We start from the raw sequence: 1,153,433 nt of genomic DNA, 5'->3' as shown, positions 1-1,153,433 counted from the left end.
ATGCCCACTATACGCCCTCGCTCAAAGTCCGTCAACTGCACATACGGTTCACGTCCACGCTGTCGTGGCATGCTACCAGTGTTAAAGACTGCGATGGAGCTCCGTATGCCACAGCAAACTGGCTGACACTGACGGTGGCGGTGCACAAATGCTGCGCAGCTAGCGCCATTCGACGGCCAACACCGCGGTTCCTGGTGTGTCCGCTGTGCCGTGCGTGTGATCATTGCTTGTACAGCCCTCTCGCAGTGTCCGGAGCAAGTATGGTGGGTCTGACACACCGGTGTCAATGTGTTCTTTTTTCCATTTCCACGAGTGTATGACGCGAGCTGACATTCAATGGTGCCTCTTCTGCTAGCGCCATCTCGCGACGCGGCCTGTAGTGTAAGAACAGAGCCGGGGTTGCGGTAGTACGTAGCTTGCGCTTATGTGTGATGGAGACACAACATTTATAATGTGTGATGGAGAACGTTTATAATGTCATCTTTCTTGGACGCCTATGTGCTACGTATGACAATTTTGTAAGGCCTGCGTGTTATAGGCAACTATTAATATCGTCATTGTTTGCCTTGATGTTGTAACCCGTATGTGTCCTGAGGTATATACCTAAATTTATGTGTATACATGAAATATGAGTGGAATCCAAGTCCACTTTTATAATGTTTTCTGTCCTCCTTAGATCCGATGATGGCAGCTTTAGTTTCGCCGAAACCGGTAATCATGGAAGAAAAAGAATTCCTGCGATCTTAGCTACCAGTTTATTACTTCACAAACATCTAGATCGCTCCCACATGAACACAATGTGCTCCCTACAACATAAAGGTACGAACATTACACAGATCTGACGGAACCCCTCCAGTGCGCAACCAAGCAACAACTACGTACAGCAAAAAGGCAAATTACCAACATTCCTCAATTAATACCAAAGTCTCCTCCGGCGGTACTACCACGACCACCGTAGGCTGCGAGCTCTCATATCACGCTGCTTCTCTCCACCGCACGCTACGTTCGACCATTCCCGCCTCCTCTCAACAACCGTTCGCTCGCTACTATTCGCCATGATAATATCTCAGACTCTACCAGGAAGACTGTGTCAAGTGATGCTACTCCACTATACCGACCGCTCGCATCCTGCTAGACTGACAAAAATTACTGTACAGGAGTTGGGTTCGAAAATCATTCTGTACCTACCTTATTCAACTGATCCTCGGATTTTCGTGTTTACCACTATGGAACAACCTTCAAGGAAATTCCTTTCTGGATGAAAATGCGCTCCGAACATTTCTCAATAATCTAATAGTTTTCGGGTATGCAGTAGGGTCCCGTCGACATTTTGCTACGATATTTCGGGCCAGAGACGTCTGACCTTCTTGAGGTGAGTACACAACTACTGAAGAGCCCAAGTGCAGTCACGGTATTTATACCGAATCTCGGGCATGCGAAAAATTCTTCGTTCCAAAACCACGTGATTCCTACAGCCGCGAAATCGAAAAGCTTCTCCAGCATTGTCAGACTGCTGTAAACGTTGAAGGAGAACATATTACTGACGACTAAAGTCTCTGTTAAATATATTTGCTGTGTTTATTAAACTATACAAAAACACTACGAACTTCGTACCGACATAACAGATCCCGTGCTTTTAAGAACAGTTTAGCGTCGAAACGTGCCTCGAACGATATTTAAAGTGACACTGAACGATTTAATAGGAAGAAAGACTAATCACTATTACTTCATTCTATATGTGACTCGGAGTTGTAAACAGACGTCGCATTCTTTATTGACTTTGATTGGCAATATTTTGACGTGTGGAATGTGTTTTCTCATTACAACAATAAAAATGACGTGGCATCCCTCACTTAAAAACAACAGGCTTGAATTTCATTATTGAACATAAAGTAGTAAAGCAGTGAGCCTCATTGATATTGTAGATTTTATTGTTTATTTGTCATCTAAAAATCTGCGATCAATTGAGAACACACATGTAAAATTTCAGGATAAAATTCAGACATCATTTGCAAATATATTTTTGTTTCGCTTTACTGGTTTCGAAAAATTAATTTGTCAACTTCAGAAGCCTACAGAATTAGGGATATTATAAATCTTAATATTTTGCCAATACATTTACTTGGAGTATGTTACAGAAATTTCTTAAATATTAGTTTAGCAGATGTCAATATTTTCTTTATAGAAGCGTAATGCCATGTTATGTCCAGAAATGTACATTTTATATGCGATTATTGTAAACAGAGGTTGTCAATATATAGTAACTGAATCATATCTTTGGACATGCTAAGTTTTTTTCTAGCAACCAAGAACATATAAAAGAATTTAGAATGTGTCACTAAGAAATATGAAGAATTTATACGAAACACATTTAAAAATGCGTGACTCAAAGCTTTAATCTATAAAAGAATTACGCTAATTTCTCGTTTTATAAGGGATGCTATGCAATTTTTCGAAACTTGTAACCGAAGTAAAAATATATTTGTGCAACTGATGACTGAAATTTGTCCTGAAGTAGGTACGAAAGCTGTTGAAAACTACAACCATGAACAAAATAAAATATCAATTTATATGAAAATATGTGATTATTCGCGACGGTTGACACAGAAATTCGGCCGCCGTAGCGAAAGACTCTTATGCTCTAAAACACAGTGCTTGTAATCTGTCCTTCACTTTTTACGTCCAGAATTTGGTAAGCGCAGCTTTTGTGGTGAGTGAGCTAGGCGGCAGAAGTCTTCACACGCGCGGTTTCCCATTTCTGGGTGAGGTAATCAGGTGCATTGTGGTCGGAGATTGGCGTTTCGCGTCTGCCTCGCGCTCTTTGAAGCTCGAAACGACTTGCCGGCAGGCAAACTGATTAAGCCGTCCGCCCATCCTTTATCGCGACACGAGCGACGGCGAGAAGGAACAGCGCTTAATGATGGAAGTATTGATCGCGGAAGCGTGTGATCCCCACGCGATAACAAGTGTTTGTCCGACAAACCGACGGTTGGTTTCGCGGAATGAAGGTAATGTACAGCTGAGTAAAATGTCAAACAGTTTGTATCGAAGAATATAACCTTTCAAAACATGACTTCTGTAATACTCGTCCTGAAATGACATCTTCTGAAAGGATACTCAACTCATTCTACATGCACTGCAGTTATTAAGACAATGTAATTTCAGTTGTTCACTCAGTAAGTCATTCAGCGCTTGCCTGAGCTTTTTGATCTTTCAACATTTCGGTTTACGCTGACCCCGAAATGGTTCAAATATCACGGACACCCTCCCCTCATCTAAATGCCAGAGAACATTCGTGCGGAAAGTAATCTGTAAAAATATTACTTCTTTAACAGTCGTGTAATGAGAGCTTGGACAGATTACGCAGTCCATTCCACATAAACTGCAGTCACAGAAAATGCAAGAGATATAGAAAAACCCCACAAACACAGCGTATTACAGTACCTGGGGACGTGTTCACATGGGAGTCTGAGCCGCGATAGCACGGCGAGAATCCATGGTTCAGGAGATAAGATTTCAAAAACATAAAGCTGCGTGAAATGAAACTGCAGGGCGAAATTCGCTAGACACACAGGGGAAATATTTGTGCAAATACGCGTGAAATATGAGAAATATGTGTGAAATAAATTTTACATGTGTGTGCGTCAACAAAATCGTGGGTAAAAAAAGCTCATCGTAAGCCCCTGGCACGATGTCAGTCAAATCTGGTACTCTTATTAGTTTTATATTTTTTAATTTTTTTTTTTTTGGGTCATCAGTCTTCTGACTGATTTGGTGCGGCCCACCACGAATTCCTCTCCTGTCCCAACCCAGTAATCTCAGGGTAACACTTCCAACCTACGTCCTCAATTATTTGCTGGTTGTATTCCAATCTCTGTCTTCGTCTACAGTTTTTGTCCCCTACAGCTCCCTGTAGAAGCATGGAAGTCATTTCTTCATGTCTTAAGAGAGGTCGTATAATCATGCTTCTTCTCATCAGTGATTTCCACATATTGCTTTACTCTCCGATTCTGCACGGACCCTCCTCGCTCCTTACCTTATCAGTTCACCTAATTTTCAACATTCGTCTGTATTATCTATTGTCTATTAGACTTCTATTATCCAGGAATGCCCTTTTCGCATTAGTAGCCTGCTTTTAATGTCCTCCTTACTCCGTCCGTTATTGGTTATTTTACTGCGTAGGTGGCAAAATTCCATAACTTCATCTACTTCGTCGCCATAGATCCTGATGTTCTCACTGCTCTAATTTCTGCTACTTCTCATTACTTCTGTTTTTCTTCGATTTGCTCTCAATCCACATTCTGTAATCAATAGATCGTTCATTCCATTCAGCAGATCATGTAATTCTTCTTCACTTTCACTCAGGATAGCAATGTCATCAGCGAATCGTACCATTGATATATTTTCACCTTGGATTTTAGCTCCACTCCTAAACCTTTCTTTTATTTCCTTCATAGCTTCTTCGATGTGCAGATTGAACAATAGGGCGAAATACTATATCCCTATCTTACACCCTTTTTTACCCGAGCACTTCGTTCTTTGTCTTCCATCCTTACTATTCACTCTTGACGCTTGTACTTGTTTTATATTACCCGTATCTTCCTGTGTCTTACCCCCATTTTTCTCAGAATTTCGAACATCTTCCACAATTTTACATTGTAGAACGCTTTTTGCAGACCGACATAACCTATGAACGTGTCTTCATTTTTCTTTGGTCTTGCCTTTTCGAAAGCCAAACTGATCGTCATCTAGCAGATCTTAAATTTTCTTTTCGGTTCTTCTGTATATTATTCTTCTCAGAAACTTGGATGCATGAGTTGTTAAGCTGATTGTGCGATAATTTTCGCCTTTTCTCAGCTCTCGAAGTCCTCGGAAATGTGTGGAAGATATTTTTCCGAAAGTCAGATGGTCTTTCGCCAGACTCATACATTCTACACAACAACGTGAATAGTCGTTTTGTTGCACTTCCCACCAATGATTTTAGAAATTCTAATGGAATGTTATTTACAGCTTCTGCCGTATTTGATCTTAAGTTCTGCAAAGCTGTCTTAAATTCTCATTCTAAAACTAGATCCCCTATCTCTTCTAAATCGACTCCTGTTTCTTCTTCTATCAGACGAATCTTCCGCCTTATAGAGGCTTTTTCAATGTATTGTTTGCACCTATCCGCTCTCTCCTCTTACTTTTAATGTCACCGAAGGTTTTTCGTGTCTTTCCTATATGCAGAGTCTGTCCTTTCGACAATCATTTCTTTTTAGAGTTCTTCACATTTTACATGCAGCCATTTCGTCTTAGCTTCCCTGCAGTTCCTATTTATTTGATTCCTCAAGGACTTGTATTTCTGTATTCTTGAGTTTCCCGGTACACTTTTGTAATTCCTCGTTTTATCGATCAACCTTAGTATTTCGTCTGTTACTCATGGTTTCTTCACAGTTACCTTATTTGTACCTATATTTTTCTTTCCAACATCTGCGATGGCCCTTTGGTATTTTCCTTATTGCTGTATTTATAGCCTTAGAGAACTTCAAGTGTATTTTGTCATTCCTTAGTACTTCCGTATCCCACTTCTTTGCATATTGATTCTTCTTGACTAATGTCTTGAACTTCAGCCTCCTCTCTATCACCACTATATTGTGAGCTGAGTCTATATCTGCTTGTGGGTACACCTTACAATACAGTATCTCATTTCGGAATCTCTCTCTGACCATGATGCAATCTAACTGAAATCTTCCGGTATCACCCTGACATTTCCAAGTACACCTCCTCCTCTTGTGGTTCTTGAACAGAGTATTCGCTGTTACTGGCTGAAATTTACTACGGAACTCTGTTAGTCTTTCCCCTCTTTCATTCTTTGTCCCAAGCCCACATTCTCGTGTAATCTTTTCTTCTACTCATTCCCCTAAAACTGCATTCCATTCCCCTATTAGATTTTCATCTCCCTTTACGTAATGTGTTAACCTTTCAATATCTTCATATACTTTCTCTGTCTCTTTATTTTCAGCTTGCGGCTTCGCCATGTATACCTGAACTATCGTTGTCGGTGTTCGTTTGCTGTCGATTCTGATAATAACAACCCTGTCACTGAACACAGTATCTCTCTCTTTGCCCTACCTTCCTGTGCATAACGAAGCCTACTACCATTATACCATTTTATGCTGCTGATGATATTACCCTATACTCATCCGACCATAAATCCTTACCTTTTTCCATTTCACTTAATTAACCCTTACTATATCTAGAGTGAGCATTTATATTTCCCGTTTCAGATTTTCTAGTTTCCCTACAACGTTCAAGCTTCTGACATTCCATGCCCCAACTCGTAGAACGTTATCCATTCGTTTGATTATTCAATCTTCTTCTCATGGTTACCTCATCCTGGGCAGTCCCAGTGATCTGAATGGGAGACCATTCTGGAATCTTTTGCCAATGGAGAGAGCACCATGACAGTTTTTCAATTACAGGCCACATGTCCTGTGGATACACATTATGTGCCTTACTGCAATGGTTTCCATTGCTTTCTACACCCTCAAGCCGTTTATCATTGCTGATTCTTCCTCCTTTAGGGGCAGTTTCCCAACCCCAGGACAAGAGAGCACCCAGAACCTCTGTCTGCTCCTCTGCCCTCTTGACAAGGCCATTGGCAGAATGAGGGTAACTTCTTATGCTCTAAGTCTTCGGCCAATGCTGATTATTAATCAAGATTGAAAGAATGGCATTATTAGAACCTTGGACAGAAGACATTTTGATCACTAATCAAAGATTCTACACCTCGACCTTGGATGCTACCCCTAGGCCACGGGTGCACCTATTAGTTACAATCTGGAAAGAAATACTGTAGAGCTAAGTTCCACCAGCCTCTTGTTGGAGTGAGTGTGATAACACACAGGGAGGAGGGAGGTCGAGCAGATGGCCTTCTAGCCGATTTTTAAATTGAGGTTGTTTTTGCCTTAAGGCGTAAAATTGTTTGGGGCTTCAGCCTAATTAAAAACTGTTTTAAGATAAGGACTTTTGCCTTTTAAAAATATAATTTTGTTTTGTGTCTTAAGAGATGGGACTGTTTGGGCCTTCAACCTAATTGAAAGAACTGATTTAAGATAAGGCCTTCCGGATTTTAAATTTCTGATTTTGGTTTGATTTCTAAGTTATTGGCTTTCAGCCGATTTTAAATTAAATTGCTCTTCCCCTTTAAGGCACGAGATTGTATGGTGCATTCAGCCAGTGATTAAGTTCAAAAATTAATGCTTTTTTTTTTAATTTCTTGGCTCTTGTAACGTTTGGTCAAACAAATAAAGTTGTATGTTTGAGTGTAACTGACAGCCGCTTATTTTGGCCCCTTCCCACAATTTAAACCATCTGCCCTGCCCTGTGGGTTTAGCAGGGCATCTCAGAGAGAGAAGAGGAAATAGATAGAGAAAGAGACTTGTAGAAGATGGAGAGTGGAGAGGAGGACATAGAAAGGAAGGGGTAGGAGATCAACAAGAAGAGGGGGGGGGGGAGGAGATGAATACAGAGAAGGGAGATAAGATTACCAAGAGATGGGAGTAGGAAAGAGTGGTGAGTACGATACAGGGGGGGGGGGGGGGGTTAATGAAATTACATTAAAGAATAATCAGTTACCTTTTTTAAATTTGTTTTTAGTTAATTTGCCTTTCTTTCCTTCTGTACGTACGAACTTTGTTGTAGAACCTCTTATTTACGTGTGGTAACAAAAATTCATTTACACAGATTTAAGTACATTTAAAATTACGTGAATTCATATTAACTGATTAAGAATATTTAGTTGAGAATTAAATCCTTTACATAATTCGGCCTTGGCACACATTTTCTAAATGCAGTGGTTTTTTTAAAATATTTACTGAATTCTTTCCCGGCGTTAGCTATGGAACACAAGACTGTCTCTATTAGCAGAAAATGGTTAAATATTGCCAAGCCGACGTTTAATTATCATTGATAAAACACACTTCTCTATACATTTAAGTTATTTGAAAGAACCAAAATTGTTAAATTTCGACGTTAACTATCCGCCTATGAATGCACAAATGTGAAACTAGTAATAAATTCCGTCAGTCTCAGGATCGCTGTAAAAGAAAAACATTTTCTTAATTCACTGCTAATTTTTATCTGCTCCCGATTTACGGGTTTGGTTAATTTTTCTTAGCGGAACAATTTTTTAAATGTGCCGCCGCTGCAAATCGTTCGGTCGCGGGACAGCCCAGCAACACCGCTAAAAATGCTGAAAATTCTTTAAAGAAACATATAGATGACATGGACAAGCTAATTTACATTAGTAATACACACTTTTGTTAAATTATAATGTATTTAGACCACAACAATAATTCAACCTACATTAGTTTGTAATTTCTCCTCTAATGGCGGCTAACTCTAGATACAGACAAAAGAAGTCTACCCATTCATAAAATGCTACGTCACAGGTTCCTCTCACTTTCAGCTATCCAGGAAGACGACAAAGACGCACACCATGCGGTGTTATTTATATTATTGCTGGCCATTAACATCTCTTTCTAATCTTACAACATTATTTTCCTCTGTGGCTGAATTTTACATTTTTGTTATCGCAGATATTGACACATTTCGCAATTACATTATGAGTATAGAAATATTACAATCATAAATACATCGAGAATATTACTACAGAAAATATTACAATAATAACGAATGTCCTTTACACAAAATTAAATAATATTTTTTGCTAAATAATTACAGTATATACAAATTGCTTCATAGCGGCGTATATAGTACAATCAAATTTTAGTTTATTAATATTGTGAGTGTTGCCAGGGAACGTTAGAGGGGAAGAAGACAGAGCAAGAAAGAGCAGATTGACAGAGAAGCGGGTCAGAAGGCGACAGAGACAGAGAGTAGGGCAGGGGGATAGGGACAGAGAGATGGGCAGGATGGAATTGACAGACAGTGGCGGATGGAGGAGATGGACAGATGGTGGCGGCAGTGGACAGAGGGAGGGATGGAGCTGATAGACACTGGGGGAGGGTGGATGGAGAGAGGGGGCAAAAGGATGATGAAGAGAGGGAACAGGAGAAAATGAACAGAGCGAGTAGGAAGAAGGAGGTGGACTTAGAGAGGATTGGAATAAACAAATACCCGGGCTGCACGCGGGTTTAATATTTTGGAACGAGCAGGCGGCAGGAGCAAGCCGTTGGAGCTACACTTCAGCTTCTGTTTTTAGCAGAAGTGTCACATCAAATGTTAATCAGCCTCTGTCCCTGTACCTTTTCGACAAGAGAACCATTTGGACAAGAAAAACACTTCGTTCTTTCTCTCTTTTTTAAGTAAGGGGCAAATCCCTTAACAATTCGGTCGCAGAATATGACAACTATTAGCTATATACCAAATATTTTCTCCTTTGTGTGCTATCATTTATAGGAAAGCTTTCTCACACGTAAGGAGCAAATTACATACATTAGTATAGCCAATATTACTTGAACCTCTGTGTGTGTAGTACACCTCTTTCCTCTTAGGAGGCAAATGCTTGTAAAACTTAAAATGCAAAAGTTTGTGTATAACGAGTTGGTGACAGTGAGTTCAGCGCAAAGTTCCCCTTCAAAGCAATGAAATGAAATGTCACAAGCCGGCGTGCTGTCCACTTTTTTTGTTGATCTCATTTTTGTTCGTTACTGTTCGTTGCATTTTTTCTGGGTGGACTTCCCGTGACACCTATTCATGTTCATCGTTGATCCGTTCACTCAGTTTTTTTTTTTTTAATTACAGACGGCGTCTAACCCTCTGACCTAACACGCTGATCTACCGTGCCGGCACCCAGCTACGGTGGCGGACTTCAAAACAATGACTGTGCACCAATTCAGCTCACTTCGTCGTTATAGATAACTTAGCTCCTTGTGTTATATAGTCCAGCAGAAACATGTTGTGTTTTGAAATTTTTGTCTTGAATTTTCTACAGCTGATACTGAAATGTATTATTAATCATTCTGCAATACGAACAAAAGTTTATCTGCTAACGTTTTTCATTTAAGAAACTCCCCTAGATGTCAGTAGATATTCATGGGGTGAGCCCATAACCACCCTTTTCTTATGTGCTACATAATTGGACGAGTCACTATAATATGAAAACAGATCCACCAGGAAAATGAAATTAAGGGTGATTCTAATTGAATAGCTTTGAAAAACGTCGGGCTGCACCTGTGTTATCTTCACCTTTCAGCTGCTGGAGAGTGAGGATCCCTTGCCACCGAGGACAAGCCCAGAGCGAAGGGGGGAGGGGAGGGGGAGATGCACAAAACACGATAACAGAAAGAAACAGTGACACATGCATATCATCCTTTACACTATCTTGAACTACATGAGGATCTGTCCTGGAGTGTTCGCCGTACACCGAATCCACACTTTTCCTTCTTTCTTCGTTTTCTGCTTTTTCTCTAAACTTAAAGTAGAGACTGATCCAGCCAAACGTCCATTGAAACGTAGTTGCATTTAGCCTTGGTTTCATTACGTTAACTTCCTAAAATCAATACTATGTGTTAGAGCTATGTACAGTTCTTTGAAAGTGGAGACTTTCACATCGTGGTACTACATTTTTCCAGAACTACAAATTCTAAAATATAAATGAACATCTTGCATGTTATTCAAACACAGACACAGAAATATCTGCAAATTTTTCAGCATTCGTCGTATTACATCAACTAGAGAGGAATTAAGTAGAATGTTGTAAGATTTTATTACAATCCATCCACAGCAAAGTCTCATCTTCGATTTATTTCTTCTTTTCTACTACTTCCAAACATGAAATGTACATACTACTGATTGTAGGATGTAGACAACAAACAAGTGTTTGCCTTTTATAATGTAATGTGTGACCGCTCGCATAATCGTAACAGATTACTGTCCAGTGAATTCGGACGCCGCAGAGGGAAAAAATTCGTAAATATTTGGATGTTTCTAGAAATGGATCATTAAAAACCACGAAAGACCGAAACTATGGCTGCACTGATGGCAGGTAATTGTTTCCTTTTTTTCTATCCTGCAGTATTTGGTAGTAAGCTAAACCGAACTAACCCCGCACGAACTCCATAGGCTGGCGATAGCAGCACTGATGCCACTCAGCAACTCGCATTTACTTCTGAACAAAGATAGATATCAATATCACTACTGTTTCAGAACGTTTTTGTACTTTTCGCTACAGTTCATTCAGAATAATGTATGGTCTAAAACGTATGTAATAGTAAGCTAGCCGCTATCAAACTTTTCCGCTACAAGATTTGTAAATGAGATGAATGTATGTCGCAAATAGCGTCATTTCACAATAACAGTTATGAAATATGAAAGGAAAATGGTTTATTAAGAAGCTATGATGTTACACTAACACGAGTACAAAAATCAGATTTTTCAACCGTATATTTTTTTTAAATTGGTGGAGAAAATTTACAGAACTAAGAAGAAAACAGCCGCATCGTAAAGTAGCGTTTTCTTTTTTCACGAGGAAATTAAAACTTTTAAGGAAAAAAAGTTCATAGAACGAGTTTGCTTAGTCTCATACAACATTAACTTTTTTCGTCGTTCCGACCAGTGTGAACGGTCAGTGCGTCAGTTGGAGCTGGATAGGCGCGGGTCGAACTGGTACATGTCGTCCTTACACGGCCCGGCACGCAGCGTAAAAGCTGCCCAATACAGTGTAGGAAACCCGTTGGCATTCAAAACAACTTTCAGTGTTCTAAGAATATATAAGTGCAAGTTAAATGCAGGTTCCGTATGGTTTTGAAGGGAATCTTGTACCCTTCTTCCCCCAAAATAGTGTAAAATTCAGATAACAATTGGGGTGGTGGATAGCGATTATCCACCCTCCAAAGCAGACCACAGATCAGATGACTGGTGGCCAGGGGAGATGCGACGGCTCATCCTGATACTCGTTGTACCAGTCCTTGACGATTAGAGATTTGTGAACAGGGGCCCTGTTGACTTAGAACGCAGCAACCCAATTGGGGAAGAAACATCATGCCGTGGGATGGATCTGACCAGCAAAAATGATCAAATAAGCCTTAGTAGTAATTTGACCTTGAAGAGCACCAAAGAGGCCCACTATATGGCTGCCCAAATCGTCAGTGGATCACCGACATGTTTTACTCTTGGGACGTAAACTCGCCCAGAACTTGGAAACGGTGTGAAACAAGGCCCATCCGACCAAATGACCTTCCATTGCTCCATAGTCCAGCTTTTATGGCTTCGCTACTATACGTTTGACGTAGCTCGTCCAGAAATTCCTTGTTTATGGAGCTCCCTTCATGTTGTTTTGGTGCCGACGCGAGTCGATGGTGCGACATTCAGTTTCTGCAGTGACTTTTGCTTCTGTGGTCCTTTTCTTTTTTGTCACAATCCTCTTCATTGACCGTCCGCCATTATCAGTCGCACACAGTTTCGTCTGCGCTGTTACGTGGATTATATTTTTTTCCGCTTTCTCTTTACGGGGTATAAATCTTCAATATGGTGCCTCTTGAAACACCAAGCCGTTCAGCTACCTTGGCTACAGAAGCACCTACCATACGACCACCAACAAATTTCCCACGGTCAAATTCACTTAGCTCCGACGAAATGCACTGTCCTTACTACGACTGAGAATTGCAACGTATTGAACACATTGGACAGATGGCGTCAGTAGTCAAGAATAACAGCGCAACCTGCAGGCTTGGCTAACATCTAAATTAGTTGAAAACTACGGCGTGCACACACTTTATTAAACATGTAAAAGTCAATACAGATATCCAGATTTAGGTTATGACGCGTTCGATTTGCCTACCATCATTTGTAATGATGTGCCATCAAGGAATAGCGGGCCGACTATTCCGTGACTGGACTTTGCACACCACACAGTCACCCGTTGAGGGTGAAGAGACTTCTCGACCGCGAAATGCCGATTCTCAGTCCCCCAACCGCTCCAGTTTTGTTTATTGATGAACCCATCCAAATTAAAATAACTTCAGCGCTAAGCCAAACCATACAGCGCATACCAAATCCAATCACGCCCCGCGACCAACCGTGCAGCTTGAACGTCCTAAAGGAAACCGTTCGGAAGTTATGACGATTTTGTTTCATGTAGTTCCGCATTTTTGTCCATTGCGTGTGCTACGAAATAATTCTAATACGATTAGATACTCATCGTAGTCGAGACAAGTAGAGGTGTTGTGCGTGAGTGAAGTTTAATTTTAGCGCTACTGGCATCTTCTTGTGATGTTGCTGCAACAGTCTTCACGAAATATTTAAACTTTTCCTCTTGTTAACAAGTGCTTCTCATGCGGGATAAAATTCCAATGATTCGAAACAAAATATTATTTCATTTATTTGGGTTTGCCTAAAGATATCACAACAACTGCACATATTTATCAGCATGAAACATTAAACTCATTTAGGGGATAGGTTTTGTGTATTGTATAGGGTTTGACCAACTGATGTGTTTCATATGTGACATAATTTGTGATTCCTTGTTTCCTTCTTTTTCCTGCTCAAGAATTCACACCTGTAAACAGTATTTACTGTTTATTACATAAACGTACGGAAGAATCTCTGCTGTTGGTCTCTATTCTTAGCTGTCCTTGACGCCATTGAAAGATGGCGAGTCCTTTGGTCTGACCTTTCACTACTATTAATCAGTCCATGAAGACAAGTCGAATTAGTATACTTGTTCTTCTGATGAAATTGTGACCAAAGCACTGTTTATTAAGACGTGTTGACAGTGGCTGTGTACTAAATTAATTAGTAACTTATTGCATGGCGGAATTAGAGAATTAGAGATGCCTGACTGTGTTTATGTAATGGTGGACAGTTACGGCTGCAGCTAGGCGAAGGCACGACAGCTGACTGCAGATGGTTCTTAGGGGCTACAGTGCACTGTCCCAAAGGCCCTAGACTGGTTTTTATAACAAGTAGTGATGGCCCAGTGCCTTGATAATTGTTCCTGGCCAGGGAGAGAGCACTCTTCTGAGTATCCAGGTATCCACTTAATGATTCCTGTGGAAGTTCATGCCGAGATCCTTATCTGCTAGGATCATGAAAAACATTTTTCCACATTGGCTGAAACGGGCTGCCGCGACACGACACACGTCACAATTTCCCACGGTCTCGCGTTCGTTTAAAGTCGTGCAGGCACCCTCAGGAAGCTGCTTCCCGCGTGGGCGGGGAAACAGTTTCTTGTTTGTGACACCGACTATGATGTGAAAGGATGTGCTAGTAGGTGGCTGTTCCTTGATACGTGTAGCAATGGGACTGGAGAAGTAGACTTTGCCTATCTTCTGGAGGCAGGCTGTATGGAGATCGGAGAATTTCACGACTGACATATCGAAGCGCTGACATTGCTATTTGTCGTTAACTTTTTTGAGAGTGTAATGAAAGAACGTGAAATAAGAATGTATAAACGATCGTTGCAATACTACGTCGAGCCGGCCGCGGTGGCCGAGTGGTTGTAGGCGCTTCAGTCCGGAACCGCGCGACTGCTCGGTCGCAGGTTCGAATCCTGCCTCGGGCATGGATTTGTGTGATGTGCTTAGGTTAGTTAAGTTTAAGTAGTTCTAGGTTCTAGGGGACTGATGACCTCCGATGTTAAGTCTCATAGTGCTCAGAGCCATTTGATTTCAATACTTCGTCGAACTAATCAACAACATTTTTCTGTTACTCGTAAACAGCTTCTGCATTTATAATTATTAACAGATAATTCTTGCCTTGGATCATGATGAAGAACGTTCTATTGAGTAGAAAATAACGGCAATACTTATATTTTTTTTAATTTGTGCATCAAATGTAATTTCTTAGGTTACATAACATTGCAGAATTTTAGAAATCAGTTAATTTTTATTACCTGTAAAATGGTATTTAGATTCCGTAAGGATACACAATGGACTAACACTGAATGATGTGCAGTACTAATTACGTGCAAAACAAGCAACGAAACAAACAAAAAACAAAAGAAATGTGGTCGGTTCGCGTTTTCTCTTTTTTACATTTATTTATGTGTCTTGCGCTACGAATTCCACCAACACTCCTGGTAATCTGACCATTTAATACGTCATTTATGTAGTGTACCAAAACTAACGAACCGTACTTTTGGTAGAGCGCAAATCTATGTATGATCGATTCTTTTCGATGAGTTTTATGGCAGGAATATATATATATATATATATATATATATATATATATATATATATATATATATAATTAGGTGTAGACACCCACCCACACACACACGATCGACAACATACGCCAACGCCCGACGCTGGGTGAGAGGCGTCATGAGAGCCGAGTGAGCGCCTGCTAGTGCTGCAACCCAGCGTAGCAGACGGAGCAGGGCCGGAGCATGCATATTCACGACGGCCGTGGCGAGTGGAGGCTGCCCTAGGGGCCCCTGTTCTCACAGCGGGCGGCCTCCTAAACACCTGCTGTATACAGCGCTGCCCCCAAAGTACCTTCTGTATTGCTGTCCATGGCTATTAAACCATCACTCCTGTGATTCATTTACTCAAACGCACTTAGTGTTCCATTAAGCCCCGTTGTGAAGGTGATTCTCAAGCGATATGGAACAGGCCAAACTATAAATTGACAGCCAAAAGCAACCACTAGTGTCCACTTCTATAAAGTACAACAAATTATGACTAATGATAATCTACTTACATTGACAACTATGTTATTTTTTTACTATATTTGTTGTGTTATCGCAGGAGAAACAGTTAGTTTAAAAAAAGCCATTGCCCCCTCTCCTACATTACTAAGTGCCTGTTTTCCTCTAATACTTCAAGAAAAGTACTTATCTAACTGTATACAAATCGATATCAGTTGCCTATATACATGGGGATTCAGCCAATTACCACTGTGTTTTATGCAACCGGTAATGTGCAAGATTTTCAACTTCTGTCACTCACTACACACAAACTATTAGCCCTACAGAATATATGAACAAGAACTTTCTGTTGGAAATTTAATATAGTTAAATTTTGTACTGGGATGCATTTTACCTAAAGGACATATTTTTCGAATCACTCAAGAAAAATGTACAAAAGTTACCTTCAAACGCGTTTTTCTTTAATAACACGAGAGCCATAGCGTCAAGAAAAAACGTATTCCATTATTACATTAAAGTTCCTACTAAAGCTTTCCATTCACTTTTTTTCTGTTCGACTAATAGTGTGCGTGCAGCGAGAGAAAGAATCTACACGTGGTGTTTGAAGGCGTTATGGGCAACATAAAACCCAGCCGTTGGGGCAGCTAGATCTATATACGTAGGCTTCGGCGGTGATTGTCACAGTCAATAAAATACTTCCGAATTTGTGAGCGCATTGTCAATATGTAAAACTACCGACGTTTCAGTCATTGTTGCAAGTGATCTTATTCAGGGTGTTTTTCTTTACTGCTGAATGAGAAAACTTTGTTCCTTATATACCTGCAAACGTGGCTGTTATCTAATTCTCACAGGCTGTTAAGGATGATGGGGAGGGTTGTTAGAAGTTCTTTGTTGGTGTTTTTATTATTTATTTTCATTGGTGGACACCCGACGTCACCCCGTCTTCCTTACTACACTATTCCACATTCGCACCTGATTTCGTAAACACCAGAAACATGTAGTTTGTCAACTGCATCTTTCATTGTGCGGAGGACATCTTTTATTCCCTAGAACTCTACAGCCTTTCGTGGCCGTTGTCACTAAATTTGAAATCTTATGGGTTGTTTGGCCGCGTCATATTTCCTTCTAAAATAATCGACGTTTCGACCCCTCTGCTGGGATCTTTTTCAGGATGTTAAGGTCTCCACAAGCAATAGTGGACGCCGTAACATCCTGAAGGAGATCCCAGCAAAGGGGTCAAAACGTCGATTATTTTAGAAGGAACTATGACGCTGCCAAACAACCCATAATATTTTAAATTTAGTATCTTTTATTCTGTTGATGCTTCGGAAAATCGGCTTGATACTTGCTCGGCGGAGAGCTTTGCCCACCCTATCAATGACACCTTGAACATATGGTAGTACAGCCAAGTTTTGTCCTTCCTTCTGCTCTCCTCTATTGCCTTCATTTTTTGTCGTCATAGTTTTGTCTGTTAGCTTCACCAAATAACCATTGGCACCAAAAATGGACTTGAGGTTTTGTAGTTCACCCTTCAGATGTTCCTTATCGCTGATACTGTGAGTCCTCTTGGTGGAAGTTAGCAGGGCAGATCTGCGTGGGGTGATGGTGAGAGGAGGCATGTAGGTACCTGTCAATACTGGTTGGCTTCCCATATACTCTACGGCCCAGTTCACCATCAGGCTTTCTGTAAACTTCCACGTCGAGGAAAGGCGGCACCCCATTCTTTTCTATCCCCATAGTGAATTGGATTCTGCTATGCTGCTGGTTGAGGTGTTGGTGGGAACTTCGTAGCTTTCCCTCTCCATGTGACCAGGTACCGAAGCTATCATCAACACATCGGAGCCAACATTCTGGGCGTAATGGTGCGGACTGGAGCGCTTTTTCTTCAGATGGTTCCATGAAAATTGAAAACGTCTGCTGTAATAGGGAAGAGAGGGAACCTATCGCTACACAATCTGTCTGTTCATAGACTTCCCCATTCCACTTGAAATAGGTGGTCGTTAAACAGTGGCGCAATAACTCGCAGATATCGGGTGCCATGCTTACCTGTAAGATGTTCATGGTGTCTTGTACTGGTACATTCGTGAATAAAATGGTTCAAATGGCTCTGAGCAGTATGGGACTTAACAGTTGAGGTCATCAGTCCCCTAGAACTTAGAACTAATTAAACCTAACTAACATAAGGACATCACACACATCCATGCCCAAGGCAGGATTCGAACCTGCGACCGTAGCGATCGCGCGGTTCCAGACTGAAGCGCCTAGAACCGCTCGGCCACACCGGCCGGCTGTGAATAAAAGACTGAACGTTGAAGCTAACCATCAGGTCTGTGGCCGAGATACACTTTTCTTTTAGAAGTTCTGCAAAATGGGTGGATTTCTTAACGTACGAATTTGTGTGGCACACTGATATTTTGTTCCGGAAGCTTTGAGTGAGTCAGGAGCCGTGCACCAGTGACGGAAACGTTAGTAGTTTTACATACTGACAATGCGGTCACAAACCCAGAAGAATTTTATTGAAAATCTAGATCTGTTTCATGTAAACATTTTTTGTGGGGGACATCTGTGAGTAAAAATAAACTAAATTAAAACCAAGAAACTGTTTTATCTTAATTTGAGGTGTGTAAAGCATTATGTATACATCGCGACGTATTCAGACAATGTAGTGCTTTCCCATGTTGGTTTACATGTGCTTGACAATGACAAGTAGTCGAAATTAGGTAATCACACGATTAAAAAAAAGTCACGTTACAGCCTAACACGAACCACGATTACGTTTATTAGGTCTCTGGAGATTCTAACGGTACTGGCCTAGAGGCGTCAGTGGATGAGGACATGAAAGGGCGTGTGGTCAGCACTTCCCTCTTCCGGCCGGAGCCGCAGCCGCTACTTCTCAACCAAGTAGCTTGTCGCTTGCCTCACAAGGGCTGAGTGCACCCCGCTTGCCAACAGCACTCGACAGACCGGACCGTCACGCATCCAAGTTTTAGCCAATGACTACTGCGGCAAGGCCGTTGGCCCATGAGTAAAACAATTCTGATAAATTGCAGGAGAAATAGCTTCTAAGCTATTCCCTTATTTTACTTTCCAGTGTCTTGGGGTTTTCAACATAAGGACTGATGGCTGTCGGTAGCCTGTTATTGATTTTTGCACCGGATTATAAAACTGTAATTAGCACAGTGAAAGCGGGATGTACGGACTGTATGATAATTATCTTAAATTCTGCTATTGTGGCGGTAAATTGTAGATTTCATCCTAAGTTCACTATTGTTATTAACTGTAAATACCATTAGATACTATATATATCTCCACTTTGTCAGTGGGCTGCGAAATTTTGCTGCAAGCTACATTCTTAAAGATTATGGTAACATGGATAGGAGGGAGAAGGTTTTATAAGAAGAGGTTAGTTCCTTATCCTCACTGCAATCTTTACTTATCGTCCGGTTACGATGAGAGGTCAAGGGTGGCGCTATCAAGTCAACACAAGTACTTTGGTGGAGATATTGGAATTTTGCTTTTCTTTTCTTATAGAACTTGATTGACTGGCTCTTCTTCTCCCTACATTAACGTCTGTAGATGTTGAAGATGTATGGGTAAGGCGAGAGAGTCCTATGCATTGCCACCAAACATCACAGTATCCAAAGCAGAACTGAATAGATAAGTTGCTGGAGAACGTCACTAAACAGAGTATTGGGTACGAGCCGAGAAACTATGAAATGTGTTAGCTGAACGACTTTTATAAACAAGTTGCTGGTGAGGAGATGAAGAAACAGTCGAGGGGAATATTTTTATTAGCATTTGACGCAGTAACCATTCAGAAAGCCCAAAACAAAATTACGTACGTAGCAAGTCGGATGATCGCAGGACAGTTGTATTAGTTCATACAGCGCACGTAGTGGGTGACAAATACGTTTTTAGGTTGTTTTTCCCTCCCGCTGGGCCAGCCGGGGTGGCCGAGCAGTTCTAGGCGCTACAGTCTGGAACCGCGCGACCGCTACGGTCGCAGGTTCGAATCCTGCCTCGAGCATGGATGTGTGTGATGTCCTTAGGTTAGTTAGGTTTAAGTAGGTCTAAGTTCTAGGGGACTGATGACCTTAGAAGTTAAGTCCCATAGTGCTCAGAGCCATTTGAACCATTTGAACCTCCCGCCGGAGGTTCGAGTCCTCCCACGGGCATGGTGTGTGTGTGTGTGTGTGTGTGTTGCTGTTGGCATAAGTTAGTGTCAGTATCGTGTAAGTCTAGGGACCCCTGACCTCCGCAGTTTGGTCCCTTAGAAATTCATATACATTTGAACATTTTGCTGTTGTGGTCCTCAGTCCGAATACACGTACTCTGCGTAAACCTCTTCATAACTATTACAACCTTCATCCATTCGAACCTACTTATTTTATTCAGAGCTTGTTTTCCCCCTGCGATACTTTCCCTCTCGCTTCCTCCATTCTATACCTTGAGGTCTCAGGATATGTATAGTGCAACGCCCTTTTCTCCCCAATTTTATTTACGAGTACTTCGTTAGTTATTATCTAATCGTCCGCAGCTCGTGGTCGTGTGGTAGCGTTCTCGCTTCCCGCGCCCGGGTTCCCGGGTTCGATTCCCGGCGGGGTCAGGGATTTTCTCTGCCTCGTGATGACTGGGTGTTGTGTGATGTCCTTAGGTTAGTTAGGTTTAAGTAGTTCTGAGTTCTAGGGGACTGATGACCATAGCTGTTAAGTCCCATAGTGTTCAGAGCCATTTGAACCATTATCTAATCTTTAGTACTCCGTTGCTACTCTAGATTCTAAAAGCTTCTATTCCCTTCCTGTTTGAACCGCTTGTGGTGCAGGTGCCTAGGTTTTAATCGCTTTAAGTCAATTATTATTTTGTAAATATTTGCACCTCTGAAGCAGCGGTGTCCACAGTTCCCACCTATTTTCTCTTCCTGCTTCACTTCAACATCACATCTTTCCAGACTGCGAATCTTGCGTAAATTATGATATAAACTTTGTGAAGTTCATAAGGGGGATCAGAATGTATAGCAAGGATTCGAATTTATTATTATTATTGTTATTATTATTATTATCTACGTATGGACCCTGTCGGATCACGCGTTACATTTATGATTCGCCTTTTTATAGCCCATGTAGCTTTCATTCTTTCGCTATGTGCTTTCTTCCTTTCTTATGACCACTTGGTCCCTGATCTCTAAGGGACTTCATTCTCTGGCTTTGCTACCCATGTATTTATCTTCTGTCGGTAAAGTTTCCTTTTTAGTATGTCTGATGTTCCTATCTGTGACTTTTCCAAGTCATATTTCACTTCTTCTATCCATGGAATGTTTTTCAGTTTTGGAGTGTATGTCAAAATCTTGTGAGTTAGCCTTGAAGATGGGAGTCTATGAATGTGACGTTTCCTGATATCTGCGGCATGGATGGACAGTTCATCTGTTGCTTTGCGCGATTCGAGTCTATACCACTCTTCTGTTTTATCTGGTCCCAGAATTTTCCTCATGAACTTTCTTGCCTCCTTCAAGATGTTTCCCCAGATCGCTTTATCTATTAAGTACCAAGGTTTCGCTCGCGTACAGCGCTTCAGGTTTAGTCACTGTATTATAATGTTTCATCTTTGTATGAATAGACATAAATTTCTTGTTGTAGCTTTCATGCGTTCTCCGATTTGTTCTTTTGAGCTTTTGTAACCGAACTTTCTGAGCTTCTTATTCCAACCCTGTTGGTTTTATGATCTCACCGAGATATCTGAAGTGTGGAAATCGTTTGATCTGCCCTTATTTTGTGTTTAGTTCATGAATGTCGAATTTAGTGGAAATGAACTTTGTCTTCTCGAATGAAATATCTAGTCCCGTTTTCTCGGCGCATTCCTTGAGGAAGAAAATGTTCAAATGGCTCTGAGCACTATGGGACTCAACTGCTGAGGTCATTAGTCCCCTAGAACTTAGAACTAGTTAAACCTAACTAACCTAAGGACATCACAAACATCCATGCCCGAGGCAGGATTCGAACCTGCGACCGTAGCGGTCTTGCGGTTCCAGACTGCAGCGCCTTTAACCGCACGGCCACTTCGACCGCCATTCCTTGAGGACTTCAATCTGTTTGATCGCTGTATTTTCGCAGATAGCTAGTATCTCCAGGTCGTCTGCGGAAGCTAAACTACTGACGTTGATGTCATAATTCTTTCGTCCGAGTTGAATGGGTTTCCAGTGGTCGTGGGTTTTCAATTCTATCCCCATTCTCGAATGGCTTTATCCAGAACAAGGTTAAAGAGCAGTGGTGACAATCCATCACCTTGTCGCACACCAGTCTTTATCTCAAAGGGCTCTGACAATTCGCCCATAAATTTCACTTTTGACTTCGTGCCCGTTAGTGTTTTCTTGATGAGTCTTAATGTCTTTCGATCACGTCCCTGTTCTTTTAAGATGTTGAAGAGGAACTGTCGATCGACCGAATCATATGACTTCTTGAAGTCAATGAACATACAGATGATCGGAGAGCTTCTTTCTATATTTCAATACCATCTTCAAATTGAAAATTTTTTCAGCCCAAGAGTGCCCCGGTCGGAAACCGGCATGATAGTCACCAATTTTGTTTTCAAGCTGTTCTTGTGTTCTTTGAAGAAGGCAAGCGGATAGAATTTTGTAGGTAACTTCGAGGAAAGAAATCCCTCTGTAGTTATTGACATCTGTTCTGCCACCTTTCTTATGTAAGGGGTGGATGAGTGCACATTTCCCTTCTTCAGGTACCTTTTCTGTTTCCCAGATGTCTATGATGATTTGTGTGAGCTCCTCAAGTGTATTTGGGCCTATGTTCTTCAATAGCTCTGCAACTATACCATCTCCTCCAGATTCCTTGTTATTCTTGAGTCTGAAGATGTGTCTATGGATTTCTTCTTTGGTAGGTGGTGGAGATTCTGGGTATACTTGTGCAGGAGTCTCTTTGAGACATCTTGATGTGGGCTCCTGGCAATTGAGTAGCTCTGAGAAATATCTAACCAATTTTCTCCAATTATCTCGGTGGATCAGCGCGAGTTTGCTGTCTGGTTTTCGGAAACATAAGTTCTGAGGGGTGTAGCCTCGAATCCTCCCGGCGAACATCCTATAAAAGTCTAGAGTCTTGTAATATCGAAAGTCTTTTCCCATCGAGTCCTAGCGGTCCTTCATGTGCCTCCTCTTTGTTAGTCTGATAATTTTTGAGAGTTCCTTTCTGGTCTGAAGATAATGTTGTTGAGTCCCCTGTGACTTCTTACAGTTATATTTCTGGAAAGCACTCTTTCGTTCTTCCAGTGCTTCTTCATATGCAGAGTCCTACCACGAGTGTTTCGTGTTCTTCTTCAGTGGTACTGCCTCTTTGGCCCTCTTAATTATCCTGTTTCGGAATTGATGCCAGGTGCCTGCCTTTTCCTTTCCTTCTTTTTTATGTTGGTTTCTTTGATAGTTTTGGTGTCGAATTTTTGAAGATGAGTTTTCTTGTGGTGGATTCTTTTCGGAGTAAATTTCACTTTGATCCGCACTAGATAGTGGTCACAGTCAATGTTGTCTCCTCTTCGGACTTGCACGTCATGCATTTCCTTCTGCGAAGGGTGTGTGATGGTCACGTGGTGGATCTGATATTCTCCGAGAGCCTGTATAGGAGATATCCAAGTCCTCTGTTTTCGACTACGTTTCCTCAGGCAAGTGGACATTATTTTCAGATTCTGTTAGTACAGTTCAATAAGTCTCATGCCATTCTTGTTGGTCAATTTATAGGCCAGGAATTTGCCTACGGTCTTTTGGTATTTCTTTTCTCTGCCTATGTGGGCACTGAAGTCACCTAGTAACATCTTTGTGTCTTCATTGTGGACTAATGCCATAGTCTTCTCGAGTTTAGACCAGAACTGCTCTACATTCTGCAGGTCTCTCGTATTTTCAATGTTCGTGGGTGCATGTACATTAATTAGTGTGTATTTATTATTTGCACATTTTGTGCGCACTGTCATTAGTCTGTGACTTACGGAGTCTTAAAATTTGAGAAGTGTGTTGATATCTTATACTGCAGGCATCGTTTAACAAGGATTTTTCAAAATTTCATCTTAAAGGGGTAAAATAGGGAGCGAAAATTTTTTGAAAATATGTCGGTGTTAAGGCAATTTTGAAATTAGTTCTACAGAAATTGGTATTTGGTTTCTCGAGCGGTGTTTAAGCAGTTTTGGAATTTCAACCATTAAGGCGGAAAACACTGAGTGAAGTTTAAAAAAAATGTGTATTTCAATATTTCTTGGAAACTTAACTTTTACTGTGGGAGGGGGGGGGGGAGAGAACTGGGGATAAAAGTATTTGTGGAAATACTTCTTTACGGAAGAATTTTCGCAGCTAAATCTATGAGAAGCTGTATTTGATTACGATGTTAGAAATAAAATGTCATGTTTCAGTGTCTTTGGAAATTCAACCCCTAATGGAGTGAAATAGAGAATGAAAATTATTAAGAAAATATTTCTTTACATTAAAACATTCTTACAGGTGAATCAACGAAAATTGGTATTTCACTTCTGGGTTATAAATAACTAAATATGGGTTAGGGGATCAATGTTTCTATGGAAATATCACCACAAGAACTTAGAAAGGATAGATTGCATGCAACCGGTGGTGGAGTGTTCGTCGCTGTTAGTAGTAGTTTATCATGTAGTGAAGTAGAAGTGGATAGTTCCTGTGAATTATTATGGGTGGAGGTTACACTAAACAACCGAACTAGGTTAATAATTGGCTCCTTTTACCGACCTCCCGACTCAGCAGCATTAGTGGCAGAACAACTGAGAGAAAATTTGGAATACATTTCACATAAATTTTCTCAGCATGTTATAGTCTTAGGTGGAGATTTCAATTTACCAGATATACACTGGGACACTCAGATGTTTAGGACGGGTGGTAGGGACAGAGCATCGAGTGACATTATACTGAGTGCACTATCCGAAAATTACCTCGAGCAATTAAACAGAGAACCGACTCGTGGAGATAACATCTTGGACCTACTGATAACAAACAGACCCGAACTTCTCGACTCTGTATGTACAGAACAGGGAATCAGTGATCATAAGGCCGTTGCAGCATCCCTGAATATGGAAGTTAATAGGAATATAAAAAAAGGGAGGAAGGTTTATCTGTTTAGCAAGAGTAATAGAAGGCAGATTTCAGACTACCTAACAATCAAAACGAAAATTTCTGTTCCGACACTGACAATGTTGAGTGTTTATGGAAAAGGTTCAAGGCAATCGTAAAATGCGTTTTAGACAGGTACGTGCCGAGTAAAACTGTGAGGGACGGGGAAAACTCACCGTGGTACAACAACAAAGTTAGGAAACTACTGCGAAAGCAAAGAGAGCTCCACTCCAAGTTTAAACGCAGCCAAAACCTCTCAGACAAACAGAAGCTAAACGATGTCAAAGTTAGCGTAAGGAGGGCTATACGTGAAGCGTTCATTGAATTCGAAAGTGAAATTCTATGTACCGACTTGTCAGAAAATCCTAGGAAGTTCTGGTCTTACGTTAAATCAGTAAGTGGCTCAAAACAGCATATCCAAACACTACGGGATGATGATGGCATTGAAACAGAGGATGACACGCGTAAAGCTGAAATACTAAACACCTTTTTCCAAAGCTGTTTCACAGAGGAAGACCGCACTGCAGTTCCTTCTCTAAATCCTCGCACAAACGAAAAAATGGCTGACATCGAAATAAGTGTCCAAGGAATAGAAAAGCAACTGGAATCACTCAATAGGGGAAAGTCCACTGGACCTGACGGGATACCAGTTCGATTCTACACAGAGTACGCGAAAGAACTTGCCCCCCTTCTAACAGCCGTGTACCGCAAGTCTATAGAGAAACGGAGGGTTCCAAATGATTGGAAAAGAGCACAGATAGTCCCAGTCTTCAAGAAGGGTCGTCGAGCAGATGCGCAAAACTATATACCTATATCTCTGACGTCGATCTGTTGTAGAATTTTAGAACATGTTTTTTGCTCGCGTATCATGTCGTTTTTGGAAACCCAAAATCTACTATGTAGGAATCAACATGGATTCCGGAAACAGCGATCGTGTGAGACCCAACTCGCCTTATTTGTTCATGAGACGCAGAAAATATTAGATACAGGCTCCCAGGTAGATGCTATTTTTCTTGACTTCCGGAAGGCGTTCGATACAGTTCCGCACTGTCGCCTGATAAACAAAGTAAGAGCCTACGGAATATCAGACCAGCTGTGTGGCTGGATTGAAGAGTTTTTAGCAAACAGAACACAGCATGTTGTTATCAATGGAGAGACGTCTACAGACGTTAAAGTAACCTCTGGCGTGCCACAGGGGAGTGTTATGGGACCATTGCTTTTCACAATACATATAAATGACTTAGTAGATAGTGTCGGAAGTTCCATGCGGCTTTTCGCGGATGATGCTGTAGTATACAGAGAAGTGGCAGCATTAGAAAATTGTAGCGAAATGCAGGAAGATCTGCAGCGGATAGGCACTTGGTGCAGGGAGTGGCAACTGACCCTTAACATAGACAAATGTAATGTATTGCGAATACATAGAAAGAAGGATCCTTTATTGTATGATTATATGATAGCGGAACAAACACTGGTAGCAGTTACTTCTGTAAAATATCTGGGAGTATGGGTGCGGAACGATTTGAAGTGGAATGATCATATAAAATTAATTGTTGGTAAGGCGGGTACCAGGTTGAGATTCATTGGGAGAGTGCTTAGAAAATGTAGTCCATCAACAAAGGAGGTGGCTTACAAAACACTCGTTCGACCTATACTTGAGTATTGCTCATCAGTGTGGGATCCGTACCAGATCGGTCTGACGGAGGAGATAGAGAAGATCCAAAGAAGAGCGGCGCATTTCGTCACAGGGTTATTTGGTAACCGTGATAGCGTTACGGAGATGTTTAATAAACTCAAGTGGCAGACTCTGCAAGAGAGGCGCTCTGCATCGCGGTGTAGCTTGCTCGCCAGGTTTCTGGATGAGGTATCGAATATATTGCTTCCCCCTACTTATACCTCCCGAGGAGATCACGAATGTAAAATTAGAGAGATTAGAGCGCGCACGGAGGCTTTCAGACAGTCGTTCTTCCCGCGAACCATACGCGACTGGAACAGGAAAGGGAGGTAATGACAGTGGCACGTAAAGTGCCCTCCGCCACACACCGTTGGGTGGCTTGCGGAGTATCAATGTAGATGTAGATGTAAATGAACAAAAAACTCATATTCCAGCTACCAGAATCGTTTTTGGTCAGTAAATCGTAAAAGACCATGCACCTATGGCTTTAATTAGCATGATACGTTTCGAAAGGGCTGAAATTTGTAAACGACATAAAAATTCGGTTACAGAAAAACAAAACAAAATAGCCAGTGCAAACCGCACAGTCTACGCGAACGAAGCAGCGGATGCTAATGAAGTTTTTAGTAATCGTTTGTGTCACATCTGTAATAAGGTGCTGCGTGAACGACGTGCATGTTACACACTAAGACATAAACGCAAATAATAGGAGCTATTCTTGCTACACTGTATCATACATGTTTGTAGCTGTGTGGAAGAATTCTGAAGCTAGATGTGACGGGGTTGCGAGACACGGACGCCGCATTGCGGATTCCGCAGTCTCTAAATACTGCGCGCAGCACGCCACCTCGCAAGAGCGCAGCGTGAGGTCTTGAGTCGGAGGCAGCGTACTTCAAATACAGCCCCACAGGAGCATAAAAGACGGTCTACCAACAGTTATTTCGGTACGGTCAACGCGCTGCTCGGCCGCAACGGATTGCATTCGATCAGGTCTAGACGCCAGAATGCCCATCGTGCTTGACATATCGTTGAGCTGCCTTAACGTGTGAATCGGTTGTACGTAACCTGTGCTTGCTGGCCAAATCTGCCCAGCCTGGTATATATAACTTGCGACAATGCCTTGTCGTTCAACAGCCAAATTCAGTTAACAATGAACTTGCAAACTGCGATTATGGTTTCGCCTAAGCTGTTGAATATTTCAGAGCAAATGAAAACTTGTGCCGGACCGGGACTCGAAATTGGATTTCCCGCTTCTCGCAAGCAGTCGCCTTAACCACTAACTGAAGTGATTAATTCGGCCAAACGTGCCAAGCAAGAAATCTGGGTCTAGAATGGCGGTCCGGCACAAAGTTTCATCCGTTTCGAAATATCTTACAGCAGGACCATAATCACATTTTTAAATTAATTCTTAATCTTAATCAGATATGCAGTATCGAAAACTGTCTGTAGCTATCGTTACAACGCTGTAGCAAATATCTATGGAGCGGCCGAGTGTAGGATCGCGGTCTAGGATTTGGGTAGTTTCTTTTTGAATTAGCAACATGGGGTAAAAAGTTTTTGGTTTAGCCCGGACTACCCATTCGAACACTGTCTTACTGTAGCTCTGTTACAATGTATAAAGCAAGGTTTTGAACCACGAATCAGAGCTGGCGCCCAGTGAAATTGTGCGAATCAATTAATTCCAAGATTTCAAAAGATTTTAAGTGGGCTGAAATTAATGCTCATCCAGTGGCACCATTTGTTTGTGCACTGTTCGAATTTTAGGTGCAAAAACAGTCACATTCGTTCGGATTTTACATGCAAAGAAATTCACGCTCAAATTACTCTGGACTGAAGCAAAGTTGATGGTTCAATTTAGGTTAACCTGTCTATAGGACCTTGGTGTGACATAAGTTTTAACCTTATGAAAAAGATTCTTGCTTCATTTGGATTTTACGTGCAAAAAATACGCTTTTCTGGGAGTTTTTCGAAGCGCGCCACTTCTATGTTTAAACTTGTGCGAAACAGTTTTAATTTTGTAAAAAGGGACACAAATCCCTGTAATTAATGGTTGTCTTCTTGTTTTGTGGAAGTTTTATCCTTTGCAACGATATAAGCAAAATAGTTCGAAAGACAATAAGGAACCTATAACGGTTCAGTCGTCGCCAGAGTCAACAAAAGTCCACTACGGTTGCCAAGCTAAAGTAGAGTAAAAGTTGGGAATCAGAATGAAAAATTTTCCTATCGTAGCACAAAAAAGGGGAATGTATCTTAGGCAGAATTATGGATGTAAAAGAAGGGAATAAGCTTTTGACATATCTGGTAGCTCCAAAGACATTTAATCAAAACATCTTGACACATTCACGCTTTCTTACGAGTTGACCCCAATTCCCAGTGTAAGTTATTGGTACACCTGGTTCTTGCAATTTATAGGCTAATGTTCCTGATTGTATTGTATTACATGACATCGATAATAATACTAAAAAGAAAAAAAGCATGAATATGTCATGATTTAAATGTCTCTGAAGCTGCCTCAAAAGTCGAAAAGCTAGTTTCCATCTTTAGCATCCGTAATAATACCCAAGATATATTCGCCTTTTTTGTGCTACGCTTTGAGTATTTACCGTTCTTGTTGAATATGTATTCTACTCTCACAACTAGAAATTATTCGTGAAATTGTCACGTGAAAGGTGATAAATTTGACCAATTGTAAGTCTTTGCCACAAATCGCGTAGAGTAATAAATCCATTTCACCGAGCTCTGAAAGACTATATCGTTAATTCTACTGTCTGTACTCCGACTATCTGAGAGGTGTATTGCTAAGGTGGTCGCAGATTCGAATCCTGCCTCGAGCATGGATGTCTGTGATGACCTTAGGTTAATTAGGTTTACGTAGTTCTCAGTTCTAGGGCACCGTTGACCTCAGATGTCAAGTCCCCTAGTGCTCAGAGCCATTTGAACAATTTTTTGTATTACTAACGTCTAAACCGGTCACCCAGTCCAGGTTGCCTATCTAACGATTTCCAAGGGCAACAAATCTCAATTTCAATATTGAAGCGGCGCCTCGAGCTCGTTTTAGTTGTTGGGGTGCCGATAAAAGTCAATAAATTTTATGACGGAATTGTTCCGTGTTGTTGTTACACGAGTTCATTTTCGTCGTTTATGCCAATGGAAAGGAATATTTCAACAGATATATTTACCCTAATGTATCGCTGTACAAGGAATAACCGGCATTTGCACGTAACATCTGATGTGTCAGCCTTAATGTCTTCAATCCGCTCTTCAACGTAAACCTAAAACACACAGCTTAAAATCCCATTCCGTACAACATCTGACAAATTTATAGATGAAAGTACTAGAACCCTCTAACAAACTGTTAAGATTTTGTAGAAGAGCACATCTAAGATGCTACGGTCGCAGGTTCGAATCCTGCCTCGGGCATGGATGTGTGTGATGTCCTTAGGTTAGTTAGGTTTAAGTAGCTCTAAGTTCTAGGTGACTGATGACCTCAGAAGTTAAGTCGCATAGTGCTCAGAGCCATTAAGCCACATCTAAGAAATAGACACGGTTAGCTTACTCCTGTTTTTTATTGGGAAATTTTAGTGCCAACTCGTGAGTTGAACAAATCATTAATCACTCTCCTACTCTGTTTAACATCTATCTTTTCTTCGAAACTAATTCGTTATGTTTCTGAATCGACATTTTTCACGCTGAATCAATCTGAGTAGCAATGTTAATTGGCCAGTGTGGTGTGCGTACTGTAAGACCTTCAGTACACACACCATCAGATTATTTGATTTGTCGGTCTATCGAAGTAGGGGAGTGTCAGCAATATGTCTCGCGATCTTATCGTGGCGCGTTTATCTTCTGCCGTTAGGTCAGACGATAGAAATGCCACTTGCACGCTTAGAGTAAGAGATTGACGGTGATCAACTTTAAACAGAACTTGACATCTTGGGTTGTCGGGTGTTCTGCCGGATATCAGCGTCGCAGTGAATGGGCGCGGACCACAGAGGAAGCACCTGCAGCCGTTGGTGGAGGGGGAAGGCCATAGGCATAAATACTGGACCAGGTCCACTCGAGGAGCAGTCTCAGGTCGCACCTGATGAAGGTTACGAGCTACGTGACCGAAATATCGTGCAAGTACGACGCTGATATCCAGCAGATCACCCGACAACCCAAGATGTCATTAGATTGCCGGGAAAGCCTGAAGAGTTACATTAAACAAAACTTGATTAATTTTCGCACACATTTGTTATAATAATAACAAGTATAAAAATTACTTAACTTGGTTCTGGATGCTATTTACAATTGACAATCCGAAGTTCCTTTGGTAGTGGTACGTTAATCATATTCTCACATATATCTCTGATACTTGACAAAAGTGTCTATACATTTATCTTCATGGCTAAGTACAGGAATATGGTTCAAATGGCTCTGAGCACTATGGGACTCAACATCTTAGGTCATAAGTCCTCTAGAACTTAGAACTACTTAAACCTAACTAACCTAAGGACATCATACACACCCATGCCCGAGGCAGGATTCGAACCTGCGACCGTAGCAGTCGCGCGATTCCGGACTGCGCGCCTAGAACCGCGAGACCACCGCGGCCGGCACAGGAATATGGTAATCTTATTAGGCGCACACTGAAACTTGACTATAGACTGGTACAGACAAATGTAGAACACGTACAGACTAGTACAGACTAATGCAGACTGGTACAGACCGGTGCAGACAAATTCATACTGACTAATCGGAGGTCTGTACACTCATTATAATACCTCGCGCGTTCATGTATCACTGTGCGAGTGCGATCCGTGAGGAGAAAAGGTTCTACGTTAGCAGCAATCTCAGCGGCTGCGTTACATATTAATACGCGGATCGGCGGAAGCTGAATTTGGTCCATCTCTATGGCAGCGCCATCTGGTAGTGCGGAGACGGACGAGCGCTGCGCCTGCACTGTTGTCCTTAGCGGGGCGCGCTCTAGTGGGAAAGTTGTGTACGCGCTGACTACGGGGAACTATGTACACAACAGCCAGACATTTCGTATGAACGAGCATTTCCTAAATGTAGCACTCATTAGTCATGTGTGTTGACTGGGTCACTATCGATCCTTGCCTCCGACTGCTATCCGCAGTCCCTCACTATAAAGTAACAGATAATAAAACAATTTCCGATTTTCTCCACGTTCTATTAACCACGACGTTTGCAGAACCATGTATTGCAGGAAGTTCTGCTCTTCTTTCCATCTAGTTGAGACATTACGAAAACTTTTGGTTGATGTGCGACTAACCACTTCAATTCCAGTTCCTCTTGCATAATTAACAAACTGCAAGGCATTTATAGCAAAGCATCTACTTTTTTTCATTTCGAAACCACTGTAAGAATACTTTAGTTTCAAGAGCACAGCTTCAGAATACTAAACTCTATTGGGGAATGGTCCTGTCGTTAACTGTTTGCCAACATTTCCCATTGATAAATGAGAGTTGGGTGGGTGGTGGGGGGATGGGAAGGATGGGGGAAAGGCAGTAATCCAGGCGGCAACGACAGCAGGTAGGTGCGTTGAGTGAAACAGCTGAAAAGTGAGCTATCGTGAGGGAAGAGAAGAAGGAAGGATGAAAAATTGATCATGTCACTACGACTGGAGTTTTCGGAGCTGGGGATGTAGATGGAATATGGACCACGTGACACTAGCCCTCTGTTTTGGCTGACTGGGATAGGGAAAGGATAACATGTTCGTCATTCTGGAGATATGCTCTGAGCGGAAGGGTGATGGAGGAGTAGCAGCAACAAGTGGCCCAACTACTGGAAGCTCTGAGTAAAATTGTATGTTTCTCCAACGGAGCAGTGGAAACTGGACCTGAATTCTTCTGGTCTCTGTCGCTCGTACTACACTAAAATCATGTCCTACTCAAACTGTATGATGTCATACTGAAAAAAATTCACAGAATAAAATTATATCACAAAACTGCTGGCAGGCAGAGTTGCTTTGGCCCTTAAGAACGCGCCAACCCTGCAGTGCTCAGTATAAATAATGACTGAATTTAAAAATTAAAAATTCTGTCATAATCTTTGAATTAAGAGCTATTTCCTTACGTTAAATGTTTAAAAAATACGTTTAGTATTGTAGTTAGGAACTGTACATATGTCAAGAGGCAGTATAACTCAAGGTGCGCGAAGTACCCAATTAAACCATTCATTATTTGAGAACGTGAATACTTTTCGACTTTACACATAATATATAACATTTTCGAAACCTTTTCTCGGTGACACCCCTAAAAAAATAATGAAACGGGAAGAAAGTGTATCGATTACTACATTCTCACTATTTAAACTTCAGCACCTGACACGGCGTTTTTATTTATTACTTCCTTTCCAGTAACTCTATTTGCAACGTATTTCGCAGATAGTGCCCATACATACAATTAAATATAAATGCAAAATTCTATCGTTTTACGACACATGTATCTAGAGATACTACGTCATACACATAGAGATAAGAGAAAAGTTAATTTTTCTTAAAAATGAGCAAAAATTACCCACACTGTACTCATCGAGTTCTGGGACTCACTCTTTCGACAGTCTATGGATGAATAATCTGAATAAATAAAACCAACATGGTTAGGGTTTTGTGACTTCGTTCATAAAGGTTTTCCATGAATGAACCTTAGATATTTAACAAATTAAGTAATTTATAAAATACTCAGACTTTTGAAGCTGTTTTATACATAGAAGTTCTATTCTTTAAAGAATGAGGGGAGGAAGAAAGGGGGGGCAGGGGGCGGTTATTGGTTGGTGGCTATCGGATTATTCGGATTATTAACGGATAAGACTACCAGCTAACAGACATCGAAGTAACATCGAAACCTTTGGGATATCACAAAAAGAAACCTTTCATTCAAATAACGTATGACATACTTCATGTATGCAACAGCAGAAACCGTATATTCCCTAACTGACAAAATAGCTTCACCTCGAAACACTAACACTATGAACAGAATGGAACGATTGATAGAATGCTGTGTCCGTAGCTTACACTCTCACTGTAGTGCAGCATTGCATAAAACGTACTTCGCTTACCGTAATAGAGTGTACTGCTGTCTGCTTACCACCACTCCACTATTGCATTCGCGAATGGCGTGACGGAAGAATGATTTGTGGTAAACCTCCATATTAGTTCTCGGATATTCTCGTTTTGGTCGTTTCCGAGACATACAGTGACGGAAGAGAATTCCAGCACAAAGTAGGAATTGTACAACACAAACTAAAATTGGAAGATGTGTTTCTAAATCTGAATGATGATGTCTTCTGAACTTCCAGTCACATACGATTAGTGCAAGTACCACACCGTGAGGATGCAATTAAGGTTTACTTTAAATACACTCTGTAACGATCGTGAGCGTTAACTACCTTTGAGATTGGACTTGTCGATATCATATCAGTCAAGAATGCCTTTAGTGTGTTGACAATAGCATCTAACACCTCTCTGTGTTTGATCGCAGTGATGTAATAGAACTACTACAATCCTGATATTCCTTCTGCGATATTGCAGAAATACTTGCCAGTAATGTAGTCATCGTACGTGAGCGCTGGCAGCTTTGATCAGGAGAGTGTACGGTCGCAACAAGACTGGGCTCCGGACGGCCATGTGGCACTACCGAGAGCCAAGAACGTCGTGTTCAGGGTATGGTTCTGGCGCATTCTACTGCATCTGCAGCAGCAATCTGAGCAGCGGTTGCCACCACCTTTACCCAATGAACTGTTAGAAAACGGTTGCTTCAAGGACATCGCCGAGCCTGATACCCTGTAGCAAGCTTTCGACTAAACTCAAAACACCACCGTTTGCGACTTCTCATGCGAAAGCTCATTGCAAGGCAGAGTGGAGATCAGCTGTGTTTTCTGATCGAAGGTGGTTCTGCTTTAGTGCCAGTGATACCTGAGTGTCGGTTATAGGGAGGCCATTTGAGGGCCTGCTACCAACCTCTCTGTGTGCTAGACACACTGGACCTCCACGTGTAGTTAGGATATAGGGTATGCTTTCATATGACAGCTGGAGCACTCTTATGGTTATCCTGCACCACATGACTGAAAAATTTGTAAGTATATCAGGTGATTCGACCAGTTGTGCTGCCATTCACGCACAGCATTTCAGGGTGTGTTTTCCAACAGGATAACGCTCGTCCACACACCGCTGTTGTAATACACCACGCTCGATCAACACATCCGTCTGAAGTCGAACACATATGGGACATCATCGAGTGACAACTTCACCCTCATCCAGAAACAGCATTAACAGTCCCTTTATTGACTCAAAGAGTGCACCCACAGATTGACGTCTGGCACCGGTACAAAACAATGCGCGCACATTTGCATGCTTTGATTCAACATTCTGACGGTTACACCGGTTATTTATCTACCACAATTTGCAATTGGCAACGGCTTGTCTTGGTCTTACATTAACCTGTAGTGCAAAGCTAATCACTTAAATATGTTACCTAGACAAAAGTATTCTCGAAATTTCATTATTCTACATTAATTATCTTTTGATGTCGCGATTTTTTCCGTCAATGTATGTTGGAGCAAATATACGAGGGTCGGTCAAAAAGTAATGCCTCCCATTTTTTTTCTACTTAAAGAAATTAAGTTAAGTGAAAAATTTGAATTTGGCGCCATTCCTCAAACCTTCTTCTGCAATCCACTGCAGTAGTAACTTTCTGTGTCAACAGGTGGCAGCACAGCAGAAGTTTGTAAGATGGCCGACATCGATGTTCGTTTGAGACAGCGTTGTGTGATTGAATTCTTGAATGCAGAAGGTGAAACGCCCATACGCATTCATGAAAGACTGAAGAAGGTGTATGGTGTTGTGACAGTGGATGTCAGCACTGTTAGACGATGGGTTCGTCGTTGTAAGGAAGCTGAAGGGCAAACACCGTTGACTGACGGAAAGCGGAGCGGCAGGCCAGTGAGTGCAGTGACTCCACACAACATTCAGCAAGTTGATGACATCATTCGTGGTGACCGTCGGGTGACTGCAGATGAAGTGTGTCGCATTATTTCTCTTAGTAAAGGCAGTGTGATCACGTTTATTAAACAATTGGGGTACTCAAAAGTTTGTGCACGGTGGGTTCCAAGAATGTTAACCGATCAGAATAAAGAGGCAAGGAAAACAATAGCCTCCCAACACTTGCAGCGCTTCCGTTTGGAGGGAGATGAGTTTCTGAAAAAAACTGTGACCGGGGACGAAACATGGGTGCATTTTTTTGAACCCAAATCAAAGAGGCAGTCAATGGAGTGGCGTCACACAAGCTCGCCGAGGAAGAAAAAATTCAAAACTGTGCGATCGGCAGGGAAAGTTATGGCAACAGTTTTCTGGGATACAGAGGGTGTGATTCTGGTTGATTTTTTGGAGCAGGGATGCACAATAAATTCTGTTCAATACGTCACAACCCTCAACAAACTTAAAGCACGTCTTCAGCGAGTTCGCCCAACAAAATCAATGGCAGATGTTCTTCTTTTGCATGACAATGCAAGACCACACACCAGTCGTCACACCTCTGACGAGATTGTCAAAATTGGATGGGAAGTTTTGCCTCATCCCCCATACAGCCCTGACCTGGCACCATCAGACTTCCATCTGTTCGGGCCACTAAAAGAAGCTCATCGTGGGATTCATTTTGAAGATGAGGAGGCCGTCAAAACATCCGTGCGTCAATGGCTTAGGAAGCAGAGCTGTGATTTTTACCGTGCTGGGATACATGCCCTTGTTCAAAGATGGACCAAAACTGTAGAGATGGGCGGAGATTACATTGAAAAGTGACAAAATGATCCTCAATGTTGTGGTTTTCAACCTATGTAATTGCATTTAAATTTCCTGACAATTAAACGTAGAAAAAAAAATAGGAGGCATTACTTTTTGACTGACCCTCGTACGTTTCCCGGCTCTTCCAAAACCGTACTCTATCGCAATTTCCGTAGTAAGCCTTGCGTGATGCTCAACGACTCTCTTTGAGTGTCTGTCCCTTTAGTTGGTTGAGCATTTTAGAAACAGTCTCCCACTGATTAATTCCACTCTCGGTTGGATCTTGTCTATCTCTTCTGTTAACCTCATAAGGCTCCCAGCTTAATGAAAAATTAAAAAAAAGAACTGGTCGAACAAGTGTTTTGTAATCCACTTCTTTTGGGAATGAATTACACGACGTCAAAATTCTTCATACGAGCATTGCATTTCCAACTTTAGGGCGCTCCAGGTAGTTAGTCCTATGTATTCACCGTAGTTACCGTTGCCAGCGGTCTGCCATCAATCGCGTAATCGTACCATACTGGGTATCGTTGTTTATTTATGTGCAGTATATTATTTATTCACGTTCAAGGTTAAATGCTAGCCCCTGCACTAATTACCAGCCCTCTGAAGGTCTCTCTATTATTCGCTACCTTTGCATAAACAACCGCATCATCCGCAAGCAGCGTCATTGAGCTCCTGATGTTTTCCACAAGCTCATTTAAATTCACTGTAATCACTAACAGTCCTATCACAGTTCCTTGGAGTACTCCTAAATTTACCTTTACATCTGTCGATATTTTTCCGTTAAGAGTTCCACACTGGGTTGAATCTGTTAGAAAGTCCCGTATAGAGGCACATATCTGAAATGATTCTTCGTTAGATCTTAGGTTATTTTTAATTTTTTTTCACCAAGGACATTGCCAAACTGTACAAAATGCCTTCATCAAGTGAAGAAACAGGCATTAACCTGGTAGCCAACGTATGCGGAACTCGATCTCAAGGATGAATAGAGAGAGCGGAGTTCCAAAAGATCTCTGGTTTCGGAACCCAAACTGATTTTTACAGAGAATATTTTCGGACTCCGAAAACGTCATAAAATGTATGCATAAAACATATTCCATAATTAAGAAGTCAGATGTTTCATTTTAATACGCGTTCCATACGTTCAAACGAGTAGGACATGACTGAGAGGACATGACTGAGAGATACATTTTGACTTAAGTGGTTACTATAAACTTGTTTCAAAAATCGTTAGCTGCAGCAGGAGAAACGCTCTTTATACGGGACTTGTAACTGCACAGCTGACAAACCCTCTATGAACTCTCGCAACTCTGTGGCTTATACGTGGGTCGCTGAATCGCATTATCACAGCCAGTTAGCAGAGATACCAATCACTTCATTACGTCCCTGTTTTCAGAGGAAATATCCCATTGTTTCTACGTCTGACGTAGCCAAAGAAAGAAAAATAGTGGACTCGTTCCTCAGGAAGTTTCTTAAAGCAGCTACTGAAAGCCGTTTTCTTCACTTACCGCATTCCTTATCTCAACCGCGTGTATTTTTTAACCTGTTGCTCATTTATTTTTTAACCTGTTGCTTACCTAGCACAAAAGTGCATACAGTTTATTTTTAGAACTTTAGTTCTAGCTAAGCAAAAACGCACGTAATTTAATTTTTATATGGGGAGTGATCGGTTCCCTATGGAGGATGTATATGCGCTTTCTGGCGGAACTTTTGCGGTGTAGACGAAATAGCCTTGACACCTCGTGGTCATCGATTTGCTTCAGAAGAAAAGGTGCACGCGTGGGTACAATCATGGCTGCTTAGTCTTGAGCAAACATATGACTGTCTTTCAGTTTCTTATAATTGCTCTACACCAAAGCAGTCCAATGAATACTATTCGGAGTGGTATTCTCTTCTCCGTCCTTGAAAATAATAAGACGTGCTACCACCATGCTCTATTATGTTGCCAGCGTATTTTCGCAGACATTTTGCACGTAGAAACAACATAGTGACAGCTGACAAGCACCAAAAAATAACACATCTGGAAAATCTAATTTGAAGAGCTGTCATATGCCAAGAATTGTACATTAATCCAAATATGAGCTTTTTACAGGTGCTGGCATCTGTTGGTGATGACAAGCAACAGGACCAGTGGTTACATCCACAACGACCAGATCTCACGGATTACAAAAGCGTATGCGTCAAATCAGTGAGAGTGGTTCAATCAATACCGTCATTGTTCTGTGAAAAAAGATTAAGATTTAACGTACGTCGTCGATTATGTCATTAGAGACCAAGCCCAAGTTTCGACTGCGGAAGGACGAGGAAGGAAAAAGCTGCCCCGGTATTTTCACTTCAGAAAAAGAGTCCATCATCTTAACCTCTGAATTATCTGGCTCGGTTCTTTATCTCTTGAGCAGTGAAAGAGTGGATCATGGCATAATAAGCAACATTAAGTGAGGAGGATGTGTGGGTTTGGATACGAGGGATCTCTGTCAACAGTATTTCCCCGATGATGTAGCAGAGAAAGGAGAGTGGTGTAATAGTCTTAAGCATTCTATCTTAATTTGAGCTCAGAAAAATAATTTTAGTTTATGACAAAAGATTGCAGCTGTTTGTTTTAGGAAATGGCATTCACTCAGCATTATATCAATATTTCAGAACGCGATCCTTTGTACCAGAATGATAATAGACCATTCGTAAGAAGATGCTTTGCGCAGCAGTCCAAGAAAAAACGGAGTTTTGCTGGTCTGGGCAAATCAATAACCCAACCTTGACCTCAATGAAAACATTTGGATGAATTAAAGAACAGACTTTGTGCTAGATCAACTCTTTAAAAGTCGGCATTTGCAGCAGTCTGTGAGCGCAACAACTACGAAATCACACCTAAGACGATTTTTTACAAGTGTTCTTGTAGCTTTAACAGATGTTGAAACACTTGTAGAGAATGTTATTAATTTTGTGAGTGTATCTTGCCAATAAAACCATCAACGAGTGTAAGAGATTACGGAAATCGTACATTGGGGAGGTGATGCAGATCATTACATACTAAATACCACATAGGTTCAATCAAATTTGTGGGCAATCAGTACGTGGCGAAGGTGCTGTGACATTAAGGCACTGGTCATCATGCTAAACTGTTTCCAGAAATTCGCGAAAGAAAGAAACTGTACTTTATGAACGTAAGTAGGGGCCTGAGATTAATGTTATAACGAGACACGCACCATACCATTTCTATTCGCTTAAATTCATAGAAAAGCAATCACACTGTTGGAAATGTAGAGAGGTCACTACCCTAGAAAAAATTGTATTACATTGTCATCCTAAAAGTGGTGTAGGAACAACAAATCTGCAGATTTGAACCTTCGATTTGAGTGAAGAAAGCGTGTTTGGCGTACAACAACAAATAACATGAGCAATCAAATATCACAGTAGAACTGCTAATGTTGAGGGTATAAATGAATGTGAAATAGCTGCAGCGTTACTGCAGTTTCCCGTGCTGGTGCTTCCATACTGAAAGGGCTGTTGTTACGTACAGTTTTTAAAAACAAATATTTAACTGTTATTATATTTCGTATTATTGTTCTTAATTGGAATTGATAGACCATTTAGTTTTAGAACTATCATTCGTAGCTGTTACGCAATGAGTTACTCCATACTCGTTTTTTCATGCTGTATCATAAAACTGGACAACTGGTTGGGACGTGGCGACCAAGATTCTAGCCATCCACACAAAATCATTGGGTTTCACACACAAAATCGAAAGTTCAAGAAGTAGTACAGCGTGTGGTGTAGAACGGTGCAGAACGGTGCAGAACAGGGTGACGGGGTCGGTAGTAGAGCTTATGTTCAGAATTTAATTTTGAGATATGATGTGCGGAATAACAATGGTATTTTATCTTACTGTATTTTGTTATTAATCATTTTTGAGTCGTGTTTTACAATTTTTTGTTTTATGATTAGGAAATGAAATTTCAAAATACTTTTATAGACAGACGAAAAAGAAACCCACACAAAAAAATAATTACGTTAGAGTAATGAAATTTCTGGAAAATATTTGTCTAGGTAACATATTTAAGTGATTAACTTTGCCAGATCGCATGTTAATGTACGCGCGAGATAAGCCATTGCGAATATGAGATGGTGATACATTACCAACCGCTGTAACGGCGAGAATGTTGAATGAAAGCGTGCACACGTGCTTGCATTGTATTCTGTAGGTGCCGAATGTCAGTTTGTGGGATGGAGTTCCATACCTGTAGCACTTCGTCTGTCAATTCGGGGACAATTAATGAGGTTTGTGGATGACGCTGGAGTTGGCGTCCAATGATGTCCCATATGTGCTCGTCGGGAGACAGATCTTGTGACTAAGAAGGCCAAGTAAACGTGACGGCACTCTGTGGAGCATGTTCGGTTACAACAGCGATATGCGAAAGAGCGATATCCTTTGGAAAACATCCCCTGGAATGCTGTTCATGAATGGCAGCACAACAAATCGAATCACCAGATTTACGGACAAATTTGCGGTCAGGGTACACGGGATAACCATGAGAGTGCTCTTGCTGTCATATGAAATCGCACCTCAGACACTAACTCCAGTGTGTCTAGCAAGCTGACAGTTTGGATCAAGGTCCTCAACTGGCTTCCTCGTACCTAACACACGGCCGTCGTTGACGCCGAGGCAGAACCATTTTTCAAGAGAAAAGACAGCAGAACTCCACCCTGCCTTCCAATGAGATCTCGCTTGACACCACTGAAGTGAAACTTGGTGATGTCCGCTATGGGGCATCTGGCTTGGCACTATCCTTGAAGTAACCGATTTGTAACCGTTCGTTCCTTCGCTGTGTTGGCAACTACTGTTCAATTTGGTGCTGCAAATGCAATAAGATGTGCCACAGCCATACGTCGAACACGATGGTCTTACCTTTGGGTAGTACCAAGTGACCGTCCGGATCCCCGTAGGCTTGCGACCGCATTTTCTCGTCACCACTGTTGCAGTCACGAATAGTGGCAACATTCCTGCAATATCGCAGTGGGATCAACCCGCTCTCGTAGCCCGTTAATACGATCTCATCCAAACTCAATGAAGGGTTGATAACGGCGTCTTTGAACCCTTAAAGTCTACATCTACATCTACATTGATACTCCGCAAGCCACCCAACGGTGTGTGGCGGAGGGCACTTTACGTGCCACTGTCATTACCTCCCTTTCCTGTTCCAGTCGAGTATGGTTCGCGGGAAGAACGACTGTCTGAAAGCCTCCGTGCGCGCTCTAATCTCTCTAATTTTACATTCGTGATCTCCTCGGGAGGTATAAGTAGGGGGAAGCAACATATTCGATACCTCATCCAGAAACGCACCCTCTCGGAACTGGGCGAGCAAGCTACACCGCGATGCAGAGCGCCTCTCTTGCAGAGTCTGCCGCTTGAGTTTGTTAAACATCTCCGTAACGCTATCACGGTTACCAAATAACCCTGTGACGAAACGCGCCGCTCTTCTTTGGATCTTCTCTATCTCCTCCGTCAGACCGATCTGGTACGGATCCCACACTGATGAGCAATACTCAAGTATAGGTCGAACGAGTGTTTTGTAAGCCACCTCCTTTGTTGATGGACTACATTTTCTAAGCACTCTCCCAATGAATCTCAACCTGGTACCCGCCTTACCAACAATTAATTTTATATGATCATTCCACTTCAAATCGTTCCGCACGCATACTCCCAGATATTTTACAGAAGTAACTGCTACCAGTGTTTGTTCCGCTATCATATAATCATACATTAAAGGATCCTTCTTTCTATGTATTCGCAATACATTACATTTGTCTATGTTAAGGGTCAGTTGCCACTCCCTGCACCAAGTGCCTATCCGCTGCAGATCTTCCTGCATTTCGCTACAATTTTCTAATGCTGCAACTTCTCTGTATACTACAGCATCATCCGCGAAAAGCCGCATGGAACTTCCGACACTATCTACTAAGTCATTTATATATATTGTGAAAAGCAATGGTCCCATAACACTCCCCTGTGGCACGCCAGAGGTTACTTTAACGTCTGTAGACGTCTCTCCATTGATAACAACATGCTGTGTTCTGTTTGCTAAAAACTCTTCAATCCAGCCACACAGCTGGTCTGATATTCTGTAGGCATTCTTGATTAACATGTAGCCACCACATCCACTCTGGAAAGTAAACGCAACACATCCAATCTCAAAAATAACTGACTCACACGGCCGTTACTGTGTATTTTTGTAGCAAATATGATTTTCATCCTCATAGTGACGCTACTAGCGCCACTCTTATACGACTGGCGCGAAATTTGATCAGAAATCATCATTCAGATATACACTCATGCTCATAAATTAAGGATAATTGCAGAATGTGGTGCCACACAACGTGGCACTACACAAAATTGGCGCTAATAGCATAGGCACATAGGGACACACACGACACAGATCTGTAAGTCCACGGTATTAGTGATAAGTTGAGAATACCGTCCCGAAACACATGTGCTTCAAAACGCCACTGTTTCCTGTGCATGTACCCCTACGTCAATATGGGATACGATGACCATGCAAAAGTACACAGGCCACACAACGGGTTGGCATACTCTGGATCAGGCGGTCGAGCAGCTGCTGGGGTATAGCCTCCCATTCTTGCACCAGTGCCTGTCGGAGCTCCTGAAGTGTTTGAAGATGTGCAGCGATAGGTCGACCGAGAGTATGCCAAACGTGCTCGATGGTGTTTAGGTCTGGAGAACTCCATTCGCCAGATATATTCTGTTTCAAGGTACTCCTCCACAACGGCAGGTCGGTGGGGTCGTGCGTTATCATCCACCAGGAGGAAGGTGGGACCCACTGCACCCATGAAAAGGCGGACATACTGTTGCAAAATGACTTCCCGATTCACCTGATCTGTTACAGTTCCTCTGTCAAAGACATGCAGGGGAGCACGTGCGCCAATCGTAATCCCATCCAACACCATCAAAGCACGACCTCCATACAGGTCCATTACAACGACATTAAGGGGATGGTATCTGGTTCCTGGTTCACGCCAGATGAAAACCCGGCGAGAATCACTGTTGAGACTATAGCTGGTCTCGTCCGTGAACATAACCTGGGACCACTGTACAGTATTCTTGACACCAGGCTTTATTTATGAGCATGAGTGTAGAAACACGCCTATCAACTTTCGGTTATGTCGCACAAATCCTCCTTGGTGGTGCGGTTTTTCTCTGTGAGTGTTTTAGATTTCCTTGTTGTGTAAACAGAATTGTTTACTCTCATAACTTTTTGTGGGCTAGTAGGGAACCGACTGCGTAGTCTCACTAAATATTTACAAAAAAGAATGGTTCAAATGGCTCTGATCACTACGAGACTTAACATTTGAGGTCATCAGTCCCCTCGAACTTAGAACTACTTAAACCTAAATAACCTAAGGACATCACACACATCGATGCCCGAAGCAGGATTCGAACCTGTGACCGTAGCGGTCGCACTGTTCCAGACTGAAGCGCCTAGAACCGCTCGGTCACACCGAAATATTTACAAAAATGTAGCAGGGTAGCTTACTAAATGCTGGTAGTTAAATGGATTGGTATGTGGAACACTTACACAGAGATTGGACATGGGCTGGTGGGAAGTAAGGTAGAGTTCTGCGCCGCCAGAAGTGTCGGACGGAATTCGTAGCACCACGTGAGATGCGACGGCAGAGTTGAGTGACAGTAGCGTGAGTCTGACGGGAGACAACAGGAGAAGCGTGGGGGAGGGGTGTGGACGTGGAGGGCGGTAGGAAGGGTGGGGGGGGGGACAGGCTGTCAGCCAGACACCTGCAGCTCGCAGGCAGTGAGAGCGCAACTCGTGCGGACCGGTCGATAGCGGGGAATCCCCGCTGTGGTGGAGGTCGTGCTGTGCCTTGTGCGGGGAAATGGGAGAGGTGAAAGCCATAGGTGCACTCTGTCGTTGTAGAAACTGTGCGGCACGTAATACTGTCCGACTCTACTCTGTCCCCTCGACACTCACGAAGGTTAAAGTTCTAGTACGGCTACGAAGTCTTTTGCAACAGAGTCCTTGGGTAAAAAGTTCTCGGTTAACTAGGTGCGTCGATGACTGCCTCCATCATCGTCGTTAGGTGCTGCGCCTGTCGTGAAACTTACGAGGCTCGCAATTTTATGCCTTAGGACGGCATCTGATCGGGTGGATTGCATTGTGACGACATCAGGGAGATGGCAAGTGCTGAGTTTGGGGTGGTGAACTGCTGGAAGTCTTCCTTTGCTACCTTTCTTTATCATGTGTCAGACTTCCACGCACTGCTGAATGCTTAACCAGTCTCTACTGAAGTTTCTATCACATAATTACTACTGGTTCTCCAGCCTCATACTCCCAATAGTTCGAAGAATGTACTAGAATTTTGATTTGTACAAATAAAATATTGTGTTTATTTAACACTCTGTGCACAACCCCGCCAACTTTATGAAATTCGTGTACTGAAGGTGACACTGATTTTATCACAGCAATCGGTACAAGCCCGTATATTATATATTATACACTACTGGCCATTAAAGTTGCTACACCACGAAGACGACGTGCTACAGACGCCAAATTTAACCGACAGGAAGAAGATCCTGTGATATGCAAATGATTAGTTTTTCAGAGCATTCACACAAGGTTGGCGCCGCTGGCGACACCTACAACGTGCTGACGTGAGGAAAGTTTCCAATCGATTTCTCATACACAGACAGCAGTCGACCGGCGTTACCTGGAAAAACGTTGTTGTGATGACTCATGTAAGGAGGCGAAATGCATTCCATCACGTTTCCGACTTTGATAAAGGTCGGATAGTAGCCTATCGCGATTGCGGTTTATCGTATCGCGACATTGCTGCTCGCGTTGGTCGAGATCCAATCACTGTTAGCAGAATATGGAATCGATGGGTTCAGGAGGGTAATACGGAACGCTGTGCTGGACCCCAACGGCCTCGTACCACTAGCAGCGGAGATGACAGGCATCTTATCCGCATGGCTGTAACGGATCGTGCAGACACGTCTCGATCCCTGAGCCAACAGATGGGGACGTTTGCAACACAACAACCAGCAGCATGGACTATCAACTCGGAGGTCATGGCTGCGGTTACCCTTGACGTTGCATCACAGAGAGGAGCGCCTGTGATGGTGTACTCAACGACGAACCTGGGTGCACGAATGGCAAAACGTCATTTTTTCGGGTGAATCCAGGTTCTGTTTACAGCATCATGATGGTAACTTTGCGTCCGTACTGAATGTGGTAGGTTCACTGCCCATCGAGACGAATCAATTATAGGAACATGTCGTGTCTGTTCTTTCGAATGTGTCCGGAAGAACAGACATCTCGCATTCATACAAGAGGTCATTATGTTCGAGATATTTCATGGCCGCCAGTTACACCCAATCTCTTATCGAATGCGATTGCCTCTCTCATTAACGTAATTTCCTTCTCTATTTTATCTCGTATCAACACTAACAGCTTTTACGATGCAAAACTCATTGCAAAATAATTTATGAAGTATTTCGGGTCCGTGATTCTGATTCCAGTCAGTAAATTAACGTGTGACTATTTGCTCCTTTTTTCAAACAATCTTTGACCCATTTCCTCTTTTACGTTGTCTTCCATCGCTTGCAAACAATAGCTAGTACAACTGTAGCACATGCTTTTGGGTGCTCGGCATAACCTTGTAAAGTCGCGTTGTTAACTGGCTATTTTTGTCAGTGTTATTCACAGTGTGAGATCGCTTCAATAAACAGGAAGTCTGACAAACTAGTTTCGTCAATAAATATTGAATGAGTACACGCCCCCTTAAGCCTACTGTACGGATGTGGCATTACTCTGAGTTAAGCTGTCTGTGGCCACAGTCGCCTACCTTTGACAACAGTCCGGACACGGCGCGTATGCTCACGGAAATGTCCTTGTTTTCATCGTGAAATTAAGTGTTCGTCCTATAACCCTTGATGGGATCCTTTTAAGAAAGATGTGGCAGCAAAGAAGGAACGTGGCGACAATTAGTCATTCAATGTGCCATCCCCACCTACGTGCTTTCACCTCAGAGTCCTCACTGTCAATGAACAGAACCATGCGCAGATGGGAAAAAGAGTGACTAGAAGTGACAGACAATAACGTGCGTCTCGTACCGTGCAGATGGGAAGAAGTCCGTCTCACTCGGCATAGGACACAGCCCTATGAACCACGGCTTCTTGTTCCAGTTGGGAAGATCGTTTAACGTGTGGTGCTTATGGCATACTATGCCATATTTTGGTTGAGTGTATTTTATATTCATGAAAGAGCGCAGCAGTTAATTTAGCTACAGATTAGCATTCTATTTTAACTTAGAATGACACGATTACGTTACAAATTTTGAGTTTTGTGAAAGGCCGAACTAGTTCAAAAATATTTTGCGATAAGTTTTTAATGTGTTATCGGGATGGCTGGCTCATCCTTGTTTTATATTAGTCATCAGCGAGCCCAAGTAACTATTTTAGTTTCCCCTCCTGTATTACTTGCGTTTTAATTTACAGCTGACAATATATACAATATAGTGTGTCTGAGTGACCATGAGTGAGGCTAGAAAAGAGTGAGCGCTAAATCCTGTAAGATTTACCCTTACTTGCCTTATAACATTTTAAACTACATTCGTTTCTACTAATCTGCGCAAGGACGCTGATAACTTTTCCATTGAGCTCTCCTAACTAACTAAAAAAAAAAAAAAAAAAAAAAAAAAAAAAAAAAAAAAAAAAAAATTACCCATACACACACACACACGGATACCAGAATCTCCTTCTTGTATTTCTTCTTCTCTTTCTTCTTCTTCTTCTTCAGCCACTAGGTATCCACTCCCAGACACAGACGTCCTAGAAATATTTCCATGTCGATGTTTGCTTGGCAGTCCAGATCCAGTTTTCTTCTCGCTTATCGTTGGATGTCTCCTCTCCGTGTCGTAAGAGGACGCCCAATACTCCTCTTTAACTCCCACAGACATCACTGCATCAATATTTTGCTCGATTTGGAGTTCTTCCTGGCCACGTGTCCCGCCCAACGCCACTTCAGTCTCGTTATCTCTTCGATCTTGATCCTTTCTTTCTTTCTCTCTCTCTCTCTCTCTCTCTCTCTCTCTCTCTCACTCTCTCACCCTCTCTCTCTCTTTCACTGACTCACTCTATTACCCTTTGACGGACTCTGATTCGATCTTCGCTGCTTGTTGTATCATAGTTTCGAGCCTGAATTTTGTTACTGGCAGGATGCACGTGTCATAAACCTTCTTTTCTAAATCTGTAGGCATCAGGTGGTTTACGGGAAATGTAAGCAAGTTTGCAAAATGCCATCCATGTGAAGCCAATTCTCTGGGTGATTTCTGTTGCCCGATTGTGGTTCCCAAGTTGGATTTCATGTTTTACATAAATGTATTCATTTGCTACATCCAGAGAACAGTTTTCGATGGGGACCCTAATACTGACGAGGCTCATGTCTTTGGTCAATTTCGAGCCTGCAGGTTGGCAACCGCCTTTGAGATCTCCAGTCATTGCTGACAGTTTGTTTGAGTCGCTGCTAAAGAGGATGATATCTGCAATGAGAAGTAGTAGAGACGATTTTCACCTATAATGATACCTTTATTTCCCCTGAAGAGATACTTGAGCTTGTCTTCCAGAGTCAAGGACATAGGTGAAATTTTGCGTCGTTGTTGGCGCCTCTTTTCAAGGGAACTTTCCAGTGGTCCAGTCTTCCTTTATTTTCCACATATAGAGAGCTTTCTCATAGATATAACGGATTAAGCTGGTATGTTTGTAGTCAATGCGGGCTCTGTTCGTTACTAAAAATGCAAAACTGTGTGTTATGGTCTAGATTAGGGGTTAACAGCCAAAGAATGAAAATTTCAACGTCAAGAGGCTTCGTTCCACCGTGGTGCCGCATGTCAACGCTAAGTTGGATCCTTGTCGTTCTTCATTAGAAGCTAGCTATACTCACGACTCAGCAGTATACAAACAATCATAGTACGCCAGAAATCATCACATGGTCGTGGGGAAAATATGCTACAACCAGGTAAGACCAACTCTCAGGAGAATGGAAGATGGACTTACGGAGTATAAGAAAGTGATCTTTAAGACTGCCGTTCTTTGACAATATTGGGTCAAAATGCTGTAAAAAATAGACTTCATAATAAACTTGACACAGAAAGAACAGAAGATCCCACTAGTATCTACGAACACTTGAAAAGCGTGTTTTGGAAGCAGCAAGATGGAGCTCTTGAAGAAGCTGAAAAGAAGAAGAAATTTGTAGATGAATTTTCCAGTGAGCTGGAAAACATGATTCAGGAACAGAAAAAAGCGTATGTGAAATGGTTAAGCGAAAAGGCGGCAGAATCAAGACTTATATGTCAAGGTCAGACTACACGTTAAAACGAATGTCAAGGTTAATGAACATTGTAACACGCTGTGCAGGAACATAAATGGGAAAATAGGATACAATATGTTGTGCCGGCTACTGTGGAAGTCAGCACAGGCACAAACAAGGAACTAAAGAAGTTGCGACGGTCCGTGGCAGGAATCCAAAATCATTGGAACAAAACTCTTTCTAATTAACAAAAAACTATGTTTCTGTTAAGGGAAGAAACATAACTTAGCTTGATTCCTGTGCTTACTCGGCCTCCTACATATAAGTCCTTTTCTCTGTAATATTACTCGCAGAACGCAGGCTATGTATCGTTTTCCTATTAGTACTGATGCTCTCGAAGTCTGCGAGCGAACTGGGGCCGACCGGCAATGAGCGGCTGGTTAAATCAGCTTGACAGGGAGCGATGAACTTTGTCTTTCTGGAGGTGTGACGCTGCCTGCTCTTTCCACTGCCTGATTTCGACTGAAGCATGGAAAGCTATTCAAATGACAGAGTTACAACATCATACAAGAAATTCCTGCTCAAGAGTGGACATGAGGCTATTCAACGCATTTGCAGGAAAATAGGTTGGATTACAAACGAGAAGAAGAAAGGTTAGAGTCTTAGAAGTAAACAATAATGAGGGAGGATGTGAATGTAGCGATTCAGCTACTTTTTGCGAAATTGGGGTGGAAGGAGGTCCACCTGGAGAGTGGTGTATGTCATGTATCACATCGATTTATAAAAAATGTGACAAGAGAGTTTGCACAAATTATAGAGAAATAAGGGTTATCCTAGCATCATTTTGAGGAAGAAAATAGAAACGGATATGTCATCTTAAGCAGGGACGGTAATGTCCTGAAAACATCCACTGTTCAGACAGCTACTGGAAAATGCAGAAATAAAAATAAAATAGTATGTATGATCTTTGTGGACCTGCAGAAAAATCATATGACAATGGTCCTAGAATAAAAGTATTGGGAGAAAAGAGAAGATAATATGCGATAGAAAAATGGATTAACCTGCTTAGGAAGTTATACAAGAACAGAAAATTAACGATTAAAATTGTAAACGAAGTTAACCGAACTATTTCCTCTGAAATGCGTGATAAAAGTATCAATCCAGTCACGACCGGCTTCAATCATACGACCCTTTACACAGTGGAAAAATATCATTTGCAAAGACAGGACCCCAAGGCATTCATGCTTTTATACGAGATGAAGAATATTGAATGACTATGAAAAGCGTAAAAAACATACTCTGCGTTGCAGCACTGACTCACACAACAACAAACATACTACAGTCACTCTTCATGTCGTATAAAAGCGTGCATGCCACCTGATAATGTCTTTGTGAATAATATTTTTCCACTATGAAAAGTGTCGCCTGACTAACACCGGTTGTGAATAAATTGATGTAATTTATTTATTTTTTATTTACACATCAAGCTTCGTAGGACTAAATTGAGGAGCAAATCTCCAAGGTCATGAAACGTGTCAGTAAATTAAATTACAACATAAATTAAATTACAACATAAAAGTAATAACAGTTACAAATAAAATGTTTATGAACCCGAAAAAAGTCAATCTATAAGTTGAAGTAAATGCAATCAACAACAACAATCAGCTTAATTTTTCAAGGAACTCTTCGGCAGACTAAAAGGAGTGACCAATGAACAAACTCTTCAGTTTCGATTTGAAAGCGTGTGGTTTACTGCTAAGATTTTTGAATTCGAGTGGTAGCTTATTGAAAATGGATGCAGCAGCATACTGCACATTTTTCTCCACAAAAAGAAGTCCGATCCAAATGCAGGTTTGATTTTTGTTGAGTGTTAACTGAGTGAAAGCTGCTTATTCTTGGGAATCAGCTAACATTTTTAACAAGAAATGACAGGACTATAAATATATATTGAGAGGCCTTTGTCAAAATACCCAAACTCTTTAATAGGGGTCGACAAGAGGTTCGTGTACTTACACCACTTAGTGCCCAAACTTCCGGTTTCTGAGCCAAAAAAAATCATTTTAGAATGGGTTGAGTTACCCCAAAATATAATACAATAAGACATTAGCGAATGAAAATAAGCAAAAGTAGACTAATTTCGTGTCGACCGATCACTCACTCCAGATACCGTTCAAATAGTAAAAATGGCAGCATTAAGTCTTTGAACAAGATCCTGCACATGCGCTTTCCATGACAGTTTACTGTCTATCTGAACACCTAGAAATTTGAACTGTGCAGTTTCACTAATCATATGCCCATTCCGTGAAATTAAATCGTGGGGTGTTGTTGAAACTGTAAAAACTGAGTCTTCCTGTGATTTAGGGTTAGTTTATTTCCTACATGTCATGAACTTAGGTCGTGAACTGCACTATTTGAAATCGAGCCAATGTTGTACACAACATCCCATACTACTAAGCTAGTGTCATCAGCAAACAGAAATGTTTTAGAGTTACCTGTAATACAGTGGTCCCTGCAGAACGCCCCCCCCCCTTTCCCCTTCTTGACTGTACGCCACTCAGACCCCACATCACAGCCACTCTCAACATTGTGAATAATGACCCTTTGCTGTCTGTTGCTAAAGTAAGAGGTAAACCAGTTGTGAGCTACTTCCCGTATTCCGTAATAGTACGTCTTCTGGAGGAATATTTTGTGATCAACAAATCAAATTCCTCAATTGAATAAAAAAATATGCCTAGCGTTCGAATCCTTTTCTTTAACACATGCAGAGAAAAGAGAATATAGCATTTTCAGTTGATAAACGGCTTCTAAAGACGAATGGTACATTTGATAGCAAATCGTGTGATATAAAATGATCAATTATCCTTACATACACTACCTTTTCAATAACTTTAGCAAACACTGATGGCACAGAAACAGGTTTAAAATTGTCTGTAGTATCCCTTTCTCCCTTTTTATAAAGCGGCTTTACTACTGACTACTTTAATCGTTCAGGAAACTGACCATTCCTAAAGGAAAAATTGCAAACATGGCTAAATACAGGGCTAGCATTTGTAGCAAAGTACTTTAATATTCTGCTAGGCACTCCATCATATCCATGAGAGTCCTTAGTCTTCAGTGATTTAATTATTGACTCAATCTACCCCATTTCTGTATCACAGAGGAGTATTTCAGACATCGATCTCAGGAAGGCTTTGGCCACGAAAGTTATATGATTCCCTGTAGAAACTCAATTTTTATTTAATTCACCAGCAATGCTGAGAAAGTGATTGTTAAAAAATGGTTCAAATGGCTCTGAGCACTATGGGACTTATTATCTATGGTCATCCGTCCCCTAGAACTTAGAACTACTTAAACCTAACTAACCTAAGGACAGCACACAACACCCAGCCATCACGAGGCAGAGAAAATCCCTGACCCCGCCGGGAATCGAACCCGGGAACCCGGGCGTGGGAAGCGAGAACGCTACCGCACGACCACGAGATGCGGGATGATTGTTAAATACTGTACACATATCTGATTTACCAGTAAAAGAAATATTTTTGCTATGAACTGACTGACCTAATGCTGCTGACCAGACACTTCCATCACAACTGATCATATGATTTTAATTTCATCCTGTGAATTAGCTATTCTATTTGCACACCACATACTCTTTGCCTTCCTAATAACATTTCAAGCACCTTACAATACTGTTTGTAGTGTGCTACTGTACTTTGATTGTGACTAGTAACATTTTGATATAATTCCCGCTTTGTTCTACATGATATCCTTATTCCACTAGTCAGCCACACGGGCTGCCTATTACTGCTAGTACCCCGTTTAGAAAGTTGTAATGGAAATCAACTCTTCAAGAGCATGAGAAATGTGTCACGGAAAGCATTACATTTATCATCTAAGTTATTGGCACTATAAACATCCTGCCACTCTTATTCCTTGACAAGGTTTAAAAAATTCATTATTGCTGTTAGATTAACTTTCCTACATAGTTTGTAATTTTACGTGACATTTGTTTGAGTTAAAAAGCATTTTGGTATTAAAATTTTTGTATCATTTCTTTTACTAACAGAATGCCCATCTAGTAATGAAGACTGAATAAAAATATTGTCTATGGCTGTGCTACTGTTCCCCTGCACCATAGTTGGAAAAAACACAGTCTTCATCAGGTCATATGAATTTAGGAGGTTTACCAACATGCTTTTCGTTGCACCACCATGTACAAAATTTATATCGAAGTCACGACATATAACTAATTTCTGGTACTTCCTACAAAGTGAATCAAGAACACCCTCTAGCTTGAGCAAAAATGGTGTTAAGTCACAGTTAGGGGACCTATACACAACAAGAATTAGACGTTCAGTTTCACTAAATTCAACTGCCGCTGCACAACATTCGAATATCCATTCAGTGCAGTGTTGTGATATTTCTACAGACTTAAATGGAATACTGCTTTTTACGTACATAGCCACTCCCCCATCCCGCAAGGAACTCCTCGAAAAACAGCCACTAATATGTATCCTGACAAAGGAGCCTCTGAAATGTCAAATTATTTATGTAGTGCTCCGATATACCAATAATTTCAGAGTCAACATCTATAAGCAGTTCACTAACTTTATCTCTAATACCTCTTATATGCTAACTCCCTCTATTCCTCTGAAGGTGAGCTCTTAGTTAGAGGGACTTCCTTTATGCAGGTATACCTATCAGCTGACTTCAATCTAAAAAAGGTGCAGCTGTAACTCCAACTATTACAGGAATTTTCCCATTAGTGACCCCACCACCATCCACTACACTGTCACCTATAAGCATAGCCAGCGTCCCCTTCGCATACATATTGAGGAACAGACCATCCCCAGCGAAACCCGACCTTCTGATAGACCCACCTGGCACAACTGAAATGTGGGCATGCCCTCTGCCATCACCGCCCTCTGCAGCCCCATGTTTACGTGCCTAACAGCCGCATTAAGATGAGGCCGATCATGAAGCTGAAACATTTGCACGAAATGCACATTAGTGCAAACCAGGTCACCACTTGCATCATATTCCGCGTCCCTATCAAGACTGTTCCCTGCTCCACCCGCTATCACAACCTGATCCTCCTTCGTAAATTTCCTACGTAACTCCCCTATGCTGCCAGTCACCTGAGCCAACCCTGCACTGGAACTCACTCCCCAACACTTCCTGCAACTGCTGGCCCACACACCTACCGTGTGAACTCCTTAGCAGCAGAACCTCCCTCTTTCTGTTAGACTTTGCAACTGACCGAGGCCTCCTAACTGCTAAGGACTGCTGCATGTTCCCTACATCTACAGACACAAGAGGCTCCTCTCCACTCAACTCTAACAGTTGGTCAAATCTATTGCATGTACGCAAAGTATAACTGAACACCTACTCCATCTAGCTCCCTTTTTGCCAACTACCAGTTCCCGTTCCCCACCACTCTTCACCCTCCTCAACCTATCTAGTTCCTCCTTTGCGCATTGTAACTGCACCTGAAGGGCACAGATCTTACGCTCCTGCTCCTCTATCAACTTATTTCCCCTAAATATTCTGTATTCACAGGAGAGTATCTCGCTAGACTGCCCAATGGCTTCCCCACTGCATTCCCCCACCACCCCCCCCCCCAAAATCCCACACCGTAACCCAATTCTCACAAACCAACAACAGAGCCCACACTTCTCATTCGTGGTAAAATTTTACAGTTATTGAAAAAAACTATACGTCTACATTACCTCAGTTACAACAGTAGAATTATTTATAGAACTAACAATAGCGGTCTCGAAATTCTCTGTCAACTAAGAAAGGAACTACTTGTATTAGTACTACTACACCACAGCCAATACCAATACCAACATAACTTCACAAAATTACTAACTAAAACCAAAAATTCAAGCGGCCACTGGAACACTCAACAAAGTTAAAACACTGAATGAAAATTTTACTTAAATATTTCACTAGAAACAATAAGAAACTTCATCTGAAAACTAAAGCACGAAATTTACTAAACGACTTCAACGCACAGAAAACTCAAACAATACAGCGAGAGAACGTATCCAAAAGTTTGTTAAATCGTTATTTTGCCACAAACAGCACGACACACCACTGAAAACTATTAAATTTAGTAGCTGTTTAACGGTGCGCAAATAACTTTGTCAGTGCTTAGCTTTATAACCCCTACTGCAGCAACTGCACGCCGCAAAATGTAAACACACTACTGAGGCGTGAGGCTTGGACGAACAACGTAAGCACACTCACGAATAACAGACCTCTCAATAACACAGGAAGAAAGACTGAGATTAATCAAAATCCACTTATAACTTACTTTGACAGCAAATATTAACACAAATGAACATTAAAATAAGTAACTTAAGACAAAAAATTTATAAAATACTGACGAGCAATTTCAAAAGGAGTACAGCACACGTGGCCTCACCACAAAGCATTGTGTTCATCATGCATTTCAACAAATACATTCGGGATAGTGATTGAAGCAGAAGAAATGGATTAAAATTTGTGCTGCGGCCGAGACTCCAACACTGGTCTTCTTGCTTGTTAGACATAAATGCTACCCCTTACACCACTACAGCAATATGGTTAACATTGCTGCAAGAACTACTAGAGTTGAGTGCCCTCCCCAACACAAACTTCAGTTCTTCTGCTTATTTTCCCTTACATTGTCACTATTGCAGATAAAGAAGAGACTTAAATGCCTCAGATAAAAATATAATTATGAGATCTATATGATCATCTATGGCACAGTACTTTCCCATTACGTCCAACGCTGGGGTGTTTTTCCAATGCCGGAGATCCCTGGCAGTAGTAACAAAGTAAGGGGGGAAAAAAAAGCAGAAGGTATGAAATAAAGTTTGCGTTGGGGAGGGCGCTCAACTTGGGTAGTTACTGCAACAGTGTTAACCATAGTGCTGTGGTGATGTATTGATTAGCATTTCTGCCCCGCAGGACAGAGTACTCGGGTTCGAGTCTCAGCCGCGGCACACGTTTTAATCCATTTCTTCTTCTTCAGTCATCGCAGATGAAGAAGAGACTTCAATGACTCAGGGAGAAATATAATCATAACAAATATTGCCTGAATAAAATGTTCGAACTGTTTTCACTGGCAAGGGTATAAAACAAAGAGGTGGAATGTCACCTTTTGTGTTTAAAATTTGTTTGGGACTGGCAGTAAATGTCAGTTTCAGGGAATGCTCAAGCCTGGGAATAAAGATTAGTGAATACTCATTCTCTTTTATTTGCGCATGACCAGGTAATACTCTCTGAAGGTGAAGATATGGATTACAATCTGAGAAAGCTTAAAGAGGAGTATAGCAAAATGGGTTTGAGAACAAATCGGGACAGCACGGAACGTCTTCTAATCAAATTGCGTGCTTATAGAATTTCGTCTCAATTGTGCGACTGGATTTCCTGTCAGAGGGCTCAGAGTTCGTAGTAATTGACGGGTACAGTCATCGAATAAAACAGAAGTGATTTCTGACGTTGCCATCATAAGATCAAAAATAATTGCAAAACGATTTAGGTAAAATATCAGTGTGGTGCGAAAATTGAGAATTGATCCTAAATAATGAAAATTGTGAGATCATCCACGTGAGTGTTAAAGGAAACCCGTTAAACTTGTTAAAATATAAATAAATCAAATCTAAGGCCATAAATTCAACAAAATACCCAGAAATTACAGTTACGAACAACTTAAATCGTAAAGAACACATGGAAAATGTTGCAGGGCAGGGGAATCCAAGACTGCGTTTCATTGGCAGATGCAACAGGTCTACTAAAGAGACTGCCTACACTACGCTTGTCCGTCCCCTTTTGGAATACTGCCACGCAGTCTGGGATCCTTACCAGAAAGGATTAGCAGAGTACATCGAGACAGTTCAAAGGAGGACAGCCACTTTTTCAATTGTAGAGAAATAGGGGAGGGAGTGTCACAAACATGATACTGGATATGGTGTGGACATCACTAAAACAAAGCCGTTTCTCGTTGCGGTGGAACTGAAATGCCTGTGCTAATAGGACAGAGCGGATTAGGTTGTGGAAAGGGGCCAAAATGAGTTCCTGTCAGTTGCACTCATCATACAAACTTTATTTATCAACACACAATATTACAATAAGGATGCAAAACACTCAAAACTTTAATCGACCTTATTTGATTAACTTTAGATCGGCTGAAGGCCACATTCAAAATCAAAGACACAAGACTTGAGCAAAATTTAAATACAAGGTTCTTCCGGAGGTTTCAGCCAATAATTTTTCTAAATCTTCAGTCTAATCGGCTGAAGACCTTAGCAATTTAATTTTAATGGAACTAGGCTGGAGGTCGCATATTAAGGAATAAGAAGATTTTCAGTCAAAAGGCGGAAGGCCTTTTTTTAAAACATTTCATATAAAATAAAGAATGACAGTCTCTCATGCCTTAAGGGCAACACAAGGACATTTATTTAAGAAATATTAATATTCGGCTGAAGGCCACATATCAACAAAATATGTTTAACGGCTTAAGGCCTAGAAAGATTTTCTATCTAAAAGGGAGAAGGCCTTATCTTAAAACCAGTAAAATTCGGCTGAAGGCCCCATATAAAAATACAACAATCTCATGCCTTAAGGGTAATACAAGAATATTAATTTAAGAGATATTGATACTCGGCTGAAAGCCACACATCGACCACATAACTAAAAACCAAATAGGAAAATTACTACGTAACACACAAGGAACGGCGCTCAGAAGTTTCCAAGGGTCGGCCTGGGATTATAACACTAACACCCGTTTAGGTGAGACAGGCAGCCTCTCCAACTACTTCTTAATCTGGAGGCAAGCCAACCGACAGACAGCCAACCGATCAATCAACCAAATCAGTTCGCAACCAGCAAAACGACCACAAGATTTCAATACACGACACACAGAATATTGGCGCCCACTACGACTAACAACGCCTCAGCTGTCGAACTACACGCCGCGCTGGGCAGCAACAACACGGCGAGGAAAATACACTGCCTAAAATTACGTCAACGACCGGGGCAGGTATCCGGAACGTAAACGGCCACAAGGCAGAAGATACGCTAGTGAACTTCAATAAAAGGTAATAAATTATTTTGAATTTCACAGGAAGATGGCTGGAATCTTAGCCGACTTAAATACACACACGCTGTTGCTCGCGGGAATGTCCCAAAGGCGACAACCAGGGTCAAACGAAGAAATGTAAACAGTTGAGGCTCGATAGTTAAGTGAGAACTCAACTTTCATGTCCAAGATCGGTGGGCGACGAACTTCGTAGCAATCGCAAGCATCACCTCACACTCCATCCACGGGGCTTGCTTGCTGCTCCACGCCAACCGACCGACTGGACTGCTGGTTCGTCCGCGACTGCTGCTACGTCGCGATTGCACTGCTGGTACGTCTCCCACTCCATCCCTACCCGACACACGACGACCCGGAAATACTAGCCGTCGCTCCAGAGATGGTACGAGAGTGCGGTTATCGATACGCGCTGCTGCTGCTGCCACTCGCGGGAAAGTAAGGCAGGAAGCTAGTGACGCCAGTAAATGGAATAAGAAAACGAGGCGCTACAGTCTGGAACCGCGCGACCGCTACGGTCACAGGTTCGAATCCTGCCTCGGGCATGGATGTGTGTGATGTCCTTTGGTTAGTTAGGTTTAGGTAGTTCTAAGTTCTAGGGGACTGGTGACCAAAGAAGTTAAGACCCATAGTACTCATAGCCATTTGAACCAAAACGAGGCGGCACTAAACCAATATAAGATGACAAACCATTAATGGGATGAACACGAGCCGTGCACGGTTTAGGAACCTTCTCGCGATATTTCAATCACCAACTTTTTCCTCTGACCGCGAAAATGTTTTTGACACCGACCTATCTAGGGAGAAACGATCACCATAATAAAGGGCAATCAGAGCTCGCATGGAAAGGTATAAGTGTTCGTTTTTTCCGCGCGCCGTTCGAGAGTGGAATAACTGAGAATTATTGTAAAGATCGTTCGATGAATCTTCTGCAAAGCACTTAAGAGTGATTTGCAGAGTAGCCATGTAGATGTACAGTAGATTTGGATGTGTGTTTGTGGGACAGAATTTGGTGGTTACTGGAACAGAGGAAGCAGAAATAATATCCTGCAGAAAACTCAATAACTAGAACAAAGGAGGCCTATGGCGGTCGGAAACACCTAGCACGTAGGGAGAAAACGCCGAAGAAGGGAATACAGTGAAGGGCTTTGGCATAGTTTAAGCAATATGCATGGCTCGAAAAAGCAGAAAAATTAATACTGTATTAGTACGTCAGCAATTAGTCACTTGTTTCCTTTCAATTTGGATATGAACTAAAAAATGACACTCAATAAATTTACAAAATGTCACAGAAATAGTAACAACGAAATGCCTTGTATACCTACTAAAACGTTATCACTTCACAAATTCTATTGCTAACCGATTTTACGTTGATGTTTCAACTTCTAATACTTCAGGCGCCGCTTACATGTTACCATGGCAGCAGACTGTTTGTACAGCTCGAGTAAATAGCTTTATGACTGACAGACTGCAGTGGCAGCGGCCACAGTGGCCGGCGTGCAGTCAGCCAACTTAACATAGCTCTGTATGCACATACAAAAGAAGGTGCACGGCGAACACGCAGCGCCTGTCACTCAACTCGATTCCCTGAAACGTCATCGCAACGTTATTTAAACTACAGGTTTTTCACTTTGTGGCGAACTGACTGTCATTATGACATAAGAGCAACCGCACGGAAGGGTTTAGGTTGTCCGTTCTTTCCACGTGCTACTCCATAGTCGAACTGTAGAGAAATAATCCAAAATTTGTTTGTTTGTGCCCTCTCCCAAACACGTAAGTCTGAACTGTAATCATGTAGATGTACGAGTAGGTGTAGATGAAATACTTTGGACGTCATCTGCGTTCTTTATTGTATAAAGACACATTTTCACGAAGTGTTTGCCTAAACTCATTTACTTTCGTTTGAGTTTCAGGATGTTTAATTCAATTTTGAATGCAATAGTTCATTTCCTTGATTTCAGGTTGCAGTACACCCATGTTAGCGCACTGGCCGTGGACAACAGAAAAGAATACATGTACCCTTGAAAATAGCCACACACTATCCTAAGCACATAAAAGAATATCAGTAAATACATAAAGTACTGATAGCCAGAAGCAAAACCTTTTCTTACAAATAAAGTACATATATACTACAAATGATGGCCAAGTATCCTGTTGACCATTCTCTCAACGCACTTCTAACAAGGAAACCGAACCATTAAAGGCTTGCTGATTTCGCTTAACCTACACACGATTACAGTGCATACTTAGATGCAAGATACAGCTCTATCACGATACGCTCCTCATGTGTTTTTAATAAATCGCGTTTTTAACAAACCGTGATTCAAATTTTTACGACCCCACTCAGTACCGTACGAGTCAGCGATCGAGCAACGGCGTTAACGGGACTGGCTTCCATCAAACATTTGTATCGCTACAACGTATCATGTTTCATCGGAAAGTCTTTTTTTTTCGGCGAATGTTCTGCATTACATGGAGTCTCTTGCATCCAAGATTCCATCTCCTTGTATATTGCCTGTTCTGTTATTACACGATTCTCTGCTGCGTTGTCCGCGTCGCTCCATCGTCCCAGTGTAGCCGGGGTCTTTCTCTTTTTCTGTGTCATTGAGGCCTTCAGTGCCATATTTTAGAAGTCCATCTTACCTCTAGCATTCTTCTAAGACATCGATAGCACTTTAGACATTTGTTTTTAGTTCCGCTCACAGTGCCCCTTGTAGCTCCAACTTGTTCTGATAGCATTACTATTTTTTAATTTTTATTACATTTCCACTGCTTTTAATTTCTTCTCATAGACCCTCGTAACTTGCCACAGTTCAGCACCTTACAGAGCAGTGCTCTGAACTTTAGTTTTGTGTTGTCCCTAAATATTTATATGGTCGATTACTTGTCACTATCATCATCCGTGACCAGATCCCTTCCTAAACCTCCTAAGACCAAATATACAGTCTTCGTGAAGTTTATTTTCGTACTCTACTGCTCATATGATTCTTTTTAACACAAATCCTCTTCTTAATCGGTGAAAATGACAAAATCGTCGGTGAAATTTAGGGAGAGCAAGATGTCATTACCTCTTCTAAGTCCCATGTTTTTAACTTCGTTTTCCAATTATGCGGAGCTTCGTTCAGAAACATATTAGATAGGGTAGGCTATAAGCAGTATCCTTGTCTCAGTCCTTCGCTAACCTTAAGTAACTATGATTGCAAACCCAACCTTAACACAGCAAGTAGTACCAGAATACTGTCTTCTGACGACTTTTACGTAACACTTATGAACGTTCCGAGTATTCATTACTTCCCACAGCCTAGAACTGTCATAGACCTGATGCAAGTCTATAAAAATCATGGATAAAATCTTCTCGGTTTTCAAGCCAAGTCAATTCGAATGAAATTCCGAAGCTTTTGAAGGGTATCTCTGCCATCGTCGTCAGGAGTAAAACCAATGACTACTGGGGCTCGTTTTTTTCTTTATTGTTATTTCGTTCCCCCTCACCCCACATAGTTGGAGGCGTGGACTGGGAGTAGCAGAGTAATACTAACGTAGGTGCTAAAAGCAGAAAGAAAGAGACACTTGTACTATGACTTTAAAACTAATTGAGAGGGTGACATGAAAGGGATAAATATAAATAATAAAATGCTTATTTCATGGATAGTTTTAGGAACAGTAATAAAATGTGAACAAACAGTACAATTAAAAACACTTGAGAAACACTTGAATATGAAAACAATTGATAAAACACTTGATAAACCCTGAAAACGACAGAAGAGACACTGACCATTAAATCGGAGCAACATGCACTTTCACTGCAACTGTAAAAGGGTCTGCTCTGGGACAGTGGATTGTAGAGGAAAAGAAGGGAGGAGGGGGTATGGGGGGAGGTATGGGAGCGGTGGTGGTGAGGATGGCAAACTGGGAAGAGGTGCTGACAAAGGAAATTTGGAAATTTATGATGAGGTGTTATGGGACCAAACTGCTGAGGTCATCGGTCCCTAAGCTTAAGCACTACTTCAGCTATCTTACTCTAAGGACTACTCACACACCCATGCCCGAGGGGGAAACCGAACCTCCGACGGGAGGAGCCGCGCGGACCGTGACAAGGAGCTTCAGACCGCGCGCCTACCCCGCGCGGCTGCTGACAGAGACAGGGGTGGCTGTGGAGGATAAGTAGAGAGAGGCAACTGAAGGACGGTTATGAGTTGGTTGGACAAGTATATGTCTGTCGGGATGGAGTTCGTGGTCTGGGAGAGGGAGACGATTGAAATTTCTTTGGGAGAGGATATAGAGAGTGTGTAGGTGAAAGACTGTTGGGATGTATAGGCGGAGATGTGGCAGCACACTAGGATTGAAAAGACAGAGGATACAATAGGATTGTTGGAGTCGAGTTTACACATGGTATAGGTTAATCAGAGGCGTTCACTGTGAGTGAGGAAAGGTGGTAAAAGATCCTCGTGGGAGAAAATAAGTGAGTGCAGAAAGCGAGGTGTAGAGCATGGCGTTCGCGATCTGGAGCGAGTTACAGAACTTAGTAGGGATGGAGATCAGCGCAACATTTGCATAACAGAGGATGGGGTGGATCAGGGATGTGTACCAGTGAGAGGTGGAGGGGCATATAGGGGGGGGGGGGGGGTAACAGGAGCGCGCTGGCAGCAGACGAAGCCGCTCTTCAGCCAAAGGTTAAAACTTGTATTTGGAATGTGTAAAACGTATAAAGGGTGACAATGTGAGATGATTTTGTAATAAATAAATAGGCGGACAATAGTCAAGGTTTTGACATAAAAACAAGTGACAAAAAACAAGGATTTGGAAAAACACACTTAGGTGAAAATAGTGATGATTTTTTAAAACTTAGGGTTTTAGGGTTGGAGGAGAGGGAGCTGGTTAAAATTCCGGAGGGAGAGTATGGATAAGGCATGTGGAAGATGGAATATGGATAAAGTAGCGCAGCAGAGTTCCTGGATTTGTGATTAGTGGATGGGAAACTGGACCCTGGGACTGGGTTTTGCGATTTATGTGTTGGATTCGAAGGTGCTCTAGGAAGAGAAGAAGATGTGAGAAGCGGATGAGCTAGTACAGGATGCGAGTTGGAGAAGGTAGCCACATGTGGAAGGTGCATGACAATCCAGGATTTCAAGGTACTTACAGAATTCAGGCGAGGTTGAGACCCACGCATCTTAGCGTAGGTTAGGATGGGGCAGATGGCGGATTTATCGTTGAGGATAATAGTTGAAGGATGTAGTCTTCAAGTGTGTCGTCAGCATATTGCAGGAGGTATATTGAGGCTGGTGGCTTGGGAGTGTCTACAGAGTACAGGGTGTAAAGGAGGCTTGAGAGGACTGAGCCTTGAAGCATACCCGCAGCACGGTGAAATATGCAGGAGGAGGCATGGTTGACTGTGATGTAGGGTGATGTTGAAGGATGGATGTTATAAGGCAGACAAAGTTAACTGAGAGTTCACAGGTTTCTAGCTTGAAGAGCAGTCCAGAATGTCCTGCCCAGTCAAAGGCCTTTTGGATATTGAGGGTGACAAAAATGGTGGAGTTCCGTTTATTCACTTGATGGGAGATTTGGTGAGTAAGGTAATTAAGTTGGTTGTCAATGGAATGGTTAGGACGAAAGCCACATTGGGTGTTGGGAACAGGTAGGTGGGTTGCAAGGGGCTGATGGATTCGTTGGGTAAGAATAGTTTCAAATATTTTGCTCGAAACTGATGTGAGGCTGATAGGTCGATATGACGAGGTTTGGGGTTGTGGTTTATCTGGCTTCAGGAGGAGAACTTATGGCGTTTTCAGCTGATATGGGTTATAATTTGCATACAGAGTCGTATTGTAAAGGACGGAAAGAGTGTCATGTTCTCGGATATTCCTTGAGGTGGCCGTAGGTAATTGTATTGTGAACGGGCACAGTGTTTCGCTTTTTAGCAAGTGTTTGTGTAATTGTGAATGTATGCTGCTCTCATCTATTACTTTCCCCTCTTTGGGGAAGTGTGAGGGGGAGTTTGTAGCCTTTCGGCTTTCACTCCCCTGTGTACTTGTGTGTGTGATTATTTCTGTACTTTTTGGTGTCTGTGAAATGTGGTGATTGTTCTGCGTGTGTCTGGTACTTGCCTGAAGTTTGGCGAGATAGTTATAGTAATTTGGGTAGGAGCAGGATTTGGGAATGGATGTTGGGATTTTCTCTTCGACTTAGTCGCCAAAGATCGTCATGGGGCGATTGTGTTTATCGCAGGACATGTCATACCGACCTAGGGAGTGGATGAGGGCGCTTCCCGACCTGGAAGAACCTTCATAGAAGGCTCTTGCCAGGTCTTGAAAACGCTCTCTCAGGAGTGGGATTTCAGCAGCGGCATGCAAATCGTCAATGGGGAATCCAAGAGGTAAACGCAGTGCCCTCCTGAGGGCGCAGTTCTGCAGCCTCTGGAGTTTGTCCAGGTGCTGCTTCGCCGCGTATCCCCAGACAGGACACGCGTATTCCATGACTGGCCGGATCAGGGCCTGGTATACGTTCACTCCTACTGAGCAGGGAAGGGAGCTGGATGAGTTGAGGATTGGGTACAGGATGGACATTCTGGCGCAGACCTTCCTATGGACCTCGTTTATGAGAGTCCATGGTTGCGCCAAGATACTTGGCGGTTCTGCGCCAGGGGAGTTGGGTTCCGTTTAGGTGAAGGTGGAGGGGGGAGGGGGGGGGGTGTTGAGGAGGTTCGCGCCTTCCGAGTCTACGAGTAATCCGCATGGCCTGTGTCTTTTCGGAGTTGATAGTGATTCACCAGCGACGGGCCCAAGTTTCTGTGTCATCTAAGACCCTTTGAAGCCTACGGATGACCAGGTCCTTGTTCGCGTTTCTTGTGTAGAAGGCTGTATCGTCAGCGTACTGAGCGGTGTGCACTAGGGGGGCCGTTGGTGTGTCCGCAGTGTACAGACTGTACAAAACGGGCCCCAGGACCGATCCCTGTGGTACCCCAGCACGTATACGCTTCTTGGTGGAGGTGGCTGTTTCTCCTTTGACAGAGGAAGTTCTGTTCGAGAGATAGATTTTGATCTGCTTAACTATGCTCCCGGGGAACCCTTGTGTGTACAACTATATGCCATACTGAGTCAAAGGCTTTGGCTACGTCTAGTAGCACTACCCCGCAGTAGCCTCTGTGGTTGAAGCCCTCTGTGGCTGCTTCAACCACTCTCATGATCTGTTGTGGGGCAGAGTGGTTCTGCCGGAATCCGAATTGGAAATCCGGCAGAAGTTGCTCTCTGGTAATATGTTCCTGTATGGGTCTTAGCAGGAGGTGCTCATAGATCTTGCTGAGAGTTGGCAAGAGGCTAATCGGTCTGTAGTGCTGCGGGAATAGAGGGTCTTTCCCTGGTTTGTGTATCGCGACCACTTCCGCGTGTTTCCAGCAAGCTGGGAACTCGCGGGTACGAGTAATCTCGTTGAAGACGTTCGCGAGGTGTTCGATCGCTGTGGGTGGGAGGTTTTTTACCAACTGGTTGGTGACACTATCATGTCCTGGCGCCTTTTTGGAGGGGAGAGACCTAAATACTTTTGCCACGTCTTCAGGGGCAAAAACTGTGGGTTCGTCCTCTGGGTCCTCCTCAGCATTGAGGAAGACAGCCAGTTGACGACGGACCACTCTTTCATGCTCTTCATCCTGGGGTTCTGCCGCTTGGAACTGCTTCTCGAAAGTGTCGGCGAGGGCGTTGGCCGTTTCAGCATGGCTGTAGGCCAGACCCCGATCGCCGTGCAGTGGCGGCATCCTAGCGCGTCTTCTTGTGAATTGTTTGGTTGCTTGCCGAAGTCTGTGATCGTCTACTTTGAGGGCTGTGAGGCGGTTTTGCCATTGCTGGTTTCTGTGCTCATTGAGCGCTTCCTTCAACTCTCTCTGTAGACGATTGAGCAGCCTCCTTGTGGCCTGGTTTCTGGTTATCTTCCACTCTTTTGCCACTCTGTTCTTATGTCGAATTTGAGCTAGCAAGTGTTCCTGGAGCTGTATTTGCGGCGGCGGGCCATCCCTTTGTGGAGGAGTGGCCTCTTCTGCTGCCTGCAGGATGGTACCTGTTAGGTCTTGTAGCGCTTGCTCTACTGTTTCGGCAGTAGGTGGCGGAGCGCGAGCGATATCAGAGGCGACAGTTTCTCGGTATCGCTCCCAGCTTGTGCGTTTGTAAGACGTCTGGTACCGTGGGAGTGCTACCCATTCTCCCACGTCGACCTCTAGAATCACTGGGTTGTGGTCGGAGGACATTCTGTTGATTGTCCTCGCGGTCACAAACCCCGTAATCCTCCTGGTGAGAGCTATGTCTAACACGTCGGGCCTGCCTCCATTTTTTGGAAAATGTGTGGTCTCGACTGGACCCCATGTTTCGAAATGGTGGTTGCGCGCTAGTTGTTGCAATCTGGCGCCTGCTCTGGAGGTTACTCTAGAATTCCAATCGGGATGTTTGGCATTGAAGTCGCCCCCTATTATGAGTTTGCCTTCAATTTGCCCTAGAGTAGCTATGTCTCCCTCATCTATCTGGTCTTGTGGGGGTCGGTAGATTGCAACGATTGTTGGGGGTCCAGTGGCAGTGGCTGCTTCCACCGCCACTGCTTCGATTCTGGTAAGAATACCAGGTGGTGGGGCATCCCGCTTTTTATGTATATGGCCACTCCTCCGCCTTGAGTTGGCCTGTCTTTGCGGTAGCTAACGTAGTTGCGAACTGTCGCTTTTATTCCCGGTTTTAGGTGGGTTTCCCCCATCATGCATATGTCGATGGAGAACTCCTTCATGAGTTCTCTGAACTCGACCTCTTGATTAACAATGCCGTCTGCGTTAAAGACGCACATTGTCAGGCCTTGGATGTTTGGTCATCTATCCATGATGGAGTTTTGAAACTACTGAGGAAGTCGGAGAGGAGAGCGACTGCTGGACTGCTGCCTGAAGGGCAACGAGGATCTGTGTGTTCTGCTTCTGGGCTTCCCTGAATTCCTTCATCATTTCCATGACGAGGTTCATGGTCTGCACCATAACGCCTAACAACTGATCCGTGAGGAGGGACTGTGTGTGGGGTTCCCTAGAGCTTCCTCTGTCTTGGTGGACCTGGTCGTTGTTGTTGTGTGTTTCCTGGTGATGTTCTTGTGCTTGTGATTGGTGTTGTGGTGACAGGGCCACGCTTTCATGGTTTCTCGGATGAGAAACCACTTCTGCGTATGTTGCCCTGGCTGTGTCCGGTCTTGGTTTTACCCAGGCCTTGTCTGTGTGTGTTGCTGTATTTTGTTTTCTTGTGTGACTGGTTGGGTTTGTCGTGTTTTGTTTACGTGTGTGGGGGGCGGACTTCGCGCCCTTTGCCTGCTGTGAGTGTATTTTGTGGACCTCACAACCTTGGTAACCCGCTGTGTGGTTTTTGCCACTCAGCGCACACCTTATTTGTGGGTCCGTGTGTTTTAGTGTGCATGTCCTAGTGTCATGGGCCTCGGCGCACTTCTTGCATCTCACTGGCATGGTGCAGTGTGCAGCGATGTGGTTCAGACCCTGACACCTGAAGCACTGCACCGCCTTGTTTTTACGGCGCAGCAGCTCCGTGGTGACAGGCACAGCCAGGACCATCTTAATCTCCCTCTTGTTTTGCGGTATGTCAGGGAGTGTTACCTGGTACAGCGGCCATTTGCTGTATATGCTGCCCATTTGCTGGACCACCTTGACGACATTGAAGAATCAATAGAAATACGGGACCACGAGAATCTTGTGAAGAGGGACGAAGGCTATCAACTGAGTGCGGCCTGGAATCCAGCATTGGCCGCAATACGCCAGGAACGCAACAAGAACCGTCCAGCTCACGAGACGCGATCAGAATGCTCTGACGGAGACACGAACGGCGCACCCGTTTCCCCCTCCACCCCACCCGCCGGCTCCTCTGGACCCAGCCTCCCACGGCCAGGTGGTGGGGGGCACGCCGCAGGTATAAAGGGACCGGCATCCGCAAACTCTCGGCGCTTCGCCAGAAGATGATGAATATGTCACTCGCCGAAACATCGCAGTTTGAAGACACCGCCACCCGTCTTCGCCTGTTTGTGTAATGTTGTCAGCTGCTGTTCGCGTGCTTTGTAAGTACTGGAAGTTTGGTGCGAAAGGTGGGATAGTTGCGCTGGCATGTTCCTACACATAAGGGTACATGGTGTAGTCAAAGTTGGGATCATGTGGGATGGTAACTTTGTCTTTCACGTAGGATGCGAAGTGGTTGGCTTCAATGAGGTTGTCTGGAAGCGGTCTGTTGTTATGGAGGATGGAGCAGATGGGAGTGAGGTTGTTTCCGGCGAGTCTATGGAATACTTTCCAATTCTTTGTTTATCGGTGTTTCGTTTAGTTTATTGGACGTCGTATGCCAGTCCCGAAGTTCTTTGTAACCGTCCTTGCTTGTAAGTAACTGCGAACATGTCGCTGGAGCTGTCTATGGAGTGTCAGTGTGTCTCGGTCACGAGTACGAAGGAATTCTCTGTAGGTGCGACGGGATTCTTCGAACAGGGCACGTGGAGGAAGAGAAGGGTGGTGGAAGTAGAGAGTTCTGAGTGTGATTTGGCATCCTAGACGGTGTATTGCAGGAAGTCAGACTCAATTTGGATGTCGTCAGGAATCTGAAGGTTGGAATCATGGCTTTCAATTAAGGGATGAATTTGAGCGCGGTATGCATTCTACTCTGCACAGGAATAGTTCTGGATCTGTCGGTATGGATGATTAGGACTGATATGGGTTGGGATCTAGCACTTCTGCTCTGTTGCGCCTCAAAAGGTTTGGGGACACAATCGCGACTGGTACGGTTTTCCGCTTATATAGTCATGATTACGGCCTCCGGCACCAATCAGAGCGAGGTGAAACGACGTGTCCGTGAAAGGTGAGTTCGGCAGCTCACAGAATCTCTGGCTCGCTCCCGGACCGATGGTCGTCAGGAGCAGCGAGGGGCCGGAGTCACATTTGAAACTGCCGCTCCCGCCCCCCTACAAACGTCAAGCATTCGCCGTTGCTTCCTCTTGACATGTAAAGTCCGGCCGCACGTCATGCTAGGTGTGCACCTCTGGTCTCTGTTATATTTCTTCCTGTTCATTCTAATCTCAGCCGCCTCTTTTATGACGGAATCCCAGTATATTGACGCATGAGCCAAGACTTTCTTGTTTTCAAACTGCGTTTTGTGCCCGTTTTCCAGCCAATGCTCAACTATGGCTGACTTATCAAGCTCCTCTGTTTAATACGTCTCTTGTGCTTGGTACATTGCTCTGAAACTGTGCGAATTGTCTAAACTATGTGGATGCTGCTGTATTCGCAAGGATCACCATACAAACGGAAGAGCTATGTCGTCTTTAATGAAGCACAGCAGATCTCATATCGGGGCGAGCCGCAACGCTGGTCGCATCCACAGCACAGGTCTTAACTTGCTGCTCGTTGCTCCACAGTATGGCAGGAAAGCAGCCGACTTGGCTTCCTATGCCGATTCACAAGGTGTCTTTCTTCGGTGGTACCTGAAAGCGTTTGGAATGTCTCTCTTGCTTTAACTCTTCTCAGGTGCTGCATTTCACACTGTGGTTGGTCGTCGTCAGAGAGTGTTCAGTACCGCTTTCTTGTGTACATGGTGGTGGGAATTATCGGCGTTCAAGCATCGATCAATGTGCGTCGGTTTTCTGTTCACTGAATGACCTGCCGGTCGCTCAACTAAAACATCCAAGAACGGTAGTTTGCCATCCTTCGCCATCTCGATGTAAATTCAATGTTGGATTGTATACCGTTCGTGCGATCGACGAACTGTAACTGTATATTCACCGTTAGGGCGTAGCAGGAAGATGTTATCAACGTACCATAGGAAGCAAGACGGAAGCAACGCCGCCGAGCTCAGAGCCTTCTCCTCAACATTCTCCATGAATAAATTTGCAACTTTCAGAAGTAGATGTGAGAATATCGCTGCACCACTCGTATTTTAATAACATTCATAATAATACGTGAAACACGTTGTCGTTAGAACATGACGCAACAACCTGACGACTTCCGGTGGAAATTGTTGGGCCAAAACATCTAGCGTGTCTTCTGCTGGCACCCCCTTCAAAAGTGACACAAAGTGCTGACCAATAATTCAGTCGTTTTGGACGATTTTCATTTTCTTGAATGTTTCAACAAATGTCTGCAAGTTTACAACAATGTGTTCACAATGACCAACTTTTGACTCTAATAATCCTACAACATGCTTTGCCAGTTTGTAAGTGGGCGAGCTGACTGTACTTACAATGAGTCTAAGAGGGACATTTTTCTTATGTATATTCGGAAATCCATAGACACTGGGAGTTCTGGCGGCACGACGTATTAATTTGTTGACCATTTCGACCAGTCAACGACAGTTCTTTAATAACTTCCCAGTCTTTCCGGCGATGGCCTATGTCCGATCGTGACTAAGCTTCCGGTACATGTCATCTCCTAATAAATGTTGCTTCTTTAGGTGGTAGTCTTCAGTTTTCAGAACCATGGTGGCATTTTCTTTATCAGCTGGTAAGACAACCAAGTCCTCGTTCTCATGCAATAAGCGTAAGACATATCGTTCCTTCTGGCTAAAATTGCATTTCGGTGGCTTAGCTTTTGCCAATATATGGCTGGTGGCTAGTCTAACGTCCTCAGCTGCGTCATGCGAGAGATGCCGAGAGCACTGCTCTAGTACACTAGTCATATCGAAGACTGGCAGACAACGCGGAACTTGTGAAAAATTAAGGTCTTTACTCTATTTGAATTGACGCGGCTTGAAAACCGAGATTTTATATAGACACGCCGCGGCGAAAAACCCCGAGGACACCTATTAAAATCATATTTGTCTCCAATTGTTGTTCCATTCTCTTATCGTTCACCTGTCTAATGCTGCAGGAATTTGCAATACAAGACCTGCTTGCCCGGGAGCCACTCTCGTCTTCTATTTCCTCAATTTCTCTCTCAGTTCTAACCTTAAGGATCATACCGTATAGTCTCCATATAGAACTAGGAACCGTGAACTGTGATGCATCGATAATCTGCACTGTTATCCTTGCTTCCTTTTTAAATATCGTCGCGATGTTGGGATGTAAATAAAGGTTCCAGATTTTGGGCATGCAGCCGCATAAATTTCAGTTATTCTTCTGATATATCGGCTGTATACCATCCAGTTATATTCAGAGTAAGGCGAGGTGAGTTTTATGCTGTTGCACGCCGAAATTTTATGGAACAATCATTCCGCCATGAAAATATGAAGATGCACGGGAGCAAAGGTTCTATGTGCTTGCACGTCGACATTTTTTGGAACAATCATTGCGCCGCGAAAATATGAAGATGCACAGGAGCAAAGGTTCTATCTGACATCGAGCTACCTGTGACTAATTCTGCATCACCACCCTCCACCAGAGAACATCCAGAAGCCGTAAATTTCCGAAGAAAGATGATTCGTCGTATTACGAGTGTTTGGTGAATATTAGAAGAAAACAAGTAGCATGACTCGAATGCACCCTGCGCTCCTTGTTTGCCACGTTAGCCGGTTGCTCTAATGCCAGTGCTCGATGGCTGCTGCTCTTACATGAGTCTTGACAGGAACGTAAGACTCTGAACCTCGATTTCTCGAAAATGCTTGTAAAGTGCATCGTAGTGTGGCAGCATAGGTCACATTTAAGTATGTACTAGTATCGTGTGAAATCTTAGCAAACCAGGTGACCCGTGACAATCGTAATTGTCCTGAGATAATGGTTGTGGGATAACTTAAAGAAACCAGTTATCCTGTGGAATTTGTTTCGTAATCGTAGAAACACTATGCACAGACTGACGTCAGTAAGCATCTGTATAACATAGTGTACAGTCTGTAGCTGTTCCACATTTTGATTCCTATATTTATATTTTCTTATTCTGTTTTTGTTTCAGGTTCCAGATTCGTGTTTAGGTCGGTAATGGTGATACAGGGCACTTGCACTGGGAGCAGCCCTGAAAACTGATAAGGTAAGCCAGAGGACTGTAATACGAATAAAAACCTGAAGACAGTTGAATATGTACATGAATGCTAAATAGTCATGAAGGCGGAGTCCTGTATATTATGTGCAAGGAACTTCGCACGTTCTTGTTTCTGTGAATGTTGTGTCGACTTCCGTAGGAGTCAACTTCGACACAAACAAGGAAGGAGAGAAGATGTGAGGGCCAGTAGCAGGAATCCCAATTCATCAGTACAAATCACTTAAAGATTAATTGAACTCTTTATTTCCAAAAAGAAAATGAATTAGCTTCTGTTGACTCCTGTACCACCTACACACAAGTACTTTAGTCTCTAGTAATAATTGCAGAACGCATACTAAGTATCACCTTCCTATTATTCAGTACTGATGCTCCGAAAGTCTGCTACCGAACTGGGTTGACCAGCGATGGGCAGCTGGTTAAATCAGCGTTGACAGGGGGCACTGAACTCTTGTCTTCCTGGAGGTGAGGCGGTGCCCGCTCTTTCCATTAGCGCATGGGTCAGCGCCTTCTTGATGCCGTTTCTCGGAGCTGTGCTGATGATGACGATGTTTGGTTTCTGGGGCGCTCAGCTGCTTGGTCATCAGTGCCCGTACAAAGTCTCAGTTTTTACACAGTCCAATTTTCTTTTCACAGTCCAGTGTAGTCACTGTCACAAATGATGATGATGATGAGATAATGAGGGCAACACAAACACTCAGTCCCCGGGCAGAGAAAATTCCCAACCAGGCCAGGAATCGAACCAGGTACCCCGTCATCCAGAGGCAGCGACGCTAGCCACTTGATCACATTGAGCCGATCAGTGTGCAGTTGATACTTTAGGACTGCCCAGTGAAGACGTATTGAAACTTCTTTCAGAATATGGAAGCAGTCAGCTTGAACAGAACTACATTTTACACTTACTGTAGCACTAAATACTGTATGTAAGTTACATTACTAAAGGTAAAATTCAATTTATCACTTAATAGCAGCCGGCCGCTGTGGCTGAGCGGTTCTAGGCGCTTCAGTCTGGAACCGCGCGATCGCTACGGTTCGAATCCTGACTCGGGCATGGATGTGTGTGATGTCCTTAGGTTAGTTAGGTTTAAGTAGTTCTAAGTTCTAGGGGACTGATGACCTCAGATATTAAGTCCCATAGTGCTCAGAGCCATTTGAACTTAATAGCATGTAGCATCCTAAGCTAAAACGCCAATGAAACAGACAGGATATGTGGAACCTCAACGTGAACGTTGCGTGAACGCATAATGAAGAGAGGGAAGTATGTGGCTGTCTTTCTTTCCTATCTGGGCGAGTGGACCTAGCGGAACCTATGCGCACCGGGTACTATTTATCGGCCTAGGGACTGGACATATCACCTGTATAATTTCCACCTAATAATAGCAAATTAAGCCATGATTTAATTAAAATCTAACTACGTACTCGAAGGAGAATAAAGCCTAGAGCTGTTACCGCCGAGCCGGCCGCGGTGGTCTCGCGGTTCTAGGCGCGCAGTCCGGAACCGTGTGACTGCTACGGTCGCAGGTTCGAATCCTGCCTCGGGCATGGATGTGTGTGATGTCCTTAGGTTAGTTAGGTTTAAGTAGTTCTAACTTCTAGGGGACTGATGACCACAACTGTTAAGTCCCATAGTGCTCAGAGCCATTTGTTACCGCCGAAGTCGCCAAAACCACCGACAAGCAGTCTTTCACAAAATAAACAGCCCGTCACATTGAAGAAAAAGAAAATACTTTCAACTGTTTATTAAAAATCTTCCGGACCGGTTCTGCGTTCAGATAGGTACGAACAAGTCCCATCAATTCATCTAAACAGTTCTCTAAATTCAAAATACGAATCATAGTCAAAATTGGTTTAAAAACTCTTGACATTATTTTCTAGTATTTATACAGCAGTGTGCCGTTACTATTATCTAATAAGAATTGACACAAAAGTTCCAATTATGGCAATTAGAAAACATTTCGAGCTTGACGCGTATACGTTGAAAAGGCCACGTACAGTGGAGAACTCGTTTATTTTACAATACTTTAAATAGACTCAATTACGGTCGGCGAGGTCACATTCTCTTTGACGGATGTGTCGTTCTCTCCGCGCCGTCGACGGTCCGACATTATTGCCCTGTTCCACCGGTCTGGGTGCGCAGAGCGGTGCCAATTTATGCACGTCGCTCTTTCTGCAACATTTTTACTGCTATCTGACATGTAAATTCCTCCCATTATGGACCGTGGTTGTCTTTTCTGCTGCCTCCACATTGAACAGCGTCCGCTGGCAACTAGACCGATGGATCGGCTAGTAAAGAATATTAGTACGGTCACTATAAGAGAACCATTACAAGTAGAGTGCCCTTTTATACGTTAACGAACCACAGTATAAGAAGCATGCAATGGTCTGTAAGTGTTAGGAATTTCTGGAGTAATGCCTGTCCAATGCTTGGAGAGGAGTAATTATGAAAGTTATTGTTAGGGGTTGCAGTTATTTTATTGTACTGGATGACCAAAGAAAAAGTAAGATACGTTGATAGGATTTGTTGACCTGGAAAAAGCATTTGACAATGTAAAATGGTGCAATATGTTTGACATTCTGAGAAAGATATGGAGAGATGGGTAATATACGATATGTACAAGAGCCAAGGGAGAATCTGTACATCGAAGAAGCAATGCTGGAAATAAAAGAATTAAAATTCAAGGTGAAAGGATACCAATGATATTATTAGCTGATGACATTCCTATCCTGAGTAAAAGCGAAGAAGAATTACATGATCTGTTGAATGGAATGAACAATCTAATGACTACAGAATACGGACTGAGAATAAATCGAAGAAAGACGAAAGTAATGTGAAGTGGCAAAAATGAGCACAGCGAGAAATTTAACATCAGGGTTGATTGTCCCGAAGTAGATGGAGTCAAGGAATTCAGCTACCTAGGCAGTAAAATAACCAGTGACGGACGGAGCTAGGACGACATCAATAGCAGGCTAGCAATGGCAAAAAGGGCTTTCCTAGCTAAGAGAAGTCTACTAGTGTCAAACATAGGCCTTGATGTGAGGGAGAAATTTCTGAAAATGTACGTATGGAGTACAGCTTTGTATGGACTGTGGGAAAACCGGAGCAGAAGAGGATCGAAGCATTTGAAATGTGGAGCTACAGACTGATAAGGTAAGGAATGAGGAGGTTCTGCTCAGTATCAGAGAGGAAAGGAATTTGTGGAAAACACTGATCTGGAAAAGGGACAGGATGATAGGACATCTGTTACGACATGAGGGAATGACTTCCATGGTACTAGAGGGCGTTTTAGAGGGCAAAAACTGTAGAGGAAGACAGATACTGGAATACATCCAGCATATAGCGGGGACGTAGGTTGCAAGTGCTACTCTGAGATGAAGAGGTTGGCACAGGAGACGAATTCGTGGTGGGCCGCATCAAACCAATCAGCAGACTGATGATCCAAAAAACAAAACAGGAACAAAAACTGACAATTTTGTGTACGGTGTCTTCTGTGAATGTTCGACAATACACCATTCGGCAAGAAAATAGGACACGGTTACATGTTGATATATTCCGCAAACTCATGTTAATCATGACATGCTGACAAGTAGAAGCCTATTATGTCATATTAATATCTGTAATCGTATCTGTGTCATTTTGGATATATTTCACGCTTTCTTCACTTCAGCATCGACTATGGAACTCTTTAGCCTCGAGAAGTTTAGAGGCTTTGTAAAGACGCTGTGAGATAACTTCCTGGTATTCTTTGTGGTATTAGACACCTCTCTCTTAAGGATTAACACAACGTAATATTCTCAAGCATAAGCCTTTCGACAGAGCAGATTTCGATACAAACTTTCTTTGTGTCAGTGTCATATCTTAGACGCGCTCAGAAACCACGATACTAAATCATGTCATGTTGTTGTTGTTGTGGTCTTCAGTCCTGAGACTGGTTTGATGCAGCTCTCCATGCTACTCTATCCAGTGCAAGCTTCTTTATCTCCCAGTACTTACTGCAACCTACATCCTTCTGAATCTGCCTGGTGTATTCATCTCTTGGTCTCCATCTACGATTTTTACCCTCCACACTGCCCTCCAATACTAAATTTGTGATCCCTTGATGCCTCAGAACATGTCCTAACTACCGGCCCCTTCTTCTTGTCAAGTTGTGCCACAAACTCCTCTTCTCCCCAATTCTATTCAATACCTCCTCATTAGTTATGTGATCTACCGATCTAATCTTCAGCATTTTTCTGTAGCACCACATTTCGAAAGCTTCTATTCTCTTCTTGTCCAAACTAATTATCGTCCACGTTTCACTTCCATACATGGCTGCACTCCATACAAATACATTCAGAAACGACTTTCTGACACTTAAATCTATACTCGATGTTGCCATTGCCAGTCTACATTTTATATCCTCTCTACTTCGATCATCATCAGTTATTTTGCTCCCCAAATAGCAAAACTCCTTTACTACCTTGAGTGTCTCATTTCCTAATCTAATTCCCTCAGCATCACCCGACTTAATTCGACTACATTCCATTATCCTCGTTTTGCTTTTGTTGATTTTCATCTTATATCCTCCTTTCAAGACACTGCCCATTCCGTTCAACTGCTCTTCCAAGTCCTTTGCTGTCTCTGACAGAATTACAATGTCATCGGCGAACCTCAAACTTTTTATTTCTTCTCCATGGATTGTAATACCTAATCCGAATTTTTCTTTTGTTTCCTTTACTGCTTACTCAATATACAGATTGAATAACATCGGGGAGAGGCTACAACCCTGTCTCACTCCTTTCCCAACCACTGCTTCCCTTTCACGTCCCTCGACTCTTATAACTGCCTTCTGGTTTCTGTACAAATTGTAAATAGCCTTTCGCTCCCCGTATTTTACCCCTGCCACCTTTAGAATTTGAAAGAGAGTATTCCAGTCAACATTGTCAAAAGCTTTCTCTAAGTCTACAAATGCTAAAAACGTAGGTTTGCCTTTCCTTAATCTTTCTTCTAAGTTAAGTCGTAAGGTTAGTATTGCTTCACGTGTTCCATTGTTTCTACGGAATCCAAACTGATAGTTCCGAAGGTCGGCTTCTAGTAGTTTTTCCATTCGTCTGCAAAGAATTCGCGTTAGTATTCTGCAGCAGTGGCTTATTAAACTGATAGTTCGGTAATTTTCACATCTGTCAACAACTGCTTTCTTTGGGATTGGAAATATTATATTCTTCTTGAAGTCTGTGGGTATTTCGCCTGTCTCATACATCTTGCTCACCAGATGGTAGAGTTTTGTCAGGACTGGCTCTCCCAAGGCTGTCAGTAGTTCTAATGGAATATGTTCTATTCCCGGGGCCTTGTTTCGACTTAGGTCTTTCAGTGCCCTGTCAAACTCTTCACGCAGTATTGTATCTCCCATTTCGTCTTCATCTACATTCTCTTCCATTTCCAGAATATTGTCCTCAAGTACGTCGTCCTTGTATAGATCCTCTATATACTCCTTCCACCTTTCTGCTTTCCCTTCTTTGCTTAGAACTGGGTTTTCATATGAGCTCTTGATATTCATACAAGTGGTTCTCTTCTCTCCAAAGGTCTCCTTAATTTTCCTGTAGGCAGTATCTATCTTACGCCTAGTGAGATAAGCCTCTACATCCTTACATTTGTCCTCTAGCCATGCCTGTTTAGCCATTTTGCACTTCCTCTCGATCTCATTTTTGAGACGTTTGTATTTCTTTTTGCCTGCTTCATTTACTGCATTTTTATATTTTCTCATTTCATCAATTAAATTCAATATTTCTTCTGTTACCCAAGGATTTCTACTAGCCCTCGTCTTTTTACCTGCTTGATCCTCTGCTGCCTTCACTACTTCATCCCTCAGAGCTACCCATTCTTCTTCTACTGTATTTCTTTCCTCCATTCCTGTGAATTGTTCTCTTATGCTCTCCCTGAAACTCTCTACAACCTCGTTTAGTCAGTTTATCCAGGTCCCATCTCCTTGAATTCCCACGTTTTTGCAGTTTCTTCAGTTTTAATCTACAGTTCATAACCAATAGATTGTGGGCAGAGTCCACATCTGCCACTGGAAATGTCTTAAAATTTAATACCTGGTTCCTAAATCTCTGTCTTACCATTATATAATCTGATACCTTCTAGTATTTCCAGGATTCTTCTATGTGTACAACCTTCTTTTATGATTCTTTAACCAAGTGTTAGCTATGATTAAGTTATGCTCTGTGCTAAATTCTACCAAACGGCTTCCTCTTTCATTTCTTTCCCCCAATCCATATTTACCTACTACGTTTCCTTCTCTCCCTTTTCCTACTCTCGAATTCCAGTCACCCATGACTATTAAATTTTCGTCTCCCTTCACTAGATGAATAATTTCTTTTATCTCATCATACATTTCATCAATTTATTCATCATCTGCAGAGCTAGTTGGCATATAAACTTGTACTCCTGTAGTAGGTGTGGGTTTCGTGTCTATCTTGGCCACAATAATGTGTTCACTATGCTGTTTGTAGTAGCTTACCCTCACTCCTATTTTTTTTATTCATTATTAAACCTACTCCTGCATTATCCCTATTTCATTTCGTATTTGTAACCCTGTATTCACCTGACCAAAAGTCTTGTTCCTCCTGCCACCGAACTTCACTAATTCTCACTATATCCAACTTCAACCTATCTATTTCCCTTTTTAAGTTTTCTAGCCTACCTGCCCGATTAAGGGATCCGACATTCCACTCTCCGATCAGCAGAATGCCAGTTTTCTTTCTCCTGATACTCATGTCATAACATCACAATTGTCCAATTATGTGTCGATATTTTCGGAAAGGAAATTGTATGTACTTCGTGGTGTAACGGATACCTTTTGGATACGAAAAAATTGAAAAATTATATGCTTCGTCAGATTCCGATCGTCCGCTGTCCTGCAACCACCACTACTGCATCTCATACTGCATACCATGTCGTTATTGTGATTCACCGACCCTTTCAGGTCAATAAATGTTAACGTCTACGTCGATTGGACTTCACATGGAATTTGCAGGGAAAGCATAACGTTGCCAGACTTCTATTTTCAGTGAATAATTCCACTGCCTGTTTTTCGTTAATTTCTTATATATCTGCAGGTTAGCCTCAATTGAGGAAGATTTTAAAGTAAAGAAAGCGTGGAACAAATTTACATTCGTTGCTTCAATCTGCATATAAGCATCAAAGAACAGAAGATATTTTCTGCTATCTCATTCAGAAATCGTAAAATCGGTTGCTAACTCTCGTCGTTGCTCAGACAACTAGCGACTCCGCTTAAAGACTCACTCCATGAGATCGATGAATCACTGCCTTCTCTACTAGGAATTACCGTTGAAAATAATGAACTTCACCAATAACATTCTGTAGGACTAATCCCAAAACAATACGATTGCGCACTTTTTTTGTTAAGATATAGGTTATAGGTCCTTCCTGTCCTTAAAACATGAAAGTATCCTTTCGTCAATTCTCGTCATCGAAGCACGATACATACTTCTGACTCAGCACTTCTAAGAATTAAATAACATCATGTACATGTAGCAAGTTAATTAAAGTCCCATAATAAATAAAACTGAAAGTATCTTCCCTTTTGGTAAATAAGGTAATCCATAAAGCAATTTAAATTGGTTTATTCACGCCAGTTTCATACGGAGGTTAACAACGTAATAAAATGTTTCAAATGTTACTATAAAAGCGAACGTCCTTCGAAAGCTGCCCAAAGGAGACTGACTACATTTCTAAAAACGTACATGACATTCATTCTTTATTCATTTACTAGCTAACAAACCCTCTGTTACTATGAATTCATTTTGCCAATTTCCTTTTAGAAACGAAAGTAAAAAATGAACTGTGTTTGTAGTGAAGCACCGAAAACATTTCTTTTCCGTGTATTAGTGAAAACACCTTTGGATTTATGAAACACTCGTTCACAGAAATATGCATAATGTACAAATGTGTAAGTACAGTAATCAAATTAAGAAGCGTAATCCCGGACAGTTTCTGTACTCTAGGCGCAGCGTCTTCACGTGAAAACAACACGATTTTCTAAACGCCTCTATGACAACGCCTCTTCATAGGTCTATAGACGGCTTTCGTTTTCAGTTACAGTTGTTTGCGCTGCCAGTTGAAAGCTGTCAAAAACGCTGCCGGATTTTAGCGATTTCCTTAAGTGGACTTGCTTACAGGAGTGTCTTAAGTTATTAGTAAAGATCAAATATATTAAATCTTCATTCATGATGCGGCATTTTTCATATATCTCAATATTTCTGATATCATACCTCTTGAACTATGTGTCGTTGAGTGACATATTTGAGTAGGTACATCAAGCGGCATATAGGTACTGCCAGCGAAATATGTTGAGAATAGCAAAGAAGTAATAAATTTAAACGTCATGCATGATGCAGCACTTTCTTACACATCTCAGTGTTAATGACATCATATCATCTGATCTGTATGGCATATAAAGATATAATCTTGTTGTTACATTCAGTGGCATGTGTGGATACTGTCTGCAAAATGTGCTGCGAATAGAGTTAGTAGCGAAGAAGTAACAAATTAAATGTCATGCACATTTCTCCACTTTCTCACGCATTTCAGTGCTTACGATGTCATATCTCATTAACTATGTTGTAACGACCGTTACACGTAATCTGAACAGAGAAATAATTTTCGACATTAATATTGTCCAAAGTAGGTGGTTTTAGATCACATAAAATGCGCGTTACATGGTGAGGGAGAAGACTACGTTGACTTTGTTCTACACAGGTGTCTTACCACAAAATAACTTTCTCTTGCCCTGTAAATCAGTAGACTGAACAGGAAATACTTTCTTTAGAACTGACAGGCCTGGTTTAACAAAACTGTATGACCGCGAAATTTAAAAATATATATGCACGAGTTTCTGCTCGCACTAGAAAGTCGGATTTCGTCAATTCAAAATAAGCACGTTCTGTGTGAAATACGTAAGTAACTTATATGTTAATGAGATGACCACGATGTCGGCTTAACAGATGGCGGCCAAGCCGACTAATTCTGATAAGAAAATCTCACTAGTTTCCCAATGAAATGAGTTATAAAAATGTAATATTGTGATTAAAATAAATGACCGCAGTGAATAGATATTTTTTATCTTAACTAATTAATCAATAAGTAGAGTGACAGTGCAGAGTGTGCAGACACAACCAGAACAAAGAGCAAAAGAACAGATAACGAGAGAAGACAGAAAAATAAGTGACACAAAAATGACAAAAATTTATTTTTTACGTTAATCACAAAGATAAAAATCAAATCAGCGTTATTAAAAGTCAAAACATTATGCGAGTCTTTTACAATATTACTTCCCATTCAATAAAACATAACTGTCTTTTCATATTAACTTGTCCAGATTAACAACGAATAGAAAATTATCATTGAGCCCTTTCATTGTGCAGATGGTTGATTTCACACTGAAGCACCCTCGTGGGAAAGCTGCTGTGTCCAGCGGCGTCTGCCCCTGTGGAAACCGGATTAGTGCCTGCAGTGGTCCAAAATTACCACTTCGCGATACAGGACCACTTCCACGAAAACTGGTGGCTACCCAGAAGGCACCCATTCCCTGTAGGTGGATCACCACGGAAGAGCTACTGCTGACCGTTCTGAACTTCCGAGTTCTCTGCGCCCACTCCTTAGGGCGAGATATCGAATACTTGCCACTCCCAGCAAAAAATGTACCGAGCTCACGTAATGAACTATCGCGTAATCGTGACAGAGCTAAAACAGAAATGGCAAGCGATATCTGAAAGCTTTGCCACAAGTTTTCGGAAAAAATGTAAGTGAAATATTGATATTACTAGGTAGAAAGAAGTAATCATTTTTCCATTCGAATGCTATCGTAAGAGTTAAGATAACAAGAATCGAAATATCTGTAAACAAAGCTAAGAAATAAGAACACCACAAACGCTGTATTGTCAGTTTCATAAATATTGATTTGTTCAATGAAGCTTAGCAAAGTTTCTCAAACAAATCAGTTTAAAACTTTGCAAAATTTCTGCCTCACGAAATCAAACCACACTTCCTTCAACACGAAGTTTTCGGTTCAGATGCCACGTCAAATTCGGATATAGTCACAAGTTTCCGGTAACTGCTCCCACTATCGCCGTCAGTGGATAAGTAGGACTGTCAAGAAACTGGCGAGCCTTCAGCTTTTATAGCCAGAGGACGGCATCGTATTGGCTGGATTTCGGAACGGAGATGGTGATGAGGTGGCATCCTCAAGTACAGGAATTTCGAGAAAACATCGATCGCCGAGCACAGAACGTTAAAAGATTATGTTTGATTAAACGACAGTTCTTGCATAAATATCGTATTAATGGGCCTCTGCGATGAGGAAAAAGATTATAGTTCTGTAACAGCAATTAACAGTGCGTAGAAGCGTACACTTGATAAACAGAGAGAACAGAGGAAATTGTCTCACATTTTACCGCCAGATGTAAATGGGGGAAGTGCAAGCAGTGCTGACCACCAATCGCGAACGCCACCTATGGATGCACTATTAATGTTATTTTTTCTTAATATCTTACTCAGATTGTCATTAGATACGCTTATTAATTGTATTAGTAACAAGGAACGGAGAAACTGGCATTAGCAACAACATAGGCTGCAGAGTGGAAGTGCCCGAGGACGATTGTCCGATTCACGAACGATGGAGGTCCGCGCAGCTCCAGACACGGACCGGAATTGCATTGTTGGCTTTGCTAGCGAAGGTTGCAGTAAGCGTGTACATGTGCTCGGCACTTGAAGAAAACGTGTGTACTGCAAATTACGTCTCTCGCTTACATTTTCAGAATTTGTCGCTTACCACCACCATCAGCCGTGACAACTAGCATCAAATGGAATAAAAATACATTACGTAACTCGTTTAAAGCTTGCATTGTCTACGATATTCAGAGCACAGCGCTGAGGGCACTTCTGAACGCTCATTGGCCGTTGGGTCGGAAATTGCGTGATATACTCGTAGATGCGCAGAACAAGCCTAAACTCAACCGCTATCATTCGTCACTCCAACTATAGCAGTGGTACTATTTGTTAACAACACTGCTATTGATCACAATCAATAAACTACACACATCAAAAAGAGTTTTGCATCTCCCCACTTCCCAGAACTTCTGAAGGTCGACCTTGACTGTGGACACAATCGACTGTTCAGAGATGTTACTAAATCCACCCACCATGCATGAGCAGCGCCTATTAGACGGAGGGGGTCCGACAGCCGATCAGCTCCAGACATTCCACCAGGAAGGAGGTACACGGCTCATGTTGTCTGTAGTTCAACCATGCCTAGACCATGAATACCGCGGTTCGATCGCGTCCACATTGTTACTTTGCGCCAGGAAGGGCTCTCAACAAGGGAAGTGTCCAGGCGTCTCGGAGTGAACCAAAGCGATGTTATTCGGACATGGAGCAGGCACAGAGAGACAGGAACCGTCAATGAGATGCCTCGCTCAGCCCGCCCAAGGGCTACTACTACAGTAGATGACCGCTATCTACGGATTGTGGCTCGGAGCAACCCTCACAACAACGTCACCACGTTGAATAGTGATTTTTGTGCAGCCACAGGACGTCGTGTTACGACTCAAACTGTGCGCAATAGGCTGCATGAAGCGCAACTTAATTCCCAACGTCCATGGCGAGGTACATGTTTGAAACCACGACACCATGCAGCGCGTTACAGATAGGCCCAACAACATGCCAAATGGACCGCTCAGGATTGGCATCAGGTTCTCCTCACAAATGAATATCGCATATGCCTTCTACCAGAAAACCGTCGGAGTTATGTTTGGAGGTAACCCGGTCAGGCTGAACGCCTTAGACACACTGTCCAGCGAGTGCAGCAACGTGGAGCTTCCTTGCTGTTTTGGGGTGGCTTCATGAGGGGCCGACGTACTCCGCTGGTGGTCATGGAAGGCGCCGTAATGGGCAATACTGAAACCATATCGGCAGCGTATTGGCGGGGCATTCATCTTCATGGATGACAATTCGCGCCCCCATCGTGCACATCTTGTGAATGACTTCCTTCGTGATAACGACATCGCTCGACTAGAGTGGCCAGCATGTTCTTCAGACACGAAACCTATCAAACACACCTGGGACAGATTGGAAAGGGCTGTTTATGGACGTCGTGACCCACCAACCACTTTGAGGGATCTAAGTCGAATCGCCGTTGAGGAGTGCGACAGTCTGGACAAACAGTACTTTTATGAACTTGTGGATAGTATGCCACGACGAATATAGGCATACATAAATGCAAGAGAACGTGCTACTGGATATTAGAGGTGCCGGTGTGTGCAGCAGTGTGGACTACCACCTCTGAAGGTTTCGCTGTATGGTGGTACAACATGCAATGTGTGGTTCTGATTAGCAATAAAAAGGGCGGAAATGGTGTTTATGTAGACCGCTATTCCAATTTTCTGTACAGGTTCCGAAAGTCTCCGAACAGAGGCGATGCAAAACATTTTTACTTGTGTTTTTTAATTAAAATTCTGCTAAGCGTAAAACAATTAATTGTATCAGAACATAAATATGGCGTGTTTCCAAATGAATATACGTGCTATAAGGCTCTGAAGTATTTATTACAATCAACTTGCAGTTATAAATAAGACCTCAGATGCAAAAGGAACTCCAAGTGTTTTTCTCACAAGTGTTCAATGTTAACATCATTCGTCACACATCGAGCCTATAGGCGAGTTCGTCCCAAATTTTGACCAGTGTGTCTGGAGCAGTTGTTGTAACAATGCTGTTTCTAAAATCGGGTAGACCAGCTGGTAGCGAAAGGACATACTCATGATCCTTTATGAATCACCAAAGGTAAAAATTGCAAGGCTTCAGAGCTTATGTGGGCGTGGAAGTCATGCAGAACGAGTTCTGTCATCCGGCCTCTTGCGGGCAATCCAGACGGCGGATGCAACGTCATTTCACCAATCGTGTACCGAGTTATGCCGGAGAGGTGGCGCATCATCTTGCAGCCAAATAAAGTTCTGCGGTTCACTTTCTTCCAACTGAGGAAAGAGCCATGGTTCCAGCGCATCAAGGTAAGAAACACCAGCTACAGTTGGTTCACCGAAAATGTAAGGCCCATAAACGTTCTCACTGGAAACGGCACAGCTGTACCATTTCGTGGGGATTTTCTACCACCAGGTGCTCACATTATGTGTGTTCACATTTCCAAAATAATAATACAAAATGTTCAGTAAGACAAATAGCACTACCAAAGGGTTTCAAACAATAGGACTACGTAAATCACTCTGCACGTACGTCTAAGGAGTTCTAACTCTCTAACACGGGACACCTGCAGTTGGAAAATAAACAACAAAATCACACTTAAACTCTAATATAAGATGCATGAAATTATATTACAGATAAATGTTAAATTACACTGAAGCGCCAAGGTAACTGGTATAGGCATATGTATTCAAATACAGAGATATATGTAAACAGGCTGAACACGGCGCTGCGGTCGGCAACGGCTATATAAGACAAGTGTCTGACGCAGTTGTTAGAACTGTTACTGCTGCTACAAAGGCAGGTTATCAAGATTTAAGTGAGTTTGAACGTGGTGTTTAGTCGGCGCATGAGCGATGGGACACAGTATCTCCGAGATAGGATGAAGTAGGGATTTTCCCATACAACCATTTCACGAATGTACCGTAAATATCAAGAATACGGTGAAACATTAAATTTCCGACATCGCTGCTGCCGGAAAAAGATCCTGCAAGAACAGAACCAAGGACGACTGAAGAGTCAACGTTACAGATATCCAACCCTTCCGCAAATTGCTGCAGTTTTCAATGCTGGGCCATCAACAAGTGTCAGCGTGCAAACCATTCAACGAAACATCATCTATATAGACTTTCGGAGCCGAAGCCCCACTCGTGTAACATTGATGACTGCATGACCTGGGCCCGTCAACACCGACATTGGACTGTTGATGACTGGAAACATGTTGCCCGGTCGGACGCGTCTCATTTCAAATACACTCCTGGAAATTGAAATAAGAACACCGTGAATTCATTGTCCCAGGAAGGGGAAACTTTATTGACACATTCCTGGGGTCAGATACATCACATGATCACACTGGCAGAACCACAGGCACATAGACACAGGCAACAGAGCATGCACAATGTCGGCACTAGTACAGTGTATATCCACCTTTCGCAGCAATGCAGGCTGCTATTCTCCCATGGAGACGATCGTAGAGATGCTGGATGTAGTCCTGTGGAACGGCTTGCCATGCCATTTCCACCTGGCGCCTCAGTTGGACCAGCGTTCGTGCTGGACGTGCAGACCGCGTGAGACGACGCTTCATCCAGTCCCAAACATGCTCAATGGGGGACAGATCCGGAGATCTTGCTGGCCAGGGTAGTTGACTTACACCTTCTAGAGCACGTTGGGTGGCACGGGATACATGCGAACGTGCATTGTCCTGTTGGAACAGCAAGTTCCCTTGCCGGTCTAGGAATGGTAGAACGATGGGTTCGATGACGGTTTGGATGTACCGTGCACTATTCAGTGTCCCCTCGACGATCACCAGTGGTGTACGGCCAGTGTAGGAGATCGCTCCCCACACCATGATGCCGGGTGTTGGCCCTGTGTGCCTCGGTCGTATGCAGTCCTGATTGTGGCGCTCACCTGCACGGCGCCAAACACGCATACGACCATCATTGGCACCAAGGCAGAAGCGACTCTCAACGCTGAAGACGACACGTCTCCATTCGTCCCTCCATTCACGCCTGTCGCGACACCACTGGAGGCGGGCTGCACGATGTTGGGGCGTGAGCGGAAGACGGCCTAACGGTGTGCGGGACCGTAGCCCAGCTTCATGGAGACGGTTGCGAATGGTCCTCGCCGATACCCCAGGAGCAACAGTGTCCCTAATTTGCTGGGAAGTGGCGGTGCGGTCCCCTACGGCACTGCGTAGGATCCTACGGTCTTGGCGTGCATCCGTGCGTCGCTGCGGTCCGGTCCCAGGTCGACGGGCACGTGCACCTTCCGCCGACCACTGGCGACAACATCGATGTACTGTGGAGACCTCACGCCCCACGTGTTGAGCAATTCGGCGGTACGTCCACCCGGCCTCCCGCATACCCACTATACGCCCTCGCTCAAAGTCCGTCAACTGCACATACGGTTCACGTCCACGCTGTCGCGGCATGCTACCAGTGTTAAAGACTGCGATGGAGCTCCGTATGCCACGGCAAACTGGCTGACACTGACGGCGGCGGTGCACAAATGCTGCGCAGCTAGCGCCATTCGACGGCCAACACCGCGGTTCCTGGTGTGTCCGCTGTGCCGTGCGTGTGATCATTGCTTGTACAGCCCTCTCGCAGTGTCCGGAGCAAGTATGGTGGGTCTGACACACCGGTGTCAATGTGTTCTTTTTTCCATTTCCAGGAGTGTAGTATCGAGCGTATGTAAGTGTACTGGTACGGAGACTACCTCATGAATCCATGGACCCTACATGTCAGCAGAGACCTGCTCAAGCTCTGTAATGGTGTGGGGCATGTGCAGTTGGAGCGGTATGGGAGCCCTGATACGTCTAGAAACGATTATGACAGGTGACACGTACGTAAACATCCTGTCCATTGTGCATTCCGCCGGGCTTGAGCAATCTGAGCAGGGCAATGCGACATCCCATACGTCCAGAATTGCTACAGAATGGCTCCAGGAACACTCTTCCGAGTTTCATCACTTCCGCTGGCCACCAATCTTCCCAGACATGAACATTCTTGAGCATATCTGGAATGCCTTGCAAAATGCTGTTCAAAAGAGATCTCCACCCCCTCTTACTCTTACGGATTTATGGACAGCCCTGCAGGATCCATGGTGTCATTTCCCTCCAGCACTGCTTCAGACGTTAGTCGAGTCCATGCCACGTCTTGTCTCGGCACTTTTGCGTGCTCGCGGGGGCCGTACACGATATTGGGCAAATGTACCAATTTCTCTCTTCATTGTTCAATACAATAAACCAGAAGCACGACAATGTTGGTTTAAGCCAATCTTACTTGCATACACACATATCATTGGATACTATGAGAAACATTAGTCCTTAAAGAATGAAAAGTCCTTAACATAGCTAAACCTCAGTCCTTAGAGGTGTCAAGATAACAATTTCAGAACTTGAGAAACAGTACTAACACGAATCGCCCTTAATTCCTTCCCACAAAGAGCGACAATAAGACTGAACGGGGCAGGTAATGTCACTGTCCTAAAGACATTGCGTCTACGATCGCCTGTAGTAGGTAGTTAGCAATCAACTGCATAGTTTCAAAATACAGGAAGCACACAATTAAAGTAATCCTACGTGATAAGCCACAAAATTCGTGACGAGTATCAAGGACTCCTAACTGCACACTGAAATGCCTGAAAGCGTCGTTGAGTAGTCCTGTCTGTAGGGCACACAGCACTAAATCACAGCCACGCCTGTGCACTCCAGGCACAGTATTCCTAGCAGTAACAAAGCACAATACGGCCACATTTTTTAAGCCAACTGCCATCAATCTCGGTAGGCAAATATTTCCAGACTACACTGCACAACTGCTTCCCAGTAGATTCTCCCTGCCGCTGGGGCCGATCGCTCCGTCCCCTCCGTACACAGCGCCGCCACCACAAGTTGTCCGCAGCCAACCAATCACTTTTCTCCCCAAACAGGTGCTCCAAATAACCGCAGTTTCTTTTCTCCCGTAGTAGAGCCCCCCAAAAACCAAGGAACATCATCGTCTTCTCGCGAAGTACTGCCGGTCAACAAGACACCACCTGCCCGCACACGCCCCTTGCATATGGAGCTGCTCGCTTGTCATGTCTGCTGCCAGCAGCGGCATGCCTCCCTGGAGCTCGCTACAAGGTTCAGCGTCTCCACTGCTGGCCAACACAGGAAGCAACCACTACGGAACAAAACGCGCCAGGCGGCGCACCCTCCAGGCTTCCAGCGCTGTACACTGTGGCAGACAGTCCGCTGTTGCCCACGTTCCTGGCTTCAAGTCTGCGATTGTCTGCCGTCACGCACAAGATTCCTCGCTGCTATCGTCGTAGTCCACGCATCGATTCGCCGTGGCGCTGCTCTCGGCTGCTATGATCCGCTGCCCGTCCTCTACCACACAGGGAAGACGCCTGCTGCCAAGCTGGACGCCATTTTTAACTACTGACCGAATGAGGTGGCGCAGTGATTAGCAGACTCGTGTTCCGGAGGACGACGGTTCAAGCCCGCGTCCGGCCCTCCTGATTTAGGTTTCCCGTGATTTCCCTAAATCGATTCCGGCACATGCTGCGATGGTTCCTTTGAAAGGGCACGACAGATTTCGTTGCCCATCGTTGCCTAACCTGAGCTTATGATACCGCTCTAAGGACCTTCTTGTCGACGGGACGTTAAACACTGAACTCCTCCTCCTCCTCCTCCATTCTAACTGCTCCGCGTAAGCACAGAACCAATAGCATTTTTTTTTGCTGTCAGATTAGAATTATTGCCATTTCTTCAGTAACTGCAATTTAAAAAATACTATATGGGTAACACTGAGGTCTGACGTAACAGACGGCCTGAAAGCTAAACTAATACAAACACATTATAAAAAATTGACGTATGTTTGATCGTGTGTATGTTTCCCGTCTCCTCCTAACCCACTGGACCGAATTTCAACCAAATCTGGTTCACATATCCCTTACTGTCACACAACAATCTATCATAGTTCAAGAGACATGACGACATATACATGAGATACGTAAAAAACTACCACATCATTTATGACGATTAAATATATTACTTCATTACTATTGACTCTACTCGCAATAAACTTCGCAGTCAGTGTTCACATATGCCGCTAAATGCGCCTACAAAATCATGTCACGGTGCCACATATAGTTTAGAGGTATGACGCCATAAACACTGAGCCACATCGCGCATGAGGCTTTAACACGTTTACTCTGGGCTTCTAAGACACTGCTGCAGTCGAGTCACCTTAAGAATATCCAAGACACCTTTCAGCACTTTTGACAATTGTCAACTGGGAAGCACAAACGGCTGTGGGCCAAAACACTAGTCGTCTGCTATACTAGCTGTATAGCTACGAAGAGACACTGTCTTAGAGAGGTTTACAAAGTAGCGTTGTAGACACCCGAATCAGCCATGCCCAGCTTTCAGAAACTGTCCGTGACCTTTTTGCGACCATTCCATCATCTCAAAGGTGTTTTCATGAGTACATGGAAATGAGATTTTTTCGATATTGCAGTACAAAGTTCAGTGTTTTTTTTTTTTCATTTCTAATAGAAAACTGGCGAAATGAATATTGGGACAATGCCAGGTTTGTCGGCTAGTAAATACATAAAGTAAACGAGTATGAAAATTGTTCTAAAGTAACAATCAATACACATGAATTAGTTGAACGGGGTTGGTGCAATTCGCCTCTTTTGTGGATTAATTACACACATACGTGACCTGCTGGTAGCTACAGTCATGTAGTCTATGGAACTTAAATCAGTGTGGACAGAAACGTATAGATACTGGAAGGCTGCGAGAGGCTCCACTGACATCACCGAATTCGACGACACTGCATCGTATCGTCAATTTACCTACGTTACATTACTTTTTTCGTGTGAATGGTCAGCTGGTCATCTTTGCATTGGGTGATAATCATCTGACAATCCTGAACCATTATCCCAGTGTGTCTGCTAATGCAAATCGAATAAGTGCAATGCTTGTCGCTTTCACACAATAACACTTCAGAGTACGGCATACTGATGCAAGACGAACGAGAGCAATCCTCGATCCTTTGTAATTGAATTTCAGGAGAAACTATGTCGTACCGCCATAAGACCAGCGTGTGTAATGCCTGTTTATTTGACAAAATAATAGGTAAATTACCTTTCCACCAGGCAACTATGCACAAGGACAAGCCAGTACAGTCAAGTGAGTTAGTTTGGAGTAAAATCGGATGCATTTGATTTTTAATGGGTCTCCCAAGCAGTAAAAGTTGTAGACCACGTTAAAAGATCTCGAAATCTGACTCACGACTGATATTGACAGTTATTTATTTACTCTAACGACAGACATAAAACACTAAGAGGTTAATAGAAAGCAAGTTCTGTAGCTATAACTTAAAATTAAATTACAAAACGACGCTGATGCACTGGGAGGTACCAAAAACTGTGGAGTTGGAGGAACAAAAGCTGCTTACATTGGCAGCTCGCGTAATCAAAGTCAACTATAAGGAGCTACAAATATAACCAAAATAAATAAATCCAGCTGCCTGGCAAAGTAAGCAAGTAACAAGCTGCGCAGAATACGGATCGTGCTGCAACATTTGTGCTACCTACATTCCCTTAAACATCTACTATGTGTCAACCTGCACCAAACGGTGGCCGAAGATGGCGCACTCTGTACAGGCCACGAGCAGAGTGATCAACAGCCTGGGCTAGCATAGGCAGTACCAGAGTTCACGACCCTCAACTGTCTAAAAAAGCTACACATGGAGTGGATGCTGCTGTCAATGTGACGATTGAGAATTGTTATTAATTTCATGAAAAGCGGGGGAAAACACATGTAACGCCCCTCGTTCTTCGTATAAAACGCACATATTTGAACTCTATGTCGGCATTAAAGCGAAGCGTTGTTTTCATAATTAGTCAACCTTAATGTCCGAGAACTCTGTCCAGAGCGATTTAATATCGTTGGCTGAATCACAGTTTTAGAGCGAACGCACGTGATCCTCCCACATTGACGGGAAGGCGCCGTGGCCTCTGTCTTTTGAAGTCGTGCGGAAAAGGAAAAATATCTGTTATTCTCTGGAGGCTGTGGGGTGGCCTTGGTGTACATTGACGCCAGGGGTGCAGGCGTCAGCCCGGCTTTCAACTGCCAGAGACGGGGCCGCAGCCACAGTTCGGCGAATTGCCCATTCCGCCCAAAGCTGGCCCGGTCGACCTCATAAGAGGTCCGTGCCCAAAGACTGCAAAGTTGCACAGCAACATCAATATTCAAGAAAGGTAGTAGAAGTAATCTACTAAATTAAAGGCCGATATTTTTAACGTCGATATGCAGCAAGATTTTAGAACATGTATTGTGATCGAACATTATGAATTACCTCGAAGAGAGCGGTCTATTGACACACGATCAATACGGATTCAGAAAGCATCCTTATTGTGAAACACAATAAACTCTTTACACACATGAAGTGTTGAGTGCTATGGACAATGGAGTACAAATTGATTCCGTATTTTTAGATTTTCAAAAGGCTTTCGACACTGTACCACAAAAGAGGCTTGTAGTGAAACTGCTTGCTTATGGAATGGAATATCGCCTTTGTTATGTGACTGGATTCGTGATTTCGTGTCAGAGGGGTGATAGTTCGTACTAACTGACGGAAAGTCATCGGGTAAAACAGAAGCGATTTCTGGCGTTGCTCAAGGTAGTATTACAGGACTTCTGCTGTTCCTTATCTATATAAACGATTTAAGAGACAATCTAAGCAGCCGTCGTAGGTTGTTTGCAGATGATGTTGTCGTTTTGGAGGGCAGCGTGGAGGGTAAAAATCGTAGAGGGAGACCAAGAGATGAATACACCAAGCAGATTCAGAAGGACGTAGGTTGCAGTAGGTACTGGGAGATGAAGAAGCTTGCACAGGATAGAGTAGCATGGAGAGCTGCATCAAACCAGTCTCAGGACTGAAGACCACAAGAAGAAGCTGTCGTTTATCATCTAGGAAACTTATCAGAAGCGCAAAACAAATTGCAAAAATGATTTAGAAAAGATATTTCAATCGTGCGAAAATTGGCAAATTACTCTAAATAATGTAATCTGTGAGGTCATCCACATGAGTCCTAAAAGTAATTCGTTAAACTTCGGATACACGATAAATTAGTCTATTGCAATGACCGTAAATTCAACTAATTACCTAGGAATTACAATAACGAACAATTTAAATTAGAAAGAACACATATAAAATATGGGGAAGGCTAACCAAAGTCTGCGTTTTATTGGCAGAACACTTACAAGATGCAACCGATAGACTAAAGACACTGCCTACACTACGCTTGTCCCTCCCCTTTTGGAGTACTGCTGCGCGGTGTGGATCCTTACCAGATAGGAATGTTAAACGTAGAGCAGCACGTTTTCTATCATCGCGAAATAGGGGAGACAGTGCCACGGACGTGATACGGGATTTGGGATGGACACCATTGAAATAAAGGCGCTTTTCGTTGCGCTGGAATCTTCTCACGGAATTTCAATTACCAACTTTCTCCTCCGAATACGAGAATATTTTGTTGACGCCGACCAACACAGGGAGAAACGATCATCATAATAAAATAAGGAAAATCATAGTTCGGACGGAAACATATAGGTGTGCGTTTTTCCTGTTCGCTTTTCGAGTGTGGAATAATAGAAAATTATTGTGACGGTGGCATGATGAACCCTCTGCCAGGCCCTTAAGTATGATTTGCAGAATATTCATGTAGATGCAGATGTGGGTGAGACTGCAGTGAGCCGGCCGAAGTGGCCGTGCGGTTAAAGGCGCTGCAGTCTGGAACCGCAATACCGCTACGGTCGCAGGTTCGAATCCTGCCTCGGACATGGATGTTTGTGATGTCCTTAGGTCAGTTAGGTTCAACTAGTACTAAGTTCTAGGGGACTAATGACCTCAGCAGTTGAGTCCCATAGTGCTCAGAGCCATTTGAACCATTTTTTGAGATTGCAGTGACTGTCTGCTGACGTCAGAGGTGATACCAGCAGACCCCACCGTGGTGAGCGCAGGGCGGCGTTCTTGGACACACTGCACCCACTTTACTCACTAGTTAACTGAGAAATAGCCGGAGAAAAATGATATAATATCGCATAGCGATATGCGACAGCAACAGTCACATTACTAAAATAGCGTCACTGTCTCTCTCTATGGCGAAACATTTTTCCAATGATGTCACAACCAAATGAACAGTTGTGTCGTCTGGGAACGGCCTAATAGGATTATAGATAATATTTACACGTATTGTGACCAAAAGCGGTCCTAGTACGCTACCCTAAGGCACAGCAGACATTGTATTTCCCTCTGATAATGAGTCGTTTATGAAATGACACCTCTGAAGATAAATAGTAAGTGCACACACAGGAAATGTTTATCCGCGTGGAAACACACTGATTCGAGGATGGGGGATGAAATCCTGCCCCAAATCGAATCTGTCTCCCGGATTAACGACGATGGCCTATCAGCTAGCCAGCCTAGATGTAGCTTTTGCTGTTTTCCACATCAAACTAAGTGAATACAAGGCTGGTAAGTACGTCCCGCTTCAGTTACACGCTACATAACCATCTGGAAAACGTTCTCATACTTGACTTGACTATAATAATTACTTTGGACGCAGATAGAGGTGGGGTACAAAAGTATCCGTCCTTGGAGGGGGGGGGGGGGGCGGGGGGATGTTAGGAAGGTCACGTAGCCATCCAACTGCCACTAATATTGCCTCAACTCAAGCAACAATCCCGAGCCCACAGAAGAAACGGGAAAAGATGAAGGAGGAGAAGAAGAGGAAATAAGTGGCAGATATTTTCCCTAGTTGTTACCCGTCAGGGTAGCCGAGAGAGATAATGCGCTGCTTCCTGGACTCGGGTAGGCGCGCGCCGGCCCCGGATCGAATCCGCCCGGCGGATTAACTGCGAGGACCGGTATGCCGGCCAGCCTGGATGTGGTTTTTAGGCGGTTTTCGACATCCTGTTAGGTGAATACTGGGCTGATCCCCAAGTTCCGCCTCAGTTACACGACTCACAGACATTTGCAAACCTTCTTACTATTTCATGACTTACACTAGATGCAGACAGCTGGGGTGCACTACTTCCGTCCCGGGGGGTTCGGGATGGCGTCAGGAAGGGCATCCGACCACCCTCTGCAATTAACACTGCCAAATCCGTAATAACAAAGCCGACCCCGCGTTGGAGCGAGACAAAGGCCCCGAGAAAGAAAGAAAGAAATTTTCCCTAGTTGTTACACAGCACATCTCCTGCGCCCTGCATTTCTGAGAAGGAATGAAATATAGAACGCGCACACATGGGCTGCTTCCGGGAATAAACAGGTGGGTCAGAGTGAGAGAGATTTTAGCTGCATGATCCCTGGAGTGATACGGCTGCGTGGCGCCACCGAGGCTGTCTTTGAAGTGTGGAGTGCAGGATCGCGTTCTGTGGCGTACAGCCTGTGTGCGAGATTAGCCAATAAGCTTCGCTTACCCTGCCTGCCCTCCCAGGGTTCCAGCGTTAATACTGCTGCTGCAATTTTGTGCTGCAAGCAATGCCCATAAAGCAAAGGGTTGATTACTTCCTTTGCCGATTCAACAGAACTTTCTCGCTTTCGCTCTCTTCCTCTATCTCTCTCTCTCTCTCTCTCTCTCTCTCTCTCTCTCTCTCTCTCTCTCTCGTACACACACACACACACACACACACACACACACACACACACACACACACACACACAGAGTCTCACTAACTACACTCGAATTCGCGATTTCGTGGCAGTTGGCCCTTTTGCCGCTTGCCAGGACATGGAACACCTTATTCAGAAGGCATGGCTACTACAATCACCAGAAAGTGTCAATACTATTATTGTTAATGTTATTCGTTTGTCAGTCCACGGCTGCTATTAACAATATAAGAATGATGTTTGCTTTATTTCTGGTCCTTGGAGTTTCCATAAGTGGAATGTACGTTATGCGAGATGTGTTTCCCCTTGACTTATTGCTAAGCCTTCAGTGACCTGATACACATACACTTTCATATAAATTCAGTACTTTCATCCAGTATATTGTGCCACTATAAAATACAACCAGTTCAGGTCTTGTCACTTTCTTACTCAGGACTTGTGTTTTGTTACTTATAGTATCTTCCGGTGTCATTTCATATGTGTGCTTCCTGTTATCTTTGTGAAGCTTTTCTTCTGCCTACAACATTAAGGTTTCTCACACAACGGAGATCAAGTATTGACTGTTCTAATGATTCCGCATTTGCAGATCGTTTAAAATCGTAGCCATAGTCCCACAAATATACAGCAACACTTAAAACATTCAGAAAAAGTAAAAGGGAGGTAAAGAAACATCTAAAATTAATACCCCTGGGAAAAAACATCGTATGGATAAGTGGATTACCGATATCGATTCGTTTGCAGAGGATGAAATTCATGTTTATGATTATAATTAGAGGAAATAACATATGACCCTCAGGAAGTTACTAGTCATACTCAAAGAATCAGGAATTTTTCAAGGCAGTCGCAAATCCTTGTCCACAGTTTTACACAACCTTGGCTTTTACTATGGACATTTAAGTGGTCGTAAGCTGTTGATGGAGATGGAGGAAACTGCTTCTTGACGATGCCGATTTTCAAGAGATATCCGTAACATAAATACCGAAGAAGTGGTGCGTCTTGACGAAACGCGGCTCAGTTCAGGTCACGTTGTCAAGCAGGGCTGGACAGACGACATAGCTGAAGGAACAATGCCAATGCCTTGTGGTAAGGGAGACAGAATTATTCTTCTTCATGCAGGCACCTCGCAAGATTTTCTTCCAAACAGTCTCCTGCTCTTTAAATCAATGAAAACTAGAGATTCTCACAAACTGGTTCGAAGATTCACTACTAGCAAATCATTGAAAACCGTCCACAATTGTTCTAGATAAAGCTCCTTACCACTCAGTTGTTGTTGACAACGCACCTACCAAGGCAAACCGATAGCAGGAAATGACTGATTGTCCTTAGCGTCACAACGTCGATGGAAGTGAGGACATTAAAAAGGTGAAATTTATGGGAAAAAATCTCGCTCCATAAACCACAGGTTTCCCTATACGAAACCGACGAAGAGACAAAAAAGAAAAAACATACAGTCGTCAGGCTACCACGGTCACAAGAAAAGCTGTCAGGAACAACACCACCCTTTTATTTGTATCACTTTTGTTCTTTCTCAACAATAGATGTTAGCCTATTTAAGATACGTTTTCCGACCGTGATAAACCCGCTTGCTCTTATTTTTGTTATGTTAGAATGAAGTAGGAGGATCAGAAAAGATAAAACAGTTTCGTTACAAACTTATAGCTCTCTGTTTCTCGTGTCGAATCTGTACTGATGGTATTTTCTTGGGTAAAATATTCTGGAGGTAAAATAGCCGCCCATTCTGAACTCCGTGCGGGGATTTCTCATGAGTATGTCTCTTCAGCGGAAAAACAACCGGCGTTCTACGAGTCAGAGCGTCGAATGTGTGATCGCGTAAGATGGCAGGTAGGTTAGAAAATTTGAAAAGGGAAATGGATAGATTGAATATGTAATGGGAACTAGTGAAGTTCGGTGGAACAGGTGAGTACAGGGTTATAAATACCAAAGCACTAGAAGTAGGTCTGAAAATGAATAAGGAAATAGGAATGCGGGTAAGCTACTATAAACAACGTAGTGAAGACATTATCATAACCAAGACAGACACGAATCCATCACCCATCACAGTAATACAAATTTATATGCAACTATCTCCGAAGATAGTGAAGAGCCTGACACAATGTATGGTGAAATAAAAGAAATAATTCACAAAGCTGAGGGAGAGAAAAATTTATTTACAATGGGGGAGTGGAAATAGATAGCACAAAAAGGAACAGAAGGAAAAGGGAAGAAAGAGGAGGTCGACTGGCAGAATTTTGCACAGAATTCAATTTAACGATTGCTAACACTTGGTTTTGAGAATCATGACATTTCATCGTATTTGTCGAAGAGACAAGGAGACAGCAGAAACGGTAAGAAGGAGATTTCAGAACCACTTTTTAAACGGTAAGACTTACAAGGCTCAGGTGTTGCCTTCGACAACAATTAATTGATTATGAACTGCAGATTAAAACTGAAGAAATTTGCAAAAAGGTAGGATAGTAAGTATATGGAACCTGGATCAGTCGAAAGAGGGTTTCAGAGGGAGCTTGAGGCCATGGTTGACTAGAACAGGGGAAGAGAATAAAGCGGAGGACGAATGGGTGACTTTGAGAGATGAAATAGTAATGTCAGATAAAAAAGAAGACATAGTAGAAGCCGTCGCATATCACATTAGATATTGAATCTAATTGATGAAACGGGAAAATATAAAAACGCAACAAGTTAAGAAGGCAAAAAGAAATACAGATGTCTAAAAAATGAAATTTGGATACGCAGAATAGCTAGAGGACAAATGCAAGGCTGTGGAAGCATAAAAAACTTCTGTATAGATAGATTCCACCAAGAGGAAAACTTAAGAGGCCTTTGGACGAAGTAGAAGCAGCTGTATGAAATGAGCTCAACTGGAAAACCAGTACTAAGGAAAAAAGAGAAAGCTGAAAGGTGGAAGGAGTATGTAGAGGAGCTGTACAAGCGAAACGATTTTGAAGGAAGTCATAGAAAGTGAAGAGGAAATTGATAAATATAAGATGGAGGTAACATACTGCGAGAAGAAATTGTCGTAGCATCAAACATCTAAGTCGAAACAAGGCACCTGGAGTAGATCTTCCGTCACAAGTATAGACGTATTTAGCAGATCAAGCCAAGATAGAATATTCCACCTGTTGTGCAAGGTTTGTGAGACAGGCGAAATACCGTCAAATTTCAAGAATAATGTAGAAATTCGAATTCCAGTGAATACAGGTGCTGACAGGTGTGAATATTACCGAGCTACAAATTTAGTAAGTCATGGGTGCAAAATACTGACACCAATTAAATACAAAAGAATGGAAAAACTGGTAGAAGCAGATTTCGGGGAAAATCATTTTGGCTTCCAGAGCAATTTGGTAACACCCGAGGCAGTACTGACCCCACGATTTGACCTAGAAGACAGGGCAAGTAATCGCTAAACAACGTTTATAGCTTAGAAAAAGCCTCTGACAGTCTCCACTGGAATACACTCTTTGAAATTCCGAAGGTAGCATGGTGTCAATAGAAGGAGCGAAAGACTATTTACAACTTGTGCAGAAACCAGACGGCAGTTATAAGTATCGATGGGTATGAAAAGGAAGCAGTGGTTGAGAAGGGAGTAATACGGGATTGTAGCCTATACTCGAATCTGAATCTGTACATAGAGCAAACAGTAAAACAACCAAAGGAAACTCTGGAGAAGAGATTAAAGTTCACTTAGAAAAACAAAAGTTTGAGGTTTGCCAGTGACACTGTAATTCTGTCAGGTACAGTAAAACGCTTGGCGGAGCAGTTGAACGGAACATACAATATCGTGAAAGGAGGCCTGGGCCGGATGAAATAGAGTGAAGAGCTGCATTAGACTAACCTTCGGGCTGAAGACCTCAACACAACACAACGTCTTACAATGTCCACCCTGTTCTCACTACTTAGGAATGTGAAAAAATTTAAATAATAACAACCAGCAGAATAGCAACCAACGGTTAGTACCACTTCCAAACATAATATACTTGCTGAAACATATGTATTCAATCAAAAGGAAATCTCATTGCAGAAAACTAGGAAAGTATGAGACAGAGTTGCTGGACAACCGGCCGCTGTGTCTGAGCGGTTCTAGGCGCTTCAGTCTGGAACCGCGCGAACGCTACGGTCGCAGGTTCGAATCATGCCTGGATGTGTGTGATGTCCGTAGGTTAGTTAGGTTTAAGTAGTTCTACGTTCTAGGGGACTGATGACCTCAGATGTACGTCCCATAGTGCTCAGAGACATTTGAACCATTTAGTTGCTAGACAATATTTTCAGGAGACGAAATTTCAGTACTGCCTGCGGGCACATATAAAAGTTTGTGGTTTTCGAAACTACTAGAGAGATGTAGGTTGGGAAAGGGTAAAGAGGAGGGGAAGGCCACTCAGATCCGAACTTCACATCCATTTGGACAACGTGTATGTACAAGTATTTCAACCCACTGAAAATGCCTCCATTTATTAAGGCGAAATGTGTCTTCATCCAGATGAACGTAGCCAAACATAATCTAAAAATTGTTAATTTAATAAAGTTTTCATCATGTTTTCCACCATCTCCTTTTCAGAATAGTCGAGGTTCTTCGTACAGCACAACGATGGGCGCATCGGTGTGCGGATACTACGAAGACAACGAACGTTGCCAGATTGCACTCGTAGACGTCACACGGACCTAGCGTCAGACATGACTGTAAGATGTACGTTTGGATAAACAACACGATCAATTCTGGTTCGCACGGCTCGTAATTTAGACTACAGGGCTTATACTTCTGACGTATCTGTGGTATATCTCCGAAGTCTCCGTCACTTTCTCTTCAATACTTATATTTATCTATCAGATTCCATGGGACCAGGTGGATCAGATCTACTTCGTCATGGAACGAGTCAGCATGCTGATTAAAAAAATATACAACCAAAAGAGCTAACGTTAAAAGCTACTATGTATAAGAATAACATATAACGTAGAAAAGTTCTCAACAACTGCCGGGAAATCCGGTACAGAATAAAAGAATTGACGCGGGGGAGCCTTCCAAAATCTTAATCTTGGATTTGAATATTCTGGGTTTATCATTCAGCCTTTTCAGTTCTGCTGGAACTGAAAGAGAATCATAGCGAATCGTGGACGACCTTCTCCACCGTGTTTAAGGAAGTGTTGTCCAAGTGAATATCGTTTTTCAGTCAAGTATCCACTGAACAAATGCAGTTTCTTCTCACTGAGTCAATATTGTCAACAACGATCCCGGTATGGAATATATGTACAGGGACTGAAAAGTGAGAGGAAGAGAGAGAGAGAGGGAGAGGAATTCCGAGGAATCTGAACAATGTCCTACATGAAATTCACGACTAACGCAACAGACCAATCTGACGAGCCTTTTGCTGGGCTATGAATGTTCTCATATGAAATGACGGTGTGTAAGTATACAAGGTAAACTGCGTTCATCGAAGATTAGTTGGCCAAACTCGAGAGTAATTTTCTCACGGACCGTTCTTCAATGACTGTATCCCCGCCTGTGCGTTAGTGGAGGCACAACCTTCAAATCGTTGCCTACAGTTATGGAAACTAGGGGTCCGGCTTCAGAGGAGGTTTCTGTAGCGGGTCTCGTTCAGGAACTCTATGAACTTTCGACGAGCAGATGGCTGACGTGCTGCAGTGACACAACGGCGCGCTCAGGTTCGCTACCCCTAAATTTTTCTCATACGACTTGGAAAAATGTTTGGGGAAATAAAGGTTTTTTTCGTTACCAACAGCTTTTAATGTCGGTTTAAGGAAGAACGACAGGGTGGCGGTTGAAAACAATCGAAATTGCTATATTACGGAATTCGAATTTATTTACATTGAAGATTTAATCCCCAAAATATCATGAGCGAACTCCAAAATGTAACAATTCTATGCGCGTTTGAATCCGAGCGGGCACAGCACGCCTCGGTGTTAGAGAATCGGTTCCGAGATCACACTCCCCTAGTTGCGTGCGTGAGATGTTTAAAGGCTTTGAGTAAACCTGAATTTCTGGAGCGTTGTTTGGACGGCTTTACTCAAAATGTGAACGAAAGTCTCAATAGTCTCATTTGGCGATACGCTACAAAAATAACATCCACCCGAAGCGAAATTGTAAGTATTACTTTAAATTTGGCTCAATGTCTATTTAGTGTGTGCCATACTGCGTTAATGCACGTGGCAAATGCCCTTCAAATCAAAATCGGCGAGGAAATGCGCCGATTCTGTGAATCTAGAGAAGTCAGCGGCGCTGCGCCCAGCGACTACAAAGGATCTGACGACGAAACTGAGAACTTATCAGGGGAATGTAGCAGAAAGCGCCCACTAGCCGATGCGATAGTTATTATGGACCAGGCATCTAAGATATCCCGTAAGCTTTCAGCTTTGTCCCTTCTTTCTATATAATAAATATTTGTCAAACGATAAAAGCTTATTTCACAAAACAATGTTTTCTGGCATGGTTGTCGTCGCCCAGGCTACAATTACCATCCGATTATAAAGACTCTAAGCAAACTGAATTCTATTCAATTCATCGCAGCCGATTTTCTTGTGTTATGTTTATTATTTTTTTCGGGCATAAAAGTAGAGTCCAAAAGTGGCCATATGTTTTCAACTACCTATAATTTCGCAAAAAAAAAGTTTTTTAGCAAATTCCTGCGATGAACTAAAATTACATCTGTAAAGATCAGGGAGATACGTCAATATTGTGTTCCAGATAACCACAATCGGAGTTACAGCGAAAACCGTCGATCTGCCTCCTTTAGAGATGCCCCGGGAAAGCCCCAGTTACACAGTGAAGATATTAATATTTTTCAATAAAAAATACCAATAAAAACTTCAATGTACGTATTATTCATTGCAGCAAACCCCATTTGTCTACTACATTCGAGTACAGAGGAAACAAATCTTTAATCTGAGAAATATTTTTGTCCGTCACCTTGTCGTTCCCCCTTAATGATGAAGTGCCTATCATTTCGCTAAAGGTCATAGTTATTGTGATATTTCGAGCATAAATAACATACTGCGTCAAATTCGAATTCGTTCCAATGAAAAGTAGGCGTCGCTTTGTATCTGCGTTTGACGAATGGGAGGACATCAACATCTATTTCCGATCTCGAGAAAATGGATTGTATATAGCGCATTCAGTTCTGTTCACACACACACACACACGCACACACACACACACGCACACACACACACACACACACACACACACACACACACACACACACACACACACACAGCCACACATACACATACACACATGCGAGAATAAAATATTCACAATGTCCCTCACATACCGTAAACGGTTCAAGATATCGATACAAGATTTTGACAAATGATAGCTCACAAATAGAAGGGTAATTTGCTATATGGTAAACGTATTTTCTTGTCTTTTGTGATATACGAGCAACTAGATTTTTACAGTGGAATGATGTAATTTTTAAGAGCCGTCGACAGATGGTGAAATGAGAATAAATGTAACTTTGCAACACGATAAGCGAAGAAATTATACGTTTACTGTTGTACCGAGAATGTGCTTTTTCGTAAGTTTATGACCTGATTTGTCCTCAGTTCCTCGCCTAATAAATCACTGTTGCGTGATTGTGTTACAGCTGCAACTGCATTACGATGTTTGAGGGGTCACATTGTGTAAATTCCGCTTCGTTTTCCCAAAGAAGCTAATTTTTAGTACTCAACAAGAGAAATGTAGCGGATACTCGAAATTGGACACAGATAAATGAGTGGTTTCCAGGTGACAATAAGTTTTAGTTGATACAAGCATGGTGAAGAGGTTGGACGAATGGCCACATCGAAATACTTAGCCTGTACAATCGTACCGTGAAGTACCCTGTGTGTGAAAACTGAGAATGAACACTACACAATCGAGAACAAAAAATAGGGCGTAAAAAGAGAAACATTTCTAGGCAGTATTCTAACTGTGGACCGAAGTGTTATTAAAACTAACAACAGTGCCAAACGAGGAAATAGCTGAAACACGTCCAAGCAGTGGGCGTTTCCTGATGAGAGCGAAAATCGGACATTATACATCGTTTGTAACATCAACATCTTTTTAACGAACTATTTAAGAAGCAGAAAGCAAATCGGATCGTGAATATGTTTCTTTACAGACCACTAATGACGCTTTATTTCAATAAAACGAAATGCATTTGATGACAAAAAAACGAATTTTGTTGTAGTTCCAATGACGGATTTAAAATGCCTTCAGCAATATCAGAATTAATCTGAGAATGGTATAGGTCTCTTTAAAGAAGAGTAGAACGGGTGGTGGGGGATGAATTGTGTACACCAACAAAAAAAAATGGCTCAAATGGCTCTGAGCACTATGGGACTCAATTGCTGTGGTCATAAGTCCCCTAGAACTTAGAACTACTTAAACCTAACTAACCTAAGGACATCACACGCATCCATGCCCGAGGCAGGATTCGAACCTGCGACCGTAGCAGTTGCACGGTTCCAGACTGCGCGCCTAGAATCGCGAGACCACCGCGGCCGGCGTGTACACCAACACCATAGTGCGCGCCAGTAAAATATTGTTTGTACGATGTTCATTAGTGTAGTCTATTACCCACAACTGTGTTATGACCATTATTTTACAGGTATTACGAATTACTGTAATTCACAAAGGGTTGGGTTGGGTTGTTTGTGGGAAGAGACCAAACTGCGAGGTCATCGGTCTCGTCGGATGAGGGAAGGATGAGGAAGGAAGTCGGCCGTGACCTTTCAAAGGAACGTCCCGCCATTTGCCTGGAGCGATTTAGGGAAATCACGGAAAACCTAAACCAGGATGGCCGGACGCGGGACTGAACCGTCGTCCTCCCGAATGCGAACTTCACAAAGGCTCAAGAACACACCATTCCTGGCACGTTGAATTTTAATGGTTCTCAGAGGGATGCCCACGATTCTGAATTATATCTAGGTATCTTGAATGTTGCTTATCGGCAATCCATTCTCTTTTTTACCCAATTTATGAGATTTTTGGTTCGAGAAATACATGAGTACATAGCGCACAGACAGCTGCCGATTGTCACAGTTTTCTTCCTAAAGTCGTCCATATTTTCTCTCAAACATATAAACATAAACTACTTTCACAATAGCAAAATGTACTACAATTAATAAAATGCCTACAAAATGCCACACTGTACAACGTACTTGTGGTAAGATACAGTCGCTACTTTTGAAATCCGTCACCCATGGCCGCTGACAAGTCGAGCTTGCACTATGTTCGTGGATCCGTCGATTAATCAAGAAAATCCGCCGAGTTTCCCCGACACACGAACGGATCCGGCCTGCGGGCAGATTGGAGAGACTAGATCCCAAGGGCGGAGCCAGCAGGTTAGTGCCAAAGGACGCGCCTCAGATCGGCCGGCCTCCTGGTATTGGAGTTTTTATGGCCTCTCCACACTGTTGCCACTCCAGTTCAATAACATGCTATCAGCCCTCAACGACTGCAGCAGCACTAAGTACTGCGAGGTAAACACAGCTGGAAATAAGATGTGCATAAAATAAATACACTATTGGCCATTAAAATTGCTACACCAAGAAGAAATGCAGATGATAAACGGGTATTCATTGGACCAATAAATTATACTATAACTGACATGTGATTACATTTTCACGCAATTTGGGTGCATAGATCCTGAGAAATCAGAACCCAAAAGTCCGCCCCTGGTAGCTGAGTGGTCAGCGCGACAGAATGTCATACCTAACGGCCCGGGTTAGATTCCCGCCTGGGTCGGAGATTTCCTCCGCTCACGGACTGGGTGTTGTGTAGTCCTTATCATCATCATTTCATCCCCATCGACACGCAAGTCGCCGAAGTGGCGTCAACTCGAAAGACTTGCACTAGGCGAACTGTCTACCCAACGGGAGGCCATAGCCACACGGCGTAGTACCCAGAACAACCACCTTTGGCCGTAATAACGGCCTTGATACGGCTGGGCATTGAGTCAAAAGGAGCTTGGATGGCGTGTACAGGTACAGCTGCCCATGATGCTTCAACACGATACCACAGTTCATCAAGATTAGTGACTAGCGTATTGTGATGAGCCAGTTGCTCGGCCACCATTGACCAGACGTTTTCAATTGGTGAGAGATCTGGAGAATGTGCTGGCCAGGGTAGCAGTCGAACATTTTCTGTATCCAGAAAGGCCCGTACAGGACCTGCAACATGCGGTCGTGCATTATCCTGCTGAAATGTAGGGTTTGGCAGGGATCGAATGAAGGGTAGAGCCACGGGTCGTAAAACATCTGAAATGAAACGTCCATTGTTCAAAGTGCCGTCAGTGCGAGCAAGAGGTGAGCGAGACGTGTAACCAATGGCACCCCAAACCATCACGCCAGGTGATACGCCAGTACGGCAATGACGAATACACGCTCCCAATGTGCGTTCACCACGATGTCGCCAATCACGAATACGACCATCATGATGCTGTAAACAGAGCCTGGATTCATCCGAGAAAATGACGTTTTTCCATACGTGCACCCAGGTTCGTCCTTAAGTACACCATCGCATGCACTCCTGTGATGCAGCGTCGAGGGTAACCGCAGCCATGGTCTCCCAGCTGGTAGTCCATGCTGCCACAAACGTCGTCGAACTGTTCGTGCAGATGGTTGTTGTCTAGCAAACGTCCCCATCCGTTGACTCAGGGATCGAGACGTGGCTGCACGACCCGTTACAGCCATGTGGATAAGATGCCTGTCATCTCGACTGCTAGTGATGCCGTTGGGAACCAGCACGGCGTTCCGTATTACGCTCCAGAACCCACCAATTCCATATTCTGCAAACAGTCATTGGATCTCGACCACCGCGAGCAACAGTGTTGCTATACGATAAACCGCAATCGCGATAGGCTACAATCCGGCCTTTATCAAAGTCGGAAACGTGATGGTACGCATTTCTCCTCCTTACACGAGGCAATACAACTACTTTTCACCAGGCAACGCCGGTCAACTGCTGTTTGTGTATGAGAAATCGGTTGCAAACTTTCCTCGTGTTAGCACGTTGTAGGTGTCGCCACCGGCGCCAACCTTGTGTGAATGCTCCAAAAAGCTAAACATTTGTCGGTTAAATTTCGCGTCAGTAGCACGTCATCTTCGTGGTGTAGCAATTTTAATGGCCAGTAGTGTAGCATGATATAAAGAGGCAACGTGTGTCAGTGCATCTCTCTCGTTTACTTTCTCTAACTGTTAAGAAGAGAACTACACCACCTAAGGCACGAACTGACAAAGTGCGATACAAAGATTGCCTACAAAGGGTACCTCCATACGGCGGCGACCCTGCTGTGTGCTATACAATATGTAACTGAAAGGTGTCGCCAACCTTTTCGGTAACGTTCCTTACACGTAGACGAAGGAGGTATGTTACGTGAACATGTGTTCGGAAAAGGTTTATTTCCATAGTCGAGGTCATTTTCGACTCGCGTCAGAGATTTAATGTGACCGCGGGTTGATGCACATACCCTTGCTACCTGAGGGTAACCTAAATATTTCATTTAGGGGAATGTTTCATAATGTAACCAAGAGGATACACTGAAGCCGCGCGGGATTAGCCCAGAGGTGTAAGGCGCTGCAGTAATAGACTGTGCGGCTGGTCCAGGAAGAGTTTCGAGTCCTCCCTCGGGCATGGGTGTTTGTTTGTTTGTGTGTGTGTGTGAGTGTGTGTGTGTGTGTGTGTGTGTGTGTGTGTGTGTGTGTTTGTTCTTAGGATAATTTAGGTTAAGTAGTGTGTAAGCTTAGGGACTGATGACCTTAACAGTTAGGTCCCATATGATTTCACACACATTTGAACATTTTTGAAACACTGAACATTCCATGTAAGAAAACATTTCGTGTAATGCTGCTACGTTCTGTTTCCGTGTGTTTCCCATGATTAATTTGATTTTGAAGATAAATAGAAAATGAGCTGAAACATGGAAATATTGCGTTTCCTCACCCATGGCCATGTAACACATTTTCTTCTTCTACGTGTGAAAGTTTGGCAGTCCTTTTTTGTTACACCGTGAAAGTTTGGCAGTCCTTTTTTGTTACACCCTGTATTTGCTAAGGACACTACCTCAAGATTTTACCTAAAGCGTTCATTGGCGTGTCACGCTTCTTTTTCGTGTTGATATATTGGACAGACTCTACCAGCACAAAGGTAATTTTCAGCTGATAACCAACTTTCCACCATCCATTGATATTTCTTGGAGATGATGTGGCTTGCCTGAAACTCCGGTTCTAGACTTTTAGCATATTGTTCCCTGCAGTCTGGCTCTCACTCGCATAAACAAAAGTAATCATAGGTCGTAGATGTAGAATTATACAACAGGGGCTTTCTGAAGAGTATAAGCTCCATAACCTGATTTGCGACAGTGGTTAAGATGAGGAACTATCAGTAAGTCATCTGATGCGATGGTAGTGCACATGATCAATTAATGTAGTATGATCGTTTAAAGATTTTAGCTGACTGTTTTCTTTTCTTGTTTTATGTTTATTTACTGTAAATGGTTAAACTACATTACAAATAAGGAAGCAAACATTTAATCGCAGCTGCGTACAACTTTCTGTATCTTTTTGCAAATACGAGAGGCATCAACATCGAGAACACCTAATACGGCAAACGAGCGGTCATCCTGCAATTGGAATAACTGAAGGGGGCGAAGCAAAGCAGGAGCGACGCCGGCTAGCGTGGCACCGCTCTGACTCCGGCCGGGTCGATGAATAAATCAGCACTGGCCCAGTTTATACATGGCACTGCTCAGCGGGATGACATTGCTAACAGCAACAGGGCCGGCTCGCAATACGCTGAGCTAATGTTTGGACGCTGCGAGAGCCCCCCATATAGGGGAAACTCAGAGTACTGCAGAGCAAGCTGTGGCCGGACCTGGAGCCACTGCACAGTAGCACCTGCTGCTCACTGTATCTTTGGCTTTTCGAAAGTCTGCTGTCTACGTCAGACAAACGAGCGCACCTGATCGTTAGCTGTGTGAACGTACCATAGATGAAGAAATATGCTGCTCTTTCTTAGTACTGTAACGCCAAGTCAAAAAGAAAATAACGAAATTTCATGTATTACGAGGTTATAATTAAAGTACAGCTACGCGCAGAAGTCAAATGTGGATTGTAAGTATCGTATGGGAGCAAAATTTGGTAGACATGCTAATTCGTTAATCCGGAACCAATTTAACCTCCAAAAGAGAAAAGAAAAGCTTTTAATTTTGTCCTTCAGGTGCAAAAACGACGCCAAGGGTGCAAGAAAGACGTACGGAAATGTTTCCTTTGTGTAATGAATTAGGAATGGGAATTGGGCAAAAACAGGCCAAACTAGTGAGGGAGGCATCATAATGGTGATTTTATTATTAACCGCTGCTCACATAGTTTGTTGAATATGAGCACCGGAGACATAGACGAGATGATGTACAGCGCCAGATTTGCAACTGGTGGCCAAAATTGTAACTAATTTTTTTTCAACTGTACATCGATCCCGCATTAACGCATTAGCATATCTACCAAGTGTCACTACCATTACCACCATTACAACCTACACTAGTACGTCATTCTATGCTTCTGCAACTCTGTTCTAGAGTTCATCAATCGTAGTGGCTGGCGATTAGTGGCGCGTCAGTCCTGTGGGAACTCACGAACAGATTTCCATAACGATTTTCTACTCTGTAGCAGAGTGAGTGCTGATATGAAACTTGTTGGCAGGTTCGTGTACAAGTCTGGCACATTCTGATGCAGAGTAAAAATTCAATCTCGAAACAGTCGCCTGCAATATTGCTAATCCATTTTTCTGAATCATACCATTTACCAGAAGTGCTATTCTCGTAAGGTATGCAGGATAACTTCTGATAAGTCTGGAAGATCGAATATCTACTGGTGGAAGTAAAACTGTGTGGGTGGGTCGTCAATCGTGCTTCGACACCTCAGCATGTAGAGCACTTGACCAAGAGTGGCAAAGGACGCAGCATTGAGTCTCGGTCGGTGAAACAGTTTTAGTCTCCCAAGCCGTTTCGTGACCACATGCTCGCAATAACTGATAGAGCTGCTGAATGTGCTGCCTGGGCTAGAGTCGAAAACGCTGTGTATTGATGTCTGTCTGGACAGCATAGGAAACATAGGTCTTGCATTATCTTGTTGAATGATAACGTCACAGACACATCAAAGACAGAGTAAGGCCACTGGCTTAGTGTGATTTGTACGGCAGGCAATATTTCCCTTTGTATTATTTCTTATGGCTTGTTCCATTTCATTACCGTACTGAGCATGGCAGGAATACTTGCTTAAATGCGTCTGAGGGCTCTGTAATTAGTCCAATCTTATTGAAACGGCAGGAAGCGAGGTGTGGAAAGTCGAACATGCTCATGGTTTTACTGAACAACTGTCAATTAATCATTTATTAATGGAAACAAAACATGAATATTAAACTGTAGCTGTCTCGAAATATATCTGAGTACATTTTCTCGAGGACAACAAATCTTTAATCTTTGATACTACAACCGGTAGAAAACTATATTCCTGTAATCTCTCTTCCATATTACACTGAAGACCCAAAGAAACTGGTACAAGTGCCTGATATCCTGTTGGGTCCACGAAAGCAAGCAGAAGTGTCGCAACACGACGTGGCATGGACTCGACTAATGTCTGAAATAGTGTTGGAGGGAACTGACACCAAGAATCTTGCAGTACTGTTCATAAATCCGTAAGAATACGACAAGGTGGAGACCCCTTCTGAACAGTATGTTGCAAGGCATCCCAGATATGCTCAGTAATGTTTATGCCTGGGGAGTCTGGTGGCCAGCGAAAGTGTTTAAACCCAGAAAAGTGATCCTGGAGCGACTCTATAGAAATTCTGGACGTGTGAGGTGTCGCATTGTCCTGCTGGAATTGCCCATGTCCGTCGGAATGCGCAATGGACATGAATGGATGCAGGTGATCAGATAGGATGCTTACGTACGTGTCACCTGTCAGAGTCGTATCTTGACGTAACAGGCGTTCCATATCACTCCAACTGCACACGTCAAATACTATTATAGAGCCTCCATTAGCTTGAACAGTCCCCTGCTGACACGCAGGGCCAATGGATCAATGAGGTTGTCTGCATAGCCCTACACGTCCATCCTCTCGATGCAATTTGAAAAGAGACTCGTCCGACCAGGCAACATTTTTCCAGTCATTAACAGTCCATTGTCGGTGTTGACGGACCCAGGCGAGGCGTAAAGCACTATGTCGTGCAGTCATGAAAAGTCCACCAGTGAGCCTTCGGCTCCGAAAGCCCATATCGATTATGTTTCGTTAAATGTTTCGCACCCTGACACTTGTTGATGACCCAGGGGAAGTTCAAGGATTGTTCTGTGATACACATCTCCCAATCATTTGGATTTATTTGCATATCAAAAGTTAGACAGTAACGATTAAGGGGAAAATGATATTCCAATACTCTAACTGATAATTAATTCCTTGCACGTAATAATGGGTACCTGTGGCAACTTCTGAATAAACTGTTTAATAATGGCTAGCTGTGGAAATGCTAATTTGATGAAACCAATATGAAGGTCAGGGGGAAAACTAAGGATAAATTGAACAAGTATCGAGAAATTGTTGTGAAATTTAACAACTCAATGTAATACATAGGACTATTGAAAGTAACACGTAAGCTTACAGAAGGTGACATGCAGATTTATTGAAAGGAATATGTCACACTTTTTGTGGATTTTGGAAGCAAATTATTCACGGCTTCCCAAGCTAAATCTTCAGAGTGAAGCTCTGAGATTGTAAAATTGTAAATTGACTTGGAATTTCCTACATCTCACATGATAGTTGCTCGCTCTCATCAGTGTAACACCAGCGGCCCTCCTCCGTAACTAAGAGTTGCATGGCCCTAAAGCGCATCAGATTAGCCGCTAGTTAAAGCAGACAAGGATGGCAGAGCAGCAGCAGTGTCCGAAGATGACAGGTGAGACGAGAAGATCTTAAGCTTACTAACAAGCAAGAAGCACGAAGAAAAAGAAGAAGAAGAAGTGAAGTGATGTGAAGTGATTTGTGTGCGAGGCCATACAACAAGGAAACCTCAGTCCGTCGTGTTTTTCGGTATATTCTCAAATTGATTAGCTGGGCTCTGAAATTTCTGAGCTCCAACCAATCTAAATGCTCCTCAGAGAGCGCACGTTCCTTTTGTGAGTTAGATTTCACTTGGTTAATCAATGATTTCCTTTCTGCCGTTCTCATCTGAAAAGTCATTTCTTTCTCTTCTCAGCCAATGAGGCAACTTCCCTCCGGCACTGTCGAACTTCTCTGTCACTCTGGAAAAAGTTTAGATGAACGAATTTCTGTGGGTCTTGCGTCCTTAGTCAAAATTTTTTATAAGACTTAACACATTTGGCGGCATCTCACGGTTTTCAGAGACCTAGCTTGTGGTTCTCTTTTCACTCTCAAGATATCGATCTCCAGCGTCCGTTCCAAAAGTTGGCTTTCTACGTTTGGTTGACAATAGTGCCATTTGCTAAAAATGCCTCCTCATTCCACGTCACAAAAGCATTTGCGTCAGCAGTCACACAGATATTGTAACTTTTGTCCATCTGCCGGGCTGCGCCATGGGATACCACAAAGATAGCGAACTGGGCCCAGCCATGGTAATGTCTGCCTTTCTTTGCTGGCCTCCTAAGAAGGACTCGTCAGCGTCCTTGACTGTTCTGGTACTCTCGATTCTGTGCCTGTGTCGCCCAGTGTGCTTCCAAAATAATCCCTTATTTATAACCAGCATGAAAATCTGTTTTAGATTACTACAGAAGCTGACAGTCGCTGTTTATTTTATTTCAATTCATTTCTCCGGTTTTAATTAATTTTTGAGGTCGAGGGTGGGTCTCTACTATCAATTTTTGTGGATTTACATATGTTGTGTGACTGCCCCAAAATAACATAGCTTAATACTCTATCATTAAGGCACAATGATCTACCAAAGATGACAACAAAGGAAAGTGCTTATGACCAATGTTAAAAGAAAGAATGTTATGGAAAATACTTAAATTTGTAACAACATCAGCTTCTTCGCAACCAGTGGTACCTTTTCTCTGTGAATCGTGAGAGACATTTATAAGCAATCAGTGTATTCTTTAAAGTAAATGCTAACGCAAAAATTCTAGGCTACGCAGAGAACATTAGTTACACCTACATCGAAGTGCTTATATAACATTGATGCGCACTAATCTTCGCAGAATGAGATGGCAGCACACTGAGATCAGTAACATACAGGATGAACATTAATGAAACCGACAAACTTCACGAACGTATTCCGGACCGGAAATGGGGAAAAAAAGGTCGCATGGACATGTGTCCGGAAATATATCGTTGCCACGGCAGAGGGCGCTGACGAATGAAAGTTCCTCTGAACACGTGCCATTTGTTCTTGTATATTGTAGGCTGTGTGATAGACGCAGCGTACTGTAAGGCATTGATCACAGAAATCTCATAATGGTGATGGGCTAGTGTAAAAACCATCGACAAAATCTGTCCTGATAATCCTTGCACTAGAAGCAAAATTTGGAAATTTGTGGTAAGGTCTTATGGCAACAAATTGCTGAGGTCATCGGTCCCTAAGCTTACACACTACTTCATCTAACTTAAACGAATTCACGCTAAGGACGACACACACACCCATGCCCGAGGGAGGACTCGAACCTCCGACGAGGGGAACCGTGCGGACCGTGACAAGACGCCTTAGACCATGCGGCTACCCCGCGTGGCAAGTAGCAGTTGTCATGCACGACACACATAACTGTACTCTGGCTTACACCATGTTGGCCGACCACTTGCCTGGAGCTTGTACTGAGGTTCGTCTCAATATCCTGCAGAACTCGGTCGTCCAGATTTGGTGAACGAACAGTTCGCGGCTTTTCAGCACGTTCTTCTGTCTGAAAGGACCCATGATTGCACAAACGCCCAAATGGGCTTGAAATGTTGTGTGATGTGGTTAGTGCTTGTGAGGGTATTTGTTTTGGTATAGCCGTACTGCCTCTCGACTGTTTCTATCCGTCTGGCCATACACAAAAAACGTCTCGACTTGTTCCCGACATAAATACCGGACCATCCTGCCGCTGCTGCTGCTTACAGTACTCTGCGTCAATCAGACAGTCTGCAACACAGAAGGATCACATGGCACATGGTGAGAGGAACTGTTATTCGACGGCGCAATATGCAGTGGCAACGAAGCATTTCCGGACTCATGTTCATAGGATCTTTCTTTCTCCATTTCCAGTCAGGAATACGTCCCTGCAGTTTGTCGGTTTTACAGTTGTTCGCTCTGTATATCGAACCGTCCAATATAGAACCTCAGAGTTACTAGCACAATAAACATTTAAAGATATTGGAATGGCGGGAAGCTTCAAGATTTTACATTTCAATAAAACGCGACATTGCGCTGCAGCACTTAAAAACATGGTTACAGACACAGGGAAACAACGATTAACCAAACTCATCACTAATTTCAAAAAATAGGGGCGAACAAGAATGATGCATTGCAAAACAGACCCCTCACTTCCACCACGGACGAAATCATTCACATACAGAGTTTAACAAGGACATTGACTTATGCACGGGGGGAAAATAATATAATTTAAGGAACAATACAAACAAAGTAGAAGGCATCAGAAAAAAAACACCACCCCGTACGAACCACAAAGACCGAACAACCAACGTCGCCCACACTCCTGACTGACCTCTTGCAGCCGCAGCTGAGCTCCATGCTAATGTGATCACGGCACTTTCCCATCCACACCAAACGGGACATGACAGGAATAGCAAATACACGGTCGCCTTATTCCACATACAGTAGCAAATTAATGGGAAGCAACCAGCTGATACTAGTTGTTGCTGGCACCTTAGCGTCAATCTGGGTGTCGTATTCGGTACTCGGCACCGAGGAAATGGCAGTCGGACAGCCGGTTACTCCACAACATCCACTCGTGTCCCTCCCTCCGTGCACGGCATCGAGAAATGTCAGACAAACAAACAGCCTACACTCGATGCGCACAGCTCAGGAATGCCGTCGTGGCTCAGCGATCACGTCCACAGCTCCAATACCCAAGGCAACCCAGCGGACCCGTGTGTTCCCTTCCTGGTTCGTCGGCGGACTAGTTACTGAGCCTCAAATGGTTCAAATGGCTCTGAGCACTATGGGACTCAACTGCTGAGGTCATTAGTCCCCTAGAACTTAGAACTAGTTAAACCTAACTAACCTAAGGACATCACACACATCCATGCCCGAGGCAGGATTCGAACCTGCGACCGTAGCGGTCTTGCGGTTCCAGACTGCAGCGCCTTTAACCGCACGGCCACTTCGGCCGGCTACTGAGCCTCGCACTATCCGATGCTGCTCTACTTCCGCCTTGGACACAGATGACAAGCGCGGCAGTGCACTTGTGGCAGGTCTTTCTGGTATCGATAGCAAGGCTCAATTATCGTCATAGGGTAATAGAAAACGTGTAGTATCGATAGTGTCCAGAGTATTAAGAAAGCCACTTTTGTTACAGCCAGAAAACCCCGAAAAAGTTACGTTAAACATGCACACACTTACATAATTTTTTACGAAATAGCGAGACATCTCAGAAATCCTATTATCCACCTGGATTATTTGACCTTGAAGGCACAGTGACAGTAACATTAGTACCGGGCAATGGAGGGGATGGAAATATATTTCTAGATCACATTTTAATAGGTTTCTACAGGCAGTACTGGATTGTAAGGCGTACCCAGGAGCAGATATAGACTCAGATCACAATATAGTAGTGATGAAGAGTAGGCTGAAGTTCTAGACATTAGTCAGGAAGAATCAATACGCAGAGAAGTGGGATACGGAAGTACTAAGGAATGACGATATACGTTTGAAGTTCTCTAACGCTATAGATACAGCAATAAGAAATAGCACAGTAGGCAGTACATTTGAAGAGGAATGGACATCTCTAAAAAGGGCCATCACAGAAGTTGGGAAGGAAAACATAGGTACAAAGAAGGTAGCTGCGAAGGAACCATTGGTAACGGAAGAAATACTTCAGTTGATTGATGAAAGGAGGAAGTACAAACATGTTCCGGGAAAATCAGGAATACAGAAAAACAAGTCGCTGAGGAATGAAATAAATAGGAAGTGCAGGGAAGCTAAGACGAAATGACTGGAGGAAAAATGTGAAGACAAAAGATATGATTGTCGGAAGGACACACTCAGCATACAGGAAAGTCAAAACAACCTTTGGTGACATTAAAAAAAGCAACGGTGGTAACATTAAGAGTGCAACGGGAATTCCACTGTTAAATGCAGATGAGAGAGCAGATAGGTGGAAAGAATACATTGTAAGCCTCTATGAGGTTGAATATTTGTCTGATGTGATAGAAGAAGAAACAGGAGTCGATTTAGAAGAGAAAGGGGATCCAGTATTAGAATCGGAATTTAAAAGAGCTTTGGAGGACATACGGTCAAATAAGGCAGAAGGGATAGATAACATTCCATCAGAATTTCTAAAATCCCTGGGGGAAGTGGCAACAAAACGACTATTCACGTTGGTGTGTAGAATATATGAGTCTGGCGATATACCATCTGACTTTCGGAAAAGCATCATCCACACAATTCCGAAGACGGCAAGAGCTGACAAGTGCGAGAATTATCGCACAATCAGCTTAACAGCTCATGCATCGAAGCTGCTTACAAGAATAATATATAGAAGAATGGAAAAGAAAATTGAGAATGCGCTAGGTGACGATCAGTTTGGCTTTAGGAAAAGTAAAGGAACGAGAGAGGCAATTCTGACGTTACGGCTAATAATGGAAGCAAGGCTAAAGAAAAATCAAGACTTGGAAAAAGCGTTCGACAATATAAAATGGTGCAAGCTGTTCGAGATTCTGAAAAAAGTAGGGGTAAGCTATAGGAAGAGACGGGTCATATACAATATGTACAACAACCAAGAGGGAATAATAAGAGTGGACGATCAAGAACGAAGTGTTCGTATTAAGAAGGGTGTAAGACAAGGCTGTAGCCTTTCGCCCCTACTCTTCAATCTGTACATCGAGGAAGCAATGATGGAAATAAAAGAAAGGTTCATGAGTGGAATTAAAATACAAGGTGAAAGGATATCAATGATACGATTCGCTGATGACATTGCTATCCTGAGTGAAAGTGAAGAAGAATTAAATGATCTGCTGAACGGAATGAACAGTCTAATGAGTACACAGTATGGTTTGAGAGTAAATCGGAGAAAGACGAAGGTAATGAGAAGTAGTAGAAATGAGAACAGCGAGAAACTTAACATCCGGATTGATGGTCACGAAGTCAATGAAGTTAAGGAATTCTGCTACCTAGGCAGTAAAATAACCAATGACGGACGGAGCAAGGAGGGCATCAAAAGCAGACTCGCTACGGCAAAAAAGGCATTTCTGGCCAAGAGAAGTCTACTAATATCAAATACCGGCCTTAAACTGAGGAAGAAATTTCTGAGGATGTTCGTGTGGAGTACAGCATTGTATGGTAGTGAAACATGGAGTGTGGGAATACCGGAACAGAAGAGAATCGAAGCATTTGAGATGTGGTGCTATAGACGAATGTCGAAAATTAGGTGGACTGATAAGGTAAGGAATGAGGAGGTTCTACGCAGAATCGGAAAGGAAAGGAATATGTGGAAAACACTGATAAGGAGAAGGGACAGGATGATAGGACATCTGCTAAGACATGAGGGAATGACTTCCATGGTACTAGAGGGAGCTGTAGAGGGCAAAAACTGTAGAGGAAGACAGAGATTGGAATACGTCAAGCAAATAATTGAGGACGTAGGTTGCAAGTGCTACTCTGAGATGAAGAGGTTAGCACAGGAAAGTAATTCGTGGCGGGTCGCAGCAAACCAGACAGTAGACTGATGACCAAAAAACAACAACAAAAAACAGGCAGTTTCTGTCTATCTTCAGCCGTTTGCCAATGCAGTACTTTCAGCATAACCGTGACGCACTGGAACTCTTTTTTAAAAGGTGACCTGACGACACACCTCTGTCCAGTGTTACTGTTTGCCGCACTATTGTTGGAGCGCGCCTCTTTACTGCCAAGTCAATCGAAGCCACAATACTTGCTGGCGTGCTGACTATGCGTGATTACTGTCAGTGTGGATACTTGTCTTGATGAAAGCAAACCCATTTCCTGACTCAATGTACATCACATTGTTGTATGATCCTGTACGCCCAAGTGAATAATACAACGAGGTGACGAAAGACGCGATAGCGATATGCACATATACAGGTGGTGTTAGTACCGCTTACACCAGATATAAAAGGTCAGCGCATTGGCGGAGCTGTCATCTGTACTCAGGTGATAAACGTGAAAAGATTTCCGATGTGATTATGGCCGCAAGACTGGTATTAACAGACACTGAGCGTGGAATGATAGTTGGAGGAAGACGCGTGGAACACACCATTTTCGGAAATCGTTTGGGAATTTAATATTCCACAATCCACAGTATCAAGAGCACGCCGTGAATACCACATTTCAAGCATTACCTTTCACCACAGATAATATAATACCTGACGGCCTTCGTGAGCCATGCTGCGGCTCGTGTTGGCGCTGTTGAAGGTTTCCGTCCTCTGTTGGAGGCCAGACTGTATATTTAGTTGACGTGGTTAAAGTTGTTTGTCTTCTTCTTGTGTTGACTGGCGCCACTTGGTTTCACAAGCGTTGCCTGTCCGCTAGTGGCAGCAGCGGCGTTATCGATATGTAGTAACTGTGACCTTATCTTTGGGGTGACGTCGTCGTTTTTCCAGGTAGTGTAGAGTTTGGTTGGGGACTCCGGAGGAGTCAAGAGAGCAGTGCGATAACACGCCGGGACCGCTGGCGGCACGCATGCACTTCCGGATGAAAGGGCTGTGATCGCGATGGTACACGATCTAGTCGCGTCAACCGGATCTGACAAGCTTTAAGTTGAGTGGATTTTAGCCCTAGCAGTGAAACCTCCACCATTGTGAGATCTCGCGATTCTCCAGTGACTTGGGTTCGTGTTGGTGCTCGCAGTGTCGCCGAGACGTAGCGCAGCGAGTGGAGTGCTTGGGGAAGGCGTATTTAATTACCTTTCCTCGACTTCTTGTTACTAATCGCCGCAGTCTATGTGTTACTATTTGTTAAGTTCAATCAGCGGTAATTTTTTCTGCCTGGTGGCCGCTAACGTTGTTGTTGTTTTTGGGGAAGGAGACCAGACAGCGTGGTCATCGGTCTCATCGGATTAGGGAAGGATGGGGAAGGAATTCGGCCGTGCCCTTTCAGAGGAACCATCCCGGCATTTGCCTGGACTGATTTAGGGAAATCACGGAAAACCTAAATCAGGATGGCCGGTCGCGGGATTGATCCGTCGTCCTCCCGAATGGGCCGCTAACGCCCAGTGACTTGTCCTGCAGGTCGGTTGGTGTTTCTTCCATTCTGGTAGTAGTGGTTCCTTTCTCCTTTTGAACGGTCTAAGCACAGCATTCTGAGGAAGTAGTGCTGACCGCCGGTTCCGGTTTTGGCGTGGTGTTCCATCGTTGCACTGGTTATTGGACGTTAGGTAGCGTCAGCATATTATCATTAGTCAGTTGTTACACTGCCACTAGTCTGAGCTACCATCTCGTGAAGTGAATGCAACTCTTGGCTGCGTTTCTCATCGCTCGCAAAAGCTTTTTTGGCCTGACCTACTCAGAGGACGGTTCCTGGAGCGCCGTCTATGACAAGCCCTTGTGTTTTATTATTGTGTTATTATTTTCTTATCGTATTACCAAGTTACCATCACTTGTCTCACCTGTTTGGTGCTCAGTTGCCTGTCTTTTAAATTAACTTTCGCTATTGCCTTGCTGTTGACAGTGTGTTTGTTAAATTTTTTAATGATTGCCATTCGTGGCGTTAAAGACCTTCAGCCGTGACTGTCGCTACTTGACTTAAAATGCTAATTTGTCAATTGTATTGTAGTTTGTAAGTTGCAACAAGTTAAACAATTCTTAATTTATTGCCATTAAAGCCTTCAGTCGTGAAACAGTTCTTAAATTATTGCCATTAAGGCCTTCAGCCGTGAGTGTCGTTACTTGTGTTAAAATTTTAATTTGGCAATTGCATTTTTGCAGCGAGCTTCAAGATCTTGGTTTTTGTGTTTTATATTTTAATAACTGTAATTGTAAGTTGCAGCAAGTTTAATCAATTCTCAATTTATTGCCATTATTTTAATTTGTTGTTGATTTTAAATAAATTGTGTGTTATTAAAAGTAAAGCCAACCAACAGTAATTGATTACGTCCCCGTCCACAAGCGTAACCGAATCATCCCTTCCTTGACCACCAGGTCTCACTTCGCTTAACGACCGAGAGCAGAGGCAATTTCATGGAGTTCTCAAAGCTAAGACACAAGCAACGCTGCCTGAAATAGCCGCAGAAATCAATGTGGGATGTACGACGAATGTATGCGTTAGGACAGTGCGGTGAAATTTGGGGTTAATGGGTATGGTAGCAGATAACCGACGCACTTGCCTTTGCTAACAGCACGACATGGCCTGTAGCGACTCGCCTGGGCACGTGAGCTTATCGGGTTGATTCCACACGACTGGAAGACAGTGGCCTGGTCAGGTCAGACACGATTTCAGTTGGTGAGAGCTGATGGTGAGGTTCGATGTGACGCAAACCACATGAAGCCAAAGTTGTGAAGAAGACACTGTGCGAGCTGGTGGTGGCTCCATAATGGTGTGGGCAGTATTTACACGGAATGGACTGGGTCATCTGGATGTTCAGCTACTTGGTGACATTTACAGCCATTCACGAGCATGAAATTCCCAAACAACAATAGTTTTATGGATGACAATGCACCATGCCACCGGGTCCTTCTTCTTCAAAAAAAAAAAAATAAATAAATAAAAAAAAAAAAAAAAAAAAAAAGTTCAAATGGCTCTGAGCACTATGGGACGTAACATCTGAGGTCATCAGTCCCCTAGAACTTAGAACTACTCAAACATAACTAACCTAAGGACATCACACACATCCATGCCCAAGGCACGATTCGAATCTGCGACCGTAGTGGTCACACGGTTCCAGACGGAAGCGCCTAGAACCGCTCCGCCACATCGGCCGGCCACAATTCTTCGCGGCTGGTTTTAAGAACATTATGAACTGTTCGAACGAATGATTTGGCCACTCAGATCGCCCGACATGAATCCCATCGAACATTTATGCCACAGAATCGAGAAGTCGCTTCATGCACAGAATCCTGCATCGGGAACACTTTCGCAATTATGGACGGCTGTAGGTGCAGCACGGCTCAGTACTTTAACATGAGGCTTCCAACGACTTGTTGAGTCCATTCCACGAAGGGGTGCGGCACTCCGCCAGGCAAAAGGAGGTCCTACACGATATTAGGAGGTAGCTCAAAACTTTTGTTACTTCAGTGTACGTTTTTGCTCTCGGGCGCTAGTCGCATGGGTGGTGTTGGTATCCTGCATTGTATTAAGTACTGACCTCCTACACCCGTCGACATCACATTCTCACACTAGTCGTTGAATCCCGTCCCACGCGAGCAGCAACGTCGTGGAACTATGCACCATATTATTTCCACGCTGCCGAATTCCCAAATACGCTTACAACACACATAACACAATCTTCTGACGAACAACCAACATGCGGTTTTAGAAGAATAAACATGATGAGAAATGTTTTCTTATACACAGAATGGGGATGGAATTGATCCTACCTACTTCGTGCAGTTACACTGAAAAGTTTGTCATTTTCATATATTTAGTATCCCGAGATGTGGGACACGTACGCCACAAGAAGAGAGACGTGCCCAGGTAACCAAGAACAATAGAACTTCATTACTTATATAGAGAATACACCTAATATTAGATTCAGAACAGTCACTGAATGGCTTCTGAACGTGCGCAACCGCAAGATCGTCCTGATCTGATGAGAAACTGGACTACTCGACATCTATTCTTGAAAGCACAGCTGAGTGCGCATTCTATCACAGTAAGGAATCTGTCTCTGCTACATTACAGATACTGACTGGCGTGGGTTGCACACTGACGAATGGCAGTCAGTGAATATCGATGTACAACTTACGAACTGGAGCTGGAAGTCTCACTCACGCAAACTGGCAAGCTGCTGGGCGGCGTTAGTTAAAGCCATCTGGTGGACGTATACCGGGAAGTTGTGTCACTGTCATGTGGAGGCGTGCTAGCGATGGCAACAGCGGCGCTGTGGCACACCCAGATACTGCAGCGGCTGTCGCAGGCAGGTTGAGCTGCGGTTAGGTTGCGGGTGCCTTGACATTCCGGCAACCCGCTGCTCTCTGCTGTGAGGTTAGCGGCCAGATAACAAGGTGCCAACCACACATACTACAGTACACAAGCATGTGGTGTACACTTCACATTGGTTTGACGTTTGTTCATCCCACCAGATGGTTATGCAGTTTTAACGGCCAGCTGTGTAGTAAGAATTGCTAGGCTAGCTTTTAATTGCAAAAATTTTTACAACATAATTAGAATAACCGAGGATTTCCATATTCAAACTTTTCTAGCCGATACTGTTACAGGTCATGCAGGCGGGATGAGGTTCTCCTCACTCGCCTCCGCATCGGGCACAGTCCCTTCACACATGGTTTTTTACTCCGGCGGGAGGATCCCCCAATCTGCAGTGCTTGTGGCGTCCAGATTACTGTCCGCCACATTTTACTTGACTGTCTTTTATTCTCTGACCAGAGGGCGGTGGTTTCTTTGCCACCGGATTTGCCCTCTATTTTGAAAGACGACGCAACGTCTGTGGTTAAGGTTTTACGGTTTTGTGTCCTGTCCAATTTGTTGCCACGGATTTTAGGGAGAGGGTTTTAATGTCCTGCTGGATGACTGGCTCACCCAGATTTTAGGTAAGAGGTCCGCCAGTCACGAATACCTCCTTGTTTCCCTTCGGTTTCTGTCCTTCCTTCCTTGTGTTTCCTTTCCTTTTTTAGTGCACTCCTTCTCCTCTTGTTTTGCCTCTGTATGCGAGGATTTGGAACTGCGTCAGGTCTGTGTCTTTTAACTGTTCCCCTTGTTCGCTGTTCGTCTTAGTCCCTTCACTGCATGTGTTCTTGTTTTTATGCGTTTGGGCGCTGATGACCCCGCTGTTTAGCGCCCGTAAACCTCAAACACACACACACACACACACACACACACACACACACACACACACACACACAGAAAAGCAAGGCACACACCACAGAAAAGACGGTAGCCAAAGGCAAAAGTTACAAAACAACCATTAGACCTGTGACGGTCCATGGCAGTCATATATGGTTTGCAACGAAGACACACAAGCAAGCAAAAACTGCCTTCCGCCGACAAGTGTACTTTAAGGTCTAGCGCATTTATATTTTCTTCACGCTTACAGAAATTCAAGGTCGGTTGCCTGTGGTCAGATTACTAAATCAGTAAGAAGAAATTCTCTGATCAACTCGAAAAAATCAACTTTGAGGATTAGATTTCAACTAGTCGTCAGTAGCTGAGGGCATACCGTAACAGGTTTGTAAAGTTGAAGTTACTACTGTCATTGTTTCTTACTTCTTTTTTTAAATTTCACACTTAATAACAAAATGAAATGTTAATCAACTAAAATTGAGTCTTCAAGTTTTAGTAAAAATCAAATATTTTTTATTTTTATTGCCATATGTAAATCAGTCAATATTTAATAATTATGTGAAATGTCGTTTTGGTAAATGGGAAAATCATATATGTCAATAACACGTTCAGTCTCTGTAAATTAAAATACTGTAATATTTTTGATTTGTTGCTTCGTATTTTTGTATTAAATTTTAATTCTGTGTGACTACAAGTATTTTCATGTGTGTAGTAGTTGGAATTAAAAAGGTGTTAGTTTAGTCGTAAATATGATCAATTGTTTGTTAATTAGTACTAATTTTTTTGATAAACATGGAATTTAAATATTAGTCGAAATAAGCGAAATCCAAACTCGACAGATTACTGCACTATCATTTACCAGCGCATATATTAACAAGCAAAATGTTTTCTACTTAAAACTGCTCGGAAACACAATCGTCTTTATAATCGAGCTATTCGAGTTTTTTTTTTCATATATATGATGTACAAGTGTAGATAATGGTGACTGAGGACGGTCTACTAAACAACATTACATCAGTGTTTATCTCATCTGTAGACTAGTAGTCATAGCCACTACAAACTGTATACTCTTAGGTTGGTTAGTACCTCCAACTACATGTCGCAAGAGCAAACTATCATTGTTTATTTTCTATTGGGCAGCAGGTCAGATGTTGAAATGTGGATACGTGGACACAAAACGGGTAGTCTATACTGACAGTCATACTTCACTTAAAGGCTCTGTACAAACGTACAGAAAACATTAGGTTGTATAGTTTGTAACGTGGTTATGGGGAGACTGTTCAGTTAAAAAAAAAAAAAAAAACAACCATCACACTGATGTGTGTACACATTAAGGCATCGTAAATGAAATATCTGAATTTATACCACTTACATCTTGTATATGTATTACCAAGAGGAAAGGTCCTCTTCTGAAGTGCGGATTTTTTTATGGTAATGTACAGTCACACTTAAGAATAAAGTCCAAAATGAATACGTAAAGGGAGATTTGGAAATAGCACCCTATAAAATTACAGAATCCTGAATGAGATGGTACAGCCACGACTTCCGGATGTCATACGATTGCAACATGGAGAAGAACCTCCTCACCGCTACAGGCAAGAGAAGACGAGGCAGCCCTCTGCCGGCCTGGTTATGAGCTATCTGAAAGGATGTGAAGACGGGGCTGGCCGAACAAGACGTACCTTCAACGAAGAAAACTGCGCTAAGGCCGTGCAAACGGAACTGCGCGAGCAACAAATAGAAGAAAAAGAAGATGCATCCTAGCGTTAAACTGTCAGGCAAAAAAGTTGCTTCTTCTGTAGTGATCAACCCGATGAGTGGTTTCCAGCAGTTAAATCGACAGCAGATATGCACTGTTCATGTCTTTCCGACTTCTATAACATGCCGCACTACAAACATAGACCTTGAGAATCCTTTTCTCTTTATAAGGCTCGTGTTTTTCGAAGACCATCTTCTTCTTCAAGGCGATTTCTGCTTAGGCAGTTTCATTCTGACTTACACTTTGCTCCAGCCGTCCATATTGATCTTATTCCTAAATAAGAAAATAGTCATCTTGATTAACCATCTCTTTACCCACGCAAACCCAGACTTTGGCATTCTCTTCTTCATCACATGTCATCGCTTTTGTTTTGGCTGTTGTTGTTATCGTCGTTGTTGTGGTCTTCAGTCAGGTTTGATGCAGCTCTCCACGCTTGTCTATACTGTGAATATCTCTTCATCTCTGAATCACTCCTGCAACCTACATCCGTTTGTATATGCTCCCTGTTTTCATTTCTTGGTGTCCCTCTAAAATTTTTACACGCCACACTTCTCTTCAGTACTAAACTGATGAATCCCTGACGTCTCAGAATGTGTCCTATCATCCTGAACGACCCCTCTATAATATGCCAAGAATTATCAAATAATTGTCAGAACAAGAGAAGAACAATTTACGTTCAAAATGAGGAGTACTAGGGCTTTAACACAGAGGCCATAAGCTTAACAAATACACGCAAATGCTAGATTAAAAATGATGCTCAATCAATATTCAAGCATATGACAAAATTAAATTCTGATCCATCTTGGTTACAAGAAAACATGCGTAACTGGCCACCATACGAACATAATGCCCACAGCAACCGCTCCCAGGCACGCAATATACAATAAAGTTTCAGAACAGCTGGTTTTCTAAAACAGAAGAGATCACATATAACACCACAGTATAATAAATTTCTTTCATAGCCCTTAAATGAAACTCACTCCAATGCTCGAGCCAGCCTTATTAATTAAAACACAATTATCTTGCAAATAAGTAAAGGATAAAACCTTGAAAAGAGGCCTAGAAGTAATTAAACTACCTTTAAATTTTGGTCTAATTTTTGTTGGAAGTTTGGAATTTTGTGGTAAAGTCTTATGGGACCAAACTGCTGTGGCCATCGCTCCCTAGGCTTACACACTACTTAATCTAACTTAAACTAACTTACGCTAAGGACGACACACACATCAATGCCCCAGGGAGGACTCGAACCTACGACGGGAGGAGCCGCGAGGACCGTGATAAGACCCCCTACATCGCGCGGCTACCCCGCGCGGCTAATTTTTGTCGTTCTGCAGCACTATTCATTTCTTATCCTTTTCACAACACATTTTTATGCACACCACTATATTCCGTTCCGTGCATAAAAGTCCTCGATGGTGTGCATAAAAGTGTGTTGTGAAAATCATAGTTCTGCAGAACAACTAAAAAATAGACCAAAATTATCACTGTCTATCGCAGAAAAACAACGATGTGCTAGCAGACGGCATTTCCCGATGTAAGCCAGAATTCAACGGAAAATTACCACCACTGATGATGCTTTACCTGAATAAAGCGAAACGCGTCTGGTGAAAAACATCACGAAGTTTTGTAGTTGCAACCACAGAACAAAAATACCCTCAAGAATTATAAAGCAACTACGGACACTGTGGCCACACAAATGAAGAATTTGATAGTACTGTTGAGACCTATGTGTGAAGATCACACGATGTTTTACTCTGTCTTTTTGAATATATACTTCATTTTAAAATCATTATCATTCAATGGAATAGTTAGCGTCCCCACCCCACCGTTTATCATGACACATTACCACATGTGGTATGCAACAGTTGGAAATTTTATTTAGAAATAGGAATCTAACTTAGCCGCTGCCTGCTTGATGTTTGATGTTGTAACTTCGAGAAATCTGCAACAATGTTGTCAAGACGAGAGGTAAGTGGAAATTTTTGATAGAAAAAAAATATAATGAGTAGGTTACATATGTCATATATAATGTAGTGTGGAGGTTACATTTGTCAACACGCGAGGTAGATGGAAATTTTTGATAGGAACGTAATATAGTGAGGAGGTTATATATTTCTGGTCAGGCAAATGTAGGGTAGTGTCAACAGCAGCATAAAATCATATAACTGGAGTAGGATTAGGAAGATAGGACACAGAGTGAGTTCCTGTTAACAGTTCAGCGATATGGTTGTTCTCGTCAGATTCGACAGCGATAGTTCAGGTATTCATGTCGATGTCGCAAGCAGAGGATGAAGAGGTAGAGCAAGTAAACGAGGATACTGGACGGATAGTGCGGTAAGTATATACAGATGAAAATCTAATAGTCGCGAGGGACTGAAACCTGTTTGTAGAGGAAGAAATAGAAGAAAGTGTTGTGCCATAATATGGGCGTGACAGTAGGAATGAAAGAAAACAAAGACTAATTGAGTTAAGCAATAAATTTCAGATGGTAAGAGCGAATAGTACGTTTAAGAATCAAAAGAGGAGGAGGTATACTTGGAAAAGGCCGGGAGACACAGGAAGATGCCAGCTGGACTACGCCATGGTCAGGCAGAGATTCCGAAATCAGATGTTGGATTGTAGGGTGTACCCAGCAGCAGAGATAGACTCAGATCCCAAATTAATAATGATGCAGAGTAGACTGATGTTGAGGGAATCGTTTAAAAGAATCAGTGTGGAAGGGAGTGGGATACTGAAGTACTGAGGAATGATGAGACGCGTTTGAAGTTTGCTAAGGATTTGGGTACTGTGACAAGGAATAACAGAGAGGGCAGTTCAACTGATGAGGAGAGGAAATCGCTGAAAAGGGCTGTCACAGATGTTGGACAGACAGATATACGTATAAGGAAGGTATCTGCGAAGAAACCTTGGTTGGGTAACAGATGAGATACTTCAATTGATCAACGGAGAAGTAAAGAAACGTTTAGGAAAGAGAGTAACACAGAAACATAAATCCATTATAAATGAAATAAATATGAAACTGCAGGGGCAGCCAAGGCGAAGTAGGTGCAAGAAAGATGCAAAGAAATCAAAAAACGAATGATCGTCGGGAGGACTGACTCAGCATACAGAAAAGACGAAACAAACTTCGGCGAAATTAAATCCAAAGGTGGTAACATTAAGAGTACGATGAGAATTTAAGAGTTTAACGCAAAGGAAGGGGCATATAGTTAGAAAGACTGCACTGAATGTCTCTATGAGGGTGACTACTCGTCTGATGGCGTGATAAAAAAAGAAATTTAAGTCGATATGGATGATATAGGGAACGAGTATTAGAATTTGAAAGATCCTTGGAAGACATGAGATTAGATAAGACAGAAGAGATAGATAATGTTCCACCTGAATTTGAAACATCACTGAGAGAAGTGGCAACCGAACGACTATTCAAACTGGTGTGCCAAATCTGTGACACTTGCGACGTACCGTCAGACTTTCGAAAAACTACCATCCACATAACTCCGAAGATAGCATGGTAGATATACGTGGAAACTTTCGCACACTCGGCTAAACAGCCCACGCTTGTAACCTACTGACAAGAACAGTATGCAATAGAAACGAAAAGAAAATAGACGATCTGTTAGACTGCGAAATGTTGGGCTTTGAAGCAGCTCTTGCGTTGCGCTTTATAATGGAAACAAGGCTGAAGTATAATCACGACACTCTCATAGGAGTCTAAGACCGAGAAAAAGTATTAAACACTGTTACATGGTGCAAGATGTTTGAAATTCTGGGAACAGGATTAAATTGTAGCAAAAGAGGGTAATACACAACATGTAAAAGAACTGAGAGGGAACAATAATACTGGAAGACCAAGAACGAAGTGCTCGGATTAAAAAGAGTATAAGATACGAACGCAGGCGAAAGACTGCCCCTATTGTTCACTCTATACATCGGAAAAGCGATGACGGAAATACAAGGAAGATTCAAGAGTAGGATTCAAATGCAGGATGAAAGGATATCAATAATAACATTCGCTTATGACATTACTATCCTGAGCGAATGTAAAGCAGAATTACAGGATCTGCCAGATGGAATGAACAGTCTCATGAGTACGGAATATGGATTGAGAGTAGACCGGGAAAAGACAAAGGTAATGAGACGTAGCAAAAATTTGAATACTGAGAAACGTAATATCAAGCTCTTGATTATGAATTAGACTAAATTAAGGAATTCTGCTACCTAGGCAGCAAAATTACCCATAACGGACGAAACAAGGCAGACATAGAAAGCAGACTAGCGCAGACAAAGAGGGTATTCCTGGTTAAGACAAGTCTACTGGTATCAAGCAGGGGCCTCAATTTGAGAAAGAAATTTATGAGAATGTACGTATGGGGCACAGCCTTTCATAGTGGGAATCGTGGACAGTTGGAAAACCAGAATAAAAGAGTGTCATAGCCCTTGAGATGTGGTCCTATAAAATTTGGTGGACTGGTAAGATAAAGTATGTGGAGGTTCTCCACAGAACCTGTAAAGAGAGGAACATATGGAAAACACCGACAAGAAGAAGGGACAGGATGATAGGACATGTATTCAGAGAGAAGGGAAAAACATCCATGGTACTAGATGGAGCTGCAGAGCGTAAAAGCTATAGACGAAGACAGACTTGAATAAATGCAACAAATAATTGAGGACGTATGGTGCAAGTGGTACTATGAAATAAAGAGGTTAGCACAGGAGAGGAATCCGTGGCGAGCTGCATCAAACCAGTCAGAAGACAATAACCGAAAAGTTTATACATGAAACAAGTACACTGTAAGACTTTGCAGTTGAGTCTATTGTGGCCGGTTCGTAAATCATTAATTATATTATGTCCTAGATTCACAAATAATTCCCAACGAACAACATCACCTTTACAGTTAATTTTCCACTTCGTTTACTTCAAGAGTCTGGTAAGAAAGTGGGGGCTCGCTCCCATTGAAACCTGTTATGGAAAACTAGTCATCAGCTATGCCAGAGTTTGACTGTTGATATTCACTCGAGTAACGACCCACAATGTCCGTTTAACAAACCAAAACCGTTCCTTCTAAACAAAGATAAAGAAATAGCCGTCCAACGGATTCCAGTACTTTCAACCAGCGCACACTGAGCGTTGGCCAAAGAGCGACACAAGTACACTAAAGTGACTTTTGCAAATGTGTCTGCTTCGTGTCTTAATTATTGTTTTTTTTTCTGTCTCTGGTATATGATAGAAGTCTTCATTGTAACACCACCATAGTGGTACGCCATATCAGATTTTTGATGGAAGAACGTAGGGCCTACGTTTCCTCCATGTGATAAGAGCTGAGTGCTACTTTTCATGGTGCTCAAGATTCGTGGCGCTTATGATATTGATACCCAACGTAGATAGAATAGAACAGAAAACGTTTTATTGACTGACACTGACAACCACTTTCTCTCAAATGTGAAAAAACTTGTTTTAATAATGGCCACCAAGCTTATTTTGAACCACGAAATACGACTAATTGCTTTGTCTTATATTTGTGGTATGAGGGTTTTTCTATCTGTTTCCACTCAGAAAATCTTTGATCCGGCTATTACAATAAACGTTACATGACTCTTCCTGTCTGTGGTAACTTTGGTATTCCAATCTACGTACACGAATTTATGGAAAAAGCTCTCAAGATATTAGTAACAAAGAACAGTGAATTTTGTTACATAAAGGCAAACACTCTGTTTCCTCCAAAAGAATTGCTTTACTGAGGCTTTAATGCAACAGAACTATTCAGCTAAATACCGCCAGCTAGATATTACTCGTATTTTCTCGAAAAGACTGCCGCCAGAAGGTGAGAAAAGTCTTCTAAACATCGCTTACCCTATTCCTTAATTTTTCTACAGCGTGTCACTATTTTATGTTTCAGGAATCAACTCGTCTCTAATCCTTCTCTCTATAAAGTGATTCAACTGAGCTTGGGAACCCTGAAAACCAGAAGTTTCGTAGACGGCATTCCTTGTTTCTAGAAATCAACGAAGCGCTAGTTGTGCGTTATTTGTGGTGGCGAGCCAAACGATATTATTTTCCCTGATTGAGTTTGAGCACTCGTCAAGGCCCTGTCCCAACCTAAAACACAAACAGGTCTCTCCCATCAGCCACCGGCTTCCTCTAGTAGTAGAGTATCTTGAGAAAGGAAGTAACTTTTATATCCTCCACTAACCCAAGGTGGTGATTACAAGCTCTGTTGCCATGTCTGAAGCGAACAGCAGGAGATCAAATCTCCAAACCTATAATTTGACATTGCATTATTTTATTATTATAAAGTGTATGTACATGGTCTTTATAATCAAACTATCGCTGCTTGAGCCTGTGTAGATGGAAAACTATGCACCGTATGGCAACCCAGCTATATAGTTGGTGCAGGATTTGTGCAGTTAGCAGAGTCATGACTAGCAGTTAGGCGCAGGTACTGGTACGGCGACGTAGTATTAAAACACATGCATCGATGTGCGTTACTGTTGCACTCTGGACAAGATGAGCGGGGCTTTACTCATAAAGTTGTTTTAAAAGAACAAAGGCAATTGTGCTATTGCTCTTCGCGAATATTGACGCATTAAATAAATATGGAGAGATCCTCTTTCCACACCTGGGTTGAAGAACATGATACGGAAGTTCGAATTAACTGGCGATTTGGGAATTCCTCCTGGGAGATACCGACGGCCCATTACATCTCAAATTTTTGAAAAGGCTACTGTTGTTGTGGCTGAGAATACTGGACGTAATGTGCGATGTGCAAGCAGTGCACGAGCTGTGTGACGATAGCTGAACATTCCACGGTCACTATTCGAAAATGGTGCGAACAATTGTAAAAGGTTGTCTCTAGTTCGGTTCCAGATTATCATGGTTGTAGACGGTCATCACACTGAGCAATGTTTGTAACCTACAACATACACACGGTACCCAGTTAACAAATGTTACCCTCTCATGTGAAAATTAAGGCGTGTTCCTTTCACTGGTTTATTCGTTATTTCTCTTCCGCATGTCCTTAAAGAACGGCCTTGGCACGGTGGATACATCGGTTCCCGTGAGATCACCGAAGTTAAATGCTGTTGGGCGTGGCCGACACTTGGATGGGCGACCATCCAGCCGCCATGCGCTGTTGCCATTTTTCGGGGTTCACTCAGTCTCGTGATGCCAATTGAGGAGCTACTCGACCGAATAGTAGCGGCTTCGGTCAAGCATACCATCATAACGACAGGGAGAGCGGTGTGCTGACCCCACGCCCCTCCTATCCGCATCCTCCTCTGAGGACGACAATGCGGTTGGATGGTCCCTATAGGCCACTCGTGGCCTAAAGACGGAGTGCTTTTTTATGCCCTTAAAGAGGTCAATTTTCATTGTCCTACAATCACTCGTTTTCCAGAAGAGTCCTCAAATAGCGGAAGTTTACCCCACATTACGTATTGAACATGCTGTTGTCAATAACTTACACTTCTCTGAGGAACTGTCTTTATTCATTATCTTATCCTACTTTTACATGTAGTCATAAATACCTGAGCTAGATACATTTCTCAAATAGTATTTTAGTAACATACTGTCACATATTCACTGAGCCGAAATTAGTGAAAAAACACATTAATTGTTTGGAATATACTCCGGAGTAAGGAAAGGTTAATCTAATTTTGCTAGCAGTGACTCAAATATTTACTGTTATAATTTAAAATTTGACCTTGAATTCGAGCAGAATAATGACAATATTCCATCCATTTACTTTTATGTGTAACACTAACTAATGATTCTGCAGGAATAACTAGATGCGCTTTCTGCTTTCTACCCTTTGAACATATGTGACAAAAATCACCGAGTTTGCATTTCCTCCTCGGAATTTCAGCACATGTATTTTTGGTGCGAGTTGTCCCTGTGCAGAAAGAAACAATCGGCAAATGTAAACTTTGACGGGGATTTCAGAACTAAGTGTTCCCGACCGAGCCATGCTGTTAAGCAGTGGGAGCTATACAACGATCGGTAGTAGTACACACGGGTCTGTAAACACGTTGACCACTAGCCGTGTATACAACCATCACAGTGAGGTGTAATATCCATATTAATGCCTGCATTTTCCTGCATAACCAGTAATACCAGTGACAACGCTAACAATTTTTTTTTTTGTTTCAGAAAGCAGGACACTCAATAATCTTCTTAAATACCTGATAGACGTTGGACAGAATCCTATAATGTCGGGCATATCTAAAATTTTCCCGCCTGGTAACACCAGAATTACGTGAACGCGGTAGGACGGGTTCGCGCTGTGGACACTCCTGCAGCCGTCTGAGACGCGGGGCAAGCAATGCAGTGGAAATGGCAGACGGCGTCCTTGTAGCCCCGTGGGGCAGGAGGGCGGAACACGTGGCTGTGCTTTCCACGACGTCTCATTCTCGACGAGAAGGCCGCCCTTTTGCCGTGCCGGGCGACGCATAATGCACCTGGACCTTAACGCAATAAAACATCCGCTACCGAAATACCTTGGCGCTGCAGGCGGCCATACATTAAACATAAGCCTTACATATTCATTAGTGCCCCCCAGTCCTCCTCGCCCTTCCGGCACCGACCCGTCTCCTTATCTGGCAGAGTGCCATTCAGCGAGCACCAGGAAGATGCCAGAAGTGAACATTCATTAACACTCACCAAGCGCTGACCATGCCGCAGTCGTCGACGAAATCCGTGACGATGAGACAGGAGCAATAAATTCTTTGGCACGAAAATATTGTTAAAATAAAGTCCTCCAATTCTTACACGATGTAGTTGATGTGATAGAAAGCTGGTAGGGGAGAGGGCAGAGGTAAGGTGCTGGATCTACAAAATTGTATATATTTATAAATTTTTTATCAAAAAATAACCGGCAACTTTGTAATTAGTAAACTACACAACTTAATAGCGAGAGCACTTATGATTCGTAAATAGGGCAGTTAAGCCGAAGGTCCACCACATCAATAAATACAGTTCTTAAAATACTTGCGTGCAAGGTGATAACATTAAAAAGAAAGAAAAAATCTACACACGTTGGCGGACCCTAAATGTAATCTTCTTCCTTTTCTTATCAAAATAATTTAAATTACTGCGCAGTTGCAGCAAAAACTATTAATTTCCATACGGCGTTATTCCTTAACAGGCAATTACAGGTTATGAACTTGAGCATTAATCTGACAAATAACTACACTTAGCATCTGAACATACAGCTTAATCCTTAACAATGTTGTTCCCAAATTTTAACACTAAATGCGCTGCAGAATCCTGGGGGCACAAAAACAAAGTAGGTGTATTGCGTCTGGTTATGATTTTTGTTTTTGTTGTTGTTTCGGGACGTATACGAAATCAAAGATGTATAAAGGAACATATTTTTATTTAAACTTATGATACTACAAAAATAAACACAGTCTATTGGTTACATCTATTTTCCAAGAAAAAACTGACAAATAAAAACTCTTTTTAATCGAAGACACCTTTCGTAAGGTCTAAACTGTAAGAAAAGAGCATATATTTATTGCTATTGGAAAACTGTAAAATACTGACAATGATCCACACAAACAAGTAAGTTTTTAAGAGGCTTGTAGATTTACAATGCGTTGTACACATAATTTTCGTCTTCACTTTCGATTCATCCCCAAAAAGTTAACGTGCTGTTTCACGACCACTTGGAATAGCATTTTCGATGGTAATGTTGCTTTCTACATCTACATCTACATTTATACTCCGCAAGCCACCCAACGGTGTGTGGCGGAGGGCACTTTACGTGCCACTGTCATTACCTCCCTTTCCTGTTCCAGTCGCGTATGGTTCGCGGGAAGAACGACTGTCTGAAAGCCTCCGTGCGCGCTCAAATCTCTCTAATTTTACATTTGTGATGTCCTCGGGAGGTATAAGTAGGGGGAAGCAATATATTCGATTCCTCATCCAGAAACGCACCCTCTCGAAACCTGGCGAGCAAGCTACACAGCGATGCAGAGCGCCTCTAAATGGTTCAAATGGCTCTGAGCACTATGGGACTTAACATCTATGGTCATCAGTCCCCTAGAACTTAGAACTACTTAAACCTAACTAACCTAAGGACAGCACACAACACCCAGTCATCACGAGGCAGAGAAAATCCCTGACCCCGCCGGGAATCGAACCCGGGAACCCGGGCGTGGGAAGCGAACAGAGCGCCTCTCTTGCAGAGTCTGCCACTTGAGTATGCTAAACATCTCCGTAACGCTATCACGGTTACCAAATAACCCTGTGACGAAACGTACCGCTCTTCTTTGGGTCTTCTCTATCTCCTCCGTCAACCCGATCTGGTACGGATCCCACACTGATGAGCAATACTCAAGTATAGGTCGAACGAGTGTTTTGTAAGCCACCTCTTCGTTGATGGACTACATTTTCTAAGGACTCTCCCAATGAATCTCAACCTGGTACCCGCCTTACCAACAATTAATTTTATATGATCATTCCACTTCAAATCGTTCCGCACGCATACTCCCAGATATTTTACAGAAGTAACTGCTACCAGTGGTTGTTCCGCTATCATGTAATCATACAATAAAGGATCCTTCTTTCTATGTATTCGCAATACATTACATTTGTCTATGTTAAGGGTCAGTTGCCACTCCCTGCATCAAGTGCCTATCCGCTGCAGATCTTCCTGCATTTCGCTACAATTTTCTAATGCTGCAACTTCTCTGTATACTACAGCATCATCCGCGAAAAGCCGCACGGAACTTCCGACACTATCTACTAGGTCATATATATATATATATATATATATATATATATATATATATATATATATATAGTGAAAAGCAATGGTCCCATAACACTCCCCTGTTGCACGCCAGAGGTTACTTTAACGTCTGTAGACGTCTCTCCATTGATAACAACATGCTGTGTTCTGTCTGCTAAAAACTCTTCAATCCAGTCACACAGCTGGTCTGATATTCCGTAGGCTCTTACTTTGAATATCAGGCGGCAGTGCGGAACTGTATCGAACGCCTTCCGGAAGTCGAGGAAAATAGCATCTACCTGGGAGCTTTTATCTAATGTTTTCTGGGTCTCATGAACAAATAAAGCGAGTTGGGTCTTACACGGTCGCTATTTCCGGAATCCATGTTGATTCCTACATAGTAGATTCTGGGTTTCCAAAAACGACATGATACGCGAGCAAAAAACATGTTCTAAAATTCTACAACAGATCGACGTCAGAGATATAGGTCTATAGTTTTGCGCATCTGCTCGACGACCCTTCTTGAAGACTGGGACTACCTGTGCTCTTTTCCAATCATTTGGAACCTTCCGTTCCTCTAGAGACTTGCGGTACACGGCTGTTAGAAGGGGGGCAAGTTCTTTCGCATACTTGGGGATCGCCATCTTGATCTGGTCAATATCACCTTCCTCAATTCATCTTAGTACACATTCCTCAGTTTATATAATTATTACTTGTAAACTAAGCTAATAACTTGTAAAATAACTGCATCTCAGAGCCCCGGGCACTCTTCTTGTCTAAATAAAAGACTGCAGCCGCCTGAGCGCAGGAAGTGTCTTCTCACCATAGGAAGGTACTGAATAGCGGATGCGCTCTGATCAAAAAATTACAATTTCATACTTTCCTGGAGCCCCAGAAACTCCGCAACGCTGGTTAAAGGTTGATGCCCAACGTTAACCCCTTCAAATAGTTCTATTATGCATACAGATTTCATTAAGGAACAAGATGCCTTGCCCAGCTCACGCCAACGGAGGCTCATCTTAAGTGAAAAACATTTTACTACTCAAAAGACTTTAAGGCAGAGACGGAATAACAGAACCAACAGCCAGCGGCTACGTATACAAGTTGTATTATGGCGAAGTTGCTTTAGGATTTACATGAAATTTGTTTAAGAATACAAGATGTCCATTAGTTTTTATTTTAAGAGGACTTAAACATATGTCTAAACACACTTCCATGGGCAGTCAGGTTAACAGGCTTATAAACACAGTAAACCTTACGGTGTTATGGATGATCAAAAACACCGGGTCCAAGGCGTCAAGGTCGCGAGAACTTCATGGCTAATTACCTAGGACGTACAGGGTGCCACAAACGACAGAACCAAACTTATACTAAACGGCGCCTCGAGACAGTGTAGCTTGGATATACTTCAGCAGGATTTAGAAGGAATCAGGTGTAGTAAATAATAACAGAAACGAATGATAAATATAAAAGCCCCCTCGCCGGACCGGTCGTTGTGGCCGAGCGGCTCTAGGCGCTTCAGTCTGGAACCGCGCGACCGCTACGGTCGCAGGTTCGAATCCTGCCTCGGGCATGGATGGGTGTGATGTTCTTAGGTTAGTTAGGTTTAAGTAGTTCTAAGTTCTAAGGGACTGATGACCTCAGATGTTAAGTCCCATAGTGCTCAGAGCCATTTGAACCCGGTATCCTGTACAGTTGAAATATAGAACGCCAAAGTAAGGCAAACACATAATCTCTTGGGATTACAGGCAAGCAAACAACGTCACTAGCAGATAAATATACAGAAACAATAGGCTAAGCGTGGCGGACAGAGACAGCAAACAAACAAATCACAATATAATTACTACACTAGTGGCTATTTCGGCAAACAGCTAATAACTTGTAACGCAGATTTGGTAGAATCATCTGGCCAGCTGGGTTACAAACACAGATCCCTCTTCCACCGATGTACGAGGAATGTACATTACGAAAAATTATCTGATGAAAGCTACAAGACCGCAAGACCAACTAAATCAAAATGTGAGGCCCCTTTCCGGGTTCACTCTTCAGCTCAATAAAGTAGTAAATAACGGCTAATTTGTTCACTAATACACAGACATAAGCATAATTATACTCTAATAAAATACAAAAACTAATAAATAAAACAAGGCTGGAAAGAACTGAATAGTTAATACGGCAGACAAGAAGCTCACAGAAATTTTTACTAGTAAGTGAGAGCTTGCATACACACTCAGCCTAGCTACGCTACCCACAGCGTGTAAAGTAGGAATCAAAATAGAAATTACAATCCATGTTCGCCACAAATCGCGAATACTTGTCCAAAATCGTCTACATACAGTAGACAGCCCTCTCTCACAACAGAATATCAGAAGTATGTCAACAAAATGTAGAAGCTAGATCAGAAAGGAACCAGGGTGTAGTGAGCCACACCTCAATCAAGATCAAAATTATTGCCCATAACAGTAAAGATCTCACCATAAAGTACTCAACACAGGCATGCAACGGTTCCCCGAGGAGGCTCGCTTCCTCCAACTGTCGAGTAGGAGCCATCTGATGGCGCCAATAAAATGGAAATGCCGTGTGGATAGGGCCTCCCGTCGAGTGGACTGTTCGCCTGGTGCAAGTCTTTCGAGTTGACCCCACTTCAGCAACTTGGGTGTCGACGGGGATGAAATAATGATGGTAAGGACAACACAACTCTCAGTCCCTGAGCGGAGAAAATCTCCGACCTAGCCGGGAATCGCACCCAGGCCGTTAGGTATGACATTCCATCGCGCTGACCAGTCAGCTACCAGGGGCGGACAAATTATTTGGTACAGCTGTGGCTCTTCAACAAGGTCTGTTCATTCAGACATGCAAGTAAGTGTCACAAGCCTGTACAGGTATACGGCGATGCCAACATGGGTTTCGATTCCTTTAATCTCATTCTGCCGCCTTCTAGCTATATTCGGCCAAACGGAGCGCTCACACGTCCAGGATCACAGTCTATTACATACAGTCACGACACACCTACACCTTTTTCTATACACTGCAACAGCAACGCTCCGGGCGGACAGAAGGATGAGTGCTAATAGTCTCGTTTATATTTATTTCTAACACAGTTTTTTACAAATGGCTCTAAGCACAATGGGGCCTAACATCTGAGGTCATCAGTTCCCTAAACTTAGAAGTACTTAAACCTAACTAACCTAAGGACATCACACACATTCACGCCCGAGTCAGGATTCGAACCTGTGACCGTAGCAGCAGCACGGTTCCGGACTGAAGCGCCTAGAACCGCTCGGCCATAGGCGCCGGCTATAGTTTTTACAACAGGCGCAGTATATAGAGCCGTAAAAATCAGCAACAACTAGAACATGGCACCACTTTTGTCTTTCTTCAGTTTCCTAAAGACATTATGGAGATTTGAAACAGTACATTACAGGACAGCTTATTTAAGATTCCTTTGTAACTTACAGATATTTACTGAAGAATGTCGTTTTCGTTTAATAAGAAAAGATGGCCAGCAAACAACAGGAGACATAACCTCTTGCATACAGACGTCATATATCTCCTCAGTAACATGAAGTTTTGTTCAGTTCACTTTCAGTCAAACCGGTGAATGTGGTAAACTTTCATGGAATGCAATACCTCCATTATTTGACGTACTAAATAAGCCACTAAAACTTTACTGAAGGGAAAACAGCGCAGACGTGATAATGAAACGTCAAAAGCAATAAAACTACTTCTCAACACAAAAGAAAAGAATTCTGCTACTGTTGCTGCCTTGAGCAACAAACATCAAGAATCTTCAAAGGACTCGCATTTGAACAAAACTAATTACGTTTACGAAAATATTCGCGTATTAGAAAGTCGAGTGAAGTGTACGAATGTGCGAACCATTAGACACCATACAAAATTGTTACGTGTCGAGCAAAGTACCTATCATAACAAGAACGGACAAAAACAGAAACATGTTTTCATATTCTCTTCAGTTCAGCGGAATAAGCTATAATTACACACATATTCGAGTTGAAGCTCATGGCACTGAATCAGATAGATTCGGCTGATTTTACAATTATTTCATGATCATCCACTTCTCTTGATACTTTACTCATGCTTAGAAACCAACGATATAGTCATTACTTCGTTAATTTAGTAGAAAAATAATTAAGAACAAGCATTAATCTTAAGGTTGGCTTTCTCGTGGCTATGGGGGATACAGTTGCTCCAACTGTAACGATTTTCGCACCAGTGAGTGTCGCGTCTGTGTACGTTAGACTGCGTCCTAAGTAAAACCAGACCTCCAACTCTCCACACAGCTGCCGGCAAGTCCCTTCCCCTCTGCTTTCCACGCACGCCCCCGCATCGGTGCCCGCCGCTGCTCATGCCCCACTTGAGGACCGACGTCCTCCAGTTTCCCAGCAACGGGACAGACATAAAAAGGTAGATACTATCGAGAACTGACTGTCAAGGATGTCGCGTGCACACGGCACAATATTCCTGGACGAAATTGAAAATAAGTCCTATAAATGCATGCTCAGAGAGAAAGATCATAACAGAACACCTTCTGTAGATATTAACGGGTCCCTCAGTATCGTTGCTAGTCAGATAGTCCTCCTTGAGTCATCCTTCGCAAAGAACTAAGAACACGTGAAAACACATCTGACTACCCTCACATTTGCCCGCCCGGTTGTCCGTGTGGCCTAACGCACGGCTTTCCGGATTGGGGAGGAGCGCCTGGTGCCCGGCGGATTTGTGTCGAGGTCCGGTGAACCGGCCAGTCTGTGGATGGTTTTTAGGAGGTTTTCCATCTGCCTCGGCGAATGCAGGCTGGTTGCCCTTATTCCGCCTCAGCTACACTACGTCGGTGATTGTTGCGCAAACAAGTTCTCCACGTACGCGTACACCACCATTACTCTACCGCGCAAACATAGGGGTTACACTCGTCTGGTTTGAGACGTTCCCTGGGGAGTCCACCGGGGACCGAACCGCACAATAACCCTGGGTTCAGTGTGGGGTAGCGGAGGGGTGAAGTGGACTGCGGTAGTCGTCGTGGGGTTGTGGACCACTTCGGCTGCGGCGGGGGCGGAGCCTTTCCGTCGTTTCTAGATTCCCGGTTCACATACAATACAATACAATACAATACAGCACCCTCACATTTGGTCATAAGCAGGATTTCTGCTATGTTAACATGATGTCAGTTGGTGGGTATCCGAGTCCTGCCGACGTCGCCATGCAAATGACCAGGAAACAAAAATATACCTCTAGTGGAAAAATGGGCAATATAAGATTTTATGATATGCTCTGTTACATATGCATACTGCTGTCATTCTATTCCTTTTAACGTTTAAATCCTGCTTTTACTTCTTTTATGGTGCGTACTCTGTCCTAATATGAATATGAATCGTTTCAAAAAAAATTTGCGTTTGTTTTTAGGTTAGTTATTTTATGATGCACGCTCTGTTAAGCTTATGTGAGCTATATACATACATACTTCTAACCTTTAAGTTAGTGTAAACACACATTTTGTGTGCCGTATGATGATCAACGCGTTTGGACCAATTTTACGTTCATTTTAAGGTTCACTTTGAAAGAAGAAATGTTTTAAATTTCGTGTTTCTAATTTGTGTTCGTGTTCCCAACGCAATTTCTGAAAACCCGGTTGCGAATTTAAAAAAGGTTCTGTTTGCCTCAGACCGAAATAAAGTAAATCATGACCGCCTCCGATTGTAAAAGTTTTGGCATTACATTGTTTGACCAACTCTGGTCACCTTCATCAAATACCACGTAAGAGCCCTCGGGTCTTCTAGCTGCCTGACAAGTTACGAGGTTAGGGTGGTGGGACTAGAGGACCTTTGACCAACCTTCTCTGGGCAGAAGTATCAAGGGGTGCGAAGTTGACTTAGTGCAGGCTGTAGGGCATGGCGGAAACAGTGCGAAAAATGTTTTATGTCGAAACTTTATTGAGCAACTTCCAGATCATGCTGTAGCTTGCTTATTCTTGGTTCCAAGAGGATGAAATTAAAGAAATAATTGAGTCCCGTCTTTCACCGTCTTCCCTACAATTGGATTAGAGGGATCTCATCTGGTGGTCTGCTGGTCTCTGTACCGTTATGGCGACGGGTTCTTCTTCTTGTACTGCAAGAATTTCCATTCCCGGCCGAGATTAATCGCCTAGTGTGGAGAGCAAGAGGACACTATCGATTATCGGCGGAATCCCCCGTTGTTGGCAGCCCTTTGACTGTGTCCTTAACTATCGGACGGAGTGCAAGCTTTGGCTCGTGTATCTCGACGTCTCCTTACAGTCAGACTTCGCAAGGAAGGCTTGACTGCAATATTAACCGATTCCTCGTTAGCGGTAAACATTAAGACACTAGTGGTCTATCAACTGGAGGAGGCGAGTGAGGTACTTCAAACGTGAAAACCAGTTGGTACGATGACGTTTATTGCTGGGCTTCACGCAAACCACACCCAGTGATGAAGACTGTCCGCAGTGCGTAATTTATTTAACCATTTTAGCTGCTGATAGTATGAAGTATAACAAGTTAAAGAGACATCTTATAGCCAAACACCCTGAACTTTCTGGGGAAACCAAAAGAATTTTTTTGTCAGAAATCTGTATAAATGTTTTCTTGTGTGCGCAAAAGAACGACGAAGGTGACTTCTAAGACCTCTTAGTATCTTACAGATTTCGCATAGGATTGCTAAATGTAAGGAACCACAAACCGTTGTGGAAATTCTGGTTTTGTCATCACTGATTGTATGGTATCAACACTGTTTGAAGTCTCATTTGCTCACCAGTTGAAAAGTATTCCTATCTCTAATGACATAGTACGTAGAATAATTTTAGACATTCCTGATGATATGCTCGAGTAGTTAATCGATAAATTTCGTAACAGCTGTTTTGTATTTCTTGTAGCCGAAGCGACTGAAATTCATAAAGATGCTCATATGATTACTTACGATCGTTTCGTAAATGATTTAACATTCGAGAGGAAAACAGCTAGTTCTAAAGCTTTTTGACATAATGAATACGTTTTTAATCAAAACTGGACATTATGGAATAGGTGCATAGGAGTACGCACAGATGCAACTCGCTCAGCGTCTGCAATTCATAGTGGACTGTAGCTCCTGATGCGGTATGGGCGCATTGCGTAATACATAGGGAGGAAAACCGTTAATGAACTTAGCCCATCCCAGAAGTGTTGCAAACGGTTACAGAAACAGTTAGCATTATTGAGGCAAAATCTATCAATTCAGTCAAGGTATTGTAATGAGCTACGCGAGGAGATTGATGCTGAACACACTCAACTGCTCTTTTGTAGTAATGCTCGATGGCTTTCAGGGGATGAAGTACTAGATAGAAAGTCTAAACTGGAGAATGAGGTATACTTTTCCGCTCTGGCAGACTTTCATCAACAGCAGCAGTAATTGCTTACTTAACTGATTTTTTTTTTTTTTTTTTTTTTTTGGTCATCAGTCTACTGACTTGTTTGATGCGGCCCGCCACGAATTCCTTTCCTGTGCTAACCTCTTCATCTCAGAGTAGCACTTGCAACCTACGTCCTCAATTATTTGCTTGACGTATTCCAATCTCTGTCTTCCTCTACAGTTTTTGCCCTCTACAGCTCCCTCCAGTACCATGGAAGTCATTCCCTCATGTCTTAGCAGATGTACTATCATCCTGTCCCTTCTTTATCAGTGTTTTCCACATATTCCTTTCCTCTCCGATTCTGCGTTGAACCTCCTCATTCCTTACCTTATCAGTCCACCTAATTTTCAACATTCGTCTATAGCACCACATCTCAAATGCATCGATTCTCTTCTGTTTCGGTTTTCCCACAGTCCATGTTTCACTACCATACAATGCTGTACTCCAGACGTACATCCTCAGAAATTTCTTCCTCAAATTAAGGCCGGTATTTGATATTAGTAGACTTCTCTTGGCCAGAAATGCCATTTTTGCCATAGCGAGTCTGCTTTTGATGTTCTCCTTGCTCCGTCCGTCATTGGTTATTTTACTGCCTAGGTAGCAGAATTCCTTAACTTCATTGACTTCGTGACCATCAATCCTGATGTTAAGTTTCTCGCTGTTCTCATTTCTACTACTTCTCATTACCTTCGTCTTTCTCCGATTTACTCTCAAACCATACTGTGTACTCATTAGACTGTTCATTCCGTTCAGCAGATCATTTAATTCTTCTTCACTTTCACTCAGGATAGCAATTTCTTCAGCAAATCGTATCATTGATATCCTTTCACCTTGTATTTTAATTCCACTCCTGAACCTTTCTTTTATTTCCATCATTGCTTCCTCGATGTACAGATTGAAGAGTAGGGGCGAAAGGCTACAGTCTTGTCTTACACCCTTCTTAATACGAGCACTTCGTTCTTGATCGTCCACTCTTATTATTCCCTCTTGGTTGTTGTACATATTGTATATGACCCGTCTCTCCCTACAGCTTACAAGAATTTCGAACATCTCGCGCTATTTTGCATTGTCTAACGCTTTTTCCAGGTCGACAAATCCTATGAAAGTGTCTTGATTTTTCTTTAGCCTTGCTTCCATTATTAGCTGTAACGTCAGAATTGCCTCTCTCGTCCCTTTACTTTTCCTAAAGCCAAACTGATCGTCACCTAGCGCATTCTCAATTTTCTTTTCCATTCTTCTGTATATTATTCTTGTAGGCAGCTTCGATGCATGGGCTGTTAAGCTGATTGTGCGATAATTCTCGCACTTGCCAGCTCTTGCCGTCTTCGGAATAGTGTGGATGATGCTTTTCCAGACTCATATATTCTACACACCAACGTGAATAGTCGTTTTGTTGCCACTTCCCCCAATGATTTTAGAAATTCTGATGGAATGTTATCTATCCCTTCTGCCTTGTTTGACCTTAAGTCCTCCAAAGCTCTAATACTGGATCACCTATATCTTCAAAATCTACTCCTGTTTCTTCTTCCATCACATCAGACAAATCTTCACCCTCATAGAGGCTTTCAATGTATTCTTTCCACCTATCTGCTCTCTCCTCTGCATTTAACAGTGGAATTCCCGTTGCACTCTTAATGTTACCACCGTTGCTTTTAATGTCACCAAAGGTTGTTTTGACTTTCCTGTATGCTGAGTCTGTCCTTCCGACAATCATATCTTTTTCGATGTCTTCACATTTTTCCTGCAGCCATTTCGTCTTAGCTTCGCTGCACTTCCTATTTATTTCATTCCTCAGCGACTTGTATTTCTGTATTCCTGATTTCCCCGGAACATGTTTGTACTTCCTCCTTTCATCAATCAACTGAAGTATTTCTTCCGTTACCAATGGTTTCTTCGCAGCTACCTTCTTTGTACCTATTTTTTCCTTCTGAACCTCTGTGATGGCCCTTTTTAGAGATGTCCATCCCTCTTCAACTGTACTGCCTACTGCGCTATTCCTTATTGCTGTATCTATAGCGTTAGAGAACTTCAAACGTATCTCGTCATTCCTTAGTACTTCCGTATCCCACTTCTTTGCGTATTGATTCTTCCTGACTAATGTCTTGAACTTCAGCGTACTCTTCATCACTACTATATTGTGATCTGAGTCTATATCTGCTCCTGGGTACGCCTTACAATCTTGTATCTGATTTCGGAATCTCTGTCTGACCATGATGTAATCTAATTGAAATCTTCCCGTATCTCCCGGCCTTTTCCAAGTATACCTCCTCCTCTTGTGATTCTTCAACAGGGTATTCGCTATTACTAGCTGAAACTTGTTACAGAACTCAATTAGTCTTTCTCCTCTTTCATTCCTTGTCCCAAGCCCATATTCTCCTGCAACCTTTTCTTCTACTCCTTCCCCCTACAACTGCATTCCAGTCGCCCATGACTATTAGATTTTCGTCCCCTCTTTACATACTGCATTACCCTTTCAATATCCTCACACACTTTCTCTATCTGTTCATCTTCAGCTTGCGACGTCGGCATGTATACCTGAACTATCGTTGTCGGTGTTGGTCTGCTGTCGATTCTGATTAGAACAACCCGGTCACTGAACGGTTCACAGTAACACACCCTTTGCCCTACCTTCCTATCCATAACGAATCCTACACCTGTTATACCATTTTCTGCTGCTGTTGATATTACCCGATACTCATCCTTGTCTTCCTTCCACTTCACTTCACTGACCCCTACTATATCTAGATTGAGCCTTTGCATTTCCCATTTTAGATTTTCTAGTTTCCCTACCACGTTCAAGCTTCTGACATTCCACGCCCCGACTCGTTGATTATTCAATCTTTTTCTCATGGTAACCTCCCCCTTGGCAGTCCCCTCCCGGAGATCCGAATGGGGGACTATTCCGGAATCTTTTGCCAATGGAGAGATCATCATGACACTTCTTCAAATACATGCCACATGTCCTGTAGATACACGTTACGTGTCTTTAATGCAGTGGTTTCCATTGCCTTCTGCATCCTCATGTCGTTGATCAATGCTGATTCTTCCGCCTTTAGGGGCAATTTCCCACCCCTAGGACAAGAGAGTGCCCTGAACCTCTATCCGCTCCTCCGCCATCTTTGACAAGGTCGTTGGCAGAATGAGGCTGACTTCTTATGCCGGAAGTCTTCGGCCGCCAATGCTGATTATTTATAAAATATTTAGGCAGTGGCGGGGATCGAACCCGGGACCGAAGACGTTTTGATTATGAATCAAAGACGCTACCCCTAGACCACGGGTACATCCTAAGTGATGTTATTGAGAAACTAAATATTCTTAGCGTTTCGCTGTATTTCAGGCAGTGTGCAATCCTGATATAAAAAAGTGAAGGCGTTCATAACGAAATTAGAGCCGTGGCAAAACTGAATGGCAAGTGGCGCGCTAGATGTGTTCCCTACTCTAGTGTCACTGTTAGAGGCCACAGATAGTCTTATACTATGGAGATAGAAGCCTGCCTTCTTCATCATCTTGAAACAGCAACAGTTGACTTCGAAAAATATTTTAGCGACGATTTTGATAAATTTAATTGGTTTAAAAACTCATTGAAGCACGTTCGTGCACCATCTTAATATAAAAAAGCGAGGACAACTTATTGAGCTCTTGCGATACTTGACTGAACAATAAATTTTATGAAGCACTTTTTGAGAACATTTCTCCTGGAGAAGAGTGGTTTTTCTTAGTACTTTAAAGTGAGCATACACAGTCTCTACGCCAAGAAAGCTTTTTTTTTGTAGTTAACGGTTTCGGTGAATTACTGACCATCTTCAGATCTCATAACATGTTGGTAGGCAGTGGCAGTGAAGCGATGAGCAGTTAAACTGCTCATTGCAGTTGACGTTCGTCGAATTCGTAACTCCTGCTCCTTTTGCCGCAGTCGCCTACCAACACGGTATGAGGTCTGAAAGTAGTCAGTAACTGATCGGAACCGTTAACCCGAAAAAGTAATGCTTTCTTGCGGTCGAGACTGTTTATGTTCATTTTAAAATTTAAAGAAGTGTCTTTGTTGGTGTTTTGGGTACATATTTGCAACGAACTTCAACCCTGAGCCAAACCACAGTGAAGATCCTGATTCCTTTTGCAACGACTTGTGCGTGACTAGCTTTTCAGCTTTGGCAGCTGTGGAGTCGCACTGCCATCCAAAGCTAAATGTAAGCAAAACAATTTCGAGTGGCTTTCCCTGCTATAACACCAGGCCATTAGTCAGTTTCATCTCAAATGAAGCTCATCCGTCACACTAAAGTTTGTAATTAAAATTTTTTTTCAGTTCTTGTAATTCTTGATGCTGAATTGCAAATATTGTTCACTTCCTAGATTTTGTTTAAATGAAAGCTTGAAAAAGATAAATAATGTTCTCCTATTTTCGTCGTGTTAATAAGTCTAATTTTGGTTTCCGTTGCGTAAAATCCTTCTAAATTGAATTTGGCAACAGAGATACTAAGGCAAAGAAAATATAAAATAAAATTGATAAAGTGAGAGTAGGGCTCTTTAACCGGGGGTTCCGTGCATACTTAATTTTTTTATATCTTGGAAATCTAGAATCTTTACGATTTTTGCCTGTTATCAGTATCGATACTGGCAAGTTATTGATCCGGGAATACCAAAACCGTATCAATATCTGTACAGTATTTCCTCAGACTAGCGTGGACATACAAAAAGAAGCGCGCAGTGGACTTAAGTTTATATACACTGAAGGGCCAAAGAAACTGCTGCACCTGCCTATTATCGTGTAGGGTCACTGCGAGCACGCAGAAGTGTGTCTGAAGTATTGCTGGAGGAAACTGACACCAGGAATCCTGCAGGGCTGTCCATAAATCCGTAAGAGTACGAGGGGGTGGAGATCTTTTCTAAACAGCACGTTGCAAGGCATCCCAGATATGCTCAATAATGCTCATGTGTGGGAAGTTTGGTGGTCAGTGAAAATGTTTAAATTCAGAAGAGCCACTTTGTAGCAATTATGGACGTGGGGGTGTCGCATCTTTGTGTTGGAATTTCCCAAGTCCGTCGGAATGAAAAAAGGACATGAATGGATGCAGATGATCAGACAGGATGCTTAACGTACGCGTCTCCTTTCAGAGTCGTATCCAGACGTATCAGGGGTCCCATATCACTCCAACGGCAGATGCCCCATACCATTACAGAGCCTCCACTAGCTTGAACAGTCTCCTGCTGACACGTAGGGTCCATGGCTTGATGAGGTTTTCTCCATACCCGTTCACGTCCATCTGCTCGATAAAATTTGAAATGTTACTCGTCCGACCAGGCAACATGTTTCCAGTTATCACGAGTGGGCTTTCGGTTCCCAAAGCCCATATCGATGACGTTTCGTTGAATGGATCGCACGCTGACATCTGTTGATGGCCCACCTTGAAATATGCAGCAATTTTCGGAATGGTTGCACTTCTGTCACGCTGAACTATTCCCATCCTTGCAGGATATTTTTCCAGCCGCAGCGATGTCGATTTGATGTTTTAACGGATTCACCCCATATTCACTGTACGGTCCGTCGGGAAAGTCCCCACTTCGTCGCCACCTCGGAGATGCTGTGTCCTATCGCTCGTGCGCCGATTATAACACCACGTTCAAACTCACTCACATCTTCATAACCTGCCATTGCAGCAACAGTAACCGATCTAACAACTGCGTCACACGCTTGTTGTCTTATATAGACGTTGCCGATAGCATCGCCGTATTCTGCCTCTACCCATATCTCTGTGTTTGAATACCCATGCCTATACCACTTTCTTTGGCGCTTCAGTGTATATAGTGGGAGAAGATTTAATGATACATTATTTTTATTTACTTACTAAAATACAAGTACAATTTACATTTTATTTTAAGATGCAGTAATATTCGTGTATTATGCTTTTGATGGATGACGAACGCAATGTCCACTACTGGCCATTAAAATTGCTACACCAAGAAGAAATGCAGATGATAAACGGTTATTCATTGGACAAATATATTATACTAGAACTGACATGTGATTACATTTTCACGCAATTTGGGTGCATAGATCCTTGGTACACCTGGGCATTGAGTCAAACAGAGCTTGGATGGCGTGTACGGGTACAGCTGCCCATGCAGCTTCAACACGATACCACAGTTCATCAAGAGTAGTGACTGGCGTATTGTGACTAGCCAGTTGCTCGGCCACCATTGACCAGACGTTTTCAATTGGTGAGAGATCTGGAGAATGTGCTGGCCAGGGCAGCAGTCGAACATTTTCATTATCCAGAAAGGCCCGTACAGGACCTGCAACATGCAGTCGTGCATTATCCTGCTGACATGTAGGGTTTCGCAGGGATCGAATGAAGGGTAGGGCCACGGGTCGTAACTCATCTGAAATGTAACGTCCACAGTTCAAAGTGCCGTCAATGCGAACAAGAGGTGACCGAGCCATGTAACCAATGGCACCCCATAACATCACGTCGTGTGATACGCCAGTATGGCGATGACGAATACACGCTTCCAATGTGCGTTCACCGCGATGTCGCCAAACACGGATGCGACCATCATGATGATGTAAACAGAACCTGGATTCATCCGAAAAACTGACGTTTTGCCATTCGTACACCCAGGTTCGTCGCTGAGTACACCATCGCAGGCGCTCCTGTCTGTCTGCAAATGTCGTCGAACTGTTCGTGCAGATGGTTGTTGTCTTGCAAACGTCCCCATCTGTTGACTCAGGGATCGAGACGTGGCTGCACGATCCGTTACGGCCATGCGGATAAGATGCCTGTCATCTCGACTGCTAGTGATACGAGGCCGTTGGGATCCAGCACGGTGTTCCGTATTACCCTCCTGAACCCACCGATTCCATATTCTCCTAACAGTCATTGGATCTCGACCACGTGATCAGCAGTGTCGCGATACGATAAACCGCAATTGCGATAGGCTACAATCCGACCTTTATCAAAGTCGGAAACGTGATGGTATGCATTTCTCCTCCTTACACGAGGCATCACAACAAAGTTTCACCGGGCAACGCCGGTCAACTGCTGTTTGTGTATGAGAAATCGGTTGGAAACGTTCCTCATGTCAGCACGTTGTAGGTGTCGCCACCGGCGCCAATCTTGTGTGAATGCTCTGAAAAGCTAATCATTTGCATATCACAGCATCTTCTTCCTGTCGGTTAAATTTCACGTATATAGCACGTCATCTTCGTGGTGTAGCAATTGCAATGGCCGGTAGTGTGCATTCGAATGGCAGAAGATACACTCCTGGAAATTAAAATAAGAACACCGTGAATTCATTGTCCCAGGAAGGGGAAACTTTATTGACACATTCCTGGGGTCAGATACATCACATGATCACACTGACAGAACCACAGGCACATAGACACAGGTAACAGAGCATGCACAATGTAGGCACTAGTACAGTGTATATCCACCTTTCGCAGCAATGCAGGCTGCTATTCTCCCATGGAGACGATCGTAGAGATGCTGGATGTAGTCCTGTGGAACGGCTTGCCATGCCATTTCCACCTGGCGCCTCAGTTGGACCAGCGTTCGTGCTGGACGTGCAGACCGCGTGAGTCGACGCTTCATCCAGTCCCAAACATGCTCAATGGGGGACAGATCCGGAGATCTTGCTGGCCAGGGTAGTTGACTTACACCTTCTAGAGCACGTTGGGTGGCACGGGATACATGCGGACGTGCATTGTCCTGTTCGAACAGCAAGTTCCCTTGCCGGTCTAGGAATGGTAGAACGATGGGTTCGATGACGGTTTGGATGTACCGTGCACTATTCAGTGTCCCCTCGACGATCACCAGTGGTGTACGGCCAGTGTAGGAGATCGCTCCCCACAAAATGATGCCGGGTGTTGGCCCTGTGTGCCTCGGTCGTATGCAGTCCTGATTGTGGCGCTCACCTGCACGGCGCCAAACACGCATACGACCATCATTGGCACCAAGGCAGAAGCGACTCTCATCGCTGAAGACGACACGTCTCCATTCGTCCCTCCATTCACGCCTGTCGCGACACCACTGGAGGCGGGCTGCACGATGTTGGGGCGTGAGCGGAAGACGGCGTAACGGTGTGCGGGACCGTAGCCCAGCTTCATGGAGACGGTTGCGAATGGTCCTCGCCGATACCCCAGGAGCAACAGTGTCCCTAATTTGCTGGGAAGTGGCGGTGCGGTCCCCTATGGCACTGCGTAGGATCCTACGGTCTTGGCGTGCATCCGTGCGTCGCTGCGGTCCGGTCCCAGGTCGACGGGCACGTGCACCTTCCGCCGACCACTGGCGACAACATCGATGTACTGTGGAGACCTCACGCCCCACGTGTTGAGCAATTCGGCGGTACTTCCACCCGGCCTCCCGCATGCCCACTATACGCCTCGCTCAAAGTCCGTCAACTGCACATACGGTTCACGTCCACGCTGTCGCGGCATGCTACCAGTGTTAAAGACTGCGATGGAGCTCCGTATGCCACGGCAAACTGGCTGACACTGACGGCGGCGGTGCACAAATGCTGCGCAGCTAGCGCCATTCGACGGCCAACACCGTGGTTCCTGGTGTGTCCGCTGTGCCGTGCGTGTGATCATTGCTTGTACAGCCCTCTCGCAGTGTCCGGAGCAAGTATGGTGGGTCTGACACACCGGTGTCAATGTGTTCTTTTTTCCATTTCCAGGAGTATATTTTTATGTAGTATAACTACATCAGATTTTTACCATTACTTGTACTGTGAAACTTTTCTTCTTACGAAATTTCAGCATTCTATATCTATAGGAAGTATCTTATAGGTTTTGGTGAGTGAATTTAAATCAAAATACGTGACATACTGCGTTGAGTTAGAAGCTTCAACTTTTTACTCCGCCAAAGGACCATAGGCTTTAGTGTGTGACATGAGTTTGAACTTAATACACAAGACGGACAGATAGATATATGGAGGACTAAAATGAAAAAAAAAAGTATTTTCCTGTGTGATATAATTACAAATTAGCAGTGTTCTAATTACAACTTCAATAGTTTCAGATTTTTTTGTTTCTTTTACTGTGAAACCTTGATTCCTGCCACATTTCATGACTCTAATAAACGGAAGTCACCTTTTAGGTCTTGATGACCGAGTTTTGTTGTGCCAAAATATGTGCCATAAATTTTCTTGCATCATAATATGTACCAAAAATGGCCGTATATTTTGATTGAAGTGACGTAGAAGGTTAAAATTTTTATGTAGCCAGTGGACCATAGGTCTTAGTAGACTGAGACACGGAACCCTAAATATGATTTCTTCTTCTTAGCGTTTATCCCGCGGTAGCAGCGTCTGCTTGTTGACATATATGCCTCCATTTGGGTCTGTCAAGGGCATCTTCATAGGTGCCATTGATGAATTCCATATCCTTCTTGACACGGCCCATGCATCGTGTCTTTTGGTCGGTCACGAAGTCGTCTGCCATTTATGTCCAGGTGCTTAGCTGTTCTGCTTTACTGCGCATGAAGTGTCCGTTCCATCTTAGCCTGCTTTCCTGCAGTTTGTCTGAGATGGGTGCAATTCCAAGTCGCCGTCGAACCCTAACTATGACAATTTTTGTTAATAAAATAGGCTAGGGGTAACTACACTATTTCCCTTCGGAAGTAAGGCCCAGAGGAAAAATGTTTGCGAACTGTTGCTCTGAACGACTATGGAACGTCTTTGTGTTCCAATGTGGGCTGTTAACATTTTGTGTACAGAATTTTTTGAAGCTGACCAACAATGAGAAAAAACGTAACAGCTGTTTCGACTGCTTGAAGTTGCTGCGGCACGGCGCCAGGTGTGCACGCGGAGAGAGAACGGCAGCTGAAGTGGGTCCCACCACCCCCTCCCGACCGCTGGAAGCGATGCCGCGAACACAAAGGCGTTTAATTTGGCCAGCTGACGCTCCGATTAGCGGCCGGCGGTCCCACACAAGCCCGGCTGTCGCCAGGCAGTCTTCAGGAGACAACCGAGCGTGTGGTAGTGCGGAAACGGCCTCACGCTGATTGCTGTGCCCATTAAGAGGCGTTTTGTTGGGCGGTGCAACCAGAAACTGTCCCACAGATGAGTGCGGTAGTTGTAAGGTTGGTGGCTGCGTACCTGGTCAGCTGCTCAACGCTCCAGAACTTTCACAGATTAACTGCTCCTCTCCCAGCAGATCAATTTAAACTAGTTCAGTTTGCGAGTACTTCGTTTCCTAGGTCAGCATCCCCTCGCACGCATGGTACTTTTCTCGTGATGCATCTAACGAGAACATTCCGAGTGCCATAACCCGATTCCCTAGAAACTTAGTTCAATGTAAGAAGGGTCAAAATAAGCGATAGCACTTGTATCGTGTTATCCATACATACATGACTGATAAAACGACGGTCATAGTTCCCGAGGTACTTTATGTGCCTCCTATCGAGTAAACACTTCGAACCAAGCAGTGGCGCAATGGATAGCGTAGCCGTTTCACAGTTTTGTGTCTCGTGTCCGAAATCAATTCCTATTTTTATTTTTATTTTTCACTTATCTGTCGCTGTGCGTAGAAGACGACTACACGAATGTTTTCTACTTGCATGTCTGCTGGATGAATTAAAAAAAATGAAACTGGTTTCTTTGAAATTTCGGTAAAGTGATCCGTTATGCCTGGTTCGCCGTAAAAATATTGCCAACGCGATAAATCTTTAGCAGTGTTAATGATGTTTCCTTTCCGGGTGAGATTCATACGCAGAGACGCCACTATGGCAAATCTGCCTTCGTGGCAGTGCTCGTAGTGTTCGGAATTTCTATCTTTCGAATGTTTCTACGACTGATAACATCCTAGAGAATGCACCAAATCTCCCTGAATAATAAACGTAGGAATACAATACAAGAATTAACATAAGAGTGAAATGTAAGAATATGAGAATTTAAGAAGGTTGTAACACCTGAAGATACCATACACACGCATTATTTGTGTAATAAATGTATGACATTTATTGTGAAAAAACAATTGTACGGTGTACACTTAATATAACCCCCTGTGTCCCCTAATTTGAAAAGAAACATTCGTGTAGTAACCTTCTAAGGACATTGGTAGATAAACGAGAAAATAAAACAAATAAAAACAATAATTGGGCTTCGAACACGGGACGTAAAAGTGAGATGTCGCGCCGCTAGCCACTGTGACACTATTTTTATGTTACTCTTTTGGCCTCAACCATCATCTTCTAGCCTGCCCATGCCCTCGCTAAGATTGCCCACATCGGCCTGGCTCCTCCGCCATTCATTATTTTCTGTTCTGTAGTGTTTGATTTTCATTTTCGCACAGAAGTGCTTTTTGATTTTCTTTTCTAATAGTTTTTTTATTAAATTTTGATTAATTTTTGTTAACATAAAGAAAATAAATGCTTCTTCTTAGTGACATTCAAATCTTGCTCTTAATAATGAAAAAAAACATGTTAAAATAAACTGTGGGTGAAGGCTAAATATTGCTTCCACTGGAAGCTATAATTTTTGTAACATAAAACCTGTCTTCTTATGAAATAATGTGCTTCAAGAATAAAATTAATTTTTCTCTAAAATCTTCATGAAGAATTTGTCCTGTACTTCTTCCCAGGAAATTGATTTCTTTTCTTCAATGCCTCGTGAAAGGAACTAAGATATTATTTTGCTCGATCTATCCAATCGGGCAAGGGTAACATCTATGAAGTCCGTTTCAATCTTTTTCTGTTACAGGCATTATTTTTTTGTAGTATTTGGTGCGTGTGATATAATGGTGCTGAATCGTTAGGTACACTCAGTAATCTTCTTTGCTTGTATTTCCTGCCATCAAGAAATAAAGCAGCCTGTGCCCTTTTAGCCAGATAACAGCATTTCGTTTCGTATTAAGATGTGGCACGGCGTCAGCAGTCAGGAAATCTGCGGCGATGAAGATGCTAGGATGTGTTTTGTTGACTGTCGCGAACTTCAGCCTGACTATTTGCCAAACGTCTCTCATTCTTTCACACACAAATCTGTATTCTTCAGTATCAAGAAGACTGCATGACGGGCACTTGGGCGAGTTTGCGAGAGGTATAGCATCCGTTTTTGAATTAGTTGGTATTTTCCTGATGACTGCATTACACCTAGTTGCTTTCACCTTGGTGTGTAAGTTCCAGTCGTGGATGTTTTTCCAAATTGCAGGCCACTCGTTATTAATGTACTCCTTTTCCAATGATACTTCCTTCCTTGGTTTCCATTAAATATGTATAAATGTTCTTTACTTTCGTCACCTGTCGTTTTGAGAGCCTCGATGAGATGTAACTGTATTCAAGGAGGAACTGTTTTTGGATCACGAGACCTGTTGGCATACGTTGCACATGCTGTAGGCTGGCAGTTTCGTTCAGCAAGTATTAAGCTGTCTGGCAACTGTTTCCATTGCTTGTACATTTGACACACGTATAACGCCCGTAACTTGTAATTGACATCAGTGAGGTTCAATCCTCCTTTTCTTGTGGGGAGTGTTAGTATGTCTAACTTCACTTTGAAAATGTTACCTTGGCTCGCAAAGCTTCCTATCGCCGATGTAATTCTTTTGGCTTTCCCTAAGGGTATCGGCATACGTTTACCAGGGTGGTTTTCTGTATCTCGTCCAGTTCCCTCATCCTGTTTCCTTGTATAGATGCTCGTATGCTTGTACGTAGCTTTTTATAATTAACGACAATGGTGTTTCGGATGTTGCTACTAAATTCAATACCCAAACATTTCAATTTGGATACTTCCGTCATTTGTCTCTGATTTTGTAACCGTATTCATCTACGTACGGCCATGATGCCTGACTTTCTTTTATTTAGCTTGGCACCAGATGCACGTTCGTATGTGTGTATGTGTGTAGAATCTGAAGATCTTGTGTCACTTCATCTTCATTTGTCACCGAGATGCCCTCATCTGCGTAGGCGTTGCAGACTATTTTCTTGTCATTTATACGCAAACCTTGTAGGTTTGCTATTTTGGCCATTGGCATAGGGTAACTGTACTGTGTTATGGCACTATGATCTATGGAGTGTCGCGCGGCGAGACGTGACTCTAATCTGTATACTGAAAATAGTCCTGCTTTCAAGACTAGACACACCTCGTCCCAGCACTAATATAAATCGTTAAATTTTCGTACAAGATGTTTAGTCGTGTGAATGTAATAGGCAGTGTGCACAAACTGCGCGTCTGACTAAAACGGAACACACAGGTTGCTTGCCCCTATTACATCTTACACACTGTCAGCACTGTCAGTATTACACTCGTCAATTGTATTGCAATGCATTGAAGAGGTGAATGTTCAACACCCACAAATTCCATCGACTACGGCGTTATTATATACAGTTTAAATGATTAAAACCTCTTAATAAGAGCAAACAACTCTACAACAGGAAATAACAATGACTACCGCTGGTTATTTACGCTATTCACGCTGACGTTCTGTATAGTTTATTTCGCGAAACTCTTTTACTCACTACTATAAAACAAAATCAACCAAAAAAGCATAATAAATGCTTACCGTGACCAACGTTTCACTTCCTTACGATAAATCTCAATTTCCTACAGGCTTCTTCAATCAAATTTAATAAGTCGTTTCTTATTACGATAGTTCCGAACGTAGCAACCAAAGTTATAATTTCATTGCAAACCAGAGATACAGCGATAGCTATCTTTTGGATACTACTAACTCTCTTACGATCTGTAAGCGTTATTTCTCATTGCCCCTATTCCTTATTTGTTTCTCCTTAAATTCTTGAAATAACCGTTAAGTGACTAAAGAAATTAATACCTTTACCTTTTCTTAAGTGAGATCTAATTAAATTCTTTTTCTAATTACTGATTTTGCATCGTAATTAAATCTCAATAAGCTATTTTAAACGTGGAATAACTAACTTATCTTTCAAAGACTAACTTTTAACTTCTTTTCAACAATGTACCTCTTTATTATTTACCCCACTTGCGTATGTTTCAGTGGGGATTCTATCCTTTCCACTGTAAAATTACATTCCAAACTCAGATTCCGTCTTTCCGCTATTGGAAACAAATTATATCTAAAATTCAATTTTCGTGTGAACGAGTGACATTCAAAAAATCTAAGCCTCACACAAATCAGGATAGGACAGACAAAACAAAAACGCAAACAAAAATCTTACGTGCCACCAGCACTTCAATACAACTTCAATACAACAATCAAGGATCATCAATTTCAGGTGCTGGAAATCGCGTTCCCTCTAACAGTCCCTAAGTTAAATTTGCGACTCGTCACTCTATCAAGCAACTGAGTTGAATCTCGTCGAATAATATTAATTGGTTGCTCTAGGACACAAAGTCTATCTTTAAAGATTAGCGCCACAAAATTTATAAGCAACAATAACTGTGCCCTCTTTTATATAAGTCGAGCAGATCCTGGTTGCTAACTTTATAAAACACCATTCGAATCTAAAACTCAATGCTACACAAAGTCACAATTGTTACCCCACTGACCCTGTAGTGCGTACTCAAAATATTCACCAACATAAACCGCTCAACACTCAACTATCTCAGAGGAGCATACAAAATCACATAAACACCGCAATCGCTCAATTACTTTAGAGCGTGGGTGAGTACAACATCCACCAGCTTAAGCCACAACGGCTTCTAGAGTCTTGTGACCACCAGGAATACCACCAATCGCACTCAAAGTCCAGTGCAATGACTGACCAACACTTTCAAAAATCAGCTTCTCCAAATGTGGAACGCAGTTTCACCAAAATTAGAGGGTAACTTCACAACAGCACGCTAGACCGTTACTTCCTACACAACGTGATCTCTGATAAATTTTATTCAGCTGTTCCAGCGTCATTGAACCAATTCCTCCACACATACAATCGTAGCAGAAATCTCTCAGCGCTACGACCCAAAATAAACTCAAAAGTTACTTAAACGTACCCTACTCTCTCTCGTTGAACAATATAAATTGAAGTAGATATACTGCTAAACACGTCGAACAACTCGGCCACACTAAGTTCTGATCTACAACACTGACCAAATTCTAACTCAATAATTCAGTAGAACTTCTAGATGATATTCAGCAAAATTTATTAGTAGCGATTCCATCTATATCCACGATCTATTGCCTTTGACTTTCTCGGTGACTGTTAGACACGATAATTATTAGAGCTTTCATCTACCAGCTCTAGAGGAGGATTCTCTATGATAATCTGAAATGATCTGCTCAGGAGTGATTTCAAAAGGAAACTCAAAGGCACGAATAGTACTAATTCCAAATCCAGCAATCGTAACACAAACTTTGCTAATATTTGAAGGATGTGATCGCTTGGGGTTATATCAGTGCCTACCAATTTTATTTGTATATTACAGCACTGAGAATGGTCACTAAGTGACTGAAAATCGATTTTTCTGACAATAAAACAACAAAATACGGCCAAAGCTGATTTTCCTTCCAATTCTATCCACTATTTGGTCGTGGTCCACGCAACACGCCATGGAGTCGCCCAATCAATTTTGCTAATATTGTATTCGTGATGTTTGTACTTACATGTTCGGCCACTAGGTTTTTAAATTTTCTCGCACTATTCCGTGTTTTTAAGCTTTACATACGCTATGCTGCTCACAACTGAAAGGTGAATACCTATAATATTCTCAAACGAAATTATCAAAAAAAAAAATGGTTTAAATGGCGTTGAGTACTATGGGACTTAACTTCGGAGGTCATCTGTCCCCTAGAACTTAGAACTACTTAAACCTAACTAGCCTAAGGACATCACACACATCCATGCCCGAGGCAAGATTCGAACCTGCGACCGTAGCGGTAGCGCGGTTCCAGACTGTAGCGCCTAGAAACGCTCGGCCACCCCGGCCGTCCGAAATTTTCACAACTTCCTCTAGCCACGTATCAATTTCGGAAGAATTCGAACGTTCTGGTCAAACACCAGCTTCAATGACACTCTTTTGTTGGGCTGATTCATCTTTCCTTCTAATATGAATCCATCAAGAGACTGAAATAACGCAGCTAAGTACTGCAACAGGCACTTTGACTTGCCGAGCGTAGCGCAGCAGACCGCAGCGCACAGCACACGCCGGTGGTTCGCTCACCACGGTCACCAAAAACCAGCTGAGATTATCGCGCGCTAAAAGGAAACTAGATTACGTTGAAAATCTTGACCATCGTTTCCTCAGAATCGGTCGAGGATCTGCAAATAAGCCGAAACACGTATTCCCTTATTTTGACTCCTCTTCCACTGAACGAAGTTTCTGAGAAATCATATTATGGCACTTGTTCTGTTGTCCTTGTCAGCTGTTTCCAACATTCTGAAACAATCAACAGTATCACGCTACACTTCCTCTCACGAAAGCAGCCGCCGACGTTCGTACATTCCGATCTTTCAACATCTGGGTCACACACATCAGTAAGCAGTACCTTCTGTTAAGGGGGAACAACAGCGTGATGGTCGAAAAAACTTGAATTTTTTTAATTACGGAATCCAAGTGTATGTACATTAAAGAATTATTCCTCAAAATATTATGCTCTAACTCCGAAAAGTAACGATTCTGTGAGCGTTTGAAGCCGAGCGTGCGCGGCACACCTCGGTGTTAGAGAACTGGTTCCGCGCCCATGCTCCCAATTTATACCGATTTCAATAAACCTGATTTGCTGGAGCGTTGTCTGGGCGGTTCTACTCAAAATGTGAGCGAATGTTTCAATAGTTTCATTTGGAGATACGCTCCAAAAATAACATAGAGCCGGAGCGAAACCGTTAACATTGCTTCAAATTCGGTCGTATGTCTATTCAATGTAGGCCATTTTGCATTAATGCACGTGGAAAATGCCTTTCAAGTCAAAATCGGCGATGAAATGCGCCGATTCTGTGAAGACAGAGAAGCCAGCGACGATGCGCTGAGCGATGAAAAGGGCTTTGAGGACAAAAATGAGGGCTCATCGGGTCAAAGCGGAAAGCGACCATCCACTAGCGGGGGCGAGAGTTATTATGGACCAGGCAGCCATGATATCCCGTGTGTTTCAATCTTTGTCCCTTTTCTTCATATGATAAATACTTGTCAGACATTAAACGCGACTTTCTCAAACCATGATTTTCGGTATGGTTGTCGTCGCCCATGCTACAATCTTCATCTTATTTTAATGATTTTTGGTCACCCTTGAATTTAATTAAATTCTCTTTATTTAATAGTCGCCGATTTTGTTATATTGATGTTTAGTATCTTTTCGAGTAAAAAAGAGGGTTCCAAAAATGGCAACTTTTTCAAATATCTAAATTTCGCCTTCTTTTTTCTTTTCTTTTCAAATCCCTACGATGAACTAAAATTGCTTCTGTAAGGTCATACAATGAAGGCTTTCACGACCGGATGCTTCAGCTGCTGAGAATTCTGCCGGGTTGTGTGGCCGTGGTCCATGGAATTCTTCAGTCCCTGACGTTTCGTCCAAGGCTACGTTGGACGTCTTCGGAGGTGCTCTTGCCGAGAAGACTCAGCACAACCAGGAGCACCTCCGAAGATGTTCAACGTAGTCATGGACGAAACGTCAGGGATTGGAGAGTTCCATGGACCACGGCCATACAAACTGGAAGAATTCTGTAAGGGTCAGAATGATATGTTAATTTCATGTTTCAGATAATCACAACCAGGATTATAGCGACAACCGTCGATCTACCTCCTTTCAGGGCTGCCTCGGCAGAATCCTAATTACACAGTGATATATCAATATTTTTCAGTAAAAATGCCAATAAAAACTTCAATTTATACTTTATTCATTGAAGCAGACGCCATTTATCTACTACATTCCAGTACGGAGAGAAAATTCCTGAATTTGAGCAATATTTTCGTTCATCACCCCGTCGTTCCCACTTAGTGCCAAGTAAACCCGAAACCAAGTGACATTCAAGGGTCTGACACCGACACGGACTTTCAAGTCACCATCCAGACCAGAGAAGAGTTATGATTAATACGTTAGTAACGCGCGAAGGACAAATATATGAGCCGCACCACCTCTGGCGTGAGAGGCAACGTTTGGGATGCGTTCAGAAGAGCAACGGATACACCAACAGGTCTCTGTAAACAACAGTCGGGAAGTCCTACCAGTCGTTCAGTTCCTCGATGACAGAAATACGCTCCTTGGTCACGCAGCTAGAACCGTTGCGTTAACGCCCTCATCGTCCAAAGAACTAAGATGTCTGTGAATCACTTCATCGTCTACTGTACATCGTTGTCTGTGGTCTATGGTAATGGCCTCCCTTCCTCATCAGCATCGCCCACGTCTCGACGGCCATGGTCAAACTGAAGGCACCATTTCACTACGGTTGGAAATGACATTGCGCTTGGTCCGTGTACAGTCAGAAATTTACAGCGAATCTGTGGGAAATTTAAACGTTTATGCAAAAAAGAAACTTACTCTCCCGTGAACTTCAACTATGAAATATGTTTTCAGTTGTCCCGATACTTCACTTCCTTCGTGCAACGCATCTTTCGTCTGTAACGCACCGGAACTGTGTCCGCAGGAGATTCAGAGCATCTACTTCCTTTTGACATTGTGCCACTCTTGTTGCACAGTAGTCATAGGGTGGCACGACATGTGTAGCTTCATTCTGAAGTCCCATCGTATATGTGAAAATTGGTAAATTTCGTATCCTCGTATATCGTTGGTCTAATAACAATGACATAAATATAATTTCTGCAACCATTGTATTACACAGTTTGAACATCGAATTTCATCGGCAACAGTGCTCAGTAGTAGGTGGGATAACACGTTCATCTGTGGGAACTGTTTCATTGGCGATCGTTTGTTTTTGACGCTGTAACCAAACTGATCAGAAAACGACTACACTGGGAACGAGACAGATCGTGTCCAAAGAGAATGGTGAACGACCACTCCTTGGAAGTCGTTCTGTTCACTTCAGTGATCCGTTTTCCTTGGACACATTCACTCACTAACTACCCACAGCTAATTCTAATCTTACTTCCTTATCCATCCGGGGAAAGAGAATCTACAGCAGTAAATGTAATCCAATCTACGGTTAGGGCTGAGTTCAAGGCAGACTGAAAATGGTCGTGGTCCAACCGGGTCCGGCACCAAGACTTCTCGGTTCCCAGACATGTGCGTTACCACTAGACCACAAAGCTCGGTACATCCGCCCATATTCTCATTTTTAAAACTGTTTGCCAACAAATTTCGATAGCATTAAAGAAAAGGCACCCTCAGAGCATGATACAGTTCCATTGTAGAATATTTACGGCATAAAAATAAAGTAAAATAGTTTTCCATTGAATAGTGGTCTTCCACTTACATACATTTTTGTCTCTAGAGCTATACTTTTGTTGCCTAGAACTATCGCTCTGTAAATCCATAAAACGAACAAAACTGATGGATATTTAGCTCTCTGTGTAGTGAGCGACGAGGCAACAAAATTCAGCTAGTGTTCGCTGCAGCTCGACTATACATTCAGCATTCTTCGACCGGAAGCCCTCTTTGTGAACAAAGGGCCGATCGCGAACGCGTGGATGAGCACTAACGCCTGCTCCCCAAGTGCCGATTTTGCTGGGTGCGACACAGAAGCAATGCAGCGCAAGTTGACAGGAGTGGCGTATACATTTCTCTCTCTCTCTCTCTCTCTCTCTCTCTATTAACACCGGTTGCAAAATACTACCACAAAGGCCAAGCAAAACTCTCTGCCTAGGATTACGAAGAGTGAGACAATTTATAAATAACAACGTTTGTTCATATTTCACGTATGTGCACGAAGCGAGAGAGAAAAAGAGAGAGAGAGAGAGAGAGAGAGAGAGAGAGTGAGTGACAGCGAGGGAGAGATCGAGAAGCACCCTGTAACGACGAATTTCACAAACAGCGGTAACTGATTTCTCTCTGTGGTCAGCATAACGAAATAAGTTTGAACACGAAACGGAGAAGTAAGCACAAGAGATGAGTAACCACAGAGGCGCATGTAATGTTGATACGTGCGTGTGTGGAGCAGAAGCAAAACGCATAAAATTTGTTGCCGTTTGAAGTGATTATATATATATATATATATATATATATATATATATATATATACTCCTGGAAATGGAAAAAAGAACACATTGACACCCACCATACTTGCTCCGGACACTGCGAGAGGGCTGTACAAGCAATGATCACACGCACGGCACAGCGGACACACCAGGAACCGCGGTGTTGGCCGTCGAATGGCGCTAGCTGCGCAGCATTAGTGCACCGCCGCCGTCAGTGTCAGCCAGTTTGCCGTGGCATACGGAGCTCCATCGCAGTCTAACACTGATAGCATGCCGCGACAGCGTGGACGTGAACCGTATGTGCAGTTGACGGACTTTGAGTGAGGGCGTATAGTGGGCATGCGGGAGGCCGGGTGGACGTACCGCCAAATTGCTCAACACGTGGGGCGTGAGGTCTCCACAGTACATCGATGTTGTCGCCAGTGGTCGGCGGAAGGTGCACGTGCCCGTCGACCTGGGACCGGACCGCAGCGACGCACGGATGCACGCCAAATCCCTTGGATCCTACGCAGTGCCGTAGGGGACCGCACCGCCACTTCCCAGCTAATTAGGGACACTGTTGCTCCTGGGGTATCGGCGAGGACCATTCGCAACCGTCTCCATGAAGCTGGGCTACGGTCCCGCACACCGTTACGCCGTCTTCCGCTCACGCCCCAACATCGTGCAGCCCGCCTCCAGTGGTGTCGCGACAGGCGTGAATGGAGGGACGAATGGAGACGTGTCGTCTTCAGCGATGAGAGTCGCTTCTGCCTTGGTGCCAATGATGGTCGTATGCGTGTTTGGCGCCGTGCAGGTGAGCGCCACAATCAGGACTGCATACGACCGAGGCACACAGGGCCGACACCCGGCATCATGGTGTGGGGAGCGATCTCCTACACTGGCCGTACACCACTGGTGATCGAGTGATCGTCGAGGGGACACTGAATAGTGCACGGTACATCCAAACCGTCATCGAACCCATCGTTCTACGATTCCTAGACCGGTAAGGGAACTTGCTGTTCCAACATGACAATGCACGTCCGCATGTATCCCGTGCCACCCAATGTGCTCTAGAAGGTGTAAGTCAACTACCCTGGCCAGCAAGATCTCCGGATCTGTCCCCCATTGAGCATGTTTGGGACTGGATGAAGCGTCGTCTCACGCGGTCTGCACGTCCAGCATGAACGCTGGTCCAACTGAGGCGCCAGGTGGAAATGGCATGGCAAGCCGTTCCACAGGACTACATCCAGCATCTCTACGATCGTCTCCATGGGAGAATAGCAGCCTGCATTGCTGCGAAAGGTGGATATACACTGTACTAGTGCCGACATTGTGCATGCTCTGTTGCCTGTGTCTATGTGCCTGTGGTTCTGTCAGTGTGATCATGTGATGTATCTGACCCCAGAAATGTGTCAATAAAGTTTCCCCTTCCTGGGACAATGAATTCACGGTGTTCTTATTTCAATTTCGCAGCTCCAAGCGCTCTCTCTCACACACTCAAGGTCACGCGCAACTGGGTCACGTGACTCACTGTGCTGCCATCTATTGAGCTCCCAGAGAACCCAGGGAGCATCCCAGGGTGCCCCAGAGAGCTACAACACCAAGAAGAATCGCTTCTCGGCTTTTGGCAAGATCAATGTGTAGTATTGTGGCCCTTAAAAGGGCCTTTTTTTTGAGAACTGCTTCAATGGTTATACAGAGTACAGTCACCCACAATGCGACAATCTTCCAAAGAGGATGACCCACTAGCCTTCACCCACAAGTGAATATTGCAATCTGAATTTATCTTAACACGTCTACGACAAGTCAAAGATAAACTCCCATGTGGCATAAGGTAAGAACCCTCACCAGAGATAATAACCTCCGATACAGGTATAGTACGGTAAGCTAAGATCTCCCTAGTTTCGAAGGATTCTAAACCAGCTCTCCCTGCACTATTACATGCAACGAAAGCAACAGTAATCCACCCATTACTTAAACCTGAAGAAGTAGAACTCTTCATTAAAGAGAAATTAAACCTCGCGCCACAAAACAAAGTAGGTCCATTGATAAGAACAAATTGAGCAGTTTTACCTACTCCCCTTACTTCGTTCTTTTTCCCCTTAGAGGAAGATGTCGAAGCACCAAGAGTGCCGTCCACATTTACAAGTGTTTTGTAAACGAGCAATCGTCGGCGACGACGATAACAACAAGTATATATATATATATATACTTCCAATCCATAACTAGCATACAGCAAACCAGTGCTTAACAGTTTTGGTTAAAAACAGTCTTGGCTGCAATTTTAGTTTTTTATTATTCAACGACGCGTTTCGCCTTATTTAGGCATCTTCAGGTTATCTTTTCCAGATGGACGCGAGATGTAGACTACCTGAGGCCCCATCTTACTCTGTAACTCGCTCCTGTGAACGGGAACGCGTTATGCAGATCTTGGTTCTTCTCGCGTCCATCTAGAAAAGATAACCTGAATATACCTAAATAAGGCGAAACGCGTCGATGAAAAATAAAAAACTAAAACTGCAACCAAGACTGTTTTTAACACATACTATATATGAATAAAGGCGAAACTGTTGATGGTGTGCCACACTGACGTAGAGATCACGACTAACATAACAACAGGAAAGAATTGAGAGGTTGGCAAGTCGCCACTTCTCTCTGATGTTAACGGACAATGTACAGATCAACAGTCACAATGTGTGTGACATCGTTGACAATCGTTTGGGTAATAGGAAGCTCTAAAAATCAATTCATTTTCTCGAAAGATAGAGAATGTCCAGCAGCAGTTAGTTTCAATACGAATGAGCAAAAAACTTAAGTTATGAGTTAAGTAACGAGTTTAAACAACCAACTAGTTAAATATGATCAACAACCTCAACAAGGAGAAGCTTGCGAAAGAGCAGAAATTCCCCGAAGAATAGTGTTTAGTTGGTCAGTTGAATACTGGTGCAGCTTCTTTCAGCCATTGCTTCATTACAGATAACTACATCGTCTAGATTAAATCTGGAATTACGATTAATGTTGTTTTCTAGGTTATTAACATACAACATAAACAGCGAGGATCCCAGCACACCTCCACGTCACGTGATTGAGTTTCTACAACATCTCTTCAAGGTCACTTCCAGCGTCCTCCCTACGAAGAAATCCTCAGTTCTTTCACAAATCTCATTTGATGTCCCATACAATATTACTTGCGTTAATAAGTGGTGTTATGGCACGAAGTAAAATGTTTTTCGGAAGTCAAGACATATTTAACCACCCTGATTGCATTGATCCTTGGGTTTCAGAGTGTTATGTGAGACACGTGACAGTTTCAGTACCATATGATCGATGTTTTTATAATCCATGCTTGATGATATAGAGCCGGTCATACTCTTCCAAATACCTCACTACGTTTGTGCTCAGAATATGTGCTAAGAATTCTTCCACATTGATCTCTGTTATATTGGCCAATAGTTTTTCCTACGTGTGTGTGTGTGTGTGTGTGTGTGTGTGTGTGTGTGTGTGTGTGTGGTTCAAATGGTTCTAAGCACTATGGGGCTTAACATCTGAGGTCATCAGTCCCCTAATCTTAGAACTACTTAAAAATAACTAACCTAAGGATATCACACACATCCATGCCCAAGGCAGGATTCGAACCTGCGACTGCTTGTGTCAGATCCAAACTTCCCGAGCGGTGTTGAATGTGGGAGTGACAAATTCCAGTTGCCGCTTACCTCGAACCTTCGTACAATGTCCATCGTGGTCGACGATTCGCTGGTCATTTACTTTTCTCGCTACGAAGAACTGGACTAGATGGCATTTGGTACCTATATTTTAAGTAACGGTTGAGGATGCTAAGACACTTTGAGCGCGGCAACAGATCATAAAACTGGTAAAGTGGAAAAATTCTTCACACTCATTTTTTTTATTTTTTTTTTTTTTTGTCATCAGTCTACTGCCTGGTTTGATGCGGCCCGCCAGGAATTCCTTTCCTGTGCTAACCTCTTCATCTCAGAGTAGCACTTGCAACCTACGTCCTCAATTATTTGCTTGATGTATTCCAATCTCTGTCTTCCTCTACAGTTTTTGCCCTCTACAGCTCCCTCTAGTACCATGGAAGTCATTCCCTCATGTCTTAGCAGATGTCCTATCATCCTGTCCCTTCTCCTTATCAGTGTTTTCCACATATTCCTTTCCTCGCGGTTCTGCATAGAACCTCCTCATTCCTTACCTTATCAGTCCACCTAATTTTCAACATTCGTCTATAGCACCACATCTCAAATGCTTCGATCCTCTTCTGTTCCGGTTTTCCCACAGCCCATGTTTAACTACCATACAATGCTGTACTCCAGACGTACATCCTCAGAAATTTCTTCCAAAATTAAAGCCGGTATTTGATATTAGTAGACTTCTCTTGGCCAGAAATGCCTTTCTGCCATAGCGAGTCTGCTTTTGATATCCTCCTTGCTCCGTCTGTCATTGGTTATTTTACTGCCTAGGTAGCAGAATTCCTTAACTTCATTGACTTCGTGACCATCAATGCTGATGTTAAGTTTCTCGCTGTTCTCATTTCTACTACTTCTCATTACCTTCGTCTTTCTCCGATTTACTCTCAAACCATACTGTGTACTCATTAGACTGTTCATTCCGTTCAGCAGATCATTTAATTCTTCTTCACTTTCACTCAGGATAGCAATGTCATCAGCGAATCGTATCATTGATATCCTTTCACCTTGTATTTTAATTCCACTCCTGAACCTTTCTTTTATTTCCATCATTGCTTCCTCAATGTACAGATTGAAGAGTAGGGGCGAAAGGCTACAGCCTTGTCTTACACCCTTCTTAATACGAGCACTTCGTTCTTGATCGTCCACTCTTATTATTCCCTCTTGGTTGTTGTACATGTTGTATATGACCCGTCTCTCCCTATAGCTTACCCCTACTTTTTTCAGAATCTCGAACAGCTTGCACCATTTTTCATTGTCGAATGCTTTTTCCAGGTCGACAAATCCTATGAAAGTGTCTTTTCACACTCATAGTAACGACTTCACAGGAGTAATTTGCAAGTTCAGTGAAAATTACAGAGTATTGGTACACTATAAAATAATGTCTATAAGCAGACTGAAGCGACAAATGAAAATTTGTACGAAGACCAAAATTCGAACCTGAGTCTTCTGCTCACTAGAGAAATACGCTAACCATTACGCCACCCTGGCCCAGTGACACTGTTCAACTGCAGTGATTACCCTAGCACGCCTCCCTCCTCTACCCAAATTCCCATTCACGGTCCCTGGAGCCATATAGTTTCGGTTTATTAAAGCACCTATGCTTGGGGTTCAGGCAGGAACCCCCACTTCGTTCGGTGCTGAGGTGCTGTTCCAATACAGCTGCAGAGCTTCTGCATGCTATTCGAATTCAGGGGGAATACCAAGTGGTTTGATGCGTGAACTGGAATTTGAATTGAGGAGTCCGTACAATTGTGCAAAGCCGCTGTGGCAGGGTGGAGTGGTGGTTAGCTCGTCTGCTTTGTGAGTAAGAGACTCAGGTTCGAATCCTTATCTTGGTACAAATTTGCATTCGTCGTTTCAGTCTGCATAAATACATCATATATGTCTGAGAGTTGGAAAGGTCTCCGCAACACTATGTGATCAAAAGTATGTGGACACCTGGCTGAAAATGACTTAAAAGTTCGTGGCGCCCTCCATCGGTAATGCTGGAATTCAGCATGGTGTTGGGCCATCCTTAGCCCTGATGACAGCTTTCACTCTCGTAGGCATACGTTCAATCAGATGTTGGAAGGTTTCTTAGGAAATGACAGCCTATTCTTCAGGAAGTGCTGCACTGAGGAGAGGTCGGTGAGGCCTGGAACGATGTCGGCGTTTCAAAAAATCCCACAGGTGTTCTATAGGAATCAGGTGAGGACTCTGTGCAAGCCAGTCCATTACAGGGATGATATTGTCGTGTAACCTCTCCGCCACAGGCCGTGCACTACGAGCAGACGCTCGATCGTGTTGAAAGGTGCAATCGCCATCCCCGAATTGCTCTTCAATAGTGGGAAGCAAGAAGGTGCTTGCCGGCCGGTGTAGCCGAGCGGTTCTAGGCGCTTCAGTCTGGAACCGCGCGACCGCTACGATCGCAGGTTCGAATCCTGCCTCGGGCATGCATGTGTGTGATGTCTTTAGGTTAGTTCGGTTTAAGTAACTCTAAGTTATAGGTGACTCATCACCTCAGATATTAACTCCCATAGTGCTCAGAGCCATTTGAACCATTTAAAGAAGGTGCTTAAAGCATTAATGTAGGACTATGCTGTGATAGTGCCATACAAAACAACAAGGGGTGCAAGCTCCCTCCATGGAAAACACGACCACACCATAACACCACCACCTCCGAATATTACTGTCGGCACTACACACGCTGGCAGATGACGTTCACCGGTCATTAGCGGTACCCACACTCTGCCATCGGATCGCCACATTGTGTACCGTGATTCGTCACTCCACACAACGTTTTTTCACTGTTCAATCGTCCAATGCTTACGCTCCGTACACCAAGCGAGGCGTCGCTTGGCATTTACTGGTGTGATGTGCGCCATATGAGCAGCTTCTTAACCATGAGATCAAAGTATTTTCACCTTCTGCCTAACTGTCATAGTGCTTGCAGTGGATGCTGATGGATTTTAGAATTCCTGTGTGATGGCCTGGATAGATGTCTGTCTGTTACACGTTACGACCCTCTTCAACTGTCGGCGGTCTCTGTCACTCAACAGACGATGTCGGCCTGTGCGCTTTTGTGCTGTGCTTGTTCCTTGAAGTTTCTTCTTCACTATCACATCGGAAACAGTGGATCTTGGAACGTTTAGGGGAGTGGAAACTCGTGTACGGACGTATGACACACGTGACACCCAATCACCACCACTTTCGAAGTCCTTGAGTCCCGTGGAGCGCCTCATTCTGCTTTCTCACGATGTCTAATGAATACTGAAGTCGCTAATATGGAGTAAAACGCAGTACGCGGCAGAACAATGCACCTAATATGAGAAACGTATATTTTTGAGGATGTCCGGATACTTTTTATCACATAGTGTAGCTCTATTCAATAAAGGAATTCCCCTACGTCCAATAATCTGCATGTCACAACGGCGCTAAGACGTCTGCACCCCCTGACTGTCAAAGGGCATGTGTTTCGAAATTTCCTCGCACATTAAAACTGTGCTTCACGCCTGATACTTTGTACTTGGTACAAAAAACATATTAGGAAGTTGCTGAGAAAGCAGAGAATTTTGCACAGTTGCTTTAAACGTAGTCACTGCCCCGCTGAAAAACAGAAATTATGCGAAATGAAAGCAGCTGTCAGAAGGACAATGAGAGAGTCTTTTAAAGAATTTGAAAGCAATATTTTATCTGCAGAGTCTAAAAACAGCCCCAAAAAATTTTGGTCGTACGTAAAATCTATGAACGCTACAAATAATTCAATACCTTCTCGTGCTGACAGTACGGGTAATGTACCTGATGATGACCAACAGAAGGATGAAATTCTAAAGCTAGCTTTTAAAAACTCGTTTACGGTAGAGGACTGCAGCACCATTCCCCCTTTCAATTATCGAACAAACGAATGGATGGTTGACATAGTGTTTAATCAATCTGGGATTGTAAAACAGTTAAGATCCTTAGACGCCCGGAAGTCATCTGGTCCAAACGGTATCCCTTGTGTTGACTATGCTACAAATATAGCACCATTGTTATCCATTATCTATCAGAGATCATTGGAACATCGGTTAGTTCCACGGGTCTGGAAGAAGGCCAAGGTCATAACAATCTATAAAAAGGGTAGAAAATCGGATGCACGTAATTACCGGCCAATTTCACTGACATCGATTTGTTGTAGAATCATGGATCATATTTTGTGTTCAGACATAATGACCTTTCTAGACCCTGAGGAGCTCATCTGCAGAAATCAGCACGGTTTTGGGAAACAGCGGTCATGTGAGACATAGCTGGCCCTCTTTGTGCATGATATACAACAGGCTCTAGATACCGGCTGCAAGGTTGATACCATATTTCTCGACTTTCGAAAGGCGTTTGACTCAGTTCCTCACTATTGCTTGCTTCAGAAAGTGCGCGCTTACGGTCTATATGCGGTTGGATAGAAAGTTTTCTAATAGACAGGGAGCAGTATGTCGTCCTGAACGGGGTGACTTCGGCAGAAACAAGCGTAACTTCAGGTGTGCCCCAGGACAGCCTAATAGATCCTCTGCTTTTTACGATTTATGGTATTGACAGCGGCCTGAGACTGCTGATGATGCTGTAGTCTACAGGAAAGTAGTATCACACAAAAGTTGTGAACAAATGAGTGAGGATTTGCAGAAAATAAATGCGTGGTGTAATGACTGGCAGTTATCTCTCAAGATTAGTAAGTGTAACCTACTGCGTATATCAAGGCGAAAATCCCCATTAATGTACGAGTACAAAATAAATGCCCAGTCTTTGGAAGCAGTATCGTCCGTCAAGTATCTGGGTGTGACTATTCGAAATGATCCTACATGGAATGATCGGATTACACAAGTAATGGGTAAGGCGATCTCTAGATTGCGGTTTATTGGTAGAATCCTGAAGCGATGCAGTCCTTCAACAAAGGAAATAACTTACAATACGTTAGTTTGTCCAGTCTTAGAGTATTGTTCGTCTGTATGGGACCCTTACCAGTTGTGTCTGATTCAAGAGATTGAGAACGTCCAAAGAAGAGCGGCAAAATTCGTGACTGGTACATTTAGCCGTCGCGAGAGCGCTACAAATGTCATAGAAAGTTTGAAGTGGGACACACTTGCATACTGACGGCGCGCTAAACAGAAGGGGCTGCTAACTAAATTCCGAAATCCGAACTTCGCCGAGGTTATAGAGCATATATTATTACCACCAACTTTCAAATCGCGCAATGATCACCATTCAAAGATAAGGGAAATAAGAGCTCGTACTGTGGCGCTGAGACAGTCGTTTTTCCCTCGCGCGATCCGCGAGTGGAAAAGATAGGGGGGGGGGGGGGGGATATGATTTTGGCGCTAATTGTGCCCTCCGCCACACACCGCTTGGTGGCTAGCGGAGTATATATGTAGATGTAAATGTAGATGATCTCGAACCTGGAACCTTTGCCTTTTTCGCAGATAAATGTTCTGCAGACAGAGTTATGCTTGCACAACTGACGACTTGCCCTCAAAACCTTACTACCCCTAGTAACTCTCTACAGGAGATGCTATGAGGGCATGCCTGAATAGCTCAGCTGGTAGAGCATTCGTCCGCGAAAGGCAAAGGTTCAGGGGTCGGCTCTACTTTGACTAACAATTCTAATCTGCCAAATTATTTTCGAATCAACACACACTCCAGTGACTTGTATGTGTCTCCTACGTTCCGTCAGTTTAGCACTTACCTTTTTTCTTTCTTACCCAGCCAGTAAAAAGACTTGTTTCTGTGCAAGATGATGTGATGCATCCTCTTTTGAGTACAAGCCGCTGTTCACAAAGTTTAATTAATGTAGTTAGTTTATAGGGCTAACTAGCCATGAACGTTACAAGGTGTGTGTGTGTGTGTGTGTGTGTGTGTGTGTGTGTGTGTGTGTGTGTCTTTGCAGCAGTGCGCAGCTTGCAGTAGCGAGGTCGCCCAGCCTTCGCAAGACGAAGGAACTCTGCAGGACCGTCGCAGTCGATAACACCTTTTCTCATCTCCGCTCTGCTCCACTACGGCGGGCAGGCCATTCGCTCTCACGTTTGCTCCAAGTTGCGTGCGGACGCGCTTTACGGCACGGGCCGTTTAGCTGGCGCGGTTATTCCGGCCAGCTTATCACCCTAACTGCCCATTCCGTCGGCTCGCACTGCGTTCCGAGCCTCCCTGCTGACGAGAATCAGGAGCCGCCGTAAAAGCAACGTCCCGCTTTACTATTGCCTGGCAAGGCCGGTGTTTATAATAACCGCTCGCTCTCCCTCTCGTAGTATCCTGCAATTTCCGCACAACGAAATCACCGGATGTCGTCATAAAAGCCCGAAATGCACTCTGCTTGAAACGTGTTTATTCTTTCGTCTTCCGCCGTTCATCGTTTTCACCTCACTTCACCCTGCAGTTCGTATTTCTTTTCCATTCAGACTTCACGAGCTGGGCAGACACATTATTGTTATTTAAGTTCGAAGACAAACAACTTCCCACCTCCCACCCCGCCCTCTCGCTCGCTCTCTCTCTCTCTCTCTCTCTCTCTCTCTCTCTCTCTGGCTAAAGCAAAAGCAGAAAATGATATATTAAATCGTATCTTCATCGTAGGATATGGAAAAATGACGAACACAAAAACTCTTTTTATGATGTCTCTAGCTCGAAACTGTGCTTCCGACGAGGTACTTAACCGTGTCGTTTAATCGTTCTAGAAAATAAAAGAGATAACAGAGCAAATTGGGTCATCCTACCATTAAAGGGAAAAATATGAAATCTCAGCCGTAGCGGAAACCAAGCCCGCTTCTTTATATACTGCCACGTTCGAATTGGGATGCTACCAGCGCCCTGGGAACGGTCGACCTGACAAGTGCATGACATACAGAGGACACTCTAAATTATTCACAAGGTACGTTACCTCACTACCGCGAGGAGTGGCCGCGCGGTTAGAAGCGCCATGTCACTAATCGTGCGGCCACTCCCGCCGGAGGTTCGAGTCCTCCCTCGGGCATTGGTGTGTGTGTTGTCCTTAGCGTTAAATTAGTTTAAGTAGTGTGTAAAACTCGGGATCGATGACCTCAGCAGTTTGGTCTTTTAGAAATTCACATACATTTGAACATTTCTTTACCTCACTGTCGCGTCGCAGGCAAACCGCTACACATTTGCGAATAGTGACGCTGCAAATATAAAATGTTCCCGCGCATAGCCAGATGGGCAGGTGGTCACCTCCACGTACTGCCGTCACATTACCACTGGAATATCTGTACGTACCTATAAGTGGCAGTTCTTCCTTTCTGGCGTGTTTAACAGCAGTTTGGCACTCAGAAAAATAGTGATGTTCGCCTAAACAGAAACGGGGATAGTAAGAATATCATCGTGCAAAATATAGAAACTAGTGCTCGTATATTGAGCAAAATACATGTGACAGATTATATTACGAAATACAGTCTGTTAAGTAAGATCGTGGTAGGGTTAATCAGTATAAAAATTTATTTGACAACACGAACAAAAGAAAAATACGGTTAAAATTAACTAGATGTCCCGTTAACTGCAGCATCGATAATTGCTGCGCGTATCCGAGGCATGCTTCAAACCAGGTTTCCTGCGTACTCACGTGTAAGAGACCTCCAAATGGTGTCGAATTTGAGTTGACAGCTGTGTCAAGGTGAAGATATTTTTCCTTGCAACCTAATTTTTTTGTGTGAGGCCATACATTTTCCATGGGATTAGCGTCAGACGACAGTAAGGTCCAATCTAGTTCCTACACACTTTTCTCCTTTTTCCTATCGCTGCAAAGTCTGCCGCGGTGCTTCGCATCATTGTGCTCTTGCAGTACCAATATTCACTTTTGTCCATCAACGAACGTTGGCAGTCGGCATCAAACATCTTTGATAAACGCGATGCGAAAGCAGCACTCGTCTCTCTTCTTGTGGATCTCAGTCAAGAATTCCAAGTAAACTAATGCTTTATGGACATTGCATGAAGAACAAAGGTTCCCTCTGCTGGGCTGTGGAAGAACTAAGACGATATCTTTTACCATCTGTGTGTAATGTCCGCCCCCGGTAGCTGAGTAGTCAGCGCGACAGAATGTCAATCCTAAGGGCCCGGGTTCGATTCTCCGCTCAGGGACAGGGTGTTGTGTTGTCCTAATCATCATCATTTCATCCCCATCGGGGCACAAGTCGCCGATGTGGCATCAAACAGAAAAACTTGCACCCGGCGAACGGTCTACCCGACAGGAGGCCCTAGTCACACGACATTTATATTCACCACTGTGTAATGCCAACGACACTCTTACTTAATAGACTTTATGTAAACTACGGACTACATATTCTATGGTTATGATATTTTTACGCAGTAGGAAGGAATCCAATACCTAACTTCTTAACTTTTTAAAAACCGCTGTAAAATAATTTTATTGATGATGGCGTCAATTAAACTGTGAATTATTAAATTAATTTCTCATTACTGCTTAAATTTATAAGCGTATTTACAGTACCAGACAAAAAAGTGAAGCACCCACCACAAGACATGGTCGCTTGTCTATATAACATCGTACACATACACTCAGTCAGCAGGTTTGTAAATTGTTAGAGTTGCAATTCTCTGTGGCACGAAAAAAAACCATCAGAGTGAATTACTGTTTTTCGTCTTTACTACTGTTACGAGCCTGGTAGGGCAAGTAAGGGACGAAAAGAGCGTCAGATGTTGGGTAATCATTGTGAGGGACACAGAGATTTCACGTGTCCTGGCAGAAAATATGTTCTCTGTACGACATGTCTTTGTTTGAGGGGGGGGGGGGGGGGGGGGGGGTCTGTACCACATGGAACAGTTTGGGGCGGCGAGTCTTCATTCGGCCAGCTGCTCCAGTCGTACAATGTTCAGATTTGTGTGGCTTTCCGATGTGACAGCAGTCGCATGTTGGACTGTGTGGGAACGTGTGGGCTGGCACACTCGTCATCAACGTTTCGATTGACCATATCTGGGTACCACAAGGGGGTATTGTGCACCAAGCAAATTGTAAGCCATTCACATCTGTACCTGCCATAGAAGACAAGTAAGGCTTCCCTAGAATATCCTGTGTCACCTGTCACCGCTGGTCGGACTAAGGAATTAACGTCACATGTGCAGGCTACCGTTCACACCACACTAAGGACTGCTGAGTTCGGAGTGGTGACGTCAGTGGGAAGCAAGCGTTGCTGATAAATGGCTTTGCATTGTGCCAGATGACCATCACCGGCGTGTATGGCCACCATCTGGGTGGAGGTCCTATTCTTCCACAATGGCCACACAAGTGAAAAGTCCTTCCAATGGAAATACATTTTCCTGGAGACGTTTTGAGTCTCAAGTCAGATAAGGTTAGAATCTGAAGTACTGAATTAAAATTTGTGCCAATACGAGGACTTGAAACACGGTCTCCCGCTTACTAGGCAGAGGTGCTATCCACTACCCCACCCTGGCATTGAGAAGGGGGATATGAAGGTGAGATGGCTGTGAGATGGAGTTTGTGTTTGGGAGGGCTTTGGACTAGGGTAGCCCAAATACTTGTGTTAGCCACAGCGCCAGAGTGGTGTAGCAGCTAGATCTCCCTAGTAAGCAGGAGACCTTGGTTGGAGTCCTGGCATTGGCACAAATTTAAATTCATTATCTCAGCTTCTATCACCATGGAACTCTTCATATGTTTAACAGAGGCACAGTAGTGTTACTCTTGGTGTCACAGAGTGAAGAGCCATTGAGTATGACTACAGCAGATGGCTGGTAGTGATTGAGGGACTCTGAGGGCTAATCAGTATGTCACAGACATCCTGCCTCTTCATGTGCTATGGCTGATCCGGCAGTATCGTGCTGCCATTTTTCAACAGAACAATGGTAGTCCATACATAGAAAGATTCTCTATGAACAGACTGCAGGATGCTGACGTACTCCAGTGGCCAGCAAGATCCCCAGAATTATCCCTGATTGAACATGTGTGGGACCACCTTGACATAATCTTCCTCCACGTGGTATTATCCAGAATGTCAAGGTCCAGTTGCAACAGTTGCTGGAGAGGGTACAACGCCTTTATGACACCATTCTCAGCGTGCGTCCAGGCCGTCATACTGGTAGACGATACTAATAGACGAGTTGATATTGGACTTGAGGTTGTAATCCTCGAAGAAGCACCATGTAAAAGATACAGAATTTTTGGGAACATATTAGATCACGAGTAGTTGTTGGAAACTATAGTTAAAGGGATGGCAGACTGAAACAATCTAAACGGAATTTACAGATATAAACACTAGGGGCTGCTTGATCATAATGAAGTGGATAGGATGGCTGGCAGGCGACAGGAGTGGAGGGCTGCAGCAAAGCAACCTTAATGCTGGCAGGTGAAACAGTAAGTTTTCTCAATGACAGATTGTCATAATTGTAATCGAATAATAAGGCATCTTACCACCCATTTATGCATAGTATTTCACATTCCCTTGTGATGAGTCAGAAGCTACTTCCTGCGCTAAGCATCGATTCTGTGAAGGCTTTCCTAAGTTTTGCTACAATGATATACTCTTATGTACCTTATCTGATGAGAAATATCTGAAAATTTGTTAGCGTACATTAATTTGGGGCGTGTCCACTCTTCAGTTTCCTGACAGGAGACTCTTTCAGTGAGGTTCGAAATGTGTGAGTAGGAATGACAGCCCCTTTTTTCTTGAGAGCCAAACCAGGGAAGGTAGTGATGTCATCTGCTACGGTCTGGAGCGAGCCGACGTTCTGACAAATGTCAAAGGTCCTCCATTGGGCTTATGTCGGAACTCTGGGCAGGCCAGTCCATTTCTGGATTACATTTGTCTAGATAACATGTTTAAGTGCTTAACATTGAAAAGTCGCAGGTTAATGTGCGAGATAAGTCATTGCAAATGTGAAATTTTGGTACATTAATAAACAGTGTAATCGCCAGAGTATTGAATTCAAGCATGCAAACCTTGCATGCATTATGTAGTACAGATGCCGGATGTCCCCTATATATGTTCGACTGGAGACAAATATGGTGATCGTGCAGGCCAAGGCAGCATGCAGCATATGGTGTTACAACAGCGGTATGTGGGTGAGCTTTATCCCGTTGTAGAACAGCCCCTATATTGCTGTTGATCAATGGTAGCACAACACGTCGAATCGCCAGATTGACGTCAAATTTGCAATCGGGATGCGTGCGATAGCCACGAGAGTGCTCCTGCTGACATAAGAAATTGCACACCAGATCATAACTGCAAGTGTAGGTCCAGTGAGTCCAGCACGTAGACACGTTGATTGCAGGCCCCGAGGCAGAACCATCAGAAAGCACTACAGACGTCATTCCTTCCCTTCAATGAGCTCTCCCTTGACAGCAAGTGGTGCTGCTTTCGGGTTAACCGAATGCACGATACAGGATATCTGGCTCGGAGATACCCCTGAAGTAACCAATTTATGACACTTCGTTGTGTCACAGTTGTGCCAACTGCTGCTCAGACTGTTGCTGCAGATGAAGTACGACGGGACAGAGCTATACGCGAAACACGATGGTCGTCCCTCTCTGTAGTGCCACTTGGGCATCTGCAGCCCGGTGTTCTTGTGACCGAACATTCTCTTGACCAGTGGCAAGTCTTTCTGCAATACTACAGAAGGAACATCCATCTTCTCGTAGACCTATCATACATTTAGGTCTGATAATGGGGTCTTTGTTGCCTTAAAGGCACTCTTGACTAACATCAACGCATCACGTCCAATCTCAAAGGTAACTAACGCTCACGTTCGTTATAGCGTGTGTTTAAACCAAAGCTGGTTTTCATCCTCATAGTTACGTTACTAGTGCCACTGCTATGCGATTGGTGCGAAGTCTGAATAGACATCATCTATCAAATGTAGGAACAGGCCTACCAACTTTCGTTTATGTCGCACAACTCCTTCTTGGTGATGTGATTCTTTTTATCGTCCGTGTATTTATTGATTCTGCTTTACGACAGGGTGCATTGTAGTGCTAATACAGTCATCGTCTGCGAATTGTCCCTCTCCTGCGCGCAATACACAACACTGTAAAATGTATTATCCTTCCGCATTTAGCGAAGCGCAATATTGGGACCAGACCCTATCCACTAAGAACACCACGTCCTCAGTACTTCGCCAAACTCAAAATCTTCCATCCGGTTGCCAGGGGGTACAGAGTGATTCATCAAACCATTCATTTCTAGACATTCACTAACCACTAACATCGCTCTCTAAACTACCTCAAGCGGCACTTGGCGCTAACTACACAAATATTTGGGCTGCTAGACCGTTGCACCCCACTCTCTTAACTGCCCACCCAAAGTTATTTTTCTAACAGAATTTCTGGTGACATTTTGAAACTTATGATTTTTTACAGCCACCCTCCACAATGCTCAACGGTCTCTGACCGTTAGTATATGAGGTTACCTGGACTTTGCTTGGCTGTGAATGTTCCTTCACGTTTCCACTTCACAGCTGCATCACCAACAGCCGACTTGGGTAACGTCAGAAGGGATGAAATATCCCTGATGGATTTGATACTCAGGAGACATCCAATGACAAGTCCACTTTCGTAGTCACTGTGGTCTCATGAGCGGTCCATTCCCTCGTTACTGCTCCTGTACCGCCAACACAATACTCCCTGCGTACTTTTTATAGTATCAGGTCCACCTCTAGCGACATCTAGTGGCATGTGTCGCATTCCATAATGGTCTTTCTATGCTTCTGAACAGATGCAGTATGCAGAATGTGAAGAAATACGGACAACACGTACTATCCTGTAAGAGTGACGAAATGGTACCTTTCAAAAGGTGATCCTGTCTGGAATTGCAGAATTTGGGTGGTTTGCAGCTTTGGAATTTGTGACTGGTAGTATTAATATTTTCCGGTTTGTATTTAGTATCCTAATTGGGTATGGAGTAAATTAACTTGAAACTTAATGATAATGTCAGCTGTGATACGACACGTGTATACCCGTGCATCGATAAGTCGATAGCGAGTGCGATCTATTGAAGAGACTGGAAGAAGGAAATGGTTTATGTAAATTTTGCTTCGAGATTGCAATAACTATTATTTCATAGAAACTGAATAGCAGTTTTGAATAGAAACGACTACACCAGCAAAGACAGTTACTGGTACATTTTTCCCGATTGTTTATTGTTAATGAACGGATAGTTTGGAGAAGAATAACTGCAAAGTGACTAACTAAAAGTAAACGGACGAGTACACTAATGAGTGGTCCGGATTCTGCGTAGTGAATATTTGGACTGTTTAAGCACTTTGTAGGAGAACACAAACTGCTAAGTAAAGTTTAATTTGGGTTTTATAACACATAATAAACTTTAAACATCTTATGTTTGGCAGGCATTGTTGCAATATAATTCGCAAGTGGTGGCGTTCCCTTAACTGTTTGCGGAGATTTCTTTGAACGGGAACATGAATATACATTTACCTCCTGGCCTAATATGTGCAAGAACTCATCATATGTAACATTTCACGGCAGGCATCTTCGTTAATTAAAACTTCCGGGCTGAATTGCCGTGGTCCATACATAAAACTGCTTCTCTTTCCTGACGTTTGGTTACCTACTGCGTGCAACATCTTCTGAGGCGAGTCGACGACCGGCTGTTAGGCGCTGGAGGTCCCGCTTATATACACCGCTTAGAAGGCGCCACCACTCATTACGTGCTTTCGACTTTAAAACTATCTCTGGCTAGTGTCATCTCTCTCGATTATAGGTAATCGATGGTCACTTCGTTGATACAGAGTCGACCGCCTTATCTTCTCTTGTTTTAATCCTTCTTCTTTTTTATTAAAATTATTTTCGTGCTTGTAGATTCGGGTATAATAATGTGAGGTCCTAGCTATCACGTTTGTCTCACTAAATTTTATTTCGTGATCACCGTCTTTGAAAACGTGTTCCGCTACAGCTGATTTGTCAGTTTGTCCCAATCTACAGTTCCTTTTGTGTTCCAATATAAACCATGCCACAGCTACACGGAATTTTATACACACCTGGGGTAGCTAAGAGGTGTCGTGCGTCTTTCACCGATCTTAAACTTTCACCAATTTTCTTGGTAGGTCGAAAGATTGTCTCCATTGAAACTTGGCCAAAACTTTCCCAATACGGTCCGTGATGTTATGAATAGATGGAAGAAAAACTTTTCCAGCCAACGGTTGTTGTTGTCGTGTATTTTCGGACACTTTTCTTCTAGGGTGGAGTGCTCGATCTATTTCGTTGTCAGCGTACTCATTTCTCTTGAAAGCCGTTCGCAAATGGCCTAATTCATCTTGCAAATAAATTGGCTCACAGACTGTTGTTACCAGGCCTGGTAGGGTGTATATGACGTAGAACAGCATCATATGTTGAGTGATTGCTGTGAAGGACATGGAGATATCGTGTACTACGATGACACAGCATTATCACACCAGGCCTCTTTAATTGTGGTTTTCCAGTTTGCTTGCTTGTCGAATTGTGCAGTATCCCGATTTGTCCTGCATTTGGATGTGCCAGTGGCCTGATGTTGGATTGCATGGGAACATGAAGGGAGGCAAACACTTCACCAAGGTTCCAGTGGATCAGGTCCAACCGCCACAAGAGTGGATCAGTGTATTGTGCACTGAGCACATCATAAGTTCATCATATTTCCCTGCCAACTGAGAACAAGAAGTATACTTCCTATAACATTCTGTGTCATCCCGCACCATCTGAATACCAGACTAAGGATTTATTGTCCCGTCTGCAGGACACCGTTGACTCCACAACATAAACGGTTGTATTTAGAGTGGATGCCGTGAACGGCATTGACTGCTCATGAGTTGTATTAAATTGCTCTACACTGTCCTGGATGGCCACTGTCGGCGAGTAACCCCAGGAGAAAGGTCCCATTCTTCCATTGCTTTGGAGAGGCACTGCATAGTTACTCCTGGCATCATTGCATGGTGAGCTATTAGGTCAGCGTTGGTAGCCGTTGAAGGACCTCTCATGGTAGAATGGTGCATGGGCATTCTGCATTCTCATGTGTCATTAATCATGCAACAGTATCACGATGCAATTTTTCAACAAATCAACGCTCAAATGCACACGTTACATGTCTCTATGGATTGTCTGCATGTTTTAGATGCTCCTGCAGCCAGCAAGATCCTCATATCTGTCCTCTATACGTTCATATGTGGGATCAGCTGGGCCGTCAGCAGTAGGGTACCAGTTTGGAACAGATAATGATCTTATGTCAAATTCGCTGATAAGGATTTCTGGTGTCAGGTTACACACTTGTGCTATATATATTCAAGACCATCAGTTGACCGAGGTCATTCAGGGGAACCCTTTGTCCTGCCCACACACCTCAGGCAAGTTGCCTTGGTCACGCCATAGCTTGATACCTGTCACAAGATACAAAATTCGAGTGAAAGCTCCAGACTAAAGAGAGCCCGTTAAAATGGCAGAAAAACCTCTCCCCACACCCCTGGACCATAAGTTTCGAACTTCTCCTCGTCCCTTTCATTTTTATAACTAGTTCAGTTCTGTAGGCCTCTTCATTCAAGTTCTGTGCATCATGAGGGACAGGATCAGGTGTGTTATAAGCGAATTAACAAAAATTCTGTAGTGACATGGTTTGGAAATAACAACTATGATACAAAAAATTAATTAATAGAATAGTATTAAAAATTTAATGTTCTGCAAGATATTTTTGAAGTAATTTGTTATTGTTTATTAATATTTTTTTTCTTTTATTTACCGAGCCACTTCTTTCTGTGACATACTCACAGAGTTTATTTTTAATGTGATTACTTAACTGCTGTTGACAGTTACCATCCAAAAATGTTTAAAAAACGGTTTATTTAAAAGATAATTTGTTGTCCTAGCTGAAGCGTAACGTGCTTGATAGTCGTAAGCCATCAGAAAAATTACTTTGTAAATAAAACCAATGTTTACATGTAAGAAAAAGAATGGCTGTGTATTTACACCAAGTAAAAAAATGGCTTTGCAAAATACCACTGAAAAAATAGGTTTGTAAATGAAAGAAACACAACTGTAAGTAAACAACAAGAAATTGTTGTAGAAAGGTACTGCAAAAAAATAAAATGGTTATTCATAAACTGTTAGTTAATTTGTTATATCATAGTTATTACTTCCAGCCATGTCGCTATAGAATTATCGTTAATGTGTTTATAACAAACCCAGTCCTCACCTCATGGTGAACAGACTTTGAATGAAGAGGCCTACACAATAATTGAACTACTTATAAACGATGATAAGGGCAGTTCGAATCTTATTAATGCAGGAGATAGGGACGGGCTTCCCATCATTTTACTGTGCTGTCAGTGGTGCAGTGTCTTACCACCAATTTTATATAACGTGACCAGAATCGAGTTAAATCATGACTTACGCCTAAGGCGGAATTGTAGGACAGGAGTAGGGGGAGGAAGGGGGGGTGCTTCTGCTGTATGTTCTTTATTGTGCCGGTACAGTGGAAGGTTCTCAGATTTACCTCTGGGGGACATCAGGTTATTCAGGAAATATTCCTTGGATTGTGAATATGCCTCAGGTAAATCAATCTTGGAAATATTCTGCAATTTTCAAATCTACCCATGAACAGCTTCGGTCACGGGATAGGAAATGAAATCTTGACAGTTTGTGCATTTGCTGTGGCTTTAAAATCAACACACAGATATAAATTTCTTGATGGATTTTGTGAGAATGACCAAGGGTGATGCCCACTGACTTGCAGAAACAGGTTGTATCACCCGATTGTCTGCCTATCGATGCAGTTCCTGAGTATCTTGCTCGCATATTGCATGGGGACAGTCCTTGCACGAAAAAACCGCATCTGTGAATTGTCTTTAACTTGCACTTCAAAAGCTTTAGTCTTTCTTGATCCTGGTTGAAACAATTCACTGCACTTGTTACACAAGTCAGAAACCTTTGTGTGAGGTACTGAAAAACTTACTTGTAACACAATTTCTTTTACAGACAAGCCGAAATATTCAAAAAACGTTTAAACCAAAAATGTTGCACTGGTCCTAGATCTGAGTACATGAAATGAAACACGTTATGTAACGTCACGGAAAGTTGCTGCCAAACTGCACACACTATGTACTGGTATTTCGTGTCCATTATTTGCTGAAAAAACAGAAGTAGGCTTCTGTAGACGTGGAAACAAATTCACTTGCGTCTAATTGAAACTTAATTGTATTTTCAGCTGATCTTAATTGGACAAAAAGTTTGTTCTTCTTACCTTTGTACTACAGCGGAAGGTTTCCGTAAGGCGAAAATGCGAGGCTTCGTTTATGCTGGCTCTAATGGCATTACCAACACAACCAACATTCACTTCCTTAAATCTTCGCTGAATCCGTGCACCAGCCCAGTGCATCCCCTCGCTGTCTTGTAAATATCCTGTTTGGATATACCTACCACACTGGAAACATTTTGCTTCACGACAAGGAGAAGCTTTTCTATCATTATAGTCTTTATACCTTTACATCTACTGCTCATCTGAGCCCTGTTTTGGTGTATTAGATCTGTGCATAGGTTCGTAGTGGTTTTGTTTTGCATGTTGGTATTCAGGTTGCTAAGGGTATATTTACCAATCGTCATTTTTTATTTTTAGTTCACTGTTGCAATTTTGAGTTTACATATTCAAATTTTGTCATTTAGGGTAGTGAGTGGAGATGTGGATGCTAAAAAGTGAAGTGCTAAGTGGAGAAATCGGAAAATTTACGGCGTATTCTTCTGTTTGAGTTCGACACAGGGATTACAGCAACGGAGGCAGCCAGAAACATTTTCGCCGCGTGTGGGGATAACGCCGTTGGATCGAGCACGGCAAGGAAACGGTTTTCTCGTTTTAAGGGGCTCCGGAAAGGCTCAAAATAATGAGAAGTTCAATTTTTACTTTTTTGCGTTTTCTGAATCTGCAGACTATTACCTTTTAATATATATATAATTTATTCAATTCCGAAGACTACAACTATTTTTAATTTTTTTTTTGAAATGTGTTCTACATGGGCGTGACCCACTGTGGCGCTGTTAAACTGTTGTGAAATGGTGTTATTTTTAACGTCCGTGTTCATCAGGTACATTTTAGTGATGTGAGATAAAGTATGTGTTGTGGCTAACCTGTGATGGTTCAATATATATCGCTGGTGTGATTGTCGATTGTTTCATGTTTATTTACTTTGTCGTTATCTGGAAAATATTCGTAATTAATTCTGTTTCTTGAGTCTCTGTCTTGTTGAAGTATAATAATGAGTAAAAGTAAAGTTATTAGAAATCCTCTGAAGGGTTTTAAGAAAAAGAGAAATGTTGGAAAGCCAAAGGTATGTGTTATTACTGTAAACAATAAAGACGATAACCAAGTCAGTGAACCTAACCTCTCAAGTACACCTGCCCATAGCAGTCAAAGTGGGAAAGAAAATACTTCACAGAAGAAGCTTGGTTCAATGAGTGAAAACTATGAATGTTTTATGGGCGAATCGGATGTGAATGAAATATTTGATACGTCGGTTCTCAAAGGAATTTTTTCAAACTGTGTAAGATGTATTCATTGTAGTGAAGTTGGTCTGGAACTCTCCATAATAAAGCACGTAGGACTTGCTAGTGAAATACAACTGAAATGTGATAAGTGTTCATACATGACCACCTTTTGGAACAGTGTTGCAGTAACTGCAACTGAAGAAAATGGTAGCAAAATCTACGAACACAACAATGAGCGATGCTTCATTTAGACAAGGAACGCCTTCGGGCTGCAGACAGGGCTGTAAAGAGTCTAGAAATACAAGCAAGAGTAAACAGGAGGAGGAACAAGAGGAAGCTGGAGGAGGAGTTTGCAGAGGATGAAGATAATCCATCCTATGGACCTGGAATGCACTAAAAAGTTAATCCAATCTTTGTCGCTCGATTCCCAAAACTTTTATTTTCTCATACTAATTACATGTTTTCTAAGGATCTTCCAAACATATTTGTTTCAAACTTTCAGTAAATGTTACACAGTACCTTCTGCATAATTTAACACAGCCTTTTTCCAAAAAACTGTATATTTTTGAATATATAAATAAAAAATTGCAAAAAAATGTTGTGAATTTTCATTACAATTGAAAAAAAATCATCTTTAATAACTGAACTAAAATTTTGTAAAATCCCTGTGTTAAGTTGTAGCCCATTTTTCAATAAATAATCTGTAAAAAGTTCAACTTCCTACCTCAAATACTTTGTGAGGAAAGATGTAATTTATAAGCGTTATTTTAACATTGCAAGTATAGGGCGTTCCGGAGCCCCATAAGGAAGATCGTCTTGGCATTAGTGAATCTCCACATTCAGGAAGACCTATGGTGTTTGATGAAGATCGTTTAAATGGATTAATCCACAACCTTACATTTCATATGAACACGGAGCTCTGGCCTTTGTTTTGGCAAGTGATGACTCGTTGCTATTTGAAGAGCCCCACGTCAGTGTATACGAGAACTGGCACATGTCATGGATGATCATTCTCCCATCTTCCGACATTTGCATTGAAAAGGGAAGGTTCAAAACAAGGGCATATTGGTACCGCACGCTCTAAGCCAAATTCACAAAAATCAGCAGGGGTGGTCATATGTGCGTTTTTGTTTCCCATCTTCAGTTCGCTCGTGACAACATCGACCATTCCCGTGGAGTCATAAAGCATCGACTGAACACCGATCAGAGCAGCACTGCGAAATGGCATCAACCAGGCGCTGACTCACGCAGCAACGGAAAGAGATTGCAGCGCCACACCCCCGGAAGACAGAGTTCAGCACCCCTGTCAACGCTGACATAACCAGCCGCCCGTCGCTGCTCGGGCCCAGATCGGTCGCAGACATCGAGGGCTTCAGCGCAGAGTAATAGGAAGACTTCATTTAGCCCATTTCTGCTATTAGTAATAGCGACATCGGTAATTGCATGTAGGAAGCACAGGAAGCAAGTTAAGTTACGTTTCTTTCCTTTTCAGAAATAATGTGACCAATTAATTAGAAATCATAATGTATAGATTATTTTGGATTCGTGCCACAGACCATAGCTACTTCTCTCTTTTCTTGTTTGTGTCGGTCCTGACAGCCGACAGTAGTCTGCATGACAATTCCTATCTGGTATCCTTACCGATGACGAGAAATCAGCCGTTTTGGCCGAGCGGTTCTAGGCGCTTAAGTCCGCACCACGCTGCTGTTACGCTCGCAGGTTCGAATCCCGCTTCGAGCATGGATGTGTGTGATGTCCTTAGGTTAGTTAGGTTTAAGTAGTGCTAAGTCTATGGGAGTGACGACCTCAGATGTTAAGTCCCATAGTGCTTATAGCCATTAGACCATTTTTGACGAGAAATCAGTTCTGATATTTATTCTCAACAACTAAGACATCATGCAGACGCAGTCCACGAACAACGACCAGAAAGACTGCGTGATGTGATACAACTCCGCTGTAACTCGCTGCCGCATTCTGCTAGACTGACAAAAAGCATTATACAGGAGTTAGGTTGAGAAGTCGTTCTGCAACCACCTTATTTATCTGATATTGAACCCTCAGATTATCACGTTTGCCGCTCTCTCTCGACCAATCTTAAGGAACTTTCTTTCCGTATGAAAATGCTTTCCGAACATGGCTCGACGATTTCTTCGCCTCAAACGAACGTCATTTCTACAGTCGATAAATGTAAAAGTTACCCCAGCTTCGGCATAGTGTTGTAAATAGGGAAGGGCCATATATTATTGATGACTAAAGACTCTTTTGTGTTTATTAAACTTATGGCGAAATGACATGAGCTTATGCGCCAACCCAACAAACATTAAACAATATTCATACATTTGGCATTTGGCATTTGAATTGTAACTTAGTGGCATTTTCGTACTATTACTATTTTTATATATTTGACTTCTCAGTTTTAAAGTAATATTTACGTATATCAAGAACCATATACTTCTAACTTCCCACGCCAAATGGTGGGTGCTATGTTTTACAGTAAGCAACCGTGTATATTTGATGTCATGTATGTATGGGTTCTGACCCAGTGCTTATGCGGAAGCGTATAACTAATGTTATAATAATGCTAGCTTGTCCAAAGGGACAAACGAGATGTACATCATCATGTCGGTTAAATATGATAACAAAATTGTTTATCTGCACCTATAAACTATTTTGTTATGAGCATTGTGTTTCACGGCATTTTAATTATTATGTAATGGCAGTTTCGTAGTATTACTGTTTTTTATATATTTGACTCCTTAGTCTTAACGTAACATATTACGTAAATCACGAACGTTGTACTTCTAACTTCCCACGCCAGATGGTGCGTATCATGTTTTTTAAAAACCTGTGTTATACCTCATTTCATGTTATTCATATATTATTCTTTTTCATTGTCTTTTTCTCTTTTACTTGTCCTGCACACTGACAACTTATTATCGATCTGTTTTATGTTTTGTAAGTTGGATTTTTAAAAACAATACGCCAATGTATTTTAGATGTTTCCTTCCCCCTTCGTCTGCCATGTGTTTTACGTACATTTTAAATTTGAAGTACTTCATGATTCACAAATCCACAAAAGTTATTTTGTGTTAATATCTTGCAAAACCAGTAATATTAAGTCTTCACGTGCCACATGTCACATAGAGGGCGTTCCAAGCCCTGTCACACCGAGGTCTGCTGAACAGGTGCATGTAAACAGCGGCCTCAGTTTATGTGATCGCTCTAAGCTTGTTGATACCAGTGCCTACCAATTTTAAATGTATATTACAGGTATGTTCCTACCAACTGTTATGTTCATACGCAGGTGTAGTTGTGATTTTCTGTTTTATACTCTTTGATCGTTATGTGAAATTTTTAACTTCTAGCACTGAGGATGGTCACTAAGTGACCGAAAATCGATTTTGCGGATAATAAAACAACAAAATACCACCAGTGCTGATTCTCTTTCAAATTATATTCACTATTTGGTCGTGGTGCACAGAACACTCCATGGAGTCGCCAATCAATTGTAATAAAGTGTTATACAGGGCGTTTCCGTAAGAGAGTGCAAAAGTGTAACAGGACATAGAGAATGCTCCACTGAACAATTTCAGGTACGGGGCCTGGGGTCGCCGGCCGGCCGGAGTGGCCGTGCGGTTCTAGGCGCAGCAGTCTGGAGCCGAGCGACCGCTGCGGTCGCAGGTTCGAATCCTCCCTCGGGTACGGATGTGTGTGATGTCCTTAGGTTAGTTACGTTTAATTACTTCTAAGTTCTAGGCGACTGATGACCTCAGAAGTTAAGTCGCATAGTGCTCAGAGCCATTTCAACCATTTTGAACCTGGGGTCGGAGAACCCAACTTAAGGAGATATGGAAGTAAATTGTTCTACCGCTCTGTCTAGCATTCTGGTTTCTAGCTTATTTACAACTAACATGCGTACAAGTTTACATGTACTGTGCTGTTTATTTACATGTATATTCCTTATCTGCCGCAAGACAACAAGGAGGACGAGGCTGATTTTTAGGAAGTCTTGATGCTGGTTTTGTTTACATCACTTGTCTGTAAAGTGGCTATGTTGTATCGTATTTACATTGTACCACGACAGAACGTCCTATGAAACGACGACAGACTCATTCATTACTCAGTGCTATTCAGAGACGTACAGTACAATACGATGCACCAGTATCGGTACAGTTACGCACAACTCCCTGGCATGCACCTTGAGTATGGGGAAGTACGTTGCAATACTATCGCTGCTGAAAGGCTGTACAGGGAACATTTTCCTAACAGGCACAATCCTTCACGACGAGTATTTATTTCTCTCCGCCGACGAATGAGGGAGATTAGTTCAAAAGAGGAACGAGAGACCTGGAAACATGAGGACCACTCACACACCCGATTCTGAAGAGGAGTATCTGTAACATATTGGAGCGGACCCTACTGCAAGTACTCGTACTGCACATGAAATGGGTTGCACCCACTGGCCTGTGGCGAGTACTTCACCACCAACACTTACACCCTTATCACCTGCAACGAGTCCATGGGACGCTTGTGACTGACTTTCACTGTGTCAGTGAACAATCGACAGATGGACCAGATTTCCTCCAAGTCGTACTTTTTACTGACGAGGCCTCATTTAAGCGTGATGGTATTCGGAACAGCAGGAACAGCTATGTGTGGGATGAGGAAATCCCTCACTCTGCAGTGGAGTCAAACCATGAAGTAAGTTTTGCTGTACTAGGTGACAATTGTTGACGAAAATCTCCTAGGGCCTTAACTTCTGCCTGGCCGTCTGAATGACCACCTGTACGTAAGGTTCGTGCAAAGACTTCTGTCTGAGTTGTTGGACAACGTTCCGTTGGCTGTTTGCGAGAGGATGTGGATGCTATATGACGGGGCACCGCCTCACTTCAATGTGGATGCCCGAAACAATCTCAGTGCTGTATTTCCTGGTAGCTGGATTGGAAAAGGAGGTCCTTTTCCATGGCCTGCAAGGTCGCTTGATCTGAATCCTAAAGTTGCTTCTATATCGCACCCCAGTCGATACGGAGGTGAAATTAGTTGCCAGAATTGTAGCAGACGATGATGTGATTCGAACCACACAAGGTATATTTGTCAGGGTGCATTAGAATCTTCCTCGCTGAGGTCATGCTTGCATTGAGATTGATAGCCGTCAGTTTCAGCACAATTTGTGAGGTACAGTACAAATGGTACGTTCATTGTCAATGATGGTATTTTCAGTTAACTGTAGCTAATGTAAATAAAAAAGCACACGTTAATGTGATTTTATACCTATTATCTCCTTAAGATGGCTTCTACGAACCCAGGTCTCAAATTCTTCAGTAGAGCATTCTCTAAGTCGCGTAAATTTTTGCACGCTTTTGTGGTAGCACCCTGTATGTGTTATAGTACCAATTCGGTCCCCTCTAGAAGAAATCCAAGGACCCACCCCGTGTCACGGAGTGTTATTTCGTCTGACACAGTACCCTTGAATATAAATCCCAAAACTGTCTAAGATACATAGGTAATACCGGAAGTTCTCCTGCATACTTTGATCAGTTCTTCCAGAGGAAGGAGAGAGCATAAGACTGGGGGTTGACATTGAACACGTATATCACAAGTTTGTAACCTGACACCAGAAGACATCATCAGTGACCTTGGGATAAGGTCTTAATCTGCTCCAGTACCTGCACTGATAACATGCTCTCAACTCCCTCCCAGCATTAGTATCCAGAATATGGACTGGTTACAACAAATGTAGGTCAATTTTCCTCATGAGAGGGCACAATGTATAACAAATTTCAGACCCGATCAGTGCATGCATCCAAGACAGGGGAGATGCGACATCACACTGATGTTTGGCTCACACTGTCAAATTCTTTGGAAATTTGACTCTTCTTTGTAATCAGTGACATAATATCACATATCCTCTCAACCTGTGAAGCTTCATTTTTTTTTTTTTTTTTTTTTTTTTTTTTTTTTTTTTTTTTTTTTTTCAGGGAGTGTAGGCGTGTTCCCCCTGGTAGCTCGACCGTAATTGTTCCAAGCAGTAGTTGCAGTTAGAAAGTAATAATTGTTGGGTCGTTCTCGCCACCGGACGTGTCGCCATTTTATGCGTCATGAACAATAAAATTGCTTCCAAAAGGAGACAGTCATGTTAAGAATGTAGTATTGAGCTATCGGATTCATATACTTCCATAGTGGGAATTTAAGGTGATGGGAACTGGATAAACTGAAAGAACCAGAGGTTGTACAGAGTTTCAGGGAGAGCATAACGGAACAATTGACAGGAATGGGTGAAAGAAATATGGTAGAAGAAGAATGGGTAGCTTTGACGGATGAAATACTAAAGGCAGCATAGGATCAAATAGGTAAAAAGACGAAGGCTAGTAGAAACCCTTGGGTAACAGAAGAAATATTGAATTTAATTGATGAAAGGAGAAGATATAAAAATGCAGTAAATGAAGCAGGCAAAAAGGAATACAAACGTCTCAAAAATGAGATAGACAGGAATTGCAAAATCGCTAAGCACGGATGGCTAGGGCACAAATGTAAGGATGTAGAGGCTTATCTCAGGCTTATCTCACTATGGGTAAGATAGATACTGCCTACAGGAAAATTAAAGAGACCTTTGCAGAAAGGAGAACCACTTGCATGAATATCAAGAGCTTTGATGGAAACCCAGTTATAAGCAAAGAAGGGAAAGCAGAAAGGTGGAAGGAGTATATAGAGGGTCTATACAAGGGTGATGTACTTGAGGACAATATTATGGAACTGGAAGAGGACGTAGATGAAGATGAAATGGGAGATATGATACTGCGTGAAGAGTTTGACAGAGCACTGAAAGACTTGAGTCGAAACAAGGCCCCCGGTGTAGACAACATTCCATTAGAACTACTGACAGCCTTGCGAGAGCCAGTCCTGACAAAACTCTACCATCTAGTGAACAAGATGTATGAGACAGGCGAAATACCCTCAGACTTCAAGAAGAATATAATAATTCCAATCCCAAAGAAAGCAGTTGTTGACAGATGTGAAAATTACCGAACTATCAGTTTAATAAGTCACAGCTGCAAATTACTAATGCAAATTCTTTATAGACGAATGGAACACCTGATAGAAGGCAACCTCGGGGAAGATCAGTTTGGATTCCGTAGAAATATTGGAACACGTGAGGCAATACTGACCATAAGACTTATCTTAGAAGAAAGACTAAGGAAAGGCAAACCTACGTTTCTAGCATTTGTAGACTTAGAGAAAGCTTTTGACAATGTTGATTGGAATACTGTCTTTCAAATTCCGAAGGTGGCAGGGGTAAAATACAGGGAGCGAAAGGCTACTTACAATTTGTACAGAAAGCAGATGGCAGTCATACGAGTTGAGAGGTATGAAATGGAAGCAGTGGTTGGGAAGGGAGTGAGACAGGGTTTTGGCCTACCCGATGTTATTTAATCTGTATATTGAGCAAGCAATAAAGGAAACAAAAGAAAAGTTGGGAGTAGGTATTAAAATCCATGGAGAAGAAATAAAAACTTTGAGGTTCGCCGATGACATTGTAATTCTGTCAGAGACAGCAAAGGACTTGGAAGAGCAGTTAAAAGGAATGGACAGTGTCTTGAAAAAAAACGAGGATAATGGAACGTAGGCGAATTAAGTCGGGTGATGCTGAGGGAATTAGATTAGGAAATGAGACACTTAAAGTAGTAAGGGAGTTTTTCTATTTGGGGAGCAAAATAATTGATGATGGTCGAAGTAGAGAGGATATAAAATGTAGACTGGCAATGGCAAGGAAAGCGTTTCTGAAGAAGAAAAATTTGTTAACATCGAGTATAGATTTAAATGTCAGGAAGTCGTTTCTGAAAGTATTTGTATGGAGTGCAGCCATGTATGGAAGTGAAACGTGGACGATAAATAGTTTAGACAAGAAGAGAATAGAAGCTTTATAAATGTGGTGCTACAGAAGAATGCTGAAGATTAGATGGGTATATCACATAACTAATGAGGAGGTATTGAATAGAATTGGCGAGAAGAGGAGGTTGTGGCACAACTTGACTAGAAGAAGGGATCGGTTGGTTGACATGTTCTGAGACATCGAGGGATCACTAATTTGGTATTAGAGGGCAGCGTGGAGGGTAAAAATCGTAGAGGGAGACCAAGAGATAAATACACTAAGCAGATTCAGAAGGATGTACGCTGCAGCAGGTACTGGGAGATGAAGAATATTGCACAGGATAGGGTAGCATGGAGACCTGCATCAAACCAGTCTGTGGACTGAAGACCACAACAACAACAGTACACAAGGGAATTGTAGCGAAATTGCGTGCTTACGGAATATCGCCTCTAGTTATGTGACTGGATTCGTGATTTCCTGTCAGAGAGGTCACAGTTCGTAGTAAAACAGAAGTGATTTCTGGCGTTCCCCAAGGTAGTGTTATAGACCCTTTGCTGTTCCTTATCTATATAAAAGATTTGGAAGACAATCTGAGCAGCCATCTTAGGTTGTTTGCAGATGACGCTGTCGTTTATCTACTAGTAAAGTAATAAAAAGGTCAAAACAAAATAAAAACGATATCTGTACGGTAACAAAAATGGCAGTTGACCCTAAATAACGAAAAGTGTGAGGTCATCCACAAGAGTGCTAAAAGGAACCCGTTAAACTCCGGTTACACGATAAATCAGTCAAGTCTAAAGGCTGTAATTTCAACTAAATACCTATGAATTACAATTACGAGCATCTTAAATTGGAAGTAACACACAGAAAATGTTATGGGTAAGGCTAACCAAAGACTGCGTTTTATTGGCAGGACACTTAGAAGGAGACTGCCTACACTACGCTTGTCCGTCCTCTTTTAAAATACTACTGTGCGGTGTGAGATCCTTGATAGGAATTCCGGTTTATTACAAAAACTGTCGTCTTTTATTTTCAAGTTTACATAGGGTTACTGATATTGGCGAAAATTTCGGTAATTCATGACTCTTCACGGCTAGTCAGCAATATGATATGATCAGATTAGATTGGATTAATGCTTTTTCCATAGATCATGAATACGACACTTCGTAATGATGTGGAACGTGTTGTTTTAATGAAAGATTTCTTTACATACCGGTATTCAATTCCTTTAGAACAATTTTTTACCCTCTCTCTCATTCTTTATTATCTTTATTTCTCTCTCTCTCTCTCTCTCTCTCTCTCTCTCTCTGACACACACACACACACACACACACACACACACACACACACACCCACACACAAACACACACACACACACACACACACATTCCTTTTTTAATTTTTATTTGTTTGGTGTTCCCGATTATCGGTGAGGCAGAAAACGTCCGTGAATCAGTTTCTTAGTTTTGAAAGTTACGAAAGAAATATAAAAACAACTATGAGAGTTACTGATTTATGATGCTTAGTTTGCAGTCAGTTCTGCGTATTATTAGTAACTACGTTCCAGTGCCTAAACATGGTTGCAGAAATGCGAATCAGACGCATCACGTATTCCAGGCTGTAGCAGCCGCGTCTTTGAGAGGTCAGCTATGGTCACTTCCCATCCTACTGTAGGGTCACATCGGTTCGTCTTCTTCCTGCTAGTACTGTAACTGAGATTTGGCAACAAGGCAAGGTATATTTGGCAACTCTGTGATCGACGAGTTACTTCCTGGTGTGCACGCAATTAAGCTTCAAAGTTCACTTGATTTTTCCTGTCATTTCCATTGAATAATCTGAGCTATTATCGATTGAGGTGTAATAAAAGATTGTAAATTTACGGTTTTCAGCCCGGGAAGGTCTTTGCATGTGTAAATCGCAACTAAACTCGTTCTTTGAATAGCAGTTTAGCAGTTCAAGTCACTATTGGCCTCGTAAGAGGAATGCACAACACGTACCTCTTCGCTAGCTGTGTGGTGACGTGCTGACCTATGAAAAAGCGTCTGGTATGGTTCGCGGTTGCAGTCTCGCTGAATGTAACGTTTTTATCCTTTCTGTGAAAGAGATACAAGCAGTCAGATCCAACATCGATACAGAAATCGCAAGAAAATACTTTCAGCTCATAGTGCAATGGTGAAAAACTTACAATGCTGCACAACAGGTAACGCTTCGTTCCGCTGCTGACAAGCAAATTTTGGGTCTCTAGGAATACATAACTTTATTTATGAAATGCCACATTTGCATACCTGTTGAGTATGACACAGCATACCAATTAAACACAAACCCAATCGAAATCTGAGTAGTATTTTAATAATTCGTGCCGATAGATGCACGCTTGTGTACAGATACTCAGTTTTATCAAAACAGACTCTCGTCGTAAGGTTATCGTGGGTAGTTTTGTTTCATTTATTATAATACAGAGCACAATTTTCGTAAGGTTTCTTTTAGTGTTGTTAAAACAATACTAAACATGAGAGAGGAATTAATCATCAACGATATATGCGAATTCTCTGATGTTATCTATAACAGTCTGACACTGCACATGCAGATTATTGATTACATGCATGTAGAAAACTTGTTCTGAGTTAAAGCTGTCAAATAATGTTTGAAGAAGAATAAAATGCCACTACCAGACGACAGCTAATGTAGAAAATACTTTCTGACTACGTTAGCACGATGCGCTCTCCCCATACATAATACAAAAGCTTCGAGATGCATCTGCTGCCTGGCCGTCTATTAAACCTGAAAAGACCAAAATGTCGCAGAAGTTAGCCCTTTCTCCACATGCGGCAATTTTGGGTTGAGAAGTGAAGGGAATTTTGTTCAAAGTCCCATTAAATTGGTAACTTGAGCAGACAGCAGAATTGCGTTGTAAAAAATGTAAAAGCGAATGTAATAGAACTCGCGACGTCTTATCTACGGTGCGCAGCACTTGCCGTGACGCTACTAGCTGTCATCTAGCTACAGCGCCTCCATAAATCAAGAATAGTTCCTCCAGAACTTCCGCATTCCACAGTGCTGTGAGATAATGTATATGGCCGGATCTAGACTTCTTAGAGAGAGACAGTTGCATATTTTCTTTTGCACTGCAAGACGTTTTCAACAGACAGCGCAATAGAGTAGCTCAAATGGAAAGGAACACTTCCTATTTAAATTTCTGCATCCTACACTGTTGGCAGTTCTGTGTAGGTAGCAGTTACATGATTTTATTTCGGTGACTACAAAATAGAGTTGAATGTATGCACTGTCTGGCCAAGGCAGCTAGTTCATGGCGATTCGGTCAACCAAGTAAATGAATGTACAGAACATGCTGCAAACCACTACAGGGAGCCTGTGTGTCAGAATTCTCATCGAGTGTGCCGCAACAGTGTTATGATAGAAAAATGAGTCATACAGAAGAGGATTTGGTGGTCTGTTGGATTGATGATAGTTTCCTATGACGATGGTCTGGGTTCGATTTTGCCAATGATTTTTAACAGGGAGAGACAGATTCTATTCTCTTATGGCTACGCCAAGTGAATAAGGTAAAATGGCATTGTGGTCTGAAATTGATATTAAACATGATCTTCCTTCTCTACCAAGTAAACGTTAGGTTGAACCACAATAAAGTCAGGAGTTGCGAAATGTGGTAACTCCATCACCAGTATCCTTTCTTGTACTAGTTTTTTATTTCTAGTTACGAAAAAACGCTATGTAGGGTCACAGGACCCTTATTCCATCTTTTATTTGAGCTTCTGTATGTCGATAAAATTGGTTCTGAGCTTGGAATGCAAGTCAGACCGCCCGTAACGCGGAATTTGATCCATTCGTGACAATGCAGCTCGAGTACAATTTGTTGTTTGTTCAAAACTGCAGATTTCTCAACATCTCCACATATTGCGCGTTAATGGGTTCGAATGCTGGCCCGGCACTAAGGTTTTCATTATGTATTATCAAGCTCTAACATCAGTACACCTATCTGCTGGTGGATAATAATTTTGATTTTTAATGCATTTTCATTCGTTGTCAACACTAACGATATCTGACGTTTTTGACTCCCAGTGAGACACAGAACTATTTGAGAGATTACTGTAAGTTCAAGGATGTTATTCTGAGCTGCTGGAGAAGAAAAACTCTGTATCTGATGTCTCTTTGAGTGTAGTCAACAACGGTTGTGTGGGGTTCGATTCCCAGTCAGCACTGAACTCTTCCTCATATTATTTCTAGTTCAAACATGCTCACATGTCGCTGCTGACGTAACAAACCCATATCTAACGTTCGTTTTCTCTAGAATACAACAGCGATAGGTTCCGGGTTGGAGTCCTGGGAAGGAAAAAGTTAATGTTTCGACTCGTCATTTCAGTTAAAACATCTACCTACTGCCGATAAAATCCGATATGTCACAGTTGATTGTGCTTCGATAATAATCCGATTAGGTTATGTGTTCGAATACATGTCCAACACAAAGCCTTACATCACAGCATTTCATGTAAGTTACTTGTGAATAAGCAATATTTAACGTCTCTCGTAGTTCGTTAACAGGGACAATAGATCCTGGGTAGGAATTCGCGTACGTCAAAAATGTTTACGTTATGTGATTTAAAGTTGATATTTGCTAACTGATAGTGTCTAAAATCGAGGTATATCACTCTCTGTATCCCTAGTCAGGAATGACTGTTAGTTTCCGTCAGTCATTAAATCTTAGTCTGCATGATCTGGGTTTGAATCCAAATCCAGAACGAGACGGTTCGTCGTGTCAATTGAAGTTCATACATATTCTCAATTAGCCGCTCGTGAATAACTTAAATTTTTAATATCATTTTGTGTTAAATAACAAGTACGGTATGTTACTTTGAAGAGGAAACCATGAATACGACGAATTTACTACGTTCATTACCTGTCTGACGTAATAATGAGAGTGGTAACATTTCAGTTGTGTCATTTATTGCAATAAATGTGAGCTTACAAGCCTTAAGGACAGTCTTATCTGTGATAAGGTGTTCCCTGATATTTGTAGTATCGTGGTATTACTTTACATCTTGAGTTACTGCGATACAGAGCTGAGTTTTCTAGTGGTGACTTGTTGGAGCCATTTTCAATAGTCAAACGACTGCACCAAGGAGCGATTAGAGGACCTGCTAGACAGCTGCGTTATGTGGGTTGCATGCGAATCAGGCGAAATGGAATTCAGTCGTTCGGATACTTTTGAGCACGACTGTACATTCCTTATCTCCCGCAAGGAAACGAGGAGGACGAGGCTGATTTCCAGGAAGTCATGATGCAGGTTTTGTTAACTTTACTTGTCCATCAAGTGACTCTATAGTATCGTATTTACATTGTACCACGAGAGAACGTCCTATTAAACGATGACAGACACATTCATTACTCAGTGCTATTCAGAGACGCACAGTACAGTACGATGCACCAGTATCGGTTCATTTACGCACAACTCACTGGCTTGCACCTTGTGTGTGGGGAAGTACGTTGCAATACTCTCGCTGCTGAAAGGCTATACAGGGAACGTTTCCCTAACAGGTACAATCAGTCACGACGAGTATTTATTTCTCTCGATCGACGAATGTGGGAGACTTGTTCATTGAAAAGAAGGAACGAGGGACCTGACAACATGAGGACCACTCGCACATCCCATTTTGAAGAGAAGGTGCTGGAATGTGTTGCAGCGGACCCCATCGCAAATATTCGTTTTGCACGTGAAATGGGCGTTGCACGTTCTGGCATGTGGTGAGTGCTCCACGAACAACACTTCCACCCATATCACCCGCAACGAGTCCATGTAACGCTTGTGACTGACTTTGCTACAAGGGTAGCATTGTGTCAGTGTTTGCTCAAACTATGGACGGATCGACCAGATTTCCTCCAAGTCGTGCTTTTTACTAATTAGGCCTCATTTAATCGTGATGGTGTTCCTAACAGCTTTTGCTGTACTTAATGTTCGTGCAAAGACTTGTATCCGAGTTGTTGGACAACGTTCCGTTGGCTGTTTGCGAGAGGATGTGGATGCTATATGACGGGGCACCGCCTCACTTCAATGTAGATGTCCGAAGAAATCTCAGTGCTGTATTTCCTGGTCGCTGGATTGGAATGGGAGGTGCTTTTCCATGGCCTGCGAGCTCACTTGACCTGAATCCCCTTGATTATTTCCTATGGGGATACCTTAAGTCGCTTCTGTATCGGACCCCAGTCGATACGGAGATAAAATTACACTATTGGCCATTAAAATTGCTACACCACAAAGATGACGTGCAACAGACGTGAAATTTAACCGACAGTAAGAAGATGCTGTGATATGCAAATGATTAGCTTTTCAGAGCATTAACACATGGTTTGCGCCGGTGGCGGCACCTACAACGTGCTGACGTGAGGAAAGTTTCCAGCCGATTTCTCATACACAAACAGCAGTTGACCGGCGTTGCCTGGTGAAACGTTAATGTGATGCCTCGTGTAAGGAGGAGAAACGCGTATCATCACGTTTCCGACTTTGAAAAATGTTGGATTGTAGCCTATCGCAATTGCGGTTTGTCGTATCGCGATATTGCTGCTCGCGTTGGTCGAGATCCAATGACAGCAAAGTATGGAATCGGTGGGTTCAGGAGAGTAATACGGAACGCCGTGCTAGATCCCAACGGCCTCGTATCACTAGCAGTCGAGATAACAGGCATCTTATCCGCATGGCCGTAACGGATCGTGCAACAACGTCTCGATCCCTGAGTCAACAGATGGGGACGTTTGCAAGACAACAACCATCTGCACGAACAGTTCGACGACGTTTGCAGCAGCATGGACTATCAGCTCGGAGACCATGGCTGCGGTTACCCATGATGCTGCATCACAGACATGAGCGCCTGCGGTGGTGTACTCAACGACGGACCTGGGTACACGAATGGCAAAACGTCATTTTTTCGGATGATCCAGGTTTTGTTTACAGCATCATGATAGTTCCATCCTTGTTTGGCGACATTGCGGTAAAGGCACATTGGAAGCGCGTATTCGTCATCGCCATTCTGGGGTATCACCGGGCGTGATGGTATGGGGTGCCATTGGTTACCCGTCTCGGTCACCTCCTGTTCGCATTGACGGCACTTTGAACACCGGACGTTACATTTCAGACGTGTTACGACCCGTGGCTCTACCCTTCACTCGATCCCTGCGAAACCCTACATTTCAGCCTGATAATGCACGACCGCATGTTGCAGGTCTGTACGGGCCTTTCTGGATACAGAAAATGTTCAACTGCTACCCTGGCCAGCACATTCTCCAGATCTGTCACCAACTGAAAACGTCTGGTCAATGGTGGCCGAGCTAATGGCTGGTCGCAATACGCCAGTCACTACTCTTGATGAACTGTGGTATCGTGTTGAAGCTGCATGGGCAGCTGTAGCTGTACATGCCATCCAAGCTCTGTTTGACTCAATGCCCAGGCGTATGAATACCGTTATTACGGCCGGAGGTGGTTGTTCTGGGTCCTGATTTCTCAGGATCTATGCACCCAAATTGCGTGAAAATGTAATCACATGTCAGTTGTAGTATAATATATTTGTCCAATGAATACCCGTTTATCGTCTGCATTTCTTCTTGGTGTAGCAATTTTAATGCCCAGTAGTGTAACTGCTAGAATTGTAGCAGACTGTGATGTGATGGGAAACACACAAGGTATGTTCCATTAAGTTTCGGGTGTGCAGCCGCAAGAATTCTCCTTCTTCTTCTAATATTTCGGCTGTATAACGTTCAGCCATCTTCAGAGTGAGCCGCAAGACTGCCTCTCCAGTGCTCGCTTCGTCCCTTTATACTGTTGTACCGCGCGACTGCGCATGCGGCCACAGATGCAAATAAAGTCTATGAGGCACCGCACCACTTGGTTTCAATCTCCGAACAACTTCTGGTGGAGAGAGAGAATGATTCAGAAGCGAAACAGTTTTCTTCGCCACTCGATTAGTGGGATCCCTGCCGATCTTCCGGTACATGCTATCACTCAATAAATTGTACATTTTATCATGATATTGGTCCCGAGACAATAAAACAGTAGCATTACCTTTATCTACTACTATGCTACTGTTTTATTGTCTCGTCATGCACCTAAGACAGCTGCACTCGTGGGTTTCGTCAAAGATGATTTGCTGCTTTGAAAATCTGGAGTTTACAAAATTCCATGTGAATGTGGCATTTCTTACATCGGACAAATAACTCGTACTGTCCAAGAAAGATGTACAGAACACCAGAGGTGCACACGACTTTTACAACCTAACAAGTCGGCAGTGGCAGAGCACTTTATTGATAATGGTCACAGTATGTTGTATGACAACGTCGAAATTTTGGCAACTACCTCATCCTTTTGGGTCTCGATAGTAAAAGAGGCAATTGAAATTCGCTTGGCGACGAACTTAATTAATAGAGATAGTGGTATCAATCTTTATAAATCTTGGAATCCAACACTTGCTGTAATAAACTCGCAAAGACGTCGTCACAGTGGAGCTCACAATGATATATCGATATGCCAACAAAGATCAACTGCGGAGTCATAGATACAGCTCGCGCATTATGCACGCCTCTGCCGCCGACCAACGTCTCTGGCGCATTTGCATCTGTGGCCGCACGCGCAGTCGCGCGGTACACGAGTATAAAGGGACGAAGCGAGCACTGGAGCGGCAGTCTTGCGGCTCACTCTGAAGATGGCTGAACGTTATACAGCCGAAATATTAGAGGAAGAAGGAGATTTCTTGCGGCTGCACACCCGAAACTTAATGGAACAGTCTTTGCGCCCCCAAAACCTGAAGATTCACAAAAGGTATATTTGTCAGGGTGCGTTGGAATCTTCCTCGCTGATGTCATGCTTGCATTGAGATTGATAGCCGTCAGTTTCAGCACAATTTGTGAGGTACAGTACAAATGCTACGTTCATTGTGTCAGTGATGGTATTTACAGTTAATTGTAGCTAATGTAAATAAAAAAGCACACATTAATGTGATTTTATACCTATTACCTCCTTAAGTTGGCTTCTCCGAACCCAGGTTCCATATCTCAACTTGTTTAGTAGATCTGCCTCTACGTTCTGTAAATTTTTGCACGCTCTGATGAAAGCACCCTATATGCCTTATAGACGGCCTCCTCTAGAAGAAATCTGACCCGCCCCGTGCCGAGGAGTGTTATTTCATCTGACACAATACCCTTAAATATAAATCGCAAAACTGTCTAATGTTCATGGGTAATACCGGAAGTTCTTCTGCATACCTTGATCAGTTCATCAAGAGGTGACCTTGAACATGTATATCACAAGTGTGTAGCCTGACACTGGAAGAACTCATCAGTGACCTTGGGATAAGGCCTTCATCTGCTCCAGTACCTGCACTGATAACCTGCTCTCAACTCCCTCCCAAAATTAGTATCCAGAATATGGACTGGTTACAACAAATGTGGGTCAGTTTGCCTCATGAGAGAGTACAGCATCTAACACAATTCAGGCCGAATCAGTGCGTGCATCCAAGCCAGAGGAGGTGCAACATCATACTGATGTTGGGCCCACACTGCCTAATTCTTTAGAAATGTTTTTGTAATCAGTGACATAGTATCACATGTCCTCTCAACCTCTGAAGTGCCATGTTTGGTTCCTCCTCCCCTTCAGGACGCTTCATTTTTTTTTCAGGGAGTGTACATGTGCTCCCTCTGGTAGCGCAAACGTAATTTTTGCAAGCAGTAGTTACAGTTACAAAGTAGTAAATGTTAGGACGTTCTCAACACCGGACGTGTCGCCGTTTTGTGCGTTATGAACAATAAAACTGCTTCTAAAGGGCACAATCATGCTAAGAATGTCGTATTGAGATGTCGGATTCATATACTGCCTCTGAAATAAGTGTATGAACAGTAATGTGAGTATAAAGACTGTGGAATATACGTGCAATGTTATGTACGGCACATAACTGGATTTCACGCACGAACTTTATGCGTTCCTGCTAAGTTTCAGTGTAAGACGAATATTTTACGAGTGGCTGAAGATTCATTCATCCGCGCCTCAGTGGTCACGCGCACTCCTGGGAACCTGGAAGTGTGAGTTACATAACTACCTATATGGTGAACTGTGCGCGACTCCACGAGAAATATTTGGCGGAAAATTGTATTTCTCAACAGTTAAACCAACAGTACATGTACCTATCGACTGTCAACAACGCAGGCTACGTTTTAAGAATATTTTTATGATATCAACAGACCAACAACTGCACCAGATTCTTGTGCGGTTCGAAGTTTCCGTTGGCGTTAAGTCACAGTCAGGCAATAATTTTTAAAAGAGTAAACCTCCATTTAATGTGTATTATTATATTTATCTTTTGACTGTCCAGATTTCGACTTTTATGCCATTATCAACTACAATGCTAAAAGTTGTTAGACCATTATAAAGTCTTACCTGTCATGGCAGTGCAAAGCAGCTAAACAAGGCTAACACATATCTTTAAGATACAACTTGAAATCTGATTTCGCAGGACAGAGTGGATCCGGTTATAGTTGTGGGAAATGGGCAAAATCAGTTTCTGTCAGTTGCACAAAACATACAAACTTTATTTTCCTAAAACACTTTATCACACATGACCTTAAAAGCATTCAAAAACAATACAGCTGAGGGCCCAAACACAAGTTATTACAATTTCCTTAAGGAATACACACGGCTGAAGGCCTTAGTTACAAAATTTTATGTATAAACTCGGCTGAAGGCCTGAATAACAAGATTTTTCAGATAGAGAAAAAAATTTAAAAACTTTTAAACCAGAAATTTTTCAAATTTTAATTTAAGATGGCTGAACGCCTCATAAATTTCATATAAAGTTCGGCTGAAGGCCACATACTGAACATAGAACAACAAAGGCTTAAGGCCTGGATAATAATAAGGATTTCTAATGGGCAGAGTACCCCTTTAAAAAAAATAGTTTAAGCAAGAATCTTCAAAGTTGTAATTTAAGACAACTGAACGCCTTATCTTAACATTAAAAAAAACTAAATTAATATATGGCTGAAGGCCTCACACAGTACTTGAGACTAAAAGAAAATCACAATCTTAAACAACAGAACAGTGATGCTCAGAAGTGAGCCAAGGGTGGGCCTGAGAAGGTATCTCTAACATAAGTTTAGGTGAGAGTGGCAGCCAAGCGTAATACTAAACAATCGGATGGTAACCCGACGCAGGGACGTCTGAAGGACCGACCAACAACCTAATCAGATCCCTTCCGCCCAACCAACAGCACCACAACGGAAAAGTCAGCGAGGACGAAGATACCAGCAGCACTACATCTTGAAAATTGGCGTCTAAATACAGTCAAGGCACTATAACCACTCAAAAATATGAACGAAGAGATGTCACAGCAGTTGATTCATAAAAGGTTAACTGATCACTCAAATTCAGTGTCCAGATTCGGTGGGCGAGGAACTTTGTAGCTTTCGCAGCTAGCGCATGACAAATCCGACTGTGCCTGCACGCCAACAGCGGCTCCGGCCTGACCTCGCGCCATGGAGACTTCCTCGCTGCTGTGTCCCAACCGACCGACTGCCACACACATCACACACGGAAATATAGCGGTCACACCAAAAATGGTACAGCAGTACTAGTATCGATCATCGCTGCTGCTGCCACTTGTGGAGGCAAGTCAGCAACTCGTTATGGCAGTAACTCAGGGAGAAATAAGACGCCACTCGATTGTGACAAATGCCAAAGAACAAGGCATCAACGCAAGCCATCCGCGGCTCACAACTGTCAAAGGGATTACACACTGTGCCTTTTCCCCAGCTGTACAGACGTTAACTGACTGCACGAAAGCATGCTGTTGGTGGAACAAGAGCATTTAGTGTGGCATATCACAGCGAATCAGGTACGTGGACATTACAGGCAACATGCTGCAGCAGTCAACATAGTGTTAGTGGTCTTCCAACCATCTGCGTGTCCGTTGGGCCGCTTAAATCTTGTAATGCCAATACAATACACGTAGTCTAATTAGAAATGTTTCATCTCAGTTCGAAAGAGAAAGAACAGTGGACACTATAACTGAAATGAAGGAAAAAGGCTACTAATAGGCTTGGCTATTCCTTTCTTTTCCTTACGTTAGCATAAAGACACCATTTCTCGTCATCGTAACGATACAGGATAGGAATGATAGGTGTTGTTCACGAGCTAGTTGATGACGAATAAGGAAAGACGCACGTTTGTGGCGAGTCGCAAAAGCCGTCAAGCGCCGACGCCACACGGCAACACACCGCTGTCGGGTTGGTTGCATGTTCAACCCCTGCGACTATACGGCGTGCCGACGCCGTCATATGCAGCGCGGACCACAGTACAGAGGTCGTGTCAATCAGCAAGAGAGGCCGCACATTTTTTTTTTTTTTTTTTTTTTGTCATCAGTCTACTGACTGGTTTGATGCGGCCCGCCACGAATTCCTTTCCTGTGCTAACCTCTTCATCTCAGAGTAGCACTTGCAACCTACGTCCTCAATTATTTGCTTGACGTATTCCAATCTCTGTCTTCCTCTACAGTTTTTGTCCTCTACAGCTCCCTCTAGTACCATGGAAGTCATTCCCTCATGTCTTAGCAGATGTCCTATCATCCTGTCCCTTCTCCTTATCAGCGTTTTCCACATATTCCTTTCCTCTCCGATTCTGCGTAGAACCTCCTCATTCCTTACCTTATCAGTCCACCTAATTTTCAACATTCGTCCATAGCACCACATCTCAAATGCTTCGATTGTCTTCTGTTCCGGTTTTCCCACAGTCCATGTTTCACTACCATACAATGCTGTATTCCAGAAGTACATCCTCAGAAATTTCTTCCTCAAATTAAGGCCGGTATTTGATATTAGTAGACTTCTCTTGGCCAGAAATGCCTTTTTTGCCACAGCGAGTCTGCCTTTGATGTCCTCCTTGCTCCGTCCGTCATTGGTTATTTTACTGCCTAGGTAGCAGAATTCCTTACCTTCATTGACTTCGTGACCATCAATCCTGATGTTAAGTTTCTCGCTGTTCTCATTTCTACTACCTCTCATTACCTTCGTCTTTCTCCGATTTACTCTCAAACCATACTGTGTACTCATTAGACTGTTCATTCCGTTCAGCAGATCATTTAATTCTTCTTCACTTTCACTCAGGATAGCAATGTCATCAGCGAATCGTATCATTGATATCCTTTCACCTTGTATTTGAATTCCACTCCTGAACCTTTCTTTTATTTCCATCATTGCTTCCTCGATGTACAGATTGAAGAGTAGGGGCGAAAGGCTACAGCCTTGTCTTACACCCTTCTTAATACGAGCACTTCGTTCTTGACCGTCCACTCTTATTATTCCCTCTTGGTTGTTATACATATATGACCAGTCTCTCCCTATAGCTTACCCCTACTTTTTTTAGAATCTCGAACAGCTTGCACCATTTTACATTGTCGAACGCTGTTTGCTGGTCGGCAAATCCTATGAAAGTGTCTTGATTTTTCTTTAGCCTTGCTTCCATTATTAGCCGTAACGTCAGAATTGCCTCTCTCGTCCCTTTACTTTTCCTAAAGCCGAACTGATCGTCACCTAGCGCATTCTCAATTTTCTTTTCCATTCTTCTGTATATTATTCTTGTAAGCAGCTTCTATGCATGAGCTGTTAAGCTGATTGTGCGATAATTCTCGCACTTGTCACCTCTTGCCGTCTTCGGAATTGTGTGGATGATGCTTTTCCGAAAGTCAGATGGTATGTCGCCAGACTCATACATTCTACACACCAACGCGAATAGTCGTTTTGTTGCCACTTCCCCCAATGATTTTAGAAATTCTGATGGAATATTATCCATCCCTTCTGCCTTATTTGACCGTAAGTCCTCCAAAGCTCTTTTAAATTCCGATTCTAATACTGGATCCCCTATCTCTTCTAAATCGACTCCTGTTTCTTCTTCTATCACATCAGACAAATCTTCACCCTCATAGAGGCTTTCAATGTATTCTTTCCAACTATCTGCTCCCTCCTCTGCATTTAACAGTGGAATTCCCGTTGCACTCTTAATATTACCATCATTGCTTTTAATGTCTCCAAAGGTTGTTTTGACTTTCCTGTATGCTGAGTCTGTCTTCCGACAATCATGTCTTTTTCGATGTCTTCACATTTTTCCTGCAGCCATTTCGTCTTAGCTCCCTGCACTTCCTATTTATTTCATTCCTCAGCGACTTGTATTTCTGTATTCCTAATTTTCCCGGAACATGTTTGTACTTCCTCCTTTCATCAAACAAATGAAGTATTTCTTCTGTTACCCATGGTTTCTTCGCAGCTACCTTCTTTGTACCTATGTTTTCCTTCCCAACTTCTGTGATAGCCCTTTTTAGAGATGTCCATTCCTCTTCAACCTTACTGCCTCATACCGCGGACATTTTGCTGCATCCGCCAATGTCACGGGCAGCCAATCAGGAAGAAGTGTACCTCCACTGCGCGGGTATTTAGTACCCCGTCCGCGACGATTACCCGTCCAAGAGAGGAAGTCTGCTCCGAATACTGCGTCGCGAACCACACGACGCCGCCACCGCCGTCACCGCCGCCGCCAAGGGACCTCGGAACCGGCTCGTGGTATTGGTATTCTGTCAGACTCACTTGGCAACACTGTAGGAACTGTGAGCTATTACAGACTGTAACTTAAGTGTTAATCTGTTCCAATGTGCTCCGCTCAAGGAGAGGGAGAACTTGAAATATATCATTCTCAAATACTATATAATGATATCGTATTGTTAAAGGCTTGCTTTTGTTGTTCCAAGTACTTGCGTTTAGTTGTTAAGTCACCCAAGAAACTCGCGGGCGCTATTGACCACTTTCTTTGTGCTGCTCTGTCAGATCTTTTGTGGCCCATCTTCCGTACATTTTATAGTATCTCAGCGTATCTGTGAGAGTCTCGTATAAGAGATTCTGGAGAACAGTGGAAACATCGCTGAAATTTCATCCGCTGTCAGTTGGCGTCCTTCACGAACAGTTTCCTCGATCTTTTTCACCGACTCGTCAGTCGCAACGGAATGTCTTCCACTCCTGTTTTCGTCATGAACATTTTTTCTGCCTCCAGTAAATTACGTTCATCACTTAATCTTAATTCTTTCTGTTAATAACACCTTCGCTATAAACCGTTCTGATTCGCGAAAAAATTTCAATAGGGGTTATTTCATCCGCGAGTAGGAAGCCGCTCACAGAACGTGGCTCACACATGTCGGGATTTCTCACCGACATGTTTGACCCAACTGGGCACTATAACTTTTTTACGTACTGCCGTGTTCGTGCTCTCTTTGATTAGGGGATACCCCTCCACCACTCAATGCTGCAAACCCTCACAACACAAAAAACACAACCCGTGTTGGTCACAATGCACTTGCTTTCCTAACACACCTGTTATATAACGATGGGCATGTAATCAACTAGTACTATGTAATTAAATATACAGGATGTCCGTCAAGTCCTGCTATTATTTCAAAACTGTATATCTTGGACACTACTAGAGATAGAGAATTTTGTTCTGTTGTAAAACGTTTAGCAGCTCTTAGTTCCTTTTTTTTTCTTTTTTCATTATCATTTGTTGCAGATTTGACTTGGAGTGTATGAAAATGGCGCAGTGGAAGAAACACTTTGAGATGGATTAAACGTTTTACAACAAACCTCAATGCTATATTACTAATAGTCTCCAAGTTACGAGCTTGTCAAATGACAGTTGGACTTTATAAATACCCTATATTTAACGTATTTACATAAAACTTAAAATATTGAGCATAAGTAGTTTCGTCATAATAATCTATAAAATTACATTGGAATTAGCGAGTTTTATACTAAGGATGCTACGCGTCTGTGACGAGAACATATCTTACGTAAAAATAGCGAACGGTGAACACAGCTAACACCACCATTCTCCTGAATTATATAGTGTCGTGCCTGCCTAAAAGTGCCATACTGTAACGCTAAATGACTTCGCGCTCTACCTAGTATTTCCGGTAAGTAACGAAAAATGCTAACGAAAATATTTTTCAGCTGTCACTGTCATATTCTACAGATTGGTTTTAAGAAAAGTTTTTGTGCTTTCTAGCCCAATACTTCTTGTTCTCAATCACCACTTGTGTGTCCCTCAAAAGACCACCTACCATTCGGCTGAGCCTGCGCATCAGCAGCGCATGCGCGAGCCGTCCATAGGCAAGGTGTTTACTTTCTTGCCCTCAGTTACGACACAGCACCCGGCCGCGTCGCCTGTTCGCGATTGCGTACGTAGCGGAGAAGCGGTAAGTACGGTTTTCAGGTTCTGCTTTTCCGTCGGTAGCTATTTACATAACGGGTTTGGTCTAGGCAGAACACCTCATCATTTTGTCCCAACGACTTCTTGGTTTTTCATGCTGGCCGCAAATTAGATCTTACTAGTCTTTCATCTATTTTCACCTTACCAATGGATCACTATTGTAAATTTTTTTAGAACCCATCCACCATATTGGAATACTGTTTTATTCCGTAATATACCGCCTTTTAGCGGTGTTCTGACGAATAACGAATGTTAGGTACAATGTTCCGACGTTTTATGCTCTGATATTTTAGCTATGTGAGTAAAAATATTTTTATATTCTCGTGTAATAGTTTTTTAACTTTTTAGTCGTAAAACAATTTCAGAACATTTATCATAGCGCAGGGCCAACGGCCTTGCGGCAGTGGTGACACCGATTCCCGTCAGATCACCGAAGTTAAGTGCTGTGTGCCTTGGCTAGGACTTGGATGGGTCACCATCCGGGTCTGCTGAGTGCTGTTGGCAAGAGGGGTGCACTCAGCCCTTGTGAGGCCAATTGAGGAGGTAGTTGATTGAGAAATAGCGGTACCCGTAGCGAAAACTAACACCGGGCGGGAGAGCAGTTTGTTGACGACATACCTCTCCGTATCCGCATCTGAGGACACCTCAGGGCTGAGGATGACTCGGCGGCCGATCGGTACCGCTGGGCCTTCTAAGCCTTTTCGGACGGCGTTTGTTTTTTATCGTCATATCAGTGGCTGTCTCAGGGTTGTTCTCCCTTCTGGATTTATTGCTAAACAGATGTTCACCTGAAGATAAGGCTTTCAGTGATACTAAACCGGTATTGATCTAAAAATAAAGGACTAAATACAGCTGCATCGATTTATTAATGCCCAAGATGACGCGAGACAGGCCGAGCGTTAGCCCGCCCGCGCGTTATGATGGCGTGCCGTTTGGAATGCTGTGGCCGACCCTGCTCTATACAAACATGTTACTGTCGAAAAGCTCATAATTTGGTTTTACATACTAGAATTCGATGGGTTGAACCAATCTGATGACGTGTAAAAATATCGGCACCACGAAGCTGAGCTGGAAGGTGTCAACAGAGCAGCCGCCTGCGCCGTCACCGTAAACAAACAGGCCAGGTGGGAGTAACGGCCTGCCGGAGTGGCCGAGCGGTTCTAGGCGCTACAGTCTGGAACCGCGCTACCGCTACGGTCGCAGGTTCGAATCCTGCCTCTGGCATGGATGTGTGATGTCCTTAGGTTAGTTACGTTTAAATAGTTCTAAGTTCTAGGGACAGATGACCTTAGAAGTTAAGTCCCATTGTGCTCAGGGCCATTTGAGAGTAACGTAGAAGCGCAGAGCGATGGAGTTTGCCAGATACGGGTTTCTAATGTGCCCGAAACAAGCCTTCACTCCGTACAATACTGTCTGTCATGGATGTATCGTAAAACTGCTGGCGCGCTTTGTGAGGTGTTGCGTCTTTTGATAGGATCCGCATCCAGCTTATTGCTCTTCCACGAGAGAAAACGTTATTACTGAGCATGAACGAGATTGTGGATATATTCTGTCGAAACGATACTGCTCTAAGTCAATATTTTTCATTTGATGTAGTGTAGATTCGATCTGTGATCAGGAATGTGTGGTTGTATCCTGCGTAAATTTTGACTTTCCCCGACGATCGCGAAACTTAACACAGTGACTGTATTGTGCGATAGAATTTCTATTTTCTTCGGCCTGATTAACGGCTTTTGTAATCTGAGCCTCTTTGACGATACTATTTTGGAAACAGTATTTCTACTACTGTAAATGTTGGAATTCCTTAAACATACAGTCAATATCTGAAGGCGCTGCCATTTCCCTGAAAAGTCGACAAGCGTAATTGAAGTTGTTCAGGGGAAAATTATGCATGTACAGTGGACAATTATTCCGTATAAAACTCTGGCTTTAGACCTAATCAAGATTTTTTTTTCTTTTCTGTATTCTTGTTTTTACAAAGACAACAATCTTGAAGACAGTATTAAGGCTAGAAAAGGAAAATCGGTAAACCTGTGATGGTAAATGCGATACTGATAACAGAATTGACAGAGTACTGAAAGACATTAAACAAAATAAGGTACCTGACGCAGACGACATCACGTCAGAATTATTGAAATCCGTAGGACAACATTCCATGACAAAACCATTCTAACTGGTACGCAACATATATGAGACAAGAGAAATGCTCCCACACATCAGTTAGGATATAATAACTCCAATTTCAAAGACGTCAGGTGCTGATAGGTGTGTATACTATCGAACCATAAATTTAAGGTTGCAAAACACTGATACAAATAATTAACAGCAGAATGGAAAGATCTTGGGGAAGATCGGTTTGCCGGCCGGAGTGGCCGTGCGGTTCTAGGCGCTACAGTCTGGAGCCGAGCGACCGCTACGGTCGCAGGTTCGAATCCTGCCTCGGGCATGGATGTGTGTGATGTCCTTAGGTTAGTTAGGCTTAATTAGTTCTCAGTTCTAGGCAACTGATGACCTCATAAGTTAAGTCGCATAGTGCTCAGAGCCATTTGAACCAATTTTTGAAGATCGGTTTGAATTTCGGAGAAATATAGGAAGACGCGAGGCAATACTACTCCTACGACGTATACTACACTGAAGAGAAGAAAACCTACATTTATAGCATTCGTATATTTGGAAAAAGCTTGTGACAATGTTGACTGTAATAAACTCTTTGAAGTTATGAAGACAGCTGGGATAAAATACAGGGAGCGGAAGATTATCTACAACTTTTAGGGAAACCTGATTGCAGTTTTGAAAGTCAAAGGAAATGAAAAGAAGGCAGGGTGAGAGAGAGAGAAGGGAAGTGGAGCTGTATATTATCGATGTAATTCAATATGCAGCATGCAGTAAATGAAAAGAATAATTTTGAGAATGGAATTACATTTAGGAAAAACAGTCTAGATCTTACAAATCATATTTATTGGTGCTAATTTGACGTGTGGAGACGGAAATTAATGACATTTATAACGGAAAGGGAATTACTATTTGGGCAGTAAAGTGACAATGACGAAGTGGAGGGAAGTAAAATACCAGAATGACAATAACTTAGAAAAGTATTGTGAAAAAGAGAAATTCATTAACATCGAATATAAGTTCAAACATTAGGACGATTTTCGGTAGATGTTTGACTGGAATGTAGGCTTATACAAAGGCGAAACGTAGGCGATAAACAGTTCAGACAAAAAGATATTATAAGCTTTCGATGGCGTAGTGCCTCAGAAGAATACGTCAGGTAGATGGGTAGGTAGTATAAGTAGTGAAGAGTGCTGAATCGAAATGAGTAGAAGGAAATTCATGGCACAGCTTCACTAAAAGAAAAAGCCTGTTGACAGGCTCTCTCTCTCTCTCTCTCTCTCTCTCTCTCTCTCTCTCTCTCTCTCTCTCTCTCTCTCTCTCTGTGTGTGTGTGTGTGTGTGTGTGTGTGTGTGTGAATATTTGAAGCGGGTGGGGGCGGGAGACCAAAGCTTGACTACCATAATCTGTTTCAAGTGGATATGAATTGCAGCAGTTATGCAGAGATGAAAAGGCTTGCATAGGAGAGACTAGCGTCGAAAGCTGCATCAAAGCTGTCTTCAGATTGAAGATCACTAATGTTAGATCCATCATTATGGTTTCATCCCCCCTAGTCACGTATGGGAAAATAATGGTCTGTCAGAGGTACAAACATTCCGCAATGCGGCCTTTATCTTAAATATGTGTAACATCTATAGCATATAATTCAACCCCTAAAATTTAGATTCATTTTTAGAATTATTAATAGCCTGAGTTTCATCCTGATATTATAAAAATATACTGTTTGACCTGGAAGGACCTGGAAGAGCAGTTGAACTGAATGGACAGTGTCTTGAAAGAAGGATATAAGATGAACATCAACAAAAGCAAAACGAGGATAATGGAATGTAGTCCAATTAAATCGGGTGATGCTGTGGGAATTAGATAATGAAATGAGATGCTTAAAGTAGTAAATGTGTTGCTATTTGGGGAGCAAAACAACTGATGATGGTCGAAGTAGAGAGAATATAAAATGTAGACTAGCAATGGCAAGGAAAGCCTTTCTGAAGAAGAGAAATTTCTTAACATCGAGTATAGATTTAAGTGTTAGGCAGTCGTTTCTGAAAGGATTTGTATGGAGTGCAGCCATGTATGGAAGTGAAACGTGGACGATAAATAGTTTAGACAAGAAGAGAATAGAAGCTGTCTAAATGTGGTGCTACAGAAGAATGCTGAAGATTAGATGGGTAGATCACGTAACTAATGATGAGGTATTGAATAGAATTGGGGAGAAGAGGAGTTTGTGGCACAACTTGACAAAAAGAAGGGACCGGTTGGTAGGACATGTTCTGAGACACCAAGGGATCACAAATTTAGCACTGGAGGGCAATGTGGAGGGTAAAAATCGTAGAGGGAGACCAAGAGATGAACCCACTAAACAGATTCAGGAGTATGTAGGTTGCAGTAGGTAGTGGGAGATGAAGAAGCTTCCACAGGATAGAGTAACATGGAGAGCTGCATCAAACCAATCTCAGGACAGAAGACCCCAACAACAACAACAACAACATACTGTTTGGCAAATTTTCAATTTTTTTAATGACAGTGCAGTAACTGGAGGACGTCAAAAAGCACTTTGTGTCCACCTAAATTAGATGAAGGTGGATTGGGAAGGAGTAAGGTCTGGAGATGGGAGTTACTGGTTTTTTAGGTTAATAAGGTGTCGGTAAAAACAAATAGGTCAGGTGGGTGGTAATGCGCAATGAGGATAGGTGCTGGTGTGCATGGTATGAAACAAAGAACGAGGTAATATACTGAGAATATAGATAACGTCATGTAGAGGAAAGTGATGGGAAAGAACGAGGGAGGGAACCTCACGTGTGGTGTGGGGCTGGAAAGGGACAGGTTACAACTGAAAGGACGAATAAATATCGGGGAGATTCCATTGTCTGGGAGAGGGAGTGAGATGAAATTTCATTGGGAGAGGATGTGGAATGTACGCAGGTGTAGTGTTGGTACGTTACGTGGCTATAGACGTGGCAGCGTACCAGGATTGTAAATTATATGGGTAGCAATGAGGTTAGTGGTGTTGAGTTTGCGGGATGTGCGGGATAAATAGAGGCGTTCAGCGTGGACAAAAGATTGAGAATTTAATGAGATGGCAAAAGACCCATGGCGAAGGTAGATGGATGCTGAAGGCAATATAGAGAGCTTAGCGTTTAAGAATTTAGAGCGAGCTACAGATCATTAATGCAGCAGACATGCAAGCAACATTGGCATTGGAGAAGATGTATCAAATAACTTTCTGCCTAGAACCGGAGGGGTAAATAGGTGTACGCCTAACCACTGCGACGTCTCTCCGTCAGTTCATCAAAAGTGACAGAAAGCGAACACTGTTACCCGATATGACCAAAGAGCGTGGCATATTCTCAGAGTTTTGCGAACTTTTTTTCCCCTAAAGTTACTTCCCGTGAGAGGCCGATGCGTTATTAATGCGTCTTTTTCTGCTGAAAGTAGCTGGTTGTGGACGAATCTAGAAACGAGAATTCCCACTTTGAGGAGGGCGTTAGGGCACAGTTCAGTGTTCGCTCGAATAATTATTTAAAACAGTGGGCTAAAACGTTTTCATTCTTGAGTTGTTTAATCTGCGTAAAGATATAAAAACAATGGCACGTTTGAAATGTCTACAGTGGAGGCGAGCGCTTGTTCATATTTCATTAAGCGCGCACAAAAGAAATCAAGCGCGGGCGGGCTCCATTTAGGAGGAACGCACACAGAGGCCTAATGAAGGCGGCGCCGTCTTGTTGTGGCGGCTAACGAGCCTCACAGCCGCGCTGGAGAGCGCTGGAGTCTGTCTGCCTGCAGTGGGGACGGTACTTTGGCCCTCCACGATGACGAACGAAGGCACAGCAAGGAGGCGCGGAGTGGAGTGCGACAGCTGAGGCTTCCTGAACAACCGAAACATGCTCATTTGATTGTTTTATTATTTACATACCTTAATCCCTGTTGTGTCTAGACAAGACAGCCTAGACACAATGAGAGGAAGCCGAAAGGCACGCGCTACGCTCACGCAGATGGGCGTGAGGTCTGAAACAGGATACGTAATGAATGCTATAAAGAAAAGTACGTAGCTTCTGGAGTACTTAACTTTAATCCATCCTTTTGGTACATCTGGAGATTGTGGCGATACAAGTGAGACTCTTTAGATACATGCAATGTTACTAATGGCGCCTTGCTAGGTCGTAGCCATTGACTCAGCTGAAGGCTATTCTAACTATCTGCTCTGCAAATGAGCGAGGCTTCGTCAGTGTATTCGCTAGCAAAGTCGTCCGTACAATAGGGCGAGTGCTAGTCCGTATCTCGAGACCTGCCTTGTGGTGGCGCTCGGTCTGCGATCACACAGTGGCGACACGCGGGTCCGACATGTACTAATGGACCGCGGCCGATTTAAGCTACCACCTAGCAAGTGTGGTGTCTGGCGGTGACACCACAATCCCCGCATAGGGGCAGTTCATACGCCTGATTAACAACACTCCCAGATTCCGTAGAACGCCAGTTTTCTTTCTCCTGTTAACGACGTCCTCCTGAGCAGTCCCCGCCCGGAGATCCGAATGGCGGACTATTTTACCTCCGGAATATTTTACGCAAGAGGACACCATCATCATTTAACCATGCAGTAAAGCTGCACGCTCTCGGGAAAAATTACGGCTGTAGTTTCCCCTTGCTTTCAGCCGTTCGCAGTACCAGCATAGCAAGGCCGTTCTGGTTAGTTGGGTTGGGTTCTTTGGGGAAGGAGACCAGAGAGCGAGGTCATCGGTCTGATCGGATTAGGGAAGGACGGGGAAGGAAGTCGGCCGTGCCCTTTCAGAGGAACCATCCCGGCATTTGCCTGGAGCGATTTAGGGAAATCACGGAAAACCTAAATCAGGATGGCCGGACGCGGGATTGAACCGTCGTCCTCCCGAATGCGAGTTCAGCGTCTAACCACTGCGCCACCTCGCTCGGTTTCTGGTTAGTGTTACAAGGCCAGATCAGTCAATCATCCAGACTTTTGCCCCTGCAACAACTGAAAAGGCTACTGCCCCTCTTCAGGAACCACAAGTTTGTCTGGCCTCTCAACAGGTACCCCTCCGTTGTGGTTGCACGTACTGTACGGCTATCTGTATCGCTGAGGCACACAAGCCTCCCCACCAATGGCAAGGTCCATGGTTCATTGGGGGGGGGGGGCAGGGGGATATTTTAGCTATGTGAGCACAAATATTTTGATATTCTCGTGCAATAATTTTTTAACTTTTTTTAAATCGTAAAATAATATCAGGACATTCATCATAAAACAGGGTCAACGGCCTTGACGCAGTGGTAACATCGGCTCCCGTCAGATCACCGTAGTGAAGTGCTGTGTGCCTTGGTTAGCACTTGGATGTGTCACCGTCTGGGTCTGCCGAGTGCCGTTGGCAAGTGGGGTGCACTCAGCCCGTGTGAGCCCAATTGAGGAGCTAGTTGATTGAGAAATAGCGGCTCCGGTCGCGAAAACTGACAACGACCGGGAGAGCAGTTTTCCGTGCGGGATTAGCCGAGCGGTCTAAGTCGCTGCAGTCAGGGACTGTGCTGCTGGTCCCGGAGGAGGTTCAAGTCCTAACTCGGGCATGGTTGTGTGTGTGTTTGTCCTTAGGATAATTTAGGTTAAGTAGTATGTAAGCTTAGGGACTGATGATCTTAGCAGTTAAGTCTCATAAGATTTCACACACATTTAAACATTTTAGAGCAGTTTGTTAACAACATATCCCTCCGTATCCACATCTGGGGACTCCTCGGGGCTGAAAATGACACGGCGGCCGATAGGTACCTTGGGCCTTCTAAGCCATTTTGGACGCTGTTTGTTTTTTATCGTCATATCAGTGACTGTCTCAGGGTTGTTTTCCCTTCTGGATTTATTGTGAAATAGATGTTCACCTGAAGATGAGGCTTTTAGTGCCATTAAAACAGCACTGATCTAAAAATAAAGGACTAAATACAGCTGCATCGATTTATTAATACCCAAGATAACCCGAGACGGCCGATCCTTGGCCCGCCCGCACGTTATGACCGCGTGCCGTATGGTGTACTGTGACCCACCCTACTCTACACAAACATGTTACTGTCGAAAAGCTCATAATCTGGTTTTACATACTAGAATTGGGTGGGCTGAACCAAGCTAATGACGTGTAACAAAATCAGCACCTCGAAGCTTAGCTGGTGGGTGTTAACAAAGCAGCCACCTGCGCCAGCGCTGTAAACAAACAGGCCAGGCGGTAGTAACGTAGGAGCGCAGAGCGGTGGAGTTTGTCAGATACGGGATTCGAATGTACCCGAAACCACTCCTCACAATATTGTCTGTCATCAGCGTATCGTAAAACTGCTAGCGCTCTTTGTGAGGTGTTGCCTCGTTTGATAGGATCCGCATCCAGCTTATTGCTGTTTCTAGAGAAAAAACGTTATTACTGAGCATGAACGAGATTTTGGAGATATTCTGTCGAAGCAATACTGCTTTAACAGTCAATATTTCTCATTTGATGAAATGTAGATATGATCTGTTATCAGGAATATATGACTGTACCCTGTGTAAATTTTGATTTTCCCTGAGGATCGCGAAGCTTAACACCGTGACTGTACTGTACCATGTAGTGAATGAAGCGATAGAATTTCTTTTTTTTTTTTGCCTTAATAATGGCTTTTGTAATGTGAGCCTCTTTGACGGTACTATTTTTCACTGTGTCAACGCCACCTAGATTAGGAAGGCTTGCGCGCTAGACCACGCGCCTACCGAGAGCGGTCAAACAAGTCTTCTCCAGCAGAACAGTTTCTACTGGGAGGCACTTGAAGAGACCATTTTTTATGGCTAATATTTCATACTTCTAGTGAAATACATCACTACTTTAATAAAATCACTCTTATATCAATTATTTCATATACTAGTACACTAAAAATAATCTGTTTCGACACTGAAAACCCATGACTTTAATAATGAGGAAGTAATATTAGTGAGGTTATAGTGTAAAACAGACTTTTATATTTGTGAATGGTGAACATTACAATTAATAACCGTTTCTGATAGATATCTAGGCACAATTAGTTGTGTTACCCTAACGACCTTGGTGTCCAGATTCATATCAGGTTAGCTGTTCTTTCCCAAATCACATTATCCCAAACGCAAGGTTGTTACTCTGAAACGGCCAAATAATATAACACCAAACTGTAGCTCGTCCTTCACTTGGCGACAAGACTAAAACATCTCCTTTTCCCGCCGTCCTTTAAACTTAGATTCGAGTATCTTGCGTCAGTCTGCTGTACCACTAATCCAGCACCTGCTAAACACAACACGTTGTTAAATTTCTACGAGCAGCTCGGCTGATGTAGTAAAATGCCCTGAATCAATAACAAAATAATTTCTCTAAACACGTTACGTGGAGCACCTCAAAGTACACGGTGATACGCTCTTGGTTCTGTATCACGCTTCATTTTTACGGCAAGCAATCGACTAAAATAACACGTTGTAGGGAAAAATTCACATAACAAGAAATTATCGTTTAGCTATTGTAACTTCTGTGAGTTCAACGACAACGTATTGAAATATTTGTGGAAAATCAAAACTGCGAACTGGCAACGATTATCTAGAACTATGCACAGGGTGCAGGTACGGTGTATAATTTTCATCATCACAAAATTTACGATACATTAATGACGATAATAATAATAACAAAAGAATGATGGCAACTGTAACACAGTAAGCGCTGAGTAGATGCAGGTTTACGCTTAACGTAATGACCTGAATAGTACAGTATAATCATAAAGGAACATAAATGACTTACTTTTGTTGTTTTGAGGATAGTTAAATTTTCCCTTATGGTAGACCGATTCCATATTCAAAAATGCTGAAATGTGTGTGAAATCTTATGGGACTTAACTGCTAAGGTCAGCAGTCCCTAAGCTTACACACTACTTAACCTGAATTATCCTGAGGACAAACACACACACCCATGCCCGAGGGAGGACTCGAACCTCCGCCGGGACCGTTTCCATTTTTCTAATAACTGTTCTTCCTTCGAAAATGTAAAATATTACATTTCCAGTTCTGTCCGATAGTTTCCTTTACACGCAGTCGCACATCATCTGTCGGGTTGTCTGTTGCTAACACACATTTGTACTGTGCGTCATATACCTGACACAGTACTTATATGTGGGCACCTTTAATAAAACTATGGACTAGATGAAATATTGCACTAAATTAAATACTACAGTACCAACATAAATTACAAATTAAATAAAAGTCTTAACGCTAGATTGCCGACAATCAGAACAGGATGGAACCTGTTACTCTTAGGTAGTCGGAGAATCAGTCACCTTATGCAGGACAGAAATGCAATGATCAGAATCGATAGGAACACAATATTCTATCTGCAAAACACCGCCGTCCAACCAGTGCTTAAGGACCCTCCTCTGCCATGTTACAGCAAAAGCATGTTGGTACGCAAGAAAATTCAAGTCGGCCTCTGCTAGCAGCTGTATCCCCTCCAATGCTCTGCGGCTCCAGCCAGCCCGTAACCGTCACTTTCACACGCAACAATATTGACACTGACCGGCGTAGCTCACGCCAGAGCGCCGTCCACGGCACACAGCACAGCTTAGAGAAAGAGAGAGAGAGAGAGAGAGAGAGACAGGGAGTGGCGGCATGGGGAGGGGTTGGGGTCAGCCATTGTTTATAGCAGGCCAGACACGCGGTTACTGCCTGTCCTTTCTCGCTCCGGAGTGTTGCTTCCTTGTTGGCTCCCCACTATGACTGCTCACTCCAGGTTGGTACGCTTTTTCACTTAGCCGTTGGTCAGAGACGGGCTCCTTCTACGAGTAGATCCAAGCGCTAGCAGCGAGACTTCTTTGGCTCAACCAGAAGTAGAAATTGGAAATAAGTTACGAAATAAGATCATAAAACAATATCTATTACATGACAAATTTGTTCCCTGTGTTACACCGTTACATTGATTGGAGGAATAATAAATAACGGTGCTTTATGATTGTAGAGTCCGTTCCACTTACAATCTGTATTGTTCACAAGAGAAAAAGTTTTATTATCACTGATAATCACACAATTAAACGGTTCAAATGGCTCTGAGCACTATGGGACTTAACATCTGTGGTCATCAGTCCCCTAGAACTTAGAACTACTTAAACCTAACTAACCTAAGGACATCACACACATCCATGCCCGAGGCAGGATTCGAACCTGCGACCGGAGCGGTCGCGCGGTTCCAGACTGAAGCGCCTATAACCGCTCAGCCACTCCGGCCGGCAATCACACAATTACCCCCAAAACTTTTTTCTTCCTGTTTTGTGAATGTACGTGTTATCATTTAAAAGAGAATATTCTCATCATCTGTATGTTAAATACCGGAATCACCAAACGTACAGAACAGAGATATGAAGCTGCATCAGAATCGGGCAAATACGGCTCAATTGGAAATTTGTTGTAAGGACTATTGGATCAAACTGCTGAGGTCATCGCACTACTTAATCTAACTTATACCAACTTATGCTAAGGACAAGACACACATCCATGCCCGAGGGAGGAGTTGAACCTCCAACGGGGGTAACCGCGCGATCCGTGACGAGTCGTCTCAGACCGCACGTAGGGCTCAATACAGTAGCAGACTACTTCATGTGCGCTGTGAGAAAAGAATGTTGTTTTATTTTCTTTTTTACATTACTAGTTCTGTTTATTTAGCCCACGTTTAGAAGATTTATTACTCCATAATTCTCACACGACACACTCCCCTCCCTCCAACTTCCCCCCTGCCTTTTCTTTTCTTAAAAATAAAGGGAACGAAATAGATTCGGTGACTTCCTCTTACGAAAAGTTTTCGGGTTTGGTACCACAACGGTGACTTCTAAAAAAATGCATTCCTATGGCGTACATAATCACTTTTGTAACTATATCGAAATTTCTTGATAAGCAGGACGCAGCATGCAGTCCGCGATGGAGATTAATCTACGGACAGTGAGGTTTAATATATGATGTATCGCACGGGAGTGTAATAGAACCATTACTGTAGGTGCCTGTCAGTCCAAATCGTTTCGAGACTAAATTAATAAAAAATTGAGAAATGTGAAGATTATGATTTTAATGCTTCAGGTGCACTGCGTAGGCTTCCCTCACTTGAATATAAGGTACAGAATGCGTATACAACCATGTGAAGAAGCAAAGAAGCCCTTCGTAGGGATGTTCCTCCACTAGCGCGCCACATTGGCTTCGTATGTCGGTTGGTTGTGTCGTCACGGAGTTGAGCCTTCATGTGAATTTCTGCCCCTTGTCTCGATGACAACAAGTCTCGTCTCCCTTGCTGATTTTTTCCAGGAAACAAATGTCCACGTTTTGAATTTCAATCAAGTCGCTGCACGAGTTCACATGTCATCCTTCAGTTTTGGGAGTCAAGGTGTGCGGGACAATCTTTGCACACATCTTTTCTCTTCTTCAAAACGTTCTATCCAATGTCTTTAGAGATGCTGCTCAGTTACGATTGTAGCATACCAAAAACAAATAAAGCCTATGTTCGTCTGTAATCGGAATCTAACCTGCATAACACAGTGTGCGTGTTATATGAGTGTCAGTGTGGTGTCACCGCCAGACACCACACTTGCTAGGTGGTAGCCTTTAAATCGGCCGCGGTCCATTAGTATACGTCGGACCCGCGTGTCGCCACTGTCAGTGATAGCAGACCGAGCGCCACCACACGGCAGGTCTAGAGAGACATCCTGGCACTCGCCCCAGTTGTACAGCCGACTTAGCCAGAGATGGATCACTGACAACTACGCTCTCATTTGCCGAGACGATAGTTAGCATAGCCTTCAGCTACGTCATTTGCTACGACCTAGCAAGGCACCATAGCATTTGAGATTGAGATTCTATTAATGTATCATCAAGAGCGATGTTCTACAGTTGTGGATTAAAGTTAAGTATCATATCAACTACGTACTTTATTTGCTACTATTAATTCCCTTAACTGTTCCAGACCTCGCACCAGTCAGCGTGTAATTAAACGCGTGCATTTCGACCTCCTCTAGCAACACAGTGTTGGCTCTTCTGCCAACACTTCAGTCAGTTCCTCAACAGATCGTTACATGAAAAACTTAAAACCAACATTTGGATAAGCTATCTCCGTATTTGAATATCAAAAACTACAGGAACAAACGAACATGTGACAATGAATACCTAGATATCTGTCTGCGTTTTTGGATAAGAATTTACAAGTGATACAGAGTCTGACTTGTGCAACGGAATTTACTGGATTAGAGAGCATGGCATGTTGTGGTGTGTCAGTGTCTCTGTTTTGGCCCTGTTCTGCACTCACCTTTTTAGATGACTGCCTTTTTCCAAGTGGTTTACAGAAATTCGCAGTAGCATGCAGCAGCAGCGACTAAAGCTTATTGTTAATAAGAATGAATTTAATAAAAAGCAGTTTGCTTAGGTCCTGTTAACTACTAAATAACTTGTATTAAACTTTGTGTTCTGTCTTACGGCAGATCTGGTCGCCGGCCGGAGTGGCCGTGCGGTTCTGGGCGCTACAGTCTGGAACCGAGCGACCGCTACGGTCGCAGGTTCGAAGCCTGCCTCGGGCATGGATGTGTGTGATGTCCTTAGGTTAGTTAGGTTTAATTAGTTCTAAGTTCTAGGTGACTGATGACCTCAGAAGTTAAGTCGCATAGTGCTCAGAGCCATTTGAACCATTTGACCCAGGTCTGGTCATGGGGGAAGCCTCGTCAGAGAGGTTCACCGCATGAGCATCCACACATGATGAAATAATGATGAGGACAACACAACATCCAGTCCCTGAGCGGAGAAAATCTCCGACCCAGCCGGGAATCGCACCTGGGCCCCTGGAAGTGACAGACCGCCGCGCTGACCACTCAGCTATCGGGGCGGACAATAACTTGTATTAAATCTCTTTAAAAACTTCAGAAATCATCATACCAATAATAGTTCAACAAGTATCAATAATGGCTACGTGCCAGATTAACAAATTATTTCAATTTCAAAGTTATATTAACATTTAATAACCACAGAATATTTAATAATTAGATGTGGAAAATAACTATTATTATTTGGAGAATAAGAAGGTTTCTTTAACTGACAAGGAAAACATGGGATTATTGCAAACTCGGACTAACAATTACGAGCCTAACCCGGAAATCGCGTTTTACGCTATGCTTGCGGATTTTAACTTGAATTCCACCTTCAAATGCAGTTAAGCCGTATAAATCTCTCCTGGCTACATAACTGAAATCACGCCTTGAGTGTGGTAAGATCTGCCATCACCGATGTGGGGGCAGCGCGACACGTCTTCTGTCTCCCAGCCCGATCAACACTACCGAAATTATACTCTCGCAGACAGACCTCGTCTCACAACAATGCTTAGAATCGCGCTCCCATGTTTCGCCCTCAGATTGTTATTATCAATATCTGAATACTTTTTTATTTCCAATCTTACACCATGCAAAGAACAGCGTTAAGTTGGCCATATTGTTTTCGATACCCAATGTAACATTTAATCAATGTAATGGATAGTTCTGACGCACTCTTTACACGATTTGCTACACAACGCCGTTGACATAACGACGGTCGCACGTCGACTGCTTAATTTTGCCTGCTCACATCTGGGTGGTTGAGTGCACGTGTGTTGTTTATTGTTGTTAGTTAAAGCTGACACTGCGCCGACATCTCCTATACACCAGGAATAAAATCAGTCGCGAACTTTTTGGACGCAGAGTGTACATCAGTGACGTAGCGGATAACGCGGTTTGCAACTTCAGTGTTCCAGCAGTACCCACTATTACCTATGAGTCATTTTTTCCGCCCTGTATACCACGTGTCTCTCCTAAAAGTCGTCAGGCGCATTTTCTGTGGTGTTCCGGTAGCTATTTGCACTTTTGCTTTGTATCGTGTAGCTGGAGTCAGTCCAAATAACTGCAGTTCGTCACGTCTTTGGTTCAAATGGCTCTGAGCACTATGGGACTCAACTGCTGAGGTCATTAGTCCCCTAGAACTTAGAACTAGTTAAACCTAACTAACCTAAGGACATCACAAACATCCATGCCCGAGGCAGGATTCGAACCTGCGACCGTAGCGGTCTTGCGGTTCCAGACTGCAGCGCCTTTAACCGCACGGCCACTTCGGCCGGCGTCACGTCTTTCATGAGACCCAAGTGTCGACAGAGAGCTTTAGTTTGTTTCCTGTTAAGAACAAAATTATTGTTAAATTGGAATTTTGTGTGCCCATTTGATAGGGCGTTCGAAAATTAGTCTAGTCCGATATTCGTCTTATCGATATGTATTAACAGGAACAGTAAAAGGCGAAGAGTAAACAGCAATCCAGCAGCGAGAGAGTAGCGCTGCATTCTTGGCGGTGGCTATTCTTTGAACCAGCTCAATACATATCGATAAAGCAAATATGGCACTAATCTGTGACTGCTCTATCGAATGAGTACATACAATTCCGCCTTGAAAACCATCTTATTTCTAATGAGAAACAAAGCGACGCTTTCTCTCGACACTGGCGTCACATTAAAGGCCTGACGAGCAATATTTGTTGGGGCTGACTCCAGCTACACAATGAAGAAACGAAATCGGAAATACGTGCTGGAACACCAGAGAAAATGAGCCTCACGACTCTTAGGAGGGACACCCTGTATATCACCTGACTGGTGTTTCAGTGGGCGTCTTGTTATATGCTTATAAGGTGCGGGTGCGATGTCGTAGGTTAGTGCACTATGTTTCACTCAGTTTTTAAGAGTAATGGGATGCTTATGGATGGTCAGTTGTCGAACAGGGACACACACTTCTACAATTTTGCCTGGGATTGATTGGACTGATTTTGAGATCAAATACAGTGTGTCCTAAAAAGAATGACCCGATTTTAACTTGTAATAATATTGATACAAATGTCGCAAGGTAAATGAAACAGTGGTATATTTAATCGGAATGGTCTAGAGTGCACTGGAGCGTGCAGCCAGTCTCGCGCAGTCTGGCGTCCGCGCAACAGAAGGTGTATTGCGTTATTGAATTTAGTCGTACTCAGTCAGTGATCGCAGTTCAGCAGGCGTTTCATATTCGATTTCGTGCTAAACCACCACCACCACCACAGAATACTTTACGGTGGTATGAACAGTTTGAAGAAACAGGGTGCCTCTGTAAAGTCAAAACTCCTGGCCGGCCACGCGTTCCTGAACAAACAGTGGAACAAATCCGAAGAGCATTTGAGCTCAGCCCCCGCAAGTTTACGTGTCGTGCTAGCCGAGAACTTGCGTTACCGCGCATGACAATTTGGCGTGTGTTACGTCGTTGTTTAGCCCTCAAACCATACCGATTACAACTGCTACAAGCTCTTCGAGATACTGACAAAGTGAAGCGAGTGGACTTTAGCAATGCTATTCTAGAGGACATGGAAGATGACACTTTTATGTTAGCGATGAGACAACTTTCCCCATTAACGGTAAGGTTCACCGTCATAATGAGCGTATATGGGGACTCGAAAATCCCTATCAAACAACTGAACACAAAACGATTCATCAAAAGTGAATGTTTTTTGTGCTGTTTCGCAAAGCAAGTTTTATGGAATCGTACTTTTTTGAGGAAGCAACGTAACAGGACAACCATATCTTGCAATGCTACGGAACTGGTTCTTCCCACAACTTGACTCTGACAGTTTCATCTATCAGCAAGATGGAGCACCACTTCACTGGCACAACAATGTGCGCAGTTTCCTCAATGCCAACGTGCCTCGACGTTGGACAGGCCGTACAGGACCGCGAGGCTAGGCTTTACACTCTTGACTTCCTAGGTCCCTTGACTTAACACCATGTGATTTCTTCCTGTGGGAATATGTTAAACAATGCGTTTACGTTCCTCCCTTACCTTGTGATTTCTTCCTGTGGGGATATGTTAAACAATGCGTTTACGTTCCTCCCTTACCTTGTGACTAAAAACCAGAATATCAGCTTTTGTTGAAGACGCCTTACGCTCAGTTTGGGATGAATTGGACTATTGGTTACATGTTGTCCGTGCAGACAATGGAGGACATATTGAACATTTACGATGGATTTTTATTTTCTGTCTTTTCTGAGTAATTTAGTATGAAATTTCTTGGTGTTAAGCCCTTCTTCCTAATAAATAATTATATTCAAAATAGGGTCATTCTTTTTGGGACACCCTGTATATTTATTTCTGAGAATAAAATATCGGAGTCCCCTAAGACGTGGCGCTTGCGCGCGTAACAAAATGACGTCACGTGGGAGGCACGTAAGCGTCGTAGTTGGTAACAACACAGCAAGCCAGAGGGCTGAGTCTGGCCTCACTGTTGTGAAGAAGGGGTTTACCAGCCAGCAAGAAGGTGAATGGCTGCGACTGGTGGGCAACGAGCTGTGGTCGATACAGTCAACACTGGGTCCGTGGCGTGCCCCCCCCACTGCCACAGACGCAGGGGTAATGAGACTCCCAGTGGGGACCTGACTCTTAATACTGCAGCGAAATGGCGTGCCAGCATGTGAAGCTTGCGCTGCACGGCATTCTGTGCTTCTAACTAGCTGGGAGCATGACCGACATCATTTCATTCATCCTCGGGTATAACTGAGAAAGTATTTTTGCATGGGTCACTAAATTTTTAACGAGTTTGGGGAACTGTATCTCCTATTTTATTGAAAATAGTGACACAAATAATTTTCAGAAGAATGGAATAACTTGTATAATCTGACTTCATGGAAGGTCAATTTCGTTTTTAGAGAAATGGAGTAATACTTCAGGCAATATTGATACTAATACTTCTATTAGAACTTTAGGGAGACTAACGACTACAGATTTCTTGGAGTTAGATATAGCGATTGAGAGTGCCGATTGAAATACGCTCTTTGAGATTCTGAAGGTGTTATTGTTATTGTGTGTCTTCAGTCCGGAGAATAGGTTGATGCACCTCTTCAGCTACTCTATCATGTGCGAGCGTTTTCACCTCCAAATAACTGTTGCTTACGTCCTGCTGTATCTGCTTACTGTATTCATCTCCCGCTATAGTTGTTGTGCCTTACCTCCAATACTAAATTGGAGATTCCTTGATGTCTCGGAATGTGTCCTATCAACCGATCCCTTCTTGTAATCAGGTTATGGCATAGGTTTCCTTTATGCTCAATTCTATTCACTACTTCCTCATTAGTTACGTGATCTATCCATCTAATCTTCAGCATTCTTCTGTAGCTCCACATTTCGAAAGCTTCTATTCTCCTCTTGCCTAAAATGTTCATCGTCCATGTTTCATATCCATACATGGATACACGCCACACTAATACTTTTAGAAAATACTTTCTAACAGTAAAATCAATACTCCATAACAACAAATTTCTCTTCTTCAGAAACGCTTTACTTGACATTGTCAGTCTACATTTTCTATCCTGTCTCCTTTCGCCATCATCAGTTATTTTACTGCCCAAATAGCAAAACTCATCTACTACTTTCAGAGTCTCATTTCCTAATTTAGATCCATCAGAATCATCTGATTTAATTAGACCACATTCCATTACTACTTTTTTGCTTTCGTTGATGTTCATCTTATCTCCTCCTTTCAAGGCACTGTCCATTCCGTTGAAATGATCTTACAAGTCCTTTGCTGCTTCTGACAGAATTAAAATCTCAACGGCAACCCCAACGTTTTTATAATTCCTACTCCAAATTTTTCTTCGATTTCCTTTACTGCTCCCTTAACATCGGGGAGAGGCTACAACCCTGTCTCCCTCACTTTTAAACCACTCCTCCCTTTCATACCCCTCGACTCTTACAACTACCGTCCGGTTTCTGTACAAATTGTAAATAGCCTATCGCTCCCTCTATTTTACTCCTATTACCTTCAGAATTTAAAAGAGATAATTCCAGTCAACATTATTAAAAGCTCTCTCTAACTTCACAAATGCTGTAAATGTAGATTTGCCTTTCCCTAGCCCATACTTTAAGATAAGTCGTAGTGTTAGTATTGCCTCACGTGTTCCTGAATCCAAACTTACCTTCCCCAAGGTCGGCTTCTACATGTTTTTCTATTCTTCTGTAAAGAATTCCTATTATTATTATGCAGCCATGATTTGTTAAACTGGTACTTCGGTCAGCATCTGCATTCTTTAGATTGGTTATTATTATATTCTTCTTGAATTCTTACTGTATTTCCCCCATTTCAAACATCTTACTCATCAGATGGTAGCTTGGACAGAAAACAGACCACAGTTACAAGAGTTGTAAGGCATGAAAGGGAGGCCAAAGTCTGGGAGTAGGAAAGGGATGTAGTTAGTCATCCATGTTTTTAGTCTGTACATTGAGCCTTCAGTAATTGAATCAATGAGAAAATTAGTAGCAGAATTAATTTTGTGAGATTGTCCACACTTTGTATCTGCACAGCGAGTGGACTAATGTGTGCAAACTTAGCTTACCACTTAGAGCGCAAATTGACAAAACATCATAACTGTCTTCTCAATTCCAGGGTATTTAACAAACATTCTATATAAATATGGCCCTGTAGGGCAGTCATTATCATGTGCACATCATAATATATCATAATATCACTAGAAACGCTGCTTTCACTTAACTAGAATGCATGAATTAATAAAAGTGAAAGTTTGAGATCTATTCTAGAAAGACAAAACAGTTATTCCTTTTCTTATTCTACATATAATTTATCAACTGTGCTTTCAGGAATCAAATGATACACAACAATCATGTTCAAATACTGTCAACACACAATAACAAAATGTTTGACTCCGGGACATATTGAATTGAAGATTATTAAAATCGTTATCACTACATATGAAAAAAATTTTATCACACGAAAGAATGATTAAAATCTTCATTATCTCATTTAGAACTATGATGTTGTAGCTGGTCAGTGCACTGAGTTGGTGGAGAATAAATTTACTGTCTGAACCAATGAAAAAACTCTCATGTACTCAATGTGAGGGTAGGTAAGTATCCTAGCTTTTGATATTCAATGGTCAAAGCGTATGCAAGTTGGAGTCGGCAAAATCTCGACTCAACATTTACTGTAGCCTAATGCTCAATGGTACTTTACCAGGCGGCATCTGCAATGGCGTTGTGTCTGTGCTGAACCTGAAATGCTAATTCCCTACTCTGGCATTGAATGAATTCACTCAGTCTCAGCTTTCCTGCGTCCCGTAGAACGTTAATTTTTCCCTAGTAGGAATAGTGGCTATTCCACACTGGCTAAGGGTTGGAACGACGTGCGCAATTTCTCTGCCTGCAAAAATTCCTAATCTCTTGGATCGATAGACAAAATTCAAATAAATCGTATTAATGAGCTTCATTACAAAAGGAAAAGATTACAATACTTAACTTTGTTATTACACAGCTTTGTCACAAGTAAAGTTCGACATGCAAAATAAGCTCCGTTCTTCAGTATAACAATTCCCAAGTCCATGTTACATAGACCATACAAGCAAGCGATTAGAGTTGACAGTTCTATACAAGTCACTAGTCTGGAAGGTAGTACTCGGCTGCGACCAGGTGGGTGCGGCGCGTATGTCTTATTCACCTTGGGGCTGCTGCTCTGGTGTTGTTGTCCTGGAGATCGGTCGGACAGCGTGTGATTGGCTGACGTCTTCTCACAGCCATCTCTTCTTTCTCGATCCCGACTGGCATGCTGGCTCTTGACTTTATGCTGTAACACAAAGTTCACATGTAGCCTCCCCCTTCACTTCATTGTCAATGTTATTTGCCAGTTGTTGATTGTGTTGTTCGCAATAGCTACAAATGTCAGTTCTAAGTGTGCCAGGAGGTTGAAGTCAACAGTGAAACTTTTATGGCTTCCCCATTATCAACAGCCTCCACATTTTTCTAATTCATAGCTCCAACGGAAGATATTTTCTGTGTGGAGTTATAAAACGCAACAAAGTAACGTAATAACAGCACAAAATTGGTTTTTTATTCATATAGGACTACAGTTGAAGTTAATTTCCACATAATGTATCAGACATAGAGAAAATAGTGATGAGAAGTTTAATGTCTTATTTTAGCGAGACCCATTCAAATTGTAAGAAATTTACACATAAATAAATATGTAGGCCTATAATGCCATATTTACTGAGTTTGGTTATTCCGATTGTTCTAAATATTCATATTACAATACTTATCTTATCCCTGCCACAATGTCCCTCAGTGCACTTGAAGCTCTGAATGAGCTGCGGTATTAGCTCTCTAATTGAGTCAGTTCTTTGATTAAGCTGTTTTCCATCGCGCCTCTCTCCTCTTGAACCCCACTGAAAAAATGAAATGCTGCAAGACGTTTTACTCTCTCCAGGTCTATTCTGGAAATGCTGCTGAATGCAGACAAGACACTTTCACTTTTCCACCGGTACAATTTTGAATAAAATACTTCACAGAAATCTTTCCTCATGATTCATCTTGTGCTCTACCCCTCTCATATACCATGACGATTATAGCATCAGTAATGGAGTCATCTTAATCTATCTTCGATATCAGCCCATAAAACACTTGTAACGTAGCTGTTTTGCAACGTCAATCATCACTCCAATGGTTCATGTTTCCTTTTTCTAGCGTGTCGACGCAATAATTGTTCAACATTATCGAGAAATTCCGACATGTTTGAAGAAATAACATGAAAACACCTAACTTCATCGAAATGCAGCGGCCAGTACTGCTGGATGGTCACATATCAAAAGCTAGCTTTCCTATTGGCTTCTTGGAAATACGACTGTTTGGAAATAAAAACAACCAGGACATGCGTCACTCTGGATATGACTCCCATTTTTTTCATTTCGTTTTTAGAGAGTTTTTAGAAGTTTTGGAAACACAACTATTACTATAACATAAAACACCTTAAGATGAAAACTATGGCATGGCTAACTCGAAAAATAAAAAAAATGGAGATGTGTCACTTTGTTTAGTTGTGTGTACTACTGAAAATCAATTTTTTTGGGCCTGAAAACGTTGAATAGACAACTGAATTGGCAACATTCAGCTGGGACCAGTCGACTGCGTTTAGTAGTACAAGATGGCTGCGCAAGGCAAACAAAGCCAGTTCCCAAAACGTAGCACGAGCCAACGTACACTGCATGGAACACTTTATACAAATCTTAGAACAAGAATTTAAAGAGAAAATTAATTTCGTTAATGTGAAATAGTTTTACCTACGACTACTTTCATTTGGTTCTTCAACATTTTGCAGCTTCCAAAGGATACTCCTCGTTATTTTACGGCACATACTAGTTCCAATGGTTTACCACCAATCATAAGTTAAAACTGAGTGTGATTCGTTTCCTTGCTACTCAGAGCAGGTACGTGATGCTGTAAAACGAATCTGGTAACACAATGAAGAGATCCACTTAGTGCTCCTGTATTTGTCAGCATAGGTTTTGTAAGGCTTTTGTTCTGATGTCTTTAGTTCGAAGAACGGTTTGATGCATGTCTCCATGTGAATCTATTCTGACCAAGTATTTTCGTCTTTACATAGATATTCCAAGCCACATCCATTTGAACCTACTAACTGTAGACAATCGTTGAGCTTCCACAAAAATTTTTTATCTCCTACACTTCCATTCATCGCCAAACTGAAGCTTCTTTCAGAACGAAATTTTCACTCTGAATTGGAATGTGCACTGATATGAAACTATCAGATTAAAACAGCTTTCCCAGGCTGTGGCTAAGCTATGTGGTCGCAATATTCCTTCTTCCAGGGGTGCTAGTCCTGCAAGTTTCACATGAGAATATCTGTGGAGTTTGGAAGGTAGAAGACGAAATACTAGCGGAAGTAAAACTTTGAGGACTGCTCCTTAGTCATGCTGGGTATAACAGTCGGTAGAGCATTTGCTCAGGAAAGGCAAACGTCCCGAGTTTGAACCTGGATACAACACATAGTTTTAATCTGCCAAGAAATTTGACAATTCTTTGATGCCTTAACCAACGACGGAAGAAGAAAATGCGATTGATGTCCCCTCTCGCCTTTCTGTCACGGTGCCGAGATGAAGCTGCTACACCGAAGTTCTTGAAATGTAAGCGCCTGTTCAGCATCGCCCAAGCACATCGCATCTATGACAGGATGGAACGAGCTTTTCTTCGTGAGCGAATTCATACACCACGGAGAGACTTGGCAAGAAAGGATCAGGAACTTCTGGACATTTTCTATCAACTAAGTAGCAGAATGCATCGAGACGACTGGGACAAGATCGACAGCATCACTCACAGGAGCATGCAGAACGAACTCGAGTGCTGCACCGAGCGACAGAAGAAAAAGTTTGAAAGATGCCATAAGCAGACCTGCAAGGCGATTTCCGATATGTCACACACAGTGGTCAACCTCACTGAACGACAAATGATTGAAGAGGAAGTGTCTGTTCTACAGAAAGGAGGAAATTTCGCCATCATCCCGAGAAGTATACCTATGGAGGACATCATTGCCAACACCGAAGCGGCCATTCGGACCCTTCCTTGCGAAAGGTCAGAGGAAATACGCACTGAAACAGCCAGGATACTGCGCGGAGCAAAACCACCAGCTAGCAACCTGATGAAAGAAGGGCTACAAGCCATTAAGAATCTCAACGCCGACAAGAGTATATTAGTACTGCCTGCCGATAAGGGGAATGCGACCGTCGTAATGAAGACCGAAGATTGTGAGGAAAAGATCGGAGACCTAGTAGATCCGATGACGTACCGAAAACTAAGCGCAGATCCGACGCAGCGTATCACGCGGAATACGAATCGATTAATTAAGGCGTCTTCTGTGCCGGCGGACATCCAGAGCCCTATCACCTCGGCTGTGTGGATTATCCAAGATCCTTAAGAACAACGCTAAACTAAGACCGAATGTTAGCGATCCTGGCTCACCGCCGTATAAACTGGCAAAACAATTGGCCTCTCTGCTCCAACCACACGTGGGGAAGACCGACACATACATAAAGGACTCAGGACATTTCACTGCGAATCTGAAGAAACTGAAACTTGCACCAAACGACATCCTGGTCAGCTTCGATGTTGTTTCTTTGTTTACGAAAGTGCCACTCAGTGACGCTCTGGAGCACATCTGTTCCATTTTCCCACAAGACATCACAAAGCTCTTCCATGCATGTCTCACCACGAGCTATTTCACGTGGAATGGCAATTTCTACGAACAACTGGAAGGCGTCACCATGGGTAGTCCTCTTAGTCCAGTGGTGGCCAACTTCTTCATGGAACAATTCGAAGCACAGGCAATGGACTTGGTGACTTGCAAACCTAAGGTGTGTTACAGGTACGTCGATGATACTTTAGTTGTGTGGAGCCATGGTGAAGAACAGCCTCAATGCCAACATAAAATTTACCGTGGAAGTAGAAAAGGACAAAAAAACAGCCATTTCTAGATGTGTTGGTCACAAGGGATGGTGAAAACCTGGGACACAGCGTGTATCGAAAACCGCCACACACTGACCGATACCTGCACAAACTATCAAACCCCCACCCGAGCCAGAAAAGATGATTAATACGCTCGTAAAGCGATCAGGACGAATATGTGAGCCGCAGCACCTCAGACGCGAAATTCAAAACCTGGAAAGTGTTCTGAGGAACAATGGTTACTCCACAAGTTATATTAGGAGTGTAACAGAGCCAAACACTCGGCGAAGTAAGCAATCAGAAAAAGAAATGTCGGTTCGGCCTTTCTGCCATACATTCCCAGAGTGACGGACAGAATCGGCCGTATATTGTGCAAATACAGCGTAAAGACGATTTTCAAACCGACAAGGAAGATCAAAGAGTGTCTTAGATCGGCAAAGAAGAAAAGGGACCCACTTGCAATGTCGGAAAATTTTATGTCGAAATGACTGAACGATCAATCAACACCACGATCAAAGAACATAAGCGACATTGCAGGTTGGGGCAGGTGGAGAAATCGGCCGTGACAGAGCACGCACTGAGTGAGACCGACCACGTAATAAAATTCGCTGACACGGAAGTTCTGGCTGTAGAAATGCACTATCACACGCGCTTGTTCAGAGAAGCTGTAGAAATACAAAAACACGCGACCAGTTTCAACAAGAAAGACGAAAGCCTACTGCAGCGAAAGACCGACGGAGGTAGCAAGAGGAGAACCGCACCGGAAATGACCGAGGGGAAGCCCTCGGACGTTGGCACGCCAGGTGCATATAGTCTGCGGCCGCGAGCTCGGCTCCAGTTCACCACCGGCAGTGGAGGGCGAAGCATTGACAAAGCCAGCCGCTCGTGCTGGCGAAACGTCAGTAAAATCATCAGACGTACGTCGGCCGAAGAACCCGAGAAGGAAGCCAACAGACAGATTGTCAATTCTTTGATGCCTGAGGACGTGTTCTGATAGTCGGTACCACCTTTTCTACACCTATTCAGTATCTGCTCATCTGTTGTCTAACCTGCAGATCTAATTTTCAGCATTCTTCTTCATCAGCGCATACCAAAAGCTTTTATTGTCTTCATTGTTTATCATCCATGGTTTACTCTCGTACAAGGCAACACTCCATAGTAATATCTACATAAAATATTTCGCTACACTTTTTCATTTGATGTTAACGAGTTTCTGCTTTTCAAAAATACTTTTCTTGCTGTTGGCTGCTCAAACAACGATAATCATCAATGCCTCATTTCTAACCTAATTCCCTCAGCATCACCTGATTTAATTCAGTCGGGCTCCGTTAGCTTTGTTTTACATTCGTTGATGTTCTTCTTAGAACCTCTTCTCAAGACGCTATCCATTCCATACAACTGTACTTCCAAGTCCCCACCATCGCAAAACCTCATTTTTTCACCCTCAAAATTGTAACGCGTTCAGACGTTACGGACCTTACTTGGGCTTCATCCATAATGACAGTACGATACAGTATGAGATCCTCAGAAAATAATAATTATATCACATCAACAAAAGGCAATTGCAGTAATCTCATGTACTGAAAACTAACAAAACAATATCTACCAATATGGACAGGGGCACGAATAGATAAGTTAAGGTGAAACGAATTTTGGAGATGAACCAAGAATGAGGTTAAAGGCATCAGAAAACCCCACTTAAGAGAACGACTAGCTTCAGCGCAGAAAGGGATAAGGCCAGAACAATACATTATTCCTTTTAAAGTAAATACGGCTGGGACCGAAGGTAAGTGGCTGGATGCCTTTAACAGGGCTAGGCTGCGACCCGGCAAGAAAAATAAAATTCACCTCTAACGAAACGGCGATTGGCTGAAGCCATACTGGGTGACGCAGACGCGACATGGTGGGGAGACCTCCATTCTATAAAAGCACTTTGAGAACTAAAATTTCTAGATCTCTCTATCGTCTTGCAGCAGACCGCACAAGTGTGTGGAAAATAGTGAGGGCATTGAGAGCTTTGCTTTCTGCAAAATTGGATGATACACTTCACGTATTGCGGTGACAGATAGCAAAGAGGTAGCCACCAGCTTGCACAGTGTCTTGTTGAAAACTGGGTCCATGGCTTCGTGGGGTCTGTGCCAACTCGAATTCTACCATCAGCTTTTACCAACCTAAATTTGGACTCATTTGACCAGGCCACGGTTTCCCAGTCATCTATCATCCAACCTTTGTGGTCACCAGCCCAGGAGAGGCGTTCCAGGCATGTTATGCCTCTAGCAAAGACCCTATGTTGATCTTCTACTGACATAGTCCATTAACATCACATTTCGCCGCGGATGCGTTCGTCGTACCTCCAACATTGATTTCTGCGGCTATTTCACGCAGTGTTGCTTGTCTGTTAGCACTCTATGCACACGCCACTGCTCTCGGTCCTTAAGACACTGCACTGACATTCGTGATTTCCCTAAATCGCTTAAGGCAAATGCCAGGCATGGTTCCTTTGAAAGCGCATGGCCGCTTTACTTCTTCAAGCTTCCGTAAACCGATCTTTTGCTCTGTCTGTACCGACCTCGCTATCGATGGGACGTTGCTAATAAACCAACGGTCGTTAAGTGAAGGCTGTCGGCCACTGCATCGTCTGTGGTGGGAGGAAAAACGTAAAATTCGGTATTTGCGAGATACTCTTGATACCGTGGCTCTCGAAATATTGAATTTCCTAATGATTTCCGAAATGTAATGTCCCATGCGTCTAGCTCCTAATACAATCCTGCGTTCAGGCTGTTAATTGCAGTTGTGTGGCCTTAATCACTTCACGATCCATTGACAGTGAATCACCTGAGTACAAAAGACGGCTCCGCCAGTGCACTGCCCTTTTATACCTCCTGTACGCGATATTACCGTCACCCGTATATGTGCATATCGCTATCCCATGACTTTTGTCCCCTCAGGGTATTCAGAGGATGGTCTTCCTTTTGTATGACGTCTCATTTTGATTGTCAGGTCATGACCATCGTCGCATTCTGGGATGCCATTGGACAGTTCGAAAAACGAGGGGTGACTACACAAAAAAGTGTCACCTGTTGTGCAATGGCAGGTAGCAGCGAGAACTGCAGTGTGGCGCCGACGTCTCACTCCAGAGAAAAATAATCTCTGAGTACAGGTTTCATTCTACTGACACCAATTAAAATTTACATTATGCCTCACATTTCAGCAATCTATTGAAACACATTCGAGTGGCGCCTGCTGGTTTGTTTGGTGCAACGTGCATGCATTCCCTGCGTGAGTCGTTTGTTTTTCAAAGCGTCGTGAGGCTATCACGTTCGACATATTATCGTTGTGACTTCTATGTGAGGTGGCGTGTCTTGGTAGCTTCAAGGTCTTTTACCTGTGGGAAGTAATCAGAGCGTGGAGTACCAAAATCAGTTGAGCCTGCATGTTCCGGAACAGGAACCAGACACTCTTGGTGTGGCAGTTACATGTTGTGGTGACTCTGGCGCTATTTCTTGTATAGTGTGGAGGGATGTCGCTGTTCTGCGGTCTTGGCGTGCTGCCTGCTATAAATGGATAAAATCACCGCCTGCTGCTGACTTTACCTGTGCATTTTATTCGTGTCCAACTATGGTTTCTTGCATTTCATTTCTATTTTCCAGTCATGCCATAGCCAAATAACTTCTCGATTTGCAGCAGATATTACATAATCTTTTGTGATCCATTGGATTCCCCATGTACACCTCGATGACAGCATCCGTTTATAATTCACTCATCTGAAACATCAATGACTTGCAACCTTATCTCTCTCTTTCTGTCCCTCTCCACCCCCCCCTCCCTCTCTCTCTTAAAGGTACGCAAATATTTTACAGAATTCGTTTCAGGTCTCGTTAGTGATTATGTAAATTGTGACCTACTCCAGCACTTGTACAACTGTATTTGCCCGTTTGGGACTATCCATTCTCTATGACTCTTTTGAGCATTGCGTACTCACTTTATTAGAGAATTACCTCTGTATGTATATACCATCCCACAGCCCTGTCCACTCTCAGTAATACTAGGTTGCCTCATGGGAACTGTGTTGTTTGTTTCGAAAGAAAGGCCCCTACTAAATTTTGCAACATATGCGCCAGCTATTTTTATTAGTATTTTCCAAGATGAGGTAAGTCAACAAGACACAGATCTGGAGATGCAACTTACAGCTGTAGCTCGACTAAATACAATTCCAAGACAGCAGCTCATTACTCATTGTCCCTTAGGTTTTCTAGAAATGTACACAACAGATGGCAAGCATCATTTGCTCTGCACGAGCTTAACCTCTAAGGCGTAACATCTCAGTTGCATTTTTACGCCTTCGTCGTAGAACGTAGATTCTCGTTACGATATGTTGTTAGTACGTTCTCCTTGGTGCGTCTCTTTGGGTTAAAACGACGCAAAGTGCAGCGCAAATAACTGCGGATTGGAAGACTCGACCAGGTAATATGCAAGGGCAGCAGCATTCATAGTTACATTCACTGACTTTATTCTAAATCAGATTACAATTAAAAAACAAACTTTCCTGTTGATTACGAAGCAGTTTGAAACAGTAAAAAAAATTAGCTCAGAGACAGCGAAATTTTGAATGTATGCAACCTCAAAATAAGTAATAACAATGTACTCAAAGAGTCAGTCCTTTTAAACAGCCATAGGTTATCGCAACAGCAAACAGATAGTGAATTTATCCCATAACAATAAATGGAAAGCCTTATTTACGACATTAGATTTTTAAATAATAATGATGATGAAGTTCCAGTAAACAGCAAGACGAAATGGCTGCATAAATATGTGAAGAAATCGAAAAAGTAATGATTGTGGGAAGAACTGTCTCAGAATATACGAAAGTCAAAACAATCATCGTTGAAATTAAAAACAAGGGTGGTAACGTTAAGAGTGCAACCGGAATTCCATTGTTAAATGCAGAGGAGAGAGCGGATAGATGGAAACAGTATATTAAAGGCCTCTATGAGGAGGAAGATTTGTCCCATGTGATAGAACAGGAAACAGGAGTCGATTTAGAAGAGATAGTGGTCCAGTATTAGAATACGAATCTAAGAGGGCTTTGGAGGACTTAAGGTTTATGCGAAGCGGCAACAAAACGACTATTCACATTGATGTGTAGAATGTATGTCTGGCAGTATACCGTCTGACTTTCGGAAGACTGCAAGAGCTGACAAGTGCGAGAATTATCAGCTTAACAGCTCATGAATCCAAGTTGATGGTAAAAAAAATATACAGTAAAATGGAAAAGAAGATTGAGGATGTGTTAGATGGCGATCTGTTTGACTTTAGGAAAGGTAAAGGCACCAGACAGGAATTATGACCTTGTGGCTGATAATGGAAGCAAGACTAAAGAAAAATCAAGACACGTTAATAGGATTTATTGAAGGATTACATGGTCTGCTGAATGGAATGGACAGTCTAACGAGTACAGAGTATGAATCGAGAGTAAATCGAAGAAAGACGAAAGTAATGAGACTTAGCAGAAATGAGAACAGCGAGAAGCTTAACATCAGGATTGATGGTCACGAAGTAGATGAAGTTAAGGGATTCTGCTACCTAGGCAGCAAAACAACCAATGACGGACGGAGCAACGAGAACATCAAAAACAGACTAGCACTGGAGAAAAGGAGATTCCTGGCCAAGAGAAGTCTCATAATATAAACCATAGGACTTAATTTGAGGAAGAAATTTATGAGAATATACGTTTGGAGCACAGCATTGTATGATAGTTAAAAAATGGACTGTGGGAAAACCAGAACAAAAGAGACTCGGATCGTTTTAGAAGTGGTGCTACAGACTAATGTTGAAAATTAGGTGGACTGAGAAGGAATAAGGAGGTTCTGCTCACAATCGGAGAGAAAAGGAATATGTGCAAAACACTCATGGGACAGGATGATAGCCGGCCGGTGTGGCCGAGCGGTTCTAGGCGCTACAGTCTGGAACCGCGCGACCGCTACGGTCGCAGGTTCGAATCCGCCTCGGGCATGGATGTGTGTGATGTCCTTATGTTAGTTAGGTTTAAGAATTTCTAAGTCTATGGGACTGATGACTCAGAAGTTAAGTCCCATAGTGCTCAAAGCCATTTTGAACAGGATGATAGGGCACGTGTTAAGACATTAGGACTGACTCCCATGGTACTAGAGGGAGCTATAGAGGGCAGAAACTGTAGAGGAAGACAGAGATTGGAATATATCCAGCAAATAATTGAGGACGTAGGTTGCAAGTGCTGCTCTGAGATGAAGGGGAGGTTGGCACAGGAGAGAAATTCGCGGTGAGCTGCATTAAACCCACTAGAAGACTGATGACTCAAACAAAAAAAAAACTGAAAAATCCCAGCAGGCCTCAAATCAATCATTTTCCCCACACAATAATAATGACAAAAGCTTCCGCATATCTGACTAAATAGTAAACTTTTTTATCCACGAAAAATAATAATTTCAATGGTGCACTTAAACAGCAAGGTTCAAATAATTCATGATTACGCTCCAAACAAGAGTAATGACAAAAGATTACACAAATTCAGTTTTTAAATAGTTAATAGTTTCTTAAGTAGTAATTAAAGCAGCAAATCAGGTAATAGTGGTAAATCACAACAGATGAGTGTAAATGCAAACTGCGGTCCTGTCAAAAGGCACACTAAGGCACGCACCTCCAGACGAGACAGACGTCACAGCGCCGCTAAACAGGCTAATGGCCGGAAATTCCGGAAGGGGTCACATCTATAACGCACTAACAAGGAGACGGCACGACCGTGGGGTCGGGGACTTGTCTGCAATTTTGTGTGGTGAAAGAGAACCCCTAACACCTCACGTGGTTAAAATGGTAGGACGCACTACCCGGAAAATCCCAGGAAAAATCGATCCAAAGTTTCTTCGGTGTCTTATGAGTATAAAACGTTAGTACACTGCCGTCTGGCCTAGGTGTTTAGGGCTCGGATTCTTACGCCAGAGGTCTCGTGTTAGATTCCTCCTCTGGCCCTTTTTCTTTTCTTGTGTTTAATTTCCTTTGGTTATTTCACCAATTATTCAGAAAGTTTCCCAAACCTACATTAACTTTAACAAATTAGTTTCACTATGGAATAAAAATTATTTTCTTTTTGTCCAACAACACAATTCATGGCGGTGGGTTTTCCATTTTTCATTGTAAAGTATATAAGGAGAAACATTGCCTTTTTAATCAGAATAAGAAAGTCCATTGGAAAACACTAAATTTTTATACATATAATAATTATAAACAAGAACTGCAGTGGTAATTATCGTGAAAAAAACAAAGCAATAATTTTTGCGACATCTTGGGCAACATATAAAAGCGGATTTTTTACAATCACAGGGCGTTTGCAATAAATCTGTACAAAAACATGCCCCATTAACATTTACGAAAATGTTTGGAGTTTCTGACAATTTTGAGGCAAACCAGGCATATTGAATCATGTCTCGGAATATTGGTGACGATAATTGATGGTGAATATAAAATGAATTTATATACAATGTTCCCGGGAATTAATTTAACGATTCTCCTGTAACAATGCGCTCCAATTTTGCAAGCAACAAAAAAAAAGTTCCAGAGGAGGAATCGAAGCCGAGACCTTTGGCGTAAGGGTCCGAGCGCTAACCATGTAGACCAAACGGCGGCTTGGAAGTGGATTAACAATTCATACTCATACGGAACCTAAGAAACTTTGGATAGATTTTTCTCGTGATTTTCCGAGTAGTGCGTCCTAATATTTTAGCCGGGTGAGGTGTTAGAGGTCCTCTTTCAGCACACAAAATTGCGGACAAATCCGCGACCCCACAGTCGTGCCGTCTCCTTCTAAGATTGGCCATGAGCGACCGCTAATGGAACAGATACAATTGAGACTTACAGCATACTGCAGTAAATTCTTTCCCTTTCTTTCTTTCGTCCCTCCCCCCTCCCTTTTTTTTCTTTAGGCGCTGGAAGGAAGAAGGGTAGATCCAGTGCGTTTCGAGCAGAAGCATCAGTGAGCGCGAGCACGACAAGAAAAAAAAAAACAACTACGGCCATACTACTAAGGGTAGTGCTCATGCCACGGCACAAGAGCTTCAACTACGTCAAACAGTGTGGTTCATGAGAGCCGGTATCAACAGCCCCAAAATGAAACAAAATGTATACGCAGCCATCAGCGAACTAGGCATGTATCCAGCCCAGCGTAGGCAAAATTCGTAACTTCTGGCAAGAATGAGAAGAATGAGGCCACCACACTCCAGCCCAAATTTAGACGTCAAGATAACACTATAACACATATTAATCTCGCAAGACAGATACCTAGCGCGTCAGTCATAAATAACTGCTTTTAAATCGAAACAACACGATCCATTCTCCGATGTTAAAGAGCGCTAAAACCAACTTCATTAAACCACATTAACCAAATTTGAGAGCCTCACTCCTGTTGTCTAGCGTATCCATACAATACACTTCTGCAAACGCCCAAGCTATTACAGCGGAACAGATAACTAACAACCAGACCAACCAGGAGTAAAACAATAAAGCCACACGATAAGGGCAACTAGCCCACCACCATTACTTAACACGATGGGTTCACTTTACATTAGGGAACCATAACAGCCATCCGCAACTCCAGGGATAAGAAAATGCCAAACCAGCGGAACACGCCGCTCCCCAGGAAACATTCGGACAAGTCTCCCCAAACGTTCACGGCACAGCCCAAGAGACTTGGCCGCACAAAAGCCCAATTCCGTCTCCTGTTTTCCCCGTCGCCAACCCGTGCAGAATCAACACCCAGCGCAGTCAGGATGAAGGAAGCGTCCGCTGCTCACCGGCGACCGTTCCTCACTTCTCGCGACTCCTCCCAGCTGCTTGAGACGGCCAGCATGTGGCACTGTGTTCTCAGCCAAGGGCGCAACCGAAAGGTAACGGAAAATGCCCACATCGAGATATTGCAAGTGAGCCACATGGCTCAGTCGTCTGTGATTTCTTAGCAAGAAACCGATTTGCATTTCCACTCTCTGAATTTTCAGTTATCTTACTCTCTGCGGAGGCGCAGACAATATCACAAACTACTTCTGGTTCATGAGTGAAATAAGCTAGACGCTTTTTCTGAAAGTTCCGATAAATACATTTAGCAGCCCTCATTTGAAAGCATAGTTCAATGAAATATAATCGCGTCATGTGAAATTTTAACCACAATCATATTAAAAAGTACTGAGTGCATGTTGGAAATTAACATCTACAGAGCTCAAAAATTATTAAATAACAACATACGAAATTCTCTCTTTCATCATTTAACAGTAACTACTAATCGTTTAGAAATTTACGTCCGCAGAGCTACCTGCCGAACAGTGAATGAAGATCAAAGACACAATAATTGTCTCATATCTAGTACGAAATGTCCAAAAAGGGAAACTATTAATTCCTGATTTATGACAGTTGGACAATATAAAATGTTTTGCCGACATAGAGAAAAGCAATGTTCATTACACACTTAGTCATTGGATAGGCAGTATGTGAGCTATGTTAATCACTGTCCTTCAGAAATGCTTACCTTGCAATGGTTCTACCACGACAGTAAAAAATTTTGCGAATCAGGTTGCCTTACCAGGGACTCACATTTGAAAATTTGGTATATAAATCAGGGTAAAACTTGTTCAGAATTTTTTGAACATTCACATTCGTGGTGCGCTAGGCTTTTACTTTTTCCAAGTAACATGTGTCAAAATACGGACGTTAAATTAGGGAGTCATTGCAGAAATAAGCCGAGGTTGTATCCAGAAGGTCGCCTAGTTAAATATTCTTCATCCTAAACTGTCCCTCAATCTTGACTGGAATTGTTGGCAAAGGTTGTCGTAAGAAGGCTCGTCTAACTAGAGAATGAACATAGAGCCAGCGACGAATAGTCATTCATTCACACAGTGCGTCCCACTTCAGCCTCCATTTCTGTCTCTCTAGTTAACAAAATAGACTGTGACTGTTCCAGTGTACCGAACTATTTTGGAAGAATTAGAATTATATATTAATACCTTCAGCTGCTGACGGGCGTCAATATATATCATCGAATACAGGTGAAAATGTGTGCCCCGAACGGGGCTCGAACCCGGGTTCTCCCGGATCTCCCGCTTACATGGCAGATGCTCTATCCATCTGAGACAACGATGGCACAGAGGATAGTGCGACTGCAGGCCCTATATCGCGCACGCCTCCCACGAGACCCACATTCTTACCTTATATGTCCACACATTTCATTCGTAGTGTCCCTACCCAACACACTCATTGCTCGTGGAAGACATTCTTACCATGTCCCGTAAGAGTTCGGGTAATATGTATGCATCCGTGCAGAAGAAGGAGGTCATGGCCGGTATTACCACTTCACAGCCTTTTCCTGTGCCTGCTTGTCGGTTGAAAATTTAATTCCACTCAAGTGTTACTTCATGGATGTGAAAATTTTGATAATCTGAAGGCACCAAGTCAGGGGGATGTGGGGGATTGCTCAAAACATCGAGACCAAATGAATTGATAGTTGATGGTTGGAGGGACTACATACTTATAATTCTGGCAATAGGGGCCATGACCTTCTTCTTCTGTGCGGATGCACACATATTACCCGAACTCTTACGGGACGTGGTAAGAATGTGTTCCACGAGTAATGAGTATGTTGGGTAAATGGAAATGAGCGTTTGACGTCATTGGCGGGGAGCCCCCTTACGGGGCAGGTCCGGCCGCCGTGGTGAAAATGTTGGCCTCGCGGAAGGCATGCGCAGGATAGTCCCTGCAGTCGCACTTTCCTCTGTGCCGTCGGGGCCCAGGTGAATAGAACGTCTCCCATGGAAGCAGGAGATCGCAGGTTCGAGACCCGGTCGGGGGTCCGCAGCTCGTGGTCGTGTGTTAGCATTCCTGCTTCCCACGCCCGGGTTCCCGGGTTCGATTCCCGGCGGGGACAGGGATTTTCTCTGCCTTGTGATGACTAGGTGTTGTGTGATGTCCTTAGGTTAGTTAGCTTTAAGTAGTTCTAAGTTCTAGGGGACTGATGACCACAGATGTTAAGTCCCATAGTGCTCAGAGCCATTTGAACCATTTGAACCAACCCGGTCGGGTCACACATTTTCACCTGTGCCCATTGATATATATCAACGCCCGTCAGCAGCTGAAGATATTAATATATAATTCTAATTTCGTTCTAGACGGCTGCAGGTCATCAGTGGTTTCTATTCTTTCGGACATATCCATATAACTATGTATTGGAAGAGTCCTTGTCAGACGAGGCCACACCAGTAGCTGAACCTGTCAGCGGGGTTCAAAATCAAAAAACGGCAACACCACGTGTCTGTTATGTTGTGAAAGCTTAGTGGCATTAAGCGTATCACGTGATGGCCAGGCGGAACACCAGTAAGCCCTGCTGCCTCTGTTCATAGAGGCACAGCGACTTTTGTTCTGACAGTGCGCACACTCACACTGTCAGACTAAACTGCGGCTCTCGCGCTGATCGCCATTTTTTCCGGATGGCTTGTTCCCCCTCCCCACCCAACCCCTCCCCATTTGTCCGAAGCGTTGTGCTTCTGTGGCTCAGTTTTCAGAAGCGCACGGCCGGATCATCCTGGTCCCGCAAAATTCCTCTTTCTCTTTGTGAACCCCTTGTTCTTTTAGGTCTCCGTCATTTGTTCCTCTGTATCGTGTGTCGTGTTGTCGAATGACCGTTTAGTGGGTTTTATTCGCACAAAGATGAGAGTAGCAGGATTTTCTTTTCTAATGGTAACTAAAGTTGTGGAGGATCTCTTTCTTGAAATGGAAATGAGGCTTGAATTTATTTAAAAGTTAAACAACGTTTACAGATCCGAAACGCTAAACTTCAGTAAAAGTTCGTGTTATTATAGCTTGGGTGAACCACCGGTATAAGGTTCAAATGGCTCTGAGTACTATGGGACTTAACTTCTCAGGTCATCAATCCCTAGAACTGAGAACTACTTAAACCTAACTAACCTAAGGACGTCACACACATCCATGCCCGAGGCAGGATTCGAACCTGCGACCGTAGCGGTCCTGCGGTTCCAGACTGTAGCGCCTAGATCCACTCGGCCACCATGGCTGGCCCGGTATAAGGGATCTAAAATAAAAATCCCTTGCAAAATTTAAGTTACGTTAAAATAATCATATCTGGGGATACTAGATTCCGCATCTGACTGCAGTCAGTAATGTTAAAAACCGAAGAATACTAAATACAAAGAGCAAATATTTGTCTCAGCTCTAAGCAGCACTTAAAGTGTACACGGCACTAAACTGATCAAAATAAATGATTTCACTTTCTCGTCACTTCATTTCGCAAAGGAAATAATTAATCACCAAATTACTTATAATCTTAATATGTACTTCACACAAAATTACAGGGAATGCATCTCGTAGTAGTAACTTCCTAGCAGACATTGACAAAATGTTAATAACTACTGTGATAGACGTAGCCTGACGCAACTATGAACACATCACACTAGGTTAGAACGATCACAATGCAAAGGCTGATTTGACACAATTTTATTGTTTCTGCGAGGCAACTGTGGGTTGTGGATTCCGTGGCTCTCGGATCATTCTTCCGCACTTCCATGGCAGTAATATCGGTTTCTGGGTTACTGCATTCCCTGGAACTAGAAACTGGTTGGGAGCTCGGACGCTGTTATCATAGAACACTTTTTTTTTCAAAACTGTTAATAAAATGACTTTTCCCCTCTCGTCGCCCTTCACCAATCACTCAGAAATTGATTCAAATTTTCCTAGCTTTATATATGAAACCAGTATTTTAGCGGGAAATGAATAAACCAAGTGTTATTGGTCCATTACACAGTGTTGTTTTCTATAGTCATGTACAACCGTTATCTTTTTTTAAAATATGTGTCCCTCTTTTCTGGCTATTTTTATATTCTTGAAGTCGTTTCGTTGCAAATGCAATGCAGCTCAGTGAAACACGGAGGATTTTTCTCCCAATGTGCTGCGGTATGAATGGTGATGAAACTGATAACACTTGTCGAAGCAATGGAAATGCGTAAGTCAAATGAGAGGCGACCACTTACGTCGCACGTTCAGAAAGTAAGCGTATTAGATTTTAATATTGTTTTAAGAAAGCGTGTATTTAAAAAAGTAAAAGACATTGTTGATACACTTGTTCAATGTTTTCCACATGATCGTCACTCCGTTGAATGCATGTGGCGCAAGTGTACGAGTATTTATGCTCTCCTCGATGAAGTCTTCCGACAGCTCGCTCCCCCACTTCAGAGCCTTTTCCTGTTCCTGCTTGTGGGTTGAAAATTTAATTCCACTCGAGTGTTACTTCACGGATGTGAAAAGATGATAATCTGAAGGCGCAAAGTCAGGGGGAATATGAGGGGCGTTTCAAAACATCCGGACCAAATGAGTTGATAGTTGATGGTTGGAGAGACAACACCGCGGTTACTTGTAGTCTGCATAAACCAGTTGTAGATGTTGGCTACTTATGCATCGTGTATACGGATGGTGTTAATCCCGTCAGCATTAACTGAGGCCTGAAGATGATGCACTGAAGCACCGAAACTGGTGGCCATGCAAAAAATACATCATAAGGACGGATGTAGGTGTTTCATTTTCTTACGTAAGTGAACGGCCGAGGTCCCCCAGACCTCTAATCACAAGGATGGACGTACAGAAAATGAAAGAGTCCAAGACCGTCTTGATGGTGAAGACTATGTGAGGATGGGCGTTGTTCTGCAACAAGCACACTGCTCTCGTTTAGATTCCCCTCCTTTTGCTTTGAGTGCTCCTTGAGTTTTATGGCCTCACAATATCTTTGTGCATTGATTTCCTCCCCCTGAGGCAGAAATTCAACCAAACCCATGACATTTCCGTCCCAAAACAGTGAGGCCATTATTTTTCTCCCCGAAATTGTGGTTTCGAATTTTTTTGGCAGATGGGGAATAAGTCACCCAATTACAGGAGCTCAGAAAATCCTCGCCTTTCAATTCAAGTCCCTCAAGAAACTCGTGGGCGCTATTGAGCCATTTTTACTTTTGCTGCTCTGTCTCCTGATTTGGGAAACATCTTGCGCACAGTTTCCGGTATCCCAGCGTTTCTGCGAGTGTTTCGTATAAGAGTGTTTCGGAGAATTGTGGGATCGTCGGAAAAATTTTATCCAGTGTCAACCGGCAGTCTTCACAAATAGTTTGCTAGATTTTTTGCCCCAACTTGTCAGTCAAAATGGATGGTCTTCCAATCCCCTCTTCGTCATGAATATTTGTTCCGCCTCGACTAAACTCGCTACACCTCTTGAGAAAAAACACTCGTTTCGTTTATAAAACCTTCGCCGTAAACCGTTTCGATTCGCAAAAATTTCGGTTGCTGTTAGTCGTTCCGCGAATAGGAATCGGATCACAGTACAGGGCTCGCACTTTGCGGGGTTTCTTACCGACATCTTTCACGCAGCTGGGCACTACGACGCCAGTTTATATACTGACGTGTTCCTGTGATGCTCGATGTCGTCAGGGGATTCCCCTTTACCACTTAGCGTTGCCAACCCTCAAAAAACAGAAATCACGGGCCGTTATGTAGCAGTACACTTACTTTCCAAACATGCCAGATATGATTAAAAGAAAAAAAAATGTTTGTTAATCTAAAACGGAACTTATATCGTCCTATGTGAACTTTCCGATCTTTGAACAGAGTAAATGAAGACTGAATGCATATTGATGGAAACCATTTGGAGCAATTTCATTTCACTGAGAACACAGCACAGGTTGTCGCAGGTGCAGAGCAAATTCAGCAACGATGGAGAAAACATAACAGAACGAGTATGAAAGTAAGCTTGGGACTCAATTACAATAATAAGGCTTTTAATACTCAACAAACACACCTAAAGAAAATGGTGTAAATCGATGATAAAGTCATAGAACCAACGGGAGAGTTTTTATATCTAGGCAGTAGAAACTAGTGACTGAGAACGAAATAAATGACGTAGTGTGGATTTTGTAAACCAAATATTTCTCTCAAAACGAAGCTTTTGAGTTACCTAAAAGGATACATTTACAATCAGTGTTAATTCACTACTTTTACTAAATCGCAGTGAGGCGTACATTTTTAATGCTGTAAGCATTCAGTACCTGAGGCTATAAGAAAAGCGTACGGGATAGTCTTAAAAGACAGGGGAAGACAAAGAAATGAATCACAAGCCAGGCTGGAACAGAAGGTATACTTAGGACCAAAATGAAAATCAAATGGTGGGACCCAGATAAAAAAATCAATAAAGTTTATAACGGAATTGTTCCGAATTGTTTATTATATAAGGTTCATTTATGTGTCACCGCATAAAAAACAATAGAAAAATAGTAAGTATGGTACTTACATAGTTTATAATCTACGAAATACATTCTGATAATGAAACATGTACGGAACTGAACACGCCAATTTATATGTGTGTGTGTGAGAGAGAGAGAGAGAGAGAGAGAGAGAGAGAATGGTTCTCAGCACTATGGGACTTAACATCTATGGTCATCAGTCCCCTAGAACTTAGAACTACTTAAACCTAACTAATTTAAGGACATCACAACACCCAGTCATCACGAGGCAGCGAAAATCCCTGACCCCACCGGGAATCGAACCCGGGGAACCCGGGCGCGGGGAGCACTGGTTAAACATTTTACTGAAAAAGTTTAGGGTTTGGGAGCTTGTTGGGCACGATCCGAACTTCGCCAGCTCTCCTCCTGCCGATGTTTGTACATGTTCTAAATGTGTTTCTGTATTGCAATCGTGGCCTAAAAAGAAAAATGATGTAACTCTGTGAGGAAGCATTGAATTCCTCCTGAGAGTAATACTGGGGACACTCCAAGCTATTGCCTTGCGGTCAAGGGAAAAAAAACTCCGAGAAACCTTGGTTAGGAGTGGTTTCATATTTTCTCTTGCTAACACGTTAACTGAGCAGGTCTCTGTGCTGGCAGGTTACTTATACAATGACTTTGTTCGCCTATTCTTTTTACTGGCAAATATATCAATTATTCTCTTGTTGTTTGGAATTTCGCTAATATCCTCCTTACGAATGGAACAAACAACCAGTGAGTTCAGCATTTCGTGACCAATACTACTTATGGGGAGAGTTTTAAATGTTTTTAAAGTGCTGAAACTGCTCTGTGCTTCTGCTGTTGAAACGGGTGTAGTTAGTGTACTTTACAAATTTTTGTATACTTCAGTGGACGTAGGAAAGTTCCACAAGCAAAGTGAACAGACTACAGATCAGTGTAATGCTTTGAAATGCATCACTAAAGTTTTTGTGGCGGTGTTCGTAGCGACAAACACTTGGCTGTAGAAATGGCTTACGAAGTCACCGCCACACTTTTAATAGCGGGCCGACCGGTCCGCTGGAACAGTGAACAGAAAGATGAAAGCCCAAACACTCAGATTAAATAAAAGTCGGTACTTATCTTTATTCACGAAGATACAGAAACAAGGTCGTGAACTCCGTGTCTACGGAAATCTGTCTAGTTCAAGTCGGAGCGGCTAGGTCAGCGTCGGCTGACGACAAACAACAACTCTGCTGCGATGAACACACAACTGACTAGCAAGTACACAATTCGGTGGCGAGTATACAACTGAGCGGCGAATACAGAACTGTGTTAGCGCTCGCGACTCCAGCGCTTAAGAAGCCAGAAGCCAGCGGTGGCGCGCGCAGACTTGCGGCGATTTGCTGTCTCGCTGGCGCTGCTTATGTGGACGGCGTCCGGACTTTGATGCTGCCAACCTTTGGGCAGCGGGCTCGGGTGGCATTACTGGCTAGGACATAACAAAAATAAATCGCTGAGAGTTAATTTTTCAGTTTAAAGTGGAAAATAAACGAGTGGTGACTTAATGGAAACATAATGAGTAAAACGGAGGGGAAATGTTCTCTCAGTCAATCGAACTACTAAATACATGAAAGTTTTGGTATCTACTTTCCAGTTGGTTGGTCCCAATGTCACCCACGTCTTTGGCTTATGCTGTCAGATTAAGTTCAGTGCTACATTCGGATCGTTTTCGTGAAGAAACAAAACGTTCGTGTTCGGAAACTTGATACTTTATATTTCAGGAACAGCTGACTCAAAATGACGTAATGTTTTGGATGCAGTAACGGCATTTGCACTCTGCATCTGAACTGTGTTACACAAAATATCAGTATGTTCCGTAACCTTATAGAAAAAATTTAGAAGGAACAAAAAGGTCTGGATTTTGTGGAAAACTTCTTAAAGCAGAAGATTCTGTTATTGTAATATCACCACAAATATTCTCTTCCTCAAACATATCAAAACATTGCAATAAGTGTATTTTCTTTCGTGAGCGTTATTTACAACGTGAGACTGGAAGTTGCACATAGCTGAAGAAACGGATTGAGTTTTATTACTGCTGAGCGTCCGTGCTTAGCTTCGGCGATGAAGAGAAAAGTGTTATAAATCATGATATATTTTCAAAGAACAACCTAACATAGTTTATGTTTTTACTAGAAGCGTTTTGAGTAACGAAATTCATTTGGTGTGGGTAACAGTAAACTTACTTGGCATGTGGAAAAATACTCTGCATGCTAGTCTGTATGCAACCACCTCTGGGGTGCCATCGTATGCCTGAGTAATGAGCTTTTCTTGAACGCTGAAAAGTCTGACTTCTTTCCAGAACATCACTAACAAGGGAAAGGCCCAATCTTACAAGTCGAAAAATTCCCTAAAACCTTTTACACAGGAGGAATACACCGAAAGAAAGACCTTGTCAAAATTTTAGCTTCTAAGACGCGCTCCAAGTATTTTTTTGAAAAGTTTTGAAAAGCACCAAAATCTTAGCTCGCCAGGCGGCTGGAAAAATATACACTCCTACTGGAGACGTAGCGGGCTGTGCATGCCTAACATCCTCGGTTGGCGGCGCACCCGTAAGTCACTCGACGCAATCGTAATTTGTAAAGCGAAACAATTTTCGTTAATAAGTTCTATGAAACAGCTGACCGCAGTTACTGTTCACAAAAACTTGCAACTCATTTAATATCGATGACAATTATCACTTGCTTTTGTGGTACCGTAATTGTTAACAATGGAGATAAACCTGAATTTAAAATGTATTGTGTTTAACACTTAACGTTAATCACTGTGCAGACCCGGTTTTGCTTCAAAATCTGACTGTCAACTCCGTAAATGGGAGAAAAATTTACGCGAAGTAATAAATACACGTCAAAATGAAACTTTCATAACCGTGAAGGAAAACTATCCGAAAGATTTACAGTACAGTGTGGCCACAAAGTTTCACTACCCACCATTAATAACGAATATAAACCCATAAACGTGAATAAATAACATGAACAACAGTTGAAACTTCCTGGCAGATTAAAACTGTTGGCTGGACCGAGACTCGAACTCGGGACCTTTGCCTTTCGCGGGCAAGTGCAAGTTCATTCTATGAACAACAGTTGTTTAGAGGAGTTTCTTCAGGTACGAACAGTGTAGAGCTGCTCGTGAGAGGGAATGCACCATTACCAATGGAGATCTACGAGATTGGGCCCTCCAGTTAGCAACTGAGATTAACATATCTAATTTCAAGCCTTCTTAGACCTGATTAAGTAGATTCAACAAATCATGCAGTATAGGAACTTGTGGAATAACGAAGTTTACTTCAAGTAAAAGTAAGGGGGGGGGGGGGTCGATGATATTAATTCATAGCTGACGTTAAGACAATACTTGCTGTTATTCCCAAAGCTCCTGTGTCTAACGCCGATCAGTCAGATTTGGTGAAAGAACTGCGGTCAAACCGCAGTTTACCATTTGAAGCTGGAAAAAGACTATCGATGATTATATCTTCCCAGTTTATTAGCCAGGAAGGTGTCGTACTGCTACAACGTTTCGGCAGTTTTCCTATTTTCATCTTCAGGCAGTGTCGCGTTCGTGTCCTGTACAGTTCCTTATAGCCGCTGGACAGCAAGCTCCTGTGCCTAGTCTGCGCCGGTAGAACCAATCGCGAGCCTCCGGGAGGGGTATGGCGGCCCGTGTTGGGGGAGGGGGTGGAGGAGGGGGACGGGGGAGAGTCGCGTCCGGTGGTGGTGGGGGCTCCCTGCTTGCTGGCGGGTGCAGGCGTCATGTCCTGGTGGGGTCTGTTCATTCCGTCAGCTGCCTTAGCAAGTTCCGCATCGGAGTGTTCTTGTATTTTTGTTCTCGCTGTATCCCATGAAGTGTTATTTTGGAAACCGCTGTCTCGGTTGACAACGTTATCATGGACAGGTACCTCCACAGCTTCTTTAAAGGTCGAATCCCAGACTCCGTTCGTCTTGCACAGCAGCTTTGCTTGTTCGAAATCAAACGTATTATTTTCCTTGAGTCTGTGTTCAGCCTCAGGAGACTTCTCCGTTTGCCCTGAGGAACGCTTCTTACGTATTCCCAGCAGCGCTGCGATATACATCGCTGCATCTGACAGATCGTTTGCACACTCGCAGCTGATGCTGTAGACTCCACGTGTCCTTCACTTCTTGAGTTTGGCCAATGAGCGAGAGATGATTTTAATGTTGCTCTGTTCTAATATCCTGGTTATCATTGCCGTGGACGGCCCAGCATACGAAAGGAACGTTAAGCGCTAAATGTCTTCTTCAAGTACGTCTTTTCTGTTCCACTTGTTCAGTTCGAAAGCGCGTCTTATCTGCGTCTCAGAATAGCCGCTTCTTGTGAAATATTTTTCACAAGTGCTCGAGTTCGGCTAGTAGACTCTCCTTGTCTTGCATGTGTCTCGTGCTCTGCGCACCAAGCTGATGAGCACGGATTTGAGTCGTGCATCGCATCACAAATCCGTTCTGACCTGCTGCGAGAATAATCACCACATCACCCAAGGACAATTCGTATAGGTAAGGTTCTTTCTTTTCTTTCCCACAGGAACAGCAGGAAAAGCGTTTTATTGATTGGCGACTCTATAGAGTGCTGTGTGTACAACGTCCGTATAAGTGAAAATAGATTTTGTTGTCAATAAACCATCAATATTACTGTGGTGTCACCGCCAGACACCACACTTGCTAGGTGGTAGCTTTAAATCGGCCGCGGTCCATTAGTACATGTCGGACCCGCGTGTCGCCACTGTTAGTGATCGCAGACCGAGCGCCACCACACGGCAGGTCTCGAGAGACGGACTAGCACTCGCCCCAGTTGTACGGACGACTTTGCTAGCGACTACACTGACGAAGCCTCGCTCCTTTGCCGAGCAGAAAGTTAGAATAGCCTTCAGCTAAGTCCATGGCTACGACCTAGCAAGGCGCCATTAGCCTTACATAGCAATTGATACTTATCGTATAAAGCATGTCTCATCAAGAACGATGTATACAACAAGGATGGATTAAAGTTAAGTATTCCAAAAGCTACGTACTTTTCTTTATAGCATTCATTACGTATCCTGTTTCAGACCTCACGCCATCCTTCGTGTGTTTATAGCGTGCATTGCGGTTCCCTCAAATCACACTGTGTCGGCACTTCTGTCGACACATCAATTACAGCCAACGCTGTAGCATTTTATGCTTACACTACTCAACATGCCGAATAAAAAAAGGTCTCCAATGGAGCGGCAGCGACAGCGAAAGAATCCGAACTCCACCTTAAGATGAGAAGCAGATCGACGCCTTGACTCGGATGATAACCCGAGAAAACGTCGTCATATAAATTCGCTGAGAAAGTCTAAATACGCATTTAATGATTAATGCTATGACACATTCATATACAACACTGACAAGTATGAGTGGATTACTGTATCTGCAACACTGCATCTGCATTCTTGGACCTCAAGTCACATTAGGACCAAAAATAAATAGTACTGTTCAGTGAGAAAAATCTTACAATCAGCCTATCAAAACTGGAGAAAATGGGAAAGATAAATGTTCTATATTTTATTTGAAACGATTTCTAACCAGTTGCAGAAATTAATTAATTGCTTTTGTTGAACCCTTGGTCTCGATATAACAATACATCTCTCTTTCAGAAGCATGACGAAAAGACTGGTGATATGATTTGGAAATTTGGAAATTTGTGCTAAGTTCTATGGGACCGAACTACTGAGGTCATTGGTCCCTGGGCTTAGACATTACTTCACCTAACTTAAACTAACTTACACTATGGACAAAACACACACCCATGCCCAACTTCCGACAGGGAAAGCCACGCGAACAGTGACAAGGCACCAAAGACCGCACGCCTACCCCGAGAGGCGATATAATTCGGACTCTACACGGCACACCCAATTTTAATCTGAATAAAAAAGTTTTTCACTATGAAACGTATTTTCAAGAAAACTGTCGGACAATATAATTTCCGACAGCTGCTTGTCATTTGAGGTTTGTCAGGAAAACAGTTTTCTTAAATTTAATTCTTTGTGCATTATCAGTTTGCATTTGCGTATTTTATGAATACCTTTAAGTATGATAGTTATGCAGCACAGCAAGCAAAGCAACGGCCAGGACTATTTCTTACTCCACTGAAATTCTGTATATTTAAATTAGTACTGTGGCGTGCCTGAAAGCATTAATTTTTCTTTTTTCAGGTGTGCCTGATGTAAGAAAATGCTTGACATCGTCATTCAAGTGTCACCTCGTTTTATTGCGACGACTGTGGGGAATAAACAAGGAATGTCGAGAGAGGACAAATTACTCTCTCACATATTTTTCGTATGAGGAAAATTATTAAAAATAACTCTAGAAAGTTAACAGATTGAGCAGACGATGATGGAGCCTGGTAGGGCGCTAAAAGCACTAGGTATTTGAAATGCATGGGCTAGCAGGACAGACCTGGTTAGGTTGTGGAAAGGGGCCAAAATGAGTTCCTGTCAGTTGCACTCAACATACAAACTTTATTTATCAACACACAATATTACAACAAGGATGCCAAACACTCGAAATTTAATCGATTACAAGGCTTAAGCAAAATTGAAATATAGGGTCCTTCTTGAGGTTTCATCCATGAATATTTTCTAAATCTTCAATCTAATCGGCTGAAGGCATTAGCAATTTAATTTTAATGGAACTAGGGTGAAGGTTGCATATCAAGTAATAAGAGGAGTTTCAATCAAACGGCAGAAGACCTTATCTTAAAACATTTCATGCAAATTGGGTTGAAGGCCCCATTCAAAACCATAACAATCTTATGCCTTAAGAGCAAGAGAAGAAGATTATTTTAAGAGATATTAAAACTCGGCTGAAGGCCGCTAACCAACAAATAATTTAACGGCTTAAGCCCTAGAAGAAGAGTTTCAATTTTAAAGGTCAGAAGACCGTAATTTAAAACATTTCATGTAAAATAAAGAATAACAATCTCATACCTTAAGGGCAACACAAGGACATTAAATTCAGAGATATTAATACTCAGCTGAAGGCCACATATCAACAAAATATCTTTAACGGCTAGAAAGAGTTTCAATCCAAACGGCAGAAGGCCTTAACTTAAAACCTCTCCACTAAAATTCGGCTGAAGACCCTATATAAAGATATAACAATCTCATGCCTTAAGTGCAAGACAAGAACATTAATTAACTAAATTCCAAACAAGGAAATTACTACACAACAGACAAGGAACGGGGCTCAGAAGGGTCGGCCTGAGATTGTAACACTAACACCCATTTATGTGAGACAGACAGCCTGTCGAACGACTTCTTAATCTGTAGGCAACCCAACCGACAGACAGCTGACCGACCAATCAACCAAATCAGTACGCTCCATGCAACCAGCAAAACGACCACAAGACTTCAATACACGACACACAGAATATTGGCGCCCACAACGCCCAACAACACCTCAGCTGTCGAACTACACGCCGTGCTGGACAGCAACAACATGACGAGGAAAATACACTGCCTAAAATTACGTCAACGATAGTGGCAGGCAACCAGAACATCAACGGCCCCAAGGCAGAAGATACCGCTGGTAAAGTTCAATAACAGGGAATAAATTAAGTTAAATTTCACAGGAAGACGGCTGGAATCTTAGCCGTCTTAAATACACACACGTTGTTGCTCACGGCAATGTCCCAAAAGGGACAACCAGGATCAAACGAAGAAACGTAAACAGTTGAGGCTTGATAGTAAGTTAAGTGAGGATTCAACTTTCATGTCCAAGATCGGTGGGCGACGAACTTTGTCGCATTTGCAAGCAGCACCTCAACTCCAACCGTGCATGCACGCCACTTGCCATTCAAGCCTGACTCCAGGCGACAGAGGCTTGCTTGCTGCTCGACACCAACTGACCGACCGAACTGATGGTCCATCCATGACTGCTGCTCCGCCGCGACTACACTGCTGGTGCGTCCCCTCTCACTGACTACCCAATACACAGTGACCCAGAGATATTATCAGTCGCTTTAGAGATGGTACAACAGTGCGTTTATCGATACGCACTGCTGCTGCCACTCACAGGCAAGTAAGGCAGGAAGTTATTGACGCCAGTAAATGGAATAAGAAAACGAGGCCACTCTACCATATAGAATATAACAGAAAATTAATGGGATGAATATGAGCCATACATGGCTTAGTATTTTTATGGTTCTTAGCTCATAGAAATGGCATGTTGGGAGTTTGAAGCAATTCGCAGTTAGCCCATCATTCAGAAAATCTTGCTGGAGAGGCCCACAGCCGTACAGAGCAGACAGAGCAGCCCCTCGTCGAGACAGGTCTCCAGCAAGACAATGCCATGATACCTGCATTGGTGCTAGCTGAAGCCTGGGCTGGAAGTGACCGAATGAAGGAATGTACACAGTGGAGCTGTAAACCGCAAATTGTGTGCAGAGCAACGCAGAATAAAAATTCACAAGTTTTCTTGTTCGCAAATACTGCAAATAGGCCTGTGACCCACTTCCATTGGCTGCCCCAGTTGTATAAGAAACCCCAGTATCTGAGAAACATTTAGAGATAAAATCTTTATTACACTTCACAGCTGGGATTAACCAGCTACAAGGTTCAGGCGATTTAGATAACGGTTTTTAAGATTGTATCTGTTCGCTTGTTAGTTTGGGAAGCTACACAACTCCAGAGAAAATCTTCCTGCTCTGCAAAAACCTTAAAAAACCCAGTAATTGTCTGTTTCCTTTTTTTTCCAGAGACTCACGTTTGGTAACTTGTTCTGGCTTGATATGAGTTTGTGCTGTCATGTGGGAGGGGAGACTTAGCGCCTCTAGAGCCCTATGATTGGCTCAAGACGGCGTGAGGGCGGTGTCGTTCATGTACTTTGCAGGAAAACGGATTTTTTATGCTGGAGAGGCGCAAAGCACTCGAGTGCGGAACTTTGATGTGGTAAGGAGACTGCTGGTCGATGCTCTGGCATGTGTGGTTGGTGCTTGGGACCTGCCCTAACACTGACTTCTCTTGCGAGTAGGTAGACTGGAGAGCCTGTGTTGAAGTTCTTACTGTACCGACAGTGTAACTTCAAACGTCTCAGACTACTCTTTTGCCGAGGGCACACTTATTCGTTTTTGGTTTTCCAGTCTTGACGTTTGGTATCCTTATGTGCTGTCGTATGACTGAGCAAAATTAGTCCTTGGTGTGATTCAACCATGATTTCAGGGGTCTGGTAGAGAGTAAATTGCGATCCGTCTGCCTGATCACTAGACCGTGAGATTTTCGCATTTCTTTCGTGGCTGCGATCGACTCACTGGTGCCGCCTCACGCCTCACCTCCGCCACATACATCTCCCCATCTACATCACTGCACGAAGCAAACGTATAATGTACTGCTGCTCCGGCCTTGTCAGGGAGTACAAATCTCAATCACCACTTGCTCTCAGCTGCACCTATGTAGTGAAACCACAGTGGATTTAATCAGTCAAAGTCTGCTCAGTGTCAGATCAATTCAGATTGCGTTATTCACATTTTTAGGGCCAATGTACTTGACTAACTTCTGCTTCCCAAGATCCTTGTCCATTGTACTCTTAAATCAACTGTTGGTTGTTTACCATATTCAATCCATAACTTGTTTAGCATAATTTGTGTCTGCCTCCGTTTTGGGAAAGTAAGAGTTGTTAGTAAACTAAATTTTGCATACATCCTCAGTCATTTTATAACAACTTCAGTTAACCTTCACTGTGTGTTACTAAAGTACACATTATTCAGAAATTACCGTAAGAACTGTCCTACAGGAATTGTTACAAAATTAGGTATGTGTGTGTGTGTGTATTGTGTATTAAAACGGGGACCTACAAACGAGAAGCTTCGTCCCATCGTAGCCCTCCGTCGTTCACAACCCCACAACAGGCCACAGGAGTCCACCTACCCCATCGTCGCCCCTCATCGAATCCAGGGTTATTGTGCGGTTTAGCCCACAATGGACCCCCTGGGAACGTCTCATAGAAGACAAGTGTAACCCCAAATGTTTGCGTGGTAGAGTAACGGTGTACACGTATGTGGAGACAGTGTTTGTGCAGCAATCGCTGACATAGTGTAACTGAGGTGGAATAGGAAGAACCAACCTGCGTTCGCTGAGGGAGATGGAAAACCGACTTAAAAACCATTCACAGACTGGTCGGCACACCAGACCTCGACACTACTCCGCTGGGCGGATTCGTGCTGGGAACTGGCACTCCTTCCCACTCGGGGAGCAGCACGTCGGACCGCGTGGCTAGCCGGACAGGCTTAGGTATGTGTAACAAATATTTCCTTTCAGTAAGTCATCCGTAATATAACATCCTACATTGTCTGATCCATCTAGTCACCTAGGTGAGAATTACATATGCAACAATTTAGCTGTCGATAAGAACTGCCTATTATTGAAAACATTAATGATGCATGGCATTTTTTGTGTGGTTACGTGCTTCAAATTCGCTTATGTCGCTCTGGATATTAGCACTATTCCGCGCTTTGCTTTCTTGTCACGGCCGATAGCGCTCTAGGCGGGAATGGCTGTACATACCGCCGTCATATGCGGTTCTTCGTAGGACAAAAACGAGTAACTTCAACCATTTTTTTTAAATGTTTGCTGTGCGTCGTAGCAACCAAAATTGTGATAGGGCATTTCTTTCACTGTATTCTTCTGCAGAAAGGATTTCGAGGTGGGTTCTCACATGTTGGACTGGGCCATTCCCTTGTAAGTGCACGTGCTGCTCTATCATTAACATTTGTTAAGGGAAGGAATCTTCCAACAGGTTTCTTCCTGTTAACATACCGCAGAATAATGACAAACTGACTTTTTCACGTAATATCAGTTGTCTTATTTGCCAGCAAACAAAGGTAGCATGTCCTCAATCAGTTCTTCAATGCAAACTTGATACATATAGTGTAATAGTTCATTTTGTATAATTTGTGACATATATTCTCAGACGTAAATACTAGAGTTCCTTAAGTGATCATCTAAGCACTGTCAAGTTTCCTAGAAGATAGATACCTAAGAAAATGCCACGTGTAGCTGTCTTCTGTTTTTCTTTGTGGCCCTTCAGTCCTATCACATGAGTTCCATAAAACGTTAACCCCTGTACATATTAATGTCTATTCTTCGCAAATAATTCATTATGTTTTTGAGTTGACATTTTATCCGCTTAATCAATCAGAACTGCAATTTTAATGATGCCAAAAACTTTATGTTTACAAGAATTTTCTAAATGTAGCCCACTTTCCTCACTTACTGAGTTCGTTCACTTAAATGTTTTAGATCCAAAATCAAATAACACACAATAGAAACAAAAGAAATTTTGTTTTCATCACTCATTCCCAATACAATGTTTGCAGAAAGTGCTCTTCTTCTTCCCATCACATTGACGCATTAAGAAATCTTTTGGTTAATGTGCAGATATCTTCTTGATTTCAGGCTTCTCGTCCATCTTAACAAAATAAAGAGCGTTTTTAGCAAACCATCTACTTCATTCATTTTAAAACAACTGTAAAAATACTCGACTTTCAACCACACAGGTCCAAAATTCGGAATTCGGCCATTGATAATTGGCAATGGGAATGAGGGGGGGGGGGGTGCAGGAATGCAGCAAGACTCGTGGCAGTGGGTATTGCCCGGTGCATTAAGGGGCTACTGGCTGAAGCCAGCTGGCTCCAGACATTGAGCAGAGGTGCAGACAGGTGGGCAAGAAGAGGATCGTGGTAACATGACATACACAGTAGAGTTCGTTGGGATGCAGGGAGAGGTGAGTATGTGTCAGCTGGTCTGTCCAGCAGGCCCTTAGCTAAGCTCGGTCATGTCACTTTGACTGTAGTTTTTGGGGGCGGAGGTGTAGAGGAAGTACAGGCCACCTGTGTTGGATGAACGGCATGAGGAAAGGAAAACAGGTTCGTCATTGTGGATGAATGTGCGGAGGAGAGGGGTGAAAGAGGAGTAAAAGCAAGAAGTAACTCAGCTACTGACAGCTCAAAGTAACATCATACGCCTCTAAAACGGAGCGGTAGAAACTGTGACTGAAAACCTCTGGTCTCTGTCACTCAAACTGTTTTAAGCGATATTCAAAAAATACACAGAATAAAATTATTTCACAAAATTTCTGGTGGGGCCAGTACTGTCAGACCCTTAAGAATTGTCTGCCCCTGGGTACCGCGTATTACCACGTGAGTAGGTAGGATATGGGACAAGGAAGGTCTTGCGCCGGATTTCAAGAACACCGTGAGATGACGACCTAATAGGGATGGTGGATAAATGGCGTCATAAAACACGGAAGAGCGACCTGAAAGCATACTGCAGAAGAGTACAAGACGCCGAAAATGATACAAGAAGCATCAAACAGTGAATGCCAAATGTTGATTTATAAAGGAACAGAAACACTTCAGGTTCTTGTGTGATGGAGTGAAATGAAAAGTGGTGCACTCACCCTTGTAATGGAAGGGTGCATCAGACTGGAGGGGCCAGCAGTAACCCACCTCGAACAGGAAGTCGCACACCTGACTGCCAGCCACCGTAAATGCTGACCTACTCTGGGACATGTAGTTGGAAACTGAAATTTTTCCACGATGTGTCACCCACACATGTCAGGGCCTCAGCGACTGTGTCGTTGAGTACCTGACCAAGGAAGAGTATGTAATTGATAAACAATGTTTCCACTCATTGATTAATACTGAAGGTTAAATGACAAATCCAGTAATGGTAATCATATGTCGATTGGTGTAGTATTTAATGAGCCAGTAATCTTCCTCTTCTTTTTTCATCGTGGTCTAGACCATAGATGTGATCCATCTTTTTCTTGGTCTTCCTACAGATCTTTTACTTAAAGGTTTAAAATTTTAAGCTTGTTTTGTAGTCTTGAAACTGGCATTCTTTGTTGACGTTCTAGCCAGCTTTGTCGATTAGATTTGATCTTCTCATTTATAGCATATATCCCAATTCTGCTCTTATATGTTCGTTGCTTATTTTATCTTATATTGTATAGCCCTTAACTTATTTTAGGAATTTCTTTTCTGTTGCCTGGATTCTACATTCTTGAAAACATAGCAGACAAATTTACGCAATATTTTGATTTTCCATGGGCCCAGGTGGAAAACGATCTAACGGAGGGAGAAAAATTAAATATCGACTGAAGGATTGGGTTTAGAAACCCACAAAATAGTGTATATCAGCAAAGAACCTAGCCGTAGAGTTCAAATTATCGATGAAGATATACCAGATCGAAAGAAGAACATTTTCTGACACAAATCACCATACTGGTGCCACCATAGGCTGTCCAACACAAGTGCCAGGAAGTCTTCCCACCCGTTGCGCTACAAAGCTGCAGGAACAGTCAGAGCTGTTCCTCCTGGTAAGGATGGCTGTGGGAACTACTTTTTCTCGGAATAGGCGATCCGATGTGTTCCCTCCAATCCAAAAAAACCAGGCCAATTCAAACACAACTTTTAGATGGACGCATTCAGACGCAGTTTTTTGATAAAGCTACTCATATGCAGAACCTTGTCGACCCTGTATAATCATTAGTGCCGAAGTCCGTACCATCTTTAATTAAAATGAACTCCCTTCAATTACTTTGGCATTAGTCCTTCATATAGACTGAATTTTGGTGCATTAACTCGCCTGCTCTAATTACGTGAGCACGCATATTACGCTATGAGCTGTCTATAAAATGCACACAAGCTGTCTACAAAATCCACACACCGATGGAGTAAGAATTGCAGCCGTTACTGCCTTATTGTGTTCGTATCTCTCATGGCCAGCCAAGCTGTCTTATGTACATTATGTTCGTATCTAACGCCGGGACTCCTCAGGGCCAAGAAAAACTTTATTTATTGTTTTTTTCTCTTTTTACTTGTATGCCTTATGGGGGACGAGTAATCCTAAATTGTAGCACATCCTGTACAGTACAGCATCTTCCAAACAGTAAAATGAAGAAGAAATCGACAAAGAAAAATTTGCAAAGAATATGGAATAACTGATAATATTTACAATAAAAAGTGCACGTTAGTAGAACCAGAATGCCTCTAGGCATCGAATGCTAGTACTGAATTACAAATTAGACAACAAGAAGCATTGGTCAGAAGAGTCATGAAGTAATGAAGTAATGAGTAGTGAGAATCGCTCAAGCCTGGAAGTTAGGAAGAAATTAGGGAACATTTAGAAACATAAACAAACGCAAAGAAACAAAAAAAGTAGGACTGACCAATTTAACATTCCTCATCAGATTCTGTCAGTGCATGGAGTAGGCTACCACAAAGTTTTTCTTCTGCTCTTGAATCCAAAGACTCCTTTGATGCAGCTCTCCATGCAAGCCTATCCTATGCGAGCCTCTTCATTTCTACATAGATACTACAGTCGCTACCTACAAGAAACAGCTTGCCCTAATCTAGCCATAGCATCGCTACAAATTTTGGTCTTCTCATTTCCCACCTTTCACCAAATTATTATTTCTTGATGCCTCAGGATGCTTGCTATCAAACAGCTCATTCTTTTAGTCAAATTGTGGTATAAATTTTCTCCCTGATTCGATTAAGTACCTTTTCACTAGTTATCCAATATACCCAATTAATCTTCAGCATTCTTCCGTAGTACATTTTAGAAGCTTCTATTTTTGTCTTGACTGCGCTGTTTAACGTCAAAATTTCATAACAGTATAAGGCTGAGCTCCACATACATTCAGGAAGACTTCCTAATACTTAAACGGATATCTGAAATTAATATACGACCGTTTTTTCACAAAATCTATTGTTACTGCTATTCTGCATTTTCTGCAGTAGTGAATTCAATGGAACTGGCGGACTAGTGTCCAAATGGTTCCATTCCAGGTGCCAAAATATAGAAAATTAATTCAAAAATGCTAAGTAAATGTATTTAAATCTGCGCTCTATGCACCTTAACTCCTTACTTCTTCAATTTTTGACAACCGACCTAATACCCTCTCCAGGTAGACTGCTGTCCGTTGATCGACGTGGTTTTTTGTCCTGGCACATGGTGCCGATTTTCTGCTATGATTAGCTTGCAGAGGCGGTATCACTATAATATTTGGCAGCGAGGAAGATGGTGGATACACAGTCGGATTCTTAAAGATTCAAGCATTGGAACACAATAAAGTCCATCTGACATGGATTGGAAAATGAAGACATAAAAAATTATAGATTTTGGAATGAATCCAAAGATTTAAGTTGAAGTTTGAAAACTGAGTTAATAATAGACTACCATGCCTCGGAAGGTAATGTCTGAGGGGTTGGTCCAAAATAGTAAGCAAATCACTTACTGCGAGGCCTTATTGATCACTCCAACTGATTGCTTATATTCAGTCCCTACTTCTCACTCACCAATCATAGCACTCAGTTCTCGAGTCCTCTTCTTATAGCTCTGAACCCCCATTGACTCGATCTTCACGCCGCTGTTGCCCCTGCTCGACTCTGATGTTCATTTCTGCCCTGTTTGTCCTCCTGGACCTAAATTTCACGTTCCATCGTCATTGTCATGGCTAGGCCAATATGCAATCTCGTCCAATCGACAATTGACACTGATAACCAGACCTACCAAGTGTCTGCAGGATTCCAAAACTCCCGGTCTTGCCAGTCGAAACCTCCCTGAGTGGTGTTTGGTGTACAGCATGGGAATTCCAACTTTGATTTACCACTGGCTTTCACCAGAGTTGACCACGGTTTCCTAGTAGATTGGATGCCCTGTTTTTTTTGTGGAAGTCCACTAATAATTTGTTATGACGTTTATCTTCATCCGGAGTTGTCGAGATGGCTGTAACCAAGCCAAACACTTTTTGTCGGGAATGCAGGTAAGTCTTTGATCAACTGGCGTTCATTACTTGGAAGTGATCCCTCTCTCGTCACCCAGTCTTTAAATGGGACGCTTTTAGCCCCACGCAAACACTTCAGTCAACCATACATATCTGTCAGCTCTAGCTTAGTGGAAAGTCTCATTGCATCCGGTTGTGGCGTAAGTGGAGTCCTTTACCCAGAGTGCCCGATAGTGGAGTATAGTAGTATCCTCTTTGCTACTGCCATTTGTTACTCTGCTGCCCAAATAGTAAAACTTATCTTCTACTTTTAGTGTTCTGTTCCCTATTCTAATTCCCTCAGATTCACCCAAATTAATTTAACTACACTCCATTACCCTTGTTTAACTTTTGTTGTTGTTGATCTTAAAACGTCTTTTTAACACACTCTCGATTACACTTATTAATCTTACAAATTCTGTTCTATTTATCGCAGAACTACAGTGATATCGGTAATCTCAAAATTTTTATTTCTTCTCCCTAAACTTCTGTTTCCAAGCTTTCTTTACTTCCAATAGTGTACACGGATGCCTTGGAACTAACCTACATCACTGCCTTCCCACCTATTATCTCCCTTTAAAGTCTTTCCTTCGATTCTTATAACAACGTTATTTTATCCAAGCAGGATCCTGTGAACTCTGCGGCCGTTAATGATGACGCAACCGGCCACTATTACTTTTTAAATGTTTTATTTTAGTGCGATAACACGTTTTGGGCTTCCATGACCTTCTTCAGACGGCTAATATTTTAAATTATATAGATGCTTTGTCCAACAGCATGTCGTCTGCTCCAACACTGCACAAGAATATTTGAGTACATAGTGCCAGTTGTTTCAGTAATGAACACATGCTAAAGGGCTTGCATTTATTTATATACGATTCAATTTAGTTTTGTTCAGCTACATAAGTTCCAATACATGACGATTTAGTTGTTATTGTCCATGTAGTTTTCCACGTCGACGTATATGTAGTTTAAACTGCACACAGCACACATATTGTAAATAAATTTCTGTAGCACACTTCATAATATTCTTAACGTCAGTGCTAAGCATCACCCAAGTCCTATGTGCATGGTGTTTTTGTTTGCACTGTAGAGTTTGTTATTAAGCGAAGTGACAAAGGTTTCATTCATTTCCTAGTGAGTGGTCAGCACGACGGAATGCCAAACCTAATGGCCCGGGTTCAATTACCGGCTGGGTCGGAGATTTTCTCCGCCCAGGGACTGGGTGTTGTGTTGTCTTTATCGTCATCATCACTTCATCCCCATTGACACGCAAGTCGCCAAAATGGCGTCAACTCGAAAGACTTGCACCAGGCAAACGGTCTACGCGACGTAAGGCCCTAGCCACATGACGTTTCCATTTTCCATTAAAACCGAATAGAAAAATTTGTTTCTGTATTTTTTCTTAACCTTTCAACGGAAATTTTGACGAAGTAATTTAAAGCCAACTAACTGCATACTACAAATTAGATGTATATGTACACACATTTATAGGCTGGCCAGGGTGGCCGAGCGGTTCTAGGCGCTACAGTCTGCAACCGCGCGACTGCTACGGTCGCAGGTTCGAATCCTGCCTCGGGCATGGATGTGTGTGATGTCCTTAGGTTAGTTAGGTTTAAGTAGTTATAAGTTCTAGGGAACTGATGACCTCATAAGTTAAGTCCCGTAGTGCTCAAAGCCATTTGAACCATTTGAACACATTTATATATGCTGATATTTGATTATTGTTAGTTTGTAATGAATAATGTAGAAACTTATTTGAACTCGACTTTTGTTATCTCAGTCAGCATTACCAAACCTCTTTTTATGCCTGCAAATGGGGTAAATGTATGTTTATATTTCTTGCGACTTTATTCTAAACTAAGTCTTAGGTTGAGTATTGACTACAGGTTTATATATTCCTCTGGAATCCATAGTGATCTTCTCCTTGCTCGATTCTATCAGCCGTTCCATCTTTCTGTAGACAATACACCTTAATACTTTGCAAGCATGAGTCACTAAACAGGTGGTTTGGTAATACATCTGTCAGCAGCTGCCTTCTTCTATAGTGAGTTTATGGCATTCACAATGAAGTCTGAGGGTGATTCGTGTATCTTCCATATCTTACATAACAGATTAAACTTTGTTGTCATGATGGTTCTCTCGAGTACCTTAACAACTCTGGGAGAATGTCATCTACTCCAAATGCGTTGTTTCGACATAGATCTTCCAGTATTGTGTTAAATTATCACAGCATTGCATCACACATTGCAAGTTGATACTGTTCCTCCCTACTCTGTAAAACACTGCCTTCGAATTTATTTTCTTTATGTGGCCCAACTGTGTACTCCTCGCACCTCTCAGCCTTCTCTTCACTGCCTTACTACTTAAGCTGTTTCATTTCTTCTGAAACCATTTCTACCTTTCCACCTCGCATTTGCTGCCAGTCTGGTTTTATGATCTTCTATATTCCATTTTGTCTGTTCAATCACCTATTTTTTTTCTTTTTTTTTTGTTTCTCTATCATCACTAAAATCCACTCATACGGGAAATTGACGTCTTTCAGGTCTTTTCAAGTCCACACGCCGTCGAGAAACTTAAGTGACTGACACTATTTTATGGCTGGCGCACGCCAGACTCGACGCGAGCTGTTAGCCGCCGAATCGTAAATCCGCCGGCTGGTCAGGGAGCGGGACAAAGCCAGCCACCAGTCACACTCTTTGTGCGATCGCTCTGTGTCGAGGCCGCGCCGATCCAAACGCCGGGCGCGGAAAGCAAAGCCCACCGGCCTGGGCTCGGCGCTCCCTTCCCCTCCTCCCCCTTCTCACACCCTCCTCCCTCCCGCCCCCCACCAACACACCGACCGGTCGCCGCGGCGGCCGTCAGTTGAGCCCGAGCCGCCCCGGGCGTCGGTCATTGGCAGCGCACGGCGTCCACTGTCACCCGCTCCCTGCCACCTGTCCCTACACACCTGTCGAGCGGGCCGCTCTACCTCCAGGGGAACTAGGGCAGCTATGAAGCTCCGTCCGTCTTCTTAGCTACTGCCACCGTCACGCAAGTAAGTCCCTCTCCTGAATCCGATTTAAAACAATATACACTGCCATCACTCTGGCGTCACTGCTTTAGCGGTTTTTTTCCGAACGACTCAACGAAGACTTCACGGTCTTTTGCTTATGTCTACGCATTTACGCGTTTATACTTGCCGGATTAGAGCCTGTCACTTACAATGGACCAGACATCTACAAAGTAAACATAGATATTTACGAAAACGAATTTGATGTGATTACTCATTTTAGTTATACTGTGATCGACATTGAAATTTTTAACCTCATTATTAGATGCAACTGTTCACAGCGAAGATGTACTGTAAACCAAAGCAATACAAGACACAATTACATTGTATAATGTGTATGTAATAACTAATTTATTGAAAGTTGTTGATAGTAAGATTAACTGTCCATACATTAATATCAGGAATATACATAAGTTACAGTACCAACTAATAAGGTACATCCATACACTGATATTATTTTACTTGAGTATTTGCTAATGACATATACTTCGCACTTTGGTTATGCATCAACTTGACGAAAATTTCGAGATATGGTCCTCCCGTGTCGAGTGTTTTTGCATCAGAAAAAAAAGTCACCGCAGTATCACTAATGAGTGAAGTGTTATAAAACAAGGTAGCAGTCTTCTAAGAAAGGCACAAAGACTTAAAACTGGTTCCCAATCAACTATAACTCACAATGGGGAACATTATACAGCTAAAATGTTGGGAACTCTTACATAATAACCGGTCGTAACAAAATGCAACAGCGATATTTACCGCATGGTTTAAGTCACAGACACGGCATTCATACGAGTCTGCGTCTACTGGAGACATCCGTGACAGGGAAGCTCTGCTAACGTTGTGTACTATGTGACATTAAATCATTATAATGTGACATGAGAGTGGCAGTACGAAGAAGCAGGGACAAGACTCTAAAACTGAAATATTTTCTATATAAAAACGTTAGCCCGTTTCGCCAAGCGTCACACCGCAAGAACAAAATTTTATAAATTAGACAAAAACTTATTATATCCCAGAGGACTGATAGTTATCAACTCAGTATTTGTTATAGGTGGACTCTGTAACTAATGAAAACTCTGTTGGGGGTGGCGGAGGGCGACGGAGTGCTCCCTCTTGTCCCCTCCTGGCTCTTGCGGACGCCTGTGAGCATTAGTTTTATTGTTCTTCAAAGAGAACATTAACTGGGTGCATTTTATAGTTACTAGATCCAATCAGGAAATATGTTCTTTTATACATCATTCTCACCTCTGTTTAGAAGCAGATCATTAAAAGTACTGAACTCTTATGAACTTCGAATGCATCTCATAATGACAGCGTTCGTTATAGAGACTTGCAGTATTGTGTTCAAACTATCGAGATAATATCACAGCTTGCATAACATATGTAATGCAGTTGTGTATTGTGCTAGTTTAATTTATGTCTGTTGTGAAGACATTCAACTGACGATGTGCTCGATGCCTTGCAGTCGGTCGTGGCATAACCAGTACGTACAACAAAATAAAAAAACATTTAACTGAACCCTCAGGCAATTTATTTTCCTATTTAATCATACGTCTGTGTTGCCTTATAGCCCCATAAACGACGGAAAGTTTAAATGAACATAGTCTAACTATAGAATTGATGAAAATGTAAGTCAATGCAAAATCGATTTTAAACACAATATATATTGTAATTGCTGTTAAAGAAAAGGACAAGAGTAAGAGAGATACGGAGAGTGAAAATGATTTAGCCCTTAAGTAAGAAATTTAACAGTGTGAACTATGGTTTTTACCTGTCAATCTGAGATGTAAATGTGTAAGAGGCAAGAAGTAAGCCATGTGTTAACTTTTATGAAGCAGGGAAAGAGAAACGCATCTGATGCTGTTCCACTGGCGAGTGTTTCAACGCAGAACGATGTGGTCTTTAGTTATGTTTTCTGAGACAGGACTCTAAGGAACTCAAATATGACGATAGAATGTCTGTTGAGTGTTTCTGAAGTGGGAATGCCATGCTTGTGAACACACATTCAGAATTGTTGCAGCAGACGAATCGATGTAGTAAACGAAGTGCCTAAAAGTGTTGACGCCTCAGGACTAGACACAGAAAACTGGTTCTCTACATATGTTCACACCTATGTCACACAGGAGCTACGGGTGCTGATAAGACGCGGGAAGTTGTATGCTTCTTGACCTAGCTCACTGAATAAGAGTAGAAACAGGCCCCAGATCAAGCCCTCAACGATTTACGTCCTTATCTCTCTGAACGAAAACTTTGTTTTTGCAAAACATGAAAGGACACATAGTCATCGCTTCCGATCGCACACGTTGCTGCAGAGTTTCAATATTAAAAAAGTCCGCAGTGATATATATACTTCACTTCATTTGTGACTTCCTCAGTCGATATCTATTTATTTCCTCCAAGTATATAAGTGATAGAAAGTGTCTGTGTACAGTATGGGACACGAGGGTATTGCTACTGTTTATGTTTATGTCTAGTTATATCTTACACTCAAGATACATTTAGTTTTTCTGTAGCTGCTTAGCAGTTTCAAGCACAGATTTATATCAATACAACATTCCGTCAGCTATACATGTATACTCAGATAATATATCCATCGGAAATTAGGATTAAATAAACCACACATATGCACACGCGCATACACTGGGGCTAGAGACGTTAGTGTACGTCAACAGTGAGAGTTATTGTTGTAGCTGACAGCAACTTGGATTTCCGTATTGCACCTTTCCTCAATCTTGACGATCGGTGGGTGTGTGAATCACTTAGTTTTTGATAATAGCGAAAAATATTTCATCGTAATACGTTAGTGAATACCACAATTGTGTTTCACACAGGCGAACTCTGTTACTCATGTATTATGCAGGCACGGATGCAGTTTAAAAATCCAAGAGGACTGAAAAGGATAACAAAACTACGCAATCTCTAAACACTGTACTACGTAGGCTGCAAATTTCTGTAAAAACGAGTTAGAGTTTTTATTGTTTCCTTTGCATGGTGAATATTCGCAGAAAACAAGGTTGGTTTTATTCCGTCACAGAAAATCAAGGCAGCTACACAGTACAGATAAATTATATTTGTATATGCTAGTCGTGCTATTTATTCCTGTTTAGTACTCAAATCGTTTGTAAAAAGAGATTGAATGCTGCGTAACGCCGTTGCGGACACGTCAACTACATAAGAAAGGAATACAAAAGGAGAAAAGACGAGTGGAAAGTCATTCTAACGACGACACGGGGCACCAGTAGTGGAATCCACTGAAATAAGTGACATTTACATAGGGCAGGTTACTATCGCCCGGCGCCCGCGAACGGACATCTCGCAAACAGCGAAGCTGATTGGTTACTTGCGTGTTGCTGTCGTGGGCACATCTGGTCCCACATACCTGTGTAAACAAACCAAGGATCTGTGAAATCAATGCTACGCAGTACCGATACAGTAATGAGCTCCAGATGTATCACAACATCTAGCTGGTCATATCCTTTTGGCTTATCAGTATGTATTGTTTTAGGTGCATTACAATAAATTTATCAGTTGACGATTTTCTTTGAATAGCAAGTGAGGGAATGGAAGGACCTTGGAAGGGGGAACGAGTGTTGTACTCTCAAGCGTGAACCTGGTGTAAGCTGCTTCTTCACCCTCAATTTGTATGCGTATTTCGCTCTGAGGGGAAACAAATGTCTCACGTATACATTTATGATCTTCGTGGAGTAACATAACGGACAACTGTTGACTATCTACGTGATGAACTATCCGTATTATACAGAGAAAAAGCTATCGAGGTGATGTTATGTCCCGGTAAATCTTCTTTAGGCGCGCATATTCATTATAAAGCTAATAAGTAATGCCAACAACAGCTTCATTATCAAACTAAATGGAGGGCCACCATAACTGCGTGTTATCAGAGCAGGTTTTATGGTGTCTAGCGGTAGCGACGTGGGAGGTCCTAGATGATAACGCTGTGGCGAAACTGTTATCTTCCGTCATTACACATCCATGCATGTGCGCGTTGCTGTTGGACGGTTAAATTAAATGGCCTTCTTACGGTACACTTGCCTTTATTCATTTTAATAGTTCTCTTTTTATGCACTGTTGAATATATTACAAAATTCATAGGGTGTTCCATTTTTCATAGAGTCTTTGCTCATCATATAACAGAGAGTAGTATGTTTTTCCCACTTGTTTTTATACGACTCCTGATGACAGTAACATTTTATTTTTATTTTTAATCTCTTTTCACTAGTGGAGCATAAACTTATGTGCACAGGAAATAACGAAATTTTTGTATATGCATTATTTCAATAAATTTTATTACTTGCACTATCATTTAGACAGCTACCTATAATAGGTTACTTAGTTTACGTCGAAACGTTTTACTTAAGTAAATATAATTTACTATACATGCCAACCGTATGCACGTTAAAATTCAACCCTGCTAATGCTTTACATTTGACATAGCTTATTTGAAAGTTCTTATTCTCCTTTTTTGAAGGAAACGTTTGACTTATGTGAAAACTTAAATGCTTCAGAAGTGATTCCACTTAAAATTTTGGTATTTCAGAATGTTCCAGTGTATAAATGACATTCTTTCGAGAACTAAATACATATTTTTGTAGCCCCTACTTTTCTCTTCCCTAGCTTTGTGTTCACAGTTTGAACATCTTTAGAACAATGGGGATCAATACCTATTTTTCATTTAATGATACAGAGTTTTATGTGACATATCTCAATGCTCTTCCACTCGTAAGACGATGTTTCAGGAACTTATAATAATATTTTGTTTCGTTTATCTTTCACATTGTATGTGGATGTAAATGCACAGTGTCTGTTGAATTGTATCTATGAAGTACATTATTCTGTATACAAACAATGAGTACATTTGGGACCTCACGACTTTCGCATCCTCCTCCCTGGTCTAAGAGCAGAATATTTCCAGAACTATATCCTCGAAATGTACCCTATCAGTTTTCAATTTTATTTACAGTTGTGGTGAAGCAGCGTGCGTTAAGCAATGATCACACAATTACGTAAGAAATTGCAGTTACAATGGTGAATCTGTGTCGCTATGGAATTACGTGACACGTGCCGATGGAGACAGAGTCATCTACGTAATTTCTGCTACCACACAAGCTCCGGATTTTCAGATTATTATGTGGCCTAGGACACAAATGGCAAAAACATATGCATTGGACAGACTGAATCTACAAACTACAACCACAAAACTTTTATGTCAACTGACTCTGGCCACGTAAGCGTACATAGTTATAAGATACAATATATTTACACACGCAGCATGCAGCTGTATAAAGTCTTCAGTGTGCATTCGAATGTCAGTCTCGGTCAACTCTGGTTAGCTTCCGTTGTGCTTTTCGAAAGTCCATGCCACTCCGAAACTTCAGTCATCGCAGTCAGATTGCTTTTACTTACATGTGGGTCAGCTCTGATATAGAGCGTTACCAGTGTCATTATCTCGTATGAACTCCCAGGCTAAGGTAATTAAAGGAGGCAAGCTTTAAAGCTATTTCTGGTGTTTCTGTTCCTGTCGGCTAAAAACGTCTCTTTTAGCAATAAATGCAATTTACTCGTAGTTTCTTTTCATATTGTATTAAATTTAATATCTGAAGAAGCCACAAACAATAACCATCAGACAAAATACAGCCTTAAAGGAGCACATTGGTCGCTTTAGCCTGCAGTAGGCGGTGTAGAACTGGTAATGTGACTCTCTACGGCAGATGTAAGCCATGGTTGAGCGCCAGTCAGTTGTATCTAATCAGCGCGCTAATATGGATCGATATGGAGAGCTGACAGAATGGCAGAAAGGAGCTATTGTAATGGGTCGTGCCATGTCCGCAAAACTAATAAAGTTGTCCGATTTCCTGGTCTAACAATGCGATTGGTGCACTGTTCCTACAAGGAATGTTGTACCACTCCCACCCATGTAATGCGGCGTAAGAATAATGCTCGCAAAAAGAACCTAGCTAAGATGGATTGAAGACTAGTCCCACGCATTTTCAATGGCAATCGGTTTCCAACACGACCGCTAATTTGTGAAAGTAATTTGTGAAACTCTATTTCTCCAAGAAATTTACAGAACGAAGCATGAATTTAAATTAACAACTGTACACAGTGATAGGTGAATGGATACGAAAAACATACCTTTCATTGAAAGTGTCTAATAAATAATTCATACGAATTGATAGGCTAATTTCGTGGCTATTCATAGGATTAAAACCTCGATTAGCCAAAGCTGGATACTTCCGAGGGACCGGAGAATTATCTTATAGGTATCATTTCACTTTCAAGTGCTTAAGAGATTAAGTAAGATGATGGACAGTTCATTTCAGAAAACTATGCCTTTCAAGGGTACGCCAGAACATGCCGAAGCGGCTGTTGCACAGATGGATCTCCTTACAGATTATCTATGATCATGAAATAATAGTTTCACTGTGGGTGGATCGACGACGTTGTTTTCCTTCTGCTTCTTTGACGGTAGAGAACTAACACCTAAGATGACTTGCCGCTACTGGTACTTCATTTGCGCTTTTCCTGTACCCATCGAATAGCTTATATATTCATCAGATTTTGAGGAAATTGTGGCAAAACATTTTCAGGTGTGGTCGTCATGCTCAAAAGCAGAATTATTTATGAAAGGGTCTGTTTTCTCTCCTAATTAAACTTATAATAAAACAAACGCACCTTTATAATCTTGTAGGATCTTTATGAGAATCTTCATTCAAAATGTAAATAACAAATCATACCCTTTACCTAGCTGAAATAACAAATATATAGCATTATAAGCTTCTATTCAGTCTCGTAGACTATTTAAGCTATATGGAATTTTGTGATTGTGACCTCATCGATCATTTTGGGACCTCCTCAGTCTCATCGAATTTAATCAGTTTGATATTCTTTCAGTGACTATTACGTCATGCAAACAGTTAATAATGATGGCAAGACAACATTCATATTTATTGCTACTTATCACTTTCTATGATAATTTGCTGGCACTACGCTACAGATTTCATAACACATACCGGTAAGTTACACGTGAGTTTGAGTAAGTGGTTTGACAAAATTTTCATACGGAACTGACGTAGAGATCTGACTAACTGACATAATTATATCTTCACTTTTTACTGCCTGTCAAAGGCTGACTGTGGCTTTGTATGAGATGACTGTTTATAGACGCGCGTATTACAGAAATGGTAAAATACTGTATTACATTTTCGATATTAACATAAAAACGGAAAAAATAAAAGATTCAAAGATTAAATAGACAGTGAAATAAATTCGCTTAGCTAAAAGCTGCATGTTATTGAAATTTTAAATTTTTTTAACAAAAATCATGTGCAAATTGCTGGTTGAACACGAACTGGATATTCCAATAGTAATCATCATGATGTGACTTGCATTCCTACAGAAAGCAGTACGAATAAGTAAGACAATTCTTTTGAACGCAGCAAGACTGAACCAAGCTCTGCACTATATTTTAGGAGAAGCAGGTTGAACGAACCGGCTCTATCTCCGAAAATCACATCAGCCATTAGCTTACAACTGCATAAAAAACAATTAAAGTTTTACTAATGCCGTTCACAGCTTGATCATTAGTGCTGGTATATCCAGTTAGTGTTCAAACTGCATTTTGTAAATGCATGATTTGAAGATAACTCTTACTTACAACCGAAATTGGTTAGTCATCTTATTTTAGTTGTGTTATGTAAATGTAGGATAGGTGTTAAAAGATTATTGGACAAAATTTAAATTTTAATAAACTACATAAAGAGCGCTTTCTCCATTTCCTGGCAATATCAGACATTACTAAAAACTGTATAATTGGAAGCTGTAAAATAATGGGTATTATTCTATTAGGGAGAAGTTGCAGTTTATTTATTTTATTTATTGCAGTACGTATTCTATAAATCATAACATTTAATTCATTGTCACAACTTTTTCCATCAGGACAAAGATAGAATGTAAATTATAAATAATAAAAAGTAAGACAATCAGTGAGTTCCAATTACACTCACAAGCAGATGTTAAGATAAAATCATCATATCTTATCTAACCAATATTCTATAGAGTAAAAGTGACCATCTTCTTGACTTAAAGATCACCAGTTAATCTAACTAAAGCAGCAAGATATATTGAATCAGTAATACACAATAATACTTAGTAAATAATCTTAGCTCTCTCTGCTATAGAATTCTTCTAGAGAATAGAAACTTTTTTTCAAGCTAGAACTCCCTTAGCTTCCTTTCAAATAGTACATTATTATCTCGTAGACACTAAATATTATTTGGAAATACATTGAAAATTTTTGCGCTTGTGTATTTTGCACTGTTTTGGACCAGAGACAAATTTTTCAGGTCACGGGATATGTCACATTTCCTTCTTGTTTTATTACGATGTGTGGTTCATTCGTTTCATGTTGAGAAGGATTTTGAAGCATGAATGTCTTGATTGAAACTAGATACTGTGAATTAGTGGTCAGTATTCCTATTTGCTTAAAAAGCTTGTGACATGGGGTTCCTGGAGGCACTGCACACACAAAATTCGGACGACCTTTTTGTGACTTGTAAAGACTTTCTTCGACAGTGGAGAATTGCCCCAGAAGATTACTCTATAACACTTAGGTGAATGGAAGTAGCCCAAGTAATTAGATTTTGAGACATTGTGAGCTGGAACTCGCAAAGTTTCCTATGAATTCTGTAGATAGGGAAATTCTCTGACTGGAACAATTAATAAACGAACAGGTTTATTTTAGTAATAATCTCCCTCGTAGAGGCCCTCAGTGTACTCTTTTCACCCGAACGCTCTGTCTTGTGCATTAAGAGCGTAATTTCTTTTCCACATTCATTATGTCTCCCTCGCTTTTAACTATTTATCATTACGTTTTTAGATCAAAGGTTACGAAAAAGTCAGCACAAGTCATTTAACACAAAATTACGCGGTCTACGCACATTGATGGGACCACCGCCTATGTTGGACGTCAACATGGATAAACAATAACAGACAGCAGGTGGCACAGAAGGTATATAAAGCGTGTCGGGAGTGGGGTGGGGCTGGGTGGGAGGGGAGCGGAAAACAGTGCAGTCGTTGTCTTATTCCGGAACTGGGCTGCGATATATCTGACGTCTAACAGGGCATGATCATTGACTTTCGGGCCAAGGGAAGAAGCATTTCCGCAACGGCTAAGTTTGTACACTTTTCTCATGCCATTGTAATTAAATTACACCGTTCATGGCAAAATCTACACTTATATCTACACAGTTACACTGCAATTCACACTTAAGTGCCTGGCAAAGGGTTCATCAAACCATTTTCGTACTCCTTTTCTACCAATCCACCTCGAATGGCGCGTGGGAAAAAGGAACACCTAAATCTTTCCGTTCGAGTTCTGATTTCTCTTATTTTATTACGATGATCATTTCTCCCTATGTAGGTGGGTGTCAACAAAATATTTTCGTATGTGGAAGAGAAAGTTGGTGATTAAAATTTCGTAAATAGATCTCGCCGCAAAGAAGACCGCCATTGTTTCAGCGACTGCCACCCCAACTCGCGTACCATATCAGTGACACTCTAACCTGCGACAACACTTTTCGATGTCCTCCGTCAATCCTACCTGGTAAGGATCCCACACCGCTCAGCAATATTCCAACAGAGGATGGACAAGTGTAATGTAGGCTGTCTCTTTAGTGGGTTTGTCGCATCTTCTAAGTGTTCTGCCAACAAAGCGCAATCTTTGTTTCGCCTTCCCCACAATATTATCTATGTGGTCTTTCCAATTTAAGTTGCTCGTAATTGTAATTCCTAGGTATTCTGTCGAATTGACAGCCCTTAGATTCGTGCGATTTATCGTATACCCAATATTTATCGGATTTCTTTTAGTATCCATGTGGATGACCTGGCACTTTTCTTTGTTTAGTGGTAACTGCCACCTTTCGCACCATACAGAAATTCTCTCTAGATCACTTTGTAATTGGAATTGATCGTATTATGATTTTACTAGACGGTAAATTACAGCGTCATCTGCAAACAATCTAAGGGGGCTGCTCAGATTATCACCTAGATCATTTATGTAAATCAGGAACAGCAGAGGACCTATGACACTACCTTGAGGTACGCCACATATCACTTCTGTTCTACTCTATGATTGACCGTCTATCACTACGAACTGTGACCTCTCTGAGAGGAAATCACGAACCCAGTCGCACAACTGAGACGATACTCCATATGCACGCAATTTGATTAATAGTCGCTTGTGAGGAAGGGTATCAAAAGCCTTCTGGAAATATAGGAATATGGAATGGATCTGAGATCCCTTGTCGACAGCACTCATTACTTAATGGGAATAAAGAGCTAGCTGCGTTACACAAAAACGATATTTTCTGGTTATGTATCAATAACACTATCCAAAATCGGCGTCGAGACAAATCTGATGCATCACGGGACGTAGAGAACAGGGTGACCGACGGCTGCGGAGATGTGGAGACGCATGGATGAATAGACGTGCAACTGTTGAACAACCGACGCTCCAGATGAACCAAGGGGGCTATCAACAGTGTCTCCAAAACAACAGTTCACCGAACATTGCTGCATATGAGCCTGCGCATCAGGTGTCCGGTTGAACTCGTGCTGACCGATGTTCACCGTCGACGAAAGCTGGAAGTTGCACGCCATACCGCAACTAGACGTTCAGTGAGTGGTGACAGGTTGCCTTGTCGGATGAATCACGTTTTATGCTGTGGCGGACTGAAAGATAACACCCTGCAACAATCGTCGGAGGAGTCCAGGCCAGATGGAGAAGCTTTGTGGTCTGGTAAACATTTCGTGACATTCCCTGGGTGGTCTCCCCTGGGTGGTCTCATCATTCTGGAAGGTATAATGAATCAACCCGAGTATGCATCTATCATTGGGGAAAAAGTGAAGCAGTAATGGACTGTTTCGCTTCAGATTCTATATTTTTGGCTGAGTACGTGTTAAATCTCATCAGGTGCCGATATGTTGTCTCAGAGTATTGGATAATAAAACGCAAACCGTCAGATATCGTTCACACAAGAACGTTTACTGTCTACTTAAGAATGATAAAAATGAATTAGGCAGTTATATTGGATTCAGACTATATAATAAATAATATATAAAAAAAATAAATAAATAAATAAATTGCCCGCATCTCGTGGTCGTACGGTAGCGTTCTCGCTTCCCACGCCCGGGTTCCCGGGTTCGATTCCCGGCGGGGTCAGGGATTTTCTCTGCCTCGTGATGGCTGGGTGTTGTGTGCTGTCCTTAGGTTAGTTAGGTTTAATTAGTTCTAAGTTCTAGGCGACTGATGACCTCAGCAGTTGAGTCGCATAGTGCTCAGAGCCATTTGCACCATAAAAAATAAATTAGATTATAAACCGTAATGTGTCACCGATCACAAAACGACAAATGCGTTTTAGGAAATGTCATTTAACTATGCAGTATTTATGGTACAACAGGATTATAAAAAGAGAGAATACAATAGAGAACTCTTCATTTTGTGAGATTAGGAAAATGCCTTCTGTAAGGTACAATAAAATGAGGAGTACCATGGAAAATAGGGTCCATCCAAGGTGTTCTACAGAGGCAACTAAATATTGTATGAAAATACTAACATATTGCCAGATTCGTGAAAAAATTACAGAAAACATATTCGCTTGTGCAGGAGTAAGACAAAGGTGTTGCATCTGACCAATACTTAACATTTGCATTGTTGTTTTACAAGACTGAAGAAACAAATTTTATAAGGGACTCTTATCATAACAAGCTCACTCTACTCAGATCATTTCCATAAATAGGCGACACCGTATTATTAGCTGACAATGAAGCAAAATCTTGCAAAAAGTACATTTACATGATAATATTTAATGGGCCTGTGCCCATATATTTGCCGGCCGCGGTGGTCTAGCGGTTCAGGCGCTCAGTCCGGAACCGCGCGACTACTACGGTCGCAGGTTCGAATCCTGCCTCGGGCATGGATGTGTGTGATGTCCTTAGGTTAGTTAGGTTTAAGTAGTTCTAAGTTCTAGGGGACTGATGACCACAGATGTTAAGTCCCATAGTGCTCAGAGCCATTTTTGAACCCATATATTTAATGGGCCTACAGCCACATCCTCAGGTGTACATAATAATTTAGGTCATTAAAGACATCGATGTAGGAATGAAGGGAGATCCAACTTTCAGTGATAAAACGGCATTTCCCGCCAAATGCAGATAATCAGAGAAGGAGTGGAATAGCATTTGGCGCATAATGTCGTTTTACCAGTGAAACTTGGGTCTCCCTTCTTTCCTACATCAAAGTCATTAATGACTTAAAGAATAATATACTCCCGAGGATATGGTGAAAGTTCACGAATCCGTTCGTGTCCCATTTAAGATTGTTGTACAGGTATTAGCGATTTTCTATTTGCAAAATGTATTTCCACAGCTGCAGATGACCTGTGTTGTTTGTAATGAGGCCACAAATTTTGACAGTCTATTGAGCTCTATCAGAAAATAAAAGTGTGGAGCCAGAACTAGTTGTTCATCATTGTACAAAATCATATTGTAATTTTATAAATTTTCATTTGTTTATACACACTTTAAATAAAGTATGCGAAGAGTAAAAGATAAAAAGTCCTCAAAGGAAAGCATTTTTTGGACCTGAGCCGACCAGATCAAAAGTTGTAGTCAAAACAGAGTTAAAAAAGGCACCTGAAAATTTCTAATATTACTCAGGAGAAATAATTTGGCAGTTAATGTGGATATGATATGCGACTTGGTGCTTTTTGAATTTGTACCAATAACTTCGACCCACTGTAGGCTCATCATGAAATGGAAATGTTAGAGAATAAATGTACTCTGGACCACGCGCAACCGGGTGCTAGGTTTGTGATGGATGCAGTGTGTTTTGATGTCCTTAAGAAATTATTCTGCTAATGATCCTAGGTTCATAAATTGCCACTTTAAATCGCCGTTTCAGTTCGTCATCCATATGTCTGCTATGAATTTTTTTAGAAATATTTACCTGCTCCCAAGATTTTTATGGAAATGTAAATAAAGTCGAGAGACTGAGTGGAAGAATTAAAAAGAATCCAATGAGCAATTCACAGAAGGAGATAAAGATGAAATTTTTGTAACACAATTACTGTTTCTACGCTTTGACACGAAAGTGGACGTTGGGCCCTTGCTAAGAAACAAATAGAATCCAGGCTGAAGAAATGAGATTTCTCAAAAGAGTGAACGCTTGTGCAAGGACAGGTGGAATTACAAATTAAACATCAGAGAACAGCCTCAAATACAGAGTCATTGAATCAATTGACGATAAACATTCATGGTGCAATGTTCATCTTGAACAGCTTGATAATGAAAGATTATCCATGTTATTTTAACTCCTGTTACCTGAGTTGTTTTATTTATTAGTTCAATCATTTTACAACTTATTGGCTTAATGAGACCAGTTTATTTTCCCGACACTAATGCATAATCTATAAACAAAGCAGAATTCGTCGACAGCAGAACACTGAAGCAAAGACAATAAAGAGAACAAGAAAGTCCACGCACAATGGAGGCTCGAAATCCAATACGCGAAAGGACGTGACTGATATTAATTCATTGAACGGACTTAAGTAGACAGAATCACAGCTGTCGGCGTGACTCCGTTGGTGGGGGCGGCTTCACACACGTGACATGAGACAGACACCCCTGTTGGCGATCTTCGATCGCAATCTGTAGCGCCGCTGATCTGCGATTGATATGGCGGGGATATTTAAGTCTAAACAACAACTTATCCTTAAATCCAGGAAACTGACGAACCGTTCTGCAGATGTTATATATCTCACTTAAGCAGCTGCAAACAGAGCGAAGGATGCAGTCTTAGGTCCTATAGGCTCTTCACAGTCCGTTTGGGACACCATCACTGTTCGATATTACCACCCGATATTACCGCAGCGACAATGTAACAGACTTCTGTTTTCGCACTGCTTTTATATCATACGTCGGTATTCTATATTTGACCATCTTCATATCGTTGGTAGTTTGCACGTTTTTGGTGTTGGGTGCAGAGTTGTCTATGAGCGAGGTGACTTATTCAGCTTCGCTCTTCATTGTGATGTCATGTTGCTTACAGAGGTTTGTTTTATTTGTTGTTCTGCTGTGACTCTAGTAAATTCTAAATTTTTAGAACTTCAGTAATTTTCAGTAACTGAATGTGCTGTCCCAACTTCTTCGCGACCTCATAAGGCCTTTTCAAATATCCCGTTGGTCCCAAGACCCAAATTGTATGTGGGTAATAGTCTTATTTTGAACCCCATATTTCCTAAAGCTATCATCTGTTCTTTACTCTTTCGGCATATGCTTCTCGTACTTCCTACCCGTGATCATCCCTCAGTTTCTAAATGTAGTTTCAGACGTATCAAACAGTTGTTTGATGCCTGCAAATTGGCATTATCTTGGCTAAACACGTTCGCGTATTTCCTGTGCAGTTTTTTTCTAATACATCTCATTAGTTTAAGACTTTCGGAACCTTCCGAATGTTTCTGAAAAATGTTCAAATGTGTATGCATTCCTAACGGACCAAACTGCTGAGGTCAACGGTCCCTAGATTTACACACCACTTAAACTAACTTACGCTAAGAAAACACACACACACACAAACCCATTCCCTAGGGAGGACGCGTACCTCTGGCGGGACGGGCCACAAAGTCCGTGACATTGCGCCTCAAACCGCGCAGCCACTCCGCTCACCGATTTTTCTGCAAAATCGAGTGATGTGTAATTAATGTATACGTTGCTGTTGCCTTATGTAGTTATTATTATTGTTATTATTATTATTATTACTTCAGTATTTACGGCAAATTTTGAAACTTCATCTTCAGGTACGTTTACCTGATAGATTTACGTATGTACAGGGTGTCCATTTAAACACTATGCCGTCCGGCGACACCACAGTGGTGTCATGCGCGAAACTGCTGTCGACGGCCGCCGACACCACAGTGGCGTCGTCTGCATCGTATCGCTCAGTGGCCGGCCACACCACAGTGGTGTCTTGAACATAGTATCGCGCAGCGGCCGGAGACAGCACTTTAGTATCTTTTGCATTCTGTTGGTGTTTGTTTAGGTAACGATAAGTTCCTCACAACAAGTTTTTTTTTGTTTTTATAAGTACTTGTGCCCTTTCATCATGGCGGACGAAAGAGACAATAGTATTATTTACACTGAATGCGCCGGCCGGTGTGGCCGTGCGGTTCTAAGCGCTTCAGTTTCGAATCGCGTGACCGCTACGGTCGCAGGTTCGAATCCTGCCTCGGGCATGGATGTGTGTGATGTCCTTAGGTTAGTTAGGTTTAAGTAGTCCTATGTTCTAGGGGACTGATGACCACGGATGTTAAGTCCCATAGTGCTCAGAGCCATTTGTACAATGAATGCGTAGACATCTTGTCTGACGTTCCGGACGACTTGGCCGATTGGGAAGCAGACATTGGATATCGAAAAAATTAAAGTGAATCAGAATCGTAGGAAGATAGTGAAATACGTCCAAGAAGAAATCGGCGGACGCTACGGTTGCCAACTGATTCGGCTGAATCAGACGAAGAAGACAGTGCACAGTGGTCAGACATTGATTTACCGAGGACCAATAATAAATTTGAAGGATGCCCGGGTCCAAACATATTTCGCAAAGATACACAGATCGTCAGGGATACCGTAGAATCATATATTGGGAACGATCTAATTGACTATATTAGCAACGAAACCAACAAGTATTACAGTCAAAATTGCAAAAGAAGGAAACTGGATTTTAAAAATGCCAAATTTGTGGACGTTACGGGATCCGACCTCAGAAACTGCTTTTGGCTTGCTATACTTGTGGGAATTGTAAAAAAAAAAAGCATGGATCGATGATTTTGGTCAACGAATCCGTCGATTGACACACCGATATTTTGCAAAAACGATGTCCCGCAACCAATTCGGACAAATAATTATCATTTTTACACTTTTTCGACAGCAAAAATAAACCGGATAATGCCGACCGGCTTGTCAAACTCCGTAATTGATTATTTTTCCAAAAAGTTTGTGTTGTGTTGTATTGGGGGTGGAGATCAGACAGCGAGATCATCGGTCTCATCGATTAGGGAAGGATGCGGAAGGATGTCGGCCGTGCCTTTTCCAAGGAACCATCCCGGCATTTGGCTGGAGCGATTTAGGGAAATCACGGAAAACCTAAATCAGGATGGCCGGACGCGGGATTGAACCGTCGTCCTCCCGAATGCGAGTCCTGGGCGCTAGCCACTGTGCCACCTCGCTCGATTTTAAGTATCACCACACAAAGTAATCCGGCAGTGTCAAATACAGCGACATAGTGGGCCAGTTAACAGCGCCACCTCTGCCGATCCACCGACCAGTGCAAACACTGTCTAATACCTCCCGTGCTTCAATTGCGTAATGCTCGGGACAACCGTTATGCTGAAACCAAATACGTTGTCGAACGTCGAGGGCAACATCCTGCAGTAATACCGGTAGTTCGTATTCCAGAGACGTTCGATATTTGCGTCCATTCAAGATGCCGTCGATAAAATACAGGCCAATAATTTTGTTCCCCATGGTACTACAACATGAGTTAACCGATCACGGACGTTGATGGTCAACTTGACGTTACCAGTGAGGATTGCCCACATTACAGTAATGCGTGTTACGCCGGTTAACGCTACCATGGTTTGTGAATGTAGATTCATCAGAAAAAAGTACCTCGGCAAAGAACGTGAAGGTCGTTTGCATTTGCTGACATGCCCACTGACTAAACACTACCCTGCTATGGAAATCGGCGCCATGAAGTTCTGATGCAGAGACACGTGGTATGGATGATACGACGATGGAGTACTGTGACAATATTACCTACGGACATACACTATTCGCGGTGTACTTGCCGGCGCTTATCCATGGGTTGTGCTGCAATACCGCTAGTACAGCTGTTTCATTGTCCGCCCCCGGTAGCTGAGTGGTCACCGCGACAGAATGTCAATCGTAAGGGCCCGGGTTCGATTCCCGGCCGGGTCGGAGAATTTCTCCCCTCATGGACTGGGTGTTGTGTTGTCCTAATCATCATCATTTCATCCCCATCGACGCGCAAGTCGCCGAAGTGGCGCCAAATCGAAGGACTTGCACCTGGCGAACTGTCTACCCGACGGGAGGTCCTAGTCACACGACATTGCAAGCTGTTTCATTAGCTTCTCCCGTAACACGTTTGCTATGTTTCGTTATGGTTAGTGCCACTGTCTGTTGCCGGCCGTTGTGGCCGAGCGTTTCTAGGCGCTTCAGTCAGGAACCGCGCGACCGCTACGCTCGCAGGATCGAATTCTGCCTCGGGCATGGATGTCTGTGATGTCCTTAGGTTGGTTAGGTTTAAGTAGTTCTAAGTTCTAGGGGACTGATGACCTCAGATGTTAAGTCCCATAGTGGTTCAAATGGCTCTGAGCACTATGGGACTTAACATCTTAGGTCATCAGTCCCCTAGAACTTAGAACTACTTAAACCTAACTAACCTAAGGACATCACACACATCCATGCCCGAGGCAGGATTCGAACCTGCGACGGTAGCAGTCCCGCGCTTCCGGACTGCAGCGCCAGAACCGCACGGCCACCACGGCCGGCAAGTCCCATAGTGCTCAGAGTCATTTGAGCCATTTTTGAACCGCTGTATGTTCTACAGGGTGGAGGAAGTAAAAGTTCCTCGGAGAACGGAGTTCCAGGCTACTACGAAACGCAGCAGAGGAAAGGAAATACAGTACTAATCTGACTATAGCAGATGTTGAAAGTGACCATCAGTCATCTCTTGGCTGTTTTGGGTCCTGGTCAGCAAGTTGCTGAAGGAGAATCGATATGTTCAGTATCGCCTACCGCCGCACTTGAGGTAAAACACAAGGAACAATATACGTCTTTGAACTTCTGCTTTCGTCCGCTGGGATTGCTGCAGTCTCATCCGAAATGGTCTGCTGCAGTTCCTGAAGACCGTAAGGGTCGTCGAGATACACCTTAAGACTTGAGGGCTCCCCACATAAAGTAATCGCACAGTGACAGATCACGTGATCTATGTGGCCAGCTGGGGCCGCGAGCAGACTAACCTCTGCTAACAACTGTGTCAGGCGTGAAGATTGTGTAAATGTGATCCAAGGTTCGGCCAGCTGTATGGGCAGTTGCTCCGTCGTTTTGGAAGTAACAGTAGGTCTTTTCCCCGTAAGTCAATGCTTCCACAAACGGTTCGGGCTATTTTATTTGCCCAGCCCTTTACGTTTCCGAAATACGTCAGATACGGTCGCAATGTGTACTGCCTGTTACGATACGTCGTAGTTCGCTACAAGGCCACCGTGGCGCGACGAGTAGTCCTCTGTCAGATATATCGGAAGACTACAACGTTGCGAATGGGTTTTCCGGTTAGAAGTTATGAAATACTGATCCGTCCTACCCTCGCAGTATAGAGGTGGGGTCCCAGGTGACGTTGGATATACAAGGCCCATCGAGTAGCATGTCGTAAATTGCGATTGTGTACCCATTTATATTCCTCCGATTACAGCGCCGTCTGTGGTGAAACGACAAAACGTAAGTAGATTTTACCGTGCAAACACAATCTGCAATAAAAAACGGGGATTCCCATTGAAGATTACAAAGTTGCCCTCATGCCACCCAAAGTCGAGGTTGGTGGCGAGTAGAGTGTGATATTGGCGTATGCCCACTCCGAGACAAACAAATTGTAATTATAACTGTTTTTGATCTGATGTGTAATTTTCGGCATATTTCATAGTCTTCAGACAAAATGAACACCCTGTATACGATATCCATTACTACGCTAATGTCCCAGTAGAGAGAAAGCGTTTCAGCTTCGAAGTTAATCGTAGATACTATTGAAAAGGCAACATATGTTCGGAAGTAATATAACAAGGAAGTAAAAACGAGGGCTGTTCAATAAAGAATGATCACAAATTTTTTTTTGCATCATACCTTTACTCATCCTCATAATTTTGATGGTCCTTCACAAAGTAGTCTCCCACGAATGCGATTCCCTTGTGTCAGCGTTTCTGTCGATCTTCAAATACATGCTGAAAACCAATTTTTGAGAGGTCCTTCAAATTAGCCTCCGCAGCCTTCACCACTGCTTCTGATGATTGATAATGCTTCCCACGAAGGTGTTTCTTCACGTTAGGGAATTAAAAAAAGTCACATGTGGCTAAATCCGGACTATAGGGAGGGTGAGAGATGCACTTCACCTTAATTTTTGCAAGATATTCAGCAACAACATTAGCAATATGCGGTCGCGCATTATCTTGGTGCAGCATCCAGTGTGCTTCATGGGAATGTGGTCTTTTGCGACTGATGTGGACTTGCAATGATTTCAGGACATCCCTGTAGTATTATCCAGTTACTGACGTGTGTGCAGGTACAAAATACTGATAAACCATTCCATGAATATCAAACAATGAGATGACCATAACTTTCCCAGCAGAAGCAATCACTTTTGCTTTTATGGGGGTTGGTTATGAAGGAGATTTCCACACCGAGCTTTGCTGTTTGCTCTCAGGATCAAAATGATGTAGCCATGTTTCATCGGCAGTGATTATATTTCAAAGAAACTCCACATTTTCCTGTAACATCAACTTTAACTGCATGCAGACCCGCACGCAAATGTTCTTTTGTTGAAGGTTTAACAGTCATGAAACCCACTGCGCACAAATACGTGTCATGTGTAATTTTTCTATCACCAACGTGTCGGTGGCACCCAATGAAATGTTCATTGTTTCAGAAAGTGGTAAGAAGGTAATTCGTCGATCTTCACAATGACAGCAGCAGTGTTGATGTTTTCTTCCTTAAGAGCAGTAACTGGAGCACCGGATCCACGTTCCTTCGAAATTGATTGTCTCCCCTCTTTAAACATTTTAAACCACCTTCGAGCTGTGCTGTAGGGAAGGACAGACTCTCCATAGGCCTCCTGTAACATTGTATAGGCCTCAGCTGAAGATTTGTTGAGACGAAAGCAGAATTTCAAAGACGCATATTGTTCCCCGCGTGTTACCTCCAGTGCGGCCGTAGGCGACACTGAGCATGTCTGACCTTGCCTGCCTCTCACAGGCGGGAACCAGGAGTCTCAACAATGAAACTACTACGGCATTGAACATTAAACTAACAGAATATCATAAGATTTACTTTTAGGGCGAGAAATTACGACCACAAAAAATTATGATCATTCTTTATTGAACAGCTCTCGTAGTTTATACTTTTCATTAGAAGATACCGATTTTGGCTGTCTGTAATTTCTGCTGGTAAGTCATGCTTCACAAATTGTTGAGCGCATTAAATTCACCACTTTCCTTCACCATTTTAGGAACTATAAACATGAAATGCATAACTATGTTGTATGTACGTTTTCTTTTCTTTTCATACATTTTAGACAGCCGCAGTTTTACATTCCATGACGCATAAAGTTACCCACTGACTACGAGACACCTCATGAAACGTTATTTTTCTCTTCTTTTGTAGATTTCCTATCCCGTACGCAGCCCGCGACCAGATGCTGGGTAGGTGGTAGCGAACTCCGAGGCTTGACCTATCACTGGTTGTGTTTGGAATTATCATCTTTATATGTATACCGTATGAACCTGTTGGCAGCTGCGAAAACGTTGGCTTCATTTGAATTTCTTAGGGTATACGATAATATGGAAGTGGCGTGTAAGATCAGCACTACAGGACGAATGTTCAACCGCTTCTCAGTGTAGCGGCAGCAGAAAGTGAGTTAGGCGTTCACTCATGTGTGAGCGATTATTCTCGTAAGCACACACAACACATGGATTGAACATTGCTCGAGTCTTGTTCTGAATTATCCGTTGCAATTTCCGGGATCGGACTATGGCGGATGAATTTAGTAACCACAAAGCGTCGTTCCCACACACGTTCCTGTTGCTTTTGCTGTACAACGCACTCACTGGTGTGGAAGAGCTGGCCTCTCTTCATCAAAGTCATTTTCACGATTTGCGAGGAATTTTCTTTACCAGACGAGCAGTGGCAGTTAACGCATGACCTCATACTCACGAAATACCCAAATCTGTTGACAAATGTTCATCGTTACAGTATTCTGTGCGTTCGAAAAATCTGCCGCAACGTATGAATGAACATCGGCATATCTCGCAATGAAATTCGTAGACAGTGTTTCTATTAACTCAGAATGATAGAGTATAATATAAAAAGTGTCTTTTATCTGCAGGACACGTGTTGATTATTGTTAGCAGGGGCATAAATTTAGGGATGAATACACCGGGAACCACTAACGAATCTGTATTTAAATTCTGTTCCTTCCTGTAACTTAGTATAAACTAATGAAACAGTTACGCTATTGAATTTTTCACTTCAAAAACCGTTGAATGTGGGACCGTTTTCATAGACATTAAACAAGCCAGAACCAGTTATATTTTTTTAAATTAAAATACGAGTCATAAGTAGATGTACCGTTATTGCCACGAATTATCTACAGTTGTACAATTCTCCGCTCTGATCTGTTTCGAGTGTAAGATGTGACTACCTCGCAAGTAACTTTCCGCTTCTCATTTATTTTCTTACCAGTGTGGTGTCAACTACCACAGTGCGACTTTTTCTCTTCTTTACTTTGGTTTTTTTTGAGATCTCCTTAATGTGGATACATATAACCTCGAAATTTACAACTGGCATTCTATGGACGATTCGCACTGCTTGGTACCAACACCGCTTTGTAGCACAAGTCTTCAAATAACAAGACCACTTTCTGAGTGTAATTATTTACACGCTGTAGTGGTCACTTTTACAGGCCCCACTTTGGCCACCACATAATGTATCTATCCTGTGCTATGAGCCGTTTTAATTATTGCTGGGCACAAGACCGTTGAAGGTAAGCCACCAACGATCTCATCTGTAGAGACAGCGTTATTTTACATGTAAGAAAAGCAGATAAGACCTCTCGACAAATATTAAAACGTACAGCTGTAGTGTTAATGTGAATTTCCTATGAAACGAGAAAATTAAACCTGATACGCCCCGCTAAACCCGCAGGACCGGACAGGTAGTTGGAATTGTGGAAAGGGGCCAAAATGAGCGGCTATCAGTTACACTCGAACACACATAATTTTCTTTATTTGACCAAACATTACAGTACAAATTATTGAACTTAGTTATCGACTGAATAACCCACACTATCTTATGCTTTAAGGGCACAACCACTTTAATTTAAAAAACAAACGGCCAAAAGCGATTAACTCAAAACTGAGACTCCAAAGAGTATATTTAAAAAGCAGAAAGCCTCACATTAAATAAGTTCTACCATTTGGCTGAAGACCCAAACAGTCTAACACTTGAACAGCAAGGAAGTTTAATTTTAAAGCGGCTGAAGCCCTATGACTTAAAACACTACTAAAAACAATTCAACTTGAATTCAAGACCATCGGCTATGAGCCATACAAATACACACAACAGAAAAAAAGAAAAGGCAGTGCAGCTAACGGCGCTCAGAAATTTCGGGGGTCAGCCAGCACTTGAAATACTAACGACCACTTAGCCAACAACGAGCACCAGACGGCACAATGTGAACAGTCTTGACTTGCTGATAAATTAAATCGAAACTCAACTTTCTTGTCCAGGGTTGGTGAGCCACGGACAGCGTAGCGATGGGAACAGCCCCCACACACTCCGACACTGCGTAGAGACCACCAGCGGGTCCGGCCAAACTACGCCCCACGGAGATTTCCTCGCTGCTCCACTCCAACCGACCGACTCCTCACACAGCACAGCCGGAAACTATAAGAACCAAACCAAAGATAGTACAAGGTGCGGATATCGATACACACCGCTGCTGCCTCTCACGGAGAGAGCAAACAACAGTATAATCGCAATAACCGCTGGAAACCAAACACAGATTAGGCACCAAGGTTTAAACCAATGCGTACATGAGCCCAACACGGCTCAAAACCATTAGGCAGTACAACTTAGTCAGTTGGCCTGAGTGGCAGTGGTTGCTCACCATTCAGCACCTTGATGGAGTACGTTCCAACATTGCAGCACGTCCACCAGTGAATTATACAGTTTGTAAATTTGCGATTAGAGACATAACTTTCTTTTGTACAGATCTTTTTAACTGTTCGGTCAATCTAGACATACTAGCTTCCATGCAGAGAAGTAATGTGTAATTATATCTATGACGAAAATTGTTTCTTACTTCCTCTCAGTTTATTGGCTAGCGTTTCTTTCCTTCTCTCACAGTTTATCAGATTACTCCTGGACATCTAACAAGACACGCCAGTTTTCCTCGCTTCCTAGAAGCCATTTTTTGTCTTATACAGAACACATGGGCCCATCCAGCTTTACTTGGACCATGCAGGATCTGGTGTCCTCACGCTAACGGTGAAGATTTTTAAGAGGATGAGGAATACAGCAGGTTCCCTTTAATTCCAGAAAATCATGACAATGAATAGTTATTTTATGACTGTCCCGTTAAAGGTAAATGACCTGACAGTTGCTCAGGCTAAAAGTAGCTGTAAGAGGATGCGAAATGTAGAAAATGGTTGCAACTGCTCTGGGCTCCAGAAGTCCTGGAATTAGGAATGAATCAAGAAAGGAGTATTGAACTATGATTTTATTGTTAGCTTGTCGAAGTAATTATGGGGACGCAGTTATTGCCATTTAGATAAAGGCAGACGTCTCGTAACGTGGCAAGCGTGACTGTACCATATCTTCTTCACTTGATAGAGAAATGCTTCCGCTTATGAGGCACTCGACCATTCAGAATTGGCACACAATGAATTTGGAAAGGTTTTTGTCGCAAATTAATTTATTGTCATGTTTCGAAACATCCTAATTAGACATAGTTGTAGTACAAAAAAAGAAATACGATACAAAAAAAGATACATGAGGAAAATAAATACAGTGTGAACAGCAGTTTCCGTCAGTACTTACAATGAAGTACAAAATCAAGCCACATAAAAGTGGGCACATGAGATACTGATAACACTTCTCTCACAGCTGTGAAGCCGGGCCCCTAACTGAGCGTGCATCGAGAAATGTAGTTGTAAGGAGAACAGTGTTACCATCAACAGATGGCCTTAGCAACCACGCAGACAAAAGCAGGCTACCAAAGAACGTAACCACATACAAAGAATATCTCGATTATATTGTATATGAAGTTGAAAGCCACGGCGGAACCATGTGGCTTGAAATTAGTAAATGCGAATTACCTAACATACAGATAAATAAGTAAATGCAATAAAATAAACAGACTTCATGCAGGATACTAACTGTCAAAAATTACAAAACGAGAAGAACTATTAAATTTAACGTAAATTAAAAGAAAGTGCATGAAATAAATGCAGAAACGTTATGGCATGGTCTCACAAACGACTACAATAAATGCATGTAATACGACGCAGTTGCAGAATGACTTACAACATAGGCACTGGTTGCATAAAACGGTAATTTTTTTACCGATGGGTATACAGCAGTCAAAACAAATATAAATATATGCACATCGTAAAAGCGATGTGACGTATCAATATTAAAACGTAAATTAACGGACAATAAATTTATAATACAACTTATTAAAAGCTTACAGACAAAATATGAGAAAAAGATATGGCTGTAACTATGCTGAACCCAGTATACAGAACGGGAATTATTGTGTGTCAAGGTCAAGTGTGGTCACTTAAGACATCCTACCATAAAATGACATGCTTATTGTGTAATACATTAAGATCAGGAAAAACAAAGTAAACCTAACACAACAGAAACAAATTAGAAATTAGAAGAGTATTGAGGCAGAATCAATACATGCAGCATTAAATTACATAAATACAAAACAGATGGACGTCATTTTACTTTTTAGATCCCCTTTAAGTGGACCGAAATTCTCTTCGAATAACTCAATGTCTAGGCTCACAATTAAAACGTGCTAAATCACTGTATAGAGTACGCCAACTATAGGCACCACCTAGTGAGACGAAAAGAAAGCAAGCCGGCGCACGCATCCGCGAGTGTATGACTAATATGCAAAAGGGACATATGGTGCGAAATATAGAAAACTGATGCTGTCATAGAAGAGACTATACAAACAGGCCCTATTAGTCACCTGGAACCTTGGCTTAGGTATTTTAAGGTTCACTATTAGAACTCTTTTCTCATCGTTATTGGCAGGGAAAAGGAACATTCTCTGCTTAACCAAGATTTTACATAATCTTGAGACTTTTTCATGGGATTACGATAAATTCAGTAATATCTGCATCGTTATAAATATCACCGTTTTAGCTACATAATCCTCATCAGAAATAATACAGAACTCCCTTTATCCGCCTTAGTAATAACTGCCTGTTCTTCATGAAGCTTAATGTTAAACCACTTCAGTACCCTGTTGATCAAATGAATATCACGAATACAGGCCTTAATCACAGTACTCTTCCTCATATAGATAAGCACTTAACGAAAAGTACAATAGCGGAAGTTATCGACGAGTCAACACGCTGAGATTGCTACAGCAAAAAATAGGGGACTTACATGTTGTAACAAATTGCCCCCTGCCTGGCAGACTGTGAAGGATTACGCGCAGCTAAGAGAAAATTCGAGCTTTTACAATGATATGACAGGTAAAGAGTTTTCGACTCGATGTAGAGAACATACCTATGCTAGTAATTCTAGCGCGTTATGACATTATTGGAAACAGAAAAAACATGGTTTCCCTCCAGTCTCGGACCGTTTAAGTGTACTCTAAGTTTTTCCTCGTGGTTCGTTACTGGATTTTTTGAGGAATTTATAATTTGTACATACGGAAAATATTTATCTCCATCAGTTTTTAAATGAACAAGAGAGAATCAGTAGGATTTTTTTCCTCCTCCAGGGAACTTTGAAAGAATGTACGTGACAAATAGTGCCTATCCGTATCGTTCCTTCCATGTCAGTTGGGCTCAGTTTTCTATAGTACCCTCCATATGTCCCTTTTACGTATTAGTCCTATACTCACGGTGGGGACGCCGGCATGTTTTCTTTTTGTCTCCTTAGGTGACGCCTATAGTCGGCGTAATTCTTACAGTGACTTCCCGCAAGGTTGCACTTTGGGGCTAGGTACTGTCATAGTTATTTGAAGTTAATTTCGATCGAGTTACAGATGGTCAGTAAAATGCGGTCTTTTTTTTTTCTTTATTGTTATTTCAAAACCTGTACAACAGGCAGGCTGTCAGCAGCATTCTACGCTGCTCTTGAGCCATAGATTAGACAATGAGAAAAAAGAGAAAGAATACACAGAAGTTACATAATGGCAGGTAATAAAACAGTAGACACATAAATACAAACACGGAGCCGTTCACACTCGACGATAATCCACACTACAAACCGTTGACACGACGCACAAACACTGAAGATGTCGATGGCACAGGTGAACGATGGAGTGTGACGGTGAACACTGAACACAAAACACGACGGCACACACGAGACACTGATGGCGATGATCTCTGGCGCGCGAATGTCCACGTAGCGTGTGCGAGTCCTGGGACCTGCCAAGAGAGGAAGAAGGGTGCGGGGGGGGGGGGGGGGGTAAAATGCAGTCCAACTGTTTCGTATTTATACAAATTAAAGCTGCAGGTGTTGATTCTGTCTATATACTTTGGTAATTTCTCATTTGTCACTGCCAATTGCTTTGGCAGCGCGAAGGATCATTTTGGTATTTTGCGAGGGGCGTTCAATAAGTAATGCAACACATTTTTTTACTCGGCCAGTTTCGGTTAAAAAATGCAGAATTTGTTGTGGGACATCGTGGAATATTCCCACTTCAGTCCCTATAGTTTCATGAACTTCCGATAGGTGGCGGCGCTATACGTAACCTTCAAAATGGCGCCTGAATCGGCGGTGCTGTCTAAGCAGAGAGTTTACATATAGCTTCTTTTGACTGAAAACCAGAGCATCGCAGACATTCATAGGCGCTTGCAGAATGTCTACGGAAACTTGGCAGTGAACAAAAACATGTTGAGTCGTTGGGCGAGGAGTCTGTCATCATCCCAAAGAGGTCGCGAGCAAACCTGTCTGATCTGCCGCGTGCCAGCAGGCCGCACACTGCTGTGACTCCTGCAGTGCTGGAACGTGCGGACACTCTCATTCGAGGTGATCAACAGATCACAACCGGACCTCTCGCTGCTCAACGGGACGTCTCTGTTAGTTGTGCTGACACACTCGGCCACCAGTTGGAGTGCTCAAAGGTATGCGTCTGCTGGGTTCCTCGCTGCCTACCAGAAGAGCATAAAGAGCAACGAACGACCATCACCTTCTCCTCCTCCATAACAACGCTGGACCTTACACAAGCCTGTGCACCCAAGGAAAGATCACAAAACTTCATTGGACTTTTTTTCCTCTTCCAACCTACAGCCTGGATCTCGCACCTTCGAGCTCTCTGGCCCAATGAAGGATGCACTCTGTTGGAAGCAGTATGTGGATGATGAGGGGGTTATTGATGCAGCGAGACGTTGGCTCCGGCGTCGACCATTAGAGTGGCACCGTTCAGGCATGCAGGTCCTCCCTACGTGATATGTCACACATTCCGTGTCTTTCAGTATCACTGTATCTCTTGTGCCTCGCATTATTCTCCCTTCTTTCGGAGGCGCTGTGTGATACATGTTACACATTCCTTTGAGTTTTGCCGGCCGAAGTGGTCTTGCGGTTAAAGGCGCTGCAGTCTGGAACCGCAAGACCGCTACGGTCGCAGGTTCGAATCCTGCCTCGGGCATGGATGTTTGTGATGTCCTTAGGTTAGTTAGGTTTAACTAGTTCTAAGTTCTAGGGGACTAATGACCTCAGCAGTTTAGTCCCATAGTGCTCAGAGCCATTTGAACCAACCTTTGAGTTTTAGCATTATTATTTCTCTTACGTCTTACTTTACTCTCCCTTCTTCTCATCCTTGCCCCTTTCCTCCCCCTTCTCTTTGTTGACATACGTGTCGTCAATTTCCATTGACGTTACAATTGTTTTATTTTCTCATTGCAGAGTGTTGTACGCTATGGTAACTGGTAATTTCATGTCACGGCCTGGCACTGCACCCTCCTACGATCCTCTGTGGACCATCACTATGCCTCCGTATTAGGAATCAGCGTCAATTTATTTTAAGCTGTATATGTTGTCATGGACACTTAGTTCGTAAGATATTTCGGATTTTTCTTTTGCAGCGTTCGTATAAATTTCATTTTCTATTTCGACACTATCTCATGATTACTCAGTGATTAGTGCTGTGTTAGGTTTACTACATGTTTTTCCTTATTTTACGGATGCCACGATGTGAATGTCATTTTATTGCAATATATTTTTACCGACTATACTTGGCCTTGAAAGACAATACTTCCTTTTCTACATAGATTCAAATTTACATTTTTATTGTAGCTTGTCTTTAAGGTTTCTATAAGCTATATTATCAAGTTATCGTCTGTCGTTTCACGTGACATGCCTTTATTATGTGTATATATTTTCTTTCCTTTCTTCTAGTGTATATCTTTGGCGAAAAAAAAAGCATTTTACGTTACCAATGCCCACATTGTAATTGTCTCTGTAACTGTCGTATTCCCTAACTATATTGCAATCTTTTATGAAACTATGTCACAATGTTTCTGCATTTAATAAGTGAGGTCTTATTTCTGAATTAAAGCTTCAAACTTCTAAGTGAAGCAATAACTTCTGTGTTGTGCCGTATTATTAGCAGTACAGGCTCTCTGCCAGTTTCTCATCCTGACTGCTATATCGAGCGCTTGCCTGATTTGACTTGGCTTAGTGCTGCTTGGAGAACATTTTAGAAAATTTTTCATTTGATTATAATATCTTATGTTGTGTGAAAGCTCCATGACAGCTGTACGCTACGTGCACATTAGTGCACACCACCTGTATCCACTCAAGCTGGAGGCCTTCCCTGACTGCGATGACATCTTCCAGCAGAGTAACTATCCATATCACAAGGCCAGAATCGTGCTACAGTGGTTTGAGGAGCACGAGAGTGAACGTTGATGTCTCAACCTCTAAATGTGTCTCATCTGGACCTGGTGAAACATCTGTGACTGTTTATGGCGCCAGCTCCTGCCATTATGTGACCTGTGTAGACATCTCGTGCCACATACCTCCAGAAACCGACCAAGATTTGTCGAATCCCTGCCACACAGAACTGCTGCTGTTTCACGTTCCAAAAGAGGATCACAAAGTGATGATAATGTTTCGGCTCGTCAGTGTATGTACCCAAACCCAGACCATCACTGCGTCGTGTACCTGATTTGAGTACACTCAAATCAGTGGATTGTATCTTCAACTCTCATGCAAGGAAACAAAAGCTAGGCAACTATTCACGGGTTCCAGCATCGACTCGCCGGGAGTTCTAATACTAGTAACATACTGGATACGTAGTTGACATTCTATCAGGAATTTTGACGCGAAAACGTCTGCTCGCTCGTTGGTCGACCTTTCTTGTGTGACAAAGTAGCGTCAGACTTGAATGGCTAATAACAACTAGAATAATGATGGGGAGACAGTGGTTGAGCCCACAGAGAAGGTCACGTTTGCACAAATTTATCACTCACTATGCATTATACCGGTACATGCACGTAGCTCGAGATTGTTACAGATAAGGTTTGCTTAGGTAGGATATTGATCCGTGTGTGTAAAGTCTTAGCTCCGGGAATGCAACTCTTCATCTATACAACTCCTCCTCCTCCCCCCCCCCCTCCCCCCACCCTACCCCAGCCAACCACCACCGTCGCCCCTAGCTACATAAAGTTTTAAATTTTGGGGAAAACTTTCAACGACAAATCATTTTTTTACAGAGTTATGTTCCAAAATTAAGATTTTCAAAACAGTGTTTTTCAATCAAAACAATAAAACCACAAGATTTAATATAAACAACAGCTGCTACCGTCTATCCACGCTGCTGTGTCAATGTATTCTCTAGTTCCGTTCTACACATTCGGGACAAGTCGTTAGTCTTCGTGACTACAATGTCTTCTTTTCAGCCACTGCCTGTTGCAAGGTTAAACAGTTATATTGTAGCTGCTTGGTAAGGTGGACTTTTAGGGTGTACACGTGTATTTGTACGTTTTAGCAAAGCTCGCCATGAATTTCCTGGAAGCTTAAGTATTTTGCCTGGAATATTTCATTAGCTAACATATTATTCTAGTTACGCAGTAACTCTCCCAACGCCCTTGCCCATCGCATCACGTTTTTCCATAGCACGTGGTCTAGTGGCTAGCGTTGCTGCCTCTGGGTCACGGGGTCCATGGTTCGTTTCCCGGCCGGATTGGGAATTTTCTCTGTCCGGGGACTGGGTATTAGTGTTGTCCTTATCATTTCATCATCAACATCATCATTCGTGATTGTGGCAAGATTGGACTGTGTAAAAATTGGGACTTTGTACGGGCGCTGATGGCAGCACAGTTGAGCGCCCCACAAACCAAACATCATCATCGTCATTACACCACGATTGTCACGGTCGCTGGTGCCAGCGGTGCGGCAGATTATAGTTACGTGGCGATTTAATGCGCATCTACTATTTTAAATATCCGGTGCCGACCTGATCAAATGAGTTCACAAAAATTCATTCGGAAGTGCCCCGTGTGTCACAGCTGGGAGTCAGTGGAACCCTGCAAGGACGACAGAGAGACAATAAAAAAATTCGCCAGAATATAGGTGAAAATTGGTATTAGATTGAAAATTATTAAATAATGAAAAGTATTATCTCATATGAATCGCAAAGTCAGACGAAAGGTCGCGTCGAAATGAGTAAAAAAAACCAAAAATGTAGAGTGCCGAGCAAACGCGTGAGCTACGGCGTAGTCGAATTAAAACCAGCACAAAGGGATTACGTAGCTGCCGTATCGGGCATACAGCGGCCACAGACAGTCCACAGTTGTAGTGGCTCTATTCTATAACCATTGTACTGCTCACTGTAACCTTTGTATTAAAGAGATTTTTAATTAAATTACATATTAATATAAAACATTTGCTATGATTTTATCTCGACGTTTCCACGAAAAATCTACGGCGCCAACCAGAGCTGAGCACAAAGTATTTTTTTCTTCATCGTTGCCCTAGATTTTGCACCTTTGTACTTCGAATTTCATATCTATCGAAAGTTCTTTTATATGCACTCAACATCCATGCATGCATTGTAGTAGTTTGTATCAAAGTGCTCCGTGTTACGTAGTGAAACATGAGAGAATACCGTTAGCAAGGGGTACTGAACAGATTGTGTTCATTATTTCAAATACGTTTGTAGAAAAATAATCGTCGCTACTTATATAAGGACTCCAGAAGCACAATCCAAATTCACTAGAATTTCAGAGTCGCTCGTCGAAGAATAAAAAGAATAACAGTAAACTGACAAGTCCTATCAAGACGACTCATTACTATACTAAAAAAGATATGCCATCGAAGGTACATACGCATTTTTTTCTTAAATTACTCGTCTAAGAAGAAAATAAGGGACGTAAGTGATAAATTATGATAAAGAATGAGAATTAGTTTATGTGAATAAATAAAATATATACATTAGAAGTTAGAAAACGGGAAAATAAATAGCATAACAATAGAAGGTGATATTTCTTTCTGGAGGTTACGTAATCTCTTCAATTTTAAGAAATCGGATGAGAGTTTAGTAACACACTAGAACCACACACTTAAAAATTCTGATTGACGTGCGTCAGCTGCGGAACTGTAAACACAGTCAGCCTGAAAACATTAACCTCGTATTCTTTCTGTTGATGGAAGCGTGTTGATTGAAATTTGCCGTGTAATAGTTCATTCTTTTACACAAGCAACACCAAATGGCATTTGAAGTTTTATCGTGCCTCTATAGTTTGTTGTTTTCCTTAATCACGCATAAATGGCAGTTGATGGTTTATTGTTCGTAATCGAAATGAAAATTCATCGGTTGAGTGAGCATGTGATGTTATTGCACTGATTACAGAATCAATTCAAATTTATAAACAACTTGGCAGTGTGAGTCCGCTTACCAGTATGACGTCGCAGCCCCCTCTGGCCTGGATGCATGGTATTTCGTTGGGGAGGGTATTATGAAGCCGTTTTATTCCCTCCTGAGGCAAGATAGGCCACAACTATTGTAACAGTGTTTGATATCTTGCGTTATGGCAGAGCTGTCCAGCTGGTCCCATACAAGGTCTAACGGGGACGGGTCCAGGGATCTTGCTGGCCACAGAAGATACGTCTCATGTGTGCACTAGTATTGCTCTGTCGTGAAAAGACACTGCAGTACCGTCGCATGATAGGTAACACACAGAACGCAGAATGTCCGTGTCGTAGCATTGTGAGTTCGTCAGACACTATCAACCGTGACTTGAAGTCATAGCCAATGGCTGGCCACTCCAGGAATAACATCGCTGTGCGTCTCCATAACACTGGTACCTTGGTACCACTCCCCAAGTCGCCACCATAGTGCCAACGATGGATGTCGGGTGTACAGTAGTCCATACTTCCAGTTACGCGGCACCGCTTGCCTTCTGGTGTTAGCAACACCTGTCGCGTGGACAGGCATTCCCTTGTCCGGTTGCTGCTGGTCTCCAACCAATGGTGACGGATGATACAGAATGTCGCAGGGAGTCCATTTTTTGTTCTCGGATGGAAGGGCGTAGCTGTATGTGGTGCAAAGTATGGTGATGCCCCATTGTGGTGGTTTGATGTGGCCAACTGGATCCTTGACGCCAAGTGTACCTCCTCTCATGCAGTCCAACATCGGGACAGTCACATCCGAATGCGCCACATACCACAACAGTGCACGATTCGACAAGGCAGACTAATGTAGACCCACAATGAAGCACATTTCAAACTCTGTCAGATGCTGATAATGGTGTCACATACCGTGCGTGGTATCTCCATGTCTTTCAGAGTGGCTACTCAGCATCTGCATCTGACGCCGTTAATATGCCCCACCAGGCTTCATAACAACACTAAACATTAATGCATCGTGGTCACCTTTCTACTGCCACAGATAATTGCATCTGCAATCATTAACATACCAGCCGAATGTGTGTGTGTGTGTGTGTGTGTGTGTGTGTCAAGCTACATCGACACCCGACGGTATCTTGTGGGTGTTTCACCACGGCTGCCTTCTCTCACTGTGCTGTTGGAAGGGGAATACAATGACACAATAAGGAACTTACTCTGCATGCTCCGGTTGATTCCGTTTACTTGTGTAACTGAAAGCTACCACATTCCCACGTTTAGTTCTCAATGTAGAATTTACTTTAAGCCCTCTATCTCTACTGACATTGTGTCATGACCTGACTGGATAACTGCTACGTTTTCTATGGTTTGCGGTATCATATGTTATTATGTCTCATTCCGAGCTTCTCAGTTACCATGTAATGTTACTCGCTCAGACATGCACGGTGCAGAGGCAGGGTGACGATTCCAGCGAGCGACCAAATGGTGTAAATTGCCCTAAAGATGACCCCATCGCGGGTGGAAACCGGTTGGCGGCAAAATAAATAATGCGATTGTGACTGTCATTTTGAATAATTGATGGCAGTGTTAGTCTATCTGTGACATATTACGTCAGGTCTGTTAACGAAAACTGGAAACAAGTTAGTAGCGGGCCTCAAACACTAGGACATATACAACCCACCTTATCTCCACACTGGACGCCACCATCTTATGTAGTTAAAAAATTTTTGGATCCCCTCAGAAGTTGATATATGTGGCACTGGATTTGACATGTTGTCGTATTTATTTACGGTATTTATGTTTATTACGTATAAAAATGTATGCATCAATGTGCCGCTTGCAAAATAAAAGAGATATGTGTGCCAGGTGCTGGAATGTAATCGAAATACATTATTATACTGACTGAGAAATTCTAATCAACAGTCCACAGCGCCGGTTAAAATATTCACACTTTTTTTATTCAGAGGCTTTGATCGTAAAACTTAAAAAGGTTATATAGAAAGTACAACACGAGAAAATGATACAGCAGTCTTAGTTTGTTGTCTTCGTATTTTTGACACATCTGAAGTGGTTAGTCACTGCGTGATATTAGTTATGTGAAGATTTGGAAAATTTAGAGCGCAGATCGCGGATAAATGTGTTTGAACATATATTATTTTCATAAAGTAATATTTGAGATCACAGCTAGGTTTATTATACAGGGTGATTCAAAACGAATTCCACAACTTTAAAAATGTGTATTTAATGAAAGAAACTTAATATAACTTTCTGTTATACATCATTACAAAGAGTATTTAAAAAGGTTTTTTTTCACTCAAAAACAAGTTCAGAGATGTTCAATATGGCCCCCTCCAGACACACGAGCAATATCAACCCGATACTCCAACTCGTTCCACACTCTCTATAGCATATCAGGCGTAACAATTTGAATAGCTGCTGTTATTTCTCGTTTCAAATCATCAATGGTGGCTGGGAGAGGTGGCCGAAACACCATATCCTTAACATACCCCCATAAGAAAAAATCGCAGGGGGTAAGATCAGGGCTTCTTGGAGGCCAGTGATGAAGTGCTCTGTCACGGGCTGCCTGGCGGCCGATCCATCGCCTCGGGTAGTTGACGTTCAGGTAGTTACGGACAGATAAGTGCCAATGTGGTGGCGCTCCATCCTGCTGAAATATGAATTGTTGTGCTTCTTGTTCGAGCTGAGGGAACAGCCAATTCTCTAACATCTCCAGATACTGTAGTCCAGTTACAGTAGCACCTTCAAAGAAAAAGGGACCAAAAACTTTATTGGCTGAAATGGCACAGAAAACGTTCACCTTAGGCGAGTCACGTTCATACTGAGTTGTTTCCCGCGGATTCTCAGTGCCCCATATACAGAAATTGTGACGTTTGACTTTCTCGTTAGTGTGGAAAGTTGCTTCATCACTAAACACAATCTTTGAAACGAAAGATTCATCTGTTTCCATTTGAGCAAGGATAAAATCACAAAAATCGATTCTTTTAATCTTATCAGCTGCAGACAGTGCTTGAACCAATTTCAGACGATAAGGTTTCATAACTAACCTTTTTTGTAGGACTCTCCATACAGTTGACTGTGGAATTTGCAGCTCTCTGCTAGCTCTGCGAGTCGATTTTCCTGGGCTGCGAACAAATGCTTGCTGGATTTGTGCTACATTTTCATCACTCGTTCTCGGCCATCCAGAACTTTTCCCTTTGCACAAACACCCATTCTCTGTAAACTGTTTATACCAACGTTTAATACACCACCTATCAGGAGGTTTAACACCATACTTCGTTCGAAATGCACGCTGAACAACTGTCGTCGATTCACTTCCGCTGTACTGAATAACACAAAAAGCTTTCTGTTGAGCGGTCGCCATCTTAGCATCAACTGACGCTGACGCCTAGTCAACAGCGCCTCAAGCGAACAAATGTACAACTAAATGAAACTTTATAGTTGCCTTAATTCGCCGACAGATAGTGCTTAGCTCTGCATTTTGTCGTTGCAGAGTTTTCAATTCCTAAAGTGGTGGTATTCTTTTTGAATCACCCTGTATATTATATATAATTATAGGATTTGATGATCAGAGCCTAGGTATTAAGTTCCTACAGCAGTACGATGCTTTTCACAAAGAAATTCGAAGAGATCAGCTTTAGATTTGGAAGATTTCCGAGTGTTGGTGTGTATAAAACATTTGTAACGTAATAACATGTCAGTAGTTCTCGATACAGCAGGTTCATAATGGCAGAAAACGTTGAAGTGAGCGCATTTGAGTCGGTAACACAGTCATTCGAAAAAAAAAAACAAAAAAACAAATCTGATAATCATGTAAACTTACATGCAAATAGACTGAAAATGTAAACTATTTTGAAACTTCATATGAGAGTGCTACGGAACAATGCATATTATTGTTATTATTATGTGTTCACTTTCTTTAACTGCATGTGAATTTCTTATGTCAGGAAAAAACTTAAATCCTGTAGCGACTCTGTTGTCTAATTTCTCCAATGTGCATGTGTGGATGTAATTCCAGTTCAAACAATATATCAGTAAAGCATAAAGAAAATATGTAAGTTTGCAGGCTTTCGTGGCCCTTGTCACTGAAGTTAAAATCTTCTGGGTTATTAGGCCGCGTCATGTTTTTTTTTTTTTTTTTCTTTTTGACGTTTCGACCCCTCTACTGGGATCTTCCTCAGGATCTTTTGGTGTCCACTTCTGCTAGAACACTCTCAGACACGAGCGTCGCGTCCACTTACAAAGGGGGAGTTTTCTGGCGTTCGTGCTGGAGATTAGTATTGGTTAAAATTCATATGGCTACCATTGGTGGGCCATTTAGAAGAAACATGACGCGGCCTAATAACCCAGAAGGTTTTAACTTCATAAAGAAAATATTCTTCAAGAAGAACTTAAAAAGTCTTTATATTGTTTATAAAGAAAAAAGTTCTGTGTGTACAAAATACATTGCTATAGTCAACCTTTTATCTATAATTATAATAACAATTATTATTATTATTATTTAATCGTTACCTAATGTAAATAATTTGAATAATATATTAATAGTGGTTAAGCTATGTATCAACATTTGTAAAACTTATAATTTTTCTCTATTTCAGTTCAGTAAAAGATTTTGCAAAATAAAAAATCCGTAGCAAGCCACGTAGCATTGAAGTCCGATCATCATAAAGTTAAGGGTTTGAATCTCAATACTAGCAATAATTTTAAATTTTTATTTTCATATCTATTAACAAATACAAATGTTAATTAATAATTGTTGACTCATAATTTTGAAATGAAAATAGCAGCTTTTTATTTTTAATTACTGGTCATATGAAAATATAATTTGATGAATGCATATGAAACGCATTATGAAATAATTTTACATACACCAAGTACACTTTTAAATCTCCAGAAATTAAAAAGGATTCTGTTTTATGTTTGATGTTTTGCATTTTTGTATCAAATTATAATTTGTTGTAAATACTGGCGTTTTCATGCAATTAGTAATTAAAAATAGAAAATTTGTTATTATATTAAAACCTTATATTTAACCTTTATTAATTAATATTTCTATTTGTCATCAAACATGTCATTTAAATAGAAAAGTTTTCTACTACAGTGACCACCACAAGAATAGAGGGCTCAAGATGACACCTGCTGCATGTAGCTTGAGGTGTTGCACTGAGATACTCTGTCAAGCCACAGAACTGAGTTACTTGAAATGTGATTCTCCTGTTTCATTTCTGAATTAGTTAATGGTGGCTACAGGTTCAATGCTTTATAGTACAAGAGGGAAAAATATTGTAGGAGCAGGGATGACAACAGTAACTGACTGACTGACTGACTGACTGCCTGTGGCCGGCACATACTGTATGCATGAACCATCTACGGAAAATTCTCAATAATATTAATACTGCTCTTCAGATAAAATATGATCTGATACTTCTGATACCACCCGTCAGAATATTCCATATGCCCTCTACCAACTTAGAAGCAGGTAAAAATAATGAGAAACTCCATCCAAATTAATTTAATGCACGCTTCAATTGCTATGTAATAAAAACCGCTAGCTTGCAATCTGTAAATAGGTTTATTATTTTCAGCTTAGTTCTGATACTCTTAACAAGATCCCATCAAAGAAGATTAACCTTTTGGTCTTATAAGAATCCTAGAATTCCAGTTTTTGTTTAATTCTCAGAACGCCCCAGAACAATTCGTGCTTGCTTCTTCTTCGAGCGACAGGTGTCGGCGCACAAGAAGCTACCTGCCAAATACCCTGTGTGGTTCAAGCCGCAGAGGTAATTTGTTTTCTGGTACTCGAAAGTTACATAGAAACAGAAAACCATCTTTTGTAGTTTAAAAAATGATGATATCCCTACTTTAAAATAAATGAAATAATTAAACAATCCGTTGCGCATACATTCGGTCGGCGGCCGCGAAAAAACAAGTGTCGTAGTTGAGTTTGGGACACCACAAGTCTTCAGTCGCGAATCGCTGTGATTCCTCTTCTAAGCACGTTTGTTGCTACGCTGGTTCGAAGAACACAGGCATCATAGAACAGGTCAAATTTGTTTTTCGTTGCGTTAAAAGAGCTTGCCAATCCGATTGTCATTGAGAAATGTGTATGACGTCACCGTCCCATACGCTATGCGATATTGTTTAATCTTCCGCAATAATTTCGTCGTTATATGGATGGTAGTTACCTGTCCGGTCTCAAGTTCCTCCCCTTTGCCAGAAGGTGGTCAGCGGGTCTCAATATCATGGGCGAGTGTCGCTGGGGAAACGAGCAGTTCCTCAGAAGTGGAGCCAAGGTTTCTTCTCTGCTTTTGTTGGCGAGAGTCAGCACCAGATCTCGCTGGTGTGAAGGAACACGCAGCTGCCAGTGCTATCCCCTGAGAATAACAGAGCGTGATATGTTGCCTTTTCTGTACAAACATCAAAGGACAGGCTACCACGGCACCACCTGACGAGTATGAGGAAATCGATGCTTTCGCCATAAAATTTTGGTGGATCCAATGGAATGAGTCTCTCCTGGCACCGTGCTTGGTGCGAAGAGTCTGGTGAATCAGACAGACGCTGCTCCATGCCATTACAAACCTCTTGTTTCTTAATGTGCGTTTTGCACACCTATAGTGGTAAGTTTCTGCTGTATTCCCCTATGCGAAATTCTCTTTTATCATGTGGGTAACAGCAGTAGAATTTTTTGATAGTTTGGCAGTTGAGAGTTGTGAACCAAGATTCGCTTCTGGCCACTGTCTGTTACTGATTGGTGCACTCTAGCTGATTTTGGGGAAATGCAAGTGTCCCAATTGCGGTGGCTCAATCCATATTCCGAATAGCTCGCAACTTAATTATTCTGCGCCACAACTTGTGTTGCCTAACAATTTGTGTGTGTATCTGACGTTAAATTTGAATTCGCGACTTGCCCAGATGAGGGAATCTTCTTGCGTTTTCTCAATGCATTCATTTTCTGTGGTTTAAATTGACACTTTAGAGAACTTTGCTTTATGTCAATTTTTGTGCGAATTTTGTCATTAGAGCAATTAATAATTTATTGTGCTCATTCTTTACTTATAATTCAAAATCGCTTAATTATTCTAGAACATTCCCATGGTTAAGTGACCAACGAATAACAAATATGATCCACCGAATGCCAAAGTTGTTGTTCTAATTGTGACGGTGTATCTGTTGCGCACAGTGGCCAAACATAAAGATCAGTAATTTGATGTTCAGAGAAAGTAATGAACATTACATCTGCTCTGCTTGTGTGATGATAAATTTGTTTATCAAGCAGTGGGAGATATTTAGATCTCCCCTAGGTCTGAATCATTGTTTTGTGTTTCTCGTGGTAATTTTGGTAAACGACTTTGCACTGTAGAGGTATAGCAGACAGCAACATTTAATAGTAAGGCCTTACCATAACAGGTCAAGGACATATTGGCCGCTGATTCAGATTTATAACCGCAGCGAAAAGCAAAAGCGTTTCCAATGAATGGAGAAGTTTTTAAGAATTTGCCTATTGGAAAGTTGTCTGCGCTAGAAGAAGGCTAAGTGATCTTAATGGATTCCATTCAAACAGAAAAGCTGCCACATTCAAATTCGCCCAAAGCAGACTTAATAGAGTGGTTGAATGTAAAATATGTTTTATTTTCACAAGATGAAACGAAGGTTAAACATCTACAAAAAGAAGATGTGCTAGGGGCCAGCAACACATACGAATTGCATGACATCGCGAACGAAACAGGACACTAAATGGTACCCTTTCCATCATGTTCCACCCAGTATAACTCTATTGAATTGGTTTAGACCAACGTTAAACTAAAAGTGGCGAAAAAAAAGAAAAAGCTTCATATTTCATCTTATTGATTGTTGTTTGTCTTCTTCTTCTGAAATTGCCTCCTGCGTATTTTTTATGTGTTCAGAGTTGGATCTTGTTTTGAGTGGAAACGGTTTGCGTCTTTTACGAAGCCTAACGAGCATACATACCATATCACGTCAAGAGCGTGAGTGGGCAGGAACCCTGGAAATAAAACCGCGGTTGTGGCTAATATAGTGCATTTAAAGACAGTCTCTGAGTTTCCGAAATTAATTTCACTGTTTTGGGGAAACTTTCTCACGAAAGTTTTCTCTTGGTTAACTCGAACGTAAGTAAGTTAGTCAACAACGACAGTGCATCCAACATTTTGGAAAACTGTCGACAAAACTCGTCCTATTCTGTTTTTACGGTATATTATGTGTTTGATAGCTACTGAAGATAAGTGTAAACTTTCAGGTTGCGGATTAATTTTTTTTTTCTACTGGATTTCAGAGGACATTGTGATGCTTTCTCCTTGCTGAAGTAAACTATAATGTGTTATCCAACGTGTTTATTTTTGTTGTTATAACAAAACAACAAAACAAATTTCTCAGTTCATAAAAACACCATCAGATGAATTTTTTTCAAGTTGTAGCCAACACTATTTTTTTAAATTATTAGCAGCAAACTTGAAACCCTCACAGACTTGCAGTGCTGTACAAAAATGGAGTGATATTCAAGCGCCTTCTTTCATACCGACCAGTAAAGCGAGTCACGATTACCAAAGATGTAAGCTACGCATTCGGCCATTGGCAGCTATATTAACAAGTTAAAAATGAATTTCTTGTCCAGCATACGGAGCAAACATAGTGAAGATAGCCGCGCTGTCTGGGGCGCCTTGTCACGGTTCGCGGGGCTCCATCACCCGGAAATACTAGCGGTCACACCAAAGATAGTACGACAGTACTACTATCTATAAGCACTGCTGCTGCCACTCAAGGAGGCAAGCCAGCAACTTCATTACGCCAGTAAGTAAGGAAGAAACAAGACGCCACTTGATGTGACAAAATGCCAAAGAACAAACAGCATGAACGCGAGCCACACACGGCTGATGCACGTGACAGATTTAGATCCCAGTTTGATACCAATAGCTTAAATTGAGTTTCAGAATTTAGACATACAGAGAAAGTGGGGAAACATCACCTGCTAAGTCACAAAGCGGATGACAGTGTGTGCTGAGTGATCATAGCATGTGGTCATTAAAGAGGGTTATGACGAAAAAATTAGGACGACAGCTGCAAAAGTACCTGCAGTACTGAAGGTCACTCTCGCGGACCCTGTCACCACCTAAACAACACGCAGGGAGGTCCATCAGCAGAGAATTGGAAGACAAGCTGGATTGGTAATATGAGTCTTGTTTCACACTATTTTCAAGTTCTGGCCGAGAATGCGTCTTAAGAGTGTAACTTGACAGGGATTCGATGATAATTTGGGCAGCCATGGTACTCTGCTAGCTCGCATTATAGCTGATCAGCACGTCCAATGGTACAACATAAGTTTATTAATAATGCTGTGTTCCGAGAGGACGAGGCACCTATGTACACACACGCATGGTCCAGGAGTAGCATTGTGAACACGAGGGTCAGTTGTCGCATGTCCCATGGCAACCACAGTCATCAGATCTAACTACTATTGAGCCTTTGTGGTATATTTTGGAAAGAAAGATGCATAACCGCTATCCACCTCCATCGCCGTTACCTGCACTCGCCAGTATTTTGCAAGAAGTTTGGTCAAAACTTCTCTTAAAAACCATACAGGACCTGTATTTAAGCTCTCAGAGACGACTGGAAGCCGTTTAGAATGCCAACGGTTTTCCTACACCGTATTATGAATGGTAATATGTTGTGTTTTTGGTGTTTCCATGTTTTTGCCCCCCCCCCCCCCCCCCCCGCCTCTATTACCACTGGAAAATGGCCTTGGGAGCTCAAACCGGTAGTGGCAATTAAGAATAAAAAGTTTATGTGCAACAGCTGCTGTCATTTGTTTGCAAATTTCTAATCTTCATGAGCGACTCTTACGAATAGGTTTAAGAATTGCGCGATACTGCTTTAGGATATCGACGTCCAGGTACTGCGCTTAAAATCGTAGGTATAAGTACGAAGAAAATCGAAGAGGTGCAGTCCGTGAGGTGCCATCGTAAGATTAACAATAAGAGAATAATACGCCCATTGTGTTGCTAATCACTTTCCTCGGCGTTACGTATTAGGGGAATGGCGGGTAGTATTGTTTCAGTATCGGTTTATAATTTTAAATCTGAGAAGTAATGTTATCGTACTAGTGTCAGTATTCAAGCAGTCTGATGTATACTGGTTCGTAATAATGGAATCCCACTCACTCAAGCTGGTTCCTGTTTTTGCCATGCTGTAAAGTGCAGTTTCACTCGGGCAGCATAGATCATACCAAATTCTGGTGGTATGGTCCACTTAGATCACTTTTCTTTTCGCTTTCACAGCACGATACAAATGCAGAAGGACAATGGTGTCTGTGAGTGTCTATGGGAGCGGACTGTGACTGCAGTGAAGCTAATGGTTTCAAATTTTTTGGAAGGCAAAATGACCGAAAGTGCCGCTGCTGTTCGTTTTAATATTTCTAGAACTACACTCCAAACGAGCTCAAAATCATTGTAGGGATTCGGCAGACATCTGTGATATCTCAGCTTGGCCTTTCAAACCAACATTTGAAGAAGATTACGACGAAATGTTCGTAGTGGACATGACAGGTTTAGATCCCAGTTTAAAACTACTAGCTAGGATTGAGTTTCAGAAGTTAGCTTACGATTTGTTAGAAAATTTAATATAGAAAAGAAATGAGATAGCAAAGATTGCTATTAAAATTTTGTAAAAAGTGTTACAGAGAACCTTAATCCACTAGTTTAATGCCTTGTATCAGATTCAATCGACCACAAGATGAAAGGTATTTTAACCAGCTGTTTTCTGTATTACAATGTACTTATGATAAATAAACAGATTAACTGGTTTATGAATCATGGAAACTTTTTTTTGTTGAAAACCTATATTTTGTTGTATTCTTCAGTGCATACTGTCCGGTAAATTTCTTAACATCTCGAATTTTAGCTCTTACAAAATTTTTTCTTGTTATATGATAAATTAGTTAAAATCTCTTTTTCGCCGTTTATATCATAATAAATGTTCAAGTAAACATTTTATGTAATTCTACCTTATTTGAAAACAACAACTAAAGCTTTACACCACTTTCGGCTTATGTGCCCCGTACTGCACACCGTTCTCCTGCTTTGGGGCATAAGGAACCTCGGCGGGGAGATATTTATGGGAGTGCGTAAATGCTTGTCGTCTCCCAGCGGGGCATTCCAAAGAATTGGTCGTCAACTGTACGTGATATTGGGCATTGGCACTGCGTGTCTGCGGCTGTGGCTAGATCGGGCTTCTAGCATTACATCAGCAATCTCTCCCATACACTGTCGCCACTTATGCTATTACCAAAGTCATTCGCAACTTCCCGGTAGTTGTTGGAGTGGCCTCACAGAAGTTTGTGCCAGGCAGAGTATCCACCTCGCGGGCGTTCTACAAATTTTGTCTAGCCACGTTATTACATCTCAAAGGGCTGCTCGGGTTATTCTTCCCTGCATTGGAATATGTTTAGCAACCTTTACTGCTGATGTATGTGCAATATCCCCCTTTAATTTTCGCACCCCCAGCGCAGAAATACCATATGCTTACGGGATGATTTAAGTATGTTGTCTTCTGTGATATATAGTAAGGCAGCGATATGCATTTTTTACTCTTTCGACTTTCATTTATCTTCCTCTCTACGGAGACGCGGACATTACCAAATATCAGTTCTGGTTCATCGAGACATTAATCTAGACGCTTCTCAGCAAAACTCACGTATATAGCCGCCGTTTTCAAGAAGTGTAATTCAGGATACTATAACTGCGGCATAAGAAAAAATGCAAAAATATTTGCATGTGGCCAATAGATAAAAGCAGTACTCAGGATTAGAAAAAGGAAGAAAAAACAAGGTAATGAAATATTTTCTCTCGTTGTTTATCTGTCTCAACCAATCACTCGCAGCTTTATGTTGCTTCTAAGCAACAACGGTAGTAAAAAAGTCTGTACTCTCACGATCTGAGAAAAAAAATTTTTACTTATTCGAAGACAAGTGCCAAAACTAACACTCATCCTTGCCTCTCCTTGTTTTAATCAAACGCCTCCGAATCGTGAAATATGGCAGCCTCATTTCCATTGCTAAGGGCTCCGTGCGGTATTCTGGGACGATGTTGTTGTTTATAGGAAGGCTGCAACGCCAGAAGGCTGAGAGAAATGCGGGAAGTTCACAGGGGATCGATGATGGGTGCACGGACTGGCAGTTGATTCTGAACGTAAATAAGTGTGACATATTACGCGTAACTGGGCGAGGAGGTCCACTAATATTTTATTGCATTTTTGGCAACAGTTCACTGAGAACAGCAACTACAATGATATCCAAGATCCTATGTCTTATGATCGGTTCACCACTTGATTGTTTACTCGTCACAACAGCATTATGGAGATACTCAACAAACTGTAGGGGCAGACGCTACAGGAGAGGCGTTTGTACATCGCTGTTGACTGTTGAAATACCAAGAGTGTACATTCCAACAAGAGTTGGCCAACATACTACTTTCTTATATCGCAAAATGACTATAGCGAGAGACTAAGAGAAGTTAGACCAACTACAGAGGTTTATCGTCAGTCGTTATTCATGAATGTAACAGGATAGGTAACGACCCCAGAAATGCAGAATATAGATGTAGATGTAAAAAGAAAAAAAGGCTAAACTGCTTCTTCCTAAAAACATTCGAGCCTTGAGTAGTGGTTATTTTGTCGGACACCGCATAATTCAATAGCTTGCTGAGGAAGGTCCATTTGACTGACTCTTCGATTGTACTAGCATTATCCTGACCTATAGTGTATCTAGCCACAATGTGCCGCCCTGAATCCACATGTCCAGCGAGTGTGCGAGTGTCTCCATGTCCGCATCACCTCATCCTGCACACACTCTTCACTATGCATTTTGCCTATTATACAGTGGTAAATAAATGTCGTGTGACTAGGGCCTCCCGTCGGGCAGACCGTTCGCCGGGTGCAAGTCTTTCGATTTGACGCCACTTCGGCGATTTGCGTGTCGATGGGGATAAAATGATGATAATTAGGACAACAACCAGTCCCTGAGCGGAGAAAATCTCCGACCCAGCCAGGAATCGAACCCGGGCCCTTAGGATTAACATTCTGTCGCGCTGACCACTCAGCTACCGGGGTTGGACTATGATACAGTGGTTACAGTCTAAAATCAAAAACTTTGTGAAAAATGAAAAATAAATTCAATTTAACTCTCATATTTTATCACTGCCTGATATCGTTAATGCATGTTAAGCTCTCCATAAAACTTTCCGTCTTGTCATTGGTCGTCCGGTGTTCCTTCTTCCTTATGGTTTGATACTTTTTTTCGTTTTTGATCCTCAGTATAAGTCTGGTACAGAGATGTAAAATACTGAATATTTTTATCATTCGTTGTAAATGTTGCTAATTCTCTTATAATTATGTCGTGCATATTCAATAACACGTCTCAGAAAATACACTTCGAAACATTGTGTAAGTGTAAGTTTGATATTTTTAGCATTCACATTCATTGTTTTATAAACGCCTACGTGAACTGTTTTCTAATCATCTTTTGCAGTATTGTTGTTGTTCCATTTATTATATTGATTTTGTCTGTATCTTTCATGTAGGTACAAATGTTACAACCCAAATCATTATGCACTACTCATTAATGATAATATTTTTTATAATGCAATAATTTCATTTGAAGGCCAGTACCTTTATTGTAGAATAAGAAATTTCTAAGTTTTATTATATTAAGAAATATGACTTGATCGTAATTTGGGAGAATATCGTGACTGATGCAGTCACGGTACTTATCTGAAGAACAATCACTTTTTTTTATTTATACTATTAATCAGTTCAGCTGTAACTAACTACACCATTATAAGAAGAAAAAGTGTAAAGTGTCATACCGACTGTTGCAAAACTAGGAAATCTGTAGCTCTGGAGGGGGGGGGGGGGGGGGGGGTATAAATTAATTTTATAAAAATCAATATAAAATTAATTTCAGCGTTATTCACGTTTTGTGTCGGAAGTGCTGTAACAAATATTTTTGAGAAGGCCCCACGCATAATCGAGGTTTGGGGGAGGGGGGAGAGCGGTTGTAATTGGTTTTTATTTGAGTTAGGAACATGGGGTGAAAATGTTTTAGGTTTAGCCTGGGCGAGCGGCCATTTTTAATAGCCACTGGAAATTCTGTCTTGCTGTAGCAGCGTTACAGTACATTAAACAAAGTTTGAATGACTAACCTGACTGGCGCCCAGGCAGGTTGTTCCAATCGATTAATTCCTTTTGAAAAACATCTTACTTGGGTTGAAATCAGTGCTCAGCTAATGGCACCATTTCTATTTGCACCGTTAGAATTTCACGGGCAAATGCGTGCAAAAAAAAGAAAAAGAAAAAAACGCACTCCTGGGGGGTTTCTGAAGCGCGTCACTTCTGTACTTTAAACTTCTATGAAACTGATCAAACTTTGCACTAAGGTATATACACGGATAAGCTCAAAACGGTTTCTTTTATCCAGTAGGTTTTGACCGTTGTCGAGATACGATGCTTTAAAGTCGAGCTAAGTGTAGGAAGTAAAGTTGATTCTAATTTGAACTGATTGCACAGAATCTATTTAATGTGATTCATATAAGTAACAATTCATTCGTTGATAAGACTGAATACTCGATTTCAAAAATCTGGCTTCATTCAGATTTTTCGACGAAAAACACATTTCAGTGAGTTCTTTTACGCACACCACTTATATGTTTCAAACGTGTGCAAGTCGGTTGCAGTTTTGTAAGTAGATAGAAAAAACATTTAATTAATAGTTATCCTCATCCTTTGCTAGTATATAAGCAACTTCGTTCGGAAGACAATACAGAAATCTATACCGAATCAGTCCTCGGCCGAATCAACAAAAACGTAATCGATTGCTAAGCTATGGCGGTCTAGTGTCAAAATTACCGAAGAGCAAAATTTTGGAACCAGAATGAAAAATGCTCCTATTATAGCACAAAAAAGAGTTTAAGGTCTTGGGCAGACTTAGGGATATAAAAGAAGGGAACTGGGTCTTTTCGACTTGTCTCCAAGCTTCAAAGGCACTCAAATCAAAACATCTTGACATATTGATACTTTTTTGCGAGTTAAACCTACTTCCCTAGCGAAGTGAGCCCTCTTAGCGGCAAGGTGTTGCTACAGCTACATCCTGCAATATATAGGCTAAAGCCCCTGATAATGAGTCCAAAACGCGGAAGATTCACCAGCCACAGCAAACAATATATCATCTGTGTAAAGAGCATACATGTAATAGCTAAAAGTAGTCTTTCTGGAGGTGCATTTGTTCCTGGGAGGATGGTGTCATGTATCATGTTACATTACTAGACTCAATGCATTATGTTTCATGACACGGGTATTAGTACTAACAAGTAAAAAAGCGAGAAAATGTCAAGATAATTTTATTTAAATATCTTTGAAGCTGCCAGAAAAGTCAAAAATCTCCTTAAGTCTGCCCAAAACAAATTTTTGTGCTACTATAAGAGTGTTTTTCATCCCAGTTTCACGCATCTTCAGCGGGTACTGTAACAGATGTGGTTTTCCTTACAGATCTATTAAACGAGACCATACACTATTCTCATGTTTGAAATTAAATGTCTCACGTTTTTATGGCTCACACACATTACACAGTATTTCTCTTTCGCATGTTATTGTGTATCCATGGTCATCTTGCATAGTTTATTTTGAGCGCATAGAACGCGATCGTCTTTGATTTTGATTTGGCATAGGCTACTATACCTTTATGTGTTTCTTTCTCTGTGTTTTCCTATCGAAAAAAGTAACACCTTTTCGAAACTCCGTAATTGTCTCCCTTTGCGACGCGTAAGTTTGAAATTTGGCTCAATGATAATGGTGGAAAAGCGTGGTACCCTGCGACGTCACCCTCGGAATCGACGACGTTTCAGGTAACAAGGTGACGACAAACGCAAAAAAAGGTTGCAGCTCAAAAGTTCATGTGCGGTGTAATGTGGGATGATGATGTGGCTCCGTAAACTTTCCCGGCGCATTAATTGATGATATTCATGTCGGAGTACCACCTGGAACATATCGACATGTTGACACAAGATTTCGGCGGTCCACCTAGCCGCCATCTTCAGGTGAGTAAGTCGTCGCACTAACTCGCCGAATTCCGGAGTTCCGGCGGGTTAGTGCGACGGCTTACTCACCTGGTGGACAGCCGAATCTTGCGTCAATATGACGGTGTGTTCCGGCTGAGACCCGACATGAACATCATGGGTTAATGATGTCACATTTGCTCGAGATTTCACCAAGAATCTGCCCAGCGCCTACGTGGACGCGTTACACTCTGGGAAGGTCATCACACACCCTCTAACGCACGTTTCACCCCCTATGCAATGGAAACGTGATACGCAGTACTGTAATCACGCCCTTATCGTTGTTGAGCATGTTAAGAATGTACCTGTCAGAAACACCTCAAACTTGAGAACTGCTTATGATCTCGTTAAGCTAACTTGTAAGAAAAACCTTAATTGTGTTCCCTGTGGTGTAGAGATTACAGAAGTGTAATTCCGCAATTCCCATCCTGCAATGTTCTAAAACAGCAATTGTTACAGTGACCACGGAAGATACTTTAAAATAAAACTAAACCTCGTTTTGTCGATATTAGACGTCATTGCAGTCGCAAAAGACGGCCTAACTACAATATTTCTTGTAAACCTGCAACTTCGTATCAAAGACTTGAAAGACCAAAATACAACATACACAAATTGAAGGTGTATCTAAGTACATGTCAGTCATATCTTCCTATAAAATGAAATAAAAGGAAGGATGCAAAAAATACATGTTATCAACTACCTTGTATTTTATGTTAAGTAAAATATTTTTGAACTGTTCTTTTGGATGTATGTATATGACCGTTTTAAGATGTGACTTAGGCACCGTGACAAGACAGGCACCTTCGTGTTACTACACTTCTTACGCTGCACAACTGGAAGTATCATTACTTCAAATCGTTCCCTTTCATAATGTCAATGTTCTTTCGTACTTCTTGTTTCGCTTCTTTGTAGATATTAACATGGCTGTAGATTACGTTTGAAGCTGGTAACTGTCATCAGATTAAATAAAAGAAAGAGGAAATGTATTTTTTTGATGCACCATTTTACAAAACATATTCCTCGCTTCATATAATAATCTGGTCACTTTCAAATACATATTATCATTACACTCTCTCTTGTTAAGATTATATTTGTACCTGGGTAATGCACTTACCCATTCACTTAGAATCAGAAGTATGTCAAATTGTACCGGTGATAAAGACTCTTGCAGCTTAGAGCGTCTACTCATAAATTACGAGTAATATTTATTGTTAGTTGTGCTAGCTAAAGATATGCAAGAGCTGCCTGTCTTATGTCTCATTTAGCGTTCCTGCAAGGAGTCACCGGAAATTGTTGTAGGATACTGCCATTTGCAGCTCATTTGTAGAACGTGAAGTAAGACTTATAAGTTGACGAGAAACTGTGAGCTAATTATAACGCCAGTAGCTTATCTTACTTGATCCGAACGCAGCATAAGCCACCAGGTGAGCACGTAAAACTGTTCGTACCGCAGTTATCGTACCGTGGAACGAAGACGCATTGCCGTAGGAAAACGACTTGACTTGCCTTTTGTCCGCCCTTGCTAATGTTGAACGCTACATTAAACCTCCAGATATAACTTTTTATAATCGATCCAAGATAATAGCGCTTTTACTGTTTCACATCGCTCGTTTTTTTAAAATCGTGGATGATAAATTTCTTCGGCGTAACGGACTTAAATAAGTTCATTTAAGGTTACTAACGCACAACTAATTTTAGTGCTACGTAAGTGATGAACTCCCGACGCTATGATGAGCATTAAAAACTAATAAGTTATTAGTAGTTGGCAGATTGTCCAGCAGCTATGTGAATGGAATCTTCGTCAAAGCTGCAGTAGGTGCCGTTTTGTGTTGCAATGTAGATTTTGTAATACAAAACATTTTACCCTTATTTATGGAACATCGAGAAAACAGACAAATCGACTCTCAAAGTTCTACCACTTCTAGTCGTAAATGTATAGATTAATGTCTAGTCTCTTCGTAAAAGATCAAATTTTTCTAAGAACACGGGAAGAAGTGTGCTAGAAATATGAAATCAATTCAGCCATTTTCAGTGAATTTTGAAGATACTAGTAGAAAGCGAAGTGACTCTTCCATTCCCAATCACTGTTAGTTGTAAAATACATAATATAATTACTTCAAATTAGAAACGATATATTAAGCTCCAATTTTAACATATTAATTCCCCTTTTCTGAAGATCTACCGTAGCTGCAAGAACTTCCATGAGTGAGCTCGACTCAGAGAAACACTTAAGTGTATGCAATTCCAGTAATGTCTCAGCAGATTTTTGTCAGACACCAAGAGCGTACTACGCTGTAGAAGTATGCATGTTGGCGGTTTCGCTCTGATTTCCGCCTGAGTAGTCTTACCTAATATCATCCTTTCAGATGAATGATTTCCCTTACGAACTGAGTGGGGGAACATTAAACGATAAAAATTGCTAGATTCATATATCATTTTCTACTTTTATATAACTGAAAATCTTAATTCTGCGATCCTTATTTCTGGCTCCTAATACGTAGTGCGACGTAATTATACAGGGTGATTCAAAAATGCATGTAAATATTTTAAGGGTGTATTTGTGAGGTAAATATAAGACAAAAATGTTCTATAAATGTTTTTCCATAAACGTTTAATTCCAGAGTTATCGTTAAATACGAAAGCCATGTCCGTATCAAAACGACGGCAGTGCAAGCAGCAGGATGCCATATTCTGGTACGTAATTCACATACGTATCTCCCAACAGTTGATTCGAAACTGCATGAATAGTGTTTGTTTTTGTTTGCACGTGATGTTTACTCCTACTGTACGGAATATGGCGCTGATGTTGTTGGTAACGGAAAAGTACGTCCTGTCGTTCATTCATCGTCGGAAGGCTAAAGGTTTCGTGTACATGATGTACTCAAACAGTGAGTATGCTGATATGCACCTTGTGTATGGTGCAGCAGATGGAAATGCACTTGCAGCAAGACGAAGGTACAGTGAGCTGTTTCCAGGAAGACGGTTACCAAGTCATCAGACGTTTGTATCTGTGGACAGACGTATGCGGGAGTATGGCATTCGTCCTGGGCCACATTCAGGTCGACCACTTGAGCATGCAGTGAACGTCGAGGAACATGTTTTGGACCTGGTAGACCAAGATCCATCTATCAGTACGAGACAAATTAGTGCAGCTGTACGACTTCCACAATCTACTGTATGGCGGCTGCTTCGGAGACAACAGTTGCATCCATTTCACCTGCAAAAAGTGCACGAATTGACACCTGAAGACTATCCTCGCCGTCAGCAATTCTGCCAGTGGTTACAAGAGCGTCATTTGAATGATCCAATGTTCATTCGGCGGATATTATTCACAGATGAGGCCATGTTTACTCGTGCGGGTGTAATCAATTCGCATAATATGCACCAGTGGGCTGTCGAGAATCCTGGCGCGAGAATTGTGCGTGGATATCAACATCAATTCTCCATAAACATTTGGTGTGGTATTGTGGGGAACTACTTACTCGGACCTCATGTTCTGCCTCCAAGGCTGAATGGGCACGCGTACTGCGAATTTTTGGAGGGAGAATTGCCTGGATTGTTACAGGATGTCCCTCTTGCAACACGAGCCACCATGTGGTTTATGCACGATGGTGCTCCCGCCCATTCGCCCATTACAGCCGCAACGTAAGGGCGTACCTCAATTCTACGTATCCACATCGATGGATAGGTCGCGGAGGACCAATTGCTTGGCCAGCCAGATCACCTGACCTGAACCCTTTAGACTTTTATTTATGGGGCCGACTAAAGACATTGGTGTATTCTTCTGCAGTACCGAACAGAGAAGTGCTACAACAAAGAATTGAAGGTGGTTGTGAAATTGTTCGTGGAGAGTTGAACGGACTGTGTAATGTGCAGAGATCATTGATGCGACGAGCACGGGTCTGTCTGCAAGTTCAGGGACAGCATTTTGAACATGCATTGCATTAAGATTTGTGCAAATACAGTACAGTACAGTACAGTCTGTAAAATGCTTCAATTTTCCTTAGTTATTGTGCATTGCTGTAGTTCAATCAACAGGACCTAAATTAATACAGTGTTCGCGAGGAATTGTTTCAGTTTGTTACGTCACGTTTATTTATCAGTTTGCGTTGTTAGTCCAAATGCACTGTAATTAAACTGTGAACTCTGGGAATTAAATACCTTACGTTGTATTGAATGTATTATCCTGTTTTGTTCATAACTCTGTAATAAGCCAAGTATGGAAAAAATTGTATAGAACATTTTTGTCTTATATTTACCTCACAAATACGCCCTTGAAATATTTACATGCATTTTTGAATCACCCTGTATATCACTGGTAGTTACTAGCGTTTGATGCGCAGTACGTCGTTTTTTCTTACCTGAAACATAACAAGAAATCATATCGCTATCTAAATTTAAATAGTTTAAATAGGTTTTACCACATACGATAAAGTAAGGCAAAGGTTCGAATTATTCTCTGTGCATTCTTTTGTCTCCCTCTTCTCCAAAACGGTGGGCTATGGCAGAGATGTTAGTCCAAGTTCGTTATTGAAAGTAAGAACACGCAATGAAGGACGCAATCCGTGGGAGGCACTACGCGGATGATGAAGAAGTTATTGATGCAGTACGACGTTGGCTCCGACATCGACCAGTGGAATGGTACCGTGCAGGCATACAGGCCCTCATTTCAAGGTGGCGTAAGGCCGTAGCATTGAATGGAGATTACGTTGAAAAATAGTGTTGTGTAGCTAAAAGATTGGGGAATAACCTGGTGTATTTCAATGCTGAATAAAACAACCCCTGTTTCAGAAAAAAATGTGTTGCATTACTTATTGAACTGCCCTCGTACATAATATTGGAAAAAACTGAAGGTCAAAGTAGTCAGGCAGCATTTAGGCAAATTATCTTTCTGTCCAGTTTTGTGAATAGTGTCCGAAGAGCTACGATATCTGATCAACATGGGATGCCCTCAACCCACGTAAGAGACTTTAATATGTTCCCTGATATTATGTTTTGATTTTAATTGAAGAAGAAAGGAAGAAAGGAATTTTGGGATTAACGCTCAGAAGACGTCGAGGTCATTAGAGACAGACGACAAGTTCGGATTGTGTCAAGGATGGGGAAGGGAATTAGGCCGTTGCCTTTCAAAGGTACTACACCGGCATTTGCCTGGAGCGATTTACGGAAATCACGGAAAACCTAAATATGGATAGCTGGACGCAGGTCTGAACCGTCGTTCTCCCAAATGTGAGTCCAGTTGTTTTTAATTAAGTGCAGATCACTTAATATGTCTTGCCTCGAGATAGGTATGTTGATAGCTTTATGAGGCCTTATTCAAAGGCCAAATAATAAAAAACAAATAATACAAATTTGGAAACAGTCTTAACAGGCTTCGAATCTGTTGATACCTCCACAATGTTCTTCGAGAAATTTTTTCCTGCATTTTTCAAAATCCCTAAAGTTATTAACGCAATTCTTTTCTCTAGTGTCAAATTTTACAAACGAATTCTATATGTCTGAGCGCCAGATGTAGCCGACAACTGCAGTTACAGCACGTTGGGGCGGCAGACCGCTTTGGCGAGAACTTCCCTTGTGATCGTCCCTGACATCTCATCAAACACTCTGGGAAGTACATCCGTGTCCACGTTAAAGCTTTCAACTCTGGTTGTGGTGCTATATGTTTCGGCGTGTGCAACAAACACACTGATGTTGCGTGTTTTGGGTACGCAGATTATAACCGCTCTTTTAATCAAGAACAACATTATCAGGCTTATTTTCATTTAGGGGAGAGGTGATCGATACTATTGGTAATAATTTATAGCATTGTAAAACCTTTTATTACAATTATCGCTGTATAATCTCATTAGAATAACGCCCGCAGCAAAGTAGCGCCTAGAGAAATCACAGAGGGTTTAACGCGGCTACTTTTGTTTCTAAATTTTACTATATAAACTAAGCGTGGGTATTGTTAGTTCTATTGTCTTGTTTTCTAAGCCTTGAATAAGTCTACGTAGCTGCGGCGTGCGATATAGCGGGAATTTGTCTGTGATATGCTACGGAAGGGTTCAGGGCACATTTGTTAAACTGCAAGAAAATTGACTATGGTTACTTTATATGGGACAGACTCTTGCCGTAAGGTCACAGAGTAAGAATATCTGAGGAACTGCGCGCACGTGAAAAGTAGCGCTCAGTATTAAATTCTATTACCTGCAGAATAACTGATAATAGGATTGTGGACTATAGGGACGTTACATTGAATATAAGGACGGAATTGGACACTTTGCTTTGTGAAAGTAAAAACGTACGAAGTATGAATGACTGTATCGACGTATAGTAATGGACCATACTACTTGCGATAATATGTTTCAGTGACGAACTATAAAAATCACGGACATCTTAGTGCCGTAATTGCTGAGAATAATTGTGGGACCAACCCTCCTTTTCCCTCTATACAAAACGCAATCATTCATGATCATTTAATTATTATTGAATGTTGTTAATAAAAAACTGATGTGATTTCCATAATTCATCATCATCAGTTATCTGCTATATTAGCAGGTCCTTTGCCTCTCCATTTTCTGCGATCCATTGCTTCCTTCTTAAGGCTGCTGTATTTTGTACCGTCCATCATGTCATCCAGTATCTGGAATCTCTTCCTTCTTCGCTTCCTTTTTCCTTCTACATAACCTTCTAAAACTGTTTCTATCAGTCCGTCATTATTTCTTGATATATGCCCAATCCAATTTCTTTTTCTTCTCTTTATTACATCTAGTAACTGCCTTTTCTCTCCCACTCTTCTCAGTACCTCTTCATTTTTTACTCTGTCCATCCAACTTATTCTTTCCATCTTCCGCCATGTCCAGATCTCAAAAGCCTGCAGCCTTTCTCTGTCTTTTTTCCTCATAGTCCATGTTTCAGCGCCATATAGAAGAACACTCCATACAAGACATTTTATGAGTCTCTTTCTGAGTTCTCTGTTCATATCGCTGCAGAAGATTCTCCTTTTCTTATAAAACGCCTCTTTTGCCATTGCTATCCTTGTTTTAATTTCTGTGGTGCACTTCCAGTCGGTGTCTATCCTGCTTCCAAGATACTTAAAATTTTGCACCTGTTCTAGTGTTTCTCCATTCAGCACAATTTTTATTTCCTTATTTCCTCCTATTGCCAATACTTTTGTTTTATTTGTGTTAGTTTTCATTCCATATTTTTTCCGTTAGTTACAATGGTGTCCACCAAATCCTGTAATTCTTTTTCCCCTGTGGCTAGAAGGACCATGTCATCAGCAAATCTCAAGCACCCTACTCCTCTTCCTCCAATTTCTACTCCTTTGTCATCTAATGAGCATTGGTCAGTCATATTTTCCAAGTACAGGTTGAAAAGAGTAGGTGATAAACAGCATCCTTGTCTTACTCCTTTCCCTAGTCTGATCCAGTTTGTACTTTCTCCTCTCACTTTAACTGAAACTTTTTGATTAAGGTACAATGAGTTTATAAGTCTTCTGGTTTTCCAGTCCACTCTCTTTTCCCTCATAATAGTCGCCAGCTTGTCCCAAACCACATTGTCAAATGCCTTTTCTAAATCGATGAAGCACATATATAGGTCTCTTCCTTTTTCAACAAACCTTTCTCCCAAGATTCGTAGGAGCCCTATTGCATCTCTGGTGCCCGTATTCCGTCTAAAGCCAAACTGCTCCTTGCCGAGATTCTCCTCTATTACTTTTTCAAGTCTTTTATTAATTATTCTTAACATCACTTTGGCTGCATGTGAAATGAGGGTGATTGTCCTGTGCTCGCTGCATTTCTTGGTTCCTTGTTTTTTCGGTAAGGGAATCATTACTGTTGTCAAAAAGTCCTCAGGCCATTCAGCACTGTCACATATTTTATTACATAACCTCAATATTTCTCTTATTCCATTGTGGTTCAAGCATTTTAGTATTTCTCCCGGTATTGTATCTGTACCTACTGCTTTGCCATTTTTCATTGCAGCAATGCCAGACTTTACTTCTTCCATTATGATGGTCGGTCCTTTCTCTTCATCACTTACACTGTTGTGTGATTCAAGTTCCAGAGTTTCTGGTTTGCTATTTGTGTCATATAGCTCTTTTATATATTCTTCCCATCTCTGGAGGACATCATCACGATCTTTATACACTACCTCTTCGTCTTTACTCAAAATTTCCATAGTAGCACTTCCTGCTCTGTTTTGTTCCCATGTCATAGTCTTTACTCTGTTGTATAGTCGTATCTTTCCTTCCTGTCCAGTTCTTCAGTTTCATCACATTCCTCTTTTAGCCATTTTTTCCTAGCCTGCTCTGTTTCTCTTCGTAGTTCGTTATTTAACCTTCGGTATATCTTTCTTGCATCTTCAGTGTTCTTGTTTTTCAATTTTCTTCTCTCCTCCATCTTGTAAATCATTTCTTGTGTGGCCCATGGTTTTTTTGACCTTTTCTCTTTTACATATTCTATATTTTGCTGTCCTGCTTTAATGATTCCTTCTTTCAGCATATTCCAGTACTCGTTGGCATTATCAGGTGCTTCTTTGTCTCGTAATGTGTTTAGAAAGTCCCGAGACAGCATTTTTGTAATTTGTTCTTTGTTGGACCTTATCTTCTCTAGATCCCATTTCTTCACCATTGTCGCCTTTTTCAGTTTTTTCATTCTTATTTCTATTTCTGCCATAAGTAAGTGGTGGTCACTATTAATATCTGCACCTGGTAATGTGTGCATGTTCTTGATTCCATTCCTGTATCTTTCTTCTACCAGTATAAAATCGATTTGGTTTCTATATTTATCCCCTGGTGATTTCGAAGTGTAGAGCCTCCTCTTATGGTTCTTGAACCATGTGTTTGCCACTATCAGCTGCCTTTCCCTGCAGAAGTCAATTAACCATTCACCTCTGTCATTTCTCTTTCCAAGACCATGACTGCCTACTATGTTTCCCTCTTTCCCTTCTCCCACAATGGCGTTCCAGTCTCCCATTACTATTTTGCAGCATTTTTTATTTTCGTCCATTATTCTCTCTATTACATTGTACGTTTCCTCTACAATTTGGTCATCATGTTTTGAAGTTGTTGAAGTTGGCATATACACCTGCACAATCAGTAAATCTTTTTGTGCTCCTTTCAGCCTTACACCAATAACCCGGTCATTTGGATAGTCTACATATTCCACACATTTAGCCAATTCCTTTTTCATAATCATTCCTACTCCATTAATTCCTTTTACTTCTCCTCCTGAGTAGTAGAATACATATTCATCTGACTGCAACTGTCCATGTCCATTCCATCTTACCTCAGCAACTCCTACGAGGTCCATATGATTCTTTTCCATCTCTCTTTTAAGGTTTTCTAGTTTTCCTGCTTGTAGCAGAGTTCTGACATTCCAGGTACCAATTCTCGTTTTGATTTTTTGCCTCCTTCCAAGTTGTCGTCCCCCCCCCCCCCCCCCCCCGGAGATCCGAATGGGGAACTATTTTACCTCCGGACACTGATTTAACATGAGAGGAAGCCATTTTTTGTGCATAAAATGGAGACTGCATTATGCAGGGAAGATAATCTGCGGTGGTATTCCGTTGCCTTCCGCAGTTCTGGAGGCCGCCCCTAACATGGGATACAGACGCCTTTTGCAGCCGCCCGCTCCGGGTCAGACGCTGCATGAGAAGTATAGGTTGGAAAATGAAAGACCCCTAGCCCTCGAAACCTAATAGCGTCAGGGTCGGAAAAGAACAAAAGCTGGCCGAGGGTGGCCAGATAGGAAAGATAAGAGTGAGGAGCCTGGCATAAGTAAGTGGAAGCAATGCCAGGACTCAGCTCGGGGCCCCGTGGTCGCCAGCCACGTATCACTAGGTGTGACTCCCTGAGGAGGATTTCCATAATTACGTGTGTATTAATAAATAATAACTAACATCCAAAGACGCTGTTAACTATCTTGTCTTCGGTAACGCAGCAGCAAATAAAGGGTGATCGACTAAGCAAAAGTTCACATTAATTATTATGAAAACCTGATGCTTAGTTGCCGTTAGGTGAAGATGTTTATGGCTGTCCGTCGGGCATGTACAGTAGATAACAGCAAAAATATCTTACGTCAGACAAGTCGACGACACGAGATCGACGGAGGGCGGCTACAGTATACGAAAATGCTGGTGCAAGACAGAACCGGATGATGGACGGCATCGAACTAGGGATGCCGATTATCGCTGAAACAAGGGTTTTCGATTATATCTGTTTGGCCCAAGTCGGTTTAATCTGACTTTTGAAAGCACTCGGAATAACCGGTTTCTGTAATAACTGGCTTTAGGTTTTTCATTTCCGTAATTTCTTGCAATAAACGTAGAAATCGTACAAAGTTTGAAAAATTTTGACTGTCTTAGTTTCAAGATAGAATCAAAAAATTATATTAAATGGGCAAATAAAAGAAAACTGCGTCCGTCCGCCTTTCTCTCCTATTCTGCAAAAGTGATAAGTAGTTGAACACTAGAAAAAATCACCTGTGTTCTCGTACTGATTCTAATTATTTGAAACTCTGCTCAAAAATAATGTTTTAATCAGGGATCATGTCAGTATTTGTGGATTGCCAATAATCACATCTAAATGGTGAAAAATGATGTTGAAGTAGTCTGTTTTTCTGGATAATTTGTCCGTTTTCAAATTACGTAGACACTGGCAATATCAGCTACATTCTATTTTTATTCTGTATTATGAATGAATAGTTGTTAAGTTTCTAAATTATTACTATTACCACAATCGCATTCCTCTTTTATTATGTGATAGGAATGGCAGACAGACCCTTAATCTTTTACAGCAAATGAAGAATTGTACTTCATTGTTACGCCACTTCATAAAAATATTTCCAGAATAGGGTTGGCGCCATTCTGCAATACGACAGACGTCCGGTGACAACAGCGAGAATCTAACGTACTGGTGAAGCTGGGGCAAGTCCTGCAAATTGCAAATATACGTGTACCTTAACCCTCAACCCAAGGACAGCAGGAAATTATTGTCTCAGTGATGCTGCGTCACTTCTTACGCCATGTGTTTGTTGTGTTTATTCCTCGTTTCTGTCGGTATTGTTATTAAAACAGATGTCCAAATGTGTGCGAATTCCTATGGGACCAAACTGCTAAGGTCATCCGTCCCTAGATTTAGACATTAATCAAACTAACTTATGCTAAGAACAACACACACATCCATGCCCGAGGGAGGTCTCGAACCTCCGGCAGCAGGTATAAAAACAGCACTGACAGCTTTTCCCATTTTCTCTAATAACACAATGATTTAAAATAACGTAAATCTTACATATAAAAATTTCCTCAAGCAAGGCTTATTTAAAAATGAATAAAAAGTTATTACTGTTGCTACGGATAAATGACAGTTTGATCTGTTACTCACTTAGTGTTATAACCGAGACCAAACAAATATCGGGAATATCTACAGGAAAAGAGAAGACTTTTGAAGGATGTCTGGAACTGTTTTTAACACGCGGCGCAGAGGAAGAGGGCACTCAGCACAAAGCGCCGCGCCGTGCTGTGTCGCTCAAATGGTGCGCGTGGGTGAAGCGGCGGCGGACGTTTGGAGCGCACGCACACACACGCACACGCACAGACACACAGACAGAGTGACCGGCTAATTGCTGCGTCCGGTCCACGCTCCACGGGACCGCAGGAACCCGCCAGTCAAATGCCACACTCACACCTGACTAGAGACTCGCGTTGCCAGTGTAGCATATTACGCGCTTAGACTGCAGATACGATACGCATAGATCGCACATTGCCCCACTTCCGGATCTACACTGAAGCGCCAAAGAAACTGGTACAGGCATGCGTATGCCAATACAGAGGTGTGTAAACAGGCAAAACACTGCGCTGCGGTCGGCAACGCCTATATAAGACAAGTGTCTGGTGCAGTTGTTAGATCGGTTACTGCTACTACAGTGGCAAGTTATCAAGATTTAAGTGAGTTTGAACGTGGTGCTATAGTCGGCGCATGAGCGATGGAACACATCATCTCCGAGGTAGCGACGAAGTGGGGATTTCCCCGTACGACCATTTCACAAGAGTACCATGGATATCAGGAACCCCGTAAAACATCAAATCTCCGACATCGCTGCTGCAGGAAAAAGGTCCTGGAAGGATGGTACCAACGACAACTGAAGAGAATCGTTCAACGTGACAGAAGTGGAATCGTTTGGCAAATGGCTGCAGATTTCAATGGTGAGCCATCAACGTCAGCGTGTAAACCACTCAACAAAATATCATCGATATGATGTTGCGGAGGTGAAGGCCCACTCGTGTACCCTTGATGACTGCACAACACCAAGCTTTACACCTCGCTTGGCCCGTCTACACTAACATTGAACTGTTGATGACTGGAATCATGTTGCCTGGTTGGACGAGTCTCGCTTCAGATTGTATCGAGTGGATGTACGTGTACGGACATGGAGACCACCTCTTGAATCCTTGGACCCTGCATATCAACAGAGGACTGTTCAAGTTGGTGGTGGCTCTGTAATGGTGTGGTGTGTGTTTAGTTGGAGTGATATGGCCCCCTGATACGTTTAGATACGACTTTCTCACGTGACATGTACGTAAGTATCCTTTCTGAACACCTGCATCCATTCATGTCCATTGTGCATTCCGACGGAATTGAGCAATTCATGAAGGGCAATGCTACAGAGTGGCTCCAGGAACGCTTTTCTGAGTTTAAACGCTTCCGCTGGCCTCCAAACTCCGCAGACATGAACGTTATTGAGCATGTAAACGCTTCCGCGGCAGTTGTCACAGACAATAAAATTCTTCTGGGTCTGAGTCCGCATTGTCATCTGTAACTGAAGTTAGCAACACACCCTGAGGAAGGTGCCTTGCAACAGTCGCCGAAACGTCGGTATTTTACAGATGACAATGCGGCCTCAAACCCAGAAGAATTTTATTGAGCATATCTGGGATACCTTGCCACGTGCTGTTCAGAAGAGATCTCCACCCCCTCGTACTTTTACGGATCTATGGACAGCCCCGCAGGATTCAGGGTGTCAATTCCCTCCATCACCACTTAAAACATACTTCGAGTCCATGCCACGTCGTGTTGCGGCACGTCTGCTTGCTCTCGGGGGCCCTGCACAATATTGGGCTGGTGTACAAGTTCCTTTGGAGGAGGAGGAGGAGACTAGTGTTTAACGTCCCGTCGACAACGAGGTCATGAGAGACGAAGCGCAAGCTCGGGTGAGGGAAGGATGGGGAAGGAAATCGGCCGTGCCCTTTCAAAGGAACCATCCCGGCATTTGCCTGAAGCGATTTAGGGAAATCACGGAAAACCTAAATCAGGATGGCCGGAGACGGGATTGAACCGTCGTCCTCCCGAATGCGAGTCCAGTGTGCTAACCACTGCGCCACCTCGCTCGGTTAAGTTCCTTTGGCTCTTCAGTGTTTACATGGAGGGTTATTTCGCTAAACGCGCACAAATAGCAGGAAACAGATCTGACTAAAACCCTAAGAGGCTTTGGTCTTGCGTAAAACCAGTAAGCGGATCGCAGTTCATCTATTTAGGCACTCACTGACCATACTGACACCGAAACTGAAGAAAACGGAGAGGAGACCGTAATTCTGAATTCCGTCTTCCGAAATTGTTTCACCGCCGAAGATCGTAACACGATTCCTCCTTTCAGTCATTCTACGAACGCAAAAATGGCAGATATCGAGAAAACCGATCGCGAAACGGAAAATCAACCACAATCGCTCAGTTGTGGAAAGACATCAAGACCATGTGAGACACCTCTAAGATTCTACAGAGATTTTGTGAAGAAAACTTGCTCCCTTTCTAGCAGAAATTTATCGTAGATTGCTGAAGCAATGAAGAATACCTGGCAGAAAAAGACCAGATCATTCCCATTTTCAAGAAGGGTCATAGAAGAGAAGCATATACGAGGGCTATTCGGAAAGTAAGGTCCGATCGGTGGCGAAACAAAAAAAAATTGAAAAAGTTTGCAACATCTTCCAGCTATTTCTCTACATAGTTGCCGCTCCAAATCATTTATCGTAGCATTGTACCGCTTTCCAATACCCTGGTCATATAAGGCAGCCGCCTGTGCTTTCCGCCAGTTCCTTACGCTGGTCTATAGCTCGTTGTCTAGCCTAAAAGATTATTATCATAGCCAGAGTTTCGTGTGAGCAGAGGTGAAACTCATTGGGAAACAATTACGGGTTGTATGATGGGTAATAAAACACTGCAGATGTATCTTCACAGCCCCTGCAGAGAGTGAATGAGAATTGTCACGAAGATGGAAACGCTTGACAGTTATGTTGTGTGGGCTGCATGGCATCAGGCAAAATCTCTCATCAGGCCTTCATACTTTGCGGGAGACTCTATTTTCTAGGCATCTACAACTGCTCACTGTGCGCTCTGAACTGAAAAGAGTGATGTGACGCGGTCGGTGGGCTTAGTAGAGACACTGCCCAACACATGTGTACAAAGCTTCATCAGAATTTCACTGTGGTTCCATTTCACGTCTGATCGGACCTTATTTTCCAAATAGCCCTCCTAATTCTAAGCCTACATCGCTGACGTCACTGTATTGTAGAATTATGGAACATGCGTTATGCTGACGTATTATGACATACAGGGCTATTCAAAAAGAAGGAACAGATTTCAAATAATTAATGCTTCCAAACTACAAAATATAGAAACGCGATTCCAACATTCCTGGAAAGAGAAAAGTTCATATTTTTATGCATTCAATTTGAATCCCATGTGTTACATGACAAATATAGAAACCGTGACTCATTTCCTGCCACACAGGAAGCAGCTGGTCTCTCGTTATCGAATCCACAGCTTCAACAATGTGGTGTCACAGACTTCCAAGATAATTGGGTTGTATAGGGAGATAAAAACGCGGTCTTTCACGTAACCCGACTGATAAAAGTCACAAGGTGAGAGGTCTGGAGACCTGGGAGGCCGCCGGCGATGAAATTCATCTTCTGCTCCTCCGCTCCAAATCCAACGTCCCGCAATTGTCACCCAGATAACGTCGGACGTCCTTAGGAAAATGGGACGGGCGCCATCTTGCTTGAAGTCATCTGAATCATCTTGAAGTTGAGGAAACAATCAGTTTTGAAGCATGTATAGATAAGTTAGTTTCGTCAGTTTTCTCCATGAAAAAAGCAACAGCGCCAATGCGGCCGGGATTGGAATGTCTACTCGAACAGTTCAAATTTTAATCTGTTGTCTGTACAGGAACGTTGGAACTACGGTGCTACCTTTTGTAATTTGGAAGATGTAAATATTTTAAATCTGCCCCTTCGTCTTGTCTATAGTGTCTGGAGAACGAATATCGCCTCCGTAGAAATCAACATGAATTCTGCAAACACAGATCTTGCCAAACTCACTCAGCTCTCTCTGTTGCTCCATGAGATCCACAGTGCTGTAGACATCAGTGCTCACATTGATTTAGTTTTTCTTGACCTTAGAAAGACCTTGAACACCGATTCGCTCTGCTCTTTAGTGAAAAAATACGAGCTTGCCGCGTAAAGGACGAGATTTGCAACTTGATTCAAGACTTCCTTGTTAACAGAACTTAATACGTCGCTTTTAACGGAACAAATCGAGGAATGCTAAGGAAATATCATGAGTACTCCAAGTAAGTCTGATACGACCGTTACTGTTTACAGTAAGTATAAATAATCTAGTAGAAAGCATTGGAAGCTCCACATAGCTGTTCGCAGGTGATACGGTTGCCTGTAAGGTAGTAGTAACACCATAAGCCAATATCGATTTTGTCAATGAGCTGCAGAGGATTGATGAACGGCTCAGGGGCTGTCGGTTGACCCAGAACGTAAATGTATGTGACATACTGCGCATAAAGGAGAAGAAATCTACTTTACAACTATATCACAGATTACAAATTTCAGGCAACAGAATCAACCGCAAACTATCTAGGAGTAACCATCCACGAAAGAAGTGACTTACAAGGCACTCGTTCGACCGATTCTTGAGTATAGTTCAGCAGTTCATCAATCTGAGACCCTTAATAGGTAGGACCAATAGAAGAGATAGAGAAGATGCAAAAAAGAAGAGCAGTTGGTCTCGCCACAAGGTTGTTTAGTCGGCGCGAGAACGTTCCAAAGATGATCAACAGTCTTCAGAAGCATGCGCTATAAGAGATGCATTGTGTATCACGATATGAGTTACTATTGAAATTCGGAGAGTACGTTCCGGGAAGAGTCGGATAACATACTACTTCCCACCATATACGTTTCACGAAGTGACCACAGCGAGAAAATTCAAGAAAGGAGAGTTAATACAGAGATTTACCTACCATCATTCATTCCACGCGTCACCGCGAATGGAATAGTGAAAGGGGGGGGGGGGGGGAGGGGGGCAGATAGAGGTACCGGAAGTACCCTCTTGCACACGCCGAGAAGTAGCTTGCGGAATATTCACGGTGATGATGATGATGATGATGATGATGATGATATGATTGTAGAAACAATCCGTGAGTAGATAAGGAGCAGGCATAGTCATATGGACATATATGCGGAAACTTATGGCTGTGTTCCAGAATATTAATTCATCATTGCTGCACAGTAAATAAAATGCAGTGATGAAGTGAGGCAGGTTTTCTATTGGCTCCTACTGGCCTCTGAGCATGCGTGAACCCGGGGATGAAATCATCTTCAGAAACCTTCACGTACCCTTCGTTAGTCACCATGCCATCAAGAAATATCGCTCCGATTATTCCGTGACTGGACATTGCACACCATACAGTCACCTGTTGAGACGAAGAGACTTCTTGATCGCGAAATGCGGATTCTCAGTCCCCCAAATGTGCCAGTTTTGCTTACTGACGAATCAATCCAAATGAAAGTGGACTTTGTCGCTAAACCATACCATTTGCGCCTATTACGTAACCGTTCAGAGGTTATGACGATTTCATTTCATATTGTTCAATAATCGTCACCCTGTGTTAATTGTACGTATGTTATACTATAAAAACTATCAAATACAGTCTTCCGCTACAAACGACGTAATTCAGTACGCCGTCTCCCAAGTTCTACTTGTGTCGTGTAAGCGGTCTCGCGTTTCATTGGCTAATTCCCTCTCCGCGAAGCGAAAAGGAATTACAGACACTAACTGCGAGTGTGGATTGATTGAAATCCATGGGGAAGTTGAAAATTTGTTCCAGACCAGGATTCGAACCCCGGTCTCATGTTTACTCTGCAAATGCTGCGACAACTTAAAAAACAAAATAATTTTGTCATTTTGTTCGTTGAATTTGGTCGGGACCGGCATATATATATATATATATATATATATATATATATATATATTTATTTATTTATTGACTGGAGCGACGGAAGCTGACCCATTTCCCGAACACGCTGTGGTACCGTACCAGCAGACCACTAGGCCATCTGGACACAGCGGCCATTGCAACTACACGGACTACCATAGCACGCCTCCCGTCAGATGCTAATTCTCAACTTATCCACAACTACTAGTGTCCTCCCCCTTTCCCATCACTCACATTAGCATGCTCAAGCAACATGGGAGGACGTGCCCTGTCAGTCACTCAAGCTCAGTTAGACACTATGCCAAGAGAAGGCAGGTCTCTGTACTAAATCAAGCACCCGGTATACCCTCAAATCAGCAATAAATGTAATTATGTGTTCATTCTTCTACACCGTGTACGCAAAATAAGTAAAATTTCGCTATTTGATAATCTTTCTGACGTTGCTATTTTAATAGTCAGTAGTGCACAAGTTATCGACTGGCACATCACAAGCAATACGTGGTGTCCCATTTACCTTGACCGTCCAAAAAAACTTTTTGTTTGTAATCAAATTAAAACCAGAGGACTCGCATTCGGGAGGACGACGGTTCAAACCCGCGACCGGCCATCCTGATTTAGGTTTTCCGCTTTGAGAAAATGCCGGGATGGTTCCTTTGAACCATCCGCTGGGACCGGTGACCTCGCTGTTAGGTCCGCTCCCGACATTCATCCAGCCAACCAACCAATCAAATTAAAAATGTATCAAGGAAATGTTGTTTAGTTCCCAAACGGACATTAACCAGAGTAATTCCTATTCTCGCAGCTTTGTTCGTAAAGAAAATGTGACTAGCAGTACGTCTCTTTTAAATAATTTTCAGTATTTTTCTTTCATTTCGTAATCCATTTCCTCAAGAAATGTTCATAAGCTCGTCACAGTGTACCGTTCGCGTAAAAACGAGGTTATCAAAAACGTAACACCACACTCACTTTGGCTCTCCTGCAATAGCACACAGAACAGCTATATGGGGTAACGTAACTCGGCCGCTTGCTGTAGATGACATTAAATAAGAGAAAACACAAGGAAAATGTGCGCAGATCATTCAGTCAACTGTCTTCAGTTGAAGGTTTATCTGAGCACAATATACACCATCGAACAGAAGAGCAAAATGCTAATCATCTATGGAGATGATAGCAATATGTTTTCTTATTTACAATATGAGTCCAAGTACTACCTGTACTGCAGGTAGCACAGTATGGCAGTGCTCTTAAACCATATGTTCTTTACAGTAAAGGCAGTCCTTGATTGTAAACTGCATCTTCACTGCTTTTCTCCTATTTTGATTGAAGGTGCGCGTAGTCTTCCCCAGGCACGTGAATCTACAAAGAGTGATGTCCTTACAAGAACCCACCTTTCCGGACATGTTTTCTCGTTCTGTTGTAAGGCCTCAGAAGATTGGAAATTTCAACCCAATGGCACGCAATCGTCATAGAACTCAGTACAGACGAAACTGCCGAAGTTCGTGTTCTTGCATCTGTTTCAGTGAATCGACATGTGGGCACATGACAAGTGTATATTGCAGTCTAACACGTCACCACTTCCATCCTTATCATGTAACCTCTTTTCCGATTTTTTTTTTTTTACCGATGAAAATTCCTTTTGAAAGTAAAGGTTAAATACAAAGGACATGCATTGCTGATCCAGCGAAAGCCCGTGATGGCTTAAATGTCAGGAACATCAGCGTGAATAGAGCGTTAATGGCTGGTGTGGGATGCTGCGTACTTCAATTGTACGGCAGGGTGCATGCCAAGTTTCTCAACGAATTCTTCCTCTTCTCCTGGATGAAGTCCCAATATCCCTATCTATGTGCTATCAACACAATGGATGTCTAGCACATAATTCCATATGTGCACATCATGTTCAACCGGACGTACCGTGCCAGATGTGTAGGTGGCTGTGGAACAGTGCATTTGTCCGTTCGGTGTCCTCACATAACTCCTCTCGACTTTTTTTCTTTGGGTATGTGTAAAAGATATTGTCTATCGCGATATTCCAACGACTCCAGAGAACAAACAGGAAACTGTCGCAGTAGTGGATCAGTATATTGTTGTCCAGGTTTACCAATTTGAGTATCTTCGAATGTTGTACACCTTTTCGTGCGCACTCTATATTATAGTACTAAAAATAGTATTAAAGATCCCCGTTTCTGTTTCTTATTACGTTGAATGTTCTGCTTACGAGAATACGTGATACGTTTTTGGACAGGTGTTGTATAGAGGAAGTGGATTACCAAATGTTGTGACTTGGCAAGACAGCCAAGTCACTATGAGGTGAAGCCGAAAGGCACGCGCTTAAGCTCACGCAGGCTGGCGCGAGGTCTGGAACAGTTAAGGGAATTAATAGTAGCAAATGAAGTACGTAGTTGATGTAATACTTAACTTTAATCCATAATTGTAGAACATCGCTCTTGATGATACAGAATGATAATCTCAATATAAACTGGTAATGGCGCCTTGCTAGGTCGTAGCAAATGACGTAGCTGAAAGCTATGCTAACTATCGTCTCGGCAAATGAGAGCGTATTTGTCAGTGTAGCATCGCTAGCAAAGTCTGCTGTACAACTGGGGCGAGTGCTAGGAAGTCTCTCTAGACCTGTCGTGTGGCGGCGCTCGGTCTGCAATCACTGACAGTGGCGACACGTGGGTCCGACGTATACTAGCGGACCGCGGCCGATTTAAAGGCTACCACCTAGCAAGTGTGGTGTCTGGCGGTGACACCACATTCCTCCACCGCAAATCGGCGTACGGTTGTGTGATAAGGCTTCCGCCCGCCGTAGGGAGGACCCCATGTTGACGTATGCGACGAGGTGGGGAGCCTAACAACAGGCGAGGCTGTGCCACCCGCACCCGGCCATTCGGTCCGAGGGGAGCTAGGAAACGCCTGAAAACCTAGTCCAGGGTGCACGCCAACACGCGGTGTATGCGCCCGCAGAGAGACAGGAGGGGCCGAAGAGTCGACCTCCATCGGGGCTGGGCACCCGACGTTCGAAGACGCCATGTGGTCCGGAGCGGGCAAGAGTTCCATGTCGGAGGACAGCTGGTCACGGGAAGCGATCGGCGGCGCGCGACTCAGGGAGGCGCCCGCCGGTTGCAGCGACGCGTCCACTGCGGGTGTCGCCGACGCGAGAACAGGCGGCGGCGGCGGCGCGTCGCCATGGGGCAAAATGGAAGGCAGCGTCGGTAACACCTGGGGATGAGGCGAGCCAGTAGATGGGTCCCCAGGGCGCTGACCGGACGGCACCGTCGCTGAAAGCAGACGGGAAGCGGCAGAACCCGTGCGACGACAGAGGCGCAGCTGATTGAGATGCCGACGCACCTCGCCAGAGGCCCCCAAAACCAGATACATAGCGCGGCCGAGGCAGCGAAGAATGCGCCCTGCGAGCCAACGCCGTGAACCTCGATTGTTGCGATAGTATACAACGTCGCCTGGAGCAAAAGCAGGTGGCTGCCACTGCACAGGAACCTGATGCGGCGGATGCAGCAAAGGCATCAAGGTTCGATGAGGACGACCGTGGAGCAACTCAGCCGGCGAGCGACCATCTCGGGGCTGAGAGCGATATGAGGACAAAAAGAGCAATAACGCGTCCTTCCGAGAATGCGACTCTTTTAACTTCAACATCTGTGACTTGAAAGTCCGGACCAATCGTTCAGCGGCACCGTTTGACTGAGGCGAAAACGGCGCGGATGTCAGATGTTGAAAACCATTGGCCTTGCAGAATGACTGAAATTCTGCGGACATGAATTGTGGGCCATTGTCGGAAACAATAGTCTGCGGAAGACCCTCAATGCAAAAGATAGCAGACAACGCTTGGATGGTGGCAGATGACGTCGTGGAAGACATCCGGACAACAAAAGGAAAATGACTGAATGAATCGACCACAACCAACCATCGAGCGTTCCAGAATGGACCAGTAAAATCGATGTGTAAGCGTTGCCAAGGGGAAGTGGCTTTCGGCCATGCAAAGAATTTCCGCGGCGGTGCAGATTGTTGTTCGGCACACGCCATGCAAGAAGAGCACATATTCGTAATCGCAGCATCGATCCCGAACCAAGTACAGTGCTGACGAGCAAGTTGTTTCGTTCGCACTATACCCCAATGTCCTTGGTGGAGAAGCCGTAAGACAGAGGACTGTAACGAACGTGGGACCACGACCCTGGACTGATCATTATCAGAACGCAACAGCAAAACACCACGTCGAACAAAAAGTCTCTCCTTGTGAGCAAAAAATCGGTGAACCAACGGATCCCCGATCCGTGACTTAGACAAAGGCCATTGCGTAGCAACAAAACGCAAAACTGTAGCAAGGACAGGGTCAGCAGCTGTGGCTGTAGCTACACGACGAAAATCAATCGGAAACGATTCGACCACGTCATCGGTTTCCGCATCAAGGAACATGCAAGCAAGTTCGGAAGAATCGAACGCTCTATCCTCAGCAACAGGCAAACGGGACAACGCATCGGCGTTTCCGTGCTTAGCAGTGGACCGATCCAAGATATCGTAGCGGTACTGCGAGAGGAAAATAGACCAGCGAATGAATTTCTGCGCTGTACGTGGAGGTACAGGCTTGTTCGGATGAAAAAGTGACGTCAAAGGTTTGTGGTCTGTGATGATTGTAAAGTGACGACCATACAAGAAATCATGAAACTTAGTAACACCAAATACGAGAGCCAAGGCTTCTTTAACGATCTGTGAATAATTTCTTTGCGCAGACGAGAGCAATTTGGACGCAAAGGCAATAGGGCGATCGTGTGATCCATCTTTGTGCGCAAGCACAGCACCGATCCCGAAATCCGATGCATCTACCATCAACAAAAGGGGTTTCTGGGGATCGAATGGCGTAAGGCAAGTAGTGGAAAGCAACGCAGATTTCAACTGGCGAAAGGCACGTTCGCATTCCGTCGTCCAGACGAACGGAACACCTCTACGGCGTAAGCGATGAAGCGGAGCTGAAATGGAAGAGGCATGTGGCACATATCTGTGGTAATAATTAAGTTTTCCCGACACACCCTGTAGCTGCTTCAAATTCTGCGGCGAAGGCAAGTCCTGTATGGCACGGAGGTGCTCGGGACTGGGATGTATGCCTTGGGCATTGATTACATATCCCATCCTCGTCGACAAAATGTTGTGACTTGGCAAGAGAGCCAAGTCACTATGAGGTGAAGCCGAGAGGCACGCGCTTGATCTCACGCAGGCTGGCGCGAGGTCTGGAACAGTTAAGGGAATTAATAGTAGCAAATAAAGTACGTAGTTGATGTAATACTTAACTTTAATCCATAATTGTAGAACATCGCTCTTGATGATACAGAATAATAATCTCAATATAAACTGGTAATGGCGCCTTGCTAGATCGTAGCAAATGACGTAGCTGAAGGCTATGCTAACTATCGTCTCGGCAAATGAGAGCGTATTTGTCAGTGTAGCATCGCTAGCAAAGTCTGCTGTACAACTGGGGCGAATGCTAGGAAGTCTCTCTAGACCTGCCGTGTGGCGGCGCTCGGTCTGCAATCACTGACGGGTCCGACGTATACTAGCGGACCACGGCCGATTTAAAGGCTACCACCTAGCAAGTGTGGTGTCTGGCGGTGACACCACGCCAAATAATAATGCTCCTGCTTATATAGGTTGACAGTTATTCGGTCATATGAACGGTTTGCGTTAGGACGTTCAAAATGCGTGGTTGGCAGCGGGGCATGATTGAAATTCGTAGGCACAATATGGTTTGGTTTAGCGACGAAGCCCACTTTCATTTGGACGGGTTCGTCAATAAGCAAAAGTGGCGCATTTGGGGGAATGAGATTCCGCCTTTCGCTATCGAGCAGTCTCTTCACCCTCAACGGGTGACTGTTTAGTGTGCAATATCCAGTCACGGAATAATGGGTGCACTATACCTCGACGACACGGTGACTACCGGAGGCTGTATGTAGGTTTTGGAAGATGATTTCGTCCCCATTATCCAAAGTGACCCTGATTTCGACAAAATGTGTTTCATGCAAGACGGAGCTCAACCCCATCGAAGCACGAGAGTGTTTGATATCCTGGAGGAGCACTCTTGGGACCCTCATTCTGGCTCTAGGGAACCCAGACACCACTAGCATAGGCCTCGATTGGCCGCAATATTCTCCAGATCTGAACCCATGCGATTTACTTTTGTGCGACTGTATTAAAGACGAGGTGTACAGCAATAACAGCAAAACTATTGCTGAGCTGAAAACAGCCATTTAGAGACCATCGACAGCATTCTTGTTCCGACACTTCAGCGGGTCATGCAGAATTTCGCTATTCGTCTGCGCCACGTCATCGCCAGTGATGTCAGGCATATCGGACATGTGATAACCTCAGAATGAGATTTTCACTCTGCAGCGGAGTGTGCGCTGATATGAAACTTCCTGGCAGATTAAAACTGTGTGCAGGGCTGAGACTCGAACTCGGGACCTTTGCCTTTCGCGGGCAAGTGGTCTACCAACTGAGCTACCCAAGCACGACTCACGCCCCGTCCTCACAGATTCTGGCAAAAGTGAAGCTGTGAGGACGGGGCGGGAGTCGTGCTTGGGTAGCTCAGTTGGTAGAGCACTTGCCCAAGAAAGGCAAAGGTCCCGAGTTCGAGTCTCGGCCCTGCACACAGTTTTAATCTGCCAGGAAGTTGCATGTGATGACCTAATTCCGAATATCTGTAGTGAATTTTACGTGTTGAATAAAGTGTGTGCACCCCGTATTCGGTAACTGATTTACGTTTGTTTTTTTTCGTATAATTCAATAATTGTTTCCCTGTATTTTCGTAACGAACAGACACAAGCAAGGCAGTCATTCTGCTTAATGTACCCCAGATAGCCAAAAAAACATTTGCTTGATTTTTTTTATTTTGATTGTGAACGAAAGTTCATTTTTGGTCGTCAGGATAACACCCTGTATCATACGCTTTGTAATTACCCACGTGCAGGTCAACGTCCTGGTAAACCAGTCTTGCGCGTCGCTCGAGTCGTGTAACCTACAGTGCTCAGGGCGTGCCGTATAATATAGCGCGGCAGTGGTTGCCAGGGCACGCACGCGTTCCCCTGACGTCCAGTTGTCCTGCTGTCCCGGCGCGGTGCTGCTATAATGTCAAAGGCAGCTCTGGCGCGCCGTGTTCCCGGCCGGCGCTTGTCAAACCTCTGAAGCTCAGCGCGACGCCTCTACGGCTTCCGCCGCGCCGGCCGACACCCTCTGCTGTTATGCCGACACACACAACAGCCACACACGACTGCTGCCTTAGCACGGAGTCTCTGTCAACTATATCCTCTAATTACACTCCGTTTCAGTAAAGTAACAGCGGTCACGTGACACTCACGTCATGCACGAAAAACTCTGTTGATAATACGGGGATCATCCTAAAAGTAGAGAACGATTTTTCTCCAGACATTTTAATGCAAGTTAATGAAATAAAATGTATTTTACAAAATACTCAGATTAGTAACCCCCCTCCTTCCATTTACACACACACACACACACACACACACACACACACACACACACACACACACACACATAGGCACACATGCAAACAAATATATTCTTCAAAGAATCGAACTCCAGTATACAAAGCAGCTTCAAACTTCTGATTACTTTGTAACCTCCCAACAGATAAAATAATATGTATAACATTCACTTTTAGTGTAACCTCCCACCAGATAAAAATAATTATATAGCATTCAAAATTAGTGTAACCTCCCAACAATTAAAATACAGATTATAATTCATTCACATTCAGCGTAACACAGTTAAAAATACCTCACAACAGTAAAAAATAAGTATATCATTCACATTCAATGTAACCTTCCAACAGAAAAAATATGTATAACGTTCCGTAACCTCGCAATAATAACGTGACTAACCTCTCAATAAAATTGTGGCTCACTTATAACCTTTCAATAATTGACTGTGAACCTAAACTAGTAAATTTGGACCAGCAGTGCTGCGTCATGGCCCTGAGAGATCATTCTGAATAAATTGAAAATTCTTACCTCAATTAAGTCGCCGGATAGGGCGTCTATATCTGCTCCTATAATAATTATTTTTCTGGCACAGTCCAGTGCAATGCTGGCCGATAGATTTGTCATGTATAAAAAGAAACAACTGATTTTTCTTTACGATAATGGGGACCATGGATTGGAGAAATTAGTAAATTCTTTAAATTGAGATGAGCGATTGTCAAAAGTTAATTTTTATAAGAATGATTATTATTAAGAGATTTTTTAAAACATTTACATGGGACTTGATATAACAATAGTACATATGCGCGAGGCTGCTTTTACCTTGTACTACATCGCTCAGGCACCGCCATCGCTTCCCACGACCGGCCCAGCCAACTCCACACACACGACTGCTAGCTACAACTTACTCCTACTGCCACACAGTTCCTACTGCATACAACACTGCTCTCTGGTCTGAGATTCACTTACAGCTTACATTTCGCAGGCAGCGAGTGAACAATCCATCGAAATTACATCTGCTTGAGTGCTCTAGCAATAAATTTCTTAGTCATGGACCTCTTACAACTTAACAAATGAATGAGTTAGCGCGTTGAAGACGCCAAACCAAGATCATGCTGGTTTTAATAGTTTCCGATTGTCCGCCTATAGACTAACGAAAACTTTCAGAAAAGTTTGCAAATTACGTTTAAACTTTGTTGCAAGTCGCTAAGTGGTCGCCCTGTCAAACACAGAATCAGTGTAGCTGCGTAATCTGCGCTCAGTTTCTAGAAAACCTACTTTTTCACTCATCTCAATGTTTATGACGTCACATCTCCTGAACTATATATCGTACAATGGTGTTACATTCAATAGTATATGGTTTCAGAAGACGGCCAGCAGCATTTTCAGTAGTTGCAGGGGCAACAGTCCGGATGATTCACTTGTAACATCAACCAAAGCGGCCTTGCTGTGCTGGTACTGTGAACGGCTGAAAGCAAGGGCAAACTACAGCTGTAGGTTTTCTCGAGGGCATGCAGCTCTACTCTATGGTTAAACAATGACGGAATCCTCTTGGGTAAAATATTCCTAAGGTAAAATAGCCACCCATTTGGATCTCCCGGCGGAGACTACTCAGGAGTACGTCGTCATCAGAAGAAACAAAACGGGCGTTCTACGGGTCGGAGCACGGAATGTTAGATGCTTTAATTGGGCAAGTAGGCTAGCAAATTTAAAAAGGGAATGGATAGGTTACAGTTAGATACTGTGGGAATTAGTGAAGTTCGGTGGCAGGTGGAATAGGAGTTGTGGTCAGGGTTTATAAACACAACATCAAATAGGGTAATGAAGGAGTCGGTTTGATAATGAATAAGAAAATATAAATGTGAGTAAGCTGCTATGAATAGGACAGTGAACGCATTATCGTAACGAAGACAGACAGGAAGCCCACACACACCAGAATAGTACAAGTTTATTTGACAACTACCTCTGCAGATGACGAAGAGATTGAAGAAATGTATGATGAGGTAAAAGACATCATTCAGATTGTTAAGGGAAACAAAAATTCAATAGTAATGGGTAACTGGAATTCGATAGCAGGAAAGGGAACAGAAGAAAAAATTGTAGATGAATATAGACTAGAGAAAAGGAACGAAAGAGGAAGCTGCCTGGTAGAATTATATACAGGCCACATTTTAACTACCGCTAACACCTGGTCAAAGAATCACGAAAGAAGGCTGCAAGAGACCTAGAGTCACCGGCGGTTTTCAGATTGATCACATTATGGTAAGAGAGAGAATTAGGAACCAGATTTTAAACTGTAAGACATTTCCAGGAGCAGATGTGAACTCCGACCACACTTTATTGATTATGAACTGTAGAATAAAACTGAAGAAATTGCAAAAAGGTAGTTAATTAAGGAGATGGGATCTGAATATGATGAAAGAAACAGCTGTTGTTGAGAGTTTCGGAGGGAGCATTGGGCAACCATTGAGTAGAACAGATGAAGAAAACAGTAGAACAAGAATGGGTAGCTCTGAGAGATTAAATAGTGAAGGCAGCATAGGACCAAATAGGTACCAAGATTAGGCCGAGTAGGACTCTTTGGATAACACAGGAGATATTGAGTTTAACTGATGAAAGGAGAAAGTATAAAAATACAGTAAATGAGACAGGCGAAAGAGAATGCAGAAGTCTAAAAAATGAGATTGACCGGAAGTGCAAAACGGCCGAGCGGGAATAGCTGGAGGACAATGTAGGGATTTAGAAGTGTATTTCACTATGGGAAAGATAGATATCGCCTACAGGAAAATTAAAGAACCCTTTGGAGAAAAGAGATGTAGCTGTATAAATATTAAGAGCTCAGATGGAAAACCAGTCCTAACGAAGAAAGCTGAAAGGTGGAAGGAGTGTACAGTGGAGATGAACTTCAGGTAATATTACAGAAATGGAAGAGGCCGTAGATGCAGATGAGATGGGGTACATGATACTGCGAGAAGTGTTTGACTGAGCACTGAAGAAAGCTAACTTGAAACAAGGCCCAGGGCGTAGACGACATTACCTAAGAACTACTGACAGCCTTAGGAGAACCAGCCATGACAATTATTCCATCTGGTATGCCAGATGTTTGAGACAGGCGAAATACCCTAAGACTTCAAGAAGAATATAAATTTCAGAAAAGCAGGTAGTGAATGGAATGAACAGTCTAATGGGAACTGAATACGGACTGTGAGTAAATCGAAGAATGACGAAAATAGAGTATTTGAAATGACAACAGTGATAAACTTAACATCAGAATCAGGACCACGAAGTAGACGAAATAAGGACTTGCGCGACCTAGGCAGCAAAAGAGCACACGACGGACGGAGGAAGATGGATATAAAAAGCAGACCAACACTAGCAAAAACGGCATTACTGACCTAGAGAAGTCTGCTAGAATCAAACATAGAACTTAATTTGAGGAAACATTTTCTGAGAATGTACATTTGGTGCACAGCATAGTACGGTACTGCAATATGGACTGTGGCAAAACTGGAACAGAAGAGAAGCATTTGAGGTGTGACGCTACGGAAAAATGTTTTGAAAATAAGGTGAACTGATAAAGTAAGGAATGTGGAGGTTCTCTGCAGAATCGGCGAAGAATGGCATTATAAGGAAAGCACGGAAAAGAAGAGATAGGGTGATGGGACAGCTCTTGAGACATGAGGAGGCCGCATCAAACCAGCCAGAAGACTAATTCCAAAATAAATTAGTAAATAAATAAAAGATCATGAAACTGCTAGAAGAAAAGTTTGAAAGTCTTAACTAAGTTTATTACTTTGACGTGGAACACAAGAAAGATAAAATAAATATATGGAAATTCATGCTTTTCTACGTCAAAAATGCCTCTGATCTATTAAAATTAAAAAGTTATATTACTAATATAATCTTTCAGTAGTCATAAATAATCGTATTTTCCAAACAGAGGAAAATAATTCCTTTACTTTTCCACTTTTAAAAGTAATTACTACACTACACTAATTAAAGCAGTCTTTATCCTGAATCTAGATTTTAAATATTGCAGTTCCTTACTACAGCTGATCATATGTTCAGTGATACGCCATTGCCTGTTTCAGTCCTTAGAACTGATCCAGCCAATTTAATTTCGAGTCAGTACGCCGGTGCATCTTTGCATTTCTCACATTAATAATTATTGACAGAGGTCAAGGAAGACATAATTGACAAGTAAATTATAAAATTCATTGTCTTGGTCACGTAATATTTTATTGAAATTTATCGTCGGTTGCGACTTTGGAGTCGCCATCAAATCTAAAAATGAGAATTTTAAACAGAAATACAGCAAAAGGTTTATCAGACAAAAATAGTCTTAAAGAAAGTTTGCAATAGTTAGCATTATCAACGCTTCTAAAATAGCACTCTATATAAAATATCAGTATATATAAAATACCACCCTATGTACCTAAGATATAAAATACATATTGTTTTTACAAGAAGAAATGTCTCTCGATAAATGCAAAACTCAAACACTACCACACTGCTATTAAACCTGAAGCAATCTATGCTAGTGAAACACTGTTCAAGTTGAACACCAAATCAACCACAGACAAACTACAGAAGGCAGACAGAAGAATCCTTAGAAAAATTATAAACAAAAAATACCAAGAAGAGAGACAGTGGCGACTATTACCCAACGAAATTGTGTACCAAGAAACTGAGTCAATAGTTGACACAATGCGGAAAAGAAGGGTTGCCTTTTTCAGCCACATTTCCAGACTACCAGAAACCAGGCTACTGAAACAACTGTTCAAATGCTTTTGGAAAAGTAAGACGAAGGACAACTGGTTCAAAGAAGTTCAAGATGATTTAGACGAGTTAGGCTGGACAATGCAACAAATTGAAGGCAGAGAAGAAGATCGTGAAACACAGAGGCACGAGATTTAAACTAAAGACATTTACACGCAAAAAATACACCGTAACTGATGAAGAAAGAGCAGCCAGATCGGAAAGGATGAAGTTTTGGGAGCAGAAGAAAAAAAGCCAAATCTACAACTAGTATTAAGACTTAAATGCATATGGATTGAATAAATTGCTCCAACGTGGGCGTAAAATATCTAAATAAATAATAGAAGATGTAGAACGGAATATCTTTCACACATTTCTGAAACGTGGCATAATCTGTATGTTTAAAAATAGATACTACATTTAAAATAGTGAAAGGTGGAAGGGTGTCACTATGTAGAACACCTGAAACGTTAAAATGACCGTATTTTCTCTATTTTGACATATTTTTATTAGGTCTCTTTGTTTGGTATACATTTTGCAACTGATTTAAAACTAACTTCCTCTATGAGCTGGAGACTTGAAACTTTCAGCATAGTTCAGAGCTGGATAACCATGTGACATTAACTTGCTGTCTTGTTTTGTGGAGGGTACTTTGTTTCTCTATCAGTTTGCCTGTTGGTATAAATTTTTGAGTTGATTTCAAACTAACTTTCTGATGAGCTAAAGGCTTGTAAGTTCCCACACAGCTCAGAATTGGGTGACAACGCAGTATTAACTCTCATTAGTGTCTCGTTTATTGCGGAGGCTACTTTGTTCTTCTGTCTGTTTGTTCAGTATAAATTTTGCAACTGATTTGAAACTAAGTTCTCGATGAACTAGAGGCTTGAAACTTTCAACATAGCTCAGAACTGGATGCCAGTGAAATATTAACTCGCTGTTTTGTTTTTATACAGCGACAGAAAAATTAAGGGAGAGAAATTTAAGTTGCGGTTTACTTCAATGTTTATTTCAAATGTTAAGGTTTGGATGAATGTACCTTGAATATTAACTTTAATGTCAATGTGCCTCACGAAGTAGTTTCTCCCCTTAATTAAGAGTGCCTTTAAATGGATCCAAACTTTCAGGACGGTCCAGATATGCTTATATTTAATAAGTTTACTGGTATGATGTAGGTCCGTATAGTCGCAGCAATGACCAAATGGTAGCGACACGAAACTGTAGCCTCCGCACTCCGTACCTCTGCCGTTGCATGTCACTATCGTGAAAACCTTACTTATTTCCCACTTTAGAAATGCGTGGCCACATATAATCGTACCACACTCTGGGATGTATGAATCTAGTCGTCCGAGTTTTTGGGGCAAAAAATATTAGCAAATTACAGTTCACATGCAAAAACGTCCAATTCCGACGGAACTGGACCGCATGCCGGCTGAAACTAACACTCATAAAGCTTCAGAGAAGAATGTCTAATCGTGCTTATATGGAAACTTGAAGCACAACTTATCAGAGTTTTAAAATGATGAAATTGCTCAACTTTGAATAAATATTTATTTGTACGATAGTTATCTTTAACAAGACATCCACTTTCGCATTTCTGTTCACAAGATATTGTGCCTCAGCGTTTAAATAAACTTAATCATCTAACTAATTCCGTAATGACTGCAGTGCAAAAATACAACAAGGTCTGCTCCGACAACACGTCTTTCTGTTCCAATATCTCAGGCCATAATAAAAAGTATTATTATCCCAGTGCCAAGGATGCTGTATCAGCGAAGGAAGCATCGCCTACACGGAGTTTATTCCTGTAGTCACTTCCTTTCGCTGCTGCAAATAAGTTAATTATCAATCGCGTATAGTGCAATGTCGTTGAATTACAATCTGCGCCGTTCAACAATAACCGCAGTCAATACAAAATCAATCGCAAAATCATCACGTCTCTGATCTGTAACAGAGAACTCAAATACAAATTTTCACAGATTTAGCTTTAAAAATAATATTTACAAACGCTGCACAAAATACAACCTCATGTGTCGCAACATCAAAAAGGAAACAGAAATGTCAGAAACTGGTTATAGCGGATTGTAGTGGACGTTTCTTCATATGATCCTAAAATCACTCACTCCGACCTTGCAACATAAATGCGTTCCTAGGTACACTGTCCTCCAGGTATAACCGCCCCCCCCCCCCCCCTGCAACTGGTTTAAAATACTTTTTGTGCGCTGCACTCCAGAGATCTTATAATTGAGAAGATACATCTCGAAAATACCTAAACTGTTACGTAGATTGCTTCAAAAATAGGGGGATTATTTCAGGTATGCATTCCCCACATGTAGATAGTTAAAAAAGCTCATTGCAACATGTGCCCGGAAATTGTTGGTTTCCGAGTTTTGGCCTTGAAAACAGTTTTGTTCACCAAAACCTTTACCTTCTGTACAGAAGTGTCCTCCTTCTGCTTGAATACATGCATCAGATCGATATCGCATGGCTTTATGAACACAAATTCCAGGAGTACTGCGTACATCCCCTCCCATTCCAAAGGGACTGTATTCCAGGTGCCAAGGAAGAATATACCAGTGATCGATAGGACTGAAATCAGGTAAGCGTGGAGGCCAGGTAACTGAGGCACCTCTACCAATCCATCGATTAGAAAACACCCAAGTACTGGCAGGTGGTTCGGCTGAAGTGTGCAGGAGCACCATCACGTAAGAAGTGAACTTAATCACCAATGATCAAGAGAGGTCTTGAAAATCGTGAGGTACTGTGTTTCCCAGGAAGTATGCATGCCCGATAAGTCTGTTTAAAAGCAAATGGGATAAATAAAAAAAAAATTAATCGTAAGGCATTGATGAACTGGAGTCCCCACCTACTGAAGTTCTGTTGCTGAGTTGAAAGCCTTTCCAGTTGACACCAGATTGGGCGACTTGCGTGTCGATGGTGATGAAGACAGCGCACACTAGTCCCAGAACAAATCAAATCTCCGAACTATCCGGGAATCAAACCCGGACCTTGCTGCATGGGTGTCAGATGGGCTGACCACTCAGCTAAGGGAGCGGACAGTGGGATAAAAGTAACTGATCATTAAAGATACAGACCCACTTGCTAAGGGAGCACCACAGTTGGTGACAATATAGAACAGTTGCATGTCGGTTTTCAGATGTCCACACATGCTGACTGTGGAATTTTGTAACCACTTTGTGTGAACTGTGCTTCATCTATGAATATTACTAAGGCAGGAAAGTTCGGATTGGTAGCACCAACTGAGAACTTAACTCTCCCATGTTAATCTGCTGGTGGCAGGGCCTGGGCACACTGAAAATGATAAGGAGACTCATATTGCTCTATCAACAGTCTCCAGACAGTCGTATGAGCAACAACCACTTAAAGCCATAACCTTCGTGTGCTTATAGAAGTCGCGTGCGTAGAATCCAGACACTCCTCCTCTAGAGGTGGAGTTGCAGATCTTCGTCGCTCCTCTCGAAACAAGGAGATGAAAACTTCCTAGGAGCGTACAGTAAGTGATGGAGACATTCATGTCTTCCCGTTTAGTAGCATTTCTGGCATGTAGACGACAAGCTACGCAACATTACCGTACGCCTTACCGTACATGAAGAGCGCTTCTCCCAGTTCCTAATGTGAGTTAAACTGAGTTAAATGTTCTGTTAAAATATTATGGAATGACCTGTATTTGCCGGTGTGGCATCGGACTTTGGAACGGTAACATATGCAGTAGCTTCTCAGTAATACTTTTACCAAATTACGCTGTTGTTGTTGTGGTCTTCAGTCCTGAGACTGGTTTGATGCAGCTCTCCATGCTACTCTATCCTGTGCAAGCTTTTTCATCTCCCAGTACCTACTGCAACCTACATCCTTCTGAATCTGTTTAGTGTATTCATCTCTTGGTCTCCCTCTACGATTTTTACCCTCCACGCCGCCCTCCAATACTAAATTGGTGATCCCTTGATGCCTCAGAACATGTCCTACCAACCTATCCCTTCTTCTGGTCAAGTTGTGCCACAAACTTCTCTTCTCCCCAATCTTATTCAATACTTCCTCATTAGTTATGTGATCTACCCATCTAATCTTCAGCATTCTTCTGTAGCACCACATTTCGAAAGCTTCTATTCTCTTCTTGTCCAAACTATTTATCGTCCATGTTTCACTTCCATACATGGCTACACTCCATACGAATACTTTCAGAAATGACTTCCTGACACTTAAATCAATACTGGATGTTAACAAATTTCTCTTCTTCAGAAACGCTTTCCTTGCCATTGCCAGCCTACATTTTATATCCTCTCTACTTCGACCCTCATCAGTTATTTTGCTCCCCAAATAGCAAAACTCCTTTACTACTTTAAGTGTCTCATTTCCTAATCTAATTCCCTCAGCATCACCCGACTTAATTAGACTACATTCCATTATCCTTGTTTTGCTTTTGTTGATGTTCATCTTATATCCTCCCTTCAAGACACTGTCCATTCCATCCAACTGCTCTTCCAAGTCCTTTGCTGTCTCTGACAGAATTACAATGTCATCGGCGAACCTCAAAGTTTTTATTTCTTCTCCATGAATTTTAATACCTACTCCGAATTTTTCTTTTGTTTCCTTTACTGCTTGCTCAATATACAGATTGAACAACATCGGGGAGAGGCTACAACGCTGTCTTACTCCCTTCCCAACCACTGCTTCCCTTTCATGTCCCTCGACTCTTATAACTGCCATCTGGTTTCTGTACAAATTGTAAATAGCCTTTCGCTCCCTGTATTTTACCCCTGCCACCTTTAGAATTTGAAAGAGAGTATTCCAGTCAACATTGTCAAAAGCTTTCTCTAAGTCTACAAATCCTAGAAACGTAGGTTTGCCTTTCCTTAATCTTTCTTCTAAGATAAGTCGTAAGGTCAGTATTGCCTCACGTGTTCCAGTGTTTCTACGGAATCCAAACTGATCTTCCCCGAGGTTGGCTTCTACTAGTTTTTCCATTCGTCTGTAAAGAATTCGTGTTAGTATTTTGCAGCTGTGACTTATTAAGCTGATAGTTCGGTAATTTTCACATCTGTCAACACCTGCTTTCTTTGGGATTGGAATTATTATATTCTTCTTGAAGTCTGAGGGTATTTCGCCTGTTTCATACATCTTGCTCACAAGATGGTAGAGTTTTGTCAGGACTGGCTCTCCCACGGCCGTCAGAAGTTCCAATGGAATATTGTCTACTCCGGGGGCCTTGTTTCGCCTCAGGTCTTTCAGTGCTCTGTCAAACTCTTCACGCAATATCGTATCTCCCATTTCATCTTCAACTACATCCTCTTCCATTTCCATAATATTGTCCTCAAGTACATCGCCCTTGTATAGACTCTCTATATACTCCTTCCACCTTTCTGCTTTCCCTTCTTTGCTTAGAACTGGGTTTCCATCTGAGCTCTTGATATTCATACAAGTCGTTCTCTTATCTCCAAAGGTCTCTTTAATTTTCCTGTAGGCAGTATCTATCTTACCCCTAGTGAGATAGGCCTCTACATCCTTACATTTGTCCTCTAGCCATCCCTGCTTAGCCATTTTGCACTTCCTGTCGATCTCATTTTTGAGACGTTTGTATTCCTTTTTGCCTGCTTCATTTACTGCATTTTTATATTTTCTCCTTTCATCAATTAAATTCAATATTTCTTCTGTTACCCAAGGATTTCTACTAGCCCTCGTCTTTTTACCTACTTGATCCTCTGCTGCCTTCACTACTTCATCCCTCAAAGCTACCCATTCTTCTTCTACTGTATTTCTTTCCCCCATTCCTGTCAATTGCTCCCTTATGCTCTCCCTGAATCTCTGTACAAGCTCTGGTTCTTTTAGTTTATCCAGGTCCCATCTCCTTAAATTCCCACCTTTTTGCAGTTTCTTCAGTTTTAATCTACAGGTCATAACCAATAGATTGTGGTCAGAGTCCACATCTGCCCCTGGAAATGTCTTACAATTTAAAACCTGGTTCCTAAATCTCTGTCTTACCATTATATAATCTATCTGATACCTTTTTGTATCTCCAGGGTTCTTCCAGGTATACAACCTTCTTTCATGATTCTTAAACCAAGTGTTAGTTATGATTATGTTGTGCTCTGTGCAAAATTCTACCAGGCGGCTTCCTCTTTCATTTCTGTCCCCCAATCCATATTCACCTACTATGTTTCCTTCTCTCCCTTTTCCTACACTCGAATTCCAGTCACCCATGACTATTAAATTTTCGTCTCCCTTCACAATCTGGATAATTTCTTTTATTTCATCATACATTTCTTCAATTTCTTCGTCATCTGCAGAGCTAGTTGGCATATAAACTTGAACTACTGTAGTAAGTGTGGGCTTCGTATCTATCTTGGCCACAATAATGCGTTCACTATGGTGTTTGTAGTAGCTTACCCGCATTCCTATTTTCCTATTCATTATTAAACCTACTCCTGCATTACCCCTATCTGATTTTGTGTTTATAACCCTGTAGTCACCTGACCAGAAGTCTTGTTCCTCCTGCCACCGAACTTCACTAATTCCCACTATATCTAACTTCAACCTATCCATTTCCCTTTTTAAATTTTCTAACCTACCTGCCCGATTAAGGGATCTGACATTCCACGCTCCGATCCGTAGAACGCCAGTTTTCTTTCTCCTGATAACGACATCCTCTTGAGTAGTCCCCGCCCGGAGATCCGAATGGGGGACTATTTTACCTCCGGAATATTTTACCCAAGAGGACGCCATCATCATGTAATCATACAGTAAAGCTGCATGCCCTCGGGAAAAATTACGGCTGTAGTTTCCCCTTGCTTTCAGCCGTTCGCAGTACCAGCACAGCAAGGCCGTTTTGGTTATTGTTACAAGGCCAGATCAGTCAATCATCCAGACTGTTGCCCTTGCAACTACTGAAAAGGCTGCTGCCCCTCTTCAGGAACCACACGTTTGTCTGGCCTCTCAACAGATACCCCTCCGTTGTGGTTGCACCTACGGTACGGCTATCTGTATCGCTGAGGCACGCAAGCCTCCCCACCAACGGCAAGGTCCATGGTTCATGGGGGGAGGCAAATTACGCTACGTTGCACAATTGTGCACCCAAGCTATTACACAAAATGAAGATAATTAACTGGAATTTTTGTTGCGTAGAGGAGAAATTGTTATCTGCAAAGCATTCCTGGATTTCCGGATGGCTTTTGACACTGTAGTACACAAGGGGCTTGTAGCGAAATTGCGTGCTTACGGAATATCGCCTCAGTTATGTGACTGGATTCGTGATTTTCCGTCAGAGAGGTCATAGTTCGTAGTAAAACAGAAGTGATTTCTGGCGTTCCCCAAGGTAGTGTTATAGGCCCTTTGCTGTTCCTTGCCTATATAAAAGATTTGGGAGACAATCTGAGCAGCCGTCTTAGGTTGTTTGCAGATGTAGCTGTCGTTTATCTACTAGTAAAGTAATAAAAAGATCAAAACAAATTACAAACGATTTAAAAACGACATCTGTACGGTACGAAAAATGGCAGTTGACCCTAAATAACGAAAAGTGTGAAGTCATCCACAAGAGTGCTTCGGTTACACGATAAATCATTCAAGTCTAAAGGCTGTAATTTCAACTAAATACCTAGGAATTAAAATCACGAACATCTTAAATTAGAAGTAACACACAGAAAATGTTATGGGTAAGGCTAACCAAAGACTGCGTTTTTTGGCAGGACACTTATAAGGAGACTGTCTACACTACGCTTGTCCGTCCTCTTTTAAAATACTGCTCTGCGGTGTGGGATCCTTATCAGATAGGAATGGCGGAGTACATAAAAAAAGTTCAAAGAAGGGCATCAGGTTTTGTATTACTGTGAAATAGGGGAGAGAGTGTCACTGAAATGATACAGGATGAACAGCATTAAAACAAAGGCGTTCTTCGTTGCGGAGGAATCTTCTCACGAAATTCCAATCACACACTTTCTCCTCCGAATGCGGAAATGATTTGTTGACGCCGACGTACACAGGGATAAACGATCACCATGATAAAATAAGGGAAGTCAGAACCCGTACGGAAAGATAGAAGTGTTCATGCTTTCCGCGCGCTATACGAGATTGGAATAGTAGAGAATTGTGAAGGTGATTTGATGAACCCTCTGCCAGGCACTTAAATGTGATTTGCTGAGTATCCATGTAGATATAGATATAGACCGGTTCATCACTTAAGGCTGACTGTTGGACGGCGCTTAGTGTAACCTATAAACCAATTTGAGCACAAAATACTTGAATCTGTATGCACTTATGTTTGTAAACCATAATAACATTAAATACTTAATATTCACTGTCAGTATAAGTAATTAATTTCTATAAGTTAACTATACAGTTAGCGTGGTGGCTGATGTTTTAATCAGAAACTGACAACACATTTATTTACAAGAATATTATAGTGCACAAAAGTAGGCAAAACTTCACTTTACCGTAATGATATGAAATTAATTAACTAGTTGAACGTAATTTAAACAACCTGCATTGGTATTTGAAAAACAATTGCATTCCGTCACAAGCAAAAGCAAATATACGTTTTCACTGATTTTTGCCACCACAGTTCAAAATTGTTCAAATGGCTCTGAGCACTATGGGACATAACTTCTGTGGTCATCAGTCCCCTAGAACTTAGAACTACTTAAACCTAACTAACCTAAGGACATCACACACATCCATGCCCGAGGCAGGATTCGAACCTGCGACCGTAGCGGTCACGCTGTTCCAGACTGAAGCGCCTAGAACCGCACGGCCACACCGGCCGGCGCCACCACAGTGTCTATGGTTTATAATAGACATTTTGGTATATTAACTCTGACGTCAACTTCTTCGCATAGTTCCCATCAAGATGATATTTTAAATGTAGAAAGCTAGATATTTATCCTTACGATTCATTAGCATCTTTTGATGTTGGAAAGTGCTTAAAATTTTTTTACTGACTACTGAATGTGGTAATGGATGTTATTAGAAGGAAACAAACGTGGAACCGCTCATACTTTGTGAATAAAAACATGTAGATCACTATCCTATAAATAATGAAATAATTACTGCACAGGAAAGAATACCTTAAACCACTTCATATTTTCGTCGGTAGGTGACAGCACTGGTCAATACAGTTTATAGCACATGATCGCATGCTATTTTGTTTCATAGTATCGCTGCTAGGTAGCATATTCTTACACCTGCCTCACTGTAACTTTGGCGCGTAATACGCGTTGCCAACCCATAAAAATCAGACGCTAACGATATTCATACGTATATCGTTACAGATCGCCATGTTAGACGCTACACTTCGGAGCTGTCTAGTGGTAGAGGGTTGCAACTTGTGTCAGCAAAGTGGGAAATTCGACCGAGTAATAAGCATGACACGTAATAACTGATACTGAGAACAGAAGGCTCTCGTACATAGCTTAAAATATGCTCTCCAGTTTTGAAATAGTCAGCATTCATAAAATATTTTCAATCCTAAATAATCGTCATCTCGACGTTCAGCAAAAGGCTGGAAGCACACGGCTTGTAAACACAGCAACGTAATCCGAAAAAATGTAAATACAGATGTCATCAAACTAACATAGGGGGCGCTTCCTTCTACTGTTTTCACGACGATCAGTACGTTGGTTGCTTGTTGAGAACTAATATTACGTTTCCGGTTTACAATCGCTTTCGTTCCGAAGATACTTCAGATGTTTTTTATGCACGCCACTGTCTTTGAAGGCCTGTTGACGGTAGACAGCCGGCTCCGAAGTAAATAAACAAAACTGGAACACTCGCAGCTTTGTCTTTTCATGATTAAAGGACGTTCCTCTTGCAGCAGCCAGAAACTCCTTTCTTCTGCTATTAAAATAAACAAAATGGCCCCCTACAAGCGAGGATAGACTTTGGTAATCAGATTTGATAGCTCAGAGTTCTTTCCGAATAACGGCGCCTTTGTCGGTACGCTACGCTGAAAATGAGATCCCCGGAGCACGTGACCGAGAGAACTTAATCCCATTCAGAAAGTTACTTCGGCTCGTTGTCTGCAATCCGTCTGCTGTGCGATAGTGTCATATCTAGTGCACATTGAATGAAAAAAGACAATAGTGTGTTTCGAAAAGATAATTCCGATTTCACAAGAGTATAGTCCATCTCCTGTATCAATGGAGACAAAAACTTGCAGTGAATTTTAACTTACAAATAGGAATAGAAAATTTGTAATTTCAAACAAACTGTCCGATTTTACTTCTTCTACATTAATTAGCCATTTTACTGGTAACTTTAAGAAATAAAGCAACCAGCCACTTTTTTAAGCATTTTCATTTACAGCAACACGCGATTCCTGCTTTCGCCCAACTTCAGTTCGTGGGATAAATATTTAACCCTTCAATTTGCACATCACTTAAAAAATCGACTGCAATTTGAATGCTGCAGCTACCCGGTGCAAATTAACAACTTGTTTTGTACTGCTCTTCGTGAACTGTGTATTTACGATATATTATTCATTATATGTACTTCCGTTTCTGCTTATTATTGTTCTTATTTTCCACATTTATAAGGGTGGTGCAAAAGCTTTTTCTTTATACAAGTTTGCACAACACGCAAATTCATGTCCATTGTCAAAGTTACACTTTGCTTACATTTTCTGAAAGTACTGCTGAAGTCGGTTGGGTGCAACATCAAATATTTTTAATATACGCTTCTGAATCGCTAAAAACTGAAATTTCTTAGGATGCAGTGTACTGTGCAGCAGTGACTTGTAACCAACTATATTGGATATTACAACAATAATACTACATATTTTATGTAAAAGAACTAATATTTTAGATTTTAATCACTGTTAACCAATTTGACATATTTTAATGAATGTATAAAAGCAGAGAGAGGGCGGAGGAGCGGATAGAGGTTCAGGGCACTCTCTTGTCCTAGGGGTGGGAAATTGCCCCTAAAGGCGGAAGAATCAGCAATGATGAACGACATGAGGATGCAGAAGGCAATGGAAACCACTGTATTAAAGACACGTAACGTGTATCCACACGACATGTGGCCTGTAATTGAAGAAGTGTCATGATGATCTCTCCATTGGCAAAAGATTCCGGAATAGTCCCCCATTCGGATCTCCGGGAGGGGACTGCCAAGGGGGAGGTTACCATGAGAAAAAGATTGAATAATCAACGAAAGGATAACGTTCTACGAGTCGGGGCGTGGAATGTCAGAAGCTTGAACGTGGTAGGGAAACTAGAAAATCTGAAAAGGGAAATGCAAAGGCTCAATCAAGATATAGTAGGGGTCAGTGAAGTGAAGTGTAAGGAAGACAGGAGTTCTGGTCAGGTGAGTATCGGGTAGTACGAACAGCAGCAGAAAATGGTATAACAGGTGTAGGATTCGTTATGAATAGGAAGGTAGGGCAGAGGGTGTGTTACTGTGAACAGTTCAGTGGCCGGGTTGTTCTAATCAGAATCGACAGCAGACCAACACCGACAACGATAGTTCAGGCATACATGCCGACGTCGCAAGCTGAAGATGAGCAGATAGAGAAAGTGTATGAGGATATTGAAAGGGTAATGCAGTATGTAAAGGGGGACGAAAATCTAATAGTCATGGGCGACTGGAATGCAGTTGTAGGGGAAGGAGTAGAAGAAGAGGTTACAGGAGAATATGGGCTTGGGACAAGGAATGAAAGAGGAGAAAGACTAATTGAGTTCTGTAACAAGTTTCAACTAGTAATAGCGAATACCCTGTTCCAGACTCACAAGAGGAGGAGGTATACTTGGAAAAGGCCGGGAGATACGGGAAGATTTCAATTAGATTACATCATGGTCAGACAGAGATTCCGAAATCAGATACTGGATTGTAAGGCGTACCCAGGAGCAGATATAGACTCAGATCACAATATAGTAGTGATGAAGAGTAGGCTGAAGTTCAAGACATTAGTAAGGAAGAATCAATCCGCAAAGAAGTGGGATACGGAAGTACTAAGGAGTGACGAGATACGTTTGAAGTTCTCTAACGCTATAGATGCAGCAATAAGGAATAGCGCAGAAGGTAGTACAGTTGAAGAGGAATGGACATCTCTAAAAAGGGCCATCACAGAAGTTGGGAAGGAAAACATAGGTACAAAGAAGCTAGCTGCGAAGAAACCATGGGTAACAGAAGAAATACTTCAGTTAATTGATGAAAGGAGGAAGTACAAACATGTTCCGGGAAAATCAGGAATACAGAAATACAAGTCGCTGAGGAATGAAATAAATAGGAAGTGCAGCGAAGCTAAGACGAAATTGCTGCAGGAAAAATGTGAAGACATCGAAAAAGCTATGATTGCCGGAAGGACAGACTCAGCATACAGGAAAGTCAAAATAACCTTTGGTGACATTAAAAGCAACGGTGGTAACATTAAGAGTGCAACGGGAATTCCACTGTTAAATGCAGAGGAGAGAGTAGATAGGTGGAAAGAATACATTGAAAGCCTCTATGAGGGTGAAGATTTGTCTGATGTGATAGAAAAAGAAACAGGAGTCGATTTAGAAGAGATAGGGGATCCAGTATTAGAATCGGAATTTAAAAGAGCTTTGGTGGACTTACGGTCAAATAAGGCAGAAGGGATAGATAACATTCCATCAGAATTTCTAAAATCATTGGGGGAAGTGGCAACAAAACGACTGTTCACGTTGGTGTGTAGAGTATATGAGCCTGGCGATATACCATCTGACTTTCGGAAAAGCATCATCCACACAATTCCGAAGACGGCAAGAGCTGACAAGTGCGAGAATTATCGCACAATCAGCTTAACAGCTCATGCATCGAAGCTGCTTACAAGAACAATATACAGAAGAATGGAAAAGAAAATTGAGAATGCGCTAGGTGACGATCAGTTTGGCTTTAGGAAAAGTATAGGGACGAGAGAGGCAATTCTGACGTTACGGCTAATAATGGAAGCAAGACTAAAGAAAAATCAAGACACTTTCATAGGATTTATCGACCTGGAAAAAGCGTTCGATAGTATAAAATGGTGCAAGCTGTTCGAGATTCTGAAAAAAGTAGGGGTAAGCTATAGGGAGAGACGGGTCATATACAATATGTACAACAACCATAGCGAGTCTGCTTTTGATGTCCTCCTTGCTCCGTCCGTCATTGGTTATTTTACTGCCTAGGTAGCAGAATTCCTTAACTTCATTGACTTCGTGACCATCAATCCCGATGTTAAGTTTCTCGCTGTTCTCATTTCTACTACTTCTCATTACCTTCGTCTTTCTCCGAGTGGACGATCAAGACGAACAAGAACGAAGTGCTCGTATTAAGAAGGGTGTAAGACAAGGCTGTAGCCTTTCGCCCCTACTCTTCAATCTATACATCGAGGAAGCAATGATGGAAATAAAAGAAAGGTTCATGATTGGAATTAAATTACAAGGTGAAAGGATATCAATGATACGATTCGCTGATGACATTGCTATCCTGAGTGAGAGTGAAGTAGAATTAAATGATCTGCTAAACGGAATGAACAGTCTAATGAGTACACAGTACGCTTTGAGAGTAAATCGGAGAAAGACGAAGGTAATGAGAAGTAGTAGAAATGAGAACAGCGAGAAACTTAACATCAGGATTGATGGTCACGAAGTCAATGAAGTTAAGGAATTCTGCTACCTAGGCAGTAAAATAACCAATGACGGACAGCGCAAGGAGGACATCAAAAGCAGACTCGCTATGGCAAAAAACGCATTTCTGACCAAGAGAAGTCTACTAATATCAAATACCGGCCGTAATTTGAGGAAGAAATTTCTGAGGATGTACGTTTGGAGTACAGCATTGTACGGTAGTGAAACATGGACTGTGGGAAAACCGGAACAGAAGAGAATCGAAGCATTTGAGATGTAGTGCTATAAGTGGACTGATAAGGCAAGGAATGAGGAGGTTCTACGCAGAATCGGACAGGAAAGGAATATGTGGAAAACACTGATATGGAGAAGGGACAGGATGATAGGACATCTGCTAAGACATGAGGGAATGACTTCCATGGTACTAGAGGGAGCTGTAGGGGGCAAAAACTGTAGAGGAAGACAGAGATTGGAATACGTCAAGCAAATAACTGAGGACGTATGTTGCAAGTGCTACTCTGAGATGAAGAGGTTAGCACAGGAAAGGAATTCGTGGCGGGCCGCATCAAAACCAGTCAGTAGACTGATGACCAAAAAAAAAAAACTGAGGTACATGATGTAGGACTACTATATACTCTGGGTATGCTCACATTATATATGACAACAGAAATATATGGTCGTAATTGAGTTTATATTCTTTTGATAATTTTATTTGATCGGTGAATGTCCTCTGAGCTCTCGCTTGACAGATACGAGAGGTAAAACTTCGATATCACTGTAGTACGTTCACATTGTTGTCGTCACAATACTCCTCCGCTGTAAACGGGAATTCTAGAGGTCTGATGAAAGAGAGAGAAAATTACAGCAAAAAATTTGCAACCTTTGTAGCTACAATGATATTTTAAATACTTTTCATGCAAATGACGATTATAAGGAACACCCAGGCGTGTAAGCAAGCGTGCTTTTAGGTGAGTGTGCGGGTATGCAATGGCCTGTATGTGCGGGTGGGTGGAGGGAGGGGGAGATTTCCTCAACGATTTCTGTATCCAACTGGTACAAGAAACAGACAGAATATCAATACTAAGACTCGCTTTTTTGGGATCAAAACTGAGAAATTGCGCAATTGCTTCCCACTTTCGATAGTGCTCGTCGAATTATTGTTAGTAGCCCCTGTCCGATTAAGTCAACATTGCAGTCGAAGATAAGTATAAAGTAAATGTCATCCTTCTTGGGCGATATACATTGTACATACTGCTCCGACAATTTACTCGATAGTTAATGCAGCTATAAAAGGCAAAAGTATGAAGTGAGGGTCAGAGTGCACTTTAGAAGTTCGATACAAATAAAGATTTCAGGCTTCTATATTCACACATCAACAAATGTTTTGCAACACCCACTTATTTCGAAGTTCACTGCAAAGAAAACAAAATTTGGCTCTGAGGAATGCTTATGGTTTGTAATGACAAAATCAACTGTTTCCCATGAGGGAGTGTTCACAGCATTGCCAAGCAACGTCAGTACGTAGTGGAATGTCCCTTTACTCGGAAGCAGGATTGAATCCACCATGGCCTACCATCAATGAAATCATCAACCCAGCGCTGATCCAAATTGTCACACTCTTCAATGGCGGTTCTGCGCAAGTTGTCGACGTCCAAAAAGATGTAGTTTCACCTGATACCACAGTTGGATTCACGTACGGAGAGCAGGCACGTCTCTCCATTCTGCTGATCCCAGTGTGCTGAAGGAATGTGTTCACGAGAACAGCACTATCATCCATCGAGTGAAATTGTCGCCAAATGTTCGCGATATAGTCCCACAATTGGTTGAAGAATCTCGTACCTGTATCGTAGAGCAGTGAGGTTGCTCTCAATAATCGCTACAGGTTTACGATGGTCCCATGTAACGCCACACTAGGAATCACTCCACTAGTGCCTTATTGCACAAGGGGGCACAGTGTTGGAGGTGTTGAATATTAGCGGATTTTCTCCAAACATGTTGTCTGCGATTATCAGGACACAAACAGTTTCAAGTTTCGTCGGAAAACAAAAACCCCGACGCAAATCTCGGGGCGCCCATTTTGCATTATTTCTTTGCCCTTCTGTAACTGAATTGATGTACATCGTCGTATTCGCTTTGGCAGCCGGAATGGAGATTCGCATTATACAATCGTCCCCTAACAGTTCGATGCAATACATGACGTCCTGTGACCTCTTTGAACGTCGAATTCAGGTCTCGAGCACTCGGCACAGGGGGCCTCTCGTACGTGGACAGTCTGTGCGGTGTAAGTCTTCAACATTACCTGTCAACTGGATTCCATGTCCGTACCACGCACCACGCACTACGGTGTACATGTCGAGCAACTTCTCTGGTTGCATGACCCCTACCCGCAACATGATGACGTGGACACGTCACTGGTCACAGTTGTTCTTCGTGGCGTGGCGTAATGGGTGTTCACTCTACTATTCCACAGATACCTCTAATGCGTCTCTACAGGTGCTTTACTTTCAACTGAAATGCTGCAATCCATTCGAACGCGACGTTAAACCCGTCGGCAACTATCATGGTAACAAAGTGTAAGTCTGCAAAGAACGTCAGGCCTGACTTCCCGATCGGTACAGCAACACATCTGCACGAGATGCTGGGGTGCTGCAACACGTTTATTGATGTGTGTAGATACGGTCAAGAGCACATCGTATACGGGACAAGGATCAAAAGAAAGCTACATTTTATGAAACCAAATTGGCATTTAATTTTGTTGTATGCGGACACAGGCGTCCACAACTGCCTCAAGCACGTCATGTGTGAACTGATCATGGGTGTGGCTACGCTGCGAATGTAACAACTAGCATGAGGCTCCGTTTGCATTTGGTGTTAGTCACAAGAGAACATGAACTGTAGCAATCTCATGCTAAGGAATGTTATCAGAGGGCAGTTTTATTTGGCGGTGGCCAAATTTTGTAGCAGTAGCCTCAGAAGAAAAACAAAAAGGGCGAAAAAATTATTTTAGTTACCGGGAATTGACAGAGTATAGACTGTCACTTATTATTTCAATTAATTTTCATCTGTCGTAAAATCCTAATTAGCCGAGATCGCTTATAGGAAATGGGTAACTATCTTCGACCGTTTCCGGTTTATATTCTGATCAGAAGACGACCGGAAACGATCGAAATTAAATGTAATGTGCAGACTTTTCGTGGACTGGCCACAAGGTCTGACATTAGTCTCTACTGCTACAGTGTGAAAGGGTGACAGCAGTAAGTAAATTTGGCATCACATTCGGGTTATTCAGAAAATTACCTTTCCTTTGATATGCATCTAGAGTTGATCAAACTGTTATTTTAAAATTTTTCGTAATTAATTTTCAGGTATCCTGTGTCGAACTACACTGAAGCGCCAAGGAAACTGGTATAGGCATGCTAATTCAAGTACAGAGATATGTAAGCAGGCAGAATACGACGCTCTGGTCGGCAACGCCTATGTAAAGCAACAATTTTCTGGTGCATTTGTTAGGTCAGATACTGCTGCTACAATGGCGGGTTATCAAGATTTAAGTGAGTTTGAACTTGGTGTTATAATGGGCCCAAGAGCGATGGGACACATCATCTCCGAGTTAGCGATGAGTGGGGATTTTCCCGTACGACCGTTTCACAAATGTACCGTGAATGTCAGAATCCGGTAAAACATCAGATCTCCGACATCGCTGCGGCCGAGAAAAGCTCCTGCAACGACGACTGTAGAGAAGCGTTCAACCTGACAGAAGTGCAACCCTTCCTCAAATTGCTTCAGATTTCAGTGCTGGGCCATCAACAAGGGTCAGAGTGCCAACCATTCAACGAAACATCATTGACATGGGCTTTCGGAACCAAAGGCCAATTCGTGTAGCGCTGATGACTGAGATCCTGTACGGTGATATAGCCACGGTAGGCCACGATCCCGCCACTGGTGAATTTCCGACACGTGCTGGTAAATTTTTCTTCTTGTTATATGGCGCATACAGCGACTTCTAAAAAACTGAAACATTCAGTTGCGGTACTGAATAAGAAACCCACTGAGTAATCTTTACTTATATGTAGATGACCTTACTCGTACTAGTTTGTACAGTTGAGGTCATATGCTAATCTACATCTATGAGTACGTAAATTCTGACGTCACTCTATGGCGCATGGTACCAGGTAACAGTCATTCTGTTTCCTATTCCTACCTGTAACAAACCTAGCAGCGCGCATCTGAAATGCTTCGATGTCTTCCTTCATTCCAACTTAGTGGGGACCCCAAAAACCCGCACAATAGTCAAAAATGGGTCGCATTAATGTTCTAGTCGTGGTCTCCTTTATAGACGGGGTACATTTCCCAAGAATTCTCCTAATGAACAGAAATCGACCATTCGCACTCCCTGCTACCGACATTACGTCCTCGTTTCATTTCATATCGCTTCGCAGCATGGGCCTACACGTGTAAAAGACTTCACTGTGTCAAGCAGAACAGGACAAAAACTGTATCTGAAAGTTACGAGATAGTTTTTCCTATTAGTCAACGTTTAGAGCAAACTTGCATTCATCACACCAATTAGAAATACTGTCTAACGTAATTCACCTTGTATCCTTTTACAACCATTCCTTGCCCACACTTTCCCGTACAGTACACCGTCATCGTCAAATACCCGCAGATTGTCGCTCTCGCTGTCCGCTGGGAGGTTTGTGTATATAGAGAACAAGTGTCAAATCCAGCCTAGCCGTCAAATATGGGGTGTCTAGGAAGCCTGCTTTCTCGCATTGCTAGACAACATTCAAACAAATCGTATTAATGAGTTTTATTACAAAATGAAGACATACAAGCAATTCAAGCAGAGGGTGACAGACAAAATGGGTAATCTCTTCAGTATAACAATTCCCAAGTCCGTGTTATATATACAGCACAAGTAAGTAATTAGAGTTGACGCTTCTATCCAAGTTGCTAGTCTTGAAGCTGCTGTACAAATTTGCCGCGATAAGTCGGGTGCGGAGCTTATGTCTTCTTTACCTAGCTGCCACTGCTGTAGCGTTGTCGTCCTGGAGCAGGGTCGGTCAGGCTATTGGCTGACGTCTTCTCACAGCCATCTCTTCTCTGTCGTTCCCGACTGGCGTGCCGGCGCTTTGACTTTACGCCGTAACAACAAGAACGGTCCTACCACTTCTCCCTAGGGCATTCATTACGATACCCTTGTCTCTGATGCACCTTCATCTTCTAGGAGGACGTTTTGGGTTCTATTATTTAAAAAGCCTCCTGCCACTCACATGCCTCAGACCTTCGATAACATTCAGAGTGGGGCACTATATAAAACGCTTTCTGGAAATCTAGGAATATGAAATCTGCCTATCGCCCTATCCATGGTTCGCAGGAAGTCATGCGAGAAAACGGCAAGGTAGTTCCACAAGAGCGGTGCCCTCTAACTCTGTGCTGATTAGTGGAAAGAAGTTTTTCTGTCTCGAATAATTTATTGTAATAGATCTTAAAATATTCTCATCTTATGTTAAGGATATTGGTCTGTAATTTTGTCGGTACCTTCTTTTATCCTTCTTGCACGAGAGACACCTGCTCTCTTTCGCACTCCTATTGAACTCTGCTTAGGACGAGACTGTCGCGACAAATGCAAGGCAAGTAATGGGCCAATGACCAATCGGGATTTCATGAGGGCGGGGTGACGTATTTGTTTTGAACTCTTTCATTTCCTTCTCAAGCCCAAGATACCTGGTATATGTCCTCCACACAGGAGTCAGTGCTTGTGTACTATCTTGCTGTGTGAATGGTATTTTTTTTTTAAGCAAAATTTGAAATTTCAGTTTTCCTATTGCTGTCCTGTGTCGCCACACCAGAATGGTAGACGAGTGAGTGAATAGTAGCTTTCGATAGTCTTTGTAATTTTATGTAGTCCCGGAATTTGTTCGGGTTCTCGAGAAGATCCTTCGCCGAGATATGACGGTGGGAGTTGTATGCTTCGCGCGTCGATCTTTTTATAGATTAACGAATTTCTACTAACTATTTTATATTCATTCATGTAGTGCACTTCGCGCCATTTTGACTTTTGTTGCATGCCATCTCCAAGCCGTTGCAATTTCCTAAACTATACGGCAACTGCAGAAATACAGCTCACGCTGTCAAAGAGAGAAAAAGGGTTTTTTTGATCTGATTTTCTTTCAGTACTGTAAAGTAAAATTAATATAAGCAAATGTTATACAAATAATATTTGTCCGTTGTAAAATAATAACAATAATAATTGTAATAATAATGTGGCGTGAGAAAAAATACCTATAAACTGTTGTAATTGGAATGTATTTTTTGTAACTTGATTTTGTAGTAAACTGCTTAGTCGATTTATTTCTTCCAGATAAGAAATTAATCGATGTAGAAAGGACACTTTACCGTTTGTACCACTCAGCGTTGATCAGGGTACCAAAGCAAAAATCGGCACGTCCTGCCCGCAAGCTAAACCTTCTGACACTTTTATTTTCACAAGTCCGTCATGATGACACAGAATTCACGGACTTGTGAAAATAAAAGTGCTAAAAATAAAATGATCACGGACTCATAACTCATATACAGACTTTATGTCTTCAATTGTTAAACCTTCTGACTAATGAGGTGGTATTTGTGTTTCTAGGTTCGCTGTCTGCAGAGAGGATGCCCTGCGTCCACCATTGAGACGAGCGATGACACCCCAACCACCGCTGTATGGTTCTGCCAGTTAGCTGTGCGCATTACAAGGTAGGCAACATCCCTTCTCTCCATAGCAGTAAGTATCTGAGCTGAAGAGGGTGTGACATTACAGGGGGAGATTTCAGCGTTTATGCGGCTTTTCGTTGAACACTGGGTGTTACCAACATACCTAGTTCAAACGGTTCAAATGGCTCTAAGCAGTGTAGGACTTAACGTCTGAGATCGTCAGTCCCCTAGACTTAGAACTACCTAAACTCTACTAACCTAAGGACATCATACACATCCATGTCCAGGCAGGATTCGAAGCTGCGACCGTAACAGCAGCGCGGTTCCGGACTGAAGCGCCTATAACCGCTCGGCCACCGCGACTAGCCTTACCTATTTATTCTGATTTCACAGAACATATTTATTTATTTATTTTCTGTTTATAGATTCATTTATCCTGGAAAAACTAGGACCATCAGGCATTCTTCATGTTTTACATAACATTCATTACGACAGGCATGTTAAACGCTGATATAGGATCAAACATTTAGAAATTACTATTTCGTAAACAGCGCAGATAAATCACCGGAACAGGTGCTTCTCCTATACTACGAAGGGCAGAAATAAAAAAAAATGACAGTTTACTTTCATTCATGGAAAACAGAATAGCAGACAAATTATAGGCAAGTGAATTTAAAATGTGAGCGCTAGTAGCAATGGACGTGACAGAGGGGATGGATGAGCTAAAGAAAGCTGACAGAAATCTAATAATGGAATCAGGGAGAAAGAAAGTGGCTTGACTGAATGAAAAATGAAAAGAGAAAGATGCGTAGCTGGGAAAAGATGGGAGAATTTGCTTTAATATTTTAAAGAGGAAAACCAGGCCTATACTTCAATTTATTGGAAAAAAGTTGTGAGATTAACAGAAGGAAGTGCTACACCTTCATCTCAAATGCACGAACGCACAGAACTGTGCGCAAAATGCAGGGTAACTTGTTCCAGAGGTGGACAGCAGTGACAGCGAAGATGTTTGCGAATGTATTTCGAAAAAATGGTTCAAATGGCTCTGAGCAGTATGGGACTTAACTTCTGAGGTCATCAGTCCCATAGAACTTAGAACTACTTAAACCTAACAAACCTAAGGACATCACACACATCCAAGCCCAAGGCAGGATTCGAACCTGTGACCGTAGCGGTCACGTGGTTCCAGACTGTAGTGTCTAGAACCTCTCGGCCACTCCGGCCGGAGAATGTATTTGTTTTCTGGATGCGCAAAGCTAGCACTTTAGATAACTGACATCTTGTGCTTCCATTACGATGGAATGACAGTTACTGAGTCTTTGATGCGAGGTAATGAGGTGTATGCGGGCTGAAGAGTCGGTCATGTAACATGTGGTAGACAACCAACCAAAGTGGGCGAATGAAACAGTGACGTGGTCAAATAGGCGGTTGCTGCAAATGTAACGCACACAAGTGATCACAGTTAGATCAAATCGTATACACTGATGTGACAAAAGTCATGGGATAGCGGTATGCACATATACAGGCGGTGGTAGAATCACATCAACAAGATACAAGGGCCACTGAATTGGCTTGGTTGTCAGCCGGCCACTGTAGTTGAGTGGTTCTAGGCGCTTCAGTCCGGAACCACGTGGCTGCTACGGTTACAGGTTCGAATCGTCCCTCGGGCATGGATGTGTGTGATGTTCTTAGGTTAGTTAGATTTACGTAGTTCTTAGGAGACTGATGACCTCAGATGTTAAGTCCCATAGTGCTTAGAGCCATTTGAACCATTTGAGCTTAGTTGCCTTTATCGTGCTCATACATTTCATGTGAAAAAGTTTCTGATGTGATTATAACCGCACGACTGGAAATGGCACTCTTTGAACGCGGAATGCTAGTTGCCCTAGACACATAGAACATTCCATTTCTGAAATTGATAGGGAATTCATTATTCCGAGATGCACAGTGTGCCGAGAATAGCAAATTTCAGGAAATACCTTCCACCTTGGGTAACGCTGTGGCCGACGGCCTTCACTTAGCGACCGAGAGCAGTGGCGTTTTCATGAAGTCGTCAGTGCTAACAGACAAGCAACACTTCGTGAAATAACAGCAGATATCAACGTCAGAGGTACGACGGAAGTTTCCGTTAGGACAGTGCGGCATAATGTTGCGTCACTGGGCTCTGGCAGAAGACGATGGCGTGAGGATCTTCGCTAACTACACGACATCGCCTGTAGCGCCTCTCCTGGATTCGTGAACATACCGGTTGGACCCTAGACCAGGGGTCTCCAAATTACGGCCCCCGGGCCAAAACCGGCCCGCGAGGGCCGGCAAGCCGTCCCGCGCTAGCTGGCCGGACACCCCTGGTATCCGGCCCGCCAAATACACTCCTGGAAATGGAAAAAAGAACACATTGACACCGGTGTGTCAGACCCACCATACTTGCTCCGGACACTGCGAGAGGGCTGTACAAGCAATGATCACACGCACGGCACAGCGGACACACCAGGAACCGCGGTGTTGGCCGTCGAATGGCGCTAGCTGCGCAGCATTTGTGCACCGCCGCCGTCAGTGTCAGCCAGTTTGCCGTGGCATACGGAGCTCCATCGCAGTCTTTAACACTGGTAGCATGCCGCGACAGCGTGGACGTGAACCGTGTGTGCAGTTGACGGACTTTGAGCGAAGGCGTATAGTGGGCACGCGGGAGGCCGGCTGGACGTAACGCCGAATTGCTCAACACGTGGGGCGTGAGGTCTCCACAGTACATCGATGTTGCCGCCAGTGGTCGGCGGAAGGTGCACGTGCCCGTCGACCTGGGACCGGACCGCAGCGACGCACGGATGCACGCCAAGACCGTAGGATCCTACGCAGTGCCGTAGGGGACCGCACCGCCACTTACAAGCAAATTAGGGACACTGTTGCTCCTGGGGTATCGGCACACCGTTAGGCCGTCTTCCGCTCACGCCCCAACATCGTGCAGCCCGCCTCCAGTGGTGTCGCGATAGGCGTGAATGGAGGGACGAATGGAGACGTGTCGTCTTCAGCGATGAGAGTCGCTTCTGCCTTGGTGCCAATGATGGTCGTATGCGTGTTTGGCGCCGTGCAGGTGAGCGCCACAATCAGGACTGCATACGACCGAGGCACACAGGGCCAACACCCGGCATCATGGTGTGGGGAGCGATCTCCTACACTGGCCGTACACCACTGGTGATCGTCGAGGGGACACTGAATAGTGCACGGTACATCCAAACCGTCATCGAACCCATCGTTCTACCATTCCTAGACCGGCAAGGGAACTTGCTGTTCCAACAGGACAATGCACGTCCGCATGTATCCCGTGCCACCCAACGTGCTCTAGAAGGTGTAAGTCAACTACCCTGGCCAGCAAGATCTCCGGATCTGTCCCCCATTGAGCATGTTAGGGACTGGATGAAGCGTCGTCTCACGCGGTTTGCACTTCCAGCACGAACGCTGGTCCAACTGAGGCGCCAGGTGGAAATGGCATGGCAAGCCGTTCCACAGGACTACATCCAGCATCTCTACGATCGTCTCCACGGGAGAATAACAGCCTGCCTGCATTGCTGCGAAAGGTGGATATACACTGTACTAGTGCCGACATTGTGCATGCTCTGTTGCCTGTGTCTATGTGCCTGTGGTTCTGTCAGTGTGATCATGTGATGTATCTGACCCCAGGAATGTGTCAATAAAGTTTCCCCTTCCTGGGACAATGAATTCACGGTGTTCTTATTTCAATTTCCAGGAGTGTATATCGGCGTCAAAGGGATTGTGAAATATCTTGATATCGCTTGAATTTTCATTGATACCTGAAAAACGTGATTCAAAATTAATTTTTAAAGCGCTCAAAGCTTCAATTGCGAAAGTTACGGGAAACGGAATCTCAGTTTGCTGACTGAATGTTTGGCATGTATTAAAATGTGTGAAGCATACTTTGTTCAACTGAGATTGAAACAAAGCAATCTTTTGTCGAAAGGACTTAACATGCGTGTATAAATCAGGCAGAAGCTGGTTTTCACCATGAAATTTTAAATTAAGGTCATTCATATGTTTAGTTAAGTCTGTATAAAATGCTAGCTTCCATATCCACTCACCGTTCCGTAACTCAGCCAGAAGGCGATTCCTTTAGTTCAAAAAGACTTGAATTACTGTTCGTAGTTAAAAATAAAACGGGTCAGAACTTTACCGCAGCTAAGCCAGCGCACTGCAGTATAATATGACAAGTCGCTTTCCTCAATACCTTCAACAAACTCGCGGAACTGTCGATGACTGAGTGCATCGGATCAGATATAATTAACAACTGAAATAACTGGTTTTAAAACTTCTGACATCTAAATGTTTTCCACACAAAGACTGTTGGTGAATAATACAATGCACTACTAATGGTTTTGAGCCACTGTCATTTTCTGCGGCCTTAGAAAGGAGAGCAACAACATCTTTATTTTTCCCACACATGTTTTTTCCACCATGAGTTGTAATACATATTAATTTCTTCCACTGAGGATTGTTTTTTTGAACTGCCCTTTCAACTCCTTTAAAAATATCTTCGACAGTGGTCATCCCGTGAATACTGTGAACATCAAGGAGCTCCATACACTTCATAATTTCTGTCAATCCTTCGAATAAAAAGTAATAGTTGAGCAGTATCTGATACATCTGTTGACTCATCCACGGCATACAGTTGTGCTGATATATTTTGTGCAATGCCATCTATTCTTCGAGCAACAGTGTTTGCCGAGAAACTTATGTTTTTAAATAAATTAACTTTTTTTGAACACATTTCTTCCGCTGTTGCAATAATGCAGTTCTTAATTAATTCACCGTCAGTAAACGGCTTACACCGTTTCGCTACTAAATGAGCCACACGAAAACTAGCACGAGTTGCTGCATGTTGTTCAGCATTTACTTTCTTAAACAGCGACAGCTGGGTTTTTAGCTGGCGTTTCAGAGACCCATACATTTCTAACCGTTCGCATCCTGTAAACTTGGAATAATTCTGAGATTGCTCAGTCTCATAATGACGTTTTAAGTTGTATTCTTTGAAGACTGATTTGCTTCATTGCAAATAATACACACTGGTTTGTTACTTGACTCCACCACGAAATATTGACATCCCCACTGCTCTTTAAAAATTCTACATTCACTGTCAACCTTTCGTTTCTTTTCCATATTTGTACAGAACTTCACAGAAGATTGTAACCTGAAAATGAAATCGTGCTATTTAATACTAATAAAACTAGGGAGTAGTCTGCCTAAACAAAATGCAATGAATTTATTTTTAAGGTACTTTAATTACTAAATTAAATAAAATTACACTGTAGTTCCACTAAAAAATACAGTGAAAAAATACTCAAGTCATGCTACACGTATTTCGATTTTCAGATTTCCTTGTCTCTTCGAATTCAAACATTGAATTCTCCCACACTTTGTCGTCTCACCTACTAGTATAGCGCATAAAACACTAAAAAACTCGTGACTCTCTACAAGACTACATAACTAAACATATTGTTGCGCCGTTTGAAATAACAATGCGTTGACATACTCTACCTCTGTTACGTCTTGCAGTAATAGTGTTGCTAACAATGATTTTGAGATTTCGTTAACTTTGCAGCACGATTTCGTGAATAATGTGCAGTGACATACTTTTTTGTCCGTGAAATTCGCCAGAATAAAATACGCCAGAATTTCGGTCAGGAACGTCCACCAACCAAAATTATAATTAAATAAAAATCTTAGTTCGTTTCAGTGCTAGCTATTCCCACAACCTTAGATCTTTGCGATTTCATCTTTCCTTTACCCTTACATTACGATGATAATGCAGTGCTAGGGTGCTTTAGTCCCACTAGGTAGATCTTGGCCCTTCTGACTTCGTGGAGGAGTCAATATGGCCTGCGGACTAAAAGGTTCGGAGACCCCTGCCCAAGACGACTGTAAAACCGTGGACTGTTCAGATGAGCCTCGATTTCAGTTGGTAAGAGCTGATGGGAGGGTTCGAGTCTGGCGCAGACCCAACGAAGCCATGGACCCAAGTTGTCAATAAGACATTGCGCAAGTTAATAGTGGCTCCATAATAGTGTGGGTTGTGTTAACATGGAATGGACTGGGTCTTCTGATATCGCTGAACCGATGATTGACTGAAAATGATAATGTTCGGCTATTGAAGACCATTTTCATTCATTCATCGACTTCATGTTCCCATGACAATGTGTCATGTCACCAGGACACAACTGTTCGCAGTTGGTTTGAAACACATTCTGGACAATCCGAGCCAATGATTAGGCCACGCGGATGGCTCAACACGAATCCCTATCGAACATTTAGGAGACGTAATCGAGAAGTCAGTTCCGGCACAAAATCCTGCACCGACAACACTTTCGCAATTATGGACGGCTATAGAGGCAGCATGGCTCAATACTTCTGCAGGGGACCTCCAACGACTTGAGTTAATGCCACGTCAGGGTGCTGCTGCATAGGCAGGGCTAAAGGAGGCTCGACAGTATATTAGGAGGCATCCCACAACTTATCGCCTCCGTTTGGAGCTTTAACTACTCACACCGTGCTGGAGTACATGGCAATAGTAAAGATTCCGTAGAACGAGTGATTCCTCAAGTTTACAAAATGGCTCTGAGCACTATGGGACTTAACATCTGAGGTCATCAGTCCCCTAGAACTTAGAACTACTTAAACCTAACTAACCTAAGGACATCACACACATCCATGCCCGAGGCAGGATTCGAACCTGCGACCGTAGCGGTCTCTCAAGTTTACACTTCACATCCTGTGGAAATGGGTTCCGAAGCTTCTGGAGGTCATAGAGAAAACTGGAAGGTTTTCTGCATATGGAGATCGTATTTTCTGTCCAGGTGAGTGCTCGTCCAAAACGTACACCCAAGTTCTTCACTGTTTCCGGTATACCATCGAGAAGAACAAGAGACAGCCTTTTGTAGAAGTCAGAAGTAATTAATTTCTGATAGAATCATTTATTGGCTGTTTACTTGTTCTCGAATGATCTGCAGAGGTATATTCATTTCTAACAAATGCCAAAACGTGTAACATTGTTGTAGTTGCCTATTTAATAGATCTATCACCTGGACAAGAATGGCGCAGGAGTATGGCGAGAAGACTATGACACTAATATTATTTTTTTCAAAGTTTTTATATGTCCTCCCTTAGAACACTCACACTGTCAAAACAATTTTTGCGCATATAGTAAGTAAGTTGTCAAGTTTGGTTGAAATTGCTCAACGAATTCCCATGCCTGCTTCCACCTATGTGGATGTTACAGCAGTCTCAGCACCAAAGTACTTTTTCAGTAAACCGACTAACACTTCAGAAAGGATCCATTTAGTCTCCTAAAAAGGAATTTAGCAGTTGACACTATCTTATAAATTTTTATAAATTTGAGAAGCGCTTGTTTCAGCCCACAAGTTAGTGTTATTTGTTCAAAAATGTTCAAATGTGTGTGAAATCTTATGGGACTTAACTGCTAAGGTCATCAGTCCCTAAGCTTACACACTACTTAACCTAAATTATCCTAAGGACAAACACACACACCCTTGCCCGAGGAAGAACTCGAACCTCCGCCGGGGCCAACCGCAGTGTTATTTATTATCGTTTTTATAGAAAACGTTTAATGTGTGTGTTGAAAAAGTGCAAAATAGTGTTTCGTCTCTTTTACTTTCACACAGCTAACGAGTAAATGTAAACGATTCTTTTAACACTGCAAATGGTGTTTTGTATTAAAGCAGGTATATACAAGCATCAAAATGGCTGGCACAGTCTTTACTCATAATGTTTACGGGACATGTACCTTAGTTTAATATGTGATTGAATACATGTCTATGTCTCTTACCGGACCACGTGTTCATTTTTTCTACTACCAAGACTGCTTTCTGTGGGTCGTCCTTATGAGTAGGTGTGGCCGAGCGGTTCTAGGCGCTTCAGTCTGGAACCGCGCTAAGATACGGTCGCAGGTATGAATCCTGTCTCGGGCACGGATGTGTGTGACGTCCTTAGGCTATTTTGGATTAAATAGTTCTAAATTCTAGAGGAATGATGACCTCAGATCTTAAGTCTCATAGTGCTCAGAGGCATTTGTACCTTATACGTAACATTTGTGAGTTCTAAATAATGCGCTTGTTGAGTTACATCCCACTGTATGGATAACGCTTTGTGAACTACTGCCTGTTCACCACAAATTGGTTCGTTTTGCAACTTGAGATTGAACATTTGGGATTATGTGAGTATGCGTTGCGTTGTGTCCCCACGTACAGGTAAAGTTAAAAGCAGCGCGTTTAACGTCAAACCGCATTTAAATTTCGGAAGCAATAAAGCATTCGTAGTTTTTGTTACAAAACACTTTTTCGATCGTTGCGGTAGTTGGCTTGTGGCAAAAACTCATAACATTATATTCATATGCCTTATGCGGCTTCTATGTTGTTTGTCAGCTGATTAGCTGTTCGTTTACCTTTATTACAGCGTATGATATGGGTATCTCAGAAAGAATTATAAAAGGGTTGGCATGTGTGTGTGTGTGTGTGTGTGTGTGTGTGTGTGTGTGTGTGTGTGTGAGTGAGTATGTATGTGTGTGTGTATCAGTTCTCCATATAGAGAAGTGTTCTGTCTGTTATGTTATTTCATTAAAAATAGAGAACTTTTCGATTTTGATCTTCCTTCAACTATCCAGGATTAATATTCTAACTAAAAATATCATATAATTAGATAATTAGATGACTGTTATTGACTAACGTCTTTGTTTTGTGCTAAGAAATGAGTAATGTAAAAGGCTAGTTAAATTATATGAAAAATAACTGTCACGTGAAGTAATACGAAACAATATACTCTAAAGATAAATGTATTTTGAAATATGTGATGCAGATGTTGCTGATGACGGGAATACGCCCGATAATTTTCCACCAATAAATAAACAAATAAATAAAAGTAATCTCTATTGGGCAGCTTACGTCAATGTATTTATACGCGTGAAACCGTATATTTCCAATATTTGCAAGCCACAGAATATCACTTGTTCACGAAACCATTGTTTTCATTTTGTTATCACGTTCGTGTACAGTGTTTGTTCTATCTATTTTCAGTAGATATTGTTTGCTTTATATATGAGTCTCTCTTGTAACTGTTTTTATTCACTGGCGCTATTTACGTACTGTAATGGTGAAAGCAAATTTGCGTGCGTGCTTATTACTATACCAGTGAACTAGTTGTGAAATGGCATATTGGTAGTGAGGGTATTTATGAACACAGAAAACTCATGCTACTACTCGTAGTTTTCCAGCCCTCCGCGAGTTCAAGAATATTTCAGTCATGGACTATGAAATGTCTGCCAACAGGTACCTTTTACTCGAATAGTACCATCAGTTAATACTTAATCCATGTCCAAACGTAACTGTTCAAATTGTAATTACCTTTGTGTTTCTCAAGTGTTGCAGTCATCCACGATACAGAAACGTACTTCGTTCTCCCATACAGAGTCCATACTCATCTCCTCTGGTTCCAAACACTATGTTCATTGTAACGAACTGGTACAACAACAAGAGGTAATTAAAAAAGTACTCACCTATCTCTGCTCCACGTCTTACTCAGTGAAGGTTTACGTGAAATATACTGAGTCTCCAGTCTATCCGCTTACAATATCAATCTGGTGTCCAGTGATGCCCATTGGCTAAACAGGTAAATTGCTGGTTCCACACAATCAATAGTCGTTTGCTACAAACGATACGATTTTCCTGGACACAATAGGAGAACATTTCCGTACAAGTGACGACAAAGATCTCGCTTCCGAGAAACACGTGAAAAAAATTTTCTTCAGTTATACATCGAAAACCAAACAATGTAGGCTACACGTAGTCCTTTCTGTTTTTAGGGCTCCTTCTTCCGCAGTCGCAGCTATGCACGTAGTATAAGTCATATGTCGTCATTTGCGGATGAAATAAAAGTCTTATTTACACCATATGCATTTCGCTTTATTTTATACCATTATTATTCATTATGTTTTGCTGCCTACTTCAGTCCTAATGTTCTTCCACACATAGGTGGTCGATTTTTAGGACTCTACCCTTCACTGGATATAAATTTCCTTTCATTTTGTATACGTGCACGTACACCTCCTGTACTAGATGCAAACGTCTTTTGTTTGTTTTCTGTGGTTGTGGAAGTTGCTGTTGTTCGTTGCTGTTGTTCTGTGTGTGTGTGTTTGTGTGTGTGTTTGTGTGTGTGTGTGCGTGTGTGTGTGTGTGTGTGTGTAGGGGAGATATATGCTAGCTTCTGTGCGCACAAATTATTTCTTTGTTAAAGCTACTTAACTATTGTACTGTGGTGAGTGGTCATGAGTGGGTGTTGGCTGTTTTATGTAATACTGTTTTTTGGGTGGGACTAGAGGAATGTTATTTAACTATTACGTGTTTCATTAGTTTAGTTTAAATAAAGTTGGTTGCTGATATTTGATTTGTCGTTTATTATGTGTTGCTCTTCTGCGAATGCCTTTCGAATTTGGAAATTTTCTTTTAGTGTTAAGAGACTTTTTACTCAATCTGATTATTTTCATACCAGTTTTTATTGTGGTTGGGTAGTGGTTTTCATATCGAAGGTTTCCTGCAAATGTTATATGGCTGGTGGCATATTTCATAATTTCTTCTTGTCTTTGGTGAATAATCAAATGTTATTTATCTTATGTGATTAGCAAGAAGAGAAAGCGGAATTATTGTGATGAGGGGAGTGACGATAAAATCGGCACAATCATTGATTTTTGGTCCACTTGTAACAGAGAGATGCATGACTGTGGAAAGAAATATAAGTATTGCAACGCCAGTATTTGCGTTGCATCTCAGTACTCCTTTCAAAAGGATCGAACTTCTAGAAAAGAATTTTGCATAAACCCAGGTCCTTTTATTGGGCATGCAATTCGCAATTAAATCAACAGCTGTTGCGGCCGATCAGTAGTATCACCGTATTAGCACACGTAACACACAACTCCATTAGGTATTGACTATTATAAGGCTGCAAAAACGTTTAAAACAATGTTAGGATAAGAAATATTACTGGTATTGAACACTCGAAATACAGATCTGAATCGTTTTTAGTTAGTCTGAGTTGTACAGCATCACCTTTTGCTTTCCGTGCAGACACAAAAGCGCCAACAAGAAAATGGTAAAAAAGGAATCTAGCTAAACCTATTAATTGTTTTTTCATATCAAAAACATAACGAAAACATACTACACAGACGTTATATTTTCTACGTGATGTCAGATCTTCAGAGACCGTGAATTGTTTTTTGTAATGTTCTGTTACAACTTTCATATTCTTTCATGTTCTTTATATTTTATTTCAATAGTTCTGCTCGTCTGCCCTAAGTATAGAGATTCACAGCTTTTACACCGAAGTTGACAAATGCCAGTTTTTTTATATGTTTCAGTGTCCTTCGCCTTCTCTTTTCCTTCACGCATTAAACTATTACTTTGATATGGTTTTTTTAATTCCTTATTTTATAAACATATTACCAATTCCACGTGTCAGCTTGTTTCCACATGTGACACAGCACCAGCTTTTCTGTTGAGCTTTTAGTGCTGTTTCCATATTGTGTGTTGATGGTGTTGTTAGCGCATATGTGTGTGTGTGTGTGTGTGTGTGTGATGAGTGCTGTGGGTCACTAGATTTGTGTGGTTTCTTCTCCTTGTTTAGCTTCTTCAATTTTTATGTCTTTCTGGGTATATTTATTTGAGTTTGTGACTAGAGACCCTTTGTATCAATTATTTTTTGCTATATAATTTATTTTGTCTAGGTCTTTATTGTAGGTTTGTTTACTGGCACTGTCTTTAATCTGTAGAGCATGGTTTGTTTTTAGGACTGTGGGTGGTTTGATGATTGGTCTAGTATTGTGTCAGTTGTAGTGTCCTTTTGTAAATACTGAATGAATGTTCACAATTTCTTTTTGTAGCAGATATACTCAGGAGGCTTATTTGCCCTGCTTCTTCTTTGTCTAAAGTTTTCATGTTTTTATTTAGTCTGTTTATCTCCTTGTGTAGTTGTTCTATCTCTTTTCTGCTTCATGTGCCATGAATAGGATGTTATGTATTTCCACCAGTATAGTACTTAATATTTTCCTGATACTATTTTCTGAAATATTCTTTCTGCTATTTTTGGTCATGAAGTTATTTGTTAACTTTCCTGAAGCGGGTATCCAATTAGCAATCTTTCTTCGTGCAAATAGAATTCTGTAATAAATTAAAAGTAGTTGTAGTTAGCAATCATGTGTATAGCATTGCTTACCTCTGGTTTGTATTCCTGTGTTAACTGACTGTAAGTATCTAGGTCTTGTTGTCTTTGTTTCTTTGACTGGGATTCTGGCGCTCATGTTTTCTGCATCACATGAGATCAACATAGCTGTATCCAGAATACATATTTCTTGTATGTGGTTTATTATTTCTTTTGTGTTTACCACTGTCATTTTGTGTTTTGTACAGGGTGTTTGACATATGTCTGTTGAATATGTATGAAGATGCATTTCCGTAATTTATGATTGCTCTCACAGGTGTATTTACTTCTTGAAATTTTGATTGGCTTTGGAGTTCTGAAGTATGAGGTTTAGTATAAGCCAAACAAGCGTTTTGTGTGTCATCAAGTGTGTGTTCTATAGCCTTTAGCACAAGTGTCGTTTTTGTGTCAAACCTGTTCGTTGAGTTTGACGTTAGTTTCATGATTTTATTCTGTGCAATGAATTCTTGCGCTTTGTTGGTATTAATTCCCTGGTTTGATGTATGCTCATGGTTTTCTTGTCCTTCCTCTGTTCTTGACGTAGCATGTTATCAAATCCTGTGATCAAACTTTCTACGCAGTATTCCTTAATTTTTTGTTTACATTATGATTTAATAATTTTGTAATAACTGACTTTCTTCGTCTTTAAGTTTGGTTTATGTGAGGTTGATGATGTGTGGGTAGAACTGATATATCTGTGTTTATGCTTGTTTGTGGGGTCTGAGTATGCTTGTTGCTCTGTAAGTGCTTTTATTTTCGTCTTCTGTCTTCTGTTCTGTGGCATTATACGTGTGGTGTTTCACTTTTCCTAATATATAGGAGAGAAAGGCACTGTTATTTGTGGTGTCAGCTAAATGCAGGTCTGCGGTATACGGTTTATGTTTCATTTCACGCCTTTTATCGTATAGCTGCCTAATTTCATCAGTAAACCAGCATAAGCACACATACACACAGAGACAAGCACATTAATCGAAAAAGATAAATACACACACATATGAGTAGCAGAAGCTTTCACAGCCACAGAAAACAAACAAAAGATGTTTGCACCTCGCAACATCAAAACAAAGTACACTCTGTGTGACTGCATCTGTACGATATGAAAATAAAATTATACCCCGTGTCAAGCGGAGAGTGATGTTCTAAAGATCAAGTAACTATGTGTGGAAAGACATTAGGAATGAAACAGTAAGTGTAAAATATGCGACCTGTTTACGATCTTGACAAACAGATCAGTAAAAGGATCAATTTGTTGCAGTAACCAGTGAAGATGCTTTAAAATAAAGCGAAACTCGTATTGTCTAGTTAAGACTTTAATTACAGTCACGAAAGACGATGTATAACCATGTTACCTGTAAACAATATAAATCGGCAGTGTTTGCTACAAACAGAAATAAATTCTGTGATTCAGCATTTTAACAGTGTTCGCCTTTGGCTCAGCTTCTTCAGTCGATAATTACAGTAAGTAAAATCCGACTCAATGGAATGTCGTATATTTTAATTATCAAACCAAACATCACTGAAGCTTCCAACACTTCCGACACCATGTCCACTACGTCGACTTGATGTAAAAAGTTGTACATCTCAATACCAATTAGTAGAGGGACGGGAGCGTCTCCGACATCCCTCAGCAATCATTTCCTTCTTCTCCGGCCTGGCTGTAACGCGTTTGAACAAATTGAAATCACTTACTTCCCGTACAAAACAAAAAGTCTCACAGGCAATTAGGCAAATTATTAACATAGCAACATCACTGCAAGGAACGCGGCAGGAAGGCTTGAGACGGAAAACGAGTTCGAAGTAATGTCTCTACAGAGAGAGAGAGTTCGCAAAACACTGAAACCTAGAAAGCACGCTAATGAAGAAGAAGTAAGAAACGAAGTCATTTTTAAACTGGCTGTTGGAGAGCACTGAAAGGAAAGTAAATAAGAGAGGCAAAGGGTCAGAATACATTCAGCCAGCAGCCTTGATGAGTGATACAAACTGAAGTAGAAAGCCGGTGTATGCTGAAAATAAATCAAACCGGCTTCCATGAGCGCGTGCTTGGTTGTTTGTGCGTGAGGACAGACTGTTACTATAACAGCTAGTTAAGGACAGATTTAGACAACTAAAATAAAGTGTTTGATCAGAAACTATAAAAATAGTCTCGTATCATGAATCAGAACTCAGTAATAGAAAGTATAAATACACAGCCTGACAAAAAGAAGTGAAGCATCCAGAATGGCATAAGGAAACGAAACGAAAATCCACTGGTTGCGATGGTGTGTGACTTTACGTCAATTGTTACAATATCGAGTCCAATCTACAAAGAACTTGGCAATATGAGCCCACTTCTCATTAAGACGGTGCTTATACGTGTTCAGCTGTCAGTAGTTGCTTAGGGAGTGGAAGAACCGGACAGTGGAAAATTGAACATTATTCGTACCAATAACACAGTTTACTAGATCTCTCAGTCCTGCAGTAAACTGTCAGATTTGATAATACTCTAAGAAAGACCACCTGGTTCAGAAGAACACGATTAGCTCACTCGTTAGACAAAATTCAGGAGACAGGATTTAAATCCCGGCGTCACCCACAAATCTGGACGTGCCGTAGCACTCACTGACTCACTGTCTTGGCACTGGGCACTCCTGGAACGTATGTGGAAGATGTCTTAAAACACACATAACAAATGCGAATACATGCACCAACTCAGACTGTTAATAAACCAAAATAAATTGTTGCCTGCAGATCAAATGGTACCTATATATTTTAAAAAAAAAACGACAGTAAGTACTAAGATGATATCACAGAGTAAAATTAAATTTATTCCTTGCAATAACACTATACGCTATGATTCGCATTATAGGCAGATGCCAAGTTTGCAAGGTAACCCTCACCCCTAAGGCCCACTGAATAAACAATAACAGTTTGATAACGTTCGAGACGGTTTGCAAGTGAACAACACTTTCTTAACGAAAACACAGTTTGCTCACCAATAACGAAAACACAATTAGCAGAACAATTATTAATGCCACACAAACTAGTCTCGAGCCGTGAGTAAAGCTACATAAGCAAGTTAACATTTAGCACACAATAGCAGAGACAATTATTGAACACTGAAAAGAAGAATAAGATTAGTTAATAAACGTGGACCACGAGAAGCTGAGCGGCACCGCGGATCTAGCCACTGGATCTTTGAATGGAGATAGTAACTGTTCTAGAAGGAACAGATACCATTGATGACCGTGTAGCTTCTCTAGAATAAATTATAATTAATTGAAACCCTCAGCTGTCAACAGGTGTTGTTGATATACCTCGATGGGGAAATCTGAGAACAGTTACTATCTTCATATATAGTTAAAGGCTACCCGGCCTTGACCTTCGTCTGTGCGAGTGCGCACAGGTTGCCCGAACTCTTACGGGAATCGTCACCTTAGTGGGCGCGAGTAACGAGTGGATGGGCAAAGTATCTATTAGGAACATTACGTATATAGATTGTGGACAGTTGGGAATGCGAGTCTCACGAGAAGCGTGCAAGGGATAGGTCCCTGCAGTCGCGCTATTCATCTGTGTCCTCGTTGGCTCAGATGGGCTCATAAGTTCTTTAAAAAAAAAACATGTGTCAGCTAGTAGCGTAATGGTAAGCGTCGTGCACTGTCGATAAGACGTCGCGAGTTGGGTTCATTCACTGCTACATTTTCTCTATCGAACGTCAGGTCGTGAGCAGGTGTCGCCCCCGACACGAATTTCATTTCATTGCTACAGGAGCATGTTTTTTTTGCATTTGTACTATCCGCAATGTCTTCATGTCTTTCATTTGGGCATTTTCAGTTTTATTCATTTCCTTAATTACTTAATTTTCTAATTAGGCACTATTTGTCAACGTCTGGACATTGTAGACACTATTTATGCGGTAGTACAACAAAATGTATGTCAGCAAAGGTGGTAATCCTGACATTGGAAATAAAAAAAAAAGTGATCAGCGCGACAGAATGTCAACAAAAAAAAAAGATGGATAGAGCGTCTGCCATGTAAGCAGGAGATCGCGGGTTCGAGTCCCGGTCGGGCCACATATTTTCAGCTGTCCCCATCGACGTATATCAACAACACCTGTCAGCAGCTGATGATTTCAATTAATTATCATTTATACTGGATCTTTGAATCTTTATAATTAATACTGATTAGCTACTGCCGCAGCTTCACATGCCTGACGCAAGGGAACACAAATCTGAATGTTAACAGGTGTCAGTCACACCACATACCTTCCAAAACTAGATGCTGTGATCTGATTATTTCATTCCGATTCCCACAAAGCAGTCGGGCAACCGCGATTCAAATCAGTTCAAAGTCGCGATCACTCAGGGCAGTCCCTTGGGGGTGACCTTGACGGTATTAGCAGACTCGCATAGGAGCTGAGGCCGCACTCACACGGGCGATCCCTCCCTCCTCCGTCAACTGCTTCCCACGTGACCTCCTGTCCACGCCTCGTCCGACGGAGCGCTGCTGATCTGGTGCATTGTGGGCGGTAGCGTCATCTGCCGCCCTCCAGGACCAAATCCGACGTCGTGGGCTTTGCCAGACGGAAAACCTGCTGCACTGCTGCTGAGGCCATGTTACTGGTACGGTCGATCCCATACTGCTTCTCTCGTCCAACTGCACTCTGACCTCCCATAACACACGCAACAGTGCTCGCAGAATATGGGCAGCAAGACGAGACTCAGTCGGACGAAGCGGTCTCTGACAAATGGCAGTCTGTTCTCAAGGGAGCGTATCCTACTCCAGACTGACCGCCTCCTCTGGCTCCTGTCACGCTAAGAGAGCTAGGAGCACGTCTTCTGCTCTCGCGAGAAATGTCCGTGGAACTCAGGAACATGTCACGAGCTCTGGGTCCTCCCTGTACGGCTACCCCCTCTCGCCTGGACGCGTCCACTGATTCTGTTGGGAAGGGGGTCATGAAGTCGTTGTGTACCCCCCCTGAAGCAAACTGCGCAGTGGTTCTTCGTATCCTATATACTGGAGATGACATTTGAGCTGGTCTCACACGTGTTCTATCAGGGACAGATCTGTGGAGCTTGCTGGTCTTTGAAGTTCATCAATTACATACAAACAGCTCATTGAGACACATGCAATGGATGGGCGAGCATTGCCGTGCTGAAAAATGGCACCATTACTGCCGTATGAGGGAATGCAGTATGTCCATGACGTACCTCTATGCCGTTTGTACTCCCTCAGTCTCTACTAGCCGTGACCTGAAGTCATATCTGATGGCTCTCCACACCATGACGTAAGTACTAACACCACTATTCTCTCCAAAACAATACTGTGGCCCTCCCTTTTTGGCACTCGAACGTGGTCCACCAGAATTTTGACGAGAGTGCCGTCATGTACCCACGCAGACCTATGGGAACACTGCCACATTCGAATGTCACACAAATCTGAATGTTACATAATTCGACAAGAGCAAAACACATGGAAACCCATCTGTCAGGTGTTGATAACGAAGTCTCACGTGTGCGCAGCATCTGCGTATTCTTTACAGTGGTCACTCAGCATCTGACGCTATTGACGCCCACTGTAACGCCGTCAGCCCTGATAACTAGACACGAACAATAATGTATTCTGGTGGCATTTCTTCTAGTGGAGAGCACTGGATCTCAGATCATTTACACTCATGCTCATAAATGAAGTATAATTGCAGACTGCAGTGCCACACAACGTGGCACTACACAAAACTGGCGCTAATAGCATAGGCACATAGGGTACACACACGACACAGATCTGTAAGTCCACGGTATTGGTGCTAAGTTGAGAAAACCGTCCGGAAACACGTGTGCTACAAAACGCCACTGTTTCCTGAGCATGTGCAACGACATGAATATGGGATATGATCACCATGCACACGGGTTAGCGTACTCTATATAAGGTGGTCGAGCAGCTGCTGGGGTATAGACTCCCATTCTTGCACCAGTGCCTGTCGGATCTCCTGAAGCGTCGTAGGGGTTTGAAGACGTGCAGCGATACGTCAACCGAGAGCATCCCAGACGTGCTCGATGGGGTTTAGGCCACTCCATTCGCATGATATCTTCTGTTTCAAGGTACTCCTCCATGATGACAGCTCAGTAGGGTCGTGCGTTATCATCCATCGGTAGGGAGGTGGGACCCACTGCACCCCTGAAAAGGCGGAAATACTGGTGCAAAATGGCGTCCCGATACACCTGACCTGTTACAGTTCCCCTGTCAAAGATATGCAAGGGTGTACGTGCACCAATCATAATCCCACTCCACACCATCAAACCACAACCTCCATACAGGACATTATGGGATTGGTATCCTGATACACGCCAGATGAAAACCCTGTGAGAATCACTGTTCAGACTATGCTGGACTCGTCTGTGAACATAATCTGGGCCCACTGTTCCAATGACCATGTGCTGTGCTCTTGACACCAGGCTTTACGGGCTCTCCTGTGACCAGGCGTCAGTGGAATGCACCTTGCAGGTCTCCAGGCGAATAAACCATGTCTATTCAATCGTCTGTAGACTGTGTGTCTGGAGACATCTGTTCCAGTGGCTGCAGTAAGGTCCAGAGCAAGGCTACCTGCAGTACTCCGTGGCCGTCTGCGGGCACTGATGGTGAGATATCGGTCTCCTTGTGGTTTTGTAAGCTGTGGACGTCCCATACTGTAGCGCCTGGACACGTTTCCTGTCTGCTGGAATCGTTGCCATAATCTTGAGATCACACTTAGTGGCACACGGAGGGCCCATCCTACGACCTGCTGTGTTTGACCAGCCTCCATTCGCCCTAGTATTGTACCAGTCATAACGTCATCAATATATGTTCTTTGAGGCATTTTCAACACACAGTCACCATTTGCACGTCTCAAAACGTCTGCACACTTACTCGCTGCACCGTACTCTGACATGCACCAACACATCTCTGTGTATGTTGACTGCTGCCAGCGCCACCTTGCGACGACGGCAGGTCAAATGCACTTCATGGTCATACGCCGAGGTGATTTAAACCTGCAAACCGCCTACCAGAGCGTTGTTTCACCGTGTATCAGCATTATCCTTAATTTATGAGCATGAGTGTAGATGTCAGGTTGCGACAACGGTCAGTGATGGAGTTCCTCCTGAAGACCGGCAATGACTCTGCCTCACCGTTGTGTTCTGTTAATGGGGACACAGTGGATCGGAGCAATATCCAGCGGTGGTTGCAGAGGTTTAAGGAAGGTGATTTCTCTCTACTGGACAGTCCATGAGGCGGTAGACCATCGACGGCAGTAAGTGATGTGAATAAGGAGACCATTGATCAAATCATCATTTTGAACGGCCAGTGTCGGTTGGTCACAGTCAGTGTGCTCCCTGCCGCCGTTGGATAAGCAGCTGAGCAGCAAGTCGTATACTCCTAGCTCACTCATTTGTTACATAGTTTAATTCTTAATTTCTTTGCGTGTTTTTGGTACTTGCATTGTTTAATTCATAAATTTCGGGCGTATTATAGTATTTGAGAGTTGTTTTTGTTTTGAACGGCCAGTGTCGGTTGGTCACAGTCAGTGTGCTCCCTGCCGCCGTTGGATAAGCAGCTGCAGCAGCAAGTCGTATACTCCTAGCTCACTCATTTGTTACATAGTTTAATTCTTAATTTCTTTGCGTGTTTTTGGTACTTGCATTGTTTAATTCATAAATTTCGGGCGTATTATAGTGTTTGAGAGTTGTAGCATCGCGTTTTAATACCTGAATAGTGTAAATTCGCGTAGTCGTTTGTCTTCTGTTTTTGTTTTGAACGGCCAGTGTCGGTTGGTCACAGTCAGTGTGCTCCCTGCCGCCGTTGGATAAGCAGCTGCAGCAGCAAGTCGTATACTCCTAGCTCACTCATTTGTTACATAGTTTAATTCTTAATTTCTTTGCGTGTTTTTGGTACTTGCATTGTTTAATTCATAAATTTCGGGCGTATTATAGTATTTGAGAGTGTAGCATCGCGTTTTAGTACCTGAATAGTGTAAATTCGCGTAGTCTCCTTCCGCCGCCGAGCAGTGTCAGCAGTGCGCAAGTAGCAGCATTACTGCATTTACTAGGCAATCTTGTATTTTAATAACCGTTTAAATTTTGTCGATTTGTTTGCTCTCTCTGTAGATTAGTTCAGACGTTCTTTGCAAAACAGTTTTTAGCATGGATAGGGACTGCAACTGCTGTGTTCGGATGCAGGCTGAGTTGGCATCCCTTCGCTCCCAGCTTCAGGCAGTGTTGGCTTCGGTCACACAGCTTGAGGCTGTTGCCAATGGGCATCACTGTGGGGGTCCGGATGGGAGTTTGTCGTGGACGGCCAGCTCGTCCCACGCATTCCCTGATCGGACAACGACTGTGGTTGCCCGGGATACTGCCCGCATTGAGGCTGATCCCTCACCTGTGGTAGAGTGGGAGGTCGTCTCAAGGTGTGGCAGGGGGCGAAAGACATTCCGGAGGGCTGAACGGAAAGCCTCTCCAGTTTGTCTGACGAACCGGTTTCAGGCTCTGTCTCAGGCTGATACTGATCTTCGGCCTGACATGGCTGCTTGTCCTGTTCCAGAGGTTGCCCCTCAGTCTGCAAGATCCGGGCAGTCGCAGAGGGGGGGCTTACTGCTAGTTGGGAGCTCCAACGTCAGGCGCGTAATGGGGCTTCTTAGGGAAATGGCAGCAAGAGAGGGGAAGAAAACCAATGTGCACTCCGTGTGCATACCGGGGGGAGTCATTCCAGATGTGGAAAGGGTCCTTCCGGATGCCATGAAGGGTACAGGGTGCACCCATCTGCAGGTGGTCGCTCATGTCGGCACCAATGATGTGTGTCGCTATGGATCGGAGGAAATCCTCTCTGGCTTCCGGCGGCTATCTGATTTGGTGAAGACTGCCAGTCTCGCTAGCGGGATGAAAGCAGAGCTCACCATCTGCAGGATCGTCGACAGGACTGACTGCGGACCTTTGGTACAGAGCCGAGTGGAGGGTCTGAATCAGAGGCTGAGACGGTTCTGCGACCGTGTGGGCTGCAGATTCCTCGACTTGCGCCATATGGTGGTGGGGTTTCGGGTTCCGCTGGATAGGTCAGGAGTCCACTACACGCAACAAGCGGCTACACGGGTAGCAAGGGTTGTGTGGCGTGGGCTGGGCGGTTTTTTAGGTTAGATGGCCTTGAGCAAGTACAGAAAGGGCAACAGCCTCAACGGGTGCGGGGCAAAGTCAGGACATGCGGGGACCAAGCAGCAATCGGTATTGTAATTGTCAACTGTCGAAGCTGCGTTGGTAAAGTACCAGAACTTCAAGCGCTGATAGAAAGCACTGAAGCTGAAATCGTTATAGGTACAGAAAGCTGGCTTAAGCCAGAGATAAATTCTGCCGAAATTTTTACAAAGGTACAGACGGTGTTTAGAAAGGATAGATTGCATGCAACCGGTGGTGGAGTGTTCGTCGCTGTTAGTAGTAGTTTATCCTGTAGTGAAGTAGAAGTGGATAGTTCCTGTGAATTATTATGGGTGGAGGTTACACTCAACAACCGAACTAGGTTAATAATTGGCTCCTTTTAACGACCTCCCGACTCAGCAGCATTAGTGGCAGAACAACTGAGAGAAAATTTGGAATACATTTCACATAAATTTTCTCAGCATGTTATAGTCTTAGGTGGAGATTTCAATTTACCAGATATAGACTGGGACACTCAGATGTTTAGGACGGGTGGTAGGGACAGAGCATCGAGTGACATTATACTGAGTGCACTATCCGAAAATTACCTCGAGCAATTAAACAGAGAACCGACTCGTGGAGATAACATCTTGGACCTACTGATAACAAACAGACCCGAACTTTTCGACTCTGTATGTACACAACAGGGAATCAGTGATCATAAGGCCGTTGCAGCATCCCTGAATATGGAAGTTAATAGGAATATAAAAAAAGGGAGGAAGGTTTATCTGTTTAGCAAGAGTAATAGAAGGCAGATTTCAGACTACCTAACAGATCAAAACGAAAATTTCTGTTCCGACACTGACAGTGTTGAGTGTTTATGGAAAAAGTTCAATGCAATCGTAAAATGCGTTTTAGACAGGTACGTGCCGAGTAAAACTGTGAGGACGGGAAAAACCCACTGTGGTACAACATCAAAGTTAGGAAACTACTGCGAAAGCAAAGAGAGCTCCACTCCAAGTTTAAACGCAGCCAAAACCTCTCAGACAAACAGAAGCTAAACGATGTCAAAGTTAGCATAAGGAGGGCTATGCGTGAAGCGTTCAGTGAATTAGAAAGTAAAATTCTATGTACCGACTTGATAGAAAATCCTAGGAAGTTCTGGTTTTACGTTAAATCAGTAAGTGGCTCGAAACAGCATATCCAGACACTACGGGATGATGATGGCATTGAAACAGAGGATGACACGCGTAAAGCTGAAATACTAAACACCTTTTTCCAAAGCTGTTTCACAGAGGAAGACCGCACTGCAGTTCCTTCTCTAAATCCTCGCACAAACGAAAAAATGGCTGACATCGAAATAAGTGACCAAGGAATAGAAAAGCAACTGAAATCACTCAATAGAGGAAAGTCCACTGGACCTGACGGGATACCAATTCGATTCTACACAGAGTACGCGAAAGAACTTGCCCCCCTTCTAACAGCCGTGTACCGCAAGTCTCTAGAGGAACGGAGGGTTCCAAATGATTGGAAAAGAGCACAGGTAGTCCCAGTCTTCAAGAAGGGTCGTCGAGCAGATGCGCAAAACTATAGACCTATATCTCTGACGTCGATCTGTTGTAGAATTTTAGAACATGTTTTTTGCTCGAGTATCATGTCGTTTTTGGAAACCCAGAATCTACTATGTAGGAATCAACATGGATTCCGGAAACAGCGATCGTGTGAGACCCAACTCGCTTTATTTCTTCATGAGACCCAGAAAATATTAGATACAGGCTCCCAGGTAGATTCTATTTTTCTTGACTTCCGGAAGGCGTTCGATACAGTTCCACACTGTCGCCTGATAAACAAAGTAAGAGCCTACGGAATATCAGACCAGCTGTGTGGCTGGATTGAAGAGTTTTTAGCAAACAGAACACAGCATGTTGTTATCAATGGAGAGACGTCTACAGACGTTAAAGTAACCTCTGGCGTGCCACAGGGGAGTGTTATGGGACCATTGCTTTTCACAATATATATAAATGACCTAGTAGATAGTGTCGGAAGTTCCATGCGGCTTTTCGCGGATGATGCTGTAGTATACAGAGAAGTTGCAGCATTAGAAAATTGTAGCGAAATGCAGGAAGATCTGCAGCGGATAGGCACTTGGTGCAGGGAGTGGCAACTGACCCTTAACATAGACAAATGTAATGTATTGCGAATACATAGAAAGAAGGATCCTTTATTGTATGATTATATGATAGCGGAACAAACACTGGTAGCAGTTACTTCTGTAAAATATGTGGGAGTATGCGTGCGGAACGATTTGAAGTGGAATGATCATATAAAATTAGTTGTTGGTAAGGCGGGTGCCAGGTTGAGATTCATTGGGAGAGTCCTTAGAAAATGTAGCCCATCAACAAAGGAGGTGGCTTACAAAACACTCGTTCGACCTATACTTGAGTATTGCTCATCAGTGTGGGATCCGTACCAGATTGGTTTGACGGAGGAGATAGAGAAGATCCAAAGAAGAGCGGCGCGTTTCGTCACAGGGTCATTTGGTAACCGTGATAGCGTTACGGAGATGTTTAATAAACTCAAGTGGCAGACTCTGCAAGAGAGGCGCTCTGCATCGCGGTGTAGCTTGCTCGCCAGGTTTCGAGAGGGTGCGTTTCTGGATGAGGTATCGAATATATTGCTTCCCCCTACTTATACCTCCCGAGGAGATCACGAATGTAAAATTAGTGAGATTACAGCGCGCACGGAGGCTTTCAGACAGTCGTTCTTCCCGCGAACCATACGCGACTGGAACAGGAAAGGGAGGTAATGACAGTGGCACGTAAAGTGCCCTCCGCCACACACCGTTGGGTGGCTTGCGGAGTATAAATGTAGATGTAGATGTAGATGTAGAGTGACGACACGACAGCTTTCTGAAATGACTCGTTTGTCGTTGGGCTGTGTGGTATCACTGGTACAGTCACTAGGGTACAGAAAAATCTGTGCTCGTTGGCTGACTAGATTATTGACAAGAGAGATGAAAACGATGAGGACGAATGTGTGCGAGTGTCTCATGAAGACTTTTACTGAAGAGTGGAAACAGTGTTTTGACGGCGTCATTACTCAGTATGAAACATTGTTGTTTTTGTCCGAACCTGAGAGCAAAACCCAATCCATGGAGTGGCTTCATCCGGGTTCCCCTCGGAAGAAGAACCCAAGACTTTCACGAACAGCAGGCCGAAAGGTTATGGCCTCCTTCGTCTGGGATCAATCTGGCGTCATTTTCATTGGCTTTTTGGAACCTGGCTCCACAATTAACTGGGACCGTTATGGTTTGTCATTGGACAAGCTGCGACGTACCATCAAGACCCACAGACCATAGCTTCAGGGTCAGGTCATTAGACTACGCCATGACAATGCCAAACCCCATGGAGCCCTTATGACGCAGGAGAAAATCAGGAAAATCGGTTGGAAAAATGTTCCTTATCCTCCCTACAGTCCGGACTTGGCTCCGTCTAATTTTTTCCTCTTTGGTTGTCTGAAGGCCCACCTCAGTGGTAAAACATTTGATAGTGAGAAAGACCTTACTTCCTTTGTCAAGCGATGGTGTAAAATTCAATCCCCAGAATTTTACCAAAGTGCATTTACATCATGGAAAGAACGTTGGGCTATTTGCGTCACAGTTGATGGAGGCTACATTAAGTAGCCTCAATGTATAGCTAAATGTTGCAAGTATGTTCACAAAAAATTTCATTCTCCTCCTGCAAAAAATAAAAAAAAAATCAGAGACGACTGTGCAAAACTTTTTGAACGCCCTTTGTACATTGACATCCAACTATGTCTTCTGGTGCCAGGCAGTGTATGATTATGTGTTTAGCGTGGTGGAGAGTGGTTAAGTGTTGAGCTACAAATGCAGAAGACCGTGCCTCAAACCTCTGTCGATCCTCGGATTACTTTTTTCAGTTTTTAATTTTCACCTCACTGTTGGCAATGATTTGTTACTGTGAAAAGTACTATTAAACCGTTATACGTTACAAATTAATGTAAAATATTTCAAGATGTCCGAGATTTTCCGTAAAATAAGGAAATAAATGTAATAATTTGTTTATTTATTTATTCTTCATAATTAAAGCTTTTTATCTGACAAGGTAAAATGGGCTTTACAAATTACAATTCCTGGGACAGTAATAAAATTATTTATGAACTACTTACCTGTATTTTTGATAATGTTGCACCTGCTTCTACTACCTCAAAACTACAATGAAACCCTTAACCAATAACGAAAAAACTAAATTTACTATGAGCATTACAGAATCTGTTCTCTGTTAGTTCATTTTTATGATTCATTGAACTTGATTGTTTCCGCTGCTGGATCCGCCCTCATATTACCTCGGTCAACACCATTGTTTGCTGGATTATTTGGGGCCTGCGTGCCAGCAGTGTTTCCCCTACAGCAAGCAATTCCACCCATGTCTTAAAGACCATGCTTCCATGATCACTTGCACTAATGCACTGTAGATTCTTTGGAAACTATTTCATTCGGTGGTCGCCGACCTCAGTTGTCTCCTCTCCATCTGCAGAGTATGTTGCCTACCCTGAATGGCAGAATGCTGATATATGTTTCACCGTCTCCTGAATTCCTTCCTGGATACTGCGGCTGCAGTATCATCCGACATGCGGCAGGCCGACTCGTTCCGTAGTGCTGCCTTGTTATCCAACATCCTTAATAACTGACTTCCATTATCCGCCGCATCTTCATGGAGAGCGCTGTCCGACGATATTATATAAGAATATACAGTCTTATTTGTAAGAACCAAGCATGAACTGTAATATAACAGGCCTGTTAGGATTACCAAAATAGTGACTAGTGTTTAACAGACCATCTAGCTTAGGCTGGGTTTGGTTTCGCCTAAGTGCCTTTAGTTTACAAGACAAATTTCAGAAACTGACATTAAATAACTTAGGAATATGAAAAATTTTAAAGTGGCAATCTTGGAACAAATGGATCTCCATGTGTGCAATTTTTTTTTAAGATTACCAATATGTGGGGTAGCGAAAAAATTTACTGACTCCAGTAAGGTTATGGCCAGGAACACAAATTGCTTCAAACGACCGTGACCCAGTGGGTACAAAAGCTGGTAACACTGCTTTTCCCATAGTACATAAACCTTGTGTTCCACAATTTTTTTTTATTTGAGACAAGGTATCATCTGAAAATGTACCCTACTTTCTTCAACTAACGAAGGATACGGTGAGACAATTTAGCAAACAGTTCAATCGTTATAGCCAACTCAGACAAGTAAGTGGGATTAATGGTACCAGCACCCAAGTACACCAGCTGCTCACCATTAAGACCACGACCACACAACATGCAAGTAATATGCTTTCGCAAATCCAGTACTTCCTGTTCAAGGTGCAATAATGAATCACTAAAAGCCACACTGGCTTCAGCACCATACAGATCCTTCGCATGCTTGCTCTAATGGATTAATCTAACCTCTATGCACTTAAGTTGCAAACGCAAAGGGTGAGCTATTTTAAGGAAAGAAACTAAATGACCATTTCTTCTAACTAGTTTCGGGGTAGTATATGCTCGCACTTACCGCTTTCGCTGAAAGATCAGAAAGAAGCACTGGCAGATCCATGACCTGCAATGCGTTCGCATAGTCCGAGGCTTTGCCAGCGGGCTGTTGTGCACACACAGAATAGTTCACAGCCATACTCTCTCTTCTGTAAGTGAGGAATACCTGGGACCATCTCAGCAGCCACCCTAAAAATCAGACGCATTGAAATGGAGTACTTATGACAACAATAAGTGAAATGGCAAAAGAAAAAGGTAATCGAAGACGTATTCAGTCTGGTCTAAGTTTTAATACTGAATACTACCAAAAACCTGGCTACAATCATCTAACCACACTCTGCTATGAGAATCTAACAGCCTTATAGGCTTACCAGTATTCAACAACAGGCCAACTGGTTCGGATGGGGAGTCGAAGTCTGGATTCAATTTTGACCAGTGGCTTCTGGTGAATCATTAGGCAAATCTGTATGCAATACAAACCTCAGATACAGAACTTTAACGATTTAGAAATGCAAAAATTTTAAAATTGACATCATAGAAGCAAATAAAACTTGAATAGTCGTTGAATAGATGGACTTCGATAATGTCTGCCAAATTTTAGGACTATCAGCACTTGATGTGACAGAAAAATTAATTTTTATCAAAAATGAAATTCCTCCAACTGTACTTAAGATTTTTTATTTACTTCAGTGTAGACTGCGCCACACACAACTGATTTCATCAAAGTGTACGGGCCTGAATATGGCGTTGACGCAACGTCGAAACTAGTAGCGAAGTAAATAAAAAATCTTAATCTTAAGTACAGCTGGAGGAATTTCATTTGTAATAAAAGGATACCAGCTGTGTTTCACCTTCATCCAGTTTAAATATTGATGTACGAAGAAAAATTAATTGGCCACAGACAGGACCTTGAAAGAAAACCACAAATCAAGATACACTAGAAGGGTGAAAACCAATTATATCAGCAATGTGCGAGTAACTGCTAGTATGTCATTCTAACTAACAAGTGGAGGAATTCATGGGCGACGGGCAGGATGCAGTGCCTGGACCACGAACCGCCTGCGTGCACTCGACACGCCGCTCCACGTGCAGATCACAGTCGTTGCTGCTAACTGTACACTCCTCAAGGGACAGTCAGCGCTCCCCTTCCGGCTCGCAGGCGATGTTTTACATGAGGAGCAGCAACACAGGCAGTTTAAGGTCGTTGGACCGGGACTGTTTATGAGCGTCCCGAATATATGATACAAACGAGAATGAAAGACCAAGATCGATGTATTTAGATTATACAGGGCATAAGGAATTGGATGCAGCCTATCTCACCTATTGTTCAATCTGTCCGTCGAAGTAGGAATAAGTAAATAAAAGATTCAGGAATTGAACTAAAATTCACATTCAGAGAGTCACTGACGACGTCGCTATCCTTACTGGAAGTGAGAAAGGACTGCGTGACATACTGAACACAGAATATGCACTGACGGGAAAAAATAGCAACACCGAAAAATAATTAATGTAGAGCAGGGGTTCCCAACAAAATTTTCTCGAGGACCCCCTCATCGAGCATGATCGGTAACTTGTCATATCACAGTATCAAGTACCTAAAAAAGCTAAATTAAGACTCTTTTTATACGTTTTCTATTTTTGGTACTTAGAAAAAACGTTGACATATTCATTACTGAAAAAATGTTGAGCTTAAAACTGCTCATGCAGGAAGCGGCCGAAACAAAAAATCTGTTATAATACGAAATATATTTAATATATTTTTATTCTAATAGCATCTTGCGGACCGCTCTGGCATATCTCGCGGACCCCTGGGGGTCCGCGGACCACCTGTTGGGAACCACTGATGTAGAGTAATGAAATTTCGGGGAAAAAATTTTCTAGTTAACATATTTAAGTGATTAACACTGCAAAATATGTCATTTCAGATTGTGAAATTCTCGTACATTAATAACGGCCAGATTGTTGAATGAAAGAGTGCAGACGTACACGCGTTGTGTTGTACATGTGTCAGTTGGTGGCATAGATTCCCACATCTGTTGCACTTGGTCGGTCAATGAAGGGGCTGTTCATGCTGTTTGCGGATGATGGCGCCCGATGGTGTTCCGTATCTACTCGATTGGATACAGATCTGCTGGCGCCAAGGCAGAATCAGCTTCATCAGAGAACACAAGACACCTCCACCCTGCCCCCCAGTGAGCTCTCGTTTGACACCACTGAAAGCCGCAAATGGCGGTGTTTAGAGGCAGTGGAATGCACGTTACAGGGTGCCTGGCTTAGAGCTGTCCCTGAAGTAACCGATTTGAAAAAGCCCTTTGTGTCGCTGTGGTGCCAACTACTGCTAAAATTGCTGCTGTAAATGCAGCATGATGCGCCAAGCCGTACTCCGAACACGGTGGTGTTCCCTCTCGGCAGGGCCACGTGGCCGTCCTAAGACCGTATAATCTCGTGAGCACTGCTGCCATCATTCATATACAGTTACATTCCTGACGAATCTTTATGAATTATCGGAGAATATGGTTGGGCGCAGGATACAGGGGCTGCTGGAGTGGGAGGCTGAGCAACAAATTGAGGATAGAATATAAATTTTAATTTACTGTGCAAGAAAAGTCATGCAAGGTACTGGTAACAACATATTGACATATAACTTGTTCTATTTAAATGTACATCAGCTGATTTAACAGGAATCAACAAGTTATCTAACATGAAACAATCTGCAAATATGAGATTTAAACCTCTCCCAAAATTGCAATGCTTGTAAAATGTTATTACGAAACGCAGAAAATTACCAAACTGGTCACTGTATTTAAGCCTTACATAACCTAATAGACATAAAGGCTTACAGGAAATAATATCACAGACGTATAGCAATATCTGCCCACTACAGCACTGTCTTACGTGACCTTGTGTGCCACAATGATTCACAGAACCAACTCATATTAAATGGTAAATATTACCCTTAATGGCGCTTGCGTTATAATCTTACGTAGCACACCGATTTACCAAGACAATGCAATTAATGCCAAGTACAGTCTGGTACAGAATAACAAGTGCCCTACCACTGATTAAACTACTCACAATCAGTAATGAACTGTCTTACAAGGCAAGCACATTCATTTCAGACAAGTTAACAAGACAGTGCCTCCATTTTAATTTTACCACAGAAATCCATCAATAGTCGTAGGCCAACAGGCAAACAGTGGTGTCGTAGTAGACTTTGACTAGCGTGACAATTTTGGCGTCCCTTAACGGACATAAGTTCAGTAACAAACTGAAATGCAATTTAAAGACACTCAAGTAAGGGTATTGCGAAATACCTCATCAACAATTTATGCAAACACGCCCACATAGGCACTCCAATTCATACGTAAATCAACCAGGGCACAAGTCAGTATTTCGATACGCGACCTGGAAACACTCACTGCTCAGCTGCGCAAGCCAGAATACGAGAGAAAGAATTCTCGCTGTAACTCCACCAGATGAAGATGCACCAAACTAACAGCTCACCTTTAACAATATTAATCCAAATGCCGCTAATAAGGTAATGGCCAGAATAACAGCAGCCCGTAGCCACAGCGTGAGGAAGGTTGAACTCGTAAACAGAACGAACGACAGCGCGTCACTGCAGCACCTCCAGTTCCGCTGCTCGGCCGGCCCCAATGCAGCTGCCACACTCACAACTAGTGGTGGGCAGGAAATCGCGTATCCGTTAGAAATCACAGTGACTAAGAAGTCACAGATATCACAGTAGCAACTTTACAGAATCTAACTGCGATTCCAGTCACAGTTAGCAGTCGCAAGTAGTATTTCACATTGAAAGACGTGAGCCATCTATTGGTCGAATTTAGCACTGCTTTCTGCGATTTCAGTGACAAGTCGCAACTAAGAGTCGCAAGTAGCAACTAAAAAGCGCGGTTAACAGTGGCATCTGTTGGCCGAAGTTCGTACTACGTCCATCTCTGCGGTACGCTATGGAGTCTAACTGCGATTTCCGTGACAAGTCGCAACTAAGAGTCGCAAGTAGCAACTAAAAAGCGCGGTTAACAGTGGCATCTGTTGGCCGAAGTTCGTACTACGTCCATCTCTGCGGTACGCTATGGAGTCTAACTGCGATTTCCGTGACAAGTCGCAACTAAGAGTCGCAAGTAGCAACTAAAAAGCGCGGTTAACAGTGGCATCTGTTGGCCAAAGTTCGTACTACGTCCATCTCTGCGGTACGCTATGGAGCCTAACTGCGATTTCCGTGACAAGTCGAAACTAAGAGTCGCAAGTAGCAACTAAAAAGCGCAGTTAGCACTGCCATCTGTTGAGCAAAGTTCATACTACGCTATTCGCTACCGAGTCAAACCGCGATTTCTGTGACAAATCGCAACTAAGAGTCGCAAGTAGCAACTAAAAAGCGCAGTTAACATACTTTTCCTAGTGTCATCTGTTGACCGACGTATGTACTTCGTTATGAGAGCCATGTGCCACACGAGATCGATATGCTGTGTGTGCATATGAAGGGCTTATTTCAATAGTGGTACAAGTCCATTTATGTTAATTTTGAGATATAGAGTCGTAAAGTTAAATGAGTGCTGAAAAATCTGCAGTTGAGATACCAGAAATATTCAAGCATATGGCTTCTTGCTAGAGATGAACCTTTATTTATGTTTGTTTGGATCACTAATTTCAGAAGCATTATAGACAGAAAAGTGTAGGTAATGGACTTGTACCACTATTGAAATAAGCCCTTCATATTATATGACGACATGCACATTCAGCATCAGTTATGGTTGGTCAAATACTGCTGTGACTCTGAATGTATTATATTAATAAGAAGCAACATTGCCTTTTTCTCCTGAAAATATCAAGTAACGTAACAAATGTGTTTGATTCTGCTTCCAATATGACAGTTTTGGTTAATACTCCACATGCCTAAAGGACTTTGCAATGTTAACACAGCAGAACTCAGACATCTGTATAAGTGTAGAGAAATGAAAACAGTCATATGAATGCCTCACTTTTGTTCCGACACAGTTCAAGACTCGGGAGAAAAGTTTTACACCTGGTGTTCTACATGGCAACTTTACACACAAGAACTTTTTGCCGACACTACTACCACCTACATAAGTAAGCTTTTCCTGTGTCACTTTCAAGTAATGCACTTAAGCTATTTCTGATTTAACTGGAAGATCTGTACTTCCCACTTTCATATCAACAGCCTCAAAATGCATATTGTAGACTTCGGGATATGTTACAGGTCAGTGTCACACCAAGATTGTGGAGAAAGGGGGGGGGGGGCATGTCACTCTCCAACAAGTGTTTACCAATAAATAAGTGGCGGAAAATTACGGGTATAGGACGGCTTAACATGTGGAAAATGAGATTTTTATTATTCACTCAATGTATTTAACATTTATTATTCCTTTAAAATCGCACAACAACTTCAATAAAACACTTTAATCAGTCACACACTTATTTCATAATTATTTCACTTTTAAACTGCAAATCCTCTAAGAGCTGTCTTGAATCTTCACGAGTCTCTCTCAACAGCCTTGATGTGGATAGATATGTACAGCAACCAGTAATCAGTCAGAACTGCGTCTGCAAAAACACAAGGTTTATTAAACAATTTTTGCTGTCACTAATTACTAGCAATATAATTGACAGAGTAGATTGCTAATACTTGCTATATCACATTTGCTAATATTTGCTATATCACATTTGCAAGAACGATCTCACTGAAGTAATTAAGTCCATCAAAACGCTTAGAAACTAACCTGTCGTCTGACGAAAACGGTCTAAAGACTGGCAATTTCTTCAGATCTGTTGACAATGATATTTTGAATTATCACTTTACTGAGTGACTGAAATGTAGTTCAGGTACCTATGAACATAACAATATGTTAGAATTCATTTTCTAAACACGAACTATTACGGTACTGTGCGGCTACTTACATATTAATTACACTATTAATATTTTCACAGTTGTTTCTTTAATACAAAATTAAAGCCAACGGAAGAATAAACGTAAAACATACTTACCAATGACAGGTTTGTTGAGGTGCAATTTTCTGTGTGGACAGATGTAACTTTTTCATACGGTGGTACGTCGCAGAAATCGCAGGAGTCACAGAAATCGCAGAAGTAGCAGAAGTCACAGAAATCGCAGAAGTAGCAGAAATCGCAGAAGTAGCAGAAGTCGCAGAAATCGCGGAAGTAGCAGTGGCGGAGGGATACGCGACTTAGGTTCCTTAACTGCGACTCTTAACTGCGACAAATCACAGTTAAGAATAACAGATACTGAAAAGTAGCATTCACAGAAATCACTGATATCGGAAAATCGCAGTTTAGCCCATCACTACTCACAACACTTGTCGACGCGACTTCCGCAATCTTCCGGCGTCGCTCCGCTCAGGCCCGCTCGTCTCTCTCTCTCTCTCTCTCTCTCTCTCTCTGCACGAGACTCCCTTTCGGCTTCCCCCACAGAATCCCAGAGGGCGCACCAACCCGCGCACCGCAAAGCGAATCGAAAGAGATCGAACACACTACACCGGAACAATCAAATCGCAGGAGCACACGGCACACCAAGCCGTACTCCGAACGCGTTGATGTTACCTCTCGGCAGAGCCACGTGGCCGTCCTAAGACCGTATAATCTCGTGACCACTGCTGCCAGCATTCATTTACAGTGACTACATTCCTGCCAAGTCTTTATGAATTATCGCAGAAGGAACATTCAGTTTCCCGCAACTCTTATAAGATCTCGTTCAGACTTCTTCAGGTGTTGATAAGGCGTCTTTGTCGCCTTAAAGGCAGAAATGGAAAATATCCAACAAAGAAATGAGGACTTGTGTAAGTCCTACTTTGAAATAAAGAGAGTGGCACAGGAGAGGATGTCTTTGTGGGCAGTATCAAATCAAATCTGTTATCACTTAATGTAAATTTAAGTGTTAGGATTGTGTGCAACTTTTAAGGACGCTGGCGGTTACTGGATTGTCGATGGTGTATGTGGACAATGCTGTAAAACGTCTTCTCAGTCCAGTTCAAACGAGCTAGGCGGATTTTCAGTAGGGGGACCGGTCAGGACAGTCCATTCGCGAAACATCTCGTTCCAAAAGCTCTTCCACCTGATCTGTTCGATGCAGTCGCGCATTGACATCCATATAAGTGAAATCAGGGCTGAATGCAACCCTGAAAAGACGCACATGAACGGACCACAGTGTCATAATAACGCTGACCAGTGATGGAACCGCATTCAAAGATTTCGAGCTGAGTACGCCCGAGTGCGCGTGGTCCATGGTCCTGGGTTAGAATCCCGACACTGCTTACATAAATGGTGGCCGAAGACTTACAGCATAAGGAGTTATCCTCATTCTGCCAACGGCCTTGTCAAAGTGGGCGGAAGAGCCGGTTAAGGGCACTCTCTTGTCCTTGTGGTCGGAAACTGCCCCTAAAGATGAAAGAATCGACAATGTTCAACCGCATGAGGATGCAGAAAACGCGAACTGTGTATCCACAGGACATGTGACCTGTAATTGAGAAAAGGGCCATTATGATCTGTCCATCGGCAAAAGATTCCAGACAGTTTCCCCATCCAGATTTCCGGGAAGGGACTGCTAAGAGGGAGTTGACCATAAAAAAAGACTGAATAACCAACCAAAGGGTAACGTTCAACGAATCGAGGCATGAAATCTCAGAAGCTTGAACGTGGTAGGGAAATACTAAGACTGAATCTAGAGGGAGTAGAGGTCAGTGAAGTAAATGGTAAGAAGAGAAGGATTCCTGGACAGATGAGTTTATGGTAATATCAATAGCAGCAGAAAATGGTGTAAGGAGAGAAGGATACGCTATGAATAGGATGGTAGAGCAGAGAGTGTGTTACTGTGAACAGTTTAGTGACAGAATTGTTCTTATCAGAATCAAGAGCAAACCAACACCGACAACGATAGTTCAGGTATACATGCCGACGTCACAAGCTCAAGATGAAGAGATAGCGAAAGTATACGAGGACACTGAAAGGGTAATACAGTACGTAAAGAGAGATGAAAATCTAATAGCCATGGGGGACTGGAATGCGGTTGTAGTGAAAGGAATAGATGAAAGAGTTACGGAACTATGTGGGATTGGTAATACGAATTAGAGGGGAGAAAGACCAGTTGACCATTAAATTTTAGTTAGTAACAGCGAATACTCTGTTCAAGATTCATAAAAGGAGGAGGTATACTTGTAAAATAGCCGCAGACGTGGGTAGTTTCCAGCTGGATTACATAATGGTCAGACAGAGATTCCGAAATAAGAGATTCCGAAATCAGATATTAGACTGTAAGGTGTATTTAGTAATGAAGTTGGAGAGAGCGGTCAGAAAAAATCAATGCACTAAGAAGTGGGATGCGGAAGTACTAAGAAATGAAGAGATGCTCTAGAATTTCTCTGAGGCTGGGACATGAATAGCTCAGTAGGCAGTTCAGTTGAAGAGGAATGGCTACATCTAAAAAGGGCGCTCACAGAAGTTGGAAAGAAAAACATAGGTGTCCAGGAAGGTAACTGCGAAGAAACCAAAGATAACAGAAGAAATACTTCAGATGATCGACGAAAGGAGGAAGAAATAAAATGTCGAGGAAAGGTGTTGGCAAAATTGGAAATTTGTGGTTAGGTCTTATGGGACCAAACTACTGAGGTCATCGGTCTTTAAGCTTACGCACTACTTAGACTAACTTACACTATGGACAACACACACACCCATGCCCGAGGGAGGACTCGAACCTCCGACGAGGGGAGCCGCCCGGACCGTGACAAAACGCCCTAGACAGCGCGGCTACCCAGCGCGGCGCAAAGATGTTAGCGACAATTAAACTGTGGTCTGTGCAAAATTCTACCAGGCGCATTTCTCCAATGGGGACCGAGCCGCACAATAACCCTGGGTTCGGTGTGGGACAGCGGTGAGGTGGGTAGACTGCTGTGGCCTGTTGTGGGGTTGTGAACCACTGAGGGCTACGGTGGGACGAAGCCTCTCCGTTGTTTCTAGGTCCCCGGTTCAGCACACAATAGAACACATGTGATCTGCCATACTTATTTCTTCGCCCACATCTCGTGGTCGTGCGGTAGCGTTCTCGCTTCCCACGCCCGGGTTCCCGGGTTCGATTCCCGGCGGGGTCAGGGATTTTCTCTGCCTCGTGATGGCTGGGTGTTGTGTGATGTCCTTAGGTTAGTTAGGTTTAAGTAGTTCTAAGTTCTAGGGGACTGATGACCATAGATGTTAAGTCCCATAGTGCTCAGAGCTATTTTTTTGAACTTATTTCTTCCGTACAGGGAAAGTTTCTTAACGCTATCTCAGCCTGAAATTCACGTGCGTGTGGTAATTAAATATCACTAAAAATGTAATTCTATATTGCATATTCAGATAAACTTGACAGTAATAATACATTTCAGAAACCACGAATATAATTCGAGATACCGTGTAGATACTTTGATGCTGTTTGCAAAACCATAGAAAACTTCGTTGGAAAATAGGAAATCAGCAAGCGAGGAGGGAATACGTGATCGCAGAAACATATTTGTAACCTCCTCTGTATCGACCGGCTGAGAAAGCGGCAATCTCGCGCCAGCTGTCAGTGAGGTGTGATAGATGTTCGTTGCCCATGGGACGTCGGAATCACAGGTCGAGTCACCGAGGTGACAAATTGCCCCGCATGTCACAACAGCATCGACTGTCGGAAAACAAAGGCACCGAACTTCTTCCTCCGATTGGCACAGCTCCCAACAGGCCCCCTCTCCATCCAGAAGAGACCGACCTGCGCTGTGGTAAATCATTCTCTAGCGTTTTGGGAGTACGGTCTGTTGAAGTAAACTTTTTCTTTCGCTGCTAAAAATATTAGGACTGTGCGAGGGTTTAAATCGAATGTACTTCGCCTATATCGGTCGATCGTCCGCTCAAAGCCGGATTATGGGAGCTTTGTATACTCCTCTGCACGGCCGTCCATCGTACGCCGCCTCAACTCTATACAACATCGGGGGTTACGTCTTGCGATCGGAGCGTTCTATACTAGTCCCGTCGAGAGTCTTCATGCTAAAGCCGGTGAATTGCCACTAACCTACCGGCGTGATATACTTCTTTGTCGGTATGCCTGTCGGCTTTTATCAATGCCCGACCACCCGTTTTATCGTTCCTTTCTTGATGACTCTCTCGACCGTCAATACGGGTTGTATGTATCTGCCCTGCTACCCCTTGGAGATCGCTTTCGTCGCCTCCTTCAGCAACTTGATTTTCCACTCCCTGCAACCTTTAGAGTGGGCGAGAGCCATACGCCACCTTGGCTCCAGGCTCAGGCTCGCGTTCACCTTGACTTTAGCTCGCTCCCAAAGGAGGTTACCCCAGCTTCGGAATACCGCTCGCGGTTTGTCGAACTTCGTTCGAAGTTCATTAATACGATCTTCATATATACAGAAGGCTCTAAGACCAATGACGGTGTCAGGTGTTCTTTTATTGTCGGGGCACACAGTTTCCAATACCGGCTCCATGGCCATTGTTCGGTCTTCACAGCTGAGCTATTTGCCCTCTATCAGGCTGTTCTTTACATACGCCGCCACCGACATTCTGCTTATGTCATCTGCTCTGATTCCCTGAGCGTCATCCAGAGCCTCAGTGATTCGCATCCGGTTCGCCCTTACGTGCACCGGATCCAACGCTCTCTTCAGTAGCTGGCGGACGACGGTTCTCCGGTTATCTTTATGTGGCCATCTTTATCTGGCCATGTCGGTATCCCGGGGAACGAAGCTGCAGATGCCGCGGCCAAGGCTGCGGTCCTCCAGCCTCGGACAGCTTCTTGTTGTGTGCCTTCGTCTGATTTTAGCAGGGTCATTTGTCAGAGCATTTTATCGCTGTGGCATGCCGATTGGTCTACACTCACTGAAAACAAGCTTCTGGCCTTGAAACCTCTCCACACGGCTCGGACGACCTCTTCACGCCCTTCTCGGCGGGAGGAGGTCGTTTTGGCGCGGTTACGGATTGGGCACTGCCGGTTCAGCCACCGCCATCTGCTGACGGCTGCGCCGGCGCCATTCTGCCTATGTGGGCAATTGCTGACAGTACGCCACATTTTAACGTCCTGTCCGAATTTTAATGCACTACGCATTGATCTTGACCTGCCATGTACTCTGGATGCCATTTTAGCGGATGACCCAGGAGCATTCTCACCGAATATTGCGTGGTGAGTTCCTTTTTGGTTCCAAATACTGCGCTCACGCAGATATAATGTCTTATTAATGTTGTAATTTCGTGCCTTTAATTTAGAGGTATTCACCAGCCATCTCAGGCTGTCCTATGCTGAGATTTGACGACTGCTGTCTTCGATTTAACGCCGTCATGTCAGTGGTTTTTAAATGTAACTAATGAGGTCTCCGCTGTTTAAGGAAAGTGAATCTTTCACTTCTACATTTAGCTCAGCTATTCCATTTATCGGTTCTAGATAGGTTCGCGAGTCACCTGTTACGCAAGAAGATTGTTATTAAGAATTACAGATAATCTGAAGATGCGCTAACCGCGCGAAGCGAGTTATCATCAACAAAACACTTGCGAAAGGGGCTATATTCTATTATGGAACTTTTCTAATTTGTTTTCTTGTGTTTAGTGAGATCCCCTGCTATACTCGCAGGACAGGACAGAAAAGGGCCAAAATGGGTGGTTGTCAGTTGCACTTTAACATACTACTTTATACATTTGACAGACATTACAAGAGTAAAGAAAACATTAAAAACAGAGCAAGCCAAACATTAATTTTAGAACATAATTCCCAGCAAAATGCGCCATTCAATCTCACGCCTCAAGGGCAAAACTAATTTAAAACCGGCTGAACGCCATTCGCTTAAGACTCAAAAACAGGAATTTGAATTTAAAAGACAGAAGGCCTTATCTTAAAACACTTCTCTGAATTAAGCTGAAGGTCCAAACAATCTCACGCCCTAAGGGCAAAACATCTTTAACTTAAAATCGGTTGAAGGCCAATAATTTAAGGCTCAAAAAAGAAATTGAATTTTAAAAGGTAGAAGGCCTTATCCTAAAATTTCTTTAAATCAGGCTGAAGGCCCAAACAATCTCACGGCTTAAGGGCAAAAGAACTTTAATTTAAAATCGGCTAGAAGCCATACATAGACAAACAACAAGGACAAATAAGAAAAGGCAGCATATCAAACGGCGCTCAGAAGTTTCCAAAGGTCGGCCTGGAATTCAAACACTAACGCTCGCTTAGATGAGACAGGCAGTCGACCCAACAATTCTCAATCCGACGGCAACCCATCCGACAGACAGTCAACGGACCAAGCGACTGGATAACTTCCGCTCCACCCAACCATCACACAACAGGGAACAAAGCAGAAGGTATCAGCGCCCACAACGATTTACACATTCAACTGTCAAACTACACGCCGTGTTGGACAGCCACAACACAATGAGGCAAATACATTGCCTGAATTTACGCCAGGCTGATAGATTAAGTAAAGACTCAACTTTCGTGTCTAGGATCGGTGAGCCTCGGACCTCGCAGCAGTGGGAACAGCCCCTCACACTCCGACCGCGCGTGGACGCCACCAGCGACCCCGGCCAGACACACGCCACGCAGACCTCCTCGCTGCTCCAAGCCAACTGACCAACTGCCCGCACACAGCACAGCCGGAAAACTATAAGCGTGAGGCCAAAGACAGTACAAGGGTGTGAATATCGATACACGCTGCTGCTGCGACTCGCGGAGAGAGAGGATAACAGCATAATCGCGATAACCGCGGGAGACTAATCACAGAATAGCATCCAAGGTTTAATGCAAAGCATAACACGAGCCAGCCACGGCTCATTTAGCATATCGCTACAGCCAACACAGATGCAAAAGGAAATAAGAAAATCATAAAAAATATGTCGGTAATAGAGAAGGCTAATGTAGATTACAGGTGGCTAATAAAGATGGATATCTACAAAAGAGTAAAATTAATAGGTTTATTTACAATATGTACACATAATAACTGAGATATTTTACGCAACTTTGAAGAGCCATAGGTTCTTAGGAGGTGTGAGATAGCTACAATGAGTGTAATTTTCTTGATACAAGAAAATAGTCTTGATCGCATACATCAGGGGCGGGCAAACGTTGCACGCGGCTCATGAGCACACAGCGCTGCACGTGTGCTGCTCGCGTGCAGGCGTCGACCGGGGCTGTGGCGACAGCCGGCAGGTTGCGGCAGTGTAGTGCCAGGCTAAGCTGCGGACGTTGATGCGAAGCGAGCACTATGTAGTGAACGTTGTATTTCAAGAAACGGAGAAGTGGAGATTTGCTAACTTTTAAAAAGTAATGGGAGAATCATTTTTTCTTTGTGCAAAAACGTGAAAATTCGAAATGTTTAATATGTGGCAGTATTTTCGCTGGTCAACGGAAGTTTAGTATTGAAGGCCATTACAATAAATTTCACAAGGACGAGTACAATTTATTGTCGGATTCTGAGCGGATGGGGAATTGACTGAGTTTAAGAAGAGCGATCTGACGATACCAGATGAATCTGTCGTAGTTGGCCGGCCGGAGTGGCCGAGCGGTTCTAGGCACTACAGTCTGGAACCCCGCGACCGCTATGGTCGCAGGTTCGAATCTTGCCTCGGGCATGGATGTGTGTGATGTCCTTAGGTTAGTTAGGTTTATGTAGTTCTAAGTTCTAGGGGACTGATGACCACCGCAGTTAAGTCCCATAGTGCTCAGAGCCATTTGAATTTGTCGTAGTTGCTGTTGTCACGAGAGATCTGCGACTTTCTCTCGTCATGTCTCTCATCTAACTGATTTAACATTTTATGGAGCACTGTTTTCAAGTTTTCAGGACAACAATAATAGCCCAGCGGTATGTTCAAGTTATAAGACTGCGCTTAATATAGCGAGAGCTGGAAAACCATTTGCTGAATTAATAAGTCTCGGTTAAGAGCAAACATCAGTGATGAAAATTTACGTAACTGTTTGGGTTTGTCTGTATGTAGAAATTTTGTTCCAGATATTAAACGTATCGTACACTCCACCTGTGATAATTAAATAAAACGTATCGTAGGTAATAGGTACTATTTCAAACCATGATTTCTTTCAAGCACTCCTACGAACCTTATTCATTCACTCAATAAAGCAAGCTAGGAAACAAAACGCATTACAGAGGAAGGAGCGGACAGAAGGTACGGTGTGGATGGGAGATAAGCGGGTGGCCAGCTTGCCCCTGTGTGCACGCGGAACACCTGTTAACTGCACGCGTGCAAGTGCACCGCACATGTGCAGGATTCCTGCCCGCCCCTGGCATACATGTAGATAGCCTCTGAATTTTAGTAATGTTTATTAGCGTCGTGTTACATCGATATATTTGTACTCACTGCGGCTCTTCCATACTAACGATGATACGAGGTCTGTACACACACTGAATCTGGGGCGAAGCTCTGAGCTGCGGCTGTTTAAAAAGACGCGCCGGCCAATCAGAGTCGCACGCAGTGAGATAATGTCAGTTCAGCATCCTCTGGTGGCCTGTATGCGTGGCGCCACCCAGCAGAGACCGCGAGCAATGGAACTGCTAGCTTTCCCAGCAGCGCGCTGGCGGGAGACAGAACTGCCGCGTCTCGCATAGCTGTGAGCGGGTGCTGTAGACAAAAATGCTATCGACGTCGTAAAGAAAATGCAAATTTATTCGGAACGGTATAGTCGATTTTTTAATCCTCCATATTTTTCAGTTGTTTCTATGCTAAAGCAATTTCAGATGCAAATACTTGGTTCAATATATGCATCAAACAACGTTTTTCTATATTTCTGCAGGAACTTCTGAGCCCAAACTCATGAATTATGCATGGATTATATTATGTTGGAAGATACACATCTTGTCTTGTGGGGCGATCTGTATGGCTGGAAACGAAGAACACAGCTCGTACGCCGCGATCAGAGTATAGAAACATTTGTTGTTCCAAGATACCGATTTGAACAGTATTATGCTGCCATCATCTTATCTAAGAGGAGAACATGAAGATAATGGCATGGCGGGAGAGAGGGGGGGGGGGGGTTACAGACTGCAATTAATGTTACCTATTATATAAACTGCAAAATTTCACATCTGTTACGAAACTTGTTATAAAAACGCCGTGTCACATTACATGAAGTCAATGTACAAAAGCCACTCCAGGCGTGTACATATCTCGATAAAAGACACTTGATGAAACGTATACAGTTGATAACACCCTTGTACCATCCACTCATATCGACGTCGAACATGACTCTCCCAAGTTTGCTGCGCAGCAGTACGCTGCAGGAGGGGTGCTGATATAGAAGTGGCACATTCGCTTCGAAGTTACCTATCTGGCCGTCGCATGGTGTATGCAGCACAGCTAAATGACCTGAAGCTGTGGCTACAACCAATGAACAGCGGTGCACCAGAAATAAACGTGGATTTTCGTAGTGCCCGATATAACAATTAGAAATGTCGATTGACTATACATTTAAAATTACCATGGGCTTACGATGCATATAAAATCTACCCTTCACTACGTATTGTTTGCTTATTGCACTGTGAGGAAATCACAGTAACAATAAAAAATTAAATAATTACCTGTACCTTTGATTGACAAAGAAACGTGACGAAAAGAGAAGAAAAACCGCACTGATGCTTGCGCAAATGCTTAGCCTTGAGGGGTCCCGCAAGGTATCGCCCATGAAAAGAGTCAGCGTATGGAAAAACCACACGGGACTCAACTTACTTCAGAGCCCACACAAGTGGACATCACAGAACTAACTTTGTGCACCATGTAAGCGTGGAGTAGTAGAAATAAGTCGTAATATAAAAATTCTACATAAAGTGCCTTTTATGATTTGACTTCGTGTAATGTAATATGGCATTTTATAACAATTTCCATAACGTACGTGAAATTTTTTATTTTGTATAATAGGTAAAATTAATTTGTAGTCCCAATTAATGACCGACAGGAAGAAGATTATGCTGACAATGAATCTTACCGGAAGCCGACATAACAGTTAGATAATAGTTAGACATGCTGCTATGACGTATCTTGGCCCACCCTCTCTGAAAATTAGTTATGAGTTTAAAAAATATAGTATGGTGGTTGATTTTAATGCTGTTAACAAATTGGGAAAGCTCCTCAGACTATAGAGAAGCCTGTTAATACATTTTGCAATGGGGGTCTCTAAGAATAAGTGTGGACCTCGTGACAAGTTTTACATCAGTCAGACTGCAAGGTAGTTCAGAACGCGATATAGCGAGCGCGGTTATCCTAACTGCGGTTGTGCACTAGGAGCTCATTTACGTCAGTGCAGTCATGAGCTTCGCGACACCGAAAACAATTTATAGATTCTTCACCGAGCCGGTCAGTGGATCAAGAGATTGTTTTTTGATACTTTTGATAATTTCTTCAATTGCCATTGGAACCAAAAATCATGCGCTCTTTGGGGCCACTGTTTCTAACACCAAATCTTCGATGACGTGTGCCACAATTTTGAATTCATTTTTTTATATGTTGTAATTTTCACAGTTGTAATAGTTGCTGTCATATCTTAGAAGAGTTTATGTCTCTGAGCTTTACTTTCGTCATTGTTAGTAGTCGTCATATACAACTTCCATTAAATTTCCCTACGGTGCTGGCGGTTCCGCCACATGGCATTTTGTTAGCCCAGGGTGCCCTCTATCGGACACGGCGCCCGTTACCTTCCGCTCTGGCACTGATAAATTTGGTTTCTGTCCGTGCGAGTGAAAGGTTATTGCACCTGATACACCATACGCATTTCTTGGTGTACAGCATTTACAGCTGCCTCCTGTGCTTATGTAATTGCATATGGTATGTACATTTTTTGCTTGTTTTTATTATTTTTGTGCGTTTTTGAGCCTTGCGATAGTGTATACTTGCTTTTGATTTATGGGAAAAGTTTCTAATCCCAAACTTTAATTAGTGACAGGTCACCAGACGATAGGCTGGGCCCCAAACAAGTTGTGAATGTGGAAATAAAAAAATCTCCAGAAACAGCTACGAGAGTTGTTCAACAACCAACAAGCATTTTTAGATCATTTTTATTATATTTTTCATTATGTATAAATACTTTACCTGTGGCTGCCCTAGTATTAGCATTATCAGCAGCGACTAAAACCTACGCGTCCATCACTGTTGGGTGAATAGGTGCAGGACTAGCTTGGAAACACTTCATTTTCACACCCAGCTCGCCAGTGAAGTTCATGTGCCCACCGCAGTGGGAGGCGTTGGCAGTTCTGGAAATTAAACAACGGCAAACATGCCAACAGTCCAGCCCAGCCCGCAGCAGGCGACGTCGAATCGTCAGCACAAACTTGTCCATGCTCTTTCCAGTACTGTAAAATTGAGACAACGCTATGGACGAGGCAGTTCTATTGTTTACGGCCATTTGAACAAGACGGTGCGTTCATTTCGCGCTGTTATCACAGTGTGTTGCGCAGCACACGTTCGTCGCTGTGCTGTCATATCTTAGAAGAGTTTATGTCTCTGAGCTTTACTTTCGTCATTGTTAGTAGTCATTATACACCCACTGGTTAAACTCACAAGGCGAAGACCTCACAAGGCACCGCTTGAGTTCGAAGTCGCAAAAGGCCCATGATGTTTACGGCATCCGACTCCCGATACGGTCATCAGTCTCTTCACTGGTCTTATGTGGTGCGCCACGAATTCCTTTCCTGTGCCAACCTCTTAACCTCGTAGTAGAGCTTGTAACGTACATCCACACTTATTTCCTCGATGTATTCCAATCTCTGCCTTCCCCTATAGTTTTTACCGTCTACAGTTGTCTCTAGTACCACGTAAATCATTCCATGACGTCTTAACAGATGTCCTACCACCCCAATCCTTCTTCTAGTCAGTGTTTTCCATACATCCCTTTCCTCACCGATTCTGCGAGAACCTCATCATTCTTTACCTTATCAGTCAAACTAATTTTCAACATTCTCCTGTTGCACCACATCCCAAACGCGACCATTTTCACTTTTTCCGGTTTCCTCACAGCCCATCTTTCACTACCATACAATGCTGTGATCCAAACAAACTTCCTCAGAGATTTCATCCTGAAGTTAAGGCCTATGTTTGATGCTACCAGAGTTCTCTGGCCAGGAATGCCCTTCCTGGAAGACTTGGTCTGCTTTTCATGTCCTGCTTGCACGACCTTTCACGTGTTATTTTGCTGCCTAGGTGTCAGAAATTTCTTAACTTCACCTACTTCATGATCAACAACCCTGATGTCAAGTTTATCTCTGTTGTAATTTCTGCTACTTCTCATTACTTTCGTCTTTTTTTGATTTATTATTAGTGCTAATTCTGTACTCATAAGACTGCTCATTCCATTCAGCAGATGCTGTAATTTTTCTTCACTGTCACTTAAGATAGCAATGTCATCAGCGAATCTTACCATTGGTACCCTTTCACCTTGAATTTTAATTCCACTCGTTTTAATCCTACTTTTGAACATTTCTCTTATTTCCGTCACTGCTTCTTCAATGTATAGATTAAATGGTTCAAATGGCTCTGAGCGCTATGGGACTTAACAGCTGAGGTCATCAGTCCCCCAGAACTTAGAACTACTTAAACCTAACTAACCTAAGAACATCACACTCATCCATGCCCGAGGCAGGATTCGAACCTGCGACCGTAGCGGTCGCGCGGTTCCAGACTAAAGCGCCACACAGGCCGGCTATAGATTAAATAATAGGGGCGAAAGGCTACATCCCTATCCAATACTTTTTTTAATCCGAGCATTTTGTTCTTGATCTTCCACTCTTATTGTGTGAATGATGTTTTCCCGGAAGTCAGGTATAACCAACGTGAATAGTCGTTACTTCTTTTTTTTTTTTGCCACTTGTCCCGATGGTTTTAGAAATTCTGATGGAATGTTATCTGTCCCTCCTGCCTTATTTGACCTTAAGTTTTCCAAAGCTCTTTTTAAATTCTAATTACAATGTCGGTTCGCCTATCTCTCTGAATCGACTCCTGTTTCATCATCCATCACATCAGACCAATCATCCCTCTCACAGAGGCCTTCAGTGTACTCTTTCCACCTATCTGCTCTCTCCTCCGCATATAATAGTTAAATTCCTGTTGCACTCTTAGCGTCTCCGTATTACCTTCTAATTTCGCCGAATTTTTTGCCACTTGTCCCGATGGTTTTAGAAATTCTGATGGAATGTTATCTGTCCCTTCTGCCTTATTTGACTTTAAGTTTTCCAAAGCTCTTTTTAAATTCTAATTACAATGTCGGTTCGCCTATCTCTCTGAATCGACTCCTGTTTCATCTTCCATCACATCAGACCAATCATCCCTCTCACAGAGGCCTTCAGTGTACTCTTTCCACCTATCTGCTCTCTCCTCCGCATATAATATTTAAATTCCTGTTGCACTCTTAGCGTCTCCGTATTACCTTCTAATTTCGCCGAATGCTGTTTTGACTTTTCTACGTGCTGAATCAATCCTTCCGAAAATTTCCTTATCTATTTCGTCACATTTTTCATGCAGCCATTTCGTCTTAGCTTCCTTGCACTTCTTATTTATTACATTCCTAAGTGACACGTATTTCGGGATTACTGAATTTAGCATAACATGTCTGTACTTTCTTCTTTCATCGATCAACTTAAGTATTTCTTATGTTACGTATTGTTTCTTCGCAGTTACCTGGCTATAGTATTCTTTCCAGCTTCTGTGACTGCATTTTTTAGAGATGTCAATTCCTCTTCAACTAACTGCCTAGTGATCTATTCCTTATAGCGGTATTTATATCCTCAGAGAATTTCATTCCTTAGCACTTTCGTATTCCCTTTCTTTGTGCATTGTTTCTTCCCGACAAGTGTCTTAAACCCCGCCCTCTTGTTCATCGTTACTAAATTGTGATCTGAGTCTATATCTGCCCCTGGGTACGCCTTACAATCTAGTATCTGACTGACCATGATGTAATCAAACTGAAATATTCCAGCATCTCTCGGCCTTTCCGTATACCTCCCTCTTTTCAGATTTTTGAACAGAGTATTCGTTATCAGTAGCTGAAATATATTGCGGAACTCAATTAATATTTCTTGTCTCTCATTCCTACTACCAAGCCCATATTATCCTTACCCCTTCCTTCTACTAATTTCCCACCAATCCCATTACAATTCCTCATGTCTACCAAACAACCATAATAGTGGCTGCTAAAGTAACAGGGGGCGGCATTAGAGGTATCCAGCGGTGAGCATAGCATGAGGCTACGGAACGTAGTTGAACTGCTTAGCCGACGAGTAACTGACAATAACGCTACAGTGCTAATGGTGTTTATACAACGCAGGGCAATGGCAACGATAAACAGAGCAAACATTGTATTATATCTAAAACAACATTTGCCGAAGTTGAAATTTCATTATAAAGGAACCCAAGTAATTTCACAGACTGAAAAGAAATGCCAGATGAAATATTGGCATTTCTGTTAGATGTCAGTGGAATGTGTGGTGTGGTTTATGCTCGACTGTGCGGACACTATACGTGCCCAAAAAGTGAAACTGATATTGAAAGAGATGTATAACCATGTAGTTCATCACCTTGTCGAAGGGTGAGGCACAAATCCCGTCTCCAGTGACACGTGGTAAACGACAATCGTTGTCCCAGAAGCGGCTACTAAATATTACGTACATGGAACATCATTGGCGGAAAAAAAAAAAAAAAAATTATTCAAGGGAGACAATTCGCACGTGTTACAAAAACTGTATTACCGTGTTTCAAGGGGGCTCGATACGCTTTACACAGGACGTGTATGACAGCGACCTACTACGGTACACACATTAAATTGCGAGCGACATAAATTACAGTGATTTCAAGAGAAGCAGTGGGTGGTTGCATAACTTCAAACAGCGCAACAGTAATGGAAGACGAAAGGCAACGAAATTTCAAACAAAGCGTCGTCTTGACGATGCACAGCAAATTGCGGAATCGGTCCGAAAGTTTGTAGATGAGGTAAACAAACTTATCACATGTTCAGAAAGAAATTTGTTTTCAACTTCAACCAATCGGGATTTGAAGAGGAAATGCATATGGAAGGAAACCTGGGAATTAGAGGTACCAAGAGAGTTATACCAAGACAACTAACATTAATGGCTTAACGTTTTCGTATACAATAATACCGACCGTTAATGCGGATATTAAATTCTCTAGAAAAGTTACTTGTTGTGGTACGAGACGTTGGAGGTCCTCTGACCCCTACGATACTTTCTTGTGTGCGTGATCTTGCAAAGGCAGTAGGCAATATTTACGTCACACCAAGCAAGAGTGGAAAAAAGGGAGTAAGAGAACTACGCTCCTTTCGGCCAATAGCTGGTCAAGCTAACTTGCTTTTGCTTGATTCCTGGTCTGCGTATAAAAATCACACTGCTTTAGAGAAAACTATCCCTCCTGAAAAGTGTATGACATTGCAGTTCATACCACCTGGATCCACTGGACGAATTCATTGTGGTGTCACCGCCAGACACCACACTTGCTAGGTGGTAGCCTTTAAATCGGCCGCGGTCCGTTAGTATATGTCGGACCCGCGTGTCGTCACTATTAGTGATTGCAGACCGAGCGCCGCCACACGGCAGGTCTAGAGAGACATCCTAGCACTCGCCCCAGTTGTACAGCCGACTTTGCTAGCGATGGTTCATTGACAAATTGCCCTCTCATTTGCCGAGACGATAGTTAGCATAGCCTTCAGCTACGTCATTTGCTACGACCTAGCAAGGCGCCATTATCATTTGCTATTTATCTTGTGATGCATGTACCGTCAGACCGATGTTTACCAATTATGGATTACAGTTAAGTATTCCAGAAGCTACGTACTTTTTTTACTAGACTCAACTCCTTTAACTCTTCCAGACCTCACGCCAGCCTGCGTGAGCTTTAACGCGTGCCTTTCGGCTACCTCATAGTGGCTTGGCTGTCTTGCCAAGTCACAACATTCATCACTGGATTTCTGTTTTCTACGCGGCTATAAAACATATTATCGCACTATCTGCAGCTACGCCTTAGAGTTAGTTTCACGATAAGCTCCACAACAGACTGTTTTGCATTCGGTTGTTTGCCATCAGATTCCATCAGTTCTCATCATCATCATCATACGCTAACCTACAGGATTATATATGCATTCTTTATGGGCGGATATCAAGTTAAACGACCTACACGGTTTGTAGCTACCAAGGAGTTCGCCTTCGATGCTTATGGCGCGAACTTTTGTAGTCATTGTGCTACGCCATGTTTCATTCGGTGTTCATGGTGCAAGTTGTTTGTTCTAAACATTTCTTGAAAGTCAACGATGTCCATATTGTAAAGTGTAATATATAGATCCCATAGAAGGCTGAATTGTACTCCTTCCGGACAATGTCTGTCGCTCACCTGATGCACATAATGAGTCATTAGCAGCTAATATTTTTCTTGTCAGGACTATAAACACAAAACTTATAAATGAGCCTTACCAAAGACTAAACTTTGCGACCTCGCATCAAGGAGTTCCTTGTCATATACGACCAACAGATTCGCCTCATATTTGACATGTTGCTTGTATACAAACTGAAATAAGAGACTAAGATATTTTGCCACAATAACCCCCGTTTTTGAGAAAACTATTCGTAAAGTGCGTGACGCACAGTCGACTCAAAACTGACGGAATGGGAGGATAATTAAAAACAGAATTTCTCATTGACATGTATGGGATACCCAAACGTATATTTTCCTAGAAAACGGGAAAACTTTTCCGGCTGCCGCTTATGTAGCCAAAAGGTAGCGACCAAGGTTTCTGGCTGGAAAGTAGAGCAGCTGTGTGCGATTCCCAATTACATTCTACAGTTTTTTATACGTTTGTGTATTTTTCCACATTGAATCTGGTAAGAATAAGAGACATAATAAAGTAAGTAAATTCATAAGGAATAATAACAAAGTAGGCAAATAAATTTCTCAAAAGAATTAAAATTTTAAGCCAGATTGCACTTACTTACTTTACTTTACGCGATCAGGCCCGATGGACCGCGCGCTGCTTTGAGAGGTTGCCTGTCTTCGGCTCCTTTCTGCCATCCTTCCAGCAGTACCACTCTCTGAAGGTTGTTGGATACGCCATCACTCCAAAGAGTTCTAGGTCTTCCTACAGGCCTTCTGCCGGTTGGGTGGTGTTGAGTACAGTTTTCAGCCATCGGTTGTCCTACATTCGAACATTGCCCACTGGAGTCGTCGTGTCTCCATTATAGCCACGATGTTCGCCTCTACCGGCCGCTTTGGCCGAGAAGTTCTATGCGCTTCAGTCCGGAACCACGCTGCTGCTACGATCGCAGGTTCGAATCCTGCCTCGGACATGGATGTGCGTGATGTCCTTAGGTTAGTTAGGTTTAAGTTGTTCTAAGTCTAGGGGACTGATGACCTCAGATGTTAAGTATCATAGTGCTTAGAGTCATTTGAACCATTTGTTCGGCTCTTTGTAAATATCATACAACACTGTATTGTGACGAGTCCCCCATTTTTCACTCTCATTATCATAAACTGGTCCAAAAATCTTCCTAAGGACTTTTCTTTCAAATATCATGTCTGTTCAGATCTTGCATGGTTGTACTCCAGGGGGCACGTCCATATAGTACTGCTGGCTGTAGGAGTGTTTTGTAGATGTTTATTTTGAAATGTCTTGACAAACTTCTGGTTTTGAGGAGAGCATTAAGGCCGTGGTAACAGCGATTACCTGCCTGTAGTCTTGCCTGTATTTCCATTTTACTGGATGATTCATCTCTGAATACTGCGCCTAAATATTTGAACTCCCTGACTTGACGATAAGAATCTTCAGTTTCTGTAATAGTATAAGTGGTTCTTGAGTTTCATTATGTCTACGGTGTAGAACCACGATTCCGTCTTGTCAGGATTATTTGAAGTCCAATTTTCCTCGCTGTTGTTTCTAGAACGTCAGCCATTTCCCCTAATTCTTCTTGCGACCCAGACAGTAGACATTGTACGAAAATGATCCAATAAAGTCGACAAATAAATTTCTCAGACGATTTGGAATAGCAATGAATTAAAATTTTAAGCCTCGTTGTATGGAAAAAAATCGACGCACGTTATCGTTTAGTGGGAAAAACTAACCCTAGTCACAGGACATCACACACATCCATGCCCGAGGCAGGATTCGAACCTGCGACCGTAGCGGGTTCGCGGTTCCAGACTGTAGCGCCTAGAACCACTCGGTCACCGCGGCCGGCCTGCACGGTAGAAATAACATCGCCAAACTGCAATCCTGTGTGCCAGCCATCTGACGTTTGTTTTTATCGCCAAATTAAAAACTTTATTTCGAGGCTTTAAAAATAAAGCTGTCTTATGGAAACCAAGCGGGAATTGCACAACTGAAGGGATGCAAAACTGTTCTCAGGGTCATTCACGATCAAGTTTCAGCACCGATTTTTCAGACAGTGTTATCGTATGCGTGGTACGCTTCAAAATTAATTACCGAAAAATAAATATTTTAAAATGTAAACCTAGTTTGCTTTCCTTCGAATATTGGGAACGAACGATGTAGTTGCGCGAAGGCAGAGTCTGTCAGGTGTTCTCGGTGCCGCGAGTGTGTTTGTTTAGAACTGTTTATATGGCAAGTACCCCACATCTAGTTGTTCAAGTAAACTGAGGACGTGTAACGCTCTGAGTGAAAGAACCTTTTTAAAACGACAGCGATTACATTTTGAACTATTCAAAGTCGTATGAGAAATTTGTTTCCCTACCTTGTTATTTTCCGTTTCGATTAACCCTTCTACGCCTGCCAACTCGAAACAAAAAATACAATTAAAAAACATTGCGGAATGCCTTTAGAATTAGTACCAACATCCCCGATTGAAATTAAGGGAATTATAAATATACAGAAAAACAAGAGCTCATGTGGTGTTGATGGAATCTCTAACAGAATTTTGAAGTGTTGTTCTAATTTAATAAGTGGAGTCCTTAGCGATATATGTAATGCTTCGCTGGCACAGGGAATTTTTCCAGACCTCTTCATAAGGAAGGGGACAAGAGTGACTTAAGTAATTATAGACCAATCTCATTGCTGACTTCATTTTCTAAAATATTCGAAAAAGTTATGTATTCAAGAGTAGTCTCACATTTATGTGAAAATAATTTACTCAGCATGCCACAGTTCGGATTCCGGAAGGGTTACTCGACTGAGAATGCTATCTACACATTTACCCATCAAATAGTACAAGCCCTAAATAACAAATTATCGCCAGTTGGTATTTTTTGTGATCTCTCCAAGGCATTTGACCATGTGGATCACGTCACACTCTTAGAAAAACTCAGGTTTTATGGAATTGAAGGCTATACACACAGTTGGTTTGAATCATAGTTAATGAACAGAAAGCAAAAAGTTGTGCTGAATAGCACAAACAATGTTTGGAGGGTGGTAAATTCTAGTGAATGGGGAGTTATCACAAAGGGAGTCACACAGGGTCAATTTTAGGTCCTCTGCTGTTCCTTATTCATGTGAATGACCTCCCACTTAACGTTCAGCAAGCAGAACTGGTACTTTTTGCAGATTACACTATTATCATCCCATTCCATTCCAGAAAAAGCAGCTGAAGATATTGTTAAGGATGTTTTTCAAAGAATTATTAAGTAGTTCTCAGAAAATTGACTCTCCCTTAATTTTGGAACAACTCACTATATCCAGTTCTGTACACCGAATAGAGTCATACCGACAATTGATGTAGCATATGAACAGGGCTCACTTAACAGGGTAGATTCCGCCAAATTTTTGGGTGTTCACGTTGATGACAACTTGAACTGAAAGATCTTATTATGGAGCTTCTCAAACAACTAAATTCAGCTTCTTTCGCTCTTCGTATAATCACTAGTCCTGGTAATAAGCAGATCAGCCTCCTAACGTACTTCTCATATTTCCACTCAATAATGTGTTATGGAATAGTTTTCTGGGGCAACTCACCACTTAGACATAAAGTACTGATTGCACAAAAGAGAACAGTGAGAATAATTAGTGGTGTAAGCCTCTTTTGAAGGAGTTAGGTATTTTAACTGCACCATCATATATTCGCCCATGAAATTCGTTACAAATAACCCTTCTCAATTCACGAAAAACTGTGATGTTCATACGTACAACACTAGAGGCAAAAATGACCTTTCCTATCCGTTATTGAAGCTGTCAGTTGCTCAAAAAGGAGTACATTATTCAGCAACCAAAATCTTTCATCATTTGCTCTTTTGGACAACTCCTCCTACTCCATGGACGAGTTTCTGTCTCAGAAATGGTAAAAAATGTACCTCTAATTGTAGTTGCATTTGTAGAACTAAAAATTTCAGTAATATTAATATTAGCACTATTCATGAGTGTGTATATATATCTTATAATCTGACATCATATCAATAAAATAGTCGGGAAAATGATCTATGGAACATGACATAACTAACTAACTAATTAACTGGCAGTGAAATAAACTCTTGGAAATGGAAAAAAGAACACATTGACACCGGTGTGTCAGACCCACCATACTTGCTCCGGACACTGCGAGAGGGCTGTACAAGCAATGATCACACGCACGGCACAGCGGACACACCAGGAACCGCGGTGTTGGCCGTCGAATGGCGCTAGCTGCGCAGCATTTGTGCACCGCCGCCGTCAGTGTCAGCCAGTTTGCCGTGGCATACGGAGCTCCATCGCAGTCTTTAACACTGGTAGCATGCCGCGACAGCGTGGACGTGAACCGTATGTGCAGTTGACGGACTTCGAGCGAGGGCGTATAGTGGGCATGCGGGAGGCCGGGTGGACGTACCGCCGAATTGCTCAACACGTGGGGCGTGAGGTCTCCACAGTACATCGATGTTGTCGCCAGTGGTCGGCGGAAGGTGCACGTGCCCGTCGACCTGGGACCGGACCGCAGCGATGCACGGATGCACGCCAAGACCGTAGGATCCCACGCAGTGCCGTAGGGGACCGCACCGCCACTTCCCAGCAAATTAGGGACACTGTTGCTCCTGGGGTATCGGCGAGGACCATTCGCAACCGTTTCCATGAAGCTGGGCTACGGTCCCGCACACCGTTAGGCCGTCTTCCGCTCACGCCCCAACATCGTGCAGCCCGCCTCCAGTGGTGTCGCGACAGGCGTGAATGGAGGGACGAATGGAGACGTGTCGTCTTCAGCGATGAGAGTAGCTTCTGCCTTGGTGCCAATGATGGTCGTATGCGTGTTTGGCGCCGTGCAGGTGAGCGCCACAATCAGGACTGCATACGACCGAGGCACACAGGGCCAACACCCGGCATCATGGTGTGGGGAGCGATCTCCTACACTGGCCGTACACCACTGGTGATCGTCGAGGGGACACTGAATAGTGCACGGTACATCCAAACCGTCATCGAACCCATCGTTCTACCATTCCTAGACCGGCAAGGGAACTTGCTGTTCCAACAGGACAATGCACGTCCGCATGTATCCCGTGCCACCCAACGTGCTCTAGAAGGTGTACGTCAACTACCCTGGCCAGCAAGATCTCCGGATCTGTCCCCCATTGAGCATGTTTGGGACTGGATGAAGCGTCGTCTCACGCGGTCTGCACGTCCAGCACGAACGCTGGTCCAACTGAGGCTCCAGGTGGAAATGGCATGGCAAGCCGTTCCACAGGACTACATCCAGCATCTCTACGATCGTCTCCATGGGAGAATAGCAGCCTGCATTGCTGCGAAAGGTGGATATACACTGTACTAGTGCCGACATTGTGCATGCTCTGTTGCCTGTGTCTATGTGCCTGTGGTTCTGTCAGTGTGATCATGTGATGTATCTGACCCCAGGAATGTATCAATAAAGTTTCCCCTTCCTGGGACAATGAATTCACGGTGTTCTTATTTCAATTTCCAGGAGTGTACATTTCTCCGCTCCGGTCCGCAGCCAGAAGCCTTGGTCGCTGCTCCAGTTGCGCTCCCATGTAGGAGGTCTTACCTAATGGATGCATAACCAGCAGCCGGAAAAGTTTGTTCCCTCGATTTATATGAAAATGTGCTTTTGCAGACCCCATGTATGTTTATGAAAAATGCTCAGTTTTCAATTGTATAGGATGTCTCGAACTTTTTGGATGAAATTAAAACGGGTGATAGTGGATCCATAACCGATAATATTGAGACAGGGAACTAACGGTCGGAAATTCATATTTATTGTATTGTGGGCATAAACAGCGTATACCACATAATGAATTGCAACGGGGCATGCAGTTCTGCCACACTCTCACAAAGATAGCGGGTGTCTGTTGAACACTGGAACAGGCAGCAGGTGAAAAAGCGTACACCACTGACTACCAAACATACATACTGTAAGCAACTCAGCTCATAAAGCACGTGTGTCATGTGACGACTGCATGAATCGCACCTGCGCATTAGCCTGCGCTGCATGCTCACCACTATCCCAGGTGTCATTTGTCCACTACATCAAACAGGTTGGTATAGGTTCATGGTGAGACGTGTTACTGTGTACAGTTCATGACGCGTAGGCAAAGATGGAACGTTACTCGTAACGGGAGTTGGCAGACGTCCATTTAATATACGTTGCAGCAGGATGTAGTGCCCCTAAATAACAACGAACGTACAGATAACGCTTTCTCAACAGGTGTCATCCTGACTGGTGGAAAAAATTGATCTCAGTGGATAGCAGCAGCTTACAAGAGACGGGATTGTTCACTCCACAGAAAGGCGGTCAACGTTACCGCCGAAGACGTGTCCGAACACCAGACTGAGGAGATGAAGTTGAAACGTGTGGCCGACCACCTAACAATAAGCACCAGTGAACTTGCCTGTGAAACGCACACTTCAAAGAATACAGTGTGGAGAGTACTGGTGAGCAGGTATTACACCCCTGAAAGAACATGTGGAAACTCTGGGACCAACGGATTTTGAGGCCCGCGTTCACTTCTGTCAATGGATTATCCACCACAGTGCTGTAGCACCGAACTTCATACAGTTTTATTGTTCACAGATGTGCCCTCATTCACCCTCATGGTGTTTTCAACAGCCGCAGCAGCCATGTCTGGAGAGAGGACAGTCCCTACGCCACCCACATTGCTCCTCCAGAAAGAAATTTTCACTCGGCAGCGGAGTTTGCGATGATGTGAAACTTTCTGGCAGATTACATCCGTGTGCCAAACCGAGACTCCACTTCGCGACCTTTGCCTTACGCGGACAAGTGCTCTGCCGACATTTTTCTTTTTTTTAAGACGCTACCGCTTTTTTAGTGCTCTACCGATGCTTCTTTTTTTTTTCAATTTTTCTCCCCAAGCGACTGAGCTACCCAACCACGACACACACACCCGTCCTCACACCTGACTGGCGGAAATAAACCTGTGAGTACGGGTCTTGGGTCGTGCTTGGGTAGCTCAGTCGCTAGAGCATTTTCCCGCGAAAGGAAAAGGTCCCGAATTCGGGTCGGCAGACAGCTTTCCGCAGTCGTGCGGCTCGGAATGTCTGTTTACGTCCCTGCCGTGGAGCTTCGCGCGCGCGCGGTTGTTTAGTTCGTGTTAGCCTTCGCGAGTGCTTGCACTTTCGAATCGACAATCTACTATCAAGATCAGCTTTAATCATGAATTTGCACGACCGAAGGCATTTGAAGTAGAAAGATTTGTGCGTGAAGAAATTAAAATTGAACTACAAGATTGGCATCTACTTCTCTATCTCAAGCAGTGTGGTCTACATCAAACTGATTAACAACACGATGCGTGACAAGATCGCACGCGACCATAAAGATGGACTTTAAATTTAAACATTCTGACAGCCATGTCGGAACGATAGATATTGATCAACCGGGCCTTGGATTGAGAAGTGTCAGAGTATTTGGACTACGAGTTCCGCCTGAGATCGTGGTTCACTCGCTACAACCCTATGGTCGAGTCACATAGAAGAAAAATGGACAACCTTTACCACGTACTCAGTACTTAATGGTGTGTGACAAACACGGATCGAGCTATCAAAACATGTGCCGTCTTATCTATTGGAGGCTGCAGAGCAATAGTCATTTACGATGGTCAGCCGAAAACTTGCTCAGGTTGTAGTCAGGAAGCCCACGTTCGCTCAGCCTGTCTCCAACGAATAATTGCACAAATATCGACAGGCGAAGCTGTAGCAACACCTATGGCGACGTCTCTCTCACACACACACGTATGCAAATGTGTTCCGGAAGGACGCCCCACTGAAAAATGACAGCGCCCAACAGGTGGACAAGTCAGTCGAAAAGCCGACGACGGCGGATGACGATACCAGCATGGTGACGGTGGCGACGCCCCTCCCCGTCCCCGCTCCGAGCACCACTGACCGATACCACCAGTAGAGAGATCGGATGAGCAAATGGTCATCGACAGTCGAATAGTGCCAACGGCTGGCTTCGTTTGAAACTGCAGTTTGGACAGAGACACTCGCCCACATTCGGATACGGACACGCACACGCGTAAGCAACTGTCTCAAAAACAGAGCAAGAAACGACGTCTAACCTTGTCGGACGACTCCTTAATAAGTATGCAGGGTGACGATCAAGAATCGATCGAGGAAGACGGCCACCGTACAAAGGGACGCGAGACTTCTCATCCAGAACACCACCGCCTCGACAGCAACATACGTCAAGAGCGCCGTGAAAAACTTGACAACACACGGCAACAGCAGTCCACTGCCCCCCCCCCCCCCCCAGATAGTAGAAGAGGAACCACAGAGAGATGGGGTTGTCGAGTCCCGGCCGACGGAAAACTTGTCCCAAGGAGACTGGGCTGATGATTGTGAAGGGCACCCATCTAGAGACGCAACAGGTGACACGACGAGGACGGCTCCCCTCGAAACTTATAACGACGGCGGGCAGGACTGGGTCATGTAACGTGCCTGTACAACAGCCACGGCGTAAGCTTCCATGGCCGATATACATGCGACGGAACGAAGACAAGCGTATCGGCTTGCTTTTGTCAATATCAGTAACATACCGTCACAGATTAAGTGTTCTGTCTCAAAGACATGCTACAAACAGCGGACATCGACATTGTCCTCCTACAAGAAACATACGTCGATGAATTTCCGGCCATGTATGGGTACGTATCCTACATATCACACGCCTCCTAAACTGGCAGCGGCATAGCAATACTTCTACTCCACGGCAGAGGATGTAATGTACTTTGCACGCGGATTAGCAATGATAGTACTTGACGTGCGACTCATCAACTTCTATGCACCGTCCGGTACAGACAGGAGGCGAGAGCTTTCCCGCTTCTTCACAGACGAAATTGCTCCGCTTTTCCAAGGTCGAGAAGACTTTTCCAAGGTCGAGAAGACCGATTAATCCTAGGCGGTGATTTTAATTATGTACTTGCACCGAAAGACCGATTTCCTCCATATATCCCGTGCCCAGAATTACGAATGTTGATCCAGAGAATGCATCTGGTTGACATCTGGGAGCATGTCCATGGCCTCCACCCAGGATACACCCATACAAGAGTCAATCTGCTAGCCGTCTCGAGCGAATATATGTTACAAGTAAACGCTATCCTGGAAACGGAGATGTGGGCAACAGCCTATACCGACCGTATAACAAGTGTGGCGTAGCTCATTGGAAAATGAATGGCGCCCTCCTGCAGGCACCACTTTGTCCGGACGTCATTGAAGATGTTTGAAAATCTTGCGAGCTACGCCTTCGGTCGTATCCCACGATCCTAAGTTGGTGGATGGGTTGCGTCAAACCCGGCGCTGGGCCGTGCAGTGATGGCATATGGTCGTGAGGAGGCAGTGTGTCGACGTCAGGCGATGGACTTCTATTTCACGGTGCTACGAGAATGGGCTGAAAAAATGCCTTCTCCGGAGAGCGAGAGGCGGTACAGTGAGCAAAGGCCAAAATTATGTCCATCATGCGACGCTACCTGGAAGGTACAGTGGTCAAAGCTCGGACACTAGATCAGGTTGCAAGAGAACGCCCATCGATGTATCAAATCATCAACGAAAACAAAAGACGACGTACAGCCCTATTACATGCCGTGGAAATTGATGATGGCAGACAGCTAATATCGCAAAAATAAATAGGCAATGCCTTTGTAGAACGTTACACTCAACTTTACACCGCAATGGATACCGATAAGGCGGCCATTAACGAAGCTACACATAAGATTTTCGGCACCATTGAACCAGAGGCGGAAGCAGTAAGGGAGCGGTGAACCAATCGCCGGGAACAGGTGGCCTCCCTCTGGAATTCTACAGGACCTTTAGCTATGTCATAGCACCACGATGGACTACTATCTGCCGTGAATTAAGCTCTTCTGACGTGCCCTTACCGTCCGCTTTGTGGAAGGACTGATTATCCCGATACACAAACTCTCGGACGATACAGGGGTACGGAACTATCGACCACTGATGCTTCTTAACTGCGACTTTAAAATATTCACCACATTATTAGCAGCACACCTGCGAAGAGAATTGCGCCAAGTACTCTCACTCGATCAAACTTCGCAAGGCGGAGGTAACAACATCCAGAATAGGCTTCTTGAATATTACGATTTGATCGCCCTAGCAAAGACGTGCCGCCTCCGTAGAGCCCTAGCGTCCATAGATTTTGATCAAACTTTTGATGCAGTAAGCCATAATTATATTGCAGAAGTCCTGACACAAATGCGTTTTCCACGACCATTTATCGCTGTCGTGATGCGCTTACTCAGCAATGCCTTCTCCAAAGTGTTCGTCAATGGACGTAGGACAAAATCTGTCGTCGTAGCGAGATCGGTCAGACAAGGATGTACCTTGTCAACAACATTATATGCACTGGCTCTCGACCCGTTACTTTGCGGCCTACGACACAGCTTGACAGGACACGTTTATGCGGTTGACCTGTTGCTGATGGTACGAAATGAAAACGACATGAGTGTGGCTTTAGATTGGATACGCAAATGTGGAACGGCCACGGGTAACCGTACAAATATGGACAAGTCTGTAGCGATGAATATTGGTGTTGGACTAAAGGAAGAATGTGTAGCAACCTTACGGCTCATGGATACCTTGAAATGCCTAGATATTGTTTTTACCAACTACATATTCGCATGTCGCACAGCAGCGTACCACTATAAGAGACTACTAAAGTCAGTCCGCACGGGCGTTAGAGGGAAAATCACACGGGCATTAGACATGTCCCAGCGGGTCACGTATGTTAACACCTACCTGGCGTCACGAATTCCGCATTTTGCTGAATTACTTCCAATGCCGGTGACGACAGCACGACGAGTTTTGGCGGTGTTCGGTTCCTTTGAGAGTGCAGGTCTAAAATAAGATACGACGCTCTTACTCTCTTTCTTAGAAAGAGTGGACTTCATCTTGCGCTTGTTCATGATAGAGCGGTGGCACTATATATCAGCACAATGTTAAAACTGTGGATACGACACCACACTTGTCTGACGGGAATCTTAATACAAGAACTAGCACCAGTCTCTCGAATGGCACCAGTGGCGGTCCAGCACATTTCCCAGTCACTGCAGCATATTCCCACTTTTTTTTGTATAGAGTACAGATACTTTCAGACGGTCTGCACGAAACCAGACATGCAACGACGCGTGACATCTGTCGGCTACTAACGACCGACGACATAGCAATCCTATTGAGAGGGAGCATCCACATATCTATTGTCAAGTAGTATGGCGATCGATACACCTTCTTGCCTCAGACACAGTGACACTTGCCATGTAGTACCAAACAATCGTGTTGGACGAACATCCGCAACTGAGCAGCATACTAGAGGTTGAAAATACCGCTTTAGTTATAAATTTCTTTTATTATCACGACCGGTTTGGGCTCTCGTAAGCTCATCCTCAGGTGTCGCAACTGTGCTGTTGCCCCGCGCGCCGGTGTGGACGTGTACTAGCAACTACACGTCCATCGCGACGCTCGGGGGCTACAGCACAGTTGTGACACCTGAGGATGGGCTTATGAGAGCCCGAAACTGGTCGTGATAATAAAAGAAATTTACAACTAAAGCGGTATTTTCAACCTCTAGTGTGGTACCTAACAGTTAAGGGTAAAAATGTCACTCGATGCATACGCCATGCGATTCGTGTGACAGATTCACCATTGTACCCTAAGTGCCAAACTTTGGACATCGATGAACACTGCCTCATATGCGACCCCTCGGCAGAAGTTTGACGTTTGGCGACACAGATGATCGCTTTCTTTCTTCGAATGGGACAACACAGGGATTATTTTCTTCCCGGGCGGGCCGAACTACCCACGTACCGAAATGAATGACGTAACGTGACTTCGAGGCCAGACGGTTGTCTATTTGTTCAGACATGACCCAAAGAATGTAGTGGAGTTTTGGACCTTCTTACCGGAACGACATCTAAAGATCGTGAACAATCCGAAACACCGACGCTATTTCTCTAATTTGCTATGGAGTGCGTTTCCATCGCCCTCGCATAGCTGGAACGTCCAGGGTAGGAGAACTTAAATTATCGATGTGAAGAAATAATTAATGGAAGATAAGAATCGGTGGATACCGTAAACTTACGAGAATACATACCCCGATGACAGAACCGGCCGGGGGGGGGGGGGATTGGAAATACGATTCTCCATTGTGGTGTGTGTTTCTTCTTTTATATTATGTGAGAATAGTGTTCAGTTTACTAGCTTTCTAGCAATATAGAAATATTATTTGTCGTATGACAATGCAGTGGTTGTTACCGAAATTTAACTTCACTTAAATGTTATATGTGAACGAGTATTTGTTTTAATTTGTGGAAGATTTTCATTCTTTTTAACATAATTTTATTTTGTTTTTCATTTCTGACTTATGTTTGCCTTCCCAAAGTTTACTACTTATTACAACGTTAATTTTACATCAGTCTGGTTTATAGTTATCCTGTTCAATATATATATATATATATATATATATATATATATATATATATATATATATATATATATATATATATATACAGGGTGAGTCACCTAACATTACCGCTGGATATAATTCGTAAACCAAATCAAATACTGACGAACCGATTCCACAGACCGAACGTGACGAGAGGGGCTAGCGTAATTGGTTAATACAAACCATAAAAAATGCACGGAAGTATGTTTTTTATCATAAACCTACGTTTTTTTAAATGGAACCCCGTTAGTTATGTTAGCACATCTGAACATATAAACAAATACGTAATCAGTGCCGTTTGTTGCATTGTAAAATGTTAATTACATCCGGAGATATTGTAACCTAAAGTTGACGCTTGAGTACCACTCCTCCGCTGTTCGATCGTGTGTATCGGAGAGCACCGAATTACGTAGGGATCCAAAGGGAACGGTGATGGACCTTATGTACAGAAGAGACTGGAACAGCACATTACGTCCACATGCTAACACCTTTTTATTGGTCTTTCTCACTGACGCACATGTACATTACTATGAGGGGTGAGGTACAAGTACACACGTGGTTTCCGTTTTCAATTACGGAGTGGAATAGAGTGTGTCCCGACATGTCAGGCCAATAGATGTCCAATGTGGTGGCCATCATTTGCTGCACACAATTGCAATCTCTGGCGTAATGAATGTCGTACACGCCGCAGTACATCTGGTGTAATGTCGCCGCAGGCTGCCACAATACGTTGTTTCATATCCTCTGGGGTTGTAGGCACATCACGGTATACATTCTCCTTTAACGTACCCCACAGAAAGATGTCCAGAGGTGTGGATCAGGAGAACGGGCTGGCCAATTTATGCGTCCTCCACGTCCTATGAAACGCCCGTCGAACATCCTGTCAAGGGTCAGCCTAGTGTTAATTGCGGAATGTGCAGGTGCACCGTCATGCTGATACCACATACGTCGACGCGTTTCCAGTGGGACATTTTCGAGCAACGTTGGCAGATCATTCTGTAGAAACGCGATGTATGTTGCAGTGCTCTCCGAGACACACGATCGAACAGCGGAGGAGTGGTACTCAAGCGTCAAATGGTTGAAATGGCTCTGAGCACTATGGGACTCAACTGCTGAGGTCATCAGTCCCCCAGAACTTAGACCTACTTAAACCTAATTAACCTAAGGACATCATAGACATCCATGCCCGAGGCAGGATTCGAACCTGCGACCGTAGCGGTCTTGCGGTTCCAGACTGCAGCGCCTTTAACAGCACGGCCACTTCGGCCGGCTACTCAAGCGTCAACTTTAGGTTACAATATCTCCGGATGTAATTAACATATTACAGTGCAACAAACGGCACTGATTAAGTATTTGTTTATATGTTCAGATGTGTTAACAAAACTAACGTGGTTCCAGTTAAAAAAAACGTAGGTTTGTGTTAAAAACATACTTCCGTGCATTTTTGTATAGTTTGTATTAAACAATTACACTAGCCCCTCTCCTCACGTTCGGTCTGTGGAATCGGTTCGTCAGTATTTGATTTGGTTTACGAAATATATCCAGCGGTAACGTTAGGTGACTCACCCTATATATATATATATATATATATATATATATATATATATATATATATATATATATATATATATATATATGACCGGCATACTTGAAACGGCAATAAAAAATAAACGAGCAGCGATAGAAATACACCGTTTGTTGCAATATGCTTGGGACAACAGTACATTTTCAATTACAGTAGTTACAATTTTCAACAACAGATGGCGCTGCGGTCTGGGAAACTCTATAGTACGATATTTTCCACATATCCACCATGCGTAGCAATAATATGGCGTAGTCTCTGAATGAAATTACCCGAAACCTTTGACAACGTGTCTGGCGGAATGGCTTCACATGCAGATGAGATGTACTGCTTCAGCTGTTCAATTGTTTCTGGATTCTGGCGGTACACCTGGTCTTTCAAGTGTCCCCACAGATAGAAGTCACAGGGGTTCATGTCTGGCGAATAGGGAGGCCAATCCACGCCGCCTCCTGTATGTTTCGGATAGCCCAAAGCAATCACACGATCATCGACATATTCATTCAGGAAATTAAAGACGTCGGCCGTGCGATGTGGCCGGGCACCATCTTGCATAAACCACGAGATGTTCGCAGTGTCGTCTAAGGCAGTTTGTACCGCCACAAATTCACGAAGAATGTCCAGATAGCGTGATGCAGTAATCGTTTCGGATCTGAAAAATGGGCCAATGATTCCTTTGGAAGAAATGGCGGCCCAGACCAGTACTTTTTGAGGATGCAGGGACGATGGGACTGCAACATGGGGCTTTTCGGTTCCCCATATGCGCCAGTTCTGTTTATTGACGAAGCCGTCCAGGTAAAAATAAGCTTCGTCAGTAAACCAAATGCTGCCCACATGCATATCGCCGTCATCAATCCTGTGCACTATATCGTTAGCGAATGTCTCTCGTGCAGCAATGGTAGCGGCGCTGAGAGGCTGCCGCGTTTGAATTTTGTATGGATAGAGGTGTAAACTCTGACGCATGAGACGATACGTGGACGTTTGCGTCATTTGGACCACAGCTGCAACACGGCGAACGGAAACCCGAGGCCGCTGTTGGATCACCTGCTGCACTAGCTGCGCGTTGCCCTCTGTGGTTGCCGTACGCGGTCGCCCTACCTTTCCAGCACGTTCATCCGTCACGTTCCCAGTCCGTTGAAATTTTTCAAGCAGATCCTTTATTGTATCGCTTTTCGGTCCTTTGGTTACATTAAACCTCCGTTGAAAACTTCGTCTTGTTGCAACAACACTGTGTTCTAGGCGGTGGAATTCCAGCACCAGAAAAATCCTCTGTTCTAAGGAATAAACCATGTTGTCTACAGCACACTTGCACGTTGTGAACAGCACACGCTTACAGCAGAAAGACGACGTACAGAATGGCGCACCCACAGACTGCGTTGTCTTCTATATCTTTCACATCACTTGCAGTGCCATCTGTTGTTGAAAATTGTAACTACTGTAATTTCAAAAGTTTGTCCGCCTGAAAATGTACTGTTGTCCCAAGCATATTGCAACAAACGGTGTATTTCTATCGCTGCTCGTTTAGTTTTTATTGCCGTTTCAAATATACCGGTCATTTTTGAAACACCCTGTATACATATATATATATATATATATATATATATGGGTGGGTGTGGGTGGGTGGGTGTGTGTGTAAACAAAATATTAAAAAAAGAAAACAAAAAAATACTATTCTTGCCTTAATAAACGTCGGTAGAGTACCTGTCCGCGAAAGACAAAGGTCCCTAGTTCGGGTCTCGGTCCTGCATATAATCTGTTAGGAAGTTTCTTGGCAACGATTCTCTGTCCCCGGGGTGTGTTGCCACCGTTCTTGGAGACTGTACCCCTTTGCTTTCAACAGGACGGTGCCCTACCCCACTTCGACGTTGATATTCGCGAGCACCTGAACAACACGTACCCTCATCGTTGGACTGGAAGGTTAAGCACTTTCCCTTGGCCGGTGAGACGCCGGATCTCACATCTCTGGACTTTTTGCTTTGTTTTTATGTGTACTAAACCCCCGTAGAAATGGATGAAGACCTGCTTGCTAGGGTTCAAGCTGCCTGTGTCCTAGTACGGCAGGAACCAGAGATCTTTGAAAGAGTGCCGCAGAACTACATGAGCCGTTGCAGTGTATGCATTGAGACTGGCGGTCGTCGCGTACCGTTACTGTGAGCTACGTTGTTGTTACGCGGTGTACGCTGTGTATGTCCATCATATAATAAACATGCATTTCCGACCTTTGGTTCCGTATCTCAGTAAATTCGGTTGTGGACCCACTATCACCTGTGTGAATTTGACTCAAAAGATTTCAGACACCATGTATATCGATCCTGTAAATTCCGAGTCGCTTCCGCGTCGTGAAATTTAGGGGCAGTTTTCTCAAAAACTGGGGGTTGTTGAAGCCAAAATATCTTAAAGCCTTCCCTTTCAGGTTATACATAAGCAACTTGACAAATATGAGCCAAATCATTTAGCCGTGTCTGAGGCCTTCCTCTTGTCAGATGCAGATATTGTACCCTTTGATATAGACGCGTAATACTGACTACTTACACGTTTCCACTTCGTTTGACGGCTCTCCACAGAGCGTGGCGTAACGTCCATCTGTCAGGTCAGACAAAACACAGTGCAGCTGGGCTTACGTGCACAACATCTCCCTGTAGCCTTACCTACTTGTTATGGTTTCACTGTTCAACAAATCTTCCGATTTTCATGTGATTCAGACAGCTCCTTCGGAATGTTCCAATTTTCACAAAAAAGTGTATGAGCAACAGCACGACGGCCCACTGTATTGTGGTCGACGACGAGCTGGCCGTACTTTCCCGGTACAGAGATTGGGGTAGTTCACTCATTCGGCATTCTATATTATTCTAGAACCATAGCAACAAAAAACGTCTCATGTTTCAAAAGATGCAATTCAGTTACAATTGTGGGCCATGACTTTCGTCGAGAACGGTCAGGTACTACAAGCTCTCCCATTGCACCATTGGCGTCCAAGCTTGTTATTTCTATTTGTGGAGGGGGGGGGCGATTGGGGGAGGTGGGGTGTCTGAATAAATAACTCTATCTAACGGCCCCATTTTCTAACAATCTTAGCAGAATTGCAACACCGCATTGGAACAGCAGTGCACTAATTTCAGACGCACTTGCAAAATTATGTCATATTGAATCGTCTGGACGGCACATAGGGCATTTGTGAAAGATGAATGAAACGGAAGAATGGGAAGAGTCATAGAAAGCGACTCAAGGAAGATCAGTTCGGATTCAGGAAATATGCAGAAACGGGGGACACGATACTGATCTGACGACGTACTATAGAAGATAGGTTGAAGCTTTTGACAATGTTAACTATAATTCATCTATGTGACTATTCTGAAAATCACACTCAAATTCCTGGCGGAGGGTTCATCGAAACAAGTTCACAATAATTCTCCGTTATTCCACTCTCGAACAGCGCGCGGAGAAAAAGGAACACCTTTATCTTTCCGTACGAGCTCTTATTTCCCGTGTTTTATTACGATGAACGTTTCTCCCCATGTAGGTCTACATCTACATCTACATCTACATTTATACTCCGCAAGCCACCCAACGGTGTGTGGCGGAGGTCACTTTACGTGCCACTGTCATTACCTCCCTTTCCTGTTCCAGTCGCGTATGGTTCGCGGGAAGAACGACTGTCTGAAAGCCTCCGTGCGCGCTCTAATCTCTCTAATTTTACATTCGTGATCTCCTCGGGAGGTATAAGTAGGGGGAAGCAATATATTCGATACCTCATCCAGAAACGCACCCTCTCGAAACCTGGCGAGCAAGCTACACCGCGATGCAGAGCGCCTCTCTTGCAGAGTCTGCCACTTGAGTTTGTTAAACATCTCCGTAACGCTATCACGGTTACCAAATAACCCTGTGACGAAACGAGCCGCTCTTCTTTGGATCTTCTCTATCTCCTCCGTCAGACCGATCTGGTACGGATCCCACACTGATGAGCAATACTCAAGTATAGGTCGAACGAGTGTTTTGTAAGCCACCTCCTTTGTTGACGGACTACATTTTCTAAGCACTCTCCCAATGAATCTCAACCTGGTACCCGCCTTACCAACAATTAATTTTATATGATCATTCCACTTCAAATCGTTCCGCACGCATACTCCCAGATATTTTACAGAAGTAACTGCTACCAGTGTTTGTTCCGCTATCATATAATCATACAATAAAGGATCCTTCTTTCTATGTACTCGCAATACATTACATTTGTCTATGTTAAGGGTCAGTTGCCACTCCCTGCACCAAGTGGCTATCCGCTGCAGATCTTCCTGCATTTCGCTACAATTTTCTAATGCTGCAACTTCTCTGTATACTACAGCATCATCCGCGAAAAGCCGCATGGAACTTCCGACACTATCTACGGTGTCAAAACAAAACAAAAAACAAAAACTTCTCGTTCGGAGGATAAAGTTGGAGATTAAATGGATTGAAATTTCGTGCCAGTATCCCGCTAGTACGAAAAACGCCTTTGTTTTAGTGGTGTCCACCCCATATTCTGTGTCATGTCCGTGACACTCTCTCCTCTATATCTCCATAATACAAAATGTACTGCCCTTCTTTGAACTTTCTCGATGTACCCCGTTAACTCTGTCTGCAAATGATGCCTCAAGGTACAGCAGTACTTCAAAGGAGAATGGAAATGCATAGTGTAGGCAGTCTCTCTAATAGACCTGTTGCATCTTCCAAGTGTTCTGCCGATGAAAGGAAGTCTCTAGTTCGCCTGCCCAACAACATTTTCTATGTGTTCTTTCCAATTTAAACTGTTAGTAATCGTAGTTCCTAGCTATTTAGTTGAATTTACAGTCTCTTGATTTGACTGATTTATGATGTAACCAAAGTTTAAGGGATTTCTTTTAGCATTCATGTGCATGATCGCACACTTTCCATTACTTAGGCTCAATTGATAACGTTCGCACTATATAGATACCTTATCTAAAATATTTTCGAAATAGGTTTTTACACTACTGGCTATTAAAATAGCTGCACCACGAAGATGACGTGCTACAGACGCGAAATTTAACCAACAGGAAGAAGATGCTGTGATATGCAAATGATTAGTTTTTCAGGGCATTCACACAAGGTTGGCGCCGGTGGCGACACCTACAACGTGCTGACATGAGGAAAGTTACCAACCGATTTTTCATACACAAACAGCAATTGACCGGCGTTGCCTGGTGAAACGTTGTTGTGATGCCTCGTGTAAGGACGAGAAATGCGTACCATCACGTTTCCGACTTTGATAGAGGTCGGATTGTAGCCTATCGCGATTGCTGCTCGCGTTGGTCGAGATCCAATGACTGTTAGCAGAATATGGAATCGGTAGGTTCAGGAGGGTAATACGGAACGCCGTGCTGGATCCCAACGGCCTCGTATCACTAGCAGACGAGATGACAGGCATCTTATCCGCATGGCTGTAACGGATCGTTCAGCCACGTCTCGATCACCGAGTCAACAGATGGGGACGTTTTCAAGGCAACAACCATCTGCACGAACAGTTCGACGACGTTTGCAGTAGCATGGACTATCAGCTCGGAGACCATGGCAGCGGTTACCCTTGACGCTGCATCACAGACAGGAGCGCCTGCGATGGTGTACTCAAAAGGACGAACCTGGGTGCACGAATGGCAAAACGTCATTTTTTTCGGATGAATCCAGGTTCTGTTTACTGCGTCATGATGGTCGCATCCGTGTTTGGCGACATCGCGGTGAACGGACATTGGAAGCATGTATGCGTCATCGCCATACTGGCGTATCACCTGGCGTGATGGTATGGGGTGTCCGCACTTACGTCATTTTGAACAGTGGATGTTAATTTCAGATATGAACGACCCGTGGCTCCACCCTTCATTCGATCCCTGCGAAACGCGTCATTTCGGCAGGATAATGCACGATTCATGTTGCATGTCCTGTACGTGCCTTTCTGGATACGGAAAATGTTCGACTGCTCCCCTGGCCAGCACATTCTCCAGATCTCTCACCAATTGAAAATAGTCACAGACGTATAGGTACGTGATATCATATAACATTCCGCCAGTGCGGACGGTATTTGCTTAGTGATACATTACCCGTGTTAAAATGGACCGTTTACCAATTGCGGAAAAGGTAGATATCGTGTTGATGTATGGCTATTGTGATCAAAATGCCCATCGGGCGTGTGCTATGTATGCTGCTCGGTATCCTGGACGACATCATCCACGTGTCTGGACCGTTCGACGGATAGTTACGTTATTTAAGGAAACAGGAAGTGTTCAGCCGCATATAAACGTCAACCATGACCTGCAACAAATGATGATGCCCAAGTAGGTGTTTTAGCTGCTGTCGCGGCTATTCCGCACATCAGTAGCAGACAAATTGCGCGAGAATCGGGAATCTCAAAACCGTCGTTGTTGGGAACGCTACATCAACATCGATTGCACCCGTACCATATTTTATGCACCAGGAATTGCATGGCGACGACTTTGAACGTCGTGTACAGTTCTGCCTCTGGGCACAAGAGAAATTACGGGACGATGACAGATTTTTTGCACGCGTTCAATTTAGCGACGAAGCGTCATTCACCACGTAATCCGGCATCATATGCACCATTGGGCAACGGAAAATCCACGATCGCTGAGACAAGTGTAACATCAGCGACCTTGGGGGATTAATGTATGGTGCGACATTATGGGTTCAAATGGATCTGAGCACTATGAGAACTTAACATTAGAGGTCATCAGTCCCCTAGAACTTAGAACTACTTAAACCTAACTAACCTAAGGACATCACACACATCCATGCCCGAGGCAGGATTCGAACCTGCGACCGTAGCGATCGCGCGGTTCCAAACTGAAGCGCCTAGAACCCATCGGCCACACCGGCCGGCGGCATTATGGGAGGATGGATAATTGGCCCCCAGTTTATCGATGGCAATCTAAATGGTGCAACGTATGCTGATTTCCTACGTAATGATCTACCGATGTTACTACAAGATGTTTCACTGTATAACAGAATGGCGATGTACTTCCAACATGATGGATGTCCGGCACATAGATCGCGTGCGGTTGAAGCGGTATTGAATAGCACATTTCATGACAGATGGATTGGTCGTCGAAGCACCATACCATAGCCCGCACGTTCACCGGATCTGGCGTTCGCGGATTTCTTTTTGTGGGGAAAGTTGAAGGATATTTGCTATCGTGGTCCACCGACAACGGCTGACAACATGCGTCAGCGCATTGTCAATGCATGTGCGAACATAACGGAAGGCGAACTACTCGCTGTCAAGAGGAATGTCGTTACAAGTATTGCCAAATGCATTGAGATTGACGGACATCATTTTGAGCATTTATTGCATTAATGTGGTATTTATAGGTAATCACGCTGTAACAGCAAGCGTTCTCAGAAATGATAAGTTCACAAAGGTACACGTATCACATTGGAACAACCGAGATAAAAAGTTCAAACGTACCTCCGTTCTGTATTTTAATTTAAAAAAATTGTGTGCCATATGTTTGTGACTATTACAGTGCCATCTATCACAAAGCGAAAAAAGTGGTTCAACTAAAACATTCACATTTCGTTACGTACTACACGAATTTGTAATAAAAAATGGGGGTTCCTATTTAAAAGAAAGAGTTGATGTCCGTTTGACCTATGGCAGCGCCATCTAGCGGGCCAACCATAGCGCCATCTGGTTTCCCCCTTCAAGCTAGACAAGTTTCGTTCTTTATAGTTTTTTCGTTTCACACTTATTTCGTGAGATATTTGGCCCGGTCACGATCAATGGACCACCCTGTATAGAGAACAAGAGTGGTGCTATCACATTCCCCTGGAGCATTCTAGATTCACCGTCCAGGATTCTACACTCCTGGAAATTGAAATAAGAACACCGTGAATTCATTGTCCCAGGAAGGGGAAACTTTATTGACACATTCCTGGGGTCAGATACATCACATGATCACACTGACAGAACCACAGGCACATAGACACAGGCAACAGAGCATGCACAATGTCGGCACTAGTACAGTGTATATCCACCTTTCGCAGCAATGCAGGCTGCTATTCTCCCTTGGAGACGATCGTAGAGATGCTGGATGTAGTCCTGTGGAACGGCTTGCCATGCCATTTCCACCTGGCGCCTCAGTTGGACCAGCGTTCGTGCTGGACGTGCAGACCACGTGAGACGACGCTTCATCCAGTCCCAAACATGCTCAATGGGGGACAGATCCGGAGATCTTGCTGGCCAGGGTAGTTGACTTACACCTTCTAGAGCACGTTGGGTGGCACGGGATACATGCGGACGTGCATTGTCCTGTTGGAACAGCAAGTTCCCTTGCCGGTCTAGGAATGGTAGAACGATGGGTTCGATGACGGTTTGGATGTACCGTGCACTATTCAGTGTCCCTTCGACGATCACCAGTGGTGTACGGCCAGTGTAGGAGATCGCTCCCCACACCATGATGCCGGGTGTTGGCCCTGTGTGCCTCGGTCGTATGCAGTCCTGATTGTGGCGCTCACCTGCACGGCGCCAAACACGCATACGACCATCGTTGGCACCAAGGCAGAAGCGACTCTCATCGCTGAAGACGACACGTCTCCATTCGTCCCTCCATTCACGCCTGTCGCGACACCACTGGAGGCGGGCTGCACGATGTTGGGGCGTGAGCGGAAGACGGCCTAACGGTGTGCGGGACCGTAGCCCAGCTTCATGGAGACGGTTGCGAATGGTCCTCGCCGATACCCCAGGAGCAACGGTGTCCCTAATTTGCTGGGAAGTGGCGGTGCGGTCCCCTACGGCACTGCATAGGATCCTACGGTCTTGGCGTGCATCCGTGCGTCGCTGCGGTCCGGTCCCAGGTCGACGGGCACGTGCACCTTCCGCCGACCACTGGCGACAACATCGATGTACTGTGGAGACCTCACGCCCCACGTGTTGAGCAATTCGGCGGTACGTCCACCCGGCCTCCCGCATGCCCACTATACGCCCTCGCTCAAAGTCCGTCAACTGCACATACGGTTCACGTCCACGCTGTCGCGGCATGCTACCAGTGTTAAAGACTGCGATGGAGCTCCGTATGCCACGGCAAACTGGCTGACACTGACGGCGGCGGTGCACAAATGCTGCGCAGCTAGCGCCATTCGACGGCCAACACCGCGGTTCCTGGTGTGTCCGCTGTGCCGTGCGTGTGATCATTGCTTGTACAGCCCTCTCGCAGTGTCCGGAGCAAGTATGGTGGGTCTGACACACAGGTGTCAATGTGTTCTTTTTTCCATTTCCAGGAGTGTATTATCCACAAATTCTTCGATCCACTTACGAAACTGAGAAACTATTCCGTATCGTACTTTGTTAAGTCTGCCGTCTGGCGTCCTACCGAACATTTTCGGGAGAGTTAGAAATGAATTTGCTAGGTGCCCTTCATCCATGGTTCGCAGGATATCGTGCGATATACAGCAATACAATTTTCATATGACCGTTACTTTCTGAGTCTTCACTCATGTGGTAGCCGTACTCTTGTAACCTCTGACGAGCCTTTGTTTTCCTGTACTGTAACGGCAGCATTACACGTCGTGGGGAGGCAGAGCGATTTAATTATGAAAGTTGCCAGATGTGAACGTGAATTACTTCTTAAATCGGACACCAGTAGAAAAATCCTTTCAGCTCAAGAGCTGTTCCTGCGGGCGAAGCCTGTGTGTGAGGGGATCGAGAGCTGCAGAAGGCGGTTCAATTTAAGTTTGCCTCTGCGTGCCTTTGTGCGGCTGTTCGCCGCACACCTGCTCCTGCACGTACTCGCCACGGTATCTTAAGCGAGTTATTTCTCCCTGAAGAAGTCGACTTTTTTTGTCGCACAGACAACACGATCCGGCTAGGCCAGGCTAACCGCACTGGCTGATGTCACAGACGCATCTCTGCTCTGGTGTTGCTAAATGTAGAGTGTTTCAACAGTACACTTTTCCTTTGTTGTTTATTTACGTAAAAGACGAGATCACTACGTTGAATTTCAAAATTCATCAGTACGCAGTCCACTGTGATGCATCCACAGACGAAGGATGCTGACCACAGACTGTGGTTTTCTGTAAATGCCGTTTTACCTCGCTCTGTGTGTTTCAAGATTTTTTTAGAAAATAAGATATAAGCATTTATATAGCTATGAAACTTCCTGGCAGATTAAAACTGTGTGCCGGGACAAGACTCGAACTCGGGACCTTTGCTTTTCATATCAGCGCACACTCCGCTGCAGAGTGAAAATCTCACTCTGGAAACACCCCCCAGGCTGTGGCTAAGCCATGCCTCCGCAATATCCTTTCTTTCAGGAGTGCTAGTTCTGCAAGGTTCTGCAAAGTTTGGAAGGTAGGAGACGAGGTACTGGCAGAAGTAAAGCTGTGAGGACGGGGCGTGCGTCGTGCTTGGGTAGCTCAGTTGGTAGAGAACTTGCCCGCGAAAGGCAAAAGTCCCGAGTTCGAGTCTCAGTCCGGCACACAGTTTTAATCTGCCAGGAAGTTTCATATCAGCGCACATTCCGCTGCAGAGTGAAAATCTCATTCTGGATTTATATCGGTAGTTAAGTGGCCAATAAATACAATCACACATGTATAAGAAGGTAAAACATCAATAAGTTTATTTGCACTATTTACACTTAATTATTGAGCTATACAATAATTTCTATAGTGCTGAATGGTAGCAATGTTCTTGACAGAAGCCAATAGTCTTGAATGCAGATACATTTTTATAACTCTCTATTAGCAATGTTCAGTAGCGTCGTTCTAGGTTCGATGTATTGTCCTCCTTGCAGTCTTACACACTAATGCTGGTAAGTCCAAAGTTGCATTGTATTTGGTGGCGAACTCTTACCTACGGCTGCTTAAAAAAAAAAGCGCTGCTCAATTAGGGCCTCGAGCAGTGAGATCATGTGGATTCCGCGTCATCTGGTGCCGTGCTTGCTGGGCTTCCGTCATCAGGCACAGTGAGCCATGGAACGGCGGCCCCGCCCGGCGGAGCACTGGCTGGAGGTTCAAAAGAGCCGCATCTCGCGTAGGTGCGACGTGCGAGCGGCGCATCGTGTTCGGTCGACGACGGTGACGTCGGAGGAATATAATCTACAGGGAAAGATGGGTGATATATAATACAAAACTAGACATTAAAATTCCTACACCACGAAGATGACGTGCTACAGGCACGAAATTTAACCGACACAAAGAAGATGCTGTGATATGCAAATGATTAGCTTTTCAGAGCATTCACACAAGGTTGGCGCCGGTGGCAACACCTACAACGTGCTGACATGAGGAAAGTTTCCAATCGATTTCTCATACACAAACAGCAGTTGACCGGCGTTGCCCGGTGAAACGTTGTTGTCATGCCTCGGGTAAGGACGAGAAATGCGTACCATCACGTTTCCGACTTTGATAAAGGTCGGATTGTAGCTTATCGCGATTGCGGTTTATCGTATCGCGACACTGCTGCCCGCGTTGGTCGAGATCCAATGACTGTTAGATGGAATCGGTGGGTTCAGGAGGGTAATACGGAACGCCGTGCTGGATCCAAACGGCCTCGTATCACTAGCAGTCGAGATGACAGGCATCTTATCCGCATGGCTGTAACGGGTCGTGCAGCCACGTCTCGATCCCCGAGTCAACAGGGGACGTTTGCAAGATAACAACCATCTGCACCAACAGTTCGACGACGTTTGTAGCAGCATGGACTATCAGCTCGAAGACCAAGGCTGCGGTTACCCTTGACGCTGCATCACGGACATGAGTGCCTGCGATGGTGTACTCAACGACGAACCTGGGTGCACGAATGGCAAAACGTCATTTTTTTCGGATGAGTCCAGGTTCTGTTTACAGCATCATGATGGTCGCATCCGTGTTTGGCGACATCGCGGTGAAAGCACATTGGAAGCGTGTATTCGTCATCGCCATACTGGCGTATCACCCTGCGTGATGGTTCCAATGGTTCAAATGGCTCTGAGCACTATGGGACTTAACATCTGAGGTCATCAGTCCCCTAGAACTTAGAACTACTTAAACCTAACTAACCTAAGTACATCACACACACCCATGCCCGAGGCAGGATTCGAACCTGCGACCGTAGCGGTCGCGCGGTTTCAGACTGAAGCGCCTTTAACCGCGCGGCCACACTGGCCGGCCCCTGCGTGATGGTATGGGGTGCCATTGGTTACACGTCTCGGTCACCTCTTGTTCGTATTGACGGCACTTTGAACAGTCAACGTTACATTTCAGATGTGTTACGACCCTTGGATCTACCCTTCATTCGATACCTGGAAACCCTACATTTCAGCAGGATAATGCACCACCGCATGTTGCAGGTCCTGTACGAGCCTTTCTGGATACAGAAAATGTTCGACTGCTGCGCTGGCCAGCACATTCTCCAGATCTCTCACCAACTGAAAACGTCTTGTCAATGGTGGCAGAGGAACTGGCTCGTCACAATACGCCAGTCACTACTCTTGATGAAATGTGGTATCGTGTTGAAGCTGCGTGGGCAGCTGTACATGTACACGCCATCAAAGCTCTGTTTGACTCAATTCCCAGGCGTATCAAGGCCGTTATTACGGCCAGAGGTGGTTGTTCTGGGTACTGATTTCTCAGGATCTATGCACCCAAACTGCGTGAAAATGTAATGACATGTCAGTTGTAGTATAATATATTTGTCCAATGAATACCCGTTTATCATGGGCATTTCTTCTTGGTGTAGCAATTTTAATGGCCAGTAGTGTATGTATAAGAACCAAGAGGCAACAGTAAGAATGGAAAACCAAGAAAAAATTCTCACATCTAAAAGAGTATGAGACAGAGATGCCTACATTTACTTGTACATGACTGCTCTGCAATTCACACATAAGTTCCTCCAACCAGCTTCAGATTATTTCTCCACCGTTCCACTCTCGAACAGTACTTAAGTACTTAAATCTTTCCATGCAAGCTCTGATTTATCTTATTTTATTACGATGGTCATTGCTCCTTGTAAATGTGAGCGTCAACAAAATATTTTCGCATTCGGAGGTGGAAGTTGGTGATTGAAATTTCTTGAAAAGATCATCTCCTAACGAAAAACGCCTTTGTTTTAGAGATCGCCACCCCAGCTCGCGTGTCACATCAGTGACACTCTCTTCTTTATTTCGCTATAATACAAAGCAAGCTGCCTTTCGCTGTCATCCGTCAATCCTTCCTCATAAGAGTTTCATACCACGCAGTAATACAAGAAGACGACGGGCGAGCGTAGTGTAGGCTGTCTTCTTAGGTCTGTTGCACCTTCTAAGTGCGCTGCCAAAGAAACGCAGTCTTAGGTTCGCCTTCAGCGCATCACTTCTTATTTAGTCTTCCTCCTGTGCTGTTCAGTCTATATATTGAAGAAACAGTGATGCATATAAAAAATATTCAGGAGTGGGATTAAAATGCAGGGTGAAAGGAACTTTTCATTAACCCGTTCGCTACCAATTTCCTTTGAAGTGAAGGATGTTAATATATGTTTATTTTAATTAATATCATCGTCAGAATTAAGCAAACGGCAAGATATATTTTTCTCATATTGTTATTAACATGGTGACGGGTGGGACATACAAGGTCATTCATTAGTACCTCCTGGTTCCAGTAGATGACTGTGCAAAACTATAAGATATACAGAAAATAGTCCCGCCTTAGTGGATAGAGATCCCTCGAAGTTTGTAACTCACATTACAGTCGCTTAATATGGGCGCCGTTTTGATGCGGCGAACTTCAATGCGTGCGTGCAGTTCATTGACGCGATTTGAATGGATCGCGGCAGCAATCCGCTTTGCAAACCTCTTTATAGGGTTGCCTAGCTGCAGGCGCGGACTAATTCGATGCGGCAATCGGGAGCATAGAACTAACAATGAAACTTGATGACAGCGCAGTGCAGTACGTAATCATAATAAATTTGCAAACTATTAGCAGGCTTCCCTTTATCAGTGGGATATGCAGCAAAAGTCCACTAGTTCTCCGATAACCTAAAGTGGGACATACCAACAGTAGAAAAAAGGGTTACAACTGCGTACCAGACTGGGACTCGAAAGTGGGAACTTCGCGTTTCTTCGTAAATGCTCTACCGACTAACCTACCCTAGCACGACCGACAAACCGCTCTCACAGCTGTTCTTTTGCCAGTACTTCATCTCGTATCTCCCAAATTTCGAGAGGCAAACATCACAGGTTCGACTTCTAGTCGACCACAGTTTCAATCTTCCAGAAAGTTTGAAATAGGCGCACACTTCGCCGCAGACAGAAAATGTTGTGTACTGGGACAGGACACAAGAGGAGTCTGCAACAGTTGGTACCAGAAGTATATTGGACGTGCGTCTGCAGCAGGAACATCGCTGTGCGCAAAACAAACAACGCTGCCAGCGAGAATCACACGCCCTCGAGCGACAGGGCAATCGGGAAGAGAGATGCGCGCCTACGCAATCGTACACGAGCAGAAGTTGTCAGTTGCAAGTTGTAAGTCAGTCCGAGTCGTGCTTGGGAGTTCCTGCAGAACGTTCTTCGTGTCTTCAAATCGTCGAGTGAGATGTAAACATTGGCTGACAGATACACAGTGGTTAGTCTTCACTGAAAACAGAACACTGAATAGAATTATTGTGTACGGACAGAGAACGCCTGCCTAGAGACTTAAACTGAGTACTGTTAGTATGGAACTATTCTTCGAATAGTACATCAAGACAGAACATTAGTTTTCTTTCCGACTTCAGTTCAGAGGACAATATTTCGTTTGTTTTCATGAAACTGCAGTCATTGCAAAACACGTACGTTAAACACGCATTGTACAACTGTTTCAACCAGAGTAACCAAACTTGAGCAATATATTTAACTACTCGCAATTCTACGTTACTTTAATTGTGTGAGTGGATGCCCCCAGTCCACAGCAGAAAATTTATTCTGAAAGGATCTCAATGATAAGATTCGATGAGGACTCTGCTATCCTCTTTGGAAGACAATGATAAGATTCGATTAGGACTTTGCTATCCTCTTTGGAAGACAGAAATAACTACAGATACCGTTCAATGAAATGAGCAGCTGATTGAGCACAGAATATAGATTGGTGATAAAGCAAAGGAAGACGGAAGTAATGAGGAGTGCCGGAAATGAGATGAACGATAAACTAAACATCAAGATTGTGGACCTCAAAGTGGACAGAGTGGAGAAAGTCTGCTATCTTGGAAGCAAAATTAACCATGATGGGTGAAGCAGCAAGGATATATGAAACAGGCTAGCACAGATCAAAAAGGTATTGTCCGATAAAAGATGTTTACTAGTGTCAAACATAGGCCTTAATTTCAGCTATAAATTTATGAGAATGTGCTTTCCGAGCACAGCATTGTATAAAAGTGAATCATCGATGGTGGGAATATCGGAAAAGATGAGAATGGAAGCGATGAAAATGTTGTGCGAGTTGTTGATGTTGACAGTTCAGTGGACCGATAAGGTAGGAAATGATATTCTCATAGAATCAGAATATAATTTTCAGAAAACATTGACAAGGACGGGGTGATGGGATATGAGTTAAGAAATCAGCAACTAACTCCTCTAGTTCTAGAAGGAGTTTTACAGGGAAACTCAGATGGAATGTACACAACATTCTGTCACTCTGCAGATAGGAATTCTAGATGAAAGGATAATTTTTAAAGTTTTTGCCTGGAAAGTGCAGAGCATCAAGGTAGGCTCGAGTGCAGTGTGAGAATCAGAAAGTTACCAGGATGGAAAGCCAGTGTAGCAATTAGCAAGGCACAAAATTGAGCCATTGCCACACGACACTCTAGCAGATAGTACAGAGTGAGACTGTAGCACAATGACTGCATCATAGTGCCGTTCTGTCAGTACTGGAAGATGCTGTACGAACACTTAAATCATATGCAAGAGTGACTTTTAGGCCACTGATATGGCAGAAAGCGATAAGCTGAAAGTTGCAAGTGGGACGCCACAGCCAATTGTAAAGTACTGACAACCTTAGAAAATGGGACTAAATTCGCTTATCGCCACAGCTCGGTAACGTCTTCAGCACAAGCCCACCAGCATAAATGCTGGGACTTCCAAACCACACACGTTATTTCTTCTATGCTGTTCAGTTGTTTGCAGTCAGTCATGAGTTAGTCTAGAAAGTAAAAGCGAATCAACCGCGAGGCCGTTCCATGATGCGCCATCTAATACTTGTCTGGCGACTTCAGCTACGATATGCCAGCCAGCCTTGTGTTCTCCATTCCCAAGTAATTACCAGACTTCTGGTACCGCTCGCCGCGGGTTTTGAATCGGCGCCAGACGGCATGGACGTCGAAGACCCCTAGAGGACTCTGCACCGTCGTGCCGTAAGCCGTGGCGGCGCGCGCCTCCTGGCCCACGTATAATGTGAGGGCGCCACAGTGGAACACGTGGTCCCAGCGGCCAATTGCGACGTTCCCGATCATGTATTTCAGCGCCTACCTCTCGCTCAGTCAGTCAGTCTAATCTTGCGCGCGTCTATCGACATCTCGGCTAAGACAGCGTATTTACGCTACTTTGTTCTGTTTACGAGTGGACGTGGTTGATTCGTTTGGTTTTCTTGTGACTCCTTTGTTTCTTGCTTGTTGTTGTTCGTCAGGTCTCGCTCGGCTGTCCTTCGTTGTTAGTGTCCGTCCTCTCCCGTTTGTGTTGTTGTTCGCGGGCCGCTCCGTGGGTCCCGCCGCGCTTTCCTTCACGGCAACCCCTCGACCGGGGTCTTGGCTGTCTTTTGCTGAAGGCCAGAGCTTACATCTGACGCTACCACCATCATGTGTGGAGCTACTGGCCATTGACTGACCGCTAACTACAATGTCATTAGAAGTCCCCAGTAAAGTAACAAGGGATGCTGCCCACATTCCCGCTGGGCGGTCATCGTCTGCAGTTCCCAGGTGCACATCCTGCATACGACACCCCTGCTGTAGGTGAGATTCTTTACCTATGGCATGCAGTGTAGATGTCACTAAGCTGGACGAGTCAGTAACTCCAGGCCAGTGCGGCGTCCTACCACCTATGATTATCGCCACCAGGAAGATATTTGTCTCATCGACGCCCTCAGCCATTTCACTGGACCAAACCTCCGCTTTCTATGCTCGGCAGCCTGCGTCTGTAGAGACCACAGGTACTTGGTTCTCCACGATACACAAGGGCATCTTGAAAAGTAATACCTCCGATTTTTTATGTGAAAACTGTTACTGCTTTTTATAATAAAACAAACTTTAATAATGCTTTACATCTTTATTCTTCACGTCTCCGTATCTGCAGCCTCTGCCGCTAGAGGGCTCTAAATTGTGCCGACCGGAGTGGCCGTGCGGTTCTAGGCGCTACGCCGGCCGCGGTGGCCATGCGGTTCTAGGCGCTCAGTCCGGAACCGCGCGACTGCTACGGTCGCAGGTTCGAATCCTGCCTCGGGCATGGGTGTGTGTGATGTCCTTAGGTTAGTTAGGTTTAAGTAGTTCTAAGTTCTAGGGGACTGATGACCACAGATGTTAAGTCCCATAGTGCTCAGAGCCATTTGAACCATTTTCTAGGCGCTACAGTCTGGAGCCGAGCGACCGCTACGGTCGCAGGTTCGAATCCTGCCTCGGGCATGGATGTGTGTGATGTCCTCAGGTTAGTTAGGTTTAATTACTTCAGTTCTAGGCGACTTATGACCTCAGAAGTTAAGTCGCATAGTGCTCAGAGCCATTTCAACCATTTTAAACCAGCTCTGAATTGTAAAGGAAGTACGTCGCTACACGAGATACAATGAGCTGATAGAGCTTCGAATTCGAAGAGTTCGCCTACACATGGAACACCCTCTTCTTCGGCCTGGCAGTGGCAGACCACTCACGAATGCTGCGACATCTGAGTTCGCTTTCATCGATCATCTTCCACACAATCCCGACTTGGTCCCATGCGATTTTCATCTGATTCCAGAACTTAAAGAACACCTTCGAGGAATTCACTTTGATAGTGATGAAGCGGTGCAAACAGTGGTGAAGCTGTGCCACCGTCAACAAAGTAAAACATTCTGTAGTAACGGTATCCCCGGCCGCTGTGGCAGAGTGGTTCTAAGCGCTTCAGTCTAGAACTGCGCAGCTGCTATGGTCGCAGGTTCGAATCCTGCCTCGGGCATGGATGTGTGTGACGTCCTTAGATTATTTAGGTTTAAGTAGTTCTAAGTCTAGGTGACTGATGACCTCAGATGTTAAGTCCCATAGTGCTTAGAGCCATTTAGTAACGGTATCAGTAAACTGGTCTCAGGTTGGGAGAAATGTGTTCGTCGCCAGAGTGACGATGTTGATAAATAAATACGTGAACACGGATATTAAAGATGTAGGACATTATCTATGCTTGTTTTGTTTAATGAATTTTGACATTATTTTATGCATTTTGGTTGAAGAACGTTGCAGCTTTTTCGTAAATTACACGGTAGGAAATACTGCAACCAGCCACAAGTGAAATTATTTTGTCACACCATTACTAGATTCCTGGCTAGCCCATCGTCAGTTGTTAGCGATGACGTCCTTGTAATTTTTACATTCCTGTGCTAAAACATAACAAAATTTTTCTCATACATAATTTACAAAGCATTTTATAGGTGCGTCCTAAACTTTAACAAAGATTTTGTGATCACACAGTTTAACACATACATATGCTCAATACATTGTACTTACTTCCTGGAAAGCCCTCCTTTACATATTACAGCACTGAGGTTTCATTTTGTTTTAGAATCCATACTGATGACTGAACTGAACTAAAAACAAGATGGCGTGGATTTCAAATGGCGTCAATCCGAACATGCGTCCATTGTCTTTCCTATACGCCATCTCTTCCTTTTGTACCATTTGCCCGCAGTTGCCACTGCTTCTAGACCGTCTGTGCGATGCTTTTGCAGCAACTCCTAATGAGGTCAATTGCTTCGGCCGTTTTTCCTATCCGAGGTTAGTACTTTTAGCCTTGAGCTGATACTAAATTCTGGCTTTTATACGAGTCATTGTGACGGCTTGCTTCTGTTCTGCTTCTCTTTTCTTCTTCAGCTCTTATTAATTAGATACAACCAGGACTTTTCCTTGTCCAATGTCCCGTTCATCACCACAAAAATTGTCCTTGTGTACCTTTATTAAACCAGCTGTCCGTCCAGGTTTGCACGGCTGTCTTAGAGTACTTTTTTCTGTTAGTTACATTCTTCCTTCAGAGCAGCTGGCTTTATTTCTGTAACATTCATATTACAGGCATCTAGGGGTTGCAGAGAGGACTTAATATATGAGTTTCGATAAGAAACCCATTTTCGAAAATGTGTCATTTGGGTGTAAAGTACGTTTGCAGATCAGATAACTTTCAAATGTCCCGCTTCATGACACACACGCAGCGGACACAATGAGATCTGACCTTTGTGTCCTACAAGAGTCTAGGCCATAGGCAATGTTGCGAATACTCGTCGTCAGATTCTCTTCAACCTGGCGAAGGACATCTTCTTGGGTTGTGTTCTTCAAAGTCAAGAGAACGGCGCGTTTCTGGAGCACGAAAAGCAACCTTCCTACTTGAGAATGTACCAGTTGCTCGTAGCCGTCGTTGCAATTGGGCGAAAGACGCGTGTGATGTTATAATCACGACACGGGCCGACGACGATGCTCCCTGTCAGTGTGTGTTGTACCGTAAAATGGAAGATTTAAAAGTGACCCGATTTTCAAATTTATTTTACATCCAAATGAACACGGATTCTTGAACAAAACTTTGCCTACTAAGTCCCATGTACAACCCCTAGAAGCCTGTCATGAAACTTTAAAACACCCTGTATAAAGTATTCAAACATAAGACTCAACTGCCTGCCAAATTCAGTCACACAGAATGTCTGAGAAGCAATTTGTTGCGTGGCTCCGCCCACTTTCTCCCACAACGATCATCAGGCGTCAGACGAATCTTCCATTCGTCGGTGAAGAGAATCGTATGTCATTGATTCAAGTTATACTCTGATTATTTCTTTGCCCACCTTATTAACACACTGTAATGATGGGTGGTTTGTATTGCTGTTCGTAATGGACTCCTAGAGATCAAATTAAATTACGTATCGTTTAGTATAAACTTTCCAAAGCCAATATCGCATAAAACTTCAGAAAGTTTTTACCAAATGAAACAGGCCGCTCCTCGTGTTTTCTCAGCATGAGAAAATTCAATTAGCTACCGTTTTCGTCGACTGAGCCCTTCTAGTTGCTCCTAAAAGGGCAGCGCACAGTTTTCATGCCTTCTCCTCATACTACCTACGAAGCCATAATTTGTAGGTAGAGGTCATCAGTCGATATTGTTCACCCCGGGCGATCAATGTGAGGCAGATGTTTAATAACTCGAGTTTCACTACAGCAGTTGACAAATGATGTTACTGCTTTGTTTGCCAAATTTATTGGCGTATTTACACTACAGGCTAGGCGTGCCACAACATGCAGACAAACCTTCCGCTCCGAACTGTCACAAAGAAGTATTTCGCGCCTGCAGACAGGGAACCCAATGAATATATTTCCAAAGCAGGCTGCCGTCGCGCCTTTCTAGGTAATTTGCGCTGACCGCCAATCAATTACACACACGTAGTCTACAAAGCATAAAATGGAACCCTTTGCAAGTCATTTATGGGCCCACTGAAACATTGCTAGAATCAAAATATTCGTATGCGCTGTAATGACAGGTCACTTGGGCCATATGACGTTTCAGAACTATTTGGCAAGACTTAGCTAATGCGTCAAACTGGAATAATTACTGTCACTTGTTTCAGAGCAACAGGAATTTATTCCTGTAACCAACTGGTTTTTGGTGAAGCCGATTTTGTTTTCTCGAAGGACGACATGGCACAGATCTTCAAAGTCTCCAAAGCAACAGTGGAATGCTTTCTCTAAATTATACAATTGCTATTGCTTCTTCTGAAGAGGTGAAATCCACGAATTATACTGTCAGAACCACAAAAAATTCCAAGCAGAAGTACTCCTGACTTTCTATGTCATTGAAGCCTAAAGCTGCTGTTTCACCACGAGACATTTAGCCCATTCCGAAGCCCAAACAAAAAAATACGAGTACAAACAAACGAACTAAATCTGTAGAAGCTGCCTTAATCACATCATCCTCGTATAAACTGGCGTTGGTAAATGCAGAACAGAAGAGAACAGAGAAAGAATACCAAGAGGCCTGTCTAAAAGGTATCCGACCTTTGGCCAGAAAAAATATTTCGAATACCTGACGGGATTGGGACCCTAATCCCCTTCAAAGTAGGCCCCTTGTGCTTGCACACACTTCTTAGCCCACCGATCCTTCCACTGGCAGAAACACCTCTAGAAGTCTTCTTTTGGAATGGTGTTCAGCTCCGTCCTCGTGTTCCTTATTATCCCTTTTCTACTCTCAAAACGGGATCCTTTCAGTGGCGTCTTCAATTTTGGAGACAACCAGAAATCGCAAGGAGCCATGTCTGGAGAGTATGGAGGTTGGCGAACGGCTGTAATTCCATGTTTGGCTAAGAAGTTTTGGATCAAGTGGGATGAATGTCCGGGGGCGTTGTCGTGATGCGGTTGCCAGTTTTTCGCCGTCCACATGTCTGGTCTTTTGAGCCGAACTGCGTCACGGAGACGCCGGAGAACATCTTGATAGTACTCCTTCGTCACTGATTGTACGTATTCGTGATGCACAATTCCACGGACATCAAAGAAGACATGCAGCATCACCTTGATTTTGCCTCGCACCTGCCACACTTTCTTCGGCCTTGGAGACTCGGGATGCTTCCATTGCGATGACTGTCTTTTTGTTTCTGGGTCGTACCCGTACACCCACGACTCATCTCCAGTTATCAATGCGTTCAAAAACACAGGATCAGTGTTGGTGTTGTCCAGAAGGTCCCGTGCAACGTCAAAACCTGCCACTCGGTGCGTGTTCAAATCATCACGCAAAATTGCATGTGCAGAATCTTTATTGACTCCAACCTCTTGGGCTATCTCTCGCTCGGTAAAACGACGATCTGCCTTCACCAAATTTTGCACCCTCTCAACAACAGCTGCACTGCGAGCAGTTTGGGACCTGGCAGAACCCTGGCCACTCTCCGCTGATGTGCGGCCATTTATAAATCTATTGAACCACTCCTTAATTTGTGTTAGACCCATCGCATCTTCTCCAAACACCTGCTCAATCTTAGGAATTGTTTCGCTTTGACAATCGCCAAGCTTTTGACAAAATTTGATGCAGTATCTTTGCTCAACAATTTCAGTCATCTTGAGAGAATCGGTAATCCGACGAACACGTTGTGTAGCACTTCACTCAGCGACCGACAGGCAGCGACTGACGCGCTAGAAGGCGGGGACAAAATTCACGCATGCGCATAGAGGTCTCTTCCTTTACTGTGTTCAGCGGCGTCGCGCTATAGTCTATTTTGCGCGCGAAAATCAAAGGTCGGATATTTTTTAGACAGACCTCGTACAAGAACTTCAAAGAAGAAAGACAGAAAAGGAAACAAAATGGCATGAAAGAGTCTAGGAAGGAGTGTGTAAGACAATGGATTTCACTTGTAACAGAAAAATATTCCCACGAAGCCCTGCAAAAGAAAATTACTTCTGATGATGATGAGTCATATCGTACAGACGAAGATTCTGGTGAATCCAATTCAGAAGCTACATTTGGTTTTAGTAAGCCTGTCAATGACGACACTGCTTGCCTCTTTTGTGATACGATGTACACAGAGCATTCTAGTGCCGAACTGTGGGTGCAGTGTATTCTACGTGAAATGTGGGCCCACGATGAGTGTGCTGATTGTCAGATTGACATTTCTGTGCGCGACTTTTGTAAACATATAAACTGTTTATCAAAATATTGGGGCTATAGAGGTAAGGGATGTATTGTGGGCCCCTGCGGCTACTTTTCCTTGGGCCCCCTAAACATCTAATAAACAACACGGTCCATTCTGGTGGTGAATGTATCAATTATTAGTACCAGTTCGTAGTTTCGCCGGTGAGCGCCCTGACGCAGTAACTACTTTTACCAGCGAGGTTATCTTCTTTTTACGGTGGACAAAGCTTTGTGACTTGAGATAAGGTGAACTTCTTGTTTATAAGCTATCTTGGCTAGGAAGTTCACATTCTCCCTAGTAATTATTATAGTTCGACCCTTATCATTCAAGATGGGTAGACTAAACTTTTGTGAGGCAGGCAATTTTAGCAATATTAGGCCTACTATAGTTGTGTCTACAAAATACTCATTATGATATTTTCCTTTTATTGCAAATGTATCATATATTATGTTCCAGTATTAATACTGTTATTTATGCTTGTGGTTAGACGATGACAAATATTTCTACACAACCATGGCGGTGTTGGCATCACGAACCCTTCTCCTGTTAGCAATATGAGCCCCCAGACCAGAAGGGGCCCAAATTATAATTACTGCAGAGCTTCTGTTCAATTTCGCGTTGCAGATGCCACGTAAAGAGTTAACATCTACGAGAAAACAAAAACAAAAAATCAAATAAGACATAATAAGAGCTTTACGGGCACCATCAGAGAAAGGAATGGACCTACAAAAGGTAGCAAAACCCTTTTCTGTGGTTAAGCAACCCAACAAAGGCTCATTCGTCTTGAGTTGCCTTTTGAGGAAGCAGTTAGTCGAAAAACCGAAAGGATGCCAGTTTTGTCTGCTGATATAGAAAACGAACTTGTTGAATATTTAATTATAGTGAATACTAAATTCTGTGGCTTCACAAGAGACGATGTATGGCGTTTAGCTCTCCAGTTATGCGAGAAAAACGGAATCTCACATCCATTCAGTTGCTGGACGGACCTAATTCGACCATTTCATTAAATAACACAAAAGTGTTCTACCCTTCCTAAAACCTTCGGAAACTTCACTTTCTGGTGCCAATGGTTTCAGTAAGGAAGCTATAAACACCGAGGAAGATATAAACACATTTTTGTTTACATTCTGGAGACTTAGCTTGATAGACGTAACTATCCAACCCGCTATATATTCATTGTGGATGAAACAGACACATACATCATGCAAAGCAAGGTTCCACAAGTGATTGAGCTTAGAGGCAAATGGCAGGTTGGTGCTTTAACTGCTGCGGAGAGGGGCAGTCTCATTACTGTTGTGTGTTGCACGAGTGCCGGACTGACAGTTATCCCACTGCTGATGATTTTCCCGAGGAAACACATGGTATTGTATTGTATTGTATGTTAACCGGGGAGCCTAGAAATTACGGAGAGGCTCCGTCCCCGCCGCAGCCGCAGTGGTCCACAACTCCACGACGATTACTGCAGTCCACTTCACCCCTCCGCCGCCCCACCCCGAACCACTCTTTCACGGTTATTGTGCGGTTCGGGCCCCGGTGGACACCCCTCCCCCCCAGACTGTCCGGCTCACCGGACCTCGACACAAGTCCGCCAGGCGTATTCGTGCCGGGGACCAGGCGCTCCTTCCCAATTCAGAAAGCCGTGCATGTGACCGCACAGCTAACCGGGCGGGCTAAACACATGGTAGAGATTTTAATGAAAGGGCCACTGAAAAATGCCATTCATCTGACTGGATTAAGGAACTCTATTTACAGGCAGGTTCAAACCGTTGATCTCAGATCCTGTCCTCCTAAGGTCACAAGGGTGGCACGAACGTCCATTTACAGAAGGTGTTCGATGTGATGACCATTGGTAACAATGCAGTGCTGAAATCTTCTTATCGAAGCACATGCTCTGACAATTTTCTCCCGTATCTCGTCCCAATAGTAAATATTCGCCGAATACGGCGTATCCATCGCACGTGCCATTGACATGTAAACACCATTCGACTGTTTCGCAATACAACACTAATAGGAACGATAAGACTAGTATCGTCGAATCAAGCGAATGTGAATGATGTATTCCTTCGAAGAACAAGTCGATATGCTTCTCATTTACGAAGAATGCCAACGAAATTCAGTGAGAGCTAGAGACTTATACGCTGAGAGATATCCTCAATGTACTCATCCTGCACGTCGTACATTTAAATATGTGTATGATAAATTGAGAACAACTTTATCTTTACCGCATCGAAAACGTATCCGACAAAGGAAAGTTGCTAACGAGGAAATGGAAATTGGTACTCTTGCCAATGTGGTTCGAGATCCTTGTGTTAGTTCGATTCAAATCGCAAGGAAATCTGGCATGAGCCAGAGTAGTGTTGATCGTGTTCTGCTTCGCGATAAATATCATCCTTACCATATCAGTCTCTACCAAGAATTAACTGATACGGATTGTATGCGTGGCATTGAATTGTGCCGATGGGCTCAACTTCAGATTCAGAGGGATGACACATTTATTAATTGGATTTTATTCATTGACGAGGCTACATTCACGAATCATGGAAATGTTAATTTGCATAACATGCATTATTGGGCAACTGAAAATCCATATTGGCTGCGGCAAGCTGCACACCAAAAGCCGTGGTCGGTGAATGTATGGTGTGGGACTCTGGAGGACAGAATTATAGGCCCCTACTTCATCGAAAGAAATCTTAATGGTAGGAAGAACACCACATTTCTGCAAGAAACATTAAGTCTGTTATTGGAAGAAATACCTTTAGGAACAAGGAACAGAATGTGGTATCAACACGATGGGTGTCGGGCACATTTTCCGCGGATGGCTAGAAATGAGTTGCAGAGACAATTCCCAAATCGTTGGATTGGACGCGGAGGAGATGAGTGGTGGCCGGCTCGTTCGCCAGACTTGACACCTCTGTTTTTTTTTCTCCTGGACATTCGTAAAATACATTGTACATAAAGACGTTTCAACCACCCATGAAGATATGCGAGAGAGAATTGTCAGAGCATGTGCTTCGATAAATGCTGATGTGATAAGAAATACCACTCAATCGATGATGATTGATACCAATGGTCATCACTACCAACACCTTCTGTAAACGGATGTTCATGCCACCTGTGTGACCTTCGTTGACCTCCAAAGACCTTACTGTTACACATCACTGGATTCGTCTCGATAGCCACTGTCAGAAAATAAGTACCGAACTATAGTATCCCATCCCATTAACCTTCATATCCCTGAAGCGACCCCACCTAGCAACAAAAAACCAACGTCATATTATAGCCCCCGTTGTCCCATGCAACATTTGTCCCACGAACTTTTCAGCTTCTATCATACTTTCGGAGTTATTTTTGGTGGCAATAGTTAGTGACTCACCCGGTATATATCAAAACTGTCTTCCTGCTCTTGCACGGTTGTACGTCAAAAACACTAGCAGTAAATACAAACCACCAGTTAACTTTGTTCCTAATGTCTTACAGCAAATACTGGGTATTATTCTTAAAATATTCATATATATGAGTATTAATACCTGAAGCAAACTTTTCCTTACCTGGCCTATCGATCAAATATCGTAGTTTAGTTTTTTCGTAAAAATTATAAGCTAATATCGGTAGGACATGTTCAGAGGCATCAAGGGATCACAAATTTAGCATTGGAGGGCAGCGTAGAGGGTAAAAATCGTAGAGGGAGACCAAGAGATGAATACATTAAGCAGATTCAGAAGGATGTAGGTTGCAGTGAGTACTGGGAGACGACGAAGCTTGTACAGGATAGAGTAGCATGGAGAGCTGCATCAAACCAGTCTCAGGAATGAAGATCACGACAACAACATTACCTGTATATGGTCGTACTGCAGGTAGAGGACGGTGTTTATTAACACTTAATATTAAATCTTAATATGGAGTTAATGACAATATGGGTAGTCAGCTGAACGACCTCGAGGTCTCCCCAACAATGCCAACCGGATCTTTTTCCCTCTGTTTAGTAGGGCAGTACTCTAGGTTAAGTTGCATGGACTTCTTGTACCCAATCTTCGATACTGATGCGCTACACACTCCTACGACCCTCTCAAACTAATTTGAGTCTTTCATTACCCGTCCCTACTCGTGCTTTCACGTGTTTGTTCCTCGAGTTGTTTCATAGAAATGTCCGTAGTGGCTTCAGTAATGTCTTTTACTCCACAACTTTACCACCAATCATGTCAGCTTTCTCTTTGAAACTTGCATTAATTATCATGTACGTACAATTAACTGCAGTTGCTATTCAGTACATCAAGGGGAATATAGCATCTCCCTACAGTGATTCACGAATAATACTTTGACGACTGAACCGTCAGTGAACAATTTGACAATGCTGCTAACGCTGTATGTTAAATCCTGTAACCATCCAGGGACCATTAGAGGATTCGGGGGTTCCATTACATTTCCTTGAAGAATATTCATGTTACCTTCGGTTCAAATGGCTCTAGGCTCTATGGGACTCAACATCTGAGGTGATCAGTCCCCTAGAGTTATAACTACTTAACCCTAACTAACCTAGGACATCATAAACATCCGTGCCCGAGATAGGATTAGAACCTGCGACCATAGCAACAGCGCGGTTCTGGACTGAAGCGCCTAGAACCGCTCGGCCACAACGGCCGGCATGTTACCTTTGTCTCTGTCAGCAATTCACCGTGTATACTTGACTTTTTTTCGTCTGTGCCTGTCTCCAAAACAATTGCTGCCTGCAGAACACGAAACACGTCTCACTCTTGAAATAAATGATACGGAAGCGGTTCAGCGCAGCGTTGAAACGAATCTAGCGGTCTCTCTGTGGCAGAGGAACGTAGTGCCTAGGGGTCATCTGAGCGCAGTGGATCAATCTAGCATGCAGCACACGTCAGCCGAGAGAAAGGACTGCGTGGAAGCGGCGCCTTCTGCCACGGCTACTATTCACTCACCGCTGGCCCTTCAAACCCGTATATGTAAGGCTCCGCTCTCGCTTCACGGGTTTCCACAAAACATGCAGAATTTCGAGGTGAATTTCCCTCGTATCCAACAACTGTAGAGAAAGTTCTCGGAATTTATGGACTGTGCTTTTCAGTTCAACTACACTGCAACGGACTGCATGTCGGTTTGGCTGCAGCACGCAGCTACTCATTTTGCCTGAAAACGTAGGGTAGGACAAGTTACGGACTTTTACACTAAGAGAAGCTTATGTACTTGGGATAGAAGTACCTCCGAGGCAGTAGCCAACAACGCTAACCTTTTTCTCCCCTTTTCTTCTGCCATCATCCTGTAACTCTGAAAATGGAGGTTCTTCTCTCATGGAACAAGAATATTGTACACTTCATAATAGGAATTCTCCACTCGGACTACAAAACTCTTTACTCTTGAAACTAAAGATATTCGTTGAAGATATACCTTTCGTAGTCTACCTCTTTTCTCTGGTGCGACATGATACAGAACGCGCATGTTGAAACCATCTACACTATTGGCCATTAACATTGCTACACCACGAAGATGACGTGCTACAGACGTGAAATTTAACCGACAGGAAGAAAATGCTGTGATATGCAAATGATTAGCTTTTCAGAGCACACAAGGCTGGCGCCGGTGGCGACACCTACAACGTGCTGACATGAGGAAAGTTTCCAACCGATTTCTCATACACAAACAGCAGTTGACCAGCGTTGCCTAGTGAAACGTTGTTGTGATGACTCGTGTACAGAGGAGAAATGCGTACCATCACTTGTCCGGCTTTGATATAGGTCGGATTGTAGCCTACCGCAATTGCTGTTTATCGTATCGCGACATTGCTGCTCGCGTTGGTCGAGATCCAATGACTGTTAGCAGAATATGGAATCGGTGGGTTCAGGAACGCCGTGCTGGATCCCAACGCCCTCGTATCACTAGCAGTCGAGATGACAGACATCTTATCCACATGGCTGTAACGGATCGGTCAGCCACGTCTCGATCCCTGAGTCAACGGATGGGGACGTTTGCAAGACAACAACCATCTGCACGAACAGTTCGACGGCGTTTGCAGCTCGGAGACCGTGGCTGTGGTTACCCTTGACGCTGCATCACAAACAGGAGCGCCTGCGATGGTGTACTCAACAACGAACATGGGTGCACGAATGGCAAAACGTCATTTTTTCGGATGAATCCAGGATCTGTTTACAGCATCATGATGGTCGCATCCGTGTTTGGCGACATCGCGGTGAACGGACATTGGAAGCGTGTATTCGTCATCGCCATACTGGCGTATCACCCGGCGTGATGGTATGGGGTGCCATTGGTTACACGTCTCGCTCACGTCTTGTTCGCAATGACGGCACTTTGAACAGTGGACGTTATATTTCAGATGTGTTACGACCCGTGGCTCTACCCTTCATTCGATCCGTGCGAAACCCTACATTTCAGCAGGATAATGCACAACCGCATGTTGCAGGTCCTGTACGGGCCTTTCTGGATACAGAAAATGTTCTATTGCTGCCCTGGCCAGCACATTCTTCAGATCTGTCACCAATTGAAAACGTCTGGTCAATGGTGGCCGAGCAACTGGCTGGTCACTATACGCCAGTCACTACTCTTGATGAACTGTGGTATCGTGTTGAAGCTGCATGGGCAGCTGTACCTGTACACGCCTTCCAAGCTCTGTTTGACTCAATGCCCAGGCGTGTCAAGGCCGTTATTACTGCCAGAGGTGGTTATTCTGCGGACTGATTTCTCAGGATCTATGCACCCGAATTGCGTGAAAATATAATCACATGTCAGTTCTAGTTTAATGTACTTGTCCGATGAATACTCGTTTATCATCTGCATTTCTTCTTGGTGTAGCAATTTTAATGGCCAGTTGTGTAGATCACCTGGCTAGAAGCGGCATCCAGGTACAGACGGATTGCGAAATACTGTTCAGTACATTCTTGCTATTGTACTCTTCGAACAGAAGTTCTCCACTCGGAATAAAAATTTTTGCAATCTTGGAACGTGAGATATTCGTTGAAGACATACGTTTTCATAGTCTATTTCTTTCTCTGGTGATGGGCCATAAATGATACAAACCGCACATGACGTCATTACGTCTCGATTAGCTGACTAGAGGCGGCACCCAGTTACAGATGAACTGTGAAATACTGTTCAACATATCTTTTTCTTAGCAATAGTATTTTCAGTAAAGGTTTCTTTATTATAATGGTGAAATCTTGTGCAGTATTTGGTTCCACCGAAAGTTGTTTTAAGGATATAAAAATATCTGCGAACATTTTTCTCGAAAGCTAGGAAACAAGTTACTCTTCAGATCAGTTGGTATCCATGCTGAAAGGTAGTCCCTCTGACGAAGGTACCGCCTCCACAAAAGGTGACGTATCTAAGTGATGAAGGAGTTAGCACCGTTCATCAAAATGTGAAAGGTGTTAGAAGTAAAGTTAGTGAACTGCTTGTTGATGCTGACTCTGGCATTATTGGGATATCAGAGCGCAACTGAAAGAATGTGAAAGTTCAGAGGATTCTCATACCACTATACAAAATAGCTGTGTATTTTTCGAGGAGCATTTTGCGGAGTGTGGGGGTGGCCAAGTACGCGAAAAATAGTTTTTCCATTTGAATCTATTTACGTATCAAAACACTGCACAGAACAGGTCATTATAGGTTATTCAGGAGCAGCTGAAATTATTAAAACTGCACGTTTAATCATAGTTATCTGTAGGTCCCCTACATCTTATTTCAGGCCATTTCTGTTCAAACTATAGACAGTTCTTGATTCACTTTGTGAAAAGTACCAAAAATTAGTTGTGTGTGGTGACTTAAATATTAATTTTATAAATGACTGTGCAAGCAAAAGATGTTCGAAGATTTGCTAAATTTATATCGTCACACGCAGACTCTACAATTTCTGTACAGAAGTTAGGGGAGCACAACTATAGGCAACAATTTTGTTCATTCTTCATTGCTAGAGTGGCACTCTGTTAGTAAATTGCATTTCAGACTATGACGCACCAATTTAAACACTAAAAGGAATTTGTGTGCACACGATTCTTAAGTATAATACAATATTTGGAAATGTTGATCCTTAAAGCTCATTACAGAACAACAGTGGTAGGAAGTTTATAACGCAGATAACGCATACGATAATCGTTTTTCCAACACATTTCAGACGCTATTAGTAAGTTACTTTTCAGTAGAACATTTAAAACGGGGTACTAGCGCGAGCAAGCAATCTGGCTGGCTGGCCAAAGGGGTGGAGATATCGTGTAGCACAAAGTGAAAATTATATCAAAACGTTACGAGTTGTCAGACTCGAGCTACTGTACTGCATTGCAAACAGTACTGTAAGGTGCTCAAAAATGTCATTAGGAAGGGGAAAAACACGTGGTAAGCAAATACAACACCTAATTCTGAAGAAAAAATTAAAACCATTTGCTCAGTCATGAAGGAAGTGTCTACCCAGCAGCACAAGGTCAAGGATATACAATCAATACGCAGTAAAAGTGTTTTTGTTACCGATAAATCAGACATATATACAGTATTTACCTCTAAAACCTCGTGGTGTGTGTAACATATGGCGTGTTTATGTATGGTTGTCTAATGTTGTCTCTGCAGTGTAATTCGCACTTTTACATATGATTACGATGACACTGCCGTTGACACCGTCACCTAGGAATTTCCATAAAACAAAGTGTGGTGTTGTGGTTTTACTACAATTCAGTTTAGCACATCAAACAAATATTCCTATTGCGATGCTGTTAGAATGAATCACAACGTGGATACTGTGAATTATTTATTCTCAAAAAACATGTAGAGTGCAAAAAATTATATAAACTTTGGATTCTATCGTACATGTAATGTCGAGATTGGCAGAACATACGAGTACGTTTGGCTTCCTTTAGACAGCGCCTCCCATTATCGGACGGAATAATGTTGGCTAATACTAATTAGCTATGAGAAAAAGAAGACCTACACCCTGACTGGCACTTTTCAATAAACGCTCAGTGGACAAGCAAATGGAACTCAACACATTTACTGTGAGTGTTTCCTTATCCACCGAACCGGAGTGCACGTATCACCTGTTGAAGTACGGCCAGCAGTTGTACTGCACCGATGATCCTTCGTCGCGACTCTGCCCGTTGTGCAGATGACGTACGTGGCGTAACTGCAATTTCCCACCTACACACTGGACGCAGTATGCCGTCTACAAATTCCTAGGGCTGAAATTACCTCAGACAGAACACGAGTCAAGTTTTGTGTTTGGTCACTAGCCAGGAACAGAACTTCGACTCAAGCATTCTCCCGTAAACAAGCACGTCGTTGTGTGTGAGACTCCACAGAGAGCTAAGGAATCGCCACTCAAGTACACAGAATAACAACTCCGCCATGGAAAACCTTCACGCGTTCCTTGTACCGAAAGCAACACCTCTCAAAATCTGTCAGATTCTCAGCTGTGGCTCACGCCAGTGCAGTCTCTAGCTCGATCCGTAAAGAAAACTATCAATCCCGGCAGAGATGTGATCTCGATCGATCCCCGGAGGGAAGTCCCCACACACTCCATACCCTGCTTCATCCTGGACACACAGTGTCTACATTTGCGCCCAGGCGATGAATACCAGAGGCCGATACAAAAACATTACCTCCCACTACATGATTCATGAATCTGCCAGCCAATCAACTGAAGCACATACTCCTTTCAGCAGATGTTCTGATAGGTTTCATTTCCCCTCTTACAGCATTCCGCCAATCAAAGACGCATCTCCACTTTTCGGCGGGAGGCGTCCGCCGGCTTTTCGCGTGAGAAGATCCCTCGAAGGTCAGCTCGCGACCGTGCTCGCTAGCCACGAACAGAAATTCGACTGAAGCATTCTCCCGTAAACAAGCGAGTCGGTGTGTGTCAGACTCCACAGAGAGCTAAAGAATCGTCACTCAACAGAATAACAACTTCGCCCTGCGAGTTCCATTGCACCGGAAGAATGTCGTTTCGTCCTCTTCCGCCCCAGGCGCTGTTTCTCCAGCTTCGCCATTCTGAAATTGTTTCTGTCCCACAAGAGTGGAACCTACCGCCCGATCTCAAAAATGGTTCAAATGGTCCTGAGCACTATGGGACTAGAACTTAGAACTACTTAAATCTAACTAACCTAAGGACATCACACACATCCATGCCCGAGGTAGGATTCGAACCTGCGACCGTAGCAGTCTCTCTCTCTCAAGGCAGGTCTCTTCCCAGCTCCTCTTTAGCTGATACCGGCATCTGAGGAACGTTTAACCCACGACGCCTTGTCTCTCAGTGTTCAGCCATAATTAACTCCAAGACATGCTGTACTACAGAAATTGTTAGTACGTGGTGTTAGCCACTGTCAGCCAATGAAATGGTTAATATCCGATTGTGCATCGTAAACAGTGATCTAATACAAATATAAATCTTCAAGAACTCAATGTATGGTGGAAAAATCCTGCGTCCTTACATAGCAATCACTTTCTAAATAAACCTGGTGAAATCATTAAAAACTTAGTTACACGGGCTAAATATAACTCTCTTGTAAAATCGTTTTCGAAGACTGCTGTCCGAAATATATATGAGGTATACTAACAGCTGGGGACCGGGGGAGGGGGGGGGGGGGGGGGGCAGAGGAGCTCGAGTCAATAATAAAATCGCTGAAGACTAACGACACTCATGGATATGGTAAAGATCTAACTGGATACTACAGCACTGTGCTGCGTATATTAGCTTCGTACTTAACCACATTTGTAATTTTTCCTTACGAATAGTCAGTCTGCTGAACGATTATACTGGCTCTGAGCACTATGGGACTTAACATCTGAGGTCATCAGTCCCCTTGAATTGAGAACTACCCTATGTGCATCACACACATCCATGCCCGAGGCAGGATTCGAACCAGCGATCGTAGCGGTCGCGAGGTCCCAGACTGAAGCGCCTAGAACCGCTAGGCCACGAGGGCCGCCAACGATTATACTACTCAATAATGAAACTGCTTTATAAGATAGGAATGATGTAGACAATTTTAGACCAATTTCTATGCCATCGATATTAGCAAAAGTTGTTGAATAGGCTTTTATATATATAGTACGTTCAGGTTACATAATTTGACGTCAAACGTACAGCTGGTTTCAGAAGAGATTTACCGACTAAACGGTATATATCCTCTTTTCTCTGTGAGGCACTCTGCGAACGCTAGACAAATTCCTTGACGTAACCAAGGTGTTTGATGTATTCCTCACAAAATATTACGTATTATGTCTTATATAGTATTGGCTCCTTTCATACTTTAGGAAAAGACAGAAAAAGTTCAAACTCCACGATAATGAAAACGCCTATGAGATGGCGTCTGATTGAGCATGGTGAAATAGGGGGAGCATACTACGGCTTCCTACATAGGAAGGATGTTCAACAGGAAATTTCTCGGCCAGTTTCGGTTGAAAAATGCGGAATTTATTGTGGGACATGGTGAAATAAGCCCGCTTCAGCCCCTATTAGTTCCGTGAAGTTCCAATAGGTAGCGGCGCTATGCGTATGCTTCAAAATGGCGCCAGTAACGGAGGTGCGTTCCAAAAGGAGAGCTATCATTGGGTTTCTTCTGGCAGAAAACAAGTACATCGCAGATATTCATAGGCTCTCGCTCAATGACTACGGACAGCTGGCAGTGAACAAAAGCACGGTGAGCCTTGGGGCGAGGCGTCTATCATCGTCACAACGAGGTCGTGCAAACCTGTCAGATCTCCTGCGTTCCGACCGGCCGCACTCAGGCCTGACACCTGCAGTGTTGGAACGTGTGGACACTCTCATTCGAGGTGATGGACTGGTCACAATCAAACACCTCGCTGCACAGCTGGACGTCTCTGTTGATGACGCTGACACATTCGCCCACCAGGAGGGGTACTCAAAGACGTGTGCCCACTGGGTAGCTCGTCACCTAACAGTAAGAGCAACGAGTGACCGTCTGTGAGGAATTTCTTGCGCGTTACAAGACTGATGGAGACAAGTTTTGGTCGAACATCGACGTAGGCTATGAAACATGGGTTCACCACTTCGAAAAGGAAACAAAGCCGGCCGTGGTGGCCGAGCGGTTCTAGGCACTTCAGTCCGGAACCACGCGACTGCTACGGTCGCAGGTTCGAATCCTGCCTCCGGCATGGATGTGTGTGATGTCCTTAGGTTAGTTAGGTTTAAGTAGTTCTAAGTTCTAGGGGACTGATTACCTCGGATATTAAATCCCATAGTGCTCAGAGCCATTTATCTTTTTTATCCAGCAAACAAAACGACAATCCATGGAGTGGCTCCATACCACTCCTTCTCCAAAGGAAAAGTTTTAAGCCGCAACCTTATCTGGCTCATGACAACGGTTTCTGGGACTCTAAAGCGGTTATTCTGCTTCATGTACTCTCTCACGGTTCACCGATCAACTCGTAAATGTACTGTGCTACCCTCAGGAAACTGAAGAAACGACTTCAGCGTGTTGGTCCCCACAGAAATGAAAACTATCTTCTTCTTCTCCACGACAATGCATGACCTCACACTCGAGAGGAACTCATGAAACTACATCGGACTGTTCTTCTACATCTACCCTACAGCCAGAATCTCGTAGTTTCCGACTTCCATCTGTTTGTCCCATTGAAAGATGCAGTACGCGGGAAGCAGTTCGTGGATGACGGGTTGTTGATGCAGTATCACACTGGCTCCTACGTTGAACAATAGAGTTGTACCATGCGGGCATAAAGACCCTCCTAACTAGGTGGTGTAAAGCCGTCGCATTGAACAGCGATCATATTGGAAAATATAGTTTTGTAGCCTTAAGAGTTGGCAATAATATGAGGTATCGGATTCCAGAATAAAACAAACCTGCTTTCTGAAAAAAAAAGTGTTGCATCACTTACTGACGCCCCTCACACACACAAAACATGCCTTCTAATATGACATGGGATTTTAAAATATTTCTGTTTGCCGCTGATACTGTCCTGAGAGTGACAGATGTTGAGTGCAACATAGACAATGTATCAAATAGCGAAGTTCAAGAGATAATTTCATGGCTTGTATAAAATAACGTAACGCCCAACTACAGCAACATTTTTTTTTTTTTCAAGTGTATCCTCGTACTGAGAAGCGTTGAAAGATACTTTCGAATTAGACTTTTTACTGTCGGTGTAGAAAACGAAAGTGTAATACAATGTCCGTGAACGAACGTCCACATGACTAAAGGAAGAAGAGGCATCGCCTGAGATGGGCCTACATAATGGAGCCCACAAGTCGTGGTAGGCAGTAGAGCAGGAGAAGCCGAGGATGATCTACGTTTGGATCCAACTTGGATCCGGTACTTCCGGGATGTCGAGAGTCTGTAACTGTCGAAGACGACGACCAAAGCTGCCGGTGGGACGACTTTCCGAGACGGAGGTCCTGCACAGATCAGCAACACGTGTCAGGATGAGAGCGATGACTAGGGAAGCTGCTGGTGTGGGCGGTGTGGAGCCATGGTACGTAAGTGCTCCAGTAGCTGACGATGTCGCTGTCGCTAACAGACGGACCGTATCATTGGTCCTAGGAACAGGAGTTTAAGCACATTAGATTCTGTTCCTCCACATACGCACACTGGACTCGCATTCGGGAGGACGACAGTTCAATCCCGATTCCGGCCATCCTGATTTAGGTTTTCCGTGATTTCTCTAAATCGCTCCAGGCAAATGCCGGTATGGTTCCCTTGAAAGGGCACGGCCGAATTACTTCCCCGTCCTTTCCTGATTCAATGAGACCGATGACCTCGCAGTTCGGTCTCTTCCCCCAAACAACCCAACCCAACCCTCCACATTCCTGGCTGGATGATTTTTGACGTCCTTTCTTAGTGTAATTGGCCTTTAAAGTGCCTGAAACAAATGAAACGTGTTCTGCTACAAGCTAGCGAGCGTCAGAAGAGTTGGGTCTCTTCTTCTTATTTTTCTTCTTATTCTCCAGTGTCCTGAACTTGGTTTTCTTGAGGGAGGAGAAATCCGCTGGTGACGAATTTGCTTGAATATACTTGACAGTTTCCTCCGCCGTATGTGTCCAATCCCAACAGGTAAAGATGGACAGGAATTTACGAGCACCGAACCGGGCCGCCAGATGAACTCCTTGCCCTTGAATTTCCAGTACAGGGGTTCGCACACCCACTGGAACTAATAGGGTTTATGTGGGAGGTCAGGAATGCCTGGAGGAGAAAAGGGTTAGGGAAAATTATTGTGGGGGTACCTGCCGTCACTGATGGAGTCTGTAATCTTGGTGAGCACTACCCTCACAGAGTTCTTGCCTCGGAGGGACACATTCTCGAAGTCCTCTTCTTCATCGGGCTTCTCTGCCCCCGCTTCGGCAGGGAGAGCTGGGGTGAGGCCAACAACTTCATGTCAGTGGAAATACTCTCAGCCCCCCGCATTTCTGCTGTGGCCTGTGAGGTGACCGTTTGCGTGATGGACGCCACCGACGCTGGAGCGGGTGTCTCCAGCTCCATGCCTACCTCCTCAGCCACCTTCGCTTTCGCATCGGCCAGGGAGGCGACCGTCTCAGTTTCCGCGCCTACCCTCGTTCTAGTGCGGGCGAGCGTCTCCTCACGCGTTGTGCGAGAAGCAGCTAGCCAGGGCGTCTGCTAAGTGGTTCACCTGACGAAGCGCCTCATCACCTCGGCCCTCAAGGCCGCCTCTCCGCCGCTACGGCGGACCTGGGTGCGGCAGCCGCGTCGTCAGAAGTCTTCTTCGTCGTCGCGGCTCGGCCCGTTTCCCTCTCATGACTGGGGCAGAGAGGGGTAGGCGGGGCAGTCGCTGTCTCAAGTGAGACCGCCTCTTCGTGTGTGGCTGCCTCGCTGCTTTCCGCGGCTCCAGCTCTTTATGTAGCAGCAGCTGCGTGCATTAGCAATGTGGGCGCCCACCTAAGTTCAACGCATGTGGCAGCGAAACTGCTCGGCTTGTCACAGTCACGTGTAAGACGCCCGCTAAATCCGATGGGCAGAACAGGTAATAGGATTGTGTAAAGGGCCAAGCGTTGAGGTCAGTTTCTGCTTCTAATTGTCATTTACTATAATTTAATAACCTTTACAACCGAAGCGGCACATAGCCGAACCTTTACCGAATGCAACTCTTTCACAGCTGAAGGCCTCCAACAAGAAATCTTAACAAGATAAAATACAATTATGATAGCAGTAAAATAATTTAAAGAAGCGAGATATGCAACGTGCAACACCAATGGCTGAGGGCCACAATTAAACTTCAAAATTTTAAAATACACTACTGGCCATTAAAATCGCTACACCACGAAGATGACGTGCTACAGAAGCGAAATTTAAGATGCTGTGATATGCAAATGATTAGCTTTTCAGAGCATTCACACAAGGTTGACGCCGGTGGCGACACCTACAACGTGCTGACATGAAGAAAGTTTCCAACCTATTTCTCGTACACAAACAGCAGTTCATCAGCGTTGCCTGGTGAAACGTTGATATGATGCATCGTGTAAGGAGGAGATTGCGTACCATCATGTTTCCCACTTTGATAAAGGTCGGATTGTAGCCTATCGCGATTGCGGTTTATCGTATCGCGACATTGCTGCTCGCATTGGTCGAGATCCAATGACTGTTAGCAGAATACGGAATCGGTGGGCTCAGGAGGGTCCCCACGGCCTCGTATCACTAGCAGTCGAGATGACAGGCATCTTATCCGCATGGCTGTAACGGATCGTGCAGGCACGTCTCGACCCTGAGTCAACAGATGGGGACATTTTCAAGACAACAACCATCTGCAAGAACAGTTCGACGCCGTTTGCAGCAGCATGGACTATCAGCTCGGATACCATGGCTGCGGTTACCCTTGACGCTGCATCACAGACAGGAGCGCCTGCGATGGTGTACTCAACGACGAACCTGGGCGCACGAACCGCAAAACGTCATTTTTTTTATGAATGTAGGTTCTGTTTACAGCATCATGATGGTCGCATCCGAGTTTGGCGACATCGCGGTGAACGCACATTGGAAGCGTGTATTCGTCATCGTCATACCGGCGTATCACCCAGCGTGGTGGTATGGGGTGTCATTGTTTACACGTCTCGGTCACGTCTTGTTCGCATTGACGGCACTTTGAACAGTGGACGTTACATTTCAGATGTGTTACAACCCGTGGCTCTACCGTTCATTCGATCCGTGCGAAACCCTACATTTCAGCAGGATAATGCACGACCGCATGTTGCAGGTCCTGTGCGAACCTGTCTGGATACAGAAAATGTTCGACTGCTGCCCTGGCCAGCACATTCTCCAGATCTCTCACCAACTGAAAACGTCTGGTCAATGGTGGCCGAGCAACTGGCTTGTCACAATACGCCAATCACTACTCTTGATGAACTGTGGTATCGTGTTGAAGCTGCATGGGCAGCTGTACCTGTACACGCCATGGAAGCGCTGTCTGACTCAATGCCCGGGCGTATCAAGGCCGTTATAACGGCCAGAGGTGCTTGTTCTGGGTACTTATTTCTTGGGATCTATGCACCCAAATTGCGTGAAAATTTAATCACATGTCAGTTCTCGTACAATATATTCGTCCAATGAATACCCGTTTATCATGTGCATTTGTTCTTGATGGAGCAATTTTAATGGCCGGTAGTGTAGCTGGAGCTGCGTGCATTGGCAATGTGGGCGCCCCCTAAGTTCAACGCATGTGGCAGCGAAACCGCTCGGCTTGTCACAGTCGCGTGTATCACGCACTTAGCACATTTCAGACGCAACTGTGCCCCTGCAGGTCTTGGCTATGCGACACGTTTCTGTCAGTGACAGCACTGCTCCTTCTCTTTCGCCTTGCTTATCTTCTTGCTGCGGTCGTTACCGACCAGCTTCTGCAGGAACGACGACCGCAGCAGCGACTTTGCCTCCCTTTTCGCGTCCGAACATTTCGGCAAAGTGACGTAGGCGAGCGATAGAGCAACAATGATGCGAACCGCAGCGAGTCCAGCAGCCGAATAATGAATAATGATTACAGTATGGTCCGGCGGCGGCCTAAATAGTTTCCCGCGGAAGGATATACCTGATACGTGGTGTAGCGTAGGGCAGTAGTGCTCCGCCTACAGCGCTCGCTGCCGCGACATGCACGCTGTCTGTCGGAGAGGTTGGTTTGCGTAATTTAACGTAGGAGGCCCAAATTTTTACTAACCATAATAACCACATAAATTTCTCTATTTTCATTTTCTACTTTTGCACAATAATCTTTCAATACAGTGAAAGAATGAACAAAAGGATTCTTGCGTTCTAATTCAATAGCAGTTTCATATATTACATTGTTATTAGTATTACACTACTGATTTGATTGTTCGTTCACACTATATCGAAGTGCAGTGTCTATATCATAAAAATACACTCCTGGAAATGGAAAAGGAACACATTGACACCGGTGTGTCAGACCCACCATACTTGCTCCGGACACTGCGAGAGGGCTGTACAAGCAATGATCACACGCACGGCACAGCGGACACACCAGGAACCGCGGTGTTGGCCGTCGAATGGCGCTAGCTGCGCAGCATTTGTGCACCGCCGCCGTCAGTGTCAGCCAGTTTGCCGTGCCATACGGAGCTCCATCGCAGTCTTTAACACTGGTAGCATGCCGCGACAGCGTGGACGTGAACCGTATGTGCGGTTGACGGACTTTGAGCGAGGGCGTATGGTGGGCATGCGGGAGGCCGGGTGGACGTACCGCCGAATTGCTCAACACGTGGGGCGTGAGGTTTCCACAATACATCGATGTTGTCGCCAGTGGTCGGCGGAAGGTGCACGTGCCCGTCGACCTGGGACCGGACCGCAGCGACGCACGGATGCACGCCAAGACCGTAGGATCCTACGCAGTGCCGTAGGGGACCGCACCGCCACGTCCCACCAAATTAGGGACACTGTTGCTCCTGGGGTATCGGCGAGGACCATTCGCAATCGTCTCCATGAAGCTGGGCTACGGTCCCGCACACCGTTAGGCCGTCTTCTGCTCACGCCCCAACATCGTGCAGCCCGCCTCCAGTGGTGTCGCGACAGGCGTGAATGGAGGGACGAATGGAGACGTGTCGTCTTCAGCGATGAGAGTCGCTTCTGCCTTGGTGCCAATGATGGTCGTATACGTGTTTGGCGCCGTGCAGGTGAGCGTCACAATCAGGACTGCGTACGACCGAGGCACACAGGGCCAACACCCGGCATCATGGTGTGGGGAGCGATCTCCTACACTGGCCGTACACCACTGGTGATCGTCGAGGGGACACTGAATAGTGCACGGTACATCCAAACCGTCATCGAACCCATCGTTCTACCATTCCTAGACCGGCAAGGGAACTTGCTGTTCCAACAGGACAATGCACGTCCGCATGTATCCCGTGCCACCCAACGTGCTCTAGAAGGTGTAAGTCAACTACCCTGGCCAGCATGATCTCCGGATCTGTCCCCCATTGAGCATGTTTGGGACTGGATGAAGCGTCGTCTCACGCGGTCTGCACGTCCAGCACGAACGCTGGTCCAACTGAGGCGCCAGGTGGAAATGGCATGGCAAGCTGTTCCACAGGACTACATCCAGCATCTCTACGATCGTCTCCATGGGAGAATAGCAGCCTGCATTGCTGCGAAAGGTGGATATACACTGTACTAGTGCCGACATTGTGCATGCTCTGTTGCCTGTGTCTATGTGCCTGTGGTTCTGTCAGTGTGATCATGTGATGTATCTGACCCCAGGAATGCGTCAATAAAGTTTCCCCTTCCTGGGACAATGAATTCACGGTGTTCTTATTTCAATTTCCAGGAGTGTACAATTGCGCATAACATGATGAAAACCTCTGTAGACGTCATTGGACCTGACCTGTGATAAAAAAAAAGTCGTAAATCTTAAAGTGATATACTTGACATAATACTGAAAGCTGGTTCTCAGAATGGGGCAGGATGAGGTTACGATTGTGGGCGGGGCCATAATCTGTTACTCGGTTGAACAATAAATACGTAAACTTTATTTAAAGAAATTAAAATTTTAAAACAATCTCTTAAAAAAACACAATGGACTGTATGACGGCTGAAGGCCTTATTACAGGGAAAGAAAAAAAGTATTCCACAATTTTAGGGGCTGAAGGCCACAAGCAATACCTCAAACAACGAATGGCTGAAAGGCCTCAATTAAAAGTAAGAAGAACAATTCCTAATAGGACACATTTCAACAAATACTTTGCTTTTAAAACAAGTTTGCTTAAAAAATCTTATTGTAAAACAGTTGAAGGCCTTACTATGAAAGAAGTGAAACCATTGCTTCGCTGAAGGCCACAAACAACTTCAAATCACAAACGGCTGAAGGCCTTATTACAAAAGAAGTTTAATTATTACTTGGCTGAAGGTCACAAAAATTTCAAAATTTGAATTTGCCGCAGTGGATACACCGGTTCCCGTGAGATCACCGAAGTTAAGCGCTGTCGGGCGTGGTCGGCATTTGGCCTTTTTCGCGGTGCACTGAGCCTCGTGATGCCAATTGAGGAGCTACTAGACCGAATAGTAGCGGCTTCGGTCAAGAATACCATCATAACGACCGGGAGAGCGGTGTGCTGACCCCACGCCCCTCCTGTCCACATCCTCCACTGAGGATGACACGGCGGTCGGATGGTCCCGATGGGCCACTTGCGGCCTGTAGATGGAGTGGTTAGTGGTTTTAAGGCCTGAATTAGAAGTCAGGAAAACAGTTCCAAATAGCACCTTTAAAATAAATACCTTGCCCTTAAAACAAGTTTACTTAAAAAAACGTGCTGTAAAACGGCTGAAGGCCTTATCATGAGAGAAGTGAAATCATTGCTCGGCTTAAGGCCACACCAACAATAATTAGAAAATTACAAATATCCTTAAAACAAACGTCACAATCTAAGGAATCAGGACAAGCGGTTCTCAGCAAGTGTTCCAAGGGTCAACCTCGAAAGGTAACTCAAACATAAGGTAAGGTGAGACAGGCAGCCAAGAGTTGTACTCACGTAACAGGATGGCAACTCAAACTAGGGGCAGCTTAAGTGCGGACCGACCAACTAACCAATGCGCCTAGCGTCCGATCAACAGTACAACGATGAAATATTTTTAGGCAAGGGCAAAGAGACAGACAGCACTAACTCTTCAGTAAATACCAAATTTATATGCACAGTACAATACAAGAGGCTGTCAAACTACACGCCGTGTTGGACAGCATCAACACGACGAGGACAGGAACACTGCCAAAAAAGTGTGCTAACATCCAGGGCATTTAACGGGGGCGTTAGCGGCCACAAGGTAGAAACTACCGCTGGTTGCACTTTACTAATAAGAATAATACTAAATTCAATGATGAATAACCAATAGAGAAAGATGGCTGCAATATTTCACCGCCTCAAAACACTTTCGCGTTGCCGCCAGGCTCAGCGGTCCTGGGAGCAACAACCTGCCGACCAAAGGCGAAATCTCAGAATAGCCAAGGTTGCATTAGCAGTTAACTCTTCACTCAACTTAAGCGTCCAGGGTTCAGTGTGCAACGAAGTCGTTGCTCTCGCAGCTAGCCCCCCTTGATCGAGCAACGGCAGCAAGCCGCCAGCGGCCCCAGCTTGCCCTGCTCGCTGTTGCGCCCGCTGTCCGTTAGCCACTCCCTGCTCCACACAATGCGACCCAGATATACTAGCGGTCGCTCCAAAGATAGTACCACAGTACACGTATCGATAAGCGCTGCTGCTGCCACTCACGGGCAGGCAATCCAGTAAATCGAATAAGAAACGAGATGCCATAACCGCAATGACAAGATGCCAAGCAATAAACGGCATGAACACGAGCCGCGCATGGCTCAAATACTGTGCATGAAATTGACCGTAGCAAATGCTGCATTGTAGCTACATATATTACTGCAATATTTGTTTGATTTCTCTTGAATTCTTGGACCATCTGCAATGCATCTTTAACAGAGTTCGTTGAAAAATAAATTTTGTTTTAACGCTGGAAAAGTTAACTTATCCCTTATGACAACACAATGTGTTGTATCACTTACAACAATCTCTGATGCGAAATGATTTGTATTACAAACTCTACAATGTAAATTCATCAAACCGTAACTGCGACTGTCAATATTATGTGGAAGTGCTTTCAGTGTACATTTAAATGTATCTTTCAATAAAACAGATGTTTTGTCACTGTGGATGTCCACATTACTGTTACTTTCTCTACGCAAAAATTGTATCCGTCTAGCTCTGCATCTTCCGACCGGTTGGCGCTCTCCTCCTGGGCATAGCCTAAAACAAATATAGTTTCCGTATAATAAGGGAAGTTGGAAATCTTAGTTATTGAAGATGAAGAAATTAACAATTAGGAACTTACTTCAAATTTTCTGGTAACGGCGGGAAATCACCAGGAAATATCTCTTACAGAAAAGTAAGCGAAATAATGACGCCAGTACACAGTGTTATTTACAGACTTCGTCGCTACCTTATTTTGATTTCCACTGCAGACAACATCATCGAGTTAGCGGTTGTCACACTGTGTGCCATTTCTAACAAAGTAACTAATTGTCACTCAGTGCAGAAGTCAGTAGCGTTTCAATTTTAGATGTTCACGTATTGGACATTTTAATGAGTGATGGAGAAGGTATCATCATAGTTATGAATATGAAAACATCTACTTCCTTTTAGCACTATTAATTGCTATGTACACGCATGATATTTTCTTTGAGCATATCAGTGGCAAAATACCTTTCGTATTATATCAGTTTCATTGGCCTCATTGCATAATTAATATTAAAAATCGGCACTTCAATTTTTGTGTTCACGTATTAATATTATAATGGTACATACCAGGACAACGCCGCGTACTCAGATAGTACTATAATAAAAAACGTCAGTGTACACCCACCTGTGTTAATGGTTTCAAAAAGTGTATATATTTTATTTTCAAAGTATTTAGAAAGTTTATTTGCATACATCATTAATACTCTCTGATGAAGAAAGACAATGGACTGTTGCCAGCCCATGCTCTCTCTGACGGGCGAAGGAATGAAGGAGGAATAAAGGGAAACATACGACAGATGTGTCCTCACAGAGACGTTGAGGTGCATCACGTAAAAGTAGATGTATGTAGTGTTGAGTTACTCCCAAGAAAGAATAGTTTTCGGTAGCCCGCTAGAGATTTCGTTGTCCCTTCCGCAGCGAAGACGTGTATCGTGCCTACCCTCCACGCACTCACAGCAATGATTTGTGCCGGGGTGTCGGCCGCTTAGTACGTCGGCCCACGTGACAGTCGATACATCGATCTTCGCACCCGCGGCTGCCGTAACATTTGCCTGCAGGCGTCGCTGGCGCGCGCGTGGTCAGTTTCCCCAGACACCTACTGGCGCCAGTGTTTGCTCCGGCGCCAGTGTTTGCCTCGGCAGCCCAACCGGCGCCTTGTTCTCCTTAAAAACTAGAGTAGTCAGCTAGCTGTCAGCACCCTCCCCATCCCCTTTGTCTTCCTGGCAGCTGTGACGTCAGAAGGCAGAGCGGCCGATGTTTACTGAGGGACTTTCCTGCATGTCTGCTTAGCGCTGCTCTTCTGTTTAGACAAGCTAACTGCACCAATTTTCCCTTCCTTGAAAACAAAGTAGAACGCAAAGCTATTGTCATAACAACCAAGTAAAACAGCCACACTGTACGGTGCTGGACGTTTTTAAACATTTTCTTTTGGTCTTCAGAATTACCAGTGCGCGCAGTTATGAGTAGATAATTTTAAAACTACTGCAAGAAAATGGAATTAAATTAAAATATAACCTTCCGAAGAGGCCCGTTGCACTAGTACGACTTACCTAAACCTCAGACATTGTTTGCTACGTTGATAAGCATTTTGTTCGTAAATATCCCTCTCCTTTAAGTTCTCTTTCACGGCCGGCCGCAGTGGTCGAGCAGTTGTACGGGCTTCAGTCTGGAACCGCGCGACCACTACGGTCGCAGGTTCACATCCTGCCTCGGGCATGGATGTGTGTGATGTCCTTAGGTTGGTTAGGTTTAAGTAATTCTAAGTCTGAGGGACTGATGATCTCAGAAGTCCCATAGTTCAAAATGGCTCTGAGCACTATGGGACTTAACATCTGTGGTCATCAGTCCCCTAGAACTTAGAACTACTTAAACCTAACTAACCTAAGGACATCACACAACACCCAGCCATCACGAGGCAGAGAAAATCCCTGACCCCGCCGGGAATCGAACCCGGGAACCCGGGCGTGGGAAGCGAGAACGCTACCGCACGACCACGAGATGCGGGCTAAGTCCCATAGTGCTTACAGCCATTTGAACCATTTTAACCATTTTTCTCTTCGACGGTTGGCAGCCAAATGGTCAGACATATGCCTCTCCATCTCTTACCTGTAGCGGTGGTGATGCTTTTATTCACGACTTAGTTGCCTGTTCGCGTAAGTGGTGCTCACACGATTTCAATCTGGATTCTGTACTCTTATCTGTAATGGGTACTATTTCAAAATTACCTCTTATGTATAATTTTTACCTCGTAAGTGGAACGTCAGTGATCTTGAATCATAATGAAAAAAAAAATTCACATTGCAAATGGTGTTCATTTTTATGACACAACAGCCAGTTTCTGTCGTACATATACCATCTTTAGACCTGTAATGTCTCCACTGGTGCCGTTTCCAGGCAATACATTGATCCGTTTTAAGTGCAAGAGCAGTTGACGACAAGTGCTTCTTGTGCTTAGAACGGCTCTGCACATCTACTCCACGCATCATCAGTAAGGACCTTGCTGGTCTGAAAAGGTCATTGACGAATGAAACCGGCTACCGTGTCATAAAAATAAACAAAATTTTCAGTCTGGATTGACAGTTTTTTTTTCAACGTTCTAATTATGAGTTCAGAAATTATGTATAGGCACCCATTACAGATGGGTAAAGGCATCCATTACAGAGAATATCTGTCAATGTATTAGAATGTCAAATGAAGCTGGAAGCTCAATTATGTGCTTGAAACTGGCCCACGGTTGAAGCTGATCAATTTCACGGATAGTAAAAAGAGTGCAGTCCACTTGGACCAAGTTTTCATTCTCGAACCACGTTAAGGCTGTAGACCACCACAACAATAAAATTTTGAAACGTTACAGAAAAGATTATAGAATCTACACTATGGGTGGTACGAGTACGCCTTACGCGAACAGACGACTAATCTGTGAAGAAAGACCTGACGGTCGGCTATACTGTTTTTGTTACGTATATTTAAATGCAGTCCATAGCGTGTCATTCAGTTCACGTATTCGGGACGACGACGGTTCAAACCTGCGTTCGGCCATTCTTCTTTAGGTTTTCCGTGATTTTCCGAAATCGCTTCAGGCAAATGCTGGGATGGTTCCTTTGAAAGGGCACGACCGACTTCCTCCCCATCCTTCCCTAGTCCTCTGTGACCGATGTCCTCGTTCTCTGGTCCCCTCCGCGAAATCAACCAACCATTCAATCAATTCACGTATACACACTCGCCTGCGAGTTGTGAAAATGGCTGCTAAAACGTGCAGAAACTTTTCCCTCACCTGAGATGTAATTCTTGCGAGAGAAGACGGTCGCTGGATCTTCGGTACGGCAGATATTTCGCTGACCAAAGGAATCCTCTATAAGGTGACGACTCATCTCAAAAAAATGGCTCTGAGCACTATGGGACTCAACTGCTGTGGTCATTAGTCCCCTAGAACTTAGAACTACTTAAACCTAACTAACCTAAGGACATCACACACACCCATGCCCGAGGCAGGATTCGAACCTGCGACCGTAGCAGCAGCGCGGCTCCGGACTGGAGCGCCTGGACCCGCATGGCCACCGCGGCCGGCCGACTCATCTCAGAAAACACATAAAGGTAGCTGTAAAACGTTTAATACCGTAAACTGCTGTTTTGATGTCCTGCCTTGGTACTAAAAATCCTGTAAAGGCATTGGATGGAATATTTAAGTGTGTTCCAGTGAGTTAATGCACAACAGTGAACACCCGGGCAATAACTTATTTAAGTGGCGTGGCGTGAGTTTATTTAAGACTTCTGCTTTCAGACTAACATGTGCGGTGGCCTGACAATATGTGGTTTTTTCTGTGCATGTTGAGTTTGTCTCCTGTTATGTGATAAACTTTATCCACTCTTCCGCTGTCGTCTACCGTCTCTCTACTTCTCCTCGCGACGAAAAGCTCTCAGTTGTCGTTACTTCGATGCATTAAATTCTCCGTTCATCCGTCGTCCCCTGCGTCGATCTTCTTCATAAATCACTCGTCTTCAATTTTTTGGTTTTCGGTTCTTCCGTCTTCCCTTTTCCGACTTCCCCTTAGCCAGGCTCTCTTCTCCGACGAAATTTTCAAGACATGATGTTTCTTCAAATATTTAATAACACGTTTCCACATTGACGACATGATGAGGACCGGGAAGAGTCTACATTACCCCTGTGATGATCTTCAAAGAGCTATTTCAGATTAATTGTTTCTCCAAATTGCCCCTCCTTTCTGATCTAATATATTCCTTACTGTCTTTTCATTTTATTTATTTATTTATTTATTTTTTACTTGAAATTAGTGTTATTTCGAAAGGCAAAAATCCCCGCGAACGCAACTCTTGACAAAAGCGCACTTTCTCCGAGTTCAGACAAACACACACACACACACACACACACACACACACACACACACACACACACACACACAGTAGGGCGTGTGGCCGAGCGGTTCTAGGCGCTTCAGTCTGGAATCGCGCGACCGCTACGGTCGCAGGTTCGAATCCTGCCTCGGGCATGGATGTGTGTGATGTCCTTAGGTTAGTTAGGTTTAATTAGTTCTAAGTTCTAGGGGACTGATGACCTCCGATGTTAAGTACCATAGTGCTCAGAGCCATTTTGAACACACACACACCAACCCATATTTATTATTAAATAAATAAAAAAATAAATTTACGCACACACACATTTACTATTTAAAAAAACACACACACATATACACACAACAAATGAAAAACATAAAACACAACACAAACAAAAAACAGACAAACACAGCCGGCCGGAGTGGCCGTGCTGTTCTAGGCCATACAGTCTGGAGCCGAGCGACCGCTACGGTCGCAGGTTCGAATCCTGCCTCGGGCATGGATGTGTGTGATGTCCTTAGGTTGGTTAGGTTTAATTAGTTCTAAGTTCTAAGCGACTGATGACCTCGGAAATTAAGTCGCATAGTGCTCAGAGCCATTTGAACCATCTGAACCAGACAAACACACAACAACGTTTGGTAACACTACACACCAAAAACACACATACGTTGGTCACCAAATGGAAAGTGAAAATGAAACACGGTATGTGACAAATGTGGATGACGCCGGAAATCGACCAGCTGGAGTATGGCAAGTAACAAATTCATCTCCAGGACCACATACATGTGTTAACAGCGCTGGAAATCGTAAGTAACACCGAACGATACGTTGCTTCTAGCCTAAAAAGCAAGAGAAAAACAGGACAAAATGTAATTATGTGGTAGATATAAGAAAACATGTATTTCAGGCCACTTATGATGCTTCGCAAATAAAAGACGTGAAACGCGTATGGCAATAAACACACTGCCTTCATTTAGTTGCTTGGATTGTACATATCTACATGAATTTATAGCAGCTAAGGGAAAGACGGAAAACAGATAAAAATGAAGCGTTTTCTTTATATTCACGATCAACTTTCAGTCCCTGAAATAATCATTGATTCCCTTCCTACAATATGCTGCAGTCTACTGACGTTGCTACCACTTTATAGGTGACCCATGATGTTCGGACACCCTCATGTAGCTTCGAACGCTGTATACTAGGTCTTTCATACAAATACACACACATACACACACACACACACACACACACACACACACACACATACATACATACATACATACATACAGCTGAAAAATGCTCCTGTCAGAGCACAAAAAGGCGAATATGCTCCTCTTTAAAAAAACTCTGACAAAAAATAACCAGTCCATTACACCTTCCTCACCAAAAAAATTGGCAATTCTCATTCCACTTCCTCACCAAAAATTTTGGAATGATAACACATTCGTGCTATTTTAATACAGGAGGTTCTAAATCCTTTTCCCCTTTTCTCTCTTTGTAATGAAGTCTTTATAGTCACCAACTCCCTCTCACTGCTCCCACTGTGTACTTTTTCTTGCGCTGGCACTTTCTCTTCTCTGTCTCTCCACCTGTCACAGTCTCCATCCCTTTCTCTCGCCCTTCCTCACTAGTGTCTCCTTCTCTGCCACTTCCACTGTCTCTCTGCCTCACTGCAATTGTCTTTGTCACATTCTCTTTCCCTCCCATTGCCACTGTCTGTTCCTTCCTCGCTTACTGTCAAATGTCTTTCTCTTCAACCACCACTGTCTCTTCTCCACACATTTCTTTGTAGACGGTTTGGTTGGGTACGAAAGGGGATGGGGAAACTGGGCAAATTTTTTCGTGTTTAATTTCTGCAGTCTTGTGGGCGGATTTTCCAGTTCCCCTAAGCCTACGTAGGGTCTCCACTCATCTCTAGTTTTCATTGCCACTGTCTCTCTCCTCTCTATTTTGCTCCCAGTACTACCTCCATCCATCTCTCTTTCTCATTTACTGGTCCTGTCTCGTGCTAACCATTACTATGCGCTCTCCTATTCGCTCCCACTGTTATTGTCCTCATCCTGCTCTCTATTTCTTCTTGAGCAGTGCGTGGCTCGTGCTCGTGCCATATCTCATTTGACATCCTGTTTTTACTTTACTACCACCTCGTTATGTTAATTTAATCACTGGTGTCACTGAGTTGCCCCCTTGCCTGCCCGTGAGCGGCGGCAGCGGCGCTTATCGATATAAGCGCTGGCGTACGATCTTTGCTGACTGCTGTTACTTCTAGTTTGTCGTGTGTTGGGAGAGAGTTCGGATCTGGCAGTGAGTTGGGAGGCGCTAGCAGTGCAGTTCGGACCTGGCAGTGTTTGACTTAGGATGCGGCAGAAGTTCAGTTGGGGCGTGGCTGCAGTGAGGTCCGGTCAGTCATGACTCGCCCCACGGTTGCCGATACATACCACTTGGTGCGGACCATCTTGGTCGGTCGTCGGTAGGTCGTCGGTCGTTCGTCTTGTCGGACGTGTATGTTGGCCGATGATCGCTTATGGGTTGCCTGCGTGTGCCGACTTGTGATTGGATCTTGTTATTGCACAGTCGCTGCCGATAGCATTGTCTAGTCCTTCACGCAAGTGTCCGTGAAACTGAGTGTAGCTTGTGACGTCGACTGCTCAGTTATTTGGGTGCTGTCTCCGTGCTGTTGTGTGGCAGTCGGTCGGTTGGTGTGGATCAGCCATGAAATCTCCGCTCGGCGCAGTGGGCCAGGCCCGCTGGCGGTCTCTACGCAGTGTCGGAGTGTGTGTGAGCTGTTCCGATTGCTGCGATGTTCGTGGCTCACCGACCCAGGACATCAAAGTTGAGTGGTGATTTAATTAACGAAGCCAGTCTGTTCACATTGTGCCGCTGGTTTTCATGGTTGGCTGTTGGGGGGTATTCCCGTGACCAACAGCGAGTGTTAGAGTTGGCGAAAGTTTGGCCACCATCCGGTAGAGTTTAACTGTATTTTTTTGGTTATTTGAAGTCCAAGTGCACCAGCGGAATTTTCCGCCTTGTGGCCGTTAGCGTTCCGGTTACCTGCCCTGGCCGCTGACGTAAAATTCAGGCAGTGTCCTTTCCTCACCATGTTGTCGCTGTCCAACACGCGTGTGTAGTTTTGACAGCTTATGCATACTTGGTTGTGGGCGGCTAGGCTTTTTACGGTTGGGCTTTGGAGTTCCTTGTGTACTGGCCGGGTGAAAAGCAAGTTATCTTGTCGGTGGGTCCGTTGGCTGTCTCTTGGTTGGGTTGCCGGTGGATCGGATATAGTTGGGCTGACTACCTGTCACCCATTAGCGAACGCTAATATTTCAAGTGCAGACCGACCCCCGGAAACTTCTGAGCGCCGCTGGCTGTACTGCCTTTTCTTATTGGTATTTGTATTTTAATAGCTCATAGCCGATGGTTTGAATTTGTATGCCTTTAGTTGGGTTTTTAATAATGGGCCTTCAGCCGTTTTAAAATTGAAATTTCTTACTTGTCAAGTCTTAGATTGTTTGGGCCTTCAGCCTCATTTGAAATATTACTTAAGGATAAAACCTTGCGCTTTCTGCCTTTTGAAAAATTATTTTAGTTGTGTTTTAACTCATGGGCCTTCAGTCGTTTTAAAAATTAAAGGGTTTGTGCCCTTAAGCCAGAAGATTGGTGACATTTTCAGTCTATAGTTAATCTCGGAAATTTGCGCTGTAATGTTTGGGCAACTAAATAAAGTTACATGTGTTCGAGTGTAATTGAAAGCCGCTCTTTTTTGGCCCCTTTCCACAATTCCAACTACATGTTCTGTCCTGCGGATTTAACCAGGCGTTTTACTTCTACTGACGTATTCTCTCTCCCACCATCAGTGTCTCCTCTGTCTTTCTTTCCCACTGACACTGACTCCTCTCTCTTTCACTGTCATTGTCTCTCTGTCACTCTCTTTCAGCACAAACAAGCGTGAAAATGTTTTCACATCAAAATTTTTGGAGAGGAATGCGGAATGAAGATTGATGCCACTGGTTCCCAATTTTTCTGTCAGAACATTTTAAAGAGGAGCATTTCGCGTTTTTGTGCTCCCACGGCAACATTTTTCAGCTAATTTCTTTCTTTTTCCTGTCACAGCCGGGTGTGCTGCTTACATAAAATGAATCCTGTAGACGTGTAAAGTTTTGACAGTTTATTCATATACTTCGACATATTTACACACTTTGTCACATATAAACAACAAGTAAGTATGCGGAGCAAAAGGATAACACATAATCGTCTCCCATCCAACGCAAGTTCGCTTTACACCACTTCACATAAAATGCACAGTATTTTTAGGCTACCTCTGTAGTATCCAAAAAATGCGATGTTAGATTTGCTACTACAAGGAATTTCGTAAGACAAAATAATTTTTTGTGAGATGCTTACGCCGCCAGGTGCCACCATCGAATAATGTACAGGACAAGACAACGTGTATGGCTGTAAAGTACCAGTTATACAGGTTCAGCGCGTTACATAACTGTGTTGGCGAAAAAATGGTAACAAAAAACGTCGTTTTGTGACCTCAGAACCCTTGGAATGACCCTAGAACCTTTGCCTATTTTCTCACTACGTCAGTTAAAACCACGTTTACGTCCCACACCGGATATTACGTGCGTAAGTACGACAACTTGAACCTCTGTATCCCAGTAACAGATAACGATATCGAAAAAAAATTCCAAGTACTCCTAGGACGTTACCTTAAGAACACACCGTGAAAATTTCGACGATTTGTTTTGAACAGAAACAATGAAAGAGGCCACCAGCATAACTGGTAGTTTTGGTGCCCAAAAAATCTTGGTTTTTCGGGGTTTTCTCAGGAACCACCCTTGAACAAATGGTCATTCCAGAAGCCGCCTATGACTCCCCTTGGCCGCACCTAATGCAATAGAACCAATAGATTTGCTCAGTTTACCTTGGCTGGAGGAAGTGCGTGATTTTAAAATTTGACCCTGTATTGTTGTTGTTGTTGTTGTTGTTGTGCCGGCCGGAGTGGCCGAGCGGTTAAAGGCGCTACAGTCTGGAACCGCACGACCGCTACGGTCGCAGGTTCGAATCCTGCCTTGGGCATGGATGTGTGTGATGTCCTTAGGTTAGTTAGGTTTAAGTAGTTCTAAGTTCTAGGGGACTTATGACCACAGCAGTTGAGTCCCATAGTGCTCAGAGCCATTTGAACCCATTTTTTGTTGTTGTTGTTGTTGTGGTCTTCAGTCCTGAGACTAGTTTGATGCAGCTCTCCATGCTACTCTATCCCAGTACGTACTGCAGCCTGCATCCTTCTGAATCTGCTTAGTGTATTCATCTCTTGGTCTCTACGATTTTTACCCTCCACGGCGCCCCGCAGTACTAAATTAATGATCCCTTGATGCCTTAGAACATGTCCTACCAACCGATCCCTTCTTCTAGTCAAGTTGTGCCTCAAACTCCTCTTCCCCCAATTCTATTCAATACCTCCTCATTAGTTACGTGATCTACCCATCTAATCCTCAGCATTCTTCTGTAACACCTCGTTTCGAAAGCTTCTACTCTCTTCTTGTCCAAACTACTTATCGTCCATGTTTCACTTCCATACATGGCTACACTCCATACAAATACTTTCAGAAACGACTTCCTTGCACCTAAATCTATACTCGATGTTAACAAATTTCTCATCTTCAGAAACGCTTTCCTTGCCATTGCCAGTCTACATTTTATATCCTCTCTACTTCGATCATCATCACTTACTTTGCTCTCCAAATAGCAAAACTCCTTCACTACTTTAAGTGTCTCATTTCCTAATCCAATTCCCTCAGAATCACCCGAGTTAACTCGACTACATTCCATTATCCTCGTTTTGCTTTTGTTGATGTCCATCTTATATCCTCCCTTCAAGACACTGTCCATTCCGTTCAACTGCTGTTCCAAGTCCTTTGCTGTCTCTGACAGAATTACAATGTCATCGGCGAACCTCAAAGTTTTTATTTCTTCTCCATGGATTTTAATACTTACTCCGAATTTTTCTTTTGTTTCCTTTACTGCTTGCTCAATATACAGATTGAATAACATCGGGGAGGGGCTACAACCCTGTCTCACTCCCTTCACAACCACTGCTTCTCTTTCATGTCCCTCGACTCTTATAACTGCCATCTGGTTTCTGTACAAATTGTAAATAGCCTTTCGCTCCCCGTATTTTACCCCTGCCACCTTTAGAATTTGAAAGAGGCTATTCCAGCGAACATTGTCAAAAGCTTTCTCTAAATCTGCAAATGCTAGAAACGTAGGTTTGCCTTTTCTTAATCTAGCTTCTAAGATAAGGCGTAGGGTCAGTATTGCCTACGGAATCCAAACTGATCTTCCCCGATGGCGGCTTCTGCCAGTTTTTCCATTCGTCTGTAAAGAATTCTTGTTATTATTTTGCAGCCGTGACTTATTAAACTGATAGTTCGGTAATTTTCAAATCTGTCAACACCTTCTTTCTTTGGTGCTGGAATGTTTATATTCTTCTTGAAGTCTGAAGGTATTTCGACTGTCTCATATATTTTGCTCACCAGATGGTAGAGTTTTGTCATGACTGGCTCTCCCAAGGCTGTTAGTACTTCTAATAGGATTTTGTCTACTCCCGGGGTCTTGTTTCGACTTAGGTCTTCCAGTGCTCTGTCAAACTCTTCACGCAGTATCCTATCTCCCATTTCATCTTCTACATCCTCTTCCGTTTCCATAATATTGCCCTCAAGTACATCGCCCTTGCATAGACCCTCTATATACTCCTTCCACCTTTCTGCTTTCCCTTCTTTGCCTAGAATTGGGTTTCCATCTGAGCTCTTGATATCATGCAAGTAGTTCTCTTTTGTCCAAAGGTCTCTTTAATTTTCCGGTAGGCAGTATCTATCTTACCGTTAGTGAGATAAGCGTCTACATCCTTACATTTGTCCTCTAGCCATCCCTGCTTAGCCATTTTGCACTTCCTGTCAATCTCATTTTTGAGACGTTTGTATTCCTTTTTGCCTGCTTCATTTACTGCACTTTTATATTTTCACCTTTCATCAACTAAATTTGATATTTCTTCTGTTACCCAAGGATTTCTACTAGCCCTCGTCTTATTACCTACTTGATCCGCTGCTGCCTACACTACTTCATCCCTCAAAGCTACCGATTCTTCTTCTACTGTATTTCTTTCCCCTATCCTTGTCAATTGTTCCCTTACGCTCTCTGGTTTAGTTAGTTTATCCAGGTCCCATCTCCTTAAATTCCAACTTTTTTACAGAGTCCACATCTGCCCCTGGAAATGTCTTACAATTTAATACCTGGTTCCTAAATCTCTGTCTTAGCATTATATAATCTATCTGAAACCTGGCAGTATCTCCAGGCTTCTTCCATGTATACAACCTTCTTTTATGATTCTTGAACCAAGTGTTGCTCTGTGCAAAATTCTACCAGGCGGCTTCCTCTTTCGTTTCTTACCCCCAATCCATATTCACCTACTACGTTTCCTCCTCTTCCTTGTCCTACTGCCGAATACCAGTCACCAATGACTATTACATTTTCATCTCCCTTCACTACATGAATAATTTCTTTTATTTCATCATACATTTCTTCAATTTCTTCGTTGTCTGCAGAGCTAGTTGGCATATAAACTTGTACTACTGTAGTAGGAGTGGGCTTCGTGTCTATCTTGGTCACAATAATGCGTTCACTATGCTGTTTACAGTAGCTTACCCGCACTCCTATTTTTTTATTCATTATTAAACCTATTCCTACATAACCCCTATATGATTTTTGTATTTATATCCCTGTATTCATCTGGCCAAAAGTCTTGTTCCTCCTGCCACCGAATTTCGCTAATTCCCACTATATCTAACTTTAACATATCCATTTCCCTTTTTAAATTTTCTAACATACCTGCCCTATTAAGGGATCTGGCATTCCACGCTCCGATCCGTAGAACGCCAGTTTTCTTTCTCCTGATAACGACGTCCTTCTGAGTAGTCTCCGCCCGGAGATTCGAATGGGGGACTATTTTACCTCCGGAATATTGTACCCAAGAGGACGCCATCATCATTGAACCATACAGTAATGCTGTACTGTAGAACATCCGAAAGAAGTTCTTCCGCTAGTTACAGAAATGATCATTAGGCAAATGATTATCTCTTGACTGCTCGTCTCAGAGCTCGATACAACCCGAGCTATGACTGCCTGAAAAATCGCTTTTTCGAGAGCGGGTTCTTTCAACATACTGGTATCATGCACTGTCGTCCACAGACCAGTAGACACAGCTTGTCAGAGCAAAAACCTTAGAGAGTGAATTAATAAAAAACAGAGAAAAGTTAAGATGGTGATTTCAGTACCTTGGGTGTTCTATACAGCCTCCTCCCACTTGACTACACTTCATCACAGAACGTTCAAACAAACCATGTGAAACAGTCCAAAATATCGTTATCATGTTGAGCCCACAGCTAACATTAATAATGACTGAAAACAACATCAGCCGTGCATTTACCCATTTATTGTGTTAGTACTGGTTTCATTTCTTCGAGCAGCAGCAACCTGAATATGTTCAAAGAAACTAAACTGGTGTATAAATGTGTAAAGGTACGGCTGAGGTAGTTTTCATTAATTATTAACAAAAGTAAAAAAAATATCCTTATCTGAAGTTGTTCATTTAACTCGTCACATTGGCTTGAAACTCGGTTATGGTGTCAAAGCGTTTCCCTTTTCTGTGAATTTCTTAATGTTGTTTGCTACAGCGTACATAACAGTAACGAGAGGTGGCCGAACAGTATGGTGCACAGAAGCAGAAATGATTAACGAACAAGTTAACAAAGTACACAGAAAATTTACTTGTATTTCTCCGAAGATAGGAATACTCATTACAAATAATGCAACAAGAAATAAGTCCAGTTCTCCAGTCAACAAGAATGAGGCTCTATGAACTAAAGGCACGAAAGATGGTGTCGAACCCACGACTAGGCGGCGTCTGCATAGTGCATAGCGAAGTGGCTCCAAGTGGGACTGGGCTGTGTAGCTGCCGCCGGCCTTCCTATATTCTGGTGACGGAAGTCGCTAATAGTCCAGAGCCGCTGTAGGTGTGGCTCAGTGGGCGTGCACCACTGGATCCGCTGCTGGATCCCGCACGACCGCTGTCGTCGTCTGACGGAAACTTGCAACTACGTTGCCTTATTTTGAGACGCCGGTCAGGTGTATCGGTACGTAATACCACACTTAACTTTGTAGTTTTGAGGCAGTTTCGTAATCATAAAACCAAGTCTCGTCAGCAGTGATTATTTTTTCCACAAAAGAATTGTCCATATTTTGCATTTCAATCAAGTCGCGTCAGGAGCGCACGTATTGTTGTTTTTGCTCAGGAGTCAAGGTGTGTGGGACGTACTTTGGACACGCTTTTCTCCTCTTCAAAACATCCTGGAAATGTTCTAAAACACTTGATTTAGAGACGTTGTTTTACCGTGATCTGTGTCACAACAAAGTTGATACACTGTAGCCACACTCCATGACTGACCACTACCTGTTCACACTGACTGATTAAATGCACATTTGATGTTTACATTTGCGAGTTCAACCTGCCACCGCAGTTCTGTAGAGATGTGCTTATGTGCTTCATCAACAGGAATAAAATCAGTTTCAGAACTTTTGGAGATATGTATATATGTCCAAAAGTTCCGAAACATGCAGGTAAAAGGATAGCCTATACTGACAGCAGTAGTCTACCTCACGGTGCAGTTAGGACCGTGCAGCAAACTTCAGGTCGAGAAGTTTGTGACTTGTTTGTGGAAAGGCTGTTCTACGCAGAAAAAAAAAAACAATCAACACGCTGATAGGTGTACATGTTGAAGTACAGTACACAAAAATATATCCACTTACACCCATTACACCCTATATGTATGCATATGGCGTCCCTCCTATGACTCATCAGGGGTATTTTCTCTTGTGTCTCGGCATGTATTTGCAAATTCGTTTTTCCTGTTTGTAGCTGGAGTCAGCCCAAACAAATCGAGCTTATCGCATCTTTCATGCGACGCCTAGCGTCGACGGAAAGTATCTGTTAGTTGTCCATTACAAGTACAATGATTTTTAAAGCGAGAAGTTACGTGCGGTCCCAAATTAGTCTAGCGCGATATTCGTTTTATGGATATTTATTAACAAGGAGTATAAAGCACGAAGAATAAGCAGCACTCCACAAGCGGCTGAGTAGTGCTGTTGCATGTCGGTAGCAGTCATCGTGGGCATGGATGATGCAGTCGATGCTTCGTGTTTTATTGTCCCCTTTAACAATTATCGATGAAACTAGTATCACACCAATTTGGAATTGCTTTGACGAAAAGACACGTAAAACACAGCTTTAAAAATCTTTTTGTAATTGGAAACACTTCGACGCTTTTCTTCGACACTAGGCATCGCGTGATGGACGGCATGAACGGTGTTCGTCTGGGCTAATTACAGTTACAGATTGCTAAAAAGAAATTGCAAATACCTGTCAAAACACCAGAGAAAATGCGTCTGACGACTCTTAGGAGGGACATCCGTTATATAATTTAACGGTCCTGGCATACTTCGTAGGGTACTCCCGAAATTACCTTTACATCTGTCGAGTTTGCTCCGTTAAGTTCTGTCTGCAAGGAAGCAATCACTCCAACCGAGAACCTGGTCCAATGCTACGTAATCCCCTATCACGCTCATCAAATGACAGTGTGGTAGCGTATCAGAAGTCTTTCTGGCGTGAGCAGAGTTACCCGTCAGTCGTCGTCTGCAGCGCTGTTGTTCTCACGGACGAACAGAGTGAGCTCAGTGTAGAAACAAGCCCACCTCCGCTGTTAATAGTCGAAAGTGTCAGTCGACGAGCGACAGAGTTATTGCATGTAAAACATGATAAGTGAAGTGCGTTATTCATACAGGGTGTTCAAAAAGTCTCTCCGCAGTGCCGTATGATTGTTAGCCGCGAGGGCCGTATGATTGATACCTGCCTTGGCTACTTCCTTCAAGTGGGGGACACTTTCAACATTTAATGTAAAAATTTGTAAGTAAAAGAAAATATTGAATAAATTAATAACTTGTATTTCACTGAGTTCCATTTCGGTATATTCACTGCGGCATACGGCACGCATGGCTAACAATCATACGGCACTGCGGAGAGACTTTTTGAACACCACGTATTAGTCGATTCTTCGACAACAAACCGAGACATGTCAGCTCTCTCTTAAATTTCAGATTCCGCTTACGGAAAATTTGTCAGGGTGTGGCAAGTACGAAAAGGATGGCTTCCAGTAGTAGCAATGCATGCGGTATACGTGTCACCAAAATATTTTACAGGGACGATTTGTACAAATCTGAGGCTGATGTAGGTAACTGTGACTCAGATAAAACTCCTGAAAATGTTCCTGAACGTAAATGCACTTTCAAGTTGTAAATGATCACTTAAATGTTAATATTTATTTAAGAAAGTAAACAATGTTAGGTCTACTTTCCTTCGTCAATAGTTCACCTATCATCCTGAGTCTCTATACCCAAGGATGGGTAGTCTGCTGCACTCTTTGTCATCTAAAAACGGCTTTTATGGGGAGAGGACATGAGAAAAACATCCAATAACCAACCACACGATAACGTTCTACGAGGCTTGACGTGAACTCTCAGAAGTTTCAACGTGGTAGGGAAGCAAAAAAATCTGAAAACGGAAATGCAAAGGCTCGATCTAGATACAGTGAGGGTCAGTAAAGTGAAATGGAAGAGAGACAAGGATTTCTGATTAGACGAGCACAGGATAATATCAACATTAGCAGAAAATGGTATAACGCATTACGAATAGGAAGGTTGGACGGAAAGTGAGTTACTGTGAACAGTTCAGCGAGAGGGTTGTTCTAATCTGATAAAGTGGTTTTATCAGTTAGAAGGGCAGGTAATATTTCTTCCCAACGTTACTGGATGTGCTGGATTAGGAGTAATCAGTTGTGAGGTGGTAATCATGAAAGTTTTAGGTTTATTAAGAATGGACTCCGAAGTTATGCCAGGAATGGAACTTGACTTGGGCAGGTAACTCTGCTCTTTTGGTGTGCTTGGGACCAGTAGGTCTTTTGGTGAGCTTTGAAGTGGTTGGTTGGCGCGTGTATAACATTCTGCTCTGCATTGTTGGCGCAGTCATATCGTATGACAAGTTAGTATTGTCTGAGACCGCGGCCATCTTCAATGCGATTATTGTACATGCCTTGAAGATAAATTTAATTGTGCTCCATCTCTCTCACATTAAAACGAGTGGTCCTTCTCTCCCTATGTCTGGGAGAGGTGAACCATACCGACATCCGTCTGTAGGCAGCGAACTCGATGCCATTTTAGGTTAGTTTCATACCTGCACAATTGTCAACCTACCAGTAAAAGAACTGCATCCATATTGTGCAAACTACGCCTAAATACTAATGTAAGGTAACTAGACGACTAAGCTTTTCCGCTTACCAACACACAGAATGTGAGTCTTTTCTCATAACTAACACGAAAACGATACCAAACCCTCTGCACCATGTTTGTTCACTAAAGAACTTCCTTGCAAGTAGCGGGTGCTGCTCTCCAGCGGCACATTTGTGAATTACGCGACTGGTTCTTCTCACTCCATGGTCCAACTTTCCCAGACTTACCCTATGTTCTTGTCCTCTGTATATATAAAAGATCTGTCGGATAGTGTCGGATAGCTGTCTGTTACTGTGTGCTGACGACGTTGCATTACACGGAAAAGTGTGTCGTTGACTGACTATAGGAGCATACAAGATAGCTTAGACAGAATTTCTATTTGGTTTCATGAACGGTAGCTTTCTCTAAACATGTATGTTAATGTATATGAATAGGAGAAACGTTCCTCCAGTGGTCGAATACAGTCTTAGTGATGTGCTGCTTGTCACAGTCACGTGGATCCAATATGTAGGCGTAACGTTGCAAAGCGATATGAAATGGAACGAGCGCTTAAGGGTGGTAATAGTAAACCGTAACAGTCGATTTAGTTTCATTGGGTCATGGGAAAATATAGCTCGTCTATAAAGGAGACAGCGTATAGAACACTAGTGCGACCCATTCTCGAGTAATCCTCGAGTCTTTGGGTTTCCTGCCAGGTCGGGTTAAAGGAAGATATCAAAGCAATTCAGTAGCCTGCTGCTAGATTTGTTACCAGTGGATTCGATCAACGTGCGAGTATTACTGGAATCCTTTCACCAGCTTGTGGTCTGAGCGTTGCTGCCTCTCGATGACAGAGCTCCGGGTTCGATTCCCGGGCGCAGCAGGAATTTTATCCGTTCCGGACTATGTATGTATGTTTTCCTTACCATTAGTTATCATCACGCACAAGTCGACGAAGCGGCTTCAAATTAGAAAAAAGACGCACCAGCCGGTCGAACTCCCCAGAACGGGAGTCCCAGCCAACAGTTCCGTGTACCCATTTTTTAAAGGAAATGCTCTGTGAACTCAAATATAAATCCGTGTGGAAAGACGACGTTCTTTTCACGAAAAACTACTCAGGATATCTAGAGAGTCGGGATTTGCGGCTGAGTGCAGAACGATTCTACCGTCGCAAACGTACCTTTCACGTAAAGACAGATAAGACAGGATAAGAGAAATTAGAGCATGTACGGAGGCATGTAGACTCCTTTTCTCTTCGCTCCATTTTCGAATCGACAAGGGAATGACTAGTAGTGACACAATGTACCCTCCGCCATTCGCCGTACGATGGGTCGCAGGGTATGTAAGGAGATACAGATGTAGTTATGCTGGGGTATCGATATTTGTAGTGAATGCAAACAGTGTCATTTGCGCGACGTACTCTCGACTCTTTAAACGTCTGTCCTCGTCAACAGCATTATTCACTGGAGAACTCCTATGAAATACCATATTGCTTCATATAATACTTGGGTAAAACGTCATGATGTAACATAGGAAAATAGAGGAAGTTGCCTTTTACAACCACAAGCAGTGAAATTGTTCCGTTATGTGACATCTTGTTCAGGCAAATACAAATCTGGAACTCAGTTTTTGTTTTTGTTTTTTTTTTTACATTTATCAAGGCGCTGCATCACTCATGCTACTGCCAACAAAATAACATTGCAAACAGCTACTTTCTTGAAATCGGTTTCATTCAACGGCTTTTTTTAACGGAAAAATTTCAGACTCTTAATATACGCGAGACTTATACGTATGGTAAATGTAATAGGGTAGTAAGGAAGTCGAACAGTATCTGTAGAAATAATTGTCTACGGAGCACTGTAATTACAGGAAAATAAATGTATACACTTATCTTTTGAGTATTATGACTAAGATTATTGATAACACGAGCGTGCTGCTGTTTTGAATCTTCGAAAATAGCACTGGGAGATCTCATTTCGATAACCTGCTGGAAATAAACATTCGCAGAATATCGCTGACCTGGACGAATTGTACGGCGTAATGCCTGGGACGATATTCTCAGCATTTAAAGCGTGCAAACAAAATTACAGTATCTGTATTGTTTCAAATTAACGAATACATTCTAAATTGGATGCAGTAATGGTGGAAGGTTACCGAAACCAATTTAAAGATACGCTAACGGAGTGCTCTGTTAACGAATGAGACGATAATGGAGTGACAACCGAAATAATATGTTTGTTTTGATGTTAAATAGTAATTTAAGGTGGAGAACGACAAACAGTTTGTACTCGACGCTACCAGTGCGACAGTCCAGCAGTTCTTAACCCAATGAGCTTTAGAGTGAGTATTTCACTTTACAGTGGGAGCTGCATTGTTTTGAATTTTACGAGTCTGTATTTTGGACCATGACTTGAACTTGGAACACAGGTTCTCTGTTCGAGTTCTAGCGCGGCACACAGTTTTAATGTGTCTATTTCTGCTTCCTTTCCTAGCGAACCTTCCATTGTCGTAGCGGTCATCTGCGTCGGTTCATTAATTATATGCACGATTTCTATTCAATGTATGTTGCAGTTCTCTACTTGTATAGTCATGTAACAACAGAGCACGATACGTACCTCGTAAAACAGTTAGCATAACAGACACGTTGAATGAGTATTGATTAGGTATTATGTTGGGTTTTCACTATATGTGACAATGCAATGAGCTCATTACAAGTTGCTACAGGAATAGCACTTGTTTAGAAAGGCACCTGGGACAATTTCGCTGAATATTACAGCTGTACAGCTCCACTTTCTAATTGGTATATTCTTTTAAGCCAGTGAAATATTTAACTTCCTGGGTATTATAACATACATTTTTATGTTGATGATGTGTACATTGAAAGCACAACAGTATCGAATCTCCATGCCCGCATACAGCCTAAATAAAACAATATCGGTTACAAGATTTATTCATGAAGCTGTTTCATGCATACTTAAAACATTATTAACCAAAGTGTATTGGAACCCAGATAATTGCTTTTTAGACCAAGAATGCGCAACAGCGGTAACGATGTTCTTTAAATGCCGCAGATATTTAAAGTGAACACTATATTAAAACTTTTTTTTTACCTTTCCCTTAGGGTTTGTGTCTCAAGAGTTGCACATTTGATAAGTTCTGTTAAAAATATGAGAATACAGCTTTCCAGGCAAACAAGGATCGCTACTGAGCGTCCTTGTAGCGCAAGTCAAAGCGTTTATATCCAATAACGTGACAGTCATGGTTACAAGCAATCTTCTATGTCAACAAAGGACAATTGGCATATTACTGTGTCACCTTAGAAGGAGAGAATGAAGCGAAATGAAACATCACGTCTCCAAAGCTTATGTGGCTTCATTTGAGGTAGTAGAAAATCAAGTTAAACGAACAATGAACGCGTCAGTATGAGTATACTTCTGGTCCCTTCTCATTACTGGGTAAGAGTGTTGTACTTGGAGGATAGTGTAACTAGAAACACATGGTGGTTCCTGTTCGGTGTTTGAGTTTGGTGGCGGATTTTAGAATCACGCGACAGAACGCGCACTTGTGATACAATTAGTAATTTCCACCAGTTTTAATGGTTTTGTTGCAGTGTAACATAAGGTTGTGTTGTGCTAAAAGCTGTAAACATTTAAGTACTGTGCAATACACACCATAAGTAAAAAAAGAAAAAAAACGGCGCACCACGAAGGAACTATCGTAATGGTGCAGAAATCAGCTGATTTGATGATCATGTAAAAACAAACAAATGATTGCAATTTGAGACAAAATGTATTATTTATTCAACGAAAAGGGCTTCACTAATTCAGCAAGTCAATAACGCGTAGGTTCACCTCTGGCTCTTACGCAAGCAGTTATTCGCCTTGACATTGATTGATAGAGTTGTTGGATCTCCTCCTGAGGGATATCGTACGAAATTCTGTCCAGCTGACACGTTAGACCGTCAAAGTAGTGATCTGGTTGAGCGCTCTGCACACAATGCCCCAAACGTTCTCAGTTGAGGAGAGATCCGGTGACCTTTCTGGCCAAAGGTAGGATTTGGCAAGCAAGGAAGCAAGCAGTAGAGACTCTCTCAGTGTGCGGGCCGGCATTATCCTGCTGAAAAGTAAGCGCACGATTGCTTACCACGAAGGGCAACAAAACGGTGCGTAGAATATCATCGACGTACCGCTATACTGTAAGAGCGCAGCAGATAACAATCAAAGGGCTCCTGCTTCGAAATGAAATGACGCCCCAGACCATCATTCCTGGTTATCAGGCCTTGTTATTCAACGCTATCCGGGGCCTCTCCAAATAGGTATTCGGCAATGGTATATCACTAACTAGACTAGAGTTTTCAGTGATTAGTTCCACTTCGAACTGAGCTCTGACGATCAACGAAGACTTGTCTGGAGACGCACCAGTGAGTGGTGGGATACAAACCTAACTCGCAGCCATACTGCCCGACAACCAGGAGTTGGTTGTTATCCGTGGTACCTTTCAGCACAGCGATGCATCGTCGATACTCAACGCCCCGTTTTGCTGCCGTCCATCTCAAGCCGTCCTGGGCTTACGTTTCAGCAAGATAATGCTCGCCCGCACACGGATAGTGTTTCTGCTGCTTGTCTCCGTGCTTGCCAAACCCTATCTTGGCCAGCAAGATCGCCGAATCTCACCCTTACTGAGAACGTTTGGAGCATTAAGGGCAGGGCCCTCCAATCAGGCCGAGGTTTTGATGATCCAAAGCACCAAATGGGCATAATTCGGCACGACATCCCTCAGGAGAACATCCAAACATCCAACAATTCTGTCAGTCAATGTCATTCCGAATAATAGCTTGCATATGGGCCAGAGGTGAACTAACGCTTTATTGACTTGCTCAATTTGTGAACCTCTTTCTCTTGAATAAATCATCAAATTTTCTGAAATTGTAATCATTTGTATACTCGTATACATGTACATGAAATCTATCGATTTCTATCCCATTGGGATAACTCCTTCGTGGTGCGTCTTTTTTGTACTAAGAATGTACGACAGCTGTCGTCAATTCTTCTGTCTCACAGTCTTATGGTATATATTTTTAAAACTAGTTATGTAACACGTCGACAGTTAAGTCATACTTCGTCGCTCGTGTACTATCTTGTACCTTGAAACGGAATGTCTTGTACTGTAGAACAAGTGTTATTTGCAAAGGCACTAAGATTCTGTAATGTCTTAGCAATTTTCCATGTCTCGAAAATGTGGAATTGTATTATATACCAATTTCTTCTATTTTACATTTTTTTTAACTTGTTCCTTATTTCTGAAAATGCTTCTTCCTAATTTTATTCCAGTTGCCGATTACTGTTATGGGTAGAGTATAATATAACACAGACTATTAAATACAGAATTGACAAGGTTTTTCTCGAGTGCAACACTTTTAAATTTGAATGAATTTTTTTGTCCTCGGGTAGCCTACATGACAATGTTGTACCTTGGAAGAGTTTTTCACAGTAAAAAAAAAGTCACCTTCTATTAAAGGACCGGAGACGAAAGTATGGAATGTGTTCCAAGGTACAAGAATCTCTCTTACGTTAAATCTCGTTGGAGTTGAACGCATGCACCAATTGCGTTGCGTATGGTGTCATACAGTCGTTGAACCCTCATCTGGTGTAAGTTACCTTGGAGCTGTTATAACTCCTCGCTTTCTATGTTGTGATATTGGCTAATGGACGTCTCGCAATACCTCAATCATAACATTCACAAAATCCCAAATTTGACTCGAGAATTGTAACATATTGAGCAACAAATATTTATGCGAACTTACGAAAGGTACATGTATCTCGGTAATCAAAGGAAAACTCTACACAATTATTGATCATCAGGTCCCATTTTTTATACAACGTGAGCGAGGTAAAACTGTCACACAAAACATTGTACCTTAAGATAGGCAACACAGCTTACATCATCCACTCCTGGGGTAGATGATACAAGTTGGGTTACCTGTCTTAAGGTGCAATGTTTTGAGGGAAAATTTCATTTGTCCCCGTCCTGTATAACACAACGAGCTTCTTCACAGACAACCGGGTGCTAGAAGTGGATTTATAAATCAATCTGCGATTAGAAAGTTTGTCTCAGTTTTCCACAACTATACGCGAAGTGTTCAGAACAACTTTAGGCCCGAAAGCTACGACTAAAGTCGTATGGTGAGCCTCAAGTGGCACGCACCGGCAACCATGCGGCGACTCTCACGAGTTCAGAAGCCGAGGCAAACCTCCTGCGGTTGCCGAACCTTCACTCCCACCACCACAAAGTGGTCGCACCCGCACTAGACTTCAATTTGGAGATTGTTGATCGCTCGTTGCCCCTTGTGGCTTCGTATGGTTGCGAGGTTATTTTTTAATTTGTTACTGCCATTTCTTTAGTGATACCGAACAAAGTCAGAAACAAGTTGATACTGAATAACTTAAGGAGCAAGTTCGTCGAAAGTTATGAGAGGAAAAATTCGACGTTGTCGTCTTCGCCAGGGGACTGCTGGATGAGATCCTCTTTTTCCAGGCTCTGCAGTTCATTGTGAATCTTGACCATCTCGCCAATTCTCCACCAATTAGCACGACGTAACGCTCGAACTTTTCATCCCCTACAGACCATTTCTTCAGATTCTTCATGACTCCCTCTAGCCATCTGGTTCTCCAACGATGTCTCTGACCTTCTGGATTTCCATCTAATTTTGTTCAGGCTACTTGACAAAACTTTACCGTCTGGTGAGGAAGGTGTATGAGACAGACGAAATACCCTCACACTTCAAGAAGAATATAATAATTCCAATTGCAAAGAAAGAAGGTGTTGACAGATTTGAAAATTACCGAACTATCAGTTTAATAAGTCACAGCTGCAAAACACCAACGCGAATTCTTTACAGACGAATGGAAAAACTGGTAGAAGCCGACCTCGGGGAAGATCAGTTGGATTCCGTAAAAATATTGGAACACGTGAGGCAATACTGACCCTACGACTTATCTTAGAAGAAAGATTAAGGAAAGGCAAACCTACGTTCCTAGCATTTGTAGACTTAGAGAAAGCTTTTGACAATGTTGACTGGAATACTCTCTTTCAAATTCTGAAGGTGGCAGGGGTAAAATACAGGGAGCGAAAGGCTATTTACAATTTGTACAGAAACCAGTTATAAGAGTCGAGGGACATGAAAGGGAAGCAGTGATTAGGAAGGGAGTGAGACAGGGTTGTAGCCTCTCCCCGATGCTATTCAATCTGTATATTGAGCAAGCAGTAAAGGAAACAAAAGAAAAGTTCGGAGTAGGCATTAAAATCCATGGAGAAGAAATAAAAACTTTGAGGTTCGCCGATGATAGAAAAGGTCTTGGAAGAGCAGTTGAACGGAATGGACAATGTCTTGAAAGGAGGATATAAGATGAACATCAACAAAAGCAAAACGAGGATAATGGAATGTAGTCGAATTAAGGCGATTGATTCTAAGGGAATTAGATTAGGAAATGAGACACTTAAAGTAGTAAATGAGTTTTGCTATTTGGGGAGCAAAACAACTGATGATGGTCGAAGTAGAGAAGATATAAAATGTAGACTGGCAATGGCAAGGAAAGCGTTTCTGAAGAAGAGAAATTTGTTAACATCGGGTATAGATTTAAGTGTCAAGAAGTCGTTTCTGAAAGTATTTGTATGGAGTTTAGCCATGTACGGAAGTGAAAGATGGACGATAAGTAGTTTGGGCAAGAAGAGAATAAAAGCTTTCGAAATGTGGTGCTACAGAAGAATGCTGAATATTAGATGGGTAGATCACATAACTAATGAGGAGATATTGAACAGAATTGGGGAGAAGAGGAGTTTGTGGTACAACTTGCCAAGAAGAAGGGACCGGTTGGTAGGATATGTTCTGAGGCATCAAGCGATCACAAATTTAGCATTGGAGGGCAGCGTGGAGGGTAAAAATCGTAGAGGGAGACCAAGAGATGAATACACTAAGCAGATTCCGAAGGATGTAGGTTGCAGTAAACACTGGGAGATGGGGAAGCTTGCACAGGATAGGGTAGCATGGAGAGCTGTATCAAACCAGTCTCAGGACTGAAGACCACAACAACAACAACTTACGTTTCACTTATAAAATACCACGTGCCCCGACCATCATACTATAGCTAATTTCACTATTTTTGTAACAGATGGCTCTTTACAAACAGTGTACAACTCATGATTGTACTTCATCATCCCTATTTCACAGAATGTGCCAACAATTCTTCGAAGTAGCTTTCTGTCGAAGCGTCTAGCATTCCAATATATTTTGATGTTGGTGACCACCTTTCTGACACAAATGTAAACACGGGACTTGTAAATGTTTTATGAGTTGTTAATTGGTTATATGTGTTGAGAGCCTTGAGGAAAATATTACTGCCGCCCACTGTGACAGAGCGGTTCTAGGCACTTCAGTCCTGAACCGCGCTGCTGCTACGGTCACAGGTTCAAATCTTGCCTCGGGCATGGATGTGTGTGATGTCCTTACGTTAGTTAGTTTTAAGTAGTTCTAAGTCTAGGGGACTGTTGACTTCACATGTTAAGTCCCATAGTCCTTAGAGCCATTTGAACCATTTGAAAATATTTCTTCAATGCAAAATAACTATTTGATGCTATTGATTTCATAAAATCAATCATTTCAGTGAGCGACTCATGAGGTAACGGGCGAGTTGTGGCGCCCTGAAAATATTCTAAGTTCAGAGTTGGTGTGGCTGCAGGCTTGCCAGGGCTGTCAGCAACCTTGTGGTGCCAAACATTAGCCGGAGCAAGAGGGGTAGCCCCAGCGTGTGGTCCAGGCCGACCACGTGATTGCGAATTCCATGTTGACGCTGTGTCGAGGAACGGGCTTTGTGTCGATGAAGGAGATCTGTATGCTGGGAGTGCCAAAGATGGCAGACTTCGTGAAACCTTAATGGCAGACATTTCACAGTTCATGTAGAAATTAATAACAGCCAGAGGATTCATGATAACTTAAAAAGAAACATGTACATTACCATTATTTACATGACGATTCTGAAAGTGCAATCAGATTTACAATACTTCATTAGTTTAACGTTTAGTATCTGACTGTAAATTATACAGGTAACACCCAGCAACGAATTTCCGAAATCTAAACGGTTCGTCAGATTTTGTCGATCGGACGTGTCTTTGGAAAGCTAATATTGTAAACCTAAATTGGTATGGATTACAGCCATGTAACTTGAATAGTACATGAGTTATTGGAGGTCAAAGTGGCCAATTCCTATTGATCGCGTCAGGCCATAAGTACTCCACAGTTACACAAAAAATGGTAGCAGCATGTTTGTAAATATATTTATTCGTTTATGTCTTTGTTTATATACGATATACACTATTCATGAAGAAATTGGTGAAATATTTACTGTGTTTTAGAAAGCACAGAGACATTAGTCTACTGGCCTACTTTTGTTTCTATTCCTTTGATATATGTTTGTTTTATTTGTTTATGTATTTAATAATGTGTGTTAGAGCGTGTTTATGGTCCAGCCGTATGCATATTTATTTAATTTCAAGTTATTTAAATGTAAATCCAGTATTTCGTGTGTGTTTCAATAAGTTTGTGAGTGTGCTTTGGCTTGGAGACATGGCGAGAGCTCTCTAGCCAATCACAGCGCTCGTTACTACGGTAGGCGACTACCGAAATCAATGGAGAGACTGGATGGAAGTGGGGGAGGAGCATCGGGTTGCACGGGACAGAGGAGTGATGGATGGGAAGGTGCGATGGAGGGTCGCAGAAAATACTTGGAGAGTGTTGAGCAGTTTGTGCGTGGTCGTGGGAGATAGAAATGATTGGTGGTACCGACTGGTGCACTTGTGAGATTTCCATTGTTTCTGCAGTGAAGACGTAGTCTCCATTTAGAAGTGAATATCTCGCTAGTTATGTTGTTGCTCATAACTAATAATGTGAGATAGGAATCTATTGTTTTCCTGTTATTCAACTTATATTTTATTTAACTTCTGGACCATCGACACCAATAAGCGTTTTGAATGGCATTCTTAAAGGTACTTCTGCTATTGTACTCATCATTTAAAGTCGTTAAAATAGTACCTGCAGATTTTATTTAATTGGAATCTTTTATTTATAAATTTCTATGTTACATTCAAAATTCGTAACAGCCGATTGATGGGAATCTTCGACCGTTCGATTCGTGTGTGTATTCATACTGTATACTGTAGACTCAGCATTATTTGGCTTGTAATGCGGCAACTACGTATTCCAGCCTCTAGACGACGAAACCAGCGAAAACTTTTAATATTTCAACTCTGAGTCTGAGGGTACGTAGTTGAAGGCCACCATTAACGTTTTTGAAAGCCCGCACTGTCGATCCCCGATATTTAAACTATTCAAGCATAATTGACCAATTTTATTGAGGGTGGCGTGTTGTCCTTGCATGTTTTCCCAGCAGTTATAGATTTTGTTTCCTGTGGACTGGACGAGGTATGTAGAGCGATATTGCTTTACTAGTTACACTGAGATGAAGATGTCATGGGATAGCGATATGTAGTATATGGCAGCAGTATCGCGTAAACAAGTTATAAAAGGGTGGTGCATTGGTGCACCTGTAGTTTGTACACATGTGACTTATGTGGAAAGGTTTCCGGCATGATTATCTCCGCATGACGCGAATTAATAGACTTTGAACGCGAAATGGGGCTTTCCAATTTGGAAACATTTAGGGAATTCAGTATTCCGAGATTCACAGTGTCGAAACTGTGCCGAGAATACCAAATCTCAGGAATTGCCTGTCACGATGAACGACGCAGTGGCCGACGACCACCGACCGAGAGCACCGGCGTTCGTGTACAGTTGTCATGGTAAACAGAAATCAACGCTACGTGTAATAACGGCAGAAATCAATGTGGGACATTCGACGAATGTATCCGTTAGGACAGTGCGGCGAAATTTGCGTTTACGGGCTATGATAGCAGCTGACCGACGCGAGTACCTTTGGTAAGAGCACGGCATCGCCTGCAGCAGCTCTCCCGTGCTCGTTACCATATACGTTGGATCCGGGACTATTGGAAAACCGTGGCGTGGTCAGCTGAGTCCCGATTTCAGGTGGTAAAGGCTGATGATAGGGTTCGAGTGTGGCGCAGACCCCACGAAGTCATGGACCCAAGTTGTCAACAAGGCCCTGTGCAATCTGATAGTGGCCTCAAAAAGGTGTGAGCGGTATTTACATGGAATGGAATGGGTCCCCTGGGTGTTCGGCTACTTGGAGACCATTTACAGCCATTCGTGGACTTCATGTTCCCAAAAACCGGTGGAATCGTTATGGATGAGAATGTGCCATTTCACTGGGCCACAGTTGTTCGTGATTGGTTCGGAGAATTCTGCACAGTTAGAGCGAATTATTTGGCCATCCACCGTACATTTATGGAACATAGTCGAGAGGACAGTTCGTGCGCAAGAACCTGCACCTGCAACACTTCCGCAATTATGGACGGCTATTTAGGCAGCATGGCTCAGTTTTCCAACGACTTGTTGGGTCCATTCCACGTCGAGTTGCTGCGCTGTGCCAGGCAAAAGGAGAAAATGGAAATGAGCGTTTGGCGTCATTGGCCGGGAGGCCCCTTACGGGGCAGGTCCGGCCGCCTTGGTGTAGGTCTTATTACATTCGACGCCACATTGGACAACCTGCGCGCCGGATGGGGATGGGATGATTATGAAGACAACGCAGCACCCATTCCCTGAGCGGAGAAAATCCCCGACCCAGCCAGAAATCGAACCTGGGCCCATAGGACGCCAATCCGTCACGCTGACCACTCAGCTATCGGGGCGGACGGGCAAAAGGAAGTCCGACACGTTATTAGGAGGTATTCCATGACTTCTGTCACCTCACTGTATGTGCCTGCTTAATGGAGCTGTCAGTTATTAAGTGATCGAACGCACTGATGCGGCTTTGAATATAAACTAGAACATTGTTGCCGAGATTAAAAGGCAATGTTCTAGAAAGAAGGGGCTGCTTCATAACATCGAAGTTTGAAACTCTTGGGAAAAGAGCGGATAACCAATATACACTCCTGGAAATTGAAATAAGAACACCGTGAATTCATTGTCCCAGGAAGGGGAAACTTTATTGACACATTCCTGGGGTCAGATACATCACATTATCACACTGACAGAACCACAGGCACATAGACACAGGCAACAGAGCATGCACAATGTCGGCACTAGTACAGTGTATATCCACCTTTCGCAGCAATGCAGGCTGCTATTCTCCCATGGAGACGATCGTAGAGATGCTGGATGTAGTCCTGTGGAACGGCTTGCCATGCCATTTCCACCTGGCACCTCAGTTGGACCAGCGTTCGTGCTGGACGTGCAGACCACGTGAGACGACGCTTCATCCAGTCCCAAACATGCTCAATGGGGGACAGATCCGGAGATCTTGCTGGCCAGGGTAGTTGACTTACACCTTCTAGAGCACGTTGGGTGGCACGGGATACATGCGGACGTGCATTGTCCTGTTGGAACAGCAAGTTCCCTTGCCGGTCTAGGAATGGTAGAACGATGGGTTCGATGACGGTTTGGATGTACCGTGCACTATTCAGTGTCCCCTCGACGATCACCAGTGGTGTACGGCCAGTGTAGGAGATCGCTTCCCACACCATGATGCCGGGTGTTGGCCCTGTGTGCCTCGGTCGTATGCAGTCCTGATTGTGGCGCTCACCTGCACGGCGCCAAACACGCATACGACCATCATTGGCACCAAGGCAGAAGCGACTCTCATCGCTGAAGACGACACGTCTCCATTCGTCCCTCCATTCACGCCTGTCGCGACACCACTGGAGGCGGGCTGCACGATGTTGGGGCGTGAGCGGAAGACGGCCTAACGGTGTGCGGGACCGTAGCCCAGCTTCATGGAGACGGTTGCGAATGGTCCTCGCCGATACCCCAGGAGCAACAGTGTCCCTAATTTGCTGGGAAGTGGCGGTGCGGTCCCCTACGGCACTGCGTAGGATCCTACGGTCTTGGCGTGCATCCGTGCGTCGCTGCGGTCCGGTCCCAGGTCGACGGGCGCGTGCACCTTCCGCCGACCACTGGCGACAACATCGATGTACTGTGGAGACCTCACGCCCCACGTGTTGACCAATTCGGCGGTACGTCCACCCGGCCTCCCGCATGCCCACTATACGCCCTCGCTCAAAGTCCGTCAACTGCACATACGGTTGACGTCCACGCTGTCGCGGCATGCTACCAGTGTTAAAGACTGCGATGGAGCTCCGTATGCCACGGCAAACTGGCTGACACTGACGGCGGCGGTGCACAAATGCTGCGCAGCTAGCGCCATTCGACGGCCAACACCGCGGTTCCTGGTGTGTCCGCTGTGCCGTGCGTGTGATCATTGCTTGTACAGCCCTCTCGCAGTGTCCGGAGCAAGTATGGTGGGTCTGACACACCGGTGTCAATGTGTTCTTTTTTCCATTTCCAGGAGTGTAGATTCATTTCCTGAGGATGCGTTAAGTTGTAATGTCTGTGATTACTAGCGCAGAAACGAACCTTCGACACTCAACAAATAAATGATCACTGTTAATGTAACAAGTCTTTTTTCGTTATTCACAGTCCCCACAACCTGGGCGTTCACTATGGTCATTTCTGTGGCAGTAAGCTGTTCATGGAGATGGAGGGTAAAGTTGCAAGGCGATGGGGTCGGATATACATGATGAGGTGGGGCTCGGTGAAACCTTGGGCAATTCTTCCAACGATCGTAAGCAGGGCTGGACGGACGCTACAAATAAAACAGTAATGACAATGCTTTCCGACAAAGAAGGCAAAAGTCTTCTTCTGCATTCTGGCGCATCGCAAGGTTTTCACCTCAACGGCCTCCTGCTGCATAAATCAGAGAAGCCGAGAAACTATCTTCAATAAACGAATCTCGTTGAATTCACCAAGTGGTTCGCTTAATCAGGAACTCGGTATTTATGACACAAAATAAATATCATTGTTCCCAATATAGCTACTGCGAAACAGAGGTATTAGCATCTCTATAGCCCTCTTGTTCTTTCTCCCAAAGCATGTAGCCCTAGGTAACGTGAGTTTTCTCAGCGAGATTAACACGCATCTTATGTTTTTTTGTGGTAGAAATTAGTAGGAGGATAAGAAAGCGTAATAACAGATCAGTTATAAGCCTAATGATCTGTTTCACGCGATGAAACCAAAGAGTCTGCCGCATAGTACTTGATGTGGGAACGCAGCGTTATCTCAAGTATTTAACACAAATTACCTCATCTTAGGAGTCACTCACATAGTTGCGGTCTGGAACAGATCAAAATACTATTCACTCTTAATACTTCGCATGAATTATATGTTCAGTAACTAAAAGATTTCCCTGTTTGTCGAAAATTCGTTAAATCTTTACGAAATGCATGATCGTATACTTTTCTAAAATAATCTTAAACATTTGTTCCCACAAATAACACTCTTCAGACCTCAGTGATTTTAGTTTCGTCTTTGAATAAGGAAGCTGAATGAAATGCAACCTTACGTGCAGAATATGGCAACTCTTTTCCGCATTTACTTGTATAATACACGTATATAAACAAAAATATAAATTTGTCCTATTGCAGTGGAAGCACTTACCTATGAAACTTTTAAGAGCTTCTCCTCTGAAGACTGGAAGAAAGCCTTGAAACATAAGCAGCTCATAATGGAAAGAGAAATCCTAAAATGATTTTGAGCATAGTGTAGTTTATTTACCTTGCCTGATAACGACATTATTACTTAAATAGATGCACCCAAATTGCTGCTTATCATAACAAACTTTTACTTACGGCAGAGGGTTTCGGCATTTATCGCCACTATCAAGTACGTCTAGAATGATGTGACGTCCATATTACGTTATTAGTGGACTGTCTCATAACTGTCACTGTTTTAGTAAGGTGGTAAATGACGTAATATATTGAAAATAAAAAGTTAATGACTTGGTGACAGTAGTTTGACAATTCCACTATTGCACCGCTATCAAAAAGAGCGTCGTAAAATATAAAAATAAAAAAAATATAGCGTCGTAAGAATGGAACTGTTACACTACTGTCAGACCATAATTAACGTTTTATTTTCAATATATTACGTCATTTACCACCTTAAAACGGTGGGAGTTATACGACAGTTCACTAATGACGTAATATGGCCGTCACGTCAGTCTAGACGTACTTGATAATGTCGATTAATGCCGAAATACTGTGTTGTAAATAAAGATTTGTTATTATAAGCAGCTATTTTGGTGCATCTATTCTAATAATCGTGTCGTTATCAGACAAATATTATGCTGCTGGTCCAAAGAAGAAATATTGTTGACGATACCACCTACGTTGTTTTAGGAGAACCTTTGACTGTCGTGAATCGAAGAGCAGGGCTTCCACGGCACATTAGAATTTGCAACACTGGTAGCTGTTTACCACCGCAGGCGCCTTGGAGCTCCCGCAAACTGGGACCCAGGGAGTTAGACTTCGCAACACTCTGAGTTTCACGACCCTGCAACAGGTAGAGGGGCCTGGTAAATTATTACGCAGTCTAAAGACGACAGGCGAGGAGCTTCGCTAAGATAATGGAAATGGTTCGCTGTCTGGTTTCTCCATAGCTGATTATGGTTTTCACCGTCGATACACGTAAGTATTTAAATAAATGTGTCACATATTCTTACAAGAGGTAGTGTAATGCATACGTGCATTCCCTTGATGTGTTTATGATGATTATTACGCACCTTTATGAACCTTTGCGATATCTAAACGCTCGGGAATTGTAACAGCCAGGATACGTGTCTATCTAACAATTATGCGTCAGCAAGGAGCATTAATGATAACATCATTAGAGACAATGTTGTACAACATTAGTAGGGACAAGATCAGACTATTCGGGAGCAGGATCTTAATCTAACAATTATGCGTCAGCAAGGAGCATTAACGATAACATCATAAGAGACAATGCTGTACAACATTAGTAGGGACAAGATCCGACTATTCGGGAGCAGGATCTTACAATCTGAGAAAGTATACCGACACAAACTTCCGTCACACTGTCCAAAAACGTGACGTCAGATTCGCCTGGCAACAGTGATCTGTTGCTGAGAATTTTTATATCTATATACGTAGGAGCTGAGGGAGAAAGATGGGGTCTCTCTTGTGCGTCGGGAAAACGGTTCGAAGTTAGTAGCAGGGCGGCACTCAAAACGCGTGGTCGAGTAACAGGAGGCGGCTCCGAAAGGACGGTCGCGAGTAGGCAGTGGCAGTAGCCGAATGCACCACTGACCACAGATATAGAAGTGATAAACAAGATATAAAGTTAAAGTGAACGGTATTAATTACCAGTGAACGCAACGTGTCGTGAGCAGTATCTACAATGAGTATTGAAAGTGATGACGGTGTTGTAAAGTGTTAAGTGTAATGGAGCAGCCAAGAGCTGCCATATTGGAAAGTCTGTGACGCGTGTTTTAAAGTCTTCTTAATTAAAACGATTATATCACAAAACGTTGTTAACCTTTAACAAATGGCATACCGGTACACCCCATTCCAGCAGGAGCACAAACCTGAACGCTACTACTGCGACGAGGGACAACCGAAGCAGCAAGACACCAGGTTAGTAATAAAGAAACCAGAGAAGGAAGTACTGGTCAAAACTAGAATAAAAGTTCCTCTAATTATATTCCCCTCAAAACTAGAATAAAAGTTCCTCTAATTACATTCCCGGAAACCAGTACTTGTTGACATGTGAGTCATTTTACTTCTGTCGACTAATATGCAGCATTCGGGGTAAGCACAGTAAATTACCACGATTATCGCAGCATAAATGTGTGGACCCATGCAGATCCTCGAAGAATCATGTAGGTGAAGCATAATGATTGCTTCAGCGTCAGTGCATGCCCAGGACCTGTCTGTGACAGTCTCAGAGGGCTAAACATTCCACATAAATGGATTAATAGTACACGAAATGTATTCGCAGTTGCCAATATGGACAACGATCAGCTGCATAACGGAATGACGAGAATGAAAATTTGTGCAGGACCGGGACTCGAACCCGAATTTCCCGCTTTTCGCGAGCGGCTAAAAGACATTCAATTAAAATGTCTCTTCTGTAGGGGAATACACATAGGGGATGGACGATCGCAGGCTGTTGCCAAGTAGTTGACGATATATGGAAGTTTGGGTCTGGTCATGAGCCGACGGTTGGCGATAAAGAGGAAATTCGGTTTCGATTCCCAGTCCAGCAAAAATTTTCACTGCCGTCATTCTATTATACAACTGATGGTTGTCCATATTTACAAGTGGGAATACTTCACGTATTTCGCAACCGCTATAGTCGCTGTCGTACCTGTTCCTTCGAACAGGAACTTTGGACATGCATGAATGTCGGAAGGAAATTTGCATCGTACTTCTGAATAACACAGTCACTGCAGTATCGTAGATTAACAAGTGGTATGTATCATCGGGTGCAGAGTAGTGAATCATCAGCACTATTGGACAGCGTTAGCCTTGTATAAAGACAATGACTGTGGTTTATGCACTATGGGTCACCACTCCATTCTCTGTAGATCGTGCGATGGACACGACAGATTGCTAGAGGAGATCCGTTACTATGGCTTCCTCCCATCGTTTACCTTATCCAAATCCGATAGATTTATGGCAACATTTGAAGTCACTGCTGTAATGGTCAGACGTTACAGGACAGAGTGATGACTGAACGGGACGCAGTACAAATGGAGCCATGTCCATCCGAAAAATTCTCTGCGAGGAAGGGCAGAAGGAAGTGTCAAGATGCGTGGAAAGCACGTGCAGCACCTGCATCCGCTTAACAGAAAGACAGCAATGACAGGACACATTGGCCTATCTCAAAAGGAGATAGTTTCCGGATATATCATTACGAGAAGTTTTCTTGTAGTTTTGACTTGTAGCAACATGTGGTAGTTTTCTAAACAGTCTGCATCTGAAGGCATGGAGTGGATGCGATTGAAGCACTTGAGGACTTAGTGACAACTAACTCGATGGCACCCCAAATGTGTTTTATCAGGACGAATGTTCTGCGATGTTGATGCGTCCAAATCAGAAATGAAAGACAGTGCGTTTCGTCACGGGTATTTTTAGTAGCGGCGTAAACTCCACACAGGTGCTCATACATGTCCAGTAGCAGACCGTACAGCAGGCCCGCTTTACATCACGGAGTAGTTTACTGTTAAAATTCCGAGAACGTATTGTAAGAAGACGGGTTTGCCAGTCGCATTATTTTAAGTAGAACTGACCATGAATGTATTTATTGACTTAAGTTCGTCTTATGTGTAATGTGCTTCCTTAACTCTGTTAACTGCAAAAATGTTTTAATATTCCATCGTAACTGCACCACTAAAGTGGATTTAATCCACTGTTCGACTCCAAAACTGATCATTCTTTAACAAAGGCAAAGCGCTTCGCTAATAGTGATAATAAAGAACTCAACATTTAAAAAATTATACTTGAGTAACATTACATTTGGTAATAATTGACTTTTTGCAGGATTAAAGAAAACGTTATCAAACACCCAAAATTTCAATATCTTATGACCCCAAATTCCTAAAGTAAACGTAAACAAGTAGCAAAACATAAACAATTAAACATACGTTAATCAGTTGTCAAACTTGTTTGTTATGCATCCAGTAGCTCTTAGTCAATCGTAAATAAATTCGCATGTCAACTTTCATCACTTCAGAAGCTGAAATAACTGCTATGCAGAAAATTATAGACTGAAACTTTTCGAAAGTGCTTCAAATAATTTAGAATAGTAGGGCTATTATTATAAAACTTCCTATAAAGTTTGAAACGACGATAGAAAATATTAACCAGTAGATGAGGTGTTGTTAGCGTCACAAACAAAATCAGTTATACATGTACTTTAGGTTTACTACAAAAAAATTAATCCTCAGTTTGAATTAGAGAATGATTAGTACATAAATGTGAGTCTGTGACTGCTATCAGTTTGTCAAATAAGTGTCTGGGTTGGTTACGGTCCATCGATCTTGAAATGTATCTAACGACTCCAACTTAATTATTCATTTACTTTACGTGGCATTCTCACTAACTTTTTGTTGGGTTAGTTAATGTCAAAACTTTGATGTCGTTTCGACTCAGCTCAAAATGGCTCTAAGCACTATGGGACTTAACATCTGAGGTCATCAGTCCCCTAGACTTAGAACTACTTAAACCTAACCAACCTAAGGACATCACACACATCCATGCCCGAGGCAGGATTCGAACCTGCGACCGTAGCAGCCGCTTGGTTCCGGACTGAAGAGCCTAGAACCGCTCGACCACAACGGCCGGCTCGACTCAGCTGCAGGTGTGAAAAGTAACTGACCACTCAGGAGGCACCGGCAACACCCCTCCCCCCATCTCCACCACCCCAGACTCTTTAAGGAATCGAATATTTGGGCTCCGTTTTCAGAAAAGCTAGTTTTTCACTAATCTAAGTGTTAGCGATATCATAACTCCTGAGTTATGTATCGTACAATGATATACAGAATGGTCCAGAAAAATGAAGCCACTCTTTGATAGTTAATGTTTCAAACAAAATGACATATCGTAGCAATTTTGCGTGATAACGTAGTTCAGTGTTTTCTCAGCAGATCATGGCGTGCGTTTTCCAACCGATGGTAGTGCAGCAATGAATGAAGTAAGATTGTCGTTTCAGCAACGCAAGACTGTATTGAAATGGTTCTGGAAGTACTGAAACATGATGGAGGTACAACGGCAGTGGCATAACGTGTACGAAACTGAGCCACCAGCACGAACTACAATTAATCGTGTTCGGAATAAATTTGAAAAGGACGGTACTCTTCAGGATGTGCACAAGGAAAGGTCTGGCTGACCAAAAGCATCAACATGTCCAGCTTCCAGCGATGTTGTCTTGCAACATTTTACTAGGTAACCTCAAAAATCTGTGAATCAGGGTCCACTTGAAAGCGGGGTAAGCCGATCAAGCGTACGAAGAATTATGAAGGCTGCAAAGTGGAAAGTGTGCATTCCAAGTTTCCTGCACGCTTTGAACGAAGGCTACCCAGGTCGAAGAGTGGAGTTCTACAAGTGGTTCGAAGGCATGTTTCGTTACGATTAACGGTTTGCAGGGACGGTTATCTGTCTAATGAGGCACAGTTCAAACTGAACGGTACTGTCAACTGCTATTTTGACAAAAACTGACATACAAGCCCGTGGCTAAGTACAAAATATAGGTTGACTATTCAGAGGATTACAGCAACCAGCCACTTTTTACAACGCTATTTATTACCGGTTTCGAACCGATAGGTTCATTTTCAGACGGTTAGTTAACGTTTTAGATTACATTTTGTGTCTTGTTTCCCCACCTGACGAAACTTTCTGGGGTGGCGACGACCTACAAGCAAAACAAAATGTGTGAAAACGTCTTTTTATCTGTAATTGTGCCTCAGAACGATTTTCGGCGGTGTAAACAAATTATTATTAATTTAATGTTAAATGGAAAATATTTCGGTTAGCTACAATGAAGAATTCGCGCCATTACGTTCCAGTGCTGGTTGCTTCTCATCTTGCAACATCCAAAACTGTACAATGCACTTTTTTGTATATATATGTACATAATGTAACACACCACTCACACACTTACACGTTTCGGCACATGGAGGTATGCATACAAAGACGGCGATATTACAACCATAACAATGCCAAAGACTTGCTCTCAGAGATATTTCATTATGTACATGTTTGCGACAGTAGAAATTTAGAAATTGCTAATGTTACGTTAATTACTATTTTCATTGAAAGAGAACTGATTAAAATTAAGATAAATAAAGCAGTCAGTTATAAAGTGTTGCTGAAGTGATATTACGTAAATATTATGGTATACATTGGAACAAAATTAAATGATAAGGGCCAGGTGTACGTAAATAAATGTTACAACTATGGACATATTATGGCATACATTGAAAGCACAGTAAATGTGTTGGGATGGATGTGCATGTATAAATATTACAAAAGTGGAAATCTTTTGTTTTTTTATTATTTTTTATCTTAAATTGGAGAGCAATTAAATGAAGCTTTGAAGAAAGGCTGCATTGGCTAACTCGGTTTGTTCACTGAGGAGATTTTGTGGTGATTTCCTTTTATGTACATATATTTCAGTCTCCTCAAGGAAATTCATAAGGCTATCTTTCTCAGCATGGTGCAATACTTGTACATTGTCTTCAGTGTTCTTTATTCCATGACTGTTGGTGGTCGTGCATAGCAAATGTGCATTTTGAAATATTGTTCAAACGTATGGCATCTACATGCTCTTTGAACTGTGCCTCAATGCTTCTTCCAGTTTGTCCTATACAGTAAGAGAGGCAACTTTGACAGCTGAGTTTGTATATGCCAGATTTTTTTGTGTGGGGCATTGTTATTTTTTAAGTTGTGTACTGGTAACTGCTGGAGTTCGTTGTTTGTGTGGAAGCTTATTTTAATGTTTGTGTTTTCAAATAGGTTGCTTATTTTATAGGATATGCTTCTTAAGAAAGGTAGTGCAACATATTTTCTTCTCTTTTCTACTGTGTTTTGCGTAAGTTGCATGGTTGTTTGGTGCACAGTTTTGTTGGCTTATTACTTCCACTAAACAAACTGCAACACCGGTGGAAATAAAATACGACAGAATCAAATGATTCGAACGACTTAAATATTTGACTGAGGCGACTCTGAAAAACGGAATCGAAAAGAAAGCTGAAAAAACTAGGCGCAAAAAAAAAAAAATGAAAACAGCGTATCGCTTCACGAAAAATACCTACAAAGAATCCATCTCTAAATATATCCATTGCAAATGAAACGAAGAATTCAAGACCCCTTATTTTCAAATCCGGCATCTAACGTAGGCGGTGGTCTCATTAATGTGACTGGACCGTATTTGTTCAGTGTAAAATAGGGATATCTCCCGCTGAAGCGATAAAGAAATAAGATTTTAGAGCTTGTAGGGTCTGGTATATATTAAGGTAAAAAATGGAGTCATCCTCTTTTTGGACTAACGTCTTCAGTAACAGAGGATTTGGAAGAGTGCAGAGACCGCTGCTCAGATTGCTCACTCCCGATGCATCTTGTGGCAGCACAATAGGATGCTCGAAGACATATTCGTAATTTTTTGTCGTATGAATTCTAATCTGCGTTAAACGGTTGGTGGAAACAGTTTTAAAGCTATGAATATTGAATTCAGAAGTGGAAAAATTACTCAAGAGAGCAGTAACCGCACGGAAAATAAATTTCGCTTCTGTTTTGAGTTAGTAGAGAAATAAGTTATTACCTAAGAATTAACTTTTCGGCCTTTAAGGAAAATAAATCACTCATTTAAAGCTAATTTTGAAAGTAAGCGGAAAGTTATGTACTATTTTTCACGCAAACCAGTAGTTACTGTAGCTGTGACTAGTTTTCTGTAGCTCACAAGGAGCAAGTCATATGATCGTAGAACTCAAAGAACTAGTGATCAAATTATGATTATTTCGTGGAGCTGTTTCACCCAAAGGAAGTGCGTTGGTCGAAAAATGCGCGATAGGTTTCGTTAAACAACATTTCGAATGGGTTTCTAAACGACATTTTTCTGTGATCGCTTTTGTTATGTCTACTACTGCAATTGTGGCATCAGCACACCAACACATGCAGAAATCTGGATATATGGCGTCTTGGTCATGAATATTGTGACATATGGTCGTTGGTTTGTCGACTTCAGTACAGGACATGTCGGAAACACAACCAATAGAGTATGTTTGACGACGACATATGCACATTTAAGCGTTAAAATGATTGGCATGTGCTGAGGGAAGCTGTATGGCACTGAAATTGCAATAATGGACCTAGTACATTTAATTACAGTCAAATGGCGAAAATGTTATCGTTTAGAAACTTTTGGGTGACTGGGGTCGTCAGTAAAAATGAAAGCACTATACCGCAATATATTTGTACCTTTGTAAGCGCAGCACTACTTCTGAACTAGCCTGAGAGGGATACCTGGAGGATGTTGTCGGCACGTGCTGTCAGTATGAGGCCTCCCCCCATGGCTGTCTGTTCTGACATTCGAGAGCAGCAACTTGTTCAGGCCACAGGCGATTTCCAAATTCGATATAAACAAAAAATTGCGTTTAACTGTAAGACAAACCGTTGGCCAAGAAGAAGGTGGAGCAAGAAGTTTCGTCTACAAATTATCAGTGTTTTCCACTGGCGATGATTCCATGGACATCAAAAATTCAGCCTCTGACGTTGCAGACTACTCCCATCACACGTGTGAGCGCATCACCATTTATCATCTCGGTATCAGTGGGGTGGGCTGGACTGGGAGAAAACAGAAGAGAAGAGAATCGAAGTGTTGGAGATGTGGTGCTATAAAAGGATGTTGAAAATTAGGTGGAATAATAAACTAAGGAATGATGACGTTCTGCGCTGAATCGGCAAGGAAAATAAAATATGGAACACTCTGTCAAGAAAAAGGAACCGTATACGTATTAAGACATCAATGAATAGCTTGAGTAACTTCCATGGTATTAGAGGGAACTGTAGAGGGTAAAACATACAGGGGACGACAAGGATTGGAATACATCCAAGAAATAATTGAGTGAGAAGGTTACAAGTGTTACTAAAAGATGAAAGGGTTGGATTAGGAGAGAAATTCTTGGTTGCCAGTCAGGAGACTAATGGCTCGAAAAAGAATAAGAATGTTGCACCAGTTACACACAGATGAAGAGGGCTGCAGAAGATGGAGAAGTGTGGAGAAGCTTGCATCAAACCAGTCTTCTGACTGGAGACCACTACAAGAGCTTAACATTACGTTAGTCTTAGCCAGATTTATTTTCAATTCCACGTTGAAATTTGCATTTCAGTTTCTTGCCAAAATTTATCTGCACTTGCGGCAAGCACTGCAGTGTCGTCAGCAGAGCGATGGTGCATCAGATATGTTCCTTTAACACGTATTCATTCTTCTCTTCCCCAGTTTGAAGGACCTGGAAACTTGATCTAAGACCACAGTTTCGATGACATGAAATCCCTTTGCCTGACTCAACTTTCAGTTGGTCATATATTACATAGTTTTATTTTCTTTGTCCACAGGTAAGCTGATCAACGTCCTATAAGCGCGACCGTACATGAAACATTAAAGCTCGTGACCTCAGATTATGGGCCAAATGGAACGGTTCTGCTGACTTGGGTGGCGATCGAGCTGTGACATATGGTAAGTAGGCTCAGCATTGGCCCTAAATTTGTACCACGATTCCTGACTACTGCACACTCTCAACAGGTGGTACCTCCTAGAGCACAGTTGGCGCGTGCCCGGTCCGCTTAGTGTTAACTCTTTTATGGTGTGTGGGGCGACACACACACACACACACACAGAGAGAGAGAGAGAGAGAGAGAGAGAGAGACACAGAGAGAGAGAACTTCAAACAACTTAGAAGTAGCTGACAGAGATGATCGACTCTACCTCGCCTAATGACAACCAACTGACCATCCCAGCCAGCTCGAATAACGCCCAGCGAGCTAGATTGCCATACAAGGAAGTGAGACAGACCCTGGTCGAACCCACGCCGTGGAATAACGACCTGCCAGTGTGAGTGTGGATTTCAGCTGGTTTTCCACGCCCGTTCAGGCAATTTCTGGGCTACACCCCAATCTCCGTCTCAGGAAATACGTTACACAATACAGTTAATTTACGGTAACAGACAGAGCAAATATTACGCAATTCACAAACTGATTGTGCACCACGACTTCCCTCGTTTCGTCAGCAAAGACTGGTGACAGAATTGGCAAGTAACCACGAACTTAAGCAAAAAAATAAGATCATCGTGTACAGGTGTCTACAAGGTCTTTGCATATCTTATATGTACGTCCCAAGACGTTTAGTTCCTAATGATATTTAAAGTCAATAATAAAAGTGATTTTATAATGAAATGTTAAGTCACAACCATAGTACCTAAACGAAAAATTAATTCCCACATGCGACCCCCTGTAAAATGTTTTGCAGTCTAATTTTCAGGTGCTAAATTGTATGAGAGATTGACTATAGACATACAAAGTATCACATTCGGATTCGAGGGCGTAGTTACCACTAATGTTCGTATTACAAGCTTTACAGTCAACACCAAAGCGACAAAAGTTATGAGATACCGTTATGCACATATACAGATGGCCGTAGTACGGCGTACACAAGGTATAAAAGGGCGATGCATTGGCGGACTTGTTATTTGTGAATTTTTCTAGATGACAGGGCGCCATGTCACCTGGCCACAATTGTTCGTGATTGATTTGAAGAACAATCTGGACCATGCGAGCGAATGTTTTGGCCACCCATCAAACATTTATGGGACATAATCCGCAGGTCAGTTCGTGCACAAAATGTTGCACCGACAACACTTTCGAAATTATTAACGGCTGTAGAGACAGCATGGCTCAATATTTGTTCAGAGGACTTCCAACGACTTGTTGAGTCCATGTAATGCCGAGTTGCTGCACTACACTGGGCAAATGGAAATTAGAAACTATTGGAAGGTATCTCATGACTTCCCTGACCCCACTGTACTAACTGTTACAATATACAGCCATCCAGTAGTATTCACAGCCAATGGTAAAGTCTTATGAAGGCTTAATATGAAGTGTCAGGTAAAACCAGCAGCTGGATAGTGTAATCCAGATAAGTGATTATTATTCATTAAAGGAACAAAACTAAGTCGGGACCAGGCAGACATCATGTAGAGACCAACAAGGATCGTCGATTATTGAAGGGAATGATAAAAAAAAAAATCACATGAAATCGGCGGAAAAGGCCACTTGTGTATTTCAAAGTGGTAACAGCAGTCCAGTTAGTACAGTGACTATGCGTAGGGTGTAGAAAGGAGTGGATCGCAGTAGTCGAGCAGGTACTCGTAAGCCACACCTTCCCCATAGTCAGTCCCAAGCTATGATTGAGGTGGCGTAAAGAGCGAGGCCACCGAACCGTGGATGACTGGAAACGAGTGATTTGGGTCCGACTGCAGCGTTTAGGTTTGGCGAATGCCTGGAGAACTTTGCCTGCCATCATGTGTAGTGCCAAGAATGAAGTATGAGGGAGGTGATGTCATGGTATGGGGATGTTGGGTGTTTTCCGAGTCTAGGTCGTGGACCCCTTAATTGGATCAAGAAAACACCAAATGTCAATGGATATAAACACATTTTAATCCATTGTTAAGACACCTGCGCATCAGGGGGCTAACACGGCATGATGACAGAGATAGGTCTGGCAGAAAGGGGTGAATCGCGCCGGGACGTAAAGAGGTACACAGACAAGTGTGACACTGACTTTTATTCCGCCGAAGAATACACAGTGCCTTTGCTGATCCAGAAGACGGCGGCATGGCCTCTGTACATGTGTCAGAGCAAACACCAGCGCCGGAATCTGTTGCTATGGCACCTGTCCGACCCATCCTCGTGACGTATGGCCTCGCTCGGTAATATATATGTATATATATTGTCCCACAAACATTTCAGCTACTATCATACTTTCGGAGTTATTCTTGGTGGCAATAGCAACTCACCCTATATATATATATCATACTTTCGGAGTTATTCTTGGTGGCAATAGTGACTTACCATATATATATATATATATATATATATATATATATATATATATATATACCTGATGTGCAGGTGTCTTAACAATGGATTAAAATGTGTTTATACCCATTCACATTTAGTGTTTTCTTGATCCCATTAAGCGGTCCACGACCTATATTCTTGGTGGCAATAGTGACTCACCCTATATGAGTCACTATTGCCACCAAGAATATAGGTCGTGGACCCCTTAATGGGATCAAGAAAACACTAAATGTGAATGGATATAGACACATAAACGTAAAGAGGTACACAGACAAGTGTGACATTGACTTTTATTCCGCCGAAGAATACACAGTGCATTTGCTGATCCAGAAGACGGCGGCATGGCCTCTGTACTTGTGTCAGAGCAAACACCAGCGCCGGAATCTGTTGCTATGGCACCTGTCCGACCCATCCTCGTGACATATGGCCTCGCTTGGTAATATATATATATATATATATATATATATATATATATATATATATAATTTGTCCCACAAACATTTCAGCTACTATCATACTTTCGGAGTTATTCTTGGTGGCAATAGTGACTCACCCTATATATATATATATATATATATATATATATATATATATATATGTGTGTGTGTGTGTGTGTGTGTGTGTGTGTGTGAAAGAGACACGCATTTAGCAAAAAAACCGAAATGTTGCTTACTGTTTTTCTTCCATCTTTTCCATCATACCTTAATAAACGTTCGGATGGACATAGGCATAGTTTTTAATATAGATGGTACATAAATATGTATGTAATACATAAAGGGGAAATGTTATTGGTAAAAATCTTGAAAAGTTCTTGACCGATTTATTTCCTTTTTGTACACTACACTCCAATAAACTTCCAGATGGACATAGACTACTTCTTTTTAAATGTATATGGTAAATAAATAAATACAATACGTAATGGGAAAACGCTGTGAGCAATAACCTAGGAAAGTTCTTGACAAATTTATTTCAGATTTTACATGATGCTGCAACTGACATTTGGACAGTAATTGGCAGTACCACTTTGAATTACATGTATTATGAAAATATATATTTAACATACCAACGGGAACTTCTCCTAATACTAGTATTGGTCTCATTATTTGTTAGGATAATGTGGAGTATCGTCTGCAGTGTCTGCTTCTGACTGTTAATGAATAACTTGACTCGTTTCATATTTACGGAGGCTCTCCTTCGTGAATGAAGGAAGAAATAAAAGATTTTTATAATCGTACGTTATATTGTTGCACTCAGTTCTGATGATGTGGGTGATGGGAAGAGTAAGCTATAAAGTCACGTCTCTATCCTGCAGTCGCTTTGCGGTGTTGTGTCGTTTGGCAACCAGTCGATGGGCAGATCAGCGCGCCAGACACGTTGCTTTAGCGCCGCTTTCAGAAACAGGAACTTGCGCAGTAAATTATACGTATGCCACCGACAGGAAATCGATGGCCGCTGTCACTATTCACGCCTCAACAAAGAGCGCAGAGTTAATAACGTCAGTTTAAAATCGACGTTTTTGTATGTAGATCAGGTCCCTTTTTTTAGCCCCAGAACACAAAATTGATTACCAAGTCCGTTTGTGCGTATCGGAAACATCTGCTGAATTAGTTATCGACCTCAACGCCCACCTGCAACTCGGAACGTCGAGGCATGCTTCGTCCTAGACGCTACTAACTACTTGTTACTAAACATTCCTTGCTGAACTACATCTTTTAAGATGGCTGCAGTGATTTCTTCTTATTATTTGTAATCCTGACAGACAATATATTCTCCCGCTTTTTAATGATGGTTTAAAATTTCATATTTGCTTTCGGCTGAGAAAATGTGACATATATACATTAACCCCTCACTAATTCACGGTATATTATATTAAAACAAACTAAAATCCACCTTGAGTTTAATTTAAAACACATGCCGACTCATACAATTATAGTTCGTTCAAATGGTTCAGAGGTCATCAGTCGCCTAGAACTTAGAACTACTTAAACCTAACTAACCTAAGGACATCACACACATCCATTCCCGAGGCAGGATTCGAACCTGTGACCGTAGCGGTCTCGCGGCTCCAGACTGTAGTGCCTAGAACCGCACGGCCACTCCGGCCGGCCAATTATAGTTCGTGCTGAATTTAATTTACCCCCGATATGTTGACGAAAATACACGATTAAAAGCCGAGATACGCAGGAAACATCACCCAAAATTGTGCCAAACGAGTTCTCTGAAAATTATTTCGAGCAGTTAGTTCATGAGCCCACGCGAATAGTATCCGGTTGTAAAAACACACTTCATCTCTTAGCAGTACATAATCATGAGCTAATAACGAACATGAATACGAATATAGGGATTTTGAAAATCCTCCAAAAATAAACCAAAAATATACCTATTCAAAAAAAGCAGACAAAAATTCAAGTGACGGCTTCCAGAGAAACAATCTCCACTCCATCCAGATTAACAGTGTAAGTGCAGACCAGATGTGGCTTGAATTGAAAGAAATAGTATCGACAGCAATTGGGAGAGCTACACCAAATAAATTAACGAACGACTGAACTGATACCCATTGGTACACGAAACAGGTCAGAACACTGCTGCAGAAACGACGAAAAAAGCATGCAAAACTTAAATGAACGCAACATGTCCCAGATTGGCGATCTATTACAGAAGTTCGAAATTTAGCGCTGGTTTCATTGCAAAATTTTGTAATAGTTAGCACAATGAAACTTTGTCTCGAAACCTGGTAGAAAATCCAGAGAGATTCTGGTCGTATGTAAAGTATGCTAGCGGCAACATCCAATCAACGTCTTCTTTGCGCGATAGCAATGGAAATTCTATCGATCACAATGCTGCCAAAGCCGAGGTACTAAACGCAACCTTCCGAAATTCCTTCACCAAAGAAAATGAAAAATGTTCCCGAAATCGAATTAAGAACAGCTGCCAACTTGAATAACTTAGAAATAGATATCCTCAGAGTAGTGAAGCAATTTAAATCACATAATAAAAGCAAGTCTTCTGGTCCAGACTGTATACCAGTTAGGTTCCTTTCAGAGTATGCTCATGCAATGGATCCATACTTAAAAATCATGTACAACCAACAGTCCCTCGACGAAAGATCCGTACCCAAAGATTGGAAAGTTGCACAGATCACACCAATATTCAAGTAGGAGTAATCCACTAAATCACAGGCCCGCATCATTAACGTCAATATGCAGCAGGAGTTTGGAACAAATATGTTGTGTTGGCACATTATGAATTACCTCGAAGGGAACGGTCTATTGACACACAGTCAACACCGATTTAGGAAACGTCGTTCTTCTGAAACACAACTAGCTCTTTACTCACGATTGAGTACTATTGACAAGGGATTTCAAATTGATTCCGTATTTCTAAAGTTCCAGAAGGCTTTTGACACTGCTGCATACAAATCGGCTTGCAGTGAAAATGTGTGCTTATGGTATATCGTCTCAGTCATGTGATCTCGTGTCAGAGAGGTCGCAGTTCGTAGTAACTCACGGAAAGTTATCGAGCAAAACAGAAGTGATTTCTGGTGTTCATCAAGGTACTTTATTAATACCTCTGCTGTTCCTTATATAAACGATTTAGGGCCAATCAGGGCAGCCGTCTAAGGTCGTTTGCAGACGATACTGTCGTTCGTTTATCGAACAGTAAAGCCATCATAAGACGAAAACAAATTGCAAAACGATTTAGAAAAGGTATTTGTACGGTGTTAAAATTGTCAGTTGACCCTAAATAATGAAAAGTGTGAGGTCAACCACGTGGGTGCAAAAAGGAATCCAATAATCTTCGGTTACACAGTAAATCAGTCAAATCTAAAGACCGTAAATTCAACTAAATACCTAGGAAATACAATTACGAATAACTTAAACTGGAAAAAAAAATTCAAATGTGTGTGAATTCCTAAGGGACGAAACTGCTGAGGTCATCGGCCCCTAGACTTACACACTACTTAAACTAACTTATCCTAAGGACAAGACACACACCCATGCCCGAGGGAGGACTCGAACCTCCGGCAATCCGTGACCTGGCGCCCAAGACAGCGCGGCCACTCCGCGCAGCTTAAATTGGAAAGAACACATAGTAATTGTTGTGGGGAAGGCAAACCAAAACTGCGTTTTATTGGCAGAACTCTTTTAAATTGTAACAGATCTACTAAAGAAACTGCCTACACCATCCTTGTCAGTCCTCTTTAGAGTACTGCTGACCGGTCTGGGATCCTTACCTGATAGGGTTAACGCACTACATCGAGAAAGTTCAAAGAAGAGCAGCACATTTTTCATTAGGGTGAAATAGGGGAGAGATTGTCACCGACATGACACAGGAATTGGGGTAGACATAATTAAAACAAAGACTTTTTCGTTGCGGCGTAATCTTGTCACGAATTTTCAATCACCAGCTTTCTCCTCGGAATGCGAAAATATTTTGTTGTCGCCGACCTACATGGGGAGAAACGATCATCGTATTAAAGTAACGGAAATCAGAGGTCGCACGGAACGATATAGGTGTTCGTTTTTCGGTGCTCTCTTCGAGATTGGAATAATAAAGAATTATTGTGAAGGTTAGTCGATGAATCCTCTGCCAGGCACTTAAGTGTGATTTGCAGAGTATCCCTTGTAGATGTAGATGTGGATGTAATAAATAACCATTGCTAAAATTTCTGTTTAGTTGTAGGTTTCAATTCAATAGTTTTTACACATAAAATTAAAAAACAATCTTATTAAACTTTAACCGCATTAGAGAATCCTCTTGTACCTTGTTGAATTATTCATTATAGGGTAAAATCTTCTTTAATTGAAGTGCTGCTTTTGAGTAGATGTCTGCGCCATTAGACTTCCAGTAGCAGATATCCTGGCTCGTGACAGAATTCGTTGCGAAAGCCACTAGTTTCTCGTAATCATTTCATGTCAGTGATTCAGTGGCTTTTCTGTAACGCGACCAATGTGCTCTCCAAACATTAACCTTCTGATTCTGAACTCCATTTGCAGTATCTTTGATTTTACTGTTTCGCTGACTTTCATGTACACTTTCTTTAGAATTGCAGTAATAGGTAAACAAGGCTTCAAATTTAGACAGCTCGTTTGTGAGGCATATGTTTGTTTTTGGTGGTCATTTTTTTTTGGTCATCAGTCTACTGACTGGTTTGATGCCGCCCGCCACGAATTCCTTTCCTGTGCTAACCTCTTCATCTCAGAGTAGCACTTGCAACCTACGTCCTCAATTATTTGCTTGACGTATTCCAATCTCTGTTTTCCTCTACAGTTTTTGCCCTCTACAGCTCCCTCTAGTACCATGGAAGTCTTTCCTTCATGTCTTAGCAGATGTCCTATCATCCTGTCCCTACCCCTTATCAGTGTTTTCCACATATTCATTTCCTCTCCGATTCTGCATAGAACCTCCTCATTCCTTACCTTATCAGTCCACCTAATTTTCAACATTCGTCTATAGCACCACATCTCAAATGCTTCGATTCTCTTCTGTTCCGGTTTTCCCACAGTCCATGTTTAACTACCATACAATGCTGTACTCCAGACGTACATCCTCAGAAATTTCTTCCTCAAATTAAAGCCGGTATTTGATATTAGTGGACTTCTCTTGGCCAGAAATGCCTTTTTTGCCATAGCGAGTCTGCTTTTCATGTCCTCCTTGCTCCGTCCGTCATTGGTTATTTTACTGCCTAGGTAGCAGAATTCCTTAACTTCATTGACTTCGTGACCATCAATCCTGATGTTAAGTTTCGCGCTGTTCTCATTTCTACTACTTCTCATTACCTTCGTCTTTCTCCGATTTGCTCTCAAACCATACTGTGTACTCATTAGACTGTTCATTCCGTTCAGCAGATCATTTAATTCTTCTTCACTTTCACTCAGGATAGCAATGTCATCAGCGAATCGTATCATTGATATCCTTTCACCTTGTATTTTAATTCCACTCCTGAACCTTTCTTTTATTTCCATCATTGCTTCCTCGATGTACAGATTGAAGAGTAGGGGCGAAAGGCTACAGCCTTGTCTTACACCCTTCGTAATACGAGCACTTCGTTCTTGATCGTCCACTCTTATTATTCCCTCTTGGTTGTTGTACATATTGTATATGACCCGTCTCTCCCTATAGCTTACCCCTACTTTTTTCAGAATCTCGAACAGCTTGCACCATTTTATATTGTCGAACGCTTTTTCCAGGTCGACAAATCCAATGAAAGTGTCTCTATTTTTCTTTGGCCTAGCTTCCATTATTAGCCGTAACGTCAGAATTGCCTCTCTCGTCCCTTTACTTTTCCTAAAGCCAAACTGATCGTCACCTAGCGCATTCACAATTTTCTTTTCCATTCTTCTGTATATTATTCTTGTAAGCAGCTTCGATGCATGAGCTGTTGTGCGATAATTCTCGCACTTGTCAGCTCTTGCCGTCTTCGGAATTGTGTGGATGATGCTTTTCCGAAAGTCAGATGGTATATCGCCAGACTCATATATTCTACACACCAACGTGAGTAGTCGTTTGGTTGCCACTTCCCCCAATGATTTTAGAAATTCTGATGGAATGTTATCTATCCCTTCTGCCTTATTTGACCGTAAGTCCTCCAAAGGTCTTTTATATTCCGATTCTAATACTGGATCCCCTATCTCTTCTAAATCGACTCCTGTTTCTTCTTCTATCACATCAGACAAATCTTCACTTTCATAGAGGCTTTCAATGTATTCTTTCCACCTATCTGCTCTCTTCTCTGCATTTAACAGTGGAATTCCCGTTGCACTCTTAATGTTACCACCGTTGCTTTTAATGTCACCAAAGGTTGTTTTTACTTTCCTGTATGCTTAGTCTGTCCTTCCGACAATCATATCTTTTACGATGTCTTCACATTTTTCCTGCAGCCATTTCGACTTAGCTTCCCTGCACTTCCTATTTCTTTCATTCCTCAGCGACTTGTATTTCTGTATTCCTGGTTTTCCCGGAACATGTTTGTACTTCCTCCTTTCATCAATCAACTGAAGTATTTCTTCTGTTACCCATGGTTTCTTCGCAGCTACCTTCTTTGTACCTATGTTTTCCTTCCCAACTTCTGTGATGGCCCTTTTTAGAGATGTCCATTCCTCTTCAACTGTACTGCCTACTGCGCTATTCCTTATTGCTGTATCAATAGCGTTAGAGAACTTCTAACGTATCTCGTCATTCCTTAGTACTTCCGTATCCCACTTCTTTGCGTATTGATTCTTCCTGACTAATGTCTTGAACTTAAGCCTACTCTTCATTACTACTATATTGTAATCTGAGTCTATATCTGCTCCTGGGTACGCCTTACAATCCAGTATCTGATTTCGGAATCTCTGTCTGACCATGATGTAATCTAATTGAAATCTTCCCGTATCTCCCGGCCTTTTCCAAGTATACCTCCTCCTGTTGTGATTCTTGAACAGGGTATTCGCTATTACTAGCTGAAACTTGTTACAGAACTCAATTAGTCTTTCTCCTCTTTCATTCCTTGTCCCAAGCCCATATTCTCCTGTTGCCTTTTCTTCTACTCCTTCCCCTACAACTGCATTCCAGTCGCCCATGACTATTAGATTTTCGTCCCCCTTTACATACTGCGTTACCCTTTGAATATCCTCATACACTTGCTCTATCTGTTCATCTTCAGCGTGCGACGTCGGCATGTATACCTGAACTATCGTTGTCGGTGTTGGTCTGCTGTCGATTCTGATTAGAACAACCCAGTCACTGAACTGTTCACAGTAACACCAGAAATCCTTGTCTTCCTTCCACTTCACTTCACTGACCCCTACTATATCTAGATTGAGCCTTTGCATTTCCCTTTTCAGATTTTCTTGTTTCCCTACCATGTTCAAGCTTCTGACATTCCACGCCCCGACTCGTAGAACGTTATCCTTTCGCTGATTATTCAATCTTTTTCTCATGGTAACCTCCCCCTTGGCAGTCCCCTCCCGGAGATCCGAATGGGGGACTATTCCGAAATCTTTTTCCAATGGAGAGATCATCATGACACTTCTTCAATTACAGGCCACATGTCCTGTGGATACAAATTACGTGTCTTTAATGCAGTGGTTTCCATTGCCTTCTGCATCCTCATGTCGTTGATCATTGCTGATTCTTCCGCCTTTAGGGGCAATTTCCCACCCCTAGGACAAGAGAGTGCCCTGAACCTCTATCCGCTCCTCCGCCGTCTTTGACAAGGCCGTTGGCAGAATGAGGCTGACTTCTTATGCCGGAAGTCTTCGGCCGCCAATGCTGATTATTTATCAAAATTTAGGTAGTGGCGGGGATCGAACCCGGGACCGAAGACGTTTTGATTATGAATCAAAGACGCTACCCCTAGACCCATAAAGAACGTTGCTTTGTAGTATCAATGAAAGTAAAAAATAATGCCTTCACTGGGATACATCCAAAATAAAAACGTACTGCTACGTACTCCAATATGTTGGAACTATTTTTGCGTGATAGCATGGGGTGCAGATCTCAGAAACCATGAAACATAAACAAGAGGAACGCAAAAATTTCATGAAACCGTATATTACTCTGTGCAATCAAAATGAAATTATAGTAAAATTCTAAATGTATCTATAGAACTAAAACATCGCATTCTTTGACTGCATGTAGAATATTTCTTTACCATCTGGAACACTGCCAGAAGGCCATAATTAACGGTTACCAGGTTGATGGCGTGTGTCTTGTCTGGGGAAATTCGTTTGTAGAATTCTCCACTATCGCCTAATGAACAAAATACGTGCGTACGGAATGTTGGACCAACTTTGTCATTGAATCTGTAAAGTATGTAGCAACTACGATACTGGCTGGCTTTCTAAGGTATCTTCAGACGTAATTGCAACTTCTGGGGGACCCCAAGGGAGTTATAGGACCACATTCAACACAATATTTATATATAGCGGAGAAGATAACGTCAGAAGCCCCATGAGGCTGTTCGTGAATGTTATTGTTTTGTATACATAAGTCTGTCTAGAAAAGGGTCGAAAAATACGTCAACACCTGCACAGGACGGAGGCTTGGAGGATATATTGGCATTTGACAAACAAATAAACAGAAGACTCGTTAGTGAGTGATTACACGATTGCCGAACATTCACTGGAAGCTCTGACATCCATTCTGGCTGTGTGAATCACAGTAGTCACCTAGATAAATTGTACATGGGATTGATGGTATAGCCAACTTAGGAATAATGTTATATCGAAGCAAAATAATGCAGGAAGTTGTAGTTAGTTATTCAAGCAATATACTCCGGGGACGTAATTCTGACTGGGGAGAAATCACGTATCGGGTTGCCAAGGGCCAGACTTAGTTCCTCGGTATTCCTCATATATGTAAACGTTCTTTCGTCTAATATACAACAAACAGACTCAGTTCTGTTTGTCGATGACACTAGTATTGTAAAGAATCCACGTACACGTACCGAAACACAAGAAACGGTAAGCAAAGTTCTTTAAAGTATGATTGGTTTTCAGCTAATGGTCCCATTGTCAATTTTAAAAAGACACGACCTACTCATTTCTGCACATCTAGGAGTACTACACCAATAATACGTGTGACGTATGGTGAGGAAATAATGAATAGGGTGGAAACTTCAAAACTCTAAGACAACTTAGTACAGCCAAATTTGCACTTAGGATTATTGCAAATCTTGGTGAGAGACAAATCAGTTAGCTGACATATTTTGCATATTTTCATTCAATAAGGTCCTACGCGATTATGTTGTGGGGTAACTCACTTTAAGAAATAAAGTCTTCTTTGCTATAAGACGTCCTGTAATAGTAATATGCGGTGCTCATCCACGATCATATTTAGACGCCTCTTTAAGGAGTTGGACAGTCTCACTACTCCTTAAGAGTGTATTTATTCCCTCATGAAATTTGTTGTAAATAATCCTATACTGTCCAGAATGAACAATGATGTACATAATTACAATACCAAAATAAAAAACGACTTTCACCACGCCACATTAAGGTTATCTTTGGCATTGAAAGGGGTGCACCAGGCTGCAATAAGAATTTTTATCAGTTATGCAGTGATATAATGTGTCTCACAGACAGCAAAGTAAAATTTCAAATAAACTGAAGGGGTTTGTCGCCGGCCGGAGTGGCCGAGCGGTTCTAGGCGCTGCAGTCTGGAACCGCGCGACCGCTACGGTCGCAGGTTCGAATCCTGCCTCGGGCATGGATGTGTGTGATGTCCTTAGGTTAGCTAGGTTTAAGTAGTTCTAAGTTCTAGGGGCTGATGACCTCAGCTGTTAAGTCCCATAGCGCTCACAGCCATTTGAAGGGGTTTGTCCTTGACAACTCTTACTTCGTAGAAGAACTTCTGTTATCGTAATGTATGAAAATCTGGTGGATGGGAGTTACTAGCTCACATAAGCGTATATCATTCCTTTAAAAAATAAGTAAATAAATAAGCTTAAAAATTTTCAGCCTGTAAAAATATGTACAAATTACTTTGCGACGTGAAACTACCGTTCATCATGCAAAATAATCCGTGGAATCTGAAACTACCTTAGCAACTAACTCAAGAATGTAAGCGTATACGTGCAGAGAACTGTGAAGTGGGACGACCGCATAAAATTAACCACAGTGAAATTCATGGAAAGAATGCCGATAAAGTATTATTCACCCTCGAAGGAGGTAGCTGACGAAACTCTGTTTTGGCTGACTCTTGACTATTGTTCATCAGTCTGGGACCCTTACCAGACAGAATCGAGAGAGGAAACAGAGCAAATCCAAAGAGCAAGTTTTGTCTAAAGTTCGTCTGTTAAGCGTGAAAGCCACACGAAGATGTACATGAAACTCGAATGGCAGACATTAGAGAGACGTTTTGCAAGTCGATGTCGTTCGCTGTTAAAGCCCTCAGAGTGTACGTTCCTGGAAGAGAAATATTCACTCTGTGTGGAAGGAAATGAAAAATGACGTCACCACGAAGGAATTATCCGAATGGAACGGAAATCGGTAGATGTGATGTGCATGTACAAACGAACAAATAATTACAATTCGCTGGTCGTCGGGGGACACATCACTGAAGACAACTGTAGTCCAGTCGATGAGATTCCAGGCCGAAGTCGTGTCTTGTGTCGCCCCTGACTGCAGTGCGAGACCAGTCTGACTGTACGGCCATTGGGGTGCCGTTTCCTTTCACAGCAGGACCCCTTTGGTTGTCATCTGCGGCACCCTTACAGCACAGCGGTACGTCGACGATATTCTACGTCCCGTCTTGTTGCCCTTCAAGGAAAGTCACTCTAGGCTTACATTTCAGCAAGATAATGCCCGACCCCACATGGCGGAAAGTTCTACTGCTTTTCATCGCGTTTGCCAAACCCTGCATTGGCCAGCAAGAACGCCGGATCTCTTATGAACTGAGAACATTGTGAGCAGTGTGCTCCAACCAGCTCGGAATTCTGGCGATATAGCGCGTCGGTTGGACATTATTTGGCACGATATCCCTCATAAGGACATGTAACAGTTCTATCAAAGAATACCAAACTGAATAATTGCTTGATTAAGGGCCAGAGGTGAACTAAAACGTTATCGACTTTCTCAATTTGTAAAGATCTTTCTCTTGAATAAACCATCAAATTTTTCTGAAGCTGTAATTATTTGTTTGCATGTACATGTACATTACATCTACCGATTTCCGTCCCATGCATATAACTCCTGCGTGATGCGTCTTTTCCTCTCTCGCTCCCTCTCTCTGTCTCTTTTTTCCCATAGAGTGTCTATATTCCTGCTACAAATATTTCGCGAAAAGATCATGAAGACGTACATATTTATTCCTCCTACATACAATTCGCGAAAAGATCACGAAGACAAGTTTATAACAGGCTGAGGCTTGCCAACAAACGTCTTTCGCCACACTATTCGCGACTATGACAGGAAAGGTGGATGGGGCTTGCGGAATATAGACGTAAATGTCGATGTAACTCCACTGAGGTAGGGCGTTTGAAAAGTCCGTACAAAGTCCGAGAGAAGGCACCACTGGCGCGTATCGAGGTCATGTTTAGTTAGTAGCATCTTTGGAAAGAACGCACACCAAGTTTCAGCTAGTTGGTCTATTTCTTGTTTGGCATTCGTGTGAGTCAAGGAAGTCAAGTGATTGTCAAAAAATGGACGAAAAAGAATTTCGTGTGGTGATTAAAGATTACTTTATGAAAGGCAAACTGCCTCAGGAGACTAAAGAGAAGCTTGAGAAACACTACTGTGACTGCACCTTCGATTAGAACAGTTTATAAGTGGTTTCAAAATTTTCGGAGTGGCCATATGGGCACAAGTGTTGCTGATCGTTCTGGACGCCCTGTGGAGGTTACGACTCCAGAAATCATTGATAAAATCCATGATATGATGATGGATGACAGAAGAGTTAAGGTGTTTGAGGTTGCTAGTGCTGTGGGCATCTCGAATGAACGGGTACATAATATTTTGCTTAAGCATTTGGACATGAGAAAGCTATCCGCAAGATGGTTTCCGCGATTGCTCACGCTTGACCAAAAACGGAATCGTGTGAAGTGTTGCAAGGATGGTTTGCAGCTGTTCAGGAAGAATCCGCTGGACTTTAAGCGTCGTTTCCTCATTGTGGATGAAACATGGATACGTTACTATACTCCTGAGACCAAAGAACAATCTAAACAATGGGTTAACAATGGAGAATCTGCACCAAAAAAGGCGAAGACCATTCCTTCGGTCGGAAAGGTTATGGCGACTGTCTTTTGGGATTCGCAAGTGATAATCCTCATCGACTATCTGGAAAAGGGTAAAACTGCTACAAGCGCTTATTACTCATCGTAATTGGACCGTTTGAAAACCGAGCTGCGAGAAAAACGCCGGCGATTGGACCGCAGAAAAGTCCTTTTCCGTCATGACAATGCACCAGCACACACCTCAGCGGTTGAGGTCGCAAAGTTGATGGGAATAGGATTCCAACTCGTTTCACATCCCCCCCTATTCTCCACACTTGGCTCCCTCGGAATACTATTTATTCCCCAATTTGAAGAAATGGCTGGCGGGACAAAGATTTTATTCAAACAAGGAGGCGATTGCAGCAACTATTATATATTTTGCAGACTTGGACAATTCCTACTATTCGGAAGGGATCAACGAATTAGAACAGCGTTGGACGAAGTATATAAGTCTAAAATGAGACTATGTCGAAAAATAAAAAAGGTTTACCGCAAACACGTAAGCAGTTTTAATTTTGGACGTACTTTTCAAACGGCCGTCGTATATAGGGGTCAGGTAGTGTCCTGTACTGTGTGGAGGACATACCATGCACTGTCACGTCTCTGTTCAACTGTCAGACGACAGGTAGTGCGCTCGGAGTGCTGTCAAACAATGACCCCCGCCAGCCGACATTAGTGTTGTCATCGACCAAATACCGTGAAATTACAACCGCCTCTCTGTGAGAACACAGTATCGAGCGGGTGACCTGAACAAACCCAAGTCCACAACCAGGAGGCTATGCATTGACGGACACCAAATACAAACAACAAAATTTCAGAGTTCAGGCAAGGGCCGCCATTTGAAAGATAACTGCCGCCTTCTGTTTCTTAACAAATCACTCAAAATTTTAACTGTTTTCAGTTGTTTGCAACCGTTTTTCCGGTAAGCCCATGTGAAGACGCATCTAAATATTATTTAAGTGACACAGTTAACCTTCGTTTGCATACGGAAAACAGACTCTTTAACTGTCAGAAGGAAATAACGGAACGTGATAATAGCTTCTTAGTTCTACAAAAAAGAAAACAGTGAACGGAAAACACAGATTACAAACTACTAGAGTAACAGAGGCCTCTTTATTGGAAATCGTCCGTATCACGCAGATAATTGTGCAGTTTGCATAATACTTGTCAACTCTGAATACTACAAAAACGCTAAGCATTGAAAATATAACGAATTTTTGTGTGAGCACTTGATGAGAACGCCTGTATAGAGTTGTAAAACTACTGTACACTACCGTAGACTATCACACGTAAGCGTAGACTACGGAACATTTTCTAATAGCCTTGGGCAGTTAGCACCGTAACTGCGTCACCTGTATGTTTGGTGTGTTAGATATCTACCGGCATTATCTCATTTCGACTGCTTTGTCTGCATATGCGAACTATATCTTACTAGAATGCCCTGTAAACTGGAAGCGGTGAACCGTCTAGAAACTGAATAAGGACTGTAAAGGGCTGTGTCCTCCTGTTACTTACAGATAAATAGAGTATATAGCAAAATTGAAATTTTCAATGAATAATTTAAGTTTGATATGGGATCATAGTATGACTTGTTACAGTCTATATTCTTTCATAATCGCAATGAGCATATGGTTGCGGGAAAAATAAATGAAGTTTCGGAAATCAGTCACATAAATACAGAGCCTGCTAATAAAATGCTCTACTGGACGAACTATACCTTATACAGAATAAAGAGATGTGCACTGAAGGTTACTGATCAACGCATAAGACTTTAAAAGGTACATAAAATAAGGTTGGCAAAGGAACAGCCTTACTTATTACTGACTGTAGATCGATTTAGACTCTAGAATGAATATAGACCAATGGAATGCATGCTGTCCACATGGGCCCACCACTCAAAACCCAGCCACAAAGATTTATGCTCCGTTTTCAGTCCGAAGGCAAAGGAAAAGATTTACAGCACGAGCCGCAACATTGGATTAATAAGTTCGTCCTACATAATGCAGTCGATTATACTTGCACCGCATTGCTTAACCCAATACCATGTAGCGATCTAACCAATAGGTTTGCAGCTGCAAGAAGTGAACAAAGCAACTTCGCCATCGGACCAAGACTAACACAACAGAAACTGGGATTACCCCACAATGAAGTCCAGCTTTCAGAAAAACCAATCTCTCGAGGCAAGCGTCTGATTGGACGCCGAAATCAAAGAACCTGCCGCGAGACATGTCACACGTCCAGCTAAAAGCGACTTCAAAAAGCTGTGTAAGACAGTACAGCATCGATACCAGAAAATGCACTTGTGTGACTTTTTGGATAAGACGGGGTACCGCAGTGTTAAAGTAAAAATGAAACGAGTCGAGGAAAAAATCAGACGTATTTCACATAGTAACTCTGTAATGAGTTACCAGAGACTTGTACGTAGCTTATACCGACATGCTCCGAAAATGTCACTGAACACCCATCGAAATTTTTGCTGTACTGTCTTCTAGCGATAGTGGACACCGAAATATCCTGAAGAAGATCGCAGCAGAGGAGTCGAAACGTCGATTATTTTAGAAGAAAGTATGATGCGGCCTAACAGGCCAGAAGATTACAACTTTAGTGCTGTACATGAAGTTAGCTGCAAAGTTTGTGCAGAACCTTACGACACCATACCCGTTTTCAAATCGTATTTTTCTTTACATTGTGAAAATAAGGAAAATGCGTCCAATTTTTTTTATTTTTAATACAATGAACATGGAGGTCTGTGGCAGTGAATGGTTTGATCCCGTGACCACTGATTATCGTTTAAAGCCCTGTCGACGGCAGCTATTATAAAGATGCCGCCGGCCACTGTGACCGAGCGATTCTAGGCGCTTCAGTGTGGAACCGCGCGACCCTATGGTCGCAGGTTCGATTCCTGCCTCTGGCTTGGATCTGTGTGATGTTTTTAGGTTATTTAGGTTTAAGTAGTTCTAATTTCTAAGGGGCTGATGATGACCTCAGATATTAAGTCCCATAGTGCTCAGAGCCATTTGAACCATTTTTTGAAAGATGCCCTCGTTGCAATACAGTGTCGCTTGAAGCATCACATGAATCAGGAAATACTTGTTTATTACGAATGGTTACAAATAGATTATGTCTATTTAAGTAATAAAAGTCTTATGTAACTGCTGGCCCTCAAAAGTGCAAGGTAACGATAGAAAATAATGAAATTTTACTCACTGTATATATTATATAATAGTAAGAGCAAATGGTTAATTTATAGATGATTTGAAGTATAACGGGTCCCAAATTTAACAGGGAACTGCCAGGAGCAGTGGCTATAACCTAACTAGACATCGAGTAAAACTAACGTTGGGTAACAGACAGAGGTATGTGATCTCATGCTGCTCCCACACTATGAAGCCAAAGCATTATGACCACTGCCCACCGCGACGCTGGATGCCGCCAGTTGGCGTTGCGGGCACGTGACGCGATAACAAAAGTGTGTAAGCAGAGCAGATATTGAAGGGGATTCCCCTAGCTAAGACAAGGGATGCTCGGGGAAATCCATTGAGACAGCGACTTTGACAAAGGGAAGACTACTATCACGCAGAGCCTGTGAAAGAGTATCCCGAAAACTGTGCAGCTGGTCGAATGATCACGTGCTACTGTTGTGAGCATCTGCGGAAAGAGGTAGAATCACAGTGAAACTACCACTAGGCCTTAAATGTTTGGACGTCCATAACTCTTCACAGAACGTGGGATTCGGAGGCTTGTCTGCTCTGTGAAGTAGGATAGACGGTGATCTGTGGCATCTCTGCCGAGAAAACTCAATGCTGGTGCACGTAGAAGTGTTTCGGAGCACACCGTTCTTCATACATCGTTGAACATAGACCTCCGCAGCAGGCCAACCCTGTGTCTTCACATGTTGGCCCAACGACATCGTCAGTTACGGCTTCAGTGGCAACCGGGCTATCGGAATTCGACCGTCGATCAATGGAAACAAATTGCTGCTACACTAGATCGATGGTCGTCTCCGTCGTCGAGGTGGACGGCGGCTCGAAACGTGCAGCGCGTCTCGGACGCAGGCGAAAGGGAACAGTATAACGCAAGGGGAGACATTCTCCTGCGCTTGCACGGAACCTTTGTTAGTAATCGAAGACAGCTGACAGCTGCGAACCACCTGCATCCCTTCATGCTTGATGTCTTGACCAACAGCGATGCCGACTTTCAGCAGTGTAATTGTCACTGTCCCTGAGCTAAAACCGTGCTACAGTCAATAGAGGAGCATTATAGTGAACTCTGTCGATGTCTCGGTCACGAAAATCGCCTATTATAAATCCTATGGAAACCATATGGGTCGCTATCGGGTGCCATCACTGCATGCGCAAATCAGCGGCCTGTTATTTAAGCGAAGTGGATTACCTGTGCGTAGACGTCTAATGCCACATACCTTCACAAACCGTCGGGCTCCTGATACACAGCATCAATGATGTATTTCGTTACAAAGACTGACAAACAAGCTATTAACCAGGTGGTCGTAATTTTTTGGTTCATCAGTGTATATTGTATACAAGAGTTCATCAGCCATAGTAGCTGGTGACATGTCAGTCTCCCAGGAATATAGGACCAAATATTTTCAGTGGAGAACGTGCTAGCCAGAACAACAGTCAAAGTTCCTTTTTATCCCAGTGATGACTGTAGAAACAAACATGCGTCCTTGTGTTGTCGTCTTGAAAGATAACATCACGGAAACATCAATTATAGGGCACAACCATGTAAAACATTTTAGATAAGTTGTCCAAATTGTCAGCTATGCAAAGTATAGGTGATCCAAAAAATGGTTCAAATGGCTCTGAGCACTATGGGACTCAACTGCTGTGGTCATCAGTCCGGATAGCTCTGAGCACTATGGGACTTAAAATCTATGGTCATCAGTCCCCTAGAACTTGGAACTACTTAAACCTAAGTAACCTAAAGACATCACACACATCCATGCCCGAGGCAGGATTCGAACCTGCGACCGTAGCGGTCAGGCGGTTCCAGACTGTAGCGCCAGAACCGCACGGCCACTCCGGCCGGCACAGGTGATCCTTTTGTGTACCCAATGGCTCCTCTCACCGAAGCGGCGGATGGCCAGTATGACAACGACAAATACATTATAGGAACGTTCGTCCTCCGCAGACATCAGTCAGCCGTGGTGATGCGCGCAGAACCAAGGCTCGTCTCAGACAACGTCGCCGTGCCTCTCCCCGTATCCATTGTTATCGGTGGGCCCATCACTGCCTACGTGCCTAAAGGGTCTAGAAAAGCCGTAACACTGCTCATCCTCCTGAGAATACGTGGTAATTTCAGGGGTCGTGTGGACACTTATCTCGGCTGCAACCAAGGTCACATTCCGCCTTAAAATTACGCGACGCGACTACGACCCAGCACGGTCGACAGGACAATGTCTTTTCTCTCAGACACTAGTCACGTAGGACCGTCAGCATCGTGCTCGGCGTTGAGTATGGCTCTTCTGAATCTATTGATCCTACACTCATGCTCATAAATTAAGGATAATTGCAGAATGTGGTGCCACTACACAAAACTGGCGTTAATATCATAGGCACATAGGGAACAAACACGACACAAATCTGTAAGTCCACGGTGTTGGCGATAAGTTGAGAAAATCGTCCCGAAACACATGTGCTACAAAACGCCACTGTTTCCTGCACATGTACCCCGACATCAATAGGAGATATGATCACCATGCGCACAATGCCTTGGCATACTCTGGATCAGGTGGTCGAGTAGCTGCTGGTTTATAGCCTCCCATTCTTGCACCAGTGCCTGTCGGAGTTCCTGAAGTGTCCTAGGGGTTTGAGGACGTGCAGCGATACGTCAACCGAGAGCATCCCAGACGTGCTCGATGGGGTTTAGGTCTGTAGAAAAGGCAGGCCACTCCGTTCGCCTGATATCTTCTGTTTCAAGGTACTTCTTCACGATGGCAGCACGGTGGGGCCGTGCGCTATCGTCCATCAGGAGGAAGGTGGGACCCACTGCACCCCTGAAGACGCGGACATACTGGTGCAAAATGACGTCCTGATACACCTGACCTGTTACAGTTCCTCTGTCAAAGACATGTGGGAGTGTACGTGCACCAATCATAATTCCACCCCACACCATCAAACCACCACCTCCATACAGGCCCAATTCAAGGACATTAACGGGTTGGTATCTGGTTCCTGTTTCACGCCAGATGAAAACTTGGTGAGAATCACTGTTCATAGTATACCTGGACTCGTCCGTTAACATAACCTGGGACCACTGTTCCAATGACCATGTACTGTGTTCTTGACACCAGACTTTACGGGCTCTCCTGTGACCAGGGGTCAGTCGAGGGCACCTTGCAGGTCTCCAGGGGAATAAACCATGTCTGTTCAGTCGTCTGTAGACTGTGTGTCTGGAGACAACTGTTCCAGCGGCTGTTCCAGGTCCCGAGCAAGGCTACCTGCAGTATTCCGTGGCCGTCTGCGGTCACTGATGGTGAAATTTCGGTCTTCTTGTGGTGTTGTACACTGTGGACGTCCCGTACTGTAGCGCCTGGACACGATTCCTGTCTGCTGGAATCGTTGCCATAATCTTGAGATCACACTTTGTGGCACACGGAGAGTCCGTGCTACGACTCTGGTGTTTGACCAGCCTCCAGTCGCCCTAGTATTCTACCCCTCGTAACGTCATCAATATGTGTTCTTTGAGCCATTTTCAACCAACAGTCACCATTAGCACGTCTGAAAACGTCTGCACACTTACTCGCTGCACCGTATTCTGACATGCACCAACACACCTCTGCGTACGTGGACTGCTGCTAGCGCCACCGTGCGACGACCGCAGGTCAAATGCACCGCATGGTCATACCCCGAGGTGATTTAAATCCGCAAACCGCGCAACGGAGCGTTGTTTCACCATGTATCAGCATTAGCCTTAATTTATGAGCGTGGGTGTATATTCACATATCGGTTGTGGGATCTGAACGAATGCAAGAAGTAATGTCCTAGAGCGCTAAATTGCATCCTCGAAAGATCGCGATTCTGAAATTGTTTACTTCCGACTTGCGCTGATAGTTTCTGCTTATTATACTAGGCACAAAGCAAGCATCTCATAACGAAACATCACTGACATATAATTTTGAATCAGAAACCCGTTGCGTGATGTTTCCTTTTAACTGTGTTGTAGGTGACATTACCACTACCCACATTAGGTTGTTAATTATTTACATTTCGAATCATGTACTGCACTACATCAGTTTCATGTGTGTCGCATGCCGCCTTCATGGTATGGCAGTTTTAATGTCAGTAGTATATATATGAGCATACCACAGCATGTTAATTAGCCTACGCATTATGGTGTATTCTCAGACGAAAAGGACAGCACTATGAAAGTCTCAATCAGTGCAATCGATGCAAGAAACGTTAGAGCCTTCGGAGCAAGTGATAACGATATTTCATGCGAATGGTAGTTTCATACTTTTCCAAAAAATCACAGAGACACTTGATACTTATTCATTGAAATCACCACGCTTTACTGCTATATCAAGTGTCTTAACGTTCCAAACGATGAATTGGATGGGTTGTTGTTAACTTTCAAAGTACATCTCGAAGGAAAAGAAGATGTGTTAATCAGAATGGCACCTACTGTAAACATCACACCAACACTGTTTTCCATTCGCTGTAATTTCTTGTAAGTTCCAAAGTTTTAAAAAGAGAAATTTTTCAGTTTCATTTTTTAAGCTGCCTGTTTCTTTAACTTGCTCCATTTAACACATTTCAGCAGTAACATTAACACACAAAAAAGAGATTTAGATTTAGTTAAATGAGGCATCTAGTGAGTGTGATGGATGGAGGATTCAGTTTTTGAATCTGTGATGAAAATAACGCCTAATTGTTCTTGTGCGTCGATTAGGCAACAGACGTCATGGTTCCTTGCTTCACGTCGTTATTTGGTGTAGCAAATTAATATACAACTTTCATTATTCCTATACAGTGTTAATGGGTTCTTTTCAGTAATCTTTTTGTAGATGATTCATTCATAACGTACGACCTTTCCTCTAAGATGCAGATCTATAGATGATAGTTAATCAAGCTTCTCACCCTGGTTCTTAGTGATAAACCTTAAAAAATCATTTTTCCGGACTTCGATTCTGCTTTTTTTTCATATTTTCTTTAACACTCACAGCATGCTGCTACACTCCTGGAAATGGAAAAAAGAACACATTGACACCGGTGTGTCAGACCCACCATACTTGCTCCGGACACTGCGAGAGGGCTGTACAAGCAATGATCACACGCACGGCACAGCGGACACACCAGGAACCGCGGTGTTGGCCGTCGAATGGCGCTAGCTGCGCAGCATTTGTGCACCGCCGCCGTCAGTGTCAGCCAGTTTGCCGTGGCATACGGAGCTCCATCGCAGTCTTTAACACTGGTAGCATGCCGCGACAGCGTGGACGTGAACCGTATGTGCAGTTGACGGACTTTGAGCGAGGGCGTATAGTGGGCATGAGGGAGGCCGGGTGGACGTACCGCCGAATTGCTCAACACGTGGGGCGTGAGGTCTCCACAGTACATCGATGTTGTCGCCAGTGGTCGGCGGAAGGTGCACGTGCCCGTCGACCTGGGACCGGACCGCAGCGACGCACGGATGCACGCCAAGACCATAGGATCCTACGCAGTGCCGTAGGGGACCGCACCGCCACTTCCCAGCAAATTAGGGACACTGTTGCTCCTGGGGTATCGGCGAGGACCATTCGCAACCGTCTCCATGAAGCTGGGCTACGGTCCCGCACACCGTTAGGCCGTCTTCCGCTCACGCCCCAACATCGTGCAGCCCGCCTCCAGTGGTGTCGCGACAGGCGTGAATGGAGGGACGAATGGAGACGTGTCGTCTTCAGCGATGAGAGTCGCTTCTGCCTTGGTGCCAATGATGGTCGTATGCGTGTTTGGCGCCGTGCAGGTGAGCGCCACAATCAGGACTGCATACGACCGAGGCACAGAGGGCCAACACCCGGCATCATGGTGTGGGGAGCGATCTCCTACACTGGCCGTACACCACTGGTGATCGTCAAGGGGACACTGAATAGTGCACGGTACATCCAAACCGTCATCGAACCCATCGTTCTACCATTCCTAGACCGGCAAGGGAACTTGCTGTTCCAACAGGACAATGCACGTCCGCATGTATCCCGTGCCACCCAACGTGCTCTAGAAGGTGTAAGTCAACTACCCTGGCCAGCAAGATCTCCGGATCTGTCCCCCATTGAGCATGTTTGGGACTGGATGAAGCGTCGTCTCACGCGGTCTGCACGTCCAGCACGAACGCTGGTCCAACTGAGGCGCCAGGTGGAAATGGCATGGCAAGCCGTTCCACAGGACTACATCCAGCATCTCTACGATCGTCTCCATGGGAGAATAGCAGCCTGCATTGCTGCGAAAGGTGGATATACACTGTACTAGTGCCGACATTGCGCATGCTCTGTTGCCTGTGTCTATGTGCCTGTGGTTCTGTCAGTGTGATCATGTGATGTATCTGACCCCAGGAATGTGTCAATAAAGTTTCCCCTTCCTGGGACAATGAATTCACGGTGTTCTTATTTCAATTTCCAGGAGTGTATAAAGGCAGTTCTTAAGGCATCGTTTTGTAAAACCTCACTGTTATATCTTCCCCTTTTTGTGGAATTCTTGGAGGGATATCGCACATTTATCAAATTTCTAGACTGCAGCCGTTAACAACTCCTTAGGATGTCTTATAACTAAAACTCCAAAAAAATTTAGCTTGTTCTGGTTCTAGTTCGGAGTTTAGCTTGAAAATCACTCGTAGGATTTATACCAAGCACATTACTTTGATGGTCATTTCTCCTGAGTTTTGCGAAAACTGAGAAATATTGAACATCCATTTTACCGCTTTTTCCTTAGGAGAATCCAGTGCGCCACTCGCCTACTTAGGCGGCTACTGTGTCACGTCTACTTATATTGTTCTTCTGCACTACTTCAAAATGATTGTCCTGGTTACCCCTGCTCTTATAAATTGGGAAGGGAAAAGATACTTCTGGCTAATGGCTCTGAGCACTATGCGACTTAACTTCTGCGGTCATCAGTCGCCTAGAACTTAGAACTAATTAAACCTAACTAACCTAAGGACATCACACACATCCATGCCCGAGGCAGGATTCGAACCTGCGACCGTAGCGGTCGCTCGGTTCCAGACTGCAGCGCCTAGAACCGCACTGCCACTCCGGCCTGCAAAGTTACTTCTCCTGGCATTTATAACACAGGACATGTAGTCATACATGACATCATCTGTTTGGTATATATTGCCTATGGCAGCTTGAGCTTGCATAATGGAACTTAGGCGATTGCCAAATGTGAACACTTCACACTATTCTTATTAGAAAAGTTATGACCAGTTGCTCTTAAAAAATGAATCAACGTAAATTCGAAGTCTGGGAATACATCCAATGCTAATGCTCAAATGGCTGCTTGCGGCATAAGCTCACGTATCTGCTGCATAAATAAAATTCTTTCTCGCATAATTTACCCTGACACTAAGTGCAGAGCTCCCTAACAGGCATGTCCAAGCTTTGATAACCGTTGGCAGAGTTAGCACGTCTCTCTTTTTGCGTCAACGCCAATGAAGTGGCCAGTTAATACTCGACCACTACCTAATAACTTCTGATAGACCTCACTGTGCGATTGTATTTTTCCGGATGAATTTACTTTCGTTGACATTAATTACCTGCAGTGTGGTATCTTACCTGCAATAGGGCACGGAAACGTTACTTCGAAAGGCTTACAAAACGAAGCACTCATTTGACCCCTAACTTTGCCGCTTGAGAGATCAGTACACGCTTTTACATCTCAGTATTCGTGCGAACAATGCTGGTCGTTGAGGACTGCATGGGAAGAATGCTTCTTTCACCCTCCCCTGCTACGAAAGAATGCGCCACAACCTCGCCCAACTCAGCCCCTTTGGACTGGCTTCCTCCAGGCATCTCGCTCGGAGCTCTGCAAACTATAAAACCACAGTTTACGGTAACTTCTGTATTGCCACGTGGTAGTGCAGCGCGATTCACATAGGGATTAGCATCCTGCCGCTATATTTCTGTACCGAATTCGGAAATGCTCATTAAATAGGATGTGCACATTTCAAAATGAACCGTTGTCATATCTACGGATGATGTTAAGATCTCCAGGACTGTTTGTGAAAATTGCAGCACCCAATAACTGACCAGAATGACTGCCACCCTGGAGGATATTCGGATCAGTGTACCAACAATACTCTGTCAAAAGTGCAAAGGTATGAGGTACAAATAGGCGCAGAAACTGTTACACCAATCTCAGCCACTGATGAGCCGTCAAATGAAGTGGAAACGTAAAACGAAGTTATAGTGTGCCTCACACGCATCGTGTAATATCACAAGTACGAACGACTCTGACATCAATAAGGTAGTGAGATGCTGAATAACAAAACGTACCGAGCGAGGTGGCGCAGTGGTAAGACACTGGACTCGCATCGGGAGGACGACGGTTCAATCCCGCGTTCGGCCATCCTGATTTAGGTTTTCCGTGATTTCCCTAAATCACTCCAGGCAAATGCCGGGATGGTTCCTTTGAAAGGGCACGGCCGACTTCCTTCCCCTTATTTGCGTAATCCAATGAGACCGATGACCTCGCTGTCTGGTCTTCTTCCCCAAACAACCCAACCCCAACAAAACGTAACGTATCCGGATAGTGTAGGTATAAACCAGTCATACACTGGCAGACACGTATGCTTTAGACGCTACCGCGATGACTGCAGTCTGGCAGCCTACGTTGTTGAGAGGATCGGTTTGATGTCCCGTTGGCTACAACATATTAAGGGCAGTTTGAACAGTGCCCGCTATCTACCATGCTACAGAACAAGTCGGTAATGCCCCGTCACACATGAGGTAGAATATTAGCTTCATTCCTGTTCTTTCTCGACGCTAGAGCACTTCAAACGGATGTGCCACTGTAAGATTCGTACGTCACTAGTAACTGTACAATGATAACCTCGTGAATCGGAATTCGTCCATGAAGCGAACGAAGTAATTCTTTCAGTAGACGTAATATTGAACTCAACTCTCTGGTCGCCAAGATACCAGTGACCAAAGGACCAGTATCCGAAATAGAGTTCCTGGCAGAAAGTATTAGTTCTAAACATGAAATGATAATTAATCGAAACCCTTAGCTGCCGAAAGGTGTTGTTGATATACCTCAACGGGGATAGCTGAAAATGGGTGCCCCGATCGGGACTCGAACCCGGGATCTCCTGTTTACATGGCAGACGCTCTATCCATCTGAGCCACCGAGGGCACATAGGACAGCGCTACTGCAGGGACTTATACCTTGCACGCCTCCCGTGAGAACCTCATTCCCAACTGTCCACAACCAACATTCATAATGTTCCTAAAGGATATTTGCCCATTCACTCATTACTCGCGCCAACTAAGGTGACGATTCTCGTAAGAATTCGTGCAAAGTGTGCACATTCGCGCAGAAGAAGGTCAATGGCCGGGTAGCCTATATGAAGATAGTAACTTCCGAAAGAACAGACATCAATGATCACCAAGCAGCTTCTCTAGAAAGAAATGATAATTAATCAAAACCCTCAGCTGCCAACAGGTGTTGTTGATATATGTAAATGTACCATTAAGTTTCGGGTGTGCAGCCGCAAGAATTCTCCTTCTTCTAATATTTCGGCTGTATAACATTAAGCCATCTTCAGAGTGAGCCGCAAGACTGAATGTAGCTTGTGGACAGTTGGGAATGTGGGTCTCACGGGAGGCGTGCAAGGGATAAGTCCCTGCAGTCTCGCTATTCTCTGTGCCCTAGGTGGCTCAGATGGATACAGCAAGCAGGAGATCCCGGATTCGAATCCCGGTGTGGGCACACGTTTTCAGCTGTCACCATTGAGGTATATCAACAACACCTGTTGGCAGCTGAGGGTTTCGATTATCATTTCTTTCTAGAGAAGCTGCATGCTTATCATTGGTATCTATTCTTTCGGAACAGTTACTATCTTCATAAACATGAAATGATCAGTGAAGTTAAGATTTCTCTTATTTTTCAGCATATTTTGATGCGCGTTTCATGAGAGACATTTTTCTTCTCTGTAGTATGTGTGTGATGGCTAACAACAGAAGCAATCTGCTCTCCACAAAATTCGTAACATAGATTCAAGTTTAAATTTTATTACGTCTCAAACGCCACGTACTAAGAGGTAACTACTTCCACAAATAGTCAGATTATAGGAAACTGTGCTGACATCTATTTCGACAGAAAACACCCAACTAGCACACTCTTTGTGCAGACGGCCGTGTCACAATGGTAACATCGGTTCGACGACTTGTTACACTTCCACGCTTTGTGTGTGCCTAGTATATCATAGTTATCCAACCAGGATAGGGAGCCTAATGTTTAACGTTAAACTTCAACCACGTGTCGTTCCTGGCAGCTCCTCACTCCGCTGACAGGTGAAGGCTAGATTGAAGGGGAGACTTAAAATTACAGGCCGATATTCAACCCGGCGACCTCTCTGTTTCTAGGCACCCAGTTTACCGTTAGATAAGTAGGCCTGACTACAAGTTACATGAACCATGTTTTGATTTTACTTCTAAAAGTTTTGGCAAAAAAAGAGAGATATGCCGATTCTCGCATTTCCTTCATACAGTTAATCAAAAATATTTTTTTAATATACAGTGTGTTAACAAATTCCCGTTACGGACTTCTAGGACCTGTAGAGGGGAGAGAGTAGATAATTTTTTGAACTGGAATCCATGTCTGGAAACGTACCATTTCCGCGCTACAACCATTTTTAAACATGCTGATACCGCGACCGCTTTTACAAGTAATTCATTAGGCGTGACCCGGTAGATCATGTGTCTTACTGTTCCGCTCAGCTCATTAACAGCCAAATAAATAGCTCGTGTACTCTCTGACGAGTTCTCCTCAACGTGATGCGTTACGGCCCCGTCTAATTCGGGCGTGCGATGTCTCCTTGCAGCACCACAGTCACTCCTACTGACAGGGCCGCTACCCTTTCTCGAACTCGTGGAATTATGGCGAAAATGGTGTGCGACGAAGTAGGACGTTGTGGAGGACGATCTTCAAAAGGCGACGAGCAGGTCTTCCATTACCGTGATTACCATGATCTTCGCCATTCAGAAGGATCATATGGGGTTATTCTGCAAACGTGTAATCAACCACATTGCTCTAACGAGGCTTCAACCACGTCAGAGAGGTAGGATTGATGTCAAATGACATCAGCCGATCCGACGTAACCAACCCTCCCCCCCCCCCCCTCTCTCACCGTCCCTTCCTCCATGACTACCTTGTTGCATATCTACCTAGCAAAAACGCTTTCAATCGGCTGCAGCACGGAAACGGTACTTTTCCGGACATATATGCCTATTCAAACTATAATATACTCACTCCTCTCTACAGCTCCTCAAAGTTTTTAGCGGGAATTTCTGAGCACCCTCCATATTAAAAGATATCTGCTAATGTTTGTTTCATATACAACTTGAAACGCCATATCTACGCGTAGCAATCGCTCCAGGGTATTTGACGATGGATAAATTCGGAAACGTGTCTTTTTTTTTTTTTTTGTCATCAGTCTTCTGATTGCTTTGATGCGGTCCGCCACGAATTCCTCTCCTGTGCTAACATCTTCATCTCAGAGTAGCACTTGGAACCTACGTCCTCAGTTATTTGCTTGACGTATTCCAATCTCTGTCTTCCTCTACAGTTTTTGCCCTCTACAGCTCCCTCTAGTACCATGGAAGTCATTCCCTCATGTCTTAACATATGTCCTATCATCCTTTCCCTTCTCCTTATCGGTGTTTTCCACGTAATCCTTTCCTCTCCGATTCTGCACAGAACCTGCTCATTCCTTACTTTATGTCCACCTAATTTTCAACATTCGTCTGTAGCACCACATCTCAAATGCTTCTATTCTCTTCTGTTCCGGTTTTCCCACAGTCCATGTTTCACTACCATACAATGCTGTTCTCCAGATCTATATCCTCAGTAATTTCTTCCTCAAATAAAAGCTGATATTTGCTATTAGTAGACTTCTCTTGGCGAGGGATGCTCTTTTTGCCATTACTAGTCTGGTTTTGATGTCCTCCTTGCTCTATCCCTCACTCGTTATTTTACTGGCTGGGTAGCAGAATTCCTTAACTTCACCTACTTCGTGACCATCAATCCCGATGTAATGTTTCTCGCTGTCTCATTTCTACTACTTCTCATTGTAACACTATGGCTAACACACTACATACTTTTTGTTGATTCATTTAGCTTTCCGTTTTTGTTCAATATCCCATCATTGCACTTCTGTAATTAGTGTATGATTAATTCGATACTGTAATGAAATGTAACCTCTGTAATATGAGCAAATGATGTGTTTTGTCTCCCCCACATAATCTCTTTGGTTATCTTTCAGGTTGTACTATTTTGTTTAAATAATTTTTATAGAAATGTCAATATATGCAAATGTTCTGTTTTATTTAATATGTTTGGTTGTTGTTAGGTAATTGCTGATCCTCATTTAGAGTTCTTAGTTATTTCGTATGTAAAAGTTGTTTTGGTTCCCCTCGGGAACGGAAGCATGCAGCGGGCGCAAATTGTGATTGGCCTAGGTAGAAAAGGTGGAATTAAGAGTCAGTCGGGGACCAAACTATCAACTGCTCATGTAAAAGTTGGGTATTGTGTTGATTCTGAGAGAGACTTTTCCTGGCGTTTTCCGCTTCGGATGGATGGATAAAGAGCTGGAACTATTCTGGAATTAATGTCTATCATCGCCACCAAGAAATGACAGAGTCCGGCAATTCTACCTGTAAATTCACCTACCAACATGCAATTGCCACCACATTGCGCAATCACTATAATGGAACACTATAGTAATGTACAGTGAAGGATCAGCTCATTGGATGTTTAGTGTGCTCAAATACAAGGTAAATTTTAACTGAACTCTTGTACCTACCGTGATTTATCCTCAGTCACATATCCACTTAGGGTCCCTCCCACGCTAAAGTGCTTACCGAGTGTCCTTTATTGAAAGAAAGTTAAAGTTAATGTGGCAAGAGAGTGAGCTAAAGTGCTTGATGCTTGCTGAAGATAATTTTTCTAATAAAACTGCTTATTAATATGTTGTTGCCAACTTCAAAATTAAAAGTTCTTAAAACTGAGGCTTATAAAGTTTTGCTTAGTAAATGATCACATTGCTGCCTGTTGTAAATTGCAAAAGGTGAGTCAGTTTCTTACAGATATGTCAAGTTGTGTTCGACTGCAGTAAGAGTTAAGAACTAATACTGTTGAAGGTTACATGTTCATACTTGTTACGGGCTTGTTTCTTTAGTGTATTGAAAGTGTGTTTAGTAAGCTCGCTACAGTGGTCAAGATTAAGGGCCCCCTCCACTGAAAGTAGTTCAAATGCACAAAGTTACTTAATTATAGCAAATTCCAATTACTCTTGCGATTCAAGTCAAAGTTCCTCTTGTGTATTAAAAGTGTATATTAATGTTGTAACAGGATCCATAGTTTGCCTATTGTGCTCATGCTACATAACGATTAATAGAAAGACAAGTATCTATGAAAACAGTAACTTCTTTACTCAAAAGACAGTGAGAAGTAATCTGTTAGTGAATTCCATTTAACTTTCATTCTAAATAGAAAAGTATTTAACTGAGAGAGACTTAACCTGTGACCAGTTCATAATTTTGCAGTGAACTACATTTACAATTTTATGTCAGCTAGGAAAATGTTTGAAAAGTAATACTGAACCTATGTCCAATTTGTGATTCCACAGTGAATATTAACAGTAATGTTATCAAGACCATTCAGTTTGAATAAGCCCTGAAAGTAATAGTGTGTATTGTTATCTGTTATATTTATGCAAATAGTGTATTCTACTCTGTCAGCTCCAGACTTAACGTTAACATATGCAGGTGTCAGAGCTCATTGCACTCGCGTGTGGCAAAATATAGGCTGTGTTTGTCCGTTAAGTTACTCATACCTATTTTCTTAAACAAGAATGTTAATCATCTCATGCCTAATTAGGCTGGCGTCTGTTTTTTTTTTTTTTTTAACAATGTGGATAAGTAAATTATTGTTTGTTACTGTTTGAATATTTACGTAATTCTGACTTTCTCTTTTGATAAGCCACCTCCGTTAGGTACAACACGGTCAACATAACAAAATTCCTCTCAGTGGGTAACACTGCTCTGTTGCTTTATACCGTAATTGCTTTAACAAGATAGTTTTATTTCACGACCTGCCTTCAACTTTAAGGTTATGGTATAGCAGTAGCGGACGGCAGCTATACATTAACTTCTTCTTTTTTCGATTTACTCTCAACTGATACTCTGTACTCATTAGACTGTTCATTCCGTCCAGCAGATCGTGTAATTCTTCACTTTCACTCAAGACAGTAATGTCATCAGCGAATCATATCACTGATATCCTTTCATCTTCAACTTTATTTCCACTCCTGAGCCTTTCTTTTATTTCCATCATTGCTTCCTCGATGTACAGATTGAACAGTAGGGGCGAAAGGCTCCATCCTTGCCTTACACCCTTTTTAATACGAACACTTCGTTCTTCGTCGTCCACTCTTATTATTCCCTGTTGGCTGTTGTACATACTGTATATGACTCATTTCTCCCTATACCTGACCCCAACTTTTTCAGAATTTCGAACATCTTGCGCAATTTTATATTGTCGATTGTTTTTTCCCGGTCGACAAATCCTATGAACGTGTCTTGATTTTTCTTTAGTCTTGCTTCCATTATTAACCGCAACTTCAGAATTGTCTCTCTCGTGCCTTTACCTTTCCTAAAGCCAAACTAATCGTCATCTAGCGCATCCTCAATTTTCTTTTCCATTCTTCTGTGTATTATTCTTGTAAGCAACATGGATGCATAAGTTGTTAAGCTGATTGTGCGATAATTCTCGCACTTGCCAGCTCTTGCCGTCTTCGGAATTGTGTGGATGATGCTTTTCCGAAAGTCATATGGTATGTCGTCAGACTCATACATTCTACACACCAACGTGAATAGTCGTTTGTTGCCACTTTCCCCAATTATTTTAGAAATTCTGATGGAATGTTATCTATCCCTTCCGCCTTCTTTGATATTAAGTCCTCCAGAGTTCTTGTAATTCTGATTCTCTTCTAAATCAAATCCTGTTTCATCTTGTATCACATCAGAGAAATATTCCTCCTCATAGAGGTTTCCAATGTATTCTTACCACCTATCCGCTATCTCCTTTACATTTAACAGTGGAATTCCCGTTGCACTCTTGATGTTATCGCCCTTGCTTTCAATGTCACCGAAAGTTGTCCTGACTTTCCTGTATGCTGAGTCTGTCCTTCCACAATCATTTCTTTTTCGATGACTTCACATTTTTCCTGCAGCCATTTCGCCTTAGCTTCCCTGCACTTCCTATTTATTTCATTGCTCAACTACTTGTATTTCTATATTCCCGAGTTTCCCGGAACATGTTTGTACTTCCTCCATTCAGCGATCAATTGAAGTATTTTTCTGTTCCCCATGCTTTCTTCGCAGTTACCTTCTTTGTGACTATGTTTCCCTTCCCAACTTCTGTGATGGCCCTTTTAGATATCTCCAGTCCTCTTCAACTATACTTCCTACTGAATTATTCCTTATTGCTGTATCTGTAACCTTAGAGAACTTCAACCGTATCTCGTCATTCCATAGTACTTCCCTGTCCCACTTCTTTGCGTATTTATTCTTCCTGACTAATGTCTTAAACTTCAGCCTACTCTTAATCACTACTATATTGTAATTTTAGTCTATGTCTGCTCCTGGGTACGCCTTACAAACCAGTATCTGATTTCGGAATCTCTGTCTGACCATGATGTAGTCTAACTTAAATATTCCCGTATCACCCGGGCTTTTCCAAGTATACTTACTCCTCTTGTGATTCTTGAACAGAGTATTCGTTATTAGTAGCTGAAACTTGTCACACAACTCAATTAGTCTTTCTCCTCTCTCATTCGTCGTCCCAAGCCCAGATTATCCTGTAACTTTTTCTTCTACTCCTTCCCCTACAACTGCATTCCAGTCCCCCATGACTATTAGATTTTCATCCCTCTTTGCATGCTGTATTACCCTTTCAATACCCTCATATCCTTTCTCTATCTCTTCACCTTCCGACGTCAGCATGTATACCTGAATTATCGTTGTCGGTGTTGGTTTCCTGTCGATTCTGATAAGAACAACCCTGTCACTGAACTGTTCACTCTGCCCTACCTTCCTAGTCATAACGAATCTTACTTCTGTTATACCATTTTCTGCTGCTGTTGATATTATCCTATATCCATCTGGCCAGAAATCCTTGTCTTCATTCTACATCACTACACTGACCCCTACTATATATAGATTGAGTCTTTCCCTTTTAAAATTTTCTAGTTTCCCTACCAGATTCAGGCTTCTGACATTCCAGGCCCCGGCTGGTAGAACGTTATCCTGTCGTTGATTATTCAATCTTTTTCTCATGGTAACCTCCCCATTGGCAGTCCTCTCTCGGAGATCCGGAATCTTTTGCCGTCATCAAGACACTTCTTCCATTACAGGGCACATGCCCTGTGGTTACATGTTACGTGTCTGTAATGCAGTGGTTTCCATTGCCTTCTACATCCTCATGTCGTTGTTCACTGCTGAATCTTCCGCCTTTAGGGGCAGTTTCCCACCCCTAGGACAAGAGAGTGCCCTGAATCTCGGTTCGCTCCTCCGTCCTGAGAAGGCCGTTGGCAAATGATGAGGTCTTCTTATGCCGGAAGTCTTCGGCCGCCAATGCCGATTATCAATTAACATCTAAGCAGCGGCGGGATTCGAACCCGGGACCGAAGACGGTTTGATTATGAATCAAAGACGCTACCCCTAGACCACGGGTGCTAAAAGTGTCATCTGAGTGATAAAGTCATTCCCTGCCTCATGTTTGAGTTTTCCCATTGCGATCCCTCAGCCCTGAATGCAGAACTACCGCTTGTTGTAATAATGGTCGCCTACTTTCCGCTGACTTTATGTCACATTTGTATTATAAAAAGATACATTTTTATAATGGCGCCGATGCTATAGAATTAAACTGACGCTGAATCTCCTCTTTGTTTCTCAAGTTTCTTTCGCCCACGGCTACTCGGCGCTCGCATCGTTCGCTTGGTTCGTCTCTCTCTCTCTCTCTCTCTCTCTCTCTCTCTCTCTCTCTCAATAGAGTACGAGTTTTTAGGGACATGAAAATAAAAAGTCACAGTAATTAACTTCCACTCTGTTAATACCTACCGGGCTTGTAAAATAAAACATTTAAGCTTACATTCAAATTTCTTCTGTGTGCTGAGAAGATATATGCATATCGTACGGAAAAATACACGTAGTCTACGACTAACCTAGGAAGCCACCACCAGAAAGGAAAAAGCATTGACTGCATTGAAAAGCAAGTCGACCAAAAATTATTAATCTTCAGGGGACATCACGCTGATACCGTGTAACAACGTCCCTAGCTTTCATAATGGCATCTATTTGGCGAGAGCGAGAGCACGCATATTTTATCGCGTATACCAACTCCAATTCCTTCTAGAAAAATAAAAGAACTGGTAGGAGCCGACCTCGGGGAAGATCAATTTGGATTCTGGAGAAATGTAGGAGCACGTGAGGCAGTACTGACTTTACGACTTATCTGCGAATATAGGTTAAGCATGGCAAGCCTACGTTTATAGAATTTATAGACTTCCAGAAAGCTTTTGACAGTCCTGACTGGAATACTTCCTTTCAAATTCTTAAGGTAACAGTGATAAAATACAGGGGGCGAAAGGCTGTTCACAGCTTGTACAGTAACCAGACTGTGTGTATACGAGTGAGATGCATGAAAGGGAAGCAGTGGTTGAGTAGGAATTGTGACAAGGTTGCAGCCTATCGCCGATGTTATTCAATCTAAACATTTAGTTAGTAGTAAAGGAAACTAAAGGAAAATTTGGAGTAAGAAATAAAGATCACGAAGAAGAAATAGCAACTTAGACGTTTGCTGATGACATTTTAATTCTCTCAGAGACAGCAAAGGACTCGGAAGAGCATTTGAACGGAATGGACAGTGTCTTGAAATAAAGCTATAAAATGAACGAAAAGAAAATAAGGATAATGGAATATAGTTGAATTGAATCAGGTGTCGCGGAGGAGATTAGGATATGTGACACCTGAAGTTGCTATTTGGCAGCAGAATAACAGAAGATTGCCGAAGTAGAGAGGATATAAAAGGCAGTCTGGCAATGGCAAGAAAAGCGCTTCTCAATAAAAGAAATTTGCTAACGTCGAATATAGATTTAAGTATTAATAAGCCTTGTCTCAAAGTATTTGTGTGCCGTCATGTACTGAAGTTAAATATGGATGATAAACATGTTAAATAAAAAGAGAATAGAAGCTTCAGGAATCTGGTGCTAGAGAAGGACGCTGGAGGTTAGGTAGGTAGTTCACATAACTAATGAGGAGGTACCGAATAGAATTGGGGAGAAAAGAAATTTGTGACACAGCATGACTAGCAGAAAGTATCGGTTGATAGGTCACACATAAATGGGAAGTGTGTGTGTGAGGGGGGGGGGGGGGGGGGTTGGACAGGGGGGGGGGAGTAACTATAGAGGGAGACCATGAGGTAAGGATCATAAGCATGTAAGTTGCAGTAGTTATTCGGAGATGAAGGGGATTTCACAGGATATAGTGGCATGGAGAGCTGCATCAAACCAGTCTTCGGACTGAATATCACAACACCATATCCAAATGAAGTAACTCACTGATTAGATCCAGCAGAGTTACCAAATTGCGGATATGATCACCCGCTTTCCTAAATGGTCACAGAAATTTGCCGTGGGATTCAGGTTCATCTGGCCTTTGTGACCGAGCGGTTCTAGGCGCTTCAGTTCGGAACAACGCGGCTGCTACGGTCGCAGGTTCGAATCCTGCCTCGGGCATGGATGTGTGTGATGCCCTTAGGTTAGTTAGGTTTAAGTAGTTCTAAGTCTAGGGGACTGATGACCTCAGGTGTTAAGTCTCATAGTGCTTAAAGCCATTTGAATCATTTGATTCAGTTTCGAGTGATTAGTGGGCCAATCGAAGTGCGATACGAATCAAATAGGGTGATGATCTCTGAGGATGACAAATTTTTGTCTGATACGCTTTCGTAGAACACACTGTGGTAGAATTGGGCAGGAATACCGACAATATGTCTTAGTTCAAAAATATTTCAAATGGCTCTGAGCACAATGGGACTTAACATTTGGGGTCATCAGTCCCCTGGACTTAGAACTACTTAAACCTAACTAACCTAAGGACATCACACACATTCATGCCCGAGGCAGGATTCGAACCTGCGGCAGTAGCAGCAGCGTGGATTTGGACTGAAGAGCCTAGAACCGCTCGGCCAGCTATGTCCTAGTGAAACAATAAATAACGAAATGTCCCAGTGAACGCATGGATGTGTCATAGAGTCCATGCTCCAAACTTTGAGCCACCTGATCGGAAACAGCAATGACAGTAGTAAGGAGTAACGGCACCTGGCATGTGCTTATATTATGGTAACTCATATAGTATCAGCTAATTTTTCCGTTAATTAACGTTTATAAATGATGTTACACAATTTCTACTACAGGCCTTTAGGGGTTGTACAGGGAACTTAGTAAGTAGAGTTTTGAGAAGGAACATATGCCTGGAAATGCACCGTCTGGATTCAAAATAACTTCACAGGGCAGACAATAGGCTCTGACTTGTGTGCTCTACAGGAGGCCGTGGAATGAGAAATGTTTGAAGTAGTCGTCGAGTGGTCTTCTACGTAACAAAGGATGACCTCTTGAAAGGAGCGAGCGCGGCGCGTCCGTGGAACACCACAGTCATTTTTGTAGTTGAGAAAGTTCCAAGTACTCGGCCCATTTTTACATAGTACACGAGAAACTGAATTTAAATGACGAAAGCAGAACATATAATAATGCAGCGATGCGGAAGTGACAGATTCTCGCACCCTTTCTTGAATGTTCAAATTTCGGGCTGCAGCCGGTCGTCGCTCAACATTTTTCACCGTATTTCAACTGGGCACCTGTTGGTCATCGTCAGGTGAACTACCGAAGACTGACTAAGGCTATTACCGTTCCGTAGTTTTTTTTTTTGCGCAATGTGTCTTTGTACCCAGGCTTCAATCTCACCAGGGATTTTCACCTGCCTCGAGATGACTGGGTGTTTGTGTTGTCCCCATCATTTCATCATCATTTCATCATCATTCATGAAAGTGGCGAGTTTGGACTGAGCAAGGGTTGGGAATTTGCACGGGCGCTGATAACCGCGCAACTGAGCGCCCCACAAACCAAACCCCACAATCATCATCATCATCAATCTAGTGGTGACAGATCTACCGCAATATACGGTGGAACGGTGGAACCGTCGAACTCAGCTCTCCTCAGAGTTGCCGCTTGGCGCGGACATCGGCATTCTCTGTCGTCTTTGATTAGGGATGACACAGTACCACGCACTGTCCATCTGGTAGCCGCTACCACGGGTCATCAGATTTTCTACCAAGCTTATTTCCACATATTCTTTAATAATGGAGTCCCAAAGGGGTGTTGCCGTGGTAATAATCATTCTTTCATCATACTCCATTGAATGTGCAGTGGGAATACAATGTTCGGAAAAAGCGGACTTGCCTGGTTGCAAAAGGCGAGTGCAGCGTTGATATTCCGTGATGCTTTCCTTCACGGTTCGTGTGGTCCGACCTATGTAAGCCATACCATACTGGCAAGGTATTTTGCAATTCCGGCCTCTGAAATAACAAATTGTTCTTGACTGATCCGAGGTCTGCAATCTTAGATGGTGGGCGGGAAACCACTTTCACCTGAAAACTACGGAGTATTCGTGCCATATTAATCGAAACGTTGGCAACGAAAGGAAGTAAAACTGAAGAATTTGCCAGCATGTCCTCTTTGCCAGCATGTCCACTTCTTCGTTCTTGGCTTTAACTCAGAGCGCCACTTTAATCTTCCAGATGAAATATCGATTTTCCCTAAACACTAACTTTACGTGTGTGAGCTGCTTAGGCAAACTATCTAGATCTGAGACTGTGCGAGCTCTGTGTGCCAGTGTATTAAACACGCTCATAGTTGACCACGGGTGGTGACAACTTGACGCTTGTAAATACATATCAGTATGATTTGGCTTACGATAACCTGAAACCAAATAATACATCCTAGATAGGGAGACAACCATCTTTTTTCTGTGAGCATAGTGAACCAGAAGTTATGAATGGAGTTGATTAATGTAGAAAATCTAGTAATTTATAATCTCCAAGAGACAACACTATGAAAGTATCATCCACATACCTCCAAAAGAGAGTTGGTTAAAGAGCAGGTGATTCGAGCGCTACCTTTTGGAAATCCTCCATGAAAACGTTGGCCACCAAGGGAGACGCCGTTAGTCTCTTAAAAATATTCATTTTTGAATATAAAATAGCTAGAAGAAAGAGCGTGCAGAAACAAAACAGTGCTGTCCACCTGAAACTTTTTCCAATTTGTGCCAAAGAATCTGCGAGAGGGTCCTTTGTAAAAAGCTGTACCACACAAAAAGTAGGTATAGGGTCCGAACTGCTTAGACGGAGAGCCCCCAGACGATTGATAAAATCAGCTGAGTTACGTATATGATTTGAGCGTTTGTTCACCAATGGTGTCAGCAACGAAGTAAGGTGTTTGATTAAATCATACGTAGAAGCTCCAACCTTGCTGAATATTTGACGTAAAGGTAAACCTTTTTTATGAATTTTTCGACGACCACACCATCTTGCTGATCCCGTGAGGTGTGGAGGAGGAATTCAGGAGTGCAGAAATTTTAAAATTCACGCTCTATTGCAGTCAAACAAAAATGGTATTGATGTTATAATTACAACAGGGACTGACGATAGCGCTTTCTTCTCAGTTATTATGTATGTGTTGGTTGGCTGATTCGGGGGAGGGGACCAAACAGCGAGGTCATCGGTCCTATCGGGTTACGGAAGGATTGGTAAGGAAGTCGGCCGTCCCCTTTCAAAGGAACCACCCCGGAATTTTCCTGTAGCGATTTAGGGAAATAACGGAAAAACCTAAATCAGGACCGCCGGACTTGGGTTTAAACCATCGTTCTCCCGCATGCGAGTCCAGTGTGCCAACCACTGCACCACCTCGCTCGGTGTGTGTGTGTGTGTGTGTGTGTGTGTGTGTGTGTGTGTGACACACACACACACACACACACACACAACCACAACAAAATGAGTGATTTGAAAGTGATCCGATCTTCAAACTTAATTTATGTCCTAGTGATACATTTCCGAACATGGGTTCCTTGTCAAAAACTTATGTAGTAAGCCCCAAATACAACCCCTAGAAACCTGTAATAGGAATAGCGAAATACCCTGTGTATTATTATCACAGAGGAACTAATCGTGTTTTTGTACAAGGGCACATTCATCATTCACAATCACTTGTCGAAGTGGTTAAAAAAACTTCTGATAGCAGCAGCTTTATAAGCCTGTATGCGAAGTTCTCAGGTCCAAGTGGACGGTCTAAACCAGCGGTCTCCAAACTTTTTAGTGCGCAGGCCACATTGACTCGTCCACGAAGTCATAAGGGCCAGGATCTACCTAGTGGGATTAAAGCACCCTAGCACTGCATGATCACCGTAATGTAAGGCTAAAGGAAAGATGAAATCGCAAAAATCTAAGGTTGTGGGAATAGCTAACACTGAAACGAACTACGATTTTTATTTAATTACATAATTTTGATTGGTGGACGTACCTGACCGAAGTTCTGGCGTATTTTATTCTGGCGAATTTCACCGACAAAAAAGTGTCACTGCACATTCTTCACGAAAGCGTCCTGCAAAGTTAACGAAATCTCAAAATCATTGTTAGCAACACTATTATTGTAAGATGTAGAGGTAGAGAATGTCAACGCGTTGTTATTTCAAGCGGCGCAACAATAAGTTTAGTTATATAGTCTAGTAGCGAGTAGCAGAGCCAGAGCATAAATTTGATAGTTCTGTTGCGTGATTGTGTCCGACAATGTCGCGGCGTATTGGTCGCGATAGGCGTCGAAACTGAATTGTTGGCAGTATAGGTAACACCTCAAATATCTAGCGGGCCGGATACCGGGGATGTCCGGCCAGCTAACGCGGGCCAGTTTGCCGTAGTTTGGAGACCCCTGGTCTAAACCACTGACTGGCAGTTCTGTAAGTAGCTGTTCCTGAGCCACATGGTGGTAACTTTTACAGCAGCTCTGGAGAGATGTGCGCTGTACATTAGAAACCGCCACTCAGTTGGCACGAAGCTAACGAAAACGTGCAGACTGAAAAACTAACAGCACAATTGCGGCAGTAAACTACAACTATAGCGCCCAAAAATACTTCACAACGTGTGCAGCTGCACAAACGTATACCTCTACATTTCTGCTTCGCAAGATACTGTACTGTACGTGGCAGAATGGCTCTAAGCACTATGGGACTTAACATCCGAGGTCATCAGTCCCCTAGACTTAGAACTACTTAAACCTTACTAACCTATGGACATCGCATACATCCATGCCCGAGGCAGGATTCGAACCTGCGACCGTAGCAGCAGCGCTGCTCCGGACTGAAGCGCCTAGAACCGCTCGGCCACAGTGGCCGGCTGTACGAGGCAGAGATCCACAGTGTATTGGTACCACTTTCCCCTTTACCGGTTGCTACGTGGGAACAAAGTGTAGTCTGAGGTTGTGAGATGACGGTGCATTGGTTGAAAGGGAGCTGCCTGCACCTAATTCGTAGATTTTCTGTGCGAGATAAATCGACGGGTTGTGTAGCTCCAGGTGAAGACTGCGGCAGCAGTAATTTTAAGCCCTTGTGCTGATTTATTATTGTTTATTCTACTCGGTATAAGTAGAACACAGTCTACGACCGCTCGCATTGGCAGTGATGCAGAAATCGCAAACAAACAGATGGTTCATGTGGTCAATGACGGCGGAATTCACCAAATGGATGGCTAGCAAGAATCAAAGGTCATAGCGTAGCCAAAGTCGTCTTAAGCGTGCTCAAACGGTCCACGAGAAATGTAAACATGGAAAAGGTTAATCTACCAGTAATGGCGCCTGTCGAAGGCTTTGAAGAATAGCAAGAACTCCCGGACAAGTGTGAGGCAGCGATATTTGCAGACACAGCTGCGTCAGTGAACTAACTCACATGACACGCCCACGGTGGTGGCAGTGGCGAGTACGAAGCCCGAATATCTCTGACCTTTCCCCCATATCGATAACTGGCGTAGGCAGGGAATCCTAATCGCTGTCAGATATTGAGAAGTGCGAAGTGGGTCGCTTGTCTCCATGCAGATTTTGGTCACCACATTCCAACTCTGTACCATTGCTCATGTCCCGACAATGATTCATCACAACAGTTGATACGTTTAGTCACACGTTATTACGAAAATTCATATCGGAATATAAAGCTGCTCCTGCAGATGTTTAAAGAGTCTATTACATAATATAACTTCCTGGCAGATTAGAACTTTGTGCCGACCTGGGTCTCGAACCCTGAATCTTTAGTTTCATCGTCATGTCTCTTACCGATTCTGCTGTCCAGCCCACAGCTTCACTTCTGCCAGTACCTCTCTCCTACTTTGCACCCGCAACTTGAAACCATGAAGCAAGTAGTGACTAGTCCCTAGATAGCTCACTCGGTAAGAGCATACATAACCCATGAAGTGAAATGTCCTGGCTCAGCACGCAGCTTTAAACTGCCGGGACGTTTCAAAAGAGTGCACGCAATACTTCAGAGTGATCAATTCACTCTTTCCTTCGAAATAATTTTAGTGTTAAAATGTTGTGTCATTTACAGTGACTACATAATTTTTCCATCTGTAGGCGAGGCAGAACAGGTGCTTATTTAGGATCCATTGAGCCCTTGGTTGAACGTGTGATGCGTGTCTCCTACCGCGGCGAACTGTGTGAAAACCATCCAGATAAAATAACAGAGCAATTCTCGTATTAAAAGTCTTTAACGCAGAATTTAAGGTTTGTTATTTAACTGTAAAAAATCTCGCTAAACAATTTATGATTTAACGAATTCATAAGATAAGAAACTATGTTATAAAATTATAGGAAGTTGAAATACTTATTCATATTGCTGTACCCACGCAAAACTAAGTATTTCAGGTCCGCAGCTCGTTGTCGTGCGGTAGCGTTCTCGCTTCCCACGCCCGGGTTCCCGGGTTGGATTCCCGGCGGGGTCAGGGATTTTCTCTGCCTCGTGATGACTGGGTGTTGTGTGATGTCCTTAGGTTAGTTAGGTTTAAGTAGTTCTAAGTTCTAGGGGACTGATGACCATAGATGTTAAGTCCCATAGCGCTCAGAACCATTTTTAAGTATTTCAGATTTAAAAATAGCATATAGTAATTACGACTGCTGTTCAAAAAATATCGCACTTTCATTCATAAAGTCAGTCGTTATTCAGATACAATTGTTTCACACCAGTCACGTTCAAAGTAGTCCCCTTCACCTTCTACACACTTCTCCCTATGCTCCTGCCATGCTGCAAGCATCGCTGGAAAGTCTTTTTTGGTATGACGCGCAACTGCTCCATCAAATTCTGCATAATGGCTTCCGTGTTCTGAAATCTGGTCGCTTCCAGAGTCTCTTTCAGATTAGGCAAAAGCCAAAGGTCACAAGGCGCTAGGTCAGTGAAAAATGGAGGCTTACAAACCATATCCGAAATATGTTTCACCAAAAATACTCTGAATTAATTGGGGACGGTGAGCGAATGCGCTGTAATGATGAAGGTGCCAACTGATCGCTGCTCACAAGTCCGGCCGTTTGGGTGTCACTGCTTCACGAAGGCAACACAGAATCTCTTGGTCGTACTCCTTATTGACTCTAGTATCTCCTGGGGCGCACCACGCCACTGGAGTACAAGAAATTGAAGAAAACCTGCAGCTTTTGGGTCTTGGGTCTTGAGGATGATGAGTGGTTCCCTTGCGGTGACTGGAACTTTATATCTGGATCGTATCCCCGAACTAAAGAATCATTACCAGTGATCACTGTGTTAAGAAAGTCCACAGTATCCGTACGAACTCTGAACAAAGTTGCTTCTCCTTACTTGTTAGCAGCTTTGACACAAATTTTGCTCAGATCCTCCTTACGAGAAGATGTTTCGTTAAAACGGAATGAAAGGAACCAATATTAACGCCGTCTTCAAGTTCTCCGGTCGCGATTCATCTATGCTGTATCACCAGGGTCTTTGATCAATAACAACCTCCAATGCGAATGTTGAAGGCTTCTCTCTTCACTGATGAGCGGCCATCTTCTAAGCGGTTGTATCACTCCTTTATCTGTGTGGTACCCACTGCTTGGTCCCTAACCACTTGTTGAATCTTGCGAATTGTTTCAGCTTCGAATCGCCATGCTTAAAATAAAATTTAATTTAATAAAGTTGTTTTAACCTTCTTCTATTATTTCGCCCGCAACACAAAATCCGACGACTACCACTTATAGGCGATGTTTTGTTGGCTCTGAGCACTATGGGACTTAACATCTATGGTCATCAGTCCCCTAGAACTTAGAACTACTTAAACCTAACTAACCTAAGGACATCACACAACACCCAGCCATCACGAGGCAGAGAAAATCCCTGACCCCGCCGGGAATCGAACCCGGGAACCCGGGCGTGGGAAGCGAGAGCGCTACCGCACGACCACGAGATGCGGGCGATGTTTTGTCAACGGCCAGCCAACTACTGGTTGTTTCCGCAGTCATGAAAAAAATTATGCGTGCGCACTATGTATGGCTACAAATATAGAACGCGCACGCCCCGATTCCATTGTTGATTGCAACAACAAAAAATAAGTCCAATTTCTTTCTCAACAGCCCTCGTATAAGCAAACATGTTTGTCAGGCAAATGCAAGATAACTGAAGGAATATATCTGCCAAGCGAATTGTAACTATGTTTTAATCCAACTACTAACCTGCCTCCATACCCGAAGCTGCTCACTAGGATGGCAGTTATCACTGGAAGAACCGGTCCTCGGTTATATCGGTTTTTTTCAGCGCCAGTTTTACCGCACCGTTAAAACCCCTCAAACTACTCGGTTTTTTATTCCTGTTATTTCCTGTAACAGACGCAGAAATCAAAATACGATTTTCACTCTCTTAGTTTCAAGACACATACAATCAAAATATTTAATTAAATAGGCAAATATTTAATGTTTAGGCATTAGAACCAGTCAGTTCTAGACGGTGAAAACCGGACCTGAAGAACTCTTTTTTTCGTGTTATTCTTTTTCCATTCTCGTGGGTTGCGAGCTTATAAGGGTATGTTATGTAGACACAGGAGCAGATTAACTGCTTTCTACTTTCATTGTACCTATGACTGAACTGATAAGTTTATTCTTTTTTTTGTATTACGTCACAGGTTTGCTGCAGCATCTCACGTTTTTAATTTTGCAAAGCAAATGGAGCATTGTATTTTAATGTTACCGCACTTTGTAAAATACTTCCCTATTAGGGGTCGTGTCAACCTGTAATACAGTTGATGTCGGACGACGACCGTGAGAAATCACAGTTTAGACAAGATGGGGCAAGTCCTGCACAATGAATGTACACACTTACCATCTAATAGGCCACACTACATGAAAACAGGTACTTTATTGTCTCGGGAACGGTGTACCAATTCTTATATCATGTTTGCGTTCCTCGGTTCTATCAGTATTGTGTCTAAAAAGAGCACTAATCACTTTTCCCGTTTCCTATAATGCAATACACTATGTGATCAAAAGTATACGGGCACCTGGCTGAAAATAACTTTCAAGTTCGTGGCGCCCTCCATCGGTAATGCTGGAATTCATTGTTGTGTTGGCCCACCCTTAGCCTTGATGACAGCTTCCACTCTCGCAGGCATACGTTCAATCAGGTACTGGAAGGTTTCTTGGGGAATGGCAACACATTCTTCACGGAGTGCTGCACTGAGGAGAGGTATCGATGCCGGTCGGTGAGGCCTGGCACAAAGCCGACGTTCCAAAACATCTCGAAGGTGTTCTATAAGATTCAGTTCAGGACTCTGTGCAGGCCAGTCCATTACAGGGATGTTATTGTCGTGCAACCACTCCCCCAAAGGCCGTCCGTTATGAACGGTGCTCGATCGTGTTGAAAGATGCAATCGCCATACCCGAATTACACTTCAACAGTGGGAAGCAAGAAGGTGCTTAAAACATGAATATAGGCCTGTGCTGCGATAGTGCTACGCAAAATAACTAGGGGTGCAAGCCCTCTCCATGAGAAACACGACCATACCACAACGCCACTGCCTCCGAATTTTACTGTTGCCACTGCACACGCTGGCAGATGACGTTCACCGGGCATTCGCCATACCGACACCCTGCCATCGGATCGCCACATTGTTTACCGTGATTCGTCACTCCAAATAACGTCTTTCCACTGTTCAATCGTCCAATGTTTACGCTCCTTACACCAAGAGAGGCGTCGTTTGGTACTTACCGGCGTGATGTATGGCTTATGACCATGATATCCAAGTTTTCTCACCTCCTGCCTAACTTTCATAGTACTTGCAGTGGATCCTGATGCAGTTTGAAATTCCTGTCTGATGGTCTAGATAAATGTCTGCCTATTACACATTACGATCCTCTTCAACTGTCGGCGGTCTCTGTCAGTCAACAGACGAGGTCGGCCTGTACGCTTTTGTGCTGTACGTGTCCCTTCACGTTTCCACTTCACTACCACATCGGAAACAGTGGACCTAGGATTGTTTAGGAGTGTGTAAGTCTCGCGTACAGGCGTGTGACACAAGTTACCCAATCACCTGAGCACGTTCGAAGTCCGTGAGTTCCGAGGAGCGCCCCATTCTGCTCTCTCACGATTTCTAATGACTACTGTGGTCGCTAATACGGAGTACCTGGCAGTAGGTGGCAGCACAATGCACCTTATATGAAAAACAAGTGTTTTTGGGGTGTCCGGATACTTTTGATCAAATAGTGTATCTCAAGGCAATGCAAATTTTACGAATGAAAAGTACTCGTTCTCTAAGAACAGTTATTTAAAAACGAATTTTAGCAACGCTGGTATGGCTAATTCATATTTCGGTTATTAGTAAAAAATAAAAACACCTATTTTAACCTGCACTATTCAAATACCGAAAAATACCGGTTATTCAGGGCTAAAATATCGGTATCAGTTTCACACCAGTCGGTGTTTCGCGTCCCTAACGTACGCACACGATTCGAGTCCAGTTGGTAGAAAACTTTTACTGCCAGTATTTGACCGGAAAGGGAAAGGGGAGAGGTGACGTAAAGTTCTTAATCGCCAGTCTTTGCGCCCATGTCCTGTATTAATTTCAAACTTTGTAGCAGTGTCTCATGAAGTGAGACAATGTGACATTGTTGACGGTTATTCGTCCGGTGGATGGGGAGTTAAGTTCGGCGGCCCACTTGCTGCTTGCTATTCGATAGGTGTACGATATGTACTGGCACCGTGTTTGAGCCTCTCTCTTCCCTTCATCCACAACAACATAAACCCTACAGTGGGCGAGTGTAATTTTATCCACATGAGACAGACACACACCTGACACTTAATCAAAGGTCGGAAGAGGCAACTGAAAACGACATCCACTATGACCCTGCCTGGAACGGAGGTGGAGAATTCCTGCACCTGCTCCCCTATGCTGATTTCTTCGGTGTAGGACTGCTCTGACTTTCTGAATTCAGGTACAATATTTCTCCAAACAAACAAACTCAAAATTAAACTTTTAAATAATCTTATTTGCTACTTTATTTGCCTCTATATTTATTAATATTGAAGCTACTTACAGTATCACTTTCCTCACTGAGCGAAGTCAGAATCGTAATCTTGTCTTCTAACACGGATGTTCGAAACCTGTTTTTGATAATTACCGTTTTCCACTGATGTTTGTGAACACAGATGGGGAGTATATTCTTAGAGCGACCTCGATCTTGGGAAAGCAATTCTGTAAAGGGGCTTCCACCATGCTATGATAGATGGCCCTTTTTTATATTTTTTAAATTTTGTGACGAGAGTCGCTGGAAAGCTCTGAGTCCGAGTTGTGTTACCTCTAGTTCAATAAGAACAATTAATGACTGTCAAACTTGATCAAGCCAGAAGATTGTTTAAAGTATTACACTGACAGAATGTAACAGACTGGTTCAAATGGCTCTGAGCACTACGGGACTCAAAATAGGAGGTCATCAGTCCCCTAGAACTTAGAACTACTTAAACCTAACTAACCTAAGGACATCACACACATCAATACCCGAGGCAAGATTCGAACCTGCGACCGTAGCGGTCGCGCTGTTCCAGACTGAAGGAGAATTTAATGCACGGCGGATAATTTTGCGTACACATGGAGAGTGAGCGGCAAGAATTCTTATTTTGTTGTTAATGAGGCACTCAGTGCTACATTAACAATGTGTACTCCCGTAGTGTCTCCCATCTGTGCAGTTGTGGCGTCTTTCAGTGCCAGAGAGTAACTTATGGTAAAATTTCTACGTGAATGGCGAATAGCGTGACAAAGTCGTGTAATGTATAAATGTTGTTTGGGGTGTGCGCGTAACAAAAACACGCGATCGTAAAAACTACCAGACTCGGAACCGTGATTTTTTCCCCTACTGCATTGCAGTGTACTATACTCTAACCAGCATATAATGTTCCTGCTCACACCTCAATGTTTGTTCCAGATTTTTGTTAGAAAAAAAGTTATGTTACCTCAGCTACCGTATTCGCCGGAAATGGCTGCCTGCGACTTCTTTCTGTTCCTTATGCTGAAGGGAACCATCAAGAGACGTCGTTTTGCCACCATTGGTGAGAAAAATAGTAGAATCGCTGAAGGAGCTGAACAGAATGACGGAAGTATGTTCCAAAAATGCGTGCAAGATTGTAAAAAGCGCTGACGTATCTGAAGGGGACTACCTTGAAGGGTAAAAAGTTGATATTGATGAATAAATAAAGAGTCTTTAAAAAATAAAAATAGCTTTTACTTTTTGATCACACCTCGTATGTGTCTTTTTCTCTGAGTGTCGTAGTTATTGCGCAGACGTATTCTGAAACTCCTGGGTTCTTACGATTTGCACGCCATGGATATATTCTGTGTGACCTGTCTTAGCTGTCTCAACTTCAGAATCATCTGTTTGGTGGATACAGCACATAATATGTACGGTAAAATTATTTAAAAACTACTTGATGTGACGCCTGACGCCATTCTATCTTCTACAGGCCACTAGTCCTCGCCAGTGCTCATTCTGTGCTAGCTGCTCGACTCATTTACACTCACTTCAGAGAGACTGACTCGTATTCAAAGTACAGATTAGCTGTAGACTATTACATTAAATATATTCTAATGGATTTGTGTTTCACATCTGTGTAAATAATAATTGGTTCTTCAAACAATGGAAAATTCAGGGTAGAATGTAACAATTCGAGAGAAGGAAAGTTGCTACTCACCATATAGCGGAAATGCTGAGCCGCGATAGGCACAATAAAAATTTCACACAATCATAGCTTTCGGCCATTAAGGCCTTTGTCACCAGTAGACACACATACACACACGCACACACACACACTCATGCAAGCGCACTTTGCACACACATCTGCAGTCTCAGAGAGCTGATACTACACTGCGATCAGCAGCACCAGTGCATGATGGGAGTGGTGACTGGGTGGGGGTAAGGAGGAGGCTGGGGTGGGGAGGGGGAGGGATAGTATGGTGGGAGTGGCAGACAGTGAAATGTTGCACTTTAGACTGAGGGTAGGAGAGTGGTGCGGAGGGGGGAGGGGTTAAGAAGCGGATAGGAAAGAAATATAAATGAAAATAAAAGAAATTAAAAGACTGGGTGTGGCAGTGAAATGACAGCTGTGTAGTGCTGGAATGGGAACAGAGAGTGGGCTGGATGGGTGAGGACAGTGACTAACGAAGGTTGAGGCCAGGAGGGTTACGGGAACGTATGATGTGTTCAAAAAATGTGTGTGTGAAATCTTATGGGACGTAACTGCTAACGCCATCAGTCCCTAAACTTACACACTGCTCAACCTAAACTATCCTAAGGACAAACACACACACCCATGCCCGAGGGAGGATTCGAACCTCTGCCGGGATCAGCCTCACAGTCCATGACTGCAGCGGAACTTAGGATGTATTGCAGGGAAAGTTCCCACCTGCACAATTCAGAAAAGCTGGTGTTGGTGGGAAGGATCCATATGGCACAGGCTGTGAAGCAGTCATTGAGATGAGGGGTATCATGTTTGGCAGCGTGTTCAGCTACAGGGTGGTCCACTTGTTTTTTGGCCACAGTTTGTCGGTGGCCGCTCATGCGGACAGACAGCTTGTTGGTTGGCATGCCTAATAATTGGTTCTTCCCAGAACAGACATTAATCTTTAAACACAGCAGTTTTTAGCTGATATACTTAAATATATCGTGCAATTCATGGTAATATTTGATTAATTATTCAGGAAGCTGGCAAAAATTAGTAGCACTTGTCATTGTCAAAAACCAGAAAATAATTTTGAGGTTGCTACAATGTGCAGCTTGAGATACACTAATATCCGATGGTTAAATGATCTCTACGTTCTGCCTAAAGTTTATGGCACAACTCATCTTCACTTGTGGTAAATGTAACTAAAAAGGCAAGGATCTTGCTGCCAGAATTGACTGCTCCTGTTCCACTTCAATTGTCTGCAGCGATTGGCAGACATATTCTGTTTACCGTCTCTGCTAGCACAGGTGATGTATTATTCATTTGCACTCAATTATATACTAGTACCAATGACAAAATGTCACAGAATACGTCGTAACAATGCCAGGACGTGAATAAAAACAAAGCAAGATACTAAAATCTGAAGCACTGAAATTGTAAAATGAAAATAAACATAAATATAATTGTAATGATAATATGACATTTATAAAACAACTAAAGAAGAACAGCGCCCCAGGGGAAGATGGCATTATCGCTGAGATCTGGAAACTCGCAGACCAAAACATTACAAAGAAAATTCGTAAAATTCTCTTGGAAATATGTATAGAGAAAATTTCACGGCAATGGAAATGTGCACTGATTCACCCACTCTACAAAAAGGGAGACACGACAGACCCTAATAATTATAGAGAGATCTCATTATTACCGGTCACTTACAAAATTCTGTCCAAGGTGCTACTGAGCAGACTGGAACCAAAAGTGGGTACAAACATAGGTGAATACCAGGCAGGCTTCAGAAAGGGAAGATACTGTATTGAACCAATTTCAAGCCTGTGAACACTTCTGAAGGTCAGACAGGCGAACAACACTGTAGTTACATTTGTGGAGTTTAAAAAGGCCTATGGATCCATTGGCAGGCAGACACACTAAAAGAATATGGGATAGACAGAAAAACTATAGCTCTGATAGAACAGGCGCTCACAGACACCATATACAAAATAAAATTTATGGGAGACATCTTAGAGCCATTTGAGATACATACAGGGGTCAGACAAGGAGATGGTCTCTCCCCACTTCTATTCAACGTAGTCCTGGACAAAACTATCAAGCAGTGCGAAGAAAAAGTAAAACGAATTCAGTTAGGAAGAACACGTGCAAACAAGACAATCATAAAATGTCTAGCATTTCCAGATGACTTGGCAACAACAGAGAAGAAGTGCAAGAAGCCTTCGAATATCTACATGAAGTCTCCGCTAAAACGGGGTTACAGATATCACGCGAGAAAACACACTATATGGAAAGAAAGAACAACAATACACAAGTCATGCACACAAAATACGGATTGCTTAACAGAGTGGAAAAATTCAAGTATCTTGGAGTATACATACAAATAGGAGGATCAAACAAAGTATCCAATACAGAACGAACAGAAAAACTTCAGAAATCGTACAAACTTACATGGACGCACTACAGTAAAAGAAGCATCTCAAGACGGGCAAAACTCAGGCACTACAATACAATTGTACTACCAGAAGCCCTCTATGCACCAGAAACGACCACAATCGGGGCATCAGACGTCACAGAGATAGAAAAGGTAGAACGTAAAATACTTCGAAAAATTTTTGGAGTAGTACATAGAGATGGTGTATGGATGAAGACGCCAACCAAAGACACGAAATCAGAAGAAAGGAAGAGACTGGTGAAAAAATGGACAGAACAAAGGAAACACGATCACAGTCAAGGAATGAAGAGGTTTTGCCAAGCGAAAAAGAAGAAGAAAACATAAAAAGTTGAAAATTGAATAATCATGTAATACTTAAGTTAAATCATTGTCTTAAGGACAAAAATGTATAATAATAATAATAATAGTAACAATAAACCCCGTGGAGGCCCGGGAAAAGAATAGGCCTCCGGTATGTTCTGCCAGTCGTGAAAGGCGACGAAAAGAAAAAACCACTAATAGGGCTAACCCCCCTTTTAATGTGATTAGTTGGTTCAGGGCAGAACTAATGAAGCCTCGGACAAGCGCTGCCATGGTCGAGGACGACGCTTGAACTCTATGCCCGCCCACAATGGTAACGACACAGCTAGCCACACGGAAAATGATTTAAATCCAAATAGAGGTTTTTTGCAGGATATGCTTCCTCCAACCACCCTACAAGGAAAACAAAGACAGAGGATGAGATGGTCAGATGAAGTTAACCGACACCTCATGTTCTGTTATTACCAAGCAACAAACTTAGGAACCAACACAGCTGGATACAGATCACAAGTATACACAACATTTATTACCAGATATCCAGAATTAAAATTTTGAACAGAACAACGACTAGCTGATCAGATCCGTGTAATAATAAAAAATAACAGGATACCCCAGTCAGAATTAGAAAACATCAGACAACAAGTACGACAAATACTGGAACAAAATAATGTGCAATCAGAAGAAGAAGAAATTACAGTAATGGACTCAAACATCCCGGAGCAAACAAACAAAGAACAACACGCATCAATTAAACAATCAGAGGAAAACGAAATCTTAAGACAGCCACCAGAACAAGCACAAATAGAACACGAAGTGACACACATGTTAGATATAGAAGAAAAATTTCTGCTGACATATATAGAATACAAAGACACAAATACAGACATTAGACCATTCTTGCATAGACCACCAAATAACCCACAAGTCGAAACAACAATAAGAACTATCAACACAACCATACACAACAAAATAAATGAAAATGCAACTATGGAGTAAACTACTGGTTTATATAGGAGCACTCACTACACTAAATATACACACTAGGCAGAGATCAGAACCAACCAACACACAGAAGAAACCCACAAAACCAGCATGGCAACACAGGCTACAGATCAGAATAGAAAAACTGAGAAAAGACATCGGACAGCTGACACAATTTATAAGAAATGAAATATCAGACAAAAAACAAAAAAGGTTAGATAAAATCTCACAACAGGAAGCGATAGAGCAATTAGATGAAAAGAAGCAGAAATTACAAACATTGGCAAAACGACTTAGAAGATACAAAAAAAGTGAAAATAGAAGGAAACAAAGCCAAACATTCAACACCAACCAAAAGAAATTTTACCAGGCAATAGATAACACACACAATAAAATAGAGAATCCACCAAACATAACAGACATGGAACACTTCTGGAGCAACATATGGCCAAACCCGGTACAACATAACAGACATGCACGGTGGATACAAGCAGAAACAGACACATACAAGATGATACCACAAATGCCTTAAGTGATAATTTTGCAACATGAAGTCACCCGAGCAATTAATTCTACACACAATCGGAAAGCCCCTGGAAAAGATAAAATAGCATATTTCTGGCTAAAGAAGTTCACCTCAACACATTCACATCTAACTAAATTATTTAACAGTTATATTGAAGACCCATACACAGTCCCCGATACACTTACACGAGGAATAACTTATATGAGACCTAAAGATCAAGCAGACACAGCAAACCCAGCAAAATATCTCCCCATAACATGCCTACCAACCATATACAAAATATTAATTTCAGTCATTACACAGAAATTAATGACACATACAACACAGAACAAACTTATAAATGAAGAACAAAAAGGCTGCTGTAAAGGAGCACAGGGATGTAAAAAGCAACTGATAATAGATGCAGAGGTGACATATCAAGCTAAAACTAAACAAAGGTCACTACACTATGCATATGTTGATTACCAAAAAGCTTTTGATAGTGTACCCCACTCATGGTTACTACAAATATTGGAAATACACAAAGCAGATCCTAAATCGATAATGTTCCTAAACATAGTAATGAAAAATTGGAAAATCACAGTTAATATCCAAACAAATTCAAATAATATCACATCACAGCCAATAGAGATTAAGCATGGAATATACCAAGGAGACTCATTAAGACCTTTATGGTTCTGCCTTGCTCTGAACCCACTATATGACATGCTAACTAATACAAATTATGGATATAATAATACTGGAACATACCAATACAAAATCACACATTTGCTATACATGGATGATCTTAAACTACTGGCAGCAACAAATCAACAACTCAACCAATTATTAAAGGTAACAGAAGTATTCAGCAATGATATAAATATGGCTTTTGGAACAGACAAATGTAAGAAAAATAGCGTAGCCAAGGGAAAACAAACTAAACAATAAGACTACATATTGGATAACCACAGCGACTGCATAGAAGCGATGGAAAAAACAGATGCCTATAAATATGTAGGATACAGACAAAAAATAGGAATAGATAATACAAATATTAAAGAAGAACTAAAAGAAAAATATAGACAAAGACTAAAAAAAATTCTGAAAACATAATTGACAGCAAGAAACAAGGCAGAAGCTATAAATACTTATGCTATACCAATATTGACCTACTCATTTGGAGTAGTGAAATGGAGTAACACACACCTAGAAGCACTCAATACACTTACACGATCACAATGCCACAAATATAGAATACATCACATACGTTCAACAACAGAAAGATTCACATTAAGCAGAAAGGAAGGAGGAAGGGGATTTATCGACATAAGAAACCTACAGTATGGATGGGTAGACAATTTAAGAAAATTCTTTATAGAACGAGCTGAAACTAGCAAAATACACAAAGCAATCACTCATATAAATACGTCGGCTACACCACTACAATTTCATAACCACCTCTAGAGCCCTTTAGATCACATAACATCAACAGATACGAAGCAAGTAAATTGTAAAAAGAAAACACTACATGGCAAGCAACCATATCATCTAACACAGCCACACATCGATCAAGACGCATTCAACACATGGCTAAGAAAAGCCAATATATACAGTGAGACGGAAGGATTCATGATTGCAATACAGGATCAAACAATAAACACCAGATATTACACCAAGTATATTGTTAAGGATCCCAATACCAAAACAGATAAATGCAGACTTTGCAAACAACAAATAGAAACAGCAGATCACATCACAAATGGATGTACAATACTAGCAAATACAGAATACCCCAGAAGACATGACAACGTAGCAAAAATAATACATCAACAACTTGCCATACAACATAAACTAAAAAACAACATGTTCCCACATACAAGTATGCACCACAAAATGTACTGGAGAATGATGAATACAAATTATACTGGAACAGAACCATTATAACAGATAAAACAACACGACATAACAAACCTGACATCATACTCACCAATAAAAAGAAGAAATTTACACAACTAATCGAAATATCCATACCCAATACAACAAATATACAGAAGAAAACAGGAGAAAAAATTGAAAAATACATACAGCTGGCTGAGGAAGTCAAGGACATGTGGCATCAGGATAGAGTTGACATTATACCAATTATACCACACAATATCCACCAGTACATCAACGCAATAAAGCTACATCCAAACGTATATATACAACTACAGAAATCTGTAATTATTGATACATGTTCAGTTACCCGAAAGTTCCTAAATGCAATGTAACATACACCGTACAGTTAAAAGGAAGTCACGCTTGATCGAGGTCCGCGTCACTTTTCATTTTTAACCAGACATAACGTCTGAGAAAGGAAAGAAGTAGTAATAACAATATGATAGTTGACTATATGACTGAATGACAAAGTCGATACAGTGAGGATGTTTAGTTGAAATTTACCAGTAAATGCAAGATGTGCTTAATTCGTACAATGCTTGTCGTTGCTGCATACTCTCAAAGACACATTGCCGACTTTCAGCCAGATCTCGTGCCGCATGTTCTGTGCCTCCAAATTAGGAAGGCCTGCTGTTAAGTTACCTACCTTTTAAGTGCCTCGTTCAGAGTTGCTGCGTAGTTCGCCATCAAACGGTAAGGTGGCGCCTTCGATACATGAATTGCAATGTAGTCATTTACTTCCACACACACATTCACACATGAAGAGCATACAGCAGTAGAAAAATAAACATTTGCAGTAGAGAATTTTTCGAACGCCGGAACGAAATGCTTGTGCAGTTCTGACACACAACGTTTTTGCAGCACGGTGTAGATACCACTTCGTGTTCCTCTTATGGAATGGCAGTGCCTTTCGGACCTCCGATGAAATTAAAATTGAGTAACTCAATTTTGAGAGTAAAAAATCAAATACATCGCGTTTTCTCAGCAATATTTGTTTGTTATTAACTTGTTTTTGGCTTCTTAGGCAGTTGTCAGGTGACAGCTGACAGGTGGACACAAACGCAGTAGTGTGGATTGCTGCTCACTAATGTTTTTGTGGAAGCTAGTGAGATGTTACCTGATGACGGCCAAATAAACCGAAAAGCAGTTAGTAGCAAAAACGTCGCGATGCCACAGCAAAGTCGGCAGAGCACATCGATGCCACAGACGTTAGCGAGGCCACCCTGCAATACCGAATGGTGAATGGAAGGCGCTCTTGAAGGTCGTGCCTCCCTCTTAGAATAGCAACGCCCTCACAATGTGGTCAGTAAAGTGTCGAGCACGCAAGAACTCAGCCCCAATTCGAGACGTCAGCTACATCAGGAAACGTCATCATGTAGGACAGTGACAGTTAAAGTTTCTGATTAAATGTACTCTCATAAATGTTGTATTTTGTTCTGCAACAGAACATTTTGTCAAATTTGTGCATCAGGATGTTTTTCCAGTCAGTGACAGTTGTAAATTCTCAAGCAATCCAGTCGTAAAGAACTGTGTCAAAGTTAAATAAACCTTTTATTGATTTACACTGATGAACCAAAACCGTATGACCACCTGCTTAGTAGCCTGTTTGTTCGTCTTTGTAACGAAATACATCAGTGGTTCTGTGTATCAGCTATCCGACAATTTGCTTGTAGGTTTGTGGAGGTGTGTTGCACTAGATGTCTACGCACAGGTCTTGTAATTTGCATAAATAACTGGCCGGTATTTTGCCTACATCCTGATGTAGGAACCAAAATGGGTTCCTTAGGATTTATATCACGCCAAATTGTTCGCCGAGACATCAAGGTGAGTTCACTATAATGCTTCTCAAGCCACTGTAGCGCGGTTCCGGCTCCGAGATGTGGTCAGTTATACTGCTTAAAGAAGGCATCGCCGTTAGAGAAGACATCAAGCCTGAAGGGATGCGGGAAGTTTGAAGCTGTCAGCAAGTACATGATAATGTCTCCCAAAGCATAATGCTGCTCCCAGCAGCCTGCATCAGTGGCGTGCTACACGTTTCGGGGCGCCGTTCACCTCGATGATTGCGTTTGTGGACACGGTCAGCGACCTAGTGTAGGAAAAATGTGGTTCACCCGAAGAGCCGACACATTTCCATTGATCGACGGTCGAATCCCGATGGTCCTGTACCCCATAATTGACGATGTCGTTGGGTCAACATATGAACACATGGGTGGTCTGTTGAGGAACTCGATGCTCAACAATGTATGATGAACCGTGCTTTCCGAAACACTTTGTGCGTGCACCAGCATTGTGCTCTTTCAGCAGAGATGCCACAGATCATCAACTGACCTTCTTTACGGAGCAGATAAACCTCCGAACCCCGCGTTCTGTGGAGAGTCCAACCACTTAGCGCCTAGTGGTAGTTCCACTGTCCTACCTCTCTCCGTAGATGCTCACGACAGTAGCTCGTGAATATTCGGCCAGCTTCGCCGTTTTCGAGATACTGGTTCACAGGTTCTGCATAATAATAATCTGCCCCTTGTCAAAGTCGCTTATCTCAATGGATTTCCCCATTTTCAGCCCGTATCTTCCCTATGGCGATCCTCGTCCGTGTCTACTCCCCTTACATACTCCTGTTACCGCGTTGAGTGCCCTCAACGACAGCAGTTGGGATACAACGTCGTGGCCGACAGCGGTCGTAACGGTTTGAGTAATCAATGTATGTAATAATTTGAGCAAATATTTGATGTGTTCTAGTTTGACGAGCGTTCTCCCAGAGCAATCGAAGAACTCACACTTATGGCCGGACGAAAGTAGTTTCATCAGGTCACAAAAACATTAGAGGAGAAAAACGCAATTTGTTTGAAATATTTTCAGTAGATGGCAAGTGGTGCCCCTTCAGTATACTGGTACTTACCGAAAATCATATCAGCTGCCAATAAAAACATTAATTATTGCTATAAGTTTCGACTTTCACAAACCGAGCCGGCCGGGGTGACCGAGCGGTTCTAGGTGCTTCAGTCTGGAACCGCGCGACCGCTACGGTTGCAGGTTCGAATCCTGCCTAGGTAAAGGATATGTGTGATGTCCTTAGGCTAGTTAGGTTTAAGTAGTTCTAAATTCTAGGGGACTGATACCCTCAGATGTTAAGTCCCTTAATGCTCAGAGCCATTTGAACCATTTGATCACAAACTGACATCAGACAGTGGATGTTTTTCAATGTGTGTGGACATAAATATGATCTTACATGATACACCGCTTGACAAAAAAAAAACAATGAAGCCAGAAAGGAGGGAGGAAACAAAATGAAACATCACATGTTGAGAGGTTATGTGATTACAAAATCGAAACAAATTTACACGAAACTCAACTGTAGGATCCCACTTCTCAATGTGACGTTGCACTCTTTCTTTGGCCTCGATGCACGCGCCAATTGGTTGGGAAGGTTGTTTTAAAGCCGATGTTTCCTATCCTGAGGCAAGCTGGCGCACAACTGTTCTAACTGGGTCTTGATGTCTCGGATACTGGTACTCCGGCGTAGTTGACATCCGAACTGGTCCCCACACATGTTCTACCGGGGACATATCTGGTAAATTTGCTTTTCCCAGGAGTATCTCAAAATCGGCATTTCATGCAGACGTGTCCCATGTGTGTGCGAGCTATGGAAAAATGAGAGATAAACACATGGACGCACGATGTCCGTGACGTACCATTGGGTCCTCAGGGTTTTTCTAAATCACAACCAGCCGTGACCGGAAGTGAAGTGATGTGAAGTGAAGAGAAGACATGTGTCTCTCGAAGACATTGCAAGAGTGAGACCTTCCGCACATCACTGCCTACTCACCGACGATAGTCACCCTGACTGATACAGAACCGTAAACTATCGCTTAATTCATCGCTGAATAAGTCGTTGAACACAATGTAACACCATTCATCAGCATTTCATGCTTCCCGGTCATGCCACCACGCCAGAACCTTAAGGCCGAATGTGTCTGCCCTCACGTATTGGGCCAATGTCATATCCGAATGCCCTACAAAGCCGTGCATTGCACAACTGGATCAGCCGAGCATATGGAGAAACAATGAGCTCGCTTTCTAATTCTGTCAGGTGCTGATAGCACTGTCTCAGTCTGTGTCCTTCACAGAGATACCTCAACATCTGACGTTCTTCACGCCTCTTACATACCCTAACATGCCTCATAACAGCACTAAACACAAACGACACTAATTAACTCTGGTGTCTGTTCTACCTCTCACAGAGAATTTCAACTCGAATCGTTTACATACTTGCCAATGACGCGTACGTGTACGAAGTTACATGCACTATCTACCACGTCTTTCGAGTGCTTCACTGTTTTGTCAGGCAGCGAACAACGTCAATCCGGCAAACTGGTCATCAGAACATAATACATAAAAGTGAAACATTGTTCAGGAAATCAAAAGAGCTGTACTATTGTATTATTAACCGAAGGGATCTGCTGAATAACGTTTAAATTTTATATTTTAAGTTCTGATGTTCAGTTTGCAGTCTTGATGGTATGTAGAGAGGTGCTGGACATCGTGTTTGTGTCTTTGCAACAACTGTGGTTGAAAAACCTCCAGTTTCTGATGATAATTTGTGACAATCTAAACTTGCAGCGAAAAAAAAATTTTGAATGGCAACTGGTGTTCGTTCAACATAAATTTTCCGACATCTTTTCATTTTCACTGTTTAATATGAATTTTTCCAACAATAAGTAGCCAGAAAAACAGCTAACATAATTTACTTACTTATATATTTACTCATTTTTCGAATGACAGCGTGTTATCTGAGAAGCTAACATGGAACAATAGTACACATTTCTGTGGATAGTAAAAAGTGTATATAGTAATTATTTATATGTACTACTTACAAACATTACGAAAAAAATGCTGATACTACAGCAATACTACAAAGATATACTACAATAGAGACACAATAAAAGAAGAAAACAGTTTCTACCACTGCAGAACTACTATTAACCCCTATATCGTTACTCAACTCATTCCAGCGCAACTTGCACCACGGAGTCCACCCACTGTTCTGGAGTCATTCCAATAAAAATAAAAAGTTGCTATCAAGACTTTTTAATCTTTAAATTTTAATGTTAGTACTCTAAATTCTATGGCTACGCTTCTGTTTTGTGTTCATTTATTAGGGTACTGCTACACTGTAGATGGTTGTTTCCGCTAGTGGATCGCCCTCAAATTCCCCATAGGAAAGCAACTCATATTCTTTCCGTGATTGACTGTGACGTCTCAGAATCCATATTTCCGTAATCGCCGACCTTAGTTGCCCTGTTTCCGTCATCACCGTATGTTGCGTTACCGGGATGGCAGCATACTGACGTATAATTGAATCTGGCGTGAAGTCCTCCTTGATCTTCCTGGATGTTGCTGCTGCAGTGTCGTACAAGATGCGCCAGGACGACTAGCCACTCAATGCGATTTTGGGATCCAGCGTCCTCAATGCCTGAAGACCATTACCCATTCCATCTTCCAGGAGCGAACAGTTCCACGCCGTGTGCTATGGAGTGACCACACTGCCGCAGGCACAACTATCATTAAACCTTCTTTTGATTTTGTATAGATGAGTATGACCTGTCACCTAACGTATCAGTCTGCGCAGTGAATGAGGAAATTTCATTTTCAGTCTCTTCCTTATATTAACATAAATAAAAATCGATCCAGAAGTCATGTATTAATTCTAAAATTTTGAACTGTTTTGTGATAATAACGACATCTCACTAAGAAACGTGGAGAAATAGTCTTCCTGGTTTTGACATAAGGCGTTTATGTTAAATAATAACTGGAAATTTGAAAGAGAAAACGTGAGGTTTGTAACACAGTGAAAATTGGAGAATACTGCTCTTCCTTAATTAATCGTTCCAGACTAGCAAATTTTCCAAATGACCCAGGTCGTTTAATGTACGCTGCAACATCAAGCATCCCATCGTCCTCTTCGGCCACTTTTTCTGGTTTTCCCAAAATTTACTGCCTCTAACAAGTTGACATAACGACCGACCCACGTGTCCCGTGCGTGAGTACGGACCTGCGTGTCACGTATGGCACAGTTTCCTGCTTAACGTTAAACTTCCTGCGGTAGGGTGATAATCAGTGTCGTACACTGCTGCTGTAATTGTGACCGGGCTTTCGAAGCGCCGATTACAGAGCCCTGCCGCCAGTTAATTGGCGGCGAACGACGACCGCTGACGGCAGCGCCATAACCGCGGGCTGCGAAAGCGCGCTCAATTTTTAAAGTCGCGCCCATCGAGCGGAAACCCGATAAGCGGGCGGGCGGCCTGTTTGCACGCACGCTTTGTCCGCTGTCCGCCACACCTGTCGCTCAGGCGGTCCCTCACTGGTGGCTAGCCAGTTTCTCTAGGCTGCCACGACTCACACTGGCCATCCACATATCTACACTACTTGCCACTAAAATTGCTACACCACGAAGATGACGCGAAATTTAACCGACAGGAAGAAGATGCTGTGATATGTAAATGATTAGCTTTTCAGAGCATTCACACAAGTTTGGCGCTGGTGACGACACCTACAACGTGCTGACATGAGGAAAATTTCCAACCGATTTCTCATACACAAACAGCTGACCGGCGTTTGTAGTGTAACGACGTATAGTTTTGTATGAATGATTTTCTTTTTGACGTATGACCATGTGCAGACTTCGTCACATACGTCAGTTACAACACACTTCAAAATTATTTAAATTCTTTTTAAATTGTCTCAGAATGGTTCTTGAACGAAACTGTAAAACATCATCATTTGAGTCGTATGCGCAGAATTACGTCACTCAGTCCAATTGGTTTGCGTAAACTTTTTCAATTTAGATGTCGTTTGTTTCTACTCAGAAATTATATTAATGCAGGTTATCTGCTTTAATAAATATTAGAACCACATTGAATAAACTTTCAAGACTCAAACTCGCGATGAACGTTGTCAAAAATTAATAATCTTGTCAAATAAATTACGTAACATAATTCTTCATAAATAAATTCTCGGAATACGTATTTAAACTTAAGTAGCATCCTCTAGTTTATTATCTTCCTACATATAGACGTGAACCTGAGCCTTGACAAGATAGGACTGAACATTTACAACATGATTAAACTTTCTACGACGTCATTGTTGTGAAAACATTACAAATTCTTATTTTTTTCAATTTTTAGAAGCACGACGCAACATCTCGGTTTCAGGATCTTTTGTTGCTCTTTGGCTGTCGACCCGCGACGTATAGTGGCCAGCAATTTTCTCTCTGGTCCCGGCAGTGAAGATGCTGTCTCCGTTCGTTGCGCCGCCCTCTCCGTACATGAAACATAAAAAATAAATACAAAACTTTAGACAATTCACAACCATTACAAATATTACAAAAAATACATAACCAAAACACTAAATTAAACTTATATTCGCCTGCAAACTGGGCTGACACTGGTGGATGGGTGACGCTTCACTTTCGCGTCCCACTACGCGTTGCCTGGTGAAACTTTGTTGTGATGCCTCGTATAAGGAGGAGAAATGCGTACCATCACGTTTCCGACTTTGATAAAGGTCGAATTGTTTCCTATCGCGATTGAGGTTTATTGTATCGCGACATTGCTGCTCGCGTTAGTCGAGATCCAATGACTGTTAGCAGAATATGGAATCGGTCGGTTCAGGAGGGTAATACGGAACCCCGTGCTGGATCCCAACGGCCTCGTATCACTAGCAGTCGAGATGACAGAAATCTTATCCGCATGGCTGTAACGGATCGTGCAGCCACGCCTCGATCCCTGAGTCAACAGATGGGGAAGTTTGCAAGACAACAACCATCCGCACGAACAGTTCGACGACGTTTTCAGCAGCATGGACTAGCAGCTGGGAGACCGTGGTTGCGGTTACCCTTGACGCTGTATCACAAACAGGAGCGTCTGCGATGGTGTACTCAACGACGAACCTGGGTGCACGAATGGCAAAACGTCATTTTTTCGGATGAATCCAGGTTCTGTTTACAGCATCATGATGGTCGCATCCGTGTTTGGCGACATCGCGGTGAACGCACATTAGAAACGTGTATTCGTCATCGCCATACTGGCGTATCACCCGGCGTGATCGTATGGGGTGCCATTGGTTCCACGTCTCGGTCACCTCTTGTTCGCACTGACAGCACTTTGAGCAATGGACGCTACATTTCAGATTTGTTACGACCCGTCGATCTACCCTTCACTCGATCCCTGCGAAACCCTATATTTCAGCAGGATAATGCACGATCGCATGTTGCAGGTCCTGTACGGGCTTTTCTGGATACATAAAATGTTCGTCTTCTGCCCTGGCCAGCACATTCTCCAGATCTCTCAGCAATTGAAAACGTCTGGTCAATGGTGGACGAGCAACTGGCTCGTCACAATACGCCAGTCACTACTCTGATGCATGGGCAGCTGTACCTATACACGCCATCCAAGCTCTGTTTGCCTCAATGCCCAGGGCTATCAAGCCTGTTTTTACGGCCAGAGGTGGTTGTTCTGGGTACTAATTTCTCAGGATCTATGCACCCAAATTGCGTGAAAATGTAATCACATGTCAGTTCTAGTGTAATATATTTGTCCAATTAATACCGGTTTATCATCTGCATTTCTTCTTGGTGTAGCAATTTTAATGGCCGGTAGTGTACATACGTACTCCGCAAAGCACCATACGGTGGTTGGCGGAAAGTGCGTTGTACATGAGATTCATAGCGCTGTAGACAACGACGCTCAGGTTTATGACATTTTCCTTGATTTCGGGAAGGCATTTGACACCATCCAGCACAGTCTTCTAGCGAAACAAATACGAGCTTAGCGAGTATGGCACCAGATTTGCGACTAGATTCAAGACTTGCTTCAGACAGAACTCTTAACGGAACAAAATCGATGTGTTAAGGTATTAAGGTAATTTCCGGAGTACCCCAAGGAAGTGTGGTAGGATCATTATTATTTGCAATGTATATGGTCTAGTAAAAAGCATCGTATGATCTTCAAGACTATTCCCAAATAGGGTGGTTGTCTATAATGAAGTAGAAACGCCAGATACAATATCGATTTACAGAATAACCTGCAGAGGACTAATGAATGGTGCACGGCTTTGCAGTAAACCCTTGACGTAAATAAATGTAATATAGTGCACGTACATAGGAAAAGAAAGCCACTATTATACAACTACACTACTGGTGGAAAACTGCTGGAAAAAGTGTGTACCGTAAAATATTTTGGAGTAACTATCCAGGGTGTCCCTGACTAGAAGGACCACATAAAATAAATAGTAGGAAAAGCAGTTGCCAGATTGACATTCATAGGAAGAATCTTAAGGAAATGTTGCTCATCGATAAAGTTAGTACCTTATATGGCGCTTGGTTGACAGATTGTAGAGTACTGTTCATCGATATGGCAACCTTACCGGCTAGGACTGATCGCAGGGATCGACTAGATCCAATAGCGAGTGGTGCGTTTCGAAGTGGGATCGTTTAGTCGACGGCTACAGCGTTACCGAGGTGATCAACAAACGCCATTCGCTGACTCAGCAGGAAAGGCGTTCTGCATCACCGAGAGGTTTTGCTATCGAAATTTCGAGAGTGCACTTTCCGAGAAGAGTCCTCTCGCGTAATGACCACGGCGAGAAAATTCCAGAAATTACAGCTAGTACAGAGATTTACCACGAATCATACTTCCACGCACCGTTCGCGAGTGTAATATGATAGGTAGGATCAGTTAATGTTATCAAAAGTACCCTCCGGTACACACCATTAGATGCCTTGCGGAAAATGCTGTAGATGTAGATGTAACACTGGTAGCTACTCCTTTTCCTAGCCCATTCGCAAATGGAGCAAGGGAAAAACACAATCTGTATGCTTCCGTACGAGACCTGATTTTACTCATCTTCGCGATTCTTTCGCAAGAGGTGCCTTTGTGACAGTAGAATTGTTCTGCAGTCTGGTACAAATGCTGGGTAGACTATCGTAGTAGTGTTGCGGTAAAATATCGTCTTCTATATTCCTGAGATTCGCATTTGAATTCGAACCTACCAGTAACAAATTCAGCTTCAAGCCTCTCAACTGCTTCCATGTCATACTTTAATATGACCAGGTTGAGATCAGACACACTCCAGTAGTACTCAAAAATAGGTAACGCAAATGATCTGTACACGGGCTACGTTACAGATGAGCTGCATTTTTCTAGAATTCTGCCAATAAACGGTAGTCGTTTATTCGCCTTCCCCTACAACCGATCGTAGGCGGAGAAATGCCACAGCCAACCGGTTGCAAGTAATTTCAAATACACTGACCTAGGTTTCAACACCTCTAAGGCCCCTCACCAGAAAGAAATGTTAACAACCGTTAAGTTACATTGCGAACATGCAATAGTCAAAATTACGAGCAGACAGGCTCACGTCAAAAATTAAAATCAAAAATGTTTCAGCGTTTGTTACGTATACCTCATAGTGAACAACAACAGAGTTTGTAATTCTTCAGGCTTTCCCGGCGACCTATCGACATGTTGAATAACGGCCATTCCTGCCGGGCCCGCATCTCGTGGTCGTGCGGTAGCGTTCTCGCTTCCCACGCTCGGGTTCCCGGGTTCGATTCCCGGCGGGGTCAGGTATTTTCTCTGCCTCGTGATGGCTGGGTGTTGTGTGCTGTCCTTAGGTTAGTTAGGTTTAAGTAGTTCTAAGTTCTAGGGGACTGATGACCATAGATGTTAAGTCCCATAGTGCTCAGAGCCATTTGAACCATTTGAACCATTCCTGCCGGATGTTAACGTCGTTCTCGCACGATATTTCAACGGCGTAACTCGCTGTCTTCTTCAGGTGTTACCCGAGAATGGTCCTTGGATGGATCGAGACCAGTATTTATGCCTGGATGGTGCTGGCCATTCTGTAACCGGTCCATGCCGCGTCTAGTATTCTACCCGCGATCCGTGCCCGCCAGGTGTGGCTCCAATGGTACTCCCTGGTCACGCCCGTTTCGGCCGTCGTCTGGGATCGTGGTCGCCATCTGAGGTGACACAGCGTGTTTGAGCGCCCTTTTGAAGTGCCACAAGAGGTGGCCGTCGGAGCCTTTCGACAATACGCCAGTGTTGTGGGCCTCATTACAGAAAAATGGCCGACGTCCACGTCATATCGCGTGTTGAAAGGTGTCCAACAGATTAAGTTCGAACTGTCCAAACGTGTACCATCCAATCTGCTGATAGGTGGTATGTGATCCATCGTCATATATAGTGGCCAGCCACTGACGTGTGTAGGATGTGGACAAGAGTTAGGTTAGGTCCGATTGTTTCCGTCGCTGTTTGCTACAGATGCTGACCACTGACGCAGCTCCCAAAGCGATGGTCACTTCCTCAACAGATACTTACGCCTCGGTTGTTTGTAACCGCAGTGTGTTACTTGAGGAAGTGCCTGTTCACCCACCGGCACTCCCCCTCGGTAACGATGGTGCAGCCGAGATCTCACCGGCATCATCTCCTCTGACGGCGACAAGACCAAGAACACTCCAGAGCTCGATGGAAGGCATGCCCACTGTGATGGAAATTGACACGAGTGCGGAGCCTACTTCTGCTTTCCTTCAGACAGGCGCAACTTCGGACGACGAATATTCACTTTCTGACACGGAGCAGCACATCCGAAAGCAGCGGTCACCCCTAAAACGGAAGAAGCGAAGTCGAACATACTCCGACGACACACTTCTTCATGTGGCATCAGAGGCAGTGACCTGATACCTGACAGTGATCTCCCTGCGAGCAGCCCGACGACATGAGTCCCCGCTCCTAATGTCCCATCCAGGGAGCATCCTTTACACCACCTGCGTTCCCTTCCAACAACAATGGATCCCGTGGAGGGAGCTTCGCTGAAACCCGATGCTGTGGCGTCACAAACTTTAGCATTCGATGGCTGCGACAGTCACCTTCCACTGGTTCCAATCTCCTGGGCTGAGACAGAGCGGATCTGGATGTGGGCCCATCCGTCAGGGAGTAACCCATGGTGACGCCCGCCCAACTCATCTTCCACCCAGTGATTGCGACCCACAGTGGCTGCGCCGAATGTTTCATGCCAGCCAGACGTCTCTGTAGGACGCTCCGTTCCAGTAGAGGAGCACATCCACAATACTACCACATCGCGACAATGAATCTGGCCACCACAGAAACTGTCAGTGTTCTGGGATATCATTTACACTGCTAATGTCGACATTGCGCATCTCCAAGAAGTGATCGTCGCTGAATTCTATGCCTCCACCAGCTACACAGCCACGTCCCCCATGTCTCTCACAACGGTAGTGGTGGGCCTCCTGGATGTAATGGTCCTTGGTGGCGTTATCATACAACGCCCTACTGATCGACATCCACGACATCTCTCGTGTGTGGCTCTCTTCAGCTTATCAACACATGAAAGAAGTTTCACAGCACCTCCACTGGTTTCACATACTGTACGGCACACTCGTCCAGTCGCGTATATAACTCACATGTTTCCTTACTGTCGACAGTCGACATGCTGAAGTTTGGCATTCTCTGATCATAAGACCTAAGTTTGTGATGACACACCTGCCCGACAACAGGTGTGGCAGTCTTGGCCTGTGGAAATTAAACTTTTCCCACCTGACTGCCCGTGACTGCCGCCGAATCACTGAGGAAGCTTGGGACCTCTGTCACCGATGCCGACCTGTCTACATATCCACCCTATCCTGGTGGATTTTTCTTGAATCACCAGTCTTCATCTCAGAGTAGCACTTGCAACCTATGTCCTTCATTATTTGGTGGATGTATTCCAGTATCTGTCTTCCTCTACCGTTTTTGCCCTTTACAGCTCCCTCTAGATTCTGCTACCTCTCGTTAATTCCGTCTTTCTTCGATTTGCTCTCAGTCCACATTCTGAACTCATTACAATGTTCATTCCATTCAGTAGATCATACAATTCTTCTTCACTTTCGCTCATGATAGCAATGTCCTTAGCGAATCGTATCATTAGTATCCTTTCATCTTGAATTTTAATCTCACTCCTGAACCTTTCGTTCATTTTCAACATTGCTTCTTCGATATACAGATTGAACAGTAAGGGTGAAAGACTACTTCACTGTCTTACACCCTGTTCCATTCGAGCACTTCCTTCTTGGTCCTCCACTCGTATTATTCACTCTTGGCTCTTGCACATATTGTATATTAACCGTCTCTCCATATAGCTTACCCCTTTTCTTTCTCAGAAGTTCGAACATCTTACACTGTTTTACAATGTCGAACGCTTTTTCCAAGTCGTCAAACCCTATTAAAGTGATTTTTCTTTAGTCTTGTTTCCATTATCAATCGCAACGTCAGAATTGCCTGTCTGGTTCCTTTACCTTTCCTAACGACGAACTGATCGTTATCTCACGCATCCTCAAGTTTCTTTTTCATTCTTCTGTATATTATTTTTGTCAGCAACTTGAATGCATCAGCTGTTAAGCAGATTGTGCTACAGTTCTCGCACTTGTCAGCTCTTGCAGCAATCTTCGGAATTGTTCGGATGATATTTTTTTGGAAGTCAGGTGGTATGTCGCCAGACTGATACATTATACCCACCAACGGGAATAGTCGTTTTGCTGCCACTTCCCCCAATGCTTTTAGAAATTCTGATGGAATGTTATCTATCCCTTCTGCCTTATTTGATCTTAACTCCACCTAAGCTCTCCTAAATTCTGATTCTAATACTGGATCCACTTTCTCGTCTAAATCGACTCCTGTTCCTTCTTCTATCACAACAGCCAAATCTTCCCCCTCATAGAGGCCTTCAATGTACTCTTTCCACCTATCCGCTCTCTCCTTTGCAGTTAACGGTGGAATTCCCGTTGCACTCTTGTGGTACCAGCTTTCATTTCATTCCACCGCAGGTTGTTTTGGCTTTCCTATATGCTGAATCAGTCCTTCCGACATCATTTCTTTTACGATTTCTTCATTTTTTCATGGAGCCATTTCGTCTTAGCTTGTTCGCAACCCCAGGAGGTCTTTTCGTATTTTGTACGTAGCGCCTTTCATGATCTGTCTTCCAGATGGAGCGTCCAAGTGATGAAATGTTAATGTTTATTTTGCGGACATGATACTCTGAACGAAATGCAAACGGAATCTCCTTTAAAAATTTGGAGAAGACACGTTTGGATGTTCCACCATACGAAGGCACGAGTGACTCCAGAAATTCTACCAAATAAATAAATAAATAAAAAACTGAAAAGGAATCATAACAAAATTTTTAAAAACCCTATAAAATTACTTTCATTTTCATCCCTCATCTGTGTGTTCTCCTACACTCGTGAGTTGTTTTGGGATAGGCATCGATAGGTGCCAACGCCTGAAGAGGTGGAGTTCTTTTTTTTTCGTAGGGTACACGTGGCGGCGGGAAGTAAATCCTTCCTAGGGGCAGAAAACAAAAGTAAGCAGGAGATCCCGGTTTCGAACCTCCATTTTAAAAAAATAAAAAAGCGATTAACGCGACCTCTAACGTAAAGCTGGAAATCCGCATTCGAGTCCTGGTCTGGGAAAAATTTTCATTGTTGTCATCATTTCATTATACAGCTGATGGTTGTCCAAATTGGCAACTGCGAATGCATCTCATGTACTTTAAAAATACTTTAACTGCAAGGAATTCTTTTACATATAGTTCAACACGGTTAGTACTACACGATAATTGGGCAATCGGTTCTTAGTGAATATTCTGGCAGGACTTATTTTATCGATATGGATTACAATCCCTTATTTTTTTATGTCGCTGTTGTGGTCTTCAGTCTGAATATTGGTTTGATGTAGCTCACCGCGCTATCTTTGCATAACTACTACAACCTACATCCATCTCAACCTGCTCACTGTGTTCAGGCCATGGTCTCCGTCTACAGTTTTTATCTTCACACTTCCTTGATGCCTCATGTGCCCTATCAACCGATCCCTTCTTTTACTTAAGTTTTGCCGTAAATTTCTTGTCACCCCAGTTCCATTCAGCACCTCACTAGTTACTTCACCTACCCATCTGATTTTCAATAGCTTTCTATAGCACTACAGTTCAAAAGTTCTTTTTCTCTTCTTTTCTGAACTTCCTTTAAAGGCTACTCTCCATGCAAATACCTTAAGAAAGCACTTTCCAATACTTCACTTTGCATTCAATATTAGAAAATTTCTCTTTTTCAGAAACGCGTTTATTATTATTGCAAGTCTGCATTCATATTCTCTCAACTTCGACCACCGCCAGTTAATTTTCTGCCGAAATAGCAAAACTCAAAAATGGTTCAAATGGCTCTGAGCATTGTGGGACTTAAAATTTGAGGTCATCAGTCCCCTAAGCCTAGAACTACTTAAATCTAACAAACCTAAGGGCATCACACACATCTATGCCCTAGACAAGATTCGTACCTGCGACCGAAGCGGTAGCGCGGTTCCAGGTTGAAGCGCCGAGAACCGCTTGGTCACAAGGGCCGGCAGCAAAACTCATCCACTACATTTAGTGTTTAATTTCCTAATCCAATTCATCAGTTTCACCTGATTTAATTCGACTACATTCCATTATTCTTTCATTACTTTTGTTGATGTCCATCAATACTGTACCCACTCCGTTCAACTGCTCTTCCAAGTCCTCTACCGTTTCTGTCATGGGCAAACTGCCAAGTATTTATTGCTTAATCAAATGGTTCAAATGGCTCTGAGCACTATGGGACTTAACATCTGAGGTCATCAGTCCCCCAGAACTTAGAACAACTTAAATCTAACTAACCTAAGGACATCACACACATCCATGCCCGAGGCAGGATTCGAACCTGCGACCGTAGCAGTCGCGCGGTTCCGGACTGAAGCGCCTAGAACCGCTCGGCCACTCCGGCCGGCTATTGCTTAATCCTGAACTTTCGTTCCATTCACAAATTTCTGTCTAGTTTCTTTCACACTTCTTCAGTGTACGGATTAAATAAAATCAAGGACAGAATACAATCCTGTCTAATTCACTTTTCATCTATTGCTTCATTCTTATGCTTTGCATTCTTGTAATTGCAGCGTTTTGTGCAGAATATGTATGTTATCGTAGAAGTGAATGATAAGTGAAAGCTTACCATAAATTTTAAAAAATCCAGTGGTGAAAATGTACATCACCTGTCTTGGTTAGTGGATTATTATATGTGAGTCCAACGGCATGGGCATGAATGCAGTTATCGTCAGTCGGTTATCGTTATATTATACAGCAGTGCAGCTAAGATTTAGTCAATGAAAGTCTACTAAAATCTTAGAATGGAACGGAAAATCACCGATTATAACTGTGTCTTGATGGGCAGAGAAAAGTATGAGTCAGTTATCAGCAAGGTTAAACTACTAAAGCATGGACGAAAGACGGACGGTAATGACTCCAAGTTTTTGAAGAGATATGAAGTTCTCAAGGTGAATGAAATAACGAAATTAATAAAACCTGTTACTGAAGAAGGCAACTTAAAGTACTGTGTATATGATGAAGAACTTACGATTGTATGATTTCTGCATGATATTCATCTAATGAGTGTCCACGGTGGTTCTGGGGTAATAAAATGTTTGAAGTCAAAGTACCATAGTATAACATACAGAGATATCCAGATTTTTCTTAGCTTATGTGACCCTTGTTTGCAAAAACAGAAAGGTCAGAAAAGCGGAGTAGTAATGAATCCCATGCTGTTCAAAGAGTTAATATCCAGTGCAAGTTGATCTCATCGACTTCCAACTGCACCCAGATAGAAACTATAAATTCGCAATGATTTACCATGACCATCTCACTAAATTTGTCGTTCTCAGGCCCCTCAAGTCCAAAACAACTGAGGAGAGATGCAGTAACATTACTGACATTTTAACGTTGTTAGGGGCTCCCTCAGTGTGGCAGTAAGACAACGGCCGAGAGTTCGTTGGCAAAATAATGATCAGCTTAACTGAACTATGGCCCGATTTTAAGACTGTGCAAGGTAAACGCAGACAAAGCCAGAGCAAAGGCAGCGTAGAGCGAGCAAATGAAGACAGAAATTATGCTAACTAGGTGGGTGCAGGTGCATAACACCGCGGAATGGAGCCATGCGCTAAGATTTATGCAGTTAACGAAGAAGTGCGCTGTACAGTTTGCAATTAAAAGATCCGCGAAAGAAAGCTGTTTTCGTATTCCAACCTAAAAATGTTTTGTCTTCTTCAAGATTACCTCCTGGGACCACTGGCGAACGTTCACTTGGAGGACGACCTTGAAAATGAAAATATAATTAAACAAATGAATGCTAGCAGTGAGATAGGAACTGGAACGTTGCAGGATAATAATCAGAACAAATCTCGAGTGCTAGAGGACAACATACCAACAGTCTCAGCGAGAAAGAACATGTTCCAGATAACAATGAATACTGCCAGACTGTTTTAAACGAGTCAATTCATGCTATTAAAAACAGACTGACGCGTATATTCTTAGAAGAACAAGCACAAAGAATGCAGCAGTGCTGAAATCGTCGTTTGCCGCCAGAGGAAAAGGGATGTACAGTGAGAGTTCAAGTTCCCGACTTCGACCGAGGAAGAGGAGATGCAAGGTCCATCTTGGGTGTTGTCTTCGACATAGCGGCTGATGGATTCTATCGAACTGGGACGAGAGATGCCGTGCTGACCAAGCCTTACGTAAGCTAATAAACTGATTTATATAAGCAGACTGAAGTGACGAATAAAAAAATGTGTATCAAGGCTGGGATTCGAACCCAGTTCTCCCGCTGATCAGGAAGATGCTCTAACCACTGCGCTACCTTGGCACAGTGACTTGGCAAAACTGCACGTTCTATGATAGCACGCCTTCCTCCTCAGTCCAAATTTCCATTCACGCCTCGGTATGTAGCGTCGAACGAAACGGAGGTTCCTGCCTGGATTCAAGGCACAGATGCTTTAATCAAATGAATCAAATGAAAATCTCAAACAGCTAAGTGACGAATGAAAATTTGTACTAAGGCCAGGATTTGAAGCCCAGTCTCCTGCTCCCCAAGCCTGCCTGGGTTTCGGGCAGGATCCTCCGTTTCGTTTAATTCTGTGGTGTTGTTCCAATACAGTTGGAGAGCCTTTGTAATTCTGATCGAGTTTAGGGGAAATACCAAGTGGACTGACTAGTGAATGGGAATTTTGATTGAGGAGGAAGACGTGCTAGGATAATCTATGCAGTTGTGCAAAGCCATTGTGCCATGGTGGAAAATGGTTAGCGCGTCTGGCTAGTGAGCGAAAGATCTGAGTTCGAATCCTGACCTTACTATAAATTTTCTTTTGTCCCTTCAGTCTGCATGTATACATCACAGATATTTGAGGCTTGAAAAGATCTCTGGGACCATATGGTTCCATTTGAATTAATTTATTGTTTTTAAATATTTCGTATGGGACGATACAGTAAGAGACTACATCCACGAGTGCAACAACTTTTTGTTTCAGACCCCTCTTCAGTACCTGCACTCTCAGAATAACCTCAGAGGAGCAAGTTGCAGCGGGGAAAGTTGTTGTTCTGAAGATAACTACAACGCCTTAATCGACGGGAAGCGTCCAGGGATTCTTCAGATGCAGTTTCTAACAAAAATGTCAGACTCTGAGGCGCTTTTGGCAAAAAGAAAGAAAAAAATTGTTGTGGAATTCTGAGTGGCATGGTGCACGTTCTTGCTCCAATAAAACAATATAATATGCCAATATTTTTATATTGCAGCAGATCAGCTCATCAAGAATAACTTTCGGAATATGATACCTCTTGGCATTTCAGGTATATCTTCACTAGCGATGGTGCACTGTTCCTATTGAGTGTGTATTGTTTAGCAACACAGGAATCAACAATCCACTTTCAGTAAATGGGTCAGTGAACGTATGCCGCCACCAGTGGTGGTATACATATGTTTTTGCATGGGGTCCGCGTTTAGCAAAACACAATTTAGTTTTTTATCTCAAACATGCTTCACTGCAGTTGCAGCATCCTCAGTGGGATTTTATTTTATGGCTTTACCAGCCGGTAAACAGCGAAACAGTGACAGTGACAGTTGAATATATGGAACTTCACAGTGAAGAAGATGAGTAAAAAAGAAAACATAACAAACTGAGAAAGAAAACAGTCACTATAGAAACATAATACATCAGAAAAACCTCACCAAGTGGTAAAAAGCCATAAATTAAAAACGCACTCATGATGCTGCAACTGCAGTGAAACATATTTGGGATAAAAAACAAAATTGTATTTTGCTAAAGGCGGAGCCCATCCAAAAACATATGTATTTTTAAATTAAACACGGGAAAAACAGCTTCAGCCGCAAGTGATAGTGTACCTTCTCTGAAACTTCCACTTCCGCTATATCAGATTTTTGTCAATATGTACGTTATTGCCAATGCCGATGAATTTTTTCCTCGTCGGCTATGTTTAGCCCTAGATCACCTAAATTTTCTTCCAGAAATATTTTGTCTCCTTTCAGTGTAATCTGGGAATTATTCGCTACGTGACAGCGGTTGCTTAATTTCGCCTAAAGTGGATGATTCTGTAGGTATCAGCTATTTTTTAATTAATAGCGATATATACTGCAAAACTCCTCATCACAGAAAGTGATCTCCATTGTTAGTAAGTCGGCTTTAACAGTTGATCACAGAAAGTTTCAAAATCCTACAAAATTGGTTGGTTTTTCAGTAAATGTTGTCATTTACGAAGTTTTGTGTATGAGTCGCATCTAACAGGGGAAACATTTAAGGTACTTTTGCGAAATTTATTCAATAATATTAGTCTTAACATTTTTCTAATGATGACGTACAACCCGAGAAACAGTTAACTAAATAAATTAATACTGTAGAACATCCATATTTTTGATACTTATTTTATTCCATCTTTCCATTTGAAAAGCAGAAATTGACTAGGTTTCTGGCAATTTACATAAAATTGCAGACGAATCAGGGTGCGCCACTTAATTTGCCGTTAGAAATGTCACTCTATCGCATTTTACCCACAAATCGAACATCCTATCGTTTACAGCAATAAGTAGTCATGGTACGATGAGTGTGTGTATTCCCCTTCATATGAGCACACAGTATCATTTTTCTAGGATTTGCGTGCAGTTGGTGAGGATACACGCAGTCAGTACTGTCACAGTACTGGCACAAATAATTTTGGGTATTCTGGATAAAATACTCGATTCATATCCATAAGTCATAGGTGGTATATGGTAACATTCGTGAAGTCTCGATGTATTTAAAATATTCGTCTAGCGCTCACAAATTTAATCACAATTTTTACGTTCAAAATCAGTAGCTAATATGTCCCAGGTTGTAATTAATGGCTGTGAGAAAGTACTTGCAACTAACATCACTTTTTACTAACAGTATGTTTGACGTAACAGGAGCTTAGTTATAGCCCACACTTTTGACTGTCTTACAAAACTTTACAGTTTTCAATAAACAAAACCCGCTGATGATGGCACAGAGAACATATTTTAGGTTGTAACTGATCTAACAAAGTGAGGCCTTAAGAAAGTTTTTCTTCGTTTTTCATTTTACCGTGATTTTACATTATATGGTTTTGCAGGACCATCTGTATGGATTCCTGCACTGATAGCTTGTCATCTGCAAACCAGACGATGTAAATGTGAATTTCATTGGCAAGTTAACATATCCCTTGATTTTTAAAATTAGTGATTTTGAGATTTTTGTGTGGCAAATTGTTTTGCTGTACTGACATTTTGTTTTGACTGATCCTTCTTCTTTTGGGTTGCGAGGACATTACACACACATATTGATGTACTTTATGTAATTTCGTTTTTACAAACTCCTTTTCACCTCGCGACGAGCACTATGCTGTTTTGTTTCCTAACCTCGTCGGTGGTCATTTGTTCCCGAGACAGATTGGCGTAGAATTTGGTTTACTTTTTCCCTCTCTTCCTGTGTGTGTGTGTGGGGGGGGGGGGGGGTGTAATCTCCTTTAGCTGTTTATGTTGCCTTTTCTGTAAAGTGTCTTTAATGTGTTAAATAATGTGCCTTTACAGAGTGTAGTGCTTTCAGTTAAAACTTGTTTGCCTTCTGCTATTGTACGAGAAAGTTCTCTTCTATTGTTAGTTTGTGGTATAGGATGTGGCTGGATTTCTATAAAAAGAAAAACAAACAAGAACTTTCTTTGCACCTCACTTTGTTAGATCAGTTACAACCTAGAATATGTTCACATTTAACGGTTTTCAATAAACAAAACCCACTGATGATGGCAGAGAGGTACCCAAACATGTGTGGGTAACAAGACAAAACAGTGTTTTTGAATAAAAGGCGGATCTTACATCCTATAATTTAACTGCAAACACTAAAAGAAAGACAACAGCTGCAGATACAAAAGATGAATACGGCTGAAAATGTAAATCCGATGTGGAAGCGAGCCATATTGAATCATTAGATGGAAGAATGAAGTGGGTATTACCGCTGTCACGGTAAGTACAGAGTGAATGGAAAAAGTTCGCTTCAGAACGAGACTCACAGCGAATATCGTTGGACAGATATTTTCCGTGCACCACAAACACAATAGGAATAAAAAGTGAAACAAAATGCAGTCGCTCTCTGGTGACCCATCAGAGACCACTGCTTTATTATACCAAAATACTCCGTACATATTCCTGAAGAACCTCCGAAATCTTTTCGATGGAGTGCGCGTTTTACTATACAGGCAAATGAAGTAGCGGCACACTTTTCACAGTCCTTGCGTTACATGCGCGTGTTCTCTATGCTTTTTATTTTATTTTATTTGTATTCTAGCGCATGTGTCTCCATTTGTTTGACACGCATTCTGCATTATTTCAGCACTCTATTACCCTGTTACGCCTGATAAGAGCAGCGAACGACGTGGTGGGGGCGCATGTTCGTGCAGATAGCAGTTAACACCGGCAGATAAAGGTCATTGAGAAATCATGACTCATTGTTGGTATCCACTAATCTACCGAATACTATTTCCAGCTGTCCTATTCATTTCTGCTTTAAATGTTTTACGAGTAAATTATTCTATAGTTACCGCGTTTTCAACTCTGAAAAAAAAAATAATAAGGGGCTATCAAGAAGCTTCCATTCGAACACCGCATTAACCCCTTGCCTACACGTCTGTGCTTACATACTCGCATGAGAATCGCGCTAGGTTGCATGTACGCTGCAGCGACGCACTCAGACGGAAACGCCCCTTACACGAAAACAGGCAAATCCATTGAAGATCGAGAAATATGTCCTCTGCTGCACGCTGGTTGCAACCTTCTTCTTAAATCCTGGTCAGGATACGGAAATATTTGTGACAAATACTTTTCAGTTCACTCCCCCATGAACCATAGACCTTGCCGTTGGTGGGGAGGCTTGCGTGCCTCAACGATACAGATAGCGGTACCGTAGGTGCAACCACAACGGAGGGGTATCTGTTGAGAGGCCAGACAAACGTGTGGTTCCTGAAGAGGAGCAGCAGCCTTTTCAGTAGTGGCAGGAGCAACAGTCTGGATGATTGACTGATCTGGCCTTGTAACACTAACCAAAACGGCCTTGCTGTGCTGGTACTGCGAACGGCGGAAAGCAAGGGGAAACTACAGCCGTAATTTTTACCGAGGGCATGCAGCTTTACTGTATGATTAAATGATGATGGCGTCCTCTTGGGTAAAATATTCCGGAGGTAAAATAGTCCCCCATTCGGATATCCGGGCGGGGATTACTCAAGAGGACGTCGTTATCAGGAGAAAGAAAACTGGCGTTCTAGGGATCGGAGCGTGGAATGTCAGATCCCTTAATCGGGCAGGTAGACTACAAAATTTTAAAAGGGAAATGGATAGGTTAAAGTTAGATATAGTGGGAATTAGTGAATTTCGGTGGTAGGAGGAACAAGACTTTTGGTCAGGTGAATATAGGGTTATAAATACAAAATCAAATAGGGGTAATGCAGGAGTAGGTTTAATAATGAATAAAAAAATAGGAGTGCGGGTAAGCTACTACAAACAGCATGGTGAACGCACTATTGTGGCTAAGATAGACACGAAGCCCACGCCTACTACAGTAGTGCCAGTTTATATGCCAACTAGCTTGGCAGATGATGGAGAAATTGATGAAATACATGATGAGATAAAAGAAATTATTCAGGTAGTGAAGAGAGACGAAATTTAATAGTCATGGGTGACTGGAATTCGACAGTAGGAAAAGGAAGAGAAGGAAACGTAGTAGGTGAATATGGATTGGGGCTAAGAAATGCAAGAGGAAGCCGCCTGTTGGAATTTTGCACAGAGCATAACTTAATCATAGCTAACAAAAAAAATGGCTCTGAGCACTATGGAACTTAACATCTGAGGTCATCATTTCCCTAGAACTTAGAACTACTTAAACCTAACTAACCTAAGGACACCACACACATCCATGCCCGAGGCAGGATTCGAACCTGCGACCGGAGCGGTCGCGCGGTTCCAGACTGAAACGCCTAGAACCCCTCGGCCACACTGGCCGGCTCATAGCTAACACTTGGTTCAAGAATCATGAATGGAGGTTGTATACATGGAAGAACCCTGGAGATACTAGAAGGTTTCAGATACATTATATAATGGTAAGACAGAGATTTAGGAACCAGATTTTAAATTGTAAGACATTTGCAGGGGCAGATGTGAACTCTGACCACAATCTGTTGGTTATGAACTGTAGATTAAAACTGAAGAAACTGCAGAAAGGTGGGAATTCAAAGAGATGGGTCCTGGAACAATTGACAGGAATGGGGGGAAAGAAATACAATAGAAGAAGAATGGGTAGTTTTGAGGAATGAAATAGTGAAGGCAGCAGAGGATAAAGTAGGTAGAAAGACGAGGGCTAGTAGAAATCCTTGGGTAACAGGAGAGATACTGAATTTAATTGATGAAAGGAGAAAATACAAAAATGCAGTAAGTAAAGCAGGCAAAAAAGAATTCAAACGTCTCAAAAATGAGATCGACAGGAAGTGCAAAATGGCTAAGCAGGGATGGCTAGAGGACAAATGTAGGGATGTAGAGGCTTATCACACGACGGGTAAAATAGATACTGATTACAGGAAAATTAAAGAGACCTTTGGAGAAAAGAGAACCACTTGCATGAATATCAAGAGCTCAGAAGGAAACCCAGTTGTAAGCATAAAAGGGAAAGCAGAAAGGTGGAAGGAGTACATAGAGGGTCTATACAGGGGCGATGCTCTTGAGGACAATATTATGGAAATGGAAGAGGAGGTAGATGAAGATGAAATGGGAGATATGATACTGCGTGAAGAGTTTGACAGAGCACTGAAAGACCTGAGTCGAAACAAGGCCCCGGGAGTAGATAACATTCCATTAGAACTACTGACAACCTTGGTAGAACCAGTCCTGACAAAACTCTACCATCTGGTTCAAAAAAATGTTCAAAAATGTTCAAATGTGTGTGAAATCTTATGGGACTAAACTGCTAAAGTCATCAGTCCCTAAGCTTACACATTACTTAATCTAAATTATCCTAAGGACAAACACAAACACCCATGCCCGAGGGAGGACTCGAACCTCCGCCGAAACCAGCCCCACAGTCCATGACTGCTGCGCCTGAGACCTCTCGGCTAATCCCGCGCGGCTCTACTATCTGGTGAGCAAGATGTATGAGACAGGCGAAATACCCTCAGACTTCAAGAAGAATATAATAATTCCAATCTCAAAGAAAGCAGGTGTTGACAGATGTGAAAATTACCGAACTATCAGTTTAATAAGTCACAGCTGCAAAATACTAACGCGAATTCTTTACAGACGAATGGAAAAACTGGTAGAAGCCGACCTCGGGTAAGATCAGTTTGCATTCCGTAGAAATGTTGGAACACGTGAGACAATACTGACCCTATGACTTATCTTAGAAGGAAGATTAAGGAAAGTCAAACCTACGTTTCTAGCATTTGTAGACTTAGAGAAAGCTTTTGACAATGTTGACTGGAATATTCTCTTTCAAATTCTGAAGGTAGCAGGGGTAAAATACAGGGAGCGAAGGGCTATTTACAATTTGTACAGAAAGCAGATGGCAGTTACAAGAGTCGAGGGACATGAAAGGGAAGCAGTGGTTGGCAAGGGAGTGGATAGGGTTGTAGCCTATCCCCGATGCTATTCAGTCTGTATATTGAGCAAGCAGTAAAGGAAACAAAAGAAAAGTTCGGAGTAGGCATTAAAATACATGTAGAAGAAATAAAAACTTTGAGGTTCGCCGATGACACTGTAATTCTGTCAGAGACAGCAAAGGACTTGGAAGAGCAGTTGAACGGAATGGACAGTGTCTTGAAGGGAGGATATAAGATGAACTTCAACAAAAGCAAAACAAGGATAATGGAATGTAGTCAAATTGAGTCGGGTGATACTGAGGGAATTAGATTAGGAAATGAGACAGAATTAGATTAGGAAATGAGACAAAGTAGTAAAGGAGTTTTGTTATTTGGGGAGCAAAATAACTGTTGATGGTCGAAGTAGAGAGGATATAAAATGTAGACTGGCAATGGCAAGGAAAACGTTTCTGAAGAAGAGAAATTTGTTAACATCGAGTATAAATTTAAGTGTCAGGAAGTCGTTTCTGAAAGTATTTCTATGGAGTGTAGCCATGTATGGAAGTGAAACTTGGACGATAAATAGTTTAGACAAGAAGAGAATAGAAGCTTTCAAAATGTGGTGCTACAGAAGAACGCTGAAGATTAGATGGGCAGATCACATAACTAATGAGTAGGAATTGAACAGAATTGGGGAGAAGAGGAGTTTGTGGCACAACTTGACCAGAAGAAGGGATCGGTTGGTAGGACATGTTCTGAGGCATCAAGGGAACACTAGTTTAGTACTGGAGAGCAGCGTGGAGGGTGAAAATCGTAGAGGGAGACCAAGAGAAGAATACATTAAGTAGATTCAGAAGGATGTAGGCTGCAGTAGGTATTGGGAGGTGAAGAAGCTTGCACAGGATAGAGTTGCATGGAGAGGTGCATGAAACCAGTCTCAGGACTGAAGACCACAACAACAACAACAACTTTTCAGTTAACCATTACCATCCCACAATTTAATATTCAGTCGGCGACGAATGGCATAAACCTTATATGATAATCGGTTAATTCCTTGTGTTGAAACAGTGCAATGCGCTCGAGTTAATGGAGGAACCAATTAAATCAGCCTGGAGACACACATTCGTTCTGACAGTTGGAGATTTTAAAGCTGTCGCAATAAGCAGACTTGCATAGGCAAAGAAAAATTCCTCGCCAAAATAGATATAGCAGTGTCAGCTTTAGGCCTTAATATGAGAAAGAAATTTAGGAGAGATTGTACGTTTGAAGCACAGTATTGTGTGTATCGTGGATTGTGGGAAAAACGAGAAATAAAATGGTAACCTTTAAGATGTGTTATTACGGAAGTATGCTGAAAATTAAGTACACTCATCAGGTCTTAAATTAGGAGGATTCTCCATAGGATCGACGACAAATGTAATTTGTTGTAAGCGCTAACCAGAACAATGTGTTGAGTGAGAAGACAAGTGCAGCGACATAAGGAAATTTCCATAAAACTCCTCTGAGCTGAATAACGCGTCATGTTGTAAAATGATGTACAAAGTGGCATTCACCACATGAATTTATACAAACGGTTCCACATACTTTGATCAAAGCCACTTTCAGCACTGGCCTATGCGTTGGTACATCATTTTACTACAGGGTGGAATGTAGAACCCGGGAGAATTCCATGACAACTACCTCCCACCACGAACGCTGACGGATCTACGTCAGTAAATAACTTCTGTGGGGCTAAAGAAAGCCGTATAAGCCAAAACTTGTAGAAAAAGACAGAGTTTTAAATTTTTTAATTTGGGACAACTAAGTAGCTCGAAAACGAAGCATCGCACGAAAAAAATGTTATAGGTGAAAAGTCAATACTAGTAAAGGAGACATGTGTCTGTACTATGGCTGGTGACCTCCTAACCAGCCCTTTACCCCTTCTGCGCGTTTGGAGTCAGCTTTGTATTTTTAAATGGGATCTCCCCAATCTTTATTGCATATTTGTATTCCACGTCAAAAAATACGTACGGTTTATTAAACGTTTTTTATTCGCGGTATGTCGTAATGTTATCGACAAATATCAAGTGCGCCTGTTTTTGCCATAAAGAACCGACTCCTTTGATTCTAAATTTCGTTTACGATGTAAAGGTAAGCCTTTGTGTTCTGACGGTTGATAATCAGGTTCGAAATTTCCTTGAGCGTTGCAAATTTGGTTGTATAGTACAATATGATAAACCATTTCAGTACCTGCCTAGAAACTGCGTTTAGCATGTTAAAAATCCGCCTCAGTTGCGAAATGTTACTGATCTTTACCCAGGTTGCAGCTACAATAATCTAGCCTTCTTCAGAAGCATAAAATAAACTAATACATGCCATAATAAGCACTCCGTCTTCAGGCCACGAGTGGCCTACCGGGACCATCCGACCGCCGTGTCCTCCTCATGGGAGGACGCGGATAGGAGGGGCATGGGGTCAGCACACCGCTCTCCTGGTAGTTATGATGGTATTTTTGACCGAGGCCGCTACTATTCGGTCGAGTAGCTCCTCAATTGGCATCACGAGGCTGAGTGCACCTCGGAAAATGACAACAGCCCATGGCGGCCTGGATGGTCACCCATCCAAGTGCCGACCACGCCAGACAGTGCTTAACTTCGGTTATCTCACGGGAACCGGCGTATCCACTGCGGCAAGGCCGTAGCCATGCCAGAATAAGGCACGTTAAAACATAAAAAACTAAAGTACCGTGGTACCATGTCAAGCTGCGTTACTCAGCTGAGAAACAGCCCCGGGCCCATGGTCATTTCCAACGTAGCGTCAGCGGCTAACCGACCGCTTTCCACGAAGTGGGGCCGGGGGTGTTCCTCAGCTAAGTAACGTAGCTTGACATGGTACCACCGTACTTTAGCTTTTCATGTTTGACCGTGCCTTATTCTGGCATGTATCAGTTTATTTTATACTTCTGAAGAAGGCTAGATTATTCTAGCTGAAACCTGGGTAAAGACCAGCAACATTTCGCAACTGAGGAGGATTTTTGACACATTAATTTATCACAGTTGCTGGTAGGGCTGTAACATGTTAAAAATTCTTAAACTACGTTTGGCGTGATCGAGGAACAATGACGTAGATGTAATAATTTCCTGTTCCCACAGGATACTTGATTTCGTGAGTCCATTTGCCCCTCACCATTACGGGGCTTTATATGGGTGAGTATTCGTGACATGTGCGCCATCACTGTCACTTTATGGATTTTTTACCTTATTCCAGTGGTTGCATTTGTAGTCCGCCGGTAGCCGCTTAGCAGCCAGCGCGAGAGTAAAGGGCGTTATGATGGAAACACCCTGATGGCAGGGTTCGAGGGCCGGTACCGAAATCAAGCAGTCCAGTGGTTTGGGCAGTCATTGTATCGACCCCGTAGGGAACAGGAAACTGCGTTACGTACAAATAGCTTATCTGTCGGAAGTGTCAATGTCTCGCCAGATTATTTGTACCGTACAATCACATCTGGAACATTCAAGTAATGTCTGAACGTCAAAATCAGCCGTCACAATACAAAAGTTTACATTTACATCGTACCGAAATGTAGAACCAGATGGGTCCGTTCTTAATTACAAAAACAGGCACGCTTCATATTTGTCGATTACACCGCCATCAGCCATGAATGGGAAAAAATGGCTTGATTAAACTGTACGTATCTTTTGGCGTAGAATCCTAATACTCAATAAAATGGGTAGGGGGGAGGTACCCATTTGGAAATACGAAGCTACCTCGGCCACGCAGGAGGGGTGGTTTGGAGGTGGCCAGATGGGGTAGCACAGACATATGTCCCCTTTACCATTATTGACTACTCATCTGGCACCCATATTTCGTACGATGATTCGTTTTCGAAATATTTAGCTGTCTCAAGTTAAAACAAAAACCCTTTATGTATAAGCAGCTAATTATGTTGAGTATACTAACAGATCGACACAGGAGAGGAAATCCTGGCGGACCGGAACAAAACAGGGAGAAGGGTTATGACCAACAAAAGAAACATACATCAACTGAACCGTTGTTTCTCTGTGGAGGAACGTCACCGCAAGTTAGTACCGAGAATGAGGTTTACCACGGAGACTTGACACAAGGAATGTTCGGCCACAAACTCTGCGGCGCGCAGCAGAAGTTTCCAAACAAGAAGAGCGATGAGCGAGTTAGCCGCCACGCCACGGTCCTCCGTGTTTGAGCTTCGCGTCCGCTCCTAAGAACTTCTGCAACAATGGGAAGGTATTTGAAAGTTCACCTCCACGTAACTATGCGAGTGAGTGCCGTTGTACAAACTGCCGATTAGTACCAGTCTCTCCCCCCCCCCCCCCCCCCCGCCCTGCATGCCTGCTCCTTCCCGAATAACTGAACGTCGCATCTTTTGTGTAAAATTGTCCGTAGCTTATCTCCACCTGCACAGCAGGCAAACAATTAGCTGCAGTTTCCTGCTCGAATTACTTAGAAGGAAAAATGCTACACGTAAGATACATATAGAAGACATTACTTTGCCTGAATCCAAACAGATATTTCTATACAGCACCCGTTGTAGAATTTACCAGCAATTTGAAGAGCCACCACGGCAGTTTCCCACAAAATCATCAACGCTTACAAAAAAAGTGAAACCAAAATTTGCGACTGCAGGGCCCAGGTAACGAGGGATGTTAACGATTTGATTTTTGAAATGAGGGAAATACGTCAGAGACGGGGAGGATTTATACATAAATGTAAAAAAATATATTACAACTACCTTCTCTGTTCAACTTTACTATGTTTTGGCTAACAGTGTTTAGAGCTACTTCCTATACGCGAGGTCTCAGGTGCCTTGTCATGCTCCGTGCGACTCTCCCCGTTGAACATGGGTGTGTGCGTTGTCCATAGCGTAAGTAGTTTTAAGTTAGATTACGTAGTGTGTAGGCTTAGGGACCGATGACCTCAGCAGTTTGGCCCCATAAGACCTTACCTCAAATTTTCAGATACTTTCTATGGCCGACATATTTGTGTCGAGAGAATCATCAACTATATTGATAGCTAAAACAATTCTCGATTATGCTTCAGTCTCTGTTGCACATTTTTTATTACGCATATTTCGATCTCTCTGGGTCATCTTCGGATCGAAGTCGTAGCATCAGATATCCGTCTTGTCTGTGTCAGAAACTCGTATAGTAATGTGTTTTGAAAAACTACTGACACAGTTACTTAGATTTGAATATGGTCCAGAGAGATAGAAACATGTCGTATAATTAAAAACCGAGATTGAAGAATAAATGAGAAGTCTTTTAATGGATTATAGAAAGAAATTAAAACATCTGAATTCGGGATATATAAAAGCGTGTTTTTCATTGTATTCCAAACCTTGAATGAAACTTTTTTCTTAAATATCAGTACTCGTAATCTTATATTCTGCTTATCATCGAATACTTGCACAATCTGAATGACATGTCGCAAACGTTTTTTTGTTATTATCGTTGTCAACCATTTCCTCTAGATTGCAGTGCTACTGCCGGACCATACATCACCAACGATGCGACTTATAACCCATACTAGTAATCCCCCCCCCCCCCCCCCACTCCCTCCACCCAAAACAAAAATCGACCTCCCATATATATAACTGCTTCAGACGTCTAATTACGTTACAAATGACTTAATGAGTTTAATATTTGGCGATAAACAAGTAACAACTTTATAGCTGAAGGCCCAAAGCCCTCATTGCGTTGGTTTCTTTACTTTAAGATTATTCACCACTACATTAACGAAAATGTCAAAACCAACGTATATGACGTCGTGTCTCGTGAACTCCTTGTCGTACATGATATAATTTTGCAGTTAAATTCAGTGGTTTATGGAGATACTGTCTGCAAAATGTGCTGCGAATAAAGCTATTAGTAAAGAATTATAACGGGTGATTCAAAAAGAATACCACAACTTTAAAAATGTGTATTTAATGAAAGAAACATAATATAACCTTCTGTTATACATCATTACAAAGAGTATTTAAAAAGGTTTTTTTTCACTCAAAAACTAGTTCAGAAATGTTCAATATGGCCCCCTCGAGACACTCGAGCAATATCAACCCGATACTCCAACTCGTTCCACACTCTCTGTAGCATATCAGGTGTAACAGTTTGGATAGCTGCTGTTATTTCTCGTTTCAAATCATCAATGGTGGCTGGGAGAGGTGGCCGAAACACCATATCCTTAACATACCCCCATAAGAAAAAATCGCAGGGGGTAAGATCAGGGCTTCTTGGAGGCCAGTGATGAAGTGCTCTGTCACGGGTTGCCTGGCGGCCGATCCATCGCCTCGGGTAGTTGACGTTCAGGTTTCATAACTAACCTTTTTCGTAGGACTCTCCATACAGTTGATTGTGGGATTTGCAACTCTCTGCTAGCTCTGCGAATTGATTTTCCTGGGCTGCGAACAAATGCTTGCTGGATGCGTGCTACATTTTCATCACTCGTTCTCGGCCGTCCAGAACTTTTCCCTTTGCACAAACACCCATTCTCTGTAAACTGTTTATACCAACGTTTAATACACCACCTATCAGGAGGTTTAACACCATACTTCGTTCGAAATGCACGCTGAACAACTGTCGTCGATTCACTTCTGCCGTACTCAATAACACAAAAAGCTTTCTGTTGAGCGGTCGCCATCTTAGCATCAACTGACGCTGACGCCTAGCCAACAGCGCCTCAAGCGAACAAATGTACACCTAAATGAAACTTTATAGCTCCCTTAATTCGCCGACAGATAGTGCTTAGCTCTGCCTTTTGTCGTTGCAGAGTTTTAAATCCCTAAAGTTGTGGTATTCTTTTTGAATCACCCTGTAAATTATATGCCTGATTCTGAAGTTCTACTGGATGCACAGCGAAAATGTAGTAAGACACAAAATCCTTTCCTTTGATTCTTTTGCGAGAAGTGTCAGTGAGAAAAAGTTTCGGAAAAGTTTGAAATTACCTGTAAAGATTGTTGGAAGTCATCAAGCTCTCTCATTCTCAAATACTGGATTAATGTAGTCTGGTTGCTGCAAGTTACACTGCTTCAAAATATACACACAACTTCCAACCTTTAACGTTAGATTAAACCTCATAATGAGTAAATTTTAAATTTTTTGAATCGGTCGATAATTACACGGAATATCAAAAATCAATTTTTTGTTGACCTGGAAATCATTAGATAGGGATCCTTGTCGACCATTTCTATCTTTTAGTGATACAGAAGTACATCTGTCCTGTGATTTTTTTCCCGTTGACTCGTCGCAGGAAGTCTTCAGCCCTTACTCGATTACTTCAACAGACCTACAACACTATTTCAAAACACCATATGTTAAACGATTTTAACCGTTCCATTGCTCTCTTCCCCTTTGTCCAACCTGCGCCATAAACTGCTTTCTCGTTTCACCATTGATATTTTTATAGCAATCAAACTGTTTCCCTGCTGACATCATTTTCCGAATTTTTTGAGAAGGGTATGTATTCTAGAACATTATCTCACCTTACCAACAATAATATCCTCAGCAAATCGCAGCGTTGGTTTCAGAAGGATTGTTCAAGTGAGAATGCCATTTACATGTTCACTCGCGTGGTTTTACAAGCATTAAATAATAAAATAGCGCCGGTTGGCATTTTTCTGTGATATGTCCAAGGCATTTGACCCCGTAAATCACAGTATTCTCCTTGATAAGTTGAAATTTTATGGGCCTGACGGTATAGCCAACCAAAGGATAATGTCGTATCACACCAAAATAATGCAGAAAGTTGTATTTTGTAATCCAGTCATTATAGTCTGGGGACATAATTCTGAGTGGGAGAAATCCCGTATGGCATTCCCCGAGGCTCAATCTTAGGTCGACTATTGTTCCTCATATATGTAAACGATCTTCTGTCTAATACACTATAAGCAGAATTACTTCTTTTTGTAGAAGCATTTGTACAGAAACAGAAGAAAAGATGAACAAAATCCTTAAAGATATCACTGAGTGGTTTTCTGCGGATGATCTCACCCTCAATTAAAAATGCTCATTTTCTGTTCTGCACATCTGGGGGTACTACAACAGTGATAAGTGTAACACTTGGTTTGGAAATAATAAATAGCGTGGAATCTTCAAAATTTTATTGGACAGAATTTAAATTTGAGAAAGAACATTTTGAAACTCCTAAACAACTTAGTTCAGCAACATTTTCACTTACAATCACTGCAAGTCTTGAGAGAGAAAATCAGAAGTTGACGTATTTTGCATATTTTCATTCAATAATGTCACATGAAATAATGTTCTGGGGTAACTCATCTTAAAGAAAGGAAGTCTTCGTTGCGCAAAAACGTGCTGTAAGAATAATATTTGGTGCTCTCCTACGATCATCTCGTAAACGTCTGATTAAAGAGTTGGGCCCTCTGAATTCTACTTCACAGCATATTTATACCCTCATGAAGTTTGTTGTAAATAATCCACTAAATTTCAAAACAACAAAACGTTGCAACAAAAATTTTTGATCACTTACACAGTGATACAAAATGTCTGACACACAGCAAAGTAGGGACTAATATTTGAAAACAAAACTGAGAAAGTTTCCGCAGAAGAATTCCTATCTCTGTAACGTGTAAAACGTGGTGGATAGGAATAACTAATTCACATCTGTGTATCTTTTTTTCTTTTTGTGATATTAAAAAAAAACAAATGTTCATAATGTAAACATATTCCCAAATTAATTAGCGACGTGAATGTAAAATGGCTCTTGTACATTATTACGATCTCTCATGCACAATAATCCATGGAACTTGTAACTGACTATCTGACTAACTAACTAACTAACTAACTATTTCCCAGACAATAAAATTCAACTACGTGTTCGCAAGAGACCTTGTCCAGATTTCACATTTAGCCATGGAGCATCACCATACGCTTCTAACAACACAATCTATGCTTTCTTTTTGTTCAGCTATCCTCATAATTTGTGTCACCTGAACGTATGTGCACAATATTACTGTAAATCTCATTCGTATAATTTGAATTTTAATTGTTCAGTGTAATGGCAGTATGATGTAGTAGCGATGGAAGCATAGTAACAGGAAAAGAAAAACTGTTAGCTAGTCTGTATTGTTGAATAAACAATACAGAATATTATTTTCTTCCGGTTTCCATAAATCATGGAGATGAGTTGTTTCTTCAGGATAAAGACTACACAAAACTGTTCGTTTGGACTCAAGTGCAGAGCAGCATCACTAAATCTAATGAGGGCAATAGAGATGACACAGAAACTTGGAAATGATTCTACTGAATAAGTAATTAGTACTTACTTGAATCATATTAATTTATTGGACTAATGTAAAATTAATATATGTAGTCAAGATCTGTAAAATCTGTGTGTGTTTCAAAATTGAAAATATGAAACTGTGAATAGATTTATGTGCATAGTTACAAGTTCACAGTTTTCGTTTCGCTTTTAGGTGAAGCGAAAGCTTTAATACTTCAGTATCTGTGAATTCGTCGAACATTTTTAACTTGTAATACAAATTAAAGAGCACATAAATAAATATATAACTACAAAGGCGAGGTTTCACAGTGACGAAGATACTGGTCTCGGGAAGATTGGGAATAAAATCTAAGTCCGGCCATCCGGTTATAGGTTTTGCGCCCTTCGTAAATGAGTTGGCGCTTACGGCCGTACAGTTACTCTGAAAAGCACACGATTGATTTCCTTCGCTATCCTTGCTATATCGGTGATTGTGCTCTGTCACTAATGATTCCTACCGACTGAACTTTAAAATGTAAACTTCCTTCCTCGCAGATTGTTAATGATACAGTTGAAAAGTAAGCAGCTTCAATTGCGTTTAAATTAGTTACTGGATTGAGAAAAAAATGGTCCACAGAGGCATTTTTCTAACAGCTACATGAATGTACCAAGCATAATAAATGTACAAACACTAGAGTAAACAAGAAATCTAGTTGAAAGGAACGTAAGACAAGGTTGCAGTTAATTGCCGCACTTGTTTGGATCGTATATTGCAGAGACATGACAGTAAACGACTACGTAGAGATCAGTTGGCGTTACTAATCGTAGATGACGTTGTGCTGCTAAGTAGCTGGTAGAAAATATTTATGCCTATTATACAGGGTGGTCCATTGATCGTGACCGGGCCAAATATCTCACGAAAGAAGCGTCAAACGAAAAAACTACAAACCACGAAACTTATCTAGCTTGAAGGGGGAAACCAGATGGCGCTATGGTTGGCCCGCTAGATGGCGGTGCCATAGGTCAAATGGATATCAACTGCGTTTTTTAAAATAGGAACCCCCATTTTTATTACATATTCGTGTACTACATAAAGAAATATGAATGTTTTATTTGGACCACTTTTTTCGCTTTGTGATAGATGGCGCTGCAATAGTCACAAACACATGGCTCATAATTTTAGACGAACAGTTGGTAACAGGTAGGTATTTTAGATTAAAATACAGAACGTAGGTACATTTGAACATTTTTATCGGTTGTTCCAATTTGATACATGTACCTTTGTGAACTTATCATTTCTGAGAACGCTTTCTGTTACAGCGTGATTACCTGTAAATACAACATTAATGCAATAAATGCTCAGAATAATGTCCTTCAACCTCAATGAATTTGGCAATACGTGTAACGACATTCGTCTGAACAGCGAGTAGTTCGCCTTCCGTAATGTTCGCACATGCATTGACAATGCGCAGACGCATGTTGTCAGGCGTTGTCGGTGGATCACGATAGCAAATATCCTTCAACTTTCCCCACAGAAAAAAATCCGGGGACGTCAGATCCGGTGAACGTTGCAGGCCACGGTGTGGTGCTTCAACGACCAATCTACTTGTCATGAAATATGCCATTCAATACCGCTTCAACCGCACGCGATCTATGTGCCGGACATCCATCATCTTGTAGTAACATCGGTAGAACATTACGTAGGAAATCGGCATACATTGCACCATTTAGATTGCCATCGATAAAATGGGGGCCAATCATCCTTCCTCCCATAATGCCGTACCATACATTAACCCGCCAAGGTCGCTGATGTTCCACTTGTGGCAGCCATCGTGGATTTTCCGTTGCCCAATAGTGCATATTATGCCGGTTCACGGTACCGCTGTTGGTGAACGACGCTTCGCCGCTAAATAGAATGCGTGCAAAAAAATGTGTCATCGCCCCGTAATTTCTCTTGTGCCCAGTGGCAGAACTGTACACGACTTTCAAAGTCGTCGCCATGCAATTCCTGGCGCATAGAAATATGGTACGGGTGCAATCGATGTTGATGTAGCATTCTCAGCACCGACGTTTGCGGGATTCCCGATTCTCGCGCAATTTGTCTGCTACTGATGTGCGGATTAACCGCGACAGCAGCTGAAACACCTGCTTGGGCATCATCATTTGTTGCAGGTCGTGGTTGACGTTTCACATGTAGCTGAACACTTCCTGTTTGCTTAAATAACGTAACTATCCGGCGAACGCCGCGGACACTTGGATGATGTGCAGGATACCGAGCAGCATACATAGCACACGCCCGTTGGGCATTTTCATCACAATAGCCATACATCAACACGATATCGACCGCAATTGGTAAACGGTCCATTTTAAGACGGGTAATGTATCACGAAGCAAATACCGTCCGCACTGGCGGAATGTTACGTGGTACCACGTACTTATACGTTTGTGACTATTACAGCGCCATCTATCACAAAGCGAAAAAAGTGCTCCAACTAGAACATTCACATTTCTTTACGTACTACACGAATATGTAACAAAAAATGGGGGTTCCTATTTAAAGAAACGCAGTTGGTATCCGTTCCTTCCTTCCGGAAGTCAAGGCACACACCATCAACCTGTTGGATTCCCATTTTCACGACTATCGATTAGCGTTTGTCGCTGAGTAACGCTTCGTCACAAGTCTGCCCTTGGTGCGGGGATAAAAGTTAACTTTTGGGTAACAGCCTCAAAAGTCAAACGTGTGTTGCCTTCTGGGTCTCGGGGGAAAACAGAGCAAGCTGGTTTTCAAACGATTGTTGTTTGCGGAATCCGTGTTGATGCGAACAGAGAAGATTTATTGCACAGAAAATTCATAACAAAAGAACAGAATCAAGTAACTGAATTTTGCGCATCCATTCAGCGACGTTTCTTTAAAAGTACAAAAAATAAAATGAAAAGGGAATGACCTGCCCTTCTCCCGATCGCTGCAACGCTTCGTTCCTCCAACGGCCTACGGTAGACTCCTGATATATGAGGGCTAACTTCATACGCATACTCTACGTGTAGATATTATATATGCTTTGTATAGCATGCTTTGTACATTGAGGAAATCTGAATATTTTGCAGCATGGATGTTTTATGTTCTACTTCTCAAAACGCAAACTAAAACAAAGACTAACAACTGTTGTAGTGCTGCTAAGTGAATGTAGCAAAGAATCGAAAAAACTGTATGTGTTTCATTGTACTTTTTAAGCGAACAATAAACGTCGCGACAAGATAACGCATTTCTCAGAGACAATATTTCCAACACAAAAAAGAATTGTGGTAAAAATGCGAATGCGAACGACTATACATGCAAACAAATAGTGAAGTCTCGTTAGTATCTACTAGCAAGATAACCAAGACAGCAGAAGCATGTAAATCATGCCAACAGGGACGATGAAACATTTCTAGTAAAGAAACGTTATTGATCGCAAATGCTGAATCGGACAAAAGGTTTATCTAGATACATCTTTGAGATTAGAGCACTACGAGAGTGAAGTGTCTCCAGTTGGACATCTGCTAAATAAATTCTATTCTTCATATACATCTATTTCTACACCTACATCTAAATCACACTCTGCAAGTCACTGTACGGGTTGTGGCTAATCATTTCCTTTCGTGTTCCGTTTGGAAATAGAGCGAGGGAAAATGGACTGTCAATGAGCTTCCGTACGAGCCCTAATCTCTCTCAATTTCGTGGTTCTTGCGCGAAATGTACAATGGCAGGCAAAAAGATTGCCTGGTCCCAGTAATTTAGAGTGCGAGAACAGAACAGTGTGCATGCCTAAGTTCAGAAGTGCCAGTGTTCACAACTGTAGCGGTCTGTGGAGCTTCAGCTTGGAGTTTATATCGTCAAACATAAGAAATATAATAGTTACGGTACAGTACACGTCGAGATTCGTTGCAACTCATCGTATCATTTCTTTTTAAAATAATTATTCTAGCTCGTAGAAACGGTTGAGATATAAGAATTACGCGTCAGTGGAATTACTTCAGCGAGGAGCATTTCACATGTTATTTAGTAGCTGACTGGATAGCCTGACAGTTTACGAACGTAAAACACGACGGTTCGAATGTAACAAGAGCCAGCTGTCATTTTTTTTTTAATTTAAACCTGTGCAGCTAATATTTTTAACCTTAATTCGCGACGTCCAATATCTGGAAGATCACAAGTTTCTACACGGAGATAAGATGAAGAGTTGGTCAGGGTGGCGCAGAATGCTCCTTTGTTGCTCACCCGGGAACTAAGAAGAGCTTCACATTTCCCTGGCTCGTCGATAACTACTCTCAGAAGATTGAAGGACTGGAATCAGGTTTCGCCTTGATCTTATCAAAGAACCGTTTTCTGACGAACAATCCGTGGATAAACTAGCAGTTCTGAGTTCCTGGGAAGATGTCAATTGGAGGAAAGTCATTTTCTCCGACTAGTGTACAAGTGAGTCAACGGGAAAAGGTCCTGCTATGGTTTACCGTACAGATGGGAGACGATATGACGCGCACCGTCGCCACACGCTCTACAAGTGGACGCATGAGTGTGAAATGTTGTAGCTGGATGTATTACATGGGTGCAGGAACTTTAGAACGTATCCTAGGCAAGTTCATTTCAGCATATTATGAACATTTCCTTGAAAATGTAACCATCCATAGAGCTCGACTTTGGTACCGTGAAGGACGTCTCACTTGCCAACCTGATAATAATCCGTCTCACACTACCATTAGGATTCAGAGTTGATTTCAAAGGAGGAAGAATATTATTCAGTGCCAAAGTCACCGGATCTCAAGGCCGTAGAACACGGATGGGCTCAACTTAAGAAGACACTATGATACAATTGTCCAGACCCTCCTGCAGGAACTGTGAATCCCCTATAGGATTTGGTTTATTCTTCATGGGAGAGAATTTCCATGCATGAGAACTTCTTGCATAGATTTCTCAATTCGGTGCCTGGAAGGATCCAAGCGGTTCTTGATGCCAGCGGCATGTGGACAAAATACTGAAGCTAAAGTAGCCTACTCTTCATTTTATTTTATCTCACTTTTCTGTAAAAGGCTTACATAATTATTAGGCCAACAATGTTAATTTCAAACTACAAATCTACTTGCTACTATATTGTTTGTATTTTTATGGGAGGTCAAATGAATATCGCCGTCCAAGGATGCATATTTACACCACTGGCCACTACAATTGCTACACGTAGAAGAAATGCAGATGATAAACGGGTATTAATTGGACAAATATATTGTACTAGGACTGACATGTGAATACATTTTCACGCAATTTGGGTCCATAGATCCTGAGAAATCAGTACCCGGAGCAACCACCTCTGGCCTTAATAACGGCCTTGATACGCCTCGGCATTGTGTCAAACAGAGCTTGGATTGCGTGAACAGATACAGCTGCCCATGCAGCTTCAACACGATACCACAGTTCATTAAGAGTAGTGAGTGGCGTACTGTGACGAGCCAGTTGCTCGGTCACCATTGACCACACGTTTTCAATTGGTGAGACATCTGGAGAATGTGCTGGCCAGGGCAGCAGTCGAACATTTTCTGTATCCAGAAAGGCCCGTACAGGATTTGCAACATGCGGTCGTGCATTATCCTGCTGAAATGTAGGGCCTCGCAGGGACCGAATGAGCCACGGGTCGTAACACATCTGAAATGTAACGTCCACTGTTCAAAGTGCCGTCAATTCGAACAAGAGGTGACCGAGACGTGTAACCAATGGCACCCGGACCATCACGACGGGTGATACGCCAGTATGGCGATGACGAATACACGCTTCCAATGTGCGTTCACCGCGATGTCGCTAAACACGGATGCGACCATCATGATGCTGTAAACAGAACCTGCATTCATCCGAAAAAATGACGTTTTGCCATTCGTGCACCCAGGTTCGTCGTTGAGTACACCATCGCAGGCGCTCCTGTCTGTGATGCGGCGTCAAGGGTAACCGCAGCCGTGGTCTCCGAGCTGATAGTTCATGCTGCTGCAAACGTCGTCGAACTGTTCGTGCAGGTGGTTGTTGTCTTGCAAACTTCCCCATCCGTTGACTCAGGGATCGAGACGTGGCTGCACGATCCGTTACAGCCATGCGGGTAAGATGCCTGTCATCTCGACTGCTAGTGATACGAGGCCGTTCCGTATTACCTTCCAGAACCCACCGATTCCCTATTCTGCTAACAATCATTGGATCTCAACCAACGCGAGCAGCAATGTCGCGATACGATAAACCGCAACCGCGATAGGTTACAATCTGACCTTTATCAAAGTCGGAAACGTGATGGTACGCATTTCTCCTCCTTACACGAGGCATCACAACATCGTTTCACCAGGCAACGCCAGTCAACTGCTGTTTGTGTATGAGAAATCGGTTGGAAACTTTCCTCTTGTCATCACGTTGTAGGTGTCGCCACCGGCGCCAACCTTGTGTGAATGTTCTGAAAAGCTAATCATTTGCATATCACAGCATCCTCTTCCTGTCGGTTAAATTTGGCGTCTGTAGCACGCCGTCTTCGTGGTGTAGCAATTTTAATGGCCAGTAGTGTATATTGTTATGGGAGGTCAGATAAATATTACCTTCCAAGAAAGATTATTTTTAGACATCAAATTCGCAAACCATAATTAGTTATTTATTGAAGTGAATACCGAAAAAGTAAAAAAAAAGTCTGTCTTATTACACTTTCACAATATTAAGTAAGCGAAAATTGAGGACATAGCAGGAAATAATACAGTGCAGCCGATAAAATTGCCCTGTCTAGACCGCTCCAATGTACGAGGAGCGTTCAATAAGTATTTCAAGAATTTTCTTTTTCTCGGCCATTTTCGGTTGAAAAATGCGGAATTTGTTGTGAGACATCGTGGAATATTTCCACTTCAGTCCCTATAGTTTCATAATGTTCTGATTGGCGACGGCGCTATATATATAGCATTCAAAATAGAGTTCCAAGCGGATACCTGTCATTGAATACCTTCCGACGGAAAACCAGAGAATCGGAGATATTCATAACCAGTTTCGGAATGTCTTCGGTGACGTGACAGTGAACAAAATCACGGTGAGTCGTTGGCGAGGTATCCGTCACTGCAACAAGGTCGCGCAAACCCGTCCGATCTCCCACGTGCCGGCCGGCCTCACACAGCTGTGACTGTCGCAGTGTTGCAACCTCATTCGAGGTGATCGACGGATCGCAGTCAAACACGTCGCTTCTCAAATGGACGTCTCTGTTGATAGTGCTGACACACTCGTCCACCAATAACGGTACTCAAAGGTGTGTGCCTGAGGGGTTCCCCACCGCCTTGCAGAAGACCGTAATGAGCAACGATAAACCATTTATGCGGAGGTTATTCATCCAGCATGACGTTGGCACCCACAAGACCTCATAGTAGGGCCGTCACACTGAACTGATAGTTAGTTAGTTAGTTACGTGTTCCATTGGTCAATAGCACGGAAAAACCGTTATGATGTGGAACGTGTCAAATGCACAAGAAATATGCACAGGAAACAAGTTTTCTTTTACATTATAGTGTTATACTTAAATATTTGTATTATCTATCCCATTCCCTTAAATGGCAAAAATGCATATATTATATCTCCAGATTTATTAACTCATATGCTACGGTCACAGGTTCGAATCCTGCCTCGAGCATGGATGTGTGTGATGTCCTTAGGTTTAAGTTGTTCTAAGCCTAGAGGACTGATGACCTCAGATGTTGAGTCCCATAGTGCTCAGAGCCATTTGAACCATTAACTCATATTCAAGAATTCATCTATGGTACAGAAGGAGTTGTCAAGGAGGCATGATTTCAATTTTTTTTTTAAACTATTACTGCTGTCTGTCAGACATTTTATTTCATCTGGTAATTTATCAAAAAGTTTTAATAGCATATTTTACCCCTTTATTTGCCAAAGATAGGTTAAGTACAGGATACTGTAGGTCTTTCCTTTTTCTCATATTGTAATCGTGAATGTCGCTGTTGATTTTAAACTGGTCCATGATGTTGAGAAAAAATTTCATTACTGATTAAATGTACTGTGAAGCAGTTGTAAGAATTCCTAACTTTTTAAACAGATGCCTAAAAGATGTGCGATTATGAACCCCACACATTATTCCAACTACTTTCTTTTGAGCAGTGAATACCTTTTGTCTAAGTGTTGATTTGCCCCAGAATATTATTCCGTATGACATCAGAGAGTGGAAGTATGCAAAGTATGTTAGCTTACTAATTTCTACATCCTCAAAATTGGCAATTATTCTTATTGCAAAAGTTGCTGAACCTTTAGGAGATCCAAAATATAAATTTTCCAATTGAGATATATTATGCTGAAAACTAAGGTTTTGTAACCGGTGAGGAATAATACGGTGTATTAGAATCGTGAAGAGAACCAACCTGCCTTCAAAACAAAAAAACAAAAAAAAAATGTGTGTTGCATTACTTACTGATCGCCCCTAGTAGGCTACAAGATAATTCTGCTAAGATAAAATTTGGTAAAACATGGATAGTAAGAAATAAGGGGCGTTAGAAACAGATAGAATGAGGATCAGACTATCATAGAAGTTCCATTGCTTCTCGTAACATCGCGATGCTCCGAAGAGTGCTAACTATACCTCTGAAGTTGCGGTCCTGTTCATCGTTTAAAAAGACAGCTGTCGGTGGAGTGCAATCTCGGTAAGGGAGCAATGCAAGACCACAACGCTCACGCAACGACTGCGAGTATTTCGGGAAACGACACGTCACCGGTGTAGCCCAGATGTAAGAAGCAAGACCAAACAGAAGTAAATATCAAGCTCCACCAGAAGGTTCCATTTCTGTGAAAGGTGAGCAGGGCACTTCCCCGAAACGACATCATTTTTTAACTGCGTGCTCTAGTTCACAGGAGGCGTACATGGTGCAGTTCGATAAGGTACGTATGCCGTCGGTTGCGCAACGATATTACTCGGAACACGGCGCTGCAGTTAATTTTGCATTGCGCTCATTACGGATTCATCAGATATTTCCTCCAGAGAGACCGTAGACAGAGCCTACGCCGGCACAGAAAGCCGTTCATTAGCAATGCATGCACCCCGGCGCAGCAGAAGACGGCGGGCGCCATCGGGTGCTGAATGGACGCGCTAACAACTGTAAACATTGCCAACAGTGCTGGAAGCGGAGCCAACTGGCCGCCTCTGCTGCGCGTCTGACTACGAGACACTTGTTTCTGACACATGTGGTGGTGGTGGTGAGTGTTTAACGCCCCGTCGACAACGAGGTCATTAGAGACGGAGCGCAAGCTCGGGTTAGGGAAGGATTGGGAAGGAAATCGGCCGTGCCCTTTCAAAGGAACCATCCCGGCATTTACCTGAAACGATTTAAGGAAATCACGGAAAACCTAAATCAGGATGGCCGGAGACGGGATTGAACCGTCGTCCTCCCGAATGCGAGTCCAGTGTGCTAACCACTGCGCCACCTCGCTCGGTCTGACACATGTCGTTAGCCTCCAGCGAATATGTTGAATGCCCAAAAGTAACAGTACGGCTTGTTCCGTGCAGGGACATGCCCTATATCATGCCCTAGTGTTCAGACTACAAGCAGCGTATAGTCCACATGCACACACATTCTCATGCGCCACAGGAAGTGAAGATGTGCGGCAACATTACTGACCAGTGAACTGCACCCACATGTTCGCCAACATTTCCCGCCACCGTTGCTCGGCATTTCTTGCAATAATACATATCCGGGACATAAGTGTTTACCTGGTATCGCGGACTGTCCTACCAGTGACGTCAACTTGGTGTTTCCGACCATAAATAACTTAACTGTGACCTTTCCGACAGTCGTAGTAGTAAGAACATCCCTTCACAGCTTTTGCATACTTAATAGTGGATATTAATGTTTCCGTGATTTTTATTCATTTTTTCCTGTTATTCCGACAATATTACTGCATCAAATCACTAAACTTTTAATCTTCTTTTATCAAATGTAGTGTCTTACTCAAATTTTTTTGTCTTTTACACTCTTATCAAGACTTAAGTACATTTTTTCCTTCTTTTTTTTTTGACAAGGCATGCAGATGTATTATTTCCTAATTTGCTTTCCAGTGCGTGACAATACTGCCGACTCCACTCCTGTCGGACACAAATTGCATGCGGAAAAGGAAAAGTGCGTCTAAGAAGTTCGGTGAATAGTCTCAGAAAATTTCTAGGTGTAAATTTCCTTTTTCAGATTTTCTAGCTTCTCTACCACGTTCAAGCTTCTGACCTTCCATGGTGAATCGATACTTCTCGCATGGTCACCTCCCCCTTGGCAGAACTCTCCTGGATAACCGAATCGGGGACTATTCCGGAGTCTTTCGACAGTGGAGAGATCATCATACTTTTTCAGCACAGGCCATATATTCTGCGAATACACGTTATGTGTCTTTACTGCAGTGATTTCCATTGCATTGTCCATCCTCTTCCGCCTTTAGGGGCAGTTTCCCACCCGAAGGAAAAGATAGTGCCCTGAACGTCTTTCCGCTCCCTCACCATCTTTGACAAGACCGTTGGCAGAATGAGGGTGGCTTCTTATACCATAATCCTGCGGCCGGCAATGCTGATTATTAATCAAAATTTAAGCAAGGAGGATTTTCGAAGCTGGACGGAGAATATTTTGCTTACTAATTTTTTTTTTGTTCGTTGTTGATCGTTGTGCTTGGTCGTTACGGACATCACATGACATCCGTTGAAGTTCGTTGTTGATCCTTTCACTCAGTTTTTTATTACAGAGGCCAACGAGCTCTCTGACCGAACACGCTGAGCTACCGTGGCGGCTACCTCTAGACCACGGACCTACCTCTATTACCAGCGGTCAAATTGTAGCTCTATGAGACAGATTTTTTATAAAGATAAGCTAACACTGCATAGGGAAATGTTCGTAAAATTCTCAAAGAATTTGTGAAGTTTACATGGATAATTTTAAGTGTACTTCTTACTTCCTGTACATCTCGGCGATTATTGTCAGCTCTTAAACGACTGAAATCGTTTTTGTGGTCAACAGTGACACAAACGAGATTGGATGATTTGGAGTCTTTACATTTTCAGGAGGAAATGAATAAAATATTCACATTACCAAAACCACAAACAAAACCATGAAAGCAAATAACATAAGAAGGTGTGTGTTTTACAACAACAGTTAGCACGTCATTGTTATTATTATTATTATTATTATTATTTAAAGTTAGTCACTTTGCAGTTTCCGTTCACAACAAAATCCTTGCATAGTTATTTCTGCATTACAATTGAAATTATTTACATTTATGAGGAGATTTCGTTTTAATTTGTATGAATGTGATATTTTCTTTTAGTAAGTTGTTAATTATATCATTACGTCTTGAAATCATTGTGCATGTAAGTTGTTTAAAGTACACCGTACTTGATAGTGACAGGTCTAACTAGCTTCTTATTAGTGAATTAAAAAAATGGTTCAAATGGCTCTGAGCACTATGGGACTCAACATCTTAGGTCATAAGTCCCCTAGAACTTAGAACTACTTAAACCTAACTAACCTAAGGACATCACACACACCCATGCCCGAGGCAGGACTCGAACCTGCGACCGTAGCAGTCCCGCGGTTCCGGACTGCAGCGCCAGAACCGCTAGACCACCGGCTTAGTGAATTAAAAGTTGAAAACCAGACTAATATTGTAGCACGACGCAATCTGACTTTCAATAATCCCTACATAAGAAAACCCCGACTAACAATAACTTATACCATTCATGAATCACTTACCTCACAAAAATCTTCGTAGCTCGAACTACTGCAATACAGCGAGCGCCAATACTGCCAGCTAAATAAAAGATTCTAACTACTGAAGGCATTAAATACTGATAGGCATAGTTAGAAAATGAACGGTTTTGATAGAGAACAAACAATATATTTACTTTAATAGTGTTCAAAAGTCATTATATATATGACATCCAATTAAACAATTTCGTTTTTCTGACGGACACACGTACAGATCGTCCGCTCATAGTAACCTCTCAAAACTCTGTCATCTCTCTCCCCACATCCACCACTGCTGGCGGCTCACCTCCAACTGCCCAACGCTACACTAGCGAATATTCCAACAATGAGTCCAACCAGTCACAGACTGCACACAGTGCAGTCAGCGATTTTCATACAGAGCACTACGTGGAGTTACCAACATAAGAACCTAAACAGCCTACTTACAATATACACTCACAGAAATTTTGGAAAGTCGTCATCCATGTAAGAACCGTGCTCCTTCTGTCACACATATCGCGTAGGGATCTTGAGAATTAAGATAAGAGATATTAGGAAGCATACGCAGGTATATACCCCTAGCTCCGAAAGTAATACAACAGAGATGCAAACATACATAAAGTACCCTCCGCAACTCTATAATGGTCTGCAGAATGCGTAGGTGTTACTAGCATTAGGGAGGAAGGGGATTTGAATCCCTGTCAGACAATCCTGATATAGGTTTTTGACCGTTTTCCAAATTCTCTTCAGACGATTTTTTCCTCTCTCCATAATTTAAGTGGCGCTCCAACTCTGATTACCTTGCTGACAATAAGACTTTCAATATTAGCCATCCATCTTTCAGCGTTCTAAGGTTACGTAACGATTGAAAAATAAATAGCCATGATATTTTAAAAATGATGATTTCTTTCAGTACAGATAAGAATAACAAATGACGTCCTCCGTGGAAACACCATCCAGCAAAGTCAACGCGTTATCAGCTACTAACTCACTGACAACCAGTGTTCTTCGTTCTTCATTCTCTCCAGCATGTGCTATATATAACACTAAATCCCAATCAGCCAAATTCAAGAGTTACAATTTGTGAGTAGCACATGTTTATTGTTTAAATGAGCGAGCAGAATATGCTGCGAACTTCAGTCTCTGAGGCGTGTATTACACGCAACAACAAATTCCAATCAGCCATATTCAAGATTCATAATTTGTGAACAACACATGTTTATTGTTTCAATCAGCGAAATGTTGCACTAAATGAATTGACGCCCGAGTGGACGCTCATCACGACCGTTCAGCTCCTGACTAAGAGAATGGAGCCTAATTAGAGATGCGATTCATTAACGCTCTGTTGTCTCGCAAATGCAATTCTTCCAGTCGCTTCGAGCTTTAAGCGTATCTCTTCGCACCGCAGAAAATAAAAATCAGAGAGAACTTTTAGTACTCGATGCATACTGAATGGATAATTCAGCTGCTACAAAGCAGCCCAGTAGCTTTCGCATAATTACTGCATTAAACGGAAGTGTCGCTATCGTTGCATGTTGCATGCATCCCACAATCTACGCATGGGCCAACTGGGGCCGTGAGCAGGGCGGCAAATTCTTAGGAACGTCTGATTTTCGAGCAAAAAATTTACGTCTAAAAAAAAAACAAAAAAAAAAAAAACACAGCACCAACAGTTACTGGAATTCTTATTAGTGAGAGGAAAACCACAGGGGGACGGATGGAGATGTACGCATCATGCAACTGGCAACACTGTCTTTGTGATGTTTTTGTGTGGATAGGCCCCGACGAATCAGACATACAAACAGAAGCTTTGATGTAGTGTGGTACACCTTGGTGCTTTTATTATTGTCTGTGTGTATTTCCCCGTTTTGTTAATGTGGTGAAGTTCTGATACAAAATAAAGTCAACATTGTCTGTAGGAAACGTCTCAGTGACGCAAGTTACAGAAAATTTGTCGAACAAAAGAGGAGGAGGGAAAAGGAAGTGTTCGATCAAACGCCAAAGTTACAGATGTTTTCCGTTAACAAAGGGCTATATTCCGTAAATGCAAGTTCTTCCTCTCCTGAGAACATGAAACCTAGAAATCATTTACACTGCACCGGCAATTGTGGGGTAATGCTCAACGGCAGTGAATCTGAAATTGATAACCAGCATACGAACTATTCCACAGCAAGTGAACCAAAGTTAGGCCGAGGGGAAGTTTCGTCATAATTCAAGGGCCTACAGTTTCTTTTAGGAAACCAGTAAAGAAACACGGGATTATATAGTACTAAATCAGAATAGAAACTGTGATTTCGTAAGGTCGAAACGAATATATCCTGGTAAACGAAGATTTATTTCCAAGGATTTGTTTGAAAGGCGATATTCCCCTACCCTCCTCTGCAAAAGCAAGAACAAAATTTTACACACAAAAAATAATTTATGGAAATGTGGTCTTACATCTACAAGCCCGAATCAAGTCCTTCAATCCCTTGGAATTTTTCATCCCTTGCTCCACTCATTCCCTGAATCTGGTAGGATCAATTGCAGCCACATGCTATAAAATAGCTGCAACCTTTTTGACCTGCTACATACAATTTACAATTTTTTTTCGCCACCTGCAAAACGCCGGAAAACTCTGCAGTCAATTTTTGAAGATGGTAGCTTGAATTTGAAGTCTCTCTACTTTACAACATCGTCAACTCGATGAGATGCCTGCAGAAGCATAAATGCTAATTGGGATTCATTCAACAAAGCTCTTAAGTGCATTTCTGAAGAGAAAAGTGAGAAAGTTTTCTGAAAATTCTCGTTCTTATCCAGTTCGACGGAAATGGACCCTGATGAAGTCTGTAACAGCTGCACCACATTTACTCAGAGGATACAAAGGAAACTTTTGGAACAAAATTTGTCCATTTCAAAAGCATCCATTTGAGTTCAGAATATGAGAACGGTCCATCTTTGCCTGTCTTAAGTAAAATGCTCAGAGAGAATTGATATTTATCCACACATCAGAATCGGTCTTCAAATTTATTTGAGCTCACCAGCAACGTACTGGTACGTTGAAAGATATTTCTGTGTTGTAGAAAGGGTTGAAAACTATTTGCGTGCTTCGCAGGCTCAGGTGCGTTTGAATCATCTGGCTGTACTAGTAAAAGGAAGTGGCCTATGAAAATGTACAATGAACCTGCCTAATATCGTGTAGGGCCCCCGCGAGCACGCAGTAGTGCCGCAACCCGACGTGGCCTGGACTCGACTAATGTCTGAAGTAGTGCTGGAGTGATTTGACACCATTCATCCTGCAGGGCTGTCCATAAATCCGTAAGAGTACTAGGGGGTGGAGATCTCTTCCGAACAGCACTGTGCACGGCATCCCAGATAAACTGAATAATGTTCATGTCTGGGGAGTTTGGTGGCCACCGGAAGTGTTAAACGCGGGAGAGTGTTCCTGGTGCCACTGTGTAGCAGTTTCGGACGTGTGGGGTGTCGCATTGTCCTGCTGGAATTGCCTAAGTCCGTCGGAATGCACAGAGGACAAGAATGGATACAGCTGTTCGGACAGGATGCTAATGTACGTTTCACCTGTCAGAGTCGTATCTAGAAGCGTCATGGGTCCCTTATCACTCCGACTGCACACGCCCCACGCCATTGCGGAGCTTCCACCAGCTTGAACAGTCTCCTGCTGACATGCAGGATCCATGGATTCATGAGGTTGCCTCCATACCCGTACATGTCCACCCGCTAGATACAATTTGAAACGATACTCGTCCGACCAGGCAACATGCTTCCAGTCATCAGCTGTCCAATGTCGGTGTAAAGCTCCGTGTCGTGCAGTCATCAAAGGTATACGAGTGGGCTTTCTGCTCTTAAAGCCCATATCGATCATGTTTCGTTGAACGGTTCGCACGCTGACACTTGTTAATGGCCCAGCATTGAAATGTGCAGCAATTTGCTGAAAGGTTGCACTTCTTTCCAGTTGTCGCTGGTCAGGTTCTTGCAGAATCTCTTTCCGGCCTCAGCGATGTCGTAGATTTGAAGATTTACCGGATTCCTGATATTCGCAGTACGTACGGGAAATAGTCGTACGGAAAAGCTCCACTTCATCGCTACCTCGGAGGTGTTGTGTCCCATCGCTCGTGCGCCGACTAAACGCCACATTCAAATTCACTTAATTCTTGGTAACCTGCAATTGTAGCAGCAGTAGCCGATCTAACAACTGCGCCGGAACTTACTTCTTGTATAGGTGTTGCCGACCGCAGCGCCGTATTCTGCCTGTTTACATATCTCTGTATTTGAATACGCATGCCTATAAAAGGGCAAGAAGAAAGCTACTGAACTACTGCCGTTTTTTGTTAAAATACTAATCCTTTTTTTGTTTTTCTTTTATGTTTATTACTCTATATATTTGGCGCCTCTGTCACGAATTTGGACACACTGCAACCAATGTTTCAAACCTGAACTCAGGATTAGTTATTATGATTCCGTGCATTCTTTTTCTTTTTCGAAGATTTCTTCTTTAAATAATGTATACCTATTTTAAATAACCGGTTGATAATTTTGCTCCTAAATGTTTATCAGAACTGCCAAAGTTTGTTGCTCGTGAAGAGGGGGCTGGGAGGGGGGAGGGGGATGGCGAAAAAAGTTTTTGGGCCCATGGACGTAACATTACCTATGCGTGGAGCTGACTGTATGTATCACACTATATAGCAGTTAATCAGTTGTAGTAGAAACTTTAGAAGCAAATGTGGCATATTTTAGAAATGTGAGAACATTGATTCGCATCTACCTTGACTTAGTACAGTAAGCAGCACGAAGACAAATATTATACAGGGCTTTACCCTTATCGCTCAACTTCCCTGCATTTACAATCATAATTAATGTACTCGTGGCAGAAATTTTATCAGTGTTGATGTTCTTTCACTAAGAACTTAACGGAAACATATTTAGCTAGATTACGTGGCCAAAATAAAGGTAATGTTGACCAGAAGTGCGATGGTTTCATTATTGACATAAATATCTACTATAAATATTGTTTTACAAACGTTCTAATTCCGTAATCTTGAATAATTCACACAGTGTATATAACCACACAATCTCCCAAATAAATGTCATATTTGAAATCTCCGAATCTTTTGACATATAAACATGCGTAAGGCAGGGTGATAATATCATGGCAAAAGAAATAAGGAAAATAAAGATGCAAACGAGAAGTTAAAGAATCAGCATGAAATATCTCGCCTTTGCTGGTGACCAAGTAATAATTCGTAGGAGCTGACACTAACTACCAGGACCACTGAAGCCAAATTCTCCATAGAAAATATCCATGAGACTCAATCAAAACTGGCGTCAAAATCGTTCACGATGAAACATAGTCCATGGACTCCAAGAACATAGGCATTTAATTCTTCACGATAAGATATGGCAATATCAAACAGGTTAAACACTCTGTTACTACGCTGAAATTCTCGGGAATACTGACGATGACAGAGAGGTCACTAAAAACGCAGGAAAACTGCGTAAGGGCTACACAGTTATTTGGAACACATATAACAAGAAATCCTTTTCCACCAAAGTGAAATTTCGCCACTACCAGACATTCGTTTTCCCAGAAGAACAAGGCTGTTGATACATTATCATTAACCATGAACGCCAGCTGCGCCGAGAAGATGGAACGGCAGGTATTGAGGAAAATATTTGGACACAAGGTGCAAGGCGGTATGTGGATACGCAAATACTGTAACCTCTCACCCAGAGATTTACTTCCATTGACAGAAAGAAGTGCGACACTCGAAATTGCATGGACATTAGAAAGACAACAGACCGACACTGAGAGAAGGCAGAACTTTAGGAAAGAAATCAAGAACACTACAGCGAACTGATGGTTCTAAGTGAACTTTAAAGGACCAATCGAAATAATACTAACACAATAACAATAGTAATAGTAATCATAACGATGAGAAATTATTCCGAAGAGTTATTGTAAACTATCAAGTCCACAAGAGAACTAACGCGAATGGCTCAACATTAGCAGATATATGCAACTCATCCCATCATAATGACGAAACAGTTTAAAAAACTACATACAAGGCAAAACCGTGGATATTACCAAAACCTAACTTGGAAGAGTGTGAAGTTGATCATGTCATCACCTCCAGATAAAATTATCAAAAAATCAAAAACATTTGAGTCAGAAGTTGATTCAGATCAATACCCAACTGAGATCCATACGAGATTTTTCCAAAACTTAATATCATGAAACAGACCAGTATGACTAAGAAAATTAGTAACTAAACAGCGAAAGAAAAGGAATGCGTTTTTTTTATTTCAAAATAAGCTGAGGGAAGTGAATATTGATGCAAACAATTGTACAGGAACGAATAAACATTTTGCATTTGAAATATTCCAGAGAACAAGCAAAGAAAGCACGGTGGAATTATAAATTTGAAGATGCACTTGAACAAAAAAGAAAGCTTCGAACACCTGAAGTAGCCGGAACACAGCAGTAACTATAAAATCTGTCAGTTCGAGAAGAAATAAGCACATAATATTATTGAGGCAAACACGAAGCGCTTGGAAAAGGAGGAATTTAAAAGTACAGAACACTTCAAAAAATCTTAATACAAGAGACTAGTACTAAACATTAAAAAGCTGTATGCCTGAGTACACTCCACGATCGCTATGTTTCACGAATGAAAGTGGAAAACTTGCTTTTAACTATGAAGAGAACTATAAGATACTGGCAGCTTATTTTGATATGTTATTTCACGGTTTAAAAGAAACAACTGGAATTCCATTATAATATTAGAAATAAAAATTCGAAATTACCAAACATCGATATGATTCAGAGAAACATCGAACAACTAAGGAAAAAAAAACGCGAAGAAGGCGTCTTAACAGAAATTTTAAAGGCGATGGAAATCTAGATGCAACAATTCTACAAAAAAAGCTATATAAGGTCTGAAATGGAACACAAAAACAAATCTAGAAAACGGGAAAGTAGCGCTAATTCATCCACTGGATAAGAGACGGGCAAAAACAATTATCAATAATTACAATGCTACCCTTAGAACACAACAGCCCATCGAAAGCTCTTCTGGGCGTGTTATATAATATCCTCAATTAGATAAATTGGACAGTATCAGTATCAAGTTAGGAGTAACTGATTCTGTCCAGAGAAAATTCTAAACCTTAAACAAATAATTAGGTACATGAAAATATCGAATAGAAAGATAATGGTAGTATCTGTTGGTTCTAAATAGGATTAAGACTCGATAGAGCTTCCATTCTTAGAATCTTGAAGGAATTTGCAGTTAGGAAAATTCCGAAAATAACTTTTATTTATTTAATCGTGTCTGAGCTACATCTGCAATTAATTAATAAGCTATATATACTAGATTACAAATACAAGTAAATGATAGTCATTCATTCATATATACATTCATGATCTTCACATATTGTAAGTCGTCATTATTGTCTAAAGCAAGGCTCACATCTCTCTCCAGTGTTCGGCACACTTCACTGCAGCGTCGTTGGCCAACCACAGGTCTTGGAAAGTGCATGGGGCCAGCAAAGATCGACAGGTCAGCAGGTGTGTCATGGTTTGTTTTCCTCCACATTGGCAGGGCTCTTCTTCGGCGTATCCCCACTTGATCAAGTTATCCTGTGATCTTCCCATTTGACATCTAAGTCTATTTAGGCTCTTCCAGACTCTCCATTCCAATTGTGATCCAGCAGGAAGTTTTTCTTTAATTTTCCAACTTTTCAGGCTGCCTTTATCCAATTTCTGTTTCCACATTGATTCTCTAGTTGTAGACTGACTTTCGGTTAGTGGACGTTCAACTTTTATGAAGTCTTTCCTAGATTTAAGTCTTCAGAATCTAAAACGAAAATAACTAAACAAACTCTAATAAACATAATATCTAAACTGAAAATTTTTGGATGAACTTCTAGTTCCTTTCGATTTGTATCAGGAGCTAGACTAACAGACAGCAATTTTGTGTTGGAAAATACAGGAAGAGAAACAAAAAATTAATAACTACATAAAGCTGGATAGATAGGAAGATGGAATAAATTTTTTAGCCTATGCAGGCGATCTTTGTTAACATTTATATGAATGCAGGGTGTCATGTCCAAAAGAACAGACTATATGCACTCATAGGCAACCATATAATCTTTATTAGTCAAGTCAGACATTTTGGTCAACACTGAAACGTTTACAGTAGTTTGCCTTTTATTCACTTCTGGCGAGCGCAATACTTTTCTGCACGATTCCTTTCTTCCCAAAGAGTTAAACGAAAGTGGGAATGAATCCAAGGGTAAACTGAGGTATTAATATACCTATTAGAAATTTTTTGTATGTGTGCTAATGATACTGTGGGTTGCATCTGACATGTCCGAGGATATGGTCACTTTACAGTCTCACCACTTCTCGCTCAGCAACCCTCAGTTGTTCAAACGTATTTCGCTGCTCTAAGGGGAAAATACTAATATACGCTTATTGTAGGCTTTATTTTCCTCACCCATTGGAAGCTTAGTTTTGAGACCACTATTTACTTTACCGAAAGTATCTCGGGGCATTTTTCTCTTTTGCTTATTTCTTTTCTTTTCCATCTAGTTATTGTCTTCTGGTACACTAAATACAAAATCTCATTCACTCGTTCTATGACTCCACGGTTAATTTGAGCTATTTACTTTTCGATTTGTAGTTGCAAATTGTTTTAGTTTACTGTAACTCATTCTCTGTTCTACATTCAAAGTTTCCCTTTTATTTGTTGCCGAAATTTATCTGCACTTGCTGCGAACTGTAAAATGTCTTCAGCAAAACGAACTTGAATGAGATGTATTACATTAACACATATTAATTCTTCACTTTCCTATTTCAAGGCTCTGAAAACATGGTGTAAGATACCTGACAATAATTTTGGTGATATGGAATCCTCATTTCTGACTCCATTCTAGTTCAAGTAATGGTTCATATTATATTAAAGATTTGCGTGTGACATTATATTATTTTCTTTGTTCACAGGTAAGCTGACGGAAATCCTACGAACACTGCCGTCCGCGAAACATTAAGCTTGCGACCTCGAATTACGGAGCAAATAGAATTGTTCTCCCGACGTCTGTGGTGGTCGAGTTGTGAGGTTCGGTAAGTAAGCTCAACATTGTTCCCACGTGTGTACTACTACTCCTGACTCATGGCCAGGAGGGTACCGCAGGCGCATCACCGATCCACGCAGTGTTCACTCGGCTGCCGAGAGAGACGGCGAACAAATTTCGCACAGCTTGGCGGAAGTTGCCAAAGATGACTGGAACTACACTCATGCTCATAAATTAAGGATAATTGCATAATGTGGTGCCACACAACGTGGTAATACACAAAACTGGCGCTAATAGCATAGGCACATAGGGAACACACACGACACAGATCTGTAAGTCCATGGTGTTGGTGATAAGTTGAGAAAACTGTCCCGAAACACATGTACTACAAATCGCCACTGATTCCTGCCCATCAGTATGGGATATGATCACCATGCACACGTACACAGGCCGCACAACGGGTTGGCATACTCTGGATCAGGTGGTCGAGCAGCTGCTGGTATAGCCTCCCATTCTTGTACCAGTGCCTGTCGGATCTTCTGAAGTGTCGTAGGGGTTTGAAGACGTGCAGCGATACGTCGACCGAGAGCATCCCAGACGTGCTCGATAAGGTTTAGGTCTGGAGAACAGACAGGCCACTCCATTCGCCTGATATCTTCTGTTTCAAGGTACTCCTCCACCATGGCAGCTCGGTAGGGCCGTGCGTTATCATCCATCAGGAGGAAGGTGGGAGCCACTGCGCCCCTTAAAATGCGGACGTACTGGTGCAAAGTCCCGATACACCTGACCTGTTAGCTCCTCTGGCAAAGACATGCAGGGATGTACGTGCACCAATCATAACCCCACCCCACACCAGCAAACCACGACCTACATACAGGTCCCTTTCAAGGACATTAAGGGGTTGGTATCTGCTTACTGGTTCACGCCAGATGAAAACCCGGCGAGAATCTCTGTTCAGAGTATACCTAGTGTTGCGTACATAGTTCCGCGTAGTCAGCGCGTACACAACTTTCCCACTAGAGCGCGCCCCGCTAAGCACAACAGCGCAGGTGCAGCGCTCGTCCATCTCCGCACTACAAGATGGCGCTGTCTTAGAGACGGACCAAATTCTGCTTCTGCCGATCCGCGTATTAATATGTAACGCAGCCAATGAGATTGCTTCTAACGTAGAATCTTTTCTCCTCGTGGATCACACTCGCGCAGTGATACCTGAACGCACAAGGTATTATAACGAGTGTACAGACCTCCGATTAGGCAGTCTGCATCAGTCTGCATTAGTCTGCAGTCAAGTTTCAGTCTGCGCCTAATAAGATTATCATATTCCTGTACATAAGCATGAAGAGAAATGTATAGACACTTTGTCCAGTATCAGAGATATGTGGGAATAAGATTAACATACCAAGACCAAAAAAACTTCAGATTGTCAATTGTAAACGGCATCGAGAATCAAGTTACGTAATATCTATGATTTTTATTATTTTAATAAATGTGTGTGAAAATTAATCACGTTCTGTTCAAAGTTGGTCACCTCAATCTGTTACTTTAAGTGTGCAAGTGGCATTTCTATCGTCTGACCTAACGGCAGAAGATAAACACGCCACGATAAGACCACGAGACATATTGCTGACACTCGCCTCCTTCGCTAGAGCGACAAGTCAAGTAATCTGATGGTGTGTGTACCGAAGGTCTTACAGTACGCACACCACACCTGGACTCGTCCGTGAACATAATCTGGGACCACTGCTCCAATGGCCATGTACTGTGTTCCTGACACCAGGCTTTACAGGCTCTCCTGTGACCAGGGGTCAGACGAATGCATCTTCCAGGTCTCCGGGCGAATAAACCATGTCTGTTCGGTCGTCTGTAGACTGTGTGTCTGGAGACAAGTGTTCCAGCGGCTGCGGTAAAGTCCCGAGCTACCTGAAGTACTCCGTAGCCGTCTGCAGGCATTGATCGTGAAATAATGGTCTTCTAGTGTTGTACACTGTAGACGTCACGTACTGTAGCGCCTGGACACGTTTCCTGTCTACTGGAATCGTTGCCATAATCTTGGGATCACACTTTGTGGCACACGGAAGGCCCGTTCTACGACCTCGTGTGTTTGACCAGCCTCCAGTCGCCCTAGTATTCTACTACTCATAACGTCATCAATACATGTTTTTTGAGCCATTTTCAACACACAGTCACCATTAGCACACTTACCCACTGCACCGTACTCTGACATGCACCAACACAACTCTGCACATATAGACTGCTGTCACCGTGCGAAGACCGCAGGTCAAATGCACCGCATGGTCATACCCCGAGGCTATTTAAACCCTCAAACCGCCCGCCAGAGCGTTGTTTCAGCACGTATCAGCATTATCCTTAATTTATGAACATGAGTGTAGTTCGGCTAACGACGCAGTCTCGGGTGCTACTTGCACAAGCACGCCAAACTCACGCCGATGCACATAGGACTGGAAGTTGAAATGTGTACGTGCTCGATGAATTTCTTCTACGTATCGCGCTGTGCTGTGAAGCATCTTACCACCCACCTTTCCTTACCCACGTGAGAGTGCCAATCGGATAGCGTCGCCCGCGTGAACGTGAGTCAGAGGCAACTGCATGGGTAGCGAGTGATATGGGACGACTGTCGCTCACTCGGCTTCACTGAGACGCAGTGCTCTACTCACATAGGCCCTTCGTAGTCCGCCCGTCTTGCAGACTGACTTTTCCATCGCAAGCCTCATAGCTCCACGTCGACTCCAGTTTGTTGACACCAGCTCTTAGGTGATCGGGCAGTCTCCAATCTTTCCAGTGCTAACTTTATCTGGCAGAACGTACCAAGTATGATGTCAGTTTCTTCAGTTCTGCACCGCGAATGTAGTTTTATTTTGGAGTTTCTCCAACGATATCTAACCTGTCTCATTTGATAAACTATAGAGCGAAATTCGTGGTGTAGGACCTGTGACAGCCTTTCGCTCTTGATTGTAGTTCATATCAACTCTACGTTGAAAGGCAATTCCAGGAATCTTGCGATAATCTGCATTTTGCGAATCGTGGCACGTGGACTTTTCTCACTTTATATGAGCCAGGGGAATAATAATAACAAGTCTAATAAAATATCCAGCCTGCTGACCATAAACAAGCGCAGCATTTTAAAACCAATTCGAAAGTTCCGTTCCCCAGCTGTTTCTACAATCCTAATTACGTCTTTTTTGTAATACAACTGGGTATATCTTGATTAAATTTAGTAAATAGTGTTAATAACTGCTTCAGTTGTTCACGGGCATCACGTCAGATAACGTTGTTGAAGCTGCGCAGTATTTCAACGGGACAGCTGCTCGTCATCGTCAGGTGCGTACTGACGTGTTGCTGCAGTCGTTCGCCAATATATGCTCAAGCTCTCTCGAAAACCGCAGGAACTAAGGGGTAGGGCTTCAACATAATCGTAGACGAGTCATAGATTCAGAGTGATTGTGCCCAGTTTAATAGAGAAACGGGATTTCAACTTAGGAAGGCATGAGAACTAACATTGAAGGCACTAAGGCATCGTCGTCCGCAAACGAACGAATCCAACGACAGCTAGCAAGATCCATCGCCTTACACGCCCATAATTGCAGGAACATAAACTATGCAGACACACTGCGTTTAATTTCGCAGATAAACAACCGAGAGACGCTATCGGTGCTGGAAAAGGGACTAAATTTTGGGCCCACTCCAAAGACGTCACCCAACAAGGATTTTATCAGTGCCGTTGAGCAAGATGTCTTGAAATTTGCCAGTCAGACTGCTGTAGCAGTAAGACGAGAGAGTTGCAACGCCATAAATAGGATGCCCTCACCCAAGCAGAACATCAACGCTGAAGCAAGAAATGCACTCCGTTCTTTAAGAGAAGACACAGAAATGGAAATTTTACCTGGTGATAGGAGAAACGCCACTGTCCTTTAGCTTGCAACCTCTTATTTTGGCAGGATGAAAGATTAACTGCAGGACTCAGAGTATCGGCGTCTCCAGAATTATCTAACTGGTGCAGTACAACAGAAGACATCCGCCATCCTGAAGTCCAACCACTTTCTTGAAGATCTTAAGAAGACTTTAAGAGTACTATCGCCAGTTTCACCACGACTTTATTGGTTGTCTATGACACACAAGGAAGGGGTTCCACTTCGCCCCATTGTAAACAATATGGAAATCTCCACATACATCCCGTTGAAATTTTGTGCAGCTTTCAGAACATATCCGACGCGACGCCCGTCAACCAATGAAGCATTTATTACGCCGGGAAAGTCTCAAACAACACAATAATAATAATAATAATAATAATAATATTTATTCACCCTTTGACGTTTTGTGGAAGGATGCAGAAAAATCACTTCTAAAGTGGTTATAAACACAGAGTATGCAGATAATACAGCGTGCAAACAAATTTGTGTCTTCATTGTATACAATAACAATGAAATGTTACGTACTAATTCTTCTACTATCTCATCACTCCTGGACGTACATACATACTGACATTACATACTTATTATGCCAAAGAAATTATTGGTTACTTTAGCAGCTTTCTAATTATCCAGCTGAAGCCCGCATGTTCTTCAGATAAATGACTTCGTAAAAGCATTACTTATACTCTTGAAAAAAGCGACACACCTGTGTCAAACAAATTTTTGTATTCGTCAGTGCTATGCAGTCTGTTAGATACAGTAATCAGAGCTTGTTAAATACACCTAATGTTTTCATATTCTTTATTTCTGCAGGTAACGCCCTGAAGATTATTTTGGATTTATAGAGCGTAACTGTCGGATATACAGCACTGCTGTATATTCTTCTATAAAAATCATTCCAACAAAGCTTTATAATAAGTAGCTTGATTGGTTAGTATTGGAATTCGCTATGTCATATCAAATAAAACACATACACTCATTATATACATGTATATATCCCTTCTGGTAGCAACACTGCTCACTCTTAAATTCGAAAGGACTGTTCTGTAACGCTTGCATTTCTTTTACCATATTTTAAGAGGCTGTGCACTTGTGTCGATAAACGCATAGTATTGTTTCGACGTTTACAACTGTCCCTAAGGATTCCTATATTTACTGAAACTGTTCTTCAGTAGTTCAATATAATTTTCTTATCTTAAATTATCATCTAATCAAACACCGAGAAACATTTTGTTCACAGTCCCCTAACTGTAAATGTAGAAGTAGAAAAGTGCTGTTCATGTTCGGAAGATACAAGCGTATTGGTAGACTGGAAAAGCTAATTGATCGAAGTGCCAAAAACATTTTCTTTCAAGAGTGCCAAAAAAAGTCTGGTGGTACGAGGTTAAATAAAATCTTTATTTACTCTTTTTTAACTGTCGGGAATGATGAACATTATGAGATGATGCAAAAATTTTGAGAATATCAGATCAAACGAATTTTTAAATTAGAAAAGCTCCAATGCCATGTTCAGCTATGCAATGTTATGCAAGTTTAATCCTTCAATATGATGTCAGACATTTAAATATGCTATTATAAATTCCTCCTTTTCTTTCCTCGAACATTGAAGAACAGCAAGAATGACGTATTTCTTTATCAACTCAAGGGTACTACAAAAGACAAGCACGAAAATTCTGCCACGTAATGGACAAGGATTCCTCGTTTCCGAAAAGAACTGCCTCTGAAGGAGGTCACTGCGGCTTTTGTTGTAAATAAAGAGTCCCGGATCTTCATTTCTGATTAGTAGCTGTGAAGACTATCTAATCACAAGCTTCGAGGTGTCAATTGTCTTGGAGCTCTGTCAAAAGCGTTGATACTTTACATCGTAAGGCCTAAAACCTAGTACGTGAGAGTATCTAGCAGTAGTAGTGGCACTTTTTGATTGAAATATGGTCCAAAAGAGTAACAGAAACTAACGTTAACCTCAATTCTCGGCGCTTGTTTCTGCTGATTTCTTATTGTTCCTTTTTTTATTAGTGTAGAACTTCCTACTAAGTGTTAATTCGTTTTCCAGCTTCGTGTGATGCTTCTCCTTCCTATTCTACGTTGAACTGGAAATTCGGATATCAGTTTCACAAAACAAACAAATCGGAGTGGAACAATAAATTCAAATAGTAGCAAACTGTGTTTGAGATGCAGGCTTCATACGCAAGCTCGCAGTAATGCTGCCTAATTTACAACGTTAGATCTCTCTAGTATGCATTTACCTATGGCCATAGTGGCAGAACCATTAGTTGACACCACGGGGAACTACTTTCCGCTTTCATCACACAGCGCTGCTTTTGCGCCAGTACGTACATTACTAAGCATTAAAATCTTCTAATTATCTTTTGGCAATTAAATCAGTTAGCGTTGGATGCACGCTTAACTCATACAGGGATCCTGACGCAAGCTTTTATGGTTCGCTCAAGTCACTCCCCCTTGGTTCCTTGCCCATTACTAAGTCTGTGGAGGTATGTTATTATTATTGTTGTTGTATGTATTTATTCTTCTTCGTAATATTTTAGGTGAATTCGTCGTTGTTATAGAACTTTATTTTAAAATCTTGTGGGCACGTACTGTAGTGTTCTATGACAATATTGTAACATGTCATTTCATAACAGCGTCTGCCTGCTGGATAGGTGAATGTAGTTACCGCCAGAGCCAGTATCCGAGGGAAGGAGGTGTTCTGCATAACGGAGGTGATGGGCCAGTCTTCCCCCAATCTTCCTAAATGGGTTTTGGAGAGAGCCTACATGGCTAGCTTATAGATCTGCAATTTCCCATGGCGGCCGATATTTTCCGACATCCTTTGCAGAGAATCTTGTAAAAAAGAAAAAAAAGAAAGATAGAAACACCTACAGCCATCTCTATGTTAGCATTTATTGTACAGCTACGATTTTCGGCACTTTAGTACACCATTTTCAGGCCTTGGCTGAAGGGGTTAACACCATCTGTATACACTATGCATTAGTGGGCAACATACATACTTAGACTTGAGTAAGATTTTCACTCTGCAGCAGAGTGTGCGCTGATATGAAACTTCCTGGCAGATTAAAACTGTGTGCCGGACCGAGACTCGAACTCGGGACCTTTGCCTTTCGTGGGCAAGTGCTCTACCATCTGAGCTACCCAAGCACGACTCACGCCCCCTCCTCACAACTTTACTTTTGCCAGTACCTCGTCTCCTACCTTCCAAACTTTACAGAAGCTCTCCTTCGCAGGAGAGCTTCTGTGAGGACGGGGCGTGAGTCGTGCTTGGGTAGCTCAGATGGTAGAGCCCTTGCCCACGAAAGGCAAAGGTCCCGAGTTCGAGTCTCGGTCCCGCACACAGTTTTAATCTGCCAGGAAGTTTCATACGTAGACTACCTGTAACTGAGAGTTATCTCTCGAACCATCAACTGGTTGGAGAGATAATTTTATCACAGTTACATGTGGTCTGTGCAAATCAGTTACGTTGCCCATTGATGGATTGTGTATACAGATGGTGTTAACCCCTTCAGCATCAACCAATGGTTGCAGATGGTGCACTGAAGCGCCGAAACTGGTAACCGTACAATAAATGACAACATAAGGACGGCTGTAGGTGTCTCTCTTTCTTACAATAGTGAACGGTCGTATTCTCACTCACTAGGATGGACACACAAAAATTTTGTGAAATTCCTGCCAGGAAGGACCACCATACAGAAGCGCTGTTAATGGCAGCACGAAACAGGCAATGAAAATGTCTACATTCTGCTGCTGATTGGCTGAAATGCCGAAGTCCAGGATTGTAGTGGAGCGGTGCAACAGAGGAGATAGGGGCTGGACGCCGGGCAGGTGCCGATCCGCTGCTTTGCGTCCGTCTGTAGTGGAGGGGCTCAGGGAGCGACAACAGGCAGGCTCGCTTTAACCCGTGGACGGTAAACGCTCAAGCCGACCGATCTGCAGCATTTCTAAAACTGTTTTAAAGGAACTACTCGGTAAAAAATTTTAATCTTGCCGTTCTCATAGCTTTATTCATCAGCTTATTGATGAACTGCTTATTCCTTTAACCATCATACGTATTGTGATATTTCAAAATTAAGTAAACTACTACAAGGAAGTTCAATAGTTTCCTATGAAGAATTTAGGTCCCTATTGGATTTGTGTTTGATACTCCTTAGGTCATACACTGACGGAAAGAAAATCTCAACACCAAGTAGGAGTTGTGCGATGTAGACGAAAGTTGGTAGGCGTGTTTCTACATCTCAAAGACGATGCGCTCGCAGCGCCACTATGAGGATACGGTTCAGGTTTGTTTTAAATACAAGCTGAAACGGTCGAAAGTGTTACTTACCTTTGAGATAGTGAAAGTTTACCGTCGAACTTCCTTGCCTAGGGACGTCAGATGAAAGTTGATGTCGTCAAGTCCTGAATGAAAATTGCGCAACGGATAACTGGGGAGGGGAGCTTGAGAGCGCTACCTAGAGAGCGTCCCCTTCCTGTACGATACTAGGCAAGGGGCTGGAGGGCTCACACGCTGATGTGTGGGTCCCTGCATTTTATAGCTTTTATTTTAAATAAATTCTTTAACTTGACTTCTTTGTCATTTTTAAGGTATGTTAAAGATTGATGACAGTGGATTACCTATTTATTTTAAACATTATCACTCGACTTTACAGCGAGTGCAGCAATTGTTTCGGTTTACAGATATTACAATTTTACAACTTAGAGCTCGGGTATATTATATACTAATCTGCACGCACATTTCCACTGGTAAGACGGAATTGCGTTGGCCAAATGTATGCCACCAAAGTCTCCCAATATTTTACACAGGACATTCACTATGTGAGGAGGATAACGGGCAAACTGGGGACCAGATACTTTAACACAGGGGGTCAAATTTCCGGAATGAAACGAGCACATTCATTTCCTTACACAATCCGAAGCTGGAAATAAAAGAATTTGTACAAATATTCAAATACTCTTCCATGCGTGAACATTGAGACAGACGCACTGAGGGCACGTCTGCTCACTTACCCGTCTTCTGTAACTCCCCCTAGAATATGGCGGGCACCCGGAGGTCGCTCTGGGCCCCGGTGGAGGGGGTGGTCGAACCACTTGGCCGTGATCAACCTCTCCACCCCAAATCTTGCGACACTGGAAAGTCTTTGACTTTTACCTGCCTGCGCTGTCTCTCTGATCCCCTACCCAGGGGTAAGGTTGGCACTACTATACTACAGAACTACTTCCCAACAAAGATTTGGCCACGCTTTACGGAAAGGTGTGATGAGGATTAGGAAAGTTCATGTGCAGATTCACATTCACGTACAAGAAATGCATAATACACGACACATATAAATACGTATTATGAAGCCTGACACATCTCTTTCCACCCGTCCACATGGGTTCTGTTGCACCCGCGGCCGGCCGCGTCGTGTAATAAAATTGGCTGCGGAGCCGCCTCTGTTCTATTTCCCGGTGCGAGCGAGCAGCGAAACCTGCTGCGTATAGATCGGAAACTACTGTACCGTTTCAATAGCACTTGGCGATTCGATGTCTTTAAGGCGACGAGGACGCCATTATCGACACCGCGCTGAATTTGAACGAAGTCGTGTAATAGAGCAAGGTTTGGCAGGAATGAAGTCACTGTACATAACTGCTGCCAGCGTTGCTCACGAGAATGTATGGTCAAGAGAAGACCAGACTCCAGATGGCCAGTGGCACTACTGAGAGGAAAGACCGTCGTGTTTGACATATGATTCTGGCGAATCGTACTGCAAAAAATGGTTCAAATGGCTCTAAGCACTAGGGGACTTACATGAGATCATCAGTCCCCCAGACTTAGAACTACTTAAACCTAACTAACCTAAGGACATCACACACATCCATGCCCGAGGCAGGATTCGAACCTGCGACCATAGCAGCCGCATGGTTCCGACGGAAGCGCCTAGAACCGATCGGCCACAACGGCCGGCCATCGTACTGCATCTGCACAAGCAATTTGAGCAGTAGTTCGCACCACAGTGTTCTCTGAAGAAAGCTGATTCTGGCTCGGAGGCAGTCTTGGCCATATGTTGGTTAGAGGGAGCCCAGTTGAGGGCTTGCAGCCAGCTGTACACAAGGCTCCTGCACCTGGAGTGTGGTCCGAGGTGCTATTTCGCATAACAGCAGGAGCGCTCTTGTGGTTATCCCACGCACCCTGACTGCAACTTCCTACTTCCTCTGGTGATTGGACCAGTTGTACTGCCATTCATGAACAGAATTTCAGGTGGTGTTTACCAATAGGATAACGCTCACCCACTACGGCTGTTACAAGCCAACATACTCTACAGATAGTCGACATGTTGCCGTGGCCTGCTCGATCACCAGATCTGTCTCCAATCGAGCATACACTCCTGGAAATTGAAATAAGAACACCGTGAATTCATTGTCCCAGGAAGGGGAAACTTTATTGACACATTCCTGGGGTCAGATACATCGCATGATCACACTGACAGAACCACAGGCACATAGATTCAGGCAACAGAGCATGCACAATGTCGGCACTAGTACAGTGTATATCCACCTTTCGCAGCAATGCAGGCTGCTATTCTCCCATGGAGACGATCGTAGAGATGCTGGATGTAGTCCTGTGGAACGGCTTGCCATGCCATTTCCACCTGGCGCCTCAGTTGGACCAGCGTTCGTGCTGGACGTGCAGACCGCGTGACGACGCTTCATCCAGTCCCAAACATGCTCAATGGGGGACAGATCCGGAGATCTTGCTGGACAGGGTAGTTGACTTACACCTTCTAGAGCACGTTGGGTGGCACGGGATACATGCGGACGTGCATTGTCCTGTTAGAACAGCAAGTTCCCTTGCCGGTCTAGGAATGATAGAACGATGGTTTCGATGACGGTTTGGATGTACCGTGCACTATTCAGTGTCCCCTCGACGATCACCAGTGGTGTACGGCCAGTGTAGGAGATCGCTCCCCACACCATGATGCCGGGTGTTGGCCCCTTGTGCCTCGGTCGTATGCAGTCCTGATTGTGGCGCTCACCTGCACGGCGCCAAACACGCATACGACCATCATTGGCACCAAGGCAGAAGCGACTCTCATCGCTGAAGACGACACGTCTCCATTCGTCCCTCCATTCACGCCTGTCCCGACACCACTAGAGGCGGGCTGCACGATGTTGGGGCGTGAGCGGAAGACGGCCCAACGGTGTGCGGGACCGTAGCCCAGCTTCATGGAGACGGTTGCGAATGGTCCTCGCCGATACCCCAGGAGCAACAGTGTCCCTAATTTGCTGGGAAGTGGCGGTGCGGTCCCCTACGGCACTGCGTAGGATCCTACGGTCTTGGCGTGCATCCGTGCGTCGCTGCGGTCCGGTCCCAGGTCGACGGGCACGTGCACCTTCCGCCGACCACTGGCGACAACATCGATGTACTGTGGAGACCTCACGCCCCACGTGTTGAGCAATTCGGCGGTACGTCCACCCGGCCTCCCGCATGCCCACTATACGCCCTCGCTCGAAGTCCGTCAACTGCACATACGGTTCACGTCCACGCTGTCGCGGCATGCTACCAGTGTTAAAGACTGCGATGGAGCTCCGTATGCCACGGCAAACTGGCTGACACTGACGGCGGCGGTGCACAAATGCTGCGCAGCTAGCGCCATTCGACGGCCAACACCGCGGTTCCTGGTGTGTCCGCTGTGCCGTGCGTGTGATCATTGCTTGTACAGCCCTCTCGCAGTGTCCGGAGCAAGTATGGTGGGTCTGACACACCGGTGTCAATGTGTTCTTTTTTCCATTTCCAGGAGTGTATATGGATATTATCGGATGACAACTTCAGCGTCGTCCACACAGCCTTAACCGTCCTCGTATAGACCGATCAAGTGTGGAAGGCATGGAGCTCCATGCCACAAACTGACATCCAGAACCTGTAGAACACAATGCATGCACTTTCGCATATTTGCATTCGACATTCTATGGTTGCACCGGTTATTAACGTAGTAGCATTTCACATTTGCAATGGGTTATCTCGCGCTTACATTAACCCGTTTTCTTGGTATGTTTATCACTTAAATATGCTACCTAGACAAATGTAGTCCCAAACTTTCATTACCAAACATTAATTATTTTCTTGTGTTGCGATATTTTTTCCCTCGGTGTATGTTGCTGGGTACCAGACATAGTTAACGTGTTGAACTAATCTTTAAACTTTGAGTGAGAACTATAACTCACTCCATTCTGGAGAAAATGGATTGTATGTAGATCACTCAAGTCTCTCACGGGCCCATGCAATAAAACGAGGATGAAAAATTCGTAACACCCTTGTATCTCAAATTGTCTGAAATATCGAAACAAAAGCTTTTGTAAATGATAGCGCACAAAGAGGACAGTATGTTGCCAAATGGATACTGTGCGTCATTGCCTTAAGCGATAAAATACAAATAACTAAAGATTTGTCAGTGCAATAATGCAATTTTTAAGGCTCAGCGACGGCTGGCGGAACGAAAATTGTTACTGGTTCCTACAAACCAAAAGGAGTTTTCGAGACATGGCTCTATCATTCACATTAGCAATTACAACCACTGCATGTATTGTGGAGTCAATCGCCAAAGGGTTCTTGGATTGCTTCCTGCCTTTCCGCAAGAGCATGGCTTCTGAAGATAGTTTTCTAACTAGTATAAATGATTAAACTTCCTGGCATATTAAAACTGTGTGCCCGACCGAGACTCGAACTCGGGTCCTTTGCCTTTCGCCGGCAAGTGCTCTACCATCTTAGCTACCGAAGCACGACTCACGCCCGGTACTCACATCTTTACTTCTGCCAGTATCTCGTCTCCTACCTTCCAAACTTTACAGAAGCTCTCCTGTGAATCTTGCAGAACTAGCACTCCTGAAAGAAAGGATACTGCAGAAACATGGCTTAGCCACAGCCTGGGGGATGTTTCCAGAATGAGATTTTCACTCTGTAGCGGAGTGTGCGCTGATATGAAACTTCCTGGCAAATTAAAACTGTGTGCCCGACACACTCCGCTGCAGAGTGAAAATCTCATTCTGGAAACATCCCCAGGCTGTGGCTAAGCCATATCTCCGCAGTATCCTTTCTTTCGGGAGTGCTAGTTCTGCAAGATTCGCAGGAGATCTTCTGTAATGTTTGGAAGGTAGGAGACGAGATTCTGGCAGAAGTACAGCTGTGAGGACCAGCCGTGAGTCGTGCTTCGGTAGCTCAGATGGTAGAGCACTTGCCCACCAAAGGCAAAGGTCCCGAGTTCGAGTATCGGTCGGGCACACAGTTTTAATCTTCCAGGAAGTTTCATATCAGCGCACACTCCGCTGCAGAGTGAAAATCTCATTCTAGTATAAATGATTTATGTAACATACGGAACTTTTCAAGTGCACTAGGTTGTTTTGACAGGAAACACATTCGTCTAAAATTCTCAGAATGTTCTGGTACAATGTTTTATAGTTATAAACATTTTCATTCAACTGTACTACAAGCAGTTGCAGATCCTCATAGGATCGATGTTAGGGGATATAGGAACGAAAGTGTATGTGGTGGATTTAATTTCTCTTGTGTACTTTGCTTTCTGCACATGGGGAGCTTAATATACCGCCATACTCTCCATTACCAGAGACGTCAGTTGTATTGCCTTTTGTATTAATTGGAGACGAGGCATATCCACTGTTGAGGCATTTTATCAAATATTACAGTCGATGTGTTTTAGACACATGGGCAGAACATTTCAACAAACGCTTTTTCATACCACGATGACTAATTGAATATGCTTTTGGAATTATAAGTGCTGAGTGGAGCATATTTTGGAAGCCAACAGAAACTTCATCAGAATTTGCTGACGGTATTGTGAAATTCACGTTCTTCACAACACTGTCACTGACCTAGAAGGATCCCTGAGTCAATGAACAACATAAAGCAGATATCGAGTTTCTTATGCAGGATGAAACTTTAACAGACCTTCAAATGAAGCTGTCAAAATAAGGCGGTTTTGAAAATTTTTCTCACACAGTAAAACAAAATTTTCATGTATCAGCTATGACCCCTTCAAATTTATTATTGCCTCTTGTTTTACGACGGTGAAAGAAATAAGAGATTGAGGAAATGTATGTGTCTGTAGTTTGTAATTTTGCTGCCACCTCGTCAAATAACTTGTCTGAAATGTACCAGTTGTGGTGATTGCTGTTTCGCTGGTGCCATAGGGTGAACTGTGTAGATACAGCTGCTTTCCAAGACTTCCGCTGATGCCGCTTCCTCAACAGTACAACAAAAGAAACACAAGCACCAGCAACAGCAGTGATTCTGCAACCCGCAGCAACAGCCGAATGGTGCCGACGTTGCCCGAATGCAGCCGGAGTCACTCGAAAGCCAGAGCGTCATAGCGCGCAGATACTACAAGCACGTTCGGTTCGCTCAGCGCCGCTCTGGTCGCATTGCGACAGTAATCACTCTCACTGAACAGCATTGGTTTGTTTCGCCAGCACTCCTCTGCTCATCACGCCGCGGTGTTCTCATCATGTTGCGCCACTCCTTTAGACCGCAGTGTAAGGGTTAAATAATTTCGTAGGGCATTTTGGAGGGCTCTAAAATCGGCCGACAGCCCTTATGGGGTGCAAAAGGCTAGTTTTGTGCCCTCTGGGGCGAAAGCAGTGTTGCGAAGTTCATTTTGGTAATTGGTAGTCAGTGATACTCCCTGTGCGGAAAGTTTCGAAAGAGTTTTCTTCTTCATGCATATCCACTCTGTAGGAGGAGGCAGCAAAGAGCGTGGAGATTGTGTTCAATTATTAAAACAGACTTGGTTGGTTGATTTGGGGGAGGAGATCAAACAGCGACGTCATCGGTCCCATCGGGTTAGAGTAGAATGGAGAAGAAAGTCGGCCGTGCATTTCTAAAGGAACCATCCTCGCATTTGCCTGAAGCGATTGAGGGAAATCTCGGGCAACCTAAATCAGGATGACCGGACGCGGGTTTGAACCGTTGTCCTCCCGAATGCGAGTGTAATGTGCCAACCACTGCGCCACCTCGCACGGTAAAACAGACTTCATGAAGCTTATTGTTGTGACTTGGCAAGACAGCCAAGCCACTATGAGGTGAAGCCGAAAGGCACGCGTTTAAACTCACGCAGGCTGGCTTGAGGTCTGGAACAGTTAAAGGAGTTGAGACTGGTAAAATAAGTACGTAGCTTCTGGAATACTTAACTTTAATCCATAATTGGTGAACATCGGTCTGACGGTACATATATCACAAGATAAATAGCAAATGATAATGGCGCCTTGCTAGGTCGTAGCAAATGACGTAGCTGAAGGCTATGCTAACTATCGTCTCGGCAATTGAGAGCGTAATTTGTCAGTGAACCATCGCTAGCAAAGTCGGCTGTACAACTGGGGCGAGTGCTAGGAAGTCTCTCTAGACCTGCCGTGTGGCGGCGCTCGGTCTGTAATCACTGATAGTGGCTACACGCGGGTCCGACGTATACTAACGGACCGCGGCCCATTTAAAGACTACCACCTAGCAAGTGTGGTGTCTGGCGGTGGCACCACACTTATTATATGATAATAAATCCTCTTTTGCTCCAGTGGATATTTAAAGTGTAAAGCTCTTGTGTGTGTGTGTGTGTTTTTGACTTTAGACTATGACACCGTGTTGCTTATACAGCAGATGGTGGAAACTTGTTGGTGTAACGAATGTGAAAGTAGTTCGAAAGAAACTGTTTTACTGTCGGGCATTGACTAGGACTACTGATAATGTATATCATGTCTCGTGGATCATAGCAAGACTGTTGACTCTTATTGAGACGAAGTGTACGTTGGTGTCAACACAGTGAAAATTAATCCGGGACTGCCGATAAACATTCCCGAGGAAGTCTACGGCGCAATACGTCATGTTATATGTCTCGCGTACCGCACGTCGCTAATAATGCGTTTAGAGCGGCCGCTGTAGTGTTGCCAACAAAATTGCTGCTGTGTACTGACAAAGCAATATTGCGGTATGGGCGGGTAATGTTGCTGACATGCCAGGCCGTTGTAGGTAGTTTCCGACGAATTGCCGAGGTATTGTCCACAATATTTCATGTGCCTGCCTATGCCTATGTTGTCAAATGGTTCAAATGGCTTTGAGCACTATGGGACTCAACTGCTGAGGTCATTAGTCCCCTAGAACTTAGAACTAGTTAAACCTAACTAACCTAAGGACATCACAAACATCCATGCCCGAGGCAGGATTCGAACCTGCGACCGTAGCGGTCTTGCGGTTCCAGACTGTAGCGCCTTTAACCGCACGGCCACTTCGGCCGGCCCTATGTTGTCGTCTGTGTTTTCCTCTAGGTCTCACCTTCTTTTCCTGCTTATATCAGCGGTAGCACTGCAATCAAGTGTTTGAAAAGCAACAATATTGTTTCACTCCTGTACAAAAGTTTGCACACAAACACAGAATAACTTATGATGTACACAAGTATGTGCAGATTGAAGCGATGCATGAAAATTTGTACCAACGCCGCGATTCGACCCCACGTGTGTTATTCACGAGGCAGATACGCTAACCACTACGCCACGCTGACGAAGTGGCTTTGGATAACGTCACGGTCTACCCTAGTACGCCTCCCTCCTCAGTACAAATTCCCATTCAATCCTCGGCACACTTGATATTCCCCCCAAACTCGAGCAGAGGCCCTCCAACTTACTGGAACAGCACTTCAGCATCGAATGAAACGGGGGATCCTGCCTGGAAAGCAGCGTAAGTGATTTAATGAAATGAAGCTACATACGGTTCCAAAAACCTTTTCAAGTCTCAGACAGCCATATGTATGTACGCAGCCTGAAGCAACAAATGAAAATTTGTATCGAGATGGGATTCGAACCCGGGTCTCCTCCCCACTTGGCAGATGTACTAACCACTAGTCCACCCTGGCGCAGTAGCTTTTCACCACCGCACAGATTGCCTTACAATGCCTTCCTCCTCAATCCAAATTCCCATTCATGTTTGTGTCGTGGGATAGGAGGCGATTTTGGTACTCAAAAATTCCGTCGATGGCTCGAGTCCTCTCTCGGGAATGGGTGTCTGTCCTATTCTTAGCATAAGTTAGTTTAAGTTAGTTTCAGTAGTGTGTAAGTCTAGACACCGATGACCTTAGCAGTTTGGTCACTTAGGAATTCACAAACATTTTTTTTTAATTATTTCCGTTACACATAGTGTAAACAACCTTAGCGCTACAAAACTATACAGAAACGAAAGCAGTGCCTGACTGACGGTAACAACACATCCGCCGCTGGTGAGCGGGAGGCTCCGGTCGGAAAACCCACGGTTCCAAACTGCTTGGTTGGAAGTCGTCCGCTACCTGCGGGCCCAACAATAGAATCTCAAATACCACAGTCGGAAGGTACACCTAACCTTTTAGATTTTGGATGTAGAGATGGTTAACATCAGATATCGGCCTTCTTGTGAAATGATTTTATTCGATCTTGTACTAGCCAAAAACGGATATTTCCTGACTTCTTGAAATGTCTTCAGAACCTTAAATCAACACTTCAGATCACACTCAACACTGCTGAAGGACATTGCGTTCGACTGAATTCAAGACTGTGGCACTTGCAAAACAAAGTGCAAGTTACAGCTCTTATACATTACGCCATAAATTTCAAAAAGAAACAACAACCCCCTAATAAGAAAAGCGTAAAACTCCTGAAGCATTGCGAGTCTAGTACAACGTTTGTAGTTAGCATAACGTGCGTAGTCGGAGTAGGGGTAATACGTAGAGGGGTACTAAGAAGCGATACGAAGTGGGACGATTAATTAAAACCAGTATTTAGGAAGTCAAACGACAGACATATCGGTGCGAAGGATGCTGGGGGAAATACAGTGCGTCTCTAAAGGGAGTAGCATACGAGATAAAAGTGCGACCAAATCCAGAATATTGTACCAGTGTTTAGAGCCTGTGTCGACTGACAATAGACATAGAACGAATTCGGAGACGCGCTGCTGGTATCGTTGTAGATTGGTAGAGTCCACATGAAAGCGTAGCAGAAGTACTAGGCGAAGTTAAAGGAGAATCCACAGAAGAAAGATGCCCTGGTTCTGGCGAAATCCTGTTGGTTTATTTAGAGAACCTGCAATCGAAGAAGACTGTGTGGCCATTATCATGCCACTATCGCACACCTCGTGCAGCGCTCAAGAGAAAAAGATGAGAGAGGTAAGAGCACATACAGAGGCACAGAGTGATACGCGAATGGAATGTGAAAGAAAATCGTTAGCACCGGTGCCGCGCTCTATACTGTCTTCGGAGTTTATGACTACATGTAAGTAGAGGGAGAATTCCCTTGCTATATAGGTAACAGAATTATGACAAGAATACGCGATAAGGGTGATCTGTGTGGTCGGTGATCTCTTAATGGGATAAGGAAAAACAAGAAAAGAAGATTATGGTTCAACGTCCGTTCAACGACGAAATGGAGCACAAGGTCGTCTAGAAGGAGGTGAGGAAAGGAAATCTGCCGTGTTCCCTTCTGCTCTGGAATTGATCTTAAGGAATTTAGGAAAACAAAGTCAAGCTAAAAATATTGATAAGAGAGCGGGTTTCGAACTGCGGGTGCGATTTCAGTGTCGTAGCTATGGCGCCACTCCCTGTCACTGAAGTAAGTCATGACCGTGCTCTATCTTGGAGTATTGATTCAGAACGATTTCACGTGGAATGACCTGATAAACATGGCCATGTAGGAGATAAATGCCACACCTTGGCTTTACAAGGAGAATTCTAAGCAAGTGTGATTTACGAGCGAAAGAGGTCACTTATGGATCCCTTGTTCGTCCATCTCTTTTTGTTTGACTGACTCTTGTCACATCATATTAGCGGGTGAGAAAAAATAGATTCGAAGAAACGCGCTTCAACGTTGATTGATTTAGCATGAGAATCTAACAGAAATTTGAAAAAGGAAGAAGATACGCAATCACTTTTTGTAAAACAGATCTTTTTGTCCGTCTAGACTGCTTTAATTTTAAAAAATGCCCGGTTTCCGTTCGCATGAACCATCCCCTGATTTGTAGAAAAAAAATTAATCAACATATACTCTACGACATGTAACGTTGCTATTATACTAAATCATTAAACATCAAATGTATCAGACCGTAGCGTGTTCTGTTGGTTACAAGAGTGACCCATTCAAGGTAGCAGCAAAATTTACTTGCTATGTGATGAGATAAAACATTACTAGTGGATAACACGCTGTTTTTAAATAGCCTTCAACGCAACTGCCAGCAAGCGGCGCCTGGTACATTTGCCATAAGGAATGAAAAACACTTATCCAATTTGAATTAATAACAATAATTTCGTTGTTAATGAAAATACCGTAGTTAATTAAAGCTTGTACTTGTCAGAGGTAAAAAAAATTATAAAAATGTCATAAAAACATGGGAATTTCAGGCGGCGTCAGTGTCCATGGCGTTGCCGCACTCCTGCCTCCTCCAAGGCACGTTACGTACTTTTCTGTTTTTGAGCATCAGAAACTAGACAAGAAGTGCAATGATCGAGCAGAAGAAATGTCTACAAAAAGCATGGTGTTACAAGTGCAAACTGCGGAAAGTCGTGACACGAAAATGTAACTTTCTACATCGCTGCTCGAAAGTTGATTCTTCCTGATGGGTCTCTTGAATTTCTGTCTACTCTTTATTATTAGTAAATTGTGATCTGACCCTATTAACTGAAGTTTAAGACACTAATCAAGAAGAATGAATTCGCAAAGAAGTGGCATACGGAAGTTCTAGGAAATGAAGACTTTAACAACTAGAAATAAAATAATAATAATAATAATAATTATTATTATTATTATTATTATTATTGTTTGGTTGTTTGGATAAGTAACTGAGAGATTAAAGTTTGTTTCGCCTTTGAGATTGGAATTGAATTTCTTAATGTTTCATAAAATCTTACGTAGCACTGTTCATTAGAGGTCACACAATAAAGTAAATGCAATTTACGCCGTGAATTTATCGAGCTTCGCACGTCCGAAGATGCAGGGAACGTAGCCAGGGCTCACTATATATTTTTTGCAGAAAAAGTCTGATGTGCAAAATCTTTGCACTTTAAAATAAATATCACGTGTCACACGTTTAGGTTACGTTGAGACGAAAGTTCTTGAAGAAATAAGTTGGAGATCAACAATCCCGCAAAGAAGCGTGCTTTGGAAGACGAAGTTAAAATATGGTTCGTCTTCGTAGGAATACATGGTGTCAGTGGTTCCATACTGACCAGTCCGTGTTACATCTACTCAATAACCTCCATATTTCGTCTTCCGAAAGGCATATGTCGTCTCCTCGATATTGTGTCGTCGTTTCGTCGAAAAGTGTGCCGTGCTTTTGCGACTCACGTCACCTATAGTGTCCCATCATGAGCGCAGTGAAACGTTTTTTAAAAATTTGCATAAAACTTGTTCATACATTGTTCGTTGCAAAACAAAATGTTCGTTCACAACTGAGAGCACAAAACATAAAAAATATCACTTCACATTGAGTACAATTTTCTGTTACATATTTGCATAGATATAAAACATTTTCTGTGAAACATGTACCTATACATTTACATTTTTTGGTAATACATATACATATTTTACATTTTTCAATTACATTAAACTACTTATTTACAAATTCATATGGGTCAGACATAGAAAAAATTATCTTATAGATTCAGTGTATTGTGATACATTCAGAAATTCCATTTCCTTTTATAGGACTCTTCCTCCTTTTTGAATAAAGTTTTCCTTTTAAGTATATTTTCCTTTACATCAGTACTACACAATAAGTGTTCTTCCTCATTAAATGCTTCCTGCAACATAAACTTTCATAGTAGGTTAGAAAACATCTTGGAGATTATCTGTCCCGAAAAGTCATGATTACAGTATGACACGACACGTCACATCCACAATCAATTCCAAATTAGCACATGCACAAAGTATAATTTACAAATAAAATAAAGTATATAGCCTTGCTCAATTAATCTCACTTGTCATTTCCTGTAGAGTGTTTTTTGTGCAAGTTGTGTTCATGTGGATTGTGGTGTGAGTGCGAATAGCAAATCAAGTGTCTATCATGCCAATTAATATATCAGGTTCAGGGCAGAAATTGTCTCCGGTCATTTAGTGTGTCAGCTTGTCTGCAGGATATTAATAAATATAATCAGTAGCTTGTTAGTTCTTCCTGTGTCTTATCTTCTTGCTGCTGCTGTTATTGCTGGTGCTGTAAAATGTAGATATTTAAGATTATAGCTTATATCTTCTTCTTCTGCCAGTTTGAAGTACCAGATGTGACTTACCTTGTTGTTGTATCAGCATACTCTGCTAAGGGCTAACGGTTTTCAAATCTTTGTGAGGGTACAAACCTAAAATTCTCTTATTCTTGGGGTTTTGTAGAAGATATACTCCAGGGAGTGGTATATCAATGATTGTGTAAGGACCTTCATAATGGGCGCCACTCAACATTACGTTTTAGAGGTGATGACGATTTGTAGTGGGTCTTAAGTAAAACTTGCATGCCAAGTGTAAAGTTTCGCCTTCTTTTAAGATTAGCACCATAGGTCTTATTTCTAATGTGAGCTTGTTCAGTAATTGCAATGAGTACTTCCCTTACCTTTTCCTCGTGTAAAGGTTTGGTGTCAGAAAATTTTGGTAGTGGGTTGCTCCATTCATTAGTTTCCTTTGTGTCAAACATGATTTCTCTGGGAGTATAGGGTGTGATGTATATATTTAAATTGTTGTGTATTTCCTCAAAAAGTGCTAGGTAATGTATCCAGTTTGTGTGCTGTGTTGAGGTGTAACTCTCATGAATCTGTTTAATTCTCTAAAAATTCTCTCACAAGAGTTGGCTGATGCATTAAACTTTGAAATAAAGATGCTCTTAACGTTATTATCCTTTAGAAATGTTCTCCAGGTGAATCCTGCATAATACGTGGCGTTATCTGATAGAATGGCTTTAGGTTTTCCACAGTATGGCATGTAATCATTTGTGAATCTTCTGGTGATGGTGTTTGCTGTGGGTGACTTAATGGCAGAAAGTTTGATGTGCTTAGAAAATATGTCATAAAATGCTAGAATGTATTTACAACCTCCGATGCTAGTTGGATGAGGTCCGCTAACATCTGTACAAAGTATCTCTCTACGTCCAGTGGGTAAGATAGAGTGCAAATCTGTTTTGGTGGATTGATTTTGTGGCTTGGATTTTTGACATATGAGACATTTGCTGATAACATCATGTATTTTTCTTCTCGTGTTTGGAAAATAGCAATATGTGTGTAACTTGTTTAGACATTTCTTTGTTTTTTGTATGGGTTCTCTCCCTGTGTATAGTTACAGTTGTTGTTTAGTGCAGCTGTGAGGTTTGGTGATTGTTTTGCATGTTTACTGTGTGTTATGAATTTTGCTGCGTGTTTGGTAATGTAGCAATGTAGACATGTTGATTCCTACTGCGTGAGTTGTGTGTTGGTTCTTGTTCTTCATACAGTAAATCAACAGCTTCTAACATTTCCAAAAAATATTCAGGATCGTCGTTCGGTAAGTATAGTAATTTCTCTTTAATATTAAAAGGAAGTCTTGCTCTCAGTGACCGGGTAACATCTTTTGGTTTCACTGGTTCGTTAAGGAATTGTATCATGTTTAGGTACTTCTCGAAGTATCGGCGCAAATTGCCGTTTTCAGGATTGAAGTGCTCAGGTTCAGTGACTTGTTTGCGGATACGTTCCTGCACAGTGGGTCACCAAAACTTACTCAAGAAGGCGCGTTCAAACTGCTCGTATGTTACACATCTGTCGCTTTCATGGTAAGCCCAGACAGCAGCGTCTCCTTGAATGTAATCTACAACGTGTGCAATGCGTTTGTGGTCACTCCACGAACGTGGGAATGCGTTCCTAAAAGCTTTTAAGAAGATGACAGGGTGTACAGTGTTTTTGCCTGGTATAAAAGGTTGGAGTTTACGGTGCCTGAATAGACTTTCTCCTTCTTTGTTACGTGTTCGTCTGTTTCTTTCCGTGTAATCATTGAATTCTTCCCTGTGTGTACATGGTTCTTCATGAAAATGATAATTGTATTGTATTTCAGGTGATGAGTATCTGTTGCTATGCGTGTGAGTGTATTGTTGAAATTCGTGTGTGTACATGTGTTCATTTCCGAATCGAGATTTTCTTCTGTGTGTGTTACAATGTGTAATGGGTGTACTATTCTGTTGTGCTTGGCATTGAGTTGTCTTTGTTTGCATATCGTCATCGATTACTTGTCTATTGTTGTTCAGGTATTCCACTACAGAATCGTGCACAATATGTGGCAATTTGTTTTGTAAACATTCTTCAAAAATTTGGTCTTTGTGTGCTGTCCATTCTTTAAATTGTGAATTAATGCGAGAGAAATGGGGTTCAGCCTCTCTCTGTATTGTTGTGTGAATCTGTTTGTGAATGTCAGCTACGTGTGTTTCTATTGTATTCACCTTTAAATTAATTTCGTCACATGCGTGCGTGTTTGATTCTAGTTTGCAATTAATAGTTTCACAGGTTTTTGTCAGTTCATGGATGTGATTGGCATTGTCGCTTTGTCGTAACTCTAAATTTTCGAATTTTTCCGTAAGATCGTCGACCTGTTTGGAAAGACGTGTATTAATTTCATCTACCTTTTGAGTCAGTGTGGCGAAGTCTGATTTTATCTCATTTCTGAATGCTGCATTCTCTGTCATTAATTGTGTGAATTTTTCGTCATTATCTTGCTTAATATTGGATATGCCTTCCAAAATTGAATTCAGTATAGCGCCAAAATTTTGACGGCAAAATGAGCTTGCCCCGCCGCGTCATTAGACGTGACGTGGTCTCTCAGGTTTGGTTCTGAACTGCTCTTTTCGGCGTTTGTGTGTGTGTGTGTGTGTGTGTGTGTGTGTGTGTGTGTGTGTGTGTGTGTGTGTGTAGCCGGTTATTTTGATGTGTTTGCGTGTTTGTATTAATTTCTGTGTCTGAATGTGTCTGTGTATCCATGTTTGCGTTAATTGATTGTTGTTCCATTCTGTACTGGTTTCGAGTTTCTACCATATCGTGAATAAATTGTGTGCAAGAAAAAATTGTTTAGACGCGCAGTGTGAAAATGTACTGCCTATGTGTGTTTAAATGACTGAGAATGATTGAGAGATGACTTTAAAGAACGAAAGTAGCATACGTGTTAATGATGACTAGCCATGTTACTGGAATCTTGTACAATGTCGGCCATATTGTGCAATGTAACTTGCGTATTGTTGGATCGGCATGTAATAGTCTGAATATTGAATTTAATGCTGAGAAAAATAGTTTTGAATGAAAAATGTGCTTGGAATCAATTGTGGATGCGCGAGTGCTGCGTCTTACCGTATATGTCGTCTTGATTTCCAGTCCAAATTGTCTCCAGATTTTATTCGTTTTCTTTAATATTCTCATCACATAGGTTGTTGCCAGTCAGGATGTACATGAAAAAGAACAATTAGATGTAGTACAGATACAATAATGTGTCCTGGCACATAGTCGCCAGTTTAACAAATAAAAAGTAAAATAAAATAATTATTATTATTATTGTTTGATTGTTTGGATAAGTAACTGAGAGACTGAAGTTTAAGATTGGAATTGAATTTCTTAATGTTTCATAAAATCTTACGTAGCATTGTTCATTAGAGGTCACACAATAAAGTAAATGCAATTTACGCCGTGAATTTATCGAGCTTCGCACGTCCGAAGATGTAGGGAACGTAGCCAGGGCTCATTATATACATTTTGTAGACAAAGTCTGATATCTCACCTCAGTTTCAATTATGACAATGGGGTGACTAAAACAACTAAAACAGAGAAAAGCATACGATTAAATAAAACATGTATTAATTTCAACATATACATTACGATGTGAATGACGCTTACGTAAAATTCTAGGTAAGTAATTGCAGATAATTCACAAATGAGAGCGACTTATTAATTCTGCGCCTCTTTTCTGCAAATAAGTATCAATATCGCTCACTGTGGAGCCACACAAAATATTACGTCCTTCAAGGACAACAAATGACATAAGAGTGTGGATGCCTACTAGCTGTGACAAGAGAGCGGTGTTAATTCCTTTATTTTGCTTTCTCTTGTCTTAAAAATTCGATACATATACTCTAAGTTCAGTAAATTAAATATCGTCTGTGCTCGAATGCAAATGGTTCCTTAAAAGACATACGCTTGCAGTTCTCAGAGGCCGTAGATACTGCGATTATGAATAGCTCACAATCAGTGGGTAGTTCAGTTGAAGAGGAATGGGCAGTCACAGATATTGGGAAAAAACACAAACAAGAAAGAAGGTAATTGCGCAGAAACCGTAGGTGACAGAAGAAATGTACTGAAGCACCAAAGAAACTGCTATAGGCATGCGTATTCAAATACAGAGATATGTAAGCAGGCAGAATATGGCACTGCGGTCGGCGACGCCTACATAAGACAACAAGGGTCTGGCGCAGTTGTTAGATCGGTTATTGCTGCTACAATGGGAGGTTATTAAGATTTAAGTGAATTTGAACGTGGTACACAGCATCTTCGAGGTAGGATGAAGTGGGGATTTTCCCGTACGACCATTGCACGGGTGTACAGTGGATATGAGCAATCCGGTAAAAATCGCATCTCCAACATCGCAGCGGGCGGAAAAAGATACTGAAGAGAATCGTTCAACGTGATAGAAGTGCAACCATCCTGCAAATTGCTGCGGATTTCAATACTGGGCCATCAACAAGTGTCAGCGTGAAAACCATTCAACGAAACATCATCGATATGGGCCATGATGCATTCCGACGGACTTGGGCAATTCCAGCATCACAATGCAACACCCCACTCGTCCATAATTGCTACAGAGTGGCTCCAGGAATACTCTTCTGAGTTAAAACACTTCCGCTGACCACCAAACTCCCCAGACATAAACATTATTGAGCATATCTGGAATGACTTGTAGAGTGCTGTTCAGACGAGATCTTATACCCTTGATGAATGAACGAGTATAAGCTTTACGCCTCGCCTTGGCCTGTCAAATTCGACATTGAACTGTTGATGACTGGAAGCAAGTTGCCTGGTAGGACGTGTCTCGTTTCAAATTGTATCGAGCAGATGGACATGTACGAGCATGGAGGCAACCTCATGAATCCATGGATTCTGCATGTCAGTTGGGGAATGTTCAAGCTGGTGGGCGTGTATAGTTGGAGTAGTGTGGGACCCCTGATACGTGTAGATACGACTGTGACAGGTGACACGTACGTAAGCATCCTGTCTGATCACCTGCATCCATTCATGCCCATGATGCATTCCGACGGACTTGGGCAATTCCAGCATCACAATTCAACACCCCACACGTCCAGAATTGCTACAGAGTGGCTCCAGGAATACTCTTCTGAGTTTAAACACTTCCGCTGACCACCAAACTCCCCAGACATAAACATTATTGAGCATATCTGGAATGACTTGTAGAGTGCTGTTCAGACGAGATCTCCACCCCCTCATACCCCTACGGTGCTGCAAGATTCATGGTGTCAGTTCCCCCCAGCACTACTACAGACATTAGTCGAGTCCACGCCGTTGCGACATTTCTGTGTGGGCCCTACGCGATATTAGGCACGTGTACCTGTGTCTTTGGCTCTTCAGGTACTTCAATTGATAGACGAGAGAAAGAAACACGAAAATGTTCAGGGAAATTCAGGAATACAGTAATACACGTGTCTTTGGAACGAAATAAATAGAAAGTGCGTGGAAACTAAGGCAAAACGGCTACACGAGAAATGTGTAGGAATAGAAAAAGGAATGACTGCCAGAAGGATTAACTCAGCGATAAAAAAGTCAAAACAGCCTTCTGTGCGATGTCTTGATAGAACAAGAAACAAGAGTCGGTAGGGAAGAGGTAGGGGATCAAGTATAAAATCAGAACTTAAAAGAGCTTTGTGCGACTTAAGATCTAACGATGCAGAAAGGGTTGATAACATTCCACAGGAATTTCTAAAATCACTGAGGAAAGCGGCAACAAAAAGATTATTCACACTGGTATGAGACTGACGATATACAAGCAGACTTTCAGAAACACATCATCCACAAAACTCCCAAAATTGCAAGCGCCGACACGTGCCAGAATCATGGCACAGTCAGCTTAACGGCTCGTAAATCCATAACACTGTCCAGAAATACAGAAGAATGGGAAAGAAAATTGGAGATATGTGAGACGACGATCAGTCTCGATTTAGGCTGATAATGGACGCAAGACTGAAGAAAACTCAAGATACGATAATAGGACTTGTTGACATGGATAAAGCGTTCAGTAAGAATGCGCACGGCATTAGAAATTCTGAACAAAATAGCGGTAAGCTGCAGGAAAAGACAGGTGATATAAAATACGTACAAGAACCAAGAGGGAATATCAAGAGGGAAGAATGGCAGTGGAAGATGCAGAACAAAGTGCTCGTACTAAATACGGTTTAAGACTCTACAACTCAATCAACAAATCGAAAAAGCAATGAGGGAAACAAAAGAAAAGTTCAAGCGTGGGATTGATATTAAAGGTGAAAAATTATCAATGATAAGACTTGGCTGATTGCTATCCTCTGTGAAAGTAAAAAAGATTACAGGATACACTGAATTGAATGAACAGTCTAATTAGTGCAGAATGTGGACGGCGAGAAGATCGAAGAAAGACGAAAGTAATTAGAAGCAGTTGAAATGAGAACAGCGATAAACTTGAAGTCAGATGTGGTACCCAATAAGTAAATGAAGTTAAGGAATTCTGCAACCTAGACAGCAAAATAATGCATAAAGAACGGCGCAAGGACGACATACGTAAAAAGCAAACTAGCACACGCAAAGAGGCCATTCCTCGCGAAGTCTACTGGTATTAAACATAGGCCTTAATTTGAGGAAGAAATTTCTGAGACTATGCGTTAGGTATTGTAGTGAAACAATGATTGTGAAAAAGCCTGGAAAGAAGATAATCAGAGCATTTGATATGCTGTGTTACAGAAGAATGTTGAAAATTAGGTGGACTGATAAGGAATGAGTGCGTTCTCCGCAGAATCGGCTAGGAAAGGAATATGTGGAAAACTCTGACAAGAAGGACGGACAGGATGATGCAATATCTGTTAAGCCACCAGAGATTAACTTCCAAGGTACTAGAGAAAGATGAAAAGGGCAAAAACTCTAGAGGAAGACAGATATTGGAATAGATCCACCATGTAATTGTAACTCTAGGTAAAGAGTTTAGCGCAGGAGAGAACTTTCTGGCGAGTCGCATCAAACCAGTGAAACGACTGATGACTGGAAAACGAAGTTCGAAATCGTTCGTCGCTGGGTCCCCGCAACAACATGGAATTTTACAGGCTAGAATCCGTCTCTCCACCTACTCCTGAGGTGGAGACATGTGCCAGTCTCTCGTGGCTCATAACCGAGAGCATTCCAGAAATATCCGAAATTCGCTTGTCTCCACTCGTGTGTCACCACGAGGGAGGGTGTCTTGTATTTTTCGATATAATCAATATTAATTATCGCCGCTACAGTGCTTGGTGGGACCGGTGCAGACCATTGCTAATTCTCATTTGCCAGAGTTGATGCCTTTGCCCAGTTTTATTGAGTCTGTAAGACAGCTTGGTTATGAGTTCGCACAAATGGAAGCTAGCAATCATCTACTACCAGCCTCATATCAATGTGTCATTGGAAATGTCGACGTGTTCAACAGCAGTCCACCTTTTAAAGTAAAAGAAGTCTGCAACGGCTCCTGAGCGGCGAGCCATCTGGGAAGTTCCAAAGAGCGCGTTTGCTTTCATACTATTTGCCCATTTCTATCAGTGAGAGCTTCTGGTTTAGCCCCTCGATATCTCCCACATTAACACTGGAGGCTGCTATGTCAGACAACCACAGTACCACTTGTCCTAATATACAATACTGGCCATTAACATTGCTATACCACGAAGATGACGTGCTACAAACGCGAAATTTAACCGACAGGAAGAAGATGCTGTGATATGCAATTGATTAGCTTTTCAGAGCATTCACACAAGGTTGGCGCCGGTGGCAACACCTACAACGTGCTGACATGAGGAAAGTTTCCAACCGATTTCTCATACACAAACAGCAGTTGACCGGCGTTGCCTCGTGAAACGTTGTTGTGATGCCTCGTGTAAGGAGGAGAAATGCGTACATTCACGTTTCCGACTTTGATAAAAGTCAGATTGTAGCCTATCACGATTGCGGTTTTTCGTATCGCGACATTGCTGCTCGCGTTGGTCGAGATCCAATGACTGTTAGCAGAATATGGAATCGGTGGGTTCAGGAGGGTAATACGGAACGCCGTGCTGGATCCCAACGGCCTCGTATCACTAGCAGTCGAGATGACAGGCATCTTATCTGCATCGCTGTAACGGACCGTGCAGCCACGTCTCGATCCCTGAGTCAACAGATGGGGACGCTTCCAAGACAACAACCATCTACACGAACAGTTCGACGACGTTTGCAGCAGCCCATGGCTGCGGTTACACATGACGCTGCATCACAAACAGGAGCGCCTGCGATGGTGTACTCAACGACGAACCTGGGTGCACGAATGGCAAAACGTCATTTTTTCGGATGAATCCAGGCTCTGTTTACAGCATGAAGACGGTGGCACCCATGTTTGCCAACATCGCGGTGAACGCACATTGGAAGCGTGTATTCGTCATCGCCATTCTGGCGTATCACCCGGCGTGATGGTACGGGGTGACATTGGTTACGCGTCTCGGTCACCTCTTGTTCGCATTGACGGCACTTTGAACAGTGGACGTTACATTTCAGATGTGTAATGACCCACGGCTCTACGCTTCAGTCGATACTTACAAAACCCTACATTTCAGCAGGATAATGCACGACCGCATGTTGCAGGTCCTGTACGGATCTTTCTGCATACAGAAAATGTTCGACTGCTGCCCTGGCCAGCACATTCTCCAGATCTCTCACCAGTTGAAAACGTCTGGTCAATGGTGGCCGACCAACTGGCTCGTCACAATACGCCAGTCACTACTCTTGATGTCTTGATGAACTGTGGTTTCGTTGAAGCTGCATGGGCAGCTCTACCTGTACACCATCCAAGCTCTGTTTGACTCAATGGCCAGGCAAATCAAGGCCGTTATTACTGCCAGAGGTGGTGTTTCTTGGTACTGATTTCTCAGGATCAAAGGACCCAAATTGCATGAAAATGTAATCACATGTCACTTCTTGTATAATATATTTCTCCAATGAATATCCGTTTATCATCTGCATTTCTTCTTGCTGTATCAATTTTAATGGCCAGTAGTGTACATCTCACCTGATGACTTCGGCGCTAAAGTTTGTGTAATTAGGGCCTCATAAGGTTTGATGTTGACACTTTTTCTTCGCGTGTAACATTCGCGAATGGAAAGAAGCAAACTGAATCTGGTCCAAGATGTCCCTTCCGCCGTAGACGGTAGGATGACTTGCTAAGTACCGGTATACAAGTAGAATTCAGTTTTTTGAACTGCCTTGAACAGTGACTGACTTTTCTCGTGTTTGGTTTTTCCGGTTTTCTCGGCTTCTGTCGCCTGGAGGAAGCCGGTTTACCTCGGGTGTGGGCGCTGAGGTTCGCAGACGGCCCCCGGATTTACCCGAGGCCCGTCTGGCCGGTGAGCGTCCGTTATTGAATCGCATTAAGTATGCACTCCAAGGGCACGGGGCAGCGTGGCGCGTAGCCGCGTCGTTAGGGAAATCGATGCAGCAGGTGGCACCAGAGCCCTGACCCGCCAAGGTCGTGCGCTCTGCCCTCCTGAGGATTCCAGACGTTCGAAGCGTCTTCCCCAGAGGGAACAAACGTCTGCCAAGAACTTACTGCATGTTGTGATGTTGTTACGCTAAGCAGTAGGAACACAAAACATTTGTTGGCTGCTTCTTTGAATATGGCACCCATTGTATGTTCATTAAAATTGCTACACCAAGAAGAAATGCAGATGATAAACGGGTATTCATTGGAAAAATATATTATACTAGAACTGACATGTGATTACTTTTCACGCAGTTTGGGTGCATAGATCCTGAGAAATCAGTACCCAGAACCACCACCTCTGGCCGTAATAACGGCCTTGATACGCCTGGGCATTGAGTCAAACAGAGCTTGCATGGCGTGTACAGGTACAGCTGCCGATGCAGCTTCAACACGATGCCATAGTTGATCAAGAGTAGTGACTGGCGTATTGTGACGAGCCAGTTGCTCGGCCACCATTGACCAGACGTTTTCAGTTGATGAGAGATCTGGAGAATATACTGGCCAGGGCAGCAGTCGGACATTTTCTGTATCCAGAAAGCCCGTACAGGACCTGCAACATGCGGTCGTGCATTATCCTGATGTAATGTAGGCTTTCGCAGGGATCGAATGAAAGGTAGAGCCACAGGTCGTAACACATCTGAAATGTAATGTCCACTGTTCAAAGTGCCGTCAATGCGAACAAGAGGTGACCAAGACGTGTAAACAATGGCACCCCATACCATCACGCCGGGTGATACGCCAGTATGGCGATGACGAATATACGCTTCCAATGTGCGTTCACCGCGATGTCGGCAAACACGGATGCGACCATCATGACGCTGTAAACAGAGCCTGAATTCATCCGAAAAAATGACGTTTTGCCATTCGTGCACCCAGGTTCGTCTTTGAGTACATCATCGCAGGCGCTCCTGTCTGTGATGCAGCGTCAAGGGTAACCGCAGCCATGGTCTCCGAGCTCATAGTCCATGCTGCTGCAAACGTTGTCGAACTGTTCGTGCAGATGGTTGTTGTCTTGCAAACATTCCCATCTGTTGACTCAGGGATCGAGACGTGGCTGCACGATCCGTTACAGCCATGCAGATAAGACGCCTGTCATCTCGACTGCTAGTGATACGAGGCCGTTGCGATCCAGCACGGCGTTTCGTACTACCCTCCTGAACCCACCGATTCCATATTATGCTAACAGTCATTGGCTGTCGACAACGCAGAAGCAATGTAGCGATACGATAAACCGCAATCGCAATAGGCTACAATCCGACCTTTATCAAAGTCGGAAACGTGATGGTATGCATTTCTCCTCCTTACACGAGGCATCACAACAATATTTCACCAGGCAACGCCGGTCAATTGCTGTTTGTGTATGAGAAATCGGTTGGAAACTTTCCTCATGTCAGCACGTTGTATGTGTCGCCACTGGCGCCAACCTTGTGTGAATGCTCTGAAAAGATAGTCATTTGCATATCACAGCATCTTCTTCCTGTCGGTAAAATTTCACGTCCGTAGCATGTCATCTTCGTAGTGTAGCAATTTTAATGGCCAGTAGTGTACGTTTCTGCACGTGCACCTTCACGAGCACTACAGAGGACATTGTAAAAGAATCTGAACTGTTTGTCCTTTTCTTTCGGGATAGTAAGGCTTTGTTAGCACATATAAAAATCGTAACACCAAAACATAATTGATGTAGAGTAATAAAATTTCTGGAGTACATTTGCCTAGGTAACATATATCAGTGATTAACATTGTAAGATCATAGGTTAATGTAAGCGAAAGATAAGGCATTGTAAATGTGACATGGTGGTACCTTAATAACGAGTGAGCCGGATGTCAATTTATGGGATCGAGTTCCATGCCTGCGGCACTTGGTCGGTCCATATAGGGAGGTTTAATGCTGTTTCTGGGTGCCTCTGAGGCTATTGTAGGATGATGTCCAATACATGCTCGATTAGAGACAGATCTGGCGATCGAGTAGGCCACGCAACAGGTCGACATCCTGTAGAGCATGATGCGTTACAACAGCGGTACGTGGACGAGTTTTATCCTGTTGGAAAACACCCCCAGGAATGTTGTCCGTGAATGACAGTGCGGCAGGTCGAATTTCCAAACTGATACAAATTTACTGTCAGGCTGCGTGAATTGGCTAAGAGAATGCTCCTGCTGTTATACGAAATTGCACCCCAGGCCATAACTCCAGGTATAGGTCCAGTGTGTCTAGCATGCAGATAGGTTATTTACACGCCATCAACTGGCCTCCTTTTAAACAACATACGGCCATCACTAACACAGAGCCAGTTTTCAGCAGAAAACGCAACAGACCTCCACCCTTTCCTCCATAGAGCTCTCGCTCGAAACCACTGAGATCGTAAATGGCGGTGGTTTGGGGTCAGCTTGAATGCACTCTATAGAGCGTCTGGTTCGGAGCTGTTCTTGAGGTAACCGATTTGTAACAGTTCGTCCTGCCAGCGTGGTGACAACTGCTGCTCAAATTGCTGCTGCAGATGCAGCACGACGCTCGAGAACCATACGCCAAACATGATGGTCATCCCTCTAGGTCTTCTTGCGACAGTGAATTCTCGTGATCACTGCTGCCAGCAATCGTGTACAGTGGCTACATTACTGTCAAGACTTCCTGCAGTATCGCAGAAGAAACATCCAGCTTCTTATAGACCTATTACAAGACCAAACTCAGTGAGATGCTAGTAATGGCGTCTTTGTCGCCTGAGAGGTATTCTTGACTAACATCAACTAACCACGTCTAATGTCAAAGCTAACTAACGGTCACGACCGTTACAGCGTCTATGTAAGACAAACGTGATTTGCATTCCCAAAGTGGCGCTACTAGCGCCACTCTTACACGACTGGCTTGAAATTTGAACAGACATTATCTTTCAGATGTAAAACCACGCCTACCAACTTTCATTTACGCCGCACAACTACTTCTTGGGTTGCGATTTTTTTTTTCTGTGAGCGTGTTTCTCCTGTGTTTCTCAGACCTAGCTCACGCAGTGATAGCCAGAGTGCACCGTCGAAGGGCGAAGTGTCATTGCGATCTCTTAGACCCCTTGGGCGGAAGGCCAGTCCTGGGTGCGCGCCGTAAGTCGCATCGGCTGTTACGCATGGTTGCTAGCGCCGGCGCAACTTCACTCGTAGCCTGAACTAGCGAGAGGGCAGATGTCTGCGGCTAGGACTTCGTCATTCGTGTTGCTCTTGAGCACTAAGCACTTTTCTCTTATAGCTTGTGGACTTGAACTAACAAACAAAAACAAAATTGGCCAGATACGAGTAACATTTGCGATCTGAGGGTTCCGTACAAACTTATTTATATACATAGACAGTTCATCCATCTCGGGAATCGAGAATCTCGACGATTTTTGCCCTGATGTCGGCAAGATATCGATATCGGAATCTCCAAGACATTCGAGAATATTTAGTTTAAATTTGAATCCAGATAACAAATGACAAAAGACATATTTTGTGATATAATTACAAATTAACAATTTTCTCATTTTTTCTCCCTCAGTTTTACTGTGAAATCCTGCTTCGTGCCAAATTACATGATTCCAGGAAGCACCCAATAGGTTTTGACGAGTAAGTTTGCGAGTGTCAAAATATGTGACATATATGGCCATACCTTTTGACTGCATTGACGTAGAAGCTTAAATTTCAACTTGATACGCCTACCCGTTTCTGAGAAACAGAGTTTTCAACAGACGGACAGACAGACAGACAGACAGACTGGTGGATTGTGCTACGGAATCCTGAAAACTATAGAAATGAGGTTAGATGCACCAGTCTAGAGGAATGGTAAGTGATATATTTCATCACCAGTAGGTGAACTTTATTTTCATACCATTCATCAGATTTAACAGAAAATCAATAGGTCACTGCACCGGTTAAAGAAATGACAAAATTTAAGTACGCTTCAATCAAAATGGACTGTTATTTCAAATAAATTACTGTTTCACTAGTTAACCTGTCCACGCTGCGTCAAATTTGAGTGTTGTTCCTTCTAAGAATTTTAATTCCACGTAGCTTCCGGATTACGCTACATTACGACACTCACGTATGAAGGCGATATCTAGACGACAGGCAGCAGTTAAGGCCGTGTCTGGAAGTGATAGCAGTTTAATTCAAGTGTCCTATGTGCATAATAGAAAACTCCAATGAAATTTCTCCGTTAGGTGTGCCCAGAACAGAACGCGTAGAAGTCATCTATAGCAGAAATTTGTAGTTCACTCTCAGAAGTGACTTTCACTCGTTTTCAGTGATGTCCTACAGACTTCCACCTGGAGTTTCTCTCGTTCACTACCCAACATGTATTTTAATTCCACCAATGCTGTGTTACATGTAATGAAATATTACTGTACCAGAAAACTTCCATTGCTAAGTGCTGAAACATGATATTCAGGTTTTTCTAACTGTTTATTCCATCCGCATTCAGACTTTTCGGCCCTAAGCTGTCGCCCACCGCCGTGAGTTTTGAAACAGTACATATTTAGGGTTCTACTCATAAAACTTTTCTCTTACTTTTTAAGCAGTACTCCCCGGCTCAGCGTCCAACAGGAACGAGTAAAAGTAATTTAACGAGTTTGTTCCAACCGAACGACTGTATGCAATCAATGCTTCATTTTACACGTATCGAAAATATTTGATGATCTGTCCATGTAAGTGATACTGAATGTAGTAAACGCACAGATATTAATGTGCCGTGCGCCAGCAACATCTATATCTTTGGAGGTTAGTACCGATATAGCCCGAGCGGTTAAAGGCGCTACAGTCTGGAACCGCACGACCGCTACGGTCGCAGGTTCGAATCCTGCCTCGGGCATGGATGTGTGTGATGTCCTTAGGTTGGTTAGGTTTAAGTAGTTCTAAATTCTAGGGGACTTATGACCACAGCAGTTGAGTCCCATAGTGCTCAGAGCCATTTGAACCATTTTGAATCGACATAGCGGCAGGTGGCAAATGGCAGGCTGCGAGAGGTCAGGACAGTCGGCGGAAAAAGGAGATTTTAAGTTTTGCTGCGCGAGAGACAGAGGAGTTGGAGTGAGAGGGGTTGGAGTTGATTTGGAGGTGCGATGTGAGTGTAGACATATGAGGCGACGCTTGATCGCGGGTGCAAGACGGTGGCAGTGGGTATTTAAAAGTTCGGCCGAACAGCGCCGATGGCGGCAGCCGAGTCTGCACGGTCTGTCGTGGCTCTCAAGTTTGCATGAAGGTCAGTTGAGCGGACGCACCTTGTATTCGTCCACGACTGCACTTCCTGTTGAATGGCAGATCTGTGGATTTAGTAGATCTCTTAAAGATCCAACATACTGTTCACCATATTTCATTACTGCGTACATTGAATACAGAAGGTGCGTAATCCTTAGTGGCATTTCAGGATTTCTTAAATCGTTTTGGTGTTATAATATGCTCGAAATTCTATCTGGCGATTATATTGTTAGCCGGCCGTTGTGACCGAGCGGTTCTAGGCGCTTCAGTTCAGAACCACGCTGCTGCTACGGTCGCAGTTTCGAATCCTGCCTTGGACATGGACGTGTGTGATGTCCTTAGATTAGTTAGGTTTAAGTAGTTCTACGTCTAGGGGACTGATGACCTCAGATGTTAAGTACCGTACGTAGTGCTTAGAGCCATTTGAACCATTTGATTATATTGTTTTTATATGTGTGTACGCAATTATACCGATTGGGACAATCAATTCCCAGTGGTTTTGTGTTGCTTTTTTGGTGTATCATTCGTGTCATAAGTTTGAGGTAGCTATGATATTAAGTTCCTAAACCGCCAGAATCTTGACTGGCGCCATTTGTACTTAGGTCACTTACTTTGACATTTGCTGTGGATATTTTAAACGAGTGGTCTTGCCGGTTATACGTTTGCGGCTATTGTCGCTATATCAGAAGGTGAATGTTTTGGTACCATTTACTGTTACTTCATCTCGTATGTTTAAGGTAACTCTTAGGTAAATTTTAAGGTAAATTACTCGTTAATTTACGTGACTAAACTACGTGACCATTAGGAGCTGTGTTTTCATATGAAGGCGCCATACCATTATTATCATTATTCCAGAACGAGATTTTCACTCTACAGCGGAGTGTATGCTGATATGAAACTTCCTGGCAGATTAAAACTGTGTCTGCGCAATATCCTTTCTCCCGAGTTCGAGTCTCGGTCCGGCACTCAGGTTTAATCTACCAGGAAGTTTCATTATTATTATTAAATGCGTATGTTTCCGACGGCATAACTTGCTTGCATTGATGCATGTTTTCCTCCACTTGATGTGATCACATACTGTTCTGCCCATTTCATTTCACAGGTCAAAATAACGGCTTAAATTGTTTGATCTTGTATTGGAGCGATTCACTACTGAAATCGTACTAACCGCGTCATTAACAGCAATTTATTACTTTAGGGCTGTAACCGGTCCTATTGTTGCTTATGATAGTGGGTCTCTTACTTTTCTCAAACTTAAAACTAGCAGTTGTCCGTAACTATGAATAACTATTACGTGACTGAAAATTGCTTCTGATATCTGCTGTGACCCTCATTTAGTTGGTGCCTCCAAAAATTAAAACTCTGCATTGTTCCCCTTAAATAGTGTAAGATATATAGCTTATTAATTGATTGTTTAGCTCCTTACATAAAGGGCCGTTGGACCGTTATTGTAAGTGACTGTTATCTATTGCGGGCTGTCTATTGCACTGATTGCTTGAAATGACGTGCGTCACGTTTAAAGCTCAGTCGTGTTTAAGTTTAAATTACGTGATTAAATTCAATATTTGTCTTAACGATGGTTATTTATCTTGGAAGTTCTGAAACGGGCCGATGGCCGTTGTAAGCTTTAACCGTTATTTGTGTGACTTGTCTAGAACTTCATTACATTTAAATGAATTACTTATTTTTTTATTACTTTGACACCTTTGATGCAGGCCGTGGGCCGCATCAGCAGCGATGTGACTGAGTTGTACTAGCTTTCAACTGATTAATGATTGTCATGGTACTGTACTTGTTAAACGTCGGTCAATACAGAGAAATATGACCGTGAGTGTTAGAAAAAAATTGTTTCTTGTATATCTGCCTTAACATTGTAATCAACTTTTTGCCTCATGAGCTACATAATAATTGTTTCCAAGATACCAAGATTAACACAGTCAAAATACTAAGAGTTTTGAGTTTACATCTTGATTAAACCAATGTTGTTTAGGGTCAAGCGTACATTGTTAATTTTTCTTAAAGGCTATTAGATTTATTGGATTTAATGTGCCCAGCACCTTACCACTCACCTCTTCTGGTTCCTGTCAGATAAATTATACACTGTCTTAATAGAATAACAAGAACTGAATGTAAGTACGGTGATTAGAAGCTGACGAATAACTTTGATGCAATAAATCTCTCTGGAAACTGTTTAATGTACGAAAGACTAAGGGCATCGCGTTCGTTGGCGCCAGCTTGCGTTGATTATATTAATGTACAGAAGCGCGCGAGGCGGTAGCGTGAAATGTCAAATTGGCAAAAAGTGAGCTACGTGCATACACATGCAAGTGATCAACATTTGTCGGCAACAGCAGAAAGCAGGTAACACTAGCGGTGTCTGCAGTCGGTATGTAATCATAAGTCACGCAGTAGGTTTCTTATTCAGAAATAGAATTTTTTTATGTTCGTAGTTCGTGCATGAATCTGTTATGCCTCATGTAAGAAATAAAAATGGCTACTAGCATTTAAAATAGCTACTAGCATTTACGGAGTGAAGTGGCACAGTGGTTAGCACAATGGACTCGCATTCGGGATGACGACAGTTCAATCCCGATTCAATCCTGCGACCGTGATTTCCCTAAATCGCTCCAGGCAACTGCCAGGATGGTTCCTTTGAAAGGAAACGGCCGACTTCCTTCCCCGTCCTTCCCTAATCCGATGAGACCGATGACCTCGCTGTCTGGTTTCCTCCCTAAAAAAAAACCAACTACCAGCAATTGTCGGAATCCAACAGCAGCAATTTTGCGCCTTATCGTGACTGAAGTATATCATTCCGTGATATTGCAATCCGTGTCGGTAGGGATGCGATCGTCGAATCGGCAGGCTTATGAAGGCCGTAATCAGCGCCAATCAGGATCTCAGTGGCCCCAAGCAACTAGCGCCCGACAGGGCAGGATACAAGGGTGGAGAAAAACATGGAACCACCAAAAACACAAAGCATTACCACGTAATACTGTGTAGGAAACCCAATGGACTCAAAACAGCTTCTAGTCGTCCAGGTATGGTTTTCAAAAGAATTTTCCACCATTTTCCTGCAAAATAGTGACAAGTTCCGGTAAAGATGATAGAGCTGGATAGAGATCACGCACCCTTCTCTCCAAAGTAGGCCCCTAAAGGTCAATAATATTGAGAACTTGTGTATGTGTTGGGCAGGGTAGATGTTATCCTAGTGCTCACAAAATTGTCCTTGTCGATGACCACCTTGTAAACAGGGGCCCTGATGTCTTGAAACACATCACCATTGAGGAACATATATCGTACAACGGGATGGAACTGGTCAGCCAAAATTGTCACATAATCCTTGGCAGTAATGACTCCTTGCAGAGTAATCTTGGAGCCCATAGAATACCACGATGTGGCTGCCAAAATTGTTGCCGAACCCCCGCCACGTTACACTCTTGGGACGTAAACCCAACCAGAAGTTGTAAACAGGGTGAAACAAGGCTCATGCAACCAAATGACATTTTCCCACTGCTCCATAGCCTAGATCCAAGCCATATGACATTTTTCCATTGCTCCATAGTCAAGATTATGTGGGTCTGGCACCACATTTTCCTTTCACGGGCATTTTGCATCACAGATGAGTGGCTTTGGGATTCCAGCTCCTCAGCAGTTCCCTGCTTATGGACCTCCGTTTGTGTTTTTTTGGTGCGACGTTGGTACTGTTGTGATTCTGTAGTGAATTTTACAGCTGTCATCCTCTTCATTTTTCGTCGTAGTCCTCTTCAGTGATCGTCCATTACGATTACAAAACACAGACTTTCGTTTGCATTCTGACTTAGCGGATGGCGTTCTTCCACTTTCCCTGTATGTGTGATAAATTTCGATACAGTGCCTCTTGAAACACCAAACACTTCTGTGTGTGTGTGAAATCTTATGGGACTTAACTGCTGAGGTCATCAGTCCCTCAGCTTTTTTTTTTTTTTTTTTTTTTTTTTGGTCATCGGTCTACTGACTGGTTTGATGCGGCCCACCACGAATTCCTTTCCTGTGCTGCTAACCTCTTCATCTCAGAGTAGCACTTGCAACCTACGTCCTCCATTATTTGCTTGACGTATTCCAGTCTCTGTCTTCCTCTAAAGTTTTTGCCCTCTAAAGCTCCCTCTAGTACCATGGAAGTCATTCCCTCATGTCTTAGCAGATGTCCTATCATCCTGTCCCTTCTCCTTATCAGTGTTTTCCACATATTCCTTTCCTCTCCGATTCTGCGTAGAACCTCCTCATTCCTTTCCTTATCAGTCAACCTCATTTTCAACATTCGTCTATAGCACCACATCTCAAATGCTTCGATTCTCTTCTGTTCCGGTTTTCCCACAGTCCATGTTTCACTACCATACAATGCTGTGCTCCAGACGTACATCTTCAGAAATTTCTTCCTCAAATTAAGGCTGGTATTTGATATTAGTAGACTTCTCTTGGCCAGAAATGCCTTTTTTGCCATAGCGAGTCTGCTTTTGATGTCCTCATTGCTCCGTCCGTCATTGGTTATTTTACTGCCTAGGAAACAGAATTCCTTAACTTCATTGACTTCGTGACCATCAATCCTGATGTTAAGTTTCTCGCTGTTCTCATTTCTACTACATCTCATTACCTTCGTCTTTCTCCGATTTACTCTCAAACCATACTGTGTACTCATCAGACTGTTCATTCCGTTCAGCAGATCATTTAATTCTTCTTCACTTTCACTCAGGATAGCAATGTCATCAGCGAATCGTATCATTGATATCCTATCACCTTGTATTTTAATTCCACTCCTGAACCTTTCTTTTATTTCCATCATTGCTTCCTCGATGTACCGATTGAAGAGTAGGAGCGAAAGGCTACAGCCTTGTCTTACACCCTTCTTAATACGAGCACTTCGTTCTTGATCGTCCACTCTTATTGTTCCCTCTTGGTTGTTGTACATATTGTATATGACCCGTCTCTCCCTATAGCTTACCCCTACTTTTTTCAGAATCTCGAACAGCTTGCACCATTTTATACTGTCGAACGCTTTTTCCAGGTCGACAAATCCTATGAAAGTGTCTTGATTTTTCTTTAGTCTTGCTTCCATTATTAGCCGTAACGTCAGAATTGCCTCTCTCGTCCCTTTACTTTTCCTAAAACCAAACTGATCGTCACCTAGCGCATTCTCAATTTTCTTTTCCATTCTTCTGTATATTATTCTTGTAAGCAGCTTCGATGCATGAGCTGTTAAGCTGATTGTGCGATAATTCTCGCACTTGTCAGCTCTTGCCGTCTTCGGAATTGTGTGGATGATGCTTTTCCGAAAGTTAGATGGTATGTCGCCAGACTCATATAATCTACACACCAACGTGAATAGTCGTTTTGTTGCCACTTCCCCCAATGATTTTAGAAATTCTGATGGAATGTTATCTATCCCTTCTGCCTTATTTGACCGTAAGTCCTCCAAAGCTCTTTTAAATTCCGATTCTAATACTGGATCCCCTATCTCATCTAAATCGACTCCTGTTTCTTCTTCTATCACATCAGACAAATCTTCACCCTCATAGAGGCTTTCAATGTATTCTTTCCACCTATCTGCTCTCTCCTCTGCATTTAACAGTGGAATTCCCGTTGCACTCTTAATGTTATCACCGTTGCTTTTAATGTCACCAAAGGTTGTTTTGACTTTCCTGTATGCTGAGTCTGTCCTTCCGACAATCATATCTATTTCGATGTCTTCACATTTTTCCTGCAGCCATTTCGTCTTAGCTTCCCTGCACTTCCTATTTATTTCATTCCTCAGCGACTTGTATTTCAGTATTCCTGATTTTCCCGGAACATGTTTGTACTTCCTCCTTTCATCAATCAACTGAAGTATTTCTTCTGTTACCCATGGTTTCTTCGCAGCTACCTTCTTTGTACCTATGTTTTCCTTCCCAACTTCTGTGATGGCCCTTTTTAGAGATGTCCATTCCTCTTCAACTGTACTGCCTACTGCGCTATTCCTTATTGCTGTATCTATAGCGTTAGAGAACTTCAAACGTATCTCGTCATTCCTTAGTACTTCCGTATCCCAGTTCTTTGCGTATTGATTCTTCCTGACTAATGTCTTGAACTTCAGCCTACTCTTGATCACTACTATATTGTGATCCGAGTCTATATCTGCTCCTGGGTACGCCTTACAATCCAGTATCTGATTTCGGAATCTCTGTCTGACCATGATGTAATCTAATTGAAATCTTTCCGTATCTCCCGGCCTTTTCCAAGTATACCTCCTTCTGTTGTGATTCTTGAACAGGGTATTCCCTATTACTAGCTGAAACTTGTTACAGAACTCAATCAGTTTTTCTCCTCTTTCATTCCTTGTCCCAAGCCCATATTCTCCTGTAACCTTTTCTTCTACTCCTTCCCCTACAACTGCATTCCAGTCGCCCATGATTATTAGCTTACACACTACTTAACCTAAATTATCCTAAGCACAAACACACACACCCATGCCCGAGGGAGGACTCGAACCTCTGCCGGGACCAGCCGCACAGTCTGACTGCAGCGCCTTAGACCGCTCGGCAAACACTTTTGCTAACGTGGTTATAGGAGCACGCACCATAACAGCGTCAACAGTTTGCCCACGTTAGAACTTACTTAGCTCCGACATAATGCACTAATTTGTGCCTGATTTTATTCTGAGAAGCTCATTAATGTATACCGAAAATGTAAATTAGATTCAGAAAGTACTTGAAGTGAAGTGAAGCGCAGCTGGACAGCAAGAAACTCTTTAGCGCGCAATCCCCGCAACGATAGCAGTTGTGAATCTTTCAGTATGGACGCTAAATAAAAAAAAATAAAAAAAGACAATTGATTTATTTAAAAAAAGAGGACGGTTAACATGTATCTTGTGGAAAGAGGACGTACTGCTAGGCCGTCGCTCAGAACGTATTGTTAGATTTAATGAAAATTGATATTTTAGTGATAAAACCGAGTAAAGTATGTGTAAGAGTTGCCAAACATTTATGTATACAAATTTTCTGGAAGTGAAGAATAGAAACATATTGTTTTTGGAAAAGAAGGTGAAATTCATTGTCGTCGCCGTCTATAAGTCGACAGAACTGTCAGTGTAAAAAGTTCACTAAAATACAGGAAAAGAAATGCATTCTCTATAGTTTTCATTCAATATGTAACAACAACTTCTTAATTACAGTAATTGGATTATGTTCTTGTACAATAGTATGGTGCTGAACTCCACTGACCAATTTTGATGTAGCAGGACGTGTAGTTTGAAGGAAGTTTGTGTGCCAAGTAGTCTCCTTTTATTACGAAAAGCAGATTGCTGTTTGATCTTATTTACTTACAACAGTGGTCCCTTAGGTATGAGAAGCTACGAAAACTTGGGCTCAAAGCTATCCGCAATACGGGCAAGTAACTAACAGAGTCGTTTTTTAAACCTTCAAGAACAGTAACTTCCTCCAAATGTAATACGTCACCAACTGGTGCAGAAGCTGATCACTCAAGGAGGCAGCAACCAAAACTCAGCTACCAGTTACGACTTAAAGTAAAAATCTCAATCAAAAATCAATCTCGCTCTCTCTCTCTCTCTCTCTCCAAACACATATGTAAATATACATATTATTAAGATAAAAGTCATTTTATAAGTGCCTCTTGGAACACCAAACACTTTTGCTAACGTGGTTATAGGAGCACGCACCATAATAGCACCAACAGTTTGCCCACGTTAGACCTTACTTAGCTCCGACATAATGCACTGAAGACTACAAAGAATACTGTCCTGACGACGACTGAAAATTGCAACGTATTGAGGTGGGGATGGCAGTTACCACTGAAACAACCGGTTTTCTATTTCGCCGGTTCTTTTCGTCTCCAGTTTAACCTAACTGCTAAAACAGCTCAGAATAACCAGTTTCTGAAACAGCCGATTGATTTCTTTTTCTCTTTTACTCCCAGTATCAAACATAGAATCCTAACAACGATTTAAAAATTCTAATGAAAGCTCCATCCTACGTATATCTCGCGAAGAGACCATGAGGATAAAATCAGACAGATTAGAGCCCACACAGAAGCATACCGACAATCTTTCTTTCCACGAACAATACGAGACTGGAATGGAAGGGAGAACCGATAGAGGTACTCAAGGTGCCCTCCGCCACACACCGTCAGATGGCTTGCGGAGTATGGATGTAGATATAGATGTAGATGTAGAATATGGGGTGGAGGCTCCTACAGAAATTGGTCTCATTGTCTCCAGAGAAGTTTGTGAAGGTAAGGAGACGGACGAAGCGGCAGCAAGGGAAAAAGGTGGCAACCTGATGACTTCCCTGCATCGATAATTTATAATGGTCTCAGTTCTTCATATCGAAGCAACAAAAAATTAAAGGTTAAGTTATATCCCAAGTTTATAAAAAATGGTTCAAATGGCTCTGAGCACTATGGGACTTAACATCTGTGGTCATCAGTCCCCTAGAACTTAGAACTACTTAAACCTAACTAACCTAAGGACATCACACACATCCATGCCCGAGGCAGGATTCGAACCTGCGACCGTAGCAGTCGCGCGGTTCCGGACTGAGCGCTTAGAACCGCGAGACCACCGCGGCCGGCCCAAGTTTATAGCACGTCAATAAAATTATAGATATATAATCCAAACCTACCTTCTCTGGCCGGCCGGAGTGGCCGTGCGGTTCTAGGCGCTACAGTACAGGTTCGAATCCGGCCACGGGCGCGGATGTGTATGATGTCCTTAGGTAGGTTTAATTAGTTATAGGCGACTGATGATCTCAGACGTTAAGTCGCATAGTGCTCAGAGCTATTTGAAGCCTTACCTTCTCTTCCAGGGAACATTATGGGTACTTTCTCCTTGCTTGATGTCGCAACTTTTTTGTGTCTTCGCCCTTTTTAATGTTTTAAACCAGGAGAACATTGTACTTCATTGCTACCGCACATCATTAAATACTTCCAAACTAGGTATGGTGCCAATCAGTGGTACAACTAATGTCTGAGGACGACAACAAGAAGCTACCATACTGAGCAGATGTAGGCAAGTCTTGCACACGTGTCCGTCAAGTAGACCACGCCACGTGGCAACATGTACTGTTCCTGCAATGCTGTACCGATTCTTATGTCATGCGTTTGTTCGTACTTTCGAACTGTAGGCGTTGTTGTACGCTGATCACTTTTCCCAAATTCTATAGTAATCCAGTATTTAAAAGCATAAGAAATGTTACGCACAAATTGTTTTGGCTTAACCACAAAAGCCGGAACTAAAATGACGATCGCGAGAGAAGAGAAGGCGGTGAAATGACGTCAGTCATTGGTGTGCTGATTAGGACCGCACCACGACAGGAGCGGCCTCTACAAGAGCAGAAAATAAGTGCCTCTCCTGCCAGCCTCTGCCGTTCAGTATTCGGATAGTATTCGCTCAGTTGTAGACCGGGACTCGCAGAACAGTTATTAGCGATCAACATCCATTGCTTACTTGGACATTGTCCATAGCGAAGAACATTACTTATTTGCATGTCGCCCATCGCTTGCGACACAGCGCCATATTTCCATGCATGGTATACTTCAGCTACGGCGGCACGCGAGCAATTTTCAAGCTTAGTCGTTTGGAAATGCTTCTAATGCTGTAATGTGAATAGGAAGGAGTCGTGTTTAGCGATCAAAAGGTATTTGTGCTCGGCGATAGACAGCCGATATGAATATCGGCGAGGAGAGTGGCAAATACTTTGGTGTACCAGGCAGTGACACAGAGTCCCAACCTTGGGCATTTCGATGAGAGCAAGCGTAGGATAGGCAGGCAGTCGAGTCAATATTGGTAAGAGGTACTGGCTCAAGGAAATCTGTGAGGGCAGGTCATGATTCGTGCCCGTCGTCTCTGTCGGTGGAGCACGTGACCGGGAAACTCAAAAGACCCGTGTTCGAGCCCCAGTTCGGCACACAGTTTTAATTTGTCACGAAGTTTGAAATCAGTGCACACTCCCTCGTCCGACCTATCATGTGATAAACGTTTGTAGCGAATGACGGATTACTTATCACGTTCTGCAGGGCCATGCCAGTCAGTGCTACTTCGTCACGAAACGAGTCAATGCACAGTTAACAGAACATTGATTAAAAAATTTATATTTTGGTACTAATATAAAATTTTAGAGAATACACAAATAAGTAATGCATTAACGAGAAAATTTCTCAACTATTAGGAGAACTTTCTAGATTTTGAATACATGCAGTTGTTGCCATTTTTTTCTTTGTTCTGCTGGTAGGGTATTGAAAATAGAACGTCTCAGTAACGCATAGCTTTCTCTACAAATCCAAATGCATATTATTTTTCCGTTTTTCTTTCACTGAGTCTACGGTGCAGTTTCTTCTGTGTCAATATTGCCACCACAAAACCCATAATGGGTAGATTCCGCCTGTCAATAGAGACCATCCATTTTGCATCCACGTGTCTCCGCTTCAGTACCTAAACTGTTGCCCAGGATTAAAAATAATCGTTAATGGCTTGTTTGTCCAATGCACGCTCTGAGGTACTAACCAACCTGAAAACATATTACTCGTAATACCTGTAAATATTACTCTGCAACTGAAGTAAATACTGACGTTGTTCAGTACACTGTCCTCAGTCATCAATAGAAATATCTGCACTTATACCCTTAGTATCCTGTGTGTACCGGAATGGCAGTGTGAGAATTTAGACATCTGTGTCATCTGCAAGGAGACAATTTTTGAATCATCAGTGACGGTTTGCGGCAGATAGTTGCTCCATTTATCAAGGAAAAACAGTGAATCCAGAGCAGAACACTATGGTTTCCCCCACTTCACATGACCCACAGTCATATTCAAGTCTCTATCCTTTTGTTGGCACTGGAACACAAACTTCTGACCCTACTTTCCACATATAAAGTGAAGGCGTTTTCAGCTTGTTCCATAATCCAACCTATGCAAAAGTAGCTCATGATCTATTTAATCAAATACTTTTGTTAAATCAAAGGAAATATTCTCTGTCCTGGCCTCACACTATCGTTTAGTCCTGCTGGTGCCTCGCACACAGAACAATAAATTCCCTGAAGCCTAACTGAGAATCTGACTGCGCTGAGGTGTGCAGCTGCTCTCCGATACATAGGGAAAACGACATTAAGGACGATGGGTGGAAGCGGCAGAAAACACACGTCCCAAAACTATGTCCCACACATCGCTGACGGCATGTACGCACTATGACAGCACTGAAGGGCATTTTCAAGGGTTACGCAATATATAGGGTGTACATAAAGTCCGGTCCGCGGACACTTTCAATTATTTATTGCACAATAACTATTGTACAGATGTCATACATATTGCATTTTGAAGAGAGACTCTGAAAGCTTCTCTTTTTTTTACAAACATTCGATATGCGAACCATGAGTGACCCGGCAGACGTCAATACAGTAATCGAATTCTTGCCATTCCCGTCCCTGCATGGCATCGTCGACTGTGGGAGTCGCTTCCCGTATTCTCTCCCAGAGCTCTGCTACATCACGTGGTAGAAGTGGTGTTACACCAGATCTATAATGTGTACCCACAGAAAAAAAGCCACACGGAGTGAGATCTGGTGATCGGAGAGGCCATTTCATGAAACAGCTGACGCGCAGGATTGGCCGAGCGGTCTAAGGCGCTGTGGACTGTGTGGTAGGTCCCGGCGGAGGTTCGAGTCCTCCCTCGGGCATGGGTGTGTGTGTTTGTCCTTAGGATAATTTAGGTTAAGTAGTGCGTAAGCTTAGGGACTGATGACCCTAGCAGTTAAGTCCCATAAGATTTCGCACACATTTGAACATTTTTGAAACAGCTGTCCCCTTCTGTAGCATGGTCGATCCATCGATACGGCAGCTCCGTGTTCAGGTACCCACGAACTTCACGATGGAAATGGGGTGGAGCCCCATCCTGCTGAAAGATGAACGTACAGTCCAATTGCATTTGAGGCATCAGCCATTGCTGCAACATGTCCAAGTAGGAATATCCAGTGGCAGTGCTCTCGGCGAAGAAGAATGGCCCGTACAGTTTTCGACGTGACAGGATACAAAAAAACATTTGCATTTGGGGAATCCTGCTCAAATTCAATGCACTCGTGTGGATGCCTTCATGTTGGTGGCTTCCTACCGGTTCTAAACATCCGCTGAACAGCTGTAGCACACTTGTTTATGTCGAACAACACACAGGAAACTCACTCAGTACCTGAACTGTTTGCGACTAGCGCTGACTATCGGCAAATTACAAAACTACGCTGTGGCGGTATACATAAAAAACTCTCATGGTTTCTCTTCAAAATGACATATGTATAATATCTGTACAATGTCTTGTTCTTTTGCAATAAATAATGGAAAGTCTTCCCGGGCTTTATGTACACCCTGTACTATTGGTATGAGATACATTTTCCCTTGACGGTACAACTTGTATAACATGCGAATAAAATTTCATTTATATAATATCACTGCTTAATTATGCCTTCTTTTTACTTTTCGTTTGGTATCTCTGCACCAGGGCGATTCATCAAGGATCTTTGATTGGAAATAGACCTGGTTGGTAACGCAAATTGGCCATACCATCGTGTACCATCATCTAATAGACGACACTAAAACAAAATTGTCACTGATTCATAACTTGTGTTTAGACCATTTCAGTGAGTTGTAGTAGAAAAATGATAAGAAAATAAAAATTTGAAAGGAGCGAATAGGACTCTCACACTGAGGGCTCCGTGCAAACTTAATTACGTATACAGACAGTTTATCAAATCAGGGAGTATTAACGATTTTTGTCCGTTGTCGACATTGATAGTGGTCATATATCGATTTCAGAGATTCCAAGACCCTAGAGAATGTTTTAATTTCTAGTTTGAAATCGGGTAACAAATGAGAAAACGTTTATTTTTTGGTGTAAAATTATTACAAACTAAGAATTTTGCATTTTTTCCTTACTTGTACTGTGAAGCCAACGGCCTTGCCTCAGTGGTAACACCGGTTCCCGGCAGATCACCGAAGTTAAGCGCTGTCGGATTGGGCTGGCACTTGGATGGGTGACCATCCGGTCTGTCGAGCACTGTTCGCACACGTGGTGCACTCAGCCCTTGTGAGGCAAAACTGAGGAGCTCCTTGATTGAGAAGTAGCGGCTCCGGTCTCTTAAACTGACATACGGCCGGGAGAGCGGTGTGCTGACCACATGCCCCTCCATATCCGCATCCAGTGACACCTGTGGGTTGAGGATGAAACGGCGGCCGGTCGGTGCTGTTGGGTCTTCCAGGGCCCGTTAGGACGGAGTTTAGTTTAGTTTGTACTTTGAAACCTTGCTTCTTGCCAAATTTCATGGTTCTAGGTCAATGGAAAGCACCCTAAAGGTTTTCATGAGTGAGTTTTCGAATATCAACATATGCGACATAAAAGGCCGTATCTTTTGATTGAATTGACTTAGAAGCTTAAAATTTCTTCATTGCCAAGGAACCATCGATTTTATTATGTGACATAAATTTTAACTTGATATTCCAAACTGTTCCAGTGTAAAATTGTCTTAATAGACTGGCAGACCAACTGATAGACGGATAAAAAAATGGCAAAAACAATATTTTTCATGTTATATAATTACAATTTAACATTTCGGAAATTTTTCTGTACTCGTACGATGAAACTTTGCTTCTTGCGAAATTTCATCATTCTAGGTCAACAGCAAGCACCCTATACGTTTTGATGACGTAAACGGCCGTATCTTAGGAGCTTAAACGTTTTACTCTCCCAAGAGACCTTAGACCTTAACATGTGACATAAATTTGTGCTTGATACATCTACTCATTCCTAAGAAAAACGGTGCTTAACAGTCGGACAGACAGACAGATAAATGGACAATGAAACGATCCTATAAGTCTTCCGATTTTACAGATAGAGGCACGGAACCCTGAAAAAACGTCATTAGATGGTCTTGACGACGACCCTTATGTGTCGATAATAACAGATATTAGTTCAACCAATTCGAACGCGATCGGAAATTCGTTTTTGATTAACATCAACCAGAACGATGAATAGATGTGGTTACTTGAAATGACAGAAAAAATCCACGAAATGATTCTCCTGATCATCGCAGGAAAGTGTGAAAAGTATGCGACGCCATAAATACGTTGGCATGAACCGAAATTAATATTTTACTGATAATTTGGCGATTGAAAAAATTGTCGGCCTGACGGACGCCACATAACTGGCGGTGCACAGTAAGCAGGTACAGCTTTCAAAGGTGGAGCTGTGTTTACAGTAAGTCAAGAGAGATCCGTAGGTGGTTTGCGTTGATCTCTCACCGTCTACCACACCTGGATTCGTGAAAAATATTAGTGCTTCCGTGAATGTGCTTCAGAGACGGCCAATGACAATGCTACAGTAAGGTACTGCACCACTTCGTGAAAACTTTGATGGAAGAAGAAGAAATTTCTGTTTCATAACGACCGCGTATTTAAACAGAAGCCATAATAGCCTTAATTCACAGTCACAGAGTTCCAGCCCTTAAGCTACGTTCGCACGGGACTTGGATTGTAAATCGTGCCACGCTTTCGTAATCACTTTCGTGCGTTTATTGGTGTGACCGACCACATCAATCGTGGAGCTTTGGTTGTTCCCGTGGAGTAGAACTACGAGTAAGAGGACGTAACTCAGTTAATAACCGAATTCCGACCATGAACGAGCCCCTCTTAAAGCGTATCCCAGGACTAATGACCAATATTCAGGGATATGACAGGAACGATCATTCGAGGCAAAAAGCCTAGAGTAAACATGAGGTCTAAAATACAGGATTATTACAAATGATTGACGCGATTTCATTAATTCACTGTAGCTCCATTCATTGACATATGGTCACGACACACTACAGATACGTAGAAAAACTCATAAAGTTTTGTTCGGCTGAAGCCGCACTTCAGGTTTCTGCCGCCAGAGCGCTCGAGAGCGCAGTGAGACAAAATGGCGACAAGAGCCGAGAAAGCGTATGTCGTGCTTGAAATGCACTCACATCAGTCAGTCATAACAGTGCAACGACACTTCAGTACGAAGTTCAACAAAGATCCATCAACTGCTAACTCCATTCGGCGATGGTATGTGCAGTTTAAAGCTTCTGGATGCCTCTGTAAGGGGAAATCAACGGGTCGGCCTGCAGTGAGCGAAGAAACGGTTGAACGCGTGCGGGCAAGTTTCACGTGTAGCCCGCGGAAGTCGACGAATAAAGCAAGCAGGGAGCTAAACGTACCACAGCCGACGGTTTGGAAAATCTTACAGAAAAGGCTAAAGCAGAAGCCTTACCGTTTACAATTGCTACAAGCCCTGACACCCGATGACAAAGTCAAACGCTTTGAATTTTCGGCGCGGTTGCAACAGCTCATGGAAGAGGATGCGTTCAGTGCGAAACTTGTTTTCAGTGATGAAGCAACATTTTTTCTTAATGGTGAAGTGAACAGACACAATCTGCGAAAAAAACGTTACAGGACACGTGTACCTGGACATGCTGGAAAATTGGCTTATGCCACAACTGGAGACCGACAGCGCCGACTTCATCTTTCAACAGGATGGTGCTCCACCGCACTTCCATCATGATGTTCGGCATTTCTTAAACAGGAGATTGGAAAACCGATGGATCGGTCGTGGTGGAGATTATGATCAGCAATTCATGTCATGGCCTCCACGCTCTCCCGACTTAACCCCATGCGATTTCTTTCTGGAGGGTTATGTGAAAGATTCATTGTTTAAACCTCCTCTACCAAGAAACGTGCCAGAACTGCGAGCTCGCATCGACGATGCTTTCGAACTCATTGATGGGGACATGCTGCGCCGAGTGTGGGAGGAACTTGATTATCGGCTTGATGTCTGCCGAATCACTAAAGGGGCACATATCGAACATTTGTGAATGCCGAAAAAAACTTTTTGAGTTTTTGTAAATGTGTGCAAAGCATTGTGAAAATATCTCAAATAATAAAGTTATTGTAGAGCTGTGAAATCGCTTCAATCATTTGTAATAACCCTGTACATATCTTCTCTGAGCACTTTTTCATCTTCAGGACTGTGGAACAAGACTCTTCAACAGCGACCTCTTTGCTTTCCATATTGTGAGAGGTGGTAGTATGGACGAAAAAAAAGCTCAGTAAACATGTCTCTTAAGTGCACACCTCAATAGCTATAAGCACTTGCCGGCCGCGGTGGTCTAGCGGTTCTAGGCGCTCAGTCCGGAGCCGCGCGACTGCTACGGTCGCAAGTTCGAATCCTGCCTTGGGCATGGATGTGTGTGATGTCCTTAGGTTAGTTAGGTTTAATTAGTTCTAAGTTCTAGGGGACTGATGACCATAGATGTTAAGTCCCATAGTGCTCAGAGCCATTTTATAAGCACTTGTTCAATTTCGCTGCTGTGAAACACAACTCTTCTACTGAACAAGTGCTCATACCTCTTAAGGTATGCATTTTTTAACCAATGTTTACTAATTTCTTTTTCTTAGTATGATCATTCCTCGTACCTGAATACTGAATTCCTCCTGGGAAAAAAGTAGTGCTGTAGGCAGTTCAGTGTTTGCCGCTGTTTTAGCACAGATGATGAAACACGTCACGGAACAAAACGAGTTACAGACGAAAGGAGGGTGGCTTTTTAGAAAGGTGGATCCTAAATAGTATACCAAGATCTAGTCATTTTAATGACATGGATCTCAGTAACAGGAGCCCAGATTGTTTCAAGGAATTACTACGGGTGTGGGAAGGCCATTTGGATTACCTGCTGCAACGCTTTCGTTTCACAAGTTTCCAAGTCATTTCAACATAATCGGCAGTAAGTGGGAAATTTGAAACTTCAAGTGAGTGATCACTACTGTATTTAGCGTCATGAGACTCTTTGAAGAGTCTTGAATATTTATTTCGTGTTCCAAAAAGTATAGAGTTAGAAAATTCGTGACTAATAACCTGCGATGCTATCCACAAGCTTCTGAAACAGCTCATATGATCTTTTTTTCACTTGATAAATTCGATTGCGTGGGTCATTACTGGCGGATGAAATGATTCGTTAGTTGACAAGAGGGCTTTCGGTATGTACAGTCTGTTACGTAAGATCGTGGCTTTGTTAATCAGTAGAAAAATTTATTTGGCAACAAAATAAAACATATACATACATAATATATGAATTAAAGAAAAATGCAATTACAGTTAATAATACGTTCAGTCATCCGCAGTTCGAAAACTGCTTGGCGCTAGGCAAGCTGGAAACTAAGTGTTCGGCATATTCACGTGGAAAAGACCGCCAAATGCACGGAATTGTAGTTGACAGGCGTTTCAAAGTGAATAACTTTTTTCTTCTGTCTTTAAATGCAGCATCAGAACTTTTGGGGTTGGTACGGAGAGACACAGCCTCAAAACGTGACGCATAAGCTGTACTCATGTCCCTTCTTGTGTATCTCAGTCAAGAATTCAGAGTAAATCTAATCATTTATAGACACCGCATGGAGAACAAAGGTTCCCTTCGTGTGTTCCATCTGTGCATAATACCAACCACGCTCTTACTTAACAGACTGTAAGTATCACTGAAGCATTCTGTCAGCTGGCTGTCACATACTTTCAACTCCTGACAATAATTACTCCTCATATCTTTAAATTTTGAAATCAACTCTTCAAATTCTCTTTGTCGCTGCAGTTTTTACGTCTCTTTCTCTGTAATATTCCATGTTTGCTTTATACATCACTGGTTCACGTGCTTACAATTCCAGGAACCGCAGATTTTCATTGTCATACAATTTTATCACGTTGCGCATGGTTGTCTGGTGGAGGTAAACGCGCAGCCGAAATCAAGTACGTTTGATGTGACGCTTAGGGGCTCACGCAGACCTGTGGTGTCATAGGAGTTGCCACAACGCTTCATTCACATGCTTCGTATTCCACGGAAACGTCACGTCCTCAGGGAATGCAGTTTCAACGGAAGCTGACAGAAACGGAACTTTATTTCAGAACTTAGTCATGCGGAATACTTACCGCCTAGAAACGCGTAATTTGGTGACGTATCAAGGGACAGAGCATATTAAACAGTACCAATGCAACCGTAAGGTAGCAGCTTTGTGGGGGGCTAGTACAGCGACCTTTAACATTTTGAACGGACGCAGATCTACCAGATATATGAACTGGGAGATAAAATTTAATATAGCGTGCAAGAGCGCTTTGTTTATACGACCGTAAAATCCGAATGAAACTCAAATATTACTACGCTTTTACCGAGAGCAAGAGCGCAGTGCGTGAATAGGGGCCGCTGGCAGTCCCCGTAGGATATTGCGCATTTACACATGGACAGTAGCCACAAACACTAGACGCATCCACGAGACATTTAGCTGTGCTCTCGAAGATGTGACATCTAATTCGTTCCACAAAAATTATTTTTATTTCAATAAAACACCATTGACCGCATGAAGCTGTATGTATTTCGTTGGGTGACCGGTTTCGGTCTTTTTAAAAGACCATCATCAGACCACCAAAGAGTAAAATATGGTCTGCTGACGATCTTGTAAAACAGGGTAGCCCACCACCAAACGAAGTATATACTACTGACAAGCGATCTAGACAGTTTTATTGAAATAAAAATAATTTTAACGTAATTTTACCGATTGTTGCTTTCCTAAGGACAACGTTCCAAAAATTATTAATACATTTTAGACTGTTAGGAATATTCTTCTCTGTATAGGAGAGGACTGACGAAAATCTGTGTTTACCAGTACTTGCCTAACGTATCAGAGCGGAATAAACTAAGTAATTACGATAAGTACTGTTCGTTTACGATAATCTCCATAAAAATTGTAACAAATTCTTCGTTATTATCTAAGTTCGAAAATTATTGAAGTGTTGCCATCTTCCCTCAATAAGAGAAGTTCTAAACGACTGTTATTGTTATTGATTGATACAAAGAAATTAAAGCATCACTTTTTCTAAACCCCCTAATTGTCTCACACTCCGAATCATAAGTTTGAAATTTGGCTCAAAGATGCCTATATTCTGTAACGATGCAAAAACGTAGCCCACTCCGACGTCGCCCTGAGGTTCGTCGACGCTTCAAACGGCATGGTGTGGACACTTGCGAAAAGAACAGCACAGCTCAGATATCTATGTGAGCTTTAAGTTCGGTTAATGATGTCACATTGGCACCAAATTTCACCACAATTCTGCCGAACTCCACCGTAGGCGTGTCACATAATGCGAAAATCGCCACATCCCCTCTTACCTATATTTCATCCCTCCTATTGAAACCATTGCGATGGAGGTCAGAATCCCGAAACCCAACGTGGAAACCACGCATTTTTCTTATGAGAGGCCGAAGGAAACATTTCAGCACGCCGCGTTCAGAATCCACACGAAAAAGGCCTCAGGGGAGGGCATTAAGGGCGTCAATGAAATCACTCCTTCCCTTGGGACATTGATTCCCACAGACTTCGCTGCCGAAAATGACCGTTTCCATTGCGATGAGATGCAGGAAGACGTTCTTGAGAACTTTCGACATTGCTGCCACACCCTGGACGTTTCAATCATACTATAATGACATACACAATGTGATAAAAAGTATCCGGACACCTGGCTGAAAATGCTTTCAAGCTCGTGGCGCCCTCCATCCGTAATGCCGCAGTTCAATATGGTGTTGGCCCACCCTTAGCCTTGATGAAAGCTTTCACTGTCGTAGGCATACGATCAACCACGCGCTGGAAGGTTTCTTGGGGAATTGCAGCCCATTCTTCACGAAGTGCTACACTGAGGAAACTATGTTGGTCGGTGAGGCCTAGCACAAAGTCGGCGTTCCAAAATATCCCAGAGGTGTTCTATAGGATTCAGGTCAGGACTCTGTGGACGCCAGTCCATTCCAGGGGTGTTATTGTCGTGTAACCACTCCGCCACAGGCCGTGCATTATGAAGAGGTGCTCGATCGTGTTGAAAGATGCAGTCATCATCCCCGAATTGTTCTTCAACAGTGGGAAGCAAGAAGATGCTTAAAACATCAGTGTAGGCCTGAGCTGTGATAGTGCCACGGAAAACAACAAGGGGTTAAAGCCCTCTTCACGGAAAACACGATCACATCATATCAACACCGCCTCCGAATTTTACTGTTGGCACTACACACGCCGGCAGATGACGTTCACAGGGCATTCGCCGTACCCACACCCTGCCATCGGATCGCCACATTGTGTGCCGTGATTCGTCACTACACACAACGTTTTTCCACTGTACAATCGTCCAATGTTTATGCTCCTTACACCAAGCAAGGCGTCGTTTGGCATTTACCGGCGTGATAGGTGCCTTATGAGTAGCCGCTCGATCATGAAATCCAAGTTTTCTCACCTCCCGCCTAAATGTCATAGTACTTGAAATGGATCCTGATGCAGTTTGGAATTCCTGTGTGATGGTCTGGATAGATGTCTGCCTATTACACATTACGATCCTCTTCAACTGTTGGCGGGGCCGGTCGGGGTGGCCGAGCGGTTCTAGGCGCTACAGTCCGGAACCGCGCGACCGCTACGGTCGTAGGTTCGAATCCTGCCTCGGGCATGGCTGTGTGTGGTGTCCTTAGATTAGTTAGGTTTAAGTAGTTCTAAGTTCTAGGGTACTGATGACCTCAGATGTATAAGTCCCATAGTCCTCAGAGCCATTTGAAGCATTTTTGAACTGTTGGCGGTCTCTGTCAGTCAACAGAGGAGGTTGGCCTTTTGTGCTGTACTTGTCCCTTCACCGGCCGGTGTGGCCGTGCGGTTCTAGGCGCTACTGTCTGGAACCGCTACGGTCGCAGGTTCGAATCTTGCCTCGGGCATGGATGTGTGTGATGTCCTTAGGTTAGTTAGGTTTAAGTAGTTCTAGGGAACTGATGACCACAGATGTTTAAGTCCCATAGTGTTCAGAGCCATTTGAACCATTTTTGAACTGTTGGCGGTCTTTGTCAGTCAACAGACGAGGTTGGCCTTTTGTGCTGTACTTGTCCCTTCACATTTCCACTTCACTATCACATCGTAAACAGTGGACCTAGGGATGTTTAGGAGTGTGGAAATCTCGCGTACAGACGTATGACACAAGTGACACCCAATCACCTGACCACGTTCGCAGTCCGTCAGTTCCGCGGAGCACCCCATTCTACTCTCTCATGTCTAATGATTACTGAGGTCGCTGATATGGAGTACCTAGCAGTAGGTGGCAGTACAATGCACCTAATATGAAAAACGTGCCCGGATACTTTTGATCACATAGTGTAGTGTGGCTGCAACCCCATTGAATTTGATCTGACACCTTTGGAGTGTGGTGTGACCGCAATTTTTACTCTGGTGTACAGGGCGTGTTCACGAGCGGCCATTCAAAACCGTCCGGCGACATCTGAATATGATCCGAAGCAGCAAAGGGGGTTTATGCTCTTCCAGCAGTCCTGTTTCGCACGATCGTGTGGCGTGATCACGGGTACGTGCTACAATAAATGGCGAATGGTCCCTCTAAGATCCCTGTGTTTGGCAACACACTCAGTGCCACCCACACACTTTTCTTGAGCACATTAAAAATGTTCATGTCAAAAACATCGACACTGATTCAGTCTCGTGGCTGCCCTAGTGATTGAGGGTTAGGCAGCCCCTTAGACGACACTTAAGTGAGGTTTGGCTATCTTCAGGCAACCATGAGACTGATTGTTGTCGATTTTTATGACAGGCACAATTTAAAGTGCTCAACAAAGGTGTGCGGGCGGCACCGAATATGTTGCTGAAATTGGGTGTCTTAGAGGGACCCTTTGTCATTTTATTGAAGTACAGTGTAGCGCACAACCGTGGTCACGCCATAGGAGGGCGCGAAAAAAAAAAAAAAAAAAAAAAAACCTACACAAAAAAAAAACTTAATCTCCCTTTACTACTTCGGATCACGTCAAACGTCGTCAAATGATTTTGAAAGACCCTTAGTGGTCTCATCCTGTACATCAGAGCAAAAATTGCGAACGCACTATATTCCAAATGTGTCAGATCACGTTCAATGTGTTGCAGCCGCACGATGTCCTTAGCGCAGGGATGAAATGCCCAGGGGTTGGCAACAGTGCTGAAAGCTCTCAAGAACGTCATGCTGTTGCTCATAGCACTTTGTCGTTTTCGATTGTGAAATGTGTGGGAAGGGGTAGTTCCATTTACGACCTTTATGCACCGCCTCAGGCCTTCTCGTATGGATTCTGAGCGGCGGTAGGCGTGAAAAGTTTCTTTCGGCGACTCACAAGAAAACCGCGTGATTCCCACTCTGAGTTTTGCTGTTCTGACCTGCATCGCAATGACTGCAATAAGAGGGATAGCAGTGGCCGTGACGATGTTTCCATCATGCGGTACGTCCACGTTGGCGCTCGGCAGAATTGTGGTGAAATTTGGTGCCAATGTGATGTCATTAACCCACCTTAAAGCTTATATGGATATCTGAGACGTGTATGTGGTCTTCTTTGCGCACGTGTCGACACCATTCTGTTTGAAGCGTCGGCGAACCTCAGGGTAATGTAACAGGGAGGCCATGCTCTTGCACGTTGCAGAGGAAGGCCGTAGGCACCACTAAGCCAAATTTTAAACTTACGCATCGGAGTGGGATACGATTACGAGGTTTCGAAAGAGTGAACGTTTAATTTTGTTGCACAGCGTTGTCGGTTGGGGTCCTAAGAATACAACCCCTTTGGTAAGTAATACTTCTTAGAAAACGATGTAAAAGCCAAAACGCTCTGAAATATAAAGAAGTACGTGCACAATCTTAACTATTTTTAAATGTAGTGCAGTGTCATTTACGATGTTTCTCCATAATGATTTTTTACCGCCTATGTTCTCTATTCAACGGGCCTGACCACGTGTAACACCGTTCTCAGGCAGAATTTCTTTCTTAAAAACTTATAATCAATGAAAACAATAGAATTTAATAATATATTGAGCATGCTTTTATTTCAATTCAATCTATTGGGTAACAACACTGGAACACCGTTTTAGGTTTCCCGAGGAAATAGTTGATCGTAAGCTGCAACATGAATTCTTCCATGGGAGATTATGTCTTCGGGAATTCAAACTAGTCACTTTAGTAGCTTTAAACTTCTTTATTATCCCACGTGCCAGCTCTAGAGCTGCCGCAGGACCATCTTCAGAAGAAGATCAAATACTATATGCAGACAGGAGCTGGGAGGGTAGTGTTCATGTAGCAGGATATACAGAGTGTTAAAAAAAAGTATCCTATATTTCGAGAGGTGTTAGTATGGACCAAAATAAGAAAAAGGAATGTCTAGTAAACATGGGCTATAAAATGCAAAGAGCTACGAGCACTTGTTCATTTACTGACAAACACCACTCTTTGATACGATGAATGAAATACAGAAACCAATAAAAAACTGAGAAAATAATATTCCAAAGTCTGAAACGGCAGAAATTCTAATGCAATCTGCTTAAGGACGTGAGTTGGACGGTTACTTCAATTTACCAGACCATAAGAGAAAATAATGTGTGCCATTTCTGTGTGGAATAATATGTTCCCATTTTGCTGGCAAGTGCAAACGCGACACTCCAAAGTTAAAGCATTTCAAAAACTTACCACAACATAACCTGGATCCATTTGAGCTAATGTATGCGCTGTAATAACCCAAAACTGTGAATGCGGTTTATTGTAACAACACTGACAGACTTTTCCTTGTTGCTGCATCCATGAGCAATAATACAGGAATGTGTCCTCATTTTTTATTGTACTCTGTAAGTCATTCGTAATAGCACAGTAGAAGAGAAGTGTTTAACAGTAACGAAGATGAATAAATGCTCATAGCTCTTAAGGTATGCATTTTAGAGACCATGTTTACTGGACATTTTAGTTTTGTATTGGGCCTAGTCTCAAAATACGGAACACTTTTTGTAACGTCCTGTATTTAGTCTTTATCTAACTATGTGTTAAAACAAAAGACAGTGTTCCCAGAAGGAATTTTCACTTTACGTTGGAGAGTGGCCTCAGTTGAAATAGCAGATGAAAAGTATGAGCCGCAGCGATATTCGAGCCTGAGAACTTTGCCTTCAATGCTCAAGTGCGCTACCGACTAATGTATCTTTTTTAGGATTTCCTGTCTCAATCGGTAAAAACGGAACCCTTATAAGATCACGTTACTGTTCGTCTGTCCGTCTGTCTGACTGTCTATCTGTTCGTCTGTTGTCACCCCTTTTTCTCAGATACAGGTAGAGGCATCAAGTTGAAATTTATGTCAGAAATAAAGATCTACGCTGTGTGATCTAAAGTATCCAGCCAACCCAAAAAACACACGTTTGTCATATTAGGTACATTGTGCTGCCACCTTCTGAGCAGGTACTCCGTATCAGGCGACCTCAGTAGTCATTAGACATCGTCAGAGAGCAGAGTGGGGCGCTCCACGGAACTGACAGACTTCAAACGTGGTCAGGTGATTGGCTGTCACTTGTGTCATACATCTGTACGCGAGATCTCCACACTCCTAAACATCCCTAAGTCCACTGTTTCCGATGTGATAGTGAAGTGGAAATGTCAAGGGACGCGTACAGGACGAAAGCGTACAGGCCGACCTCGTCCGCTGACAGTTGAAGAGGGTCGTAATGTGTAATAGGCAGACATCTATCCAGACCATCAAACAGGAATTCCAAACTGCATCTGGATCCACTGCAAGCAGTATGACATCTAGGCGGGAGATAAGAGAACTTGGATTTCGAGCGGCTGCTCATAAGCCACCCATCACGCCGGTAAATGCCAAACGACCTCTCGCTTGGTGTAAGGAGCGTAAACATTGGATGATTGAACAGTGGAAAATCGTTGTGGGAGTGACGAATCACGGTACACAATGTGGCTGTCCGATGGCAGGGTGTGGGTATGGCGAATGCCCGGCGAACGTCGTCTGCCAGTGTGTGTCGTGCCGACAGTAAAATTCGGAGGCGGTGGTGTTATGGTGTGGTCGTGTTGTCCATGGAGGGGGCTTGCACACCTTGTATTGCGTGGCACTATCACAGCACAGGCCTACATTGATGTTTTAAGCACCTTCTTGCTTCCCACTGTTGAAGAGCAATTCGGGAATGGCGATTGCATCTTTCAACAGGATAGAGCACCTGTTCATAATGCACGGCCTGTGGCGGAGTGTTACACGACAATAACACCCCTGTAATGGACTGAGGAAGACAGGACTACAAATATTGAATATATCTGTTGTTTGAAACTTGCATTTACTTCATCTGCCAGTGTTGATTTTGGAATTACCAGTAATGTTCACCGAAAGTGTCCTGACAGTAACAGTAAAACTCCTCCCATTAACCTGTTGTTTTTCTGAAGATCTCGTAATGTTGTATCGAGGGCTTCAAGACTTTTTTTGGTCCATTATACATTCGTGCCATACAATCAGTGTGTATTTTAAACCTCATTTTTTAATGTTTTTCATGAATGTCTCGAAAACTGCGGATCCTAGCGACAGTGCTTCTTAGCAAAGAATTAAACTGCATTAAATATCCTACAAAAAAAGGCTTAAACATAAGCATTAGCTTCATACCATTAAAACACTATTTTCAATAATCTGTGATTTTTTGATCCCCTGCAATGCGTAAACTATTAGTCCAAGAGAAAATTAATAGGACTTTTTTCGTTGAAAATTTAATATAGTTTTATTTTTGCTAGACACCGCACGTTTCCAGATATTCGAGAAAATCTAAAAATGTGACCTTGACACTCGCCCACCTCCACGTTAACATACTATCGATAAGAATTTTTAATACGTTTTTCATGACACTCCCCCTTGCCACTGTACAAAAATTTTTGAGTACACGAACTTTTTCCCCCAATCGATATTTTCGGTTTTCTTTGACTGGCCTAAAATGATTATGGTGGTATTTTGTTACTTACACGATATGTAATTCCCGAGTTTGTAAGTATGCCACTTTCAAGCGATCCATTACATTCCAGAGCGTAAAACGCAGCACATAGGTGAATCTCGTTTCACAACTTGTGTGCGAACACTAGAGTCAAGTGTTAAGAATAATGAGCTAAAATACGATAATTTGCCTCATACAGTTTTTTGTGATGTTTGAGCCAAATTTCGGACTCGAACTGGTCTCATTAAATGTACAAAGAATCGCATATTTTAAGCACTGTTGCAGGTTCAACGTCCATAATAGCTAAAATAAAAATCTTATCTTACTTTGCATTTTCTGCCATACCAAGCGGCTAAGCTGCTTCCTTTTTCAACACACGACATCCTTTTCTTGCGTTATTATATAGGGAATGCAGAAGGGTAGCCTTTTATAGCTACATAAAAATTATCTAGCTACTTTTTGCATAAATGATATACTCGTCGTTATTGTAATATTTTAACTGAGTCATGTGATTCCATTCAAGGGTAAACAGCTCCAGGCTATAGACTATAATACCCAGTACACATTTATCTTCGTGTGTCAGTCCATGTACGTATAATTAAGTGCTTTACAGAATGTAGCGTCCTGCGTTTCCAAACAGTGTGGAATAAGAATCAGAACCCGAGGTGAAGTTTGAGGACTAAATTTTTCATATCGTTTGACTCGAGTGCGCTGCCGAAATTAGGTGCCTAAAATAAATATATTCTGGAAATAATAAAACATGGTTGGGTCCTCAGTATCCGCATCTGACTACGACAATAATGTTCTACCTCTCCGGGCGTGATTCCAAAGAATGCTAACTGGCAAAATATGGAATGAATGTCTCAGTTCCACACAGCAATTAAGAAACAACTGCACACAGACCAATTGGTTTAAAATAAAAATCACAAAAAAATTAAGCACCTAGAAGACGCGATCGGATGTCAGTGTAAGTTCACGTACACGCCATCGGCGGATACATTAATTATTAGTGATGCAGTTCCCTGCAGCAGTCAGAACGGCCACCAGAGTACATTAAGTTGTTGGTGTTTAGTGTTGTTAGTAGGCCTGGTAGGAAACATCAGGGGCGTTAACAGCGCCAGATGCTGAGTGATCACTGTAAACGTCACAGATATGCGGCGTACACATTTGAGACGGCGTTATCAGCACGTATCATAGTTTGAAAGGGGCACTATTGTGGATCTCCATTTGACAGGGAGGTGAATTGTGCAATATCCAGATTTTTGGGGCATTTGGATATGACAATAGCCCTACATCTGGCAGCATAGGTACGTGACGTCACACATACTAACCCCCCCCCTTTTTCTGGTCGACTATATCTGACCACCACAAGGAAAGATCGCCCTTTTGTGCACCAAGCACGCCGTAGCTCCTCCACATCTGCATATGCCGTCCGAAAACAAGTAATGGACTCCCAGCAACATTCTGTGAGGACATTTCCAAACAAATCAAAGGACACCTCAATATCAAAGAGGGTGCAACGTCATGTTGACAAGTGGCTTCTACCGCCAAGTTCGTTGTACATTTGTAATCAGTGTAGTAACATCACATTTCCCCTCAAACAGAGAAGTTTCATTTCGATTTTTCCTTTCGTTCTAGGTACTTTACCACATTCCTGTTCAGAAAGAACAAAGCACCTTGAACCACTAGAGATAGGACATTCATATCCACAGGACATGGACATTAGTATGTTCTGCAGAAATGATTAACATTTGTCACTCGTCCCAGCATGTGTTGCCTCGTGGGCACAAGTTCCGCCATGGGCCCCGATGACTTGTTCCTTGCGTAATGGCATCGACGCGAATAAGGTGCGAATTGCGTCCTGAGGTATAGCCATCCGTGCTGCCTTCACCTGGTTCCAAAGTTCATCTGTGGTGGTTGGCCCTGGATCACAACGCTGCACCCGTCGTTTCACCGTATCCCACAGCTTTTCGATTGGCGACGAGTCTGGTGATATGTCGGGCCAAGGCAAAAGGCTGACACCCTGTGACACCAAGAAGGCACGTACGAGTTCGTGCAGCAACACGTGGTCGTGGATTGTCTTCCTGAAACGGGGCGTCTGGAGTGTTGTGCAGGCCACAGTATGTTATTCACGTAGGTCAAACTGGTCACAGTGCTCTAGAAACGCACCAACTGTGATTTGTGGCTGCACGCAATAGCACCCCACAAATTAACGCCTTGAGTTGCCGTTCTAAGGCACTGCGATGCCGCTCCCCGTGTCCTCGGTGAATCAAAAAGCGGTCATCATTTTCAAACAAACATAACCTGGATTCGTCCGAAGTCACTATCTGATGCCATTCCTGTCCCCAGTGACGTCGTTCCATGCACCATTGCCGTCCAGCATGTTCTTGCACGTTCGTCAAAGGTAGGCGGAGAAGTGGACCACACGCACGTAACCCGTGCCTTAATAAACAGCGGCTGGCTGTCACCCGTGATAGTGTACCACGTGTTATCCTGTTGCACTGTTAGAACAAAGCGGAGAAGGACGCAGATCTGTCCTGTTACGCCATTCGGGTGAGGTGTCCATTTTCTCGGGGAGGTGGTAGACCTTTCCTGAGAAAAAGTGCAAAAAATGGCTCCAAGCACTATGGGACTTGACATCTGAGATCATCAGCCCCTAGACTTAGAACTACTTAAATCTAACTAACCTAAGCACATCACACACATCCATGCCCGAGGCAGGATACGAACCTGCGACCGTAGCAGCAGCACGGTTCCGGACTGAAGCGCCTAGAACAGCTCGGCCACAGAGGCCGGCTCTGAGAAAAAGGAGAGTCTTAACAGTCGGACAGACAGAAAGACAGACAACAAAGCTATTCTTAAGTGGTCCGCTACAAGCCTACGTGCAGCGAATACGTAGTTAGACCGAGCGAGGTGGCGCAGTGGTTAGTATCTGCACTCGCATTCTGGTTGACGATGCTCCAAATCCACGCTGGCCATCCCGATTTGGTTTTTCCGTGATTTCTCTAAACTGTTCCAGGCAAATTTTGTGATTTTTCCTTTGAAAGGACACTGCCGATTTTCTTAATCAGAGATTTTTTTGCTGTCGACGCGACAGTGGTCTAAGCAACGCTGACTTCCAGTAGCCACTGGATGATCAAAGAGTCTCATCGTTGCGACGTGCTGCAGTCGGTTAAGTAACAGTGGGGTTGACGTTACAAACAGATAGTAAAAGGTATCGCCTTAGTTATTTTGCAGCCCAATATAGGGTTCAAAAAAATGGTTCAAATGGCTCTGAGCACTATGGGACTCAACTGCTGCGGTCATTAGTCCCCTAGAACTTAGAACTAGTTAAACCTAACTAACCTAAGGACATCACAAACATCCATGCCCGAGGCAGGATTCGAACCTGCGACCGTAGCGGTCTTGCGGTTCCAGACTGCAGCGCCTTTAACCGCACGGCCACTTCGGCCGGCCCCAATATAGAGAACCTTCGTCTTACATGCAGTGTCCGTAAAGCATTCGATTACTTTGAATTCTTGACTGAGATACACAAGAAGAGGCATGAGTCCAGCTTACGTGTAGTGTTTCTTGTCAGCCACTCCAAAGGTCCGATAATTATTCATGCCCCAGCGTCTACATGTATGGGGAAATTTGTACAAAAGTGGGAAACACGCTATTAATTGGTTAAAAACTGCGCTAGTGGTTGCTGTCATCAAGGCTAAGGGTTGGCCAACACTATATTGAACTCCAGCATTACCGATGGAGGGCGCCAGGTGTCCGTGTACTTTTGATCACGTTGTGTATCTGCAGCACGGTAGGCTACAGCGACAGCAATTCCATCAACAGCTACCATAGGAATGGACCATATCCCTCTTTCTGCTGCACAATTCACCTGTTTCTTCAAATTTCTTTATAACATTCTTTAGCCCATTTAATGATATGGGGCCTCTTCGCAGCTCTTTCTGTCGGCGATGTTCCCGCAATGAAACACTGCTATTGCTGTCGTTCTTCCCAATAGCCACTGCCTTTAGTGAGGAAGACTTCAACCTTTTTAACACTTTACTCCAACTGTTACTTCACTAAAGAAATCAACACGCATCACCAGATGAGAAACAGCATGCTGACGTCAAAACAGCAAACATTTTACACCCTGACTGCTTACCGCGGAACCATTATATTTTTTTGAGCATACTTTGAAAGTACGCCGACCAATGACACAGCTACGATGTTTCGGCGTCCTGCGGTGTATAAAGGCCGTACTGCAGCACTCGGAACGCCGTCAGTTTAATTAAAACCACCCAGTATTGATCATACTCTTAAAAGAATACACTGCTCTGTTTGGAGAGATGTAGGTAATGCAGAACTGATATCAGGCAGTTATGTGACCCTCCACTTCTGACACAAGTCGCGGCAGTGAAGTGGTGTTCAAATGGTTCAAATGGCTCTGAGCACTATGGGACTGAGGTCATCAGTCCCCTAGAACTTAGAACTACTTAAACCTAACTAACCTAACGACATCACACACATCCATGCTCGAAGCATGACCGTAGCGGTCGCGTGGTTCCAGACTGAAGCACCTAGAACTGCTCTGCCACAACGGCCGGCAGTGGAGTGGTGTGTATGTGGCAGTCGATTGTGTGGAATCAGTACAGTACGATACGTCTTGGTGGTATCATAATAGAATTGCAGACAGGAGCTGTCGTGTCTGGATGTGTCCATGATCACACTCTGAACGAAATTGCGTAATTTGTTGGTTTATCAATGAAGACCAACAGATGTACAAGGAGTCGTGTCCCAGTCGTTTTCGCGTAACATGGTTTAAATATATCCTAACCGTCAGCGATCAGAGACGAATCCAACCGCTTGTCACTGTGAATTTGTTTCAAATCGCTCTATATCAGTTTCCGGGTAAACACTGGGAAGGGAACAACAAGCACCGGACATTCGGTGTTGGCCACATCGCGAAAGGCACTTGCTCATACTGGCACCACTTCAGTGGGTCATATAATGTTAAGGGACAGTGGCTAACAGTGAGCCAACAGTTTAACCCGACGAGACGTGGATCTAAGAACTTTTCAAATGATGCAAGACGCCGAGTGCACCGAGAGCGTAATGGCTGCTGTGAGAACGTATAGGGAACGAGAAAAATGTCACCAAACTACTTGAAGACGTCCACTCAGATTCATCATATCAGACTACTTCGTTGCAAAATCTTACATCGCACTGTTACGTGTTCCGTAACCTGTTACCCTAAACTAGCAGGGATTAATGCGTTGTTAACGTGCATTAACGATGTAACGTCACAAAACTCGGTCGCTCAACATCCGTGTTAGCATTCACTTTCCATGCCCGGAAGGCTTAAGGCAAGCCAGCTGCTCCGATTCCCTGTAGAAGACGACTCGGTTGGTCGCCGGAATATTGTAGACAAAAATGGTACCCTCATATGGGTACTACACGCTGACCTAGTCTAATGCAGCGCGCGGGATTAGCCGAGCGGTCAAAGGCGCTGCAGTCATGGACTGTGCGGCGGTCCCGGCGGAGGTTCGAGTCCTCCCTCGGGCATGGGTGTGTGTGTGTTTGTCCTTAGGATAATTTAGGTTAAGTAGTGTGTAAGCTTAGGGACTGATGACCTGAGCAGTTAAGTCCCATAAGATTTCACACACATTTGAACATTTTTTTCTAATGCAGCGTTTCTTAAACTGGGGTTTGCGATTCGCGAAACTTAGCCGACTTTCATAACATTACAGAAACAATAAAAATTTAAAAAGCAGTATCATGTAACCTTCATTTCTTGTATAGTCGGTACATTCTGACAGCGACAGCTACAAATTTCCCATTTAAGCAGCATTTTTACAAACATGGTTGAACTTAATTTGATCCATCAAGGTAAACAAATAAATGTGATTGTCGCTCACGAAAAAATTGTTGCTTTCAAGAAAAAGATAGAATACATGACAGTTTGTATGCCTCCACAGAGTTTGATTGCATCTCAACAATAAAAGGCTTTCTACAAGAGGAAAGCGTTGAAATGGGAGACACATTTATTGAAGAAGTTATTCAGCATCTGAATGGTTTGAATGAATTTCCCAAATGAACAGCAGATTAAGCATCAAAATGAATTGTGCGTTAACACACCATTGTAGCAGAAGGAAAGGAAACTTTTTATCAGTCACCGTTAGGAGTAGAATTTAAATTAATGCCGTAGCCGCAGTTCGGGCGCAGTGTGCGTGATGAATAACCTCAATTATCGCAAATAGGAATGTTGGCACTTTTATCGTTTCCAACTACATGTACTCGTACGAGCGTAACAGGTTTCTCATCACATGTGTTGACAAAAAATGAAAGCTGCAGCAGACTTGATGACGGACCTCTCAACAGAAATTAAGTTTTATCTATAAAACCTACAGCCGTAAAAACAAGAATCAGTACCACCGATTGCAACTTAAGATCCCTTGATGATTATGTTATTTTAAATTTAAGTTTAAGAACATTTAGACGATTTTTGAAAATGGTTCAAATGGCTCTGAGCTCTATGGAACTTAACAGCTGAGATCATCAGTCCCCTAGAACTTAAGAACTACTTAAACCTAGCTAACCTAAGGACATCACACACACCCATGCCCGAGGCAGGATTCGAACCTGTGACCGTAGCGGTCGCGCGGTTCCAGACTGAAGCGCCTAGAACCGCTCGGCCACACCGGCCTGCACGATTTTTGAACTTGCTTTTGAAGCAAAGAGTCAGTATCACTTATCTCAGTACAATTTAAATTTAAAAGGCGTTTGATTGCGTTCTTTTAACTTTAAGTTTCTTTAAAAGCTTTTGGTTAATTTGTGAAATTACTAACGGAAGCAAATAAATATTATTTCGACTACTTGTCCTTTCCTCGCAAAATAATCGATTTACAGAATGTTACATTAATAATGTGGGTCTACTATAGAAAAGAACTACCTGTTCCACGATAAAACTGGCCATTAAGAATGGGCTTGCTCACCGAAAACATTTTTATTAAAAAGGCGGGTCTAATGGAACGAATCGAACTGGGGAAAGTTTCGGTTCAGCCGTGTTGTTACACGTTCGTCGATAACGTAAACAGCAGAAAAAGAAGAATAATGTGCTGCGCCTACCGCTGTTGCATCGAGGTAAACTCGGGCCGGTAAACACCGGGTCATTAAGGAGCAGCCCGCCGCCGTTAGATACCGCTGCCCTTCACAGCGCCCCATTTTGTAGTTTTTCTACAACAGGCCACGCTGCAGTTTTACTTCCCTTCCCTGCTCTGCGACTGGTTAGTAATTGCAGCGCCCAGCATGTCTCCGCCAGAGCCTCATTATGTCGGCCATAATTAAACAATGGCAGCCGCTGCTCTGGTCGTTAGCGGCAGCCGATCGATAACAGCAGGTAGTCGATACTGTCGCGAGACGGGAAGTCCCAGCGTAAAATGCCGGCCGATGCCGGGCAGATAGGGCGCGACTTTCCACTAGAACACAATTATCAATTTGAGTCAGAGGCATTCGTCGATTGACACGCCGATTTCAAATGCCTCCGTACATTTTTCATCTACAGGGACTATGGCGTCACCAATACGGGCGTCAAGCAACGGCTTTCAGTGTCTTGCGACATAGCGTACACTGTTCGCTGAGAAATAACGAGATAATCCTGGCAGACCTGCCAAAGTTAGATGAGAGGGAGTGATATTTGTAAGATTTGTTTACATTTGTCATTCAACTAAATACTTTGAAGCAGTCTGTCTCAGTTTTTCAGCACATACCAAACGGCCTCGCATTCAGTCATCATCCCGGCCATCTTCCTCACATTTCAATTTAGCAATAAAACTACACTACTGGCCATTAAAACTGCTACACCAAGAAGAAAGCCAGATGATAAATGCGTATTCATTGGACAAAAATGGCTCTGAGCGCTATGGGACTTAACTTCTGAGGTCATCAGTCCCCTAGACCTTAGAACTACTTAAATCTAACTAACCTAAGGACATCACACACACCCATGCCCGAGGCAGGATTCAAACGTGCGACCGTAGCAGCAGCGCGGTTCCGGACTGAAGCATCTAGAACCGCTCGGCCACAACATTCATTGGACAAATATATTATACCAGAACTGACATGTGAATACATTTTCACGTAATTTGGGTGCATAGATCCTGAGAAATCAGTACCCTGAGCAACTACCTCTGGCTGTAATAACGGCCTTGATACGCCTGGGCATTGAGTCAAACAGAGCTTGGATGGCGTGTACAGGTACAGCTGCCCATGCAGCTTCAACACGATACCACAGTTCATTAAGAGTAGTGACTGGCGTATTGTGACGAGCCAGTTGCTCGGCCACTATTAACCAGACGTTTTCAATTGGTGAGAGATCTGGAGAATGTGCTGGCCAAGGCAGCAGTCGAACATTTTCTGTATCCAGAAAGGCCCGTACAGTACCTGTAACATGCGGTCGTGCGTTATCCTGCTCAAATGTAGGTTTTGCTAGGGATCGAATGAAGGGCCACGGGTCGTAACACATCTGAAATGTGACGTCCACTATACAAAGTGCCGTCAATGCGAACAAGAGGTCACCGAGACGTGTAACCAATGGCACCCCATACCATCACGCCGGGTGATACGCCAGTATGGCGATGACGAATACACACTTCCAATGTGCGTCCACCGCGATGTCGCCAAACACGAATGCCACCATCATGATGCTGTACACAGAACCTGGATTTATCCGAAAAAATGACGTTTTGCCATTCGTGCACCCAGGTTCGTCGTTGAGTACATCATCGCAGGCGCTCCTCTGTGATGCAGCGTCAAGGGTAATCGCAGCCATGGTCTCCGAGCTGATAGTCCATGCTGCTGCAAACGTCGTCGAACTGTTCGTGCAGATGGTTGTTGTCTTCCAAACGTCCCCATCAGTTGACTCAGGGATCGAGACGTGACTGCACGATCCGTTACAGCCATGCGGATAAGATGCGTGTCATCTCGACTGCTAGGGATACGAAGCCGTTGGGATCCAGCACGGCGTTCCGTGTTACCCTCCTGAACAGACCGATTCCATATTATGCTAGCAGTCATTGGATCTCGACCAGCGCGAGCAGCAAAGTCGCCGCGATACGATAAACCGCAATCGCGATAGGCTGCAATCCGACCTTCATCAAGTCGGAAACGTGATGGTACGCATTTCTCCTCCTTACATGAGGCATCACAACAACGTTTCAACGAGAAACGCCGGTCAACTGCTGTTTGTGTATGAGAAATCGGTTGGAAACTTTCCTCATGTCAGCACGTTGTAGGTGTCGCCACCGGCGCCAACCTTGTGTGAATGCTCTGAAAAGCTAATCATTTGCATATCACAGCATCTTCTTCCTGTCGGTTAAATTTCGCGTCTGTAGCACGTCATCTTCGTGGTGTAGCAATTTTAATGGCCAGTAGTGTACTTTGAATGGATGGGAAATGAAATCGGCAGTTCTGTTTCAAAAGAACCATCGAAACATTTGTCTTTATCCGTTGAGGAAAATCACGGAAAACCTGAGACAGGATGGTGGTACGGGGATTTCAGTGAGCTAACCATTTCGCCACCTTGTTCGCAATGAGAATCACAAACAACTTCGCACTACCAGTGTATCTACAATCCTTCTTCATGTTGCTGTTTAATACTTTTCATCAAACTCGAAGTTACATCAAGGGCAGTATCTGTCCATGCAGCAATTTGTTAGTACAGTCCAGTTATACTACAACTACCACCTGTTACACGAAGCTGCGCTCGTACATCAGTAGCTTTGTGACGAGTGACGGCGAGTAAGCAAGCTAGTAATTTATAAATGTCTGTGTGTATAGTGGCGTAGCGACGTATGCACAAAAAAAATGTATGCAGTGCCGGTATGTAGGTACAAGATGAATGTGTTTCAGTTGTTTGCCACATGTAGAATCTGACAGCACGCGTTGTATTTTCTAATTAAATTTTAAAAAATCCGCGATTCATTACATTCGTACAGAAGAGGATTTTATAGGGATTCCGCCAGCTCATCTAGTAGTGGCCGTGAGATTTTGTCAGCAGAGTAACACATGCCAGTCTTTTCTTCCTTCCATTTCAATGCGTTATCGTTCTGTTTTATTGTTGTTGTAAACTCAATTGGTTTCCTATTCGTTAACTTCGTTTGTGTTTCCAATACAATCCTGAACAATGTAAATGTTGTAATTACGTAAATGACGTCTCATAAAAGGAGTCATCAGAACTATCTGAAAGTATATAACTGTGTTGCAATTAACTTCAACCAAATTAATTACAAAATCCTAAAAGATATCCCATAAAATTCTGTATTGCGCAGTGGTACAACGTGCGACGTCACAATAAATGGCTTGCAGCGCCAGCATTCAAAACTAACAGAACAGAAACTCCACATACAATTGCAAATCGAATTTTCATAGAATACTAATTGAAGTGTTTCTGCAAGTATGCTCCATGACTTTATTATGCAAAGTGACCAAAAAAAATTCCTAACACTAACTGTTGCACAATCAAATGCAACACTACACTGTAACAATTACACTGCAGGAAAAAGGAAGTCTGAACTTAACTTTACCTAATTTGAAGCCGATAATAATTTTGAAATGTACTGAATGATTTTGTTGTTCAGATTGTAACCTAAAATTGTCCGCAACGAATTTTCATGGCTTACCTTCGCCAATGGGAACACGATACTTCACGAGAGTAATGAACATAAAAATAGAGCGCAGCAGCAAAAACCCGTTAAAGTAAATAAAAGCTTTGCGCAGTGCAACGCAAGGACGGGAAGCTGTACTAAAGACATTAAGCTTTAGTTTTAAGTACAGTGTACTACGACGTGCAATGAAATGACGGGCGAATGAAAATCCAAATTTTTCTAAGGGAATGATGGAGGACATTGCATTTATTAAATAATTAAAAAGAGACTAGTATTCAAAAACTATATTAATACTCTGATTTCTTGACGACTAAAATCAACTTCACAAAAATCACTCTTTTTATAACAAAAAAATATGGCTGTGCCATGAAATCAGTTAATAGAATGGTAAAGGAGTGGTAAATCTATAACTTCTGAGTGCAAGCCATGTGAGCAGATAGCTTGTGTTTAATAATTCTGAACAATCAAACTAACTAGCCAAAATCAATGAAGAAAAATCCCACTAAAATCTTCCTTTTTTCAGGAAAGATCATAAATTGCGTGGAGCCAAGCAATCCAACGAAAACTTTGCCTGAGATTCTTCGCACTTCTCAAATAAATCTTTCCAAATTTAATTTCTAACATTCAGTATTCTCTGCGTCTTTATCTATGGGCAGTATTAGCAAGACCACTTAGCAGTGTGACCGACACTCGACTCACTCACTCACTAGCTTCTCTCTGAATGCTACTGGCAACAATGTTACTGACAACCAAAGATCACATTGCTTGTACTCAGAATCTCTACATAGGCGTCAACTCCATGGGTGCTGAGGGGCCCCAAGCCCCCTCAAAAATTCGTTTGGGAAGTGGAGCCCCCCCCCCCCCCCCAATAATTTAAGAAAATTATTAGTTATATTATGCTTTGTAAAATCACAAAATTATGCTGGAATTTTTTATTTTCCTTGTTTGACGATGGTTACCTTTTAAAATACATTCGGTAATGAATTAAAACAAATAATTATTACGGTAGTAAGCAGGTTAACTTGAGTGGTGTGAATCATGGTAGTGTTACGGTGCTGTGGGCACACTTGGAATTTGTCCCGGTGCGCGTACCTTCGGGAAAATCCTGTCGCCGGCGGGTCAGCACTGCGAGCTCAGCGACATCAAAAGGACTGGAGCAGAAGCGCCTGGAACCCTCCGCCTCGCATCACCTTGACGTTTCGAGACATTACGACGCCGCAGCTATATAAAGCCCACCCTGCTGTCGCAGTCATTCAGTGTGGATAGTTTCGTTCAGTGCATGCTCCAGACGTGTTTAGTATTCCGACTTTAGTGTCTAGTGGACTATTTTATATGATATATTTTATTCGTTTACTTTAGTCTCTTGGTATATTGTGAATTAAGTTTGTAACTGATAATTTTGCTACCAAAAAGGCGCGCTTGGAAGTTGATGATACTGCAAGTCAACCTCCAACAATTATTGTGTCGTCAATTGCTTCGTCGTCTTCAGACGAGTACCCTTCATTGCCGAAATCTGGACAATCTGGTAAGGGAAGATTATTTCAGAAGTCTTGGTTGATCAAATATACATGGCTAGAATATGAAGCATCTACCGAAAAAAATTCTTTTTCAAACCTGCTAAGAGGCAGATCCTAAAAAACTATCACAATTTTCTTCAAAAAAGAAGATACATTTACTTCTGTAGGATTTTCTAACCATAAAAAGGCTTTGGAAAAACTGTCTTCATGAAAATACCTTTACGCAAAAAGAAGGTGTTCTGAAACTAAATTGTATCACTAACCGAAGTGTGGCCTCCCAATTCAATGAACAGTTACATAGCCATATGAAGAATGGCCGTTTAGCTCTTGAGACAATTTTTACTACCGTGTAATTTTTATGGCAACAAGGACTAGCAGTTAGAGGGCACGAAGATATAAACTCAAATTTTTTTCAGTTGTTTGAACTCCGAAAGAATGTCATACCTGAGTTTAAAGATTGCCTAGGGCGTTCGGGACATAACTGGACGTCTCACAATATTCAAAACGAGATCATTGATCCACTAGGAAAGTCTGTGTTGAGAAAGGTATTGGCTTCAATCAAGAAGACTGAATATTTTCCTATTATGGTTGACGAAGCAAATGATTCTTCGATTCACGAACAAGTGTCATTTTGTATTCGTACTGTCGATGATTCCTTAATCGTCAACGAAGACTTTATTGGCTTATGCGAGACCCCCCACACTGAAACACAAACTCTGTTTAGTATTTAAAAAGACGTTTTTGCTCGTCTTGATTTGTCAATGGATAACTTAAGAGGACAGTGCTGTGATGGTGCCTCGAATATGAGAGGTAAGTGTCTCAAGTGAACTGGTGTACACGCCATGTATGTTCTTGAGTAAAATTTAGCGTGGATATTCACTTTAAAGTATTTGTTGAACTAGTTGCCTTAATATTTAGTCTTTTAATACTGGGCTTTAGCACTGAGTTTACAGTCGCTCGTATACCATTGTACTTTGGTAACGTGTCTATACCTTAGTTTTATTTGGCGTTTTAATATAATGAACGTGAGTGATTACAGCCATACGAGATTAAAGATTTCTTGTTTTATGCCATTATTAATGAATGTATTTCGAGACCTAACTGTTGTGATCAGTCACCACGAATTCGCTCTTGGATTTGGTTTCTGTTAATAAATGAAGGAGTTAAATATGTCCAGCAGAATCACCAGTACCTTCCTCCCCCCAGTCCCACGCTTTCTGACATACCAGCTGCCTTCAAATTAAACAGAAGAGTATTCGTACATAGGACATGCGCGTGCAAGTGCACACACACACACACACACACACACACACACACACACACACATACACATTCTACAGTAAACCTACCATGAACACGTCTCTTGTCCACAGCTAGTCTCCCCGAGAGGTAATTTATCAACGGACTAACCAGAGAGAATGGAGTACGCCTAACGTGACCATATATTTTTCTTTTTTTTTTTCGAGTGCGGGACGCTTGTAGAATTTAGGATAAAAGCCTATTTTACTGTTTACAATTTATTCAAAAACAAGGACTTGTATTAATCATATATAATTTGAATTGATCAATATTACACTGAAGTTGCAGACCCATTTGTTTTATATTTGTCGGCGGAGGAAATCAGTTTCAAAATGTCGGGTCTAGTGTTGAAGTAGGAATGGAGCTCATCACTTGATTTCTTCATGTTTGTCTTGGTAATCAAAATGGCTTTCAAGACAGCGAAACTTAACTGTGTTTTGTAACTTGTCCATACCGTATTCAGAAGAGAAGAAACTCTTTCTACAGGTGTGTTACTTCGAGGTAAACATGAAACATATTCAGTAATTATAGGGAATTTGGTACGGTTCAGATTGTTGTCACGGAATGTGTGAACAACTCCACCCAACGGTCTCAGTAGCAACAGTTTTAGCGTTCCAGCTTGATATTTTTTCATCTAAGCCGTAGTTGGAAATAAGAGAAAGCTCTTCGAATACGTCCGTATCTTGTTCACTGCTAAGACGTACTTGCGCAATCAGCAAATCCGTCTGTACTTCTTCTCACGTAGGTACTTTTGTTAAAGTTCCCCATCCAAACACTTCTAAGTCTGCACTGAACTGACACAACTGAGCCAAGTATTCTTTGCTAATCTAAAATTCAGCCGCCGCAGTTTCTGTGCCCTGAACAACAGCGTCAGTTTGTCGTAATTTTGTTATTAGATTACGCACGGGGTGAGGAAGAAAAAGCGAATTTTCTTTATGTAACAACTTATCTCCGGAGACACTTAATTTGTTTAGTAATTCTGCGTCAGACACGCATTGTGCTTCAGTTTAACACCGTTTGATGGACAATCGCTGCCTGTGCTTGAACAAGTATAACTATAGTTCAGATGTCTGATTTTCGAAAAGTGTTTTTAAAATATTTGGGCATTTATCGATGCTCAAAAAATAGCTTTTTAAGTGCTGAAATATTTTTTAAATTCTCTTAAGCGCCGGCATTAATGCGAGCCATCTGGTTTTGCTGTAGTCCAGCAGTTTCTGATACTGTGTGTTAATGGAATCACAGAACTCTTTGAGCATCCACTCGAACACTGTAAACGTAAAAAAAAGAGTAAATTTCCACAATGATACATTTGAAGTCCACAGGGAGACAATCTGAAGCTGCTTTTATCGCGTTGTGAACTAAACGGGCTCCACATCCAATCCCAATGAGTTGCCTTTAGAGTGATGGGTCCAATTTTGCGTAAACATTATTACTCCCTTTTCTATTCTTTCCTTCAGAATTGCAGTTAATATTATCTCCACAAAATGCCACAATTTTCTTGAAACTTCCTGGCAGATTAAAACTGTGTGCCGGCCCGAGACTCGAACTCGGGACCTTTGCTTTTCGTGTGCAAGTGGTCTACCAACTGAGCTATCCAAGCACGACTGACGCCCCGTCCTCACAGCTTTACTTCTGCCAGTACCTGGTCTCCTACCTTCCAAACTTTGCAGAAGCTCTCCTGCGCAGAATGGCTAAGCCATGTCTTCGCAGTATCCTTTCTTTCAGGAGTGCTAGTCCTGCATGGTTCGCAGGAGAGCTTCTGTAAAGTTTGGAAGGTAGAAGACCAGGTACTGGCAGAAGTAAAGCTCTGAGGACGGGCCGTGCGTCGTGCTTGGGTAGCTTAGTTGCTAAAGCACTTGCCGGCGAAATGCAAAGATCACGAGTTCGAGTCTCGGTCCGGCGCACAGTTCTAATCCGCCAGGAAGTTTCATATCAGCGCACACTCCGCTGCAGAGTGAAAATTTCATTCTGGGCACAATTTTCTTATTTAAATCATTGCATCATAATACTTCTTTCAAATAATCGACAACAATATCCGATGTTTGACCAGGCTGCTCTTGAAATTCTACAATCTTGACTTTCGCACCTTCATAAAGTAAAAAATATTGAATCAAAGCAGGGTATAACTTTACTGAGCCATAACGCCCGTTAGTAAAGATACGCAGTGGGCCTCTGAAAGATTCATCCATTACCTTAGGTGCCAGAAATTTACAACAATAGCCTTGGATTTTGTGCGATCTAATTACTTCCTCAAAACATATCTGAATTAAGTTAGATGCACAGTCATTTGAGAGAAATCTGTGGTTTTCTTGAACTGTGTGATGCGCCCTTGCACCTTCCGCTGCAGCGACATCAAAATCCTTCGAAGTCGGCAAATCAGGTCTTTTGAAAAAAGCGAGCATTGACTAGCTGGAAGCAGCAGCTTGATTGGAAAGACTGTGTTTTTCCGATTTTAAATATTTCTCTGTGTCGGTGGCACCACCAACACTAAAATCAGTACGACGCATTTCATAGTACCATCTGATGCACCACTCCTTTGTTTTATTTGTATACGTATTTTTCAAAGTAATATTAAAGCTACACTTGCGTTTAGGCATTTTTCTAATGTTACAAGCACACAAACACGGAAACGTTGACTAAGTTGTTTGATTGTGCACGTGCGCCCCAACACTCCATACAAACTGAATCTAAACGTAGTTCCCACTCGTCTAGGTCGCACTCGCACAATACAATTGTTGGCTGAGTTGATCGACAGCTTCTGTCTCGCCCTCTCTCTTCACCACGCCGCGTGCGGTGCCTCTGTCACCCGCGCGTTGCAAATGTAACAAATATACTGTAGGCAGGTTGGTGGTACGTCTAATCAATTACGATTTGGTCTGTTTGAAAAAGTGGGGCGTCTCTACTCTGTCTGTGGACAATGGAACACACAGCCTGAGACCGGGACTTTCCCTCACAAAGCGGGTCGTATGATCAGGTTGGTATGCCGCAAGGGAAGTAATAACGAGATGAACTCACTTTACGTGGAAAAACTGCTCACATGTTTGCGCGGCGACATCAGTATGGGATTGGAGCGGCTGAGTAATGATCTTCCAACAACTGAAACTTCCCCTTTGAACAATTTATACATGACTGTGCTTAAACTGACACACAATATTTTGTTAGCGCAACGCAATCTGACTTTCAAAATTCCCTACAAAAGAATGGCCCTGACTAACATTAAACTATACCTTTCACAAATCACTTACCTCACAAAAATCTTCGCTGCTCAAGCTACTGCAATACAGCGAGCGCCACTACTGCCAGCTAAATAAAAGATACAAACTATAGAAGGCACTAACTACTGATAGGGATAGTTAGCAAATGAAAGATATTAATAGAGAACAAACAATGTATTTACCTTGATATCATCATATATAAATATAGCAGTTCATGACAAATTTCAAAACTCCGCCATCTCTCTCCCCACATCCACCACTGCTGGCGTCTCACCTCCAACTGCGCAACGCTACGCGCTGTTCACAGCCAGCTGCCTCTGCCCAACACTACAATGGCAGACAACAATGCAAACTAGCCACAGACTGCACACAGCACAGCCAGTGATTTTCATATTGAGCGCTACGTAACGTTGCCAATAAGAAAACATAAACAGCCTACTTACATAGCCCCCATGCTCTCCACCAAAAAATTTTACAAATTTTTTTTTGGGCAGTGGCCAATAATGATTTGATAAAATTTTTCATAATAACAATAACAAAGAAATCAAATGCACACACTTATTGATATTATGTTGGTCAAAAGCTCAAATTTTCTCACAGTCTATAAAGACAGTCCTGATCATTCATCACAGTGAAACTGCCGTTTCTTTTCTCAAAGTCTGAGCAGTAAAAGACAATGCACACGGAAGTAGTGGATTTCTATGCCGTCTTGAAGAAGTAGTGTTGTCCTTCCAACGGAAAGACAGTGCTGACTCTTGACATGCTGACAGGTAATGGGCCACAATGGAGCAAACCCACAGCAGAGTCATTCGAAGTTTTGAAGAATATTGGTAGGTAGGTCATCACAGAGCAGACCCACAGGAGTCCTGGTAGAGATTGTGGTATTGGTGGGCCACCAGAGGTGCAGACCCACTGCAGTCCTTGTAGAAATAATGGCATGGTGGGTCATCAAAGATGCAGACCCACTGTAGTCCTTGTAGAAATAATGGCATGGTGGATCATCATAGATGCAGACCCACTGTAGTCCTTGTAGAGATGGCCAGCAGCCATCTGTTGCGATTGTGCAGGTGCACATTCACCATCGAAGAGTCTTGCGGAGAATATAGCAAGTCCATAAACCACCACTTGTGCACTCACAAAGTTTTTGGAATTGTCCTTAGAACCAACAATGCTGTTATCCAGTCCCTTGCTGAATTATTAACACACCTGCAAACACTAACAGTCCCTACTTCTCACATATTGTCCATATACTATGACCAACAGAAACGTGTGCAGTGAAATGTAACTTACAAGTTAATAATATCATGAACTGGTGACAATTACAATTTTATAACATAAGAATACAATAACAAAGGTACAAAATACATCATTAAAGAACATAACAATACAGATAACATTTGTAGTACTGGCTTTACAACAGAATAGAAATAAACATATACATCAGTTGAATTATGACATGAGTACATACATAAAAGATCAGAATAACTTTCGAAACATCAACTTCACGCATGAGCATTAAAACAAAACAGAATAAATAATGTCTAAACATCTTTACAAAGAAAATAACATAGTATTTGAAAAATTCTACAACATATCTCTTATCAGATAAACACATAAAGACAGGAAAAACACAAATACACAAGAGTGCACAAACACATACCAGAATAACACAGGAGGAAAGGACAGGGTTTGTTTTCAGTGTAACATTTGGTACTGCAGTCCAACCCAAAACTTCATTCCATAGATCTATCGTCTTATTTCAACATTCGTTTCCACCAAAAAAATCCTATCCCAGCATGATTTCTGTATTTATATGTTCACATATTTCTTACCTCATTATTTATTTCCAAGAAAATCCTACCTAAACCTGTTGTCCCTAAACCCTACTTTTTTGGTTCATATTCTCTTTCAAAACACTTTTCTTTTTTTTTTTTGGCCAAACCATTTTCTTACAGCTTCTCAATGCATTTCTTCCAATTCATCACAACTCGTTCTCTCATATAGCCTACCCCATCTTAAGCTAACTTAAATCTACTGAGCTCAGATGCTAAACTAAGGGACGAGGCAATGCAGCAGCACAAAACAATTAACACAAGCAGCAATGACAAAAAATACAGATTGGCAAAGCTAGCAGCAGCAAATGTAATAACTTATATCAAAACATGACATAGCTCAAGCAGAAAAAAATATTACACTAAAAATGGCCATGTCTAATACCTATGTCACATCTTAACACTAGAGTGATGCATCACAATTTATTCTACAAAAGAAATTACCAAGTACTTGAAAAGAAAATTATGAATGCAGTTCCTGTGAAGGTAAATGTCGCTTTGTGCTCCCTCATTTTTTTGAAAAAAATTATTATATACTCGATTTGTAGACAGAAAATATTTATATTAGTACATCTATAAAATTTTATTTTAACCAATGCTGCAGTGCAGCTAGAAACTAGATATCAAATGAAATAAGCAACTATGTACAAAGCAAAGCGTAAGAACATCGTTCAATAGTCATGTGGCATTTCATAAGTAGTAAAAAAATCTCTCATCTAGAAAGGCAGTAGTCATAGTCAGGTGTGTAGACAAACTATTTCTTGTCATTTCATTAGGCATTTCAGTAAATATCAGAAAGTACGATATGTTTCCAAGTAATTAGCGCGTCGGATTTGCGATGCTTTCTCTAAGGGAATGACAATGGCCAGGATAATGGCCTCCCCTTTTTTTTTCCTTCCTGTGCTCTGAAAGGCATGCGCCAATGGCCCTCTCTCCAGGCGTCCGACACAGCTGGGTGCCCACGACGCATTATGTGCAGGTGGTCACTTAACGTTCTTACGGAAATATTTACGACAGCAGTTTCCGCTACAGTGACAGTCTCACATAAAAATATTTCACAGGTCAAGAATTAGCGTTGCAAATCTGTAGAAAGAAAATCCTATAAATATAAGTGTCCAAATAAAATATTCGTCAGCATTGTGATACAGTCACGCATTTACGCACATTTCATAACTCTTAAAGTACGATTCTTGGTTTCCAACATACTTCTTATTCCTCATATACGGTAGCAACATCTTATTGATCATAAACATATTTCAACAGCATAGTACACATCGTCATCGTAATAACAACATCACAACACCTCAGTCAAATCTCAAAATCGTCGTAGCTTCCTCCAATAATTTCAAAACCTAAAAAAAATTCTCTGCTCATTTCAATAGTGTCATCTACCTCAAACGTACTTTAAAATCATGCTCCCTTACCAAATACATCATTCAAAGCTCTCATAGTATCACAATGATTCCGAAAAAATATGAACAGTTTACAAAGTACAGACAAAATACAGTTTCATAAGTGTGAAGTTACCCAACTGTGTATTGCGTAAACATGTGACACTGATGTAGTAAAAAAATGTTTATCTCTCAGTTAAATGATCAGATAGCTGTGTAATTTGTGTGTTAGAGAAATATGGTACCGATGTGTAAAGTTGTATAAGCAAATACCATATTAGCTAGGGTTCCTTGTGGTTGCCACACACATGGTACACAAAGTAAGCGTGTACCCCCCTGAGGATTAATGTAATTATACCCTCAGGTGTTACAGATTGCAGCAATGGAATGAAATGTATCACGGAAAACTTTCTTTGTAATTCAAAAAATCTTTAAAAATAAATGTTTTAAGTACAAAATTAATCACTCAAATACGTGTACTGTAGCGCTAAATGTGCGTCTTGTTGCAACATAATCTCTGTGGAAGTGTCGTAGTTATCGTCCTCCGAAAGCTAAGTTCTGCAGAAGTCAATGTACTTACCTCATAATACACAAAAGTGAAATGCTTTGCGTATAAATGTCTTAGTTATTACGCTTATTGCCGTGATGAAGAAAGTACTGTACTGTAACGTATTGTTGTGCTACGGAAAAGGCAGTCTCATTGTAGCTATACTACAAAAGTTACTACTAAAACCTGTTTTACTTTCCAGAATAAAACAGAAAACTGTGCAGATATAAAACAAACACTGCAAAAGCAACATTGTAAATTTTCACTCATTAGTAGCGTCGTGATAAAACCGTGTAGTTGTCACATAAACTAACCACTGTGTCGTCTGGTATCTCACAGAAAGTACTTTAAACCCAGAATGTATTTTCAAGTAAACCAAAATGTTGCATTAAAATCTCATTAGCAGTACTGGTAAATGTTCTAAGTATGTGAGCCTTATAGTCGTTACGTAATCGTGCAACTAACAAGCAAGAATGTACAAATACAACACTGCGTCGTCTGTTCACTACAACAATGCATTCGTAATTTCTGTTTAAAAATGTTCCCTAGGTTCTAGACTGGATATTTAACTTCAAACATAGTTGTATGTTAACAGTTTCTTAAGTCTGACACAGCATACTAGTAATGTAAAGTGAAAAGTTATATGACAAAGACAAAGTTAAAAAGCAGATTATCTTTCAATAAACGGTTTTACATGTGAAATGTGGTGTAAACCTTTACTCTTCCTACTGCACAGAGTTTCAACTTCAAAGCAATTATCATGTTGTATACATCGGTAAAGAATGCTAAAATTTTTCTCAAGGCTAGCGTCTTATGTTATTTTCCTCGGAGCGAGCGGGCGCACGCGGCTGCCTGCGGCGCGAGTCATTGTCTGTCTCTTTGTTGGCGCGCGCCGTTATTGGGATTAGGAGACCTAACTTCTACAAATTCGCCTTGCCGAGAGGGCCCAGCTCTGTTAGAATCCCGCCAGTTCTGATAAAATTCACGTCTGTCGTTACGATCACATCGTCTGTCGTCATGTCGGTAGTTCCTGTAGTTTCTTTCTTGTCGGTTAAGTGGTGGAGAATTTCTCCCTGAATCGTAACTGCGCGCTGGACCGTTGCGTCTAAAGTTATTCTGTCTCCCGTAATAATAATTATTTTCGTTCCCATATTGTCTGTTTCTCTGATTGTCTCTGTGATAGTCACTACCGCGGAGAGGTGATCTTTCCCTGTAATCATTAATACTCTGCCAACGGTTGTCGTACGGGTGGTGTCTATTTTGGTCACGATTTGCGTTGTAAGAATAGACCTGTCGTGTCCAGTTATTGTTTCTGTCGTCACGGAATTGTGACGGAAGTGACCTGTAGTGATTGTTTTCCTGTTTTCGCATCCCGCGACTGTCTGTGTCAATTTCCAGTTCTTGTAACAGTCCCTGAAAAGCCTCAATGTCTTCTTTACAACGTCCTGCTGAAATAATATGTCGTAAATGTTCAGGCAATTTGAGTAAGCAAATGCGGATGAGTTCTGAGGGGCTGTATGGGTTTGAAAGATACTGATTCTTATGCAACATGTCTTCAAAATATTTCACAAGACTGGAAAATTCAGATTGTTCGAAATGTTTCATCATTATGATGCCATGTTTTACTCGATCTTGTGTGGCTTGAGACCAATATGCTGAGAGGAAGGCATGGTAAAACTCTCCTTCACTGTGGCAATCGTGAATTACCGATCGCATTCTTACAGCTGGTTCATTCTCCAAGTAGCCACACATAAATTCTAATCTGTGTTCTAACGACCAGTTGGGAGGAAAACAATGAGAGAATTGATGGAGCCATGCTTGTGGATGAATGTCGTTGCCAGAATTCTTAAATGTTTTGAATTTACGTGTAGTAATGAACAGCTTATAGTCAAAATCGTCATGTCGGCGAGTCGCATGTCGGTCATTGTTACGTCGTTTCGGCGGTTCCATTTCAAAATTCGATGCGCCTTGCCAATTTCTTTCATAATTTCCGAAGTGTCCGGTGTTATTATTTTGTGGTTGTTCCGTATTTCTATGTCCCTCTTCCCGTATTGGAGCGCGAGTGTCCTCTGAAATACGTAATTCTTGTATTACCTGCGTCAACTGATCTTGTACTTCCCGGATTTCTCTTTTGTACTGTGTATTGATTTGATTTTGATTTTGTTTGAATTTTCTTACTTGTTCATACTCTTCTGTGTCAGTGAAGGCTACGGGTCTTGTGTCATTCAGATCATCATCTACCTTTGTAGATAAGTTAGTGACCTGATCCGAAAGTTCGGCTACTTTCTCCGATAGTGTACTTATTTCCTCCATGTGTCTTTCTGAACCAATTTTCAGGGTATCTACTGTGTCCTTTAAGTTTTCCTGAGTTCTTGCAAGTTGCGTAACCGAATCGGTAGATGCAACTGAGTCAATTTTAGCTTGCAAGGTCTCATGATTTTCATGAACAATTGTTTGCAGTTCTTTTATGGCTGCTTCGTGATTCTGTAATACATTTTCATGACGCGAAAAAATAGGTTGGAAATGCTCACAAATTTTTGTTTTTACGTCATTACAGACCTTTTGACATTTCGATTCGATGTTATGTAACTCAGTGGTTAAATCTTCACGTGTTTGTTCAAGTGTAGTGTCTAACTTTTGAAGATTTTGTTCCACTGTGTCTAACTTTTTAAGATTTTGTCCCATTTGTCTCTGATTTTGTTCAATTTGTTGCATTAATTGCAATAATAATGTATTAGTGTCTGGAATCTGTTGCTCTACGCTTTTCGGCAGTGCATTTGCACCGGCAACATTCACATTTTGACAAGCAGAAAATGCGTCTTGACTTATTTGAGAAAACGGTGATAACCCAAAACCTGAATCTACAGTATTTGCGAAATTGTGTCCTGTCATTTCGGATTCCTGAGGCGAGCTGTTGCCGACCGATCGATCGATAATGCTTCCCTGTTCACTACCTGTTTCACTGTCTACACCATTGTTTGCAGCCCGCTCCATTTCCCTATGCACAATTACCAAATTACTACTTTGAACATCAGTTAATTCATTACTCGGTGGCGCTAACACACTGCTTTCATTTTCACTGTCATTCCTCAGTTTACTTTGGAGCCTAGTATTACGTTTTTCACACGCCATTATTGTCACAATATTTCACACGACAACACAGAAAAGCACAATTTGAAAAGCAAAAATAAGAGAACACATTAACATAACACTGAAAATAATATCTAGTTAATTGCAGCTGCGAAATACTTGGTGCAAATCTACATGCATGCCACAACTGTTTTACTTGTCAACAATGAAAGAGTGCAACTACAAAGGAGATTTTCTCTACAATTACGTGCTAGCAATAAACAAAGGCTACACTAATTACACAAACTACAAGAAAAAAATCAAAAGATTCCAGTGAGGTATCCTCGGCTAAGGGTCGCCATATGAAACTTCCCCTTTGAACAATTTATACATGACTGTGCTTAAACTGACACACAATATTTTGTTAGCGCAACGCAATCTGACTTTCAAAATTCCCTACAAAAGAATGGCCCTGACTAACATTAAACTATACCTTTCACAAATCACTTACCTCACAAAAATCTTCGCTGCTCAAGCTACTGCAATACAGCGAGCGCCACTACTGCCAGCTAAATAAAAGATTCAAACTATGGAAGGCACTAACTACTGATAGGGATAGTTAGCAAATGAAAGATATTAATTGAGAACAAACAATGTATTTACCTTGATATCATCATATATAAATATAGCAGTTCATGACAAATTTCAAAACTCCGCCATCTCTCTCCCCACATCCACCACTGCTGGCGTCTCACCTCCAACTGCGCAACGCTACGCGCTGTTCACAGCCAGCTGCCTCTGCCCAACACTACAATGGCAGACAACAATGCAAACTAGCCACAGACTGCACACAGCACAGCCAGTGATTTTCATATTGAGCGCTACGTAACGTTGCCAATAAGAAAACATAAACAGCCTACTTACACAACGAGACTCGGCGGCTTTATACCTCCGCCGTTCAAAATTGTCCTTTGGTCGACTCTGCCACCTCTTGGCTCAGGATACCAACCAAAGCGGGGGTGACCTAAAACAACTTCCACCAACTGTTGCCTAGCATGGGTGCAGGTCAAGCACGGTCCACAGTTGGCAAGACGTGGCCACATTTTGCAGAAAGCAGCGTACGCTTCTTGCGTGCAGCTATCACGAAACCTGGTGACCCCACGCCTAACGGCAACCATTGGCGCCCCTTTTCGCGAACCCAGATTTTCTTAGCAGGCTTTTTGCTCATTTTTGCAACATAACTGATGACTTAAATAAATTTACCATCGATGTTCCATGTGATGGGGCTAAAATAATAGTGGAGGACAGTTTATTGAGGTGACTAGCTGTTTATAATTATTGCATTCAGTTGCACTATTAAAGATGGTGCTCCAATCATAACCCTTTTAGTTAAATATGTTCCATGGGTGCGTTTGTTACATGATACCTATTGATTCTTCCATCTGGCAATGACCTACGAGGGTTGCCCAGAATGTAATGCGCCGCATTGTTTCCTTCAGCTATTCTACAACGTAATGGGAATTACACACACGAGAGAATGGTGTTTTATCTACACAACCTATTTTCCCACGTAATCTCCGTCCAGTTCTATGGCCTTCCTCCAGCGCGAAACAAGGGCGTGTATGCCCTGTCGGTACCAATCCGTGTCCTGATGGCGGAGCCAGTGCTTCACCTTGTGAATCACCTCCTCATCGTCCTCAAAATGTCTTCCACGACTGGCTTCCTGTAACGGCCCAAACAAATGGCAGTTCGAGGGGGCTAGGTCAGAGCTGTCAGGTGTGACAGCCGTGGGTGGACTCCACGACCGCTGCAAATCGTGGAGCTGCGCCGAACCGACTTCTGATGACCTCACCCTCCGTGCCCAGCGGACTAACTGTGCTTCTGTCGACAGTGGATGCTCCACAGACTTTGCACAAGCGTTTGTGAATATTCTGCACAGTTTCTTGCTCTACCGTGAAACATTCAATGACTGCACGTTGCTCCTAACGTACTTTACCTACAGACACCATTTTGAAACTGTTCTGCAGCTACGCTATCTGTCGGAAGTGACGAAAACTTGACGCGTTCACTCAGGAGGCTTCAAATTATACATACGTAAACAAAATGCTGTGCATTACATTCTGGGAAACTCTCGTACTAATTTATATACTCGATTTACGTTATTTCTTTTTGACTTCATTGTTAGTAAATGTTAAGTAAACACAGGATAACGAATAATAAGTACAGAATGGGTTTCTTTTTACAGATGATATCGTTGTTATTCAGTTGTAAAAACGGAATGAGATAATCTTTAAACTCGTTTTCCGCTGCAGCGAGATCTTTTCACGAAATTTTAGTCACCAACTTTCTCCTCCCAAAGAGATAGTATTTTGTTGATGCCCACCTACATAGGGAGAAATGATCTCCGTAATAAAATAAGAGAAATCAGAGACTGTACGGAGAAATTTAAGTGTTCATTTCTCCCGCGTACAATTCGATAGTGGAACAGTAGAGAAATAGTATGAGAGTCGTTCGATGAACCCTCTGCCAGGCACTTAACTGTACTCATGTAGATGTAGATATAGATTGGAAAGGAAGGTATCAGAATAGAATTAAATATTATCAACATTAATCAAAACATTCAAAAATTCAAAAAATTGGAGACGACACCTCATGAGATTGCCAGGTTATAGAATACAGCAGAAGATCTTGAACTAGAAGCCTAATGGGAAAAAAGATACTGGAAGATCTCGGGTAAGATGGAAATCACTTTATGTGTATGTTCGGAACAGACAGTAGCCAAATCCTTTAAGCTAAGATGATGATGACGGTATGCGATTTTAAAGGCATTAACGTAGCTATAGCGTCCAGCAACGGTTTTGTAAACGAAGTACTACAGCCTTTTTAGTGGAATTGTCTGTCACAAATAGGTGGAGGCTTATTGTTATCAGTTACGTTGTGCTAGCATGAACTGCTATTTTGCATAATTTGGGCAGGTACCACCACGGAAATTCGCGAGGTGAGGTAAGTAGGCATACTTTAGCACTATTGGTAATACCAGCCAATATGATTGTCACTTCCAAAAGTAACATCTTTTACATTATAATAACATGATGTGGTTGTATTTAAATTCCTCAACAAGGTAAGGGTGTACACCTCTGAACCAAAAATAATTTCTAAACTTTTTAAAGAATCCCTACAGAAGCAAAAAAATACCAGACATAGCTAACAGTGACACAAGCAAATTATTAAAACAGGTGATTGACACAAGCAAATGAATGTCAAAGTAAGTAAGGAAGATGACAGTTTAACGTCCCTTCGACGATCAGGTCATTTGACATGAAGCAGAAGGATTTGGAAAGGAAATCGATCATGTCCTTTTCAAAGCAACCACTCGAGAATCCACCTTAACCTATTTAAAAAAAACTGCTGGGAACCTACTTCTAGATGATCGGACGGAGATTTGAACCTCCGTCCTCCCGAATACGAATTCAGTGTCTCGCCACTGTACCAATTTACTTGATAAACAAATACCAACTGAAATTTCTCATCTTGAGAGAGCTGACGGTCGATCTGTTTCATTGTTAAAAACCATTCAACAGCCAAGACCGCATAAAACATTTTTTTTATTTAAGACATCCGGTTTCAACAGGCTACGCTGTCATCTTCAGCTCTGTAAAAAAGTGCATAAAAACGGAATAAGTCTCATAATTTAAGATGTAGAAATTTATACAACAGTCTTAATTTGTTATTATAGAAACCAGAAATGGACCTGCACATTTACATACCTTAAAATCTCTTGTAAAACAAGTTCATATTAAACTGACTTTAAGCACAAGATGTCAAGTGGATAAAAATAGCCCCTTATAAAAGGTTTGTCATTGCTAAACTATTTAAAAACACAAAGCACTTTGTACAACAGGATATGTCCATATACCTACATATTGCTCACAGCTGCTTGTTGCATCATACAAACACAGTACTGTACTTGTAAATAGGACAGCATATGTAAACAGTTGCGGTATTATGTACCGTATTTGTCTTAACTAAAGAAATTATTTTATGCGATCTTGGCTGTTGAATGACGTAACAAATAAATGCCAAGTCATCACACGTTCTGCCCACTTTGAGCCATAACAAGACCCTAAACCACAAGGCATCAAAACGGCGGAGAGTGTGAAGTGTTTCTGAGATTTTATCAGCTATTTTCTTCTGATCATAGTTCCCAAGCCAATGCTAATGGAATTACGTTATACTCGTGACGTCTGCGGCGTTTCGCAAGGTCACAATTCTCCCCCTGGACCGTTCTAAACGGCGAGCACCACAGGGAACTGGGACAATGGTAACACACGTGTGCGCTCCGCCACACCTGTATTACCGTAATCTGCGGTCGTCCTCTGGAGATTACATCTGGGAATTACACTGAAATCTACGTTTCAGAGTACGTAGATTTTGATAGCCTCGTTATTTTGCGGAGGCAGAGATTTCGCTGAAATTCAGTGAGAGTCTTCGATTTCCTCTGGTCGATTAGGAATCTCTGAAATTTCAAATTAGTGGACCGAGTTGGCTGCCGTTTCTGTCTGAAGCTTTTCATACATTTGCATAGAAAAAAATCGTCACAAAAAATAAGTGTGCTTCAGACAGATCTGGAATGTAGAGAACTGGTGAAGTCTTTGACACGTACTACTATCTTTTGAATACGTGTGGAATGGGACGTCCAGTTCTGTATAAAATCGGTTTGGTGTTTCGTATGACGTAAATGTAGTTTGTTGTGTAATGGAATTAAGATGAGAGATGTTTTGGGAAAATCCGTTGATCACGATTAACTAACACGAATGTCGTAAATTTTGAACAGGGAAGTGTTACAGCCAACAAAGTAAATAAGGACGTATTTATATCCGTGACAAGATAAAAAGTTATTGTCTCTGTGGAACTTTGTCAAAAATCATTACAGTCTGGACTACATACACTCATGCTCATAAATTAAGGAGAATTGCAGAATGTGGTGCCACAGCACGTAGCACTACACAAAACTGACGCTAATAGCATTGACACATAAGGAACACACACGACACAGATCTGTAAGGTCACAGTATTGGTGATAAGTTGAGAAAACTATCCGAAACGAATGTGCTACAAAACGCCACTGTTTCCTGTGCATGTATGCCGTCATCAATATGGGATATTATCACCATGCACACGTACACAGCCCGCAAAACGGGTTGGCATACTCTGAATTAGGTGGTCGAGCAGCTGCTGGGGTATAACCTCCCATTCTTGCACCAGTGCCTGTCGGAGCTCATGAAGTGTCCTAGGGGTTTGAAGACGTGCAGCGGTACGTCGACCGAGAGCAACCCACACGTGCTCGATGGGGTTTAGGTCTGGAGAACAGGCAGGCCACTCCATTCGCCTGATATCTTCTGTTTCAAGGTACTGCTCCATGATGGCTGCTCGGTGGGCCGTGCGTTATCATCCATCAGGAGGAAGGTGGGACCCACTGCACACCTGAAAATGCGAACATACTGGTGAAAAATGACGTCCCGATACACCTGACCTGTTACAGTTCCTCTGTCAAAGACATGCAGGGGTGTACGTGCGCCAATCATAATCCCACCACACACCATCAAACCACGACCTCCATACAGGTCAAGGATATTAAGGAGTTAGTATCTGGTTCCTGCTTCTCGCCAGATGAAAACCCGGCGAGAATCACTGTTCAGACTACCTCTACTCGCCCGTGAACATAACCTGCGACCACTGTTCCAATGACCAAGTATTGTGTTCTTGACACTAGGCTTTTTTTCCATCCAAGTATGTTAGTGGTCTGGACTTTTCTTCAGCTTGAAATAAAGTATTTTTCTTGTACATTTCTTGTAAATTTCCATTTTATATTTTTCGTAACAACTGGAAATATTTTTCTTTGTAAAGCACATCATATTCTACATATAGCACTCCGTCTTCAGGCAACGAGTGTCCTACCGGGACCATCCGACCGCCGTGTCATCCCCAGTGGAGGATGCGGATGGTGGGTGGTGGGGGGGGGGGGGGGGTCAGCACACTGCTCTCCCGGTCGTTTTGATGGTATTCTTGACCGAAGCTGCTACTACTCGGTCGAGTAGCTCCTCAATTGCCATCCTGAGGCTGAGTGCACCCTGAAAAATGGCAACAGCACATGGCGACCTGGATGGTCACCCATCCAAGTGCAGACCACGCGCAACATCGCTTAACTTCGGTGATCTCACGTGAACCGGTGTATCCACTGTGGCAAGACCGTTGCCCAGTTTACATAGAGAGATGACATATTTTTTCAGACATTTGTAGTTATCACTAATTGACCATGCTGTGAACAGGTGGAATAATGTTGACCCACTGTGGGGGTTAGAACCTCCTAACTCCCAAAGGAGTGGAAATATGAACAAAAACCGTTTTACAGCCCTTGACATTTAGGCTGCCCTGCACAGCTGGTATGTTGTGTTGTATTAGTATTGCAGGCAGCCTACACCTCAGGCAGAAGAACTGGTTTTTACAGCCCCCTGCTCAACATGCATGTGCACTGGAGTAGTATCAACATGTCTTTTTGACACACTTTGCAAGGTAGCCTACACACCATAAGCAAACACAGTTTCAAATCACTGATATTCAGGTTGCCTAGCATAACAGGCATGTTGTGGGAGTAGCAGGTTCTTGCCTTCCTTGTCGACTTGTTTTGCAGGGGCAATACCTGTGGATGGTTGTAGCAGAGGAGCAGATCCAGATCTAAGGGGGGACGGCAGGGGGAGGAGGCCAACCAGGGTATCTGCCCTAGGTGAAAATTTCATGGGGCGCCAAATTAATATTCTTGAAGGAAAAACCTTGTTTCACAAAGCGCCTTGAATCCAGTGCACATTGGTCTAGCAAGTATTCATATGACTTTGAAACGCATGCCTGTTGGTTTTTGAACATTCTGAACACATCGTAAGTTGATTTCTGAACGAATCATGAGTTGATTTTTGAATGCATGCAACGTGTAATTTGTTTCTCCCAGGGCAATCCCCATTGTGTTTAGAAATAAAAATCTTTCCTGCAGTCGAAAGGGGACAGGGCTATACAAGCTGAGCCAAATAAACTCAAATGGGTGAATGCCAATTGCTGCTTGTTTGCGTGGTTTATTGGATGTACAAATGATCGGTGTTCTTATAACTATTAGCGAAATCCATAGTTTCAGACTACTAGAGTGGAAATAAATGACGGACAAGAATAACAGGTAGTGAAGATTACATATCTTTGACAGAAAATTTTTGCCAGATGCTACACAACCAGTTGTGCACTCCCCAATTAGCAACCACTTGAAGTTCTATTCTCGGAATAGCGCGGAAAACGCGTTGTACGAATATCTAATAACGCCTAACCGCGGAGATTAAATGCAGGATAACTGAACCTGTGATTCTGGAAGGGCTAGTGAAGTTAACAGGAAAATAAGTTTTGACAACAGCAGGAATACTTACAGAATTAGTAATGACAAGATAGTGTGTTAGAAAGAGGAAGGAGAAGAAACAGGGACATTACACAAATTCCGTAGAGGAATATGACGATTCCAAATTTATATAAAAATTTTGTACTACTTTTCGATCCCATGCTTGAGGGTGTATGAATGAAATGTGAAACTATTTCCTAACATAAAACTTTTTGCTTGTGGTAGGTGTAATAGGCTTTCATAATGATACTTCATGAATAATGTTCATCATGTTATTTATGTAAATGAAGTATATAAATTTGACCATTTGTGCCAAGACTGCCTGGCTTATTTGAAATGTGTTATACTTTCTGAAATATTAAAAAATATGGTTCAAATGGCTCTGAGCACTATGGGACTTAACAGCTGAGGTCATCAGTCCCCTAGAACTTAGAACTACTTAAACTTAACTAACCTCAGAACATCACACACATCCATGCCCGAGGCAGGATTCGAACCTGCGACCATAGCGGTCACGCGGTTCCAGACTGAAGCGCCTAGAACCGCTCGGCCACTTCGGCTGGCTGCAATATTAAAAGGGCCTAATTCGTTTTATCTAGCAGACAGTGGCAAAACAGACGCAATCAAATCGAGAAACCATACCAGTGTTGGGTACTATTCGTATTAACAGGTTTTCCAGTATTGGGCAATGACATTTTGATTTTACATATATGGAAACGTTTGACAACCTTACGTGAGGTAAGTTTTCTCAGAAAGGAAAGCGCTCCTTGAAAGCTGTAGCAAGATTAGAGAGAAAAAGTATGCCAGGGCCTAAGGATTGAAGAAATGTGTACTGTCTTGCTTGCCTCTTGTCTTTACTGGCTTTATGTTCCCTATATTTATTTTATGTCACACAAAATAGAAAGTTATTAGCTAATAGGCAATAAAGAGGGCAAATTTTCTGAAGACTTATTCTCCCAGTCACAAATAATCCCACCCAGTATTAGTTGCTTCTTTTTAAGGTGGTAGGAAGTCAAACCGGCCGACTGGGAGCAGGAGAGGCACCACAGAACATTCTAATTTACGCTGTCCTGAATATAGATTTGGTGGCTTCCATTACAAAACATAAATGTTTGAATCCCACTGATCGAAATACAGTGACATGCGATAGAAAAATGCTGTGAGAAGATGTGTGGCACTGCACTTTGGCACACTTAGTACTAAATATCATTTCTTACATTTCCTCAAACGTATATGTTTTATACGTCAAACTCTTCAGAAAGATGTAGGCTACAAAATGAATATATCTCTGAAAATTCAATTTTTTTTAATTTTTGACTTCCTGACTCAAACACCACAATCAAGTTTTTGTCCCAGTTCGGAAATATCGTAGATCCAGGACTGCTGGGGATTGGTTGAAGTGGATAGAAGAGGGGATGGACAGAGGGAAGGGGAAGGAGGGGAAAGACAAAGAGGGAGGGAAGGAGGATACAGACAGAGATGGGGACATAGGAAATGGGCAGATGTACCACATGAATAGGGATAGAGGACAGTGGGACATGGACAGAGAGAGAGTGGTGGTGTCAGGAGGAGATAGACATGGATAGGGGAAGAGGAGATGAACAGAGAAAGGGGAGAGGCGGAGATAGGCAGAGAGATGGGTGACTACGAGTAGTAGGTAGGGGAAGGCCAGAGACGGTGGAAATGAACATAAGGAAGTACAAAGGAGGACACAGATGGCAGAGGGAGATGGACATCAAAATAGGTGCAAAAGAGATGGGAACAACATGGTGAGGACAGGGGGATAGAGGAGGCAGAGAACAGCAACAGGAGGAGGTGGACAGATGGAGAAGGGATTGGGGGAGAGGGGGATGGATCAATAGATAGGAGGAGATGGGCAGACAGAGGTGGGATGATGGGGAGGAAAGAGAGACAGTCTAAGGAAAAGTAGGACACAGAGAAGTGGAAGCAATAGATGTCTGCAGCTGTCGAACGTATATCGGGCGAAGCCGCGGGAAAAAGGTTATTTATACAATACATTCCATAAACCTCATAGACATCGTTTTCTTGCTATCCTCACATCTGGAAGGCTGTTGGCAGTTAACGTTGCAGTTCTGTGGCTAAAGTAGCTGTGTGTCAAGTTTTACAGATTCCCAGAACTTATAAAATACTAGGCCACCAAGCTGCGTCCTTGTACATCAAGACTGACGATGATTACACGCATTTTGGCTGGGTGACTGCTATCAACAAATTTTTTGACTGCCATTAAAGCGTCAGACGTGCCTTTTTGTTGGGTGAAACTGTATTGATTTTTATGAATAAGATCTCTGGAGTAGATGAAATTCGTTATTGACCAAACTCTAGATGTACGGATTCAGTTAACACTATCTCAAGATCAGCTAGACTCAACTTGGCTCTGCACACTGAAGCACTACGAAGTACTTGTGAAGGAGCGATGTTACCTATATTATCATACACTCGTCGGTATATACAAAAGCAATAGAGCATCAATGCAACCGCATAAAATTAATAGAGCACCAGGATTAATCAATGTAAAGATAGCGAATGCTTTCAGGGCAGTATGCAACGAAACACTGCGTGTTTCAGCAGGCACCATTCCCATAACTATTAAAATATGAGAATAGCGAACTGGTATGACCTAGTCAAATCTAAAGACGCCAGGCAGACTATAGACGTCATTATAGAGTACACAAACTGGCCACATTCCGCCGACTTCTGAGGAATAACTGAAAAGGGAGAAAGTACTACTCTGTTGAATTATATTCTGATGGAAGCAAATCTGGCTACTAAGTGTCTTCAGTACTTTTCACCAAGAAGCTTTCTTATGAATTAAAGGTCAGATAGGATAATGAATGGTCAAATAATCAAGCAGAACAATTTGCATTTTAATAGTCGTATGAAATGGTGTTTGCCATGAGTGCAGTCACGAAGAGCAAGTCCACTATTAATGTTGGTTTGTTACAAGTTCAACAGATTGTCTGGCAGGGACGTTGTCAGCAGAACTAATGAGCTGTTTGTAAGCTTAGAGGCCGATTGTTATTGGTATTACTCGTTTCTTTCCAGTGGTAGCTTTCATCCTTTACAACGATTTGACTATAGTTTGGGAGCCAGTGTAAGATGGGTAGCAGAGGGCGTTTCTACTTTATCGCATATTAAGATTATTTCTCGTTTCATTCAAACAAGAAACGTGGGAAGAACGACTGCTGTACGCCTTAGTGCATGAAGTGTCTTGCCTAACTGTACCTGCAAAATCTTTATGGCATAAATACATAGGAGGATGAAAAGTATTCGTAGTTTCTGCTTTGAAAGACTATTCCTGAAAGTTTTCTAAAGGCATTCTCGTGAAATATATTGTGTCTTTCTTAAAGTGCCTGACAGTAAAGATTCTCAACATTTCTGTGAAAAGCTCTTGCTAATTAACCAAGCTTTGCGCGTATCGCTGTACCCTTCTCTGTACACAGTGGGTATCCCCTATCATTCAGAGCTCTCTACCTTGAGCAGTAATCAAGCAAATGCCATAGAAGTGTTTTGTATGCTATCTCTTCCGTACGCAAATTGCAGTATCCAAGCGACCTAACAGTGAATCGCGACCTGCTATTTGTTTGACTTGTAACTGAGCCTATGTGGTCGTGGTACTTCATATCTCTATGTACTTTATTCCACAAACAGTTCGATGATCTGAGTGATACTGAATGAGACACCCCTTATGTGGGAGGGGGTTGCCTGCCCTCAGGCGCTAGAGCAGCTGTGAGGCACCACTCAGCTAAATGGATGTCGAAGTCACTGAAGGTAAATTTTTAACATGCTTGACAAAGGTGCGTGTGCAACACCAAGGATGTTGCCAAACTTGGGGTTCTTAGAGCAACTTTTCGCCTTTTATTCAAGCACATGTCAGTGTTGCATCCCTCTGTGATCAAGCTACAGGAGGACGAGAAACAGGCGGGCTGAAAAAGTATAAACATCCTTTAATGCTTCAGATCACGTTCAGTGTTGTCGAGTGATTTTGAATCGTCACTCCATATTAGAGCACAAAATTGCGGTCGCTCTACACGACAAATGGATCAGATAACATTCAGTGGAGCTGCAGCCCCACGATGTCCTTAGAGTATGTTTGGAACTTTCGGGTCTGTCAGCAGTCGACAAGAACATCGTACTATTGCTCATCGCGCTGCGAACTGTCGTTTTCGACCGCGAATTGTGTGGTTATCAACGCCCTGAGGGAAGGGGCTGTTGTATTGGTGTCCTTTGTGACAAGTCCTGAGGGCTTTTTGTGCTGACGGGTCTGGAATGTTTTCCTCGGGCACGCATAAGAGACCAGCGTGATTCGAGTGCTGGATGTCGCGATTCTGGCCCCTATAGCAAAGCGGCCAACATAGGGAGTGAAATGTGTGCAAGAGGAGGTGGACGACCTTCCATTCGTGTGACACGTCCACAATGGCGTTGGGCAGAATTGTGGGGAATTTGGTGCCACTGTGACAGCATTAACCCACACTACAGGTCACGTAAGCTTCTAAGCCCGCACGTCTCGATAACTTGCTGTTTAAAGTGTTACCCAGCTCAAGGGTGAAGTTGCAGGGAGCCATGCTTTTACACCCTTACAAAGGATGGTTGAAGGCACTTTTGAGCCAAATATCAAACTAATGATTCGCAGTTGGAGGACAGTTACAGTTTTCTTAAAAGTGACAACTTTGTTTTTGTATTTTCTGAAACAGAGGCAGCAACCAATGACCCACCAAACAGTGGATCTCTACCGTGTGTGCATTCCCGAACAATATGGAAGCCTGGTAGCGACAACAGCGAATATGGTTTTAACTGAGTTTCTGAGGTAGCTGCAGTGTGCTTGTCTTGTGAAAATACTTCGCGTGGAATCTCTATTGGAAATGATCGACTTCGCATTCCTTTGTAGAATTTTTATTTTCTTGTGTCAGCGTTACTTGTAACATCTGGCTATAGTGTGGAACTGATCGGTCCTGGCGGTGCTCTTTGGATTTCGTGAATGACCTGCATGATCAGAGTGACCATGGGAGAGACGGTCATTCTGTTATCAGCTCCGGAACGGAACTTGAAACACGTATGTAACGTAGCAGCGATGGCGAGGCATTGCAGCGTCTCTGACCAGAGAGTATGCGCTTGACCGCGCGAGTGTTGCGAGCGGTTCTCAGTCTGTAGCTCTGTTTAGTTGCGTGCTGTACTCTGTCAGTAGTCGTTGCGAGTCAGTAGCTCTGTTCAGTTGCGTCCTGTACGCTAGTAGTCGTCATGCAGAGCGGTCGGTCAGTAGTAGCAGCCCAGTGCGGTTGTGTGATGTAGTCTGTCGGCAACACTGGTCAAGATGCTGAATGAGGTATACTGTTAATTAAGATAATCATCGGATAATGTAAAGTTTATTTATTGTAATTAATTTTCAACAAGTGCCCCCAATAATAATTTTGATTTCAAAAGCAATTTTACATAAAATTTTTATTTAATTGAAGTAACTATTTCGTTCCACTTCCCTTAAACAAAAGTTTCAGTTTTCAGTTAAATAATAAAAAAAAAAGGAATATTATTATTTGCAATGCAGTTCCTCCGAGCCGTGCGCAAGAGGTTATGTAACAAGGCAGTATATGTGATCACATTTATAAACGATAGACACAAATGGGTAAAAATATAAAAACGCAAGTACTGGAACAGGTATAATAAGAAACAGGTTTAGTAAGTATCATGAAAAACTTCTCCTGAAAAAAATATACAAAATGGATTATTGACCTTAAAGAAGAAACGCACACTATACTGAAAAGTAGTGAACTTCGAATTAACAGGTAGTGAAATGTGTATAAAAATGTGTTCCATAGCTGTCCTTTCCAAAACTTTCCATCATCCTACTATGCAATATAACACCTGCTGTCAAAACAAACTGCAACAAATACTTAAATAACTACATAGCATAAATATAAAACTCCAACATTATCCTCATCTGTAAAGAAAACTTCATTATCCATATCATCAAAACTTCATTATTATCATCACCTGTAAAGAAAAACATCATTATTCATAACAGCATATCCTTCATCATTATTCATCAGTGTTCATTATCATCTGCAAAAAATCACTTCATTACTCATTATACAACTATTCCTTATCTCTAGCATATTTCATCACTAAAACTAAGATGTGTAGTTCTCTCTGACAGCCTGCATCAATTACCTTGTATTCTGAAAGAAAAAATTAGTTAAGACTGCTATTCTACGATGAGTATAGTATATTCTTGTTAATGCTTGTTAATCCTGATCCATTTACTCTTCCTCATAAAGTTATTTCAGCTTTTTTCCTTTATTCCGTAGGTCAAATTCCCATTTCTGTTGAATTTATTTCTTACATACATCATTTCTTTCTGAAATTGATGAACAAAGATTAACGTCTTGCATTTAAATCATATACCCACTAAATAATGACTGGTTTATGGTGATATAATTAACCATACAGCATAACATGACAGAAAACGTAATATGTCAAAGACATTGACAGTGTTCAGATGCAAAAATGTACACAGAATAATACAATGCAGCAGCAAAAAATGTAAAACAGTCACGATGTTGAGATATCATAGGGCAAAAAAATGTCAAAGTCAACTGGTGTGTGTCAGTGCGGTTGTGTGATGTAGTCTGTCGCCAACACTGGTCAAGATGCTGAATGAGGTATACTGTTAATTAAGATAATCATCGGATAATGTAAAGTTTAATTATTGTAATTAATTTTCAACAAGTGCCCCCAATAATAATTTTGATTTCAAAAGCAATTTTACATAAAATTTTTATTTAATTGAAGTAACTATTTCTCACCATCGCTGCCAAATTTTTGCCCCCCCAGTGGAGGGTTATGAAACACGTATGTAACGTAGCAGCGATGGCGAGGCATTGCAGCGTCTCTGACCAGAGAGTATGCGCTTGACCGCGCGAGTGTTGCGAGCGGTTCTCAGTCTGTAGCTCTGTTTAGTTGCGTGCTGTACTCTGTCAGTAGTCGTTGCGAGTCAGTAGCTCTGTTCAGTTGCGTCCTGTACGCTAGTAGTCGTCATGCAGAGCGGTCGGTCAGTAGTAGCAGCCCAGTGCGGTTGTGTGATGTAGTCTGTCGGCAACACTGGTCAAGATGCTGAATGAGGTATACTGTTAATTAAGATAATCATCGGATAATGTAAAGTTTATTTATTGTAATTAATTTTCAACAAGTGCCCCCAATAATAATTTTGATTTCAAAAGCAATTTTACATAAAATTTTTATTCAATTGAAGTAACTATTTCGTTCCACTTCCCTTAAACAAAAGTTTCAGTTTTGAGTTAAATAATAAAAAAAAAGGAATATTATTATTTGCAATGCAGTTCCTCCGAGCCGTGCGCAAGAATAAGAGCAGAAATTTGACTAGCTGTTACAATGAGGTAAGGATTTAATTCTGATTTTTGCACAGGGTCAAAGACCGATATTTCGGTGTAATTGAATTAACATTATCGGTGAGATTTTGTTGTCACTGAATTGACTTTAATTTTTTTGTGAAGAACTTATATTTGAGTCAGATTGCTAATTTTATTTAATTGTCATTGTCAGTAGATTCCATTGTGGGGAGGTTACACTTAGCGCAATGTCCATTAGCATTTCTAAATAATATTGTCATTACTTTTAAAAATTTTGTGGGGAGGTTACAAACTTCCGTTGCAAGAATAGCGCAGTGACATGAAGACGTAGCATTACAATGGTAACATTGTTGCGGATTCGTCCTAGTGGCAGGGTGTGTGAGTGCATATGATGTGATGGCGTACACTGGGGTGTGGGCACCGAGCGGGCTATCTGGCGCCGCTGGTTTGTCACTAAGTATACGTGCGACTGCGAGGGTTCTTTCATTACGTAGGAGTGGAGGAGACTGCAATGCTTCCATGACGCCTTTCCTAGTAGCGATTATTTTAATGTACCGCTGATGCGCGTACTCAAGGCACGCCCTGTTTACCGCCTCTTGTGCCTGGTTGGAATGTATACACAGCAGCTGAGTGGGAGGGCAGTCAGCTCGAGCGTGATTTCCACTACAGTTCGCTGACTGCTTACATGATTAAATCTGAGCACTATGGGACTTAAGGTTTGAGGTCATCAGTCCCATAGAACTTAGAACTACTTAAACCTAACTAACCTAAGGACATCACACACATCCATGGCCGAAGCAGGATTCGAACCTGCGACCGTAGCGGTCGCGCGGTTCCAGACTGAAACGCCTAGAACCGCTCGGCCACACCGGCCGGCGTTTTGATAATATATGCATCTTTTTGTGTGATGAGATGATTGCTTTGGTGTTTTATGTGTTAGAATAATTTTACTTTTATTAATATTCAACCTGCAATCTGAATAAAATAGTTAACAATTCATTATTATTTTGTACCACAGAAATGTGACAGAAAAAATCTGGTTGCACCTTTCGATCCAGAACCTAAAATCAGGTAAATCTATCCACTTAGAAACAAGATGTAGGTAAAAGTTTCAATGTTTTGGCCTGCTTTGATATAGGGATATGTGCAAAATAGAAAATCCCATCATAAAGTATTCATTCAAGCGTAAAAATATTTTTAAGACAGTCCAGAAGGGCAGGACGTAGCCAAGACACTATTACAAAATCCGTGTAGATGATGATGAAAAAGAATTGTGAACAGCGAAAACATATTATAGTAATTTACTGCTTTCCACTTATGTGTACATTGCCCATATCCAGTACAGAAGGGTGGTGGCTGGACTTCGTAATACAGGGAACGCCCGAGCCACCTGAGGGAAGTCCTTTGAGCTGGATGCGGGAACTTGAAACAAGCTTTGCTGGACGACAGAAACAGCTGGGCGTGATTTCCTTTGTGACAGAAGAGAGCGCTGCCTGCGCACGCACGCAAGCTTATTTAACGCAAGTGTACCGCATAAGTTTTCGCCTAGAGATAAGCACTCGTTTCATTACTAACGGTATTATTGTCATCATGATTATAGTACTCTACGCCAACGTTCCATCTTGTATCTCAATAAAAAAAATACTGGTTTCCCGTTTTTTTACGCACGCAATATGAATTTTATACTTTTTTTTGCTGTGCCATTGTCTTGAGACCTGAAGAGTCCAGGATACTTGTTTCCTTGTTACCGGATCAGTGTGTGATATTTATATGCTAGAATTGAAACCCCTACTTCTGCTTGCCAATTTAATAAAATTTCTCATCTGATTTTTGTAAAATGATTTTCGTTCTCGTGTTACTAAACGAACAATTGTCGTAACTTATGGAACTAAGCTCGAAATTCACTGTTGTCCTCAGGATAACTAATGCATCTTCGTTCTTATTCCACTACAGAGACCGAACTAAACCCAGTTCCTTTGTCTAACAACAATTCACTAACAGTTGCAGAATCACAAATGATTCGACTAGAATGTTGCCACAGTAGAATTTCCGACGTAAAAATTATTCACTGGAATCATTGTTTTTTTTTTTCTTATGAACACGAAACCATTTTCAGTCTAAGAGATGTATACAGATTATTACTTGTAAACTGATAATGACTTCAAAATATGTACCCAGTGTTATACTTTAATGGCAGTATATGTACAACAAGCATCACGGATACGTGGAATGCAGATAACATATCGTGAAACACGTGAAATTCATGACTCACACTGGAATAGAGTGGAGAAAGCAATTATAGCTGCAGATAACCATTTAGAATTAGATCACGTTACATCATTCTGCTTTGCTTTTTGGTCAAGTTCCTTAATATTAGTAGCAGACAAGTGATATAACTCTTTACTTGTATGTCTCTCATACGCCACATGTGTCCACTGGCAGCATATACAAAAGGAGTGAGTATTTTTAATTATGCACTGGAATATATTACACTGGACTGTACAGTCTCTTGTCTACCACACGGGTGAGATAAAATTATTAATAGACGCTGCCATGGATTCTTGACGGAACAATTTGAGATTTAATATTGATAAGCAAAAGATTTGAAAATTGTCGCATTAACATATACATGGAACAATTGAAATTTCTTCGATTTTTCACCCTTAAATTTAAAAGTGGGTAATTAGTCTAAACAATTTACTTAGGACGAATATTAGCAAGGATTAAACCCCAAAGTGCTGCTGAGACACTCTACGTATCTAAATAAAAAAAAAACATTTATTAAATCGCTTCTGTTGTCGACCAGTGCAGATGCATAACGCAGTCAGGTGTACATACTTGGTTCAGAAGCAAAATAAAATATAGCAGGAGTTACTTGCATCTGCGGGATTAACAACACTACTATAGCGGAAGAGAAAGGATAGCCACAAGTATTAGTACTATGTCTGAAACAAATGCATAGCGGCTATTACATCGTTAAGTTTATTGTAAATCCCTAGTACTACATGTTTTCATATGAACTTATATTTGACCAAAATTATATTCTTCCATTTTAATTAGTTTTTCCATTTCTTTACTATTTTTTCACTGCTTTCCACGTTAATCATTGCACTATATTTTCATTCCATCATTTACTTGCTGTTTTCCATTCATAGTTTCATTGATTTGTCCGATTATTTTAATTTTTTCTTTTGTTTTACTTTGATTATACTCACTTCGTCAGTTGTATATCAAATATCCTTTTTGAATGATTTGGATAAAACAAGATTTTAGTAGGACATATAAAATATTTTCAATCTAATTCGCATCTCCTAGTTACTTTTGTCCGCCCCGATAGCTGAGTGGTCAGCGCGGCGGTCTGTCACACCAAGGGCCCGGGTTCGATTCGCGGCTGAGTCGGAGATTTTCTCCGTTTAGGGACTGGGTGTTCTGTTGTCTTCATTATCATTCCATCATCACCAGTGGAAGGCAACGGGAAACCACCACTAGAATCACTTCGCTAGACGCTCATGCGGTGGACCACTCTGACGAGACTTCCCCCATGACAAGACTTGCCGTAAGGCAGAACACAAAGTTTTAAGTAGTTATGTTTAGTGTATCCTATCTCCCTTATGAATGCAAAAGCTCGTGACAATGTGATGTTGAGGATATTTTCAATCTATTCGCATCCTCTAGTTACGTATAGTGGACATACTTTATCTCCCTTATCATTGCAACAACTCGTAATAGTATGATTGATGTTCAGAATGAATGGAAATATTGAACTGCCTCTCTTATACAGATCAGAAGCGAGCCACAACCCAGTGACCAGGGTTCAAGGAATCATATTCTTCTTTAATTGCACGCATGGTTAATAGAATCGAATTCACTTGAACTCGGGAATCATGATAATACTCTCATGTCCACAATCTATCCACTAAACCACTCTGACAAAATCCGGTGAAGAGCAGGCACATTGTTATCCAAACTCATACACAGCCATCAGTTTCTGCCAAAAAGCACGTGATGTTAATTCTTGCTGCCTTTGCCCGAGCTTTTAATGACTGTGTATTTTGCGAATACGCGGGAAGGAGTGTCTTATTATTGAATATCGCGGAAATGCCTCTAGTCGTTTTAGCTAATCAGTTGTTGTTCTTGTTGTTGTTGTTCAACCTCATTCTCAGCCCATCTTGTTTCTTATTTAAAGCTAAACCCTTTACTCTACCGACTGTGGTGGGCGATTGTGAGGCAGTGGATAGACCTGAATGAAGGTATGGAATATCATTACGTAGCTGTCCCATAGAAAGCTAACTGCACAGATTAATTAGGAGATGGAGTGCTCAGATAGGCTGTTTCTAATCTTAGAGGCGTAGCGGTTGTGAGTTTTGATTTCTGATTTTTGCGCGTCGTGAGCAGGGCTGCCAGTCGCAACGTCATACAAGCGTATGATAATGCACCCTGTCACAAAGCAGCATGGACAGTAACGTTCCTGTAATGGTCTGCCCTGCACAGAATCCCCATCTGAACCCAATGAAACACCTCTGGCATGAGTTACGTCGCTCAGATTCACTACCTCCTCTGACTTCGACATTTGAGGAAGAGAGGGCTCCCATTCCTCCACAACATTCAGAACCCCCAATGTAAGGATCCCTAGCAGAGCTCAAGGTGTCATAAAGGCGAAAGGTGGACATACGCTGTCGCACTGTCCATATCGATACTTGCCTTGCTGTAAATAAACCACATCTCTGACTTGGAATACGTGAATTTTCTGTACGATGCTGCATGACCTAGTGAACAACATGTTTGTCCTCTTGAGTGCTATTTGCGTGGGTTCGTTGAAATTCTCCATGGCTTTGTGTATTGTACTCCTGGACACATCATTCCATATTCGCATGACGATGGTGAAATCACAATAAACGCGAGCAGTCGCATCACGAATCGAAATATTGCTGTCTGGATCACGATCCCGTCGCATTCTAATTTCGTCACGTGCTGAAAGTTGTTTCTCCACGTTAGACGAGGCGTAGACGAGTTTCTCACTGACAGCCAACAGTCTAATATGGTTTCTCTCTGAAAAAGTCGATGCGTAAATTTACCTCACACTTTACTGCTAACTGCTTTGTTCAGTTGTGATGACATGCTTATTAGTGGAATATTCCAAGGACGTGGTGCACATAAATTTGCTGCAAATCGACTTATGCTATTACATTTTCAATGGCTGTCATTACCATTTTTCGAACTGAACGGCCTTGTTTATAAAAGTAAATTCGGTGTAAAAGTAGCTTTTTGTTAGTTATAGTATTAAATGGGTGCGAGAAGATCTGTTAACGTCGAATTAAATCTAAACTAACAGTAAAATTACAAACTGTTTTCGTTTGAGATTGCAGTCACGATTTTTGACCAAGTACTTTAACGATATATCTAGAAACCACGAATCCAGTTTCATCAGATTTATTTCCATCTGTGACGAACGCTAACAAGAGCCATGATGACTAACGTTATTTTTATTTACTGTGCCAATATTGACAAAAGTTGCATTTTTATCACCTGAACCTCCTCAGAATGGCTTAAAAGTCAATAAGTAGTGCAGTCGGTAACTAAGAGTAGCCGGCCGGTGTGACCGAGCGGTTATAGGCGCTTCAGTCTGGAACCGCGCGACCGCTACGCTCGCAGGTTCGAATCCTGCCTCGGGCATGGATGTGTGTGATGTCCTTAGGTTAGTTAGGTTTAAGTAGTTCTAAGTTCTAGGGGACTGATGACCTCAGATGTTAAGTCCCATAGTGTCCCATAGTGCTCAGAGCCATTTGAACTATTTGAACTAACAGTAACAGCGTTACTTTCCGTGCGAAGAAAAATAAAAGAATGTCCCATTGTTCCAGTACAAATCTGTAAATGAAGAACAATGAAACAAATATATTTCTTCTCAGAAAAAAATTATTAGAGCTGAATAATTCTACGAAGATAGTTTTACTGTAACTGAAATCGAAATAAAGCAAAATAGTTTTCAATCGTTCGCTACTTTTAACAGTGCCACGTATCTAATCTTTACTTTCGCATAACACAGCTTATTTTCCAAGTACAGAAGAAGCAGTAACCTCATTGGAAACGCATTCTACGTGTCGCGTAAAGTGCACCGGAACATACGAGTACAGTGTTGAAGTCCTTTCGCTTTTTTCGGCAGATAAGTAATTCCTCCGTTTCCTCAACGCTTTCTGTGACAGCAGCCAGTCGGAAGTGCGGTTCAAAGCCCACAACTGAGTAACTCCGCCTCATGAACTGTAGAACTATATCGCTGACGTTGGCTTGTTGTAAAATGTTCCAACATGTTTTATGCACGTGTGTTATCATGTTTCTGGAGACCGAAAATCTCGGCTGTAGTGAAACGCAGCACGCTCTGTTCGCATACGACAGCCCGAAAGCAAATACACTCATGTTCAGAAAGAAACACAACGACTTGAGAATGGAGTTCATATTCACAGGACATGTACATTAGCATGTTCTGCAGAAATTATTAGCGTTTCCGTCACCTCGGTTCAGCATGTTTCCTGTTGCCTAGTAGGCACCGGTCCCATGCTTGATGGTACCGACGCTTATAAGGCGCGAATGGCGTCCTGTGACATAGCCATTCACGTGCATTCACCTGTTTCCAAAGTTCATCTGTGGTGGTTGGCATTGGGTCACAGCTCTGCTAGCGTCTTTTCACTGTATCCCACATATTTCCGATTGGTGACAAGTCTGGCGATCTGGCGGGCCAGGGCAAAACGCTGACATCCTGTGACACCAAGGAGGCACGAGTCCGTGCAGCAACATGTGGTCGTGCATTGTCTTGCTGAAAAATGGCGTCTACGGTGTTGCGCAGAAAGAGTATGGCTATGGGTTGCAGGATGTCATTCACGTAGGTCACGCTGGTCACAGTGCCCTGGACACGCACCAACTGTGATTTGGTGTTGTATCCAATAGTATCCCAAACCATAAGGCCTTGATTTGGCGCTGTATGTCTCGTGCGAATGCAGTCACTGTGACGCCGCTACCCAAGTCTGTGGCGAACCAAAATGCGGCCATCATTTTCAAACAAACACGACCCGGATTCGTCCGAAAATACAATCTGATGCCATTCCTGTACTCAGTTACGTCGTTCCATACACCATTGCCATCTAGCATGTCTCTGCACATTCTTCAAGGTTAGACGGTGAAGTGGATGACGGGCACGTAACTCATGCCAAAAGAAACGGCGACCCCTGATGTTGCACGATGTGTTACACTTTTGCACTGTTGCGCCAGAGCCGAGGGGGTCGTAGATGCGTCGTGCAGTGCCATTTGGATAAGGTGTCCGTCTTCTCGGAGGATGGTCTGGGTGGTAAGACCTGACCCATCTCGTTGTGTTCTACGGCCTTCCGTGAACCATTCGGCATACACCCGCTGCACTGCCGAAACACGAGCAGCAATTTCCCGGGTGGATGTATCAAATTTCGTCATGCCATTAATGCTCCCTCTTTCAAACTCACTGATCTGACGATACGCTTCGCGCATACTTTTACGAGGCATCCTGCATGTCTGCTCAATTCACAGTGATGTATTACCTTCGGTTTAGAGCGACAACGAGCGCCGTAGGCAAATTTTACTGGTACATGGTGTTGCGCCGCGATATCGATGTTGACCTCGGACCCTTGGGCCGACGTAGTTCAAACGATAATCATTTCTACAAAACATACTATTACAGGTTGATGCCGTGTTCCTTAACTCCCAGTTGTTTGATACAGTTCTGCACTGCCACCTCTTCAATGAATCACGAACGTACAGAATATCAGACGATCCGTGTGGTTGGATGGAAGACTTCCTGGCTATCAGAACACTGACGTCGTTATTAAGGACAATGTCACAGTAGGCGAGTTTGTAGCGTCAAAAACAGAACTAAATGATCCAAACCGTAGGCGCCACACTGGGCTGAAATCGTTGTTCCGTGAAGTTTCCGCCCGCAACTGTTGCTACAACAGTCGTTGGAGAAACCACCAAGCTAGGATGTTTTTGTTGCCAGTCGTGAAGCCGCGAGGTTCACTGTACTATTTCGTCCGTGTTTGGCAATGTCTGAAAACTGAATATTAAGACTGATTAAGCAATCAACATGAAAGTGTAAGAGAAACTAGTTAATAACAAGATATATGGTAGCTTAGAGCCCGCTGCTTCATTCGCGTAGACTGCATGCAATGCAGAGATTTTTTGTTTTTTTTAATCGAATTTTTATGTTCGCAAATCGCTGCACTTTATCAGCTTTTCGCGTTAATTAAGGCCATATAAGCAAGGTCTTTTCGAATGTACTTCTAACCAAAAAGCGATTCTTTCAGTCTTTATGCCTTTTGCGTTCGTGTGGAGATATTTCCATGGCAAATTTCATCCCCTAATAAGTATTTCTTTACAACTAACCGATAAGTGAAACACCAAATTTCATAAATTTAGCTTTAAATAACTTTTTTAGGCGATGATGAGTCAGTGAGTCAATGTGACCCTTATTTCATACAGAAGCCAAATACAAATAGTTTCAGCTTCCACAATGCATGCACAATCAAAAAATTCCATAAAAACGTTCATCCCCGTTTCAACCTCATAGGGGTTGAGTTTCCAAAAAGAGTGAAACATATTTCTTTTTAATTTCTAACTAAGAAGCCAAATTTAATCTTTCATAAATTTAGCTTTAAAATAGCTTCCATAATAAAATTTTTCATAAAACATCTCATCCCCTATTTCACCCCCATAGTGGTTCAGTTTCCATCAATGAAACACGTAATTTTTCTGTTTGTAACTGAGAACTTAGATGTAGCTTTAAAAATACTTTAATAGTTCTTTACTAATGATACAATTTCAAAAAGAGCTTTCACCTATTATTTCACCCCCATAAGGTTAAATTTTCAAAAATGCTGGAACACGTATTTCTTTATTTCTGAGCGAGAAACAAAATAACACTTTTCTTTGGTCTAGCTTCAAAATTACCTTAATAACGACCTTTTTTCCAAAAGAAAGGCCCTTCAAGCCTTATTTCTCCCCTTTAGGGTTGGAATTTCAAAAAATCCCTTGTTAAGTGACGCCTACCTTCTCCAAATTTCAAGTTCCTATCCTTAACGGTTTGGGCTGCGCGATGAAGAGTCATTCAGGACACTGCCTTTTATATATAGAGGTTAAGCTCATGTTTATGCTAATAAATAACTTATTCCGTTTAATGACACACTTATCTCAGTGTTACTGCAAGTTTTCCTCCTGCATCAGCATAGTAACGTAGCTTAGTTTCTTTCTTTTGTGAGTTAGTATAAATTTTCTACAACAGTAGTTCGAACGATGCTATATAGGCAATAATTCAAAAATTTCTCCGGAGAGTCCAATAGTTCCTTGTGTCACAACAATACTTTCCTTCTCTTAGGCGATCCACAATAAGTGAATGAATCCACTAGTTTCGTAGGCAGTTAAGTCATCTAGGACTACTTACGACTAAAGATTGGAATGACACTTTTCTTGTAACGTGCATCTCGTAGGCTGGTTGCAATACAAGTGGAAAAGACTCAGATTTTTGTCACAAGCGTGACATTCAGTTTTTTTAAATTTTGACACTTCGTCGCAATTACAATCGTTTTAAGTGTGGCTCCCTTCGGGGCTATTTCAGCCGCGAATATTATCGAACGGAGAAATACGCCTATTGTGGCATTACCCTAACAGAAAGAAATCTTCAGTGTAAAAGTAACTTTCGGTATAACGCAGGTGAGTGTGATACGATCATTCCTCTTCACTACATATGAAGAGCTTATTTCAATAGTGCTACAAGTCCATTACCTCCATTTTTCTGTCTATAATGCTTCTGAAATCAATTACCCAAACAAACAGAAAGAAAGGTTCATCTCTAGCAAGAAGCCATATACTTGAATATTTCTGGTATCTCAACTGCAGTTTTTTCAGCGCTCATTTAACTTTAGGACTCTGTATCTCAATATGAACAAAAATGAACTTGTACCACTACTGAAATAAGCCCTTCATATATAAATAACCTAGTGGCTAAAGTCGGAAGTTCCACGAGGTGTTTCACGGACGATTCAGGGAAGTCGTAACGCTAGAAAATTGTAGCGAAACGCAGGAAGACTTGCAGAGGACCGGTGCTTGGTGCAAGAATTGGCATTTGACCCTGATGTACACAAATCATTATAAGATTGCAAAAAAATTAACACAAGCACTCACATCAGTCAAATATGCTTACGGACCCATTTATACTGCAACGATCACATTAAACTAATTGCAGGTAAGGCAGGTGCAATACTGAGATTCATTGACAGAATCCTCAGGAAGTGTGGTCTACCCAAAATGGACAAAAGTTTCCGATCGATAATTGAATATTGCTTTTTAGTCTGGGATCCGTACCAGAGATCACTGACAGAGAAGGTTTAATGAAGAGCAGAGTGTTTCGTTACATGTTAATTTAGCAAGCGTGTAAGCGTCATAGAGGTGCACAGGCAACACCAATGCCACTCACTATGAGAAAGGTGATCTGCATTACAGTGTGTTTTACCCTTAATGTTCCAAGCGGAAACGCGCCTAGAACAATCAGCCAATGTATAGCTTCCTCCTACGTGTACTTCGGGCAAAGACCTTGAAGATTCAAGCTTACAGGGGGGTTTATCGATAATCACTCTTCCGGCAGACCAGTCGTGATTGAAAGAGGCTAGTTTCCTGGCATTCGTCTGACAGTGGTACACAAAGCACCCTCCGTCACACACCATAAAGTGGCTTACTGAGTATGGATGTAGATGTAGATCAGAATGCCAGCCCTACTCTGGTCAAGCCTCCACCTCCTCAGTTCGCTCTGGCCGGCCGTCGACTTCGTCGTAGCTGCGCGTCTTAGGCGCTGCAGCCATGGACTGTGCGGCTGGTCCCGGCGGAGGTTCGAGTCCTCCCCCGGACATGGGTGTGTGTGTGTTTGTCCTTAGTATCATTTAGGTTACGTAGTGTGTAAGCTTAGGGACTGATGACCTTAGCAGTTAAGTCCCATAAGATTTCACACACATTTGAACATTTTAATTTTTTTTTTCTTTTTTTACTTCGTCGTAGCCGGAAGGAGCGCACTAGACGGGTACACTGTGCGAACTGTTCCCCTATTGTATGCACTACAAAGTGCCGTAAAATGTGTTCATAGTCCAGATTTAGGTTCTTCATGATTTCTCTAAATCGCTCCTCGCAGAATGCCGGGGAGGCTCCTTTGAAAGAGCGCGGTCGATTTCCTTCCAGTCCAAGCTTGTGCTCTGTCTCTAAGGACCTCGATGTCGACGGAACGTTAAACCCTAATTTTCGTTCCTTCCTTCCTTCCTTCCTATCTTCACTATAGCCTCTGAATGTGATTCAAGGTAACGTTCCCAAGGCACTCGGCAAACTTAGCCCCTTCCATCTCATCAGTCCGAATCACTCGTTTCCAGTCATCCAAGGTCCAGAGGCGTCGGACCTTACACCACTTCAAGCGTCGCTTACCACTGACAGCAGAAATTTGTGGCTTGTGAGGAGCTGCTCGACCACTGTACACTCGAATTGTGCTAATTGGACCCCTGAGAGCACTTTGGAACGCACGAGAGACCCGTTCTGCTAATTTCTTGCCTTTTTTTATGTCCACTCGTCACAGCGCTCGACAGACCCTGTCCGCCACTACATGAGGTCTACCTGATCTAGGTTTAGTTGTGGTTGTTCCTTCGCTGATTCAACTTCACAGTCACCTCACCAAAAGTAAATTTGGGCAGCTTTAGAACTGATAAATCTGATATAAAAAATCCCGTGATTGTCCATTGAGTTCTCCTGACCGATCCATTCTCCTGTTACTGCTTCTCTATTGACATCGCATTACTCCCTGCATCCTTTTATGCCGGTGGGTCCGCCTATCGAGACACCTAATGCTCAGTTCCGCCGTACACAGGGGTGTACGGATGCTTTTGACCCCTAGTGTACTTTCAGCATTCGAGGCCACGATGGCTTGCTCTCTCTACGCGCAGTGCTGTCGTGTGAGCTGTTAACACATCCAACCACACGAGACAGTCCCCGTTACGGCAAGAAAAAGGAATAGAAGTGAGATAGTGTTAATACTTTCATCCTTCTTTACCTCTGCGTTACCGCAGATGACCTGTCACTGAGCACATTTGTACTGCGCATGCAGTACACGTGAGGTGCCTAGTTGCTTCCACTGCCCTGTGTGGAATACATGAGTTCTTGTACACTTCACTAACCTGCTGTCTTCATGATGATGATGATGATATCCCCAGCGCAGAAAATAGCGCGCAGGTCGTGGATTCTTTTTCTTGAGGCTGAAATTAACTTCGCAAGGAACTGCTGCTACGAATAAACTATAACTCTTTTGGGATGCCACTCGCGTTTTTATTCTTGATCACAACGTATTGAACATATCTTTCCACAGTCATTATATGTGGCTAAAATAACATGAAATACATCCTGCCACAGACACCATGTCTGTCTACTGGAACCGTCAGAACTGGAGAATAAAATTACATGAATCAAATACTACTATTACAGACAACATGTCTGTACCTAGCGACGGTCGGAACTGTAGTAAATAAAATTGCATGAAACAAATACTGCTATAACAGACAACATGTCTGTCTACTGGAACGGTCAGAACTGGAGAGCCGGACTGCCCGAGACACTTCGCGCGCCAAGCCAGCAAGGCGTGACCCGAACGCCACCAAAGTGCATCGGAAGTAATACCGTCAGTCTTTTTAGTAATTCTTTGACTTTAATAATTTTGAAATGACTGATTGATATCTGGCTGTTGAGAGATGTTTATTTAAAAAAAATGAAGTTATTTGGATGACAGGTTTAATTAATAATAGCAACTGAAGTTTAACGTTTTGGCGCCCTACCGCCCTAACGCCGAACACAGCAGCCAATCACAGAGCAGCAGCATCATGTAGGCGGTCTTTCTCACGGGAATGGTACCGAATCTAATATCTGTCACCAGTACCTCATCCCACGTTGCGTCATCTCTATGCTTCTTGCATCTCCACTGCCCTGGAAATAGCTTCCTGGAGCCTAATATGATGGCTGGATAAGCCAGAAATATTACACCGTTCGCCTTAGCACGCGCATTAAGGAACGTGTAAACCGGCGCGGTGGTCCATCGACTGCTGATCTTCCCTGACCCCCCCGCAGCTGCAACTGCAGCCAGGGGCGGGACAGGCCGTCTAGGCCGGGCTGACTTGGACCCGCTATTAAGTTATCGGAGCGCTAGCCGTTTACGCGCAGTAAAACGCGGCAGAGACGCCGCCGAAAGCCGGCGTGCTATGTATAACCGCGGCCGCTGCGGCTGAGAAAGCAAACCGCGAGCCTCCAGGCCTGCCAGCTCAACGCCGCTCCAAAATAACGGACCATTGTGCTGCGAGGGCACGTGTGCAGCCAGCAGGGCGTCAGCCGCGGTGGCATATTTCCGTCGCCGCGAGACCAGACGAGACGAGACGAGAAGAGACGAGGCGTGGCCGTGTCCGAGCCGAGGCAGCCAGCCGGGGGCAAAGGGAGGGCATTCCTGCTGGTGATCCACTGTCACCAATCGACATTCACCACATTGCCACTACAATGGCAAAAGTCATCACACAGGACCAAAAATCACTGAGCCCATGTGGTCAATAGCGCGTTGCACCACTATTGGAAAGCGATAAAGTGGCGATTCTTCATGGCATTGAATCGTTAAATCCTTGGTAGGTTTCTGGAGATAAGTGCCACCATGCAATTACGAGCAGGTAGGTTGCGTGGGCAAAGCCCGATAGCGCCCCAAATGCGTTTCATCGGGTTCAGTTCAGACGAATCTGATCAATACGTCAACCTTTCATCTTCATGCTCCTCACACCACTGCATCACGACTCAGGCCTTGTGACACGGACAGTTATCCTACTGGAAGATGTCAGCGTCTCCATGCTCTCAGGGTAGATATGAAGCGTGACGTAGTCCACAATATCCGAGCACGGCCATTATTGCGGTGTAGCAAGAAACTTGCTTTATCCGCCCAGGTGGAAATTTTCCATTGATCCACGGACCAGTCTCGATGATGTCGTACACACTGCAGTCGTAATTGACGATGTCGTTGGGTTTCCGTGGGAACAAGCAGAGGTTCTCCGCTGCCAAGCCCCAAGAATATGCTATAAATCAATTATACCTCTGCAAGTGTTGTATACTGTTCGCAGATGGATGACGTGCTGAAAAGTGATGCCTTGTAATCTTTTATTCTGTTCTCAAAATGGTTCAAATGGCTCTGAGCACTATGCGACTTAACTTCTGAGGTCATCAGTCGCCTAGAACTTAGAACTAATTAAACCTAACCAACCTAAGGATATCACACACATCCATGCCCGAGACAGGATTCGAACCTGCGACCGTAGCGGTCGCTCGGCTCCAGACTGTAGCGCCTAGAACCGCACGCCCACTCCGGCCGGCTATTCTGTTCTCAATACTGGCTCGGGTATCACATGTCATGCATACTACTCGGTCGATTTCCTCGCTTCACTGACGTAGGTTGCAACTCTCTGTCGCTAGAGGACTCGGATTTGTAGCGTGTAACACGGGAGTTTCTAACGTATGACGGTGCGTCAGAAACAACGGACTGTAATCGAGTTTCTAAAAGCAGCCTCAACTTCAGCATGACTATGTAGACCACACCATAGTGCTTCAACATCTGTAACAATGTGACGCCTTGGTTTCACTGTCTTCGACCATCCTCTGTACAGTCCCGACTTTTGGCCCCACCCGATTTTCATCTATTTACAAAACGTGAAGATGACCTTCGAGGACTTCACATTGACAGTGATGGAGCGGTGCAATGAGAGGTGAGGTTGTGGCTCCATCAACAAACATTTGATCTCTCTTTCGGAGAAATGTGTAGGCCACCAGGGTGACTATGCTGAGAAATAAATACATGAAAAATAAAGATGCACAATGTTAATAAGGTTTCTTTTGCATAAATACTTTAAGGATTTTCATGTACAAAATTCGGAGACGCCCTCGTACCACAGATCGCCGCCTATCCAACTTTACGGAGCGGCAAGGTCTTCGACATCTACCTGCTGTAATGAGGCGTGGACGTCGCCTATTAATGGATTCACCGTCCTTCAACTGCTTTCCACAGGTGGTCATGACTGTAGCACGTTAACATCCAACCAGCTTCGCTGTATCCGAGATGCTTGACCCCTGGGGGCTAAGCTATGGCAGTCTCCCTTCGTCAAAGTCGCTTATGGCACTGGATTTCCCAATTTTCGGCATGCACTGGCCTCTGACGAATCGCCATTCCCCTCTTCTCAGCTTGTATGTGTGGTATTTATAACTACATCCAGTTCTCCAGAAGGCAACTGCTTGGAAACTACAAGACAAACAGAAAATAGACACATATCAGTGTGAAAAACACCTCTTCAGTTTTGATACTCATTACAGGTGTACGATATGGGCACGGGTACGGGTGGAAGGGCATGTGTGTGTGTGTGTAACTCAATGATACCTCGAAAGTCGAAATGGTAACACCTTGCTTTGCATATCTGTTGACTTGGTTGCCGGCGACAATACGGATCGCACGATTTGTCTGTATGTTCTGATATGTGTGCTCTGCAGCTATGCGACAGCGTGTATTACGAATCTAAACCTAGAGAGACGCTCTGTCCAATGACACTGTGTCTCTTTCCTGTTTTCACGCAGTCATCTTTTGAAATCCTGAAGACACTTATGAAAAAAAAACAGTATTTTGCGTGAGACTTTATATGAGCACAAAGCCACTACGAGGCATTCAATCTCGCGGTGGGCTGCGCTCTTAAGGTTTTGGACGATCACCGTGTTTCCAACATACACTGACGGAAATGGGAAACAGTACACCTCCAGCACCTTGACTGAGCGCTACCCAACTTATACCCTAGAATTACCGTTCCTGTGGGATCATCATCGTCAGATTCTAAAGAAAACACTTTGTTGGTGTAGCCTTCCTGTCCCTCGCCTTCTCTGCCCTTTGGCTTGTTTGGTATAGTTCATACCACTAATACTTTATAATACAGATTTTCAGAGCTGCCCCTTGATTTTTTTCCCAGAATTTTCCCTCAAAGTTATTTTTTCTGTTGCTATTCCGTCGATTTAGGTGCCAATTAATTTAAAACTTTCTTCTCTGTATCACGTTAATTAATATATTTTTCTGTTTAATTCTTTTATTATTTGTTCACAGGATTTTCTTTGAGATGAGAACATTTTGTAGCTCTTCTCCAAATTCACATCTGTATTCCTTCTAACACTTTTTCCCTGTTCCATCAGACTCCATCCTTCAAAGCGATAACTTAATCCGATCCAGATCAATATGATGATTAATTTCTTTCTTGCTTTTATATTAAAGTTCTTTTTCTTAATTATTCTTTCTGAAACCTTGCTTGGCCGTTGCAGTTATTCTTTTAATAGCCATTACATTTTTGTTGTCATTTTTTAGTCCAGTCAGATAGTGATTCTTAGAGAAAAGTATTGTAAAATTTTTTTGTACAAGCTTTTTATATGCTTCGAGGGTGCTGAATCAGAATTTTCGAAGCACTACCAAAAATTCGGCCCGGGACTGAATCAAAAATGGAAAATACACGAAAAATAGCACTTTCTTGGTTTTTTCGCTTACAACTCGGAAATGACGCAATTTCCGGGAAGGTGGACTATTTATGAAAATAAAGAATATAAAATTTCTCTCAAAATAGGTTCTAATGTCTCTTTTCGTCAGACCAGCCACATAGTGCGTTGCGCATGTTGTTAGTAATTTCAGGCGTCACCACTAAAACTCAACTACCCATCTCTCCGATCGCTAAGATTTTCATTCAAACAGCAAAATGAAAGCTTTGGCGTAGCCTACAATTAAAAGGTGATCAATAACAAAAATAATCATCATCATAATATCATATTATTAATACAACAATTTAAAAGAAATTTCAAAGCAGTTTCATCATCGCGCTTCGTGCACCACTAGCCCCCTCTTCACTTGATTCATCAGGAAACTGAGAATATATATAAAATAATATATGACTTATTTCAGTTCATACCGCATAACGTATAAATAATTAGGGTTGAAATCAATGTACAGTGTTTGTTACAATAGTAAGATCGTGAGATTTTACGATGGGAAATTGTAATAACAACAATATGAAACATGGCTTACCTTCGTGTGATGCGTTACACTGGATCCCGCCCATTACATGGAAACTGTTGTTTCCTTCAAGAATTTGGATGTTGTAGTCACCGTTGATATGACGCAGATGGATCAAATTCCGATCACTTTGTCGTTATTGCTGACACCTCAGTACTTACTGAATCTGTGTAGGGGCACTGTATCCTCAAGCAGACGGTATATCACTTCTTGTATATGAATGCGGCCAGGCCAACTTTCAATGCTGACAAGAAAGAGCCGAGTACAACAGTTGCCACTATGCTGTATGCTACGGCCGTACGTTTGGTCTTCCATTTATTCATGTTTCCTCACTTCTTCTTCATCGCTATTCGATTAACGAAATTTTGGGCATATCAGGGATAAGGACCCCATTTTCTTCAAGAAACTGGTCTGGAGGGAAATATTTCGTTGTTCTGTCAACAAATATATATGCTGCTGTTTCAATCGCATTTCGACGCTCTTCCTCTGGAGATGAACGTTTTGACTAACACTAAATATCTGTAAGAATTTTGTACCCCGTGATTTTGTAACAAACAACAGCTGATCTCTTCACAGATGAAGCAGTCACAACATAACTTCCATAGATCTCCAATAGTCGACTTTTCACTGTTTTTTGGCATCAGGATGTTAGTCATTGTGGGTCTGGTCTGTTAACTGCTGAAGGGAAAATTTTCTGCATACTACCATCAGTTTTGTGGAATATAAACCTCGTTATTTTTTTCTGAATGTTTTGGATTACCGAGCAAGGCCTTCATGCGTTTGATGTCGTGCCGGACATCAGCTGCAGCCGAGTCAGGAACTGGTCTTCTCCGACGTATTACTGAGCGTCCAGATTCATAGTTTTGACTCAGCAAGGTTCAGAACAGTCTTTCGTATCCAAGCTTACGCACACAAAGCACTTCCGTCGACTGGTTGGAGGCTTGTTTTGTTGAGCCACAAATCCTGACGTAATAGACGATGCACACAAAAAAGTACATTTTGAAATAAAAATCCCGTCAAGCAGATAGAGTTTTAATTTTGGCTGCACACATCCACAATCCTCTTAACTTCCGCAGCAATTAGTTTTTCGTTAGTGTGCTTTCTTCGACATGGTTCACGTATTTTACCACAATTTTTTTCTTCAGCAGATAACTATCACTTCCATCCTCTCCTTACTTATCTCATGAACATTCTTCCAGCCCACTTCGGGCCTAACTGACGACTTTTTTTGTCCCATCATCCATTATGTCATCACGTAGATCTCACATGAACTCTTTATTTATAACCATTTTATACATTTAAACTGAATTTATCGACCGAAAATACCTTCTGAACAACCATTCGGGGGCGAAATATAAACAGCTGCCAGTGCAGGAGACCAACACATAGGACCAGCCGTCTCCTATCAGGAGGGGTAGGTCATTGGTATCTCAAAACATCTTACCCCGTCTCAACGGCAGCTTTGAAATGCGGCTATCTTCAACACACGCTTCACGCCGTACGTTTAGTGTGAGGAAGAACCTCACTCAGACCTGTTTTGTGGAAAATTTTATCCTCTTTGTTTTCATAAATAGTCAATGTTGCCGAAAACTGCGTCGTTTCCGTGTTAGAAGTAAAAAATCCAAAAAAGTTCCCATCTTTCAAGATATTTTTCTTTCTTCCCCATTTGTGAGTCGAAATTTTGGTGAGACTTCGAAAATTCGCATGCAGCACACTCTAAAACATGTAGAAGCCTTGTCAAAAAGCTACTGCAAAATATTCCGCTATTTGGCGTTTTTGAACATGATTTGACTGTACGATTTTACAGTATTGCTCAAATAGCAACATTCGTTTACTTCCGTTAGTTTTTTAATATACATCTTAATGTTCGCTCTTACTTGACTGTCACCATGCTTTTAGTGTGGGATACGGTGATTAAAATTTTGTCCTCATGCGAACTTATTTTCAGTACTCGAGAAAGATTTTCCTGTTGATGAAGAATGGAGTGCGTACATACTTGATATTGGGAGTGTCTAATGTTACTGGAGGTCGTTACAGCATACCCAGATGAGGTGGGCCTGCACCTTGTACCAATCTTTCTGACTTTGCGGAAGATCGAGTCATTGGCACTAGCGACACGGGAGCGTCATACTGACAGATCGTACACGACACTGGCTCCAGTACAATGACAGCTAAATGTGTCATGATGAGATGGTTTCAGAGCAGCAATGTGGCACGAAGAGTCGGCAGAATTGTTTCCAGGATGACTACAACACGAGAATAGAAAGATTGTTCGACTGGCTCTGGCGGACATACGGATGACAACAGCTGAAATCCAAGCATAAGTTAGAAAATAAGGTTAGTCTAGAGCGCAACAAGTGTTTATTTACAATTTTGGTAAACATTTTTGGAACAATGATCAATAAAGTATTATATTTTAACTAGAGTTCAGTCTTGATCACAACACTTATGTCTCAATAGCATAGGTGACCGGTTTCGGTTATATTTATATAACCATCTTCAGACCTGCGTATTAATTTTAGAAAATACTAGAGACCAACTTAAAATAAAATGAAAAGTGTCTAATCACGACAAAATTTTAACAAGATAAAATAAAACTTATTATACCCATGGCTTCCTTGGAGGATGGTAGGCGGAGCTCTCTTCAGCTGCGACGAAGTCAACTGATGGTTATGAGTGCTGAGCATGAGCGTAAAAATGCGCAGGCTCCGCCTACTTCCTCTCACACTATTTCAGGTCGAAATTTTGCAGTAAGGTACAAAGAACATACGTCGGGTACCTCACGAACGAAATCTGTATTCGGCCATCACATAACATTTAATAGCCATGCTGAGGGCACAGTAGAGCAGAATCTACAAGTTCTTCATTATGCAAATAAAGGCTTACTTATGAATATCTTAGAAGAAATCGAGATATATGCTCATTTAAAAACCAAATCATCAATGCTGTTCAATGAACAATTAGATTTTCGCGAAAAATATTTTTACGACCTTTCTGACGAAATTTTATATTGAAGATGCACCTACTCTTTTGTTTTAAAATATAAGACTAGTTATACCCATGGTAAAAGCTATGTATGAAATGTTGTGGGTTGGCAGGAGAGCCAACACCGTGCTAACAGAGGAAGCCGAAAGGCACGCGTTTTAGCTCACGCAGGCTAGCGTGAGGTCTAGAACAGAACAAGGAAATTAGAATTTAGAAAAACGGACGTAGCTGGTGGAACACTTAACTTTAATTCATTAATGGTGAACGTCGGTCTGACGGTACATGAATCACAAGATCAATAGCAACTGATAATGGCCCCTTGCTAGGTCGTAGCAAATGACGTAGCTGAAGGCTATGTTAAACTATCGTCTCGGCTAATGAGAGCGTATCTTGTCAGTGAACCATCGCTAGCAAAGTCGGCTGTACAACTGGGGCGAGTGCTAGGAAGTCTCTCTAGACCTGCCGTGTGGCGGCGCTCGGTCTGCAATCACTGACTGTGGCAACACGCGGGTCCGACGTATACTAACGGACCGCGGCCGATTTAAAGGCTACCACCTAGCAAGTGTGGTGTCTGGCGGTGACACCACATGAAAAATATGCTATACAACATATAATTTTTTTTTAAATTGAGATTGATTATTATAAAAACTATTAGATCGACGAGATCTAAATATTTAGTCAACGGTCTCATCAGTTATTCAGACATACATAATGCGGAACGTACCCTTGGCTGCTACCCTATTGTTGTAAAGAATGTCACTATGAAAAATACAGTTAAAGTAAGAGGATTCTGGAACATCCATCAAAGATGCAATTTTGATGTAGGCGACGCGGTATAATCGATATACACCACAACTCCAAGGACTTTTACATCTTTGATTTAACTGACACTGTAATAGTATTAAGGTTGCTCATAGAGGGCACAGCTATTACTCATTGTAGTTTACCGTTTTTATCTAAAATATAAATAAGTTTTACACATACTAACTATCTGTTAATCAGACATTTTAAATGAATCTATTTTATGTTATTAGTGTATTTCGTGTTTTTATACTTTGACGATAGCGTCGTATTATGAACGCTGATTGGCAGTTGTGAAACAGTGTGAGAGGAAGTACGCAGAGCCTCTGCATATTTAAGCTCATACTCAGCACTCATAACCATCAGTTGACTTCGTAGCAGCTGAAGAGAGCTCCGCCTGCCATCCTCCAAGGAAGCCATGGGTATAAAAAGTTTTATTTTATCTTGTTAAAATTTTGTCATCATTAGACCCTTTTCATTTTGTTTTAAGATTTGTCTCTAGTATTTTCTAAAATTAATTCACAGGTCTGAAGATGGTTATATAAATATAACCGAAACCGGTCACCTATGTTATTGAGACGTAAGTGCTGTGATCAAGACTGAACTTTAGTTAAAATATAAGTGTTTATTTTCCTGGTAACCGTTTGTTACAGAAAGACCATCTTCAGACCAGTATGTATCTCCACTAGTCCCACCATCAAACTCCAAAACGAACTAATCGAAGCTACTCCATGTGCATTACTTGCACTTCCATTGCCTTCTGCTACTGCGCATCGTGTGTAGAACCCACCAACCAGCTACAAGGGTTCTAGGGCGTGAAGTCCCCTAATTTTCCCATTCAGCCATACCTCACTCTATGAAGTTAATGCATCCAAATCACCAACGATACACTTCACTGTATAAAAGGATGGTACATCCATTTAGATGTTTCCATTTCACACAAGCTTTACTGTTGCAACAGTGCATGTGGAGCACATGAAATGATTACATTTACACATCAACAGCACAAGCGGTTCTGAAGCACCAGGTACTGACCCATGCTGAAACACCCATATTAGTGTAGCCTCCACAGGTGGCAACATAGCCACTGACTCTGGCAGCCAATCGATCGTACAGATGGCGAATAGTGTCCTGAGATACATTATGACACACCTGCTCTACTTGTTCATGTAGCTCTGTAAGAGCTGTTGGTTGACGAGTCGCCTGAGAATTTCTCGTCTACATCTACATCTACATGGATACTCTGCAAATCACATTAAGTGCTGCCAGAGGGTTCATCGTATCACCTTCACAATTGTCTATTACTCCAATCTCGTATAGCACGCGGAAAGAGCAAACATCTGCACTATATCTTTCCGTACGACCTCTGATTTCCCTTATTTTATCGTGGTGATCGTTTCTCCCTATGTAGGTCAACAAAATATTTTCACATTCGGAGGAGAAAATTGGGACCGCTACGGTCCCATGTTCGAATCCTGCCTCGGGCATGTATGTGTGTGATGTCCTTAGGTTAGTTAGGTTTAAGTAGTTCTGAGTTCTAGGGGACTGATGACCTCAGATGTTAAGTCCCACAGTGCTCAGAGCCATTTGAACCATTTGAGAAAATTTGGAATTTCGCGAGAAGATTCCGTCGCAACGAAAAAAGCTGTTCTTTTAATGATGTCCAGCCCAAATCCTGTATCATTTCTGTGACACTCTCTCCCATATTTCGCTATAATACAATATGTGCTGCTCTTCTTTGAACTTTTTCGATGTACTCCGCCAGTCCTATCTAGTAAGGATACCACACCGCGCAGCAGTATTCTAAAAGAGGACGCACAAGCGTAGTGTAGGCCGTCTCCTTAGTAGATCTGTTACATTTTCTAAGTGTCCGGCCAATAAAACGCAGTCTTTGGTTAGCCTTCCCCACAACATTTTCTATGTGTTCCTTCCAATTTAAGTTGTTCATAATTGTAATACCTAGGTATTTAGTTGAATTTACGGCTTTTATATTAGACTGATTTATCGTGTAACCGAAGTTTAACGAATTCCTTTTAGCACTCATGTTGATGATCTCACACTTTTAGTTATTTAGAGTCAACTGCCAACTTTCGCACCATTTAGATATCTTTTCTAGATTGTTTTGCAATTTGTTTTGATATTCTGATGACTTTATTAGTCGATAAACGACAGTGTCTCTACAAACAACCTAAGACCGGTGCTCAGAGTGTCTCCCAAACCGTTTATATAGATAAGGAACAGCAAAGGGCCTATAGCACTACCTTGGGGAACGCCAGAAATCACTTCTGTTTTGCTCGATGACTTTCCGTCGGTTACTATGAACTGTGACATCTCTGACAGGAAATCACAAATAACTGAGACGATATTCCATAAGCACGCAATTTCACTACAAGCGACTTGTGTGGTACAGTCTAAAAAGCCTTCCGGAAATCCTGAAATACGGAATCGATCTGAAATCTCTTGTCAATAGCACTCAACATATCCCACTCGTTCTCGATTGGAGAGGTCCGGAAATCGTGCTGGCCAGGAAAGTTGCTGCACTTCTTGCAGAGCAGTGTGTGGGCAAGCATTATCCTGTTGGAGCAACACGTTACCTTCCTGTTGAAGAATGGCAAAAGAACGGAACTAACAGCATTTTGCATGTACCGAGGGGTGATTAGCGCCCCCTCTATAAACACCGAACGTGAGCGAGAGCTGTAGGTTATCGCCCCTGAGGCCATAAGACCTGGCACGGCCCAGTGTGTTTTGGATGAACGCTCTCTACGGGACATCGCTTACTGGTCTACATCGTAAATGCGAACGACCATTGCTTCTGTGCAGGCGGAATGTGCTTTCATCGCTGGAAGACCACAGTGCGCAATTCTATCTTCCAATTGACCCTGTGAAGGCACTATTCGAGTCTTGCTCGTCGATGCTGTATTGTGAGTAAAAGACTGGCTAGAGGTGTGGGTGCCCGTAGTGCCACCGCTAATAACCTGTTTGCAACAGTTCGTGTTGACATGTCTAGGCTCACGAGTCCTTTTATCTGTGCTCTGCTAGCTGTACCATATGCCACTGCTGCCCTTACAGTACGACTATCCTGGGTTGCATGGACTTCCAGAACCTCGTCTGCAGGTGTGAAGACGTTCACATGATCGGTTATTCCAGCATTGTTGCAAAACTGAGGCAGCACGACCACCTTATGTGGCATTTCTCCGAAACGACCATCCCGCCGCTCGGAAAACCGCAATCTGACCCCTTTCACAGTTGCTCAGTTGGCTGTAGCAGAACGAGTGAGTCTCCGGTGGCATGGTTGCCTGCTTGCCCCACACATGTGCACCATACTGAACCCTCTGGCTGTGAGTATTTCCTGTTAAATGGTTAACACAGTTGGCGCTCTGTTACCTGTAGTTATGCCACTACTGTATCGGTTGGCGGGCGACGTTGAAATCGTTACCAGTACCTCTACAACCTTCTAGGTGGCACATGTCGTCATCGGATCAAAATCGATGTCGTCTTTCCAGGTGTACTATTTTTTTTTTTCTGGTACTGTGTTTACCACATAGCTTAACACGGAGCAAAAACAGGGAGTAGTACCTGGAAGTTGTGTGAGATCATGAAAGGAAAGAGAATTGACTAAATACATTTCAAAACGTAGGTCTAGGAGCAATACCAGAGACCTAAATGGACAGTTACAACAGCTAACCTATTTTTTTTTTTTTTTTTTTTTCAAATGGTTCAAATGGCTCTGAGCCCTATGGGACTTAAATTCTGAGGTCATCAGTCCCCTAGAACTTAGAACTACTTAAACCTAACTAACCTAAGGACATCATACACATCCATGCCCGAGACAGGATTCGAACCTGCGACCGCAGCGGTCACGCGGTTCCAGACCGTAGCGCCTAGAACCGCTCGGCCACTCCGGCCGGCAGTTTTATTTTTTCACTCTCCAGCTGTGGTAAACACCGTATGGCATTATTAAATGGTAGCTTTTTCTACTATACATTGCTTTTCGGTCTCAAATTTTATTTCTTGTGCTATTTTGTTACTCAATAGCACTGTATGTAAAGTCACACAATGGTGATCATTACACTGCGCTGTGCTTTTCTCGACGTGGATATGTTTAGATTAAAGCAGATTAGATGCGGTGTTTGTTCCACAGACCGAGTTTGAGGATATTTTTATTGGTGAGAAAAGTGTAGCTGCTACGCCAAAACAAAAATTATTAATTTTTGACTTTTGTCTTTGACAAAGATAACACAGGTCATGCATTAAAAAAACTCTCTTTTGATTTTTTTTCCTAGATGCGTAAATCAAAAAATTTTACCCGTCTAATACAAACAATGTGTGAAAAAATTTTGGATTAATGTGTTTTCTTCGTGGCTGCTGTAAAAAGAGAATGGGTTAGTTATAGGATGAGTTGGCGGTCGGAGGTTTCTGCTTCTCCGGTCCTGAGAGAACGCCAGGCAAAGTCGGAGAAAACTGCTACAACTCGCGATGAAGACGCCGTCTCTCTTTGCAGCTATAACATTCACATTCGCCGTAAGATTTTCTTTTCTGGAAACACTTTCAGAATGATAATGTTGAACGACAGTGGCAGCATGATATCTTCTGACTAACAAACTGGTCCCTTAGGGAACGTGTTGAACATACAAGCTGACGGCGAAATATTGCGCGTCGTTCGGACTGTGATAGTAGCAGATTCGCTCAGTATTGTTAATTCGCGAAGAAATCGATATGCACTGTATTTCTAAACACACTAATAGCTGTTATGGAGGTCCGAAGATCCAACATCGAATAAAAGTTCGTAAAAATATTTACCTTCCTTTTTTCCACAAATTCTATTTTTATTCTTGATAATCGCGATTACATGTTGGCCTCTGCACTTCAAATTACTTTAATATGGAAACCTTTCTAACCTCAAAAAGGCACGATGTCCAATCGGCATTTCTCATCTGCAACAATTACAAGAAAGCATAGATGCTCATCTTTTGATCTAGATGCTCATAGATGCTCAACGCAAAGAGCGTTGTCGTCAGAGCAAAGAGCGTTGTCGTATCAAATTACGGTAGTACATCATCGTAGGTACTCGCAGCCGGAATGTTATAATCATATTACATTACATAGGGACATTACATCACAATTATGTGTCCAAATAGTATATATGAGCTTCCGATAGTTGTTGATTCTAAATAGTATGTTTGAGCTTCAGGTAGTTGTTGATTCTAATCACAGGTTGGCACCAATAATCGAAAATAACGCGAGATCAAAACTTCGCAATGGGCCTCGCCAGACCGAACATGTTGGCTTTCAGCATGAATAAAAAATGTTACGTAGTAAGGGAACCAAAAAAAAAGATACAGAAAATCGTTTAAATGGTCACATAACTGTTTAGTGTCTTTGAAAACGGAGTTATTCATACAACACAAGATCATGGATGTTATGACGACGATGCGGTGATAATAGCACGATGTCGACGTTGCGATGCCGATGGTACAGCACATGGTGAGAAGCTACAAGACATCGGAATGGAATGGTAGTCGGTGGTGATGTCTGGTCAGGTGGTTAGATGCGAAGCTGTTAGTAGAGACTGGGATGGAACCACTGAGGCCTCTCAGCGCCAGGATAGAAGTTCTCGCGACATGCAACAAGGTACGAGCAAGGACAAAAAAGCGAGCTACAGCACTTATCTGAAATAAAGCGGGTTAGCGTTCAACTCGCTCCTGTGAATAAACAGTCCACTTCGCTTCGTGTTTGTACTTGCACTCTAGAGTGTCCAGCAAAACACAGCACGGTGAAAATAGTGTACACTGAGATACCTTCGCAACACCAGATACGTTGTCCAGAGTATCCATAGTTAAATTCAAAAATGACACTAGAACTCTTCAGAGAAGATTGGTACAAACAGTTACATGTGTACTAGCGAGTGAGCAGGATGGATCACTGTCTTGTGCATTGTGACACTAGTCCTCCTAACACCACAAAAACAATAACGTCACTGTCAATCTACAACACTTCCATTGAAGTTTGATTGTGAGACAGGACACAGGCCTAAAACAACTCACAGGAACAAAGTTCACAGTCTTTATATCGCTGAAGGCGATTTCACACAATTCCGAAGAATACTGTCGAGAACAGTCACTGGCCGGCTGAAGTGGCCGTGCGGTTAAAGGCGCTGCAGTCTGGAACCGCAAGACCGCTACGGTCGCAGGTTCGAATCCTGCCTCGGGCATGGATGTTTGTGATGTCCTTAGGTTAGTTAGGTTTAACTAGTTCTAAGTTCTAGGGGACTAATGACCTCGGCAGTTGAGTCCCATAGTGCTCAGAGCCATTTGAACCATTTGAGAACAGTCACTAGTTAGCCTGAGACACAGTAATCGCGACAAAATACAACACACATTGTTACATTACGTTTTCAAATTTTTACCTTTGCAACAATCCTCCGTTTGTGATAAGCTTAGCAGCACGGAAAAAATTGTCTAACCATTTGAAGATTCAAAAAACGCTAGAAAAGTAGACTAATAAAGGACAAAAGAACAGGAAAATGGATAGGATACCCATTCCACGAAACTCACTTAACGTGAGACACAAAATCAGAAACTTGCAGAAAATGGCTTAAGCTACAGGAAAAAAAAAAAAAAAAAAAAAAAAAAAAAAAAAAAAAAAAAAAAAAAAAAAAAAAAAAATATGCGGATTATCCTACAAGTACTAACACCGCCAATAAAATCAAGCATGGTGAAAGTAACCGTAACTAAACCACATAGTTATATCGCTACATCTGGACTGAAAGTTTACTCATTTTAAAACACCAGTTCATGGCACACAATGGTGACATATTACCAACACATATCATAGGAAACAAATTACATAACTTAAATAACTGCTATTTACAGATCAGATAGTTACACAGATCATGACATACGAGTAAGAGAATACACAGAATTATTTATAGAACATTTTAAGTCCTTATTGGGGTACAAACCGTTTATTTTCAATATCTTTGGATATGCCAACAGATATGCACCTGTATGTGGCAGTATTATAATAATATGTGGTCCATGGTATATTCTTTGCCACTTCCTGGCCCTCTTCTCCAGACGTGAAGATCTTCAGATCTCAACAGTACCAAATCTCCAACATCATAATCCCTCGTCGTGTCTCCTCTTTCTCATTAGAGATTTCTCCTTCATGCTGAGGTAAGCATCACGACCTTTTTTTCCCACGAGATCCTATTTCGGGGTATCTTCAGAAATGTCTGCACCCACTCCTTATTTTCTTCGGTATTTAGGAGTAATTCTTCCGGAGTATAACCAGTAGTTGTATGGGGTAGGCTATTTAAGATTGTAGTGAAGTCTTGCAACAGATCAATCAGTGTGCTTCGTTGACCAGTAGGTTCTCATAAAACGATGTAACTCTCGTTCCGGAATTGTAACATAAAGTTTTGACATGTGTAATATTTGCTTCCCGTAAAGCCTTCTTCCAAGTATAACAAGTGGAAATCGTTGCATTGTCTGTCAGAATCTTTCGTATCTTCCCAACAGATGGAATAAAATCAGAAAACAATTTCTTGATAACGGATTTGCTGATGACTGATCGAATTGGGTACTACATTACATACTTAGAAAACATATCCAAAAATCCAACTATGTATTTATTTCCTCCTCTTGTCCTCGGAACTGGCCCACGTATGTCTACAGAGATCAGATCTAAGGGATTATGTGGAATGATTGAGTGCATCTCATCTTTTGTATCTTTGTTACGTGGCTTAGTCAGCTGACAAACGTTGCATTTCTATAAAATCTGCTGTACTCTTCTCCTGATATTCAGAAAGTAACAGTAGCTACCTATTTTTCTTGCACATTCAAGTAAGCTAAAATGTCCCCAAACATAGCGAGTTTTCCACGTAATCTTCTGGTATACATAGACACCACTTACCTGTTAAGTATCAGACCTTCCGTAGAACAAAACATTATCAACTACTTTGAAAAATATTCGAACCTGCTCTTGGTCTGGCTGACTCAGTTTATTCAAAATTAAAGACCAATGACCACCTCGATGCTGGAGGACAGATGTATAAATAATATCTATAATATGTATAAATAATGTCTCCTGGGTTCCAAACTTTTCATCAACAAGATCCTATGTTGCTTCTCCCCATCCTCCACAGTGGTAATGTTCTCCAAACCATCAGGTAGTCTAGATAAAACATTTGCGATCTGGTTATGTTGTCCCTTTATGTATACAACACTGAAATTATACACATGTAAAGCCAAGGTCCAGCGCGATAGACGAGCGTGAAGTAGTTTGCATTGTTGAAACAATGTGAGAGCTTGATGATCGCAGTACACGGTAGTGCTTGCTCCAAACAAGTAAACGTGGAATTTTTGAAACGCCCGCACAGCCACCAAAGCTTCCAATTCTGTGATTGTGTAGGAGTGCTCGCAACATGATAACACGCGACTTGCTTAAGCTATGGGACAGAACGTTGACTGATTATTGATTTCCATGATTTGAAACAAAAAACAACCTAAACCAACGCTCGATGAATCAATCAAACCAAACTCCAAAGTCATATCGGGGCGGTGCAAGAATTTTGCATAAGAGTGTCTTTGATAAGCTGGAATGCAACTTCACAGTGATTTGTCCACCTCCACGGTACGTTTTATCGTAGAGGCTGGTGTAAAGGCTCTGCATTCATCACCTGTTTGTTTAAAAATCGCCTATAGAAGGTCGTCATTCCTGTGAAAGATTTTAACTGCTTCTTGTTTGATGACGTGGGAAAATCCTTGGTGGTGCTCACCTTTGCTGAAGCCGGCATTATGCCCTTATTGCCTATTATATGCCCGAGGAAATGGATCCGTTCGAGTGAAAAATGAGATTTTTGCAGGTTAGCTGTCATGCCTGCATTACTAAATGCATTTATGACTCTGGCCAAGAGGTTAATGTGTTCTTGCAAAGACGATGTAGCAATGAGAATGTCATCGACAAAAAGCGTAAGTTGACTACGCAGTTCAGGTCCTAAAACAGCATCCAGTGCCTGGATAAACACACCAGAGCTAACATTTAGGCCAAATGGAAGAACCTTAAAAAGTAGCTTCTCCCTGCATAAACAAATGCTGTGTACTTCCTCGATTCAGGACTTAGCATTATCTGCCAGAACTTCTGAGATCACAAGTTGAAAGGAATTTCTTGCCATGAAACTTCTGTATAAGCTCATCGATATGTTCTGGATGAGTGCGGATAGGAACTATAATCTTATTCATCTGTCTTGCGCCAAAAACTAGTCAAACTTATCCCTCTGGTTTAGGGACAACCAATACTGTAAAGGACTACAGTATGGTATTGTGGATAGGTCAATCAACTTCCAGTCCAACATTTGTTGCAATTGTTCATCGACAGATCGTCGAAGTCGCCAAGGTACAGGATGAAAACTTTGGCAATGTGTACTGTGTGGGTACACTTCTAAATTACACACATCGCCTTTCATTATACTCGGTTTTTCACTAAAGACATCGATGTTCTGCGGCAATAAGTCTGCCAATTGTTTACGCTGCCGATCATCCAGACAGATTCAGACGTCTTTTGAGATATAACATCAGGTAATGTGCATACTAAATAAACCTCTTCTGCATTTGATCTCCGACTCTTCTTTAAACACCTTACAAGCTTAATTGTTGAACCCCGACAGTATCTTCCGTGGCTACAGTCTTCTCTGATCAGAGCCACACACACATTCTCATCATATCTTAGAAGAGGCACAGCCCACAGAGAAGTTGAATTTTACGTCCTTCTCCAGAATACTCTCAATACCCAAACTCCAATCCTCTATTAATTTATTTATTACTAGTAACGTGCATAAAGTCGCTACAATTCCCATTCTTAATTCGATAAGAGTCTGTATCTTTACCTTCTGTGCCCTGGTACCCATTGCACCTATAACTTCACAATTACTCACAGGAAAGACTGGTAGTTTCCGGTGTCGTGTCAACTTCTCAAACAGTGCTGCGGAGATTGCATTCACATTTGCAGCTGTATCAAGAATTGCTTTAACGGTATGGCCAGAGATTTCTGCATATATCGCCGGTATAGGAACTGTAATATGCTTGGCTGTACAATGCTGGACGTCATGCATAAGGTATCTACTAGTCTGTCCGTCATTGCATTGGAACATAACAACTCTCTTGCCAGACCCGTTTACATCACTCCCTACCGATTCTCCGGGGCACGATCCGGTCGTCTTTAGTTTAACAGATGGGTTCTGCGTTCGTCAGAGAAATCCGTAATCACTGGCGGTTGCTCTCTACAGTCATTTGTATTTGAAGATTGCTGGTTAATATTTTGTGGTTTGCCAGTTCGGATTATTCCCATGGAATTGCTGACTATTCTGACCATGTAGGTTGTGGTTACTTTGATTTGCAGACTGCATCGGGTTGAATCATCGCTGGTAAGGTTTCTTTATCGCCCAGCGATGTTGGAAATGCGCCGCATTGGCATTCAATCTTTGGCCGCCGTTCAGCTGTTGTTTGTTATGCTGAGCTTGGAAACCTGAGCTCTGCTGCGCTCTGCTATTATTATTGCCGCTCAATTCTGGGTGACGTGCAAAGTTCTTGTTTACACTAGTCGACGACCCATTCCCATGATCTGTACCTCTTAAGTCTTCCTTTAACAGGTTGATGTTGTCGACGGCAGAGAGAAAAAATTGGAAATTTGTGGTAAGGTCTTATGGGACCAAACTGCTGAGGTCATCGGTCCCTAAGCTTACACACTATTTAATCTAACTTAAACTAACTTACGCTAAGACGAAACACACACCCATGCCCGAGGGAGGACTCGAACCTCAGATGGGGGAAGCCGCGCGACAGAGAGAAGGTCTTCGACATTGTGTTCGGGAGCACAAATTAGTTTTTCACGTATCTCGACCGGTAATTTTGCCTTAATAATCTTCAAAATATCTATCTGTGGGACTGGAGTATCTCAATATCCACTTTTATTCAGGTACTTCTCAAAATACCGACGCAAATTCCCACTCTTGACTGAAAATGGTTCTGGATTATAAACCTCTTTTTTCAGTCGTTCTTGAATTCTCTTAGACCAATACCTACTCGAAAACGCTCGCTCAAAATCCTCGTAGGTGCCACAGGTTTACATAATATCCGTGCACCATAAACTACCTTCTCCTTGTAAGTAGCCAGCGGCAAAAGAAATCTTTCGGGCATCAGTCCATGCACGGGGTAAAAAACCCCTGAACCCGCGAATGAAAACGACGGGGTTAACAGTTTTCTTATCGGGACAGAAGGCTTGCAATTGTCGGTGCTTTAGGAGATTCTCCTCCATCAACATTTGGGCGTATACATTGTTGGGTGGTATATTACCATAAATAGATGGTTCAAATGGCTCTGAGCACTATGCGACTTAACTTCTAAGGTCATCAGTCGCCTAGAACTTAGAACTAATTAAACCTAACAAACCTAAGGACATCACACACAGCCATGCCCGAGGCAGGATTCGAGCCTGCGACCGTAGCGATCGTTCGGCTCCAGACTGCAGCGCCTAGAACCGCACGGCCACTCCGGCCGGCCCATAAATAGAGTCAGACACCACATGTGCACCTTTTGTCGCAGGCGTCGGGCTACCCGTCACTGACGCCGAAATCATCACATTTTACTTCGGTTCGTTGGAAAATATGACACGTGTGTCAGTACCACTCTCTCTTATTTCCTTTAGTGACTTGGAACGTTCTTCAACCGATTTGGTTTTATTACCTTTCCACTTCGAGAACTCTTGATCAGATTGTTGGCTTATCACATGACTATCAACCTGGATCGTTGTGGAATCTGATCCATTAGCCAGTTGAACGTTTTTCACAGCTTGTTGCAGTTGTTCATTAACACATCGTGTCACCCTCTCTTCTATAGCTGCGACACAATCTGATTTAACAAGTTCCAGTTTGGACACAAGAGAATCTACGGTTGTGGTAACATCCTTAACTTCGGTTTGGATTTTGGAGATTTCCTCAGGAACTTTCTCCTGGTACAGTTTAAGATTTGCCATTTTCGTAGCAAGATCACTTTGCTGAATGCTCTTAAATGATCCACTTCGCATCTCAAACTCTTACAATCTTGTTTGGTTGGCAATGACTCAATCATAGCAATACACTCTTGCATACTTAGCCTGATACTTGCTTGTTGGGTTACTAGTGCCTCTTGCTGCTTAACGAGACCGTCTTGTTTAGCAGAGAGGCGTGCCTGTTCTACTGCTACAGTATGAACTATAGCAGAAATTTTGTCTTGTTCTACTGCCATTGATTCTTGCTTGGACGCCATCCTAGACTGTACAGTTGCTATAGATTGCACTTTAGCAGACAGCGATTAGTGATTTGCAGTTAACGTCTGCACCGCTTGGGATATAATTAGTAACAGATCTTTAATGTTAAACTCCTCAGTCCTAGCTGTGGTCATTCAGGCATTGAACTATCAGTGGAAGGGACTTCCTCAAGTGAATGAATATTGTCCGTTTTATTCTTTTCCCGTTCCATTCTCGACTGGGCGCGTGTCCTAACCATATATCACTAAACAAAAAATCTTCACACGACCCACGTAGTTTCAAAATATACACATAAAATCAGTACAAATTTACACATGAATTTTTTTTTTAAAATATACGTCTATAACTAATAGAAATAGGAAAACTCTACAGAAAAGGAAGGTATTAGATTCCAGACGGGTGAACTTGTTGTTGCTTGCCTGCAGCCTAGACATTCTGATGATCTGTTAAGATGAACCATACAGCATCAGTCTGCCGACCCCTCTGTCCCCGTTGTGGTCTCGAACGAGTACAGAGTATGCAACACAGAAACACACGTTATAGTACACTTCTTATCAATAGCATACATAAATGGGAAATGATACAAAATCCTAATGAATTCCCTAACTTTCAAAGCAGTCCTCTCAATCGAGCGTCACTCTAAAATGAAACTGCTATGCTAAAACAAAAATTATTAATTAATTAAGTTGCTCTTTGACTTACGTCTTTGACAAAGACAACAAAGGTAATGCATTAAAAAAACTCTTTTGAATTTATTTTTTTTTTGCTTAGATGCATACATTATAAAATTTTTGCCTGTCTAATACAAGCAATCTGTGAATAAAATTTGACTATAGATGAGTGTGTATTCTTCGTGGCTGCTGTAAAGAGGAAACGGTTTTGGTACAGGATGAGTTGGCTGTCGAAGGTTTCTGCTTCTCCGGTTCTGAGAGAACGCCAGACAAAGCTGGAGAAAACTGCTACAGCTCGCCATGAAGTCGCTGTCTCCCTTAGCAGCTACCATATTCACAGTCTCCGTAATACTTTCGTTTCTGGAAACACTTTCAGAATGATAAAGTTGAACAACAGTGGCAATATGATATCTTCTGACTAACAAACTGGTCGCTTAGGGAACGTCTTGAACGTACAAGAGCGTCGTTCGGACCGTGATAGTAGCAGATTCGCCCAGTATTGTTAATTCGCGAAGAAATCTCTATGCACTGTATTGCTAAACACACTCAAAGGTTTTATGAAGGACCGAGGATCCAACATCGAATAAAGGTCCACTGGGGACCGAACCGCACACTAACCATGGGTTCGGTGTGGGGCGGCGGTTGAGTGAGTGGACTGCTGTAGCCTGTTGTGGGGTTCTGAACCACTGAGGGCTACGGCGGGGACGAAGCCTCTGCGTCGTTTCTAGGTCCGCGGTTCAATACACACCACACAATTCTTAATTATTACAGGACAGTTTTATTTTACATCACAATCTCAACGTTGACACATTGCTATTCCATTGCCGCGACAGAGACTGGAAATAAAATTGTCTTACCATTTATTAACGTCCATGAAAATTTAGTTCACAACACTTCCCAAAATAGTGATTTGGTGTCTGTCACAACACTTTATCGTTGTAAACAAAATAAACATCTGCCAAGGGTGCTCATGGAAGGACAAAACTATACAGACGCGAAGAATCCGCTACGTTACAGACCCATATCGTTAACGTCGATATGCAGCAGTATTTTGGAACATATATTGTGTTCAAACATTATGAATTACCTCGAAGAAAACTGACTATTGATGGATTTAGGAAACATCGTTCCTTAGAAACACAACAAGCTCTTTATTCACGTGAAATGTTGAGTGCTGTTGACAAGGGATTTCAGATCGATTCAGTATATCTGGATTTCCGGAAGGCTTTTGACGCTGTACCACACAAGCGGCTCGTAGTGAAATTGAGTGCTTAGGAAACATCGTCTCAGTTAAGTGACTGGATTTGTGATTTCCTGTCAGAGAGGTCACGGTTCGTAGTAACTGACGGAAAGTCATCGAGTAAATCAGAAGCGATTTCTGGCGTTCCCCAAGATAGTGTTATAGACCCTTTGCTGTTCCTTACCTATATAAGCGATCTTGGAGACAATCTGAGCAGCCGTCTTCGGTTGTTTGCAGACGACGTTGTCGTTTATCGACTACTAAAGTCATCAGAAGATCAAAACAAACTGCAAAACGATTTAAAAAAGATATCTGAATGGTGCGAAAATTGGAGGTTGACTGTAAATAAGGAAAAGTGTGAGGTCATCCACATTAGTGCGAAAAGTAATTCGTTAAAGTCCGGTTACACGATAAATCAGTCTAATCTACAAGCTGTAAAAACAACTAAATACTTAGGTATTACGATTACGAACAACTTAAATTGGAAGGAACACATAGAAAATGTTGTGGGGAAGGCTAACCAAAGACTGCGTTTTATTGGCAGGACACTTAGAAAATGTAACAGATCTACTAAGGAGACTGACTACACTACGCTTGTCCATCCTCTTTTAGAATACTGCTGTTCTGTGTGGGATCCTTACCAGATAGGACTGGCGGAGTACATCGAAAAAGTTCAAAGAAGGGCAGCACGTTTTGTATTATCGCGAAATATGGGAGAGAGTGTTACAGAAATAATACAGGGTTTGGCTTGGACATCATTAAAAGAAAGGTGTTTTTCGTTGCGACGGAATCTTCTCAAGGAATTCCAATCACCAACTTTCTCCTCACAATTCGAAATTATTTTGTGACACCGACCTACATAGGGAGAAAAGATCACCACGATGAAATAAGGGAAATGAGAGCTCGTACGGAAAGATATAGGTGTTCGTTCTTTCCGCGCGTTATACGAGATTGGAATAATAGAGAATTGTGAAGGTGGTTGGGTGAACCGTCTGCCAGGCACTTAATGTGATTTGCAGAGTATCCATGTATATGTAGATGTAGAAGTAAGTGCTCTAAAATGGATAGTGGATTATGTCAGATGGTATCACTCTCTAGTCACATTAAAACAATTAAGACCTACGTTTCTATGTAAACAACACAGAAATATCACTGTACTACGCATTAATTACTGGACCATGCGTGAATAACGTTCTAACATCAATACATGTGTGCAATACTTAGTTACAGACTGCACACTGTCACTATCAGTAACCAGACTTGAATTATTACACTGCCCAACAGAATTAACGGATAAAGTCTTCGAATAACCCCAAAATTGTCTCAAATTCTGCCGTATAAATTTGAATTTTGGCTCAAAGATGCCTACAGACTTTCTCTGCAATGGTACAAAGCGTAGAGCCCTGCGACATCACCCTCGAGTTAGACGACGCTTCAAACAACAATGTGTCGCCACATGCGAAAAAAAGACCACGGCTCATAAGTTCACGTGACGTGTAAACTGGGTTAATCTTATCACACAGGCACCGACGCCACCGTGGACGAGCCACGCGATGGCAAGGACGTCACAGCCCCTTTTACCCACATTTCAAGTCTTAATTTCTCGCCTCTGCGATGGAGTCAGAACCGCAACGCCCAGCGTCGAAATCACGTCGTTTTCTTATGGGTGACCGAGGGCAATTCGGACACACCGCCACTCAGAACCGAAACGAAAAGGCCTCGTAGGCTGGTGTAAATGGCATCAATGAAACCATCCCTTTCCTTGGGACGTTGATTTACAGACATTTCGCGGTCGAAAATGTCAGTTCGCAGTGCGATGAACAATAGAAAGACGTTCTTGGTAAACTTTGGCGCTGTTGACACCTCCTGGGTGATTCAACCTTTTCGATGAATATAGTGGGGTTGCAACCACACTGAACATGATCCCAACCCTATTTAGAACAGGGGGCATTTAAAACCATTCGACGAAATTTTAACGTGATCCGAAGCAGCAAAGAGTCGTTACGCTTTGCGTAACGTTTGTGTCATGCAACTTTACTGTGTGATGTGTTGTTGACCAATAGCGTGCTTAATCAGTTCTAATGTAATCCAAAAAAAAATTTGAACAACTTAATCTGGAAAACCAATACCCAATGTTCATTATGAAATCAGTCCCTCTGAAATTTACTCAGTCTCGTGAGCACCGAGTTCTATGGCCCTGTGCAAGAAACTTGACGCCGGAGTGGCCGAGCGGTTCTAGGGCTACAGTCTGGAACCGCGCGACCGCTACGATCGCAGGTTCGAATCCTGCCTCGGGCATGGATGTGTGTGTTGTCATTAGGTTAGTTAGGTTTAAGTAGTTCTAAGTTCTAGGGGACTGATGACCTCAGAAGTTAAGTCCCATAGTGCTCAGAGCCAATAAACTTGACAAAATGTCACATGCAAATAAACAATGAACTAAATTCTCCTTAACTCTAGAGTCGCAGTGGATGTAATCTTGGTATTCTGTTCTCACCACAATAGGCATTGAAAATATTCACACGGCGGAGTGCAATGCCGGCTTCATACAAATAATATCAGTAGACTGGTTGATAAATGAGTAACCTTGCAAATGTTCAGTGAAAATTCTGGATATTGGCTCAGCTCTGTGCAATGCTGCCTGCATTGAAGCTGTTACAAACATAAATAAAAATGGTTCAAATGGCTCTGAGCACTATCGGACTTAACATCTGAGGTCATCAGTCCCCTATAACTTAGAACTACTTAAACCTAACTAACCTAGGGACATCACACCGTAGTGGTCGCGCGGTTCCAAACTGTAGCGCCTACAACCGCTCGGCCACTCCGGTCGGCAAAACATAAATACTTTTCTGATTCTAGCACATTAATATTTTTCTAAATCCGATTGAAAAATAATTTCTTCGAAAGATAAATAAACACGACATGGAAGAGGTTGAGGCACTGATAAGGGGATATGCTAAGACCGAATGGTTCAGTTTGAAAACTGAATTCAAAATATTCTCCATCAAAAAATCTGATATGAAACATTTTACATTAACTTCAAAATCGATGCACTTCTCAACCGTTCTACAATTCTCACTTACTGACGTAATTAAAAACAACTTGGATTTTTACACGACAAAAAGTCCGACAGCGTTTGACAAAATAGATTCCAAAATTTAACTTCTCTGTATCAGGATTACAAAACACACAAAATATTACAAATCTGGTATACCTAACCAACCTATACATTAAATCTGGACTTTTTACCTTGTTACAGTCGCTCTTGTTTTTATTCCACCGGTAGCCGCGTAGCGGCCAGCCCGAGAGTGACGGCTGTTGGATAACAACACATTAGTAAACCGATACATCAGTCCCGTCCGTCTTTCTTCTTCAACTTTTCTTCTTAATATGTCGCTTCCCTCTTAATAAAAATTTACAAATGTATTTCTCCTGTCGGACCAAAGCACTCAACCTGGTGGCGAGGATGAAGGGCGGCCACCGAAATCAAGCGTTCCGATGGTTTTGGGGACTCACCACAATCAACCCCATACGGTTAAGAAAATTATATTACCATACAAGCAGCTTATTTGCCAGAAATTTCATTGCCTAGCCATATAATTTGTACTGTAAAACCACATTTGCAACACTCGGGTCACGTTTGAACTTCAGTATCAACGTTAGAGCACAAAGGGTCACATTAACATCGTAAATGAAATGTAGAATTAAATGCGTCAGTTCTTAATTTAGGCACACTTGATATGTGTCGATTACAGCACTATCTACCACGCATGGGAAACAATGGTTTGAGAAACCGTATGTATTTTTTGGCCTAGAATTTCAATGTGCAGTAAAAGTGAGAAGTTCCCATTGGAAAATACAAATTTGACCCCGACTATGCAGGAAGGATGGTTAGGAGGTGTCCCCTTCACTAATATTAACTTTTCACCTATAATATTTATTTTCGTAGAATGCATCGTTTTCGATGTATTTAGTTGTTTCAAGCTAAAAAATAAATAAATAAATAAAAGCTACCATGTTATGTAATAAAGCTACCGACGTTTCAACGTATTGCAGGCAGCCTTAATCAGAATCACCCTGCGTGCTGTATCAGCCGAAACTCTACAGCCGAATAACTTGTCTGATGCAGCTGCAGTAAACTACATACGCAAACCTAGATTGTGAACCAGTCTATCCGTTAGAAACAGTAGTTCCTGAGATTAACCTTCACATACAGATAAGAAAATGCGCCAGGGAATTTTAATATATAATATGTCTAGATATAATGCGCTGACACACCCAAAAGAACCTTGTTGAAGTACGACTCATATCTTTAGCTACAGTTTCAATTTAAAAATAGAACACCATCAGCGACTTACACTGTTCTTTGAGTGCTCCTTACCCAGAAAATCCTTTTGTAGGCTTTAGACTAGACCTCCCATTAGCTGGTACGTAAGATAACTTGCTGTCGTAAAACGTGGGTCCTTGAGTCGCCGTTAAAAGCCTGTACGCTCTTGTCGGGAGAGGCAGTGGCTGCGTCGATATCAAACCTCGCAGAGTGGTCTGACGGAGACAAGTTTCAGGCATGCATATGTTTGTGACTGTGGTGCACAGGAATTGAGAAGCGTGACTATAGGGAGCGAAACAACAACGTCAAAGGGCTGTTACACAATCGTAGCCATTTCATCACAAATGGCGTGTAATAAAAAGAGTATTTTTCAAAAGAGGATGTCTATAAATTTTGGCTCAACTGTTTTCTTTCTACGATCTTTATTCTATAAGTTACGGTCAAGATCAAGTGTGCTTGCCATTTTTAATTAAGTTTAATAAGGATATTTTTAAGCAAAAAACTAGACCTAATTATTACTGTAATTCAGATCCGCCTGTTGTGTAAACCAGTATTCTATTCAATGCCCAAACATTTTTCAGTGCATGGGCGTCATTAATAGAGGGTACTTTTATTCAGTTTCGTAAAATGTAAACATGTTTGTAGCAAAAATTATTCGGAAGTAAATATGAGGCTTACACACATTTAATGTCCGTGTTATTAGCTTATTCTGTAGAATATTATGTTCTATATGATCTTCTTCACGTTATTATATAGCCTGCCATATTGTAGTGGTTCTTTTTTATGTATTGGTATTCATATGTTATGAAAAGTTGGAGTTAGTATTAATCTGCCTACTTCACAACTGGAAAAGTATTTACGTTAGTGACTCAGTTGTGGTACTTCTCCCAGTTAGTTTGCCGTAAATGATGTTTTTATATTAAAAGACACCACCAACACAGTAAATGGTAAATATAGAAATCCTTATTTTATTACAGTTGACTTTTATTAATTTGTTGTTTTACGTAGTGTAATTCCAATGCTGACGAGATTCTCGCAAGTTTCGTTAAGTGGGAATGTAAATGATGTACTGAAGTCACTATGATTCAATAATGGAAAAACATTACGTTGACTTTTATTAATTTGTTGTTTTACGTAGTGTAATTCCAATGCTGACGAGATTCTCGCAAGTTTCGTTAAGTGGGAATGTAAATGATGTACTGAAGTCACTATGATTCAATAATGGAAAAACATTACTTTTACTGTTTGGAAGGGAGAACCGCTAATCAAGAGAATCTTCCTATATTTACATTTATTTTTATTTGTCAGAATCAGCAAATATTAAAATATTTATTACGACTCTGGGCCGTTATCATTTACAACAATGGCGTTGACCCCTGCACCAATGTTCCCCAATAAAAATTTCAAAAAGCATTTAAGTCATTCACTTCATGAATATAGGATTTGTTAAAGTAAAACATTAGCGATACTTTTAAGCAATATTTGATTATATTTAGACTCAATATTACATGAAACTTACACGTTTTCGTGCCTCGTCACAGAATGGCTTCTTACATTACCAAGAAACAGAAGGGAAGTGATTGCAATACTTTTTCAAAACGAAAAGATATTACAGTTATGTTCGCAGTTCATATTAATTGATTACAGAGTCTTTGTGATTTTTCTGCGATAATATTTATTTCGTTACGACGTCAGTTTTGTTATATTTGCGAAGTTCTTCAATATTATTTTTTCACATTATGTGGCGTACCCCCACAATATGCAACAATGTGATGTCATTATGAGGTTGCTGGGCGAGTTAACAAATCACTTTATCTATAAACGGAATTTTACTGCACGAAATTATTCCGCGATTACTTAAACCTATTTTCATGATATCCGTCTTCATCTGCGTACTCATCTGTTGCACGAATACATTCATAAACACGATAAATATTGTTATTGAACCACGCTTGCATGTTACAGCTTCGAAATTCAAAACTGAATTGTGAATAGCTTTAGAAGGCTTTAAGCTACACTACCCTCCATAACTTTGGAAACACCATGCTGCGTATTGCAATGGAGGAAGAGGGGAGCGATCTAATATGCTCAAATAACGATCAAAAACGACACAGTAATGTACAATAATTATTCTACCTATACATACACATTGGCATTGCCCAGTTTTATATAAATTGACTTTACCTGTCGAAACAGTTCCACTAAACACGTCATGTGGCACCAACAGACGGCACGACTGTATAGAAGTACGTTTTTTACACTTTTGTTCAGTTGTAGCTCCGTTTGTATGAAGGTAGGACAAGCCGTGAAAGTACTAAGTACCTGCAGCGAAAGTAACTGAAAATGGTGCCAAAGTCCCAGATTCCTTATGTTTCACTGGTAAAGGTAATTATATTGCGCCAAAAAGGCAATAGTGTCCAACATCAAATAAACTGAAGATTTGCACCAGCAGAAAGAACGTGATAGATTCAAAGCTATCCGTGAACAGACTGCTGAACTAAACACGACTAGGGACGACGCCTGATAAAACGTTACGTAATAGCAAGAAACCCATTCCTGTGCTCTGTTAATAAGAAGGAAAGGTTTCAGTGGGCTACGATATACCAACATTGGAGAGCAGGGGATTGGGAAAGAAACGTATTCACTGATAAATCCAAGTTCGTAATATTTGGAAATAAGCGCCGTCAATTCTTACTCCGTTTACCCCGGAACGTTTGAATCCTCAGTGTGTAACTCAAACTGTGAAGTACAGAGCGGGTTCTGTGATGGTACGGGGACCTTTTTGATGGAATAAAATCGGAGATTTGTTGCAAGTAGATGGAAAAATGAACGAAAAGAATTATTATATCATTTTCCCGCGACATGCCAAGACGTCTGGTTTGCTTCTGATTGGGAAAGGGTTTGTGTTTCAGCAAGACGACGACCCGAAAGATACATCCCGCTTGTGTCAGAACCATTTGAAGTCTCCAGAGGGTCAGATAATTTTGGAAAACATGGAATTGTCTCCCCAGTCCCCTGATGCTAACCCAATCGAGCTACTATGGCATGAGTTGGACAGGAGGATCCCAAAATGGGGAATCATGAGAGGGACACACTTGTGGGAGGTTCTGCAGCAAGAATGGAAACTAATTCCAAGTGAAACATTCGCAAAATTGAACCATCGTATGTCTAGAGTATGCAAGGCAACGATTAAAGCAAAGGGTGGCTATTTTGAGGGATCTAAAATTTTTAATCGCATTTACTCATGTATTGTTTGAGCTTAATAAACATTTAGAAAACACTTTTATAATGTATTTCCTATCCATTTTCCATAATCATTTGCTGTTTCCACAGATATGGAGGGTAGTATAAATTATTTGACCAGTTATCCTCACCACACTTCTGACTGGTAGACTACGGGAAACACCATTTACCATGGCTTCTAATGCTTCAGTAAACATTTTATCACAGCCTAATGCTTTCCTCTTCCTGGGAGCCTAACAGATCATTCTACTTTGCATCTCTGTACCTTTCTTATACAGTCCATTCCTCCAGATCCAATACATACTCCACTCTTACTGGGTACGGTCTCATTATGCTTCACATAAATCCTCAACGTACTTTAGCGTTGCCAGGACGCCGTGGAACGACTGAGCACCGATTTTATGTTTTATTACTCCTTATCGCGTGGCTCGCAGAATGACGTATTAGGTGCTGTCATTATGCGCAATTTGCATTCCTTGCTTACAGCTCGGCTTGTCAGTAGAATTGTAAAACTACCGTAGGGTCTCGAAAGCAAGAGTAACTGCGGGAGGTTTTCTAGTTGGTTTGGTCAGTTAAGGACGCACACGCGTTGTCTGTACCTCTGGTGTGTTGCCTAACGGTCGGGCGCTACCTGAGAACTATGGCTTTCTTTTCGTATGCGATCAGTGTCTTAACAGATTCCCCTAAAAACCAGAAGCGGTGAACTGTCTGGAAATTAGTGAGGATATGAAAAGGGCTAGGCAACCTACAGGACATTTTTGTTCTACGTACTGAAACATCAAGAGAAGTCATATCGAAATTCAAACTGTCAATGTTTTAGTCCGGTGTAAATGGAGAATTGTCGCTTTGTAATGTTAAACAAAGTGATTTTGTAGTGACAATAAAGCGAACAATACAGATTTATCATATAGCGCCAGAAAACGCAATTTCCTCAACAAAAAGGCACAACCACAAAACAACAATGTTTCAGATATCGCTTCAATACTGTTTCAGACTTAAAATATGTTTGTTAGCCATGAACAACATTTCCATTTATCAATAACGACAGGAAACTCTTTCTTTGGTTGCGATGAAGACCATACTGTTGAGTACAAAATAATAATAAATAATCGTACTTCTTATGTTTCTGCATGCAAACTGTACTTTTATCAAAAGTAGTTGCTGTGGTTACATAAAGGCGCAGAAGTCACGAGATCATCTAATCTCTATTATAAATTGTGATTTATATTCTATAAGGATGTGGAATACACGGTGGACTAACAGTGAATGATGTGCTGTTCTAACTATGAACAAAACCAACAATCAAAAGACAAAGAGAAGTCATCGGTTCCCAGTTTCATTCTTACATATTCACTTATGTTTCTGCCCCTACAAATATTACCGGTAATCTTACCATTTACTATGTCATTTATGTGGCGTACCAAAACTAACGAACTGTAGTTTTGGTAGAGAATAACTCTAGTTGCGAGCGGCGCCCTGCCTTCTGCAACATTGGCGCTCTCTGCGGGTTCCAGATTCCTATTGTGACACGCGGTATGAGGCGCTTTGGTTCTCTATTGTCTGTGCCAAGTAATAACTTTGAAAATTTATATGTGCACCCGGGAATTGGATCCGCCGTGCAGCAATACTCTTTCAGTAGCTGCTTGTTCTCTTCTACGCAAGCTGTCATCTGTTCCGTTTGGCAGTAGACGTGATTCACATGTTTTTATTTATTGTATTTCCAGTTTTATTATGTTGCAGTATATCTCTTGTATATTAATATCGTTCGTTATTTGAGTAATTTGATAATCTGTGTTTCAGAGCCATTTCTGCGAGCATTATATGAGGGCGTTTAATATGTAATGCAACACATTTTTTTCTCGTCCAATTTCGTTAAAAATACGGAGTTGGTTGTGGAACATCGTGTAATATCCCCGCTTCAGCCCCTATAGTTTTACGAAGTTCCGATGGATGGCGGCGCTATACTTGGCCTTCAAAATGGCGTCTGTGACGGAGGTGCGGTCCAAGCAGAGAGCTGTAATTGAGTTCCCTTTCGAAGAAAACCACAGTATCGCCGATATTGATAGGCACTTGCAGAATGTCTACGGAGACCTGTAAGTGAACAAAAGCAAGGTGAGTCGTTGTGCGAGGTGTCTGCCATCATCGCAACAAGTTTGCGCAGTTGTGTCCGATCTCCCGTCTGCATCCCGGTATCCCAATCAAACACCTCGCTGCACAGTTGGACCTCTCGTTGGTACTGCTGACTCACTCGTTCTCTAGTTTAGGTACTCAGAGATGTGTGACCGCAGGGGTCCTCACCGCTTAACAGAGGACCATAAAGGGCAACGAAGGACCGTCTGTGAGGAATTGCTTGTGCGTTACGAGACTGATCGTGACAAATTTCTATCGAATGTCACAGGCGACGAAACACGAATTCATCACTTCGAACCGGAAACAAAACGGCAGTCCATGGAGTGGCGCCACACCAGCTCTCCTCTGAAGAAAATGTTCAAAGCCGCACCCTCAGCTTGTAAAGTCATGCCGACGCTGAAGGGGTTATTCTGTTTGGCGCCCTCCTTAATGGTTCAACGACCAGCTCTGAAGGGTATTGTGCTGCCCTTAGGAAATTGCGGAAACAACTTCAGTGGGCTTGCCGCCACAAAAATGCAAACGAACTTCTCCTCCTTCATGACAGCACAAGGCCTCACACAATTCTGCCCACGGAGGCAACAGTACAAGATGATACATGGATGCATGCACTCTTATTACAGACATTTCCGATTTAATATTAAACAATATAGAAAACCACTTGAGAATCTGTGGGTACATGGTGGTACTTAGGTACTATGTGTGTGCAGCTAACCATTGTTGCAATTCAAGGCACATTTCAGTCGTAAGCTACCGACTGCAATATAATTTTAGGTAACCTTACACTCCGAACACACATGTCTTTCTTTTTGAGATTTATTTTCATTTAAATCTGATCTGGTCTCTGGGAACCACTTGCCTGGAACCTGGGTTAATACAGCTGGCAACCGTGTTAACAGAGAGCTGGGGAGGGGGGGCGGGGGGGGGGGGGGGGGTTACCGTTGGCAGAAACTTAATCTCATATCTGTGCTGTGCCTGTTGATGCAATTGGGAGGTGGGGTTGCACTAGTCGCGGTCTGAACCTGAATAGGAGAGGGAAGGATAGATTAGTTGATTGTCTTGCAGAAAATTTAAGGGGTGCCGCATGATCACAAGATTACTGGAGTCAGAGGGACACATTTTTTAGGTTAGAGTCAGGTTGCAGACAGAGAGTAGTGAAAGAGATTAAAACAGAACAGTGCCATAATGTATGTAGCAGTATCCAAAGAAATAAAATTTGTGTGTTTCATCAGAACATTAGAGGACTGAAAAATAAGATAGATGAGCTTCTTGTACGCCTAGAAAATGGGGTAAATTCTGAAGGTATAGATGTTTTGTGTCTCTCTGAACACAATGTACTCGCCGGGATGGAGAAGTTTAATTTAAGGGATTCCAGATTAGCATCTTGTTCATCTAGAGTCAACATGGAAAAAGGAGGAGTTGCTAATTATTTAAAAACTGGACACAAAGTCAAAAATATTGAAACAAATAGTTTTTGTGTAGATCAGTTCTTTGAAGCATATACTTGTGAGTTGCTACTGCAATATACTTCTATAGTAATTGTAATAATCTACAGATCCCCTCAAGGTAACTTTCAGATATTCATGGAAAATCTAGGGGCATTGTTGAGCTACCTGTCAGACAAAAAGAAGCAGTTAGTGGTTTGTGGTGATTTTGATGTAGATTTCTTAAGAGATATAGATAGGAAAAATGAGCTAGAATCTTTGTTTGGTTGTTTCAATCTAGTATCTGTTGTAAATTTTCCAACTCACGTGCAGCAGGATAGTAGATCACTTATGGATAACATTTTCATAGACAGTGCTCAGGCAGAAACGGTGTGTACCGAGTTGTTAATGGGCTTTCTGATCGTGATGCACAGTTAATGGAAATAAAACGTATAGCACCTTACAGCCTTCAGGCAGGCTCATACAAGGCAGGGAGGCTTATTGATACGAACAGGGTACAGAGTTTTAAGAGCAGCCTAGAAGAGGTAGAATGGGATGGAGTACACACAAAAAATGATTCTGATGCAAAATTCAATTTATTCCACCGTAAATTCGTCTCAATATTTGAGAGTTGCTTTCCTGAATCGTTATCCAAAAAAGCCATTACAAAGTCAAGTAAGCCATGGATTACTAAGGGAATTAAGATATCGTGTAAGAGGAAACATGGACAGGCCAGAATAAGTCAATGTCCGTCGTTACTTGCTTACTACAAAATATACTGTAATATTTTAAGGAAAGCCATTAAGAAGTCGAGTAGCTTACGTGTTCTGACAGAAATTAATAATGCAGATCATAAGATTAAAGCTATATGGAATATTGTCAAATGGGAGACGGGACAGCCCGACAGTCCACAGTATACCATAGCATTAAAGCTAAATGATGATGATGTGAGTGATAATTCAAAAGTTGCAAGTATTTTTAACAGTTATTTTCTGAATGTAGCAGCAAAAATATGGTTAAAGGGTTCAGTTGTTGAAGCAAAAAATATGTAAAAATATCATTCCCCAGGACTTTAGGCTATTAGAAATAGCACCAACACCCTCCAATGAAATTAAGGAAATTATAAATATACTGAAAAACAAGAGCTCGTGTGGTGTTGATGGAGTCTCTAACAGAATTTGTGTTGTTCTGATTTAATAAGTGGAGTCCTTGGTGATATATGTAATGCTTTGCTGGCACAGGGAATTTTTCCAGGCAGATTGAAATACGTAATTGTCAAACCTCTTCATAAGAAAGAGAACAATAGTGACTTAAATAATTATGGACCAATATCATTGCTGACTTAATTTTCTTAAATATTGGAAAAGTTATGTATTCAAGAGCAGTCTCACATTTAAGTGAAAATAATTTACTCAGCATGTCACAGTTCGGATTCCAGAAGGGTTACTCGACTGAGAATGGTATCTACACATTTACCCATAAAATAGTACAAGCCCTAAATAACAAATGATCGCCAGTTGGTATTTTTTTGATCTTTCCCAGGCATTTGACTGTGTGGATCATGTCACACTCTTAGAAAACCTCAGGTTTTATGGAACTGAAGGCTATGCACACAGCTTGTTTGAATCATACTTAACGAACAGAAAGCAGAAAGTTGTTCTGAATAACACAAATGATGTTGGGAGGGTGGTAAATTCTAGTGAATGGGGAACTATCACAAAGGGAGTCCCACAGGGTTCAATTTTGGGTCACCTGCTGTTCCTTATACTTGTGAGTGACCTCTCATTTAACGTTCAGCAAGCAGAACTAGTACTTTTTGCACATGACACGAGTGTTATAAAAAATCCCATCCCAGAAAAAGCAGCTGATGATATCGTTAAGGATGTCTTTCAAAGGATTATTAAATGGTTCTCAGAAAGTGGACTCTCCCTTAATTTTGAAAAAACTCACTATAGCCAGTTCTGTACAACGAATATAGTCATACCGACAGTTGATGTAACATATGAACAAGGCTCAGTTAACAGGGTGGATTTCTCCAAATTTTTGGGTGTTCACGTTGATGACAACTTGAACTGGCAGAATCATATTACTGAGCTTTTCAAACAATTAAGTACGGCTTCTTTCGCTCTTCGTATAATCGCTAGTCTTGGTAATAAACAGATCAGCCCCCTAACGTACTTAGCATATTTCCACTCAATAATGTCTTATGGAATAGTTTTCTGGGACATAAAGTATTGATTGCACAAAAGAGAGCAGTGAGAATAATTAGTGGTGTTTGCCCAAGGACGTCAGGTATTTTAACTGCACCATCAGAGTACATATATTAGCTAATGAAATTCTTCATAAATACTCCATCTCGCGAAGAACAGTGGTGTGCATACATACAACGCCAGACGAAAAAATGACCTTTCTTATCCGTTATTGAAGCTGTCAGTTGTTCAAAAAGGAGTACATTATTCAGCAACATAAATCTTTAATAATTTTCCCAACAAAATAATGCGTCTGGCAGGTAGCAGATCAAGTTTTATATCTAGCTTAAAATCTTTTTTTTTGGACAACTTCTTCTATTCCATGGACGAGTTTCTGTTTCAGAACTGCTAAAAAAAAGTATCTCTAAATATAGTTACATGTGTAGAACTAACAATTTCAGTAATATTAATATTAGCACTATACATGTGTGTATATATAACTTGTAATCTGATTTGTTCCTCATCATATCAATAAAATAATCGTGAAAATGATCTGCGGAACATGACATAACTAAACTAACTAAACTAAGACCAGCCCCAACAACAATTTTCAAAAATTGCTTTGTTGTACACTTGCCACCTTTTCTATACTAGTGTCTGTAGAATTTAAACTTTTGTTCTTTGATTCTTTCCGTTTCTCGATTATTATCATGCATCAGTTTCTCCATATTAATCTACGGGGGATGGAACTTTAGTATGGCAACTATTTATTTATAGCTCGTACAAAACAGATACGTGTTTCAAAGTTTTACTGACCTTCAGAGTAGTCACCAGTATTGTGTATAACCCGTTGCCAGTGATGTGGAAGTCGTAGGATACTCTTAGCAGTGCCAGTTGCGTTGACAGTTCGAGCGGCGTGGTCTATTGCCGGACGAATTTGTAGCAATTCTGAATCGAATGCCGTGAAGTGTTTCCTTCAGTTTAGAAATCGAGTTGAACTCACGAGGGCTTAAGTCAGGGGAATGCAATAGCTGGTCTAGTACTTAGCAGCCCCATCAGTCAAACAAATCAGTAACAGCTTGCACTGTACATGCTTGAGCATTGTCCTGCAAAATGATGGTCAGGTCCTACAGAAAATGTCCTCACTTCTATCTCTAAGCTGGTCGTAGGTTGTGTTCCAAAAATGAACAGCATAGATACAGAAGTGATGACACTTTCTGCAGGACCTGACCATCATTTTGCAGGACAATGCTCAAGCACGTACAGTGCAAGCTGCTACTGATTTGTTTGACTGATGTGGCTGGTATGTGCTATACTACCTACTGCCCTCCCCTGACTTAAGCCCTCGTGAGTTCAACTCGATTTCTAAACTGAAGGAAACACTTCACGGCATTAGCTTTAGAACTGCTACCAATTCGTCAGGCAATAGACCGCGCCGCTCGAACTGTCAACACAACTGGCACTGCTAATAGTATCCTACGACTTCCACATTACTGCCAACGGGTTATACACAATGCTGATGACTGCTTTGAAGGACAGTAAAACTTTGAAAGACGTATCTATTTCATACGAGCTGTAAATAAATAGTTGCCACTATTAAATTCCAACCTTCTACAATTCTCGAGACATTATTTTTTAGGAAGAATCTCCGTCTCATAGCTTTCTGTTTCTATTAACGCTGGCTTTCATATCATTTGTATGGTTTCACTTGAACTCACGCGCGATGCCCCCCCACCTTTCCCCATCCCGCCCCCCCCCCCCACCCACCACCCCACACACTGTTCTGATAACTGCATTATAATGCCCGACTTGAGCCCCGCTGTGTGATGGATTTCTTTGTTTGAAGATTGCACTTTCTGTCAAATGCATCCATCACCTTTTATCGGCCAATGTTGACTTACATCAGTTTTCAACTGCTCGTCAAGTGATTTCAAGCTATCGATTAATCCGTTACTATAAGACACTCGGCTTTTTCATTTATTTGTCCAATTAACATCTCTTCTAGTTTCGTTTGCCTGAGTCTAACTGGAAATACCAGAAGTCACAAAAAGCAAGACAACATGCTTTGATCCTCCGTTATCTATTACGTTCAAACATGTCTCCTGAGAATTTCATGGGCTTGGATTAACTTCTCCAGTATACAGTTAAAACAGAAATTGTAATAATTGATAATATTATGGACAGGATAGATTGTTACCATATAGTGGACATCTGAGTCGTAGACAGGCTCATCAAAAAGACTGTTAAACAAGTAAGCTTCGGCCAAAAGGCCTTCAGAATTAGAAAGCATACACATACACAGATTCACGCAAACGTCGTCCACACACACACACATGACCACATGATACCACATGACAGTGGTCAAGTGTATGTGAGTTGCGATTGCGTGAATGTATGTGTTATGTTTTCAAATTCAGAAGAAAGCCTTTTGGCCGAAATCTTATTTCTTTAGCAGTCTTTTTGATATGCCTGTCCACCACCAAGCATCTCCACTATATGCTGAGTAGCAATCTATTCTTTTCATAATATTGTCATTATTCCATCCCGGATTTTGCATTTTATGATTGTGATAATTGATCGTCTAGTCAGACTCCCATTTTTGTTTCAAATTATTTGGGTACCTAGTCCATTAACTTTCTCTTGAAGTGTGTGTACTTCTATGTTTGGTTATTGATTTCTGCTTCTTTGACGTCCATTCCCAAACCTGTCACAATTTCACCCAACTCTGGAACTTTGGATCCGCTGTTGACATTCAAACAACACTTTATCAAGTTGTCTAATAAACTTGGCTCAAAAGTAAACCTACTTCGCGCACCATCTGCTTCAGGCAATCTTGGACACCAACACTGTACACTCTGCTACACTCGCTATTGTGTATCATGCTGAAGAAATTGCGTTTCTGGGTGGGAAAACAGTGTCCACCTAGACAAGATTAATGTGCAGCTTGATGAAGTCACGAGAACTATGCCTGATACTGTTAGATCTACTCCCAGTCAGTGGCTACCTGTCTTAGTTAATATTGCTCCGCAAGATATAAGGAGGAAAACAGCTTAGAAAAATATTACTTCTCATAGGAACTCTCCCTTGTATGATACTCTATAAAATCCATCAACAACTCGCCTGAAATCACTCAAAGCACCCTCGGTTGGTTTAGGAACTATGGCTTCTTTTGACATGAAGTCCCCCAGTGATAACGCTGGAACGGATATGCACCCAGTAAGGCTCACCTGGTTCAAGATCCATCAGAGATGGTCGAGGGATTGGATGTTCCAGGTCAAATCTGGTGGAGGCTGGACTGCATTAGGAGTGGCCAAGAAAGATGTGGTTATAGGCCGCGCGGGATAGCCACGTGGTCTACGGCGCCTTGTCACGGTTCGCACGGCTCACCCCGTCGGAGGTTCGAGTCCTCCCACGGGCATGGGTGTGTGTGTGTTGTCCTTAGCGTAAGTTAGCTTGAGTTAGATTAAGTAGTATGTAAGCCTAGGGACCGATGGCCCCAGCAGTTTGATCCCATTGGAACTTACCACAAATTTCGAAAAAAGGAGTGCCCAGTTCGAGCATTTGCCGGTGATCTGAAGATTTTACATCAAACTACTCAAAGTTCTCTTGACTTGTTGTCACATTTGAATATTTCCATATGACTACAGATACTTTTCTGTGCCTGTCAAACCATATGATATGTAAATTGCAGGTTACATATTTCTTAAAAACCACAAATAGCACCAACGGACCTTTAGAGCTTCCAGTCCTGATCTCAGAATTTGAATATATACAGGATGAGTCACTAACTATTGCCACCTAAAATAACTCTGAAACTATGATAGTAGCTGAAAAGTTTGTGGGACAAATGTTGCATGGAACAACGGGGGCCATAATATGACGTTGGTTTTTTGTTGGTAGGTGGGGTCGCTTGGGAGATATGGTGATCAACTTTGTTTTTTTAAATGGAATGCTATAGATTGGCACTTATTTTCTGAAAGCAGCTATGGGACGAATCCAATGATATGTAACAGTAAGGTCTTTGAAGGTCAACGAAGGTCAAAAAAGTGGCATGGACGTCCATTTACAGAAGGTGTTCGAAGTGATGACCATTGGTATCAGTGCAGTGCTGCAATCTTCTTATCATGGATTCAGTGGTAGTCTTTATCACTTCGGTATTTATCGAAGCACATGCTCTGACAATTCTCTCTCGCATATCGTGCAAATGGTAAACATTCGTCGGATATGGAGTATCCATCTAACGTGTCATTGACATGTAAACATCATTCGACGGTTTCGCCATAAAACACTAACAGAAACGGTAAGATTAGTATCGCCGAATCAAGGGAATGTGAATGACGTTTTCCTTCGAAGAACAAGTCGATATGCTTCTCATTTACGGAGAATGGCAAAGAAATTCGGTGAGAGCTAGAGACTTACACGCTGAAAGATATCCTCAACGCACTCACCCTACACGTCGTGCATTTAAATATGTGTATGATAAATTGAGAACAACTGAATATTTAACGCCTCGGAAACACATCCGGCAAAACAAATTTACTAACGAGGACCGGAAATTGGTACTTCTGCCACTGTGGTTAGAGATGCTTGTGTTACTTCGCGTGAAATAGCAAGGGAATCCGGTATGAGCCAGAGTAGTGTTGTTCGTGTTCTGCATCGCCATAAATATCATCCTTACTACTTCAGTCGCCGCCAAGAATTAACTGTTCAAATGGCTCTAAGCACTATGGGACATAGCATCTAAGGTCATCAGTCCCCTAGACTTAGAACTACTTAAACCTAACTAAACTAAGGACATCACACGCATCCATGCCCGAGGCAGGATTCGAACCTGCGACCGTAGCAGCCGCGTGGTTCCGGACAGAAGCGCCTAGAACCGCTAGACCACAGCGGCCGGCAGAATTAACTGGTATGGATTGTATGCGTCGCACTGAATTCTGCCGATGGCCTCAACTTCAGATTCAGAGGAATGACACATTTACTAATTTGATTTTACTTTACTGACGAGAGTACATTCATCGAACCATGGAAATGTTAATTTGCGTAACTTGCATTATTGGGCAACTCAAATTCCATGTTGGCTGCGGCAAGCTACACACCAAAAACCGTGCTCTGAGAATGTATGGTGTGGGATTCTGAAGGACAGAATTATAGGCCCCTATTTCATCGAAGGAAATCTGAATGGTAGGAAGTACACCACATTCCTGCAAGAAACATTAGGTCTGTTATTGGAAGAAATACCTCTAGGAACAAGGTATCAACAGGATGAGGGTCCGCCACATTTTTCGCTGATGGCTTGGCTCAAGATGAGTTGCAGAGTCATTTCTCATATCGTTGGATTGGACGCGGAGGAGATGTGTCGTCGCCGACGCGTTCGCCAGAATTGACGCCTCTGGATTTTTTCTTGTGGGGATTCGTAAGAGACATTGTTTATTCGAACTACACCTGAAGATATGCGAGAGAGAATTACTTCGAAAAGTGCCGATGTAACAAGGAATACCACTCAATCCATGATAAGAAGATTGCAGCACTGCATTGATAGTAATGGTCACCTCTTCGAACACCTTCTGTGAGTGGACGTTCATGCCACCTTTGCGACCTTCGTCGACCTTCAAATACCTTACTGTTACACTTCATTGGATTCGTCTCGATAGCCGCTATCAGGAAATAAATACCAAACTATAGGACCCCATTAAAAAAAAAAAAACCACAGTTGATCTTCGTATCTCTGAAGCTACCTCACCTAGCAACAAAAAACCGACGTCAGAGATACGAAGATCAACTGTGTTTTTTTTTATTTTTAAATGGAGTCCTATAGTTTGGTATTTATTTCCTGATAGCGGCTATCGAGACGAATCCAATGAAGTGTAACAGTAAGGTATATATATATATATATATATATATATATATATATATATATATATATATATATATATTCGTGTTTGACTGACTATATATATTCTTTTGCGTGTTTGACTAGTTTTGAAAAATTACTTGAAACATATGTGAAATATTCAGTCTTCCGCATCAACGGGAGGACGGCGAGAAGAAAGATCAGGGTTTCACGTCCCGCCGATGACGAATTCATTAGAGACGGGGCATAAATTCGGATTGAAGAAGTATGATTAAATAAAACTACTTTGTCCTTCAAATGGAATCGTCACTGCATTCGCCTTAGGTGATTTAGGGAAATCACAGATAATCTGAAACTGAATGGCCGGACGGGTTTTAGAACCGAGATCCTCTCTTTTCTGAGCACTGCGCCACCTATCTCAGACGGGTATTCGAACCGACGTCCTCCGGTTTCTCAGCACTACGTCATCTAGCTCGAAGCCATTACGAAGACATCGTGATCCCATTTCGTAAGTGCGCTCTCGGATCACGTCTCTGAGCCGTACGTTCCCTTTAATTTAGGACCGTGTTCAGGATACCGGCAGGCGACTGAGAGCATTACTGAGATTAAATTGCGCTCTCTCTTGCTGTCACACTCGGTCGCAGGGCCTGACATCGGCGCCGTGCACTAAGGCACACATTCTGTTCGTGTTACCCTGTAAGCCGGTGGCAGGTGGTTCCTTGGTCTATCTGTGCTGCTCCTTTAACAAAGAGGCTTCACCCTTCTGGCCCCAAACGGTGTGCCGTTTTATGTATGAGTTAGGAAACTATAAATTAGTCGCTGTTTGTACTGAAATTTCTTCCATGGCTGAATGTCACTCTGTTTTATTGAACGAGGTATTTCAAATCTATAACGACGACGAACCAATCGAAACTTAGCTTGCCCTCATCCTACAAAGGAAACCACCCAAATCAACAACTGTTTTGAGTATAACTCTGTTTCACCTTAGGCAAAAATCACTACAAAAGTGATGAAGTGTCTGATACGCCCGTTGATCCGCTGGGCAGGACAGGCAATTAGGATTGTGGAAAGGGCCAAATAGGTTGGGGTCAGTTTCACCTTCTAATTTAATTTATTATAATTTAATAACTTTTACAACCAAAGCGGCACATAGCCGGATCTTTGCCGAATGCAACTCTTTCACGGCTGAAGGCCTCCAAACAAGAAATGTTAACAAATCAACAAGGTAAAAATAAAATTAATATAGCAATAAAAATTTTTTAAAAAAAATCACAGCAAAGTAGATACGTAGAACAAACATATGCAAGGTGCAATACAATCGGCTGAAGGTCACAAATTTCAAAATTTTATAATATATTACCATAGACTTTTAAAGGCAGAAGGCCACAATGTTTAAAAACAAGAAATCTTAAAAATCAACAAGATAAAAATGCAATTAAAGAGGCAAATAAAATAAATTAAAAAACTTATCACGGCTAAGTGGAAAGCCTCAAGGCCAAGCAGATAGAACAAACATATGCAAGGTGCAATACCAATGGCTGAAGGCCTCAATTAAGTTTCAAAATTTTAAAATATATTACTATAATCTTTCAAAGGCAGAAGGCTGCAATGTATAAGCTTGAAAGATAAATTAGAGAATTAATTTTGCAAAAATTTTAGGAAAAAAGAAAAAAGTAACCATAAGCCTTAAATTTTAAGTAGATGAAAACAGATAATTAAACACCAGTGGCACTCAGAAGCCTCCAGGGAGGTCGGTCTGCCCTCGTTCACTTAGGCGAGACAGGTGGTGAGCCCAACTACACTTCATCCGTCGGAACCCAACCAAAGGGCAGCCACGGACCGACCGACACAACGACTTGCTTCCTATCAATCAGTACATGAGAACTCAGACGGAAATTGTTACAAACGTGATAATCAACAATGGAGTATGTACTAGCTGCCAAAATTACACATCATGTTGGACATCGACAACAGGTGAGGAAAGGACGCTGCCTGAAATTACGTTAGTGGCCAGGGCAGGTAACCGGAACACTAACGGCCACAAGGCCGAAAATGCCGCTGGTACACTTGAATGCGAAATACAGTCAACAAATATAGTTAATTCCACCGCATGGCGGCTAAATTTCAGAAATACAAACACACTATGTTGCTCACAGGTAAACCTCCCCAACCGCAAACCACCGAAACGAACCACACAACATAAATGGACGTGGCCTGGGTGCTTAAAACACCACTCATCTTAGACGTCTGGGTCGGTGAGCCCACGAAGTTCGTAGCGATCGGACAGCTCCACACACGCCCCGACACTGCGCAGGGACCGGCAGCGGACCCAGCCGACTGCACCTCGTTGAGATAACTTCCCTGGACCGCACCAACCGACCGACTGTCTGCTGGTCCGTCCGCAACTGCTGCTCCGTCGCGACGGCACTGCTGGTGCGTCTCCAACTCACTTCCAGACACACGAAGGCGGAAATACTGGCTCGGACCCAGCCATGCAGAGGAAACACGCCCACTGGCTAAACGACATCCCTGAACCAGGAAAGGACTGACCCAAGTTCCACAAGATGGTAACTGAAGGGGCCCAAAAGCGCTCGGAGAACCAGTTACACGTCGCCAGATGAGAGGACAGACCTCTCAGAGGCAGAACGCCGACAACATTTAAAATAACTTGTCAAAGGAAATAACGGCAACTACGCACACAACCTAACAAACACTTGCACGAAGACCTGAACGATACCTAACAGTAACTAAGCACGCACGAAGAGATATCGGGAGTCGATACACACACACGCAACCGACTCATGAACGATCGGCGAGCCAAAATGCGTCGTCCCGTAGGACGACCGACCGACGGTCCACCAAGACCGTGGCCCGGCTCAAGTGATGCGTGGCGGCAATGATCGGGCGAGCCATGTCGACGCAGACCTCGCCGCTGCTCCAACCCGACTGCACTAATGCCGCATTGCAACTCCCCGACTGGCAGGTCGGGACTGCGCTCCCACCGAGCGAGGTGGCGCAGTGGTTAGCACACTGGACTCGCATTCGGGAGGACGACGGTTCAATCCCGCGTCCGGCCATCCTGATTTAGGTTTTCCGTGATTTCCCTAAATCCCTCCAGGCAAATGCCGGGATGGTTCCTCTGAAAGGGCACGGCCGACTTCTTTCCCCGTCCTTCCCTATTCCGATGAGACCGATGACCTCGCTGTCTGGTCTCCTTCCCCAAAACAACCCAACCCCCAACTGCGCTCCAGACGCGTTTCAACCGACTGGCCGACCCGAACTCGCAACCCGAACTGCCTTACGACAGACAACGACCGCGAAGTAATAGCAGTCGAGCAAAGATACTACAATAGGGGATATATCGATACGCTCTTCTAGCGCCGGTCACGGTCAGGTAAAGCAGCAACTCAATGACAAAAGTAATTTAAATTAAAGTAGTGAGGTAGAAGTACGTTCAAAACAGGGTGTAAAATACATGATGGCGGGAACACGACCCACGCATGCCCCGTTGTCTTAAAAAAAACGAGAGGTGTTCAATAAGTAATGCAACACATTTTTTCCTCGGCCAAATTCGGTTGAAAAAATACGGAATTTGTTGTTGGACATCGTGAAATATTCCCGCTTCAGCCCCTGTAATTTCATGAAGTTCCGATAGGTTACGACGCTGTTCATAGCCTTCAAAATGGCGCCTGTAACGGAGATGTACTCCAGGCAGAGAGCTGTGATTGATTTCCCCTTAACGATAAACCACAGCATCGCAGATATTCTTAGGCTCTTTCAGAATGTCTACAGACACCTTGCAGTAAACAGAAGCTCGGTGAGTCATTGGGCGATTCGTCTGTCATCATCACAACAAGGTCGCGCAAACCCGTCCGGTCTCCTATGAGCCGGCAGGCTGCTCACAGGTGTGACTCCTACAGTGGTGGAACGTTCGGACACACTCATCCGAAGTGATCGATGGGTCCCAATCAAATACCTCGCTGCACAACTGGACGTCTCTTTTGGTAGTTCTGACACACTCGTCCACCAGCTGGGGTACTTAAAGGTTTGTGCCCGCTGGATTCATCGCCGCCTAACAGAAAGAGCAACGAAAGACCATTTGTGCAGAGTTGCATGCACGTTACAACGCTGACCGTGACAGTGTTTTGACGAACATCATCAAGGGCGATGAAACATGGGTTCACACTTCGAACCAGAAACCAAACGGCAATCCATGGAGTGGCGCCACACCTCCAAAGAAAATGCTCAAATCCGCTCCATCAGCTTGTAAAGTCATACCGAAGGCCTTCTGGGACCCTGAAGGTGTTATCCTGTTTGATGCCCTTTCTCATGGTGCAACGATCAGCTCCGAAGTGCATTGTGTGACCCTTACGAAACTGAAGAGACTTCGGCATGTCCTTCGCTACAACAGTGCAAACGAACTTCTTTTCCGTGACAAAGCAAGGCCTCACATGAGTCTGCGCTCTCGAGAGGAGCTCACAAAACTTCTTTGGACTGTTCCTCATCTAGCCGTCACCACACATCTCATGCCTTTCTATTTTTATCTGTTTCATCAATGAAGGATGCACTCTGCAGGAAGCAGCAGGTGGGTCATTGGAAAGTTACTTATGCAGAAAGACGTTGGCTCTGTCGTCAACCATCAGAGTGATATCGTGCGGGCGTACGAACCATCCCAATAAGGTGGAATAAGGCCATTACACAGTTGAAAAATAAGGTTTTGTAGTCAAAAGAGTGGGAAACACGAGTAGTATGGTGTATTGGAATCTTGAATAAACCCAAACTGCTTTTGGGGAAAAGTATGCGTTGCATACGCCCCTAGTTTATCAAAGAAATGAATGTATGCTAACAACTGTCCTCCATTCACCTTCAAAATAATCTCCATAGTCCAAGCTATCCTTCTAGCAACGTATAAAACTGCTGGGCCAACGGCCTTGCCGCAGTGGTAGCACCGGCTCCTGTCAGATCACGAAAGTTAAGCGCTGTCGGACTGGGCTAGCACTTGGATGGGTGACCATCTGGTCTGCCGAGCGCTGTTGGCAAGTGGAGTGCACTCAGCCCTTGTGAGGCAAACTGAGGAGCTACTTGATTGAGAAGTAGCGGCTCCGGTCTCGGAAACTGACACACGGCCGGGAGAGCGGTGTGGTGACCACATGCCCATCCAGTGACGCCTATGGGCTGAGGATGACACGGCGGCCAGTCGGTACGGTTAGGCCTTCATGGCCTGTTCGGGAGGAGTTTAGTTTAGTTAATAAAACAGATGAAAATTGCTAGTCACGTCTCTATTTGGAATCGATCGAATGATTGATATTATTCTACTTTGGCATATCGTCAAAATGCGATGCAGTTAGTTGTGTACAACTATAATAACTATAATATTCAAGTATATATGCTTGAATATTTCTGGTATCTCAACTGCAGATTTTTCAGCGCTCATTTAACTTTAGGACTCTGCATCTCAGAATGAACAAAAATGAATTTGTACCACTATTGAAATAAGCCCTTCATATAAAACAGATAGTGATAAAAGCAGACACCAGACTCATCGGAAGAATCTTAAGGAAATGTAACTCATCCGCTAAAGAAGTGTCTTATAAGGCGCTTGTTCGCCCGATTATTGAGTACTGTTCATGTATTTGGGATTCCTATCAGATAGGACTGATAAAGCGGATAGAGAAGATCCAACGAAGAGCGTTTCGTCACGGGATCGTTTAGCTGGCGAGAGAGCGTTACGGAGATGATAAACAAGCTCCACTGGCAGAGGCTACAAGAGTGGCGTTGTTGCATCACGGAGAGATTTACTATTGAAATTTTGGGACAGCACTTTTCAGAAGGGGTCGGACAACGTATTACTTCCCCCCATATACATCTCGCGTATTTACCACGAGGAGAAAATTCGAGAAATTACAGCCAATACAGAGGCTTACCTAGAATCATTCTTCCCACGCGATTTTCGCGAGTGGAACAGAGTTGGAGGGATCAAGTAGTGGTACCGTAGGTACCCCCCGCTACACACCATTAGGTGGCTTGCGAAGTATGACGCAGATGTGATGAAATGAAGAGTATGTCTGCGCGGTTTTGTGGAACCACAGGTAATGACTAAAGATCACTGAGGTGGAGGAAGCGGCTGGGAGGAACGTGGAAGGTCCCAGCAGGACAGGAAGGGTAAGGCATGGAAGTGCATGGGAGGTGGGATATGGATGCAGCGGCCCACCAGGGTACATGGACTGGTGATTACTGGATGGGATATTGGGGTGTCACCAGTGGGTATTGGGTCTGAAGCTGCTCCAAGAAGAGAAGGCGTGGGAAGGGGCTGAGCTAGAATAGGGTGAGAGTTGGGGACGGTAGTCGGATATGGAAGGCGAGGCAGAGTGCATGTCTTTCCAGGATTTCAAGAGTTTTGCAGCTTGAATTGGAGCCAGATATCCACGCAAATTTGGAATAAGTTAGGACAGGGCAGGTGAAGGATTTATATATGACTGTAACATTAGGTTGATGTAGACCCAACTGAGGCCTGTTAGCACTTTCAGTCGGTTTAGATATTTGTGTTGGATGGTGTGAATTCCACGGCAAGAGGACAGAATGCTCATATTTTAAATCACGAACTCGGTACTCGTTCTACTAGGGTCATGGGTTCATCACTAGCTTCATTATTTTAGTTGACCGTGAAACAAAGACTAGTACGTCGTTCATTGTTGAAGATTGTTACATCACTGTCAGTGGAAATGTAGCTGAGGTCGTAGCTACTACTCTGAAGTAAGTTTTCTGTCATCATGTTTTTAACGAATACAGGTTGCTAATAACATAATTACCCATTATTACGAATTATTTACGTTATTTAAAGTTTCAAATAATTTAAGTATATCCAGAATGAAATTTTCATTCTGTAGCGGAGTGTAGCTGTTTTAAAACTGTTTTAATCTGCCAGGGCGTTTGATATCAGCGTACACTCTGCTGCAGAGTGAAAATTTCATTCTGGAATTATCCCCCAGGCTGCAGCTAAGCCATGTCTCCGCAATATCCTTCCTTCCAGGAGTGCTAGTCTTGCAAGGTTCTCAGAAGAGCTACTGTGTAGTTTGGAAGTAGGAGACTGGCGGAAATGAAGCTGTGAGGACGGTTCGGAAGTCGTGCGTGGGTTTCTCAGTTGATAGAACACTTGTCAGTGAAAGACAAAGGTCCTCAGTTCGAGTATTGGTCCGGCACATAGTTTTAATCTGCCAGAGTGTTTGAACATAATTGTATACTCTAACGCCTGATTTGAAATTATTGCAGGTTACAATACCCAATTTGGAGAACATACAGAAATTTTAGTGAATGATCCTCATTTCACTGATTTTGTTGGCAATATTTTAGAGGAAGAGGTGTTACATTTGCTCACCGAAAGCAGACAGGAAAACGTCACAATGTTGTAAGAAGTTTATAAAAACCTGTTTGAAGTTAGTGTCTCAAAACCATTTGCAGATATTCCACAGAATAGAAAAAAATGCTTTGTCTCTTGTTGTGCCATTTGATGTGTGAAGCGTAATATTTTGAAGTAAATGCTATTACGTTATTATTATTATCATTATTATTATTATTATTCAATATACCATTGAATGTGAAAGAGACTATTGAATGTCAAAGAGGTTCAATATAAATGTTAACTATTTTAAATATTTTTGAAATGTATGTTTTTCTACATGAGATGTAACGAAATGTAACAAACTTTTAAACAAAATATTTTTAGTATACTACATCCAACGCAGGCCTAAGAGAAAAAATTAAAAAGGTAGGTCACTTTGACCCATCTGCACAATTATACACGAGCTATGGACGACTTCTGTCATAACGTCGCTCTTGAGCGCCCCTAACCCACAGTTGAAGCTTAAATGCTTCACGGTATTTATCATTGGAATGAGCTAGCTGAGGATGTAGATGGACATCTGGGCAATGAATGGTGTGGCCAAAGATACTGCCGTTATTGCGGTGCCTCGTTCCCTTATAATCCCGATGTCAGTGGGTCGCACCACGTGACAGAGCGGAAGGTGTGTGTGTTGCTTGCACTGGCGCTCCTGCGAGAATCAACCAGCGGTGTTAAGTGGGCAGATTATCTCTCCGTCTCTGGCGGCGTTTCGCTGTCGGTTACAGTGAAATTTCTTCCAGATACGCATCACCCACGACCGCGTCGAGCCCACTCTTCCGCCAGCGGTAGCTGCAGGGCAGGTTACGGGAGTCGGGCCCTGGTGAGAGCTGAGCCCGGCTCAGCGCCCCAGCGCCCCGCCTTATCTCGGGGAACCACGCGTCCTACTCACTTTCCCTACAGCCGCTCGGCCGCCAGGCATAGAAGGGTCCTCTGCTTGGCAGATTCCATTGGCGACGAAATGTTGGAGTAAATAAAGCCTCGGGGAACTGATAAACTTTGGCGCACGCTGTACCTCACTTGTTAAAGAGAATCCAACAGGCTTCAGAGTAAGTTACTCCCAAAAGCCGACAATGGTGCTTGCGATAGAGGAAACTAACTACGAGGGCTGTTCAATAAAGAATGATCGTAATTTTTATGGTCATAATTTCTCGCACTAAAATTTAATCTCATGACATTCTGTTAGCTTAATGTGCAACCACCACGTTGTAGTAGTTTCATTGTTGGGACTCCTGGTTCACGCCTGTGAGAGGCAGGCAAGGTCAGACAAATTCAGTATCGCCTACCGCTGCAATGGAGGTAACAAGCAAGGAACTATATGCTTTTGTCTCAACAAATCTTCAGCTGAGGCCTATATAATGTTACAGGAGGCCTATGGAGTGTCTGTTCTTCCCTACAGCACAGATCGAACGTGGTTTAACATATTAAAAGAGGGGAGACAATCAATATCAAAGGAAGGTGGACCCGGTGCTCCAGTTACTGCTCTTACGGAAGAAAACATCAAAACTGCTGCTGTCATTGTAAGAGAGGGTCTACGAAGTACATTAAGATCACTTTCTGAAATTCTGATCATTTCGTTGGGTGCCACCCAAACGTTGGTGACAGAAAAATTACACATGACACGTGTTTGTGCGCGATGGGTTCCAAGACTGTTAATTCCCGAACAAAAGGACATTCGCGTGCAGGTCTGCAATGTTAGAGGAAGATCCGGAGTTCCTTTCAAAAATAATTACTGCTGAAGAAACTTTGCTACATCATTTTGATCCTGAGACCAAACAGCAAAGCTCAGTGTGGAAATCTCCTTCATCATCAACCCCCAAAAAAGCAAAAGTGGTTGCATCTGCTGGGAAAGTTATGGTCATCTCATTGTTTGATATTCATGGAATGTTTTATCAGTATATTTTACCTGCACACATATTAGTAACCAGACAATACTACAGGAATGTCCCTAACACATTGCAAGTCCATTTCAGGCACAAAACTCCACATTTCCGTGAAGCAGACTGGATGGTGCAACACAATAATGCGCGGCCGCATATTTCCAATGTTGTTGATGAATATCTTGCAAAAATCAAAGTGAAGTGCGTCCCTCACCCTCCCTATAGTCCGTATTTATCCCCATGTGACCTTTTTCTATTCCTTCATGTGAAGAAACTCCTTCGTGGGAGGCATTATCAATCATCAGAAGCAGTGGTGAAGGCTGCGGAGCGATTTTGCTTTCAAAAAATGGTTCCCAGCATGTATTTGAAGACTGGCAGAAACGCTGGGACATGTGCATCGTATTGATGGGAGACTACTTTGAGAAGGACCATCAAAATCATTTGGATGAGTAAAGGCATGTTGTCAAAAAGAAATTATGATCATTGCTTATTGAACAGCCCTGGTACGTCACGTGACCTCTACGGAACATGCTTAAACTCGAGATTGTTGCTTCTCACAGTCAGCACAAGCAGGCAAAATGATCGAAGTAAATTTCTTCGTAGAGAGCCACAACAGCTTCCTGATAATGTTATTAGCCTTAGTTACGACTATGTGGTTGTAACATTCGATAGACGTAAATTGAGGCGCGCATAGCGCGTGAGGCGCGATGCAGGACAGCGAGCATTTTTGTAACATAACGGGTTTATTATCGAACTATCAGTTTAATAAGTCATGGCTGCAAAATACTAATACGATTTCTTTACAGAATAATGGAAAGATAGAAGCCGACGTCGGGGAAGATCAGTTTGGATTCCGGTGTAATGTGGGCACACGCGAGGCAGTACTGACCCTGAGACTTACCGTAGACAAGTTAAGAAAAGACAAACCCACGTTTATAGCATTTGTATAGAGGAAGCTTCTGACAGTGTTGACTGGAATACTTTCCTCGAAATTCTGAAGATATAAGCATCAAATACAGGGAAAGAAAGACTATTTACAGCTTCTACGTAAATCAGACGGCGCAGAGCATGAGAAGGAAGGAGCGATAGAGAAGGAAGTGAGACAGAATTGTGGCTTATATCCGATGTTGTCCAATGTGTACAATGATCAAGCAGTAAGGGAAGCAAAGAAAATTATGGGAGATGAAATAAAAACTTGGAGGTTTGCCGATGAGATTGTAATTCTATCAGAGAAAGCAAACGACTTGGAACAGCAATTAAACGGAATAGATAGTGGCTTTAAAGGTGGGTATAAGACGAACATCAACAAAAGCAAATCCTGAGTAATGGAATCAGATGACGCGGGCGGAATAAGATCAGGAAATAAGACACTTAAAACAGTAGATGAGTTTTGCTATTTGGGCAGCAAATTGAATGATGATGGCCGAATCAGAGGAGATATAAAATGTACACTACTGGCCATTAAATTTGCTACACCACAAAGATGACGTGCTACAGACGCGAAATTTAACCGACAGGAAGAAGGTACTGTGATATGCAAATTATTAGCTTTTCAGAGCATTCACACAAGGTTGGCGCCGGTGGCGACACCTACATCGCGCTGACATGAGGAAAGTTTCCAACGGATTTCTCATACACAAACATCAGTTGACCGGCGTTGCCTGGTGAAACGTTGTTGTGATGCCTCGTATAAAGAGGAGAAATGCGTACCATCACGTTTCCGACTTTTATAACGGTCGGATTGTAGCCTATCGCGATTGCGGTTTATAGTATCGCCACATTGCTAATCGCGTTGGTCGACATCCAATGACTGTTATCAGAATATGGAATCGATGGGTTCAGGAGGGTAATACGGAACGCCGCGCTGGATCCCAACAGTCTCGTATCACTAGCAGTCGAGATGACAGGCATCTTATCCGCATGTCTGTAACGGATCGTGCAGCCACGTCTCGATTCCTGACAGATGGGGACGTTTTCAAAACAACAACCATCTGCACGAACAGTTCGACGACGTTTGCAGCAGCATGGACTGTCAGCTCGGAGACCATGGCTGCCATTACCCTTGACGCTGCATCACAGACAGGAGCGCCTGCGATGGTGTACTCAACGACGAACGTGGGTGCACGAATGGCAAAACGTCATTTCTACGGATGAATCCGGGTTCTGTTTACAGCATCATGATGGTCGCATCCGTGTTTGGCGACATCGCGGTGAACGCACATTTGAAGCATGTATTCGTCATCGCCATATCTGCGTATCACCCGGCGTGATGGTTTGGGGTGCCATTGGTTACACGTCTCGGTCACCTCTTGTTCGCATTGACGGCACTTTGAACAGTGGACGTTACATTTCAGATGTGTTACGACCCGTGGCTCTACCCTTCTTTCGATCCCTGCGAAACCCTACATTGCAGCAGGATAATGCACGACCGCATGTTGCAGGCCCTGTACGGGCCTTTCTGGATACAGAAAATGTTCGACTGCTGTCCTGGCCAGCACATTCTCCAGATCTCTCACTAATTGAAAACGTCTGGTCAATGGTGGCCGAGCAACTGGCTCGTCACAATCCGCCAGTCAGTACTGCTGATGAACCGCGGTATCGTGTTGAAGCTGCATGGGCAGCTATACCCGTACACGTCATCCAAGCTCTGTTTGACTCAATGCCCAGGCGTATCAAGGCCGTTATTACGGCCAGAGGTGGTTGTTCTGGTTACTGATTTCACAGGAGCTGTACACCCAAATTGCGTGAAAATGTAATCACATGTCTGTTCTAGTATAATATATTTGTCCAATGAATACCCTTTTATCATCAGCATTTCTTCTTGGTGTAGCAATTTTAATGGCCAGTAGTGTAGATTGTCAATGGCAAGAAAAACGTTTCTGAGGAAAAATAATTGGTTAACATCGAATGTAGATTTAAATCTCATGAAGTCTTTTCTGAAAGCATTTGTATGGAGTGCACCCATGTACGGACGTGAAACAAGGACGATAAACAGTTTGGACAACAAGAGAATATAAACTTTTGAAAAGTGATGTTACAGAAGAATGCTGAAGATTAGATGGGTAGATCACATAAGTAACGATGAGGTACTGAATAGAATTGAGGAGAAACGAAGGTTATGGAAAAACATGACTAGACGAGCGGGTCGGTTGACAGGACTCATTTGAGACATCAAGTGATGACTAGTTCAGTATTGGAGGGAGGTGGGATGGGGTGGGGGACAGAAATCGTAGAGAGAGACCAAGAAATAAATACAGTAAGCAGATTCAGAATAATGGAGGTTGCAGTAGTTATTCGGGGATGAAGAAGCTTGCGTAGAATAGAGTGGCATGGAGAGCAGCATCTGAAAACCATAACAACAGCAGCAGGTTCAAGAAAGACCGCGCAAATTACGACGCGACGCGAAGGTGACGCGACACGCGTCTGCGCCAGGTAGCGTGGCGTTGTGGTGGCGGCACAGTTTCTTGCGCCGAGGGTCGCGCTAGCGGGAGGTGGGGAGCGGGAAAGCGGTTCCCCGTATGCTCCCTTCATCACCGCGCATGCGGGCTCTGGTAGTGTTGGCCACCCTAAAAACATTGCCTTACCACTAATCTTTATTGTCATTGAGTAGTTCGCTTTTCGCTGTATAACCTCGCGATCTAGTTCACTATGTTTTCCAGTAATTTATATCCGTACAGTTTTCCTCTTCAAATCGGAAGAAGATTCATCTGAGGGTAGTGAAATAGTAATGAATATGACAAAATCATGTGATCAAGATGCAGGACTGGACATGTTAAATATTATACGGTGAAACAAGGTTGTCTACGTGCTGCCTGTTACGCTGACGTAGCTGTAGGATGTTACAAAAATTCTGAAAGTGGGAATTTCCACAGGTGTACCTCTTGGTGCTCCTGGTAAAAAGCGTCTAAGATCTGAAGTATACAAGTTTCATTCTGTTTACTTCGATTTGGATACATTATACTACATGCATGTTGACATCACATTTGCTTTGTAAGCTAGAAACAGTGGACAAACCCCAACAGAGATTCGTGCAATACAAGGCCCGCGTGGGAGCGTACGTTGAGACAGTCAAGTTTGATCGTAACATATGAATAGCTTTTGCCTCCGAACAGCTAGCGATATGAATACAAGGACATTTAATTTAGAAACCCAAAGCTCTCGGAATATCTCAGTAATCATAACAAAGACACCACAGTGAATTGAAATTCATAGTAAATAGAATTTCGTAATAATAAGTGCAAATCGTATTGTAAAATCTATCACCCACGAGAATATACGCAGAAAAACGAAGTTCAGTTCTATAACGATATAAATCTCTGTAGTGGAGCGAAGGACTCTAGAGGTGCCCGACGTAATCGAGTTGGGACTCCGACAAGCGTCGCAAGTGTTATTTGAATTGTTCAACAATAGACACTTCAGTCTGAATTAAGTACCTGTAAAGTTAGGCGAAGAATATTGTATGTTATTTTGATGATATAAGGCCTCTTGCCGGCCGTTGTGGCCGAGCGGTTCTAGGCGTTTCAGTCTGGAACCGCGCGCCGCTACGGTCGAATTCTGCCTAGGGTATGGGTGTGTGTGATGTCCTTAAGTTAGTTGGATTTAAGTAGTTCTAAGTTCTAGGCGACTGATGAGCTCAGAAGTTAAGTCGCATAGTGCTCATAGCCATTTGAACTCTGAGGGCGGGGATTAACTTGGTAAAGTATAAGAGAAGCAGAACAGCGTGCACAATACCACTGACGTATCGCTGTACTGTGAGGGTGCCGCAGATAACAAAGGGTCGTGCTATAAAGACTTGGCACCTCAGACCATCATTCCTGATTGCCGACCTAATGGCGGGCGACAGTCAGGCTTGTCATCGGGGCAAGTAATCTACTGACTGGAGTAGAATTGTCTTCAGTGATGAGTCCCGATGACCAGTGAAGAAGACCGGGCTGGGGACGCCCCGGACACTGGTCGGATACGAATCTGGCTGTCACCCGCCATACTGTGCAACAACCAGTAGTCATGGTTTGGGTTACGATTTCACTTCATAGCAGGGCCCCTTTGGTTCTTATCAGCGTAATCCACGATATTCTACACTTCGTTTTGTTTCCCTCCTGGGCTTAAATTTCCGCAAGATAATCTCCGTCCATACATAGCGAAAGTTTCTACTGCTTGTCTTCGTGCTGGTCAAACCCTACCTTGACCAGCAAGGTTGCCAGATCTCAACCCAAGCGAGAACTTTTGGAGCATTATGGGCAGCGCCTTTCAACCATCGCGGGATTCTGACGATGTAACGAGCCAATTGGACAGAATTTGGCACGATACCTGTCATGAGGACATTCAAGACTCTGAATAACTGCCTCCGGAAGGGTCAGAGATGGGACGAAAGCGTTATTGACTTGCTCAATTTCCGAAGTTCGTTCCCCTGAATAAACCGTCCTATTTTTCTGAAACTGTAGTCATTTGTTTCCCTCAATCCCATTCGGGTAGTATCTTCGTTGTCCGCCCCGATGGCTGAGTGGTCAGCGTACCGGCCAACGCGTTCGGGTTCGCTTCCCAGCTGAGTCGGCGATTTTCTCCGCTCAGAGACTGGGTGTTGTGTTTGTCTTCATCATCATTTCACCCCCATCCGGCTCGCAGGTCGCCCAATGTGGCGTCGAATGTAATAAGACCTACACCAAGGCGGCCGGACTTGCCCCGCAAGGGGCCTCCCGGCCAGTGACGCTATTCAATCTCCTTTACGTAAACTACCTGACAAAAAAAAGAAAAGCGACGCACCGAGAAGACATGGTCAGATGTCAATAAAACTTTGTACACGTACATAGCCGCTGGCTGTTGCGTAAACTATTGAGGTTGCAGTTGTCTGTGTGTTCGTGTTTAATGTAGTTAGCAAGCCTGGTAGCCGCGAACGTCAGCTGTTGAACGATTACTGTGAAGGACACGGCGATACTGGTTAATCCGCCTTACTGAGTCCCACGTGGGGGGGGGGGGGGGGGGGGGGGCACTATTCGGCTGGCTCGTCGAATTGAGCGCTATCCACGTTAGTGAGGCATCCCGCTGCGATTTCGAGTGCATAGGGACGCGAAAGCGGGTCGTCTGACGACCACACGGGAGGATCGTCGTATTGTGGACCAAGCACATCATTGCTCCATCACACTTGCGCCTGGCATCCGCGAACGAGTAATAGACTCACGCAGCTCTACTAGGGCATTTACCGTCGCTTGCGTAGGGTGCTGTTAGCACCACAATACAGTTCGTGCCGTGACCGGGAAGCATGGGCTGCTGATAAACGGCATCGCATTATCTTCAGCGATGAATCACGTTTCTTTATTATCCTCGATGGTCATTGTCGACGAGTATGGCCGGGCCTGGGAGGCGTTCCATTCTTCCATTGTCTTGGAAAATCTCAACAGTGTTATTCCAGGGGACGTGATGTAGGTTGTAGAAAGCCCATCGGGTATGCTTGCTGTCACGGGTAATAACGATTGAGGCGACTCTGACGGAACAACGTTACGTTACAGACCTCGTACGTCCTCGCGTGTTACATCTCATGAGACAGAGTTCTGGAGCCATTTTTCAACACGACAACGCTCGTCCACACGTCGCACGTTTCTCTAAGAGGTGCCTGCATGAATTTGAGGTACTCTAGTGGCTATCGAGGCATCCAGTTCTGTCTCGAACATAACATGTGTGGGACAAGCTCCGATATCAACTCGGTCCCGGCGACAGCATCCACGATGTCAAGGATCAGCTAAAACAGTTGTGGGACAGCTTGCCTCGCGAGAGGCTACAAAGTCTTTATGACACCAGTCCCAACGGAAACAGTGCGTGAATCCTTGCCAGAGCGGGTGTAATGCGATCGTAATACTGCCGACTTCTTTCCAAATTTGAGTCGGTTTTGTAGTCACTAAAAGGAACGTCACATACACTCTCAACCCGTAAGGTTTCATTTTGTTTCCGACTCCCCTTCTAGATGATTCACTCTCTTTGTCAGGCAGTGGACATACAGATTCCTAGTAGGGAAACTTGAGTAACTTTAAAATTACACTATCTTTGCGCTCGCTGCTTCGCTCGCGTTGACTGTATGGCCTGCAGAGACATTTTTTTTATTTAATAGAATTTTTATGTTGTTCACAAACTGCAACACCTAAGCTTTTCACTATAATTAAGAGCATATAAGCGTAGCCTTTTCCGAATGGACTTCTAACCAAAAAGCGACTGTGACAGCTGGAGTCCAAACTTGTTGTTAATCATGCCTTTTGCGTTCTTGCGGAGATATTTCCATAGCAAATTTCATTCCTTAACAAATATCTCTTTACATTTAATGGAGAAGTGAGATACCAATTTTCATAAATTTAGCCTTACAATTTTTTTTACTGTAACGAAAGTTTTCCTTCAAAATTTTCATCCGCTATTGCACTGCTTTACCGATTGAATTTCTAGAAACACTGAGCAATGCCTTTTTCTTATTTCTAACCGAGAAGTCAAATAATAATTGACATAGATGTAGCCTTAAAAATTTATTAGTAGTTCTTCAGTAATTACACCACTGGCCATTAAAATTGTTACACCACGAAGATGACGTGCTACAGACGCGACATTTAACCGACAGAAGAAGATGCTGTGATATGCAAATGATTAGCTTTTCAGAGCATTCACACATGGTTGGCGCCGGTGGTGACACCTAGAACGGGCCGATATGAGGAACGTTTCCAACCGATTTCTCATACACAAACAGCAGTTGACTGGCGTTGCCTGGTGAAACGTTGTTGTGATGCCTCGTGTAAGGAGGAGAAATGCGTACCATCACGTTTTCGACTTTGATAAAGGTCGGATTGTAGCCTATCGCGATTGTGGTTTATCGCAGCGCGACATTGCTGCTCGCGTTGGTCGAGATCCAATGATTGTTAGCAGAATATGGAATCGGTGAGTTCAGGAGGGTAATACGGAACGCCATGCTGGATCCCAACGGCCTCGTATCACTAGCAGTCGTGATGACAGGCATCTTATCCGCATGGCTGTAACGGATCGTGCAGCCACGTCTCGATCCCCGAGTCAACAAATGGGGACGTTTGCAAGACAACAACCATCTGCACGAACAGTTCGACAACGTTTGCAGCAGCATGGACTATGAGCTCGGAGACCATGGCTGAGGTTACCCTTGACGCTGTATCACAGACAGGAACGCCTGCGATGGTGTACTCAATGACGAACCTGGGTGCACGAATGGCAAAACGAAATTTTTTCGGATGAATCCAGGTTCTGTTTACAGGATCATGATGGTCGCATCCGTGTTTGGCGACATCGCGGTGAACGCACATTGGAAGCGTGTATTCGTCATCTCCATACAGGCGTATCACCCGGCGTGATGAGTGCCATTGGTTACACGTCTCTGTCACCTCTTGTTCGTATTGACAGCACTTTGAACAGTGGACGTTACATTTCAGATGTGTTACGACTCGTGTCTCTACCCTTCATTCGATCCCTGCGAAACTCTGTATTTCAGCAGGATAATGCACGACCGCATGTTGCAGGTCCCGTACGGGCCTTTCTGGATACAGAAAATGTTCGACTGCTGCCTTGGCCAGCACATTCTCCAGATCTCTCACCAATTGAAAACGTCTGGTCAATGGTGGCCGAGCAACTGGCTCGTCACAATACGCCAGTCACCACTCTTGATGAACTGTGGTATCGTGTTGAAGCTGCTTCCTGTACACGCCATCCAAGCTCTGTTTGACTCAATGCCCAGGCGAATCAAGGCGTTTATTACGGCCAGAGATGGTTGTTCTGGGCACTAATTTCTCAGTATCAATGCACCCAAATTGCGTGAAAATATAATCACATGTCAGTTATAGTATAATGTATTTGTCCAGTGAATACCCGTTTATCATCTACATTTCTTCTTGGTGTAGCAATTTTAATGGCCAGTAGTGTATTTATTTTCAAAACAACTTTCACCCACTATTTTATCTCCTTAGTGGTTGAATTTCCAAAAATGCTGAAACACATATGTTTTATTGTCTGATTTCGTAGTTCCAGATTCAAAATTCCCTTAATAATGACACACTTTCGAAAATCCTTCCATCTCCTATTTCACCCCCTTCGGAGTGGAATTTCGGACAATCGCTTCTTAATCGATGCCTACATTGTAAGACCCACACCTTCTCCAAATTTCAAGTTTCTATCCTTAGCGGTTGGGGTGGGCGATGATTGAGTCACTCGGTTAGTCATTGAGTCAGGATACCTGTTATATATAGTGAAGTGGCTTTCCATTAGAACAATATTCTCGGGAAGACCAGTTCACGATTAGGTTATCAATCTTTACACCAACCAGGTTCAAAGCGCTCTGAAAACTTACAAGACGCCAAGGTGGCTGTACAGTTAGGAGGCCGAAGATCAATAAAGCCAGTCAGTGGGTGAGGCGTAACTGCAGCCGGCGGCCTCCGACCAGCCCTGGAGCCCATCAGAGTGAGCGCCCGAGTGCGGAGTGTGTGCTCGCTTCCTGTGTTTGCTGTTGCGGCTGTCGGGGCCGGCCGCATGTTTACGCCGCCAGAAACAAATGTTCGGCGGTCAGCGTGTAAACGTCTTGCCTGCAAAATAGCTCGGCGCCCAGGAGCCGGCGCGGCCGCCAGCTTCTCAGCGCCCGCTCCTACCAGGCGACGACGCCACCGCAAACGGGCCGCTGACTGCTCTCTCAGCGTCTCTCGGCAGTCCATAACCCGTGTTCTGGAGAGCTGCGGTACTCGCTGCAAAACATACAACCCTTGTGTCCTCATTTGCTATTAACTCTGCTTCTATCCTGACGTATTACACTGCGTAACTTGGGGCCATTATATTTTTATTCACCGTGTTTACATACCATTCTACCTCGAGTCTCTTCCGTTGGGTCGCGTTTCCACACAAAATGATACGTGACAAGTAAAAACACCTACAGCCGTCCTTATGATTTTATTTTATTTTGTCGCTACCAGTTTCGACACTTCATTGCGTGATGTTCAGGCTGTTTTGATGCGGTACATGTTAATACGATCCCCATGCATAATCCATCAGTTGCCAGAACTACTGGGTTCGCAGATAATCTGAAACTTGCGTGTCAGCACTCCAACCATCCAGTAGTTTTGGTAACTGATGGGTTATGCATGGGAATCGTATCAACCTGTACCGCATAAAAACAGCCTGAAGATGACGCAATGAAGCGTCGAAACTGGTAGCTAAAAAAAAAAAAAAAAGAAGGACCCCGTCTTCAGGCGATGAGTGGCCTACCGGGACCATCCGACCGCCATGTCATTGTCATCCTCGGAGGAGGATGCGGATGGGAGGGGCGTGGGCAGCAGACCGAATAAAATAAAATCATAAGGACGGCTGTAGGTGTTTTTATTTGTCACGACAGTAAACGGCAGTTATCCCATAGACGTCCTGCTAAAAGGATGAACATACAAAAGCAAAATGATACGGGACTGTGGGTCCCCCTGGATGCAAAACACTTTCGTTTCATTTTCGTCCCGAAACTAGTTTCAGGGACAATATCGCCATCATTAGTGAGTTTTTCATTATTCTTGCATGTGTACTGTTTGATTCCAAAGCTTTTAGTGTGTGAATAGTCATAATACCTTATTTACTTTTAAGTCATAGCATGATTTTTACGTTTTTTGCCGTTTTCCGACATATTTTTCGTGTTTTGTTGCTATTTCTTCTGCATGCAGCGTATCATCTGCGACTGTGTGAGCGCCTGTTATTAACAAATATGAAAACATGAATTTAACATACGTTAGCGTTATAATACGGGGAACTGCGGTAGTGTTGTGGATACAATTTTAGGTGGAAACTAGGTTGCTACGTTAGTTGGTTGATTTGGGTAAGAGGACCAAACAGCGAGGAGATCGGTCCCATCGGATTAGGGAAGGATGGAGAAGGAAGTTTGCGTGCCCTTTCAAATGAACCATCCCGGCATTTGTCTGAAGCGATTTAGTTAAATCACGGAAAACCTAAATCAGAATGGCCGGACGCAGGTTTAAACCGTCGTCTTCCCGAATGCGAGTCCAGTGTGCTAACCACTGCACCACCTCGCTCGGTGGTCGTTATGTAATCTGTCATGGCTCTGAGCACTATGGGACTTAACTGCAGTGGTCATCAGCCCCTTGGAACTTAGAACTACTTAAACCTAACTAATCTAAGGACATCACATACATCCACGTCCGAGGCAGGATTCGAACCTGCGACCGTAGTGCTCCTGCGGTTCCAGACTGTAGCGCCTAGAACCGCTCGGCCACTCCGGCCGCCGTAATCTGTCATGTACTGACGTTCGTTTGTCAGCTTTCAGTTACTTTTTAAAGACAGAAAAACGTAACTTTTACACCTTGGCCGTAATTAAGAACCTTACGCTTCTTGCTGTTTGCGTGTGTCGAGAGAATGTATGGCGTACCGAGAGAGGGTTTTGAAAAATGTAGCGAAAAGTTTGACGACTTCTGTTCCTTATTACGTCTCCGTGAGTGATGAGGGAGTGATCGTGCGTTTGTGTGTGTGTGTGTGTGTGTGTGTGTGTGTGTGTGTTCTTCGACCTGTGTAAGTTCACTTAAGGCCGTGTTTTTATTTATTACGTGTTTCCCTTTTCCCTTTCCTTATAGCCTTTTGGGACAAAGGCCTTGCCGCAGTGGATACGCCGGTTCCCGTCAGATCAACGAAGTTAGGCGCTGTCGGGCGTGGCCGGCACTTGGATGGGTGACCATCCGGGCCGCCATGAGCTGCTGCCGTTTTTCGGGGTGCACTCAGCCTCGTGATGCCAGTTGAGGAGCTACTCGACCGAATAGTAGCGGCTCCGGTAACAGAAAACCATTATAACGACCGGGAGAGCGGTGTGCTGACCACGCTCCCCTCCTATCCGCTTCCTCAGCTGAGGATGACACGGCCGTCGGATGGTGGCGATGGGCCACTTATGGCCTGAAGACGGACTGCTTTATAGCCTTTTTCATTTAGTAATTTTCCTTTGTTGTTCGTTTTCGGTGTAAGCTGTTGATGTGTCTCAAGATGGGCAGATCAGTTTCGATATTGGTAGGGTGATGGTTTTTATTTATTAAGTACTCTGCGAATGTGGAATCTGTACTGTCACTCTTCAGAACTCTCATTAGCTCTGTGTACCTTGTTCGGAAGTTTCTGCTTGTTTGCCTACGTGTTGGTCTTGACAGGAATTGCATGCGAGTTGGTATATTCTTGCACTGCTGAATTTGTCTGACGTTCCATCTGTCTGATCGTACATTCTCTCGGCACACGCGAGCAGCAAGATGGCGTAATGTTTTCAATTACGGTCAAGGTGTAAAAGTTACGTTTTTCCGTCTTGCGAAACCAACTGAAGGCTGACCAAAGAACGTGAGTGCATCACAAGCTTTGTGACAAACCAGCGCCCTGCAAATCTTTTGCAACAACATTACCGCAATTCGCATTAGTACACACTGAAGTACGTAAGTTCACATTTTCATGTTCGTTAATGACAGCCAAAACTACAACAAAAGCAGAAACCATGCTGTACCTGAAAGTAAATAAGGCATTATAAAACCATTCACTCAATACACTATTTGGAAGCAAACAGAATATATGCAATAACGTATTGTAATGTTTGTAACGATGCTAATGAAGAAAAATGCAGTGATAATGGCAGTGCTGTCACTAAAACTAGTTTGGGAAAAGAAAACAAAACAATGACTGTGCCAAGTAATATAGCTCGGTGAAACTTGGACCATACAAAGAAAGAACTTAGCAGTTCTTTCCACGAATGGTCAAAATATACGAGGGTTGTCCAGAAAGTAAGTTCTGATCGGTCGCGAAATGGAAACCACAGTGAAAACCAAAAACGTTTCATTTGTAACAGTTAGGTACACCTTCCACCTACTTCTCTACATAGTCGCCGCTCCAACTTCGAGTTTTGCCGTAGTGTTGTATCAACTTTCCAATGTCCTCGTCATAGAAAGCAGCCGCCTGTGCTTTCGGCCAGTTATCTGCACTGGTCTGCAGCTCGTTGTCTGTGGAAAAATTTTGTCTTCATAGCCAGCGGTTCTTGTGAGCAGAAATGAAGCTCAGGGAGAGCCAATTACGGACTGTATTGTGGGTGATCAAACACTTCTCACCGGAAACGCTGCAGGAGCGTCTTCATAGCCCCTGCAGTGTGCGGCTGAGAATTGGAAAGAAGAAGGAATTGCTCGACAGTTGTGTTATGTGGGCTGCATGACACGGGCGAAATCCCTAACCAGGCCCTCATACTTGGAGACGCTACTCCCCACGCATCTTCACATGCTCACTGCTCACTCAGAACTGAAAAGAGCGATGCGACACGATCGACGGGCATACTAGAGACACTGCTCCACACATCTGTGCAAAGCTTTACCGGATTTTCCCAGTGGTTCCCATTTCGCGACCGATCGGAATTTACTTTCTGGACAACCCGCGTAGAAGGTAACTGAACGAAATACGCAATGGGAAGAGCAGAAATGACACTTTTATTCGAAAACAATAACTACAATGAAGTCCCTGCGATTCATAACGGTCTTCTGGATATTTGAAACGGCGGGACATGTTTCTTCATAGGGAGTGGATCACCACAGACGGCAGTGCATGATATGCAACGTGCTCCTGTACTGGCCACAGGGCTGCCAGGCAGTTCTTGTGATAGAACAAATGCTTGACAAATGCTCGATCGTCGTTGGTGCATGCGCACGTGGTTGAATACGTCTCCCGAACGCATCCCACATGTGCCTGACTGGATGCAAATCGCTGGAATGGATGGACCAGAACATTCGCCGTACACCCTCTCGTTCCAAGAGTTCCTCCACCAGTTCTGTTCGAAGCGGTTGCGCATTGTCATCCACACGAATAAAGACAGAGCCGAGTGCACATCTGAAAAGACGCACGTGGAGGAGTACAGAGTCACAATAACCTTGGCCGGTGAATGTACCATATTTAAAGATGTGGAGATCAGAACTCCAATGCAACATCATGCCTCCCGACACCATAACACCTGAAACACGAGAACAATCATGTTCGACAATGTTCCTGGGTACATTACGCTGATGAGGGAAAATATTGCGAGCACTGCCCACGGTGAAGTTGGATGCCGCCTGGTGACGTTGCGGCCACGTGATGCGGTAACAAAAGTATGTAAACGGAGGAGACAAGGACAGGGGAGCGCCCTAGCGAACATATGGGCTGAAAATTGAGATAAGCAACTTTGACAAGGGGCAGATTGTTATTACTCAGAACCTGTGAACGAGTATCTCGCAAACGGCGGAGCTGGTCGAATATTCACGTGCTACTGCCGTGACTGTCTGTGGAAAGAGGTAGCACAGTGAAACTACCATTAGGTACTAAATGGTTGAACTCCTCGCACAACGTGGGGTTCAGAGGCTTCTCTGCTTTGTAAAGTAGGATAGTTCTGCGGCATTTCTATCAAAGAGCACATTGTTGGTGCACGCACAAGTGTTACGGAGGACACCGTTCATCGTACATTGTTGAACACAGCACCGCAGTAGACCACCCCTCCCTGCTCACACGTTCACCCAACGACATCGTCAATTACGATTGCAGTGGGCACGGGATCAAGATACGACCGTCGATCAATGGAAGCCAGTCGGTTCTTCGGGTGAATCACGCGGGCTAGGTCGAGGGTCGTCTCCTCAAACACCGTCATCCAGATGAACCGCGGCTCGAAACGTGCAACGCTCCACGGGCGCACGCTGGTGGGAGCAGTGTTATCCTAAGCGAGACATTCGCCTGCGCTTGCATAGAACCTGTGGTAATAATCGAAGATAGGCTGACAACTGTGAACAAGATGCATCCCTTCATGTTTGATGTCTTCCTCGATGGCACTGTCATCTTTCAGCAGTATATCTGTCCGTGGCCCGGATCCAGATCCTTGCTACAGTCATTTGAGGGGCACTATAGGGGACTCACGTTGATGTCTCGACGACCAAATTCACCTGATGTAAATCCTATGCAACCCATCTCGGTTGTTATTGGGCGCTATAACCGCGTACGCAAATCAGCGGCCCGTTATTTACGCGAATTACATGACCTGTGCTTACACATCTAATGCTACATACCTACCAACAAACTGTCGAGCCCTGATACGCAAAACCAGTGATGTATTTCCTTCCAAAGACGTACAAACATGCTACTGAGCAGATGATCATAATGTTTTGGTTCATCAGTGTATGCGGTTCCAACTGTCGTCATACGAGATTACGTCCAGACTTCTGGGAACAGAATTGCATGCCGACTTTTTCTGTATGTTTTTTTTTCGTGTTTGTTTGTTTGACTGCTGTTGTTGAGAGTATGGTCAGGTCCTCTGAAAAAACTATGTTTCAGATTTATATGTTGTCCTGGTTTTTTGTGTGCCTTGGATTCCCACTTTATTTTCCCATTCCCTCATTATTGCGTCTAGCATTAGGATGAACTACACGCCTTGGCTTAATCCACCTTTGATCATGAAGGGATCAGAGATTTCATCCATGAATATAACTGTTGGTGTTGTGGCAAACTGTGTATCTCTGATCAGTCGCAGTGTTTTTGGGTGGAGTTACTTTTCTTCTAAGATGTTAAACAAGCATTATCAGTCAACGAAATCGTGTATCGTTTTGAAATCTATGAAGACGCAAATGATTGGAGCACTCCTGATTGCGTTGTATTTTACATTAATTTTTAGACTTAAGGTTGTACTGTGCATGAACGACCGGGGTGGAAGCCCTCCTGGTATTCGTCAATTTAGTGTTCAAATTGTTGTTGTATTCACTGTAGTAAGCATGCTGAGAGGACATTTTGGTGACTTGTAGCAGGAAGACTACTCCGTAGTTGTTCACATTCGCCCTATCTCCTTTCTTGAGCAGCAAAAGGATAGGTGCCCTTTTCATTCGCCACAAAGTTTATTTTTGCAGTTTGCCAGATGGCTGTGTTTATTTGTGTAAGCTCCTGTAGAAACTTTAGTTCCTCCATGGTCCATTCTCCGTCAGATGCGCTCTTGCTCTTTCAGTTTAAGTGTGTTGTTCATAAGTATTTGATGATACCTTCACATGTCCGGGGGAGTGATTTTGGGTGAGAGGAGTTGTCGTCCTGTATTGTATACCTTGTATCAGTTTCATATCCAGTTGCCTTCCATGTACTTACTCTTAGTTCCCTCAACAACTTTTACAGTTTTCAGTGTATTTTTTACCAATGTACGAATATTCCTGGAAAGCTTGTTTGCGTCTCTTAGGTGCATTTTCACATTCTGATTCTCACCGCGAGTGCTTACTGTTATTTTTCCGTGGTATTGGCTTTTTCACTTTCTGTAAAATATTTGTATAAAATTCTTCCCATGTGATTCCTTGTTGTCTTTCTCAATCCTGCTTTTTCGTATCGAACTAGACTATGTGTGTACTTTCCTGACGGATTTTCCTGTGTGTTTTATTTTTAATGGAATTATTTAGTGGTTAGAATCAATGTTCGCACGCCCGCGGACTTGAACGTCGTGGATCTCCTTCGGGACTGGATAGGAAATCGCTACACGGAATTCGCTCGTCTGTTGTATGGGTGACCTCTGTTTTCGTTGCGATTTCCCGAGGGATGTTGATATAGTCTCCAGATTGTTTTTCAGGCATACCTCGATGAGTCCCACGCCGTTTTTGTTTGTGTATTTGTGTACGACAACTTTTCCACAGTTCTCTGGTGGCTTCTTTTGTACCGATATGTGCACTCAATTCACCTAATGTAGTTTTGATGTCATCTTTGGGGATCTTGGACATCACTTTTCCTAATGTTGCCCAAAATTTTTCTGTTAATTTGGGGCCTTTTTTATCTTAGTTCCTGCGGACATGCACGTTTATCGTGGAGTATTTATTGTTTTCGCGCACTGTAGCCGCATTATCTTTAGCCTGTTGTTTGCGAGGGTGTTTTCTCTGATTGAACTGATTATTTTGTGTACCGTGAAGTACATGCTCAGAAATGAAGCATCCATGGCGATCTATTATTCTGCCGCCTGTTGACGGGCAATGAAGTGAAAGTCTGTAAATTGCATGATTTTGAGTTAGTTATGTTTATTTCAGTATAAAATGATACAAAATCATCATCTTCATAAATATGTATCTCTAGTTTTTTCAAAAAAGGTAATCTACATTTTTGTATAAATAACTCACTAACTAAATATGTATTCATGTGCCGAGATTCAGCATAACAAATTTAAGTGAATAATTACTTGAATTATGTTACGTGTTATGCATTGATAAATTTCAGTGCCATTCTGGAAGTACAAAAGTAAAATATTAAGAAAAAATGAAGATAATATTACGTGAATGAAAATACTTTGTAAATCTACTTCGTACATCTACATCTACATCTACATCTATACTCCGCGAGCCACCTTACGGTGTGTGGCGGAGGGTACTTATTGTACCACTATCTGATCCCCCCTTCCCTGTTCCATTCACGAATTGTGCGTGGGAAGAACGACTGCTTGTAAGTCTCCGTATTTGCTCTAATTTCTCGGATCTTTTCGTTGTGATCATTACGCGAGATATATGTGGGCGGTAGTAATATGTTGCCCATCTCTTCCCGGAATGTGCTCTCTCGTAATTTCGATAATAAACCTCTCCGTATTGCGTAACGCCTTTCTTGAAGTGTCCGCCACTGGAGCTTGTTCAGCATCTCCGTAACGCTCTCGCGCTGACTAAATGTCCCCATGACGAATCGCGCTGCTTTTCGCTGGATCATGTCTATCTCTTCTATTAATCCAACCTGGTAAGGGTCCCATACTGATGAGCAATACTCAAGAATCGGACGAACAAGCGTTTTGTAAGCTACTTCTTTCGTCGACGAGTCACATTTTCTTAGAATTCTTCCTATGAATCTCAACCCGGCGCCTGCTTTTCCCACTATTTGTTTTATGTGATCATTCCACTTCAGATCGCTCCGGATAGTAACTCCTAAGTATTTTACGGTCGTTACCGCTTCCAATGATTTACCACCTATGGCATAATCGTACTGGAATGGATTTCTGCCCCTATGTATGCGCATTATATTACATTTATCTACGTTTAGGGAAAGCTGCCAGCTGTCGCACCATGCATTAATCCTCTGCAGGTCCTCCTGGAGTACGTACGAGTCTTCTGATGTTGCTACTTTCTTGTAGACAACCGTGTCATCTGCAAATAGCCTCACGGAGCTACCGATGTTGTCAACTAAGTCATTTATGTATATTGTAAACAATAAAGGTCCTATCACGCTTCCCTGCGGTACTCCCGAAATTACCTCTACATCTGCAGATTTTGAACCGTTAAGAATGACATGTTGTGTTCTTTCTTCTAGGAAATCCTGAATCCAATCACAAACCTGGTCCGATATTCCGTAAGCTCGTATTTTTTTCACTAAACGTAAGTGCGGAACCGTATCAAATGCCTTCCTGAAGTCCAGGAATACGGCATCAATCTGCTCGCCAGTGTCTACGGCACTGTGAATTTCTTGGGCAAATAGGGCGAGCTGAGTTTCACATGATCTCTGTTTGCGGAATCCATGTTGGTTATGATGAAGGAGATTTGTATTATCTAAGAACGTCATAATACGAGAACACAAAACATGTTCCATTATTCTACAACAGATTGACGTAAGCGAAATAGGCCTATAATTATTCGCATCTGATTTATGACCCTTCTTGAAAATGGGAACGACCTGCGCTTTCTTCCAGTCGCTAGGTACTTTACGTTCTTCCAGCGATCTACGATAAATTGCTGATAGAAAGGGGGCAAGTTCTTTAGCATAATCACTGTAGAATCTTAAGGGTATCTCGTCTGGTCCGGATGCTTTTCCGCTACTAAGTGATAGCAGTTGTTTTTCAATTCCGATATCGTTTATTTCAATATTTTCCATTTTGGCGTCCGTGCGACGGCTGAAGTCAGGGACCGTGTTACGATTTTCCGCAGTGAAACAGTTTCGGAACACTGAATTCAGTATTTCTGCCTTTCTTCGGTCGTCCTCTGTTTCGGTGCCATCGTGGTCAACGAGTGACTGAATAGGGGATTTAGATCCGCTTACCGATTTTACATATGACCAAAACTTTTTAGGGTTCTTGTTTAGATTGTTTGCCAATGTTTTATGTTCGAATTCGTTGAATGCTTCTCTCATTGCTCTCTTTACGCTCTTTTTCGCTTCGTTCAGCTTTTCCTTATCAGCTATGATTCGACTACTCTTAAACCTATGATGAAGCTTTCTTTGTTTCCGTAGTACCTTTCGTACATGATTGTTATACCACGGTGGATCTTTCCCCTCGCTTTGGACCTTAGTCGGTACGAACTTATCTAAGGCGTACTGGACGATGTTTCTGAATTTTTTCCATTTTTGTTCCACATCCTCTTCCTCAGAAATGAACGTTTGATGGTGGTCACTCAGATATTCTGCGATTTGTGCCCTATCACTCTTGTTAAGCAAATATATTTTCCTTCCTTTCTTGGCATTTCTTATTACACTTGTAGTCATTGATGCAACCACTGACTTATGATCACTGATACCCTCTTCTACATTCACGGAGTCGAAAAGTTCCGGTCTATTTGTTGCTATGAGGTCTAAAACGTTAGCTTCACGAGTTGGTTCTCTAACTATCTGCTCGAAGTAATTCTCGGACAAGGCAGTCAGGATAATGTCACAAGAGTCTCTGTCCCTGGCTCCAGTTCTGATTGTGTGACTATCCCATTCTATACCTGGTAGATTGAAGTCTCCCCCTATTACAATAGTATGATCACGAAACTTCTTCACGACGTTCTGCAGGTTCTCTCTGAGGCGCTCAACTACTACGGTTGCTGATGCAGGTGGTCTATAGAAGCATCCGACTATCATATCTGACCCACCTTTGATACTTAACTTAACCCAGATTATTTCACATTCGCATTCGCTAATAACTTCACTGGATATTATTGAATTCTTTACTGCTATAAATACTCCTCCACCATTGGCGTTTATCCTATCCTTGCGGTATATATTCCATTCTGTGTCTAGGATTTCGTTACTGTTCACTTCCGGTTTTAACCAACTTTCCGTTCCTAATACTATATGCGCACTATTTCCTTCAATAAGAACTATGTAAAGCACAAAAGAAAATATATAAATTAACTTATCACAAATGTATATAAAATGTTGAATGTCCACATGTACAGTATATACAGTTCCATATTTTGTTCAGAGATACATTCAGAAGATGACCGTTTTCGCTTGGCTTGACGTTTGTACACATACTCGGGAACATCCCTTATGACAGTCCAGCAGTAATCTGCTAAAATAGTAGGGCTTCACTTTCTAGCATTCCTCTTCTCAAATGTGGCAATATCTTGATGAAATTGCTCCCCATGTTCATCACTTACTGCACCACAATCTTTGGCGAATAAGTCAAGATGGTTATGTAAGATATTCATTTTCAGTGACATGTTGCAACCAAGTTTATCATAAGATGAGAACATGTTATCTACAGCCACCTTGTAATTTATTGCTCATTTGTTCCCTAAGAACTGTAAACTGACTGTCTTAAAACATTCCCATGCATGCTTCTCATCACCTTGTATGCTTCCATCAAAAGAATGGTCTCCAAAAAGCTCTCGAATCTGTTGGCCTACAAAGATGTCCTCCTTTACTTTGGCATCATTTAAGTAAGGAAAAAATGCGCTGCTACTATCTTGATGCTAAAATCTCAGCCTTAGCTTTAGAGAGCTCCAAATCTCTGATGAGGTCACTTAACTCATTTTCAGTCAATTTTTGTGGATCATCAGTTGATGATATATTTGGAAGAAACTCTGGATCTTGTGATGTACATAGTTCAGGACATTCAGAATCCCCATCAGAAGTAATATCGTGCTCTGTCGGTGGTTCAGGTATGCCGCGCGGGATTAGCCGAGCGGTCTTAGGCGCTGCAGTCATTGACTGTGCGGCTGGTCCCAGCGGAGGTTCGAGTCCTCCCTCGGGCATGGGTGTGTGTTTGTCCTTAGGATAATTTAGGTTAAGTAGTGTGTAAGCTTAGGGACTGATGACCTTAGCAGTTAAGTCCCATAAGATTTCACACACATTTGAACATTTTTTTGGTTCAGGTATTAGCAATCCTTCCCCATGTAGAACTGGACGTGTGGCAGATGGAATGTTAGGATAGATCACTCTCAGTGAATTCTTAGATATTGCCTTCTTGATGGGGGGAACCATACAAAAGTAGCAGTCACTGACATGGTTAGTTGGCTCATACCAGATCATGGGCACTGCAAAGAGCATTGACCGTCCTTTCCCATGCATCCAGTTCCTGATGTTGCTGTCACAAGTGTTGCATATAACACGTGGAGCCCAGGGTTTATCCTGATCACCTATTTTGCACCCAAAATAGCAACTATAAGCTGTTTTAATCAATGGAGTTATTTGCTGTTTTTGTGAAGCAAAGGTCACTTCTTCACACACATAGCAAAATGTGTCAGCACTGTTAACAGGAACTCGTGACATTTTTGTTCACTTCAGTTGCAGTCAACCTGAACACCTGATAGTTAATCTGGAAACAAATGTACAAAAATTATTACATGCGTTAATAAATTCACTGAAGTTGAATGGGAGGGAGACAAAAAGATGACTAAAATTGGTATCAGAATGTTTATATCCAAAATATTGCTCACAAGTAAGACCAGGGACAATAATACGAGTAATCCATTGTTACTAGTTCTTATGACTTCCACAAACCATTGTAATATTTGATTTTAAATATAACATAAAAATCCATGTATAACTATCTCACTGTAGTAAAACAATGTAAAATGAAAACTAGAGCTAATTTTTAATTTTCTCGGTGATATTCGCGATCAGAACTTTAGAATTGATAGGAATTGGCTATTTTCATTTGATTTACATTTTCATTGTTGCACAGTGGTTTTTTTTTAAACCCAACACAAGTCATGGTTGCTCGTAATCTCGTTCGTCTAATGTTCCACAGGGAGATTAGAACTATGAACTAGAACTATGAATTGTTAGTTCGTGGAGCATTTCTTTGCAAGTGCACCCTCTGGGCAGACAGACGCTGACCAGGAAGCCACCCACTCTGGATACCGACGCGCTTGGATTTGCTGTGCTGTTTTTTGTCCCACTTCGAGTATTTTATGTTCTCTGTTCTCACCATATCTGATGGGCGTTCTCCTGTCCACCACCTGGGGAGACACCAATTATGGATATAGCAGCCCACCCCAGTATATATACCCTATGTCTCTCTTAAGAGTCGTCAGGCGCATTTTCTCCGTTGTTTCGGCAGCTGTTTGCAATTTTGTTTTCCTAGCGTGTAAGTAGAGTGAGATCAAACAAATAATGCTCATCAATTCTTTCAAACGACGCCCAGTGTCGCAGGAAAGCATCGGTGTGTTTACTGTTACAGACAAAATGACATTTAAAGCGAAATTCTACGTCCCCATTCGATAGAGCGATCCTAAGTTAGTGTAGTGCGATATTTGTTTCATCATTGCATATTAACAGGGACAGTAAAACACAGTAAACTCCAGCAACGACTAAGCAGCGTTGCTGCAATGCGCTGACACCAAGCGCAGGCCAGTGCGGTGCCATCACTTCTGGATTACTGGTTATACTTCGTGTTTTACTGTACTGCACTCGTTCTTAATACACGAGGTGGTAACTAATTCACCTGTCAACAGGTTATGGCAAGTAGGAAATCGGTTTCCGGCGAACCTGGACTTCTACAATCACAAAAAATGTCAGAGTTCTCTGTCAAACTTCCTCACAAAACATATCGATGAAATTAATTTCGCATTTCCCTAATTGGGGACCGCTCGCATGACAGTCTTTTGGGACAGAAAAGGTGCGATTTTTGTGGATTTCCTGGAAAGAGGCACTACAATAAACTCTCAAAGGTATTGCAAAACTCTCCACAACCTCAGAAGAGCAACACAAAATAAGTGCAGGGGAAAGTTGGGCTCAAAGATCTTGCTGATTCACGACAACGCCCGGGCCCACAAGGCAAATGCCACTCGTGAAGTTCTCGAATCTTTTAAGTGGGAGTTGTTTCCTCATCCGCCGTACAGTCCCGACCTGGCACCGAGCGACTTCCACTTATTCCAAGCAATGAAGAAGTGGTTGGCTATGCAGCGTTTTGATGACGCACAGCTTCAAGAAGAGGTAACCACGTGGTTGAAGGCGCAGGCGGCCGAATTTTACGACGAAGGAATTTGCAAGCTCGTCCATCGCTACGATAAGTGCCTTAATTTAAATGGCAACTATGTAGAAAAGTAGTATTTAAGTGTGGCTTTCATCTGTTTATAGTAAAAAAAATTTCCAATACTTTATTTATTTTTAATTCCAAAACGTAATGTACTTTGTGGATAGCCCTCGTATTATTCATGATTAACGCTTCTGTTAGGCGTATTTGCTGAGTTTATTAAACGTATGGAAGAACGCTACGAACTTATGCCACAAGCCAAGATTTTCCGAAGCACTCGCGAAAATGCGCTTGAAGACTTTTGGCACGGACTCATCACCACCAGCTTAATAGCGTGCTGGCCCACATTCCACATACACTCCTGGAAATGGAAAAAAGAACACATTGACACCGGTGTGTCAGACCCACCATACTTGCTCCGGACACTGCGAGAGGGCTGTACAAGCAATGATCACACGCACGGCACAGCGGACACACCAGGAACCGCGGTGTTGGCCGTCGAATGGCGCTAGCTGCGCAGCATTTGTGCACCGCCGCCGTCAGTGTCAGCCAGTTTGCCGTGGCATACGGAGCTCCATCGCAGTCTTTAACACTGGTAGCATGCCGCGACAGCGTGGACGTGAACCGTATGTGCAGTTGACGGATTTTGAGCGAGCGCGTATAGTGGGCATGCGGGAGGCCGGGTGGACGTACCGCCGAATTGCTCAACACGTGGGGCGTGAGGTCTCCACAGTACATCGATGTTGTCGCCAGTGGTCGGCGGAAGGTGCACGTGCCCGTCGACCTGGGACCGGACCGCAGCGACGCACGGATGCACGCCAAGACCGTAGGATCCTACGCAGTGCTGTAGGGGACCGCACCGCCACTTCCCAGCAAATTAGGGACACTGTTGCTCCTGGGGTATCGGCGAGGACCATTCGCAACCGTCTCCATGAAGCTGGGCTACGGTCCCGCACACCGTTAGGCCGTCTTCCGCTCACGCCCCAACATCGTGCAGCCCGCCTCCAGTGGTGTCGCGACAGGCGTGAATGGAGGGACGAATGGAGACGTGTCGTCTTCAGCGATGAGAGTCGCTTCTGCCTTGGTGCCAATGATGGTCGTATGCGTGTTTGGCGCCGTGCAGGTGAGCGCCACAATCAGGACTGCATACGACCGAGGCACACAGGGCCAACACCCGGCATCATGGTGTGGGGAGCGATCTCCTACACTGGCCGTACACCACTGGTGATCGTCGAGGGGACACTGAATAGTGCACGGTACAGCCAAACCGTCATCGAACCCATCGTTCTACCATTCCTAGACCGGCAAGGGAACTTGCTGTTCCAACAGGACAATGCACGTCCGCATGTAATCCGTGCCACCCAACGTGCTCTAGAAGGTGTAAGTCAACTACCCTGGCCAGCAAGATCTCCGGATCTGTCCCCCATTGAGCATGTTTGGGACTGGATGAAGCGTCGTCTCACGCGGTCTGCACGTCCAGCACGAACGCTGGTCCAACTGAGGCGCCAGGTGGAAATGGCATGGCAAGCCGTTCCACAGGACTACATCCAGCATCTCTACGATCGTCTCCATGGGAGAATAGCAGCCTGCATTGCTGCGAAAGGTGGATATACACTGTACTAGTGCCGACATTGTGCATGCTCTGTTGCCTGTGTCTATGTGCCTGTGGTTCTGTCAGTGTGATCATGTGATGTATCTGACCCGAGGAATGTGTGAATAAAGTTTCCCCTTCCTGTGACAATGAATTCACGGTGTTCTTATTTCAATTTCCAGGAGTGTATAACGCGACACAGCAGCGATTATGCGTAGCTTTCTGAGGATATGTGGCATCAGATGTCTGCATACGAGGTGCGGCAATAACGTAATGAGACTGATTTTCTTTGCGAGATGTGGGAACCCTGCAGGCTTGCGTAGGCACAATATCTTTGACCTTGGTCTATAAGCTGCTTCTAGTCCAACTGGAACATCGATGGAACTGCTCAGTTGTGAGTTGTGCTGTAATAAGTTAACACCTGTTTGTGTCTCTCGTCACGGAAATGGAAGCGCATAATATTGAGCAACAGTATGCCATTTCTTTTTGCGTTAAATTGGGTAGGGGAGGTTATGTCAAGAGCTCAAGTTTTTCGTTGGCATAAGATGTTTAATGATGGCAGAACGAATGTTGAAGATGAAGACCGCAGTGGACGACCATCAACCTCACGGACGGATGTCAACTTGGCCAGGGTGCGTGAACACGTACGATCTGATCAAAGACTATACGTGAAAATGATTGCAGAAGAACTGAACATCAATCGAGAAACGGTTCGTCTAATAATAACTGAAAATCTTGGTATGAGAAAGATTCGTGCAAAAATGTTCCCCAAAAATCTCACACCACAACAGCGAGAAACACGGAAAAATGTGGCAGCCGATCTGTTAGAGTAAACGGAAATCAATCCACAATTGTTAAGCTGTGTTATCACTGGTGATGAAAAAAAGCTCGCATCTCAAAGTCAAACGTGAAATGCATGCTTGTGTGCTTCTTTGAGTCCAAGAGAATTGTTCGTAAAGAGTGGGTGCCTCCTGGAGAAACAGTTAAGCAATATTACTACAAAGAAATTTTAGAAAAACTTCGTAAAAGAGTTCTTCGTGTCCGTGCCAACATTGTTGATAATTGGATTCTGCATCACGATAATGCGCCATCCCATACTGCTCTGTCAGTAGAGCAGTTTTTAACCTCAAAACAAATTTGATTACTACCACAGCCACCTTATTCACCAGATATCGCTCCATGCAACTTTTTTCCATTTCCAAGAGTCAAAACGGCGGTCAAGGGACACCATTTTCAAACAACACAAGATGTCCAAAAAGCTGTGACGAGTGTCTTGGAGGATATTACGGAAGATGAGTTCCAGAAATGTTATCATCAATGGCAGAAGCGCTGGAAAAAGTGTGTGCAATCAGAAGGGAACTACTTTAAAGGAGACAACACTAAACTTGACTAAAACGGTAGGCAACATTTTTTTCACATCAGTCTCATTACTTTATTGTCGCACCTCGTACGTGTGACGCAATGCCTGTAAATTAGGGGTCGGTGGCTTGTGGGAGCGTAGTTGGAGCCCGATAGCGTCCAAGATATGTTCTAGAAGGTTCAGGTCAGGCAAATTTGGTAGCTAAGACATCAACATCAGTTCAGTATCATGCCGCGCGGGGTAGCCGCACGGTGTGAGACGCCTTGCACACTTTGTCAGAGGTTCGAGTCCTCCTTCGGGCATGGGTGTGTGTGTTGTTCTTAGCATAAGTTCGTTTAAGTTAGATTAAGTTGTGTGCAAGCCTAGGGACCGAAGACCTGAGCAGTTTGCTCCCATAGGAACTTACCACAATTTCCAAATTTCAGTATCATGTACCTCAAAGTACTGGAGCACGGTTTCGGACAAGAAGGGATGCAGATACAAAAATCTCCTGTAGCACTACGGCCTGGAAGTCTTTCTACTGGACTCCATTTAGGCGACTTGCGAGTCCTTAAAACCAAAGGCACCTGATCTTCCCTGAAAGGTTTAATCCATCCAAGTACTAGCCTGGCTCAACGTTACCGAACTTCGGTAATCGGGCGAGAATCATTGTTACCAACATGCCACGGCTGTTGGATGAGGTGCAGATGGTCCGCAGTAATATTCACGTACTCCACAATAGCTACTATAGTGGCTTTGATTGTACCACAGGTCCCAGAGAACGCAAGTGACTGACCCCATAGCATATGAAGCCTCCACTGGCCTCTGACCGTGATGTAGTGTGTGTTTCACACATCCGCACTCCTGGATGATCCAGGCACACCATCCACTTGGTGTAACAAGGAACGTTATTCATCCTACAGGTGACACGATACCATTGATCCACTGTCCAATCTCGATGACCCCGCGTCCCTAGCAATCGCAAATTACGATGCCGTTGAGTGAACATAGGAACACATAGGGATCGTGTGCTGTGGAGGTCAATGTTCAACAAGGTACGCTGAACGGTGTGCTCCAAATCACCTGCGCTGCACCAACAATGTACTCTGTTGTCAGACCTGCCACAGACCACCGCATACAGAAGGGGCAAGCCTTCAAGATACTCGTTCTGTGACGGGACGTGGACATCCAACAACTTGTCACCTTGCCATGGTATCACCTTCCTTTAACCACTTCCCATAGGTCCTCAAGACAGCAGCACGCGAATAGCTAACTAGCTTCGCGGTTATTTTTCTTTTCATTTTTGGCTTTCGAGCCGAGCCCATTCAGAAATTTCAATACTATTTTTTTTTTTTGTTATCACTCTAATGAGTGGTTTGATGCGGCCCGCCATGAATTCCTTTCCTGTGCTAACCTCTTCATCTCAGAGTAGCACTTGCAACCTACGTCCTCAATTATTTGCTTGACGTATTCCAATCTCTGTCTTCCTCTACAGTTTTTGCCCTCTACAGCTCCCTCTAGTACCATGGAAGTCATTCCCACATGTCTTAGCAGATGTCCTATCATCCTGTTCCTTCTCCTTATCAGTGTTTTCCACATATTCCTTTCCTCTACGATTCTGCGTAGAACCTCTTCATTCCTTACATCATCAGTCCACCTAATTTTCAACATTCGTCTATAGCACCACATCTCAAATGCTTCGATTCTCTTCTGTTCCGGTTTTCCCACAGTCCATGTTTCACTACCATACAATGCTGTACTCCAGACGTACATCCTCAGAAATTTCTTCCTCAAATTAAGGCCGGTATTTGATATTAGTAGACTTCTCTTGGCCAGAAATGCATTTTTTGCCATAGCGAGTCTGCTTTTGATGTCCTCCTTGCTCCGTCCGTCATTGGTTATTTTACTGCCTAGGTAGCAGAATTCCTTAACTTCATTGACTTCATGACCATCAATCCTAATGTTAAGTTTCTCGATGTTCTCATTTCTACTACTTCTCATTACCTTCGTCTTTCTCCGATTTACTCTCAAACCATACTGTGTACTCATTAAACTGTTCATTCCGTTGAGCAGATCATTTAATTCTTCTTCACTTTCACTCAGGATAGCAATGTCATCAGCGAATCGTATCATTGATATCCTTTCACCTTGTATTTTAATTCCACTCCTGAACCTTTCTTTTATTTCCATCATTGCTTCCTCGATGTACAGATTGAAGAGTAGGGGCGAAAGGCTACAGCCTTGTCTTACATCCTTCTTAATACGAGCACTTCGTTCTTGATCGTCCACTCTTATTATTCCCTCTTGGTTGTTGTACATATTGTATATGACCCGTCTCTCCCTATAGCTTACCCCTTACTTTTTTCAGAATCTCGAACAGCTTGCACCATTTTATATTGTCGAACGCTTTTTCCAGGTCGACATATCCTATGAAAGTGTCTTGATTTTTCTTTAGCCTTGCTTCCATTATTAGCCGTAACGTCAGAATTGCCTCAATCGTCCCTTTACTTTGCCTAAAGCCGAACTGATCGTCACATAGCGCATTTTCAATTTTCTTTTCCATTCATCTGTATATTATTCTTGTAAGCAGCTTCGATGCATGAGCTGTTAAGCTGATTGTGCGATAATTCTCGCACTTTTCAGCTCTTGCCGTCTTCGGAATTGTGTGGATGATGCTTTTCCGAAAGTCAGATGGTATGTCGCCAGACTCATATATTCTACACACCAACGTGAATAGTCGTTTTGTTGCCACTTCCCCCAATGATTTTAGAAATTCTGATGGAATGTTATCCATCCCTTCTGCCTTATTTGACCGTAAGTCCTCCAAAGCTCTTTAAAATTCCGATTCTAATACTGGATCCCCTATCTCTTCTAAATCGACTCCTGTTTCTTCTTCTATCACATCAGACAAATCTTCACCCTCATAGAGGCTTTCAATGTATTCTTTCCACCTATCTGCTCCCTCCTCTGCATTTAACAGTGGAATTCCCGTTGCACTCTTAATGTTACCACCGTTGCTTTTAATGTCACCAAAGGTTGTTTTGACTTTCCTGTATGCTGAGTCTGTCCTTCCGGCAATCATATCTTTTTCGATGTCTTCACATTTTTCCTGCAGCCATTTCGTCTTAGCTTCCCTGCACTTCCTATTTATTTCATTCCTCAGCGACTTGTATTTCTGTATTCCTGATTTTCCCGGAACATGTTTGTACTTCCTCCTTTCATCAATCAACTGAAGTATTTCTACTGTTACCCATGGTTTCTTCGCAGCTACCTTCTTTGTACCTATGTTTTCCTTCCCAACTTCTGTGATGGTCCTTTTTAGAGATGTCCATTCCTCTTCAACCGTACTGCCTACTGCGCTATTCCTTATTGCTGTCTCTATAGCGTTAGAGAACTTCAAACGTATCTCGTCATTCCTTAGTACTTCCGTATCCCACTTCTTTGCATACTGATTCTTCCTGACTAATGTCTTGAATTTCAGCCTACTCTTCATCACTACTATATTGTGATCTGAGTCTATATATGCTCCTGGGAACGCCTTACAATCCAGTATCTGATTTCGTAATCTCTGTGTGACCATGAAGTAATTTAATTGAAATCTTCCCGTATCTCCCGGCCTTTTCCAAGTATACCTCGTCCTCTTGTGATTCTTGAACAGGGTATTCGCTATTACTAGCTGAAACTTGTTACAGAACTCAATTAGTCTTTCTCCTCTTTCATTCCTTGTCCCAAGCCCATATTCTCCTGTAACCTTTTCTTCTACTCCTTCCCCTACAACTGCATTCCAGTCGCCCATGACTATTAGATTTTCGTCCCCCTTTACATACTGCATTACCCTTTCAATATCCCCATACACTTTCTCTATCTGTTCATCAATACTAATGTCAATTATAACGACACGAAAGTAAGGACGACCAAACACCCAGTCCCCGAGCGGAGAAAATCTCCGACCCGGCCGGGAATTGAAACCGGCCCCCTTCGCTTAGCAATCTGCCGCGCTGATCGAGCAGCTACAGAGTCGGAAGAGCTTCGCACTCACCCACAGGATCTTTCCTAGTCCCCGGATCATGACAATCTGTACATGTGGAATTCGATTATGTCAGTGGATTTCCCCATTTGTGGCCTATCTTCGTTAAAATGATTCCTCGACGGTCTCTGCCCCATTTATTATTATTATTATTATTATTATTATTATTACTATTGACGGATGGATCCTGTTTGATCCCGCGTGCCTTTTAGATTCATTTGTTACTTTTCTTCTTTTCTTCCACATTGGTCTCATTCTCCATTCTTGAGTTTTTTTTTCTTCAATCCACTTGGTTCCTGTTTTTTTTTTCTTTTTTTAGATCTTATTTTCTGATTGTACTATCCAGTGATTTATCTTTTGACTGAACATTTCCTGTCCACTATTTCTGTCTCAGCTTCCTCGACTTCCTTTATAACTTTCTGGATCCATAGTACATCCTTTAATTTTCTAAAATCTGCTGCCGTGTTTGACACTTTCCCTATCGCTTTTAGGTGTTTCATTCTGTATCCGTCAGTCGTTTTTTCCTGTGTCGAGAATTTTCCTCGTAACCCTCCGTTCCTTCTCCAAGATATTTCCCACATCACTTTTTCTCGTGAAGAAGTTTCGTTAGCGTACAGAACTTTACGTTTGATCAATGTGTTATAACGTTTAATCTTTGTATGTGCGGTTAAGCACTTTTTGCTGCCGATGTCATGTCTCTGCCTGTAAGCTGTCATCAGATTATGTAGTCTAACCCTCTGTACTTCCTTTTCCACCCCTGTTGGTTTTACGATCACACTGAGACACTTGAAGAGTCGGACTCTTTTGATTTGCCCATACTAAGTGTTTAATTTCTGAATATTAAATGTGATGCCGATGAACTTTCTTTTCAAAACCAGCTTGTACGCTAGCTGTTTCAGCACATTCTTTGAGGACTCAATCTATTTGGCTGCTGTGATTTCACTACCCGTTAATTAGTTAGTTAAACGTAATATCATATTTTGTCCATCCAAATGAAGTAGCACCCAAGTGATTTGAATGCATTTGAAATGCATACTTTGAGATTAAGTTCCCATCTACTTGGACTCAGATTACACAATGACTTACCGTAACGAGAAATAATACATCATTAAGTTACATGTTTACAATTTACTGTACACTCAAAATTGTTAAAGGGGGCTTTCCAAGTGTCGTCCTCGTGTTTTCATGCAGTACTATACTCTTCTCTGCAGTGAGTTACGAATTGTTTCAAACAGGCTCGGATCATCTAGTAAAGCTTTATAGTACAGTACAACGGGAGTGCTGCACACTCTAATTCGATACGCCACAGACAGACCTCTGTCACAACGTCAAACAGGTCCAGTTCGCCCACGGGCGCCGCATGCGTGTTTGCTCGATTTTTGAGCACAGCTACAATATTATAATTTTTATTGCACCCGCTGTCTGACATTATCCTCATTATTTTGTACAACGTTTTCCCGCAAGGCGGCAGCACACTGCAGTGCTATTCTATACATTATTTAGAAACAGTATATACTAAAACTCGACATTTTCTCTGTCATTCCTGTCTCGTCCTACACAGTCAACATTTGTAACTGATAGCTCTGCAATTAATTAAGCATTGCCTTCCTTGGACCTATCTAAGATTTTTTTATTTGGGGAGGGGGGAGCATCAGTCTTCTGACTGGTTTGATGCGGCCCGCCACGAATATTCCTCTCCTGTGCCAACGTCTTCATCTCAGAGTAGCGCTTACAACCTACGTCCTCTATTATTTGCTGGATGTATTCCAATCTCTGTCTTCCTCTACAATTTTTGCCTTCTACAGTACCATGGTAGTCATTCCCTCATGTCTTAACAGATGTCCTATCATCCTCTCCCTTCTCCTTATCCATGTTTTCCACATATTCCTTTCCTCTACGATTCTGCGCAGAACCTCCTCATTCCTTACCTTATCAGTCCACCTACTTCTCAACATTCGTCTGTAGCACCACATCTCAAATGCTTCGATTCTCTTGTATTCCGGTTTTCCCACAGTCCACGTTTCACTACCATACACTGCTGTACTCCAGACGTACGTTCTCAGAAATTTCTTACTCAAATTAAGGCGTTTGATACTAGTAGGCTTCTCTTGGCCAGGAATGCCCTTTTAGCCATTACTAGTCCGCTTTTGATGTCCTCCTTGGTCCGTCCGACATTGGTTATTTTACTGCCTAGATAGCTGAATTCCATGACCATCATCTCTCATGTTAAGATTCTCGCTTTTCTCATTTCTGCTACTTCTCATTACTTTCGTCTTTCTTCGAATTACCGCCAATCCATATTCCGTTCAGCAGTTCATGTAATACTTCTTCACTTTCACTCAGGATAGCAATGTCGTCAGCGAATCGTATCATTGATATCCTTTCACCTTGAATTTTAATTCCACTTCTGGTCCTTTCTCTTATTTCCATCTTTGCTTCTTCGATGTACAGATCGAACAGTAGCGGTGAAAGACTACATCCGTCTTACACCCTTTTTAATCCGAGAACTTCGTTCTTGGTCATCCACTCTTATTCTTCCCTCTTGGCTCTTGTACATATAGTCTATTATGCGCCTTTCCCTATAGCTTACCCCTATTTTTCTCAGAATCTCGAACATCTTACACCATTTCACATTGTCGAAGGTTTTTCCCAGGTCGACAAATCCTATGAACGTGTCTTGATTTTTCTTTAGTCTTGCTTCCATTATCAGCCGCAACGTCAGAATTGCCTCTCTCGTGCCTTTACCTTTTCTAAAGCCAAACTGCTCCCCTAGACATGCCCGTAAAACATGTATGTTTTACATACCAACTATATAATTTTTATATCACACCTAACTTCTTTCACTACAGATGTAGTGCTAGACCCATCATCAGTACTGCTGGAACTCGAAGTCGAAGCAGCAACATTTTTTTGTGAAAAATTTGTCCACTCTGCCAAGCGTTTTTAGGACGTAGGCTTCTCGTTCTCGCATTTTCTTAGCTAATTTGCGAAATACTGCCCCACTTAATTTTGCACACTTGTTTTTGTTACTGTTATTAATATTGAAGACACTTACGAAATTTTAACAAACGACAGAAAAGAAAACAAGCTTGTAAACACTCGTACAAGTATTCAGTTCAAAATCGTGCCACACGGCACACGAACCACGAACACAAAGCTTTTTACTTTAATCCTGCTGCAGGCGCGCTGAAGATAATTACACCAGCGGGCGCGTGCGTCACTCAGCGCCGCCTAACATCAAACACCATTTAACTGACAATTTTTTCGTTTTCTGGTAGAATTTATACAAGCGGTTTTGAGCTACAAGTAAGATCATTATAACCACAGATTTCAGTGCTATTATAAGCCTTTATTAAAGCAAGTCTTTCAAAAACGTTTAGTGAAGAGAAACGGAAATACTATATAGTCATAATAAGGAACAAGACATCCAATTAAGAAAATATATCGTGAACACATATCAAGAACCACACACTTTGTTCCTCGGGAGAAGTTCCGCCAGTCATTACAAGTCACAATGTTGTGGCTGTGTTGCTTGCAAACAAAGCTTTTGCAACTGTTGCATGTCACAATAGTTTTATTTATTTACTTATTTATTTATTTTTGTTCACCACAAAAGTAGCATCTTTCATACTTTTTAACAACCTCTTCGTTACGTACGGGGACTAATCGATAGGATGACAGAAATCTTTGGATACCCCTGGTAAAGTAAAGAGTTGAGCCCTTTCTTTCAACTGGCTCCCCATTACATCCCAGGCTTATCTGGATAAATGGCGAAGAACGTCATTTGGGAATTAATTCCAGCAATGTCCAGATCCCGGAAAAACAAGGCTAAGGGCCATTTTCTTGTTGCACTCCGCGTGGAGTAGGATGTACACCTGTCATCAACAGTATCTACGCCAGTTTTGATTGCATTGTAGTCCAGATTTACAACATACTATGAGTGTCTGTTTCGTCAGTTTCATGCACTGACGACAGAAAAAGCACAGCCTTGTTTCTTGTCGTTTGGCACGAAAGATGACAGAAGTCATCTTGAAATACGAAAGACAGTTTCCAGTTTCTCGAGACCTGTTTGTCAAAAATTCCAGAGGAATTTCCTTCTTGTTCTTTTTCAGTGTCCCTATAAAAGTTAGTCCATTGTCAATAAGATACTGTCCTCAAGATTAACTTCTATAATAGTCGTCCGTAGTTACATTCCTATGAGTGCCCTTGATTGGTTCAATTAATCTCTTCACAATATCCCTAGGCTGGTTAGATGCAAGATATGGTCCAGGATTCTGTCTGCCGCTGTGTACATCACAGTTAGAATTGTAAAATATCTTGCTATCGCACAATGTGTACAACTTCAAACCACACTTGAAAGGCTTATTGGGGATGTACTGCACAAAACCACAACATCCACGAAGACGAACAACCATTTCGTCTATGGTTGTGGACTCCCCTAGGCTGTAGTTACTTCTGCAGTTGTTCAAAAACGGAAAGTGAAGATCGCGGATGGCAGCAATTTTGTCAACTCCAAGTCGCTCTTTTCTCGTTAAAGTATCATCAAACCTAAGTGACCGGAGCAAGAAAAGACAACTCTTGTAGCTAAATGTTGCCCTGGAAACAATCATTCCTGTACCATTTGATTCACACAACTCTAATACATTTGCGCGTCCTCCGTTTTGTACAACAATGAGAAACAGTGCTCCTAAGAGAGTCATTATTTCAGAAGCAGAAGTATTTCTGCAGTCTCTGTCCCTCGCGTAATTCACAGATGATATCTTGTTATTTATATATCTACTGGTGTTCGCAACGACACAGTCAATTAGCTCAGGATCAAAAAATTTGAGAAAACTTTCAATTTCAATTTTTGTTCTTGTAGCATTGCGTTTCGGTCCAGTTAAGACGTTGATTATATTCTTACATTTTGTTTTACCCGGCACCAGCAACGAATTATTTATCCTTACCGATATAAAAATGGCACTCCTCACTTGGTAATTCATTCACTTCGTTCCCGCCATCGTACGTTTGTTCAGATTCACTGGAATAATCTGCAGCCTCGATCATTTCTACTTTATAATCGCTGTCAAAGAAATCAGCATAATCCTCTTCGTCATATGATTCCAGAAGAAGGCGCTTAATTTCGTCTGGCGTCAATTCTTTTCTTCTGCAAACCTTCGAGACAACAGGAAAAGTACAATACTAATCTTCAGTAACTAACCATTCACTCGAAGTGTTTTTGTAAAATACAGCTTCTGATCTTCAAAACATTCAGCAGGGATTACGCCACATTTACGAACGTCACTGGGCACGTGCGGTACGCAATGATGCATCAGTGTAGATGTTCACATCAGTGCAGTTGTCCACTTCACAGATCAGTTACGGCTATTATGAAGGTTCTTATAATGTCACAATAGTAAGACTTGTCGCCTGACAATGTCATCGAAGCAGATCTAGCACCGTTGTTGTGTGTTTGACGTGCTAACTTATGCTGTATGCCGCAACACGCCCACCACAGGATTAAACACGATAGTGATCAACTGATTGTAATCCGTTCATCATAAGAATAAACAAATACAAAGGCGATGATTGGTCAGCAGCTGTAGCGCTCGTGCACTGGTGTTGTTACGCTCTTGGAAGTAGGACCTACTTAAGTACAAAGTTACTTTAAATGAAACTTTAAGATATTCAAATGTATTAACCGCCATCAACATTTTTCTTAATCACGCTTTAGCTACGTAGTTATTATTTCAAAAATCGTGTACAGTCACAGCCCTTGCAGCGTTGTGCTCTGATTGTCGCGCTGTTGATGAGTAGTATAAAAATGGCTGAGGCTGCTTTCTGTTCTGTAGTGAAAAAGGCGCGTGGAACACGGTTAAAAAGTGCCGAGAATAAGGCTGTTCTTAATGTTTTTCATAAATTTACGGAGATAATAAACTTTGAATTTTTCCCATTGGTGTATGTACGACAGTTGAATATCCCACTCGAACTGAACGTATAGCGCAGTCGGTAGCGTAATAAGATGTAAAGTACACGCTGTTATTCGTCCGTACGTTCAAATCTAACCAGTATTAATTTTTTTCTCGTTCTATTTGAAATACCTACATCTCGTAATAATAAGTCATCATCATTTTTATGAATAATGCAAGTCTTCTTGTTTCTAATTACATATTGAAAGCGAAATTCGTGTTTCCATGCCGGCCGGAGTGGCCGTGCGGTTCTAGGCGCTACAGTCTGGAGCCGAGCGACCGCTACGGTCGCAGGTTCGAATGCTGCCTCGGGCATGGATGTGTGTGGTGTCCTTAGGTTAGTTAGGTTTAATTAGTTCTAGGCGACTGATGACCTCAGCAGTTAAGTCGCATAGTGCTCAGAGCCATTTCATTTTTCCTGTTTCAATTTCAAATACAAATTCTTAATTATCGATGTCTTATGAAATTTAAATTAAAAGAACATAACAATTTATTTTGTAAGGCAAGAATGAAAAACCAAATCCTCTTTATTTGGACTATGTCCATCGTTTTATACCACAGAGGTAGATAAGCATCGTAGAACCATGAAAAACAATCATTTTCACAGCATCAAGCACAACATACAAATGCTGCATTTTTACATTTGCTGTTGTACCATTACAATATGTATCTAACAAAACTGATCTCGAGCCAAGCTACAGGATTTGTCCCGAGAAGTAACAAGACTGTTAAGCTGCCAGACGTACTGGAACTAACGCACACAGGTTTTTCACACGTCACTGCCGAACGCTGGTGAGATATAGAACGGCTCGTAAAAGAAGAAAAAATGCTGCGCCTGGTTCTCTTCGTGGATTCTGTTGTTGATAGCCTCGTTATCAACGTAGCACGTGACACTTCCAGAACTGTAATGTATTTCTCGGATTCAGATAAGTAAGAAGCTAAGAAATTACCCAACGACTGACTGTAAGTAATATCTCCAGTGGCTTCAATATTTAACTATACGGTGAAATCCTTGAGTACTCTCTTACATTACCCACGGATTATGCAGAAAAATTATCCTGTGATTAAGTCATGAATGTTCATCATTTTTGTTTTTAATTACAATAGTACATTAGGTAAAAACGATAACACGTTGCGGTTTTCGCCTAGTCTTGTAAGCAGCGTATTGTGGGAGATTTTCAGTGTGTTGTTTCACTCTGCTAAAAAATTAAATGACATTCGAAGCAGTATTGCTCCTCTGCTCGTCTCTTTTTACGTGTGAACCGCAGCTGGCCACGTCACTGCAGGCTAGCTGTACCAGCTGACCGGCCGGTGCTGTCCAAGTTAAATACGCCGGTAAAGCTGTTGTCCCGTATTATCGCTAAGTCGATGTGCGCGTAACGCACAGCACAAAACGTACCCTTATTATCGTACTTGACAGTGCTCGAGACAGCTTGGCTGCAGTCCCACATGAAACGGGAATCCAATGAGGTTCCAGCAAACGCGGAAGAGTAGATAGTTCAATGTTTACATCAGTTTTATTCATATGATAAACGGATTATAGCTTGGATTACTTGACCAAACTATGCTATGAAATAAAATCGTTACGACAGGAACGACAACGCAGAATAGTTTAATTTCATTGTCGTTTCTTTCTCTATTTTCAGTGAACAGAAGTTAGAAGCCGACAGCATTCTCGAAATAACAACGTTTCAGAGCTTGTATTGTCAATTGTCGTCCTGATAGTTTGCTTTAAAATATTATTGGAAAATTTCATAAACACGATTTCAGACGGAAATCGTTTGACTTTCCATTCAGTGACGAAGTTAACTAATAATATTTCAAAACTTGTGGCATTTTTAAACTACCAAGTTATTTCACAATATTAATAATTTTTGTCATTTGTCAAGGCACTTACTTCAAGACGTAAAATGTAAAAGTAAATATTGTGCAAATATTGTCGCCCCCTACAGCTCCTGCCCCTAGGCCCGCGCATAGTGGACCTCTATGTAAATCCGCCTCTCATAACGTGAAAATCGGGTTCGACCACTGCCATGTATAATTTCCATAAAATTAATTTTTTCAGCGAATTTCTACACAATTTGCGATTCATTTACGTCACTCTAAATAGTTGCCGTCACGTATATCACATATGAGAGATCGAAATATGCATTTTTTTTAAATGTACGTGTACTGAGCTAGCACCCAACTTTTTGGTTAGAGGATATGATGTGACGAGAATTGCTAGTCGTTAGGCGCATGCAAAACATGAAATATATTGCCTACATAGCGTGAGTTCCCATTCCCATCACTGTATGCATTGAACTCACGCCTACTATTCTATGAAAAGCGAGTGCTCCATTTTAACTCAGAGTAAAACAGGATCAAAAAGTATTCTTCCACTGATGCAAATACGAGCTCCTTCTTCAGCATGCGTAAACGTTAACTGCCGAACATCACGCAGTTATTGTGCATACGTCGGTCGTACAAAGTACAGCAGAACTCCAATTATCTGAACTCCAGCTGTCCGGATCATCGATTATCCGGATCGCTTTGAGGAAAAAGAAATTTGTATTGTATGACTAAGGCGTTGGTTTTGTTCCATGGTTATTATAGTACTCAGTGCACTGTACCCTTCTTTATCCTTCGAAAATCAATGAACAATGAATACAGTATGCCCAATATGCGCATTGTTGTGTTTGCGGTGCCCGTCATTCGGTGCGGCATACATCATTCTTCGTCGTGACCTTAACATACACACTCATTTGTCATTGTATTTTCATCTTCCGAGTCTTTTATTTTAGTTTGTGTATGTGTTTACAGTTGCTGTCCGGCATATGTCTTCTAAAAAGGAAATGCGTTGTTTGATATCTCCTACTGTTGTTCCATCACATTCACAATGGTTTCTTCTCGAACACGTATTCGGTGAAGAGGACTGGTCAATCAGCCATGATAAAATTTCATGAGAATTATAGAACTTGTAAACTTTTTATTCGCCTTAATTGTGTGGAGCAGACCTCAGTGGCCGAGCGGTTCTAGGCGCTTCAGTCTGGAACCGCGCGACCGCTACGGTCGCAGGTTCGAATCCTGCCTCGGTCATTGATGTGTGTAATGTCCTTAGGTTAGTTCCGTTTAAGTAGTTCTAAGTTCTAGGGGACTGATGACCTCAGATGTTAAGTCCCATAGTGCTCAAAGCCATTTGAACCATTTGAATGGTATGGAACCAGGGCAACGGTGGGATGTTGGGCTGTATTTGTCCATAATACTTCCCTTTACTGCGTATTGATGACCGATATTCATCTTCCCATTCATGCCTTTTTCTTCTGTATAATACAATCTTGAGCTCTGATGGAAGTAGTAAGATGCCTTTAAATACGCCGTTTTGAGCGGCTTCGATAAGTCATTGACTATTTCATTATAATTCATGTTAGCGTGTTCTTGATCCTGATAAAATTTACCTTATACTACAGATTTTCGTTCTTCTTGATGTTTACGTTACACCCATTACCAGTGGATTAGTTTCCTTAAGGAGGTTTCATGAGAGGGGGATGATGTCTGGCATACCTTGAAGTAAGCTTATATAAGCACTTAAAACGTTTTGTACTGTGAGGTCCAGCAAGTACTGTAAAATTAAAATTGTAGAAGTGGCTTCTGCAGAAAACAGAAGTTTCACTGGTAAGCGATATTAATTCCTTGTAACCTATCGTTGGTTACCTCTCTTCCATTACCAGTGTTCTCGATCCGTTAGAGTGCATCTAAAATTAATCCAGGAATTTAGCAACAATGCAAGTTTTTATGTATTGCTCTGCTCCCTTGAATATTTTTGTTGGAAGATAGAAAACTTCGGGTGGTGAAGGCACTTAGCTATACCAGTAATCGGAATTAGGGTAAGGTGGTGTTAACTGAAGAGTAGGTAAAATTTCCTTTAAACGTATGATACTCATTTGTCCTTGAGGCAGTCTACGGAGCTTCTGTATCAGTGGGGCCCAATTGCAAAATGTCTTTTCAGGACGAAAATGTCTGTTTTTAGTTTCCATCTTCAAGGCGTTGGGCATTTTTGCACCTTCCGCTAACAATGCATTGGTGTGGAACCCATAGTCCTAGCCAAGTGCTGATGCAGCTAAATTGGATTTTTGCTAGTTCCGAGAATGATTTCCTGTTGCCTCTGCAGAACAGCATGCCACTATAATTGATTTTAAATGTCACGTCAAATTTCTTTCAACTGCCCGTATTTCCAGTATTATTTTATTTGTGGAAACAGTGTCAGCGTTACTTACGCCATCTGGAAGCCCTCTGTCCGACGTGTAGGAAGAATCGCACCTCCTATACAGTCGACGTAGGGGCCAGCATTCATTTACTGCTATCCGTAGATTTCTTCTTAACACAGCGATCCCTTCGATCATCACTTGCCGACTGTTAGACAAACATGCTAAATGTCTGTCTAACAGTCAGCAAGTGATGATTGAAGGCATCGCTGTGTTAACAGTACATTGTATGTCCTACGCTGGCAAAGTTAAATTATCGAATTTTGTGACCCATTATCTTGGAAACTTTTTAAGACACCAACTTACAATTTTCCATAATTATTTAATGCACCTTTCTAGATACACTGAACTAGAATTATTACTAAAATTGTATTGTTGGGCATGGCATCTTTTTTTTTCAAACACTCAATTTTTTGAAAGAATTTTGTAAATAAATGAACATAAAAACAAAACAACTCAGGATATTTTAATTATTCTGGTTCCATGTGTGTTGAATCTCACACTTAGCATGCTGTGAAAATTTCATGTCCCTACCAACAGTACGTTTTTATAAAATGGGTCATTTATTGCAAAAAATGTAGTTCAGATATATTGAGGTTTAAAACTTTTTTTATTACAAATTCTTATACAAACTTACATTCTGCATCTTTTATGCGCTAGAATTGCCCTGGCCCATAGTCTGTGTCTTCTTCAGTGTCACAACAGCCCAGTGCTTGCCGCCTCCTTTTCTTTCTTGTTCTTTTGTCAGATTCGATTAGATTAGATTAGATCAGTTTTCGTTCCATAGATCCGTGTTGAGGAGATCCTCGCGTGGATGTGAAACGTGTCACTTTTTTTTAAAGCTGAAATAACAATACTAATAGTATGAATATATACAATACATCATTTGTTTCGTCCGCCCCCGGTAGCTGAGTGGTCATCGCGACAGGCTGTCAATCCTAAGGGCCCGGGTTCGATTCCCGGCTGGGTCGGAGATTTTCTCCTCTCAGGGACTGTGTGTTGTGTTGTCCTAATCATCATCATCATTTCATCTCCATCGACGCGCAAGTCGCCGAAGTGGCGTCAAATCGAAAGACTTGCACCAGGTGAGCGGTCTACCCGACGGGAGGCCCTCGTCGCACGACATTATTATTATTTTATCATTTGTTTCTGTTAAAAAATTCGTCAATGGAGCAGAAGGAGTTGGCCACTATTAAGTCTATCAGGCTCCTTTTAAACTGATCTTTATTTGTAACAAATTTTTTTTATGTTTGCTGGCAAATCATTGAAGATGAGTGTTCCTGAGTAGTGGATCCCTTTTTGAACCAAAGTAAGTGCTTTTAAGTCCTTGTGCTGAGCAGCTAAGTCTGCTTCATATACACGAAGCTCATCCAGTTCCCGCAGTCCTTCAGCTGTGTTCTGTCCAAATCTTACCCCTAACTTCTCCAGAACCCTAAGTTTTTCATAGTTCCCACCATTAAAAGTTATTACAGCATCAGTCACTGCTAACATTAGAGTCATAAGGCCAACACATACATTTTAGGCACATGGCACCACATAACATTATTGAAGGCTCATTCACATTCTGGGTCTTCCCACGTGAACACTTCTTTAGTAGCTCAGGATTTGCCAAATCTCTGTAAATAGGTTTGATTGCCTCCATTACTGCCAAAGGAAGAGAATGTCACCCATTTCTAAAGTTACTTTCCTTTTCGATGCACGAGGGGGCGTGGTCACTTCAGAAACATTATTGTGGTTTACTTCACTGCTAGCACACGTGTTTTCAAGTACTTCAGAAGAAAATGCAGGTCTCACACATCTGTTACCCGCAAATTTGCGTTTCTTGAAGTTACTTTTACACATAGTCATTTTATTTACATATAAAAAGCAATAGAAGTTGCTTACTACAAAAATAGTCGATAATCACACTACTTTCAACGAAAACTAGTATCAGAAACAAAGGACTGATTTGTTTATTCGTAATGCCAACTTCTGAGATGTAGCAGTAGGCACAAAACAAAACAATTCACAGCCTTCTAGACTGTATAGTTCCCAAGATATGACTGCTCAACTGTGGTAGTATATGCGTAGCAGCTAAATTTGACAGTCACACGTCAACATTCAAAATATTATTTGAAGGTCTCACAATTGGCTCTGAGCACTACGGGACTTAACTTCTGAGGTCATCAGTCCCCTAGAACTTAGAACTACTTAAACCTAACTAACCTAAGGACATCACACACACCCATGCCTGAGGCAGGATTCGAACCTGCGACCGTAGCGATCGCGCGGTTCCAGACAGTAGCCCCTAGAACCGCTCGGCCACCCCGGCCGGCGGTCCCACAATTGTCTGAACTTAATGTATTATATACCAAAATGTTCACGAAAGTCCAAGTACTTTATGGAGTAGAAAACAGTAAATATCAAATTTCAACGTATTTCACGTACAATGTCCCTTTAAGAAGAATCTACAGATACCAGCAACTGAATGCTGGCCCCTATTTCGACTGTATAAGAGGTGGGAATCTTCCTACACGTCGGTCAGGGGCCTGAAGGTGGCGTAATGTAACGCTGGAACTGGTTGCATAAATAAAATAAAACTGAAAGTTTAGAAGGCTGGAGGTGTTTTGATTTGACATTTACATTGAACCACCAAGGCCTTGCACTCATCTTGTATAAAAATGGACTTACAGATAATCGATTATCGATCTTATAGGGCTCCTGTATATTAACGGCAGAATATTCTGACCGCCTCCCGATGATACTTTTGTAACCGAACGCAAACGCTGGGACAAGTTTGTATCTTCTCTGTAAGATATACGATACACCCCATCGTTGAGAAGCGTGAGACGCGCTCACTCATTCTCCCAGTTATGCTTCTTTGTCTTTCGGTCACCAGGCATTACTTATTTTCATGTGGGCACCATTTATTTTCCGCGTTATTCTATTTCCTCTTCCCCATCTGTTGTATGTTCAGTGCTGCTATGGCCCACAGTACAAATCTATCTGATAGAAAATAAGCTCTGTTATTTTACTCCTCACAAACTAATATAAACTATTTTATACTTTTAAAACTATTCAACTTTTTACTGATACTGTCATTCAATACTTGTTAGTTTTAGAAGTTAGTCTGCAGAAAGACAAACCTACGTTACCAGCGTCTGTCGATTTAGAGACAGCTTTTGTCAGTGTTGACTGGAACACGCTCTTTGAAATTCTGAAGATAGCAGTGATAGTATACTGGAAGCAAAAATTTATCTGTAACTTCTACAGGAGCCCAACTGAAGTCAAAAGAAATGAAATGGAAGCAGTGGTTAACAAGGAAGTGAAAGACATTTGTCGCCCATTCGCTACATTATTCACACTGTGTATTGAACAAGCAGTAAAAGAAACCAAGAAGAAATTTGAAAAGGGAAAAGAAGTAAAAACTTCACCATTTGCTGATGATCTAGTAATTCTGACTGAGATGGTAACGGATTTAGAAGAGTAGTTGAACGGAATGGATAGGGTCTGGAACATAGGCCATAACACGAACAACGACAATGTGAAATTAGGATGAAGAAATGCAGTCAAATCAGCTGTTGCTGAGGGAATGAGAAAAAAGCAGAATATTAATGTTGCTATTTGGACAGCAAGGTAACTGATTATGCCAGAAGAAGAGAGGTGTATATGCAGTCTGGCAATAAATACAGAAGTATTTATAAAAATGAGTCATTAGTCAACATTGAATACAAATTTAAGTACGAGGGTGAGTGAAATGAAGACCTTAAATTTGTAATAACAAATCGAAGTTTCGCGCCGTTATCCTGTAAGTTGGTAAGCGTGCTACAAACAGCGTGCAGAGTGGCCTGTAGGTGGCAGCATAGTGCAGATGCATACATACCGTGGCAGTATCAGTATAAAGATGGCCTCCCCACTTGCACCAGGGAAGAAAAGCGTTCTGTTATTCGGTTTTTGCGTAATGAAGGTGTGAAACCTATTGAAATTCATCGACGAATGAAGGTTCAGTACGGTGATGCATGTGTGTCACAGCAACAAGTCTAAGAATGGAGTAGGAAGTTCGCAAAAGGTGTGACTTCAGTGGAAGTTGCTCCTCGTCCAGGTCAGGCACAATGAGTTGTAACTCCGCAGAACATTGCAGCAGTTGAAGCCATAGTGAAGCAAAACCGCTGAGTGACACTGAATGACATTGCAGCATGTTTACAGATTAGTCATGGGTCAACACACCACATTGTGTATGATGCGCTCCAGTTTCACAAAGTGTTTGCAAGATGGATGTCACGACAGCTGACTCCTGAAATGAGAGAACGACGTGTTGATGCTTGTGAAGAACTTCTTCGGCGCTTTGAACAAGAAGGTGATGGCTTCCTTACAAGAATCGTTACTGGGGACGAAACCTGGGTTCACTTTCACCAACCGGAAACGAAGATAGAGAGCCGGGAATGGCGCCATTCCTCATCATCAAAACCAAAGAAGTTTCGAACAGAACCATCAGCAGAGAAGGCTGTGCTGACTCTCTTTTGGGACGGAAAAGGCTTCATTTTGGAGCATTACATGCCGAGAGGGACCACTGTCACCAGTGCATCATACACAGATCTCCTAAAAAATCATCTGCAGCCTGCAATCAAATCAAAGCGACGTGGATTGCTGTCAGCAGGTGTCCTTTTGCAACATGACAATCCAAGGACCCACATTACCTGTACAACAGTTGCAACAATCACAGATCTGCATTTTGTGTGTCTTCCTCATCCACCATACTCACCAGACCTTGCACTTAGTGATTTACATATGTTTGGACCACTCAAAGACGCAATGGGAGGAAAGAAGTTTCGTTCTGATGAAGAGGTACGCCACGCGATGCATGAGTGGTTGCGCGGACTACCAAAAGAACTTTTTTCTAAAGGAATTTATGCACTTTGTAAGCGCTGGATTACTTGCATTGAGCGTGGGGGAGAATATGTTGAATAGTGATACAGCTTTGTACCACTTCTGCACAATAAATAATATTTAAAAAAATATTTAAGGTTTTCGTTTGACTCACCCTCGTATTAGGACATTTTTCTGTAGAGGTATTTGTACTGAACTGAAACGTATAGGATAAACGGACAGGAAGGAAACAGAAGCATGTGACGAGTAGTGGTGCTGGAAGAACGCTGTTGTTACAGGCTTTGAATCATGACGGAACGGACAGGAAGAATAAGTCTGCCGCTGCTACACCGTCCACTGTTTAGATGAGCAGATCGGATAACTTAATGTTGAGGTAGCTGAGTCAAACTGGGGACAAAAGAAATGCATGGCACAACTTACACTCCTGGAAATGGAAAAAAAGAACACATTGACACCGGTGTGTCAGACCCACCATACTTGCTCCGGACACTGCGAGAGGGCTGTACAAGCAATGATCACACGCACGGCACAGCGGACACACCAGGAACCGCGGTGTTGGCCGTCGAATGGCGCTAGCTGCGCAGCATTTGTGCACCGCCGCCGTCAGTGTCAGCCAGTTTGCCGTGGCATACGGAGCTCCATCGCAGTCTTTAACACTGGTAGCATGCCGCGACAGCGTGGACGTGAACCGTATGTGCAGTTGACGGACTTTGAGCGAGGGCGTATAGTGGGCATGCGGGAGGCCGGGTGGACGCACCGCCGAATTGCTCAACACGTGGGGCGTGAGGTCTCCACAGTACATCGATGTTGTCGCCAGTGGTCGGCGGAAGGTGCACGTGCCCGTCGACCTGGGACCGGACCGCAGCGACGCACGGATGCACGCCAAGACCGTAGGATCCTACGCAGTGCCGTAGGGGACCGCACCGCCACTTCCCAGCAAATTAGGGACACTGTTGCTCCTGGGGTATCGGCGAGGACCATTCGCAACCGTCTCCATGAAGCTGGGCTACGGTCCCGCACACCGTTAGGCCGTCTTCCGCTCACGCCCCAACATCGTGCAGCCCGCCTCCAGTGGTGTCGCGACAGGCGTGAATGGAGGGACGAATGGAGACGTGTCGTCTTCAGCGATGAGAGTCGCTTCTGCCTTGGTGCCAATGATGGTCGTATGCGTGTTTGGCGCCGTGCAGGTGAGCGCCACAATCAGGACTGCATACGACCGAGGCACACAGGGCCAACACCCGGCATCATGGTGTGGGGAGCGATCTCCTACACTGGCCGTACACCACTGGTGATCGTCGAGGGGACACTGAATAGTGCACGGTACATCCAAACCGTCATCGAACCTATCGTTCTACCATTCCTAGACCGGCAAGGGAACTTGCTGTTCCAACAGGACAATGCACGTCCGCATGTATCCCGTGCCACCCAACGTGCTCTAGAAGGTGTAAGTCAACTACCCTGGCCAACAAGATCTCCGGATCTGTCCCCCATTGAGCATGTTTGGGACTGGATGAAGCGTCGTCTCACGCGGTCGGCACGTCCAGCACGAACGCTGGTCCAACTGAGGCGCCAGGTGGAAATGGCATGGCAAGCCGTTCCACAGGACTACATCCAGCATCTCTACGATCGTCTCCATGGGAGAATAGCAGCCTGCATTGCTGCGAAAGGTGGATTATACACTGTACTAGTGCCGACATTGTGCATGCTCTGTTGCCTGTGTCTATGTGCCTGTGGTTCTGTCAGTGTGATCATGTGATGTATATGACCCCAGGAATGTGTCAATAAAGTTTCCCCTTCCTGGGACAATGAATTCACGGTGTTCTTATTTCAATTTCCAGGAGTGTATCTTGAGGATCGATTCATATCACAAATTTAGAGTCATCAGACTGTCCCGCGCGACCGCTACGGTCGCAGGTTCGAATCCTGCCTCGGGCATTGATGTGTGTGATGTCTTTAGGTTAGTTAGGGTTAAGTAGTTCTAAGTTCTAGGGGACTGATGCCCTCAGATGTTGAGTCCCATAGTGCTCAGAGCCGTTTGAACCATTTGAACCACCAGACTGTCATCACTTCGGTAATGGAGGACGTGTTGGTTCGGATGGCATGGGTGGCAGTAAAGAGGTGGGAGTGGTATCGTAGACATTGGAGAGAGGGGATTGACTGTTGACTGACGTAAGCAGGTTCGGATATATTCAGGATGCGGTAACTATGCAGAGATGAAGAATATTTGACAAGATATGCTAGCATGGAGCCGGCCGGGGTGGCCGAGTGGTTCTAGGCGCTACAGTCTGGGACAGCGCGACCGCTACGGTCGCAGGTTAGAATCCTGCCCCGGGTATGGATGTTTGTGGTGTCCTTAGGTTAGTTAGGTTTAAGTAGTTCTAAGTTCTAGGGGACTTATGACCTCAGAAGTTAAGTCCCATAGTGCTCAGAGCCATTTGATTTTTGCTAGCATGCAGAGCTGCAACAAACACATCTTCAAACCGATGACCACAGCAACAACAATATGAAAAGTACCATGTTAAATGTAAGAGCGCCAAGATAACTAGATAAGTAGTCCACATATTCACTGAGTTTCTTATTGGACGAAAGTCAAAACTCTAAAATTCATACAGGGCAGCTGTTGGCTTGTCTTGAGATTTCACTGTGGCGTGTTAGGAACTCATATTGATTCGTCTTTCTCTGTCCGCCATGCCTCAAAGCCTGCAGTCAGCACACAAACAATCCGAGTACATTCTCGTGTGTGATGGTCCGTCGACATGGAGTTTACAGCAGACGCGGCGCCGCGTCGTCAGATAAGACAAGCAAAGGAAAGTGCATGTAGACCCACAGCATTAAGCAGGACACGAGAAAAAACCAGATGTCAAGCCGCGCTTAATAGCAATGCGAACGACGTAAAACAGGTGCAGACGTAACACGCAGGCGTCGCTCCTTGTCTGGGGAACTACAGCTGTCCCCCATGGTCCCGGTGTGGCGTTGCTGTCTCCTTGTAAAGCGCAAATCAAGGTTACAGGTACTCCATTGTTTATTTAATAAAACTGCAACCAAATAGCCATATACAGTTACTTTGCTTAACATTTAACATTTTACATTTTTGCATATTCATTTATCGTTTTCACTCTTTTACTGCACAGTTCTATGCGATATCGTTCACAGGCTCCGTTACACAATTCACATACACATGTTGTGGTTGGGTCGTGATAAGTTTTGTTTGTGCACATTAGATGACGAAAGCCGTGACTAGAAAATCTATTTACGACATTGGAATGTGTTTTCTTATAGGACAACTATCCGCCGGCCGCAGTGGCCGTGCGGTTCTAGGCGCTGCAGTCTGGAACCGAGCGACCGCTTCAATCGCAGGTTCGAATCCTGCCTCAGACATGGATGTGTGTGGTGTCCTTAGGTTAGTTATGTTTAATTAGTTCTAAGTTCTAGGCGACTGATGACCTCAGAAGTTTAGTCGCATAGTGCTCAGAGCCATTTGACAACTATCCAAGGAGTTCCACCCAATAATATCCAAAAAGCGGACTCTGTACACAATTTATTAAATTGCCAATACTAAACTCTTTTAAATAACAACAAATTCATATAACTTACAGAACTTAACAAATGGTTAAAAGAATGATCTTTAAAAACAATAACGGCGGCTTGTCACCATAAAATCAAACAACCTTTTACAATAGTGCTTTTACAGTTCACCCAAGAGACAAAATCCAATAATAAGTTAACTTGGCATTACAATTTAAAATCATTTATCTAAAAAACTGAAGAAAACAAATTTAAAAAAACTTTGAGAAAGATAATGGCGCTTGGCACCATAAAATGAAAGAAGCGCAACACACAACCAATAAATATAATAACAAAATAATAATTTGATACAACCAAAGAGCAAGGGGAACTCCCAACGCAATCACAGACGAGCGAGCTCTCAACACTTCGGAGCCTTCCCACTAGAAACGGTCCCGGAAATAAACCGCTGAGAGCTCCCCGACATGCCTCCCACAACTGCCCATCACTTACGCACCTTGGTTATGTTCTGTAACACACGACAGATAATATCAACACAAGATAAAATTCAAAAATCAAATAACAACATAACATCCCGACAGCACTTGATAACCACGGCGCCGTTAACTCGGGCGCTCTTAACAAGTGCCGGAAGCCAACACACACAAATCTCAATAAACAGTTCTCGCTTCTTAAAACAAAACAATAAAAGCCAAGGGCACATGAATAGTCAAACCACAGTCTGAAGTGCCTTAACGACACCAAACGTGACTATTCCACCAAGTTAATAACACAGTGAGCTAAAAATACAGAGCATACCACTAAATGCTGTTACACAACCAAATTGACGAGGTCGTGTTGTTCAGGTCCCAGAAGACCACATATACCAAGCAGCAGTAATTCACTATGCATACACTGTCCAAAACCGCCTTTCTTAGGCAGACTTTACCTAACACATCAAATGCCAAATATACCATACATGAAAGCAAATCCGTGCAGGTAACAGGAACCACCTACGTGAATTCCTTCAAAAACGGACAAACAGGCACCACCAAAGGTAACGCTGAACAGACCGGGTGGGCAACGACCCACTCAGCGGGATAACCAAAAGATACTCCAGTTGATCAAATAAATTAGTACCAACAAATGTCGTAACGTGCCACACACACACTGCAAAAACTTACAACAACACCGTCCCACATCAGAATGAAGTTCAGAAACCGCTGCTGGAGCTTCCAGCGGAAAATCTGACGAGCCACCGAGCCCACACCCTAACCTGGCAGACGACTCCAAAATTCAGCAGCTAGTTGTCTCCGGGCCAGAGTATCACAGGACCCCACCGGACCTCCACATCAGACAGGCAGGCAGAAGAAGTACGCCGACTCCAATTAATCACCACCGCATGGCCAGCACAGCGGCGAGTCGCCTCCGCCCCAGACCACTCTGCTCATATTGCGAGGCACAACAACCTTAGCGCTAGTCACTATCATGTCAGGCAGAGCGAACTTCACGTTCCGTGCAATCCCCGGAAACCGACTACCCTCTCGCTTTCCGCCGGCCACCGCAAATACACGCCAGCGACGTAATAGCAAATCGCCACCGGAGCGCCACCCGCACCAGGACAGCGAACTATAATCGATTACAGTGCGCGCTCTGAACAAGATCACAGGTTAGCGGCGCGCGCCACATCAGACATGTCGCAGTTCGAAGTTTGGTGCTGTCCAGAGCGATTCGTCATTGCTTCGGTACCGTAGAACTCCGGCCATAATTTTTCTCGTTTGTCCTCCATTATCCTCAGTTGATTTCTGAAAGTCCTAGTGTGTGGCATCATATATCGAAGTTTGATTTCTTCAATTAGGAATGTCTCTCTCGCTAGCAGGTACACTAGATCTTGTTGTCTTTACCTTTTCTAGTGTTTCTAGATTTTTTTTCTGTCAGGTGGTCCCATATAACCTCCATCCCATAGGCCAGGATTGGCAAGATTTTTGTGTTGAATAATTTTATGGCCGTTTCTAGACTGAGTAGGCGGATGTTTTTGATGTCCTGTATTGCTATTATTGCTTGGGCTGCACTTTCTGTTGTATGTTTTGTGAAGGATTTGGCTGTTGGTTGCAGTGTCACCCCTAGGTATTTGAAGTCTGATGAGATTTTTATTTTTTGTCCTCTGATGTTGATTTCCACATTCTTGGGTGTTTTGTCTCCTTTTCTGAAAATTACCTTTTCTGTCTTTGTTATGTTTATGCGTAGTTCGTGTTCACTGCACCATTTGTGTATTTTCTCAATGTTTTTCTGCAGCTACTGTATATCTGTTGAACCTACGTTATGTCGTCAGCGTATGCATATACGTGTACATCTTCTTCATTTTCTCCAATTCGCAGTACTTCTTCAGTGGCAAGAATGTACAGTAAAGGGCTCATTGGGTCACCCTGTAAGACTCCGTTCGATTGCAGAATGAGGTTCGAAAAAGAGAGGTTGTCTGATATTGTGATTAAGCTGTATTTGAGGATTGACTTTTCTTGCCCATACGCTATCTTCTCCCATTGTGTTTTCCAGTTTTCGGACTATGAGATCTCTTTCCAGTAGGTCAAAGTCTTTGCTAAAGTCTATGAACACTGTGTAGAACATCTGTTTCTTTTGTAGCGCTTCGTCGATGTTGTTTAGAAGAAGCCTGACTGCCGTAAGTGTTGATCCTCCAGATCTGAAGCCCATTTGTCGTTCTGGGATATGACTGTCGACATGGGCTTTGATTTTTTGTGTAATTATCTTTGAAAACATCCTGAACTGAGTATTTGCAGGGCTGTGCCTCTGTGCTTGTTTGGGTCCGTTTGGTGCCGTCTACCTCTGTAGAGAACTTCTATTGTCGAGTGTCTCCATTGGGTAAGAGTTCTTCCAAGTTCCAGGCATTTGTTGAATAGTTTGATCCATACGTGTTGGAGGGCCTCTTTTGCATCTTTGATATGTTCATTATATATATTATCGGATCCTGCTGGTTTCTTGTTCTTCAGCGCTTTTATTATTCTTTTACATCTTCTTCATTTAGAGGTTCCCATACATTGTCTTTTTCCTTAGTTTGATATTGTTTCTCTTTCTTTGGGGTTTTTACTCCTAGTTTCTTCAGTATCTTACTGAAGTGGTCTTCCCATTCCTTCATGTCTATATTTGGTGTATGAGACAGGTACTCCATTGTGAATGGCTGTCAGGGTGCTAAACGTTTTATCTATGAAACTACACCTTCCTCATCCGTATTGACTCTACATGGAGATGATAATTAGCCTTTCACCACTTGCACTTACTTTTTATGTTCTGTAGTTACTGCTGTAACTTTCTGCAACAAATAAACATCTTTCAGTTGCAGTATTTACTGTTAGTCAAACATAAATACATCTTAAATCACTGGATCCTTCTATCTGAAACAAAATCCAGAAGAAAATAAATAAAACAGAAAGTTGATGCTTGAAGTTTCATCTTTTCAGTTTCTGTCACAGTGTGCAATCGGTGACACGTGAGCAAGTTTTCAGGGTGTTTCACGCGACATAGACCACAGTAGCACAGATATCCAGAGGAAATGTTTCCGATTATACTTCCTGAGCTGTGCTAACCTACAGCAGTAGAAGAGAACGACGAATTTGACAGTTCAGTGGAGAGGAACGGTGTCGTAATCAAGAGTCCATCGGCAGTGGCAGTGAAAAGACGGTGGCTTATGGTAGCTAGCGGGATCTGTTTGAGGCGACTGCCTGAAGGGATCTCACAACGGCCGGTTATAAATGGCTGTTTTTGTAGCTCTCCAAGCGGCTCAATTACGTAGCCTACGATCACTTGGCGTGTATGTGTATGTGTGTGTATTAATCCAGGGACCTATAAACGGCGGAGAGCCTTCGTCCCGCCGTAGCCCTAAGTGGTTCACAACCCCACAACAGGCCACAGCAGTCCACCCACCCTACCGCCACCCCACACCGAACCCAGGGTTCTTGTGCGGTTCGGCCCGCAGTGGAATCACCCCCACCCTCTCGGGAACGTCTCATACCAGACGAGTGTACCCCAAATGTTTGCGTAGTAGAGTAACTATGGCGTACGCGTACGTTGAGACAGTGTTTGCGCAGCAATCGCTGACGTAATGTAACTGAGGCGGAATAAGGGGAACCAGTCCGCATTCGTTGAGGCAGATGGAAAACCACCTAAAAATCATCAACAGGCTGGCCGGCACATCGGACCTCGACACTAATCCGCCGGACCGATTCGTGCCGGGGACCGGCACGCGTTCCCGCTTGGGAAGCAGCGCGTCATAACGCGCGGCTAGCCGGGCGGGCTTCACTTGCCGTAGTTACTGTCCATTTAGCGGTATACGGTCTCTGCCGTCGACGTGTTTTCGTCTATCGATAAGACCGCCTGTCCAAAGACGAATGGTCGGATGTCAATGTAACTTCGTATACGTACACACCATCGATGGCTATGTAAATCATTAGCGTTACACTTCTTTGGTAGAAATACCACGAGAGTGCATTAGTTGTTCGTTTTAAGTATTGTTGCAAGGCCTGGTAGAATATATAAGCCGGCCGGTGTGGCCGAGCGGTTCTAGGCGCTTCACTCTGGAACCGCGCGACCGCTACGGTTGCAGGTTCGAATTCTGCCTCGGACGTGAATGTGTGTGATGTCCTTAGGTTAGTTAGGTTTAACTAGTTCTAATTTCTAGGGGACTAATGACCTCAGCTGTTAAGTCCCATAGTGCTCAGAGCCATTTGAACCATTTTTATAATATATAAGCTGCGTGAACAGCGCCAGATGTTGAGTGATCACTGTGAAGAACAAGGAGCTGCCTCGTGAGACAGAGATCTCAACACCTCATAGAGTTTGAAAGGGGCCTCGTTGTATCTCTCCATTTGGCCAATGTCTAATCGTGCAAAATCCAGATTTGTGGAGTATTCGGATGAGCCAGTGCCTTGATGCTGGACTGGATGGGAACATGAGGGTAGCCATTCTAGTCTTCAAGTATCCGATCGACCTCGTCATGTTGTGTATCGAGCATATCGTATCTCCTCCACATCTGCACCTGCCATCCGAGAACAACTATTGGATTCTCTGCAACATTTGGTGTCGCGCAGCCGACTAAGGAGTTAACGTCTAATTCGTTAACACCAAAGCACAAATGGCTGCATTTTGGGTGGTGCTATGAGCGAGAAAAATGGAGTGTTGGTGAAAGATGTCGCATTGCAATCAACGGTGAATCCTGTTGCTGCGCTACCCCAGCTGCGCTCATCGTTGATGAGTATGGCGGCGACCTGGAGAGGGGTTCAGTTTTCCAACGTTTTGGAGAGAGACAGCAGTGTTATTCCTGTACCGTTGTCTGAGGAGCCGTCGGGTATGACTTTAGCTCACGACTGGTAGTGACTGAGATAGCTCTGACGGTCCAGCGCTACGCCACGGACGTCCTGCGTCCTCTTGTGGTGCCTTTCTCAGACAGTATTAGAGCGTCATTTTTAAACAGGACAATGCTCGCTCAGACATGGCACTTGTCTCTATGAAATGTCTGCGCGATGTAGGGACACTGCCGTGGCAAGCTAGATACTCACTTCCGTCTCCAATACAACATGTGTGGGACCAGCTTGGACGTCTGCCCCAGTGCGACTATCTAGGATATTGAGGACCAGTCACAACAGCTGTGGCCAGAGGCCGGCTTGCCTTAGGAGAAGAGACGGGCGTTATGGCACCCTTCCCTTCAGTGCATACATCCAAACAGATCAGATGCTACCTCTTACTGATAAGTGAGCTCGTAATGCTAAGTTCTTTGTAAAATTGACACCATTCTGTAATCACTTCACTTACCCTCTCAATCCATTAAGTTTCATTTCGTTTCCTCTTCCCCGTCTCTGTTCTTCGCCTTCGTCAGGCAGTGTATAAGAGACATGACTTTCAGGGAAGCTCACAGTACGTGTTTCAACATAATTCTGCAACACTAAACATACAAGAAGCTCCTTTCCTTCAGCCCCAGTTCTTCAGAATAAAATGTTTTCAGTATTCAAGCTGTTTCTTTTCGGATAAAACTGTCGAATTTTCGACAGCTGCATCGGTCGTCATTTTTAGGAATAAAGAAATAAGCAGAATAGTCGCAGCAGTTTTGTTCATCTGCTCGTATTGTTTAACGTGCACCACGGTAGCTTGCGAGACAGCGAGGACTCGGCTCGAATTCGCGTGGTGAATTAACGAGGATGGTCCGGCGCACTGACCAGCCTCAGTTTGGTTTTTAGGCGGTTTTCCATGCTCGTTTAGGCAAATGCTTGACCCTTCACCTCAGAAAATCCTGCACACAAAGCGATAAAATACGTCAACATGCATAACCTATTTACACAATTCACATATAGACGCCGGCCGAAGTGGCCGTGCGGTTAAAGGCGCTGCAGTCTGGAACCGCAAGACCGCTACGGTCGCAGGTTCGAATCCTGCCTCGGGCATGGATGTTTGTGATGTCCTTAGGTTAGTTAGGTTTAACTAGTTCTAAGTTCTAGGGGACTAATGACCTCAGCAGTTGAGTCCCATAGTGCTCAGTGCCATTTTTCACATATAGACGCCGCACACGACTCCCTTCCTTAGGTTGAGTGACGACAGCGGTGACAAGTGGACATTCGGTCACTGACTTAAATTAAAATTTACCAGATCATTAAAATAGCGGACCACGTACAACTGAATAAACGCTTGAAAAGAGAGTGTGATTCTGAAGCCCATGACGGTTACAGCTGTCGAAAGCTTGACAACTTTATTCGAAACGACACGACCTCAGTGCCGTGAAAGACTGCAAGGAGTAACGTTATGATAGGCTTAACTAAAATTACGTTCGCGGCTGGTCCCGGCGGAGGTTCGAGTCCTCACTCGGCATGGATGTGTGTGTTTGTCCTTAGGATAATTTAGGTTAAGTAGTGCGTAAGCTTCGGGACTGATGACCTTAGCAGTCAAGTCCCATAAGATTTCAGACACATTTGAACAAGATTACGTTCATGGCACGTGTTGGATCTTTTATGCGCCTGCTTTGGTTTCCAGGACTGCTTTTCTGGAATCTGACTCTACGCTTAGTCCAGGAACGATTTAGAAGCATACACTTTTATTATATACATACTAATGATACTAAGGAATGAGCAACAAGTGTATGATTTACATGAAAACGTATTTATTATAATTAATGCTGAAATTGATTTTTATGGAAAATATGCACAATATGAGTTATGGGTGGGCAACGCCGTAGACAGATACGTGAAATGGAAGCAGAGACTGAATTGTCTACGTCGTCGTGACATTGCCAGTGTGATAATACAAAAGACAGCTGCGTCATAAGTGCAAAAATTCATGAGGTATGCATCACAACAAGAAAATAAATATGAAGCCAAAGGTACAATTGAAAATAGGGACCGCCACTCACTCACTGCTTTTTGTATCAGTACTTGGATTTACAATTATTAACTCTGCTGTCTTGATCACTAAATTTTTTGACTCTCACGAAGACCTATAAACGAAAGGTTCTGAAAGACTTACTCCTATGTTTTTATCTCTCTGTACGTTTGTGAAGTTCATTAGGTCACGAAAAAACTCCTCGCTCTGTTCGATTATCTTTATGCTTAATACATTCTTTCTCCTTTATCGCAGATCAAACAACGGTGCTACCGAAATGTCATGCATGGATTGTAACAAAAATTTAAAATTTGAAGTTAAAGATGTATCATCTCGTAACTTCCAAAACAATAAGATCGCGAACCACTACATGGACATTTTTGCTATATCGTAAAGCACTTGAACTGTTCAGTAATTAAGAATTTTTAGCATATTGCAGCCCCGTCATCAACTGTGATAGACTAATATTTTGAAGAATCAGCCTCAGTTGCACAAATTTTCTGGTCTTTACTAGGTTTCGGCTAAATTATTCTAGCCTTCTTCAGAAGCATAAAATTACTATAACATGCCTGAGTGAGGCACAGTTAACATTAAGAGTAAAACCTTTAGTACCGTGGTACCATGTCGAGTTAAGTAGTTTTCATTCGACATGGTATTACGGTACTATAGGTTGTAATTTTAATGTTGACTGTTTCCTTACTCGGGCATGTTATAGTAATTTTATGCTTCTGAAGAAGGCTAGATTAATTTAGCCGAAACCTGGTAAAGACCAGAAAATTTGTGGAACTGAGGCTGATTCTTCAAAATATTATTGTTCAGTAACTAGTCAATACGCTTCTCAGTTGATTACATCCTTTGGCTCCACCAAAGAGGAAACATACAGGCGTTGGACAAGAATATGGAAGCAACAAAACACAACACATTACCACGCTTAATATGGTGTGGAAAACCCGTTGGCGTCCAAAAGAGCTTGCAGCCATTTCGGAATGGGTCGTTACCAGTCCTGTATGGTATTCAATGGAATCTTATACCATTTCGCCTGCAAAGTAGTAGCTAGTCCAGCTGACTGTGATGGAGGTGGATAGCGATAACGCACACTTCTCTCCAGCGTAGATTACAAAGGCTAAATAATACTGAGATCTAGTGACGGAATGAAATGTGACATAAAACAAGCCCTGAATGATGCGAGCTGTGTGAACACGGGCCCTGTCGCCTTGGAACACAGCATCACCATTTGGGAACAAACATTGTACCAAGTGATGGACCTGATCAGCCGGAATGACCACACAATACTTGACAGTAATACGACCTTGCAGAGTAAGCCATGAGACCCGTGGAATACCGAGATATGGCTGCCCTACTCGTCAACGAACACCCGCCATGTTGCACAATTGGGACGTAAACTCGGTCAGAAGTTCGAAACAATGTGAAACAGGACTCATCCGACCAAACGACAGTCTTCCATTACGCCATAGTCCAGGTTTTATGGCTTGGGCAACATATTTTACTGTTATGGGCGTAATTAATGAATGTATTTGGAATTCCAGTTCGTCTTGCAGTTCCCTTCATGTTGTTTTGATGCTTCCAGGTTTCGTGATTGCGACATTCGGTTCTGCGGCGACTTTTGCAGCTGTCGTCCTCTTACTTTTCGCCTCAGTTCTCTTTAATGAAATTGTGTCACCATCGCTCATCACTTACCTTCCTCCACGTTGTGAGTTAGCGGATGATGTTTTCCCGCATTCCCTGTACACGGTGTAAATCTTGGATACAGTGCCTCTTAAGACAGCGAACATTTCGGCTCCCTTTGAAACCTAGTTAGTCAAGGGAAGAAAGGATTCGGTTACGATTGTGGACGGGGCCGTAATCAATTACTATTGGTTGCCTTTTACAGTTACCCACATTTATTTTTAAAACAGTAATTCCAGACTCAACGATAAATTAAAAATACCACACGTTATTAATGAAGAAATAAACGACTGCGTAAATAAGTGTTTTCAGTGCGTTACAATTTAGCAAATAACCATAAAATACAGATACAGATCATGTTTTAAAAAACAAAACAAGCCACTGCGATCACGGTTGAAGGCCTTACACGCCAAGAACGGCTATAAATTAAGAATGTTCAAGAACTTGCTGCAATTACAACTTACAGGTATTGAAATACTAAAAGTTAAGTGGCCACAAACACAGTAGAAGGTATCAGACGCTAGGAATGGCAGTAAATAAGGTTTTAAAACTTACTGCTAAAATACAAATACCGAACTATTTTTTCAAAGCAAATGACCACTATCACGGCTGAAGGCCTTACACACCAGGAGCAGCAATAACATAAAAAATTTAGAAACGTGCTGTAAACAGCAAATACAAGCAAATGTTAATTAAAATGTTAATTAAAATGTTAAAATGTTAATGTTAAATGTTAAAATGTTAATTAAAAATTCACCAAATGGGTGAAATAAGATGATGGTAACCTTGTAACACAACCCTTAGACCGCTAGATTTATTCCAGAAGGCGACCGGGACTGTTAACTAGGCATACGTACATAACCTTGAATGTAGGCATTACAAGGTATGGTAATAAATAATAAAATAATAAGCACAAGGACCAGTCACAGACGGTGCTACATCAATCGACCTCTAAGAAGGTTCAAATGGCTCTGAGCACTATGGGACTTAACATCTTAGGGCATCAGTCCCCTAGAACTTAGAACTACTTAAACCTAACTAACCTAAGGACATCAGACACATCCATGCCCGAGGCAGGATTCGAACCTTCGACCGTAGAAGTCCCGCGGTTCCGGACTGCAGCCCCTAGAACCGCAAGACCACCGCGGCCGGCTTAAGAAAGTTCGACAACAAACACTTTTGCGAGCGCTGAGATAGGCAGCCAAGACTTGCATTCACTTCACCAAATGGTAACTCAGTGGCAATCTAACGGATGACTAATGATAATCTTCCTGAAGATACCTCATGTCCAATAAACCAAATGCAAGAATGGAACAACACGCCAAAGCCGGAACCGGCGGACTCCACTACGCCCCAGAATACTGTGCTTAGAGCGCTCAGAACGAGAAAGGAATCAATACCAACAGAGTAGAAGAATCAGAAACGGCCTACAATCAAGAAAGCTGTCAAAACTACACGCCTTACGGGACATCAGTAGCAAGGCGAGGAAATGTACATTGCTGTTACATACACAACCTTCAGGGCAGGTAACTGGGGCTTTAGCGGCCACCAGGCAGGAAAAATACCGCCGGTTGAACCTAAAAAATTGAACCAAGCTGAACGCAGTAAATAGTTATAAGAAGTCGAGGAAAGCAAATCAGATCCGCTTTCCCCAAGCACTCCACTCGCTGCTCTTTGCCTCGGCGACACTACGAGCAGCAACACGAACCCAAGTCACTGGAGAATCGCGAGATGTCACAATGGTGGAGGTTACTCTAATTGAATTGAGACGCATTCATCTTAAAACCTGCAGGATCTGGTTTACGACAAAGTCGTGCACCCTCAAGACCACAGCCATTCCATCCGGCAGTCCATGCACGCCACAAGCGGTCCCAGCGTGTTCGCGCACTGCACGGACCTGCCGCCTCCTAAGGCCCCAACCGAAATGCCACACTCACATGACACGGAAAAATAACCACGTCACCCCAAAGATAGGGCAACAGTTACTACATATGGATGACCGCCGCTGCTGCCACTAGTAGACAGGCAACGATTGCGAAACGAGTGGCGCCAGTCAAGATGAGAAGAAGACAAACAATCGCAACCATGCCAACTGAAGGCTATTGTCTGGCCTCCAACAGAGGGTGGAAACCTACAAACAGCACCAGCGCGGGCCACAGCATGGCTCACCCATGGTTATGGAATTACGGATGCACCGAACAAAGGAGCGCCAACAATTTTCCGACGTTCGAATTCACTTAATTCTGCCATAACGGACTCACAACTACACAGAACACTGTTGTGACCACGACTTAGAGTTGAAACGTATTGAGGACATAGCGCAGGTACTGATCGGGGTCAAATACAACAGCGCAACCTGGAGATGGGAGATGTGGCTATCATCTGCATTTTTATTAAAGTGTGCATTTCCTGCGGTGTCTCCATGTTTTGTCCAGCCCCTGTACCATCAGTTTCCAACTTAACTTAAACCTCCGACTACATTACAGACAACTTTGGCTCCACAACCAAGATTTCATATTCACATTCGTTGGTTGCGACAACTTACAACTTAGCTATCATATTACAACCCAATCTATAGCCTGGCTGCATATCAGTAACCACAGCGTTAGTTTTTAAAAAATCGAAAAAAAATATTGCTTTTCTGGTCTTCGTTCGCATTCAGAAACGCGGTCAGCGAGACGAAAGCGTATGACAAATCAAACATTTTCCAGAAGAAGTCTTATCACTGCCCCTGCGTAGATGAATCAGCTGTTTTTTTCGTCAAATATGTGCCCCTTTCCCACCCCGCCACCCGCCCCCCCCCCCCCCCCCAGACCGCTGAAGTCAGTCATTTTTCCTTATGTGATGGTGATTGTTATATCCACAGATCAACACACATTTGCGAACAAAAAATTTTCATTAGTTGGAGCAAGACCACCGCTTAATTTTACAAAAAGATAAACTTCCTTGGAAAACATAAAGCTTCTTCTCCTAGCAAAATTTTATAACAAACCAAAGAATTATGCCACCTTATTGAATTGAAATATTTGCAACTGAACTGAATTTACGTTCCTTTGTCGGGTTTCCTCTCGACGCTTTCCGGCGGATGTCGAGGAAGTAGACGGGCGCAGAGTCCGGGTTCGGTGGCCGGCGTAGCGAAGACATGGCACCTGGACGTTCAGGCTGTATTTTCGAAGTATCTTCCGGGCGGCAGTCCGCGGAGGGTCGAAAGACACCTGCTTTTCTTTCTTCCGGCTATTTAACATGGCGGCTCCAGTCTTCCTCCGCTGATTCCGGAGTGATGATTGGCGGCCGTTGGCGATCCCTGATTGGCGGATGGTGATATCACAGTGTGAACACCCGCGCCGGAAAAAGGCCCGTGCGCGTGCGTAATTCGCGGCTGATTAAATGTTTGACGGGAACGCCTCTAGCGTCGGCTGGCGCAACGTGCCGGTACTAAGCTGCAGGCGCCGCTGAACTCTGCCGCGGTAGCCGACCGTTGGAATTTGTGTGGCTGTGCGCGCCACGGCAGTGATCTCCTGTCATTTCGTTCTCAGACTGTCTGTCTGTCCTACACGCTCCTATCCAGGAGCAGCCGATAGTAGAAACTTCCTGAAACTAACTCGAGCCTCCAGAATGAAATTTTCCTCTGCTTCATGGTGGAAACCTGTGAGCGCTGGACGTGAGTCCTACTTGTGCTCAGTCGGTAGAGCACGTACCCGCCAAGAGAGGCTCCACGTTCTAAGCCCGGTCCAGAACGTATTTTTAGTCTTCCAGGTAGTTTACAACAACAGCGAAGTAAGTACGGTAGTTGTGCCAGCCTCACGTGAGAGTCACAGGACGTATTCAGCCAGTACTACGAGATTCTAGCATAAGCAACCACGTAAAATTCCCAAACTTTCTCCCTCTGACGCCTCCACACTTCCCCCCCCCCCCCCCCCCACACTCCCTCTCCCCCCTTACCAATACAACACTTACCGCTTCGGAAAGTTGCTGACCGTTAGTTACCCGCAAAGATTTTCTTTGACTTCATTTCTTACAGTTGCGAAGTTAATATTTTATCTGTTATTACCATTATTTGTTACGTGTTGTGTGCTGCTGAAGAATGTCAAAAGCACGGTTGTCAATTGTTATTCAGTGGAAATGGTCGATATCGCTCTGTTGCCCAGGTGACTGGTCGAGAGATACTGTTTCCGAGCTACGTCTCTGCACTGTCAACAATTATTATTCTTAATAACGCGCCGGACTATTGTGTTGTATTTGGCTAAACGTACGTTTATCACGACAAAGCTAAAGGCGGAGACGGTTGATTGGCTTCAGTTTCGCAACATCGAAATAAGTGATATTCCTAAACAAGTGGGTTATCGAATTAATACGCTGAGGAGCAAAATACATTATCATCACTTGTTTAATAGGTTATTGGATCACGTTTGGAAGGCAATAGAGCGGCGATTCTGTGTGGCATGACGGATCCTACAAGTACTTGGTAGGTTTCTGAATGTTTGAGCCACCAGATGTGTATGCACAGGTCACGCAGTTCTTGTCAATTACGGGCCAGTGGTATGTGAGCGCGCACCTGGTGTCTCAGATGTGTTCCATGGGGCTGAAATCAGGTGAATTTGGCGGCAAAGACATCGACGTGAATGCACCTTCATGATCCTCAAGACCACTGTAGTGCGATAATGGCCTTGCGAGACGGACAGTTATTCTGACTGCAGTAAAGTCTTCGAAGGAAGAATTCACGACGTCCAGAAACAAATGGCCCCAGTATGCCAATATCGATAATTTTTGAGAGGTGCATGTGCGGCCTGAAGATGACATATTGGATTGCCGAAATTGGTAGCGAAAATAAAATACACTACTGGCCATTAATATTGCTACAGCAAGAAGAAATTCAGATGATAAAAGGGTATTCATTGGACAAATATATTATACTAGAACTGACATGTGATTACATTTTCACGCAATTTGGGTGCATAGATCCTGAGAAATCAGTACCCAGAAAAAAACACCTTTGGCCGTAATAACGGCCTTGATACGCCTGGGCATTGAGTCAAACAGAGCTTGTATAGCGTATACAGGTACAGCTGCCCATGCAGCTTTAACACGGTACCACAGTTCCTCATGAGTAGTGACTGGCGTATTGTGACGAGCCAGTTGCTCGGCCACCATTGACCAGACGTTTACAATTGGTGAGAGATTTGGAGAATGTGCTGGCCAGGGCAGCAGTCGAGCATTTTCTGCATCCAGAAAGGCCCGTACAGGACATGCAACATGCAGTCGTGCATTATTCTGCTGAAATGTAGGGTTTCGCAGGGATCGAATAAAGGGTAGAGCCACGGGTCGTTAAACATCTCAAATGTAATGTCCACTGTTCAAAGTGCCGTCGATGCGAATAAGAGGTGACCGAGACGTGTAACCAATGGCACCACATACCAGCCGGGTGATACGCCAGTATGGCAATGACGAATACACGCTTCCGATGTGCGTTCACCGCGATGTCGCCAAAAACGAATCCGACCATCATGATGCTGTAAACAGAACCTGGATTCATCCGAAAAAATGACGTTTTGCCATTCGCGCACCCAGGTTCGTCGTTGAGTACACCATCGCAGGCGCTCCTGTCTGTGATGCAGCGTCAAGGGTAACCGCAGGCATGCTCTCCGAGCTGATAGTCCATGCTGCTGCAAACGTATTCGAACTGTTCGTGCAGATGGTTGTTGTCTTGCAAACGTCCCCATCTGTTGACCCATGGACCGAGACGTGGCTGCACGACCCGTTACAGCCATGCGGATAAGATGCCTGTCATCTCGACTGCTAGTGATACGAGGCCGTTGGGATCCAGCACGGCGTTCCGTATTACCCTCCTGAGCCCATCGATTCCATATTCTGCTAACAATCATTGGATCACGACCAACGCGAGCAGCAATGTCGCGATACGATAAACCGCAATCGCGAAGGCTACAATCCGACCTTTATCAAAGTCGGAAACGTGATGGTACGCATTTCTCTACGCATTTCTCCTCCTTACACGAGGCATCACAACAACGTTTTACCAGGCAACGCCGGTCAACTGTTGTTTTTGTATGAGAAATGGGTTGGAAACTTTCCTCATGACAGCACGTTGTAGGTGTCGGCACCGGCGCCAAGCTTGTGTAAATGCTCTGAAAAGCTAATGATTTGCATATCACAGCACCTTCTTCCTGTCGATTAAATTTCTCATCTTTAGCACATCATCTTCGCGGTGTAGCAATTTCAATGGCGAGTATTGTATCTTCTCAATTTGACGGCTGTTTGGCGAATTTCTCTGTTAAATTATTCCATATTTGTCTCTGCTCCACTTATGCACTTCCACTGCCGGATAATGTGCTCGCAACGTTACCTTTAACTACTCACTCCGGCTATGGACAGTGGTGTTAATGTTTTGTTGTTTAATCGGAAGTGGAAACACTTTTCTTAATTTTTGGATTTCATGTCACACGTGTGTTATCACGTATGTACCACACGCCTGGACGTGTGTGGCATTTCAATTTGTCCATTTGGTGCACCGATGATCTGAGATGGCCAGACATTTTTGTACATCGACGGTTGATGACACATCGTATTTCGAAACGATCGGGAGGAACAAACGCTTTGGCTGGCTGCGCCGCCGGGCGTCTCTCGGCACTGTTGAAACTGCACGGGAAGCAGAACACAATGGCGTGCATTGGCCACATCCTGCCCGCCGGCTGCAAGAGCCACTCACACGAGCGCGGCACGCGAGCCGCCTATTACCGCCAGGGCTGATAGCGCGGCTCCTCGCCTGCCATCGTCACATTCCGGCGAATCTCTCAGGCTAATCTCGGCACGGCGTAAGACGGGACACATAACCCGTACGTCACAGCAAACACACGATCTGCTTGCCGTATCACTCCACATCATGCTGCCTGTCTAATTGAACGCCCAACTCTCCGTACTTCAAGTCGATTACACACGGTGTTTGCTGTTCTGCTTCTACTGCAGTAATCTTTCTGCTCCCTGTTCCCAGAGTTTCGTCCACTACTCCGCGATTCGTGGTGCGCGTACCATACATTGCCATTATCATGTCTGTACAGAAGTGAATGTCAGCCATTTCCTCATTTCAAGGTATATGTGGAGCTATGGCTCAAAAATGGTTGAAATGGCTGTAAGCACTATGGGACTTAACATCTGAGGTCATCAGTCCCCTAGAGCTTAGAACTACTTAAACCTAACTAACCTAAGGACATCACACACATCCATGCCCGATGCAGGATTCGACCCTGCGACCGTAGCAGCAGCGCGGTTCCGGACTGAAGCGCCTAGAACCGCTCGGCCACAACGGCCGGCGGAGCAATGGCAACCGCTTCCGATGCTAAACGTGCACATGGCGTTTGCTGCTCAGTTACTGACTTCCAGACTTACGGTTATTAGGATTATTTGTTTGTCTCATTGTCGTCTATTAGCCCCTTTTGTTGTACCTACAATATAGTAAACGTCCCGTATTGAGTGGCCATAAATGCCCCAGCCACTTCTATTTGAAGTCATTTAGAGATTCCTAGTTTGGTTTCTATCTTTTGGATCTCAGACCATACTCTTTCATGTGTATAGAAGTCACTTCTGACCTTTGCACAATGTGCGCGGCAGTACCTAGTTGTTCACTCTAGAGTTCCCCCTAGTAAGAAATCTGACCATCAAAACTGCAAAAGGCAGAAGGGATAGATAACATTCCATCAGACTGTCTAAAATCATTAGGGTAAGTGGCAACAAAACCACTATTCACGTTCGTGTGAAGAATGTATTAGTCTGGCGATATGCCATCCGACTTTCAGAAAAATATCATCCACACAATTCTCAACACTACAAGAGCTGACAAGTGCGAGAACTATCGCACAATCAGCTTAACAGCATATGCATCCAGCATTAGTGGCAGAACAACTGAGAGAAAATTTGGAATACATTTCACATAAATTTTCTCAGCATGTTATAGTCTTAGGTGGAGATTTCAATTTACCAGATATAGACTGGGACACTCAGATGTTTAGGACGGGTGGTAGGGACAGAGCATCGAGTGACATTATACTGAGTGCACTATCCGAAAATTACCTCGAGCAATTAAACAGAGAACCGACTCGTGGAGATAACATCTAGGACCTACTGATAACAAACAGACCCGAACTTTTCGACTCTGTATGTACAGAACAGGGAATCAGTGATCATAAGGCCGTTGCAACATCCCTGAATATGGAAGTTAATAGGAATATAAAAAAAGGGAGGAAGGTTTATCTGTTTAGCAAGAGTAATAGAAGGCAGATTTCAGACTACCTAACAGATCAAAACGAAAATTTCTGTTCCGACACTGACAATGTTGAGTGTTTATGGAAAAAGTTCAAGGCAATCGTAAAATGCGTTTTAGACAGGTACGTGCCGAGTAAAACTGTGAGGGACGGGAAAAACCCACCGTGGTACAACAACAAAGTTAGGAAACTTCTGCGAAAGCAAAGAGAGCTCCACTCCAAGTTTAAACGCAGCCAAAACCTCTCAGACAAACAGAAGCTAAACGATGTCAAAGTTAGCGTAAGGAGGGCTATGCGTGAAGCGTTCATTGAATTCGAAAGTAAAATTCTATGTACCGACTTGACAGAAAATCCTAGGAAGTTCTGGTCTTACGTTAAATCAGTAAGTGGCTCAAAACAGCATATCCAGACACTACGGGATGATGATGGCATTGAAACAGAGGATGACACGCTTAAAGCTGAAATACTAAACACCTTTTTCCAAAGCTGTTTCACAGAGGAAGACCGCACTGCAGTTCCTTCTCTAAATCCTCGCACAAACGAAAAAATGGCTGACATCGAAATAAGTGTCCAAGGAATAGAAAAGCAACTGGAATCACTCAATAGAGGAAAGTCCACTGGACCTGACGGGATACCAATTCGATTCTACACAGAGTACGCGAAAGAACTTGCCCCCCTTCTAACAGCCGTGTACCGCAAGTCTCTAGAGGAACGGACGGTTCCAAATGATTGGAAAAGAGCACAGATAGTCCCAGTCTTCAAGAAGGGTCGTCGAGCAGATGCGCAAAACTATAGACCTATATCTCTTACGTCGATCTCTTGTAGAATTTTAGAACATGTTTTTTGCTCGCGTATCATGTCATTTCTGGAAACCCAGAATCTACTATGTAGGAATCAACATGGATTCCGGAAACAGCGATCGTGTGAGACCCAACTCGCCTTATTTGTTCATGAGACCCAGAAAATATTAGATACAGGCTCCCAGGTAGATGCTATTTTTCTTGACTTCCGGAAGGCGTTCGATACAGTTCCGCACTGTCGCCTGATAAACAAAGTAAGAGCCTACGGAATATCAGACCAGCTGTGTGGCTGGATTGAAGAGTTTTTAGCAAACAGAACACAGCATGTTGTTATCAATGGAGAGATGTCTACAGACGTTAAAGTAACCTCTGGCGTGCCACAGGGGAGTGTTATGGGACCATTGCTTTTCACAATATATATAAATGACCTAGTAGATAGTGTCGGAAGTTCCATGCGGCTTTTCGCGGATGATGCTGTAGTATACAGAGAAGTTGCTGCATTAGAAAATTGTAGCGAAATACAGGAAGATCTGCAGCGGATAGGCACTTGGTGCAGGGAGTGGCAACTGAACCCTTAACATAGACAAATGTAATGTATTGCGAATACATAGAAAGAAGGATCCTTTATTGTATGATTATATGGTAGCGGAACAAACACTGGTAGCAGTTACTTCTGTAAAATATCTGGGAGTATGCGTACGGAACGATTTGAAGTGGAATGATCATATAAAATTAATTGTTGGTAAGGCGGGTACCAGGTTGAGATTCATTGGGAGAGTGCTTAGAAAATGTAGTCCATCAACAAAGGAGGTGGCTTACAAAACACTCGTTCGACCTATACTTGAGTATTGCTCATCAGTGTGGGATCCGTACCAGGTAGGGTTGACGGAGGAGATAGAGAAGATCCAAAGAAGAGCGGCGCGTTTCGTCACCGGGTTATTTGGTAACCGTGATAGCGTTACGGAGATGTTTAATAAACTCAAGTGGCAGACTCTGCAAGAGAGGCGCTCTGCATCGCGGTGTAGCTTGCTGTCCAGGTTTCGAGAGGGTGCGTTTCTGGATGAGGTATCGAATATATTGCTTCCCCCTACTTATACCTCCCGAGGAGATCACGAATGTAAAATTAGAGAGATTAGAGCGCGCACGGAGGCTTTCAGACAGTCGTTCTTCCCGCGAACCATACGCGACTGGAACAGGAAAGGGAGGTAATGACAGTGGCACGTAAAGTGCCCTCCGCCACACACCGTTGGGTGGCTTGCGGAGTATCAATGTAGATGTAGATGTAGATGTAGATGTTGCTGACAAGAATAACATACAGAAGAATGGAAAAGAAAATTAAGGGTGTGCTAGATGATGATCAGTTTGGCTTTAAAAGAGGAAAAGGCACTAGAGCGGCGATTCTGACGTTGCGGTTGATAATGGAAGCAAGGCTAAAGAAAAATCAAGACACGTTCATAGGATTTGTCGACCTGGAAAAAGTCTTCGACAATGTAAAATAGTGCAAGATGTTCGAAATTCTGAGAAAAATTGGGGTACGTTATAGGGAGAGACGGGTAATATACAATATGCACAAGAGCCAAAAGGGAATAATAAGAGTGGACGAACAAGAACTAAGTGCTGTTCAATCTGTACATCGAAGAAGCAATGCTGGAAATAAAAGAAACGTTTAGGAATGGACTTCAAGGTGAAAGGATATCAATGATATGATTCGCTGATGACATTGCCATCCTGAGCAAAGGTGAAGAAGAATTACATTATCTTCCACGACGGCCGTCGCCACACAGGCACAACCTCTCGCTTTGCATCGCTGAGCTCCGTGCAGCAGCCTGCTCACAAATCCGGAGCTTTTATTGCTTCTGCGCCGCTTCCTTCAGCGCGTCGCATACGTCTGTCGATAGAGTGGACAGCGGCCACAGGCAACACGGTCAACCACGAATTACATTGCTTCCGCCTTGTAATGGAGACATAATAATCCTCCCGTAGACAGGAACCAAAACGCGGTACTCCAAAGACAAACAATTACCATTCAGCTGCTAGACCAGTTCAGAGCCTGCAGCCAGCTTAGTATTCCGAGGACTACCTTCCTACTTAGCAATCACCATTTACAGAGTAATTGGACTATGAAGAGTGTCCGCTATCACTGCTATTTCTTGTGACAATGTAATGGACTGCCAAGAGACAAGAAAGTTATGTAGGTATTATTATATTAAGTAACAGTACATCCGGTGCCACGCGTCTACTTGTACCAAAGTTAAGTACAGTTTTGCAACATACTCTTATTAATGTGATTCGTTATTTCTCATTGTGTTGCCACATTTCTACTATAGTATGCCCTGTCAGACAAGTGTTTAATAAACACAACGGGCAATGGTTACCTTTAAGGAACTGTAACAGGGAAATCCCTTCCTGCTACCATCGACGTTTGAGCTAAATTGATAGCAGCATTCAGTTACTACATTCACAACAAACCCATTAACGTAATAGCTTATCAAGATCGGGGTTCACCATCATGTAAATTTTTTTAAAGCACTTCATATACGCCGTTGACTGTAGAAATTATTTATCTCAGAATAGTAATTTTGGCCTTTAGGAGATTTTCAAGTGGTTCTGGAAAAGGTTTTGCTTTAGCACATGCCACACTTTAAAATCCTCCGACATGTAAACATGACATAGTAAAGGTCATGTAAAATAAATAGTTGTAAAATAAATAATTTCTACAGTCAACGGTGAATATGATGACCTTAACAAATGTCTTAATAATGTCAAAAAAAATGGCTCTGAACACTGTGGGACTTAACTTCTGAGGTCATCAGTTCCCTAGAACTTAGAACTACTTAAACCTAACTAACCTAAGGACATGACACACATCCATGCCCGAGGCAGGATTCGAGCCTGCGACCGTAGCGGTCGCGCGGTTCTGGGCTGTAGCGCCTAGAACCGATTGGCCACCACGGCCGGCAAAATTGAAATTAATTTTTTTTCCGGCTTCAATCGGTTCCGCATTAACGCATTAGCAAATCTGCTGAGTTTCGTTGCCATACGATAATTACAGCTCACAATGGACCTCTGAGAGTAGTTGCACTTCATTATAACCACCCGGTATTTCACGCCCTTTAAGATAGACAACCCAGCTCATATCATCCGCAGCTGAGGTGGATAATGAAAGTTGGGTTACCTGTATTAAGGTGCATGAAATGTTCTCCATACCCTGAATACATAGTGTCTCTCCTAAGCGTCATAATCCGTATTTTCTCTGGTATTTCGGCAGATATTTGCATCTTTGGAATGTGTAGCTGGACTTATCCCAAACAAATACGGCTCATCATGTCTTTCAACCGTCGGCCGGAGTGGCCGTGCGGTTGTAGGCGCTACAGTCTGGAGCCGAGCGACCGCTACGGTCGCAAGGTTCGAATCCTGCCTTGGGCATGGATGTGTGTGATGTCCTTAGGTTAATTAGGTTTAATTAGTTCTAAGTTCTAGGTGACTGATGACCTCAGAAGTTAAGTCGCATATTTCTCAGAGCGATTTGAAGCCATTTGTCTTTCAATCGACGCCCAGAGTCGATGGAAAGCGTAGGTTTGTTTCTCGTCACAAACGAAATGATTCTTAAATCGGAATTTTACGTGCCAATTCGGCAGAGCGGTCTCAAATTAGTCTAGTAAAATATTTCTTTTATCGACATTTATTAAGAGGGTCAGTAAAACACGAAGAATAACCAGTGCTCCATCATCCACTACATAGCGCTGCCGCATGGCGGTTGCAGTTAAGAGCTGGCTAGGACGGTGCTACCGCTGCTTGATTACTGGTAATGGAAATGCCGTGTGGCTAGGGCCTCCCGAGGGGTACACAGTTCGCCTGGTGCAAGTCTTTCGAGTTGACGCCACTTCGGCGACTTGCGTGTCGATAGGGATGAAATGACGATGATAAGGACAACACAACACCCAGTCCCTGAGCGGAGAAAATCTCCGACACAGCCTGGCTTCGAACCCGAGCCGTCAGGTATGACATTCCGACACGCTGACCACTCAGCTACCAGGGGCGGACATTACTTGCTATTCTTTGTGGTTTACTGTTTATCTGTGTGGTAGCGGGTTTTCGTCCTGCTATCTTGCACGTTGGGCACCAAACTTGGGGCGTGTAGTGGAGGTAGGACGATGTTGTGAAAACAGTTATAGTATTACCCATCACACGAAGTTCTAAGCATGAAGACTCAGCATTCTTTGAATACCTCTATTCCTTAAAACTATGTCAGTTGTTTCTTGAGACAGAAGACGCGCTGGAGGAGAAGCGGTGCAGTCTGAAATCTGTGCAGTTCGTAAAAATGGGACGGTGGAGCAACAGACTGGTCGAAATATTGACTAGGGCAGCGAATCACCTCAAGTTGCTTTAAACCTCAGCGCAAATTAAGACGGCGGGAGGTTTCTAAGCCGATTCTTTCCGTGAGTGTCCGAGGTTACACAATGGTTGCCGGGCTGTCCAAGAAGCGACCAGTGCCTAGCTCGTCTGGGAGTATTTACTCCAAGACGAATTTTCCTTCCTATGCGCTCTCTGCATAATCCAAATTATCAGTTCGAAGATCGTCGTAAATACTTACTGAAATTCCTGGAATACGTAGTTTCGTTTAATGCGGTAAGTTTCCCGAATGTGGTTCAAAGTAAACCTTTCGTTGCATTGGATCTTGTTTCTACAGGGTGAAAAGTATTTAAACCGACAGACTCTGGGAGGTTGTAGGGGACATCAAAACAAATATTTTTCCCTAATGTCATTTTTTCCTATGAGTATTATTTAAACCGTTGGAGGCCGTATTACGCTCTTCAGTTGTTAGAGGGCGTATTACGATCTTCAGTAGTTAGAAGGCGTATTACGCTCTTCAGTTGTAGGCAACTGCTGTCCACCAGTGTAGTAGTGCATTGTATGTCTACTAATGGAGCGATACACCTGGAGTGAGTACACTGATATAGTTGGTGCGTGCTACATAGCGCACCACAATGGACGAGCTTTACAGCGGGTTTATCAACAACAATATCCTAATCGCCGTATCCCGCATCATACGACCTTTGATACTGTGTACCAACGTCAGCGTGAGACCAGATCATTTAGCAGACTACCTGGACAGGGATGCCGTCGCACGGTAAGAACGCTGCAATTTCAGGAAGCTATCTTGCAGCATGTTGAGCGGGATCCCTCAATCAGCATTCGTGCAATCACACATCACATGGGGACGAATTAGGCGAATGTAAGAACAGTCCTTCGAGAGCAGTTGTTACGTCCATTTCACTTACAGCGTGTCCACAACCTGGAACCAGTTGATTATCCACCCAGACCACAGTTTTCGCAGTGGTACCTGGAACAGTGTGAAATGCATCCTACATTTCCATCCTCTATGTTGTTTACCGATGTAGCAACGTTCGGGTGTGATGGAGTCTTCAATATGCCACAGTTACTAGCGCTCATCAAGTGCGGTTCTTCGTTAATGTCTGAGTCGGTGTTGTTGGAGACTGTTTAATTGGGCCGTATCTGATACCTAGTTGTTGTCTCTTGGTCATAAAAAAATGTAAAAGTGTTTGTTGGTTTAATTAATTTGCCTCTAGAGAAATCTTCCTCTACCGGTTTAAATACTCTTCATAGGAAAAAATGACATTAGGGAAAAATATTTGTTTTGATGTCCCCTACAACCTCCCAGAGTTTGTCGGTTTAAATACTTTTCACCCTGTATACTTACTCGGCTCTTGCTAATTTGAACCTCGATGAATCTAATTTCTCGATTAATCGAAATATATTTTGCGATTCACTGAAAAAATCTTGATTATTCAAGGAAATCGCATGTGTTTTGGTAGATTCAGTAAATTGAAGCTATAGTCGTGACACATCGCCCGCAAACACGCAATAATTCGAAGTTAGAGACTATGTAACGCTAGGTAATTCGAATTCCTCCGTCAGTTGGTTCAGTATTTGTTTCGTTATTCCGACCTTTGTGACTTTTTTTACTCCAGAGGGTCATATCGAAGGGCGCAGAATCATAGGCAAAACTGACCACAGAAATAATAAAGACGGTTTAAGAATTGACCCGGAAAGGTGAGTGAGTTGCCCTTACCCTCGTGTTCCTTTCTTCTGTCTACAAGAACAAACCTTTCCCTCGGTCTTGAGCTCTAATCGCACGCTGTTGTCACAGTGTCATTTAGTCCGAATAGCAAAATAAAGAAACCACTACTACCTAAGACACGTGTATCGCTCACGTGGCTTACGCGGCAACAGTGCACTAGGTTCACACAGCTGTCGCCCACACACGCCGCTCAAGTACATCAGTGGAGTTCTTGGTGCTGCTTCATTACGCTACTGTAGGTTCTCGTACATTTGGAACCGGTTGCTGGAGTAAATAAGCTATCTCACTGAAGACTTCAGACTTTTTGCGGTTTCTGCCAGCTAAGGACTACGCGAGGCACTTCCATGGACTGTAGAGCTTAGAGGAAACAAGCAAAAAACGCGGAGAGGGTACGTAATTGACTTTCCTCTCCAGCCAGTACTTTTGCTGCTCCCAAATCAGTTAGTATGATCTTCTGTGTAGATAAAAGAGAATCCAAGAAAGAACCCTCATTGACTTATAAATAATACAGTGCTTTTAGTCGTATCTACAGACAGCTATAATCTGTTCACCTAAGTATAAACCCCGTGTAAACAAAGGAAAAGGTACATTTCTCTTAAACCCTTTTTCTTTTAGTTCTACGCAGTTAATAACTGATGCACTACTAAAAACTTACCAGCATTAAGTAAAATCTGTTCATTATTACACATCATAATAAAACTAATGTTCGGTAACTGCTATAAACTACGAGGTATAGATTGTGTTTCACTTACAATTTTTTATAAGTAATATACAAATTGTAAAATTCTTCAGGCTTTCTCGGCGAGACGTTGTCATGTTGAATAATCGGGTTTCTGTCGGTTATTCGCGTCTTTATTGCAGAAAAAACACGCGAGTAACTGGCAGAGACCAGATTATTCAACATGACAAATTGTTTGGAATCATGACAAATTGTGATTTATTTAGTACAGTAATACATTTAATTTGTTTTGAGGATTATTTTTCACCAATATAGTTCATTTAAGTAATATTTTTCAGTAATTCTTCATTTTTATTACAGGTAAAATTAAAATTATAAAATGAGTGCTGAAAAAGTTGCAGAAAGCTTTATGCAAGGAGGAAGGTGCGGCTCAGTTTTGGCAACACTGCTGGTGGGGGGGGGGGGGGGAGTGTGCAGAACGCCTCTGTTATTCAACAGTGCATGATGTACAACAGTGTATAAATCAGTTGTAAAAATAATCTCACACAAAACCAAGTGTTTGACTCTCCCAGAAAGAAGGTTGTTAAGGGCGTCGAATGTGGGGTAAAAAGGAAGAATTAGCGTAAACTTTTGCAGTCCTGCCATCCACGCTGTTAACAGTGCTGAATTGGGAAGATCAGCTTGCTGAAAACGGATTGAGGAGAAAGAACAGCCGACAACATTATTTTTAAGAAGGAAGAGCAGAAAATGTTCGGCTGTCGTGACGCGCCTCGTTCAGTTGCTTGAAGATCTCATATTGCATCCAGCATTCACAGCTACGGCAAGAATAACTTCTTAAACAACTTGTGGCGCAATTCGCCTTCCATCTCTCCCAGAAGCAATTCCCAAATCGCCAGTTAATTCGAACTTTAGAATCACGCTCTTCAACCCTTGTGCGGATACAGGACCTCTCGGTATTCCCTTCATGCGTCGATTCTCACGAATAGCAGCAGCACTATTGCTGTTGTTTTGATGCCACAGCTTCGCTAGTAATGCCTTTCTCTCCTCGTCCAGATCGTAGTTGCCTGTCTGCAATTATGCTTGCGATTGAACGTTACGTCGCCGTACCAGTTCCCTAGCGGTAAGTGATGACGCTAACACTACTAGCAACGGAAATCCTGCAACGCATAGTCTGAACATCATTCCTATAAAGATGGGTACCCGCACGCTAAATAGTTTTCCAACCCGTCCTGGCTCAAGTAGCGAAAATTTAAATGTAACTACCTTCTATTTCAGGTTAGTCACTACAGAAAACGCTCTTGATCACGCATCCTGGAGGGCACTGAAGCAGAAAAACTTCATGGATTTCTTGGCAAAGTAAAACTTGACATTTGCTCATTTATTTTAACAAATTTGTAATTACTTTTTGTTTTAAGACAACTAAACATTATTGTGTTGTGGTTTGGCAAGACAGCCAACTCACTATGAGAGGAAGCCGAAAGACGCGCAGGCTGGCGTGAGGTCTGGAACAGGTCAAGGAAATGAGACTAACAAAAAACGTACGTAGCTACTGGAATACTTAACTTTAATCCATAATTGGTGAACATCGCTCTTGACGGTACATGTTTTACAGCATCAATAGTAACTGGTAATGGCGCCTTGCCAGGTCGTAGCAAATGACGTAGCTGAAGGCTATGCTAAACTGTCGTCTCTGCAAATGAGAGCGTATGTAGTCAGTGAACCATCGCTAGCAAAGTCGGCTGTACAACTGGGGCGAGTGCTAGGAAGACTCTCTAGACCTGCCGTGTGGCGGCGCTCGGTCTGCAATCACTGATAGTGGCGACACGCGGGTCCGACGTATACTAACGGACCGCGGGCGATTTAAAGGCTACCACCTAGCAAGTGTGGTGTCTGGCGGTGACACCACATATTGAAAGGGAAAAAATGAGTTCTAGTTGTTGCTGCGTAAAAAATTACGAATGTCATTGAAAATATATTAATATTTTTTAAAATTTGATCTTGCTTGATTCCTCCTTCATCAGTTACACTTTCGTTAAATCGAACTCTCAAATATTCGAACTTTTTTTTCGGTCCCTTCAGCTTCTAGTTATCGAGGGTCGACTGTGTTATAGTGCGATGAAGCGCATGCGAATCGGACGTAGTGAAGTAATTCTGCAATGTAACGGGTGACAGACGGAGCATGGAGAACACAGTAGACATACAGCCAGAGAGGACAGACACAAAAATTCGCAGGCAAAGGGGGCGCAGTTTCCAGCCATTCTGCGCATCCCCCTGTAGGCAGTCAATAACATTTATGTATTCTCTTTCAGAGCGCATAGCGGAGAGTCACGGTTAGACGGCGAAAACTGCTTTCCGTAGGCGACCCTTTTCCCGTACATCGCAACAGTCCATGGAGCAAAATTATTCATTGCGGCTGACTTGTTAGTGACATTTTCTGGGGTATCGGTTTAGCCGTGGAAGTGTGCCTCCAGTGTACAGCGCTAAAGCGACGTGTAAATAAATATATCGGGTGACGTTCATAAAAGTGAAGTACTCCACGAGGAGGCGAGGGGATCATTTGCAGTGTTTCCAAACGTGACTGAGAGAGAGAGAGAGACTCCTCCTGTTGACATTCTGAAGACACACAAACAGACTTCTAAAGCGTTTCGTGTCGGAGAACTGTACAACGAATTGTAAATAAAAGTGTCAAAGTTGTGTAAACGTCGGAAATAATTAGGTTCGTGTCGCCTGGAACGCATCCAACTTTCTAGAAGGCTGTAACACGAGTGGATGATTTTGAAGAGAATGTTTTACTGCCTTCCCTTTTCGATATTTTGTGAATGGTGAATACCCTACGTTACAAAATCTTGTTTCGATGACGTATGAGAAAATTTACTTCATCGCCAATATAGTGTTTTAACAGACATTGGTTCAGTGAAAAGGAACGATGTAAGGAACACGGGAATAGAACGAAGTGACGTAGCTGTAGCAATCATTTTTTTTACTATCAAAAATAGTCCTTAATTTCAGAAACAAATTTTCGAGAATACAAGTTTAAAGCGTAGCATCGTATGGAAATGAATTATATACTGTTGCAAAACCGGAAAAGAAGAGATTCGAAGTGTCGGAGTTGTGGTGTTACACTGAAAATTAAATGAAATGATAACGTAAGGAATCAGAAAGTTCTTCGCAGAATTTACAATGAAAGATATATATGGAAAACACTACGTAGAAGAAGGCCCAGGATGATAGTTCATGTACCAAGACGTCAAAGAGTAACTCCCAATGTACTAGAGGAACCATAGACGACAAAAATTGTAGGAAAAACCAATTTGAAAAATATTCAGGAAATAACAGAAAGGACGCCGGGTGTAATTCCTATACTCAGAAAAAGAGGTTGATACAGGAGAGGAAACCGTAGCAAGCCGCATCAGACCAGTCATAAAACCGATAAAGAAATGATCAATCTGATATTATCAAAGACCGAATTGTGGAAAATCTGAACTCATCACTTTAAACAAGGAAAACAACGAAATATTTCTGTCATTTTTATAGTTATGGAGAGTTTCGCAAATTAAAAGTGGACTGTTTTTGTAAGGAGGCTTGGCCTTAAAAGTAGATGCGAATGATTTGATTTGTTCGTCGTACCTACAAAAGCAAACAGAAACTACATTTTTCTTCTTACTCGTTTGATTGCAGGCTTGGATGAAACCATTCTGCCATTAATTCTGGTAACTTGTGTATAAAGAGTCTTTTTAATATAGATGGTTGTACTGAATGCGTGTGGAGTGTGATCATCTTATCGTTGATCATGACCAGAGGTAAGGGAGGGGCTGAAACTTGTTTTCTGGAAAGCAGTCTGCTCTTCTCAAGTTTCATCAAGGTTACACCAGGCTCAACGTTCTCATTCGATGGATGGATCACAATCAGCATGGTTTGGAACTTAATCTAGAACGTAGCGATAAGTTCTGTGGTCAGCATTTGTGCGTTTCGTTTCCTCCCCTCCAAATAGCGACCGTGAAAATTTTTTCCACCTTCAGGATTCGAATCTGCTATTTCCCGAGTCATTCGCTAGCAGATAGGCTTGCTTTCGCGACCTGGACTACCACATGACAGTTCACGGTAATAAACTGCGCAGAATGGTAGAGTGAAGGAAGAGACTGAATTGCGATATCGGTAAGCATTCGACAGCATGCCCTACCTAATATGCTCCGAAACACGGCGCATGAAAACGGAATTCTTCGGGGGCTCATACCTTGGGTTCTGTTGGTGATATCGTCTTACTGTAATTGTCCTATAGTACAGGGTCAAAATTTGAGTATCACACAATTCCTCTTGCTTAGGCAAATGGAGCAAATCATCGGTTCTTTTTGTATTTTATATGGTCTACGGTGGAGCTTAAGGAGTTTATGGAGACATCATTAGTTCACGGGTGTTACCTTAAAATCATTTTTTACCATTTTCAGTAACAAAACCAAGCAGCAGATTCCAAGAAGGCTATGCAGAGAAAAAGGGTGAAATTTTTATGACATATTGCTGAGATCCCGATCTCGAAAAATCTTGAAAATTTTATTGATATGCTCATCCTTTCCGAGATATAGATGGTCAAAGTATGTATGGTAATACATACACACTTAAAATACGCACGTGAAATCTGATGTGAGGCGGAAACTAAATAATAAATAACCGCAGCATATTTCTTAAATTTTAAGTTTATTCTCTACCCATTTGCCCAGAAGTGCCATCTTCCCATTTTCAAAAATCTTAATTTGCAATCGAGAAACATCCCAAAAGCATGGTTTTTGGATACCAAAGCCAAGTAGCAGATTCCAAGACGGCTATGCACAGCAAATTGCTGCAACTTTTGCGATATATATTCCCAAGATACGATCTCGAACAGCCTTGAAAATTTTATTGATATCTCTATCCGTTTCCGTGGTACAGAGGTTCAAAGTTACTCTTCTTGTACCCGTAATATACGCATGTAAAATCCGGTGTGAAGCGAAAATGTTGTTTATAAAGTGACGTAGCACTGATAAATATGCTGTCAAGTGTTTCTGTTTCCGTCAGCAGGGTTCTGAAAACCCCGTCTTGTAGTACTGAAATACATGCAAAATTTTTCTGTACATAATATCCGGTCTGAGGTCTAAAATTAGTTTTGCATTATTTCAGTTTCATTTAAATAAACTATAAAAATTCTACTGACCAATATACTTCTTTTCATATGAGTGAGAGGCCCCGCAGTGGCAGAGAAAAGAAGGTAATCAGCGGGAAAATGCTCCTGTCAAAACACAAAAAAGGCAAATATGCCCATGTGTAAAGGACGCTGACTGATATATGGCGTACCAGCTGCCTCATTCTAACTTCCTCAGCACCTCTAAGAATTTCCCCAAAAAACTTGCCATACAAACATTTTCGTGCTTTTTTATGCTGTGAGAGAATAAGACAATAGCAGTGAAAAACACAATAAATGCTGGAAGATAGTAGACAGTGGTTGGGGTAAAGAGAGAGCGAAGGAGACAATGTTAGTGTGAGGGAAAGAGAGGGACACAGTGGCAATGGAACGTAATCGACAGTGACAGAACAGTGCTAGGAAAAGAGTCATGCAGACCACGTCAATTGAAGAGGAATAAAGAAAACGAGAAAGTGGATGAGAGCCAGTGATATTGAAACATAGAATTTATGACAATGACAACGTGAGAGATAGCGCCAGTGAGAAGAGACAGCAGCAGTGGGAAGGAATGAACAAGATAGTCACAGTAAGAGGAATCATGATGGAGACAGTGACAGTAAGAGGAGATAGTAGTGGTAGGACAGAATTATGGAGACTGTTGCTTAGAGACAGAAGACAGTGAGTGTTAGAGAGACACACAAAGAGATAATAACAATGAACTGAGCTGAATGGGTGAGTGAGAACAGATCAGGAGGAATGGGTGGGTATACGCGACTAACAGTGAGGGAGTAGTGGCTGTGAACGAGTTACAGTTAAAGGAGCATGTAGAAGTGAGAGGAGAGTGCGAAAGAGCGTGAATATGTTCACATGCCAAACTTTTTGGGAAAATTTTTAACGGTGCTGAGGAAGATGGTCTGAGTCAGCTGATACCTCATTTAAACAGAAGTACACTCCTGGAAATTGAAATAAGAACACCGTGAATTCATTGTCCCAGGAAGGGGAAACTTTATTGACACATTCCTGGGGTCAGATACATCACATGATCACACTGACAGAACCACAGGCACATAGACACAGGCAACAGAGCATGCACAATGTCGGCACTAGTACAGTGTATATCCACCTTTCGCAGCAATGCAGGCTGCTATTCTCCCATGGAGACGATCGTAGAGATGCTGGATGTAGTCCTGTGGAACGGCTTGCCATGCCATTTCCACCTGGCGCCTCAGTTGGACCAGCGTTCGTGCTGGACGTGCAGACCGCGTGAGACGACGCTTCATCCAGTCCCAAACATGCTCAATGGGGGACAGATCCGGAGATCTTGCTGGCCAGGGTAGTTGACTTACACCTTCTAGAGCACGTTGGGTAGCACGGGATACATGCGGACGTGCATTGTCCTGTTGGAACAGCAAGTTCCCTTGCCGGTCTAGGAATGGTAGAACGATGGGTTCGATGACGGTTTGGATGTACCGTGCACTATTCAGTGTCCCCTCGACGATCACCAGTGGTGTACGGCCAGTGTAGGAGATCGCTCCCCACACCATGATGCCGGGTGTTGGCCCTGTGTGCCTCGGTCGTATGCAGTCCTGATTGTGGCGCTCACCTGCACGGCGCCAAACACGCATACGACCATCATTGGCACCAAGGCAGAAGCGACTCTCATCGCTGAAGACGACACGTCTCCATTCGTCCCTCCATTCACGCCTGTCGCGACACCACTGGAGGCGGGCTGCACGATGTTGGGGCGTGAGCGGAAGACGGCTTAACGGTGTGCGGGACCGTAGCCCAGCTTCATGGAGACGGTTGCGAATGGTCCTCGCCGATACCCCAGGAGCAACAGTGTCCCTAATTTGCTGGGAAGTGACGGTGCGGTCCCCTACGGCACTGCGTAGGATCCTACGGTCTTGGCGTGCATCCGTGCGTCGCTGCGGTCCGGTCCCAGGTCGACGGGCACGTGCACCTTCCGCCGACCACTGGCGACAACATCGATGTACTGTGGAGACCTCACGCCCCACGTGTTGAGCAATTCGGCGGTACGTCCACCCGGCCTCCCGCATGCCCACTATACGCCCTCGCTCAAAGTCCGTCAACTGCACATACGGTTCACATCCACGCTGTCGTGGCATGCTACCAGTGTTAAAGACTGCGATGGAGCTCCGTATGCCACGGCAAACTGGTTGACACTGACGGCGGCGGTGCACAAATGCTGCGCAGCTAGCGCCATTCGACGGCCAACACCGCGGTTCCTGGTGTGTCCGCTGTGCCGTGCGTGTGATCATTGCTTGTACAGCCCTCTCGCAGTGTCCGGAGCAAGTATGGTGGGTCTGACACACCGGTGTCAATGTGTTCTTCTTTCCATTTCCAGGAGTGTATATTCGCCTTTGTGCTCCGACAGCAGCATTTGTCCACATTTAGTAGTGTGCACATATCAATGTAGCTAGTGGGCTGCTTATTATGGAGTACAGACATTTAAGTTCATATTGATACTCAGGGACTTTGAAAGCGTTTCGCAGAAATTATAAAATTCAAAATTTGACAAGCAGATTATATTTTGTATATATTGCATACCACCACAGAAGCAAGGAATAATTGCATAGATGACCATTTGCTATGGATAAAAGGACGTCATGGTATGTTTCATAACGAATTAGTGACACCCTAGCAAAGAGGAGCATTTAATAAGTACAATTCCATTGACTCCAATCATACTGTTCAGGACATCGGTTCGCAACTGGAGTTTATTTTACTCCTGTATACTGTTCTAGCTTCAAACTCAACTGTGGAGGGAAACTTATGTCTGAAACCATCATCCTCAAAGGAAAGGGAGAGTTCCATCTATAGGAAACAAGGCCTTTCTACACAGCAGCAATCTCCATCTTCCCCACTGGCGATCATGGAAATCAGTCGTGATCAGTAAACTACAAACAACCATGGTCCATAAGCCAACAAAGTCACATTTGCTGCAAAAGGTGTGCTCTAGTGGCAGGCGCCGGCCCCTATAACTTTGACGCACTCTACCGTCGTTGTATGACGTTTCTGAACACGGCTTCCTATCCTCTGTTCATCAAGACACCCCTTACAACCGCTCGAATTTTGTCAGAATATTTCTGGCAGATCCTGTACATATATTGCCATGTAGAAGAAGGTGTAATTAGATGACTGACGAACCGAACACTAACATCACTTAACGAAGGTTTATTCAGCACTTGCACATACAAGGGCGCAGAGCTAACTGCCTCCAGCCAGAACACATACAGTATATATACAGCTACAGAACATTCCAGTACAATGAGTCTTGACATTTGTGGATACTTCTAGAATGTACTCGAACCGAATATAGAAATTAAAATTGTACAGTCCAGGTGATTTTTGTACTCACGACCTCCATGCAACAGTTTAGTATCATAACCCCTACACCAGACTGCTACTCAGCTTCTTCTGTGACAATATGTATGACATATTGCACGCTAAGATCAGTTTGCAACAAGTGTGGGGCATTGTCAGAAGAGAGTACATGTTCTATGTTTCCTACAAACTCAGTTCTGCTGTGGTATTGATAATACATGCACCACAGAATCCACGTGAAATGTCGTGAGAACTCCAAAGTTAAAGTATATGGGACAGTACGATTATAGTGACAAAATATCTAAATTTCACACAGATTCACCATGAAATCCTGGCAGTGTATGAACTAAATCCGATGTTGCATCTAGCTGAAGGAAAATGGCGCCAATAATTTGACCATAGTTCCCAGATGTTTATGATGCTGATTGGCAAGACCAGATCTCATGTCTTGCTATTTCCATGCTTTTGGCAAGCTGAAAGAAACTCTAGAGGGAAAAGAAATTTTGCAAAAGTTACATAAAGGGAGAAGTTCTCCAATGGTTCTGTGACCAAGCAGTGGATTTCTATCATTGAGGAACTGTACAATTAGTAGAATGCCCCAGCCATTGTTTACAGAGATGTGGACACTCGTCCTCTCATATATATGTGTTAAAAACTTATATTTGGTAGGCAGACTCCTGTCTTGAATAAGATACTATATATGTAACCATTCTAATAACAGGTTTGTGTGTGATATAATACTTATATATATATACTTATATATAAATTTGTGCCGTATGAGAATCAGCACAGTGGGCGCTAGAAGCTTCTAGCTCTCGTTGGTGCGGTGATACAGGCAAAATATGGTTTCCCTGACATATAGAGTGCCCTATATGACAAGGGTGTTATTCAGGTAGTGTCAGCATGCCTTGCATGGGCTATATGTGTGAATGGGCACAGCTGAGTAGAGAGAGGCAGTAGAAGGAGGAGGATGGTGAGAAAGGTAGGATTATAAAATAGGGGAAGGCGGAGACACGAAGACAGAGAGGTTAGAAACAGAGAGCATGGGGAGATGTAGAGATACTGGTGGGAAGATGAGGTGGTCAGAGAGAAGGGGCACTTAGGAGATTCAGGAACGGGGCAGGAAAAGATACAGAGAAGAAAGGGAATAGCAAAAGATGAGATGAGGAGATGGGCAGTTGGAGAAGAGAGTCTGAGACATTGGGGAGAAGGAGTTTCGAATGTTGAGTGGGTAGTAGTAGCTGGGCATAGATAGGTGGGAGGAAGAGGTGGACAGGGAGAGGGGATGGGACGAGGCGTGTGCATATATCTGTCGAACATATATGTGAACGAAGCTGTTGGAGAAAGGATAATCGAATATGATTCGATTTATTTGGTACTGTCCATAATGCTGGTTTATTGTGTCAGCTTATTGTAACTCAAAATTTTGTGTTAACTCTACGCCATTCAATTACCGCTGGAAGTATGATCATTGTTTCCTGAAGCCAAAACAAAGAAATGAAAAATTAAAAAACTGTTGCAATGTACAGTCACAAGGAGCAGTGTACTGTATGACAGTTAGTAGCGTAGTCCTCCCACGTCTTATTGTAGTGTGCACTTTGGCGCGCACGTAGAATATTTAGCGTCGATTTTCATGCTAGTTCAGCTATGGTGGACGTTTTTAGCCTCTGTAATGTTCGTTATGGATGGCATAAAGCAAAAGCAACAAGTATTACATTAAGAAGCGAACTCCACCTTCGTACTTACACACCACTACTAGATAGGGGAAGGTAATTTCCTTCAACAGAACAAATTTGTTGTTCCCAAATAGCTTTCCGAAACGTTTGATTGTAGACTGCCCAATGCATATTGGGAGTAGATGGAAATAGTAGAATTTGGCATAAAATGCTATGGACGAATGCCAAAAATTATTTTCGAACTCTAATGCTTATTTTTGGCATGAAGTCAATGAATGAACTTTGCAGCCGCTTCTACATACTTCCAACAAAAAACTGCTCCCACAATTCCGCTGCATGACTTCGGCTCACTAAACGTTTTATCAGCGAATGTGGATTAGCATTGTTCACTCCTATGTCTACCATCGTCATAAAGGTCACCTGCCTCGCTCCAATAGACTAAGACGGATTAATTAGTCTTCAGACATGTTATACGTACTTGAGCGCTGTATATCTGACTCATATATCATGTTGTTACCGACCATTTTTATTAATTGTAGCAGTCTAAATTCTCTTTAAAAGGATTTTTCACTTTTTGTCTTGTTTACCACACATAAAACTATATATACATGGTGGTCCATTGATAGTGACCGGGCGAAATATCTCACGAAATAAGCATCAAACGAAAAAACTACAAAGAACGAAACTCGTCTAGCTTGAAGGGGGAAACCAGATGGCGCTATGGTTGGCCCTCTGGATGGCGCTGCCATAGGTCAAACGGATATCAACTGTATTTTTTAAAATAACAACCCCCATTGTTTATTACATATTCGTGTAGTACGTAAAGAAATATTAATGTTTTGGTTGAACCACTTTTTTCGCTTTGTTATAGATGGCGCTGTAATAGTCAAAAACCTATAAGTACGTGGTATCACGCAACATTCCGCCAGTGCGGACGGAATTTGCTTCGTGATACGTTACCCGTGTTAAAATGGACCGTTTACCAATTGCGGAAAAGGCCGATATCGTGTTAATGTATGGCTATTGTGATAAAAATGCCCAACGGGCGTGTGCTATGTATGCTGCTCGGTATCCTGGACGACATCATCCAAGTGTCCGGACCGATCGCCGAATAGTTACGTTATTTAAGAAAACAGGAAGTGTTCAACCACATGTGAAACGTCAACTACGACGTGCAACAAATGATGATGCCGGAGTAGGTGTTTTAGCTGCTGTCGCGGCCAATCCGCACATCAGTAGCAGACAAACTGTGCGAAATTCGGGAATCTCAAAAACGTCGGTGTTGAGAATGCTATATCAACATCGATTGCACCCGTACCATATTTCTATGCACCAGGAATTGCATGGCGACGACTTTGAACGTAGTGTACAGTTCTGCCACTGGGCACAAGAGAAATTACGGGATGATGACAGATTTTTTGCAAGCGTTCTATTTAGCGAAGAAACGTTATCCACCAACAGCGGTAACGTAAACCGGTATAATATGCTCTATTGGGCAACGGAAAATCCACAATGGCTGCGACAAGTGGAACATCAGCGACCTTGGCGGGTTAATGTATGGTGCGGCATTATGGGAAGAAGGATAATTGGCCCCCATTTTATCGATGGCAATCTAAATGGTGCAATGTATGCTGATTTCCTACGTAATGTTCTACCGATGTTACTACAAGATGTTTCACTGCATGACGGAATGGCGATGTACTTCCAAAATGATGGATATCCGGCACATAGCTCACGTGCGGTTGAAGCGGTATTGAATAGCATATTTCATGACAGGTGGATTGGTCGTCGAAGCACCATACCATGGCGCGCACGTTCACCGGATCTGACGTCCCCGGATTTCTTCCTGTGGGGAAAGCTGAAGGATATTTGCTATCGTGATCCACCGACAACGCCTGACAACATGCATTGTCAATGCATGTGCGAACATTATGGAAGGCGAACTACTCGCTCTAGAGAGAAATGTCGTTACACGTATTGCCAAATGCAATGAGGCTGACGGACATCATTTTGAGCATTTATTGCATTAATGTGGTATTTGCAGGTAATCACGCTGTAATAGCATGCGTTCTCAGAAATGATAAGTTCACAAAGGTACATGTATCACATTGAAACAATTGAAATAAAATGTTCAAACGTACCTACGTTCTGCATTTTAATTTAAGAAACCTACCTGTTACCAACTGTTCGTCTAAAATTGTGAGCCATATGTTTGTGACTATTACAGTGCCATCTATCACAAAGCGAAAAAGTGGTCCAACTAAAACATTCATATTTATTTACGTACTACACGAATATATAATAAAAAATGGGGGTTCCTATTTAAAAAAACGCAGTTGATATCCGTTTGACCTATAGCAACACCATCTAGCGTGCCAACCATAGCGCCATCTGGTTTCCCCCTTCAAGCTACACACGTTTCCTTCTTTGCAGTTTTTTTTCGTTTCACGCTTATATCGTGAGATATTTGGCCCGGTCACGATCAATGGACCACCCTGTATATATATGTTGAGTTGATCTATTTTTGTTATGGTGTGTAGCACTGTGAAATATTCATTTATGTAAATTATTGACGCTGTTTAATCTAATATTTAATTTCAGTGCGTTGTTAAATATGCAGTGTAGTTTATGTGCAATGATGTCAAAGTAGGCCATTTTAATTCTGCCAGTTGTTTCCTATTAATGGACTATGAATTACGTATAATAATTTACACTCGTCTTTATTTCATGTGAAGTATTTCATTTGTTGACATGGCAGCGATTTGCAGTTGAATTGTTCATCACTGCAGATTATAGATAAATTTAAGCATAGCGTGCATCAGTTGATAAAAATAATTCAATATGGTATAAAGAACTGAGAAATGTGTAAAACGCACGAAAATGATTTGAGAGTAAAGATAAACGGAAATAGGTAAATAAAAGACGCCATCAGCACAATATTTTTAGTGACTCTAAGCAATTAAGGTTATCATCTCAGGACTCTCCTGTTTAGTGATTTGTGCTGTTTACATCAGAACATTCAACACCTTCAGACCTGTGTTTTACGGATGAACTTGTTGCTCTGACATTGTTAATCAGGTAAACACAGATTATCTCACTGTGATGGATTCTTCCTTCGTTGCTTAATATGAACAATTTCTCATTTATCCATGACCACTCCAACTGGCAATGTTCTATACTACGGTATTTATTTTGAAAACAATCTTCAGCTCTACAAGCGAAACGATGAGTTTGTAAACCGAAAGCTAGTTCGAATAATTAATGATTGTTATAGAACAGTCACAGTTTCGATTTTCAATCATAAATAAATGTTATCCGATTTCTTATTTATGAAATACAGGTAGCTAAGTACTGTTTTTGGGCGCCTAGTTAAACTTCCTCTTAGAGATTCTTTCGTCTAGTCTGATCACCAGTTACTACAACCAACACTTCGATTGCTTTTGTTCTAGGAAGGAATCTAGACAGTATCGCAAAAAAGACATACAGGTTTTGTTAGAATGATTGAATATCATGGTTATAATTTTGCTCTACATTAACACATGTTAAAGGCCCCTTCATATATTCCATTATGCTATTTCATTGATAGAAATCAGAACCAATTCTAGTTCATTTATGTTTCTAAATTTTGTAAAGGAATGGGAATATTTTCAGGGCAATAATATCGTAATGAAGTTAAGGGCTAAACAGCAGCAAGTTTGAGACTTAACATTGAGACATTTGGCATACAACAATTTTCGAATCGTGAACAGAACAGGTGCTTCACAAACGAGGAATGGGAACAACAATGGAAGAACGGTTTGTTCCAGACGACGATACAAAATTTGTTACGTCCACAACATGTATGTTGGCTCTGCCTGTAATCTCTTTATGGAGTATCACGCTAATATCTTTCTCCGATATCTGAAGTTCATTTTGAAACTTGCTATTACAATGTTCAAGAGCTTGAGTGAAAAAGAGCATTTCCGAAACCAGATCGTATGTCTGCTTTGTCGTGACAATAAGAGAGAGCTTGTGTTGTTTTGATAGTGGCTACAGTATGCTGATTAAGCAAGTGTTCGAACTGACTAGTAATGGTGACAGAGAAACTAAATCCAAGAAAAATAAAACGAATGTTTATGAATCGATCGAACTGAATAATAATATTTTTGTGTTACAATGAAAAGGAATACATCAAGGAATGAGATTTCTAGTAAGAAGCTCAGTGGCAATAAACAACGTGGTAACATAAGTAACTAAACCAGGATTTCACAGCAATTCTGCCTCCAGTATACCAAAGCGAGTGTGAATCGTATGAGAAAACTGAATACAAATGCTTGTGCAAAGACATATATTCCCTCCATGCGATACAAACCTTGCTGAAATAGAAAAGTTGAAAAGAAGAACGACAGTGGGTTTAAACATAGTTTACTCAACTGAACAATGAACCAAACTCAAACAGAAGAACAAATAATCTGTACAGAGCCATCGTAATGAGAAACGAGAAATTTAAATATTTTATTAGTGTAGGTAATAGGTAGTGAAAGGTAGTTTGACGGTAGATCAGTAGAAATTGTGCTTTAGGCTCAGTTTCGATTCTCATGGATTATTGTCCAATGCAAAACTAGTACGCAAAAAAGAAAGGAAAGTTCCTGTTCCGCGCGGTATTGACGTTCAGACGAAAATACGTTCTAGGTGTCCGAGCGATGAAGCGTAGTGGTTAGCATACTGGATTCGCGTACGGGAGGACAACGGTTCAAACTAGCGTCCGTCCATCCTGATTTCGGTTTTCCGTGATTTCCCTAAATCGCTTAGTGCAAATACCGGGATGGTTCGTTCAAAAGGCAAGGCCGCTTTCCTTCTCCATCCTTTCCTAATCCGTGCTTGTGTTTCGCTTCTAATGACGCCGTTATGGTTGGGGCGTTAAACACCACTCCCCTCCTCCAGTCTTTTAGTAGGTCAAGTAAATATTGTACATATTATGATATTATGTCCTTCATGCAATTTATACAACGTGTGAAACAAATGTTGTGTACAAATCTCAACGTAGAAACGAAAACTTTTGATCTTTAAAGATGTTGATTGCGATATGGGGATCAAACTGATGGTCAAACGACGCTTTATGACTTTCCTCATTCGTATATTGTTTATCTGGTGTGTCTGTTCGTTGGGTAATAACATTAAAGAGCAGCAGCCATAAGAAAGAATTTTAAGTCGATAAACCCCACATGATATTTGTCCACTTCCATTTTGTACAAGAGCTTTGAAAGGTACAACACAGAAGAATAATTCTGGAGGAAACCTCCTACAAATTTCCATGTACAAGGTTTGTTTAGTTTTATAACTCTGCGCCGAAGAGAATTTCGGTAACACTTTATAAGTGTACTGTCACACCCACTCACTCAATATTTGAATGTTTAAGTAGCGCTCCGGCGCTTGAGACATTGTCGCCGAAGCTGTGCTTTGTCTCCAGCATGAACAAGGGTGAGATAGTGTGTGTAGTGACCAACATCCGTAGACACACAGAGCCGCACCGGAACGCAAATAGCGTTATGCGGAACGTGGTAATGTTTCAAATGGCTCAAATGGCTCTGAGCACTATGGAACATAACATCTGAGGTCACAAGTCCCCTAGAACTTTGAATTACTTAAACCTAACTAACCTAAGGACATCACACACATCCATGCCCGAGGCAGGATTCGAACCTGCGACCGTAACAGTCGCGCGGTTCCGGACTGAAGCGCCTAGGAACCGCTCGGCCACCGTGGCCGGCGTGATAATGCTTCTGCTAAAGTAGTAACGTCTAAACTGTAAACAGATTCAGCGTGAAATTCTGGCGGTAAGTGGACGGAATGTAATGTCGCATCGAGCCGTAATGAAATGGTACCAACAATTTGACGCCACACGGATGTGAGTGATGCTGATCGGGAAGGAAGATCACCGATGTCGACTACCAATAATATCCAGGGATTCGAGGAGCTGATTCGCAGAATCGCAGAGTGCCTGTCGCGGACATGTCTTTGCAGGTGAGCGTTTCAACGGGCAGTGCTCATTCCATCGTCAGAGACCGTGTGCAGTATCAAAAAACAGTGCTCTCGCTCGGTTCCGTGAGCCTCGGTCCGTGGAAGGCAACGATTTCTTAAGCCGCTGCAGCTGAAATAGCTCCCGGGAACGGATTAAATCATCACGCAACCTAACTGTGGAGCCCCTTTTGAAGACGTATTAATAGAGCAGTTGGCCGCGCGGGACTAGCCGAGCGGTCTAAGGCGCTGCAGTCATGGACTGTGCGGCTGGTCCCGGCGGAGGTTCGAGTCCTCCCTCGGGCATGGGTGTGTGTGTTTGTCCTTAGGATAATTTAGGTTAAGTAGTGTGTAAGCTTAGGGACTGATGACCTTAGCTGTTAAGTCCCATAAGATTTCACACACATTTGAACAATAGAGCAGTTACAGTATGACCACGTTTATTCAAGGTGAACCGGAACTTTAAAAAAATGGTTCAAATGGCTCTAAGCACTATGGGACTTAACATCTGAGGTCATCAGTCCCATAGAACTACTTAAACCTAACTACTCTAAGGACAACACACACATCCATGACCGAGGCAGGATTCGAACCTACGACCGTAGCAGCAGCGCGGTTCCGGACTGAAGCGCCTAGAACCGCTCTTCCACAGCGGCCGGCACCGGAAGTTCACCGACAAGCTTTCATAGGTGGTAATATGGATCAAAACAAGAAAAATGAGTCTGGTAAACATGGACACTAAAATACATCCTTGTACTTCAAGAACTATGAGCATTTGTTCAGTGGAAGAGGTTTCACAGCAGCAGAGATGAACAAGTGCTCATAGCTCTTAAGGTATGCTCTTTGGAGCCCATGTTTACTGCATACTTTTTTCCTTGTTTTGGTCCATACCACCGCCATCGAAAGTATGTCGCTGGATTTCTAGTTCACCGTGCACATCGCTAAATTGTGAGCTACTTACGAGTGTTGACAGTTGTAATTACTGCAGTGCAACGATACGCTTTTGTTTCTATTTCACACAATAGATCGATCACTAAAAGTAACTAAGTTTTGTTTTGGGTTGTTTGTGGAGCTGATTTTCACTATCTCATAAACACAAAACTCGAAACAAAAATAACAAACAAACATGTAAAAAAACGAACAAATTTTGTAAATCACTTTGCTTGTAGCTTGAATTTTAAGTCAACACCATTGTTAACAATGACAATATGTATGACGCCCCCTCGAATAAAATGTGTCATATCTGGTAAGGCATTAATGAAAATATAGGTGCACTACGCAGATTTCTTTTCGTAAATTCGCCATGTACAGGTATAGGCAATGCAGTGAAATATTATAACAAATGGTTCAAATGGCTCTGAGCGCTATGGGACTTAACGTCTCAGGTCATCAGTCCCTAGAACTTAAGAACTACTTAAACCTAACTAACCCAAGGACATCACACACATCCATGCCCGAGGCAGGACTCGAACCTGCGACCGCATCCGGTCGCGCGGTTCCAGACTGTAGCGTCTAGAACCGCACGGCCACCCCGGCCGGCAATATTATAACAAAACAACACCGGTACACAACAAGAGGCGCTGTTAAAAGATGAAATTTTCTAAAACTCCATTTTTCACTAAAATAATTCCAGATGGGAAGGGTGCTTGTTTCGCTAAAGAAGTTAATGAGTGCCTGTACTAGGAGAAAAAAACTTGGCGCATCTCTGTTCAGCACTTGGGACATTCTGCAGCTGTTAAAGGCAGACGGCCTGCTTTGCGCTCTCTAGACGGGGCAAGGAGCAGGCGACAGAAGACTGCGCGCGCCACACCGCAGGTATTTTCGTTGTTCCTTCTCCCACTTGTCGCCCCGCCTTGTCTCGTCTCGTCTCTTCTTTACTCGCACTCCATTTCGAGGGTCTAATTACGCGGCCCGAGAGCTGCGCAGGTAGAATGCGGCGACGGGAGAAGCGCTCGAGGCGCGTAATTGGCAGCTGAGTGCGAAGCTCCCCTGTCCCGTCTCGTCCTGGCTCAACTCTCGCCTTCTTTCCAGCAGCGACGACACGTCTCAGGAGGCAAGCCGACGTGGGTAAAGGCCGTCGATCAATCTGCGTCACAACAGCAATGCAGAAAACTATTGTTTGTAGCTCAGTGGCACAGTGGTAAAGTTCTGGACTACTGATTCAGCCGTACTGTCTTCGATTCCTGGTCAGATGTAACATTTTTTATGCCACTTACCATTTGTTTCCCTCGTGGCTATCTTTGATGGTGTGGAAAGTGCCGAGCTATGCTGTGGTTCGAAGTTTACGTTAAACTGTAGGTCCTCCTAAAACTGGTTCGAATAAAAAATGGTGTAAGACAGGGGTACGGCCTTTCGCTCCTTTTGTTCAACCTATACACCGACGAAGCAATGATGGAAATAAAAGAAAGGTTCAAGGTGGGATCAAAATTCAGGCTGAAAGATTTTAATGAAAATATTCAGGTTTGACATTGCTACGATGGGCGTTCAATAGGCAATGCAACTTTTTTTTTCTCAGACAATTTCTGTTGAAAAAAAATACGGAATTTGTTTTGGGCCATAGTGAAATATTCCCGCTTCAACCATTATAGTTTCATAAGTTCCGATAGGTGGCGGTGCAATATGTAGACTTTAAATGCCGTCTGTAAAGGATGTGCGTTCCAAGCAGAGAGCTTCAGTTAGTTCCTTTTGGCGGAAAAGCAGAGCATTGTAGAGCTTGCAAATGGCTCTGAGCACTATAGGACTTAACATTTATGGTCATCAGTCCCCTAGAACTTAGAACTACTTAAACCTAACTAACCTAAGGACATCACACAACACCCAGTCAACACGAGGCAGAGAAAATCCCTGACCCCGCCGGGAATCGAACACGGGAACCCGGGCGCGGGAAGCGAGAACGCTACCGCACGACCACGAGCTGCGGACGTAGAACTTGCAGAATGTCTACAAAGACCAGATAGTGGCCAAAAGCATGGTGAGTCGTTGGGCGAGGCATCTGTCAACATCGCAACGAGTTAGCGCAAACCTGACTAATCTCTCACGGGCCGGCCGACCGCAACCAGCTGCAATATTGGAACGTGTGGACACTGTCATTGAAGGTGGTCGACGGATCACAGTCAGACAACCTCACGGCTCAATTGGACGTCTCTGTTGGCGGTGCTGACACAATCATACACCAGTTGGGATACTTAAGGGTGTGTGCCCGCTGGATTCCTTGCCACCTAACTGAAGATCATGAAGAGCAACGAAGGACTATCTGTGCGGAACTGCTTGCACGTTACAACGTTGATCGTGACAATTTTTTGTCGCACATCATCACAGGCAATGAAAATGGGCTCACCACTTCGAAACGGAAACAATACTGCAATCTATGGAGTGGTGCCACACCAGCTCTCCTTTGAAGAAAAAGTTCAAATCTGTACAATCAGCCGGTAAAGTCATGGCGACTGTTTTCTAGGACTTGGTTCAAATGGCCCTGAGCACTATAGGACTAAACTTCTGAGGTCATCAGTCCCCTAGAACCTAGAACTACTTAAACCTAACTAACCTAAGGACATCACACACATCCATGCCCGAGGCAGGATTCGAACCTGCGACCGTAGCAGCAGCGCGGTTCCGGACTGAAGCGCCTAGAACCGCTCTCCCACAGCGGCCGGCACCGGAACTTCACCGATAAGCTTTCATAGGTGGTAATATGGATCAAAACAGGAAAAATGAGTCTGATAAACATGGACACTAAAATGGCTCTGAGCACTATGGGACTTAACATCGTAGATCATCAGTCCCCTAGAACTTAGAACTACTTAAACCTAACTAACCTAAGGACATCACACACATCCATGCCCTAGGCAGGATTCGAACCTGCAACCGTAACGGTCGCGCGGTTCCAGACTGAAGCGCCTAGAACCGCTCGGCCACTCCGGCCGGCCTTCTAGGACTCGGAAGGGGTTATTCTGTTTGCTGTGTTCCAAAACGAGCAACTCTAAAGTATACTGTGCTACTCTCAGTAAATTGGAAGAACCGACTTCGAGTTCTTAGGAAGAAAGATGCAAACGAACTTCCCTTCTCAATGCGAACGCAAGGCCTCATACAAGTTTGTGCACCCGAGAGGACCTCACAAACTTCTTTACACTGTCCTTCCTCATTCACCCTACAGCCCGGAATTCTCACCTCCGACTTCCATCTGTTTGACCCAATGAAGGATGCACTCCGTGGGAAGCAGTACGTGAATGGTGGAGAGGTTATTGATGCAGCAAGACGATGGCTCAAACGTCGACCAGAAGCGTCGTATCAAACAGACACGACGGTCCTGACAGTGAGGTGGCATAACGCCGTCACATTGAACAGAGATTATGTTCAAAAATATGGTTTTGTAGCCAAAGGAGTGAGGAATAATATGATGTATTGGAATCCCGAAAAAAAGCACCCTAGCTTCAGGAGAAAACGTGTTGCATTACTTGTTGAACGCCCCTCGTATCTTCAGTGAAAGCGAAAGTGAATTGTGCATACAGAATATTGATTTGTAGTAAACCAAAGAAAGAAGAAAGCAATAAGCTGTAGCAAAAATCAGATTAGCGGTGAACTTAACGTGAACGCGAAGTAGAGCAAGTGAAGGAATTCTGCTACTTTGGAAGCAAAATAAGCGATGATGGACGAAGCAGGGAGGACATATAAAGTTGATAAGCACAGGCAAATACGGCAGTCTTGGCCAAATGAAGTCTACTTGTACGAAACACAGACTTTAGTTTCAGAAAGAAATTCCTGATAATGTCCTTTTGGAGCACAGTATTGCACGGTAGTGAATCACCGACGGTGCGGAAAACCGGAATAGAAGAGAATCGGAACGCTTGAGATCTGGTGCTACAAACGAATGTTGAAAATTGGGTGGAATGGTAAAGAGTAAGTAACTTCTCCATTGAAACGACGAATAAACAGAAACATGGAAAACGTTAACAAGAGGAATGGGCAAGGTGGAATAACATCGATTGTAGAAGGGAAAACTGCGGGCGAAGACAGAGACATATATCCAACAAATAATTGAAGACGTATAGTGTAAGTGCCACCTTTAAATGAAGGTGTTGATGTAGGCGAGGAATTCATGGTAGGCTGCAGTAAAGCAGTCAGAAAACTAGTGACCCAAAGTCAGTCAGAAAGTCGGAGGCAGGCCCCTGTCTCACCCCATCTACGTATTTTTCAGGAATTGTGTATTTAAATGAACATTTATCACGTTTAATCTTCTTCATCATACTCTGTACACATGTTCCATCACGTAACACGTTTAAAAGCAGTCCATCAGTGTTCATTATAGGTCCTCTAATGGAGTGGATTTTTCTCCGTCCGAATTCACAAAATGCTCTGAAATGTTGCTCTTTCTTCCTATGCGTGGTATGGGAAGACTGCTCGCCGCCTCCATCCTTAGGTTTGAGCATGCAATGCATGCATGGGGCTCCCAGTTTTTGCGGAATAAACTTTTTTTAACAAACACTTTTTGGCTGCACTGAAATGTCTCGGATTTTAATCTTCTGTAACGTCCCTTCCTTTCTACTCCCAAGCTGTTCACCTGAAGTAGGATGTTTTGTTTCAGAACACTGGACTCATTTCCCTTGCGTTATCCTAGTTATAGCATAAATTTGAATAAAGTATACATGCTGATTCAGCTAAGCTGTTCACCTAAAATATTTTCTGAATTGTATCCATTACTAGAATTCTACTTTCACTCAAATAAATTTTTAAACATGTCTCACTAAATGACTTGTAGTCTCTTCTCTAAGTTATATTAATTACAAAGATAGCGTTATCAATTTCTTTTTCTTTCCATGTGAAACTATAGTAATTCCAACTGTTAGTTTTTTATTGTAAAAAGAGATATATTCAATGGCGTTTCATTCAAAACGATTAGTAGTTTTTGGAAAAATTACAACATTCACAACTAAGGATTTATCTGTTTTGAAGATGAAACCTGTTGCTGTATTATGGAGATGTTCGTGTTGTTACGTGTAACGATCACGTCAGTGAGGCACTCCAGGCTGGCTTAGTTAAGAGAGACTACTTACAGAATCACACTTGACTACATGTAATTGGACATGGCGTGTAAAGGTACCTTCACACAGAAAACCAACTCCAAAAAACTCGGTTGAGAATTGTTTTCAACTGTAGCCAACAGTTGTTTGAAGTCGCGACTCTGAACAACTAGCTGAGGGAAGTTTCGTCTCGAGTTTGTAGTTTCTGGTCATGAGCGAAAAGACGGCAGAGTTGTGTGACTTGCGCATGCGCATTTGCCGTGTCGTCTGCTGTGTGTCTTTCTTCGTGTGCTGTGTTTCTTTCGAGAATGGCAACTCACGAGTCGCAAACAACTGAGTCTTTATTAAAAATTGAAATGAGTAAACCTCTGTAGGATCCTCCTGATTCTGCATATAAAGACAGATATAAAGGGAAACATTTGTTGAAAGAAGTTTCGGATAAAATTGGTGTACTGCTGGTGGAGAGTGAAAGGAAATGGACAAATATGGAAAAACAGTACAATCGTGAGCATTACAATGTAAATTGGTCAAAATTAAATGTGGGTCTGTGACATCTGAGATCTACGTTCCGAAATGGATATCTTACGAGCATTTCAAGTATTTGCTAGACTTGAACAAGCCATGGAGAAAAACATTTACAATCGTAAGTAAAATGTCATTCACTAGCGTAACTGAAGCTGCAAGAGTTTTGGTCGGAAACTGTATTTTCACCGGAAATTTATTTATTTCTCTTGTCGTACCATTTTGTCAACATCTGATAAAAAGTAGTTTGCAAATTAATGGCTTACATTGTTAATAACTAAAGCTATAAGGGTTTTGTTGGGAAGTTTTTAATTATATTTGCCTTTTCACTCGATATTTATTTATTCATATTTCTCTTGCCATTTCACTTCACCAACATCCGATAAAAAGTAGATTGCAAATTCATCCCTTATATTCCTTGCCGTTCTTCCTGCGTTGCCTCCCTTTCTCTGAAGACATTTATTTTGTGCACCATCAAAGAAACTCTCACCATTTCAAGAGAGTTACAACGAATTTACTGTAAGTGACAAGGGGTGCAGTAGCATTATTCTAAAATGGTTCAAATGGCTCTGAGCAGTATGAGACTTAACATCGGAGGCCATCAGTCCCCTAGAACTTAAAACTGCTTAAGCCTAACTAACCTAAGAACATCACACACATCCCTGCCCGAGGCAGGATTCGAGCCTGCGACCGTAGCGGTCACGCGGTTCCAGACTGAAGCGCCTAGGACATTATTATAAATTTGAGAATATTATCAGATGTAATTTCTAAATTCGTACAATGTAGACAGTGTGGTGAGTCGCAAAGTGTGAAAATTTGTGAGAGTGCCAGTGGGAGAAAAGGCGTAGTAATTGCTTTGGATTTAATTTGCACTAAATGCTCAGCTGTGATTTCATTTATGAGTTCTTCAAAACCAGATGCAAGTGGCCCTTATGAAATCAATACTAGTTTATGCCTGCGATCCATTGGCAAGGGAATGGCTGCAGGGAGAACATTTTGTTCAGTGATGAACTTACATCAACCACCAAATAAATTTGAAAAACTGACTGCAATATTAAAGCTGTATGTGATGTCATTGAGGAAAGCATGAAACTGGCTGCTAGGGAAGCAGTGGAAGAAAATGATTGGATATTGCAGTTGCACTTGAAGAAAGTTGGCAAAAAAGTGGACATACTTCTCTGAATGGAGTAGTGACTGCCACGAGTGTAGACACCGGTAAAGTGTTGGATGTGGAGATAATGTCTAAATATTGCAAATGTTGTAAAGTCAATGAACATAAAGAACACAACTGTGTGGCTAATTTTAGAGGAACAAGTGGTGGTATGGAAATTCATGGAGTACAACAAATATTTCATCGCTCCGTAGAAACAAGAGGCGTACGGTACACCAAATATTTGGGCGATGGTGACAGTAAGGCATACAACAATGTGGTGAACTCTAAGCCGTATGGAGATGCCATTATTATCAAAATAGGATGTGTAGGCCATGTTCAAAAAAGTTTTGGAACAATACTGTGAAAACTAACTTTTGATATGAGAGGAAAAAACTTAGATAGAAAACTGTTGACCGGACAGGGTTTGTTAACTAAAACGGAAATGTAAAACTTGGAGGTATACTATGGGCAGGCAACTAGGAAAAATAAAGAAAATCTGGAGGCAATGAAGAGAGATGTATGGGTCATATTTCTCCACAAGTCCTCTACTGATGATAAGGCATGTCATGGATTGTGTCCATCAGGAGAAAATTCGTGGTGCAAGTACAATAGGGCTCAGGCAACTGGAGACTATTATTCTGACCAGCATTTTCTTCTTGCTGCTGTTATTACAGTAATTAAACCTATTTTCAGAGACTTGGCTCATCCTGACTTTCTAAGGAAATGTCTGCGTGGGCATACACAGAACCCAAATGAATGTTTCAACAGCATAAGTTGGAACCGCCTTCCTAAAACTGTATTTGTGGGCATGCAGACAATGAACCTAGGCGTTCATGATGCTGTTATTACATTCAATTGTGATAATATTGGAAAGTGCTCGGTACTGAAAAATCTGGGAATTTATCCTGGTGAAAATATGATCACTGGGCTGCAACATTGCGATAAAATGAGGATAGCCGATGCAGACAGGTATGCATCTAATATGGCCAAGATAACAAGACAAACATCCAGGAAGGTGAAAAAGAAGCTGGAAGATCTACTAGAGGCCAAAGAAGGGCCATCATATGCAGCAGGACAGTTTTTATTAACTGTAAGTAACAAATTTCAAAAGATTTTTCTTTAAAGTCAATTTCCTGCAAACTAAAATTTTCAGTACATATGCCTCATTATATCAGAAACTATCACAGATGAATGAACGAAATTTTCAAAGACTCTGCGCAACATAACACGCCACCTCTAGTACTACATTCATTAATATTCCCCCATTAGGAAGTACACAAAAAATATTTTTTGCAGGAAAAATCTTAATATTTTTTGTTAATAAATTTAAAGAAGTGTTTCTTAAAACTATAAAATGTATAAAGTATATTTTAGTACATCTGACTCTATTAGCATCATGTAACATACAGTAAAAATATTAAGGTCCTGCATCACATAGTTTTTTTTTCAGAAATGGGTCAAATACTTGCCTAAATTAACATGGGTTATATACAGGGTGTTTCAAAAATGACCGGTATATTTGAAACGGCAATAAAAACTAAACGAGCAGCGATAGAAATACACCGTTTGTTGCAATATGCTTGGGACAACAGTACATTTTCAGGCGGACAAACTTTCGAAATTATAGTAGTTACAATTTTCAACAGCAGATGGCGCTGCAAGTGATGTGAAAGATATAGAAGACAACACAGTCTGTGGGTGCGCCATTCTGTACGTCGTCTTTCTGCTGTAAGCGTGTGCTGTTCACAACTTGCAAGTGTGCTGTGGACAACATGGTTTATTCCTTAGAACAGAGGATTTTTCTGGTGTTGGAATTCCACCGCCTAGAACACAGTGCTGTTGCAACAAGACGAAGTTTTCAACGGAGGTTTAATGTAACCAAAGGACCGAAAAGCGATACAATAAAGGATCTGTCTGAAAAATTTCAACGGACTGGGAACGTGACGGATGAACGTGCTGGAAAGGTAGGGCGACCGCGTACAGCAACCACAGAGGGCAACACGCAGCTAGTGCAGCAGGTGATCCAACAGCGGCCTCGGGTTTCCGTTCGCCGTGTTGCAGCTGCGGTCCAAATGACGCCAACGTCCACGTATCGTCTCATGCGCCAGAGTTTACACCTCTATCCATACAAAGTTCAAACGCGGCAACCCCTCAGCGCCGCTACCATTGGTGCACGAGAGACATTTGCTAACGATATAGTGCACAGGATTGATGACGGCGATATGCATGTGGGCAGCATTTGGTTTACTGATGAAGCTTATTTTTACCTGGATGGCTTCGTCAATAAACAGAACTGGCGCATATGGGGAACCGAAAAGCCCCATGTTGCAGTCCCATCGTCCCTGCATCCTCAAAAAGTATTGTTCTGGGCCGCCATTTCTTCCAAAGGAATCATTGGCCCATTTTTCAGATCCGAAACGATTACTGCATCACGCTATCTGGACATTCTTCGTGAATTTGTGGCGGTACAAACTGCCTTAGACGACACTGCGAACACCTCGTGGTTTATGCAAGATGGTGCCCGGCCACATCGCACGGCCGACGTCTTTAATTTCCTGAATGAATATTTCGATGATCGTGTGATTGCTTTGGGCTATCCGAAACATACAGGAGGCGGCGTGGATTGGCCTCCCTATTCGCCAGACATGAACCCCTGTGACTTCTTTCTGTGGGGACACTTGAAAGACCAGGTGTACCGCCAGAATCCAGAAACAATTGAACAGCTGAAGCAATACATCTCATCTGCATGTGAAGCCATTCCGCCAGACGCGTTGTCAAAGGTTTCGGGTAATTTCATTCAGAGACTACGCCATATTATTGCTACGCATGGTGGATATGTGGAAAATATCGTACTATAGAGTTTCCCAGACCGCATCGCCATCTGTTGTTGAAAATTGTAACTACTGTAATTTCGAAAGTTTGTCTGCCTGAAAATGTACTGTTGTCCCAAGCATATTGCAACAAACGGTGTATTTCTATCGCTGCTCGTTTAGTTTTTATTGCCGTTTCAAATATACCGATCATTTTTGAAACACCCTGTAGGTAGGGTGTGGTCCCCTTAAGAGTGTGGCAAGTACTGCTATCTTGCGTCTTCGTTTTTCATATTTTCAGACCATGTTCAACGCAATTTAACCTTTATATTACTGTTCATTCTGTGAGTCAGTTATTTTATGGCTGGAAAACATGTTTGCTATCTGTCCGCCATACATTTCGTTGACTGTGTGTTTATCTACACGCTGGGAGATCCAATTCAATAGATCTTGACGATGATTTCACTTAACAAGCTCTAATTACATATAAAATGGTTGTACTAGGTAATGGATTAAGGACATAAGCATGATAGAAATGTAAAACAAAGAAGTTATACAGTCAAATGGCAGAATTATCATTCAAACATAAAACGGATCATTGGTGTCATATTAATGAAACATATGGTTCATCTCAGTATTGAGATGCGGACCATAAATGAATAAACCAAAATATTAATAATAAATGTTGCAAGTTGTCCGTAGCTGACGATTCCTGCTGTGGTTACCATTTTCGTGACTTTCAGTACTAGGCTGTCATTTTATACTAGCTCTCGTTGGAGACGATCGCCGTTGTTTGATGAAGTTCACAGTTAACTGCTTGGTGTAAGAATCAAGGGAAGCCTTCCATCAGAGGTAAAAGCGCTCCATTTGAGTGACTTACTGCTACAAGCTAGACAAACATTCTGCCTGTACTTCGGACCAGTTACTATAAACATAAACCAGTGGCTCGGAGGATACTATGCAAAGAATTGTGGTCTGTGAAATCTTAGTCAATTACTGTTCTAGGAAAGCACTTAAAAATGTTTTGTTCAATACTAGCGTGTCTGTCAGTAGCGTACACCAAGTGCTTTAGCGTACAGCGTAGAAGTTAACACAAATGAATTTGGTTTGAGACGCTGAACAGCGCGGTTTGAACGCTCACACCCACTTGGGCGAATCGGGACCACCGTACAACGAGGCTAAGTGTCTTCATCCTGACCCTAATGGCCGCTTCGTGCGAAGTCTACTCCGGTCCCTATCGCTAGAGACAGAGCGGTAACAGTGCCTCTTCGTGTCCACACCCGTATAAAATCACCAACGCTCAAGTCCCCTCCCCTCATCGATTATTGCACAGGAAGTTCTTCGGAATGCAATAAGTATTTCATTGATCGGAAAGGTAAGTTATTGAACCTAATGGCAGCTGCTGTCAGCTGGTGCGATTCTTTAGCTAAAACCACCGCAGACCCAGTCGTGGTTATATCAAAGACGACCCAGAAACGGTTGACATCGATATTCGTATTGTATTCCGTTGGAAATCAAATGTACTTCCAACATTCATGTCTAGTCTCCTGCACTTAAACGTCAATATACAGGAACCAGTAGGATGCCGAAGAGAGCTTCTCAGATGGATTTAATATAGTGTCTTTTACAAATACTGAACTACATACTGATGATGCAAAGTGGTGTAAACGCTGGATGGCGCACACAGTGGCAGTCCTGCATTCACCAATAGTCCTACAAACACTTTCGTAGTTCTAATTCTTCTTTTTTAATCTGTTATGCGAGAAGATTGATTTTGTAAAAATATATACAAGGAGTCCATGATAAGTATTTTGAACAAACTCTCTAATTTTGGTGACGACCACGTTGAGCTATGAAAAAATACTGTGTCAAGAGGTGGTATAATAAGGAACAGAGCGAACACAACACGACACGCACTTTATACTGCTGTCTTTTCTGAGACCATTTCTAAAGAATTCAACGTCCCGCAGTGGCCAAATTCTGTCTCAAAATGACATTTGTATCGCCAAATTAAACACTAACTGAGGACGTACTGCACTGCTTCCCTTTTATTCGTTCACTAAATGCTACTCAAGCTAATGTCACTAATATAAACCGGGTCGGTTCGAAAACATTTTTGCACAAAAGCGACGAAAACTAATATCCCCTCCCCCTTTCATCAGTTTTCCCTTTTACACGTTAACTCAGATTACGCTACTGTGATACGACCTGTACGGAAATCTTACAGCAGTGGCAGCTCTCGCTTGGTGCTTAAACTGGTCCTGAAGATAAGTCCAAACTAGAACTATCTTGGAAAGTCACACACTTCAGTTCGAAGCCATAATTCTTTCTCTAAAAATTGTAGTGGCCTCAGGGACTTTCATTTTCGTGTTATTGTGCTTACAAGGTAGCAGAATTCCTTAACTTCGTCTACTTCATGGTCCCCAGTTTTGGTAAGTTTATCGTTAATTTCAGTTCTGCTATTTTTCATCACTTACGTCTTCCTTCAATTTACTCTGAACACATAGCATGTTATCCCTAGACTGTTTGTTGACCCAGAATTTTAATGCCACTTTTTCACCTTTCTTTTATTACCGCAAAAGCTTCTAGGATGTATAGACTGAACAGTAAGGGCGAATTGTTACAGTCCTCTTACACTCATTATAATCCGAGTACTTCATTATTTGTCTTTCATTCCTATTTTCCCTCTTGGTCCTTGCACGTCCTGCATATTTCCAGCTTTTCCCTATACATTACGCCTCTTTTCCTGAGAGTATCGAATATTTTTCAGCCGTTTACTTTATCCACTGCTTTTTGTAGGCCGACAAATTCTGTGAAAGTGTTTTTTAATATTTCGTAAGTCGTGCTTCCATTATCAAGTGCAACGTGAGATACACCTCTCTGCTGTCAAGCTAATTGATAGTCATCTAACAGCTACTTACTTTCCACAGAACTTACCTCTCAATATGCACACATCAAAAAAGGTTTTACATCACATCGGTTCCCATAACTCCTGAAGATAGACGTTCACTGTGGATACTGTATCACATACACAGTCCCTTTGTTCAGAGATGTCACTAAACCCACCGAAAGATGCAAACAACCGTGCATGAGCAGCGCCTATTAGACGGGGGTCCGACAATCGATCAGTTCCAGTCATTCCACCAGGAAGGAAGTTCAACCATGCCTAGATGGTCAATACCGCGGTTCGATCGCGTCCGCATTGTTACTTTCTCCCAGGAAGGGCTCCCAACAAGGGAAGTGTCCAGGCGTCTGGGAGTGAACCAAAGCGATGTTGTTCGGACATGGAGGAGATACAGAGAGGCAGGAACTGACGATGACATGCCTCGCTCAGGCCGCCCAAGGGCTACTATCTGCAGTGGATGACCGCTACCTACGGTTTAAGGCTCGGAGGGACCCTGACAGCTACGCCACCACGTTGAATGATGCTTTTCGTGCTGCCACAGGACTCAAACTGTGCGCAATAGGCTCCCGACGTCCATGGCACCATGACACAATGCAGTGCGGTACAGATGCGCCCAACAACATGCAGAATGGACCGGTCAGGATTGGCGCCAAGTTCTCTTCACCGACGAGACTCGCATATGCCTTCAACCAGACAATCGTCGGAGACGTGTTTGGAGGCAACCCTATCAGGCTGAACGCCTTAGACACACAGTCCAGCGAGTGCAGCAAGGTGGAGTCCGTGCTGTTTTGTGGTGGCATTATGTGGGGTCGACGTACGCCGCTTGAAGTCGTGGAAGACGCCGTAACGGCTGAACGATAGTGAATGCCATCCTCCGACAGATAGTGCAACCATATTGGCAGCATATTGGCGAGGCATCCGTCTTCATGGACGACAATTCGCGCCACCATCGTGCACATCTTGTGAATGACTTCCTTCAGAATAACGATATCGCTCGACTAGAGTGGCCAGCATGTTCTCCAGACATGAACCCTATCAAACGTGCCTGGGATGGAATGAAAAGGACTGTTTACGGACGACGTGACCTAACAATCACTCTGAGGGGGCGGCTTGGGTGGCCGAGCGGTTCTAGGCGCCACAGTCTGTAACCGCGCGACCGCCACGGTTGCAGGTTCGAATTCTGCCTCGGGCGTGGGTGTGTGTGATGTCCTTAGGTTAGTTAGATTTAAGTAGTTCTACGTTCTAGGGGACTGATACCTCAGAAGTTAAATCCCATAGTACTCAGAGCCATTTGATCCAAATCTGAGGGATCTACGCCGGATCGCCTTTGAGGAGTGGGACAATCTGCACCAACAGTGCCTTGATGAACTTATGGATAGTATGCCACGATGAATACAGGCATTCATCAATGCAAGACGACGTGTTACTGGGTATTAGAGGTACCGGTGTGTACAGCAATCTGGAGCACCACCTCTGAAGGTCTCGCTGTATGGTGGTACAACATGCAATGTGTGGTTTTCATGAGCAATAAAAAGGGCGGAAACGATATTTGTGTTCATCTCTATTCCAATTTTCTGTACAGGTTCCGGAACTCTCGAAAACAAGGTGATGCAAAACTTTTTTTGATGTGTGTAATATTAATAAGTGACAGTTAGGCACATACAATTCACCTAATGCAAATCTATTTTTCTACAAAATAATTTTTACATATTCTACCAGTTCAGTGGCTTCTGAACACTGTATTCATGATTTTTCTGAATGCATTTTAAGTGAGACGTCAGAAGTGCCTCGCTGGTGTCAACAATTTTTCTAAAAGCTAACTGATCGTCATTTAACAGCTAGATAGTTTTGTTATCCATACTACTTAATCTGAATGTGGTATTAACAAGTAACATCTAGGCACATGCAACCTTTAAAAGCTATATTGCCACGGAATAATTTTTGCATATTCTACCAACTCAGTGGCTTATAAGAACTTGATTCGTAGTTTTTCCGTAAGCATTTTAATTTGATGTACTTTTAAGACGTATAAGAAGGAGCGCTTCTGGACTAGTCTACTTTTGTCAAGTACGGTACATCCATTGGCATACTTAACCTCCAGTGTCGCCACAGTTCAGTCGCAGTTCATCTAGTAGCAACATGGTGGTATCTATCGTATTTCAAGTTCATACAACACGTCGCACGTGGATTGCAAGAAAACATGGCGGCGTCAGTATGTGCCTTATTGAGCAATCGTAGAATTTAAATCGTTTATCAAATCTCGTGCTTTAATACATCTCTCAAATCACGAGTTGGAAGCTCATCAGCACGAAAATTAATAAACATACATATTAAACGAAAAAAGATTTCTAAAGTTCTGTAACAAAAGCCTGGTCTTGTACTGCCATTCTAGTATAGTATTCCTCTGTGTATAATAATGATTAATAGTTGTCATTGGTGACGAATTGCGCAGTGATTTCTTCAGTCCTCTGCGATCTCGCAGTCTGAAGTCCTGAAACATGTTCAGTGAATATGTGACGTAACAGGAAGTGGTATGGCTGGATTTGCGATGAGTAATCATAATTTTAAATCTTTTATTTAACAATATGGCAGAAATTTTATGTTACAACGTCTTAAAGAAACTTATAAGAGCAATGCCTTTTCAACGAGTGGCTGAATAACAACAAATATGCAGTAACTGAGCAATGCCCTCTGAATCAAGACAAAATAAAATCACCATTACAATTCACTAAAATCCAGAAGCAGGTAATAAGCCTTATAGACGATACCGATAATATTAGAAACAAATATTAACAAAATTATTCTGCAGCGACCCATGGAATGAGAACGATTTAGAGACATATACCACATTCAAAAATGAGTTGTATGCACACTGGCCAGAGCACCAAATACAGTCTTACTATAACAGTGAGAACATATATTTGAATGTTTGCTCTGAATAATCGTCCTCATAGTCTCTACTAAATTACACAGTGATAAGAAATATAACCAGGCACAAGGAATTTCGTTACAATTCAAAACACAAGTCCCAAAGAACTTCTCAGAATATCATTTGGCTGTGTACTCAAAACTGGCGTTATGGGCAACAACATAAACAAGAATATGCAAGGTTCATAACTCATGCGTTGCAAATGGAACCAGAGAGGTCATTACGACAACTCTAGAACGAAGGCACAAAATATACAATGGGTTTACTTTGCTGAGACGTGCTTACGTCGCCTGGAAAATGTTCAACTACATGAGATGGCGGTTGGTTGAGCATTCCTCCACAACTGATCGAAGTGATTACAGAGCAAATAACCAGAGTTTGGCCGTAATCTATTACAAAAACGCTTACGAGCCTCGCAATAATAAGTATTTACCACAAACTAAGAACCTATGTACCCGCCAGTAACATTGTCTGCTCTCTCCTAAAATAAAATCATTTTGCTCGTGCTCGGAGCTCCTTGAGCCGTGTCCAGCTCGCGTTCATGCCATTTGTTCTTTGGTAATTTGTCACATCGAGTGGCGTCTTGTTTCTTCCTTCCGTACTGGCGTAACGAAGTTGCTGGCTTGCCTCCTTGAGTGGCATCAGCAGCGCTTATCGATACTAGTACTGTCGTACTATCTTTGGTGTGACTGCTGGTATTTCCGGGTGTGGCGGTGTGTGTGGTGGTCAGTCGGTTGGGACGGAGCAGCGAGCAAGTCTCCGCGGCGCGAGGCCAGGCCGGGACCACTGGCAATATACACGCACTGCTGGATCGTGAGGTGCTAGCTGCGAGAGCGACAAAGTTAGTTGCCCATCGAACCTGGACGCTGAAGTTGAATGATCTGTTAACCTGTTATGAAACCTCAATTATTGTGACATTTCTTCGTTCATTTGTGGGTTGTTGCTCCCTGGGCCGTTCGGGCTAGCAGCAACGTATGATGTGTTGGAGTCAGCGAAATCTTGCAGCCGTCTTCTATATTGCGATTAATTATTGAATTGACTGTTACTTGCCAGTGAGGTGTACCAGAGGTATTTTCTGCCGTGTGGTCGTTAGCTCCCCAGTTACCTGCCCTGGTCGTTAGCGTAGTTTTCCGACAGTGTGCCTTTCCTCGTCGTGTTGATGCTGTCTGGCACGGCGTGTAGTTCGACAGCCTTTTAAATTGTTTGGTTCATTTTTGCTTAGAGTGGTTATTTTTCCGTTGGCTGTTTTTAAACACCAATTTCTGAAGAATTAGTGCTGTTCGTATCCTCGTCCCCGACCGATATTTTCCATCGTTGTGCCGTTGGTCGCGCGGAAGGGAATTGGTTAAATTGTTGGTTGTTCCTTGGGCCATCCCTAGTTTGGGTTGCCATCCGATTATTTAACTTCAACTCTTGGCTGCCTGTCTCACCTCGCCTTACGTTTTGAGCTACCTTCTCAGGCTGACGCTTGGAACACTTCTGAGCACCACCTGTTCTCTTTGTTTTAGATTGTGATTTTCATTTTAGTTTGAAGTATTGTGCGAGGCCTTCGGCCGTGTATTAATTCAGTTCTTTCCAAATTTTACATAAAGGCCTTCATCTGTGTTAAATAAAAAATTTTAAAGATTGATTTTATTTTTCTTTTAACTTTGTTCTATCTGAAATTGTTTGTAATCCAGGCCCTAAGCCGTTAGTTATTCGATGTGTTATGTGTGGCCTTCAGCCGAGTATTTACGTGGACCCCTTTTAATAAGGCCTTCAGCCATGTGTATTCTTTAAAGGAAAATTATTTTTATAAGAAGGAAGTGGTTTATTTTAAATTGTTTGTCTGACTTGTTGTTGAGGCCTGCAGTGTTGTTTCAAATTTGTTTGTGGCCTTCAGCCATGCAATAAGTTAATATATTTCTTTAATTAGGCTTCTGGCCGTTCCGTTGTAAATTCAAAAAGAAATTTCTTGGTTGGAAAAATTGTTTATTAATGTGTCTTAATTATATTTGTCCCTCAGACGTGTAGTGTAGGCCTTCAGTCGCTAATTGTTTTCAATTGCATGTTTTTTTAATCTTACCTTCTATTTTTGATTGCCTTTGATTTCTAAGTGCCAGGCCTTCAGCCATTGTTGTTTTTGGTGTGGTTTTGGACCTTCAGCCCAGAAAGCATCTCAACTTCTTTAACTAGGCCTTCAGCCGTATTGTTCACTTGTGATCTTTTAAAGCAATGTGTAAATGAGTAGTTCTTAGAAAAATAAAGTTGTGTGTTTGATTGTGCAACTCACAGTAACTGTTTACGGCCCCATCCACAATCATAACCTTATCCTGTGCGCTCTCTGAGTAACTACCAACCTAGTTTCACTCCTCTTGACGTTTCCCGTATTTACGATTTAATTTATTTTAATCCGCCTTATGTTAAACACTATTTCTTTCCATTCATGTAGACATGTATACACACCTATATGTCATCTTCTGTGGATTGAATTTATTTTTGTAAAGTATAACACAAAGTTTACAATCGTTTATCTGCTGTAGACCTAAAGCTTATAACACGCCGTTTTTTGGCAGCTTTCGATTGCTCACCTGATGGTTACATTACTAGTGAAAACTCATGTTTGCACATTGTTTTTGTGTCTTTTTTTATGTCGTTTTGACAGCCGGTCATCTGCAAAGTAGGCACCTGCGTAACCACTACCCACGACAACGTAGGCTTCAAAAATGCACAAATTTTGTTCACAGACTTCAGAAACGTGCAACATTACGACACAGAGCAGGACGTAAAGTAACAGCATAGACCCTGAACACAATGGAACTTGGTGGCCTAAGCGCATCCGCGTGAGTTCTGCGTGGCTATGCAAGACGCGCGGGAGGCTGTGTTATCAGGCGTTGTCATTCCGATCATCTTCTGCGACTTCCACCAAGCTATGACGCGGATTGGGCACAAGCTTACAGTAGTCTGCTGACCACGTCTTTCTGGTATTCACATGGTGATGTGAAGGACGATATCCTGTGATTGCAAAAATAACATGAATTTTGGGAACTTAACAACTCATGAATCCAATTTGGAAACAAGAATAATATATAGAAGGATGGAAGATAAAATTGAAAACTGGTTAGATAACTATCTACTTCGCTTTACAAAAGGTAAAGGCACGAGGCAATTTTGACATTTTACTGGGTATAGAAGCAAGACAGGATAAAAATCAAACCATAGTTTCATAGAATTTGTCGATCTAGAAGATCGCCCCTACTGTTGAAACTGTGTATCGATCAGCAGTAATTAAAATAAAAGAAATGTTCAGTATTCAGATTAAAAAAGAGGGTCAAAGGATATCAGTGATAAGATTTGCTAGCCAAGGAGCATGAGAACTGACGACTAGCCTATGCACAGAAAGTAAACCGAAGCAAACGAGAAGAAATCTAAAACTACAGTCTTCTTGTGAAAATGAATTCTTCTGGAGGCTCTGTTGGAAAGGAGGAGCATTGCGTTTTATGCGAAGAAGATCGAATTGATAAAATGAAAGGCAAAACGTGAATTCATGGAAAAAAGTGGAAAAGTTATATTGTGCTGCCTGAGAATAAAGATGTAAAAACTAAAATATGGAACATTCCTTAAAGCTAAACTAATACATATCTTCAAGCCCAGGAACAAAGTTTGTAAGGATGGTACAATTAATCCACCCACTAGTGGAAACTAGGAAACCACTTGCAGATGTTTAGAAAATTAACTGTGGTTCGGTTTTTTTCTCAGAATGCCCATTATTTATATCATACACCAAGAAGAACATCCTGTAGTTGAGGATGGCATTGTTTAAATAATTTTATAGCTTATTGTTTGGGCTACAACAAACAAAATCTCAAAAGCGGTACAATTTATAATGTATTCAGTTTTTTACACCAGTTATCTTGGTTTCTGTGTATATACCTTCACATCTGTGGAAAAGCCTGTGATATGGAGTCACTTAATCTAACAGAAGAATCCAGTGTCTCGCAGGAGCCTATGTACACATGAATAAGTACAGTGATGTTGCTGAAGCCATTGTGTTGACAGCTCGACATAGTGTCGTTGTACTGCTCTCCCATTGCACTCAGTGACCCATACAGGAGTCGCGTATCGGCCTATTCTTCGTCAGTAAAACTGTCCATCAATGTTAACATACCAGGTAACTATAACTAAGCTGTCAGTGTCCCGAGTGCTGCAGCGCGGGCTATATACATCACAGTAGACAAAACGTTGTTCCTGTGTTCATCAGTCGGTGCACCCGCGAAGTATCCTGAAAAAATAATAGTTCCACATTCTGCCGCCAGGTGAAGATATGCGAGAGTAAGCATTCAGAATGTGGTGTGGGTGTGGGAAAAGGGGAGGAACGATCAAACACATGATAATGGTGGCTCTGGCACGTCTACTAGGATACGGACACAAGTCACAAGATGCGTTCCGTATGGTTTCCTGAGTCAGCAACATGTTGAATCCGCAACACAGCATGGTCGCCAGTTGCTCGCAGCATATCCGATATAAGCAGAGCAATATGTAGTCGTATGCTATCCTCCAGATCAGAAAGAGTCCAAATACGTCCCTGATAGTACGATCTTTCAGTTATTCCTACAACCATTATTCACATAGATTTAAGTCAAGGGATATGGAAGTTCTCTAAAGACGATGTAGCCCAGAGGCGGGCAGGAATCCTGCACGTGTGCAGTGCACTTGCACGCGTGCAGTTAACAGATGTTCTGTGTGCACACAGGGGCAAGCTGGCCACCCGCTTATCTGCCCTCCCCACCATACCTTCTGTCCGCCCCTTCCTCTGTAATGCGTTTTGTTTCCTAGCTTGTTTTATTGAATGAAGGAATAAGGTAAGTGGGAGTGCTTGAAAGAAATCATGGTTTGAAAGATTAGCTATTACCTAAGACAAGTTTCATTTAATTATCACAGGTGGAGTTTACAATACGTTTGATATCTGGAACAAAATTTCTACATACAGACAAACAGTTACGCAAATTTTAATCACTGACGTTTGCTCTTAACCGAGGCTTATTAATTCAGCAAATGGTTCTCCAACTCTCGCTATATTAAGCGCAATCTTATAACTTGCACGTACCGCTGGGCTATTATTGTTGTCGCCCTGAAAAATTGAAAACAGTGCTCCATAAAATGTTAAATCAGTTAGATGAGAGACATGACGAAAGAAAGTCACAGATCTCTCGTGACAACAGCAACTACGACAGATTCATCTAGTATCGTCAGATCGCTTTCTTAAGGTCAGTCAATTTCCCCATCCGCTCATAATCCGACAATAAATTGTACTCGTCCTTGTGAAATTTATTATAATGGCCTTCAATACTAAACTTCCGCTAACCAGCGAGAATACTGCCACATATTAAACATTTCGAATTTTCACGTTTTTGCACAAAGAAAAAATGATTCTCCCATTCCTTTTTAAAAGCTAGGAAATCTCCACTTCTCCGTTTCCTTGTTTCACTCTGCATTTTCCGGTTCTTGAAAGACAACGTTCACTACGTAGTGGTCGCTTCGCATCAACGTCCGCAGCTTAGCCTGGTGCTACACTGCCGCAATCTGCCGGCTGTTGCCACTGCCCCGGTCGACGATTGCACGCGTGCAGCACGCGTGCAGCGCTGTGCGCTCATGAGCCGCGTGCAACGTTTGCCCGCCCCTGATGTAGCCGTTAGCGAAGGTTTTCTCAAAGCAAGTCTCTCACCTGGCAAGCGACATGTGGTGTCATCCCATCTTGCACGAAAATAGTTGTGTAGACACAGCTGCGTTCTTGCCAAGTTGGAGACAAGTGTTGCACATGGAGGTCCTTATAACGCGCAGATTTCACTGTAAACAAGAAGAAAAACGGAACGGAATGAGAATGAAGGAGCTTGCGAAACCACAGCACACAGTCACATAATCCGAGCGCAGTACACGTTCCTGTACTACATGTAGCTGTGTACAACCCCGTATGCGACAGTTCTGTGTCTTCACATCACCGCGCATTGTAAAATGTGCCTCGTCCGTCCAACGAATCTTCCCCTGCAAGATGTCACCCATTTCAATGCGTGCCAAGAAAACGAAGGGCAAAGTGACGGCTTTGTAGCCTATCTTGGGGCTTCATTTGGTGCACAATCTGTTGTATGGATACCAGTGTAAAATGCGCCGAAAATTGTTTTGAACTGTTGAACATTGGAGAGACAATTCCCGTGACGCAGCTCGAGCACTGACTTCAGAATGTGAGGCATGTACTGCAGGTCGGCCCTAGCTATAGTAACGACATCAACAACAGCCGTGGGAATGGGCCGCCTCCTTCTCCCTGCTGCACTACTAATTCAGCCGTTTCTTCAAATTTCGTGATAATGTTCTGTAGCCCATTTATTCACATGCAGGCTCTTTGGGGCTGTTTCCGTCGGCGATATTCCCGCAATGCAGCGCTGCTATTCCTGTCGTTCAGATATAATAACTTTACCAGCAGTGACAGTCTTTCATCTCAATAACCATTGTGTTTCGTACGGAAAAGTTCAACCTTCTTAATCCTTTATACTTCACAAAAGGCATCAACACACGTTACCAAGCGGCAAGCATCATGCTGATATCAGAACAGGAAATATTTCCGATTCTGGCTGCTTACAGTGCCATATTTTTACCTGGTGGCAGAAAGCGGAACTATTATTTTTTCAGCATACTCTGCCAGCGTACCAATTAACGAATGTACCTACGATGTTTCAGCGTCCTGCAATGTATACAACCCGCACTGCAGCACTCTGAACGCCTTCAGTTTAATTATAACCACTCAGTACAATTCACACTCGGAAAACCCAACCCGAAACAGAAACGAGCAGTGCTGAATACATGCTCGAGGGGGAAGATTAAAGCAGGCACTGCAGTTGTTAAAAAAAAGTACCATAATTCAATGTCACAAGTTTGTTTCTAAGAAAAACAAATAGCACATGCTGTCGACTTTTGCTCTGTTGAACTAATATTTTCATTGCAAAACAAATACAAAGGTAAATGGGGGCATGAAATTTAACGAATTGCAGTTGCTATGTAACGAGCCACTGGATGCCATGGGTCCCTTATAGCGAAATACTCAGAAAATATTGCTGACAACCTCTGAAAATTTGACGATGGAATACTTTGTGGGTGACAGTTAGAAGACAGCATCACTATTATAACAGAATTCTCGTTTAGCTACGGAATCCGCTGACGAGCCAGCATATTATGATCACCTTTTTTAATGGCATGCACCGTCCACATTTGGAACACTATACGTCAGCGATTCTGTGCAGCAAGGATTCGACAAGTCCTTGGTAAGTTTGCAGAGGTATAAGGCTCCAGTTTCTACGTATGGGTAACGCTACTGGTTTGTGGCCGTGGAGCTGGTGCGCAACAGAGTGCAGTATGTGTACACGTCAGGTGAATTTGATGCACAAGACAGAACGCGAGTTCACAATCATACTCCTCAAACAACTGTAGCACTATTCTGGCCTTGTGATACGGCAGTACTGCTGGAAGATGCCATCGACATTGGGGGAGTGTGGTGTCACCGCCAGACACCACACTTGCTAGGTGGTAGTTTTAAATCGGCCGCGGTCCATTACTACATGTCGGACCCGCGTGTCGCCACTGTCAGTGATCGCAGACCGAGCGCCACCACAAGGCAGGTCTCGAGATACGGACTAGCACTCGCCCCAGTTGTACGGACGACTTTGCTAGCGACTACACTGACGAAGCCTCGCTCCTTTGCCGAGCAGATAGTTAGAATAGCCTTCAGCTAAGTCCATGGCTACGACCTAGCAAGGCGCCATTAGTCTTACATAGCAATTGATACTTATCGTATAAAGCATGTCTCATCAAGAACGATGTGTACAACAAGGATGGATTAAAGTTAAGTATTCCAAAAGCTACGTACTTTTCTTTATAGCATTCATTACGTATCCTGTTTCAGACCTCACGCCATCCTTCGTGTGTTTATAGCGTGCATTGCGGTCCCCTCAAATCACACTGTGTCGGCACTTCTGTCGACACATCAGGGAGTATATCAGGCAATTACACCATAATAATGTTCATGTAGTCCACAGCTGTCATGGTACCTTTGAATAGTTCCACAGATCCTGTGCAACCCTTGGTGAATGTCCTGCATAGCACAATACTGCCCCAATAGGCCTTCACCCATGACCCAGTGCATGTTTCGAGCAACCTTTTCTTCGATGATGGCGTATCCAGACATGACCTGGTGGAACAAGAAGCGTGATTCATCCCTCTAGGTGACAGGTTTCTACATATTCCTGATGCAGTCTCGATGATCACGCACCTAAGGAAACCGCAATTGTCTATGCCATTGGGTCAACAAGGGAACACGTAGGGATCGTCTTCTATGAAGCCTCATTATGAACTTGGTGTGCTAAATGGTGTGCTCCGAAACATTTCCGACTGCATCAGCATTGTAACTTGTCGTCAGATCAGTCACATATCACTGCGTAACCTTCTTGACGGAGCTGGAAAGCCCCCGATCTCCATGTCGTGCCTATTCATGGTTTCACTGTTCTTCATCCACTTTCCATGGATGCTCATGACAGCAGCACGTGAACAACCGACCAGCTTCGTGGCTGTCGAGATGCTCATTCCCAAGTGCCGGTCATAACAATGTCTTTCACGAAAGTTTTTTATGTCAATCGATTTCCCCATTTGCGGCTCGTATTGTCGTTAGAATGAGTCCCCAATCGTCTCTGCTCCACGTGTACAGGTGTTAGGAATATAAGTGGAAGTATTGTGATCACTAGTACTCTAATATATATCCAGTTCGGTGTATCATTTGTTTTTTCTTTTTGCATCTAACAGTCTTCCCACAAACACATCACACAAGTTTTCTGCAGAGTCCCAACAACATACTAAGTGGACTACAGGTGTCACTATAGATTAACTGTTTCGCGTCTATTCGTCCACACTTCAATACCTGGCCTGCTGCCCAGGGGAAATAATGATTAATGACTTGCTCTTGTCACGTGTACTTGGAGGTACTAACTGACTTAAAAACACACTACTCCTAAGAGCTGTAATTATTAGACTGCGAATGAAGGAAATACTGATGTAACATTGTTTAGTATACTGTCCTCAGTCACCAATAAAAATACCCTCACTTACACTCCTAACACGCTGTGTAATTTCCATACTGTGTCATGTGTCCGCAGTGACGCCAACTACACTTAATTTCGCGGTTGGCAATGTCCATAATGTCTCGACTCAGCAGTGTATGTGCACGAACTTTCCTGAAGTGACGCTGCACGTCGGTTGCAGGTATTGCTTAATACTGAGAGATTGTAGATATTCTGCTACGTTTGCAAGCCTGGGATCAGAGACATTCTCCTCTCCCTTACCACTTCAGCTTCGGACTGTGTGTTGACGACACTTTGTTTTATGTGCAGTCTGTGAAAGATTTCCTTAACACATCCCACGGTCGTTGGATTACCTACCTGCGGTGTACCATTTGTGAACTTTCTTCTACCGTCGGTTATTCTTTGTAGTCCTAGAATCGAGGGATGAGCAAAAGCGTACAAGAAACACTTGCGTTTTACCGCTTGCTATAGTTCCTATTATTTTTCCGTGGTATATATTTTTATATTTTAAGTTTCATGAATTTTTGTAACGTTTGCAAGACAAGTTGTCCGAGGTATGAACGATCTGGATGAGTTATACACGGCAATAACCGAGCGGTCTAGGGCACTGCAGTCATGGACCGTGCGGCCGATCCTGGCGGAGGTTCGAGTCCTCCCTCGGGCATGGGTGTGTGTGTTTGTCCTTAGGATAATTTAGGTTAAGTGGCGTGTAAGCTTAGGGACTGATGGCCGTAGCAGTTAAGTCCCATAAGATTTCACACACATCTGAACACTTTGATGCTTATCAGTTGGGCGACGTACACTATGAGCGTCGTATACACCGTGGAAGTTTAGGTTTCTACCCTCTACAACAGCAGTTCACAGATCGACAAGCTTCAAGCACACAGGTAAACACACAAAACGTATCTTAGTTACGTGGCAGCTTCCAGTTGGTACAGCAGGACAGACGTTAATTGTAGATCTTCTTCTGGAGGGGCGCCCGCATTTTTGTGGCACTGTTGCTTTGTTACGGTTTGATTAAGTTCCACACATGTTATGTCAAAGCCCTCTTCGATGGCTGTCTCGAATACCACATAAGAAATGTATAGCTCAATCAAATAAAAAGACAAATTCATGTCATGAACCGGCAGCTATAAAAATTAAATGCGTGTGCCAAAAACTTTTCCACAATGTCCGCTATAACTCTGTGATACCCCCAGCTCCATATACACCGCCGGAAAAAAGTGCTAGACCTTCAATGACGAGGTCGTTTTACCGACAATGAGGTAACAGGTGGATCATCATTGTAGGATTGTCAAATTCAGACAAAATGAAACACAGATGTGACAGCAAAGGGTCCAAACAGTTTTATCAGTACACAGTGCACTCCCAACACAGGAATGTAGTGAGCATGTGGGGTTGCTATTGTGTCATTCTGCACAATGGATTAATCTGAGATGTACCCTTTACCCTGTGGCTCCTGCAAGCTGCAATTTCCACCCCCACACTACTACAGAAGTGAGACAGACGCTCCTAGCGTTATAAAGAGAAATGCCTGAAAAACTTTCAGCAATAAATATCTTCTGGAGTCGTCCGCTGTAAGGAAATGACATAAAAATTCACAAAATTTCTTATGTAACCATTGGTATACTTGGGTACTGGAGTAGTGCTAGTTAGTGTAAGAAAAACATGAAACTAACGAAAATTATTATTTATTTTGCTAAAATTCTGAGAAATCACAATGGCACCTTTAGATATGAACTGAACAATTTCCTGGTTCTTTTCGGAATGTGAAGTTACCTCTCAAGGATAGGATTCGCTTATGAAATTTCTATACAAAGTTTAAGACTGTTATTGACTTGGCAGAATGGCTGAGAACTGCGCCTACTCAACTTGAATAATTATCCGTTAGAATGCTGCTAGGTATGGCCGAGGCTGTCACATGTGAAATGCAGTGCAGTGTACTGTTGTGGAGGAAATATGGGGCTCTCAAGAGCTGTAGCGCACAATACCGTAAGCTGCGATGACTGCTGTCTGCGCCACTCGCTGCTGACAAATAAGATAACTCTCGTTCTGTCTGGATTGACCTTCGCCAATCAAACTCTCCCTACGTCTTGATGAAGTCAAGGACTCCTGTTCACCCCTAGTCTAACTATTGGTGTGGTACACTGGTCAGATAACCAGTCCACCGCGATGCCACTCAAAAATTCGCTCGCAGGCGTTTAACTATAACTCTGTCCATTCACACCGCACAATAAGTGTGGTGGCCAACACAGTGAACAACGTTTAGTCGCAAGGACTCGTTATAGAGTCGCACTCCAATTTGCTCTCGACAGAGGTGCTCTCCCAGTGAAGTACTGAGGAGAGACTTGTTCCTCGCTCTTTGAGTACATGTAGGAGTGCTCGCTCTCGTTACGTGTTCTCGCTCCAAGAGCAACAACAAAACGGCCCCTCTCCACGCCAGATGTGAAGGGGCATATCTTTCTGTCTCTTCCATTACACCTTCAGCTCAAGGCGTCAGAAATATCGTCCGCCAATCAGCATTGCTCTTCTAAAACGGGAGAATGACGTTTCGTTTAAGGCGACCAATCCGGAAATCTGTAGCATCGGCGTTTGGCGTTTGCTGTCTCCCTGTGAAAATCTCTGAAACTACGTGCTATATTTGTAAAGAATGCGTAGGTTGGGCGCTCCCACACAATGTAGCGGAATTTGCTTTTAAGCCGAACACGAGGTCGTTGCCCCTTTCACTCGGGCACACGCTGTCTGCTCCATAGGTGGTCGCCGGCCGACATAGATAGCTCCCTGTGAAAATCTCTGAAGGGACCGGCATCCTGGCGTGTGATGTCTGGCTCTCCTGAAATAAAAGCTTTTGTGACTGTAGTGTCCAGAATGTGTGTGTGTATGCCAGCCTCGATTATTTCAACCACGGTGCGCTTACTTATTATTTGCACATCATTTACATGAATTCAAACAACATTGACTTTATCTTATCGAGTTTGGGTTCGAATGAAACGTCTTGATGTGCGGAATATAATTGTGAGGGCGGAATATGTAAGCAAGGAAGGTCAGGAGACCACGACGTCTTACAATGTTTTCTGGTATGCAAACGCTCTTAAGGGTGCCGAATGGCATCTTGACAAACACTGTTGTAAGCATCTTGCGCCTTTAGTTATAATTCGGCAGTAGTTCTTGTGGGCCCTGGGGAACGAGTAAGTTCCCGCTTCATCATGTCCCGTATGCGTTCAGTTGGCGAGAGATTTTGTGATCTGGCTGACCACTAGACTTTTTGCACACAACAAAGAGTAATTGCCGGCCGGTGTGGCTGAGCGGTTCTAGGCGCTTCAGTCTGGAACTGGGCGACTGCTACGTTCGCAGGTTCGAATCCTGCCTCGGGCATGGATGTGTGTGTCGTCCTTAGTAGTTCTAAGTTCTAGGGAACTGAAGACCTCAGATGTTGAGTCCCATAGTGCTCAGAGCCATTTGAACCAAAGAGTAATTTGCGTTGCAACAGTCGTATATGTACGTGCAATGTCCCTCTGAAAAGTCACATCACCTTCCTGTCGAAGAAATGGCAGCAATAACGGGGATAGCAATCTGCGCGATGTTCTGGTTACTTGGCCCTGCAGAAACACCAAATCTAACTGCGAGTTCTAACTGATGGACTCTCTCAACGCGAAACCTGGGGTGGAACCTGTATATCGTGGGCGAATGCACACTGGAATACATAGCTGACCAGGTCTAAGCCGTACTCGTGTACGATCCTCACTCGCATACAGCTAGTACATACTCTCATAACTATCGACATAGAGAGGCATTCCAATGTCTACTCTTTCGCGACACCAGAATAGCCATGCTTGCGGTGTCGTGGTGTCAGTAGTAATGTGGCCAGCGACACATGTGTTCTTAGTCCTGCTGTAAGCAGATGGTTCCCAGTGACCGCTGAAGATATAGCAGGCGCAACGTGTGCTCGCATTTATTCCTTGGTTGATGGTCGGTCGACCACCGCTGAGGGTACATTTGCACTACGCGGACATTCAGAAACTTGTCTACGTGTGTGGGAGTGTTTCACAGACCATTGCTGAAGGTAGCGACAGATCACCGGTACATTCTCCCCAATATACACAGATTCCGTCGGTACGTCCATCTAGCTTTCCTCAGGACCACAATACGACCCTGTTCAAATGGTTGAAGTTTTTCAGCACTCGTCGGTTTAGCATAAGTTTTACCCTAAAATAAATGTTGCAAATACTGTTCACACCTAAACTCAGCCCAGTAACCGCCGGAAAAGAGAGGCCATCTGATCGCTGATAACCGTGACAAACGAATCACGCTACAACGTCTCGTATGCACATATTCTCTCCTGATGCCACTGAATATAGTCGTTAATGGCGCTGATATTCTTTACCGGCAGCGTATTTACTCTTTCTCAATAAATTAGTGATGGGCTACCTTAATTGCCTGACCCCATGTATTTACATATGCTCACAGGTATGACTGCTATATCAGAGGCACGAAAAGTCGAGTACTTGACCACAGGTGCGCTCGAACAGCGCGCAAAATGCCAAACAAAGCAGAGAGAAGGTAAAGGTCACTGGGGGAACAATACAATCAGCGCGCAAACGGACAGGCAAAGCCACAGGACGCAAACAGCGCGGTGGATAAAACCTCGTAATTAACGCGACAGCCATGAACGTGACGAGTACAAATAAATCCAGCAGCGCGTGGCGAAACGTTACACGGCCCGCGTCCGCGCTTCTCCCCTGTCAAAACTCAGTACCATTTTCGTCGCTCTCTTGCCTACTATCTAAAAACAGTCCAGCGCGAATCAACTTCACATATCCTTGCCCTGAGTTTCAAGCTGGTAGTGGTCGAAAGAAAATTTCTTTCGTGTGAATTGTCCGCTGGAACTAATCGTCTTGCTTAAACACCATTCACTTTTAGCAGATTACTGTAGAAGGAAGAAATCAAATTACTGCTTAAAAGAAACATTATCTATTCGTATTCTGCGGCATGAGGTATTAGCGTGAATCTTTCTTTCTTTTTTAAAAAAAAGGGAAGGAAGGGTTTGACTTCTTGTCGACGACTGACTATCGATTTCGATCGTACTGAGGAAGGAAATCGACGGCAGCCTTTTCAACGAAAAGGTATATTTTTTAGATTGTAACTCTTATTCTTTCAACCCTTGCTCCTCGTGAATATAAGCTCATACACTTTTCCAGATAGTCGTGTGCTGCAGAACATTTTTTAGTGTTTACTATGATACAAATAGTGCCGATTCGTTCTATGGGGTATGACTGCGATTCTTTTTCATGTCGTCAGTTTTTCGACTACATAAATCTTTCCTACCTTCTTTTAATATTTTCATATCTACGTAAGTATTATTCAAAACCCAGTCTATAATATTTCTTGCGTGTTATAGTATTAGCCTGCTCCTACCATTTTTCCTCTTTACTGCTCCATTCAGCACCAAGTAACTCCACCTATTCCAAATAACTTAGGGAATGCAGCCGGGTGATGTCGTTGATAACCAGCGGTGTTACGACAGGTAATCACTCTGTCATTTCCAATGTAAAATTGCAGCACGCAAGCGCTGTGCAAGGGTCTTTAAAGCCTCGATTTGCAGAACAATTCTGGAAAGACGCACACACACTCTGTAAACACTAGAACAACCATTCAGCCAAAATGACCGACGCCAGAAGTTATCCATAGTGAAAATTGCTAAACAATGGTCCATGTGGCATTAACTCTGTCCCTCAGTTTTTTGAAAAATAAGACAGCAAGATTCCACGCAGAATTTAAACAAAAAACTCCATCTCTATTTACAAGGTTAATTTCAACTTCCTTAATAGCATTATCCCAATAGCTAGAAGTGCAGGCCAGAATCTCTGAGTTAAGCCATCCTGAGATCACCTTTCATCAGAATGTATACACTGAAAGACAGACCAAGAGCGTTGCGCTATCTACCAACCGTGCATCAGTTGATGATCCGGAGTTGCACCAAGGTATGCGGCCTTTCTGCTTTACGCAGGCAGCATTTCCAACCATATTAATCGTATTTCGCGGAAATGTGGCGTGAAATGTGTTTTCCGACCTCCATTTAAAATTAGGATCCTTTTAGGTTCCGTTGTTTTGAGTAATGCGGGTGTCTACCGTATTCCTTGTAGTTGAGGCGTGTCGTTTATTGGTCAGATAATGAGGACCGTGGAAGATCGGTGTACTGAACATAATCGACACACTCGCATACAACAGCCGAGTACATCGATTATTGCAGAAAACTGTCTTGGCCCCGGCTATTCAACGGAATATTTTAACTCAGCTGAGAGACTCTTAAGGTATAAAATGACGTGGGCCCTATGAACCAAGGTGCGAAGTACCCCATCACCCTGAGCCGAATGGTGACAACTACCAGCTTGTAGATACAAGTAAGAGTGAGCAAGCTTCATATAAACAGCATGTGCTAACATACCATCAACCTTGCTCCTAACCAACACATCAAGGAAGGAAGGCAGACGTCCTTTTCCACGTCAAGCGTGAAACGAATGTTCGGATTGATTGAATTTAGGTGTTCTAAAAATTCGTTCATAGTCACACTGCCATGAGGCCAAATGACGAAAGAATAGTCTACGTATCTGAAAAAAAAAACGCAGGTTTCAAAGCCGTCGTCAACCAGCTACATTCCCGTAAGTTATTTGAAAACTGTATACGCCGGGAGAAACTCAGAAGTCTGAGTTTTTCTTCTTTCAGATCATCAGTCATACGACTGATTTGATGGGATCCGCCACGACTTCCTCTCCTGTGCCAAACTCTTCACCTCACAATAGCACTTACGTCCAACGTCCTCAGTTATTTGTTGGGTATAGTCTAGTATCTGTCTCTCCTCCCTCCACCGTTTTTACCCTCTACGGATCCGTCTAGTACCATGAAAGTTATGCCCTGATGTCTTAACACGTGTTCTAACACCCTGTTCCTTCTTCTTGTCAGTGTTTTCACAAATTTCTTTCCTCTCCGATTCTACGAAGAAGTACCTCATTCCTTATCAGCATTGCTCAACATCCTTCTACAGTGAAATGACCGACACATGAGGAATTGCCAGAATGTCAGCTTAGGTAGAGACGTAAAGTGCCAGCCGCTTTCGTCAGTTCGTTAAGAGGTCATATGCATTGCGAAACCTCTGATTTCGCGCTCACTGATTGTGAATTGGAGGCAAAAAGCGACACCCACGTGACGTCCCATCTGTAAGTAAACAGTCCCAAACTTCCTATATGGAGGTCCTCAAAAGCTAAGCGACGCACGATTCAAGAGTTTGAGAGTCCAGTGATCAAAAGATTTCTTTCCTCGGATGATCGACAGCCTGCAGCAGATAGCATCTGAGTGATCATTATCTTCAGTTAAGCTTGAACACTAAGAAGCGCTTGCAAAAAGCACGTCTGTAGGTACTTCTGGCCTAGGATTATTGACTTCCGTCGTAAATTTCTCTACATGTGGCTACGTTTATGTGTCACTTACATTATGAGGAGTACTTGAACCTAAGAGTTCGATTAGAGTGATTGAATCTGGCTCTTTCATATTTCAAGGTCTGTAGTGCCAGACGTTGCTGTATATACCGGAATCTTAGTAAAATTATAGATCGGAGTGTCCATTTGTTGTGGCAACCTACTGGAGAATCAAGTAAGCATCTATGCTTTTGTAAACAAATCTATGTGCTCTTCTGCTTGTTCTCTGCCTCGTGATGGCTGGGTGTCGTGTGATGTCCTTAGGTTAGTTAGGTTTAAGTAGTTCTAAGTTCTAGGGGACTGATGACCTAAGATGTTAAGTCCCATAGCGCTCAGAGCCATTTGAACCAATCTTCTGCTTGTTCATTGCAAAACACATGAAAATGCATTAAATAGCAGGCCAGTAAACCAACCCCGAGTCTCATTCCTAACATCCCCATATCAACTTCTTAGCCTAACATCCAAGTCTTTCTATACTATCTGCAGCCATAGACACCTGCAAAATCTCTGCCTGACCCCAATGCCGTTTCTCTTCCGCACGCAGCGACTTGCGTAGCAAGAACCGGATGACCTTAAATTCTGCGGACCCACTAATATGAGTGGGAGCTTCCAAAGTAAGTATGTCATGGTCCACGTCGAGTTACGACACCAGCAGCATATCTCAAAAGCTCCGATTATCATGTATTCCCAAAGTCCAGGAATCACTACCGTACAATGCTATGCTGCAGACATCTATAAAGGAGCCTTGTACGGAAGTGAAACGAGGACAATAAACAGTTCAGACAAGGAGATAATACTAGAAGCTTTTGGAAGGTGGTATTACAGAATAATGCTGGAAATTAGAGTAATATTTCGAATAAGTAATGAGGAGTACTGAATCGAATTGAATAAAAAAATTATCATACAATCTACCTTAAAGAAGGGATCGTTCGGTAGAGCACATGCTGAGACATCAAGATTCCGTTAGCTTCAGAAAACGGGAGGGGGGGGGGGGGAGGAGAAGAGTTCAGACCAAATTGTTAGTTTGATAATTTAGGATACAGGGGGGAGGGGGGTTAACACCAAGGCTTGATTATAGGAAATACGTTCTACCGATGTTGGTTGCACTAGCTATATAGACATGAAGAAGTTTGCACGGGTCAGACTAGAGTGGATTGCTGCCTCAAACTTGTCTTTGAACTGAAGACCGCGACACAGTCTCCCAGTTTAGTCCATTGCACATATAAATATTTGTGTGACATTTGAGCTAAATCAGAAAAGAGGACTCTACGCGTGACAAAAACGTGTAAAGGTCTTCCTTTTTATTTTTTATCTCAGAAATATTGTCCAGAGTTACCTGTTTAACTATTAACTTTCTTACTTTCAACTTGATTATTAATATTGTTGTATTAACTTTAATAATGCCATCTGTGAAGCTGTCATGTTTGTGATGCAAATTTTCTTTTAAAAGTTGTTATTTTTCGATAAATTCTGTTTCTTGTGTCCTGGAAATGTATGGAAATACGCAGTCACAGCCTGAAACACATAATGGTTCTATTTTTTGACCGCTTTTTAAGAAGTCCTTTGTTAGCTTGCCATTTGTCGTAGTTCGACCAATCAAGACATTCCGTTTAATAACTAGTGCAGAGTGTTGGTCACATTTTTTATTTACATGCCACTCGATCTGTGTCACTCAAATCTAGCACACCTCAGTTAATTCCCACTCCTTCGTACTACTAAATCTGATTCATTGTCCATTTCACCTTTGTTAAACTGTGCTCCATTATAAATGAATGTGCCATTTGAAATCTAGCATTCTGTGATTTTACTGTTTTGAATATTTAATAATATAATTCTAAATTATTTACTCTGTTTATACACTCCTGGAAATTGAAATAAGAACACCGTGAATTCATTGTCCCAGGAAGGGGAAACTTTATTGACACATTCCTGGGGTCAGATACATCACATGATCACACTGACAGAACCACAGGCACATAGACACAGGCAACAGAGCATGCACAATGTCGGCACTAGTACAGTGTATATCCACCTTTCGCAGCAATGCAGGCTGCTATTCTCCCATGGAGACGATCGTAGAGATGCTGGATGTAGTCCTGTGGAACGGCTTGCCATGCCATTTCCACCTGGCGCCTCAGTTGGACCAGCGTTCGTGCTGGACGTGCAGACCGCGTGAGACGACGCTTCATCCAGTCCCAAACATGCTCAATGGGGGACAGATCCGGAGATCTTGCTGGCCAGGGTAGTTGACTTACACCTTCTAGAGCACGTTGGGTGGCACGGGATACATGCGGACGTGCATTGTCCTGTTGGAACAGCAAGTTCCCTTGCCGGTCTAGGAATGGTAGAACGATGGGTTCGATGACGGTTTGGATGTACCGTGCACTATTCAGTGTCCCCTCGACGATCACCAGTGGTGTACGGCCAGTGTAGGAGATCGCTCCCCACACCATGATGCCGGGTGTTGGCCCTGTGTGCCTCGGTCGTATGCAGTCCTGATTGTGGCGCTCACCTGCACGGCGCCAAACACGCATACGACCATCATTGGCACCAAGGCAGAAGCGACTCTCATCGCTGAAGACGACACGTCTCCATTCGTCCCTCCATTCACGCCTGTCGCGACACCACTGGAGGCGGGCTGCACGATGTTGGGGCGTGAGCGGATGACGGCCTAACGGTGTGCGGGACCGTAGCCCAGCTTATGGAGACGGTTGCGAATGGTCCTCGCCGATACCCCAGGAGCAACAGTGTCCCTAATTTGCTGGGAAGTGCCGGTGCGGTCCCCTACGGCACTGCGTAGGATCCTACGGTCTTGGCGTGCATCCGTGCGTCGCTGCGGTCCGGTCCCAGGTCGACGGGCACGTGCACCTTCCGCCGACCACTGGCGACAACATCGATGTACTGTGGAGACCTCACGCCCCACGTGTTGAGCAATTCGGCGGTACGTCCACCCGGCCTCCCGCATGCCCACTATACGCCCTCGCTCAAAGTCCGTCAACTGCACATACGGTTCACGTCCACGCTGTCGCGGCATGCTACCAGTGTTAAAGACTGCGATGGAGCTCCGTATGCCACGGCAAACTGGCTGACACCGACGGCGGCGGTGCACAAATGCTGCGCAGCTAGCACCATTCGACGGCCAACACCGCGGTTCCTGGTGTGTCCGCTGTGCCGTGCGTGTGATCATTGCTTGTACAGCTCTCTCGCAGTGTCCGGAGCAAGTATGGTGGGTCTGACACACCGGTGTCAATGTGTTCTTTTTTCCATTTCCAGGAGTGTATTTGTACCTATGCACATAATAAAATATTTTCCAGTAATGATGGAGAGTGGGCTAATAACCCTAACCCCGGTTGCAAAAATAATAAGTAATTTTTTGAAACAGTGAAACATTTGTTTTTTCAGGTTACAAAGCTATGAATTTTTTTTTTTTTTTGACAGATGGTAGTTTATCTCAAATTGCTTCATGCTGGTAATATCTGAGCAGATAAATGATCCCCCTACACCAAATATAGACAGTGTTTCCTACGATTGCTTCCCTCCTTCCCTAGAACGTGTAAGATCAGTCAGGTGGTCTGCGTTGATTCATCATGTCACTTGATTAGTACGATATCTGTAATGAGACCTCATCTGCTGCATCACACCGAAGACTCATCTTGCAAACCTCCAACGACTCCACAAGAAATGTGCTGTGGAGTGTTAACCTCCCAGCTCATTATTTACGTAAGCAGCTGAAGAAAAACTTGTGTTCCAAAGATTTGGAGAACACACTACGTGGAACCAACAGAATAGTAGGCAATCCTCTCAGGCTCGCTCAGTGTACAGGAAAATGCTGAGAAGACGCTAAAATGGATAAAATGAAATCTCACTGAAGTAAACAATTTGAAGAACCTTATGATTAACCACCAAGAGCTGCTGATAAATTTCTTCATTGAACAACCACTTTCGGTGCACGGACGTCATCAGGTTCAAAAATCATTCACAAGATCCTACTAGGCGATATAAAATCATTGGTGACAAAAAATAAACTCAAATATTCTTTATTGTTGTAAAACTTTAATACAAATTACATCAATTGCCAAAAAAATTATAATCCACGATGCAAATATTATTACGTATTTTTATGCTTCTATAGCAAATTTTTGTACTACTTGACAACAACTACGAATTCATGTATTTAACTATCTCATGGAAATAATTTTATAATGTAAATGAGTTATGAACCTGATGGTCTCAGGACCGAAACTCTTTGTTCAATAAAGAAATTTTATCAGGAGCTCTTGGCGATAAATCATAATGTTCTTCAAATATTTACGAACTATAGGGCACCAGCTGTTAAAAAAATGTTGAAGTAAACAACGTGGCTACAAGTGCATGAGGTTATATATAGTTTTTCAAGCAGATATAATGTTTTTCGAACTCAGTAGGGGTCTTTTTTAATTTCATTTTTCGATTTTTAAGGCCCAGAGGTACCCGTTCCCCACAACCGACGGCACATTTCCGCTTGAAATGGATCAAACGTCGAGGGGAAAGTGACAGAGAACTAAAGAACAATTTTAAAAAGTGCTGTATAAGACCACCGCACCTTGCGACAGCGGACGCGTGCGGAAGCTGGTCCCCACCTGCCCTGCGCCGGCGCCTTCCGCCGCGGCAACCCGCGACTCAGCGGGATTTGCCGCCCCGCCTTGCCGCCACCATCTGGCCCGCCTTCTGTCTCCGTCGTTTTATTTTATTCGGTAGACTCCCAGCACTCACACGCAGCTCGCTGCTATTGTGTCGGGAGCGCCGCGCTCTCCTCGCGCAGATGACAGACGCGCCGGCAGATTGGAAACGTGACAGGGCCCTGAGTCGACGCCCTGTCCCACCCTCTTCTATTCCACTCTGTTCTCTTCGGAAGGAGATGGCGTGTCCGAGTCAGTCCTCGGAGATTGGAGCGTCTGTTCCATTCTACGGTCCTACAGAAATCACCTTACGAGGGGCTGCCTGCCTGAGAAGACGCGCAGCAACGCGCTGAACTGTTTGCGTTTTTACGACAGTGCTGAAAGCATCGGCGCGTACATGGACACACTCTCGGGCAGCGTGACGTGATGATGACGTACGCCGATCAGTCATCAGTCTTCTATGGACAGGGTGGTCCACTGATAATGACCGGGCCAAAAACCTCACGAAATAAGCATCAAGCGAAAAAACTACAAAGAACGAAACTCGTCTAACTTGAAAGGGAAAACCAGATGGCGATACGGTTAGCCCGCTAGATGGCGCTGCCATGAGTCAAACAGATATCAACTGCGTCTTCTTTCAATAGGAACCCCCATTTTTTATTACATATTCATGTAGTACGTAAAGAAATATGAATGTTTTAGTTGGACCACTTTTTTCGCTTTGTCACAAACGTTTAAGATATGGTATCACGTAACATTCTGCCAGTGCGGACGGTATTTGCTTCGCGATACATTAACCGTGTTAAACTGGACCGTTTACCAATTGCGGAAAAGGTTGATGTGTGGCTATTGTGATCAAAATGCCAAACGGGCGTCTGCTATGTATGCTGCTCGGCATCCTGGACGACATCATCCAAGTCTCGGGACCGTTCGCCGGACAGTTACGATATTTAAGGAAATAGGAAGTCTTCAGCCACATGTGAAACGTCAACCACGACCTGCAAGAAACGATGATGCCCAAGCAGGTGTTTTAGCTGCTGTCGCGGCTAATCCGCACATCAGTAGCAGACAAATTGCGCAAGAAACGGGAATCTCAAAAACGTCGGTCTTGAGAATGCTACATCAACATCGATTACACCCGTACCATATTTCTGTGCTCCAGGAATTGCATGGCGAAGACTTTGAACGTCGTGTACAGTTCTGCCACTGGGGACAAGAGAAATTTCAGGACGATGACAGATTTTTTGCACGGGTTCTATTTAGCGACGAAGCGTCATTCACCAACAGCAGTAACTGAATCCGGCATAATATGCACTATTGGGCAACGGAAAATCCACGATGCCTGCGACAGGTGGAACATCAGCGGTCTTGGCGGGTTAATGTATCGTGCGGCATTATGGGAGGACGGATAATTGGCACCCATTTTATCGATGGCAATCTAAATGGGGCAATGTATGTTGGTTTCCTTCGAAATGTTCTACCGATGTTACTATAAGATGTTTCACTGCATGACAGAATGGCGATGTACTTTCAACATGATGGACGTCCTGCACATAGCTCGCGTGCGGTTGAAGCGGTATTGAATAGCATATTTCATGACAGGTGGATTGGTCGTCGAAGCACCATACCATGGCCCGCACGTTCACCGGATCTGACGTCCCCGGATTTCTTTCTGTGGGGAAATTTGAAGGATATTTGCTATTGTGATCCACCGACAACGCCTGACAACATGCGTCAGCGCATTGTCAATGCATGTGCGAACATTACGGAAGGCTAACTACTCGCTGTTGAGAGGAATGTCGTTACACGTATTGAAAATGCATTGAGGTTGACAGACATCATTTTGAGCATTTATTGCATTAATGTGGTATTTACAGGTAATCATGGTGTAACAGCATGCGTTCTCAGAAATGATAAGTTCACAAAGATGCATGTATCACATTGGAAGAACCGAAATAAAATGTTGAAACGTACCTACGTTCCGTATTTTAATTTAAAAAACCTACGTGTTACCAACTGTTCGTCTAAAATTGTGAGCCATATGTTTGTGACTATTACAGCGCCATCTATCACAAAAAAAACTTTACGTACTATACGAATATGTAATAAAAAAGGGGGTTCCTATTTTAAAAAACGCAGTTGATATCCGTTTGACTTATGGCAGCGCCATTTAGCGGGCCATTCATAACACAATCTGGTTTTCCCCTTCAAGCTAAGCAAGTTTCGTTCTTTGTAGTTTTTTAGTTTGACGCTTATTTGGTGAGATATTTGGTCTGGTCACGATCAATGGACCACCCTGTTGGCTAATTCAAATGGCTCTGAGCACTATGCGACTGAACTTCTGAGGCCATCAGTCGCCTAAAACTTAGATCTAATTAAACCTAACTAACCTAAGGACACCACACACATCCATGCCCGAGGCAGGATTCGAACCTGCGACCGTAGCGATCGCTCGGTTCCAGACTGTAGCGCCTAGAACCGCACGGCCATTGGACCACCCTGTATATGGTCATAATAACAGCAGACACGACAGTAAGTTGTTCCCAGCGAAGACGATGAAGGAGTTAGTCGAAAACTCGAGATTTTAATTAGATCTGACGCGACAAGAAAAAAAGCGGATATTTCAGTAAATGATGTATACAGCCAATCGGCTGCATGAAGTTTAGCGTATATTCTAAGACAAAAAAACGAAGGAATTATCCGAATGGGACGGAAATCGGTTGATGTGTAGTACGTGTACAGACAAAAAAATGGTTGCAATTTCTGTAAAACTGGATAATTTATTCAGGAGAAACAGTTTCACAAATTAAACAAATTAATAACGTGTTAGACCACCTCTGGTCTTTACGCAAACAGTTATTCGGCTTGGCATATATAGTGTCGTTGGATCTCCTCCTGAGGGATATCGTGCCAAATTCTGTTCAGTTGTCGCATTAGATCGTCAAAAGCCCGAGCTGATTCGAAGCTGTATCCATAATCCTCCAATCGTTCTTAATTGGGAATAGATCCGGCGATCTTGCTGGCAGAGGTAGGGTTTTAGGAGCAAGAAGACAAGCAGTAGAAACTTTCAACGCGTGTGGGCGTGCATCATATTGCTGAATTGTAAGCCCAGTATTGCTTGACATTAAGGACAACAAAACGGGGCTCAGAATATCGTCAACGGGCCGCTGTACTATAAGAGGGCAGCGGATTACAACCAAAGTGGTGCTGCTATGGAAAGGATTTGCACCCTGAACTATCCCTCCTGGTTGTCGGGTCGTACAGAGGTCAATAGCCATGTTGGTAGCCGGCCGCTGTGGCCGAGCGACTCTAGGCGCTTCAGTCTGGAACCGCGCAACTGCTACGGTAGCAGGTTCGAATCCTGCCTCGGGCATGGATGTGTGTGATGTCCTTAGGTTAGTTAGGTTTAAGTAGTTCTAAGTCTAGGGGACTGATGACCTCAGATGTTAAGTCCCATAGTGCTTAGAGCCATTTGAACCATGTTGGTATCTCAGCGCGGTCTTGGACATCACCAGACACGTCTTCGGCCGGGAATCTCATTGAATGGAGTAGAATTGTCTTTAGTGATCAGTCTCGCTTCGAACTGAGCTCCGATGACAACAGAATACATGTCTGGAGACGTCCCGGACAGCGATGGTCGCCATATGGCACATCAGTCAGAAGTGATGGTCTAGAGTGCCATTTATTTTCACAGCAGCACCCCTTTGATGTCATCCGTGGTACCCTTAACCCACAGCGGTACGTCGACGATATTGTTTTGCTTGTTGCCCTCTACGGTAAGATACCCTAGGCTTAAATTTCAGCAAGATAATGCCAGACCGCATACGGAGAGACCTTCTACTGCTTCTTTTCGTGGTTGCCAAATCCTGTCTTGGCCCGCAAGTTCGCCGCACCTCTCCCCAATTGAGAACGTTTGTAGTGTTATGTAGAGGGCCCACCAACCGTCTCGGGATTTTGACGATCTTCTGCGCCAATTGGACAGAATTTTGCACGATATCCGTCAGATGGACATCCAACAACTCTATCAATCAGTTCCAAGCTGAATAATTGCTTGCATAAGGGTCAGAGGTGGTCCAACGCGTTGTTGGCGTTCTGAGTTTGTGAAGCCCTTTCTGTTGAATAAATCATCCAATTTTTTTTTTCTAAAACTGTTAGTATTTATTTGTCTATATGTGTACACCACATAATTCCCTCGTGGTGCATGGCATTTTTTAAAAGTGTATTTGCAGATTGGACTCCACCCAGGCAGTTGACTAGCTTGGACTGGACTTTGAATCAGGAAAGTATAATTTATCCTGTTTGGTCTCTTCCACCAAGTGATATCTCGTTATGTTGCGTATTTTATCCAAACTCTCCACATACTACACGAACTGTAAATGTTGTACCTTGAATAAATGTGGTGACGTATTAATACATTCATTTGTAGCTGTACACTGGCGTGACAAAAGTCGTGGCACAGCGATATGCACACATACAAATGGCGGTAGTATCGCTTATGGTAGGTATAAAATAGCACTGCAATGGCGGATCTACCTGTCGCAGGTGATTCACGTGAAAAGTTTCCGACGCGATTATGGCCGCACGACGGCAATTGACAGATTTTGAATGCGGAATGGTAGGTGGTAACAGATGCATGGGACATTCCATTTCGGAAATAGGGAATTCAAGATTCTGAGATCCAACCGTCACCAGCAACAACGAAGTGGCCGACGATCTTCACTTAACGACCGAGAGCAGAGGCGTTTGCTTAGGGCTGTCAGTGCTGACAGATAAACAAAACTGAGTCAAATTACCGAAAAAATCAGTGTGGGACGTATGAGCAATGTATCCATTGGGACAATGAGGCGAAATTCGGCGTTAATGGGCTATGAAAGCAGAAGACGGACGCGAGTATCTTTGCTAACAGCACATCACCTGTAGCGCCTCTCGGGCCATGTGACCGTGTCGGTTGGACCCTAGACGACGGGACCTGGTCAGATGAGTCCCGATTTCAGTTGGTAATAACCGATGCCAGGGTTCGAGTGTGGCGCAGACCCAACGAAACCACCGACCCAAGTTCTCAACAAGGCACTGTGCACGCTGATAGTGGCTCCATAATGGTGTGGGCTGTACTTACCTGGAAAGGGCTGGGACCTCTGATCCAACCAAACCGATCATTGACTGGAAATGATTAGGTCTGGCTGCATTGAAGCCACTCATACACCTCAAGTTCCCAAGCAACGAAGGAATTTTTATGGAGGACAATGCGTCGTGTAACCGGACCGCAATTGTTCAGAATTGGTTTGAAGAATATTCTAGACAAATCGAGCGAATGATATGGCCACCGAGATCGTTCGGCATGAATCCCATCGATCATTTATTGGACATAATCGAGAGGTTAGATCGTGCACAAAATCCTGCACTGGAGAGACTTTTGAACTTTTGGATGGCTAAAGAGGCTCCACGGCACAGTATTTCTGCAGGGGTGCTCCAACAACTCGTTGAGTCCATGCCACGTCGAGATGCTACACTACGCTGCGCAAGGGAGATCCGATACGATATTGGGAGGTATGCCTTACTTTGCCGGCAGTGGTGGCCGAGCGGTTCTTGGCGCTTCACTCCGGAACCGCGCGACTGCTTCGGTCACAGGTTCGAATCCTGCCTCGGGCATGAATGTGTGTGATGTCCTTAGGTTAGTTAGGTTTAAGTAGTTCTAATTTCTAGGGGACTGATGACCTCAGATGTTAAGTCCCATAGTGCTCAGAGCCATTTGAACCATTTTGCCTTACTTTTGACACGTCAGTGCCATGGAGAAAGTGACATTTAGTTAGTTTTAAAAACAGCATTCAGTGACTTGTGTTACAACAGACACAGACAGAATGAAAGCTACACTTCCTCGGTGCCTCTTTCATATCGGTATCGCAGCGGTGCAACACTGTTTCCTCATTATCGGACGTTATTTATTTTGGTTATGAAACCTCGAACTTCCGCGTAACACAGCTATCGGTTTCACGTTTAAAATAGACAAAATCTTAAGGCGTAAATATTGTAATTTCTTTCAAAAGTATAACAGGACTTTGGAGAATGAAACGCCGTCTCATTTAGAAATACGATACCATAGCGGAAATTACTACAGTTCCAATTGAGAAAAATAAGTTGCTATCGATATTTGTGGAAGTACTATAGCTTTGACAAGGGAGTGCATGTCGTCTAGTGATGGCTTTCTCACAATTCATCCAGGTGAAAATAGAATTACGATGTCGCAAACGGTTCTGGAAATATTTGAAATGAGCAGCTTAGCTAAATCACCGGGAACATCCCGCAAGTATTTTACAGTCCATGCAGAAAAGATACTTCGACCCCTTATTAGCATTTTCTATTCTTCTGTAATCATATATTAAGCAAATAAGAGTGTCTACATGCCTCAGTAAGAACCCTAATGTCTCTTATTCAGTTGCGAGAACTCAAAGAAAACTGGTACTCTGCATACTGAGATCCCTACGCACCTTTGCGCAGTATGCTGTCTGATCAAAAGCTTCCGGACACCTATTGGTGGACATTAATATGGGTTGTGCATGTCATACTCCTATACGAGGGCTTGCGCTCTGCTGGGGACTGTTCCAGCGATGTGCCTGAAAGCCGGTGGAGTGATGAGAGCCCTTTCTTTCTTGAAGGATGCTCGGTTCTTGAGAGAAGTTGACATTCTAACTCATCATACATCGGGGCTCTGGACAGGCCAGTCCATTTCAGGAATGTAACTCTCCACAAACCATTGCCTCATAGACGATGTTGTAAGACAGCATACACTGTCATGCCACTGTAAACATCATCGTCTCCAAACTATTCTTCTACTGGACGCAGGACGAAATGCTGTAAAATTTTTTCATATCCTCCCGCACATAGCGTTTTCTTAAGCACAGTAAGGGAGCCTCATCCTAACCACGAAACACCCCGCCCCCTCCACTCACTCCGCCCCCCATACCGTAACACTACCTCCTCCGTACTTCACTGTTGACATTACACATGATGCCAGGCAACGTTCTCCAGGTATTCAGCAAACCCAAACCCTTGCCATAGGGCATTAAGTGGTTCATAGCTCCAAATCGCTCTTTTCCAGTCATCCACTCTCCAGTGGCGTCGCTCTTTTCACAGTGTCAGGCCTCGCTGAGCATTGCCTACATAAGTTATGTGGATTACGAGAAGCTGCTCGATCGTTGTATGTCATTCTCTAACTCCTTACGCTTGGACACTGTGTTAGTTGCACTGCCAGTAGTACTTTGGAATTGACTAGTAATTCCTTTCTCTGATTACTTGCGATTTTTTTACTACCACGTTCTGGAGCACTCGACTTCCCCTGTCCCTCTTCGCTTCAAAACCACGTGATTTCTACAGTCGCGGAATCTACACTCATGCTGATAAATTAAGGATAATGCTGATACATGGTGAAACAACGCTCTGGTGGGCGGTTTGTGGTTTTAAATCACCTCGGGGTATGACCATGCGGTGCATTTGACCTGCGGTCGTTGTACTGTGGCGCTATCAGCAGTCCACATACGCAGACTTGTGTTGATGCATGTCAGAGTACGGTGCAGCGAGTAAGTGTGCAGACGTTTTCAGACGTGCTAATGGTGACTGTGTCTTGAAAATGACTCAAAGAACACATATTGATGATGTTATGAGGGGTAGAATACTAGGGCGACTGTAGGCTGGTCAAACACAGCAGGTCGTAGCATGGGTCCTCCGTGTGCCACAAAGTGTGATCTCAAGATTATGGCAGCGATTCCAGCAGACAGGAAACGTGTCCAGGTGCTACATTACGGGACGTCCACAGTGTACAAAACCACAAGAAAACCGTTATCTCACCATAAGTGCCTAGCTCGGGACCTTACTGCAGCCACTGGAACAGTTGTCTCCAGACACACAGTCTACAGACGACTGAATAGACATGGTTTATTTGCCCGGGGAGCTGCGAGGTGCATTCCACTGACCCCTGGTCACAGGAGAGCCTGTAAAGTCTGGTGTCGAGAACAAAGTACATGGTCACTGGAACAGTGGTCCCAGGTTATGTTCATGGACGAGTCCAGGTATAGTCTGAACAGGCATTCTCGCCGTGTTTTCATCTGGCGTGAGCCAGGAACAAGATACCAACCCCTTAATGTCCTCGGACCTGTATGGAGGTTGTGATTTGATGGTGTGGGGTGGGATTATGATTGGTGCACGTACACCCCTCCATGTCTTTGACGAACTGTAACAGGTGAGGTGTATCGGAACGTCAATTTGCACCAGTATGTCCGCCTTTTCAGGGGTGCAGTGCGTCCCACCTTCCTCCTGATGGATGATAACGTACGGCCCCACCGAGCTGCCATCGTGGAGGAGTACCTTGGAACAGAAGATATCACGCGAATGGAGTGGCCTGCCTGCTCTCCAGACCTAAACCCCATCGAACAAGTCTGGGATGCTCTCGGTCGACGTATGCTGCACGTCTTCAAACCCCCATGACACTTCAGGAGCTCCGATAGGCACTGGTGCAAGAATGGGAGGCTATACCCCAGCAGCTGTTCGACCACCTGATGCAGAGTATGCCAATCCGCTGTGCTGCCTGTGTACGTGTGCATGGTGATCATATCCCATATTGATGTCGGGGTACGTGCGCAGGAAACAGTGACGTTTTGTAGCACATGTGTTTCGGGGCGGTTTTCTCAACTTATCACCAATACCGTGGACTTACAGATCTGTGTCGTGTGTGTTCCCTATGTGCCTATGCTATTAGCTCCAGTTTTGTTTAGTGCCACGTTGTGTGGCACAACATTCTGCAATTATCCTTAATTCATGAGCATGAGTGTAAACGTCACCCCAGCGTTGGCAGGCTGTTGTAAATATTGAAGAAGACCTTATAATTGATGATTTAAATCTGTGATCTGTTGTTTTTTTATAAAACTTATGGAAAAACGCTACGAACTTATACACCTGCCCAATAATTTCTCTATGGATAGTATTTTCACATTATAAAATGTAAATTTACAATATTTTGTATATGAGTTTACATAGTTCATATAACGTAGGTGGTACAAACGAACAGTAAACAGTTAACCAAAGAAAACTCGTAGAATCTCCAGTCTGGAATACTTTTTCAATTTTTATAACATAACCATTACATTGCAGGTTCAAAATATCTGAGCAGTGTGTACTGCTGTCACTTAATGCCATTGTTTCTTGAATAAATTCACCCCCATTTCATTCTGTGGTGTGTGTTGTGTGTTGCAGAGGAGGCGCCCTATGGGCAGACGGCGGTGCTAGGGGGGGCAGCATGGTCCTGTGGGCCGCGCTGCTCGTTCTGCACGGAGCTGGCTGCGTAGGTGAGTACGCCGCCAGGCAGCCCACCCACTACCTGCTGTTCCTGTCAAAGCACGGCTCTCGTACGGACGATTCAGAATTATTCACATCCTTAGGACAACCAGCCACGACAAAATTATTCCGCCTGGTAGAGCCGGCGCAAATTAACGTGGCCCCTGAGGAGAAAGGCGTTCTCGCAGCGTGCGCTGGGGGAGTCCACCACTCTGCTGCGGAAGGATGGTCGCCTGCTGACTTGCTTCAAGCTTTATTATTGTTATATCTTCGCTACACCGGATGGCAATGCAGTCTGCACCATAGGTGCCTGTGATGTCATTTGCAAAACCATTAAATTTATGAGTGGGAGACAAACGAGGAAGCACAAATCTTTAGGATGTACTTGGGAGGGTAACAGGACCCCCTAGACATTCCAGCCGCAAAAATAAAGAGAATAAAGAAAGAAATACACGGGAGAAGGAGAAGAAAATTTACAATTAGGTAATACTGACGAACAGTTTGTTAGAAGACTGACTTATAATTGCCGAGTGACACATTATTTTTATTTTACGTTGTGAGTACCATATGAAACTACGTTGTCTGCTACACAGTGTTTTAACCCTTTTTTATGACATTATCTTTTGTCAATGCACTGTCGATCTTGTTTCGCTTTGTTTGATCCTTTGTTTTATTTATTTATTTTATTTACACGTCAAGTTCCGTAGCACCGAATTGAGGAGCAAATCTCCGAGGTCATTGAACGTGTCAGTACATGAAATTACAACATAAAAGTAATAACAGATAAAAATAAATGTTTATGAACACGAAAAAGTCACTCCATAAGTTTAAGTAAACGCAGTCAACAATACCATAAGAATCAGCTTAATTTTTCAACTCCTCGACAGAATAGAAGGAGTGACCCATGAGGAAACTCTTCAGTTTCGATTTGAAAGCGCGTGGATTAGTGCTAAGATTTTTCAATTCGAGTGGTAGTTTACTGAAAATGGATGCAGCAGTATACTGCAGACATTTCTGCACAAGAGTTAAGGAAGTCCGATCCAAAGGCAGGTTTGATTTCTGTCGAGTTTTAAATGAATGAAATCTGCGTTTTCTTGGGAATAAGCTAATATTGTCAACAAGAAATGACAGTAACAAAGAAATATATTTTGAGAGTCCTATGTCAAAATATCCAGACTCGTGAAAAGGGGTCAACAAGAGGTTCGTGAACTTACACCACTTAATGCCCGAGCTGCCCCTTTCTGAGCCAAAAATATCCTCTTAGAATGGGAAGATTTACCCCAAAATATAATACCATAAGACATAAGCGAATGAAAGTAAGCAAAGTAGACTAATTTACGTGTCGAACGATCACTAACTTCAGATACCGTTCCAATAGTAAAAATGGCAGCATTAAGTCTTTGAACAACATCCCGAACGTGGGCTATCGACGACAGTTTACTATCTATCTGAACACCTAGAAATCTGAACTGTTCAGTTTCACTAATCATATGTACATTCTGTGAAATTAAAACGTCAGGTTTTGTTGTATTCTGTGTCAGAAGCTGTAAAAACTGAGTCTTACTGTAATTTAGCCTTAGTTTATTTTCTACAAGCCATGATCTTAGGTCGTAAAGTGCACTATTTGAAACCGAGCCAGTGTTGCACACAACATCCCTTACTACCAAGCTATTGTCATAAGCAAACATAAATATTGTAATGTCATTTATATAAATAAGGGACAGAAGTGGCCCCAACACTAATCCCTGCAGCAACCCCCCCCCCCCCCCTCTTGACTGTACCCCATTCACACTCCACATCACAGCCATTCTAAACATAGTAAATAATGACATTTTGCTCTCTGTTGCTAAAGTAAGAGGTGACCCAATTGTGAGCTACTCTCTGTATATCACATTGGTCCAACTTTTGGAGCAATATTTTGTGATCAACACAATCTGATTCCTTACTTGAATCAAGAAATATGCCTAGCGTTTGAAGCCTTTTCTTTAGCTCATCCAGTACCTCACAGAGAAAAGAAAATATAGCATTCTCAGTTGTTAAACAGCTTTAAAGCCGAACTGTACATTTGATAGTAAATAGTTTGATATACATACACTGCCTTTTCAGTAACTTTTGCAAACACTGATGGCATAGAAATAGGTCTAAAATTATATACATTATCCCTTTCCTCCTTTTTATAACGCGGCTTAACTACTGAGTACTTTAATCGTTCAGGAAACTGACCACTCCGAAAGGAAAAAGTGCAAATATGGTTAAGTACAGGGCTAACAGGTGCACCACAGTACTTTAATATTCTGCTAGACACTCCATCATAACCATGAGAGTCCTTAGTCTTCAGTGATTTCATTACTGGCTCAATCTCCCTCTTGCTGTATCACAGAGTAGTGATTCAGACATCAATCTCGGAAAGGTATTTGCCAAGAGAGTTATATGATTACCTGTAGAAATTAAATTTTTATTTAATTCACCAGCAGTGCTCAGAAAATGATTGTTAAATACTGTGCATATATCTGATTTCTCAGTAACAGAAATATTTTTACTACAAACTGACTTTATTTAGTTGACCTTGTGCTGCCGACCAGACACTTCCTTCACAACTGGCCATATGGATTTAATTTTATCCTGTGAATTAGCTATTCTATTTGCATACCACATACTCTTTGCCTTCCAAACAACATTTTTAAGCACCATTACAATACTGTTTGAAATGGGCTACTGTAGCTTGATTGTGACTACTTCTGATATAATTCCCACTAGTCAGCCACCCAGGTTACCTATTACTGCTAGTACCCGGTTTAGAGCGTTCTAATGGAAAGCAACTCTCAAAGAGCGTGAGAAATGTGTTATGGAAAGCATTGTATTTATCAGCTATGTTATCGGCACTATAAACATCCTGCCACTCTTGTTCCTTGACGAGGTTTAAAAAACTCTCTGTTGCCATTAGATTAACTTTCCTACATAGTTTGTAATTAAATATGACATTGATTTGAGTACAAAAGACTTTTAATGTTAAAATTTGTGCATCATGGTCTGAAAGGCCATTCACGCTTTTACTAACAGAATGCCCATCTAGCAATGAAGAAGGGATAAAAATATTGTCTATGGCTGTGCTACTGTTCCGCTGCACCCTAGTTGGAAAAATCACAGACTGCATCAGATCATATGAATTTAGGAGATCTACCAACATCCTTTTTCATACACCATCATATACAAAATTAATATTGAAGTCACCACATACAACTTATTTTGTGGTACTTCCTACAAAGTGAATCAAGAACCCCCTCTAGCTTGAGCAGAAATGTTCTGAAGTCAGAGTTAGGGGACCTATAAACAACAGCAATTAGAAGTTTAGTTTCACTAAATTCAACTGCCGCTGCACAACATTCAAATATCTGTTCAGTGCAGTGTCGTGATACATCTATGGACTGAAATGAAATGTTGTTTTTTACATACATAGCCACTTCCCCACCCCGCAAGGAACTCCTTGAGCAACAGCCAGCTAATCTGTATCCTGGTAAAGGAAGCCTCTGAATCGTCAAATTATTTAAGAGTGCTCTGATATACCATTAATTTCAGAGTCTTATATTTTGATGAAATATGCTAATTCCTTCTCTACTTGGAAACATTACATCCTCGGAAGGTGAGCCCTCAGTTAGAGGGACTTCCTTCAAGCAGGTATACCCAAGCGACTATTTCTTTGTCGATACTCTAGTGAAAAACTGTTGACTTTGAACGTCTATATTCGCAGACTCACTAGCTGTATCTTACGAGGGGCATTCAATAAGTAATGCAACACTTTTTTTTTTCTGAAAGGAGGTTGGTTTTATTCAGGATTCCAGTGCACAATATTATTCCCCACTCTTTTGCTACAAAACCCTATTTTTCAACATAATCTCCGTTCAATCCAGTGGCCTTACGTCACCTTACTAGCAGGGCCTCTACGCCCTTATGATCAGAGTACATCCTTCATTGTGCCAAACAGATGGACGTCGGAATGGACAAGGTCCGGGGTGTATGGTGGATGAAGAAAATGAATCCAATGAAGTTCCCTGAGCCGTCTCTTGTGTGCAAGCTTCTGTGAGGCCTTGCGTTGTCATGGAGAAGAAGTAGTCCGTTTCCATTTTTACGGCAACGAACACGCTGAAGTCGTTTCTTCAATTTCCTGAGAGTACCACAGTACACGTTAGAGTTGATCGTTGCGTCATGAGGGAGAACATCAATCAGAATAACCCCTTCAGAGCCCAGAAAACAATCACCATGACTTTACAAGCTGAGAGTGCGGCTTTGTAATTTTTCTTCGGCGGGGCCGTGGTGCGGTGCCACTCCATTGACTGCCGTTCAAAGTCGTAAACCCATGTTTCATCGCCTCTGACGATGTTCGACAAAAAATTGTCACGATTAGCCTCGCAAAGTGCAAGCAATTCTGCACAGACGGTCCTCCAGTGTTCTTTATGGTCCCAGTGGGCATACACCTTTTAGTACCCCAACTGGTGGACGAGTGTGTCAGTATTTACCAGCAGAGACATCCAGTTGAGCAGTGAGGTATCTGTCATCCGTCGATCGCCTCTGAGGAGAGTGTCCACACGTTTCAACACTGCTGCAGTCACAACTGTCTGTGGCCGGCCGGCACATAGGAGATAAGGTAGGTTTGCGCGACATTGTTGCGATGATGACAGACCCTTGCCCAACGACTCTCAATGCTTTTGTTTACTGCCAGCTCTCCTTAGACATTCTCCAAGAGCCTATGAACTTTCGCGGTGTTCTAATTTTCCGCCAAAACGAACTCAATGACAAAACTGCTCGAAAGCACCTCCGGCCCAGACGCCATTTTGAACGCCGCGTATAGCGCCGGATGACCAGGGAAGACGTGTCCGGAGGCGCCCCAGAGATCGGTCGGATACCAACTTGCCATACCGCCCGACAACCAGGAGTGATGGTCTAGGGTACCATTTCTTTTCATAGCAGGACCCCTTTTGTTGGTCATCCGCGGCAGCCTTACAACACAGTGGTACGTCGACGGTATTCTACGCCCCACGGTGTTGCCCTTCATGGCAAGCCATTCCGGGCTTACGTTTCAGTAAGATAATGCCCGCCCGGACACAGTGAGAGCTTCTAGTGCTTCGTAATCGCCAAGCCCTTCTTTCGCTAGCAAGGTCGCCGGACCTGTCCACAGTTGAGACTGACCCTCCAACCACCTCGAGATTCCGACGACAGAATTTGGCACGATATCCTTCAGGACATCCAACAACTCTATCATTCAATGCTAAGCCGAATAACTGCTTGCATAAAGGCCAGAGTTGGACCAATGTTTTACTGAATTGCTCAATTTACGAAGCTCCTCCGTGGTGCATCGGGTTTTTTTCACGTAGTGTATTTGATCAAGTGCCGTACAAGTTATACCACTGAAGTCGTCAACAAAGGTTCTTTCTAACATCAAAGAAAAAGCGCATTGTCTCTTTTTAACATTTGTAAAGACTCTGTCTGTCCAGTACCAATTTTGCAATTGATTTTAAACTAACTTCCCGATGAACTAGAGGCTTGAAATTTTAAATATAGCTCAAAACGGATGACAATGGAATATTAATTCGTTGTCTTGTCTGTCTGATCCCCGTAGTTCCCACTCGGGTGGGGAACGGCCCAAAAAGGTTGGTAACGCCTGACATATCAGCTGATCGGCATGTTGTGTCGGTGGAATGCGTTCCAGGTGGCATGCTTGGAATTCGATGATGGGCGCTAGGCGACGCTGCTACATCTGCGAGCATTGGAATCGTCTCTGCAGCGCCGGTCTCAAGCACCACAGGGTACGCACACCTCGCCGCGCTATAAGGCTAGCTATGGCACGACTCTACCTTCAGTTGTCCAATCGCTGTGCTCTGGTATGGTTCTCGTTACAAATCGTTGGTTTGGTCTCAGATTTCGCTATGCCTTAGGTTTTAGCTCTTATTCTTTGGAACTTCTTTATCCTCCCGTGCAGTCTCCATTGTCCGTTTTCGTCTTCTTGTTGTTGTCCTCCTGTTCACTCACAGGTAACTGATGTTGGTGGACCCTGACCAGTCTGAGAGCTAAAAGGACCAGCGGAGATATACCAAGGTCCTTGTCAGATTCTGGTCACAATTTGTACAGTCATAACATAATCTCATCAAAAAGTTTAAAACTGTTGAGAAATTTCGCACACAGACATACACATAACTATAAAATAGAAAATAATTATTTAAATAAAAGTAAATGTTTAATATAATACACTAATTGCACTAACAAGGCTAAAATAATTTATCCTAGGCCTATATGGATTCCTGACCCATACAGATAGTTCTGAAAACATATGACCGATAGCTATGAAAATATTTGTAAAATTTATAATGAACTAGCGAACCCGCATAGCTTCGCAGTTGTAATATATGTGTGGGAATTGGATATATATCCTTAACTACTCCCCCACCCCCTCCCCCACCCCCTCCCCTACCCCCTCCCCCACCACCACCACAACCAACTTCTTTACTCATCCCTTCCTCACGTCTCTCTTTGTCCTTCACAACCTCCACCATTCTTTATCCTCCACCCCCTGGCGGTGGGGCGGGAGGCAACTTTAAATTTTCAAATGGGAATCCCCATTTTTAATAAAATATGGCGTTTCAGTCTTCGATCGCAATTCTTTATTTTTTCTGTAGTGTTAGCAGTTAGCCAACACTACGAACACTACCTGAGTGAGGAAGCCGATATGCACGCGTTTAACCACGCAGGCTAGAGATAGGTCTGAAACAGGATACGTAATGAATGCTATAAAGAAAAGTACGTAGCTGCTGGAATACTTAACTTTAATCCATCATTGTTGTACATCGCTATTGACGATACAAGTGAGACTCTATAGTTTCAGACAATATACTGCTAATGGCGCCTTGCCAGGTCGTAGCCATTGACTTAGCTGAAGGCTATTCTAACTATCTGCTCTGCAAATGAGCGAGGCTTCGTCAATGTGCATCGCTAGCTACGTCGTCCGTACAACTGGGGCGACTGCTAGTACGTCTCTCTAGACCTGCCGTGAGGTGGCGCTCGGTCTGCGATCACTAACAGTGGCGACACGCGGGTCCGACATGTACTAATGGACCGCGGCCGATTTAAAGCTACCACCTAGCAAGTGTGGTGTCTGGCGGTGACACCACATTTTCAGTTACCGGTTTCGGGCTAGCTGCCCATCTTCAGATCATATGTTGTAGTTACAGAGTAACTTGTCCGTACAGAACACTCGGTTCGCTGTCATAAGCTGTTCTATATGACCTGAAGATGGGCAGCTAGCCCGAAACCGGTAATTGAAAATAAAGAATAGCGATCGAAGACTGAAACGCCATATTTTATTTAATGAACGATCGCGGAATTCCCATTGAGACAATCATGTCTAGTTTTGATCCCCATTTTTTATTGCAGAATGACATTCTACATAAAAAACTACGTACTTTTTGTCTTAAACATTTCTTTTGATTCTTGGTAGTTGGCACTGTAATTCAAGAAAATCCATGTTCTCATTTTTGCGTGGAAAATGGTTACGGATAAATAAAAAATACTTATTTACTTCGTAAATTTTCATTCGTTAAAACTAAAACTCTCTCCCCATAGGGTGAGTGAGAGGAATTACAATTTTACAAATGTTGACCCAAATATTAATTTTTTCCGCAGATTCGGATAAGTTTTGTTTGTTTCGTGGTCATGAGGCCACACAACTTTTAATTATCAAACAAATCATCTGACTAGCTAACTAACTAACCAAACTTCCTACTTACTAACGAGTGAACTCATTAACTAAAAAACTAACTGGATTCACAAACCTAATTTTTTATCAGATTCGGAGTAATCACTCTTGTTTGTCGACAAGTCTCACAACTGGGGCGCTTGTCTTTGAGTTTTTTAGTTTCGTGTGGAAAAGCGTAGAAAACGACATTCATAAATTTATTGATTTACATCACATTGTTCACACCTTTATTTTATTTCGGAATAACGCGGTTTTTACATCGTTTACATTTTTAGAATTATGTACGATAATCGATATCCCGCGTAGCCCTGATCGATAATCGATGCTCTTATCGAGCCCTTGCTGCTGAGCGGCATAATGTTTCGGAGTGCCGCCAATAGGTAGCGCGGGGACGAGAAATTCACCCTTTCTCGTAATAAGACTTGGCTTTAGAAATTATAAGTATTAATGTAATAAACGCACCGTATCTTTTACCCGTCTGAGTATTCAGACAGCAATGCATCCAGAATGAGATTTTCACTCTGCAGCGGAGTGTGCGCTGATATGAAACTTCCTGGCAGATTAAAACTGTGTGCCCGACCGAGACTCGAACTCGGGACCTTTGCCTCTCGCGGGCAAGTGCTCTACCAACTGAGCTACCGAAGCAAGACTCACGCCCGGTACTCACAGCAATGCATCGTTTATAATGATTGTCTTTCGGGCGACTTATATTTGGTTAAAATGGCTCTGAGCACTATGGGACTTGACATCTGAGGTCATCAGTCCCCCAGAACTTAGAACTACTTAAACCTAACTAACCTAAGGACATCACACACATCCATGCCCGAGGCAGCATTCGAACCTGCGACGTAGCGGTCGCGCGGTTCCAGACTGTAGCACCTAGAACCGCTCGGCCACTCTGGCCGGCTATATTTGGTTATCTTGTGTGACTGCATTCGCGGCATTTGCTCGCTACCAGTCGGGTTTGAAGCGGAGTTAGGTTCGATGCACACGAGCGATTTATCATCGCGCGATCGCAGCGTCAGTTTCTCGCGCGTTACAGCAGTGCATGTGAAGCAATGGAGTGGCGCACACTACGGCGGTAGCGATGAGAAATAGCAGCGAGATCGTGGAGAGCGAGTTGCGAGTTGCGCTCGCCAGCCACAGCTGCGTCGCAGCGATCTCGCCGATCACCGCGTAGCAGCAGTCGTTGCATGTGTATGGGGCAGCACACACGTGTTCGCAACCACACCAACAGCTGCAGTCAGCCTGCCATGGATGCAACCGGTTTCGACGTCGAATTGTTTATTGAAGTGGTGAAAAAATACCCAGATATGTGGGACACTTCTCGCAAGAAGTATCACGATCGTGTTAAGAAGAGAGCCGTTTGGTTTCAAGTGTGTGAAGAGTTTTTGAGGGTTTTGCTGCGAAACCGCATCGGGAGAAAAGTGATATAAGTAAGTATCATCGTTAAACTATTTCGTGTGTGTGTTCTATTGGTGGCGCTTTTGCTCGAATGTGGGCATTCAAAGCTTGAAACAGCGTAAAGCAACAAATGCTTTGTGCTCCCTGGCGAGAGCTCATCATCTCAATGAATAAATCTCCATTTAGTAACGAAAGTTTAAATTAATTTCGTTACTTCAGCTTTATTGTATTGCAGCCACAAACTACATAATGACACACATTTCAATAGTGACATAAATGAAATCATCTTTCACATTCGACAATACATCGCTTCACTGTTCACTATGATTGATACCGACCAGATTTAAATACATTTGTCTTGCCATTGTACTTTTCCAGGATCGTTTATGAAGTAAGCAGCGAAAACATTTCTTCTAGAATTAAGTGAACTTCCTCCTTGGGATGTTGGAACTTCATTACCCAGATCAAAAAGGCCCTGGAACGACAGTAGTTGTGAAAGAAACAGCAACATTTGATGATGGTAACAGTGAAGTTCAGTTTAACATTGATAGGTCTGTGACATATTCGCCATTAATTCGGAAGAATACCGTATGCGCACTCCACATACCTCCGAGCACGACTTAAATGATAGTTAAAGATGCGTTTCTATTAGGAGAGAGAAGTTCCGGTGTACGGTCTCATGTCGAAATTAAACAGAGAAAACTCTTCATCCCCAATAACGTAAAGGGTACAGAAGGTTCTGTAGTTCCTGGTAGAGGTTGTCCTTTTGGTAAGCTTGCTTGGCCAATCTTTAGTAGTTTATACAGCATAGAGTTTACGAAGATAGTACTATCCGATTCTATGCCACGAGATCCAACTTCAACATAGTTGAACAAAGAGTTTGCATGTGCAACCACGAGCAGAACTACAGAATGGAATTTCTTTTACTTGTAGAACTGAGAACCACCGAAATCAGGTTTAACTATTCTCACGTGCTTGCCATCAAAGGCGCCTAAGCAGTTCGGGAAGTCTGCATGCTTTTCAGATCTCTCGGCATTTTTAAGCCACCTTTCTTCTGTAAATTTTGGTATACACTCTTCACGCAAGACTTCCCACACAGCTTTGCAAGCTTTCCTTACTATTTTACATAGTGTTGTGGACCGATTCTGTATTGATAATGTAGGTCAATTAGATTGCAGCCACTACCCAGGTACCTGCAAAAGATCAATATTAACTTAATAATAATAATAATGTGTCTTTAGTAGCACCCCGTTACACAAAAGTTTGTGTTTTGTTACAGGTTCAAAATTCATGAGAACGTGGAAGGGTATTAAAAATTCCTTCATTAAATGTGAAATGATACGCACAAAATCAGGGCAATGAGCCATTTCGTCTAGAAGGTATATACACTCCTGGAAATGGAAAAAAGAACACATTGACACCGGTGTGTCAGACCCACCATACTTGCTCCGGACACTGCGAGAGGGCTGTACAAGCAATGGTCACACGCACGGCACAGCGGACACACCAGGAACCGCGGTGTTGGCCGTCGAATGGCGCTAGCTGCGCAGCATTTGTGCACCGCCGCCGTCAGTGTCAGCCAGTTTGCCGTGGCATACGGAGCTCCATCGCAGTCTTTAACACTGGTAGCATGCCGCGACAGCGTGGACGTGAACCGTATGTGCAGTTGACGGACTTTGAGCGAGGGCGTATAGTGGGCATGCGGGAGGCCGGGTGGACGTACCGCCGAATTGCTCAACACGTGGGGCGTGAGGTCTCCACAGTACATCGATGTTGTCGCCAGTGGTCGGCGGAAGGTGCACGTGCCCGTCGACCTGGGACCGGACCGCAGCGACGCACGGATGCACGCCAACACCGTAGGATCCTACGCAGTGCCGTAGGGGACCGCACCGCCACTTCCCAGCAAATTAGGGACACTGTTGCTCCTGGGGTATCGGCGAGGACCATTCGCAACTGTCTCCATGAAGCTGGGCTACTGTCCCGCACACCGTTAGGCCGTCTTCCGCTCACGCCCCAACATCGTGCAGCCCGCCTCCAGTGGTGTCGCGACAGGCGTGAATGGAGGGACGAATGGAGACGTGTCGTCTTCAGCGATGAGAGTCGCTTCTGCCTTGGTGCCAATGATGGTCGTATGCGTGTTTGGCGCCGTGCAGGTGAGCGCCACAATCAGGACTGCATACGACCGAGGCACACAGGGCCAATACCCGGCATCATGGTGTGGGGAGCGATCTCCTACACTGGCCGTACACCACTGGTGATCGTCGAGGGGACACTGAATAGTGCACGGTACATCCAAACCGTCATCGAACCCATCGTTCTACCATTCCTAGACCGGCAAGGGAACTTGCTGTTCCAACAGGACAATGCACGTCCGCATGCATCCCGTGCCACCCAACGTGCTCTAAAAGGTGTAAGTCAACTACCCTGGCCAGCAAGATCTCCGGATCTGTCCCCCATTGAGCATGTTTGGGGCTGGATGAAGCGTCGTCTCACGCGGTCTGCACGTCCAGCACGAACGCTGGTCCAACTGAGGCGCCAGGTGGAAATGGCATGGCAAGCCGTTCCACAGCGCTACATCCAGCATCTCTACGATCGTCTCCGTGGGACAATAGCAGCCTGCATTGCTGCGAAAGGTGGATATACACTGTACTAGTGCCGACATTGTGCATGCTCTGTTGCCTGTGTCTATGTGCCTGTGGTTCTGTCAGTGTGATCATGTGATGTATCTGACCCCAGGAATGTGTCAATAAAGTTTCCCCTTCCTGGGACAATGAATTCACGGTGTTCTTATTTCAATTTCCAGGAGTGTATACGCCCGTCAACTGTCGTTCCTCGCGAACACAGTAGATCCAGGTCCCACGCAAACTAATGTCGGTGATAATGGAGTGGCTGGTAGTGAAACTGCGGATGAATTAACAGCAGAAACATCATCACCTGCACTGAGTGAGCCTTTGAAAAATTTAGATAATGCACCTGCTTCCAAACAACGCAGTATAACTGAAGATTCTTCATTAAAATTCACGAATACTCCAGTACGGTCAGCTTCACCCGAAGCACCGGATGATAACAATTTATTTTTTGAGTCACCAGTTCCTGCAGTTGCCTTCCGACGTTATATTGGAGTTTAGATGCAAGACAATGAAATTATTGCGAAAGTTCAGAAACATGAACGAGGCTTTCTAACTTAGTGCTCCGCAATGTCCTCAACAAAGGCAATCTATTGACCGTTCTGCACACTGCAACAACCAAGCGAGTGTGTTGTCTCGTGATTCGCCTACCCAGACTCACGCACGTGCCAGTTCCCAGCAACACCACTACACAACGGCTAGCTCTTCGTCCTACAGCAGTACATCTGTGACAATAGAAAGTGAGGATTCGGTGGACATTTTTGATATCCATACTCAACAAGTGTAGAAAAGAATGGTATTTCTAAGTGTGTTTGTAATTAATTTTCTAAAAAATATTTTGTTTTGAAATGTGTGACCGTTGTTCGACTGCCCTTTACATATTCTTGTATTCCATTGAAGTTTCTGCACAACGTTGTTTAATTACTTTACAACTATTTATGCAAAATATTTCGATTACTCCTAATCGACGGATGTCAGTTATGATGCTTTATATCAAAATACATTAGTAAAATCCCACATTCAGTAATACGATACCGGCGGGGTCAGGGATTTTCTCTGCCTCGTGATGACTGAGTGTCGTGTACTGTCCTTAGGTTAGTTAGGTTTAAGTAGTTCTAAGTTCTAGGGGACTGATGACCATAGATGTTAAGTCCCATAGTGCTCAGAGCCAGTAATACGATAATAGAATATCGTTGATATAAGAACACCGTTTACAGTTATAATCCAGTTCACTTTATTTTAGCTTTTGATTCAAAATAATTAACATGGTGTGAATACTTTAATATTCTCTACTTACCTCAGAGTCACAGCCAACATTTCTTGAGGTGAAACTGAAAAGCTCACCGCAGAGTCTACGCTTTTGATGAATGACTGCAGTTTCACCGTACAATCATTCGAAAATAATTAAAGAATTCACTTTCATGTTCTCGTAAATCTGTAAACAGTGTCACGAACGCTCCCTTCAGCAGTCGTGAACTAACGAGCGGGTGAACCCAAATCCTCCTGTTGCGTTGCTTGATGTATTTGTAAACTAAATAAGCAAACACTGCCTGCTTTCTTCTGCGTACGTCCATACTGGTTCGCTCCCAATCTCGTACTGCTGCGGAATAGTGCAGCGCGCAGTCTTAGCGTCGAGTATGGTGCGTCGTAATTCGTCGCGGCCACAAGACTCGAGACTGGAAACAGGTGCGGCTTTCCTCCCAGCGTTAAAAACAATTTGGATATCTAAGCTATGTTTCTTACGTAGCATTATATGCCGTAAAATGCACCAAACGCAAACTGGCTATCAACTACATTTTTCACCGCAAACTTTTCAAAATATGCGCAGTGTTGTACTTTGCTTTGAAGCATCACAATAACTACGAGAAATAATGAAAAGAAAACCAGTTCATTGTCAAGCTGAGATTTCTAGCTATAACATACGAAAAAATCATTTCGTTTTACCTAATATTTTTCTCAAAATCACGTGAAAAAAACTGTATGGCGGGGAACGTACGCAGTTCTAAAACTGGTTTTTATTTTTTTACGCGAAAAGTAAAAGTTTTATTGAGAAACTAAATACAGATATGGGTGTCGGATGACTTGAAATTCCCCCCCTCCCCCGCGCCGCGAGGACGCGCGGCTGTTTCTCGCCCGCGTGCATCGAGCCGTAGTACTGCTAGGCTGAATTAACGCCGAGCGGGCCGCTTCTCGCTCATAAAAATTCTAACCCTGCCTTTCTCGACGCTCCTTATCTTTCCTCTCTTGAGATTAATAGGTGGCATATGCCATTATGAATGATCTCTCTGTGGAAGAAAAAATTGAGATGGTGTACTTTTATGGAGAAAGTGGGAGAAATGTTGACGATGCAGTCGCGCTATATGCACAGCGTTTTCCTGGCCAAGTACGATCACGGTCCTATTTTGTTCGAGTTACTAAACAATTTACAGCGGAAGGTAGTGTGAACCAGAAAAAAACAACCCGTGCAGCGACTGTTTGTGGAGAAAACAATCAAGTGGCTGTCCTAGCTGCTGTGGCTCAAAATCCACATGCGAGGACAAGAGAAATATCAAGGCAATCAAGAATTTCACACGTGAGTGTTTGGAAAATCCTGAAGCTCCACAAATTTCATCCATACCACGTATCCATGCATCAGGAACTGCATGGTGATGACTTCCAAAACCGTCCTAACCTTTCTTCACTGGGCAGTTCAGCGGATGCAAACAAACCAAAACTTTTTTGCCAGAGTACTTTTCTCCGATGAGGCAACATTCACAAACCACGGCGAAGTTAATCGCCATAACATGCATTACTGGAGTGAACAGAACCCACACTGGATTCGAGAAGTCAACCATCAGCGGCCTTGGTCAGTTAATGTTTGGCCTGTTATAACTTGCGAATAACTGCTCGGTCCATATTTTATTGACGGTAATTTGAATGGCAACAACTATCGAAACCTACTTGAAAATGAACTGCCAGATCTACTAGAGGACCTGAGCATCGAACATCGACAAAACATGTGGTTTCAACATGATGGATGTCCAGCGCATTATTCATTAATAGCGCGCGATGTACAAGATCGACTTTACCATAGTCGCTGGATCGGCAGGGCAGGTCCTGTGAATTGGCCAGCCAGATCGCCTGACCTTCCCTCGCCAGATTTTTTTCTTATGGGGTTATCTAAAAGATATCGCTTATCCGCAAACGGGTACCACTCGCAAAAACGTGATGCGAAGAATAAGAGATGCTTGCGCTGCAATTACACCATCTTTAGTTAGCGAGTGGGTTAGGCTGCGTTCACACTGCCGGCCGGGCCGGGCCGGGATGACGCATACTGGCTCGGCTCGTGCCTAGGCCGACGTGTAGTGCATTCACATTGCGCGCCGCGCCGAGCCGGGACGGCGAAATGGGGGAAAATCCACTTCTCCGATTTTCATGTTTTAAAAATTCTTAGCGGTATATAAGACTTCGCCACATCGTTTTATGAACTTATTTTTTCCTTAAAAGCGTTACTTACGTCGTGAAAAAAGAAAAAGTCTACTTTTTGTTTCGCGTGATTTCTTAGTTTCGTAACGCTTCCCAATCGATTTTGAAGAAAGTATACGGCTAAAAAATCTGATTATTGTACACGTGGTAGCGTAACATCTTAGCTTCGTATTGAATCATTTATCTTTCCATATTTCTTAACAGTCATTGTGAAATGTTGCTATTTGTCAACGTTGTGCACTTGATTTACAAATCTTGCAGTGAAAAAGTTATGTAGCGGGTAGCTTACTGTTAGATCCGTTTTAGACCATACATTGTTGGGAATGAAATGTAGCTAAAAGTACAAAAAAGTTTTTGAAATGATAATGACACTGATATCTGTCTCTGGTCACAAGTAATGCGAGCTATTCAGTGGCGTCAGTGCCGCGTCCGCAAGCGACGGAGTTCGCGCGGTTACAGCTTGGTTTAGTACATGTACAGGTAGAAGTGTCAGTGACATAGGTCTGATAAAATTTGGTGTAAAACTAATCACAAAAACAAACTGGAGATTTGTGATACGTTTACTGCAGAAACTGAAATAATGGAGAGTTAATGAAACTACTGAGATCGACACAGATGTACGTTTCATTGTTCTTCATTGTTTTTTTTTCTTCCCTGGCGGGCTGCGCTGCACTGTCAAGGTAATCCCCACTCTTTGGCTAAATGGCTGTTAGCTGCCGGAGGCCAAATAAATAAATTTTTAAAAAATCCCCACCCTTCGACAGCTGACAAGAAAGTCAGTAGAAAACGCAGCTGCAGTCAACAGTTGCTCGCCTTTAGCTAGTCTGTGCTGTCGTGTAGAACAATGTCTTCACTCTTTTATTGGTATTGTTTTGACTCTGCAGTAACTCGTCGAGTTTTGAAGTACAGAAGAACTAGGAGGTTATGGATTCATCCCATAAATAGCGACAGACATTTAGGAGAGTTTTTTTCTTTACATGAAGAACTTAAAAACTATCCTGAAAAATTTTATTCGTATTACAGAATGAATCATAATACACTCCTGGAAATTGAAATAAGAACACCGTGAATTCATTGTCCCAGGAAGGGGAAACTTTATTGGCACATTCCTGGGGTCAGATACATCACATGATCACACTGACAGAACCGCAGGCACATAGACACAGGCAACAGAGCATGCACAATGTCGGCACTAGTACAGTGTATATCCACCTTTCGCAGCAATGCAGGCTGCTATTCTCCCATGGAGACGATCGTAGAGATGCTGGATGTAGTCCTGTGGAACGGCTTGCCATGCCATTTCCACCTGGCGCCTCAGTTGGACCAGCGTTCGTGCTGGACGTGCAGACCGCGTGAGACGACGCTTCATCCAGTCCCAAACATGCTCAATGGGGGACAGATCCGGAGATCTTGCTGGCCAGGGTAGTTGACTTACACTTTCTAGAGCACGTTGGGTGGCACGGGATACATGCGGACGTGCATTGTCCTGTTGGAACAGCAAGTTCCCTTGCCGGTCTAGGAATGGTAGAACGATGGGTTCGATGACGGTTTGGATGTACCGTGCACTATTCAGTGTCACCTCGACGATCACCAGTGGTGTACGGCCAGTGTAGGAGATCGCTCCCCACACCATGATGCCGGGTATTGGCCCTGTGTGCCTCGGTCGTATGCAGTCCTGATTGTGGCGCTCACCTGCACGGCGCCAAACACGCATACGACCATCATTGGCACCAAGGCAGAAGCGACTCTCATCGCTGAAGACGACACGTCTCCATTCGTCCCTCCATTCACGCCTGTCGCGACACCACTGGAGGCGGGCTGCACGATGTTGGGGCGTGAGCGGAAGACGGCCTAACGGTGTGCGGGACCGTAGCCCAGCTTCATGGAGACGGTTGCGAATGGTCCTCGCCGATACCCCAGGAGCAACAGTGTCCCTAATTTGCTGGGAAGTGGCGGTGCGGTCCGCTACGGCACTGCGTAGGATCCTACGGTCTTGGCGTGCATCCGTGCGTCGCTGCGGTCCGGTCCCAGGTCGACGGGCACGTGCACCTTCCGCCGACCACTGGCGACAACATCGATGTACTGTGGAGACCTCACGCCCCACGTGTTGAGCAATTCGGCGGTACGTCCACCCGGCCTCCCGCATGCCCACTATACGCCCTCGCTCAAAGTCCGTCAACTGCACATACGGTTCACGTCCACGCTGTCGCGGCATGCTACCAGTGTTAAAGACTGCGATGGAGCTCCGTATGCCACGGCAAACTGGCTGACACTGACGGCGGCGGTGCACAAATGCTGCGCAGCTAGCGCCATTCGACGGCCAACACCGCGGTTCCTGGTGTGTCCGCTGTGCCGTGCGTGTGATCATTGCTTGTACAGCCCTCTCGCAGTGTCCGGAGCAAGTATGGTGGGTCTGACACACCGGTGTCAATGTGTTCTTTTTTCCATTTCCAGGAGTGTACATTTCAGTATGTGCTGCAGAACATTCAAGACAAAATTTCGAAACAGAACACAAATTTTCGCAGAAGTACAACAGCAGAAGAAAAATTGTGTATAACGATAAGGTAAGATTCGTTAGTACACAGTTTTTGGTTGGCAGTAGAACTTTGTACAGCATTCACTACCTCCAATTAATTGTAGCCATGCTTTTGTATTTTAAATTTCACAAACGCTTACCTCTGAGGGGAAGAGAGTTTATGGGACTCCTGAGGATTATTAGTAAGTAATTAGCTTCGTCATTTTGGGTAATGTCTTGCTGTGCCTTCAACGAAGAATCGCAGAAACACTCCTTCAGAATTTTCCAACTTTTTTCTTCTTTTTTCATCATGATGAAGCGCTTGGCAGTGGTGATGGTTCATCATGTGGAGCCGCTGATGACCTCACAGAATTCTTTTCATTACCTTGTAGGATAGATTGATAGGCGAAGAGTTTTGAGATAATGCCCTTTGACTCAGTGGTTCTATTTCCACTGATAAGGAACTGTACATAGCTCTTGGAACTTAGGAAAATCATATGACAGAACAAAGCCCGAGTGGAATTACATTTTAATATACTATTCCCTGGATCACATGACCTTATTTTGCCAAGTTATACAATTTATTCTCTGTAAACATCTCTCAGGTCTTTGCATTTCGATTTCATTATTTTAATTGAAAGAATATAGAAGGGTGCAAGAAAATATCTCTTTAATTATTTATTGTTGTATAACTGTGAAATGACATGGACTAAGTAAATATGCACTGTGCAAACAAAACTGTAAAAACTTCGCCCAACACCACACTTGAGTAACACATTTTTCTCAGGTATCTGTCCACTGGCATCTCCTTTCATGCACTAGCATCGTCATTCCGATTAGGAGTGTCCACCGTATCAGTGGTGGTGAAAGACGTTTGTATGGCCATATGGCAGTCACTTTCTCCCATTCATTTACCAACGCCAACTGTTTCTCGATTTAAAGAAATTGCCAGTGAAATGCATACGAGATGGGGATTTCCAAACTGTGTTGGATGTAGACGGGAAGCACATACGTGTCCAATGTCCTAAACTTTCTGGTAGCATGTTTTACAATTACAAACAGTATTATTCGATTGTACTCCAAGCAGTTGCTGATGCAAATTACAAATTTATAGCTGTAGATGTTGGTGCCTACGGTAAACAGTCTGATGCAGGCGTGTTTAAAGAAAGTGTGTTATATATGAAACTTACAAATGGGGAGCTGTTATTACCGCCACCAACAAGACTTGAAGGAATGTGTCAGGACCTACCGTACGTCATTTTGGGAGATGAAGCTTACCCCTTATTAGAGAATTTGATAAGACCTTTTCCTCGCAGAAATTTGGACAATGAGAAGATTCTATACAATGATATGCATTCCAGAACAAGAAAAGTTGTTGAATGTGCATTTGGTATAATGACCAATAAATGGAGACTACTGAGGAAGGAAATTGAAACATCCATTGACGTAGCTGATCACACAGTCAAGTGCATTTGTCTACTTCATAATATTGTCATTGACAGAGAAGGATGCAATGTTAAAGCTGAATAGTTTTGTAACAATGCTGATATGCAGACAGCTGGTGCCACATTCAACAGAAATTCCACATTGCGTTCGAAAACTGTCAGGAACACTTTTGTTGAATATTTCGCTGAAAATGCAACTTCAAATAATTAAAAAACCTTTCAAAAATAAATTAGCTATTTACTGTATTTTTGTGTATCTCATTTCATTGTAAATAAAACAAATAAAATTATAAAGGAAAATAATTTATATTTGTGCGTACTATCTGAAACACACTCCTTGGTTATTTCGTTCCATAATCTGGAAACTGCATCATTACTGTCATACTAGCCGAATTTCTGATACCAAATTGATGGACACAAGTTAATGTCATGTATATGCTATTCTGCATTCATTACAGTAAGAACGTCGCAAAAAGATGTCACAGACAACAGCTTACAGTAACGTGCCACAGCATGACTTTACAATGCATTGTTATCTGGTAGGGACACATTTCCGTCCCACAGTGACACTCATATCTGTCTCCGTTTACAGGTAAATGCGAACTATTCAGTGGCGGCAATGCCGCGATCGCTGGCAAGCTATTGTTGTAAATGCATGTAAATACGGTAGATTAAATAAATGAAATAAAAGTAATTTCACATGTATCATTATAATAAATGTAATTTTTCCTCACCGATTGTGAAATGTGAGGTAACATCTTAAAATAAAAGACGTGTGCAGTCACACTTGTGATGAAAGCAGAAGGGAGACGTGTGATGAGTGTACTGCAGAAGGTGTAGTGCTGCTCCACAGGCTCGCGCCTGCGGTCGGCTCGCGCCGGCAATATTAAACACTCGGGATGTCGCCGGCTCGGCTCCGGGGAGGCTCACGCCGTGTCGGCGCGGCCCGGCCGCCAGTGTGAACACCGCGATTCAAAACCATGTGTTTGATATCAAAGCGGGCGGCGCGGCGGCCCGGCCAGGCTCGGCTCGGCCCGGTCGGCAGTGTGAACGCAGCCCTAGTTAGTCTTTTACTTTGTTTACTCTGTTAGTTAATGAATTCACTCGTTAGTAAGTAGGATGTTTGCTTAGTTAGTTAGGTAGTCAGATGATCTGTTTGATAATTAAAAGTTGTGTGGCATCATGACCACGAAACAAAAAAAACTTCTCGGATTCTGAGGAAGAAATTACTATTTGGGTCAACATTTGTAAAACTCTAATTCTTCTCTCTCAAACCCCACCCTATTGGGAGAGAGGGAGAATTTCAGTTTTAGCGAATCAAAATTTACGAAGTGAATAAGTATTTTTTATTTATCCGTAACCATTTTCCAAGCAAAAATGAGAACATGGATTTTCTTGAATTACAGCTCCAACTACCAAGAATCAAAACATATGCTTCAGACAAAATGTACGTAGTTTTTTAAGTAGAATCTGAGAAACGATCACCACGATAAAATAAGGGAAATCAGAGCTCGTACGGAAAGATATAGGTGTTCGTTCTTTTCGTGCGCTACACGAGATTGGAATAATAGGGAACTGAGAAGGTGGTTCGATGAACCCTCTGCCAGGCATTTAAATGTGATTTGCAGAGTGTCCATGTAGATGTAGACTGTGAGAAAGAAATGAAAACCGCAGTTTAATAGCACAGCACAGAATTTTTTTCCTCGTAGTCGGTTTTAACAGAAAACTTGTTGGTCGTCATTTAAAAAAAATATATAGCCTATGTCCTTCCGAATGATACAGGAGCATTGTGTAAAAATCTGAAATAAATTGTTCAGGAATTTTTCGAGATTTTTGGTGAAAAAGTTACCCAGTGAAGACACACAATTCCAATATAATCGAATAAACAATAATCATCGCTTTGAAACTCGATTTGCTCATTCGAGTTGTGTTGGCTCTCGGTGAAGTTGGACCATTCCAGTGCACGGACTGGCGCTTAGTTTCTGGATCACAGGGGAAAAAACCACGATTCGTCGCCTGTGATCATTCCTTCCAAGAATTTAAGATCATTGTCAACGGTATTAAAAATGTCAGTAAAAGCGTTTTCACGAGCTTCTTTTTGTTCGAACGTGAGAATTTTCGGCACTGGTTTCTCATGTTAAACGGTTATATAACATTGTCTTAAACACTCTTTTCCAATTACTACAGTTTCATCAAAATCGTACTAATACTCAACCGACGGTCGGATCAAATCAGATTACCTACTTTGTCGATATTTTCATCTGTTTTTTATGTTGAAGGGCGTCCAGGGCGTGAGTCACACTTTTTCTAGTAAAAGACAGGTTTCAGTAGCAGCTTTTCCAAGTTTCGCGTGAAACTTCAAGACAATTCGTTGCTTATCGTTTTTCCGGTAAAACAAAATAACAGCTCATACACAAACGAAGGACGAAGTCACGTTGATTTGTCTACGGACACTAGACGTGCTACTTTCGGCTAAGAAGGCTTCACAGTTCACAGCTATTGATCGTTCTTCTTTTTGGCGCATTCATACTTTCTCAGTGACAGCTTCATTTCCGTTATTTTATAGCCACACCGCGTATGGTAAAATTTCATCATATGAGAACATAGTCTGTGAACGCATGCATCAACGGAGAATCAAAGCTACTGTGTCAGCAGTGAAAGTTACGTGAAGAACTCTGATAGCAGACGAAACTGTTATAGATTTATCTGTTTATTACTCAGATTATCTGTTACACCAAACTTATACAGCAGGCGAAAACGTGAACTTCAATTTCAAGCAACACGGCGGAAAGAGAGCACATGCTTATGTATTACTTTTAACCGTTAATTTCCCGAGCACCTAAGGACAAGCACATGAAATGTTTATCTATTAAGTTTAATCTTCTGGAAAAGCTTCCATATTACAGATAATCCGCAAATAGACCACCGTGCAGATAGCAAATGATTATAGCCTCTGAATGAGTAAATGTTCTTTTTTAGTGTTATTGACCTGAAAGCCACATCTGACATCAGACTTTTTAAAACATTTTTCTATTTGCAGGGACATTTTGCCGTTAAATTTCATGGGAATAGTGTTCATTATATCTTTGCCGGTTCTCTTTTGTGTGTGGGTGTGGGTGTGCCTGCTGTTTGTTAAATGTTTCTTTAGCCTGTTGTAGGGGCGCGTGATGTCGTTTGTAGAAAAGCCGTTGGCTAATGCGATCTGCTTTACAATCTGTTACACCAAATTTGTACAGCAGGCGAAAACGTGAACTTCAATTTCAAGCAACACGGCGGAAAGAGAGCACATGCTTATGTATTACTTTTAACCGTTAATTTCTCGAGCACCTCAGGACAAGCACATGGAATGTTTATCTATTAAGTTTAATCTTCTGGAAAAGCTTCTATATTACAGATAATCCGCAAATAGACCACCGTGCAGATAGCAAATAATGAGTAAATGTTCTTTTTAAGGTTTACATTGATATTCACAACAACTTTTTTTGTGATATGGCAGTCACTGCAATTCACTTTGGAGGTGTGGCGATGGGGCTTGTGGTCCGCCAAGGGATGGCAGTGTCCCGCAGGGCACCCACATTCTCATAGAGCCACCGCGCGTTGTTGCATATGGTCGACTTTAGGGGGGCGATATCCGCTTGCTCGTGGAGGGTGGCAATTTTGGTTGGTTGCGGGGAGTGCGGGCTCCGCCTGAGCGCCTTGTTCTGCAGGTGCTGCAGCGTCCGCATGCTGGTGACACTACTTGTTGCTCATGCAGCAGTACTGTACGTATGATCCCTATCTGAATATGTACTCGTTTAAGTAAGTTTCGCCTGCGAGACAGCTTTCTACTCTTGCTGTTATGAAGTTTCCTTATATTTCGGGCTATTACTTTAAAAAAAATTCTGTAGCATAGAATAAACTCTCACTATGATAACTAACGTCAATGTTTCTGTCAGTTCTGTAACAGGTCGTTCTTCACATGTGATGACTTTGTTATTATTTCGCTGCTGTGGCCAACGATGAATCTGTGACGTCACCCCGACTGCGCTGCTGGAAGCTGTGTTCTGTCTGTTCTCCTCCCGTAGTAATGTATGTCAGTAGCTATTAAATGTCAATCCTCGGCAATCGTTTCGCATAAATTTCGTTGAAAATTCCTTTGAAAATTACTGCAGTCGAAAATCTTGCTGCTGAATGGTGTCAGACGCAGGATAAGGGTTCTAAATAATCCAAAAGAAACAGTTAGTTAGGATTTAATGGCATGTTTCACGAAAAACGCAAGGTGGCCATGACGAAGATTTCTTTAATATAATTCATTTGTTTGAGAACGTGCACGTTCACAGTAAAAATGGTTCAAATGGCTCTAAGCACTATGGGACTTAACATCTCTGGTCATCAGTCCCCTAGACTTAGAACTACTTAAACCTAGCGAACCTAAGGACATCACACACATCCATCCCAGAGGCAGGATTCGAACCTGCGACCGTAGTAGCAGCGCGGTTCCGGACTGAAGCGCCTAGAACCGCTCAGCCAGTTCACAGTAAAGTCATTTCACTCGGTACTATGCCCTCACAATTTATCTGATAGTTCTTATCGGATTGCCAGTTCGAATGTTCACGTAATACAAGGGGCGATCAAAAAGTTTCCGTTCGAAGGCCATACAGTCCAGAATCGGTACGTCCATCAGACAAAATCGCCGTGAGCATTGAGTGAATCATCCAACCGACGCACCAAGTTGAAGACATTTGGTAAAACACCGTGGCCTGCCGCGTGAAAAAGTCTGTTACTGTCTGCTGCACATCTACGTTCGAAAGAAATCGTCAAACCTTCAAGGGACCGAAGACGTATTCGCTTGGGGAGACATTAGGACTGTTGGGCAGGTGCTCGATAGGGTCACTTGAGCTGGCGTAACTTCTGCGTTACGACGTTTGTGACTTAGGGAAATGCGTTATCATGAAGCGGCAACACCCCTTAGAGTACCGTTCCACAAATATTGTTTTCGACAGCCATTCTATATTCTCCGACGGATGTCTACCGTTGTTTGTCCCTTGGTAGCCACCAAAAGAGTAACAGCACGTTGGCCCAGGTTTGAGACGCGAATACCACACTAATTCCTTGCAGACATGTCGCTGCTTGTATTCCCGCGACAGAGTCGAGCTACGTTGCGTATACGCTGCAGTAACTCCGTAAAACGGAAACTTTTAGATCGTTCCTTATATAATAACTAGCTATAAACAAAACGTTTAATAGCCACATTCCGTTCACACGTGTAGCTCCTTTTCAACAAGATCGTAACAGCTGTTCTTAACATTTAATGCACACTTCTTTCACTCGTCCCGTTACAAGGTCCTTCAGCTGCGAAGCTTCTCGAATTTCACAAACATCGATGTTTGCAAATCGCCCCAGTCTGTGTAGCCTGGCCACCAAGAGCTGTTGCATAGCAATTTGATTCACGGATCCAGTTATATGGCTCCTTCCGTGTATAGCGATTTTACGACTATGACGTGTGGGGCCTGAAGATGGCATCAGTGTAATGCCGAAACTGGTAGCATGTAAGAAGTTCATAAAATAAATTTCTACAATACATACGGCTGACGGTAAATCATTGCATCAAGAAATACATGCCAGCCATTGTCCTACAGTTCATAATGGATTAAAAAAGATAATGACGTCGCTCGGACACTTTCTCACTTTAATCAACGGAGTACAAATTACATCTTCGCCACTGCTCTGCCCTTTCATACCCTGTGTGTGCAACATACCGCCATCGGTATATAAACATACCACTATTCCATGACGTTTGTCACCTCAGTGCAAGTCGATATATATGAAAATAATTTATGGTCAAAAAGAAGACAGTTAATTAACCAAGCATATCACATAATCAGAGCGGATGATTTAGGATTAATAAAATTTTTGACTCTAATGTTTTGAGACTATTAGGAACAGCGGATGAAATGTATCAGTCTGGAAACTTCCCATTAGATTAGTAAACCCGGCAATGATTCCAAATTGTTAAATACGCATGAGAATTGGATATACATCCCAATCTCTCTGTCCGTCACCTCATTCCACCTCTCTCTTTGTATCTCTTTTTTTCCCTTACCGTCTCAAATTTCTCCCATCCTCCTCTGTCGACCTCATCTTCCCCCTCCTTCCCACTCACACTCTCTCTCTGGCACTTTTTTATTGTTATTGCAAACGAGCGGCATCGGCGGTATAGGAAGAAAAAAAAGGAAAAGGTATATTAGCATTCCTGTCAGGCAATCTAAACATCCCTGGTCCGGGATTCGAAACAAGCTATTGTTTAAATATTAAATAAAAATCGTCAGCATTGGCGGCCGAAGACTTCCAGCATAAGAAGTCAGCCTCTCTCTGCCAACGATCTTGTCAAAGAGGGCGGAGGAGCGGACAGAGTTTCAGGGCACTCTGTTGTCCTGGGGGTGAGAAAATGCCTCTAATAGTCGGAAGAATCAGCAGTGGTTAACGGCATGAAGGTGCAAAGGCAATGGAAACCACTGCATTAAATACACAGTGTGGATCCACAAACATGTGACCGACAACTGAAAAAGTATCGTCAGTATCTCTCCACTGCTAAAAGCTTTAGGACTAGTCCACCATTCGGATCTCTGTGAGGGGCCTGCCAAAGGGAGGTGATCAGGAGACTGAATAATGACCGAAAGTGTTGCATTATAGGAATCTGGCTGTGGAATGTCAGAAGTTTTAACGGAGGAAGGAAGCTTTTTTTTAATTTGGGATCACCAGTCTTCTGACTGGTTTGATGCGCCAGCCACGAATTCCTCTCCTGTGCCAATCTCTTCATCTCTAGCATTTGCGACCTACATCCTCAAATATTTGCTGGATGTATTCACATAGCTGTCTTCCTCTACAGTTTTTGTCCTTTATAGCTGCCCCTAGTACCATGGAAGTCATTCACTGATATCTTAGCCGATGTCTTTTCCACGTATTGCTTTCCATTCTGATTCTGCGCAAACCTCCTCATCTCCTACCTTATCAGTCCACCTAATTTTCAACATTCGCCTGTAGCATCACATCTCAGATGCTTCAATTTTCTTCTGTCCCGGTTTTCCCACAGTCCATGTTTCACTACCAAACAATGCTGTGCTCCAGACGTACATTCTCAGAAATCTCTGCCTAAAATTAGTCTGCTTTTGATGTCCTCCATCCTCCGTCCGTCATTGGTTACTTTGCTGCCTAGGAAGGTACAAAATCTAAACGGGGAATGCTGAGGCTCAATCTAGATATAGTGGGAGTCAGTGCAGTTAAATGGAAAGAAGACAAGAATTTCTTGTCAGATGAGAATAGGTTAATATTAATAGCAGCAGAAAATACGGTAGTAGGATTCGTTATGAATAGGAAGGTAGGGCAGTTCAGTGATAGGGTTGTCCTTACCAGAATCGATAGCAAACCATCGCCGACAGCAATAGTTCAGGTATATACGCGACATCGCAAGTAGAACATACCGAGCGAGGTGGCGCAGTGGTTAGCACACTGGTCTCGCGTTCGGGAGGACGACGGTTGAATCCTGCGTCTGGCCATCCTGATTTAGGTTTTCTGTGATGTCCCTCGATCACTCCAGGCAAATGCCGGGATGGCTCCTTTGAAAGGCCACGGCCGAATTCCTTCCCCATCCTTCCCTAATCTGAGCTTGCGCTCCGTCTCTAATGACCTCGTTGTCGACGGGACGTTAAACACCAATATCATCAAGTAGAACATGATAACGAGAATTTATACGACAATACTGAAATGGTAATTCAGTACGTAAAGGGAGATGAAAATCTAGCGATCATGGAATGTGGTTGTAAGGGAAGTAGTAGGAGAATGGGTTATGAGAGAATATGGGCTTGGTACTAGGAGTGAGAGAGGAGAAAGAATAATTGAGAACAGTAGTATATTTCAGCTGGTAATAGCGAATACTCCGTTCAGGAATCATAAAGGGAGGAGGTATACTTGAGAAAGATCAGAAGATTTCAGTTCGATTACATCTTGGTCATGCAGAGATTCCGAAAACATACTGTATTTAAGGCGTATCCAGGAGTCGAACATAGACTCAGATCACAATTTATTATTTAAGGTTAAGAGACTAGAACGGCCAGGGTTCGATTCCCGGCTGGGTCAGAGATTTTCTCCGCTCAGGGACTGGGTGTTGTGTTGTCCTTATCATCATCATTTCATCCCCATCGACATGCAAGTCACCGAAGTGCCGTTAACTCGAAAGACTTGCACCAGGCCGTCTACCCGACGGGAGGCCCTAGCCACACGGCATTTCCATTTTACTGCGCAAAGAAGCGGGATACGGAAGTACTGCGGAATGAAGAGACACGCTTGAAGTTCTCTGAGGTTGTCGATACTGCGATAATGAATAGCTCAGTAGGCAGGTCAGTTGAAGAGGAATGGACATATCTAAAAATGGCAGTCACAGAAATTGGAAAGAGAAACGTAGGTAATAGGATGCTAAATGCGAAGAAACGATGGCTAACAGAAGTAACATTTCAGTTGTTCGATGAAAGAAGGAAGTACAAAAATGTTCAGAGAAATTCGGGGATACAGAAACACAAGTCACTTAGGAACGAAATAAATAGGAAGCGCAGGGAAACTAAGGCCGGCCGTTGTGGCCGAGCGGTTCTAGGCGCTTCAGTCCAGAACCGCGCAGCTGCTACGGTCGCAGGTTCGAATCCTGCCTAGGGCATGGATGTGTGTGATGTCCTTAGGTTAGTTAGGTTTAAGTAGTTCTAAGTCTACGGGACTGATGACCTCAGATGTTAAGTCCCATAGTGCTCAGAGCCATTTGAACCATTCTTTGGAAACTAAGGTAAAATGGCTGAGTGATAAATGTGAGGAAATCGAAAAAGAAACGATTGTCGGAAGGACAGACTCAACATACTCGTATAGAAATGTCAGAACAACCTTCAATGGAAATGAAAGCAAGTGCGGTAACACTAAGTAACATTAAGAGTGCGGTGGGAATTCCACTGTTAAATGCAAACGGGAAAGTGGTTGGAGGGAAAGAGGGCATTTAAGGCCTCTATGAGAGGGAGAACTTCTCTGACGACATCGTACGAGAACAAACAGGAGTCGACAGGAAATAGGCAAGGAATCAAATCTTAGATTCAGGATTTTAAAGATCTTTGTACGACTTAAGATCATTGTATCGGAATTTCTAAAATCACTGGGGGGAAGTGGCAACAATACAACTTTCATGTTGATATGTAGAACGTATGAGACCGGCGATACACCATCAGAAATTCGGAAAAACGTCATCCTCACAAATCCGAAGAAGACCGACAAGTGCGAGATTTCTCGCATAATTAACTTAACAGCTCACGTATCCAAGTTCATGACAAGGATAACACAGGGAAGAAGGAAAGAAAACTGATGATCTGTTAGATAAAGATTGGTTTGGCTTTAGAAAAGGTACAGGCATCAGAGAGGCTATTTAGACGTTGCGATTGACAATGGAAGCAAGAATAAAGAAAATCAAGACACGTTCATAGATTTTGTAAATTTGGAAAAAGTGTTCAGCAATGTAAAATGGTGCAATATTTTCGAAATTCTGAGAAAACTAGGAGTAAGCTAGAGGGGAAGATGGGTGATATACAATATATAGACAAGAACCAAGGGGGAACAATAGAGTAGGAGACCAAGAACGAAGTGCTCGGATTAATAAGGGTGTAAGACATGGATGTAGTCCTTTTGCCCCCACTGTCAATCTGTACATTCAAGAAGCAATTACAGAAATAAAAGTAAGATTCAAGCGCGGGGTTACAATTAGGGGTGAAAGAATATCAATGATAAGATTCGCTTATGACGTTGCTATCCTCAGTTAAAATGAAGAAGAATTACAGGGTCTGATGAACGGAATGATCACCTTAATGAGTAAAGAATAAGGACTGAGAGTAAATCGAAGAAAGACGGAAGTAATGAGATGTAGTAGAAATAAGGATATCGAGAAACTAAATGGAATGATCACTTTAATGAGTAAAGAATATGGACTGGGAGTAAATCGAAGAAAGACGGAAGTAATGAAGTGTAGTAGAAATAAGAATATCGAGAAACTTAATACCGGAATTGGTGACAATGAAGTAGACGAAGTTAAGGAATCCTGCCTCCTAAGCAGCAAAAGAACCAATGATGTATGGTGAAGGAAGGACATAAGAAGCAGACTAGCACTGGCAGAAAGAGCATTACTGGCCAAGAGAAGTCTACTGGCGTCGAATACAGGCCTTAATTCGAGGAAGAACTTTCTGAAAATGTACGTTTGGAGCACTGCATTGTAAGGTAGTGAAACATGGACTGTGGGGAAACCGGAACAGAAGAAAATCGAAACATTTGAGATGTGGTGGCACAGATGAATATTGAAAATTAGGTTAACCGACAAGATAATGAATGAAGAGGTTTTCCGCAGAATCGCCGGGAAAGAAAAATATGGAAAACTCTGTCAAAAAAAGTACAGGATGATGGGACATCTGTTAATATTGTGGACTGAGTGCGTCCACTTTGATGATAATCTCGCTGCCGCTGAGAAAGCTAATAAAGGTGTTCTTCAGCATGCGTGTTGGTTCTAGAGCAGCATACACACACACACACACACACACACACACACACACACAAAATGAAGGTCACACAGAATAGTGAACAGTGAATTACGAGGGCTATGACAGCCGAAGTGGCCGAGCGGTTCTAGGCGCTTCAGTCTGGAACCGAGCGACCGCTGCATTCGCAGGTTCGAATTCTGCCTCGGGAATGGATGTGTGTGATATCCTTAGGTTAGTTAGGCTTAAGTAGTTCTAAGTTTTAGGGGACTGATGACCTCAGCAGTTAAGTCCCATAGTGCTAAGAGCCATTTGAACCATTTGAACGAGGGCTATTCGGAAAGTAAGGAACGATAGGTCGCGAAATGGAAACCACGGTGAAAATCAAAACTGTTTTATTTGCAACAGTTAGCTACAGCTTCCAGCTACTTATCTCCGTAGTCGCCGATCTGACTTAGACGTTTGTCGTAGCGTTGTACTAACTTTCCAATACCCTCGTTATAGATGGCAGCCGCCAGTGCTTTCCGCCATTTCTCTAAGCTGGCCTACAGCTCGTTGTGTGTGCCAAAATGTTGTCTTCATAGCCAGCGGTTCATGTGAGCAGAGATGAAACCCAGAGGGAGACAATTACGTGCTGTATTGTGGGTAATCAAACATTTCCAATTGAAAACGATGCAGGAGCATCTTCATTGCCCCTGCAGAATGCGGCTAAGTATTGTCTTGAAGAAGAAAACGTACGACAGTTATGTAATGTTGGCTGCATAGCTTCAGGCGAAATTTTTCACCATGCCCTCGTACTTGGCGGGAGACACTATTGTTCTAGGTATCTTTATGTGCTTTCTGCGTGCTCATAACTAAAAAGAACGACATAACGCGATCAGCGGGCATACTAGAGACACTACCCAATACACCGGTGCAAAACTTCATCAGATTGTTGCTGTGGTTTCCATTTCGCAACCGATGCTCCTTACTTTCCGGATAACCCTGGTATATTACTCACTTTTGATAACACTGGTTGCAGTAATTGTAGGATGCAAGTCTAGCCTTTCTGTCCTGCGCTGAATACAGTTCCATGAACACAAACTGAATGATTTTCTCTGAACTAAAGTCGGAAGAAACTAACTTTCTGTCTTGATGTGCTATTCGAAGAGCAGTTCCAAACTAGCAGTACTCAGTTAAATCTCCAGGCCGACAGTCTCCGTCCATACACAATAATTCTATTCACTGTCCTGTTTCTACTGAAGATTAACCCCTGTCTGTCCATCGGCCACTGTTTGCATCTTGCTCTACGACCTGAAAACACGACGAACGTTCTGCAGGAACTCCCTAGCAAGACTCGGACTGCCTTACTACTGTCTGACCACTTCCGCTCGTGCACAGCTAATTAAGTGCGCATCCCTCTTGCTGGTGGTACTGCCGCCCCAGGGGGCGTGATTTTCGCGGACAGCGTGATTGGATTGTGCGCAGCGATATTTCTCCTGCTGACGGATGTCCATGGTACTTCTGATGCCAACTGTCGCAAACTCTTCTTGTGCGATATTTCAATAGACGACAGTTAAGACATCAGGTAATAACTTCCATGGTAGTATAGGGAGGAGGACGGAGACTGGCACACATCAAGGAAATAATTGAGTAGTAAGCTGCATGTGATACTCTGAGGTGAAAGCGATGGCACAGGAGAGGAATTCGTGGCGGGCCGCATGAAGCCGATTGGAAAACTGATGACTCAAAAATAAAATTTAAAAAATTAAAAAAAAATCTTGCCAATAAAATCTAGACTGGAAAGTGAAGTCACCTAAAATGAATAGGTAAATCGGTTGGGACCTTTCCTGTTTCTGCATCTCTGAGGATAGTAGCTTCAATGACAGTATCTTGCGCAGTTTTAGCTAGCAGACTGGTAGGATTACAAAGCTTCGGACGGTTCAGAAAAAAAAAAATGGCTCTAAGCACTATGGGACTTAACATCTGAAGTCATCAGTCTCCTGGGCTTAGAACTACATAAACCTAACTAACCTAAGGACAGCACACACATCCATGACCGAGGCAGGATTCGAACCTGCGACCGTAGCAGCCGCGTGGTTCGGGACTGAAGCGCCTAAAACCGCTCGGGCGCCGCGGCCGGCTGACGATTCAGATTCCGCAGTAGTATTCTAATAGGTGATAAGCTGTAAATACAACTTTCCTGTTTTCTGTTAAAACGGACTGTGAGGAAGAAAACACAACAGCTCTTACATACAGGTGGAGCAGAGGAAACGCATGTTTTTCACTATTGAATGACTGGGACACAGTTCGATAAAAATAATAAAAACAATCATTAAGTGATAGATTTTGTAATGCAGTTTTGAGATATACATACTTTAATACGTCCTTCTTACTGGATACAAATTTGGACCCTCTCTCGTAAGTTACGCATGGCTCTCTCCAACATTTCATTCGGCACGGCTTCAATTTCCTAACGAATGGAAGTCTTCATCATCGATTGTGCGAGGCTTGTTCATGTAGACTTTTGATTTTAAATGTCCTCACAAAAAGACGTCGCATATCGACAAATCGGGTGAGCGAGGGGGCCAGTAAAAATCACCATATCTCGAAATAACATGTCCTGGGAACATTTGTCGAACCACTTCCATGGATTCTCTCGCCGTGTGAGCTGTGGCGCCGTCCTGCTGAAACCATCTTTCTCTCATGTTCACTTGACTCCTGTCAAGTTCTGGACGAAGAAAGTTTTAACGTAGCGCGCTGATGTCATAGTAACTGCAGTTCCTTCCTCTTCAAAAAAATATGGTCCACCAATCCCCATCTCTGAAATGCAGCACCACACTGTTACTTTTAAACTGTGGAGAGGTCTTTGGTGTAATTCATGTGGGTTCACAGGCGCCCAATACCGACAATTTTGAACATTGGTCTACATGAAAATGTGCTTCATCACTCATGAAGATTGTAGCATCTGCATCTTCCGTAAAAATTTCGTCCTTTAAGCGGCGAAACTCTCTTCGCTGCACAAAATCCCCTCCACTAAGCTGCTGGACGATCATTATCTTGTACGAGTGAAACTAAAGATCATCACGTAAGATGCGGTGAAGCGAACGACGTGACATACCCAGTACTACAGCCTGTCGTCTAGCGGATCGTTTCGGACTAGCAAGAACTGCCGTTCTCACTCGGTCTACTTTTTCCGGAGTACGAACTGAATGGGGAAGACCAGGTGGCTTCTTTTTCATTACAAATCCAGTACTTCTAAACGCTACAACCGATCGGAGCACAGTATTTCGATCAGGCACTGCACCTCGATGACCAACTCTAAAATTTTGACTGAAAAGACGTTGCACTGTGACTACGGAATAGTTTTTTCTAAAGTACTGCTCGACAACGAACACACGATGCTCTACACACCAACGCTCCAATTTTTTTTTTTTTTTTTTTTTTTTTTTTTTTGTCTGCTGACTGGTTTGATGCGGCCCGCCACGAATTCCTTTCCTGTGCTAACCTCTTCATCTCAGAGTAGCACTTGCAACCTACGTCCTCAATTATTTGCTTGACGTATTCCAATCTCTGTCTTCCTCTACAGTTTTTGCCCTCTACAGTTCCCTCCAGTACCATGGAAGTCATTCCCTCATGTCTTACCAGATGTCCTATCATCCTGTCCCTTCTCCTTATCAGTGTTTTACACATATTCCTTTCCTCTCCGATTCTGCGTAGAACCTCCTCATTCCTTATCTTATCAGTCCACCTAATTTTCAACATTCGTCTATAGCACCACATCTCAAATGCATCGATTCTCTTCTGTTCCGGTTTTCCCACAGTCCATGTTTCACTACCATACAATGCTGTACTCCAGACATACATCCTCAGAAATTTCTTCCTCAAATTAAGGCCGGTATTTGATATTAGTAGACTTCTCTTGGCCAGAAATGCCTTTTTTGCCATAGCGAGTCTGCTTTTGATGTCCTCCTTGCTCCGTCCGTCATTGGTTATTTTACTGCCTAGGTAGCAGAATTCCTTAACTTCATTGGCTTCGTGACCATCAATCCTGATGTTAAGTTCCTCGCTGTTCTCATTTCTACTACTTCTCATTACCTTCGTCTTTCTCCGGTTTACTCTCAAACCATGCTGTGTACTCATTAGACTGTTCATTCCGTTCAGCAGATCATTTAATTCTTCTTCACTTTCACTCAGGATAGCAATGTCATCAGCGAATCGTATCATTGATATCCTTTCACCTTGTATTTTAATTCCACTCCTGAACCTTTCTTTTATTTCCATCATTGCTTTCTGCTTGTACAGATTGAAGAGTAGAGGCGAAAGGCTAGAGCCTTGTCTTACACCCTTCTTAATACGAGCACTTCGTTCTTGATCGTCCAATCTTATTATTCCCTCTTGGTTGTTGTACATATTGTATATGACCCGTCTCTCCCTATAGCTTACCCCTACCTTTTTCAGAATCTCGAACAGCTTGCACCATTTCATAGTGTCGAACGCTTTTTCCAGATCGACAAATCCTATGAAAGTGTCTTGATTTTTCTTTAGCCTTGCTTCCATTATTAGCCGTAACGTCAGAATTGCCTCTCTCGTCCCTTTACTTTTCCTAAAGCCAAACTGATCGTCACCTAGCGCATTCTCAATTTTCTTTTCCATTCTTCTGTATATTATTCTTGTAAGCAGCTTCGATGCATGAGCTGTTAAGCTGATTGTGCGATAATTCTCGCACTTGTCAGCTCTTGCCGTCTTCGGAATTGTGTGGATGATGCTTTTCCGAAAGTCAGATGGTATGTCGCCAGACTCATATATTCTACACACCAACGTGAATAGTCGTTTTGTTGCCACTCCTCCCAATCATTTTAGAAATTTTGATGGAATGTTATCTATCCCTTCTGCCTTATTTGACCGTAAGTCCTCCAAAGCTCTTTTAAATTCCGATTCTAATACTGGATCCCCTATCTCTTCTAAATCGACTCCTGTTTCTTCTTCTATCACATCAGACAAATCTTCACCCTCATAGACGCTTTCAATGTATTCTTTCCACCTATCTGCTCTCTCCTCTGCATTTAACAGTGGAATTCCCGTTGCACTCTTAATGTTACCACCGTTGCTTTTAATGTCACCAAAGCTTGTTTTGACTTTCCTCTATGCTGAGTCTGTCCTTCCGACGATCATATCTTTTTCGATGTCTTCACATTTTTCCTGCAGCCATTTCGTCTTAGCTTCCCTGCACTTCCTATTTATTACATTCCTCTGCGACTTGTATTTCTGTATTCCTGATTTTCCCGGAACATGTTTGTACTTCCTCCTTTCATCAATCAACTGAAGTATTTCTTCTGTTACCCATGGTTTCTTCGCAGCTACCTTCTTTGTACCTATGTTTTCCTTCCCAACTTCTGTGATGGTCCTTTTTAGAGATGTCCATTCCTCTTCAGCTGTACTGCCTACTGCGCTATTCCTTATTGCTGTATCCATAGCATTAGAGAACTTCAAACGTATCTCGTCATTCCTTAGTACTTCCGTATCCCACTTCTTTGCGAATTGATTCTTCCTGACTAATGTCTTGAACTTCAGCCTACTCTTCATCACTACTATATTGTGATCTGAGTCTATATCTGCTCCTGGGTACGCCTTACAATCCAGTATCTGATTTCGGAATCTCTGTCTGACCATGTTCTAATCTAATTGAAATCTTCCCGTATCTCCCGGCCTTTTCCAAGTATACCTCCTCCTGTTGTGATTCTTGAACAGGGTATTCGCTATTACTAACTGAAACTTGTTACAGAACTCAATTAGTCTTTCTCCTCTTTCATTCCTTGTCCCAAGCCCATATTCTCCTGTAACCTTTTCTTCTACTTCTTCCCCTACAACTGCATTCCAGTCGCCCATGACTATTAGATTTTCGTCCCCCTTTACATACTGCATTACTCTTTAAATATCCTCATACACTTTCTCTATCTGTTCATATTCAGCTTGCGACGTCGGCATGTATACCTGAACTATCGTTGTCGGTGTTGGTCTGCTGTCGATTCTGATTAGAACAACCCGGTCACTGAACTGTTCACAGTAACACCCCCTCTGCCCTACCTTCCTATTCATATCGAATCCTACACCTGTTATACCATTTTCTGCTGCTGTTGATATTACCCGATACTCATCTGACCAGAAATCCTTGTCTTCCTTCCACTTCACTTCACTGACCCCGACTATATCTAGATTGAGCCTTTGCATTTCCCTTTTCAGATTTTCTAGTTTCCCTACCACGTTCAAGCTCCTGACATTCCACGCCCCGACTCGTAGAACGTTATCCTTTCGTTGATTGTTCAATCTTTTTCTCATGGTAACCTCCCCCTTGGCAGTCCCCTCCCGGGGACAGAAGCTGCATTCTATGGCCAGTCTGTCAACATTCATTCAAGTTCAATACCCCCTCTCGTCGCCGAGTACTAGCGGTTCAAAAACATGCGTTTCCTCTGCTACACCCTGTGTAAAGGAAACCAATTCTCTGACGGTTTTACTTTCACGCAGTCGATTTTAACGGACAAAGTGCACACAATTCATTAAAAATACACGTAACTCATGTCTAGCTCAGCGTTTAGATGATAATCATGTAAAAATTTAAAACAATTTGGTTAAGCACTTACAACAGTGAAACTACGATTTGGCATTATATAGTAGTATAGATACTGATAATCACCAATGAGGACTTCATCTGGATTGACATACCTGAAGAAAATTGTGGACTTACACTCCTGGAAATTGAAATAAGAACACCGTGAATTCATTGTCCCAGGAAGGGGAAACTTTATTGACACATTCCTGGGGTCAGATACATCACATGATCACACTGACAGAACCACAGGCACATAGACACAGGCAACAGAGCATGCACAATGTCGGCACTAGTACAGTGTATATCCACCTTTCGCAGCAATGCAGGCTGCTATTCTCCCATGGAGACGATCGTAGAGATGCTGGATGTAGTCCTGTGGAACGGCTTGCCATGCCATTTCCACCTGGCGCCTCAGTTGGACCAGCGTTCGTGCTGGACGTGCAGACCGCGTGAGACGACGCTTCATCCAGTCCCAAACATGCTCAATGGGGGACAGATCCGGAGATCTTGCTGGCCAGGGTAGTTGACTTACACCTTCTAGAGCACGTTGGGTGGCACGGGATACATGCGGACGTGCATTGTCCTGTTGGAACAGCAAGTTCCCTTGCCGGTCTAGGAATGGTAGAACGATGGGTTCGATGACGGTTTGGATGTACCGCGCACTATTCAGTGTCCCCTCGACGATCACCAGTGGTGTACGGCCAGTGTAGGAGATCGCTCCCCACACCATGATGCCGGGTGTTGGCCCTGTGTGCCTCGGTCGTATGCAGTCCTGATTGTGGCGTTCACCTGCACGGCGCCAAACACGCATACGACCATCATTGGCACCAAGGCAGAAGCGACTCTCATCGCTGAAGACGACACGTCTCCATTCGTCCCTCCATTCACGCCTGTCGCGACACCACTGGAGGCGGGCTGCACGATGTTGGGGCGTGAGCGGAAGACGGCCTAACGGTGTGCGGGACCGTAGCCCAGCTTCATGGAGACGGTTGCGAATGGTCCTCGCCGATACCCCAGGAGCAACAGTGTCCCTAATTTGCTGGGAAGTGGCGGTGCGGTCCCCTACGGCACTGCGTAGGATCCTACGGTCTTGGCGTGCATCCGTGCGTCGCTGCGGTCCGGTCCCAGGTCGACGGGCACGTGCACCTTCCGCCGACCACTGGCGACAACATCGATGTACTGTGGAGACCTCACGCCCCACGTGTTGAGCAATTCGGCGGTACGTCCACCCGGCCTCCCGCATGCCCATTATACGCCCTCGCTCAAAGTCCGTCAACTGCACATACGGTTCACGTCCACGCTGTCGCGGCATGCTACCAGTGTTAAAGACTGCGATGGAGCTCCGTATGCCACGGCAAACTGGCTGACACTGACGGCGGCGGTGCACAAATGCTGCGCAGCTAGCGCCATTCGACGGCCAACACCGCGGTTCCTGGTGTGTCCGCTGTGCCGTGCGTGTGATCATTGCTTGTACAGCCCTCTCGCAGTGTCCGGAGCAAGTATGGTGGGTCTGACACACCGGTGTCAATGTGTTCTTTTTTCCATTTCCAGGAGTGTACTTTTTTGTAAAACTGAGGCTATTATCAAGACATACTTCGTCCATTCCTGCTTTGTGGTTCGCACGACTGGGTTCTGTCTGGTTCCACCTCTACTGCAGCTGTAGCCTCCTTGTTTTCCCATTAGTGTCGTCTGAGTCCTTGTTCGTGTCGCACCGTTGTTTGTCTCTATGTCCCGTCAGCAAGAATCGATTTTGACGCGGCATTGCCTTGCGTCGTGATGTTCGTGGCTCCCAAGAACATACCATTGGTCCACTCGTACTTCGCCAGTCGTGCGAGTAGGTTTTACCTGGTTCCACCTCTACTGCAGCGCCGCAACAGTTTCTTTGTTTTCCCATTAGTGTTGTGCGAGTTTTTGTGTTGCGTCGTTGTTTGTCTCTTGGTGTCTCGTATTCATGAATCAATTTTGAGGCGGCTTTGTCTTGATACGTGATGTCCGTGGCTCCCAAGAACATACCATTGGTCCACACGTACTTCGCCAGTCGTGCGAGTAGGTTATACCTGGTTTTCACCTCTACTGCAGCGCCGCAACAGCTTCTTTGTTTTCCCATTAGTGTCGTGCGAGTTTTTGTGTTGCGTTATTGTCTTGATACGTGATGTCCGTGGCTCCCAAGAACTTACCATTGGTCCACTCGTACTTCGCCGGTCGTGCGAGTAGGTTACATCTGGTTCCACCTCTAATGCAGTGCCGCAACAGCTTCTTTGTTTTCCCATTAGTGTTGTGCGAGTTTTTGTGTTGCGTCGTTGTTTGTCTCTTGGTGTCTCGTATTCATGAATCAATTTTGAGGCGGCATTGTCTTGATACGTGACGTCGGCCGCAACACACAAAAACATTCCATGTACGGGAACCGTCAGTTACAGTTTTGACAAATTCACGCGGCATATGCCGCCAGGTTCGTTAGTAATTGATGATTGGCTTTTAGACATAATCAAAGTAACGTCAGAAGAAATTCGTATGGCTTACTTCAATTTTGAATTGTTTGTATTTTATGTCAAGTTTCTAGATCCGCTTCAGGTTGACAGGCGGCTTCTGTGGCATGATAACAAGTCTCTTTAACTCATCACTATGGTTCTAATAGTATAGTTACTCCGGCAAATACTGCTGTGGAATATACGAACGTCGAGGTTTTTAACCTGCCGCCTGAAGTTGCTGACATTTTGCTCAAGACCATTCTGCTTCTCTTTAGGGACATACAGAATTTACGACGGAAACGTTCATCCACTCCAACATCCTTTTCTAAGTTGATAGTGGTATTTGACCCGTGGTTGTGGTGGTGTGTGGCTACTGAGTACATATAATTTACACAGGGAAAGAAGGGACCAGTTTTATATGTAATGAGAGTGGATACCTCCACACGACCTTCCCCCGTTGTGCCAAGCTCTTAACATCCAGTTAAGGAGATCGTAAAAGGCTAACTTCAGCGGCCACGTTCCTCTTGTGCCTGACCTAGTTCCTGAGCGGCAACATGAGACGTTGCTTGATGGCTCTAGTGAATCTCCGCCGTTAAGCTCACGGAGTGTCTTTGCCGCTGTAGCTCCCGCATCCCTGCCACTTCCAGTTCAAAACAAACGTAGACGGAGGCAAGATGGTGAAAAGATTTCATTCCAGTATGCCTCTCCCCTCACCGAGTTCATCTGCTGTTCAAGAGCTGAAACCGTCCAGCAACCATTTTGATGTGTCTCCCGAGATCGAGACTGCCTCTCTGGTATTGTATGAGGATGTACCTGTTCCGGAGCTTCTTACTGTATCGATAGACCTGAGGAGCATCCCTGAGCTTGACACGCATTCCCACCCTTCTTCTGCGCCCGCGAATGGCGAAAGCATGCGACAGGTCACTACTGATTAGATGCAGATCGGCACAAGTGGCCCAGTGGAGCACGTGGTGACGGTAAAAGCCGTACCGTCAACTTATTTCTCGGTAGCCGTCCTGCCTGCCTATGGAGGAGTGGGGTGTACCAACTTATTCTTCTGGACCTGATACTGTATTTCAGCAGGACCCACCACTTTACCGCACGCAGCAGTCCCATTCCTGCAATGCCGCAACAAACAGCATTTTCAGCCTGAGCATGCGGAGTCTCGACAAAAGAAATAACGCAGAGAGGGTGGAGCAGAGGCAGCCAGCACTTCACATCCGGATTCATCCATTGACTCGGTCATGGATTTTGATACACGACCTTAACGGTACTTGTAAGTAATCATCTGAATGTTTTTGCCAACAACTGGATGCAGGGCTACACTTTTCTTACCTTGAATGTGGACATAATTAGTCCCGATCTTTGACTTGCGGCACCACGACGTTTTATTTGCGAGTCAAGTGCAGGCGTTATATTTTTGCAAGAACTGCTACTTGAACATTTTTCTATTGCCGGCTTTGTACCTTCTAGCCCTCCGTCGCTCGCGCGGATGACACTCGTCATCCTCACGACTTTCCCGCTCAATTTTGTCTGACAGGGCAGGATTGAGATCGCGCGATTTTCAGTACCTTTCTGCTAACTCTCCAGCAGATAGCTCCAATCATTGTTGGCTTTCAGTTACGAAAGATACACTGTTTATGAAACATTATTATAGTCTGGAGGACACCAGTAATTCGCGCGAGCTCTGCTGCCACAATCTGAAACAAAGTAAGTCTGTATTACGTTATTGCTTTTCTGGATTCAATCGATCTTTCATGTGCGTAAATTTGGACTTATTGAAACTAACTGCAGTTACCTTCCGTGTTACCTAGTATTCTCTTTAGTTTTAGATTGTGGATGTCAAAAGCAAAAAAACCTGGGACATAGTAGAGATCCTAATGTATGGTTGGAATGGTTCAATGAGCTGAGTGATGAAGATGCTCACAGTGATAGCGCTGACTCAGTGACTCAGACTGAGGACTGTGTTCATGGAAGCGGTCATGATTCAGGAATAGAACAAGCAGTGCCAGAGAATGATGAATATGAGTCACAGGAAGAAGTAACTCAAGAGGATGCATTTCTTTTAGGGAAAGATGGAATAACTAAACGGAGAAAAAAAATAAATATCCTACCATTGTTACAAGCAGATCTTTTAAAGCCTGGACCAAAAAATCAAGCTCGTATAAAAAAGACAGAAATAGAAATTCTGAATTTGTTCTTGGATGAAAACATAATAAGCATTATCGCAACATGCACTAATATATCCATCAGTGAAGTTCATGGTAACTTCTCTAGGGAAAGGGATGCGATAGAGATCAGAGCTTTCATTGGTTTGTTATATCTGTACGGATCTTTGAGATGTTCTAGTAGGAGTATATCGAAATTGTGGGATAACTCAAAGGGAAACGGAGTTGAATCATGTTATTTATACATACGTGAAAACCGATTCAAGTTTCTGTTGGGATATTTGATAATATCCGTGATAGAGGTGTTCGCAGAGAGACTGATAATTTGGCTCCTATCAGAGAGGTACTTGAACTATTGACGAACAATTGCCAAAAATATTTTTCACCTAGTGAATATCTTACTGTTGACGAACAGCTTTTGGCGTTTAGAGGAAACTGCCCATTCCATTCAGGCAGTATATCCCTAACAAACCAGCAAAGTATGGGTTAAAAGTGTTTGCTTTGGTTGATGTAAAAACAGCTTACACTTTGAATTTAGAACCGTACGTCGGCAAGCAACCAGAGGGACCATGTAATGCCAGTAATTCAGCTGAAGATATTGTTCTTCGAATGGTCGAACTGTTTGAAATGTTAGAACATATTATACTGTGTATGAATGTTAAATGTATTATATTTATGTTTAATAAAAAATAAAATCAGTCATAAAGAACCTTCAAAGTATACAAATAGACCGCTCGCTTTGTGGATGACACCTGTCATCCGCGCGAGTGACCATGTCACGAATTTTCACGCGAGTAACGGAGGATTTTTATGGCTCCTGAACTATCTACTGGCATTATGTTATTTTAGAGAGAGGGAATACCATTAACCGATTTCGTATTTGTTGATAATGGCGAAGGGATAGACTGTATTTTTTTGTGACCTTACGTCAATTCTTCTTTATGCTCCTTGAGGATCTCAACATTCAACAGATCGAGCGCGTTTTTACAAATAGGATATAGTTTATTCATTTCGTAAAACTCTGTTAGCCGGAGAGTTTAGTTGTGTTTTGCGTGCTGTGGATCAGACCTCCAGGTTTAATTTTATTAAGGAACTAAAAGATTTGGTGCGCTCTTCGCAAATAGGAGATGCATGGATCTGTCACTGTCCCACTCTCGTCAGGTATACTCATTTTACAACTACTTCTAGAAGCAGACTCGGTCGTTTTTATCTCTCTGGTTCTTTGTTTAGGCAACTGTTAGCTATTAATATGATACCCACTTGTTTCATTGACCTCTGTGCCATAGCTGTAACCTTAAATCATGTACCGCAACCAGTAAAATTGTACCGGCCCCTTCGACGTTGAACACATCTCTTAAACAACCCTACCTCGAGATTATCGTTCGAGAGGTTTAGACCCGTAGCTTGCGTTCCCAGGATCGTTATCCTTCTCCTATCTAATGTGGTCAGGGCATGCAAAATCGCTGCTCAGGAAAGCTTTAATGAGTTACGATGTTGACAGGGCGAGGGATCTCCGGCAGCCTTAGAACTTCTGTTATTCTATCTTACGACAACTTCATGAAAGTGCCAAACAAGCTCCCTTACGGGTTATGGATGATCGCTTTGTTAAGGTGAAGTTTCTTCAGTTAATGAGACAACAAATAGAAGGACTCAAGATGCGCTCAAAATCCCAGTCATTCCTACAGGATGAATTGACCTCCTTATATCATCTCATCCAGTTGTGAGTGCGTCGAAAAAGACCATGTATCGCGTCTTTCACTCACACCAATGGTGACGTACTGACATCCCACCATGACATTTCCAGAGCGATCTATAATTACTTTACCGAGCTTTATGACACCCGTGCTACTGATACGCTTTTCCATGATGTATTTACTCTTCTCGTGAATTACGTGGTTACTCGTGCATTAAATGATGAATTTGTAAGTGACTACTCGAGATGATTATATCACCTTATTGTTGGTTCACCATCGCATAAATCGCCAGGACTCAACGATATTCCTAAGGTAATTTATATAGATTTTTGGCCTCTTATAGGTGATATCATTACGTCACTGTTAAATGAGGTAATACGGGGGGGTTTGATTCCTGCCGCATTCAAGGTTGGTAAAATCGTTCTAATTCCAAAGACAACCGGATAACTGACATCGATAAATTCCGTCCGATCACATCCCTTAATTTCGACTACAAAATTATCGCGCGGGCAATTAAAAGCCATTTTTCGATATTGCGAGAGAAAATTCTTGCAGTTTACCAAAGCTGTGTGTCAGGGTGCACTATCCTGACTTCTGTAGTCGAATGCTGGAACGTCGTCTCGGTCGCTGCTGTTACTTCTGTTTCTGGGGCCTTACTTTTTTTTTACTTTAATGACTCGTTTGACCGAGCCAGTCACAGTTTCTTGATGGAGGTGTTCGAGGCGACCGGTCTCTATTATACTGCCTGATAGGTATTATCCAATCTTTTTGATGGTATTCAAGCGTCTGTTGTAGTGAATGGACAATTTACGTCCCAGATTACAGACCTACAGGACTAACAGCAGGATGCCCGTTCTCCATGTCACTTTTTGTCTTGTCCGTAGAACCTCTGCTTTGCTATATTGCTGCTTCGTTATGTGGCTGAAAGATGTTGCGAGAAACCTTCTCCGTGCGAGCGTACATGGATGATGTTATGGTATTGCTACGTCATATCGATGACACATCCTTGCGCAAGGGTATATTGGATTCCTTTTGTTCTCACTCTGGGGCCTGCATTAATGCACGGAAATGCATTCTGTTACCACCGCGGAGTTTTTGTCAAGTTGTCGTTCCATGGGCAACGGTGGTTGCTCGCCATAAATCCGTAAGGATTACAATAGATCGCTGCATTGAATTGAAGAGAGGTGACAGATCGAATTCACAGGGCGATTGGAGAACACGAGCGCCGTTCCCTTAGCCTTCGTCACGAAGTATGGATATTAGATTCCTACATTTTTAGAAAAGAGCATTATGTTGCACAAATATTCCCAATCTCTGCGATGATGGTGCGCAAATTGATGCTATCATCAAGACGTTTACTATAGAAAAGTCATATTTTTAGAAAAAAAAAATGGTTCAAATGGCTCTGAGCACTATGGGACTTAACAGCTGTGGGCATCAGTCCCCTAGAACTTAGAACTACTTAAACCTAACTAACCTAAGGACATCACACACATCCATGCCCGAGGCAGGATTCGAACCTGCGATCGTAGCAGTCGCGCGGTTCCGGACTGTGCGCCTAGAACCGCGAGACCACCGCGGCCGGCATATTTTTAGACTCCGGTATGAAGAGTAAGGTAGGCCCCATCCCCTTAGAGAATAGGGGCTTCCTGATATCAAAGTAAACGCTTCAGTATCGTTTATATTGTGAATAACCTTCACATGTACTCGAGCTACTCATTCCACTACATCTCGCCTATTTAGGCGTCTTCGACCGGCCAGTCTGACTCCTCCTGCAGGTGTTAGCCGGATTAACTCTGAACTGTGGCACATACGTGAAGTTTATATTATAATAAATTTTCTAAGAACTGATATTTCATCAGTGATACCCTTTACCACCAAATCCTTGCTTTCTCGTTGGAGAGTACAGTCACCCCTTTCCCCAGTTGAAATGGTCGCGTCATTGGTATCCTGGTTTCACGCTGGTCTTCCTATCCTCCCGATGGAAGTCGCCTCATCGTGGTATAGGGTCATCCACAATCTGATCCCGACCAACGAACTCCTTCATTGTATTGGTCTTCATCTGACTGGTCTTTGCGGCAAATGTATCGACTTCATATATTACCACACAAGCTTGTCTCTTGCAGACGATAACACTGGCACTGAATTCAGCAACAACTGGCTCTCGTTACCTGACCAGCTGAAGCTAATTTCTGGGTTGAACGTCTTCTCTATTCGAACTTTTCTATTTTCTCTCGGTAGAGGACTAATACGATCGTGTGGCTCCGCAGACACTACGCCCACTACGTAGTCGGGTATGACAACAATCCCGATCCCGGGTAGCGTCTTTGATTACTAATAAAAATGTCCACGGTCCCTGGTTCGAACCTCACCTTGTAATCCCTGACACAGTACTCGTTAAAGCCTGTGCTATGGTAAGTGAGCGGGATTCACCTTATGAGAAAGGATTTTCGTATAGTTATCGACCGCGTTTACCTGAATGGTGGCAAATCAGACTTACATCCACTCTGTAATAACAATGATCCGTCAAGTACATTTGAAATGCAATTACACGTCAGGATGGATCAAAAGCAACCCAGAATATGCTACCAATTAGATAATTATACGTTCGCCAGCCTAATTAGGCATTAACTGAGTTTCTTCCCTATACAAGTTGGTATATATTCATGCAAAACAACTAGTTGTAACATTGCATAATATAGTCGAATTTTAGAACCAGAAAATCTATTAAACTGATAGTTTCACGTTCTGTACTGATACGGATGAATACATAACACTACACTATAATGTATACTACAAAACTTTATTAAACTGATTAAAATCGGGCATAGGTTACCCTAGAAACTGCACTTTCGTGCCACACACAAAATGTCAATTTTGATAAAGATAAAACACTGATAAATTTTGACTTTTATATTGACTTTAACTTTTGCTGGTCAAACCAATTTAGAACACTTCAGAATTCAAATGAATGAGGGGCGACCCTGAAACTGTTATGATCGCTGTATTTAAAAAATTGATTCTGAGTTTATTATGCGTTCAAGACTTCCAGTATATAAGTTACCACTCTTTTCATCTTATTTACTGCTCATTTAAATGCCTTTAAATCTGTCTCGAAATAATAAACTTCATTACTATATCAATACTAAAGTTACCTTTCAACTTCGTTAGACCTTCGTTATTCATTTACTGATTCATTAACAAAACATTTCCTTAAACACCATTCTAACATAGCTAGTTCTGCAAATAATTATTATTAACACAAATTTTAAATTTCATTTTGGGACACTCGGATTGCACAACATTTGGAAAGGACCCTGTCTAGGTTAGTTGTGAGGGTAATTAAATGATGGGAAAGTTCTGGTAAAATTTAGGTTATTATTGCACCAAACAAACACAGTTCACTCTCTGATCCACACGAATACAGTACTAAAAGTTTCAACCTGCTAGTATCGATGCGGCGGTTGGCGGGCGGTGAGATGGCGAGGCACAGAGCACACATACAACCACAGCTATGGCTCTTGATGTATCGGCACTTTAATTCTTCTTAGCGTCGCAATACTTCTCCATTTAGTGCCTATGCAATTTTGCCATACTGTGTGGGCGTTGGAACAGCATACCCGAGGCTCAGTGAAGCTATGTCTTCCAGGAGAGCCTCCTCGCTCCAGGTGTTGCTCAACCAATGCCAAACTCCAACAACAACTGAGCCCGTTGTGCCGTGCAGTGCCCGCGTGCATTTTCCCGCGCTCGCCTGCCTTCGACCTTTTACTGCTCCCTGACAGACCGGGTATTCACCCGAGGTTTTGCATTCTAAATATCCTAACACATTACCTACGTATGGACCAGACGCACAGTTACAGTTTTAAACATCTTACAACAGTTTCAACATTCGTTACATTTCAATTCTATTACAATATTACTTGACATTTGACATAAACATTTATATTCGCACTGAAACGTATTTACAGTTTTCTTAACATAATGGCATGAAACAAAAAGAAATGAAATCAGAAGATCAGTTACACGAGTTTATCGTAAATCAGAAGAAAGGAAGTACTTCTATGTACAATAGTACAGAGTCGTTGTTGTTACAACCATTGCTTAAATTTTGAATAAAAATCGTCACCAATGGCGGCCGAAGACTTCCAGCATAAGAAGTCACCGTCTCTCTGACAACGGCCTTGTCAAAGAGGGTGGAGGAGCGGACAGACGTTCAGTGCACTGTCTTGTCCTTGGGGTGTCAAACTGCCTCTGAAAGGCGGAAAAATCAGCAATGATCAACGCATGATGGTACAGTATGCAATGGAAACCACTGCATTAAAGACACGCAATAAGGATCCAGAGGACGTGTGACGTGCAGCTGAAAAAGCATCGTCGTGAATTCTACATTGGCAAAATATTCCAGATTAGTCCCCCATTCGGATTTCCGGATGGGGACTGCCGGCGGGAAGTGAGCATGAGAAACAGACTGAATAACCACCGAAAGTGTAACGGCCTGGGAACAGCACTGTGCAATGGCACAAGTTTGAATGTGGGAGGGAAGCCAGAAAATCTAAAAGGGAGGTGCTGGGGCTCAATCTAGACACAGTGGATGTCAGTGAAGTAAAATGAAAAGAAGACAAATATTTCTGGTCATATGAGGGTAGGGTAATACCAAAAGCAGCAGAAAATGGTATAAAGGGGGTAGAATTCGTTATGAACGCAAAGGTAGGGTAGAGAATGAGTTACTGTGAACAGTTCAGTGATATAATTGTTCTTATCAGAATCGACAGAAAACCAACACCGACAACAATATTTCAAGTATACATGCCGACGTCGCAAGCGGAACACGAAGAGATCGAGAAAATAGGCCACATGAGGATACTGAACAGGTAATTTAGTACACAACGGGAGCTGAAAATTTAACAGTCTTGGGGATTGGAATGCGGTTGTATGGGAAGGAGTAGAAGAAAGTGTTACGGAACAATATCAGCTTGGTTACAGGAATGAGAAAGGAGAAAGACTAGTTGAGTTCAGCAATAAATTTCAGTTAGTAACAGCGAATACCCTGTTCAAGAAACACGAGGGGAGGAGGTATGCTAGGAAAAGGCCGGGAGATACGGGAAGATTTCAGTTAGATTACCTCATGATCAGCAGAGATTCCGAAATCAAATATTGGATTTTATGGCGTACCCAGCAGCAGTTATAAGCTCAGCTCACGATTTAGTAATGACGAAGAGTAGGCTAAAGCTTGGAAGACTAGCCAGGGAGAATCTATGTGCAAAGAACTGGGATACGCAAGTACTAAGGAATGAAGAGACAAGCTTGAAGTTCTCTGAGGCTATATATACAGCGATAATGAATAGCACAGCAAATATTTCAGTTGAAGACGGTTGGATATCTCAGAAAAGGGCAGTAACAGAAGTTGGAAAGAGACACATGGGCACATGGAAGGTAAATGCGAAGAAAGCATGGATACCAGATGAAATACTGTTTAGGAATAAACAAATACAGTACAAGTATCTTCGTAACGAAATAAATAGGAAGCGCAGGTAAGCTAAGGCGAAATGGCTGTAAGAAAAATGTGAATGACTGGCTCAGCATGTAGAAATTTCAAAACAACCTTCGGTGAAATTAGAAAAATGGCTCTGAGCACTATGGGACTTAACATCTGAGGTCATCAGTCCCCTAGAACTTAGAACTACTTAAACGTAACTAACCTAAGGACATCACACACATCCATGCCCGAGGCAGGATTCGAACCTGCGACCAGACTGAAGCACAAAGAACCGCTCGGCCACACCGGCCTGCGGTGAAATTAGAAGCAACGGCGGTAACATTAAGAGTGCATTGGTAATTCCGCTGTTAAATCCAGAGGAGAGGGCGGATAGATGGTAAGTCTCTATGAACGGTAGGAATTGTCTAATGTCGTCATTGAAGCAATCGAAAATGAACAGATAGCGGATACAGTGTTACAACCCGAATATAAAACATCTTTGGAAGGCTTAAGCTCAAATAAACCAGAATGGATAGATAACATTCCATCGTAATTTCTAGAATCAATGGGGGAAGTGGCAACAAAACGACTACACACGTTGGTGTGTAGAATGTAGGAATCTGGCGATATACCGTCGGGCTTTGGGAAAAGTATCAACCATGTTTTTCTTTCCAACTTCTGTGATTGCCCATTTTCGACATATCTAGTCCTCTGCAACTGAACTACCTACTTTGCTATTTATTATCGTAGCATCTATAGCCTCAGAGAACTTCGAACATGTCTCTTCATTCCATAGTACTTTCGTATCCTACTTCTCTGTGCATTGATTCTTCCAGGCTACTTTTTTAAATTTCATCCTACCCTTCTTCATTACTGAATTGTGAACTGAGGCTGTAACAGTTCCTGGTTCTCCCTACAATCCAATATCCGATTTCGGAATCTGTGCTGACCATGACGTAATCTAACTGAAATCTGCAAGAACCGACAAGTGCGAGAATTATCGCTCATTGATTCAGGTTGCTGACAGGAATATCATAGAGAAGTAAAGAAAAGAAAATTGAGGATCTATTAGGTGACTATCAGTTTGGCTTCGGGAACGGTTCAGGCACGAGAGTGGCAGTACTGACGTTTCGATTGATAACAGAAGCAAGACTGAAGGTTTTGTCGACCTGGAAAAAGCGTTTGACCGAAATCTGACAAAAATGATTTAATCTGTAGGGAAATATGGGTAATATACAATACTAGCTGAGTACCCGTAGTTGTCCAGGTCAGTATTTATTCCAGTCTTCTATTAGTCCATCTCCTGATTTCCAGCTTTCTCTACCCATCCCCACCAACCACTCTGTCTTTCCAGCTCCTCCTCCTCCTCCACACACTCTGTCCATCTGCTGCTTCTCCCTCTGTGCATCTGCTCCTTCCCCTTCTGTCCATCTTCTCCTCCCCACTCTAATTCCATCTCCCCCTCTCTTTGTCAACCTCCTCCTCTCCCTCTCCCCTTCCATCTTCACCTGCTGTTCTCTTTGTCCATCTGCTCTTCCCCCTCTGTTTCTCCCCATTCCTTTCTGTGTCCATCTCTCCTCTCTCTCTCTCTCTCTCTCTCTCTCTCTCTCTCCATCTCCTCCTATTCCTTTCCTCTATCCATTTCCTCCTCCCTCTATTGATCTCCTCCTCCCGTATCTATTCCTTTCCCTGCCTCTGTCCATTTCCTTTTCTTTCCTTTCTCTGTCTATCTCCTCAACCCCTCTGCTAATATGCTCCTCCCCCTTATGCCCATATCCTCGTCCTTCCTCCTCTCTCGACGTTCTCACACTCACCCTAATAGGAGGCTGGTGGTTCCCACACAGTATTTCTCTCGAAGTTGTAATTAACATGAGTACCAAATTTGATTGAAATCGTTCCAGGGGTTTAGGATGACTTCATATCTCCTGAACTATGAATCGTACAATGATATATTTTTGTAGGTACATTCAGCGACAGATGTGACAACCGTCTGTGAAAAGCGTTGCGAATAGAAGTGTAACAACAAAGCTATAAATTTAAACGTATTGCATGATGCGACAGTTTCTCAGGCTTCCCAGTGTTTATGACGTCATAACTCGTGAGCACTTCCTTAACTATGTGTCGTACAGTGATATGAATATGCCAGCACATTTAGTGGTACATGTGTATACAGTACGCAAAATATGTTGCGAATGTAGTAAGCAAAAACGAAGTAATACATTAAAATGTCATGTCTGATGCTGCAGTTTCACGGCATGTACAGTCAAAATGTCGTAAGCGATAACCGATTTTTCTTTTAACATTTTGTGGGGAGTGTCAGCGAGAAAAATTATAGCAGAAGTTTAAAATTATAAATTATTTTATGATTGTTGCCGGTCGCTAAGTGGTCTCATCCTGAAATACTGGACGCATAAATGCGGATATTTCCGCGCGGTGCCATATCAATGTTTATGACCATATCTCCTGAATTATATGTCATATTCTTTTTTTGGGGGGGGGGGGGGCCTATAAACATTCGCGGGTGTACGGAGAGCAACTCATCCAAGTTCTATTGCAGTCGGATGTATAGTTTAGGAACGCATAGAGGACAAACATACAAAGATACATTGCTTAGATGTACAAGAACCAAGAGGGAATAATAAGACTAGTAGATCAAGGACGAAGTGCTCGGAACAAAAAAGGTATAAGGCAGGAATGTAGTCTTTCAGTCTTTTGACCCTACTGTTCAGTCTATAAATCGAAGCTATACATAGAAGAGAGGTTCAAGAGTAGGATTGAACTTCATGGTGAAAGGATATCAATTATGAGATTCGCTGATGACCTTGATATCCTGAGTGAAAGCGAAGAAGAATTACATGATATTCTGAAGAGAATGAACAGTATAATGAGTACAGAATATATATGGAGGTATACTGAAGAAAGACAAAAGTAATAAGAAGTTGCAGAAATGAGAACAGTGTGAAGCTTAACATCAGGGCTGATGACGAAGTAGATGAAGTTAAGGAATTCTGCTACCTAGGCAGCAAAATAACCAAAGATGGACGGAGCAAGGAGGACATCAAAAGCAGACTAGCCCTGGCAAAAACGGCATTTCTAGCCAAGAGAAGTCTACTAGTATCAAAGGTAGGCGTTAATTTGAGGAAGAACTTTCTGAGAATTTACGTCTGGAGCACAGGACTGTATGGTAATGAAATATGGACTGTGGGAAAACCGGAACAGTAGAGAATGGATGCATTTGAGATGTGGTACTACAGACAAATGCCGAAAATTAGGTGAACTGATAAGGTAAGGAATGAGAAGGTTCTCCGCAGAATCGGCGAGGAAAGGGAAATATACGAAACACTGACAAGAAGAAGGGTCAGGATGATAGAGCTTCTGTTACGACCTCGGGGAATAACTTCCATGAAACTACGGGGAGTTATGGAGGGTAAAATTGCAGAGGAAGACAGAAATCGAAATACATCCAGCAAGTAATTGAGGACGCAGGTTCCAAGTGCTACACTGAGATGAAGAGGTGGCACAGTGGCACAGGAGAGAGCTCGTGGCGGACCCCATCAAACCAGCCAAAAACTGACGACTCAAAAAAGAAAAAAGCATCACCCTAGCTAGAGGCGGTGATTTTGTTAGTGTGATGTCGCCTAGACGTGGCTAAATTTTTGTCAGGTACGCTTATCCGTATTTCAGAGGTTGATAAGGTTAAGAAAGCCAGTCTCATTAATTTACGTACTCCTTGTGCCTATTCGTCTACGTGAAAAAAGGTTCCCAACTTCTTTAAAGAGTCAAGTAGATATCCTAAATCAAAAATCGTTGCTCGCGTCGCAGTCCCAGAGTTCCTCGCGGCCTAGGCCATCTGCCCCCTTATAGTCTGGCTGCGGCGACGCCGCCTTTATCCAGTTTCTGCTGGGAGCAGACACAGCAGCGCCCGTGAGCACGCGATTTCTGCGCAGTGCGGCACTCTGTAGCCCCGCCTGCCATCCATTACTCTTTTATTTTAAGCTCTCAGACAATTAACTCCACGGAAAATGTTGTGGCAGAAAACAAAAGCCTAATAACGCGGCCCCGTCACGAAAACTGGGCCGATATTTCTGTCGACTTCCTGGCATAAATTTTAGACGTCAGACCCCCCTCCGCCCCCTCCCCCCCCCCCCCACCCGTTTTCTACAGACGGGGCACTGCGAAATATAAACACTGAGTAGTGCTGTTAAAATGACCACTCGTACTCAACAAGACCGGACAGTCTGTATCCTGATCACTGGGCTGTGCAACAGCGGGGAAATGCCAACACGACACGAGAAGTATTAAACAGCGTCTTCGTCTGACAGAGAATACAAAATTTAAGAGAGGACTAATGTTTTTTAAAAGATGTCATATAAATTCACGTAGAGGCTTGCAACCATTCTAGTAAATACGAGGGTGAGTCAAATGAAAACCTTAAATTTGTAATAACTAATCGAAATTTCGCGCCGTTATCCTGTTAAGTTGGTAAGCGTGCTACAAACAGCGTGCAGAATGGCCTGTAGGTGGCAGCATGGTGCAGATGCACACATACCGTCGCAGTATCAGTATAAAGATGGCAGCCCCACTTGCGACTTGCACCAGGGAAGAACAGCGTTCTGTTATTCGGTTTCTGCGTAGTGAAGGTGTGAAACCTATTGAAATTCATCGACGAATCAAGATTCAGTACGGTAATGCATGTTTGTCACAGCAGCAAGCCTACGAATGGAGTAGAAAGTTCGCAAATGGTGTGAGTTCAGTGGAAGATGCTCCTCGTCCAGGTCAGGCACAACGAGTTGTGACTCCACAGAATATTGCAGCATTTGAAGCCATGGTGAAGGAAAACCACCGAGTGACACTGAATGACATTGCAACACGTTTACAGATTAGTCAAGAGTCAGCACACCACACTGTGCATGACGTGCTCCAGTTTCGCAAAGTGTCTGCAAGATGGATGCCATGGCAGCTGACTCCTGAAATGAGAGAACGACGTGGTGATGCTTGCGAAGAACTCTTCGGCGCTTTGAACGAGAAGGTGATGCCTTTCTTGCCAGATCGTTACTGGGGACGAAACCTGGGTTCACTTCCACCAACCGGAAACGAAGAGAGCGAGCAAGGAATGGCGACATTCCTCATCACCAAAACCAAAGAAGTTTTTTAAAGAACCATCAGCAGGGAAGGTTATGCTCTCCCTCTTTTGGGACGAAAAAGGCGTCATTTTGGAGTATTACATGCTTAGAGAAACCACTGTGACCAGTGCATCATACACAGATCTCCCAAAAAATCATATGCTGCGTGCAATCAAATCAAAGCGACGTGAATTGCTGTCAGCAGGTGACCTTTTGCCACATGACAATGCAAGGGCTCACACTGCCCGTACCACAGTTGCAACAATCACATACCTGTATTGTGAGTGTCTTCCTTATCCACCATACTCACCAGACCTTGTCTCAAGTGATTTCCATATGTTTGGACCACTCAAAGACACAACGGGAGGAAGGAAGTTCCGTTCTGATGAAGAGGTACGCCACGCGGTGCATGAGTGGTTGCGCGGACTACCAAAAGAATTTTTTTTTCTAAAGGGATTTATGCACTTTGTAAGCGCTGGAAGACTTGCATTGAGCGTGGGGGAGATTATGTTGAAAAGTGATACAGCTTTGTACCACTTCTGCACAATAAATAATATTTTAAAAAATATTTAAGTTTTTCATTTGACTCACCCTCGTATGAGTAGATTTGTAGTTAAGCTGTCTAGATCACATAAAAAGTCATACAGCACGTGAAGAATGACTTTATTGGTCACCAAGTGTTAATGACGCGTTTCGGCGTTGTTTGCATCTTCAGAATGCCAAGTAATTACATAGCGCGAGGACAAGAACGTTACCAGTTGTGTATGTAACACGAGATGACAGTATTGCTCTTATCCATGCACTAGGATTTCTGAAGATGGAAATAATTTCGAAACTCATCATGCATACTTTGTGATGAATAAAGTCATTATTCATCTGTTGTACGACTTTTAATGCGGCTCAGCTTCAGAAACATGCATATGTATATTTTTTAATAACTGATTATCCACGTTGTCCATTTATTTATTTATTTACTAGCGAAGGAACACGACGTTGCCCAGGTATTTATTTATAGCTGTGCATCCATGCCCATACCACGTAGCTTCTGGCTTTGGGCATAACGTTTACGGCTTCATATCTCCTGAACTATGTATCGTACAATGATATAATTTTGTAAGTTGCATTCAGCGGCATACGTCGCTACTGTCAGCAAATTGTGTTGCGAATGGAGTCAGTAGCGACGAAGCAATCGATTTAAACGTCACGCACGACGCGGCGGTTTTTCACACATTTCATTGTTTATGACGTTATATCTCCTGAAACTTGGTATATGTGCACACTGTTTGTAAAATGTGTTGCAAATACAGTTAGCAGTAAAGAAGTAATAAATTATAACGTCAAGCCTCATGCGGTGCCTAAGCGCACAAACAGCGGGAAAATAGTAACCGATAAATATTTTGAATTCCATCATTTTGTAGGGCCTGTCCGTGAGAAAAAATTTGGTACAGGTTTGAAATTATGTGCAAAGTTTTTTGCATCTCGCTAAGAGTTTTCATTCATAGATGTTGTTGTTGTGGTCTTCAGTCCTGAGACTGGTTTGATGCAGCTCTCCATGCTACCCCATCCTGTGCAAGCTTCTTCGTCTCCCTGTACTTACTGCAACCTACATCCTTCTAAATCTAGTGTATTCATCTCTTGGTCTCCCTCTACGATTTTTACCCTCCACGCTGCCCTCCAATGCTAAATTTGTGATCGCTTGATGCCTCAGAATATGTCCTACTAACCGGTCCCTTCTTTTTGTCAAGTTGTGCCACAAACACCTCTTCTCCCCAATTCTATACAATACTTCATCATCAGCTATGTAATCTACCCATCTAATCTTCAGCATTCTTCTGTAGCACCACATTTCGAAAGCTTCTATTCTCTTCTTGTCCAAACTAGGTATCGTCCATGTTTCACTTCCATACATGGCTACACTCCATACAAATACTTTCAGAAACGACTTCCTGACACTTAAATCTATACTCGAAGTTAACAAATTTCTCTTCTTCAGAAACGCTTTCCTTGCCATTGCCAGTCTACATTTTATATCCCCTCTACTTCGACCATCATCAGTTATTTTGCTCCCCAAATAGCAAAACTCCTTTACTCCTTTAAGTGTCTCATTTCCTAATCTAATTCCCTCAGCATCACCTGACTTAATTCAACTACATTCCATTATCCTCGTTTTGCTTTTGTTGATGTTCATCTTATATCCTCCCTTCAAGACACTGTCCATTCCGTTCAACTACTCTTACAAGTCCTTTACTATCTCTGATAGAATTAGAATGTCATCGGCGAACCTCAAAGTTTTTATTTCTTCTCCATGGATTTTAATACCTACTCCAAATTTTTCTTTTGTTTCCTTTACTGCTTGCTCAATATACAGATTGAATAACATCGTGGATAGGCTACAACCCTGTCTCACTCCCTTCCAAACCACTGCTTCCCTTTCATGTTCCTCGACTCTTATAACTGCCATTTAGTTTCTGTACAAATTGTAAATAGCCTTTCGCTCCCTGTATTTCACCCCTGCCACCTTTAGAATTTGAAACAGAGTATTCCAGTTAACATTGTCAAAAGCTTTCTCTAAGTTTACAAATGCTAGAAACGTAGGTTTGCCTTTCCTTAATCTTTCTTCTAAGATAAGTCGTAAGGTCAGTATTGCTTCACGTGTTCCAATATTTCTACGGAATCGAAACTGATGTTCCCCGAGGTCGGCTTCTACCAGTTTTTTTTCATTCGTGTTAGTATTTTGCAGCCGTGACTTATTAAACTGATAGTTCGGTAATTTTCACATCTGTCAACACCTGCTTTCTTTGGGATTGCAATTATTATATTCTTCTTGAAATCTGAGGGTATTTCACTCGTCTCATACATCTTGCTCACCAGATGGTAGAGTTTTGTCAGGATTGGCTCTCCCAAGGCCGTCAGTAGTTCTAATGCAATGTTGTCTACTCCCGGGGCCTTGTTTCGACTCAGGTCTTTCAGTTCTTTGTCAAACTCCTCACGCAGTATCATATCTCCCATTTCATCTTCATCTACATCCTCTTCCATTTCCTCAAGTACATCGCCCTTGTATAGACCCTCTATATACTCCTTCCACCTTTCTGCTTTCCCTTCTTTCCTTAGAACTGAGCTCTTGATATTCATACAAGTGGTTCTCTTTTCTCCAAAGGTCTCTTTAATTTTCCTGTAGGCAATATCTACGTATCATACCCCTAGTGATATGTGCTTCTACATCCTTACATCTGTCCTCTAGCCATCCCTGCTTAGCCATTTTGCGCTTCCTGTCGATCTCATTTCTGAGACGTTTGTATTCCTTTTTGCCTGCTTCATTTACTGCATTTTTGTATTTTCTCCTTTCATCGATTAAATTCAATATTTCTTCTGTTACCCGAGGATTTCTACTAGCCCTTGTCTTTTTACCTTCTTGATCCTCTGCTGCCTTCACTACTTCATCTCTCAGAACTACCCATTCTTCTTCTACTGTACTTCTTTCCCCCATTCCTGTCTATTGTTCCCTTATGCTCTCCCTGAAACTCTGTACATCCTCTGGTTTAGTCAGTTTGTTCGGGTCCTATCGCCTTAAATTGCCACCTTTTTGCAGTTTCTTCAGTTTTAATCTACAGTTCGTAACCAATAGATTGTGGTCAGAGTCCACATCTGCCTCTGGAAACGTCTTACAATTTAAAACCTGGTTCCTAAAGCTCTGTCTCACCATTATATAATCTATCTGATACCTTCCAGTATCTCCAGGCTCCTTCCATGTGTACAACCTTCTTTCATGATTCTTGAACCAAGTGTTAGCTATGATTAAGTTATGCTCTGTGCAAAACTCTACCAGGCGGTTTCCTCTTTCATTTCTTAGCCCCAATCCATATTCACCTACTACATTTCCTTCTCTCCCTTTTCCTACTCTCGAATTCCAATCACACATGACTATTAAATTTTCGTCTCCCTTCACTACCTGAATAATCTCATCATACATTTCATCAATTTCTTCACCACCTACAGAGCTAGTTGGCATATAAACTTGTACTATTGCAATAGGCATGGGCTTCGTGTCTATCTTGGCCACAATAATGCGTGTTTGTAGTAGCTTACCCACACTCCTACTTTTTTATTCATTATTAAACCTACTCCTGCATTACCCCTATTTGATTTAGTATTTATAACCCTGTATTCACCTGACCAAAAGTCTTGTTCCTCCTGCCACCGAACTTCACTAATTCCCACTATATCTAACTTTAACCTATCCATTTCCCTTTTTAAATTTTCTAACCTACCTGCCCGATTAAGGGATCTGACATTCCACGCTCCGATCCGTAGAACGCCAGTTCTCTTTCTCCTGATAACGACGTCCTCCTGAGTAGTCCCCGCCCGGAGATCCGAATGGGGGACTATTTTACCTCCGGAATATTTTACCCAAGAGGGCGCCATCATCATTTAACCATACAGTAAAGCTGCATGGCCTCGGGAAAAATTAGGCTGTAGTTTCCCCTTGCTTTCAGCCGTTCGCAGTACCAGCACAGCAAGGTCGTTTTGGTTAGTGTTACAAGGCCAGATCAGTCAATCATCCAGACCGTTGCCCCTGCAACTACTGAAAAGGCTGCTGCCCCTCTTCAGGAACCACACGTTTGTCTGGCCTCTCAACAGATACTCCTCCATTGTGGTTGCACCTACGGTACGGCCATCTGTATCGCTGAGGCACGCACGCACGCAAGCCTCCCCACCAACGCCAAGGGCCGTGGTTCATGGTGGGGGGGGGGGGGGGGCATTCATAGATATTGGATGGATAAAGTCTGGCAATTTACGTGTCGCGGGCTACGCTACTTCTTTACCTCCATCCCTTTGATAGGTAGGCGGTTCTTATCCCATAGCTATTGTCGCGTGGCAGTATGTCATATGTGTGTCAAGTTTGGTTGAAATCGATCCAGTGGTTTAGCAAGAGATGTGAATACACACACACACACACACACACACACACACACACACACATACACATCCATTTTCTATGTATAGATTTATTTGTTGCTTTCTACTATTTTCATGTCAGCTCCCCCACAACTTTTCGATTTTCTTTCGTCCTCTAGCCTCACAACATGTCGTCAAATGCCGTTGACACTTAAAAGGCTAGAAAGCTGGTCGAAGAAAACAGCTTTACCTCAGAAAAAATGTTTTAATCATTGTCGTCGTCTTTCAAGTTACTAAAATTACAACACTGATGAAACCACCTTCTTCTTCACTTCATGTAAAAGTCAAATTGCCTGATATGGTACTCCATCTCTTGTATGGCCTTTCTACATTTTATCTCCCAGTACACTGTTGATTGAGGGTCTTTACTGGGAGACTCTCAACCCATACGTTCCACTTGTTACTTCCATGTTTTCCTATTTTCTTCTATTTTTTCGTTTAGGTTACATTTCCAAAATCTTTCCTTAAGTCCTCATTTCTTTTACTAGCTTCTCTATTTCTAGGTGTCGTTGGTTTGGTAAAACTTCAGCTGGGTTTCTTTCCTGGCTTTGTTCTGGAAAATTTTATCAGTAGTTCCACATGTGGAAATAAATTAATTTAATTTTATCTCCACGCCATGGCTATGTTCATGTGTGCTGTCGCATCCTAGGTATTCAAAATGTTTAACTCACTCCAAGATTTTATCATTCAACATTGCTTATGATTTTACTGATTGTGTGCCCTCAAATGCCATTCTGTCATTTTACCTGCAGACAATTTTAGGTTCTATTCTGAAGCTCTCTCAGGGAACTTATAGACTCTCGTCTGAAGGTTATCTTTATTACTTTAGGTTGTATTCTGAAGTTGTCTGCTGAAGCTTACAGACCCTGATCTGAAGGTTATGTTTATTACCTGCAATCCCTGATGGGGTCATCCGCTTACACAAGGTGTAATTAAATTACCTTTACCGACTCTGAGAACTTGTAGTGGGGACCAAGACGGTTAGGTTTAGCACAGGAACTCATGTCTGGAAACATACCGTTTTTCCCACTACACGTATAATACAACAACATGCTCGTAAGTTGCTCTCTGACTCCTGTTGCTTATCACTTGGGTCCACTTACGACCACTGACGTCAAAACAGATACGGTAGCTCCGTACCAAGTTCCGCTACGCACGATCATCACCAACCCCTGACCATCCAGCGCCTGCGCAGGCATAAACCGTGCCTATAGGTATTTCTCGTATGCCAAAGATCAAGGATTTCATATGGCCCCACAGATAATAGTTTAGCTGGTTCTAGTCGGGAGAACGTACGTGCCAAGCAATCTAAGCACTACGAACTGTCCACAGTTGCTCAAATACTTGTCCCAGATGATCTCGGGCCGCACATGAAAAGTGAGGCGGTGCGCCCTCGTGCTGAAACCACATGTTTTGACGCACATGCAGTGGTACCTCTTCCAAGAGCCCATGCAGGAATCGCAAGTACGCGGCGGCACCCGTAAGATGAGGTGGAAGAAGGTATGGCCCTATCACACGTCAGTTGAGGAAGCCTGCCCAAATATTCAGACTGTACCGATCCTGAACCTTTGGGGGTGGGTGAGGGGGAGGGGGAATCTGCAGCATACGGACTTTCATCGATCCACACATGACTGTTGTGAGAATTTAGAAAACCTTCCCTGGTCAACGCCATCGGTGAAAAGGATCCGCCGTGGGTTGTCGGACTGCTCTACACAACGGTACAAGAAACACCTACAAAAGTGGGCTCATGACGAAAAATCCTATGGTCACATTGCCTGTACATTCTAGGGGTGCTACGGGAGAAGCTGCTGCTCATGCAGAACACGCCAGACAGTTTGGTAATCTACATCTACATTTATACTCCGCAAGCCACCCAACGGTGTGTGGCGGAGGGCACTTTACGTGCCACTGTCATAACCTCCCTTTCCTGTGCCAGTCGCGTATGGTTCGCGGGAAGAACGACTGTCTGAAAGCCTCCGTGCGCGCTCGAATCTCTCTAATTTTACATTCGTGATCTCCTCGGGAGGTATAAGTAGGGGGAAGCAATATATTCGATACCTCATCCAGAAACGCACCCTCTCGAAACCTGGCGAGCAAGCTACACCGCGATGCAGAGCGCCTCTCTTGCAGAGTCTGCCACTTGAGTTTGTTAAACATCTCCGTAACGCTATCACGTTTACCAAATAACCCTGTGACGAAACGCGCCGCTCTTCTTTGGATCTTCTCTATCTCCTCCGTCAGACCGATCTGGTACGGATCCCACACTGATGAGCAATACTCAAGTATAGGTCGAACGAGTGTTTTGTAAGCCACCTCCTTTGTTGATGGACTACATTTTCTAAGGACTCTCCCAATGAATCTCAACCTGGTACCCGCCTTACCAACAATTAATTTTATATGATCGTTCCACTTCAAATCGTTCCGCACGCATACTCCCAGATATTTTACAGAAGTAACTGCTACCAGTGTTTGTTCCGCTATCATATAATCATACAATAAAGGATCTTTCTTTCTATGTATTCGCAATACATTACATTTGTCTATGTTAAGGGTCAGTTGCCACTCCCTGCACCAAGTGCCTATCCGCTGCAGATCTCCCTGCATTTCGCAACAATTTTCTAATGCTGCAACTTCTCTGTATACTACAGCATCATCCGCGAAAAGCCGCATGGGACTTCCGACACTATCTACTAGGTCATTTATATATATTGTGAAAAGCAATGGTCCCATAACACTCCCCTGTGGCACGCCAGAGGTTACTTTAACGTCTGTAGACGTCTCTCCATTGATAACAACATGCTGTGTTCTGTTTGCTAAAAACTCTTCGATCCAGCCACACAGCTGGTCTGATATTCCGTAGGCTCTTACTTTGTTTATCAGGCGACAGTGCGGAACTGTATCGAACGTCTTCTACGTATGTTTGCAGGTGGGGATATTCAGTTGCCAAATAATTGTTAAAATACATGGTGAGACCTTCAGCTGTCCTTTATTTTGCACAATTCGCTACTAGTTTCGGTCAACGACCATCCCAGCTAAGCTTGATAACGGTCATTGACCGCAACTAGTAGCGAATTGCGCAAAATAAAGGACAGCTGAAGCTTTGACCGAGAATTTTAACAGTTTGGTGATCCACATTTAGTCTTCTTGCTATTTTTCTGGTACTCGTCGTCGCGTGCTCTTGCATTGCATGCAGTACACGGCGTCTACAAATTCGGGTGTGCGGCGCCGCAGTGGAGCGCTACATTATGCCCTGCTGGTGGTGGATATAATCTCTGCGAATGATTACTACTGTAGATTAGTACGGTATCGACGAAGACCACAAGCACAATAGCAGGTAAAAAACCCTCTGGGCAGATCACAATCTCAACGGAACGCCATGTAAACAAACCTATAGTGGGTATAGGACGTAAGGTGATCGGTGAATGACGTACATAATATCCTAGTAAGTGGATGCGGGAGACTTGAACGTGGGCTGTGGTATTTTACATGAAACGGGAAAACATTACGTTTCAGGACATAAGTTCCTATGCTAAACTTAGTCGTCTTGGCCCTTACTACAAGTCCTGACCATCTGCAAAGGAAATTTTGTTACACCCTGTAGTCTTAATGTCAGGATCTAAAAATACTCCTTTTTTATTTATCATTTTCTATTTAATGATCATTTCCTCTATGCTAATATTGAACAGTATCATGGAAATGCAGCATCTTTGTTTTACCTCTTTGCATCGGGTCATTTGTTTTGTCATTTTCTGTGTATGAGGGGAAATGACCATAATACTCCATAGCATTTCTCTGCTGCCATTTTCAAATGTCTTTTCAAAATCTATAAGAGCAATATGGGTTTGCCTAGTGAATTCTTGTCTCCCTTCTATAGCTTCTTGTCAACAGTTGATCGTCCGTTTCTAAAACCTGACTATTCTTCAGATATTAGTTCCTCCATGATAATTTAGTGTTCTATTCAGGATTTTCGTATATACTTTATAGGCTGAATCCAGCAGGCTTATACCCCTACATTCATTACTCGTATTTTTGTCACCCTGTTTAAAGATAGACACAGGGTGTCCCACTTAAACCAGAACGCCTCACGTGCCGGTTAATCATCTCTAGTCGAACTGCTTTTGAAGTGGCAACACTGTCTCGAAGAAAGACTTGTCAGTAGAAGCCTCTTGCACCAGAGGTCTTCGGACTTAACATCGCTTGATTTTATTTATGGGGCCCACTAAAGAGCAAAGTGTATGCTGACAGTCCTCGCACAATACATGATCTTAAGCGGAACATTGATGGAGAAATTAACATCACTCCAGCAGAATTGCAGCAAGTTGCTGGTAACTTCATCACACGAATTCAGCGATGACTGGACACCCACGTCAGCCACTTCAGCATCGCTTATAAGCAAGTAATCACATGTTTTTTAACGTTACTGTTATCTATTCTTTTGTTATTAGTTCATTGTTACTTGGATGTATGGCGTGAGTCGTGCCGGTTTTATGTAGGACACCCTTTATTACTTTGGCTTTTAGTCAGTCTTTTGGTACCTTGTTACTTCTCCAACTTTTCTTAAAAATATGAAGAAATGTTAGATGTAGCAATGATACTCCATGTTTTCGAAGTTCCATATTAATACAGTCTAAATCAGTGTCTCTCCTATTATTTGTAGTTTTTAGAGCTTCCGACAGTTCTCTCATATCTGTAGAGTCCAGGTCTTTTATGTTACTTAGTTCAGGTGATACTACTTTTAATGAATTTTATATGCGAAAATAAAACAAGGACTACTATAAACACTGAAGTGACCAATTATTAATCACAGCGTCTGTATTACAGATCATTAGCCATGGATTTAGGTGGCCTCCCGAATGGACAAAATTTTCAATAGTTCGTAAGTTGTATAGCCATCGTTATTCAACGGTAAAGAATCTATCAGTGCAGAACACTAGAAAAACAATGTTAGTGTTCATGGGAGATCAAACCACAGACTTTTGGGTCCCTAATCCAGCACGTAACCATTGATCCACGGAGTCACAGTGATATCTGTTTACTGGCTAATATACATGCCATTGTTGATTAGGCTACATACGCTTACCGTTCCGGTTCATCGATGTGTAAGCAGCTGCCATCACAGTTTAGGCACGACATGAGCGGTCAATAGTTAAATCACCGTCCTTCTATGAACACTGACTGGAGTAGAATTCAATGTGAATTGCGTAGTTACTACTATTCAAGCGCAGAGAGCAGTTTTGTAAGAGATGTTCGGGCTTTATTGGTCGTTATAGAATCCCATAGTTAATAAGTCTGCAGGTTTTCTTGAACGTTGTCATTGACGCCAAGGTGAATTCCGATCGTACTCCTTCTAAAACATCTTCGGGCGATTCAGTCCTTCAGCTGGGATTGCACGGTGTCCCTGGATGTACGAACACTGACGAAAAACCGTGCTCGCAATCTTCACTTATTGTATAGGGATAGTGCATTGCTTACCTGCGAGTATTGCCTGCTACTTTATCTGGACAGTTTTCTGGGTACTTCGTGGGTTTAACGTGCCTAGTGGGTGCGTTTGGTGTTCGACAAATGAGTTGTCTCCTGATAGTTTTATTTATCTATCACACGAGGCTATTAGCCAATTACAGCGGTATCGGTTGTCATTTCTTCTCCTGTGTTGCTGTATTAATTGGTTGTCTGGTCTCCTGGACTTTCAGCAGAGTTTCTTTGCACTCTTCTGAAATCGGACCAGTACTTGCGCTTCTTTCGCGGCTTCATGCAAAAGTTTTGCTCGGACGTTGGCTGGGATGCTGTAGCACCTTCTTCTTCATTGTTTAGGGTTAATGGAGACGCGATGTGGCCACATTTCCACATACAGTTGAGGCGTAATACGTTATTGGGCGGTAGAAGAGCCTGCAGATCAGTAGCAGAAAAGAATTAGGCTCAAAAGCCGTGTCATGGCTCGCGTGCCATAGCACTCGCCCCATCGCCACGCTAATCCGTCTGAGCTTGAAGAGGAAAAAGAGGGGGAATCTGCGAACGAACTACTGCATACGACTTAGTTTCATATTTCTCAACAACATACGCCAGAACTTCCACCTAAACACGGCATAGCGGTATTCCTTCTATGAGAAAGTTTGCCGTCAAAGTCTGTGCTCTCCCCCAGTAGACTTTGCTCAGAGAAATGCACGTCCGGACACATTCCTGGAAGAGCCTGTTTCTTTCACTTCTGCCACCCTGGCCACGTCTCCTTGCCGTCCTCACCGACACGGAAATAATCTAGTGCCACAACTATTATTGCTATCGGCAAACAAACTCTGTTATTCCCTGTCATATCTATAATTACTCGTCCTGATAGCTCGTTACTTAGCTGAGATGGCTGCAACCTCACTGCAGGGACACCGTAATTAACAATGGGCGGCATGTCCAAAGAGTCGCTACCTCTCAATGTCACCGATGCAGGATTTTGAGTACGAAATGACCTCTCGATTATCTCCCATAAATGTTTGATGGAATTCATGTTGGGCAATCTGGGCAGCCAAATCATTCACTTGAATTGTCCAGACCGTTTTTCTAACTAGTCACGAACAATTTCCCAATGTTTGGGAAAAGAAGTCCATGTATAACTGCAAATGGTTTACAACTAGCCGAACACAGCCATTTCCGGTCAAGACCGTCGGCCAGTGCGTTGTCCATGGTGAGAAGCAAAACTTGAAATTTGCTGTTCTCGGCACAAGCTTGATACTATGGATCTCGGAATATTGAATTCCTAACGATTTCTGAAATGGACCGGAGAACCCAGTTATTTCCATGTAAATACAGCCCACACCATTAAGGATATGTTGATAGAAATACTGTAGCACAATGGCAATCTCATTATGGAGACAGCTTGGGTCCATGGCTTGCGGGCGCTGGCCCACACTCGAACCCTACTCCCGCTCCCGCCAACTGTAATCGGGACTTATCTGACCAGGCCACGATTTTCCAGTCGACTAAGGTCCAGTCGATACGGCCCCGAACCCAGGAGAGGCGCTGCAGGCAATGTCGTGCTATTGCAAACGCATTCACATCGCGCCGTAGCCCATTAACGCCAAATTTGACCATAGTGTCCTAACGGACTTGTTCTTCGTACGTCCCACATTTATTACTGCCGTTATTTCAAGCAGTGTTGCTCGTCTGTTAGCACTGTCAATTCTTTGCAAACACTGCTGCTCTCGGCCGTTAAGTGAAGACCGTCGGCCAGTGCGTTGTCCATGGTGAGAAGCAAAACTTGAAATTTGCTGTTCTCGGCACAAGCTTGATACTATGGATCTCGGAATATTGAATTCCTAAAGATTTCTGAAATGCAATGTCCCATGCGTCTAGGTAGAACTACCATTCCGCTTTCAAAGTCCAAAGCGGCTATAATCTCGCCTGCCACCGTCTCACATGAATCATCTGATTGCAAATGACAGTTCCACCAGTCCACCGCCGTTTCGTACCTTGTGTACGCGATAATAGTGACATCTGTATATGTGCATATCGCTGTCTCTTGATAGCAATACTATAGCAAATTTGCAATCTCATTATGGAGACGTGGCACCTCTCACCGAGTAAAATAATTTAGACATGCTGGGCAGTTTTAAGGTAAAAGGATTTGACTTTAAAACTGGAATTACATTGTAGATAACCGAAAACTGCTCGAAAACAGACGTAAGACTGTCAGTTTCTTCAAAAGCGTTAGAAAACTATCCTCGTAATTCTTTGAAAGTCACAATGAATTCATCAAACTCGGGTTTTCTTTAACGCCAATGAGCTCAGGAAAGTGGACTGTTTTTTGTCAGAATTTGTCCCTTCTACAATGCGATTTTATTTCTAAATGCATCCATATCAAACCACAAATTAGTTGTTTCTCATCTTGTAATGTCTTACTGTGGGCAGTATGCAGTCACTTAAAATGCGACGATTGAAATCCATTCCAGATTTTCTAATTTTCGTTCCTGCTCTCAGCTTTCCTCCATAAATTCAACAATAGCGGGTTTTAAGTCGGAAAATCAACCAATATACTTTGCTATGAATAGAATTGGGGAGAGGAGAAATTTTTGGCACGACTGGAAGAAGGGATTGGTTGATAGGAGATGTTCTGAGGCATCAAGGTATCGTAGAGGGAGACCAAGAGATGAATACACTAAGCAGATCTAGAAGGATGTAGATTGCAGTAGGAACTGGGAGATGAAGAAGCTTGCACAGGATAGAGTAGCATGAAGAGCTGCATCAAACCAGTCTCTGGACAGAAGACCACAACAACAACGACAACAACAACAACATGAAGCCTCCACTTTCTTCTTACAATCACATCGAAAACTGTTGTAACTGACCGTGGAATAATGCACGCAATTTCAGAAATGTTGTGCCACCCGTTCCTTCACGTGCCCCGTGCCTAAACATTTAGCACGAAGTGCTTTTTGATATCAGAATAATGTATCCCATCTATCGATCGTTGGAAGTTTACGCTCTTTCATTGTCAATTAAATCTTTAAATTGTTTCTGGACGGTGTTGTATTGTCGTTTCATAGTAAACCGTTCCTATCCGTCGATTATGTGAGAGTCACTCAAAAAAATGGTTGAAATGGCTCTGAGCACTATGGGACTTAACATCTATGGTCATCAGTCCCCTAGAACTTAGAACTACTTAAACCTAACTAACCTAAGGACATCACACAACACCCAGCCATCACGAGGCAGAGAAAATCCCTGATCCCGCCGGGAATCGAACCCGGGATCCCGGGCGCGGGGAGCGAGTACGCTACCGCACGACCACGAGATGCGGGCGAGAGTCACTCATTTTTATATTCTTCTGATGACAGATAGCTAGACTGCCTATTTCTGTGCAATGTCTTTCGTACCACGAATAAATCGATCGAAAAATACCGCAACGCAATACTTAACGAAAAGTGGCGCTGTATCGACTACTTCCGAAAAGGATCGAGCAAAGATAAAACACGCCGAGACTCGGTCGCAAGCGGGCCACACATCCGGCTAGTGTGCGGTTTTGCACGCTGTGGGCAGCCCTCCTGTAGTTCTTTAGGCTGTATTCAATAGATAGTGTCCAGTTTTGATGAGCGGAGATGCACAAGTCCTAGTGCGGTAAACTGATGCGACCTCAGTTTTCTGCCCAGTATGACTCCAAGGTATCAGGAATATAGAGTCCATTCGCCCGCCGAGCTGTTCTAGGAGCTTCAGTCCGGAACCGCGTGACTGCTCCGGTCGCAGGTTCGAATCCTGCCTCGTGCATTGATGTGTATGTTGTCCTTAGGTTAGTTAGGTTTAAGTAGTTCTAAGTTCTAGGTGACTTATGACCTCGGATGTAAAGTCCCATAGTGCTCAGAGCCATTTGAACCATTTCCATTCTGTCGGTACCGAAAGAGCTAGACAGTAGACTGTAGCGCCTAGAACCGCTCGGCCACCACGGCCGGCTCTGCTGTTCAGGGCAATGTCATCTATGTGAGTATTTCTGCAGAGTCTTGGCGTTGTTATCAGGTCTGATGTGTAAATAGAGCACAGTACAGGGTCCAGCACCGGCCTCTTGATTTGTGTGATTGATATTGTGTGTATGTGATACAGAAAGGGGCAAAAATCTCGAAAAGTTCTCAACCAGTTTACTTCAGATATTTATAGGACACTCTAGTGAACATTCTGATGGACATTGGCTATATATTTTTAATGAATACCCTGTATGAGTATTCAAGTAATAGAGGAACTGGAAATGGTGGCACCAAAAGCGTCGATAACTTCTTGACCGATTTACTTTAACTTTTTACACAACACTGTAAGGTCCATTCGGACGGACGTAGTCTATAAATTTTTTTTAACATATGAATATACATGTAATACATAAAGGGGAAACGCTATTGCCAAAATTATCGAAATGTTCTTTTTACATACTCTAACTGACATTCGGACAGACATGGGCTACATATTTGTTAAACAACACTGTATAAACTTGAAGTTCATCGTGAAATACTTCACTCCGTTGTTTTTTGTTTTTTTTTGTTTTTTTCTTCTTTTTTTTCACGGTCCGGGCAGCTGCTCCTTCCGAGGTTCAAGTCCTCCCTCGGGAATGGGTGTGTGTGTCGTCCTTAGCGTTAGTTAGTTTAAGTTACATTAAGTAGTGCGTAAGCTTAGGGACCGATGACCTCAATAGTTTGGTCCAATAAGACCTTACCACAAATTTCCAAGTCTGTGCACGAGTGCATATGTTGTTAAATAAAGTACTTCAAAAATTGTTTAACTCTGAATATTGGAGTAATTTGTTAAAAAATGCATTTTGTAATCGTTTAACATCGTATTAAAGGGCAAAGGAAAGGGTACTTACAAGCCTTCTTATTCATTTTATTCTGCTCGATGCAGTGACTTCTCTCTGCTTGCACTTCATGAATATCCTTTATAGCGGGCAGAACAAGAAAGGCAAGCGCTACGCAATTGCTCTAGTAATAAAAGGGATGGGAAGTTTGATGCCTATTGGTCCAGAGATATACGGCGAAGGGGAAGGGGGGCCTTGACTGTACCATACAGGTTGAAAAGTATTTAAACTGACAAACTCTGTGAGGTTGTAGGAGACATCAAAACAAGTATTTTTCGCTAATGTCATTTTTCTTATGAGGATTATTTAAACCGGTGGAGGCCGTATTATGCTCTTCAGTTGTTAGAGGCCGTATTACGATCTTCAGTTGTTAGAGGCCGTATTACGATCTTCAGTTGTTAGAGGGCGTATTACGATCTTCAGTTGTAGACAACTGCTGTCCACCAGTGTGTTAGTGCATTGTCTCTGTTTACGAATGGAGCGATACACCTGGAGTGAGTACACTGATACAGTTGGTGCGTACTACGTAGCGCACGACAACGCGCGAGCTGCACAGCGGGTTTACCAACAACAATATCCTAATCGCCGTATCCCTCATCATACGACCTTTGATGGTGTGTACCAACATCTGCGTGAGACCAGGTCATTTGGCAGACTACCTCGACAGGGATGCCGTCGCACGGTAAGAACGCTGCAATTTGAGGAAGCTGTCTTGCAGCATGTGGAGAGGGATCCTTCAATCAGCATTCGTGCAATTGCACGTAACATGGGGACGAATCAGACGAATGTAAGAACAGTCCTTCGCGAGCAGTTGTTACGTCCATTTCACTTACAGCGTGTCCACAACCTGGAACCAGTTGATTATCCACCAGAGCACAGTTCCTGGAACAGTGTGAAATGCATCCTACATTTCCATCCTCTCTGTTGTTTACCGATGAAGCAACGTTCGGGCGTGATGGAGTCTTCAACATGCACAATTAACATGTTTGGACTGAGGACAACCCACAGGCCACAATTACTAGCGCTCATCAAGTGCGCCTCTTCGTTAATGTGTGGGTCGGTGTTGTTGGGGACTGTTTAATTGGGCCGTATCTGCTACCTAGGCCATTAAATGGCAGGCACTATTATAATTTTCTCGCCAGAGCATTGCCAGAATTGCTGTAAGATGTCCCGCTCCCTACAAGACAACGCATGTGGTTCCAACTTGACGGGGCGCCGGCACATTTCAGTCGTAGTGTGCGTTGATTCCTGGACCGACGGTTCCCAGAAACGTGGATTGGCAGAGGTGGTCCCGTACCATGGCCCAGATATGTCCCCTCTGGACTTTTCTGTGTGGGTAGAGATGCACAACCTTGTTTACGCAACTCCTGCTGCATCAGAAGAGGATCTGGTTACCCGGATAGTAGCAGCAGCAGGAACAATTCAGGATACTCCTGGGGTTGTTATACGTGTCAGACAGAACATGATCCGACGGTATAACCTTTGTTTACGTGTCAATGGAGGCATTTTTGAAAATCTACTGTAATTGAAGTTGGGTTATGTTAATGTGTTGCCTCTTGGTCATAAAAAATGGAAAAGTGTTTGTTGGTTTAATTAATTTGCCGCCAGAGAAATCTTCCTCTACTGGTTTAAAAACTCCTCATAGGAAAAAATGACATTAGGGAAAAATGTTTGTTTTGATTTCCCCTACAACCTCCCAGAGTTTGTCGGTTTTAATGCTTTTCACCCTGTATAAAGTTGCCTTGGGCGCGTGGGCTGTGCAGCGAGTCACCAGGGGGACGGGATGGATTTCGTAACCTTAGAAGTAACAAGTCCAATTGCCTCGGATGTAAAATGACATCAAAAGTGACCTGGAAATAAGATCTTTATCTGGCCCATTATGACAACTCCTACCATACTCTTGGATATCCTTTAAAGAAGTTATCAACAAATTTATTGGCAACAGCAAAGATCATTACGAGAATTTGTAATAAGCATGCTGGCTAGCTCTAAAATACTTGATGCCTCAGTGAGCTTCAAATTGCAGTTTCTGGACTCACATGCCAGCTACCTACGCGTTGTGAGTGAGGAACAGGGAGAAAGGTTCTACCAGAATGTAAAAGGAATTGAACAGGGGTGCCAGCACGATAGCAGACTACTGCTTGATGCTGCACACCGAGCGTCCTTAGTCGGTGCACAGAGATTTGAGGGGAAAAAGAAGAAACATTAACATTTATGCCTCTGTATTAGACCTAAATAAAATAATATTTCATTATAATAGTAGGAGTCTCTTATTTTGTCATTTTGTTTTCTTAATCAAATTATTCTGAATGTATGTGTTTTGTATGCACTTTATGAATTTCAGCAACATTTTGTGGACAACTCAAATGTGATAGAGGGAAATATAACATTTCTAAACTCTGCATTTAAAAAAAATTAGGATCACCTAAAATCACTAAGAAACAATAATGAAGCATAAATTTTTAGACCTGTGTGATTACATAAAATACTGAAAATCAGATTTTGTAGCCTCTGGAAGCCGTTAGATAGACAAAATGCAATTGGAACTATGCACCGTTATAGCTGTTCAGAGAGTCTTTTTTGTCGCTAACTCATAACACGACATAAGGTAGAGGAAGGTCTGTTCCTAATTAGAGTTGTGCTCTACCAAAACTAAAATTCGGTAGTTATGGTACACTACACACATGATGAAGTATTACTCGTAGTATTGGTAGCACTGCTAGGGAATGAAGCATAAATGCATGTGTAAGAGATAAACTTATAGCTGACGATTCCTCTTTATTCTTTTATTTGTTTGGTTGTTTGACTTGCACATAATTCTAACAGCCCACCATTGAGTGTTAGTCCATTGTGTGTTTTATGTAACTACAGGATATAAACTGCATTTTATAACTACTAAAAATTAGTTAATCATGGAACTTCTGTGCTTTTATGTAAACAAAGCAATTACTATTGATATATATAGGCAAGAGTTTTCTGTTATTACTGATAAAGATACAAGTTCGACGAAGTACTGAAACGATGAAGCGATGTTTTATATAGTTTATTCCACCTTTTTGTTGAGGGAATTACCTTTTCTAGCCCTATATGACAAATTTGTATTGATTTATTTATTTTACTACAACATCCCTCTGTTGTACGTTGCTAATCAACAGTTTTTGAATAAAACCGAATTAAACATTGGTAACTCGATTTGCCATAAATACTGTTTATTTTCAAGTAATAGACAATAAGATAACTAAGCAACACAAAAATGTTCCCTAAGATACGCAACCCCTGTAAATTCAACGATAATAACTGAATTGCCTTTACAATCTTCTGTATAGTGTCCTCTTTTTCAATTGGAATAATTTCTTTTGGGTAACTACAAAGCTCCTGCAAGTATTGTTTCCATATTCTCATCTTATTTTCTGTTTCCATGACCGAGTAATCCTTCTCGCATCCAATCAACATGCTTCTTGGTCACGGTCACCAAAACGACTTTTATTGGAGTGTTTGCAGTATTTACGATACTTTGTTTCCATTTCTAGCTAATAACCAACCGATGTTGTTCCTGTTACTGTTAAACTTTTTTCACGTTTTCGTCAGTGCTTTCTTAATTTCAGTATTCACTATGTATGGCTGCCCCTGTTTGCCTTTTCCAATCCTAGTCCCTTTTCTGCTTATTTCATTCCTAGTACCTTTCTGTTGCATTTGCTACCCTCTTTAAAGGCTGTCCCTTCGGTTTTCCGCACCAGTAACTCCTTGAAGCAATTTGTCACATTCTATGGTATCAACGTATAATTAAATGAAACGTGTACCTATGTTCTGTAATTCTCGGAGAAGGCATCTATTCCGAAGAATTTTGTACCAGCAGACTGCGAACAAACGTTCAGTTGAAAGTTATTATGCCAACAAAACACGTTGTGCTAATAACGATCGAAATTAGAAAAATGTATATTTGTGTCAATTTCTTTTCCGTAGATAACGAGAATTTTAGTAATTATGAGTTGAAATTCAACGAAACTGAAGTTAATGAATGAAACAATGCGGTCGCCAGTTCGTGTTTGAGCAGCAGTTATAAAAGTAGTTATGTTAAATACAAATGTGAATCTACGTAAAAAGTACCGAAATTTTTGTGAACATTGACGCTCAGTTTAAGCAAGGGAGCTCGGTTAAAAATTCAAAAGCCTTGTAAACTGTCTGAAAGTTGATTTGCATTACACTGAACACTTTTCAATAACTCAAACTCGATTCATTTATTAATTGTGACACATAACGCAGTAATGATTGAGATGAGTTACTTCGCTATAACGCTTGCTATCTATAGTATTCACTAATATTTCTTTTCAATAAACAAAATTCACTATCAGAAATATTACCTATAACTGAACACTGAATTGGTCACAATCACCAGCAATGGAAACACGCAAAAAACACGCAACATACAGATAAGCGCTTAAAGTTACACAACACTATTGAAATAAATTATGTTTTATTATTTTGCCAACAAACCGGGTTAAATCATTCATGAATACGTGTTTTTTGTCAAAAAGTTAACGAAAGCAATGAAATTTGCAAAAGTTAATCAACAGTGGCAGATAAATTGTCATGTCTCACTTTTCACTGAACTAACAATTTTCAAGATTTACTGTCTAGTTCTTTCATAAATTTAAACTGCAAGTCTTTTCTTTTAAGTTACGCCCCGTTAATTTATGGTGGGAATAGGATCTTCCTATTAGTAATAATTATTTGGGGTAATTACTAACACTAACAAAAACTGAAGTTAACGAAATATCTGTCACGTTCAGTTGCTGATTCTAATACAATGGCAAGTCTTTTACACCTCTAAATTTCTGAAATGGCACAGTCTTACTTGGACGTGGAATTGCTGCAGGTACGGCGTGATGATTTGATGACGACGGTTGTTAGACAACAGGCTCTTCCTTTCACTTACGAGCAGAATTAAGTGCATTTAGCCAAACTCTACTCTTCCTCCATTAATATTTTTGAAACTCTTCTCAAGTAATTGCTGTACCGTGACTCATACCACTGCTTGTTGCATTCATAATGCCTTGCCCAACATTTTATGCCCACGAAATTCACATGCTTTCGTCCTTGTACACATTCAGTCTCTCTCACTGTCTACTTTGCCGAGTTTATCTTTGGTTAGAGACTGTTATTACCATGGAGGTAAAAAAAGAAGGTCGGTGGCATTACAGAATTACGCTGTACGTTGTTTTGAAGTTAGAGTGGGCGCCATTTTAAGTAGCCCAAAACATAGCAGACTGCTGTTTACAAATGCTTCTTGTTCATTATTTCTGTCGTGCGCACGCAATAACTGTTTTAAATACTAACATAGTGCCAGGAAGGCAATTTCGTAAGTTTTTATGTTCTTGAATGCGTATTTACTCTAGATATAGGACACAGGCAGAGTGACGTCACTGGGAAGTGTCACCCAGGTAACTATAGGGTATGGGCGCGGTTAACCAAAGTTTTTGACTAGTTAAGATGGCGGACATCTGCTTCCAGTTTGTGACGTAATGCCACCTCCCCTCTTTCTTTTACATCCATGGTTATTGCACACAGCAAAAACTCTGACTTTGCCATCGTTTTTACTACATTCTTTTACAAAAGTATTTTTAAATGATTTACAATAAATTTGCGTTACAATATTCTACATAACTGTTACTGACAATAGAATGGCAAAATATATACATCTATAATATGACATTACTATCAAAATTGTGAAAATAAAAGACATGATAGATATGAGGTATTGCGTTGTAGTGTTACAACATGTTCTTAGAAGTCTGAATTTTTGGTTGCTTCGACTCCTCCACGATTCAACGTTTAAGCTGCCTTCTCTTTAATTTCCTAAATTTCAGTTAGCATTTCATTAGTACTGGGTTATCATCATCATCAATATGAGCACACCTAAATCTTTATTTCACGAAAATATAGTCAGCCTGATTTTTTTTAATCCTCTACTATCACCTTCTCAAGTGATTATCGAAAAGTGTTTTCGCATGACTAACCCCTGCTTAGCACAGAATTCTGTTAAATTTTCTCGCCCCTCATTTCCCTTGCTAAGTTTAAAATGTCCCATTGTTTTCCATTCCGTACATACCCACCAACAAATGCTTACCGAGCTCCCATTATAATTAAATTCCCAGCCCCCTTGGCATATTTTACGAGTTAATTAATATTAACACACGCTTCTCCAATTTCGCTGCCATCCGCACCTGCGGTTGATACGTATTTGGCTGTGGTTAAAATTTCTGTACGAAATTCATTCTGTTTCACCATGATGTCCACTATGTTTGCTACCGGTAACCCATTACTCTACTGCCTGTTTCCTTAGTCATTATCATTCCCGCTTCTGCTCTACTGCTATCTGATATAATAGCGATGACCTTGTTATGTCCACTCTATAGTTCCCACTCATACGGTTATCTCACATTTTTGATTCCTAAAATATCTATCTGCATCCGTTCCATCTCTACCTTTGACTTACCTAATGTTCCCCACCCTTTTAGCCTTCCTATAAGTGTTGTGCTTACCCTAATCACGGTTCTGATTTTGTCTGACTGATCCTCCAGGACAGTCCCTACCCGAAATTACAAGTGGGGTACACACTTCACTTCCGGAATGTTTTACTCTGGCGGAAAACATTATGAAATTATTAACAGAGAACTGCACGTACGCGTGGAGATATAATATGGTAGTTTTCAGTTATTGCTACACCCAGCTTTACGATAAATTTTGCACGAGACTGGTGATGTACCTTTGCAGTTTTAATTCACAATTAAGAACGGCTCTCTCTCTTGTACCGCAGGTTCGATGCCCGGAGCCAGCATGGTGCCCGAGAACATCACGGTGATGTTCCTCAGCCCTACCACCATCAAAGTGTCGTGGGCCACATCGAGTGACGTCATGGCCGACAAGTTCGACGTCATGTACAAGCCGACTGACGCCAGGTGAGTGTAGGTCCAGCTGCCCGCTTCTCTGCATTTTAATATTTTCGTAGAGTATTAAGCGACCATTATGTTTCGAACGTGCAGCAGCAGTCGCCGATAAAATTTCTACATTATCATACAGAGTACAGCAGCAAGTGTCGATTCTGGGACTCAGTAGTGTGGGAAGCACTGGAAATTCGTTTGACGAGCGGTTTAATTAAAAGAGATAGCGGATTTATTCTGGATAACGCACGTAATTCGGTACTTTCTTTGATCAATTTGCAAAGATGTCACTACAGAGTAGCTTAGGGTGTCCATTCGTCCCGTTTTTCCCGGGACAGTCCCGTTTTTTACCAAAATGTCCCGCTGTCCCGAAAGTTTTTTTGGGGACGCTCAAATGTCCCCTTTTTTATGATTCCGCTTGGCTAGAGTATTTTACGCTACTGGTTGTTTGACTTGCTATTAACTGCGCAATTATTTACGCTAGGAAGCGTGTGATGACTTTCAGCATACTCCAAACACATACCGAACTAGAATGAAATTTTCACTCTACAGTGGAGTGTGCGCTGATATGAAACTTCCTGGCAAATTAAAACTGTGTGCCGGACTGAGACTCGAACACAGGACCGAGTTCGAGTCTCGGTCCGGCATACAGTTTTAATCTGCCAGGAAGTTTCATATCAGCGCACACTCCGCTGTAGAGTGAAAATTTCATTCTAGAAACAACCCCAAGGCTGTGGCTAAGCCATGTCTCCTCAATATCCTTTCTTCCAGGACTGCTAGTTCTGCAGGGTTCGCAGGAGAGCTTCTGTGAAGTTTGGAAGGTACGAGGCGAGGTACTGGCAGAATTAAAGCTGTGAGGACGGGGCGTGAGTCGTGCTTGGGTAGCTCAGTCGATAGAGCACTTGCCCGCGAAAGGCAAAAGGTCCGGAGTTCGAGTCTCGGTCCGGCACACAGTTTTAATCTGCCAGGAAATTTTATGTACCGAACTGTCAAAAATCGCAAGTAATTTTAAACGCACTATAGGTTACGAATAACAACGAAGATTCTTCTCTTCTAAATCGATCCACTGAATCCGTGCTTTCGGTCCAGAGATACTCTACACCACTGATACTTGCTCTCTGGCTTTCGTCACCACACTGTTAATGTTTTGCACTGTGCAATCACTGTTTAATTATGCCAAAACGAAAGTGTAATTTTAACAGCAATATAAAAAGCGACTTTCCTCCACTGGTAGTCGAGAAGCTGTAGAATGTACGTTGTGCAGATCAAAATTTGCTATTGGTCGTGGTGGAAGGTCTGACATTGTGAATCACATTAAGACGAAGAAACATCGCATGAGTGATCAAACGAAAAGAGTAAATAAATGCGTGAGTGACTACTATGTAAACTATTTCTCACACCTTTTAAAGCATTTGACTGGCTTAATACTGAAAAGGAGCAGCTACAGTGGAAAGATATTCAGGACTGTTGTGTTTTTGTTAAAAGTATTGTACCAAATTTTCCTATTGATGAAGACGAACTGTTCGATGAATTTTCATGTGCACAGAACTTCATAAAAAGTGAAGAAAGAGACAAAGAAAGTGTTAGTGCAAAGTGGTGTAAAATATTTGCTCATTTCAAAAGTAAAAACATTAGCATGAAAAAGATTCATTTGTGGAGTTTTGTCTGGCAATTCCTGGGTCAAATGCTGCTGTGGAACGTGTGTTTTCGTTAGTGAACTCTTTGTGGTCAGATGAAAAAAAAAACAGAATGACAGTTGAAACAGTGAGGGGCTTGCTCATTGTCAAAACACACTTTAATGGTGTATCGTGTACTGACTTTTATGATACAATTTCAAACGAAAATTTACTTCTTGATGAAGTACATAAAAGTGAGAAGTACGCTGATAGTGTGGCAGAATAATTGTAAAAAGTGATTTGGGATCATCTGAGTGCACGTTGTAAAGGTAAACTTGTATGTGTACTAAATTTAGTCAATACAATATTTATGTCCCGTTTTTTTTCTTCATTGTCCTAGGTTTTTCTCTAATTTATTTTAAATGTCTCCTTTATCAATTAGAATGAAATGGACGCCCTAGAGTAGCTCCTAGTGATGCATCGATATCCCACCATGAATCGAGTGTCTAGCCACTGATTCAGTTCCTACAAAACTCTTTGCCACGGAACAACATCTCTGGCCAAGTGACAAAGCTGTCGTGTTTAAAATAACAGATGCGAGTGCTGTAGCTTCATTCTGTCAGTACACTTGGAAGAAGGCGGGAAGGTATAAGGCCGAAATATCAGTTGGAGAAATGTGGGGTCTCAGCTCCCAAATATCAGATCAGTATTCGCACAGTCCAAGCCGACACTCGGTGCGGTGGCAGATGGGAGCTACCGTAAATGCTTTTCCATTTTTACAGTCTCTCCCATCAACCACCGCGCCGAGTGTCGGCTTGGACGGTCGAACAGCACCTGCTCCTGACTTGTGCTTGCCGCCAACTGTCAGCGCTTTAGTAGCATTTCGTACGAAACGGCACGATGGTCAGTTACGTGTTCCACACGGAACGACAACAAAACATTTCCCTATTTATTGATAAAGGAAATGAATTTCCTGAATAGGTCTGTGATAAAACTGCATATTGTGTGAATAAAGCCGTCTAGATCACTTAATATATTTCTTTATTAATAATTTTTTTTGCTGCTCCCACTATCAGCTCTAAAGATCAAAGGAATGAAAGGATAAGAGGTATTTGCCACACAATTAATTTTGTAACCTCTTAGTTTTTCGTATTTCGCAGCCTGCTATGAAGATGGCAGTAGCCGAAACGATTTTATAAATAAAGAAATATATAGAGCGTGACCTGGACGGCTTTCTTCCCGAAAAATTTCCGTTACGGAAGTACTGGGAGAGCAATAACTAATGTTCCTATGTAACGCTTAGGAAGAGAGAGCCGGCCGCAGTGGCCGAGCGGTTCTAGGCGCTTCAGTCTGGAAACGCGCGACTGCACACGGTCGCAGGTTCGAATCCTGCCTCGGGCATGGATGTGTGTGATGTCCTTAGGTTAGTTAGGTTTAAGTAGTTCTAAGTTCTAGGGGACTGATGACCTCAGATGTTAAGTCCCATAGTGCTCAGAGCCATTTTTTAGGAAGAGAGAGAAAGGAAGACAAAGAGAGAGAGAGAGCGATTTTATCAATATGGATCTGTACTGAAAGTTAGTATCTACATCTGTAGTTTGTTGACAATATCCTGAACGAGGGATCCTCATTTCTGGATCGTCTGAAACTTTGCCACCACCTCGAAAGCGAGCTGACTTCGGGTTACGAGTATTCTGTGGCTGCCTCTGTCAACATTGGCGATCTAATAGTACAGTACTTATGCGTACCGCAGCGAGGCCCTTGTAGAACTACTTGACCTGACTGCTTGAACGGACAATGGACATGACGTCATAGCCAGAGGCCGGCCAGAGATCGTTTACGTAGTTCGAAGTGTTTGTTATCTGTTGTTTGTCGATTATTGTATGTAATGGATCCTTATTCAGTTTATTGTGCAATCTATAGTACATCACGAGTAACAATTAACTGGTGTTTAACATGAAGAAGCTAAGAGTATTTCCTGCAGCAAATTAATTACTCTTCTCACTTAGCATCTGTGAAGCTATTGCCGTAAACCATGTGTACATTTTGGTTGCACATATCTGAAGAACACGTTAATTTTTTTTGCAAAATTCTTCAAATGACAACTAATTGCTGTGTGCCTTACTACACTCCCAATTATAGATCGAAGAAATAGTGTTATCTCGTTCGTTTCCTGTAAGGAGGATTTTCTGTGAGCTAAATGGAATTTTCTTCACGTAACAGGCTAGTTTCTGAAGCAGAAGTTCGCCTAAAGCATTTAACGGAAAACGATATTGTTCGAGAACACAGCATGATGAGCGACGACGGCAGTCAACTTACGTCACCTCGAAAACCGCCGGTGTTAGCACCATTTCAGCCATCCTACCTGTGAGTCCGCAGCTCGTGGTCTAGTGGCTAGCGCTGCTGCCTCTGGATCACAGGGTCCCGGATCTGATTCCCGGCCATTTGGGGATTTTCTCTGGCCGGGGACTGTGTGTTTGTGTTGTCCTCATCATTTCGTCATCATCATCCGTAACAGTCGCTAGATTGGATTGATAAAAAATTGGACTGTGTAAAAATTGGGACTCTGTATGGGCGCCGATGACCGCGCAGTTGAGAGCCCCACAATCCAAACATCATCATCATCATCATCATCCTATTTGAGTGTCAAGCTGCCAAGAAAAGGAAATGCTCTGATGTGTGTAGCAGGAATTAGAGCAATGTGATGAATTACAGTTCAGTCAGTGGTGCGACGAAATAAAAACATTCACAGGTTTCAGGAATATTCGTTATGGCTTTACTTTTTTGTTGCTGTGCAGTAAGCTGACAAAATGTTTGGAAGCATATGGATTTGACTGTCAATTCTCTTGTTACAGCAGTGACTATAGTTTTATTTTTGATTTGTCTAGCTTGTGTGGCATGGACCAGACTAGTCTTCATACAAATTTGACACATCAGAACTACTCCATTGTAAGACAGCTTAGTGATGGCTCTTAAAATGTCACAGTTACGTGAGTAAAATGCTCCCCTCTTACCTTAAGCAGACTGGGGAAGAGACCAGGAATGAATAACTGAATTAGTTCATATGGAACGTAAACTAACTCACAGTGAAAAACAGTCTTCGAATTACTATCCGTTAACACAAGCATACATGTTAAATAATCACAAATTCGGGAAAGATGTATATCCAGCTAAACCAGGCAGACCTCACGTACTGAGAGACAGTGACTGTCGAACATTGTGGAACGTGGCAGTAAAAAATGGATGTTCGGATATTGCAGTTGCACTTGACGGAAGTTGGCAGAAAAGAGGACATACTTCTCTGAATGGAGTAGTGACTGCCACGAGTGTAGACACCAGTAAAGTGTTAGATGTGGAGATAATGTCAGATAATGTCTAAATATTGCAAATATTGTAAAGTCAATTAACATAAAGAAGACAACTGAGTGGCTAATTTTAGAGGAACAAGTCGTGGTATGGAAGTTCATGGAGTACAAAAAATATTTCATCGCTCTGTAGAAACAAGAGGCGTATGGTACACCAAATAGTTGGGCGATGGTGGCAGTAAAGCATACAACAATGTGGTGAACTCTAAGCCATATGGAGATGCCGTTATAAGCAAAACAGAATGCTCAAAAACGTTTGAGAACAAGGCTGACAAAACCAACTGTTGATATGAGAGGAAAAATATTAGAAGATGGAAAATTGTTGACCGGACAGGGTCGGATAATTAAAACTGAAATAGAAAACTTGCAGGTATATTATGGGCAGGCAATTAGGAGAAATAAAGAAAATCTGGAGGCAATGAAGAGAGATGTTTGAGCCATATGCTTCCTTAAGTCCTCTCTCGATGATAAGCCATGTCATGGATTGTGTCGATCAGGAGAAAATTCGTGGTGCAAAGACAATAGGGCTCAGGCGACTGGAGAATCTTTTCTCACCAGCATTCTCTTCCTGCTTCTGTTATTACAGCAATTAAACCTATTTTCAGAGACTTGGCTCATCCTGACCTTCTAAGGAAACGTCTGCATGGGCATACACAGAACCCAAATGAATGTTTCAACAGCATAATTTGAAACCGCTTCCTAAAACTGTATTTGTAGGCATGCATACAATGAAACTAGGAGTTTATGATCCTGTTATTACATTCAATTGTGGTAATATTGGAAAGTGTTGGGTACTGAAAAAGCTGGGAATTAATCCTGGTGAAAATGTGATCACTGGGCTGCAACATTGCGATAAAATGAGGATAGCCGAAGCAGACAGATCTGCATCTAATATGACCAAGAAAGCAAGACAAACATCCAGGAAGGTGAAAAAGAAGCTGGAAGACCTGCTAGAGGCCAAAGAAGGCCACCATATGGAACAGGACAGTTTTAATTAACTGCAAATAACAAATGTCAAAAGATTTTCTTTACAGTCAATTTCCCGCAAACTAAAATTTTCAATACATATACCCCAATATATAATAAAATATCATAGATAAATGAATGAAATTTTCAGAGACTCTGCATAACATAAAAAGCCACCTCTGGTACTACATTCATTAATATTCCCCAGTTAGGAAGTACACAACAAATATTGTCTGCAGAAAGAACTTAATATTTTTGTTGATAAATTAAAAATAGTATTTCTTAAAAATTATAAAATGGATTAAGTAGATTTTAGTACAGTTGACTCTATTACCATCATGTAACAAGCAGTAAAAATATTAAGGTCCTGAATCAAACAGTTTTTTCAGAAATGGATCAAATACTTGCCTAAATTAACATGGATTAGATAGGCAGGGTGTGGTACCCTTAAATGCGGAGGGATTGAACATATTTTACAACGTTGTATACTGTTTACATATAGCAGAGGAAGAGTTAAAGTCTGTGAAAAGTCTGAGGACAATAACATTCTCGTAATCGACAGTCCTGTCCAAAGTCCCAGAACCTCGAATTACTGGAATCAGTTACAAAGTCGACTCCGCTGCAGACCCCAGCGTCCAACATCACTACCTTCTGTGGTTTCTTGTCTCTGGGAAGAGTAGGCTGCCATTCTTCTACAGACATTTAGACTCGTCATTGAAAGTGTCTCCAGTAGAGTTCAAACCGTCATAAAGACGAAGGTTGGGCGCATCCTATATTGAAGTCCACCAACAGGTGTCCGGAAGCATTCGTTCAATAGTGTACCTTTTTGTTGACATCAATATCTTACCCCTTACACCAAATACAGCGCGAGCGCTTTAATGTAACGGCGTGCCGCGAGCATAAACAAACGAGAAGTTAGACAGCTCAATGGGAGAGAAGGTTGGTTGGTTGATTTGAGATAGTGGGCCAAATAGTAAGGTCATCAGTCCCATCGGATTACGGAGGGATGGGGAAGGAAGTCGGCTGTGCCCTTTCAAAGGAACTATCCCGGCGTTTGCCTGATTAGGGAAATCACAGAAAACCTCAATCAAGATGGCCTGACGCGGGTTTGAACCGTTGTCCTCCCAAATGGGAGTCCAGTGTGCTAACCACAGCGCCACCTCGCTCGGTAAGGGAGGGGAGGGCTGCGGGTTGTTTCCCTGGGCTGGCAACCAATATGAGTGACTTCTGTGACCTCTGGTGTCGGTGGGAGGCTACTCCAACCCGGTGATGGACTAGGATTGGTCTCTTCAGTCAATTCAAAATTATATACGACAACAAAGAGCAAAGCCAACACAACGCAAAGTGGAGTATACAAATCACACGGTAACGGCTGCAGTGCAATTGCTTGCCAAGGTTGGCAGTGTCGTCAATGAGATCTGGCCGCTACCGGTATTTTCCACCATCACAGTTGAAAACATTGGTCCCTCCCCCCCACCCCCCACCTCCACCGCGTAAAACTACCACGTTAAAGAGCCTCCACAATAAAATAAGTTTATAGCAGCTGCTCAAAGTGACGGACTGCCAGTCTAACTGCATCCATTACAACGCCGCCTAACATTTTACCGCACTTTCGCAAGCAGTCCTTATCATTGTAAAACATGTTACATAGCACTGATATATTTTGTTAGCTGGTTTCCAGCTTAATAGGCCATAACCAGACTTGAACTGACTAAAATCGCCAAAGAGGGTGCAATATTCGTGAACAACATCGAAAAAGACGTTAAACAGCAAGGAGGACAGGGTTATAGTCATTGACTGAGGCAATAAATTTTACAGCGTACAGCTCTGCTTTGTAATTATGTTTGGACGAGGAAACAATACTGATAGAAAAACACCGCGACACCAACACGGACTTATGCAACATAAAGGATGGTTATTAGGCGTTTGTCTACATCTGAAAGATATCTACCCAAATTTCGCGCCAGTCGCATAAGAATGGCGCCAGTAGCGCCACTATGAGGGTGCAAATCAGGTTTGCTTTAAACACACACACTGTAAATGTCGTGAACCTTAGTTACATTTGAGATTGGACGTGGTGAGTTGATGTCAGCAAGAATCCCTTTAAGGCGACAAAGAGGCCATTATCAACACCTGACTGGTCTGTAACGAGGTCATATAATTGGGTTATGAGAACCTGGAAGTTCTTCTGTGATATTTCAGAAAGATTTGGCTGGAATAATAGCCACTGTACATGACCGCTGGCACAGGTGGTCACGAGAGTGGACGGACGCAAGAAGAGCGGGCTCCGAACGCCCACGTGGCCCTACCGAGAGGAAAGACCATCGTGTTCGGCCAATGACTGGAGCATCGTACTGCATCTGCAGCAGCAATATGAGTAGCAGTTGAGACCACAGCGTCACAACGAACTGTTACAAAGCGGTTACTTCAGTTGGCAAGAAGGCAGCTAGGAGGAGGAGGTATTTAGTTGTACTTTGCATGTATGCAATGGATTTGACCAGTTGTCAGAGATGAGTGGAGGGGAGCCTCTTGTAGCCGTAAGTATAGGAAACATGCAGCAGTCCTCAGCAGTTAGAAGGCCTAAGTCAGTTGCGAAGACTAACAGAGAGAAGAAGGTTCTGCTACTAGGTAGTTCAGACGCTAGAGGTGTGGACCAGCAGTTGCAGAAAGTGTTGGGGAGTGAATAGGTCACTAGCATTGTGAAGCCTAGTGCAGGGTTGGCTCACGTGACTGACAGCGTAGGGCACTTCTGTAAGAATTTTGCGAAGGAGGATCAGGTAGTGATAGTGGATGGAACAGGAAACAAGAATGTGATGTAGGTGGTGACCTGGTAAAAATAGCTACTTCAACTGGTAGCACTAATGTGCATTTCGTGCAACTGTTTCAGCCTCATCATCGGCCTCATCTTCAAAGCGGTTGTTAGGCGTGTTAACTTGAGGTTGGAGAAGGCACTGATGGCAGAGGGCATGGGTCACATTGCAGTGGTGCCAGTTGAGTCTGTCAGTAGATCGGGTTTCACTAGACATGGCCTGCACCTCAGTAGGTACGGGAAGAGGAGGCTGACAAAGCTTATAGAGGACAGTGTAGTGTGTGGTGGTGGGAACACACATAGAAAAATTCCTGTAGTAGTTGGTGTTAGAGCTGCACTTTTTTTATATTTAAGTCAGCTGAGAGGTATACCTGCTTAAAGGAAGTCCCTCTAATTAAGGAATCACCTTCAGAGGACGTCATGTTTCCAAGTAGAGAAAGATCTAAGATATTTCACCAAAATATAAGACGTATTAGAGATAAAGTTAGTGAACTGCTTATAGATGTTGGCTCTGAAATTATTGGTATATCGGTGCACCACTTAAATAATTTGGCAATGCAGAGGCTTCCTTTACCAGAATACAGATTAGCTGGCTGTTTTTCAAGGAGTTTCTTGCGGAGGGTGAGAATGCCCATGTACGTAAGAAAATAGTATTCCGTTTGAGTACATAGGCGTATCACGACGCTGCACTGAACACACATTAAAATGTTGTGTAGGTGCAGCTGAATTTAGTGAAACAAAACTTCTAATTTTTGTTGTTTATAGGTCCCCTAACTCTGACTTCAGAGCATTTCTGCTCAAGCCAGAGAGGGTTCTTGATTCACTTTATAGGAAATACCAGAAATTAGTTATATGTGGTGACTTCAATAGTAATTTTGTATATGACTGTGCAAGAAAAACGATGCTGGTAGATCTCCTACATTCATATGATCTGATGCAGACTGTGTTTTTTTCCAACTAGGGTGCAGGGGAACAGTAACACAGCAATAGACAATATTTTTATTCATTCTTCATTTCTAGATGGGCATTCTGTTAGACAAGGGTAAAAGGCTTTCCAGACTATGATGCACAAATTTTAACACTAAAAGGTTTTTGTACTCAAACAACTGTCACATATAATTACAAATTATGTAGCAAAGTTAATCCAACGGCAATAGAAAGCTGCAGGATGTTTATATTCCCGATAACATAGAAGACAAATATAATGCTTTCCTTAGCATATTTCTCATTCTGTTTGAGAGATGCTTTCCATTAGAATGTTCTAAACAGGGTACTAGCAGTAAAAGGCAGCCTGGGTGGCTGATTAGTGGGATAAGCATATCACGTAGAACAAAGCGGGAATTATATCAAAATGTTAGAAGTAGTCACAAACAAGCTACAGTAGCCCATTACAAACAGTATTGTAAGGTGCTTAAAAATGTTTTTAGGAAGGCAAAGTGTATGTGGTACGCAAATATAATAACTAATTAACAGGATAAAATTAAAACCATATGGTCAGTTGTGAAGGAAGTGTCTAGTCACAGGCACAAGGTCGACGACATAAAGTTAGTTCGTAGTAAAAATGTTTCTGTTACTGATAAATCATATGTATGTAGAGTATTTAACAACCATTTTATGAGCATTGATGGTTATTTAAATAAAAATTTAGTTTCTACAGGGAATCATATAGCTCTCTTGGCAAACGCCTTCCCGAGATTGATGTCTGAAATATTCCTCTGTGATACAGACAAGGAGGAGATTGAGTCAATAATTAAATCACTGAAGACTAAGGACTCTCATGGATATGATGGAGTGCCTAAGAGAAGTTTGCATATCAATCTCCTTCACTAAGAACGTGTCAGCACAGAGCTGCACTCACACAAGAAGTCTCTCCCAAGGTACGTAGGAAAACGTCTCTTCATCTACATTTCTCATATTCGAACGATGCCCATGTCTTAATGCACGAGCCTCCGCCGAGCTGTCATTGGCCGAGACTTTGCTCGCCAAAGAAAGTGTCCCAGACCTCCCTTCACAACTGGCCAAAGACAACCCTCACTGCAAAAATCGCTCACTGTACACAGAATACGTTAGCAATGTGCTCACAAGTTAGAAAGCCAGGTAAATGATAAAGGCTGAAAGTAGTCATTTGAGACGAGCAACTTCAAAACTTCAACAGGACATCTGACCCACAAACACTATAAAAGAAAATATACAGGGGTTGTGCAGAAAAATGTAAACGCCGCTAGAAATGCATGCTTGGTCAGAAATGCAGATGCAAGCCAAGCCTGCAGGTTGCGCTGTTGTTTTTAACCACGAACGGCACCTCTGCAATGTCTTTGTGGTCTGAATATGATCTGTGTAGGTGTATTGTTGGTGCTCACACGGTGGGCGCTTCCGTAACCATGGTAGCCGAACTGTTCCGTATGTTAAGTGCTCGTGACAGACGTTCGTTGAAGATAATTGTGACGAAAAATAAGAGTCCAACAGCTGAAGAAGTCGCTGCAGAACTGAATGTCGCACTAGCTATTTCTGTTAGCTCCAGAACAACGCTTAGGGAACACCACAAGCTGGGAACTGCAGGGCGGGCTGGGAATCCGGAACCACTCATCAGTGACGCAAATGCGCATAACAGGAGAACGTGGCGGCGAAGCCATAAACCCGGTCTCTGGAGCAATAGAAGAAAGTCGTTTGGTCGGGTGAGTCTCGTTTACACTCTTTCCAATTTCGGGCCGAATTTACGTCCCAAGAGTGAAACATGGCGGTGATTCAGTGATGCTTTGGAGAGCTATATCATTGGTACTTTATGGACTCCAAAATAACGATTTTAATAGTGAAAAGGCTATATCTGATTTATTCGAGATAATTATCGTAATTAGTTAGTGGCTATCGACAGTTCCCTAGCCTGGTACTCTTGTCAAGTCTAACTCAATAGAGTTAATTAAATACGGACTAAGATCATTAAATTGCAGTTCATTGAAGTTCGTTATATAGATCTGTTCGAGTTGCTATAGTGAATTGAGAAAACAGTAATTAAAGAAATAGATCTTCTTTGATAGCACTTTGTGTTTGTTGGACATGGTGGTCGGTATCTCGTAGAGCTGAAAATATTAACAAGACGGTCGCCGTAGAATCCTTCATGTTCCACGCCGCTACAGTGCCCAAGGATCAGTTCTCTCACCAGTACTGTTCAATCTATATCTATCTGATCTACCTGACACTTCGTCCAGAAAATTCTGCTATGCCGATGACCTGGCTCTACCTGTACAACACCAGGAAATGAAGACAACAGAAGAGATTCTAACCAACGACCTGTCTAAACTAGATAATTACTTCAAAGTCTGGAGACTCCAACCTAGTGTGAGTAAAACAGAAGTGTGTTGGTTCCATTTAAATAATCGGTTAGCGAGCGTAAAACTGGAAGTATGTTTCAGAGGCAAAATTCTTCGTCATTATTGGAACCCAAAATATCATCCTAGGCCGTACACTGTGCTTCAAACAACACCTTCTTTACTTAGATCAAAAGTTGAGGACTCGAAACAACACCCTCCATAAGCTATGCGGAACTACCTGGGGATCTTCAGCAACCACCCTGCGATCTTCAGCTCTGGGCTTGGTGTATTCAAGTGCTGAGTATTGTGCACCTGTTTGGATGAACAGTCATCATACAATTGTTGACACCCAGCTGAATACGACAATGAGCATAATATCTGGCGCAATCAGATCTACTCCAGTTTATTGCCTTCCACTGTTAATCGGTATAATGCCTCCTGATCTAAGCAGATGTACTGTCCTTATGAGGGAATTCCACAAGATCTCCAGGAATTCTAACCTCCCCGTGCATAGCGACCTGCCACTTTTAAATTGTAAGAGACTTAAATCACGCCATCCAACTCTGTGCGATGCTGCTGACATGGTTGCTAAGGATTTACGGTCGCTGGGCTAGTAGTGACGGATGTGCGCCTGCACAACATCTTCTCAGGTGCTAAACTTCCAAGTGGACTCGACCTACCACGCAAGACCTGGACTGCTCTCAACAGAATCCGTACCGGCCGTGGCCGATGCAGGGATGCTCTCTTTAAGTGGGAAAAGCTGTCTAATCCGGCCTGTGACTTCGGGGCTCCATACCAGATTGTTCACCACATCGTCAGTGAATGCAGCATTCGAGCCTATCACCGTGCTGAAGAGGACTTCCTGCTAGCAACTCCGGATGCAGTGCGCTGGATTGAAGGACTGGATATTCAGACGTAAAGACAAACTTAAGATTCTTGTATGTAAATATGAACATACGTACATGTAATTTAATTTTATGATATGTCTGTATTAGCCATAATATAAATAAAATAACGGTTGCTATTTATTGTGACGCTGGAAGTTGAAAAAGAATTCATGGGAGCACTTAAGACACATTGGAGACTACCATGCAATGTAGCTCTCTCCACGAAGTATTGATCATTGGTATCCAAAAGGCGAAAATTTGTAAATGATGCAACGACTTAAACAGAGCAAATTCTTTCATATATAGAGCCAGGCCACAAGCAGGCTCGAACCCACTATCATTCCTCAAGGATCCCAAGTGTTATAATCCTGTCTGTCTGTAGCAGTAATTATCTCAGTAGGTTTTGTCTAAGAAAAGTTGTTAAATATCTTGGATTTATTCACAGAAAATAGCTTGCTGGCTAACTGAACACTTTTACGCCTATAGAATGCCGTAGCCTGATCCACAACAAAAGTAAAATCATAAGTAATCCTCTCGTTGCATATAATGATTCACAGATAACTTAGCATTCGCGAGGAATGCAGAACTCATAAGAATTTATACTCGTACTATTATTATTATTATTATTATTATTATTATTATTATAGGAGCTTGCGACAACACGTGTTCACTTATGAGAAATTAATACACGCACATGCCGCCATTATATTTGATCCGTTATAGCTCCATGATTACTCTACAAGTTCGCGTTACTGGCAAGAATTATGTGACCATTTGGGATGGTCAGTTCCATCTCATGATACAGTGTTTGTTCCCCAGTGGTGACGCTCTGTTCCAAGACGACAGGGCCCCTGTTCACAAGATCCGCATCGGACAGGACGGATATCGCGAGCACTAGGATGAATTTGGCCACCACAGTCACCAGATATTAATATTGTGGAGCCTTTGTGGTCTACTTTGGTGAGAAGGGTGTGTGATCGCTATCCACCTTCATCACCGTTCCCTGTGCTGTAAGCCGGTCGGAGTGGTCGAGTGGTTCCAGGCGCTTCAGTCTGGAACTGCGCTGCAGCTACGGTCGCAGGTTCGAATCCTGCCTCGGGAATGGATGTGTGTGATTTCCTTAGGTTAGTTAGGTTTAAGTAGTTCTAAGTCTAGGGCACTGATGACCTCAGATGGTAAGTCCCGTTGTGCTTAGAGCCATTTGAACCATTTGAGGTTTGGACCTCTAACGTAGTGTGTCCCAACAGATGCATGCTGACAATCCCGTTCTTTCGCCGTGTCCAAATATTTGCGCAAATACATTGTCATGCAGCTTAAATTTTTGCGACTGCTCTGTATATGGTAGGTTGCCGTATTCCACCGGTATGAAATAGACAGTGTAGCTCTTTGGAGTCGACCATGTAGTTTCTCAGCTGGACATTTATCTGCTATCTGCTATCTTCATAGCTCGGTAGTGAGCATGTGAGGCTGCTGTGCGGAGGAGCCAATTCTCAGCACTACCAGGGATTTTTCCTTGAGGAGATGTTTGGTGCGGGGTGCACTCAGCCTCGTGAAGCCAATTAAGGAGCGGCGGCTTCCAGACCAAGAAACCGCAACCAATGACACAATTGGCAGAGGATGACACGGCGGTCAGTCGGTCCAGATTGACCCACCACTCACAACGCCGATCTTTGCATTGCTTGCTTAAATTTGTATTCATGAGGTGTGTTGCGATGTGTGGAGAACATAGTTAAGGCATCAGCTTGATTATATTTATGAATTAACTCGGTCATTTGCGCGTTGAAGGTTCTCGCGAACGTTTCCGCCTAACCATTTGATATGAGATAAAATGGTCTTGATCTACCATGTGTGACGCCGTTTGCTGTACAATGTTTCTCAGATTCTTCTGTAAATTAAAGTTGTAGGCAGCCCTTCTGTTGCAAATATTCTCGATATTACTAAACGGATCCATGACAATGAGCATTTCGGCACCTAAAATGGTCCCGCAAATTCGAACTGTATGCTGGTCCAAGACTGAAAGGGTTGTGGCCAAAGAAAATGTTTTCTAGGCTGTGCTGCTCGGTAGCGTTGAAATATTGTACAATTTTCTAGGGTTAGCTCAATATCTTTGTCGATCCCTCTCCAAAAAACCTGTTCACAGGATATCCTTATAGTGCAAACAATGCTCCAACGACCCTGGTGCAGCAAACTAAGTACCATCTTCTGAATGTTACAGTTCTTGTTATTTCCGTGTTGCTACGAAAATTGGAGAGAAATTCCGCCTTATGCAAGACAATTTTGTAGTTTCGTTTTCACCCATACATGTTTCAGCACTTTCTGTTCTATCTTCAGTGGGTTTATTAACTTACTTTCCTTTTCACATGGGTGTTTATGCTAGTAGCTTTAAGTGTACTACGCAATCTAACACCTTGTCATAGTTTTTGATTTTGTGGTGGTTTTAGTTTGTTTGTATTGAGATATCACTCTTATTTGTTTCGCTTTTGTCGTTACATGTGTATTTTCTGCTATTCGTTCGCCAAACACAGAGGCGGCGAAAATTCTGTGATTTGCAGACAAATCCTAGAAAGTGCACGTGTAACGACAAAAGCGAAAGAAATAAGCGTTTTACCTCGACACAAACAAATTAAAAACACCACAACATCAAAAAATATGACAAGGTGTTAGAGTGCGTACTAGACCTAGAGCTGCTTGCATGAACATCCAATAGCTTCATGTGAGAAGGAAAATAGAGCAATAAAACCACTGACTATAGTACAAAAAGTGCTGCAACATGTCTGGGCGAAAACAGAACTACAAAGGTGTCTTGCATAAGGCGAAATTCCTCTCTAAACTAAGTGCCTTGGTTGTAGGGGCCCTAGGTATGATGACTCCAGTTTTGTCATTTTCAGGATCTACAAGGAGAACTCTATAAGATGTAGTTACTTCATTTCTTCTGTTCCATTACGTATTGCGAAGCAGCTTTTAATCGACAAACCAATGTGTTGCGTCGAAAAGAATCCCTGACAAGTTTGTTTATGAAAGTAGGAATGTTACTTCTCTCATAGAATACCGAGAGCAAATATTTGTGATCATTTAACAGACTAGATCTTTACACATAGTCGTGAAACTTCTTGAGAGGGAACCTAATATCTAAGCCTCCTTCCTATCTGGCTATAATTGTTTTCGAAGCATATGCTATGGGTCGCCCCAACTCACTGGCCTTGTGCGAAATAATTGCCCCTGCCCGTAGTCCTAAGAATCAGCAGCCACTGTAATTAACTTCTTCACATCATAGTTAATTAAGCTACTGGGTTTAACCAGTGCATGTTTAAGCTTATTGAATGCTTGTTGACGTTCGTTATTCCAATCCAACCGCTCATTTTTTTGTAAGAGTGTTCTTTAAGGTTCTGAAATGGACGCTGCGCTCAAAATAAATTTCCTATAACAGCTAAGCCGAACCAGAATCGACATGTTAGTTGCTTCACGTTAGTCAGTCTTAATTGTCTTCATATGTTTATGTGCTGTTATACCATCAGCGCCGAATATGTGTCCCAGGTACCGTGTTTGTTTAACGAAGCGAATCCTTAGTGCACTTTAAATTAGCTCATCCCAGAGCTTGAAATAATGCGTCTGAATTTCTGGAAAATCACAGTGAATTTTTCCCATGACTATGATTATCACCGAAATAATTTGGAGTGCCTGGAATTCTGTTAGTGAAATGCTGAGCATAACTTTAGAAAACAGATGGAGCGCTAGCAGCTTCAAACGGCAATCGTTTATACTTAAATAAACCAATCGTAGTATTAGTCGCTATAACGGGTTGGGATTGTTGCTCCAAAAACAACTGAACGTAAGCTTCCTTCAACTCGATATTTGCAACAATTGTATCTCCGGCCAACTGTATCGTAACCCCCCCCCCCCCCACACACACACTTTGAAGATCCGGTAAGTATCCATAATTGCTTGTGCCTTAATTTACACTTTAAAGTCACTGCAGATTCGCAGGAAACAATCGGTTTTCTCGATGAGCACACTGGCGTAGTCCATTGGCTGTTGGCCTTAGGTCCTAGTACACCCTCTTCCTGTAATCTTTGCTATTCTAATTCATCTTTCAAAGCAAAAGGCACGTTGCAGGCTTTGCAAACCTCTCCCAGGTTTCAGCGTGATGCATACTTCAGAATCCTTTACACTAGTAGCTTTTTCATAGTAAATTTGCGGCTATTTGCGTAATAGTTGCATGAGTCGAGTTTGGGGCACTTGAGCTTGCACTTGACTGGTGGGGCCGAGCGAGGTGGCGCAGTGGTTAGCACGCTGGACTCGCATTCGGGAGGACGACGGTTCAATCCCGCGTCCGGCCATCCTGATTTAGGTTTTCTGTGATTTCCCTAAATCGCTTCAGGCAAATGCCGGGATGGTTACTTTGAAAGGGCACGGCCGATTTCCTTCCCCATCCTTCCCTCACCCGAGCTTGCGCTCCGTCTCTAATGACCTCGTTGTCGACGACGCGTTAAACACTAATCTCCTCCTCTTTTGACTGGTGGAGTCGTGCACCGCAGCACGCAACTCGGAGAACAAGTCCAGATCCAATATATTAGCTTCATTCGACCTGACCACAATGAGTCTTTCTTTTATAGTTTGATGATGATGATGATGATTGGTTTCTGCAGCGCACAACTGCGCGGTCATCGGCGCCCGTACCAAGTCCCAATTTTTACACATCCAATTTTTGTACACAGTTCAGTCTAGCCACTGTCATGAGTGCTGATGATGATGATGAAATGATGAGGATAACACAAACACCCAGACCCCGGGCAGATAAAAATCCCCAAACAGACCGGGAATCGAACCCGGGACCCTGCGATCCAGAGGCAGCAACGCTAGCCACTAGACCACGAGCTGCGGGCGCTTTTACAGTGTTATCTTTATACATTACAGTAGCGAAGAATTGATTGCATATGGCGATATTGTTGTACTGTAACTCGTTAAAGTGCTTTTAAATGGCAGTAACTTCATGAGCTTAAATGACTGTACGTTAGAAAATTTCAAAGTGTGGGCGATGACCCCGTATCGGCTTGAACTTTAACGAAGTTCTGTTGATTTCCACCTGTAAATATAAAGATTAATTTCAGCACGGTAAAACTGCCCTTATTAAGAAACATTTGTGAGATGAGCACTATGTCTTGCTCACTATCTTTACTTGCTTCCGTAAGACATGTGCTATTCACTTTAAATTTACGTGCAGAATTAACTCACTTTGGCCTTGTGACTCCTTTTATAACATGTTTTACATTTCGTCTTGCGAAAATAGCTATTCTCACCCTTGTGGGGCGCCTTGTCAAGGTCGGTGCGGCTGCCCCCGTCGGAGGTTAAAGTCCTCCCTCGGGCATGGGTGTATGTGTTGTCCATAGCGTAAGTTAGTTTACGTTAGATTAAGTAGTGTGTAGGCTTAGGGACCGATGACCTCAGCATAAGACCTTACCACAGATTTCCAAAAAAATTTCACCTTCGTGAGAAATACCACCTGAAACCTGAGCGTAACTTATTTTGGTATTGTTTTCCTGGTGTACTCTACAAGCCTGTGGCTGAATCTCGCCTGCCTTGTTTACTGCTAGTGTGTGAACGCTCTCGTCTGGCTAACGTTTACTAGTCTAATGGAGCACCGAAGGATCTTTAAACACTGTGGATGATGTTATTGTTTGGTCAAATGCGAGTATTACTGGCAAACATACATCTTCTGATGGGTTTTTTTAAGTTCAATAAATCATTTTTCAAACTCTCATCAGTAAATTGCACTAAAATCATTCTCTCACGAGCGAGACAGCATATGATTGTTTATATTTATCATTAAAATAAATGTAATTAGGGCCTCCCGTCGAGTAGACCGTTCGCCCGGTGCAGGTCTTTCGATTTGACACAAGTTCGGCGACTTGCACGTCGATGGGAATGAAATGATGATGATTAGGACAACACAACACCCAGTCCCTGAGCGGAAAAAATCTCCGACCCAGCCGGGAATCGAAGGCGGGCCCTTAGGATTGACATTCTGTCGCGCTGACGACTCAGCTACCGGAGGCGGACACATTTATCATTAAGACACCGAAATCTGCAATCTCGTGTTAATCCCTGCAACTGAGTAACTCATTCTCAGTAACTATGCCTGTCTTTCTTGACACAACTAAAATATTTGTGCCTTGCAGCAGCTACATGAATTTGCGAGTCATAGTATTCTACCAACTTCTCTTTCAATTGTACTTGCTTCTGCGTCTATTTTTGGATTAAGTTTTTTGATAAGCCTATAAACGTCTGCGCCAGAATAGGAAAGTACCACGTGGTTGTAATTAAAGTGCAAGTAGGCACGGAGGTTCGGTGTGGACGGTAATTATCGTATGGCAACGAAACTTGAAAGATACGCCAGAACGTTAACGGGGACCTATTTAGACTGGGAAAAAAAATTAGCTCCAGTTTTGGCCACCAGATACAAATCTGGCGCTGTGAAGACAAGAAAGATGTATAGAAATGTTCCCATATGTTATGGATTAGGAACGGGACGTGGGCAGAAAAACTCAAACGAGTGAGAAAGGCACAATGTTGAATTTTGTTGTTAACTATTTGGCATAAAACTGTGGTTTCCACACATTTTCGCTCTTCCAAAGTAGGAATCATATGTTTTACAGGGTCTCGATAACATCACACATCACGGTACAACTAATAGGCCCTCCGGGTGTATTCTTTTCGAATACCCCAAACTCGGCAATTCTGTGCATTCACTGCACTCCATAGAATATTGCCTGGCCACATGTCATCAACTTCGATCCTTGTCAGAAACCGACGAACAAATTCAGAATGTTGCTACGGGTCATGAGGTTTCAATTGCTGCGCCGTGTGGCTCTTGTGCGGCTACTGATATAATACAGGTTGTTTCAAAATGAATATACGGGTTTTAATGCTTGGTAGCATTTATTACATTCAATGTATAAATAATACATCACATGAAAGAGCAGTTCAAACGGATTTGTTTGTACACCCGTTCACAGAGGGAAGAGTATGGAACGACCAAGAATGAATGAGAAACATCTTGAACGAATGGGAGTCTATCACGCGTAATCCCAAGAAGTCAGTTCGTCCTTGTTCGCACCGGGAATTAAGTTCCACACTATGTGAGCGTGGAAGTAGTTGCTAGTGGGTAACTGATGAAAACAAATTTCTTTCAACAAATGGAAATTTCATTCCTAAAAACCCTTTCTTTAAAAAAAAACAAATTTAAAAATTATAATCAGAAAACGCCCTCTAAATATCAATTTACAATTTATTCAGAGGCAGAAACAACAATTTCTTTTTTTTTTTTTTTTTTTGACAGTATTAACTTTCGGGCTGAGAACCTTGCCGTTCCCTTTTAACACGGCCATAGTCACGACCGCTCACAACAACCTCTGAAAGACTACACTGGTGCAAATCTGCAACACACCAGATTACCTTAAACTAAAAATTTTAACAACTCACACAAACACATAAACTATGCACCCCGTAGGAGGGATGGAAATGGTACAAAACACTCACATTAAGAAAAATTACTTGCCACCGAAAGTGCAACTTGTTTATAAAAGAAAACTCTCACGGTGGAAGGGTGGCAACTTTATAAACTAAAATGACCACTTAAATAAAAACCCATGAAATGCAGTCTTACATAAAATATACAAACATGCTTTACATTACACATATAACATATTTCAGGAATTCGGTCGTTACACTTCGAGCAATAAATTCGTTGACAGCGAATCCGACAAACATGACAGAGGCAGCTATTAACGTACGGCAGACCGACAGACAGACACTAACAGCCTAACAAATGCGGACGAGAGACAGACGAGCAAGCTGGAGACGAGAGACTGACCAAGAACACAAACAGAATTGAACAAGTAACTGAAACAACATATCACGAATCACTTAACTTCTAATAAACTGCGATGTCTGGCGAAGACCTGGCGGAGCACCCCCAAAACGCTCTCCCGAACCGTCCTCTGCCAGCCGCTTCAACGGACGCAGGAAGTCGCGCCGATCTCCCGTCTCACGGCGTCGCAGCTCGCGCCGGCGAGACCGATGTCGTAGGTTGGCTCCTGTTGCTCTCGTGTCGGCCGCGAAGCCACTACCCCTCACTATACGGCGCGGTCCAGTGGACTGACGTCCGCCCCGGTAGCTGAGTGGGCAGTCTGCCGCCGGCAGTGCTGCGAGGCGGTCACGCGCCAGAGCGCTGCGGGCGAGGCGCGCACGGTGTGTTTGTGTTTACTTCGGCCGCTGTAAGTGCCGTTTTCCTTCTAGACCACCATGGCGCACAACTATCGGAAGAAGACATTACGTTTCAACTTTTGTTCCGACTTCGCCCGACCCAAGGCCCTGGAGGTAGAACGATTTATACGCGATGAAGTTAAAATACCACCAACGGATCTAATTGGTATCCACTTGTCCATAGTTAGCAGTACCGTCTACGTCAAAATGATCAACGATGCGGCGTGCGACAAGGTGCTTCAAGAGGCAAAACGTGGACTGCGCTTCTGTCATTCCGACGGCAACGTCGGACCCGTTACCGTCGATCACGCAGGTCTCGGCACACGGACGATAAGGATCTTCGAACTGCCGTTCGAACTACCTGCAGACGTCGTCATCGAGGCGCTCCGTCCCTATGGCAACGTTCTGGAACATGTTGCCGAACGATGGGTCCAATTTCAGACCTATCCAGTTTTAAACGGTGTTAGACAGGTCCGCATCGAGTTGCAGAAACACGTGCCTTCCTATCTACGTATCGGAGGCTGCCGTGCCATTATAATGTACGACGGCCAACCTCGGACCTGTTCCGGTTGCGGGAAAGAAGGTCACCTACGGTCTGAATGCATTCAACGACGTGTCGCGCAGCTCCCGTTGTCGGAAGCGTCCGTCACACCCACGATGACCGCCCTACCGGTCACTTACGCAGCGGCTCTTGCCACGTCTACCATTTCGTCCAGTCCGTCGCCCGGTCCTTCCGATCGGCACGTCCCACCGTCCCAGTCACCAACGGACGGTACAGACGTCCCACCTGACAATCTTGACGCCGAACAGGCTCCCGCACCGGACGCTGAGGAGACCAGTACATCTTCACAACACCTGTTTGACAATCTCATTGTACCCACCGACGCCTTCGAACCAGGTCGACGCTCCTCCTTGCCGTCGTCCGACACTGAGGAACACGTGCGCAAACAACGCTCGCCACGTAGGCGCAAACGCCGTCGCCGTTCCCCCACGGGCTCTCAGAGCGTTGCCACCCGCGACGACGAAGACGACACCCAAGCAGCCGACATTTCCACGCGGAGGTCGGCGGACAACTTTCACGATGAACAAGACGTTTCGCAGGACGGGACCACTATGGAGGTCGCCACGCACAATGTAACGATCGGTGCGCCGGTTGAGACGCCTGTCTCCCCGCCGACAACTCCAGATCTCTCTCACCACGACGCAATTCCCATGGACATTGGACAGACCCACGGCACAGGAGCATGGGCCGACGACATTGAGGAAGGTACACCCCCTCCTCCGGATGAGTTACCTCCGCCGGACGAGGCTGCCTGTTAACATCAAAAGCGAGGCATTGCAGCTGATGGGACGGGACTTCCTGTCGGTGCCCTCCTCTTACTTCCCTTGGTGATGGTAGATGCGCGTCCACCACCACTGAAACAAACATACCGGTTTGCCACACTGAACATCAACATGATCGGCACTGCACCCAAGCTGCAACTCCTATGTGACATGCTTCGGGCCTCTGACGTTGACGTCGCCCTTCTTCAGGAAGTACGCGTTGCCACACTACCACCAGTCTACGGCTACGACTCATACACGTCCACATGTGATCAATCAGGGCGTGGAGTGGCTTTCTACATACGCGAAGGAATCCCACTCACGGACACGACAATCCTTCCCTGTGGAAGAGGCATGGCTGTTACTATCTTCGACACGAGCGTCATCAATATCTACGCTCCGTCTGGCTCCACGAACCGTCGGCAGCGGTCCACTTTCTTCGGACATGACGTGGCGCCCCTGTTTTCTGGACGCTATGATCGCCTTATCATGGGAGGCGATTTCAACTGTGTTCTCCATCCGCAGGACCAAGTACCTGGTTATTCGCCATGCCCGGCGCTGCTCACCTTAATCGAAGATTTTCATCTAGTGGACGTTTGGGAGAAAATTCATGACAATACCCCCGGTTTTACCCATTATACAGCACATTCTGCGAGCAGACTGGACCGGTTTTATGTCTCTGCTCACCTCGGCAATGAAGTCGCCCAAGCTGAACGATGGCCCCTTGCATTTTCGGACCATTGCGCCGTCGTTTGCTCCCTGGCTCTGCCACCTCAGTCAGTGTGGCGCAGCAGAGGTTACTGGAAGCTTAATACCTCCCTCCTTAATGATCCACACTGCCGACAATGTATTGCCACTACATGGGCGTCTTGCGAAAGACGCCTTCCGCAGTACACATCCACGTTCCATTGGTGGCTCAAATGTGCCAAACCTGCGATCAGAAAGGCCTTCATACAATGTGGCAAGGAAGCAGCAGCATGGCATCGAGACACCACAAATTTTCACTACGCCGTCCTCCGTGAGCTCGGTGCGCTCCCTCCATCACCTGACACCCACAGGGAACGACAACGTACTAAAGCTCGTCTCCTCTCTCTCCAACGTGCACGACTGCATGGTGTCGTGGTGCGTTCCCGACGACAAGACCTCCTCCACGACGAAACCCCATCCACAATCCATGCCGCATCCGACCATAGTCGTCGACGTCGGCTTTTCGTCCCCAACATCACGACCTCCGATGGTGTTCACCACACAACACAGGCGGCGGTCGTGTCCGCCTTTGCTGAACATTATCGCCAATTTTATGATGATGAACCGATGGCGACGCCCATTCCTGATGACCTCCGTCCTTCCCCTGATCGGACCCTCACCGTAGCGGAGTCAACGTCCATGATGTCTGCAAAGGGGCCAAGAACAAATCACCCGGACCAGATGGTCTCCCAGTGGAGTTTTACCGGGCGTTCACCACGTTAATGCTTCCCCGCTGGACGGAAATGATTCAGGAACTCTTTACTCCGTCCTTCCCAATTCCACCTGAATTCGTCACTGGCATTCTTCTACCGGTGCCTAAACCGAAGGGAGGGTCTCATGTCTCTGCATATCGCCCCCTTACACTACTGAATGCAGACTATAAAATCTATGCACGCCTCTTAGCAACGCGCATACGCACCGTCTTACCTACGGTCCTTTCACCTGAGCAGACTGCACGTGGTTGTGGGGCCACCTTACAAACAGCCCTAGGAGAATGTCGTGACCTCATTGCACTGGCGTCGGTTTGTCGCCTTCGTGCAGCACTGGTATCCGTCGATTTCACGAGTGCCTTTGATCGCGTTCGACACCCATTCCTCCTCATGGTGGCGACACGTATGGGGTTCCCATTGCTTTTTGTCGATGCCATTCGCCGGTTACTCCTTCCCGCGGTCTCGATGGTACAAGTCAATGGGAGGCTTGTAGGACCGATTCCTATACGCCGCTCTGTGCGTCAAGGATGCCCTATGTCTACTTTACTATATGCCATTGCACTTGAGCCCCTCATCACTGGACTTACCTCTAGACTGCAGGGCCTCACTTTGCGTGACCACACCTTTCACTGTAGGGCTTATGCGGACGATCTCCTCTTTCTCACCTGCTCCTCCACGGAACTCAATGACGCCATCCAATGGATCCACCAGTATGGACGTCTTTCTGGTAGCATTCTTAATGTCCGTAAATCGACTATGATGCACATTGGGCGCGGCCTCCCGGCTATGGTGCCGACCCCACTCCCAGTTAGTACCACCCTTCGTTACTTGGGTATCGAATTTACGAGCTCCACACACCGCACAGTGGCCCTGGCTTACCGGCGGCTTTTGCAGTCGATTCGGCACCATGTCCGTGGTCAAGTGCACCGTAACTTAAACCAACTCCAACGTGTGTCCTATGTCAACATCTATGTCGCCCCTAAACTGGTACACGTCGCCCAGATCCTCCCAATGCCGTTACTCCTTGGCCGCCGCATCCAATCAGCCTTTGGATATTTCGTGTCAGCAGGGGCACTTTTCAAAGTCCGCTACAACACTCTAACACTGCCTCCTGCAAAAGGTGGCCTCGGACTCATCAACGTGCGGGCACGCTCTTCTGCACTCTTTGTCCACACTCTGTTGCGGCACTGGCAGGGGCCGGTCCCGTCTTTAACACGCAGTCTCTTAGATATCCTCCGACCAGCTTCTCTCGATCCACCGATCAATGTGGCACCTATTTCTCCATTATTGTACTACGTCGCCAATTGTTTCGTAGAACTCAGCTACGTTCGGGCCGATCTTCCAGTCACCCGTCCTCCCCGTACAAAAGATTATTATCGTTTGTTTATGCTGTCCAACCCTTGCGACCCCATGGTGCTACAGCATCCTGACATTAACTGGCGCACGGTTTGGGGGTGTGTGCATGCACCCTTTTTACCGTCGTCTGTGTCTGCACTCTGGTATGTTTTAGTCTATGGAAAATTCCCGACTAATAGTCGACTTTATCGCATAGGACTGGCCACCTCCCCATTCTGCCCTGACTGTCAGCTTGAAGACACCGACGAGCACCGTCTTACGTGCCCCCTGAAACAAAACGTATGGCTCCTCATCCAACGAATCGTGGGCTTTTACCTCCGTGCCCCGCCAACGACGGTAACCCCGGATTTCCTGTTGTTGCCCCAGACATTTCACTACCCTCTTGCTAAGCACCATATCCTAATCTGGTTTCGAGGACAGGCTTTAGAATATCTCTTTCGGAGTGGTCCGCATACAGTCCTTGACTTCTGGTACAAAGTTGTGACCGCGCATAGCACCCTCACCCGAAGACCATCTTACCGACAAACTTTTGCCGGTTATTTCCGCAGCGTCTTCCTTGACCCCCCTCAAAGTTGGGGTGTACCATGCCTACCTGTGACATGATGCAACACCCTTATCCACGTTCTCATGCATCGACCAAACACAAACACAATTTTTTTTTTTTTAATGGAAGAAGACAGAATATGTTATATTTTGTTGTATTTAATGTATTTCTTTTTTTAATATTTTTTTGTTTAACTAACAGTCATTTGTATATTTTTAAATGGTACCTTGAAGAACTCTTGCATAGTGAATATATATGTACTTTTAGTTTGTTCAATACAAATTTAAAAAAAAAAAAAAAAAAGGAAAACAGGATATGTTCTAATTTGTTGTATTTCATGTTATTCTAATAATTTGTTTACCTAACACTCATTTGTATATGTTTAACTGGTACCTTGAAGAACTTTTGCTTTGTGTATATATATATATATATATATATATATGTACTCTCCGTTTGTTCAATAATAAAGATTACAAAAAAAAAAAAAAAAAAAAAAAAAAAAGTGGTCAGCGTGACAGACTGTCAACCCTAAGGGCCCGGGTTCGATTCCCGGCTGGGTCGGAGATTTTCTCCGCTCAGGTACCGGGTGTTGTGTTGTCCTAATCATCATCATTTCATCCCCATCGACGCGCAGGTCGCCGAAGTGGCGTCAAATCGAAAGACCTGCACCAGGCGAACGGTCTACCCGACGGGAGGCCCTAGCCACGCGACATTTCCATTTCACTGGACTGACGTGGCGACCTCACATGCGCCGACGCTCAAGACGGACCAGTCATCTTGTGTCCCAGTGCGCGACCGTCCAATCGATCGATCCAACCGCCAGTGACCATTGCCTGAACAAACTCAAGCAGACTAGAGGCGGACAGACCCTGACTGCCCCACACTGACACGGCTCACCAACTGACCAGACTCGCCGCCTAGCGAGCTCATAGCGCCCCTTAAATGCACTTGAACAGGCTACCTTTCCCCTTTCCCACCAGAGGGAGACACCTAAGCTGAGACTGCCACAGCGGCGCCACCGCCAGAAATAGAGGGCGACTGCTTCACACTACGCGATGCGGCGTGGTCTTTAAAACAGCAATTTTTACCACGGCTCAGCCTACATACTACAGCTTAGGTGTCAGCTTCGCAAACGAAATTTGGCTGCATGAGATGAAGATTTTCTGGATCGTGTAGTCTTTAGTGGTGAATCGACATTTCAAAATGGTTCAAATGGCTCTGAGCACTATGGGACTTAACTTCTGAGGTCATCAGTCCCCTAGAACTTAGAACTCCTTAAACCTAACTAACCTAAGGACATCACACACATCCATGCCCGAGGCAGGATTCGAACCTGCGACCGTAGTGGTCGCACGGCTCCAGACTGTAGCGCCTAGAACCGCTCGGCCGCTCCGTCCGGCGATCGACATTTCACCTTAATGGAAATGTGAACACACGTAATGTGTGTATCTGGAGGTAAACAAATCCCCGCGAGGTGGTACAGTTGCAACGAGACTCCTCTCGACTTTTTCGGTGAAGCAACTGTAACTGGTGTTTCTCAGCAGCAAGATGGTGCGCCATCTCACTGGCATAACTCAACTCGCGACTGGTTAAACGACATTGTACCCGACCTCTGGATTGGCCGCAAGGCGCTGGATGACAGAGCTAGTTTTATATGATCTTCATGTTCACACACGGTCTGACCCCATGCGATCTTTGCCTTTGAGGGTTCATAAAGGATGATGTGTGTATGTCTCCGCTACCAGGTGATCTCTCCGACTTCAGAAACAGTACTGTTGCAACAATTACTATAGACATAGTGATCAAGGCTTTGGAAAAATTCGCCTATCGACTCGATGTGTGACAATGGTGCTCGCATTGAACAATTTTAGGAAAAACTGTTATAGTTGCTCTTTCATTTTATGTATTATTTATAATTGTAAGTTAAATGTAATAAATGCTACAAAGCCTTAAAACCCGTATATTCATTTTGAAACACCCTGTATATACCGCAAAACTTTCAGGACTGTTGACTGTGGGACGGAATTATTTTGTGATACTGCACGAGCACTAGCACCACGCGGAGCACCTACTGCATGTTCAGTTACAACAACAAATTCCTCGCTGAATGGTTATGTGTTACTGAGCTTGAAATCATCATCTTCAGCGATACGTTGGAAGCATTAAAGACTGTTTTGTCTGCTAATTGAGGTTAGTAGCGGCCGGAAAGCATTCAGTACGAGTCAGCGTATCTCGATTTCTATCGATTCAGCTGCACCCATCAACCACGTCGTCGAGTATGTTCTTTGACTGTAGAGATGGGTCGAACTCGTTCATTCCCGTGAACTACTTCACTCATTTCACTCTTTGCCGTGAAGCGTTCAAATGAAGTAGTTCATTCCTGAAGTACGGAAGCCTGGCGAAGTTGCCCAGTTCGCCGCTCAGCCCCGGCTACGCTGGCATCGCCTCGCTCGTACAATAAAGCGTTGTAATACTTCATAAGTTTACCAACAGATGGCCGAACTATGCAGTAACGTGCACGCAACGTTTTACACACTTACAGCGTCTGAGTTAACTTAAACAGAGCATGGTCGAAGGGGACAAAGGAAAGATAAACAGAGAAGCCTGTCACATATAAAGAAGGTATTAACGTTTAATGAAGCTCGACATTTTCTCACGAAGCGCCCAAAAAAGTCTTTATATGCCAAGTGAAACCCTATTTGTTGTATTCATGGACTGAAAACTACAAAATAGAATGAGTATGTTTACCACTGTCACAAAGTCTATATACCTACGTTAAGTAATTATTCAGACGTTTTCCTGTAGATTTTATTTTTGTTGAGAGTAATAACCCTCAAAATTCAAAACGTAAACTGTCACCTGTAGTCATTGGTACTATTTCAGGTAAAATCCCTCTTTACTTTATTCGGAAAGCAGTTTTTGTGTTTATTCACGCTTACACAATGGCTAGCAACTCGCGATCGCGTAAAAGTAGTGAAATTTGGGGTTTCGTCGCCGATTTAGGTGATGGGAAAGCAAAGTGCAACTGTTGTTCTAAGAGTATTTCGCCGCGCGATTCGTCGACAGGCAGTAGAGGGAGGACTGAAGTGAAGGGAGAATGAGTGACGTAGCGCCGATGTAGTGGGAGAGGGAGAGGGGAAGCGAGTGGGTGAACTAGAAAAAAGTGTGGAGTGTGCTATCTGTGAAGAGTTTGAAGTACCAGTTCACTGAAATTGAGTGGTTAGTTCACACTTCACTGGAGTGAAGCGTTCATTTGAACGACTCATTCACGAGCTCCTCATCACTATTTGACTGCTCTTATTGTGTCTCTATCGTATTTAACTGAACAGGCATTAGGAGCTGCAGCCTATCTTCTTCTCGCAAATAGCGACAGATCTCTTATGAAAGCCCCACTAGGCGTTGTTTAAACAGCAACAGAGAATTCTGGTCGTCTCGTTGCAACTGTATCACCTCGTGGGGATTTGCTTACCTCCAGATACACACGCGTGTTCACATTTTAGCACGCTTCTCAGATACCTTCGCGAAAAGTTCCTTACTAACTTAATTATGTATATACACAGTTCATCCATCCTAGGAATCGAGAATCTCGACGATTTTTTCCTGTTGTCGACAATGGTACCGGAAACATATCGGTCCCGAGAATTCCAATACTTTCAAGAACGTTTTAATTTTAAAGTTGAATTCGTTATTAAATAACAAAAAAATATTCTTTCGTATTATGTAATTACAAATTAACACTTTGCGGTTTTTTTCTCTTTACTTGTGCTGTTCAACCTTGCTTCTTGCCTAATTTCATGATTCTAGGTCAATGGGAAGTACCCTATAGGTTTTACTTAGAAGGTTACGTTTTTTGCTCGACCAACGGACCGTAACCTTAGTCTGTGATATAAATTTCAACGTGGTACGTCTACCCATTACTAGAAAAAGGGTCTTAACAGACGAACGGACAGGCAGTCGGATAACAAATGAAAAAAAGATTTTTTCGTGTGATGTAATAACAAATTCACAATTTTCCGATTCTTTTTTTTTTCCTTGTGCTGTGAAACCTTGCTTCTTGTCAAATTTCATGATTTTACGCCAACGGCAAGGAAACAATAGTTTTTGATGAGTCAGTTTTCGAGTGTTAAAATACGTGACATAAATGGCCATATCTTTTGATTGCACTGACTTAGAAGCGTCAATTCTTTACACCGTCAAGAGACAGTAGACCTTAATATATGTCGTAAGTTTCAACTTGATACCTGTAATTGTTCTAGAGAAAAAGGGGTCTTAACAGACGGACCGACAGACTTACAGCCGGATGACAAACGACAGAAAATTTTTTTTTCGTGTTATGTAATTGCAAATTAACACTTTTCGGATATTTTTTCTCTTAGTTGTACTTGCGAAACCTTGCTTCTTGTCAAATTTCATGATCTGACTCAACGGGGGTAAGTTTAGTTGAGTGAAGTCTCGATTCTCTTCATTGTCTTAGAAGCTTACATTTTTTACACTGGCAAGGGACCATATGCCTTTGTACATGGCACAAAATTCAATGTGATACATCTACCCGTTATCGGTGAGACAGACGGACAGACCACCAAGTGATCTATAAAGGTTCCGTTTTTATTGATTAAGGTACGGAACCCTAAAACGTATTTTCTAAAGTACCTCAGCTGTCACAAGAGTGAATATCATTTACTATTTAGGTAGACTACGAGCCCCTCTGCGTATTTTTTATTTGCCATCATTCGAATAACTAGAGCACCTGGCGACCAAGACAACTTCGTTTTTGCTCCCTCCATATCTCCTTCGCACCCCTCCCAGCATTCTACTGACACCTTCTCAGTTTTCTTTCACCCTCATCGCTGATATCCGGTTTATCCGTTTATCGACATCAATACTACTTTATAATGAGGAAAAGGGTACACAATTCAGCAATTCAATTTTGAATAATACAACTTCAACTCGGAACAACAAAGGGTTCAAAGTCACATTTCTGGCAACAACAACGAGATGCCTTTTCATTGTTTCGTTGCTGATGAAGAGGTAACAAAAAAACAACAAACGCCATGTTTCATCCCTTCGCCTTCGGTGCGTCGGCTCATTTGGTACGAAAGTGACTCCCTCTTGTAGCAGAAAGCAAGCGTATCCGTGTCAAGAAGAGGTGATATTAAGGAACAGTTGCTCAACGTAAGCTAATCCGAACCTCCCCGCGCCTTCCTTTCATCTCCTCCGCCCCTTCCCATTATAATACCCTCCAATTCTTACCCTATGTCTACTTCGTCCTTCGCCTTCCTTCTTCCCATTTCTTTTCACCCTTCTTCATTTGTCTCGCCAAACCGAGGCAAGTTTCGATATCTTGAACAGTTTACAAAGTAAATGGAAGGGAGATAACGGCTTGGCGGCCCCTTCGAAGACGGTCATAGAGACAGAGCCCAGGCTCGGATTGTGGAAGCGAAACAGCCGTTCCCCTTCAAAGGAACCTTACCAGCATTTGCCTTCAGCGATGCAGGAAAATTACGGAAAACCTAAATCTGGATTGCCGGATAGGGATTTGAACTCCCGTACTCACGAATATGAGTACGGTCTTTTACCACTGTGTTATCTCGTTCGGTAAAACGAAAGGGGTGTTACGTCTTAAGATTGGTTTATGCCGGAGATAAAACATGCGAACGAGTATTCTGTCAGATGCGAGTGCGAGCAAACCGCATTCGGTCGATTCCGATTCGCATTCGCCGTTGCTCGCTCGTGTTCTGCTGTTTGTCGTCTTTCAGGGAACCATTAAAGGAAGCTCATGTGTTCCTCGCTTTAACGCTTGCATCGTAAAGACTCCTTATCTCTCTATAATGTCTCTAATGGGCACGAATTACTTTTTTTACTGAGCGTTAGTTGCCTGAGCGATAGTGTGCTCGGAATTTGACACGGCTCGTAGTTAAATGCTCTGAGGCAGAGCTGTTCCGAAACATACAAAGGCTATTTGGAAAGTAAGATCCCATCGGTCGCGAAATGGAGACCACTGCGAAAATCAAGTGTTTTATTTGCAACAGTTAGCTACACTTTCCAGCTACTTCTCTACATAGTCGCTGCTCCCATTGAGACATTTGTCGTGGCGTTTTTCAAAACCCTCCCTATTGAAAGCAACCGCCTATGCTTTCCGCCAATTCTCTGCGCTGGCCTACAGGTCGCTGTCTGTGCTAAAACATTGTCTTTATAGCCAGCGGTTCATGTGAGCAGATACGAAACTCAGTGGGAGCCAATGGTGTGCTGTATTGCGGGTGATCCAACACTTCTCATCGAAAACGCCACAGGAGCATCTTCAGTGCCCCGAGAATTGTCATGAAGAAAGAAACGAATGACAGCTATGTTATGTGGGTCGCATGACCTCAGGTTGGTTGGTTGGTTGGTTGGTTGGTTGTTGAAGGGAGGGTACCAAACAGCAAGGTCATCGTCCCATCGGAGTAGGGAAGGAAGTCGGCTGTTCCCCTTCAAAGGAACCATCTCGGCATTTGCTGAAGCGATTTAGGGAAATCACGGAAAACCTAAATCAGAATGGCCGGACGTGGTCTTGAACCGTCGTCTTCCCGAATGCGTGTCCAGTGTGTTAACCATTGCACCACCTCGCTCGGTTTGACATCAGGTGAAATCTCTCACCAGGCCCTCATATTTGGCGGGAGAGCCAATCTTCTAGGCATCCTTAGGTGCTCACTGTGCACTCACAACGTGATGCGATCGACGAGTATACTAGGGACACTTCCCAACACGTCTGTCCGAAGTTTCATCAGATTTTCCCTGTGGTTTCCATTCTGCTCCTGATCAGACCCTAATTTCAGAACAGCCCTCGTACATTAAAATATATTTTACCAACAATGGCTCACAGAATTTAAATTATCGGGACGCATTTTGAATATTTCCCACACACATTTAAATAATGACTTTCAACATATTTGAAACTGTTGATACTGATCGATGTTTTTCGAATAGGAAGTCTTAAGGCTGTACCTTGAAATACTGGTTAGCTCAGTTGTAGTCAGGGCCGTTGTCAAGGCTCAAACGACACAACTGGCCGCTTGTTCGCACAATGGGAGTATCATAATCAACTACGAAAACAAGTAATTTCCACGGTTACTATATTTTGATTTATTTTTAAATGTCTTACCAGATTTATTTTTAAACGTCTTACCAGATCCTAAGGAATGGCAAGTAACGTAGTAATGAGGGACAACGTGAATTTGTGTGTGTGTGTGTGTGTGTGTGTGTGTGTGTGTGTGTGTGTGTGTGTGTGTGTGTGAAAGGGTGGGGGGGGGGGGGGGGGAGGGGGTGGTGATGGGGGCAAATGATACGTCGACGTCGCTTGTGTGTAAAATAGGGGACCACCAAATTATATGTCGCTTGTGTGAAAAGATTTTCTCGAACCGGTCATGGACGTAGCAGAGATCTGCATATCAGGGATCCGATAGTTTGTTGATGGGTTTGTGGCATTAGACGTCTACGCACAGGTCATGTAATTTGCGTAAATAACGTAGTGATGGCTCCCGATAGCGACCCAGATAGGCTCCACAGGATTTACAACGGGCAAATTTGTTCGCCGAGACATCAACGTGAGTTCACTATAATGCTCCCCAAACTACTGTAGTACGGTTGTGGCTGCGAGATACGGACTATTATACTGCTGAAAGATGACGTCGCCATCGGGGAAGACATTAAGCATGAAGGGGTGCGGGTGGTTCGCATGTGTCAGTCATATCTTCGATTACTACCACAGGTACCATGCAAGCGCAGAAGAATGTCTCCCATAGCATAATACTGCTCCCACCAGCCTGCATCCTCGGCGCGCCGCCGTTCACCTCGATGACGGCGTTTGTGAAGACGACCGACGACGTGGTGTGTCAAAAACGTGATTCATACGAAGAGCCGACACGTTTCCATCGATCGTCGGTCGAATCCCGAAGGTCCCATGCCCACTGCAATCGTAATTGACGATGTCGTTGGATCAACATGTGAACACGTAGGGGAGGTCTGCTGCTGAGCTCCATGTTCAACTGCGTACGATGAATGGTGTGCTCCAGAGCGTTTGTACTGCACCAACATTGTGCACTTTCGCCAGAAATGCCACAGGTCACCATCTATCCCACTTTACAGAGCATGCAAGCCTCCAAACCCCTCGTCCTGTGAAGAGTTGTGGCGGTCCAACCCTTTAGCGCCTGTTGGTAGGTAGTTTCACTGTCTTTCTACCTCTTTCTGTGGATGTTCACGACAGTAACACGGATGTTCACGACAGTAACACGTGAACATTCGACCAGCATTGTCGTTTTCGAGATACTCGTTCACAGACTCTACGTAATAATAATCTGTCATTTGTCAAAGTCGCATATCTCAATGGATTTCCCGATTTGCAGCCCGTATCTTCGCTAAGGTGATCTCTCGTCCTTGTCTCCTCCGTTTACATACTTTTGTTACCGCATCACGTGCTTGCAACGTCACCAGGCGGCATCCAACATCGCGGTAGGCAGTGGTCGTAATGTTTTGGCTCGTTAATGTCTATCTCTATTGTAAGTTGCTGTGTCATGAATCAATGTATAATATTAATATTTTTATAGTACTACAGATAACTTTTTTATTTCTAGTGCTGACAGTTCAGTCAATCGTAAATTTCTCGACAGAGTACACTAGAATACGTTAACATAAGCGGCTCTGGCTAGCGAGAGTATGACTAATAATTAGAGTAAATAAACCCGCGAAACGTGTCCCGTTACCTTTTGTTGCTAAGAATTTCCTTTCTTGCTGACGGTGTTTACGGGATAAAGTACGCTGTTAGCAAATTTCTTTGTGTGAATGTATTGTGCCTGTGGTCTTGTGATTTTTCCATTTTCTTCTAAATAACCTCAGAATACCGCGAGTCTGGAAACAGCACAACAGGAATTCAGTCCGCAATTTATTAGGCAAAAATTTGAAGCGTGTTCTTAGGGTGAACGTAAAGGAGCTTGGTGCACCCGAACCCGATCCAACATCAGTCAAGCAGGAAAACAAGGCAAATCCAGACAAATGTAAACACATAACTTTGAAGGAGTTATGTAAGGTAAGCCTGTTTAGCCACTGACGTCTCATTTTCGGATGCTTTAACGTAAGGAACTGTGGTGTGCATACTGTAAGACCTTCAGTACACACGCCATCAGATTATTTGACTTGTCGCTCTAACAAAGTAGGCGAGTGTCAGCAATATGTCTCGTTGTCTTGTCGTGGCGTGTTTATGGTTCAAATGGCTCTGAGCACTATGGGACTTAACATCTATGGTCATCAGTCCCCTAGAACTTAGAACTACTTAAACCTAACTAAACTAAGGACATCACACAACACCCAGTCATCACGAGGCAGAGAAAATCCCTGACCCCGCCGGGAATCGAACCCGGGAACCCGGGCGTGGGAAGCGAGAACGCTACCACACGACCACGAGCTGCGGACGTGGCGTGTTTATCTTCTGCCGTTAGGTCAGACGATAGAAATTGAAAGTAAACAAATATGTATTTATTAATGTAAAATTTAAAGAATATACGGAAGACCTGTTCATTCTCCTGGATTACTTTCAAAGTAGTTGTAATTACGTCACAGATGTATCAAAGTTATTTCATAAGCTTTTGATTTAATAATTGAATAAATAAAAATGGTGTCTCCCTCAATCACGGTTTCTTGCCTCTAACAGACTACTTATTGGTAGCAGAAATCAATGCATATTTTACATTATCTTAAGCGTAATTTATCATATATCTGCCTTACACATATTTTTTAAAAAAGTTCAGTGTTTCACTGCAGGGACTATACCACGTATATCATCTTTGAAATGCGAAATAATTACTAAAGTAAACGTCTGCACTTGCTAAGAACCAGAGTGTAAATGCAAGATCTTTCCTCGCAGATAAACATCTGAATACTAATAATTTCGTCTAAATACTAATATGAAACATGGCTTCATATCCAAAACTTAGAACGTAATGGTGGATTACAGTTTCCATTCATTAAATTAATGCTAATTACGTCTTATTTGTTTGGATGATGCACTAAAACCACAATCTATCATAAGTCGTAATACTGTCGTCTTCTTTTTTTTAACCCACTGCGATTGCAGCGCGCCAAGCGGTCAGGAAGTTATATTGTTGAGGTCGGCGAGAGTTGGTGAAAGTGAAAGCGAATCGTAATTGCTTATATTAGTTTGAAGAATGGTTTTCACAAAGGTGAGCGTATGTTGCACAGTAATACGCAGCAACAAAAATGAGACACCACATTTCTATTTTTAAGGTTTCCTAACTACTCCAGGAAGTGTGAGCCGCTACATTACAGAACAGTTTATTAACGATTTACCTGTAAGCTACAGATATTTACTTGAAAATGTTGTTTTCCTTAAGAAGAAAAATTGCAAATGAACAGATCCGAGCTTTTGAGGAAAGGCATCATGTGGAACATAAGAATCGTGTATGGAAAGCGTTACCTACATTGTTTAACGTAGCAGATAAACTACCACAATTATAGCTGAAGGAAAAACCACATAGACGTGATAATAAAGGAACAAGAACAATAAAACTGTTTCCCAAGACAGAAGAAACCAGTTCCACAACTATTGCTGCGTCTGGGCCACAAACGCCAAGCATCGTCAACGCATTCATTTCTGAAGCGGAAGTAATCATATTTACAAAAATATATATGTATTAGAAAGTCGTGTGAACTCTAAGAGCGAGCGAAACATGAGCCTCCCTACAAAGTTGTTATGTGTCAAGGAAAATGCTTGTTATAATAAGAACAGCCAATGCAAGAAATATATTCTTCTCACGCATGAAATATGCGTTTATATTCTCTTGTTTTCAGAGGAGAAAGTTGCAGTTATACACGTAACCGGAAGTATTTCTTTATCACTAAGTCGTAGCTTATGTCACTGAATTAGGGAGCTGCAACTGTTCTTACATGTATTTCGTGATCATTCAATTCTTTTGAAAATTTGCTAACGCTTGAAAGCAAAACTTAATAATTATTTCGCTAATTAAACAGAAAAATTATTTTAATTTTACGGCTGCTTTCTAGCCGCTTGGGGCGCTAGTGTCGCACCAGGTGTCAGATGGTAACAATTTTCACAGCATTGAGTGTCGCGAGTCTAGAACTAACCATCTTTGTCGATTGTCTCCGTCATCGTAAAGAGGGATAGAAAAAAAGGAATCCACAGATGAATAATAATAGTAATAATAATTATTATTATTATTATTATTATCATTATCTGTGACATACGTAATCGTAGGACATATTTAGTCATTGCTAATAGTTTGATTTACTTCAAAATAACTGATTTGATTCATAACCACGTTGGAGACGGAAAACAGATATATTACATGGTAGCATTTCGTCAACTTGTGTTGCTTAATAATTAGTATCCTGATTTAAAATTTCACCCTCAGTGAAATTAGAAGCCAGCGAAAAGCCACAAACGACATACGTGCAGGGTTTTAGGATAATACCAAGCAAAGTTGCAGCTGCAATCCGGTTATAGACGCGCTAACTCAACACGTACCCATAAAAAGTGTCAATTATTACAGCAGAACGAGGCACCGTTCAAAGGATTAACTCGCTATGCATGTTCTCTCGTTTTATCTTTCGTTCTCTCCAGTGAAAACCACTAGTTCACAGCAAAAAGCGAATGGTAGTGAAAACTGGCGCATTGATTGTAAATGTTCGCTCGCTTGTTTTCGCTTTCATTCGCTCCGGTGTAAATGGGACTCGACGTAACTCATCCTACAAGTACATACTGAACGTCAGATGCGGTTTATACGTACAGCACATGTCACGAGCCCCGCGCTGTCAGGGGCCCCGGGGGAAATTAACCGTTAGCAGTTCTAGATTGCAGTTTTGAATAACATTGTTTAGGTTTCTGTGTAGTTCTTTTTAAACCAGTGGGAATAACACATCAGTGACCCAACGTTGAATGTGTTTTCGAAGATTCTGAAGAATACATTCGACGAATTTCTGTTCCATTAAATCTCTTTCTACGTATTTCATATTCTGTTCCATTATGTTCTGCCGTGCACTATTATGAACTTGCAGCCCAATATTGTTAATAGTTATTGTTTCCTTTACATTGTTAACGAAGCTTTCCTAAAAATCGATGTTAATACTGCAGCCGACACACACTCGCGCCACAGGACGTACGCTGCTCAGCGAAACAGTCGGAAAACAGAAATACCTCCAAATTCCGACAGCGATCCGTTTAAGTCAAGGTAACCGGTAGTGGTAATCGGGCTCACTTATTGCTGTTTGTGCGATCCTATTTTGCATTCATTTCACTAATGTTATTCAGTAACAAAGCAGGGTGTCTTTAAGGTATGTTTGTCTGTCGTGTTTCAACGTAATATTTCACCCATTCAAAAAATGGTTCAAATGGCTCTGAGCACTACGGGACTTAACATCTGACGTCATCAGTCCCCTAGAACTTAGAACTACTTAAACCTAACTAACCGAAGGACATCACACACATCCATGCCCGAGGCAGTATTCGAACCTGCGACCGTAGCAGTCGCGCGGTTCCCGACTGAAGCGCCTAGAACCGCTCGGTCACTGCGGCCGGCTTTTCACCCATTCAGATAGACGTGTGCACGTTCTCTCCCACCGGTTGTCGTAGCGTTATACGGGGCGTGTTTTTTAAGTACTGTTTTGAAATTAAAAAAAGACGTGCTAAGATATCTCAATAATTTTATTTTTGGATGAAATCCTGTACCTTAATCTACTTTTCTACATAATTTCCTTCAACATTTAGGCACTTGTCTTACCAGTTTTTGAATACCCTCTTCATAGAAGTTTTCCGCCTGACTTGTTAACCACTGCATCACCACTGTTTTGACTTTGTCATCGTCTTGAAGACGCTGACCGACCAGGTGTTTCTTCAAGTGCAGGACAACACTGGGCGCAAGATCGTGGCTGTAAGGAGGATGTTCTAGAGTTTCCCATCGAAAAGATGTGATGAGATCTTTGGTCTGATTCACCACATGTGGACGGGCATTGTCTTGCAGCAAAACGATGCCCTTGCTCAACTTCCACGGACTGTTGCTTTGATTCTGGTGTGACGTAGGCCACCCATGTTTCATCACCCGTAACAGTTTGACGTAAGAAATCATCACCGTCGTTGTGGTACCGCTCAAGGAAAGTCAATGCACTGTCTAAACGTTTGGTTTTGTGCACATCCGTCAACATTTTCGGTTCCCAACGTGCGCAAAATTTTCGGTAATTCAAGTGCTCGGTCACAATGCCATACAAAACACTACGAGAAACATTAGGAAAGTCGTCCCGCAAGGAGGAAATCGTAAAACGTCTGTTTTCTCTCACCTTATTGTCCACTTCCTGCACCAAACTTTCATTAACGACCGAAGGACGCCCACTCCGTTGTTCATCATACACATTTGTGCGGCCATCTTTAAATGCTCTCGCCCACTTTCTTACCACTCCATCACTCATAATGTTTTCTCCATACACTGCACAGATCTCACGATGAATATTGATCGCTTTTAGCACTAACAAATGTTATAACAGCCCGTTCTTCACAGTCGGCAGGACTCACGATTATCGGAGGCATCTTAAACACTCAGTAGACAACATAAACAAGGAAGAATCAGACTTTAATGGCGTCAGTGCATAGATTAAGGTACAGGCTTTCATGTAAAAATAAAATTATTGAGATATCTTAGCACGTCTTTTATAATTTCAAAACGGTACTTACGTGGTGAGACGGGTTACTGATTGGCGCAGAACTAAGTAGTGTGTCACGAAATTTTGTTCTTTCCGGAGTTGTAATCTTCGTAACTGTACAATATAAAACATTTTACTTTTTAACCTGAGTTGCAGCACTTCATAATCTAATATAGAGACAGTCTGCAGAGTCTAGCACCTGCAATGGTTGGTAATGCGAGCGATGCTGAAAAAGAATCAACAGTGGTTACGGTACCCTACTCTTCACACCTAGTGAAAGCAACAGTAATATCACTTGGTCAGCTTTAGTTTATACGAAGCCGAATTATTAGTCGTTCGCATTAAGAAGACTCGGCGCGGTGGCTGGCGGGAGAGTTGTTTTCATAGACATCAGAAGACGGTGTATGACTTCCGGATCAGTGAGCTCGATACAAAACTGGAGAGTTAATCAAAGGTGTCCTTGTTTACGGGTTTGCCACACTGCGCGACAGCTACTTCCTAACTGCTACAATGCCAGATCGCCAACGCTGGCAGCAGGTTGACAGAAAACATTAGCGAGCCACAATCGACAGACTTCTGCCAACCCATAACGAGGATGCCCACTTTCAGAAAGTTGTGAGCAAAGTAAAGTATTTGCGCCTGCCATTTAATTCAGTGAACTACAAACTAAACCTAGAAAGTGTCACGTATTATCGATAAACAATAATTTTATTTCTTCTGCTTAGCAGACCAGTTTGACAGCTTCCACCGGCCTATCATAGCGACTGTGATGTCATGCGTCATTGCTTGGCTTCGCCGAGTAGTTCACTACCTTTTTTATCGAGTTCACTGTTTCGGACCGGTATTCGCTTCGTTTCTAGTTGCTGCCTACCTTAGCTTTCAACGCTGTGTGCAAAGTCACCATTGAATAAATCAATACATTTAAATCGTGCTTCAATTATATTTAATATTTTTGTGATTTTTAACCCCACGCATAATGTCTCCTAACATTTAAGGGTACGTAGATGCACTGAGTGAAATGTTGTCTGCTAGCTAAACTTGACTAGGTAGGCTGAGCTGATGAACTGTCGGTGCCGACTGAGGACATTCGACGTCTATTACTACAGCTAGCCCATTCAGCATTCGACTCGCAAGTCTTCTGAGAGTGAACAATTATTAGGCTATACTCCAAAAATGTTTTCCAGTTTTATGATGGACAAACGTGTTATTGGTAAAAATGGCAAAAGTGCAGTTACGGTATACATGACTCTTCTGTTTCGCGCTGCAGTTGGTAACGATGTAGTGATTGATGAGAAGTGAACAGCATACGAATTGTCAGTCGTTTGTCGATAGCCTTTTTTTTCATTTTTTTTCTTTATTGTATTTCAATTCCCCATCGGGGCGGGCTGGCAGCAGCATATGCGCTGCTCTTCAGCCGAAAGACACAGAACAAACAACAGAAGGCATTTAAAAAGAACAAAGGAGAGAATATGGTGAACATAGATATAAAAAAGGGGGAACATCATGGAAGGCAATAGACAAAAAACGGGGTGATCGTAAAATGGAGATAAAAAAACTGTTAAAACTGTTTAAAAGTAGCACACACAAAAAGCCACACACTGTGACAATTAAAAGAACACAAGACACAGTATGACTGGAGCATAAAAGGTATCGACAGATGGCGTAGCATATAACAAACACCGATGGCGAACCTCAAGGCAGTACATGATTAAAATCACACTTCTTGACATACAGGAGAAACAGCACTAAACACAACACTGATGTGGCACACTGACGATGATCAAAACAGAGGATCTGCCAGGCGCAAGGAGATGAGGGAGACTGGTAGCAGGGAGGGAGGGGAAGAGATGGGGGAGATGAGCGGGTGGCGCGCTGAAGAGGGCCAGGTAGGGAGGGATGTGGGAAGGAAGGAGGATAGTATGGGGTGCAGGGTCTCAGGGGAGGGGGGGGAGGAAGAAAATCCGCTCTGGGAGAAGGAGGGAAGAGGAAAAAAGGGAGCCCTGGGGAGGGGGGCAGGGAACAAGGCCAGGTTATAGTTGGAAGGAAGGGTAGATGTCGCGGCGAAGTTCGTTATCCAGGAGGGGGAGACATTGGAAATTGCCCTGATGAAGGAGATAGAGGGTGTGGAGGTGGAGAGAGGGAGGGATACAGCGATAGAGGCGCGGCAATGGGCGGGGGGTGGAGAGGAAGGAGGAAACCAGAAGGTGGGGGGGATCAAGCCTGCGGACAATGTAAAGGATGCGGAGATGTTGGAGGAACAGGAGGAGGTGGGGGAAGGGGATCAGTTCATACAGGAGCTGTGTGGGGGAAGGAAGGCAGATACGCAAGGCAAGGCAGAGTGCATGGCGTTCAAGGATTTGGAGGGCCTTGTAAAAGCGGGTGGGGGCAGAGATCCAGGCAACGCTGGCATAACAGAGGATAGGACGGATGAGGGATTTGTAGGTGTGGAGGATGGTAGAAGGATGCAATCCCCATGTCCGGCCAGACAGGAGTTTCAGAAGGCGGAGGCGGGAATGGGCTTTCTGCTGGACGGTCTGGAGATGAGAGGTCCAGATGAGGTGTCGGTCGAGGGTGAGGCCAAGGTATTTCAGGGTGGGGGTGAGCTGGATGGGACGACCATAAAGGGTGAGGTAGAAATCATGGAGGCGAAAGGAGCGAGTGGTGCGGCCTATGATGATTGCGTGGGTTTTGGAGGGGTTGAGAAGGAGGAACCACTGGTTACACCAAGTGGTGAACTGGTTAAGGTGGGTTTGGAGGGTACGTTGAGACCATTGAAGGGTAGGATAGAGAGCCAGGAAGGCGGTGTCATCAGCATACTGGAGAAGGTGTACTGGTGGGGGTGGCTTGGGCATATCAGCTGTATACAAGAGATAAAGGAGAGGGGAGAGGACAGAACCCTGGGGGACGCCAGCCGTGGGATAAAAGATACGGGAGTTGGCGTTGTGGAGGGTGACATAGGAAGGACGGTGTGAGAGGAAGGAAGCAACCAGACAGACAAAATTGATAGGCAGGGTGTAGGTTTGGAGTTTAAAGGGGAGACCGGGATGCCATACACGGTCATAGGCATTTTTGGAGGTCAAGGGAAACAAAAATGGCGGAGCGATGGGAGTTGAGCTGGAGGGACAGAAGGTGAACAAGGTTGAGGAGTTGGTCTTCAGCAGAGAAGGAGGGTAAGGGAGAGGAGGTGGTATTGAGCAAGGTGCTGATGGATACGGTGAGAGAGGATGGATTCAAGGACCTTACTGAAGACGGAGGTGAGGCAGATGGGACGATAGGAAAAGGTGGCAGAAGGGGGTTTGTTGGGTTTGAGGAATAAGAGGACGGGGCAGGTCTTCCACAGGTCAGGGTAGAAGCCAGTAGAGAGGATGACATTATAGAGATGGGCGAGGACAGTCAGGAAGGAACAGGGGCTTTCTCGAAGGTGACGGTAGGTGACACATTCGTGACCAGGGGCCGTGTTGTGTTTGGACCGGAGGATAAGTTTAATGTCTTGTGCTGTGATGGGAGTGTTTATGTGGGAGGGGGGCAACTGCCCCAAGTACTGGAGACTAGGAGCAAGTGGAGCGACCGAGGTATCGGCACGTTCCATGACGGTGGGGAAAAGAGAATAATCAAAGTGGGAATCATTGGGGATGGAGAAGACCTCGGAATGGTGGGAAGCGAAGTGGTTGGCCTTACTGAGGTTGTCAGGAAGGGGGCGATTGTTATGGAGAAGGGGGTAGTGGGGAGTGGAATGGGAACCAGTAAGGTGATGGAAGGCGGACCAGTACTTGGAGGAGTTGATAGAGAGGGTGGCGTTGAGTTGTGTGCGGGTCTGGTGCCAGTCTCGGCGTTTCGTTGCTGTAATAAGGTTCTGTACGTGTCGCTGTATTTGCCGTTGGCTTTGGAGTGTATCCCTGTCACGAGCGCGCAGGAAGGAGCGATAGAGGCGGCGGGATTCACGGAGGAGGAGGACAGCCCGCGGAGGGAGAGTGGGACGGTGTGGGTGGATGGTTATAGTAGGAACATGGGCCTCCACAGCGACAGTAATTACCTTCTGAAGGAAGGACGAGGCGTGGATGATGTCGTCAGGATGGCGATAGGTAAGAGGGTGGCTTTCAACCTGGGTGGAGATGGAGTCCCGGTGGGCATCCCAGTTGGCACGGTGATAGTCATGGACGACCTTGGGAGGGGGTGCAGGGTGCGGAGCCGGAGGGGGCCGGTGAGCAGACGTTATGGTGAGAAGGACAGGGAGGTGATCGCTACCTGTGGGGTCAAGGACAGCGACAGCGATACGCCCGAGGAGGTTGGCGGAGGCAATGACAACATCTGGGGTGGTGGCACTTTCGGGTCGGGTGTGCTGGGCAAGGGTAACAAGGTCACCTTGGATTGTGGAGAGGAACTGATGCCACCGCTGAAGGGCAGCAGGAGTGCGGCTATGGATGTTGATGTCGGTGGCAATCACATAGGTGGAGAAGGTGCAGTCAATGTGTGAGATAAAGTCATAAGGAAGAGGAGCAGTGCAGCGGACATAGATGGTGGGACGTAATGGTGAGGGAGGGGAAGAAGACGCTAAGGATAAGGTGTTCAGTGGTGTCATTGAGGAGAGGTTGTGGCCGGACGGGGATATGCTTAAGGTGGACAATCACGACTCCACCCTGTGCACGAGGACCAGGAGCATCAGTGCGGTGGAGGATATAGGGAGAGGTGCGGATAGAATGGTGGGGCTGGAGAAAGGTTTCGTTCAAGAGGAAGGTGTCGACCTGGTGGTGGGAGAGGGTGTGCATGAGGAGGTATTTGTTGGAGCGGAAGCGGCGAATGTTCTGGAAGAGGATGCGATACTCGTGCCGCGCCATGGCGGGAAGGAGGGGGAGAAGAGAGGGAAGGGAAGAGACTTAAACTAGGATGTCGAGGTGGGTGAAGGTGAAGTGGGCTTGGTTGTGGGAGTAGGTGGAGAAAGTGTTCAGGTGGAAAACAGAGCAAGCGGCAAGGGAGATTTGTTGGAAGGTGTGGGGGCGCTGAAAAGGGTAAATGTTTTGGAGTACAACGGTAAGGAACCGGATGATGTCCTCGGCCGTGGGGGGTGGACGGAGGGAATTGTTGGGATGGACAGGGGGATCGACAGGACGAACTGGGACTGTAAGCTCAGGGGTGACCGGAGGGGATTTAGCTTTACACTTAAGTCGATATCCAACAGAATGCTCATTTGTAATTTCCCATTGTTCGTAAATGAAGTTATATTTTATTTCATTTTGCTAGGATATAATTTAACTATATAGTCGGAATTTTCTGAAAAATCTGAAATAATTCTTGCAAGTAGGCCATTGCAATGACGAACATACAGGGTGGTCCACTGATCGTGACCAGGCCAAATATCTCACGAAATAAGCGTCAAACGAAAAAACTACAAAGAACGAAACTCGTCTAGCTTGAAGGGGGAAATCAGACGGCGTTATGGTTGGCCCGCTAGATGGCGCTGTCATAGGTGAAACGGATATCAAGTGCGTTTTTTTTAAAATAGGAACCCCCATTTTTATTACATATTCGTGTAGTACGTAAAGAAATATGAATGTTTTAGTTGGATCACTTTTTTTCACATTGTGATAGATGGCGCTGTAATAGTCACAAACATATGGCTCACAATTTTAGACGAACAGTTGGTAACAGGTGGGTTTTTTAAATTAAAATACAGAACGTAGGTACGTTTGAACATTTTATTTCGGTTGTTCCAATGTGATACATGTACCTTTGTGAACTTATCATTTCCGAGAACGCATGCTGTTACAGCGTGATTACCTGTAAATACCACATTAATGCAATAAATGCTCAAAATGATTGTCTGTCAACCTCAGTGCATTTGGCAATACGTGTAACGACATTCCTCTAAACAGCGACTAGTTCGTATCGTAAAGTTCGCACATGCATTGACAATGCGCTGACGCATGTTGTCAGGCGTTGTCAGTGGATCACGATAGCAAATATCCTTCAACTTTCCCCACAGAAAGGAATCCGGGGACGTCAGATCTGGTGAACGTGCGGGCCATGGTATGGTGCTTCGACGACCAATCCACCTGTCATGAAATATGCTATTCAATACCGCTTCAACTGCACGCGAGCTATGTGCCGGACATCCATCACGTTAGAAGTACATCGCCATTCTGTCACGCAGTGAAACATCTTGTAGTAACATCGGTAGAACATTAGGTAGGAAATCAGCATACATTGCACAATTTTGACTGCCATCAATAAAACGGGGGTCAATTATCTTTCCTCCCACAATGCCTCACCATACATTAACCCGCCACACATTGTCGCAGCCATCGTGGATTTTCCGTTGCCCAATAGTGCATATTATTGCCGGTTTACGTTACCGCTGTTGGTGAATGACGCTTCGTCGCTAAATAGAAAGCATGCAAAAAATCTCTCATCGTCCCGTAATTTCTCTTGTGCCCAGTGACAGAACTGTAACGACGTTCAAAGTCGTCGCCATGCAATTCCTGGTGCATAGAAATATGGTACGGGTGCAATCGATGTTGATGTAGCGTACTCAACACCGACGTTTTTGAGATTCCCCATACTCGCGCAATTTGTCTGCTACTGATGTGCGGATTGGCCGCGACAGCAGCTAAAACACGTACTTGGGCATCCTCATTTGTTGCAGGTCGTGGTTGACGTTTTACATATGGCTGAACACTTACTGTTTCCTTAAATGACGTAACTATCCGGCGAACGGTCCAGACACTTGGATGATGTCGTCCAGGATACCGCGCAGCATACATAGCACACGCCCGTTGAACATTTTGATCACAATAGCCTTACATCATATCAACACGATATCGACCTTTTCCGCAATTGGTAAACGGTTCATTTTAACACGGATAATGTATCACGAAGCAAATACCGTCCGCACAGGCGGAATGTTTTTTTTTTTTTTTTTTTTTTTTTTTTTTTTTTTTTTTTTTTTTTTTTTTTTTTGGTGGTGGTGGTGCTGAAGTCTGATCAACTTCGTTGATTTTTACTTCTGTAGGGAATCGAAAAGGTAAAAATTTTCGCTTTATTTATTTATTCTGCTTTCAGCTTTAGTTTGGGCACACAGAAGGGTCCTTTAACTCGCTGCTTTTGGTGTGTGTTTGAAAACATGGTTGTAGAAGTGCTAAAGGACTTTACGTCCTTAAATTATGGAGAATTAAGTAGGGATAACATTTACGGAGGCTCAAATACTATCGCCTTCGGTAGTTTATATTTGTGGTTGCGTAAGGGTTCTACCATACCTACTGTGGTGAGTTGTGGTGTACTGTCACGTATCATGTCCAACTTCCTTGTCTGAGAGATAAGATTCGCTTAAGGCGCGATGAATATCATGATTCCTGATCCACCATTGGGCTCCAGTGATCCATCGTAGGCATCTGCTTTGTATAACCTGTAACTTCTTGTAGTTAGTGGCACACGTAGTACCCTAAGAGGTCGATCCACACAAAATAGATGGTTCGACTGTGGCTTGGTACAACTGGAGTTCCGTGCGTTGGCTGAGGCACGAGCTCTTCAGAAATGGGAGGAGAGCTCCCAGCGTTTTGAGGCCAGACGTCTTCTTCTCCATAATGTGATGACTATACAGCAGTTTGGCGTCCAGATGCACTCCAAGGTATTTTACAGTTGTTGCCCAGGGGAGTGGCTGGTCTGATATCCATAGGCGTTCATTGACGATGGGTCTCCGACGTGTGAAGACAATAACTTTGGTTTTCTCTGCATTGACCGTTATTTTGTTCCTGTGTGTTCAGTGGTCCACTAAATCTAGTTGGCGCTGCATCCGTGTGACGAGGTGGTCCATTCTGGTGCCTGCAGTCAGGAGCGATGTGTCGTCGGCATAGAAACTGGCAGTAACATGTGGCACGGTGGAATGTTACGTGATACCACGTACTTATACGTTTGTGGCTATTATAGCGCCATCTATCACAAAGCGAAAAAAGTGGTCCAACTAAAACATTCATATTTCTTTATGTACTACACGAATATGTAATAAAAAACGGGGATTCCTATTTAAAAAAAAACGCAGTTGATATCCGTTTGACCTATGGCAGCGCGATCTAGCGGGCCAACCATAGCGCCATCTGGTTTTCCCCTTCAAGCTAGACGAGTTTCGTTATTTGTAGTTTTCGTCTGACGCTTATTTCGTGAGATATTTGGCCCGGTCACTATCAATGGACCACCCTGTATCTCTCAGGCTACGTTACACATCACTCTATTACGGCAATCGTTGGCTTCGCCCACTCACAACGGAATTATCACGTTCCAAACTAACCTCGGCCTTGAGCTTTGCTACGGGTTAGTCTTTCAGCACATCTAGTTTTCTTCCTGCTCTTCATATCGAAAACAAATGTAATCAGTTTCATTGCTCCGCTGAAAGAAATAATTACATTTAATGATTCTCATTAACCACCGACAATTGACTCACTTCATCATGCTGTTACCAACTGCAGCTCGCAATGGATGATCCGGATATATCGTAACTGCACTTTTATCAGTTTTGGTATCTTTGAGTAGTTTTGAGTATATCATTAAAAAAATAATTCAAATATCAAGGTTCATAGCATCTGCTGGTGCTTAAGGTAGTGAAATAAAATTTTATTAGAAGTACCGCCAAATCTTACGCGGAAGTAACGAAATACTTGTTCAAACAAATTTCGGGCTTGCAGCCGGTCGTCGTTCAATACTTCGAACGATATTTCATCTTCAGGTGAGCCGTCGCAGACTGGCGAAAACTTCTTTTTTTTTTTCTTTATTGTCATTTTGAAACCAGCATACAGGCAGGCCTGCAGCAGCATACTACGCCGCTCTGTGGCCGCAGAGAAACACAAAGATACAATGAAGACAATTAGAGAAAAAAGATGGTGGACATATAAACGGAGACAAACACTTTTTAAAATACAAGGTGCCGTTCACGGGCGTAGAGTCCAAGATAAAATTATCAGACACTTGGACACAGACTGAAGCGAAAATTGTCACACGTGAACGTAGGTGCACAAAACGAATAACACTGAACCACTTAAGCACAAAACGACGGCACACACAGAACAAGAGGCATTGATCTCTGGCGCGCGAATGTTCACTAACCGTGTACGAGTCCAGGGACCTGCCAAGAGAGGAGGAGGGGGGGGGGGGGGGGGGGGTGGGAGAGGGAGAGGGGAGATCAGATTCCATGGGCAGGGGAGACAGGGGGAAGGGAGGAAGGGGGAGGGGAAGCCCGTGGGAAGAGGGGTGAAGGGAGGGGAAGGGGGAGAAGGAAAAGGAAGGGAGGGAGGGTGACTAAAGGAAAGGACACAGGAAGTGGGGGGGAGGATCGAAGTTGATAGGAGGGGTAGATGGAGGGGAGGAGGACATCATCAGGGAGGGGGAGCTGGCGGAAGCCACCTTTGGAGAGGGTAAGGAGGGTGGAGAGATGGAAACTGGGTGGGACGTGGGAATACAGGTGCGGCAGTGGGCGGGGGTGGGAGAGGATGGGTGAGACAAGCGGGTGAGGAGGATCGGGTTTGCGGGAGGTGTACAGGATCCGTATCCTTTCAAGGAAAAGGAGGAGGTGGGGGAAGGGGATGAGATCGTACAGGATCCGCATGGGGGAGGGGAGACGGATGCAATAGGCGAGGCGGAGAGCATGGCGTTCAAGGATTTGGAGGGATTTATAAAAGGTAGGGGGGGGGGGGGCGGAGATCCAGGCTGGATGGGCGTAACAAAGGATAGGGCGGATGAGGGATTTATAGGTGTGGAGGATGGTGGAGGGGTCCAGACGCCGCGTACGGCCGGAAAGGAGCTTGAGGAGACGGAGTCGGGAGTGTGCCTTGGCTTGGATTGTCCAGAGATGGGGAGTCCGGGAGAGGCGACCGTCGAGGGTGACGCCAAGGTACTTAAGGGTGGCAAACAGCAACGGAGAGGGCGACTGAGTTCCGCTATTCCACCAGCGAGGGCGCTCCCGGCGGGCAGTGTGGTTCAACTATCAAGTTTTCGATGCATGCGCAGAATAGTTACAGTACGCTATATATTGCGGAACAGAGGACGTTTTCACGAGACCATGTATGGCATCCCAGTCTCCTCTTATAACTCCAAACCTATGCCCTGCCTATCAATTTTGTCCGTCTGGTTGCTTCCTTCCTCTCGCACTGTCCTTCCTATGTCACCCTCCACAACACCAACTCCCGTATCTTTTATCCCACGGCTGGCGTCCCCCAGGGTTCTGTCCTCTCCCCTCTCCTTTATCTCTTGTACACAGCTGATATGCCCAAGCCACCCCCACCAGTCCACCTTCTCCAGTATGCTGATGACACCGCCTTCCTGGCTCTCTACCCTACCCTTCAACAGTCTCAACGTACCCTCCAAACCCACCTTAACCAGTTCACCACTTGGTGTAACCAGTGGTTCCTCCGTCTCAACCCCTCCAAAACCCAGGCAATCATCATAGGCCGCACCACTCGCTCCTTTCGCCTCCATGATTTCTACCTCACCCTTTATGGTCGTCCCATTCAGCTCACCCCCACCCTGAAATACCTTGGCCTCACCCTAGACCGACACCTCACCTGGACCCCTCATCTCCAGACCGTCCAGCAGAAAGCCCATTCCCGCCTCCGCCTTCTGAAACTCCTGTCTGGCCGGACATGGGGATTGCATCCTTCTACCATCCTCCACACCTACAAATCCCTCATCCGTCCTATCCTCTGTTATGACAGCATTGCCTGGATCTCTGCCCCCACCCACTTTTACAAGGCCCTCCAAATCCTTGAACGCCATGCGCTCCGCCTTGCCTTCCGTATCCGCCTTCCTTCCCCCACACGGCTCCTGTATGAACTGATCCCCTTCCCCCACCTTCTCCTGTTCCTCCAACATCTCCGCATCCTTTACATTGTCCGCAGGCTTGATCCCCCCCACCCTCTGGTTTCCTCCTTCCTCTCCACCCCACACCCGTTGCCTCGCCTCTGTCGCTGTATCCCTCCCTCTCTCCACCTCCACACCCTCCGTCTCCTTCATCACGGCAATTTCCAACGCCTCCCCCTCCTGGATGACGAACTTCGCCGTGACATTTACCCTTCCTTCCAACTATAACCTGGCCTTGTCCCCCCCCCTCTCCCCAGGGCTCCCTTTTTTCCTCTTCCCTCCTTCTCCCAGAGCGGATTTTCCTCCTTCCCCCCCTCCCCTGAGACCCTGCACCCCATACTATCCTCCTTCCTTCCCACATCCCTCCCTACCTGGCCCTCTTCAGTGCGCCACCCGCTCATCTCCCCCATCTCTTCCCCTCCCTCCCTTCTTCCAGTCTCCCTCATCTCCTTGCGCCTATCAGATCCTCTGTTTTGATCATCATCAATGTGCCACATCAGTGTTGTGTTCAGTGCTGTATCTCCTGTGCGTGTGATTTTAATTGTGTACTGCCTTGAGGTTCACCGTCAGTGTTTGTTATGTGCTACACCATCCGTCGATACCTTTCATGCTCCAGTCATACCGTGCCTTGTGTTCTTTTAATTGTCGCAGTGTGTGGCTTTTTGTGTGTGCTACTTTTAAACAGTTTTAACAGTTTTTTTATCTCCATTTTACGGTCACCCCGTTTTTTGTCTATTGCCTTCCATGATGTTCCCCCTTTTTTATATCTATGTTCATCATATTCTCTCCTTTGTTCTTTTTAAATGTCTTCTATTGTTTGTTCTATGTCTTTCGGCTGAAGAGCAGCGCATATGCTGCTGCCAGCCTGCCCCGATGGGGAATTGAAATACAATAAAGAAAAAAAAAGAAAACGTTTTCGCCAGTCTGCGACGGCTCACCTGAAGATGACTGGCAGGTGCCCAGTTGAAATATCGTGCGACGTATTCAACGACGACCGGCTGCAAGCCCGAAATTTGTTTGAACAGTCAATTCGCCGGGAAAATTTTAAAATTCACAACGAAATACTTTTAAAAAAAAATAATGAGTACGTACTGATGAATAGTAGCCCTACAGTTCGTTAGTAGTATTATGGGCACCGCACATGCTTAAACTAGACCTGTTGTGTATATATGCAGAAATTAGACGAAACAACCTGGCACATGTGCAGAAACGCATTCCCATCCTAACCGCTGTGTGAGTCTATTCCTTAGATTTCTGTCGCCTGCTGAGTGGTGTGTGTAGTGTTGGCAGAAGAGCCAACACCGTGTTACTAGTGGAGGCCGAAATGCATGAGTTTTAGCTCACGCAGGCTGGCGTAAGGAGGGAAGAACTATACTGACGTGAGGTCTGGAACACGACAAGGAATTAGAATTCAGAAAGCAGACGTAGTTAGTTTCATACTTAACTTTAATCCATTAATGATGAACGTCGCTCTTGACGGTACATGATTCGCAATATTGTCTGTTCAGAATTCTTTCTAATTACTGAATATGACGCCTTGCTAGGTCGTAGCAAATGACGTAGCTGAAGGCTATGCTAAACTGTCGTCTCTGCAAATGAAAGCGTATGTATACAGTGAGCCATCGCTAGCAAAGTCGGCTGTACAACTGGGGCGAGTGCTAGGGAGTCTCTCTAGACCAGACCTGCCGCGTGGCGGCGCTCGGTCTGTAATCACTGATAGTGGCGACACGCGGGTCCGACGTATACTAACGGACCGCGGCCGATTTAAAGGCTACCACCTAGCAAGTGTGGTGTCTGGGGGTGACACCACAGTGTGCATCGTTCATTGGTAGGGCGTTTTGCTGTTGTTTGTATAAAGGTTTTTTATTTTACTCGTTGCTATCGACAGAGACTACTGACGTAGCAAGTTAACGGTCATAATGGCATGACATGTCAATACGTTAGTTTGCAAGCTGACTGGTTGTGGCTTAGAAGTTATGCTTGTGAATAGGCTTCAGCTGTTGAACTGCACATTTTCTACTGCACAGTATCCACACACATCAGAACCCACACCACTACCATTGTCCCTTCTCCGTGCCATAATGTCTGTGCAGATACAGGTCTAGTTATTTTCTGCGCACTCTATTGGAAACTATTTATTCACAACATCCTGATTTCTCAGCGAGGATTGGAGGAAGCAAACTCCTTCCACCAGAAACCGAGACGTTTACAGCCAAGGGCAGAGGCACTGGCGCATGCATGTACCGTGGCTTCAGGGGCTGTGCTTTTTGTGTGTTGCAGCTACCGCGTGGTGACAGTGGTGGCGGGCAACTCAAGGTCTGTGGCGCTGGATGACCTCAAGGCGGACACGCAGTACCAGCTGACGGTGACTGCAGTGCGCTCCGGCCGCAAGTTCCGCAGCAGGGCCATCGTCTTCCGCACCCTCGGTGAGTCCAAAAGGGGCAGGTGGAGAATGCCACAAAGGGCGCGACATTACTGTTTGATGGTCCGTCATTGCTTAGGTCATTAAACCCGAGATGGAACACAGGCTTAGATAGAATGAGGATAGAGAAGGGAATATTTCAACAGTTGCTTCCAGTGATTCGTGAAAAACCAGAATATATAAATAGAAACCCCCATTTTTATTACATATTCGTGTAGTACGTAAAGAAATATTAATGTTTTAGTTGGACCACTTCTTTCGGTTTGTGATAGATAGCGCTGTAATAGTCACAATTTTAGACGAACAGTTGGTAACAGGTAGGTTTTAAAATTAAAATACAGAACGTAGGTACGTTTGAACATTTTATTTCGGTTGTTCCAATGTGATACACGTACCTTTGTGGACTTATCATTTCTGAGAACGCATGCTGTTACATCTTGATTCCCTGTAAATACCACATTAATGTAATAAATGCTGTAAATGATGTCCATCAACCTCAGTGCATTTGGCAGTACGTGTAACGACAGTCCTCTCAACAGCGAGTAGTTCGTCTTCCGTAATGTTCGCACATGCATTGACAATGCACTGACGCATGTTATCAGTCGTTGTCGGTAGACGTCAGATCTGGTGAAAGTGCGGGTCATGGTATGGTGCTTCGACGACCAATCCACCTGTCATGAAATATGCTATTCAATACCGTTTCAACCGCACGCGAGCTATGTGCTGGACATCCATCATGTTGGAAGTACATCGCCATTCTGTCATGCAGTGAAACATCTTTTAGTAACATCGGTAGAACATTAGGTAGGAAATCAGCATACATTGCACAATTTTGACTGCCATCAATAAAACGGGGGTCAATTATCTTTCCTCCCATAATGCCTCGCCATACATTAACCCGCCACACATTGTCGCAGCCATCGTGGATTTTCCGTTGCCCAGTAGTGCACATTATGCCAGTTTACGTTACCGCTGTTGGTGAATGATTTTCGTCGCTAAATAGAACGCATGCAAAAAATCTGTCATTGTCCCGTAGTTTCTCTTGTGCCCAGTGGCAGAACTGTACACGACGTTCAAAGTCGTCGCCATGCAATTCCTGGTGCATAGAAATATGGTACGGCTGCAATCGATGTTGATGTAACACTCTCAACACTGACCTTTTTTGAGAATCCCGATTCTCGTGCAATTTGTCTGCTACTGATGTGCGGATTAGCCGCAACAGCATCATCATTTGTTGCAGGTCGTAGTTGACGTTTCACATTTGGCTGAACACTTCCCGTTTCCTTAAATAACGTAACTATCCAGCGAACGGTCCGGACACTTGGATGATGTCGTCCAGGATACCGAGCAGCATACATAGAACATGCCTGTTGGGCATTTTGATCACTATATCCATACATCAATACGATATTGACCGTTCCCGTAATTGCTAAACGGTCCATTTTAACACGGGTAATTTATCACGAAGCAAATACCGTCCCCACTAGCGGAGTTACGTGATACCACGTACTTTTACGTTTGTGACTATTACAGCGCCATCTGTCACAAAGCGAAAAAAGTGTTCCAACTAAAACATTCATATTTCGTTCCATACTATACGAATATGTAATAAAAAATGGCGGTTCCTATTTTAAAAAACACAGCTGATATCCGTTTGACCTATGGCAGCACCACCCAGCTCACGCTTATTTCGTGAGATATTTGGGCCCTCACGGTCAGTGGACCACCCTATATATATATATATATATATATATATATATATATATATATATATATATATATATATATATATATAATAGAGGGAAACATTCCACGTAGGAAAAATATATCTAAAAACAAAGATGATGTGACTTACCAAATGAAAGTGCTGGCAGGTCGACAGACACACAAACAAACACACAAACATACACACAAAATTCAAGCTTTCGCAACAAACTGTTGCCTCATCAGGAAAGAGGGAAGGAGAGGGAAAGGCGAAAGGATGTGGGTTTTAAGGGAGAGGGTAAGGAGTCATTCCAATCCCGGGAGCGGAAAGACTTACCTTAGGGGGAAAAAAGGACGGGTATACACTCGCACGCACACACACATCCATCCCCACATATACAGACACAAGCAGACATATTTAAAGACCGAATATGTATTTTAAATATGTCTGCTTGTGTCTGTATATGTGTGGATGGATGTGTGTGTGTGTGTGCGAGTGTATACCCGTCCTTTTTTTCCCCTAAGGTAAGTCTTTCCGCTCCCGGGATTGGAATGACTCCTTACCCTCTCCCTTAAAACCCACATCCTTTCGTCTTTCCCTCTCCTTCCCTCTTTCCTGATGAGGCAACAGTTTGTTGCGAAAGCTTGAATTTTGTCTATATATATATATATATATATATATATATATATATATATATATATATATATATATATATATATATATTTTAGACACACACACACACTCCATACTTCCACTCTTCCTAAGCCTGGAAGTCCATAGGTTCCTTGACATCTGCCACCCATTCTCTAGACTTATCTCTGGGATCCACTTTCATAATTTGTTTGGCCATCTATTATCATCTATTCATTCAAAATGGCATACCATAATAGCCTCTCCTTCTCAATTGCTTCCATTATGTGATGCACAAGGTACTGTACACTGAAGGGCTAAAGAAACTGGTATAGGCATGAGTATTCAAATACAGAGATATGTAAACAGGCAGAATACAGCGCTGCTGTCAGCAATGCCTATATGAGACAATAAGAGTCTGGGACAGTTGTTAGATTGGTTACTGCTGCTACAGTGGCAGGTTATCAAGATTTCAGTGACTTTGAACATGGTGTTATAGCTGGCACATTGGCAATGGGACACAGCATCTCCGAGGTAGCAATGAAGTGGGGATTTTCCCACATGCTCATTTCTTGAGTGTACTGTGAATATCAGGAAACCAGTAAAACATCAAATCTCTGACAATGCTGCAGTCGGAAAAAGATCCTGCAAGAATAGGACCAACAATGACTGAAGACAATCCTTCAACATGACAAAAGTACAACCCTTCTGCAATTTGCTGCAGATTTCAATGCTGGGCCATCAACAAGTGCCAGCATGTGAACCATTCAATGAAACATCACCGATAGGGGCCTTTGGAGCCAAAGGCCCACTTGTATACCCTTGATGACTGCATGACACAAATCTTTACTCCTGAATGAAATTTTCACTCTGCAGCGGAGTGTGCACTGATATGAAACTTCCTGGCAGATTAAAACTGTGTGCCAGACCGAGACTCGAACTCGGGACCTTACCCTTTCGTGGGTATGTGCTCTACCAACTGAGCAACCCGAGCACAACTCACGCCCCGTCCTCACAGCTTTACTTCTGCCAGTACCTTGTCTCCTACCTTCCAAACTTAACAGAAGCTCTCCTGCGAACCTTGCAGAACTAGCACTCCTGAAAGAAAGGAAGTATCATATTAGCGCACACTCTGCTGCAGAGTGAAAATCTCATTCTGGAAACATCCCCCAGGCTGTGGCTAAGCGATGTCTCCGCAATATCCTTTCTTTCAGGAGTGCTAGTTCTGCAAGGTTCGCAGGAGAGCTTCTGTTAAGTTTGGAAGGTAGGCGACGAGGTACTGGCAGAAGTAAAGCTGTGAGGACGGGGCGCGAGTCGTGCTCGGGTAGTTCAGTTGGTAGAGCACTTGCCCGCGAAAGGCAAAGGTCCCGAGTTCAAGTCTCGGTCTGGCACACAGTTTTAATCTGCCAGAAAGTTTCAGCATTACTCCTGTTAACACCGACATTGGACTGTTGATGACTGGAAACAACATCATGAATCCGTGGACCATGCATGTCAGCAGGAGGTTCTGTAATGGAGTGGGGCATGTGCAGTTGGAGTGATATGGTATCTCTGATATGTCTAGATATGATACCAATAGACGAATGTATGTAAGCATCCTATCTGATTACATGCATCCATTCATGTTCATTGCGCATTCCGTCGGACTTGGACAATTCCAACAGGGCAATGCGAAACCCCACAAGGCCAGAACTGCAGGGTGGCTTCAGGAACACTTCTGAGTTTAAACACTTCTGGTGGCCACCAGACTCTGCAGACATGAACGTTATTGAACATATTTGGGATGCCTTGCAACGTGCTGTTCAGAAGAGATCTCCATCCCCTTGTACTCTTACCGCTTTATGGACAGCCCTGCATGATTTGATTCATGGTGTCAATTCCCTCCAGCACTACTTCAGACAATATTCGAGTCCATGCCATGTTGTGTTGTAGCACTTATGCATGCTCATGGGGAACCTGCACATATCAGGCAGATGTACCAATTTCTTTGGCTCTTCAGTGTAGATCAGGGTTCAGACAAGATCAAAGCAAGTATTGAAGCAGCAGCTCAAGATGCTCTAGGTACACTAGATATAAAGCATAAAAGGAAAACAAAGAGAACACCATGGTTTTGCAAAGAGATTAAAGAAATGTGTAAAAAAACAAGGTGTGCCTGTATGAAATATAAAACATAAGAATTTTATGAAGATTACAAAGGAACTCATAATGAGACAAAATCACTAGAAATCATTTTAAGAAGGAATCATTGGGATATCATTTATAAAAATATAGAACATGACTTCTACATGCTGCAGAAACAAATTTGAAGAATGACAGGACAACAGAGGTAAGAATTAAATGAAATCTTGAAAATTAATGACACAAATGAGGAGTCATGGGTTAAATATCAAACAGGGTCGTCTAAAGGTAAACAATTACCAGAAAAAAAGAAATTTTGTGTCGGCTACTGAGGGAGTCAGCACCAACTCAAACAAGGAAGGAGGGAAGATGTAAAGGCTGGTGGCAGGAATCGAAAATGATCTGTACATAACACTATCAAATTAACGGAACTCTTTATTTCTAAAAAGGAAAGAAACAGAACTGAACTTCAAACACAACTGAACTTCTTGTTATGAGGTGGCTTGAGGTGCTTCTTGTGCCTCCTGTGTGCAATTACATTTGTATGCTATTACTACTTGCAGAAGACAGGCTAAGTATTGTCTTCCTATTATTCAGTGCTGATGCTCTCAAAGTCTATGACTGGAGGTGATCAGCAAGGGGCAGCTGGTTGAGTCAGCGTTGACAGGGGGCACTTGACGCAGAGGTAGAAGAAGCTGTAAGTCTGCTAAAAATGGGATGCTTCCTGGGGAAGATAGGATTTCCAATTAATTACTGAAGTGTGGAGGATATCCACTAACTGAAGAATTAACCAAGTTACTTAACAATATTAAAACTCGTAATAAAATTTAAAATGAACGGAGAACTTGTGTCATATTTTTCATGCTCAAGAAAGAAGGCAAGAAAGACCTGTCCTTTTACAGAGGAATAATTCTAATCAGTCCAGCTCTCAAATTCATAACAAAAATAATAGAAAAAAAAAAAAACATTATAATCCTTGGAGATCTGCAGTATGGTTTTAGGTCCAGTAGGTTATGCACAGATGCAGTATTCGTGATTATACAGGTTGTAGACAAGAAACTTCCTGGCAGATCAAAACTGTGTGCCGGACCGAGACCCGAACTAGGGACCTTTGCCTTTCGCGGGCAAGTGCTCTACCAACTGAGGTACCTAAGCACGACTCATGCCCCGTCCTCACAGCTTTACGTCCGCCAGTATCTCGTCTCCTACCTTCCAAACTTCCACACTCCACTGCAGAGTGAAAATCTCATTTGGGTTGTAGACAATCCGACATGTACTAGAGACAGCTAATATTTGTCTTACTGACTAACAGAAGGCTTTTGATAGGCTTCAGTTCACAGATATGGTAAACCTGCTTTACAATCAGAACATTCCTTTCAACTTATTAAAAACAACTGCACACATTTATTTCAACATTTACGTCCAGACGAAAATTGGTTCCAGGTTAACTAGCTGTATACCGTTAACAGTGGCATTAAACAAGGCGGCTTTTTGAGCACATTGCTTTTTACTGTATTCATGTATGAAGTGATAAAGAAGGTATTGGCTGATAGTGGTTATAGAATGGGGTATTAAGAAATAAAAATCATTTGTTCCACTGAGGAGGTAGTTCTGCTGACAAACAGTGAAAACAACCTGCAAAAACTTTTACATTTATTTAACACGGCAACCAAATACTTAAAAATGATCATATCCATTTAAAAAACTCACTGTGTGGCCATATCTGTAGAACCAATTAGTACATAAATGGAAAAATAATTTAACAGATAATGACATTTAAATACCTAGGTGCTGAATTATCCATCAGTGGAAATGACAAAAGGAGGTTAGAGAACAAGTAGCAAAAGCAAACAGAGTGGCATGGTGTTTAAATTATTTACAAAAACAAACATCCAGGAAAGATGCAAAGACAAGGATATATAAAACAATAGTGAGATCAGTTGTGGCATATAGGACTGAGACGAGACCTAAAACATCAAAAACTAGAAAACTTTGGTAACCACCGAAATGAGAGTTCTACAGAGGATTGCAGGAAATGCACCGAGAGATATAGAGAGAAGTGAAAGCATGGGAAAAGAATGCAGTTTGGACTCCATTAATGAGTGGGTACATAAGAGCAAACAAGAACAGAACAAACACATAGACAGGATGGACGAACAGAAGACTGTAAAAACCATAAGAAATAGATCACCACCTGCAAATGAAATGTAGGCCGCCCAAGAAAAATAAGGGGTGAAAATCTCAAGGTAGACTGAGGCATAGTGAAGGAAACTGGCTTTAGCTGAGGAAGAAGAAGGAGAAGAAGAATATGTTTCCTTCCACTTACATCATATTTCTGATTTCCACATTTCTAAGGTGGTCTAATTTTGAGATTCCTACGCATTGTTTGCAGTAATCCATTCCCACAAATAGTAACTGATCTATTTTTCTCTTCATAATTTCCCAAATGTTTGATCCATGTGTACGTATACTGTGTACTAATTTTTGTATGTATTCATTTTTGTTTAGTTTGTGATCTCATTAAGATAAATGTAGCCTGATAGGAATATCAGTGGAGGATGACTTGCTGCAGTCTCTCCAGTTTGTTGATGACTGGGTGATAAGTGCTGAAGTAGTGAAGCTATATGTTGAGGATGCTGTTTGATGAATATGACAAGTGGGGTTTAGAAAACAAGCACAAAGAAAACTGAGCATATGATAGTGAGTAGAGAAAATGCTGGGAATTTTAATATCAAATGTGCTTCTTGTAATCCACCGCTGTAGCCATGGTACAAAGATACACTTGCACTGTAGCACTCAACCCAGAGGAAAGCTAGTTCAGATTCTAGTGGTGGAAAACTTTTGCTACCAGAATTTGACTGGCAAGGGAAGTAGACGGGTTGGCGAAAGCCCCTATCAACAGTCTTTGCTCCAGTGCCCTGAGTTCAATGCCAAACTTCTCTACAGTGCCTCATCATATGAGGGCAAGAGGCATAGTTGATAGTGATCCATTTATCAGATGCGGATGTTATGCTTGGTGGCCTCCTTGGCACTATTCATGAGGAGTAGGCTGGACTTCATCCTCTCCCTTCCCTTCAGCCATAATAATGCAAACCCAACATTATGCTGTACAAGCATTCATGACAGTCATGTAGGTGTATATAATACCTGTGTGTGGAAAGAAATAAGATTGGGACAAAGGAAATGTGTTATTTAACAATTAAATTTGATTCTTTAGAGTAACAAAACTGTAAAAGTTCTTAACCAGAATATGGAGCACAGTAAAGAGGGATATAATAACATAATTGATGCGTCTCACAATGTTTTCCTCTTTTGAGCCAACCTCTTCATCTCAGAGCAACATCTGCACCTGCATCAATACTTATTTCTTCTGTACATTCCATATTCCCAGATGTCCCTTCCCTTACTCATTGTTTCTTGCATATCCCTCTCCTCCACAGCTCTACAGAATTCTTCTTGTGTATTATCTTATCAGTCCACTTAATTCTCAGCATCCTTCTGTACTATGATAGAACTTCTTTTCTTTGTAGTAGCAGTTAGTCAGCCCTGTATAGAGCATCCTACTAGGCTGCACAAATTACTCTAATGTTTGTAAAAATATCAGTGCCCAAAAGGTTTTGTTTGACAGAAGAGAAATGTATATCAAATATTAGACATGTTGCAATGTACAAGTTATAAAAATGATGTATCTGTGAATATCTATGAAATGAAACTCTCTTATAAACTCAAACAAAAACCTTGACATGTCGTGACACGTAATGAGAAAGGATATGTCCTTGGACATCTCTCTCCTTACAGTTTGTACACAGATCCACAAAAATATAAACAGTACTTACCAAGAACCATACTCAATGATTTGTAGACCACACTAATCTTGGACACATTCAATGGATGATTTATTAAGTGAACTTGCACACCGCAGAAGCTGTGATCCCTATACTTTGAAGAGGCCTTCCAAGTACTACACTTATATGACCAGGAGTTGTCATGCTGAAATGTAGTCAGTGGGCCTACCTGGAAGAGGGGAAGGAGCACAGACCCTATTACTTCCACTTCTACTACAAGTTTTTCATCCAGTATAATATTTAGTGTATGAAAATTTCTCATAAACTGTTTTCTATACACTAGCTGCAGTAAGTTTAGATACTTATAACAGATTTGTAACAGTCATCAAAGTTGCTCACAGAGCAAAATAGTGTGGTGTTTAGGCACTAGATTTGCATGGTACTTGACTGAGCCTCTAATCCCTATCTGGCTATCCTGATTTAGATTTTCTGTGATTTCTCTAAGTTATTTAAGACAAATGATTGATTTTTTCCTTTGAAAAGAATGTAGCCAATTCCCTTCCCAAGTCTTGTCCAGTCTGAGCATGTGCTCCAGCTCTGATAATTCCAACAATCATATATTGAACAATAATATTCTTTCCTTCCTTCCTTCCTTCCTTCCTTCCTTCAAGCAAAGGAGCATCAACTTGGTGCATGGCTGAAAGACTTTATCATAGATCTACCTCCATGCTTCACATTAGAAATAAAAAAATCATATAGTGTCCTTAACAATACTATTTTGTAATATTTGCAGTATTAAGCAGTTCAGACAATTTCTGAATTTATACTAGACATGGTGGCTCAGAGGTTTAATCACAGGACTTGCATTTCATGCAGAGTTTAAATCCCCCTCCAGCTGTCTGGATTATAGGTTAGTGTGTTATCCTAAATTACTTAGGGCCTAAATACAGGGTGTCCCACTCAAACCTCCCTGATTTCAAGGACCCAGGAAGGGAAAACCACAGTAGATATGACAATGAAAAATCCACCACATTGTAGAGCATCTCAAAGAATTTATATTCCCACATCAGAAGTGCCAAGTGTCGTTGCCAAAGTGCAGCATGGTCGCATGAAGTGAAAATGGCGACTCCACAGCAGTGCGTGCAAGCAGTAGTGTGCTTTGCAGAAACAAAATCGCTGATTACTGTGCAAAGAAATTATCATCATGTGTATCAGTGTGATCCACCTGATGTGAAAACAATGAAGGAATGGTATAGGAAGTTTCTGGCAACAGGAAGTGTTCTGAAACATTCTGGCGGTGCACATTACAGAGTTTCAGAAGAGACAATGAGTGGAGGACATCAGACAAACATTTCTCAGAAACCCACGTAAGTCAATTCGTCAAGCATCTAGGAACTTGATGTACCTCAATCAACATTGCATCATGTAGTTCACCAGCATCTTTGTATGTGTACTTACAAAGTGCAACTTCTGCAACATCTGATGCCAAATTACAAACCATGGCGACAACAAATTGCTGTGGATATGCTGCAGCACATTGATATGGATGTTAGCTTCCTGGAAAGATGTTTATTCTCAGATGAGGCAACCTTCATTTATAAGGAAGGGTTAATAGGCGTAATGTTCGGATTTGAGGTTCGCAAAATCTGCATGTTGTCATTGAACATGTTCGCAATAGCCCTGAACCAAACATCAGGTACAGGCTAATCCACAACAGGATTGTTGAACTGTTCTTTGCAGAACAAACAGTGAATGGGTCAGTGTATCTGGACATGTTGGAGCAGTTTGTGTACCCTCAGATACAAGACTTGCAGACCAACATCATTTTTCAACAAGATGGAGCTCTGCTGCATTGGTCAACGGCTCTTCACAAGTTTCTGGACAGGAAATTTCCCAATAATTGGATCGGACAAGGAGGACCCAATGCCTGGCCATGACTTTCACCTGACATTATGCCACTTGTTTTCTTCATGTGGGGATTCGTGAAGGACCGTGTGTATGCGACCAAAGTGCACGATATTCCTACATTGTGACATTGTATCACTAATGTGATTGCAACAATAACAGTGGAAATGTTACAAATAACTTGGCAAGAAATTGAATATAGACTCGATATTCTTTGTGCTACAAGTGGTTCACATGTAGAGGTGCATTGATGATAAATAAATAAATTCTTTGAGAGTCTCTGCAATGTGGTGCATTTTTCATTGCCATTTCTACTGCATTTTTTTTCCCCCTGGGTCTTTGAAATCAGGGAGATCTGAGTGGTACACCCTGTAGTTTCTTTGAAATAATACACACAATTCCATTCCTCATCCTTCACCTATGCAAGCTTGTATTTTATCTCTAATGACTTGTTTTTTGATGGAGCGTTAAACACTAAGCTTCATTCCTTAATGTCTTAAATTATTCAGTTTTTATTGAAATGTATATAAACAAACTGTTGAATTTATCCATTGAGCACTGCTGTCATTACTCAGCAACAGTTAAATGAAATGTGTGGATAAAAATCCTAAAGTCTGCCCTCAGTGTGTGAGTTGTACTTGTGTGTATGGGTGTGTTTTCTACTTTAGAAGTAGTATATATTGTCAAAAGGTCAAATGTATAGCAAACTTTTTGTTGAACCTGTGAGCAACTCAATGTCCCGTCTGTATGGTGAGAAATATTATCATTCTCATTGAACATTTGTTACATTTAGTCAAAAGGAGAGGAGCTAGTTTGCTAGCTGATCTGCTCTCTATTTAGGAAGACAATGAGATTAATGTAATATGACTTTTAAAATTTTGTGTAATTTTTTACTTATTCTATAAACTATTATGGAGAAGGTGTTTTAATCACATTTATTGCAGAATATTAGCTAGGGTTCTAACAACCTCACTGTTGAGTACCTAAATTCACACATGCACCTAACATGGGATAAAATTTCCTGATGCTACTAGGAACTTTGTCTCCAACTTCTGTATCACTAAGACTATGCTCACTGGTGGACTCTCATAGCAAATTACAAATTGTGGAAATTTATGGGAAAAACAGACGATGTACACTACTGTTAAAGTCATAAACTAAATGGATCATGGTATGACAGTCATAACAGTCAGAAACATGATATTATGCCACAACAATTGACTTCATAAGACCTATGCTTCCATTGCAGCTTTCAAACACTTCCTTATAACAAACTAGTCAATGAGCTAAGAATATGTGATGAAGGCAGTCCTCACCCTCTTGTGCATTCACTCACATAGAACACTAAACAAAACAGGGAGGTGGGCAACAGTTAACTTTCACTCTTTTTCAATTTGTTCATTGACTCAGAAGTAAATTAAAAATATCAGAATATTTTTCGGAGGAATTTTCATTTCAGCTCATTAACATAGTTTCCCATTGTTTCTAAATTGCATGTATGTGGAGTCGATTGTAAAGGACAACCCTATGGGACATGGGACATATTGGGGAGTTCTGACTATCAGGAAATACTCTTTGTATTGCTTAAATCACAAGAATCAGTTGCTCTTGCTGGATGTGGTAACAACAAAAAATAATCTCCTATTCTGTTGATTGGAAACTACTCTCTTTTAAGTTGTTGCATTAAGTTGTAAGCACACACCGCTGCACTACTGCTACAGGTATTAAATGATCTTAAATATGTTATAAATGTGAAAGTTGTGTGTGTATGTGTGTGTCTTACTACTTTGTCCTGAAACAGCTAGACAGATTTGGATGAAATTTATAATGGAGATAGCCTGTATCCTGAATTTGCACATAGGTTATCATATATGTACCTACCTATCAAAGGAATGTGGGTGGGGGTGGAAAATAAATGTAGCACATAATGTATGGATGCCCATACTTTATTCATCCAGTATTTGAGAATGAGATCAGGACTTGAAACAAAATTTAGACACAATATCAAACCTTTACAAAACTTTTTCTCTCTGACAAACCACAAAAAATGACGAAAGGAATAAAGTTAATTGATAACTACATTTCCTCTGTTCATGCTGTAAAACTGTTGCATGAAGCCTGATGTTTTAATTTACTACTTCTCTACTACTAACTGTATTTGTAACACACTTTCCAGAAAGTATTCACGTGTACCATTGAGTGTACCATGAAAATTATGTCACTGAGTGACAAGGGCATCCGTACGATAGTTTGTAAGGGGGTGCCTAGACCAAGAGGTATGGAGTGCTTTTAATATTTTAAAAGGTAAATGGTAACTTGTAAGCAGGTGTAAGAAAGTTCCAGTTCCAGTGCTGTTAAAAATCTGTGTAAACTGACTTTTAAATCATTTTCTTGAAAGAAATACCCCTGACAACACAACTTTTTTTTTCCTTTCCTTGAGAGCTAGGACAGGCCATGGCCCATCCCTTGCTGCCGAATATGGATGCCCTTGTTGCATGACACACGGTTCAGGACATGTGTTGCCATAAACACTGAGATGTGTGAAAAATAGCCTCATCATCTGTGATTTTTTAATTTATTATATCATTATCACTAACTCTATTTGCAACACATTTTGCAGACACTATCCATTTACACAACTGAATGGACCTAGAAAAATATATCATTTGACAACACATAGCTGAGGAGATATGATGTCATAAACACTGCCACATCATGAATGATGCTGAAATTTATTACTTCTTCACTGCTACACAGTCCAGTTACATTAATGTGACCACCGCCTATGTTCCATGTCAATGTGCAGTCACCTTTCCAGATGGCAGTTGCCAGCACTAGCAGTAGAAGATATATAAAATGTTGTGAAGGACGTGGGAAACAGGTTAAGTAATTAGGACCATTCTCTGTCCTGATTGAGCATGACATTTAATACCACACATCATGAGGCTCATGGATCAATACCAACCAAGTTACTTTCAGGTTATCAGGTGGTAGCTTGTGCAACTTGTGGGCAATTGCTTGGAGAGCCAGTCACTGTCATGATGTGAAAATAAAGCAAGTTATCTGACATCCAAAAGGGCATGATCATTGGTTTTTGGGCCAAGCATGGAAGCATTTCCAAAACAGCTAAGTCTGTAAACTGCTTGTGTGCTGCTGTGGTTGAAATATACTATTGTAACACAAAGGTGGATGTAAAGGTGCAGAGCAGCTGGTTGAGTGTGAGTTGGGGTACAATTTTGAAATACATTTATATACCATCCTGAGACAATCTTAAGAAAACAGCAATAAAATACCACATTTTTTAAATACAGACTAAACTCAAACAGACTGATACATCAGAATGAATACTGAAGCCAAAATAAAAACAAATCAGCCAGGGCTAACGCACGCTTCCAAGTACAACCATCACACATAGTTCTTGGAGCTGTGTCACCAAACCACCAGGACTGATAGACTGCTTGGGCATGTGATTTCAGAGACCAACAACATGGACACACTGCACAATCCACAGTCTGCACAAGTTTGCTGTCACATTGTAACTGTCCACCCCATCCCGGCTGTAACTCTCCACAGTTTGTTGCACGTGCTGGCATCACACAACCCAATCACGGCATCGAGGAGTGCAGACCATGAACTCCATCCTTACAGAAGGAGGAACATAGAAAATAGGTGCCACCAGTGGCAACATAGCATTCTGAATTCCTAAAGAGATACACATGGCTCTACTGTGGATGTTTTGTGTAAGTAAGTGAGTCATAAGTGCTTCATTGTCAGATTGTTCATGAAAATGCAGTGCTCTAAGATTAACATCATTATTTGTGGGTTCATATATTTTGTTTTTTCCAGAATCATGGCATCCTCTTAGGACACATTTCTGTCTTTCATGTGGAAGAATTGTTTCCACAATAGCTTTCAGTCTTTTTTTGTTCTCTTTAGCAGTTTTATTATTTTATTGATGGACCCCGCAACATCAAGTGCTTTGCCTTCCTACAAAATATGCTGCCTGCTTGACAATGAATTTATGATATTTTGTATCTGTATGGTGATCAAAGCTTTATAAAGCATTGTTCCAGTTAGTAAATGGCTTCCAAAAAAAGTTCTAAGTTCTTGATGACCACGACTACCTTGCGTTTTTCCAAGTAACACACATATTTTACAAAATGCTCCTTACATGAGGTATGAATCCACAAGCCACAAGTGTCTGGTAGTCCAGTGATGTTGAAAACAGTAGTTCTTCTTGTCAGTAACTGGAAACTTGAAAGTATCCAATGGGGTCCAAGGCTCTTTTATGCTCTCAGCTTTTCTTCATCATTGGAGGATGACCAACATATCTCCCAATATTATGAACCACGGAGTTTGCCTAACACATATCCACCCTGGCTGTAAAAGAAAGAAAAGAATGAAAGTCAGGCACTGCAACAATGCACATCTGTTTCAGCTAGTGAACAGGTTCATGGGGATGGTCAACAAATCACAACCTGCTACTTTTTTACAAATATTATTTTTACATGGATATGTCTGTGAAGCACCTCCTGAAATACATGTAACTCTTTCAAGACAGACTATTAATGTGACAGTCGTACAGGCCCTCAATTAACATCCAGCAGTAGTACATTGTCTGTTTTATTGAGAAGAGAATCCAAAATAACCTTCACAGAATTGATAATACTGAAAGCTGTATTGCTCTTCTTAAGGAAATGACGATGGCATTACTACAATAAATGTGTTAAACGACATTTTTATCCAGTTTGTATTTATTTTTCTTTACAATGCTCTAAATAATTAGTTTAAATGAGTGTTGTGAATAGTTTATAATTTACCATTCAGTACAGAGAAAGTCTGTTGTCTTTCTTGTGTACAAGGATTTCAACAAGGTTATGTAAAAGGGCTACAGAAATTTTGTAACATTGTCTTAAACATTTTTAATATCTGACCTCTATACAGTGTGAAGTCAATCAAAATCAAAGTTTTGTATTGTTTACAGAAAAGATATTTTAATTTTCACAACTTCATCCTACCAAAGCCATAAGTTACTGTACATCTAAACATGTATTTTAGAGAGAACATGGTTGGAGAACCAATGTGAAATCTATATGATTTCTTTCTGTCTTGTTTAAGGTTAAACTGTGTTGAATATGGTGGTATCATTGACAAGTAATATGGCTGACACATAATCTGTCCAACTTTTCTTGAAGTCTGAGCCCCGTAATACCAGTTAGAACTCATCGATAGAATTCGGAAGTTTTCGTGAGAAGTACTGCTCCTGCCAATTTGCACTGAGGTGACAAGAGTAATAGGGTAGCGATATCCACACATACGGATGGCTGTGGTATCATGCACACAAGGTATAAAAGTGTAGTGCGTTGCTGGAGCTGTCATTTGTATTCAGATGATTTATATGAAAAGGTTTCCAACGAGATTATGAGCACATGACAGGAGTTAACAACTTTGAATGTGGAATGATACATTGTATTTTGGAAATCATTAGGGAATTCCATATTCCAAGACCCACAGTGTCAAGAGTGTCCCAAGAATACAGATTCCAGGCATTATCTCTCATCATGGTTGACGCAGTGGCTGACGGCCTTCACTTAACAACCGAGAGCAGCAGCATTTGAGTAGAGTTATCAGTTCTAAAAGAAAAACAGTTCAAGAAATAGCCACAGGAAACAGTGTTGGATGTACAATGAACATATCCATCAGGACAGGACAGCAAAATTTGGTGTTAATGGGCTACGGCAGCAGACAACCAACATGAGTGACTTTGTCAACAGCACGACATTGCCTGTGGCACCTCTCCTGGGCCCATCAGAAGAATTGTGATTTTGGTTGGTAAGAGCTGATGATAGGGTTTAAGCATGGTGCAGACTCTATGAAGCCATGGATCCAAGTTGTCAACAAGGCACTGTGAAAGTCATAGTGGCTCCATAATGGTGTAGGCTGTGTTTACATGGAATGGACTGGGTCCTATGGTCCAATTGAACCAGTCATTCACAGGATATGGTTATGGGTGGCTACTTGGAGGCCATTTGCAGTTATTCAAAAATAAACCGTGTCACCAGGCCACAACTGTTCACAGTTTGAAGAACATTCTGGACAATTTGAGCAAATGGTGTGGCCAACCAGATTGCCAACATGAATCCCATCAGACATTTATGTGACAGTCAATTCGTTCATGAAATCCTGCACCAGCAACACTTTCGCTGTTATGGGTGGCATAGCTCAATATTTCTGCAGGGGACTTCCCATGACTTGTTGAGTCCCTGCCATGTTGAGTTGCTGCACTACACCAGGCCAAACACGATATTAAGAGCTATTGCGAGAGTTTTGTCAACTCAGCATGAACTTAGCAGCACTGCAGAATTCATTACTCAGTGAAATGCTTATTTATTTGACCATGTGCTGTCGCCATAATTTAATTACATTTCAGGTTTTATATTCATTGAAGTAATTATGATGTGTGAACATGAATGCTGTTGTAACACACTGTCACGAAACCTTGTCATTTTGGTGCATCATTTCTATTACAGCAAGTGGTCAGAATGTATCACCAACTGGAAATGCTATCAACACTAAGCCCAAGCTCCAAAACTGCTCACCGCTTCCTGGCAACTTACTACACAGCCCATGTCTCAAAAAAAAAGTTGGACCGACTATAACTTAACTTGACTGTAACTTTTGTCACAGATACTTTTCAGCCAATGAACAGTCAGCATTTTGGTGTAGCATCTCCACCACAGAAAAGTTACTTCAACATAGTCCAACATTCATACAACCACTCTTCAGTATTACTCCCCATAAAATCAGTATCACACTGAACAGTCTCAGTGGTTGTAGTTACAGATTATCATCAAAAAAGCTTCAGAACAAACCTGTGCTTTCTTTTGTACATTTGTATTGGGTTGAGAAAAAGTTACTTTAGAAAAGTTATAAAAACCTTTTCTGAGTGATTGAAAAATTCCGTATGTTGAGATTTACACTATCAATACCAATGGTTTTAACTTATTAAAGTTTCATTAATGTCAGACTAATATGTTTCAAGAGATTTAAAGGGAGCAGCTCCTAGTAAGGACACTCAGAACCCAGACGATTCATACTATAATCATAAATAAAAATTGTTTTTGAACATTAAAACCAAATTTCTCTTATAGCCTAAGAAATTAAACAAGAAAAATTTTGTTATAAGCCTATTGGTTCATTACTTCACTTCTAATTAAACCCTAAAGTTGATATCAATATAACAGAGGGAAAAATTCCACGTGGGAAAAATATATCTAAAAACAAAGATGATGTGACTTACCGAACGAAAGCGCTGGCAGGTCGATAGACACACAAACAAACACAAACACACACACAAAATTCTAGCTTTCGCAACCAATGGTTGCCTCGTCAGGAATGAGGGAAGGAGAGGGAAAGGCGAAAGGATTTGGGTTTTAAGGGAGAGGGTAAGGAGTCATTCCAATCCCGGGAACGGAAAGACTTACCTTAGGGAGAAAAAAGGATGGGTATACACTCGCACACACACACATATCCATCCACACATATACAGGCACAAGCAGACATGTTTAAAGACAAAGAGTTTGGGCAGAGATGTCAGTCGAGGCGGAAGTGAAGAGGCAAAGATGACGTTGAATGTCAGGTGAGGTACGAGTGGCGGCAACTTGAAATTAGCGGAGATTGAGGCCTGGTGGGTAACGGGAAGAGAGGATATATTGAAGAGCAAGTTCCCATCTCCGGAGTTTGGATAGGTTGGTGTTGGTGGGAAGTATCCAGATAACCCGGACGGTGTAACACTGTGCCAAGATGTGCTGGCCGTGCACCAAGGCATGTTTAGCCACAGGGTGATCCTCATTACCAACAAACACTGTCTGCCTGTGTCCATTCATGTGAATGGACAGTTTGTTGCTGGTCATTCCCACATAGAATGCATCACAGTGTAGGCAGGTCAGGTGGTAAATCACGTGGGTGCTTTCACATGTGGCTCTGCCTTTGATCGTGTACACCTTCCGGGTTACAGGACTGGAGTAGGTGGTGGTGGGAGGGTGCATGGGACAGGTTTTACACCGGGGGCGGTTACAAGGATAGGAGCCAGAGGGTAGGGAAGGTGGTTTGGGGATTTCATAGGGATGAACTAACAGGTTACGAAGGTTAGGTGGACGGCGGAAAGACACTCTTGGTGGAGTGGGGAGGATTTCGTGAAGGATGGATCTCATTTCAGGGCAGGATTTGAGGAAGTCGTATCCCTGCTGGAGAGCCACATTCAGAGTCTGGTCCAGTCCCGGAAAGTATCCTGTCACAAGTGGGGCACTTTTGTGGTTCTTCTGTGGGGGATTCTGGGTTCGAGGGGATGAGGAAGTGGCTCTGGTTAGTTGCTTCTGTACCAGGTCGGGAGGGTAGTTGCGGGATGCGAAAGCTGTTGTCAGGTTGTTGGTGTAATGGTTCACGGATTCCGGACTGGAGCTGATTCGTTTGCCACAAAGACCTAGGCTGTAGGGAAGGGACCGTTTGATGTGGAATGGGTGGCAGCTGTCGTAATGGAGGTACTGTTACTTGTTGGTGGGTTTGATGTGGACGGACGTGTGAAGCTGGCCATTGGACAGGTGGAGGTCAACGTCAATGAAAGTGGCATGGGATTTGGCGTAGGACCAGGTGAATCTGATGGAGCCAAAGGAGTTGAGGTTGGAGAGGAAATTCTGGAGTTCTTCTTCACTGTGAGTCCAGATCATGAAGATGTCATCAATAAATCTGTACCAAACTTTGGGTTGGCAGGCCTGGGTAACCAAGAAGGCTTCCTCTAAGCGACCCATGAATAGGTTGGCGTATGAGGGGGCCATCCTGGTACCCATGGCTGTTCCCTTTAATTGTTGGTATGTCTGGCCTTCAAAAGTGAAGAAGTTGTGGGTCAGGATGAAGCTGGCTAAGGTGATGAGGAAAGAGGTTTTAGGTAGGGTGGCAGGTGATCGGCGTGAAAGGAAATGCTCCATCGCAGCGAGGCCCTGGACGTGCGGAATATTTGTGTATAAGGAAGTGGCATCAATGGTTACAAGGATGGTTTCCGGGGGTAACAGATTGGGTAAGGATTCCTATCCTTGTAACCGCCCCCGGTGTAAAACCTGTCCCATGCACCCTCCCACCACCACCTACTCCAGTCCTGTAACCCGGAAGGTGTACACGATCAAAGGCAGAGCCACATGTGAAAGCACCCACGTGATTTACCACCTGACCTGCCTACACTGTGATGCATTCTATGTGGGAATGACCAGCAACAAACTGTCCATTCGCATGAATGGACACAGGCAGACAGTGTTTGTTGGTAATGAGGATCACCCTGTGGCTAAACATGCCTTGGTGCACGGCCAGCACATCTTGGCACAGCGTTACACCGTCCGGGTTATCTGGATACTTCCCACCAACACCAACCTATCCGAACTCTGGAGATGGGAACTTGCTCTTCAAAATATCCTCTCTTCCCGTTACCCACCAGGCCTCAATCTTCATTAATTTCAAGTTGCCGCCACTCGTACCTCACCTGTCATTCAACATCATCTTTACCTCTTCACTTCTGCCTCGACTGACATCTCTGCCCAAACTCTTTGTCTTTAAATATGTCTGCTTGTGTCTGTATATGTGTGGATGGATATGTGTGTGTGTGCGAGTGTATACCCGTCCTTTTTTCCCCCTAAGGTAAGTTTTTCCGCTCCCGGGATTGGAATGACTCCTTACCCTCTCCCTTAAAACGCAAATCCTTTCGTCTTTCCCTCTCCTTCCCTCTTTCCTGACGTTTGTGTTTGTTTGTGTGTCTATCGACCTGCCAGCGCTTTCGTTCGGTAAGTCACATCATCTTTGTTTTTAGATATATTAAACCCTAAAGCTGAGTGTCCATATCCATAATACAAAAACCAAACAGTAGGCATCAATGCTGCTTCTTTCTGCAACCAAACTACAAACTTGAAACAAGCAAAACTATTACAATTCTGCACAATATTCCAAAAAGTGGTCATTACAACTGGGAAAACCTGTAGACTACAGATCAGGTGAAAAGATAATGGAGAAATAAGCTTATTTTCACAACATTATGCTTCATAATCCAATAAGCCTTTTCACTATGCAAGTAAGACACTTAGTCTTCTTTGCTTCATCCTCAGTTTTTATCGATGGGGCTGCTCTCACTACTTCCTTGTGGTGGCATCCCACAACACATGGAGCCATGCCATTGCCTTTTAAAACAAGTTCATGATTGTTCAGTCTCTTTCTTAGCAAAGAAAACCAAAGAGACTACTGACTTGTCCATTTCATAGTTTTTTCAAATGCAGTTTTTAACAATTACACACACGCAATTTAAGCTCACTTAAGACACAATGCCTGAATCTTTTGTTGTTACATATTGTTGGCTGTCCAAAGCAAAGCAACACATCAGACTGGCTTGTCTCTGTTGTGTGCATAGTGGGGGTGGGGAGAAGACCCACTTCAGAAAACAGCTACTGATTACTACTTTGTGGCATAGGGTTTCAAAAATTGAGTATTTGGTTGATATTCACTTTTTTGTATAAGACACCCTACATCCATGTACATAATAGATATAACCACTACCCAAGTTAAATTTTAATAAAATACAAAAACAGTTTTCATGAAAATACATATTTTATGTAGTAATACAACTTTCCTGAATTCAGAAAAAAGCATTAAAAATTAATTAATTACAACACAAGACACAAAAAGTTAATTTGAAGGAAGTACATAGTTGTGAGTATCCTTGTTAAAATACAAGTTGCTAATGAAGTGTATACTTAGTGACCCATATTTACTAAAATGGTTTTTTTCCTTTCTTGTATCTGTAAAATGGTGTATTATCCTACAAGAATAAATATTTATGTAGAAGTAAGTAGATTTTTAAAATTTATTTTTAGCTTGGAGAAAGAATGCTCACATTTTGCAACAATCTCAGGTACCATGAGATACAGTAGATCTGGGGTGCATATATCAAGGTAACACTATGTTTTTGAGCTAAAAAACTATCATTTCTGCTGAGTCTTGTATACCATATAGTTTGCCTTTTATGCTTTAAATGAATTTCTTATCAACAAAGTTGTGCTAGAAACAGAAGAGGAATATCACCAGGAAATGACAAAATAAATTAAGTGCTTGATTTCTTAAGATCTTCTTCACAGACAGTAGATCTGAATGAATGAATGTAACATTGCTCTGTACCATTCTCTTCATAGTTTGTATATTCCACTTTCTCAGGTAAGTTACAGAAGTATTTAAGGCTGCTAGACACAGGTTCCCTCTCTAGGTAATAATTTTAATCAAAAAAGAGGGGTATGAGAAGCTTTGTGATACTTGTTGTTTGGTTATGAAGAGCATGCAGAGAGAAACATGGTACTATTGCCCCCAGTACAAGGTCCCATTGTGCCAGTTATCTGTCTTCCACACTGGACCATATAAGTACTGTTGACAACAACTTAAAGAAATTTTATTGGCATCATATCTCTATGCTGAAGTACATGGTAGCAAATGTTTACTTAAAAAGACAGGACGGGAATCAGATGCTTATCCAAGTCAGAGACCTCCTCAAAATGTCATCCACATGTGGGGAAGAAACACTGGGTTTCTCAAAAAAATCCAGGGAACCACTGCATAATTGCATGGAGGTTTTAATAAAAGTAACAGTTCCAGCTGTGGAAGTTTTCACATTAGATGTTTTTTCTCTAAGTACTCCCAGTTTTATGCTGTTTCGTTATTTGTGATATATTACTTACATGAAACCATCATAAAAACAGTGCACATATCATTTACTGACATTACTCGAGCCGGTTAGACATTAATTTAATGAAACACTATGTTCATATGGCTGCTGCCAATTCCCATTGCTCTTCCCCCCCCCCCCCCCCCCTGTTTCTTCTCTTTCTCCATCTCATCTGTGTATGTATGTGTGTGTGTGTGTGTGTGTGTGCGTGTGTGTGTGTGTGTGTGTGTAGGTGGGTGCACATGCGCATGTGGGCACGCACGCGTGTACTCGGGATAGACTGTTGTTCTGAGATAACTCGGGATTCAGGTTTTCTCACATTCATGCAACACCACCCCAATTATACTCATAGTAGTTCCTTCTGCTGCCACTAGTTAACACCAGAAACCAGTTATAGTCATTGTTGTTCTTTCTGCTGCTACTAATTGGCGTTTTTCGTGTTTTGCTTTGGTGTATTGCTGCTGGGTGTTGCTCTTGAAGCCTTTAGGAGACTTGGGAGTTGAGGGATATTTTCCAACTAGATTATACTCACATCAGTAGCGTTTCTATTGTCATTGCATCAATTCTGCAATCTTTATTAGCATTTTGGTGCAGTTGTCGCAGTATTACACCTGTTTGGAGTCGTTTAAAATGAATAGTGATTATTCCAGTGAAGAAGAGCAATGGGAAGACATATCTGTTTTGGAACCTGGTGATGACTCTTTCCTCAAGTAAAGAAGAATGTAAGGAAGACACAGATAGAGATTCGTCTCAGTGAGAGTGTGGCATGTTGTCAATCCAAATACTGATTGAGCTCCTCCAAGATTTCTGTTTTGTGCCAATTCTGGTTGTATGATTCCTTTTACTGATGATGAACTTCAAATATTTGAACACTTTTTTGATAGGTGTTTGCTGGAAATGATACAGATGGAAATGCTAACTATATCAGCCAATGTATTTCAGCCACTGGCTGTAACATTTTGTCCCCGTCATGTAAAGAACTTTGAATTTTCTTTGCTCTAATTATTTTACAAAGTTTTGTACAGAAACCTGAACTGCAGATGTACTGGTCATGGTGAGCAAGCATATCAACTCTATTTTTCAGTGACGTAATGTCCTATAAGAGGTTTTGCCAAATAAAAAAGTGTCTTCACATTTCTGACAATGAAGTATATGATGCCACAAATCATTCAAATCGTAAGTCGAACAAAATTTGGCCAGTTTACCAGCACCTTGAAAATAAATTTAAAAGCTCTTATGTTCCAGAACAGGACATTACAGTGGATGAAAGTTTACTTTTGTACAAGGACAGATTGGGTTGGGTACAGTATATCCCACTGAACTGGGTGAGATTTATAATAAAATTCTACATGCTGTGTGAATCGGCTAGCAGATATATGTGATCCCTGATTATTTATACAGGGAAAGGGACAAAGCTGGATGCAAACTTCATGGACTTTCCAATGTCGTCACAAGTTGTCTTTGTATACTTCTTCACTTCCAAAACCACTCCTGAAGCAAGGTTACTGTCTAATGACAGATAACTTTTACACATCTCCACAGTTAGCAGATTTCCTGATTTTGAAGTCCACTGATAGTTATGGAACAGTAAAAATGACCAGGAAAGAAATGTCACAATCTCTCCAAAATCTAAAATTACAAAAAGGGAAAATTGCAGCTGAAAGACGAGAAAAAATACTAGCTTTGCGTTGGAAGAACAAGAAGGACGTGGTACTTCTTTCAACTATCCACACTGTGGATATGGTGGAGACTCAGAAAAAGTCAAAGATAATAATAAAGCCAAAGTTTGTGTTTGACTACAACTGTACAATGGGAGGAATGGATAGCGCCAATCAAAGAATGGCATCATATCCAGTACCCAGGAAGCAAGGCAAGAAGTGCTACAAGAAAATATTTTTTCATTATCTGGAAATTTCTGTGTGGAATTCGTTTATTTTGCATGAAAAATCTGAAGGGAAAAAGGACTCACTGGAATTTATGTTGACCCCCTCTGAAAAAATAATTGAGAAGTAGAAAGGAAGCATCATTTCTCCTAAACCAGGCTGACCAGGATGAATGCCCCACCCTCTTCAGTTGATGGAAAGACATTTCCCAGAAGTCATCAAGCCAACAGAGAGTTAGAGCAATCCAACATGAGTGTGCACAGTTTGTTCCAAAAAGTAGAATGTACATGGGAAGAGCATCCAGAGAGAAACATGGTACTATTACCCCCAGTACAAGGTCCCATTGTGCGTCACACCATGCTTCAGAATCTACCATACACAAAAGGATTTTTAATGGGATTGTAGTGTGTGATTCTCATTTTGTATATCTTATCTAACTTCTTATTTTGTATACTTCTTCATCTGTGTGATAAATAACATATTTTAACAAGTATTTGCAGAGATTTTTGCTGACCTCCAGTTGTCTCAGGATAATACTGTTTAGCTACTCCCAACTGAAATATCTCCTTTGATTTCAAGATAAACATAAAAATGAATTGTTGATGCAATGCATTTCAATAGAGCATAGAAGTATGTAGAAAAAAAAGTAGGAAAAATTTGGAAGTTTTGGGTCATAAATAGGTTCATTAAGAGGTTAGTGTGTTGTTGATTTAGGTATTATTAAGTCTGTGTCCATGTATGTTGAGTAATGGTTGAGGACCATTAAATATAAAATGTAGAATTTGATCTGCTGTTTTTTAAATCATAATTCAGAGCCCAAATTGCAATTGTGGTTCCACATCAGCTGTAAAATATTTAAAAACAAATGAAAATTTGTGCTGGACTGGGAATCAAACCCAGATTTCCTGCTTGTTGCAAGCAGTCACTTCAACCACTTCAGTTATCTGAGCACACTTCCAGGAGCAGCCCAAATCTCCATTTGTCCTGTTGTCTACTCTGATGCAGAACTATAATCATAATTTGCGAAGTTCATTCTTAATCGAATGCAGCTATTGACCATCAACCCTGTGTCTCAGACACCACACCACAGTCTTGTTAGTCTATTTATGTAGATCAGACCCATAGAAACCTTGAAACAAGATATCTGAGTACCTCTGAGCCCTAACGAGCAACAGTACCAGGTTCCACATATGCTTAATGATTCAAATACAGCTGTTGTTGTTATTTCTGCTGTTGTTTGTTGTCTTCAGTATGAATACTGCTTTGTTGCAGCTCTCCATGCTAGTCCATCCCATGTAGGACTCTTCACCTCTGCATAACTACTGCAACCTACACACACTTGAGCCTGCTTATTGCAGTCAGTTGTTGGACTCCCTCTACCAGTTTTAGACCCCACACTTCCCTGCTTTACTAAAGTGACAATTCCTTCATTTATCAGAATGTGTCCTTACCAGCCAGTCCCTTGTTTTAGCCAAGTTGTGTCATAAGTACATATTCTCCCCAATTCCATTCAGCATCTTCTCATTAGTTATCTGATCTACCCTTGTAATCTTCACCATTCTTCCTGAGTGCCAGATTTTAGAAACTTCTATTCTCTTGTAGCCTAAGCTGTTCATCAATCATGTTTCAAATCTGTAAAAAGCTACTTTTCAGACAAGTATTTTCAGACATTCAAATTTATATTAGGTGTTAAAAGTTTAACTTTTTGGGGAGTGCTTTTCTTACCATTTCTAGTATGCATTTTACATCCTCTCTTCTTTGCTGCCATAACAACAAAACTCACCTACTACTTTTAGTTTCTCATTCCCTAATCCACTATCCTTGTTTTACAATTACTGATTTTCAACTTATAATGTCTTTTCAAGATGTTATCCATGCCACTCGTTTGCTCTATCAAGTCCTTTGCCATCTCTGGCAGAATTACAGTGTCACTGGATACCCTCAATTTTTTGAATTATTCTCTCTAAACTCTAACCCCCATTTCAATTTTTCCTTTGATTTCCTTTACTGCTTGCTGAATGTACAGACTGAATAGCATCAGGGATTGGCTAAAAACCTGTCTCACTCTCTTTTCAACTACTGCTTCTCTCTTATGTCCTACATCTGTTATGATTGCTTTCCACTTTCTGTAAAAGTTGTAAATAACCTTGTGCTCCCTGCATTTTATCCCTACAACTTAAGTCCATCCACTTCCTATACTGAAAACTTGTCGTTGAAGAAAATATGCATATAAAGAGAGCTGCAGCAGGAAGGGAACAGATTATAAATTACACTATGTAAAAATTGACCACTCAAAGCATTACCAAACTGTCAGAAAAGAAAGCACAGACAGATGAAAAAGAGAACAAAGAGAGAAAAGTGTACAGAAAACACACACACGCACAATTAAAGGCAAAAATAATGAGAGAGAGAGATGTTTAAATTTCTCTTTAGGCACAGAATGGAAACAGTCATTAAATACATCAGCCACATGCATTCTATGAACATAAATATTATGTTTTATAAAAGCAGAGCCTAATGAAGTAGAGTGTCATTTATAAATGACAAGTGCACTGCTCCTGTGACTATGTTTTCATAGGAAAGACATCTGCATGAAGAGAAGAGCATCAAAAAAACTGAGTACCCACTGAGAAACAAAATTTCCCACAACACATACAGTTTGTGATTATTGTTAGCTTTGCCGAGAAACCACCAACACCAATGACTATTCTACAAACCATATAATCTAATGATTAAGGTAAAAGAATCACAGTTACAACAGCTGGAGACATTAAGTTGGTCGCAGAATTTATGTGATACTTCTTCCATCCATCCACACTATTATGATTGCACTTCCCCCACATGTACCTACTTTACAACAAATTCCTTGTGGCACCAGGTCATGCTTCTTTTCAGGCAAACTTCAACAGATTTGTGCTCAACATATCCTACTTGTTTTCCTTCAACAAACATGGAGAGCTAGAGATCTTTGCTTGAGTGGTGCACTGGTAGAAGTCATATACCTGTCAGATGTCTGTGAGCTATCAGCTCCAAAATCTGCTTAGTTTGCATTCAAAAAACTAGCTCCAGAACAACTGTTGACCATCAGTGTGCAATAGACATTTGTGAATATTCAGCAATGCATTTTGTATCTTCTATTTTTCCAATTTTCCTACCCATTTTAATTTTTCCTTATTTATTTATATTCTTTTTCTATGGTGTCAGGAAGCTTCTTTTCATTGGGACACCTAGGTACACCCCTGAAACTGAGACTAAGCAATTGCCCAGTCTGGGTTGAATCATTTGTGAGATTGTTCACATAATCATTTAGTTAGAGATTAGAGAGAGGGGGGGGGGGGGCAGTAATTGATGTAATTGATCCACATTTTCTTAATAGTTTATTTCTTTATGGGTGTTCAGCACTTTTGTGACCCAAAGCTTCTCTGCTAACTACTTAATAATAAGATTTAGTTCAGCTGTTTGCTTACATTTGTCGAAACTAAACAAAGGTGCTTCAGCTCAGATTTGTTGGCTGTGTCTCCAGTGTTTTCTACATTCAGAATCAGGTAGGTTTTCAGCTTTTACATACACTGGTGTCATTATTTAATCTCTTACATATAAAAATCTGGCTTCTTTTTATGAAAGTAATGTTTAAATCATTTCAATGAACTTATCGTGCAATTTCTGTATCGAACAACTGTCATTAAATTCTTACTGAAATGAAGTTTATCCAGTAACTCCCATTTAAATCGCTGAAGAAGTTGTGAAGCTGATGCAGCAGCTGTTTTGGATGGTTCTACAATCATCTTTATTATCAAGACTGTCAACGGTTAGTCTAAACATACTGAAAACTATTCATTCATCACAAATATTGGTTGTTTTGGACTATTTTCCATCTAAGGTCCTCTTTCTTTGAGAGCTTCTACGTGACAGTTATGGAACAGTTGTATATCTTATTTATGAAGAACCATTATCATATTTTCAGACAATGGGAAGCCCTGGATGGAATACAACAACATGAGATAGGTTAAATTCCTACTCATTCTTAGAGGAGGCATTGAGTTACAGACAGGCACATTGAAAGAAGACTGCTTGATATAATCAATTATCAGGCTAAGTCCTTTATTGGATGTAGCCAAAACACACACACACACACACACACACACACACACACACACACACACACACACACACATTCACATATACTTAACTGACACACACATGTCCCCTGTCATCTCCAGGCTGACTGCAGTCAGGCCATATCAGCCAAAGATGACAGTGGCATGTATGTGTCAGTTATTCATATGTGGATGTGTGTATTTTGTCTATATCTGATGAAGCACTTAGTTTGGTAGTTGATATCAAGCTGTCTTCTTTCAATATGCTTGTTTGCCACTTAGTGCCTCCTTTATGTGGTGAATAACAATCTATCCTATTTCATATTGTTATCATTATTATATTTAGAGAGCCAGTCTAAGGCATTGAACAAATAGTAAAAAATGTTTCTAGCTGAACTAGCTCTGTAGTGTTGTTACATGCGAGATGTGCTCAGTGTAACATTCAATACAGATATCAATTGTTGGGATTATATTTGAATTTCACCTTCTCCTCAGCTCTACAACCATTTAATTGGAACTGCTGGATAATTACTAAAAAATAATATGACTTATCTATGAGCACTGTTATGTTCTGAGGGACAATGCTGGATGAATACGAAGAAAAGTTTGTAGCCACGTGTTGCCGGCTGCAAGATGTACATAGTATTACATTTTTGTACTTAGCAATGTTGGACTTCCTATTCTTCTCATTCAAGTCTCATTTTAAATGAAGTCTACAACAGCTTTGTCTTAACAGTCTGTGAATTTATGTGAGAAGATATTGCACAATTATCACTGCAGGAACCAGGACTCCAATTTATTTCACCAGATGTCCATTCAAATTAATTTAAAACATTTCTTCACTTTCACAATTTAGTTACAATAAAAGAAGAATTACGAGGAAAAGAGAAGAAAATAATGTTTATATGTGCAATTGCCAATTCTACAGTTGTAATAACTATTTGGAAACATTGTAGTGCTGTTATGAGCAATGAGAGAAACCACATTTCTAGCTATTTACATATATATTTCCAATCTGATATTGGGCATTTCTCGGTGTTTTAAAGCTTTCTGGTTGTTGGTCTGCCAGTTTATTAAGATAATAGAAAATCAATGTGCTCATGATTAAATAACACAAACATGCTTACATAATGAAATGCAGATGTGTGCCAAAGCCAAAGGATAAGAGAACTGTCAACTCTCAGTAGCGAGGCAATATTTCCATCTGCATGTTTTGTAAGAGGCATCATGTGACCCACATTTTCCAAATAGTTTGCATGGATTACCTAAATTCTGGCAGTACAGGCAAAATTTTACAAGTATCTTATAATGAATAATCTCAAATATGAGCTAAACTCAACAGACATTATTACAGTAATTAAATAATAAGTTTAAAAGCAAAATGTTAAAAGCCAGTATATAAAAGATTCAGTGAACAATTTTTGCATGGTAGCACTTGCTTTCAGAACAATTTGAATGTAGCACAGTAATATATGAGAGTTGATCCAGAAGTAAGGTTCCCTTCATTTTTACAAATGGACAACACTGTTTTTCTCATAGAAATTTACATCATTGGAAATAAGAAACTTAGTTCTATTTTTCTACATAATCACCATCTTTATCTATGCATTTTCATAGATGGTGCTCCAGTTTCTGTATCCTCATGTCGTAGAACTCTACCGACAAGCTGTTGAGGAAGTGTTACACCTCTTCTTTGACATCATCATTGCTCCAGAGGCATTGGTCACCCAAGTGTTCCTTTAACCTGGGGAACAAGTGATAATCATTGGGTGCAAGATCTGGACTGTAACGTGAGTGGGGTGTGACACTCCAAACAAAGTTTGTCAAAAGTTCCTGGGTTTGGCAGGAGGCATGATATCAGGCTTTATTGTGAAGCAGCATTACAGCTTCTGTCCGTGTCCTCTCCGGAGGTTATGGATAGCTCATCTGAGTTTTTGTAGTGTTTCACGATAATTGTCTGAGTTGATTGTCATCCCAGGTTCCATGAAACTTATCACCAGTATCACCTTATGATCCCAAAACACAGTGACCATGACTTTGCCAGCAGTAGGGGTTTGTTTTAACTTCTTTGTGACTGGTGACACTGGGTGATGCCATTGTTTGGATTTTTCTTTTGTTTCAGGAGTGAAATGATAACACACTCATTTCGTCTCCCATAACAATGGAGTTCAATAATTCTTCCCTATCTTCCTGACACTTTTGAAGAAATTGGTGAGCAAGTCAAGGCGTTTCTCTTTGTGTTCCAATGTCAGTATACATGGTACCCATTGAGCACAACACTTGTGATACCCAAATTTTTCCATAAAAGCTCTTTCAGCTGTACCGTAAGAGCTCCCAGGAATCTGAGAAACTAGTTCATGGACGTGATCCTCATGTTTTGAAGCACTTCACATTAGACCATCCTGATAGCCACCTCTGAAACTGAAGGTTGTCCACTCCACTCTTTATCGAGGACCTCCTTCTGACTGGCACTAACCTTCCTACACCATTTTTGGACATGTTGAACAGACATACGCTTGTTGCCATACACTTGTGTCAACTAATGATGAATATACATGGGTGGAGTCCCTTTCATGTGCAAAAACCAAATTATGGAGCAAATCTCACACTTGCTGGGATCAACAATGGGCACTTCAATTGTGGATAGATGCTGAGCCAATACTGAGTGGAGCAGCAAAGCATGGCTGGGTGGATTCGACAATAGGTGAACAGCAGTGCACAGTGCTGTTGACAGGCTTTGCACAGCACCTTCCTGTGTGGCTGGAGTGCTTTGGGAACCTTCCTGTCTGGATCAATTCTCATACCACCACATCTAAGTATATCTCTTTAGTCTTCCCCTATAATAGTTTCAAGTACATTGCATGAGAATAGAATGCTACATCATGAATGAAACTTTATAAAAGCATTAAATGTGTGTCATATTTGATGAAATGTTACAATATAAATAAAACTGGTTTTCAAAACCAGTTATAAAATCACCACAACTTGCAGTATAATCATTTACATCTTTTAGCCCTGAATAATGATGTAGATGGATGCCTGGAGTAGTATCTACAGCATTGTTCCAGTATTAGTCCACAGTTTGTTGATACTTACAGTTGGAAGACAATTATGAATAAATTTTTGACTAAGTATAAAGTATATTCATTCACTGGTTCATTTGAGTGTTAATCTGGCATAGTAGGAAGTAGTACTGACTGTCATCCTATGTAAAATACCTGGAAACCTCAGAAAGCATCCATGCTTCACAGCATATGGAGTAATCAGTAATAGGAAACAGCATAGTGGTATGTATTGTGCATCAGAATCCAGTACAATGTCTACTTAGGCTGCACTGGGCGAGTAGTACGTCCAAACACAGATTTTAGATGTCATAGTTTAACATTTGTAATGAATTGGGACACAATTATCAAAAGTGACATTTCTCATTACAAACTATAAGATGGCTCAATACCAACTGCTTATTAAGTAATGGGAAGTTATAGAGGTTAAAACCATATCCTTCCATGAGCATAGTCACTAAGCTAACTTTCAGTAATACAGCACAAAAATCATGGCATGTTACTGAATGACACTATATACAGTTTTATTCTAACCAACTGCGATATCACTATATCTTCGTAAAGATCAATGAATTGTGGACTTACATTAGAGCTGAAAGATTGTTTCAGTTTGAATTACTGATTTGCTTGGTTAGCTTCTAACTGAAATCTCAGGTTAATAATCATGTATGACATACATTACAAATTTTCATTTCGCTATTTTGTGATGATTGTGATTTTTCATTACCAGGATGTATATTATAAATAATCTAAAATTTATTGTAGCATTATAAGCAAAGTACGTCTTCCTTCATACTAAATCTTTGTTTATTGTTACTAAGCTTTACACGTTGCTTGTTTTCAAGTATCAGTTATCCACCAGATACTTGTAGAACACTGACTGTAATAGCTTTTCTTTATTTTCCTTGATTCAATTTCAGGATTCAAACAAGAAACTACTACAATTGTCCAAAAGCCTTCTGATGAAATTCTTCCTATTTCCATCACCACCCAGACTACAACAGGTTAGTAAGTGGGCTGGATATGTGTGGAATTTTACCTCATTAATTCCTGTGTGCCGTATATCCATCACTATAAAACTCAACATCTGTTCTCAGTCTGTGCTGCTGAAATATTGATAAACAACTTAAACTCCATGGAGATAAAATCTGAAACTCTTAAACAATTCTGAAAAATAAAACAAAAAGGCTATGTAACTAATGGTCATTCATCAAATTGTTGCAGTTTTGCAATTTTCATTGCATGCTTTTTTTAACTAATGACATCCTCATTTATGAAGATAATTCAGCCTATAGACATGTAATTGAGTGAGATATTATTTTCTTCTGCCAGTAACAGAACGATTACATCTTTGTGCTATTTTCTGATTTCTTGGATACATCCAATTAATTATTAATTTGTCTTGTATTATATATCACAGTGTGTAGTCAGCAGGTCACCTTGAGCAGAGCAGACATGTGTGTTCTAGATAATCAAATGCAACATTTAGAGAAAAGACAGATTTAAATGATGAAAAATAAAAATATAAATTAAATACTTTTTTATACATAAAACCTATTTTAGGCTCAGTACTTATAGCAGCTGATAAACACAAAATGTTCAGCTCAATAAAAGATGCATTGAGCGGCAGACAGGAACTTAAGAATAGAATGATAGCTATCTGATCTTTTGGAAAGAGTCCTTCCAATAAATAAAACTGTAGCCACTGATCACTCCCAACACTGCAATTCTTTGAGGTAATACCTTGTGTGCTGCTGTATATGTGAGAAAGTGAGTGAATAATTTTGTGTGTGTTTCTTATGTTTTTACAAAAATTGAGTGCAGTGAATGAACTAACATTATTGGATGCAAGAGCCACAGATGGTGATGATTGATGTTTCATTGGAAGCACATATTTTGCTTCCACCTTCCCAAAAACATTCCCACTCCCAGTTTGAATACATCTATGACTCTCTTTAAAAATAAAAACTACTGAAAATAAAAAGTTTTTTTCAATTCTGCTTGTTTTCACTTGTGCTTTCAACAATTGTTAGTGTGCCCACAAATGTAGGTATTGCAGTTTACAGGCATGGATGAGTCCACCCTGGTCAGAGTAATATTCTCACAAAATTTTCAAAGTATAAGTTCTCAGGTGAGGAGCTGATGTTCTCAACAAGCTCCATGATATTTTGTTGGATAACTACATCCACCAATGTTGCATATTATTGATGTTCAAAGGTCTTCTCATTGAATCACAGCTATTTATGTTGTGGCTTAACCTGTTCACTTTTATGTCCAGTAACCTTTGCAATTTTTGTAGGTATTAGTTCTGGGCTTGAAGTGGTCAGTGGCACTGTTAAGTCTCATGCATCTCTGCTACATTGATGACGGTGTAATAATTATTGACCAAAATGTCGTGGAGCTTCAGTGCCTCAGGTTTACTTATAATGTAGCTGAGGGTATATTAGTACATGAAGTGTTTCACAGTGTAGTACTTTTCTATGTAAAATATATATATTTTGTGGTAATGGTAGTCTTCATCTTTTGCTGTTGCTTTAAAAAATAACTATCAACAGAAAGTACCCACAAAATACAATTTTTAACATAATGTGCTACCAACTACATGGCCTTTTGTGTTAGTATTCTAATTTTGCATGTTTACCATTATGGCTGCACCCTGTGCTGCAACATATAAGTAACTACATCTGAGAAATTTTTATACTCTGTTTCACCATTGTGCCTAACTGACAAAAGTTTCATTGTAATTTTGTTGTGCCTACATTTTTAGTTAGCCTCTAAAATTGAAAATATAGATATGAGTCTCTTTCTTCCTTCTTTTACATATCAAACCCAGTAAAACAGACTAGCTTAATCCAGTACAACAGACTAGCTTTAATCTTGCTTGGAAGAACACATCTACAAGTATTGTAGTGGACTGAGATTTAACATTATTAAAAATTGGTTAATAAATATGCAAAAATGCTTTATACTAAAAACAAAACAATGATATACAGAAGATTCATACCACTAACAATAACAAGAAATATTTATTTTGCAATGATAAAAAAGAAAGTATTTGCTCTAAAAAGTAAACAATATGAAAATTGTGTGAAGTGTATAACCTCTCATCTTTCAGAGGCCTTGTGAAAGATCTTTAAATTGTTATACTCTCTTGATAGTATTCATTTAAAAATTCTAAGAAAATTTGCTGATAATTAATAAGAAAAATCAATTTCAGGATATCAGCAGTTTATGCAATCACTAACAAATCGCAAAAATATTATCTCCACAGGCTTTGCAATGGAATATAGAACAACACCTGTTTCTTGTAATAGACAAGAACTTAAAACTCCCAGTAGGCTCATAAGAAAACTGAAAACATATTTTATTAGCCATTCCTTTTACAAATTAGGAGAATAATAGAGTCCAGGGACAGCACATCTCCAATAGTAACATGGCAAGTGACTATGTACATTCTAAATAGGCTTCCATTCTTATAAAATTTGGGTATCTATAACACCTCATCAGTTACCAATATATTATTGTAAACAATATTAATATTGTAGGTGATAAAGATAACACTTTTGTGTTATACATGACAAGCTTAAACAGCAGCAGTGTTTTCCAAAGCAGTAGTTCTTTTGGACAGATAGAGTTTAACAGATTATTTGTCAGTAATTTTTAATGCAGTCAACAGAAGTAGATTGTAACAGCAGATAGTGCTGTGTATTAGTCATGTAGTAGTCTTGACTCATTCCATGTTCTTGAAAGCTGTCCTTGATGCCAAGGTCTACCAAAGGATCATCTATCAGAAATTAATTTTGAAGCAGCAAAAACAATCACGACTGGACAGGAGGGGGAGAAGCATGACAAAAAAAAGGTGCTTTAAGAATAATGAAATTTACTTTATTTGACAAATAACAATTATATTGGGAAACAGCTGTAGGGAGGAAAAAAACTTACATGTCTTGGATGTGGGTTACATTGTGCACAAAAAATAGTGACCTGCTCAAAGAGTAAGGGTCAACTGAAAAAAGTGTGGGTAAATTAACAGGTGTAAGGTATAAAGAAGCCTGTAAGAGAGCAACCCTAAAAGAATAGCAAGGAACATAATAGAAAGAGAAGAATGTGGAGGGACATCATCAGAAGACAATAGAAATTAGATGGAGTTAGAATGAAAATACTGCATAATCTCTAGAAATGATAGAACATGGAAACATGTGTGAATCATGCAATGGAGCACTTAATCAGAAAGGAAAGGTTAACATTTTAAGATAGTAAAACTGGGCACTTTAGATGGCAAATCCTTATCACTAGTTTCAAGAACAAAAGATGAAGGCTGTTGTGGACTGGCAAGACAGCCAATCCACAGTGACGGGTAACCGAAAGGCACGCGCTTAATCTCACGCAGGCTGGCGTGAGGTCTGAAACAGGATACGTAATGAATGCTATAAAGAAAAGTACGTAGCTGCTGGAATACTTAACTTTAAGCCACAATTGGTGAACATTGGTCTTGTTACTGTACATGCTTCATTAGATACATAGCAAAGGATAAATGGCGCCTTGCTAGGTTGTAGCAATTGACTTAGCTGAAGGCTATGCTAACTATCATCTCGGCAATTGAGAGCGTAATTCTCAGTGAACCATGGTTAGCAACGTCGGCTGTACAACTGGGGCGAGTGCTAGTAAGTCTCTCTAGACCTGCCGTGTGGCGGCGCTCGGTCTGCAATCATTGATAGTGGCGACACGCGGGTCCGACATATACTAGCGGACCGCAGCCGATTTAAAAGCTACCACCTAGCAAGTGTGGTGTCTGGCGGTGACACCACAAAGGCACTGTAAAAAATATAAAAATCTCTTTTCTGCATACACTTTTTTATGTGATGTATTGTTAAACAGCACAATATGTTATTCACTTTGCTCATTTTGTATCTTTTTTAATGGTCCTAAAAGTGTGTAAAATTAAAATTGAGCGGATTCTGTGTGTGTTACAATAGTAAAATTGCTCTCTGCTTGCTATTTAAAAAAATATAAAATGAATTTATCTGCAGCAGTAAAATTCTTGATATCAATATGGTAGCAACTCTTTTCTCCCTTTCCCTTTATATGACATACTTTCAGCAGATCCAGGATGTAGACAAACTGTACAGACACAACATAAAAAACTTATTGCATTGCTTATATTCTAGTATGCCTCACTTATTTAAAAAATGATTTATAAAGAGCAGCTGAGTTGTATTTAAAATATGAGTGGTATGAAATTTTTACCACGATAAGTATAATTACTACATACTCGTTTTGTGGTGAATGGTCACGCACAGGTACAAAACAGAGATGATTACTCTAGCCCAGCTAGAACTCATAATGACGCTAAAATAAAAGTAGCAACAGAGAATACGTGGTACAAGACATGCTTCAGTAGCAAACTATACAGTACATTAGCAAGGAATACACATTTGTATGAGAATAGAGCTTTTGCATTCAGCAATATGATTACAAATGGAACTAGACTGTGCCAAATTGTTATCTGGATGGTTCTTCTGAGCCTTACTTCAAGCAACCACTATGACAAATACAGAAGACTATGTTGCCAAGTAATTATGGACAGCCAACAAAAAACATTTAAATTAAAAAAAAAAAAAAAAGCAAATTGAGAGAAATTTAAGAGATAAGTGGGGTTACAAATTTACAGGGGACTCTAGAGAATGAAGTCTATGAGCTTATATTGGCAACATATCAAGTGCAAGATAAAGCACTTCTTCAGATATGAGAACAGCGTAAAATGCTCTGAGCATTGAAGCCAGACCACTTGCTGAGCTGAATGAGTGTTGCCAGGAATGTGTCTCGAAGAACCATTATTACCACCTGCCATTAAATACAGCTAACATGTATACAACTTTTAAAGAAAAATACAAACTAGCTCGTCTAAAGCAAGAATAAAATTATAAAATAGGTTTTTGGGGAGTCAAGTACAAAAATGAATTTGGAGTTCATCCTATAAATTGCTAACTGGGCAAGAAAATATTCCAGTGAGCATAGCCATGATATGATTGTGTGACATCACAATGGCCTGGGTTTGGAGCAGTGTTGCCAGCTTTACAGTGAGTATTGAGCACACTGACTGTGCTTTGGACAAGGCAGGACAACTATGTGTTGAGGGCAGGAGGGTATTCTCATGAGACAATTAGGGGCATTCAGCATCACTGCAGATTGACTATATATGGCACTTGGGATATATCTGATAGACATCACTGTTAGAAACTACGCAGCCACATATTGTCTTAAATATCAGATATCTGAAATAACCCAGTAGACATCTGAAATAAGACTCATTAACAAACTCTAATTGAAACACTTGAGGGTGAATACCTACGAGAGTCAATAGGATACCATGGATAAAATACAATGAGTGTATTTTTATCCAAGGAATGCTTAAGGTTGCAATCTGTTGACCTCAGTTGGGTCTTAACTTCATTAATTTTGACATACCCAAAAAGTTCTTTAATTCAGACTACAGAGAACCTGTTGATGTTGAGGTACTGTAACCACAAGAATATGTAAGTCTACAATGTAATGTATGTAGCTCTGACAGACTACTACAGATCTATAAATGACATTACGGCACTTGGACCACAGTAAACATAACTGCCAATTAGATCTCTGCAATAGGAGTGACGTCACGGAAGACTGTAAGTAAACAGTAAACTATTGCATTGTTGCCCCATTGCACAAAACGCACTTTGCAGCATTGGTTATGGACCTGATCTGGGCAGTAGATCAAAACTGATTATTACAGTAAGTGATCCAGATGATATTTTCTCTATTATTATTATTATTATTATTGTTATATTATTATACTAATTGTGGTCACAGTCTTCCTATGACCTTTCAATTTTTCTCTAAATATTTCCAAATGTAGAGACTGTTTTACGGTGAATCTTTGAGCTACCAGTTCTGTTTATACATTTTATTTAAGGTTTCTTGGATGCAATATGTAAGTATATCACTAGGATGTAGGATGAGTAGGTGTTCACAGTGAGATGCATATGTTGCTAGTTTTAAAGCACATGGTGTAAATCATATATCAACAATTACAAGTATGGAATGTAACAATGTTGTGAAAGGGAAAGTTGCTACTCACCATATAGCAGAGATGCTGAGTCGCAGATAGGCACTACAAAGGCACTCTGCTATATGGTGAGTAGCAACTTTCCCTTTCACAGTATTGTTACAATTGCAAGTGTGGTGAGGTAAAAGTGCTGAAGTATAATATTTTGGTTTTTCTTTCACAATATCACTACACAGTTCATTATTAATTATTATACAATCAAAATGCTCATGTGAAGAGTATGAAGAGTGCCTCAAAGGTTATTGTTGTAGATTTGTTGTAAGATTGTTGGTAATGTTTGTGACTTGATCTGTTAATGCATTATTTACCTCTGTAGAAGAACAATATTCTCCTCTGTGACTGTGCTTCTGCTTTCTTCATATAAATCTTGTTTATCTCTTGTACTATGATCATAACACACTCCTTATTTTGTAAACTGTGTAATTCTTACTACAGAAGCCTATAAGTGAATGTATTAACATGGAAAACTCAGGATCCACAGCTGTCTGAATAAGTATCTTCTAGATCATATGGGATGACACTACTCAAGATTTTGATGTCTCTCTTTTGTATGATAAAATCTTTATTTTTTGACATTCATTCGCCCACAATATTTCCCCATTACTTAATGGAAATATGTTAAACATACAGCTCTGATTGTACCCACCACAAAAATTAATGTTATAGCAGAAATAGCAAATTCTGCCAAAATATATCACACCTAGATCATAAGTATGAGCTGACCAGTTGAAACTGCTACTGATATAGGTGCAGGAATATGAAAGGTTCCACTCCCAGTGTTTCTATTTATCTATATTTTATGTTCATAACATTCTGTATTTTGTGCTGCTGTCTAAAACTGAATAAATAGCAAGTAAGTGAGACTGAGTTTTAGTCCATATAAAGTGTAGCTGCACAGAAATTCCCCAAGGTAATAACCATGGCTTTCTCTAGTCTGCAGTGGGATAGTTGATCAGTCTTAATGTTTATGTCATCTATAAATAGAGCAAAGTATGTTTTCCAGATTGCACAAACTGGAAGCTTATTTACAAAAACCAGTAACAGCAAATGGTGCATAACAGAATCATTTGGAACCTCACAGTTCACTGCACCTGAGTCAGAGGAAGCAGGTGTCAGATCTGAATTGTTCAGCACCCCTGTGCTTTTGTTGTCTAAATATGATGAGAACCATATCCTTACTTCCCATTTTAACTGTGAAATCCTGCATTCCTGGGTAACACACTATGGTCCCCACAATCAAAATACTCAAATGGATCAGAGAAGATAGCAACTGGTGACATTTTATTGTTTATAGATTCTTGGAGTTGGTTTACTAATCTAGCACTCGCTCCCTAACTACTTAAACAATACAAAAAGAATGCCTACCTAACATAAAATAACAGTTCAAGTTATAAAAAATGGACAGGAAAGGATTACAGGAAATTGGTGCTTTTAGGGACTGCAGAGAAATTTATCCTGGATGCCTAGTGGATGAGCATAACAACAAAGTATGAAACAGAAATTAGCAATGAATGTCAACAACAGATGAAAAATGAAAATGATAAATTAGAAGTGTCAGAGAGAGAGCATTCAGCTAGGCAAGAGATCTTTAAAGAGAATCACATGGCCCAGGCATATTGAAGTGACCACTGCCTATGTTCAACATCAACATGCCATAACCACTCACAGATAGCAAGTGGCAGCTCTACCTGTGCAGTGTATGTAAAGTGTGGTGAGGGAAACAGAAAACAGAGTAGTCGTTATCATAATGTGACAATGGAGCAATTTATCTGATATCCAAAAGTTCATGATCATTGGCTTTTGGGCCAAGAGTGGAAACATTTCCAAAATGGCTAAATTTGTAAACTGTTTTCATGCCACTGTGGTTAAAGTTTACCGCGTATGGGAAATGGCGTATCCAAAACCAGTGCTGAGACAAATGTGATGCACCAAAGGCCATATATAACAGATGAGGACAATAGCTGTGGAAATGAGTAAGTGTGGAAAGACATGCAACTGTTGAGTAACTGGCTGCCCAGATGATCCAAGGGGTACTAACAGTGTCTTGTCGATGACTAGTTCAGCGAATGTTGCTGTGTATGGGTTCTGCAGCAGATGCCTGGTTCAGGCACCCATGCTGATTGCTGTTCATCAGTGAAAAGGCTGTAATTTGCACACCGGTACTGGAACCAGATGGCCACAGTGGCAACAAGTGGACTTTTCAGATTAATCATCGATTTGTATGGAATGAAACATCTAAAAGCAAACACACTGCAAGGATCATCAGAAGGCTTCAGGCCAGAGGAGGGAGCATTATGGTCTGTGGAATGTTTTCATGGTGTTCAATGTGTGATATCATCATTTTGGAAGGCACAATGGAACAACAATAGTACAGAGTGCATTCCATAAGTAGTGTAACCCATTTTTTTCTTATGCAACGATACACCACGGCGTGTTGTAACCGGCTGGGCTAAGTGGAGGGGGGTGTTAGCTTCGAAACACTCTTTGTCTCATTCAGCTGCGAGCTGCTGGAGAGCCAGGATGTGTGTTTCCGTCAACCCCATTTTGAGTCTATGTAACACGGTACAATGGACCATTCTGTAGAACAACGGTACGCTATCAAATTTTGTGTTCAACTTGGGAAGTCCAACACCAAAACGTTTCCATTACTTCAGCATGCCTTTGGGACTGATTGCTTGCCCAAATCACAAGTTTTCTGATGGCACAAGTCATTCATGGAGGGCTGAGAGGAGATCACCAATGAACCTCGCAGTGGACGGCCATCAACCACATGAGTCGAAGAAAATGTGACACGTGTGCGTGATTGTTTGAACTCTTACAGACGGCTGGGCTTCAATTGATAGCACAAACTCTAAACATGTCAAAAACAACCGTTTTTCACATTGTGATCGAAGATTTGAACATGAGAAAGGTGTGTGCCAAACTCGTCCCAAAAGTGTTGACTGACAAACACAAGCACATGCGAGTGCTTTGGTGCTGAGAAATGTTGGAAGTGTGTGAAAATGATCCCCATTTTTTTAAAATCGGTTATCACTGGTGATGAGTCATGGATTTTTGAGTACAACCCTGAGACAAAAAGGCAGAGTTCAGAGTGGCACACCCCATCATCGCCCTGTCCCAAGAAGGAATGCATGACCAAGTACAGGATCAAAACCATGCTCATTGTCTTCTTTGACGTCAGAGCCATTGTCCACCATGAATTTGTACCTACCAGGACTACAGTGAACTCAGATTTCTACTTGGAAGTGTTCAAAAGACTGAAAAGGATGTCTCGTGCTGCCGAAGCGACATCAAGGACACGTGGAAAGGTCACCACGACAATGCGCTGAGTCACAGCGTCTTCACTGTCAATGAATTCCTGGCCAGGACCAAGACCCCATTGGTTCCCCAGCCTCCCCACAGTCCTGACCTGGCTCCTGTTAACTTTTTTTTGTTTCCTCGGTGAAAAGGAGTCATGGAAGGAAAACATTGGGACACGATTGAAAGCATCCAGGCGCATGTTACATCAGCTCTAAAGGACATTCTGGAAAAGGCATTCCAGGATGCCTACCAGGCATGGGAACACCGCCACCAGAAGTGTATCGATGCAAGAGGGTGCTATTTTGAAAAATTTTGATTATTTGTATGAATATATTCAATAAATGATTTTTTATGAATTTGGTCACATTACTTATGGAACGCACCTTGTATACATCTACTATGGGGGACCATGTCCACCCCTACATGCAGTTTGTTTCTCCTCAGTACAGTGGCATCTACCAACAGGACAATGCAACATATCACACATCTCACAGTGTACATTCATGGTTTGAAAGCACCAAGATAATGTTACTGTATTCCTCGGCCACCAAATGTCAATCAAGAAGCTGGGACCACCTCAGTCTGGCTATGAGCACTAGGAATTCTCAACCAAGAAATGTAGCACAGCTGGTCACAGCACTCTAGTTGGAATGGCTCCATATCATTCTCAGTACCTCATTGACTCTCTTCCTGCACACCTTGCAGCAACCCGCACTGCAAAAGGTGGTCATTCAGGCTTTCAACAGGTGGTCTCATTAATGTGATTGGGCTGTGTATATGTAATTGAGACAAAGGGCAGAGATGCTGAAAAATGAAAGAAGGAAAAACTAGTGGAGGGCAATAACAGAGAAGAAACAAAGGAAAAACAGCAGTAATTGAATACTATATATATATAGAGGGAAACATTCCATGTGGGAAAAATTATATATAAAAACAAAGATGAGGTGACTTACCGAATGAAGGCGCTGGCAGGTCGAGAGACACACAAACAAACACACACACAAAATTCAAGCTTTCGCAACAAACTGTTGCCTCATCAGGAAAGAGGGAAGGAGAGGGAAAGACGAAAGGATGTGGGTTTTAAGGGAGAGGGTAAGGAGTCATTCCAATCCCGGGAGCGGAAAGACTTACCTTAGGGGGAAAAAAGGACGGGTATACACTCGCACGCACGCACACATCCATCCCCACATATACAGACACAAGCAGACATATTTAAAGACCGAATATGTATTTTAAATATGTCTGCTTGTGTCTGTATATGTGTGGATGGATGTGTGTGTGTGTGCGAGTGCATACCCGTCCTTTTTTCCCCCTAAGGTAAGTCTTTCCGCTCCCAGGATTGGAATGACTCCTTACCCTCTCCCTTAAAACCCACATCCTTTCGTCTTTCCCTCTCCTTCCCTCTTTCCTGATGAGGCAACAGTTTGTTGCGAAAGCTTGAATTTTGTGTGTATGTTTGTGTTTGTTTGTGTGTCTGTTGACCTGCCAGCACTTTCATTTGGTAAGTCACATCATCTTTGTTTTTTTTTATATATCTGTATCTGTGTGTGTGTGTGAGAGAGAGAGAGATCTGACTTTGAAAGTTTGAAGCTTTGATACTGGTTGCAGAAATCTCAATTACCCAATGCCAAAACAATTATAGATTGTCTGTTTGTGTCAAATTTTTCTTAGTATGAGATTTGTAATCACCATGTTGTTATTGAAACATTGTCTGTGAAAGCTTTTCTACTGTCTGCTGCCATACTAATTCCGATGTCAGTGATTGCAAAAAGCCCAAAATGAGCCACAATTGAACAAAGAACAACTATCTTTTATATATATACACGTTGTTACAAAAAGGTACAGCCAAACTTTCAGGAAACATTCCTCACACACAAATAAAGAAAAGATGTTACGTGAACATGTGTCCGGAAATGCTTAATTTCCATGTTAGATCTCATTTTAGTTTCGTCAGTATGTACTATAATTCCTAGATTCACCACCAGTTGGCCCAATTGAAGGAAGCTAATGTTGAGTTCGGTGCTTGTGTTGACATGCGACTCATTGCTCTACAGTACTAGCATCAAGCACATCAGTACGTAGCATCAACAGGTTAGTGTTCATCACGAATGTGGTTTTGCAGTCAGTGCAATGTTTACAAATGCGGAGTTGGCAGATGCCCATTTGATGTATGAATTAGCACGGGGCAATAGCTGTGGCGCGGTACATTTGTATCGAGACAGATTTCCAGAACGAAGGTGTCCCGACAGGAAGACGTTTGAAGCAATTGATCAGCATCTTAGGGAGCACGGAACATTCCAGCGTATGACTTGCGACTGGGGAAGACCTAGAACGACAAGGACACCTGCAATGGACGAGCCATTTTTTGTGCAGTTGACGATAACCCTAATGTCAGCGTCAGAGAAGTTGCTACTGTACAAGGTAACATTGACCACGTCACTGTATGGAGAGTGCTACGGGAGAACCAGTTGTTTCCGTACTATGTACAGCATGTGCAGGCACTATCAGCAGCTGATTAGCCTCCACAGGTACACTTCTGCGAATGGTTCATCCAACAATGTGTCAATCCTCATTTCAGTGCAAATGTTCTCTTTACAGATGAGGCTTCATTCCAACGTGATCAAATTGTAAATTTTCACAATCAACATGTGTGGGCTGACAAGAATCCGCATGCAATTGTGCAATCACGTTATCAACACAGATTTTCTGTGAACGTTTGGGCAGGCGTTGTTGGTGATGTCTTGATTGGGCCCCATGTTCTGCCACCTATGCTCAATGGAACATGTCATCACGATTTCATACGGGATACTCTACCTGTGCTGCTAGAACATGTGCCTTTACAAGTACGACAGAAGATGTGGTTCATGCACGATGGAGCTCCTGCACATTTCAGTCGAAGTGTTCGTACGCTTCTCAACAACAGATTCGGTGACCGATGGATTGGTAGAGGCAGACCGATTCCATGGCCTCCACGCTCTCCTGACCTCAACCCTCTTGACTTTCATTTATGGGGGCATTTGAAAGCTCTTGTCTACACATCCCCGGTACCAAATGTAGAGACTCTTCGTGCTCATATTGTGGACAGCTGTGTTACAATACGCCATTCTCCAGGGCTGCATCAGCGCATCAGGGATTCCATGCGACGGAGGGTGGATGCACATATCCTCGCTAACGGAGGACATTTTGAACATTTCCTGTAACAAAGTGTTTGAAGTCACACTGGTACATCCTGTTGCTGTGTGTTTCCATTCCATGATTAATGTGATTTTAAGAGAAGTAATAAAATGAGCTCTAACAAGGAAAGTAAGCATTTCCGGACACATGTCCACATAACATATTTTCTTTCTTTGTGTGTGAGGAATGTTTCCTGAAAGTTTGGCCGTACCTTTTTGTAACACCCTGCATATATATATATATATATATATATATATATATATATATATATATATATATATATATATATATATATATATATACACACACGCAATAAATGCTGTTAGTTTGACTGCTAACTGTGAGGAGGTCACATATTTTATGAAAAGGAGAATGATGGCTACCAGAGGATTGAGTGAAACAAAAGGGAAAGGAAAATTAACTAAACTGTTATGGAAAGGGCACAAATGTAGTTGCCAACATTTATAAAAAGAAGCAAAAGATGATTTAGCAGTTCTAACGAGCAAGAATATCAAGATTTGCATTGAGAGACGAAAGCCGGGAGTGGACTGCATTCCATGTAAATGTGGCATGTCCTATGTGGGACAGACTATTACAACAGTCAAGGAGAGATACCAGGAACAGCAGTGACACACCTGAATAAAACAACCAAACCAGTCAACTTTAACTAAACATTGCTTCAAATACACTTTCACTAAGCATTGCCTTGAACAGCCATGAAATGAAATATTATGAGATTGGCATCATGATGCAAATGCCAAGTTTCTGGGACAGCATAAATAGAGGGTCTATTGAATCAAATAAGTTGGAAACCCTAATAACCAGGGAGGAAGGTTTCAGCTTAAACAAAGCACTCAATATACGAGGATCTCACCAGCCATCACATCAACAAGAGCTGAAAAACACTGAGAGAATGCACATTTCACAGAATATCAGTGAAAGCTCTAGAAAACAAAAGAGCATGAAAGGTTTAGTGGGTATCAGAGCTCAGCAAGCATGAGACCAACAATAGTTCACAGTCTGGTTGGAATACAAGTAGTGAGTACACATAACAGTACAACTCACAGCATGTGAAGAAGACAACTGGGTTAGTCATTGAAACATGAGTATTGCACAAGAAATAGAAACAATACCTTGCCTAAACATGCAGAAGTACACCATTAATGACGTATACTTGTTTTGAAATACTCATGATATCCATTTCCTATTTTAACACACTTCCACTATGTGGTGGTCTTTGTGTGTGTGTGTGTGTGTGTGTGTGTGTGTGTGTGTGTGTGTGTGTGTGTGTGTGTGTGTGCATGTGTGTGTGTGTGTGTGTGTGTGTGTGTGTGCGTGTTAGTGTGTGGTGATGACCATAAAAAGTAGGGATATGCAAACACCAAGAGGGTTTGTTTGAGTCAAAGAAGAATATCATAGAAATAGTCAAAAATCTGACTCAGTAGATTCTCAAAGAAAATTTACTATCTCTTCTTTTGTAAAGGTGAGCTACACAAAACTAACTGAGACTCAGCCTGGTTTATTTGGCAGATTGAAATGTGTTACAGAACATCTCAGAGCAGTGAAAGCTATCTTTAAGTAAGTAATCCAACCAAAGCCCAGTTTGCACAGTGTCAGAGTCCAGCCAGTTACTAACAGAGTCCAAAGAGTAAACATCTGTAAACCAAGACCATATTGAGAGCCAAACCAATAGAGCTACTGGCATGCACTTTCACTGCTTACTATGACAGAATTGCAGTTGGCTCAGACTGGCCGTGGATGGGCTTGTATGCAGATTCTGACAGTAGCACTGTGGCAGTCGACAGTAATTTAGCACCAGCTGCTCAATTCCCATAGCCACTACATGCTGATGGCTGCTGATCAGTATGATAGGCATAAAGCTGACTTTGATTATATGCCAGAATGCCATGAGTGAAGCATACAGTATACATCATGGTCCCATGGTGAGTGGAGATCATCCCATGGATTCAGGTTGAGTGTGTCTCAACTCATGCACCCACACCATGGTGTCCACTAAGAGGGGAGAGGCTTTGGCATTCAAATGTACCACCGGCAGTTGCAGCTTGTCCTAGAGGGTGTTGTGAGGGCACCCATAAAGACATTCCACTTGGCTGCAGTCTTCATTCGTGGCACCCCTGTAAGTTGCATAAAAATACACAAGGCATTAGGTGCAGTGTTGTACATCATTTCCTTCCAGAGTTTGGTCTTCAAAGTGCAGACAAAGTGTTCCTCACAACTGGGAGTGGGGTTTCGTACAAGGTCAAAGATTTTTTCTAAGGCCATGATAGTAGCAGCAGAAGTGACCCCAGACATGCAAAATACAAAAGGCAGTGAGGAAAGGAATTGATCACAAAAAGCCACATGGAGTCCAAAAATTATGCAGCAGAATCTAGATGGATATGCTTTACAGCTCCACAGGATTGGGCCAAGGAGAAATCTGGTGGGGTAGTGAAGCTTGCTAGGTCTGACAGGCAGAACAGTGGCAGATGAGGGCCGTAATGTCAGAGTCAATATTAGCCATAACATGTGCTCTTATGTCAAACTTTTCATCTGGAACATGCCTCAGTGGGTAGTGTGCTGGAGGCGCAGCACTCACTGTTGAAGAGGGAGAGGAATTAGGATGAAGCTGTGATACTTGGCTGAGACTTGTAACAAAACCCCTTGGTTTAGATGTAGTTGCCCCTATTGACAAACATCATGGCTGAGAGGTGTCTTTGGCCACCCATGTTGCATAAAGTGAATGAGAATGCATAACAATGGCTCCTTGTGGGTGATGTCCGTGACATAATGTGATGTTTAAAAGAAAACTGAAATGGCTGAATCCAGACCTGAATTATGTTATAAACACATCAATTTGCATTGATCTAATGACAGATCAGGTCACATGGGGTAACAGCACTTTTTAGTGAAAATTAGACAATTACAGCACCCACCACTGGGATCAATGAGTAGTCCAGTCTGTTAATCGATGCTTTGGGGCCAAGCTGGTAAACAATGGTCATTGGTCCATGGCTAGACAAAATTTCTGTACATAATGGAATAATTAAAACTTCTGGAATGAATAGTTTATTTGAGAGCAGTGTAGCTGGTAGTCACATAAGGTGCCCATCATGTTAAGAGTGATGTGAGCTTCAACATCAGTCACCTTCCCTAACCTAAATGAGAAGAGGAGCATATCTATCACAGAGATTGGTTAGGATGGTGCTAGGTCATTTGGCTTGGAAAGCATGTACTGTTTCATGGACTGCACACCCAAAAGAATAGAAAGAGCCTATCCTCAAACTTTGAAGTCAGTTACCACAAGAAAATTTACTAGACAATGATGACAGTTTTGCAAAGGTTTGTCTTGGCTGCCTACAGGGGTACCTTAAACTTAAATAAGTAGGTTGATTTAACAATAATGCAGAAGCACAGGTAATCTGGGAGTAACTTTACTGAGTGTTTGGCTATGAACACATCTAAGTACATATTGTGGGCTGCATCCTGCAAAGTCTCCACTTCCATAGATTTATCACTCACTTGACTCGCTTCAGCAGGTTGGCGTGCATTTGCAATGGTGTTGCTAAAACAAACCTCTTGCAAATGTCCCTTCTTCCACACCCATGATATGTTGTACATCAGTGAGGGTATGCACTGGTTGCGTGGTGAAGGAAGCAAAGTTTATAGCCAGACAATGGTGCCGCTGCTGACACGACCCTTTGTCATTTGTCTTTTGTTGATGGGATCATCTGGGCTGTGGAGAAGGTGAGGGCATTGCTTGTGGTGGTAAAACATCCCATATGACCACTGCCAGGGAGCTGACTGCCACAACAATTTCTGCCATCATAAATAAACTCTGAGCTCTGCAAGCCATTTCATAGGCTTGGGCCATTTGTATTACTTCCCTCAGAGAAGGATTCAGTTTGCTCAATGTGTGGTGCCTGACTTCCAAGTCACGGATAAGATGCACTGTAACATCCCTGAATAGAGTGTCAACTAATTCTGCCCACATATACATTCAGAATTGCAATTAGTACTTAATCCATGTAGGTCAGTAGCTCAGTGTGAGTGAGACTGATTGGGCCTCTTCTTTTCTGCCAAGATTCTAAGTTGCTGCCATAACAAATTTCTTCACTGAAAAATATCCCTGCCACAAAAAATGTACTCTGGGCAACACAAGTTCCATCAGATACATTAGTGGCTCTAGTTTCTGTACTAGGTGATACTGTTCAGGATTTCCTGACAAGAACATAGCCTTTTGTCTTTCCATATTGGAAATCTGTCAAGCCATAAAATGTAACTACAGTCATTGGAAGTAAGCATCCCACTCTTCATTTTGTTCATAAAAGGGTGGCAAATCTTTAAACATGGATGGCACATAAGATGTAACTATATCATTCACTAACACTTGCACTGCCTATAATGTTGCTGCCATCAGCTCCTGATAACTGCTTACAGCTTGCATAAGCAGTTGCTCCATGGTTGAAGGCCCAAATTCTCACCTAATCACAAAATGCTCAAAGACTGATTTGAGTGTGTTACAGGTCTCAAGTCACAGCCAGTTTTGTACACACATACACTGTGAGCTGTGTGAAATGTGTGCTGATAGATGTCATCGTGCTGAGGAAAAACAAACTGCATGTAATGGTGGATATGGTCCCTGAGCATAGAGACATACTTGTGTTGATCCATTGTGCCTTCCAGAATGATTAGATCACCCATAAAATGCCACAGAAACATTCCCCAGACCATAATGCATGTAGGGTGCTTGCTATCAGACATTTCACACTGTACCCACCAACAGCCATCTGTCCAATGGAGCATAAAACATCATTCATCTGAAGAGGCCTATTGTTACTATTCAGTGGACATCCAGTTGTGGTACTGACATGCAAATTACAGCCTTTGTGGTAATGAACAGCAGTCAGCAAGGGTGCATGAAACAGGCACCTGCTGTAGAGGCCCATATACAGCAACTGTTAGGGTGACACTAATGGTAACCCCTTGGTTCATCTGGGTGGTCAATTACTCAACAGCTGTATGTTTATTCGACCATGTACATCTCCTAAGCTGTCGTTTACACCTATCATCTATGGCCCAAGGTGCACCACATATGCCTTAGCATTTGTTTTGGATAGTGCCATTTTGCCCTGCACAGTACATTTTAAGCACAGTAGCATGCAAACAGTTTACAATCTTAGCCATTTCAGAGATGCTTCCACCCTTGGTCTGAAAGCCAATCATGCTCTTTTGGATGATGATAAATCATTCTGTTTCTGCAGTATGACAATTACTACACTGTTTTCTGCACCCCCTCCACCCCCCCCCCCCCCCCAACACGCTCCATGTACTCTCCAATGACACTGCTGCCACCTGTCGTCTGTGAGTGGTTATTGCATTATTGCACATTGATGTCAAATGTGTGTGGTGGCCACATTAATGTATTTGGAGCGTATACACAGGAACCTGGCAGGTGTGCTCCTTGCGAGAAGTGGCATCTGCATAGTGGCACCACAGCAGTTGTCAGTAACGTTTCATCAGCTACTTACTTTCCATACTGGCTTTAGGTGGTGCCACTATAACCTCATAAAAAATCTATTCAGTAACTTTCAAATCTGTTTTTCTGTTATGATGCTAGGGACAGCCTACAGTTCACTAAACAGGAGCCATTAAAGTAATGTTAAGTTCCCATTCTGGAAACATCCCCCAGGCTGTGGCTAAGCCATGTCACCGCAATATCCTTTCTTTCAGGAGTGCTAGTTCTGAAAGGTTCACAGGAGAGCTTCTGTTAAGTTTGGAAGGTAGGAGACAAGGTACTGGCAGAAGTAAGGCTGTGAGGATGGGGTGTGAGTCGTGCTTGGGTAGCCCAGTCGGTAGAGCACTTTCCCGCGAAAGGCAAAGGTCCCGAGTTCGAGTCTCGATCTAGCACACAGTTTTAATCTGCCAGGAAGTTTAATGTTAAGTTGATTATAAGCTGTATGGAGTCTACAGGAGTCAATCTTTCCATGTGCAATGTGTAAAATGAATGGAAGAAATGTCAGTATACTTAATTTAATAGTGATTTGCAGGTATACAGTGTAGGTATAGATTGCGCACTGTTCACAAACTTTATTATGAATATCGGCCAGCTACACTACTCTTTAAATGGTTTTTATTTTATAAATCACTCACAATGAGCCCATTTTGTCCTATTGCTATCATCAGGCGCTCTTACATACAATATCACTGCTGCCATGTCCTGCCATATCACTGATCCTCTTTCATCCAAGCTCTCATGAGAGAAACAGCAGCTATAAAAACCAACTAAGTCAGTTACATATCTCCAACATACATCAAAGGAAAAACTAATAATTCTACAAAAAAGACAGGACATGGCAGCAATGATATTACATGTAAGAGCATCTGATAATGGCAATATGCCGAAATGGGCTCACTGTGAGTGATTTATAAAAATAAAAACCATCTAAAGAGCAGTGTAGCTAGCTGATATTCATAATAATCCTGTCACTGGAGGACATATTTTGCACTGTGGGCCTCAAAGAACAAAAGTCACAAACTTGTCCAATACCCAACTTTAGAAAGCTTCACCGAGGAGAAGTAACACAGAGATTATTATCAGATTAAATGTTTCAAACTTTCTCCCAAAAGATTATCACAGCGTATGGTATTAACAGTTTACTTGTTGCACCAGGAGAAGATTCCAGTTAATGTACAGTCTTTTAGCTGTTGAAAGGAGCCTTTTCTCTAGATAATTACATTTTTTTTTCAAGAGACATTCTATAATCAGTTTAGGTTGCATATTTTGAAGTTAAATGAAGCACACAGTGCTTAATAAGCAAAAATCATTGTGGGAGATTAGGGATTATTGGGAAAACTGAATAGCTGTCACTCCTGGAAGTTTTACTACATAACTTTTTAAAACCTGAAGTTGCTCCAGTGATGGAAGGTACACTAATATGATCTTTATTTTTCTAAACTTACTTTCTCAGTGGTTAATGTATGTGTGGCATCATAAATTGCTGGTGATCATACCAGGAGTCAGTTACACTGGTCACTATTTCCAATGCCAGGTGTGCCTTATTAGTAGTCTCTAATAGAAAGTCTCTGTAGCAGCCTAGAGTACAACAGTGTTACGTTTGCTTCCATATTTTGCTGATTATCCTTTGTGCAGCAGTGTTCAGTGGTGTTTGGATATGTTAGTGATAGCTATTAAAAGGTTAAGCTAAATAACAACAGTAAACATCAAATGATCACTGTCATTTCTGCTCACCTATGTGGCTCTGAGTTCAGAATTGTTTCCTGGGTGATTGTTATCCCAAAAGAGAAATTAATTTTAACTGAACTTTAAATTATACTCAACAGAAGTGCTTTGATCCCTGTAAGATTATGCACATTTCAGAATTTGCATGTGTGAGACTATGTTTGTCTGTGTGAATGAACATTAAATAATGAAAGACCTAACATTTCTGATCTACAAGTATACTTAGTCATTTTATAGTTTGAAAACACCCACAGTCAGACATGTAGTAATTACAGATGTAGATGAAAGATCATTAATAAAATCATATACTCATGTTTCGTGGGAATAGTAGACATATCAACAGGAGTGCTTACAGAAAGTATCAATAGCAAAGTTTTAGAAATGTTTCAGTGGAAGAGAGGGGTTCTCTAAAAGAGGTCAAAAAGACTCCCTTTTGTCCTATGTCTTCATGAAAGATAATGTTAAGTACACAATGGGGTGGATGAAGTACGTATTCTGCAGGATGCTGGAACAGATGAAGTCACATAATACATATGATTTTTTTTTTCACATTATTGAACATTAGCATCTTCAGACAAAATTCTTTCCTCCTGAATTCCAAACTGTAGTCCATCATAAAAAATCATTTTGTTAAACTTATTGACCTTTTTCATTTATATATGCTTAAAGCATTGTTATGTGAAGTGTTTCTGTGATGCCTGGCATAAGGGCTAGTGTATTAATGGATGGACTGATGGATTGATTGATGAACAGATGTATACATGAGGTCAGAATTAATCATTGATAACAATTCATTATGAAGTACTTAATTGTGTCATACTGGCTTTCTGCAGATTTTTTTTTTTTTAAAAAAAGCTTTCTAAACTGGAAAAGCACATGTATAAAATTTTACAAATTCCTAATAAGCATAAAGTTTTCTGAAGAATTATGTTTGATATTTTCTAGAAATACCACGCACATCACCTCAGAAAGAGGGATCCATGGCTACGCCTGTAACTGAAGGTGGTCTGCAGACGGAGGAGATAATAGGAGGTCCTCCAGATGATGATATGCATACACCTCCATACATACAAGTGCGAGGTGTAGAAGTAGGAATAGTTCTGCTTGTACTTGTTGTCTGGGCTGGAGCAATTGCACTCTTCTTCAATCGATGGGGGAAGATTCGAATGCTTCTACCATATCAGCCTGACTACAAGGAGCAGCTTAAAGTTCCTGGTCCTCCTGTGGGTAGTGGTTGCTCACAAGGTCATGGTACAAGCCAGGCTTGTCCGCAGGTGAGTTCCATTCTCATTATCACCCACTATCTTCTGGCGCCAGCACTGTATTGAAGTCACAGTCTACAAACAGTCCAATAAGTATAAAAGAAAAGAGAATATTTCCATTACCACCTTCATTGCTGATTCTCCCCTTTGTATACTTTGTGTTTTTTTCCAGTTATCTAATGCAAAATAAGGAATTTTAGTCTCTTATAAAAAGTATATTTACAGAAAATACTCATCAGTGATCTGTTTGTTCAGAAAACGACCTACCAAGATTCCTTTTCACTTCCTGTATCTTTTGCATCTTCTTAAATAGAATGATAGTGGCACATTGTCGATCAATAGTAGACCTATATCTGAATACTTCATCACTTCATTAAAAAAAGATTTTTTAACTCAAGTTATAAGGAGGTCAGTCTAAACAATAAAGAAACATTTAACTCAAAGAACAAACTGTCAATGCAGAAGATTCCCGTATTGTGGTGTCTTTTTTCTGTTACCCCACCAATATCTAAACTGGAAAGAAACATAGAATTTAAATCTAACTGTTCTCAGATGCTGTTATTTCAATAAGCATGTGCTAAGTTAGTAAAATGTCTGTTCACAACTTGAGATTCACATAATGATCAGTGTGTCTGATTCTGTTTGTAATTGACCCCAAAATGAACATTTCACATCATAGTTTACTTTTTTTGGCTATAGCTTCTTGTCCCTTAACACAATTATATTTTCTTGTTTCCTGGACCTAAAGGCTTTCCATTATTCTAGTCATTTTATCATATTTGTCACCTTCCATAACTTTCTAAAAGAAATCTTTACTTATTCCCTTCTTTCTAACTTGTGAAAATTTAACTTTTCTTCCCTCATTGGACATTTAATGACACATGACAGAGCTTGGAGTAAAAGAGCTTGGAGTAAAAGAGCTTGGAGTGAAAGAAAGAAAGATTTGTATAGCATTGTTGGATGGCAGACCCTGAGGGGCCTAATCAGAAAGAGTTTTCTTCTTCCACTCATGATGTCCCCTTTCTGCACAGGTCAGTGTATGAGAATTGAGTCTTGGAAGTGTGTCTGTTAAGTGCAAGTAACTGTAATGGATGTGTGTTGTGTGGTGTCATGTTTGTGTTGTATGGGAGAGGGTGAAATCATATCTGACACACAGCCTACTCATCTTGAATAACATCAAGGGAATTGTCAGCTAAACAACCACATCCTGTGGGAGGATCACCATCAATAGTATCATCTGTCCCCATTCCATGGGATATGGCAGAGAGAGATTTGGAAGTTACTTTAGGACACTGGAACAAAGTCTAGCGGTCAGGAACTTTACACCACCATCTCTCCTAACCTTGTCGGCCAAGTACTTGTAGAGAAAATTTCCTCCACAATCAAAATTCCAAGTGGCAACCCCCAAGTACAGCACTACCACACAGGCTTGCATTAGCAGTCTTGGCTACAGAGCTGAGTTAAGCCCAGGATGAATGCTATACATACACTCTAAAACAACTCTTGGCAAAGTGGCTGACAGGAGTAGCTGCATCGATAGAAATCAGTTGCTGTTGATCAATATTGACTGCTTTCCAGTTACTACCATTTTAGCTAATAGGCAACATTTCATTTAATGCAGTTCACATATCAATAACAGATGATTTAAAACCCAACATCATACAACATTTCAAAAATCTTTAACTGTACAGTCACATAGACATAGACTGAACGAACACAGTAGTGTCTGTTGGGAAAAGCTGCAGAGAACATAAAGCAGTCAATACTGATCAAGGCCACTCTACTTCCGTGAATTCAGCTACTTCCTTCAGCTATCAAGAGTCTTCTTAGAGTGAGTCTATTGTACAAAACACTAAATCAGTAGCATATTCCTGTTGGGGTGGAAGCACTGAGCATTAGATATGCACATAAATAAGAACATGAACTTAGTGAATAGCTTGTTATATAATTCCTTACAATTTTTTTAGATGCAGTCATAGTAATATGCTAGAACTGTGTAGTAAATGTCAAACATGTTTTTCATGGACAGAATGTCATTATTCCTTAAAAAATGTGTGTTTTTCTCTTCAGAGCCCCGATATGCATACTGTCCTGGCAGTGTTGTTGTCAGTATTGCTCTCTCTCTCTCTCTCTCTCTCTCTCTCTCTCTCTCTCTCTCTCTCTCTCTCTCTCTCTCTCTCTTGTGTGTGTGTGTGTGTGTGTGTGTGTGTGTGTGTGTGTGTGTGTGTTTTTGTTTGTTTTGTAAAGTCAAATGCAAGTGTGTAAGCTCAGTTACTATCTTCAGGTCCTTGTTTGCGTTGCTGTCCACTTCTCAATAGATGATGCAATGTATGCAATGTTACTAGTAATTCATTAACGAGAAAACACTTACCTTCATTTGTTTGCTTTTGCAGAACTGTTGTTATTAACATCTGCTGTATCAGATATGGCTCATAGTTTTGTTCTTTATCAGTTGACTCCTGGTGTCAATTTCTATCTCTGATCATATTTTTTTCTGAGTTCAAGAGCATAATTCCTGCTTTTCACACAGTCACTTCTGTATTTGTGCACACAATATATGTCTGCTGTTAAGAACAGAGTTTTATATCATTATGTAAATGAAATATGCATTTTAACACTGCTCTGCACATGACTGCATCTCATATTCATCTCTGACAATCAATACATATGAATTTGTTGTGTCTAAGTAATCCTTTACAACACAACAGTTATAGAAACTCCAGTAGCATCTGAGAAAGAATCAGATGATTTTTATTGTTTCATGTTTTCTCTCCACACTGTTCATGTGTGAATTCTTCATCTTATTCTTCTAATTTTAATTCATTGGTGTTTTTTATATTCATACATTACATCTTAATTTACAGCAAAAATGGAGAAGTCAGACAATATAATAGAATAATAGCTGAAAAATGACTGAAGATCACACCAAGAGATTTATCATCATGATTTTCTCTGTGTATGATATTTTTTTATCTCTGTTTCATTTTTTCATCTCTATTTCGGTATCAGTCTCCTACTGTTGTCAGCTCACTTCTAGTGTTTTGTAGACTGTAGTATTGAAAGCAGTTTCATTTCATTAAATCTGGCTATCAGTTCATATTAGACTTTCATACAGTCTAGCTTTGTTATGATTTTCCTGCTTCCATTAGATGATATAGACATAACTCCCAAAGGAATCATATGTCCTCAATAACATTTCTATATCTGAGACACTTTTAAAAACAGAAAAAGATTTCTGCTCAGCCGCATAGCATATCTTAAACCAAGTTTCCTCATGCTCTGGAACTGTAAGTCCTACAGAGAAGAAAACAAAATGCAATCACTTCAATGTGCAGCTAACCCTCCTAATAATGCATTTTTCCACTGAAGGTTCCCTGTAAGCCTAGCGGATGTGACTAAGTCTGGAAATTTCACATTGATACTCTTCAGTTTCCTGGCAAAGACTCATGGGCACAGTGACATGTTCAGACAGAAGAACTTTAATTATTGATGAAAAGTGTATACTTGACAAGAATTAACTAATATCTGCCCTCCCCCCCCCCCCCCCCCCCTCCTCCCCCACCCAGAAAAAAGCTGACATCATTGTGCACATCATATGGATTGATGATAACTCTGTTTATGAGGTTCTGTCACAAAAAAGTAATTTTTTAAGTCAGAGAAGCCAACCAGGCAACATGATAACAAGCACTATGTGGAGTTTGTTCTACGTACATCACTACATTGAAGCATGGTAGCAGTCTTATACATACCAGATTGTTCAGTTGATAGGTTAATTCCTGTAATTTTTGTAGACAGCAGCAGGTCTTAGGACAGACAACAGAATCCATCACAAAAAATCATTTCAGCAAATGTTATGATACTGCTAATCCTTTGATGTGGTAAAGACAGCCATTCCTGATCCTTCCAGAAGTGTTTTGTAGGAGAGTCGGTATTTAATATGGAATTTTTCATGTGTGTGTGTGTGTGTGTGTGTGTGTGTGTTTTATTGTGTGTGTGTGTATGTGTAAAGGGAAACCAGGTCTGAGAGATTGATTGAGGGCATAAAGAACAGTCACCACCTCAGCAGAAAAGTCTACAGTACAGCAACCTGTATTAGTTTCAGTTTCACATACTTTTACCGATTCCATGTGAAATGTTGGCACTAGCTGATTTACCTACACATAAAAGGAAAATGTACCTCCCTACTATATAGAAGTGCCACAACACCCAGTCTACTTTACTTCTATACTTTTCCAGTTTAATTACATATACAGCATAATGCCATTTGGTGAATGATTATTGTTTAATTCTATGAACTTACACAAACTGCTACCTGTTCAGTACATAACTGCCCCCCATATTCATGATAAGATGTTTCTTTAGGTATAATAAAAATATCTAAGTTTTGGAAATAATTCTCTTTTTTGGTTATGTGCAGAAAGTCAAAATGAATTTCTTAATGAACAGTAACATTGAACATCTCCATTTTTACAAATATTGTAAAGACTCTTTGTGGACTTTTATTAGCCCATTAAAGGTGCAGGTGCTGGTACCAGAAGACTGTGGTGTTGTGCATAAGTGGGCTTAATCCTCTAAATGCATTTTTAATAGCCAACACCTGGGAAGCTGAACTGTTAAACTGAATTTGTTGTGTACCATGAAATGAAATTAATTATTGGATATGATCTTAATGGTACATATCATGTCACATCTTAAGAGAATTATAATTATGTATGAAAACATTGTTCTTTCTAATTCTTATTAGGCTGATAATTAAAGACATAATTTTGTACTCAATATGGAAGAGGATTGATTTTAAGATACTTGTTGCCCATGACTGAACAATAGGGTAAATCGTTAGAAAATTTCTCTGTAAATAAATTTTATACTGTACATTTTTACATAAAGAGACTCAAGATTAGCTGAAAAAGGATTTTAATTAGGGCACAGTTTTGATTTTGCCTAAGGCAATACAAGAAGCATCAGTTTTTATCTGAAATAAGTAGAACTGATACCTTGTCACTTGAAAGTATCCACCCAGTACTTTCAATAATAAAAAAGGTGGTTTATGCAGGCTCTTTATATCTACATCTATTTCCATATTTTGCAGAACATTGTGAAGTGCTTGGCGGAGGGTACATCCCATTTTCCCAGTTATTAAAGCTTTTTTTTCCATTCCATTCATGTATCGAGCATGATCAGAATGATAGCTTAAATGCCCCTGTGCACACTGTAATTAACAAAATCTTGTCTTCATGATATTTATGGGAGTGACTCATGAGGGTTGTGATGTATTCCTAGATTCATCACTTAAAGTTGGTTCTAGAAACTTTCTAAGTAATTTTTGTGGGATAGTTAGTGATTGTCCTCAAGCATCTGCCAGTACAGTCCTTTCAGCACCTTCATGACACTGGCCCATGGGTCGTACAAACCTGTGACCATTCATGTTGTGTTCTCTGTATCTGTTGAATATCCCCTTAGCCCTATTTGATATGAGCCTCGCACACTTGAGCAATATTCTAGGATGGATGGCACAAGTGTTTCATATGCATCATCCTTTGTAGACTGGTTCCATTTCATATACCTACAAATCATTAAACCTAGTTGACCAATTCCAACTGTTGGTATTGATATTACAGTCATAGGATACTTTATTTTTGCATTTTGTGTAGTGTGCAATTTTCCTTTATGAACATTTAAAGCAAGTTGCCAGTCTTTGTACAGCTTCGAAATCTTATCAAGACCTGACTGAATAGTTGTGTAGCTTCCTTCAGACAGTAGTTCATTGTAGATAACTGCATCATCTGTGAAAAGTATGAGGTTACTCTTAATATTGTTCACAAAGCCATTAATGTACAACATCAATAGCAAGGATCAGAACCACTTACCTAGGGCACTTCAGAAGCTGTTTCTCCACCTTTTGATAGCAATCCATTGTAGATAAAATGCTACATCCTCCTTACCAAAAAAGGCTTCACCAGTCATAGATTTCACTTGATATACCATACAGTCATATTTTCAATAATAAGCATAGATGTGGTACTCAATCAAATACTTTTCAGAAATGGAAAAAGACTGCATCTACTTGAGTGCCTTGATATAAAATTCTCAGTGTGTCACATGAGTAAAGTGGGAGCTGGGTTTCACATAATTATGTTTTTGGAACCCATGCTGTTTGGAGGTCGTTCTGTTCCAGCTACCTCATTCAGTTTGAGTTCATAATATGTTCTAAGATCCCATAACAAATGGATGTTAAAAATATTAGATGCTGACTTTGTGGATATTTTCTGCTATCCTTCTTGTAGGTTGCTGTGACCAGTGCTTTCTTCCAATTACTGTGCACAATTTTTTGTTCTGAGGATCTTCAATAGATTATAGTTAAAAGAGTGGCTCATTCAGCTGCAAATTCGATATAGAATCTGACTGGGATTCCATCGGACCCTGGAGATTTGTTCAGTTTTTACAATTTCAGCTGTTTCTTAATGCCATTGACACTAATATCAATTTCACTCATCTTTTCAGTGGTATGAGAACTAAATCAGATCAATACTCCTGGGTTTTCCTTTGTAAAGGAATTTTTGAAAATGAAGTTAAGCATTTCTGCTTTTTCTTTGCCTTCTTCAGTTTCAATTCCTGCCTGATCCACGAGTGAGTGGATACTTATTTTGGTGCCTGTAACCACCTTTAGATATGACCAGAATTTCTTATGGTTGTGTGAAAGATCTTTCAACAATATTCTTCTACAGTAATCACTGAAGGCTTTCCACATTGTTCTCTTGACAGTGTCTCACTATCAACAGTCCTATCCTTTGTTTTACATTTATTATGCAGTAGTCACTGTTTCTTTAGGAGTTTCTTTCAGTTTCTGTATACCATGCAGGGTCCATCCCATCACAACCTGTTCTGCTGGGTATCTATCCAGTGCATGGTCAACAATATTAGGAAAGGGAGAGATCACTACTAATCAGAAAAATGACACTTTGAGTTGCAGACAAGCATAATGAAGAGCCTGTTACACATTAAGCTTTTAGCCAATGCCTTCTTCAAAAAATAAAACACACACACACACACACACACACACATTCACACAAGTAAGCACACCTCGCACACACATGTCCATCATCTCTGGCAGCTTAGACTGGAACGCAGCTGTCACATTGAGTCGCAGTCTGGAGAAGGGCAGGGAAGGGGGAGGGATATCAGGGTATGGGGAGTGGAGTGGAGGGGGAGGAGGGGAGAAGAGTACTGTCTGATGATGCATGCAGGGACTAGATTGAGACGTAAGACTGCCAGATGCAGTGTTGTGAGGCTGAAAGAACTGAGAGGTGGGGGGAGTGGGGGGGGGCACCAGTAAAGGAGAGGAACAGCGAAGGGAAAAGACTGGTGGTTGAAATTACAGAGAGTAACACTCAATGAGGGTGAGGGGACATGAATAGGGAGCAGGTGATAGCACACAGAGAGCGGGAACTGTTGCACCGAGAGTGTGGGGACATTACTTGACCGTACATTGAGGCCGGAATAATTTTGGAAATGGAGAATGTGTTGTGTAGCTATTTCCCACCTTCACAGTTCAGAAAAGCTTGTGGTGCAGGAGAAGATCCAAATCACCCAGGTTGCAAAGTAGCTGTTGAAATCAAACATGTTATGTTTAGCTCCTTGTTGTGCCACAGGGTGGTATACCAAGCTCTTAGCCAGAGTTTGACAGTGGCCATTCATCCTGGTGGACAGCTGATTGGTAGTCAAACCAATATAAAAATCTTTGCAGTGATTGCAGCAGAACTGGTATATGACATGGCTACTTTCACAGGTGGCCCAGCCTCTGCTGGGGTATGATAAGCCTGTAAGAAGACTGGAATAGGAGGTGCTGGGTGGGTGGATTGGGAGGTCTTGCACCTGAATCTTTCACAAGAGTATGATCCCTGTGGCAAGGACTTGTGACTGGAAATGGCATAGGGAAGGACTAGGATGTTGTAAAGGCTGAGTGGGTGACAGAACATCACTTTAGAAAGGGTAGAAAGAATCGTGACTAGGATGTCCCTCATTTCAGGTCATGATGGTGGGTAACTAAAACCCTGGAAAAGGATGTGGTTCTGTTGTTCCAGTCCAGTGTAGTGTTGGGTGACAAAGTGGGTGGTGGGAGGATTGGAGGTATGAGGGAAAGGGCTCAGGAGATCTGTTTGTGGACTACGTCTGGGGTATATTACCTGTCTGTGAAGGTATTGGTGAGATCTTATGCATATTAGGCAATGGAGTTTTTGTCACAGAAGACTGACTGGGTGGTCAGGCTGTATGGGAGGGATTTTTTGGTGTGGAAGGAATGATAGCTGTCGAAAAACAGGTACTGTTGGTGGTTGGTGGGTTTAATGTGGACAGAGGTGTGGATAAGCCATTAGAGGACAGGAGGTCAACATCCAGGAAGGTGGAACACTGTGTTGGGGAGGACCAGGTGAAGTGAATGGAAGAGAAGGTCTTGAGGTTGTCAGGGAATGAAGGTACGTTGTCTTGTCCCTGACTTCAAATCTTGAAGATATCATGAACGAACCTGAACCAGGCAAGGGGTTTGGGGTTTTGGGAGACTAAGAAAGTTTCGTCTAGGTGACCAATGAACAGGTTAGCATAGGAGGGTGTCATTCATGTGCCCGTGGCTGTGCCACAGAATTGTTTGTATACCTTCCCTACAGAAGAGAAGTAGTTGTAGTTTAGGATAAAGTTAGTAAGATGTATGTGGAATAAGGATCCAGCTGGTAGAGGGGAGAGGATGGTGGAGAGTTGATGGAGGAAGTGGTTGGTATTTTTGACATGGGAGGATAGATTATGGGCAATTAGTTGTAGGTGTTGGTCAGTGAGGGCTGAAATTCCTTCAGTGGGGGCACAATTACCAGCCACAATGGGGCCTCCAGGAGTGTTGGGTTTGTAGATTTTGGGGAGCATATAGAAGGTGGGTGTGTGGTGTGTGGTAGGGGTGAGGAGGGAGATGGATTCAGGGGAGAGGTTCTGTGAAGGGTCTAAGGCTTTAAGCAGGGACTGGAGGTCATATTGGACTCCTCGGATTAGATCAATCTGGCAGAGTCTATAGATGAAGGAGTCACATAATTGACAGAGGCCTTCCACCATGTAGTCACTGTGATTCATAACAAAGTTGAATGTCTCTGGCAGTTACCTGACTCCCCCAACTATAAACTCTGCCAGAGTGCTCCCATCACTGCCTAAAGCCTTAGACCCTTGCTGGAACCTCTCCCCTGAATCCATTCCGCTCTTCATCCCCGTGACACTCCGTGCATTCACCTTCTACATGCTCCCCAAAATCCACAAACCCAACACGTAATAAACTGAAACACCTGCAGTCATTCTTTTTACATTATTTTATTATATGGCAACCAGTGTCAGTGACTCAATACGCTGTCTTCAGGTCTCAGCTGGTGCTGAGAGGTTGAACACCAATCATATACATGATCCCATCAGTGGCCAACACCTACGAACTGGCTTCTGTCGAATACTGTAACAGCAAAATCATGTCTGCAACCATCAACTACCAATGATCAGAGTTCACAGACTCAGCGTCAGTTAAGACCCAGAAGATCAAAGACCACAACTGGTTGCCATACAATAAAATAACATCAAAACAAAGGATGCAGGTGTTTTGTTTTATTACATAAGTGAACAAAGTCCCAAAAACCATTAGTCACAAGGATTAACATACAAAAATGAACCCAACAGTCATGAAAGAAAAATTGTAGCTGGTTATTGTGTCCCCGTGAAAGAATTTTGGCCCTCTTTGATCAACGCATCCAACCAATTGCCGAAATCTGCCCTTCCATGTCAAGGATACCAACCACTTCCTTCGCTGACCCTCCACCATTTCCACTGTTTACCTCCTGGATTACTGTTGACTGAAATTCCCTATACACTAACATCCCTCATGTCCATGGACTTGCAACTATTGAACACTACCTTTCAAAGCATCCTTCAGACTCTAAACCCACTATCTCAGCCCTCATACATGTTACTAGCTTTATCCTAAAACACAACTACTTCTCCTTTGAAGGTAAGCTGTACAAACATATTTGGCGCCTAACCATGGGCACCCATATGGCACACTCCAATACCAACCTATTTGTGGCTATCTAGAGGAAACATTCACAGCTTCCCAAAATTCCAAAACCCTGGTCTGGTACAGGTTTATTGATGATATCATTATGATCTGGACTCAGGGTCGAGACATCGTACCTTAATTCCTTGAAAATCATAACACCTCTACTCCAATTCACTTCACCTGGTCCTTCTCAACATAGCTTGCCACCTTCCTGAATGTTGACCTCCTCCTCTCTGATGGCTCATCCACACCTCTGTCCACATTAAATCCACCAACCACCAACAGTAGCTGCTTTTCAACAGCTGCCATCCCTTCCGCACCAAAAAATCCCTCACATTCAGTCTTAAATCCCAGGGACGGAGTATCTGCAGTGACAAGAACTCCCTTGCCCAGTATGCTCAAGGTCTCACCAAGGCCTTCAAAGACAGATACTATCCCCCAGATGTAGTCCGCAAACAGATCTCCCATGACACTTCCCCATACACATCCGATTCTCCGAACGCCCCTAAGAACCAGCTGCAAAGGAGCAGTCCCTTAACCATCCAATATCACCCTGGACTAGAAGAAATGAATCACATCCTTCACCATGGCTTTGATTACCTATCATTAGGCACTAAAATTAGCAGTGTCCTATCCAAATTTCTTCACCACCCATCCTAAAGTGATGTTCCATCAAACAGCCAGCATCCTAGTCCATACCTATGCCACTTTCAATCCCAACCCCTTGGCACAGGGATCACATCTCTGTGGAAGATACAGATGCAAGACCTGCCCAATCCACTCTCCCACCACTTCCTATTCCAGTCCAGTTCACAAGCTTATCCTACCCCATCAGAGGCTAGGCCACCCGTGAATGTGGATATGTCATACACCAGATCTGCTGCAATCTTTTCACAGCTTTTTATGTTGATATGACTATCAACCAGCTGTCCACCAAGATAAATGGCCACTGCCAAACTGTGTCCCTGAGCATGGTAGACCACCCTTTGGCACAACATGCACCTGAACATGATATGTTTGACTTCAAAGGCTTCTTTGCAATCCAGTCCATTTGGATCCTTCCCTCCATCACCAGCTCTACTGAACTGCACAAACAGGAGTTAGGCCTACAACATGTTCTTTGCTCCCAAAACTATCCCAGTTCAAGCTACAGTAAATCTACTATCCCCACACCCTTCACACTAACATTTTCCACCCCCTCTGTCCCATCACCACCTCCCTATTCACATCCCCTCACCGTCACTGTGTGCTGCCCTCTGCTATCACACCTGGCCATGTTTGCTTTTCCCTGCTCCTCTCCTCTTCTAATTCTTCCCCCTCCCCATCTCCCTGCTCCTCAGTCTCCTGACCCTGTACCTGTCAGTTTTGTCATGACTCCATCTAGTCCCTCCATGCTCTGCCAGATAGTGCTTTTTTCTCCCTCCCCCCCCCCCCCCCCTCTCCTTTTGTACCCTGCTGTCCCAGCCTCTTCCCTGCCCCACTCCAGATTATCTTACAGCCTGACAATTCAATTCTGGTCCAAGTTGCCAGAGATTGCAGTCATGTGTACATGAGGCGTGCTTGCTTGTGTGAATGTGTTGTGACTTTTCTATTCTGAGGAAGGCTTTGGCCAAAAGCTAAATGTGTCACAGTCCTTTTGTTATGCCTGCCTACAATTCAGTGTGTCCTCTTCATGATGAGTGGCAGTCTATCCTTTTCCTAATATTGTTAACATTCCAACCTAGAGTGTCCAGTGTGTGTCCAACTATTCTTCTAAACTTGAGCCTCTACATGCTCCTGTCCTGAGCTAAAAGTTTCAAGTTCCTCATTGAGCTATGACCCTACTACTTCTTCATCTTACTTACTGAACATCTAATTTTTTTCTACTTATTTTAGTTTAGTCTAGTCTTCTCCACACTGCCCTCAATAAAGTAGCACTAGCAGTGGTATGTTTGTAGTTAAGGCTATATTTATGACTGATTGCAGCTATGCTGTTTTTATGTAGTCTCTCTGTACTTCTAGGTTATTACTCAGTCTCATTAAGAATATTAATAGATTTATGACGCACAACAATGAAAGCAGTTTCCTCTTTGATTGATGTGCATGTAGAAAGAAGAATCTGGACACATTAGTATAGCATGTATCTTTATAACTCTCGTATTATGATTTATTGCCCCTTTTAGAATATTGTTGAATTTGCATGATCTTTGCTCATAATCAGTTGAGATGATACGTAATTGCAGGGTTATATTACAATATATTAGCCTTATTTCAGTGTGCAAGTTTCCCAGTTGCCTGAGGCAGATTGTGATGTGAACATTTCTTTTAACTATATTCAGATCAACGTAATTGTGATTGTGAGGTGCAAGAGTGCAGTGATGTACCCTCAGCTAAGTTTCAGAACTGACCAGCAGTCACTGTCAGGGAAATGGTCAGTAACTGCTTTATATGTGATTTCTAGGAACTCTGCTCAGTGGTCATACTCACACCAAAATGGACGATAACATATAAAATGCCAAAATAATGAATTCATTCTTTCAAAATTGATTAACTACAGTCTGCCATAATACAGTTACTCCTTTCAATCATCACAAAAATGGCAGATATAGAGATAGATGATCATGGACTAGAAAATCAACTACACTTATTCAGCAAAGGACAGGTCTTGAATGGATACTTGTATGAGTATATATGTTGATAAGTCAAAACATTATAACCACCTGCTTAATAGTGTTGGTCCCAATTTGAATTAGAAAATCAACTGCAGTTAGTCAACAGAGGATAGGAGTTGAATGGATACTTTTATGAGTATGTACATCAATATGTCAAAACACTATAACTACTTAACTTAATAGTGTGCTGTTCGAGTTTTGGAACATTGATTCAATGCATCCTTGGCAGATTACTAGCATACATGGCACTTCATGTCTATGCAAGGATTGCCCAACAACCATAAACTGTGTGCCAGTATAAAACTTCCTGACAGATTAAAACTGTGTACCGGACTGAGACTTGAACTTCTACCTCCCAAACTTCACAGAAGCTCTCCTGCAAGGAGAAAGGCAAAGGTCCCGAGTTCAAGTCTCAGTCTGACATTCAGTTTTAATCTACCAGGAAGTTTCATATCAGCACACACTCTGCTGCAGAGTGAAAATCTCATTCTGGAAACATCCCCCAGGCTGTGGCTAAGCCATGTCTCCGCAATATCCTTTTCTTCCAGGAGTGCTAGTTCTGCAAGGTTTGCAGGAGAGCTTCTGTGAAGTTTGGAAGGTAAGAGATGAGATAGTGTCAGAAGTAAAGCTGTGAGGATGGGGCGTGAGTCATGCTTGAATAGCTCAGACAGTAGAGCACTTGGCCATGAAAGGCAAAGGTCCCGAGTTTGAGTCTTGGTGCGGCACACAGTTTTAAGCCACCAGGAAGTTTCATATCAGCACACACTCCAATGCAGAGTGAAAAATCTCAATCTATGTGCCAGAATTTTGTAGACACAGGGCTAGAACCTGATGGCATCCCACATATATTATCTTGGGTTCAGATTAGATGAATTTGGTAGCAAAGACATCAACATACAGGGTGGTTCTAATTACACTTTCACTACCTGAGAGGACCCCCGTGAAAAACAAGTGGTCGTAGGACAATGTAATTTTGTGGAAACTTTCATAAGGACATGCAGATTGAAGGAATCACAGTTTAAGTTCCACACGAGAGGGTAAAATTTATTAATTGTGTGCCACATTTACACTCCCAAGTTACACAAATTGCTCAATGTGATGACCATCTGCATCCACGACAGCCTGGAACCACACTAGAGATACCATTTCACAATCGTTCGCAGCACTTTTCGAATGGCAAACTATGGAAAATTTTGCTGTTATGACACAGCTTGCACACTGCTTGAAGATCACACAATGTATCCAGTCCAGCATACTCAGCCATGACAATGGTAACTTCTTCAACAATTTTTGATGCAATTAGCTGTCAGCCTCTCTCTCAGGAGCAATTGCAAAATCACCAGTTGATTCAAACTTCAAAACATGTTTTTTAACTTGGTGCAGAAAGATGACATCTTTAGATTCCTTTATGCATCAATACAATGCAACCCTACATTCTCATACCAGAACTGGTGCATAATGGGAAATCATGTCACTAACACTACTAACAACACAAACTGTGCAGTTCACAGTCTGAATATCAGTTGTATGAAGTTGGGTATCCATATAGTAAATAGTTTTCCATCTACACTAACTAAAGTAACAAAAGTACAATTAGAACCACTCTATATGTTTACTGTCCTGCACCCAAAAACAGCTGTAGCATTATTCTGGCCCTCTGACGTGGGCAGTTATCCTACTGTGATATGCCATCATTGTTGTGGAAGACATCAAATATGAAGGAATGCAAGTGGTCCAGGCCTACAACTGTCTCAGGGTGCCTTTGACCACTACCACAGGTACCACGGAAGCCTAGATGAAAATCTCTCATAGCATAATACTGCACCCACCACATGTGGCACAGTGCATGTTTTGAGCTGCCATTAGTCCGGATGATGGTATATCAAGAAGCAACCAGGACCTAGAGTAACAAGAATAATGATTTACATGGCCAGATGACACATTCTCACTGATTTATGGTTCAGTCTGAATAACGTAGTTGGGTCAACACTGGAATATTCAAGTGCTATCTGCTGCAGAGTCCCTTGTTCAGCAATGTGTGCTAAATGGTGTGCCCCAAAACACTAGTGCCTGTACCAGCATTGTACTTAGAATAGACTAAAGTATCTACATATACATCTACATCTATACTCTGCCAACCACTGTGAAACCAAGCAAAGTGGTGGAGTGGTTAGCAGGCTGGACTCACGTCCAGGAGAATGATGGTTCATACCTGCATCTGGCCATCCTGATTTAGGTTTTCTGTGATTTCCCTAGGTCACTTCAGGCAAATGCCGGGATGGTTCCTTTGAAAGGGCACAACCGACTTCCTTCCCCATCTTTTCCTAATCTCATGGGACCAATGACCTCACAGTTTGGTCCCCTCCCCCAAATCAACTAACCAACCAACCAATCACTGTGAAGTGCATGGCAGAGGATTTTTGGTCATCAGATCTGCAAACATATTGCAGCCTATACTACTTTACACAGCAGGCAAGTCTCCAATCTCCATGTTTCATGCAATGAAGCATGGAAATCCAACATTTTGTCACCTACTTATTGTTTCAGAGTCATTCAACCACCTTCCATATGGTTAAGGACAGTAACTCTGAAGAGTCAACCAACTTCGCCATTTTTGAGATGCTCAGTCACAGACATTGGGCCATAACAATCTACCCTTTGTCAAAAATCACTTATGACAAGTGAGATGTGACGTCAAGTAAGAAGTACTCACCCATTTTTACATAAATTGAAGGTTGCATCAGTGCTATTACAGACACTATAAAAAACAAATGGAAGTCATGAGTTTTGTAGTGAGCGCTTTCTTTATTACGTGTTTCAGTTTATACATCATTAGATTAATCTGAAAAAAAATCCATAAAGAACCACAAATGATACATAGTGCATAACAGTAGTTACTGACCTCTGAAAAGAAACAGGAAATATATCAAAGTGAAATGTGAAAACATACCTAGGTTTGGGTCAACAAGTTGTACATGGGTATGTAGTCATCAATCTTATCTGTAAGACAATGCAAAACTGAACCATTACAGTACTTGCACGATTCAGGAAGACAACTATGCCACCAGTGGTAGTAATGGTGAGCATTAATATTTGAGACTTAAATATGACCATTATAATCCCATGAAAATGGCAAAGAAGCAATCCAGAGGACTTGTATAATTACAAAGCAAATATACATCATATCAAGTACTGTAAAATAATGACCGTATTAGACACTAATTTTATCTCAAGTTGTAGGGGAGGGGAGCCAGTAAGGGAGGGCCAGGTAAAGGCAGAAGGGATCAATCCATGTGTCAGTGCAAATAAAATAAATGTCTCATAACAAAACACTTATGATTAAAATAAATTGATTAATGTATCATTCATTTTATGACATTGCTACTGTATGCCATATAATAACTCATTTCATTCTAATGTTGTCATTTTCCACAATTGACCAATGTTGCCTATGAAGCCTATGTGGTATTATTTTTATGTAATTATTTAAATCAATGGTCTTTATGCCATGGGGTTACTTCCTGTACATGAAATCATGGTCATGTTTCTGAAATTGAACTTACATATGTTACCACCTTTAGGTTTTATTTTATTTCTGTCATTTGTTAACTTCCTTCAATGTTTTTTAAGTTTAGGTTACTTGGCTAACAGTGGATTGAAAAAGAAAAAAATATTTATTTTGCATGATGTATACAGGCAGTTAATGTAGGTGTGTTGTTTTAATACATCTGCTTTAATCATAAGTGTTTTGTAATAAAAGGTTTATTTACCATGCTGACCCATAGATTGGTCCCTTCTGCCTTTACCTGGTTCTCCCCTAATGGCTCCCATCCCTTACAACATGAAATTTGATTTTGTGTGTAATAGAGTTGTTATGTTATGGTGTTTAATATGATGTATTTTTCTTTTTTAATTATACACAAACTACAGGTCGTATCTTCATTGTTTACATGGGATTATAATAATTGTATTTAAGTCTTAAACATTAACGCTCACCAGTAGTGCCACCTGGTGACCTAGTTATCTTCCTGAATGTCACAACTGCCGTAATGATCCAGCTGTGCATTGTCTTATGGATAAGATAAATGACTTCATACCTATGAATGATGCATTCGCCCAAAGCTCTGTATGTTTTCACATTGAACATTGGTGTATTTCCTGTTTGTTTTTAGTGGTCAGTAACTACTGTTAAGTACTATGAGGGTAGTTTGAAAAGTTCTCAGAATCACCATGAGAGGTCAGCGCTAGTGCAACGTGTTGTTCACATGATAGTCATTGGACTGTTGCCTGTAAACATGTGCCATGTCAGTGCTCTTTGAAGAGAGCTGTGGCAGTGACATGGTTCTGTTGTTGTTTCTGCATAATGATTTGTGAAGATGGAAAAAATTGAGATTCAAGCAGTGATTTAGTACTTCATAAAGAAAGGTATGAAAGCAAAGGACATTGATGCCAATATGCAGAATACATTGGGGGACTCTGCTCCTTCATATTCAACTGTTGCCAAGTGGACAAATGAATTTAAATTTGTTCAGGAGAGCTTAGATGACGATTCACACAGTGGTCGGCCAAGATGTGTCACTACTCCAGAAATCATTGCAAAAGTGTATGAAATGGTCATGGAGGATCGCCATTTGAAAGTGCACTAAATTGCTCACGCTTGCCAGATGTCATCTGAAAGGATATATCACACTTTAACTGAAGAATTAGAAATGAAAAAATTATCTACAATATGGGTGCTGCGACTCTTGAGCGTGTGTTGTCGCCATGGCAAAATTACACAAACTAAGGTACAATTGTTGCCACGTCTTTTTCCAAAACTGAAAATTTTTCATGGTGGACGAAGATTCTCTTCAAATGAAGAATTGATAGCCAGAGTCGACAACTATTATGCAGGCCTGGAGGAAACTCATTTTCAAGATGGAATCAAGGTAGTGGAACATCATTGGACCAAGTGCATTAATCTACAAGGAGACTAGATTCAAAAATAAAAAAAAGTTTCAGTGATGTAAGTACTTTTTCTATTCCATTCTTAAAACTTGTCAAACCACCCTCATATATATTATTTGTGGTTCTTGACAGATTTTTTCAGATTAATCTGATGACATACATCAGAACATATAATGTGAGGAACTAGTGACTACACAGCCTGTGACTGCCACATTTTTTATCGCATCATAATAGCACTGATACGACTTCCAAAAGTCACTTATGTCAGTATGTTTCCTCTGTTCCAGCCCATGTCACAGCTAGAATAATTCCAAACTGGTCTTTGTTTAACTGGTATACTTTATTTACCATGTCATGTAACCGCAGTGCCTGTAGACAGAGATTATAATATTTCAATTCATAAGTGTCTATTCCAAAGCAATGGAAAATGGCACAAATCTTTCCTGTTTTCCTAACAGGGGGCATTCAATCTTGTGGTGGGCATTGGGCATATTGTTTTGACTCATCAGGGTAGGGAAGTCACTTCGCAAAAAAAGTTAGCAGATTACAGAGAGACTTGCAACGGGCTGATGCTTGATGCAGGCACTGCAAGTTGTCTTTCATTGCAAAAAAGATTAAATTTACTGCACTTAGTTATTTTTGGAAACATCCATACATAACATATATGTATGCTTGGTGGCATTATGACATTACAGTGATGATGCATAACAGTATCCGAGCCCTTGCAGGAATGAAGTTAGGCTGCGAGCAAGTGGATCAATGGATAGGGGTGCTACACTGTAGTGTGCAGCATATGGAGATTTGTATTGGGTGGAGAACCTGCTTGGATAGTCAAGGCAGTTAAGGTGACTGCTTGCATAAAGCAGGAAATTTCAGTTCAACTCCTGGTCTGGCACAAATTTTCGTCTGGTGCTGTTGGGTTAACTCAACACACCACTGCATTTTGTCACGATCCATTATTGTTTGATCATATCATCTGTGATCAATCACTAGAAACATTCAAACTATAATATTTCAAGAAATATTTGTATGGCAGAAGTTAAGGTAAAAAAGATTGTTTATGAATACTTGCTTGGCTGATTTTTAAATACTCCTAATTAGTCTGGAACCTTGGACAGGATTAGTAAAGGAGATAGTCAAGGTCCAAGAAGGAGCCATATGACTCACCATGGGTTTGTTTCATCGGAGTGTTATGGAGATGAATGTCAAATGGCAGTGGCAGAAGCTATAAAAGAAGTTTCAGGTGCCACGCAGTGGCTTAATAATAAAATTTTGAAAGCACATAATCCAAGAAGAGTCAAACAGAATATTAAGTCCTCCAACACACATCTCAGGAAACGAGCATGACAGTGTAATCAGAGAAAATGATTTCATACAGAGACGCAGTGACAGTTGTTCTATCTGCCCATTATTTGTAGGTTAAACAGTAGGAGAGAAAAATCATGGTGGTACAGTTCCCTCAGTCACATATTGTAGGGATGAGTGTAGTTGGACATGAGAAAGGCCACCAAACAATAATGCATATTCCAGTGCCATAGTTAAACCATGCTTAAGAGAAACTACATTCCTCAGTTGAGTACAATAGCAATCTTGTTAATCATGCTCTCTTACCCCTCCAAATATCAGTTCCTCTCAGCAGTATAGATTGAAACCATTTTGAAGCACATTTTATGATCCGACAATCCCCCTGGCCTGAGCCTCGATTAATCTCTGTCCCCTTTACAGTTCCTTCATCATTACCTTCAATTTTTGTTGATGTTCTATCCTGTCTCCTTATTTGCTGTGTAATTCCCAATTTAATGGCTATTGAAACATGGTAATGGAAAGTTGTGACAGAATGTAAATAATTACAAGTAAAGCTAACTACTCACCAAACAAAAAATGGTTACCTCTGATCCTAAATTACTTAACTGCTATTACATCTTTCATCATTTTTGGCCTCTGAGATAAGACTATTGCAGAAACTTATGGAATGCACACAGAGTCCAGCCCTCAACTCATTCTGACCATTTAAGCAAGCTGAACATATCTTCCTGAAGAACATACCTAACTCAAATGAAACAGTCATCAATTGTTAATACGAGAAGTAAGAGGAACACTGATCATTGGAGACAATATGAGATTCTCTCACTGCACCTGTGGTGGAGGCACTTACCACTGCCAATCTTTGACTTGTTTAGTTGCTACATTGATAACATAGATTAGTGTTTGTTTGATGGATGAATATAGAATGAAACTAAGAGGGGGAGGGAGCCCCATGTGAGAAAAGGTTCTCTGTCACTCTACTAACAAAAAGGAGGCCATCAAGCTCAGCTTTCCCCACCAACACATGTATCATCACTTGAGGTATTACATGTCCCCCCTTGCTGATACAATGAGATCAATGCAGAACATTGATAATAGATTAGTGGTCCGAAACCTTATGCTACAACCCCTCCAGTCACTGATAGCTTTGGAAGGGGCCATTTTCTGTGATCAGTAGGATTTGAGACAGCCACCTCTTGAGTTCATTGCCAGTGCATTAACATTTTAGTGATTTTACCTGTTGAGGTGGTGCATAATTCAGTACCATTTTAATTACTTAAGTGACTATGACATTACATTTACATTTGCATTACCGTGGTTTAAATCCCTGACCAACAATACCGATATAGATTTCCTACGGTTCACTTAAATAGCTTTGGACAGATGTCAGGATGGTTCCTTTGAGAATGACAGAACCAGTTTCCTTTCTCATATGCTTCATGTTTAATTTCATGCTCTGTCTCTAATAATCTCATTGTTGACAGAACATCAAGCACTAATCTTTCCTTCTTTCATAGTGACAATATTATTAGAAGGACAGATCGCTACTCACCATACAGTGAAGATGTTGAGTCGCAGACAGGCACAACAAAAAGACTGCTAAACAAGTAAGTTTTCACCCAGAAAGCCTTCTTCTGAATTAGACAACACACACACACATGCATTCACGCAAACACAACTTATACAGACATGATCACTGTCTCTGGCTGCTGAGGCCACACTCAGACAAGTGACAGTGGTCAAGTGTGCTGCATTTGCATGGATATGTGAGTGTATGTCATCTAATTCAGAAGCAAGCCTTTTGGCCAAAAGCTTACATGCTTCGCAGTCTTTTTGTTGTGCCTAGCTGTGACCCAGCAGCTCCACTATATGGTGATAGCAATCTTTCCTTTTCATAATATTGTCATTATTCCGTACTGAATTTTCCATTGTTTTCTTTCTTAAAAATAATACGAAAAGAATAAATTGCTACTCATCACATAGAGGAGTGTTGACTGACAGACAGGTGCACTGAAAAAGACTACTATATATTATTCATCTATCTGACTTAATCTTTCAACAGACATGGATAAAATAAAACTCATATATATAAATACATGCACAACTCCTGCACTCTTGGCCACTGTTGTCTCCAAGTGCTAAAGCCTGACTGCCCTCAGAGAATATAGTAGCCAAGTGTGTTTGAGTTGTGCATACATGAATTAGGGTCAATTTTGTTTTGTCTAAATTTGACAAAGGATTAAGTCTGATGACTGAATAATATCTAGCAGTCTTTCCCAGTGTGCCTGTCTGCCACTAAATACTTCATCTATGTTGTGAGTAACAGTCTACCCTCTTCATTTTCAATTGTTTGATTTTCCTTTTTTAATAGTTAAATATAGACAAGAAAAACTAAAATGTGTGAATAATAATTTTTGTACTGCAATGAAAAGCTTATGGGATGGATGTGTAAAAAAAAGAAGGGCACTGAAAGGGGAAAAAGAAGTGGGAGACGTTGACATGCAGGATCAGAAAACAATAACATCTCTGACTGCATGTTCTTGGTTTTCCAGCCAGTGGAAGATTCCACTTTGTGCACAAAATGCAGTTGTCTGCTTGGCTACAAACGGGGAGGCAAATCATCATTCAGACAAACTGTAAAAACTTAATAAATTACAACATCCCCCTCTTCTCCTGTTGGGACATTTTATGAACAATGTTAACAGGTCTTCAACATCTTCTGGAGCATAATGGGTCATGTGCTAGCTTATACAATGTGAAAGTAATCTGTAACATCTCATATCGAGGTGTCCCACAAGCATTAATTGACCTGGGAAATCAATAAGTCTACACCCCATATGGTCTAGGCATAGTGCAGGCTGGTTACATGTCTCTGCCTCAGAAGCACACCACATAAATAGTTGAAGCACTTGGAACAAAATGTGCGTGACTCACAGACGTAGAACACACAACTTTTCAGCCCTCTTCATTGGGGGGAGGGGGGTGGGGGGGGGGGGGGGGGGATGATGGGGGAGGGTAATTTGAAGGGCGGGCAGCCAGTAATAGAAATAAAGTAATGGTAAACCCAGAATGAATAGAGATAATAGCTCTGAAAAAGACACAGAATCCTTTAAACCTATTTTCTCATTGGTAACTGCAATTTATGTTCTTTACATGAGAAACTGTGTTACGGATTATCATAATTATGCATTAATTTCCATTAGAAACCATAAACTATATTCTAAGTCACAATATCTATATAAACAGTGAACTGAATTTGTAAAGCATAATTTGGTGCCACTAACTATGTATACAATAACTTTTGTCTGAAATAACATCGATATACTATTGACACTATCATGATACACTAAGAAAAAAACATAATGCTATGCTTCTGCTGTTGTTGAAAATATTTTTAATAAGCTAATTCACTTTTTTAATTCACTGTTAAATAGGAACTAGAATAAAACATGTCTTATTAGCAGTTAATAATTGTTCTTCTGTTGAAATAATTTATCCTAATACTGACCAGATTCAAAAAAAAAAGTCTTGCATAGTAATATTGCATGTTCTAGCAGTACAAACGGATTCCAGGGAGTAACTGTCCAAATAAAGTGAAGTAGACAGGAGTAGACAAGATGAAAATGACTGAACAGTTATAAGGAATCAAGGGGTGAGAAAATGTAAAAGTCAGTTTCAGATCTGATTTAGAAGGCATTTACTGTTGTCCTTTAAGCTGACGTAGATAACCCTTCCTAAATTGTTGCTGTCATATATTGTCATCACTTTTTAGGCAAATTCCACATCAAGCAGCTACTTTGTTACTGCCTATAAACTCACTTCATATTATGTGTTGTCTTTACTGCCAGATAGCAACATTCAAGCATTGTCAAAGCTACTCTTAGATATTTCAATTGATAGTGAAATGTGGCATACACTTAAGGCTGGTAAAAAAAACCTTAGGCATTTTTCTAAATTTACTTCCAGGTTTACATAACAATTTCACATTTCACAATCAATATGAACTGAGCTTCACATAGCTTTGTCAGATGAACACTAGCTAGCTGACATATATCTCAAACACATCCATGTAGCTTTTGTGATGTTAGATCATGCCTCTCCAGAATGCCTATGTATCATGGAAGCAATGAACTGAAGCTCTGCCAAAATTACATTCTGTGGCTGAGGAACTGATATAAAAACATTAAAAATAAACACAGAACTCAGACTTAAATGATAACAAGATGCATTCTTTTTTTTCATCACTGTCACACAAATAGTAAGAGGGTAATGCAAATCTTTTTATTTGTATGCCTAATCTAAGAGAAACAGATATAGGTACATGGTTTTGTGGGGGTTGACTAGAGCCTTGTTGCCCGTGTTTGTCAGGGGTGCTGCGTTCTGGATCACTGTTTCAACTATCCGCGCCCTCAGCCACCCAGAGACTGTGGATGTCGTTTCGCACTCTTGCATCGTGCAGACACCTAGCAGTAAGTCTCTGTGACTGCCATCGAGGAATCACAAACTTGCCTACGAGACACTCCAGTAACATAAGGGCAATTACAAAATTTCTGAGTCAATATATAGCTTTCATTGTTAGTTAGCTGGTTGTTTTGTTGGGCACACCTAAGCAAGAAGTGTTTGAACTATGTTATTATAGCTCTTGTGCTTTAAAATTGCACCAAATAGAACCAATACTGAGTGTTGCACAGCTTTGCAGTCAGATGCTAATAGGCTTGCTTAAATCCAATGTGCCTGATTAGTCTTATAGTTGTGTAGTAGCAGTTGATGTTTGTTGCTATTGATGTGTGTTAAATGTACTTGTGATGTCTAGTGCCATGTCTGCCTGTAGAATATGTGTTTATTAATTTAATATTTAACATGTAATGGCTATTGCAACGAATGGAAATAAATAATTATCAACAAGACAATTCCAGTCTCACTGAAATATGTATATTAAATATTTCCTTTCTGTCTACAGCATCTGCATTGGTCAACACACCAACGTTTTGATATGGATCCATGGATTGGCCGTTCAAGGCCAAGGGTTAACTCAGCTATATTTATTAGCTCTGGTGTACGTGATTCTGAATTTGTTCAGCATCAACCATTTCATTCAGAAATGGGGCGTCGAACACGTAGTGCTGAAAACATTCCAATGAGTGGAATGCGAGAAGGACTTCCCATACTTTCAGTTTCAGCCCCACCCCCACAAGAAAACAATCAAAACATTCAATGTGATGAAACCTTGTGACAGTGAGTGTGTTTTTTTAAATATCTCTAGGGTTGCTGCCAATAATTATGTGACGTGCTTCTCTATAAACCAGTTTGTCTTACTATCAATAAATGACTTGAAATTTGAAAAGCATACTGTGGCAATAATTGCCTGAGTGTTGTGACTACTGATAGTGCTATGACACTGTTTGAATAATGGTATTGAAGTAAGCCTGCACAAACCTAAAATTGGCGTATTTTTGATTATAACATATTTTTATAAATCTACTGCAACTCTCATAGTATGTAGCAGTTAATTATTACTACATTTTAAAGAAAATATTTGTGACTCTTTATACTCAGAAGGTGATATATCAATTATTCTTACCAGAACATGTAACAGATTGTTCTACATTCATTCTCACTCATTTGTAATCACCATTTTATAATTTCTGATTACTTTCTGGCCTTTGGCATATCACAATATATCCTTAGTGAAATATTGTGTTTCTTTTGAGTCATCCAAATGCAATTTGTTCATTTTGTTATGTGTAAGTGAACAACATGTTAAAGAGAGAATAGTCTGCAATGTGATAAACATTTTTCTGTACATGCAATGAAATATTAACATATATTAATTACCAGTACCTAAATTATAAATATTATTGTTTTTCAGTGTTCACATATTTAATAATGTCATGGAATTTTGTAATGAAAGCCTATGTGTACGTGTGTATTATTATTATTACTTTGTGTGGAGTTAAACCTCATATAAAATGAAAGTAAGGCCACAAAAAAGTAGAAGCAGGAAGTGCATCAATACCTAACTGAAAAATTTGCGGATTTCAGTATTTTAGGATCAGATCTGTAAAGAAAACCAAAATGAAAAACAAGTTAGAAGGAATTTGGAAAGATGTAGATTTAAACTTCAAATATAAGGGATTCATTATACAGAAAGAGAAAATGTTGAACCTAAAAGAGAAATTGGATTTTTCTCTCTCTTTACAGTCATCTAGATTACACTTCATTCTATTTTTCTTTCTTTTCTGTGTAGGAAGCCAGTGAACCCTGAACAAAAGCTTAAAAATCTTTGATTTGATGCTGTCAGGCAGGTCAATTGTTTTGAACACTGCAGTGGTTTAATAGGCATGGCCCCATTGGAGGTTAAATGTCCTTGCCTTCCTCTCACCTTTAAACTGATTTACTCAGCCAGTTACAGGGAAGTTACAATTTATCACAGACTCTAAATCGCAGTGCAACTTAACATTTTTAACATTAACAAATTGTCAAAGGTGTAATAAAGGCAAAGCAACAGAAAAAATTCTAAAGTTGACCAATGACGAAACCCCGGACCTTTAAGTGAGTAAGTGTTAACTTAAACACTTACTCACTTAACCATAAAGTCACTCTCCTTTACCTTTAATAGTTGAAGAATTTACAGATAAGTTGATGTGAACAGAAGGATAAGTGCCTCACTCAAGACAAACGGAAATCTATACAAAATAAATTTAATTTCCTTTCAATCTATAAACTAAAGTTATGTATTGAACAAGTAAAAATAAGCAGTCTTCTTGGGGAATCAAGTGTTTACTATTAAACTCAATTTGGTACATTTCCAAGCAGCATGGTTTATTGCTAAGTAAAATCCACTTAAATTTTTGTATAAAACGTAAGTAACACAGCATTATTCTAAATTTTACTTACAACATTGTAAAATTTCATTTTACATTAATGCAAGCTGAATGAAACTTACTCCTAATCAGTAAATTGCACATGTCCTATAAACTAAGCAACTATGAAATTCAGCCAAAGATTTTAACTTACTGAAGCAAACTACACCATCATGCATAATAGTTTCTATGTACAAAATTTCTTTATTTAAGTCTTTGAGCACACAAAATGAAATAACTCACGTGTCATGTGTAAAAGAACAGTAAAGTGTGACAGAGATTCTTCCTCCAGCTTATGACAATACAATTGCACAATATTTTCATGTGTCATTGTTATTAATATTTAGCTGTAATTGGTACAAAATATTTGACACCTTTCAGAAACATCACCGAAGTGATTAGGAAGATCACACCATATCAACTCCTAACAGCCATAACTTTAATTCTTGTTGATCTAGACCAATACAGACAATATTCTCTATACTAAAAATAAATCTGGTGTCTTTTTAGAGCAAAGGATCATGAACAGATAGTATTGATTTCTTCATATAACATCCATCATGATAATGTCAGTTTAACAGTGCTAAAAACTGGGAGACATATCTAATGTCCATGAATCTATATCCACTGTTGGTCAGCATTAACAGTGTGTACACAATGGCTAAATACTGTGAAAAAATGATATCTGATGACTAGAGAAAGTGGCAAATCACTCAATAAGCTGAAGAAGTGAAACTGAATAATTCAAGTATACAAATGCAGTAGGGGAGGCGTGCAACTTCTGAGTACATGAATGTTCAAATGAGCATGGAGGAAGAAAATAATAGTGAAGACATAACCTGATATACAGTTTACCTGGATCTTGTGCCACTTTCAGACAGAGAGAAACAATGAATATCCTAAATCACTGCCCAGTATAGGGTCCTAGTTGACTCAATTCTAATTTATATGGGAAAAAGTGGGTGGAGGAAATGATGTTTATGAAGTGTTATGTACTAACAAATAGGTATATCAGCATAAAGCTATGACCATTTATGACTGGTTGACTGATTGATTAATGAGATGAGATAAGAAAAATGTATTAAAAGTAACAAAGTAAAAAATAATTAGAAAATATAAAAAGAGATGTTTTGAAATGAAGAGGGAATTACATAATAAGGGAAAAAGGCCATCTTATGAATAATAAATATTCAAGCAAGAGGTTGTGGCTGAAGAAGGTTACATAAATAAACTGATACAGAGATATAAAATCCTTAAGTGCCATTGAAAAAATGTCAGAAAACATTCTGTAGTTGATCTTTCCCTAATTTCTGCTACTGTGATTATAATTCTTTAACTTTACATATTAAGTTGCTGACAGGTGCAACTAAAAGATCTTACACATAAGCTCTTAGCCACAGCTTTAGTCAGAAAAGGAAATACACACACATTCATTCACACAAGCAAGCACACTCATGCATACGAACACCATCTCCAGCAGCTCGCGCCAGAATGCCTTCCTGCCTGAGCCACCACAGATGATGGTCATGTGTGTGTGAGATGTGGTTGCTTGTATGAATTTGTGTGTGTGTTTCCTCTTCTGACTAAGGCTGTGGCCAAAGCTACTGTGTAAATGCCTTTTAGTTGTGCCTGTCTGCAACCTAACGTGTCATCTTTATAGTAAGTACCAATATATCTTTTCCTCATTGTTGATATTCCAACCTGGGGTTTCCATTTTTTTAATTTAATTTTACATAATTACACTGAAGTCTCTTTTATGTGATAGTTGTAAATTGGATAAGATACCAAAAATATAATCTTAAATGATAACCAAGATATGAATCAGAGCCTACTGATCTCTGACAAAGAGAGCATTTAAAACTTAAGTCCTATTTCCATTAATAAAACCAAAGATTCAACATTCACACTGATAGACTACACTAAGTACCCAAGAAAAATTTTTATATTTCATATTATATTTAAAATTCTTTAATTGGTTTTAAAAACTCTGCTCACAAAGAGGCAGCAGAACACACACTTAAAAGATTTTTGTGATTGGCAAGCTTTTGGAGCCAGTGGCTCTTTTTTCAGGCAGAAAGGTTGAAGGGGAAGGCAGAGGGGTGAAGGAAAAGGACTGGAGAGGTATAGGAAAAGAGGTAGATTTTGGGAAAGTCACCCAGAACCACGGGTCAGGGGAGACTTAACATATGGGATGAGAAGGAAAGACTGATTGTTGGGGACTGCATCGGACGACTTATTCAGTCTTTCCTTCTCATCCTGTATGATAAGCTTCCCCTGACCAGCAGTTCTGGGCGACTTTCCCAAAATCTACCCCTTTTCCTAGATCTCTCCAGCCTTTTCCTTCACCCTTCTGCCTTCCCCTTGAACTCTTCTGCCTGAAGAAGGAGCCACTGGCTCTTGAAAGCTTGCCACTCACAACAGTCTTTTACGTGTGTGTTCTGCCACCACTTGGTGAGTAGATATTTTATCTATCCAATTAAAGAATTTTATAAATAATTGATTTTTTTCGTTTTTATATTATATTTAAAGCATCATTGCTCATCGCTTAAGCCTGACACTCCACTATGGAAGGAATGAATACCTGAAGGATGCATGTATAAAGCAGTAAGACAAATCATCTAAGTTGTTGTAAACCTCAGTTTGTTCAACACTCTACTGTGAGAACAGAATCAGAGCATTCTTTATTCAGATTTCGGTACATTTTAATGAATACTCTGTTCCTTAACAGTTCCTATGGTTAACACATGCAACTGAGGTAAAAATATTAGGTTGATGATTAACCATAAAATATTTCTTCATTCTCAATTTTAATGTGCTTTCAAATGATACCTGCATATTTGTCAGTAAATATTATACACCATTATACAGAAAATGTAGCTTTATAGTATTTTATTAAACAAACAAAAATTGAAAGAACTTTGCCTTTAAATTAAGCAATAAAATTTTACAATCTAAACACAGTAACTGAAAATGCCTAGATGACTATGGACCTTTGTAAGGACATAAACACCAAGCACCTTTAGAATTTGCAAAAATGTTCTCATAAGAAGAAAAAAAAAATGTTTTATTTTTTTCCCAAAAAATTTCATGAACAGTTACTTGGCAGCCCTAGAACTTTTTGATACAATTATGTAGAGAAAATAGTTTTAAAGAATTATGCTGTGGTATGCAAACATCATCAGTCTTTATATGTAGCTAGAAACTATTTTAAAATTTGGATATATGCTGTGAAATTTAATGATGTTCTTCTCCAAAGAAAATACTCAAAAGCTATAATTTTTATACTGTGGAATGTTGTAATTGTCATTAACAGGCCAGGGTAAAATGGTCCAATGAAGCTCTGTCCTAACATTTAAGCATTTGCAAAGATCTGTATATATACATGTCACCTTCTCTGTTATTTTTACTTTTATACATATATATTGATAAAATGCTATTTCTTGTAAAACTTGGAAACTAAATATTCCTATAATGGCCTTTCTTGATCAGTGAAATGTCCACATGAAATGTGACAGATGCTTTATCATATTATTCTAAACCTTTTGCTTCAGATTCTTCCATACATATAATGAAAAGTATATTTCTTACCTGATAGTCACCATTGTGAGGTCTGAATGTCAGTCTGTTGCCTTAGGGACTTATTTTTCTCACTATGAAATGTTCAAAAACTATGCAATATTAGAAAATAAAATATTTGTGATAGACAATATTTATGATGTGTTTCACATCCACTGCTGAGAGATGACATCATACTGTTGTAAATAAGTGGCTAGTACATTATTTATGCTTTATCAAATAAAATACTTTTTTAAGAAACAAATATTGGATATTTTTTTTTTACTTCCTAATCCCTTGAAACTGTGCTTTGGATGAAAATATGCAGTGAAAAATAACTCATTATTCTAAATGATTTTCAACTTTGCTTTATTTCATTGTTTTCTGTTAGAGCCCTCAATTTGGAGGCTTGAGAAGTTGCTTTCAAAATATTTTTCTATGATTTATAATGTCCTTATTCACACTGTTAAAAAAAGACAGTTCTTTGTTTAACTGATTAGGGAGGTCTTTAAAACAACTGTTCTTTTACTACTCATTTTTAAGGGAATGTAAATAGTTGCTTGTATAAGCAATACATACAATAAGTGTAATGTATATACAGTAAGCAAAATTTTTGATATGAAATGGAAATGAACAACAATCTCTACTGCTGCACATGTGTAGTTCCCATCCCCCCACTCTTCCTTTCTGCTCTGCCTCAATGCATGGAAGTGCCTTGCTTGGTGACGGGGGTTATATGTGTGACTAATGGTAAAGGTAAGTTCAAAAATTAATGTTAATCATAATACTTACTGCAAAAAAGCATGTTAAGTTGCACAGGTACAATTAAAAGCCACTTATACAGAGCTTTTGGCCAAATCCTTCACTGGCAAAAGAGAAACACACACCATTCACACACACACAATCAAACACACCTCACGCACACAATGGAAACTCCAGATATAAATATCAACAATGTTGGAAAGAATAGATTACTACTTACCATAAATAAGACATGTTAAGTTGCAGACAGGCACAATTAAAAGACACTTACACAGAGCTTTCAGCCACAATCTTCATCAGCAAGAGGGAACCACACACTATTCACGCACACTTCATACACACATGGTTGACGGTCGTGTGCGCATGAGGTATTCTTGCTTCTGTATATGACTGGTGTGTTTTTCTCTTTTACTGGTGAAGGCTGTGGCTGAAAGCTTTGTGTAAGTGTCTTTTTAATTGTGCCTATCTCCAACTTAAAGTGTCTTCTTTTCGGAAAGTAGCAATCTATCTTTTCATATATTGTTGATATTCCTACCTGGAGTTTACATTGTTTGTTAGTCAGAATATGTATTAGAAACACACATTGGCATAAATAAAGCTAAACAAGGTGTGCTTGATTGCTGTATTTCTTCAAGTAATACTACATTTAACTATCTGCAGGCACCTACTGAACAGTAGACTCGAAGATGTCATGCCTCATACCTCATATCCTGGAGCCCTATTAAGAAAGTGTGATGGCACATTGATCACTGTTTGGACATTCTGTCTATTTGTAGAAACCTACTTCATGAGTCATGCGGCAAGCAAAACATTCCTGTATTCACCATATTGCCTATACTGTTGTGAAAGTCTGGATACCTTGAAGGAATCCATCTATTAACACTTTTTAACCCATATGCCCCTGCCACTGCCTCCATTATAACCCAAAAGAGTAATGGAGCCATGTCCAGTACGATCTTTACCCCAGCAATGGGAATTGCTGTGTGAGGATTAGAGCTGAGTTGGTGACACATTGCTCCCAGCTCCAGGCTGTGATGGCTTCGGCTACACAGCTTGAGGCTGGAGTGGATGGGCATCGCTGTGATGATCCATTGAATGTCCAATACAGCTCCCATGAGTCAGATGATTGGTCTGAACCAGTGGTCAGACCAGTTACTGCTGGTACTGAGGTTGATCCTTCGCCTATGGTAAAGTGGGAGGTCTCCTCAGGATGTGGCAGGTGGTGAAAGGCTTCCCAGGAGGCCAAACATAAGCCCTCCCTGTTTAGTGTGACAAACAGGTTCCAGGTGCTGACCGTGGCTGACACTGCCCTTCAGCCAGATGCAGTCACTTATCCTGTTTCAGAGGAAACCTCTCAGCCTGCAAGCTCTGGGCAATCACAGAGGCTGGATTTACTGGTTGTTGGGAGCTCTACTGCTAGGTGTATTATGGAGGCTTTAGGGATATGGCTGCCAAGGAGGGAAAGAAAGCCAATGTGCACTCAATGTGCATAGCAAATGGAGTCATTCCAGGCACGGAACGGGTCCTTCCGGATGTCTTTAAGAGCTCAAGGTGCAGCCAACTACAGGTGGTGGCTCACGTCAGTACCAATGATGTGTGTCACTTTGGAATAGAAGAGATTCTCTCTGGTTTTGAGCCGCTATTAGAAATAGTAAAGGCTGCCAGTCTTCCTTCTCAGATGAAAGTAGAGCTCACAATTTGCAGCATTATCGACAGGACCAATTGCAGATCACTGGTACAGAGCCCACTGCAGGGTCTGAATCAGATGCTCAGACAGTTCTGCAACCTTGTAGGTTGCAGACTATTCAACTTGCACCATAGGGTGGTGGGGTTTTGGGCTCTTCTAAATAAGTCAGGAGTTTCTTACTCGCAGGAGGAGGAGAGAAATGTTTAACATCCTGCAGGTGGGAGGCTGTTACATGGGTAGCAGAGGCTGTGTGGCATGGACTGGGTGGTATTTTATGTTAGAGAGTCTTGGGGTAACAAAAAAAAAAGGGCTTCAGTCTTGAAGGGCATGGGTTGGGCATAGGAAGAATATAGATTTAGTTACCATCAGTATAACAGTTGCAAATTGTCTTCCATAGCTATGTTGGGAAAGTACAGAGCTCCAAGTGATAATAGAAATCACTGATGCTGAAATCATTATACACACTGAAAACTGGATAAAGCCAGACATAAGTTCAACTCAAATTTTTGTGAAGAACCTAACAGTGTTCAGAAAAGATAGGTACACACAGTTGCCAGTTTGTTGCCAATAGAAGTAGTTTATCTTGTAGCAAAAATGAAGTAGATAATTCCTCTGAGTTAGTATAGGTGGATATCATTCTTCGCAACCAGAATAAAATAATAGTTTGATCCTTTTACTGATCTCCCAAATCAGATGATAAAATTGCTGAAAGCTTCAAAGATAACTTGAGTCTAATTTCAAACACGTACCTGACTCACACAAGTATAGTAAGTGGTACCTTCAATTTAACCCCAATATGTTAGCAAAAATACAAGTTTAAACCCAGATGTATGCATATGTGAAATAGTGCTAAACACATTCTCGAAAAAGTATTTCGAGCAGTTGGTTCATTAACCCATTCGAATAGTGAGTGATTGTGAAAACACGAGTGACCTCTTAGCAACAAATAATCCTGAGCTCATAACAAACATCAGCTACAGTTATTAGTGGACACTGGGTTGTCATATGGGTCTGAATACTGCAACTCCCAAACCCTCCAAAAATAAATGAAAATTATACCTCTTTAAAAAGGCAGATAAAAATTTGCTTGATGCCTTCCTGAAAGACAATCTCTGCTCCTTGCAAATTAACAATGTAAACATAAATTAGATATGGCTTGAATTTAAAGGAATAGTATCAGTAGAAATTGAGAGATTAATACTAAATAAATTAACTAATGACGGAGCTGATTCCACATGGTATACGAAAAAGGTCAGAACGCTGTTGCAGAAACAATGAAAAAAGCATACCAAATTTAAACGAACACAAAATTCCCCAAGACCAGTGATATTTTACAGAAGCTTGAAATTCAGTTCAGACTTCAAAGCGAGATGCTTATAATGATTTCCACAATTAAACTTGTCTCAAAACATGGCAGAAAATCCAAAGAGATTCTAGTTGTTTGTGAAGTATATTAGCACGAAGACACAGTCAACAAGACAATCAATGCCTTATCTGCACAACAGCAGTGGAAATAATACTAATAATAGTACTGCTACTGCAGAGTTACTAAACATAGCCATTCAAAATACCTTCATCAAAGAAGATGAAGTAAATATTCCAGAATTTGAATCAAGAACAGCTGCCAAAATGAGTAACTCGGAAGTAAATCAGAGTAGTGAAGCAAATTAATAAAATCAAGTCCTGAGTCCACACTGTATGCTAGTTAGGTTCCTTTCAGAGTATGCTGATGCAATAGCTCCATACTTAACAATAATATACAACCACTTGCTCAATGAACGATCTGTACCCAAAGACTGGAAAGCTGCACTGGTCACGCCAATATTCCAGAAAGGCAATAGGAGTAATCCACCAAATTACAGGCCCATATAATTAACATTCATATACACCAGGATTTTGGAGCATATATTGTGCACAAACATTATGAATTACCTTGAAAAGAATTGCATATTAGCTCACAGTCAACACAGATTTAGAAAACATTGTTTTTGTGAAACAAAAGTAGCTCTTCACTCACATAATGAGCTGAGTGTCACTGAAAAGGGATTTCAAATTGACTCCATATTTTTAGATTTCCAGAAGGCTTTTGACACTACTTCACAAGCAGCTAGTAATTAAATTGTGTGCGTATGGTATATTGTCTCAATTATGTGAATGGATTCATACTTTCCTGTCAGAGAGGTCACAGTTTTTAGTAACTGATGGAAAGTCATCAAGTAAAACAGAAGTGATTTCTGACATTCCCCCAGGTAGTGTTATAGGCCTTCTGCCGTTCCTTATCTATGAGGGTTGGAACGTAAATAATGGCAACTATTTTTTCACAACTGATACAAAAGAGTTACATGTTTGCACCTCTTACTGTCCTTCAAAGTAGTCACCAGTATTGTGTAGAATCCATTGCCAGCGATGTGGAAGGCACAGTATACCATTAGCTGAGCCTATTCTGTTGATGGTGTGAATGGAGCGGTCTAAAGTTATGGTGATTCTCATCTACAACTCTGATGGTGCTACCCTAACGCATTACATTCCTCCATGGCAGACCAGCAATGCACAGTATTATTGTTTGTTTTTGGAGCATCACTTGAGACCACCTTTGCAAAAGAAATGGCAACCCACCTATCATTTTGTATGACAATGCGTGGGTGCATACAGCGCAAGCTGTGGCTGCTCTGTTCAGTCAGTGGTGTTGGGAAGTACTGTACCATCCACCATACTCCCTGTACTTAAGTCCTTGTGACTTTGATTTGATTCCAAAGATGAAGGAATTACTTTATGGCATTCGCTTCAGAACTGTTCCAGAGATTCGACAGGCAGTAGACCACTCCATTCTCACCATCAACAGAACAGGCTCTGATAACGGTGTACTACACCTTCAACATCACTGGCAACGAGTTCTACACAATGTTGATGACTACTTTGAAGGACAATAACAAGTGAAAACATGTAACTCTTTTGTATCGGTTGTGAATAAATAGTTGCCACTACTTAAGTTCCAACCCTCGTATATAACCAATTTAGGAAACAATCTGTGCAGCCATCTTAGGTTTTTTGTGGATGTGCTTATTATCTATTAAGTAATCAAAAGGTCAAAATATATTGCAAAATGATTTAGAAAAGATATCTGTATGGTACAAAAATTGGCAACTGACCCTAATTAATGAAAAGTGTAAGTTCACCTATTTATGTACTAAAAGGAATCCATCAAACTTCAGTTACACGATAAATTAGTCAAATCTAAAGGCCATAAATTCAATTAAATACCTAGGAACTACAATTACAAACAACTTAAATTAGAAAGAACTAATAGAAAATTTTGTGGGGAAGGCGAGCCGAAAACTGTGGCTTATTGGCAGAACACTTAGAAGATACAATTGATCTACTTTATTCCACCATACTGTAGCCCCATAAATTATCATGGGAATTACTGCAGCAGTGTATATCCAGCACATATTCGTGGGGTTTGGAACTCAGTTTTATCACAGGCCCTTCTAGATAGGATAACAACGTGCATTCAGAAAGTTCAAAGAAGACCAGCACATTTTGTATTATCAAGAAATAGTGGAGAGAGAGTCACAGACATGATACAGGATTTGGGCTTCACACTATAAAAACAAAGGCATTTCTCGTTGAAGTGGGATCTTGTCACAAAATTTCAACCACCAACTTTCTCCTCCAAATGCAAAAATACATTGTTCATCCCAAGATACATAGGGAAAAAATGATCATCATAATAAAATAAGGGAAATCAGAGCTCCCACAGAAAGACACGAGTGTTCTTTTTTTCCACACACTGTTCAAGAGTAGAATAAGTAGAATAATAGAGAATTATTGTGAAAGTGGTTCAATGAACCCTCTGCTAGGCACGTAAGTGTGATTTACAAAGTACCCATGTAGATGTAGATGTGGGGTGCCACTAATTCCACCTGCTACGGCTAAGCAAGCCTCACCAAGCTCCTTAGCAGCCACCTCCTGTTCTACTTTATTCCATCATACTGTAGACCCATAAATTATCATGGGAATTATTGAAGCGGTGCATATCCAGCACATATTCATGGGGTTTGGAACCCAGTTTTATCACAGGCCTTTCTAGTGCTCATAAGAGTGCTTTTTACCCTGAAAGAGATATTCTTTTTATGAGGGGTCCATGACAGTTTTGCATATCCCTAAAAACTTCACTCCCCACTCTGCTGGTAGAGTTTCATCAAGGAGCTTAAGATTTAGAATGTGTGCTGGATTTGCTTCCTAATAAATGGTACTACAACAGTTTTCTGCACCAGTTTTCCACAGTGTCTATTGCACATTGTGCATCTTTCCTAACAGTACTACCAAATTTGCCAAATATTACTATGATTAAATCATCTGCACATCATTGGAAAAAGGAGACTAGAATTTAAATCTTCAGTGAGTTCATTCACTTCTAGGTTCCACAGTTGTGGGGAGAAAACCCCTCCTTGTGGACTCATCATGGTGGGTAGATTACCGGTTTTCATTAATCATAGTGTCCTCTACCCTTCTTCTACTTAGCAAGATTCTTAATACGCCTGCATATGATGGTCTCAGTGCCACGGCCTTCTGCAGCTCTGACCACAGATTCAGTGGTTGTATTGCTAAAAGCTCCTTTTATACCCAGGAAGATGCAGAGAGCTATTTCCTGAAAGTGAACAGATTTTTTCACCTTCAGAAGGTGGTGAAGTGTTGTTTCACCCGATATACCTGGTTAATATGGGTGTTCATTCACATGTTGAGGAGCCTCAGTTAACCTTTTATCCATAATCTGCACATTAACCAGTTTTTCTAATGTCTTTAGAAGAAAGAAAGACAGTCTGATCAGTCTCATATCCTTAGCCTTAGTATGATCAGTTCTCCCTGGCTGTGGAAGGGAAACAATCCTCACTGTCCTCCAAGAATTAGGAATCTTCTCAAGAAATTTCAGTTACCAACTTTCTCCTCAGAATGTGAAAATAGTTTGTTGATGCCAATATACATATGGAGAAATGATCACCATAATAAAACAACAGAAATCAGAACTGGCGCGGAAAGATACAGGTGTTCTTTTTTTCCATGCTCTATACAAGATTGGAATAATAGAGAATTGTGAAGGTGGTTCGATGAACCCTCTGCCAGGCACTTAAATGGGATTTGCAGAGAATCCATGTAGATGTAAAAGCAGTATGATTCCCACTGCTAGGCTGACCCTAAATGGTCTACATAGGAATCTAATTAAATCGTCTTCTATTTGCTACAATAGAATGGAAAGATACCATCTGGGCCTGGTGACCTGAATGGTTGAAATGTTCCCACAGCCCACTGGATAATTTTTTAAATCAACATATTCTTAGGCAGATTCCCAGTTTCCCTTTCGATCTTTGTCTGTGTTACCTGCCAGAGTGCATTGAGGGAAATGAGTCTTGAGGAGCACATCCAGCACCTCACTCTATACCCACCATTCTCTTTCCTTAAATTACCTCCTGGATTAGATGGTATTCCAGTCAGAATTTTATGAAGTCTAGCACAAATAGCTACAACATCCATTTCCCCACAGAATACTTTCTAGGATGATAGCTTCCCTTACTTGATCATAAAGTTTTATTTGACAAGGGCCTCCTGATATTTTTCCCATTGTCCTTTCTTCCTTGCAAGGTTGAACAGTCTTCTTACCTACTTCCTTTGCACTTCTAGATTGCTGCTCCACCTAGGCACATTCTTGTTTGTGCACTTCTTGGTGACTAGGCAGTTTCCTAAATATGAGGTCACAATAGTAAATTTCCCTGCACCTGCAATTTCTTCAAGATCTACTGGGTTCCTTATTGAAGTTCTGGCTTCAGAAAAGCATGAGTTTAGGTCTTCCCTGTATGAGTCCCAGCCTGTTTTCCTAGGATTCCTATACATGATGGTCTGTTTAAAACCTATTTCAACTTCAAAATTAATAAAAATGTAGTCAGATAAGAATGACTCCTTCATCACATGCCATTGTCTGATATAACTACCCATTAGAGTGGAAGTGAAAGTTATGTCAATTACTTCTTCCCTTCTTCTACACCTGGAGGTAGGATCCCTACCTGTATTGAAGATTTCCAAATTATTTTCTAATAGAAATTCAAGTAGGCACTCACCTCTGCTGTTGATGTCAGTGCTTCCCCACATCAGCTGTGGACATCTGAATCACAACCAATCATCAGTTCTACATGACCTACTGTCTACCAGTCTCCTCTCTTTCTGGGAGGGAGAAGTACTGTCCTCTTTGATTCCTTTTACCGGTCCATGTTATTATACTATTTTTGCTTCTCTTCCTTTTTCTACTATCAAATTCCAGTACCTCGTTTCAGTTTATTTTTGGTCTCCTTTCACTGCCTGAATAATTTCCATTTTTTATCATTTATTCTTTCAAACTCTTCATAATTTGCAGAGCTAGCAAGCATATAAAACTGTACTGCTGTCGTGGGTGTTGGCTTCATGCCTATCTTGGCTATGTTGCATTCACTATGTTGCTCACAGCAGCTTGCCTAGATTCCTCTTTTATTATTCATTATTAGAGCTAATCCTGCTTTACCCTACCTCCCCCCCCCCCCTCCCTCCAATTTGATTTTGTACTGATAACCCTGCACTCTCCCAACAAGAAGTCGTGTTCTTCCTGCCACCACAGTTTACTAATTCCCACAATATCTAACTTCAATCTATCCATTTCTCTGTTTAAAGTTTCTAAATAACATAACCAATTAAGTAAACTATCTGCATGTGATACAAGTGCATACAGGAATACAGCAATCAAGTAGACTGGAAATGATAACTTGTTTTTTCTGGATACAGTTACAAGAAGAGATAACATTTTCAGATATGATATAGCTCTGAGACAAGTTACAGGAAGAGATAACACTTGGAGTTACTCCATTGGTAAGGTTTGTAATGAAGCCTTAATAAAGTGGAGTGTGGCACAAAACCTAGGTCTGCATATTGGATCCCTGCTGAGATAAGGGTCCATCCAAGATCATCATTGTTCTGCAGTGGTTGGGAGTATACTCCGAATGAAGGACCATGCAGCAGTCAGCACAATTGTCTGGAGTAGCTCCCAACAATGACAGGCTTCTCATAGGGTGTGTGCTGGCCTAAGTACTGCTGAGGTGAATGGACACAGTACAAACTACTTATGACACGAGTTGCAGAGATAAATAGAGCCATATTGGCTTCACTACCTATCACTGACAGGGATGCCTCCTGTAGGCATGAGTAGCACCTGTAGTGGTTGTGTTCCTGATGATAACAAGCCATGTTGTTACTGTTTTTGTTGTGCTGGCTTGCTATATGGAACTGTTATGGCTGTGGCTAGACTGTGGATGCACTGCTGGTAGTGGATGACAGCCCGATGGGAGGCCCTAGCCACACGACATTTCCATTTCACTGAGGCTAGACCACTAATGGAATGTGGGTGTGCATGTGATTGCAGTCCAGTTGGAATGTAAGTGCAGATACAGCATCCCTTATTCCTTGGGGAGAAGATTGAGGAAACATCTTGCTAATAGCAGAACAGCCTGCATCTTCCTTGGAGAAAGAGGTGGTGAAACCAACAAGACATTGGTGTGGAGCGTGTACTCCCTGCATCCATAGGGAGAGAGAGAGAGATGACAATTCCCACCCAGTGTCACAAGGAGTGCTGCCGGCAGGTGTCCACATTGGGAGTGGTGCTGCCCCCAGATGACATAGATGTCCGTTTGTGTTGGGGGAGCCACTGATGGCTGCACCTTAGATCCCAGAAGTGGCATAAGGCTGAGAGGTGTCGCCGTGTAGATGTAGTGGCTGACTCCTGCACCAACCCGTTGTGAGTGCATGCCCTCACCATACCTCTTTCAAGGGGACGGTGAGAGAAAGATGTAAGCTGTGCCTTGGCACAATTCACCATTGCCTGGCACTCTGGCTAATACAGTATCATAGTACATTCCCAGAGAATGATGAAATAGAGATCCTGGGTTCATTGCTGCCGTGCCCCAACCTCCCTTCCAAAACCAGTCAAGGCTTTGTGGAGGGCAGGCTTTGTGCAGAGGACCCACAACGAGAGAGCACACAGATTTGTATGCATTATGATGCTGCCAACAAGCTTTTCACATGGTCTCGGTGGGCTGCTGGCAGTCAGGTAAAGTAAGATGGATCATGTTCAGTTTCCATGGTCCTCGGCAATGCCACACCCTTTGGTGACAGTGATTGATGGCACAGATATCCAGAGAATGTAACAGGGTAGATTTCAGAAGCCTGGATATCACCAACAGTATTGCGGGACGTATAAACATGATTGAAGTGACTGAAATAATGGCGAGTGAAATGTGTAAGCCCTGGACAATTACCATGAACATGCTTCCAAGAATCCACAAGGTTGAGGTGCTGGAGAACTGTAAGCCTGTGCATGGAGAGTGATGTGGCAGTTAGTTTTTGGGCGCTGGGTGGAGTTGAAATGGCGTCCCATGATCAATGCATCCTGCCGACCCAGGAAGAGAGGTGTGACTGCCTCGGAGAAGCAGAGGCGCAGATGGCAGATGATACATATACGCTAATGATCCTGAAGCCACTAAACGTGAGAGCCATACCTCTTGCATCAGGGAGTTAGGAGACAGACATCTCACTGGGCCAGTTCAGTGGAACACTATCAGAGGTACGCCCACTGGTAGCATCAGACATATAACAGCGGGCAACCACATCAGACACAAGTGCGGGAAGTTGGGTGTCTGTAGGTGGATGCTGATTGGTGATGGAGGCGGGGAAAGATGCCTCATCATAGGTGCCAGGGCATCAGAAGACAGCACATCATCAGTAGGAGGATCATCATCCTGTGCATACATCTAATGCAGGCAGTTGTCAGAAGAGGCATTGTCTCTTCCATTTCCTCAGCGGCCATCGATTCCTAAAGTGTTGTTCTGTGTCAGATGGCAGGCAGCTGACAAGTGGTCAGATGGCAGAAAAGTGGAGGTCAGTACAGCTCTGTGATCAACATCCATGGGGTCAGGACAGACAGCTTGCATCTACTGACGACTATCGTCCATTGGTACTGCCTCTAGCGGTAGTGCAGGAGAGACAGGCAAACGTCCATCGCATTTTCGAGAGGAAGCGAAGCTGGTGCCAAATGGTTCAGAGTAAGCACAGCAGGCAGCCCTGCCACCGACACATAAGATAGATGTAACACAGTCGGTGATGCAGGGAGTGCAGCATCTCTGATCGACATCTGAACCATTCTATGTCAGAGAATTCAGGACGTATGTGGTCTACCTGGCCACAATATGAAACAGTGTGCGGCTGGCCACCATACGTGACGACAGCCCCGCAGCCAGCAATTACCACGTAGCCTGACGGACACCATGAAAGACACGGTATGTCTCGAACGTCTTCCACATTTTAGCAGCGTGACTGACGACATTGCCATAAGGTTTAAAGATGGTCACCACTACGTCCAATGGCACCTCAAATGGGAGTTTGCAAACCCTCGACATTTGGATGCCAAAACCAGCGTGATCAACCATGACAGCCTCTAGATGGACGTCAGAGTATCGGAACATGAGATTGTTATTATGGCACTGCACAACGTCAGCACACAGTTCTTCATTCGCCAGCTTTATGTACATAGTGGTACAGCAGTAACTCGCTTAATGAGAATTCTGATAACATGGTATTCACATAATGAGCAAAACAAATCTTAAAAAAATGACTCGCTTAATGAGCGATGTTTCGGATACTGTGTGACGATGATTTAATGTGACATTATCAGCCCTGTGCGCACGGTGGGGGGAGTCGTTCAATGATATGAACAGCTTTCATTGTTGGCAACAGCATTTGAACAATGTATTTAATACATACTGCATTGTGGGTTTAGCTCTCCTTTTGCTACCATCTCAGAGCAGCTTGTGATAGAAATGTTCCCAAAGTTAAAGCTGCAAGAAGACGATCATAAGAGAAATAAAATGACCCAAGAAATGAAACGTAAAATCGCTGAAAAATGCAAATGTGGTGTGAGTGTTGCTGATTTAACATGCACATACAAGCAGGCTACATAAACTACTTAAACCACCCTTAAGAACAAGGACAAGAGAAGGAGATAGATGCTTCAAAGGGAGTGACAAGAGCTAAACAATGGTTTCGTATTGTGGACGATGTCGAAAGGTTTGTGGCGTCTCTGACACATAGTGACACTTCTTTGATCATTATCTTTGGCTTTACATTGTGTTTTTGTTCGCTCGCGCCATGTTTGACGTCCATATCTATATTCACTCTGTCCAGTGCCAAAATAAACGTTCATTCTGACTCTAAAAGTGTGTTATTACGGTTCTACACCACATAAAACCCACAGTGGTGACCCTGACTTCAACGTTGTGCGTTCGGGAATTATTTTGCGCTTATTTTCTTCAGAACAATGGATCTACCAGTGTCGTTTGTGCTAGTGCCACACATCCTTTTAACGGTGCTTGCGTTTATACAAGTGTTCCTAAGGTAAAATTGACTGAAAGTGAGCAATTGCCTGGCCCCTACCATGCCAGCAGCCACTTAACCATTACTGGCCCAAGATGGCCACCGTCAGAAACTACTACATAGCAATGCCTGCTGCCTGGACAGTGCATGCTGCTTAGCGACATAGTGAACAATAATTGTGTGAAGAAAATTGTGTTTCACTCCTCGGTTAAGCAGTCGCCTTCAGGTTGGTTTGTGTGCCGACACATTTCGAGAACTATACTTTGAACATTCATGCACATGGGGTTGCACATTCTTATATGCAGCCCCCCCCCCGCTGTTTTGGAAATACCGGTCATCTCAGCCGCGCCAGTTTCCACGACCATCGCTCCGTGGTCACATCACGATCGCCTTCCGCCCACCCCCGTAATGGCACCAGCTTTTTCTTCCACATCGGCTTCCAGATCAGCTCCCCCCTTGCCTGCTTCACGATCGCCTTCCGCCCACTGTTGCAATGGCTCCGGCCATTACATCCGAGCCATGTCCACCTCTGGGCCTGCAGTTGGATCACATCGTGCTGTCGGTTACACCGGCTCACTCCACATTGTATACTGCTTGCGGCCGAACCCCATACCCCCCCCCCTCTCCACACGCACACAAAGACTTTGTGTGACGCACCATTTGCCACTACTGCACTGCCGGCTTTGGGGCTCCCTGCACCACCGACATAGATCTTTGTTTACCAGTGCTACATCAACATGTGTTACCCAGCAGATTTCCTAAGGTGCTTGTGTTGCAAAAGGAACACCCTAGGACTTGCTTTGCACTGATAGACTATCTACTGGATATCTACAGAATTTCGGACAACAACGCACGCTTCATCTGCCTGGTGAGCCATCTCCACGCCCATCCAGACCTCATCAGTGATCTGCTACCCTCATCACCCGACTTGCCCAAGTATTTAACGGCAAAACATTACTTACTGAACGCCTTTCTCACTCTCCGGCAGAGGCTATCCACTACATCATCCATGACGAGCACCTCAACAGCCACAATCCTTCGCAGCTTTGGCGGCGCATTCATGCATTAATTGATGATCATACACTGCCAGATACGCTGCTTTGGACTTTGTGGTGGGTCAAAGTGCCATCGGACCTGCAACTTCACCTGCTCACGTCACTGACCCTCTCGAGGTTCGACAACGCATGGCTGATGGGGCATATGCTATCATTCATCAGTGACACCAACTGTCACAGACGAGATCCCCGACGCCACCAGTTGGCATGCCTGCATCTCCAGTTCCACACACTGCCGACAGAGACCAGCACTCTCACCTCAGCACTTTAGCTGCCTGTCAGGAGCTGCCACCTAGTGGCTTACACGAGGTACTGCCTGCGGCAACATGCTTTCTCCTGCTAATCTCGATTTGATTGCTGCAAATCACTCTCCTATCATGCTCTTTGGCTCCATCAAGATGTCACTTTGTCTGTCACCAAGCACGATGTTTTCTAGGACCTTCCACGTCGCCGATGTGGACAAACCTATGCTTGGGTTAGACTTTGTACACCATTATGAACTTTCACCAGATCTGCAGGCCTCTACACTCTGCAACGTGTCTGGTTCGACTGTTCTGTGCTCGAACGAACTCAGCACGTCTCAGCTCTCTACCTCTTTGTCTACACTTTCCACTTGTGCATCTCTGCTCAAAGGTATTATGGCACGTCTCTCCGATTTACCAGATGTCCGCAAACAGATTGATGGGATCTGCACACGTAACACGGAGTTACGTTCTCGCATTGCTACGGCCTCCACTGAATTGCCTCACACGCAGGGTACCTTATGCAGCCTCTCAGCAGAACCTCTTCTTTTGATGCCACCTCCCTCTCCTACTGTGTCTTCACTCTGCTTCGCTCCTGTAGTGAGCTGCACTTTCTCTGCTGCTGGCTCTGCTCCGACGCAGTTGTACTGGCACGCCACTCCTGTTCTCGCTTTGCGGGACCCTTCGCATTGCGGGGCTGCCGCGCCATGCCCTCCATCATTGTCTGCTGCTGATGCCCAGCTGACTTCACACCAGCCCGGCACGGATGCTCATGTCCTCGCTTTGCGAGACCCCTCACATTTCGTGGCTACCGTGTCGCAATCTCAGTCTTCACCTGCTGCTGATGCTCTGCATACGCCATCCCAGCATGCCAAGGTCAGTCAACCGCCGCCGCTCGTGCCCCCCTCTCTCCCCTCCAAGCGTGCCTCCCTTCGCGAGTCTCGGCAATCAGCAACAGCACTGGTCACCAACTCTGCACCATAGATGTCCCACACGTACATCACAAAGCTTGATGTCTTAGCACTTTGAAATTGCTAAGACTGAGTACAGTTTCTGTTCAATGAGGAAACCTTGTGTGGCCGTGCGGTTCTCGGTGCTTCAGTCTGGAACCGCGCGACCGCTGCGGTCGCAGGTTCGAATACTGCCTCGGGCATGGATGTGTGTGATGTCCTTAGGTTAGTTAGGTTTAACTAGTTCTAAGTTCTAGGGGACTGCTGACCTCAGATGTTAAGTCCCATAGTGCTCAGAGCCATTTGAACCATTTTAAACCTTGTGTGATCCCTCCCAGAGCCACTCCTCGCCACTCTCTGCCAACCTGCCTCCATCAATGCCTCGCCTGCCGCCGCTGCCTCTGCGGCCCCTGTCGACTCGCCTTTGCCTGCTCAGTTGTCCGCTGCACAAGACCATGACGACAATGCACCCGAGCCACACGCTTTGGGCGCCGGACGCCGCCTCCGTCCTCTTCACTGGCACGAAGATTTTTTTGTGAACATGTGCCACCTTTGCCCAGCTGTGCTTCGCACTGCAAAAGGGGGGGAGGTCAAGGAGGTTCTGTGGCGTTTCTGACGTGAAGTGACACTACTTTGATCATTATCTTTGGCTTCGCATTCTGTCTTCGTTCACTCTAGTCACGTTTGATGTCCATTTCTATATTCGCTCTGATCAGTGCCATTCTGACTCTAAAAGTGTGTTATTACAGTTCTACCCCACGTAAAACCCACAGGTTGCTCCTTATATGGGTAAATGAAAAGCAATTGCAAGGCAAACCTATTAAGAAGAAAATCATTTGTGAGAAAGCGTGAATGATTTTTGCCGACCTCACTAAGAAGACATCAGGATCATCAGCAGTTGAAGAAGTGTTTGGATGTGCGGAGTGTTTAGTAGTCTAGGGACCAATGACCTTGGCAGTTTGGTCCCTTAGGAAATCACACACTTTTTTTTTCGTCACATTAGCGTGAACGCAATCCCAACATCAAAAAATTATGCACCCGAAGGATGGGCTTTTCTTCCATTTAGTTATTTATTTATTAACATGACATCATTACAACACAGCATATTTACAACAATACATGAACAGAAATGCAATTGTGAGTAACAGGTCAATATTATACAGAATCGAAATTTGAACATTCTTAGAATATTTAAGGGAAGCCGTGAGTGGTTCAAGAAATTTAAGAGGAGAACCTACATCCACAGTGTTGTGATGCATAGCAAAGCAGCCACCTCAAACACAAAGGCAGCAGATAACGTCACCAGAAACTTTAAGATGATCATAGATTCCGAGGGTTGTCTGCCACAACAGGTTTTTAATTGTAACAAGATGGGTCCAACCACAAAAAAATTTTGAAAAGTAAACTGCTGCTTATTTACCATTCAGAAATTCCTTGAGTCTTCAAGAAGTGTAAAGTACAGAAGGGCAGGTCAAATGTTATGTGGAGGTCCAAGTACAAGGCTTGGGTGACATGTGATCTTCTATGTGATTGGATCAATGAAGTGTTTGGTCCTTTAGTGAAAAAGTATTTGCTTGAGATTAAACTACCACTCTATGTCTTGCTTGTTATAGACAAAGCTCTTGCCCATTCTCCAAACCTACAAGCCCACCTCCATGAAGAATTTCAGTTCTTCAAGATCCAATTTTTGCTCCCAACATCACTTCGTCTCTCCAGCCTATGGACCAGCAATTATTTCTAAGGAGCTCTACACTAAAGCACTCTTTGAGCATTACTTTGAGTTGACTGAAGCTACGAACCTCACTTTCAGAGAGTTTTGGGAATATCGCTTCAATGGCATTGCCTGCGTCAACATGATCGAAAAGGAATGGGAAGGTGTCACAAGAGAACTCTCCCTTCTGCTGGGAAGAAGCTTTGGCCGGAGTGCATTGTCGAATGTGAGTCTGAGGCATTTGAAACAATACCTATGAGGCCTGTAGTCAACGACTTTGTGTCTTTGGCCAAGAGCATGGGACTAGAAGTGGATAATAATGATAACGATGAGCTTGTGGAAGGACAGAGCCAAGAAATGACCACTGAAGTGCTTATGGAGTTGTAATGCGTTTCACAGTGCGAAGTTGTGGAGAGAAGTTCTTCAGAGGAGGAGGAGGAGGAGGAGGCGGTAACAGCAGAGCAACAATCTTCTGGCGCAATAAAAGAAATGCTGAAAGCATGGGAATCGGTTGCTACATACAATGAAAATCATCACCCCAATAAAGCAGTGGCTACGTGCATTACAAACTTACTTGACGATAATGCTGTGTCGCATTTTCCCCAAGTGTTGAAGCGTCAGCAGAAACAAATGGCTATAGATAGCTTCCTTGCAAAAACAATTAGTTATGTATAGTGAATAATAGGGTACATAATACTGTATGTATAATATTCTTTGAATAAATGGCATGGATAAGATAAAACTCTTAGTACTTTTTCTGCATGGAATGCATTATCGTATTTTACATTAATTTGTATGGGCTAAATTGTTTCGTCTATCTAGTGTTTCACACTACGAGTAGGATTCTGGAAAGAATGATGCTCGCTATGCGAGCTTCTACTGTACTAAGGATCGAAAAATGAAATTCGAGACAATCTTGCGTTGGGAGACGCATTTCGTCCATTATAAACCGTTCAACTTCATACGCTTTTGATTGCTTGTGATCCAAAGGAAACGTTAATTTAATTGTGGCTTTGCGATATGAAAACGCCATCATGATCGGTGAATGAGGACACGAAGACAAGCAACTACGCGGAAGTAAATAAACGTCCGCTCGCTCGCTAGCAGCACAACAGGCGAGACATAAACAAGGTACGTCCGCCTCACCACTGCCGAAATGAAAAAAATTATTCAAATGGCTATGAGTACTATGGGACTCAACATTTAAGGTCATCAGTCCCCTAGAACTTAGAACTACTTAAACCTAACTAACCTAAGGACATCACTCACATCTATGTCCGAGGCTGGATTCGAACATGCGACCATAACAGTCGCACGGTTCTGGACTGAAGTGCCGGGAACTGCTCTTCCACTGCGGCCGGCCTGCCGAAATCAGACCCAGCCTCCACCATCCGGACACGTTTCCCATCCAACCTAAATCCTCAACCTGTCACAAGCTAGTAGCGTCGACTGACCATTCATCTATTTGCTCGATAGGCAGAACAGACACCACACATAACAGCATATCTGTAGGCATGACTGCCTTGATAACTTCAGTGTTGGTGCACAGCGAGAACCGAGCCTCTTGTAGGAATACAGGACCCAGTGCAAGAATGTAAGTGAATG

The 1,153,433-nt window shown here is 42.7% G+C and overlaps 1 protein-coding gene across 1 annotated transcript; it reads left to right on the top strand.

Moving 5' to 3' along the window:
• The first annotated feature begins 266,703 nt into the window (after nt 1-266,703).
• On the top strand, nt 266,704-1,130,212 carry LOC124607377. Its single transcript, XM_047139692.1, has 8 exons — nt 266,704-266,852; nt 364,677-364,780; nt 924,185-924,276; nt 999,601-999,742; nt 1,052,429-1,052,574; nt 1,084,422-1,084,505; nt 1,105,269-1,105,597; nt 1,129,521-1,130,212. The coding sequence occupies exons 3-8, from the start codon at nt 924,228-924,230 to the stop codon at nt 1,129,791-1,129,793; spliced, it is 1,023 nt and encodes a 340-aa protein (XP_046995648.1). The 5' UTR covers nt 266,704-266,852; nt 364,677-364,780; nt 924,185-924,227; the 3' UTR covers nt 1,129,794-1,130,212.
• Nucleotides 1,130,213-1,153,433: the final 23,221 nt, after the last annotated feature.

Source organism: Schistocerca americana, chromosome 3, assembly GCF_021461395.2.
Source record: "Schistocerca americana isolate TAMUIC-IGC-003095 chromosome 3, iqSchAmer2.1, whole genome shotgun sequence".
Taxonomy (NCBI): domain Eukaryota; kingdom Metazoa; phylum Arthropoda; class Insecta; order Orthoptera; family Acrididae; genus Schistocerca; species Schistocerca americana.
This window is presented reverse-complemented; position numbering and strand designations above follow the sequence as displayed.

Bases quoted from the DNA above. Each gene is read 5' to 3' on its own strand.
- LOC124607377 (XM_047139692.1), top strand. From the start codon at position 924,228: ATGGTCCTGTGGGCCGCGCTGCTCGTTCTGCACGGAGCTGGCTGCGTA. The intron at 924,277-999,600 runs GTGAGTACGCCG...CTTGTACCGCAG, and splicing joins GCACGGAGCTGGCTGCGTAG to GTTCGATGCCCGGAGCCAGC. The intron at 1,105,598-1,129,520 runs GTGAGTTCCATT...TTCTGTCTACAG, and splicing joins CAAGCCAGGCTTGTCCGCAG to CATCTGCATTGGTCAACACA.